This window comes from Caretta caretta, chromosome 4, assembly GCF_965140235.1.
Source record: "Caretta caretta isolate rCarCar2 chromosome 4, rCarCar1.hap1, whole genome shotgun sequence".
Classification (NCBI taxonomy): domain Eukaryota; kingdom Metazoa; phylum Chordata; order Testudines; family Cheloniidae; genus Caretta; species Caretta caretta.
Window position 1 is genome coordinate 101,792,520 of NC_134209.1, and position 1,144,749 is coordinate 102,937,268.

General features: G+C 42.3%; 12 protein-coding genes, 4 long non-coding RNA genes and 1 pseudogene across 53 annotated transcripts; 7 read left to right on the forward strand and 10 right to left on the reverse strand.

The window, feature by feature from the left end:
• Nucleotides 1-45,973: 45,973 nt before the first annotated feature.
• Nucleotides 45,974-90,193, reverse strand: SPATA18 (spermatogenesis associated 18). Of its 6 annotated transcripts, none has more exons than XM_048848322.2 (13): nt 89,713-90,193; nt 81,398-81,503; nt 81,164-81,279; nt 79,297-79,415; nt 70,309-70,404; nt 59,124-59,258; nt 58,134-58,371; nt 56,828-56,986; nt 56,073-56,248; nt 53,546-53,669; nt 53,099-53,188; nt 50,653-50,698; nt 45,974-49,054 (listed from the first exon to the last, which is right to left on the reverse strand). In XM_048848322.2, the coding sequence occupies exons 1-13, from the start codon at nt 89,797-89,799 to the stop codon at nt 48,996-48,998; spliced, it is 1,551 nt and encodes a 516-aa protein (XP_048704279.2). In that variant the 5' UTR covers nt 89,800-90,193; the 3' UTR covers nt 45,974-48,995. The 6 variants fall into 6 exon arrangements, with proteins under 6 accessions (XP_048704279.2, XP_048704275.2, XP_048704274.2 ...); XM_048848318.2 differs by having other exon boundaries at nt 45,974-50,148; nt 89,713-90,181; XM_048848317.2 differs by lacking the exon at nt 45,974-49,054 and having other exon boundaries at nt 50,568-50,698; nt 89,713-90,183.
• A 23,898-nt stretch (nt 90,194-114,091) lies between these two features.
• Nucleotides 114,092-127,982, forward strand: SGCB (sarcoglycan beta). Its single transcript, XM_048848329.2, has 6 exons — nt 114,092-114,394; nt 118,797-119,006; nt 120,280-120,465; nt 120,596-120,787; nt 122,646-122,777; nt 123,455-127,982. The coding sequence occupies exons 1-6, from the start codon at nt 114,359-114,361 to the stop codon at nt 123,653-123,655; spliced, it is 957 nt and encodes a 318-aa protein (XP_048704286.1). The 5' UTR covers nt 114,092-114,358; the 3' UTR covers nt 123,656-127,982.
• A 34,328-nt stretch (nt 127,983-162,310) lies between these two features.
• DCUN1D4 (defective in cullin neddylation 1 domain containing 4) lies at nt 162,311-237,231 on the reverse strand. 8 transcript variants are annotated; one of them, XM_075127928.1, is made up of 12 exons: nt 236,836-236,922; nt 221,006-221,076; nt 220,740-220,821; nt 209,988-210,027; nt 199,166-199,280; nt 182,805-182,896; nt 177,189-177,259; nt 172,137-172,228; nt 169,320-169,428; nt 167,052-167,156; nt 166,626-166,728; nt 162,311-166,532 (listed from the first exon to the last, which is right to left on the reverse strand). In XM_075127928.1, exons 3-12 carry the CDS (start codon nt 220,749-220,751, stop codon nt 166,477-166,479), a joined length of 795 nt encoding a protein of 264 aa, XP_074984029.1. In that variant the 5' UTR covers nt 220,752-220,821; nt 221,006-221,076; nt 236,836-236,922; the 3' UTR covers nt 162,311-166,476. The 8 variants fall into 8 exon arrangements, with proteins under 8 accessions (XP_074984029.1, XP_074984027.1, XP_048704296.1 ...); XM_075127926.1 differs by lacking the exons at nt 220,740-220,821; nt 236,836-236,922 and adding an exon at nt 237,094-237,227; XM_048848339.2 differs by lacking the exon at nt 220,740-220,821.
• Nucleotides 229,363-234,393, reverse strand: LOC125635932 (uncharacterized). The gene is made up of 2 exons (XR_012668162.1): nt 231,519-234,393; nt 229,363-229,939 (listed from the first exon to the last, which is right to left on the reverse strand). It is a non-coding gene; the product is annotated as an uncharacterized LOC125635932 (long non-coding RNA).
• A 31,348-nt stretch (nt 237,232-268,579) lies between the features above and the next one.
• On the reverse strand, nt 268,580-295,155 carry CWH43 (cell wall biogenesis 43 C-terminal homolog). The gene is given in 10 exon segments (XM_075128224.1): nt 268,580-272,913; nt 275,709-275,864; nt 277,005-277,066; nt 277,720-277,864; nt 282,429-282,564; nt 286,099-286,204; nt 288,812-288,891; nt 289,091-289,200; nt 290,943-291,063; nt 295,134-295,155. Coding segments are annotated over 10 exon segments (1,035 nt in total). The 3' UTR covers nt 268,580-272,816.
• A 19,230-nt stretch (nt 295,156-314,385) lies between these two features.
• Nucleotides 314,386-337,667, forward strand: OCIAD2 (OCIA domain containing 2). 3 transcript variants are annotated; one of them, XM_048848350.2, is made up of 8 exons: nt 314,398-314,662; nt 318,985-319,137; nt 326,071-326,167; nt 327,025-327,078; nt 329,824-329,871; nt 332,173-332,278; nt 333,851-333,938; nt 335,690-335,896. In XM_048848350.2, exons 2-7 carry the CDS (start codon nt 319,078-319,080, stop codon nt 333,930-333,932), a joined length of 447 nt encoding a protein of 148 aa, XP_048704307.1. In that variant the 5' UTR covers nt 314,398-314,662; nt 318,985-319,077; the 3' UTR covers nt 333,933-333,938; nt 335,690-335,896. The 3 variants fall into 3 exon arrangements, with proteins under 3 accessions (XP_048704306.1, XP_048704305.1, XP_048704307.1); XM_048848349.2 differs by lacking the exon at nt 332,173-332,278 and having other exon boundaries at nt 314,386-314,777; nt 335,690-337,667; XM_048848348.2 differs by lacking the exon at nt 332,173-332,278 and having other exon boundaries at nt 314,388-314,662; nt 335,690-337,667.
• A 3,201-nt stretch (nt 337,668-340,868) lies between these two features.
• OCIAD1 (OCIA domain containing 1) lies at nt 340,869-367,243 on the reverse strand. Of its 3 annotated transcripts, none has more exons than XM_048848347.2 (8): nt 367,011-367,243; nt 364,938-365,022; nt 361,301-361,354; nt 358,351-358,398; nt 350,947-351,076; nt 348,479-348,684; nt 345,079-345,213; nt 340,869-341,047 (listed from the first exon to the last, which is right to left on the reverse strand). In XM_048848347.2, the coding sequence occupies exons 1-8, from the start codon at nt 367,071-367,073 to the stop codon at nt 341,010-341,012; spliced, it is 759 nt and encodes a 252-aa protein (XP_048704304.1). In that variant the 5' UTR covers nt 367,074-367,243; the 3' UTR covers nt 340,869-341,009. The 3 variants fall into 3 exon arrangements, with proteins under 3 accessions (XP_048704304.1, XP_048704302.1, XP_074984034.1); XM_048848345.2 differs by having other exon boundaries at nt 345,079-345,231; XM_075127933.1 differs by lacking the exons at nt 364,938-365,022; nt 367,011-367,243 and adding exons at nt 353,689-353,769; nt 353,969-354,054 and having other exon boundaries at nt 345,079-345,231.
• Nucleotides 367,244-367,257: 14 nt separating this feature from the next.
• LOC142071921 (uncharacterized) lies at nt 367,258-374,693 on the forward strand. 2 transcript variants are annotated; one of them, XR_012668163.1, is made up of 2 exons: nt 367,258-367,519; nt 367,895-374,693. It is a non-coding gene; the product is annotated as an uncharacterized LOC142071921 (long non-coding RNA). The 2 variants fall into 2 exon arrangements; XR_012668164.1 differs by having other exon boundaries at nt 367,266-367,519; nt 367,906-374,693.
• A 6,900-nt stretch (nt 374,694-381,593) lies between these two features.
• Nucleotides 381,594-797,224, forward strand: FRYL (FRY like transcription coactivator). 12 transcript variants are annotated; one of them, XM_048848366.2, is made up of 64 exons: nt 381,594-381,808; nt 404,977-405,191; nt 529,426-529,625; nt 582,794-582,847; nt 586,174-586,313; nt 586,908-587,004; nt 590,805-590,884; nt 591,471-591,551; nt 592,654-592,822; nt 598,946-599,038; nt 601,413-601,511; nt 602,778-602,879; nt 605,407-605,451; nt 615,764-615,867; nt 616,019-616,127; nt 616,721-616,807; nt 617,895-618,066; nt 619,468-619,600; nt 619,896-620,003; nt 621,616-621,853; nt 623,573-623,758; nt 623,865-623,951; nt 630,855-631,123; nt 631,591-631,786; nt 636,624-636,748; nt 642,008-642,065; nt 643,985-644,076; nt 646,999-647,171; nt 647,646-647,806; nt 648,432-648,542; nt 650,462-650,616; nt 651,398-651,497; nt 652,651-652,819; nt 663,798-664,057; nt 668,002-668,142; nt 671,132-671,300; nt 674,910-674,994; nt 682,844-682,956; nt 697,879-698,029; nt 698,390-698,493; nt 700,743-700,928; nt 703,559-703,763; nt 705,004-705,125; nt 705,670-705,860; nt 706,753-706,847; nt 708,977-709,584; nt 710,124-710,221; nt 713,659-713,829; nt 715,039-715,179; nt 721,427-721,624; nt 723,103-723,264; nt 723,585-723,659; nt 730,026-730,202; nt 733,824-734,027; nt 739,517-739,687; nt 760,381-760,634; nt 768,013-768,220; nt 771,578-771,727; nt 773,223-773,321; nt 784,921-784,989; nt 790,791-790,808; nt 791,766-791,876; nt 794,667-794,863; nt 795,309-797,224. In XM_048848366.2, exons 3-64 carry the CDS (start codon nt 529,506-529,508, stop codon nt 795,565-795,567), a joined length of 9,105 nt encoding a protein of 3,034 aa, XP_048704323.1. In that variant the 5' UTR covers nt 381,594-381,808; nt 404,977-405,191; nt 529,426-529,505; the 3' UTR covers nt 795,568-797,224. The 12 variants fall into 12 exon arrangements, with proteins under 12 accessions (XP_048704323.1, XP_048704324.1, XP_048704311.1 ...); XM_048848367.2 differs by having other exon boundaries at nt 381,594-381,782; XM_048848354.2 differs by lacking the exons at nt 381,594-381,808; nt 404,977-405,191 and adding an exon at nt 451,423-451,721.
• On the reverse strand, nt 455,240-455,665 carry LOC125635943 (small ribosomal subunit protein uS19 pseudogene; annotated as a pseudogene).
• Nucleotides 737,859-782,469, reverse strand: LOC125635946 (uncharacterized). The gene is made up of 4 exons (XR_007356423.2): nt 782,385-782,469; nt 754,944-755,023; nt 741,501-741,723; nt 737,859-739,042 (listed from the first exon to the last, which is right to left on the reverse strand). It is a non-coding gene; the product is annotated as an uncharacterized LOC125635946 (long non-coding RNA).
• Nucleotides 797,225-805,522: 8,298 nt separating the features above from the next.
• ZAR1 (zygote arrest 1) lies at nt 805,523-808,133 on the reverse strand. The gene is made up of 4 exons (XM_048848377.2): nt 806,525-808,133; nt 806,276-806,368; nt 806,122-806,196; nt 805,523-805,805 (listed from the first exon to the last, which is right to left on the reverse strand). The coding sequence occupies exons 1-4, from the start codon at nt 807,323-807,325 to the stop codon at nt 805,662-805,664; spliced, it is 1,113 nt and encodes a 370-aa protein (XP_048704334.2). The 5' UTR covers nt 807,326-808,133; the 3' UTR covers nt 805,523-805,661.
• Nucleotides 806,751-875,572, forward strand: LOC125635945 (uncharacterized). 3 transcript variants are annotated; one of them, XR_012668167.1, is made up of 6 exons: nt 806,788-806,858; nt 842,676-842,805; nt 846,963-847,033; nt 862,639-862,830; nt 873,183-873,299; nt 874,492-875,572. It is a non-coding gene; the product is annotated as an uncharacterized LOC125635945 (long non-coding RNA). The 3 variants fall into 3 exon arrangements; XR_012668166.1 differs by lacking the exons at nt 842,676-842,805; nt 846,963-847,033 and adding an exon at nt 864,260-864,401 and having other exon boundaries at nt 806,751-806,858; XR_012668165.1 differs by lacking the exons at nt 842,676-842,805; nt 846,963-847,033 and having other exon boundaries at nt 806,751-806,858.
• On the reverse strand, nt 808,252-813,565 carry SLC10A4 (solute carrier family 10 member 4). The gene is made up of 3 exons (XM_048848376.2): nt 812,967-813,565; nt 811,657-811,867; nt 808,252-809,301 (listed from the first exon to the last, which is right to left on the reverse strand). The coding sequence occupies exons 1-3, from the start codon at nt 813,410-813,412 to the stop codon at nt 808,786-808,788; spliced, it is 1,173 nt and encodes a 390-aa protein (XP_048704333.2). The 5' UTR covers nt 813,413-813,565; the 3' UTR covers nt 808,252-808,785.
• SLAIN2 (SLAIN motif family member 2) lies at nt 851,136-916,514 on the reverse strand. 3 transcript variants are annotated; one of them, XM_048848370.2, is made up of 9 exons: nt 915,870-916,514; nt 897,781-897,929; nt 880,615-880,779; nt 879,237-879,398; nt 877,631-877,987; nt 874,411-874,548; nt 868,212-868,289; nt 855,818-856,139; nt 851,136-853,971 (listed from the first exon to the last, which is right to left on the reverse strand). In XM_048848370.2, exons 1-9 carry the CDS (start codon nt 916,232-916,234, stop codon nt 853,905-853,907), a joined length of 1,803 nt encoding a protein of 600 aa, XP_048704327.1. In that variant the 5' UTR covers nt 916,235-916,514; the 3' UTR covers nt 851,136-853,904. The 3 variants fall into 3 exon arrangements, with proteins under 3 accessions (XP_048704327.1, XP_048704329.1, XP_048704332.1); XM_048848372.2 differs by lacking the exon at nt 868,212-868,289; XM_048848375.2 differs by lacking the exons at nt 855,818-856,139; nt 868,212-868,289.
• A 64,958-nt stretch (nt 916,515-981,472) lies between these two features.
• TEC (tec protein tyrosine kinase) lies at nt 981,473-1,079,241 on the forward strand. Of its 5 annotated transcripts, none has more exons than XM_048848381.2 (18): nt 981,475-981,633; nt 999,367-999,549; nt 1,039,966-1,040,070; nt 1,041,221-1,041,302; nt 1,048,783-1,048,911; nt 1,050,868-1,050,908; nt 1,052,435-1,052,616; nt 1,053,535-1,053,597; nt 1,055,528-1,055,582; nt 1,055,762-1,055,841; nt 1,056,860-1,056,993; nt 1,058,899-1,058,973; nt 1,062,299-1,062,470; nt 1,062,628-1,062,844; nt 1,065,898-1,065,962; nt 1,070,807-1,070,925; nt 1,071,491-1,071,648; nt 1,077,350-1,079,240. In XM_048848381.2, exons 2-18 carry the CDS (start codon nt 999,412-999,414, stop codon nt 1,077,425-1,077,427), a joined length of 1,893 nt encoding a protein of 630 aa, XP_048704338.1. In that variant the 5' UTR covers nt 981,475-981,633; nt 999,367-999,411; the 3' UTR covers nt 1,077,428-1,079,240. The 5 variants fall into 5 exon arrangements, with proteins under 5 accessions (XP_048704340.1, XP_048704338.1, XP_048704337.1 ...); XM_048848380.2 differs by having other exon boundaries at nt 981,476-981,633; nt 1,053,532-1,053,597; nt 1,077,350-1,079,239; XM_048848383.2 differs by lacking the exons at nt 1,070,807-1,070,925; nt 1,071,491-1,071,648 and having other exon boundaries at nt 981,473-981,633; nt 1,053,532-1,053,597; nt 1,077,350-1,079,241.
• A 3,486-nt stretch (nt 1,079,242-1,082,727) lies between these two features.
• On the forward strand, nt 1,082,728-1,120,263 carry LOC125635375 (tyrosine-protein kinase TXK). Of its 2 annotated transcripts, XM_075127937.1 has the most exons (15): nt 1,082,728-1,082,802; nt 1,094,482-1,094,533; nt 1,094,749-1,094,848; nt 1,096,317-1,096,528; nt 1,098,779-1,098,844; nt 1,100,165-1,100,219; nt 1,102,444-1,102,523; nt 1,108,554-1,108,681; nt 1,109,384-1,109,458; nt 1,110,396-1,110,567; nt 1,111,197-1,111,413; nt 1,112,828-1,112,892; nt 1,114,875-1,114,993; nt 1,116,199-1,116,356; nt 1,118,043-1,120,263. In XM_075127937.1, exons 1-15 carry the CDS (start codon nt 1,082,787-1,082,789, stop codon nt 1,118,109-1,118,111), a joined length of 1,584 nt encoding a protein of 527 aa, XP_074984038.1. In that variant the 5' UTR covers nt 1,082,728-1,082,786; the 3' UTR covers nt 1,118,112-1,120,263. The 2 variants fall into 2 exon arrangements, with proteins under 2 accessions (XP_074984038.1, XP_074984037.1); XM_075127936.1 differs by lacking the exon at nt 1,116,199-1,116,356.
• Nucleotides 1,120,264-1,144,749: the final 24,486 nt, after the last annotated feature.

Genomic DNA, 1,144,749 nt, shown 5'->3' on the forward strand with positions numbered 1-1,144,749 from the left:
ACTGCAGAAGAGAAGAATGAGGCGGGATTTGATAGCTGCTTTCTACTACCTGAAAGGGGGTTCCAAGGAGGATGGATCTAGACTGTTCTCAGTGGTAGCAGATGACAGAACAAGGAATAATGGTCTCAAGTTGCAGTGGGGGAGGTTTAGGTTGGATATTCGGAAAAACTTTTTCACTAGGAGGGTGGTAAAGCACTGGAATGCGTTACCTAGGGAGGTGGTGGAATCTCCTTCCTTTGAGGTTTTTAAGGTCAGGTTTGACAAAGTCCTGGCTGGGATGATTTAGTTGGGAATTGGTCCTGCTTTGAGCAGGGGGTTGGACTAGATGACATTCTGAGGTCCCTTCCAACCTTGATATTCTTTGATTCTATGATTCATTCTGGCAGTTAGTTGGAAAGGCAGGTTTGATAGATAAAGAAGACTAGATATTCAGGATTCTACTGCATATATAACTTCTACATCAAACTACAGTTGCGAATGCCCTGACATTGCAGTCACTCAGCTTGGAGAACACCAGTGAGCTGCAGGATTAGGCTCTATGAGTTTTATTAGTTTACAAAACAACTGAGTAAGTAGTTATAAAAATAATTCTGGGTAAAATTTAGAATTCTGTACTGTAAGGAAACCAACAGGATGTGAGGGTTCTGAGCTCTTCACAGAACAAGACCCTTAGCAGGCTTTCAACGCTGATAAAATATGAGCATGTGGGTGGATAGAAGTTCAGCTCTGGGAAGGAAAAACAAGCTTGAAAGACCCTTAATGTACTCTGAACTGAATGGGAGCAAGGAAGAGTAAGATAAACCATCAGGGCCAGATCCTCAGCTGAGCTGAGCATGAAGGTGGAGGAGGGCAAGATAGCTCCAAACCAGCCTCTGCTGTTACTCAGAGCAGCCTGAGGCCATTTGCAAATATTTTATACTTGCAAATAGCTGGAACCTGCAGATTAATTATTAAATACTTCAGATTTAAGCCTTTATAATTCTCTAATTTTACAAATGTCACCCAGCCACAGCAAGAGGTGGGGGAAATTGATGGGGTCAGCTGTAAAAGGGGGACAATCCCAGAGGCAAGGGAGGGAGACATTTGCCAAGGGACAACAGGTAGCTCCTTCCCTGCAAGTATCTGCATTGGCCAGCTGGGGAAGAGGTGTGCTGATTGGCCATCATTCCTACCTCTCAGGATTTAACCCAATGCAGGGGCCATGTGGAGCCCTCTTTCAGTTCTGTACCAGCAGCTGACCCTACCCACCCAAACTAGGAATGGGGACCCCACCTGACACATGCTGCAGGTCTATCTGATCAACTGTTTAGGGGTAAGGAAGGAACTTTTTCTCCCACTGGCCATTTGGTGGAAGACAAATGTTTTGCCTTCCTCACAGCACCTGGAAGCCACAGTAGGTTAAGTAGGTATACATATGATATCTAACTGAGGTACTGTGGGGGTGTTTACTCATTGAATCATAGAATCATAGAATCATAGAATATAAGGGTTGGAAGGGACCCCAGAAGGTCATCTAGTCCAACCCCCTGCTCGAAGCAGGACCAAATCCCAGTTAAATCATCCCAGCCAGGGCTTTCTCAAGCCTGACCTTAAAAACCTCTAAGGAAGGAGATTCTACCACCTCCCTAGGTAACGCATTCCAGTGTTTCACCACCCTCTTAGTGAAAAAGTTTTTCCTAATATCCAATCTAAACCTCCCCCACTGCAACTTGAGACCATTACTCCTCGTTCTGTCATCTGCTACCATTGAGAACAGTCTAGAGCCATCCTCTTTGGAACCCCCTTTCAGGTAGTTGAAAGCAGCTATCAAATCCCCCCTCATTCTTCTCTTCTGCAGGCTAAACAATCCCAGCTCTCTCAGCCTCTCCTCATAACTCATGTGTTCCAGACCCCTAATCATTTTTGTTGCCCTTCGCTGGACTCTCTCCAATTTATCCACATCCTTCTTGAAGTGTGGGGCCCAAAACTGGACACAGTACTCCAGATGAGGCCTCACCAATGTCGAATAGAGGGGAACGATCACGTCCCTCGATCTGCTCACTATGCCCCTACTTATACATCCCAAAATGCCATTGGCCTTCTTGGCAACAAGGGCACACTGCTGACTCATATCCAGCTTCTCGTCCACTGTCACCCCTAGGTCCTTTTCCGCAGAACTGCTGCCTAGCCATTCGGTCCCTAGTCTGTAGCTGTGCATTGGGTTCTTCCGTCTTAAGTGCAGGACCCTGCACTTATCCTTATTGAACCTCATCAGATTTCTTTTGGCCCAATCCTCCAATTTGTCTAGGTCCTTCTGTATCCTATCCCTCCCCTCCAGCGTATCTACCACTCCTCCCAGTTTAGTATCATCCGCAAATTTGCTGAGAGTGCAATCCACACCATCCTCCAGATCATTTATGAAGATATTGAACAAAACCGGCCCCAGGACCGACCCTTGGGGCACTCCACTTGATACCGGCTGCCAACTAGACATGGAACCATTGATCACTACCCGTTGAGCCCGACAATCTAGCCAGCTTTCTACCCACCTTATAGTGCATTCATCCAGCCCATACTTCCTTAACTTGCTGACAAGAATACTGTGGGAGACCGTGTCAAAAGCTTTGCTAAAGTCAAGAAACAATACATCCACTGCTTTCCCTTCATCCACAGAACCAGTAATCTCATCATAAAAGGCGATTAGATTAGTCAGGCATGACCTTCCCTTGGTGAATCCATGCTGGCTGTTCCTGATCACTTTCCTCTCATGCAAGTGCTTCAGGATTGATTCTTTGAGGACCTGCTCCATGATTTTTCCAGGGACTGAGGTGAGGCTGACTGGCCTGTAGTTCCCAGGATCCTCCTTCTTCCCTTTTTTAAAGATTGGCACTACATTAGCCTTTTTCCAGTCATCCGGGATTTCCCCTGTTCGCCACGAGTTTTCAAAGATAATGGCCAATGGCTCTGCAATCAAAGCCGCCAATTCCTTCAGCACTCTCGGATGCAACTCGTCCGGCCCCATGGACTTGTGCACGTCCAGCTTTTCTAAATAGTCCCTAACCACCTCTATCTCCACAGAGGGCTGGCCATCTCTTCCCCATTTTGCGATGCCCAGCGCAGCAGTCTGGGAGCTGACCTTGTTAGTGAAAACAGAGGCAAAAAAAGCATTGAGTACATTAGCTTTTTCCACATCCTCTGTCACTAGGTTGCCTCCCTCATTCCCTCATTGCAACTTAACCACACTAGAAAATGGCTGCAAGAGAATAAAATTAATGTTTCCGAGAGCTAAAAGACCTGGAATTTTGGTGTTTGGGCCTTGGGCTCACACAATAGGATGCGACCTTGTGACCTTTGTGGGCCAAGTTCAGACCACATGGTCATTGCAGGCCAAGGTCCACATCCTGCTGCACCTCTGTCCCCCTCTCAGGCGAGGGTGCTAGGACTCAGAGACATGTATGGATGAGAAACACATCCACTGCATGCATCCGATGAAGTGGGCTGTAGCCCACGAAAGCTTATGCTCAAATAAATGTGTTAGTTTCTAAGGTGCCACAAGTACTCATGTTCTTTTTATGATCATGTCAGACTATAATAAATGCTATCAGAATTTGTCTCTTGGTTTTTTGCTGGAGTAGGCCAAATCCTAACGTTCTGACTCGGTCCCTATTTGAGGAAATTCTCACTGACTTCAAGTCTCCATTGACTGAAATGAGAGTTTTGCCTGAGTAGAGGGAATGAGAATTTAATTTGACCATATATATTTAACATGTTGGCCTTGCTACACATGAGCTTGTTTGCTGACAAGTAAATCCCCTCTTGGGAACTGATCTATCCATTGCTGTCTGTTTTGGGGGATTGTTATGCAGTCTGCATTGTTTAACTTTACTCCTTGGTGCAACTGTTCCTCTTTTCACTAGGAGGAACTGCTTCAGGCATCTGTTCAGTTACTAACACATGGGGATATAAATTAGAGAAACAATCCCGAACTGGAATCTTTACACCTTTATCATGCAACAGATAGCTAACAGTAGATTCACAAACCTTTTTATCTGACACACATCAGGGTATAACACTATTTTAAAAAAAAAAAGAGCTTAAGAAAGTAATTAGTCTTTGACTTTGGAGTTTCTTTCAGGATTGCCTGAGAATGAGATCCCCCAGCCTCAGTCACTCCATCAACAGGAAGTGGTATTCTGACACCCACATAAAACTTCAAATATGACTTTGATGAAGGCAGATGCCTGACAAATTGTTCTGTCAAAAGCTATTAGCAATGAATCCTGCTAAATGTATTCTTACAATGCCCCCAACAAAGTTTATTGCTTTAAGCAGGGTTTTAAATACCCAGGATCCTTTTTTAATTATTATTATTTGAGTCTCACTGGGGTTTAATACTCTGCAGGCATAAAGCATGAAGAGCAGGGAGGACAAAAAGGTGAAATAAATCTTATGTGTATTTTAAGAGTTCTGCTTTCTGGCTGTGGTGCTATCAGACCTCCCTTCTGTTATTTACACAATATTGTTTAATGATGTCTCATGACCTTTTATTTATCCCAGCTCCCTTGTGTCCTCCACCATTAGTTTTTCATAATTGGATTACCAGTAGAAACTGTTAATTCATTCAGTCTGAGGGTCATTATTATTCCTCTGGGAAGGTTTGAGCAACAAAGATCAGAAAGCTCCAAATAGTAACATTTGCCTCCTATCCATGGCCTGGCTCGTCCCTGAGGATCTGCACATTCATCTCCTCCTACCCAGGCAAAAATCATTCTATGGTAGTGACACTGATCCCACCCCCTTGTTCACAGTACAAATGTCCTTCCGTATGGAAGCAGCTCCATGCAGCTTTAAATGCATTTGTGGGAGGAGCAGGAAACCATCTGACCTCTGACATTTTCTCCTGTTTCCCGCTGCTAAGTCCTGTATTACGTCTATTTCAGACCCCTTTATGACTGCTAGTGACCAAACAGCAGCATGGCTCCTGATGGCTAGAGTATGATTATGCATAGGAACTTAGATAACTCTACTTTTAGGAAGTATATGATGAAAGAAAACAGCATATGTAGAAGAAGACTGAATTTGTCTTGGCTCTCTCCTTTTATGCTTGAACACTAAACACCTGGAGGGCCAGTTCTGATGCTGACACTAGCTGGGACAACCTTGAGAGCTGCCCTAATTTGTGTCTGTGTTGCAGCAACTCCTATGGGCTATTGCAGGGCCAAAGAATCACTGGGGTGCACCCACTCCAACCCCATCCTGCCTCAGAATCCTCCCTCCACAGATGACATTCAGTGATCTGAGGTGAGCCTGAGGACAAGTATGAATCTGCACCTCAAGCTAGATGCTAAAGAAAGCAGTTTTAGCAATTTAGTGAGAGGAATTCTTACCTCTGATTCAGTATTGAACCAATACCTTATTAACCTCCTGGGGGTAACAGGCTTATCAAGGTACCATATTGTTTATGAGTTTTAAACCTAACATCCTGAATGCTTGTGATGCTTAAATAGCCAATGACACTCTTTGTATGAGAAGAAATGTTAACTCTGATGTTCTGGAAAATTCCAGTTTTGGACATTAGATTTTGCTTATCTAATTCCCCTGCAATGTCTTCTCCACTTGTTGTCCTCAACTGTAATGTGGCTGTAGACTGTAAAAAAGTTCCTGTGGCTCACTCAGTGTTGGCTAATTTTTAAATGGTAGATGAAGTGATCTTTATATAGTTTGTAAAACACTTTGGAATAATCTGAGATGAAAGGTACTAACTAAACGTAAGATCATTAGCACATGTTCATTAATAAGCACCATGGGCTTTTTTGGAGAGGGCGGGAGGGGAGAGTTGAAAAGTTCAGGGAGTGGGCTTTAAAGCTGACACTATTTTCCAGAGTCAGTGGCCTCATGCTTAGTCCGGTATGCAGAAATCCAGTAACTAAGCCGTGATTATTCAGTTCTCCTTTTAAACTGTTGCTCCCCAACTGAAGGATAATAATTTGTACTGAACCAGAAAGCAAAAGCAAGGACCTTTTCTACCCTCCCCACCCCCCTTTTTTTTTAATTGCCCCAGCTCGCTCTCAGTTAACAAAAATTTGAAGGCATATTAACTCTCCTACTTCACAGTTTAAACCAGTCTCTAGTTACAAGACACCAGGATGAGACCTCATGTGGGGGGCAGATTATCCTACAGCTGCCTACTGTGTGGTTCTTACACATTCCTGTAAAACATCTGGCATTTGCCACTGCTGGAGGCAGGATACTGGACTAGAAGGACTCAGGTCTGATCCCATGTGACAATTCTTATGTTCCTCACAACATTTGTATAAGGTAAAAATATATGATAATTAATTTCCATTTTACACATAAGGAAAAGGAGGCACAGAAAACTGAAGTGATTTGCCCAAGTTCAAACAACTAGTAAGTGACAGAACTGGAAATACAACCCAGGAGTCCCAACTCCCAGCCTCATGCTCTAACCACTTCAAAAGGCTATTCAAAAAGGCAGCTGTTGAAACCAACTTTTGTTCAGAAAATGCTCCAAGAAGAGGTTTTACTCTTCAGATCATTTTGTGTCAAACTCAAGCTAAAAGTAAACCTTCTGCGAACCTCCCCAAATCAGACCATAGTTCAGATTTGTGCTAGGTTTAGCTGTACTTTCCTTCCTGTTAGTTTTGGTTCTTTGTGTACTAATCTGTTTTTTTCTTGTTTATTGCCCTTGATTTAATGTCAGTAAAACTGAAAACAAGTAGAACTGTGTATTCTTGCTGCTCCAATCCTTATCAGTTTGATACATTTTGGCTTAATTTCCATCCTCTTTTTAAAAAATAATTTAGAAAACACATCATGCTATTATTAGTTCAGCAAATAACTCATGGTAAGTGTCTTTCAATATTTACCAATGAGTATAAAGAAAACTCCAAATATGAATCCTCCTCCATCCATACATTCAAATTACTCATCCAAAAAAAAAAAAGATGCCCTGGTAGATAAGCTTTTTAATCCTTTTTTAGCCTTAAAGCAGGGGTGGGCAAACTTTTTGGTCTGAGGGCCACATCAGGGTTCCAAAACTATATGGAGGGCAGGTGCAGTCACGGAACAGGGGGAAGTTGGATAGGCATGGGAGTTCCAGAGGGCCTGTCAGGGGGTGGGGGTGCGGATAGGGTGTGAGGGTCCCGGGGGCGGGGGGAGTTAGGGGCGGAGGGTCCCAGGAGGGGGCGGTCAGGGGACAAGGTGCAGTGAGGTGGTTGGATGGGTCGGGGATTCCGAGGGGACAGTCGGGGGTGAGAAGTGGGAGGGGGCAGATAGGGGGCGGGGGCCAGGCTGTTCGGGGAGGCACAGCCTTTCCTACCCAGGTGTAGTGTATTAAATTGTTCCCCATAGGAATGTGCTACTTACCGCTGCCAGTCCTGGTGCTCCGTAAGTAGCACATTTCCATGGGGAGCAATTTAATACACTACACCCAGCGGCTCTCACAACCCTGCCGCCCAGAGCGCTGGCGACACCGAGAGCGGAAGCTGCGGGGGAGGAGCCGGGAGCTAGCCTCCCCAGCCAGGAGCTCAAGGGCCGGGCAGGATGGTCCCATGGACCGGATGTGGCCCGCGGGCCATAGTTTGCCCACCTCTGCCTTAAAGCATATATCACATAATGCTTGAACCCATCTCCCCTAACCCCAGAAAATGTTTTGTACACTCAGTATGATGATAAGAAAAGTGAACTCTTAAATCTTAATTTGATAGATCACTCTACATCTATACTGGATTATACCTGTGACATGACACAACAAAAACATCTGATATTGAAAACCAAATGTATCCAGCTGTTGTTGTCAGTAATTTCATTAGCAACTGTTCAACAATAACAACACTCATATAGTGCTTTACAGTTTCAAATTGTACAAACAATTATTCACTGAAGATGTGAGAGTGGTTCAAGCAGAGCACATAATCCTGCAAGATACTGAATGCACCTTCAATAGGAAATCAGGGTGCTCAGCATCCTGCCTGATAGTGCCCACTGCCCAGAGTTACTTTTTTGTCCTCTGCATACAGGTCTTCATAAGAGGAAAAAGAGCCCTGAGATAATCACATCCTACAATACATAATGATCAGAACACAGAGTACTGATAAGATGAAAAGAAAAATACATGGTCCTAAGAAAGAGAGCTGGAATAGGGGGTCAAATTACAATACAGTGCTTTAAACACAACTTCAAAATGCATGACAGCTGGTAGAGTGTGAATCAGTTTATTGCTGCTGTACTACAGTCTTAAATCATATTTTACCTCACCTTTTTATAGCTTCCAAGGAACCACAGCTGGTTTCTGAAGTTTTTAAATTGGTCCAGCCTATGAGAATTCAAACCATTGAAAATCAAGGTGTACAGACTCCTGGCTTTGTTTTCATCTGGCTCAAATCAACTGTAGTAGTACAGGTTTAATTAGCATATTGAATTCCTAAGGGAAATAAAGCACTTTATAGTTTTGATTTCACTGAAGGCTGCATGCCAGATGCTGTCCACTTAAATCTATTCATTTTAGACTAACAATGAGAAGGAGCAATAGAAAAGTAATAACTATTACAGCAGAGAATTCGATGGGACCCTATTTTCCTGCCTTGTACAGTCTCCGCAATTTTAAGGAATTAGCTATGGGATTTTTTTTTCACAAAAGTAACTAAGCAGGCTACTTTTCATTGATTTAGAGTTTCCTTTAAAATGTTCCAATTCTGCCAACAGTCAATAAATAGGTCTCTTATCACAGATTAGGACCATAGGTGCTGGAACCAGGGGTGTTGCCGCACCCACTGGCTTGAAGTGGTTTTCATTACATAGTTTGGTTCAATGGCTCTCTGCACTGCCCACTATACCAATTGTTCCAGCGCCCCGATCAGGACAGCATTGCCTTACAGATACTCACAGTCAACATGAGTTTGTAAAGGTGAGATGCTTTCATCCTACCCTGTCCTGTATCAGCTTAATGAATTTCAATCCCCTTGAGTGCCAGGTTATGTTATTTTGCTCCATACTTTCAAGAGGTGTTGCACAGCTAATTGAACATATAGAAAGGCATTCGACAAACAAATCCAGGCCTTCCTGTGTGATCTCAGAGCTCAGACACCAGAAGAACATTTAGAGTGCCAACAGACAAATGGACAAACCAAGCATCCCACCTTGTGTCAGAATTCAAGTTGAGACACAAGTCACACATATGCTACAGAAAGCTATCCACTACTCCAGTGTTAAATGTTTCCCTTATCACTGTGCATAGAGATTATTTTGGTCTGTCTCCACAGACAGATTGTGAACCCTTTTAGAACCCTGTTAGCAACAACTTAGCTGGCCCTATTCCCACTCTAGACAGGGCCTGAATGACAATGAATTCAAGGACATAGAAACCAGATAGCCTGTGGTTCTATTTCACTGCACATATGTGTTTGTAAGGCATTGAAGAAGATGATTTCTGATTAGTTTACAAAGTCTTTTTTCTTCATATTTAGTAAGGGGTAACCCCCACCTCTGCAGTACTTCAATCATTTGGATCACTGTGTATTAAAGTTTCTTGCTTTGGATACATAGTGCAGAACAGTGGATGGTGTTAGACACTATAGATGTCTCATATTGCTACTTTACCTCTTTCTGGATGAAAAGTAGGAGATCTGCTCATGGAGAAGACCTTCCATAGGCTGATGCAAGGGAACAATCCAGCCCCTATGAACTAATGACCTGGTCCTGTGAGGTGCTGAATGCCAACAGGAATTGTGGGTGCTCAGAACCTTCCAAGAGACCATCAAAATCTTACAGTATTTCATCTTTATGTCTCAGATTCTATTTCCAAAGCCATCGTTGCTCTACACTGATTCCTATAATTAAAAGAATTTTAGTCCACAACACAGACACAGGCAGCTCACAAACTAATGTATGCAAAATCTTCATAAACTGTTGTGGCAAAAAACAATATAAGTAAATCCATTTATTCATGTCTGAATATTGATGACATCATAGCAGAATTTTCAGGAGCCTTCATGATCCATCGCTAACTTCCAGCACTCAGCAGCTGACCTTCCAGTGATCTGCTGTATACCATCTATTCACCCCTTAGCTACTCATCCTCTCTTACAATGACCCACCATCATTCCTTCCATGATAACTTTCTTGAGGTTATTTCCAGCTCTACTAATTAGTAACTAGTAATCATGTCATGGCCATCAGTCATGGCCACAGCTGTGGCTGCAGTCATAGGAGCATAAACCCGTATGATCAACATATTGACTGGCTTTGTTCAAAGGCAAATTGTAATGATTCTATCACTGACCTGGATTACATCCAAGCACATACTTTGTGTTCTTGGATAAGATAAACGCAAACACATTTTCTCTCATTCTCCAGGATCCTGAATAGTACATTGTGTATCCATCCATAATCATGAAATGACCCCTCTCCTTCCAATGCAGCTCAAAGATTCCACTTATTGCAATCTTACATCTTTCCAATTCTTTGGTCACAATGGCAAGATTCCCCTCATATATACGCCTCACGTGCCATGTTCCTACTCATTCGTTTATGAAGATTCAGGCCATTCTTTTCCTTGGTGAAAACATCAGGCACTGTACTTCCCAATGGATTTAGTTTAGCACCATCATACCTACAATTTGCACTCTGAATGGCTGGAGCTTCCTTCCCAGAGTTATTATATAACTACAATGAAATTATAAAAAAACATGGGAGGGGTATGAACTTTCCTCCTTAGCAGGCTACTGTCTAGCAATATAAAGTAACTCTGGCTGCATTAGTCAGACTTGTACAATGTTTTACATTGCCTCCTCAGCTTGCCCTGAAGTCAAACAGAGCTCAGTACCATACAGGGTTGGGCCCTAACTTGTTCCCCTGATGCTGCAGTGTAAATGTGACCTGGCTCCTTATAAAGAGACTATTTCTGTGCAAGCCTGGAAACAGAAGAGTGCTTCAGTAAGGAAGGCCCTTGAACTAGAGTAACAGTTTCTGCTATCACAAACGTTCACAGTGTGCTCAATCCCCTGAGACTGGAGATAAGTGTAGTTACTGTACTCCCTCATTTCCAAGGTCAGAGGCTTATGCAGATGCCAGAGTTATTTCAGAGTAAGCACAGGATGAAGAAAGCAGAAGTGAGAGGATGCAGGAAGCAGAAATAGTAGTAATCCAGGGTGCAACAGGAAGAGGGGGAGAGGAGACTAAAGAATAGACAAGAGACAAACGCAGCAGGTATTAACAAAAATAATATCAATCCCTCTCTAGATTGTTGTTGTGGGAAGACAGCCATAGTTCAGTGAGAGCTCTCACTACAATCTTTGAGCTAGACATATTCAAAATTTTATTTACACACAGGCCTTTGGCTGTAATCTTGACCAGTTTCTACACAGGTATTATTAAATATTTGCCTCCTTGGTATATGTATACCCTCCACCAGATGTTCTCTTTTTTTATAGCTGCCTTTGGCTTGTGACTGGTTACTGTTCCTGTATATAGACTATCCTTTCTTTATTCAAGATTTCTGAATTTCTTTTCACATCTATTTCTCTTTACCTGTGTACCCATGTTATAGACTAGCTGGCCCTTTGAGGCAAGCTGGGCTCTGCCGTGCCCATGACTTAGCAGCTGTCCCTCAGCCTCACTGATGAGCTAGCAATAGAAAGGCTAATTAGTAACCCCAGCTGTGTGTAATGCTGCTTAATTAGAAACTGACCCCAGCTGTGGTGGTGAAGCACTGGAGTCCTATTTAAATAGAGCTGGTAACTTAGAGGAAGGGAGGCGCTGGAGGGAGGAATAAGGGGGTGTTGCCTGAGGAAGTTAGGCTGAGAGCCCTATAGACAGCAGAGCAGACTCCTTTGGGGTAAGGGAATAGGGTCAGTGAGGGTAAGGGAATAGAATAGAATAGAAGAGGTGCCCAGGAGGGGCAGAAGGGCTATGAGTTATAAGAGCAGCATTGCAGGGGGAAGATCCCTAAGGAAAGCCATCAGAATCTTCATGGGGAGAGAGGCAGCAAAGTGAGACAAGCTCTGCAGAGGCCAGGAGAATGGGCCAAGAAACAGAGGAGTCTGGTGGAGCCTAGAAGAGCAGAGGGACTATTAATATGGGTATCTGATTTTGGACTTTGAATTCGACCTTTAGATACCCCAGAAGGGTTTTGAACTACGCTTGAAGTGGCCAGAGGGTTGAGCTACAGAAGACCAGGAAGCAGGAGCAGCTGGCCTGTGGGAGGTGCTGGAGCTGAGGATACTGGTGCCATTACACATGAACCTTAGGGGACACTCCAAAGGTGTGTGCCCCACCACCAGCCTTTAAATTTTTGGTCTTACATTTCATTAGCAAGCTTAGCAGCCAGTAGAGAAACCCCACTAAGTGCCAAAGTAAACAACAATCGGATTGACTTGGTTTTCCATTCTAGTGCAACGCTGAGCCTGCAAATCAAAGCTGGCTCCTATCCACATGTCCCACCTCAAACAGTGATCACAACACAGGCCATGTAGACTCTAAGTCTTGTCCACAATAGCATTTTTCTCCAAATTTCTCATGGTTCTGTTATCAGCGCAGCTTCAGTAGCGGCAAGAGTGGAGGCGTTAACATACACAGTTTTAATCACTCGCTTTGGGCAGGTCTGGATGACACAATGGCAAAGACACCTATGGCCACCAGCACTTTGTCTCACTGGAGATGCCCTCATTTGCACTAGGGGGAATTTGAAGAAAGGAAAAGCTGGGGTAGAACAGCCAATATAGTTATCTGGTGTGCAAAATGTCCTATGTCAGCAATGCTCCTTTCCTTCCTTCTTCTGTATCTGTTAGCAATGCCGTTACTAGCTCCATGCCTCTGCCTCTGCCTCTCTCCAAACTTTTACCAGAGGATGTCCTTTGAAGTCAGTGAGACTACCCACATGCTTACTGCTAAGCATATGCTTAACTGCTTTTCTGGATCGGGGCAAAGTGCTCAGCACCATGCAGGATCAGGAACATGCAGATGCCTGCAATGTAACACAGGGAGATGGTGTCAGTTCACCTGGCTACAGCAATAAACAGCAGTGATTTCACCCAGTGTTGCACTAATTAAAGAACAGTAGCAGCATTTGAAAGCAGGATGCCTTCTCCAAGCAATCATTCACTCTTTCAGGTAACTGAGAATTAGGTATGTGGAATTCCCCTCCCCCACAAGGATAGTAACCGTTATTTTTTTTGTCCTTCTGTGCTCAGGGGAATATATTTTAAAACCATCACTGATACGAATTCTACAAAAGTCACCCTGGCAGTCAGAAAGCAGACAACGGACAAACATGGCTACTCCCCGCTGCAAACAATTGGTTGTCACAATAGTCCTGGTATAGTCCACCAGGAGGTTGCACATTTGAAACACCGACTGAGTGAAATTGTGGCCCCATTAAAGTCAGTGGGATTTTGACACTGGTTTCAACGGGGCCAAGATTTCACCTAATATCTTTAAGGGCTGCCTGTAGCAAACAGTGAGCCCTGACTGCCACCTACAGATCTACTAAAAGGTAGCTGGAAGAGGTTATATGGGAGTGGAGGGACTAAAACCAGTCAGCACATGTGATTTCTCTGGGAATGAGATTTGTAAATGTGTTCACTGTGCTGTTATATATTTAGCTGTAGGATTTTAAGTAAAAAGAAGAAGAAGTCTGAGCCTTAAAACCAGCTTTCCTATCTGCTCTTTGGTTACAAAATGAGTTGGCACAAGTGTCGCAAAAGAAGCCTGTTTTAGAAGAGGAAATAATATGAGAACTCAGAATAAAGGTCTAGATGAAAGACTTCATGATCTCATTTAACCCAGCATAATAGCATGAGTTACTGCCTTGGAAAGAAGATTCTCTATTTGCAACTGGGTGTGGGAAAGAAAGAGCTACATATTGAAATCATATTTGCCAAAATAAATCCTTTAAGCTAAAACTAATCAGATGATAAAGAATTTGTATCCACTAACTAATTTGGCTAAACTATAGTCACTTGTATTGTTGTTATTATCAAACAAACACAGAATCTCCCTCTGAATGTTCCCTGTTTAAAAACAAAACAAAACTCATCTGTGTTGCTCTTATTTATGAAATCAGCCCATCTGTTCTGAGCTTTGCCATTACTTATACCCACATTAAGCAGCCACACTACTCTTTTTGAGTAACCAAGGGCAGCTGGGACATCTATGTCGTCATATTTGGCAGACTTTATCTGAAAAGGAGTCTCCTCTCTCCCTGGGTCTAGTCATGCTGCTCAGCTGTTCTCCCTGTCAGTTCATGGGCCTAAAATCTCCATGGATGGGGAGAGATTGTTCTCATGCTCCAGTGTGGGGAGCTGTAAGGCACATAGGAAGCCCAGTTCAGCTTCTCTGTGGCCTTAGTCCTGGACAACACAGGGTTGGGATATGGATAAAGCAAGAGTTGTACTGCCTGCCTACCCAAAACAAGGGAAGGAAACACTCCAGGTTCACAGCCAACCTCTAGCTGCTGCACCAGCATTGGAGGAACCAGAAACCCATCTAGAAGTTATGGGCCAAAAGCCAGAGGCTCCAAATTCATCTGTGGTGTAACTCCATTTAAGTCAATCAGATGACACCAGTGATGAATAAAGTCCTGATTTTATGAGATGCTAAGTGCCTCATGGTAAAAATATTGCCCTTGAATCCCACTGATTTCATGGTAGGTCACTGAGCATCTTACAGGAGCCGCTGTGCACCACACAGGATTGGGCCCTTCAATGCAGCTCAGTGTCTGAATGTGCTACAAAGTTTGTCCCTGCGGTTTCAAAGCTGTAAGGCAAAATCAGGCCTATTTTATAGACTTTTTCAAGTTATTTTTCTTCAGTGTTGAATTAACCAAAAATATAAAAAAGAATAAAGTTATCTCCTTCCAGTCCTGGCCATCCCATACCCAAACTGCTTGCCATATTTTAACCCTCTACCCCCATGTGGCTCTGATTTACACCATAGAGGAAATCCATTTAGCAAAGGCACGTTTCTACCATCTATCATTTGATAAAGAAACAGGATCTGAGGCAACAGACCTCCAGGCACAACAATGCTGCACTCATACTTCATTTAATTTAGGTTGTAAGCTCCTTGGGGCAGGGATTTTGTCTTCCCATTTGCCTGCAAAGTGTCGTGCACACTACATAAAAAACATAACTTTCAAATTAATGTCTGTAGAGGATTTTCTCTTAATCTGAATACTGATAGGGTATACCAATGAAAAGGTTAACCTGGCCCTTTCTCCATACTATGTGTAGCATGGGCATTCCAAATATTATCTACATTCATAATTTAAGTAGTACAGATTCTCATCCAGGGAGTATTTGCTATACCATATTTGCCAAAATAATAAAATCGGAGCTGCAGTTTGCTACAGCTTTCACTTTTCTGGGTAAACATTTCCTGGTTTGATCTCTCTTCTCCTCAGAAAGGTGATTTATGTCTACCTGCTGCTTGTTATGCAGGACTGAGGGGAAAAGCCTAACACCTACGCCAGTCACATTTTCCTCATTTCTTGCACATTGTGATTCCTAGGGTCTGACCATAAGCCAGCCTGCCTTTGCTCTCAGCCATGCCTCCTCCAAAGGCACCAGGGTGCTTCTGACTGTATTAACATTTTCTCATGCTCTTTCTGCATGGCATGTATCTGAGGTTCTGTACCTGCCCTTCAGCTGCATCCTCTTTGAAAGGCTAATCAAAGTCTAAGAGACCTCACAGGCAGAAATGATAAATGCTCCTTAATTAGCCTTGCCGGTCATGCCTGATTAAATTGACCTCAGTTACTAACTTCTAGAGCAGAGACTTCATTAAACCAAGATTCCCTGCTCGGCATGTTGGCTATTCTGGGTACTCCTCAGGCCCAGCCAGAGTCTCAGGCATGCATAGAATCTTTCCTGCTTGTTGTTCTGCTCTGGATATGCCTCAAGTGTTTGCACTGTCTCCTTCATTACCCCTCTGACTGTCTGTTTCTGTCTTTGCTGAATTTTAAAGATTCGGCACTTGTCTGATCCGTGTAAAGTATGCTCTTGATCCCTCTCCTTCAAATTGTCACTCCTGCTCTGATTATCCCTTGCCAGGTGCACCTCCTTTACTGTGATTACAACCCAGTGGGAATAAACGGGATCTTCTGACCCATACAATTCCAAGTCTGTTTTTTTCCCTCCCTGCTTTTGATCAGTGGAGGTGCTTGAGCTGTAGACGTCTGGGTATAATAGAGAGGGAGCTGCTAGCACAGCATTCCCTGTGAGGGTCCCTCAACCATAGAAACCAGCCCTTTCCTTTGGTGTAAAAAAGTCCAAATCTGTTGACCTTCAGGGCATGTTGCAATGTCCATCTGTTTTCTCTGGCTTTGGGGAATGGGGAACAGGATGAGGTCTGGGAGAGAGTGTTAAATGGAATGTGTTTTGAACGACAGTGTTCTGGCTATTAATTTTCATTGCCGTTTTTATGGCAGTGATATACTGCTGGATTTCATTTAATCTAGTTACTTTTTTGTATGAATTTTTAAGGCTTTTAATGTTATGTCTACAGCACAAACACCCTGATTTTCAGAAATACTGAGTTCCTATTAGCTTCAGTGGAAACCATAGTTGCTCAGCACAGCAGAAAAACAAGCTGCTAGAGTCTAGGCTAAATTTATTTAATGTTATAAATAAAAATAACTTGTCACCCTCCCTAGCTTCTATGCTACCATCAGCAACATCTTGGGCCTTGAACATATGATAGTCTTATTCCAGAAGAAGGTAAGAAGTCATAGATGACACACTCACTTGGTTGCTGATAACATAGGCTGGCTAACAAAGTGCTTCCAACATACTTCTCAATCAAAAATAAAGAATATCTGGAACAGTTTCCTCCCTTCCCCTTGTTACAGAGCTCGAAGCAGATTCTCTAAAGTGTTATTTTTCACTGAAGCACAGATGGGCTGCATCTTAAAGTTTGCAGAACTGTGCTGATGACTCAAAGAGTTTATTATTCTTAAGTGTGAGTAGTATAGGACCACTGCAGTCCCAGTACTATCCACGCTTTTCACATTTCATCAGCCCTTGCTAGTCTGGACTCTTACCACAGGGCAGACTCCAAGACCTTTGGGTGTTGAGAACAGGGATATTCCACACTGAGTTAGAAGAAGCCCAGAAGGAAAAACAGTTTTGCATGTGAGGTTTTCTTATCCTTATCATAAGATGCATTACATAAACCAGGACCATGCTCAGAATTGTATCTCAATTCATAGTAAGCCTGTAAGAAAGGATATGTGCAACTAATGGGAAACAAATGTCAGTTTTGGCAAAGCCCGCAGCTAACGTCAGTTGTTTTTTTTTCCCTATTGCTAAAGAAATTGTCATAATGAGACAGTCTCATGGAACAGATTGACTGCAGTCTTCTGGCTTTCTCTTAACCATTTGAGTGCTTCTCTGATATACAACATATGCCACTGACCTTATTGCTATGGCTCAAGAAAAGAAAAAAAAATCACTGAAGAAATCAAATTCTTTTTCATTAATATATATAGTGTCCATGGGAAGGAAGTTCAGAGTTGAAAAGGCAAATATGCATCCCAGTTTGGAAGTTCTCAGTAATTAGAACGAAACTTCTAGCCTGTATGTTGTTGAATTTGGGCCAAACATTGAACAAGAGCAACTGATTGCTTAAAGAAAACAAAGCCTGGGGATCTGCAAAGTCATTAGGTGTGGTGTATTGCCTCAAAGTGACTTAGTATATAGGGCAATTATTGTTCATTTGTACTTCCTAGGAAAGAAAAATACCGTAAATACTAGGAAAGAAGCTACCACAAATGATTTAGTCAGCAGCAGAATGTTTACCACCATATACTAACCACATCAAGCCAAATATAGGTTTGATAAAGAAAAGTAATATTAAGAGTTTGCCTTCAATTCAGTAATGAAAAGGGAGTTGGGGACAAGGCTGAAACTCCTTCTGAGTCAGCTCCTAGAGCAGTACATATGGGTCTCAAGCTGCAGTGGGGGAGGTTTAGATTGGATATTAGGAAAAACTTTTTCACTAAGAGGGTGGTGAAACACTGGAATGCGTTACCTAGGGAGGTGGTAGAATCTCCTTCCTTAGAGGTTTTTAAGGTCAGGCTTGACAAAGCCCTGGCTGGGATGATTTAACTGGGAATTGGTCCTGCTTTGAGCAGGGGGTTGGACTAGATGACCTTCTGGGGTCCCTTCCAACCCTTATATTCTATGATTCTATGATTCTATGACCTGTGCTTGTAATCCTGAGACAGACATAACTCCTATTGAGTTTTCTCTGCATCAGGGCTGCTGGCTCTGACCTGCTAAGGCCTTGTCTAAACTAGGAAAACTTGGCATACTCACCACCATTTGGTTCCCAGCACACTTGTAATGCTCTAGACATCCGCTCCCGAAGGTGCACGTGGGATCACATTACTATGTGGAATACACTTGCACTGAGAGAGGCTAATGATGTGTGGTCCTCCCAAGTGCCAATTTTCACTGGTACTGTGCCAGCAGCAATGGGAATCACTGGGATAGGAGGCCCAGCATTGAGAATAGTCTTCCCACTACCACCCCACAGTGTGACCATCACTCAGTAGGAAGCCCATCTTCTCTACTTTCTGCATTCCACTGCATAGGGGTCCGGGTTAGCTGTAAGCCACTTGTACAAACAGAGCTGCACACACCACAGAACTGATTTGTGCATTATTTAGCTAACATCAGTTTCTGCCATGGTACTCAACTCCATTTGTCCCTATTGTATCCCAGAGGAAGCCGTCTTATGAGCACACTGCCAACTGGCCTGAAGCAAAGATAAGGACATGGGTAGCCACATGGGCTGCTACAGAAATTCAGTCACCGATGAACTTGGTCATTCAGAACACTCTGCTCTATGGCAGGGTGTCTGCGCACCTTGCCTAGCTAAGTCAGTGATGGGAAAAGATCAAGGGTGTTAAGGTCCAATTTAATCAGGCTCAGGACAATTGCAGTCTGCCTTTCCTTTGACGATGTGAGCAGAACCCACTGATCACTCACACATGCAATCTAATGTGCTGCTAGACAGCACAGAGGCTTCATGCGCTGCTGAAATAAGGGGCTGTCATAAATATAAAGAAAAGGGTACCATAAAATCCCTCCTTGGCAGCTGTACTGAATTGCTTACCTGTAAAGGGTTAAGTAGCTCAACTCACCTAATTGGCTCCTGACCAGAAGGACCAATGAGGAAAGAAGATACTTTCAAATCTTGAGGGGGAGAATTTGTTTGTGGCTCTCTTTGTTCTCTCTCCAGATAGAGAGAGAGACTAAGCAGGTACAACATCTCCTGAAAATGTACCTGGAATATTCCATCTCAAATTGCAGAAATTGTAAGTAGGCAAGGAAATGCATGAGGTTATCTTTTGTTTTAGCTTGTGAATATTCCCTATGCTAAACAGGTAGTTTCATTCCTATTTTGTAACTGTGAAGCTGAGTCCAGAGGGGAGTCCTCTGTGTTTTAAATCTTTTTATTTACCCTGTAAAGTTACCTTCCATCCTGATTTTTCAGGTGTGATTCTTTTACTTTTTCTTTATAAATAAAGTTCTGCTTTTAAGAACCCAATTGATTTTCAGTGTCCTAAAGACAAAGGGTTTGGTCTGTGCTCACATTGCTAACCAATTGGTTGGTATATTATTTTCAAGCCTCCCCAGGAAAGGCAGTGAAGGGGTTTGGGTGGATATTTTGGGGGGATAGGGATTCCAAGTGACCCTTCCCTGAATTTTTGTATAAATCACTTGGTGGTGGCAGCAATACCATTCAAGGACAAGGAAAGAAATTTGTGCCTTGAGGAAGTTTTAACCTAAACTGGTAAAATATAAGCTTAGTGGGTCTTTCATGCGGGTCTCCACATCTTTACCCCAGAGTTCAGAGAGAGGGGGAACCCTGACAGGGACGAAGGGGAAAAAACAGCTCTGTGAACCAGGAAGATGACAGCAATGAGTAGGTGAAGTGGGAGATGCCCGAGACCATTGTGGGAGTTTGAATCTGTTCAGTGAATCTGTCCATGATTCAGCCATGGCAGCAGAGGATGGGCTAAGCTTGTTAAGAAGAGAAGAAAATTAGGAGCCAGGCACCTGTACACAGCGATGTGGCTTTGTATCATAATATATCACAGGGCTGATTTAGCCTGTGCAGGAGCTGGAAGAAGTTTTCAAGGTTTCACTGTGTGTCACCATTAGTTTATGAAGTGAGTGGCTGTAGCCTCACCTGAGGGCAGGTGTGTCCTCCATTCCTCCAGCAGTGTCAGTTTTCCCTCCTCCTCCCTTCTGTCCCTACCCTGCCTCTGCACCATGACCAGAAGCTGCTGAGCACCCACTCATTACAGTTCCCCCAGACTTTCCCAAGGTTAATCTCCACCTCAGGAACTCCTGCTCTGCCCCTGTCAACAGCACGGGCCAAAGTTCCTGAGTGGGCTGGGCTGAACCGTGCCACATGACAGGACTCAAAATGGCAGACAAGCAGGGACACTTCTTGTTCACATTAACCCGAAACCAAAATATGCCACTGTAAAAGAAGGAGAAGTTTACTACAACCAATTACAATGTCATGTAAATGCTTTGGCCACAGTGCTCAACGTGTATCTACCTGCCCCTGTACCAGAACCAGCACCTAATTAGCATGCTACTCTTATCTGGCTGTGGTCACCTTTCTTTCTTCCCTTGTATTTAATGCATGAAAAACAGTCACTAATGTAATTGGATAGATAAGTGATGTTAAACTAACATCAACCAGGGGTGTTAGGGGAATAATTACACTGCCTGCTTCCAGACATCTAATACATGCAAAGACATCTACCAGAGATATCAGTTTCTTTGAGACCCCAGTCCACAGGAGATAAACTCGTATATGTCCTGTGTTCTGCAGCCATGCAATGAAATTTGGGGCAATGCACATTTTCTTGCAGCCTTTACCCAGTCACTCAGACAACAGGAGCAGGTCCAGAGAGGCTGGATCTTCTGTGACAATAATTCTAGTGCAAACTTATCAGCCTTCCCTCCACTCACGTAAAAAGGCCTTTCTTCTCCTTGCTGGCCTTCTCCAAACAGAGATGTTTCCAAGGATTCTGTTTGTCTACAATGAGCAACTTTTGTTAGACCAATTAAACCGATCACAACCTGCTTCCCTCCGTTGTTCTGATTCCCACAGTTTCCTCTCCCCTCGTTTTTCTTTTGTGTGTGTCCTTCACTAGCCCAAGGGGAATATACTTTACATAAAGCTGGTGGCATTCAAAACTGAACCATAACTTATGTTTATTGCAGTCCTTGGTATTGCAGAACACCCTCTATCATCTCAACCTGCAACTACTTTTGAAAAGCTCCAGCCTAAACCTTTCTTGCTAAGCACGGAATGAGAGTTGAGCATTTACCCTGGCTTTCCTTTTGGGAAAAGGACTTGGAAATAGCCCTGGGTCCATGGGACTTCTTAGAATTCTTCAGTGAATGATGGGCGTTAGACCTCTTCAACCACAATTCTTCTAGGTTTGCATGAAGCAACAACACTGTAGTACACTGCTAGTGTGGATGTGGGACAAAACTGCATCTGACATGGCATAATTACTGTGACACACTGCCCTGTTGGTATGTACAGCAGTGTTATCCCATATCTTCAGTTACCAATAATTGAATCCTTGTATAGACAAATTGGTTAGTCTCTAAGGTGCCACAAGTACTCCTTTTCTTTTTGCGAATACAGACTAACACGGCTGTTCCTCTGAAACCAGTCATAACATAACATCCCCAATGCTTGGATACAAGAAAGTAGGTTGGTTAAGGGCAAAGCTTCTGCCAATAAAAATATTTTTGATGTAGTGTGGCGTTTGAATATTCTCCACTGACCCAGTCGAGAGTAACAATTCCACTTTTCTCAAAGGGCTACAGTGCTTAGGGACACTATCCATGGAAACAAAAAATGGTAGTACATTAATTCCATCACCTGCAAAGCTTGATGTAGAAGACAAAGTCACTTTTCAGTGAAGGAGGAAATGAAACCACATTCCTGTAAACTCAAAAATGGCTAAACACTTCAATCGATGTTTCAGTGATGTCTTGCTCTCAGGTGGCTAGATAGGAAATTTATCTCAATATCGACACATACCATAATGCAGCCTTGCAGAGTTCTGTTCCACCACTCTCTTGACTGAATTTTTTTAAGGTGAGTAAAATATCATTTATAAGGGCTCACTCAGAGCAGCCTTTTATTTTGTTTTTCCTGCAAAGGCATTCACAGTAACCCTGCAGAAAGATATGAAATAGTCTGTTTGTGAGTCTTACAGAATTCATGCATCATTCCAGCTATCGCCTTGCTTCCTGTGGACAACATGTTGATTTATTCAGGCTGTCAGGAGACGTTCTTGGACTATACTTCCAGTAAGAGACTAGAAGGGAGATTTAGCCGCCTACTTCCCAGATGTCCAGTGGCTCCAGCTACATGGCATCTGTGTAAATATCAGCAATAAACTTCTAACTCTGCGATTAAATATGATATCTTTTTTTCTCCTTTATTCCATGTTTAGGTGCTGTGCAGCCAAATATTTTAAAGACATTTGTGGAATCTTTTGTTATGAAAGCTCCTGAATACTCTTCATTTCTGAAATATGTTTAATGGAAACCCCTGACTGCCAGATACAGCATCATTAGAGTTCAAGGTTGTGACGTTACAGGCCTGCCCTCCCCATACAGGGAATATGCAGAAAGAGAGCCTGATCTAATGGTTGAAAACCAAGACTGGAAGTCAAGATTTCTGGCTCAGACATAGATTCATTGTATGACTGTGAGAATATCAGAGAATTTAAGGCCAGAATGGACCTCCAGATCATCTAGTCTGACCTGCTGTATATCACTGGCCAGTAAACATCATCCAACCCAACACTAAGCCCAACAATCAGAATTAGACCAAAACACTACAGCCTTCAGAGACTAAACTGTAGTGTGCTGCAAGCAGAGAATAGGAGGGACCAAGGTGCAACAATGCCTGAAGCCCCTGCAACATCACAGAATTGATTCAGTGAGATACCCAGACGGTCCTAGCAAGGGGGGGGGAGATAGCTCAGTGGTTTGAGCATTGGCCTGCTAAACCCAGGGTTGTGAGTTCAATCCTTGAGGGGGCCATTTGGGATCTGGGGCAAAAATTGGAAATTGGTCCTGCTTTGAGCAGGGGGTTGGACTAGATGACCTCCTGAGGTCCCTTCCAACCCTGATATTCTATGATTCTAAGTGACCCACACCCATGCTGCTGCAGAAGGCAAAAAAAACACAAGGTCTCTGCCAATCTGATCTGGTAGAGAATTCCTGCCTGATCCAGAATATGGTAATCAGTTAAACCCCAAGCAGGTCACCTGGGGCTTGTCTAAATGGGATGTTACTGGGCAGTAACCCAGGATCTGAATCTACAGCACACTAGCTTACCGTAGAGTACCGTTACGCAGGGACACTGCTACAGCACGCTAGATGTTCTGTAGCATACTTTGACGTACTGCTGTTTGAAATAGGAGCACATCAAAGCACACTACAGAACTTCCAATGCACTGTAACATGTCCACATGGCCTGTAACAGCCTGGCAAGCTAACGGGCTGCAGATTCGTACCCTGGCTTGCCGCTCAGTAATGTCCTGTGGAGAAAAACCCTGACCTTTTCTGTGCCTCTGCATAGGAGATAAAAATGATCTCCCAGAAGCACTGAGTGGATTAAACTCATTGTTTGTAAAGTGTTTTTAGAGACACCATCACAATTCAGGACAATGGCACCTGTATTTTCCCTCTGTGGTCTAGCCAGGGCCTTTGAGAAGCTCTAGCTCCCCGCCCCATGGCTTTGGAAGCTGGACTTCCTTTGACAAGGGTGCTAGGGAAAAGCCGTTTGAGCTCCTCATTAAAAATCCCAAATCTAACCAAATTACAGATCTTGGACTGTCCAAGAACTTGCCTCTCAGGGGACAGACTAGTGAATATAGCACCTGACATGCTAAACAACTGGTCTGTCTATGGTTTTGGCATGGCTCAAGGACACAGCTAATAACAGCTGCACAACATAACTATCCTTTAACTGGGTCACCACTGTGGTTGCATTTCTCAGTTAAAAGGGCTCTATTTCTGTTCTCCCCTTTTTTCTTCTCTCTCCACCTCCTCTTCTATCTCTTCTCCCTGCTGCTTGGCCCTCTGTTCGCCCTTCTCTTCCTCTTTCAAACTGCCACAAAACATCCTCACCCCTAAAGCACAGCTGGAACAGCTGTCCATCAAGGTCAATGGAATTACTTTTCTCATTGATAGAATCTGATAAGTCTTCACCGGTTTCATGTTGCAGCCTTGAATTATTAATATCCACCATTTAGATCAGGGAGACTGACATCATTGTCCGGAATTCAATGATATTTTTGATGGCAGAAAGCAGTATGTTTACCCATTAACACATAGACCAATAGCTATGGCAGTTGGAAATTCAGTTCAGCAGCAGCTGATTTCACTTGCTTCTGCATCAACTTCTGAGGTATGTGTTTGAACAATCTAATGGCTCTATATATCTTTAGTTTAACTATGAACAAAACTCCAAGAGTGATAAATTCGGATTTGGGTTTTGTTTTTAGTATAGTCTACAGCAAACTTAATTATCAATAAGAAATAAAATGTCACTTTGGACCTAACCCAGATAAATAGGGTCCATTGTACTCAGTATAAAAGCCTGTGTGTATTATGTGGCTGTAAAATTGAGACCTTATAGCCATATACACAGTTTAATTTATATAGCACTAGTGACTTCTAACAGCTCTAAAGTAGCAACGTCAAGTTTTTCTGTGGTTTACATTTTAAGTCAAACTTCAAAACAGAAGCACAATAGTTTTATGCAACAAACTAGAATTTATCAGCATTTCCACAATAACTCCCTGTTCTGAAGGGGTGATGATAATCTGGGACTATATTACATCCTCCCATGAAGTGAAGTGAAGGCAAATGAGAGCCCAGGAAACTGTGAGCTTCAGTCTAACAAATCCTCCTTTTTGAGGGAGGGCCATAGAGGTGCTCTTTAAACTTGTGGAGTCAGATCCCTATTATTAACTCCTCAGATCCCAGGGTCTTTGTCAGGGCCGGCTCCAGCTTTTTTGCCGCCCCAAGCGGCAAAGGGAAAAAAAAAACCCAAGCCTGGTTGAGCTACCGTTGAAGTGCCGTCGAAGAGGAAGAGAGGGACTGCAGGGCCCACCGCCAAATTGCCGCCGAAGACCTGGATGTGCTGCCCTGATGACCGATGGAGTGCCACCCCTTTCTTTTGGCCGCCCCAGGGCTGGAGCCAGCCCTGGTCTTTGTGCAGAGGGTTTTTCCTGGTCCTGTCCCTGGCCTGCCCCTCTCCACAGCATGAAGTCTGGTGTCCACATGTTCCCACAAGGTGACTCCCGTTGTAGAAGGGAACCTAATTTAATGGAGGCAGCATTCCCTCTTTACCACCCCCCCATGTGGCTTTACCTTGTTTTCATCCCCTTCTGTGGAATCAAAGAAAACAATGCAGCCCTGAGCTTCAGACTTAACCAGGAGTGTCCTGGCATTTTTTGATACAAATGAGACCTCTTACATCATTTTTAAAAAAAGCTGATTTGGGTATGAATCATGTTAAGTGTTTTGTTTGTGCTGCAATTACTTCTTCCTCCTGATAACTTCAAAACATTGACGGGAGTTTCTTTAGGGACTGAAATGCCTTTTACATAGCACCTAGTGGTGAAACAATCTAACTATTCACAAGTCTGAACAAACAGTCTGTATTGCATTTTCCTTCTTCCATTGGGAACCTTGGACAGTATCATAGAACCTGGATACTACAAAAGAAGACATGAGAATTCATTGCTTTAAGAAAACAATTGTTTGAGGTCAAGACCCATTGAAAAATAAGTGTGGTTAAATGTATCTTTTCTAAATTAAAATATATGCTGTTCTGAAAGTGCCTTATCAAAATATAAAGCAATTGTTCAAATACCAATTGATAGTAGTATAAAATCTTTAACTCCAGCTTTGGAACATCTGCCTGGGGGTTGCCACATCATTATGAGCAGATGTGGCCTTCAAAGAATTTAGACAAAAGGGGAAGGGGAGGTTTCTAAATATAATTTAAATCTATATCTATATCTAATTACATAAGGGTTCTGTGGCACAGATGCATATCTTTATCACAAATTCAATTCCCCTTGATTGTTCTGACAGTCCTAATAAGTTTCTAGTGATTTGGCCTTTGCTGTATCCTGCAGCTGAAAAGTCTTGGCAAGAAATAAATGGAAACACAAAGAACTTTAATTTTCCTCTTCATATATTCTCAGGGGTGGTTTTAAGTCTTTTGGCACACTATGCAGGCTTTTGCAAAAGACATAGTGTAAATGAAAACTAAACCTCAGTGTTATCTTCTGGCAATGAGAAAGAATTGCAAAAATATATTTGCATATGTATGATTGTGTGCTTTCTTTAAAAAAGGTGCAAGAGAGACATTTTTTACTACTAGGAGAGGAAAGAAAGCACATTCTTGCCTCTCTTCTTATTTTCAAAGAGGAAATTGGTGCATACTTGAAACACCATCTCCCAAACTTTGCTAATGTTATCATTTTCATGGTATGTTAGCATAAGAATGCAAAGGTTGCCTACCAGAGGTCAACAAGTTTAGGATGTTTTGTGATAAATATTGAAAAGAGAGGAATCATCTGGGTTAACTTTATATTTTTTAACTGATACCTTTAGAAAATTCTATGTTCAAATTGAAGACCAATTTAATTTGTCTCTCTGGAAAGTAATTCTTTACAAACTGTCTCCCTTATATAGTTCAGCTGTTAGGTCATTTGAAAGACTCTGAGTCAAAGCAAGACATAGAATCCAAGCAGCACTTACATCACTATAAATAAACAGGGTCAGACATGTTAATTCACTTCATTTGCAGGAAAATAAAACTCCAAATTCTGATATCCTTACTAAGGTTGACTAGTACTTTACTCCACCCGCAGTCCCATTGAAATCAATGGCACCACTCACAGGATAAGAAACTAATCAACACCAGTAAGCATATCAGAATCTCGCTCAAACTAAAATAAATAAAATCAGCAACCACATGGGCCAATTCATTCAGACCTTATTTGTGTCGTTAATATCATGGTCTTCAAAGGATCAGCATTTTCAATGGACTACCTGTGTGAGTAAGGTGAGAATGATTTGACCCACTCTATGCAGTTGTGGTTTTACTGATTTGAGATTGTAAATTGATATGCCTGACTCCCTTTGCCTAATGAAGTCAGTGAGACTGCCCCTGCCAGTGAGGTGAGAATGATGTGGCTCTTAGAAATAACTTCACGCATGTAATCAATGCTGGATCCTGGTAAGATCCCCCAACACATACAAGTCTGATTTTTTTTTCCATGTAACTTCTTGTAACATTATTTGTTTATGCCTCTATTTCCTAAGGGCTTGTTTTTTCAAAGGAACTTAGGGTTTCCTGCAATTGTACATATAATTTGAGTAAAACAAGTAAAATTAGGTATTTTCAATAGCCATTGGCCACTGCAAGACCCACCCGGTCATTTCTTGGTGAAATACTCAATTAGTGGCTTGTTCCTGCTTTTATTGATGTCAAGGGCAAAACTCAGTGGGGTCCTCTGTGTACGGAGTTGCATGAACAAATTAAATGCAGTTGTGCACATATCTTTGTGCACAGCCACAAGCACCTGGCTTTTTGTAAATCAAACCATGAATCTATTGAAGGCCACCCTTCCAGCATGTTTGGGACACGTCTTTTTTAAAAGTAAGCCTTTTGAAGTGAATGGACCAGTAGGATGTGCACAGCTGTATAATGATCCATTCAACATTCAGTGCACAATAGATGCCAAGGTACTCAAGTGGCTAGTAGAGTATGGGGCAGGGGCGGCTCTACCAATTTTGCCGCCCCAAGCAGTCGCCGCCAAATTGCCGCAGCCCCCAGAACAGCAGCAGAGCTGCTGCCGCATTGCCACCGTGGGACACGGACTGCCCCTCCCCGCATTCTGAATGCCGCCCCAAGGACCTGCCTGGAAAGCTGGTGCCTGGAGCCGGCCCTCATATGGGGAGCCAGGATATGAATCGCTGTCTGATCAATCAGACGAGACCTTTCAAATACAAACCAAATACTTGCATAATAGGTTATTAAAATGTTAATTACTCAGGTTCATAGAAAAGGGACTGAATTTTAATCCACTGTATTAGACCAAACCATCATCAAGGCTTCTGAAGGTTTGCAGAATGAAAGAGATAGCACTATGGTCTGTCTATCAGTTTGAGTGAAGTCCATTCCCTGGCCTAACTGAAAAGTATTCCTGTTAAAATCTGGCTCAGACAGCTTCTAATTATTTCATCCTCTGCATAAGGGTTAAGAACATCTGCTGATGCCCAGACCTGAAAAAGAGCTCTGTGTAAGCTCAAAAGCTTGTCTCTCTCACCAAAGTTGTCCAAAGATGCCGACTAACCTACCTTGGCTATCTACTGAATTTCTGACATTTTTCAATCAGGGAATGAAATAAAATCTTTCAGTCCATTTCTAACATGAATAGAAGCAGAAATTTCCATTTCTGAAAGTCACAGTGATGCTATGGGACAACCTACAGGCTGAGAGATTAAAAAGAAAGACTAAAAAATATGATGTCTAAATAGTCCATGCAAAAGGGAATTTTCTTTAAATGTGATTTTAAAAAATGTCAACACATTTATATTTGATGAAGATGAAAAGCTTAAGTATCTGTAAGTATTTTGATTTATATTGGATGGGGCACTCTAGCACCAGGTTAGATATTTTTCATAAAATGTGAGCAAAAGATCCCTTCTACATCCCAAAACAGAATAATTTATCGTTTGCCTCTGCCCTCCTAAAAGAAGATGGCCAACATGTTGTAATGTAGTGTATCAACAGACACCAAACTACAAATGATGTCCCTCTGGATCTAAAATATGGCCAAAATATGGAGAGGAAGAAATTTGCTGATAACATTCTATAGAGAGCAGTGAAAAATAACATCAAAGTCAAACAGCTGATACATAAAATTGGTGGCATTGTCTTCTTTTGCACAAAGTAAAAGGATAATTAAGAAACTGAGCAAGAATCCAAACCCCAGACCTGAACACCCTGAAATTTGGAAGCACGGTGGCAAAGTCAGGATCTAATCTACATGGATCAAGTTCATCTCCACTTTCTACCAAGTATGAGTGAATATGTTTCATGATAACAAACAAATCAATATTTACTATTAGTTATTTAGTTCCTATAATGATAGGGTGTGATCCTGCCAGGGGCTCAGTACCCTTATCTACCAATGAAGTCAGTAGAAGTGGAGGGCACTCAGTAGCACCTCACAGGAGCCAGTTACCATCTCACAGAACTGAGCCCATAGCACATACAGTACTTTAAAAGTGACAACACTTTGATATTTGTAGGTAATAAATGGTAAAATGATAATGGACCTGATTGTCCATTACAAGTTACCTTGCACTTTATGCTGTTATTTACACCTGTGCAAAATGGATGTAACCTGCTACCAAATCAGAACAGTACAATTTGACATGCATTTGACACTGGTGATTATCATGCTATAGAAAAAACTTAATCTGACTGTCAGAACCAGAGTTGAGTTTGCAGGGCTCAGAGTTCATAAAAACAGCTGTTACTTGAGAAATGAACACATCTGATCGCAAAAATCACCGAGGCACAATAAACATGAAATCTCATATTGCCATTTTTATAGTCATTTTTTTTTTACTAGAAACCCTCGGTCAAGAGCTGGCTGATGAACACAAAAAGGCCAATTCTTCTTTGAAAGGAAATGTTAAGTAACATTCAGCTCAAGAGAAATTGCAGCAAGTTAATGTGAATACATTTCTAAGATACAGCAGAAGCTATTATTACCCACTGACCTTAGAATCACTAAAGAGTTACAGGAAATGGTGAATTCTGGGTACAGCACGGAAAAGCCAGTGACTGATCTTTAATGGAAGGCAAATATTTAAAGAAAACAGGTGGACCATACTATAGAGACTATGATCAATTCTGGCTGGCTTCCATTGGTAAGAGTTCCATAGTCATGCAATAGTTCAGCAGGGAAATAAGAAACATAAGAAGACTAAATTAGAAAGAAAAACAGACACACAATTCAAAAGCAGCTTGAATTCTCTCCAACTTTAAACAAAATGAATATCATATTTTTTGAAAGTCATAGGAAGGCATTACAGTTAAAAGGGGCTTTGCCTTTATTTATAAACTCAGCACATGATATTAGTTTTATAGCTAAGAAAGAGGAAGGCTGGCCCAGTGGTTCGGGTACTAACCTGAAACCTGGGTTCAGCTCCTAGCTCCACCACAGATTTCTGGGGTGACCTGCCATGAATCTCTTAGATGTTCTATGCTTCTGATCCCCATCTGAAAAATGGGACTAATAGCACTTCCCTACCTCACAGGTGTTGTGGGAATAACTCCATTACAAATTGTGAGGTGCTCGGATACGGAGGTGAGGGAGGCCATAGAAGAAAGGGGTATTTATAACACCTTGCCAAAAGCAGTACAGAAATTACTACAATGCCCAGACAGTACAACTTCAGGGCCTAATCTTGGAGCTGCTCTGCATGCAGCACTCACATTGAGGTCTTCAGGAACAGGCCTTTTTGACACAAACCAGAGGCCTGACTCTCCCCTCACTCACACTGGTACATAAGAAATAACTTTACTGGAGTCAGTGGAGTTACACAGATGTAAAGGCCATTGAGAGGAAAATCAAGCCCTTTATCTCAAAATGCTTTACAGAATTAGAGAAGAGAGAGAGAGATTAAGAGGTGTAGACAAAATCTCATCTGAAAATTTATATTGTATCCTCTCTCTCTCCTCAGCTTAAGCCTTCACTGGGTCAAATCTCTGGTTCCGCTACAGTCAATGGCAAGACTCCAATTGAGCCAGGATTTTTACCCATGGTCCATAACGTTGGCATCATCTTTGACTGTGAACTTTCCTTCTTTTCCCATAGTCCCACAGAATTGTAAATTTGCCTATCACAATCTCTGTAGTCTTGCCCAGGTCTGAAGCTTTCTCATTCATGCCTCCCTCTCCATAGGACAATTCTGTTCTCCTGCCAGATCACCAGAATGAGATGCTGCTGCCCACCTCACGCAAAAATAAGTATAATCACCTCATCCCTATCTTCAGACAGCTCCCCCATTCATTTCAGGAGCCAAGTCAAAATTACTCTCCTTGCCTTGAAGCTCTACGTGAACTTATCTAGCCCATTTTACTGACTTTGAGTGAATTCCTGGCCCCAGTGAAGAAATCAGCCAGGTTGGGATTTCACCCTTTATCTCTGTTCACTCTGCTTATCTAGTTCTGGTTTTCTCTCCGTTCTTCAATGCAGTCTTATCACTGGAGGCAAATGAGCCTTCTCCTTTGCATCTCCTTGCCACCTAGAACGTCCCAATTGTAACTCTCTGTTTCATCAGCTCATTGCCTTATTTCACATTTCAGCTGAAAACACCTGAAAAGAGATCAGGAAAGTCAGCTCCAGATGGCAGGTGCTGCAAAGGGGCAGGTCCTTGCACTAAGTGGTGTAACATTATGTGAAGGGACACCAGAATAATGACATTTCAAGCCTAAGCACTTGGAACATTAACAAAAAGAAAGAAAAGCCTATTTAATGGTCATTGTTACAATCTGTAAATGCATTAGCAAATAATTAATGTTACCACAGTATTCCCTGTGCTACGTATATACTCCAATATTGTCCTATTTAAAGAGAGAGAATATTGGGAATACTGCAGTGGATCTGAAAATGACAAATTGGAAAGATTTTTATAACAACCCCTGCTAAAGCCTTACAAAGCAAAGAAGATAGCTTTATCTACTGTATAGCTCAACAGCTTAACTCTCTCCACAAAAGTTGTGTCTGTAAAATATGCTTGTATTCTCTCCTTCCAGAGATTGGCCAGCTCTCTCTTGCACTGATGTAGATTACTTATTTCTTTTGCTGACTCTGGAAGCTTTTCCTTACCACACCTACTTTTTAATGCCGGTTTTTTCTCCAGCATCAGGTCACAATCTATTGCTTGTCAGTCATTTAGCACCTTGTTTTGTATGTTAAAATAAAATATAAGGAGGATCCAGGGGTTCACCCAGTGGGCCATTTCATCAAACATTATCAGTTAAATCTTCAACTGGATACTAAGTCACACCACCAGGGCCAGCTAATCAAACTGAAAGCTGTTGGAGGTAACATTGGTCAAATCATGCTTTTGTATTATCAATTATTGAGTGTTCTCCTACTTGGGTACTAGTGTTCTCCTGCTCATTTTGTGCTCAAACTCTCTTTCTTAAATGTCTATCATGTACTGCACATTGATATCCCACCTCAGCAAATTTATCTGATCCCTATGGGTATGTGGGCGTATTTCTGTCAAATCAGTAAGCAGCCTGAGTTAATGGATACAGCATGTGTGGGGGACTCAGGGATTCTCCAGTTCTAATTCTGTCTCTACCATTAATTTGCTGTGTGACCTTGGACCAGTCATTTACCTTCTACCTTATTTTTCCAATCTGTAGAAGAGGGACAGAGGACTGTTGAATATTAGCTAATATTTGTGCATTGTTTTGAACATGTAAAACACTACAGTATAGAAATACTAGGTATTATCAATGGGCATCATCTCAGAGTTAATTCTGAGTCAAGGTGAGTGGATCACAACTGTCCAAGTTCATCTAATCAAAACCAGAGCCAGCTTTATAGAATTTGATTTCTACAGGGCCCTAGAGGGCACATTGGCCAACGAGAAGGAAAGAAGTATTCCTTGTAGCCTGGGACGGATTCCTGCAGCTTTTCCTGAAGAATCTGGGGATCCCAATGTTGAGGAACATTTTATTCTGCATCACCCTCTGAGGGGTCAACACAAGAGGCATATTCTCCTCAGTGTTAAGACTAGAAACACCACATAACAGATGTGAGGCATCTTCTAGCGAGACCCTTCTTTACTTGGCCCCCAAACATTTTAACTTTCCTTGTACAATGGAGGGAAGTCAAAAGCAAATTTGCTGATTCTAAATCTGAGCGTGCTAAATAACAGTGACTCTGACTGCTGCTATGCTAGTGGCTCATTGTTTACTACATTAAACCTAGTCCTTTGTAGCTCCATCAATATTTATTCGTCTGCTTCATAGAAGAATACATCTGGTTTTGATTAGACTTGTACTGAACTGTCTGAGAGTCAGACTCTAGCAAACAAGCCCTGTAGGTTCACTTGAAAAAGCCCATAAATTGTCTGCTGTTCATTTAAATTAGGTTCAGAAAGAAATGTAAACCCGAAATCTGCCTGTGTTTATAAATTTGATTAGAGTTTTGTTTTGTTTTGTTTTGGGGAGGTTGTCCTGAGATTGTTCTCAATCAGAGAGGGGTATAGGGCCAAATCCTCACTCCTCCACACAAAGCTGAGACAAACAGAATTTGTACAACAGACATAAATCATTGGTTGGGTGGGTTTGCTCCACCCCACCCTGAGCCAGAGTATGGAGTAGCTGCCCAGGCACTCTGCACTCTCCAGGCTGCAGTACCACCTACAACTCCATTCCATGCATGTTTTGACACAATTCACGAGCTCATTTAACTGTGATTTCTCCACTGACTTAAGCAAGTCCTCTGCAGGTGAACAGAGGTGCAGAAACTTTAATAAAAAGAGAATTTACTCACCAAGCAGGGTTTCCTGAATCTCACAGCTTTAGTTACTAAACTTAAAAGGAACTAAAATCTAGGAGGAACTAGTATATTTAGAGCAGTAGGGGAATGGTTTCCTAGTTGCACAATGGGTGGGCTGAAAGCAGAGCACTGTGATGTAATCAAATTCCAAATATCAATAGGACCTCAGGGTCCATGTGGGTGTGAGAAACCATTTTAAAGAGAGGACTACAGCATTCCCATAAGATATGGAGATAGTTCCATGTGACTGTAATCGTTCTATTTATTTCAGTACCACAGGCTGGTCCCTGATCATTGGTAGTCAGTAGCAAAGCTCCCCTGGACTTCATTGGGCTCAAGATCAGATGTTATTCTTGCAAAACAGTTAGCCAGACTGAAGGGAAATAAAAAGATTGACTCCCTGTGTTAAGTTAATCACTGAATTAATTGAGAAATGATGGAATAAGTGGGAGGAAGTGATTGAAACACAGGTTCCAACTATTATCATCAGAATCCCTTGATCCTTGTTCTTACTGATGGGATCACTGAAATACACTAATGTCCTGAGGTGATTTTTCACACATGACTGGAAATGATACTGAAATATTTGCTTTCACTTGTGTTACAACTTCAGTGTTTCATCCACATGCCAAAATGTACATTTTTCAATATTTTACATTTTTTAAAAATGCCTAAGACTCTACTCTGGAAAATGGTGCCTTCCAACCAGACGGCTCCATGTGCTTTACAAATATTCACCAATAGAAGTGTATGTATATAGCGACCATACTAAAAAGTAAAGAGGAGGGATGGTCTTACAGTCAAGGCTCAGGACTGGTAGTCAAGACCTGAGTTCTGTTCCCAGCATCTGGGCACTGGACTTCAATTGGATGTGTATTGAAGGCTCAGATACTTCAGTGATGAAGGCCATACAAATACCTGGCTAGATAGATAGATTCTCCATCCTCTTCAGTTTTCTCCTCTGTAAATTAGTACTAAAATAGGACTACCTATCTGACAGGGATGTTGAGAAGCTAAATTAATGAGACCTGCCAAATGTCTGAGTTTGGCTAGGTCAGTCCTGGCATTTTAACCCCTGGTTTAGGTGCTCACAGTCCCAGAAAGCTGAATCATACCATGGTATGTCCTTTATGAAAAACCAATTTGGGCTGCCTGCCAATAAGTGTTATTGTAGAGAGCAGGCAGTGGGTCACATTGTGGTGGCACAGAGTGGAATGATGGAGGAGCACACTGGAACACAGACCTGGAGAGGGGGACACAATGGAGATGGGGAATGCACAGTGAGACAAATAGAAGAACGAGAGAGAGACAAACAAGAGAAACCCAGGGGCCCACCTTTCTCATGCGGAGAGTGAATGGGTGAGATGGCCCTGAATGTATGTGTGGGAGAGGGGGTGGAAACAGACGAGCCATTCTTCCCTGTAGATGTCAAAGAGAGGGTTTCAAAGCAGTGTTGCCAACTCTTGCAATTTTATTGCGAGTCTCACAATATTCAATGGTTTTCTTTAAGCTCCAACTCCTGAATTAAGAGATTTCATTGAAAGCTCAGGTTTTTTTTTAAAGCACGTTTCTAGCCTTCATGCTAGAAGAGAAAAGCTTGAAAACAGACCCAAAAGCACCTTGAAGGTTCAGAAACCAGAAGACAAATAGAAAGAAACTAATATTTATTAGCTTTTTTTTAAGTCAATGTTGTAAGTCATTCTCCTTATTTTTGATGCATGACTCATGATTTTTGAACACTGGAGGTTGACAATTCTGTAATGAGTGTGGTTTTTAACATTGCTTCACTGAAAAACATAATTATTGACTCTGAGATTGAATGTACGGTAAGGAAAAATTTTCACTATTATCTGCCAACAGACTTGATTGTCTGAAACTTAGTCTGCATAACTTTCCAACCTGGCATCAGTTTTATAGTTCCTCTTATTTATCTGTCTTAACTGAGCAGGATTTGTTTGCTGTGTGAGTGTTTTCATTTTTGCAACTGGGCATTGCTTTGGGTTTTTAATGTTTTATTTACTAATTATTATTATTACTCTAAAGTTTTAAAGAACCAGTCTATTCAATAAGGCAAGCAACAGGTGCTATGTTACTTTTAATCCCAAAATCGTCCTTCATACCAGAAAACAGTCAGGCTTAGCTTGGCTGAACCCACATTTCCTAATTGTGAGGAGCAGTTAATGGACACAAAGCATTATCTGTACCTTATCTAGTGCTGGCATTTTGTTCAATATTCCCAAAGACTGAGGCTTTTCAGACATACATTTTAATTAGAAGGAACAGTTGCCAAAAGCTATTTCTCTCATGCAACTTTTGCCATTCATTGAAGCCTTCATTTATATAATTGGGTTTGGCTTGTAGGGGGAATAGGTTGTTTTGTTTTTTAAGATGAGAACAACTCATTTATTCAAGCTCCAAAAAGTGTATTAGGCAGCAGCTGGGGGGGAAGCTTGTCCTATGAAGATGCTCATTCAGCTGTCCCAAACAGCTTCATTTGCTAAATGTGTTATATGTTTCACTGATATTGGGGGGAGGGGGGGGTTGCCTCCAAGACTATTCAAGAATAAAGGCTGATGGGTATGTATATGATTATATGCAAGAATGCTTAAAGGTCACCGAGGCTTAATGGAAATCTTAGTCTCTCAATAGAATGCTTTCCTATCTCTTCAGTGTCGTATATCTCCCTCCTTGTATTTTATTGCTAGGAACACATAGAATCATAGAATCTCAGGGTTGGAAGGGACCCCTGAAGGTCATCTAGTCCAACCCCCTGCTCGAAGCAGGACCAATTCCCAGTTAAATCATCCCAGCCAGGGCTTTGTCAAGCCTGACCTTAAAAACCTCTAAGGAAGGAGATTCTACCACCTCCCTAGGTAACGCATTCCAGTGTTTCCCACCCTCTTAGTGAAAAAGTTTTTCCTAATATCCAATCTAAACCTCCCCCACTGCAACTTGAGACCATTACTCCTCATTCTGTCATCTGCTACCATTGAGAACAGTCTAGAGCCATCCTCTTTGGAACCCCCTTTCAGGTAGTTGAAAGCAGCTATCAAATCCCCCCTCATTCTTCTCTTCTGCAGGCTAAACAATCCCAGCTCCCTCAGCCTCTCCTCATAAGTCATGTGTTCTAGACCCCTAATCATTCTTGTTGCCCTTCGCTGGACTCTCTCCAATTTATCCACATCCTTCTTGTAGTGTGGGGCCCAAAACTGGACACAGTACTCCAGATGAGGCCTCACCAATGTCGAATAGAGGGGAACAATCACATCCCTCAATCTGCTCGCTATGCCCCTACTTATACATCCCAAAATGCCATTGGCCTTCTTGGCAACAAGGGCACACTGCTGACTCATCCAGCTTCTCGTCCACTGTAACCCCAAGGTCCTTTTCCGCAGAACTGCTGCCTAGCCATTCGGTCCTAGTCTGTAGCTGTGCATTGGATTCTTCCATCCTAAGTGCAGGACCCTGCACTTATCCTTATTGAACCTCATCAGATTTCTTTTGGCCCAATCCTCCAATTTGTCTAGGTCCTTCTGTATCCTATCCCTCCCCTCCAGCGTATCTACCACTCCTCCCAGTTTAGTATCATCCGCAAATTTGCTGAGAGTGCAATCCACACCATCCTCCAGATCATTTATGAAGATATTGAACAAAACCGGCCCCAGGACCAACCCCTGGGGCACTCCACTTGATACCGTATACATGTATTGAAACGTTGATTTAACGGCCCATGTTATGATCATTATTATTAATCATAAAATCAGGGGTCACCATGGTGCTGTACAAGTAAGAGACAGTCCTGCTCTGAACATCTCACAATCCAAATGAAGAAAAGATGCAATGAATGGATGTAAGAAATACACAGAGGGAGAGTGGGCAAGGAGAGAATGAAGGCAACAGTAATAGGAACAAGTGGTTGCACAGAGATATAAATTAACAAGAGATAATAATGACACCAGCTATCCTTTCTGGTCGCTTGACTTGCCATTATCAATTGCATATTTCTCACTTGCAGTCACAGGGTCAAATCATCCCTAATCTGGGAAACTTTGAAACTCCAGAATTTGACCGTCAGTTTCCTTTGAATTACTCCATCAGGTGGGATGCGGAGGCATGGTATGTCCTTCACAGAATAGGCAGGGAACATTGCTCTGAAAGTCCAGGGTGTTCTGAGAGCCACAGTGAGGTCCCACAGATCTCTAGACTTACTGAAGGCATTTGCATGGAGGCCTTTTTGTTTGTGACATCAGTCTTATATGTGTGTCGTGGAGATGATTATGATCTCACACAACTGATGAGTTTAAGGCATGAATAAGGAGCAGGAACAGATACTTTTGAGAAAAAACTATCAAGTGCTCATGCAATCAGTCCCAGCGAGAGCTGAAGGTCATACCATAAGTCATACAAAAGGTAAAATTTTTAGATTTGCAATAAGATATTTGATTTGACCTCTGACCCCTGCAACAAAGTATTACCAGCACACAGGTAACATATAGGCAAGCATACTTTTTTTTATGTAGCTTGGCTAGTATTTTATGTTAACACTAATAGACAAATCATAAAGTAGCCTTATACAAACTCGCTAAAAAATGCTGAGTCCACTGTTTTCTGGCCAGAAGTTTGGCCCGTGCTATATGCCATATTTTCAGTGTACCATGGCTTGTATTTCAAGTTTTATGATCATTCTTAGTCAGGCTTACTTCCTTTACTGGCAAAGGCTAGTCTGCATGTAAAATAGAAATGTTGTCAAAGAGAACATTGTTCTGCATGATTTCAAACATCCTGGATTTACTTTTACTGCTACTGAGCTGCCGTGAGTAGGGTTGTTCTATGCACTTCATACAAGATGCCATCTCATGGTATTTGTTAATACACCAGGACCCTGATAACATGTATTTCTGTGCAGATGGCATAGTCATTTGCTTCTGCAGAAACTGAGGTGATGCCTATTAACAATTAATTATGGTTGCTATGCTTCCATGTACCAGCTCCTCCCCTCTAAACATCGGAGGGAAGAGGGCCATAGGGTTCCCCTGATACCCATGAGATCCATAATAAAAAGAAGTTTAGAGAGGCAACCAATGTTCCCAAACAAACGATCAACCCAGAAAAACAGTTGTAAATGAATGAAGATCCCTATTGTACACAGCAGCAGCAGAAGACATCCTTAGACAAAAAGAAGTTAAATCACTCAAAATGCGTATTTGCCCTGGTCCATGAGGTAGAAATCAGCAGAAGGTGAAAAACAGAGATTGCTCCGTAACAGGCTGCACTATTGAGGTTCATGTGGGGTAAAGGCAAGCAAAGAGCCTTGGCATATTTTTTAGGGAAAATACCTCTGTAAATCATAGGAGAAGGAAAAAACATGGCAAACAGATCATCCAGCTCTTAATCACAGTTAGGCAAGCAGCTGAAATAGATCAATACTGCAAGTTGCCACTTTCTTAACCTAGAAACTGACAAAAGACCTGACAGGCATTATAGCAAATCTCGGTGTTTTCCTTAGGCAGCTGTGATAGTATCTTTAATGATGAAAAGGAGAGCTGGTTGAAAATGCACATTTTTAAAAATTTCCAACAAATTTTTTTTAGATTTTTCAACAAAAACAGTCATCCAAAATCTAAAAAATGTTCAGTTTTCAGAAAAACATTTTGGTTTTCAAAACTGAACATTTTACCAAAAGCTTAAAAAAAAAAAGATGTTTTTTCATTAAACTCCATAAATGATGGCCAAAACTAAATTTTCAACCAATTACCTTTTGATCATTGGGAAAAAAAAGCTTTGACAAAATAATTTTGACCAGCTTTAATGAAAAGGCAATAGGAACATTACTCAGAACCTAATGTCAATGACAACTTGCTATCGATTTTCTCTTTCCAGCTTTTTAATAATCATCTGGTTTGTTGCTGCTGTTGTACTTAAATGTTCCTCATGTTTTATCTTGTTCCTCATGGTCTATGTTTAACACATCAGTCAGCTGTCTGATTTTATATGTGTTGGTTAAACTCAGATATGAATATACACCAGTTTTTACTGCTTTCGTTTGTAACATTTATAACTTTATTTGCAAACATTTATTGGTGGGGTTTTTTCCACTGAAGTTTTACTTACATACACATACACACACACACACACAACACAAATTCCATTTATACAGCAACAGTGCCATCTTGTGGGAAACAGTATGTCTATCTCTTGACAAGTTTTTCCAAAGTACAGTTATCTAACCTCACAGCCCCAAACCTTCTACCATGCTCTAGAATTTCCTTTAAAATGTATATTTGTCATGTTGACTGGAGGACAGTGTTCAAACAAAATCCAAGAGGAAAGTTGTGAGGGATTATTGCCTTCAATGCTCCTCTTCTCCCATACTTCCTATCTCTCAAAAAAAAACCTGGTTCCCTCTGGTTAGCACATGAACTACTCACCTCTCTACAGACAAATATTGATTTAGCTGCCACATAGGCAACATAAATTATGCAGATACAATTTTCCAGGGTGCTGTAGTAAGATTTCTCAGCGGCACTGGGGTATGGGCAGACACCCTTCTCTCCTTCAAACCAACCTACTTGAGTGGGACCCCAGGAAATGCAATCTGCATTCACCTCCCCATCCCTGCGGAAGCCTACACACCTGTGGAAGATCTAGAAAGCAGATGATTTTCTGAAATCTGATAATCAGGTCTTTTCCATCCTCTCCATGTCCACACTTCCCAATATTTCTCTTTGGATTATATCTCTTTGACTCGTTTGCTGCTGCACCCCTAGGTGCCACCTACCTTTTGCCATTTCCTCACTTTCCCCTTTTGGGAGATTTTCATCCTTTTGCCTGTTTTTGCACGTTTTGTATATTTTCCTCTTTTCCCCTGTTTAGTACCTCTTGGCTACCTTTTTCGTGTCTACAGAGGCAGAACAATAATGGCACTTTACACAGAGGAGAGCTCTGGAATCCTTTGCAATCTAAAATGTCATGCATTGTACACAGGGAAATGACTCAAATGAATTTGTTTCCTTCATCGCTGTCTGAAGAACTGAGGTGCCAGGGCTATGAACTGCCAACCATAGAGGTGCTAGGGCTCAGCTCTGGTAAGCCCTGGCAAAAATTAAGCATTTTGACTGTATGTGTAAAGCCCTTGATGTAGAAGGTAACTGATTGTTCTGACAGGTTTCAGAGGAACAGCCGTGTTAGTCTGTATTCGCAAAAAGAAAAGGAGTACTTGTGGCACCTTAGAGACTAACCAATTTATTTGAGCATGAGCTTTCGTGAGCCCATGCTCAAATAAATTGGTTAGTCTCTAAGGTGCCACAAGTACTCCTTTTCTGATTGTTCTGAGTAAGTTTTCCTTTATGCTATTCAGATATTACACAGGAGCCTGCTGTGTGCATAAAGAGCTGGAGGAGCAATGCTTCTGCTGCTACTACCATGCTGTACAGGCAAGGCCAACATTAAAGCAGGCCACAATCCAGATTTGGGCTGCAGTCCAGCATATTATACTATAATTCAGTGGAGCCATTCACAGCACAGCTAAGCAGTTTTTCTTCTTGGTCCTCAGATGAAGACTGTGTTTTGAGTTAGCTGTAAATAGAAACTGAATAGGAGCCCATGTTCTTAGCTAGTTTGCTTTTGCTGCCTAAGGACAGCCAAGTTCAGGGAGGAAGCTTAGCCCGATATTTATGTTGTGTTATTGTTTGAGTTACCAGTAAAGCAACTGGTCCATGCCAGGAAAGGGGTCAGACTGGACCTTAATTTGGGGTCTGTGTACTCTTGCATCAGTGAGATCAGCCTATTCACAGCTTCACCAAGAGGAAGCATAGATGTTGTCATCTGCTCTTCATAAACCTCTTTCTTGAGGGGTCACAATCACTTGTCCATTTAAAATAACAATAGATTGAAATGTGTTTTAGATTTGCATTTTAATCTAGATGCATTATTCTTTTACAAAGTTTAATTTAGATCAGACCTTGGTAATGTAAGATAGAAGGACTGTTTTGGGTGGGTGGCCAGTAATTCCATAACAAAATAATCTAGTGTTTTTCATGACAATTTTAGAGGTACTAGTGAAAACATGGAAATCTTGGTGTTTTGCCAAGAACAATTGGAACTGATATGTTATTTAGACTATAGTCAGTCATCTGTAAAATTCCAGTCTGAATGAGACAAACATATGGTCCTAAGTGGTATTAATCAACAAAGACAGATAGCGTTTCATTACAGGCACACACACAGAAAGTGAGCGCAACTGATTTGAAATTTTGAAGAATTTGAAATCAGAGGCTGATTTAAACTGTAAGGTCTTTCGAGCAGGAACTCTGGCTGCACTCAGAACACTGGTCATACTCCTATAATAAGATAGGAGTGGTTACAGCACAACCTTAAAGAAAGAGGATTTAACATGACACAATCTGATGGTTTTGAATTTAGAGAGGTCCATGACTGACCTACATTAGCACAGAGGAAGAATAAACTTTCCTTTCTGACAAAGGCAAGGTATTCTTGCTGGAATTGAAGGCTTTGACAGCGCACCTTTGAGAACTTTATATTATACCTGATAGTATCTCTCATTGCCTGACCTAGTTGCTTCCAAGGCTCAATGGAAGCCATGAATTTATTTTACTTCCAGAGGAATTCTGTCCCAAAAAATTAAAAATTCTGCTCAAAATAATTTAAAATTCTGCAAATTTTATTTGTCAAAATAACATTATATAATCAGGCCAATTTCAATTATTTTGATAATTTATTTCAAAATACCTGTCAGCAGGTATGTCTGTAAAAATAGAGAGACACAAAAAATTTCCCCCAGGGTAGAGTCAAAGAAATCCCTATGACATGGGTGGGCAAACTACGGCCTGTGGGCCGGATCCGGCCTATCAGGGCTTTGGATCCAGCCCATGAGACTGCCACCCCCATGGTGCCGTGGATCCCGTGCTGCTGCGGGAAACGGACGGCACTACGTCCCTGTGGCCCCCTGGGGAAGGGGAGGGCAGAGGGCTCCATGTGCTGCCCTTGCCTGCAGACACCACCTCCCACCCTCCCCCGCAGCTCCCATTGGCCGGGAATGGGAAACCGCAGCCAATCAGAGCTTCGGGGGAGGTACCCGCGGGTGAGGGCAGCACACAGAGCCCTCTACCCTCCCTCCCCCAGAGGCCACAGGGACGTGGTGCCAGCCACTTCTGGGAGTGGCACAGGGCCATGGAGGTGGCAGGGAGCCTGCCTTAGCCTGGCTGTGTGCCGCTGCCACCCTGGAGCTGCGCCAGGGAATCAGCGTCGGGCTGGAACCCGCACCCCGAACTTCTCCTGCACCCCACACCCCAACCCCCTTCCCTGAGCCCCTTGCTGCACCCTCCTGCACCCCAACCCCCTGACCTGAGCCCCGCCGCACCCCTCCTGCACGTCAAACCTATGCCGAGCCCCCTCCCGCACTCTGTACCCCCTGCCCTTCCTGCACACTGCACTCCCTCCCACACCCTGCACTCTCTCCTGCACCCCAACCCCTGCCCCAGTCCTACATTCATGGCCCTGCATGCAAATTCCCCACCCAGATGTGGCCTTCAGGCCAAGAAGTTTGCCCACCCCTGCCCTACAACAACCCAATTCTAGTTTCTCTGCCCTCTCCAGCCAGAACCCAGCTAGGGGGCCAGACACTCCTCCTCAGCGCCCCTCCTCCTCAGCCCAGACACTCACATCCCCTACCCTCCTAGATCCTAGGGATCCAGAGGAAAAAACAGCCTGATCATGGGTTCCAGGCTTGCACAGAGTTTCCTGTGAACTGCCTCCTTCCCTCAGGTCATGCTGGGAACTGCAGCTGCTGGGAACCCTCCAGTTCCCTCCCTCTCCCTGCAGCCTTGTCTTCCATTTGTGAGTTGGGTTCTGCCAAGTCTAGCAGCCCCTAGTGGTAGCCAACATCTCTACAGCCCATTTTGGGGGCAGGAGGGGGGTGGAAGGAAATTCTGCACACACACAAAGTTAATGTCTGCAAAATTCTGCATTGCGCCATGGTGCAGAATTCCCCCAGAAGTATTATTTATTTGGAAACTGCATTTAAGTTTGGTTTTGTACAATACATGAATCTCGAGAAATTAAATTTATAATTGAAATGTAAAGCCAATAACGAATTACACATAAAACTTAAGGGAAAGGAAACTGTCCACCCCCAACCCTGCTAAATTGCAACATGTTCATGCCACCATGAGTGATGTCATAAAGCCAAGGCCTAACAAATGCAAATGAATCTACTACTACTGCAAATCTCTTTGATTGGTAAACATTTTTAGTTTCTGATCATTTGTTGTTACGATCTTACCAAACTACGTGGCAAGTCATTTCTTATGCGTGTTGCAAACTTTTAAAATAAATATTTCCAGAAAGTAAATAAAGTTTCATTCAACATCTCAGTGCTAACTAATTGGATACAGTTGAGTCATTCCCTTTTGTGACAAGTATCAGGGGGCAGCCGTGTTAGTGTGTATCCACAAAAACAACAAGGAGTCCAGTGGCACCTTACAGACTAACAGATTTAATAGATCAATAGAAACAGACTGAGGAACAAAGAAAATTGAAAACCATAGAAGATAAACACAAATGGGAATAACAAGGAGTCCGGTGGCACCTTAAAGACTAACAGATTTATTTGAGCATAAGCTTTTGTGGGTAAAAACCCCACTTCTTCAGACGCATGGAGTGAAGCTTATGCTCAAATAAATCTGTTAGTCTTTAAGGTGCCACCGGACTCCTTGTTATTCCCATTTGTGTTTATCTTCCATGGTTTTCAATTTTCTTTGTTCCTCAGTCTGTTTCTATTGATAGAAAAAAACCCACAGTGATGCAGACATTTTGCCTTCTTTTCCAGAAAACAGATTTTCAGTAATAAAAGAGAAAATATTCTTCACCTAATATTTTTTTCAGCATCATAGGAATCTCCAGATATTTTGATCATCTAACCTATAATCCTTTACCCAAAGCCTTCAAAGCATTTTACAAAGGTAAATTATCCTCATCTTAGAAGTGTGGAAACTGAATATTTTCCTCTAAGATATAATGCTGTGAAAAGGAAGAACTAGCTCTAGTTTCAAATTAGCTTTAAAATTATCTTTCCTTATAAAGTGTTTATTTTTAAACAAAGAAGTCAGTATATAGGTTATTGGGAATGAGGCCCTGTAAGATGGTCTATTTCACAGAAAGTGACACAAAGTTAAATAACATCTGCAAACTGACTTTTTTATTTAAAATCAGTTCTAATTTTCATAGAGAATTTTGTTATAGCATTTCTTGCTTGCACAATCAGCTCTCTTAAAAGTCAATAGCCAGTTTTCAGATGTACCTTATTTGTGTTTCTACTTTGACTTCAAAAAGCAGAGTGCCAAGAACTGGTATAACAATGTGCTGAGTAGAATGTGTATTTCCTGAATAAACAACACATGCTGTGTCAGCAAAAAGGTGACAGATTTCCTCACATCATTTTCCAGTATCAGGAAATTTGAGTTCAACTGTGAATGCAGATATTTCTGTTTAAATGTAATTGCTCCATACTGCATGAACAAGAGATACAGTACAATCCAGAAACACAGAAAGCGCATTCAGCCTGAATGTACTGTGACAGGGTCGGACCAGATGGCTACAGGAGAGTAATAGAAGGCAGATATATTAGCCCCAGGCTAAGTAGGTCCCTTTTCCCTGGGTAAGATAACAGGGAAGGTTCCAGAACAATCAGGAACCTTCTGGAGTCAATTAAGACAGGCTGATTAGAATACCTGCAGCCAATCAAGAAGCTGCTAGAATCAATTAAGGCAGGCTAATCAGGACACCTGGGGGTTTTAAAAAGGAGCTCACTTCAGTTTGTGGTGTGCGTGTGAGGAGCTGGGAGCAAGGGGCACTAGGAGCTGAGAGTGAGAACGTGGACTGTTGGAGGACTGAGGTGTACAAGCATTATCAGACACCAGGAGGAAGGTCCTATGGTGAGGATAAAGAAGGCGTTGGGAGGAGGCCATAGGGAAGTAGCCCAGGGAGTTGTAGCTGTCACACAGCTGTTCCAGGAGGCACTCTAGACAGCTGCATTCCACAGGGCCCTGGGCTGGAACCCAGAGTAGAGGGTGGGCCCGGGTTCCCCCCAAATCCTCCCAACTCCTGGTCAGACACAGGAGGGGTTGACCTGGACTGTGAATTCAGAAAAACAGCCAAGCTGAGGGCTGCCGTGAAGCTCCAAGGCGAGCAAATCTGCCAATAAGCGCAAGACCCACCAAGGTAGAGCAGGAACTTTGTCACAGTACCATATGCTAAAACACTTGCACACAAAATAAATTCCTTTTTCAAGTTTCTTTAATGTAAAGCCAGGCTATTTCAAATCAAACTAAGAACATAATTCTCTTGACAACTGCAATCAAAGATGAGTGAGTTATGACAAAGTTATATTATCTAAGGCTAAAGAAGAGAATTAATTGCTGATGGCACTTGTATATAAAGACATTCTTTGCAATACATTTAAAACAGACTGGCAAAAATGCAAAAGAAGGATTAAAGGACACCAGCTGGTCCAGGAAGATGGAAGGGTGTTTACCACTTTGGGTAATTGGATAGCTTTTGCCTCCTCTGCAAAGTACTTCCTCTCCAGGTCCTCCTAGAGTGATGTATACTACCCTGGCCCAGCATCACCACCGCAAACTCCCACCCCAAGATAGGTGGAAAAGCAGCACAAGATTGCTTCTGAACTTGGATCTCCCACTGCATGATAATAAGCTGAGCCATCCATCTTGGTAATTCTTGATTGTATATAGTGATATTCTGGGATATATTAAAATCATTTGCTCATAGAGAAGAAAGGAAAGTGAAGGAGAATCCATATGTTGATGCCACAGTATCTCCTCAAAAATAGGTAATAAAAGAAGATATCAGATTTAGATTGGACTGTGGGGTGATCTTTTCTTCAGCCATTCAAAATCAGCTTTGACAGCGCTGATATGCAGGGGAAACTCTTCAGCTATTACAACGTTTATATAAAACATACATTATGTCCACACAAATGCACTGGTCCATATTAAGTGCTGATTTACATCCCAGGCAATCTCATTTATCTGAGTGGGATTATACAGGGCTTGGATCAGCTCTGAATTTGGCCCAACACTTCAGGATTATCACTGACATCATGAATAACACTGTATTGGAACAATCTTGTAGCATAAACCCCACTGATCACATTCATTTTGCAGCTTACAAAAATCATGTCAGCAAACATTTCTGTATTTATGCCACCTGTATTATTTTGTTACGACTACCAGTGTGGCATTTACACTGATTTGTTATAAGACATTTGCTCTCCCTGGAGGTTTTTAATACTTTATTAACATGTATGTGTGCTATACAATTCCTGTACGGTGATTCTTCCACTTAGCACTTGAGAGAAATTACAGAGCTCCCTTTTTATAAGGCCACTGTGCTTTATTGCACATGTAAGTCAATCATAGAGGATCATACACTGACATTGATCAGCATGTACAAATTGCACTGTTGTCAGGAGGAGTTGTGCATGTAGATAAAGGGCAGTATATAGCCTGTTAATGTCTGACTCATCACTAAAAAAAAAAATCCCTTGTCTGTCCTACTCACTAATTTAAATGACTATAAATGACCTGAAATGAAGCCCAATAAAAAAACATCATTCTCTTAATGGCATCATGCACCTTGCTAAATGCTATTGGCTCCACAGATAAATGTGGTAGAGAGTGAGAACTGTTTATCAAGCTTATTTTTTATTTAACTTTTACATTTTGCAAGGTATTTCTGAAGCCACTTTCTCCCTGCAAAACCTAGTGTGCACTCACTTTAATTCTTTTAAACTTTTCTGTTACTTTGAGACAAGTGACCAGAGTGCTCAGTCAGCTCATTTGGTGAATTCTGTATATGATGTGGTCCTCAAGTGTTTTAAATCTTTGTTTCTGAACTTGCATTTTTAGTTCTTTGTGGGATACTTCATCTAAAGGTATTGCTGAGGTGTGTCTCTAGGTCAATCATGGATCCCAGGCCATTAAATATGTTTGAGTCTCTTTTGTATGACATTTAATTTTCTAATACTAGGTTATGAAAATCTGCTTCTTGTCAGAACAATATGTGTCAAATGACAGAGATTGTGATCTAGTAGTGAACTAGTGTGTCTTTGTAGTGAACATGTGGAAGTCAAATAATATATAAAACCTGAACAGTAATAGTACAAAAACCTCTCTCTTTGGCCTGAAATAATTATTAGATTCTGTGATATTGATTACTTAGGCATCCCGTTTTGAACATCTTGCCCTGTTAGGCACCTAAATCCATATTTAGACACCTGAAGAAGGGGTCTGATTATATCAGGCCACAGAAGATGGCTCACTCAATGATTACTTGTTCTGTTCATTCCCTCTGAAGCACCCGGCATTGGCCACTGTCAGAAGACAGAATACTGAGCTAGATGGACCTTTGGTCTGACCCAGTATGGCCATTCTTATGATCACTGACTTCAGTGCTGCAAGTGCTCAAAATCAAGACATTTATGTAGCGATATTAATCAAGGGATTGATGTGTAAGTGTACAGGATAACACTAACCTCAGCTCCCTGGCTGTAACTAACAATATAAGAACCTATAAGAAGGAACAAACTACTTTAAATGTTCATTTCAGAGGCTTATATGTGCATTGATTTTAACAGACAACAAGAGAGCCCACCACTTACCTGAGTGCCTTTTTGGTGTGTCTCTCAGTTCATTCTCAGGACCTGTGGAAATGATTTTGCATATACCAGCCCCCATAGAGCTCTCACCCTCGTGTAAATCAGGAATAACTCTTACATTACATATGTATAAAACCAGGGTCAGAGCTAAATCAGGCCCACAGTTTGTGTATACAGGCACCAATTGTGACATTATAGTTACAGTAGTGTATAGTGAAGTTGGGCTGGGCCGGTGTTAAAGTTTGTAAAGCCTCAAACAGCCCCATAGTTGTGGGGAGGAAGAAGGGAGTGTACCAAGTCTGCACAAGGCACCCTATGAGAGGTCATGGAATTAATGAATGTAGGTGAATTTTTAAAGAGTTAAATACATTCATGACTAACAGCATGTACAATTGTGAATTTTGTTACAATGAAAGTAATGAAATCTCATGTTTTGGGGCATAAGCTGATTGCAACAGGGGACAGGAAGGAATTCCTCCTGCCTGCATCCATTTACATTCCACAACAGTGAAGCTGAGTTATGGGAAATTTCCACTTTCCTCTGAAGCATCAGGTATTGGACTGAAACAAGATACTGGACTTGATGAACTAATGGTCAGATCTATTATTACACATCCTAGGTTCCTATGTAAAAGAGCAAGGCCCCAAGCAGTCACTTGTGTTGCTTGTATTTAAGGCTGGCCCTACAGATGAGGTTCAGGAGAGAAAAAAGAAGATCAGTTCTCTTAGAAACAAATATTCTGATATTAACATGAAGTTTTTACAAATGGACAAGAAATCCTTTAAAATGGCAGAAGAACCAAGATACTTCTGAGACCAAAATAATCAATTATTTAATTCAGAATGCAGCAAGTGACTGTCTTTAATAGCCACATTTTTGTGATTGTGTTCAAATGGAGGCTCTAATCGTGTTCTGTATGTATTTGGAAGAGATACTGCATAGTTAATGCATCCCAAGCAAGTATTTCAAACCTCAAAATGTTCAGTGACACACTTTTGAAATATCAATAAGGTCCAAATTGCAACCACTAGTGAGATTCCTTTCTTCAGTAACAGGCTGAATTTAACAAGCATAGTGAATTCCATGGCCAAAACCAGCACACTTCATACAAACTATTAGCTATGTGCTTTCATAAATCAATGTAACTGAAGACATGGAGACTGAAATGCCGTAGTCACATGTGCCAGTCATAAACTACTGGTATTTCATCAGTCAGGCAACAGAGACCACCTTCAGTTGATACATCAACGACAAAACAATGCTACCCAAGTAATTAAGAGTTTCCCATCCTGAGATTAGGGCTGCCTTCTCGAAATGTAAATAAGCACCATCTAGTGACATTGTTTTCAAGTAACAGCTAATCTCAACAAGTTGTAATGTTCATGTGATGTTAAATATGCCGTCAAAATAAATGGCATCATATCGTTTCAGGTAAAAATGTTCTAGATGTGATCCTTAGATCTGCTGCTCTATTTCTGCAAGGATTGCTAAGAGCTGTGTAAACTCTATACCATATGAGTATGATCCTAAATGTCTATGCCATTTTTTTTATCAAATTGGTTCAATTAATTTCTATAATGATAAAAAACCTACTAAACTTATAAAAACACGCTAAGCGAAAACAACATTTAACCCTCCCTTTGGAGTAACACAAAACTGCCATTCACATTATCTTAAGTGAGGTTTGAGGTACTCTTGGAACAGGAGGAGGCACCACTGAAGTTGACCGATCCGGATGTACAGAATCACAGAAACACATCCAGTTAATTTAAAGTCCTATTGGAGAAAAATACACATTTCAGTATGACTAGTTTTCTAAATAACTACACTGAGTGGATTCAAGAAGGGACTTCATTTGAAATTTTGAAAAATTCCTCATTTCATCCTGGTCAGATAGCCAGTCCATTTGGAATTGTAGATATACAGCCAGTAGTCATAGAGTTGCCTGCTTCTCTCATCGAAGAGGGGCCAAATTGTACTTATTATATGACAGTTCTGTAGGAAGCTGTGGGGATACTTGGCTGGCCATAGAATAAAGGCAACTAGCAGTCAGAGACATTGTGATAACAGTTTGGAAGGGATGAGAAAGAAGGTGCTCTACAAAAGTCAGAAACATAGGCCTTTTCACAAAATGAAAAAGTGAAGGGCCACTCATTTTAAAAACAACACAAGTGTGTCAGAGACAAAGACGTGCACAGTGTTATTTGATCTCTTTACTCAATCTTTCAAGCACTTAATGTGAAAACCAGGAGGCATTGTGTACTGAATACGCCCACTTACTTGGGCTTCCGCTCCTTATTGGGGAAGGGCTGCGACTTCGAGGTAACTGCAAGGCAAACAGCAAAGAGCAAGTCAGCAGACCAGGTTCAAAAAATGCATTACACTCCAGACAAGCATCTCAGGGTCTGTCTACAGTCAGAAAATTTGCACTGATATTACTACATGAATGATGCAAAGTAGAGCTTATACTGGGGTGGATTTCAGAGATTTCATTGAGTCTAAGGCCAGAAAGGAGCACTAAATCATCTAGTCTGATCTCCTGTATGTCACAAGTCATTAAATTTCACCCTGGTACCCTGTACTGAGCCCAGTAACTTGGGTAAGACTAAAGCATTTCAGTCCTCAGAAGACTAGATGGTTGTGTGCCCCAGGCAGAGAACAGGGGAGACTGAGGTGCTACCAATGCCTGCAGCCCCTCAATGGTATGGAATTGATTAAGTAGGATAAACCCAGATGATTCTATCACGTGACTTGTGCCTTATGCTGCAGAGGAAGGCAACAAACCACCAAGTCTCTGCCAATCTGGCTTAGGGGAAAATCCCTTCCCCACCAAAATCCGGTGATCAGTGGGACCCTGAGCATGTGGGCAAGACCCAACAGCCAGGCAACTAGGAGAAGGGCTCTCTATACCACCTTCAAGCTTAATTCAGCAAATTACCTCCTCTCATTCTTCTTTCATGACACCCACAAGAAGTGAGTCTACCAAGGCATTGTTAATGATAAGGCATTTATTTCTTATATGCACCCACACATATTTTTATACACACACACACACACACAGTATGTATATGTATATTTATATATAAAAATAAATCACCTCCCCACACACTCCATCTATATAATATTTATTAAATAAATACCTTAATGATAGATAGATAGACACACAATAAATATGATTCAACAATTTTAAAATTATATATATCTGTAACTAGTCAAATATCATTCAAATATATCAAATATCATTCAAAAATTGCATAAATCTTGCTGCACACTCCCATAATCTTATTTTTGGGAGCTCAGTCCTTTCTTCCCTATCCCCACCTCACTGATTTGTTGCTCCTGCCTTCCATTAGAGGATAAATTTAGACTGCTAGTTCTAAGAAGAAGGGACAATGTGCTGTTTATATGTAGTGTGAGGGCCCTAAAATTCTTCTGGGTGGTTGTACATGATAATTTAGGAGAGACTGGAAGTCAGAGAAGGTGGAGACTTGTAGAACTGTAGGGTGACCAGATGTCCTGATTTTATAGGGACAGTCCTGATATTCAGGGCTTTGTCTTATATTAGCACCTATTACTCCCCACCCCCTGTCCTGATTTTTCACACTTTCTATCTCGTCACCCTAAGAACTGGACAGGGAGGACAGCAAATAATATATATAAGACCAACAATCTATCAATACTTTCATTAGTCTACACTTGATCTGCAATAAGGATAGTTTACCATATAGTTTTTCATTCTCACACACACACACATGCTAGCAGTGTACGGTACTGATAAACATAGTAAAGGAAAATGGTTCTACATAATACCATTCTCTGGGAAGTCATCTTGTGCAGCAATTTTACATTCACCTTATGCAGAAGGTGAGCCCCTAATACACACACACACACACACACCACACCATATAAGTATGTATTAAGCACCAATAACATTATGCACAAATATTGTAATAGTGAGGTAGCCTAAACTTGCCTATAGCATAAGTGAACAGGATTATGGTAAGTATCCCATAATTCCTTGCAATTTGCTAAAGTAAGCATTTGGCATAAGCAAATAGGAAATTTGTCAAAATGAAGATACATTTATTGTGTGTTTTAATACAAGCCAGGGAAGTACCTTCATGGACCAGTACCTTAAATGCTAGTATCCAAAACAAAGATAAGGAAGGAACAGAACAAAAAGTGAAGGAACTGGAACATATGGGTTGGATTTCAGTGATATATCAAGAGATGTGTAACTTGTAAAATCATCATAGAAATAATGCCAGCAGAAACATGGAATTTTGGGAGCTCACCTTCTGCATAAGGTGAACGTAACATTGCTGCACAAGACGACTTCCCGGAGAATGGTATCACGGAGAACCATTTTCCTTTACTCGGTCATTATTGGCTTAGAGCAATACACCTGACTGACAATTATTTTGGCCACTTGAATATATTTCATAACAAACCAAAGTGTGGTCAAGCAATTGACCACATTATTTATCAACAAATTTTACATATTTGACTAAAATGGTAACACTCAACACCTATTTTGCACCACGCAGAAACAGATGTATGTAAGTACCTATTTGTAAGTATAATGCTTCATCTTACTCCACGCAAGATTGTCAATATGAATGTTTATTTCCCAGGTTCAACATGTGCGTATGGCTTGTAATGTTACAGAATGCCTAGATTCTGTTAATTATATTGAGTGTAAAATGATTGATGTGTTATACTGTACCAAGGTGCGGCTGGGGCTTGCAGAATGAGACAGAATAGGACTCATGCTGCGGCTTCTGCTTCTGCTTTTACTCCTGCTCCTGCGAGACCACTACAACAAAACACAGTATGACACAGATCTATATTAAGAAAAGTACATTCATTCAAACTAAATTTGGGAACAGCCTTACTTTGCTGAAGTCAAGGCTTAAGTATATGAATAGAAGAATATTTCCCTAACTAAGGCCCTGATCCTGCAAACATTTCACATGCTAACCTTTAAGCATGTGAGCAGCATGTTGAAGCCAATGAGACTACTCATATGCACAAAATTAAATGCATGGTAAGTGTTGACAAGATCAGGCCCTAAATAAATATCAAGATTTGATACACAATAATTCTGCCTGTAGTAGAGTTGCATGAGAATTTAAATAGGATGACTTTCCTTAGCAAGTCCAAGGGTACATACCAGAGCACCTCTCTTTGAGACTGCCTCTCCCTTCACAATAATAGAATCATTTTCCATCAGAGCAGGCCACACATGATAGACCACCAAGGGAGCCGTAAAATCAGAATCATAGCTGCGACGGTATCTGTTCAAACACAGCAAAGAGGATATTACCATGTCAATGCTAAAAGAAACCAGTGATGGCTACGCTTGATAAGGCCAGAATATTTATTATAGCTTGTAAATATGTTTCTTAACAATATTTCAGTGGTACATGTAAAAATAAAGTATAAAAAGGAATGTACTTGTGTGAAACTCATCTAACATAGGTATATGTGGCCTGCCAGTGCCAACAGAAGTTTTGTTACAGTAATCTCTCACATCAGATGCACACCTGCTTAGCCCAGGTGCAAGCCCTTTCATTACTGACAGGCAACATGAAGTGCAGTTTTCGATAATCTAAGTATATTACATCTTCCTGGGACTGCTTATCATTAAAGATACAACAATAAAAATGAATTAGGAATAAATATTAAATGGACAATATCAGTTTCCTTCAAAGAAATCAGTTTAACGGATTTTGGGCACACTAGTTAGCAAGGCCAAATTTAGGATTCTGGGGGCCCCAGCAAAGTTACCTTGGGAGACACCAATCCTTTCAATCTCTCCTCCTCCCAGTAATTGCTGCACTTTTGCACACTCCCAACAAATCCCTTCTGTTTATCTTTTTTCTCCCTCCCTGCCCACAGTCAGTTCCCCACAGTTCCATATTAAACATAGGACTTTCCCTCAGTCTGAGGTCTTGTAGACCAAAAGTCTCCCCAACATCACAGGTTTCAGTAGGTCTATCACAGTAGCATCATAAAGTTACCCTCCATATTTAGTTTTGTCAGAAGCCACAGATGGCAACAATAAGCTGTTCATTCTATGCCACAAGAGAAAATTTATCATTGTGTTAAAACGGTCTGTCAGCACACTTGTTTATTGACACTTGCATATTATATAAACACATATACACAAAGCTATCTACATCACATGTCTATTGGTAATATCAATGTTATAAATTGCACTTTTCATGTACCTTAAAACCTCTGAGTACTTTCAAACTGCTGCAATGCTTTCTTTTTAAATAATTTAAAATTTAACATTTCCACTCCCAAAGTTACCCTGGTCTTAGGTGCCGGATGGGCAATGGTCAATCCTGACTAAAAACATATTTAAGGTCTGGTATCTAATGATCCATGAGGGCTAGAAACAGGCACTATCTACCCATAGGCACTGGAGAGTTCCACCTTTCCAGTGGGACACATGACATCTTCCCTGCCCTTAAAGATCCTGAGATAATGACCTATAAACCAGTGACATTTTTAAGTCTAGAAAAACTATTTTTGAAATTGTTAGGGGTTTTTTAAATGTATTGGTTCTATATTCTGTCTCCCTCCCTGGTCTTTTGAAGGCCAAACACATATAGTTGACTGAGAAAGGGTGATAACACTAAAAATAGTTAGGGGCCATTGCCCTTCTAATACAGCCAAAACAGCTGGCTGGTCAGCAGCTGGCTAACCCCATGTCTTCTGATCATGTCTGATTCTGCTTTTGTCCCGTTGAAGCTTCACCTTCTTCTCATTCCTCCTCTCTCTCCCTGACTACTTCACCTGTTCCCCTCTGCCTCCCTCCAGTTCTAAAGTAATTATTTTAAACCTTCTTGCTGTTGTTGCCTTCCTTTTCTCCCCCTTACTTAACTTCTTTCTCCTTGAAAGTAAATTTCCTTTGAGCTGTGGCCTCTGGTGCCTGCTTGGAAGGCCTCAGAAGTGCTCTGGGATTCTCTATCAGTTCACACAGCAGCCAACTGTGAGCCTTGAAAGAGCCCTTAAACCCTAGTTCACAAAATGTTAAAGAAAATCCCATTTCTACAAAGGATTTTCACTTCTCTAAGAAGTGGCTTCTCCTTCCATACTGAGCTGTGGCAGCAAGTAATGATGGGGCACAAGAGAGCTAAGAATCCACAGAACAGCTGCCAGAAAGGATGTGCAGAGAATCCTGAGATTTGTGAGACCCTTGAAGGCAGGCACCATCTGTCAGAGCTCACTGGAAATTTGCTTCTAATTAATTGGCCAAGTAACAATGGAGGAAGTAGCAAGAAAAATATTTTTAAAACACTGGAGGCAGAGGGGAATTTGGCAGTGAGAGAAAGGTAGTTCTTATATTTTTAGTAAAGGTTTTATAATCAAATATGCACATGAGACTGGAGTTTATAGATAAAATTGTTGCCCTGTTGGTGGAAAAAGTGACTAATAAGTGAAATATATTGCCCAAAGTTTGCATACTTTGGAAATTATATTCCTCTACAACCCTTGAATTATCTACCAAATTTGCTACATAGTAGGGAAACAGGACTCAAACTAAACAAGTAAAGTTTACCAGCAATCTTAAACCTTAATGTAAATAGGCTGAACTGGCTGAAGGATGGGCTATGTGGCGTGATAGGTCATTTCCATCTCTAATTTCTATGGTAGGAGTCTATTACTGAATATTTCAGAGTTCTTACTTGCTCTCATTAAAAAGTTCTCCATCTGCACCAAATGCAATATCGAGGGGAGGAACCAAGGTCTGCATTGAAAAAGCTACACGGCACAACTCCCGAACCAAACTGCTGATCATGATGAAGTCAACTTCTGGTGGGAATGAAATCTTAGGATTGATATTCATGGCACGAATTACTTCCTGAAAATAAACATAACATATCTAGTAACTCACTAGTGATGATGAATTTGAGCTTACCAAAGCTTTCTAATTACAGACTGGCCGATACTGAAACACTTGACCCTCCTAACTTTCACTACCACAAAACCCCATTTAATAAAAGGTACACAGAACACCAAAGATGCTGTCTTATGTTATTTCAGGGACTATTACCTCTAAAAGATGTATTTCTAAAATGACATCACAGTATCAGCACTAATGATGACATCAGTCCTATGACTGGTATACTGATTTCGAGTGCAGTATAATGCTCTCTAGACTACCACTGAAAGCATCATACAATTGTTTTATTTACTGTAATAAGATTTTATTTTCCAAATGGCATTACTTTTGCAAAAACAGACACTACAGTCACAGATAAAAATATATCAAACAGATACAAACACTAGCATGTTATATTACTGTATGAGAAAACTTATTGCTATAACAAAATGAAATTAATGCTGTTATCTTCTCCCTAGTAAAACTACTTCAAAGTAAGATGGATTGCAGGTTTGTACAAAATATTAATAGTCAGGCTTCACATTGCCTCTGACTTACATTGACACTGGCTTGAACATCATATAGATCCTCATGGCGAACTATATAATCCAGGACAGTGTCTTCAAGTGATTCAGGCCCTGAGTGAGTCAGAGACAGAGTCTTTCTCACACGCGTTTTGAATTGTCTGAAGGCCATCTTCGCTGCATGGAAAGACTCCTGCAAATGTTAAAACAGCCATTTATATTTAGAACTCTGTGAGCAAGAAAATAGGTTTGATTTTCAAACAATGGCCCAGACATATTCCCAGAGTAACCTCACTGATATCAAGGGATAAATTTGCCAAATGTCTTTATAGTTTCCTGGGGAGAAAAATTCTCATATTAAAATGGTGGTGTTTAGAAACAATACACCTTAGGGAGGGTATTCTCAGATACATCACACTTATTTTTAAATTCCAGATGACAAATCAGATTAGAATGCTTTAGACTTTCCAGCTAGAACTTTCTATTTTTCCATAAGATTCCATCACTTGCAAAATCAAGTACTGCAGTTTAACACATTCAAAGATGTCAGTGGACAGGATGTTGTACTTAGAATCTTAAGCTCTATAGCATAACATGTCTACAGCAGTACACGTTGTCTGTTAGTAAGAGGATTTGTAGTTTGATTGTGTAATTTGGTTGAAAATTGCTAGTTTGGGGAAAAATAACACTTTGCATTTACACAGCAATGCTTGCCATCAAGGCTTGGTGCTGAGCACTCACAAATCCCAGGGACATCTATGGGAGCTGCAGGTGCTCAATCCCTCTCAGGACCATATCCATTAAGATTCACAATATCTTTCTGCTATGGCTAAATACTACATAAATTTTACAGAGGGAGAAAATGAAGCACAGAAAAGTAAAACAACCTGCCACACGCCATAAAGTGAGCTGTGGCAAAGCCATGAATAGAAGTAAGAACTCCTCTTGACTCCCAGTCTCCTGCTCTATCTACCTACCTGGGTTCTTATATGATACCCAGAACAATCAGAAAACATGCATCTAGCTATCTCACGTGACTTAATGTGAAGCATCCTATGGACAGGTCTTAGTCACTCATAAATATTCATTTTTGAAACTAGTTTAAATGAAGTGGTGTGATTCAGAGTAATAACAATGGGCCCGGCAGCCAGGAGATGCCATGTTTTAGGGAAAAGATAAAAAGGATACTAAATTGAGGGAATTGAAATGAAAAATAGCAACAACAACAACAAAAAGTATCAAGTGAAGCAAGTCGTAATCCAGCCAGGTAATATTATTTTTACATAAAGTATTTGTCACGTGCACAAACTGTAATAGAAAAAACTATAAACATTTCATACCACAGCTGCAACGTATATTATCCTCTGCACTATCTCCAGATCATCGATATAAGTCCTCAGAAGGGTCTGTGCATCCAAGCGTTCTTGAGCATAAATATCACTAAAGCGAGCCACCAGGTGGGCATGACGTGCAGCATTTGTAAGCCTGGCTCGGCCAGGTGAGCAGCTCCTGAGTGGTAGAGGACTAGGTGATCTACTTCGGCAGGGCCTTGGAGAAGGAGAGCGACTCCGTGCAAGTCTAAAAGAGTGATGAAAAGTAGTTTTAAGGTCACATCATTACCTTTAGAATGTTTTGGTCTGGTCTACACATAGTTTTTATACTAATTTAACTATTTTGCTTAAGGGTGTGGTTTTATACTGATATTGTTAAAGATGTACAAGGCCTAGTATTGATGCTGTTATACCAGATAAAGGTGTGTATCCCAGTATAGCTTATTCCCATAAACTGGTTTCTAAATCAATATAGTTAAAGCAGTTCCAAAAGCATGTGGAGGTAAGCACTTTGTACCAGAGAAACAGAATTTTAAAAAGTAAAACTTCAGGAATTTGTTCCTCTTCCTTTACCAATTTACAGTGACTAAAAGACACAGTTAGCAAACAGTCTTGTACTGGGATGGCATGGTGCTCCAAAAGCCTTATAGCAAGAAATAACGCATTGCTTCTGCCCATAAGAAGTTTCGTGGCTTCTGCAAGGCTGTCCTTTTGGTACATTTCCTGAAGCTCAACATAACAGGCTGAAATGAAAATATTTGTGCATTTCCCCGCTTTCTTCCTTCAAAATACATTTGGTGGAAAAGTTTATGTTGCTTCATTATAGGATGGGGAAATTTAGTTTATGTTTTCTTTTCAGTCTAAAACTATGTATTTGCAATTTCTCTTCCTCTTCAGTAGCAGCTCAACTTATGTTATCCTAGCTTGGGAGAGCATAAATTCAGTTTTTGGTTTTCTTCCTGTTTATGTTTTAAAGATTTGTCAAATTAGGGTCCATACCTGCTGTGAAGAACAGATTTTTGGGCACCCAGGATGGTAATCTCATCCTTTAGTATTTGAACCTGTTGCTCATAATCATTCAGACGATCCAGATTCCTCAGAGCGCTCTCCTCCTGTGCTTGGGAAGCCTTCAGACTTAAACAACATAAAACTGGTCACAGGGGGCCCTTCTACCAATCTAAATGCCCTATTTATTAATCCACATTAAATACAAAAAGCTTTGTAAAAATAATGGGGACGTTAACTTCTAGAGAGAAACACAGGGAACCCCATAGTTAGCAATGAACTGCAAAACCAACCCAAAATTGTTTTTTCCCCCTTAACTGCTACTCTGTGTATACAGATTCTTGTCATGTGACAAGTATCAGGAAGTAGCTGTGTTAGTCTGTATCCACAAAAACAACAAGGAGTCCGGTGCCACTTTAAAGACTAACAGATTTATTTGGGCATAAGCTTTCATGGGTAAAAAACCCACCTCTTCAGATGCAGTAGGAGAACACTTCAGTCTTCCTGGACATTCTATAACATTTTATCCATGAAAGCTTATGCCTAAATAAATCTGTTAGTCTTTAAGGTGCCACCGGACTCCTTGTTGTTTTTGTCATGTGACAGGGGATATTAATTACCCTTATGTATTCTAGGACCATGTCAGGTGAACAAGGTCAGTCTCTTTCCTGTGTGTCACAAATTAATTAGAGTCTCAAACTTTTTTAAAAAGGTGTTTGGGTTTTTTGTTTGTTTGTTTGTTTGTTTTTTTACATCAGGTCCTCCTTTTCCTCTCTCTGCAGGAGTATCTTGGCAAGATTTTTGGAGGCCCTGAATAATGATGTCACATGAGACTGTAACTTGAAGCTCTCCCTCACCCCAAAAGAGGGAGAGATAATGATGATTCTTAAACATTGTTATACGCCCTGCAAAGCAATTTTATACATGTTTATATTGCCCTTTACTATGTGTAACAGATGTCTCAAAGTTTTCCCCTTTGCTTCTCCCTACTCCAAAAACCAAACAAAACTCTGAATGTTTTCTATGTCCTTCCTTCCCTTTCTTTACTGGTGAGATCTTTGGAGGACTTGACTAGCGATACCAAATGAGGCTGCCACCTGAACTGCAGATCTTTTTCCCTCTAATGCAGGGAGGGAAGATCTACATGTAATGTAAGAGCAGCCACTGTGGCAAGGGCAAGGGAATTTCCTGCCTCACATGAGGGGGACAAGTTGCACATAGTGTTCATTTCCTGTGACATCACTAGTCAAGTCCTCCAATTCCTTCAGCAAGGAATTCCAGCAAAGAGGGCAAGAGCGGAGCAGATATTTCTAATGAAATAAATAATCAGGAAAGAAAACTAGTGGGTTTTTTTCTAGAGATGGGTGGGGGAAGGAAAACTTTTATGCATCATAATCCCTTGACAAGGGGGAATGACTAACTCAGAGGGAAAAGGGGTTTAAAAAGCTAGCTAATAACTGACCAGAGGAGCGAACTAACAGGAGCAGCAAACCAGGCAGTTTTGCAAGGGACTTTAGCAAGGGCATGCGAGAGGCAGATATGCCAAACAAACATGCTCCTAACTTAGACCAATAACACCCCCCCACACACAAACAAAAAAGAAACAGAATAAATAAACCCTGGAAGAGTAAAAATAATGCAGGCAGGAGTCCTGCGGCAGAGAGGGGGCTATGCAGTTTGTTGCACTAAATGCAGCATGTATGATTACCTGCCTTGTGGGCAGGTGATGTACGTGTGCATTTGGTGCAAGCAACTCATGGGCATCAAAGACCAAAACTGGGCTGTGAAGAGCAAAGCAGCTGAACTGGAGGAGCTAAGGGAGAAGTACATAGATGCGACTTTTAGGAACACAGGAGAGTGCTCATCCCCCGCTCTACCCCGCCTGTCTTAGGGAAGGAGAACATCAAGCTGGAGTGGAGGGAAACAATCTCCTAGTTGGGAAGTTCCTTTCAGATGATATCAGGGTATCCTCTCACACGGAGGATACCCCTCCAGAGGAGGGGACCCCAGTTACTAGGAAAAGACAGATAATAGTGATGGGGGATTCAATTATTAGAAATATATAATGTTGGGTTTGTGATGCCTGGAACAACCACATGGTGAATTGCCTGCTGGGTGCAAAGATACAGACCTCTCAAGACATCTAGATAGACATATGTGCAGTGCCAGGGAGGAGCTGGTGGGTCATGGTTAAGGCTATGTTTTAGTCACAGGTATTTTTAGTAAAAAGTCATGGACATGTCATGGGCCATAAACAAAAATTCACAGCCATGACCTGTCCATGACTTATATTCAGTCACAGGTACTAAAAATACCTGTGACTAAATCTTGGGGGGTGGGTGGGGCCTGTTGCTGGGAGGAGGGCGGTTGCTAGGAGATGACGTCTGGGGACTGCTGCTGGGGGCCGCGGACCATGGCTGCTCTGGATGGCCGTCCAGGACCGTGGACTGCAGCTGCTCTGGATGGCCGCCTGGGGACAGCTACCCAGGGGCAGCGCTGCAGCAGAAGCTAGTGTGGCTGTCCTGAGGGCCACCTAAGCAGCTGTCCCCGGAGCCAGCTGCATGGGCGGCCCTGGGGTCAGCCACACTGACCATTGCAGAAGTCACAAAGGTCACAGAAAGTCACAGAATCCTAGTCATGGTACATGTAGGTCCCAATGACATTGAGAAAGGTAGGAGAGGGGTCCTGGAGGCCAAATTTAGGCTACTAGGTAAGAGACTAAAGTCCAGAACCTTCATGGTAGCATTCTCTGAAATGCACCCAGTTCCACATGCAGGGCCAGTTAGAACTGCAGGGTATCATTGCATGAATGAGACAATGATTCTGGGAGGGAAGATTTAGGTGCATTAGGAACTGGGGTATGGAACAGCTTCCACATGAGGAGAAAGTAAAAAGATTGGGACTATTCAGCTTAGAAAAGAGATGACTAAGGAGAGGTACAGTAGAGGTCTGTAAAATCATGATTGGTGTGGAGAAAGCCAATAGGAAAGTGTTATTTACCCCTTCACGTAACACAAGGACCAGGGGCCAGCCAATGAAATGAATAGGCAGAATGTTTGTTTTAAACATAAGGAAGTATTTCTTCGCACAAAGCACAGTCAACCTGGGGAACTTGTTGCCAGGGGATATTGTGAAGGCCAGAAGTATAACTGGGTTCAAAAAAGAATTAGATAAATTCGTGGAGGATAGTCCATCAATAGCCATTCATCAGGACTGTCAAGGACGCAGCCCCATGCTCCAGGTGTTCCTAACCCTCTGACTCCAGGAGCTGAGAGTGGACGACAGGTGATGGATCCCCCAATAATTGCCCTGTTCTGTTCATTCCCTCTGAACCATGTGGCACTCGCCACTGTTGGAAGACAGGATATTGGGCTAGGTGAACCATTGGTCTGACCCAGTAAGGCCATTTTTATGTTCTCATAAAAAAGTAGTAAAAAGGAAAAACAGTGCCATGCAGTTCATGTGCCACAGTGTCCTTAACAATTATCATGACTAGGCAACGCAGGGTGTCAGAAGGACAGGGTGTCTGCAATAACAACACAAGAAAATCAGACAAGGAAAAAGTAGCGGTCTTAATTCAATTTGTCAATTAACACTATTCACAAGCACACCCGTCAAGATGCTTAAGTACAAAATGTGATGATCTTCATCTATAGTTCTATATAGGTCATCTGAAGAGTTTCAATCTTTTTTTGTCTGAAATAACTATTGCAACTGCAGATAATAATTGCAAATAATTATTGCACCTTCAGAGACCTTCTTAAAAAGGTGCCCGCCTTACTCATAAGAAAAGCAGTGCCACGTGTTATAGATTAAAGCCATTTAGAGTACGTGTACCCTGCTATGTTCACTGCTAATCCCACACTAAGTCACCACATATTGGATTAATTTTTTAAAGATATAGAAAAGAAAAACAAAGCACTAGAAGAAAAGACCCACTTTATGGGACATATATAGTAGACCAAGCTCTAGGCTTTGAAAACCTTGACATTATCCCCTTTCAATGCTAGTCTAGCGTGAGTGGGAGTTAAGTTTTAAATTTTCTATTTAATAAATATTATACAGTCTCTATAAAACTATTGATCCAAAATCAGTAGAACATTATCAGGTTTCCCACTTACACTAAAAAGGTCTGAACATTATGGGGATTGTAGGAGATATTAGGTCTGTGGGTGTTCCTAAATCATTAATAGGAACAAATGGTGGTAAATACGGTGTTCTGTGAAAAATCAAGTTGCAGTGGTGGAGGTTTAGATTGGATATTAGGAAAAACTTTTTCACTAAGAGGGTGGTGAAACACTGGAATGCATTACCTAGGGAGGTGGTAGAATCTCCTTCCTTAGAGGTTTTTAAGGTCAGGCTTGACAAAGCCCTGGCTGGGATGATTTAACTGGGAATTGGTCCTGCTTTGAGCAGGGGGTTGGACTAGATGACCTTCAGGGGTCCCTTCCAACCCTGAGATTCTATGATTCTATGATTCTATGATCACAACAACATTCTGAAAAGCAGCTATGGACATCCATGTGCATTGCTTAAAAACTCATCTGTTGTTTAAAAAAGGTACCAGTTTACCACACATTCATGCTTACTTGCTGATTAATTTGCAGTTTTTAAGAACTTTTCAGTTAAAGGGTAAAAAAATTACAGTAGATTCTTAAACTTTTCTATATGTTATTTAAAAATAAAATGGACAACTTAAACTGCTGGAAGTTAATTTTTAAAAAATTGTACGGCCTAAGAAATTCTGTGTGAAGTGTCTAAAGCTAACGCAAATTACAACACCAGAGCTATAAGACCAAGAAAACTAGTGTTTAATCAAAAGGGCCACAGAATGTCAATTTCAGCAACTCAAACATGCTCCATTGTAGTATCAATAGCCCAAATTCAGCACTGGTGTAACTGGGTGCAACCATCTTTTCTTTATATGTTTATACAGCCCCTAGCACCATCAGGATGAGGCCTCTTGATGCTTCCACATTACAAATAGTTCATCTTCATCATAATCATGGTTTAATCACTCATAATACCTCATCAGTTTTTTGGCCCCTTGGTATTTAGCTTTCTTCAGGCTTTAAGTTTTCACATAAATTAGTTTGTAAAGAATGTTGTGAATTTTCTTTTCTCACACTCCAGAAATACCTCTCATACTGTAATCAGCCAGGCACCATCAATATGAGTCATAAAAACTCCATCACACACCAATGCATTTCTGGAAATGACTGAATTTGAATGGTCAATTGTGGAGAATCGTGGATCAATACAGAAAAAGTTAAAAATCTTACCAATTAACGATTTAAATAAGTTATTAATTATTATATAAAAATACAGAATATTATAAAAGCTGGCACTTTGTTCCTTCATTCTGTTTTATTCAAGCCTGTTAAGGTAAACTCATTAATCTTTTAACCAACATTGATTCCCCTCTATTTAGATGGAGCAGACTAAGTAGCCTCTACCTTGAACTAATGGATGCGCGTCCTCTGCTCCTTTGTTTGTTCTGCTTATTGTAAATTGTTCCAGCTGACCATTTCATCTTCATTTGTAAGATTTTTACTTTTTCTGTATTGATGTTCCACTCTCCTCAAATGACCCATTCAAATTCTGTCATTTCCAGAAGCGCATCAGTGAGTGAGAGAGTTTTTAACCCTCATACTAATGGTGCCTGGCTGATTACAGTATGAGAGGTAATTCTAGAGTGTGAGAATGAGTGGTCATTAAAAACTAAAAGTTGCACTATGAAATAATCAGATTTTTTTAAAATAAAAAAGGAATACAATTAGAAAGGAAGCCAAATTAAACAGTCAGTAGCCTTCCTTAACTATGATCAATTGAACAAAATAATAAATAACCCAGCAATAAAATTTCAAGAAAAGAATAACAGACTGAATAGGATTAAAATACAGTTTTAGACGCCCCCAAAAAACAGACACACAATGCCAGAATCCAGATGAATTATTGCTCTACTGACATAGAAGCACAGTGATAATAAGAGCGTCTTTGGAGAAAAATGTTGATGAAAGCATGCTGAGATCAGAGCAGTTTCAGTTCTTTCATAGGGTTAAAATATACATTAAAAATTAAGTCCTTTCAGAAATACTCTGGCATTTTTCATTTAAAGAAAAAACCAGACACGTAGAGTAATATACCATACATGAATTATTATAAAATGTTCAGTTGCTGAATGTGTTCAGCTGTTCTGGGCCATGAAACCAAAGAACAAATTTCTCTTGTTCATTTATGCATAATTTCTCAGTATCATTGGAAAACAAAAACAGAACAAAAACAAAACAAACAAACAAAAACCACAGTGCAGTGAAGGCAGGAAAGAAAGGAGGAAATCATGTATTTGTCTCAGGGCCTGATACAGCTCCCACTGAAGTCAGTGGAAAAACTCCCATTGATTTCAGTTGGGGTTCTATCCTGTTTAAGTTCCACTATACCAAACCAGATACATAGATATAGCTACTTCCTTCCAGCAGATAGAGAAAGAAAAAAGGCAAAGTTTTATGACATCACTCTCTCTAAAAGTGGGCTGCCTGGCTCTGATCAGTTTGGATCTTCTTCAGCTTAAAAAAATCTACAAGGAAAATTCAGAAAAAATCCAGGACAACTATCTGACATCCAGACACAACAACAACAGCAAATGGATGTCTGGGTTTCTATGTACAGGATTTGGAGAAATCAAATTAACAGATCAGAAATTACCAGTCTCCAAGATCCTTCTATGTCCTCCTAGGCAAATGGGAACTTCAGGTACCCAGTATCAGAACAGCGGGTATAGCTAAGAAAAACGGAGAAAATGGATGAACTACAGCATACAGGACCTGTCTTTCAAAGGAGGAATGCTCAAATCTGTAATGATCTGAAAGGTATACAAGTATCACCTGTTAGAGATCATGAGGTTAATTTTTTGTGTGGAGTAAGCCTTGATCAAAGAGCCACAGAACCTAAGATGTGGAACATATAACCTGCTTACACACAGGAAGAGCAAGATAACCATTCTAAAAAACTTCATGTGCACCTGCTCAAGAACCGGGCTGATAATCAATGGTGACCAGGAGCCTCCTGACCATCAGGTCTATGAATCAGAGGATCTGCCTCATAGTGTATACATGTAACCAACCGAGATGACTGCTGAATAGGCTATCCTTTCATAGGTGAGGGAAGTATCTACAGATGGAAGTATTCAGCCTCAGAGGCAATGATTCTCAGAATATGAAAAACAGAACTCTCGCTACTTTGCACTTTATTTAGGAACCTATAAGGTAATTTAAAACATATTAAGAATAAGAACTCATGCAGTTTCAATTCCTCTAGCTAGATCTGACTCACTGGGCCAGACTGCCATGAAATTCAGGGCTACTATACCCATGAATGACTGAGAATGGTAGAAAATTTCTCTCTTGCTGCAAGAAGATTTGGTGGGCTGGGGCCTCACGCATTTATCTTTATGCTTTCTGTCCCCAAACCTCAATTTATGCTGGTATGTTTATCTGGATCCCTACTACCTGGCCTTTAAGCTCCAGGTTGAAGCAATGAGTTGCATGATCTCGTCTCTACCCAATAGATGAAGGGATCCCATCTTTAGGAAAGACCATAAGCATGGGTCCCTTTGTGCCCCAAGTTGGCACTCCATTCAAAAGGCTAGTATCTGAGAATCTATTCCCAGCACCTATTTGGGAATCATCGCTGAGTTCTGCCAATTACTGTTATCCTGCAAGCATCAGGTGAGATTATGTATTAGATCCAGGGACAAGAACAGCCAGACAGAGCTGAAACTGAGGTGATCAATGACTAAGCAACCACAGTTAGAGAGACACTTAGGAAAATGCATTCAGAACACAATATCCAGACATGTTGTCATGGATTCCAGACTGGCAGGCACACCTAAGGTGTAACCAGAGCCAACTGGATTAAGGCAGAAACATGATTCTCAGCCTCACAATCCATTGATTAGGAAAGAACACCTTAGTCCATCTTGGTACTTACATACCATGCTGATAGGTGTCTTATAAAGATATATGGCTAAACCTTACCTACCCAAGCATGGAAATTTTGGAATGTTCCTAAAATCAAGAACTCTCCTTTTCTTTCCAGTACATCAGTTGTACAACAACCAGCTAACTGAAAGAATGGACTTCTTAATCAACCTGAAATACTGGGGTCAATTCTTTGGGCTGCAAGAAACCCCACCAGGCTTTTCTTCTGAGGGAGCAGGACGTGATTTAAAAGTTTTTATGGCCTGGTTTCTTGTCAGGAACAGTCCACTCTCTATCTTAAATGTCCTGAATGAAAAGGTGAACTGAAGAAAAGTTACACTATTTCCTTCAATGTTATTAGGCATATAAGGTCCCCATTATTTTCAAGCAGTGGAGCACTGCCATTTACATTTAGAGTGCAGGCATCTTGCTTAACAAGCATGACTAAATCACCTCTTTTGAAAAGCCAAATATCAGAAGAATCTTACATCCTGTTAGATCAAAACTTCTTTTCTGCTAGTTAAAAGATAGCATTGACCTGGAGATAAGAAGGATGAATTAACTAGTCAACTAAGCTGTCACCGCTAAGGAAATGTGGTCTGGATGAAATTACTATAGGTGCACAACTGGTTGAAAAACCAAACTCAGAGTAATTATCAGTGCTCTGCTGTCAAACTAGGATGAGGTATCTAGTGGGATCCCACAGGTGTCTGTTCTGGGTCTGGTACATTTCAACATTTTTGTTAATGACTAGAGCAGGGGCGGGCAAACTTTTTGGCCTGAGGGCTGCATCGGGTTTCTGAAATAATATGGAGGGCCAGTTAGTGGAGGCTGTGCCTCCCCAAACAGCCAGGCATGGTCCTCCCCCGCCTGAGACCCCCCAGGTCTCGCCCCCTGACGGCCCCTTGGGGACCCCTGCCCCATCTACCCCCCCTGCTCTTGGTCCCCTGACCGCCCCCCTAACTGCCCCCAGCCACCCCATCCAACCCCTCCTCTCCTTCCTGACTGCCCCCCCCGGAACTCCTGCCCGCATTCAACCCCCCTGTTCCCCACCCTCTAACCGCCTTGACCCCATCCACACCCCTGACCACCCCCCAAACTCCCCTGCCCTCTATCCAACCCCCCGCACACTCCCTGCCTCCTTACCGCACTGCCTGGAGCACCAGTGGCTGCCAGCGCAGCTGCATCAGGACAGGGAGCCGTGCCGCGCAGCACAGAGCACCGGGTCAGACCAGACTCTGCAGCCCCGCCGCCCAGAGCATTGCACCGGCGGCGCGGCAAGGTGAGGCTGCAGGGGAGGGTGGACAGTAGGGGAGGGGCTGGGGGCTAGCCTCCTGGGCCAGGAGCTCAGGGGCTGGGCAGGACAGTCCCGCGGGCCATAGTTTGCCCACCTCTGGACTAGAGTATGCCTATAAAATCTGTGGACGGCAGCAAGCTGGGAGGGGTTACAAGCACTTTGGTGGACAGGATTGGAATTCAAAATTACCTTAACAAATTGGGGAACTGATCTGAAATCAAAACAGTATGAAATTCAGTAAAGGCAAGTGCAAAGTTACTATGCCTATGAAGGAAAAAATCAAACACAAAAAGGGGAAATATTGGCTAGGCAGTAGTATTGCAGAAAAGTATCTGGGGGTTATAGTGGATCACAAATTGAATATAAGTCAACAATGTGATGCAATTGTGAAAAAGGCTAATATCATTCTGGAGTGTATTAACAAGAGTGTCATATGGAAGATGTGGAAGGTAATTGTTCTGCTCTGCTTGGCACTACTGAGGCCTCATCTGGAGTCTGTGTCTACTTTTGGGAGCCACACTTTAAGAAAGATGTGGACAAATTGGAGAGAGTCCAGAGGAGAGCAATAAAAATGATAAAAGGTTTAGAAAACCTGACCTATGAGGAAAAGTTTTTTAAAAAAACCCTGTGAATGTTTAGTCTTAAGAAAAGAAAACCAAGGGGGGACCTATTAATGGTCTTCAAATATGTTAAGGACTGTTATAAAGAGGATGGTGATCAATTGTTCTCTGTGTTCACAGGACAAGAAGTAATTGGCTTAATCCATATCCAGGGAGACTTAGGTCAGACATTAGAAAAATCTTTCTAACTATTAGGATAGATGAGTATAAGAATAGGTTACCAAGGGAGGCTGTGAAATCCCCTTCATTGTAGGTTTTTAGGAACAAGTTAGATAAACACCTGTCAGGATGGTCTAAATATACTTGGCCTGCCTCAGTGCACAGGAATAGATATGACCTCTCAAGCTTCCCTTCCATATATTCTGTGATTCTATGTCCCTTCTTTTCTCTAAACAGGTCCTATTTTTTCAACCTTCTCTCAGAGGTCATGCTTTCTAAACATCTTATAATTTTTACTGCTCTCCTCTGGACGCTCTCTCCAATTTGTTCACATATTTCTTAGTTTGTGATGCCCAGAACTGCACACAGTATTCCAACTGAGACCTCACCCATGGCAAGTAGAGGGGGACAATTATCTACCAAGTCTTACATACAACACTCCTGGTAATACACCTCAGGTTTTGCATATGACACTCCTGGGAACTCTGACACATGATTTACTCACACTGGACATACAACCAACATGGGACCTCACACCATGGATCTACTTCCACTAAGTTACAGGGCCTCTCTATACACAGAGCCAAAGCTCTAACCAACTGGCTGTTAAGAGAAAGCCAGATGTGTCCAAACCATGCTTATTGTTGGGTATTCTCTGGCCAAGAGAGATAATGAAACCTACTGCAACTAATGGGCTATATCTCTAAATGCTCCAAAGAAAAGTGAGGTGAAAAATAAAAAAGAGATTATTAGTGAAGTACCCGTGCATAAATAACTGTAACTAAACCCAGACAACTGGAAAGAGGAACACAGAGGGAAAAATAACCCTCAAAGCCTATCCAGCCAAAAGAGCTGTATCCAACTGCTAGAGTCTAGAAGACAACTGATCAGGATCAGCCAGTCAACTTTATAAAGGGGAAAGACACATCATAAAAGCTTTGCCTTTTCCTGGTCTCATGTGTTAGTAGGAGGAATTATTCCCCTTTTTTTGAAGTAGCATAGGACAATGGGGAATTGAGCATTATAAAAATGTAAACAAAACACAAACAAATCACAAACTGTGTCTTTGCTTGCTGCCTTACTGCCACCACAAATAGCCCTACAGTACATCACATTTTTCTTACGCTGCTTTTAGATGAACAATTTCATCCTCTGCGGCCAAAAGGGTAGTGGCTGATTTGGTCTTTGTGTCTTCAAGAGCCATCTGGGCTTCTGCCAGACTGCAAGAGAAATTAATAACCAGAAATATACCTTTAAATTAAAGGTACAGATTCTCACATTGAATTTTGCATGACAAAGCAAATATTTTAGGGTTTTTGTTGGGTTTTTTTTGCAGGTCACCTGCATGCATAATCTGCAAAAGTCATATCTGACTAAACTATACCAGCAGAATTACTGCTCTGTAACCCATTACTATTCATCTTATACAGCTCCAGTTCCTCTATCTCCCTCCCTAATTTAGATGCCCCAATTTGTCTCCATTAACCATAATCTGGCATAATCTCTGAACACGAGCGCTCCATCTGCAAACCTGCCTATCTCCAGCTCCACAACACTGCCTGTTTTCTACTGCCTTCATAGCATCACCACCGAAATCTTCCTTAATTTTTCTTCTTGACTTAACTAGCACATGTCTGTCCCCAAGTCCCCGCTCTCTAGACTCCTACATGTTCAAAATATTGCTGCCCACTTTCATACATGTATTGTACAAAGAAATGCAACTACGCCACCATCATCCTGTATCATTACCAATGATTCGCCATTCATTACAGGATCCAGCTCAAAATTGCCTTATTTTGTATTAAAATCTTCTGCAGATTTGCTCCTGCCTACATAATAGACCTTTCTTTGTACTTTACTCCCTTCTCATCTAGCACTTCCTCCTCTCAGTCCCATTAAATAATCTCTTCCTGTTCATACAGAAGCCTTTGCTGAAATGCCTGTTATGTGGCCTTCCTATGTCTATGCCTCACTGTCTATCAGAATTGAAAATTGGTTGAAAAGTAGTTTGTTTCAACATTTCCAACTTTTTTTCTTTGTTTGTTTTGACTAAAACAATTCACCAAAATCTCCACAATTTCCCTAAATGTTTTGGTTGATTCAAATCTGCCTTTTTGGGGGAGAAAAAGTTCTGGATGAAAAATTTTGACCATCTCTAATCACTGTGCTCATTAGTGTGATATGGGTGGGCATATGAGCTTGAGGATTGATGGCGCAAAAATGGAGAATAACTACTCTACTTGGCATCATCCCCCTGCAAACCCACAAGAATCAATGCTGACAGTTTCAGCATTAATTCCCTGTGTTATTCAGTGCTGGGGTCAGCCCACAGGCAGTCAGCACAACTCTTTAGTGAGCTGTACTGCCGGAAGTGAAAGGGGGCATTAGGTATAACACAAAGGGGTCTCACAACCACATAATTCTAAGAAAATATGTATAGTTTCATCTCCTCCTGCCACTTGGTCTTGGCAGGCCTATGAAACATTTCTGATATACTGTAGGGGCGATGAGAAAGGAACTCTATGAGGTAAACTCTGAAGGTTCATATTCTTGGGGTTTTCCTGTACCTGGGGATGATACACCCTATGATGTTTAGAAGACTTCTAAATATTCAGTACTCTCTTGACAGGTTTCAGAGTAGCAGCAGTGTTATTCTGTATCCGCAAAAAGAACAGGAGTACTTGTGGCACCTTACAGACTAACAAATTTATTAGAGCATAAGCTTTCATGAGCTACAGCTCACTTCATCGGATGCATTGAATGGAACATATAGTAAGATATATATATATATATATATATATATATATACACAGATAAGTTAGAAGTTACCATACAAACTGTGAGAGGCTAATTAGTTAAGATGAGCTATTATCAGCAAGAGAAAAAAACTTTTGTAGTGATAATCAAGATGGCCCATTTAGAGAGTTGACAAGAAGGTGTGAGGATACTTAACTTAAGGAAATAGATTCAGTATGTGTAATGACCCAGCCACTCCCAGTCTCTTTCAAACCCAAGTTAATGGTATCTAGTTTGCATATTAATTCAAGCTCAGCAGTTTCTCCTTGGAGTCTGTTTTTGAAGCTTTTCTGTTGCAAAATTACAGGTTTCAGAGTAACAGCCGTGTTAGTCTGTATTCGCAAAAAGAAAAGGAGGACTTGTGGCACCTTAGAGACTAACCAATTTATTTGAGCATAAGCTTTTGTGAGCTACAGCTCACTTCATCGGATGTATACTGTGGAAAATACAGAAGATGTTCTTATACATACAAACCATGAAAAAATGGGTGTTTACCACTACAAAAGGTTTTCTCTCCCCCCACCCCACTCTCCTGCTGGTAACAGCTTACCTAAAGTGATCACTGTCCTTACAATGTGTATGATAATCAAGGTGGGCCATTTCCAGCACAAATCCAGGGTTTAACAAGAATTGCCACCCTTAGATCTTTTACTGAGTGGCCACAGAGGTTGAAGTGTTCTCCTACTCGTTTTTGAATGTTATGTTTCCTGATGTCAGATTTGTGTCCATTTATTCTTTTGCGTAGAGACTGTCCAGTCTGGCCAATGTACATGGCAGTACTCGCTTGGTGTTGCTTAGAAGACAAACCCCCGAAGTCCTGACTGAGGAGAACACTGTTTTGTCTTTCACATATTATTTTACTTTGCTCCAGTAATGAGATACTCATGAGTCATGAAATGTCATAAGCAACTTGAAAAGCTGAACATGTAACTTTCAAAAGAAGTTATGAAGTTATGAAAAAAAGAACAAAAAACATACATGATTTACTTCTCTTCATTTGGTCTGCTGAGTACAGCCTTAACAACTTTATCTTTAACCCCACTCTGGCAGACCACCCTTCCAGATGAGGAAGACCAGTTATAGATAGTCCCAGAAGCCCTCAGTGCCACAAATGAATTGGAAGGCATCATCACTGGAAAGCAATGCAAGCCACTCTTTCCCTCCCTTGCATGCCCAAACACTCTTCATATTTAACTAATATCAGCTGTATGATGTAGATTTAGCGCTGATTAAATACAAGTCCCCCAGCCACTACTGTGAAGATTCATTTTCATTTCAGGAGAGTTTATGTTTGCATTATGCAAGCAAACTACAGTCAACAATTTTACTAAGGCTATGTCTACACTAGCAGTTTTGTTGGTATAACTTATGTTACTATGGGGTGTGAAAAAAACATCCCCCAAGTGACATAAGTTACACCAACAGAAGTGCCGGTGTGGACAGCACTATGTCTGCAGAAGATGCTCTCCCATTGGTATGGATTGGCTACACGGGAGATCTTACTGTGGCACAGCTGCATTGGTACAGCTGTGCCACCGTAAGGTCTCTAGTGTGGACATGGTCTAAGTGAGATCTTAGGGGAGATGTATTCCAGCATCAACAAGGAGCTTGAAAACCCATTATTAGTGACACTTGCTAATGCCTCCTTTCAAGATTAAAGGTTGACAGCCACCTTTAACATCCAGTACTAAGTGCCTCACACTCAAGAGACTGTTTTGATGTTAACAGCTTTAGTGATTACCATAAATCAATAATCTCCCTCTTTCTTCAGTCCCTATAACTCTAGTTTTTGATAGTCACCCAAGGATAACAATACCACCTATCTCCTTCAAACAATGAAGAGAGGTAATTTAGTTAGGCTTTTCATCAACCTTTGATTGTATTGACCAAAGGTTTAGATAGATCTGTACAGACAATTTGTTCTTTCCTCTGAAAGATCCCAAAAGGTAGCAAAGACACATTTTCTTTCCCAAGGGGCTCTCATATGGAGTCCTCCAGCATTCCATCTTATCTCCTCTCAGGTTCAATGTAGCTATTTGGCAGCACGAGGAGATTGTGAGATGTTTTGTCCTATAGTGTCATCAACATGCAGAAGACACTCAGATCTACATCTTTTTTCATCCAACATGGATACCATAGTCTTTGCTTACTCAGAGTTTGATAGAGGAGATGCAGACAGGATCAAACTAGTTTATGTTCAACCAAGATGAGACAGAATGATGCTGATATGAAGATAGAAAACATTCAGTGGTATGGGCCATAATTGTGACTATGCCATTTATTGAAGCTATGTCATGTCTGATTTTCACCAATATGGCTTACCATCTTGAGTTTATTCCCATTCTTGGAATTCCAGATGAAAGCAATTATATATAATGCTTTGGCTCAAAGACTGAGACCATTTCTTGCTATTATGATCCTTGCCACAGTTAGCAATATCTTTCTAAACAGTCCAGAACAGTGCAACATACTTTCACTGGGGCTACCATTGAAAAGCACTTGGAAGTTTCAACAAGTGCAGTGTGCTGTGATTTGCTTATCGAACAGCGTAAGTCATTTTGATCTGATAACACCAGCGCTCCATGCTCCACACAGGCTATTGTGTGCAGTTCAAAGTGTTGGTTGCCAGCTCTTCAGTCCTAACTAGTTATTTGAGAGACTGTATCTCTTCCTCTGTCCTGTTACAGTGACTATGATCCGCTGAGATGCTCATATTATTGGTTCCTATCAGTGTCAGATTATCCAATGAGCCGATGGGGCCTGTCCCCAGGGGCCCGGCCAATTGGGGGCCCTGGAAAAATAGGCGCCCTGCCCCCAGCAGAAATCTGCCACAGAAGTGCCCAGGTGGGTGGAGTGCGGGAAGCCCCCATACCCGACCCCACTCCCTGGCAGAAGCACAGGGAAAGCCCCAGCATCTGGACCGCTCCTGCAACCCCGGGACTGAAGGAGCTCTCACTCCCTGCCACGGCTTCAGGGCAGGAGTACTCTCACTCTCTGCTGTGGCCCCAGGTCCATGGCAGGGGGAACAGAGCTTCTCTGGTCGTGCCACAGTAGGGGGGGCAGAAAGGAGCAAACGGGTAGTGGGGCCGCAGTGGGGGGCCGAAATGGGGCAGGACTGTGGGTGGAACAGGGGTGGGGTCGTGGAGGAAGGGACAGAATGGGGTTGGGCTGTGGGCATGGCTGCAAACAGAAGAGGAAGAAGGGGGGCGGGACCACAGGTGGAAGGGATCGCCCATTTGCTCTGGCCCAGAGCCCCATGAAACCTTAATCCGCCACTGGTTCCTGGCAGCAGGGCACTCTCAATAGTGGCTATATATCTTTGGACTTTGCTCCATCTAGTGATCCATGAGACTCTGGCACACTCCTGGAATAAATATAAAAGATTTACCTGATAGGCCTTGGTCACCAAGCCTCTAATTGATAATAGGACCACATCGAGCACAGCAAGAAAGATTTTATATAGTGGTTTGGAAAGACCTATTTTTGTAAGTGTTGTGTTTTTTTAAATTAATGAAATATATGCAAACAGAGCTGGTCCATTATGTCCCAACAGAACATTTTTCCAGAAAATCCCAATTTGTCAAAATGGAAATGTTCAACAGGAAGGTGTCGATTTTGATGAAATTTAGATGGAAAACTTCCTTATTTCCTTCCAGCTTACTAGCCTCCCAGGATCCTTGGCAGCATGCTAAACTGGGGTTCTCTGGGCTTCCAGGCTCACAGCTCCTGGGCAGCCCATCTGCTGAGCTAATGGGGAGCCACGACCAGAAATTTTCAAAAAATTCCCTTTCAGTTCTCCCAAAACAGGTTTTTGGGTTTTTTTGTTTGTTTGTTTTTGTAAATGACCCTTTCATGGAAAGTTTCTCATATCTGACCTTTTGTTTCAAATTAAACTTGTCCATGGGAGCTCTATATCCAAGCGCAGGGATGATGTACACCTTCATAAATAATCTCTAAGATAATTTGCTGAATAATTGCTGACTTCACAGGCCCCTCAAGCAATAAACTATGCATATCTGTCTTGAAAGCAAACTAAGTTTTAAGCAAAATCTAAAAAAAAAGTTATTTTACTTTAACACAAAGAACCATTATATTTTCATCAACTCTAGAGCAGAGAAATATTTTGCATACATTTTCTATAAACAACATTTTTGTTATTAAAATGTGGTTTCCATGTGGTGTCCTTAAAATGCATAAAACACAAAAGCAAACTATGAATAAGATTTTATACATACATAACCTCAGTAGTTTGATGACATCACAAACCAGACAAGCTTAAATTTTGTGGTTTACCATGATGACCTAAGGAAGAACCCTGCTAAGATATAAGCTGAGTGTCTAAAAAGCAGGTGTCTAAAGCCTACTTGGTAACTGTGCAAAATTGCACCTGCACTAGGGACATCTTCTAAACAGCTCTGTGGGTCAGAGATCACACCTCTTCATACTCCGAACTCACAAATCTATGCCAGCAGAAGACTGTAAGGTAGACCTGACCTTACACACGAAGGAATACTTACATTTCTGATGATGTATTGACTTCAGACTTTTTATAAAGCTGACAGAAAGCAACAGTTGTGGCCAGATACATAGCTTGAATTGAGGAAAAACATGATGATATCCCTGAATTTTTTCCCCAAAGTCCCTCTTCCTTTTTTCCCAACAAGCAGTGGCAAGAAATTGGGGTTAGTATAACCAACTATCTACACCCCTCCTACCAATTCAAGAGCCAGCTGCTTTTAATATTGAGGGTTTTCTTCTTGAAAATGGCTATTTGAGCACAGCTTATGGTGAAATACAGACTTTCAAGTTAAAGGGAACAAAAACTTTTAAGCAGTTAAAACATAAATGTGCAGAGAGTTTCACTCCTAGCAGCCATTTCAAAAGTTTTAGTTGCCTATGACAACAATGAAAACATTACAGGAAATATATCACTGTTCCTGCACACATCTCATTGCTGTTTTATTTTTAAATAATATGTTGCTATATTTAGCAAATATAATAGCTTAATTTTAGCTAACACTAAGGTATTAATCTTCATTTACTACCTTTATTTATTTGCTTAATTTAAATATCCAAAGATGTTACTGTTATGACTGTCCCCCACTCACACTTAAAAGGCAGGAGACAACTGGAGGTAATAGACTGTTACATGTCATTACTAAGGGAACTAAAATATGGTGTCCCCTAAGCACCTATTTTGCTACCCATATGTTGCTTGATATATACAAGAAGGCCCTGGGTGAGACGGGGCCATATCCTGGTCCCATTGAAATCAATGGAAGTTTTGGAACTGACTTCAATGGGAGCAGGATTGCAGTCATAATTTCTGAACACTAGAGTATTAGTGTGCTGATGATATGTAACTATACATCTCTTGCCCTGCAGAACCTGTGATCTCAGCATCTACCCTAGAAGAGTGCTTGCATGCTACGGATCACTGGATGCACAGGAGCAGCCTCATTCTCTACTTAAGAAAGACAGAAATCTTTTTAATAGATAAGGATCACAATTATGCAAGGTTTTTCTCTCTTTCTTTGGGAGACACTGCATTCAGAGGTGTGATTACAGCATGTGTAGATGTACCTGAGCTAGCTTTGATCTGGATACCTCTAATAATGATAGCAATGAAGTTGTAGCACCATGAGCAGAAGCACAAGCTAGCTGCTCACTCTAGTAGAGATCCAGGGTTCCAGACAGGTTTGTATAAACTGTGCTTCACTACAGTTGTTATTCAAGCTAGCTAGATCAAAACTAGCTCTGGTACATCTACACATGCTGCAATCATACCTCTGATTGCTAGGTAGACCTACCTGTTCCTAGCTGATGAGAAGCATATTTGGCCAGGATAAGAATATTGAGCATTCTTTTCAACCATACCTTTTCTATGAAATGTCATATTTTGGATATGAGAGAGACAAGGTAGGTAAGATGATATCTTTTATTGGACCAACTTCTGTTAGAACATAAGCACGGCCATACTGGATCAGGCCAATGGTCCATCTAGCCAAGTATCTTCTCTTTTGACGGTGGCCAATGTCAGATGCTTCAGAGGGAATGAACAGAACAGGCAATCAGCGAGTGATCCGTCACCTGTCATCCACTCCCAGCTTCTGGCAAACAGAGGCTAGGAACACTCAGAGCATCATGGGGTTGCATCCCTGACCATCTTAGATAATAGTCACTGATGGATCTATCCTCCATGAACTTATCTAGTTCTTTTTTAACCCCGTTATAATTGGTGGACGGTACAAGCTTTCAAACTATACCAAGTTCTTCAGGTCTGGGGAAAGAAATCAGAATGTCTGAACTAAATACAAGTGGGTACAGATACCTAAGCTCTCTTAAGGAGTCAAAAAGAAACAGACCCTAAGATGAATCCACTACAGTTTGGCTAGTGGTTTACTCTGGCTTGACCAGAATGGACTATGCTTGAACCTTTATTTCACTATGCTAGCCTAAGGACTTCCAATGCTGTGTAATAAATCCTACTGCACTTTGAAGTCACTGCAAATACTTGCTGAGGTGCATTAGTCCCTGAAGAGTGTACAGGTCTCTACTATCTTCACTGGACTCACTAGACAGATCTCACAATATGAAGCAGGAGTGCTGGAGCCCAGAGGTTCAGTCTAGAAGGAGGTGAGGCTGGGTGGCCTACCCTGAAGCTAAAAAGAAGGGCTCCCTGGAGGCCTGTCACACCAGAGTGGCTCCTCCAGAAGACTATTTAAAAGCTGGGACACAGCAGAGATCTTGTGGATCTGCTTAATTATCTGTCCCAACTCTGTGTAGTTCAAAAGTTTACTTCCACCAACAGAAGTTGGTCCAATAAAAGATATTACCATACTTACCTTGTGTCTCGCATATCCTGGGACCAACACAACTACAACAACACTGCAAATAAAAAAAATACATATATCTGGCTATATCCAAAATGTGTCATATGTGGCATGAAAATTTCCTTCTGTGCAACTTGCAGTACAGAATCTGTATTAAATAAGCTACCGGTATTATGACCAAAAGTTTTCAGGGCAAAATGTTTAATTTCTGCCAGGCCTGTTGTCTTTCAGGCAGCCAATACAATTTTTTAAATTATTTTAATTACAAACAAACCAACCAATGTTTAACTTACTTACTAGAAGACTTTTAATGCCTTGGGTATACAGTCCCACATCATTCAAATTCAGAAAATCCAGAGTCTAGATAGATTTTAAATTCTTATTTCAAAGCAGAAATGAAACATTTTGCAGATCTCTATTAGAAGTGAGGTGTGAGAAGAAAAATAAATTTGTTGTTGAAAAATACACAGTTAATTCTCCTACTCTTGTTGCACTAAGTTGAGTTGTAAATGAGTTGAGTTCAGTTCTTTCTCCAACTGTTGTATTTCGTGTTTCCGAGTGCTGGCAAATTCCCTCAGCTGTCTTTCTTTCTCAATTGACTCCTATAGTGAAATACAAATATCACACTGTTTGAATGTTATGCCCAAAAGTTATACAGCATTTCTTTAGAACAGTGGTTTTCAACCCATGGTCCGCAAACCCCTGGGCATGCACAGACTATTTCTAAGGAGCCTGTGCAAGGTTGTCGTTACTATAAAATGGTAGTTTTCAACTTGGGGTCCACAGACTAAGTCTAAGATTTCCAAAGGGGTCTGCACCGCCATTCAAAATTTTTAGGGGTCCACAAATGAAAAAAGGTTGAAAACCACTGCCTTAGAATGTCTCATGACAAGCTGTGCATTTCTGAACTGATGCAGGAAAGAATAAATCTAAACTGATCTTAAACAAAGAAAACATTGTACTTGTTCAAATAGAGAGATAGCATAAAACAGCCAGAGAGAGATTAAATCACACTGGGGGAAAACTATTTGGTTTACTAGTGGTTTACTATTTCATTGTAAGATAGATAGATATACATATGGATATGCACACAAAGACACACACTACTAGAAAGAAAAAATATGGACAAAAAGTAAACTCTTAGAACTAAATATGCCAACAATTCTTTCTATGCCTGCATTAATTAACTTTTTACACATTACTGGGAATGCAAAATAATGGGGAAAAATCATAAGAGCAAATTAAGCAACTAATATAACTGATAAGGCTACACCCTTGCACACGCAACTCTGCTTTTAATACCACATTGTATACCCTAATAAAACTGTAAATAAACTAGTAATTGTGCACTGGGTTTCAATTCTGTTTTGAAAGGCTTTCCTTTCATTTGCACATGCAGTTGAAAACCCATAAATTATCACATAGATTATTTCTTTCACTACAGCTTTTTAAATGTTGTCATCTGTAAAAACAAATTAAGAGAAAACTGCTCTATTCTCTGTACCAAGTACAGACCCTAGCCAGATTAATCCTAGTCCATATGGTTGGATGTCACTTTACCCAGGGGAAACAGCTTATTCAAACTGTAAACAGTGATTTTTGTTTGGAAAAAAAATTAAAATGAGAAATCAGGGAGAGCATGAAGACATTTGCTCTCATCTCCCCACTAGCTAACACTACTGTTTTCTTCCAAAACACACAAGAGTGCCACAGAAGGTCTGCATCTCCAGCTGAAATATTGTAAACAGCACCTTCTGCAAATCTTATGAATCATGCAGGGGAAGAGAAAGGGAACACACACCCCTGCTATCCTAGTCCTCAAAGCTAGGTGCATGGTGGTATCATGATTTATATTTCTTTCCTTTAAAAAAATTTCTCACAACACATGTAATAGAGCCCAAGCTTCAGAAGAACAAAAACTAACAGTTCAGAGGGCATGGGACCTTATGCGCGCCCCTCAGTTCACATGAAGAGTTTCACAAAACACTAAGTTGCTTCCAATACAGGTCTGGTGTAAAGTCTTAGGGTGATGTCACAGCAAACTTATAATTAGCATATTTCTTTACCTTGATATATAAGAAACTAGTTTCTTGGACAAGACAAAAGAGCTTAAGGCTTGTTAAGCTAATTTAGTCAAATTAACTTCAATGACTTATTTTATTCCGCTTTTAAAGCTTTTTTTTTTTTAATGACATAATTGTCACAGTTAACAATGATGGCAATAGTTCAGAAGGCAAACTGTGTGAAAACACTGTTTTAGTTAGTAAAACAAGCCCAACATTGATTTTTAATTGCAGAAAGTCTTTGATTTATATATTTTTATCATCTTAAAAATAAACATTCAGCATACCTGAATGAGAGAAAGACTGGTTTCAAAGGGCCTTCCCGAAGTAGTACTGGAAAAACAAGTCCCCAGCCACGGCAGGAGACGAGATTTTATTGTCTCTACACCTGCATAATGCCCACCTACGAGAACACATAAACCAGGTATATGTGAGAAAATGCAGAGCTAAATCCTTAGTCTGCACTTAAAAAGAAAATGGAGGTGATACGTACAAACCATAGAGACATGGAAAATTCTCACCTTCTCGAGCTGTTTGATTGAGGATTGTGAAGAGTTGCCCCTGAATCATGGAGTTCATTTCTATGATTTCACAACATCTGTTCAGATTCTGATCACATGAGTTAATCTGTAAATCAGAAGAATTAAAACATATGTTTGGAGTTTTTGTTTTATTTTGTTTTGACTTTTCTAAATAATTATGTTTATGATATACATTGAACATGATATAAGAGCTTTTTCTATAACTTTGTCTATGACTTCACTACAGCTTCCTAAACCACCATGAGAGCATTCAGATATTTCCAGGGGCCGGAAAAATAACACATGATGTTAATAGTTACAGCAAAGACCTGGTAGTCAGGAATTCAAGGTCCGATTTTCAACTCTATCAATGACTTACTAGGTTAAAGAAATCATTCACCCTCTCCATGCCTCAGCTTTCCCCATTACTTAAATAGATATAATAACACTTACCTACCTCATGGAAGTGTCATGAAACTTCATTAATGTTTAAAAGGTGATATAAAAGCATTGGATGAAAAGTCCTATATAAATGCAAAATATATTTCTACAGACTAACTAAAATAAACCACGCTTATAAGGTTACTTTGTTGCACCGTCAATAGGCACACATAGCTTACATGTGATTTTATCTGTTTTTAATACATATTGAAACAAAGAGTGTTCAAGAACAGGAAGAAACTAGCATTATGTCCTTGATACAAAAAGCAGGAAAAAAAAATTACGGAAAGCTATAAACTATCTCATGGAATTACTGGAGTTGGAATTGGTCCAGGATATTACTGCTAATGCTACATCTGTCAGGAAGAGCTCTAAAACTGCCAACAATGACAAGTGGTCAGAATTTCTGTTTACATATCACATCTAAAATAACTTTACCTCCAGGAGTACAGTGCCCCTAACACTATACTGGTGTAGTGGTACAGTACTGCCTCAGCAAGGCGACTACAATGTACTAGCAAAAATGGTTACTTACCTATGTATTAACTGTTGTTCTTTGAGATGTATTGCACATATATAATTCCTCTGCAGGTGTATGCGTGCCCTAATGCACGCAAGCTGCAACCTACACCTGCAGTAGAATGTATGTGAGCACAATCATTCAAAGGAGAATCATCACTTTTTATAGTGCAAGGGCTTTCTCCAGAGGTTTCCCCAACCAATTAATTACCTTGACTGATCCAACCTATATTTTCAGATCTGATAAGATGTCGCCTTGGGGTGGTATGACTGTAGATATGAATGTTGCCTAAAATTCTCCATGTTCATATCCCCATCTCCATGGCCATTAGCATGGAGGTAGGAGATTGGGGTATGGGCCTGTGAACCAAAATGAAAAGTTGGACACCAATCAGCTGAATTAATTACCAAAATTGATTATATGGATTTTTATGATAACGGAAATGTTCTTGATTTTAATTAACCTTTCAAATCCTTCAATTTTTGGTGTTTGCTGAAAGGGAGCTTAGGACCATTAGTTCTTGGGGTGCTGAGGCCAAACACCAAGTGCATGGTGGATACTGAGCTCCCTTAAAGCTAGCTCTTGACACGAAAGCCAGCCTTTGAAATGGAACCTTTCTGTTGCCTCCCTCGAAAGAGGGCCCAAGGAACAAGACAAAGGCCCAAGATAATGCAGTGTGGCTTTTGTCTCCTTTGCCTTCTGTATAGAAGCCGCTATCTGCTCCCAAACAAGTAGTCTATAAAGTAAGAGAGGTCCTTAAGTTCTCTGGATTTCCAGGCATCCACTATTGAAGGCAGTGGCCCCCACCATTGTATCATCTGCATCAAAAGTTACCCACACCTGATGCCCTTATGACCAGCTTCTTAAGCTTCTGGCATTTCTACTGAGGAAGAAAATCAACCAAAATAGAGGCTTCTTCCATTATTCCACCTGACTCTTGGTCACGAAGGACTGGTGGTAAATGACTTGGAGGATTGCAGTCACACACTGATAAACCTTCTCTCTAAATGAATCCCAGCACTGCAGCTGAGGATTTTGGGTACAGTACCATAAGTGTGTCCAGCCTCTATCACCAAGCTCCAAGAGGCGTGGGGGTGGGAGTGGGGAAGACATAGCATGAGGCAGTCTGAGGGAAGGGTGTACTGTTTACTGAACTTTCTTCAAGCCTGGGACAGCTCTGTAAGGGATCTGCCATAGCTTTATCACCAACTTGTCAAAAATAGGGTGCAAGGGTACAGCAACACTATTGGATGGATGTGGTTTCCAGTCCAGTTACCTCCTAACCGTGATCTTTGTATATTTCTGACCTGGTTTTAAGGGAAAAAAATAATCAGTGGTCATGGAAAACTTCTGTAAAAATTGAGGAGAAGTAGGATCCTCTGCCACAAAGTCACTGTCTTGGTATTCTTATAGTGGAGATGTATTTGGCATCAGGAGAGTCCTCTGGCTAATCTAAATGCAAAGACCATCCCTCATCACCGATCCTCAGCTTGATTCTGCTCCAATAGCTGGAACTGTACAGGTAATTGGGGAGCCTGGAGTATCATCAGGGTTCTAGGAAGCATGGACACTGGTGGCCAATGCAAGAGGTGTCAGTGTAAAGGCCAGAGCTACTTGCCCAAGGAGTACTGACTCTTGGGATGCAAGAGTAGATTTTGGTTCAAACAGAGTTCCAACTGCACTGAGATTTCTTGCACCCAATAACCAAGAAAAGGAATGCTTTGAAGCCAGAAGTGATCAGACCAGATTTCCAAGCATACATGGACACCTGGACTCACCACCTCCTTCTCCTCTTCAAGCATCTGAATGCAGAAGTGAAAAAATGCAGAGGCCTTGATATAGAGCAACCAGGAGTCAGAGGCTTTGGCAAAGGCATGTCAGGGAACTGCTAACTGTTGTGGTGCCCCACCTGTCTCAGACTCCTGCATAGAGGTTCTGCCCCATTCCATTAGCCTGAACTCAGTACCACCTCATCCTTGGGCTACACTGGTGATGATGCTGCAGGAGACTTTTGAGTTGAAACAGTCTGACTGGGATTACTGGAGTGAGGAGCAGGTCTGAGCAAACCCGGCTGCCCCTGGCATGGTGTTCCAGTGTTGAGCAGTTGTAGAAAAACTCAGCTTTAGCTTCAAGGATTCACCCTTTGAATCACTCCGTCCTAGCCAGTGTCATGCCAGACTTATAGGAGTCTCTATTGCAGGGATGGGCAAACTTTTTGGCCTGAGGGCCACATCAGGGTTCCAAAACTATATGGAGGGCAGGTGCAGTCATGGAACAGGGGGCAGTTGGATAGGCATGGGAGTCCCAGGGGGCCTGTCAGGGGATGGGGGTGTGGATAGGGGTCGGGGCAGTCAAGGGACAGGGAGCGGGGGGGGGGGGGGGTTGGATAGGGGCTGAGGGTCCCGGGGGGGCAGTTAGGGGTGGAGTGTCCCAGGAGGGAGCAGTCAGGGGACAAGGAGCAGTGGGGGTTGGATGGGTCAGGGATTCTGAGAGGGGCAGCCAGGGGATGGGAAGTGGAAGGGGGCAGATAGGGAGTGGGGGCCAGGCTGTTTCGGGAGGCACAGCCTTCCCTACCCAGGTGTAGTGTATTAAATTGTTCCCCATAGGAATGTGCTACTTACCGCTGCCAGTCCTGGTGCTCCGTAAGTAGCACATTTTTATGGGGAGCAATTTAATACACTATACCCAGCGGCTCTCGCAGCCCTGCTGCCCTGCAGGAGCTCACAGCCCCGCTGCCCAGAGCGCTGGTGGCACGGCAAGCTGAGGCTGTGGGGGAGGATCCAGGGGTTAGCCTCCCCAGCCAGGAGCTCAAGGGCTAGGCAGGACGGTCCCATGGGCCGGATGTGGCCCGTGGGCCATAGTTTGCCCACCTCTGCTCTATTGAGTACCTCCAGGAAGACTTAGAGACACTCTCCACATCAGGGCATGTAGTGACACATGTAGGCAGTCTGGTACCCCTGCACATCATTGTCAACATAACAGATATACAAATTGTCAGTCTTTGACACTGTTGTGCTGACAAGAGTTTGAAACCACCAACAGTTTCCTCCCATTTTAGATGCCACAGTTGCCAGCATGGGTGTGTGTTGAAGGAAGTGCCAGAACAAGTGGAAAAACAAGCACTATGAAAGTTGCTAGGTACCCTAATAAAAAACTGTGGCACCCTAACTGAAGCGTTGGTGCGCAAAGAACAGTGCTGACACTGAGGTACCAAGGAAAAAGGAACCCAGGTGTTGTTTAGAAAGTGCTGAGGCACTGAGAACATCAAAGCAAAAAAAATGGCGAGCATCAAAACCTTCTCTGCACCTATGCACAGAGGCAAGTGCCAAAAGCTGAGAAAAAACAGACACAAAAAGTGGGAGCAGACGATCAACAGATGTGTGTTGAGGTGGTCAAGGCAAGAGCCTCAGTACATAGCACTGATGAACAAGACCTGACTGGAAGTCAGAGAAGGGATGGTAAAAGATCCCTGAAGACTGTTGGGATTTCAAAGGAGCTGGAGCAATGGCTAATGAGGTGTAATCTTCTGTAGGGAGCTCCTTCAGTGACCAAGGTCAAAAAGGAACTGGCTAGTGTTCAAAGGGCTGCATTTCTTCTCAGCTCAGATGGTACTTAATCATTATCTACCCCACTATCACTCCCCTCAAGGGCTAAAAATCCTTAGATGCCTGGGAGCTCTGCAAGTCCCATGTTAAGAAGCTAAGGCCCAGGAATAAGAATCTTGCAATGACAGCATCTTTAGGGAAAGTTCAAACACATTGTCCTCACTTTTAAGGCTCTTCATAGCTCTGCCTTTTATTTAAATCTCATCTCCCCTTTGCTCCCCACCTTGACTGTTCTTTACCCACTCCTCTCTCCCTATCCATTCTCTCTTCCTCCTCCCATTATCTCCTCTATCTGTCTTCTCACACTGCCCCCCTCCACTCTTCTCCTGCTCCATTTCTAAAGAACTCTCTGTTCTTATTGAAACCTGGATCTCTCCTTCTAAACCTCCCTCCAAAACTGCACTCCCTCATGGTGGTCTCTCTTTCTCTAAAACATCCCACTCAGAGATGACCTAGAAAGATTGTTTGGCATACCATTTAGAGAAGTTCTAATGCACTGTCATCCTATTTTCATATTCCTCCTACTTCCAGCCGTCCCTCCCTGCCTTCCAACTTCACTGCCTTCTTAACACAGACTCTTTTCACCCCTCTTCCTCTGTGTGGATGTTATTGTCCCCTACCCAAATCCTCCCTCCTCCTTCTTTGATTTTGATTCCCTCAGCAGTCTTCCTCTTCCTCAGTGTCCTCAACTTGTCCACCACCTTAAGTTTGAATTTCTCATTCTTCCCTTCAAATCTATTGCAATATACATCTCAGCCTTGTCTCTTAAAACATGCCCACTCGTCCTGTCTGTTCTGCCAACCACACCAGCCTCCATGCCTCATTTGTCTCCTGCCACTATTTCCATGCCTTTTTTCACACAGCCCCCTATGCATTGAATGTCTTCCCAATCACAATTCACCAATCTACTACCCTGTAGCATTTCCCCAAACTCCTAAAAACTCACTTCCTTCAATGATGCCCACAAAAAGCAAGTTATTAATTAAATGGGGGAAGGGGGGGAAATCCACCCTCTTCTTTGGGTTTCCCAAAGCAACATTACTTCTCTGCATCTGTCTTAGATTTGCACATTCTTGGGGCAGGGGTTGTCTTCATTTTTATGTTGTGTATCGAGCACATTGTCTGGGCTCAGTCATAATAAACAATTTCCAGCACCTGGAATGTCATCCTACTCAATGTGCACCAAGTAGCCTCACTCTCCTTCTTCAAATCTCTCTCTTTGACCTTGCTTTCTCACTGTTAACTCATGAGCTATCTGCTTCTTCCCTCTTTTCTCAGTCTATATTTTAAAATATCAGACCTTACAAAAAGTCTATATAATTCATGTTATTTGTATTTGTTTTAGCTCTCAGCCCTACTTTCTCTGTCCACTTCCTTTGTCTTACTTTCATGTTCTATGTTTGTCTAATTTGCCTTTTTAATATCTGTTTTAAGCTCCTATATATCACTTTGGTACGTAAGCACTAAATTATGGTATGTATAAATATTACCTCCCCCAAACAAATTATAAATAAATCGTTTTCAAACAAACAGACCAGAGATTAGACTATAGAACACTAGCAGCAAGGAGAATGTATTTTACCCTATATTTGGCTATTTCCTTGAAAATGCATTTTTATCTCAAATGTGCTACAAACAGCAGTTACCATCTGCTCAGGTTTCTGGAGTTTATATCACAGTTATAATTGCCCCATCTCTGTCAATGACAAGCCAGCCAGCCAGTCAATAGTCTGGGATTTAAGCCAGTTAAGAGAGCAATTGTATAAATCTACTATGTCACACCACCCTTACTCAGCCAAGAATCACACATATTCCTCTTAGTTTGGGTAATATATGTAACTTTACAATTAGAGTATCTGGTAATGTTGCAAGATCAGATGTTGCAGTACATTTAGGGCAAAAACTTCTGTATTTAAATATCTGAGATTGATTAGTGGTTTCTTTGCTCTTCTGCTGTGAAACGCATTTTAGGTTAATTGTTTCTATTTGATAAAAGAAATTGCACACATTTTACATGACCGGAGACCAAGTCAAATCCTTTGTCCCCCTCAATAAGCTACTTCAGGTCAGCTGTGTTTATTTTACGGAGTCAGCTTTCAAACACTATGGAGTAATAACAATTCTGTACTAATAAAAAATAAAATAAAGGAACTCTGTAAGTCACTCCATTCTCAGACAGACAAGGCAGGCAGAGCACTGAACAGACAGTACTATAATAAAATAGAATGCACAATACTGAAATAAAATAAAACACATATATTATGGCTTCATTCAAGACAAAAATAAAAAGAAGTTTTAGGAAGAAAAGAGAAAAAGCCATCCAAGTCAACAAAACAACTGTTTCTTGTGGTTTGTCTTATTTACCCACACACAAAACTTGGCACAGTACCACAGGTAACATTTAATAGAACAGCTACAAAGAACATTCAGTACCATGTTCAACAGTTATGTTATCTGCAAGGTATAACTTCATTTTGGTACTAAGTTATAATTGCAGTATCTTTTCAGTTATACAACAAAAGCAGTTTAACAAAAATGTTTCAAACATGAAATAGCTGTAAACTGAATTTGCTCTCAGAAAACAAGTCATTTGTTCTGGTTTTGAATTTCTAACCATTATTAATGGGTCTGATTTTTTTTAATGGGAATTCATAGTTCTCAAACTGATATGCCTCAAATGTGTGACACTGTCACCAGGTACAGTTAAAAATATCTAGAAATTTTAAAAACTAACAAAAAAAATCATATTCCATTTCCACAGCAGCAACTGGAGATGGGGAGATTCTTACCAGAGGCCTTTGAGAACCTTAGCAGAACAAGCTATATTATCTTGATGCACAGTATGGTTGCAAGCAATAAAATATTTCTTGTTTAACCTTTCTCTGTATTTAAAGGTCTTCTTATATTCCTTGATGTTTATGATATTCAACAGTTTCCAGTGCAGCTATTGTGCTTGGATATCTAACACAAAGTGTTTTCAAAAATATTTGCACATACAAGAAGTTATAAAATCAAATGGAGGCCACTGTTATCCTTTCTGGGAAAATATATTTTTGATGGAGTATTATTCACTGTGAAAGAGTGTAAGTGGTCCTGATGAGTTTGCAAAGAGATGTAAATTTGCATTTTGGCAACTGATTTTTACTTTAATCTGATCAGATGTGTGTATCAGAGCACCAAGAGGAGATGAGGGGGAAATCAGCAGTCTCTGCTGCAAGTTGTTTCTGGCCTGATACGATGCATTTATAGTGTCAATGGGTGTCAGTAACTATAGCAACCACAACAATGTCTGAAAATCAGCGTCCTTGGTTACTGCTTTCCCGGGAAATCACTCGAGGTATCCAACACTTAGCGGATCCGCTTCACACAGATTAGTCCCGCATGATAGCCTTTCTCCAGTAGCCTAAATTTACAATCTGAAACAGTCACCATTATACTGTGTATTCTTCCCCCATTAATTTAACAAAGTAGAAATGTTAATTCCTGATCTGGCTCACTCTACAAAATCCCTTTGAAAACACAAAAGTAGAGACAAGAAGCAGCACGTTTTCACCCCACTGTATGGGGTGGGTGGAAGTTTTTTTTTTCATGGCAAAACACCTTTGGTAGAACATTAGGCGAGTAAATGATCTAAGGCTAGAGCAGCATCTTCAGACTCCCAAAACAAACCCCAGTGAATCGAATCGCTTTACAGGCTCGCGGCGGCGAACGAAGAGGAGACGTTTGCGATGAACCACACACATACTCACGTGGTAATCTTTATACCAGTTCTCCAGCTTCTCCTGCAAAATCCTGCAGCTCTCGTTGTTGATTAATCTCCGCAAGCTGTCGGCCATGGTCACGCACCGACCGAGAGCCGAGGTTGACCGAGGCTGGGGCTGGGTTAGCGAGAGGAAGGGGAAGCTGTTGTTTCTTTTCCTACGGGACTAACAGCATAGATGGATCCTCCCCCTGGGTACTCGACATCAGCAGCCCCAGGGCACTAACCAGGGAGAGGTCAGCGAGGGGTTCGCCGCGGCTGCTGGTGCCACCGCCTCCAGCCGAGGCTCAGCGCTGCTTCCTCCTGCAGCCGCCCCGCTAATTTGAGCATTTATACTCCACGATTGTTAAACAAACTGACGTTTGCTGTGCTCAGATGCCAGGGACGCCACGACTGCGCGAAGGGGGCACTTTTTAGTTGTAGCAACGCGGTAAACCCGCCTCCCTCTGCCCAGCCCTCGCCCCTCCCACGGAGAAGCTTTAACTCGGGAGGCGGGAGGGCTCCAGCTAATCCCTGACTCCGCGCCAGGAGGAGGAGGATGTTTTCAACTGAGGAAGGGGCAGGTCAAAGACGTGTAGGTGAGGAGTTTCCTCAGGACCCATCCGATACCGCCATTCCCTCCCCAGCCTGTCTCCTCGCCTCTTTTCCCCCGTAGAGACACTCTCGCTTGGCTCAGTTCAAGGCGCCTTTAAGGCACAGCAAGACAACAAAGTAGCCTTTATTACGCATAAGAGATGCAATTTAATTTGGATAAACAAACACCTATTGGGACTTTTTTTTTTTAAAGGGAGTATTCTCCCCTTGTTCCGCTAGCACATCTCCCATTCACACCCAGCCTGGATGATCCGGCAAGAACATTCCCCAAAGGATGAATTCTGGTCAATTATGTGTAGGTCCGCGGGACCGAATAAGCGAGCGGCAGCTGCTGCCTTTGCTCCCGCTGCCTGGCACTTCAAATGCCGTGAAGTCGCTCTAACTTGGCCAAAGGATTTCAGGATTTCTCTCCCTAACCTAAAGTGTGATCTCCTGAGACTGAGAGTAAAGGGATCAGCTCATTCAAAAAGTGTTCCAGACAGGACTTGACTGATTTGCTGTCTGAAAAGTATCGGAACTCTTTGCTGTTGGCTTTCTGAACACTGTGAAATTGCCTCTCATAGCAAAGAAAAAATTCTGCAAAGCTTTCCTCCCTTGTGCCTTTGATGCTTAAAGCTGAGTTCAGACCCACAGGAAATGGATCGCAGATTAAGCAGACAGGATATAATAGAACCCCACCCCACAAAAAACTAGTCACTGGGCCACTAGTGGTCTACAAAGCACTTCTGGTCACAGTGTTAATGGCTCTCCTCCCTATTTCCACCAGAAAAAAACAGAGCAGATGGGATGGGGAAATGAAATGAAGAGCAAAAGTAAACCTGTGATTAACTTTCTTCAGAAAGGACAAGATCCTACTGCACTTAAAGACAGCTAAAATAGCTAATTATTTTCTTAATATTACTTCCCTATATAAATAATTATTGTAGTTGCCATTGGAAAGTCACAGGAGCCTGAATGAGACAGAAGATGATCCGCAGTTGCAAATGTATATGGATATCCTCCATGTAACAATCTCTCTAAATTGTGGTCCACAATGTGAAAAAGTTTGAAAGCCCATAGTCTTTGAGTCAGCACTCGTAAATGAAAGACTTCTGTTATGAGCGGGCTAGAGAACAAGGGCTCATGTAAATTTCCATCTTCTCCATTCATTTTATACATGTACAGGTTTAAATGAAACAAAACCGAGCGTTTAATAAGTCTATTTCAAGAACCAAATTAATCCCTGAGAACCACACTGAAATCTTCAACATTTGGAAGAATCAAATGTGTTTTATGGCCTTACATCAGACAGCATTTTCCGGTTCACGAACGATAAAGAGTAGATTTTCACTTAGGATGGCAGAGTTCCACAATCGGTGTGCCTTCACCAAAGAACGAGTGCGTGTGTGTGTTTGGGAGAGCAGAGTAACAAAAGAAACAAATCAATTGTCCATTTGAATCAAGTTGAATGCTAGTCTATTGAGCCAGATTCTGTTTTGAGATCTTCACATTAAAGACCCAAGAAATGGAAGAATGTGTGCTTTACTATTTATATTTATTATTAATTATTATTAATTATTATTATTATTATAACTGAGAGTAGCCTCTGCATTAAAGGATTGTTCTGCCAGAATCCTGTTATCCTTCAAAAAGTGTGCTAACACAGAACTATGTGTTCTGCCCTTGCAATGGAATAGCTTAAAAACAGGGTGTGGGAGATTTTGGCACTGCATTTACAAAAACTTATATCTATTTTTTCACCTGCAAAATATCTAGAGCACACTATTTAACCGTAATTTATCCCACACTGTAGAGGTAATTACTAGCATTCTCAGGTCTCTATAGATGTGTAGTCAATTGGCAGGTGATTTTACTTATCTTTCAACTAATTCAGCTATTCAAATGCAAATGGTAACAGAGACAGGACAGATGTACTGTATCATACAGATTTGGGACATTTATTGGAGAATTTGGATACAAACAGCAATGAATGGGATTAAAAATAGAGATAAATATTACTTGGTTTTAATCTGTGACACACAATGTTGTTCCACTACATTTCATATTACTTAAAACACTATATCCATTTTTCTCAGCCCCAAGAAAATTAAAAAAGGTAAGCACTTATGAGCAGTAGTAAAATGTAATGTATATTAAAATAAAGAGCCATATGATTCTTGCTGTTACGGGATGTGGAAGGGAGTAAAAAGGGAGAGAAAAGCCTTCATGGTGTAAAAAGAGTGTAATCTGTCTCTCCAAAACATGTGCCCCCTGCCTCCTAAACTGGTTTGCACAAGATCTATGAGGTCTAAAAGGGAATGGACATAATGTGCTGCCCTTTGTAGGACATGGATTTTCCAGCAGAAATGTACAAAGGAATTGTCTCTGTGTGATTCTCTTCTTTGTCTGAAACCACTCTCTAAGAAGAGAGTAGAGTGCAGGAGTCAGCCAACGAGAACACAGTTTAACAGGTGTCAGAGCTGTGTTAGTCTGTATTCGCAAAAAGAAAAGGAGTACTTGTGGCACCTTAGAGACTAACCAATTTATTTGAGCATAAGCTTTCGTGAGCTACAGCTCACTTCATCGGAAGTAAGCTGTAGCTCATGAAAGCTTATGCTCAGATAAATTGGTTAGTCTCTAGGGTGCCACAAGTACTCCTTTTCTTTTTACAGTTTAACAGCTATTTACTGCTAGAGGGAAGGGAATTCTGGCCCTACGTGGCCTACTACAGGGATGGGCTAAGATCCTGGTGGGTCTGCATAGATTTCTCAGTAGTTCTAATATGGCTTATGCTCAGATAAATTTGTTAGTCTCTAAGGTGCCAAAAGTACTCCTTTTCTTTTTGCAGATACAGACTAACATGGCTGCTACTCTGAAACCTGTCAGATCTCAGTGGTTCAGGAGCCAAATTAGCAATCAACCAAAAGAGTCATAGTGGAGTGAATTCATTGTTTCATTTACTATTTATATATACAATTCTCACAGCAAAATGACTGACCAAGTATTATTATTTTATCAACTACAATTGGTTAAAACATAGTAAAAGCATCCTGATTTAATTATTAGCCAATCACACAGTGTTTTAATATCATGTGCTGCAAGGAGCAAAGAGACACATAAAAGATCCACTTGCAGCTCTGGAGCCTCAGTCTGAGTATCACTGTTCTAATGGATCTATTGATTTTACAGGCACCCATTTTCCCTTGCCCTGACCCAAATCCTTCCCCAAAGGCTAAATTGTCCCTTTAATTCTGTGGGTGCTAAATCAGAGTTTGGGGCATGTTTTACGCTCCCATGGACTTATTCCTAGGAGGACAGCATGTGAAGTTCTGGAACAGCCTTCCAAGGGAAGCAGTGGGGGCAAAATACATATCTGGCTTCAAGACTAAGCTTGATAAGTTTATGGAAGGGATGATATGATGGGATAGCCTAATTTTGGCAATTAATTGATCTTCAACTATTAGCGGTAGATATGCCCAATGGCCTGTGATGGGATGTTAGATGGGGTGGGATCTGAGTTATTACAGAGAATTCTTTCCTGGGTGTCTGGCTGGTGAGTCTTGCCCACGTGTTCAGGGTCTAGCTGATTGCCATATTTGGGATCGGGAAGGAATTTTCCTCTAGGCAGACTGGAAGAGGCCCTGGGTTTTTTTCACCTTCCTCTGCAGCATGGGGCACTGGTCACTTGTTGGAGGATTCTCTGCACCTCAAAGTCTTTAAACCATGATTTGAGGACTTCAATAGCTCAGACATAGGTTAGGGGTTTGTTACAGGAGTGGATGGGTGAGATTCTGTGGCCTGCATTGTACAGGAGGTCAGACTAGATGATCATAATGGTTCCTTCTGACCTTAAAGTCTATGATTCTATGACCCAAAGTTTCTGAACCCAACTGCCAGCAGAACACATGCAGACAGACAACAGTTTAACCTTATGACAGGTTTCAGAGGAACAGCCGTGTTAGTCTGTATTCGCAAAAAGAAAAGGAGTACTTGTGGCACCTTAGAGACTAACCAATTTATTTGAGCATGAGCTTTCGTGAGCTACAGCTCACTTCATCAGATGTATACCGTGGAAACTGCAGCAGACTTTATATACACACAGAGAATATGAAACATGCTCAAATAAATTAAGGACAGTGGGGTGGGAGGAGGTATTGTTTCATATTCTCTCTGTGTATATAAAGTCTGCTGCAGTTTCCACGGTATACATCTGATGAAGTGAGCTGTAGCTCACGAAAGCTCATGCTCAAATAAATTGGTTAGTCTCTAAGGTGCCACAAGTACTCCTTTTCTTTTAGTTTAACCTTATACACTTCTTTTTTCAAAAAGGGCAGAATGGCATCTCTAGGCAACTATTTAAAATCAGATCCAAGTTGGTAAAGACCAAAACTTACTATTTACTATTTGGTGACCTTTATGCACTGACTTGGTGATTGGGGACATCATCAGTATGATTATGCAGTTGCTCAGTAAAACTATTGCACAGCATGCTGGAACAATTTTTTTTTTCTGACAGAATGAGGAAGACTAGATCTAAATTAGGAGAAGTGGCTTGGCTTAAGCTCAGGAAGGGCAATCCATGCCAAGAGAGGTCTATGGAAGAAAGCCCTGAGATGGTTGTGGAAGAAGCAGGCAAATGAGGCAGGCTGGACATCACAATGCAACTGTATTAAGGGAAGAGCTAGAGAAGGATAAAGAATATGGAAAAGAGAAGAGAAAGGAAGATGTTGTCTTGTTATCTCTGATATCACAATCTCACTGGGGAGAGTTAGACAAAAGGAGAGAAGAGTGATGGTTTGCTGACTTACCTCTGATGTCACAATCCCACTGTCCAATGAGATATTCATGGAATTGAAGCAGAAGATATACCTCTGATGTCCCAAGTCATCCATCCATCAGTGAGCTGTTAGAAGGGTTGACTAATTTTCATTCTTCAAAGTGAAGTACAAAAAGTGAGCAAACAGTATTGACTGGGAATAGCAATTTAGATTGTTTAAAATTATTTCACTTTTAATCATCCAAAATATTAGTTACATGGAAAAGGGCATTTGATTTTTTTTTAAATATATGATTTTTAACCTATGCCCCTTTTCAATATAAATCATTTATAACATAACATTACTTCGATGTTAGATATTTTCTAGCAGTTAATGATTAGCTGGGTTAAAAGACCAAGACATAAGAGATCTCCAGCAAGTTATGAAATTGTAGATGTAAGCAGTGTCAGGATGAGCTCCACCCTGACATCTGGTGGTGAGGTGTGGCAAGTTGTGGAAAAGAACTTCAGGGGCCAATCTCATTTGCATAGGCACACCCACCCCACCTAGAATGAGACCATAGCTGCCCAAATGGTCACTTTGGCTGCTGTGGGATCCCCAGTGTCTCTGTTATTGGGGCAGGAAGAATAAATTATTACCCTGATTATGGGAACTGTGCTTGGAACTGTACGTGGCCTTTTGTTATGATGGAGGGATTCACCATCAACTAAGTAGCACTCGCTAGGCAAGGGTCACGGGTTCCAAAACTCTGTGAAGAGAGAGAGGCTGGGGACAAGTATTAATACTTGGTGGCATGGGCCCCTTGGTGAGGGCCTTACATGCTAATTACACTTCCTCCTCTCTCCACTGTAGAATATCAGAGCTAATTTTGATTTCATTAGAAGTCTAGTTATAGGCTGCTGAGCTCACTTTGGGTTAACAGTGCACTAGCACTGGGGCTCCCCCACTACAAGCTGAATTCACCTAAGAGCTGAAATCACTGAGTGTTGTGTTAAGTAGTGGGGGAGCCTGAAGATATATTGTGGAGCAGTTTGCGGGACGGCTGGAGTGCCTTGTGGACCAGCTGGTGAAGCAGTTCGACGCGGAGCAGTTTGTGGATGGCAGGAGCTGCTTGTGGGTCGTGGAGCTGAGCGAAGGAGTTCGTGGGGCGGCTGGCGGAGTGGAGCGCAGCTGAGCGAAGGAGTTCATGGGGCAGCTGGCGGAGCGGAGCGCAGCTATGGAGCTATGGGGCGGTCAGCTTCAGATCACGTAAGGTGCCTCTTACCCCCGTCCCATCTCCACCCAGGTTGGGAGGTAAAGCTCCGCAGATAAACTTTTGAACTCTGGGGCTGCCCTGACCAGGGACAGAGACTTTTGGGTCATTGGACTTTTGGGACTTTGGGTGATTTGGGGTTGCTGGACTCAAGAACCAAAGGGAAAGGGGCATGCCCCAATTTGCTTGGGGTGGGTTTTTTTTTTTGCTCTTGGGTTGTGTTATGAATCCTGTTGGTGGTGTTTCCCCAACATAATGCCACATTGTTTCTCTCTGTTATTAAAAGGCTTTTGCTACACTCAGACTCTGTGCTTGCGAGAGGGGAAGTATTGCCTCTTGGAGGCGCCCAGCGGGGGTGGTATATATTTGTCCCAGGTCACTGGGTGGGGGCTCGAGCCGGTTTGCATTGTGTTATTGGAATGGATCCCCTAGATATTGAATCCGGCCCTTGTTGCTGCCAACTCTGACGGGCAGAAGGGTTACATTTTTGGGGGCTCGTCTGGGATCGCCTGGGTAAGTACCCCTCGCAAGCACCTGTTGAGTGATCCACTACATTGGGAAACAATTTATATATTTTTTTGTTTGTGCTTATATTTTGAGGAAATTACTGTTTGTATAATGGCTAATATGTCAGGTTTGTTGGGCCCTGGCTCAGCAGCTTCTAGCTCAGAGGCTGCAGCCTCGGCTGATGATTGGACAAAAGCTCTGGGGCAAACATTGGAAAAGGTTGTGCTGCCCCATGCTGAGTCAGACTCTTGTCGTAAGTTAAGATTATTTGCTGGGGAGGAGGAGTTTGAACCCTGGTTAGAGCATACCACTGAAATGCTGCAAGAGTGGGCCGTACCAGATGCAGAAAAGCAAAGATGCCTTATAGAGAGCCTTGGCGGCCCAGCATTAGATGTGATTCGCACCCTGAAGCTCATTGACCCTGGGGTCAGTGTGAAGGACTGCCTAGAGGCCCTTGAACACAACTTTGGGAGCGTAGAGGGCCCTGAAGACAGCTACTGTAAGTTCCTTAATTCCCGACAACAAAAGGGCGAGAAGGCTTCAGCCTACATACAGAGACTGGAGAGACTGCTTCAGAGAGCTGTCATGAGGGGAGCAGTGACTGCTGAGCAGATGGATCAGACCAGACTGGCTCAAATTGTAAGAGGAACTCAGTAACAGAACCCGATTCTACTTCATCTCCAGCTAAGAGAACGACGGGAACATCCCCCAAGTTACTCCCAGCTGATAAAAGAGGTCAGAGAGGAGGAAGAAAGGCAGGCTGCCAGTGAGTTTTGGGAAGTCCAAACATCGGAGCCAGCCAGCACAACACCACTGCAAATGGCCAGTGTACTGATGGTGAGCACCAGAGAGGAACTTGCCTAACAAATGCAGGTCCTGACGGAACGGACAGCTGAGCTGCAAAGTACCGGTGACTGAGTTGAGACTTCCAGGAATAAGAAGCCTCAAACTGTGGCGATTGAGAAGCCCGCACTTAGAGCCACCATCCCCCCAGGCGAAGGGAGAAAGGTCAATTCTTCTGCTACCGATGTGGTCAGGATGGACACAGTGCTGCCAAGTGCCGTAATGAAGAAAACCCCTCCTTAGTGTATGGAAAGCTGAGGATCAGTTGGGAGAGATCCGGTAGCTGCCAGAGGGTCTGGGGACGGGGACCCCCCAGGTCTGCAGGATTTGAAGATTCCCCCAGAAAAGACTGTCCAGCTGGGATCCCCGCAGGACTGATAGGGCCTCGAGCAGAGGTCACGGTGAGGATCGAAGGGGTGGAGTGTAAAGAGTGCTTGACACTGGATCTCAAGTGACTATTATATTTCAGTCATTCTACCAACAGATGCTTAGTCACCTGCCTATACAGCCACTGACTGGCCTTGGCCTGTGTGGCCTCAGCATGGATGAATACCCCTACCAAGGGTATGTCATAGAGCACCTGGAATTCCAAGAGGAGGTTGCTGGGGTAAGAGAAGAGGTAGACACAGCTGCCTTAATATGCCCTGACCCTAAAGGGACTTGTGATGTGTCTGTGCTGATAGGGACCAACTCCAGTCTCTTCAAGGTACTCGTGGATTACTGCAGAAGGCGGGCTGGGGACCAATACCTGAATACCCTGATGATCCATACGCTTTGTGCTGAAGCCTATAGGAAAATTGAGAGTGCTAAAAGGGACACATCTGAGCTACCGCTTGGGGCACTGAAGTACGCGGGCACGACCCCCCTTAGTAGTGCCTGCAAGGACGGAGCAAGAAGTGCTTGTCATGAGTACCTGTCTGAAAGACAGTAAACGGATGTTAGCAATGATAGAGCAGCCAATGGGAAGAGAGCTCCCTGAAGGAGTGCTGGTCCCTAGTGGAGTCATAACCCTACCTGCTGAAGCCCAGGAAAGGGTGACTATACTGATTGCTAATGAAACAAGTCGTGATGTTGTTGTGAAGCAAGGACAAAAGATAGCAGACCTCTTTGAGCCTGAGTCGATTGTAAAACCCCAGTGTGAAACACAAGTTCCGACAATAGACTCAGCAAAGTTTGACTTCGGAGATTCACCAGTGTCCGAGGACTGGAAAGATCACCTGAGGAAGAAACTTTGTGAAAGATCCAAGGTGTTCTCACTGCATGAGTGGGATGTGGGATGTGCAAAAGGAATAGAGCACAATATCAGACTACATGACTCTCGACCTTTCAGGGAGAGATCTAGGAAGATTGCTCTCTCTGAGATGGAAGATGTGCGACATCATCTTCAGGAGCTGGCTGCGAATGGCATCATTACAGAGTCCCGCAGCCCATACGCCTCACCCATTGTGGTAGTCCGTAAAAAGAATGGGAAAATCCGGATGTGTATTGACTACCGCACCCTAAACAGCCGTACTGTGGTCGACCAGTACGCTATGCCTCGAATGCAAGATGCCTTAGACTGTTTGCTGGGAAGCCAGTGGTTCTCTGTGTTGGATCTTCGAAGTGGATACTACCAGATCCCTCTGGGAGAAGAAGATAAGGAGAAGACAGCCTTCATCTGCCCATTAGGGTTTTATCAGTTCGAACGCATGCCCCAAGGGATTTCTGGAGCACCTGCCACCTTTCAACGTCTCATGGAGAAAGTTGTGGGAGACATGAATTTACTGCAAGTGTTAGTTTATTTGGATGACCTGATTGTGTTTGGAAGAACCTTAGAGGAGCATGAAGAAAGACTTCTTAAAGTGCTTGATAGGTTGGAGGATCATGGTCTGAAGCTTTCAATTGACAAATGCCAGTTCTGCAGAACCTCAGTGAAGTATGTGGGTCACATTGTGTCCCAAGAGGGCATGAGTACTGATCCTGATAAAATAGAAGCACTCACTACATGGCCACGTCCAAGTAACTACAGAGAACTCAAGACCTTTCTTGGATTTAGTGGCTACTACCGCAGATTTGTGAAAAACTATGCTACGATTGTAAAGCCTCTGAATGATCTTACCAGGGGACATCAGTCCAGCAAGAACAAATCTAAGTCCAAGAATAAGGGGAGGTCCCCAAAGCCTCCTGTGCAGAGACACTATGGCCCCTTTGCACCATTTGGGCCACGGTGGGATGAGAGATGTGAAAGGGCTTTTCGAGAAATCATTACTTGCCTAACTCATGCTCCAGTCCTAGTTTTTGCTGACCCAAGCAAACCATTTATCCTGCATACTGATGCCAGTTTGGAGGGTCTGGGAGCAGTCCTGTACCAGGAAGTGGAAGGCAAATGTAAACCTGTAGCCTTTGCCAGCCGAGGATTGTCTGATAGTGAAACTCGCTATCCCACCCACAAGCTGGAATGTTTGGCCTTGAAATGGGCCATCACTGAGAAATTTCGAGACTACTTGTACGGTGCTCAGTTCCAGGTGTGGACAGACAACAATCCACTGACGTATGTGTTAACAAGTGCTAAGCTGGATGCTACAGGGCAGAGATGGGTGGCCACCTTGGCTAGCTATGAGTTCAGCATTCAGTACCGATCAGGGAGAAGCAATGTAGATGCAGATGCATTGTCCAGGCGTCCGCAGGCTCCAGAAGTTGCTGTGATACCCACAGATGGAGTGAGAACTATTTGCAGTGTGAGTCGCCGAGAGCCAGAGGCCCGTGAGAGCCTTCAGGGATGTGTTGCAGAAGCTTTGGGCCTGCCCCCTGAATGCATGTCTTCTGCTTCAGTGAACTATATTGCATTGGACCAATCTCCTTTGCCCATGCTCAATGCGGCTGACTGCAAGAAGCCCAGCGGCAAGATATTGACATTCGTGATACACTACTTGCCAAAAGGGAGGGGCGAAGCCCAGCTGCGGTTGTCCCACCTAACCCGGAGGGTAAACTACTACTGAGAGAATGGACCAAACTAAAACTGATTCAGGGAGTGCTACACCAAATGACCACACCAAATGACTACAAAAACAACGAGCACAACTAGTACTGCCAAAAAAGTACAGAGCCCTGGCCATGAGGGCCCTGCATGATGACTTTGGGCATTTAGGGACGGAGAGGACCCTGGAACTTATTTGTAGTAGGTTCTATTGGCCCTGAATGGCTGAAGATGTTCGCAGGAAATGTGAGACTTGCGCTCGATGTGTTCAAAGGAAAACTCTGCCCACGAGGGCTGCATATCTCAAGAACATCACCAACAACAAACCTTTGGAGTTGGTATGCATTGATTTCTTGTCTGTAGAGGTAGACAAGAGGAATGTTGGGAACATTCTAGTAGTGACTGACCATTTTACATGGTATTATTATTTAATTTTACTGGTATGCTAGATATCTTCAAATCAGACAGAACGTATGATCCCTGCTTCAAGGTGCTTATCAGCTAAGGTTCTGATCCTGCAAACTCTTATATACATGCTTAACTTTACTCATGCTCAAATAAATTGGTTAGTCTCTAAGGTGCCACAAGTACTCCTTTTCTTTTTGCGAATACAGACTAACACGGCTGTTACTCTGAAACCTTTACTCATATGAGTAGCCTCAGTAAAGTGAGTGGGACTACTCACATGTTTAAAATGAAAACATATGCATACATGTTTGCAAGACTGGAACATAAATTAAACATGAAGTAACAAAAGGAAAGCAATATAGCAGAGAGGAGTGGGGATGAGAGCAGGAGGGGGTAACATCAATATGATTATTATGGTTGCTCAGTTCACTGAGAGCTAATGCACAGCCTAATGTAGTAATGAAGCTTTTAAAATTTATTTTATTTTCCTAATGAGTGGTTCAGTTGGCTAATTTCATATAGACTTCACAGCAGAAGTGCTAGAAAATTTCTTGTCAAGTACTATTGTTTAAATGGAATTATGTCTGTGCCCAGAGGTAAAAAACAATACATGCCCATAACAATGCCCTAAAGATACCCTTAATTTTCCCTGTCAGTTGCAGTGTGATTAAAGTACCGTAATGACTTCCTAGCAGGACATATGTCATGTCACAAAATCATCATCATAACTGACAACTTGTGGACCATCTGAGCAGAGAAATGTGGGTCTGACTTGATGTTGAGTGTTGTATTGAATCTCTCACTATTAAGAACTACACTATCCTTCTTGTCTCTCTGGCTTGCAATTTTAATGTCAGTGTTTACTTTACTTGTTCCTTCACTACCCATCTCTAGTTTTGCCCTAAAACTATCTGCTTCTTTCACTTAAATAAAACAAAACTTATTCTGGAATAAGAGTGCCTTTTTCTGGTTTATCTTATACTGCTTGCAAAACAACATTAGCAAAACCAGGGAATGGCACTTTTATTCTAGAATAAAAGCATCTACACAGGGAGGTATACAGGTATAATTATGTCAATACATTTCCTCATATAGACAAGCTTAGTCTTCTTGCACATTGATTACTGTAAACGTCTAGTCCTCATACACCTTTCAGGATTCTACCACTACTTAGTGTACAGCTGTGATCTAAAAAGATGTTAGGATACATAAAGAACAGGATGGAGAATAATATGGGAAAAATATAACGTTATATAAATCATTGGTATCCCTTCATTTGGAATACAGTGCAGTACTGGTCACTCCATCTGAAAAAAAGAGATTGTAGTATTAGAGGGAGTTAAAAGAGTGGTAACAAGAATGGTTAGAGGCAAGGAAAAACTCTCATATGAAAAAGGTTGAGATTATTTACTTTAGAAAGGAGATAAGTAAATGGAGACATTGTAAAAGTATATAAAGTGATGAATGATATAAAGAAGGTAGATGGGAGCTTATATTCCCCTTATCTCACAATACAGGAATAAGGGGACATTCAATGAAACTGAAAAGTTGAAAATTCAAACCTTTTTACGCAACACATAATTAGACTGTGGTCCTTGCTGCCAAAGATTTAGCAAAGTTCAAAAATGGATTGGACATTTAGATGAATAACAAGAATAACCAGTTTTATAATGTTAATTAACATTAAAAGAGAGTATTGAAAGGGATATAAACCCTCATGCTTCACGGTTTAAGACAATTTCTACCTATTAGGGATTAGGATGAGACTTTCATGGGAAGCAGATTATCCCACAACTGCCTATTATGGGCTTCTTTGACCTTCCTCTCAAGCATCCGGTGCCATTGTCGGAAAGAGGATACTGGATTAGACGGACCACAGGTTGGACACAGCATGGTAATTCCTATGTTCCTCACTTCTCCTCCTTTCAGTCTATGCAAAATACTATTGTCAAAGTAAACTTCCTTTCCTGGTACTCCAACCACATTGTACCCTTCCTTGAACCTCTTCACTGGTTTCCCATCTTGTAGGATTTGTCTAGATGGGGAAATTGACCAACATAGTGTAGCCAGACAGCCAGCCCCCACTCTCAGACCAGCATTGCTGGGAACACAAGGGAGCCAAAACAACAGGGCACTTAACATCAATTCCAGCACAGCCTTTGAAGCTGTGAGAAGCACAGGTGTGCTGCTACAATGTGCCTCTGGGAACATATACAACGATTAAGCTCACAGCAGACAGAGAAGCTGTGACAGACATGGCTCTTAGCCCCTACTAAATAGCGTGATGCACACACCCCAACATCCTAGGTGGGAAAATATTTACCCTAATAAAAGGAATGTCCAGTAGTCGAAACTTATTGTTTCTCTCCCTTGCAAGTGTAAACTACTCTTGCGAGAGCTGGCATCGCCCAGACAGACCAGCCCCAATTTGGCATAAGAAAGGAGAAAGAGAATAAAGGAGTACAGAGGTATAAGTATGGGACCTACAGCACCATGATTTTTGAGTGCTTTTCACTATCTATCTGCTGGTCAGATAAGTGACAGCCTCCCAAGGCTTCTGCAGCTAAAAGGGTCCCTAAGCCTTGTCCCTTATTCGTCTTTCCGCGGAATTGAGTGACCGATCCTGGCTTGGCACCGCTGGAATCGAGAGATGCAAGGAGGGTAAGAAGCACCCACACCTGATCTCCTATCTTTAGTGTACACATATTTTGAAATAGAACTCTATACTTTGTTTTCTTTCTTTGGGATTGTGGCTTCAGTTTTGTAACTTGTTTGTGTGTGTAACATCTCTACATTTAAATAAGTAGGCACTAGCAATTTTGTAACCACGTGATTAGAATCTAGTTTAATAAATTTTGGTAACCATTTGTGCATAAGCCTGACTTGTTTCTCTGGTTTACTGTAAAGCAGCCAACACAATGAAAGAACCTCAGCCGTTTTGGCTATAAAGCCTGGCCATTAGGTGAGAGTACTAAGAGCCTAGTGTTGAGTTGTGCCGCCTCCACGGGGCAAACTCTTGGGGCGCCTGTCAGTCAATCCTGACTGCCCACTGCGAAGGAGCTCTGAGCTCTAGCAGTTAAAGTCACGGGTGTTTAGGACCTTGGGGCATCCGTCAGCCTAGCCCGGGCTGCCCGCCGCGAAGGGACAGTGCGTCCTAGCGGTTAAAGTCACGGATGGTATAAACGGGCATAGCTGGCACCTCACCAAACATCCTTGGCCATCGGCTAACACATAGTTACAGTGGAAAAATTATATGCCCCGTTTTGAGAGAGGAGTAATTATTCCAGAATAAAGTGTCCATATAGAAATCTTGCACTGTGGTTATGCAAGTCAATTCCCCATGTAAACAAGCCCTTACAAATCAAATCCAAGCTCCCTTTCTTGTTCTTCAAAGTACTACAGAAACTTGCCTCCAAGTTGCAAAGTTAGTTAGAGTTATCACTTGAGTGTTGTCCCTATCTTGAATCGCATTCACACACAAGAATCCTTAACTCCAGCGTGGTGGTGTTTTTAACTAAAGCTGGCTGGTTTAAGGGGGTATGGACTAAATCTCAGTGAGTGCAACTTGTCAGCCGCTAACACAACCTCTTGAGTGCTACTAATCCTCCAACCCCTTCCCAAAATTCCCCTGTATGCCCATAAAACACAGAAAAGTTCTCACACAATTCACAGGGAAAGAATTCATGGTGCTGCTCATTTCAGTGCCATGCTAAGAATCATGGGATGTGCCCACCAAAGTCTTAATGCCACACACAACTGAATGCAGCAACTCATGTGTTATTCCTCAGCATGACCATTCTCACTCAAGCTAGGCTAACTCAGGACAAGAAAAGTAACTCTGACTGGAACTTTAAGTTGATCTGAGATCTTCTCAAAAAAAAAAAAAAACCCCAAAAACCTATACCTATGTTATTTTCTGGACCCCAAAACTGAGCCCTGGGTGGACTGAGGTGTCTGTCAATAATCTGTGAATTTTAGGAAGGATACATTATAAATTTTCAGCCCTCATGATTGGCTTCCATTGGTTTATGATTTTCAAAACTAGTTTCACCAGGAAAAGGGCTAAAATTTACAAAGAAAGAAAGGCAGCTGAGATTCCCCCTTACATTCCCCAAATCCATAGATGCAGTCTTTTGTGAAATGGCAAAGGTTGTCTCCATAGGAATTCATAATGCACTTTTTATTGTGGTATATAACTATCAATCCCAGTAATTTTAATGAGCAGTAATTTAACTTTTAAAATACAGAAAACCTTTTACAATTTATAAAAGTGATGATACCCTTGTCTGCACAGAATTACAGGTCAAACTCAGCAGGGTGGAGCGTTGTGCAGAATTTAGACTCAGCTGGGTGTTGTGGGGTCTGTGGAATTTGTGCATTGGCCCCATTCAGGTGAAAATCAGACCTACCTCTGGCAGATGCCTGAAGCGTTTGTCTCTTCTGCATGTTAGCAACACCTGTATAGCTTGTCAAGACAGTAAAGAGGGTTGAAGGGGAATCTGTGTGTCAGATTCACCTGGGAGCAGAGCACTGAGATAGGAAGATTTGTGTCAGACCCCTCATGCCAGTAGAGATTCACATGGAAGACTCACCACAGGAGCCAGTGCAGAATTTTAAGTAAATTTACATGTCAGACTCATTGGGGGTGCAGGTTTGAAATGGATGGTGTCAAACTCATTTGTTGTGTGTCATAGAGGTGGACTAGTTGAGTGTCCCACTCACCATGGGGAGATGACTGGGGAAGAAAGGTAGTTTGCATGTCATACTCACCATGGCTGCTGCAGGTGGGAGCTATGGCTCAGCCTCACCCTCGTATGTATGCACTCTCTCTGGGAGCTATCTAAGAACTTCACAAACATTAATGATGAATTTATCCTCAGAACAGCCCTGAGATGTAGGGAAAAGGAAGTTACTCATCTTGTGCAGTAACGAGGGTTCTTCAAAATGTGGGTCCCTGTGCCGCAGATCAGAGATTTTCGGTAGCACTGCTCAGTAGGGGCGTGCATGCACAGTAGTGGTCTCATGATGCCGTTGGCACCTCATATAGCATGTGCACGACCTGACCTGTTCATTTCCTTCTTTACAGCAAAGCTTGAGGCACAAACTCCGAAGTAGAGGGGAGGAGGGTGGGTAGTGGAGCATCCACAGGGACACACATCTCAAAGAACCCTTGTTACTGAACTAGGTGAGGAGTAACTTTCTCTTCTTCTTCAAGTAGTGTCCCTGTGTGTGCCCCACTGTGGACAGTAGGGGCTTTGGAGTTGTGTGTGTTGTTAGAAAGAGCTCGGTAAGACTTAATATAGCGTCTGACATAGAGCTTTGGGTGATGGCATAGTGTTTTGCAAAGGTGTGCTCTAAGGCCCTTGTGGCAGTCCTACATATGTTTAGAGGGACATTGTTCAGGAAGGCTATAGACATAGCCATGGCACACGTAGAGTGGGATCGGATCCCTTGTGGAGGTTCCTTGTTATGCAGTCGGTAGCAAAGTTGGATACATGTCGAAATCCATTTAGATAGTCTCTGGGTTGATATTACACATCCCTTAGAGACTCACCTGTGGAAATAAACAGTCTTGGGGACTTCTGGAAGGGTTTGGTTCTGTTTAAATAAAATGTTATGGCTAGTTTGACAATGAGTGCATGTAGGATGGCCTTTTGTAGGTTCCCAGGCAGTTTTGGGTAAAACATGGGAAGGTGTATAGGTTGGTTTATATGGAACGATGTCGACACTTTAGGGAAAAATTTTGGGTGTGGCCGCAATGTGACCTTGTCTTTAGTGAACACAGTGAAAGGGGGCTCGACCATGAATGCCCCGATTTCGCTGACTCGACTAGCAGAGGTGATCGCGACCAAGAATGCTACTTTCATAGACAGATGAAGGGGTGAGTAGGTCGCTAAAGGTTCAAAGGACATTCTGGTGAGGCATTTAAATACAAGGTTCAAGTCCCATGGAGGTGTAGGTTGATGGATTCCTGGGTACATATTCTGTATACCCCCTCCCCCGACCCGCAACATGCTATAAAACTCCATGGCTCTCCTATGCCACAACAACTAGGTTTCTGCATATAAAAGCCAGAGCCGGTGTTAGGGGGTAGCAAGCAGGGCAATGGCATGGGGCCACACACCACAGGAGGCCCCATTAAACTAAGCTGCTCAGGCTTCGCCTTCAGCCCCAGGTGGCATGGCTCAGGGCCCTGGGCTTCAGCCCCATGCGGTAGGATTTCAGCTTCCTGCCCTGGGCTCCAGCAAGTCTAACACTGGCCCTGCTTGGCAGCCCCACTGAAACCTACTCTGGATCCCTGGTTGAGAACCACTGCCCTAAGGCATGGGTGCTAGACCCGCCCTGAAGCAAAAGAGTGGGCATATGTGGTCTGTTGCTGATGCAAACAGATCCACTGATGGAAAGCCCCATTCCTGGAATATTGATAGGAAATACACAACAGTGTTTTCCAATTCATGCTCCTGGGAAAAATGTCTGCTTAGTGTGTCTGCCATCATGTTCTGGCACCCCAGGAGGTAAGATACTGAGATGGTTATGTTCTGGATGCACCAGTTCCATAGTTTCATGGCCTCGGTGCAGAGTGTATAGGAGCGAGCTCTTCCTTGGCAATTGATATAGAACATGCATGCTGTGTTGTCAGTCAGTATGCAGATTGACTTGTTTCATATGATTGGAAGGAAGTGTCTGCACATATTGTATACCACACGGAGCTCCAGAAGATTGATGTGAAGCTGGGTTTCCATCGCTGACCATCTGCCTTGTACACAGGCTGGGGCGCTCACTTGGACCAGCACAATCAGTGACCCATTGGTCGTGATTATTAATGACGATGGGTTGTGTTGGAAAGGGATCCATGTGCATATGTTTTCTGGCTTCATCGACCAATGTAGTGATGTAATGCCCTTTGGAGATACCCTCACTCTTTTGTTTAGACTGTGTTTGAGGGGAATGTACGCTGTGCTCAGCCAGCTCTGTAGAAAACGCATATGCAGTCTCACGTGTCACATGACAAATGTCATAGCCACCATATGACCTAATGGTTGCAGACAAGTTCTGATGGACGTTTGAGGACTGCTGGAGACTGTCGAGATGAAGTTGGTTAGTGTTATGAGTCTGTGGCTGGGCAACAATGCTCTGGCCTGTGAGGAATCGAGGTAGGCCCCCATGAATTCCAGTTGTTGCACTGGGGGTCAGTGTGGATTTCAGTACATTTGTTCACAATCCCAGTCTGGAACAAAGTGATGGTGGTCTGCACCATGCCTGTCGCTTCTTCCTCAGTTGTACTTTTCAGGAGACAGTCATCTAGGTACAGAAAGATCATCACTCCTCTTTTCGCAAGTGAGCTACCACTACTGTGAGGGTTTTGGAAAAAACTCAAGGGGCAGTGGAAAGGCCAAAGGATAGTACTCTGTACTGGTAATGATTGAGCCCCACCATGAATTGTAGGAATCGTCTGTGCGCTGGGTGTATGGTAATAGGAGAATAAGCATCTTAGAGGTCAAGGGCTGAAAACCAGTCCCACTTGTCTAGCACTGGTATAATTGTGGCCAGTGTGACCATTTTGAACACGTAATTCCACACAATTATTTGTTGAGCTTCTGAAGGTGTAAGATGGGTCTCCATCTGCCATTTTTCTTTTTGGTGAGAAAATAATGTGAATAAAACCCCTTTATCTTGTATTGAGTTATAACTTGCTTCATGGCACCCAATTGTAGGAAGTGGTTTACTTCCTGTTGTAAAAGGTACTCGTGAGAAGGGTCCCTGAAAAGGGATGGGGAAAGGGGAGGGAGAAGAAGGGGACAGTTTATGCAGATTTTATAATCTCCAAATCTCCAGTACCCATTAATCTGTTGTTATTGCTGCCCAGGCATGATAGAATGGGCGCAGACAGTGGCCAAAAGGTTGGGTAGCAGTATGTGAAAGCACTGTATTGCAGGGGAGGTTGTTTAGTGGTGGCAGGGCCGGTGCAACCACTAAGCAAACTAGGTGGTCGCCTAGGGTGCCACATGGTTGGGGATGGCCAAAAGCGCGCTCTGGGGAAGCGGTGGAGCGGAGGTGAGCTAGGGCAGGGGGGTGCAGGGAGGGCCGCCTGCAGCAAGTAATGGGGGGGGGGGGCGGCGCACAGGAGAACCGCTCCCCGCCCCAGCTCACCTCTGCTCCACCTCCTCCTCTGAGCACACCGCCCCGCTCTGCTTCTCTCCCTCCCAGGCTTGCCCGCCAAACAGCTGATTGGCGCTGCAAGCCTGGAAGGTGGGAGAAGCAGTGGCATGCTCGGGGAGGAGGCAGAGCAGAGGTAAGCTGGGGCGGGGATTTGCCACACCCGCCTCCCCAGGCCAAGGGAGGGGGCGGTGGGGAGCTGCCGCAGGGGGGGCGCCTCAGGGCAAGGGGGGGCGGGGAGCTGACACAGGGCTGGAGGGGGACGAGCGCAAGGTGGAAGTTTCGCCTAGGGCATGACACGTCCGTGCACCGGCCCTGCTTGGTGGTAGATGGTTGTGAAAACGAGGACTGTGATTGAGGAGCCCTGTATCTCTGTGATTGTTGTTTATTTCTGTTGTGGTCAAAATGCTGTTGTTGTGAGCAGTGCAAAGAGGTGTCTTTGCCCTTTTGGTATGGTTGGTACTGATGCCTTCTGTTAGGTGGCGTATAAATGCCTAAAGTGCGCAAGGCGGCCTGAGAGTCCTTCACAGTGTGAAAAATGTTGTCTGTTTTTGTGGAAAAGAACTTCTCCTGATCGAAGGGGAGATCCTCCACCTTGAGTTGGAGATCTTTTGGGATACCGGATGACTGCAACCACGAGGCCCTGCACATTATGACAGCTGTCACTGTCGTTTTGCAGCAGTGTCTGCTACATTCATTGAGGCCTGTAGGGCTGCATGGGTAATTAGTTGTCCCTCATTCATGATGGCAGTGAACTGGGGATGTTTTTCCTCCAGTAGAGCCTTAAGGAATTCTTGCAGTTTACTGTAGTTGTCAAAGTTGTACTTTGCAAGAAGGGCTGAGTAATTGGCAGCCTGGAATTGGAGTGTTGCCAACAAGTACACCTTTCGACCACAAAGGTCTAATTGTTTGTGTTCTTTTTCTTGTGGGGTGGACCGGAATTGGGGTTGTTTGCTGCAGTGGTTGGCAGCTTCCACAACCGGAGAGTTGGATTGTGGGTGAGAGAAGAAAAAGTCCATCCCTTTAGCTGGGATGAAGTAGTTTGTCAGCTCTTTTAAAGGTGGTATGGTTGTGGGGTTCTGCCAAATATTCTCCGCTGGCTCCATTATGGCATTGATGATGGTCAGTACAATTTTGGATGAAATGGATGTCTAAGATTTGTAGCAGCTTGTGCTGGTTTTCTTGCACCTCCTCGAGTGGAATGTCTTGCCAGGTGGCTACTCTTTTTAAAAGTTCCTAAAATTGTCTCAGGTCATCTACTATGGTTGGAGGCAGTGGTATGACTGCGTCGTTAGAAGAGGAAGATGAGTTGTGGGCTGGCAAAATGCCTTCATGATCTGAGTCTTCTTCCTTCTCATCTGCCAGGCTCTCAGGTGCCTCCGAAGTGTCCTTGCTCTCAGGGAAGGTGGAGAAGAGCAAATTTCCCCTTGGGCTGGAGTCAAGGGTCTAGTGTAGTGAGCCCTCTATGCCGCCCGGGGTCCCAGGGGGGCCACTGCATAGGAAAGGGCATTGGAGAACAAATCCAGGGTTGCCCATACCACTGCTGCATCTCACGAGGTTAGCAGGACTTGGTCTTAATGGCATCCCATGGAGGTTTCTGCTCTGTGGGTGAAGAGTGCTGGGAAGAGAAATGGCTCCCATGTAAGTCCTCCTTCATCACTGGAGATGGGCTGGGGAGCAGGTGGAGTGGGTAGCTGTTGCGCTATGGAGATCCCTCAGTGCCGAGCAACGGCAACTGCGGCACTAAAGAGACCTCTATGTCTTTGTGGTGTAGAAACTGTTGCAGAGCAGCTTGTTTCTGTGGCGGCAGTGCTGTTGGTGCAGATGTGGTCTGCTTTGCTGCCAGCCTTGGTTGAGACTGTCAGTGCCATTTTCAGTCTGTCAGTCGGTGCCAATGATTGAGTTGGTGCTAGCATTGCTAGTGGCACAGGTCTCGGTGCCGAGCCCCACACCAGGGTGGTCGATGCCGTGAAGGAGTGGTGTTTCGAGTCTGTGCCGGTGCGGGGGGGCGTGGCAGAGGAGGGATGGTGCCAGAGGAACCTGGAGCCTCAAAGATGCAAACTTTAGTTGAGCTCGGCATTGAGGATAGCAACCTCCCCAGGGACCTCTTCTTTTTCTGAGTATCCTTATGAGGGAAGGTCATGGCTTGCTTCCTGGACGATTTGGAAGACTGAGCACGCACATGAGCAGAGGTTTTGTTTGGGGAACCATCTGATGATGTTGGTTTTGGTCCCTGAGGAGAAAACTGAAGGGACTTTTCCATCAAAATCACCTTGAGGCGGAGACAAATGCAAAGTACTCCATTTAGGAAGGAACAATCAGTTGCACACACATACAAAATGGGAAATGACTGCCTAGGAAGGAGTACTGCTGAAAGGGACCTGGGCATCATAGTGGACAATAAGCTAAATATGAGTTAACAGTGTAACACTATTGCAAAAAAAGCGAACACCATTCTGGGATGTATTAGCAGGAGTATTGTAAGCAAGACACGAGAAGTAATTCTTCCGCTCTATTCTGCACTGATTAGGCCTCAACTGGAGTATTGTGTCCAGTTCTGGGCACCACATTTCAGGAAAGATATGGACAAAATGGAGAAAGTCCAGAGAAGAGCAACAAAAATAATTAAAGGTATAGAAAACGTGACCTATGAGGGAAGATTGAAAACACTGGGTTTGTTTAGTCTGGAAAAGAGAAGACTGAGAGGGGACATGATAACAGTTTTCAAGTACAGTAACTCCTCACTTAACGTTGTCCCGGTTAACTGTTTTGTTGTTACGTCGCTGATCAGTTAGAGAACATGCTCATTTAAAGTTGCACAATGCTTCCTTATAATGTTGTTTGGCAGCCGCCTGCTTTGTCCACTGCTTGCAGAAAGAGCAGCCCGTTGGAGCTACCTGCTGGGGCTTGGAACCAGGGTCAACTGGCAGCCCCCCATCAGCTCCCCTAAGTTCCCTGTGGGGCAGCCTCCCAGCAAGCTATCAATTGCCAGGCAGTTCAGGTATCCCTCCCCGCACTGCCATGTGCTTCTTCTTCCCTCTGCCTTGGAGCTGCTCCTAGGAGCCTCCTGCTTGCTGTGCAGAGGGTGGGGGGGGGGAAGAGGGGTTCTGATGTCAGGGTGTCCCTCTCCCCCTGCACCCCATCTCCACAGAGTGTGGAGAGGGGGGCAGGACAGGGCTCAGGACAGAGGGAGCTTGCTGGCAACAGCTGCTGTCTCAACTTGCTGATCTACTTAAAAAGGCAGTGTACTTAGAGTGGGGTCAGGGTACTTAAAGGGGCAATGCGCATCTCTCCCTCTCTCTCACACACACACACACACACACACACAGTGTGTCTCTGTCTCATTCTCTCTCTCACACACACACACGCATCCCGCCATCCGCACACCTTGGAAAGTGGAGGGAGTGTTGTGCTCCAGTGGGATAGCATGGGTTCATCATGTTCAGTTTCCACAGGGAATGTTTGCAGCCACTGCTATGCTGTGTCTCCTCCCTCCATTCCTGCTGCCTTGTAGAGTGTGAGGCTACATTAACAACAACGTGTTAACCCTTGAGGGCTCAGCCGAGTGCTACTTCATTATCTAGCAGTAAGGCATTCCCTGGGAAATATCCCACCCTCTGACTCCACCACCTCAACCAAACTTCACAATCATCATTGCTGTGTACAGTATTAAATTGTTTGTTTAAAACTTATACTCTGTGTGTGTTTTTATATATATATATATAGAGAGAGAGAGGGGGGGGGGGTGTCTTTTGTCTGGTGAAAAAAAATTCCCTGGAACCTAACCCTCCCTATTTACATTAGTTTTTATGGGGAAATTGGGTTCGCTTAGCATCGTTTTGCTTAAAGTAGCATTTTTCAACAACATAACTACAATGTTAAGCGAGGAGTTACTGTACATAATAGATTATTACAAGGAGGAGGAAGAAAAATTGTTCTTCTTAACCTCTGAGGATAGGACAAGAAGCAATGGGCTTAAATTGCAGCAAGGGTGGTTTAGGTTGGAGATTAGGGAAAACTTCCTGTCAGGGTGGTTAAGCACTGGAATAAATTGCCTAGGGAGGTGGTGGAATCTCCATCACTGGAGATTTTTAAGAGCCAGTTAGACAAAACACCTGCCAGGAATGGTCTAGATAAGATAGTCCTGCAGGGGACTGGACTAGATGACCTCTCGAGATCAACTTCCAGTCCTATGATCTCTGTCATGCCATGCCCTGGCTTACAAGGTTGTACAGCACACACAGTGTTGAGGGATGAGTCTCCCCCAAACAACAGACACACGAGTGGCTCTCTGAGACAGGCATCGCCTCACGGCACAAGTCCCAGCATATAAACCCAGGCGAGCCAGGCATCGTGGCCATTAAAAGTTTCCCAACAGAGAAAGAGTGGGAATGATAGCAATTAATTTTTTTTGAAAGAACAGTATCCAAGTAAGTAAACTAGACTTACTAAACTACAACTAATCTAAATATTGCTACAGAGAGAAAAAACAAAGAGGCAGCACTGCCACTGAGCTCCATCTACAGCCGAGGACGGTGGGGAAGGAACTCAATGGGTCGAGTCGTGCACGGGTCGTGCGGCATGAGGCACCAACGGCGAGATACCCGCTGCGCAGGCAGGCCCCAAGCCAGCACTGCCACAGCAAATCTCCCATCTGCAGTGCAGGGACGCACGGGCACCTGAGGTGGACACTACTCCAAGAAATATCATTCTCTTCAGGTTACTCCTGAGAAACTGAGCCTCAAAGAGGGAAAGTGGCCCAATGTCTGCAGCAGACCAAGGAACTAGGCCCAGACTTCCTGACTCCCAATCGCCACAAGACCTTCCGCACAAGCTCATGCGTCTTCCCTGTCACTGGCCCGGGGCCTGCATTTCAGGGTGCCCGGGTGTGTGCCAGACTCATCCACACACTCGCCGCCAGGCTGAGGCTGCTCTGGGCCAGGGTCACGCCGAGCGGGGCTCTTCTGAGAGTCCCAGGGGAGCGGCAGGGTGAATTCCCGACCCTGCCCCCTAGAGTTCAGGCCGGACATGAGCAGCGCGGGGTGCCCAGCCCGGCGGGAGGCGCCGAGCCCAGGACAGGGAGCGGCGACAGGCGGCTGGCGCGGCGCTAGTCTCCCCCCGCCTGGGCGGGACAGCAACAGAACAGCGGCAGGAGAAGAAGATGGCGGCGGCGGCGGGAGCAGCCGCCTCGGAGCAGGTCTGTGCCCGCTCCCCACACGGCGGGGCGCGCGGGGGGCAGCCGCCTCCAGGGCTCCCTCGCCAGAGGCGGAACAGCCCCAGCGGCGCCCGGGCCCCAGGGAAAGCGGCCGCGGACGAGCCCCTCCCAGGCCGCTGTGCCGGCACCGCCCCCAGCCGTGGCTCCTTAAGGACCCGAGTTCTCAGCCCGGCCGTGTGAACCGGCGGGGACACCAGCGGCATAAACACCCCCAGGGGAGCCTGCTCCGTGGCCCGCAGAGGAGCGCCCGGCCCCGAGCCTGCCCCAGGCCGGACTCCAGCCAGCCCCTCCTCTGCCCGCGGGCCGTGAGAGCCCCGCAGCGTTCCGAAGAGCCTGCGGCCCCGCTCTGCGCCGAAACCCGTCTGCACCGTGCTCTCCCCTCCCCCAGGGCTGGGCTCACGAAAACCTGCTCTTCCCTGCTGGGGGAGAAGCTAATTAGAGCCGAGACAGTTGTCTGTATTTAAAGTTGCTGCCCGTGGCGTTTGATGAATGGGTGGTGGCGAGATTGTGTTTTGTGAAAAGAAAAGGAGTACTTGTGGCACCTTAGAGACTAACCAATTTTTTTGAGCATGAGCTTTGGTGAGCTACAGCTCACTTCATCGGATGCATACCGTGGAAACTGCAGCAGACTTTATATATACACAGAGAATATGAAACAATACCTCCTCCCACCCCACTGTCCTGCTGGTAATAGCTTATCTAAAGTGATCATCAGGTGGGCCATTTCCAGCACAAATCCAGGTTTTCTCACCCTCCCCCCCTCCCCCCCACAAATTCACTAGCACCAGCAGGAGAGTGAATTTGTGTGGGGGGGTGGAGGGTGAGAAAACCTGGATTTGTGCTGGAAATGGCCCACCTGATGATCACTTTAGATAAGCTTCAGAGGAACAGCCGTGTTAGTCTGTATTCGCAGGACAGGACAGCAGGACAGACAGCAGGACAGTGGGGTGGGAGGAGGTATTGTTTCATATTCTCTGTGTATATATAAAGTCTGCTGCAGTTTCCACGGTACGCATCCGATGAAGTGAGCTGTAGCTCACGAAAGCTCATGCTCAAATAAATTGGTTAGTCTCTAAGGTGCCACAAGTACTCCTTTTCTTTTTGCGAATACAGACTAACACGGCTGTTACTCTGAAACCTGTGTTTTGTGAGTGGGTGTGGGGGGGGTTGTTTTTCTTTGCACATTGATTTTCTGTTACTCAAGTAGTAAAATCAAACAAAAATTCATAGTGCCTGATTTATGCTGAATTTCATTGCAAGCAAACCCTTTCACAGTTGCCTTTTCCTTTCAAGATGATCTGAAAATGTTTCAGAGTTGTGAGGGTGGGTGAGGTAAAATCTTTTTCTGGACCATCTTCCTGTTGATGGAAGGGACAAGTTTGCCTTTCAACCTTGAAAACCGCGACCTCTCTCTCATATCCTGGGATCAGGAGGGTTATAACCGGAGCAAACTTGCCATATCTGGGGTTTTAATTCAAAGCCCAAGCTTCTGGAGTCCAATGATTTCTTGAGCATCTCAGCTTTTTTTCTTTTTAAACTAAATTTCTAGTCCTTATGGTTTCAGAGAATAGTTTGGAAACCTGAACTCAGAAGACAAATAAAATAATGAAATGAAAAATGATTGGCTTAAAAATCATTAGATTTTTTAAATGTCATGATTTTACAGGACCTGATTCTTTTGAGTGCTTGCAGTTGGCAACAGTGTTTTGTTTTTTTAAATGGTATTTTTGCTTCTTTATTATGTGTAAAGGCCTGGAAGGTTTTTGAACACTCCCCCCGCACCTGCTTGTTTAAATACATCTAAAAATATTAGAGAGACAAGATTTATTATAAAGGGACTCCAGTTTGTAATCAGATATTCTTCAAAGGACTACTAATTTTTAATTTCTATTTTTAATTGATCTTGATTCTTTGAAAAGTTTTAATTATCATTGTGCAAGCTGTATTACTGTGTTTTCTAAGGCCCCGCATCTATTTGCATGGGCAAGACTGATTAAAAGTGTAGTGAAAGAACTACATTTTGTATCAAGCCTCTCACATTACATTTGTTTGAAAAATTAAGGATGACCAGTCACAATGTGTGCAGCCAAGAAAAAACATCGCTTTTTGCTATGCTATAATAGAACTTTGTTATATATAGTGCTAGCTGTTGGTAGGGGTAAATGACAGAAATTTAGGTTTCAGAGTAACAGCCGTGTTAGTCTGTATTCGCAAAAAGAAAAGGAGTACTTGTGGCACCTTAGAGACTAACCAATTTATTTGAGCATGAGCTCACGAAAGCTCATGCTCAAATAAATTGGTTAGTCTCTAAGGTGCCACAAGTACTCCTTTTCTTTTGACAGAAATTTAGATACTCATTAAAAATATTGAAATACTCTTCATACATCTGAAGTGGGTATTCACCCACAAAATCTTATGCTCCAATACATCTGTTAGTCTATAAGGTGCCACAGGACTCTTCGCCGCTTTCATTAAAAATGTACATTGGAATACAGATTCACCTATAGGAACAGTGTCTGTATATTTATATAATAGGAAAAAGCGGTTTTCCCATTCACATAGTCTGAATTTTGTTAATAAAATGTACATTTGTTGTAACATCTCAACATAGGAGTAAATGTCTTTTTCAATCTCTCAGTTGATAAATCAGTATACAGCTGTGTAGTTTATTGTAAATAGAATTGTGATCATATGCTTCATTTTATTTAATTTGTTCTAGTGTGATGGTTTGTTGACAGTGTTTAAATATGACTTAGGCTGGGTTTTCAGTCTAGTTATCTGAATTCTCGCTCAGAGTAGTGGAGGCTAAAATGATCAAAGGAGTGTCATCATCTGTCTCTGAGAGGAAAAGGGGATGGGGGGGGGGAGAGAGATATACTCTCATAGTTCATCATCCATGGAAGTAACATTAGATGTGGCCTGAAGAGAGAAAGGAGTCACTATGTGCCCAGTCTTGCAACATTATTCTTGGGAGAATTTTGTGCCACTGCGCAATGCAGAATTTTGCAGAAATTAACATTGTGCATGCAGAATTTCCTTTCCCCCACAGAAATGCGCTGGACCCAGCAGAGCTCAGCTCACACATAGAAGACACTGCTGGAGGGAGGGAGAGGGAGCTAGAGGGTTCCTAGCAGCTGCAGTTCCCAGAACGCTCTGAGGGAAGGAGACAGTGGCTTGCAGGAAACTCCATGCAAACCTGGGACCAAGCATCAAGTTGTTTCTCCCTCTGGATCCCTGGACTCTGGGGCGGAGGGGGACAGGTGTCTGGGCTGAGGGGGAGTGGGCATGGCTGGGCTCTGGGGGGTAGAGGTGTGGGTATCTGGGCAAGGGGGAGGCCCACGACTGGGCTCAGGGAGAGAGGGTGCGGGTAACTGGGCTGGGGGTCCCCATGACTGGGCTCTGGAGGGGAGAGGGTGTGGGTGTATTGGCTGGGGTCACTGTGGCTGGGCTCTGGGGGGGGGAGGGGTTGTGAGCATCTGATTTCCTCTCCCTCACCCCCAGCTGGGCTCTGGAGGGGGGTGAGGAGGGAGGCAGAGAACAGGAATAGGGTTGTCATAGGGGTTTCTCTAACTCTCTACTCCTGGGGGAATTTTTGTGTGTGTGTCTGTAGTGTTACAGACATATTTGCAGACAAGTATTTTGAAATAAATTACCAAAATAATTGAAACTGGTGTGATTATGTAGTTTTATTATGCCAAATAAAATTTGTAGAATTTTAAAATATTGTGTGCAGAATTTTTATATTTTTGGTGCAGAATGCCCCTGGGAGTAAAACATTTATTATGTTTAAGTTAGACTTGCATGTGAGTAAAATTGATCTGCAGAATGTTTGCAGGATTAGACCTCAAAATAGCATCTTGCTGTATTGAAAGAGAAGAAAAATAGGGAGAAAGAACAAGGTACCATAAGGTTTTGTACAAAGCTCTAAAAATATGGGAGTCTTATAACCCTTCCACTTTCTATCCCTGAGAATACTTTATATGAAAGTATTCCCTACCTGTTAATTTGCCCTCCAGTAATATCAATGAAAGTGATACTGTCACCTTGAGATCTAGTCAGTTCAAAACAGTAAGTTAAAACTATTTTTAGTTATACATGCCCACGAGTTTCCCTACTAGTTTTTTGTGGTTTTACAATGTTTTTTCTCTTCCCTTTTCCTGAAGTGAAAGACCCCCAGAAACAGAGAAAACTGACTATGCACAAAATGTTTTTAAATTTAATTTAATTGGTTTTAAAGTGCCTCTGTAGTGGTGTTACTTAAAAATAGATAAACTAAACGTTGGGATAGCAGACAAATATTCCACTGGTTCAAACTCTTACTTTTGTTATAAATTTTGATTACCTGTAAAATAACCATTTACCCATGCTTTGTGTCATGCTGTAGCAAAGTTCTAATGGCCCTGTGAAGAAGTCTATGCGTGAGAAGGCTGTGGAGCGGAGAAACATTAATAAAGAACACAACAGTAACTTTAAGGCTGGATATATCCCAATTGATGAAGACCGTCTCCATAAAACAGGCTTACGGGGCAGGAAAGGCAACTTGGCTATTTGTGTGATTGTTCTCCTTTTTATTTTGGCTGTCATCAATTTGATTGTGAGTATAATACTTAGGCTGCAAGTGAGTTTGGGCATGCTTGTTTTACTTTTTATTGAGTATTTACTAAATAAATATAAACTTTCTCCAGCATAGATCAGAATACTTTGGAAAGCACAATCTTAAAGTGTATTAAGGGGGATTACTTTAATTTTTTCCCTACATTTCCTGCTTATTTTTAGTCTCAAAAAGATTATTTCAAGGTGTTTTATTGTGGGGTTTTTATTAGCAAGAAGTCCCCAATCTTTTTTTTTTTTCCTTGTCTTTTCCTTAGTATGACTAATCAGACCAATGATTTTTTCCTCCATTCCTTCCCAAAGTTCTCTGTTGTTATTAAAAATAGCATTATAACATTGCAAGATGTTCTACAGAGATTAAAAAGACAGTTCCTTCCACGAAGAGCTTAAACGCTAAATCTTATTTTTACATTCTCTCATCTAAGAGGCCACATGTATCAAGACCACAACCAAGCCTATGCCCCTAATATTAATCAGGAACAGGAATCTTCTGATTATTTCCACACCCAGAGCTGTACATGACAAACAATGCAAATTATTACCAGTGCAACGTTCAATACAATTATTCTGAATTAATGTATGCAATGAAGTGCTCTCAACCCATCAGATCACAGGAATGTTGTATAGTTACTAACTGAACTGTATATTAGTTTTCAGAATTCATCCTGTACAATTTGCACTCTGATTTGCTACTGCAATTCACTATTTTAATACCCACCTTTGCGTCTCATCTCCTCATAGTTAGGCATTTCAGTATACCATCAACACTGAAGGGTCCTTTTTTTTAACTCAAGACTGGGTTAACAAACACCTTTCACGTTGAGTTTATTTAGCTTAGGATACAGCCAGTATCTCAAACAGGATGATGTCTCAAGCCATCATCCACATTACTTAATTTCAGAGTGTTCAAGTGTAGGGAGAATGTAGGTTTTTATAATATTTTACAAACTATTTTAGATCATATTTGAGATGGGTTAAAAATAACCATATATTGTGATTAACTGCATTTCTGTGTTTTCAGTGGAAAGAAAGCATAAACATAGTAAAGCAAAGGAAAATAGTTTCTTTAAAACAAACTTCCTTTCACACACCCATTGTAAAAATCTCTAGTACTTAAATCATTTGTATGCTTGTGGTTATTTTAAATGTAATAACTAATTAAACGCTCCTTTTAAAAAAAGTATTTTGACCACTCTGTTTTCCTGCATCTGTAGTATTAAAATAAATATGAAACTATGCTTGTGTTACTGTTTTAGATCACACTTGTCATCTGGGCTGTGATTCGTATTGGGCCCAATGGTTGTGACAGCATGGAGTTTCATGAGAGTGGCTTACTGCGATTTAAACAAGTATCCGACATGGGAGTTATACATCCATTATATAAAAGTACAGTAGGAGGCAGGCGTAATGAAGATTTGGTTATCACTGGAAATAACCAGCCTGTAAGTTACATCATGAGCTGAACATATATGGTAAACAATATGGGGGAATTGCATTATTATTATTAATCATAACTATAGTAAAAATGTTTTTGTCATGTTTTAAAATAATTTTAATGATTTATTTCCGCAGATTGTATTTCAGCAAGGAACAACAAAACTTAGTGTGGAAAAGGACAAAACCTCCATTACCAGTGATATTGGTATGGAATTTATTGACCCAAGGACACACAATACTTTGTTCAGCACAGACTATGAGACTCATGAGTTTCATTTGCCAAATGGAGTGAAAATTTTGAATGTACAGAAGGCATCTACGGAGAGGGTATGAACTGTTTTAATAGCTCACTTTTTCTTTTATATAAAGGCTAATTATGGAATTGTTTGTTATTGCAAAGTAGGAATGCAGTTTGTGTTGTGACGTGACCATATTCAAGTAAATACAGAAGTATAACCAAAAAAGTATTTTGACATGAAGTAACTGTTGCAAAATGTAAACAGTAAAATCCTGAAGAAAAGTTGTAATAAAGTTATGTTCTTTTTGTGGTACACTGTTGCAAGTAAGAGAATAAGTTAAAATAAAATAAAATGCTTTAACTAACCATCCTAACATATCAGGACCAGAATACCCAAATTTATTTTTCTGTTTGCCATTGGAGTTTTCCTGTTTGATCATGCACCAGCATTTATGATTTTTACAGCTAACTGGTCCAGAAATAGCTTGTTGTATAATTATTACTGTTCAGAGGTTGTGGAGAATTCAGATTTTTTTAAAAAAAACTCAATTCTTTAAAAATACCACACGCACACGTGAGTACACACAACCTGTGCCTATTGCTTTCTTTTCCTTGGCAATAGATTTGTAATAATCAGATGACATTATCGAGCACATGATAACAATTTTTTATGTGCAGTTAAACTGAAAAGTGAATGGCATTGCAGGGTTCCATGTTTGTCAGATTGACTTCCAGATCAAATGTGCCCCATTTATTAGTAAAAAAGATGATGTTTTCCAACTGCCAGCATTACAAATTCAACATGGGATCTGAAAATCAAGCTCTGAGGTTTTTCTTCCACATCACCATCTGTAATAAAGATTCTTCAGGCCACATTAAGACCTTAGGGCCTGGCTACACTGGAAACTTCAAAGCGCTGTTGCGGGAGCGCTCCCACGGCAGCACTTTGAAGTGCGAGCGTGGTTGCGCGCAAGCACTGGGGGAGCGCTCTCCCAGCTCTCCTGGTAATCCACCTCCACGAGGGGATTAGCTCCGAGTGCTGGAAGTGCAGCTCCCAGCGCTCAGAGCCTGTTTACACTAGCACTTTAAAGCGCTCTGACTTGCGCTCAGGGGGGTGATTTTTCACCCCCCTGAGCAAGCAAGTTAGAGTGCTATAAAATGTAAGTGTAGCCAAGCCCTTAGTCACAACTGTACAACACCATTGCCTTCAGTAGGTTTACACAGGTAATTGGCTGTGTACTTAGAATTTAGTGAACAATTTTGTTGATGACGTACAAGAAGGAATAGAATCCAACTCACTCTCTCAGTGATGTTTACGCTGCAGAACTAACAGGAATAAAAAGTAAACTTATTTTTGTACCTAAGTAAACAGATTTAACTCTGAATACACACAAGGAACAAATCTGATGGGTAAGAAGGAATCATTTTCATATAATTACTTTTCAGAATAAGAGAGACTTATAAGGTAGGTTAAATTTGGCACCTAAACAACTTATATGTTCCTCTAAATTCTCTAGCACAGCAGTTCCCAAACTTGGTTCACAGCTTGTTCAGGGTAAGCCTCTGGCGGGCTGCAAGATGCTTTGTTTGCCAGAGCATCTGCAGGTATGGCTGTACTTAATCCTAGCCAAGTGATATGCAAGTGTAAGTTAGCTGACAGTCTAGATAATTAAACTTTTTACTGTGACACAGAAATTTTCCAAGATAGGTAATCCTTGTTTCTAGTCATGACTCATTGTTCAGAGCAGTAAAAAATTGTAGAAACTTTAAAGGCATAGGGAAAGGGATATGCAACATGCATTGACTGTGTTATATTCAAATTTTTAGCAGTGTGGCTATTATTTAGGGAACTAATTTAACAAAATTACTTAAAGACAAGCAAAAATGGAACTTTTAAAACTCTGTTTACCATTATTTCATTCTTCTTGCATATTTTTTCCCTTTAAGATTACCAGCAATGCTACCAGTGACCTAAATATAAAGGTTGACGGACGTGCCATTGTTCGTGGAAATGAAGGTGTTTTCATCATGGGCAAAACCATTGAGTTTCGTATGCATGGTGATATGGAACTAAAGGCAGTAAGTATTTTATATTGACAAAATTATTTCTAATAGCTCCATGTTAAAACGAAGAAGAAGAAAAATTAGGCTCTCTCATTTTTTTGGATGGATTCAAATCTGTAAATTCAGGATAAAAATATAATTTAGTAGCAGTTCAATTAATTGTAGCATTATAAAAGCAAATGTAATAATTTACTTATTCATCTTTTGAAATAGTGACTGAAAAACTTTGAGTTAGTAATTATTTCATACTGTATGCTTTTTGATGTTATGTTAATGATGTGGACAATCTGAAGTGGAGAAGAGGTTAAAGGGAAAAATATTAGATTTTAGAAGATTGATGTTTAAAGTCTGGTTTGTTCTGGTTCACAAGTGAAGATAAGCTTGGTGGGCTCATTGTATTGTGCATCACACATCTAACTACCACAAAATGAGTAGTGTGCTCGGTATTGGCCTATGAGTGGAATAGCAAGGTATGCTGCGGGTCAGAACTGAGATGTATGAGCACTACGTTCACTCGTAATTTTTTTTTAAATAAAGTTCTTATGCAAAGACTTAAAATATAAACAAAATTAATAACCTTTCTTTTGTTATCTTTAGGGTAGCTTTGAAAATAAGCTATTCATTTACATTCTTTTGGAAATAAACGTCCTACTTCTATTAAGTGATAAATTGTATAATTATTCTTTTATTAGGAAAACAGCATTATCTTAAATGGAACTGTGATGGTCAGCACATCTCGGCTTCCAAGTTCTTATGGGGAAAAGTTTAATAATGTTGCCTGGCTGCGCTACAAGCTCTGTATGTGTGCAGACGGAACTCTATTCCGAGTTGAAGTGAAGACCCGCAACATGGGTTGTCAAACCTCAGTCAACCCTTGTGGAACCATACACTAAACGCAAAGTACTGGGACAAGAGCAGTCATGAAGAGAGTTCATTTACGTTTTTACATTTGTGTGTATAAAACAATTGCATGCCAATTATTTCTGTTTACACAACAGTTTATTATAATATTTATTACTAACATTTTTAGCACAGCAGTATTATGTCTGTTGCATAATTTCAGTATTTACAATAGAGTATTTACCATAATAATGGGTCTGATTTAGCAAGATACTTAAGCACATGCTTCAACATACACACTTGATCAAGTACCTTGCTGAATTGAGGCCAGTAAGAGAGATTTACTGGGGGACTGATCCTACAAGATGCTGAGCACCTCCTGCAAAGAGTCCTCAACTCCTTGCCTCTGAAGTGCTGTTTTACTTCCTCTCACCTCAGAACTCTGAGAAGTTGCTGGAATCTGCATGGAGTGAGGTGTAGAGTTGGGAGGATGCACATTGTTCCACCTTGGGCTCTGCAGAGATTCCTTGGATAAAGCAATACAGTTTGCAGCTCTGTTACTTGTTCCACAGAGCCTCTTTTTGGTTGCGCAGATCATTCTGTAAGAAGCAGACTTTGCAGTAACTGTGGTAAGAGGGAGGCGCTGGCAGCATAGGCTTCATTGGAGCCATGCTTTGTGGCAGTAACAGGAAACCAACCACAAAGGAACAATTGGGATGGATCTTTCCAGTTCGTTAGAGATAAACCCTACAGGAAGGGGCCAAAAGGCAATCTAGCTTCTTTTATATATATGTGTTATATGCTGATTTTCAGCCCACCCTCAACCAGACCTTCATTTTTGCACCAGTAATTACTTAGAGTGCAATAAAGGTCCGTCATCTAAGTAACTGCTTTGTAGAGACAATCTGTACCTGACATCCAAGTAACCTTTTCTCCATCTCCAAATAGCCATACTCACTATTTGGATGCAAAAACAGAGGCTAGCTTTCAAAACTATAGCCCTGTAAATGCAGTGAAATCTTTATTCAAATTGCTTCAGTTTTTATTTGCAGTTGATAAATATTGACTGTTGGAATATTAATATGAACTCTTGACAATTTTCTTTTGATTATTTTCAATTAATTAGAGAAAAGCATATGTTGACTTATTTGATCCTTAAGAAGACATTAAGAAAAATCTGTGCCCAACATTTTAGGTGGAACTGGGACAGTCAACTATTGTATTGTATCTGCTTTGATATTTAGAAGCTTGTCTTCTACTTTGAAAACCCATTTTTTATTTTTATTTACACAGTTTTTTCTTGGGTACCTTAATAAAAAATATTCTATGGTATTCTACAGGTGAGGATTCAAAACACTGTAATAACACTATTGTAGGCCATAGTGATTGAGACCATTACTTTTCTAAATAAAAAAAAAAGTGTAGCTATTTATAATGACTAGAAATATAATAAATTTGTTACTAAGTAAACTGGTATTTAAATTCGAAATTGAGCAGATGTTCTGTAGTTATAAATGTGACAGTAATCTAGGTCCCAATTCTGCATTGTATGGAAGCATCTGCCTAAATTTTACATTATGAGAATACATGCTTAAAAGTTAATGCAAGTTCTTACGTATTGTGATGAATTGGGGTCTTAATGAAACCTTTGCACTTTGAGAATGATGGCAGCTTTTATTAAAACCCTCTTAACTGTTTTTGGAGAGAGAATCATGTATTCCAGTGTAAAAAATAAACTTGCTAATTATAAGGCTTTTATACTTGTTACCTTAGAGACTAACAAATTTATTTGGACATAAGCTTTTGTGGGATATAACCCACTTCATCAGATGCGTTGAGTGGAAAATACAGTAAGCAGATATAAATATACACCACATGAAAAGATGGGAGTTGCCTTACCAAGTGGGGGATCAGTGCTAATGAGGCCAATTCAATTAGGGTAGAAGTGGCCCATTCCCAACAGTTGACAAGAAGGGGTGAATATCAACAAAGGGAAACCTCTCCAGTGCATCATCAAGGATCTACAACCTATCCTGAAGGAGGATCCCTCACTCTCACAGACCTTGGGAGACAGGCCAGTCCTCGCTTACAGACAGCACCCCCAACCTGAAACAAATACTCACCAGCAACTATACAGCACACAACAAAAACACTAACCCAGGAACCTAGCCCTACAACAAACCCTGTTGCCAAATCTGTCTGCATATCTATTCAAGGGACACCATCATAGGACCTAAAAACATCAGCCACACCATCAAGGGCTCATTCACCTGCACATCTGCCAATGTGATATATGCCATCATGTGCCAGCAATGCTCCACTGCCATGTACTTTAGACAAACCGGACAGTCTCTATGCAAAATAATAAATGGACACAAATCAGAAGTCAAGAATTGTAACATTCAAAAACCAGTAGGGGAGCACTTCAGGCTCTCTGGACACTCAATAACAGACTTAAAAGTGGCCATTCTTCAAGAAAAAAACTTCAAAAACAGACTTTAACGAGAAACTGCGGAACTGGAATTAATTTGCAAACTTGACACCCTCAAATTAAAGACTGGGAGTGGCTGGGTCACTACAAAAAATAATTTTCCCTCTGTTGATACTCACACCTTGTCAACTGTTGGGAATGGGCCACTTCCACCCTAATTGAGTTGACCTCGTTAGCACTGACCCCCAACTTGGTAAGGCAACTCCCATCTTTTCATGTACTGTGTATATGTATCTTCCTGCTGTATTTTTCCACTCCATGCATCTGATGAAGTGGGTTATATCCCATGAAAGCTTATGCCCAGATTAATTTGTTAGTCTCTAAGGTGCCACAACGGCTCCTTGTTGTTTTTACTGATACAGACTAACACGGCTTCCCCTCTGATACTCGTTACCATTAGTTAGAAATAGTGTTGCTTTCTGTTAGCCACTAGTGATCTTAATAATGGAGGCCATGTAAGTGATTTCCTGTGAATGGTTATTAACAGGCTGTACTAGTACTAGAAATTTCTAGTACTAATAGGTATACAAATGTTACATATTAACTTCCCCACTGAATGTGGTACTTATGAAAAGATAAGTAAGGTCTAATCTAATTTTATTGGCTGACACTACACGAAGGTGTGGTAGGCATGTCACAAAAGACAGTCCCAGTCCTACGCTGGGCCCTGGTGATGTCAGTGGGTCTCTGCACAAATGCGGGAGTGTACACATATGGAGCTAATTGCAGGATTGGGACCTTAGTTTAGACATGATGCAACAACTGAGTATGTCAAACAGGAGAGAGGAGGTGGTATTAGGTTGAATGATGGCAACAACAAAATGATTTTTACTCCAGTGGTTTACTTTTAAAAAAACAACAGTGAAAGTAATTGTCTCGCTCACTTTAGACACGGAATAAATGTTGATAACATTTTGCACAGACACAGCATATTTCATTCATGGAGCTTAAATTGCTTTACAGAAGTGGATATTTGTTATCCCTATTAATATTCTTTAAAATATAAATTTACCTGAAACATACAAATTCCTTAGCTATTTTAAGTATTGGTATATAGAACTTGTGTGTTATAGCTCAACATGGCAAAGAAACAAAATGAAAAGCTTTTAGTATTTTCACCCCATATTACTAATGGCAGACTGATACTTTATGGGCTTCAATTTATAGAAGTTTCATTTTAAAAAGTTTTCAGCAGCACTTTCTGTCAAAGGTATATATAAAATCTGTATGGACACATTGTGGTCATTATATGGTTAATATTGATAACTTTGGCTAATTATGTGCATGACCACATGACTGCATACAGTACCTGGATTTAGAGTTCTTCTCACTGAGGTACTAAATGCAAACCTGTTTGAAAGAACTTATCTCAAAAACCTGTAATAGTGTTAAATTATGTCTTTGGATTTGTTTAAAATGTTCATTTGCAATTTAAAGTTAGCAAAAATAATCTTCATTCCTTTAAGGACTGATATGTATGGTGCTTGCTAATTATTTGTAAATTTTCTTACTATATTTGGTTGCCTTCCATAAACTTTACACAGATTGAAAAAAATATGGATGCGATATACACCCTGTGTTGTGCATTTAATTGTGATTTAACTTCTAACTGCATCCCTTTATATTTTCTGGATGTTTTTGTTTAAGTCGAAGATTTCTTGTGTGCTCCTGATTTATTTAACAACTAGATACATTTGAGATTCTAGGAATATTGAAGTACAGACTACATGCCTCTGTGTAAAATAGTGTTATGTACTTCCAAAACCTCTTGTTCTTGAAGAAAGTTATTCTCAGCATTTGTAATTATTGTTGTTTCAATATGTAAAACAGAATGTTGAGTTTTTAATCCATATGTTTTTGAAGTGAAACAAATAAATTCTAAAAATCTAGACTCTGCTTTAAAATTTTTTGGAAGTACAGTATGTACTAAATTTAGTTTAAAATATGTTGTTGGTTTAATGATGATACAAGTATTTTATTAACTAAAAACATGAGAATTATTCCATATCTATGTGTCAGATTATGACTGGTAGACTTTGCTCCCTGATAAGTATATACAATAGAGGAAATTGAAGTTCAAAAGTCCCTGATGTTAGTAGTTCACAAGTTTCTGAATGGCTGCGCTACGGACTGATCATCTGTGAGAAAAGTAAGAAAATTTGAAAATAAGGTTTTAGCAACTTCAGACTAAATGCATTTTTCAAAGTAATTGTGACTCTCTTAAAGAAACTGAATGTTTAATATGAACTGGCAGTGAGGTTTTTTTTCTTTACTTTAAAGAAATACATTTAAGGTTTTTCTGATTTCTCTTTGGTCCTTAATTATTATAATTTTGAATATTTATTTCTAGATATTATGGCAAATCCTTATATGAAGGTCATAATTGTGGTCCTTTGCCTGAATTTTACCGGATTGTCAGAGACCAAATCGCAGAAGACTGGTGTTGGTATCTATTACAATTCTGACTGCTTGTGGGATGGGAAGTTCTTGATGAATTGTTCTTTCACTGGAAAATCGACTATCCCCACAGACATATCACAAACAGTAACAATTGTTGATTTAAGTTATAATAATATTACTATCTTGCTGTGGTCTAACTGGAGAGATGAAAAATGGAATATCAAATATCTGAATCTTAGTAATAACCTGATTTCTGAGCTATCTTTAAATAGCTTTAGAAATTTACCATTTTTGGAAACTCTAAATCTCAGTGGTAATACCATCCACTATGTCACACTGGATATACATAAACCAGCACACTGGACTGATAAACACAGAAAAGTTCATACTTACAATCTCCTTCCTTCTTTAAAAGTCTTGTCCATTGAGAGAAATAATCTTACTGCAATTCCAAGAGGTGAGTAGTACCTAAGAGAATTGACTTCAAATATATAATTTTATAGATTGTTTTAATTAGTTGATTGTGTTATGTAAATCTGAATCTCATTTAATTCTGTGTTACATGTAGTGGACATGAAATATCCATAAAGAGATCAGAACAAGATTTACATGCTTTTCTATGGTCCTAGTCACTGTAGTAGCTGAATGACTCAAACATTAATGAATTTATCCTCAATACCCTGTGAGGTACAGAAGTATTATTTTCAGAGTGGTAGCCATGTTAGTCTGTATCAGCAAAAACAATGATGAGTACTTGTGGCACCTTAGAGACAAACAAATTTATTTGGGCATAAGCTTTCATGGGCTAAAACCCACTTCATCAGATGCATGAAGTGGAAAATACAGTAGGAAGATATATATACACAGTATATGAAAAGATGGGAGTTGCCTTACCAAGTGGGGGGGGGGTGTCAATTCTAATGAGACAATTCAATTAAAGTGGGCTATTATCAACAGGAGGAAAAATCACTTTTGTAGTGATAATCAGGATGGCCCATTTCAAACAGTTGACAAGAAGGTGTGAGTAACAGTAGGGGGAAATTAGTTTTTAGTTTTTGTAGTGATCCATCCACTCCCAGTCTTTATTCAGGCCTAATTTGATGATGTCCAGTTTGTAAATTAATTCCAGTTCTGCAGTTTATCATTGGAGTCTGTTTTTGAAGTTTTCTTGTTGAAAAATTGCCACTTTAAAATCTGTTATTGAGTGTCCAGGGAGGTTGAAGTGTTCTCCGACTGGTTTTTGAATGTTATAATTGTTGACATCTGATTTGTGTCCATTTATTCTTTTACGTAGAGACTGTCTGGTTTGGCCAACGTACATGGCAGAGGGGCATTGCTGGAACATGATGGCATATATCACATTGGTAGATGTGCAGGTGAACGAGCACCTGATGGTGTGGCTGATGTGGTTAGGTCCTATGATGGTGTTCCTTGAATAGATATGTGGACAGAGTTGGCAACGGGGTTTGCTGCAGGGCTAGGTTCCTGGGTTAGTGTTTTTGTTGTGTGGTGTGTAGTTGCTGGTCAGTATTTGCCTCAGGTTGGGGGTGCTGTCTGTAAGCGAGGACTGGTCTGTCTCCCAAGGTCTGTGAGAGTGAGGGATCCTCATTCAGGATAGGTTGTAGATCCTTGATGATGCGCTGGAGAGGTTTTAATTGGGGGCTGAAGGTGATGGCTAGTGGCGTTCTGTTACTTTCTTTGTTGAGCCTGTCCTGTAGTAGGTGACTTCTGGGTACCCTTCTGGCTCTGTCAATCTGTATCTTTACTTCAGCAGGTGGGTACTGTAGTTTTAAGAAGACTTGATAGAGATCCTGTAGGTCTCTGTCTGAGGGATTGGAGCAAATGTGGTTGTATTTTAGAGCTTGGCTGTAGACAATGGATCGTGTGATGTGGTCTGGATGAAAGCTGGAGACATGTAGGTAAGTAGAGTCATCAGTAGGTTTCCGGTATAGAGTAGTGTTTATGTGACCATCACTTATTTGCACTGTAGTGTCCAGGAAGTGGATCTCTTGTGGGGACTGGTCCAGGCTGAAGATGATGATGGGGTGGAAATTGTTGAAATCCTGGTGGAATTCCTCAAGGGCCTCCTTCCAAGGGGTCCAGATGATGAAGATGTCATCAATGTAGCACAAGTAGAGTAGGGGTGTTAGGGAATGAGAGCTGAGGAAGCGTTGTTCTAAGTCAGCCATAAAAATTTTGGCATACTGTGGGGCCATGCGGGTACCCATAGCAGTGCCGCTGACTTGAAGGTATACATTGTCCCCAAATGTGAAATAGTTATGGGTGAGGACAAAGTCACAAAGTTCAGCCACCAGATTTGCCGTGACATTATCGGGGATACTGTTCCCGATGGCTTATAGTCCATCTTTGTATGGAATGTTGGTGTAGAGGGCTTCTACATCCATAGTGGCCAGGATGGTGTTTTATGGAAGACCAATGGATTGTAGTTTCCTCAGGAAGTCGGTGGTGTCTCAAAAAAAGCTGGAAGCGCTGGTAGCATAAGGCCTGAGGAGAGAGTTTACATAGCCAGACAATTCTGCTGTCAGGGTGCCAATGCCTGTGATGATGGGGCATCCAGGATTCCCAGGTTTATGGATCTTGGGTAGCAGACAGAATACCCCTGGTCGGGATTCTATGGGTGTGTCTGTGTAGATTTGTTCCTGTGCCTTTTTAGGGATCAGAGGGTAATGGCATGTAGAATGTGGTATCAGAGAGTTGCCTAGCAGCCTCTCATTCATATTCCGACCAATTCATGATGATGACAGCACCTCCTTTGTCAACCTTTTTGATTATGATGTCAGAGTTGTTTCTGAGGCTGTGGATGGTGTTGTGTTCTGCATGGCTGAGATTATGGGGCAAGTGATGCTGCTTTTCCACAATTTCAGCCTGTGCACGTCAGCGGAAGCACTCTATGTAGAAGTACAGTCTGTTGTTTCGACCTTCAGGAGGAGTCCTCACAGAATCCTTCTTTTTGTAGCATTGGTAGGAAGGTTTCTGTGGGTTAGTGTGCTGTTAATGGTGTGTTGGAAATATTCCTTGAGTCGGAGACATCGAAAGTAGGATTCTAGGTTACCGCAGAACTGTATCATGTTCATGGGGGTGGTGGGGCAGAAGGAGAGGCCCAGAGATAGAACAGACTCTTCTGCCCGTCTAAAAGTATAGCTGGATAGATTAACAATATCGTTGGGTGGGTTAAGGGAACCACTGTTGTGGTCCCTTGTGGCATGTAGGAGTTTAGATAGTTTAGTGTCCTTTTTCCTCTGTAGAGAAGCAAAGTGTGTGTTGTCAATGGCTTGTCTAGTTTTTGTAAAGTCCAGCCATGAGGAAGTTTGTGTGGAAGGTTGATTTTTTATGAGATTTCCCCATGCTGTTACTCACACCTTCTTGTCAACTGTTTGAAATGGGCCACCCTGATTACCACTACAAAAGTGATTTTTCCTCCTGTTCCCGCACTTTAATTGAATTGTCTCATTAGCACTGACACCCCCCCCACTTGGTAAGGCAACTCCCATCTTTTCATGTACTGTGTATATGTATCTTCCTACTGTATTTTTCCACTCCATGAATCTGATGAAGTGGGTTTTAGCCCACGAAAGCTTATGCCCAAATAAATCTGTTAGTCTCTAAGATGCCACAAGTACTCCTCGTTTTTATAAGAATTATTGTCCCCCATTTTATTGATAGGGAACTGAGGCAAGCTTTTGTGAAAGTTGGGAACAATATGCAGGTCTCCTGAGCCCCAGTCCAGTACCTTATTCACAAGAACTCAGTGGAGAAAGGTGAGGAATTTTATAATACACTACTTTAAGAGATGGAGAAAATTTTGCATGAAATAGTTCAGTAATTTCAAAGTTTCACAAATTTAAAAACAGGCAAATTGTGAGAATTTTTTTCAAAACAAATATTTTGCCTAACACTTAGCTGTATATTAATTCAGTTCAATAAAAAGTTCAACCAAACTAGCAACTGTGGCTAGGAGGGGAAGGATTTAAGGCTCAGATACTTACTGCAGCTATATTTATTCACCGAGCACTTAAGTATGCTAGGCACCACACAGACACAAAAATAACCCCTACCCTAAAGAGCCTACAATTTAAATTTAAGCCAAGAGCAAGTAACTAAGAAGAATATATATATATAGTTGTTCATGATGCTCCTGGTGTGTTGAAGAAAAGGGAAAATTCATTTGCTTGTCTTTTGGACAGAATTTTTTGATCAGATTCACAAACTTTAGTGTCTAAGACTATGTCTACATTTCACAACCCTTTTGGCAGAATATAGGTTACAGGTAGCTACACACCGCTGTGAAAAGTGCACTGCGTCCATGCTGTGGTGCGTAGCTACTTATTTCAGTGAAACGCTCTGGCAGAGGCTAGGAAGTAGGGAAAGGCTTCAGCAGCTCTTCCCACCCTTCCCCCTACCCTCCACCAGAACCTTTCCCTGCTGCTAGAGCCTTTTCCTGCTAGACTAGAGCCTAGTCCCTGCAGCAGGGAAGGGCTCCAAACATGAGGAGCTATTGAAGCCTTTTCCTGATGCCTCCCCACTGCCAGCCTTTCCAGGGAAAGGCTCCAGCAGTGAGGAGACAGTAGGACACTACACTACTAAAAATACTGTAGACAGGGAGGCATGGCTGGGCGAATCGAGAGCTGCGTACAGCATGTACTCAAATACATACCCATACCCTTCAGGTACTCACTGCCTAAGTCATGCCTCAGTCTACACAGCTAATCACACCCATGCAAGGGGAGGGGCCTACCCAGGTACGTACACTACAGCTGCTGAAAGAAGCATGCAGTTTAGACACAATAAGTGTATGGTCTGCAGAGAAAAAGATTTACGTGCATACGGAAAAGTTCCTGTACAGCAGGCTAAACAAGCCTAAAGTCATACAAATCCTTCAGCACATGAAGAAGCAACTACTCAGCAGCAAGTGTGTTAACTTTCACCCCAGTATTCTGCCATTTTATCTCCAAATAGTTCTATAGCACCGTGGTAAGATGTTTTGCATTGTTATCTTGTTGAACCAATCATGCTTTTCTGTGAAGGCTGTAGCCACAGCTTGTGTTAGAACATGCATTGTTGAGTTTATTTACTGATTGTTTTGCTAGATAAACATAACCTTATGCTTGATAAGCTGTCATAAATGGGAGAGAGGATCTGGCTGTCTCTATCACACAGGAACACTGTTTGATGAAAATATTGGCATACAGGACGAAAACTCACTAACATACATAAATTAGATCGGGGTTTTCAAACTTCATTGCACCGCAACCCCCTTCTGACAACAAAAATCACTACATGACTCCAGGGAGGGGGACTGAAGCCTAAGCCCCATCATCCTGGGCCGTGGGGCCGAAGCCCAAAAGCTTCATCCCCAAGTGGGGGGCCTGTTATCTGAGCTCTGCCACCAGGGCTGAAGCCCTCGGGCTGTGGCTTCGTCCCCTGGCCCCAGCAAGTCTAACACCAGCCCTGGTGACCCCATTGAAACAGGGTCATGACCCACTTTGGGGTCCCGACCCACAGGTTGAGACCTGGTGAATTAGCTCATACTGGGTTCTTAGTGTATGGTAAATGCAAACACCAGAGAGAGGAACTTTGTCATGATTTACATGAATATAATGTAGTCTTGCACTTCTGGGATATTTGCAAAAACTATTGAAATTAATGATACCTACATAAGGACAGGATCGTGCAATTTATTAGTGGCTGGAAGTTAAAGCTAGTTAACTGTTGACTAAATTATACCCTTAGATATATGCATGCAGCTACCCTTGACTTCAGTAGAAGTTATGCATGCGAACCTGAGAGTAAAATTTGGCCACATGCCTTGTACATTACTGATGGTAGAGCACCAAAGTTTAGCATATGCGCTAACCAAAACATATGGGTACAATGTACTTGTTTCTATTCTATTGTCTGAAAATCCTTTTTAGGGTCATAAATTATTCCTACCCTGTGATAAAATAGCCCCCCGTCATACATAACCACTAGCAAGAGGGCTTCACAACTATAGTTTTATATTTCTGATCTGCTACTAGACCTGTCCTACTACAAATTTAGTACTCATCATTATTCGTTTATGGACAAATGGACCTCTTTTCTGCAACTTTTGCAACAAGTAACTCACACTTTATTGGCAGTTCCTCTCCCCTTTCCGAACCCTCCAGTCCTAACAATGAGACAGCATCAGTGAATGGCTGCTAGCACACACTTACTTAAGGAGTAGAGTGATGGTGCCTTCTACCTGAATAGAATACTTAACATTACACTCCCTGGAAGAATGTGGCTATATGGTAGTTTGTCACACATGGCTCTTGCTTGAATCATGTGATTTGAAGGGGAATTGTGCCCAAGTCCTTCAGATAAGCAAATGGAGGCTACAAGTCTTTCCACAAGAATAAATGCATAAATATGAATGTACACAGATTGTAAACTCTTTGGTGCAGCAATTGTCTTCATTGTGTATGTGCAAAGTACATGCACAAGAGGGCCTCTATGTGCTCCTGCAATTCAAATAATTAAATAATAAATGTGCAGTAACAACATTGCATTAAAGTTTGATATTTAAGACATCAAGAGGAAATAATTACTTGCCTTTAATAGTCATTTTCCAAAAATACCTAACTGCAGCAGATTGCTATTTGGCCAGTGTGCCACAGACTGGATAGGGAACTCCCAGATCTCAGCTCTGCGCTAGTAGCTTCAGCCAGGGACACTGCATTCTGTCATCAGTTCCTTTCAAACTAAATGGTGGATACAAACTAAATAAATCTTTGTTTAGCGAGATGCAACAAAAAGTGGGTATGGAACCTTCAGCTTGAAGGAGAGGTAGGTGGGCATATGGTGATCAGTGAACCAATTACAGGCATTGTTTCTCCAAAGAGAAATACTTTAAGAGCCTTGACTAGCCTGAAGCCTGAATTGCTCCACTATCTTTCTCTGTGAATATAAAAATCCAAACAATAGCAATATTGGAACATTCAAATATCACTGGAAGTAGCAGGGGATACAAAGTAAATATACCATAAACAGAAAACTTTTTTTAAAAGATAAGCATTTAAAATTGATTTTTAATTATAGAGAAGACCAAGGAACTCCTCAATAAACATAGAAAACAAAATAAAGGTATCCTAAAAATAAAATAAAATTGCTGAATGGGGGAGGGTAGACCTAGGGATTTCTCACCTCATAAGTAGGTTTTGTAGTAGGAGAGGCTAAGCATTAATTCTTGTTAGAGGTTTGGTCTACACTAGAAAAGCTTTGCCAAAGCCTCCCTAGTTTAGAAGCAGCTTATACTGGCAAAAAAAAAAAAGTGCATTTATCAGCAAATGCCCTTTTATGCCAGTATATCTGCATCTACAGTAGGGCTTTTGTAGGCACATCAATGTCACAGACACACACAAAAATCACACCCCTAACTGACATTTGCTATACTGGGAAAAGTTTCTAGGTAGCCATATCCTCAAGGGGGTAGCCAACCAATAAAGTTCTTCATAAAGTTGTACAGAGAATTCCAAGTGACTGTCCTACAGATCTTCTGAATAGAAACTGATCAGAGTTGGCTGAGGTTGACACCCTTTTCACTGAATATGCAGTGACATTACAATTCGGCATAGTAACAACAATGTAGCAGGTGGAATTCAGAACCCTCGTGTCATTAGAGTTTGTGGTTCAGAGGATAAATAATTTTTGAATGGATATTTTAAATTCTGTGCTGTTGCTGTCACAGAAGCAAAAAAAGTTTTCTTCTCCGTCAATATATCATCCAGAGGATCTTGCTCAACCGAACTAGATCACATAATGCACATTCTGATATAGCAAAGCTGCTTTTGCCGTGAAGCATATTGTGAACATTTCTTACTCTGAACAGGTTTCTATCTTCCCAGTTAAAATAAGAATCAGCCTGATTTGGCCATTTCAGTTGAGGCACCCCCCATATCTGGTGGGGACAAATGCCATGTCCAACTTCTCTCTGGTTGAGTTTTGGCCAGTTTCATCTAACAAGGTGCTAGAAGTGATAGGACAGCTTCAGGGAGGGATTTTCAATAGTGCTTAGGGTTGGCTTAACTGTGTTTTCATTGAAGTCAATGATAAAGTGAATGGTAAAATTTCCATTAACTTCACTGGGAGCAGAGTTAGGCCAATCCTAAGCACTGCTGAATATCTCTTTAGAGGCCACTTCCTGTAAGTCAGACACATGTCCCTCATGGCTAGTGGACATGAGCAAGGATATATCGTGTCTACTGCTAAGACATCATTAATGCTTCTGTTAAGGAAGGCAGGGTGCCATCTTTATTAAAAGCTGTTAGGCCCTGTTCAGGAAAACCTCCTGCTATCTATTGTTCAAGAAAACACCTAAGTTATTGCCCTGATTCTAACCTGCCCTGTAGGGACATTACTTAAAGTGACAGTGAAGCAGCATTTCTGGAAGCCTGGCATTTCTGACCTGAGTACAGAAAGGAGACTATGTAAGTTTCTCTGTTTGAAGATCTCTGTGATGGGTTCGGTCACAGAGAACCCCTTGAAGCTGTCATCTGACATGCTGGAATTGCCTCTGAGCCCATTTTCCCTGCCAGCTTGGGACTCCAGAACCCTGCCTTGCTGAGCCAGACACGCTAACCTGCTGCAACACAGACCCATCTCTGGTCCATGCCCCCAAAGCTGCAGACTTTAATCAAAAACTGCTCAACAAGTCCCCTATCTCCAGCACCCAGACACCCAGCTCCCAGTGGGATCCAAACCCCAAATAAATCTGTTTTACTCTGTATAAAGCTTATACAGGGTAAACTCATAAATTGTCCGCCCTCTATAACACTGATAGAGAAATATGCACAGCTGTTTACTCCCCCAGGTATTAATCACTTACTCTGGGTTAATAAAATCACTTTTGTTTATTAATTAAGTATAAAGAGTAGGATTTACGTGGTTTTAAGTAATAACAGAACAAAGTAAGTTACCAAGCAAAATAAAACAAAACACGCAAGTCTAAGCCTAATACGTTAAGAAACTGAATTCAGGTAAATCTCACCCTCAGAGATGTTCCAATAAGCTTCTTTCACAGACTAGACTCCTTCTTAGTCTGGCCCAATCCTTTCCCCTGGTATAGTTCTTGTTAGTCCCAGCTCAGGTGATAACTAGGGGATTTCTCATGACTGGCAGCCCCCTTTGTTCTGTTCCACCCCTTTTTATATCTTTGGCACAAGGCGGGAATCCTTTGTCTCTCTGGGTCCCCACCCCTCTTTCTAAATGGAAAAGCACCAGGTTTAAGATGGATTCCAGTACCAGGGGACACGGTCACATGTACTGTGAGACCCAAAGACTCCATTCTTTCTGGCCTGACTCACACAAACACAGGAAGTCTTACAAGTAAACAGAGCCATTTACAACCAATTGTTCTAGTTAATGGGAGCCATCAAGCTCCTAAGCCACCATTAATGGCCCACACTTTGCATAATTACAATAGGACCTCAGAGTTAACTTCATATTTCTAGTTTTAGATACAAGAATGATACATGCATACAAATAGGATGAACACACTCAGTAGATTATAAGCTTTGTAATGATACCTTACAAGAGACCTTTTGCATAAAGTATATTCCAGTTTCATTATATTCACATTCCAAGCATATTTTCATAAAGCATATGGAGTGCAAAGTCACAATCTCCTCTTATCAAAAGGACAAAGGTTCAAATGTTCATGTTAATTATTATAAATAAGACAGAGCTTTGATACCAATGACAAGACTTGGTTGACTTTACTGTAGGAATGGACAAGTCAGCACCTGGGTAGGAATGGAATTACTTTTCACAATGGTTCCAGAGGGTGGGATTGAGCAACTGTTCATTCAGCCCAAGGGTTTTCTCACGTAGGGATCTAATGAGCTGTATGAGCTCTGGGGTAACATTTTCAAAAGTTACTTAGGCTCTCCTACATGCCTAAGTCCCAGTGACTTTCAGTGAGACTTAGGGTGTCTCTACACTGCAGATGGAGGTGCAATTTCTAGCTCAGGTAGACATACCCATCTAGCTCTGATGTAGCTAGCGCACTAGAAATAGAGGATAGCTGCCTCAAGTACAATCCTCTCTGAAACCTCAGGTTCGTGCTCGAGCCACTAACTTGTCCTGCCACTCGTGCCAGGGCTGCTATACTTCTAGTTTTAGCATGCTAGGATCAGAGCTAGAGCAGGTATGTATATCTGAGCTAGAAATTACACCTCCAGCTCCAGTGTAGACTTTGCCTTAGGCTTTTAAGTGTTTAAGTCACTTTTGAGAATTGGACTTGGTGTTTTGAAAAGTTTTACACCTGAGCTAAATCCCTTCTGTGCCCCAAGCAGGGAAGCACATCTTAACTTAAGCATCCCTTTGAAGCCACTTAGTGCATATGCTTTGAAGCCAGAGATACTCATATAACCTATGACAGATTTCAGAGTAACAGCCGTGTTAGTCTGTATTCGCAAAAAGAAAAGGAGTACTTGTGGCACCTTAGAGACTAACCAATTTATTTGAGCATGAGCTTTCGTGAGCTACAGCTCACTTCATCGGATGACCGGATAACCTATTCACACTCACACAAATTTAAGACTGATAGCAACAGTTTGTTTTGTTTTTTTCTGGAGCTCAGGTGGTCCACAACTAGTTATGTTTCACTAGGCAAATTAAAAATTATAAATTGCATGAAGCTACAGCAGGCAGCAGATGGGAAATATGCACATTTTTGACAACACTAAGGAATGTTACTAGTTTAATGAACTCGCACATTGGAAAGAACATTTCAGATGTTATTGATTTACCAAAACATTTCAGATGTTATTGATTTACTAAAAGATGGTATTGATAATCTGTACCCTTTTAAAAATAAGACAATAATGCTGAATAGAATATGCATTATAAACCAAAAACTATAGCAACCATTTGTAATATCCAGTAATTAAAAGAGTTTGTTTTAATTACTGGATATTACAAATGGTTGCTATAGTTGTTAAGAAAACAGAAAACCATTATCATCAGATGGAATTGGTGAAACATTGGGAAAGCACTTTGGGCTTTATGTGTCTGTTAGACAATTTTTTTTGTATTTTCAGGACTAGGGAAGCTGCAATCTTTACAAAGTCTGCATCTGTCATCCAATGAGATATCACAGATTGATCAGAGTGATTTTCAAGACTGTTCCCAGCTAAGGAACATCTACTTACAGACCAACAAGATAAGCAAAATTCATCCTGGTGCCTTCAAGAATCTCAAAAACTTGCAGGTTGTAAATGTGGCATTATAATTTTCCAAATGAAAATGGTGTGCATAGAATATTTAAGGACATTAAGTGCCATAATTCTTAAGCAATAAGAAATTAATTCACAATCATCAGTCTACAAGTGTAAAACTTAATCTAAAGAAAATGGGGTATATCTGAAAAAATCCTCAAACAGTCTTGTGACAACAGCTTTAACCCACAGCTATCTGGGGGAAGTCATAAAATATGCAGATTATTTTTTCTTGTAAACCTCCATAAGTGTTCCAGTTATCAAGGGCAAACCTTTCATCTTCTCTTTTGGGCTAACTCCACTCTTTATATATTTCCTAATCCTAACCATTATTAGGACATGTGCTTACATACCAATTTCAAGGTGATAGAATATCAATAACTGCATAATTTAAGTGAGTGTGCATGTTACACAGCTCTTTTTAAATTAAGTGGAAAACAAGTATCAGAACAGAGCCCTTTATGGGTTCACTTGCAATTTGGACCAAATTTAACAGGAGGCAAAGTGCTTTGGGCATTGCTTAGGCTACATGAACCATGGCAATGGCCTGTACACACACACACACACAAAGATTAAAAGCACAAGCAATGTGCATGGGCCTACTATTGACCAAAATATGGATGTATTTTATATGGGTGTATTTTAACACTGCTTTTACAGCATATGTACACGCAAACCCATCTAAGTGGCCAACCCATGTATTTCCAGAATTAAGCCCTCAGTTCAGTGCATATGTCTCAGGATTTTTCTCCTGTCAGTGTCTGCTTCATGAACAGTAGTCTTACCTTTCTAATGCGATGGATGTGCCCTCTCCACCACAGCAGCCCCTGAGCTGGGGCTGGGAAGGAGGGGGGGGTCTTCCCTGCTGTGGCAACCCCTGAGTTGGGGCTGGGAAGGAGGGGGATCTCTCCCTCCCTCCCTGACCGCAGCAGCCCCTGAGCTGGGGCTGGGAAGGAGGGGGGTCTCGCCACAGCAGCTGCAATCCTGGAGCTGGGGAAAGTCACCTCTTTCTCTGGCTGCTGCAGCCCTGCACACCCCATATTCCCCCCACCCCCTCTTCTCACCCCACTGCCCCTTCCCACCTACCCTCTCTTCCCACCAAGGCCACCATCTCACCTTATATGTGCGTCTTTTCCAGGGTCCAGGCACTTAATTAGTGGGGCTGCACAGGCGTGGCTCCACTAATTAGGTGGGTGACCCTTCATTCTCTTGTGTGCGGCTGCCCAGGCATGCACCTTAGAGGGAACTATCCGGTGACCAACTGAATGGAGCTCGCAGACCACTGGTGGTCCATGCACCACAGTTTGAGAACTTCTGCTCTATACAGCTCTTTATAAATTAATTTTGAGTAACTTATTTTCAAATAGGTTGTGAACCTCAGCAACAATGCTATGACAACCCTTCTACCAGCGATATTCATTGACTTGAACATACTTCAATCTGAAGTGGATTTATCAAACAATCCCTGGATATGTGACTGCAGGTTCATTGCTTTCAAACATTTTATTAGTTTTCTTTCTGAAACCTTGAGGAAAAAGTGGAGTATCTTCTGCAGTGAACAATCTCTGTTGTCTCTCAAAAGGTTTCATTTAAACTGTGAAATGTCTAAAGACAACAATGTTTCATTTAAGAAAATTGCTATCCCAATAGGAGAAACAGCTGTGCTAGACTGTGACTTGGATAAAACCTGGGGTATGTGTAACAATTACTATATCGATCCAACATTTTAAGTTCCTGTAAAATACATGTAGGATGATAATCAAGCTTAATTCACAATAAAGGGAACAATTCCTCAGATAAAATCTTCATTAAGAATAGTTGTACAATAAATAGATTTCAGATACATTAAAATGTTAGAATGTGTGATTTTAAAAGTTTTTGGGAACTTGACTTTCAAACATTTGAATAGTTATTTTAAAATATTGATGTCATATTCCACCTCTTCATCCAATAAATTTATGGTGCAGACTCAGTCATATCAGGAAGTTAAGAACAGGTGGTGTATTATAAATCAGTACATATTCTGGAGGATGGTGGTGGCAGAATAAGCTTTGCTATCCTTACCAGAGTGATGACTATGGGACAGTGTTTCTGGACTGTTTGTAGAGAAATGAGAGGTAACACTGCAATATTTTTTCTTCTCACTGGGTAAGTGAAAGAAGGTTTTTATTTGGGTCGGTAAAGTGTGTGAAGGGGAAAGGGAAGTTTTTATTTATTTTATAAGTGTGGCTACCCAAGGCTTTAACACATAATTCACTTTGTAAACAAATTCTTCTTGACCCATTAATCAACACTAACCCCTCTCAATATTAACTACATCCATAAGGGCTAAGACTTTTCCCATTTAGCAATCTCTCTAAAATAGGGCCCGATACACAAACAAGTTTTGCAATGGTCCTGAAGGTTCAACAAAGATGAGCTCTAACAGACTAATGGGAAAGTAATACTTTCAGGGTTGGATACAAAGAGAAAGGCCATCTCTAAAATGTGCAGGACCCAAACCATAAAGGGTATATAGATCAAAATCAATACACTGGCTTGCTTTATCCCAAAGATAAAGCTTTGCTTTGGCTTTATCCCAAAGATAAAAGTGGAAGCTCACACAGGTTCTGGAACAGATGCATAAGTAGGTCCCCAGAAAGGTATGCTAGTAATTAACAAGCAGCCACATTCTGCACCAGTTGAAGTTTCAAGTGGTTGTCAGGAAGATACTGCCATAGTTCAATAGTAAAGTATTTCCAATATGAACCAAAAGCATATTGATGTAACTCCAGTAATTTCCCTCTCTACTTTTATAGTATTTACTGTATGGAAGTTTGAAAGACTATGGTCCAAATTGGAAGTGTGGATGAGGAGGTATGGTGGTTTAACAGTAAGGTGGCAGGGTATTAGGGTACTGTTGGGGGATAAGTAGAAAATTGGTGTTATTTATTATTTAAGAATTAATGACATCTAAAATTGTTAAAGATATATCAGACATAGTGTCTGTATAGAAATGGCTACCACACTGAAGACTATTTAGCCTTAAGAAGGAACAGATTTACATTTTTAAATATGTATTTCATTGTCTTTTTTCATTTCAGGGAATGAAGAAATCTATTGGTGGACACCCAGTGGCAGAATTTCCAAGGATAACTGGCTTCCTCATATTAGACAGGATGATATGAAAAACTTAATAATTTATAATATTGGGAAAACTGCAGAAGGGCTATATGCATGTATTTGTAACAGAATGAAGACAAAATATCTCATCTATGACATATATGTGAAGCAAAAATATTCACCGTTCTTGGTTAGAAATGCCAGAGACACCAATACTGTTATTAGACAAGGAAGAACAGAAGGAGACTTCACGTTGGCAGTCTGTCTCTCAGTGCTCATTACATTCGTTTGTGCTTTTTGTCTTGGTGCTTTCACTAGACCTTACATTGGCAGAATCTGGAGACAAATATGCAGAAAGAAAAGCTCAGCTTCAGAAAATACATTTTCTAATCAAGGATTTTCAGCTGAAACCCTGACAAGAGAGAACACTACAAACACACAAACAAGCGTACAGCAAAATTTGTCTTTTTGTAGTGGAAACTCTTCAAGAAATGTAGGCTCTTACATTGTGGAAGCTACTAGCTTGCATAAAGTTGCCCTTCATAACAAAGTACTTGCACTAAATACAGAAGAAGCAAACCAAGATCAAAGCAGCAGCTATATCAAAGTAAAGAAAGAAAAGATGTCTCAGAACAGCCAAGCAACTAATTCTGCTGGTGAAGCAGATATAGACATTGATAATAATGAAAATTTTTCTGCAATGTCAGATCACCAGTGTAGCAATAAAGCGTTTCAAAGAGAATCATCAAATAATGACACTTCATCACGTGATGATTCAAAATACCTTTTTAATGAAGATTCAGGAAAAAGCAGGTTCTCTCCTATAGTGAATAGATTTAACATGGACTCTTACTCACTCCACATTGAATCTTCAGATTTAGATTCACCATTTGCAAGGGAAACTAACTTTCCATTTTCTGAAGCACAAATACAAACAAATGCACAGAGTTCTGAATACAATGATGTAAACAACAGATCTAATCTGTCGCAGTCTGAAATTGCAGAGTCTCTGCAGGAGAACACGAGACAAATGACTTCCCACACTCAGTCACTGAATACTCAACAATTTATGCTCAAAAGGCATAACTGTGATAAAGAGCTTGATTTAAATGACAACATAGATATGCTCAGTAACAGTGAGAATTTTATTTTACCTCCTAGCTGTGAAAGTGATATAAATATTGAGAATTCAAACACCAACCAAACACAGAAAAATTCTGCTAGTATTCAAGAGTATGATTGTAAAGAAGAAAATACTAGAAATAAAGACAATCTAGTGGACATGTTTAATGACAGCAGTTCCACAGATGAAGGGTCTGCATTCACACTGAGTGATTCTAGTTCTTTAACAGAAAGTGAACTGGGGCACTCTAATGCTGGTGATGATCATCTGACCAACCCGTCAGTAACAGAGCAGGTGATTAGCTTAAACAATGGTACTGGCAAGTTTACCACATTGCTACAGAGTCCTATAATTTCTACTGGATTTCAAGATATTACGGAAAAACATGAAAATAAGAATGAAACGTATTCTGAAACAGCTATTATTTCTGGATCAGGTACTAGCATGTCTGAAACATATTCATCTGTTCTTCATATAGATTCATCTCACAGTGATATATCGGACACATCTCATATTGATAAGGTTGATGATCATGTAACTCTGTCAGATTCAAATATAAATAATCCTCCATGTTGTGAAGTTCCTGGTATATCTGAGTATGTTACCAGCCCAAATTCACCAGCCCAGAATATAATTTCTAATCCTGTCTGCAAACAAAATATAAATTTGAATTACGTAACATTACCACCATTAAAGTATTCTCCCAGAGCTCTTCCAGATAAAGAGAACATTATTTCTAAAAACACTTATTTGCAGCTTTGTGAATTTTCTACTCTAACTCAGCATTTTGACAGATCCACCCCGACTGATCAAAAAGAAAATGTTACTGAGATCAATACAGAAGAAAATCATAGAGCTCAGCATTCTCCCCTGAAGAATTATGGGGAAGATGGCATTACAGCAAATATTAACACTCCTCATATGAATAATAATTTTATATTCACGTCTATTGATTCTGGTTGGAACTGTGTTGCTAATAAAGCATCACTTCTGCATTCCAATATAATCACTGATGAACCATTTCTTCAATCTCATTCGGAAAGCACAGATGAAAAATCAGTTGCAAACGTTACTGAGAGACAGGGCTCATCAGTGCAAGAGCAACAGCATATGAACATGTCTGGGACTTGTGCACAAAGAATGCACAGGGGTTTTAATGAAAGGGAATGTGATAAATACACAGAACAAGAAGTTTTGTCCGGAATAGATAAAAGCAATTCTAGCTTGTGTACAGAAGAAATACAGTTTCACAATATTATGACAGATTCAAGCTGCGTTACCTCTTCTGAGACAATGCAATCAGTTTTCAATGAAGAAAAATACTTACAACCTGATCATGAGAGTGAAGAGAATGTACGTTTCTCAACATATTCCCAGAGCTTTTTTAATGAAAATGTGCAACATAGTTTATATAAGGTGTCAAAGAATGCTCAAGGAAATACAATCGCCAACAGAACCAATTCCAGTGAGACTAAGAATGAAATTTCATTGGCAGAATTAGAAAACAGTTCTAAGGCAGATGCAATCCTACAGAATTCAAGCGAAAAACCTGATACAAAAAATGAAGCCACAAGAGGATGGCTTTTAACAGAGGGCAGCTTTTTTGTTAAAAAGAAAAAAGCCTTTGATGGTTTTGCAAGTGTTCTACAAAGCAGAACAATGGATTCCACAAAATAAGATGTAGGATATTAAATGACTGTACTTAGACTCTCTGCAACATTTATTACGGATACACAATCTTACACAGTACCCAAGTAAATGTCAAAACGTGCTTAGTTTAAAATGGAGTATGGTTCCTGAATTATATATATACTGATAAATATTGAATATTAAACTTAAAACAACCCCATCCATTGTGCCCAGTTTTCTCAGCATAATTATCTGCCCTGAATTATTTCAGAAACCCATGCTATAAAACTATTTTAAAAATGAAGGGGGATGACAGTAGTATGACCCTTAGAGTCTGCTATATTGTAACTCATATCAGGACTGACACACTCACTATCCCCAACACACTGTTGTCATAATATGTATCTAAAAGGTATCATGTAAGGTATCATATGTAAACAGGTAAATTGGGCCCCAAAATCACTATCTGATACATGCATGAATTGTGTACAAGAGTTATGTGTGTGCTGGAAGTATGTTCTTTAAAATGTGTTTGGGAGGCAGTGCATACATTGAGCCTGCCCTAGCAAAGGAATATGTATTCCCCTGTCTGACTGGCTTGATTATAAGCAGAGGAAAATGAAAGTACATTTACGTATAAGGTAAACAAAGCAACCAACCTAACAAGCAGCAGCTTAGTAAGCACACAGAGGGACAGAGTCCACACTCCCATGAAGTCTTCCCGGCTCTTACGGCAGAGAAAATGGACTTTGGGAAACATAGGAAGACCAAAAAGACGTGTTAATTATCCATCACTTAGGGGACATAGGTTACAGCACCCTCTGAGTCTGTGAACATTGGGTCCCCTGGCCAGGAGGGCTAGAGATACTGGTAGCTGGATATAAGTGAGAAAGCCTCTCAGGCAAAGATTAGAAGGTGCTAAAATTAAATTTTACAGTCATCAAATTTTGTTTTGTTTGTAACCAAACCTGTTTCTTTTTCATTTGCCTTGTATCATTTAAATCTCTGTTCTTTATTAATAAACTTATTCTTGTTTTATTACAAAGCCATCTCAGTGCTGTGTATTAAAGTGAAGTGTGTCTTCAGCTAACCAAAGAAGGTGGTGTGTATATTGTCTCTTTGGAGGCAGCAAACTTAATTTTTGTGAATGTCTAGTGAGAGGGACTGGACACTACGGACAGATATCTTGAGTGGAACTTGAGAGCTGACATTCACTGCTTGTTACTTGCAAAGGAAAGTTTAGACTGGCAGAGGCTTGAGGAGTTTGCTGGTGAAGTAGATAGATGGCAGGGAGCTGACACACAGTCTAATCTCCAGCACAACTGATTCTTGCTGAAGCTGTGAGGTAAGCTGTGAGGCTTACAGTTCTGTGGGTCCTGAGCAGAACATCACAAGCAGCCATACTTCACTTTTGATTTGCCAGTATTCCGCTATGTCCATTCAAAATCACAAATCTCCAAAGAGCCAAGTGTTTTGACAAAAATAGTGTGTTTTTAGAAAAATTCTCATTCAGAACAAGTAGAACTAGAGTTAGCTTTACTAAGCAAAATGGTTTTAGTGGAATAATATACTGTACCTTCTCAAACATGTAAGCCACTCAGTAGCTGCGACTATGCAATGAAGTTCAAAATTAGATTAATTTTCTCTTTGCTTCATTTTTAATAGGTCTATTTTCCTCTTTAGTATTTAGTATTGGTGCATAGACACTAAGGCACCGTAAAAGACATTTTCCCCTGGAAATTGTCTCCTTGTAAAATATCCTTTATTCCCCTTTGCCTGACAAATGAACATTGTCAACTTGATTTTTTAAGCTGTTTTAAAGCATGTTCCTAATAGAGGACCAATTCAATAGCAATTACAGAATTTTAAAGACACATTTAATATAGTATATTTCAATATAAATCTGCAAACCCCAATACGTTCTGTGAATGCCATTTTGATTGTAAAACCCTTTTGTGACTTTTGGCACTCCCGCCTCTAACTTGAGCTGGAACATCCAAGAGGTGTCAGGAGCGATCCTTCACGTAGCAATGGCTAACAACACAGAGCAATCAAGAGTCATCAGTGTGGATGGTCTTCCACTAGAATAATGAGCTGGGTGCAGTTCAGGGAAACCAGTTTTGCCAGTCTGGATTTCAGGTTGGCTGGAACTAAGCAACACATCACTTGATGAGAGCCATGAAGCCACTTAGGGAGAGGGGCAGGGTGAGGTGTCATCTGACAAAAGGGACTGGAACTTTGTAGAAGGACAAGTTCTGCTCTGAGCTGGCTCTCTGTCACCAGCCAGGCATCAGCAGACCCAAAGCAGAAGATAGGACTGGCCAGGAGGTGAATGAGGCAGAGGGAGTCTCTGGATTCCCTGGAAGAACACTCATTAAACTTCAGGAGAGTGAAGAAAGTGAGGCAGGTTCTTCATAGTTTAAGGCCACCAGGGGATCATTAGATTAGTCTGACCTGTATATCATAGGCTACTACATTTAATCCAGTTACCCCTATCCATTAACTTGTGTTTGATTAAAGCATAACGTTGGTTTGGCTGAAGCATGTTTCAGAAAAGCATCCAGTCTAAATTTGAAGACATCAAGAGACAGAGTAGAATCCACCACGTTCATTGGTACTTTGTTCCAATGGTTTATTACCCTCACTGTTAAAAAATTGTGCTTGATTTTTAAATATGAATTTGTCTACCATCAACTTCCAGACACTGTTCCTTATTACACATTCCTCTGCTGTATTACAGGGCTCTTTAGGATTCTGTATTTTCTCCCCATGAAGATATTTATATACTAATCGAGTCACCTCTCACATTTTCTTACTGATAAACTTAGCAGATTGAGCTGTTTATGTCTCTCACTCAAAAGCATTTTCTACAGCCCTAAAATCATTTTTGTAGCTCATCTTTTCTGCACCCTAATTTTTCAACCTCCTTTTAAAAATGTGGACGCCAGAACTGTATGCAGTATTACAGTATCAGTTTCACCAATGCTGCATACAGAAGTAAAATCACATCCTTTACTCCTACACACTACTCCCATTTATGCAGACAGGGATCACATTAACCCTATTTGCCAGACCATCGTACAGAGCTCATGTTCAGTTGCTTGTCCACTATGCCTCTTAAATCCCTTTTAGAGAAAATGTTGATGAAACCTAGTATTAACCTCTGAGGTACCCCACTGGAAATTCCCCCGTTCAATCATGATTCCCCATTAACTAACTACTTTGAGTTCTGTCAGTTAGCCTGTCCTTAATCCATTTAAATGTGTGCTCTGTTGCATAGCGCTAATTTTTTAAATTGGGATGTTGTGAAGTATTAAGCCAAACTCCTTACAAAAGTCTAAATATATTTATGCAGTTACCTTTATCAACCAATCTTATAATCTCCTCAAAGAATGAAATCAGGATTGTTTGACAAGACCTATTTTCTATAAAACCACGTGGACAGTCATTAATTATATTCCTATTCTTTATCAAGTGAACCCCATATCAGTTTTTATATTATTTTGCCTGAGATTGATTTCAGGCTAACTGGCTGATAGTTACCTGGATCATGGTCATGTCCCCATAGATTTCTTTGCTTCCCCTCAAAAAAATGACTTTCTGACGGGGAAGCAAAGGGAACCACAAGAGCAGTCACGCACCCCTCCCAAGCAGCACAGGCATGTCGTTTTGGGAACCTGGAGCAGTCAGCAGAGAGGTAAATCAGCGTTGGGGGGAGAGCAGGGCTGGGGATAGCCCAGCCAGTGGCTCCTACTCTGCGCCAGCATCCGCTGCTAATTGTGGCTGAGCTGGGGGTAGGCAGGACTTCCTCTTCACCTGCAAGGAGTAACCCAGGGCTGGATCAGACCCACCCCCAGAAACTTCCCCTGGCTGCAGGAAGCACCACACACACACACCCCTCTCACTTCTTGCCCCCATCACTCCTCAGCTGAAGGGGAGAGATTACTTTATGGGGAGCTGCTCCCCCATCCACCCAACTCCTGTGCATATGGATCCCCCCACACCTAGACCTCCCTCCAAGCCCTGCACACCGCCAAGTCTCACCCCCTGCATCCAGATCCCCATTCCTGCACCCAGACCATCCCCTGCTGCTCCCTCCACACTCAAATCTCCACCCGATGAGACCCCCCCTACACTTGGACCACTCAAATGAGCTCCCTGCACCCAGACCCCCACCCCACTGAGCACCATTCAGCTGCACCTAGACCCCCAACCCCAACTCCCCCAGCACTCAGCCCCCCCTCCTGGGCCCCCATATCTAGCCCACTCTGCTGAGCCCCAACTATTTTCACCTGAACCCCCCCTACAGAGTCCTATTGCCCCTGCACCAAGAACCCCCCAATAAGCCCCTTTGCATCCAGATCCCTCCGCTACTGGTCCCTGCACTGAGCTGCCTGCACCCACATTTCTCCATACAGAACCCTCTGACCCCACACCTGGATCTTTCCCACACTGAGCCCCTCCACACTTGGATTCTCCTGGGCTGAACCTTCCTACCCACACCTGGTGCACCTGGCATGGACGGGCAGGGCCCCAGGCTGTTTCTGGGGTAGGCCCGGTCCTTGCACTGTGTCAGGGTTGGGTGCAGTCTCACCGCTGAGTCCATGTCCCAGGAAGAGAGGGAGGGCTGCAGGGTGATCTCTCACATTCATGCCGCCAGTGGCCTGTGCTCCCCACTGCCATGCTGGAGCCTCCACACTTATTTATTGACAAATACAATTTGCAGAAATTTAAAATATTGTACACAGAATTTTTTATTTTTTGGCACAGAATTCCCTCAGGAGTATGACAGAGTCTGTATACAGGGAGTGCCTAAAACCAGATGGGAGAGAATGTATAAACACTGCTCAGACTCCATAAACTTAAAAGCCCATGAGATCCAAAGGTTTAGGTCTAGTACAGCAGCGTGTTGAGGATTCTCAAGAGGGAGCTCAGCTAGGGCTGCAACTGTGATGGACTGGATCACAGAAACCCCCTGGGAGCTGCCAATTGATGTGCCAAGACTACTTCTGCCCCTACTTTCCTGCCCTGTCAGCTTAGAACTTCAGTGCCCTGCCTGGTTTGAGCCAGACGCACTAGCCTGCTGCAAACCCAGACCCAGGTCTGAACCACGTCCCCTAACAGCTGTAGGCTTAACTGAAAGCAGCTTACAGAAGTGTTCCTGTCTTTAACACTCAGATGCCCAACTCCCAATGGGGTCCAAGCCCTAAATAAATCTGTTTTACCCTGTATAAAGCTTATACAAGGTAAACTCATAAATTGTTCACCCTCTATAACACTGACAGAGAGATCTGCACAGCTGTTTGCTTCCACCTCTCTGCTCCCCCAGTTTTTAATGCATACTCTGGGTTAATTAATAAGTAAAAAGTTATTTTATTAAATACAGAAAGTAGGATTTAAGTGGTTCCAAGTAGTAACAGACAGAACAAAGTGAATTACCAAGCAAAATAAAATAAAACACACAAGTCTAAGTCTAGTGCAGTAATAAAAACTGAATACAGACAAAATCTCACCCTTAAAGATGTTTCAATAAGTTTATTTCACAGACCAGACACCTTTCTAGTCTGGGCACAATCCTTTCCCCTGGTACAGATCTTGTTCCAGCTCAGGTGGTAGCTAGGGGATTTCTCATGATGGCTCCTTCTTGTTCTGTTCCACCCACTTATATATCTTTTGCATAACGCAGGAATCCTTTGTCCCTCTGGGTTCCCACCCATCCTTCTCAATGGAAAAACACCAAGTTAAAGATGGATTCCAGTTCATGTTCATGACATGTCACTGTAAGACCCCAAGCCTTCATTCCTCCCAGCCTGACTCACAGGAAGGCCTGCCTGCAAACAGAGCCATCCACAGTCAATTGTCCTAGTTGATGGGAGCCATCAAGATTCCAAACCACCATTAATGGCCCACACTTTGCATAATTACAGTAGGCCCTCAGAGTTATATTTCATATTTCTAGTTTCAGATACAAGACTGATACATTTATACAAATAGGATTACCACACTCAGTAGATTATAAGCTTTGTAATGATACCTTGCAAGAGATCTTTAGCATGAAGCATATTTTAATTACATTATATTCACACTCATCAGTATACTTTCATAAAATCATATAGAGTGCAACGTCACAGCAACCATGGGTTTTTCTGCTTCCTGGTTAATGCTTAGGGTGGTAGGTTTTGGGTGGATTTGGGGAGGGGGGACGTGGGTGTGCAGGCTTGAAAGCAACAGCTCAGGCATATTCAGGCCCATCCCTCCCTCCCTCGGTACTTACTTTTTCATTTACAGCTTTGCTGCTGCTGCTACTAGTGAACACACTATTTATTGCAGGGCCTGGGGAAGAGCACAAGAGAGGTCTGGTCACAGCACTGCATGGAAGTTATATTATTCTAGTTCATGAAAGAAGTGCAACAAACCAACAGAAAAACAGTGGAAGTGGCTATGCTGTCAAATGAACAAAGGAAAAACTGGGGAAAGTATTTTTTTCCCCTTTAATCCTTTCTAGATATAGCAATTTTAAATTTTATTGGTAACAACAGTAGATAAAAATAAGTTCAAACAAATTTAGATGACTTTTTTTCAGCTCTTATCTTTTCCATGGTATCTTTAATTGACTGTTTTATAAAGGATACTTTCCTACCTTACAGGTTGCTATTAGGATTAATGAATGGCTGGTAAAGCACTTACTATGTTTCATCCAAGAATCTCAAAGTTTAAAGCATTGTTTGGTTGCTGTCCTCCTTTTTAGTACAGAGATCTTTATTTTTATTTATTTATACATAAAATCTGGTTTGTTTTTTGTTAACTAAGCTTGTACAATAAAAACATAGCCCTTGTAAAAACAGTGATTAAGAAAAGGGTATGCTTGGAAATATGCACTTACCCATATAGAAATCAGCAGGTTCAGATGACATTCATCCTATAGTATTAAAAAAATAGCTAATGATCTTACTAAACCACTCTTTGAAGTGTCACTGAGAACTCTGGAAGATTGAAAGAAAACTATACATGGTATTCATTTTAGAAAAAAGAAAAGGAGTACTTGTGGCACCTTAGAGACTAACCAATTTATTTGAGCATGAGCTTTCGTGAGCCACAGCTCACTTCATCAGATGTGTACCGTGGAAACTGCAGCAGACTTTATATACACACAGAGAATATGAAACAATACCTCCTCCCACTAGCGGTCACCTTCAGCCCCCAACTAAAACCCCTCCAACGCATTATTAAGGATCTACAACCTATCCTAAAGGATGACCCAACACTCTCACAAGTCTTGGGAGACAGGCCAGTCCTTGCCTACAGACAGCCCCGCAACCTGAAGCAAATACTCACCAACAACCACATACCACACAACAGAACCACTAACCCAGGAACTTATCCTTGCAACAAAGCCCGTTGCCAATTGTGCCCACATATCTATTCAGGGGACACCAACACAGGGCCTAATAACATCAGCCACACTATCAGAGGCTCGTTCACCTGCACATCCACCAATGTGATATATGCCATCATGTGCCAGCAATGCCCCTCTGCCATGTACATTGGTCAAACTGGACAGTCTCTACGTAAAAGAATAAATGGACACAAATCAGATGTCAAGAATTATAACATTCATAAACCAGTCGGAGAACACTTCAATCTCTCTGGTCACGCAATCACAGACATGAAGGTCGCTATCTTAAAACAAAAAAACTTCAAATCCAGACTCCAGCGAGAAACTGCTGAATTGGAATTCATTTGCAAATTGGATACTATTAATTTAGGCTTAAATAGAGACTGGGAGTGGCTAAGTCATTATGCAAGGTAGCCTGTTTCCTCTTGTTTTTTCCTACCCCCCCCCCCCCCCCCCCCCCAGATATTCTGGTTTAACTTGGATTTAAACTTGGAGAGTGGTCAGTTTAGATGAGCTATTACCAGCAGGAGAGTGAGTTTGTGTGTGTTTGGGGGTGGGGGGGAAGTGAGAAAACCTGGATCTATGCAGGAAATAGCCCGACTTGATTATGTAAAGAGTTGTCACTTTGGATGGGCTAGCACCAGCAGGAGAGTGAATTTGTGTGGGGGGGTGGAGGGTGAGAAAACCTGGATTTGTGCTGGAAATGGCCCACCTGATGATCACTTTAGATAAGCTATTACCAGCAGGACAGTGGGGTGGGAGGAGGTATTGTTTCATATTCTCTGTGTGTATATAAAGTCTGCTGCAGTTTCCACGGTACACATCTGATGAAGTGAGCTGTGGCTCACGAAAGCTCATGCTCAAATAAATTGGTTAGTCTCTAAGGTGCCACAAGTACTCCTTTTCTTTTTGCGAATACAGACTAACACGGCTGTTCCTCTGAAACCATTCATTTTAGAAGCATTCAACATGGAATGAAGGAACAAACTCACTTACTTGGGACCCACATACCCCTAAAGGAAGAGGACAGCAGATCAGTCCTCAGACCTAGGTATCATTCCAGCAGATGTGATCACAGATGTGAGACAATTTGTGTAAAACAGAGATTCAATCAATAGCATACTGATAGCTCGGTGCAAAGTGATTCCTTCCAAGTACAAAGGCAATAGATCTCATGAGACATCTAGATAAACTTTAGTGAGTACTGAAGAGGACCTAATGTCATTCCACATTGGTATCATTCATGTAGGGAGGTGTATGAGAGAAGGCCTTGAAATTAAATGTAAATGGGGGGAGGGGAAAGAGAAGGTTCAGGACCTCTGTGGGGGCTTTCTCCAAAATGCTTCCAGTTGCACAAGTTGGGACAGCTATCTAGGGAGAACATCAAATTCTCAATGCTTTGATGAGAAGATGGTTAAAAAGGAGAAGGGATTTACGGGTGTGTGTGTGTGTGTGGTTAAAAAGGAGAAGGGATTTACGTGTGTGTGTGTGTGTGTGTGTGTGTGTGAGATGCAGATGGGAAAGGCTTCACCTTAATCAAAAGTGAAACGAGACTGCTAGCACAGAAAACTGACAAGGTTTTGTAGGTTTATTTAAAGTAAGAGTTTGGAGAAAACCAACAGCTGCAGAAGAGGCCTAGCAGATATTTTTGCCCAACTTGAACTATATCAGTATTATAAAACGTATCACTGAATCCAGTAAATGTGAAGACACCTGAGCTGAATGAGGGAAAAGGTTAGGTCTCCAAAATAAATTTTTGGAAAATACTCCCTTTGTCTCTGCTTTTATTCCACTATAGTACTTCTAATCTAACTGATCAATAAATTGAGGTGCTTTTTCAAAGTAAATTATTCAGTCATACACACAGTATTGTTGTAGCTGTGGTGGTCCAAGGATATTAGAGAGACAAGGTGGGTGAGGTAATCTCTTTTATTCGACGAACTTCTGTTGGTCCAGTAAAAGATATTACTTCATCTGATTTTTTCTCTCAGTCATACTTTATTTCATTCATGTATTTACCTGGCTGGTTCTCTCAGCCATGACCACTATCATGATTTATTCCTGAGACTGGTTACGTAGCAGTTTCAGCCAAGTATTATTTGAATTTGACTTTGGCAATTAAGTTGTCCACAAATAACTGTGCTCTTAATGACCTCTACGATGGCACTGTGAACAATGATTCTACAGGCATTGATACAGATCCTCTTGCACCCCTATATGGCCAATGAAGAATTGAGTTTTAACTTTTCTGTACTGTATCCACCAATACCTGGGTTGTCTCAGGTATTCTGAGTTTCTCTGGTGCCTCTATTTTCACAGCATATGATTGTGGCTGAGCTGGAAGTAATCACTCTTGGTGGCTTCCACCAGCTGTTATCAGTTCTTAGCTTCAACTGAGGTGTTTTCCCATCTCACTGTACTGTTCGTTTCTTTTGCCTTTCTTTCAATTGTATTCACAAGCCTTGTGTTTACTTAGGCTTGAGTAGTGGGAAATCCTTTTTTTCATTGTTCATTTACATTTGTATTAGAACAGATCAATAATCAGAACCCATTCTCTCTCCACTGTTAGGTTTGGAAGTGGGAAGCTGGTAGCTAAAAAGTTGTCAGGAATGCAGTAACTGATTCCACTCCCACTGCTACAATTCCTAGCCATCGAGCCACAGGCACCATGCCACTGAACCAGATGCAGTCTTCCTCTGATTAAACATTTTTTTTAGACAAGTTGACAAACTAACTTTGCTACCATAGCTGCTTTTGGTATTTTTGAAAAAAACAGGACAGCAACACAGTTGGAAGCTTTGTAGTGAAAATTGTTCTCTATAAGGTCTGCTTAGACAAGAACTGAATGAGAAAATGCTTGATCTATATACCATATTGCTGTATATCTAGATGCTTCCCCCAAAGCAACCAATAGAGACACTGGAGACGGGGGGAGGGCTGGTATAGTACCAGGCTTCAGGCTTGCCCAGCCCAAGTCTCCTAAAGGCCTGAGTGGACCCTTCTCCAAGCCCTGGCAATGAGAACAGTGATGACAGTGGGATCTAGACTCTCAGTACTGGGAAACCTGAGAGTCAACTTCAGCATCCAACGATGACCTGGAGTACCTAGAAAACTAGATCACACAGTGCCAGGAGAGAGTCCTCTGTGGTCTTGTTTGGGACCTATGTCTGGAGTACAGTACTGGAGGCAGCATGGGCTACTTCCTGGCTGCCAGTAATATTCAGTGCAAGGGATCCTGACCTGGCCCCAGGGAAGGTGGCAATACTGAGCTTGAGGCAGGTGGAGCTATGGATAAGTGATCAGTGCCAACAATCTAGAAGGTTGCATTGGTGAAGCGCAAGGGTCCTCACCCTGGACCAAAGACAGTGGCATACTGACAGACATAACAACACTCTGTCTGTGGTGTAAGCCTCTGGCATAGTCTGTACTAACTTGGGCTGCTGACCTGCAGTGATCAGAGAAGCCTGATCTTTTACCACTGTAGAAGTAACTAGGTCTTAATAGTAACTGAGTGGACACCAGAGTCAACAGCCCAGGTCTCTCTGAGCGAGTTGATACTGGGGAGTGGTAAGCCGAAGTGCGTGTTCTACTTTTACTATCTGAAGGAACCGCTATAGGAAGAATCCCACATCCCAAGCTTTAAGGAGCCAGATGCAGACTTTTGCTTGTGCTTCTGAGGCTGGGGCTCCAATTCCCTGGACCTCACAGGCAAGTCTTGGAGACAGGGGATCCTCTGTGACCTCTTTCAGCTGACATATCTGGTGAAGCATTTAAGAAAAGTGTCGTGGAAGAGCCTCCCTTAGATGACTGAGGTGGCCTTGAAGATAGTCATACTCTTGAAGCCACAACAGAACACCTACCTCTAACGCGGCCCTCACCCAAACACATGAGGCAGCAGGGATGAGCGTCACTATCAACTAAAGGCTTCCTGCTACTTGCACAAGGTTTGATCCCTGGGGACTTTGGCTTATATGTCCCTGGTAGTGGGAAGGGTCCAGACACCCACCATGCTGGCAAGTCCCCAAAACAAGGTCTAAATCAAAACAAAAAACTTAAAATGATAAACAAAAAGTCCAGCTAACTTTTAGCACCAAGCATCTTGAGCACTAATCTACTCTCACTGCTTACTTTCCTCTCTAATACTCTCTTGAATCCCCTGAAATCTAATTTATTTTCCTTCCACACCACTGAAATTGTTTTTATCAAGGACACCAGTGATCTCCCTCATATGAAGGCTTCTCATCTATTCTCACTCTGCCACTTCTAACAGCTGACCTCTCCATACTCCATGATGCTGTTCTCTCTTATCTCTCTCCCGTCATCCTTTAGTATTTCTAGTGATTCCTAGGCTCTCCCTTCTTCCACTTTAGCATCCCTCAGGATTCTGCCCTTGGTTGTCTTTTTCCCCCCCTTTACATTTTATCTAAGTAATCTCATGCACTCCCAGAGCTTCAATCATATCTCTATGCCGATGATTCAAATACAGGTTTCCTTTCCGGACTCCACCCCCAACTCAAGCTCAGTTTACCACAAACTGAAATTTTCTGCCTGAATCTTTGTCCCTCACTATAAAAATACACTACCCTCCCATCATCTTATTTTGCAAACTACACACTCCCCTCCTCCTCCAAACCAATCCAGGTAGTTGCCAAATCCTGCTGAGTCTTCTACATCTCTAAGAGTTTTTTCCTCTCCATCCCTACTACTAAAACCTTTGTTTATGCATTGCCCTCAATTACTGCAACAGCCTTGTCAAGGTTCCTCCCCCACTCTGAACTCTAGGGTACAGATGTGGGGACCTGCATGAAAAAACCCCCTAAGCTTATCTTTACCAGCTTAGGTCAAAACTTCCCCAAGGTACAAAATATTACACCCGTTATCCTTGGAATGGCCGCTACCACCACCAAACTAATACTGGTTACTGGGGAAGAGCTGTTTGGACGCGTCTTTCCCCCCAAAATACTTCCCAAAACCTTGCACCCCACTTCCTGGACAAGGTTTGGTAAAAAGCCTCACCAATTTGCCTAGGTGACTACAGACCCAGACCCTTGGATCTTAAGAACAATGAACAATCCTCCCAACACTTGCACCCCCCCTTTCCTGGGAAATGTTGGATAAAAAGCCTCACCAATTTGCATAGGTGACCACAGACCCAAACCCTTGGATCTGAGAACAATGAAAAAGCATTCAGTTTTTACAAGAAGACTTTTAATAAAAAAATAGAAGTAAATAGAAATAAAGAAATCCCCCCTGTAAAATCAGGATGGTAGATATCTTACAGGGTAATTAGATTCAAAAACATAGAGAACCCCTCTAGGCAAAACCTTAAGTTACAAAAAAGATACACAGACAGAAATAGTTATTCTATTCAGCACAATTCTTTTCTCAGCCATTTAAAGAAATCATAATCTAACACATACCTAGCTAGATTACTTACTAAAAGTTCTAAGACTCCATTCCTGTTCTGTCTCTGGCAAAGAGCAGCACACAGACAGACAGACCCTTTGTTTGTCTCCCTCCTCCCAGCTTTTGAAAGTATCTTGTCTCCTCATTGGTCATTTTGGTCAGGTGCCAGCGAGGTTACCTTTAGCTTCTTAACCCTTTACAGGTGAGAGGAGCTTTCCCCTGGCCAGGAGGGATTTCAAAGGGGTTTACCCTTCCCTTTATATTTATGACAAGCCTTATTTGCCTCTCCTCTTTCCTTATCAATCAATTTAAAATACTGCCACTAACATCATTTTCTTCCTTAGCTGCTCTAACCATATTAACATGAGGCTCCCTTAGAGTCCTTTCACTGACATTATCTTGCCTTCCATATCAGGTTCAAGCTACTTTCCCCCTCTTCAAGGTCCTGAGCTCTGTCCTTTCCTATAGCTCTTACTCCTCCCCCCACCATTTCATTTAGCCTAACCCTCTCAATGTTTATTCCATCTATTTCCTTCCACTCATTTTCTTCTATACTCCCCTTCTGCTCAGAACTGAATCCCTTTGTGAACTGAAACTCTTCTTCTTACATTAAACCTGCCAAATGAGAATTCAAGCCTTGCTTGCCCAGTAAAGCTTGATCTACCTTGAAGACTGTATTGGTATAACTTTCAGTTAGAGACGATTTACCAGAAATTATACCAGTAAGCCCCCGCCTGGCTACAGTTATACTGGTATAGCTTATTCCTGTCCCTGTACAGTAATAGGCTATACCAGAATAAGGCACCTTTATATCCGTGTAACTGCATCCACAGTAAGGGAGCTATACCGCTTTAACTGTCAACTATACTGGCATAATTAATGCTGTACATTTATATTTAGCAAGCTGTAAGTCACTGCATACACTGTTGATACTGGATAAATAGATTGTCCACAAAGAGGCTCCATTAAGAGCAGCATGAGCATTAACTGTCTGAACTCTTGATTGAAGACAGAAGTCTTATCCACTGGGGGCATAGAGGAGATCTCACTTTATTAGATGCATCTGCAGTTCTATTTTAGACTATTATTCCAGACCTACCCTTTTCCAGTGATGCAGCCGGACAAGGATTCTCTGCGCTCAGGTAAGCGGGTGGAAGGGACAAGGTGTCATTGCTCTCCCTGTCATGCATTTGTTCATTATGAACAGTACTGGAGTTTTGAGTTTGAGGGTAGGTTTGCTCCAGAATACAAACAGCCATCAGTACGCATACACCATAACCTGGCCACATTCTGAACACTAACCTATTTGCCCTAGGTTTTTGATAACTGCCAGCTAGGTTTCCCTGATAATTTGATTTACGTACAAGGTCTCTCTGATCAATCTCTTTAAAGTCATGGAGCTTGACAAGCAATATGGTGTATCATTGTAGTCACTTACATATGAAAGGGTTTTTTGCCTTAAATTAAGCTATACACAGTGAATCCAGATATTATGAAGACAGTATCCACAGCATCATAGAAATGCAGGACTGGAAGGGACTTTGATAGGTCACCTACTTCCATCCTATGCACGGAAGAAGGACAAAGTATTGTCTAGACTATCCCTGACAGGAGTTTGTATATGTTTGTAAAATAAATGCTTGTAATAAATAATTGCTCCCCCAAGCCTATTTGGGAAGTAGCATGAAGATACTGTTGCTACAGAGGACCAAGGCTCAAGTTAGCGAGTAAATACAAGCAGTAGCCTACATTCTTAAACTGTAGAAAACAAGCCCACCCTTGGTTATTAGTTCAAATATATCTGAGGCATTGCTTCTCTGGAACAAGTTTCATCACTTTTAAAATAAGTTTGAAAAGTGGTGAGGCTTGGGAACCATACCTTAAAAAGCTGCTAAAGATCCAGTCAAGGAAGAATAGAGCTCTCAAATCTGCCTCAACCTTAGTGATTATTTTTCTCTGCATTTTTTTGGTCACTAACTCAAAAACAGATTTGCAACTGCACTTCAATAGTAAAAGCAGATTTTTTTAAAAATGTACTGTAGGCTTACAACAAGCAGATACTCTGTTTAAAAGTGGTTCCTTCCAAAGAAAGACAAATGTATGTACTTGACTTTTCACACAGTGTCTAAAATAAAGTATCACTTACATTTAATACTCCTGGGGGAATCCTGTGCCAAAAAAATTAAAATTCAGCACCAAAAAGTTAAAAATTCTGCACCCAATATTTAAAAATTCTGTAAAATTCTGCGTATTTTATTTGTCAAAACACCACAATATAATCATGCCATTTTCAATTATTTTGATAATTTATTTCAAAATACCTGTCAGCAAGTATGTCTGTAACAATACAGACAACAAAAAAGATTCAGGAAACATTTTTTGACAAATAGATTCCTTTCTAGGCATATTAATTCAGAACTTTGAGTAATAATTCATTTAAACTACAATACAGAAACGTATTTCCTGCACCCCTCAGAAGTTGTGCAAAGGCTTAGGGGAGTCAGGGGAAATGGAGGAGCTGAAGGAGAAGGAATTAATTGCTGGGAAAGAGCCTGGGAGTGAACCTGGAGGGTTACTGGGTGTGGGTGAGAGAAGTATGAAACAAGGTTCTTTTCGGGTGAGAGACAGATTATTAGGGAGTTAGGGAGCCTCTCCCATGCAGATCCTGACTGACTCCTAGCCTCTCCCATTCAGTCAGGCACATCTGTCCCTGTCCCCATGTGTCCCTGCATCCTCTCTCTCCCCCATGTGTCCCTGAACTCCCACTCCGCCACCCCTCATCACCCATTTGTCCCTGCACCTTCCTCCCATCCCCATGTGTCCCGGCACCCCCACTAAACCAATTTGCCTCCCCCTAGCCTCATGTGTCCCTGCACTCCCCTCCCACATGTCCCTGCACCCCCACTCAGCCACCCCTCCTGCCCCCTCTCCATGTGGCCCTGCACCCTCACTCCCATTCAGCCCCTGCTCAATTCTGTGACCCCACAAGCTCCTGTGCTCTCACCCCAGTCTGTCCCCCCCATAATAGCCTTCTGAAACCCAGTCTGTGTGACCCCCCGCAGCACCATGTGCCCTGCTCTGTCCCCCCCACTCCATATCCTGTGCCTCCTCACCTGGCCATGGGCAGGGTGCTGTGAGGAACACAGCCACTGCCCCCTCCCTCTCCGTGACTGGCTATTCTGGATCAGAGCTGGCTGACTTCCCTTTTTGTGCCACAGCAGCCCCTGGTGGGCAAAAGGTGTAATTGCAATGTCTCTCCATCAGAATGTCTTTTCTGCAGGGGGAAAGATATGCAGGAGACATGAATTCTGCACATGTGTAGTGGTGCAGAATTCCCCCAGGAGTAAATTTAAGCTTACTTGAACAACCCCTTCTTCCAATGTTACCCTAAAATAATTTATGGACTTTCCCTGAATAATGTGTGATTTAAGAAATGACCAGTTTATAAGATACTCACTGTGCAGTTCCTCTTGAACAGATGAGCTTGGAGAAATTGTCTCTGCATAAAAAAAACCTTTCGCATTACACTAGCCCCTTACATATCTTTTGAAGCATACAGTATATCCCAGCAAGTTCTTTTTAAATAGATTTGCCTTTATATTAACAGTATTAAAAATAATAAGATTGCACAAGTGCCCTTTAAAAAAATATAGTGGGATTTTCAGCACAGAAACACTCTGCACTGCTACTAAGCCTAAACACTGAAGTTTAACCCAATTTAATGAATCAGAAGAGAAAGAACTCTGAATTACATAGGCATAAATGCATCTTAAATCGGTGTTGTAAACAGAAATTAAACTCAGCTAAGATGAATTTAAGTAGCAGTTCTAGACCAACACCTTGTGTGGCAAGTTCAGATGAGTGAATATTTGAAATATGAGCCACAGAAAAATCTGAAGTCAGTTTCTGAAACCAACACAAATACCGTTTATTTGTGGGATATCATTTTACATTAACTCCAGCAAAACCTAAAAACCAATCAGCTGAACTCAGGTAAGGTGGCATAACAGTTCTTTAGTCAGGTTGTGAATCACAGGACTTTAGCACACCTCATATAAGATGCAAATACCTAAGACATAAAAGCATTCACAGTTATAGGTTAACTGCTGTTCCTGTAACAGCAATATCAGTAAAAACTATTTTGTGATAACACAAAATCAACCCACATTTTGGTCTCATTTACAGATAACCTACAGTTTAGTTGGTGGATAGATTCTATACACTTATACAACAATATGAAAGGAGAAAGTATAAGGCTTATAAGAGGTATTTTAGCAGTTATAATTAAAATGAGGGGCACAAGCTAACTTTTAAAGCTGTCTGTATAAACTTCAAAGAGTATTTAACAATTTGTTAGGCTTGTGACCAAGGGCCAACAGAAATCTGGAAAAATCCTAGCAAAATTGAGGTATACTTCTACCCCTCCAAAAACAAGGCTGCAGAACATTAAGTCAGTACCCCATGCCAGGTCTCACTAATTGATTGCACTAGGCACATCTTGTGATGAAATAATGAAACAATGAGTATGTGATGTAACAGGAAACTACAGTTCTCTATAAAAAGAAGTCAAAAACTTAATGATTAAAGGGTTAAAATACACTACATGCATTCATTCCAAATCTGTACTGTAGTTTAAAAAACATTAAAATAGGTTGTTTAGACTGAAAACTGGAGCTGCCACTTTCTTGAATAGACTTCCTTAAAGAAAGAAAAGGGTAGGTTGATCTAGACTAGGCAATAAAGGTAATACATAGGATTAAATGGAGCAAGTTCCCATCTGTTAGTATTAGATTGTTTTAGTCTATTTGGCGATAGAAGGAATCATATGTGTAAATCTGATATTGTTAAGTTTTCCTGTAATTAATATTATCCTTAAAATCTATTAAATAAGGAACTCTCACAAAGCCCATCATCTACCAATCTTAAGTATTTATAGGGTGCCAAGCACTGTAGTATCTGGGTACTAATTTCCTCACTAACCAACTCACTGCCTCATTTCTCTTTAATACCAAACAAAGTTAACACACAAATCATTAAACCGCAACTACACAATTATTTTACATCAGAAAAACATGTACAGAACTTGCAACACTTTGCCATAATGACCTATGTCTCAGATTTAGCTTCAAGGCCAAGAAGTTGGCAAATTTTGTGCATCTTCTCCTGCCAAAAAAGGAATAAACTGAAGTGCCAGTCATTTCATTACATTTAAAGAAAAGTGTACAGAACAAAAAGCAAAGTGAACTGTTTAGGGAGTTCCCACGGTTTAAAAAAAAAAAAAAAAAGGTAGTGCTTTTGAGATTTATCACCAAAAGGCATGAAGAATTAAGTCCTCTGTTTACCCACAGACCAAATACAGCTCAAGCAAAGGAGTGCAAGTTTCCATACATTAACTAGTCAATATGGATAGGCCTAGTTCAGTCTTGGGTCCATTCCTTTTTTTGGCCTCTACACTGTAAATGCCAACAAAAGTGAAAATTATCTGCAGCTATGTTAGTGGTTTGATTTAAGAGACTCGTACAGGCAACTGGAAGCAGATGAAAAAGTATGTATTTTCAGTCACTATTAACCTGTTTCACAATAACCAGTTCCTTGGGCCGTGCTCCCTATGGACTGTATGCAAAGCAAATAAGAGCAGTATATTATCAATTTACCCAGCACAAGTATCCATAAAAAGTGCATGTGTGTGTGTGTGTGGGGGGGGGGGGTAATTAAATTTTAGATTCTGTTAAACACAGTAAAATCTGCAAAAAAACATCTGAGTGATCTGAACAGATTTCTGTTGACCCTGATTATGACAGTTATATCTATAATAATGATTACAAGTTTCTTTGGCTTCTGCCTCCATTATTGGAAGCCAGATTATTCATGACATATAAAATTCATTATGCAACAAATCTTGTATTTTAACTGTGCCACTGTGCTAAAAACTTGTCTGGAATTGTAACTAGCCTAACATGTAAGAACACTTATAGTATTTTACCTAGTTTTTTAGCAACCACTATTTAGCCTAATTTTACAAGCTATATTGCTTCCAAGTTTACTTTTTAAAAGAACTAAACCAGTAGCTCCACAGATATTTTCCCTATGGCTATACTCACTGCAATATATACATTTACATTAGAAGTCTTATTAAAACACATGTGTTTTAATAAGAGACTTATTGTAAACATTAAATACCACACACCATTTAATTACTGACTTGTGCAAACTGGCATCAAACATGTAAGTCATGTTATAACGTAACAGCATACAAACAGGCAACAATTATGTATGCTTTGTCCCTATGAAATTTAAGATTTCTGTTTGTTTTTAATCCCATGACAAAACATGGTGGGGGAAGGCAGTATATGTGCATATACTGGATATACATATGTAACTTTTGTCTCAGATGGCTGAATTAGGGAAAAAACAAGTTTAAAACACAAAATGACCACTAATAGCAAAGCAACTATGACTCTGGTCCAGAGCTGCAAGATTAGTATGCTTTTGGTCAACTAGGCTTAATTCTGCACACACTGAAGTAAACAGGAGTTGTATCAGTGACTCTAGTAAGAGCAGAATAGGGCTTTCAGTACAGCTGAAAATTTCACATTCAACGTAAGGTACTTTTTTTGGATCACAATCTAGAAAGGTTTCAAAACTGCTAATACCTTTAAAAATATTTCTGCAGCAAAGTAATGTTACTGCTTTATTCCAAAATATTCAGTGGCTGATTTTGTTAAAATATACCATTTTGGGACCATTTTCACAAATCTTTGGGACCAAAATAAGTTTAATAGCACCAGAAACTATGACAATCTATTTAAAAAAAATTAATACTGATGTTATTTTAGGAAACGGAAGTCAAAGATGACATGACAAAATACAGAACTTAAAACACATCCCAGTCACTCATTTTCCTCAAATAAATGGCTAAAACTTTCCTATACAAATAATCAAATTCATGAAATTAAGAAGTGGCCCTTACTAACGGTATTGTATATTTAAATTTTTAATGCTGGTGTTTAATATGCCCATTGCCTGCAATGGACATTTGGCCAGGAAAATCCAATCCCTAGCATGAAAGTACTTAAGCTTTCACTATTCGATATATTTTTTACTTAAAAACACAAAATTATAGCATGGGAAAGACTAACTAAAGTTACAAACAAAAACTAAACATAGGTTTAACTGTTGGCTGAGAATAATGAGCCTTAATTCCCCAACTAAACACTAATTTTAGATAAAAAGTTTAAATTTTACTTTGTAGCAACATAGTTTGAACAGTCTTGGTACACCAAAAATAAAAGGAATATGCCAAAGGCAATTTACAAAAGTCTAAAACCCATTTTTAAAAGGTACTTTAATTTGTTCACTTGTACCTATATTCAAACTACTGCAGTTTTGACATTAAAAAGCCAGTACTTTCTTCTCCAAGTGGAAATCATCTGTGGCATGTACAACTATTACAATTTTAATAATATTAATAATAAAAAAGACATCAATACTTCTTACTAAACAAAAGTGATGTTTGACATATGCCTGTGAAGAAAATCATAATGCACCTCTCCTTGTCTCAAAAATTGGCATCTTAAACAGTAAAATTAGAACTGCCAACAGTTCCTCCTCATGATAACTATGTTCAAACAGTCTTAATTTTGTTTTCTGAAATGCTACATTTGAGACCAAATGAAAAACAAAAACTAGAAGTTACATGTTCATTGAAGATGACTAGAAATATGCCACAACATTATTTTTACAATACATTTCTCCAGAAATAATCCCTAGGTGAAGCTTTTTTATACACATATACAAAATTTAGACAGCAATATACACATAATCACAGTGAGGATGCTGGCAAGCTCACCAATCTGTAGTGTAAATACAAAATGCAAAGCAGCCTTCAAAGAGAACAATGCTACACAGCAAGCATAGCTGGCCTGTTAAATAGCAAACACCAAAAGTTCCCTGCAAAAGGGATACAGTGCAAGAAAAGCAGCATGCGCTTTGATACAAACAGCAGTTTATGGCTAATGGTTGACAACTGTGGTAACAGTGACTCTTGAGCGGCTGTGCATAGTAAACTCCTATGTCATCTGTTTCCCCTTATACCACTCCACAAATTCATCCAACAACACTGGCCCTGTAGAGAGATTAAATAATTGTATTTTACATAAATCTTGGAAGAGGGGCTGCAGGAGTTGGGGCATATGGAGAAAACCGAAGAAATACTTACATGCTCCATCTTCATCATAATTACTGAGGTCAAGGTTAATTGTTCTGCTGAATTCTAGCACATTACACCATTGGTCCTTGTTGATAACTTTGTATTTTGATTGCTGCTTAAGATAAGAAGTGTAAGTTACTAAAACAACGTTGGGGTTTACAATGTGAAAAAAAATCACTTCAAATTTGCAGGTTTTTAATAGAACTCAAATGCAACAAAGGATAATGACTGAAGCTCTAACCCAATGGAAAGTGTAGTTTTAGGGCTTGGACGCTGCATTTTAAGTGTTATGAATTTACAAAATGACAACTTTGAAAATAAGCACCGAGTCATAATTCAGTCGTCTACTAGTACTATCATCATTCAAATATTAATATTTCAGAGAAAAAACAAGTAAAACATAAATCTGTTTCAAACTGAAACTTTGTTGTGTACCTCTAGGAACTGGTGGAATACTGGAAAAAGAGGCCATGTTTTTCCCAAGAGAAGTCCTAACATACACTTGGCAGTATTTATGTCTAGGCTGCGCTGGTCCTTTTCCTGTTGGAAGGGAAGAAACAAAGTTAAAATGGTATCTCAATATTTCTCATTTGCACCAGTAGTTAAATCACTGTTCACTCTTGGCACATCATGAAAACTACTGCTAAATTGCAGGCAACCTGTATATTAAGCGCTGTATTGTTTTAACATATACAACAAAGTAAGACTTCCCAATGAAAACTTTATGTTTCTTTACAGCAATTGGCCATGCTATAGAAAGACCAGTTACTTTTCATACTAACTGTAGTTCAAGCATCCCTACTGTAGATGAAGCAGCCACTCTTGGGGTACAATTTCAGAACTTTCTGGAAGCAGCAGCCACTTAAAGAGTGAAAATCTGGTCGACACATGGTCTTCTGGGTGGAAATTCAGCCTGCTCTTGCCTTAGCTTTGCTTCATTCACCTCCTTTATACTGCTTAAGATGATATTGCAGAAACACTTCTTTCAGTGACAAACAAGGTTAACACCTTTCCTGTTATTGCAGTTGCTTAGGTCACCTCTCTTTGATATTTTGATATTTATAATGTTGACAAGTTGGGTAATTCTATTAGTGGTCATTATTGCAAGTTTTCAACATTTTCTGGAAGACCTGGTCTTCGCCTGTACTTCCTCATGGTCCCCATGTCTCAACTGAACACTGACAAATACGTAGCTGGAATAAGTCTGGCTCACCTGTTTCTTAGTATTATTAAAACAAGTATTAGAATTCTAAGAATGTATTTAGTGTTTAGATTTTATTGGATGCTTCTGAGTTCTACATGCATTAATCTCACTTATAACATCTGTATCCCATACTGTAAAGCAAAATTTGAACAGTTACATTGTGAGCTCCTGTGACTCTGTAAATCACCAGACAGGAGAGAGACATTAATTAGCATGAAGGGCTGATCTTCAAGAGAAGATGTTACACCTCCCCAAAAGGAAAGTTCCCTCAATATCATACAATTTATTGTGGCACACTGCAACTGGAATTTCCCTACATACCATCAACAAGAGGACAAAAGACTTTTGTTGTCCTGCTGTCCTCCCTGTGAAGATGAGTAATGCAAGTGGACTCCTTCCATCAGCTCAGTTTGCAGCTCAGAGGATATGAGAAGAAGAGAATAAAACCCTAACAAGAAGTAACTGATTATCTATATGCTGCTTGGACTCTGGGATGGCCAAGTGTTTCCAGGTATAAGCAAGAGATCCTCAGCTGCTGAGCCTGGGTTAGCCCTAAAGGACATATAGAGCCTGCTTATTATAGAAGCTTCTATTACTTTTTGAAACTTAAGACTGTAACTCATTTGTGTATATATGTTTACCTGCTTTAACTTGTAAATAACTCTCTTGTTTCCTTTTCCTATTTCAGAAATTTTTATATAGTCATTATAGGATTGGTTACAAGCACTGTCTTTGGTGTGATATCTAAGGTGCAATTGACCTGGTGTAAGTGCCTGGTCCTTTGGGACTGGGAGTAACCTGAATATTGCTGTGATTCTTGGTGTAAGGGAACATCTATCACAAAGGTATGCCCCCCTAGATGTTGAGCTAGATCAGAGTTCCCAAAGGGACTGTCTGAGACTCCTTGTTAAGGCTGTTATAGTGTCTGAGGAGTTCACCTGATAACTGGTTGGTGAAATCTAAGCTGACAGCCTGAGACCCACTGTCAGCCCCAGGCAGCTGGTGGTTCGATTAATATGGAAAGCCAGATAATAGAGGCTCAGTTAAATGGGGTTCTACTGTACTATTCCTATTTTACAGATGGGGAACTAAGGCATAGAGACCAAGACACTGATCCTGTGTGATTGAAGTCAATGGAAACTGCCATTTACTTCAATAGGCATAGAATCAGGGCCCAACTGACTTGTCCAAGATCATACAGGAAGTCTTTAGTGAAGCAGGGGATTGAACCTGTGATCTACTGCATCCAAAATGAACACTAGCCACTGGACTATCCTTCCTCCCCCCTTTTTTCCCCCTCTGCAATGTTGATATTTGGCATACACAGTATCTGGAAACACACAAAATCAATTTTAAAGAGTGAACATTTGTGTGCGTTGGAAGCAGTCTTAACTGGCATCCTGAGAACAACTAGTCCCAAACTTGTAGCTGTTGTATGTGAAAGTGAACCCACAGAAAGCAACAATAATAAAAGTCAGACTGAGTCCTGGACTACTCACCCGTGCAAAATCAAATGCATATCTATAAATTAGCTTAAAATTTGTAGGCTCATTTAATAAGGATCTCAAGTAATCCAAGGAATTTCTCAGTTTCTCTGTTGCATCACATCTACAAAAAAGAGAAGCTATTTATAATCCAACACTAGATTTTCATCTGAACTTTTAGAAAAAGATATCCCAAATATACTTAGCTTGGTTTTCATTCCCCCACCTCTATATGCATCCTCCATGAAAGTTAAATACACATCAGTGGGCTTATCTACACAAGAACATTGCACGAGTTTAACCTAAGGTGTGAATGGAAACTGATTTATTTAAACTGGTGCAAACCCCTGTATGGACACTCTTATTTTGGTTTAAGAGTAGGAGTTTTTTTAAGTTTAATTTGATTGGGAGCAGGTTTAAGTTAAACCTAAGTAAGCCACTCAAATTGAAGTAAAAGCATCTACACAGGATTTGCACCAATATAAAAACTGATTTAAGTTACACCACTGCAATTTTCCTCTCCTTACAAGGCTTTGACTACTATCACAACATTGCAGTTATTTGACAGTTATTTATAGACAAAATCTATCCTGAAACACAGTGTGGCTTGAGAGCCGAAAAGTCTATTATTGATATGATCTTCTCACTGAAAGAACTACAAGAGAAACGCAGAGGGAAAAAAAGGCCCCTTTACAAAGCCTTCATCGATCTCACAAAGGCTTTTGACTTTGTCAGCAGAAGCAGACTATTTGTGCTTCTAGAAAAGGTTGGATGTCCCCACCCCCAAGCTCTTAACCATGCTTCATTTCTTCCATGAAAACATGTATGGCACAGTCCAATACGATGGCTTATTCTCCGAGACTTTCCAAATTCATAGTGGGGTCAAGCAAGGTTGTGTATTTGCCCAAACTCTGTTTGGGAATCATCTTCTCCTTGCTACTGAAACAAGCTTTGGGCTTCCCAACTGAGGGAATCTACTTGCACACAAGATCTGATGGAAAGCTGTTTAATCTTGAAAGACTCAGATCAAAAACCAAGACTCTGGAAGTCCTCATCCAACACCTCCTCTTCGCTGACAATGCAGCAATGACCACCCACCCAGAAGCCTATCTCCAAAACCTCATGAACAGTTTTTCCAAAGCTGCCAAGACTTCGGGCTTACCATAAGCCTAAAAAGAATAACATAATGTGCCAAGGAGTTGAAGAAGCACCCTCCATCAAGATCAACAACTATGAACTTGAAGCGATGAACAAGTTCACGTACCTGGGGTCCACTATTGCAGTCAACAGTTCACTTGAAACGGAACTCAACATCATCTGCATTGGAAAAGCCACCACAACAACATCTAGACTTGAGCAAGACAGTAAACTGACAGAATACACAAAGACAGAGACATATCTGTGTGTATTGTGCATGTGTTATCAGCACACTATTGTATGGGAGCGAGGCATGGACCTTACATTCTCATCAGGAAAAGAGGCTCAAAAGTTTTCATGTGAATTGCCTTCATTGAATCTTTGGAATCTCCTGGAGGGACAGAGTCACCAACACTGAGGTACTCAAATAAACCAGCATACCCAGCATGCAAACACTCCTCACATACAGACACCTCTACTGGCTTGGGCATGTGTGCTAAATGAATGATGAGCACATCCCAAACGTCATCCTCTAAGGCGAACTGGCATCTGGAAAAAGACCCAAAGGACGCCCACAATTGTGTTTCAAAGATGTGTGCAAGCAAGACCTCAAAGAAATGGACACTGATGTGGATACCTGGGAAGATCACACTAAGGACTGCAGCTTTTGGAAACAAGATCTTAACAAAGGTCTCACAGTTACGAGATGAAGCAGTCCGGCTTAGCAAAGGAGAAAAGAGCTCGCAGAAGGCAGAGCCCAAAGGATCAAAATATCACCTTTAAATGTGACAGATGCATCAGTGATTGTCGCTCAAGTGGGTCTCTTCAGCCACTGCTGCCATAAAACCAATTGAGTAAATTCTTTACCTCCCTGGGGCACATATGCATGGTCTCATGAGACTGAAGAAGCCTATTGCTACTGATGTGTTAAACCCTGCATGCTATAAAAAGCCTGGCAATGTGGCCTAACACATCCACATTGATTCTGAAACTTTGGGCTTGAACAGACTAGTCTACTCTAAAATGACAGAGACATATCTGGGGTGTGGGATAGACCAGACTTGCCAAGAGGAGCCCCAAGAGGAAAAAAGCCTGGGAAGGAAGCTTGGCTGGAGGGTTTCCTACAGAAGTGCGTTTGGAAGTAGGTATTGTAAGGAACCAAGAATGCCAAGGAGTGACTGAGAATCCTTGCAATTAAACTGCATGTGGGAATAATTTGTGCGAACAGACTAGAATCCAGAACAGTCACTATGTTTGAGATACGGCGTTGTATGAATAAAGCAACTTCAAGGAGAGGTGATTTTGGTTAAGACTTGAAAAGTTTGAAGTCTGATCTGGAGTGGGGTGAGGCAACAGAGCACCTGATTACAGATGACTTGTTCCTTCAGTCTGGAACATATTAACCCCCCTTCTTCACATGAGCATTTTGCCCAATATGCAGACATTTTAAGCCATGAGTATTTAGTCAGCAAAGTATGCACAGCATAACTGCAAGAACACATTGGTTTAAAGATGTCTGCAGTTGAGCCATATTTGCTGTAGACAGTCAAGAATAAACATTTATGTCTAGCTCTCCAGAGCAGAGTCTTTGACTTTCTGCACTAATCCAACACGTCTTTTTGGACAAAAAATTATTTGACATTATTACATTTACCACAGCAAATTAGGACTTATAACCTTTTAAAAGGCACTTACTGCAGCGATGTCATTCCTTTTAACCATTCTTGCAATGTGAAATAACCCATGTTTTGTGCATCCAATTTCCAAGCTAGAACAAGCATAACTACCTATTTAAAAAGGAGACAATATTAAGACGAAGGGGGACAACAGATTTCTTGAACAGTTATTACTAGACCGCTTGCCAAATCTTTTTATTCAGTTTAGAGGAAGAACCATTCAAATATGAGTGAAACAGGCAGGATGTTGAAACTCCTACTACTGAAAAATTAAAATAATGTTTTTTTAAGTTCTACAAATTGAGTACACTGCTCATTTATTCAGAAACACTTCTGTATTAAATTACTCTTTCTATCCTACCTTTCAATTTGTTAAGTCTATGTATAAAGCCCATCAAACTACATCAGGGTGCCCAACACAGTGCCCACGGGCGCAATGGCACCCACTGGGGCAGCTGTTCTTGCCCACAGGACACCGCGCCGCCAAAATGCTACCGCCAAGCGCGGCCACAGGAGAACCGCGCGACGAAATGCCGCCGAGAAGCGTTGCCGTTTCTCAGCGGCATTTTGGCGGCGAAGTTTCTTTCTGCTGCCGCTTCTTGGTGGCATTTCGGCAGCGGGGTGTTTGGCGCCCGCCACAGTCTTTTGGGAATAGGAATGTGCTATTTCCACAGAAAGGTTGAGGACCACTGAACTATATCTTTAAACTTTGGAGCAGGAACTGCCTGAACAGCATGTAGCATGACTGGGCCCTAAAGGGTACGACAACACTGCTATAAAAAACAAGAAGTGCTGAGTCTCAGAGCCCAGGTCAGCTGGCTTGGGCTGCGGGGCTATAAAACTGCAGTGTAAATGTTCAGGCTTAGGCAGCCCAGGCTCTATGATCCTCCCATCTAGTGAGGTCTCAGAGCCCAGTCTCCAGCCCGATCCCCAAAGTCTATACTGCAACTTTATAGCCCGGCATCCCGAGCCAGCTGATCTGGGCCGGCCGAGGCAGTGTCACAGGTCTTTTATCGTAGTGCAGACATATCCTAAAATTCTGCTGTAATACAAACAGCAATGACTATTTACATAAAGAGTGGTCCAACTCTTGACTCCAACTTTAAAGTAATTTAAGGTGATTGAAACCCTCCTTTACCTAGCTGTAGGTAGGATTTATTACAGCATAAAGGCTCTCCTGTGAATATAAAGTTTGTCAGTTACTATGGTTCTTCAAGAGAGCACTGCCTCTGTATATCTCACTTGTGGATTGTGCCTCCCAAGTGTTGCAAAACTTCAGAAAGCTTATTAAACACTACAGCTGTTGGCTCAACCCAATGGCCTCACACATGAAACATTTGGAGCTAAAGGCTATAAAAGGGCCATGTGGCCCCAACTGCCTCAATTCCTTCCACTTAATCCGAGGGTCCCATGAGGGAAGAGCTCTGAGGAACAGGGGATAGTGTGCTGGTAGCACAACTATGCAGAGCCAACATCCTCAAAAACCATAGTTACTGCTAATCTACTATTTTTCTTTAAGGTGGTCACTGCTTACTCCCACTTGGGGGAGTATAACATGCAGCACAGTCCACAGGAACATGGGCTGGTAAATTCTAATTAAACAAAGATTGCAGAATTGTTCTTCTACAACCTGCATGAAATCTAGAAATCAAATCTAGAGAGAAGTGTCAAGTAAATGTCTAAATGAAAAGCCAGCTTGCAGTCCTACAGATTTTCAAAATGGAAATATTTCAAGGCTGCAGCTGCTGCTGCCTTAGCACTAAGAACTTCAGGTACGGTCACCCTAAGTAGCATATAACAAATCTGAGTACACAGTCTAATCTGTTTAGGATATGCCTGCCCTTTGAGCTAAGGTATTTAGCCCCTCCTGCCGCCTGCAGGACCCAGCTACATTCTAATTTTAGTACACAAGCTCTATCAGAACTAACACAGGTATGTCTCTTTGAGCTGAAATTGAGACCTTCCAGCCTGAAGCGTAGGCATACCCATAGATGCTGAGTGAAAATGAAACTCTCTAGAATAAATGTCAAAAGATCCAAAAAACACAGACTAATTCTAAATAGCTTAGTCCTATCCAAACAAAAACTCAAGACCTTTTTGAGATCTCTGGTATGAAGCTTAGATTCCCCCAGGTGAGAAAGAAGGTTTGGGGGAAAAAATACCAGGAGATTTAATTCAGGAACTCAGACACCACTTTTGAGATACATTTGGGATAAAGTGCAGGACAACTGTCCCTGGGAAACAGAGTGAAAGGAAGATCAGCCATTAAAGCCTGCAACCTAGTCAATCACTTATCTTGCAGCTATTAATGCAGTTAAAAACTCTGTTGCTAATTACAATTACAATAATAATTTTCCCAAGAGCTCAAAAGTTGAGTCTCACCATGAACCACAAGGGTTTAGTGAGTTATTAAGAACATAAGAATGGCCATACTCGGTCAGATCAAAGGTCCATCCAGCCCAGTATTCTGTCTACCAACAGTGGCCAATGCCAGGTGCCCCAGAGGGAGTGAACCTTACAGGTAATGATCAAGTGATCTCTCTCCTGCCATCCAGCTCCACCCTCTGACAAACAGAGGCTAGGGACACCATTCCTTACCCATCCTGGCTAATAGCCATTAATGGACTTAACCTCCATGAATTTATCCAGTTCTCTTTTAAACCCTGTTTTAGTCTTAGCCTTCACAACATCCTCAGGCAAAGAGTTCCACAGGTTGACTGTGCGCTGTGTGAAGAAGAACTTCCTTTTATTTATTTTAAATCTGCTGCCATTAATTTCATTTGGTGGACCCTAGTTCTTATATTATGGGAACAAGTAAATAACCTTTCCTAATTCACTTTCTCCACACCACTCATGATTTTACATACCTCTATCATATCCCCCCTTAGTCTCCTCTTTTCCAAGATGAGAAGTCCTAGCTTCTTTAATTTCTCCTCATATGGGACCCATTCCAAATGCCTAAACATTTTAGTTGCCCTTTTCTAATGCCAGTATATCCTTTTTGAGATGAGACCACATCTGTACGCAGTATTCAAGATGTGGGCATACCATGGATTTATATAAGGGCAGTAAGATACTCTCCATTTTATTCTCTGTCCCTTTTTTAATGATTCCTAACATCCTGTTTGCTTTTTTGACTGCCGCTGCACACTGCGTGGACGTCTTCAGAGAACTATCCACGATGACTCCAAGATCTTTTTCCTGATTAGCTGCAGCTAAATTAGCCCCCATCATATTGTATGTATAGTTGGGATTATTTTTTCCAATGTGCATGACTTTACATTTATCCACATTAAATTTCATCCACATTAAATTTCATTTGCCATTTTGTTGCCCAATCACTTAGTTTTGTGAGATCTTTTCGAAGTTCTTCATAGTCTGCTTTGGTCTTAACTATCTTGAGCAGTTTAGTATCATCTGCAAACTTTGCCACCTCACTGTTTACCCCTTTCTCCAGATCATTTATTAATAAGCTGAACAGGATAGGTCCTAGAGTGACCTTTGGGGAACACCACTAGTGACCCCTCTCCATTCTGAAAATTTACCATTTATTCCTACCCTTTGTTCTCTGTCTTTTAACCAGTTCTCAATCCATGAAATGATCTTCCCTCTTATCCCATGACAACTTAATTTATATAAGAGCCTTTGATGAGGGACCTTGTCAAAGGCTTTCTGGAAATCTAAGTACACAATGTCCACTGGATCCCCCTTGTCCACATGTTTGTTGACCCCTTCAAAGAACTCTAGTTGATTAGTAAGACATGATTTCCCTTTACAGAAACCATGTTGACTTTCGCCCAACAATTTATGTTGTTCTATTTGTCTGACAATTCTATTCTTTACTATTGTTTCAACTAATTTGCCTGGTACTGACGTTAGACTTACTGGTCTGTAATTGCCGGGATCGTCTCTAGAGCCCTTTTTAAATATTGGTGTTACATTAGCTATCTTCCAGTCATTGGGTACAGAAGCTGATTTAAAGGACAGGTTACAAACCGTAATTAACAGTTTCGCAATTTCACATTTTAGTTCTTTCAGAACTCTTGGGTGAATGCCATCTGCTCCCAGTGACTTGATACTGTTAAGTTTCTCAGTTAATTCCAAAACCTCCTCTAGTGATACTTCAAACTGTGACAATTCCTCAGATTTGTCACCTACAAAAGACAGCTCAGGTTTGGGAATCTCCCTAACATCCTCAGCCGTGAAGATTGAAGCAAAGAATTCATTTAGTTTCTCCACAATGACTTTATCATCTTTAAGTGCTCCTTTTGTATCTCAGTCATCCAGGGGCCTCACTGGCTGTTTAGCAGGCTTCCTGTTTCTGATGTACTTAGAAAGCATTTTGTTATTACCTTTTGAGTTTTTGGCGAGCTGTTCTTCAAACTCCTTGTTGGCTTTTCTTATTACATTTTTACACTTAATTTGGCAGTCTAACACTACACTACAAAATTGAGTTGTGTCTTGTATTTCACACAAATCTCTTAGTACAAAATTATAATTTTATCTAGCCAGATTTAATACTTTAAAAATCCCACGAAAGACAAGTCAAGAAACCAGCCTTTCCTGTTTTCTTGTACATGACAGGTGTATTATGTATGAATTTTAAAAGGTCTTTTCTAATTCACAAGACATTCCTGACTGTAAGAGACACATGTTTTCTGTATCTCTTGTGTTTCAAAATCAGGTGGATGAGATTAGCAAATTTTCAAACAGGACAATATTTTCCCCCTCAGAAATATGAAACAAACATATGAGCCCAATAATGTGCATACCCACTTCATTTCTAAATTAAAACTCTAGGATTGTTTCAATTAAAATAAACACTAACTTTTTGGAAGGTTTGGGCTTTCAGAGTTTAATTTACCCGTTTTCAGTGAAGGCAAGTGATTTTAAGGTGTGCCAAAGCAACAAAATAAACCTGCCTGGTTTTTGCTTCTCCATTTAACAACGGTTTCTTCAATTTTCCATTTCAAAATTTTTCAAACTTGGATGATAAAAGACTAAGAGATACAAGCCAGGTTCGTGTTCACTTTGGTGGCTTAAGGTTATTTTGGGAAAATCATAAACTTACATTTTCTGGTTCAACTCCGATATCTTCACAAAATTTCTCCATGCCTTCAGGACCTACAACATCATCAGTTCCTGCAATCAAATGACATTTCACAATATTGTTGTTTAAATTAAAATTCACTGCAAGCACATCACTGCTGTAAAAGAGAAGTATTCATGCAACGTAAGCTGAACTTCCGTAGGATTCAGTTTTCTTTTTGATACATACAAATATTTACCCTTTACAAGAAGATATTAAACTATGACAAAAGTTTACACCTCTGGTAAGGCATAAGAAGAGAGAAAGAAAATATGAGCACTATCCTTCATTTCTTTTTTAACTTGTACCACGGTACCCAGTAATTACAGCAACTGTGAAAAGTGAATAGATTCATAGATATTAAGGTCAGAAGGGACCATTATGATCATCTAGCCTGACATCCTGCACAATGCAGGCCACAGAATTTCAGCCACCCACTCCTGCAATAAACCTCTCACCTATGTCTGAGCTACTGAAGTCCTCAAATCATGGTTTAAAGACTTCAAGGTGCAGAGAATCCTCCAACAAGTGACCCATGTCCCATGCTACAGAAGAAGGTGAAAAACCCCCAGGGCCTCTGCCAATCTGCCCTGGAGAAAAATTCCTTCCTGACCCCAATTATGGAGATCAGCTGAACCCTGAGCATGTGGGCAAGATTCATCAGCCAGATACCCAGGAAAGAATTCTCTGTAGTAACTCAGATCCCACCCCATTGAACATCCCATCACAGGCCATTGGGCCTATTTACCATGAATATTTAAAGATCAATTAATTGCCAAAATCATGTTATCCCATCATACCATCTCCTCCATAAACTTATCGAGTTTAATCTTGAAGCCAGATAGGTCTTTTGCCCCCACTGCTTCCCTAGGAAGGCTGTTCCAGAACTTCACTCCTCTGATGGTTAGAAACCTTCGTCTAATTTCAAGTCTAAACTTCCCGATGGCCAGTTTATATACATTTGTTCTTGTGTCCACACTGGTACTGAGCTTAAATAATTCTTCTCCCTCTCTGGTATTTATCCCTCTGATAAATATATTTATAGAGATCGATCATTTCTCCCCTCAGCCTTCTTTTGGTTAGGCTAAACAAGCCAAGCTCCTTGAGTCTCCTTTCATAAGACAGGTTTTCCATTCCTCCGATCATCCTAGTAGCCCTTCTCTGTACCTGTTCCAGTTTGAATTCATCCTTCTTAAACATGGGAGACCAGACCTGCACACAGTATTCCAGATGAGGTCTCACCACTGCCTTGTATAACAGTACTAATCCTTATCCCTACCGGAAGTACCTCACCTGATGCATCGCAAGACTGCATTAGCTTATTTCACGGCTATATCACATTGGCAGCTCATAGTCATCCTGTGGTCAACCAATACTCCAAGGTCCTTCTCCTCCTCCGTTACTTCTAATTGATGCATCCCCAGCTTATAACTAAAATTCTTGTTATTAATCCCTAAATGCATGACCTTACACTTCTCACTATTACTATTACTCCAGTTTACAAGGTCATCCAGATCCTCCTGTATGATATCCCGGTCTTTCTCTAAATTGGCAATACCTCCCAGCTTTGTATCATCCGCAAACTTTATTAGCACACTCCCACTTGTTGTGCCGAGGTCAGTAATAAAAAGATTAAATAAGATTGGTCCCAAAACCGATCCCTGAGGAACTCCACTGGTAACCTCCCTCCAGCCTGACAGTTCACCTTTTAGTATGACCCGCTGTAGTCTCCCCTTTAACCAATTCCTTATCTACCTTTCATTTTTCACAGTGATCCCCATCTTTTCCAATTTAGCTAATAATTCCCCATGTGGCACCGTATCAAACGCCTTACTGAAATCTAGGTAAATTAGATCCACTGCATTTCCTTTGTCTAAAAAATCTGTTACCCTCTCAAAGAAGGAGATCAGGTTGGTTTGGCATGGTCTACCTTTTGTAAAACCATGTTGTATTTTGTCCCATTTACCATTGACCTCAATGTCCTTATCTACTTTCTCCTTCAAAATTTTTTCCAAGACCTTGCATACTACAGATGTCAAACTAACAGGCCTGTAGTTACCCGGATCACTTTTTTTCCCTTTCTTAAAAATAGGAACTATGTTAGCAATTCTCCAGTCACTTGGTACAACCCCTGAGTTTACAGATTCATTAAAAATTCTTGCTAATGGGCTTGCAATTTCATGTGCCAATTCCTTTAATATTCTTGGATGAAGATTATCTGGGCCCCCCCCGATTTAGTCCCATTAAGCTGTTCAAGTTTCACTTCTACCTCATATATGGTAATATCTACCTCCATATCCTACCATTATCCCTAAGCTCCTCATTAAAGACTGAGGCAAAGTATTTGTTTAGATATTGGGCCATGCCTAGATTATCCTTAACCTCCACTCCATCCTCAGTGTTTAGCGGTCCCACTTCTTTTTCTTTGTTTTCTTCTCATTTATATGGCTATAGAACCTTTTACTATTGGTTTTAATTCCCTTTGCAAGGTCCAACTCTACTTGACTTTTAGCCTTTCTCACTTTATCCCTACATGTTCTGACTTCAGTAAGGTAACTTTCCTTGCTAATCCCTCCCATCTTCCACACCCTATATGCTTTCTGTTTTTTCTTAATCACCTCTCTGAGACGCTTGCTCATCCAGCTTGGTCTACAACTCCTGCCTTTGAATTTTTTCCCCTTTCTTGGGATGCAGCCTTCTGATAGCTTCTGCAGCTTTGACTTGAAGTAATCCCAGGCCTCCTCTGCCTTTAGATCCATAAATTCTTCAGTCCAATCCACTTCCCTAATTAATTTCCTTAATTTTTGAAAGTCAGCCCTTTTGAAATCAAAAACCCTAGTCGCAGATTTATTTTTGTTTATCCTTCCGTTCAGTTTGAACTGAACTAGCTCATGATCACTTGAACCAAGATTATCCCCTACAACCATTTCTTCTATGAGTGTCTCACTGCTCACCAAAACCAAATCTAAAATGGCATCCCCTCTTGTTGGTTCAGCAACTACTTGGTGAAGGAATCCATCAGCTATTACATCTAGGAAAATCTGAGCCCTATTATTATTACTAGCACTTATCCTCCAGTCTATATCTAGGAAGTTAAAGTCTCCTGTGATCACACAATTCCCATTAGTATTTACTTCATTAAAAACATTAAAGAGGGCTCTATCCATATCCAAATTAGATCGCGACAGTCTATAGCACACTCTAAGCACTATCACAGGGGAGGCTCTAGTAGTTTTCTTCCCCAATGTGATTTTTGCCCAGACCAACTCTGTCTTATCCATTCCATCAATAAGGAAGGTACTGCAGGACAAAGACTTCTGAAACTGGCTCAGTACCAAAGTGCTGCTATACTGGGTGAACTGAACACAGTGGTTATTGGAACTTACTAAAGGCTCAAGCCAGGAAAGAAATTTGTTTTAAAGTTATCTTAATAGTAAACAGACAAGAAATCTTTAGTTGTATTAGAATACAATAAGTTTTTTTTAAAGGGAGAGAATATAGCTGACTAACAAATATATATTATACTAGTATGGGATTGACACCCCCAGAACCGAATGCACAATTTACTTGTTTATATTAACTGTAACTATCTTCTTTGAGTCATTAAAAAAAAATCTGAAATAAGATTATCATGCCATTTTTATTCACAATGCAACAACACCATATCACACCACATAATGGAGACTTCACATACACAACCCCCTGCCCGCAAAACTCTGCAAAGTAATTGCTATGTAAAAAGGCTTCAGAAAATATAACAGCAAGAAGAGCAGCAATCAAATCAAGACTCCTACTTCACAATCTCTGCAATACACTGTATGAAAACTGCTAGAGGTATATACAAATAATAGTCAAACAGCCTTGAAAAAACCAAGATTTTATAATGAGAACAGCAGTTGACCCTTCACTATTGTGTTATAGTCAATCTTATATCAGTCTTAAATATTCAGCCTTGTGTATAATTAAATGTATTTAATTATACACATTTCCCATCTTTATTTTCCTATCTTCCCATTATCCCCTCCGCCCCCAGATTCAGCCACCTCAAAATATACAACGGTTAAAAAAGATTTCTGTGATTTTATAAGGGAAAGTCACATTAGGAAAAGGGCAGTATCAACAGTGGGTTTGTGTAAAAGAGAAAAACCTATGAAGTAAACATACAAGAGCCTCATTTGAAAATTTGTTATCTCGGAGTGTTATAACACCACTATGAACAAAACTATACCCACTCCTCTCTGCCTTCTTCTTAGCACCTTTGCAGATGCAGCAACTGGAAAACCAAAGTAGTTTCACACACTGCTATCCGCTCATCCTTCTTTCTACTGAACTCTTGCCAAGAATGAGTTATTCCAGTAGTCAGAACAAGAATAGAAAATCCACACAGCCATCAAGAAAGGCACAGAATCTGGCAATAGGGTGCCCGCCTTTTTCTCTCTCTCTATCCCTTGTCTGTCTCTCTTCTCCGAACCTGCCAGACACAAAGACCTCAGACTAGTTTGGTTCATATAAATCATGTTTTGCTTTAATAGCATCACCACCAAAAATTAAGTGATAATTTATTAGCTGTACAGATGCCAAAAAGGAATGGAGATGAGAGCATTTAATATCATGCATCCAAACCAGCCGCTGCAAAAAGAAGACTACGTCATTTACTCCCTAAAGTTCTAGGTATGCTTTCAGAGAAACTACCCAAGGTCCCCATTTCTCTATCTACCAGCTATTCAGTTTCCCCTTCAGTGTTCTTTACAGTACTGTACTATAGAATTATTTTCTCCCTTTGCAAATAGCTTCCTTTAGGAGAGTTTTGTGTACTATTCTGCAAAATTAGCAGGTCACTGCCTGTATGTTGTCAGAAGATGAAGTATATCATAATAGGTGGTCCTAGAAGAAATTGCCAAGTCAAGTCCTGTTCAATATACAATAGTGAGAACGAGACAAAAATATACCCTCGTGCTTAATGATGAACAATAATTCTAAGGAAAGACTCCTTGGGGAAATGTGATCTCAGGAATCAGTTCCATTTTCTGCTTAGAACTGGAACCAGATTTAGAAGTGAAAACTAAATATGGCTAACCTCCTAACCCTTTTAAAATGGGGCCCATGTCACCAGATGTCTACACTTCTCAATTGTAAGGGGCCAGAACTCTAAATCAATGAGTTAAACAAACTTCAGTTGGAAACATAATTTAATGTACAGATATTAGCAATAAATTCTGGTATAGAATTTAGCAATAAACCACAATTAAAGCTTGATTTTGTTTAATGTACAGTTACTAATTTATTTTTAATTCTGTGTAACTTAAAACCAAAATAGTGATACATTATCTGCATTTGAAACGTTTCTTGTTTGGGGAAAATATTGTCTTCAGTGTGGTAATTATTCTTTCAGACACTGGCACATCTTGAGTTCTTTGGTATCTGTCTATAAACAGGAGTCTTTTTTATTCAAGGATTATTTTTAAAACTCTTTGCTTTACCAAGAAATCTCTGTATTAGATTGAAATTTCTAGGAAAAATCTCATTTAATAATGTCTTTAAATTTCAATACAAGTTTAGACAGTTGTCAGGGTTAGGCATTGGTACATATCAGCTTACCTGCATACTCATAGAACCATTCTAAGCATCTTTTACTTGAAAAGACTTCTTCCTCTGTCTTTATTCTAGTTGAATCATATTTTCTATACATGCTAAAAATGGAGAACATAATTAATAAGTAATTTACATTTTAAAAAACAGCTTTGTAGTCAAGATACAGTTAGCCAATACAAATGGCAATATCATTTTCCTAATATGGATAGTTTAAACTTAGGGCTTCTGTTTTTTAGGGTTTATTAATTTCATTTGGGGGGAGTCTATTTTTGAGCTTTATGTAGCTGTCCAAAAATTTGTATATACTGCAATGAGTAATGTATATTATACACATTACTCATTATAATAGTATATACTGTCATGAGTAATCTCTCTGTAATGTTATTTAGCACACTAACATAATACTGTTTCAACCAGCACACTAGGGAAGTTTTAATGCACATCAGCAGGGGCTACACAGACCAGTTAATGCGCAACATATGAGTGTGCTTTAGAAATCACACACCCACAGTGTGCCTTACTGATCCATGTAGACAAGCCCTTAAATACAAGTAACCATTTCCAGGTTTACTGCATAAACACCAGTTTGTTTTCTTTTCTTTTCCAGCATCAGCGGTGTTTTATTGGTGTTTACCAGTTAAAATCAGAAGCCCTACTTAATCTTTAGCATTTTACTCAACATCTTGCCCTCATATATCCACTTATTTACACAACTGCTTAACAGAATAAGTACCATAAAACTAAATATTAGAAATATTGAATGTATAAATAAAGCTCGCTTTTTCAAAGTTTGGAACTTTTTCAGCAACATTGACTAGATGGCTCAAGGAACTGTAATGAGTTCTTCAGACCTTCATCTACAGATCATTGGTTTAAAATCCAGCTCAGGCTGACAGTGATCACCAAAAAACCTGCAGGGTGACCAAATGATATGAGAGTTTGTTAGAGGACTTTCCCTTCACATCCACAGACGCCGACTCCATGGGAGCTCCAGGGCTGGAGCACCCACCAACAGAAATTAGTGGGTGCTTTAGAACCCACTGGCAGCCAGCTCTGCCCGCCGGCAGCCCCCACAGATCAACTCCTCCCCCTCTCTCCCAACGCTTACCGTCTCCCGCAATTAGTGGGGCATGAAGGAGGTTCTGGGAGGAAGGGGGGGAGGAGCGGTGATGGGGCACGCTCAGGAGTGAGGGGGAACTGGGCAGGAAGAGATGGGGCAGGGAGATGGGAGAAGGGGTGGAATGGTGCCTGGGGCAGAGCAAGGGCAGGAAGATGTGGGTGGAGGCTTGGGGGAAAGAGGGCGGGTAGAGGCGGGACCTGGGGCAGAGATGGGGGTTCAGCACTCTCTGGGCCTGAAGGAAACAGAGCCTATGCCCACCCCTGGTTCTTGTCACACAGACAGAAAGCAGAAAACCAGAAGTCCGAATTGCAAGCAACACAATATTTATTGGGGTTAGTTTCAAGCAAGCATACCCATAGCTCTACACACTGGCAGAGTCTGTTTCCCAATGTTCCATTCCCAGCTCTGATGCCACAGAGCTTTTACCCATGTCCCTGTTCCCAGCTCTGACACTGCAGAGCCTTTGCCTGTGTCCCTGTTTCCTATTCCCCCCTCCTCCTCCTTAGCAGCCCCATATATACCTGCAATGCACACCCCTGGTCCCACCTCTTACAACTTATGGTCATGTTCCATTTTGGAGGATCATGAGTCTGGGGTCTTCATCCCACCTCTTTTGTATCCCATGGGAAGGATATGGAGTGAGGTTGTGTACTGGCCAAGCCAGGCTTTTCTTTGGCTCTTAGTGTGTCTTATGCCTCCCCACCAAGCCTCCTTGCCCCTCTTAACTGGTGGCTTGACCTTGGCTTGAGAGAGGAGCCAGCAAGCCAGCCTTCCTGTGTATGCTCACCTAATACACTCCCACCATCCACAATAACACTTTAACTGTTCTTATCTGTTTCCATTATAGTAACAAACCCACCTGGCTTAGGCAGAAGCAACATACAGTGTCTTTGTTCACACATATTAGTAAGGATATAGGTGTATCAAAAATCAAACAGGCAAACAAGACCCAAAATTTTATCTCATGTGAATATACAGGCCTGAATCCTACATTATCACTAGCACTCCTAACAGAGCTGGTGGTCTCAGTTAAGTTCCTGAACTGCCCTTGTAACAATACCTACAATAATGGCAATTTCTGCAGAAAGCCCACAGCCAAGGACACAACTAACTTTGTTGCCTCCTAAACAGAAACTCTCTAGAAGAGGGCTGAGGCCTTTGAGTAGAGAAATATAGAAACATTTGAAGTGTCTCTACCTTTACTGTATTTGTTCAGCAGCAAAACAAGAGTATCATGAATTTCTATTACTGGTAACACAGGAAAGCCATCACAAGTGCTAAAATAGAACAGTTAGTTACACTAGGGTAACTAGGGTTTTTATGGGAGGGAGATGATGAGGAGTTTGGGAAATGTTGTTGTCAGTGTGTATCCCACTGTAGGTGCAAGTACTTTTTTTGTTTGATTAAAAGTGTCCGTTAGGGAAACACATGCACCCTATGCCTCCTCATACTCCCACACAAGAGCAAAATGGGGGGAGGAATGGAGGGAACATCATGCTCCCACAGTTTCCTTGCAATTCAAAGCCTGTGTTGCTGAGGACTCCGAAAAGTGGGGATGGAGGGCAGGTCATGGGATCCACGAGTACAACATCTCAAAGAACTACCGTTACTGTAAGGTAAGCAACCACTCTACCTTTCAGCCTGTGTCAATATGAATCCCACTGTAGGTAACTGGCAATCAGTATCCTCCCTAGACGGTGGGAGTCAGGAGTTCCAACTATATAAAACACACCGAAGGATTGCTCTCCCAAACTTGCAATCTGACCTAGCTGCCATGTCACGTGCATAACATTTAACAAAAGTCAGGAGGTTACTCCATGTAGCTGCCTTGCAGATCTCAGAGTCTGGGACATTTCTGAAGCAGGCTGACAGTGCTGCCTGTGCCCTGGTGGAATGTGCCTTGAGATTTGGAGGAAGAGACTCACCAGCCAATGATGCAGTATGATCCACTTCGAGATTCTCTGCAAAAAGATAGCTTGGCCTTTCAAGGCGTTAAATATGGCCACAAGGAGGCAGGGACAGAAAGGCAGTCCTGTTGAGGTAATAGAGCAAGACTCTGGAGACGTTGAAAGTATGCAGCTTCTTCTTCAGAAAGCTGCATTCAACGCCAAGAGAGAAGACAGGTATGGTGATGGATTGGTTCATGTAGATTTCCAAAACCATCTTTGGGATGACTGGTATGTAGCTTCATCACCACCTTTTCTCTGTAAAAGACTGGGTAAGGCAGCTTGGTCCTAGAGCTTTGGGCAGTGGTTCTCAATCTGCGGCCCACGGGCCATTTGCAGCCCAATCAGCACACAGCTGCAGCCCATGTGATATCCTCAGGGCCATACAGGTAATATATATATTGTGTAGATGAGGCCCACATAACACACAGAGAGCTGCATATGCAACCCATGAAGGTAAATAAGGTTGAGAACCACTGCTACAGAGCACTGGCCAGTATAGCTATGCTTGCAGAGTCCCCCTACTGTAGATGCTGCATAAACCAGCAGCAGGAGAAATTCTGCTGGCATAGCTACACCACATCCCTTAATGACATTAGCTAAACCGACAGAAGCATTCTCCTGTTAGCATAGTTGCAGCTACACCACAGATTTAGCTGACATAGCTATGCCAGAAGGGGTGTGATTTTTTCTCCACACGCCTAGCCAACACATCTATGCTGGCAAACCTTTGCGTGCAGACCAGGCCTAAACACCTGTCTGTCTGATATCAAGACAACTCGTGCTCGGCATAAAGGAGTGAAGGGGCTTCTGAAGGGTGTGCTCTCTGGATTGAGTCTGCTGCAGCTCTCAACCACCTCATCAAATCTGTTGATGTGTTGAAGATGCAGTGTCATTGCCGAGGAAGAGAAACACTGGCAATCTCATATCTTGGGCTCTTTTTGTCATGATATTCCATCACAGTGGTGGTAAGACAGTGTGCACTGTGTCTGGGCTGTAGCTGTGGATGATACTGTTTGAATTACAGAGAAGGTGTGTAAGTCCCTAGAGCATGTAGATACCCTAGAGTATCTCTGGAGTCCTTCAGCATGTGCCTACCACTGTCTTCTCCCTAAACAGCTCTGAGTCCTCAATCATGACCTACACCGCTCTCAGGATGTCCAAAATTTGAAGTCACAATGCATTGTGCATGGTTACTGTGGTGGCCATAGACCTGTCTAAAATGTCTTAATTATAGCCTTAAGCTACTCTCTGCTGTCATGAAGCAGCTTTGCAAAGAAGAGTGTCAACCAGTCATATTTGGCCAGCAGTGCCTGGCAATTACCCACCATTATTTGTAGCAAAGCTAAGGAATACAATTTCCTCCCAAACAGGCTGAGGCATTTGGGGTCTTTGTCCTTCTGGGTACTTTTGTTCAATCTCAAATTTTCTTGTATGGCTGATACAACTAAAGCGCCTAGGTTGCGGTGAGTGTTAAGTACTCAAACCCCATATGGGGAAGTGGTATCCAACGTTCCTGCTAATTTTTTCCATTCACATGAGGAATGGATTTTGTTATGTGCAGCACTAATATTGAGGTAATGTGCAGATGTCCACCACAAACAAAAAACAGATATAATATATATTTTTAAACAGTTCATAGGTATGGAAGAAGAAGCAAGAATATTAAAACAAAGAATAATTAACAAGGTGTACTGCTTAAGATGTTTATTTAATATGAAATCAAATAAAAATAAAATTAACACTGCCCTTAGAGTACATGTATTTTATCATCCTTTCTAACAACTCAAGCTAGTAAACACACCAAAATGTGGCATACTGAAAACAGCTATATAAATAAAACAAAGGCATGGGTATTACGTAAAAGCATAAAAAATATGCTCATCATATAGTGACAGTACAGGGGAAGAGAAGAAGAGGTAGACAGAAGAAAAGATGGATTGACAACATAAAAGAGTAGACAGGAATGGACTTCACGGAGACTCAAGCACTGACACGCAATCATCAGGGGTGGAGACAATTGGCTGATTGCTCATCAATGATGGTGTCCCAACGACCAATGCGGTTATGGGAGTGATGATGATGATAAAAAATATGCACCAGAGCCCAATTTAATAACCTACTCCTACCATAGACCACTAAATCTTCAGGGAAAGCTGCTCTCAAAAAATGAAGCATCTACCAAAACACTAGCATGCTACGGACTTTTGTAGTACACAAAACTATCCCTCTTGCATGCATATTATCTACACACATAGCTCAGCTTTAAGATGCTAAACAAATATATGAGTCAACTAGAAACAGTCATGCTCTCATCACAAATATTAATACAATATTTTTTGATACTGGAAAGGAGAGTAAAAGGCATTCACTTAGGCTTATACTCTTATACTCTTAATTTGATTAATACTGCACATACATAGAACAGTAAAAATAAGTAATAAAGCGACACAGACAGCAAGCAAAACCACAAACAAACAAGTGACAACATTGAAACTATGAAGGGAAGTAAAACATCAAGTGGTTGGTTATGGGTATTTTAAAGTAGTGTTTACGACCCACGCTGTGCAAGTGCAACAGAGCCCTGTAGAAACAGGCAAAGTTCTCATGGTTTCACATTTTGTGTATGTGTGTGAGACCAACTCAAAAACTCAAGAGTAGAAACCATGAGCACATTAACACGCGGCTTCAGAGTTCACAGACAGATCCCTGCTTCAAAGATCTCGCAAATAAGGTCTTCATCCTACAAAACACCTAGCACCACACCTAGTGCTTGCTACTTATGAGTCAAAGGGAGTACTCTGAAGAGCCAGAACTATTCTAGATAGCAAAGATCTGGCCTTCATGGTTTCCAATACCTCTCCCCAAACAAATTCTAAAACTTAATGGAAATCACCTATCTGAAATCCAACTCTAACTGAAAGGCCAAACTAATAAACAGCATTCATAGTAAAGTTCTTCCAGTTTTAACAATTTACTGTGTATTAATTAGTAACACAGGATATTCTTTAAAAAATCATTAAGATCAGTTTTCAGATATTTACAACACTCCAAAAGAACTGTTGTTAAAAGAATGTTTTTCTTTTTTACCTTAAGCCATTAACACCTATGTAAACTCTGTTTGAAATGTAACCATGCAAATGTCATGAGCTAGGCCTTTCCGCATGTTTTTGCTCCAGTATTCATTCACTAAAGCCCCAATCCTGTGAATGCCTATACATGGGAGCTCTCCACATTCATAATTGTTTGCAGGATCAGTATCTAAGGGCTTGTCTACACTGGCACTTTACAGCGCTGCAACTTTCTTGCTCAAGAGTGTGAAAAAATACCCCCTGAGCGCAGCGAATTTCAGCGCTGTAACATGCCAGTATAGACAGTGCTCCCAGCTACTCCCCTTGTGAAAGTGGGTTTTTTAGAGCGCTGGGAGCTGTCGCCACAACTACTCAAGCCCAAGGGGATCTGTCTCCCTCCAATCAAACTAAATCTTAGCCCAGTCTAACATCTCACAGCAGATGTCCACCAGCTGTCAACTGAAACTCAACATGGCCAAAAGTAAGCTCTTCATCTCTCCCTGCTGATACTAGGTGAAAAATATTTTGGACTGGAACTGCAGAGGATTCACTGTTTTGTGTTTGCTCTATAATTCTAACAGTGGAAAATAGCAGGGGTGAAGCCACATTATTCCTGGCATATTTCAGATCTTGCAATTATAGCAATAATTAGTTGGTAATTAATACATTTCCGTCCTCACCCCAGTCTCATAGTAACAACAAGAAAAGGAAAGATGTGCTTGGACTGACTGTGCTCTGATGCATTAATCAGACAATGGAGTTTCCCCAGCACCCCACCTGCCATGTAGCCACATCCCCAAAATGCAAGCAATCCGCTTGAAATCTTGGCACCCTGCCCCCCATGCAGCCTGCTTTCCCCCCCGACCCCCCAGCCCCTCCACCACCACCACCTCATGCAGCCTGCTCCTGCCAGCCCAGCCTGGGGCTGGGAAAAAGTCCCGTCTCTCCCTGGCAGCTGCAGCCCAGCTGGGGCTGGGAGGGGACACCCCAAATTCTCCACCCTCTATTCTCCCTGTAGCGGGGTAGTCACCCCACTCCAGCTCAGAAAGGGTTAAAGCCAGAGCTTGGAGAGGGCTGGGGCTGACAGAAAAGGCTAGGCTGATTGGGGAGGCAGCCACAGCTGGGGCCATGCCCCAATCAGGCCACAGCAGGCCCTATAAAAGGGCTGTGAGCCAGGCGCTCAAGCAGACTCTCTCTCTAGCTTCTGAGAGAGAAGGATTAGCTGCCTGGGAGAAAAGGGTGTCTGGAATAGGGTAGGGTTGGGGGAAGGCCAGAGGAGCTATGGAGTTCTAGCCTAGGAAAACCCCCAGGCTGCAAGCCTTGCTAAAGGCCAGGAAAGGTACTGGGGCTACAGAGGTGTAGCCTGGGAATAGGCAGAGGCAGCTGGTCCAACCCCCTTGCCGATGATGAGTGGTTTACAGACTGCAGTCTGCTCCAGTGAGTGGAGGCTAGAGGGTGACTGGCAGTAGCCACTGAGGCAAGGACGGGATAGAGGGTTGGGGGTTCCCTGTGGAGGGGAGACCCAGAGTGTGGAGGTACTGCCAGGGGGTAGTACCCCAAGGTAAAGGGGCATCGGTGTCCGGCAGGGACATGGGTCCTAGTGGCAGGCGAGACACTGGCCTGCAGAGGGCGCTCCAGGCTGGAAGAGCTAATTCCTGAGACAACCAGCAGGAAGTGCTGCACCAGTGAGCATCGTCTCGCTACACTCCCCATCTATCCCCGTGCAGCCTGCTCCCCACAGCCCAGCCTGGGGCTGGGAGAAAGTACGGTTTCTCCCCAGCAGCTGCAGCCCAGCTGGGGCTGCTGAGAGAGTCTGACTCTGCTCTCCTGGCCACCAAAGCCCAGCTGGGAGTCGAGATGCCCCAAACTCCTCACCCCCTACTTCCCCACCACCTAACCTTCCATGTCCTCTCCAGGGTCCAGGAGGAACCTAATTAGTGGAGGAATGCCTGTGCGACACCACTAATTAAGTGCATGGCCCTTCAGTCTCTTGTGCACAGCCACCCAGGCATGTACCTTAGACGGAACTATGGTGGTAGCCCTATTCAACTTGTTTAATCATTGGCGTTTATAATGGCTGGCATCTGCCACAGGGCTTTAGCTCTAGCCTAGTAGTCCCTCATTAATGGGGAGGGAGATCCTGGCTCAACCAGAAACTGACAGGAGGTCGAACAGCTTGTGGGACTTATCTGAAATGACCCAAGTCTCAATCTCGGCAATCTTCATAAGGAGCTCCTGAACGCTTTTGAGTCATCCAGTGCGAGTGTCAGTACCATTCCAGAAGACACTTCATCTGGGATGACAAGAAGAGATCCTTTGGAGGCAAGACTGATGTTGCTCAGCCCCTGGATCCAACACCACTTGATATTATGGGATCCTGGGTCTGGCCACAGATGCCACTGGGGAAGGAGACCTTTTTCTTCCCCACTGCTTGAGACCAGCTCTTCAATACATGTGAAAGAAGGCCTCAGTACTGCCCATAGGGCCATGGTGACATAACGTGAGTACAGATAACTTGCAGATTGCTGGCTGGACCAATGCCAGTGTAGATGGGCCAGGGATGGATGGGGCCATTAAGCAGAAGCCCATAGGTATCTTGGTGGTGCTGATCAGACCTCAGAGGGGAAGATTCTCTGCTCAGTGACAGGGAATATGTACACCCCTGTGACAGTGAGGAGTAGGAGCACCAATATACAAAGTGGGAGCACCAATATACAAAGTGCATTCCATATCAGAGTCTGTACTAGTGCCAGAAGATGTCTTGATGACCGTCCTGCCTGACCCTCATCCTCATGAACGATACTGAGGGGAGCACTGGTGGTGCCAGGAAAGTGCTGGTAGAGTCTGCTGCATCACAATCTGTCCCCTCTCTCTCTCCATCCCTCAACACTGGGCGGGGTGGGCTTGGAGGACTTTTCTCCAGAGACTTTTCAGTATGTCTCTTCCTGTGGGAAGACATGGAACTCCTTCTTGATCTTCTTCCTCAGTGCTCGGTGCCACCCCTTTCAGAGCTTGCCTTAGACACCTAACATGCTGGTGCCAGAGTCAATGCTGGTGCTGGGTCTTTCCTCAGCACCATCTTCACAGAAACCTTAGGTGTTGCCTGTCTGCTCAGTGGGACACGAGATGATGTTGGTTTGTCCATTAATAGGATTCTGGACTTTGTTTCCTCTGACTCTCATGAGACCTTCATGGATTGTTCCAAAAGGTAGAGTTTCAGCTTTGCATCTTATTACTTGCAAGTCCACATGAGGAATAAAGCATTCCAAGACTCATCTTGGAATGCTTCCCCCAGGCACAAGAGACACCTGTACTCTGCCTATCCTTCATGGGGCTTTGCCCATCACAGGATGACAGGGCTTGAAAACGGCAGGTTTTGAATCTGCCATTTGAAAAGCCCTGTACAGGTGACTGGTGATCAGTTCACAGCGGTCCAAACAGGAGATAAGAAATGGTTCTGAAGATTTCAAAAACATGTAGCCTGAGCTAAAAACTAATGGCATGAATACTTGCCAGGTTCCGTCTCACTGCTACTTGCAGCAAGAAGGAACTGAGTGAGGGTTACAGCCATGGAACCCTTTCTGCCCTCATATGGGAGCATGAGGCGGCCCAGGATGCACGTGTAATTTTGATGGACACAGCTAGTCAAAAATATCCACTTGCACACAACTTGCAGTACAATCCATAGACGCATATCTGAAGAAAGTAAGGTGACTTAACTGTAGTGCTACAAAAATATTGCTTCTGCAGAGTCACGCTATAGCAGTGGTGCCCAAACTTTTCCTGTCGTGCTCCCACTTACCTCTAATGGAATGTGTCCGCACCCCTCCCTCCATTACTGCACAGCCAAGGCTTCCTCAGCAGAAGAGCTTGGGCTCAAGGCAGAGCTGGGGGGTGGAACTGGGGGTGGGGGAGGAGCTGGGGCTAGAAGTGGAGCTGGCCGGGGCAGAGAAGGAATAAGGGCAGAGCTGGGCTGGGCGAGGAGCAGGGGGCAGAGTAGAGCTGCAACTGGGAGGAAGAGCTGGAGCCAAAGCTGAGCTGGGCGGTGCTCCCTCCCCACCCCCGTGGGGGTTGGCCCAGGTGCACCCCACAGTTTGGGGACCACTGCACTATAGGAAGTTTTCTGCCACTGTTTTCAGCCATTAGAAACAGTGAAAGCATTAGAGGCACATATTCCTCAACCAGAGAATTGAACTGTCCAAAATAAAGTTATAAATAACCTGCTACCTATGAGCCTTCAATTTCTCACTGCTTCTACGAAGTCTGTTTTAAAGTCTCCAGGAAAGTAATGGATCTACATAGAAATTTATCAGCAGCAAGTTTATTGAATTCCAGCTATTGCTAAATTATTTATCTTTCACACTTAACAAATTACCAGCATCAGAAATTAGCAACACAGCAATCCTTAGGGGGAGGGCTAATTACCAACTGAAAAGACTGAAGCACACTATAACATGATTTATATATAAAGTTGAAATGTAGCATTTTTTAAATTTGATTCATGTGAACAGACTATGAAACCTTTTTTTTCCTAATCAGACTTTGTGTTTTTTGGATGGCTCTGGGATATTATGTAAAAAGTTAAACAAAGCGGCCTCTGAAAAGTGACTTTTTCCAATAATTTTTAAAGGCATTACTAATATTTGAAGATATTATGTAAGAAGTTGCTACAGTTAGTTCCTGCAAATTTACCCATTGTTTTTATCTTTGAGTATGAACTATTTATAAAGCTGAAAAGAATGTATCAGCATTTTCGACTTAATGAAGTTGCAGGACATTGGAAAAAGTGGGTTTACACATAAGACTGTCTGTTAGTAAAGACACTTGACAAAGATAATATATTCGAGGTAGATTGTGAACTTTAACAATTAAATGGTTAACCAATATAATTTTAATAGTTTTAATGGGTACTTTTTAAAACAATATTTATATCCCTAATGCCTATGGGTGCTCCACTGTAGGTGACTCTAGAGCAGTACCCCGATGGAGGAGTTGGACTTCAGAGTCAAGTCTAGTACTGATGATAATACTGTGGAGCAAAATATGGCATTGGATGCTGAGTCATGGGTGATCGCATAACGTTCCGCAAAAGTATGACCAGATGCCCAAGGTGCTGCTATGCCTATTTCTGTGATGGGAACATTTTTGATGAAGGCTACAGAAGTGGAAACAGATCTCATGGTATGAGTTCAAACTTCAGATGGAGGCTGAAGATTGCAGGTACGATAGCAGTAGGTAATGCAGTTCGATACCCATCTTTGTTTTGAGAGTGAGGTTCCTTTAGACTTCTCTACAATCAAAAGGAATAGTTTAGGAGATTTTTCTTAAGTTTTTGTTCTGTCCAAATAGAATGCCAAAGCAATCCTGATAGCAAATATATAACATTGCTTCTCTGTCACAGTGTAGTTTTGGGAAGAAGGTTGGGAGGAGAGTAAGTTGGTTTATATGGAAGTCAGAGGATACTTTCGAGAGAAAGTTTGAGATGTGCTCTCAGTGTGACCTTATCCCTAAAATAACAAAAAATTGAGAGGGGGTGAGTGTGCCATTACAGCCCCTATTTCCCCGAGCCGAGGTGATGGCTACGAGGTATGCTGTTTTCATAGACAGATGTATAAGTGAGCATGTAGCCATGGGTTCCAAAAGAGGCTTTGTGAGGAACTTGAGACCAGGTTAAGGTCCCATGTTGGTGTAGGATGTCTGATTTGTGGGAAGAAGTTACCCATACCCTTGAGGAATCTTTTGATTGCAGGATGAGTGAAAATGGAAAAGCAGTCTCTTATAATGAAAGGCGGTTATGGCTATGAGCTGTATCTTTACTGAACTTAGAGATAATTCTGACTTTTTTTAGATCAGGATTTAGTCTAGTACTAGTGGGAGGGGAGAGGATGTGTGTGATGAAGTGGGACTGTTCTTAATGTTTCCTCTGAATAGTGTGGGGGTGCCTCAGTTTCCCCTAGGCAGTTCTTAAGTATCTAGGGGGTGGGGTAAGGGTGTATGATCATTGCAGAGCCCTAGAGGGCAGGTGTGTGCAGGAGTCTGGACACAGAGAATGGCCGACACCCTGTTTCCTGGCAACTGATGGCCTGGGCCCTTCCCCCCTGCAAGGTGAGAGCTGAAGGGTTGGAGAACAAAGGAATCAGGTGACCACCTGGCCCGGGAAAGGAACAAATCCCAGAGGAGGAGGGGCTGGAGGGAGTTTCAGTTTGGGGCTGGCTGGGACATGGAGTGAAGTGCAGACGTGGTTGTCTGGCTCACTGCCCCCCAAAATGGACCCAGCTGAGGGGTCCCGTTCTCTGCACCTGCAAGCTCTGTTTTAGACCATGTTCCTGTCGTCTAATAAACCTTCTGTTTTACTGGCTGGCTGAGAGTCACGTCTGACTGCGAAGTTGGGGTGCAGGACCCTCTGGCTTCCCCAGGAGCCCCGCCTGAGCGGACTCGCTGTGGAAAGCGCACGGAGGGGCAGAGGATACTGAATGCTCCAAGGTCAGACCCAGGAAGGTGGAAGCTGTGTGAGCTGCGTGTCCTGAAGACAGGCTGCTCACAGAAAGGCGACTACCCCAGAGTCCTGACTGACTTCATGGGGAGCAGTTCCAGAGCATTGCCCAGGGACTCCGTGACAATGTGGAGGTAACGTGTTTTGAGTTACACCAAGTTTGGAATCTTTTCCATTTCTGCATATATGTTGAGGAGTTATTCTACTATGTAATAGCACCTCTCACATTTTCTGAACAGGTCATCTCTATGAACCATCAAGGAGCCATGCCTAGAATTGGAGAACCTGTAAGTTTGGATGGTGGATCTGTCCGGCGTTCTGAGAGAGGAGGTGAAGAATGATTGGTAGGCACACCACTAACTGAGTAAGGTAGGAGAACCATGTTTGTCTTGGTCACGTGGGAACTATGAGAATTACTTTTACTCTTTCTTATCTTGAGCAGGACCTTCGATACGAGAGGAACTGGGAGAAAAGCCATAAAGGAGACCTGTGTCCCAGTGAAAGAAAAAGGCATCTCTTAGTGAATGGTATCCCAGACGAGGTTTGGAGCAGTACTGAAAGCATTTTTTGTTTTGGGACATGGCAAATAAGTAAATTTTTGGGACTCCACAATGCCAAAATTAATTGTAGAGAACAGGGTCCATTTCCCATTCATGTTTCTGCGAGAATGTTCTGCTGAGGGTGTCCACAGTGGTATTCTCCACACCCAGCAGGTAGGCCGATGATATGATGCTCTGCCGAAAGCACCAGTTCCATAGTGTCTCTGCTTCTGCGCAAACGGATGGTGATCTCGCTCCTCCCTGGCAGTTTAAGTAGAATATACATGCTATGTAGCCTGCCGTGACTTTCATGTTTGCCTTCATCAAATGGTAGGCAAGCATTTCTGACTGCTCTGAGCTCTAATAGGTTGATATGTAGTGTTGATTCTAAGGGGGACCATTTGCCTTGAACCATGTGATTGTCTTGGTAAATTCCTCAGTCCAGTAAAGATGTGTCTGTCTGTATCAACACTGGAGGTGGCTGCGTGAAGGGGACCCCTATGCAGACCCCTTCTGCAGATCTTTCCACCTTTTGAGAGTCTCTGGCTATCAAGGGCATTGACAGTAGTTTGTTCAATATGTCTCTGTTTGGTGTGTATTCCATTTTGAGCCATGCCAGAAAGCAACGCATGTGGAGCCTTGCGTGACTTATCACAAAGGTCTGCTGCCCTGTGACCGAGTATTTGAGGCAATTTCTGGCCAAGGTCTGGGGACTGATCTGAATGGTTGATTAAGATGGTTAGGGTGTTGAATCTGTGTAATAGGAGGAAAACATTGGTCTTTACCACACAGAGAGGCTCCTATGAATTCTAGCTGTTACACTAGAGTCAGTCTATTTTTGAGCATTCAGTTGTAGTCTCAACTGCATGAATACATTTATAGCAGAGGTCCCCAAACTGTGCAGTCCCCTAGGGGGGCACAGAAGAACATTCTGGGGCCACAGCTGGACCCAGGCCAGCCCCCACTGGGGGCAGGGAGAGAATGCCATCCAGCCCTGCTCCAAACTCTGCTCCGGCCCTAGCCCCCTTACCTCTGTCTGCACCCCCACCCCAAGTTGCGGTCCTGCTCCTGGCCCCGGAGGAGGCACAGACAGCGGCAAGGGAGGACATGACCCTCAAAAGTTTGGGGACCACTGATCTATAGTCTTTTGCGCAGCTAACAGGGCATCATCAAAGGATTCTGCCCTGAGTAGACAGCTGTCTAGATATGGATGTATCACGATCCCTGATTTGCAAAGATGGGCTGCTACCATAGATAGGACCTTTGAGAACACTCCGGGTGTGGACGATAGGCCAAATGGAAAGCACCTTGTATTGAAAATGGTCTTGACCCAAGGTGAATCTCAGAAACTTCCTGTGGGATGGTGGAATTATGATATGAAAGTTAGCATCTTGTAGGTCAAGAGCCAAGAACCAGTCTCCCTGGTCCAGAGATGGAATTATTGTTGCTAATGTAATTATCTTGAATCTTTGTGCCTTTATGTATTTGTTTAGAAACCTCAGATCCAGAATGGGTCTCCATCCTCCATTCTTTTTAGGTATCAGGAAGTATTTGGAGTAGAAACCCTTCCCTCTGTTGATTGGGAACTGATTCTATAGCACCAAGGTTTAGGAGATTATTTATTTCCTGACGCAGCAAACTCTCGGGAGAAGGGTCCCTGAAGAGGAACAGAGGGAGGATGGGTAGGCAGGAGGGAGGTAAAGTGGACTGAATAACCATTGGAGATCTCCAGTACACATTTGTCTGATGTTATCTTTTCCCAGTTTTGTCAAAAGAACAAGATGGTATTTGAAGGGATGTTGATTGAGTTTTGCAGTAATTGATGATGGGAGTAATAGCCTGGGACCTTAATGTCTCAAAATTGATGTTTCGACATTGAGGACTGTACAGTTGAAGTTTGGGGGGCTGTAGGCTTTCGTTTTTCCATCTGCTGTCTTTTCCACTGAGGTTCGTAGTGCCTCTGGGGTTGATGGAACTGGGACAGTCAGGACCTTTCTTTTGTCTGCAATTTGCTGTATTTCCTTTTCTGTGCAGACATGTAGATCTCCAAGGAGCGTCACGTGGCTCTTGAGTCCTTCAGTGTCTTCTCCGCAAAGAGTTCAGATCCTTCAAATGGAAGGTGCCTCCACAATTGTTTGGACTTCTCTTGGGAGACTGGAAAAGTGAAGCCCCAAAGCTCTCCTCATTACTACCGCCATTGATATGGCACGGGCAGCTGCATTCGTGGTGTCTAATGTGGTTTCTAGTACTGTCCCTTGTTTACAGACAGCACGGCTTTCCGGATCTCATATACTGTCTCAATGTTTTGGCAGAGGAAATGTTCAATATAAATTTCTATTAGGTTTTGTGAAAAAAGTATTGTTTCTGGTCTCACTTCATTATTCTATTTATATGTATACATTTGCCACATTCTTATAGATATGTTGTAACATTTCTTGTGCATTCTGTTTTACTTTTTAATTTCATTATTTCTGAACATTAGTAAAAAATTGTTTAAAAAAGATGTGTATATTGCTTTTCGTTCTTGTTAGTACTGCATAGCCAACAAAGCAAAGGGGAGCTGGATTCTATTCCTTTCATCAGCATCAACAGATTTTAATAAATTCCAAGTCAGTTACACTTGTGCAACCCCATTAAACACAACGGAGTTGCCCAGACATAATTAGGGGCCTAATCTGGCTTGGAGACCCTTTATTACTAGTGACAGTGAACAATGGAAAGAACTCAGTCTGAATAAGATATTATGCTGAGATTCCAGGCTGGCAATTAGAGAAAAATCTTTTTACATTTGAGGACACTTATTATGGGTGCATTTGCTTTTTGAGCCACTTATTATACAGTAGAGCTTCATAGCACAAGCCCCATTGTCTAGCTACTATGCACACACACCCTCAAAAGTTCTTAGTTTAAACAGGCAAGACAACGGAAGTATTCTGCCCATTTTTACATTTGGGAAACTGGAGCACAGAAATTAACCTACCTTTCCCAAGGTCACACAAGAAGTCTATAGCAAAACCAGGAATTGAACTCAGATCTTGAGTCCCAATCTAGTGTCATAATCACAAAGCCATCCTTCCTCATTGAGGCCCAGAATTCCACAGTTAGTGCCATTTTTACCATTTCATAAGTGGATGATCACCCTAACTATTCATCAATAATGTTATTTCATCATTCTTAGCTCACATTAAGATGACATACCCATCATGTCTACTTTTCTTAGCAGATAAATCATCTCCGGCTGCAGGTCTCCTCTTTTTCCTTGGAGGCATCACTTTGCTAAAGCAGTCCGATGAACTGCAAGATCGGAGACTTCCTATGGAGGGTATTAAAAACAAGGAATAAAAATAGTTTCAGGACAGTGCATTTTCCTCAAAAATTAGAGACTGGTGAATTGACTCAAATAAAAGAACTGAAATTTCGAAGTTAAACAAAATTCCCCCATCTCCTTTCAAAATAAAACACCACCCATTTTTATGTGCCACTCTACTTCCTGGTTTCTGTGAAGACTGAAAGCACTGAAAAATACTACAGGAGCAAAGACCAGTCTCTTGTACTATTTTCAATCTGTCTAGTATAAATAAGGGCTACAATCTGCTTTAGAGTCTCAGAAAGTATCCTACCTTTTACTTACTTATCCAAACCAGAACTTTTGAGGTTTGCCCATCACTTGTCAAAATAAAGGGCTGGCCCAGTGATTAGAGCACAATACTTCTAATAGACACCCTTGTTTGATTTCTTAACCCAATTTCTTGGCCCAAGAAGAACAGGAAGTGCTCTACAGGGAGAGGCATACTCAACAGCTATTGGGAGGGAGCACCTTTGTCACTTTGCTTTGACTCTCTTGGGAGCAAAAACAACTGATCCCAGAGACAGAGTTTTATCCAACCCTCCTTAATTAGAAATAACGACCACAGCACAGAACCCTAAAGAAGTTGTGTATAAAACACAGGATGAAGACCAGCTGGAAGAGTCAGCACAGCTCTGAATAGTATGCAGATAACTTAAAAAGGAAATGGAGAGAAGGCTAAGGGTAAGAAAAGGCAAAGAAGCCAAGTTAAGGTAATTGCAAAGAACTACAGAACAGGGTAGTCTTCATAGTTAGTCTTTAATTCACCTTCTGTGTAGCTCCTATAGCATCCAAGATAATTCTTAATATATTAAAACCCCATATAATCCTCTAAATATGTTTCACTGCTTGAGGCTTCAGAAAATCCAACCATAAAACTTTACATTTTTAGATATTACAATGGCACAGGTTGAAGGTAGTTGCTCAACTCTCATTAAACGGCAATGGAGTTTGGTGCTTAACTGCCTTTTGTGCCATTGAAAATCTCTCCCAAGTGTTCTGAAAGCAATATAAGTAAGGAAGTTCAGATGCACAACTGAGATACAAACAATAGATCCTATGAAATTAGATTTTGCACATACATTCTTACACATGATAGCTTCAGATGTATAATTTTTTGTGCTATTAAGTACAGAGTATGGTGTTCAAACTAATTTTGGTTTAGCTGATAGTACTCTCGTACCTATTATCCATTTTTGGTCTTGCCCTCCCATCCACATTGTTTTAGAGAGGAACAAGGTAGTTCTCTCCATTTCAGGAATTCTCCCTAACACTACCTACCTGTGATGTTCAAGTCTTCTTCAAACCCCCAGCATTCATGTATCTTTTTTATTCAGGAAAGTACTGACTGGTCAAGCCTATGCTGGAGAGGAGTGCAAAGTGGGAAGAGGTAAAAACAAAAAATCTCTATGGAAATATATACAGGTAATGGGTTAGGAAAAAACAAGAAAGAAAACCACACAAAAGACAAGAAAAATAGAAGGTAATATTGAAAGAAAGGGACAAGAGAAGGTATGCTGCAAATATTAAACATGCTCTCAGGAAGGCTTCCAAAATAATAAATTACTTTACTCTATTTTTTTTAAAAAGAGCTCTAAAATACTGTAAAATTACTGTCTCAGACTTAAAATATACATTAAGGAGCTAGTTAAGCCATAAGAACTCCAAGCCGTACATTGCTGGTGTTGTGAGGCAAAAGATAAGAGCCCTAGTAACAGCTATTTGAGAAGAGCAACATACCTTTAAACTGAGTCAAATGCTCCAAAATATACTTCAGTATGCATAATACAAAATGGATTAAAGAAACTATGTCATCTTATTAGTGATAGGTCCATATAAAGATATCTGCTGAATTTCATGTACACAATCTTGAAATGCCTACAAATTATAGTGGCTATAATTTTTTTTATGGCCTTTTAAGTCAAGTTTCTAGAGATTTTGTCAGCCAGTCAATAGACAGATAAAGACTTGCACAAACTGCAAGTCTTAAGGTGATAGCAGGACTGACCAGTTGTTTAGAGAAGGACAAGAGGCGCAGATTTACGGACTCCACCACTCACACACTAGAGCAGTACAAAACAACTTAGTAAATGGAGTATGGGTTCTAGGGTACCCCTAAATTTTAATGTGACTGCCCAAAATACATGCTAGTACTAAATACAGCCCATGGCCATTCCTTCCCCTCTAACTGTAGCTTAAAGGCAAAGGTGATCAATTGTGGATTTTTTATTTCTAGGTCACTCAGGCAACAATTACTATATATAAAAATAAACATAGAAATATGACTAAAGGCATTTGGGTTTGATATAAAATATATACATTTATATGAAACACAGGGAGGGGCTGTGGGTTCCTAGTAAATTGCCAAAGCAACTGTAGAGATTGCAAAATTCAATAATCAGGATTAAACAAAGACTGTGACTGGCTAGCCAACTACAAAAGCAGTTTCTCCTCCCTTGGTGTTCACACCTCAACTGCTAGAAGAGGGCCTCATCCTCCCTGATTGAACTAACCTCGTTATCCCTAGCCTGATTCTTGCTTGCATATTTATACCTGCCTCTGGAAACTTCCATTACATGCATCTGACAAAGTGAGTATTCACCCATGAAAGCTTATGCTCCAATACATCTGTTAGTCTACAAGGTGCCACAGGACTCTTTGCCAAAATTCAATAAGTTACTTTTCAGAATGTGGATGCTTGGGGCAGGAGAAGCGAGATAATACTGGTCCTGCAATGGAAGGAGGGGAGAATACTATGTATTCTTATAATTCATAGGTTTCTAGGCCTGAATGGACCATTACGGTCATCTTGTCAGACCTCCTGAATAAAAGAGACCAAAGAATTTAACTCAAGAATTCCTGCATCAAGTCCATAACTATCATATCCCAGATAAACTGTTCCAATAGCTTATTACCCTAACTTAAAATTTTGCACCTTATTCCTATTTTGAATTTGTTTATATTCAGATTTATAGCCACTGAGTGAAAGGGAAGAACAGTAGAGGGCACAGAAGTTATAAAGTAACTATTTTTTTAAAAAAGAAAGCAAGCAAGACAGACAGATACCTGAAAGAGGAATATATTTTCAAATATTGTTCCAAGAAGTTTAAGTCTTCACATACTGCGTATGTTATTTATTTATGATCTTACTGTTTCCATTCTAATTAAATCTTTTGTTGCACTTTTAATTGCCAAATGATGACCTACAAACTAACAAACCACAATACAGAAGTATCATTTGTTTTAAAAATGATACATTTACACAGCTGTTATTAAATACTTCTTTGTAATGAAAATTCACAAGGAAACAAGATATAGCTATGTTGTGTGCCCATCTGAATGTAAAGCTTGTCAGTTCTTTAAAGGCAAGTTCTAACAGGCTTGTTAGCTCAGTATTGATTTAATATGAATATTTTTTGTACAGATTTTTCTAGGAGATTATTTTATTTTAAGGTAATTTCTATCTCCAACTTTTCCTGACTAATAATCAGTTACAGGTCTGATCACCTACAAATGTGTACACATAACTCCCACTGTCTTCAATAGGAGTTGCTTGAGACTGACAGAAAATTTTGTTACATATAACTGCTTCTCTGCAAATATCATCTTGAACATAGGAAAAGACCTCCTAGGTCATCAAGTCTGATTCCTTGCTATCACAGGCAACCCCATCATATGATTCTGTTCATAAACATATCCAGCTCCATTTTAACACTAGTTAGGTTGTTTGCCTCTTTCCTCCCCACCATTAGAAGGCTGTCCCAGAAAAACTTTCCCCTGAGAGTTAAAAACTGATCAAGACTGGCAGTTCTTAATGGCTTTTGACACTTAAAGGTAACATTTGCAAGGAAGATACCACAAATGTCTGTCATGTACCATCACCACCCAAGAACAGCCAACTATTAATGTTGCTTGCCAAATATTTCCTTCAGTTCCTTCACCTGTGCAGGAGATAAAAGTTCCCAGGGAAAAAAAAAAGCCAACTAAAGATGATCAACCTCGCATCTAAAACACACCCCAGTAAACAATGAAAAACAAGATATGAGATAAAAAAAATGAGAGTGGTAAACCTTTGAACCAAGCGAAAGTGGGCAAGCAAAGGAGAATCTGCAAAGGATGTCTTCAGAAAAGCAGAATTACAGATATATAATTTTTACTTTCTCCAGAGATAACATCTGTGCAAATCCCTACACTCATGGAGATCAAGCAACTTGAGGGATGTTCAAAAATAAAATAAATGCAAAGCTCCAGTGAGCAATAATAACAAAACTAATGCCAATGCTGATAACAAGCAAGGTGTGTTATGTTTTTAAAAACTAGATGAGAACACTAAGACACCTACCCAAACATGAGATACAGTGTACAAGTGCAGAATGAGACCACAAGTGCAGGGAAAAACATGCAAAAGGCCAAAGGAAAATAAGGAATATTCAAAAGACATCTTTGTTTATTTTGGAAGGAGAGAGTTTGGACTTCCCTACATTGGATTCCACGCTCCAGAAAAGTTTCAGACCCCTGCAGATTCATTTCAGGAGGTCAAATTCAAGCAATAAGAGTGTGTGGGGACAAAATAATATTGTTGTTTTACAGGTGCCTGCAACAGACCCATTGCTAATATGGGGAGTGATGTAGCTTTGCCTTTGATCAAGGAAACTTTGTGCATTTGTCATCTAGTTTTAGGAGAGCGAAATCATAATACAAAATGTACACTCACATTCATTTAGAGAGAGTGGATAAAAATCTTGATTTTAAAACATAGCTTAAATTAAAACAACACACTGCTAGTTTACTTTCTTTGCAACTTGGAGTCCTAAATTGCTAAAGTGATTATGTACTTCAACTTAATTGCCAGTATAATTTCAGATTTTACAGACTTATTCAACTAAAGTACTTTCACAGTTAATATTCATCTATGCTGAAAGAGACAAGTCCGGGATCTCATTAATATCCTTACTATGAAAACCACCACAAACTCATATGAAATTGATAAGCAAAAAGCCCATGCTATCTTTGCAATCAATACTATCTTCCAATTGTATATATCATGAAAGCTAAAATGCTTCAGTCAGGTCATACTCTCCTAGTTAGGGTTTGCAGTTTAAATTCAATGGGACTTAGGGCCCCAAATCATTCTGGTGCTTTTGCAAATTCCATCCTTAGGAGTATAACTTTAGGCTCCTACTTTTGAAAAATTTGAACAATTTGTGTATATAAAATAATTCACAATAACTTTGTTAATATACTGAACCTCTAAATAACTTTTCATTGTTAACACTGAAGTAATTTAGTTTTGCAGCAACAATGGTGTTATGCCACTAAGAGAAAAGTTCCTAATAAAAATCCAATTTTAACCCCTGAGGCTGCACACAGTTGTGCACATGCTTAACTTTAAGCACAATGTAGTCTCTCTGAAGTTATTCATGTGAGTAGAGTTACGTACCTGCTTACGGCCCTGATCCTGCAAATATTAATTTTCAGTATTTTGGTTTTTGTCTATATCAGATTTGTAAATTTCAAAAAAAAAACTTCCCATCTGCAGTGGCATTAAGAAAAGTACTTGGTTCATTACAAATGTTAATCTAAAACTACTACAGTGAAAGATTTCCAAATAGTTTTACAAAGCCACAACCAATGGTTGCAAAAAATAAATCAAGGGATTTTAAATCACTCCATCCTAAGGACAGGGTCCACTTAGTAAAAGCAATGCCCAGTAGACTGGTCTCAAAAGAAACCAAAAGTTGAATGGACTTAAGGGCTTTGTTTACTCCAAAGAGTCAAAAGATTCTTGGGTCAATTAAGCATATTGTAAAGAAGGATCTTCTCTCCAGAATGGGCATGTCAGCATGGGAGAATTTTGATGGGTGAAACTCATTAAGGTCACCTCAAACTTCACCTAAGAGTGGAATGTCAGAGGAGTTCACAGCACCAATTATAGCCTTATGCAATTTGGGATAAGGTAAATCAAGTCATTACACCCTGAAACTCTCTCAGCTGCAGTCACTGCCACCAGGAAAGTGACTTTCCATCCAAACTTACACTCACAGGAACAGAGTAGTTCAAAAAGAGTTTTCATTAGATTTTTAGAAGCCTCTTTAAACAGGACGTTTCAGAAGTGCCTAAAACCCTAAGAATCTGACAACATGGGGCCACATACACTGGTAACCTTTAACTAGCTCCTGAAAGGCCAAAATAGCTCCTTACATGTACACTTCATCTCCAGAGAACAAACACTCTCTCAATTGCTTTAAAGACTGGGAAGGATATGCAAGGGATCTACCTAACCTTTTTCCACCAACACACCCAGAACAGGATGCAAAAGCACAGCAAATCTATTGGATAGAAATTACTGGCCCATCTACCACACAGAAGTAACCCTTGTAGACTTCTAGCCTGATTTTAACTCAAAATCAGCTGTTTTGGACAGTTTCTGTGAGAAACGATAAAGGTAGGATTTCTCTATTATCATGTTCCTCATAGTGGATGTGTATTTTGAAGCAGAAGACTCCTCTAGCTAACATGGGTTCAAATAACAGCTCTCACCACTTTAATTCTCAGCCTGCCCCAACTCAAATGGCTGGAACTATGTAGGCGACAAGGAAACCTGGAGTGTCATAAGTGACACTGGCAGGACTAACCCTGGCTGCACACAAATCCCCACCACAAAAGCAGCAGTAGCATTGAGGCTTGAGTTTACTATACTGACTCTCGAGATACAAGTGCTAGCCTGGGAGGAAGAAAAGTTCCAAATGCATGCAGAGTTCCTACCCTTGATGATGCAGAGCAAGATAATTACCTCAAAATAGGTACTGTGGACTTCTCACCAGCCATATAAAGGACCAGGAGTGACCAGGCCAAATTACAGAGCATACTCCAATACCTGAAATCAACCTACCCATTTCCACTTCCAGCAAATGGATACAGGAGGAGGAAATCCTGAGACCTCAATGTGGAGATGGAGTTATGGGTTTTGTCATATGCACACTGGGAAGCTTCTGATTCCTCAACATCACCTGCCTCAGCCTCTCGTACAGAGGCTTCATTTCATCTGATGAACCACAGCTAGGTATCAACAACTTCAAATGCCAAGGCCCTGAATGCATTCAGGAGACAACATCTTGTGAAGCCCTTCTCTGCTGATGGTACAAGGCACTTCAGTGGTGAAGCGATCCCACTAGGCTTACCAGGGAGGGTGAAAGACAGGTCTGCTCTGAATCTTAGCACTCAGCAGTCCTGGCCAACTCAGCCCTGAGCTTCAAGAGTTTGCCTTTTTAATTGCTCAATGTTGACCATACACTGGACTTACAAGAATCTTCCTGGGGTGTCTCGAGAATTTACAGGCACTCCCTACTTTTCTTCAGTGCTCAAGATGACATCTGCAAACAGAACTAACACTTCTGAAGCAGATAACATAACAAACATGGTCAGTCTTAAGGCACTGTTCTACTACATGATCAACGTGTGAGGCCACTAAATGATCCTCTTTAGATACCATACCTAAAATTAAAGAGAAAGGGACTGTGTATCAAAGACAGCACCAGCTCAATAGAAACAAGCACTAATGCAGGCACCAAAAACTGTAAGACATCAAGCCACGTAAGAAAACGTTGGTGCTAGTTAACAGAGAACAATGTCACAACTATGCCAGGCCTTCAAAACAAAGGGCTCATGAATTCAAAGAACTCTACTGGACCCAGTTAGAAGACAGGGTTAGAACCAAAAAATGGTACCCATCAAATATCACTGGAATATGGAAAAGAACTCAAATAACAAAGAGAGAGGTTCAGGTCTCTGTAAGCAAGATTCCTTCCTCATTCCCAGTCAAGAAAAAGCTTATGGAGTGTCTGAAGTGCAGTAAGGGGTACCACATAATGGCCAGCGGGGGCCTGAGTTGTGCTCTATTCCCACTACAGCTCACAAGAGTCCAAACACCTTAACAGCAAGGGGGATTCTGCTAGTCTTGTGCTCAGAACCTATATCCCAGAAGCGAGAGTCGTGTACAGATAGAGACTAGCGCAGGGGTGCTCACAACAAAATTTTTAGCAGCTTCAGAGTGCAGCCACCAACTCTTGCTGGTGGCAGCTCTGACAATTTTTCCTAAAATACTTAATTAACTTTAGGAAAAATGAATAAATATGCACATATACATGTCCAAATCATTGTAATTGATTTATGTAGGGTTTTTTGCAATAATAAAATAATGTACAGTTGTTTCTATTCTTTACTGGACCTAAACAGACTAGAAATACAAATAAGGTGCTTTGCATGTTCTTGTCTTTTTTCAGAGTAACAGCCGTGTTAGTCTGTATTCGCAAAAAGAAAAGGAGTACTTGTGGCACCTTAGAGACTAACCAATTTATCTGAGCATGAGCTTTCGTGAGCTACAGCTCACTTCATCGGATGCATCCGATGAAGTGAGCTGTAGCTCATGAAAGCTCATGCTCAAATAAATTGGTTAGTCTCTAAGGTGCCACAAGTACTCCTTTTCTTCTTGTCTTTTTTGTTGTTTTTTCTTTTGCTTTTTTGGTTGCCTTTTTTTTTTTTAAGACTTGCTGGGTAGTAAGTCTGCTGCTGTGAAAAGTGATACTTTTATGTTAATATCACTTTTCACAGCTTCCCAACTAGCTACTAAGGCTAAGTCTACACTAAAGGCCTTACAGTTGTACTGCTGCAGCTGTGCCGCTGTAAGGTCTCCTGTGTAGCTGCTCTATGCCGGTGTGAGAAGCTCTCCTAGTGGCATAATTAAACCACCCTCAATGAGTGGTGGTAGCTATGTTGGCAGGAGAGCGTCTCCTGCCAACATACCGCTATCCACACCAGTGCTTCTGTCTGTGAAACTTTTGTTGGTCGGGGGTGTTTTGTTCACACCGACTGATGAAAGTGCTAGTGTAGACATAGCCTTAGTCTGCTGTGAAAAGTGATATTAACAAACACACAAATATCACTTTTCACAGCAGACTTACCCAGTCCTGGCATGCCAGGATACAAATTAAGCCCTGAATGGTGAGGTGGGTAGGGAGGCAGAGGGGCCAAAGGTGTTAGAGGGAATGAATGGAGACCTGGGGGAGGCAGCAGTGTTGGATCATATTAAAGAAGTTCTGTATTAAAATCACAAATGAGTTTGATTCCCCATAGTTTAAATTCCAGGGTATTACTAACTAAGAGGTCTCTTGGTTTTTGGTACTGTTTCTCTCCCTCTATGTGTGAAACTTGCAAGCTGCTAATTGTGTTAGTACATTCTAAGACAGAGTCTGTTCTCAAAGCAATTCACAGAGAGAGAGACTCAAAGCAATACTCTAACAACAGAAACAGCACCCAGAGACTCCCCGCCCTTTTGTTGTATTAACAATTGTGATTAAAATAGAGACAGAGGATTTATGTGGATGGATGCTTGGTGTGGATAATAACTGAATGATCAGGGAGGTGCCAGCCTAAGAATCCAGTGTCCATCGGCTGAAGAAGGCGTCAAGTGGAAATAACCAGAGGACCCCCAGAGGGCAGACTAGAATCCACCCAAAAGCCTCAAGAATGGGAGAACCAAAGAACAAGATAACATCTTGGAGCACAGAGCCATCAGGAATGTGCTATCTGCTGATTGATTCAGCAACAGCATGATGAAGCAATTCCCATAGACTGGCATAGGAAGAAATTCCTATAAAAATAGACTCTAAAAAGTGAGAACTTTGGGGTCTGATTCTGCAAACCAACTTCCAGGAGCATCAGATGAGCATCTGACAAGGCCATGCTCCCTCCTCATGTCCAGGCCACCCGGCCAGTGGCTTGGCATGAGCAACTCTAAGGCTGGTAACTATGATAACAACCTTGCAGAACCTGTGTGTGTGTGTCTGTATGAATGAATGTGTGAATAAATATGAGATTGAATGGAATGTTATAGCTATAACTAACTGCTTACTATGATTCTTTCTGTATTCACAATAAATGTGGTATTTTGCCTTTTTCCCTTTAATAAGATCCTGCTGGTTTTTATTTTATTGGTATAATAGCAGGGGCTGGGGTGATGGCAGGGGGTGAGCCTGGGGCCAGAGCCCACTGCCACATGGCCAGGGCTGGAGCCCACCACTGTGCAGCTGGCGGACAGAGCCCGAAGCCTTGAGCCCAGAGACAGATCCCAGAGCCTGGAGATGGAGTCTGAAGCCCTGTAGCTGGAGCCTGCCTCCCGCCATCCCAGGACCGAAGCCTGACTCCACCACTCCCAGGAAGGTGGGGAACTCGCTGCTTGACCCTTCAGTGTTTGTGTCTCCAGAGGGGACAAGGCTCAAACCCTGCTAGCTGCCCCAAGGGAGGGACTGCTGCTCGCCCCACCACCCCCGCAATCATCACCCAGGAGGCCGTGGCCGCAAGAAAAACCCCTGGGGACCACATGCAGCCACGGTGGGCGCATTTGAGCAACACTGGTCTAGCAAATTCCTGTTATGAAGTAGCAGTAAAATGGCAGATGTCATTGAGACATACAGCAACCATTCACAGTTGGAGAAATTAGAAGCACAGCTGTTTTTCCAAACACTGCTTTTGAAAACAAACTGTTTTTATTATTTTCTAGTAGATATCCCCCTTTTAGCCATTTAACATATTAGAACTAATCATTTTAGTTAGTTTTCTTTTAGAATGCATGCTTAAATTCCTACAGTATATTTCAATTAAGTAATTATCAAGTACCTGTCTGGTGATCGTCTTGACCAACGTCTTCTGTCAGATTCTGTAAGTAAGACATTTTCATCAATGCAGTTAAGGGATATGGTATCCTTTATAATATAAAGCTCTATAACAGTGTTTTCAACTATCACTTGATATAGTACTCCAAATAATTTTCATTATCACAGAAGCACTAGCAACTGCAACAGCTGAGGCTGCACAATGGTTTCCATTCTAACTCAGTTTTCAGTTCTTAATTTTCTGAAGCATTACCCTTATGAGTTGAAATTTTCCAGGTGAGGAATCTACCCAGGAGTGCTCTTTTTAAAATATTTGAAAGCTTGAGCAAAAACTGGTCAGCTATTTTGAGAAAAAAAGATAGTGAAACACAAATGTGCTCACTGTAGGGGAAAAAAAATTGGCAATGTTATTTTGAACAGCTTTAGTGTTGAAGCAGCTGGCAGAAAAATTTGAAATTTGGCATGGAAATGGTCTTGAGGAAAAGTACCGTTATATGTTCCCAGGAAAACTAGTTGAGATTTGACTGCGTTATGAACTTTTGAAAAATCATACTCTGAACACACAATACATTTTCCACTAAGCTCATGAAGTGTGCAGCTAATGGGGGAGGGGGGAGAGGGATTTGGGTGGGTATGTGTCTCAGACTAACAGTTGCATACAATGTCCTAAATAAAGTTTATTAAATAAGTTAAACCTTAATGAATTACTTTAAATATTTTGGAGTTCATTGGATTAAAAATGTAAAAGATCAGCCTCAGAGGTTCTAAAAAAAGGTATTATGCAGAATGATCAAACAACTCTGTACACATTTTTAAAGAAAATATGCTGGCTTCCTTGCAAAATGGTTGCTACCTAAACAGGAAAATGTGGAAGTATAAAATAGCAAAACTGCCATCCAGGAAATAAACTTGCCCAAACAAAAAGTCAATAGGTTCTCCTAAGGTGCTAGCCAACATACTATTTATACCCACTTATGTAGGAGAGAGATATAACAGACTAAACTTCCTGAAGTACCCTAAATAAACTTAATTTAATGAAATTAAACCTTACTAACTTAGTTTTAACATCTTTAGAGTTCATTGTTTCATTAAAAATGCAATTATGAATGTGTTACTGTGGAACTGTGTTTCCATGGGAAAGTTAAATAGGAGAAAGCAGGGGATAATTAGCCAAATTTACTCAGGTTGTAACCTCTCCCGAGAAGCCACCTCCACAGAAAGGTCCACATATACTAGTTCAAACTGGTTTCTCCAGAAATCAACAGACCAAAAAAAAAGTTTTTTAAATAAATAGCCTGGTTTTAAACTGGCTCATGGCCATCTTCCTGATCTAGCAAATGGACAGGGCCCCTTTTTTCATGGAAGGCCCTAATCCTTAGGATAGGATTGGAAGAACTTGGCCTACTGAGGTCACATAAGACTGGGTGCTTGTTCTGAGCTGAAGCTGTAATAAACTAGTAACTATAAGCAGGGGTGAAAGTAAGTTAGAGGATTTACCGGTACACCGGAGTCCTGAGCAGGGGGCATGGCCTCAACCAGAAGAAGCAAGGCCTTAAATCCCTGGGCCCTTTAAATCTTGATTTAAAGGGCCAGGGCTCCAGCTGCAGTACTGGCGGCTGGGAGCCCGGGGCCCTTTAAATCACCCCCGAGCTACCAGCTGCAGAGGCGGCTGGGAACCCTAGGGCTCAGGGGGCAAGTTACCGCTACTGCAGCAGAGCCCTGGGACCTTTAAATCACAGAGGAGTCATGGGGGCTCCCGGCTGCCACCACTACCCCGGGACTCTGGGCTCTGGCAGAGCTTTAAAGGGCCTGGGGCTCCGCTGTGGTAGCGGCTGCTGGAGCCCCGAGCCCTTTAAATCCCCGCCTGAGCCCTACTGCCGGAGCCCTGGGGTAGCGGCAGCTGGGCTCCATCAGGGATTTAAAGGGCCCCGGGGCTCCAGCCGCTGCTACCGCCCCGGCCCTTTAAATCCACTTTAAAGGCCTGGGCAATAGCGGCAGCTGGAGCTCCAGGGCCCTTTAAATCCCCGCCAGAGCCCCGCCACCGCTACCCCAGGGCTTGGGCAGCAGGGCTCAGGCAGAGATTTAAAAGGCTTGGGGCTCCGGCAGCCGCTACCGCCCTGGCCCTTTAAATCCCCTCCGGAGCCGTGCCGCTGCTACCCTAGGGCTTTGGCAGCAGGGCTCAGGCGGGGACTTAAAGGGCTTGGGGCTCCAGCAGCCGCTACTGCCCTGGACCTTTAAATCCCCTCCGGAGCCCCGCCGCCACTACCCCAGGGCTCAGGCAGCAGGGCTCAGGTGGGGATTTAAAGGGCCCGAGGGGGGAGGAAGGGGGTAGCAGCAGCTGGAGCTCTGGCGCCCTTTAAATCCCCACCTGAGCCCTGCTGCCCGAGCCCTGGGGTAGCAGCAGCAGGAATTTAAAGGGCCTGGGCGGTAGCTGGGGCTGGAGCTCTGGGGCCCTTTAAATCCCCGCCGCAGCCCCTCCGCTTCTACCCCAGGGCTTTAAATTGCCACCTAGGAAAGCTGGTCCCGGTATGGCGCACCGGCTCTTACCAGTATGCCATACCGGGGCATACTGGCTTACTTTCACCTCTGACTATAAGGAATCTCACTGGGTGAAGGATTGAAGGACATTTCCTGTCAGAATCCATGCTGATTCTGGTAAGCTTACTATTAGCATGCATGTAGGTTCTTTTACTATTTTTAATATGTCTTCTCTATACAGTAATTTTTTAGCTTAAAAATAAGTATGCTTGCATGGTAAGTGCTGTGCAGTACCCTATAATTGTAGCAATTACACCTGTTAACCGTCTCTGAAGAGAAAGCAAGCAGGCATCCTTGAGCAAACCATTTGCACGGAGAAATACACAGTGAAGGCAGAAAACTGTGCAGCCTAAAAACACCCCAGTCAAAAGGGAGAGGGCTGCATGTCACCTTTCAAAACAGGCAAAAGCTGGGGAGCTGAAGCCTGAGAGTGGGTGCCCTTACTGGACCACTGAAGGGAAATACAGATGTAGTTACCCTGAACTATGATGTATATGGTTAGTTGTGGAATGCTGCAACAATCTAAACTGCATCAGTGCCAACAACAGTAAAAGCAAGTACTGCAGGGAAAAAAAGCACAAAGGTCTCAATAGTCTTTTCAGGAAAGGAATAATAGAGAAAAAAACAGGGAAAGTGAATTATAAATAGCTGAAGAAAAATCAGCTGGTTGAGTTAGGCAAAAAAAGGCAGATCAATACTGAGGACCAGACAAAATCACAGCCAATACATCTGCTGTATTCTAATGATCAGTTGAGGAATGATGGTCCAGATTCACAAAGAACCTCCAGCCTGTTGACAGAGGGTCCAGCAGACGGGATGAGTCTTGGAGCCAACGCCCAAAAGAGGGATGAAGCTAGCAATGACAGCAACTGTGCTCCATCTACACCACTGCAACAGGAGTGATGGACAGCTCAACAGCTGGAGCAGAAGAGGGACAGAACGTGTCTGGAAACCCAGTAGCTCACAGACCAGAGAAGGCAGTGTCAGTACAAGAAAAAACAGAAGGAGAACCAGCACCAGTAAGAGAAGAACCAGCAACAGCTGGAGGAGAGAGAGAGAGAAGAATAGGGAGCACCAACATTACTGTAAAATGGAAAGACCATGCTAGCAGAACCAGAGTCTAACAGGTGGAGCCAGCCCCCCCAGGTACCTGTATTGGTGAGTGGTGTAGACTCCAATCTATTTCCTTGTTTTAGGGAGGGGGATGAAATGGATGTGTCCCTACACATTTTTGAAATAGGATGTAAATTGAATAAGGTGGGAAAGGAGCACATGGTAAGGTACCTGGCTCCACTACTGCCTGGGACAAAGGTCTTGGACATTTTTATCCTAATTGGAAGGGCGGACTATAAAGATTATGAAAGCTGGAAACAAGCTTTGTTACAAGAGTACAGGGAATTCAGAAATATTGACATGACTTATGCTGATGTTTCAAATCAAATAATGGTTATGTAAGGACATGGGGAAGTATATGGGAGGAGTACCACTATCAATGAGGCCTATGAATAATAGGTATAGAACAACAATTCTATAAATTCTGGCACCCTAGCCTGAAATCATGGTTAACAGACAAAATTCCAGAAATCTAACCATACCTGGGAAACAGGCTGACCAATATGCAGATAAGTTTTCTATTACATCCAGGTTGACTAACAGGAAGGGAACTGGATCAGAGGACAGAAATCGGGCCCAAGCAAAGACCTGCACCCAAGGGGGTGTGTAGCAGGGTGACTACCCCGCTCCTGCCCTGAAGGGGTTAAAGCAGCCCAGGAGAGGGCTGTGAATGGGAAAAGCAGGCTGATTGGGAAAGCAGCCACAGCTGTGGCCAGCTTAATCAGGGTCCAGCTGGCCGTTATAAGAGGACTGTGGGCCAGAAGTGGAGACAGACATTCTCTCCAGCTTCCTAGAGAGAGAGAAGGACCTGGCTGCCTGGGAAGCTAAGAAGAATACCTAGAGTGGAGCAGTGCTAGGGAAGGGAAGAGGGAGCTGGGGAGCGCCAGCTGAGCAAACCCCCAGGCTGCAAGCCTAATTAAGTACACACAAAAGGTACTAGCAGGGTACCTGAAGTGGAGCTGTGCTGGGGAAGGGCAGAGGGAGCTGGGGAGCTCCAGCCTAGCAAAGCTGCAGGCCTAGTGAAAGGCCTATGAAAGGATACTGGGGCTGCAGAGGGGCAGCCCAGAGACAGGCAGAGGCAGCTGGTCCAATCCCCCTTACTGATGATCAGCGGTTCATAGACTGCAGTCTGATCCAGGGAGCGGGGGCTAGCTGCTGACTGGCAGTGGCCACTGAGGCAAAGTGGGAGTTGGGGGATCCCCTGGGTGGGGAGACTTGGATTGTGGGTTACTGCTGGGGCGGAACCCTGACGAGGAGGGCACAGGGGTCTGGGAGGGACATGGGGCCAGCGGCAGGCGAGACATTGGCCTGCAGAGGGCGTTCCTGGCCGGAAGAGCTCATTCCCAGAAAACTGACAGGAGGCGCTGCACCAGTGAGTTGTCACCCCGCAACAGGGAGGGAAACCAATTCTCAAAAGCCCTGGATCAGGAGGAGAAATGGTGTGCCATAGGTGGCCAGCAGGGCCACTTTCTCCAAGAATGCTCACAACACCCACTGAGTGCCACTGCAGTGCTGGGAAAGCCAGCTGCACCTCAACCTCACAGAGTTAGGTGTGTGACTGAACCTCCGGAGGGAGAAAGTTACACAGCCAGTTTGCCAATAGCATATAATGTTCATGCTAAACCATTGCAAACATGTCTTGCTGCACCTTCAGAGGTGCACATCCATCCCAGCGACAGTGGGAGCAGATGATGGTGGTTAATGGAGATAAATTCACTGTATGCAGAGATATGGGGACAGCCAGGATTATAGTTTAGTCCCATATAGTGAAGCCCCATCAAATGCTGCCATAGTGTGAAATGCGAGTTAAGGTTCCTGATGTGAATGCCTTCATTCTACTTACAGCACAAATTTCTATACAGACCTAGAAAGTGTAAGGTATTTTCAGATATTCCATATTCTTTGCTTTTAGAAAATGATGTTATAGCATTGAAAACAGAAAAAGTAAACGACACTCTCAGTTAGCCTAATTCAGATGAGAGTATGTAAGCAAAAATGCAAATAGAATAGCTTACAAGGGGAAGAGGGAGTCACATTCCCCATTAGTGTCCAAAAAGAATCAGACTGCAACCCCAGCATCTACAAACACCTTAGGAGGAAGGGGATGAGATTGCCTGCTGCTTCAAAGAAAGGACAAGACTACTGACTTGAAAGAAAATTCACTGGGCCCCAAATAAAGGAATTAAGCTCTCTGCCAACCCTTCAAAAGGACCCGGAGCAGTATGGAGCAAATATGGCGGTGTCTCCAGCCAAAAGTAGGGAGACTGAGGCAGCTGCAGCATGCTGCCAATTATATAACACCGACCACAGGGTGGGAAATGCCCAGGCAAGGTTAAGACAGCTACTTGGGAAATTACAAAGGTAACTACAGCCAAGAAAGAAAGGGAACATCTTCATACAGCATCTGACTGCTCGATGGTCTCCCCCAGGTGAGAGAGGAAATTCTGCTCACCTTGACTCAGAGTGTGGGGAACAAAAAGCCACCCCAGTGGGGGATCAATACTCCTTCCCCTACCCCCAGAAGAGCTAAGGTGAGCCCAGCAGAGTCTCTGGGTTGCAACCTCAGGGGATGTGGGACAAAGAAAGGAATTTGGCTATGAGAAAGGTTTGAAGACACTCCCTGGCCCAACACTTCTGCTGTTAAAAGCAGTGCTTGTTTGAGAGCCACTGCACAAGGAGGCAGCCCTGACATATTCCCTCATGCTCACAAACAGGGAAGAATTAGTAGGGGAAGCAAAAGTGGATGGAAACCTGGGAGGCAGTGATCATGAGATGGTCGAGTTCAGAATCCTGACAAAAGGAAGAAAGGAGAGCAGCAGAATATGGATACTGTACTTTAATAAAGCAGACTTTGACTCCCTCAGGGAACTGATGGGCAAGATCCCCTGGGAGAATAACATGACGGGGAAAGGAGTCCAGGAGAGCAGGCTGTATTTTAAAGAATCTTTACTGAAGTTGCAGGAACAAACCACCCTGATATGTAGAAAGAATAGTAAATATGGCAGGCGACCAGCTTGGCTTAACAGTGAAATCCTTGCCGATCTTAAACACAAAAAAAGAAGTTTACAAGAAGTGGAAGCTTGGACAAATGACCAGGGAGGAGTATAAAAATATTGCTCAGGCATGCAGGAGTGAAATCAGGAAGGCCAAATCACAACTGGAGTTGCAACTAGCTAGGGATGTTAAGAGTAACAAGAAGGGTTTCTACAGGTATGTTAACAACAAGAAGAAGGTCAGGGAAAGTGTGGGCTCCTTACTGAATGAGAGAGGCAACCTAGTGACAGAGAATGTGGGAAAAGCTAATGTACTCAATGCTTTTTTTGCCTCTGTCTTCACAAACAAGGTCAGCTCCCAGACTACTGCACTGGGCAGCACAGCATGGGGAGGAGGTGACCAGCCCTCTGTGGAGAAAGAAGTGGTTTGGGACTATTTAGAAAAGCTGAACGAGCACAAGTCCATGCACTACATCCAAGAGTGCTAAAGGAGTTGGCGGATGTGATTGCAGAGCCATTGGCCATTATCTTTGAAAACTCATGGCGATCGGGGGAGCTCCCGGACGACTGGAAAAAGGCTAACGTAGTGCCCATCTTTAAAAAAGGGAAGAAGGAGGATCCTGGGAACTACAGACCAGTCAGCCTCACCTCAGTCCCTGGAAAAATAATGGAGCAGGTCCTCAAGAAATCAATTTTGAAGCACTTCAAGGAGAGGAAAGTGATCACGAACAGTCAGCATGGATTCACCAAGGGCAAGTCATGCCTGACTAACCTAATTGCCTTCTATGATGAGATAATTGGCTCTGTGGATGTGGGGAAAGCAGTGGATGTGTTATTCCTTGACTTTAGCAAAGCCTTTGATACGATCTCCCTCAGTATTCTTGCTTGCAAGTTAAAGAAGTATGGGCTGGATGAACGGACTATAAGGTGGATAGCTCATCGGGCTCAAAGGGTAGTGATCAATAGCTCCATGTCTAGTTGGCAGCCGGTATCAAGCAGAGTGCCCCAAGGGTCGGTCCTGGGGCTGGTTTTGTTGAATATCTTCATTAATGATCTGGAGGATGGCGTGGATTGCACCCTCAGCAAGTTTGCTGATGACACTAAAGTGGGAGGAGTGGTAGATATGCTGGAGGGTAGGGATAGGATACAGAGGAACCTTGACAAATTAGAGGACTGGGCCAAAAGAAATCTGATTAGGTTCAACAAGGACAAGTGCAGAGTACTGCACTTAGGAAGGAAGAATCCCATGCACTGCTACAGACTAGGGACCGAATGGCTAGGCAGCAGTTCTGCAGAAAAGGACCTAGGGGCTATGGTGGACGAGAAGCTGGATAGGAGTCAACAGTGTGCCCTTGTTGCCAAGAAGGCTAACTGCATTTTGGGCTGTATAAGTAGGAGCATTGCCAGCAGATCAAGGGACGTGTTCATTCCTCTCTATTCGCCATTGGTGAGGCCTCATCTGGAGTACTGTGTCCAGTTTGTGGCCCCACACTACAAGAAGGATGTGGAAAAATTGGAAAGAATCCAGTGGAGGGCAACAAAAATGATTAGGGGTCTGGAGCACATGACTTATGAGGAGAGGCCGAGGGAACTGGGATTATTTAGTCTGCAGAAGAGAAGAATGAGGGGGGAATTTGATAGCTGCTTTCAACTACCTGAAAGGGGGGTTCCAAAGAGGATGGCTCTAGACTGTTCTCAGTGGTACCATATGACAGAACAAGGAGTAATGGTCTCAAGTTGCAGTGGGGGAGGTTTAGGTTGGATATTAGGAAAAATGTTTTCACTAGGAGGGTGGTGAAGCACAGGAATGGGTTACCTAGGGAGGTGGTGGAATCTCCTTCCTTAGAGATTTTTAAGGCCTAGCTTGACAAAGTCCTGGCTGGAATGATTTAGTTGGGGATTGGCTCTGCTTTGAGCAAGGGGTTTGACGAGACGACCTCCTGAGGTCCCTTCCAACCCTGATATTCTATGATTCTATTTTTCCCTTTGAGCCAAAGAATGGCTGCTTGTAATATTCCCATGGGGGCTGGGGAACTTCAATCCAGAACTGAGGCGGCTGACCACTTGGACAACCAAGAGACGTGGGAGATGTAAGTGGGAAACATTAGGTCTCAAGTTTACACCCAAAAGTTGTGGAGCAACAAGAGTAAGAAGGGGAGTGTAACAGATCAGCCTCATAGATTCTAAAAAAAGATATTGTGCAGAACGGTTATGCAACGATGCTATACAAATTTTTAAAGAAAATATGCTGGCATGCTAGCAAAATGTTTGTTACCTAAACAAATTAAACATGAAATTACAAAAGGTACTAACAAAACCGCCATCTAGGAACTAAATCTGTCCAAGCATTCAGTCCAGGGGTGCCAGAACTCGCTGTGGGGGGCCAAAGGGCCATGGCCCTCCCACTTTTTAAAGTAGATGGGCCTGGCCCGTCCACTTTTCGCCATGGGCTTGGCCCCCTGCACCTCCTCTCCACCCCCTCCCCCCCAAGCTAGGGACTCACCACTTGCTCAGGACAGGGTGGGCCGAGAGCAGCCCTCAGTCTATGCCCCTCCCCCCAGACAGGGCAAATGGAGGGTCCATGGCTTCCCACATCTGCCAGGGCGGTTCTTACCACAGCCCGGCTGCAGGTCTTCAGTCCCTGAGGCCCTGCCCCTGGCCAGGCCAGAAGCTGGAGCCTGGCCCAGATAAGAGCAGCCTGGGGAGCCTGGGCTACTGTGGGGAGCCACAGACCTTCCACTTGCCCTGGGTGAAGAGTCTGGGGGGCAAGGACACAGGCTGGGGGCTGCTCTCAGGTTCCTCCCCACCCTGGTCATGTGGAGGCTCCCAAGACCGGCTCCGGCTTCCAGCTTGGCCAGCATCTCAGGGGAAATAGGGAGACAAGGGAGGAGCCACAGAGGGGGTGGGGCTTCATGCCCCCCCCCCCACTTTCAGGAAGAATGCGTCGGCCCTGATTCAATTAGTGGGTTCCACTAGGGTATCAGCCAGCCCTCTAGTTACACCCACTTCTGTAGGAGGAAGATATAATGCTCTAAATTTCCTTCAATACCTTAAATAAACATATTGTATTAAATTAAACCTTAATGAATTCATTTTAACATCTTTGGAGTTCATTGTTTCATTAAAAATCAATTATGTATGTGGAATTGTGTGTATTGCCATGGGAAAGGTAAATAGGAGAACACCAGGGGATAATTCGGCAAATTCACCAAGATTGTAACATTTCCAGAGAAACTACCTCCCCAGAAAAGTTTATATATACTAGTTCAAACTGCTTTCTCCAGAAACCAACAGACCAAAAAAGGTTTTTAAATAAAATAGCCTGGTATTAAACTGGTTCATGGCCTTCTTCCTGATCCAGAAAATGGACAGGGCCCTTGATTTACAGAAAGCCCCAATCCTTAAAATAGGTTTGGAAGGAGTTGGCCTACTGAGGTCACATAAGAGTGGGTGCTTGTTCTGAGCTGAAGCTGTAATAAATTGGTAACCATAAGAAATCTCCTTAGGTGAGGAGATTAAAGAACAGCTCCTGTCAGAATCCATGTTAGGGCTGTGGTTAATTCTGGTAAGCCTATTAGCACTCATTTGGGTTCTTTTACTGTTTTAAATGTTTTCTCTCTAATGCTTTTTACCTTACAAATAAAGTAGGCTTGCACAGAAAGTGCTGTGTGGCACCTTACAACTGCAGCAATTAAAAGTGGTAACCATCCCTAAAGAAAAGCAAGCAGGTGTTCTCGAGCAACACAGTGAAGACAGGCATCTGTACAGCCTAAAAATACTCTAGTCAGAAGGGGGAGAGACATGTGTCTCCATCCAGGAGAAAAAACTGGATAACTGAAAGCCTGACAGTGCGTGGACCACTGCGGGAAATACAGGTGCAGTTGCCCTAAACTGTAAGAGTATGGATGGCTAGCTATGCTGTGGAAAATACTGAGACTGTTCAGTGAAGGAGGCAAGGATCATCAACAGCCCATGCCTCATTCTTTGTATTGCTCTAAATGGACGGAAGTGTTTACAGTGTGTTTTCTCACATTTACTGTAAGGAGCCTGACACTGATGAAAACTGTAAGCAAAAGGAACAATGCAGTTTTCACACATGCTTCCATGCATACCGTAATGTACATATACTGAGACGAGGGCTCCACTGGACACAGCCATATCTTAATTTTGACCTCTTGTGCATACACATGCAACCTAAAGCAATCAAAGCACAAGAAGTGACAGTTCACTGTGAAACCTTAATGTGGATTCCCCCAAACCCATTGCCCTCCCACAAGAAAAAAAATCTTTTAAGTATAATAATATTTCATAGCACAAATAAATGCATTCAAGAGTAAATAACTAGCTATTAAATATAGAGAAGATTGCAAGTCATTACCAGCCTATTCAGGGTGTGGTAAATCTTGTGAATATTTGCCAGTGTTGATAGATGAGAGTTCAGCTGAAAATCTAGAGGAAAAATAAAATTTAGTTTTGTCTCTTATCCTGGTTTAAATTACACTATGGAATATAGTTTTTACTGCTAGAAACAAGATTTTATGTATTCTCTTCTTTTTTAAAAAAACCCACTACCAGGCTCTGATGTCAAGTATTCACTCAGGCTTCGTAACATCAATAAAAAGCTCTCCCCATCTCTTTGGGGAAAGAGACTGTACAATTTTCGCCACAGCATGGGAATTAGTAAATGCAACTCATTAAAAGAAATTCTATGTATTTTTATCACACACAGATCTCCTCCACCATAGGCAAAATTAAATTCACTCTACCTATCCTCTCACTTTCTCATCCATCCCAATGGTAAGTCAATAGCCAAAGCACATTCCTTCTAGGAAAATTTGATTAACTATCACAAACATTATATTTTTAAGTTAGTTAGATTACTATAAATGCAAGTACATATTCTCCAATGAAAGCGATGGGAAACATTTATACAAGACCTATGCTGACTTTTGCCTACAGATACAAGAGGCACAAAGCAGCAATACCTAGCTAAGGAATGAAAACATTAATTTTGTATTTCCTTACTTTTGATGTCTCATGCAAGATTCTTAACCTGAGTTTATATTTATGTTTTTAAAACTCCTCCCCATGCCTAAGGCTCCTTCATGTCTAATACTAAGTCAATGGAATTCTTCCATGTATTCAAAGCGTAATATTCTTGCTAACAATAAAAGTATACCAAGATCCAAAGCTAGCAAAAGTTAACCTTTGTCAGTAGTGAAGCACAGTCCAGGGCCAAAGTGCATAACCTGAGAAGCATCCTATTTGGGACTAATCATGCAAACATTACCAAATGTAATAAGTAGCTCTATGAACTTAAATGAGACCAAAATGGTAGTGAACATTTGTACAACACTATCTGAACAGCCCTCTCAGAACAGCCAAAGAGATATCAACCATATAACCTGCATAACCCTCCTGTATAAAAGAACTTTACCTGGAGGATCCACTAATACCTAGGGTGACCAGAGAGCAAGTGTGAAAAATCAGGACTTTTTTAGGGGAGAGGGGGGAGCACAGTTGCCTTTATAAGACAAAGCTCCTAATATCAGGACATATGGTCACACTACTAATACCAGTCATTATATTAAAGCATTTCTGCATAGGAACATTTCATTTGTCTCTCTCCAGCTTCTGAACAAATAAAACGGTCACAGAAAATAGCAAAAAAATATAATTTCCACACCTCCATCTTTAATATTCTAAAATAGTCTTCAAAACACACTCTATGGAAACCAGAGAACATAGGTAAGGTATGTGAGACATTACAAACTAAGTCTATATAAAAGTACAGGACAATTCTGATTATTCTCATAAGAGGAACACTGCTGTAAGTGAAAAGGTGTAGTTGAGGAAAGTCCCAACTTTTTAAGAATCTACATTATGCATGGATTTGGAATTCTCTCATAATAGTGGATAAAATAGGGTTTTTAACATTTCAGAAACACAAAGTCATAGTTTTTAATTCAGTACCTTGGCTGGAAGGAATAATTTTGCTGATCTATAATTCTGTTCCTCACCATACCTAGTATAGCTTAATTCAAGGGCAGACCACATCTTATTACTATGCTCTATTAACAATAGTGGCTAGATTCTCTCTCGCATTGTTTGATTTACCCTGATTTTTTTCTAGCCAATCAAGACTGATCAAAAAAATTGCATGGTGAAAGCCAAAAACTGAGCTACTCTATATAAATAATCTATTTAATATAGGTTTCAGAGTAGCAGCCTATTCGCAAAAAGAAAAGGAGGACTTGTGGCACCTCAGAGACTAACAAATTTATCTGAGCATAAGCTTTCGTGAGCTACAGCTCACTTCGTCGGATCCGACGAAGTGAGCTGTAGCTCACGAAAGCTTATGCTCAGATAAATTTGTTAGTCTCTGAGGTGCCACAAGTAATCCTTTTCTATTTAATATAGTAATTCTAAAAACAAAGGGACAGAACAGCAAAATCAGAAGAAATTTCTTTAAAAGAGACTAGCTGAAATATCAACAGCCAAACTCAATAAAAAACAAACATTTATGGACCTTTTTGAGACATGGTGGTAAGTACACTTACTGCCACAAAGCAGACTTGGCCTTGACTTCTTGTTTAAAAAGTAGTCTCAATCCAAAAACCTTTACGGACTGGAACCACTGCTACCATGAGAATGAAAGCAATGTTGCTGATGGTCTCAAAAGAACCACTTCCTTTATCATTTGCTGAAATGACAACTGTTGCAACTGTGAGATGGCGATGGAGAACCTTCAGTACATCACAAGGTGCATGCAGTATCACCTATATATCTTCTTTCCAAAGATGTGAAATAGTAGTAATGCAAGTCAATTCAAGGAGGATCTGGACACCTCAATCAAAATGAGTAAAAAACAGTTTCAGGTACTAAATTTCTTCTTGAGCCCTCCTTACAATTTGTCCTTTTATACTCAGTTTTCCTACTAAAAAAATCTGATAATTTGTATTACAGTAGCAGCCATAATGTGCAAGGCACTGTCCAAATATAGTGAGACACAATCCCTACCCTGAGGATTTCACAATCTAAATATTTTTCTTTTCTCTGTTGCTAAGTGAAATTTCCACACAGAGTTAAATTGAGTATCTAGAGTTGTCATAAACATACTGCTAAGGGTAGCCTAGAATTCCTCCTTACCTTTAAGGGGTTAAGAAGCTCAAATAACCTAGCTGGCACCTGACCAAAAGGAAGAATGGGGAAAGAAGATACTTTCAAATGGGGGGCAGGGGGGGCGGAGAAGTCTTTGTTTGTGCTCTGTGTTGTGTGTTCTCTGGGGAAGCAGAGAAGCATCAGGTCAGAAAACTCCTTCTCCTAAGATCATCCTAAAATGAGTCTCAATATTGCAAAATATGTAAATATAAGTAATATATAAACTATAAGTAAATAAGGCAAGGCGCGTTAGATTATCTTTTGTTTTTAGCTTGTGAATTTTCCCTATGCTTACAGGGAGGTTTAGCCCTGGTTTTTTGTAACTTTAAAGTTTTGCCTAGAGGGGAATCCTCTGTGTTTTGAATCTGATTATCCTGTAAAGTTACCTTCCATCCTGATTATACAGAGGTGCTTCTTTTACTTTTTTTTCTTTATAACAAAGTTCTGGTTTTTAAGAATCTGGTTTACCTATTTGGTTGGTAGATTATTCTCAAGCCTCCCCAGGAAAGGGGGTGAAGGGGCTTGGGGGGATATTTTAGGGAAAAAGGAACTCCAAGTGGTCCTTTTCCTGAATCTTTGTCTAACACACTTGGTGGTCGCAGCAGTACCCATCCAAGGACAAGAAAGGATTTGTGCCTTGGGGAAGTTTTTAACCTAAGCTGGTAGAAAGAAGCTTAGGGGGGTCTTTCATGCGGGTCCCCACATCTGTACCCTAGAGTTCAGAGTGGAGAGGGAACCTTGACAAGAGTAACAGAACGTACAGAGTAAATGAGCTAAAAAAGTTGAACAATTGTTTTATTCTAAACTAACAGTTACAGTAATTGTGGGTGGTACTTGTAACAATACTAGGCAAAATATTTTCAATCTAAAATATGATTTAAATTGGTGCCCATTAAAAGAATATATTATATTAGGGGTTTCAAAGACACTTAATTTATCTTAATATCTAATATACTTTCTCATAGCTATAGTCTGATGGAAATGTCTTCAAATTTTAAATGAATGTTTTTAAAAAATTCAAGAATTAAAGATGTTTATCACATTTGATAGGACCTACAAAAAACATTTTCTACATTTATTTACAGCAGCAGTTAAACCCTAGTCCATCCCAAGTTGACCGTATCCATGTGAACATTATTAATGATAATGTGAAAACAGATGACATTTTAATTCTAACTCCAATCAAAAGGGAAAAGATTTTAAAAAAATCACATCTTTTCCTAATTGGTAAAGTGGTGTTATACATTTAAAACCAAAACAATAGAAAGTTTGGGGGGATTTAATTATGAAAAGTAAAGGCTAGCAGCAGGATAGGGAACCAAGTTAAGGCGCTCAAAGCTCCTTCTGAGCTTGCAGCAGAGCATTAAGGAACCCCAAGCTTACAGGGCAGGCAGTGACAGAACCCCGGTCTGGGTGATCCTCAAAATATCATACCTACATCTGCCAGGAAGCCATCAGGCTTTGGACATCGTGTTAACAACATGCAGTAACCAACTATAAGTGATCACTGCAGAAGTCCATCACAGAGCCAATATTTCATCAGTGCAGGACTCAAGCCATAGACTTGTCATGGAAAATAATACCAAATGCCTGCACTTCTGCTCCAGAAGAAACTTGAGCCTGGGATCACAATCAGATGCTTCTCTCCTTTGGTGGTCTCAAGTTCTCCTATATACCATTTTCCCAGTTTGCCATAAGTTGGTATCTTTGAAACTGGTGGTAAGAGTAGAGTTAGGGATCTAAAAGCATTTGAAAACATCTTAAGAAAAGGAATTAAGTCAACATTGACTAATTTTCCAAACCTGGAAATGAAGTAGGTCTTGAAAGACTAAGGTCCTGTCCATACTACAAATTTAACTGAGTTTTTCAATTAATAATACTGCTGGCTTTATACATGGGCCCCACACACCCTTTGACTTAAACACTGTTATTAATAATCATGGCAACTCATGTTTTGCTAGCTATAAGTTAGCCTAGCTAGCTCAGTAAACTTTCTTCGGAGTGTTAACAGGATACCCTAAGCATGCCTGTGTTACCAAGTTAGCCAATCTTCCTCTTTCCTAGCTACATAGGGAGGGACATCCCAAAGTGCATTATCCCATAAGATAAATGGTTCTACTTTGTGACAACGAACTCTGGGTACTTCATTTCTTGAAGAGGCATTTAGGGATAGCTGCCCAGATTTTCTCAGACTGCAACATACAAAAATGTAAAAGGTTGTGTGTGGATGTGCAACTCTGACTGTGATGGCAGAAGACTTGCTGTATCAACACTTTGAATCATCTAACCTGTTAAGATGAACATGCCTCTAACCAGTCACAAAAGCAGTGTTGTAGTTTTAGGATGGGGCCTGGTTTTATCAATACTGATTGATTTTATACACCACTTTTCAAACTGATCCCACATCTTGGAGAAGTGAAAGCAAGACAAGATATAGAATGATTTTATTTCACACTACAGCTCTACATGAACAGAGATGGAAACATTTTCACAACTATTATCACCTCCCCCTTCTCAAGACCAATATCTTGCAGCCAAAATTACTGAGGGAAGGATAGAGAGAACACCGATTTGTCAGACACTACTCAGTTTTTTCCTGCAGGAAAACAAGGTAGTCTATGGCAGCTGAATTCCATGCAATTTATTGTGTTGGGGTCAAATGCATGAGACCTAAATGCAAGTAGCCGACCAGAGAGTCTGCTTGCTCTGTGGCCACTAAAAAGACTAGTTTATGGCACTTTCAATAAGATATGAGGCTTGCTTCAGTGTCTTTTGCCAAAACTGATGTATTGTGTATATCTGTCCACTGGTTTCCACCCTAATGCTAACTGTGTTGCACTGGTGAGTAAAGCAATTGCTAACTCCAGATTTCCTAAAATACTTTGTGATGCTTCAAAATGAACTATGTAATACAGATGAAGAGGGAAATACTGTTAACATTTTCCAATCCCAACACTGTAAGAGAAAAAGAGTTGAGAAGCGTTCCAAGCCTACGAGTTTCAAACCTTTTTGGTATGAAGTTCAGTAGAAAATGCTGCCTGAATTAAGAACAAGTATTGACGAAGTTGGCTTAGCCAGGTCAAGTTGTCATGATCAATCATGATGTGACCAAAACCAAAAAAAACTACAGAACAAAGATAGAAAAGAAACTACATAGTGTTTGCAAAATGCCCTTCATCAACTATCTGAAAATCACGGCCAAAGCAAAAGAACCTGCAATATATTTGGCATGTTTCAAGAAGAAACAGATTACAGTCAAGGTGAGAGTCAGTTTAAGACTACAGATCCCACAGGAAAATCTGCATAAGCAGCAACTCATTGCGTAAAAACCAACCCAAAACGCTGAATGGATTTAAAAACATACTAAAATTCTACTGTGCATTTGTGAAATTTCGAACTTTAAGTGTTCAAGTTTAAAACTGAACCAATTTTCTTCAAACCTGGTTTGTGTTTCAGTTCTCGTTGGAAATCTAATCTACCTTTGGTTGTTGTCGAGCTACCTGAATTCAAACTTGATCAGAACATACAGCCAAGAGTATTACCCACATGTACTTGCATGAACTACAAACTGATTTATTTCGCCTGGGTTTTCAAAAAAAGGTCACCTCCGAGTTTGAACACAGTAGAAAATTGAAGGCTAAACTAATCAGTTTGCAAAACTGACTAACTAAGAAATCTCTAATTGAAGCTAAAATAGAACCATAACTATTGCACAGTGTTGATTCACTATCAATTAACACTGGTATTTAAAGAGATTAGTAACTGAAAAACAAAATAAGACCTCCCTTAAAATTTTGGAATGCTTTGCTGAGTGTGTGGGAGAATCTACATGAACTCTCTCTCTTTTATTCATACCCATTGATTCTAAAGTATTTCATAAAACGGATATGCAGATTAACTGCCATATCTACTGTTTATATTGAAAAATTAAGTATCCAGCAAATATCCCCTTATGTGGTTGTTTTGTTCTTTATTTTCCCCTCCATGTGTACTCTTATTTAAAATCTAGATCAGAGCCAGCTCTCATTGTTTTCTATTATTGAGGGCAAGTCTACTCTACAAAATTAAGTCGACCTAAGTTAAGTCGACATACAGCCACCACAGTAATTAAATCGCTTTTGCACATCCATACTATGCTCTTGTCAGTGGTGCATGTCCTCACTACTAGCATTTGCATCAATGCAGAGAACAGTGCACCGTGGGTATCTATCCCACTGTGCAACTTGCCACCATCCAGTGCTGGGTGTTTGGGGAACGGTTTGCAGTGCTTCATGGAGCAAACAAGTTGCAAAGGGGTTACTGGGAACATGATTTCAACGTGCCATGATTCAGTTTTCTCCATCCCATAATTTTATCTGCATCCCATAATGTGTCGCATCTTTTTTCAAAAGCCCAGCAGACCCACACATCCACCATCTCTGTGAGAAACATGGATCCTGCACAGCTCTGCACTACTGTGATGAGCACTGCGAGCACATCATGCTCCTCATCCTGCAGTATTTGCAGAGCCACCAGAGGAGCTGTGGGAAACATGACAAATTCCTTCGTGGCTAGCTTGCTGTGGAATATAGAAAGAAACAATTCACGGTTGTTGTTGGCATTTATGGAGCAGCTGCAGATGGTGAAGTGCCAGTTCTGAGCCCGAGAAACAAGCACTGACTGGTGGGAATCGCATCATTATGCGGGTATGGGATGATGAGCAGTAGCTGCAGAACTTTCGGATGTGCAAGGCCACATTCCTGGAAGTGTGTGTGGAGTTTGCCCCAGTCCTCTGGAGCAGTGACACCAAAATGAGATCTGCACTGACAATGCAAAAGCAAGTGGTGATCAGTGTCTCGAAGACTTGCCACACCAGTAGTCAGGGATCAATTTGGAGTTGGGAAATCCACCATGGGAGTTGCTATCATGCAAGTGTGCAGGGCTATTAATTTCATCCTACTATGAAGGACTGTGACTCTGAGCAATGTGCTGGACATAGTGGATGCTTCTGCAGCAATGAAATTCCCCAACTGCAGTGAGGCAATAGATGTCACACATATCCTTATTTTGGCACCAGACCACCTTTCCACAGAGTACATAAATAGAAGGGGCTACTTTTCTGTGGTACTGCAAGTGCAGGAGGATCACTGGGCACGTTCTACTGACATCAACACGGTCTAGTCAGAGAAGGTGCATGACACATGCATGTTTAAGAACACAGGCCTGTTCAGAAAGCTGCAAGCAGGAACTTTCTTTACAGACCAGAGAATTACCATTAGGGATGTTGAAATGCCAATAGTGATCTTAGGAGACTCTGCCTATCCCTTTCTCCAGGGCTATAAGAAGAACTCAATAGGGAGCTATGCGGCTCAGAGAGGCTTTGAAAGACCATTGTCACAGTGAGCCACAGTAACATGTGTTGTTGTAGTGTGCCCTGCCTGGCTTTTTTTTTTTTTTTTTTGCACCTCGGTATGAACCTTGTAAGGAGTGTTGCGTGTGTAGTACTATAACACTGCAAATGCACCTATTGCTATTATCTGTGAACGATATCAGCTTCAGCCAGCATATGTTGTGAACTAATAAAGATGAATTAAGTTTCCATAAATGGACTTTTATTCCAAACTCATGCAAACAGACATTTATAACTGAACAAAACTTTATAAATACAGGGAAAAGAACAGTCATTTCCATTTCACAACACATACAACAACCGTCTCTCTCACAGGTCAGTGTATGGCTGTGATTGCCTGTACTCTCCCGCAGGGTGGAGCGGTAGGGGTAGCTGAAGCAGCCCAAGACACCATGTGGAATGTGGGGGTGCACAGGGATGTCCCAGAATGCAGTTCTCTATGGGCTGCAGAGGGAGGAGAGCGTGGGTCTGTTGAACCTGAAGGTCAACAAGAGCCTCCAGCATGTTTGTTTGCTACTTTAGAAGTGCTTGCATCTCCTGCTGGATATCTCTCTCCTTTTCCTGTGCTTTTCTCTTCTTCATACTATCCCTGTCCATTCATTCTGCTAGGGGATTTTACAAGCCTTGTGCTCGATATCTGAAGCACCAGAGGCTTGCAAGATCTCTTGGAACGTGACATCCTGCGTCCTCTTCTTTCTCCTCCTCATCTGGCTGAGCCACTCCACTACTGTGGATGGAAAGACTGCAAGGCCACATTTCCAGCTGCAAAAGATACAATGCACAGAGGTACTCCTGTGAGTGTATTCACAAGATAAATGCAAACTTGGTATACTGAACTCACTCCCCTTGATCCACACAAGTTACAAACACTACATTCTCACTTCTCTTTGGGATTCACAGAGCACGGCGGCAGTCCCAGCCATATTGAGTACAGCCCAGAGGGGAGGGAGCAATTTGGGACAATACAGGGTGGGGAGATGGGGGAAGGAAATATACAGGAATCAGTATATGTGGACAGGGAAAATGAACTGAATACTGACACCATTTTCCACAGGCAGTAGTGATTTTAGCGGATATCTCACTCCTGAGGGTAACGGAGGGTGAAAAGGAACAGCTCCTGCATGTGTCCGGCTGCAGACTGGGTCTGTATGCTGCTAGCCCTGTGTGCTGCAATGGTGCCTGCTGAAGTAATTGCAAAGTGGTGTGGGAAAGTGTCTTACAGCTGCCGAAGAAATAAGGCAGCCATCCCTAGAGGATTGCGGACTACCTTCAGGAAAGTTTCCTCAAGATCTCTTTGGAGGATTCACGGGACATCCTGGTACACAAAAACAAACTGTTCTGCAGGGCCCCTTCTGCCTTATTCTACATGAAAATGTGAAGCAAATAGTGACTCTGTCTCTATGGGTTATTTCACTACCTCTTCTAACATGATTAAAAAAAAGAGTAAATGAACAGATGTGTCTCTGTAATATCAAAGCAAACTGCATACTTACCAGAAGTTCCTTCCCCTGCATCAAGTTCACCATATTGGACTGTAGGGACTGGCTCGACTGCTCTGGAGTCAAAAAAAAAGGCCGGGCTCGCTGCACCACTGGATCCCCCTGACACCTGTCCCCCATAATCCTACCCCTTCTCACCCAACACTTCCTCCTTGCTGTTCACTCCAAGGGCTGTGATTCCATCTCCCCCGAAGTATCCACAGGGCTCTTGGGGTTCGTAATGGGGTCTCCGCCGAGGATGGCATGCAGCTCTTTGTAAAAATGGCATGTCTGCGGCTCCGCACCAAAGCGACGGTTAGCCTCTCTTGCCTTCTGTAACGCCTGCCGCAGCTCCTTAGATTTCACACAGCATTGCTGCAAGTGATGCAGGCCCCTTTTGTAGCCCTTCTCCCTCATACCTCAAGCAATCTGCTCATAGACACTGACGTTTCTATGGTTGGAGCAGAGCTGTGCCTGCACTGCCTCTTAGCCCTACAGACCCAAGAGGTCCATTATTTCCTGTGTACACCAGGCAGTAGTGTATCAGCAGCATGGAGCCAGCATGGTCAGCTAGGTAGTTGTTAGGTGAGTGCTCCACACCCAGGAAACAGAATTTCAAAAAACTGAGGGGCTTTAAAAGGAGACGAGCATGTACCTGTGTACCTAGCAGCCAGCCAGCGGAGTTCAAAATGGTGACCAGAGTGGTCATAGTCAGGCATTATGGGACACCTCCTAAAAGCTACTAAAGTCAACGTACGTAATGCAGTGCCTATACAGACACTGCATCGTCCTAAGCGCTATTCAGTCAGCATAGCACAGCATAGTTACATCGGCAGGAGCGACATTTTAGTGTAGATGCTTACAGTTAGGTTGATGTAAGCTGCCTTGCATCGACCTAACTCTGTAGTCTAGACCAGACCTTAAACACAGATGTATTGGCCACAGTGTTCTATGAAACACTGGGACACAGCAAGAAAATCCAATTGCTGGATGTACCCAGTCCATTGTTCAGCAGTTAGATTATAATAATTTGACTTTGAAGCCAACATCTCCTGGGAAAGAGAAAAAGAAGAAGTAGGGAAGAGAGGAAATATGCTCAAAATTGTATTCCCTGAACCTAGTTTAAAAAGGGTATGACTGCACAATGGAGAAACAGAATTATTTACAAAAATTCCAAACAACATTTCATGCCAGCCTAGCTACAAAGTCACTTGAAAAATATTACCTCTCCTCACTCAGGCAAACCACATTAACTGGAATCAGTTTTTAAAACAGTTAAGTTTCAGAATTGACAAGACCTAGGTCTGCTTACAGATTCATAAAAAGAAAAGGAGTACTTGTGGCACCTTAGAGTCTAACAAATTTATTTGAGCATAAGCTTTCGTGAGCTACAGCTCACTTCATCGGATGCATTCAGTGGAAAATACAGTGGGGAGATTTATATACATAGAGAACATGAAACAATGGGTGTTACCATACACACTGTAACGAGAGTGATCACTTAAGGTGAGCTATTACTAGCAGGAGAGCAGGGGGGAGGGAGGGACACACCTTTTGTAGTGATAATCAAGGTGGGCCATTTCCAGCAGTTGACAAGAACGTTTGAGGAACAGTGGGGGGGTTGAGGGGGGGAATAAACATGGGGAAATAGTTTTACTTTGTGTAATGACCCATCCACTCCCAGTCTCTATTCAAGCCTAAATTAATTGTATCCAGTTCACAAATTAATTCCAATTCAGCAGTCTCTCCTTGGAGTCTGTTTTTGAAGTTTTTTTGTTGAAGAATTGCAACTTTTAGGTCTGTAATTGAGTGACCAGAGAGATTCATAGCAGTGTCTCAGTCTACCTTGTAAAGAAACTTTAAAATGAAAGCCCAGATCTGAAACGCACCAAGATTTTCAATCAAGACCTAAACCCCACAATTTCCAAAATGCATAGCTTTGAAACCCCTATATTCATAACTAAAGGCAGAAAACAAAAAGCTGAAGATTAGGGTTTCTTTTTTATGAAGATTCCTACTGAACTTTGTTCTGGTACGTTTTAAAGATATAGCCATAAATTTTAACATTAAAAAACAGAGAAAAGAAACAAAATTTGATTCAGGGAGGCGAGTCATTTGATGCACTAATTTACATCTGACTCAAAGCATAATATGTTATTTTTAAACTCAGCTATAGTGTGAAGTGTTGCTAATCAGTTTCATAGGTCACCTGCAACTCAGGATTCCAAGATTACTTATTTCAATCTGCATGTTGCATACAAGGGCAAGGTTAAAAAAAAAAAGTCACTTTTTTCTATGGAGAAAATCCTTATTCCACTAGGTATCTGACAAATGTTAACAGTAACAGCTGGCCTACCTACAGCATTGCACTGCTTTAAACATAAAATTAATGTTGACATCACACCTTAATTAAACCAATACAAAAGGCTGTATGGACAGTTATTTAGTTTAAACCAAACTTTTCAGTTTACCTTAAATTAATTAAGAACATGTTTGAGCTAACCCAAAATAATTCACTCTTAAATCAAAATAAGAGGGTCCCCACAGGGGTTCACTGGTTTAATTAAAATAGATTAACTAAACCAGTGCAAATGTATGTGTAGGCAGGGCCTAATACTGCATGAGTTTTTGTCTCTGCAAGATGCCATGACTTGTACACCCATTAAATATGAAAATGGTTGTATACATTCCTAACTGAGAGAATCTTAACAAAATGTAAAGAGGAGTGACTTGATGGGCCATGGTTCAGTAAAAATCAGTGCCAACAATGGGCACCTGGGGAAAAAAATAAGGTCTATTTCTACCACCTAATTTGGCTCAAACAATGTTCCAGTTGGTTGTGTGTGACATGTTATTTAGCTGAATATTCAGAGACTCCTTCCTAGACTGAAGAAGGATTAGCAGTTTTGACTCATTAATGATAAAGCAATATAGAATGCAAGCGGCAGATACCATCTCCACTGGAAAACTGGTCTTAAACAAGAGTGCATAATTTGAAAATTATCTTCAGATCTTACTATGTCACAAAATTCCCTTTCTTTATTTAGCATTTAAGATATAATTTCAGGTTCAAATTATAAAGAATGATATAGAAATGTAAACAGAAGAGTAAAATACATAAGCCTCCACCCCTCAAAAAAATGTATAACCACAAAAAAAGATTTTTCACCCACAAGATGCATTTTGTTTGCAGTTTTTGTTAGTTTTAGTTATCACTGTATAGGCCGACTGAACCAGTGGTAGTGTTGAGTGCTCAAGTATTTACAATGGGATTAGGAGTTGCATATTGTCATGGGTCCTCCAGTATTTCTTTCTTTCTTCCTCAAGCACAAAACTTATGCAAAATCACCAGCCTTATAGCCAGCAGTAGCCCAGTGCTTTTAGAAAACCATAGGAGACATAGTATCTAAGGGAGTTTTCCCCTAAGACAGCGAAATAAGAATTCAAACAGGATCAAAGAGGAAGAACAAGAAAAAAAATTTTCTTTCAGTGTCCCCAAAGCCACAGAGGGACAAAAAAGGGAGGGAAATAGAGAATTGGTACCTCTAGATGAAAATGTCAGAGTAGATCACACACAAGAACAAAACCACACTAAAGTGTTAGAATCACATACATCCAACACTCCCCAGTTTGAAAGAATGGAGACAGATCATGAGGAGAAAAAGCCACTCCACTTACCATTAATGAAACTCATTATGTGGCCTTATAATACAGAAGACAGAAGTGATTTCCAATTATACTCACTGAACTGGCAAGAAATCTTGAGATGACATGTTTGTTTTGGGGATGAGATGGGCAAGCATACCTCACATCTTTTAGGGAATGTTTCAAAGCAAGTAGTCATCCTCAAAGAAGGATTGAAAAAAAATTGAGAAGAGTTAGAAATTGGATTGACAGAGTTCATATCATAGGAGAGCAACAACGGAGGTTTAGCAAGATCAAATCTCTGAGGAAAGATTAAAAGAATGAGGATTGTTCCTGTCTCATCTTAGTCTTGTTCTAGACTCAATATATGGACAGCTATGCTATTAAGAGAACAGTTGATTAATGTGGATAATTGAGATAAGAATTAACGAGAACAGAAGAATAAACTAGAGACAAAAAAAGTGTTAATTTAGGAAAATATTTATATGTAAGTAGACATACAATGTTATAAATTGCCAAGGAATTAAAGAATGGCCATCACTACAGATTTTCAAGACTACAGAAGATATTAAACTATCAGAGATGCTTAAGAAATAATTAAGTCCTTCCTGATTAGGTGGAAGAGGGAAGAAAAATAAAAGGATTAAGTAGGTCTTGCAAAATTACCAAAAAAGCTTACCAGCCAAGGACATCTACTTACTCAAACCATAATACTAATGATAAAAAAAATATATTTTTTAAATCTATACTGAAAATGACTTACTCACACTTGAGGAGCAAAGTTTTGCAAAGCTTGATTAGTTGGCATAGAGATATCTTATACCCAAAAGATTTTATGAAAGTGGGTTAAAAAAAGAAGACAGTGACAGCTGGAAAACCATAAACAGTACTCTCAGTTTCCTACTGAGAAATTAAAAAAAGACCCTAAGTGGGCATTAGATAACCTAAAACATCCCAAATGAGGGAGCAGAGGGAAGTGTCCATCAACTCCAGCTAACACATCTTCAGAATAAGGGTGTGAACCTTTATTTTTTTCTTAGTAATAACTTCTGAAAAGACTGAATGGAACATAAAACATATGCTGATGTGCCCATAACTGTATTGTAGAGAACGTGTTTGCAGGATAATTATCCCATTTGTTTACATTATGTTAAATATATGGCATTATTTATGTTAAAACAGGGTTAGTGTAACCTCAAACTCCAAGGTATAAACTCTGCACTGCAGGGCTCAAGAGAATTTTATTTACCAATGTACATTTCACTATGCCATTAGCTATGTAAATTTTGGGATGGTACATTTCTACATTCCTTTGAAGCAACAAGTGCTAGTTACCAGCTCCCAGTAGCTATGGCAATACAAATTAATAAAAATCAGGCTTGCTGGAGCAATGACCCAACCCTATATGTTTAAATATACACTATGTTCCTATGCCTGGCTCTTTTTCTCCAACCTCTAATTCTCAAAGGTAGAAGATGGGTTCAAGAAAATCCAAGATGTACACTGTTTCTCTTCTAAAAGCTATTTTCAGACTTTTGGAGATCACCAAAAATAAGAAAGAACATATGAAGAAATAGCAATGTTCGAGATCAGTCTTTGCCATGAGATAAATAAGTGCTTATTCTCAGTGCTGTGCCTCTTCACGCATCAGAGTCAGGCAACAAATTCATGTTACTGAGTCTTGTGCTTGGGACTGTAGCCTCCTTCCCACCCTTTAGGGGTGGAACAAGTTCCTGAAGCACGTTCTTATCTGTGCTCAGCATCCCTGCCTCCCCCCACCTCAGCAGGCAACCTGTTCCTAAAACAAAGCCTTGCCCGTGCTCAGGACCCCTGCACCCTACCCCGGAGGGCATCGTACCCCAGAGGCAAAGCCCAATCGGTGCTCTCCCGCCCCCCCCCCCCGCAAAGGGCAGCACGCTGCCCAGCCTTCCCTCCTGCTCCCCACCTCAAGAGAGCTATTCCTGGGACAGCTCTAGCCTCGTCTCCCAGACTCCCACGCCGGTGTGGGGAGCATGTCCCTGCCTGCGCTGCCCCCGCAAGGTGCCTAAGCCGACCCCCACTGCGGGGCACCCGGGCTGGCCACAGAGCATCAGGCTGTAACTTGCAGTTACCCAAGCAGGGGAGACTTGGGGCGCGGTGCACGCTGGGAGTTGTAGTCCTCCTCGGCGCTGACCCCAACCGCGCTTTGCAGCAGGATAGACTCCCGCTCCCACAATGCACCGGGCTCGTTCCCCTTCACAGCCCGTTTCTCCCGCACCGGACTGACACTGAACCCGTTAAATTACCCCCGGTGGAACAAGCCGCAAGGCGGCGCCTCAGCGGAACACCCGCCCCTCAGCACGCCCGGCCCCAGAGAGGGACCCTGCGGGGCCGGGCCCGGACACGGGGCCCCTGGGCGAGGCTGGAGAAACTGCGTCACAGTCTCTGCCAGCGCCCGGTGTAGTGGCACAAACTGCTCCCTGGCAGAATTTCTGATGCCGCAGAGCCGGCACTGGGCTACCTGCCGCCCCCGGCATTTGCGGGAACCCCACTCACCTCCCCATCGGCCCAGCCGGCCCCGCCGCCGCTCTCAGGTGGGGGGCGCCCTCACGGGGCTCCCGTCGTCAGATGCCCCGCAAATGCCCCCAGCAGGCCCCACGCTGCCCCCGTCCCGCGGGCTTCCCCCCTCGGGCCCTGCACAGCGCCCCCAGGACGGGCTGCGAGAGGCCGTCCCCCCCGAGCCGCGCGACCCTCGGGCAGAGACTCCCTCAGCCTGCGCCCCGCAGTAGGATGCCCGGCCCGGCCGCTACTCACTGACAGCGGCGGCATCCGAGTGCATTTTCGTGCAGCGCACACACTGCCCGACCGGGCTCTCTCTGTCTCCTCTCCCAATCACAGAGCCCAGGCACTGGGCCTCCTGCCCCGCCCATACACGCACGCCATTGGCTCGGGCTGGCGTGCGCAAACGCCTGCCTCACTGCGCAATTAGGCCACACACCTGTCATTCCCCCTCTGCCTGGCTCACACTACCCGTCACGCCTACTTCCACACTCCTATTGGTTATCGTTCTCAACCAGTACCGCCTCCCCGCCATACTGATTGGCCTTTGCCTACGTCAATTATTTCTGGCTCGGAAAGCGCGTGCAAAGAACACTACTTTGTTTCTCCCGTGAATCTGATTGGTCTTGGAGGCTATGGACCACGCCCACAGGCTGTTGTGATTGGTTAAAGAGAGCAGAGTCCAGACCAGCGGCTCGCAGGGGGTGGGGCAGAGGTAGCGAAGCTGAGCGAGGTAGCGCAGGGGCTGTAGAGCGCGCCGAGTTTACGCCGAGGCTGGTCCAGCCGGGAGCTGTGCAGAGATGCCCTGCGCGAAGCTGTTGAGCGCTGACTTCCCTGCAGCCCGCGAGGGGAAGAACAGACTTCCACCACAGCTGCAGAGGTTGGGCTGGGGCAGCAGAACTAGCCAGGGTGACCACATGTTCCGTTTTGGCTGGGAGTCGGGATAGTCTCTTTTTTTAAGTCCTGTCCCAGCTGTTGCTACTTCTTTTTCAAAAAGAGGCATTTGTCCCGTTTTCTCTTGCTGACTTGATCAGCTGGCAAGAGCAAGCAGGACAAATGCCCACTTTTGTCAAAAAGGTGGGGTGCAGAGGAACATGTGGAGGGAAAAGTGAGCACAGATGCCAGCCCCCCTGCAGGGGGGAGGCAAGCAGGGAGGCAGCATTTGGGGGGGGGCATGGCAGAGTTCCATCAAAGGGTGATAGGCTCCTGAGGGGGCCTGGTAAGGTTCCAGCAAAGGGCTACCGCCTTGTGGTGTGGGGGCTTTGGGAGAATGGCTGGGGCTGTCCCATTTTCTCCACTGAATGCATCTGATGAAGTGAGCTGTAGCTCATGAAAGCTTATGCTCAAATAAATTGGTTAGTCTCTAAGGTGCCACAAGTACTCCTTTTCTTTTTGCGGATACAGACTAACATGGCTGCTACTCTGAAACCTGTCTATGTGTAGACACTCCCTTAGTATAACATGAGAGCTTTTAGACAGGACCAATTCTAGGGGCAGTTGAGCAGGGTGGTTGCCCTGGGTGTTATCTCTAGGGGGTGCCATACTGCTATTCTGCTCAGGGTTTTTTTTTGTTTGTTTGTTGTTTTTTTTTGCTTGGCTTGGCTTCTCCACAGGAGGCCAAAAACTATTTGGGGCCATTCCTGCTTCAAGAACCTCTCATGTATTTAGGTTGAATAAAATTTTCCCTTATAAAATATTAGTGTAGCTTTTTGGTTGGTGGTGGTTTGTTTTGGTCTGGGTTTTTTTTTGTTTGTTTTTTTTTGAGAAAAAAATCTAACACAGTAGGCATTTGAAATGTGGCAGGGAAGAAAGTCCTTGGCACAGAGGAGTGCCATTCATTTGTCTCACAAAACATCATTCAGGTTTAGTTGACTAAAAAGCTGTTCAAAATCTCTATTTTCCTTTTCCTGTTGTGTTCTGTGGTAAAATTCTGGCAGCCTACCAAAATAACACCCCCACCTGCAGCTCCCAAATATGCTACCGAGTCAGGCATATTGCGAAGCAGTACTAAGTAGTGTACCGGGAACACCTGAAGACCAACAAAACAGCAATAGTTACTCCTCCTTTCCCCTAACTAAACTCCAATGCAGAGACCTAGTGTTCCATTCCCCTCAACCCTGGGGGAACACATAGGGAAGGAGCTCCCCATTTCTGGGCATGGATGAAGGGAGAGAAAGACAGACAGCAGTCCAAATGGCTGCCACCCATCCTTCTAGACCAGTACATGGTGCCAGTGGCCCACATCCTCAGTGGCATAACAGCCTTCTGCTCCCAGCTAACATAGTCCTGTAGCTCAAGTGGAAGAAGGCAACCACAATGCTGAAAGTTCTGGATTTAAGCCCGGTAGTGATATATAAGGGGAGTGGGGGGGAGATGTACCTACCATAGAAGTTGTTTTTACCACGGTGGGGAGTGGGGAATCTTAGGGAATTAAGAAAAAAACTATGTTAAAGAAAATGTAGTTTACAAAGTCAGACTCAAAAGGTAGAAAACACCAGATTTATGGTTGTCTATGCAACCTTAATTTTGCTCCCTTGTGCATATGCATTATGATACAACCTTTAATGACATGATCACATACTAGATTTCTCACAAGATCCTTGCCTCATTAGGTGCATAGGTTGGACTCACAAAAGGGTAGATAAGGTTGCACAGGCAACACAGATTAAGTTTAATTCCCTTTTAATGAAAGGGAAATTGAGGCACCGAGAGGCTGAGTAACTTCATCAACAATCATACAAAGAAGGTAACAGAGCTCGGAATACAACTTATTGCTTGTGACTCCTAGTTTCTTGTACTAACCACAAGACAAACTTCATTTCAGAATATGGATTCCTAATGTTTGTTAGGCAATGTTATACACTAATTCTGAAATCAGAGCACAGTCCACATATCCATGGATAAAAGTCTTTGTACAAGCAAAAAGAAAAGAAGTACTAGTGGCACCTTAGAGACTAACCAATTTATTTGAGCATAAGCTTTTGTGAGCTACAGCTCTCAAGAAAGCTTAAGCTCAAATAAATTGGTTAGTCTCTAAGGTGCCACTAGTACTCCTTTTCTTTTTGCGAATACAGACTAACACAGCTCCTACTCTGAAACTTGTACAAGCAAGAATTTTCTGCCATATTGCCAAGTCTTGCAAAACTGGAATTTTTCTTCCCCTTCATCTTTAGTATTTTTCCTTTTTTCACTATTTTCCTTTCCTCTTACTAGTTGGCATTAATGCTACATCACCACCTTGACACAAAAACCAAATGATAAAGAAAAAGTAGCAGAAAAAACAGCAAACTCTTCGTTTTTATATCTTACTTAGATGTAAGCTGACTTCATTATAAAGAGGGGAGGGACAGAATCATAATACCCAGATCAGAATATCCTTGAACACTGGAGAAATTCAGATTGAAATGTTGCTGCTTAGACCTTTCTATAATTATAAAGCAAATAATATTGTAAATCAACAAAAAAAAAAAACCACCTGAAATGTTCCAGACACTGTACCCAATGATCCAAGATGGTTTAAACAAGTTGGTGTACAAACACACACATACATTCTCTCTCTCTCTTCCCCTCCAGGTACTGGCCCTAAAATTTGAGCTACCAATGCAAAAGAAACCCATAGATAAACACTGAAATGACTTCATTTTCTGTTGCCTCCTGTGTGTCAAAACTTGCTTTAATTTTCACAGTCCACCCCCTGTGAGCAAGGGCCATTATTATAATGTGCACCTTAATTCCAGCCTGGAGAATGTGCATATGTCCCCTTTAACTGTAGCTGTAAAGTGCTGTATAAATCACCAGGCAGAGGTGCTGTGGTTTGATCCAGCCTACATTTTGTTTTTAGAGACTCAGCAGACATCTTTGTGGTTCCCAGCTTCTTTGCGTGCTGAGGAGTGGGAGTTGTTGAGTCTGACAAGAGCTTTGGTCTTCTACGTTGCTAAGGCTGTTATTGCATAAATACTATATTTTAGATATAAGGCTCTTGTGGCATTACAAGTCTTTGAGACCATCCCTTATATTTTATAATGTGAATTAACTGAGAGCTTAGTGGATTCTGACATTTCTCTGCAGATTCTGCTAGCTCTACATAAATTAAAAGCAAAAAGTGTCTAGCATAACTGCATGGGAAATCGATCACACAATGTGTGAATTAGCTTCACCATGTAGGGCAAACAAAAACAGGACAGAAATTGGGAAATTCTTCGATTTTCTGGAAAAATGTGGCAAAATTATATACATTTTCCCGTCCTGTTCTTACCCCTTTCCCCCTCCACATGGAATTTACTCCAGATGTAAAGAGGACTTTTGTCCTTTTGGTTCATGCTGCTTTTATTTTTTATTGACAGTTAAAATGACAAGCACATAAAGGAAAATGCATATTGTGCAATGTACTTGGCCAAATTGCAGTTAGTGACAGAAGTCACATTGCAAGTTGTCTTCACCTTCCCTCCAGCTACCAGAAATGTGGAGTAGAAAACTGAGGCACAAGTTCTTGGGGGTGGAGGGGTCCTAGTAGTGTCAACCATTCAAGACCAAGGGAATCAGGCTGTGAATTGTTAAGGCCACCACATGGCTCCAAAGTACTTGCTTATCTTGCTTTGCTAAAGGACAGTCTTGAAAAATAATTTTGACTGCCAGAAACATAATCCATATGGCTACAAACCACTACAACTTTTAAATTAAGAATATGAAAAGAACTGTCTAGGGAACAGCACCCTTATCACAGAAACAGAACAAAGGGGTGGATCAGAGATTTGAGAAACAATACATTCAGAAAAATCTAATAATCACAGATCTCATTCATTTATAGATATGAATCCCTGGTAAAAACAAACGAAACAGTTTTACATAATGCTGCTGAAAAGATTTAATTTAGGAAATACAACAGAGCTCCACAAGAGTGAGCTCTGTTCATGTACAATATCATAGCTCTATTACTGAAATAGGGATAAAAGAGACCGCATGTGGTTGAAAGGGGCAACTGAATTTATGTAATTGATTCCAAATCACTCAGCTAAATAATTCCAGCCCATCTTAATCCTCCTTGCTCCCTGCCCGACTTCGTGCTCCCCGCTCAGGGAGCAACTAAATTCATTTATTTAGTTGCTTTGATTTCCCAGTACTGGCATAGGAGTTCTGGATTATTATCTGTTCTGAGCTTGAGCTCTCCGTTTATAGAACTGACCACAAATGTAGTACTCTTTCATTAGAAAAGCATTATTGCTTTTTTTAAAAGGTGGTGGTTTATGTTTAAATACTTGAATTTACATATCTAATTCTTCTGTATCTTGTGCACTGTGAGCAAACCTGAAGTCCTTCCACAGTTCTTCCTCAAGCAAAACTCTTTAGGTCAATGAAAGTTTTGACTTAATATGGACTGAGTGAAAAAGAACAGTTACTCACCCTATGGTAACTGGATTTTTGGGATGTCGTGGTCAGTGCGGATCCCACTGTAGATGTGCATGCATCTCATGTGCACAAGGTGGCATTCTTTTGAATAGCAGTGTCTGTCAGAGTTTGCTGACTCTCTGTGCCAAGGCAATGGTACCCAGAACGACTGTCTTGAGGGTAAGGTGGTGTACCGAACAATCTGACAGCTGCACAAAAGGAGGCTCTCTGAATTTTAGGATGACAGTGAGTTCCCATCTGGAGTCAGATCTCTAATCTGTGAGTAAGTATGAAAGAGGCCCTTGAGGAATTTTAATACTATCAGATGTGAGAAGGCAAAGTACGACTGTACTGGAGCATGACATGCTGACATTGCTGCAAGATGGACCTTGAGAGATCTAAATGCTAGCCTTGCATGTTTCAGGTGTAGTATGTAGTCAAGGATCTTTGGTATCAAAGCCTCTACTGGGTCTAGATTGGTGTTAGGTTTCCCATCAGGAGAAACTTTTCCATTTTGAGGAGTAGGTCTTCCTAGTGGAAGGATTGTAAAACAGTTTAGTGAATCTGCAGGGAGCAGTCTCTTTCAGGCATGCTCAGCCAGCCAAAATGCAAGCCATCAAGTGCAACAACTGTGGGTCCAGATGCAGTCTGTGACCATGGTGCTGAGATTTTATGTCCAGACAGTTTGGAGGGTGTATGGGAGGCTGCCTGAACATCTACAATAGATATGACAGCCAAAACTGTCTTGCCCTGTAGGGTGCTCTCAGGATCACTATAGCCTTGTCCTGTCTGATCTTGGATATTATCCTGGGGATCAGGGAAATCAATGGAAAGGCATATAGGAGAACTTGAGACCACCAAAGGCAAGAAGCATCCGGTAGTGATCCCAGGTTCAAGTCTCCTCTGGAGCAGAAGATCAAGTATTTGGTGTTATTGTCTGTGACAAACAAGTCTATTGTGTGGGTCCCCCACTGATGAAATATCGGCTCTGTGATAGACTTTTGCAGTGATCACTTGTAGTTTGTTGCCACATGTCTGCTTAGGAAGCCTGCTAGGTCATTGCTGACTCCTGAAAGGTGTCGAGCCAACAGGGTTACCCCTTGTTAATGACACCATGTCCAAAGCTTGATGGCTTCCTGGCAGATGTAGGTGTGATGTTTTGGGGATCACACAAGACCAGGAAAGGGTTCTGTCACTGCCTGCCCTGTAACTTTGGGGTTCCTTAATGCTGTGCTGCTTTGGCTCAGATCCCTGACACCAGCAGCCTGCCCACAAGCACAAGATCTCACCCTGACTCCAACCAGCCTACTTCCTCTTTGCAAGATGACACTAACAGTCCTTCCAGTCTTGAGTCTCTCCAATTCCATCCTTCACAGGTTCTTAAGCACCAGACAGTCTGATTTTTTCCCTCTAGTTCATCACCCCTGCAGGCATGACACTAGTCCCCAAGACACCAGCTTACTTTTGGACAAATACTCCATACAAAAAGAAAAGGAGGACTTGTGGCACCTTAGAGACTAACAAATTTATTTGAGTATAAGCTTTCGTGAGCTACAGCTCACTTCATCGGATGCATTCAGTCACTGAATCAAGATTCCTGCAGTCACTGAATGCATTTGATGAAGTGAACTGTAGCTCACGAAAGCTTATGCTCAAATAAATTTGTTAGTCTCTGAGGTGCCACAAGTCCTCCTTTTCTTTTTGCGAATACAGACTAACACAGCTGCTACTCTGAAACCAGTCAGGAATGCATCTGATGAAGTGAGCTGTAGCTCACGAAAGCTTATGCTCAAATAAATTTGTTAGTCTCTAAGGTACCACAAGTCCTCTTTTTCTTTTTGTGGATACAGACTAATACAGCTGCTACTCTGAATACTCCATACAGTTTGCACAAGAGACCTGGGTAAAAATAAACAAAAGGTTTATTTAATAGAAAAACCGTAGATTCAAAGATGAAATAGTAGGGGAGAGCAAACACATACAAGTTATTCAGTAAATGAACATAAAGATGCAACTTCAGGCTTTACACATCTATAGTAGATAAAATCCCTTTTCTAACACAAGTTACTTATTGCTTTTAAACAGTTTTCCAGCATACCCCCTAGCTTGGAGGGCGGGGGGTTCCAGCATTCACAGACAGCCTTCCACCTTTGAGACTGTCCTTCAAGTTCTGAATGAAAACTTCATCTTCAGGCCTCTTTTTTAAAAGGATTCCCACTCACCCCCCGCCCTCTTCTGGCAGGGTGACTCATAGTTATTCAGAGTGGCAGAAATTCCCTCTTGAGTTGATACCCAGGATGTCTCAATGCCTTCCTATTAACTTTAATGGTTCTCCATTGCCTTTTCCCAAGTTGGATAATGGATGCATGGGTACTTGACGTTGTTTTTTTTTTTAAACTGGCTTGCCTAGTAGACCCTCTCTGCCTCGTTGTTTCACTACCCTATTATGAGATGATGCTAAAGTTGCACCACAGTTACAATTTACTATTTTCTATATATACACATACATACATACATAAACGTACATACATTCATAACCATGGTCTCTATACATATCTCATAATGACCATCAAATTCAGAACATAACAAGCTTTCATAAAAGACCTTGATATTTTTATAGTAAAATGACAGTATGCAGTCGGTTGGTTTGATTGCTTGTTTTGGGGTGCTTAAACCTTCTGTTCTCCCCTTAGGATGCCTATACTCTGATTGTCAAAGTAGGGATGACCAAGCTCCTCCTTGTTTCTTTATATTGTGCATTGGATGTGTGTCAAAATGTGCACTGTGGAGTTCTGCAGAAGAGCACAAACACCATGCAGTCCAATCTGATGGTCCTGAGTTCCAGGACACTCATACATAGATGGAGGTCCACCTAGAACCAGGTCCCTTGCATCTGCAGATGATTCAGGTGGGCACCCCAACCTGTCCCTGAGATGTCTAAAAATCATTTTTGAGGAGGGGGCAAAGAATGACAGCCATTTTTGTATGTTCTTTGGGTCCAGCCACCACGTGAGTTCTCATAAGACTTGAGGGCAGGTCTGTGATTTTCCTGGTCACGTGAATATACCAACCTCAGCCATAGTTGTTAGGGCTGTAGATGAAGTCTGGCAAGCAGCATCACACACATACACACCAGCATATGGTCTAATAGCCTCAAACATGTACACACTGTCATTGTTGGACTTGATTGTAGGTCATTTTTTATCAACTGGAGACCAGAACCTGTCCTCTGGAAGGTAAGCTCTTGCCAGTCGGGAGTCTGTCATGACTTCCATCAACTCTATCATCTGTGTTGGTGTGAGAAAGGATTTCTCATAATTCACAAGGAGTCCAAGTTGGGGGAACAGGGAAGGGATGTACTCTGTGGTTGCAGCAGTCTCCTGTTGGCATCTTCCTCTGATCAGCAACGTATTCAGGTATAGGAAGACATGGCCAGTATCTACCTAGGGATGCCCAATGTGTGAGCCGTGAAGCTCTATGCGTTGTCACCACCATGGCCATAGATCTGGCTGTGGTATCAGAGACATCCATTGCCATCTGTAAGGCCATCTTAGCCACCAATTGGCCTTTCTTGATTATTTTCTAGAGTTTTCTTCCTTTTCTTTTAGGGAATTTTGAAAGATAGAAAAGGTGTCACTCTGGCCTGGGACAGAAAGTCAAAGTCAAGCCTGGCAATTTGCCACTCACAGTTACAGGGAGGTCAAGGAGTAAGATTTTCTCCCAAACAGATTGAGACTTTTGGGGTCCTTGTCTTACGGTATTCTTGTTTGATTTAGATTTTTCATGTACTATCGAGACAACTAAACAAGCCCTGGTTGGTGTGAGCATAAAAGTACTCACCCCCTTTTTGAGGGAGCTGGTACTGCTTCTCTACTAGTTTTGCGGTGGGTGTTATTCTAGTCATCCTAGTTATCCTAAGATCCTAGAGGGTTATCCTAGTCATCCTAGTTATCCTAAGATCCTAGAGGGTTATCCTAGTCATCCTAGTTATCCTAAGATCCTAGAGGGTCTTAGTTAGGTCAAGCAACCCCTTATTTGTGGAGAGGATGATTTTGGCTGGATCAGGAGTTATCAGAATATTGAAAAGCTAGTGAGATTTCTTTGATATGACTGATATCTCTGGAGTCTCTGCAATTCTCACAAGGAACTCTTAGAATGCCTTGAAGTCATCCCACCTTGAGGACACTGCTTCATCGGATGATGAAAATGAAAGGTGTCTTGGTGGTGACAAAGGACGCTATTGTTGCCCTACCCCCAGGTCTGGTTCTTCCTGGTAGTCCTCCCTGTGTCCTGTCTGTTCTGCGGGAGAAGCAAACTGGGAGAGTGCCATGGAGGGATGTGCAACTCCTTAAGTGCAGTGGACACTAGCTCCTAGAGGCATGCAGTGGCAGACCTGAGTAAGCCCAGTAGTGCCATATTAGCATGCTGGAGGAATGGGACTGGCTTGTTTGATATTGAGCAGTCCAGTGCCATTTCTAGTGAGAGGGCAGCTGGGTCTTGTAGCAAAAGCAAACAGGACTTTCTATGGTGTCACCATGGATGTCCGAGGAGAGGGTTCTGTACTCAAAGTTGCTCCAGTGACAGAAAGAATAAACTTCATCTGGGGCAATGCCAAGGTATTCTTGGTATTTGGGTCTAAAGGTAGGTGCCTCTGTACCAATGATGGTCCTGGTTCTTCCAGAGGCACATCTTCAGCTGTAGGCGTCAATGCTGAAGAATACATCAGTGGAGCTGAGGTGGGTGCCAAAGAAGTCTCACACTGTGCTGCAGGTTGCTTCTTGTCACCAGCCCGTGAGCGAGGCTTGATGGTTTTATGTCCTGATAAGTATCCTGTCCTTGCAGTAGGAAGTCATTGAGCTCTGCCTGGGGCTCTGCCTCTGTGTTCAGAACTGTCCCTCTCAGTGTCGGCATCAGCTTTAGTGACAATGGTGTCTATGGCACTAATGGAGTTGGCTTCTGTGGCAAGGAGTGTGTGTGTCAGTACCAGGTCTTTTCTTGGCATTCTTCTCTGTGCTGGTCTTCTGTGTCACTTGTGTGCTTGTTGAGATGCTGAATGAAGCTGGTGGGACTCTGATGCTCATCTCCTTGGGGTCTAAAGAAACCTTCACAGATTTCTTCAGATGATGCTTCAACCATGCAGCTCTTGACTTGTAGGTTATATAAGGAGAATGCTAGGCATACTGAGCAGCTACACAGTATATGAGACTCTCCTAAAGGAGGGGCACCTGCTTTGCCCATCTTTCCATAGAATTAGTCTGTTGCAGGATGGGCCAGGTTTGTAGCCCACAGGTTTTGAATCTGCCATGTTGAGGAGCTATATGGGGAAGTCTGGCTGTCAATATTCAGTTCAGCTAGGTGAGTAGTGTTCATGGCAGTCATATCAGTGCATCAAAAGAGTTTGAAACTTTTGTTAAGAATTTGAGAGGATTAGTATGTTGGACACTTGCCAGGTTCCATGTTGCTACCACAAGTGATAAGAGGGAACTGAGGGAGGGTTGGGGCCATCCCACCATTTATGATCTCATAGAGAAACACAAAGAGGCACAGGATGCATGTGCAGCCCTGATAGACAGTGCTATTCAAAATATTCTGATCCCATGGGCACAAGGTGCATGCACACATACAAGGGGATCCACATTAACACATACTAGAAGAATATCGGGATTTGGCCCTCTGTTTTTATGTATTTCTGATTCAGAAAGTTACCCATTTTTTTTAAACTGAATGTGTTGCTCAAATAATGTATAAATATCAAAACAAGAGTTTCTCAAAATGAGCTGTATAAAGAGATACCATCACATTTCCATAAACCAGAATACATTATTTGAGTCAGCAATCTAACCCAGTCCTCTGAAGGGAGAGAAGGTTTGAGGGTTTTTTACCCAGTTACTGAGACATAAGGAATTTCACCACCAACCTACGATATCATCTCCTAAAAATTGCTTCAGAATTGTGTCTTTAAATGGCCTTAATAGGTTGTGCAGATATAACACAATATGTATCGCTGATACTTATTTGAGAACTTGCCATCCTAATATTTAAAACACGCACGTAAGGACTGAATGAGTTTCAGGATCTGTATTAACCCACATTTATAAAGTTAGCTGGGTGGAAATTGATCATGACTTCAGCAAGGTCAGTCTTAAAATGAGGCCACCACAATAAAATGACTTTGTAACGATGATCTCTTGCTGTACCATAATTATTTTCTATCAGTGACTTCCACATCAAGTTTACAAATTAAGATTTTTTTCTCATCAGCCCAGCGCATGCTTAATCTGACATGTAAAAAAATCAAGCTGTATTCCTACTGCTTTGCATAATCTTTATTGCTGGTCAATACAATCAAAATTTAGCTGGCTATACTGTTGATGATCCATGAGGTAGAGTAAGATGTAATGGAATAAACCTTACCCATTTACAAAAAAAATCCCATCACATTTAAAAAGGAACCAATAAGAGTTTAACAAAGCACACAATGTAACAGGCAAAAGCAAAAACAGACACAATAAAGAGAAAAAACAGCCCCCAATTATGTTAATTTCATATGAATGTATGGACTGAATGTACATGGTAAAATTCTGAAATTACAAAAAAACAAGTAATTGAGAGTTAGTGTTCCCATATAGCAGAATGTCCTTTTTCACCTTAGGAAGAAATATAACACACACACATATCACATAAGAGCACCTACCTAGACTTTTACAATAATGGGCACCCTACCCCCATGTTCAGTGGTTTATTCAAACCTTACCACCAAACCTTTGAATCAAATAGTTTTAGGGACAAACCAAATTAATACTTTATATTAAGAAATCACTTGCACTGTGTTACATAGAAAAGAGTAAGCTTTATAGAATTATCCATTCCTATTGTAAGCCAAGGCCAAGCTATGGTTTGAGTTTTCCCTGATTTTGTACAGCTTTGCTTTTAATTTCTCCTGGCTCCCCATACTCCTCATCCTTCTCTCCAACATCTGGATCAGTGGGCTACCCAGTTTTTCAGCAGAGACCTTTGGTTATAATCAAAGGGTTTCCAGACATGAAAGCATTATCCTCCAATTATAATGAGCTAGTAGAATGAACACTTTCTCTCCAATATCATCATTTATGTTGTATTGTATTGCTTTTTATTAATTATTATTATTATTAATGATTTACTTTGGTTTAAACTTTTTAATCAAGAACATGTTTGGTCATACAGCAGAGAGAATATGTTTAATAAGTTGAAGGGAAAACAAAGTAAGAGAAAAGCAAATATTTGTACATTATAGCCAGAGTTAATCCATCTATTTTTCATCCCCACAAAACATATGGAGAGAAATCCTGTCCCTTGCAAATCAATGGCAAAACTTCCATTGGCTTCAATAAGGCTAGGATTTCACCCATTGAATTTAGATCCATACACTCCAAACAAACACTAAAATCTACTTTAATATTTAATAAAAAGTAATGACCTCAGAACAAAAACAGGATTTTTGTTGAATTAGTTGCAGAAATATTGGATACCAGAATGATGGGGGACCACTGGAATCCCAGCCATGAATAAGTACTGCACATCCAGAGCAGAGGAGGGCATGCATTCTTCTATGTGAACTGGAAATGCAACACAGTAAAACCACGCGGGGAGAGACAAATAAATAAATCATGGGTTAAGTTTGTGCCTTCCTGTAATTCCATGTATTCCTAGGTCTTTAATGGGGTTGCATGAGTTTAAGGGAGGGCAGTATTTGGCCCCATATTAGGAAATCAGACACAGAATACACATAGTGTTGGAATTATGCACGTTCATAAAATCCAGATCTATTAATGTTAGAAAAATTTAAAGCCTTCTAATCTAAAAAATCTAAAATCCTCCTCAATATCTCAAGAATCAGAATGGAGTGAACTAAGGGCCAATAGAATTGGAACAGTCCAACACAATTAATATTTTCAGGATACACAGTAATTTGGTAATAAAAAGATGTATTGTAATATGGTCTCCGTTAACTGAGATACACATGAATACAATACATTTCTAACCTAAATTGTATCTATGTATCCTGGAAAGAATAAGTTAACCCTATTAACCCATAATAACTGTTAAATGACCTGGGAAGAAGCTAAGACTGCAGCAGGACACCTGCAAAAATGGAAGGCACTGGTGACGGTCCTAAATTCGGCATGGAATGAGGGAGAGAAGGGAGGTGAAGAGAGATTAACCTTGCCACAATGTCATCACTTCTCAGTATACAGCTTGTAATTCCTACTTTTATACTGTCTCAATGTACAATTAAGCAGACACACAAACTTTCAATTTCACATGGCATTCTACTTGTGACATGAGAAAATATGTTACTGATCGAAAATAGCAAGATCAGTCATGTACCACAGTAGTTGGAAAGGCATTGTTCTTAATTATGCCCAGGACTTGTACTGGCACAACTCTTTCATATCTTGAAAATCTCTGGGTGTGTATTGGTTTTTAAAGCAGTGAGTTTGTTGGTGGCAGTTATAAATCAAGTTATCCTACCTGCTGAAAAAAGCATGAAGGATCTCACAGATAGCTGATTAGGCTTGATGTGCAGATTCAGAAAGACATGCAGTAATATTATTTTTCCAGCTCTAGTGGTTGTAGTAGATACATTTACTAGTATTCTCTACCATCCCCTAGACCGGGGTGGGCAAACTTTTTGGCCCGAGGGCCACATCAGGGTGCGAAACTGTATGGAGGGCCGGGCAGTGAAGGCTGTGCCTCCCCATCCCCTATCCGACCCCTCCCACTTCCTGCCCCCTGACTGCCCCCTCAGAACCCCCCCCCATCCACCCCCCCCCGCTCCTTGTTCCCTGACCACCCCCTCCTAGGACTCCCGCCCCTAACTGCCCCCCAGGACCCCACCCGCTATCCAACCCCCCCCATTCCTCATCCCCTGCCCCCTCCGAACCTCTGCCTATCCAACCCCCCCGTTCCCCGTCCCCTGACAGCCCCCCCGAATCTCTGCCCCATCCAACTGCCCCCTGCTCCCTGTCCCCTGACTGCCTCCCTGCCCCATATCCAACCCCCTTGCCCCGGCCCCCTTACCATGCCACTCAGAGCAGCATGTCTGGAGCCGCGCCGCCCAGCTGGAGCCAGACACGCTGCCACACTGCCCTGCATGAGCGCGCAGCCCTGCTGCCCAGAGCACTGCCCACACAGCGGTGTAGCTGTGGAGGATGGGGAACAGCAGGGGAGGGGCTCGGGGAGAGCCTCCCCGGCGGGGAGTTCAGGGGCCAGGCAGGACAGTCCCGCAGTCAGGATGTGGCCCGCAGGCCGTAGTTTGCCCACCTCTGCCCTAGACTGTTTGGAACCCCATCCTGAGTTAATATAACTGTGAATGTGTAATACCTCTATTTCTCAGTATATTTACATTTGCACACTGTCTTTTTCTGATAAAATAGTAGTTTATACATGTATGTTATTATCTGCAGCATTGAATACATATACCTATACATCATTTATATCAAATCACATTCAGGTACATAGTTTATTTTTAAAAGGATGATGTTCAAACTCCTTCATGTTTTGTAGAGATTTTGGAGAACATTTTTAATGGAAATTTTGCATATAATACACAGAGAACAAAAGCCATGTCTGAACATGCATACTAAGCCCCCAGGATGACATTTATAGAGCAAACAGCATCGTGTATAATCTATACCATAAATTAGAACTTGATGGCTGACTTCAGAACCAGTTTATTATCTTAATATTAATATTAACTTAATAAAGTTGTCCATTTAGATAAGGTAACTGAGTTTTGAAAAGATTAGAATAATTTCCTGCTTTAAAAGGACAAATCAACTTGAATTTTTTATTTTACATTGAGAAAGCACAAAGAAAATTCTGCTTTTAAATGGAATGTCCTGGTTTTCTTTATTTTTTAAATTATTTTTAAAAATTCTTTATAAGGCATTTTCTGGTCTGATTTTGATGTTTAGGAAGGTCTTTTCCTGCAAAGTTCACATGAGTAAAACTACTAAGTATTTGCAGAGTCAGCCTCTAACTGATTACACAGGGAAACTGAGTATGCACAAAGTCCTGTCAAATGCACAAAGCAAACAAAATTGGGGAAAAAAAGAAATTTCCCCTCCACTAATTTCTTTTGTTACAGTAATTTCAGGTGTTATTGGAAGGACAGTAGATACCAAGTTTTCAGACAGTTCTGATTTCCAAGTTGGCAGTGTCCTTTTAATAAACTACTCAACAACATACTGCAAGACATGCAAGGTTTTATCTGACACTGAAATTGACCTGTATTTAAGATTTCCATATTCTTCAATGGCAGCTCTGCATGAACGACACAGTTGCAGCACCACAGTATTGCCAACCTCAAGAGATGAAAAATCATGAGCTGGACTCTCAAAAATCACAAGATTGCCACAAAAAATCATTTAAAAAACCCCTCAAATCATAATTTTAGTCTGTTTGACTTTTTAACCACCCCTCTATTTCTCTGCCATTGTGCGTGTGATAATTTCTAGTTGAAAAATCAGCATTTATTCTACACAAAAACGCAGATGGAGATTCCTCAGATGGAGACTCCACCTTACTGTATTCTCAACCCGAGACTGGGGTGGGGCCAGGGATGAGGGGTTTGGGATGCAGGAGGGGGATCCAGGCTGGGGAGAGGGGACAAGGCATTCGAAGTGTGGAATGGGGGCTCTGGTCTCGGGCAGGGGGTTGAGGTGTGGGAGGGGGTGCGGGCTCTGGGGTGGGGCCAGGAAGGGGCTCCAGGCTGGGGAGTGAGGTTGAGGGGTTCAGAATATGGGAGGGAGCTCCAGGCTGGGCAGATGGTTGGGGTGCAGGAGGGGGCGAGGTCTCCGTCTGGGGATGCAGGCTATGGGGTGGGACTGGGATGAGAGGTTTGGGGTGCAGGAGGGAGTGCTGGGCTGGGGGACGAGGCTGAGGGTTTTGGAGTGTAGGAGGGGGCTCCAGGCTGGAGCTGAGGGGTTTGAGGTGTGGGAGGCTCAGGGCAGGAGCAGGGGGTTGGAGAGTGGGAGAGGGTGTAGGGTGCGGGCTCTGGGAGGGAGTCTGGGTGCGGAAGGGGGTTACGAACTGGGGCAGGGGGTTGGGGCACAGGAAGAGGTTCGGGCTGTGGGCTCCGGGTGGTGCTTACAGACAGCCCCACAACCTGAAGCAAATACTCTCCAGCAACCACACAACAAAAACACTAACCCAGGAACCTATCCTTGCAACAAAGCCCAATGTCAACTCTGTCCACATATTTATTCAAGTGACACCATCACAGGACCTAATCACATTAGCCACACCATCCGGGGCTCGTTCACCTGCACATCTACCAGTGTGATATATGCCATCATGTGCCAGCAATGCCCCTCTGCAATGTACATTGGCCAAACCGGACAGTCTCTACGCAAAAGAATAAATGGACACATCTGACATCAGGAATCATAAGATTCAAAAACCAGTAGGAGAACACGTCAACCTCTTTGGTCACTCAGTAAAAGACTTAAGGGTGGCAATTTTGCAACAGAAAAGCTTCAAAAACAGACTCCAATGAGAAACTGCTGAGCTTGAATTAATATGCAAACTAGATACCATTAACTTGAGTTTGAACAGAGACTGGGAGTGGCTGGGTCATTACACATATTGAATCTATTTCCCTATATGAAGTATCCTCACACCTTCTTGTCAACTCTCTAAATGGGCCATCTTGATTATCACTACAAAAGTTTTTTTCTCCTGCTGATAATAGCTCATCTTAGTTAATTAGCCTCTTACAGTTTGTATGGCAACTTCCACCTTCTGTATATGCGTGTGTATATATATATATATCTTCTTACTATATGTTCCATTCAATGCATCCGATGAAGTGAGCTGTAGCCCACGAAAGCTTATGCTCAAATAAATTGGTTAGTCTTTAAGGTGCCACAAGTCCTCCTTTTTTTTTTTTTGCGGATACAGACTAAGACGGCTGCTACTCTGAAACCTGCTTTACAATAGTTAGCTAATGGTACAAACAACATTTGGAAAGATCATTAAGTAGTCTGCTGAGACCCTCAGAAATTTTCAAGTGGTCCGCAGAAAAAAAGTTTGAGAACGACTGACCTAGAGGATATATCATTAGATCAGTGTAAGAGCTGGCAACACTAGGGTCAGAATTTAAAGTCTGCCAAGTGCTTTTGAGAAACATGTTTATGGTGACATGGTGGGGAATTTGCTGTAATGCCAAAAAAAACACACACGCTGTATACAATTTATGTAAACAAATATTTCATTGCATGATATGCTAAAAAGGAAATGCTAACAAAGGAATGTGCTTTTTTTTAAAAAACAGCACATTGAGACAAAACCATAATCTGCCTTTTGACCATGCACAGAAGCCCTATTTTTGTCAATAGGAATTTTGTACTCACATAAGGCACAGAATATGGCCCTAAGTGTTTGATAATCATAACAGCAGCAATTTGGTAACATCCTCATTTACTTTTCATTACAACATTTCAGCGTCTAGCAATTTGTTAAAAACACGTGGAAACATAATTACGCTTAAAAAAATCACATCCTTTTCTAAATATACTGTGCATGTCAAAATGTATCAATTAAAATACTGCTTAATTAAAATACTTCTTAAAATACAATTTAAAATAGCTGCAAATGCATGCTGTAGGGTTTAGACCCTATTTTATTGTCCTACTCCCCTCCCCCCCATGAAAAAAGTGCACTACAACTTCTCATTGGAAAAGACTGCAGCCAATATGTATATTTTTTGTTGTAATAGCAGGACTGCAAGTGTAATATGTAGTTTCTCTGCGCGTGATGGTCCGTCCCTATATGTATTCTAAACATGGTTGCACATGCGCGCCATGTGCCAGAAGGTTTTCTTTAGCAGTGTCCATTGACCCGCACGTACGTTGATAAGTGTAGTATGACTTCTATATTCGGGGAGGGAGCAAAAGGCTTAATACTATTAATAATAGGCATAGATCTAACTTCTGGATTTACTGATTGTTAGTGGTACTTAAATTACAGTATACTTGAAATCCCAAATATAGTTTACGTTCATTATTTAATCGCCCTTAATTATTTGCCATGTTTACCAGCTACCACTTAAAAACCAACATTAGCATAAAACAAATTCTTTAATGAACACAACTAAGCTCTTTACTCCAGTTAAAACTTGTAAAGGTCACAAAGTTAATCATAAGAACAGACATGTAATAACCACTTTGTATTTTATTAACCTTACTAAACTGAAATGAAATCCTTATCCTTACATGACATATGTCAAAATATATGTCTTTCAGAAAGACCGGTAAATCAGATTTTTTCTTTCCCTATGTCACCTTTTTAGAAAGAAATATACCCTGTTCTCCTGGGGTGGCTACTATCTTTTGTTGTTGTTCAATAAAACAAGTCTAAACTGTTTTCTCAGTCCAAAAGACAACCTGTCCAGTAATTATGATTTTCTTCAGCACATGCAATGCGTACATCAAACAAATCCATTGCTACAGCCTGTCCCCTTTGCCCATCTGCCTAAGCACATTCCACTCACATTTAACCTTCCCTATTTACTTAAAAATTCTGAACACAATATTTTAAAATTCTCCAAAATTCTGCATATTTAATTTGTCAAAATAATACAATATAATCACGCCATTTTCAATTATTTTGGTAATTTATTTCAAAATACCTGTTGGTAAGTGTGACTGTAATACAGACAAAAAAGATTATGGAAATGTTTTTTGACAAATAGATTCTTTATGATTCCTTACTAGTCCAGCCCCAGCCCTGGCCACTCCATGCAGAGAAGAGGATGTCCTGTCCCCACTCCCCACCCCTGCCCTGCCAGGACTAGAAGCTGAGCCAGGTGCACAATTCCCCCAGGAGTAATTCACTCTGGGCTTGACACGACTGCACAGAAGCTTGGGAAGCAGCTCAGCCACCTGGTTCCCCTCCCTGAAAATGGCCCCAAAGCTAGAGCTCTGCGAGGGTCTGCTCTCCTGCCCTCCCTTTACTCAGCCCATATGGGGAAACTGACCTACTAGCAGAGAGCACCTGGGGCATCACCACTTTGCCTCCCCCAAATGTTCTTCCATATCTCCCAAGAGTGCTGGGGGGCGGGGGGGGCTGCAACCCCAGGTGCTCTGTGCCTGCAGGTCACTTACCCCATGTGGGCTGTGCGGTGAGTCATCAGGTGCGCCTCTCCTGCCCTCCCATTATGCATACCATGTGGGGGAAACTGCCCTACACGCACAGAGCTCCTGGCATCACTGCTCCCACCTCCAAATGTTCCTCTGCAATGCTTCTGCGGGAATTCTGTGCCACTGTGCATGTGCAGAATTCACGTCTGGTGCAAAAAAGATTTCCCACACAGAATACATTCTGCCCAAAAAGTGCAGCAGTTCTGCCTTTCACCCACCAGAGGCTGCTGTGGCACCAGAACAGCCAGCAGCCCACTGTGTTCATCACCGCACCCTGCCTGTGGAGCCAGGTTGGGACAGACAGAGTGGGGCACACAGACTGCTGTGATTCAGAAGGGCTAGTGAGGGGAACAGACTGGCGTGCAAGCTCAGGAGCTACTGGGGTGACAGCATTGAGCCAGGGTCTGGATGGCAATGGGGGTGCAGGGAAACATGGGAACAGGGGCAGATGTGTGTGACTGAATGGGACCCCAACTCCCGAACAGTCCCTCCCCCCAAAAAACAACTGGTCCATACTTCTCCCACCGACACCCAACAATCCACCAGCTTCACTCACAGGCTCCTTCCCAGCCACTACTGCTCTCTCCTTCAGCTCCTCCATTACCGAAGGCAACAGACAAGCCCTGTCATGAGGGTAAAAACAAATGGCCACGGGTATAAGAGCAAATCCCTATCCTGAACCACTCATAAGCACAGTGTTTCCTCTCCGAGCCAAGACAGGTCGGGTGAGAGGTCACGCACTGATCCAGCCAGCCTAACCCAAGCTGCCCTATGTTGAGGATAAGGCAAAGCACAAGCGGGATCCGGCAGAACCGATGACCGCCCTGGTACCCAGGCTGGCACCCTCAGGAGCGAGTGCACCACCCGTCCTGCTGGCACCTCTGTGCCCCTTGGAGCAGCTGGCATTGCTAACACTGCGTGGGCCCTCTTGCATGTCCTGAGAGACGAGACACATTCCTGGGCAGTTGGAGCCTCTCTTACCGACAGAGAAACTGTTCCTCCCATACCCGCATTCTCTGCTCCTCTCCAGATCCCCACTCACCACCCCTCTCCAGCAGACGAACCTGTGCTGCTGCTACTGGAGAAGCACATGCCATTGCTGCATCGCAGCCCTCTGGTACCAACAGTTCCCCCATTGCTGGAACCATCTTCGGAGTCTGAGGGCCTCTCAGAGCGGGAGCCCTCATTTTCTCCCATACGCCATCTGAGTCCGGACTCGCAACCCAGATTGCCGTACCCCCAGGGGTGCAAGTAAGTTAGAGGACTTACCGGTACACCGGACTCCTGAACAGGGGGCGTGGCCTCAACCGGAAGAGGCGTGGCTTTAACCTGAAGAGGCAAGGCCTTAAATTGATTTATTTGGGGATTGGTCCTGCTTTGAGCAGGGGGTTGGACTAGATGACCTCCTGAGGTCCCTTCCAACCCTGATATTCTATGATTCTGTGAAATCCCTGGGCCCTTTAAATCTTGATTTAAAGGGCCAGGGCTCCAGCTGCAGTAGTGGTGGCTTGGAGCCCGGGGCCCTTTAAATCACCCCCGAGCTACCAGCTGCAGAGGCGGCTGGGAACCCCGGGGCTCAGGGGCAATTTAAAGGGCCCAGGGCTCCAGCTGCTGCTACCGCAGCAGAGCCCCAGGCCCTTTAAATCACTGAGGTGCCCTGGGGGCTCCCGGCTGCCACTGCTACCTCGGGGATCTGGGCTCTGGCAGAGCTTTAAAGGGCCTGGGGCTCCGCTGTGGTAGCGACTGCCGGAGCCCCTAGCCCTTTAAATCCCCACCTGAGCCCTGCTGCCCGAGCCCTGGGGTAGCGACAGCCGGGCTCCATCAGGGATTTAAAGGGCCCCGGGGCTCCAGCCGCCGCTACCGCCCCGGCCCTTTAAATCCACTCCTGAGGCCCGCCGCCGCTACCCCAGGGCTTTGGCAGGAGGGTTGAGGTGAGGATTTAAAGGGGCCCTTTAAATCCCTGATGGAGCCCGGCCGCTACTACCCCAGGGCTCGGGCAACAGGGCTCGGGCAGCAGGGCTCAGGCAGGGATTTAAAGGACCCCGGCGGTGTAGTGGGGGCTGGAGCTCCGGAGCCCTTTAAATCCCCGCTTGAGCCCCGCTGCCACCACTACCCCAGGGCTCGGGCAGCAGAGCTCAGGCGGGGATTTAAAGGGCTGGGGCGGTAGCTGAGGCTGAAGCTCTGGGGCCCTTTAAATGCCCGCCAGAGCCCCGCCGCCGCTACTCCAGGGCTTTAAATTGCCCTCTGGGAAAGCCGGTCCCGGTACGGCGCACCGGCTCTTACCGGTATGCAGTACCGGGGCATACCGGCTTACTTTCACCTCTGCATACCCCCACATCTTACAATCCCACTGTGGAGGCTCCTACACACCAGGCCCAGGGACTCTTCTTTTGGCCGTACTGGCACCCTGGGATCCCTACCAAGGACGCCAGGAACTATTGGTGGCCTCCTATCAACTGTCCCATTCATGCGGTGATGTCAGTATATGAGGAGGAAGATAATGTGGGATCGGTAACACTGGACAAAGAGTCATCACTGGATGAAGAACTTATTCCTCCCTCACTCTCCCCCTGCCGGATGACCACTGCAAGTACCAGGACTTGCTCCAGAGGATGGCAGTGGACTTGGGGATCCTATTGCAGTAGGTTCAGGACATGCAACATCAGTTCCTGGACATCCCCCAACCCCAGGGGCCCTCTCGAGCAGCTCTCACCATCAATGAGGCCATTCTGAAACCAGCAAGGACAGTTTGGCACACTCCTGCCTCCTGTGCCCACACACCAAAGAGAGCAGAGAGAAGATATTTTATCACAGCTCTTTGGATATAGATATTCAGGCCTGTCTGTAAAGGTCTGTACTCTAAGAATTTAGGTGTATTCTTATCACTTAGCTAGTTATAAAGGTATAAAAGAAAGAATCAAAATCACTATCTGCCGGTGTAAGGGCCTTCTCTTACTGTGACAGTCTGAGGCCCTGTTCTTAGGCTAAGGCCTTTGGCTAAGCAGCAGAGGCAGCCATAAACTGGGAAGCAAATGGTCACATCCTTAGCCCTGGTCTACACTAGGAGTTGAGGTCGAATTTAGCAGGGTTAAATCGATTTAACCCTGCACCCACCCACACAATGAAGCCCTTTTTTTGACTTAAAAGGCTCTTAAAATCGATTTCCTTAATCCACCCCCGACGAGGGGATTAGCGCTGAAATCAGCTTTACTGGGTCGAATTTGGGGTACTGTGGATGCAATTAGACGGTATTGGCCTCCAGGAGCTATCCCAGAGTGCTCCATTGTGACCGCTCTGGACAGCGCTCTCAACTCAGATGCACTGGCCGGGTAGACAGGAAAAGGCCTGCGAACTTTTGAATCTCATTTCCTGTTTGGACAGCATGGCAAGCTGCAGGTGAGTGCAGAGCTCATCAGCAGAGGTGACCATACAGAGCTCATCAGGAGAGGTGACCATGATGGAGTCCCAGAATCGCAAAAGAGCTCCAGCATGGACCGAACGGGAGGTACGGGATCTAATCGCTGTATGGGGAGAGGAATCTGTGCTATCAGAACTCCGTTCCAGTTTTCGAAATGCCAAAACCTTTGTCAAAATCTCCCAGGGCATGAAGGACAGAGGCCATAACAGGGACCTGAAGCAATGCCACGTGAAACGTAAGGAGCTGAGACAAGCCTACCAGAAAACCAGAGAGGCAAACGGCCGCTCCGGGTCAGAGCCCCAGACATGCCGTTTCTATGATGAGCTGCATGTCATTTTAGGGGGTTCAGCCACCACTACCCCAGCCGTGTTGTTTGACTCCTTCAATGGAGATGGAGGCAACACGGAAGCAGGTTTTGGGGACAAGAAAGTTGATGATGATGAGGTTGTAGATAGCTCACAGCAAGCAAGTGGAGAAACCGGTTTTCCCAACAGCCAGGAACTGTTTCTCACCCTGGACCTGGAGCCAGTACCCCCCGAACCCACCCAAGGCTGCCTCCCGGACCCGCCAGGCAGAGAAGGGACCTCTGGTGAGTGTACCTTTTTAAATAGTATACATGGTTTAAAAGCAAGCATGTTTAATGATTAATTTGCCCTGGCATTCGCGGCCAGTACAGCTACTGGAAAAGTCTGTTAACGTGTCTGGGGATGAAGCGGAAATCCTCCAGGGACATCTCCATGAAGCTCTCCTGGATGTACTCCCAAAGCCTTTGCAAAAGGTTTCTGGGGAGGGCAGCCTTATTCCGTCCACCATGGTAGGACACTTTACCAAGCCAGGCCAGTAGCACGTACTCAGGAATCATTGCAGAACAAAGCATTGCAGTGTATGTTTGCTGGCGTTCAAACAACATCCGTTCTTTTTCTCTCTGTGTTATCCTCAGGAGAGTGATATCATTCATGGTCACCTGGTTGAAATAGAGTGCTTTTCTTCAGGGGACATTCAGAGGTGGCCGTTCCTGCTGGGCTGTTTGCCTGTGGCTGAACAGAAATGTTCCCCACTGTTAGCCATGGGGAGCGGGGAGAGGGGAGGGGCTAGCCACTTGGTGCGGGGAGGCAAAATACGACCTTGGAACGAAAGCACATGTGCTATGTATGTAATGTTAACAGCAAGGTTTACCCTGAAAGAGTGTAGCCATTGTTCTATAAAATGTGTCTTTTTAAATACCACTGTCCCTTTTTTTTTCCTCCACCAGCTGCATGCGTTTCAAGGATCACAGGATCTTCTCCTTCCCAGAGGCTAGTGAAGATTAGAAAGCGAAAAAAATGCACTTGCAATGAAATGTTCTCTGACCTCATGCTGTCTTCCCACACTGACAGAACACAGACGAATGCGTGGAGGCAGACAATGTCAGAGATCAGGAAAGCACAATATGACCGGGAGGAGAGGTGGCGGGCTGAAGAGAGGGCTGAAGCTGAAAGGTAGCAGCAGCATGATAAGAGGAGGCAGGATTCAATGCTGAGGCTGCTGGAGGATCAAACTAATATGCTCCAGCGTATGGTTGAGCTGCAGGAAAGGCAGCAGGAGCACAGACCGCTGCTACAGCCCCTGTGTAACCAACCGCCCTCCTCTCCACGTTCCATAGCCTCCTCACCCAGACGCCCAAGAACGCGGAGGGGGGGCCTCCGGCCACCCAGCCATTCCACCCCAGAGGATTGCCCAAGCAACAGAAGGCTGGCATTCAATAAGTTTTAAAGTTTTAAACTTTTAAAGTGCTGTGTGGCCTTGTCCTTCCCTCCTCCACCACCCCTCCTGGGCTACCTTGGCAGTTATCCCCCTATTTGTATGACGAATTAATAAAGAATGCATGAATGTGAAGCAACAATGACTTTATTGCCTCTGCAAGCGGTGATGGTGATCGAAGAGAGGAGGGGAGTGTGGTTAGCTTATAGGGAAGTAGAGTGAACCAAGGGCGGGGGAGGGGGGGAGTTCATCAAGGAGAAACAAACAGAACTTTCACACCGTAGCCTGGCCAGTCATGAAACTGGTTTTCAAAGCTTCTCTGATGTGCACCGCGCCCTCCTGTGCTCTTCTAACCGCCCTGCTGTCTGGCTGCGCGTAACCAGCGGCCAGGCGATTTGCCTCAACCTCCCACCCCACCATAAACGTCTTCCCCTTACTCTCACAGATATTGTGGTGCACACAGCAAGCTGCAATAACAATGGGAATATTGGTTTCGCTGAGGTCTAACCGAGTCAGTAAACTGCGCCAGCACACTTTTAAACATCCAAATGCACATTCTACCACTATTCTGCACTTGCAGAACAACTAGTTGAACAGCTCCTGACTACTGTCCAGGCTGCCTGTGTAGGGCTTTATGAGCCATGGCATTAAGGGGTAGGCTGGGTCCCCAAGGATAACTATTGGCATTTCAACATCCCCAACTGTTATTTTCTGGTCTGGGAATAAAGTCCCTTCCTGCAGCTTTTGAAACAGACCAGAGTTCCTGAAGATGCGAGCATCATGTACCTTTCCTGGCCATCCCATGTTGATGTTGGTGAAACGTCCCTTGTGATCCACCAGTGCTTACAGCACTATTGAAAAGTACCCCTTGTGGTTTATGAACTCGCCGGCTTGGTGCTCCAGTGCCAAGACAGGGATATGGGTTCCGTCTATGGCCCCACCACAGTTAGGGAATCCCATTGCAGCAAAGCCATCCACTATGACCTGCACATTCCTAGGGTCACTACCCTGGATATCAGCAGATCTTTGATTGCATTGGCTACTTGCATCACAGCAGCCCCCACAGTAGATTTACCCACTCCAAATTGATTCCTGACTGACCGGTAGCTGTCTGGCGTTGCAAGCTTCCATGGGGCTATTGCCATTCACTTCTCAACTGTGAGGGCTGCTCTCATCTTGGTATTCTTGCGCCTCAGGGCAGGTGAAAGCAAGTCACAAAGTTCCATGAAAGTGCCCTTACGCATGCGAAAGTTTCGCAGCCACTGGGAATCCTCCCAGACCTGCAATGTTATGCAGTCCCACCAGTCTGCGCTTGTTTCCTGTGCCCAGAATCGGCGTTCCATGGCATGAACCTGCCCCATTAGCACCATGATGCCCACATTGCCAAGGCCTGTGCTTTGAGAGAAGTCTGTGTCCATGTCCTCATCACCGCGCTGACGTCGCCTACTCGCCCGGTTTCGCTTTGCCGGGTTCTGGTGCTGCATATACTGCTGGATAATGCGTGTGGTGTTTAATGTGCTCCTAATTGCCAAAGTGATCTGAATGGGCTCCATGCTTGCCGTGGTATGGTATGCACAGAAAAAAGGCGCGGAACGATTGTCTGCCATTGCTCTGAAAGAGGGAGGGGCAACTGACAACATGGCTTACAGGGTTGGCTTACAGAGAATTAAAATCAACAAAGGAGGTGGCTTTACATCAAGGAGAAACAAAAACAACTGTCACACAGAATGACCCCATCAAGGATTGAACTCAAAACCCTGGGTTTAGCAGGCCAATATTCAACCCAATGCTCAACCCACTGAGCGATACCTCCCCCATGGTATTTCAGGCAGGACTGAATCTCCATTAAACTTTTCAAGATGCCCCTGACAGACCTCACCGAAATGATTGTTGGCCGTTGATTTCACGAAGGGAGGGAGGGGGGAGCAAATGAATACAAAACAAATCTGGTGTATTTCTTGTTTTGATCCACTCCATCTGTCTTTTACATCTTTGGCTGGCAGCAGACGGTGCAGTAGGACTGCGAGCTATCCTCATCTCCTGGCTGCTCATCAGAAGACGGTGCAATAGGACTGCTAGCCATCCTCATCTCCTGCCTGCTTGCCATAAGACGGTACAATAGGACTGCTGGCAGGACTAAAGAGAATGACCTGGTCGAGTCACTTCTATTTTAGGCCCTGTGCCCATGTCTGCCCAGGCGCTCCTGACTGACCTTACCGAGGCGGCCAGGAGCACCTTGGACATGACAACGATGGCTATCAGGCCTATTGCACCGTCTGCTGCCACAAGGCAATGGGTTGCTGCTGTGTAGCAATGCAGTACCGCATCTGCCAGCACCCAGGAGACACACGGTGACAGTGAGCTGAGCGGGCTCCATGCTTGCCGTGGTATGGCATCTGCACAGGTAACTCAGGAAAAAAGACGCGAAACGATTGTCTGCGGTTGCTTTCATGGAGGGAGGGCCTGACGACATGTACCCAGAACCACCCACGACAATGTTTTTGCCCCATTAGGCATTGGGATCTTGACCCAGAATTCCAATGGGCGGCGGAGACTGCGGGAACTGTGGGATAGCTACCCACAGTGCAACACTCTGGAAGTCAACGCTAGCCTCAGTACTGTGGAAGCACTCCGCCGAGTTAATGCACTTAATGCACTTAGAGCATTTTGTGTGGGGTCACACACAATCGACTATATAAAAATGATTTTTGAAAAAACAACTTCTATAAATTCGACCTAATTTCATAGTGTAGACATACCCAAACTAGTCACATTGAAATAAGGTGCTATTGGGCTGTTAGGAATACAATCCTGTCCTGATAGTGCCTATCACCTCCAGAGAAAGGGAAGTGCCTAGAAAATGTAAAAGGAAACTTAGTTTGATAGCATCCTGTCTGGCAAAAACTCACTTATCAACAGCTGGGATGTGAAATCCTCATTTCTGTGTTGTTCTATCATTATAGTCCCCATTTCTCTATTGTTTGCCTGTATAATCTCTGTCTGGTTCTGTGATTGTTTCTGTCTGCTGGGTTAAACTAATTAAGGTGGTGGGATATAACTGGTTAAATAATCATGTTACAATATGTTAGGATTGGTTAGTTAAATTTCAGTAAAATGATTGGTTAAGGTATAGCTAAGCAGAACTCAAGTTTTACTATATAGTCTGCAGTCAATCAGGAAGCCGAGGGCGGCGGGGGGGGGGGGGGGGAGGAAATAGGAACAGGGAATGCGGGTGGGGAAACTGGAATCATGTTTTGCTAAGGGGGAGAATGGGAACAGGGACACAGGTAAGGCTCTGTGGTGTCAGAACTGGGAAGGGGGACACTAAGGAAGGAAACTGGAATCATGCTTGCTGGAAGTCCACCCCAATAAACATTGAATTGTTTGCACCTTTGGACTTCGGGTATTGTTGCTCTCTGTTCATACAAGAAGGACCAGGGAAGTAAGCGGGTGAAGGAATAAGCCCCCTAACAACAGCTAAAGAGGCAGACTTCCTTTTTTACCCACTCCGCTCTGCAACTCTCTTGCAATCCATGCAGCAGCAGAAGAGGAACACTAACACCCACAGAAATCTACTCCCCCGGACAGAGCGGCGAAATGGATGGACCTGCTAGGCAGGAAAGTCTATTTCTCAGCAGGGCTGCAGTACCAAATTTGACAATTATCAGTCTTTGCTAGCCAAATATGACTTTAACAGCTATGAAGGCTAGCAGAGTTCAGGGACAAGCTGCCTCCGGACCAACAGCAGCAATTCTAGGCGCTGGTGGACTAGGGGCAACTGGTGGCCAAGGTGGTCCTCCAGGCCGCTATGGACACAGATGACACATCCTCGCACTCTCTGGCAACCGGGATCATGATGTGCAAAGACTCATGGCTACAATCATCCGGATTTCCCAGGGAAGTCCAAACTACTATCAAGGACCTCCCCTTTGATAAGCACAAGTTATTCCATGAAAAGATGGATTAATCCTTCCATTCCCTGAGAGACTGTTGGGCCACACTCAGCTCCCTGGGTATTTACACTCCGGCCCAGAGACGCAGGCAGCAGGGGCAACCGTTCCATCCCCGACCGCATGCGCCCTACCCAGCCTACTACCAGTGCCAGCAGGAGGCGCTACGTAGATGGCACTGCTCACAACCACCTCCTCAAGCCTATCCCAGCAACAGTCAAAACAGCAGTTTTGATGTGGAGGTTGAGAACCGTGAACTTCACCTGATGCTTCCCGCGGCACCCCATATCATTTTTGGGGGCTGTGTTACCCTATTTGCCCACAATTGGACAATGGACTTTTGGGTACTGGAGATCATTCATCATGGATACTCCACAGAATTCCTATCCTTTCTGTCTCATCGCCCCGACCCCAGATTTCCCCCAGAGACTTGTCCCATCAATACATCCTCCAACAAGAAGTGGACACTTTGCTCCACAAGGATACCATAGAGCCTGTCCCACCTCAATACAGGGGGATCGGGCTTTTACTCACCATACTTCCACATCCCAAAGAAGAGCAGAGGGCAGAGCCCATTCCAGACCTTTAGGTGCCTAACACCTTTATCAGAAAATCCAAATTCTGTAGGATAATGCTGGCATCATTTATCCCCTTCCTTACCTGGGGAGCCTGGTTCATGACTCTCAACACGAAAGATACCTTCTTCCACATTAACATTCATCCAGCCCATTGGAAATTTCTGCACTTCTGGGCAGGATGCCACCAGTACCAATTCTGAGTCCTCCCTTTCAGCATAGTGACGACTCTGCGAGTCTTCACAGTTGTTGCAGCACTAATGCTACATCTCAGCTACGCAGTACTGGGGGAATTCTGCGCCACTGAAAAAGTGTAGAAGCAATGCCCTCCAGAGATTTTCCCCCTCCCCCAAGGGTGAAAGTAACTTAAAGGACTTACCAGTATGCAGGCTGGGGTCCTGAACAGCGGGGTGGGGCCTCAACCAGAAGGGAGTGGGGACTCAATCAGAAGAGGCAGGGACTGGGAGCCCCGGGCCCTTTAAATCACCACCAGAGCCCCATGGTTGTGATAGCTGCACTGGTGGCTGAGAGCCCTGGGCCCTTTAAATCACCACCAGAGCCCCATGGTAGTGGTAGCTGTGGCGGCAGCTGGAAGCCCCAGGGCTCTGGCAGCAATTTAAAGGGCCAGGGGCTCCCAGCCGCTGCCAGAACCCCAGGGCTCCGGCAACGGGGCTCTGGGAGTGATTTAAAGGGCCTGGGGCTCCGGCTACTGCTGCCGGGCCCTTTTAAATTGCTGGCCTGGGAAAGCTGCCCCCTGCTGGTACTGTCGGCTGTGTACCAGCTCTTGCCGGTACTCCGGACCGGACCAGATCGGCTTACTTTCACCTCTGCCCTCCCCGAGAATAACTGATTCTGACGGGGACAAAGGGAAACCACAAGAGGGGTTACATAGGAACCAACTTCTCATGGCGCCGGTGGGTGCTTGTGCCCCCCTCCCCCAAAGTCCCCACCCCAACTCCGCCCCCTCCCTGCCCCTATTGGACCCCTCCCCAAATCCCCGCCTCCTCCCCTGAGAGCACCGCGTTCCCCGTCCTCCCACCTCCCTCCCAGCGCTTGCCGCGTGAAACAGCTGTTTCACAGAGGCAAGCACTGGGAGGGAGGGGGGAAAAGTGGGCATGCAGTGCACTTGTGGAGGAGGCGGAGGCGGAGCAGAGACGCAGGTGAGCTGGGGTGGGGGGGGTAGGGGGGGAGCTGCTGGTGGGTGCACAGCACCCACCAATTTTTCCCTGTGGGTGCTCCAGCCCCGGAGCACCCACAGAGTCAGTGCCTATGGTCACACTGCAATTGCATCTTGTACCCACCGGGGCTGATGTGGCACCAGAGGAGAAGGCAGCTGGAGCAGCCAGCCACGGAAAGGGAGGGGGCAGAGTCTGCCTTCCTCACAGCGTCCTGCCTGAGGGGCCGCGTGAGGAGGCACAGGGTATGGGGGCGGGAGAAACAGGCAGAGCAGGGCACACAGGGCTCATACAGAGGCTCATACAGATGGGCTCAGAAGGGTGAGGGGGGAGGACAGACTGGAGCAGGAGCATAGAAGCTACTGGGGGACAACATTGAGCCAGGGGCTGAATGGGAGTCGGGACGCAGTGCCATATGGGAACGGGGTGGGTGCATGGAAACGTCAGGACAGGGGCAGATGTGTCTGACTGAATGGGAGAAGCTAGGGGTCAGCCAGGGTCTGGACGGGGGAGGCTCCCCAACTCCCTAACAATCCCTCCCCATCAAAAAACCCAAACGGTCCCATACTTCTTCCACCCACACCCCGAGCGCAGCTCAACTCCATCATGACACAAGCCTTCCACCAGTGGACCACTTCATAACACTGATGACCATAATTGCAGACCTATGCCACAATCCAGCTCACCAGGTTCACTCCCAGGCTCCTTCCCAGCAATTAATTCCCTCTCCTTCACCTCCTCCATTACCCCTGACTCCCCCAAACCTTTGCACTGCTTCTGAGAGGTGCGGCAATTACATTTCTGTATGTACTCCACGAGGAATTCTGCACCACTGTGCAATGCAGAATTAATGTTCTGAGCAGAATTTCATTTTTCCCCACAGAATTGGTGCTGTAGAGCTGCTGGCCAACACTAGGGGCCAATGGACTCAGCAGAGCCCAGCTCTCCTGCTCGCAAATATAGGACACTGTGGAGGGGAAGAGGGAGCCGGAGGGTTGCGGGCAGCTGTGGTTCCCACCACATCCTGAAGAAAGGAGGCAGCATGCAGGAAATTCCATACAAGCCCAGGACCCAGCATCAGGCTGCTTCTCTCTCTGGATCCCTGGGCAGTAGGAGGTGCTCGTGTCTGGGCTGGCGGGCACCCCACACTTTGACTCTAAGGGATATGGGGTGTGGGTGGGCTCGGTGGCAGGGGAGGGGTGTGGGTATCTGAGACCAGAGAGGCAGAGAGTTTTCCCCCAAAGATGTGCCCAGCTGGCACATGTGACATATCCAGACTGAGATGCCCAACAAAGCATAACAGAGAAACAAGAGCTGCATTGCTGTAGGGGTTTCTTTAATTCTCTACTCCTGGGGGAAACTTTTTTATTGTCTCTATTGTTACAGATGCTGACAGGTATTTTGAAATAAATTACCAAAATAATTGAAAACTGGTGTGATTATAGTGTTATTTTGACAAATAAAATATGCAGACTTTTGCAGAACTTTAAAATATTGTGTGCAGAATTTTTAATTTTTTTGTACTGAATTCTCCCAGGAGTATTCAGTGTACCCCTACCTGGATGACTGGCTCCTTGTCCTATTCCAACAAGACCTAACCTCCACCATCCTCACCCTTCACACTTTCTTCATGTCTCTAGGTATTTGCATCAATGAGGAGAAATCAGTCCTTGTACCTATGCAGATGATTGACTTTATTAGAACGTGGCTCGACTCCATCATGGCACAAGCCTTCCACCAGTGGACCACTTCGTAACACTGATGACCATAATTGCAGACCTATGCCACAACCCACGAACCATTGTCCATCGCTGTCCCTCCCTCCTTGGACATATAGCAGCCTGTACCTCAGTGACACTGCACGCACATGCATTGCCTCCAGCAGTAGCTCCTCTCCAGCTACAGACCCCACATGGACCATTTGGAGGCCAAAGTTATAATTTCCTGGATGGTTCTGGCCTCCCTCCAGTGGCAGATTAGTCACTGGGCCGACGGGGCCCATACCCAGCAGCCCTGGCCAATTTCCATCCATTTCATGAAAGGTCTCCTCAGTACCTTCCCACCAGTACTCAAACCCATGTCCCCGTGAGACCTTAATCTCATTCTCTCCACCCTCATGAAACCACCCTCAAAGCCACTGGCAACGGGCTTCCTCTCCCATCTCTCCATAAAGGTGCAGTCCTTAGCAGCATTACCTCAGCCAGACAGGTCAGTGAACTCGTGGACAGTTTCCTTACAGCTACATCCTAAATTCCTCCAGAAAAATGTCAGAGTTCCACCTAAATCAATGCATCCACTTACATGTCTCCTGTCCAAAACCACATGCCTCCCATGTAGACAGGATCCTGAATTCCTTCGACGTCTGCCATGAACTGGCATTCTGCCTCCATAGGACCCATGCCTTTTGTGCATTGCCAAAACTCTTTGTAGCCACTGCCAACTGATCCAGTGGCACTGGAACGGAGGGCTCAAGGAGGCCATGCCCCCCTCACTTTTAAAAGTGGGAGGACTAATCCCTCCCACTTTTTACAAAAGAAAACACCTTAGAGTGGGCGAGGGTGGGGAGCACCAGGCTCGCTCTGCTTCAGAGAGGTGCCACGTCATCAGCAGCACCAGCCCCTGTTCACCTGGGGCCACCCCGCCTCCTATCTGCATCTCATGGGCAGGCTCCCAGGCTGGCTCCACAGAGGGCCCCTTCCATGCAGAGGAATGCAGCCAGCTGAGTGGCTGTTCTGGCACCACAGAAGCCTCTGGTGGGTAAAAGGCGGAACTGCAGCACTTCTTGGGCAGAGCGTATTCTGTCCCACAGGGGTGTGAGCTTGAGTACTGTTGGGAAGGTACTGAGGAGACCTTTCATGAAATGGACAGTGGTAGGATGTGTAAACACATGGATAGTGCCATCCGCAGTGGCGCAGAATTCCCCCAGGAGTAGAAGTTCATCACAGCACCCTGCCTGCAAAGCCAGGTTAGGACAGATAGAGTGGGACAAACAGGGATGCTGTAGAGGTCACAGACTGGGGTTCAGAATGGTTAGTAAGGGGAATAGATTAGGGTGTTGGCTCAGGAGCTAGTGGGGTGACAGCATTGAGCCAGGGGCTGAATAGGAGTGGGGTGCAGGGCCACATGGGAATGGGACGAGTGGGGACAGGGACAGATGTGCCTGACTGAATGGGAAAGACTTGGGGTCAGCCAGGGTTAGCATGGGGGAGGCTACCCAACTCCCTAACAATTCCTCCGCTCCCCCCTCCCCACCCAAAAAACCCTGTTCCATACTTCTCCAAACCATACCCAACAATCCACCAGGTTCACTGCAGGCTCCTTCCCTCTCACTCAGCTCCTCCATTACCTCTGACTCCCCCAAGCCTTTGGACTACTTCTGTCAGGTGCAGGAAATATGTTTCTGTATTGTAGTTTAAATGAATTACTCAAAGTTCTGTATTAATATGCCTAGTAAGGAATATATTTGTCAAAAAAAATTACCAGAATCTTTTCTTTTGTCTGTTTTGTTACAGACATACTTGCTGACAGGTATTTTGAAATAAATTACCAAAATAATTGAAACTAGTATGATTATATTGTGTTATTTTGACAAATAAAATATGCAGAATTTTGCAGAATTTAGAAGTATTGTGCGCAGAATTTTTAAAATTTTGGCACAGAATTTTTTATTTGTTTTGGTGCAGAATTCCCCCAAAAGTAGAAATTCTGACACTGCTATCCTGATGTATGGATCCCTGGGTGCTTGTACTGTGAATTTTTGGTGTGCACATACACAGCTATATTTATCTCATTGTGCTGGTAGTGCTAGTTCCCTGGTGTAATGACGACATTATGCTAGGAATATGAATCCTGAAAATAGTGTCCTGCTATGATGGTCACTCTGGGCTGTTAATGTGAATCCTCCATTTTTGTTTGCAGTGTTCTTGTAGCCCTGTTGGTCCCAGGATATTAGAGAGACAAGGTGGATGAGGTAGTATCTTTATTAGACCAACTTCGGTTGGTGAAAGTTACAAGCTTTCAAGCCACACAGAGTTCTTCTTACTTCTGTTGGTGAGAGAGACAAGCTTCCGAGCTTACGCAGAGCTCTTCTTCAGATCTGTAAGCTTAAAGGCTTGTCTCTATCACCAACAGAAGCTGGTCCAATAAAAGATATTACCTCACCCACCTTATCTCTCTAATGTGAATCCTGTCATTATGGCCCTGTTGGGTGCATCCTAATATACTGAGAGTATGAATTTTGGCCACTAGAAGCGGTATGTAAATCTTGATGCTAGTAGCCTGCTGTTTAGATCTTACTCCACTCTGAGCCTGGGAGTTTTAATTTTGGCATGTGTATCATGATGCCAAACCATGAAGACAGTGGAATTTGGAAATAAGGTGAACACAGAGCCAGCCTTACGGGTGGGCGCTGTGGACAAGAGGCAAGGAGTGGGGTGGACTTAGGGTATGAGGCCACAGAAGGGAGCTCACGGCAATGCAGAGGGAGGCAGTGGGATCCCAGGGAAATGCGGGGTGGGGGGAGAATTCCTCCACCACTTTGGCCTTGTCCCCTCCCCCACTTTTACAAAGGTTCCAGCATCTTTGCCAAGCCTTCCCCTCTCAATAAATTTCCAAATAGGTCTCCAGATGCATCCACAAATGCTACACCTTATCCAGCATACTGTTGCCTGATAGGGTCACAGCACACTCTACACAAGACGAAGCAGCCACATCGACCTGCCTAGCGGACATCTCATGGCAAGACATCTGTCATGCAGCAATGTGGCACTCCATACACACGTTCACGTCGCACTATGCCATCGCCCAGGCAACAACAGCAGACCATGTCAGGCTACACATTTCATTCCTCTCACATCCTTGGACCCACTTCCATGCTGCTCACTGCTCACCCACGTTTGGAATACATGTAGGAACCACCACTCTAAGAAGAGGAGGACGTTACACACCTGTAACTGGAGGTTCTTTGAGATGCTCAGTTGGTGAAAAAGAAGCATAAACTAGCTGCATCCCTCTCGCTCATGATTCTCTCAGCGCAGGAAAGTCATTAGGAGGTACAGAGCTGGCATACCCACCCTCCCTGAATCCCCCACTGCAGGGGGCATGTCAGGACAGGGGGATATATTCAACTGGCAATTAGTCTCTTGAGAACCATTACCAGCTAGTGCAAGAAAAAAACGCATGGGGGAAATGAAGGACCCATAACCAGTTCCCTGACAGCCACCATGCTCTGCTTTGATGAGCGTAAAGCAGAGAATCTGGCCTACATGTTATCCACTTAATGGACAAACTTGTCATTATAAAATCTAACAAAACCTTCCCTCCCTCCCACATTACTGACTATTTTGATTGGTAATTTTTTTCTTTAAAAAATTAAGAGAGTGAACCGTAAAGAAAAAGTTTTACAATTTCATAAGTTATTAGTCATCACATATTGCAAGACATCAACAATATTATGTAGCCTGGAAGATGCTCAGTCTCTAAAAGGTGTAGTTTTGGTTGCTTGGCAGTTTGATTTAAATCTACAGACCTCTCTTTCTGGTCACACTGATGTGTTATTTCCTCATTCTAGTCTGTTTAAAATACTTGGGGGTACTCATATGGAAATGATGAATATGTTCGCAGTTGTGTCCATCTTTGTAGGATCCAAACCTAAGAAAAAATAATTAACAAAGCAAAATCATTACAATGTAACAACAATGAATTAACCCATGCAATTAAATCACAAAATTTTATAGTGTAATTAACATTTAATCTGAACAATTGTTTTTAAACTAGGCTTCATTTTAAAGTAGACTTGTTGAGAATACATTTTTTTTTAAAAGTAAAGATGGGAGAAAAAAAGCAAGAATGTCCGAAAGGCAAATTACACAGAATGACAGGTCTGAAGCAAAAATAGAAAGTTCTATTTAGGAAAATAAAAAGTTTAGTCTATTACAGCAATATGTAGCAAAATAGACAAAATAGACAAAAGTCTATTTGTATCAGAATCAGCAGCTACAACCTGGTAAAGTAAATAATAATTACCTATATGCTCTAGTTATGAAGGAGTGAGTATAACAAACACATTTAAATATGCAGCATAAATGATTACATGACGGCCCAATGCGATGGATATTCCATAAATGGAACTTCAGTTGAATGAGAGTTGCACAGATGCAGTGAAATCCTGGCCCCACTGAAATCAATGGGAGTTTTGCCGTTGACTTTAATGAAGACAGGATTTCACCTGTGTAGTGCCTGAAGGCTCAGACACACTGTTTGTCCAGACTCCCTACTCTTAAAATTATGCCAAAAAGCTGTAAGCCCTAGATGAATGGAGAGAAGTATATTGCACATCACACTTAAACATGTAGCTTTTAATTACTGCTTGACTATTACTGAGGTTTTCTTTTACAAAAACATCAGCATTGTTTATTAACAATGCCAGCATTAGCTAGACATATAAAAACAACAGAAAATTTCCTTTTAAAAATTATAGCTAAAAGATAAAGCTTGTTCTTGGGAGCTGTCATTTTCCTGCTTTCAGGCAGGAGTAAAAGAAATTAGAACAGGAAGAAACTCATCTGCATTGAAATAAATGGACAAAGATCAGGACTTTGAATATGGATTTTAGGTAAGTTTCAACACATGGGACAGATTGTGGAAATCTTCAATCACATGCATAATCCAACTGACATCAATACCTAAAAAACAAATACTGAAATTTACCTCATGAAACTTAAGAACTTCTCCCACTGATTTCAGCGCAGAACAAATGTCCTTTTTATCCTTATTTCTCTTACTTCCTGTGTATAAGCAGGAAAACGGCACCATCTGCTCCAAAAACTCGTTTTCTGTAACTTGTTCTGTTATGACTACATACTATTTTAGACAGATGAAACATTTAGAAATCTGTATGTAGTGCCTGTTTCACATTTATATTGTATTTTATAAAGCACTATATAAAATGTCGCCCTGAGAGGTGCGGAGGAACATGCAACTCACATTGACTTTAAAAGGAGTCACGAATTAATCCACACGTCACCAATGTGAGGTAGGTATCTTCACTTCACAGAGCTGTACACTGGGGTACAGAAAGGCTAAATAACTCAAGGCATATGGCAAATCAGTGGAAGAAATTAATTAGAAATAAGGGGGTCTGGCCTCCTAATCTTGTGCTCAGTCCAGCAGGCCATGTTGCCTCCCCTGTTATATTTATAAAGCCCAGTTTTGTTCCTGTGCCCGAAAGCCCCCCTGTATTCCCCCCATACACTACTGTAATAATCTTTGAATAAAATATGCCTTGTTAGATATAATTTGAAAACTAATAACTTGCTGGTCAATAATATCATGGTAAAATGTGTGCAGCAACATTAAATGCAAAGTTTTGAAATCCCCCTGCATGATGTTCTTAGCACATGTTCAAAATCACACAGACCTACCCAGACAGAAGTATCCTGGATGAAATGTGTATTTACCTCAATTTACATATAAATAGTAAACAGCGTCCTTGAGACAGTAGGGGGAGGAGATGGCAGGAGACAGAGTAAACTTATGTTTCAGAAAACGCAGGTGAGAAGAAAGAACATGGAGTCTCCTTCACCAGACTCCAGATCATTTCTTTACTCTTTGAATAAACCATTCTTTGAGGGGTAACTCTCAGAAGAATCCACTTCAAGGGTTAACTGAACTACAAAAGAAAGAGGGAAGAAAACCCAAGGGATCCATCTCTCTCTCTCCCCTAAGAAGACAAAGGAACCAGCCCTTTGACTTTGCGGGGTGACCCTGACCAGAGAATTTGGTCAGCCGCATGCCTGGAAACATATGGTAAGGATTTTACCTTGAACCAAGTCTAGCGTGTTTAAGTTTTAACTACTAGAAAGGGTTTTATCTTTAAACCATTTCTAACTTTAATGCCTTATACTTATACTCACTTAACACCTCTCTTTGTAGTTAAATAAACTTCTTGTATTTTTAATCTAATCCAATGTTATGTTTAAACTGAACTGTTTGGTAACTCCAGTTAAAGTAGCAAACTGTTGAATACAGGGGGAACAGACCTTTAATAACTTAATTGTCCAGGAGAGAATAGGACAATGCAGAATACAGATTTTATGGAAATTTGGGATGGGGAGTGTGTTAGGGTCATCCTGAAAGGCTGGTGGAAGACAGAGAGTGACTGGAACATTGCCGACAGGCTGCTGGGGTCCGAGCTGCTGAACCAGGGTTGCAGCTACAATCAGACACTCAGGGTGTAACATGCTGTTAGGCTCTTTGTGAGTGGCGCTGGTTGGGAGCTACAACAGTAAAGCACTGTCAGGCACCCAAGGTTGCAGAACAGGCGGTGAAACCCCTCACTGGTCTGGAATACACCCTGGAATGTGACAGTTCCTCAAGTTTTCCGTTTTTGGTAATACAAATAAATAAATAATGATCATCTTCAAATATTTTTCTTATACGCTGACCTTGGGTTGAAATGGATGTCCTCAGGAACTTGGCTGGGGTCAATGATGATTTTGTCATTGTCAACGTAACTATCCAAGTCATCTGGGATCCTAAATTTGGCCATCTGAACTTCTGAATCACTCAGGCCAGCATGAGAAATGCGGACATAACCCAACCTATCACATCCAAACACAGAATTACTTTGAAGAAATAGCTCAAAGTCAGATCATCACATTTTTAAATCAGTGTCTTTAATAGTTATTTTAACCCACTAATATAATTCTTTTCAATTCTATAGAACCTTTCATCCAAAGATCTCAAAGCACTCTACAACATAAGCCTCAAAACACAATTTTGCACATGGAAAAACTGAGAAACAGTGTAAGTGCCTGAGATCACACAGCAAATCAGATGTAGGACCAGGAATATTATTTAGAAAGCATTATGTTGTAGTTTACAATCATTAGAATATATTGGTATGTCTCAACAACTTTTTTCAATTAAATCATTCAAATAAACATTCAGGGAAAATGAGTGAACTTAAAATACAGGCGTAATAATAAAAGTTGTGTTATAAATGGCATCTCACTCAATACAGCTTTTCTCTGTGTGTATTCAGTCTCCTTATGGACAATATAGTTTACTACTTTTTATTCCTGTTAACACTGCAGACTCTACACTGCTATGTTAGAGTGAGCTGGAGTCTATTCTGGCTCATGAATCACCAACAGAATTATTTACTAGAGGCTCAATCCTGCAAGGTGCTAAGCATCCAGCCCTGGTCCAGCAAAGCACTTAGCATGTGGTTAACTTTAAGCACGAGTATTTTCACTGATGTCAGTGCAAAGCTTTGCTGGACAGGGGCCAGAGTGCCCTACACCTCACAAGATCAAGCCCCAGGATGATATTTCAGAATTTGTATCACTGGTGGTGATGAGTGAGCAAGAATTCCAGGATGAGATTGCCAAACTGGGATTTAGGAAAATAGTCTTTACGTATTAACCAAGCAGATTTGACCTGAAGTCTTAGAAACACAAAGATGGAGCCCCATGATGTCATTTTTACAGAGTAACTTTACAAAGTAGAATCACACTAAGTCTGACATCCACTTATCAGGTTCCATATTACTTCATGTTATACCTGACTGCCTGCATGTAATTTAGTAGTCTGCCTTCAGCCAGTCAGAAAGTTTGATGTAAATTAAAGACAAGAACTAAGCTCTTCCATTCAGAGGAGTTATACAGGCTTCTGTCATGAGATCTAAAAGTGATAATGGTAACATATCTAAAACGAGTAAATTATCCATTTTGACATACCGTATTAGTCCATGATACATGATATAATCACACCACCTGTCATTATCCTTACTGTCAATATCCTATGGGGGAAAAATAAAGCAAACATGACAAGGTTTCTTCAAAGATGGACCTCAAGTCAGGGCATGTCTACACTAGGGGCACTACAGCTGCTTCCTACACTGACAGTGCAGATGCTTCCTACATTGACAGAAGATGTTTTTTCCATCAATGTAGGTAGTCCAAGATCCTGAGCAGCACTAGCTAGGTCGACAGAAGAATTCTTCCATCAATCTACCTGCGTCTACACCGGGGGTTAAGTAGACTTAATTGCAGTGCTCAAGGGTATAAATTTTTCACACCCCTGAGCAACATAGCTAGGTTGATCGAAATTTTAAATGTAGACCAGGCCTCAGTAACAGAATCTGCATGTGGACACAGAACAAGGAAATGATTTGCTTGAGATGTAGTCAAAAGTTGCAAATGAAACAGAATCCTGATGTTAGATCCAGGCAGGTAAGTAAAGGAAGACTGATTTTTTTAAAGGTATTTTATTTCTAAAATAATAGTTCGTAACAGGTAATTGAAAAATGGAACAGATTTTAAAACAAGTTGTTTTTTAAAAGGTATATGTGTATTTTTAACCCTATAATCTATGTAGGTTACTCATTTGGAATATTAAATTCATCCTTTCTAAATTAGTTAATTGTTATAGTTAGTAGTAGTTCTATATTACCTTAACATTACCATTTTCAATTACTTCTATGTAATCTCTGAATCCAGGAGCTGAAGTGATATATCCTAGAAACACAAGCTGTCGCGAGCTATTCTTCAAGAGGTTTGAAATAGCAATAGCCTGGAGCTTCCTGTCCAAGTCATCTCTGAAAGAAGTGGGAAACAATTACAAAAACATTTTTTTTAAAGGATCAGAAAAGATTCTCACTGATACAAACACAGAAAACCATGGGTTATGCAGTGGAAAACAGTGTGTGAAAGTTTACAAAAATAGGATGCTTTTTAAACTTTTGAAATGTTTGACCTCTGGTGCAAATTAGCTGCAAATAAGAGCTTCTTTCTCCTCAACACACTCCATGAATAGCTTGTTCTACGTTTTTATACTGAGCTCTAATCACCATGAATTTCTCATCTGAGTATCTTCTGCAGTTAAGACTTTGGGTCTGTCTAAATTATAAGTTTAACTGTGCCAGCATATAACTGTGTGGCACATTTTGGAACGTCCACACTCTAACTTGACCTTTTAATTGTACTATGGACGGGACAACCAGATCCTAGCATTGCATTACAGAATCATGCTAAAGCCTAGATAATGTAACAATTTCTCTAACACCATTCAAAAACGGTGTCCCACAAATACTACCAACAAAAATGGTGTTGGAACATGTACTGATTTAACAAAATTGATTTAAAGACTGATTTTAATTTAACCAATGCAGGTTGTGTGCATAGACAACACCAGAAAATCATTATTTTCCTGTATGCTTGTATTGTAGAGCCTTGCATTGGTACTGCTGGACAGATGCAGGTCAAAAGGCTTTATGCCAGAATATACCTTCCCAGTGCTCTTCTTGTATTTACTGAATTTCTAAATATACCTTCCCAGTTCTCTTACTGTATTTACTGGGTTTCTAAATGACTCCAATAAAAGTATCACTGATCCAAGTAGTATAGTTGGTTTGCTTCCTCCTACAGCTAATACACACTTAACACAAGCCAAACAAAAAAGACCTCCACTGATATAATCCCAATTTTTTAAAAATAATCCTTTATTAATTTAAAAGTTATGGTTTCTGATTACTGTTCCCCACTTTCAAAAGCAGCAATAAAATTGTATTTTTAATTAACCGATTATAAAGCCTCCATTATGAATATGAATTCTCATAATTAGTCTCAAAACACAATTTACTTTGCACCTGCTTCCTTAGCAAGCTGACAATAGCACTATAAACTGATAAACAGAGCAATGCTTGATATGGGATGATCTTGTGCCCCTTCTCCAAAGGATCTGGTGCTTGGGTGGGTTGAAAAAGCAAGTTCCTCCCTCAAAGGAGGCTTTTGGCTTCCAAGACTTTTAGTTGCACTCAGGTCATGTTTTCAAACCTTTCTTTGTATCCATGAAGGCTAGAATTTTTTTTCCTTAAGTGAAAGCTGAGATCCCAATAATCACTTGACTCCTGGAGCTAGGGCTTTTAAGAAAAAAATCCATCAACTATCACAAGACTTGAGCAATTTGCAAGAATTGGTAACACTAGTATTCTCCCCTAAATACATGGAAAGATGGGCTGGAGGCTTTAGGTCACTAGAGGAACACTGCTGAAGGGCAGGGCAGAATGGCCAGGGAGGAACACTGCTGGAGGGAACTGTAGGCTGGTCAGTAGGTAGGAATGCTGGCACTAAGCACTGAGCTCCTTCCATTCCCCATGCACAGCTACCAGGTGGGCTGCTTGTTTCTATTCTTTTTCAATTCAAATGAACCGGCCTCCAGGAGGTGTTTTCCGGGCCCAGAAACAGCGCTCAACCATGTCAAGGTGATGATGACAGTTGCCAGCAATTGCAAATTGCTCCACTCTATGTCTTCCATCAGGGCTGCTTGCATGGCAATGTTCTGCACAGCAGCTCCTGTATCGGCTGTGTAAATACTGCAGAATAAGGCATGAGGTGCTTGTAATGCTCACAACAGTGTACAGCTGAGCGGGGTCCATGCTTATCGTGCTACGGTGTCCGCGTAGGTAGGAGGTAAGCGCATCATGGGAGGCTAATGCCATGTTCCCATAACCACCCATGTCAGCGTTTTGGTTCCATAAGGCATTGTAAGCCCAAGCCAAAATTCCACTCAGCTATGTGCACTGTGGGATAGCTACCCACCGTGCAGTGCTCAGTGAGTCAATACAAGCCCTGCTAGTGAGGATGCACTCTGCCGACACAATGAGCGTAGTGTGGACACGCAAGATCAATTTGCTTAAATCGGAGGCTCGATGTTGCCTTAGCTTTCTAGTGTAGTCATTGACTGAGAGAAACACAGGTGCTTCCCCCTCTCCATGGCCAGTTCCTCCCACTCCCTTCTTGTTGGGATGTGCTTCTCCTCCCTTCTCTGCTACCCTGACAGCCAGATTCTTTGGGGGTGAGGACACAAAGTTGGATAGAAAAATGGAAGTGACTGGGTTGCCTGCTTTAAGCTGTCTTTTAGAGGCCAAATTGGGAGCCGTTTCAGACCAATTCAGTTTAATTAGTAAGACAGTTTCCAAGAAATACAGCTAACTGGGAATGAAGCTTTTGAGGTGGGAAAGGGGTGAGGGGGAACTTAATAGGTGGGCAGAAGGAAGCAAACTGATCATTTTAAACTACCTCCCACATGCCTCTGGATCCTGGCCATTCTTTAAACAGGTGGTTATGGCCAGACACTTTCAACTTGCTTTCTAACATGATTATAATAATTAGGGAGTTTATGGAACTGCCACCAGTAATTGCTTGCTGCTCCAGTACAACTCACATTTTCTGTGCTCTTATCCTGTGATCTCCTCAGGACAGAATCCTGTTTTAAGCATGGCCCGTTCATTAGTTTAAAGTGCCAAGTACACCTTACAGCACTATGAATAACGTCTAAACACAGAGTAAACTGGAAGCTGCTTAGCTGTTTCTTCTAGGTTTTATGCCAAAGGCCCCCAAACTGGAAAAACTTGGGGGGGGGGGAAGAACAGCTGGGACCTGGGACAGCTCCCATGGGGGGCGGGGAGGGAGCACCACCTAGCTCTGCTCCTGGCCCTGACCTCACTAACAAACTCCAGCTGTTTTCAGAAGCTTTTTTGCATATTATATTCCTTAACTGAATGTATAGTTATCGCTGCATAAGCTACAGTAATTAAAAGATAAATCCCTAAATCTAATAATTGGGATCTTAATATTAGATACTGTGGAGAATAAAGCAAAATGAGTTATAGTGACTTAAAAGATTCACAAAACCTGCCCATTCACAAAACCTGCAACTATTAACATACATTACACAGCCATAACCAAGACATTCCAGGAAAGATTGAGAAAGGCAATATATTTGTTAATCCCCTCAAGCTTTTGATTTATCAGCGCAGTTCTTCATTTCAGAAGCGGGAAGTCACATTTCACACCTCCAGTTTTAGCTGTCCAGTAAAGGTACTGAACTTGTTTTTTTCTTGCTGTTTATGCAACGTGTCTTAGAAGTCTCAGAATTGCTCTCTTTCGGTGCAGAGGGGAAAAAAAGAACACCCTACACTTAGGCCCTATAACTTCTTACCAAGCCACAATTTATGCCATCTACCTGCCACAAATTATGCCAGTCTACCCTCCCTGATGGAACATAATGGAACTCTACTGAGAGGGAGGAGGCTGAGGTGAGGGGGAGGAATCCGATATAGTTTCAAAGCCAATCTTGACTCTGTAGACGAGAGGTGGGCAAACTACGGCCTGTGGGCCACATCCGACCGGCAGGATCGTCCTGCCCAGCCCTTGAGCTCCCAGCCGGGGAGGCTAGCCCCCCTCCCCAACAGCCATGCCGCCGCGTGGGCAGCGCTCTGGCCTGCCACTCCTACTGGGCAGCGTGGAGAGTGCAGCTGCCTCTGGCTGGGTTGCGCAGCTTCAAGCTCCTGCTGCTGGTAAGGGGGCGGGGAGCAAGGAGTCCTGGGGGACAGTCAGAGAGCAGGGGCGGTTGGATGGGGCAGAGGTTCTGGGGGGGCGGTCAGGGGATGGGGAACAGGGAGGGTTAGGAGTGGCAGTCCCGGGGGGCCTGTCAGGGGGCAGGGGTGTGGCTAGGGATTGGGAGGAGCAGTCAGGGGACAGGGAGCAGGGGGGTTGAATAAGGGGGTGGGATCCCGGGGGGCAGTTAGGGGCGGTGGGTCCTGGGACGTGGCGGTCAGGGACGAGGAGCAGAGGGCGGTTGGATTTATTCTTTTACATAGAGACTGTCCGGTTTGGCCAATGTACATGGCAGAGAAGCATTGCTGGCACATGATGGCATACATCACATTGGTAGATGTGCATGTGAACGAGCCTCTGATAGTGTGCCTGATGTGATTAGGCTCTATGATGGTGTCCCCTGAATAGATATGTGGACACAGTTGGCATCATGTGCCAGCAATGCCCCTCTGCCATGTACATTGGCCAAACCAGACAGTCTCTACGTAAAAGAATAAATGGACACAAATCAGACATCAAGAATTATAACATTCAAAAACCAGTCGGAGAACACTTCAATCTCTCTGGTCACTCGATTACAGACATAAAAGTCGCAATTCTTCAACAACAAAAAAAAGTGTCCCTCATCCACCTTTGGAAAAATAAGGGCTGTATTGTACATTAAGTTGCTAAGAACTTTTATAATTAAAGCTTGTCACATTTTAATTAATATTTTTAAAAATCCGTGTCTTTCCGCACCATCTGTTTCCAGAGATAACTCACCCTGACACGTGATCCCTTGTGCTTGGACCAAAATTGGTGTAAAAAACCAGTTTTTCTCCTAACCACATGGTTGGATCAATGTTCCCAATGAATGGCTTAGAGGTATCACTCTCCAGAATGGTAATAAAATCTGCACCTGGGAGACAAATTTTTGAAAAACTATAACTATCAAAAAGACCGAAAGTTATTCTTCTGATCACACAGAATGGATGCAGCTCCCTCTAGCACCAGTCAGTGCCAATTCTACATTGACCAGAGATTGGTCCATCCACTGGTTATGTATGCTGTTTCTGAAGTGCTCCCAGCCCTTCCTAACCTAAGACCCCTCAGTATGGACCCCTTACACCAATAATTCAGCCCATTCCACAAAAGTGTTTGTTAATAGTGTACCTGAAGTCTCTCCTGCACCCCCACAAGATAGAATTGCAGCCTTACTTCAAGAACACTTTTAGAGCGATTTATTTAGTACAGTAAAAATACGAGTGAAGGACTTGGTGGCTCAGAGGATTTGAATGGGACACAGAACTCTTCCTTTCTAGGGATCAGCTCAAATGCAGCTCACACAGGTAATGATTGAAATGGATATTATTTGATGACTGTTGATCTACGTAAAGTAAGCTAGTCTGGGTCCCGTTCAGAACAGGCAAGTGTTCACTTCACAAAAACTCACCTTCACGTTCGGCACTTTTATTGGCTGTCTCATCAGAGACAAGAAATGAATGAGCACAGCAAATGAGCTGCTCACTCACCATTAGAAATGTCCCCTTAAGGTCAAGGTTGAGGCATGTTGATAGCTGACAATGTGGGAGAAGTTTTCTCTTCCCTAGACATGATGTTTTTATTCTATGATTCTCATAAAAATCAGGTAATTTTAATCAGAAACAAAGCAATGCTTGCTCCTTTCTCAAAGGGTGGAATCTCAAATTGCTACACCTCAATTATTAGTGAATTTATGAATTTCTTAGAAAGCCATACAATATTTGTATAAAACATAGAATTCTGTAATTTTATATTAAACCTATGTCACCAGTAGATAGAGATGTAGATTTCTTAATCTAAGGTTTGTCTTGAAATTTCTTACTACAGTTTTTGACTTCTGAATTGCTTCTTTTGGAAATAAACATTTCATTAGCACAAAGAAACTTTCAAAGGAAAATAAGTAAATTACTGATCCTGTCATTTGTGCTTTTGGTTCATGAAGGCTTCAGTTGATGGGTTTTAATGTGCATGATAAATAAATACTTTCAATATATTTCTTATATAGATACTTTCAGGCTAAAAACATGGGCTACACTGTTCTATCTGAAGGGAAAAAAAACACTAAGAGGACAGAGAGTAGCCCAACTTTCAACTCCTGGAGTTCTGAATTGGTTTTTTTAGAGGGTGGGGGTTGCCTACTGAATGGGCCAAGGTGTCAGCTCCCTAAACACGAAACCATCAGGGCACTTGAGGAGGTCAGAGCCATCTGTGCAGTAGTCCAGTGCCTCTCGTTGCTTCCTAACCCCCATGTCATACGTCAGCATGACATGCTGCGTCAGTGCCTGCAAAAACTGCTCATTGACATGGAGACAACCCCTGCTCAACTGGTTCCCTTAGTAGAAGGGGAACACACAAACCATAATGTTAACCCCAACATCACTCCTTCCTAATGCCCTTTGTGCACCTGCAGAGGAGCTTGTCTGAGAATAATGTTACAAAGCCTCCCACCACACTCCAGTGCCACCTGATTTTGGCCCCTTCCATTCATGAGAGCTGTAGGGACAATCCAGACACATACATAGTGCTAGAAAAGCAAATTTCCTTGCTCATATATGTTAAAAACAACACCTGAGAGTACAAAATCAAGTATATTTTAATAAGAATTTCTCTCTCATACCACTATTTATAATGTTAATGTTATACATTTCTCAGCTTTTACAATGCAAATAGACGAGTTCATTTTTCAAGTTTATAATTCATAGCTAGCCATTTCATTTTCAGGTGCTCAAGAAATCCACAATGCTGCACTATTTTGCTTGCAGACATTGTAAGGGAATGTTTATTTTAAAATGGTTTCCATTGGAATTAAAAACAATGGAGAAGTTAAAAAAACAAACTAAATATGGAGCCAAGTTTATCCGAAACAGTCTTTAAACTTAAACTTTCTTTCAGTAAATGTACCAAATATTTTGCTTTGCAGTGTTGTTGTAGCCATGTTGGTCACAGGATATCAGAGAGACAAAGCAGGTGAGGTAATATCTTTAATTGGACCAACCTTTGTCGGGGAAAGAGACAAGCTTTTGAGGTTACAAAGAGCTCTACTTCCGGTCTGGGAAAGGTACATAGAATATCACAGCTACATACAAGGTGGAACAGATTGTTAAGCATAAGGAGCTCCACGTGTTGCAAGAGGCCATTCAAAGTGAAGTGCACAGTTAACACCTCTGCAGTTGTAGGACAAGAAGGGCTAGTGGGTTACAGAGTCATTCAATAAAGACAATCGATTTACAGCTCATTACAACTATTTTTTTTTAGTGATTAACACAGTGATGAATTTAAGCTCTCAGGCTCATCTTTTGGAAGAATTGTGCAGGCTTCCTTTGTGCAGGTCAGATATGGAGTGACTGACTTGTGAAAAGTGGCCTCTTAGTCCTCATCCTCAAAGGAAACCTGCACATAGATTCATAGATATTAAGGTCAGAAGGGACCATTATGATCATCTAGTCTGACCTCCTGCACAATGCAGGCCACAGAATCTCACCCACCCAATCCTGCAATGAACCTCTCACCTATGTCTGAGCTATTAAGTCCTCAAATAATGGTTTAAAGACTTCAAGGTGCAGAGAATCCTCCAGCAAGTGACCCATGCCCTATGCTACAGAGGAAGGCGAAAAACCCACAGGGCCTCTTCCAATCTGCCCTGGAGGAAAATTCCTTCCCGACCCCAAATATGGCGATCAGCTGAACCCTGAGCATATGGGCAAGATTCACCAGCCAGATACCCAGGAAAGAATTCTCTGTAGTAACTCAGATCCCATCCCATCTAACATCCCATCACAGGCCATTGGGCCTATTTACCATGAATATTTAAAGATCAATTAATTGCCAAAATCATATTATACCATCATACCATCTCCTACATAAACTTATCGAGTTTAATCTTAAAGCCAGATAGGAGCTTAAATTCATAACTTTGCTAGATATTAAAAAAAAATTGATTCAGTAAAGACACTGGATTTATGGCTCATTATAACAAACCTATCACCCACTAACCCTCCTTTGTCCTACAACAGCAGAGGTGTTAACTGCCCACTTCACCTTCAATATTTTGCTTACAGAAATATGTTTAGTCACTCCTCTCTATTACAAGAAAGAAAAAATCTGAGGTTGATTATTAAAAAGTTCTCTCCAGCCAGGAATTCCACTTAAAACCAGAGGGGATATCACTTCCTCTTACTTATTTGAAGCAAGTGGATTTTTAAGTGTATCACTGACATGATCATAATGGAACAGCTATAAACACAAAAGTTTAAATGAAACTATTTCATCCCAATGCTGTGAGGAACAGTCTTGTGCTAACAGGAGGATGGATTCAATGACCCAGTAGGTTCTCTTCTTTCTAGCTCCTATGATTTCAGTTATATCCTACAAGGTGTAAAGGAGAAAAAATAAGGCTGACACAAAAAGGTACCTGTTTGATTAAGCAGAAATGCTGCATCTTCCAGGTTTGGCCATCCCTCATTGTCATATCCAAACCTGAAAGGTCAGATTGCAGCAGAGAAGTCTCTCGTTGAAGGCTGGAAGAAAAGAGAATGAAGAATTAAAAACCTGGTAAATTCTATTATGTCTTTTAATCTAAGGTGCAATAAAAAAGACCTAAGATTATACGTTTTAATTAGTACATGCTCCTAACACAGGTAAGTAGATCACAGAGGTCTGTAGGTATTATTAATAGCATATTATTTCCACAAATAGAGAAAATCAGGAAGTCATGACATTTAAAATGTACCCACACAAATAAGGTAGGCAAATGAATAAGAAGGGGGGAGGGGTTACTCTCTCCCAATTCATGATGTGTCGTAAACCTGGATAAATACCGCAAAAAAAGTTACCGACAGACATTCACTCACATTTTAGTGTATTTGCATAACCTTTATTCACACCCTTTTTTGTATTTGCCATCTGTAAATATTCTAATGAAAACTAGTAAGAATAGTTGTCATAAAAGCAAGTTTTGAGTAAATATTTCAGAATAGTCATAGAAAGTTAATTTCTAATTCATAATTGCAATTATTCACACCAGAAACTTGATTTTATAACATTCACCCAATCATGGAACAAAAACATGTCATGTAATGTGTTCAATCAAAACAGCTCTAATTTAAAACTGAACCTATTGAATACTCAAAGCAAAACTAACATTTTTAAGTAAACTGCATGCTGAAATATGTCAGCATAAAACAATCTCTCTCACCTGAAGCTGTCATCGCAACACCCAGCTCTTTGGCCAGATAGGAAGCTCGGATCCCACCCACCCACCCCCTTTTAAAAAAAAAAAATCAAATCTCCTTAATGAATCGAGAAGGGATGCTTCTAATTCAGAATAGCTTGTCAGAAAGGCTCCATTCAGAGTGACATAGTAACAAGGTGGTTTGTCCCATTCAGAGTCAGAGGACCTGGGGCCAGCAAGTCCTGTTCAGTTATCAGACGCAGCTGGGAAGGGATCAGGTGATTCCTATAAGAGCGTACGGGGGGGCTGCAGGAAGCAGGGTGGCTCCTGTGTTCTGAATAGAGTTCAAGTGTAGCATTAGTCCTTCCTGGGCTGGGGAGACAACACAGCAGCCCTACAGTGACCGACCTGTTGTCACGTATCAGTGAATTTGTGGGGTAAGAGTCCCAGGGTCCTTTCAAAAGCTGGTTCTCCTTCATGGCAGCACAACAGGCCTGTCACTGTACCAGCTTCAGCTTAGATTTTCACTGTAGTTACCCTATACTGCTGCACATACTATCCATGGAGCATTCCTCATTGCAACATCAGCCCAGTGACAAGTCATGGTTAAGACAGCATTTCAAACAAGAAGCATGTGACTGCTTTTCAGATCAAGGATTTAATTCCAGCTAATAAAGAACTTAATACCAACTCACCTGTTCCAGTTTTAAACAAAATGCTTGTTAGGTGGGTAAATCCTATAGTCTAATCAAAGCACTCCATTTCTGAACTGAAGACGGTAACCCTTATTCAGGATCAAGTGGAATAAAAATTTGGTACTGCTCACGAAGGGGGATGTATGAAGCTTGGAAATGAATCTGATGCAACGTCATACACAGTTCAACACTGCTCAACTCAACAAAATTTGAACAGACTCTACTATGACTCAGCCAAGTTACAGGCCCTGAGTTTAGAGTCTCCAACCTGCTGGGTACAAAACCACTTGCATGCATCACTATCACAAGTTCTTAGGTCATGAACACATGGGCAACTATTTGCATCAACATCAGTGAAGCAGGTGAACTCCCTCATTACCCCTTGAAATAAATTCTGTCCTGATTAAAGTACCTCTGCATCAGCCTACTTGAAAAAAAAAAAGTGTACTCACACTTATATAATACAAGTTTTACTGCGGCACTGGAAAGATCGCTATCATTCCCCCAATCAGAGTGTGGAAGTCAGAACAACCATCCACATTCATCATCATGGAAGGAGGGTGGAAAGAGTAGAAAGACACTCTCTCAAGAAGAGGCCATTTTAACATCTTTTCCCAATCCTGGAGATGCCCCAAAACATCTTTACACCATAAAAGCCCTTGGGTTTACATTATATTGTAAATCCACACTTCACAGTCCATCGTGTTCTCACTTGTTCTCTCTTCCCACATCCTCCTCTTGCTGTGTCTAATTTTCCTTTCTTTTGCCCTACATTTTCTTTGCACCATTCCCTTTTTCCTACTTGTCTTTCCCCCCTCCTCAGTTTTACACCATACTAATAGTCCCAAGCAAGATCAGAGCCCCATTGTGACAGCTGTCAAATGTATTCATAGCAAGAGACAGTTGCTGCACCAAAACAACTGCAATTCAAAGAGACAAGGCAGACAAAGGGTGGGAGAAAGGAAGTATTATCCCGCATTTTTTTAAAAACAGACGGGGAAGTAAGGCACAGAGATTAAGTGATTTACCGAATGCCATACAAGAAGTCTGCAGCAAAGTCAGAAACTGAGACCAGATCTCCCAAAACCCAGTCCAGTGACTCAACCACATGACCATTTTCCTCTGTTCAATACATATTCATATACTGAGTGACTTATGGTTGCTGTGTATTGCTGGAAAGATTTCTAAGGGATCATTTGCAGATGTTACAGTGTGTTTGAAAATATATTTTTTTGTTTAAAAAAATAAATATTACTCACCCGTTGGCCTAATTTCTTCTCATATGCTTTATATTACAGTCCTAATCCTAGCAAACCCACACCAACAAACAGCCACAAGACTTGAAACAGAAAAAACACAGGAAATTAGTTGTGAGAGAGAAAAAGGGAAAGTGTGCAGAGTTAATTTCATGCTCTCAGTTAAACATGGAAGGGTATATTCTCTTCCTTGGGATTAATATTTAAGGAATGGGAGATACTGTCCGGTTATAGTTAAATCTCCACATATTTCAACAATAAGTGTAAGTATTTAGAAAGTACTGTACTGCCCATCAGTATACATGCGGATATTTTTAGAAGAAGAATCTATCTGCCTTTCATTCATGTCCTCCAAAACAAAGCAGAAACAGCAGGCTTCATGTAGCACTTTCCTTTGTATAGCAAAGGCTTTGTATAGCTAAAATTATCTCTTCTGAAGAACCTGTTACAGAAATTCATAAAGGCAAAAAGAAAAATGCTCTGTTTTTCCTGGCTCTGTTCCAAAAATCCTTTTGAAGTATGGAAATATTAATTTGTTAATATTATCTTGCCAAGCAAATAGCTATAGTTTACTTTAAAAAATCCCAGACCTCAGAAAGATGCAGTCCCTACCAAACCTCCATAGAAGCACTTTTCTAAATGTACAAATTGGCAGATTCTTGAAGAAGCACTAAAACCTTATAGAACGCAAATCATGGCTTTTCTGTTGCTTCCGAAGTCTGCCAAATCACAAAAGTGGACAGGTAAGGACTCTCAGGGTTTGGCACTCATAACTCGTTGGTGATTAAATCACTTTGTGATTATTTCACATATACAAAGGCACATTAGGCCTACCAAAAAACTCAGGTAACTCTAGTCAATTCATTCATCAAATCCTTAAATAAACAATGATAAATTGACATATAATTAATTTTACATTAATATCAAACTTTTGTAAAACAACTTTACGGCACATTTAAGCAAACTTTACCATGAATAGTGGCAGGAAAAAAAAAAGACACATATTTACATGCCTTATAAAACACAAAGGTGTTTGAGGGAGAAACTGACCGAAGAGCAGTAAAGTTTGGGGAAGTAAAGCCAGAGGTCAGTGTTGCATTAAGTTATAATATCAGCTTGGTAGGACAAGGCTAGAAGCCAGTAGACAGGGTATTTTACTGTTCCACTCTTCTGAAGTTATAACAATGCTAATAGCTTTGTTTTGGGGGTGTTAAAACTTCTCGATTTGACTATAAATATATTTTACTACTTATATGGCCCCACTACCCACAGTTTCTGAGTCACAATCTTTAATAATATTCACAACACCCATGAGGGGTAGGGAAGTACCATCATCTCTGTTTTGCAGATGGTGACGTGAGGCACAGAGAAGCTACGGGATTTGCCCAAGGTCATGCAGGTAGTGATAGGAAAGCAGGGACTTGAACACAGGCCTCCTACATCCTGACCTAATGCCCTAACCTCTAGACAACTTCTCTCTCTAATTCTCACTGTAACTGAAAAGCTATTATTGGACTACGTGACCCCAATTCTCAACTACATCTCAGATGTGCTTAGTTGTAGTGGAGAATGGCAGCCACAGGGAGCTGGCTGCAGCTCATTGATCCTCACCAACAGAAGTTACAGCAGTGAGGCTAATATGTCCAGTTGTGCCACTGGGGTGAACAGGGTAGCCAACACACAATTTTATTGAAAGTCTCATGATATTTGGTATTATTTTTACTTTTAAAGCCTCAGCTCATAGAACCATGTTATTTTGTGAGCTGCTATGAAACCCAACATCAGTATGATGGTGTTGGCAGTCTGACATCTCCAGATTGGGTTTAGTGAGGTATACCAGATTCGGAGCACCAGTAGAAGAATCTTCCCTAGTATGAATCCCCAGATCCTTTTAATTATTTTTCAAATCTACTCTATATGTAGAGTAAGTACAGAATCAATTCTGTAAATACAGAATCAATTCTCGAGTACCTGGCGCATTTTGTAACAAGTGTTATAGTGAATATCAGGCCTTAGTTATTGCACAAATGCTACATTCGATTTTAAGCATTTTTCAACTGATATTTAGTTCATGAATTTGTGAATAAAGAGAAGCCATTTACAGTCATGTAATTTTTATAAATATGGACAATACCTTTGTAAACTGTTTCCTGACCACCATGTTACTGTTTGACCCACGAGAGAGGAACAAACACCTGGAGCCAAGGTCAGTATTCAGAGTGTAGCATTTGGAGCTTGGTATGAACCTACGCTTCCTGCAAACAAACACATGCACTGATTTTAAAGGGCTGTATTTTCAAAAGAGATCAAGTAATAATGATTTCCAATGCATTTGTTCAACTGAACATACAGATGTGCACAATACACGTTTAAACCACCAACAGAAATGCACGTTGATAGAAAATAGGTACATTTGTTTCCACCAACTTATCAGAACTATTGTTTACAGTGGGGGAAAAAAATGAAGAAATCACATGTATTTTCTTAGACTGCAATCAATACCTGAAACTAGGCGGGTCATACTGCAGAAATATAGGACTAAATATTCCAAAGTAGGTGCTTAATTTACATCTGTAAAATGCAAATATTTGGAGCCAGTTAACTGAGCATGCAACTATTCCTGAACATTTGGATTATGAAGCTCAAAAATTTCTCAAGTAAATTCTCAAGTGTAAGCATACACAGAAAAGTTAACTAGATGCCAAACATTTCCTTATTCACCATAGTTTACAAGATGGAGAAAAATGTTGGTGCAATCAGATTGTGAACTGGATTTAAGAAGAGGCATTGGAGGAACGGAATCAGAAAGAGCAGTCACAAGAGAGCCAGGAAAGCCAATTCACTGTAATTCCATAATACAACGATACAACAGGGACTGACAGTATATTGCACAAGGGTATATGGCAGTAGGGACATGACACTGGTATACATAAAAAGATAGCTTTCACACATTTAGAGGAACCGGGAAATTCTTCTACTGTATAATGTTCCTTTATATAATTCATGCTGTACTGCAACTGAAATAAAGATGCCCCTAAAATACATGTTTTTAAAAAGGCCGATATATTATTACACTTGAACGTACGTAAAACTTCGAATTACATCTTTCCCCATGAAAATAATAAAGGAAGAGGCATCTGCAGTATTGAGCTATACCAACACCAAATTGGCCGTGACAACCCCATTATTACAGCCTGTCACATGACCAAATACAAAATTGCTACCAAGTACCTCCAAGAGACTTAGTTATTATGTAAATAGCAAGGATAGCTTGGTTTGGAACTTCAGTACACAAAATAAATTTTTTGTTTAGTCAGCTCTTCATTAACAGTCTAACAGCCTTCACTCTAAGACATGGATTTTATCATACTGGTTTGCCAATTTGATTTGGTGCTTATCTGTTCTGCCATCTGCTCCATAAGCTACACATTCTAAAAATAATTAAATCTTGAGCTAGTAAACTCTAAAACGGCACGTTTAGGGCTTTCTCTGAAAGGGGTTACTCCATAGCTGAGCTGGACACAGGGTTTCACCCAGTTAGGGCTGCACACATTTCCATGCAGTTCAGTCATTTATTTTGTGAGACTGGCTTGGCGACAGTGAAGCCCTTTTGATTGTCGAGCTCCTTCCAACACCAAGGCTGGCTGCACCTAGCATATGTATTCATAGGAGGCTGGTTTGTTCCTTCTCCCTATTATAACTACCCTCCCAGGCAAATCCTCCCTAGACTCACCTAAATCCACTCTTGGTCTGCTCTTCCCCTTTCTCACAGAAAGGCAACTTAATCTCTCCCTGTCCTTCTAACAGCTCTCCAAGGTCAGGAAGCTTCTTCACAGGACAGCTTTCCTATGAAAGAAAACTGAACATTCCCTGTGACAGGGCTGACATATCCACTCACCTTCTCTGGGATCAGCCCACTCTTCTTTCCCAGCAGGCAAAGCTTATTCATTTCCTCCCCAATGGGCTAAGAGTCCCCTGGCACCATCCCTATTCCAGGATTACCTCCTCCAGCCTCCAACCCTGCCTCAGTTCCTCTCCATCTAGAATTATTTACCTTGCCCAGCTCCCTCTAATGGCTCTGCAGATGTCTTCAACCACAGTGAAATCTTGCCCTAATTGGCAAAAATTGCTCAACAGAGCAGGCTCCCATACCTGCTATGGAGGGATCTGTTTTATCTGGGAGAATTAATTAGCTCCTCTTGTCCATGAAAAGCAATACAGATTTAGGTAGATGTATGGATACCATAATACAGATTCTGACTCTGAAACACATTCTAGCTAGCCCAATAGTTTCCTTTAGTGTTCCCAATTGGTGGTTCAGTAGGTGATGTATGAGCATTTGAAATCTGGGAACACTAAAGGAAACACGTAATGGAATAGTATAATCCTACACATCTGGCAAATTTCCATAGCACCCTGCATAATACTCCCTGCTAATGCTCATACATCACCTACTGAACCACCACAGTCTTAGGATTTTAATTATTTTTAAAATCTACTCTATATGTAGAGTGAAATAAATAATTTCTTAGAGAGTTTTCAAAATGTTACATATATCTGCCTGCATTGGACAATGCATCTTTGTTAATTTACCATAATGTTTTTAAGTCACCCTTAAACATGATTGCATTGTTGAAATGAGGGAGGAAAAACTGTTTATCTGACAGGAATATTGCACGTATAAACCATATCTTAAAGAAAGAAAAAAAGTTGGATTTGATAAATATGCTCCCTATGCCCACCCAAACTATTTGCAGTATAGCAAAATGAGACTTCTGATATGGATTTCTGTAGATTTGACTATTAAAATTTATTGAATGAAGGAGATAAATATTGACCAAGCAAAGATGTAGAAAGGAAGCATTGCTCTAGATCAGGGGTCAGGAACCTTTCAGAAGTGGTGTGCCAAGTCTTCATTTATTCACTGTAATTTAAGGTTTCGTGTGCCAGTAATATATTTTAACGTTTTTAGAAGGTCTCTCTTGATAAGTCTATATTATATAACTAAGCTATTGTTGCATGTAAAGTAAATAAGGTTTTTAAAATGCTTAAGAAGCTTCATTTAAAATTAAATTAAAATGCAGATCTTATCAGTTTAGTGTGATCCTTGCCCTTGCTTTTCCTTGCTGAGTTTTCCAATGTCTGGCATGTATTTGAATACTTTAAGCTGCACATAGGCTTCTGAGTGATCAGTTGTTAACCGGCTCCGAGAGGGACAGAGGACAGATTTCAAGTGTGAAAATACCTGTTCACACAGGTATGTGGATCCAAATGCTGAAAGCACTGCAAACGCAATTGTCTTCAAACAGTTAAATTTCACTATCAAATCACTTGTATTTACTTGTATTTACTGAGGGACAGACAACCTATCCTAAATACTCAATTACTGAGGGACAATCTACACTTATTGTTATATTTGCTTTCCACAAGCTTCTTTTAGTATAAAAACAACAAGGAGACCAGTGGCACCTTAAAAACTAACAGATTTATTTGGGCATAAGCTTTCGTGGGTAAAAAACCCCAATTCTTCAGATGCATGGAGTGAAAATTACAGATACAGGCATAAATATATATTGGCACATGAAGAGAAGGGACTATACTTACAAGTGGAGAACCAATGTTGAAGGCCAATTCAGTCAGGGATGTGGTCCACTCCCAATAATTTTAACACCATCACTTGGGGCTTGAGTAGGGACTGGGAGTGGCTGCCTCACTACAAAAGCAACTTTGCCTCTCTTGATATTGACACCTCCTCATCAATTATTGGGAGTGGACCACATCCACCCTGACTGAACTGGCCTTCAACATTGGTTCTCCACTTGTAAGGTAACTCCCTTCTATTCATGTGCCAATATATATTTATGCCTGTATCTGTAATTTTCACTCCATGCAGCTGAAGAGGTGGGATTTTTACCCATGAAAGTTTATGTCCAAATAAATCTGTTAGTCTTTAAGGTGCCACCAGACTCCTCGTTGTTTTTGTGGATACAGACTAACATGGCTACCCCTCTGATACTTTTAGTATAACTTTTTATGAGTGATGTACCTGAATATTTGGATGCTAATATTTAAACTGTATTGTTGAATCTGTTAACCTTAATTTGGGATATAGAAAATTATGTACTATTTGTATTTTATGACTTTTTAAACCAAACTCTGTACTTTTGGATATTTTAAGCATTACATCTTGACGCACAGACACTCTTTCCTTGTGTATTAGATCATTTTAACATTTGGCTTAATAAAAAAAAATTAAATTTGACTGCAGGGGTAATGAAATGTTATCCTTATTGTATGAGTAAAGGGCAGCAGAACTGTGCTTTACCTGTTCTGATTGAGGGGGTCATCCTCAATTGAACTGAACTCACTAAGCAGGGGGCTCGGATGCCAGATTCCTGTGAAAGAAAGAGGGGGTGGAGACAGGAGTCCCTGCCTAGAGGTGTAGGCTCTGCCCAAGAGTTCTTGGGATGATCTAACCTGCCCATCCCCACTGTTCAAAGATGGAACTAATTAAGGCTCCCTTAGGAGTCTTTTGTTTTGTTAAGTGATCACTACAGCTGAAATCACCTGTTGTGGGACAGGGTTTCTGCGCAAACTGCTTCAGCAATGAAGTTCCTCCACTAAGAGCTGAAAATCAGTGAGAGTTGCATGGAACCTCAAGAGACTGACTCACAGAGGTCACAGTAGAGAAGTAGGTGGCAGCAGAAGGTGATGGTGTGCATCGGTGACAGCTGGCAGGGCAGCTGATGGAGCAGAATGGCAAGCAGCCAGTAGGGTGGCAACTCCAGAGAAGCACTCAGATGGCAGAGTGAGCCAGGTGCCTTCTCCCCTGTCCCCAGGTGGGTTGTGAACTCACACAGATGCACCTCTGACCTCTGGGTCTTCACTGACCAAGGACAACCCCTGAGAGTGGGCTGTGGTGGAGGGAGAAGAGAGGGACCCATTGGTTGTTGAACTCAAGAACCTGAGGCAAAAGACACTGCCCAACGTACACTGGGGTGGGTGTTTTATGTTTATGAATCCTGTTTGCAGTGTTTTTCCAAATTAATGCTGGGGGACTTTCCTCCTTTCATTAAAAGTTTCTTTTCTACACTCAGACTCTGTGCTTGCGAGTGGGGAAGTATTTCCTCTTACAGGAGCCAAAGGGGTGGTGTTTAATTTTCCCAAATTACTGAGTAGTAGCTCAAGACAGTTCTGTGTTGTATTGTTGAAAAGGAACCCCTAGATATTGAACCTAGTCCTGGTTGCTGCTGACTCCACCTGGCAGAAAAATTACAAATGCAAGATTCCTAAGGAGTCTTCAGAAATTGTTTTACAATTTATGGGATGACCCCAAGGTGACAGGAAAAAGAATTATGGATTACAAGTGGCCTCTCCTTTCCTTTCTTCCTACACGATAGAGAGGCAGCTTGTGAGCTCTTGAGGCCCAAAGCGCTGACAGCATCAATGTAATTTAAGAAATAATTATGGTTGTTTTACAATATCATGTAAAGTGTGTGTATGTGCCCTTGTCCACATACTACTGTATGTTATAGGCCCAATACTGTGATAAAAGCAAATGGGGATTCTCCCTTAGCTCTACTGGCCAGGACCTCTGCTTTTGGAGTAGGAGGATCTGAGTTCTATCTCTGCTTTCACTGGAAAGTTCTCACTTCATGGTGTGCAGCAAAGTGACAACCATGAAATCGTAGGTGGCAATAGATTTGTTACAACACTCGGTTTGACAAGTCCAAGCACTTGGGCCAAGGAGGTGGTGTTATAGTCACAGCCAAAACCACTGATTTACTTATGGGCTCATCCAGTTCACCCTCACCTATAATTCCTGCTGTGACTGTCTGTGAGGAATTAATAATAATATCTAGCTCCTAGATTGCTCTTGGAGATCTACTAATGAAAAGGAGGCCAGTATCATTAGCTCCATTTTATAGATGAGGAAACTGGACCACAGAGAAGTGAAGTGACTTGCCCAAAGTCACTCAATAGGCCAGTGGTAGAGCCAGGAATAGAACCCAGGTCCTACTCCAGTGCTCTCCCCACTCCTTTCCTTCTTTTAACGTAAAGCTTTGCTCCTACCAAGAGAACCATGTGTGTGGGGCCTGGGTTGACATCAACTGGGAAAGTGCTAGTCTTTGCCCCTGCTGTTCTCTTTGCAGGATCAGGTCCCAGGATTACACTAATATTTATCAATATTTTCTCCACTCCAGCACCTTTCCTGGCTTCTCTGCACATTCATTTTCTCCTTCCTCTCCTCAATTTAGCTCCCCTGAACATTTCTAATCTCTTAAAAAATAACTTTATCTCTTGAACCCCAACCTCACAGGTACCCTCCTCTCCTATTGTTTTTATATGTCTCTACACTCTGGGTCCTTACTGTGATGTTGCACTCCATATGTTTTATGGAAATATGCTTATGAATGTGAATATGATGTATCTGGAATACGCTTTATGCAAAAGGTCTCTTGTAAGGTATCATAACAAAGGTTATATCCTACTGAATATATTCCTCTTATTTGTATGTATGTATCATTCTTGTATCTGAAGCTAGAAATATGAATTATAACTCCGAGGTCCTATTGTAATTATGCAAAGTGTGGACCACTATGGTGGTTTAGAATCTTGATGGCTCCCATTGACTAGGACAATTGGTTGTAAATGGCTCTGTTTACTTACAAACCTTCCGGTGTACATGTGTGCCAGCCCAGAACGAATGGAGGCTGGAGTCTCACACGACATCTGATCATGTCACCTGATACTGGAATCCATCTTAAATTTGGTACTTTTCCATTTAGAAGGAGGGGTGGGGACCCAGAGAGACAAAAGATTTCAACCTTGTGCCAAAGCTATAAAAGGGGGTGGAACAGAACAAATGGAGCTGCTAGTCATGAGAACACCCCTGAATTCCACCTAAGATGTCTGCTGGAACTAACAAGGACTGTGCCAGGGAAAGGATTGGGCCCAGACTAGGAAGGAGTCTAGTCTGTTAAAGAAGCTTATTGGAACATCTCTGAGGGTGAGATTTTACTTGTAAATAGTTTCTTAATGTATTAGGCTTAAACTTGCGTGTTTTTGCTTTATTTTGCTTGGTGACTTATTTTGTTCTGTCTGTTATTACTTGAAACCACTTAAATCCTACTTTTTATACTTAATAAAATCACTTTTGTTTATTAATGAACCCAGAGTAAGTGATTAATACCTGGGAGAGCAAACAGCTGTGCATATCTCTCTATCAGCGTTATAGAGGGTGGACACTTTATGAGTTTACCCTGTATACGCTTTATTCAGACGAAAACGGATTTATTTGGTGTTTGGATCCCATTGGGAACTGGAGATAGGTGACCTGCTGAGCAGTTTTTGGTTAAAGTCTGCAGCTTTGCAGGTGTGGCTCAGACCCTGGGTCTGTGTTGCAGCAGGCAAGCATGTCTGGCTCAGCAAGGCAGGGTTCTGGAGTCCTAAGCTGGCAGGGAAAACAGGCTCAGAGGTAATCTCATCATGTCAGGTGACTGTCCCAAGGGAGTTTCTATGATCAAACCCATCACACCGACATTTCACCCATTTTTAATAACTTGGCTTCACACACTTCCCTCAACTCACAGTTTTACTCCCCATTCAGCCACCTCCTGTAGCTTTTTTCTGTAGAAGGGGAGATCTGGTCCTTAGAAAACTAAGGTTATTCACAAGTTACCTGTGGTAAGGCCTACTGTACATTAGTAGCTTTCATTAAAAACACAGGAAAATAGTTTTAAATCATAAAGGCCCCAATATTGCAAGATGACCTGTGTGGTTGTGAGCCTCTGTAGCCATATAGAGTCACACTGACTTCAAGATGATCGGTCGGGACTTGAGGGTCAAATTACATGGATAGGCTTGCAAGATTGCCTTAGTATGAAAAGTTGCTAGTTCTCCCAAGGGTGAAGTGTTACTAGCTCTTGGGCATAGCAGGACCCAGATACCACAGTGAAGAACATGGTGTAAATAGATGTGCAGATCATCATGTGCATGTATTCAGGAAGGTGTCAACAGCAACCAAAAACCTGGAAATATAGGACCTGCTCTTGAAAGGCTCTAAGCACACACTAATACCATTGAAGTCAATAGGAGCTGCATCTTTTAGGATCAGGCTCAGAATTTTGATCTGTTGGTAGTGAGTTTAACTTCAGAGTGAATCTTTAACTCATTTACCATTTGTAACTGGCACTAATTAATCACAAAATGAAAGGTTCCACAGTTTCATTACAACAACAAGGTCACTTTCCCAGAGGAGGAAATGAGATATGATTGGTTGTAAAACTATTATTTTGTGGTGATTCATAATTTTAGAAAAAATTGGTATCTCATCTTGATAAGGCTTTTGTGAATATATCTTCAACTCAAATATTCAGTTATTTTATGACTATGACATTTGACTTATTCCTTTTTTCCTCTGTCCTCATTCTTACTTGTTTTTATCTTTTACATTAGTTAACATTCAAAGAGTGCAGGTAGATTATTTTTAGCCCTGTGGTTTACGACTGAGGAATCAATAAGGAAGCTTTATAGGTTGTCCGAGGCACTGAGCCCCCACAGCTCCAACTAACTTCAACAGGAGTTGTAAGTGCTCCACACTTCCGAAAATCAGGTCCTAATATGTTACTAATGTTCTTATTATCCATGCCATATGATTCTTGCAAAGCTGTATATTTCACTGATACTATTATAATCTTCTGACATTCTTATTACTAATACCTTTTCTCTGATTTTTGCTACTACGGAGATGCAGTAATGGCACCACAGTTTGGATGTGAGAGCAATCTTTCTCAGCTCCTGTTTCCATCCTCTTCTGCTCTCCACAAAACAATCCTTTGTGGATTGAAATGTCTCTTATTTCCATTCATTCCAAATTTGCATTTTGGGAAGGCTAAAAATAACTGGTCCAGCCAATTTTGAGTTATGTTGCAATGAAAAAAAAATAGGTTACAAAAGGAAAACCTCATGTGCATTTATACTCAAAACCCTGAGTTTTTAATTACATTTTGGCACAGAGAAAGAGTTGCAACTATGTGCACCAGAAATTTTTACGATTGAAATATATAGTTTACTTCAGTAGTATTAATCTGTATATAATCCGCCATATAATCTGTCAGTTTTAACCTCTCATTTGGGGTGAAAAAAATCTCATTCTAAGTGCCTTTACAATATACATTTCTAAGGCAAGGCAAAACCTTCATATTTAGAGAAATAGATTAAAAACACCTGAAACATCTTGAAAATGAGATATTATCAGCAGAAAGTGCATATTAAATCAGTTTTGTGGCCACAATACTATGGACAAGTTTGTTCCATACAGATAAAATACTAGTCTCACAATCAAGTGTTCCATAACAGGGATCTGTTCTGGGTCCAGTGTTCTTTAACATCTTTCAGTGACCTAGATGTAGGAATAGAGAGCACACTGATCAAATCTGCAGATGACACTAAGCTGGGGGGATAAGAAATTGCAAATACTTTAGAGGATAGAACTAAAATTCAAAGGCATCTTGATAAATTGGAGAACTGGGTTAGGCAATAAAATGAAGTTCAACAAAGACAAATGTAAGGGGCTACACTTAGGGAAGAAAAACCAAATGCACAAATACAGAATGGGAGACAACTGGCTTGGCAGCCGCACTGCTGAGAAGAATCTGGGGACTGTAGTAGATCACAATCTCAACGTGAGTCAACAGTGTGATGCTGTTGCAAAAAAAGCAAATGGAATTTTGGGTAGCATTAACAGAGGCATAGCATGCAAGTCACGGAAGGTGATATTACCACTCTACTCAGTCTCAGCTGGAGTACTGTGTCCAATTTTGGTTACCACTGCATAGAAAGGATGTAGAGAAACTGGAAAGGATCCACAGGTGAGTGACAAGGATGATCAAAGGTAGGGTGACCAGATGTCCCAATTTTATAGGGACAGTCCCAATTTTGGGGTCTTTTTCTTATATAGGCTCCTATTACACCTCACCCCCGTCCCGATTTTTCACATTTGCTGTCTGGTCACCCTAATCAAAGGGATGGAATGCAAGCTATCTAAGCAGAGACAGAAAGAACTGGTTGGAAAATAGGAGATTAATGGGGGGACATGATAACAGTCTTCAAATACTTGAAAGGCTGTCATAAAGATAGAGAAAAATTGTGCTCTCTTGCCACAGAGGGCAGGACAAGAGGTAATGGGTTCAAACAACAGCGTAGCAGATTTTGATTAAATCTCAGGAAAAACTTCCTAACTGTAAGAACAGTAGGACAATGGAATAAAACTGCCTAGGGAAGTAATGAAATCCCCTTCATAGGAGGTTTTCAAAAGGCATCTGGATAGCCATCTGTCTTGGATGGTTTAGACACAACAAATCCTGCATCTTGGCACAGGGTTAGACTAGATGACCCTTGTGGTTCCTTCTAACCCTATGGTTCTATGATTCTATAATCAATTTGTGGACAAGATTAATTGGTCAATAGTATTATGGAAATATCCTGTAGAATGTTAAAAGGAAAGAACAAATTATCTAAAGCAGTGTTTTGCAAACTCTATGGGTTATGATGTATCTCTGAGTGGGAGAATCACAGAGTTTAAATTTCTAACATTTTAAAATGGAAATTTTTATATTATAATTATAATACCTGGTTCTATACAAAGAGAAAGTGGTTGCTGTCTAAAATTTACAGACAGTTACCACTGGTATTTGAGATACCACAACTGTTTTCTACTCTACGTATTTGCAAACAGTGCAGTATCTCAGAAAAAACTTTGCAGTATCTGTTGATAAATGATAACTTTTCACTGACAAGCATCTCCTGTGAAGATGTGAATAGGTTATACTTGCATAGTGGACACGTGAGACGGGGGCAGAGAGAGGGAGCGCTGTTTAGAAGCTGCCAGTAGAACCTGTTGCAATGATTGGGCCAAAAAATTTACTCTAATTGTGAGTTCAACTGTGAGGAGTGAGTGAAAGTTCATAAAATGTCACAATAAACTTTAATAACAAATATTGATGGGAAAATGTGCAGAAAGGAGACAAAGACTGAGTCTAAACAAAGGGGCTTTACTAATAAACTCAAGGACTGTGTTGAGACCATACTTGGTAAATAAAGAAAGACTGGAATCAGAAGTTAACGAACTAAACTTGTCATGTCGGAAGTTTAGGCCCAAGAAGCTTTGGAAAGGCAAAGGGAAGCATGGAGCTGGATGACTGAAAGAAAGGGAAGGAGTGAGCATCACCATCATGGCTGCCACCTCCACCATCTCCTGGGACCCTAGACCTTCTTTGTCCTGATCCTGAAAATTATTCCGATTAGACTTGGTCAGAGACCCCAGAAGAACCAGTTGAGGTTCCTTGTTTTCACTTGCATAATCTCAAACCAATCACCCTATCATAGAATATCAGGGTTGGAAGGGACCTCAGGAGGTCATCTAGTCCAACCCCCTGCTCAAAGCAGGACCAGCACGAACTAAATCATCCCAGCCAGGGCTTTGTCAAGCCTGACCTTAAAAACCTCTAAGGAAGGAGATTCCACCACCTCCCTAGGTAACCCATTCCAGTACTTCACCACTCTCCCAGTGAAAAAGCTTTTCCTAATATCCAACCTTAACCTCCCCCACTGCAACTTGAGACCATTACTCCTTGTTCTATCATCTGGTACCACTGAGAACAGTCTAGATCCATCTGCTTTGGAACCCCCTTTCAGGTAGTTGAAAGGCTATCAAATCCCGCCTCATTCTTCTCTTCTGCAGACTAAATAATCCCAGTTCCCTCAGCCTCTCCTCATAAGTCATGTGCTCCAGACCCCTAATCATTTCTGTTGCCCTCCGCTGGATTCTTTCCAATTTTTCCACATCTTTCTTGTAGTGTGGGGCCACAAACTGGACACAGTACTCCAGATGAGGCCTCACCAATGCCAAATAAAGGGGAATGATCATGTCCCTCGATCTGCTGCCAATGCTCCTACTTATACAGCCCAAAATGCCATTAGCCTTCTTGGCAACAAAGGCACACTGTTGACTCATATCCAGCTTCTCGTCCACCATAACCTCTAGGTCGTTTTCTGCAGAACTGCTGCCTAGCCATTCAGTTCCTAGTCTGTAGGAGTGCATGGGATTCTTCCATCCTAAGTGCAGGACTCCGCACTTGTCCTTGTTGAACCTCATCAGATTTCTTTTGGCCCAATCCTCTAATTTCTTTAGATCCCTCTGTATCCTATCCCTACCCTCCAGTGTATCTACCACTCCTCCCAGTTTAGCATCATCTGCAAACTTGCTGAGAGTGCAATCCACGCCATCCTCCAGATCATTAATGAAGATATTGAACAAAACCAGCCCCAGGACCGACCCTTGGGGCACTCTGTTTGATACCGGCTGCCAACTAGTCATGGAGCCATTGTTCACTATCCATTGAGCCCGATGATCTAGCCAGCTTTCTATACACCTATGGCATGATACAAATGAAAGAAATAGGGCCAAATCCTCAACTGGTGTAAATCAGTGCAACATCATCATTTCTATAAAGTGACTACTTCTATAAACTACAAGCAACAGTGAATTGCTCTCAGGACACAGCCAGACAATAAGAGTTTGTTCTGATTACATAATGCTTGTGCTTCTGAGCTCAATGTTACATATGCAGATATTGTGAAGACATGAAGACTATATTTCATCATGAGATATTTCAAACCTATTATTTAATTCTATCAACATTTCCACCAAGACATTGGGCATAGGTCTATTTTCTCAACCTTACACATTGTTAAATGGAAGAAGATAATCCTGACTTATAATTAATTGGCTGAGGATAGGTCAGCAAGTTTGGCTTCTCTACTTCTTTCTAGCCAAAAATTACTATGATCCATATCAAGATCAGCTAGTTGCAGTAGAATATATTTAGATCTGCTCCCTGATTGATTCAAAGGTGATTAATCATTCTTCTGGGACCTCTAGACTCACCCCATTTTTACCACTTTAGTTTTACTAAAACTGCTAGCCACTAATGAAATTCATGGTTATGACGATGTAAATCCTGGACCAGATTGTGCTAGGTTGCTGTAAGGATGCCCCAGGGAAAGGAAGCTTTCCTTGCCCTAATGTCTTCCATTTAGGGGCCTGTCATAACCGTAAGGGAAACATAATCAAGAACACTTAGGTAATTTTGTGCCTGTTCTGTTTATGCAACAGCATTCATCTCCTTAGTCTCTAACCTCACCACTTATCACAACACAAACAAATACTTACTGGATTTGGACTGTCATTTTGCTAGGGTTATTGACTATTATCTGCAAATAAATTCTGTATTTGCTACACTGCAGTTGATACATAAAACTACTGGCAAACAGCCATCAGAAACAGGATTAGTAAAATACTGAGAGATTCACTGAAGGCCTCATTCAATAAAATGTAGCATGAGACTGATTCTTTTCAGTTACATCAGCATAATTCCATGAACTTCAGTGCAATAGCTCCTGATTTACACTAATATATGCAAGAGAAGAATTAGGTACTGTAAAGCTTGATCAAAGAATAGAAGATTGTCTGCTTCTCTTTGTTCTTAAATATGGAGAACTGAAAATCCCAAAACCTGAATGCCTGTTAGTTAGCAGACGTTAATCTCTAATGAAGGATAGTGCAGGTACCAAAGAGAAATAAAAACATACCCAGGAAACAGAGAATACCCCCATATGTAGAATAGCTGCTCTCTGATTTCTCTAAAAAGTTGACTTTAGTATTTAATATTTTATTCAGAGATTTATTGAATAAATTGGTAGTATCGCTGCTATTCCTTTTGGCTGTCTTATCACTGAATTGGTTAAGCTACTGTTATCATGCACTGTTTTACTGCTTTTTTTTGATACCCGAATTGCTTCTGTGTTGATCACTTATTTGTACCATGCTGTGTCTGCGTTACTCCTTCTGTTAGTTTCTGTGGAATTTTTATTTTAGTTATTGTTTCTTTGTATTCTTTTAATAAGTGAATCACTTCAGTTTCTCTCACTTTTGTAGCATTTCCTCTTTTTTTACTTCAGTTCACTCACACTTTGAGTGTTTCAGCTATTTACACATGTGGGAAAGGAGAGGAATTCTGCTGTCATTTACAATGGTGTGACTTTGGACCTATGTAACACAGCAGTATTTTTAACGAGGTGCTCTACAGAGACTCCCAAAACACTCTCCAGCAGATCCTCTGCAATAGTCCTTGCTTTACGAAGTAAAGTTTCAGAGAGTTGATCCTTCCTTCCCCACAATGGCAGTAGTAAACTCCTCCTTTGGGGTTGTTTCTTTTCAATAATTTACCCTGCTCTTTGGTGGGGTGTGAGGGAAAGGGGTTGGATTTTTTTCCTTTTCAGGGGACGGGGGGTGTTCTACATTCTGGCTTTGATTTATTATTTTGAAGCACTGCATCTTGCTCCTGTGAATTGGCACATGCCCACTTTCATGGCTCTGAAGTACTTTCAGGTAAATACTGAGAACAGAATCTTTGAAGAGCCTATTAAGTCAAGTGTGGTAACCTACTTTCCCAAGGAACTTCAAAGAAAAAAAGAAATCCAAGTTGATTTTCAATAGGCCCTCCTGAACAGGGAAGCATAAAAATTCTAGTAACAACCACTCCAACATTAACACTACCTTTACTGGAAGCTTCCAATTCAGGTGCTGGTTTATTTTATGAGTGATTATTTTACCTCAACTAGTTAGAAGAGTCAAGTTATCATGTACATAACACCATATAGGACAGGCAAACAGCAAAAGGGTGGAGAGAGAGAGAGAGAGAAACAGAACTGTAAGACAATGTATTCATTTCAGTTGATGAAGTCAAAGTCCACTCTAGCTTGACTACTTCCTCATTCATTTTTAGTTCCATTGATATTTGTCTTCAGAGAAACTCCAAAGGGATAACAATAGTCAGCCAGATTTAGATTTTCCTGGCTGTCCTAGTGGGATCTTGTTTTTCCCTATGCCACTAAATGACCCTTCACATACTAATCTGTTTAAAGTGCATAAGCTACATCAGCCAGCTCCAGCTGGTGCTAACCAACAGTAGAAACAAAGTATGCTTTAACTATCTTCAGAGTGGAGCTATTGAAAAAAAAATCACCAACCAGGATGAGCAGAAAAACTGTCTCTTTTTCCAAAGTTCACACAGAGAAAGAACGACTTATCTTGTAGTTGATGAGGGATCTCAGAAATACTAGCAGTATCAGGCAATGGCAGAAGCAACTCAGTACTATTAACAGCAAAAGTTGATCAAATTGCTGTTTGAAGTGTAATTTCCTGCTTTTTATCACCCATGTTTTTAGTTATTTCATTTTAGTGCTTTAAGCACATACATTTTGTTGGATGACAGAGGAAAGAATACACTTACAACATCTGCAGATGACACCAACCTAGGTGGGATTGCAAGTACTTTGGAGGAAAGGATTAGAATTCAAAATTATCTTGATTGGAGAATTGATCTAGAATAGGTGTGATTTCCCAATTTCCAGCATAACAACGCAAGTGTGTAGTACCTATATTTAAGAAAGGGAAAAAAAGTGATTTGTGAAACTACAGGCCCATTAGTTTGACCTCAACTGAATGCAAGATCTTAGAACAAATTTTGAAAGAGACAGTAGTTAAGGACAAAGAGGTAAATGAAAATTGGGATAAAATACAACAGTTTTACAAAACAATACATTGTGTCAGACCAAACTGATCTCTTATCTTTGAGAAGATAACTAATTTTCTAGACAAAGGAAATGCAGTTGATCTTATCGACCTAGATTTCAGTAAAGCATCTGATACAGTTCCACAAGGGCAATTAGTTAATTTGGATAAGATGGGGATTAATATAAGAATTTAAAGGTGGATAGGAAACTGGTTAAAGAGGAGACAACAGTGGGGTCATGCTGAAAGGTAAATTGTCAGGCTGAGGGGAAGTTACTAGTCGAGTCTTGGAACCAATCTTATTTAACATTTTCATTAATGACCTAGGCACAAAAAGCGGGAGTGTGCTATTAAAATTTGCGGATGAGACAAAGTTGGGAGTTACTGCCAATACTGAGGAGGACCGGAGTATCACACAAGCAGATTTTGACAATCTTGAGAACTGGAGTAATAAAAATAGGATAAAATTTAATAGTGCAAAGTCATGCACTTAGGGACTAACAACAAAAATTTTTGTTATAAGTTTGGGGATTTACCAGCTAGAACTGACAGAGGAGTAGAAAGACCCAGGCGTATTGGTCGACAGGATGACTATGAGCCACCAATGGAATGTGGTCGTGAAAAAGGCTAGTGCAATCCTAGGATGCATTAGATGAGGTACTTCCAGTAGACAAGGAAGTGTTATTACCTTTGTACAAGCAACTAGTGGGACCTCATCTGGAATACTCTGTGCAGTTCCGGTCTCCCATGTTTAAGAAAGATGAATTCAAACTGGAACAGGTGCAGAGAAGGGCTACTAGGATGATGAGAGGAATGGAGAACCTGCCTTACAAGAAGAGACTTATGGAGTTTAGCTTGTTTATCCTAACAAAATGAAAGATAAAGGGAGATATGATTGCTCTCTATAAATACATCAGAGGTATAAGTACCAGGAACATTTGGCAGAGGATTGCAGAATATCTGCAGGAAGTTTCCTAGAGATCGCTATGGAGGATTCCCAAGAGATTTCCGTGTGCATTAACAGACTTTTCCACAGGGCCCCCATTGCATAGCAACACAAGGGAATGAGAAGCAGATGCAAACAGTACCTAGTGTTGTTAATTTTGATTCCTTCTCTCATGTGCATCATGCAACAAAATAAAGGACACCTCTACCTCATGTAATTGTGTAATATCAAAGCAAAATGGAGTATTAACACATGCTCCCTTCTCCTGCTTCAGGCACACCAGAGCGGGACTGCTAGACCCCTCTGGAGTCAAAAGAGAGTCCCTGGCTCGCCACACAACCAGACAATCCTGCCATCTGTCCCACATCCTCCTCCAACTTGATCTCCTCGTCCACCACTTGGTTCTCGGGGTTGACTCCGCTGGCCACTGCCTCCTGTCCCCGCACACACCCCCAAAATATCCACAGGCCTCCTAGCAGTGGAGGTGGGATCGCTGCAAAGGATAGCGTACAGCTCTTTGTAGAAGGAGCATATTTTTGGTGCCACACCAGAGTGACGGTTAGCCTCCCTTGTCTTCTGGTACACCTGCCTCAGCTCTTGATCGTAGAATGGCACAGCTGCATGTCCCTTTTGTGCCCCTTCTCATCCATGTTACTGCTCGTAGGTGTCGAAGTTCCTGTGGCAACTGCACAGCTGCCTCTCCCCACAGACCCAAAAAATCCAGCAACTCCAATGTACTCCAGGTGGGAGTTTGCTGCAGAAAGAGACAGGGCCGCACAGAGGATTTAGGGGCCCTGGGATCCTCGGCGGCGGGGGTCCTTCTGCTCTGGGTCTTCAGGGCACTTCGCTGAAGACATGGAGTGGAAGGACCCCCACTGCCGAATTGCTGCCGAAGACCCGGAGCAGAAGAAGCAGCGGCGGATCCTTCATTCCAGGTGTGTTCGACGGCACTGAAGGGGGCCCCTGAAAACTCTTGTGGGTGCCCCTGCAGGGCCCGGGGCAAATTGCTCCACTTGCCCCACCCCACCCGGCAGCCCTGGAAAGACAGCATAGTCAGTTGGGAAGATGTGATGTGAGCTGTCCAGACCAAACAAACAGGAAGTGCAATTTCAAAAAAATTCCTGGGGCTTTCAAGGTGGAGGGGCGTATGCCTGTGTACCCAGCTGCAGGGCAGTGGAGTAGAAACTGCTTACCAGAGTGGTCATGAGAGCCATTGTGGGACACCTCCTGGAGGCCTCTTTGGGTGACATGAGCAAGCACACCATCTACACTGACACTGCATAGCTCAAACTTTGTTGCAAAAAGCTCTATGCCACTCATCGAGGTGACTGTATTATGCCAGCATAGCAGGAGTTTTAAATCAGTGGGAGGAGCATTGTTGTGTATACACCTCCACTGTTTTGTCAACAAAACCTGACTTTTGTTGACAAAACTGTATAATGTAGAAAAGGCCTGAGAAGACATTTTTATAGTTACAGAGCAAACACTACCTTAGAACATGGGATACAGATATTATAAGTAGGATTAATACATGCAGCATCCTACAAGCATTCCACAAAATCTAAAAACATTCTTATAACTCTACTACTGTAAAATAGATATGAACTCACAGGTAAGCCAGCCTGGTTTCCGGCTATGCATCTGTCAGTGTTCAATGAGGCCCAAGGCTTTGGCATGAGCTGGCACTGGGTTTGCCAGAGTTACAGGGGGTTTCTTTTTTTCCTCCTTCTTCCAAAGGATCAGAGATGACCACAGCTGGAGCTGGGCTTTGGACAGGAAGGGTTTGTACTCTGGGATAGCACCCAACTTTCTCTTTCTGAGATGCTTAGCTGGCTGGTTCTTGCTCACATCCTCAGCGTCTAACTGTCCATCACATGTGGGATTGGGAAAGAATCACACACACACACTCCCCGGTCAAATTGGCAGTGACCTGGAGGGATTTTTGCCTTCCTCTAAAGCATATGGGTGTATCCACAGGGTATCATTTGCACGGATCATCTGGGTATATCTCACTTATTACCCTGCCTTTGCAGGGCCCTCATTTGTTGGGCACCTTGGTCCCTCCTATTCTCTGCCCATGGCACATAACAGCTTAGTCTATGATGGGCTGTAATACTTTGGTCTAATTTTGGTTGCTGGGTTTGGTTTGGTGTGCAGGTGCTGAATGGTGTTGGTGGCCTGCGATATACAGCAGGTCAGACTAGATCAGCGGTGTGCAAACTTTTTGAGTCACACCCCCCTTCACCATTAAAAGAATCTGTCCATGTCCCCCCTCCATTACTGCACAGCCAAGGCTTCCTCAGCAGTGGAGCTTGACGGAGCTGAGGATGGGGGAATGATGCTCCCTTCCTGTCCTCACTGGGCGGTTGGCCTGGGCCTAGAGGCAGAGCAGGACTGGGGGCTGAACAGGGCTGGGGGAGGACTGAGACTGGGGACGGAGCTGGGTTGAAAACATGATGCTCCCTCCCACACCCCCTGCTGCGTGCACCCTTGAATAATCCTTCATTCCTCCATGCTTCCTAGGTGCAGGCACCCCACAGTTTGAGGATCACTGAACTAGATGATCTTGTGCACTCTTCTGGCCTTAAACTCTATGACTAGTTTGTTTGCTTTGTTTTTTTAAAGCAATCACCTTTAATCCCCTATACCAGACCCAATATACTGTACATTCCTTCCCTAAGCTATTACTAACTTCCTGCTGGCAAGTGTAATTATCAAAATAAATGTTCTAAATTTTATTTAGAAAGTGAAAAACCTGTAAGGAGGAGTCTGACTAGCAAACTTGGTATTTGCTGTTCTCCTAGAGCAGCCTTAAGGTCCTTGTTTCTTGACTTTAGCAAAGCTTTTGACACTGTCTCCCACAGTATTCTTATCAGCAAGTTAAAGAAGTACGGGCTGGATGAATGCACTATAAGGTGGGTAGAAAGTTGGCTAGATTGTCGGGCTCAACGGGTAGTGATCAATGGCTCCATGTCTAGTTGGCAGCCGATGTCAAGTGGAGTGCCCCAGAGGTCGGTCCTGGGGCCAGTTTTGTTCAATATCTTCATAAATGATCTGGAGGATGGTGTGGATTGCACTCTCAGCAAATTTCCGGATGATACTAAACTGGGAGGAGTGGTTGATTCGCTGGAGGGCAGGGATAGGATACAGAGGGACCTAGACAAATTGGAGGATTGGGCCAAAAGAAATCTGATGAGGTTCAATAAGGATAAGTGCAGGGTCCTGCACTTAGGACGGAAGAACCCAATGCACCGCTACAGACTAGGGACCGAATGGCTAGGCAGCAGTTCTGCGGAAAAGGACCTAGGGGTGACAGTGGATGAGAAGCTGGATATGAATCAACAGTGTGCCCTTGTTGCCAAGAAGGCCAATGGCATTTTGGGATGTATAAGTAGGGGCATAGCCAGCAGATCGAGGGACGTGATCGTTCCCCTCTATTCAACATTGGTGAGGCCTCATCTGGAGTACTGTGTCCAGTTTTGGGCCCTACACTACAAGAAGGATGTGGATAAATTGGAGAGAGTCCAGCGAAGGGCAACAAAAATGATTAGGGGTCTGGAACACATGACTTATGAGGAGAGGCTGAGGGAACTGGGATTGTTTAGCCTGCAGAAGAGAAGAATGAGAGGGGATTTGATAGCTGCTTTCAACTATCTGAGAGGTGGTTCCAAAGAGGATGGTTCTAGACTATTCTCAGTGGTAGAAGATGACAGGACAAGGAGTAATGGTCTCAAGTTGCAGTGGGGGAGGTTTAGGTTGGATATTAGGAAAAACTTGTTCACTAGGAGGGTGGTGAAACACTGGAATGCGTTACCTAGGGAGGTGGTAGAATCTCCTTCCTTAGAAGTTTTTAAGGTCAGGCTTGACAAAGCCCTGGCTGGGATGATTTAATTGGGGATTGGTCCTGCTTTGAGCAGGGGGTTGGACTAGATGACCTCCTGAGGTCCCTTCCAACCCTGATATTCTATGATTCAAGGGTTTGGGGGTTGGCTCAGTTTAGCAACAGACATTAGTACATGCTCCAGAGGACAGTGTAGGTTCAGGCTCACCTACCCACCTCTAGTATAAATGAGTCTGTCCTTTTATTAAAGAGTAGGTAGGTGGGAACTGTTCCCCGCCCCCCCCTTTTTCAGCCAGAAGTTTCACAGTGTGTAAGGCAAACCTGAAGCCAGACCAGGGGTGCCCATTCAGCTGCCATGACTCACCACTTCAGCAGAACCTGCAGTGACTTATCACCAGGGATCCTAGTTTTCTGAGATAACTGCCTCCACCTCCCCCGCAAAGTTTTCCAATAAAAAACCCCAAACATAAAAATCCACATTTTTCTGTGATAAAAATGAAATCTGACAGCCTGGAGCCCCACCACCCAGTGCTGACAGCCCAAAACCCATGCCCTGCCAGATTCTTTATTTAAAAAAAAACAACAAAAAACAAAAAAAACCCACCACACATACATTCAATATTTTTACATGGCAAATGCATTTCCAGGATACCTATTAATTACTAAATCATGCTGCACCAACTCATCCCTCATCCCATAAGCAGAGCCTGAGTGCTCAGATATGCTGCAGCAGCTTATCCCTGGACAGAACCTGGGTCAGATGACCCCTAGGCACAGGTATTTTACTGAGTCTGCCAGACCTGTAAGTTAGACCTGGTCTATGCTAGGAAATTAGATTATTATAAGTATATTGCTCAGGTGTGGGAAATATCCACACACCAAATGATGTTTTTAAATTGACCTAATCCCTAGTGTAGATATAGGCTGACCAGATAGCAAGTGTGAAAAATTGGGATGGGGGTGGTAATAGGAGCCTATGTAAGAAAAAGCCCCAAGTATCAGGACTGTCCCTATAAAATCGGGACATCTGGTCACCCTATGTAGACACAGCTAGGTCGACGGGAGAATTCTCTACCACCTCTTGGGGAGGTGAATACCCATGTTGATGGGAGAACCCCTCCCATTGGTGTAGGCAACATCTTCGCTGAAGCACTTCATTTTTGTCATTGCAGTGTTTTAAGCATAGACAAGTCCTTACACTGTACAACAGCACTACTTGGCTAGGAACCCTCCTGCTGCTTCACAGTGTTACAGACTCCCTAGGCTTTCAGCCTGCCCTTGATCCAGTTCCTGGTCCTGCTCAGCCCCAGGCTTGTTGCAGCTATCTTCAGTCTTGCCCAAGCCCCACTCAGACCATACTCCAGCCCTGTTACTGAACCACTCCAGCCTTGCATCTGCCTCCAGACCCTCGGACTGACTCCCACCTGGCATTGACCTTTGGCCCACTCTAGACTCTAACTACTATCCCAATTTGGCTTGTCTGTGGACTCTGACCTTGGTTTTGATCCATAGCTGGTCCCCTACCCTGGTTTCAATGCGGCCTGACTATGGCTCTGACCACTTTGAAATGGGAGCCTGTCACAGTGTTGCCATGACTCAGTGCATTTAAGGAGCAAAAATGTACAGGTCCTGGATAGTCTTCCCACATCTTTTCAGAGGTATCATTTGCTACAGGGAAAAGGTGGCAGTTACAACCCTCCCTCCCCCCCAACCTTAGTTTGTGCCCCCTTTTCGTAGGTCTATATGCTCCATTAGGTCTTCCACGTTTTGTCCCACCCCCTGACTTTGCAGGATATCATAATCAAAAGCAAGGTTCTTTATGCTGACAACTTTGCCTGCCCACTCCCATTTTTCTGAAGTGACAGACCTGAACCTTGTCTCAGAAGAAAAAGAAATCTCAGTTAATTTTGTCCAAAGTTGCAATTCTAGCTCCAAACTTATACTTGTAAAGTATATATTTTATGTAAGTTACAGTGAGAGTTATCTCAATATTGACAGAAGGCAGATGCTCAGTTTAATTGCCCCACAGACATAGCTGTTAATCATTTCTTGGTCATTGCACACATTGCTAGAGCTATTTGACACTACATTTAGCTTCTGTTCAAGGTAGATTCTAAATGAAATAGTTGGAATTTGCCTATCATGGGGCCTGATCTTGCACCACTGAAGTCTATGGGAGCTTTGGCATTGAGTTCAGTGGACACAGGATCAGGCTCTTGTTGTACTGCCATGGTGCAATGTTTTAACTAATTTCAAATAAATTCATTTTATGAAAGCTAGAGGGGATTCTTACAAGAATCTCACCCATTTTCTCCCCCTTTGCCTTGATACCCATCTCAGTACCACTAGCTCCACTTTTAAGCAGCTAAAATCCTCTGTCAATGGCATAAATTTGTTTATTATAACTATTTTGACTGCCATATTTAGAACCTTCTCTCTTCCCTTTTCCCTATGCAGAGCCCTCTTCTAGTCTGCTTTTTGTTTGTCTGTAGACAAGGCAGTGTGTTTTTTTTTTAACTGTCTATAATTTACTAGAAAATTATTATACAGTGAGCTGGTGCTTTGAGTGGGGGGTGCTTTCATGTAAATAAAAATCCATACACCCACTCATTCCTCTCCCACCCCAACCTTTGGGGAAGTTGCAATCCAACTCTAGATTTGCCATAGCAGACAGCTATGATTTTAGCAGCCTATAATATAATAGGCAACCCTAAAACAAGGGTGGCAAGGGGTGCTGGAACAATCTGTGTAGTGGGAGTGCTGAGAGCCACTGAACCAAACTGTAAACCCCTGTATATGATGGAGACAACTCCAAGCCAGGGGCCGCGGCCAGTCCCCCAGCTCCAGCACCTAGGAAGGGTGGGGTTTATTACACAACAAATACAAAGGGTAAACGCCGTTTTAGGTACACGACAGCCCCAAAAGAATCACGTTCCTTTGTACATGGGGATGGGTATTTAGTACCTGCCCTGGTGTGAGTTACTCACCTAAATTATAGCTGTGTAAACTGTCTGAGAGAGAAGAGACAATATCCCGCAGTGGACAAAAACTAAATTCTGGTATGTGATGCGTCCAGAGGTTTCAGCCCAGGAAAGGGCAGCAGCAGTACAAGCCCCTTGCCCTTTCCAGGGAGTTACATTACACTGGGGAGAAAACACTGGCAGCCCGGAGCTCGCTAAGCGCCCCACAGACACAGGCAGCTTCCGGGAGCGAGGCTGAATCGGTGCTTCTTGCAGCTGATCTCTGCCTCTTCCTGGCCGGGCGGGCCCCTCAGTGAAACAGGAATTGAATATAGCTTGCGGGTGCCGCGTCTCCGCGCCAGAGAGCGCGGTACAGCCAGCAGGAGTCTGCGCGGTGGAAGTACGAACTGGGCCCAGTTTTCGAACTAATGCAAAACCAGTAACTTCCCAACTAGAGTCCGGAAAGATCGTAAGATTTTTTTTTTCTCCTCTTTGTCTCTGCGAAGTTGCCCTTCGCTCCGCTGATTTTCTTTAGTCTGATCTCCTGGGTTTTCAAACACAAGAGCTGCGCAAAGAGTGCTCCGGTAAGCCTCTGCACTGATGTGGGTTTGGGCGTTAGCGGACAGGGAGTACATGCTGTGTTGAGGCAATTTCCTCATCATTGCAAACACAAAAGGATTTTTTTTGTTCTAATACCCCCTGTAAGGTCCAAATTTGACAGCATTTTTTCCCCAAGATCTGTTTGCTAGTGACCAAGTTCTTGCACGTATATCACAAATTGCAGATTTTGTAGCAGCTGGTTTTAATGAGAGCTTGTATATCCTTTGTGGAAGGCATGTTTAAAAACCTCACCTAGGTTTTATATTGAGAGAAATACTATAAAATGCACATAAAATAAATGGAACTAAATATGGAGGGTTAATTACATACCAGAAAGTAACAAGACACTGGACCAAAGTTCTGCAATCAAAAATACACAAATGTCTTAATGAGGTTACACTAGAACTGAGGGCAGGATCAGCTTTAGGGGTAGGCAATCAGGGCAGTCACCCTGGGTGCCAATTTGTAGGGGGCAGTGCATTGCTCATGGGGTTGGTCTCTTTTTTGCTCTGCTGATGGGCTAGCATTCCCCACCCGTCTTCACTGCTCCTGGGAGGTGCTAAAAATCTTCCACATGACCAGGAAAAGATCTAGGGCTTTTCCTGGTGGACGGCAAAATTCAGCTTGTTGGGAAAAATAGAAATCCCCTCCCCCCCCCATGAGCCAAATTTTGCCCTCAGTCATGCTAGTGTATAGTGAAAACAACAACAACAAGTAATAAAAGTTTTAGGTCTTGCTCTGTATAGATTTTTCTATCTAACAGTCTCAAAGTATGTGACTTCCTAGGCATTAATTAAGCCTCACAACCCAGCTGCAAGGAGGGTATTTTACTTAGGAGGAAATTGAGATTTAACAAGATTGGGTGACTCACCTAGGCTCACAGGTGAAGTCTGCTGCAAGGCCAGGAACAGAATCCAGATTGCCTGTGCCTAAACCCCATGCCATCCTTCCTAAGAAAAAGAGAGTGATCTACTTTTTTTCCCAAATATTCTCATAATCCCTTCAAAAACAACCAAGAAAATAAAGTAACAGTGCCTCCCAGATTATTCCTCTGTAAACTTTGGAAATGGATGTCAAACATCTGAGCCCACACCTTTAACAATAGTGTCCAGTCACTGCTTCATTTTAATCCTGTTACGCTTCTAGTGACATTGCCTGAAACTAAACTATGTACCCTGCACCAAAATAAGAGTCCCATAATTAAAATAAAGATTCTAATTTAGAGGGATCTTATAATATCTCCTGGCAAGTATTTCCCCTTGTACCCCACTGGATGTCAAACATCTGAAGTGTTACTATAAGCGCTGGGCTAAATGTCACTATGATTAATTAGTACTTTATTCCCGAAACACCCACACAATAAGACAAAGTCTCTGGCAATTAAATTTTTCCCCACTCTCTCAAATGTTTTTTCTCATCTGTTTCTCACAGTAATCTCACAGAGTGGTGTGGTCACTATCAACAACTGAATCAAGCCTTCTCAGGGTGGATTTGATTTAAATCACTGGTCAGGAAGACTCAATTTAATCATGGATTTCTACATAAAACTGCATTCTTGTTGGTTGTTATAACCTTAATACATATTCTTCACAACTCAGAGATAGATGTAGGTTTCATTTTTATAAGGTACGCACTATACACATTTTTAAGTGATTTTGAAAACTTTTCAGATTAGTTTTTCAGCTATATCAGAAAATGAATGATTGGCTGGTTGGTTATTTCATTTACGAAAGGTAATTGAAGTAGTTCACCTCCCAATAATTTCATAAATATCTATCTCCAATTCAACAGGTTAATCATTAATATTTGGAGGATTTTCTTGCCATGCTGTATTAAGAGGAGACCACCACCAGACAGACATTTAAATTGTTTTATTTAACTAAAACAACAACATTATGTATTCTGCATTTTTTTCCTTCAACAGCAAAACATACAATATTTAACAAAACAAGCATATGAATTTTTGAATTAAACATTCACGTTTTTAAAAATCAGGTTTGTTTTTGTTAAAGTAAAAAATAGTTAAATGAAATATTTTGAAAAAACCAAAAATTAAATAGACTGTCAGCCATGTCAACATGAGAAACTTATTGGCTTCTGCAGCTACCTCAGTCATCTTCATCCATTTCTGGGATTCTTCATTATGTTGAAACTGAAATTTAGCTTAGTAACATAGGAAATACTTCCAAGATTTTATGGTGTAAAAAGATTAATTACAAGCTACACGTTACTAGAACACATTACAGAGTCCTAAAAAAGCCTGCCTCTCTTCTTATTTACTTTTCTGAATCTGGAAAACAATGATGAAAAAGTGATGCAGAGCTTAAATTCTGCTGCAGTGGTAAAGGAGCCAGGTCAGATTCTACAGCAATCTCCTGTGATGATCTTCTTTTAAATACAAGTTCCTACACAGCTAGGTTTATTGAACAGAATATGAATTCCAAGATTTAGTGCCTGTGATTGGCAAACTGCTCTAAAGTTCCCTCCCCTTTCCCTAGATCTTTTCTAAGTGACAAGAGACTGACAGAGTGAGACAAACAGTGAAGAGTTTACAGTTTGCCCCACCTTCCACAGAGCTTCAAAATTACATTTTTCAGAGAAACAGTATCAATATACAGTTTGAATGTGGTAAAACTGAGCACAGGAAGACTTACCTTACTACAGATTTGTATCAACACAGTGCTTTACCTAAGTCTTTTTAGCAAGGAGAAAGGTCAGTTCTTCAGCCCTGCCATTAAAAACCAAACAAAAAAAGGTTATTTGAATTCCCAATGCTAAATAAAAATACAGGGCTTCTCGTGAGTGTTATAACTTTGTAACTGTCTCAGAACTAAAGCACAGTACAGAGAAGAGTTGGAACAGTTCACACTTTGAGTACCAGCAACCACTTAGGAGAACAGACTTTTGAAGCTGTTCAGTTTGTATAAATACATAAATAGAAATTGGGCTAGAGAGAATGGCTCTGGAGCCTGGGGGTTAGAGCACTAATCTGAGAGGTGGGAGACCCAAGGTCCAGTCCCCCTGCTCCAATGACTAATTATTTATCCAAAAAGTGGAACAGCTTCAACAGGAGAGACTGAGGGGCACCTATACAGGAATATCCCAGAGCCCATTTGTTATGGCAGTCTCCTGAGAGGTGGGAAACAACTGTTCAAATCCTCTCTCCCCATCAGGCAGAGGAGGAAATTGAACCTGGGTCTCCCACATCCCGGGTGATGCTCTAACCAGTGGGCTAAAAGTTATAAGGGAAGCACCCCGTCATCACTTTTGAATGGACCCCAACGCTTAACCAGGCCCTGCAGGCAAAAAGGGTAGGGGAACATCTGAGATCCCACTGAGGCTTAGGCATGAAAGAGGTATCCCGAGGCCGAGAGGGAGGTGGTGTGTTCATGACCAAAGGCAGAAACTTAGGACACTTTATAACAAAAAAAATTTAGGTGCAGAGAGTTTACAAGCCTACAGGTTTATGCAGCAGCCCAGTGGGGGTTTTGTGGATTGCAGTGGCACCTAAATTTGGGGCTTAAGTAACTAAATCCCTTTGTGGGTACCTTTGAAATATGATTTTTTTAAAAATAAAATCAGAAAAATAACTAGTCATGATGGACCTTGGTCTGAAATACAGACTTAGTTCATGTTAGGCTTGATGGTTAGGTCCTGTGGTGGAAAAATAAGAAATGTGCGTCAGGGGTTAAAGGCCGGGTATGGCTAGGAGGGGGTAGCCCTCTGACTGTGGGAATTCTGGCCACCACTCAGAACAGGCTGCTATAAATTAGACCAACTCTCTGAGCCATCTCATTCATGCCAGGGGCCATTTTGGCTTCCAGTGCAGTCAGGAATCAGGAAGGTGCAAGGTGGCTTGAAACCACATTTGTCCTCACTCCTCTCCAGCACTGAGAGTTTTGTGCTGCACTCCACAAGCCCCAGCACATAATCCTTCCCTGTACACATGCCTGCTTGACTCAGTACAAACCCAATATTTCTGATAACTGAAAGGGGATAATGCATTGTGTGGCCTAATATAATTCACTTAGAGTTCAGCCATTTTATCTTTTTTAGTTACATTTAATATCAGGTTATTCAAATAGTATCTGCAATAAAAACAATGCTTCTTTCAAAATGGTGTTTTCTCTGGGTAAACAGTTGGCTATAACAATATAATACTTTTACTCTTTTTACCTTTGTACCAAACAGTGAGAGGAGGAGCCAGCTGTAAAAGACGGCATTGCTGACTTTGCTGCTTACCAAGATTGTTAGGAGGAGAGGGGGAAGGACAGACAGACAGACATGTCTTCAGAAACAGCCCAAAGTAAAGTTCAGGCATCTTCACAGCAACAAAACAAACAGGTAAATTGGAGTTGCTTCCCCTTTCTGTTGAATGCTATCTTTAGCCAATGACTGGCATTTTTGTATTCTTACTATCAAATGGAATCCAGGTGAACAGCTGCCTGAATACAGGGACTTATACATATAAACGAGGAGGAGGGGCGGCTTGCCAGTATTCCTCTGTGGAGTTCCTGCTGATTCATTTGCAAATTATTAAGAGATTGCTGGTCTCCAGGTCAGGTGTCTGCGTCCACTATACTCATGGCAGCTTTCTCAGGGGTATCTGGTTGTTTGGGGCAAGGTTTCAGCTCTTCAGGAGTTACTTGTCATATATAAAGCTTTTACATTTTCCCAAGAAAGATGGCATCATTTGAGATATTTTCTTCATGATATAACCAAGATTCTGGGAGGCATTTTTTCATAACCAAATGAAAATGCAAAAGGCAGTAATACAGTATTTTACAAAGTAAGTGGGGTTGCACAGGTATAATTGAGGGCAGCCTTTGGTCTTATGTTTAAGTTTAGTTTAATACAAACTGACAAAAACAATAAATCTTATGGCTTAAACTCCACCCTAAAATAGCTACAGGTTGGCCCATGCTTCCCTTGTATACCTGGAATATGCTGCATTTATGGTATAAAATATTAAATGACAATGTCCAGTCCTGTAGACCACAGATAGGTTAATTACAGCATTGCAGCTTTCACTTTGTACTTCCTGGAATAGCTCTTAATTTTTAGCATGATATTTTTCTACAGAATTAAATATATAAAATTTGAAAAAATAAAGCCTGCATTCTGTTAAAATGTCTCGTAATGTTAATAACAGATCTAGTCCATGTCATTAAGTATGTTTCATGACTTCTACCCCCTCTGCTGTGCTGAGATTTTGCTTTTCATATTTCAATCCAAAGTAAATTTTTACACCTGAGTTAGAAATTTCTAAAAGAACTAAGTTTATAATAAAGTGTATTGATGCTATATAACTGTAGGTAGTTTAAATATAGTTTATAGTATACTATACAATATTAAAAATAGAGCACATTTGGTTTTAGAATCATAAGTTCTTGCACAATTTTCTATATATACACACAGTAACTCCTTGCTTAACATTGTAGTTATGTTCCTGAAAAATGCTACTTTAAGCAAAATGATGTTAAGCAAATCCAATTTCCCCATAAGAATTAATGTAATGGGGGGGGGGTGTGTTAGGTTCCAGGGAAATTTTTTTTTTCCTTCACACACACAACCCGTATAAGTCATGGTGGAATCAGAGGGTTGGATATTTCCCAGGGAATGCCTTGCTGGTACATGATGAACTAGCACTCGGCTGAGCCCTCAAGGGTTAACACATTGGTGTTAACGTAGCCTCAAACTCTCCAAGGCAGCACGAATGGAGGGAGGAGACACAGCATGAAAGTGGTTGCAAACATTCCCTGCGGAAACTGACCGTGATGATGAACCCACGTTATCCCACTTTCCAAGGTGTGTGTTTGTGTGACATGCACATTGCTCCTTTAAGTACGCTAACCCCACTCTAAGTAGACTGCCTTTTTAAGTAGATCAGCAAGTTGAGACAACAGCTGCTGCTGCCAGCAAGCTCCCTCACCCCTGTACCCTGTCATGTCCCTCCCCACCGCACTCTGTGGAGATGGGGGTACAGGAGCAGGGGGACACCCTGACATCAGCACCCCTCTTCCCCCCACCCCCTGCACAGCAAGCAGGAGGCTCCTGGGAGCACTTCCAAGGCAGAGGGCAGGAGCAGCACACAGCAGTGCGGGGAGGGACACCTGAACTGCCCGGCAGCTGCCACACAGAGAACTTCGGGGAGCTGATAGCGGGGCTGCCAGCCCACCCTGGTTCCAGGCCCCCATCCCTAGCTCCAACGGGCTGCTCTTCCTGCAAGCAGTGGACAAAGCAGGCGGCTGCCAAACAACTTTATAAGGGAGCATTGTGCAACTTTAAACGAGCATCTTCTCTAATAGATCAGTGATGTAACAATGGAACAACGTTAATCAGGATGATGTTAAGTGAGGAGTTACTGTATTATACTTCTCTAAGCTCTGTACAAGGTTTCAGAATGTTCATGTTCACAATTTCTGGAAAATCCAGTCTTCTTTTGTGTTATGACCCAGACTCTGTGCCAAATTCTGCTCAGTACAGAGAAGACAGAAAGCAGAGGGCAGTCAGAAAGCTGGTAACCACCATCTGCTAATTCTAGTCAAGCTATCTTGGTCCTGGTCCCAGTCCCAGCTAATCTGCTCTAGTTTATGCTAGCTGGCTATGGCTTCTAAAGGACCAGACCTCTTGTAAGAGCCAATAGAGCACAGGTGCTCTCTGGCTCATCCTCAACATCCAACTCAGGTGGAGTGGGGGGGCCAGTTGGCATAGGATTTGGTTACACTGCTTTACACCCGCTGCAAGCTCCCCTATGCTGAAGAAATCTAAACAGGCCTGTTAAGGCCAAATTCTACCACTTTTGTGCCATAGGTGAACATTTAACTAAGAGTAATTTTGATATGAAATAACCCTGTTCATAATCATTTACTTCTTATCTGTTGTTCGTACTATTGTAGAGGTTTTATTATATTTGACATAGTTTATGAGCAGTACAAGTTTCATATACTATACTATGACCTTATGTGACAGGTTAGCTCTACTCACTGCTGGATGGCACCATCTGTTGGTGGCTCTGGGGATTAGCTTAGTCTGGTTAACACCCCTTCCAGCAGGTATACCCCATTAGTTTCTCCCCTGCAGCCTCTCTTGCTCTCAGGAGCCACAGCAGCCCTCTGGCCAGGTCACTCAGCATTCCCCTCTTCCTGGGTGCAGTCCTTCAAATTCTCTGTCACTCCCACAGTGACCCCAACGGTCTTTCGGTTCACTGCTCCACCAGTGTCACTGCCCCACTGGTGGGTAGGGAAAACCCAGGCCCACCTTCTATTCCAGTTTCCAGCCCACGGACCCTACAACATGCAGCCAAGGTCTGCTTAGTCCCCAACCTTGCTGCTTATTCCCTGGGCTGCTTCTTACCGCAGCACTCCCCCACTCTCTGGGGTTTGCCAGCCACTCTACTCCCTCCTCCCAGGAACAACCATGGGCTACTTCCCTCTATAACTGCCAAACACACCTCCCTTCTCCCAGAGGGTGACCATAGACTACCTTTCTGCAGCCCCTTCTGCTTCCAATTTCCTATCTTTTGTAGAAGCCCCACCTGTGCTTCACACATGAGCTTCTCTCTAATTAATTGCCTACAGCTCTCCCCTGTTCGGAGCCTAATTAGCTGATTGGGCCCACCTGGCCCAACCCAGCTCTTGCAGGGCCAGTGTGGGGAGCACACCCCATCACACAGTGCTATGAAACTTGGTTTGTGATCAATTTGAAGGCCTTCCTCAAGCAACACTCCCACTAACTTTAGTAAGAGTTGTGTTTGAATGAGGACTGGGGCATTCACTACCTGAAAATGTAATAATGACTGCAGCCAATAAACCTATTTCATCACCAGGATTACAAAACTAACAGGGCTCACATTGAGGTGGTACATGTCAGCATAGGTATATCTCCAGCTGGAGCTGGGGGTGCAATTTTCCACTGAGGAAACATACCCACATCAGCGGCGATTGAGTTAGCATATTAAAAGTAGAGCATAGCCATGGCAACAGGGCTGGCAGGATTGGCTAGCCACTCCAATTATGTACCCTCCCAAGATATTGTAGGCACGTACTCAGGGCGGCTAGCCCACCCATTCCTCATACTGCCATGGCAACAGTATTTTTAGCGCAGAGCTAGCTTGGGTATGTGTCCTTGACCTGGAAGTCACATCTCCAGCTCCAAGTGCAGACATACCCTATGGCATACCAACATCTCTACTGAGGTGGCACTTGTGCTACAAAATCTGAGCTTTCATTTTTTTAAAAAGTACATTTTCAGTTTTTGTGATTGTAAATAAAGCCTTGGAAATGTGAACTGCGTGTAATTGAAACAATGACATCTGCCTGAGTCTGCACAGAGCTTTCAACAATAACTATGAAGTCTAAACTGCCCCATTCGTCTCAGTGAGATGCAGTGGCAGAAATAGCCTCCTAAGTCAGTAGGTGCACTCAGCCTCCTCCTCGCCCCACTGAGGGGGCACCGACCACCTGCAGCAGTACACTCCTCTCCAGCACCACAATCCTAATCCCAGCTCGGTGTGGCGGGAAGGCCTAGGGGAAGAGGGGTTGGCCTGGAGACCAAGCCCAGCTTTGACTCACCCCACAGCAGCAGCTCCTGTCCCTCGGGACTGGGGTTGTGCTGGGGCTGGCTCCGACTCCCTGCTCCGTGCGTTGTGACCTGGCACATGGAGTCGCAGCGCCATTCAGGTTTGGAAGTGTTGAAGTTTATTGGTAAATGGAATAAAAGCAAAGATAAATGTAATAAAATCATATCTAGAGTACAGGGTAGGCCACAGCTTATCTTGGTAGGTTAAACCTTAGAGTTATAGTCCTGGTAAATTGAAGACTACCTTCCTAGCATTCTATGTGTCTGTCCCTCCAGCTATCATGGGCTCTGCCTTTAACTCACCATCCCAGTGCCTGAGGTCATAATTGCCAGTCAGAGTCTATTCCAATCCCCTCTTCACTTATACTCAGTTCCTTTGAAGTCTAGGTATGAATGCTATTACCTGGTGACTGCTAATCCAGCACAGATGAAGCCAACATACCCTCCCCAGTATATGTACCAATTTTATTTAGTAATGAAGAGGATTTGCTTTCATGAGCAAAGAGTTTTTCCATTTCCTGTTACTTAATATACATCACTTCACAGTAACTTCAGGAACTTTTTACAGATCACATATTTATAATGACATCTAGATACCGTATTGTAGGTCTGTTTTTGTAATGAGGAATAAAGAGGGAGGAGTTGGGGGGTCAGAGAGGGCCCTTGATAGTATCCCCAGGATATTTACACCAGGTATTTCACATTATTACTAGGCACTTAAAGCAGCTATGAAACCTTTCCTGGGCAGCCAGATAGAAACATAATAAAATAACAATTTATAATTGTCTTCTTAAACAGAACTAAGTCCCTGCCATGTTGCTACAACTGTATACATGCACTGTACAGGAGACTGATTATGCCAAACTCTTGTACAGTGCATGTGTACAGCTGTAGCAGCACAGTGGTGAGTTAGTTCAGTGTAAGAAAACTTATTGATGAGTAAGGTTACGATTTAGTCATGGATATTTTTAGTAAAAGTCATGGACCGTGACCCTGTCCATGACTTGTACTAAAAATACCCCTAACTAAATGTTAGGTGCTGGGGATGAGGGGGCGTTCCAGCAGATGCTGCTATTCCGGGGGGTGGGAGGGGGTGGCCTGGGGCTCTGCCACCACCGCTGCTCTGGCCAGGGAGCGGTCAATGGCCTTGCCACTGCTGCTGCTCCTCTGGGCGGGGAGCAGTCTGGGGCACCCAGGGAGTGACCAGTGTGGCTAGCCCTGGGGCTGCCTCAGCTGCTCGGGCAGCCCTGGGGTCAGCCGCTACAGCTGCAGAAGTCACAGAGGTTCCGGAGTCATGACTTCCGTGACCTCTGTGAAAGACTCCTAGCCTTAATGATGATTATTACAATGGTTAGAAATCCAGGAAAGCAGAAGCCCCTACCTTCCCTCTCCACATGACTCCTATACCCACCCCCTCCCAGTAGCCTCTGCCCTCAAAGGAAACCCCCCTACTGTCCCTTCGAGGAGCCCTGCCTGCCCCCACCCTGCTTCTTACCCCTCTTGGCTGGCTCAAGGCTTCCTTGGGGGAAGGAATTTTAGGGTCTTCTCCGTGCCCCATATCCAGCCCTTCTCCCTCCCCCCGGGATCCCCAAAAGGGAGTTGCATCATAACCTGGAGCGCCACCCCTATCCCAGCAACACCATAGGCCCCCCTATTGCTGCCCTACCCCATCCCCTGCACTGCTGCTCCCTACCTGGCTGGACAAGGAGAACAGACTAGCTTGCCCCTCCACCCTACCTAAATCCTTTCCCCTCCATGCTGGCTTGAGGCTTCCCACTGGTCCCCATTGCCAAGAGAAGTTGTTGTGGTTTTTGGCAGGCAGACCTGAGTGCCAGCTGCACTCCCAGCCATGCACATCCAGACCTGATTTCTGTGGGTGCAGTTCAACCATGGACCCCAGCTAGAGCCAGCCTTGGAGAGATGTTAACTCAGATGCCCAGAGATGGTACTAAAATATCAATATTATTAACTATTTCACTGCTCAACAAAGAAAAGAGAGGGACATACACAATCTATTGTGAGTGACATTTTACTGCCATTACTGGGTGGGCATCAACAGAATCCAGTAGGACAACTGAATCCTTCTGAGGAGAAACCCAGCCAGAGGAGCCCAACGGAGCCCATAGGTGTATTTGAATTGCACGAGTCAGAGTTAGGACTGCAGTGCCTTGGAGGGCGTGAGAGATTATAATTTGAATATCTGCACAACCTACCAAGAGTAATTTCTCATTTGGCATTTCAAGTGGTTGGGGTTTATTTTGTCGGAGGACCTGAGAGTAGCATTGCCTTTTTTTCCTATCAGTTCAGTCCCTGAATATCAGCTAAAGGAATGTGGCTGATCAGAAAAAAAGAATTAAGAGAAGAAACACCAATTTACTGCCTGTCTAAAATTAATACCTAAACTATTGCAGGCAAGATGTTCCAAATAGCATGACATTTTTTCACTTTAAAACCTGAACAGTGCTTCACATTTCTGCTCTTGAATTATCAAATATTTGATTGCTTCACTAACTAGAGATGGGGTTTGTGCGTGTGTGTGTTTGTTTTGAGACTTGAGGGAGGGTTGCATTACTTATGAAAGGAAAATACCTTTCTCTTCACTTTACATGTATTAGTAACTATTTTTAATCTTAAATGATCTAAAAATGATCTTATACGATAAAAATCAGTAAGCTAACAGAAGATTGCTCTTTTCAGTCTGGTTTCTACTGTCCTATCTCAGATGCTCACATCAATAGAAAAGAAGTAGAAAGGATCAGTCGAGAATGTAGAAATGAAAGTTTCTGGTACAGAGGTAGGTAACTCATGTTAATTCTTATCCCAGTGAGAATCAGCACCTGATGTATTTTTAGCTGAAGTACTGCTTTAAATTCTACTGCATGTCTTGCCAGTTACTTTAACATTTAAATTTATTTGAGAGAGGATTGTTATTAGGGCCTAATTCTGTCATCCTTACTTATGCTGAGTAGTACTTACTATGAAATCAGTGGGACTACTTACATAATAAGGTACACTTAATGTAAGTAAAAGTGGCAGAATTGTTCCCTTAATTGTTAATAGTTAACTATTATTATTAGTTGATGTCACTATTTTTTAAATCTATTATTACTCTCACCCAAGAGACACTTTTCATTTTCTTTCATGTGATCTTGATTTTGAATTTTTTCAAGAAATAACAAAATTTCTATTTAGTTTCAACAACAAAAACAAAAGTCATTGCAGAGTGAGTGTAAAGTTGGCCAGATGGCAACTCTAAATGTGGACATTCTGAAAGGAAAAGATTTGAAAAGCTTCTAAGGGTTTCATCATTTAATCAAACTGCTATCAAGGACAGATACATTTTAGTTTTGCTGTCTTGAGGGGATATACTACTATGGTCATGCAAGTTTTTGTTGTTATTTATACTGCAGTAGCACAAAAAAGTCACAACCAGGTTGGGCTCCACTGTGATAGGTGCTGTACAAACATAATGAATGACAGTCATTGCCCCAAAGAGCTTTCCGTCTAAGAGCAGGCATAATAGGTGAATGAGACAAGCAAGCTGGGATGGAGAAGACAGGATAACAAATACAAAAAAGATGCACATAATTCTCAGCCAGTCAACAGTAGTGAGCAAAGTGCTGAATTTTTTTGTTTGCTTGTTTTTTTCAGGTCTTCCATTGTCTCTAGGAAGCATGCTCATCACTCAGGGACTAATTTACAATGGTAAATGGAAGATATACATGTATCATTTTATTTATATTAAAAATGAACCTAAGTCATGCTGATCTGGAATCAGCACTAAATGAGAATTCCTCCAGAGCTTGCTGCTTTTCATATTTGAATGTTCTTCCCACTCAGTGCCATCACTGTTATAATGATTTGATAATTAACTATGCATTGCCACAACTCATTCTGAATACAGTAAAAGCTGTGTTATCTGGCACTTTATCAACCAGAAAGCTTTATTATCCAGCATTTCTGATATCTCCCAATACAAATCTTCAGTCTAGTAACCAGGACTGGTATACTGCCTAGGAGGTTATGCAATTGCACATTCTGCCCTCTACTTTTATGCAAAAGAGGCAGAAGACAAGTAAGCAAGCTGATGATATGAATTTATTCAAAAAAGCAGCTTCCAGGGTGTGTCATAGGGTCATTACAGATTCAGCCCAATCTACTACACCTTCTACATCTACAATGATAATTGATGTTGATAATGATGACCGTGAGGCACTGCAAGAGCCTGAAGTGTCTTCTGAATCATCAAAGAAAGATCAACCTATGTTCAGTACAGTTTAAGTGTATTTTTAGTGATCTGGGTGTATGCCATGTGCTGCCCATAGTGATACGTAGTGTCAAAAGATAAAGTTTTCTATACAGTAGGTTACCTGTATACACCTAAGTGCTTCAAGAAACCAGCCACTCTGCAGTGCAGTACATTGGTGAATACCTGTATACTGTACTACTGTATTTTATATTTTATTCATTTTATTGTATTCTAATTTCTTTGCAAATTGATATTCCATTGGTAAAGTATAACTCTCAGTTAACTGGAATATTTGATTAACCGGCACCCACCATTCCCCCAACATGCTGGATAACAAAGCTTTTACTGTATTTCCTTTTGAATTCAGACCTTTGCAAATACTAGCGGCCTGAATATGTCACGATTACATTCTGTAATCAAGAATCATCACTGACTTCATTGGGACTACTTGTGGAATAGGATACAAGTCCATGTAAGTCAGGGTATCAGAATCTGGCATTGTAGCTCTAAATTCTGGCTTCTAGAAAGCAGTGTTTCTATGACTGTATGCCAACATACATAGTGGCTCAATGCAAAGAGTACTGGCTAAATGGGAGGACAGGGAGATCTTAGACAGCTGCTGTGTAATCTGCACAGAGGAGTATCACGTTACATTTCTGTAGTGAATCAGCCTGGTTGCACTCTGCATGCCTATGGAGGAGATGCAGACTACTTTCTCGGTTTCTCACCCCTTGGCAGATAACTCTCCCCACATTTCTGCAGTAGCTGGATATTTATGCTAAAATGATCAGCGGTGAAGTAATTAAGAATGCCAATTTTAAATGGCCATTATTGTGCCTTGACTTATTTGAGATGAATGGGGCATCTTGTACCTCTTTTGAAACAACTGCTGAACACCTGGACAAAGTGAAAATAAATGGGCTTTGCACGGAGGACCTAATAGGGGCTAGGGGAAAAGAAATCCTCCTCCCCACAATCTAACACTTGGAATAGAGTGGTTGCATAACCACTCCACTGTGTATACTACAGCTCATTGGCTTTAGAAGAAGCTGGGACTTCTGTGCATCTCCTATATTATGTGACTCTACAGTGGTAGATCTACTGGCCGCCACTCTATGCTCCCTCTGCCACCAAACTCTTCTGTGTGGAATTCGCCTGCGTAGCCTAGCACTGTCACCCCTACTTCCCTTCCATACCCTGCCTCCCACTGACATCCCACCCCAGAAATACAGTGGTTCCACTGTTTAGGGTCTTCCGTCTCATTGAACGGGGTCATTATATAGCTCTTAGAGCTACTGTCACACTCTCTTTAAATTCTGCAGAAATGGATAAGTCACCAGACAAGTGCTGGTACAAAATTCAATGGACTGGCTCATTCTGACTCCTGCTCCTTTGATTGGCTGAGATTAGATATGGCAGTCACATCACACAGTTGTGATCAGTCATCGTGCCTGGGTATTTTGAACAGGTTCTATACAATGTCCAGAATGGTGGTTGCAACTTGTGAGCTCATGGGTGAAGGGGATGTAAACAGGAAAATTGGAGGGATCCACAGGCATTTGGAGGATTATATGGAAAAATCCTTATGCTGCATTTTGATTTGCTGTCTCATGGCATCAGCTGAGCATCCACAGATACCAATACATGATGCTACAAAATTGAGATTAGAAACAAGCCACTATTGTCATATTAGTCAATTTGAGGGGAGGGGGAATTTTGGTGGAGAAGGATGAGAATCTTTCCATTTTCTCCTCTGTTCATGAACTACATCATCTCTCCTCAAAAGCCCAAATGTCAGAGTGACTCCTCCATTCCTATTAAAGAGGATAAACATGACTCTATCTGGTGACAGTTAACACTGGGCTGATTATTGGCAAAAAAGGTCCTAGGAGCTATCTCCCAGTTTATGCTGACCCAAAGAGCAAGAAATTGAATGAGAGACCTGGACTTCAATCCCCCACATGACAGCACAAAGTATTTTCCCCCAAAGCTTGTGTGCCGCTGCACAAATAAATGCATTGGGAATTACCAGAATGCTTTGGAAATTGTGTATTTTCCTAAATCAAAGCTACCATACTTGCAGGTATAGGCCTTGCTCTGAGAAATGAGAAAGGCTTATTAGAAAAAGACCCCTTTTGTTGTTAGATGTTGATGAGTTTCTCAAGTGGATAGACATTCTTAACTATTGTGTTTTATTTTAGGCTTTCTCTCATCAAACCCAAGATTTGGATCATTACCTAAAATTGCATGTAAGTCAGTACTTTTATTTTAAAAGGAAAGAAAAGCTTGGGGGATCTTTATTAACAGTAGAATCTGCACTTTCCAAACCTCCACTATCCAGACTTCCTTTGTGTGCTAACTGTGTGTCTCCCTGTTCTAGTGAACGTCAATTATCCAAACTTCTGTTTATCTGAATCTATAAGGTGTCAGCATAGCAGTTTAGGTAAATAGGATTCTACTAAGTTTACAAACTAATTTATTAAGTAAAGCTTTTTTAATTAAGACTTTTTCAGTAAGAGTGTATATTCAATTTTTAATTGCCCTATCTGCACTATTATATTATTGCAAGGTCAGCCCTCACCATGGTTCTGTCAATAACACTATTCTCAATGGTCTGTTTGTCTGCTTCTTCCACAAGCACCTCTCCCATACTACCTCTTTCTTGTGGGGAAAACTTCCAATCAAAATCTGTACCTCCCCACCTTTGCCTCATTAACTCTCACCTTGAATCATAGAATATCAGGGTTGGAAGGGACCTCAGGAGGTCATCTAGTCCAACCCCCTGCTCAAAGCAGGACCAATCCCCAATTAAATCATCCCAGCCAGGGCTTTGTCAAGCCTGACCTTAAAAACTTCTAAGGAAGGAGATTCTACCACCACCCTCCTACTGAAAAAGTTTTTCCTAATATCCAACCTAAACCTCCCCCACTGCAACTTGAGACCATTACTCCTTGTCCTGTCATCTTCTACCACTGAGAATAGTCTAGAACCATCCTCTTTGGAACCACCTCTCAGGTAGTTGAAAGCAGCTATCAAATCCCCCCTCATTCTTCTCTTCTGCAGACTAAACAATCCCAGTTCCCTCAGCCTCTCCTCATAAGTCATGTGTTCCAGACCCCTAATCATTTTTGTTGCCCTTCGCTGGACTCTCTCCAATTTTTCCACATCCTTCTTGTAGTGTGGGGCCCAAAACTGGACACAGTACTCCAGATGAGGCCTCACCAATGTCGAATAGAGGGGAACGATCACGTCCCTCGATCTGCTGGCTATGCCCCTACTTATACATCCCAAAATACCATTGGCCTTCTTGGCAACAAGGGCACACTGTTGACTCATATCCAACTTCTCGTCCACTGCCACCCCTAGGTCCTTTTCCGCAGAACTGCTGCCTAGCCATTCGGTCCTTAGTCTGTTGCGGTGCATTGGATTCTTCTGTCCTAAGTGCAGGACCCTGCACTTATCCTTGTTGAACCTCATCAGATTTCTTTTGGCCCAATCTTCCAATTTGTCTAGGTCCCTCTGTATCCTATCCCTACCCTGACATAATGCACACAGAATTCTGCCATCTGATCATAGATAAGCCAATGATGAATTTGGGCTGCTGATTGTGCACATAGCTAATCTGTGATACACTATCCTACAGTTTTGTTCTCATGTTCTCTCCCTTCTCTTACAACCTTGCTTATTTTATCTGCCTGTTATGTCTAGTCTTTTAGAGTATAAGCTTTTGTGGGGCAGGTACTGTCGTTTATTACATAACGTACAGCAGTAAGGCCCTGGCAATACCATATGACTACCAGAATGAGTTCTCAACATGGTTAAGTTCTTTAAGTATTACAGGAAAATAACTACTCAAATAAAGATATATAATACAAATTCAGTTTATCCTACGTGTCTAACTTTGGAACATTTTGTTAAAAAAATTGTTTGCACAGAAATTGTTTTGTATTGCATTTACATAATGCAACGATGCCATTTAAATGACATAAGCTGGTTTGTTTTCAAAAGCCAAGCAGGTTGCATTTGGTGTAGACTTGGATTTGAGACCTCCACAGAAAATTCAACGTGTTGCCAGAAGTAGCTTTTCTTTTTGAATGAGTACTGAACCAGAGCCTAGTGGTATTAAGGAAGGCTGTGACGTAGGAAGACAAGACTTAAACTGAGGTCCTAGCTAGTGGTAGTCATCAAAAATACCATGGGCCATTTTGCAAAGGCAGGGGGAGTCAGCTCTTATGTCTTTGTCAGATTTCACCTTGCACTATTGTTACACATCTAAATTCCCCCTGAAATTCCAAGTGTACACAATATTCTTTCACACATCTAAACTGTTGTGCAGTGTTGCTGTGTATTAACCAGCTGCAGTGTTTCACTCCACAGATGGTTGCATTTCAGTGACAAGAGAACTTACACTATTACAGTATAATCTTTGTGTTTATAAAGCACTTTGATTAAAAAGTCCCACATAAGTGCAATTTACTGTAAAAAGGACAAATGATAGTTCAAGAGTCTAACTCAAGATACTAACAATATTTTGTGATCTGTTTGTACAGTTGCTGGTGCCTTTGGTCTTGCCATTGGGACAATGTCATACATACGAGCATGCCAAAGAAAGTTCCAAAGTATAGGAGTTCAGCCATTTGGTCCAGAACATAAAAGGTTTGTCTTGAATATAGATCGCTCAATCTTAGATCAAAACATAGTTATTGACAATAGAATGAAGGAGAGAGGCAACTACAGAGTACATTTAAACCTTTTGCTTTAGTTCACAGGGCACTCTTGAATGCTATACGTAAGGATATATATTGCAGTTATGCAGTTCCAGATTATGTGGTAATTATTAGAAAGATACAAATTAAATACAATATAATCTGCATTGTTTGGAAGACATAAATAATCCTATAATTTAAAGGATTAAATCTCCAGCCTCTCCATATACTAATTATAAAAGATCAACAGTTAGCAATTTACCTTCTGTCTGGTGCCATTAAATATCACACCATCTATCTGGCCTGTAACTTGAGGTTCACCTTTGAATTCTCCTTTGCTCCATATGTCCAAGATGTATGTATCCAAATCCTACATCTTTTTCCTCCACCACATCTTCATATCCCTCAGTTAATCATTCTCTGCCATAATTAATGCAGCCTCCTTTTCTCTGGCCAATCCTATCTCCAGTCCATACAAAATGCAGCTGCTAAGATCATTTTCCTTACCTCAGACCATGTCATCCCCTTTTGAATCTCTCTACTTGCTCCCTGTCCAACACATCAAGTTCAAGTTTTTTGTCACTGCCTTCAAAGCCCTATACAAATGCTGCTCCCACCCACATCTCATTTTGCATTAACTCCCACCTCCTTCCCTGAGCCTATGATAATCTCCCTCAGTTTGTCCACGTCTACTACACTGCTCCCCGCATAGGAAATGCATTTCCAAAAGCTCATCCACAAGGCCACCTCTCTGTTTTAAAATCCCTTCTGAAGGCCCACTTGTGCTGTGATGCCTATGTAAATTAGCTGACTGATAATGGGAAATTGGAAGGGTATTTTGAAATAATTTAAATATCCTAAACCAAAATTTTTTTTTAAATAAAATCTTCCCTCCCCCACTTAACCCCCCCACCTCCACCCTCCCAAACCCTGTTGTATTAACACAACACTATATTACAAAGATGTGGCCAATTGGCCATCTATATCTTGGTAACCCTTGCCTTTACCCAGTGGTCTTGTCTAGATTGTGAGTTCCTTTTGTCAGGGATCATGCTTCCTTTTCCTGCTTGGAAAGCTCTACTATATTTTTGGGCACTACTGAAAATAATACATAATAATAATAAGGTTGTTTTGCTGGGGCATTCAGACATCATCCCATACCGTAAGACATCTGGAAGGACTGAAGAACTGGGGGGAGGGATAGCTCAGTGGTTTGAGAATTGGCCTGCTAAACCCAGGGTTGTGAGCTCAATCCTTGAGGGGGCTATTTAGGCAAAAATTGGGGATTGGTCCTGCTTTGAGCAGGGGGCTGGACTAGATGACCTCATGAGGTCCCTTCCAACCCTGATATTCTATGATAAGAACATAAACCGGATGAATGGAAAACAAGAGATTCCTTCTATAAAGCCTGTTCAACAAATTCCTTCTAAAAGAACACATACAAATATGCGTCAAAGATGACAGCTGTGTTAGAGAAATATGAGCAAAAATTTTGAATGCTCTATTTTCCTCCTGATTTTAGGCACTGTCATCATACCTGCAAGGAATGCGAAGCAAATTTTGGATCTAATGGAAAGGAAAACTCAAAGCCTTCAGCTTCATAATCCTAGGTACACACATTAGAAGCTTAAGGAAGCTTTTGATTTTATTCTTTATTTTGAACAGTATTCTAGTTTAAAACACTTGCCCCAATACAGTATAAACAAACTTCATGAGATGAAAGCCTGAGAATCAGGAATTCTGTTTGATTCTGAAGTTAACCTTGATTCTTCATTTTCTCTTTACATACATTTCACAATTTTAAAATTCCCACTTCCGAGGAACTCCTAATTTAGCTCCAAAATTCTCATGCAAACAGCACTACTTTTTTTTTAATCCAGCGGGATTCTCTGGCTAGTTGTAAGTTAGAAGAAAAGAAATAAATATTTCTCTACTAGTTTGAATGCCGTTTTCTGTTCCCAATATTTTTTTTTTAACTTGAACATTTATGGACTGGTCATTTTTGGTATGTCAAAAATACAGCTGAAATATTGATGTGTTAAGAATGTGACCAGTAAATAATGTCCTTATTATCTGCATGTAATACTACATGCTAGCTCAAACAGAAAGTATGGGTTTGATGCAGAAATTACTGGGTGAGGCTCTTTGGCCTGTGTTATACAGGAAGTCAGGCTCGATGATCATAAAGGGTTCCCTCTCGCTTTAAAATCTCTGAGAATGACAAGGAGAGGGATATTTTAGCAGATCCTGTTCATTGACCCAAAACTGTGTGATTTTGATGGATTTTGTCAGTGCATGGTATTCACAATGAAACATGTTGATGTAACGTTGTATTATCATTGAAGAAACCATTAGGCTGAAGTGTGGCATTATTAGATTAGTGTCCCCCACTGGTCTTTAATAGTCTAGAGGAATTTTGTTACACCTGTGGCCTTTTTTAGCAGCTACAGGAGTTAGCCAGTGGAGTAAGTAAACAGTGAGGCCTCATTTGAGCCTAGCCTACATGATTATTGCACTCAATATCTGCAGTAATATAGGGACGCAGTAAGATTCTCAAAAGCACCAAACCAACTTGAAAACCAATGGGACTTAGGTGCCTAAGTCATTAAGTGTTTTGAGAATTTTTCCCCAAATCTTGCTTGCCTCACTCACATATGATTATTTCCATTGACTTAAAGATGCCATAGTATGTTTAATTAAAGATTGCCATTTGTTCACTGACAAGTTGTTTGAGTCTAGTTGAGAGCAGGAGTTGGTGCATATTTTAGTTTGCTTACTCTACTGGTCTGACAAAGACTGAGTATGTTAACCCCTGGATCCAAATGCAAAGACCATCTCCTTTCTCAAGCTTTTGACAAAGGGATTATTGTGAGCAGTGTTATTTAATATACAAGTACTGGCTAGCTTTGAAAACTACATTTTACATGTACCCAGAGTCAGTTCTGATGGAAGAATTTTGAAATTTAGGAAAAATGTTAAGCAGGTTTTTTTAATACAATTCAACATTAAAAAACTGAAATTAGAGACTGACTGAATATTTCAATTAGAATACACAAAATAGTATTGTTTGATCACTTTTTTCCTTTTTAAAATATGTACAATCAATGAGCTAAAAGTGTGACACATGGTGGATATTGCTTTTCCATCATTTCTCATGCTAAAAATGTGCATCACGCTCAAACTTTCTTCTCAGATTACATCTAATTAAAATTATTGTGCTGCACACACATTCAGGACCAAATTCTTACCTCAGAGATTTGTGCAGAACTCCCTCTGAAGTCACCAGATGCACATGTACATCTGAGTAGAACTTGGCTCTCAGAGCTCAGTATTTATAAAATGTGATTTTTGTTTGTTTCAGATCATGCCTCTTCTTTTTAAGAAGTTACTTCATATCTTGGTATCTGAATTGTAGAACTGACAAAATCCTGCAGAAAAAGTCTCTTCCTTCAATAGCTTATTCTGGACAGAAGAAATTGAGCCTACAGTCCCGTGTAAATCAGTACACTGTGAGGATTGGGTTGATTTTTAAAAAGTTTGCCTATATAATAAATGCTAATTCCTAGAACTGCAGTTTTTTTTTCTGTTGATATCACACCCTAGTATGTTTCTTTTTCCTTAGATGCATTTTAGCTCTTGGCACTGAAAACTTAGATATTGCAACTCTTGTAAGTGGCAATGACCTGATCTCAGTGCAACCTGCAAAAGGCCATAATTGGAAGCATTTGTCTCCTGCATGAAAGAAAAAGAATTCAAGAGTATTTAAACGATGTTGCACTGCTAAGCAACCCACCAAGCCCCCAATACTGTGATCAGTTTTGCATAACTCCTTGTACTGGGCAAGGACTCCATGTATCACTGTTCTTGACAATAGGTATCCTCTGGGTACTATTAGAAAGAATCCCATTGACTTCAGTGGGCTTTGAATCTGGACTTAAGAGAGGAGAGTGACATTTTATTTATGCCCATCTATTCAAATCTCTTTGGAAGGAGTTCTGAACATTATTCCTAAATAGACAACTTAATAAAAAAGTTTTTTTCTCAAAACATGAACACTGGGGAAAGAACTGACAGTGAGCTCAGAAACCTATGTTTTTTAGGTTTGCTCTAATCTGACCGTGACATTAGAAAAGATAAAAAATAATGAATTACAGAAAAGCCAAGTTAATTACTGTTTGCATATTAATAAAAATGCTTTAATACTTTGTTCTTTTAGAATTTAAGTTCAAAAGTGTTGTGCTTCTGCCTGATACCCTCTCCTCCATGATCACTCTCACTCAGAGGACCCTCTCTGTGTACAGATCCCACAGGACAATCCAGGCCTGTAGAGTGTTTCATGTTACTATTCATCAGATGTGTCCACTGAGGTATCAGTAGGCAGCTATGCAGGTTAGCACATGGGCAACTTCACGTATCTCCTAGTAAGTAACAAATGGTTTTTCTATATGCAAATTTCAGTAATACTACTTCATTTACTGGATTAAGTAAAGCTGGATGTTAGGTCTCAGCATAGTCTATGACTAAACTGATACAATCCCTAACTTGTCTAATGTTAAATGCTGAATCATCATACATGCATGTGGATCATAAACCTTATCCTGAGGCAAATGCTTGTGGCTTAACCACTCCCATGTCATTTATTAATTCTCTAAAATCAAGTCAATTGTAATATCTTCTGTAACTGCCTTATGCCTGTACTATGCACGAAGCTGCACATGGCCCTGTCCAGCAAGGGACTTCACACAACCCCTGCTAAACAGTTGCCACGTCTAGAAAGACACCTGTCAATTGACAGCTTGCTCTCTCAGCAGTCTATTTTTTTTCTTGCTTAGCATCTATTGCTTCCCTATCTGTAGCCTAGGCTTGCTTAGCATGATTGCTGCCTAAGGCATCCTTTGAGGAGTTCCTTCTGCTTCACTTGCTGCACTCCTAGTATGGCAATGGCTTTGTCTAGACAACAGTCTCCAAACTCAGTTGGCAGCCAGTGGAATGTCGGGTATGCAGAGGTCCAAGGGACCTATGAAGAGGAATGAACCTAAGGAAGGCTCCATAAAGTGTAGGGCAAGCCCTAAATACCCTCTGTGGTACACAAGAGCAGAACCATTGCTATATACACTGAAGCAAAAAACAAACTGTATTGTACCAAAAGGATTGTCTTGTACTTCTCCCAGCCTAGTTAGAACATGCATAAAGGAATGTCTCTTGCTGTCAATGAAGTATTAATACCTGGAGTGCATTGATGTCAATCTAATACGAACAGCAGGGACACCAAGTTCACCACTGGTGTGTGTTTTAGTGTGAATTACATTTTTTTTAAAATAAAAAGACCTGTAATCTAATGAGATTGAAATTAGTGTGTGCATTCTGTTTCAAACGCAGAAAATAATTAAACAATACAACGCACTGTATTTCCAAGTTTGGGTCATTATTGCATTATATTTTTGCAGAGCTGATTTTTTAGCTCCATCTACAGGTTTTTTTTAGAAAATGCACTGCAAGTACACTGATCTACTGAAAAAAGTATGAGTGAGGAGGATATGTATACTGTACAATGCAGGGAATATATTTTAAAATATCTTTCATTTACTGCAGTGCAGGATTAGGGAAATCATCCAAGCAAGGGCTTTGTTGTTTTTATGTTTTAGAAAACTGTCATTCAACAGGAGGTAATTATTTGTTTGTGGATTTTAACATACTTTCCAGGGTATGGTGCATGTAAAAATGGTGCAAATTTAAAACACAAATTTAGAAATTTTGTTCCATTTCGCAAATGTGTTTGAACAAATTTACAGAAATAGGAAAAGCACGTAGTGGGCATCGAAAACAAGATAGATATTTGTAAGTAATGGGATAAACTGAGAAGATTTATGAGTATTCATATCCAATAATTTAAATGTCCACATTAACTATTTCATTCATGGCTGACCAAAGCACACAATACAGGAAATGGACACTCATAATATGAAAATCTGTCTAATCTGTTGAGCATGAAATCTTACCTTGGTGCCAAAAGTGGGTGAAGCCTGGGTATTAAGAAAAGCTTGAGTACACTAGCAGTCCCCACATTGGATTCCTAGAGCCAAACAAACCATGGGGCTATCTGAGCCTCACAGAGGGTAAGCCAAGCTTGCAAAGCCCAGCAGGCAGGTGAACTCTATGAAGAGAGTACCAACCCTGAGAAATCCAGCATCCAGAAGGGTATCTGAGCCCCACTGAGGGAAAGCAAAGACAATGATCACACTTTGATCACACAGGATCATACTTTGAACACTGCACAATATACTGTGACATCTTATTTTTGCATCTCAAGTAGGCAGTGTGATTTATGGGTGCAACTTGGAATAGTACCCACAACTCCATTCCCCAACAATTCAGCCTCTGCCTGGGCTTTCTTTGAATGAGCACCAGGAGTTATTTTCTTTTGGGATTATCTGTTGTTTAACTGGGTTCCAAACAGATCTATGTAATATGAATGAACATTTGCTGAAAGCAGTTGCTGAAGAATTAGACTGTTTCCTTACTTTGGATTATGAATCTTGCTGTTGATTTTGGAAGACAGCATTGTAAACTCAATTCTCCACATATCTGCAATAGAGAAGCAACTGACTTTTAATGAGGCTGTAAACAAATGTGAAGGAGCTGGGCCAAATACTCACAATACATGTCAACAGCCCCCAGTTTCAGGCCACTACCTTTATTTTTTAATAATTTGGCCTTGCATCTATATTAATCTTTCCAATTTTTAAGCTGCAATAAATCAAACCGCTGAGTGCTCTCCTGTTGACTCTGGTACTCCACCAGAACGAGGAGTGCAGAGTCGATGGGAGAGCATCAGCTGTTGAGTTACCGCAGTGAAGTCACCATGGTAAGTAGATCTAAGTACGTCACTGAAGTTGCGTATCTTAGATCAACCCCACGCAGTAGTGTAGACAAGCCCTTTTTCTCTCCTTTTTTGTATGGTGGGTATAACAAGGAGAAATCAAGACAATTTTGTATGCATTTCTCCCATGATAAATCTGACCACTTTCAGTATTCTAAAATGTCCCCATCATTCAACAACAGTACAAATCCTGCTGACTTCTAGTACTTTCATGGACCTCTCATTTCAGACCTGAAAGCCGCCTCTCAATGTAAATTGGGGTCTTTTTTTTTTTTTATACAGTTAGCTTCAAGATAACCTGATGCTAGTCATCCACTTACGGTTCCGAAGTAGTTTCCTTTCTCTGCAAACAGACCTGTTATTCAGATGTTCTTAAACATGGTTTGGTTCTTTAAGAACTCATCCTCTCTACATTCATTTTTCATCGTCATTTCAGCTTACTCTGCACCACCCTGGTGAATCTTTCTGTCCATGTTGCTCTGTTGTTGGTCCATTGAATCAATGAGGTCCTCAAGAGCATTTTTCTTGGATGGTAATAGAATTCTCTCTCCTCTCTCATGAAGTTAGGGTTGATATTGATCAGTTTCAGCAGACCTTTAACCAAAAGACCCAAACCAGACAGGGACAGTGCTGACAGGCTAAGAATACAAGTAGAGCAGCTGAAGGTCACAGCTTGAAGATGAGATTCTAGTGCTCATGAAAGAAAGAATGGTGGCACTGTTTTGATCCAGATATGTGGGAGGTAAAGCAGATACTAGGAAAATGTGTCAGAACAGCTCTGCCAATGTATTTCAGTCCTGAATAGAAATACTAATGCTATATTCTATTCAAGGGGATCTCTTCTCAAGAGACAGAAAGTGTTGACAAACGGCGGTGGTTTCGTGACATGGGAATAAGAATAAGACCACAAAATTATTTTTCAATCCAGGCCAGAATTTGAACCCAAGTCACCAAAATTAAAGTGACTAATACACTTACCCCACTATGCCTAAACACAGATGTTTTTTAATGTTTCCTTTTTCTTTCATTTAATCATTTTCTGTGCTTCTGGTAACTTGGATCTTGTCAGAACAATTACTCAGTAGTGGATGAGTCAGAATAACTCACTAAAAATGTGCATGTTATTCTGAAACGTTTTTGAAGAGCATGAAAGGTATACATTTATTCTGGTACCTAAAAGTTCCTCATCACTGCCTTTTTTTTACTGTTTAGTTGTAAAGATTTATTGCGGGTTAATAAGATCTGACTTTGAAGTCCCAAAAATATGGGAGAAATGAAAATCTATTTTAATACCTTACTAATTAGATGGGTGTAAATACCACTGGGATTTTATGTCACATTACTTTCAGAACAAACAAAAAAATGAGGGTAGGCTTTACTGAGTGACTTTTAATGGGAGTCTTGAATAATCTGAAAAGATTGTTTTTTTCCCCTCTCAACACCAGTACATCTGACTTAGTCTGTTTACATATGCTAGTGCCTTATCTCTCACTACAAATTTATAAAATTAGTGCAAGCTATCCCTTTTTCATTATTTCTAAACAGTATCAAACTGTTTAAAATCACTGTTCTCATAAGTAGTCTAATTCCCCAATGGTGCAAAGCTACACAATGTTAAGCCTAAAATCCATAATTTTTCACTCTTCTGGAAAGTCAAAAATAAAATCTAGTCTCCTTTATTAGAACATATTTCAGTTTGGCAGAATACACCAAAGTGTGTAGATATTCATGACCAACACAGATGGAGCTGAAGTTAGCTGATTGAAGATAACTTCCTTCAGTACATGCAAAGATTCAGTTCTCACTCTTCCCAAGCATCTCCATACTTGTTTACTTTAACTAGAAAAAAGAAAAAATATCATATACAACTAAATAGTTTAAATACATAAGTTTAATTTACATAGTGATTTGAAACTGTGGTAAATGTGTTGTGTTTTCGAAGTGTGAGGATTAGGGACAGTTACACTTTAGTGAGTGTCTAGTACTTTTTAAAATGAGGGAAAGGGTAAAGATGGCATTATTAGTTTTTATTATAGCAGTATTCAAAGGCCCCAGTCAGGTTAGGGACCAATTACATTAATCCCTACCCTGCAGAGTTTATAATTAATTTAAAACAAGATGCAACAAGTGGGTGTACCAAACAATTGGAAGAAACAGGGAAAGAATAACAGATACAAATATTGCATAGTCTTGTTATATGCACAGTTATGTGGCTACAAGGTAATTAGTTATATATTTAATTTATATTTGTTTTAAAACAAAAAGGAGAGATTTGTAATCCCCACTGGCCAACTACCTAGCCTTTAACAGTTGGCAACTGCCTACAATGTAGAAGTGGGTCTTGGAGACAGACTTGAAGGAGGGGAAGGTAATGGTTTTATGGATTAGTCCAGTGAAGGCAGTGTGGAAGAAAATGAAAAGGTGCTTGTTTGGGAGAGATATGGACAAACAGGATATAGAGTTAGGTTACAATAAGATACAAGAATAAATATAAAGAGAAAGAGGAAAGATGGACCAATGGTTATGACTCTGGAGAGCTGGGTTCCCTGCTCTGCCACCTATGTTTTGTGGGACCTTGGACCAGTCACTTGGTCTGTGTCTCAGTTCCCCCTTTGTAAAATGAGGATAATAGTACTTTTCTACCTCACAAGGGTGTTGAGAGGGTAAGTACATTAATGATTGTGAGGCCCCCCCATTACTGTAGTATACAAGTACCTAAGATAGACAGTAGGTGCTGAGTTGTGCTGGTCCTTAAAGGGAGGGGAAGCTTGAATTTAATGCATGAGAGAAGTGAGCCAGTAGGAGGATCTGGGCTGTCAGGAATTGTGTGTAAGAGAGCACAATATGGTCAGACCAGCCAAAGATTCTAAAGGAGAGGGAAATATCAGGAGGCCAGAAAGGAGGTGGTCAGAGAGGACAAGACAGGATGAGAGTTTACGTGGTGCACACGGAGAACTGGACCTTACATAGAAGGAAGAAGCAAGCTTTGGCTTCAGCCTGAATGTTTGGAGTTAGAGAAAGGGTGGATTCAAAGATGATACCCAAGTAATGGGCTTAAGTGACTACGAGGATGGCAGTACTGTGCCATCTGTCATTGTTAACATCTACATGAGGAAGTTGCACTGACTTCATCTTAAAGTGCAATTTTAAATGGATTTGGTTAAATCCATGCATGTTGTGTGGACTCTTATTTTAGTTTAAACCAGGTTTATTTCAGTTTAGCTTGAGTTGATTTCTAATTGACAAGCTAAACTGAAATATGCATGGCTTAAAACCAAAGGAAGAGGGTCCACAGAGCTCCTTGCACTGGTTTAACCCCATCAGTTTACAACTACACTTTTAGTTAAACCAGTGCACTTTTCTTACATAAAGGCCAGAAAAAAGGGAGATGCATCTCCAAGGAAAAAGGCTCTCATGGGCACTGGGGCTTGCCTCAGGGTTATGTGTGCGTGCACAGAGTGATAAAGGACTCTACTGGAGGTGTCTGAGGATGGCATGGACAGGAGAAGGGTGTTGTAGATGTTCCTCCTACCCTCCCAATATAGTTTCAATTTTGACAATTTGTGCAGATTTCTGCTCCCAACCCCAAAAAACTGCTGTAAGGGAGCCCCAGTGCTTATCATTTGACTGCTGCTGAAGAGCATCCACTCCTCAGCAATTTAGCAGGAATTATGCAGGCACACTAAGAGCACAGAGGTTAAACCCAAAGCAGGCAAACCCTAAATTTTAGTTCCTGTTTTTACTCATTATTATAAAGCTATCTAACATTTCAAAAGAAAAGTAGTAAACAGGCTGAAAAAATCACTGAGCTCTACTATTGAACCATCTCCGTTAGTGACATCAGTAAGTTCCCTGAAATTAATTTCAGACTTTCATGCACTTCTGTCATTTATTATCCAGCAAATATTTACATTTATTTTAGTTTTGCTTTTACTCCACTTTCCTAAACAGTGCAAGCAACCACATTTACAAGTTATTTGTAGAAAGCTCAGTGAACTACTCATGTGCCATTTTCAAAAGCTGATAAGTAACATAACATTCTATCTATTGTGATCCTATGTTATGTTTAAACATTGTTCCATAGTGAAAAAAATCCTAAATTAAAAAGTATAAATAAAATTGTGAACCTTTGTATTCTGCAATCCCATAGCCATAGACTTTGCGGTGGAGTTTACTCCTTGCCACAAAGTGCTGCTCCAGAACTTGAGCTTTCATTTAAAGAAAATATGATTCTAGTCTCTATGGCTGTGGAGAAAACCTTGAATAGGAAACTATGCACACAGATGAAATGTCAGTTGCCTGAATCTACAGACAACCTGGAACAATAGCTAAGAGGTGTGAACTTCCTCATTCATCTTAATCATGGCATCATGAATTCCACAGCCACAGGAGTTGGCATTTTACCCCAGGAATCCATGTAATTCAGAGGGTCTGCCACAAAAATAATCATTTTGATCCAGGCAGGTGCTCAATATTTTATCTCCTTGCCCTGCTAGGACCAGCCTGCAGCTACATTTGCTCTACAGCTTTTCCCACAAGGGGGAGTTAATTGTATTACAGGCCCCATGGAAAATAGAGTGAAAAAACTCCTCTCTTTGAAAATAACCAGTGTTTCAAATGTTCACCCAAGAATTTTATGTCAATTGATATTTTCAGCTATGGGCTAAAACTGCATATGTTCGTATGCGGGTGGGCGGTGTAGAAATGTAGAGTATTTCACAGTGATAGAATAAATTAACATTGCCACAAAATTAAAGGGTTGTTGCTGCAGAATTTGGTCCCATTGTGATGCAGAGTATATGGGGGCCTGAATATAATGCCTGAAGATTCAAAGTGACAGATCCTGCAGTGCATTAAACAGCAAAATAATTTTTTTATTCAAAATAAGAAGTGTGGTTCCCAAAGATAGCTTTATACTGATTGAATGGCATTTCATTTTGAAGGTCACTTCATTCTTTACTGTCTAAAGTTCTGTTTTCCAGCGTGAAAACAAAAATCTCAACACTGGTGCCAAGTACTAGTTCCTTCCTTTAAATTTTAACACAGAACAGTAAACATCTGCAAACAATGACACGTCCCTCAAAATTCTACACTACACAAATCCCCAAATTCATAAAATATGTTTTAAAAAACAGGTATGTGGTCTGTTTTGAGAGAATGCTAACTTAACATACACCCTTTCAAGAGCTAAAAAACTCAGTCAGAAACCTTAGTTATCGAACCCTTTGCTAAAGAGCGGTGATGCAGTAAATTATTTATTTGGATATGTCTATACAGCAACTAGACATCCATGGCTGGCCAATGCCTGCTGACTTAGGCTCGTGGGGCTCAGACTGCAGGGCTGTTTCATTGCTGTGTAGACTGATGGACTCAGGGACCCTCCCACCTCTCAGAATCCTAGAGCCCAGGCCCCGAAATCTACACAGCAATGAAACAGCCCCACAGCCCAAGCCCTGCAAACCTAATTCAGCTGGCACACCCTGCAGATTTTTCTTTGCTGCGTAGCCATATGCCTAAAGGCCTAGGCAGCCAAGCACTAATCAAGCTTTTCACAATTTGTCTCTAAATGGATAACCTGATCATTGTAGTACCATCATTATAATCTTCTACTGAAGCTTCAATGTTTTTTCCAACACAAGAAGTAATTTGAAATACGAAACTATATAATACGCTGTACATAAGCCATACATAGAAAGGAAATCAGTTCAAATGTGACCTAAGTCAGAAACACAATTCTGTCATTTGCACCTCAAGACACTGTTTGTTTATCCTTTAGGGATTTCTTAAAGGAAAGCACAAGACTAACCCTTTTCAACGCTACTTTGGCATCCATGTTCACTACGTAGTGCAGCAATTCAGCATCAGATTACCTTCTTTTTTAAATGGTCTCTCCTGTGAAGACTTGACTGGAGTCTCTGCCTTTTGTGTTAATGTTCCTTCATATGTCTCTCTGTTTCTATTCCTTAACTCCTCGTATGAGACACTTTTTCTCTTAGGACTTTCTTCTAGGAATGGAACAGGTTCTTTAAAAAATATATATATATACATATATGCAGTGAGAAGATTTAGCAACACCCAACTACACTTGATTACAGCTGCAATTAACCCAACATTTTTTTTTAGCATGCCAATCAATTGTAGCTCAATTGAGACTGAAATGGGACACATTACAGCCACAATCCTAAACTGCAATTCAGTTTTTTAAAAGTATTGTAAAAGCACTCTATACATTCTGAAACTTTTCATTTTATTCTCAGATGCCACCAATGTTATGAAGTAGTTGTGGGCTGGGAAAACTGAGTAGTGACACACAAATAAGAACATAAAGCAGAATTTCTATGTATAGCACTGCCACAAACAGCTTTTCAAGCAGCTAGCAGTTCACCTAGATCATGACTGACAGCAGAGACATGTTTTGCTCTGTTGGGAGTACATCAGTATGGTACAGCAGTCATAGTCTGAGCAGATAGCGCAACCCAAAGCAAGAGTTTTCCATATTTTCAGACTCTAAAGAATAAAGAGAATTCTGTGCATTCCAAGCACAGCAAAACTTTTTTTTAAAAAATGAAGACTTTGGAGAAGGGAAAATCAGACTGGTCTGAAGAGAAAAGGATGTTATGGATCAGCCACCTAAGTATTTATAAAGTGCCCAAACTCCATGGCATCTAAGCACTATTAGGCTTGTGGGTTTGATTTCATTCACACCCCCCCCCCCCCATTTTAAATCTGTCAAAAATGTTATTGCTCTTTAGGCTTTTTCTTGGATAAAATAAGAAAAAAAAAACCTAACCATCCCCCAATAATATTAAAAATGTCATATCTTTGAGGGACCCTGAATAAAAGTAAGAATGTCTAGTCCAGTCATGTTTAGGAAATAAGAACATATTCATCTATTTAAGCACCATGATTTTGTGCTACTACTACTGACAGAGCATTTTAAATAATATATAGTGGTGATTAATAAACAAAACCTTTGGTGAACAGAAAATCAGATGCATCGTGGGGGGGTGGGGGGTGGAAGAACCAGAAATTTGAGCTGTTTTACATCTTCAGTTGTTCTACAACTATTAGAGTCACTTTGCTTGGTTGGCTAGTGAAGTACCTCAGTTTAATTATTATGGAGATTATCAAACAAAAAAAATGATAAATAGGTTGAACTCTGTGAAATAAGACTCAAATTTCATATGAGTTAATGCAAATACTTGGGCTCACTTATTCCTTGGGTCAAGTTCTGGCTCCACTGACTTCAATGGCAAACTCCTATTGACTTCAATTGGGCCAGGATTTCAACTCATGACCTAAGAGGAGGAGCAAGATGTCTAGGCAAAATGACAAACTGTTGATTTTGGTATACACCATTAATGATGTTACAATCTGCAAGATTTCTCCCAATCCAAGAAACTGAGCAGTAAACACTATCATGGGTGGCTGCAACTATGTGAATGATCAACATATCTGGGACTATGAGTTACAATTAATAAGGGAAGGGGGAGAACGCTATTTCAGGATATGACAACTCTTCTAGGGCCTGATTACATTTTCTTTTTGTTCTTCCAGTTTTTTTGGCTGAACTATTATTAATTTTGAATGATACATGGTCAGCTTTGTAAATCCCAAGAAAGTAGCTAAATTTATAAATCGGATCACAAACAGAAATGGAAACAAACAAGAGTTTTACTTTTTTTTTTTTTTTAAGATCAAGATTGATTTTTGAGCTTACTTCATTGATTTTTTCTTATTTATGCTTGAGATAGACAAACTGTCAGTCTCTGTGCACACGTGAGAACTGGAAGATACTAACTAATTTATGTTTTCTCATTCTGATATTGCTAAATTACCAGAAAGATTTAAGCTGTTTAACACTTGGTGGATGAGAAAGTTTTGGTCACTTGACAAAAGCATAACAAAACTAAATAATTTTGGAATAAATTTAAGTTTATAAATTAGACTTTTCAGAAATCCAGATAAGTTTATGATTTGCATACAGGCTTGCGGTCCTTCCAGAAATAGCAAAAGCACGTACAGCAGGTCCTTCAATAGAGCAAGATCTCAGTCTATCTGTATATTAAAGGCAATCATTTCTGGAGAAACCCTCAGTCTGCATTAAATGGTAACAGTTATCAGGATTTTTGATAGAATATGATGTTTTATACATTAAAATGCTGCTGTTATCAATAGGCGGGTTGTTTCTTAGACTTATTGGGATAACTGTATTTGGAAAAACTCCATATTGGATTAATTACATATTTATTTCATTATTCTTTCATGCTATTCCTTACTGTCCAGTTTTATAAACCCAGTTAATTAAAAACAGTTAAAAATCAAAATCAACCTATGCATAATGTTAATGTGTACATTGCCAGCTCCAAGTTCACTTCTGCAAGCATTCATTTCTGCACACATTTCCTCCTCTGAATATCACTTCTATACTTTATTTTGGATTTTTTTCCCCTTCATATATTATCAATTATTGTATAAATTCAGCACACATGGAGAGAGCAACTCCTGGATTCTGTTAAAATTGCAGTTTTCAAGTGCTTCAGTGTAAGGAGCCATAAAGATTATGAATGTGTCTAAAATGTCAGCCCCTAAATCTGTTAGCAAAAATTAGTTGTGTGAAGGGGCTTTTAGAGTCAAATAATGAAAAGATTTTTCACAAAAATTAAATTTAAAAATCTAAAGTACATTAAAATTACACACACACACAGAGAAAATCATCATATTTATTTAGGTACCATCCAAGACCTGAGTTCACGATCTTGTGTTTCCCCTGCAACAGTCCAGGACATCATTAACACCTAAAGCAGCATGAAGGATGCAGGAAATTTTAGGCTCAGTGATGTCCTCAGTTGTTGCAAGAGAAAACAGAACCCTATATTGTAAATTATAATTTTTACTTGCAGTTATCTTTTTTAAAAAAAATATAAGTTAAGTTGGTTTTAAAAAGACAAATGTTAAAACAGAAACATACTGTAGATCGATGTGCTTTGTGTCAACATACAGGAATGTGCTGAAGTTCCAAAAAGAAAAGTATCAAAAACCACTGCAATCTAAAAAATACTGTATATTTGTACAGGTGCTGAAACAAGGCAATTTGAATATACAGAATGTATACATCCAAGCAAATTAAGGGGATATACCATATTTATCATCATGACAAAAGAAGCTTTACTTTCACATTCTTCTCACCTCTGAAGATAAGAGACATCCAGGACAGAGACAAGAATTAATGTACTATGAAGTTATAAACTTTATTAAGACAAGCCATACCTGGGGCATTATGTTCAGTAACTCCAGTAGGAGAGGATTCATTCAGAGAAGAACTGAATGGAACTGGTGCATAATTAGAGCCGGACTGATCTGTTGAACTATATTCATGTGAATAGCTGGAAGAAAGTGGGGCTTCAGCTGCTGGAGAAGATCCAAAAGGTGACTGAGAAGGCAAATTTGCAAACTCTGATTTTTGAGCAGCATATCTGGAAAAAACAACACAATTGGATATTAAGATTGGAAATATTTAATTAAAGCACGACACATGATGGGTTGAGGAATAAAATTTCCTTGATTAAAGGTTTTAATACAATTAATTTTTAAAACTAAGTATTAACAGATTTTAAAAGAAAAAGGTAATTGATTCTGCTTAAACTGTCCAAAAAGATCTGTATGTCCCCCTCCTTAACACATATACACTTTAAAAAAGGAGCATACATAAGAAACTTGAGTCCTATCTGAAAAAAAAAAATACAGAATATAGACAGAGTACCAGTCATGGACTTGGAACTTTACAAGATAAATACTGTAAGACACAATCCCTGCCCCCAAAGACAGTTCAGACACAGACAAAACACATCAGACAGATAGAACAGGGTGTGCCTGCATGAGCTAGTGGTGGCATAAGAATCTAGCAGTAGCTGCTATTTTTGAAAGTTTGGGGGAAGAAGTGTGGTTTGAGAAGCCAAGATGCAACTTAAAACCCTTCATTAGAAGCTGCTATGACTTATCAATACCAAAAAAAAAGTCACAGTAGCTATCCTGGGGACAAAAGAATTATCTTGAGGAAACAAAAGTCTTATGTTCCTCCCTCTTATATGGACTTGCTGAATTAGTTTTCTGGCACAAAATTAACACGGGGAATGATGATTAGAAACAATTTTTTTAAAAGAAGAGGACATCAATTGGTTACATGCAAAAAAAATTGTCTATTGTAGTAATTTAGGCCTGATTCATCTCTTACTTTTTTTTGGAGGAGAAGGGAGAGAAGGAGATTTTATTTATTCATATTTTCGATCACTTACAATAAGACATTACAGTTACATTGTCTTTACACATATAGATACATATATCTTATTACAGAATTAACATAAAAGCAACACCTTTTATATTGACCATATATTGTTATTTTAACCTTTCCCTTTTCCCGCAACAATTATTTAAAACACCACCTTAACATGGCGTGTATATATATTTAAGCATTCATATTCACTTTTGGGGGTGGTGGGGTAGAAGGGAAGCTGAACGTTTTATAAGGGGGCACGGAAGAGTCTCAGGAGGCTAGAAAAAGGAAAGCAAAAAGTGGCGGGGATGTAATTCAGTTATCCTGTGTATATATTTTTCTTGACTGTCCTATAGGTATAAGATTACCACGTTTATAGGTAAGTCTACACTTCAAGCTGGGAGTGGGATTCCCAGTTTGACGAGATATACTTGAGTTAGCACACTAATAGAATGAAGCACAGCAGTGTGAGCAGCAAAAGGGGATAGCTGCTGAGTGCATGCCCATCAGATGCTAGGAACTTACTGGAGGCAGCAGCTCACACTGCCTCCCCCCACCCCGCCCCCTTGTGCTGCCCTGGCTATGATCTATTTTTAGTGCACTAGAGCTTGATGAGAGCCAGTTTGGAAAGCAGTTAAGAGACTAATCAAGTCCTTGTTAAAAGGTTTTAAAAAGTACGTCTGTCTATGTTACAGTAACCATTACATAAACTAGACTACTGCTCACTGCTATCCAAATAACATTTTCTGAGCAGTGAATTATATAAAGATTTATATAGGTCAGAGGTTACAAAACTAATGTTATTAAAAACCATATCAAGTAGGAAAACATTTCTGAAACAAAACAGGAAATATTTTAAAGAACTTGATGAGTTTTTCACAAATAGAGCATAATGGCGTCATGCTTCTCCACTATTATAGATTTTAAAGTTGTGAACAAAGGAAAGTAATAAGTTTGTCCACCATACGTCTTCCTTAGCTAGTATTGCTTACTGATCTCTTTCCTTTTATTATTATTTCCACCCTCTTTCTAGTTCACCCTCAGTCAAACTAAACTACTGGAACACTTCCAACAAGTGAAGCTATTTTATTTCAGTTGTCTTCTAAACTATCAAGAGAAAACTTGTGTAAGGTCATATTAGCATGAGTAAATCCCACAGGAAACCAAAGTCTGAGTGTACACTCTAGTACATTTTTGCTTACAAAAGCACTCTTTGCTTGACTCGACAAAATACTCTGTTGTACATAACAGAGCTCAAACTATAATTTTCAGTTGATGCCGCTGCTTTGTGAATTCACAAAGAATGAGTTTCCTGGAGGAAACAAGTTGCTGGAAAGGAAGGAAAAATTCAGCTCTCAAGATCATTGCAAGTTGCAAACGCAGCCCTGATCTTTCTATGAACTTCTTACAAGAAAGAAAAAAAAAAATTAAGAACTTAAAGAAAGTGAAAGAATTGAAGTCTTACTCATGTGGAAGAGGTCTGCGCCCTTGTCGTATACTTTCTCCTATTGGGGAATTCTCCAGTCTCTTGAATTTCTCCTGGCAGGCCGACATGTAAGAAATCTTTCCAGCAATATATCCACATATACCGGCAACTTATATGTAAAGAAAAGAGCAACTCTGACATACTCTGCACCATAACATCAATACACTTTACAATAAAAGTAGAATCATTTAAAAATGTAGTACACGGTGCCATAGTATCAAATGAAAATAAGTTAGTCTTCAGTTTTGATTTAAAGAACAAAAAAGGCAGCATCTTTAATATTTCTTTGGTACTCCTGTCCAGAGAAGGTACTAAAAGAGTAAGGTGACAGCTGAACAAAGTCATAATGAAGTACCTGAGACAAGCAGGCAGCCATCAGATGTGGCAGTTGAGAGGAGAGAAGGATGACAATCATAAAGATCTCTGGACCAAGACTCCCAAGGGTCTCAAGCTAGGATTCTCAACACTTTGGGTTCCCTGTTGCACAACAGTAGGCCTGGCAGCCCTGGAAACTGACTAGAGCTAGGGCTTTAAGGTTTCCAGCTGAGCAGCTCAGAGAGCCTCATCAATTTCATTCAGAGTCTGTAGAAACAGACTTTATTTTTCAAAACAAAATTTAGACTCAATAGGAAATCTGGAAATTGTAGAAAATTCTAAAATTAAAAAAATAATAAAGTTGTTCCATATTTGAACAAAAACTCACAGAAAAGTAATTTCAAGTCGTGAACAGCCCTACTTCACAGGTCAAGAATGTCACTTTTTGAATTTAATAAAAGATTCTGACTGGCAATAAGTCATTAAGGCAGAGAAGGTATCTGTCTAGTCATTTCATTTAATGTTTTGTTTTTGTTTTGTTTTTTAAAAAAGGGGACAGTCTATGGTTTATTAAAGGGAAAGTCTTACATCAATGACCCAGTAACTTGCCTAGCAAAATCAGTGTTTCTTAAGGAACTGTTTCTTCAAACACTTCATATATAGTCAAGAATATCCATTTATATTTCTTTCTCCATAACCTCTTTTAAAAGAAAACTAGGTAAATCAGAATATATACGAAGTTAACATTTAACACACAAAATCCATAAATAAAAAACTAAATTTCTTTTTATCCCTTGCCCACTTTTAAAATGTGTTGAATATCAATTTTAAGCGTATACAATAAAATACAATCTATGTGGAACATGGATGAGTTGGTTAACATCAGAGCCTTTAGTTTTCATTACCTGACTTGAGTTTTAAGAACAGTAACAAAATAAGACACATTTTCATATTTCAATATATATTACAAGTGACCCTCCAAAACAGCTCTCAATACATTAAAGAGACAACTTACATCATTTTTAAACGGACTTAAAAAAATCAGTTTTTCATAGAGCATCCTTTAAATAATATGCCCTGTATTGATTAAAAATTCTTTTCAAATAATTACAGGTTTTTTCACTCCTCTACTGATGTTCAGAAGGCTCTTTTGGGCATGCCCAAGACAACCACCAAACATGCTCAACACACCCCCTCATTCCAGGGGTGAGTAAACTTTTTGGCCCAAGGGCCACATCTGGGAATAGAAATTGTATGGCAAGCCATGAATGCTCGCAACATTGGGGTTGGGGTGCGGAAAGGGGTGAGGGCTCTGGTTGGGAGTGTGGGCCCTGGGGTGGGGCCAGAAATGAGGAGTTCAGGGTATGGGACGGGGCTCTGGGCTGGGGGTGCAGGCTCTGGGGATGAGGAGCTTGGGATACAGGAGGGTGCTCTGGGCTGGGACCGAGGGGTTCAGAGGGTGGGAAGGGGAGCAAAATAATGGCAAAAGGTGATCCGGGATTCAATCAATACATAATTAAAGGTTAGCAATAAAATTAAATGCCAATCAACACTGTTTTATGGACAACTGATCTTATCAAACAAATTGGATTTCATTTTTTAAATGAGATTACAAGTTTGACTGATAAAGATAAATGATAAAGATAAAGTTCTGGTGCCCACATTTTTTAAAGGATGTTGAAAAATTGTAGAGGGTGAAGAAAAGACACACATATTATTCAAGGATTAGAAAAAATACCTTACAGTAAGGGTCTAAGAGTTCAATCTGTTTAGTTTATCAAGAAGAAGACTGAGTGTGGACTGAATTCCAGCGTATAAATACTTTCATAGGGAGACACTAACAGGTATCAAAGGGCTTTGCAATCTAAGAGAAAAACATAGCAAGAACCAATGGCTGGAAGTTGAAGCCCAACAAATTCAAATTAGAAATTAGACACATTTTTAACAGTTAGAGTGATTAATCACTAGAACAAGCTAGCAAAGGAAGTGATGGATTCTCTGTCTCTTGAGGTGTTCAATCAAGACTGGATGCCTTTCTGGAAGATATGCTTTGATGATCCGGGGAATCAATGTACAACTTAGAAATTCCAGTTTGATTTATGAACTGTGTGTATCCTTATGTCTTACAGCTGCCTTTTACTGTGCTATGGGACAGGGGATTGGCACTAGGGCATTTGCCTAGGAATGGGTTGGTTGTTAAAAACCATCAGCATCTGAAAAGATCTTGCCTGGGCAGAAAAAAGGAGTAACTGCATCCTACTGAAAAGCAGTTTTCTCTAACTTCCCTTCAAAGGGCTACGGTTTGAAGGAATGGAATTTCCCCAGGACAGGGGACAAAGAAGGTGTTGATACAGCCTTTAAAAACAAAGAGACTCAGAGAGGAAAGGAACAAAAGGGACTGGGTACCTGTTGACTGCAGAACTAGTCCAAGTTGAAGAAAACTGACTGCAGAGGTGAGATTTTCCAGGATTTGGAGAAGACGACAAACTGGAGAAGTGAGGCCAAGCAAAGGGGACCTGAAACACTGAAAGGACACTGACCAGAATGCTTGAATAATGGGGAAAGCAAGGCAGGGGTTTACATGCAAGTGTTTCTTTTGCCTAGTTCCATAGACTTTACAGACCATAACTGATAAAGGGAAATAGTTTTTAGAAACTGCTTTTGTAAAGTAGTGACTGCATCTTACCCTTCTTTGGAGAGAGATTGGGAGGAAGAGACATCTCAGACTGGCCTTCTACAGTTGCTTGACTATTAAGAAGTTAGAGGTGGTCCCTGCCAATATGGAAATATTATCCAGGGATTAACTGGGGACAAAAGAAAGGAATCTACATAAACACTATCACACACCACCAACCAGGTCACTAAGGAAAAAAATTAGTAACACCTGAAGAAGAGACTGAACTCACCAGAATCCAAAATGCCATTATCCAGGGAACCATTACAGTGATCCTCCTATCCTCTCCCAAATAGTACCGAGAGAGAGATGGAAAGACCCAGAATTAAGGCTCTGGAACAGAAGATTTAGTTACATCCTCTGGATTCAAAAGAGGACTCCACCAGATCTCTGCAACAAAGAACATGCACTGTGCAGAACACAGAAGTGTGCTGAAACCAAGGGACCTGCACGATCTCCAAAGGAAAGAATCAAAGTCCAAGAGATCAGTGATACTGGAAGACCAAGAACTGCCTTAAAAGTCAGATCTCTACTATGCTCTCATGCTTCATGTGACAGCACTGAGCTCTCTATCATGGAAGCTCTCACTGAGCTCTGCTTCACATTACCCCTTTGCTTCATGGCAAAGGAAAACAGAACAGATGCTTCCACAACGTCAAGCCCAACAAACCCTAGATCTGAGGGGAGATTGCCCCATCAGGAGCTTAGCCTGAGGCTTCCCTTGTACTGAGACTGTCTTCAGCACTGAGGGAACTCTGCTGGTCAAACCAGCTGGTTCACCTACCACCCCATACTAGAATTCATATGGGATTATCATCAAACAATTACAACCCATCCTGAAAGACACCACCCTGAAAGAAATCTTTCCTGAACCCTTTCTTCTAGCCTTCAAACAACCCCCCAATGTCTCTAAGCTCACCAGAAGCAAGCTCCCCACAGACCAGCATATGCAAACTCAAAAGGAACACCAGACAAACAGATGCAAGACCTGCAGACATATCTCCACTGCTACAACACACCTTTCAAGATTCACGGATCCTATACATGCCTATCACAAGGTGTTATACCTCATCCAGTGCACTAAATACCCCAGTTAACGACTGTCTGGTTTCACCCACATAGTTACTACACTCTCAGATGAACTCACACAGGAAAATGATAAAAGACAAAATACCTTATCACCTGTGAATGAACACTTTTCACAAAGTAATTGCTTTATATCTGACCTCTCAGTCCTCATCCTCAAAGGAAACCTGTACAACACTTTCAAAAGATGAGCCTGGGAGCTTAAGCTCATTACTCTGCTAGACATTTAAAAATCATGGAGTAAACAGAGACACTGGATTTATGGCTTATTACAACAATCTGTAACTCACTAACCCCATCTTTTTGTCCTATGACTCCAGAGGTGTTAATGGACCACTCTATCTCGAATGGTCCCCTATAATATGTGCTCGCTACTTATGCTAAATAATTTGTTCCACCTTGCATTTTGCTGTGATGTTGGAAGTTTCCTTCCCAGACCTGAGGAAGATCTCTGGGTTTGTCTTCGCATACAGTGCTGCACTAGTGCAGCTGCGCCGGTGTAGTGTTTTAGTGAAGACACTCCTATGCCGACAGGAGAGCTCCTCCGAACAGCGTGGTTAATCGACCTCCCAAAGAGGTGGTAGCTATGTCAACGGGAGAAACTCTCCAACTGACATAACACGGTCTAATGGGGGATTAAGTGACTATAACGACATACGCTTTGAGTGACGTAGTTATACCAATATAGATCTGTGGCGTAGACCTGGCCTCTGTGTGGCTTGAAAACTTGTCTCTCTCACCAACAGAAGTTGGTCCAATAAAAGATATTACCTCACCCACCATGTCTCTAATGTCCTGAGACATACATGGCATAGTTGGATTGACTTAACCCCCAGTATAGATGCAGCACGGTCAACGTAAGAATTCTTCCCTCGACATAGCTACTACCTTTCAGAAGGTGGACTAACTGCAGCAAGGGAAAAAACTGTTCCATTACTGTAGAAAATGTCTACAGCCACAGCTGAGCCCCTGTAGCATAGACAAGCCCAGTGTAAGCCTTTTGGCATTGAAACAGCCACAAGACCAGATACACAATATTTTGCCAATCTGAAGCAGGATCAAGATGCAAAGCCTAGGACCAAAGGCTTCTGTCTGAAAACTTTAGGGGAACTTCAAGTCAGTAACCACCCTCTCCCTGACCAGAGTATGGTTCATGGGCCTCTGTCAAGAGGAAGGCATGGAGCAGAATGTATCTGTTCTTTTAGAACTAACACATAAAAGACCAGCAAGCTAAACTATGATTCAGGCTATCATCAAAGCACATCAGGCTGCAAGTCTGTGCGTTTAACCTGAGAGGGGGACATTAAATACATCACTTAACTCTGGTCTTTTAGGCTCTGACCTTGACATGATGTCCCAGAACCAAGCCAGAGACAGCCATAGATTTTAACTTTGCAAAAACTACATGAAATTACCAATCCAAAAAACAAACAAAACTACAACCAAATATTCTTGGTGGAAAGTTTTCTCAGTACAAAGTGAAAGTCTGTATACCCACAACCAATCATAGAAAGCAACAAATGAGGTAGCTGGGAACTTCACTGTTTATAACCTTGACTTCTAGAATTCTGTGCTCTAACGTGATGCTTGTGTAGTCCCAATTAGCCCTGTGTTTCTTGAAGATTCCCAAAGTTCAATTGCACCAGGTCAGGAGGGATACATCTCAGAACTAGAAATATGTGGCGGTCCCTTCAAAGTAGCAATTATTATTTATTAGAAAAATGTGTGTAGTATTATTGTTCAAGGCACAAAAAATAAAACAGAACTTGCCTTAAATGACTGATAGTTTTGTCTCATTCATTTATATGTTTGAAGCAGCACTTCCCTTATCACAAATTGTAGGCCTGATCCTGTTCCTATTGCTATTAAAGTCAATGTGAGTAGGATCTGAATCTATGTGGGCAGAGCGGAGCGATGACAACTTCCTGTTTTACTGCTATTTATTCATTTTTATTTTACTGACTTTTTTAAAACAGTGATTTATATTTCTGATTACACAGATTTCAAAATCCTTCACATAAAATTGCAGGTTTCCTTTAATTGTGCATACACAGAGACCAGGAAAAAAAGATAGCATGAAAGAAACAAATGAGACATGAATTATGACCTTCAAATCAGGAAGCGTGGGATGGGTATGCTTTGGCAAAGTTCTTAAGGCAGATTTCACTGCAACAGGAATATGTGATTAAAATGATATATTAGACAGTTGGACCTGTAAACTTCAATAATGCTGAAAAGTTACATAAGCCAAAGAGTCATCAGAAATTTAAATTGGCACTATCAGCTGGAAATATAGTCATTGTCAAAAGAGAGAAGTAATTTCAGGTACAAACCTGACCAAGTCTCCTGCAAATGTTTGTGATTTAAAAAAGAAAATAAAGGAAATGTGATTATAAATGTTTCTTTCTTCCCTGTTGCAGCATGAAAGACCCCGCACAATAGGAGAAGCTGCCTATATACAAACTGTTAACTGCAGAAAATACAGAAAATTTGTATTTCTTTAATCTTTCAGTTACAGCACTCTTAAGTATTACTTTCAATAACATCAAGTAAAAAATTCATACCGTAGTGTGATTTTAAATTGAGAGTGTCCTTTTACAATGACTTTCACCACATACAAAGAATTACTGCTGGAAGGCCATTACTGCAAGTTAAAACCAATCTCCTCTCATTTCTTAAAAGTTATGCATTGTTTTACCATCTTGGACTACTAGAGTCTCAGAGGATAATTATCAAGAACTTCTGCAATCTTGCAGGGTTTTACATGAATGCTACACACAGAAATTTTGCAGACCCTGTCATGCGAATTCAGAGTGCAGAGGAATGATACTTTTCACCTGATAACAGTCTACCCAATTTGTGGGTGAAAGGATACAGTACATTAAACAATCCCACTTCTCAGAATAGCCACTTTATTTAAATTGGAGATGACTTCACCACTCAGCCTGAATAAGTTTTAATTATTTCTGATAGAAATAATATTGAAAGAGATGTTTAGTAATTATCTATTATAGTTCTAGCTGTGCTGTTGGGAAGGAAAAATGAAAGGAAGTTACTGACTAAAAATGAATTTGAAAGTCTTGCTATTTATGATAGAGAAATAATGAATTTGTGAATATTAGATTGCCATATAGGGAAGTCTTCTGATCTCAAATTACACCAATATAAATCCAGAGAAAGTTCACTGAGATACATCTGAAATGACTCAGCTGGCTACAGTTGAGTTGCTTTGGCTTTTTGGCAGGGTAACTGATGCACTTCATGAACTAGATTCTGGTAAGTTGAACTAACATGTGGTTTATACTTACATGCAACTTTGGGAAGAGAGCCAAACCTTGAATGAGTGGTGAGAATTCCTGAAAATAAGCAAAGTAAGTTATTACTTACTATATGTAAAATAATTATTTTAGTAAGATCACAAAGATGAATTTAAATAACCAGATTAACATTTAATTTTTCATGTGACCATGCCATAGTAGTTAATCCTCTGCACTACATGAGCTGTTTTAACTTTTTAAGAAGAAAAATCCCAACAACATTTCTGACTTATAGCCACAAAACTAGAAAATTCAAGAGTTAAAATTCCGGCTTTATCCCACCTTGTGCAACTAGGTATTGCAGTATATATGGGATGTATAATCGCTCTCTGGAGAACGCAATACCCCAACACAAGGTGAATGAGGCAATTTCAGTCAATTCTAAGTTCCCCTCTTTCTGCAGTTTCAAGTGCTGCTGAAGCTATGTGACTAGGAATTTGAATTTTTCTTAATCATTTTGTTATTCTTCTCTTAACTCCCTTCATTTTGTTACACCTTTCTGGAATTGGGTTACTCAGTACAGACTGCACTACTTCCAGTTGTGGTCTTACAAGCTCTCATAGAGACAAACTATCATAGGAACATAAGAATCATCACACTGGAGCAGATCTTGGTCTACCTAGTCCAGTTCCTGTCTCCTACTGAGGTTAGCACATGCCTCAGGGAAGGTCCAAGAAACCCCACACAGATGCAAGGTAATCTACCTTCCCAGGGAAGTCACCTTCTAACCCCTAACAGCTAGAGAATGGTTTAAACCAGCGGTCTCCAACCTTTTTATGCCAAAGATCACTTTTTGAATTTAAGGGCAACCCAGGATCTACCCCAGCCCCTTCCCCAAAGCCCCACATCGCTCACTCCATCTCCTCCCTCCCCCCCTCCCACTCACTTTCACTGTGCTGGAGTAGGTGGTTGGGATTTAGGAAGGGTGCATGCTCTGGGCTGGGACCAAGGGGATTGCAGTGTGCGAGGGGGCTCTGGGCTGAGCCCGGGGCAGGGGATTGGAGTGTGGGGGGGTGAGGGGTGCAAGCTCTAGGAGGGAGTTTGGGTGCAGGATGGGGCTCCAGGCTGGGGCAGAGTGTTGGGGTGCAGAGGGGATGCATGGTGGGGGCCCTGAGAGGGAGTTTGGGAGCAGGAGGGGGCTCCGGGCTGGGGCAGAGTGTTGGGGTACAGGAGGAGGTACAGGGTGCTGGCTCTGGGAGGGCAGTCAGGGCTGGGGCAAAGGGTTGGGGTGCAGGAGGGGGGGTGGGGTATTGGCTCTGGGACGGGGGTCAGGGCTAGGGCTTAAGGTGGAGGAGAGGGTTCTGGGTGCTGGCTCCGGGAGGAGGCTCAGGGCTGGGGTGCAGCCTCCCGCCAGGCAACACTTACCTCCAGCGGCTCCAGTGGCACAGCGAGGCTAAGGCAGGCTCCCTGCCTACCCCGGCCCCACGCCACTCCTGGAAGGGGCCAACATGCTCCTGCAGCCCCTGGGAGGAGGCGGGCAGCACATGGCTCCACACACTGCCCCTCTCTGCAAGCACCGTCCCTGCAGCTCCCATTGGCCACAGCTCCCCGTTCCAGCCAATGGGAGCTACGAGGGCAGTGCTTGCAGGCAGGAGTAGTGCACAGAGGGAGAACCCTGCCCCTCCACCCCCGCAATCAACCGGTTGGTGATCACTGGTTTAAACCCTGATGCGTAAAGTTTTACAGCCCTTCCCACTTATTTTTTTAAATACTTGATATTTTATGTCTAAATATTCTTGAAATCCATAGAAATGTCAAATACGTTTTGAATCTTGCCACGGTCTTGGACTCAGCAACATCCTATGGCATCCAGTTTAATTACACATCGCATGAATATGTACTTCCAAGTATGAGTTTTGAATGTGGCACCATTTCATTGATGGTTCCCTTGTTTTTACTTAGACATGGAAAAAAAGACGTTCCCATTCTACCTCATTTATAACAATTAATTTTGTAGACTTATATCCCCTCTTATTTGCTTCTTCTCTGAGATAAACAATCCCAGTCTTTTCAGTTTCCATAAGCAAGTTTTTTCTATGCTTTTTTGCATTCTCATAGCCCATATCTGAACCTCTTCTAGTTACACAATATCCTTTTTTGATATGGCATGACTAGGGCTCCGTGTCTGTCACAAAGATCGCAGAAATCATGGATTCCGTGACTTTCCGCAACCTCCGTGACTTCTGCAGGGGGCCAGAGTGGCTGACTCCAGGGCCAGCTGCTCAGGTGGCTCCTGGGACAACCACACCGGCCACTGCTGGAGTGGCCCTGGGGACAGCCACACCAACAACTGCTCCGGCAGCCCCCAGCAGCGGTTCCTGGCCGGCCGGAACAGCCGCGGTCCGTGGCCCCGGGCAGCGGTTCCCGGCCGGCCGGAGCAGCTGTGGTCCACAGCAGTGGCCTGCCAGCCACGGTCCCCAGCGCCCCCCGCAGTCATGGCCCCCACAGTGTCTCCCCGCAGAGCTTCACTCCCAAGATTTAATCACAGGCATTTTTAGTATAAGTCATGGACAGGACACGGGCCATGAATTTTTGTTTATTGCCCATGACCTGTGACTAAATCGTAGCCTTAGACATGACCACAAATGAATACAATATTCTAGATGAGGGGAAACCCTCATTTATATCATGATATTTTAATATTAAAGTATTTTCCATTCCAATCCAATTCCAAAATCTACTATCATCCCTAGATTTCTTTCAGAGTTACTGCTTTGGAGGTTTCTCCCTACTACTGAATATTTCTTTTACTGAATATTTTTTCTTCCCCACATGTACAAAAGCTTGCATTTCTCCACTCTTCAAGTTTTCGCAATATTTCCTATACATATTTCTAATCTACTTACATATGATTTAAAAATCAAATTTATGCATGACAACCTTGTTGAGAGCACAAGTAAAACTTATCTGAAGTTAAACCAAAAGATGTTTTAAAGTTTACCTTTCTTAATTAAGCCCTGAGTGACAATCATGCTTACTGCAGAAATAGGAACAGCTGTGGGGGGAAAAAGTAGCTTATCAATAGAGAGAAAAAAAGAAGAATTATAATTTGCAATCTTTTCAAAGTGGCGGATTCTCTCTCTCTCCTGATATCTTCAAATCAAGATGCATTCCCTTCTGGAAGATGTGTTAGCCAAACACAATCATAAGTTATTGGCTCAATACAGGGGTACTGGCTGAAGTTTAATGGCCTGTAATATAAAGGCGATCAGACCAGCTGATCTAATGGTCCCTTCTGGCCTTAAACACTATGAATAAGATAACACTACACTTAAATTTGAAAAATCTGGTGGAAGGTATCCTCCTAAAATTGAGTAACTGAGTGGAAATATTTTGGAAACTAATTTAGAGTTTCAACAATTTCACTTCTTTCAATGTATATATAAAAATAAGATAGCAACTACTCTGCTCTTTTTAAAATGTCAACCATCACCCTAATCACCAGCAATGTCCTAGTTAAAAAAACTAAAAATCAGATGATCATTAACTGAACCCACAATCTTCCCATCACTTACAACCCTCATCATTACCTCCCTTTCCCAAAAGCTAGGGACCAAAGAGGTTTCTTGCTGTATGACTGGAAATTCAAGATTCCAGCTATTTCAAACCATGCTGGGAGAGAATCCCAAAATTGAGGGGAAATGAGGTTTTTCCAGAGAGATAGGAATCTACCCCAAACCAGACAGTTAGTTCAACTCACAGGGTCCCAGTGCACTAAGTTCACATAAAAACATACTGTTCAACAAACAGACTGCTAAATGCTACATTAGCTTCAGTTTCCACAAAGAATTAAGATGCAGCCTCATAAAAACCATAGTGCAGCAATCTACTCTTTAGATGACAAAAGCACAGATGACAGACAGAAGACTCATATCCGAAAAGATAATTTCATAATCTCCAGGCCATTCCTAAATGAAGAAGCAGTGCTGGCCTTTTGGATGGGGGGAAAAATGTAAAGTAATAATGCAATCCATTTTGGTCAATAATTCTTCAGTATTTTGTGAAAAACATTGTTTTGATAATTGAAACAAATCACATTGTATATTGGGCAAGCATCATTCTGTTAAGACAATGCATGATCACAGGCCCCATGTATTATGATTTGCACAATTCAGTTTGCTGTAGAGTCATGCTCCAGTCTCAGCCTTCATTAAATAAAATATTTCTAGTGCTCATGGCTGCAGAGATTTCCTCTGATGGTATGTCTACATGGCAACTAGATATCCATGTCTGACCCATGTCAGCTAACTCAGGCTGGTGGGGCTCAGGCTGCAGGGAGAACCCCAAGCTCTAGGACACTGCAGGGTGGGAGGGTCCCAGAGCCTGGGCTCCATCCCAAGCTTGGAAGTCTACGCTGCAATGCAACAGCCCCATAAGTTGGAGTTGGCTGGCAGGAGCCAGCCTGGTACGTGTCTAGTTGCTATGTAGACATACCCTGAGAGGCAAATTGAATGTAAAATATGTTTATTGATGTTTGTTCTCTTACTGAAGTTGCAGAGAGACTCAAACAATGGTTCTAAGAGGTGTGAACTGTCCCATTTACCTTAATGACCTATGAAAGATAATCTGCATAACTCAGAACTGAAAATATGAGGACAGTGTAAAATAAACTGAATTGAATATCAAAACAGGAGCTATTGCACTGAATTTTTCATTTTCATATTCAATTCAATAAAAACCTCAATTTAAAAAAATGCATGAAGCTGCTGCAGAAATTCAAAAATATAGAAATGCCTTATCTCAGTCTTTTGCATGTTTCACTAGTATTTACATGGTTTAGAAAGCCATCCAAATCCTACAAACCCTTACTCGCATGAACAGTCAGACTAATTTTGAGGGCCAACTTGTATAAAGGTTTGCAGGATGAGGCTGTGATCCAGGGACCTCTTGACGTGAACTGACAGAGGACAAGGGCGGGGCAGGGGCATAGGCATTTACAGGGATCTCTGAGGTCAAGCATATGAACACTAGTTCACCAAAGTGTGGCATGTAAGTCTCTACCAAGAGCCAGTAGCTTACAGATCATCAACATCACTGAGAAACAGGTGTATGGATAATATTTAGAGACAAACTTACAAGCTTCAGAGAGATCTTCTTCAGCTCATTGTAGCTCAAAACTTTTCTCTTTCACCAACAGAAGTTGGTCTAATAAAAGATATTCCTTCACCCACCTTATCTCTCTAATATCCTGTGACCAACACAGCTAAAACAACACTGCAAATGATGGATAATATTTAAGAAGTATCTATACCAAAAATTATGTTCTTAAAGCCTTGAAGTTAAAGTCAGGTCACAAGGATGTGATGTGCCATGGAGAGGTTCTCTTCAGGGAAAGGACAGCAGATGCTTATCTCTCTATGTCTGATCACTTATGTATCATTCATTGTATGCATCACAATGGAGACCTATTTGCATTATTGATCCTGATGCTAATCAAGAGACTTTGAAATCAGAAGAGAGGAAAGCTTTAAAAAAACCCAACACCTAAAACAACAGGGGAATATCCTGTTTACAAGTAAAAATAATGGATTCTGGGGGTACAACGGTGTACTGATATACACCCAGGATCCTTCATGTAGGAGATGAACAATCATCATGGTCTGTCTTATGAAAGGAGGGTCACAGTCAACTTCACTGGAAAATGCTGCAAAGACTTTGGGTGAGCTAAACTTCATTAGACAGGAAAGTATCTAGTTAAGTCTAAAGAAAAGGAGTACTTGTGGCACCTTAGAGACATAATGCTCAAATAAATTGGTTAGTCTCTAAGGTGCCACAAGTACTCCTTTTCTTTTTGCGAATACAGACTAACACGGCTGTTCCTCTGAAACCTGTAGTTAAGTCTAGGCTCTAAAATGTGTATTATGATTTTATTTTACATGTAACCATTTGTTGCCAATACTTTTCCTTGCTACTTCTCAAATCTCTATTCTTGTTAAATAAACATACATTACTTGTTTTCACTATAAACATTTCTAAATGCTGTGTGTAAAGTGGAGCTATGACCTAAGATATAACTGGTAAGCTGAGGTGTACTGTTCCTTTGGGAACAGTATCTGTCAATACTGTGGAACAGGAGCTGAGCACCACAATGAAATGCTCAGAGGTTGTAGTGTGTCTATCGCTAACCTGCAGAGGGACAGCAGAGTCTGTGTAGGCTGAGGAGGGAGTGTATGTGTTGCCCCGTGGTGGTGGAGTCAGGGAGCTGACCCCAACAAGCACAGAGGCTCCCTCACACTAACAGTAGATTGTGGGGAGGTGCTTTACAAGCCTGTGTAACTATGAGAGGCAAAACGGGCCCTATGACTGGATCTTAAAAACAGTTAGTGTAAATGCTAATGGATCAAGTATTCAGGGAGATGTGACAAGCATTTTCCTTCCATAATATTACTTATCTTAGTGTATAATTTGATTTCAGTGAAGCTTCTCATACAAATGGTCCTTACTCATGAGTAAGGATTTGTAGGTTTTGGCTCTCATTCTTAAATAGCTGTGATAATGGCAAAAACAACACTACAAAGAAGGAAGAAAGAGGAGATTAAAATGGAGACAAAGGTGGTTTATCAGCAAACTTGACTCACATCTATACCAGAAGCTCTCTTCGTTGCATTCCCTGAAAATTCTTCTTTCATCCTCTGTTGGTACGTAAGCCATACCTACAGGATTCTTTCATTATGAAAATTGAACATTAAAAGATATGTATATGAAAATATTCACAGAAAGAAGCTTTTTAAAAATACTTTTCCTAATCTCTACACTGTCACTTGAAATAGCTGTAATTTAATAAATTGGGGCCTTTATTCACCTGTGAATGCCTCATCAGGCTAGCAATATTAGCTATTTAATTTAGTTAGATTTATAACTATACAGGCCTCTTACTGCCTTAGATATAATTTTAAAGATACAATAACATTGAAAAACAAATACACAGCAGCTTATCCAGACATGAGAAAATAACCAAAAACCCTGCCACACACTTAAATACCAACCCTTATTGTATTCCTCCCATCACAAAAGCCTAGGTAAAAAGACAGATCTTGAAGGTAAACAGAGTCTAACTATTCACAGAGCACAAGGATCATATTGGTATTAGTCACTATAACTTAACACAGTAAAAAAGTCCTAACCACATAAAACATTTCAGTTATCTATAAGATGTTATAAGGTGAAGGCTGGCCAATTCCTCCACTACTCCCCACATGAACTTGGAGTGCCTGATCATCACCATTATTGTGAGAGAGCCAAGTGATGTTAGGCTGTGGTGAGCACCTAATACTATGAATAAAAGATGACATTTTTAGAGAGAAGTCATTCTACATTATCAATTCATGATACATTTCTCTCATTAACTGGACCTCACAGCATTGGAAGAGCAAAACTTCAAATTACAAAGGAACATCCATAATTAAGGATGAGTTTTTGTCACAGATATTTTTATTAAAAGTCATGGACAGGTCACAGGCAATAAACAAAAATTCACTGAAGCCCGTGACCTGTCCATGACTTTCACTAAAAATATCTGACAAAACAGTGAGGTGGGGCTTCCAGATCATTTTCCTTCCCCACTGCTGTGGGGAGTGGGAGCTCTGGGGTCCCCCTGCCCACAGGGGCTGGGCTGCTGTAGGGTCCACTTGTCATCCCCCCTATCGGGGTGGCTGGGAGCTCAGCGGGGGGGTCCCCCACCATGGCTGGGAGCTGCAGGGTCCCCAGCTGGGCAGCTGGAGGGTCTCCTCCCAGTGCCCACCATGGCCGGGCTGCTTCATGATCCCCCCACTGCCTGCTGTGGCTGGGTAGCTTTGGAGGGTCCCCCACCATGGTGGGGGCTAGGAGCCCCAGCCCCAGGCAGAAAATGTCACAGAGGTGAAAGGAAGTCACAAATGTTGTGATCTCCATGACACAATATATGGAAATGCTACATATAAAGAGTTAGCCCATAGCATATTCCATTTATTCGACATCACTTTGTATTTTAGGCTAGGCTAGTTTATTACTTATGCCTCCAAAAGAGAAGCCTGGGTACCAATAGCACGTGGGGACAGAGGGAATATATACACAACAAATCTCCATTGCAAGTAATTTTAAGGAGTTGTTTAATGCACCCTTTACTGAACAAAAAGGGGTTGCTATGTGTGTTTCAATGACACCTCAGTGGCGCACTCAGATAACATTTTCAGATATTTTAGTCAATCGTCCTGATTTAAATGATCCCAGCTTGAGAGGACAGCTCTGAAAACATAGGAGACGTTTTGCTACAACAATCTCCGTCGCCCCAAACTGCGGCTGCCACCAGGCCAGAGATTGCCAGCGCGGACACAGGCAGGCCAAGGGATCAGGCTACTTCCCCTCTACGCGAACCGCAAGCACAGCCCGGCCGGGGGCGGTCGGCGTCTCACACACACAACAGCTGCCCCGGGGGCGGGCGGCGAAGGGGCAGTCGCTGAGTGACACCAGGCGCAGTCGAGCCCTAGGACCCCTCGTGCCCTGCAGACACACGGGGGAAGGGGACCCCGCATCACACCGCAGCGCTCGCAGAGGCCTCCCCGGCTTCACAACAGCTCCCCTCGCGCCTGCCCGGCCCCAGGCACCCCGGGGGCGCCTGGGCAACGGGCTCCCCGCAGCTGCTCAGCCCCAAGCCAGGGGCAGCTCCTCCGTACCTGGCCCGGTCCGCCGTGCTCCCTTTCTCGGGGGCCCCGCCCTACCTGCCCGGGCGGCTCCATGAGGGCAAGCACGGGGAGGGGGACTAGAAGAAAGCAAAAAAAACGGCTCAACGGCAGTGCCGCAACCGCACCGACACACAAACCTCCCTGGGAGGGGGAGGAGGACCGGAAACCCGCAGCGACACAATGACCCCGCGGGAACGGGACCGGGGCAATTTCACCAGAATGACCCGGATACGGATACCGACAGGCAGGAGCAACAGGAAGGCACCCCTCCGTGAACTCGCTTAATGCGCATGCGTCTTGGAGGCTGGTTCCGCTCGCCTCGCCCCGCCCCGCCCCGCCCCCTTCGCTCTGCTGCTGGGGGCGTGGCTGGGGTGCAGTGGCTCGTCACTGGGACGTGCGGTCCCCGCCTCTCCGACCCTGCCCAGCTACTGCGGGTGTGCGCGAGAACCGGGCGAATCGGGGTCTTTCCTCACGAGCCAGTGGCTGAATGATGAGTGGAGGTAGGGGTTCGGTGCGTCCCCCTGGGCAGCCGCTGTGAGTGAGGGTGGGATTTCCCTGCATCTCTAAAGAAGTGGATTTTTACCCACAAAAGCTTATGCCCAAATAAATCTGTTAGTCTTTAAGGTGCCACCGGACTCCTCAATGTTTTTGTGGATACAGTCACAAACTAACATGGCTACTCCTCTGATACTTGAGCAGGATTCACTCATGAAACAATCCGGGCCAGATTAGGACCTTTAAAGGCCCTAAGCACTGAAAAGATTATGGTGCCCCCACCCTGCATGTAATTCAAAATAAAAACAATACTATATTGTAAAATAAAATTTATTTTTCGAAATGACACAAAACTTACATGTATGCTGAAATTAAAATAGCTTCTTTCTAGATTTTCTGATTGCAAGATTCTGGATAAGTTCATCGAAGCTGACTCGACGAAGCATGTCCGCTTCCATACACAATAGGGAAAGTGAATCAAGTCTGTCCTGACACGTTGTTCTCTGACTGTTTTTTATTCTTTTCAGCTGAGAAAAAGAGCGTTCTGCAGAGCAGTTAGTAATAATCAATGTTAGAAAAATACATAGTGTGATCTCTACATTTGGAAATACACATTGTAGTTCATCTTTCAATATTGTGACATGAAATTCAATGTGACTGAATTTCATTTTTCCTGTTTCATTAAACTTTGTGCGCATATGACAGTGGAACTGCCGTACTTCTCCACAGAGGTTCATGTTAAAGTCAACAGGGTATAGGTCAACAAGCTTTTGGGAACCTTGTGAATATTGTTCATCAGATAAGTCCATATAGTTTAGAAAATAAAATCTACTTGATACTTCTTTGTACGCTTCACCTCTCCTCTTCGAATGAGCTTCAAGTGTATCAATTATAGTATAGTAAGTAGTTACGCAAAATTTGTTTCTAGGATTCAGTGCTGTTTCTGTTGCACTGCTATCATTTGCTTGTTTTTTCCTGATTCGCTTGCGGGACTGCGCAAGATATCTTTTGATTTGTCTTCAAATCTTTCGAAATCATTCCTCAAAGTGTATAAGTGGTCTGCTAATGATTTGACAGAGGTCTGCACATGTTTTCAAATCCAATTCTTTTTCTTGGAGAGCTTGACTTGTGTAGTAAAAGTGTTGTAAAATTTCATTCCACATGGTCCACGTGAATACAAACTCTAGTTCTTGCATCTTGTTTGCAATGTTTTCTGCCTCTCGTGTAGTTTCTCCCTTTTGTGATTGGTCTTCAGCTATACTTTCTAATGCATCCACAATCTTTGAGTAGGACTCCAGAATTGCACTTGTTGCCACTGCATGTGCCTCCCAGCAAGTATTAGAAAGAGATTTCAACACACGATCACTGCACAAATATGTTTTAAGAACTGCCCATCGGTGTGTTGAGGCCGAGAAAAATGTATAAAGTAAATGGACTGTTGAGAAAAAACTTACTGCCACTGGACAACAATCAACAGCACTGTGGCCAACAAGATTGAGAGAGTGTGCAGCACATGGCATGAATATGGCATATTTGTTCTGTTCTAAAAGCTTCTTCTGCATTCCTCGATAATGCCCTGATATGTTAGCAGCGTTGTCATAAGATTGACCTCTGCACTTTGAGACATCTATTTTGCAAACTTGGCACAGATAATGCAGTACTTGATTTGCCATTTCTTCACCAGTGTGGCTTTTCAAATTGAGGAATGTTATAAATCATTCAATTGGTTTTCCATCTGTGGGAGACACATATCTTAGTACAATACTCAATTGATCAATATGTGAAAGATCAGGTGTAGAGTCGACAGATAAACTGAAGTACCCAGCAGTACTTATTTCATCCACAATAGCTGAACGAACTTTGTTACTCATTAGACCAATGAGTGCATCACATATTGTCTTGGATAAGTATGATGGGTTACCTTTGCCAGCATTCCCATATTTTGAGATATGGCCTGCTAAAAATGGGACAAACTGAGCCACAATACATGACAGGATCTGATTTCCTCGCATTATTTCAATCTACGTTAGTAGGACGCCCCCCTGGTTTAGTTGGGGATAAGTAATAAAAAGAGAAGAGAAAAACAGGGGAAGAGTGTGTAGTGGAGTGTAAGGAAGTCTAACAAAGTTCTGATTTTTCCCATGATGACTACTTAGATGCTTTTTTTGAAATATCAAATATCAATTTTTTTTAAATATTTTTTTTGAGCCCCCTGCTTTGCTGGTGCCCTAAGCACGTGCTTAGTCTGCCTATTGGGTAATCCAGCCCTGGAAACAATGAAGAGGGGAACAACGCACGCCCGTACATGTGATGTATGCTCGCATAACTCGCTGTGTCTACGTCTTACTTAACCAGTTGTGCTTGTGGAACATCTGCGTACAAGATCAAGCTGGTGCTGGGCTGTGACAGGAGTGGCTTGTACGCTGTACCAATGCTTTTCTCATCGACTTGTCAGTTTCTACAGAAACTGATTGCCTTTCACCTAAAACAGTGGTTCCTAAACTTTTTGGCATCGTGCCCCCTTTTTAATGTTCAATAAACCCTCACGCCCCCACCTCTCCTTTACCATCATCCAACCCCCTTGCTCCTTGTCCCCTGACCGCCCCCTCCCAGGACCCCAACCCCTATCCAATTCCCCCTGCTCCCTGTCTCCTGACTGCCCTGACCCCTATCCACACCCACACCCCCTGACAGGTCCCCCTGGGATTCCCACGCCTATCCAATCCTCTCCTGCTCCCTGTCTCCTGACTGCCCCCCCAGAACCTCTGCCCCATCCAACCGCTCCCCGTCCCCTGACTGTCCCGCCCCCGGGACCTCCTGCTCCTTATACAGCCCACCCTGCTCCCCGCCCCCTTACTGCTCAGAGCGGCAGGACTGGCTTATTGGAAAGCCTGGGAGGTGGGCAGTCGCAAGCCGCGCTGCCCGCGTGGCAGTGTACCTGCAGGGGAGGGGAGGGGCTGGGGCCTAACCTCCCTGGCTGGGAGCTCAAGGGCCGGGCAGCCTCATGGGGGGGGCACACACCCCAGTTTAGGAACAAATGACCTAAAAAGAAAGCCTGTTGTGGCACTCTAACTGCAAAGAAAAACTTCCAAACGTAAATGGGTCATGGTCTATCTGCAGACAAATAGAAATTATAGCCCTCCAAGATGGGAATTAGTCATTTCTATGGATGGAGTGTTAACAAGGGGAATTACTAAAATTGACATTCAAGGTCCCAGTCATTCCTTTCAATGCACAATGTGTTTCCTTCCTGTGCTTTATCTGCCTGCTTGCTTACAGGAAAATTGCATTCTCTAATAAATTCAGGAGTATTCATAGCTACAGAATTCTCAAGAGGTAATTCTTACACCATTTATTTTTTTAAATGGTAATATATTTTTGGTATTGTAACTGACTCATTGTCTGTCAGGTGTTACTGTATGAGCCATATGCCAAACATTTTAAATATACAGTAACATGTCCTGTGTACTGTATTTAGCTTTAGAAACTCCAGGCATGAGGCAGGTTACCAATAAACACATCTGTTAGGTAAAAGATTGTTTGCAAGAACTGGCTAAAAGGAAAGGATGCCACTAAATTAGGCTCAAGTTTTGTTAGTTAGTTACACACAAGAGTCCAGGTGGGGACTCAGAGCAGCACCACTGGGATAGTTTGAGTAAGGAGAATTTGGAAGTTAGGGGGCTGTGTTGGAGAAGGAGGATTATGATGGGCATGCTAGGTTTGCATTTTGCTAACAGTAAAACAGGAACCTCAAAGAACTAACTATTATAGGTGAAAGCAGCTTATCAATGAACAGGAATAACTTTAAAAAGGACACTTTATGGTTTTATCTGCTAGTATGGTGCTTGCTGTAATAGCTTCCACATTGAAGACAATGTTACTGGTTTAATTCACCATATGCTGCTGAGCTGTTGCCACTCACCTGGAATGGACTACTCCCTCATACCATTGCTGGAGGGGGCAAATCATTGTTTCTTAGCCCTCAGATTTAGGTGAGGAGACTTTTAAGCCTCTGCGTGGAGGAGGGAAATGGCAGGCATCAGGGAGCCCTGAAATCTGTAGAGTAGAGGTCCATTAAATAAACAGTGTGGGAAATGTGTTTTGGAAATGTTAGTGTGGCAGGGTCACTAAAATGAGATGGATGGTGGTGGAAGGGTACATTTGGTTTCATCGGGTGAGTGGAGAGGTATGCAGGGAAATCAGTAGAAGAGAGAGATTCTGGAGTACTTGGGACTCCTGAAATGAGCAGGGAGGATGGAATAGGGAAGGGAGCATCTAGGGGCAAGAATTCATAAGTGTCAACATCTTGTGACAAAGAAATAGATTGTTAATTTGCATAGTTACACAAATTTGCACAGAGTACTGCCTAGTGATACAAAAGGCTCCAGTTTCTTCCAAACCTCTGGCTAATTAATTGTGCCCCTCCAGCCCCACATCAATTAATTTTGCATTTTGTAGTATCTTAACATCAGTGTTCTTCCTCCCAGGCCCCATCAATTAATCCTGGCCCTGTCAGTCCCACATCACCCAGCCCATATTAACAGAGATTATGGGGGTGGGTGAAAGCAGATTCCTGGTACCACTAGCTAAAATCCATGTGGTTTGGAAAGTGTTTTGACTGTGTGGGTAATAAAACACCACCTAGTTGACCTGCTCCTTGGTAATGATTTTTTCCATGTAGCTCAGGTTAAAGTATTTGCCTGCAGCAGGAGGGAGTTTTATGCTGGGACCCCTGAGGGAAAGGGTAAGGTCTCAGGAACTGCTGAGAAAATGGGAGAGAGTCTCCTTGATTCTTCTGCAGCAGGTGGAAGCCACATGCTTCCAGGTGGGAGTGCGGTTGAGACCAACTTCTGCGCTGCAGCTGGAGGCAACACCACATCAGGAAGCGATGGGGATATAATGCCTGCCAGGGAGAGAACTGTCCAGGTTTTTAGCGACAGCAGGTTGCTGGTGAACCAGAGATAAACCCAGCTCTAGGGAGCATAGAGAAATGTGTCCCAGTGGAGAGCCCAGAAAAGGGGCAGGGGATTTCAGAAACCACTGAGGTGGGTGAGGATTCCTGCAACTCTGTAACACAGGGAAGCAGTGTGCTTCCAAGTATGGGAGGACCTGAGACTAGCTCCTTTCCAGCAGAAGGCAATATGCCCTCAGGCGCAGGGGCAGGAGTGGTGTTGTCAGTGACTAAGGAAACTGTCCCAGTTGTTAGCTGGCAGAGTTTTGCAGATGAACAAGGGACAGAACCCTTCCTAGGGAGCCCAGAGAAATGTGTCTTAGGAGGGGGCCTAGAGGAGGAAACTGGGGAAGGAATAGTGGGGGTACAGGAATGTCTCCTCACTAGTCACTTGGGGCAGGATGCCCAGGACACTTGGAGGATGGCTGAGTCAGCATCTGTGCACCCAGGTGCTCAGCCTGTGACTCAGGTTTTGAGAAGGAACCATGTAATTGACCTCCAGGAGGGGAGGAGTCACATAGCTGACTTTTCAGGCACAGAGAAAGGGGTGGCGGAGGGTATCCCAATCCAGGTCCCAGTTTTTCAGGTTGCTATTTCTGACAAGTTTTTGGCAAGTAACTGTGTCTCTTTACATCAAGATGCAGCTCCAACTCCTGTGACAGCAGAGGAGTTGAGACCAGGAAATTGCCATGTGGTAGTTTGTGAGAACACAAATGACCCAACTGACAGAGAAGGGGCTGTTTTCCACCAGGCTAGTAAGAGACAGGGAGCTGTTATGGAAAAGCTGCTGGGAAAAGGTGAATCTGATCAAAGGGTAAACACACCTAGGGAGCATAGGCAAACACACCACGCTTTCCTAGCCCGGAAACCACGGATCACAGCCCTCTAGGGGGCAGGGAAGGACTCAGTGCTGGGAGGGGGAAACACAGGGTAACCCCAAAAGGGGAGCTGGATTTTCTACATATGTGTAGCCCCAGGGTTGGGAGATCGCTCCCTAAAGGGCCAGCCAATGTGCAGGATCCCCCTGAACACCTATCTTGCCAGACCCTGAGGCACCAAAATTCCAGAAACATGATTAAATTAAGAGCCCACACAGAGCAGAACACTGGAGGGAAAGAAAAGCCAGTGACTGATTACATGGGAGATAGTCAAAGGACACCATGGGTAATGAACAAACTAACCTCAAACTAGAGTATCTGAACAGAGGGTGTGGTATCTTAAAGATATTTGTAAACGCACGTCTGAGATAAAAATTTTGGTATCAATGTTAAGTTTTTGGGTTAAGAATTTTGACATGGATGTTACCTTATGAAAATGCTACTTTTCAATTAAAACCTGTAAACTGGTTTAAAGCTTACCACAGCAGAGAAACCTGATTTGCTGTGAATGGGGAAATTGAGGCACACCACCTCATGACTTTGATGGCTGGATGCCAAAAGAACTATAACACAAACTGCCTTTGAACTAGTCAGTGACTAACCCTCTTGCAGTAAACTAAGAGGAGAGGTGTGACGTTCTGTACCTCGGGGGAATACCCTGCACCCCCATATTCATCCTCATAATATGATTGTGTGGTATCCAATGCAAAGTTTGTCATGTCCAGTGTCTTCAGAAGGCTCATGATGCACTGAGCATTGTTGTTATAGTAATGTTATGGGTTGTAATTTCATGCATATAGTTATGAGGCTGAAAATGTGTCATCATCACTTAAAACAAGCCCAGGCAAAAACTTTCCAAGAGCAGAGGGGCAGTTCACACTTTATCAGGGCATGTATGGGGCAAACCCAGCCTAGTCTCACAGAAACAAAGGACACTGGCCTAGGCAGCAACAAAGGATCTGTTGGACTCTCGAGTGAGTCACCCCCCTTCCTTTGGTCACTTTGGGACTACAATGAGGTAATGCTCACCTGACTCTGAAGTGGGGGGGGGGGGCAAAGCCAAGAGGGAAGAAAGAACATGTTAAAAGGGAGAGACGTTTGCCATGCTCTTCCTCTCTCTTCCACCTCCATCTACAGACATCACCACCAAGGGATTGAAGCGCTGATCAAAGGGGAGAGCCTGGCTGAAGGGCAACCAGCCAGCCTGTGGTGAAAAGCATCTAAGTTTGTAAGATCAGCTTAGAATGTGTTTTGCTTTTATTTCATTTGACCAAATCTGACTTGTTGTGCTTTGACTTATAATCACTTAAAATCTATCTTTGTAGTTAATAAATTTGGTTTTTTATTCTACCTGAAGCAGTGTGTTTGATTTGAAGCATGTCAGAGACTTCCTTTGGGATAACAAGCCTGGTGCATATCCATTTCTTTGTTAAATTGACAAACTCATATAAGTTTGCAGCATCCAGCAGGCATATCTGGACGCTGGAAGATGGAGGCTCCTAGGGTTGTGTTTGGGACTGGAGATATTGGCTAGTGTCATTCGGTTGCACAATCCAAGCAGCTTACATGCCAGAGGCTGTGTGTGAACAGCCCAGGAGTGGGGGTTCTCACAGCAGAGCAGGGTAAGGCTGGCTTCCAGAGTCAAGGATTGGCGTGACCTAGCAGATCACCAGTCCAGATAACACAAGGGGAATGTGACAATCTCACTGAGATGTTTCCCCCATCCCAGCCTCCTACAGACTTCCTAAAGTCTGCAAGAGGAAACATATTATAAGCCTCATAAGATATTTTGGAGCATGACACCCCTCCCGTGGGTTTTATATGCCAACCCTGTTTAAACCTTTGGTATGCATTTGAAAAAAAAACCTGGAAATTTCATGAACTAAACTCATAATTAACAAATAGTTTACAATAGAAGTGTTTCATTGGAATCCACCTAACCACCAAATTATTACACTTACTGTACCTGAATTCTGCACTTAAAACCCAAGTGTTAGAATGTCTTGAAGTGAACGCTTAAGGAGAACCAGTTCACTCCTACCATATAATCCTTCTTTCACTAGTCTCCCCCACCACCTTGCCCTCCAGGACTTGTGCTACCTACCCAGCCTTAACTTTGTGGTATGCTGATTATCCTTTAGTCTTTGCAATCACCATTTAAAGCGTTCTTTTATCAGACAATAAGAATGGCCATACTGGGTCAGACCAAAGGTCCACCAAGCACAGTATCCTGTCCTCTGACAGTGGCCAATGGCAGGTGCCCAAAGGGAATGAACAGACAGGTTATTAATTTTATAAATAACTCACTCTTGGCTCACTGTGCTGAAATAGTTTATCTGTGTCAGAATTTGCAACCTATTAATAAAAATAGTAGCAAGATCAGCTAGTACAGTACTGACAAATGGACAGGAAAATGTGGAAATTCCATAAGATGCAAGATAGACTTTCAGACTCATCATCTCTCTGATATGATGTTCTTTGTTTAAAAAAAATTAGTGCAATAGAATAATTCTTCACAGATGTGAAGGTCTCCTCCTGGCACCTAGGTTTTAATTTAGGCCAGTTGTAGGGCCTTAACCAGGTTCTCCTTCCAGCTGATCCCTTTTTCTCAATTAATCCACAAACTCAGAGAATCTACCAGGCAAGCCTTCTGCTATGAATGATGAAGCAGCATGTATGATGCCTGGACCATTTTGTAAAGCTCATTCCAACTGGGTGGGAGGGAGGACAGCCTTGCAAGTCTCCTGGTCCCTTTAAGAAACAGTAACAAGGTTTCTTTCAGACATTACTTATTTCTGGGACTGCTTCCTCCCTACCAACATCTCCTAGGTCCTTGTATATGTCAGACTTCCCAAAATCTTAAAGGATCACTCTACATTACATTACTATACAGGGACCTCTAAGTGCCATATAGTCTTAAGGGGGCAGACTACCCTGTCACAGGTAGGGACCAACTTTTTGTTCTGTTTATAGAATGCCTAGCAAAATGGTGTCCTAATAATGCTAACAATTATTATTAATAATACTTAATGGGTTAACAGGAATGCAGTTGAATGATGAGTCCATCCCTAAAGTGGAAAAAACACATTGCTTTGTACATAAAAAAAGCTCTTCAGCCTACGAAAGAAAGTAAGGTATAGCATCATCCAATGGCTGGAAGTCAAACTAGACAAAATTCAGACTGGAAATAAGGTGTAAATTTTTAACAGCAAGGGTAATTAACCATTGGAACAATTTACCAAGGGTCATGGTGGATTCTCTATCACTGGATATTTTAAAATCAAGAATGTTTTTTTTCTAAAAGATATGCTCTAGGAATTATTTTGGGGGAAGTTCGGTGGTCTGTGTTATACAGGAGGGTAGGCTAAATGATCAAAGTGTCCCGTCTGGCCTTCAAATCTATGAATCTATATTATAACTACTACAATAGGCAGGCAAGCAAAGAATCAATCATTGCCCTAAGGAAGTATGGCACATCAGTAAGAAGCCAGAGAGGCAGCCTTAGTTGTTGCTCAAAGCCTCAATTAGTAAGGACTTGGTCACTCACATTAATAACTTCTTAATAGTTATTACTTTTATATACTTTACATGTTCAAAGTACTCTACAATTTAACTAATTAACCATCATCCTATCCCTAACCCTATCCTCCATGAATGTATCTAATTCTTTTGTGAACTCAGTTATACTTTTGGAGTTCACAACATCCCCCGGCAACAAATTCCACAGGTTGACTGCATTTTGTGAAAAAGTATTTCCTTATTATTTTATTTTGGGCCTGCTGCCTATTAATTTAATTTGGTGATCCCTGGTTCTTGTGTTATGTGAAGGGATAAATAACACTTCCTTATTCATTTTCTCCACAGCATTTGTGATTGTATAGACCTCTATCTTATCTCCCCTCAGTGGTCTCTTTTCCAAGCTGAACAGTCCCAGTCTTTTTAATCTCTCCTTCTATGGAACCTGTTCCATACCCCTAATCATTTTTGTTGCCCTTCTCTGTACCTTTTCCAATTCTAATATATCTTTTTTTGAGATGGGGCAACTAGAACTGCACAAGTGCTCAAGGTGTGAGTGTACAATGGCTTTATATAGTGGCGTTAAGATATTTTCTATCTTATTATCTATTCCTTTCCTAATAGTTCTTAATATCCTGTTAGCTTTTTTGACTGCCACTGTACACTAAGCAGATGTTTTCAGAGAATTATGATGACTCCAAGATCTTTCTTGAGTGGTAACAGCTAGTTTAGACCCCTTCATTTTGTATGTATAGTTGGGATTATATTTTCCCATGGGCATTACTTTGCATTTATCAACACTGAATGTCATCTGCCATTTTGTTACCAAGTCACCCAGTTTTGTGAGATCCCTTTGTAACTCTCTGCAGTCTGCTTTGAACTATCTTGAATAATGTAGTATTGTCTGCAAACTTTGCCACCTCACTGTTTACTCCTTTTTCCAGATCTTTTATGAATATGATGAACAGCACATCTCCCACTACAGATCCTTGGAGGACCCCACTCTTTACCTCTTTCACTGTGAAAACTGACTGTTTATTTCTACCCTTTGTTTCCTATCTTTTAAGTAGTTACTGATGCATGAGAGGACCTTCCCTCATCTCATCCCATGACTCCTTAATTTGCTTAAGAGCCTTTGGTGTGGGATCTTGTCAAAGGGTTTCGAAAGTCCAAATACACTACATTCACTGGATCATCCTTGTCCACGTGTTTGTTGACCCAAATTTTAATAGATTGGTGAGGCATGATTTCCCTTTTAAAAAGCCATATTGACTCTTCCCCAACATGTTCATCTATGTGTCTGATAATTTTGTTCTTTACTATAGTGTCAACCAATTTGCCTGGTACTGAAGTGAGGCTTACTGTCCTGTAATTGAGCAGGATTGCCTCTGGAACCTTTTAAAAAAATTGGTATGACATTAGCTATCTGCCAGTCATTTGGCACAGAGGGTGATTTAAGTGATATGTTACATACCACAGTTAGTAGTTCTGCAATTCCATATTTGAGTTCCTTCAGATCTCTTGGGTGAATACCATTGAGTCTTGATGACTTACTACTGTTTAATTTATCAATTTGTGCCAAAACCTTCTCTATTGATACCTCAATCTGGGACAAAGAAAAGGAGTAGTTGTAAGGTGCCACGAGTATGCCTTTTCTTTTTGAGGATACAGACTAACATGGCTGCTACTCTGAAACCCAAAATCAATCTGGGACAGTTCCTCAGATTTGTCACCTAAAAAGAAATGCTTAGGTGTGGGAATCTCCCTCATGTCCTCTGCGGTGAAGACTGACGCAAAGAATTCATTTAGCTCCTCTGCAATGGCTTTGTCTTCCTTGAGTGCTCCTTAGCACCTCAATAATCCAGGGGCCCCACTAATGATTTGGCAGGCTTCCTGATTCTGATGTACTTAAAAAAATTTAGTGTGAATATTCAACTTGAAATACCTAGGGCTTGATTTTCATTGGTGATGAGCCCCATCAGTTTCTTTTCAGAGGAACAGCCGTGTTAGTCTGTATTCGCAAAAAGAAAAGGAGTACTTGTGGCACCTTAGAGACTAACCAATTTATTTGAGCATGAGCTTTCGTGAGCTACAGCTCATGCTCAAATAAATTGGTTAGTCTCTAAGGTGCCACAAGTACTCCTTTTCTTTTATCAGTTTCTTTGACGTCATTCAGTTGTGAAAACCAACTTCAAGGTGTCTCAAACTGGGCTCTCAAAATCAGAAGTCACATTAGAAAAAATTAGCCTAAGCAACTTCCTCAAGACCATACAGCATATCAGTAGCAGTGAACCCTAGTTTACTGACTCCCAGTCCAATGTTTAATTCAGTAGATTATGTTGCCTCAGGATAATAAATATTTGTTAGGTGTCCTACTACCAAAACACTTAGGGTGCAATACAACATTTGAAAATAGAAGGAGTAATACAACAGATTAACATCTTTTCTTCCACCTAAAAAGTCCCAACCTCTTATTGGAAACAGTTCACTTGAATGCTTCACAGCCACTGGCACATCAGGTATCGGATCCCTTCCTGTTTTCCTTTCTGTCACAGCTTCTGGAAGACTATGTAAGTTTTTTTATCGAAAGAGTGTATGGATTCTAGAACACTTACAGACCAAACAATGAGCATCAAATGGTGTAGCAAACTTTGTTGTAAAATGTAAATAAAAGATCACTGGGGCTTCCTATCATCATCTTGATAAAGGTGGACAATTGCTGTCTACAATATGGATGGTGCCTATACAATGTATTGATTCCAATGGCATGGCTCACTGTGGTAAAATAAATCTATTCCTGCATAAGTGTCTGCACAATCAGTGTCTATATAATTGAATGACAATGAGAAAGTCAATGAATCTGGGACTCTTCTTCCTGAGGCTTTTTTACAATCCTCTTTATTTTGTATGGTATCTAGCATATTTTTTCCTTTCGGCTCTTTTTATTTCCAGTAAAATTGCTGCACTTCCACACAATGAGAAGATTTTTATTATTTTGGCAGTAAATTTCCCTGCAACTAAGATTTATATTCTTAATTTTTGTTCTGTTTTTTACTATCCTCATCTTCCCAAAGGCCTGTAACTCTATATTGATATATTAATGTAACAGACGTATTAAATTTTTGAAATCCTGACCCCCTTAGACCTAACAATGCCTGCATCTACTGCTGCCAGGATATAAAATTCAGTGTCTGTCTAGTCTTTCTCTGTGTGTGTGTCACATCTTCATTACAAAGAGATCTTAGAATTTGTTTTTGTAAGGGTCATGAAAAGTATCAAAGTTGTAATTAAAGCGGTAACAACAGCAAAATTCTTTCCCTTTCCCTGTGTTGTGAAAGCCTTCATGGAAAAAGTAAACAGTTTAAAATGGGTCTTGTGTCCCTCACTATGATGTCTCCCAAATTCAGAGCTTCAGTAGTTATGTTGAGTGAAATTCAGTGGTTTGCTGTGGTAAGAAAAGGTGAATAATTTCTGGCAAAAAGTATCTGCACATTTGACATGAAACTGGACAAGAGGCAAATATTTGCTCGTTTTACTTTAGGGAGAGGAAATATGTTATTAATTTTTCTATGGGCGAAATTGAGATTTCAAGCAATGGTTCTGCTAATCCCAATTTTTTTAATCCAAATTTATGGAGAGGGAAAGAAAATCTAATTATGAAACAAGTTTCTTCAGGTAAAATGACATATTTGACTACCAATATAACTCATTAGTTGCACTGAAACTTCTAAATGATCTTGGTCTTTTTAAACTCAGTGCAGCAACTCTGATGCCCCTCCTCAAAACTCCGCATGACAGTGAACACCCAGAATGCAGTGTTTTAGTTTGAATCTCAGAGATCTAGACATTTTCATTATTATTATTCTTTTTCTCATATTATTCTTATTCATGTATATGGTTCCCAGAGTGTGGCTGGTGGTTGAAAGGTCTGAACCCCAGATGGAATCCAATTTCAAACTGATCCCAGATGGCCAAGCGGGTTTTGGAACTTTTGGTCTAGTGGTTCCCTGGGACTGCTGCATCCCTCAGCTTAGATTCAGTCTGCACGCCTGAGAGAGAGCTGCGGATCAACGGGATCCGGGACGAGAAACGAGGAGAGAGACGGAGTAAGCAATCCAGAACCCCTACTCCTCTAAAATTTGGGGGTAAATAGGCTCCAGATACCTGGAGAGGGGTAAGGGATTACAGCTGATACCTGGGGGATACAGAACAGGCCCGGCTTTTTTCAAGGGAGGACTCTGTCCACCCGTTTCGCGGTCAGAATAGTTCTTGCGCGTTTTTCACATATGGGAATTGTACCACAGTCCCTTCGCGCAATGGAAGTGTAAAGACTTTTTACGGCGTCCCTAACACTTTGGAAGACATTTAAAGGGCTAGGCACTCATTTTAGTTTTGAAGCTAATTTCCCAGCCTCCTCCCACCATGCACAAAGACTGGGCGGTCTCTGAGCTGTCGGAAAGCTTCCCATGATGAGCCGTCCAGAATCTAGGACAGACTTCCGTCTTGGCCATTCAGCTCTACAGGAAGCTGGTCTACGTAGCCAATAGGAAGAGCACAGTCGCCACATGGTGAAGTGATTGGTTGAGACGATTGGCCGCCTCAGGGAGGGATTGACACCTATGAACCAATCAAAATGAACAATAAGGGCGGAGACAGATGAATGTCGTCCATCTTCACCAATTAGTGTTTGTTCCTGTTTGAGAGCCGCTTGCCAATGGGGAGGGAGAGGAGGCGGGAAGAAGGAGCCGGACCGTCGAGTTATCGAGGGGGGAATGAGCGATCGGGATAAAGCCGGGGAGACGCCGATGGAGATTTAATTCACTAAGCGGTTCCTATCGGACTAGCCCTTAAAGGGGCCGTAGTAGCTGGTTGAGGCGGTGGTGCTGGGGAGTGCGGGAGTTCTCAGCGGTGGCGGAGGTAGCGGTGAGAGAAACATTTTAATTGGTGGGGTAGGTAACTCGGCGCCGGGGTGTGGGTATATGGGACTCATTCATTATTGGAGCGCGGAGGCCGCCTGCTCCCAACGGAAATGGAACGGTAGGGGTCGGGGAACCGCCGTCGCGCTGTAAACCAGGCAGCGCAAGCGATGGTGGCGCGCGCGCGGCGTCTCTGTAGCTGGCCCGGCCCCTGGCTCGCGCTGCTTTGTTTACAGCTTGGGGGCGGCTGTGTTGGAAGAGTTACCCAACGGTGCCTTCGGGCTGGGCGCCGCGCCAGCTCCCGCTCCCCGGAACAGGGCAGCCTGAACCCGTCTTGCGCCCGGTGGGCCCGTCTGTGTCTGTAACGGGCGAGCGCTGCTTGGAGTCTGGGTTGCGGGGCGCCCCTTGGGGCTGATCCTCTCCCCCGGCGCGAAGCTCGTCTCTGGTGCGAGGGGACCCGGTGTTCTCTGCCGGGGTGGGGCTCTGCGCTCGCTCGTCCCTTAGTAGTCATAGCAGAGCCGTGACCGTCGGCCTCTAGAAGCGGCTGCCCTCGCGGCCTCCCCCAAGCAGGGCGCTCCCCAGAGCATCGCTGCCTCGCACATCAGCAGGTTCTGTGTCTGGGCTGCGAGCAGCCAGAGGCGACAGTGGTCCCTGGCGGCGGCGCGGGAGCTCGCTGGCTGGTATCGCTGGCACGGTAGGAGCCCCCCACAGAGCGGCTTGTGTTCGGGGCTGCTGGCCTCCGCCTGGCCCCGCATGAGCGGACGGCGGTTCAGCGCCTTGCAGGCTCCTCACACTGGCGGGGCCTGTTCCCAGCAGAGGTGGGGCAAAGCGGAGAGAAACTGCTATTGGGACCCCCCGGAACGCCCCCATTCCCACGCCAGGCTGGCTCCCGCTCGGCCAGTGCCAGCCCCTCAGGGCCACCTAGGAGGAGGCCCGTGCGCTGGGAGTGAAACATTGTTTCCTGGTCGCTCTCTAGGGTTTGGTAACAAAGTTAATTACCTCCGTTCGGTGCGGTGTGTGAGAGGCCGCTGGCTCTAGCCTGGGGCTGCGTGCAACTTCCAGTGTGAAACCGGGACTGCGAGAAATGGCTTGTTTTGGCAGACTTCTGGGGCGGGAGAGACCCTTTCAAAGCCCAGTTCAGACTCCCTCTGCACATTTAACTGTAGTAGGAGGTCCCATTTAATGAAAGCTTTTCAATTTGATAGTCAAGATTCTAAATTTGTATTAGTATGCATGCATTTTTTTTATTTGTATCAAAGAGGTTGTCGAAATTGCAGTGGTGCAGGTGAACCTGTGACAGCTCATCTATTTATTTTTTAGAGATTCCTCTGTTATAGTGCCTCTGCTAGACAAATGTAACATTTTTAAAAACACAGAATTCAGAACAAACAAAATAATAATCAATCATCCAGGACATGCATATTTCCTTCTCTTAATTATTAAAAAAAATTAAATCTAAAACACACTGCTACCCAAAATGATGCTGCTAGAGCCAGCAATACATATTCAGCTAAAATGCCCATAGACTCAGCAGCATGGTCAAGACCTAATAAAACAAACTTAGTAGGCCTTCCACAGTACTGTGATGACCACCGAAGAAACTGGGTTCTGATAGCTGTTGCTTCTGGAAACTGTTCTCCTCAACAATCTATCTATTTATTCAGTTCTAAGGACTGAAAAATCAATCTCGAGACCAGACAGCAAGAGCATCAACTGACTGTGAGCCTATTCAGTATCTGACATCTAGAAAAAATGTAAACCATAGCAGCAAGCATGTTAGAATTCTGAAAGTTGAGTCTAATCAGTGGTAACTAAAACAGGACCAAATTATCATCTTAGATGTACTGTGCTTCTTCAAAACTCTACTGTTGTGTAATGGAAATGATTTTTCATAAGATGTTTATGGACGCAGTTATCTAAACACTGAAAAAGTAGTTAATTGATAGATAGAAATGTTTACTGTAGGTGTCCTGTACATAATGCTCTTGAGGTGGTAGAATGAAGAGCCATTCAGTTCTGGGAGAGAGTGAGGAACAGGGGAATACAGAGTACTGATTTCAACAATAAACTAGCAGTTATTGTAAATTGATTAAAGCAATGGAATTATGCTGCAATTCTTCTTAAGAATTATTTCCCCGATATATTCTTCTTTCAGTACTTTTGCTACAGTGTTACAGTTTACACTCCCACTGATAGTGTAACTTTAATACTTTAAAATCTCTGTGGAAAACTACAAAGCAAGTGCTGGAAAACCACATACTGATTCTTATCTTGTCATGCTGTTACAGGAAGGAAACAGAATATTTTGATAAAACTTACACGGCTGGTTATAAGCAAGGTATTTTAGGGCAGAAACAAATTTCCCCTCCCCTCTGAGAAGGCTTGAGTTTAATTGAACACCACTTTATAGTGATAAAAAGTTATTGGCATTTGACGTCTAGTGTGAGTCAGCTTGCCAGTGGATGCGTGGTCCTCATCACACAAACCACTATCATAGTTGCCACTAAGTGGCTTTCAGTTTAGTAGCCTAAGCAAGTGAGGACAAGGTCTCTTAGGGGTAAATACTAATTTCCTTACTTCTGGAAGTGGTCTCTCAGAGCAGGGTGGAGGCACACTGCTTTGGTGATATAGTGGATAGGTGTATTGGCACTCCCCATGCTGCAGGTGTTTATTTAAAAAAAAAAAAACTTTTAAGAGTTGTTTTCTCCCCCCTTGGTGTCCCGTCCCCCCCGGTTCTTGCCTAGCAATTTAAAATTTGAAATTATTGTGAGAAACTAGATTTATGCACTGCTTATGGTGACTAACGTGTTTCTGGTCATCTTGGACAGCTAAATTAGATCAATCTGAGTCTCCCTGCAGTAGCAAAACACAGTTGTGTATTCATTTCTAGCAGTGCAGGGTGATGTTAAAATTGCCTCCACTCAAAGCTCTTGTTTTGATTGAGGTATAACACTTATTGCAATACCCAATGTTGGGCCTGAGCATCTTGATAGCTTTTCTTAACTTGAATTTAGTATGAGCATACACATAGGTACAGTTGTGTGTGCTCGTGTTAAATTTACTTTTCTGCGTATGTTCATTAATATTCTCAAGGCAGTTGCTATTATGGCCCATGTGCAGCTATCAGTATTTAGACTTTCCTAATACGCTGGATAAGATGTTCTGTGTAGGTGTAGTCTTTTTACTAAGGCTGTCGATAAATTGCGATTAACTCAAAAAATTAATTGCGATTAAAAAAAATTAATCACTATCAATCGCAATTCTAATTGCACTGTTAAACAATAGAATACCAATTAAAATTTATTAAATATTTTGGATGTTTTTCTACATTTTCATATATATTCTGTATTGTAATTGAAATCAAAGTGTATATTTTTAATTAATTACAAATATTTGCACTGTAAAATGATAAAAGAAATAATATTTTCCAATTCACCTCATACAAGTACAGTAGTGCAATCTCTTTGTTGTGAAAGTACAACTTACAAATGTAGATTGTTTGTTACATTACACTAAAAAACAAAACAGTTATGTAACCCTTCTGAGCCTACAAGTCCTCTTAGTCCTACTTCTTATCTCAGCGACTGGCTGAACAAACAAGTTTGTTTACATTTACAGGAGATAATGCTGCTGTCTTCTTATTTACAATGTCACCAGAAAGTGAGAGCGGGCATTTGCATGGCACTTCAGTAGCTAGCATTGCAAGATATTTACAGGCCAGATACACTAGAAAAATCTTATGGCCCTGCATGCTTCAGCCATCATTCCAGATGACGTGCTTCCATGCTGCTGATGCTCGTTAAAAAAATAATGCATTAATTACATTTGTGACTGAACTCCTTGAGGGAGAATTGTATGTCTCCTGCATTGTTTTACCTGCATTCTGCCATATATTTCATGTTATAGCAGTCTCGAATGATGACCCAGCACATGTTCATTTTAAGAACACTTTCTCTGTAGATTTCACAAAACTCAAACAAGGAATGAATGTGATATTTCTAACCGACTCAAGATTGAAGAATCTGAAGTGCCTTCCAAAGTATGAGGGGGACAGGGTGTGGAGCATACTTTCAGAAGTCTTAAAAGAGCAACACTCTGATGCAAAACAACAGAACCTGAACTACCAAAACAGAAAATCAACCTTCTGCTGGTGGGATCTGAAAATGATGATGAAATGATGAACATGATGAAAATGATCGGATGATGAAAATGAACATCCGTCGGTCCGCACTGCTTTGGATTGTTGTTGAGCAGAACCTGTCATCAGTATGGACGCATGTCCACTGGAATGGTGGTTGAAGTATGAAGGGACGTATGAATCTTTAGCACATCTGGCACGTAAATACCTTGCGACACCGGCTACAACAGTGCCATGCGAACACCTGTTCTCACTTTCAGGTGACCTTGTAAACAAGAAGCAGGTAAGCATTATCTCCTGCAAATGTAAACAGACTTGTTTGTCTTAGTGATTGGCTGAACAAGAAGTAGGATTGAGTGGACTTGCAGGCTCTAAAATTTTACATTGTTTTATTTTTGAATGCAGTTTTTTTTCTACGTAATTCTACATTTGTAATTTCAACTTTCATGATAGAGATTGCACTACAGTACTTGTACTAGGTGAACTGAAAAATACTATTTCTTTTGTTTTTTTACAGTTCAAATACTTGTAATTAAAAATATAAATTGAGCACTGTACACTTTGTATTCTGTGTTGTAATTGAAATTAATATATTTGAAAATGTAGAAAACATCCAAAAAGATTCAAATAAATGGTATTCTATTGTTTAACAGTGCGATTAATTGCGCCATTAATCATGATTACTTTTTTTTAATCGCTTGACAGCCCTACTTTTTACTTATTAGATCTTTGCTTTGGCAGATCTTCAAGGAAAGCAAGTTATAAAGCAGTGTACCCCTCACTTAGGGAAACTGTTTGTATTCTTTTTAATAACCCCCTGTGTTAAATAGAACTGACTTCAGCTCCTGTAGTATTACATGGGGAGAAACAATAGTCTGTCAGTTAACCATTAAACCATTTATGGGTTTATAGATCAAAACCAGCACCTTTACATTTCATTCAGCAGTCAACTGGTAGACAGTGCAGATCATGGCTCATGGGTATAACATGCTCCCTGTGGGAAGAAACTAGGCAGAGGTATTGGTATCCAATATTAGTTTTAAGGTGTAGCTCCATTTAAAGCACATTGCAGTAATCCAGTATTGAGATGACAGAAGCATGGATATTTATGCTGAGATCTGCATCCAGAAGATCATAATCTTTCCAAGCACATATGATTATCTTGAAAAATAAAACAATAATTTAGTTGCATGGAGTGCTGCTGAATTACACAGAGCGCTGTTGAGTGTTCAGAGGCAGCTGATATTGAACATGACACTCCCTACTCCACTGCATTTCCAAAGTTGTAAGGGGAAGCAATAAATGGTAGTCAATTTCCTCAGATGGGATGCTTATGTTTCTGCCATTTCTTTAGATTGTTTCCCCATTCTGTAAGCGTTATCTCAACCGTATCTGGTCTTTTTGCTGCACCAGCTGGGTTGGAATAGATGGACACATGAATATGGGTATCTTTCCTATACTGCAATCCATAATTCCCCTAATGACTTAAAAAGAGATTGAATAGGAGGGGTGACAGAATAGAACCCAGTAGAGAAGTGGTGGGCGACCTGCGGCCCGCACACAGCCCATCAGGGTAATCCGCTGGTGGTCCACCAGACAGTTTGTTTACATTTGCACGGCTGCCTGCAGTTCGCCGTTCTCGGCCAATGGGAGCTGTGGGAAGCGGCGGACAGCATGCTCCTGCGGCCCACACCACTTCCCACAGCTCCCATTGGCTAGGAACGGTGAACCATGGTCACTGGGAGCTGTGGACAGCTGTGCAGATGTAAACAAACTGTCTGGCGGCCCACCAGTGGATTACCCAGATGGGCCGCAGGTTGCCCACCACTGCGGTAGAGCCTTGCATGAGAGAACAAATAGCAGTTGCTCAGTACTTCTCACTGGAATCCCTCAAAAAAAGGAGCAGAACCACTCAAGCAATTCTGTTTACTCTACTGTGGTCTGCTGTCACCCCAACAATACCTTTAATTTAAAAAAAAAAAAAGACTCATACATATCTCAGTATTTTTTGTGACAGATTTGTCTTTTTATAATCAAAGATTAAATGCATAAGGTTTGAGACTATTAGAAACCCAACTTAGTCATGCAGTTTTAAGTCCATACTCTGGTGCCTGAATAAGTGGCCTGATTTAGTGTCAAATGCCCAGTAGCTTTTACTGACTTCAGTGGGAGCTGTTGGTTGCTCATTGATTTTGAAAAGCAACTTTAAGTGTCTGTTTTTGAAAATCTTGGCAGTGATGTATAAGAAAGCACAGTGCCTTATAGAACGTATTTATAACTTTGTAACAGCAACAAAAAAGCTGAATGAGGTACTCATTTTTAGCATGAGTTCCATAGGAATGTCAGGTTTCAGAGTAACAGCCGTGTTAGTCTGTATTCGCAAAAAGAAAAGGAGTACTTGTGGCACCTTAGAGACTAACCAATTTATTTGAGCATGAGTTTTCGTGAGCTACAGCTCACTTCATCGGATGCATACTGCAGCTGCAGTTTCCACGGTATGCATCCGATGAAGTGAGCTGTAGCTCACGAAAACTCATGCTCAAATAAATTGGTTAGTCTCTAAGGTGCCACAAGTACTCCTTTTCTTTTTATAGGAATGTCAGTAAACCAAATCTGCTCATGAAGTTTTTTCTTTTTAAAACAAACTAACCAACCACTCCCAAACCATGTCAAGAGCTGAATTCTGAAATTCATAATCTGTTAATAAGATGGGAAGAACACCAACAGCCAAATTGCAGGCTGTTCCATACTGCCCTGAATGTAAGGGGCTCAAGTTGTGAGACACAGTTAGTCACAGAAACTACCTCTTATTCTTGACTTTTGCATCAACAAGAGGTTTATGCATAGACTAGCCCGGGGTGGCCAACCTGAGCCTGAGAAGGAGCCAGTATTTACCAGTGTACATTGCCAAAGAGCCACAGTAATAAGTCAGCAGCCCCCCATCAGCTCCCTCCCAGCACCTCCCATCCACTGGCAGCCCCACCAGTCAGCGCCTCCCCCTCCATCTCCACAACTCCCGATCAGCTGTTTCATGGTGTGCAGGAGGCTCTGGGTGGCGGGGGAGCGAGGGCATGACAGGCTCAGAGGAGAGGGTGGGAAGGGGTGGAGTGGGGGCAGGGCCTATGGCAGAGCCAGAGGTTGAGCAATGAGCACCCCCTGGCACATTGGAAAGTTGGCGCCTGTAGCTCCAGCCCCGGAGTCGGTGCCTATACAAGGAGCCGTATATTAACTTCTGAGGAGCCGCATGTGACTCTGGAGCCACAGGTTGGTCACCCCTGGACTAGCCAATCATGTCAAAATGGCTAATAAGGCAGAATTATTGTCTGTACATGTATCTTGCAAGCACAGACCTGACATGACTTTTCAAAAAGGCAGTCCTGTATCTCTCTGGGTTCCAAAAGTAACCTAGTAGTATTCCCCCACCTGCCACCCCTTCAGCTGTCTAGATAATACCAATGGCCTTAGAAAAGTATTATTTAGCAGTTCTAAAAAGCAATGGAATTACTTTTCTTATGTCTCTCTATACTGGATATTATGGTAGTATTTTATACCAGTCTGCTTCAGTCAAAGTATATGTTCAATTTATAAAACTCTAGCAGATATTAGCAAACGTTTGGGGAATGGAGGTAGAAATCCCTACAATTTAATAAATCTTGGAAAATAATGCTGCTTCCCCATCAACTTTCAGCAATTCTGAAACAATATAGTGAGCTTGTGTGAATCACTTCTTGGCTTGGCTTCATCTTGCAGATGCACTAGTTTGTTTTTGACCTTCATTGGTGGTGGTTTTTTCTCTGTACATTTTTTTGATTGGGACTACAATGCTTCTAAGTGCAGTAGAATCTGCTTAATAGCAAACTGGATAATAACTTCTGGTTAATAGCAACATTTTGCCAGGAACCGAACCAATCCCATCCCATGGACTTTAATATTAATGGAATTTGGAAAATGGCAACAGCATGGCACTTATTGAGAATGTTTTTTGGAAGAAAGGTCCCAGCAGCAGGCAAGGTGCTGAGATGTGCATTCTCTGGCTGCAGCCCTGCAAACCTGCCTGCATGCAGACACTGCATCCGAGGTAAGGGCCTGTGGTCTGGGAGGGGAGGCTGTAGCCTGGGTGCTGGAGCTGTATAGTACTTCTCCCTGTGCTATCCAGGCTGCTCCCTGACGGGGGGCTACACCCAGGGTTCCTTGTGCTGGGATGTGCCGAGCACTGGAGAATGCGAGAAGTCCTGTGCAGCTCTGTGGGCTCCCAGTGTCCACACTCCCATAGAAAGCCCCAAGGTCCAGGCTGTAGCTGCCTTCCCTGCCCCCCCCCCCCCCCCCCTTTTTCTACTGCTCTGCCCACAGGCAGTAGGGCAGGTCTGTAGCCAGGGAAAACGCATCTAATTAGTAATTAAGATAATGATTACTTAATCTGCAGCAAGGAAAATTTAGGTTAGATATTAGGAAAATCTTTCTAACTATAAGGGTAGTTAAGCTCTGGAATAGACTTCCAAGGGAGGTTGTGGAATCCTCATCATTGGAAGTTGTTAAAAACAGGTTGGGCGAACACTTGTCAGGGACACTGTAGGTTTACTTGGTCCTTCCTCAGTGCAGGGGGCTGGCCTAAATGACACCTGAGGTCCCTTCCATCCCTATATTTTTCTGATTAATGGACTAAAAAGGTGTGGGGTTGGATGGAGAGAGAAGAGTGGGAGGAGATGTGGAGAGCTAGACAGCAAGATAGTGATTTAATGCACTATCCTCTAGGGACCGGATTTCATGTTTTGAAGTTGACAAGGTAAATTTAATGTTTAGTTCTGCAGGGCTATTTCTTTATAGGCAAACGGCAGACACAACTGATTTGGTCAACTTCACACACACACACACCGTTTATGTCTGCTTTATGATTGGAACTGTCAGGTGGCCAGGAAATAGGGATGAACAATGACTCCATCAACTTGTTAAAATGACCACTTTGAAATATTTGCATTAGTTTAATGACTGTGTATTTCAAAACATACTGTTGGGTTTCCTTGACCTCAGAGTATCACAACAACAGTCTAAAGGGTAAAAACAACAATCCTGTGATAAATTTTGTAGAGGTAACAGTGCTGGTGACATTTCGAGTCAACATCATGATCATCTTGTTTTTCATTATGATCTCTGAGTGCATGGGTTACCACAATCTTCATTGTCTTGCATAAAGAAAAGGAGTACTTGTGGCACCTTAGAGACTAACCAATTTATTTGAGCATGAGCTTTCGTGAGCTACAGCTCACTTCATCAGATGTTTACCGTGGAAACTGCAGCAGACTTTATATACACACAGAGAATATGAAACAATACCTCCTCCCACCCCACTGTCCTGCTGGTAATAGCTTATCTAAAGTGATCAACAGGTGGGCCATTTCCAGCACAAATCCAGGTTTTCTCACCCTCCACCCCCCACACAAATTCACTCTCCTGCTGGTGCTAGCCCATCCAAAGTGACAACTCTTTGCATAATCAAGTCGGGCTATTTCCTGCATAGATCAAGGTTTTCTCACATCCCCCCCCACCCCCATACACACACAAACTCACTCTCCTGCTGGTAATAGCTCATCTAAACTGACCACTCTCCAAGTTTAAATCCAAGTTAAACCAGAACATCTGGGGGGGGGGGTAGGAAAAAACAAGAAGAAACAGGCTACCTTGCATAATGACTTAGCCACTCCCAGTCTCTATTTAAGCCTAAATTAATAGTATCCAATTTGCAAATGAATTCCAATTCAGCAGTTTCTCGCTGGAGTCTGGATTTGAAGTTTTTTTGTTTTAAGATAGCGACCTTCATGTCTGTGATTGCGTGACCAGAGAGATTGAAGTGTTCTCCGACTGGTTTATGAATGTTATAATTCTTGACATCTGATTTGTGTCCATTTATTCTTTTACGTAGAGACTGTCCAGTTTGACCAATGTACATGGCAGAGGGGCATTGCTGGCACATGATGGCATATATCACATTGGTGGATGTGCAGGTGAACGAGCCTCTGATAGTGTGGCTGATGTTATTAGGCCCTGTGTTGGTGTCCCCTGAATAGATATGTGGGCACAATTGGCAACGGGCTTTGTTGCAAGGATAAGTTCCTGGGTTAGTGGTTCTGTTGTGTGGTATGTGGTTGTTGGTGAGTATTTGCTTCAGGTTGCGGGGCTGTCTGTAGGCAAGGACTGGCCTGTCTCCCAAGACTTGTGAGAGTGTTGGGTCATCCTTTAGGATAGGTTGTAGATCCTTAATAATGCGTTGGAGGGGTTTTAGTTGGGGGCTGAAGGTGACCGCTAGTGGCGTTCTGTTATTTTCTTTGTTAGGCCTGTCCTGTAGTAGGTAACTTCTGGGAACTCTTCTGGCTCTATCAATCTGTTTCTTTACTTCTGCAGGTGGGTATTGTAGTTGTAAGAAAGCTTGACAGAGATCTTGTAGGTGTTTGTCTCTGTCTGAGGGGTTGGAGCAAATGCGGTTGTATCGCAGAGCTTGGCTGTAGACGATGGATCGTGTGGTGTGGTCAGGGTGAAAGCTGGAGGCATGCAGGTAGGAATAGCGGTCAGTAGGTTTCCGGTATAGGGTGGTGTTTATGTGGCCATTGTTTATTAGCACTGTAGTGTCCAGGAAGTGGATCTCTTGTGTGGACTGGACCAGGCTGAGGTTGGTGGTGGGATGGAAATTGTTGAAGTCGTGGTGGAATTCCTCAAGGGCTTCTTTTCCATGGGTCCAGATGATGAAGATGTCATCAATATAGCGCAAGTAGAGTAGATGTTCTGGTTTAACTTGGATTTAAACTTGGAGAGTGGTCAGTTTAGATGAGCTATTACCAGCAGGAGAGTGAGTTTGTGTGTGTATGGGGGTGGGGGGGATGTGAGAAAACCTTGATCTATGCAGGAAATAGCCCGACTTGATTATGCAAAGAGTTGTCACTTTGGATGGGCTAGCACCAGCAAGAGAGTGAATTTGTGTGGGGGGTGGAGGGTGAGAAAACCTGGATTTGTGCTGGAAATGGCCCACCTGTTGATCACTTTAGATAAGCTATTACCAGCAGGACAGTGGGGTGGGAGGAGGTATTGTTTCATATTCTCTGTGTGTATATAAAGTCTGCTGCAGTTTCCACGGTAAACATCTGATGAAGTGAGCTGTAGCTCACGAAAGCTCATGCTCAAATAAATTGGTTAGTCTCTAAGGTGCCACAAGTACTCCTTTTCTTTTTGCGAATACAGACTAACATGGCTGTTCCTCTGAAATTGTCTTGCATGTACACAATTCTGTGTAGAGAAGATGGTTCTGAGTACAGACATAGTTAATTGTGCAGCAACCCTACTAGTACACGCACAAATAAGGTTTTATAAAAACTCAGATGCCATTGGGTTTTTGAAGAATACAGGAAGTAGTTTGTCATCCACATTTTTTCATCCATGTTGCAATGGTGATCCCATATCTGGGGTTTACCTGTATGCAAAGACATCCAAGGCTTTGTATGCGAAGATGCTTTTTTGACATGCTCTTCAAAACTGTCCTCATGTGGTGGGAGCTTGGCCAGTGACTTGTCCTTTTTGGTGACTAAATGGAGGTGCATGCAATTCAAGTCTTTGTGGGCCTCCTTTTCTTTCTTGCTCTGGTCATACTGCACTGCTGCTAACTTCCTTGCTGCAGAAATTGTGGCTTGTATATCACTCTCTTCCAATTCGAGAAGATATTTGGAGTTGTAAGCTCCCTTTGTCTCAACATTAATCCCCCCCACACACACACACCTGGTATACATCTTGTTACAGTATGTACAGCAGGAAATATGTTGCAGGAGTGAGTGTATCACAGATTGCATGGACAGGTATGAAACGATGCTCATCAGTTGTGATGGTGAAACTACCTGTTTCAATCCGCATGTTATCAATGTGTTCCATTTTTTGCAAAGTAATGAACAGCAAGGTCCAAAACATCTGTATCAGGTGATCTAATTACTATGGTTCCTTTGACACCAAGATATCCAAAAGTCATATTGGGACATGCAGAATGCAGAAGCATCCTTGTGTCTGCTTCCTAGATAAGTTCATGGAGTATAGGTCAATCAGTGTCTATTAGCCAGGATGGGCAGGGATGGTGTCCCTAGCCTGTTTGCCAGAAGCTGGGAATGGGTGACAGAGGTGGATCATTTGATGATTACCTGTTCATTCCCTCTGGGGCACCCAGCATTGACCACTGTCGGAAGAAAAGAAATTGGCTAGATGGACCTTTGTTTTGACCCAGCATGGCTGTTCTTATGTTCCTCTTGAGTACAGTGCAAGTTTTGGGCTTCTTCAACACTTCTACTGGTGATGGACTTTGCTACTTCTCTATTAGAAAGGCCTCCAGCAGGAAGGAGTGTTTGTGTTTTGTATGCTCCTACATTGTTGGGTACATTTTGAACCATACATTCACACAGGAATTTTACTAGTAACTTCTTGTTGGATGCAACGTTTTGAATTTTTTTTTTCCACCATGGAGTAGCAGTGCATTTACCAATCACCAGTGCATCCAACATTAAATCTGGTCTGGCACTGTCTTTCCGCAATTTCAGTTGTTGTCATATCTGTTGAAGACTCTGATTACAGAATTAGCTTTGTCAAATCCTTTTAGGACCTTCCTCAAATACTCAGCAGCCAATTTATTGGATGTGTGGAATTTGTCCCCAGCCATTATTTGCATGGCATCTCTGATGTACACTGTAGTTTCTTTGTTGCATACTCTTAGCTCATGGGTTTTTTCAGCTTGACCTTCCAGCTAATGCCCTAATTCATCTTTTGTCCATTCTTCTCATTGTTCCATCAGCCTTGAAGAGGGACATAGGCAGAGGTTCTATTGGGTGACTAAGAACGGTTGCTATTGAAACATCTTCTTGCTCTGGACAGCTCTGTGCAGAAAATGATCTCTGGAGTGATAGCTACTGTGATTTGTCCCTCTCTTGTCAGAGTTAAATTTGGTCGTCTTGGCTATGTCAGCAAATGTTATGATGCTAGATTTCTTAACTGGGCAGAAGAAGCTAGATGTCCCAGCAGAATCAAGTTCACCTCTTACAAATCTCTCCATTTGTTCTTCACCAGCATCTGCTATTTTCAGTAGAGACTCTTGTACATCTGATGTTAAGTACTTCTGGATGTGATTCAAGGTCAGACGGGTTTGTCGTGTTGAGGACGTGGTTGGTAAGAGCTGTAATATACTCTTCATCCCTCTTCAGTACAGAGGTAAGGTATTGCGTACATTTTCCCTTTGATATTTCTAGATAGGCCACTTCTTTCTCTCATAGCTTTTGCATATTCACTCAGGATCTGACTTGTGAGAGTCCATCTGATCAGTGCTGGCTTCTTTCTTGTCAGTCCCATACTCCCACTTCTGCTCTTTGAGTCTCTTTGGCAGTTTTCTCTGTTTCCGTCATTCCAATTTCATTGAAAGAATCAGAGGAATCTGATGCACAGCAAATTCCCTAGATTCAAAGGCACTGTGTACTACTTCAGGGTGATTTTAACATGTCAAGAACAAAGAGTGGAATAATTGAGCTTCTTTACAGTAGAGCAATATGGAAGCATGGTGCGCTGTGTGTCAGTAAAGTTTCCAATGACCCTCTTGTTCTGCATTGACATCTGGAAGAAGTATCTGCATAACCTAGAGAAGGTGATCCCAGAACATGAATATTGGAGACTGGGCATACTTCCAAGACTGAAATTTCTCCAGTAGTAATAGAATATACTGGGTTACAGCACCATCAAGCACTTTAATGACAAGTTGTAAGGACTCATTGTCTTCAGATTCCAACATCTTTAGAGTGTCAGCCGAACTTTGCCAGACAAATGATGGAACTACATGATACCTCCTTCCTGCTCACACTATTTAACAAATGAATAAAGTTTCAGAGCACTCAGGACCTCAGATGCTAGACTCAAGCCACAGAGCACAGTTGAATTGCTTATCCTCAAGCATTTGATCTACGCTACAAGCTGCAATAACATTAGAAACAACAACAGGGTCTAGCAGTCCTGCATCTCCCCAGAATTTCTGAATACATTGAGTAAACCAGGGTAGGGTGTGAAAATTACCCAGGCTGATCACATTGGGAGAGAGTTCATTTCATTTGCTGAGCAACAGCATACTGCTGCTGATTCATGGCTGAAGATATGCTGCTGTCCTAAAGCTGCTGACATTTCCTTACATTTCAGCATTGTAGCAGAGACTGTGGCCATGTTAGGTGGTTTGGCATTCATAATAGGTACATATGCAAATGCTGTGTAGGTTCTCTTCTTTGTTGCAAGCTTGTGATTGAAACCAGTCCAAAATGGAATCACTTGAGTGGAAACATTATTGATATCATTTGGTATTGGTAGAACATCACAGGGTAGTAGTCTTAAAAGACATCACAAGAGATCTCTGACAGTGTATACTTGTAGGTGACGAGTTTTTTCTCAAGTAAAAAGAAAAGGAGGACTTGTGGCACCCTAGAGACTAACATTTGTTTGAGCATAAGCTTTTGTGAGCTGCAGCTCACTTCATCGGACACGTACTCAAGCACTCTTTCATGATGAGTTGGTTCTGGACGTGTTCAAGGTTTTTCAAATGCTGCATGCTACATAGGAGACTCTGATTGCCAGGGGGAGAGAGTAAGTGACTTTTCTCTCCCATGCTTCAGTGATAGTCCAGCATTACAAGAAATATCTGCAGAATGTTCTTGAAATACCATGCTCTAGCCATTGACTGGAAGGTATTCTTTTCATCAATGGCCTGTGTTGATGTCTATGCTATAATCTTCTTCATGGGTGACATTTCCATCAGTATGAAGTGGTACAATTCCATTTGGAATTAACACACTTCCCTGGAGTCTTTTTTTTTTTCTTCAGTTTTTGCAGCGCTAGTGATGAACCGCCTCAATTCATCATAATTAATGCAGAATCCATGAAGATGTAGTATGTTAATTAAATTGCTGGAACCAAACTCGTGTAGCTGTGCAGCAAGGGTTATGTGCAGTGGCTTGATGATTTTGGAACTGTTAAATACTATGCACTCTGCAGTTGAAAGGCACCTTCTTTGGATGTCTTCTGAAGGATGATACTCATTGCTTGCTGAAGTATATTCCTCTTTATCAACCAATGGACAGATTCCTGCACTGGTTGGGGCACAAAAGTAGCTGACCTCTAAACTACAATCACTCAGGCTTTGGATAATATTCTCAGGCTTTAGTTTTGGCTGTTTCACACTGAAGGATTAAAGTGGCATTATATGAACCCACTTATTCATTTGAAAGCTGTTCTTCAGGCTCACTTGTCAGAAGAACAGTCACAAAACATTTGGATAATTTTAAGTTCCTGCTTCAGATTTATAGCAGCTTGGATAGCATCAGCTAATGTTGTTGTGCTGCATAAAACAGTGGTTGACTTGCTGTGCATGGAATAAAATTGCAGAGTTGTTTTTCTAATTTTGCCTGTAACTTGCTACTGGAATATCTTGCAGTTTTTATAACTGAAGGGAATAGGGCTTTTTACAATAAGAATGCTCTTCTCTTGTCCAAGCTGCTACAAAGACAATCCGCTGATAAAACACAGTGTTACAAGGTGACTGTGTTGTTGCAGTATAATTAGATAGTTTTGCTTTAAGATTTATTTTACTCAGGTAAGAACAAAGGCAGTGATGATCTACATCCTTAGCAGTCAAGTCTTCCATAGATATTCTGCTCAACATCTCATCTCCTCTTTGAAGTGCTGCCTCCCTTACATTGGTTGGTCTCAAATGTTTCTATTTTATAAAGTTTCTTGTGTGTGTTCTCAAGGAAAAAGTGCAAAAGGACCAGTTGCTGGAGGACATGGTCGCTCTAGTTGGTTTATAAGGAAGCAGGTAAATGTGATGCTTTCTGCTTAGATTGAGTCTGTCGACTTTCCTGGGTTGTTGTCACGCTGTCTGGAGTGGCTCAGGTTTGTGAGTGCCTTCTTCAGGACAGACTGTCAGTAAAGAGGGCAGACACCCCAAACTTAGATTTCACCAAGCCAGTGACAAAAGTGAACTCCTGGACCACAAACAGTCCCCTTAGACTCTCCAGTCTATTTTGCCACCCAGACAAACTGGACTTTGTGATAAAATGGTTACTTACACCAAAAATCACATAACATTTAGGTTGCTTCCAGTCTCAAGAGACTAGTCACTTACCTCAGATCAACTGGTTCTCTAGCTCTTACACAAAAGACAACACAGGTAGCCAACTCTATAATTAACTAAAGGTTTATTAGCTAAGAAAAAGAAATGAGAGTTATTGAGAAGTTAAAGCAGGTAAAATTATTTGCACAGGTGAGTCACAGTTTGTAATTCCAAATGGTTGTAGGGATGTAATAAACTGCCAGTTTCCCAAAAATCTTTTCAGGGTACCCAGATTGTCTCTGAGGATCTCCACTTTGCATCTGATACACTTCCCTGTAAGAGTCCAAACAGTCCAGAGATGCAGGATCTTTCCTTGAATCCATACTTACAGCTGCTTCTCACAGAAAACAAGCTGACAGTCACTATCCACATAGGCTTTTCCTTTGTTAATGGAGAGTGAAGAATGCATTTTGACTTCAGATCATCACACACTACTACTTGCTTTGAAATGAGCACTTTTCTGTTAAAGTTCTTCATTTGCATTCAACAAGGCTTCTTTCTTATTTGATAGATTATCTAGTTACAGGGGTATACACAATGTAAATGTATGCTACTACATTATAATGGCATAAAGATAAGTGGAAAACAATGCAAGTAACATCCCACTAGTTTTCATGAAGTTGAAACACCAAATACACTCATATATTTAACAATCATTTTGATCTATATTAATACACAAGTGAATTGGCCTGGGGATTTGACATGAGCTGGCACCTGGTCTGCCAGTGTCACAAGTACTACTCTGACATGCTTGTGTATTTCTGAAAGCAATCCCTGTGACAGAGTACTGGTGACACATCATCTAAACTAGAAAACTCATCCAGGAACTGCCAATACAATTAATCTGTCCTGGTTTAGCAGCATCACAGAATTCTGTCCAGCACTGGTGGCTTTTGACATTTTTTGCATTTTTTTGATTTCTTCTTTTGACAGCATATTTTTTTTCAAAGTTTGAAGAGTCTCTTTCTTGTTAATGTGAGCTTCAAGGGGCTAGTATCCTCCATGTCTTCATACACTGTAACTTCCCTGCAGAGGTAAAACTTGCAGCATGTATTCTTAGCATGTTGTTGTCTACCATCACCATCTTTCATTTTGTGCCCTTGTACAGACTTGTGCTAAACTAGCTCTACTGTAGCATCAAAATTGCCGTTTTTATTTAGTGAGCACTTTGAAGTCCAATATGAGATTGATTGATTGTTCTCTGTAACACTAATACTGGCCTGTGTATAGGTGTCACTGAACTAAAAAACTATTTTCTAGAATATTTCAGAGGCTAGTGCTGCATGCATGGGCAATTGCAAATTAAAACCATCTACCAGGCACACTAAATACTACATTATATGGAGAAACATTACATTAGGAATTCCCATACATTTCTATTTACCCATTATGCAGTACAAACTATAAGCATGCAATCTACTATTATTGGTGCACCGCCTTCAGGGTCAGACTGATATGGCCAAAAAATTTCAATTGAAAATATGAAAACTATTATAATCACTTGTGAGAGAGTTTGACAATTAAGAGTATGCAATGCAAAAACTTTTCATATTAGTATATTGCAAAATGTTGATATATGCCATTTTTTCCACATGCTAAACAGATTGATTATTTCTGGAAAAAAAAAACCCTTGCCCATGCAAAACCAATACAAACCTTCTTAATACATTGTCCTTTGGTAGCTTTGGCCAATAAACACCAAAGTAAGGTGTTGCAATTAACTTAAATTGTAGTCCTAGTTCATGGGTTCTAGCAGCAGCGGTGGTACTAGGCCTTAATTACACTAGACATCTTATTTACTTCTTAAAATTCTTAGCAGTAGAGCTCCAATGGTAGGAATGCTGTTGTAGACCTGGTGGTTGCTGGCATTTTGATCGCCAGGTTATGCACAACTGCTGTATGTTTAGACAGTGATATGGTGTTTTAGAACACTAGTATGAGAGAGTGCTGCCTAATACCTATATGTAGTGCATTAGTCTACCAAGTAGGTTACTCCTGTGGGAATTCTATGCCACTGCACAATGCAGAATTTGTGCAGAATTAATGTTCCCTGAAGAATTTTACTTTTTCCTGCAGCATTTGTGATTTCCACAAAAATGCTTTCTTTTGGTGGAAATGACAAATTTCAGCTCTGTGCGTGACTGGGCCTGTCGGCTGGAGCCCCAGCAGAGCGACACTTCCTGAATCTTTTTTGTTGTCTGTATTGTTACAGACCTACTTGTTGACAGGTATTTTGAAATAAATTACCAATATAATGGAAACTGGAGTGATAATATTGTGTTGTTTTGACAAAAATATGCAGAATTTTGCAGAATTTTAAAACTTGGTGTGCAGAATTTTTTATTTTTTTGGTGCAGAATTCCGCCAGGAGTAGTAGGTAATGCTGCTTGCAGGGGAGAGAGGATCAGCGATGCTCTATTTTGGTCTCCCTAATGTATAGTAACACGTCTTTGTTTGACAGGAAATATTAAGAAAATCATTGTCTCCAGATGATGAATGTTCAACTGGACTTAATGTTTTAATTATTTCTCTTGAGTCATATTTGTATCTTAAGTTTAAAAAACAAACCAACCCTCACACTTTGGGAAGAAGGATCACCTGAACAGTCTTAATTCTGACCTTGCATCACCATCCTTTTGGTTGCAGGGGTGGGGATGTTGAGTAATTCTTATTAGTCTGTGATTTACCTACATTCATTCTTCCCAACAGAAGGGAACTCTAATTGTATAGTGGCAGTTGAAGACTAAAGCCTTAATGCCCTGAGACTTAGCTGTGATTGAGCTAGCATTCTAAAAACAGTGTAGCCATGATGGCATGATTGGTGTATGGGATAGGTCCCTGAGTACATACCTAAGATCTTGGACAGGATTATACTTGGGGCTGCAAGCCTGTGACACCTTAGCTGTCCTTGTACTTTCAGCAGGCAAGCTCAATCAGAGCTAGAGCGGGTATGTCTGATTGAGCTGAAAATGTCACCTTCCAGCTCCAAAGCAGACTTACACTTAGACTTTAGACTTGTGCAGATCCACTTACAGGTTTGGGGCCTTGCTATCTGGTTTTTTAATAAATGGAATCCTAGCAAAAGTAAACCTTACCCATTATTCCTAAAGAGCTCTAGGTTCAGTATTGCCCTATGCTACTTTTGTTTGGCTCTGGCTCATTCTGCTTGTTAGTTCCTAGACGTTCCCCTATGGTTTTTAGAACCCTCCAGGCCTCTATGTTTCAGTGACTTCAGGCTTAAGCATCTAGCCTTCTGAAAACACTTAATAGCACTGTTTCTTATTGAGGTAGGAAAGTCTTGTGGCTAAGGCACTGGTCTGGGACCTGAAAGACACTTATTTTATGAATAGACAGACAAGTACAATTTGTAGCATCTAAGAACCCTGGTCAAGGATAAAGGCCCTGTCATGCTAGGTGTTGCATGGAAAAATAACAAATAGTACTTCCGCTCCTGTTTCAATTCCCACTTCTTCCTTGCACAGGTTATTTTAAGTTCTTTGCCCCAATTCCTTGTCTGAAAAATTGTAACAGTACTTCCTTTTTCTGTCTTGTCAGTTTTAGATTGTAAGCTCTTTAGGGCAAGGATTGTCTTATTATGGGCTTGTAGTGTCTAGAGAGGGGACCTCTAAATTTTACTTCCACACGAAAAAGATGACTAAAACAAGTTCCTAGATCGAACTATATCACTCATCACTTCTCATCTTAAAAAAAAAAAAAAAAGATTCCTTGGAAGGTGAAGACCTTAAGCCCCCTCCCCCCTCTCAAAAGTCGCTCCAGATGTTTTCCTTTGGAATAAAATAAAGACATTAGAGATTTCAGGTGGCTTTGGCAAAGTTTCCAGGGCAAGTGAGAGTCAAAATTTGTCTGTTGTACACTTAAGAAAGATGTGCAAAATTCACTGAGTATCCTTTTAACAGTTAAAATTTCAAAAGATAAACACTCTCTCCATAATGACCTAAGTGGAGGTGAAACTAGTGTAGTGTGGGGGGTCTTGTGTGACTGAATTTTGCTAACTTCATGTTCACATTTTATGAATCTTACGTGGTCCCCCAAACTTAATGAACAGACTGAAGCTTCTGGGCTTGGCAGTTGAAAAGATAATGGGTGGTGGTGGAGTTTCGTCATGTTGGATCTCCTTTTTCCTGACTGGGTTGAGAAGAATTGCAATATATGTACACTGTTATATCTTTGAATTACTTTGGTATAAAGTCTGGCCTCCAGACCTCCAGACCTCCCTTTTGACCCTCTGCCTTTCATTCCAACTTGTCGTGTGAGAAATTTCTGCAAAATTATTTTGTGGGTTTGTTCCTGCTCTACTGAAGTTAACTGGAGTTTTACTGTTGACTTCAAAGAGAGCAGGATTAAGCTCTAAAATGGGAAGAAACTTTAGTGAACACTGTAAAGAGAGGCTGCTCTTGCATGGACTTGCATAAGTCAGTCACACGTTCTGGCAAGATGTGTTGATTCCTAGTGAGTCACTTTTATTTAACCATTGAATCAGTGTTCACAACTAAACTGGCTCTGGATTGTTGCCTGCATTTTCTTGATGCAGTCTTTAAAAGCCTGTATTATACTTCTTTCCCTTCCCTGTGCTCTCATTTTGCACCCTCCCAGAAACTGTGTAACGGACTGTAGTTTGTCCATGGAACTGTCAGCATCACAAGCGCAATTCTTAACTCTTGAGTGAAATTAGTATCTATTATTGCAGGAAGGCTTTCACAATAGGACAAGTCTTGTAAAATGCTCTGAAAAAAGTCAATATTAGGTTTAATCTTATTTCCTCCACTAGGTTGTTCAACATTAGGGGCTCCCAACCAAGAGTGCCTCCTCTCTGACTCTTACTAACTTTGTTCTGGATGTAGTCCAGGAGAAGTACATCTGTCTTGATAGGATATTTTGATTATGCTGTACAGAAGAAACTCACGAATAGTGGGAACTTAGGGCTTGTCCACGTAAAAAGATGACCTGCATGAGAAGCCACCTAGGGTGACCAGATATCCAAATTTTATAGGGACAGTTCCTATATTTGGGGCTTTATCTTATATAGGTGCCTATCCCTCTCCACCCCCCCATCTAGATTTTTCACACTTGTTAGCTGAGCACCTTAGAGCCACTGAACTTGTGAATTTAAACTATTGTAAACCCCTTTGTGGACCTCTTATTTCTATTTTATGTGTGTGTGGGGGGAGGGAGTGGGGTTTCCATATCAACTTAAACAAAACTGAAAAAAATCCACTCCCACGGTGGAGATAAGCGTCCACTCAGAGCTTTGCACCACTTTAACTTTGTCTTTTAAAAAACAAACCAACAATTTAAGTTAAACCAGTGCAGTTTTGCTATGTAGACAAGATGTAAGGATCTGTTCCGGCTGCCACTGGAGTAGAATTTTCCAGTTGTTTTCAGTGGCTTTAGGATCTGGTTCTGACTGGAAGGAAAACAGTGAAGCTAATTCTACATTAAGTGCTATCAAATGTACAAAATAAACTGAAAAATGGGGAAACTTATATTTTATCTGAAAGAGCAGTTACAATAACTTTAGGCACAATGTTAGTAGGTAAAAAGTGGACAGAAGTCAGATTTAAGACAGTGTCACTTTAATGTTTTATGAAGATGTTCAAAACTTTTTTTAAAAAAAGAAATATGTACTAGTAACAACTTGACTTGTTTTGTTAAAGCATTACATTGTATCTTAGTTTATATAACTTGCTTCTAATGTTGCAAAACCTTAGCTTTCCTCTGGGCAGCCTGCTTCCAATCTTTTTGAAACCTAACTCTTCTGGGTGTAGTTGGCTCTTTCATTTTTAATTCTGTGCATCTTAACTAGATTTTTATCTTGTGCTCCTGGAAAACTCTAATTAGGAAGCAGAACCAATTTTGTGTGTGTGTGTGTGTATATATATATTTAAAGTAGATCATGTGTCATTGGGAGTGTTTCCCCCCTGGCAAACTGGTTTCCCATTGTTTACCTCTAAGAGGAAACCAATAAATGCTTGTTGCATCAGAACTCTGATAAAATGGTTCTTTCAGTATAGCTCTGTTTATATGTCTGGAGCCTTTTTTTTCATAGAATGAGCAAAAGAAATTCTGCTTATGAGAACTAAATGAACAGGAGATGTAGACTGCTGTTGCATGTTGAGACTTGAATTGTTGAAAGTAGTTAAAATTGCTTGATCTGCCTCCAGGGGAAAATTAATAATTCTCCTAAATATTAAAGTGTTTGCTATATTTCGGTAGTATGGAAGGAGAACAAAAAAAGCAAACCCTGCAGGGTAGGCAAGTTGCAACATGAGTGTAACTTAAAAGCAAACTTCCACAGTAGGGGAATCTCTTGTTTAAGCTCATGATTTTTGTGGTGCCTCATTAAGGAGGCACAGCTGCAGTTAAAATGGTGAATTTGTCATTCTTATAAAGTGATTGGTTCCACAGAGACAGTATAAATATTTCTGAATGGAATTTCTCTCAATAGTGAGAGCTCATATACATGTGTTTGAAACAGAAAAAGTTATCAAGTTTAAATATATATAAAACTCAATAGGTAAACTCTCTTAATATAAAAAAGTATGTTTGCTTCATGTATGTACACATTTCCATAAAATATGAAACAGAATCTGACTCTGAGATCTGATCCTTTTAAGCAGTTGGGATCTGGAAAGATCAGTGTCTAATTTTCTGTTCTACAAAAGAGAATTTACTAACTAATTTCTGAATAAAGATTTCTAATTTTGAAATCTAAGATCTATGTTTGTTTTATTGTGGCTTTTCATTTTTAAAAAGTTGTGTTTTTAAGGTGCTTTGTGAAAAATTCTGGATATTGTTGGCCACTTTCAGTGATTAACTGTCTCTTAATTGCAAACTGCTATGAGAATTGACTAAGCTATTTCCCCTCTCCCCCTTTTTTTCTTTCAGACATTTAAACTTAATTTCTTGGTACTGTACCTGGAGACCTTTTTGTCCTTGTTCAGCTGCATACCAAGTGACTCATAGCTGTATACGTCTTTTTGTATCTACTTTCACATCGTCAAAGCACAAGTTGGACTCCTGGAAAGAAATGTCATGATGGATCCGTCTTAAGTGTGGTGCACTAACAATTTATATTGTTGATCAACAATGCCTTCCAAGTGGTAAGACCATATTGAAAAATTATCATATTACAGAACAAAAAATACTTTTAGATGGATTGTCTGAATACTTTTCCCTACTCATGTCCCTGCTACCTGTGCTATTGTACGTTTAACTTCATGCAAGAGCTTCAACTAATACTTCAGATATCGGCTGCTACTTACCTGGCATTAAGAAATTAGTGTAGATAAAACATTGAAAGGGACTGTCCCATCTCTCGTTACTTTTTTCATGTATGCAAGGGTACCAGTTTAACTAAATCAGTGCAATCCTCTTGTGTAGACACCTGTTTTTGGAAGAGTGCCTTATACAAATTTTAGCTCAAGTTGATTCCTTACTGCTACTGATGTGTCACAAGGCATCCTTATTGTTACTAATAAGGCACTCTTAATCCAAAATATTTGTCTACAGAAGGGGGTTGCATTAATATAACTAAATCAGTGTCTAAACTAGTTCTAAATCATCCTTTTTGGATGTTGTGAGTCATTCATTTAATGACTCTGCAATACTGATAGGCTATGTTGCTTTTACTGGTGGCCTTTGAGAACAGGGTTGAGAAATGTTGTTGGACCACAATTAAGAAATCTAGCAGTTCTGTTGCCTCTGCCATAGTGTTTATCAACGGAAACAGGATTATTTTTTCAGTGCTGGTCCCTATGTGTATTCCACGCATTGGATATGCATGTGCACCACACTCATGAGTCTGGAATTTTCTTAGCAAGCAGTCTCCGTTGGTTGTGCATGTGCCATATATCTCTTTGTGCTCTAAACTGAGGTTATAAAGGAGGATGCAGATTGATGCCCTTCCAGTTCCTTCTTATTACTGTATGGTCTCAGTTGGAATCTTTGGTGTCTTTGGCTCCTCTTCTACTATGTCACTTCTGTAAACATATTGTAAATAATTTTGGTTTTTAGTGTTTAGTATAATGTAAATAGGTCTATCTACCCCACCTCCAAGAAAGCTGGTATTCTGCCCAGGGTTTCTGGATTCAAAAACTGTTTCCTGCCCTCACTGTTTTTCTGTGAGCGATGAACATCAATACTCCCTCTACTGCCTGGGTGAGGCTCACATCTCCCCCACCAGTTCTGTACCTGGCTGTCAGGAACTGAGATTTAGAAAATATCTGATGAAGACCATGAGACCCCAATCAGATGTGGGCTGCCCCTTTCCCCTACCCCCATCAGTCTCATCAAGCAGGCGGCACCCATTCAAGCATGAGCTTGGGAATAGAGGCTAAGATTTCTAAAAAGAGGCAGCTTCCTGTGAGAGTAAGGGGCACTCTCATAGTCAGAGAGACAAACTGTTTTTGTCAAACTGTCCTGAAGAGGGGATCCTCCCTGGTCCCGTCAAAGTCAGAAGAGCCTGCACAGATGGGCACAAAAGATTTAGGCCCAAGTAAATCTTCTTGGCAAGAGAAAGTGGCATGAAAGGGTATGGATTTGCTGGTTCTGCTACCAGTTTCAGTGTTTAAGGCAAAGGACAAATATCACTTCCACTGCTAGAGTGGACATGATGCTTGTAATGACACAGCCCCAGGTGGATCCAACTTCCACTGTGACCAGGGAAGCTCTAGATCCAATAGCTCCACCAATGGACTTTCTCCGCACCCAAAGGCAGTCAAACCTGTGTCTCCCCAGAGGACCCGTTTTTGCATTCCTCATCCTCTTTCAGCCCTTCTGTGAGGTCAGTCTCTATTCCAGGATGCTGCTGTTCTGGAGGAGGAAGAGGCAGCTATTCTGAGGATGCAGAGTTGTTCTTCCCTCCCACCTGCCAGGCTTGGTATGTGGCCATTGGTACCGTCAGTTTTGGTTGTAATCTAGGATCTCGCCTTTTTCTTCTGCTGAATCAGAAACTCCCCAAGAGTCTTTGCAATACCAGGCAGAGCCCATCCTGGACCAAAAACCCTAGAAGATCAGGGTTTTGGCCTCTAGCCACATGTGATTGGCCAAGAGACAGGTGGTACCCTGTGCCATAGGGTCTTCTCCCTCTGATTGATCCCTTCTGCTGGTTCTACTGTGGGCCATGGATCCCTACCCTAGATACCCAGGTTCCATACATGAACCCTACTTACCATCGTTTGGCCAACGTCAGCTGGCCCAGTTGGAGTATTCAGAGGAAGAAGACAAACTGTATCTGATTGGTTCCAGTGGTGATTACATGATCTTCACTGGATGAGGTGGTTACTCCATCTTATCTGTCTCCACCTGATGACTTTGGCACTATAAGGATCACATGCACATGGTGGCATCCAAGCTGCATATTCAGTTTGAGGAAGTTCAGGAGCCTCAACACAGATTGCTGGACAGTTTTGCAGCCTTCCAGTCCCAGTCTGGTGGCCCTCCCTATCAATGAGGCCATCATGGACCCAGCAAAGACTGTGTGACATACTTCCGTTTCTTGTATTCTCACCCCAAAGATGGTTGAGAAGTGTTGTTTGAGAAGAGTTGTTATTCTTGGTAGAACAAGCAGCCACAGAAAAATCTCGGTAGCAACACCTAAAGCTACTCCTTTGGATGTTGCTGCCAAGTGACTGGATCTTCTGGAAAGAGAAGTCTTCTCTTCCCCCTCCCTCCAGTTCAGGATCGTAAACTATCAGGCCCTTCTGGCTAAATATTTTACCAATTATGCAAAGATTTTTTTTTTTTTTTTTTAAGGACAAGCACCTGGAAGAGGATAGAGCCCTTTTCTAGGCCTCAATTGACGAGGGCAAATAGATGCCAGAATTTCCCTCAAGGCTGCTGTAGATGCTGCAGATGCTGCGTCCAGATAAATGGTTATAGCCACTGTTGTGAGGAGAGACTCATGATTACAGTCCTCAAGTTTTCTAGAAAAGTGTCATGCCATCCAGGATCTGCCCTTTGATATGATCAATCTCTTCCATGAGAAGCCAGATAAATCTCTCCAAATCCTCAAAAATAATTCTTTACTCTCCAGTCATCTATACCCCTGTCTTCTCGTGGGGAAATCACAGACAGGTATAGGATGAGACTGCCTCCTCAACTGCCTGCCTTTTTATTATAAGTGTCCTCAGTAAACACCACATCAAAGTCTGAGTTTGTAGGCTCAGAAATGCAACTTCTGCAACATCCCCCCCAAATCTCACTCTAACCCCCAGATAGGGAGTTCCTTTTGAGACTGTAAAGATCCATATCCTTTTATTGATGCCATATTATTCCCCTTCTCCAGGTTTTTGGTAGTCCTCTTACACAATTTGCCTGCAACTGGAGGGCCCTAACTACCAACAGATGGGTACTGGAAGTTACTTGTGGGGGCTATCTGATCTTGAGTTTCTGGCAACTCCAACTCCCAAACCACTTTCCGGGTTCCTTTTCAGTGACCACCCTCATGAGGAGATTTCCACTCCAGGAAGTGGATTCCCTTCACTTTTGCAGAGCCTTCCTAAAGGTTCCACCTCCCTATTGGGGGAAGGGATTCTACTCTTCTTACTACTTGATAGTCAAAAAGAATGGGGGATGGATGCTGATTTTTGACCCGTGATGACTGAATATATGGATCTGAAAACAAATTCCTCATGATCTTTGGCACCAATAATTCCCTCCCTAGAGGAGGGCGTACAGTTCACTGCTCTTGACATGAAAGATGCATTCTTTCTCATAGACATTCACCTATCCCACATGAGGTTCCTCTTCAGTCAAGGCCATTACCAATTCACAGTCCTTCCGTTGGGACTAGCCACAGTACGCAGGGTCTTTACAGAGGTTTTTTTCAGTAGTGGCAGCTTGGAGGAGGAGAAATGGGAAGGCAGCGAATCCCAATCTTGATGATTGGCTTCTGGCAAGCAGCTCCTCTGATGGAGTCTAGCGGGCAACCTGATTCCTACTCCATCTGCTGCCTTCCCTAGGTGTTTGCATCAACTACGAGAAATGCACAGTGACCTGTTCATGAGGTCTACAAACTTCATAGGACTAACATTAGACTCAACCCACAGCAAGAGCGTATCTACCTTTTGGAAGTTCCAGGGTGCTCTTACAAAACTATAAGGTGCCACAGGACACTGTGCCGCTTTTATAAACCAGGTCATTCTCAGACATGTGACTTCAGTTTGAACTTGTCTTTCCCTCCTTGGCCACGTAGTCTTATGCATATATGACGCCATTTGCCAGGCTCTATCTTTGTTGTCTGCAAGCCTGGTTTCTTTCTGTGGACCCAGAATCAATGACAAGATGGCAAGTCTGTCCAAGGTCTTGGATGCTTTTGTCTGGCTGACAAAGCTGGAGAAAGTTTGGGAGGGATCGCTTTCCTCACACCAACTTCCAATGCAACTATCATTATAGATGCCTGTCTCTTAGGTTGGGGCACTCATATGGGAGATCATACAGCACAAAGCATCTGGACCCCTCAGGAGTCTCAAATTCATGTGTTTACTAGAACTCAGGGTGGTCCATCGAGCCTGCAGTGTCTTCCCTCCCACTCCTCTAATCCCAACATGTCTGAAATAATATCTGACAAGATGAAAGCTGTCTTCTATATAAGCAAGTAGAGGGGAACAAGAACCCTTCCTGTCTGTATGAAATCAGTCATCCTCTGGAGCTGGTGCATCAGCCATCACATAACTCTTTCAGCAGCATACTTACTTGGATGCAGAGCTCCCTAGTGGACAGTCTCTGCAGACATTTTTTTTTTTGCAAACCACAAATGGGAAATTCACAATTTGGGTGAAGAGAACCAATAGGGCATGCCTCAGAGATGAACAAGAAATTTCCACTATACTGCTCCAGAGCAGCTCTGGGCAAGGGCTTGATGGGAGATGCCCTCCTCCTATCATGGCTGAGGTATGCTTTCCCTCCTATTTCATTAATAACACAGGTCCTAAGGAAAATCTATCTGGACAGAGTTCAAGTCATCCTTATTGCTCCCAGCTGGCTGAGACAGTTCTGGTTTACAGATATGCTGAAACTCTCAGCTCAACTGCCTATAAACATAATCCCATTTCTGGACCTTTTAACAAAACATAAGGGCACTTTAATGCATCCCAATCTGGAACCACTGCAGCTGAAAGCCTGGAATTTGGATGGGTATTGGATGAAGAATGCCCAAGTTCCAGAATTGTTCAATCCATCCTCAACCAAAGCAAGAAAGACACCCTCCTAGGAGTTCTTATTCAGCAAGATGGAGGCATTTCTCCTCTTGAGCTCCAGTTATCTCCAGAATTTGCTAGGATCCCTTTTATCCTGGAAATATTGGCTTACCCTTATGTCTTACGGTGTCTCTGTACTCTGGTTCATTTAATAGCCATCAGTGCTTTTCAGCCTCCAGTGAATAACTGCACGATCTTCGCTCATCCTTTTACAACTAAACTTTTAAAAGGCTGCCTTAATCCTCTTCATCACCATTGGTGAAGATTTTGCCCCAGTGGAAGCTCAATTTTGTTCTTTTGTCTCTGACCAGATCTCCTTTTGAACCTCTAGCCACATGATCTATGGCCCCATCTGTCTATGAAAGTGGCTTTTCTAATCACTGTAACATCAGCCTGAAGAGGCAGTGAGTTGGGGGCACTTATGGCTGACTCTCCATATACTATCTTCCATAAAGAAAAGGTCTTGCTATGCCCCCACCCAAGATTCATCCCTAAAGTAGTTTGTGTTTCATATGAGTCAAACCATCCACTTGGTGAAATTTTTCCCTAAACCTCATGCCTCAGCTGAAGAGAGGAGAATTCATTCTCTGGATGTTTAAAGGGAACTGGCCTCTTATCTACAAAGAACAGAATTTGTTAGAAAGACACCTCCATATATTTGTTTCTATAGCAGTGAGATTAAGGGGTCAAGCCATATCTGTGCAGACTTCGAAAATGAGTATCTGGTTGTATTATCCTTTGCTGTCGCCTAGGTCCCATCTGTGCGCCCCTCTCTCTCCCCCTGCCCTACTTGCTGGAGCGGGTGAGAGCTCATTCTACGAGAGCACAAGCAACCTTTGGTACATCTCTGAGACATGTACCTCTACTAGAAATTTGTAGGGCAGCTACTTGGAGCTCCATGCACACCTTCACAAGACATTACGCCTTGGTTCAATCTTGTACTGCAGATACAACTGTGGAGACAGCAGTATTACAATCAGCTATCACATCTGCGTCCTCACACCCACCTCCTGTTTTGACCACTGTTTGGTAAACTCCCATATGTGGAACACACTTTGGAACCATCGCTCTAAAAAGAAGTGGAGGTTACTTACCTGTCACTGGAGGCTCTTTGAGATGTGTGGTCCATATCCATATTCAGCTACCCACCCTCTGTCCCTTGTGCTGCGTATCAACTGGATTTGTGGTAAGAATAGGAACTCGAGAGGTGTCAATCCACACTGCCCTTTATCTCCTCGGTTTGGAGCATGAATAGAGTTACGGCACATATGCAGACCAATGGACACTGCTTTCTTAAAAAAACAAACAAACTTGACTCATACGCATGCTGCACATGCGTATCTCATTTGTGGAATATGGATAGGAACCACACGCCTCCAAAGACCATCCAGTTATAGGTGAATAACCTACACTTTCTGTCTTCAGTGACTTAAACATCCTATGATGTCAGAAAATCGTCCTTAGAGCTGGATCCCATTGCCTACTCTGTTACTACAGTACATTATATTGCAGTGCAATTTTTGTTTTTTAAACAGGAGAAGTATACAACCATATGGAATTCATTCTAATCCGTATTATTGGTACTGATAGTAAATAATGCCTCAGTGTACTTTACTCCCAAAACTTGCTTTGGACACTGGTCTACATTCCTCGTCTGGTGATGAAGTTTTGACCCTTGTATCTTCCCTCTCAAACCTGCTACCTGCTGGATAACTGACTAATTTTCAGAGTAGTGAATTCAGAGGTACAAAATATGATGGTAGAACTTGCTACCTCTTGTCTAGAATCATAGAAATGTAGGACTAGAAAGGACCTTGATAGGTCATCTAGTTCAGTCCTATGTATTGGGGGAGAACTATATATTGTCTAGATTCTAGACCATCCCTGACAGGTGTTCGTCTTACCTGTTCTTAAAAACTTCCAATGACTGAGATTCTACAACCTCCCTAGGTAACTTATTCCAGTATTTAATTACCCTTCCAGTTTGGAAGGCTCCCCCCCCCCCCCGCAATATCTAACCTCTTGTCTTGTTCTCAGTGGATAAGGAGAACAATTTATCACCCTCCTCTTTCTAGCAACCTTTTATGTACTTGCAGACTGTTATCAAGTCCCCTTCCAGTCATATATTCTCTAGACTAAATAAACACATTTTTAACAGGATTGTATCCAAAAATTCTCTCAAGCATGGGTACCTCTGTTGTACTTCTCCTTTAGCACTTCTAGCATGGGAATGAAAGTTTCAGATCCCTTTCTTTTTGAAGCCACATAGATACCAAGATGATAAATGTCTGACATATCATAGCTGGGTAGAAACCTTCTCCAAACATATGCGCAAAGATCACTGTACAGAGCTAAGAAGCATGTTGCTTTAGTGGCTAAAGTTTAGTCTTTATTAAACTGCCAAATCTGAGATCTCTAACTTGTTTTGCTACTAATTGCACCAATGAAAGAAAATCATACGAATGAGTGGTAGAGTGGATTGGATAATGTAGTTCCCCATCAAAGGATTTGCTCAGAGTTAAGGATATCAGATTTTCTATAGTGTGACAGTGCTGCAACACTGTTGGCAACACAAGCAAATTCTGCAGGCAGTGAACTGGTGAAGCATCAAGTTTTCTGTTTTGAGCACTAAAACCATGTTTAAAAATAACTTTAGACGCATGTATACAGGAACACTGGGGTGTACTGATTAAAATAATATACATGTTAATAAAAAGCAGAATAGGCTAGCTGTTGTATGAAATATTTAGGTAAGAAATAGATCTGACTTTAGATATTTATCTTTTCATAAGCAGCACGTCTATTTATCTGATTCTGTATATTCCTGAGAGAGAACTGGTAACACACATTGTCTCACTGAAAAAAAAATCACTTAAAATGTCAACAGCAAAACATTTAGGTTAGTTCTCCTTTGGGTGATTGTGCACATATATATATTCCACTACAGATGTATGAGCTTCCAGTCCACTCTGGTCAGACACTTTTGCCAGTAGTACTACTAGGCAGCGCAGGTGCCCATACTCTCCTTGTGCTCTCAGATGGGGGCATGAAAGGGGTGTGTCCTCCCCCTCACTCTCAGTTCCTTCTCACTGGTTGTGGCTAGAGTTGAAGCTCCCTGTAGCATTTGCTTCGGTTAGCCAGCATCTTTTAGCTTTGAGCATTTATAGTTGTTGCTGTTAGTAGTTTGCTTAGTTAGTTATGGTTTAGTAGTTACTTGGGAATTTTTCCATATTAAAATCCTCCAAGAGCTAAGCAGTGTGCTATGTGCAGGGCTGATCTCGCCATCACAGATAGGAACAAGAGCTGCTTGATTTCTCATGGTAAGGGACAAATGCCCGACCTGTACCTCTTGCCCCACCAGGACTAGAAGACAGAGGGATTTTTGTCTTTAAGTTCACCTCAGGAAAGAGGTGATGTGTCCGGCATTGGAGCTGAGCCCCAACTGTGAGGCAAGGGACTTAGAAACAACAAGGAGCGCCCCTCTAACTGCTTTGATTCGAAGCACAAGTTTGTTGACAAATGGCTGACAGTGAAGCGTGACTTGTCGATGCAGATATTCTGTGCTGACATGAGCATGAAGTATAAGTATTCTCCCTGGAAGTCTTATGGTAAGCCCTCTAGTACTACCGGTCTCATCTGAAACTGCACCATTGACTCTGGTTCATTCAGGGCCATTCAGACTGGTGTCTTCACCTGTCCTTCCTCCTCCTTTCATCTGATTCAGTCTACCTCTGGACTGTTGACATTGTTACACATACCTGTGGTGCCCCTTCTCCCACAGGGCTTCTTGTCAATAAAGGATCTTCTTTGCCTTTCTCTAATGGACTCTCCTTTGCTGCAACCAACACCAGTGTTCTCTGCTCCACTGATACATCTGGGCACTGTCGATGCACTCTGGCATCGGTGCTGTCAGTTCCATCTCAGAATTCTCTTTGACCTATTATTCTGGCACCAGTCACTTGCATGGGTTCCAATCACCCCAATCTTCTCTTTCCTTGAAGCCCAATGTGTCTTCTGTACCTAGAGCACCTACATCCCCACTGGGGACTGCTCCTCCCTATTTTGAAGAGACTTGTATTTCTTCTTCAGACTCTGAAAGGGATGAACTTGTTTCACCTTTGAGATCTTTTAGACCACCTTGTATGGCTTCTACAACTAGGAAACCTAAAGGCCAGAAATGGCTTTCCTATCGGGAAGCTCCATCATGGTGTCTCCTGCCATAGATTGCTCAGACTATGTTGCTTCCTCTGATTTTACTGATCTTGGGGTACTCTGAGAGACCCTGAATCTCCACCATGGTCACTCTCTAGGAGGAAGTCTCATCCAGCGCAGGAAACCTCTGCTCAGGACCCTGGACCCCATGGAGGAGAGGAGAATTAATAGAAGAACCCTTGGATGTTCTCCATATTTCTTCATCTTCACCAGATGCTGACATCCTCCAGAGGATTTCAAAAATTTTCAGGATCTCATGAGAAGAGTAACTACTTCTCTAGAAGTGCAGGCAGAGCTTGTGCCAAAGAATCCCCACACCCTCCTTGATTATTTTACTGCCCCAAGAAGAGTTGCCATTTCTATCAATGAAGTCTTTCTGGAGCCAGCAAAAAATCTCTGGCAGACCTCTGCCTCTATACGTCCTATGGCCAAGAGAATGGATAGGTGAAATCGTGTTGTTCAATAAGATTAACCATTTTATTTTTAAATGCATCCTGTGCCTGATTCCTTAGTGGTCATAACCACTAATGAGTGGTCTCATCCATCCTGTCCTAAAGCCTGTTACAGGGATAAGGAATTAAAGAGGCTAGATTTATACAGCTGAAAGGCTTATTCCACCACTGCTCTCCTGACAACAATGTGAGAGTTGCCTCTTCTTTTTCCCCATCAGTTTAAATTCCATGAGCTTGGGGACAGAATGACAGACTTTTAAAAATGCTTTCTGTTTCAGTGGAAGAAATCTGACGTTGTGGGTTCTTCTACAAACATTATGACCCTCCCTCCTTTGGAAGTGCTGTTACAATGTGCAAAGACAGCTTGTGCTACTCCTCAATTCAGCCAGTCTACGTCAAAAGAAACTGTCAAGACAAACTGTACTGGCTGCCTCATGAAGGATTTTCATTCTTCCACAGTTCTCATGCTCCCAGTTTGCTGGTGGTGGTTGTAGCAGTATTGAGTTCAAAAACAGGCCAAGTTCACTGCATGTGACAAGGAAGCCATAAGGTGCATACTTTAGGCAGTAGGAGGTTTCTCTTCTGTATCACTAAGCATCAGTAACTCTAAGTCTGTAATGTCCAGGTATCAGTACCATCTATGGGAGAAAATGGCTATATTCGCTGTGGCCCTCACTGATGACTGAAGAAAGTTAACTAGGTTCTGATAGCAGAAGGACTGTTTAGTGGCCAAGCATAATCTGAGATTATCATTTGACTCCTCTGATGTTGTACCATCAGCCATAACCTTAAGACGGCACACATGACTCAGATCATTTGGTCTTCTGCCAGAAACTAGGACGGAGGTGGTGCCTTTCAAGGGTGATTATTTGTTTAGTGTGAGAAATGAAGAGGTCCTGGGGGGAAAAATGTGACCACCAGGTGAACAGACAGATCCCTAGTGGTCTACCAACCCGCAAGAAGGCCTTGGGTGTCTGGTTTTAGACAGTATAGATAACAGTGCTTGTCCTCATCTTTGTATTTCTCACAGTGATGCCAGTGCCAGCATCACAACCTCATCTTGTGCAGCAACAATGGATGAAGAACTTTAAACCCATTATAAAGGGCAAACAAACACCTTCTTTGTTTTCTGCCTTAAACCTCAAATTTTGATGTGTGGCTCAAGTGCTTCTGACCAACTTTGAATCCCTCCTTTTTTTGGGAAACACTTTGCCCCTCATTCAGTACCTGAAGTAGCATCACCCCAGACAAATAGATTCTGGAAATTAGTTCAAAGGGGTTATTCTCTGCAATTTGAATCCTTCCCTCTTTCCAACCTGCCCTCCATTCCTATTAAGGATCCTGCTCAGGAAAACCTACTGAAATCAGAGGTTTACTCACTCCTGGACGTGGAAGGGTATACAAGTGGTACCAAGGGAACTGGAGGTAAAAGTTTTTATTCCAGGTACTTTCTGATCCTGAAAATAGATGGAAGTCTCAGTTGCATATTTAAATGAAGGAAATCCATGGAATCAATGTGGACAATCTCTGAAAGAAAGAATTTACCTTACAGTAACTGTGGTTATTTGAGATGTGTTTTCCACATGGGTTCCACTATCTGCCCTCCTTTCCTACTACTAGTCCTAATCCTCTGGGATTCTGTATTTGCAACGGATCTGTCTGACTGTTTGGGCCCACTCTGGGATCTGACTGGTTGGGCCCACTCTGCCTTTAATGCTCCCTGGTGGGGGCATAAGGACATCTAAGGCACAGACATGGCCCCAACAAACACTGCTGGCCAGAATAATTTAATTTTATGTGTGGCACATGCACCTCTGGTGGAATCCATGTGGACACTCTAAGAACCACAACTACAGTAAGATAAGTATCCATTCTTTTCACTGTATCTCAGGGCTATATCACAGGCTAATACAGATTCTAATTTATGTGGTGGATCCATCTTTTTGATACCTATACCTATAAATTGCCAGTGGCTTAGTTGTGGCTATTTGGTTGTTGGCTTTCTGGATTGCAAAAAACAGTGCATCGAACAAAAAAACTTAGTTGTGCTTGTCTCTCTCATATACAGAAGTTGTTTAGGTAATATCTTTTTTATTGGACCAATTAGAGACACAAGGCGGGTAAGGAAGACATTTTGAATTTTTAATGACAATACAGTATTGTTGGTTTGCTGAATCATGTAATCAGGATTCCAACAATATCTCATGCTTGTTGAATTGGAAGGATTTTATTACAACAAATTCCTTTGAACCAATTTTTTTCTGCTGAAAAATTGCGTAGAACTCCATAGGATTCTTAGAATCCATAGTATAACCTTATACTAAGGTTGCCTGGATAACTTTTGAATTATTATAAAATTAACATTTGAATGTATGAGTTCCGTGTACTCTTGACTTCGGGTTGCAGAGCTTACATTATCTGCCAACAATTTTACATGTGCTACTGGTGAAGACTGTAACTCTGTAAGCCAAATATCTGTAGTTAAAGAAAAAAAATATTGCTATTGCGTGTTCTCAATACATATATTTTTCAAACCCCACCCTTATACATGCCATAATTTTGCAGTTTTATGTATAATTCTACTGAGAGTTAGTAATTTAATAAAATGGTTGATGCAGTTAATGTGTACAGTCCTATAAATGGTATAACATGTTCCAGATAAGTAGCCTCGCCACATTTTACTTTTTCTAGAGCCTTGAACTTCATGCAGTCTCTTATACCTGTGCAAGGTGTGCACAAGAGGCTTCTTGTTCAGAATAGTAACATTTGTTTCTATATTCACTTAGCACAGGTATACATTTCTACAGAAGGTGCAAGTCAGTGGAGAGTTGAGCCCAAAGTCCCTAACCCAGGTATAATATTTTTAAAAGTTCTCTAAACTGGATTACCTGGCACTACACTGAACCACCCTGTAGTAGCCCTGCAGTTATAACTGGTCCTTGTCCCTTACTCCCCTGGTTGGTTGGGCACTGATTAAAGTGAGTTAGGGAAGGAGCAAGGTAAAAAAAGTTTGCTTTTGGGATTCAGATGAGAAGATATTCTGTGTAAACAAACAAATTAACTTCAAAATGTTCTTGCTTTGTAGGTGGTTTTTTTCATACTTTTCATGTTTATATTGTACCTTTTTCACCTGAAGATCTTAACATAGTTGGAAAACTTTTTCATAATTATCATCCTCTTCCAGATGGGGAAAAACTGAGGTACAGAGAAATTACATGTCTTGCTGAGGCTGCCACAGGCCCTGTGGCAATCAGGAATAGAACTCAGTCTTTCTGTTTGATCAGCTTGAACAGTGGTTTTCAACCCATGGTCCATGGACCCCTAGCGGTCCATAGACTATGTCTAAGATTTCCAAAGAAGTCCACACCTCGATTCAAAATTTTTAGGGGTCTGCAAATGAAAAAAGGCTGAAAACCACCCTTCTCAGCAGGGCCCCAGAAGTAGAGATTTTGTCATGGATATTTTTGGTAAACGTCATGGCTAGGTCACGGGCTATGAATTTTTATTTGTTGCCCGTGACCTGTCTATGACTTTTACCAGAAATACCTATATCTAAATCTTAGCCTTGCTTATAATCTGTTTGATCTATGAGAAATTTCATTTAGATGCCTCACTTCAGTCAGCACTGAAAGTAACTAAGAATTTTGTTTAAAGTCCTATAACATTCTCTTGTAAATGCAATCTCAAAATAATCTGTTTCCTGACCCAAAGATCCAGGGTTTTGGTGGTTTTGTTTTGTTTTTTGTTTTGTTTCTGTTTTTAACTGTGTCTTTTAGGCACTGTGCTTAATTGACCAGTAGAGGTCAGCCTCTGAAACTTTTTATGTAGGGGAGATATACATTGCACATGTACAGCTTTTGTTACTGTTTTTCATCTAAAGTAGTTTACTTTATGGCACAAATGTATGTGCTGCTGCTTTTTCCTATATATCTTAAAAATTAGTATTAATGTGGCTTTGTTGGTTTCATGTCATAATGAAACGTATTTTTTTTTGTTAGCTTTCATAAGTTGAAAGATTCCTTTGCTCTGAAGCTTTCCAGAATGGTTTATGCTAAGAAGCTTCCTGATCCCAACATATTTACTTAGTTTTAACCTAATATTTCCTCAACTTTTTTCTTCTTTCCATTTTACTGTAATTTCTCCTTCCTCACTGACTGCTTTAATGTAAAGATTTGCTTCATAACTGGAGAACTAGTGACTATCTTCCTTTTGTAACTTATGATGCTGCTGCTCCACAGATCAGTGTCCCCATTAGGCCATGTGGAAGAACTGTAGGTGTTCTCCCTTCCGATGATTTCATCCATTAGGGTCATATCTTGGTTTTCTCCCTGCTGCCCTGTTATTTCACTAAAACATATTAAAGAGTAAAACAGTTATTATTCAGGTTTAGCCGTTTACTGTAGATGGAATACACTGTTTTATAGACTGAGACATTCTAAATATTCCCTTTACCACCTACTCCTAGGCAAAGGGAAACACTGGTATTCTTGTGTTACACGCTACTTTTTACAGCTCTGAATATACTTTTTTCTTAAGCAGAACAAAACTAACATCTTAACAAAAACACGATACCTTTTAAAAAGGTACTAAATAAATGCATCTAGTGTATTTTTTCCAAATAGATTCATTACTATTTAAACCATAATCTGTGAAGTGTAATGACAATACTTACTTAAAGATAAAGGTTGCAACAGAGGTTGTAGTGTAAATTCTATTGTGTGATATTATAGGATGTAAATTTTTAGGACAGGGATTGTGTGAAGAGCCTCTAGTATGCTATGAATGATACCATAATATAAAAAAAAAATAAAAAGCTAAAAATAGAATGTCATAATAAAATTAGTGATTTGGTTATGAACACTATACTGCTGGTAGAGGTAAAATGGGGAGATTGAGGAAACTGCTATTGACTGTAGTGCCATCCCCGGTACTGACAGCCAATTGCGACCTGACGAGACCCAGAAAAAGATCATCCTCGTCGACCTCACGGTCTCCTTTGAGAACAGGACCCCGGCCTTCCGTGAAACCCGAGCTCGTAAGCTGGAAAAATACGCTCCCCTGGCCAACACCCTGAGAACGAAGGGCTACGAGGTGCAGATGGATGCCCTGATGGTCGGCGCTTGGGACCCCTGCAACGAGCGTGTGCTGCGGACCTATGGGATCGGTCGACTCTACGTACGGCTCATGGGGCGCCTCATGGTCTCAGACACCATCCGATAGTCCAGGGACATCTACATCGAACACATCACCAGCCACTGACAGTACCAGGAGGTGTGAGCCGGTACGACATCGTGCATCAACTATGGGAAAGGGGCTGAGAGACTTTTTCCATTGGGCCATATGAACTGGAACCATAAACTCACTGAACACTAAATCCCACCAAATGAGGGTTGATCCATCCTCATCATCGTATCCACTCATTTTACTCCACACCTGAACATAGCCATTATATGGACAACATACCCCCATATCTCAATGTCTGTACTTTGACCCGTTAAACTTTTACCCCCAATTGGGGAGATTGCAGATTATGTATTCCTTACGCCACCTGTTCCTAAACCGAATTTCGCACCCCTTGATAATCTGTACCTTATTCCCTGATCACCAGAAACTTCTATGCTTAAACTCTGTACCGTTTTCTTTTTACTTCAACATTATCTTCATAAAATGTGAACTTGACATTGTTTTAGTTTTTCACTATATTAATTAGTAACACATTTCATTGATCACCAGATATATTTAAGATCAATTTCTCTGAGTAGTAAGACATAAGATTGCCTTTTTTTTTTTTTTGACCACATATACCTTTATTCTAGTAATGATTATTAACCTAGGATAAATGAAACTAAAATTTCCCCCCTTAAATTCCTGAGTGGGAAACTTGCATATTTCTTTCAGTTGGTCTAGCATCCTGACTGTAGCTGCAGTTCCTGCTAAAAATGTGAAATCAGCACAGTGTTGATAAATTTGACTACACATAGAAAACATTGCCTTATCAGCACAAAAATCTAGATTTTACACAGGTGAGGCTTGATTGAGAACATTGTTACAGCTCAGTACCATTTATAAAGCACTTTTTTAGCAGATGGTATACTGTAATCTGTAATTACAATTGTCAGCATACGTCTCCTCTCCTAGCTCTCTACATTTGAAATTAAGGACAAGGTTAAAAAGAATTATGGGAAGTAATTAAAATTGGGGACAGTCTGTCAAAAAAGCTAAATAAATATTCAGTCTTTTCAAATGAAAGGTTCAAATAAACCTTCTAAGAATGTTTTTAATTATATTTGAGATTTTGAATGAAGAGGCAAGTACCAATATTTAAGGATAAATCTTTCCTGATAAAGAGAAATGGGGACTTTCCTGATAAAGAGAAATGGAATGGGGACTTTCTTCTCATGTATTTGTATATTGCTTAGCATTCTATAGTCCTGATCTTCATTTGAGGCCTCTTGAGTGCTGCTTCAGTACATAACGTGGGCTCTGTGACAAGAAAAAATGACTGCAATTACATTATTTGGATGGAAGACACACAAACATTTGATTTAGCTGCTTTATATACAAGTTGTATACAAAAACTTATTCTATGATAGCTTTTTATGAAAGTAAACATTTTGAGATCATGAATGCAGTCACAAAAAATATTCTGAAGGAAGATCTAGCGTTGGCTGTGCCCTTGCTACTAATGCTTTTTTTGATGAGAGCTTTTAGTGTGATTAAGAAACAATATAGGTAGATTATCAAAATTATACCAACTGGAGCAGTGGTTCTCAACCTAATTACCATTGTGGGCCACATATGCGACCCATAATGTGTTATGTGGGCTGCATCCAATTCTACCTCAATGGCCCTGAGGATGTCACATGGGCTGCAGCTCTGTGCTGACTGTGCTCAAGCTGCCCACGGGCCACAGGTTGAGAACCACTGGTCTGGAGTAAGTTCTTTTAAATTATTACAAACTGTGGGCTTTCCCTCTTCTTGTCATCAACTGGAGGCAGTCAAGACCTTTTCTGCTACGGAAGGATAACCAAGGCCTCCAGAGTAGATCAGTGGCAATCTCCAGACTTCTTTCAGAAAAACTAATTATCTCCTTATTAAGAATGTTTGTTTAAAAATTTATTTTACCAAAAATGTCCCATTTTAATTAAGACTAGCACTTTTTTGGCAAAGAAGTTCCGAGATAGCTAGATGGGCTTTCACACACGCAGGGGCATGCATTCTCCCTCCTTCTCTTGCTTCTTTTTCCTTATTGTCAGGAGTGAATGTGGCCATTGGTTTCTCTTGCCTGTGGCAAGGAAAGAGGGTTATGAGAGGGTAGATCTTGCCACTGAGCACGCCAAAGGAAGATTGTAATGACCACCCACCCGATGAGTGTCTTATCCCTCCCCATCCAGTTGCCAAATATTTACTAAAAAAAATGCATCCGATTGAAGTGAGCTGTAGCTCACGAAAGCTTATGCTCAAATAGGGGGGAGGGATAGTTCAGTGGTTTGAGCATTGGCCTGCTAAACCCAGGGTTGTGAGTTCAATCCTTGAGGGGGGCCATTTAGGGATCTGGGTCAAAAATTGGGGATTTGTCCTGCTTTGAGCAGGGGGTTGGACTAGATGATCTCCTAAGGTCCTTCCAACCCTGATATTCTATTCTATTCTAAATTGGTTAGTCTCTAAGGTGCCACAAGTACTCCTTTTCTTTTTGCGAATACAGACTAACACGGCTGCTACTCTGAAACCTGTCAAATATTTACTGTGAATAACCGCGTAACAACCTCCCTCCTCACCACTTCTGGTTGTATTTTTTTTGGCAATATATGTATTTTCTTACTTCATCAGTTGAGGATCTGAAGGCTGGATCGTAACTGACTTAACGCATCTGAAAAAATGACCAGCTACTTACTCTGGCTGAGCAGTTGTAGGCTTAAAATAAAAATGTTACTGTGGGTAGTTTTTAGATAAGAACAAGTGGTCACTTGCAAGACAGAGAATGAAGAATTGTATGAAATTATATATATATAGTCTGTACTGTTGCAGTGCCCAGAGAGTTCAGTTCAGTTTTGGGTCCCCCATTATGCTACATGGTGTATAAACGCGTATGAAAAGAAGTCCCTGTCCTGAATTACTATCCAAAAATAAAAATAGTTGACTTTTCTGTAATAAGAGCATATGCTGTTAATATGTTAAGTTTATTATACAAATCTGTTTCATTATCCATAGTAACAAATGTTCTAAGGGAAAACAGAAAGATGCGGACAACTTTTAACTGTGATTGTGATTTTTGAATATACTGTACTTTATAGGATTATGAGCAGGAGGAATTACTTGGCCTGATACTTATTAGACTCTTGATGACATACTATTTTATAACATCTAGTATGGTCGGGGTGTGTGTGTATTAAATAAGTGGATCGATGGCAATGTAAACATACTTAACTTTTTTCACTTGCAAGTACCCCAATCATTTATTGCAGTCCATTTCTGCTAGATGGAGCAAGCCATGACAAAAATGAGGTGGGGGAAGTCAAATTTCAAGGGCTCAAGCCTACAAAACCTCGTCTGCTGAGCTCCAGTGGGATTGTGTGTGTGTGGTAATTTCAGGATCATGCCCAAAATATACAGTAGCCCTTATATTTTGCAAGTTGGGCATATCTGCTATTCAGAGGTAAGAGATTGCGATAAATGCCTTTTTATATGCAGAATACTCTGTGAAAAGAGTTACTTGTAATGAAGCAGGATGATATTGAATGTTTCGTACTGAAATGTTTTGATTTCAGTCCAACTGAATGAACAAACTTTCTTTCTTAAACTAAATAGTGCACACAAGTATGATTCCAAGCAGTGAGTGGGAGGTAGCTCATAGTTATCAATAAATCCTTGTCTTTATAAATTCTTTGAAGACCTGCTCATTCCCTCTGAAACATTTGGCACTGGCCACTCCTAGAAAACAGGATATTGGTCTAGATGCGTCATTTGGTCTGACGCAGCATGGCCATGTTTATATTCTTATGTTTCATAGGACCACAATTAAAATTGGATCCTGGACTGTTGGTAGTTTCTCCATGGAGCCTCAATTGATTTTTTTTTATTAAATCTGTTTCTTCCAGTCTGAGTTTGTATGACAGTGCCAGTGTTTTATGTATTTTGATAGCATCCATCATGAATCATAGGGTTGGGATTTCAGCTAAATTCTCCTACTGCTTTGTTATTTCAGTTTGATGAGGATGAAGTAGTACTATTAGCAAAGATCATGTCATCTCTGACGTACGATGAATGTTGATAACCTCTTACAACTGTTTGTTTGATGCTTTAGCATCTTACAACTGTTCGTTTAATGTTTGTGGCTAAAGTTAGGTTTCCTGCCTGCATCTCAGTGGACTGGCTTAAAAAAAAAAATTCAAGGAAAGTGGCTTGGGGGAAGATGTTTAGAAGATCTTGTGTGAAAGGCCTAGAGATTGTTGGGGATGCTGTTGAGAGAAACGGAGGTCGGGTGGAAGGATGACTAGAGCACCAGCCAAATAAGAGTTTTGAAAGCTACAAAATGGAGAGGGACACCTTGAACTTCTCAAGAACTTGTACTGGATATAGGAAAGCATTGTACTCCTATATTTAACCTCAAGATAAGAATTGTTATTTCTCAGGCACTTGAAACATAAAAAATTTTAATTATTCTTGGCTTACACTGTATTGAACAGGATGCATTTTATTAAATAATAAATATGATATAGCTCTTTTTTAACCAACTTCTCAAATGTCTTACAGTTTATTTTATGTTTGCTCTTGTGTATCCATTCCTTCTGATATTAAATAATAATGCAAACACTTCTAAAATGAAAGATACAGGTAAGTGAGTAAAGTGTAAGTAATTGATGCATGTGTTTTGCAGAAATTGAGATTTCTCCCACTAGACAGACAGACTGCCTGCATTTTTAATGGACCTGTTATACAGCTCACTGAAAATGCAGATATAACTTCTTTCAGAGATTTTATGTTGAGCTAAACCTTAGGTCATTCAAATAATTTTTTAAATGTACGTAAAACTTTGGGGAAAATGTTACTTGTTTTGAATAGTATCAGTCAAAAGTGTATTGACTCATAGAATCATAGAATCTCAGGGTTGGAAGGGACCCCTGAAGGTCATCTAGTCCAACCCCCTGCTCGAAGCAGGACCAATTCCCAATTAAATCATCCCAGCCAGGGCTTTGTCAAGCCTGACCTTAAAAACCTCTAAGGAAGGAGATTCTACCACCTCCCTAGGTAACGCATTCCAGTGTTTCACCACCCTCTTAGTGAAAAAGTTTTTCCTAATATCCAATCTAAACCTCCCCCACTGCAACTTGAGACCATTACTCCTCGTTCTGTCATCTGCTACCATTGAGAACAGTCTAGAGCTATCCTCTTTGGAACCCCCTTTCAGGTAGTTGAAAGCAGCTATCAAATCCCCCCTCATTCTTCTCTTCTGCAGGCTAAACAATCCCAGCTCCCTCAGCCTCTCCTCATAAGTCATGTGCTCTAGACTCCTAATCATTTTTGTTGCCCTTCGCTGGACTCTCTCCAATTTATCCACATCCTTCTTGTAGTGTGGGGCCCAAAACTGGACACAGTACTCCAGATGAGGCCTCACCAATGTCGAATAGAGGGGAACGATCACGTCCCTCGATCTGCTCGCTATGCCCCTACTTATACATCCCAAAATGCCATTGGCCTTCTTGGCAACAAGGGCACACTGCTGACTCATATCCAGCTTCCCGTCCACTGTCACCCCTAGGTCCTTTTCCGCAGAACTGCTGCCTAGCCATTCGGTCCCTAGTCTGTAGCGGTGCATTGGATTCTTCCATCCTAAGTGCAGGACCCTGCACTTATCCTTATTGAACCTCATCAGATTTCTTTTGGCCCAATCCTCCAATTTGTCTAGGTCCTTCTGTATCCTATCCCTCCCCTCCAGCGTATCTACCACTCCTCCCAGTTTAGTATCACCCGCAAATTTGCTGAGAGTGCAATCCACACCATCCTCCAGATCATTTATGAAGATATTGAACAAAACCGGCCCCAGGACCGACCCTTGGGGCACTCCACTTGATACCGGCTGCCAACTAGACATGGAGCCATTGATCACTACCCGTTGAGCCCGACAATCTAGCCAGATTTCTACCCACCTTATAGTGCATTCATCCAGCCCATACTTCCTTAACTTGCTGACAAGAATACTGTGGGAGACAGTGTCAAAAGCTTTGCTAAAGTCAAGAAACAATACATCCACTGCTTTCCCTTCATCCACAGAACCAGTAATCTCATCATAAAAGGCGATTAGATTAGTCAGGCATGACCTTCCCTTGGTGAATCCATGCTGACTGTTCCTGATCGCTTTCCTCTCATGCAAGTGCATCAGGATTGATTCTTTGAGGACCTGCTCCATGATTTTTCCAGGGACTGAGGTGAGGCTGACTGGCCTGTAGTTCCCAGGATCCTCCTTCTTCCCTTTTTTAAATCTTTTAAATCTTTTTTAAAGATTGGCACTACATTAGCCTTTTTCCAGTCATCCGGGACTTCCCTGGTTCGCCGCGAGTTTTCAAAGATAATGGCCAATAGCTCTGCAATCACAGCCGCCAATTCCTTCAGCACTCTCGGCTGCAACTCGTCTGGCCCCATGGACTTGTGCACGTCCAGCTTTTCTAAATAGTCCCTAACCACCTCTATCTCCACAGATAGAGTTTTTATATATATAAAAAAACTGACAAGTCAAAAGGTGGCTATGTGGATTATTCATTGTAGTAGAAGCTCAACATCACTATAGTATATTAAAGACTGTTGGAAATGTTTACTGTACATTTTTACCTTTACATAATGTACTTAGATCAATTGCCTGATACTGTTAATCGGAACAGACAGACAATAGTCAGGATTTAATATTTTGGAAACTAATAATGAGCTATAATTTAAGTAACTCAGGATGCACACCATGTTAAGGTCTTTTAAAGTAATTTAATGCTTGGGAAAACTTTTTTACACAATGTTAGTTCCTTTAAGTATCTCACTATGTCAACTGGATAAATGGCTCAAAATAACATCATACTACAGAAATAGATTTACTTTGTTTGAGTGCATTTCATTAGGTTTATATATACAGTAACTCCTCACTTAACATTGTAGTTATGTGAAATGATGATAAACGAATCCAATTTTCCCATAATATTTAATGTAAATGTGGGAGGTTAGGTTCCAAGGAAATTTTTTGGGGGCAGACAAAAAGCATTATGTGCTGTGGTTGGGAAGTGCTCCTGGCTTACCCCACAAAGGCACAGCCCACTACAGGCAAGGACGCTAGGACACACCTTCCCTGCAGCAGCAGTGGCAGTTTACCCAGAGAAGAACAGGCCCCGACTTTGCCAGTGGATGCTCCAGGCCCGCCTCTTCCCATCCCCACTCCACCTCCTCTCCGGAGCATGCCGCATCCCTGCTCCTTCCCCCACAGAAAGTTCTAAGTGCTGTTTGGCGGTGGGGGAAGTGCTGGGAGGGAGGGGGAGGAGGCAAGAGAAGAGGAACATGTGCAATGCTCCTTCGTAAAGTCGCTGCTGTTCCACAAAATCTTACAGGCAGTGGACAGAGCAGGCAGCCAAACAACATTATAAGGGAGCATTGCACAACTTTAAATGAGCATGTTCCCTAATTGAGCAGCGACGTAACTTTGAAACAATGTTAAGCGGGAGGACGTTAAGTGAGGAGTTACTGTGTGTGTGTTTAGTTGACAAATCTAGGTGTGTGTTTTAAGGAGGAGCTAGTTATAAACTAAATTGGCTTATACTTTTTTTTAATTGCAACAGATATAGAAAGAGAAACAAAAGGGAAAAGGAAAAAAGTCAGTGTTGTGCCAGTGATGATAGAATGAAGTAAATAAACAGGATAAGGACCAAAAGAAAATCTTAAAATACTAATGTACACTGATGGATCATGTGACTTGAAAGCAGATTTACTAGTGATGCTTTCAAGATGAACTTCACTGTGTTCTGATTCAAAGAATTTAAGGTGCACTTTTTAATCCGCTGCTTTATTCTGTTTCCTGCCATACATTTTGTTACTGCTTAATCAATTTTGATCTACAAATTGCTGATGAGAAAAGATATGATTTAATTGGGATTAGACAAATTTACAAATTAGGATTTTCATGACCAGTTACAAGTAAACTTTTATTAAGAGAAAATCCATACACAAAATATTTCATAAACATAGCTTCAGTTTTTTTTTCAAGGAAGCCTATTTATCTCTGATTATATATAAACTTTTCCCCAAAGATGGATCAGAGAAAGTATAATGATGAAATGTCCTGTGGACTTCACATTTATGTCTCTCTCCTTATCAGAAGATTCAGAGAGATTTATATTGGTTAAATGCGGGTAACACTGACCATTTGAAAAAGGAATATGGATGTTGAGATGGTTCTGTTTTCTGGTTCAGCTGTTATTATTTTCAATCATTCAATAATTGTAAATATATAGCTAGGGAAATCCTAGGTGCTTTTTTTCTTCTGAGGTATACAGGTACAGCTTAAAAGTTAATATTTCAAATGTTTCCTGGGACAAGTCTACAAAGAAGCCCAGGCTCTAGAGCAGTGGTTCTCAACCAGGGGTTTGTGAACTCTTGGGGTACACAGAGGTCTTCCAGGCAGTACATCAACTCATCTACATATTTGCCTAGTTTTACAACAGACTACGTAAAAAGCACTAGTGAAGTCAGCACAAACAAAAATTTCATGTAGACAGTGACTTGTTTATGCTACTCTATGTACTATACACTGAAATGTAAGTACAGTATTTATATCCCAATTGATTTATTTTATAATTATATGGTAAAAATGAGAAAGTATGTAATTTTTCAGTAATAGTGTACTGTGACACTTTTTTTTTTTGTATTTTTATGTCTGATTTTGTAAGCAAGTAGTTTTTAAGTGAGGTGTAACTTGGGAGTATGCAAGACTAATCAGATTCCTGAAAGGGTACAGTAGTCTGGAAAGGTTGAGAGCCACTGCTCTAGAGTGACAAGTAGCTCGTGATGTGTGGCAGTGAGGTAGGTTTAGATTACTATGCATCCAGAGGAATTCTTAAGCAGTTTAAATATGAATGTAAATTCACAGGTTGGGTGTACAGCTAAGCAGCTGGAAGCCAGGGAGAGCCCCTCCCTCCTCAAACAAACACTCCTCCCCTAAGAAATGCCTTCCTTTCTTATGGGAAGGCCCAACACCTGCAGACCCTTCCCTCTTCCTTTTCTCCACTGTCTTCAGTGAGCAGAAGTAGGCCTGTTTCCCCCTCCCCCCACCCCCAGTCCCTCCTTCTTGTGTTTTCAGAGGGCATCTACACACTTTCTCCACTAGAAAGGTAGCAGTGTTGAGTTCCTCCACCTCTGTACATCAGTGGGGCCTCCAGACTTCCTGTTTTTTGTCCTACTTTTGATTCCCTCCACCCCTTCCCCAATTATCTAGGATCCTTCCCTGTGTGTTCCCACACCCCAAATAAAATCTTGTATGTTCTTTGCCTATACCCTAGTATCCCTCATCCTTTAGAAGTCAATTCTCTTCTCCCAAATAGTGGGCTCAAACCAGGGCTCAAATTGGGGAGGGAGGGAAAGTAGTGGTACTCTCCCAAGCTCCACTTGTATCAGTGCAATTTCCTGCAATATCTTTTGGGAGATCTTACTGTATTAAGTGTATGTATCATTGTGGGCCAGGGATTGTCTGTAATTCCAAGGGAGAGAACAGTCTGGTGATTAGGCAAATTCACTCAGGTTGTAATATCTTCAGAGAAATACCACTACCTAGAGATGCTCGCATATACTAATACAAACTGGATACGCCAGAGCTCAACAGAAAAAGAAAAGGCTGTTGAATAAATAGCCTGAGTTTAAACTGATTCTGATCCAGTAAATAGAACCTTCTGTCCCAGAGGGGCCCCCAATCCTTGTAGAGGGATTGGAAGACTTAATCTACTAGGGCCCCATAAAACAGATGAATGATCTCTGGTAAGCTTTTTAGCGTGTGGGTAGGTTCTTCTATGGTTTTTAATGTTTTCTCTGTAATGCTTTCAGCTTAATAAATGTGCCATCTTAGAAAGAGCTGTGTCATAACTTTTATAACGGCAGGAATATGCTGGTCATAGCCACTGGAGAGAAAACAATGTGCAGATGTTGACCTTTTAGGGCAGTCTGTCTTACTGGGAATATCACTATGTAGGTAGGGAGCGGGCAACCTTAAAGAACCTCTCATTAGAAGTAAGTGAGACACCCAAGAGGGGTGATGGCTGGGAGCCTAAAGTGGGTGCCGTTAGTGTACCACAGTGAGGGAAATACAGGTGCAGTTACCCTGAAACTGATAGTGCTCACAACCTGAACTGTACTCAGACTAAGCTCTGCCTACTGGAGATGCCAAAATGAGATGCTATTCATAATGCAATGTGCAGTTCTATAAAATGGGATTATTTTATAGAACTGCAGACATGATCTGCTGTGCTCCAGAGGCTTTGCCCTTCTCGATGGGGTTCAGATACACCCATAAAAATAATTAAGACCTATATGCATAACAGGTATATGCCTGGGGCCCTATTTTTCTTGTCCCCACTGTCTGTGTGGGATTGGTCTCAGATGCTCCACTCTTTCCCACTGGCCTTTTGGCTCCATGGATCTGTTTTGCTGGGTGGAGTTAAATGAGGTACTTTCCCAGGTGTTGCCCTCTCACAGCACTAAAACGAAATATCACTCATGGTATATTGTACAAATAATCTTGTATTATGATTGTCCCACTCCTTACATGCTTTTTTAGTAGTGAATTTGCTTCAGTGTTGACATTTTAAATCATCCTGACTGGCTATCTAAGTTAATGCCATACCTCTCAAATACCCCTCATTTCAAGGTATGTCACTCTGTCTGATTTAAATAACTTTAAACAATAAATATGAAGGAACAATATATTTGGGTTCCAGCTGGGTAACTTCAGAACTAAAATAAAGAATCATGGAACTAAGGTTATAGAAAGTTTATTTAACTACAAAATGAATTCTGCCTTCTTTTTGGTATCCCTGGTTTTGTCATTCACTTTGTCTTCTAACCCCTCACCTCCCACTAACAAAGGTATTCTTAACTATGGTTAAAATAGCAGTCAAGACTCTGCAGTTCTTCCAGTTGTGTCCCTATTGGTGCTCCACTGTAAGTGTGCTTGCATCTCTGCACTGCTGATCAGAGAACTTTGGTAGCAATGTCCATTAATCCCAGACATGTGCCATCTCTCCTCATACCTTGCCACATAGCTAGTTTAGTGCATGAGGGCTAACCTCCCTCAGTTTCTTCTCAACTGCCCTGGCTAGAAACAGAGCTATAAGCAGTCATTATTGATTATTATCTCATCATTTCTTTTTAGCCTAGAGCCTAGTTTTTAGTAGTAATTACTCTAGTGTCTTTTATTTTTGTCCTAATAGTCTAAAGTAAGTGCATGCGCGTGTGTTTGTGTTCGTGTTCGTTCTCATTGGGGACCCTTTCCCGCCCAATGAGGCTAGCCCCATCACAGACACACACTCACAGTGCATTTCTTGCCTTGGGCAAGGACATGTTCCTCAAAAGTGCGCTCTCTGCCAGCAGCTTAGACCTTGGTCTCTCAAGGACAGAGAGCTGAGGCAGAAGACTATATGCATGTTGGTAGCTCTCAGACCTCCTCTGGACCCGTGCCAAGAGTCTCCACGCAAATGTGAGTCTTCCTCACAACCCTCAACATCCAAAGGCCATGGGTGAGGAAATCAGCTGTAGGCCCCACAAGTCGAAAAAGAGAGCACGAAGTCCCTGAGCCATGAGCTAGCTGCAAACCATTTCCAGCATGTTTGGTATCCTCGGTATCCTCATCAGCACTGAGACAGGCCAAGCCCGGTACCCATGGCTCAAGGCAGCAGGTGCCACTGGCACACCCACAGACCCAATGGGCATGGGCACCAATTCAACAACAACTATGGTGAAGGATAGGAGCAAACACTCCAAGAATCACTGGTATGCAGTGTCCCATCGGTACCAATGCCTCATCTGGTACCTGAATGGCTAGTGTGGATAAGATCTCAACACCCACTCCCCCCCGCCCCTCCCCGTGGAACTGAGATGGTTGGCACTGCTGGAATTCTGGCATTTGAGGGACTTCCATGTAACTGATGTACCAGTCTCTCCTCTCCTCGGCGCCAGGATCTGAGTCTCCACCCAGAATGGGAGTTTTCCCCGCTGCCTTGCCATGTTCCCTCACTCTCGAGTGCGGACTCAGTGAACTGGAGGAGGGGATATCTCAGTACTCCTCCCAAGCACCCTATGGTGCCTGATACCAGCACGGCCCCCGGGCATATTCTCAGATGGCTCCACCTGAGTACAGCCATGGTCCTGGTACAGCCATCGATGAGCACCACCACTGGGCTCCATGCCACTGCCACCCCAGTGGTGATACTGGGACCCCTGGACTGCATACTACCACCATGCCTGTGGAGCTTCTGGTCCCACCCATGAGTCTTTGAGACATGCTTCCTTAGCTATGGCATCCAGGGGTTCAGAGCCCTCCGAGGGAATCTCTCTGAGGAGTGTGAGGGCAATGTTGAGGAGGTGGTGACTCCAAAAACTATATCCTCCTCCTTCTACATACGAGACTGTCATACCACACCCCCCCCCCCCATCCCCATTCCTGGTGGATGATTTTTGCTTATTCCAGGACCTTGTGAAGAGAGAGGCTGACTCTCTCCCGATACCTCTGGAGGAAGTCAAGGATATGCACCACAAGCTACTGGACATCCTCCATTCATTTTCCTCAAAAATGGCCCTCCCTGTCAATTGAAGCTCTTCTCGACCTCGCGAGAATCATCTGGCAGACCCCAGCATTGCTCGCACCGACTTGCAAGTGAGTGAACAAAAAGTACTGCATTCTAGTGAGAGAAACAGAGTTCCTCTTCTCCCACCTCTTCACCCAACTCCATCCTGGTGGTCAATTCTTGTGGCCATGAGGACCACTCCCCATGATAGAGTCTGGAAGTGTCTGGACCTATTTGTCAGGAAGACACATTTGGCCACGCTTCAGTTTTGAATAGTCAACTATCAAGCACTTATGGTGAAATACGATTATATGAATTACTTGAAACTGAACAGTTTTATTGAGCAGCTGCCTTGCCCAGGTTGCATCACGAACAATTTAAGGCCATCATCCGAGAAGGGCAGCTAGTAGCAAAAACCACACTGGAGTCTGCCATTGACTTGGCCAGTACTACAACCAGATCTATCTCCATGGCAGTGGTGATGTAATGTGCCTCTTGGCTCCACCTGTCGGGTTTCCCAAAGGAGGTGCAGGCAACTATCCAAGATGGGCACTAAGCTCTTTGCGGAGAAAACCAATGCCTCTCTTTGCACTTCAAAGGATTCTTGGACCACTCTCAGTTCACCAGGCATGTACGTGCCGGGACAAAAGAGAAAATTTAGTCTGCAGCCCCAGCATAGGCCACACACTTCCCAATACCTGGCTCAACAATACAAGCCACAGAGGAAGAAAACTAAATTCTCTAGATGTAAACCATCTGGCCAGCAATCCTCCTTGTCCCAGCCTTCCACGTCTAAGCACCAATTTTGATGTGTTGGTTGAGGTGCCGACAGAGCACTCCCCACAACTGCTACAATTGACCATTGCTACCCAACCATTTGGCCACCATCTTGCAGTATTCCAAAGGGCCCTAGAGATTGTTCGCCATGGGTACTGTATCCATTTTGCCTCCCTGCCTCCTCCTCTACAACCATCCCTGTCCCTCCTCACAAAAGACTACAACAAGAGGTAGACTGCCTCCTCCAGTTAGGAGCCACAGAACCAGTACCGTAACATCTACAAGGCAAAGGGTTTTACTCTCGGTATTTCCTAATACCCAAGAGGAAGGGGGACTGAGGGAGGGAGTCAGTCAGTCACTTTAGCAATGATCATTCTAGTGTTGGAACAGGGAGACTGGTTTTTGGCCCTCAAGTTCCAGGATGCATATTTTCACATCTCAGTCTTACTAACGCTCACACAATTTCTCAGATTCTCACTGGAACAAGATCACTACCAGTAGAGGGTATTCCCCTTTGGGTTATCTTTGGCCTCAAGAGTATTTTCTGAAATTCTCTCAGTAGTGGCTGCCCACTTATGCTCCCAAGGGATCATGATTTACCCTTAATTGGACGGTTACCTCCTCAGAGCCCAGTCTCTCCAAGAGGTTCAATGAGTCACCAAAGCTGTAATGAACTTGTTCACAGAGGTTGGCCCACAGATCAACACCCACAAATCAATCCTCATTCCAGTACATCCCCTGTAGTTTATTGATATCTCCTGCCACAGCACTGATTTCTCTCTCTGGCCACATTCACAGACACCATACAAAACAGCCCACACATATCAGCCAGACACTGCCTACAACTCTTAGGGCATTTTGCAGCGGGCACAGTGGTAATACCACATACCAGACTCCACAAGTGGTGCCTTCAGATGTGGTTCAGCCTGGTTTACCTACCAGATAGGGACAAACTAGACAAAGCCCTGTCACTACCCACTAGGGGTAAAAACTTCCTTAGATTGATGTAAAAACCCAGCCAACATTTGCAAAGGGATCCCTTTCATGCAAAAAGTCCTCTGTCGTTACTTCTCACCACTGACACATCATTCATGGGGTGGGGTGCACATCTAAATGCCTGTACAACATGATATTGCTCCAGAGCAGACATAGGACATCACTCTCTAGGCAATGTTCTCCTCCTCCTCTGAGACAGGGATTTTTTTACTCCTTTTATCTTCAGTAGGACCTTCAATAGTAGGGGGAAAAAGTGATGGCGCACACATCATTCTGATTGCCCCAATGTGGCCGAGACAGACCTGGTACCCTTATCTGTTATAACTCTCAACGTGCCCACCAATCTCGCTCCTGGCCACTCTGCATCTCTTCAGAGAATAGAGGGCATACCTTAAATCCAGTTTTGGTGATTCTCTGCCTCAAGGCATTGCTCCTTGGTTCCAACACCTGATCAACGGAGATGCAAGAGGTTATTATCATACAGCAGAAAATCCTTGACACTATGTACTTACCTGCCAAAATTATCCAGGCTTCAGATTTCGTGTGCATCTCAACAAATCTCCCTGACATCCACCATTCCTCCAAACATATTAGACTATGCACTGGCACTAAAAAGATCGGGGCTGTCCATAAGCTCTCTTAAAGTCCACCTAGTGTCTATAACAGCCTTCTGTCATCCCGTGGAGGGGTACTAAGTGCTGTCATCCTGGACCACCAAAAGGTTCCTAAAGGGTATTGTAAACTTCTGTCCACAACCTCGGCTTCCTATTCCCACATGGGACTTAAACCTGGTACTGAAGGGACTGACTAGGCCTCCCTTCGAACCCGTGGCCACGTGTTCACTCGCTTACCTCTTGATGAAAACTGCCTTTCTGACAGCGTTTACTTTGTCCAGGATAATAGGGGAAATAATGGCTCTGATGGCACATTTCCCCCATACGGTATTCTTTTGGGACTAGGTTAGACTTGGGCCACCTCCAAAATTTGTTCCCGAGGTAACCTCCCCATTTCACATGAACCAGTTGATTCATCTTCCAACCTTCTATTGCAAGCCTTACTGAGACAACAGAGAGGCTATATTTCATACTCTAGGTGTCAGAAGAGTCCTAGCCTTCTACCTGGGCAGGACGAAGGCCTTGAGGAAGCCTCTCCATTGCGGAAAGATCCAAGGACTCGGCAATATTAGCCCCAAAACTTTCCAAGTGAGTCTTAAACTGTATCAGACAACGTTATCAAATTCACTGTATGACCCCTCCACATGCTGTTTGTACACGTTCCACAAGGTCCATCTCCTCATCTGTTGCCTTCTTCAAGAATGTCCCTATGTCCCTATCTCAGAGATCTGTAGAACGGCGACATGGACGTCAGTCCTCACCTTCGCCGAACGTTATGCAATCACTGGGGACTCCGCCTCTGATGCCATCTTTGGCTCCACAGGGCTGACCTGACTCTGAAGTCCCAGCCCTCCAGAGGGGATACTGCTCGGGAGTCACCTGTAGTGGAGCACCCTTAGGGACACTACTAGAAGAAGTTGTTATCCACCTGGTCCAGTAATGATGGTTCTTTGAGGTGTATGTCCCTATGGGTGCTCCACAACCCACCCGCTTCCCCTCTACTTCGGCATGCTTGTCAATGACTTTATAGAGAAGGAAGTGAGCTGGGTTATCCTGTACACCCTGACTATCCTTGTGACAGGACTTGATGAAAGACGGGTTATGTGCAAGCCTAACGGACACTGGTTTTGAAGTTCTCCAATTAGCAACACAGAGACGCAAGCACACCTGTAGTGGAGCACCCATAGGGAGACACATCTTGAAGAACCATCATTACTGCACAAGGTGAGTAACTTTTGCTGCCGCTTTTAACTCAGGATAGTAGCTTCATTTAAACCCCAGGTTCCTCTTTAACCGGAGCTGCTAATGTGAGTTAAAAGCCAAATCTTCAATGATATTTTAACCTAGTTTAGCTGACTACAGTTAAGAACACATTTCTTTTGGCAGTGCAGAGATACCTGCAGGCTGGAAGTTTTAACTATACCTTTCATGGAGATGGATGGGGACGATTCACACCTCTCAGACGCTGCAGACTGAGGCAGATGCAATTGTAGATTATAAATTTGTTTTACAGCCCCATCAACTAGAGCAGGGGTGGGCAAATTACGGCTTGTGGGCTGGATCCGGCCTGCCAGCTGTTTTAATCCAACCCCTGAGCTCCCGCTGTGGAGCCGGGTCTGCGGCTTGCCCTGCTCTGGTGCTCCAGCCGGGGAGCAGGGTCGGGGGCCACTCCACACGGCTCCCGGAAGCAGCCGCATAGCCCCACTCCGTCTCCTACACATAGGGGCAGCCAGGGCACGCAGCTCTGCTCATGCCCCAAGCTCCGCCCCCGCAGCTCCCATTGCTTGGGAACCATGGCCAATGGGAGCTGCAGAGTTGGTGCCTGCAGATGGGGCAGCATGCAGAGCTGCCTGGCTGCGCCTTTGCTTAGGAGCCAGAGAAGGGACATGCCATTTCTTCCAGTTGCCGCTTGAGGTAAGTGCCACCCAGAGCCTGCATACCTGAGCCTCCCCCTGCTCCCCGTCCCACTGCCCCAGCCCTGATTCCCCCCCTCCCAAACTCCTCAGTCCCAGAGCCTGCACCCCCAGCTGGAGCTCTCATCCCCCCCATGTCCCCCTCCTAGCCTGGAGCCTCCTCAAGCACCCTGAACTCCTCATTTCTGACCCCACCCTGGAGCCCGCACCCCCAACCAGAGGCCTTACCCCCTCCCACACCCCAACACCAATTTTGTGAGCATTCATGGCCCGCTATACAATTTCTATTCCCAGATGTGGCCCTCGGGCCCACCCCTGAACTAGAGGCTTTTAAAAAAAAAATGTGTAATTCGGATTTTTCTTCACAAGGAGACTCACAGATCTCTCATTTGGGCAGCCAATCCTTTCATAACTCAGAAGGCAGGACCAGACCATTATTAACAAGGATTAAGGGACTGAGCTAGTGGAGTGGAGTTTTGTTTTTGTCTCCCCCTCCCTCCCCCCCTCCTCAGTTGCAGGCAGAGTTTCCTGACTGCATAGGGGTAACTGGGAACAGTTATCTCAAACTGGCTGTGTCTTTTGGGTCTGGGCCATTCCCTCCCTGCCAGTGACTGATAGCTCTGATTTTTCCCTCCTAAACTGCAAAGGGGCTAAAGATCCAAAAGCGGGTCATTAGACTTTTGTACTAGAATAAAGGGAACTTTCAGGTAATCAAGTATAAATTTTCCTGTTCTGGAGCACAAGATGGCAGCCTGGGTACTAGGTTGCTGACCTGGTGTGATTTGTAATCTAGTTTAATTTGAGCCCTGATGACTTCCGCTCAAAATTTAATTATCTTATTCTCTAAATATAATTTTCCTCTGAACATCCATATAGACACACACATTAGGGTTTCCTCCCAAGCTTACTTTGCTCTTTCTCCTCCCACCCCCCAAATCTTCAACACTTATTTGGTGTAATAACAGGTCTGTTTTTAGGTAGGAATGATGTACAGTAATTGAGCAGCTGCTTTATATGCTCTGCAACTAAATTTCTTGCCTGCCTCCTATAACCTCACCATAGCTGTCCTCCAGCTGACTGTGCAATAACCCTACCCAGTCCCAAGAGCCAGAAGTCTTAAAAATGAACAAAACATCTGCTAGAAAAACAGAGGTATGCTGGAGAAATGAAGGGAAAGTCTTCAGAGGGCTGGAGAACAGCGAAGTGTAATGCCCTGTCTGGATTTACACATCTCATGGTGGGAGGCCACCAATGCAGGAGAAATTGCACAATGCCTAGGACAAACCTTGGTGGGACAGTGTCAGCCAGAGAGATTATGTTGGCAGCCATGGTACAAACTAAAGATTTCTTTATAATGCATAGTTGATAGGAACTCTGTGGGCACAACACATGATATGATTACTTAGGATGTTATTCGCTGTGTTCTTGTGCCTATAAGTGCCCAGGTGTGTTCTTGTGTCCATGTTTAATATATTCAGACGTACTGGAAGGAAGCAAAATTTTAAAATGTATTTTTGTAAACAGACTTTCAAGTTTTCTCTCTAATTTCTGTAGAGTGTTTCAAATTAAAATACGAAAGAAAAGGAGAAAGTATAATTTTTTCTGATTTTGTAAACAGATGGGTAGAGAATTACAGAAGACACAACTGTTACTTTTTTCAATGCTGTGTGCAAACCAATTTCACATTTCTGTCTTAAAACAAATCATATTATTTCTAATTAACTACAGATGTTGCCAATTGCAAAAACCAAAACACAAGCAAAATCAAGATGTTTATATACAAGAAGATTGCTTACATTGTATTTGGTTTTTATGAATCAAATTAGTTAGAATTGAAGAGTCACCATTATGGTTCTGTTTTATGTACATATTGTAATATACCTGTTTCAGTGCTTAAGGCAAATAAGCTGAAATTTGAAGCCAACAATTAAACTCATTGCAGGAAATAATTACTATGGGAGTAATTATTACGTGAATTCCTTTTGTGATCTTAAATCTGTGTTTGAAATTGTGTCTGTAACTAATAACTTATGAAGCTCTTCTCCTTAATTGGGGTCATAGTCTTCCTTTATATAGTGTTTTCCTATGTAGTCAGTTGGAAACCCAGCAGTTCAAACCTGTGTGACATTTCTTGATTCCCTCCCCCCGTTCCCAGTTTGTTGGGTGTGGTAGTTCTTCTGGGAGTGCTTGTACACATCTATTCCACTTTAGGTGTCTGAGTGCCTGTACATCAGAGCTGGAAAACTCTTTCTCAGAGTAGTACCCATTGGGGCAGCATGTGCCCCCTCCATGTGCTTGTGCTGCTCTGAGCCCCCTCGGTTTCTTCTCACTGCTTCTGAATGGTGGATAGAGTGTGAGCTAGCTCCTCTCACTTTCCCTATTTAGTGAATTTCTAAAGGTTTATTTATAAATAGTTTGTTTAAAAGTTTATAGTTAATTTAGTGGTACTTGTTTATAGTTTTGTGTTTTTAATTATATTTGTGAATTTGTTTGTTTGTTTTCATCAACCTTTTGCTCTGTACCAGGGCATGCCAAAGCCTCTGGGTTTGAGGTGCCATTCTGGTTGCAATAAGTCAATGCCAATCAGCATTTCACACTCCAAGTGCTTAAAGTGCCTGAGTGAGGGTCATATTAGGCTTAAGTACCCCATCTGTAAGGGGTTCAAACCCTGAACCAAAAGAGATGAGAGGTTTGTTTCAGGGACATTCTGATGGCAGTGGCTTTGTGCCTCCATTTGGTACCAAGCCTCTCTGTGCATGAGGACTCAAGCTCCACACGCTTCTGCAGTGCACTGCCAGACATGGCAGAGTCCTGCACAGAAATGAGCTGGATAGAAGAAATCACTCTCCCTGTCTGGTGCCCTACAAGCATCAGAAGAAGTCTGGTACCCCTGTTTTCAAGAAGTCATCTTCTTCAGGGGTTATGAGATTCCCATAAGAAGAGGACAAGTACCGAGCTTAGGGCATCTTTGGCAGGATGGTCCCCAGGACCACTCTCTGGTAGTATTGAGTTGTCGGCTGGGACCTCAAGAGGTGCTATTGAGACCAAGTCCATTGCTGGCTTTGTCTGCAGAACCATTTTTAGTCTGAAGTACCGACTTCGCAAACAACTTTGGTAGTACCAAAAATACCTGAGGCATATGCAGCAGCCAGGGACTTCTTATACTTGACGTTATGAGATTCACTACTCAGGCAGGATAACTAGTTTCCTGCTTCTCTCTCAATTACACAAGTACCAGCTCTGACAACAGCCTCTGTACTTTCTAGAGAGGTGCTGTCAGTGGTGGATCCTGTCGGTGCCATCCGGTTCTGGTGTTCGCCCACCATGGTAGGAGCTCAGTGCTGCTGATCGGGAATCCTCAAATCTTTTGAGTGTTGACCTTATTTTGCCAGCAATGGTCCTGTTCACATGTTTCTCTGCTGGGTATTGCCCCACCCTGGCATTCTAACATGGATTTGTCACCTGATTCGGAGGAGAGTTCCTACAGATCAGAAACCTTCTCTACAAGAGCTCAACTGTCAATCCTTGATGCACAGATCGAGGTTTCAGGGCTAAGACACCTACACATGCAGATCTGTGCGAACACGTCCATGGAATAGGTCCCTAATCCCATACCAGATGTTGCATTTACCCTTCTGGCACCCTTAGGCAGTTTGCCTAGATTCAAAAGCAACTTCACAGCACCAGATTTCAAGATCATCATCTAGGTGCCGTTCTCCATCAGATATCATGGTCAGTACTGATGTTGTCACAAGATTTGCCATCCAGGCATGGTTCCACAACCAGTTCCACAATCACCATCCAGATGGCAGTCTCCGGCCGGTAACATCCTCGGTACTAATATTGGTACTCCTCAGTCAAAGGAAGGTTTACCTAGAGGATGTCATAAAGTTGGTGCTCTCTTAGCTTTGACTCCCTTATACTTTGCAGAAGGAATGGGGAAAATAGTACTGTTTTGTGTAAAAGTGACCTGCTAATGTGCATGTTTTAATCAATGTATGATTCTTTACTGAATGCCCTAAACAGCATCAGCGCAAAAAAAAAAAAAAAAAAGCATTCAGTGTGCAACTGACCTTACTTTATTTGAAGCAAAACTGTCACATAGTTTTAAAAATGCTACTTACTTGATTTCCTTCCTCCCTCTCACCACCTGGCTCCGTGCTCTAAAAGGATTCTTTGGTAGCTATGTAGTCATTGAATGGTACATATTAGGATCACCGTGGAGCAGGAGCTAGTCAGCTATAATTCTGGGATGTATAACAAAAGATAACTTTTAAAAAATTGTGCGGAATGTTCTCCTGACCTTTCTCTCTGCAATTAGTTAATTTACAAAGAAAACTTTGCAGGGTCATCTTTTTAAAAACAGTAGTAGACTGTTGGATATTCACATTTGTTAGACTCCCAATATACTTATTGGGCTAGATTATTGAAACAACAGTCATTTTGCCAGCCTAGTACGTTTCATGAGTGTTCAGCTGCATGAGGAAAAATGTGCTGTATCTCATGTGAAGCAAGTAGAAAATCTTCCTGAACAAGTTTGAGCAACCAGTTACATTATGTACCAGGCATTTCCTTTTTGCCTAGGTTTTTTTTTTTTTTTTTAATGAAAATCTTCAAAGATTTCTGGCAGACAGTTTTCATTGTACTTCCTCTTACCTTATATGTGCCCTTCAGAGAGGGAGGTCATTATTATGTCTTAGAAATGCTTCTTGATTGTACGTTTTAAGTGTGTGCTCAATATGTTATTTACAAAATAACTCAAAATATGAAACAGCATTCAGTGTGTGATTGAGCTCATTAGAAAAATGTCGTAGAACTCCTATATCTATTTTTCATCTTTCAAAAATGAATTTGACAGATAAATAGTGCCTATATGTTATATAGTATAGAATAAAACAGTTGCAGTTTATTGTGGATGATGGCTGGATTACTATTAATGTACTTCACTTGTGACTTTCTGGACTCTCATTTAAGGGTGAAAACCTGTACTGGGCTGGGAAGGCATAGTGCTCCAACTGATGGTTTTGCATATGTATACCAGAAAGACCTAGACAAATTGGAGGATTGGGCCAAAAGAAATCTGATGAGGTTCAATAAGGATAAGTGCAGGGTCCTGCACTTAGGACGGAAGAACCCAATGCACAGCTACAGACTAGGGACCGAATGGCTAGGCAGCAGTTCTGCGGAAAAGGACCTAGGGGTGACAGTGGACGAGAAGCTGGATATGAGTCAGCAGTGTGCCCTTGTTGCCAAGAAGGCCAATGGCATTTTGGGATGTATAAGTAGGGGCATAGCGAGTGATCGTCCCCCTCTATTCGACATTGGTGAGGCCTCATCTGGAGTACTGTGTCCAGTTTTGGGCCCCACACTTCAAGAAGGATGTGGATAAATTGGAGAGAGTCCAGCGAAGGGCAACAAAAATGATTAGGGGTCTGGAACACATGACTTATGAGGAGAGGCTGAGGGAGCTGGGATTGTTTAGCCTGCAGAAGAGAAGAATGAGGGGGGATTTGATAGCTGCTTTCAACTACCTGAAAGGGGGTTCCAAAGAGGATGGCTCTAGACTGTTCTCAATGGTAGCAGATGACAGAACGAGGAGTAATGGTCTCAAGTTGCAGTGGGGGAGGTTTAGATTGGATATTAGGAAAAACTTTTTCACTAAGAGGGTGGTGAAACACTGGAATGCGTTACCTAGGGAGGTGGTAGAATCTCCTTCCTTAGAGGTTTTTAAGGTCAGGCTTGACAAAGCCCTGGCTGGGATGATTTAACTGGGAATTGGCCCTGCTTTGAGCAGGGGGTTGGACTAGATGACCTTCTGGGGTCCCTTCCAACCCTGATATTCTATGATTCTATGATTCTTTACCAGAGGTCTGAATTTAGTTCTAATTCTTGAGGAAAGAAATAAACAAGTCAGGACAGGATTATCATTGTGAATTGTAGTGATTTATTTGGATAGGTTCATGTTACATTCAGTAAGCCTCTTGACTGAAGGTTGCATGTTGTAATTTTAACTAAATGTACATTTGACCTCCTTAACTTCTCATTAGGATCCCAAATAGTTCTTTGTGTTGTACAGGTTACATACACTTAATAAGTAGACTAAATCACTAAAGAGTTTTTAATAAGTAAGTTATTACGGAAGGCCCACTCACAAGATTCAGGGATGAAAACTTAGTGAGAAACCTTCCTCCCACTGTCTGTCTTCTTCCTCCCCTGGTATCCGCTTTTGAGAAAGGTGTGGACTATCTTTCATATTTGCTTCTGGCTAGTAAGTAATTTAAATTTTTGCCCCCCCCACCCCCCTGTCCTCTCCCAGCTCCCTCTAGGTGTGGGAAGCCCACAAGCTCCAGATGCTGCCAGAACTGGTCTTTGAGGCTCACCGCAAATTTGGGGATCTAGAAATGTAAAAGAGAACCTCAACATTGTGTGTTGTTATTTTTAAAGTAAGTTTATAATGTGTTTCATTGCAAAGGTGAGAGAGCCTTAACAAATATATTAACCAATCACTAAACTTAAAATGTCCACTAGACAGTGGACATATTTAGGACACACTTCAAGGATGCCACCAACATGACTTCCACATCAAGTGATAATATGGATACCACCTGGAAAGATCTAGAGAAACATGATCCAGAATAATAGAGAAAGAAACCAAATCCGACAGCATGATACTCAGAAGCCTTAACAGAGCACTACAAGATTGAAATAAATGGTGGAAACTGGTGAACATCTTTTGTAAGTGAGGGTGCAGGAGGTTGAAGAAAGAAAGAGACTTAAAAGCTTGTCACTAGATTTTTTTCCCTTAAAGGTCTCTGGTTATTTGCAGAAAACCATGGGCACATGTCCCTCTGTTTTGAGGAGAAAACAAGATCAGTTTGTGGTGTGGGGGAATGTTGATGGTACTTGTACTATAAACTGTCCCCAAGGTAACTGCATTTGAGCTTGCTCCTCTGCTAAGCAGTCAATCTGACCTCTGGCCAAAAGGAGGGACAGTTCAGTGATATGTCACATGGTACAAATCCTTGCACTCAGTCCGGTGTTTAGTTCAGTAGTCTGTACGTGTCATGCCTCTAGCTATGGTCAGATAAGTTTTCTGTGTGAATTCCCTCATCTGTAAAATGTAGATACTACTTGCCAACCCTCATAAAGAAGCTGTGACTATTAAATATAAATGCTCTGTAAACCCTAGCATTTACTGGAATGCATATTCAGCGAAGTGGCTGGGGCAATAGGGGCCCCTAGTTCCCCTCTTATTTAGACAATTGTCCCTTTCATGACTCTTCAAATGTTAGTAATTGTACACAGAGCCCAGGACAAGCAGCTGGGTTCTACTTTTGTCCCAGGAAGCTGGAACATGAAACTTACATTCTGTAAACAGTAAGGTTATGGGCTCCTCTTTTTACCCAAGCAAACTTACCTCTTGTGAACACATGATATCGATGGATAAATTTAGTCCCAGGAGAATCATGACTCTTGATCCTGAAATGCTCTTGCTAATGTCTGTCCCCCCCAAGAGAGAATTTCAGCTACGTCGAATGTCAATATATTTTAATATTTTTGAAGGCAACCTAACTTTAGTTGTGGATTTCAGTTATGTAGAATTACCTGCACTCATTTTACTTGAAGATCTGACTTTTGCTCAACCCATAGCCCTGCATGATCTTCATGTGTGTTTGCAAGGTGCTGATCTGATTGCAGGAGGCTAAGTACATTGATACATTCTTTCTGAAAGTTCCTTACATGTTTAAATCTTTGTTTGGGTGCTGACATATAGACTTTCAAATCTAAATGCCAGATTTTAACCATGCAATGTGTATGCAAAAATGGGAATGTCTAGCTTTATGTCTGTGGCTGGTCAGTGTAACTATTTAACTGCAGAAGCACGCTCTGTGTGTGTGTGTGTTTTCTCAGCTAAAGTAGTTCATTTGGTTCTGATGGTTAGACAGCCTAGGATTCACAAAATCAAGACAGATGCACTGACTTTGAATGTGTGGTAAATTCTAACAGATATTTATACCGTGTGTGTATGTGTGTGTTAAATGGGTCTATACAAAAGTGCACATTTTAATAGTATAGTAGTCATGTCATTACCCAAACTTTAGAAAGAAATGTAATTCCTTATCAATTATTATTTACGTAGTAATTCCTGGCAGCGTGTCATCTGAAGAAGGAAAGGCAGCTAGACCCACAAATGCATTCAGACTTATTCTACACTAGTTTACAGTACGTCTGGGACTTTATGAAACAAGCTATGTATCTATAAGTGGAGGAAGTAAAGGTTTCCTCCTGCTTGCCAAACATGCCTTAGAGTAACAAATACAATGAGACGTGAGGTCTTCATGTAGTACCTGGGGCTGCTTACATCCAACTTGTAGAGGGCCATACTTCCATTAGTCATCAGGGAAAAGTGTTCAGGATTAATAAACTAAACACATGTAAATGTAGGTAATCACAGTTAACTATGTTTTAAGAAACCCTTGGTAGAACTGTAGGTCTATAATTACGATTTGTTGATGCATTAACTAATTTATTTAATTCTACATACCTATGGTGGGAACATCTGAAAACTCCATTGTTTTTCTGTGTGGATTTGTGTTCTATGCAATTTTTTCTAGGCAGGAACCTGCTGACCACAGTATATTGTAAAGACAACTTCTGATTACTTGCAGAATTTCACAAATCCTTCCCTTCAGGTAATTCACTTTACCTGTCTGTCTGTCTGTCTTGGTAAATATGATAAAGAGAGGCCTATCAAAAGTTAGATTTCATATATGTAGGAAAAACAGCCTAGGTTTATGCTAACTTGAATTGTTAATTTAGTAAAATTTGGTCCTAAAGGTTTCATCTGAATAGATGTAGAAAAAATGTCTTAATAAATTAATGTGCTCTCTTTCAGATCTGGCCTTGTTAATTAGGTTAATACTTCTGTTGCTGGCAGAGTGCCCGAGGCAAGCAACAGCTGGGTTCGTTGCCCGGTGTGCGTCGCGCCAATGACCACAACGGGGTGGAGAAGCAGAGAGATTTATTTGGAGCTCCAAATAGGGCGCAGGGAGACTGAGCTGTCTCAAATCCTGCCCCAGTACAGCAGATTCCAGTATACATTTTATACCTTTTCCTACTTCACTACACAAGCTTATGCAACCAATTACCTGTTGCCCCGTACAATACCGTAGCCAATCAGCTAAAGCAGCCAGTTGTGGTTTTCCTTAGTAGCATTGCCCGAGCCTTGCCTTATTTGGTCCTATTTGTTACTAGATTTTGCTAAACATTTCTGCCTTATCTATCTGTTTCCCAGGCCGAAGCTGGCCTTGGCTGGCGAGCCGTGTGCAAACCTGTTTGTTTGTGTGCTAGCTTCCTCAGTGTTATGCAGGATCACGGAGGGTTCAAGAAGCAAAGGGGCCTTGGTTTATCCGGGCCTAGAGCAGGAGGGCTTCATCGAAACTTGTGGTCTTCCAACCTCCCGAGTTACCTAGTGTAGTGCCCAGTGTCCCCAACACTTATGAAGTGTGAAATACATTATGGCAATTATCTTAGGGCATGTGTAGACTTGCTGCGGGTTTTGTGTACCTGTATTAAGTGATCTGCAGCAAGTGTTACTCGAGCAGCACATACACACCACATTATCACACAATTAAGGTATTTTTTACCTCATATCATTGCAGTCACACTGCACTGTATTGTTTTCAGAATCAGTGCTAAGCATTCTGGACAGACATTCCATGGCCCATTACCATGTTGCTGTGCTGTTTGCATGCTGGGATTTTTTTTCACTGTACATTGTGGAATACCTACTCAAAGGCAATGGAATTCTGGGGTGTGGGGTCAAACTGAGTAATTCCCATGATAATTCTTGCTTCATCCTATCTGGGTTTTGCAAGCCAGCCAGCACCATTTTCAAAGTGCTGTCAGGCATCATGGAGAAAACATTTCTGATAAGTACAATCCTCCTGGTGATGAATATAAACAGACTGCTGATAGCATATCTGAAGTCATGCAGTGACTTACAAACCAGGGTGGTAAGGACCTCTGAGGAAGAGGAGGCTGAAATCAGGCAGACACTTCTACATCTTTCCCTCAAGTAGCTTTACTTGATGGAGCACTGCTTTTTGTGCTTGGCCCACTACCATTCACTAGTAGGATAGTGCTGCAGACCTGAGATGACCCTTAGTCATGTCAGAACTTCAATATATTTAAAAAAAAAAAAAGCCACTTTCTTACAAATCTGTGCAGAGTTCATGCTAGAGTTGCAGTGGTGGAATGCTTACATGAGAGCTGCCATCAGCGTGGAGAAGTTTGTGACTGTCGCTACTTGAATGCTTACCATCCCTGATTGCTACCGGTCAGTAGCTAATAAAGTTGGTGTTGGTAGTTCAATAGTTGGAGCTGTTATGATGGTATGTGCTGCTATCAAGAAAATTATTTTCCCCTGGGTCATAAGACTAGGCAGTGCATACACAGTTATTAACTGGTTTGTACTGTTGGGGTTCCAAATTGTATTGGGGCCATTGATGGGGCCATTGATGGGACCCTTGTGCCTATTCTTTGCTCCCAACAACAGACCTCAGAGTTGATCAACAGGTTTATTTCTCTATGGTGCTCCAAGGGCAAGTTGAATACTGTGGAATGTATTTTATATGAGAGAGTCTGGAAAGGTCCAGAACTCCAGAAATCTCTAGACTATTTTATGCAAATGAAACTTTGGTACCTATGGTATCAATGGACACTGGTGGCACTCCCATTCTACCACTCATTCTGGGAGACGTAGCTTACCCTCTGCATCCTTGGCTTATCAAGCCCTTTAAGAGACATGTGGGTAGGAGATGAGAACAGTTTAACTATACTGAGTATTTGTAGAACGACTGAGGAATGTGTATTTGGAAGATTGAAAGGTTAGAGGGAGGATCCTGATGTTGAGGGTGGAGGCTGATGAAAAACATCTTCCTGTTGTGATAGCTGCTTGTTGTGTTTTGCGCAGCCTTTTGTGAAAGCAAGGGAGAGACCCAAATGGATGGAGACAGTGGGTCAACAGACTTGGTGGACATTTTGAACAGCTGGATTGGAAGCCCCTATGAAATGATGCAGCTACATAGGAGCACAGAATGAGGGTGCATTGCACTCATACTTTGTGTAGGTGTCACTAGTAAAGAGTATAAGGCATTTTATGACCATTACTGAACATGTTGTCTTGTGTACATGTTCTGATGCAAGTGTACCTGTGTTATGTGATCATGCATTTGTTGAGTTTTTAGGGTGGTATGTGTGAATTGTCATATAATGCTTGTAACTTTCTTTATGTTGTGCATCTGTGGATGTTGTGACTGAGATGCTGCACAATTCAGTGAATGGGGCAAGACTCAGAACCATGAACGTAAACATATTTACAAAATTTTAGCATGAATTAATACACCAAGTTGAATGTTCTGAGCTTGTGAGTGGTAAAAACTGTATTCAGAATTCATAAAGCTGTTCAGTTTTTGAAGGCTTCAAAGCCATGTGCTCCAGGAGGGTTATTAGCCTCTCAGTCACCCCCAGCAGCAGTCTGTGATTTGCTAGCCATTTCCTTGTCCTTGTAGTCCATCCTCCTTTCCCACCCCCAGCCCCGTCATGCCAGAGCTATGGGGAAAAAGAGCAAACCAAGTTATTGTCCAATTTGCAGTCTCTATTCCAACGCTTGTAAAATACAGTAGAACCTCAGAGTTATGAACTGACCAGTCAACCATGCGCCTCATTTAGAACTGGAAGTATTCAATCAGGCAGCAGCAGAGACCCCCCCCACCCCCCCGCCACACATGCACGCGTGCGTGTGTGCAAATACAGTACTGTGTTAAACATAAAGTACTAAAAAAGGAAAGCAGCATTTTTCTTCTGCATAGTAAAGCCTCAAAGCTGTATTAAGTCAATGTTCAGTTGTAAATTTTTGAAAGAACAACTATAAAGTTTTGTTCAGAGTTATGAAGGTTTCAGAGTTATAACTTCCATTCCTGAGGTGTTCATAACTTTGAGGTTCTACTGTATTGCTTTTTCCTGAAGTTGAAGAGTCTTAACATTTCTTTCTTTATGGAAATGTCTGTGTAGCACAATTTGGGTAGTGAAATTCATGCTCATTCAAATCTAAGGGCATTAATGAAACTGTGATCCAGAAACAAGACTTTTTCTTCTTTTCTGTATATACTGCTATAATAAAAATGCCTTTCTTCAAACAGTCATGTTGTTAGCCCACATGGTGCTACCATTGCGGAGGGTAGGTGAGTGACCAGGCAGGTGAGAGACCATTAAGTGCTGTGATAGGTAAGGGGGGTATGGGATGGTACACCGCAAGCTTCAGTGCTGTTTCTGTTCACATATCTGTAGAAGTAAAGGTCTGGAGATTTTGTAGTCTCTGGTGTGGCTGTCACTTGATGGTGGGTGGGAGACAGAGAGAAGGTACACCAGTGTGGCAGCATCCTTATGAAACCTGCAACAAAGTTGTTCAATGACCTCCCTGAGCCCTCCTAGAGTACATTTCTGTTGTAATACAACATTCCATAGTTACTGGAACTGGTCCCCTCAAGAGTTTGGGTCTCTGCCTATGGTTCAGGTTGATCATCTGGCTGAGTTTCAGGGATCACCATGATTGTGTCTGCCCTGGGGTTCACCAGGTTGATGAGATTCTGGAGGATCAATCATAGAGTCCACAACATGCTGAGGTGGAATGATATGCTTCCCAGCAAACATATTGTCTGCTGGTACTGTGCTTGGTTTCACACAGGTCTTGTAGTACTTAGTAGTCCTATACCCCAGCTGGAGCTTCTTTGCCTTACTGCGGCACTGGAGTGTCCTGGTTGTGCTCCTAGCCGGCATTTGTTGTGATAGCTGCTTGTATACCTGTGCTAAGTGACTACTGTTCAGAGGTGCCTGATCAATGCTCTCTGGGGAGAGGAGTGTGAAGTCCAGCAGCTCCGCATGAGACCACAGGGAAGAATGAGGCATGATCTATAATTGGGAGTATGACACAGATTTAGGAACTCCACATGAGCTGGAATCCCAAAAGGCAGAACCTGGATGTATGCCAGCATTTAAATGGGGGAGGTTACATCCAGTCGGGATGACCCCAGAGCAGTATAGGGCGTGCAAGTAAACAGGATGACCCAAGCCAGCAAAGGAATGTGGGATACTAGTAGACAGAGATGGCAAATGCACATCAATTGTTTTGAGAGGGGTGGGGTGGGGTGCATGCACGTTTACTTTGCTGTAGGTAAATTCCCATGTCTCTGTAAACTCACTTTTTCAAGTGGCTTTAATAAAGTGCACTAAAACACCAGATTTTCTTTAAAAAAAAAAAAAAAACTTTTGTGGACACAATGCAATTTAAATGTAACCTGCAACAGATTCCAACAGATTGTAGGTAAGCTCCTACCTAGTTTTAGTCACTTAATAACATCCGTATAATCAGTCATTATATTGTGAAACCCAGAACTCAATATTTTATGTAGACTATTCTGTATGTTTTATTATGTATGAATTTATGTAAGAACTAGATTTGAAGATGAATTTGGCAGAAATGTTTTTTAAAAGAAGATATATTATAAAATAGCTTTGTGTACTTAAAAACAGAACTTTCATGGGCTGGATAATTTTGTTAATCACACTTTGAAAATATAACTTAGATCCTGAGCTGCTGTTATTAGGAAAATAAGCTTCTACCTTTGTCTAGTCTGATCATTAATAGACATTCAAAACAAGGGGTAATGTACAAATAATTCCTGACTACTGTGATATTTTCTTCATAGTCTCAGATGGGGTAAGAAACTACTTCACTAGTGTATTTATAGATCTCTAATTTTAGTTTTAAATGGTTGGTTTATTTATGTCTTTAATCATATTTGCTGATTTTATTCCCAAATGTAAAAAGTGTGGAAGAAAGACAGATTTTTCTGTGCATTAGCATAATAAAATGTTAATGTGCAGTAAGTAGCTGTACAAGAATGTAATGGTTCAAAACATGGAATATTGGAGCTGTTAGTAACTCTGTTTGTAAAGCTGGGGAATGGACTTTCTGAATGATAAGTGTTATCTGTGAATGCAGATGTATATTCCTCACTGTGCACTTAATTGAAATGAAGAGCCAATTAACTGTCAAAAATAAATTTGCATTTATATATATACATTTTATCACACTTTTGTTTAAAATAATCATAGTGCTAAATTTATTACTTGTTTTGTGGCAGTTGATCAGCTCATATTCCAGTAACTGAATGGCTTATTTGGTTTTGTTATCAGTCAGTACAGTAAACATCTTTGAAATCAGCCTCCCAACAGCTGGCAGCTGACCTGCTGGTGTTTGGCACCACCCAGGTTTAGCATGACTTCATTATGTAATGTAGCTTGAGTAGTCCATCTTACTGATTCTTCAAGGAAGTTTGTACAGGCACCTGGGTGTGTTTTGTGCAGCTAGTTTCATCAGTGTTGGGAAAGTAGACGGAACAAAAAATGGAGTTTTTTAAAAGAGTTGTTCCTGCTGTCATTTCTGGAGATGTGGTGCTGGATATTGGAAATACTATTGAAAGCTCCCCAAGGCTACTGAAGATGAGACGTGTCAGCCTGCTTTCATTAGGACAGACCATAGATGAAGAAGATCAGGCAAATTTCTCACATTCAAATTACAGCATGTATCCACATCATCAACTCGGTAAAGTAAAACTTCAGTAACTATTGTAAACTTTTTCTCTGATCTGAATTGTTTTTGAGTATTAGAAAAGGGTTTCTTCAGAAAGCAATTATGATTATGGATTTTTCTTCAGTTTTAAAGTAATCTAAAATTTAAAAAGTGTTTGAACCATTTGTTAATATTTTGTGAAATTATTTTAAGCAATCTCATAATTAAGGGTATGTTGTATGTGTATATTACATGTGCATATATGCACATGATTTTTAATTTAAGATGAACATCCATTTTCAAAATAAGGTTTTGGATCATAAAATGTGTCCCTGATTCTGCACTGGAAGATGCACAGGCTTCCATGGACTTCAGTGGGGCTCTGTATGGGTGCAGGATCGGGGCTTCTGTTCTTATACCACCTTTGGAAACTTCAGTAGCATGAAAACAAAAGAGCCAGAAGTCTCTCCCAAGGCACTCCTTTTTAAAAATCTTTCTTTTTTAAATGTGCTTACATGAATAGTGTATGGAGTATTCCAAATTTCTTAAACATAATTTACAGCGTACTGATTTTCCTGTTGTGGATAGAATGAGGGTATTTAATTGTTATACTGTAGAGTTCAATAATATTTCTTTTACATCCTTTAAAAAGCTGAACAAATTACTTTCATAAAGCTAAAAAGATTTTCCACATCACACATGCGACATGTTGATCAGTGTTTAAATATTTTATTTATTATGCTTTTTTAAAAAGAGGTTCAATTTACTTACCCTTCTGAAACTGTTTGAAAAAGTTATGTGGTTTTGCGTTGGGTGGAAATTTAGGGGCTTGATGACACTCTCTAAAGCCCAAATGGTCTAGAACCCTGCTGTTTATCACTGATGCAGCTTCTCCCCCAGGCTCTGTCATGGCCGTTTCAATCAGCTGGAGTGCTCTCTGCCGTTTGTCTTCCAGGGGTGGCGCAGTACCCTCTGATTGGAGGGTCCTCAGCTCTGAAATTCATCCCCCGAGCCTTTCTGACATACTGTAAAATGCTGGTTTGGCTTTTTTTAAAGTCAGGTTATCTTGTGTTGGTGGATGGAAACCAGGAAGCAATTTTGTTGGCCAAATTGTTAAAGTGTATAATACATTTGAATATATTGCTTGCTGTACACGTAACATCATCAGCCATTGATAGCTCGTTGCACAGTAAAAATCTCTCTAGGACTCCTGTTGCCAGCGTGCTCAAAGTTCTAGCCAAACTTCATCATGTAGCTTCTGTGAAAGGATGGCTCACTATTAGTTAAGTTCTACTTTGAATGCTGATCCTGTGGGTATTCGCTGTGGGTGTTTGTCTGCTCTATGTGCCTAGGACTAGAAATTATAGCAGCATTTATTAGTCCATGTCTGGGCCCTTCATTTCTTGGAGCTATCAACTGAAGGCATAAAGGGTGGCACAGACTGATCGCCTCTCCAGTTCCTTTCTACCGCTTGCAGTCTGGGATGGTATCCTTCTGTGTCTAGCCTTCTAGCTTTTACCTGTATGTATTTTGTGTATAGTTTTTTATTAGCTATATTGATAGTAGTGAGTTTGTGATTAGTAGGGATCAAGGGTTCCCCCACTGTTTGGAGCACTTAGTATGCCCAAAGCTTCTAGCACTGCCTGGCCTGCCTTCTGGTCTTCCTGGTGAGTGATCAGCACAAGAGCTGCCTGTATTACCTTGGGGAATAACAGATTCCATCAAAGTGAGAGATCTGCCACTCCTTTCCTCCTTGCACTAGGCAGTCTCATAAATTTCAGACTCCACAGGCACCTGATGGAACTCTCCATGAAGTCCCTGTCTGACCTTGGACCCTCCCACTCTCTCCCTCATTGTCTGGAGCCTCATGGTAGTGCCCATGCAGCACCAACATCTTCCAGCTTGGTATCGTCTAGATCCAAAACTCCATGAAATGGAGATATGAAGAGGGTAAGGAGAAACACCCTCCTAAAAAGTGAGAGTCAGCTTACTTTTTAAGATATCAAAGAAAAAGATTGTCCATTCCCCTCCTGTGGTAGCATCTGAGACTCCATGCCCTGGAGTGTTGTGTCCAGAGCTCATGGGGAACTCAGACTGGCACTGACTGTAGCAGGAGTTCCAGTGTTCTGAAACCATCCACTAAGACTTTCTCATTGGTGGGTCCAGGCTGCATCTGAAAGGGCTAGACAGCAACATCCCTGGTCTACTCCTATGGAAAAAGAGGGCAAACACCTGGATCTGTTAGGGAGAAAGGTCCTTTTCATCATCTAGTCTCCTGTGCAGATAGCCAATTACCAGGCCCAAATGGCTAAATAAGATTTCCTGAACTACTCCAAGTTTGTGGAATTTACTGACAGCCTTCTGCAGCAGGACAGAGCTCATTTACAGTGTTTGATAGACAAAGGCAAATTGATAGTGAAGACCACTCTCCAGTCTGCAGCTGATGCCACTGATACCTCCTTTACAGCTATGGCTACTTTAGCAGAGCTAATTTCACAAAGCTAAAAACAATTATGACCTGCGAGGAAGAATTTAATCAGAAAAATGTGTATGATAATTGGGAAATATTTAGGAACACCTTACTAGACACCAAAAAGCCCCAATCCAACAATTGAGGAAGAAGGCTATGCTGGTTTAAAAACAACAGCCTGGTTTATAGGGGAAGTGAGGGCAGCAGTAAAAATATATATATATATATATATAACAAATGGAATACAGGGGAAGTTGATAGTAATGAATATAAATCAGAAATTAAGAATTATAGTAAATTTGATAAGGGAAGCCAAGGGACACAAGGAGAAATCTATGACTAGCAGAGTTAAGAACTGTAAGAAAGTTTTTTTTAAAAAAGAATCCTGACAATGGTAGTGGTCCATTGCTAGATGGAAATGGTAGAATTATCAATAATAATATAGAAAAAGCAGAAGTGTTCAATAAATATTTGTGTTCTGTATTTGGGGAAAAAACAGGTGATGCAATCGCTTCATATAGTGATAGCACTCCTTCTATTCCACTTGTATTATAGACTTTAAAATCAGAAGAGACCATTATGATCATCTAGTTTGACCTCCTGCACATTGCAGGCCACAGAACCTCACCCATCCACCCCTGTCCTCCACCCATAATCCTGGGCTGAGTTACTGAAGTCCTCCAAATCATGGTTTAAAGACTTCAAGTCACAGAGAATCCACCATTTACACTAGTTTAAAACTTTCAAGTGACCCGTGCCCCATGCTACAGAGGATGGTGAAAACCCCCCAGGATCTCTGTCAATCTGAGCTGGGGGAAAATTCCTTCCCAACCCCAAATATGATGATCAGTTAGACCCTGTGGGCATGTGGGCAAGACCCATCAGCCAGACACCTGGGAAAGAATTCTCTGTAGTAACTCAGAGCCCTCCTCATTTAGTGTCCCATCACTGGCTTTTGGAGATATTTGCTGCTAGCAGTCGCAGATAGGCTACATGCCTCCCTCCCATCCCCCCCCTTCCCCCCCCGGGGCGGGAGCATTTTCTTTATTTACATATAGTAAAAATTTTCCCAAAGCATCATTTACTTCAGAGGAGTGAACCTAGATGGGTGGGTAGCACCGATACCAGGTTTCACTGGCTTGTAAGTGATGGAAAACTTGCCCAGGTAGTGGCCAATTGTCTCTGGCTTGATTTCCACCTGGTTGAAGGTTTTGCCGTTGTATATGCCAACCATGCTGCCCACCATCTTGGGGAGGATGATCATGTCACGCAGGTGAGTTTTGACTGCCTCTGGCTTCTCCATGGGAGGGGCCTCCTTGGCCTTGCGAAGACGCTTCAGGAGGGAATGCTTCTTACGACGCAGGCTGCGGTTCAGACGCCTGTGCTGGCGAGCACTGTACAGCTGCATCAGCTGCTCGTAGGACATATCGAGGAGCTGATCCAGATCAACACCTCTGTAAGAGAATTTCCTAAAGCTCCGTTTCTTCTTCTGTTCAACTTCCGTCATCTTGGCAGTGTCTCTTCAGATGGCAGGCAGACTCATCAGACCATCCCCTCCATAAATTTTATCAAGCTCAGTCTTGAAGCCAGTTAGGTTTTTTGCTTCCTACTGCTTCCCTTGGAAGGCTGTTCCAGAACTTTACTCATCTGATGATTAGAAATCTTTGCCTAATTTCAAGCCTAAATTTGTTGATGGCCAGTTTATTATCCATCTGTTCTTGTGTCCACGTTGGCACTTAACTTAAATCACTCTTCTCCCTCTCTGGTATTTATTCCTCTAATGTATTTATAGAGATCAATCATATCTTCCCCTCAGCCTTCTTTTGGTTAGGCTAAAGAAGCCAAGCTCTTTGGATCACCTCTCATAAGGTAGGTTTGCTGTTTCTCTGACCATTCTAATAGCTCTTCTCTGCACCTGTTTCAGTTTGAATTAATCTTTCTTAAATATGGGAGACCAGAATTGCACACAGTATTCCGGATGAGGTGTCACCAGTTCATTGTGTAATGGTACTGACACTTCCCCCCTCTCTACTGGAAATACCTTGCCTGATGCATCCTAGGATTGAATTAGCCTTTTTCACAGCTGCATCACATTGGTGGCTCATAGTCATCCTGTAATCAACCAAAGACACCCAAGTCTTTTTCCTCCTCTGTCACTTCCAACTGATACGTCCCCAGTTTATAAAAAAATATCTTGTTGTTAGTTCCTAAATACATGACCTTGCACTTTGAACTACTATATTTCATCCTATTTCTATAACTCCAGTTTACAAGGTCATCCCAGATCTTCTTGTATGATATTCCGGTCCTTCTCCGTATTGGCAATACCTCCCAACTTTGTGTCATCCACAGATTTTGTTAGCACACCCCCAATTTTTGTGCCAAGGCCAGTAATAAAAATGTTAAATAAGATTGATCCCAAAACTGATCCCTGAGGAACTCGATTAGTAACCTCCTGCAGCCTGACAGTTCACCTTTCAGTATGACCCATTGTAGTCTCCCCATTAACCAGTTCCTTATCCACCTTTCAGTTCTCATATTATTCCCCATCTTTTTCAATTTAATAACTTCCCAGGTAGAACTGTATTAAATGTTTTACTGAAATGCAGGTAGATTAAATCTACTGCTTTCCTTTTCCTGGAGAATGTTAAAAAGAAGGCACTAAACTTAAACATTTTTAAATCGGCAGGTCCATATAACTTGCAGCCAAGAGTTTTAAAAGAGCCATCTGAGGAGCTTGCTGCACCCTTAATATTGATTTTCAATAAGTCTTGGAGCACTGGGGAAGTCCCAGAAGCCTGAAAGAAAGCTAATGCTGTGCCAATTTTTAAAATGGGTAAACCAGCAACCCAGGTAATTATAGGCCTGTCAGCCTGACATTAATCCTGGGCAAGACAATAGAGTGGCTGCCAGGGGAATCAATTAATAAAGAACCTAAAGGAGAGTAATGTAATTAATGCAAATCCATATGGTTTTATGGAAGATAAATTCTGTCAAACTAACTGGATATCTTTTCTGATGAGATTACAAGTTTGGTTGATAAAGTTAAGAGTGTTGATATAATACATATAGACTTATATAAGGCTGTCAAGGTTCCTCCCTCACTCTGAACTCTAGGGTACAGATGTGGGGACCTGCATGAAAAACCTCCTAAACTTATCTTTACCAGCTTAGGTCAAAACTTCCCCAAGGTACAAAATATTCCCCCCGTTGTCCTTGGACTGGCCGCTACCACCACCAAACTAATACTGGTTACTGGGGAAGAGCTGTTTGGACGCGTCCTTCCCCCCAAAATACTTCCCAAAACCTTGCACCCCACTTCCTGGACAAGGTTTGGTAAAAAGCCTCACCAATTTGCCTAGGTGACTACAGACCCAGACCCTTGGATCTTAAGAACAATGAACAATCCTCCCAACACTTGCACCCCCCCTTTCCTGGGAAATGTTGGATAAAAAGCCTCACCAATTTGCATAGGTGACCACAGACCCAAACCCTTGGATCTGAGAACAATGAAAAAGCATTCAGTTTTCTTACAAGAAGACTTTAAATAAAAAATAGAAGTAAATAGAAATAAAGAAATCCCCCCTGTAAAATCAGGATGGTAGATATCTTACAGGGTAATTAGTTTCAAAAAGGCAAAACCTTAAGTTACAAAAAAGATACATAGACAGAAATAGTTATTCTATTCAGCACAATTCTTTTCTCAGCCATTTAAAGAAATCATAATCTAACACATACCTAGCTAGATTACTTACTAAAAGTTCTAAGACTCCATTCCTGTTCTGTCCCTGGCAAGAGCAGCATACAGAGACAGACACAGACCCTTTGTTTCTCTCCCTCCTCCCAGCTTTTGAAAGTATCTTGTCTCCTCATTGGTCATTTTGGTCAGGTGCCAGCGAGGTTACCTTTAGCTTCTTAACCCTTTACAGGTGAGAGGAGCTTTCCCCTGGCCAGGAGGGATTTCAAAGGGGTTTACCCTTCCCTTTATATTTATGACAAAGGCACTTGACTTGGTACCACATGACATTTTGTTAAATTTTATATGGTTCTAATTTATTTATTTATTTTAACACAGGACACATTAAATAGATTAAAAACTGGCTAACTGATAAGTCTCAAACTGTAATGATACTCAATGAATTGTCATTGAGTGGCTCTGTTTCCAGTGGAATCCCGCTGGGATCGGTTTTTCGCCCTGTGCTTTATCAATGACCTGGAAGAAAACATAAAATCGTCACTGATAAGGTTGGCAGATGACACAAAAATTGAGGGAGTGGTAAATAATGAAAGAGTGGTTACTGATTCAGAACGATCTGGATTGCTTGCACCCAGTTTACAAAGCAAACTATGCATTTTAATACAGCTAAATGTAAATGTATGCATCTGGAAACAAAGAATGAATGTCAGACTTGCAGGATGGAGGACTCTATCCTGGGAAGCAGTGACTCTGAAAAAAGATTTGGGGATTGTGGGGGACAGTTAGCTGAATGTGAACTCCCAATGTGATGCTATAGCCAAAAAAGCTAATACAATCCTGGGATAAATAAACAGGGGAATCTCAAGTAGGAGTAGAGAGGTTATTTTACCTCTGTATTTTGCACTGCTGCAACCACTGCTGGAATACTATGTCCAGTTCTGGTGCTCCCAGTTCAAGAAGGATGTTGATAAATTGGAGAAGTTTCAGAGAAAAGCCACGAGAATGATTAAAGGATTAGAAAATGTCCCTTATAGTGGTAGACTCAAGAGCTTAATCTGTTTAGTATAACAAAGAGAAGGTTAAGATGTGACTTGATTGTAGTCTATAAATACATACCTTGGTAACAAATATTTAATAATGGGTTCTTTGATATAGCTGAGAAAGGTAGAACAAGATCCAGTGGCTGGAAGATGAAACTAGACAAATTCAGACTGGAAATAAAGCGTAAATTTTTAATAGTGAGACTGATTTACCATTGGAACAATTTACAACGGGGCAGAGTAGATTCTCCATCACTAACTATTTTTAAATCAAGGTGGCATGTTTTTCTAGAAGATATGCTGTAGGAATTATTTTGGGCAAGGTCTATGGCCTGTGCTCTACAGGAGGTCAGACTAGATGTTCACAATGGTCCCTTCTGTCTTTAGAACCTTATTAGTATAAAGTTAATCAAAATGTTAATTTTATCTTATAATAAGCTTCAAATCAACATCTTGTTGTGAATCTTAGTAAAAAAAGGACGACACTGGTTCTAGAATGGAAAAACACTACTGTTGAACCAGCTGGAAAGGAAATCCTGCAGGTACACATCTACTGTAGCAAAAATGGAGAGGCCTTTGTTTAATCTTGTATTTGATGTACTATCGGTGGTTGAGCAATTGAGGAAAACAAAGCATACAAAACTCTAATCCTGTCGTTGAAGATTAATTCTCTATTCTGACTCATTAAATGCCTGCCAACTGGCTGTCATTAGAAGTAATTTCCTCAAATCAGTGTTACATGACTATTCTAATAGAAAAGTGTGATGTCATCATTTACAAAATGCAGATTTGCAGTCTGTTCTGGGATCATGCTTTTAACCATAGCGGATAGTAGCTGAATCCTATTTAAATTATCTGCTTATTTCTATTTTTGTATCCTGGTAATGGAATGAGGTGCTCTTATGGAACAGAGCAATGTACTACAGCATTACCAATGAGGAATACAGTAGAAGGCAGGTGTTGTCAAAACAGGTAATTAAAGCAATCAATAAAATAGACACATAAGCTTTAGGAAAGTGTTTATTAATGTCAGCAGATATTGAGCAATATCAGAATAAATGTAATAAAGCCGTTCAAAATTTAAAAAAAAATGTTCAAACAGTGAGGTTGCCTATCTTACATGACTGGCTGAATTGTATGTGATTCGAAATAAAAGTTTCCAGTTGTTGTTGTTGTTCCTATTTAAAGAATATAGTTGATGTTTTAAGAAGCATAGCTTATAAATGAATGTAAATTCAGGTGGAACACTGAGTTTGTCAAGTTTAATTGTTAAAAGTTGTATAATTCAATAACAGTAGTTTTCTGACAGTAACGCTAAAGATGGAAGAGAAGAATTATGTGAACCTAAAATATTTGCTTTATGTGGAATTAATAGAGTAAAATGCTAACTTTTTATTTTTAGGATTAAAATACAGCAACTATACATTTCCCTTAAATTAATAAAAGTAACATTTTCCTGCTTGATTTAAGGCAGAAGCCAAAGCCTTACAGAAGAATGCTTTATAGATAAAGTGGATGTTGTGCTTAATGGGTATTTTCCCTGAGTATACACTAGAAATAGTCTTGAATACCTGTTTTAGATTTATAAAGCTAGTAGGATGACTGTAGTTTTAAAAATAAATAAATAAAATAAAAAATGAAGATACTTAATTTTCTGAAATACTTAATGTGATGAACTGTGTGAGGCATAAAGCTTTTACAGATGTTAATGAATACAGTTCTGTTAAATTTATAATTTATTTAAGAGCTGTGTGCTCAGGGCTGTACAAGACAGTCCCTTTCTCAAAGAGATTACAGTGTAGAAGGTAGATACAGAAAGATGAGATGCACTGAGAAACCCAGTGGGAAAATTTACCTTTGATTAATCACCTGTATCTTTATAGATGAATCCTTTAATTTTCCTCTCCTTTCTCTGGATCTTCCTTCCCTCTTTTTCCATAATATTAATGCATGCCAGCTTGCCCAGTGTAACGATGGCATAGACCATCGGACTTATAGCGTGCAAAACGTGCAGTTATATCAGCAGACCTATCCTTCAGTTACATTATGAGGCAGGGGAATTCTTGTAATGGGACAGTTTTTAAAAAAATTGAGATCTGTATAAATCAAATATATAATTCATACAGAACTCTCATTACTCAAGTGTGTCCACATTACTTTTGTATATTAATGTTGTTTCCTTTTATGAACATAAATCCCATTTCTCAACAAGCAGTTCTGCTAGGATGAGATTAATATGTTTCTTGGTAGTAAAGTATTAGTTAATAGAGTTCTGGTTACCCTTACAGTGCTAAGGTGGCTACCCAAGTTCTGTGTTTAAAGGTGGTAAATATGAGTTCTAAATGAGTAATCCATTTTGAGAGAATGATAGGAGGCCCTTCAGTAATTCCATTTTTCTTCCTTTGAGACACCACGAGGTGGTAATGAGTATTTTCTCTTCCTTTCCAAGGGATGTCACATGTGAGTTCTGTCTTGTCACTCTTCCTTTTCAATTAGTATTTATAGGGGGGATAATGAAATGCTTTGACTTGCAGTATTGCCAATAAGCTGAGGAACAGAAAAAATGTCCAAACGCTGGTGCATGCTAGCTTGCATTACAGTCCACGTAAAATAAATGTTGTTTGTAGGTAAGGTATGTATCTAAAATAGAGATACCAAACTTATTCTGAGGAGAGGGATGAATTCAATTTTTAATTGTGCTCCAAGGGTTAGAGAAGCTTATGCTTCCAATGGGTTTATATAGTTATATAGCTTTAGCACTACAAAACTACAAAAGTAATTTTCCCTTTCTTGATATTCACCCCTTCTTGTCAACTGTTGAGAATAGGCCACCTCCCCTTAATTGAATTGGCCTTGTTAGCTCCCCACTTGGTAAGGCAACTCCCGTCTTTTCATGTGCTATAATATTTGTAGCTTACTATGTTTTTCACTCCATGCATCTGATGAAGTGGGTTTTAGCCCATGAAAGCTTATGCCCAAATAAATTTGTTAGTCTCTAAGGTGCCACAAGGACTCCTCGTTGTTTTTGCTGGTACAGACTAACATGGCTACCACTCAGAAACTAGTTACACAATGAAGTTTACCTCCTGTATTCCTTCTGGGAAATACTAAGTGGATCTGAAGCAGCAGAGAGGGAAAACTAGCTTTCTTTTTCATTCAGGTTGCTCTTTAATATAGAACCACTGGGAATTGAGCTCCCTGAAACAATTAGTATAATTGTTGGGCTTTAGCATTAACACTTCAGTGAGACTCTGTATCAAACCAAACCGAATGACCCGTCCCCCCCAGTCCCCCCCCCCCACAAAAAAAACCTCCCCCTCCAAAACCAAAAACTTAAATTCTGCAGGCTGAGATTGTCAGGGTGGCTGCAAAAATCAAGATAATCAAAAATCAAAAGTCATCAAGTTGGCCGGGATTACTACCTTCCTAGAACTGCCTGCTGAGACAAACCCTCGAGTTGGACCCCAAATCACCCAACTATTTCTGTAATAAGATCTTGGAGACTCCTAGTATGTCAAAATTGGAAGAAAGCACATGGGATGCATTTAAAACTGACTGTTGTTCACAGTTTTATAGTTCACTGGTTACAAGTTAAAACTTTCTTAGATTCAAGAGCATACTACACAATACTTGTGTTGGTATCTAACTGATCCCATGATCAAAGAGACAAAGTGGGTGAGGTATTATTTTTCTTTCACCAACAGAAGTTGGTCCAATAAGACAGGCTTTCGAGCTACACAGTGCTCTTCCTTAAGTCTCCGGAAAGGTACTCAGAGTGTCACAGTTAAATACAAGGTGGAACAGATTGTTTAGCATAAGTAGTTAACACACATTCTAAGGGACCCCATTCAAGGTGAAGTGGCCCATTAACAACCTGCAGTCATAGGGGGAAAAAGGGGGGGGTGTTATTGGGCTACAGATTGTTGTAATAAGTAAAGCTAAGATTTTGTCAAGGTTACTTTTACTAAAAATAACTGTGACAAAAAGGGGAGTGGAGGATCCAGCACTGAAGACCACCTCAGCACCTCCTCCCCCCCTTTCCCCTCATGGAAGAGGTTGGCACTGCCCCTGAGCCTTGGACAGGCGCCGAGTGGCACCACAGGGAATCTCAGACAAATGCTGTCCTGGAGTCATTCAGCCCAGGACTGGGACTTGAACTGTGCATTTTGGGATTAACCTGCCCAATTCACAATGGGTGGTCACCCTTCTGGGACTGCGTATGTGAGAAGGTGTTCATAAATTTAGCAGAGAAACACGGGTCCAAGACGGTCCCAAAGACCTTCGATGTGTAGTATTTTTATTTTTCCAATGGATTTAACATTGAATGTTCTAAATTACCCCATTACCTTTTTAGTAATTTTTTCTTTTTGCAACACAAAACCACAATAAGTAGGATGATAAAACCAGTGGAGAAAGATTGACCTCATCCTATTCTAATAATACTTACTGTATGAAGAGAAACAAGTTTGTCATGAAATTTTTCATTTAAGTTTTGTGTTGAGGTCGCATAGGCTCCAGGACATTAGGAGGGTAAGTTTCACATGTTTGTTATGGAGAACTTGTTTTTGAGATGCTGCTTGTTTGTCTGGAAAGCTGAGAACTTTTAGGCCTTCCAGAAAAGGCTGTGTGTGCAGATTTATGGTAGGTACTTACTAGTATTATTTCACATTCTTTCCACTAGTAACAGGTTTCAGAGTAGCAGCCGTGTTAGTCTGTATTTGCAAAAAGAAAAGGAGTACTTATGGCACCTTAGAGACTAACAGATTTATTTGAGCATAAGCTTTCATGAGCTACAGCTCACTTCATCGGATGCATTCGATGAAGTGAGCTATAGCTCACGAAAGCTTATGCTCAACTAAATTTGTTAGTCTCTAAGGTGCCACAAGTACTCCTTTTCTTTTTCCACTCGTAGTAACCTGTTCTTTCATTTGAATCAGGTAGTTCTTTCAATTTTTTTTCCTTAGTCTTAGAATTTTTAAGGTTTATAAATCAACATAAGTCTTGGGCTATGATTGCTGTTAAGATGCACCTGGATTGTACAAGTGAACTTATTTCAGTGTCAAACTGTTTATTCCCAGAAAAATAATGTGAGTAGATGTTTCAAAGGCAGTCTAGTCAGTGTAAAAAAAAAAAAAAAAAAGTCACTAGAAATTGCATTTACCTAAAACTAAATTATCCTTTTTGTGTGCGTGCCCACGCGCGCAACATTTCACAGTTTGATCAAAATAATTTTAACTTTGAGTGCTATGTAAGAGATAGATAGTCTAATAATTTCTGTTAACTATTACAGTAACTCCTCACTTAACGTGCATTTATGTTCCTGAAAAATGCGACTTTAAGTGAAACAATGTTTAGTGAATCCAGTTTCTCCATAAAAATGAATGTAAATAGGGGGGGTTAGGTTCCAGGGAATTTTTTTTGCCATACAGTACAGTACTATAGTTGGGAGGTGCCCCTGCCTTACCCCACACAGGCACAGCCCACTGGCACTGGAGACAGCGAGGCAGGCAAGGAGGCTGAAGGTGCTGTAGGCTAGGAGAAGCACGTTGCACAGCAGCAGTGACAGCTTCCCCTACTCTGCAAGCACGAGGGGCGGGGGGCTCAACCCTCGGCCTGCCCACTCCACCCCAAGCCCCACCCTTAACCCACCTCTTCTTCCCCCACCTCCCCCTTTACTCTGCGCGCTGCGTCCTCACTCTTCCCGCCTCCCTCCTGTCCGCGGCAATCAGCTGGTTTGCGTCATTCGGGGGCAAGAGGGAGGGGGGAGGAGCGAGGACTGGGCGTGCAGTCTCCCCCCCTCCTTCCCGCCTGTGGCAATCTGCTGGTTTGCGGAGTTCAGGAGGCAGGGGGAGCCTGGGCGCCGAGTCCTCGCTCCTCCCTCCTGAACACAGCAAGCCAGCTGATTCGCGCGGGCAGGGGGTAGAGGGGGAAGGTGCTGATCGGCAGGGTCTGCTGGCGGGCGGGAAGTGCTGTGGGGGAGGCATAGGAGGGATGCCAGCTGTGGACAAAATAGACAGCCAAACGACATTATAGCGAAGCATTGCACAACTTTAAATGGATCATGTTCTGTAATTGAGCAGGGATATAAGATCAAAAACATTAAGCAAGAGGACGTTAAGTGGGGAGTTACTGTATTTAACAGCTGCTACTTTAATGATCTTAAAGAACTTTAACCATATACAAGATAAAATCTGTCTGTTCACAATATAGCTTCTCCAACACTTCATGGAAAATTCATAGCCATAATCGAACATCATAAATTGTATATTTTATGTTAGATGTCATTCTGTTACTGAAATTGCATTTCAGTAACAGTCTATCATCTCGAAGGTGAATGTAGCTAAGGAGCTTTTTGGAACAGTGTGACTTGGGTATATTATGTAGTTTATCAGAATGTTTTTAGTGGTGATTTTTCATGTAGTGTTTATGCTGGGATTTAGTTAAAATTATGTTTATGATGGGATAGAGAAGACATTCAGAATGATGAATATGATGGTACTTTTTGAGGAGGGGGAGAGATGGGAGACAGTCTCTCTCTCACCACACACACACAAACTTGTGTTGGAGGGGAAAATAGGTAAAATGCATGAATTATGAGTTAAAATGGTAAAATGTAGTTCAACAGGAGTAAAATGATTTTAAAAACGAACTTTGACCAATATATTAATGAAAATGTAAAATAAATAAATTCTTTTTTTAAGATTATTCTCTTGTCCATAACTATTGGACCTGTTCAATCTACATACTTATTAGAAATTTTAAAGAAGAGAATGATATAGTAGATACTGTTTATATTTAGAAGTAGTCTTCAAAATGTAAATAACATGGCAAGTATCCAGTAATGCAGACAGTTACCTAATGGGATTCATGAATGTTCCTAGGCATCTAACACCAATTGATGTCAGAGTAAGGAGCATGGGCACTCTTGAAAATCCAATCAGGTGCTTATTGACATCTTTAAAAGTTTGGCTCTAGGTACCTATGTAACAGGTAGGGAGGGATGCTGATGCAGTATTGTGTATAATTTTATCACACTTTGCTAAAGCACATGCCAGAGTTCTGTCTTTTCAGGACTTTCAGTGAGCATTATACAGAGTTAACTCTTACATTCAAGGATTTTATAAACAACAGCCATGAGATTGAGGACCAGTTCTCAGTCAGCTTCAAAGAGTAGTACATAATTTCTTAATAAACAAACATTTCTCTCTCTCGCTCACTCTCACACACACACACACACTGTAAATAGTATTTGGAATACTTATGAATAACTGAAAAATATTTAGGTAGTAAGTCTACTGGTCCTCATACAGACTTCCCTATTTAGTTTAAACTCAGAGTTTCAACATAACATTTACACTTCTATACTTCTAAACACATTTACCTCCTGATCTTCTTTCCAAGATGATTTCTCGGTCTATAGCATGGTTATAATATGTAGTATGTTATCTGGATTCTTCAGAGTTTGAGAAGTATGGCAGCACCTCAGTTCTTTCCCAAAACTTCAGAGCCTTTTCAACAAACAAAAGTCTTGGGATCCTTAGAGTTAGCAACATTGCTTGGGATAATAGCTGACTGGTCTTCTCACTAGTTCCAAAGTAGTACAGGCATTGGGATCAGCTTCACAGTTTGATCAAAATAATATTAACTTACAGTGCTATCGGCATATAAAATATCGATTCCCTGGATTTGTATAAGGCTCTCACTCTTTCTGGTGCTATCTTTCCCCCATAAATCTAGCTCAGTCAATAAGACTGTACAAACCCTCACCTTACTGTGTGCATGCTGTCTCTCTCTCGCTGAGACAAAATACCAATTCAAACCAGTTAGTATGTAAGTTCCACAAGCTCTGTAGCCTCTAGGGAGTGACTCAAATGCTCTCCCTCTTGATCCATAAAACACACTGCAGTGGTCTAAACATTATCCTAATGGAGGATTTCCCTAGTAAATAAAGGTGGATTAACACTCCTCTGTATTCAGAGTGGTATAGGAATTGGGACCCAGCACTGGCAGCAGACACATCTTGTGGTTCTGGTCGATCAGCCACTTGAGTCTTACAGGGCTGTTAATGCCTATATTTATTATCTTTATTCCCCTGAGCTCTGGTTTGGCACAGGTTTCAGATGATGAATGCATGGAAATTGCAAGACTTCTTTCCCTTAATGACAACTGCCTCTACAGTTTCAGAAACAACTACTGAACATATCTGGTATCCGCACACCTTACTTCTGGATGTTTCTGGGTCTTTTGAGCTGAGTTGCACTGTTCTGCTCTTTGTACACATACAGAGAAACTGAGTATTCAAACTAAAATCCATGAGTCCTTCCTACTGCTTCTCTCCTTTTCTTTGGACTTAAAAATCAAATGCTGCAGTATAAAGCATGTTAGTTACACTTGCAAAACCTGTAACTTGATAAATATTAACATATTGACACATTTAAATTTTAATGTGGGAGGGGGAACAATCAAATGGTTTGAATTATTGAGAATTCTAAAATGTACATCTCTACCCCGATATAACGCAGGGTCAGGGCGCGCAGCATCACGGTCGGGGCTCACAGCCCGGCGCAGGGGTCGGGGCTCACAACTTGCAACTGGCTTTCTAATACATCAGTCACATCTAAAAGAAGTCTGTATTTCCTCTTAAGAAGTCTACCAAAGAAAGTAATTAGTAACTATGACTGCATAGAAATAACAATGAAACAATCTTTTGGTATGATGGGGAAAACAATTGAAACTACCCCAAGACTCATTCGGCCAAACTCACAGTTGGTGTCAGCAGGCGAAATTCTGTTTTTGTCAATATTGTCCCCGATCACGTTGAAAACTGTAAGCTGATGTAGGAGTTAACACTAGTGCTGCATGATATTGGCTGTTTTTCTGAGGGCGCATCTACACTACTACTTAAGTCGATGTAACTTACGTCACTCAGGAGTGTGAAAAAGACAACCCCTTGAACAACACAAGTTGCATTGACATAAGTGCTGTCCACACCGGTGCTGTGTCGGCGGAAGACCATAGCTTCAGCCACTTGTGGAGGTGGAGTACTTATGCTGACAGGAGCACGCTCTCCTGTTGGCATAGCATGTCTTCACCAGACGTGCTACAGCACTGCAGCCGCACTAATGTAGCACTGTAGTGTAGACTTGCCCTTATTGCCCCCCAGTTCTAGAAGTCATGCAATCCCATAAATATCTCAGCTTTTATTTTAATGAGAATCCTTAGCTATTCAATAAACTAGTTTGCTAGATCAGCCATGGTGAGTATGGTCCAGCAGCATGGGTGAAGGGCCTTGTGCTGCAACTTGTGGGGAACCCATGTTGGGAGTACAGGTGGACAATTCCCCATACTCTTAGCATCATGGATGTGTCTTTTGAGACAAGGAACCAGCATTAAGCTTCCCAAATTGTGGTCTTCATCCAAGGCAGCTCCTGGGTGGGGGTTTGTGGCCACAACTGATACAGGAAGCTCCCATCTATTTCCTTAACACTGCCAGTAGCAGTCGCCCTCGGCTTGCGGATTCTGAGGTCAACGCCGATCCCTGCCATCCAAACCACTGGCATGTTAGGGAAACCATGGTTGAGGGACCTGTAAATCACCATGGATGGGGGAATCACATGTTCTATTGTTTGTGGTATAAGCACTTTTAGTGAAAACTTCCATCATCTCCTCTAGGTGACCCTAAGTGATATCAGTCTCCTGAGGGTAACAGAGGTGGTAAGGGAGCAGATGCTGCAAGCATTTGGGTACAGACCTGGTCCTTATGCTGCTGTGTGGTGTACTGCAATGATGCCATCAGAGTTAATACTGTAGTGGTGTGGGAAAGTGTCCTCCTGTGGTGAAAGAAATAAGGCAACCCTCCACAGAAACCTTCTGCAAAGGATTGCAGAGTATCTCCATGGAGAACTCCCAGGCCATCCCAGTGCACATAAACAGTCTTTTCGGGATGGGGGAACCCGCTGCGTAGCAGGAGTGGCCACTGGGAAGCAGATACCCACTGCACCTCAGTTTTTCTTCATATTGAACATAAAATAATAAAAAAAAATGTAACCCCTACAGTTTGTTTGGAATTGCATACTCACTCCAGAGTGCCTTCTCTGGCATGATACTCAGCCACCATGCTGTCCTGCAACTGGCTGGGCTCCGGGGTTAAAAATAGCTCCTGGCACTCTGGGAGAATGGATCCACTTCTCTCGTCTCCCATTTTCCTCCTACTCCTCTTCCTTGTCCAGAATGTCTTCCTCGTTGTTGCCTGAGGTAGACTGGGACGCAGACTCCTGGGAGGTATCCATGCTGCGTTTCGGGGTAGTGGTGGGGTTGCCACCGAGAATCACATTCAGCTCATTGTAGAACCGGCATGTCTGTGGTGCAGAACCAGAATGATTGTTTGCGTCCCTTGTCTTCTGCTGCGTGTCCCTCTTCTCCACCATGCCCGGCGTGATCTTTGTGTAGATGTCTGTTTCTTCAACTGGATTGGAGCTGTGCCTGCACAGACTCTTCTCTGCACAGACCAGTAAGATCCAGCACCTCCTGTGTATTTCAGACTGGAGCATGTTTGGAGTGTTGAGTTGCCATGATCAGCTGGGCTGGCGAACTCTCCATGCTGATGAAACAGGAAATCGGAATACAAAAGTTCCCAGAGCTTTACAAGGGCAGGGGCTGTTTCTTGTGTACCTGGCTGCTGTGCAGTGGAGTTGAAAATGATCTCCAGAGCAGTCACACCGGAGCATTATGGGATATCTGCTGGAGGCAATTCAGTTGACTTACACAATGCTGCATCTGCACTACCTCTCTGTCGATCCATCAACATCAAATTAAGCCCTAGCCTTTTGCAGATGTGGAGTAATTAAGTTGATGTTACAGGCAAGTTAGGTTGGTGGAAGGGATCTGGTAGTGTAGATGCATACATTATTAGGTTGACTTAAGGTGGCTTCCGTCGACCTAAGTTTGTAGCGGAGGCCAGGCCTAGGTTTCTGACTATTATTAGTGAAGCTCCACCGGGGTTTCGAGCTGTGCAGCTGAGCAGCTTCTTCACCTCTTGTATTTGAGTCTGTTAAGGCCACATCAATAGCCTGATTATCTTTCCTTAAATGCATGAGTAACGCTACATTAATTTATCATAGGAAAACTAGTATTTTCCATAGCTGTCTGAGATGTCAGGAAATATTCCCGGCAAGCACTGACTCAAATAGAAATTTCAGAGTGGTTTCAGGGCAAACTATTTATTTATTTACTCGTAATATTTTTGTTTAAATTGTTGAGAAAATTAAAAAAAAATAAACTTTTAATTTGAACTGCAAGTATATGCACATATCTAAACTGAGTGACTTCATGGTTTTATCACTGTAGCCCTTATTTGCCTTCCATTTCAGTACAATTTGTTACTTCAGTTCTCCCCTCTAAAATTAACTGAAAGCTCCTCAGGGCAGGGATCTTGTCTTTAATTTCTGTTTTATTTTTGAATATAGTTTTCAAGTGCTTGTGAAATCTTTTTTCAAAGGCCTCTTCCACATCTTTAATGGCAAAGTAATATGGTCAAAAACATTTAATGTAATCAACCTCTTCTTTGTCTTTAATATCACAAATGTTTCAAGCGCAAAATTGTGCATGTCCCTTCGTTTTTGATCTCTGTCTCAAGTAATATTTCAAGTCTGGAATTAAACATCACAGATTTTTCCATTCTCTTTGTAAATATATATGTCACAAGTAAATGATTAAAAATTTAAAATTTGGGGTGAGGAAAGTGGGAAAATTGTACTTGCACACTAATAGCAGCACTTGAAGGAAATACTCATAATTATGCTAAATATAATACATTTTTCTTTAAAATTGTCTTTTGATATTTTTAGCATGAAATGTGCTCCTACTGAAGTTGAGAGCTGTATGTTATAAAAATGCCTGTATGTCAAAGGAGCTCTAGTTTATCATTTTGTCAATCTTCCATGACTGCTGTGGAGTGAAGGTTTTTTGTTTTGTTTTAAAGATAAATGGATCTTTCTTTGTCAGCATCATTTTGATTTCTAGTGTGAATATTATGGCAGTGTACAAAAGGAATCACGTATCCTTAAAGTAAGAATATCTGACTCTGTTTATGTTTTAAAGTTATCATTTAATTATAATGCAGTTACCTTTCTCTGCAGTTAGGAAATGAGATATTAGACATCTGGGTTTAAGAGGCAGGAAGAAACATTAGTTGAGCTGAGCAATTTTAGAGAGCTGATGTAGGCTTAGAGCCACAGTATTCATTACATCATCCTCCCGATCCATTAGCCAGCATTATCTCCAGTGGATTAAGTGGGAAGTTGTACTGTGCATCTTCACAAGAATGCTGAGAAGTCACCGCTTATTGACTGAGTGAATGGAGCTCTGGAAAGAATGTGTTTGCTCTGAAGTCTAGAAGGAGAAAAGCTTTTCTAATGCTGGGAGCTGTATAGACTAAAGTGTAACTGTCGGCTGTTTGAGGAGGAGGAGACGTGACGATCTTGTTGCAGTTGTTAATCCGTTTTTATTCTAGTAGCAATTAAAGCTATTGGAATAAGTTGAAGCCTGTGGTTCAGAGCTCTAGCCCGTTGTGTTTACTAAAAACAAAATGACTAACAAAAGGCTACAGATCAGACTGTCTTCTGTGTTTACTATTTTGTTTCTAGACTGTGGAAGTAATGTATTACTGCATAAAGAAAGGTGAAGATGCCCTTCAGTGCATTCTTATGACAAACTTGTAAGCTTTTTTCCATACCAGAGAGTTCATCTGCATTCAGCAGCGTTTCTACTGTAGTTGTGCGTCACTCAGAGACTGCATGGCAATGAAATAGCGACACTGTGGGCCAAAACTCTGCTGCCTGTGAGCAAAGAAGGGACAATAGTTTGACAACAAAACCATAGCAGCTGCTGCTGCTGCAGCAGCTGCCTGAGGCATAATGTTGAGTTTACAGGATTCTGTGTTTTTTGAAATTAACATAAAGTCCCTTTTAAAGTCCTGGAGCAGTAGCAGTAAGTATATTTTCTTCACTGAGAGAATAAGATCTTGATAGTTTTCATTTTGCATGCTGATCTGTAAAATTTTAAGCTAGTTAAAAATAGTATTTTTTGCAGGAACCAGTAGATTAATACAGTGTGATTTAAAACCTGGTATATACATTCAGTGACCAGAAAACTGCTCTATCTGCTTCCCAGTTCTCAAGTAAGGAGAAGTCATTCTTTAATTTCCTGGATAATATTGGTTTCATTCTAAGTTCTTTGCTACCTTTGCTGGCTAAGAAAACTGCAGAGACCAGGGTCTATTTGTTATTTATCTGACACCAGTACTATTCCATAGTTCTGTCAGCACATAATGTTCTTTTGAAGCAAAATCAACTGTGCAGATTGTGAATAATATAGTGGGCATAACTTTTTCTGTTCATTAATATGCTTATGTTTGAGATGGGAAACTAATATTTTTTTATTTTCAGGAAACTAGATCTCAAACTATTTTTGCTCTAAATGCCCCAACCTGCATTTTTATGGAGCTTTCATGTCTGAACGGAGCCGACAAAAACAAGGATGATCTCTATTAAGATTGCCACTCTGTCCTCAACTCACTTCCAATTTCTCATAGTTAATGCAGGGATCTCAAGTCAGGGAGTTTTTGTGTCCTGTGGTACATAGGCTGTAATACCATAGTCACAGCCAGATAAATTCAGAATGGCAGAACGGACTAAACTGAGAAATGTGAAGTGTTTTTTTAAATTTTGACCTAAATATTTTATATTCTGTGTGCTTAATTTCCTTCTGTACCTGTAATTGTTTAAAAGGCCCATAGGGGATTTTAAGAGTGACCTCTGACATCTCCATTTTAAGCAATATTTGGTTAATTTAAGGATTGTTTTGAGGCATGCTGAAATGTGTTGAGCCTCCACCCACCAAGGTATAACCTTAAAACACTGCTGCTTAGATCTTTGACCTGAAAGATCATCATCTTTATGGTGCATCATGTATATCTGTGTCTTGGAGGCATTATTAAACAGGTTAGAATTACCCAGTAGAAATACTCATAAGGGGACATTGAACATGTCTTGGAATAGCTTACAAGACATACATGGTGTTAATATCAAAGGCTTCAGTCCATATTATGGACTAACCATTTCTAAAATTTCAACTTTTAACCATAATTTTTTAAAAGTAGCAAATAAAGCTCTTGAAATTAGACCCTGTATACTTGTTTAGCTGCAAAGCAAAAACTGTGTGTGTTTATATTTTGTATTTAAAAAGTTGGGCTGAAAATGTTCCAAATTAGAGCTTGAAAAGAAATCTTTACAGTTGTCAGTGCTCTTGATTTAACTATATTTTAGTTTGTAAATATATGACAGAAAATGGACTTTTTCCCATTCAGAGTATAAATCCAGGGTGTAATACAAAAATGGTAGCTTTAAAAATGCTTAAAATTATTTGAAAACTGTATATTGCTTGGAAACTGAAATAGTCTAGGATTTGATCACAAAAAGACTGCTGTAAAATATTAAAAAAAGGAAATGAAGGTACATTCTAGGTTATAAAAATTAGTTGTGACACACAGATATAATAAAAGTAATTGTCATATGAGCGAGGGTTCTGTATGGTATTACAGTATTTCCATTATGTCCTCTATTACGTAAGCATGACAGTGAAACACCTTACTGACTCTTTCTTCACCACATTGTACCTAGGTATTAGGGGATCTTCTGGTTAATCATGAATTTCCAGTGTTCAGCTGGCTTTTAATAATCATATTAGTCCTTCTCACCAGATTTTGTGAAAATTGACACTATGATATAACTGTGTGCATAGTAGACATTTTTCAGGATGTTCTCAGTGCTTGCTAGTCACATTCTATCATCATCTATTGTGCATAATGGCTGTGAGCAGACCTTAAAGGAAGGCTGTAGTGCTTTCTGTGTTAGGTACTGTAATTCATATTGATAGCCCAGTGACTTGAGCTGAACGGGAAAACTAAGTTATTTTTGTTGTCAAAAATATTCCATTTAGGTGATGCAATATGTACAGAACATCGCGCACGCACACACACACACACACACACACACGTATAGGATGAGTATATATGCAATACAGTATATCAAAATGTGGTTTTCAGATAAATATTTCTCTTAAAACATTTTTACAAATGAGGTTTTTTTTTTTTTTTTTTTTAGTACAAAGTTTACATTAGGGAAACTCCTAATTTCTCTTCGGAAGGATTCAGTATATTAAAAATCTCAGATATGTGCAATACATCAATTGTAAATATTTGTTGGTGATGAATATATAGTAGAAACCCAGCTGAACTCCATCATTGGGGTTTTAATGGCTTGCTTAGCTGGCAAAATGTTGCAGTGCTGGCTAAGGTCTGATTATAGCTGAGCTTTTTTTTTCACTCACAACAATGAAGTGACATTCGTATGGCCTAGATTCAGGAAGCTGTCTCTGTGCCAGCACTTTTAGGCATTACTCCTTTTTAAATTGAATCAGGAACATTCTGTTAAACCAGCTGTGTAGTCAGGATGTTGTCATTTAAAAGATTGGTTTACTTTACTAAAATTGTAAACAAAATACAGGCATCCAACTGGTTTCTTTCTAGCTGCACAGAACACTAAGAAACCTCAGATATGTATGATCTCTAGCAACTCTAAGTAACACACCCTTAAAGTTACATATTAATTTGCTTTATGTTAACTTAGTTATGCATGATTTATGCTGTGCAGTCAACTTAATTTTTCTGTTTGACTTTTTGTATAATAGTTTTTGTAGCAAAAATGTCAGTTTTATTAATATTAAGTGCACTAGCTTGTGTTGGGCTAGAGCTGCCTTTTTCATTCAATTATTGTTCAAATCTTTCATTGCTATAGATGAAATAACAGTCATATACATAATATATTGCACAAAAAAGTGCTTCCTCATACAGTGAAAAACATGAAGTAATCAAAACATTTATTCAAGTATAACCAGGTGAATGAGTTTCTTAAGAAAAGCTACAAAGTGGCTACCAGGATGTAGTATGCCCATAGTATCTTGGAGGCTATCACCAATCATTTGTTTCTTTCTTGGTAGTATTCTGTTCCTTTCCTACTTTTATATACAGCTTGCTAAAATGATTACTGTACAGTTATTGTATGGATAGCTAATTTTCTTCACTATATATTTGTTTATTCACAGATTCACAAGTTAGCCATTTTCTATCTGCTTTGGAAATTCATCTGACGACTTTCACTACAGAAAGGTTGAGGACAGAGGCCTCAATTTAGTATGATACTCAAGCAAATGCCTGACTTTCAGCATGTGAGTAGTCCCATTATCTTCAAGAACGTGAGTTGTCCCACTGAAGTCATGCACACGTTTAAGAAACTTGTTGAATCAAGGGAAACCTGTACTGAGGAGTCTAATGAATTGCCTCTAATATTGTGGATGGGCACAAATATACCTTAATAGCCTATAGACTGGTAGATATCTCAACCATAAAACGAAATAAAACTACAAATGGACAGTCATATTGTTTTATTTACCAAATACACACACACACAAACACACACAAACTATAGAATGATTGGGAGACTTGTGTGTTGATTCTGTGCTACTGATTGGTGATTTTAAGAAACAAATATTATTCTAAATATACCTCTAATTTACACCTAATATACATATTCTAATAGGAAACACTGTGGGAAATACAGCTGCATTATTCCTTTTGCTTTAGGTTTCCTTCCTTTTATTTCTGAGTAAAGTACTCTGACAGAGTGATCAATACACTAAATACTAGAAGCACAGAAGATAATAATGAATGGCACACCTGTTTACCAGAAGTGTTATATTCCTGTCCACAAAATATAATCTTCAGTATAATGCAGCAACTCACAAATAGAATTACACCTCTTGCTACTTGAATAAATGTTTTGATTACTTCATGTTTTTCACTGTATGAGGAAGCACTTTTTCCCCCTTGATTCTTGGCTTGATTCAACAAGGTTCTTAAGCATGTGCTCGACTTCAGTGGCACAACTCATGATCTTAGAGATAATGGGCCTACTCACATGCTGAAAGTTAGGCATTTTCCTGAGTATCATACTAAATTGAGGCCTCTGTCTTTAATCTTTCTGTAGTGAAAGTTTTCAGATGAATTTCCAAAGCAGATAGTAAATGGCTAACTTGTGAATCTGTGAATAAACAAATATATAATTAAGAAAATGAGCTATCCATACAATAGCTATACAGTAATATTTTAGGAAGCTGCACATAAAAGGAGGAAAGGAACAGGATATTACTAAGAAGGAAACAAATTATTGGTGGTAGCCTCCAAGATACTATGGGAATATGAAATCCTGGTAGCTGCTTTGCAGCTTTTCTTAAGAAACTGATTCACTTGGGTTATTCTTGAATACCCTCTAGAACAGTGGTTCTCAAAGCCGGTCCGCCGCTTGTTCAGGGAAAGCCCCTGGCATGCTGGACCGGTTTGTTTACCTGCTACTTCCGCAGGTTCGGCCGATCGTGGCTCCCACTGCCCATGGTTCACCTCTCCAACCAATAGGGGCTGCAGGAAGGGCGGCCAGCACGTCCCTTGTCCCACGCTGCTTCCCGCAGCCCCCATTGGCCTGGAGCGGCAAACCGCAACCAGTGGGAGCCGCTATCAACCGAACCTGCGGACGCGGCAGGTAAACAAACCGGTCCGGCAGGCCAGGGGCTTTCCCTGAATAAGCGGTGGACTGGCTTTGAGAACCACTGCTCTAGAAGAGACTTTTCTGCCTTTTTGTAGGATTAACTGACCTGATGAATTTGCTTCCTCTTCCACCAAAACTAAAAATGAAATATTGGTCTTCTGCAGGGTTCTGCTCTGATAATATAATATTTAACAAAATCACTAGTGTCGAACAGGTATAGATGAATTTTTCCATGCTGTGATTTCAAATGTAAGAACAGTGATGAAATAATCTGATTTAAACAAAACAAATTGACCTTCTTTACGCAAAGCTCCATATACTAAAACTGTACCTATGAACAACTGTGGAGTTAACACATCTGGGTTTTTGTTGGTCCCCAGGTTGTTAAATAGCAATGTATAGTTCTATATATATAGAACAGTGCAATATATATAAAGCAATATTTTAATCTTAAATTTCTGGTGAAATGTGCCAGTGTTTGAACTTCGCATTTGTAGTTTTTATTGTTACTAGAAATCCTTGATAAAAGTACATTTGTATAAAAGTTTAGGAATCATGACTTTGATATATAACTACTTCTCTCATCATTTTATGTTCTTCTCTGCAAACCCAGTCATCTTATCTGGAAAACATTAGTGTATGATGCTAATTGATACTTTCTCACCGCAGAATGAAGTGTCCTATATGAATAATGATCACCGGTGTTGATGTGATGACATAAGCTGATTTTCAATTTGTTTATGGTGAAACTTTCTGCTTCTATGTGCCACTGTCACAGCTTTAGTAATATTTTGCTGTCTTAATCAAGAAATCCACTGAGTGATCAACAGAAATAGACTATTTTCTTTCAATGGCATCCTGGATAAGTTACTTTCTTTTTGCCTTTTCTCACAAAAAATAGTGACAGGAAGCTATATCACAACAGATACACACAAATTATCTGAACACACAGACAATACAGCAGAATTAAGTGTCCACTTCTTCAAAAGTTAAGCACTCTGCACTGTAAATCATGTTAGTTTCTTTTTAAGAAGTTTGAAATTAAAATTAACTAAGCAAATGCATGTCATGGCTGTTACACAACCACTTTGTAAACCGGAGTTTACAGAAGTAAGATACATAACTAATGTGACTGAATTCTCAGAACATGCATGTTGTAGCTAATGTAAAGAAGTTGGATGACTTGTAACTTTTTAGTTGTTTTGAATGCTTTAGATCTAGTCTAGCTTGTAACTGTCTTCTTTCAGTCTTAAAGTGATTTTGAGGTGGGAAGTGTGTGCGTGTGGCTTTTTTTTTTTTTTTTTTTTGCTTGGCTACTCTAGGAACCTACTTCATGAAGTCTCTATGTAATGTGTATAGTCTGTTTGCTGAGACTGTTCTGCTTGTTGATGCACTTCGTTTTCCACCAGAATTCATTTTTTTTTTTAAGTGTTCAGCATTCCAGGAAACTGACTCAAAGTTGAAAATGTTACTACATCAAAGAAATCTACCAGGAATTAATATGTTCTGTGGTGGCAAATTAACTGTGGATCTGGGCCGTGCACTTTTGAGGGACACAGCTCACAGATCAATCTGTACCTTGTTTTCTAGAAATGTGGTGGTTCCACTGACATCTCATGTCCTCACTGATAAACACTGGTTGCTATAAGGCAACATTTACCCCCAGTGACATTGGGGATACCACAATTTCCTCCTGTATTTAGAGTAAGAAATTATTGTACTTACTCTTGGGTAGTCATGCATAAATACTGTTGTTTTCTTTTAATGACACACTTACTTACATTCTGAAGCACAGTACAATTTGGGGCATGTCAAATCCTGGAGCACTCAGATTATACTGTGTCCCAGACTCACTAGCCCCTAGCATGTGCCCAGCTCAATGGAGTTGCCAGTTTGAGGGTTCAGCATAGATATAGCTGTTCCTTTTTAAGGGTAAGAGGGATTTATTGCAAGGGAGAGTTGGAAAGGCAAGGAGGCTAGTGAGTGGAATGTGGCGTGGAGGCTCAAGTCACCAGTAGACCCTCAAAAGCTACCAAATCAGATACAGTCCAAAAATTGCAAAATAATCCCTCATCCTCAATTCAATCTCCCACATCTTTCATTGAACATATCAACTGCTAGACCCTTCCTGAGTCCTTCTCCTTCCCCACGTGACTGAAGATTAAGGTATATTGTTGAAAAAGGGCTCAACTTGCAATTTGTTCAAAAACTCCATGTTTTTGTTTGATCCAAGCTCTTTTATATTTTAGTCCATCTCTGGTCAGATGTCTTTTGTTGATGTTAAAAGGTAGCTCTGATGTCAACCAACCTAGTCATTATTGCAAAGGTAATATTTATCTGAAGACAGAGGCATGACTTGGGTAAAGATTCAGTGTTTGTGAACAGTTTGTTTTTTATGCATCCTAGCTATAAATATGTGTATGGATGCACATTGGGGAATTTGTTTGACTACGGTTTGCATGTAACAAGTAAATATGGATTTATGAAGATTTGGATGTTATATCTTTGTTATGTATTAATATAGAAGATATCCATTTGTCCTTTCTGAGTCTCCCATAGCTCCAATATGTTTTTAAAACTAAATAGACAAACTGTATTTGTGTGTACAATGTATGTTTAGCTGTAAGTTTATCCATTTTTTTCATGAGACCCACACCTATACCAGATAGAGCTTTGCCTTGGTGACTGTTACAGCAGTATCCTTTCCACTAAGCTCATAACTATTAGATTCCAGCCGTGATACAAATTACAGAAAAGAGTGTCAGAATGCAAACTACTTTGTCAGCTACTGTTACTAGAATAAACTGCATACTCTGTGTGGACTTCAGGAAAGCGCCAGATCAAACCAATTGCAGTGAGCACATATCAAATGGCCTTCTTCTGCTGACTGTCTTTCACTCCAGTTATAGTGTCTTTGCATTTGAAGGGGAAAGATTTAGACACTAGATGTTCAATAATGTGTAAGAGATCACTAACTCAAGAGGACTTTTTAGAACTGAGGTAACCATTTATGAATCAAGTTGTTGTTGTATATTAGAAATAGTCTGTCTTTGCCAGGAGCTGCATTGTTTTTTCCATGGAGACAAGCTTTGAGCATTTTTCATCTTTCCCTAAGGAGAATGAGGATGCTAACAAAATGGAGTTAAACTGTTAGGCAAGGTAGAGATAAAGAGGACAAGGAGAAAAAATGAAGAACAAATTAGACAAAATCTTTAAGTACTTTAGATGTACTGCTAATTTAAACTTTAGTAGCCCATGCCTAGTGTATATATTTTGTATATTTAGTTACTTGGAGGATGAAGTGCATAGCTGAACTGATAAAATTTTGCTGATGATAAATTACCTAGGTTAGTAAGAAATTATCTAGTTATGAGGAATTCCAGAAAGATTTAACGAAACAGGGTGAGCAGGCAATAGCCTGGAAATCTAAAATTTACCTTGCTAAAGTAGAAAAGTAATACCTATTGGAAGATGTAAACTTTTTACTCTAATTAGATTCAGAATTAGTTGGAGTCTTGCTGGAAAAAGATCTAGGAGTCATTATGGGCAGATTAATGAGCATGTCTGCTTAACATTAGTACTTCCTTACCTCACAAGCATGTTGTGAGGATAAATGCATTAAAGATTGTGAAACGCTTTGAGAGCTATTGATGAAAAGCATTATGTAAGAACTAGATTTTATTTATATATTACAGAACAGTTATGGTCAAAAAAGCTAGAGATGTACCTAGACTTATTAATGAGGGGACAGCAAATGACATGAAAGTGATCAGTCAGTTTTTTGCCATCTTTAACAGTTTAATCAGATTTTGGTATTTGACCTTTCAAAAGGACATAGCTGACACAGAAAAGGTCCAGAGACCTGCACATAGACTAGCTAGAGAGTTGGGTTTATACTAGGGCTGTCAAGTGATTAAACTGATTAGTCGCAAGATTAAAAAAAAATCATGATTAATCTGTGTTAATCGCACTGTTAATAGTAGAATACCATTTATTTAAATATTTTTTGATGTTTGCTACATTTTCAAATATTTTGATTTCAATTACAACACAGAATATAAAGTGTACAGTGCTCACTTTGTATTTTTTATTACAAATATTTGCACTGTAAAAAGATAAAATAAATAGTATTTTTCAATTCACCTCATACAAGTACTATAGTTAGGGCCACAAAATTTACGGTCCATTTTGGTCAATTTCAGTCATAAGATTTTAAAATTTGTAAATGTCATAATTTCAGTTATTTACATCTGAAATTTCACGGTGTTGTAATTGTAGGGGTTCTGACCCAAAAAGGAGTTGTGGGAGGGTCACAAGGTTATTGTGTGTGTGTGTGGGGGGGTGGTGATGGTGGTACTGCTACCCTTACTTCTGCACTACTGGTGGTGGCGTTGCTTTCAGAGCTGGGCAGCTGGAGAGTGATGACTGCTGGCCAGGAGCACAGCAGCGCAGAAGTAAGGGTGGAATAGTATGGTATTGCCACCCTTACTTCTGCACTCCTGCTGGCAGGGCGCCACCTTCAGAGCTGGGTACCTGGTCAACAGCTGCCACTCTCAGCCACCTTGAAATCTGTATAGGATAAAAGCACACAAAAGACCAGATTTCATGGTCCGTGAGACTTTTTTTCATGGCCATGATTTGATAGGGTCCTAACTATAGTGCAGTCTTTTTATCCTGAAAATACAACTTACAAATGTCGAATTATTATTTTTTTTTTACATAACTGCACTGAAAAATAAAACAATGTAAAACTTTAGAGCTTACAAGTCCACTCAGTGCTACTTGTTCAGCCAATCACTAATTTACGGTATCACCTGAAAGTGAGAACAGGCGTTCACATGGCACTGTTGTAGCCGACTTTGCAACATTTACTTGCCAGATACGCTAAACATTTGTATGCTTTGACCACGATTCCGGAGGACGTGCTTCCATGGTGATGATGGGTTCTGCTCGATAACGATCCAAAGCAGTGTGGACTGACGCATGTCCATTTTCATCATCTGAGTCAGATGCTACCAGCGGAAGATTGATCTTCTTTTTTGGTGGTTCAGCTTCTGTAGATTCTGAATCAGAGCGTTGCTCTTTTCAGACTTCTGACAGCACGTTCCACACCTTGTCCCTCTCAGATTTTGAAAGGCATTTCAGATTCTTAAACCTTGGGTCGAGTGGTGTGTTAGGATATAGATATTCAAGCCTATCTGTAAAGGCCTATACTTTAAGAATTTAGGTATATGTTTATCATTTAGCTAGTTATAGAGGTATAAAAGAAAGAATCTGTGTAAGGGCCTTCTCTCACTATGACAGTCTGAGGCCTTGTTCTTAGGCTAATGCCTTTGACCAAGCAGCAGAGGCAGCCATAAGCTGGGAAGCCAAAGGTCACATCCTCACATTCCAAACTAGTCATATTGAAATAAGGCAATCTGGGGCTGTTAGGAAGGTGATCCGGTCGATTACCTCCAGAGAAAGGGAAGAATCTAGAAGATGTAAAAGGAAATTTAGTTTGATAGTTTTCTGTCTGGTAAGAACTCACCTATCAATAGACACAGCTGGGAAACCTGTATGTCTTTATAGATGTGAAATCCTCACTTCAGTATTGTTTTATCATTATAGTTCCCACTTTGCTATGTTTATTTGCATGGTCTCTGTCTGGTTCTGTGATTGTTTCTGTCTGCTGTATAATTAATTTTGCTGGGTGTAAACTGATTAAGGTGGTGGGATATAATTGGTTAGCTAATCATGTTACAATATGTTAGGATTGGTTAGGTAAATTTCAGTAGAATGATTGGTTAAGGTATAGCTAAGAATATTACTATATATATTAGGGGCAAACAGGCAGTAAGTTAGGATTCAAAAATAAGGACAAAGGAACTTGGATTTAAGCTTGCTGGAAGTTTACCACAATAAACATTGAATTCGGACTTCGGGTATTGTTGCTCTCTGTTCATGCGAGAACTACCAGGGAAGTGGGAGAGTGAGGGAATAAGCTCTCTAACATGGTATAGCTATCTTTAGAAATTTAATATTGGTATCTTCTTTGTGTTTTGAAAAATCTGCAATGAAAGTGTCCTTAAATTGAGCAACATATGCGGGGTCATCATCCGAGACGGCGGTAACTTGAAATATACGGCAGAATGTGAGTAAAACCACAGAGCTGGAGACATACAATTCTCCCCCTAAGAGTTCAGTCACAGATTTAATTAATGCATTATTTTTTTAACGAGTGTCATCAGCATGGAAGCATGTCCTCTGGAATGGTGGCCAAAGCATGAAGGGGCACATGAATGTTTAGCACTTCTGGCAAGTAAATACCTGGCAACACTGGGTACAAAAGTGCCATGTGAATGCCTGTTCTCACTTTCAGGTGACATAAATAAGAATTGGGCAGCATTATCTCCCATAAATGTAAATACACTTGTTTGTCTTAGTGATTGGCTGAATAAGAAATAGGACTGAGTGGACTTGTAGGCTCTAAAGTTTTACACTCTTTTTTGCTTTTGAGGGCAGTTATGTAACAAAAAAAAATCTACATTTGTAAGTTACACTTGCATGATAGAGATTGTACCACAGTACTTGTGTGAGGTGAATTAAAATAATATTTTTGTTTATCTTTTTATTACAAATATTTGCACGCACTGTAAAAATAATATAAAGTGAGCATTGTGCACTTTGTATTCTGTGTTGTAATTGAAATCAATATATTTGAAAATGTAGAAAAACATCCAAAATATTTTATAATACGTTTAAATTGGTATTCTGTTATTGTTTAACAGTGTGATTAAAACTGCGATTAATCTATTTTTTTAGTCCAGTTAATTTGTTTTGAGTTAATCGCTTGAGTTAACTGTAATTAATTGACAGCCCTAGTTTACACGTGAGGAGAGTTTATAATTCAATATTATTTATCTTGCAAAGTAGAAGAATAAAAGGAAATATGACAGCTGTGTAAAATCATGAACAGTTCCTCACCCTGTTCTTAACACAAGAATGTTCATGTACACCTGTGGAATTCACTGCTGTAGACAAATATTGAAGTAAAGACTTCAATATGATTCCAGAAAGGAACAGATATTTGTATGAACTAGAATAATATTTACAGCTATGTTATCTTGCTCAAATAACTACATAAGATCAGTTCTCTTGCTTCAGGGCATAAACTGAAGATATTTTATGGTATTTGAGTAATTCAACTCTCATAAAGAGATCATAGAAAAACATGGAGAGGAGGAAGTAATGTCTTGTTCCCCTGCTTCTCCCTATCTAGCCTGATTTAGCATGTACATGTAGGGGATTTTTTTCACTTAACATTTGAAGCCTCCTACATAGGCTGCTGCCAAGGAACAGAAGGCTGGACTAGAAGGACAGTTTAATATTAAATTTGTGGATTTTAAAGTAATCATTTAACAAAAAATGCACAACCCTATCGCTTATTATATGTATTTCTTTCTCTGGTTCCGTCATCCCTCTCACCTATTTGCTTTCTTTGTTTATATTCTCCTTGATTTCCTGCCCAAGTTTCCATCTGGTTCCTGGTGTCTACAAGTTGGTGAATCTTGACCTTTCGGCTCCAGTGTTTGTCAAGCTACAGAAGCTCTTCTTTATTCAGCAGTAAAGGTTGCTCCGCTATAGATTGGAAGGTCTTTTCCTATAACCCAGAAGAAAAGACTGGGGATCCAACTGGATATAAAATTGAAATAGTTTAAAAAACAAACAAACCCCGAAGACTAAGATTGAACTACACGTTCACTCTGACTGTTTTAAAAGGGTAGTGTTTGTTATGAAAAAATCATTACTTCTTAGTCCATAATTTTGCATAGCAGTTGATATAAATTAAAAAAAGAAAGGTCCATCCTTTGAAGAATTTATAATATAACCTAGAACATGAAGATGATAAACTGTGTAGGGAAAACCTCAAACAGAGTTAAATAAAAATGAGTAATTTATATAGTGAGTAAACCATAAATTGCAATTTAAATAGCAAATGGAGTAAGATGAAGGGAGGAGTAGACTGCATAGGAGGAGAGGTTAGTATTGAAAGAAGTGGACTTTGAGGAGTTTTGAAGAGGTAGATTTAGGATGTTGAAGGTTTTAGATAGCAGCATGACAAATGGCTGGTAGGTGAAAGTTGGTTGGAGCAGTGGGTAAAAGGAAAACTTGGCACTAAGAATGGATGGAGTGCATCGGACAAGGTGGAAAATGGTGAAAGATTAAAATGAGTTGGATTGAGCAGAATTGTGCACTTAAAAGTGAGGGCAAGCAGTTTAGTTTGACTTCTTTTTACAGAAAGAGACAGTGAAGGGACTTGTGTGATTAGTTGTATGTGGCCAAAATGGTAGCAGAGGAAGATTATTTTAGATGTTGAATACTGGATAGATGGGTAAGTGAGAGTAAGGAAGGCTGAAGATCGCCATGTTTTCATGCCTAAAGATTTTTCCATCAAAATGTTTTTTCTGTTGTCAGTGCTTGATGGAAATTTGTTTCAAGATTATTGACATGTTCTCATAGTGGTTCAGATAGAAACCTACCCTCTTGTCAAGATTTTGTTGGCTCCATTTTTCTTTTAAGAGCTACTTATGCAAAATAATCATCTTCTCCAGCACTGATTTTGCTCCAGTAATCAGAATAATGGTTCTTGATTGATTTTTTTTTTCTGTCTGTATAGAAAACTCTTGTTTACTTTTGGTCAAGAATTAGCATATTGGATATTAGTTAGCTTCTGTTCTTCTCCTGTGTGATACAGGTGTCTTAACATGTCTTCTCATTTTATGACTGTAAATAGATTGCCTTTTGCAAAGTCATATCCTGCACTCGTCCAATGTTTCATTACAAGAAAAGAATCTTCACTGGGTACTCGGTCTACAAAGAAATATAGTTCTTTAAAGAGTAAGAATAGCCATAAATAGATTTAGACTCACCCCACTATTGTGAGTCTGTATATAACTGTCAATTTGGGAGATATATGCCTATGCCATCCTATGATTTTTGAATGTTATGCTGTATTTCAACTTCCATTTTGAATAAAACCTTCAATGTGGCTTTCAACATCCGTTTTGTAGAAGGAACTTGACACGTAGTGGAGAAACTGTGTCTGGGAATCTGTAATAGAGTATTCAAGGTTACCTTCTCCAGACCTGAGGAGGAGCTCTGTGAAGCTCGAAAGCTTAGACAAATGTTGGTCTAATAAAATATATCACCTCACCTACCTTGTCTCTCTCATATCCTGGGACCAACACTGCAAATGTGGTGAAGTCAGACTGAGGGAAATTTTGGTCAGTAGTTTGTCATTTTCCTAAGATCTAGAACTCAAGTGCTTTTTAAGAGTAAAAGTGTGTGTGGTTTAAGAAATTCCTTTGCTAACGTGTTATCTTGCTGTACTGCCACAGTGTCTCTCTGAAACATGTAACCAGAAAACTAGAGCTCCCAGAGCCAGGTAGACATTGGGGATGATGATGAAAAGGGGTGGGGGAGAGCATGTCTAAGCAACTTCGGGGCTCAGGAGTGCTGAGTCACTGGTTCTCTGGTCTAGGTGGTTGGAGTGCAGGGTCCCACTGCCTAAGAAGGGTATTAGTGTCTGCATCTGGGATTACTCAAGAGACCCAGAGCTAGGACTAGTAATTAGTCACTATCCAGACCTATGGGGCTTAGAATCATGTGGGTTGCAACAGTTGGATTCAGTCACAACAGACTGGTGTTCGTCCAGAGAGTGGGACTGGAACAGGCTGTGGCAATACTTACGCAAATTTTCAGGACAGAGAAAATGTGCTGCTAATTCTTAATACATTGTGAGGAAATATGGATTTTTGTTGATGATTAACAATTACTTTCATTCTGGGTATATAACAAACAAAACTCCTTCCATTTTCAAGTCTGACTAAAATTTTCATTTTGTTTACATGCTTTGTGCTTGATTCTTTCTTTCGTTAAGGCCTTTTTGTACTGCTGCTCTCGCAGTATAAAGAGGGACTTAGTAAAAATGAGAATCAGGCCCTTGATCTTATTTTACTTTACTTTTATCAAGATGAAGGGCTGACTCATCTGATCAGGCCAAGCTATGCTTGATGACATAATGTGAGTGTAAATGTAAGATGGATTTAAGCATTCTGACCAAACTCCCTATGCTGGGGGACCCAGAAGTGTGCTAGAGTTGTGTTGGATCTGCAACATCAGCAATTCTCAAGAGTCCAATTAAGTTTGTTTTATGACCCATTGGAGTGGCATCATGAGGCAAGTGGCATATTGGGCCTGACGTTGTAGGTAATTAATTAATGAGACTGCATCGCATATTGCTGTTTCACTGTTTCTTACATTAACCAATATACCTTATATTAACCAATAGAACTTTCTTTTCTGAGTCTATTTGCACCCCCTCTGAGCCACCCACACATTTATTTATTTATTTATTTTCTTTTTTGGCAACATCAGAAATGCTTGCTCATGTGCCACTTGTATAGTGTACCCATAGTATAGCATAGAGCATTAGTAAAGTGCCAGAAGATTTCATAAGCTTCCATATTTAGGAACCAGTTTGAATGGGAATAATTTGAACTAATGGTAAATATGCATGTCTTTGAAGACAGCTGAACAAAGAATGTGAAAGAAGTTAATTTTGCCTGTTCCACTGATTTCTGTCTGAAGTTGCTTTAATTTTCTCCTCTATACATTTTATCAAACAGATGCAGATCCTAATAGCAGAGCATTGATAAATTAAGGGAAGAACTGTTCGATATATTTGTACAATTGGAGCATAAGAGTGCATAACCCTATGTCCTTATTGAATCACTTTCTCTTTTCCAATGTCAAGAAAACTTTAAACATTGTCTCTTGTGAGTATAGTGAATCTGCTGAGTGGCACGCTTCAGTGGTGAACTAGATTTTATAAAATGACTAAAAACTGCTTTATTTTGGGGTATTAACAAAATGTGCTTGTGTTTTTATTTTCTTTTTTTCTGGTAACTACTTACGGTAACATTGGTGATGAGATCTGGATGAAGAATTTATTTGCAGGGATTTGGAGTAATCAAATTTTTGAATTGCTCCGCTCTGGTTCCACTCTGGCACCAATAGTGACTGTTCCAGCTCCGCTCCGCGCTCTGCCTCAAATGAATTTTTAACTAAATAAAAAAGTGCATACTGTAATTATGAAAAAACATTATTTTTATTCAGACTTTTTAAAAACAATTTAAATGTCATCAACAATGATACAAAATAGAATAATTCATAATTCATTCTGTAAAAAATTATTGCAGCAATCAAGTCATATTTCATAGCCTGCTGCAAATCATTTAAAATTAACTTTAAAGCCGAAAACAGTCGCTCTACATTAGCTTGAGTTGGTTGCATGCTCGAAGAAATTCTACAGGCAGCCTGAATGCTGTAGAATTTGGGTAGCTGTGAACGGCCTCAAAAACAGACTTAATTTTTAGCCTACCAATAGACTCCATCGCCTCACAATCTTCCCGAGAGTTTCTCTCGAATAATGCTTCATTACAATTATGAATCGCAGAAACTCGTCGGCGTTTTTCTTGTTTATCCAATTCCTTTTTGAATGCGTCATCTTCTGAAGAATTGGTGCTTGAATTATCTACATTTCCGTGAGATGGTTGAAGACATCTCAGGAATGGATGCTCAAACAAGTTCAGAGTGGAGACAGAAGTTTGACAGCAGCCTGCTGTTTCCAAAGAATGTGAATTTTCTGAAACTGCAAATTTGATTGTTGATGACTCCTTTTGTTGTGTTTCGTTCAACCTCTTTCGCTGAGTTCAAATGTAGTAATATGTTTTGTTTTTCGAGTCGTCGAGCAATATCAAGGAGCCCTTCCTTTGCCTTTGGTATTTCCCTTGAGGTAAGAAGAATCCAATACCGTGGGTCAACATAAACTCCAGCAAGGAAATTAAAATTGTCAAAAAGCTTCTCTTTGCATTTCTGCGTGGAGGATAGAATTCCTTCTGCAATTTGTCCACCATTTTCTTGCAAGAATTTTGACAGTTTTCGCCATTCCTTCATTAAAACTCCCGGGGTTACATTGACAGCTTGAAGATTCATGGTTGTTGGGCTTGGCTTTGCCAAGAGGTCTCGCAGGTTCTTCACTTCATCCCATTCAGCTTTTGTTAACTTGTGTTCTCTTGTTCCAGCAGCAGCCACTTGTTCACAGTAAGATTGAAAAACGAGAAGCCGATCAATCATCGCAAACGTTGAACCCCAGCGAGTCACAGTATCCAATGATGGAGTTACCCCATGTAGATCAAGCAGAACACTTCAAATACTTGGGGTTCGTAGTTTGACGACTTGTCGAATTTTTGCCAGAAATTTCTTCATGTTCTTTGTTCAGTCCATCCCAGATTGCCAACTGAAGTGTGTGAATACCACACCTCATCAGTTGGACTTTTGAGTTGTCCTTATGAAGCCATGCTGGAAGCATGAGGCTAGGGTCATTAACCCATTGCGCAGCAGCATCCATGTTGAGTTTGATTTCATCCATTCCTTTAGTTCCTTCATCAGGCAAAATAGCTTCAGATCTGTCCACATCCCTGTTCTCAGAGGTAGAAATGGTTTCATTGTCCTTGCTGAAATTTTTGATGGCACATGTCATGTTTGCTGCATTGTCAACGCAGATGCCCAGCACTTGCTTTTCACTGATCGCAAATTTTTCTAAAATAGCTTTTACTTGACTTTTCATGTATGAAGAATTGTGACGCCCTTCAGTGTCGATTTATGTCCAAGGTTTTTACCACAACTTTATCTTCTTCGTCGTACTGAGCATTGATTGTAAGGAAATTTCTGTTTCCACGGGTTGCTGCATCTATTTTCAGGTAGCACAATTTTTGCTCCAAAGCTTTCTTAAGCTCTTCGTGACCAGACTCAGCTGTGCCGACAACTAAATGATGAACCGCATTGTGCCCCGTCAAAACGCCAAGCTGCCGACCCATTTCACCTTCAATTTTTTGGAATCCTTTGTTCTTTAGCCTAAAGGTAGTGAGCAATGTTGAACTCAAGCAAACCATTTCCATCAGCCCATCATGGAAAGTATTGGCATCCATGGTGACTGTAACCTTTGAGGACTTCAAATATGAGTCAATTTTTGTTTGATCAATTTTGGGTTTCTTTTCAGATGAAGTGCCGCAAAAAATCTTTTCTCCAGGAGTTTTCAAAGCACCAGATGAACGTCGTTTAGCTGCGTCAGCTTTCTGTTTTGCCTCATCTTCCTGGTCCTTTTTTGTAACCAGAGCCACATAGTTTTCAGGATGGTTACGTTTTACATGCCGCCAAAGGTTGAAACTTTTCACGGCACTTGCTTCACTTGTCTTGAAGCTACATGGTTTGAGCTTGCCTTTCACTTCCTTTTCCACCTTGCATGTTGCCAGTTTCTTCTTTGCTTTTCCCAAAAGCCCAAATTTGGGCTTTTCAAATTCAAAAGTAATTGAGATCCTTTTCCATAAATTGGCTGTCACTCATGGGTGGGAGATTTGATTTTTTTGTTGAAGCCATGGCCAAATGTTCTTGTGCTGCTACCGAATCCAAATGTTTCTTATGATCTTCGAAAAGCAATGAACAAAAGCATTACATTTTTTATAATGTGCCTGCTTGTGGTATCTTAACCACTTAAGGTACTTTGAATTCATTTTGGATTTTCTGTACAAAAATGTTTGCATTTTCTTTTTACATAGTTATTATTAAAGTATATTTTAATATTTTAACATGTTTCTTGCAGTTTTAATGAAGTAAGAAGTATTTTAATATACATTAATATAAATGTTTATTTATAAATTGCAAGTTAGTTTTTCTTATGAAATATTGTGGTAAAATATTCAAAATATTTTCCAAGTTTTTAATTAATATCTCAAAAATGCTTTAATATAGATATATCAATGAAATTTGGTATGTGCCGTAGCATTAGTATGTGCTATCGCTATTCTACAACATTAGTTGTTGGGAAGTAACGAGGCTACACGTTACAAGGTTGGAAATAAACTTTAACAGGAAAGCAGATTCAAATTGCAAGCACAGTCCTTTTAGTAAAGAGAGCAAGTTTTCGGAAATATGTTTTTGCTTCATCAGCCTGAATAGATTATACAAGATAGAACAAATAACAGGTTCTATCTTGTATAATGTTTCCATCCTGATGAAGGAAAAACATATTTCCGAAAACTTGCTCTCTTTACTAAAAGGACTGTGCTTGCAATTTGAATCCGCTTTCCTGTTAAAGTTTATTTCCAACATTCTATCATACAACATCATTCAAATGAAATTATTTAAACTACAGGCATTGTGAACTGGGGGGGACTAGGCCAATTTTATTTAATATTTTAAAATCTTCGATTATTTAACAGATACGACTCTGGAATATGATTTAATGCTAAAACATGCATTAAAATGGTACTCTTAATTTATTTTATATAATTAACTGTTTCCGAGAAAATTGTTTAAAAATTTTAATCTGCTTAGATGCTTAGAATGGTACAACAATTTTACTTATTTTTCAACAGGAGCACGTACAAATGAACAAATGTACCGGTAATGGGAGCTCGTGTGAGAAATGAGCTTAAATGGTTAATATCGCTTGTGATATCTTAATATATCAATAAACAAAAGCATTATTTTTTTTGCAATATACCTGTTTATGATATCTTAAATGTTGCGTCTTGCGTCACACTTTTCCGTAATCGCAGCACTCAGCGCGTCTCATTGATCAACGCTTACAAAAGAAGTATCAACACATACTAATCTAACTATCTAACAAATCTACATGAGTATGTACTCTGCTAACCCTGGCACAAGGGTGGGAGCAGTCTGCAGTGTTGCCGGATGTCTGATAATTATCTGATTCTTTAACAAAACATATCTCCAAAAAACTTTGTAATTTTGTATCTGTACATTAAATCTTGATTTTGGCCGAAGTGAGAATAACTGTGACATATTATGTAAAGTGGTAAAGTAGTTGTTAATATCAATTGTTATACAATCTGAAACTTTTTGGCACCTTTAGGACTTTCTTGCTAAATATCATTCATTTTGGATTGAAAATGAAAAAAAAACTGGAACAGTGGAGCAGTCAAGATTCTGTGCTCCGGCTCTGCTCCAGCTCTGGGCAAAAACCTGCAGCTCCGCACTCCAGCTCCGGGCTCCGCTCCAAAGCCCTGTTTATTTGTAGGTTACTGACTTGAGCGTAACTCAGTTTAATAGAAGCCAAGAGTTATCATTTCATGGTTTGGTGTTTGTCTTATTCCAGGTATCCACATGAGAGAACCCATTTTTTACTTCTCCCTGCTAAACATCTTGGGGCTCTGATACCCGAGTGGTGTCTTTAGGCTCTACTGGAAGGCAAATAAATAACATTGGCAGGCATCGTGGGAGACCTTGTTTCTCTGTTTGCTGTGCTGTTCCTGTTCTGAGGATAAATAGAACACTTGTTTTTCTAGGACTGTTAATATGGTGCCTTTTTATTAACCTTAAATTCCCTTAAAATAATAAACTTATCTTCTCATAGAATAATAATCAGATATTTGCACAATACATAGGGATTTAGTGTGTTTGTAACTTTTTGCATGAGTCTAAAAATGATTCATTTTTTTTAATTTGGCAAAATCAAGATCAAAATCTAGTACCTTCAGTGGGTGTGTCTGCACAGTATAAAAAAACTACTTTCCTAGCGGTAAAGCTGAGCAAGAATGAGCCAGGATGCACTGCACTGTGGTAGCGAGTGTGTGTCAGCTTAGGGGCATGGCCAGGTCCCCTGCCTCCTGTACTAGTTCTCTGGAGTACTGTGGAGCATAGAGTTGCCACAGGCATCCTTGAGACATCCTGCCCTCTGGGGGAAGATGGTCTCCTGATTCGCTGCTGGGACTGTAGTCTTTTCTCCCTCAGAGAATCTTTGCTGAATAGGGCAAGATGTTGCCCTAAATTTAAAGTTGCAAAATTAGTTCCTCCCATCTCAAAAGATTTCCTCCCAGGTTTATTTTTTTAAGGTAACCTGTTAGATATCTTTGCATAGGCCTCTGTCATTTTCCAATTCAAGTGAATGTCAAAACTCCCATCAACTTCAACAGTGCAGGGTCAGACCTCTATGTTCTTACCAAGACTCAGAACCTCCCTTTCTTTGCTGCATATTTGAATTCTGGATTTAATTGATGGCTTTTAGGAGAATTAACATCATCTGTCTATCATTACAGATTTTGGTCATGTTTATCAATTTGTAGGGATTTCAAAACAGATTGTACTGTATATATCCTTATGTAGCTCAGTCAGACTGTTATCTCCATTTTTCTTACCCTGCTTTGTGTACAGGCCATTTTAAGATATATTTTGGTAGAAGGAAGATAGTGTACATGAGTCAGTATTCCTTTTTATATATTTATTTTCTGTGAGACTCAATATGAATATTTAATATAAAACAATTTATATCAGAAAACCAAACTAGAATGCCCATTATACTTCACAAGGGTATATTTGTTCAAAAGGTAAGAGAAACTACTCTATCCAAAAGATCTCAAGGAAATGTAGGAAAAGACTTTTTTTCTATTTGACCTTAGCTTTCTCTAGCAAATAAAGATGAAAGTAAGGAAAGCTAAGCAGAATGTTATTTTTCTTTAATTGTAGTAGACAGTATGACTCAGACTTCAGTGACCAATGTAGACATGTGTATTGGAATTGTGCATACGTATAAGCATATGTGTATGTGCTACCCCCTTCTCTTTTTAGATTTGCATGCTAAACCAGATATGTGTCAGAACTTAAGTTAGAATTTCCAGAAGTGGACTCTGATTTTGGGTTCTTCAGTTTTTGGATGTCCAGCCTCTTAGACTGCTTGGATCTTAATATCAGATGTTCTGAGCACTCAGAGCATCAGTTGACTTCAGGGGGGCCTCCGGGTACTCAACAATTCTAATACTCAAGCCTCTGTGGATACCGAAAAAGGAAATCCTCAGAATTAGTGGTTGCTTCTGAAAACATGGACTCTAGTGCAAACAATATTTGAACGTTTGAGCCCATATCTAAAACGATAGGTTTTTATAACCAATCAAAAACTTTCTATTATCGATTTTAGATGTTCATAGTTTCCCATATAACTGTAATATAATGGTGTCAGAAAGTATCCAAATACAGCATTAAATAAAACCTACTAACAACTAACCTACAATATGGCAAAACTATGTTTTTAAGTCACGTGTTCAAAATGTCATCAGCATTTCTGAGTTGTGACACAGGCATTTCTGTTTATTTCATGAAAGGATATGATTGTTTTTGACTTGCCTTATTTTATTTGCAGCATTATGCAGGATGACAAGTAGCTCAACCATATTTCCAGGCTATATTTTTGACAGATCTCACAAAGCTTATGTTGTAAATCATTGCTAGTTTAAATGTTTAAACTCCTTTTAAATGCAAGTGGCCCAAATAGTTGGATGGCCCCCTTTGGTCCCCTTCCTCCATAGAGAGGCTTTCACATAGGGTGGGGGTGGGGAGGGAATAATTTTTAAAAGATATAAATGAAAAACACTTCAATTTTAAGTGGATAAAATATACAATTTCTAATCACAGATTGGTTGCCTTAATAATAACAAAGGGAAATAAAGTAATTCCCAACTGCATTTTATGGTTAAAAGAAAATTTCTTAGTTTTTTGGGCATTTATTCACTTTTAAACTGTATATCTGTAAATTTGAAAGAGCTTCCTATAATCTGGGAAGGCTGGAATTAAATTATACAGCAGGTTTCTTGGCTTCTTTGGCAAACTGGAAATTCTGTGGCAGCTTTATTGAAATTTAAAATATAGATTTTTTTTAATGAATTAAATATGAAAGTGAATAGTAAAATTGGTACAGTAGCCTCTGTGGTAGTTTTAAAATTCAGTATATTTTATACCTTCCTCTCACTTTCAGATTTTGATATGCCGAAGTATTTTTACCAACAACATAGAGTCATAACAGCTATAGGGAGTGCCTCAAGAGGTCTTGGCAACATAGTTAAAGGTATTTGAGTCTTTTGGCACCTGTGAAGGAGTGGGAGTTGGTATGGGATTGTGGGATTAACTGAAGTGTTCAGCAAAAACAATCAACAATGGAATAATTAACTGCTGTTGTGACTGCACCCTCCTATGATGTAACACAGTGCAGCTGTGGCTCTGCCTTTGTTTCCCTCCTGGTCTTCCACTTCTCCGCCCAACCTCCAACAGCTTCTTGTATGAGGTCATTTAGTCCTCTGGCTATGTCATCTAACTGTGCCAGACTGCTGTACCCCCTTCAAGGGTCTGATTTGACTTGTATATCCCCAAGTTTAACCTCACTTAAAAAACTTACAAAATCTGACATAAATATAGAAGATGGATGGGTATCTCTAATAAAGAGAGCTAGCCCAGCAGGTTTTTGAAGTATCTGCTGATTTCTGTCTAATGTTGAGCAAAAATTTAGATTAATGTATATTATAAAGCTCTCAGACACCACTGCGATCATCCAATCCAATCTCTATAACACAGGCCAGAGTACTCACCTGAATTCATACCTGTTTGAACTAGAGCATGTCTTTTAGAAAAGCACCCATTCTTGATTTAAAAATTGCCATTGGTGGAAAATCCACCACAAACTTTGGTATGTTGTTCCAATGGTTAGTTACCTTCACTGTTAACATTTTGCACCTTATGGCCTTCTGGGCTGGCTCCTCTGCTTATTTGTGTCAGAAGGTTTAGGATGTCTCCAGAGATCTTGGAGTTCCAGTGACTGCTGGGAAAATGAGACAATGTGTTTCTCTTCTCAGAGAGCAAGGAAGTCCAGGATCTGTTGATGAGACCACATGAGGGCACAGGCCATGATGGCTATAATGGATTTGGTGTCTGTGAACTTGCTATGAGCTGGAAATGCAAATAGATGTGCTTAAATATATGTAAACATTTAAACAGAGGTGAGGAATTTGATCAAGATGACACCTAGAGCAGTGGAGAGTGCACAAATAACTGGATGAGTCAATCCAGATATGAAGCAATGTATTGTGAGTTAGCAGTGGGAGTACTGACATGATGTAGCTAATTTGAAAAGTGGATGTTGTTAGGGGGCTTATTCCTTCATCCACTCGCTTCCCTGGTCCTTCTCGCATGAACAGAGAGCAACAATACCCGAAGTCCAAAGGTGCAAACAATTCAATGTTTATTGGGGTGAACTTCCAGCAAGCATGATTCCAGTTTCCTTCCTTAGTATTCTCCTTCCCAGCTCTGACACCACAGAGCCTTACACCTGTGTCCCTGTTCCCATTCCTGCCCTTAGCCAAACATGATTCCAATTTCCTTACCCCCATTCCCTGTTCCCATTTCCCCCACCCGCATGCCCACCCCCACCCCCCTACTTCCTGATTGACTGCAGACTATATAATAAAACTTGACTTCTGCTTTGTTATACCTTAACCAATCATGTTCCTGAAATTTAACTAACCAATCCTAACATATTGTAACATGATTATGTATCCAATTATATCCCACCACCTTAATTAGTTTACACCCCGCAAAATTAATTATACAGCAGACAAACAATCACAGAACCAGACAGAGATTATACAGACAAACAATAGCAAAGTGGGAACTATAATGACAAAACAATACAGAAGTGAGGATTTCACATCCCAGCTATTGATAAGTGAGTTCTGCCAGATAGGATGCTATCAAACTAAGTTTCCTTTTACATTTTCTAGGCACTTCCCTTTCTCTGGGCGCTATCAGGACAGGATTGTATTCCTAACAGCCCAATAGCACCTTATTTCAATGTGACCAGTTTGGAATGTGAGGATGTGACTGTTCACTTCCCAGCTTATGGCTGCCTCTGTTGCTTAGCCAAAGGCCTTAGCCTAAGAACAGGGCCTCAGACTGTCACAGTAAGAAAAGGCCCTTACACCGGCAGACAGTGATTTTGATTCTCTTTTGTACCTCTATAACTAGCCAAGTGATAAGAATATACCTAAATTCTTAGAGTATAGGCCTTTACAGACAGGCCTGAATATCTATATCCTAACAGATGTGGCCGCACAAACCTTACATTCTGAAATAGTTGTGTTGCTTCGAAGTGAATTAATAATACAAGAGTAAGATGAAAGTTAAAGCAAAAAAAAAAAAATTTGAGTGTGTGATTGCAAGGCAATTTATGGCGAAAAAACTAAATATATACTGAAAAACTTCTGTGTAAACCAGGTCTCAGATAATTGGTGTTGTACTGTAAAACTTAAGCTTCAGATCAGAATTTTCAGAGATGATGAACATTTCTGTCTAGGTTAAAAAGCAAGTATTGGTATTCTAGAACAAATGTTTAGGGAATGTCCACATTAGTCTTCACAAAAGTGTTAACTAACAGGAATCTAGCATAGACATAGCCTTAAGAGGCTAATTTTAAAATCTCACTTCTGAAAATTTTGGCCCTCTGTGTATTTTTTGTTATGCACCTTAAGTATGTCTGTGCTAATTGTGTTACAGATTGAGTTAACCTTTTCTGAGGCCTATTTCCCTGTTCAGTTCACGTGGTCATGAGGAGGATTGCAAGACAGAACAATCAAAATCAGAGCACAGATCATTCACTCCCCTATAAAACTGATACCAAAAACATTAGTTTTTCTTGGAGTGATGGTCCCTAAGTGGATTCCAGACATGGGGGTGCATGCGTACCATAAGCTAGAGCTAGAACTATTCATAGCAGTGTCTGTTGACCCTGTGTGTCGTGCGTGAACTGCATGGTGCATCCGAGGCTTTAATAGACTGTGTGGGTCGACGCCACTCCAGTTCCTTCTTATCACCACATGGCCAGAGTTGGAACCCCTGTTCCTCAATGCTCTTAGCTCGCTACGAGAACTGCTCTCCATTGTATTAAATCTGAAATGTAGGCTAGTGCATGTCTAAATGCTGTATCTTATGTCTTTTCTTGTTTTCTTTGTTTTCATTTTTCCTTTTTACTTCTCTACCTTTTCCCTTGGTACCGCCTCTCATTTCCTAGTTTTTGTTTCTGTATTCAGGGACCAGAAATGCCGATAACTTACTTTTGAGTGTTCCTCTAGGCGGGTACTTAAAAAGGGAAGGAAAAATGCCTTTCTCAAAATACACCTTATCTGGGAGTACTTAATAGGGAAAGTTGAACCCTGACATGTTCAAATAAAGCTTGTCATTTGACATTTAAAAGATGAAGGATGGGGCAAATGTCATTTTACATTTAAGAAGGTTTGCTATCAGATGGCACAATGAGGGAAATCAAAAAGGCCGTCTCCTACAGCAAGACATTCTTGTTGGAATATTTGACAATATTTGACTATGGTCAAATAATGGGCATTCAATTCAATGATCAAATGAGTGGTTTGCCAAGACTGTCACACTTGGAAGGTTAATACAAGTGTCTTTGAAAGTATAAAGTTTATTATTTTTTAGTTCTTTGCATGTTAATTCTGTGCAAAGGAAATAGATCTACATTGAATTAACCACTGATAAAAGACATAAAGCAATGACTTCAATGTTTAAGGTCTGAGAACCTTCGCACCATTCAGAATATTTTTGGGCATTGATGCTCTCATAGACTTTAAGGCCAGAAGCAATCATGATAATATAGTTTGACCTCCTGCACATTGCAGGCCATGGAACCTCACCCACCCACTCCTATAATAGACCCATAACTTCTGGCTGAGCTACTGAAGTCCTCAAATCTTGAATTAAAGACTTCAAGGTACAGAGAATCCACCATTTACACTTGTTTAAACCTATAGTTTACATGTGCCCCGTGCTGCTGAGGAAGGCAAACCCCTCCCCCCAGGGTCTCTGCCACTGTTCCCTGTAAGCTGTGCGCGTGTGCACACAGATCCTAAACCCTGCTCACACAGTGAAACACCGTGCACACAAAAATTTGCACAGAAGCACAATAATTTGCACAGAAGAAATTTTTTGCACACACTGCCTGTCAAAAATGAGAGGGAACATTGGTCTCTGCCAATCTGAGCTGGGGAAAAATTCCTTCCCGACCTCAGATATGGCGATGAATTAGACCCTGATCATGTAGACAAGACCCACAAGCTAGACACCTGAGAGAGAATTCTCAGAGCCCTCCCCATTTAGTGTCCCATCACCAGCCATTGAAGATATGTGCTTAATGCCCCCTTTCATCTCACCAACACACAATCAAGTTGTGTCATCTAGACTAGATGACACAGTATTTTTGCTTAGTGGTTACTAAATAGAAGTATGACACTATTGCTCTTCAGGACTTTTAGATGACAAAATTGGTAGTGTCATAACCTCTTCTACTATGTGACCTTGCCTCAACCATCAAGATTGTAGTTTTACCTAAATTTTCCTTTGTGCCTCCCTTCAGGAGGTTTTCTTCTTAACATTCTTTAATTCTGCTCCTCATACCGGAATTGCTCACTTATCTTGTACTTGGAAGTAAATTTTCTTCAGCTGTGGCAACCAGCATATGCGTTTCAGGCTCAGAAGTCATCTGTGATCTGCTCCACTGACTGCTGCTGCACTTCCAAGGAGATAACACAGCAGCCAACAGTACTGTTCCAAGAACAATTCTGATCCCTCACAATACTCACTGCCACCACTTAGCATTGAAAAGAAAATTTGTTGCTCCGGGAGAATCCCTCTGTTCCCCACAAACACCCTTCCCGAGCCATCACAGTGAACATTACCGGGATTTGGAAATGCCCCTGGATCAGCAGCATGGATGCTATGTCACTTTAAAGAAATCACAGGAAACTATGCAAAAAATCCTAGAGTAAGCATGATCTAACAAAGTAAAACATCATGCTTCATGTAAAAAGAGAAAACAAGTTAGGACATGGGATGTTAATAAAGAGATGAAGGCGACAGAGGTTGCATACAGAAGATAGACTGCTAGGCATTCAGTTAGGCAAGGAGGAAATGGGAAGAGGAGAAAGCTCACAGCTTTTTTTTGTTTGTTTCTATAAATATGTGTCGTAACTCATATAGATTTAGAGCGAAAATGATTTCCTGTAGATTAAAAGGGGACCTAAAGATAGCAATGATGAGTGAAGCTAGAGCCTTAATTTGAGTAAGTAAATATTTATTTATAGTACCATAGTGTGCAAGATGTGCTAAGCACAGTGTAAACATATAGCAAAGCATGATCCTTTCCCCCACCCCCCCACCCCCAAAGAGTCTAAAACACAAAGACCAGTAAAAGGTTAGAGAAACTGTACAAAATATAAAAAAAATGTCATGGCGATGACTAGCTACATGGACAATCTTAAATCTAATATTTCCTAACTTTTAAGTGTCTGACTTTACAATCTTAATGTTCTTTTAATATATTTTAAACAAACTGCAACAAAACAAAAATCCACGGTCACCCTCCAACCCTCCTAACCCACACATTTCTCATGATATCCATACTTGGCAATGTCCTCCATTTTAACTACCTTCCCTCTATGTCCCTTCAAAGTCCACTCTCCAAGCATAACCTGGGGGTAGGGAGTTAGTGTTTTTTGGTTTTAATAATTGTGCCCGCTATCAAAACAGTGAAAACTCTCTGAAAAAACAGCGAACTTACTTACATCTGATATTTCTTCCTGTGTGGAGAAGGGCACTCTGGCTTTCTGGTGGTGGTTGAAGTAATATTTTTATTGGACCAACTTCCGTTGGTGAGAGTGACAAGATTTTCAAGCCACACAGAGCACTTCTTTGGGTCTGGGAAATGTACTCTGAGTGTCGCAGATAAATACAAGGTGGAACAGATTGTTTAGCATAAATAGCATGTATTTTAAGGGCCCTTCAAGGTAGAGTGGCCCTTAACACCTCTGCAGTGGTTGGGGGTGGGGGGAGGAGGTTAGTAGGTTATAGATTGTTGTAATAAGCCATAAATCCAGTTTCTCTGTTCAGTCCATGATCTTTATTGTCTAGGAGTTAAGAATTTAAGCTCCCAGGCTTGTCTTTTGGAAATATTGTGCAGGTTTCCTTTGAAGATGAGACAAAGAGGTCAGATATAGAGTGATCGCTGTGTGAAAAGTGTTCACCCAGAGGTGATAGGGTGTTTTTGTCTTTTATCATTTTCCTGTGAGAGTTCATTCAAGAGCTTAATGATTTTCTGGTTTCACCCAAATAGTTGTGGTTGGAGCATTTGGTGCACTGGAAGAGGTATACCACATGTTATGATAGGCATGTGTAGGATCCATCTGTCTTGAAAGGTGTGTTGTGGGGAGTGTTGATCATTGTAGCAGTTGAGATATGTCTGCAGATTTTGCATCTGCTGATCTGGCAGGATCTGGTACCGCTTTGAGTTGGTGTGTCCAGCTCTGTGGGGAGCTTGCTTCTGTTGATGAGCTTGAAGAGGCTGGGGGGTTGTTTGAAGGCCAGAAAAGGGGATTTGGGAAAGATTTCTTTCTGGATTGGGTCCTCACCGAGTTTGAGTTGTAGTTTCACGATACTCCATATGGGTTCCAGTGTGGTGTGGTAGGTGACAGCTAGGGGTGTGCATTTGGAAGGGGTTTTACTTTTGTATTGAATAGGTTCTCTTGGGGTATTTGGGTGGCCTGCTCCATGATCTGCTTCTCTGGTAGAGTATCCTTGTTTGGTGAAGGTGGTTTTAAGAGTGTTAAGGTGTGTATCCCAGACTTTCTCCTCAGTGCATATTCCGTGGTATCTTAGTGTCTGGCTGTACATAACAGATTTCTTGGCATGCTTGGGAGAGGGGGCAGTTACTGGATCTATGAAGGTAGGTGTGGTGATCCATGGGCTTCTTGTACATGGTTGTCTGTAGAGCTCCATTGTTGAAACTGATTGTGGTGTTCAGGAAGTTGATGTTAGTGTGGGAGTGTTCCAGAGAGAGTTTAATAGATGGATGGTGGCTGTTGAATTTGTGATGGAGATCTATGAGGGAGTTTAAGCTGTCTGTCAAGAGGATGAAAATCTCATCGATGGTATATCATTGGTTTCTTGGTGCATTGGTCCAAGAAAAGAGATTACATCAACTGTCTTCAGAGTAACAGCCGTGTTAGTCTGTATTCGCAAAAAAGCTTATGCTCAAATAAATTGGTTAGTCTCTAAGGTGCCACAAGTACTCCTTTTCTTTTTATCAACTGTCTTGTCTCTCTAATATCCTGGGACCGACATGGCTATAACTACATTGCATACATGGAATGAAATTGTTTAGTTTGGGGAAGCATCCATTTGAAAACCAGAAATAGACTCAAGACTTCCACTTCTGGGAAGCTGATGACTGTGTATCACAATTTAAGATTAGAGAAGAAAATGATAGATCAAGAGTTGACTTAGTACTCATCAGATGAAGGTATTGATGAATTTGATGATGATACAGAGATGTAGATCAGTGGTTCTCAGCCAGAGGCCCAGGCCCCCCTGTGGGGGGGCTGCAAGCAGGTCTCAGGGGGGCTGCCAAGCAAGGCCAGCATTAGACTCTCTGGGGCCCAGGGCACAATGCTGAAGTCCCAGCACATGGGGCTGAAGTCCAGGCCCCTGAGCCCAGCCACCTGGGGCCGAAGCCAAAGTCTAAGCTATGTAGCTTTGTGGGGGCCCCTGTGGCATGGGGCCCCAGGCAGTTGCCCTGATTGCTACCCCCTAACGCCTGCCCTGGCTTTTATATGCAGAAAACCAGTTATTGTGGCACAGGTGGGCAGTAGAATTCTTATAGCATGTTGTGGGGGGCTTAGAAAGTAAAAGGTTGGAACCCCTGATGTATATGAAACAGTTGAAGCTGATAAAGTGAAAGATGGAAAAAAGGAAGATGTTTGAAGAGTTGGCCTGCTACCGACTTAGCATAAATGCATTTAAAATGGCTTTTTTCATTTATAGTTTTTTTTCATTTCTCTTTTCTTTTGTAACTGTTCAGTCTTTAATAATCACATTTAAATGATAACATTACTAAAAAGTAATAATGTTTTTTTCATTTTTAAGAGCTTAATTTTATTGCATTTCTAATTTTTTATTTTTCTTAAAATAACTCAGTTAAGTGACTTGTTTTTTGTAGTTAGGCTTAAGTATCTCTCTAAGGATAATCCTACTGGAGACCATAAAATTTTATTATTTTATTATTATTATTACTGTTGTAATAAATTATAGCTTTAAAATATTTGACGATTTTTGACATTTGACTAATGTTTGATAGGCAATTGGCCAATTATTTTTGGACCAGTGAAATGCCCAACCCTATGTCAGTGCATAATCATATTGTCCTCTTCATGGAATCATAGAATATCAGGGTTGGGAGGGACCTCAGGAGGTCATCTAGTCCAATTGCCTGCTCAAAGCAGGACCAATCCCCAACTAAATCATCCCTGCCAGGGCTTTGTCAAGCCTGACCTTAAAAACTTCTAAGGAAGGAGATTCCACCACCTCCCTAGGTAACCAATTCCAGTACTTCACCACTCTCCTAGTTAAAAAGTTTTTCCTAATATCCAACCTAAACCTCCCCCACTGCAACTTGAGACCATTACTCCTTGTTCTGTCATCAGCTACCACTGAGAACAGTCTAGATCCATCCTCTTTGGAACCCCCCTTTCAGGTAGTTGAAAGCAGCTATCAAATCTCCCCCTCATTCTTCTCTTCTGCAGACTAAATAATCTCAGTTCCCTTAACCTCTCTTCATAAGTCATATACTGCAGACCCCTAATCATTTTTGTTGCCCTCCGCTAGATTCTTTCCAATTTTTCCACATTCTTCTTGTCGTGTGGGGCCCCAAGCTGGACACAGTACTCCAGATAAGGCCTCACCAATGCCGAATAGAGGGGAATGATCACGTCCCTCGATCTGCTGGCAATGCTCCTACTTATGCAGACCAAAATGCTGTTAGCCTTCTTGGCAACAAGGGCACGCTGTTGACTCATATCCAGCTTCTCGTCCACTGTAACCCCAAGGTCCTTTTCTGCAGAACTGCTGCCTAGCCACTTGGTCCCTAGTCTGTAGGAGTGCATGGGATTCTTCCATCCTAAGTGCAGGACTCTGTACTTGTCCTTGTTGAACCTCATCAGATTTCTTTTGGCCCAATCCTCTAATTTGTCTAGATCTCTCTGTATCCTATCCCTACCCTCCAGCGTATCTACCACTCCTCCCAGTTTAGTGTCCTCTGCAAACTTCTGAGGGTGCAATCCACGCCATCCTGCAGATCCTTTAATGAAGATATTGAACAAAACCGGCCCCAGGACCAACCCTTGGGGCACTCCGCTTGATACCCGCTGCCAACTACACATGGAGCCGTTGATCACTATCCATTGAGCTCGATGATCTAGCCAGCTTTCTATCCACCTTGTAGTCCATTCATCCAGCCCATACTTCTTTAACTTGCTGGCAATTTTCATTTAAAAGAAAAAAAAGTTTCCAGCCCTTACGTTAGCAAAGAAATGCTTGATAACATAACCTATGTATAGATTGTGCAGTGATGTCTGCCTGAGTTTGCTGACCGTGTCCAGTGCAGGGAACCCCTGGTACCATCAGCAGAACAGACTAGGCCCTTAATGCTCTGGGGTGGGGATGGAGCTTATCTGTCCCTTATTTGCAGGATTTGCTTCCTCTTGGTGCAGCATAGATGCCCACTTGAGCTCCATTAACCCCTTTGCCTTTTTGGCTCCAGGGATTAGATTAAGGGGAGGAGAGGGAAAGGGTGACTAGTGCTTGTGAAAGCATCACTCATGGCACTAGAATGAGAAGTTACTCACCACAGATTATGCAAAATCCATAATAGGATTATTATTAATTATTTATTATATTTTGTATTACTGCAGCACATTCCTCTCATATTCTTTTGATCAGCAATGAAATAGTTAGCAATGTTGATATTTTATATTATCATTAGGGCTGTCAAGCAATTAAAAAAATTAATCGCAATTAATCACACTGTTAAACAATAATAGAATACCATTTACTTAAATATTTTTGGATATTTTCTACATTTTCAAATATATTGATTTCAGTTACAACACAGAATACAAAATGTACAGTGCTCACTTTATATTTATTTTTAATTACAAGTATTTGCACTGTAAAAAAACAAAAGAAATAGTATTTTTCAATTCACCTCATACAAGTACTGCAGTTCAATCTCTTTATCATGAAAGTTGAACCTACAAATGTAAAATTATGTACAAAAAAACTGCATTCAAAAATAAAACAACGTAAAATTTTAGAGCCTGCAAGTCCACTCAGTCCTACTTCTTGTTCAGCCAATCGCTCAGACAAACAAGTCTGTTTACATTTGCAGGAGGTAGTACTTGCTCACTTCTTGTTTACAATGTCACCCGAAAGTGAGAACATGTATTCGCATGGCACTGTTGTAGCTGGAGTCACAAGATATTTACGTGCCAGATGCGCTAAAGATTCATATGTCCCTTCATGCTTCAACCACCAGTCCAGTGGACATGCGTCAATGCTGATGATGGGTTCTGCTCGATAAAATTCCAAAGCAGTGCGGACCGACGCATGTTCATTTTCATTATCTGAGTCAGATGCCACCAGTAGACGGTTGATTTTTCTTTTTTGGTGGTTCAGGTTTTGTAGTTTCCGCATCAGAGTGTTGCTCTTTTAAGACTTCTGAAAGCATGCTCCACACCTTGTCCTCTCAGATTTTAGAAGGCACTTCAGATTCTTAAACCTTGGGTTGAGTGCTGTAGCTGTCTTTAGAAATCTCACATTGGTACTTTCTTTGCCTTTTGTGAAATCTGCAATGAAAGTGTTCTTGAAATGAACGTGTTCTGGGTCATCATCCAAGACTGGTATAACATGAAATATATGACAGAATGCAGGTAAAACAGAGCAAGAGACATATAATTCTCCCCCAAGGATTTCAGTCACAGATTTAATTAATGCATTATTTTTTAACGACTGTCATCAACATGGAAGCATGTCTTCTGAAATGGTGACCGAAGCATGAAGGAGCATACGAATGTTTAGCATGTCTGGCACATAAATACCTTGCAATGCCTCGACAAAAGTGCCATGCAAATGCCTGTTCTTACTTTCTAGTGACATTATAAATAAGAAGGCAGCATTATCTTCTGTAAATGTAAACAAACTTGTTTGTCCTAGCGATTGGTTGAACAAGAAGTAGGCTGAATAAGAAGTAGTACATTGTTTGTTTTTGAGTGCGGTTATGGAAAAAAAAATCTACATTTGTAAGTTGCACTTTCACAACAAAGAGATTGTATTACAGTACTTATATGAGGTGAACTTAATAATACTATTTTTTTTTATTGTTTTACAGTACAAATATTTGTAATAAAAATAATATACGCTTTGATTTCAATTACAACACAGAATACAATGTATATGAAAATGTAGAAAAACATCCAAAATATTTAATAAATTTTAATTGGTATTCTATTGTTTAACAGTGTGATTAAAACTGCGATTAATTTTGTTAATCATAATTATAATTTTTTGAGTTAATCACATGCATCAACTGCAATTAATCGACAGCCCTAATTATCATCTTTGGGGATCTGAGTTAACACCTCATTGAGATATACAGGGGCAGTACATGTTTCTTAGGCCTCGTCTACACTAGGGGGCGGGGGGATCGATCTAAGATCTGCAACTTCAGCTATGAGAATAGCGTAGCTGAAGTTGACGTATCTTAGACTTAGAATCGCTTACTTCGTGTCCTCGCGGCGCGGGATCGATGGCGGCCACTCCCCCGTTGACTTTGCTTCCGCCTCTCGCCATGGTGGAGTTCCGGAGTCGAAAGCAGAGCGATCAGGGATCAATTTAGCACGTCTACATTAGACGCGATAAATCGATCCCCGATAGATCGATCACTACTCGCTGATCCGGCAGATAGTGTAGACGTGGCCTCAGAGCTATTGATTCAGGCATTAGTTAACATCTTTGTGCTGGTTACATTTGAGTCACATTTTGAAACTTTTCATTTAGCCATAAACACTAGAGACTTACCCTTTTTTCTTTTTAAATGAAAAGTGAGATTCTGGAGAAAAAGATGGCTGCCTCAGAACAACAACAACAACCCACAAACAACAAACCCAGTAGGGTGGTGAGGGGGAAGAAGCCAGGTCACTTTGCCAACATTTCTAGTCCTATATAGATCAGGCTGGACTGAGGTGGTGGTTGTTGGGTTTTTTTTTCCCCCCCAACTACTGCAAAAAGCAATGAGAATGTTAAGACACCACAATATTAAGACAGTTATTTTCACAGGGGTCTTCCCCTGTGAAAGACTTCAAATCTTAATTTCAATATTTAAAACTAAGTCTCTTTTCCCCACTTTCTCAAAATTGCAAGTTGTATCTTACACAGATGAGTATTTCTGGCATTAAAGCACTACAACGCCTCAGTCTCATTCCCTCATATAAACAGAATACATTTTTGAAGATGTTCAATCAAGCAAGAATTGTATTATTTCCCTACTTGAATCTCTCTATCTTTGGTATTTTCATAGCACCACTCATTGTCATATCTAAATATTGAGATAAATATGAGATACAGAAACAGCCTTTGTATATACATTTTTGTCTTTTATTTACGTAAAGTAGGTCATATACTTTATTTGTATTCACAAAACTATTTTTGGGTAATGTAAACTTCTTTGCAAATGTGTAATTTTTTTTGTTAATAGCTTTGAGTATAGTTAAAAGAAATGTCTTGTTAATTGGTTGAAAGTTTCAATATTCACTAATATATTCAGCTATTATTGCTTAAGTTTTTAGAGGAAACAACTGAGTCATCAGGATATGTACTGCTAAGATATTATAGTTCAGTATTGCAGAGACTCTATTGCTGAATTTCTTGTTGTACAAGTAGCTATGTTTGCTGGTTTTATTGAATGTGTATGACAGCAGACCATGTTAAATCTTGGCAAGAAACTCACTGTGAAATGAACAGCTAGATAGCAGATCTGAACTCAGTCTGCCAACCCAAGAAAACCAAAATGTTAATTACAAAGATACTGGGTAGCATGGTTTAACTATATTTATTTAAATCTCATGTGCTGTAAACATAGTTGTAGGCTGAGCTTGAAATTTACAGTAGTTCTGTAACTTTCTCAAAATGCATTTACTGTTCTGAGGACTAGTATTGGGAATTTTGCTAAGAGCATTGAGAGTGAAAATTCTCCATTTATGCTTAGCTATGGTCTTAGAGTTTCTCTAGAACATGCTATCTGACTCGTATTATGGATGGGTTGTGGGGGAGGAAGGATAAATACTGTATATACTCGTTCATTAGCCCGTTCGTTTATAAGCCGACGCTCCAAGATGGATAGGTAAAAATAGTAAAAACTGTATGACCCTTTCATAAGCGGACCCTATATTTCAGGGGTTGGCAAACTTTGGCTCCCGGCCCGTCAGGGTAAGCTGCTGGCGGGTCGGGACATTTTGTTTACCTGGAGTGTCTGCAGGCATGGAGCCCCTCAGCTCCCTGTGGCCGTGGTTTTCCTTTCCCAACCAATGGGAGCTGCGGGACGGGGCTCCATGGCTGAAGATGCTCCAGGTAAACAAAACAACAACGTTTTAGATATTCAATTCAATGATTCTTAGAGTTTAAAATCATCAAATTTTGATGTAGACCCATGTATAAGCCGACCCCGGCTCTTCGATGCATCACTTTTTTGCCAAAAATATTCGGCTTATGAATGAGTATATATGGTAATTTATCCTCTGAGTTCTTTTGAGAAGATCATTCCCCCCCATTATTGTGCATAATAATGCATGAGCATAGTTTGCTAATGGTAAAGTCGACAATGCCAAATTATATTTGTAACCTGAAGCGCTCTTGACAATAATTTTGATATCATTCCAAGTCAGTAGGAAATAGTGTTCTCTTCATAAAAGTTGCTTACATAAGGCATTAGTGTGATTTGTGTTGGCTATTGTTGCAGGAAGCTAATTATGTCAAACAAGGTTTTTAATGGTTTGTCATTTAGTGGTCAAGATTTCCTGGTGTCACGCCATAATCAGGAATTGTTGATCAGGACTCAAAACTGATTGCCCCAAGAAACCTACCCCTTTCAAGTTTTTTCAATCCTCCCTCCATGATTCATCATTTCACTTTTCAGATTTATGTGCAGGCCTTGTTCTCTTGTCTTTTCCTCATGCAGTCCAATGTAGATATTCATGCATTTCTCCAGCTTCAACAAATACTAGTTCACATTCATGAGTTTGCTTTTTGGTACCTTCAGACAAAGAAACTAATATGAGATGTGATTCTTTTATATAAGGGCTTGCTGGCTGAAATTGCTCGATTTCCAGTCCCTGGAAGGTAGAAGCAACTGCTTTTACTACCTAATTAAGAATAAAAAAGGCCTATTTGGTCCTAAATTTTAGTGAGGTCTTTGTCTCTTTTGTTTCATTTTCAACTTCTGGATTCTAAAGGTAGCAGCCCACCTATAGGTAGCGTGTCCTGTCCTCTGAACCTCCTATACTAAATAGATTGGAAGCATTTTTCTTGGGAAGTCAGATGAGCATTCAGCATCAGTTCCCATACTTCAGTGCACTAGATTGTGGAAATCCTTTCTAGACTTGTAGCCTATTGGTTAGTGGACAGAGTCTGAGCCTTTGTTGGTTCATTGACAGCCTGATAGGTAGAGATTGCTATTTTGGGTGGCAGACCTAGCCTAGTATATCTCAGTCTTGACTTTTTTTCAGCCATTACAGTTTCTTAGGGCTAGTACTTGTCAAGTTGTTTCTGGAGATTTGGAAAACGGATAACGCATCTGGCTCAAGTGCCTGTAAGTTAGATAAATTGGCAATCTGTCTTCCAGCTGAAGCACAATTCACAAATAGGGAACTTTTTCTCTTATCGATTTAAGGGGTTTACATACCAATCATTTTGCTAGCTGTTTCTAGTGGATCACTGTGTTTTTTTCTGAACTCAAAAGAGAATCTTGTCAAGTGATAACCATTCCATTGATGTTTCTTAACTCATCAGTAATGCCATTATTCCTCTTTCTTCCCACATCTTTGAGGGGTGTTCAGGGAGAGAGGCCAGGGCTGTGTTATTGAATTCTGAGGTTTCTCACTCCCTTATCTAAAAAGGTAGGCCAAGAACTACTGTAACTTTGCTTCTTAAATACAGCCAGAGCTGAGCTGACTTAGTGAAATTCCTAGCCCACTTCCTCTTTCTCCTGGTGCTAGTTTTGGAAGGAGGGGTATTAAAATAATCTTCCTGTTGTATATTTGGGATCTGAATTACAGCTAGTGAAATTTTATTCTTTATCATGGAAATAGAATGTTATGTCAGGCTTAGAACTTCTGGGGAAAATGACAGATGGATAGTTTTGTTTTGAGACTTCAAAATGAAAGTTATAAAACTGAAGTGTGGAGGGGGCTACTAAGTGTGGAAATTTAGAACATTTGTTAGCTGGGCTCTGCTCAACCACTAAAGCTGCTGGGAATGTATTGCGAGGATAGGAGAGTCTGCAGTGTTCTAAGTGCTCCCTCAAAGGCTCTGTCTCTGTAAATTGGAGACCACCCTGAAGAGGGAGGGAGAAGATGGCAAAAAAAGATGTCAAGAAAAGACTCCTGCAGGAGAGCTGCTGAGAAAACCTTGACCCTGAGCATAGAGGCAGAAGACTGTACACATTCAAGGTAATTTAGATTAGAGCATGTACTGGGAGCGGGGGAAAGAGGAACATATCTGCTCTGAAACTAGAAAAAGTTGGGTGTGGAGGGAGAAAGCAATTGCAGGTCTGAATCAGCAGATTTTCAGTCAGAGAAGACAAAATAAGTAAATTAACATTGCCTCTAGCCCTTCATTCCTTAGGATGTTGTTCTTCAATCTATTTAATAACAGTTCAAATTACAAAAAACAAAACCAAAAATGCTCTGATGCTAGAGTCTTTGTCAAACTAGAGTACTTCAGAAAAAGGCTACTCTGTCTTTTGGAGGCAAAATCTACCTTGGGTTGCTCTGAGGACGAATTTCCAATGCGGGGATGGATTGCTTGCTATTTAGATCTCCTTGTGGATGCCTCGCTGTCAGCTGAAACTCAACAAGGGTAAAACGCAACACTTACTTTCCCCTTCCCCTGACAAGCCATTCTCGCTATCTCCTTGATCAATGTGGACACCACCATCACCTTGCCTGTCACTCAGGCCTATAACTTGAGCATCATCTTTGATTCAGACCTCTCTCTAGGTCCTCACACCGAGGCTATGTTTAAGTCTTGTATATTCTTTTTGAATAACATTTCTACGACACACTCTCTTTCTTATCCATCCACACAGCTAAAAGCTCTTGTCCAGGTTCTCATCATTTTGTGTCTTGATTACTTCATCATGCTGTTTTCCGGCCTTGACAAATGCAGTCTTGTCCCACTCATATCCATTCAAAATGCTGATGGAAAGATCATTTTCTTAGCCCATCACTTTGACCATGTCACCTCTCTCTTTGCATCCCTCCCTGGCTCCCACTTCTCCAGTGGTCCCCAAACTATGGGGCATTCCCCCCTAGGGGTGTGTGGAGAAAAGTTCAGGGGAGCATGATGGGGCCCAGGCCAGCCCCCATAGGGGGCGGGGAGGGAACGCCACCCAGCTCCACTCTGCACCCAGCTCCTCTCCAGCCCTGGCTTCAGCTCCACTCCAGCCCCAGCTCCGCCTATAGCTGTAGCTTCAGCTGCAGCCCTGGCTACTGGCCATGACTCCACTCCCAGCCCCAGCCTCACCCCCCAGCTATGGCCCCGGTTCTAGCTCTGCTTCCAGCTCCAGCCCCAGATCCGGCTTTCCCCAGCCTAGCTCTGCCCTTGTTCCCTCTCTGCCACCAGGCCAGTTCTGCCTCTAGCCCCAGCTCCTCTCTCATCCCCAGTTCTGCCCCCCGCTCTGCCTTCAGCCCAAGCTCTTCTGCTGAGCCAACTGTGCAGTATGGGAGGGGGGTGCGGACAGATTCCATTACTGGGGGTGTGTTGGACAGGAAAAGTTTGGGCACCACTGCTCTTTTCTGTAGCATCAAAGATAATCTACTTGTCTTTGCTTCCAGAGCCATTCAAGCCTATCCCTACCCTACCTGTGATCTCTCATTCAGTATTGAGAGTTTGACTCCCACTTCCTATTGGTTCATTATGTCAGCATCCACTGGCACTTTTTTTATATGACTACTTTCATTCTTTCTCCTGTGCTGCCCCTCACATATAGGAGGACCTTCTGTAAACATCTGCAAAGTCACTTCATTATTTTCCTTCAAATCTCTACTTTAGACTGTCCTTCACTGCGAGGCCTACAAAAAAGCTTCACAATGGCTAGGCTGCTGTTGTGCTAAGACCACTGCCTATCATGCTGATAAATATTGTCAAACAGTTTGTCTACACTATCACTTATGTTGGCAAAATTTATGTCACGCAGGGGTATGAGAAAAGCACAGTGCTATGTCATCAGGAGAGCTTCTCCCCTCAACATAGCTACTGCTGCTTGTTGAGGATGGTTTAATTATGTCAACAGGAGCCCTCCTGTTGGCATAGAGTGGCTACACGAGATCTTACAGTGGTGCAGTTGCATCAGTACAGCTGTGCTGCTGTAAGCTCTGTAGTGTAGACATAGTCTAATTCTTTCTTATCAGTTTGTCTGTATTAGTTTGTCTATATCAGTCTGTTTTCTCATGTCTTATACTTAAATTGTATAAGTGACTCGTTTGTTTGTTTGTACACTTAGTACAATGGGGTCCATGACGAGGGCTCCTAGGTACTATGAATATGTAAGGGGACTGTTGCCCCCTTACTAACAGTCAGTGGGGGTGTTTTGGTTGGCTAGCTCCCAGTACTAAAAGGGGGAGGATCTATGGGAAATCAGGACCCTGAGACCGACAGTCCCCAGGAACAATGGGGAGAGGCCAATGCTCCAGGTCAGCCTGAATGACAGGGCAGGCAGGCTACTCAGGGAGTCAGGATGCCAGGGAGGTCCCGTCCTCTGTGTGAGCCGGATTTCCCTGAGTCAGACAGAGTGGGGCCGAGCTAAGGAGAAAGCTCGAGCTGTGCCAGATCCAGTGAGAGCAGACCCTGTCCTGGGAGCAGAGCTGCAGCCCCAAAGCCAGAGGCACAGCCCAGAGAGAGCAGACTTGTCTGGGAGCAGAGCTGCAGCAACCAGAGCCAGAGGGGCCAGAAAAGCAGCCCACGAAGCAGGTCAGTGCTAGGAGCAGAGTCACAGAAGCAGCCTGCAGAGCAGACCTGTCCTGGGAGCAGAGCTATAGCAACCAGAGGCAGAGGGGCCAAAGAAGCAGCCCAGGGAGCTGGAGGCAGAGCAGCAGCAGCAGCAGTGCTGAGACAGAGTGGTGCAGCTGAGTCTGGAGCTGGGTGTGGTGAGCAGCTGGGGAGAGCGAGGGGGACCCTGGGCAGCAGGCCCAGCAGAGGGAGACACCTCAGCCAAGGGGCTCTGCAGGCCAGGTGTGGATCATAACCCCGACAGGGCGGGGGCAACACTGGGAAGAAGGGTCCTACCACTTAGAGCCTGAGAGCGTGTGACCACCACCAGAGCAAGTGTCCAATCCACAGCATCCCTGCAGCACAGCCAGGGCCTGAGAAGAAGGCCTGGGACTTACAAGGAACAGACTGAATTGCCCTGACTTTCCAGAGACACTGTTTGTGATGTTCCCTGCCACAGAGCGGGTTGATGTGTTTCCTTTAACCTTTCCCATTTTTCCTTATTCTTTTTAAAATTAATTGTTGATTAAATAACTTGCATTTGCTTTAACTTGTATGTAATGGTCAGTGGGTCAGAGAAGTGCCCAGTGCAGACAGACTACCCCGGAGTGGGGACACCCTAGCCCCTGTCCTAGGTGACCGCAGCAGGGTTGGGGATCGAGCCCCCCAGGAATCCTGGGCCCAGCCTTGTTGGGGTTACGAGGACTCTGCCAGACAGAAGAGTGGAAGGGGAGTCCTCAAGGGCAGGGAGGCCACTGGGTAAAGGAAGTGGGAGCGAGGACTCGGATCCTTTTGCTAGCCCACTTCACTGGGGTAGTGCAGAAGCCAGGAAAGTTCCCCACAATAGCGGGACTGTTCCCCCGCTTACAATATACAAAAAATAAATTGCAACAGCTCACTTATTTGTTCCAAGACTGTTATCTGGTCTAGTTCTTTATGGTATTAGATAGCTTAGAATTACCACTATGCCCTTTAGTGGGTCTGGATAAAGTCTGTAATTTAAATAGGCATTTATCATACAGTTATATTGATCAGTCTAGTCAAATATAAGTATACCTCACTATTATTTAAGGCATACACACAACAAAATGATGTAATTATTTACATTATGAAATAATAAATACTGAGGTTTACATTAACAATCCTTTTACTTGAATTTTGGGTAATTCGTGGGAAATGAGTTGGATTGTGGCTGACTCATGGTATTGTGCACAAGGATTACAGCCACTCACTTTGGTTGTGGAATGCAGAAGAATAGAGAGAAAGCAGAGAACAAGATTCAGAGTAGCAGCCATGTTAGTCTGTATCCGCAAAAAGAAAAGGAGGACTTGTGGCACCTCAGAGACTAACAAATTAATTTGAGCATAAGCTTTCGTGAGCTACAGCTCACTTGGTGCCACAAGTCCTCCTTTTCTTTTTGCAGAGAACAAGAGACTCTTCCTGTCTTAAACAAAATAAAAGAGGAGATAGGAGTACCCATTTTTCAGAGAAAGAGAGCAGTAGAAAATAGGGGAGGGAGAAAGAAGAAATGAGGGAAAGGTTGGAAGAGAGAAAATATGGGGCACTTGAAATGGCAAATAAAAACAGACATACAATAGATTTTAAAACTTTCCTCGAATATACACAAGCATTATGTCACTGAACAGTAGAATAGTCTGTATTTTGAGGGGAGGCTAATAGCTGCCCCTGGATAATCTGTTGTGCTAGCATCATAATGGCTTCCAAAATGTATTTGAGATATTTTTGATTTAATATAGTCATCCTCAAGATTTGACTCACTGGGAAATGTACTCTAGGCATTCATGTGCTTTCATCTGAAATAAGCATATCTGCAGTACATTGATACCATACTCATTTATTTTTGTTTATATTACTGTAATTTATTCCAGACCTTGGCTAGACTATAAACACACATGAAACTCCTTAAGAACATAACAATGTCCGTACCAGGGCAGATCTCCATCTAACCCAGCATTCTGTATTACGACAATGGCCAGTGCCAGATGCTTCTGAGAGAATGAACAGATCATGGCAATTATCGAGTGATCCATCCCCTGTCATCCAGTTCCAGTTTCATGCACAAAGAGGTTTATGGACACACAGAGCATGGCCTTACGTCCCTTAGCATGTTGACAAATGGCCATTGATGGACCTATACTCCATGAACTTATCTAATTCTTTTTTGAACTGTTATATTTTTGGCCTCCACAGCATCCTCTGGCAACGAGTTCCAGAGGTTGACTGTGCGTTATGTGAAGAAGTACTTCCTTATGTTTGTTTTAAACCTGCTGCTATTAATTTCATTAGATGACACCTGGTTTGTGTGTTTATGTAAAGGGCTAAATAAACACTTATGAATAGTGTGGAAAAGTGAATAAATTTATAGACCTCGATCATGTCACCCCTTTGTTATCTCTTTTCTAAGAGAAAAAGTCTGATCTCTCCTCATATGGAAGCTGTTCCATACCCCTAATCATTTTGGTTGCCCTTCTGTTTTTTCCACTTCTATTTTTTCCAGTTCTAATATATCTTTTTTGAGATGACCAGAACTGCATGCAGTATTTAAGATGTGGGAATACCATGGCTTTATGTAGTGGCATTATGATATTTTCTGTCTTTATTATCTATCCCTTTCCTAATGGGTTCCTTACATCCGGTTAGCTGTTTTGACAGCTTCTTCTCAATGTGCAAGTAATCAAAGAACCATCCACAGTGGGACTTTACAAACATTAAACTTCACAACACCACCCTGAAATAGACAAATCCTCCTGTTTCCATTTTACAAATAGGTTAAATAGGGCATAGAGAGATTAAATAATTTACCTCACAAAAATGTTTAGGCTTAATTAATAAATAAATGGAAAGTGCTATGTAAGTGCTCTGTACTGTCCTTATTTATTCTTTTTGATCAAGGTAGTTGAAGTTAGCAGGAGAGTGGGGAATAGAACTCTGCAGTTCTGACTCTCTGGGTATGTCTACACTGTAATTTAAGGTGTGATTGCTGCTCGCTTAGGCATTCCTATGCTAACTTTAATCTACCTAGCATGACTAAAAATAGCAGTGAATGCACAATGGCACGGGCTAGCAATGCGAGTATGTACCAAGAAGAACCAGGCAGGCTTGTACATCCCTCGCTGAAGCCCGTGCTGCTGCGTTTTCATTGCTATTTTTAGCTGTGCTCGCTAGATTAAAACTAGCATGGGTATGCCTATCTGAGCTGCAATCGCACCTTCTGTTGAAGTACAGAAATGCTGAAATAAGATGTTTCTGGATTGGATGGCCAGAGTAAGGCATTTATTTTCATTTTATTATATACACTTCAGTGAGTCTGTCAAAGATTCAAAAGAAAAGGGCAATATATGATATAATTTTCACTGGTTTATAGTGCTTCATGATTAAATTCATGGCCATGAAAAACACGTCACGGATCGTGAAATCTGGTCTTCTCTCATGAAATCTGCTTTTTGGTGTGCTTTTACACCGGGGTGGACAAACTTTTTGGCCTGAGGACCACATCAGGGTGGGGAAAGTGCATGCAGGCCCATACATGTACGGCTGGGGCAGGGTGTGGGAGGGGGTGTGGTGTGCAGGAAGGGGCTCAGTGCAAGGGGTTGGGGCAAAAGAGGGGTGCGGGGTGTACGAGGGGGCTCAGGGAATGGGGTTGAGGTGCAGGAGGGGGTGCACAGTGCTGGAGGGGGTTCAGAGCAGTGGTGCAGGGAGGAGTGCAGGAGGGGGCTCAGGGCAGGGAGTTGGGGGGCGGGGTGCAGGAGGGGTTTGGGCTCCAACCCGGTGCCGCTTACCCTGTTCCTGGCCAATGGGAGCTTCGGGGGATGTACACACAGGCAAGGGTAACACTCTGAGCCCTCTGCCCCCATCCCCTAGGGGCCACAGGGACATGGTGCCAGCTGCTTCTGGGAGCAGCGGGGCGGCCCATGGCGCCATGGGGGTGGCAATTCTGCAGGCCAGATCCAAAACCCGGATCTGGCCCACAGGCCGTAGTTTGCTGACCCGTGTTTTACACTATACTATACAGATTTCACAGAGGAGACCAGTGTTTCTCGAATTGGGGGTCCTGACCCAAAAGGGAGTTGCTGGGGGTTCACAAGGTTATTTTGGGACGACATTGCCACCCTTACTTCTGCACTGCCTTCAGTGCTGGGGAGCCAGAGAGCGGTGGCTGTTGGCTGGATGTCCAGCTCTGAAGGCAGCACCCCGCCAGCAGCAGTGCAGAATTAAGGATGGCAATACCATACAATGCCACCCTTATTTCTGCGCTGCTGTCTTCAGAGCTGGGCAGCTGGAAGTGGTAGCTGCTGACTAAGGGCCCAGCTCTGTAGGCAGCAGTGCAGAAGTAAGAGTGACAATACCATACCATGCCATCCTTACTTCTGTGCTGCTGCTGGTGGCAGCTCTGTCTTCAGAGCTGGGATCCTGGCCAGCAGCCGCTGCTCTCCAGCTACCCAGCTCTGAAGGCAGCGCCACCGCCAGCAGCAATGCAGAAGTAAGCGTAGCAGTACTACAACCCCCCCCACAATAACCTTGCAATCCTCCCCACCTCTAACTCCTTTTTGAGTCAGGACCCCTACCATTACAACACAGTGACATTTCAAGTTTAAATCGCTGAAATCATAAATTTGCGACTTTTAAAATCCTATGACCATGAAATTGATCAAAATGGACCATGAATTTGGTAAGGCCCTATTCATGTTCCAGCTATCGTGGAGTTAAGCGCTTTTCCCCAAACAGAGCAGAATCAAGTGCCCACTGTTAAGTTACAGAATTTTGTTTTATTTATTCACTATACTGTTCATTTTGATGGCATTTCCTTTGTTGACAGCTCAGTGTGCTGTTGCCTGTGAGGTATGACTCGTGTTGCTGCTTGCTATTGCTGTGAAATGTTTTTTTTGTTTCGTTTTAGGTTAATGGGATATTTGTTTTTTCAAAGTTACGACACAGTGGTATGCATTTGTCTGCTTCTTTCCTCTTCTTGATTTCATTTTTTGTAGTGGCACCATAGGCATAGTTTGACTTCTATATTTGAGGAGGCAGCACCAATCAGGCCAATAGGCTCATGCTGCTCTATAAGGGGTGTTTCCTTCTGGCTTTAAAACAAAACACAGGGAAAAATATTTATACTGTATGTACTCGTTCATCAGCCGAATATTTTTGGTAAAAAAGTGACTCATCAATGAGTGGGGGTCGGCTTATAAACGGGTCTACACCAAAATGTGATGATTTTAAGCTCTGTGAAATCATTGAATTCAATATCTAATACATTGTTGTTTTGTTTACCTGGAGCATCTGCAGGCATGGATCCCCTGAGCTCCCTGTGGCTGCGGTTCGCCGTTCCCAGCCAATGGGAGCTGCGGGAAGGGGCTCCATGTCTGCAGATGCTCCAGGTAAACAAAACGTCCCGACCTGCCAGCGGCTTACCCTGACAGGCCGGGAGCCAAAGTTTGCCAACCCCTGAAATATAGGATCGGCTTATGAAAGGGTCAGACTGTTTTTATTATTTTTACCTATCCATCTTGCGGGGCAGGGGTCGGCTTATAAACGAATGAGTACATATGGTATGTGAATAATAATGAGCCTGAGCATTAGATACTTTTCCAAAATATATGGTGTTACACAATATTCAAGTATTATATTTTACTAAGCATTTATGGGGTCTGATGTTTAGAATTCATTGTCTCCAATGCTTCACGTTATTTTGAAGGTAAGCATAGCATGCAGGTTGTAAAGGTGACAGGCAGGTTGATTTAGTCAGTACACCCAGTCATAATTGGTAGAATTCCCCAGATTTGAATTGTTTGTGATTTCATGTTATCCTCTTTTGCCACCAAGAAAGTAGGCTACCTATGCATGCTATCGAAAACTACTCCCTTCCCAGACAGTCATAGTATAATAAATGGCAAGTTATCAGAATCAGCAGGTGGTTCGTTGAGGCAGGAGCACATGCAGGCTGGAACAGGGTCTGGCTAGCATGGAAATAGGCACAGGATGGAGCTGGAGAGGCTGGAGCAGGAGCAAGGGCAGTCTATTGAAATTGCTGGCAATACTGTTCCTGGCTAGGTAGTGACGCTGAGCAGGCTGGAGAGGCTCCTTCCCTTAGGAGCCTATATACTGGCTTTGGGATCATCTAGGTGGAGCCTTGCCTGTGGATTGGTTGAACTCTGGTAGACTTACATGGAGAAGACCTACAGATAATTGCTTCTGATGACTCATCACGCTCTCTGACTCAGGGATGACTTACCAGGTTTAAGCGGGTTCAGGCTCAGATAACTCATCTCATCCTCCCCCCCACCCCCCTTCAAAAGATGCCTGTAAGATGTCTTTGGGCCCAGTTTGTTGGGTTATGACCAATGGAGTTCCTGAAGTAGGTGGTCGGGTGTATGTATGTTGCCGACTGGCTCCCACGAATGATCATCTGGACCAGAATCTTCCTAGTTAACGAGGTTCGTGGGCTTCCCTTGGAGTCTAAGATCTGCCTCACCAGGTATTCTTCTTGCCCTTGGACCATGAAGGGAGAAGGAGATGGCTGTATCTGTCCAGGGGAAGAGTCATTGTACTTCTTCAGTATGGAAACATGGAACACTGGATGCACCTTCAGCATATTGGATAGCTGGAGTTTGAAGGCCACCAGATTAATCTGTTGGAGGACCTGGAATGGGCTGAGATATCAGTAGTCCAGCTTCCTTGGGGACGATGTGTAGGTGTCGTGTTGAGAGCAACACTTACAATGTAAGGGGTGTCCTGCTGATGGAGGTCTGCTTTGGTGGGGATGATGTATTTTATAATGCCTTTTATATTTGAAGTACTTTATAAAAACTAGCTTAACACTAATTAAAACATTTCTCTGCATATACAAAGGGCCTCAATAAGAACTCCATGTCATTTTGTTTTACCTGGTCAGGGATTTGTTTAATTTTGTTGTTGTTATACCTTTATATTATAGTAGTATGTAGAGGAAGCAGTCATGATTGGGGCTACATTGTGCTGGATCTGTACATTTTTATTGAAGCTTACTTTATTACATTTTATCTTAATTTAAAATGACTATAGATTGCAATTGCTACAGATGAACAAAAATTCATTCAACATGCTAGAAGGGTCAAATGCATATACATACATTTTATATAAACAAAAGTTAAGTTAATGCAGTAAACACTGGATATAATGTGCTGACTAAGTACATGTGAGGCTGAGAACATGGTTAAATTTCGGAGTCCTGGAAGTAGGATTCTGAGCTGTCGATGAGCATAGGCTGACAAGGAGAACTTACTTTTCTAGACAGTGTTTTGTATTATAAGCCTTGAAGCTCTGCCCACTCTAGCGAAAGGTCGGAAGGCACCTCCAAAAGGTTAACATCAGAGTTCCTGAAATTCTCAAATTTCCTGCCACAGATCTATCTGGGGAAAGGTAAACATTTTTTCATGAACAGCTCGATGTGACCTCTTCTTGTGATCAGTTAGGTATTCGCTATTGCCAACTGGTTTTAGATTTTTTTTTCTTTTTTGCCCCCCCTCTCATGAAAACATAATGAAAGGCTGCCAACTTACACATTTTCTCTTCTTCAAAATGCTGTCAAATGGGATAAAGACAGAAAAATGGCTGCCATTTCTCTACAGTCTATCTGCATGTGGAAAGAAAGCTGTCCCTTAATAAAACTGGTTGCAACTTCCCCCCGTTTTCAGTGAGATTGAAGCCATGCCCACAGGCAAAATGGCTGCCACTCTGTAGTTCAAGGGGCTCATGTACTTGGGATCCAGGTCGAGTAGAAGCCCTGGATGGCAGTGAGGCAGGGGAGGAGTGGATAGGAAGAGACAGTAATAGGAAATATTTGGCAGTTTCCCTAACTTAGAAGTGAGGAGAAGGTAGGTGGAGTCTCCATCTGAGCAGCCAAGGAGATAAGTTTTTGTATGCATTAAAGGTTGACTTTTCAACCTGAAATTATCTCTCACACATAGCTAGAAGAGTAGAGGGAGTTAAAAAGTCAAAAGGCAGACTAGAAAACATGGTTTGATGATGTATATAAAAACTCATGATTGGCCTAACTAATCGCATGATTTTCTGCGCTCTGATTCAAGATTTTTGATCTTTAGAGGTTAGCAATACTGGCTATTATACATAGCAATAGCCAAGAGGATTGCTCCCATTAATGGGTTATTTATATTTCTGCCTGCCTGGTCATAAGAACTGAGCAGGCATAGGTCCTGATTCAGCAAGGTACTCAAGCTCATTCCTATCTTTAAGCATGTAGTAGTTCCATTGAAATTGGTGGGATTAATCTTGCGCTCAAATATATTACTGAATTGATGCTGTACATGGTAGATGGAGACTGCAAAGTAGATAAGCATGCTCACAAATCTTCATATTAAAGGTATTGCCTCATTTTGGTCTTACAAGATCTTGATTAAAATATAAACTGATAGCAAACGCTAAAATGTTAATGGTGTATTTCTTAAGTTTAAAATAATACAATTTAGCTTTAAGTTTTAACTTACTAATAGCCTGCCTTGCCTTTTGATCTTAAGGATATATTGTATGTTTCGGTTTCAGAGTAGCAGGTTCAAGGACAAGGCAAAGTTTGTACCTTGGGGAAGTTTTTAACCTAAGCTGGTAAGAATAAGCTTAGGGGGTCTTTAGTGTGCCATATATTGTACAATGTCAAGGTTCCTTCCCCATTCTGAACTCTAGGGTACAGATGTGGGGACCTGCATGAAAGACCCCTAAGCTTATTCTTACCAGCTTAGGTTAAAAACCTCTTCCCCAAGGTACAAACTTTGCCTTGTCCTTGAACCTGCTACTCTGAAACCGAAACATACAATATATGTATGTTTAGTTATCTTTTATATTTTTACTGTTCCCTGAAATTATCTAAACAATTTGGAGTGACCCTAGCAACCAAACAAGCTGTTTTACAGATACTTTCTACAGCACGATAGGGGCACTTGCTCACAGATTTCCCACATAGCAGCTCACAATGTTAGATCATGAAAACAGAATAAACAAACAGGACATTGTTTAAATGAATAATGTTCAGTGTGTTCAAAGAACTGTGAATGTAGTATTTTGTTTTTTGTACTATTGTGAGTGATATGGTTTTAATTCCAGATTTCATTCTGTAGTAATGTAATACTTTTAAACACATTTGGTACTTGACATAACTTTTCTCCTTATTTTAAGAGTATCAGAAAAATTTTGTAGGTATCATTGGTAGAATCTGATCAGTGTAGTAGCACAAGCAGTAATTCTTGCTAGGACAAGAGATGTACTTTTGCTAGTAGGACAAAGAATGACAAATTTGGAATTGGAACAAAATTGTAGCCAATATTTTATCATTGTGTAGTCTGTTGCATACTTGACCTTTCGTATGAAGTAGTTTAATATATCTTAGATAATGACAGGTTTCAGAGAAGCAGCTGTGTTAATCTGTATCCGCAAAAAGAAAAGGAGGACTTGCGGCACCTTGGAGACTAACCAATTTATTTGAGCATAAGCTTTCATGAGCTACAGCTCAGTGCATCCGATGAAGTGAGCTGTAGCTCACGAAAGCTTATTCTCAAATAAATTGGTTAGTCTCTAAGGTGCCACAAGTCCTCCTTTTCTTTTTTCTTAGATAATGAGTTACCCAGAATGGCATACAGTTTTTCAAATTTGGTGGCAGCAGAGCTACAGAGAGAGGGATATATTACTTCTCTTATAATGAGATGCCTTTGAATATGCAGTTTAAAATCCATATTTTTTGCAGATATATCAAAATTTAAATTCATGACTTTTATTCAATACTAAATGGATATCATTTAATATAAATATCTGAAATAATCATGCTGCTTAACACAGTTAAGAAATCTAGTAATAGATTATAAATTAGCCTTAGAATCTGTTGTATTTATTAAAAATAAGCAGACACACAGACTCCTGCCTTCTCTCCTCCCCAGAAATTTTAAAAACTTATTTATTAATTTTTCATAACACATAGAACATAAACATTACTATATATGAGATGAGAACCAGCAATATGAACCATTAACAATGTCATACATTTTGGGATCATCAGTAGTGACTGTAAGTTGCATTGGGATTTTTACTGAAGATAAGATAGTTACATTCTCAGTGTAATCTTAAAAGAAAGATGTTACTGTCATCTGTAGGCAAACATTTAAAAATGTTGCATTCTGAAATGTCCATTTTTCTTCTCACATTTGTTTGGGTTCCCCAAGCTGAACAGCCAAAGTCATCAAAAATTCCAAATTGACACACGCGTTCAGGTAATATCTTTGACCCAGGCTCCTTTTGATATTTTATATGTTAAATCAATAAGAGATATTCCCCTTATTCAGGATAATCTAATTGAGCAATGCCACCAGAACTGGTGGACATCAGAACAATATGCAGTATTCCAGTATCTGTCTTACCAATGCTGTCTGCAGAGGTAAAATCACCTCCTTACTGCTATCATTACTCCCTTGTTTATATTGCATGGCATGCAATGAATAGGGTATGGGAGCCTATATTAAACCAGGAGAATTATACTTAGCAGTGCTTCATTCTCTGTACACCACCCAGATTGCACATTGAACAGGAAAAGGGTGTATTCTGTCATTTTATTTGAACCAATAGATCAATAATTAGAGATAATCTCGGAGTCAGGACTTTGAGATTCTATTCCGGGCTCTGACATTAACTTGCTGTGTGACTGAAAGTCACTTAACCTGCCTGTGCTTCCATTTTAAATGATTGTAATATTAAATACTTTCCAGGAGTGTTGAAAGCAACTTTAAAATTGTCTCAAAAGTCACTATATTAATATAAAATATAATAATGCTTTTGATACATATGCACATCAGAACTCAGTTTCTTCTCTACACCTCTCATTTCACAGTGTACAAAACATGTATACCTTTTACAAGTCAGTTCCTGTGCAGCTGTTCTGGCAGTTAGAGAACTGACTGAAAGGTAACAACAAGCTCCATGCCTCAAGTTTCAAAACTAATCAGGTTTTAAACTTTTGAGGCCAAAGGAATTTTTCAGTTCTGTTTCTGTTAGTTCTTTTGAAATTAATATGTATTTTGAGAATCGTTTTCAAAATATAGTCTCGTACATTTCAAAGCAAGGATTTGGTCCTTTAATGTGCCTTTCATTTACAACATATTTCAAAGGGAAAGGATCTGCATTCTATCTTTGCATTTAGTTCCTGTAGCAGATGGAATCATTAGGAGCTTGGAAGTTTATTTTTTAAACAGTTGCAAAGAAAAAAAGGTTCCAAGAAATAATAGCTTGATTATATAAACTAAGAAAAATCGAACTGAACACTTCCAACAAATGATTATATTCTCCTTTGAGAATTGCCAGTTTTTAGGGAAAAAATGCCCGTGGTACTTTGAATTTTCTAGAGAATGCCTGTTAGGGCCACTTATCCTTACATGATGCAGAGTTCTGAGTGTATGAAATGAGGGGAGAGTGGCCCTAATTGCCCCTAATTTCTTTTTGACCTTTGAAGGTGCATTGAGTTCAGAGCACACTTGGTATCCCTGATGATTCTCTTATTGTTTTTTTTTAAGGGGGTGGGTGCTTTTTTTTTATTTAGTTTTTTTCTTTTAAAAAACAACAATAAATGTTAGTGTCCATGCCATACCATGCATTGTTGGAGGCCCAGGCCTCTTTAGTTGCTTCCCTTTTCCCTAATGTTGGTCCCATTAGGCTGATTCCCCTTCCCCCCCGGCCCCATTGAAAAGTTACTCTTTGTATCTTGAGTCTTTGGAGTCCTTCCACTTAATGTTGTGATGTCCATTAGACACCCATGTTTGGTTCCCCTAGTATTAGGGAGAAAGTTGCAGTGCTGACGTGTTAGATCTGATAGTCTTCTCCAGCTGAAGTATTGGGAGAGCTATGTCTACTTATGGCGATGTCTCTTCAGACATCATTGACTTCAAGAAGCAACTGGACTGTTGAGGTCTGTTTGCCAAAGTGACTTTAGGCCTGGCAAAAGCAGTCTAACAGTCCCAGTCCCCACTCTTGTCTAACTTGACAGTTCAGTACTGAGTGTCTAGCACCCTTGATGGCCATCTGAACTCTGAAGATCCACTCATAAAATGTAAAAAGAAAAGGAGTACTTGTGGTGAGCTGTAGCTCACGAAAGCTTATGCTCAAATAAATTTGTTAGTCTCTAAGGTGCCACAAGTACTCCTTTTCTTTTTGCGAATACAGACTAACATGGCTGCTACTCTGAAACCTGTCATAAAATGTAGATTCAGCAATTCTTTGCTGAGGCTAATCTGGTCCTGGTTGAAAAGGGGTATGAAAGTAGTTGTTTGGAGCCCTACAGTACTGAACTATGCTAAGAGGTCTCAAGATTCGAACTTGACATGGGTGTCTCACCATCCAGATTCGTTTTCTGGCTAGAAGGAGAAATGAAGGTACAGTTCTGATAGGTCCTTCCTCTCCCTTCATAGTGAGAGTACCAAAGCTTTAAGACACACTTTCTTCCTACAATAAAGGTACTTAGGTGAGATGTTCCTTGACGTCTCTGTCATCGTCACAGAGGTGTGTAGAGGTTCCAGCAATGGCCCCTGCAGATTCTCCCTTCAACATCATGAGGAGTCAGGAACCAGTTCCAGCTGTGCATCTGTTAGTATTGGTGGCTTCAGCCTAGTAGGGATCTTTCAATTGTTTCTCCTCTCCTAGAAGAGCCAAAGCTTTGGTGCCCAGAAGTCTTGTTGCTAGGGGTATCTGAGCTACAATGATACAGAATATTCAAGAATGCTGGGGGTGGGAATGAGGTGAAGCAGGAATTGGCTGTCAGGAGTTCTCTTCAAATGTCATTTGCCTTCTGCGACACTATCTGCAGTGGGCTGGAAGCTTATCTAGCTCACTGCACTATTTAAAGTTTGTGGACTCTACTGGAGATGAAGCTCCACATCAGTGTTCTGCAGTTGAGATTTATTTATGTAACCTGTATAGCTTTTTCCCATTAATGAAATCGAAACATGTCCTAATCCTGACAGACTAAGATTATGTATTATACCAACTCCTAACGTGATGCTCAGTGCAGCCCGCTATGTTAGGAAACTGTTTTGTTGGAGTACAGCATCCACCATCAGATCACTCCAAGAGCTCTTCACCTACGGGAGAAAACAGAATAGGATTTTCAGTCAATGGCATAAGCCGTCTCTCAAGCACTCTGTCTTTCATCATCTGTTCTTCAAGTGGGGTAAACCCTAGCTAAAGCTTTTCCTCAAAGAGAGTGCAAAATAGTCTCTGATTTATATTCTGAGGGAGAGTTGGTGTATACTTCTGTATTTTCCCTCTGATCATTCACATTGACAACCAAGATGTCATTGATAACTCTGGCTTGGGCTTTGCTGTTTTAGTTTTTTGCTTCCTGGAACTGATGTTGGAACAACACTGATATTGGGACCACAACTGTGGTTGGGGGCTGGGACCGGGGGAAGGGCTGGAGCAGAGCTGGGGGAAGAGCAGGACTGGGTGGCGCTCCCTCCCCGCCCCCACCGTGCTCCCCGAACTTTCCTCTGCACCGCCCTAGGGGGCATGCCCCACAGTTTGGGGACCACTACCTTAGAACGATGGCATTTGTTGAAAAGATTCCTTAGAGTTTGCGGAAGTAATTTTGCTTGTGATATTGGCATTCTCACAGATTCTTATTCTTTATTGGTGTCAACCTTGTACCTTTCACCTGCACTGAATTAAGAAAAAACTCATATGAATAGGTTCTTTGACTTACAGTATAAAGTTAACACCACATTTCTTCTTTAGTCTTTAACTTAATAGTTTAGTCTGATAAGAATTTATGTAAAATGACCAAGACCCTTAAAATGAAGATTATAAATTAAAATTTCTCATGAATGCTTTTTTTCTTTGGGGTGTTGAATATTGAATCTCACTAAAAAGTATAGCTGTTGCAACTTCTGTAGTTTTTATTTTGAAGGTCATACAGTATTATTTTCCATACTTTAAGCTCTAATTTTTTAAAGAGGGAAAAACCCTCCCTGATAACCATATAAGCCTAAAAGAGCATTATTGTCACAGTTTATTTAAAGGTTTTTTTTCCATCTGGTCATTGTTAGGAACGCACTTAAATACTTGAAAATAACACTTCTTTCCTAACAATGTCATCCTTTTTTTCCCCACTTGGCTTATTTTTTCCTCTCTATTTCTAAGAGAGCTGAAATGTACTGTGGTTATTTTTGTTTACTTCCTCATTTATGCACTAGTAGTATTCGTTATAAAACCAGTCACTTCAGACACAGTTATAAAACCAGTCACTTCAGACACAGAACATGGTTGTCATATATTTTTTTAAGAATTACTAAATAATTATGGCTTTCAGGAGCGCTTTTAAAATCTTGCTAATAAGAGAGATGTAGTTGTATGTATTGAAGAAGTATGTTTGTATGTGTGCCGAATATTGAATTTATCAAAAAGTTTGCTAATTAATGTAAGTTTTGTTGATGTATTGTAATATGAATACTAGTTGAATAGGAAATTGCCTGAGATAGCTTTACACCAGGCTGTGTGAAATGAATTCATTATCTGATAATAGTAGCATGCTGAAGCGATCAGAAGTGTGGATTACATAGAAATGTAATTTACTGAAATTGGACAGAGTACCGTAGTTACTAGTTGTTGAGTCACATAGAAAGAAGCTATTAAGTGGGTTACCAAAAAGTCTAGCCCCAGTAGTAATCAGTATTTTCATTAATGGCTTCAAAGAAGAAAAAGAATACACTCTAGTTAAAGATGTGGATGATAAAAAGCTCATAGAATTAGTTAACTTGTAAGCAAGTGTTTAAAATCAAAATTAAAACTTTGCAAAAGAAACAAACTGGTCTGAAATATTTAGAATTAGTTTAAATAAAGAATAATTTAGAGAAACTTGCATAGGGAGAAATTCACATTAATCTAGTAACTGGTTAAAAGACAGGAAACAAAGGGTTAGGAGTAAATGGTTACTTTTTGGAAAGGAGAGAGGTAAATAGTGTTCCCCCCAGGGATCTTCACTGGGACCAGTGATTTCCAACATACTCATAAATGATCTGGAAAAAGGGGTAAACAGTGAGGTGGCAAAATTTGCAGACAATACAAAATTACTCAAGATAGTTAAACCCAAAGCAGACTCTGAAGAGTTACAAAGGGATCTCATAAAACTAGGTGACTAGGCAATAAAGTGGCAGATGAAATTCAATATTGATAAATGCAAAGTAATGCACATTGGAAAATATTATCCCAACTACACATATAAAATTATGAGGTCTAAATTAACTGTTGCCATTCAAGAAAGAGATCTTGGAGTCACTGTAGATAGTTCTCTGAAAACATCTGCTCAGTGTGCAGTGGCAATCAAAAAAGCTAACAGGATGTTAGGAACCATTAGGAAAAGAATAGATAATAAGACAGAAAATATTATAATGCCACTATATAAGTCCATGGTATGCCCATACCTTGAATACTGTGTACAGTTCTGGTTGCCCCATCTCAAAAAAGATATATTAGAATTGGAAAAGGTACAGAAGAAACCAACAAAAATGATTAAGGGTATGGAACAGGTTCTGTGTGAGGAGAGATTAAAAAGACTGGGACTTTTCAGCTTGGACAAGACATGGCTAAGGAGTAATGTGACAGAAGTCTATAAAATCATGAATTGTGTGTGTTTGTTCTGTCATATAACACAAGAACCGGGGTCACCCAATGAAATTAATAGGCAGTATGTTGAAAAACAAAAAGAAGGAAGTTCTTCTTCATACAACGCAGAGTCAACCTGTGGAACTCATTGCTATGGGATGTTGTGAAGGCCAAAAGTACAACTGGGTTCAAAAAAGAAGTTCATGGAGGAGAAGTCCATCAGTGGCTATTAGCCAAGATGGTCAGGGATGCAACCTCATGCTCTGTGTGTCCCTAGCTGGCCGTGGATGACAGGTGTAGTTCACTTAATGATTGCCTGTTGTGTTCATTCTCTCTGAAGCACTTGGCATTGGCCACTGTCAGAAGACAGGATACTGGGTTAGATGGACCATTCGTCTGACCCAGAATGGCTGTTCTTAATCAGATGCACAAATACAAAATAAGGATATACAGCTTGTGAAATAATAGCAGACAAAAGTTTCTGGTCATCACTGAAACTATGTTGCCAAAAAAAAAAAAGACAGCTGCTGTCTTGGCATATACTAATAGAAGTATTGGGCCAGTTTTTTTCCCTAGTGAAAGTCTAACTTCAAGGGACTCTTCAGAAATAAATTTGGCTGATTTTGTGCAAAACAAGCAATGTAGGTATCTGCTCTATTTGGCATATAAGTGTTAAATAACAATAAAAATCTGTGTTAGTATGACCCCATTTGAAATATTGCATTTAATTTTAGATACCTCATATAAACACAAACAAACTTACATTTAGGAGAGTTTGGGGAGGGAAATAATAAATTTGGCAAGTCACATGTATGATTAAAAGTGACCGCTTATGAATGAGTATATACAATAATACTAGGGAATTGCTTTCACTGGAGATATTCAAAGTTTTACTTGGTATCCTTTATTGGTCACCTGAGTCATCCAGTCCAGTAACCCTCAACCATTCTGAGTGTCCCTTTTGAGTGATTTTACATTTCAGTGGTAAAAATGAGAAGTTATATTTTCCTTACTCCCTTATTTGAATCAAATTAATATTATACAAATTGAAAATCTTAGTGGAGGATAGAGGTAATATTTTTCTATTTCTAGTTTCCTGAAGTGCTGTGTGTAGTATGGTGTGCTTAAAATCTTGATAGTCTATTGCTTTATTACTAATTTGGGGTTTTGTTTCTTTTCTCTATAGCCTCAGCACCCACCAGCAGTGTAAGTAAACGTAGAGTTTCTCCCAACATCAGTTCCGCATTGGAAAAGAGAAGCATCATCATGTCTAACATTACTATTGACCCGGATGTCAAACCTGGCGAGTATGTCATCAAGAGCCTCTTTGCCGAGTTTGCTGTTCAAGCTGAAAAGAAAATTGAAGTTGTAATGGCTGAACCCTTGGTGAGTCATTTGTTTTAGTAGCAATTAAATTGCTCGTTTGTCTGAAATTTAATATCTTACTAGAAATTTATAAAAAAATGATGAATGTAGAACTGGAACTGATACTGTAGTTGAAGAATTTTCATAGTGGTTGTCATTTGGAGGGTAGGTTTGAAAAGCCCTGTGCCAACAGGGTTGCTAACTGGATTTTTTTTAACTGCATTTCACTAAAACTGTTGCTAAGGATCCAGAATACATATTGACACAAAACCCCTTAGTATTTATAAGTCCTGTAAAAGTGCAGAATGGAACAAAAAAGCAATCTTACATTAACACTGCCTAACATTTTTCTTCCTGAAATTCCTTTTGAAGAATGTTTTGAAAATGTATGTTAAAGCTGAGTTTTGTTTTTTTTCTGAGTAGCAGTGGCTCTGGCAGCTGGACAAGAGAGTGGGTGACCAATGTATATTGCAAATGAATTAAACCTGAAAACCTGTTTAAAGATTCAGATGTGCAGATGCTGAAATAAACAAACAGAACATTTAACCTGGAGTATCTGGAATTACTTAATTCCTGTCTGTTTGAAAACTAATTGTCCAATGAAAACTGTGTAGCTGGTTGAGTGACTTGCTTTCTTAAAACTGAACGGGAGATAGAAACACACCAAACTGTGGTGGCAATCTCTATGAGCATGACAGATAAATGTGTAGTGCATCTGTTCTTTGGTTACATGGACTTAATTGGAGGCTTGCATTAAATCAAAAATAATACTGCTGTTTAAAAAAAAAAAAAAGTGTAGCCACCAGCATATATATGCTAGCCTACCATATGATGGTGTAATTTTTTAATGTTCTTGCCTTCATTCAACTCCTTAACTCTTTTGACCCTGTGTTGTTACCTCTTACTTATTGTCCTAATATTTACTAAGGTGGCCTCATGTCTCAGTCAGGGAACCTGGCTTTGTTCTGGAAATCCAGTTCTCCTGGGTAGCATTCAGTTGACATAACTATAAGAGTCCCTCTTCTTGCAGTCCCCTACCTCATTCGCTATGCACCTTCCAGCTTCTGCAACGAGTGAGGCTGGGGTCCTACAGACAACATTTACAACAAAGTTCCTATGGCATCATTTACAGTTCTTACTATTGTGCACAGTCATCCTGTGCACTGAAGGAGGCAGGGGTTCTGTGAAGAAATTAGTATGTAATTATGTAATTAAAGATTGCAACATACTACAAAGGCTGCAGGGGGCTGAATCAAGGTTGCACAGGTGGGGAACTGAGAAGAATTGCCCACACTGAATGTCTTAAGGCTCCTACTATGATTCTTTTACCTCCATTCTTAGACTGAATTATTTCTGTTTTTTATGAGCAATAAAGAAAGACCTTTTGTTAGTATTTATGATTTTGTAAAGATACCAAAGTGATGGGCAGTGGTGAGCTGAAGCTGGTTCACACCGGTTCACTGGAACCGGTTGTTAAATTTAGAAGCCCTTTTAGAACCAGGGTAGCGTAGCTGGGGGGGAGCAGCCACTCCCTCCACTGATCACATCAAAAGTGCGCCTTAGGCGCCGACTCCGTGGGTGCTCCAGGGCTGGAATACCCACGGGGAAAATTTGGTGGGTGCAGAGCACCCACTGGCAGCTTCCCGCCCTGCCCCCGGCCCTAGCTCACCTCTGCTCCGCCTCCGCCCCGGAGTTACGCTCCACCCCTCTCTGCTTCTCCAACCCCCCGGGCTTCCCACAAATCAGCTGTTTGCACAGGAAGCCTGGGAGGGCTGAGAAGCAAGCAGTGGCTTCGCGCTCAGGCCCAAGGAGGCGGAGCGGAGGTGAGCTGGGCTGGCAGGGGTGCGAGGAGGGCCGCCCGCGCTGCAGTAGGTAACCCGGGGGGGCGTGCGGGGAACCGCTCCCCGCCCCAGCTCACCTCCACCTCTGCCTCCCTGGGTCTGAGCTGCTTCTCAGCCCTTCCAGGCGAGCAGCTGATTCGCGGGAAGCCAGGGGGAGGGGCGGAGAAGCAGAGTGGGGCGGAGCGTAACTCAGGGGCGGAGGCAGAGTGGAGGTGAGCTGGGGGCGGGGGTGGGGTGGGGAGCTGCCGGTGGGTGCTCTGCACCAACCAAATTTTCCCCGTGGGTGCTCCAGCCCCAGAGCACCCACAGAGTCGGCGCCTAAGGTGCCACTTTTGATGTGATCAGTGATCTGCTCCCCCCCCCCCCCCCAGCTACGCTACCCCACCCCTTCGAGCCAGAGGGACCTGCCGGATGCTTCCCGAGAGCTGCCCCAGGTAAGCACCACCGGGACTCCCCAGCTCGCCCCCCAGCAGGTCCCTCTGGCTCTTAGGGGCAGGGCGGGGTGGGCACCCACTACGATGGCCCGCGAGACCCTCCTGCCTGGTTCCAGGGGCAGTCAGGGGAGGGGGGTGGATGGGGCAGGAGTCCTGGGGGGCGGGGAGGGAACCGGTTGTTAAGATTTTGGCAGCTCATCAGTGGTGATGGGTATGATGTAAATTCATATCTTGCATGTACTGGTGACAGAAAAGTTAAGGAAACAGCATGTAAGAGAAAATAGCTTTTTTTTCCTGATGTATAATAACTTTTTGACTTTTTTTTTTTACAAGACTTGCACTTAGTATTTCCTACATTCCTCACCAAAGTCCTTGATAAAATATTTGTCTTAAATGAATATTTGTTTTTTTCCTAAGGTTACAAGGAAAGGGTAACTACAGTTTATTCCTCTTTGAGTACATGTTAATGTGGATCCCATTGTAGCTATGCATATGCCATGCGTGCGTGAGATCGGAATCTTTTGAATAGCAGCATCTAGCATGCACCTTGTACCTATTAGTGCACTTGTGAGAGAGCATAAAGGGGTAGAGTGGCTTGACCCTCCTTCAGTTCCCTCTTTCCATGTGCAGCAAGATGGAACTGGGTTGTGTCTGACCTGCATCTGATTTTTCAGCACTCATTTCAGTGAAGAAATGCTTCTTCTTTTCTCCTTTTTATTAGTTGCTTCATTTTAGCTTTTGGGTGTTCCAAAAAGAAAAGTTGCGGGGAGAAGAAGAAAGCAGTGAGAATGGATGGAGGAGGTCCCCCCAGTACAGCAGAGTGAGGTGCTTCACACCTACCTTTAGCTATGGCAGACTCAAAACCCACTGGATTTAAACCCTGTTCTCCCTCTGATGACTTAGGGCATGTCTACACTTACCTCTGGAGCGATCGATCCAGCGGGGGTTGATTTATCACGTCTAGTTGACTAATAAACTCTACTCTGTTTTGAAAACGCTTCCTGGTGTCACTGCAAATACTTGCTGAGGAGCACTGATCCCTGAAGAGTATAAAAATCTCAGTTGGAGATTATCTCAGTTGGACTGACTGGGCAGAGTTCACAGTGTGAAACAGAAATGCAGGAGCCCAGGTGCTCAGTATCTGAGGCAATGAGGCTGTGGGTCCTACACGGAAGGTAGAGTGGGACACTTGGGGTGGGGAGGGGGGTCTTGCCCACTGAAAGGTTTTCTCCAAGGGGCTGTTTAAAAGCTGGGGCATAGCACAGATCCCAGGAAAACATGACAACATCCTCTGACGAACATCCCATTTGCCACTCCTTTTCTTTCCGCATGTGGAAATCTGGAGATGCAAAGCTCAAGTAGCACCTCTTAGAGCATCCATGAAGGCAGCTTCAGCTCCAGTAGAGACATCCTCCCAGACCTCAAATGGATGAAAAAAAAACCCCTACCAGCTCTTGCCCAAGAGCTGCTTTCACTTTTATGCTCATCTGACACTGGGGGTCACTTGTCATCTCTGGTCTAGGAGGAGACCAGATCCACCAAGGGCGTCAAGATAAGGAACCTTAGGAGATGTACCATTTTGGCCAGAACTTCTACTCTTCAGCATCCCCCCATTTCCACATTGTGAATTATCAAGTGCTGTTCATGAAAGAAAACTTTCTGATTTGGGGAGAGGTGACTCCTTTCCTATTTTGACTACTGCAGGAAAGTTGTGAAGTAGTAAAAGGCATGATGGAAGAGTGGCAGATGGTATCCAAGATAGCGCTACAAGTGGCAATGGATGAATCTAATACAGCTACATGTTTTATGGCCACAGCAGTTACATTGTGCTGGGCCTCCTGGCTTCAGGCATCCAGAATACCAAAGGAAGTCCCGGTGAGAATTGAGGACTTACTTTTTCAGACTATGAATTTATTTAGTTCACTAATGGAGGAGGTACTCCATTCCTTCTGTGACTCTAGGGCACCGCTCAGATCATTGGGCATTTGTACCCTATCACTTTACCGCAAACCCTTCTAGTACCAACCATCTCAGGAACAGAGAACGCCATCTTTCTCTCACAGTTACCACCATGAATATCCACCCAGAAAGCAACTCTGCTGTTCATGGAGGTGCCCATAATCATGCTCTGTTGCACACCAACCTCCCTCCCAGAGGTAGCAGGTTTGACAAGATGAGTGAGAGCTATGCCAAAACCAGTCCAAAGTTGACCTTCAAAACTGCCTTGACTTCTTCCACTGGGCATGGATAGACATCACAGATGACAAATGGGTATTGGACATTGTTGCCTGTAGGAGTGTGTGGCCGTACTTCCCCATCAGCCTCGGAGGAAGACCAAGCCCCCTCCCTCTTGGGCCCCTGGCAAGACAAGGGTTACTGGGGGATTAGCAATCTCTGTGGACCTGGCCCTCTAAACAGGGCCAGGCAGCAAGTGGTCCAGGCAGGGATCTGGCCTCAGGCAGGACTGAGCAACAAATGGTCTAACAAGCTCAGGCCCTCATGCATGGTGAAGCAACAAGCAGTCTAGGGCTCAGGCATGCAGGCAGGGCACAGCACCAAATAGTCTAGGGGTCTCAGGCCCTCAGGCATGGCAGAGCACCAAACAGTCTATCACCTAACGTCTTAGCTCAGGGAGGCAGCAGACAAGCACAGTTCTCTTGGCCAAAGGTAGGGAGGCTGCCACCACAAGGGTGAGTTGGTAGCAGGGGGTAGGGGAGCCCAGTCCCACCATACTACACCGGGTCCCAACCCAGGGCCCAACAGTGGCAGATGGTCCCACCACTCTTTCAGTGGAGATGCAGCCGAAACACGCTGACCTGGATTCAGGCAACAACACAACTAGACTATAGTTGGGTGTCCCTGGTCTACTTCCTACACTCACCTCATTGTGTACCTGTGCCTCGGGATTGTCCTCAGTCTCCCTGGGTTATGTCGCCAGTGGCAATCTCAGCATCTTGGCGTCCTTGGCTGGCAGCTCTGGTAATCCTGGTGAGTCCTCAGTGCTGTAGAGGTCCTCTTCAGGCTCCCGCTCTAGCAGCGGGTGGGAGGCGTCTGTCTCCCTCAGCGGCTTCAGCCCAATTGAGCTGCAGGGCCTGCCTTATATACTTCCTGTCCCGCCCCTCTGCTTGGCAGTCCTGGCTCCATGCACCAGGGGATGGGTGGCGGCTTTCCCCATCAGTTTCAGAGGGAGGCCACACCTTTTCTCTCCATTGCCCATGGCTACTCATCCAGTTCATTCTCTTGCCTCTCTTCCCTGTCCCTTCTCATGAAAGCCTTTTGGAAACAGAAGTGGCCTTGTTACTTTGTCAAGAGGTGTAGAAGAGGTTATGCAGGATTATAGGGGAAAGTTTTCTGTTCCTGATGTTTCCTCATTCCAGAGGAAAAAGGGGGGTCTTCATCCTATGCTGGAGACTCAAGAAATACATACTCCAACTCAGATATGGGATGATAATACTTGCCTCCTCTATTCCGTCCCCTCAACCTTAGGACTGGTTTGTTGCTTTCAATTTACTTCCACATCAGCATCCTCCCAGCCCATAGGAAGTACCTGAGATTTACAATGAGACGGAATCACTATCAGTACAAGGTACTACTCTTTGGGCTCTTTATAGCATTGATTCTTTATGAAGTGCCTAGCTGTGGTGCTGGTGCACATAAAGAAGAAGGGCATCCATTTGTCTGTCTTATCTGGATGACTGGCTGATCAGAGGCATATCACAGCTGGAAGTTTTGACAAGCCTTAACTGTGCCCTCTTTCTGTTCATCCCGTTAGGCCTTCTTGTGAACAACAAGAATTCCTCTTTTATTGCATCCCAGATGATGGAGTTCATAGGACCCAGAATCGAGTCTACCATAGCAAGGGCTTAGTTACCTCAAGACAGAGTTCTTGCTCTCTGATCATTCATGAAGACTGTGATTTCACATCCAGTAGTGATGGTACAGACCTATCTTACATTATTGGGCCATATATCTGTGTGTACGTACTGCTTTCTAGCCTTCGCTGGGGCCCCTACAGTTCTGGCTCATATTTGATGTACTTTCCTTCAATGCATCAGATTAGCAAGTCAGTTGTGGTTCCATTGCATGTGCACATGCAAAATTGATCTGGTGGTTGCTTCCCAAGAAACATTTAGAAAGGGGGTGCCATTGTGTCACTATTATTATCCAGAGCATTAGTTATGGACCCTTCTGGTACAAGTTGGGGAGCCCACATGGATCATCTGCAAATACCAGAGGCTTGGTTCTTGGAAGAAATTAAAAAATACAAAAACAACTTAGAGCTCAAAACCATCACACTGGCATGCATGACATTCCTCCTAGTCCTGAGACAGTCAGTAGTGCAAATACTGACAGATAGTACATCCACAATGCACTACCTAAACAAGAAGGGTGACTGTGCTCTGCCTCCTCTTGCAATGATGCTATCATGCTGTCACACTCATGCTCCCCACACTGTATATCTCCAACAGCCCTGGGAGACAACTGTGACCTGGCAGACCTCCTAAGCAGGCAATCTGTCACCAACTATGAGTGGTCACTGCTGAATCCATCATCAGCTTGATATTCCACCAATGGGAAAATCTGGTGTTTGGCACCTGGGACAATGCTAAATGTCCAAACTTCTGTTCCAGTGGAGGCGTGATCCAGAGATCTCTACCAGATGCCTTCCTTTTGACATGGAATTAGGGCCTTCTTTACAGCTTCCCACTGATCACATTAATCCTCAGGATGGTCGCCAAAGCTAGATGAGGTTAGGTGAAACTCTGCCTCATAGCTCCCTATGGCTGAGACCATTCTGGCTGATGGATTCACTGCAGATGTCTGTACAATCACAGATAAGGCTCCTGGATTGGCCAGACCTGACATTGCAAGATCTGGGTCCAGTATTCCATCTAGACCCAAAGTTCTGCAGCTGATGGCCTGGATGTTGTCTGGTTGAGTGCCATGGAAGTGGACTGCCCCTCACATGTTTCGTAGATCCTGGCACAGAGCACGGCATTATCTGTGAGGAAAACTTATTCCTTGAAACGGAACAGGTTCTTGATATGGACAGCCCAACATGGCCTAGAAGTGGTGCAAAATACCAATCCCGATACCAAGGATTTTGGGCTATTTGCTGCAATTAAAACACTCTGGATTCTCAGTTCAGTTAAAGTCCATCTGACGGCAATATTTTCATATCATTCACTGGTAGTCCTTTTCAATCTTCTCTTATCCAGTGGTATCTGAATTTCTTAATGGCCTTATGCATGCCTACCCACTGGTTAAAGATCCTGCTCCAGTGTGGGACCTCAGCATCCTCTTTCACAGATTCACAGTTAGTGAGCTGCAGGTGCACATGGCAGAACCTCCATGTAATTCATTTCATAGCTATAAAGTGGTACTGAGACATTATGCAAAATTCCTCCCCAAGGTGATTGTGGAATTCTATTTGGATCAATCAACTTGCTTGTGTTCCTCCCAAAACCCTGTTCTGTGCGAGTGGAGAAAAAGCTCTACACCTAGAATTTATCCAGAGCTCTCCGATATTACATAGACACGACCAAATCATTGTCAGTCTTAACATCTATTTTTAGCTATGGCTGGCCACTCCAAAGGGTCAAGCCATTTCATCCCAAAGACTTTCAAAATGGATAATATATATCTCTCTGTGCTACTAGGTGGCTGATGTCCCTCTGATAGTTAGGGCTTATTCCACCGGAGGTCAAGCAGCATTCTGAGCATGTCTCTGCAACTTGCCAATAACCCAAATCTGCAAGGCTGCTACATGGAACAATCCGCTAACATTCGTAAAGCATTATGTTGTGAAATGGCTGCTAACTGGTATGCAAAGTTTAGAAAAGCTGTACTCCAGTCTTTGTTTGACTGTTGCAGCTGATGCTCACCCTCCTGAATAAGATACTGCTTGTCAGTCACTTACAGTAGGATCAACATTAATATCTATTTGATGAAGAGAGGATGGGTATTTGCCCCACACTTACTGTTTTTGTTTTTTTTCAAGTATGGATCCCACAACGCAGCCTCTATCCCCACTTTAGGAGTCCTCAGCTAACATTCATTTCTGAGTTGCAACGTAACTGCTCCATCCTTTATGCTCTTGCACAGGAGGAGGCACAGGGCACATGCATGGCCCCATTGGACACTGCTATTGGAGAGATTCTGACCTTGCATGCATGAGATCCATGCACACTTACAGTGGGATCCACACTGTTAACTTCATCTTGCAGAGCCACAATTACTGTGGGGTAAGCAACTGTTATTTACTGATGGAACACTCAACACATGGGATTATCATTATGTAATATGTTAGTTACTGGTTTATTCATTGTGGATTACAATCTTTTATTGAAGTCAGTGAAAGAGTATAACAGCTTATTGACGTCAGTAGAGGACTGTTACAATACCCTTATTGTGAATGATCTTTTACAGCCTTTCATGGATGTCAGTAAATGAAAAGTGACAATTAAAATCTCAATCTTTAATTTTCTCCTTTTACTGAAATTTACTTTCAGGCATCTGCTGCTGTTATGACATTAGCAACAGTCCCAAATGAATATAATCTTGTACTCTGGGGTTATCTTTTGTCCTCTGTTCCCATATCTTGTAAATGTTCGAAATAAGACTGAATACAATCCAGTCATCTTCCAGACCAAGAGTATCCTCTCTAGCACCACACTGATCTTCCTTTCTTGCAAATGTGGATACGTCACGTATTAATTTTGGTGTAGATTGTGTGCCTTGTTGCTTTATAGACATGTAAGGAGAGAGAGTCTCTGTCCCACTGAGCTCTCAGACAAAATAGTTAGGCAGAGAAAGTATATTGGGCATGCAAAGAGTTTGAGGTACTGTAGGAATCTTATAAAGGTCACTTCTGAAAGGCTATATGGAAGAAGTATCTGAAGCAGCTTAGACCATGTCTATGCTTGCGAGCTTACAGCGATACAGCCACACAGCTGAGTCGATAAGAGTGCTTGTGTAGCTGCTTTATGCTGACTGGAGACATAATTAAACCACCTCCAACAAGTGGCGGTAGCTATGTCAGTGGGAGAGCGTCTCCTGCTGACATAGTGCTGTCTACACCGGTTCTTCTGTCAGTGTAACTTACGTTGCTCAGAGGGGTGGTGGTTTTTTTGGTGTGTGTTTTTGTTTTTGTTTTTTTTAAAAAACACCTGAGCTACATAAGTTATACCAATAGAAGTGCTAGTGTAAGGCATACCCTTACTCCTGAATGCAGAGTCTCCAACTAAGGGTATGTCTACACTACGGAATAAGGTCGAATTTATAGAAGTCGGTTTTTTAGAAATCGGTTTTATATATTCGAGTGTGTGTGTCCCCACAGAAAATGCTCTAAGTGCATTAAGTGCATTAACTCGGCGGAGTGCTTCCACAGTACCGAGGCTAGAATCGACTTCCGGAGCATTGCACTGTGGATAGCTATCCCACAGTTCCCGCAGTCTCCGCTGCCCATTGGAATTCTGGGTTGAGATCCCAATGCCTGATGGGGCTAAAACATTGTCGCGGGTGGTTCTGGGTACATATCATCAGGCCCCCGTTCCCTCCCTTCCTCCATGAAAGCAAGGGCAGACAATCGTTTCGCGCCTTTTTTCCTGAGTTACCTGTGCAGACGCCATACCATGGCAAGCATGGAGCCCACTCAGGTAACCGTCACCCTACATCTCCTGGGTGCTGGCAAACGCGGTACGGCTTTGCTACACAGTAGCAGCAACCCATTGCCTTCTGGCAGCAGACTGTACAATACGACTGGTAGTCGTCCTTGTCGTGTCCGAGGTGCTCCTGGCCACGTCGGCTGGGAGCGCCTGGGCAGACATGGTCGCAGGGACTAAATTTGGAGTGACTTGACCAGATCATTCTCTTTAGTCCTGCAGTCAGTCCTATTGAACCGTCTTATGGTGAGCAGGCAGGCGATACGGATTGCTAGCATTCGTACTGTACCATCTTCTGCCGGGCAGGCAAGAGATGAGGATGGTTAGCAGTCGTACTGTACCATCTTCTGCCGAGCAGCCATGAGATGTGGATGGCATGCAGTCCTTCTGCACCGTCTGCTGCCAGCCAAAGATGTAAAAGATAGATGGAGTGGATCAAAACAAGAAATAGACCAGATTTGTTTTGTACTCATTTGCCTCCTCCCCTGTCTAGGGGACTCATTCCTCTGGGTCACACTGCAGTCACTCACAGAGAAGGTGCAGCGAGGTAAATCTAGCCATGTATCAATCAGAGGCCAGGCTAACCTCCTCGTTCCAATAAGAACAATAACTTAGGTGCACCATTTCTTATTGGAACCCTCCGTGAAGTCCTGCCTGAAATACTCTTTGATGTAAAGACACCCCCTTTGTTGATTTTAGCTCCCTGAAGCCAACCCTGTAAGCCGTGTCATCAGTCGCCCCTCCCTCCGTCAGAGCAACGGCAGACAATTGTTCCGCGCCTTTTTTCTGTGCGGACGCCATACCAAGGCAAGCATGGAGGCCGCTCAGCTCACTTTGGCAATTAGGAGCACATTAAACACCACACGCATTATCCAGCAGTATATACAGCACCAGAACCGGGCAAAGCGATACCGGGCGAGGAGGCGACGTCAGCGCAGTCACGTGAGTGATCAGGACATGGACACAGATTTCTCTGAAAGCATGGGCCCTGCCAATGCATGCATCATGGTGCTAATGGGGCAGGTTCATGCTGTGGAACGCCAATTCTGGGCTCGGGAAACAAGCACAGACTGGTGGGACCGCATTGTGTTCACAGTGGCTGCGAAACTTTCGCATGCGTAAGGGCACTTTCATGGAACTTTGTGACTTGCTTTCCCCTGCCCTGAGGCGCATGAATACCAAGATGAGAGCAGCCCTCACAGTTGAGAAGCGAGTGGCGATAGCCCTGTGGAAGCTTGCAACGCCAGACAGCTACCGGTCAGTTGGGAATCAATTTGGAGTGGGCGAATCTACTGTTGGGGCTGCTGTGATGCAAGTAGCCCACACAATCAAAGATCTGCTGATATCAAGGGTAGTGACCCTGGGAAATGTGCAGGTCATAGTGGATGGCTTTGCTGCAATGGGATTCCCTAACTGTGGTGGGGCCATAGACGGAACCCATATCCCTATCTTGGCACCGGAGCACCAAGCCGCCGAGTACATAAACGGCAAGGGGTACTTTTCGATAGTGCTGCAAGCTCTGGTGGATCACAAGGGACGTTTCACCAACATCAACGTGGGATGGCCGGGAAAGGTACATGACGCTAGCATCTTCAGGAACTCTGGTCTGTTTCAAAAGCTGCAGGAAGGAACTTTATTCCCAGACCAGAAAATAACTGTTGGGGATGTTGAAATGCCTATATGTATCCTTGGGGACCCAGCCTACCCCTTAATGCCATGGCTCATGAAGCCGTACACAGGCAGCCTGGACAGCAGTCAGGAGCTGTTCAACTACAGGCTGAGCAAGTGCAGAATGGTGGTAGAATGTGCATTTGGACGTTTAAAGGCGCGCTGGCGCAGTTTACTGACTCGCTTAGACCTCAGCAAAACCAATATTCCCACTGTTATTACTGCTTGCTGTGTGCTCCACAATATCTGTGAGAGTAAGGGGGAGACATTTATGGCAGGGTGGGAGGTTGAGGCAAATCGCCTGGCTGCTGGTTACGCGCAGCCAGACACCAGGGCGGTTAGAAGAGCACAGGAGGGCGCGGTACGCATCAGAGAAGCTTTGAAAACCAGTTTCATGACTGGCCAGGCTACAGTGTGAAAGTTCTGTTTGTTTCTCCTTGATGAAACCCCCCGCCCCTTGGTTCACTCTACTTCCCTATAAGCTAACCACCCGCCCCTCCTCCCTTCAGTCACCGCTTGCAGAGGCAATAAAGTCATTGTTGCTTCACATTCATGCATTCTTTATTCATTCATCACACAAATAGGGGGATGACTACCAAGGTAGCCCAGGAGGGGTGGTGGAGGAGGGAAGGAAAATGCCACACAGCACTTTAAGCACAGCACTTTAAAAGTTTACAACTTTAAAATTTATTGAATGACAGCCTTCTTTTTTTTGGGCAATCCTCTGTGGCGGAGTGGCTGGTTGGCCAGAGGCCCCCCACCGCGTTCTTGGGCGTCTGGGTGTGGAGGCTATGGAACTTGGGGAGGAGGACGGTTGGTTACAGAGGGGCTGCAGTGGCAGTCTGTGCTCCAGCTGCCTTTGCTGCAGCTCAGCCATACACTGGAGCATACTGGTTTGGTCCTCCAGCAGCCTCAGCATTGAATCCTGCCTCCTCTCATCACGCTGCCGTCACATTTGAGCTTCAGCCCTCTCTTCAGCCCGCCACCTCTCCTCCCGGTCATTTTGTGCTTTCCTGCACTCTGACATTATTTGCCTCCACGCATTCGTCTGTGCTCTGTCAGTGTGGGAGGACAGCATGAGCTCGGAGAACATTTCATCGCGAGTGCGTTTTTTTTTCTTTCTAAGCTTCACTAGCCTCTGGGAAGGAGAAGATCCGGTGATCATTGAAACACATGCAGCTGGTGGAGAAAAAAAAGGGACAGCGGTATTTAAAAAGACACATTTTATAAAACAGTGGCTACACTCTTTCAGGGTAAACCTTGCTGTTAACATTATATACATAGCACATGTGCTTTCGTTACAAGGTCGCATTTTGCCTCCCCCCACCGCGTGGCTACCCCCTCAACCCTCCTCCCTCCCCGTGACTAACAGCGGGGAACATTTCTGTTCAGCCACAGGCAAACAGCCCAGCAGGAATGGGCTCCTCTGACTGTCCCCTGAAGAAAAGCACTCTATTTCAACCAGGTGACCATGAATTATATCTCACTCTCCTGAGGATAATACAGAGAGATAAAGAACGGATGTTGTTTGAATGCCAGCAAACATACACTGCAATGCTTTGTTCTACAATGATTCCCGACTACGTGCTACTGGCCTGGTGTGGTAAAGTGTCCTACCATGGTGGACGGAATAAGGCTGCCCTCCCCAGAAACCTTTTGCAAAGGCTTTGGGAGTACATCCAGGAGAGCCGCAAATGCCAGGGCAAAGTAATCCTTTCACATGCTTGCTTTTAAACCATGTACAGTATTTTAAAAGGTACACTCACCAGAGGTCCCTTCTCCGCCCGCTGGGTCCAGGAGGCAGCCTTGGGTGGGTTCGGGGGGTACTGGCTCCAGGTCCAGGGTGAGAAACAGTTCCTGGCTGTCAGGAAAACCGGTTTCTCCGCTTGCTTGCTGTGAGCTATCTACAACCTCATCATCATCATCATCTTCGTCCCTGAAACCTGCTTCCGTATTGCCTCCATCTCCATTGAAGGAGTCAAACAACACGGCTGGGGTAGTGGTGGCTGAACCCCCTAAAATGGCATGCAGCTCATCATAGAAGCGGCATGTTTGGGGCTCTGCCCCGGAGCGGCCGTTTGCCTCTCTGGTTTTCTGGTAGGCTTGCCTCAGCTCCTTCAGTTTCACGTGGCACTGCTTCGGGTCCCTGTTATGGCCTCTGTCCTTCATGCCCTGGGAGATTTTGACAAAGGTTTTGGCATTTCGAAAACTGGAACGGAGTTCTGATAGCACGGATTCCTCTCCCCAAACAGCAATCAGATCCCGTACCTCCCGTTTGGTCCATGCTGGAGCTCTTTTGTGATTCTGGGACTCCATCATGGTCACCTGCAGCTTGACACGCTGGCCAAACAGGAAATGAGATTTAAAAGTTCGCGGTTCTTTTCCTGTCTACCTGGCCAGTGCATCTGAGTTGAGAGTGCTGTCCAGAGCGATCACAATGGAGTACTCTGGGATAGCTCCCGGAGGCCAATACCGTCGAATTGTGTCCACAGTACCCCAAATTCGAGCCGGCAAGGCCGATTTAAGCGCTAATCCACTTGTCAGGGGTGGAGTAAGGAAATAGATTTTAAGAGCCCTTTAATTCGAAATAAAGGGCTTCATCGTGTGGACGGGTGCAGGTTTACATCGATTTAATGCTGCTAAATTCGACCTAAAGTCCTAGTGTAGACCAGGGCTTAGTAACGTTAGATCAAGCATGTGTCAAAGTCAGATTCAGGACTCACATAATTTGTCAGACCACTCTGTTTATTAGCAAAGCTCTTTGCTAACGCACCCAGATGTGAGCCCCTCTCTGAGGCTCAAGATAACTTATTTATACAGCTAAGCCAAAGCCAATTTAACATAAGAGACAAAAGAAAGCAGAAACTGACAAATATACATACATATCTTATTTGCATACTAACGTTTACCAATCTCCTAGCTCAGTAGGAGCTCTAAGTTAATTAGTTTGAGGACCCATTGTCTCCCACTCCTTAATGTTTCTCTTCCTGACAACTATATTTCAACAAACCCTTCAAGTAGCATTTCTTTAATGAATTATAATTTCAATATAATTCATTCTACTTTCACACATGTATTTATGTTATATAAATATATGTACATCTAGATAAACATGCATGTAATATTTCCTCCCCACTCCTTTACTACTTATATCATATGGGAGATGAGTGACTTGATTTTCAGTTTTCAGAGTAACAGCCGTGTTAGTCTGTATTTGCAAAAAGAAAAGGAGTACTTGTGGCACCTTAGAGACTAACCAATTTATTTGAGCATGAGCTTTCGTGAGCTACAGCTCACTTCATCGGATGCATACCGTGGAAACTGCAGCAGACTTTATATACACACAGAGAATATGAAACAATACCTCCTCCCACCCCACTGTCCTGCTGGTAATAGCTTATCTATAATTATCTATAAGCTATTAATAATTAATATAATTATCTATAAGCTAGTAATTATCTATAAGCTATTACCAGCAGTACAGTGGGGTGGGAGGAGGTATTGTTTCATATTCTCTGTGTGTATATAAAGTCTGCTGCAGTTTCCACGGTATGCATCCGATGAAGTGAGCTGTAGCTCACGAAAGCTCATGCTCAAATAAATTGGTTAGTCTCTAAGGTGCCACAAGTACTCCTTTTCTTTTTGATTTTCAGTGTGTGTGTACTGTGGAAGCAGTGTATGGAGCCTGATCCTAATAGGTTATGAATACATCCAAATCCCTTTGATTTTAGTTCTTCACAGTGTAGGACCGTTCTTCTTCGAGAAGGAAGAGTCTTGTGTCACTCAACAGCAACTACTGTATGCTTATCAAGGCTACTGTTTCCTTAGCTCAGTTTTTTTGTCAGAAGTATAATAATTGCCACACTATTCTCTCAAGGCAGAGAAGCTGCACATTGGAGGACTGGAATTGCACCCTCAGGAGGGGGGAAAGAAAAGCCTTTACATTTAGAACAACTTAGTTTGCCTTCTGCTCAGGAATGGTTCAATACTTACTGAGCTCGCATTAAAGCTGAAAAAATGTTTTAAAGTGGTGCTGCATTTTCACTTGTTTCTGATACTTCCTTTGAACAGGTTAGTCTCTAAGGTGCCACAAGTACTCCTTTTCTTTCCTTTGAACAGTGACCAAGATGGTTTCTTTGATAAATGTGTGCCTGTCTTTTGATGAACCTTTTTTATAGAGATTGTTTTCAATTTTAAAACAAGCATTCTGTCATTTTTCAGGAAGGTAGTACAGTAATGGCAGAGCTTGACCACAATTTTTTTGTTTTTCTGTAAACTCTCATGAATTTCAATAGGAATTCTAAAGAGAGAAAAACATATGGTTGTTTGCATTTTGAATAGAATTGGATGACATGCTACAGCAGAGCTGGGAAAACTACGGTCCGCGGGACCCTCTTGGCCAGCCCCTGAGCCTCTGGCCAGGGAGGCTAGCCCCGGCCCCTCCCCCTTAGCCTCAGCTCACTGCACCACCGGCACAATGCTCTGGGCAGTGCGGCAGGGCTGCGAGCTCCTGGGGCAGTGCAGCTGCAGAGCTCGGCCTGATCCAGTGCTCTGTGCTGCACGGTAAGAGGGTAGGGAGCAGGGCAGGTTGGAGAGAGGGCAAGGGAGTTCGGGGTGGTCAGGGGGTGGGAGGGTGGATAGGGGTCGGGGTGGTCTGAGGGCGGGGAACAGGGGGGTTGAATGGGGGCAGGCTTTCCGGGGGGGCAGTCAGGAAGGAGAGGGGGCTGTTGGATGGGGCAGCGGGGGGAAGGCAGGGGTACCAGGGGCAGTCAGGGGACAGGGAGAAGGGATGGTTGGTTAGGGCAGGGGTCGGGGGGGGGGAAGGGGCTGTTGGGGCGAGAAGCAGGGGGGAGGGCAGTTGGGGGGGGCGGACCACACACCCCCTCCCCATACCAGCCCTCCATATAATTTTCTAAACCCAATGCGGCCCTCAAGCCAAAAAGTTTGCCCGCCCCTGTGATAAGTCTCATAAATTTCAGCTGTAGCACCATGGGCATTTTGTCTGTTCCCTTCTCCACCCACCTCACTCTGCACCTTGGGTAGCTATATGATGATATGGGCTAAGATTTACAAAGGTATTTGGGCACCTAAAGATGCAGATAGGTATACAGTGGGATTTGCAAAAATTATCTAGGCACCTAACTGCCACTGAAAGTCATTCCCTTGAAGGAGTAGAGGGAAAGGAGGAGAAGAAAAGGGCAGAATCTTTGGGCCTTTCTTTTCCTTCCCTCCCCTCTGTTCTGTGTAATTTCTAAAGAACATGGTAGAAAGAAAACCAGAAGAGAACAGAGGTTTTATTAATAAATTGTGCAGAATGTTTATAATTGTTTTAATTATTAATGAACAATATATTAGCAGTGAATAGGATACTTCTTTATTGGATCAACACATAATTTATAACAGCTTTTTGGGTGCAACAGGGTCTGTTTACATAAACTTTTGTCTCAAAATAGGCCTATGTATTTTATTGTATTCTGCTTAAATCTTGTCATATCTACCCTTGCATACTTTAGCCGTAATCTAACTATATCTTACTCTTGAGACACAGAGGAAGTAGATGGTTGGCAGTGATACAGTGGTATTTTCAGGGTGTGTAGCCTTATAGCTTAATTTTTTTAAAACCTATAACCCCATTTAAAAGAGAATTTTGAATCCTTCCTTTTGGAAGTAAGGCAGAAAATCAACTGGGAAGTGCTATATAATAGGTAAAGGGGAGAAAAAAGGAACAATAAGGAAAGGAGAAATAACATGTAATAGGGAGATAGAACTTGAAGGGGCTAAAAAGATCAAAAAGGGAACCACAGTATTGTAGAAAAAATAAGTGGGGGAAAAATAAGGGCTAACAACTTATTTTTGTATTCTGATTTGATCCATGTACCCTTACAAAGAAAAATAGTGGAAAAGGCTACAGATTCATGTCAGAAATCTAGTACTATCACAGATAACTTCAGGACAATACTTTTTGTGGTATTCTGGTACATTTTTGGCACATATTGGATGTCTTGAATAGTTGAGTAATTATCCAGGAATTAATTTTCATGAATTTTTTGGCATTTGTTTCCTGTTGCCACAATCCTGGTTGTGTACCCTACACCATAATGAGAACGAAACTGGTGGGAAAGAGACAAAAACATTATATTCATGTTTTTTTCAGCTATAGCAGTAATTATTTTGATGCTCTGTAAATCCTGTTGTTTGTGACATCCTGTGGTCAGTTGTTCTGCCTCTCACAAAAACTGTGAGAGAAAGCAACTGCTGAGGAGAAAATCTATTTTCTAGAAAGAAAAGGAGTACGAGTGGCACCTTAGAGACTAACCAATTTATTTGAGCATAAGCTTTCGTGAGCTACAGCTCACTGCATCCGATGAAGTGAGCTGTAGTCACGAAAGCTTATGCTCAGATAAATTGGTTAGTCTCTAAGGTGCCACTAGTACTCCTTTTCTTTTTGCGAATACAGACTAATAACATGGCTGCTACTCTGAAATCTATTTTCTAACTTTTCTTTCATTCTTGAAATGGCTGAAAGGCAAGCAAATTAATGGGCCCTATGCCTGCAACTGTCGCTTGCATAAAAAGTCCTTATTTGTATAAGCAATTCCATGGAAGCCAAAAGGCTTGGGGCACCAGTGTCCTAGGTACGGTTCAAACATGAAGTAAAAGGCAGTGTAAAAAGACAAAAATAAATGGAAGGAGATAAGGATACATATAAGTAACAGGGTCAGACTCATTGGCACCTTCCCTCAACAAGATAAGGAACATATGGAGGATGAGGGGAAGGTAAATAATTAAAATATATATAATTCTAATATGTTAATTAATAAAATATACCTATTTAATATACATGATTTATTATAAGAAAAATATAATATTCATCATGTGTACCTGTAAGCTCTTCAACCTATATATTAATTGGTTATTTTCTTGTAGACATTATGAAAAAAGTAGGTCTTTGGGAAGGATTGGATCAGAAAACTCAGAAATGTTTGTGGGAGAAATGGGGCACGTGGATGGTCTTTGATGGGCAGAGGAGGTGGAAGTTCTTGGGGGTATAGAAGCAGTAGAAGAAAGGGCAGAGAAGTGTGGGGAGCATAGTTTGATGTGCCTTGAGGGTAAGGACAAGAAGCTTTAATGTTATGGAGTGGAAAAGTAGGAACCAGTGGAGGGATCCGAAGTGTGGAGAGAACATATTGTCAGAATGACAGGCAACAAAGAGATTAATGGTTTCATTTTGAATGGAGAGGTGTGTGGGGAGGGAGGGGGATATAGGAGTAGAAGGAGGTTGCAGTTACCATGACAGGAAGTGACAAGGCCGTGGGCAAGAGTTTTAGCTGTAAGGATAGAAAGTAAAGGTCCAAACTTAGTAATGTTATTGTGGCAGGAGTCGCAATATTTGGTCTCTGCCTGAATGTATGAGCTAAGTGACAGTGGAGTTGGAGATGGCTACCAAGTTGAAGACCTGGGTGACTGAAAAATTAGTGGTATTATCCCCAGGGCTTAAATTCAGCCAGAGCTGTCCGGAGCGGCGCTCCGGTAAATATTTTCAACCCCCATGGAATTTTTATAGCATTTGGGTGGGGGGAGAGGAGCAGGAAATACTCTGAGACTTTAAGCCCTGGTTATCACCAGTAACAGGAATGGTTGAGTGAGTAGGAATCAGGTAATAAAATGAGGATTTCAGTTTTAGCCATCTTAGGTTTAAGTTGATGGCAAGACATCTTAGGAGAAGATGTTGGTGAGACCCAGTACAACATGGTCTTGGATGAAGAGAGGCATGTCAGGAGTGGAGATTTGTGAGTGACCCAGGTAGATGATAATTGAAGCCATGTGAACAAGGAAGTTCACCTAAAGAAATGGTGAGCTATAAATGTTGGGTAACAAGATACTGGTGGTTGCTCTTGATTATACAAGTATAAATCTAAAGGGTGGGGGAAAGTCATAAGCTGTTCACTGTGTACTTAAGTTGTTCAGTGAGTTAAGCATATTTTGGTAAGTGAAATTGATTACAAATTAATTTCCTTAAGTACTACACACCTTTTTATTTTCACACTAGAGCCTTATATTACACAAAGAAGCTATCATGTGGTGATTTTAAATTGCATGCAGCAGTGTTTAGCATACATTTGAACTATAAAAAGTTTGCAAATGATTTTCCCCACTCATATATTAGTTCCAAAACTGCTGATTTTAGGGACTTGCAATCCTATTAATGGAGAAGAGAGATGATTTTCTGATTTGGTTTCTTAATATTTCGTTGGGGATATTAAAAATACTGTCAGGTTTTTGATGTCTCGGGGAGAGAATGAAAATAGCAAATCAAGGGGAAATCATTTGCAATATTTTTTTAGGAATCCTAAGAGCAGTACTGCAAATATGTGCTACAGGTGATTACACCAGATTTTTAAATAGGCTCTTCATGCAAGACTATTGAGTACAGTATAGATTTTTACTAAGCATGTAGCCAGCATATCTTTGCTTTTTTTTTTCTTGAGTCACTGAATGAGGAGCTCTCTTTGTAGACCTATCATGTATTTCAAATAAAGTCTCATCTGTTTGGTGTTCTTATACTAGAATCAGAATTTTATGTAATTTTTAAGAAACCTATACTTTGGGATTTTTGTTCAGTTTTGATTATATTGTAGGGCATGTGCAAATACTTAAGATGATCTTATTTAATAACAACACTGGCATGTGAAATTCCATTAACCCTAAATAATATATTTGGCAGTTGACATTCAGTGTATATTTTCTCTGAAGTGTGGTTCTAATGCAGATGGAGGTTTTCTTCATATCAAGTTCTTTCTTTCCCTCCCTCCTTCCCTCCCTATAACTGTAAGGCATGTCCAAGAAAGAAAACAAGGTTATTCTAAAGTTAAGGGAACAGAGTTTGGGTATCCCCTAGTTTGTTGAAAGGATCTTTCTTTGCCTGCCTACCTATATTCAGCTTTCTTAACTCTAGTTTATTCCTCTCCTCACCTGCTTAGCTTCAGCACTAGAGAATTTTCCCCACCTCCATTACTCCTCTGATTCAATACTGAGAGACAAAATATCACCTAGCTACAAAATCAAGTTAATGAGAGTCAGGCAGATACCACTGACTGGCTTTCAGGTTAGTTTTGTTTGTACCATGGTTATGCCAGTAAGTTTTATTCTTCAGTGGATTGCTCTTGAAAGGCCTTATGGAAGAATTGTCTGTGGTTTTGCTGGAGGAGGGATTTGAATTAAGATGGTGTGATTGACTAGAAGACAAGAAGAGGAAGACACTTCCAGGTATGGTAGAAGGCATTTCTGGATTACCTTTGTGTCTTGTCTGCATTTCTTTTGTAAAGGGGGTTTCCAATCCATTCCCTTGAGCAACTGAGTTTGGAAGGGGGATTTCTTTTTATTACTTGAGATTTTTATGGGTTTTTTTCCTTTTTCCTTCGAGCAACAAGGAGGCATTGGTTCTCATTGGACTGATTCAGTGAAGCAATTTTGTAATTCCTTGTTTGAATGTATTAAAATCTTGCACATCTTGAGGTCTCTGAAATTAATTGTATTAAGTTTATCAGAATGTAATAATTTCTAATACTGAATTCAAGTACCTACAGTAAGAATTGGAATGAATGCCAAAAAAGCTTCTTGTTTCCAAAAAACCAAAATGTTAAATGTGTCAGAAATTACAAACTAAAGATACAAATGCTTTTGAAACTTTTGAACCAAATGTTCTTATCCTGTTACAACAATACATCTTTTTAGAGAGAAAGTACCACCATTGGTACTCAAAAGAGATACGAGTATCTGAGGACAAATCTTCACTTTAAACACTGCCATCTTCAGTGAAGATGCTACTACACCAATAGGAGAGCTTCTCCTATTGGTGCAGTTAATTCACCTCCATGAGAGGCAGTAGCTATGTCCATGGGAGAAGCCTTCCCATTGACATAGCACTGTCTACAGTGGGCGTTAGGTTGGTGTAACTATGTTACTTGGGTGTGGATTTTTCACACCCCTAAGCAATGTAATTATACCAATGTAGGTTTGTAGTGTAGACCTGACCCAAGTTGTCTTTTCCAGGACTAGCAGATTTACTCTGTGTGACAGAGTGCTTGGCAACAGCAAGTGTATCAGCAGTCGGATGACTGGATCACCAATGAAATTGTCCCAGAATAAACCTGAGGGGCAAAGCTGGGCCTAATTGAAAGATTGGATGGGCCCAGGAAAGCCCCACAAGCTAATTAGCTTAGTAGACTAGAAAATAGAAAAGGCTTGTGGGAGGGAAGAGAGAGACTGGCAGGCTTTTGAGAGCCAGGAGAGATCTCTCGGGGGAAGAAACCTTCTGTCTCCACCCTCTATGGCTGAGTGAGTGAAGGATTGTAACCTTGTAAATACAGAGCTGCACAAGTGTGTTGTAAATAAACTATAGAAGGTGTTTCACCAGAAGAAGGTTTCCAGGCAGTTTGTGGCAAGAAAAGAGACTGGAGGGGGATGACACCTAGTCATACCCGGCTCACAACTTACTGGGGCAATGGATAATATCAGTAACTGATTAGGAAAGGTGTCCTGACTTGAAAAATCCAGTCTTAGCATAAAATAGTTTTTATACACTTCTAAAAAGTGTATCTTGAAACTGAGCTGTATTTAGAAATAAGGGGTGAGATTTTAAAAAGCACACTCATTGTTGGGATATACTTCCAATTGATTTTAATAGCAAAAGAGAAAGCTGGTACTGAATGGATATGAAAATCCCACCCAGCATGGTTTAAAAGCTGCTATAAAATCCATGAAAATAATAAACAGAGCATCATTTTAATTAACTCCAGGCTTGAAAACATTACCAATCTCACATCAGCCGCTGGCTAGGAGGAAAGAAGCAACAGGGGTGGAGTGAGGGCGCTGCTCTTCCTCCAGCCTCTGTTTTTGGGGGCTATGAATAGCTTCACTGTGTGGCTTTGCTTCTGCAACTCATAGCTCTTCCAATCAACAGCAGTGTGAAATGGACATGTCAATTGCACTGCTGCCTGAATAGCAATGGTAAAAACTTATCAGTGTCTTACATGTGGTGGTGATAGCCATGTGATAAATTCTTTTTATCATGTACCTGTGACCAGTTCACTTGCATTCTATCCATTAGTCCACCTGAGTTCAAGCTGAGAAAGTTTGGCACCTTGTGGGATCAGGCCAGTGTTTCTGCCAACTCTATCCTTTGTAGCTTTGGGTTGATTTAGGTACCCACAGTTGGGGGTTTCAATTGCTGACATAAGCTATTTTCATCTATACTCTGTTAATATATTTACCAATGTTTCTAATATGTTAGTGGGGTCAACCTCTTGTGGTTACACACACTAAAAATTCCCTAGAAATCCAGTATTTCAAGCATAAACTGTTTGTGTTTTTTTTAATAAAGTACTTATTGCTAAAATATTGCTAAATCTTAGAACCTTATGTTAATCAGTCATGTTAACTCCTTTGCTACTTAGGCTAACTATTAAAACTACTAACTGTCCCAGTAGGCCTCAGTTTGTTGCTAAGCCTTCCTTAGTTGTTATACAGATTCTTATATTTTCCTGTTTCCTGTTACTTTTATTACATCTCTGATAGCATTACCATCTTAAAGAACTTTAATAAGCCTTACCACATGATATATAATTTAATTTTATACTCTAAGATCAGATCGGGGTTACAAGTTAATATTTTCATAAAAAACAATGGTGGTGTGCCCAATTCCCCACTGCTTTGCTGGTGCTTGTATAGAGTGGATGTAAAATGCTACTTGTCTAATTTGATAGTGTTTTCATTCACTTTGTACAAATGCAAATATTAGCATAAGGGGCAAAGGCATAGTACTTCCATCTCTGTACCCTAAACTTTAGAATGCCAGGAAAATGAATCAATTTTTTTAGGTTTGAGTGAAACCCTAGATTATTCCTCAAAAGGAAATTCTTCTAGAACTTTAGCCTGCCCTTTTATGGGGTACATTAGTGAGGAAGAACAGTATTTTGGTATCCCATGTGAGACAGAGTGGAGAAAGTGACAAAGAAGCATTAGGGAAACATATTTCAAATAAATAAATTTAAAAATAGAAAAAAATAGCATTCTATCAGGTGTGAGTAATTCCTGTACCTAGAATAATGCATAAAGCATTGTTCATTTAACTTATTTAGTATTTTAGTATAGTTACAGTGATTGCAATGAGAAAAAAATATACATATATATGGAATTAGCTTCTATATGAAAGTATCTGGACTGGTACAGAATATTATTAAACAAATGTAAGAAACTATAAATCTTATCCTGAAGTTCTTTGCACACTTAACTTTCATTGAAATCCATGTCAATTTATTGTATAAAGATTCTAGAATCAAGACTTCACTCTTTATCTTAGTGATAAAAACAGGTTGTGGAGACTTTGCATTTTGAAAGACGCTGAATTTTGGCAGGATTTTCAGTGACAATAATAACGTTTCCATTGCCCGTCTGCTTCTGTTTTGTGCAAAATCAGTAGATACAATAAAACCCCTATTTGTTCACCTGCTTAACACTGGTGTTTAGCAATACTGCAGTAAAAATGTTAAATGTATGCATATACATGTAAGCATATTTATATAACCTACCTTTTAACCTTTGTTTCATGGGAAAGTCACCTGTGTCCCTTCTGGGAAATGATTTTCCAACTGACTTTTCTTGCAGTTATTCAGTCATTTATGGTGTTTACTTAGGGTGGAGTACTTCACCATGTTTCTCATTTTACAGGTAAGCTTATAGCTCTTTGTTTGCTGTACGTTAGATCATGAACCATATCGCTGATAATAAAATTAATTCACATACTGTAGAGCGGTTACACCAAAAAATAGGCATAATTCAAACAGCCAAGTGGTAGTTAAAATATAAAATCCTCTTTTGGGGAAGGTGGATAACTTTCATAACAATAGTTTGATATTCTAAATCTAATAAACTTAAGATGCATACAACTTAAATTCTAAAAAATCTTTCTGGTTTACCAGTAATTGAAACGTTTCCTGTTTTAGCTTTTGAATACACAATGGATATATGATGGCTGATTCGCCAGCAGAAATAAATATAGCCTTCTGGCATATTGAACACATTTTCTTGATTTTTATAATATTTAGGGGGCACCTCTACCAGATGACCTCTCAGGAAATGAAACATTTATGTATCCTTAAATGTATTCCTCTCATTTTCATACTTGTGGTCCTAAATAGACCAACTTTTTTTGCCTTTGGGTATAAAATTCATAGCAATATAAGGCTGGAAGGGACTTCAAGAGTTCTTGTCCATCCCCCTGTACTGAGGCAGATTAAGAATACCGAGATCATCCCTGACAGGTGTTTGCCTAATCTGTCCTTAAAAACCTCCAGTGATGGGGATTCCACAACCTTACTAGGTAACCTGTTCAGTGTTTTAACTATATTTATAGTTGGAAAGCTTTTCCTAATATCTAACTTAAATTTTCTTTTCTGCAAACTAAACTGATTACTTCCTGCCCTCCCTTGGTGGACTTGAAAAACTATTGATCATTGTCCTCTTTATAACAATCTTTTCCATATTTGAAGACAGTTATCATGCCCCACCTCCCTCAGCCTTCTTTTCTTTCAACTGAACATCCCCCAGTTCTTTCAACCTTTCCTCGTAGGTCAGGTTTCCTAAACGTCTTATCGTTTTTGTTGCCCTCCTCTGGGCTCTCAATTTATCCGCATCTTAAAGTGTGGTGTCCAAAACCAGACACAATACTCCAGCTGAGGCCTCACCAGTGCTGAGTAGAACTGAACACTTACTTCTTGTGTCTTAAATACATCTCTGAATGTCATTTGCCTTTTTCACAACAGCCTCATGCTTTTGACTCCTTTAGTTTTGTGATCCATTATAACCCCCAGATCCTCTTCTGTAGAATTACTGCCTGGCCAGTTATTCCCCATTTTGTATTTATGCATTTGATTTTTTTCCTTAAGTGGAGTGCTGCTCTGAGTTTCATCTTATTGATTTCAGACCAGTTCTCTGATTTATCAAGATCACTTTGAATTCTAATCTTGTCCTCCAAAGTGCTTGCAACCCCTCCCATCTTGGTGTTATCCACAAATTTTGTAATCATATTCTTCACTCCATCATCCAAGGTGTTGTTATTGTTGTGTAATGGCATGTTACAATACTCAACTTCTTACAGGGCTAGAGGGGTTTTGAATAGGGGGATGATCCTTTAGGCATAATTTTGAGGAAAGGTTATATTGTTCTGTTCTTAGAAGACTGAATCAACTATTGTATATGATTGAGATTATTTATCCTTTTGTAGTTTTAAATATTTGTGATATGCACCTAGAGTTTGATAGGCACCATTTTAATTCATTTTATAAAACAAATGAATAGATAAATACAAATAAATAGAATTAAATGTTATTCCAATTTGTCAAGTAAAGTTCTCCGGTAATCTCAAACTAAATTCAATCAACTGAAGCTAACCACTCAGGCCCAGTGAGTTTCATAGAATCATAGACTTTAAGGTCAGAAGGCACCATTATGATTGTCTAGTCTGACCTCCTGCACAAGGCAGGCCACAGAATCTCACCCACCCACTCCTGTAACAAACCCCTAACCTATGTCTGAGCCACTGAAGTCCTCAAATCATGGTTTAATGACTTCAAGGTGCAGAGAATCCTCCAGCAAGTGACCCATGCCCCACGCTGCAGAGGAAGGTGAAAACCCCCCAGGGCTTCTGCCAATCTGCCCTGGAGGAAAATTCCTTCCTGACCCCAAATATGGCGATCATCTAAACCCTGAGCATGTGGGCAAGACTCTCCAGCCAGACATCCAGGAAAGAATTCTCTGTAGTAACTCAGATCCCATCCCATCACAGGCCATTGGGCATATTTACCGCTAATAGTCAGAGATCAATTAATTGCCAAAATTAGGCTATCCCATCATACCATCCCCTCCATAAACTTATCAAGCTTAGTCTTGAACCAGGTATGTCTTTTGCCCTCACTGCTCCCCTTGGAAGGTTGTTCCAGAACTTCACTCCTCTGATGGTTAGAAACCTTCATCTAATTTCAAGTCTAAACTTCCTTATGGCCAGTTTATATCCATTTGTTCTTGTGTCCAGATTGGTACTGAGCTTAAATAATTCCTCTCCATCCCTGGTATTTATCCTTCTGATATGTTTATAGAGAGCAATCGTATCTCCTCTCAGCCTTTTTTTGGTTAGGCTAAACAAGTCAAGCTCTTTGAGTCTCCTTTCATAAGACAGGTTTTCCAGTCCTCGGATCATCCCAGTAGCCCTTCTCTGTACCTGTTGCAGTTTGAATTTATCCTTCTTAAACATGGGAGATCAGAACTGCACACAATATTCCAGATGAGGTCTCACCAGTGCCTTGTATAACTGTACTAACACTTCCTCATCTCTACTGGAAATACCTCACCTGATGCATCCCAAGACCTCATTAGCTTTTTTCACGGCCATATCACATTGGCGGCTCATAGTCATCCTGTGATCAACCAATACTTTGAGGTCCTTCTCCTCCTCTGTTAGTTCCAAGTGATGCTTCCCCAGTTTATAACAAAAATTCTTGTTATTAATCCCTAAATGCATGACCTTGCACTTTTCAAAATTAAATTTCATCCTATTACTATTACTCCAGTTTACAAGATCATCCAGATCTGCCTGTATGATATCCTGTTCCTTCTCTGTATTGGCAATACCTCCCAGCTTTGTGTCATCTGCAAACTTTATTAGCACATTCCCACTTTTTGAGCCAAGGTCAATAATAAAAAGATTAAATAAGATTGGTCCCAAAACCAATCCCTGAGGAACTCTACTAGTAACCTCCTTCCAGCCTGACAGTTCACCTTTCATTGTGACCCGTTGTAGTCTCCCCTTTAACCAGTTCCTTATCCACCTTTCAATTTTCATATTGATCCCCATTTTTTCCAATTTAGCTAATAATTCCCCATGTGGAACCGTATCAAATGCCTTACTGAAATCGTGGTAAATTAGATCCACCGCATTTCCTTTTGTCTAAAAAAATCTGTTACCCTCTCAAAGAAGGAGATCAGGTTGGTTTGACATGATCTACCTTTTGTAAAGCCATGTTGTATTTTGTCCCATTTACCATTGACCTCAATGTCCTTAACTACTTTCTCCTTCAAAATTTTTTCCAAGACCTTGCATACTACAGATGTCAAACTAACAGGCCTGTATCACTTTTTTCCCCCCTTTCTTAAAAATATGAACTATGTTAGCAATTCTCCAGTCACTTGGTACAACCCCTGAGGTTACAGATTCATTAAAAATTCTTGCTAATGGGCTTGCAATTTCATGTGCCAGTCCCTTTAATATTCTTGGATGAAGATTATCTGGGCCCCCCGATTTAGTCCCATTAAGCTGTTTGAGTTTGGCTTCTGCCTCAGATGTGTTAATATCTACCTCCATATCCTCATTCCTATTCGTCATCCTACCATTATCCCTAAGCTCCTCATTAGCCTCATTAAAGACTGAGGCAAAGTATTTGTTTAAATATTGGGCCAGGCCTAGATTATCCTTAACCTTCACTCCATCCTCAGTGTTTAGCGGTCCCACTTCTTCTTTCCTTGTTTTCTTATTTATATGGCTAGAGAACCTTTTACAATTGGTTTTAATTCCCTTTGCAAGGTCCAACTCCACATGGCTTTTGGCCTTTCTCACTTTATCCGTACATGTTCTGACTTCAATAAAGTAGCTTTCCTTGCTGAGCCCTCCCATGTTCCACGTCTTGTAGACTTTCTGCTTTTCCTAATCACCTCTCTGAGATGCTTGGTCTACAACTCTGCCTATGTATTTTTCCCCCTTTCTTGGGATGCAGCCTTCTGATAGTTTCTGCAACTTTGACTTGAAGTAATTCCAGGCCTCCTCCGCCTTTAGATCCACAAGTTCTTCAGTCCAATCCATTTCCCTAACTAATTTCCTTAATTTTTTTAAGTTAGCCTATTTTGAAATCAAAAACCCTAGTCACAGATCTATTTTTGTTTATCCTTCCATTTAGTTTTAATTGAATTAGCTCATGATCGCTCGAACCAAGGTTGTCCCCTACAACCATTTCTTCTATGAGGTCCTCACTACTCACCAAAACCAAATCTAAAATGGCATCCCGTCTTGTTGGTTCAGCAACTACTTGGTGAAGGAATCCATCAGCTATCGCATCCAGGAAAATCTGAGCCCTATTATTATTACTAGCACTTGTCCTACAATCTATGTCTGGGAAGTTAAAGTCTCCCATGATCACACAATTCCCATTAGGTTATTTACTTCATTAAAAACATTAAAGAGGGCTCTATCCATATCCAGATCGGATCCTGGTGGTCTATTGCACACCCCAAGCACTATCCCACGGGAGGCTCTAGTAGCTTTCTTCCCCAATGTGATTTTTGCCCAGACACTCTGTCTTATCCATTCCATCACTTCTTATTTGTTTACAGTCTACCTCATCATTGATATACAATGCTAGTCCACCACCTTTGCCGTTATTTCTCTCTTTCCTAAACAGCACATACCCTTCAATACCTGTACTCCAGTCATGACTACTATTCCATCATGTTTCTGTTATCCCTATAATATCTGGTTTCACTTCCTGCACCAGTAGCTCTAGTTCCTCCATTTTGTTATCTAGGCTCCTCATATTAGTGTACAAACATGTTAATTTTTGCTGTTTGGCTTCGCTCACATTCTTTACCCAATTAGACACAAACATTCTACCACCAGTATCACCTATTAGACTGGTATCTACGCTACCCTTCCTCCTTATGTCCATTCTCCTACCCACACCTGTATCCTTTCTTACTTCGTTTTCTTCCCTTTCAATGTTAAAATCCGGCGTGGCGATTACGTGTACATCTCCCAACCATCTCCCCCAAATTCCTAGTTTAAAGCTCTTAATCAGTTGTGCCAGCCTCCATCCTAGAAGTCTATTTCCCTCCCTACTCAGGTGAAGTCCATCCCAAGAGAACAGTCCTCTGTCCATGAATGCTTCCCAGTGGCCATACATCCCAAAGCTCTCCTTATAGCACCATTGCCTGAGCCATCTGTTGATCAACATAATCTTGTCACACCTTTGTTGCCCCTCTCTAGGAAAAGCCAGAATCCCACTGAAGATCACCTAAGCCTCGATTTCCTTAAGTGTCTTCCCCAGCCTGGCATAGTTTCCCTTGATACGTTCCAATGAGAATCTAGCCGTATCGTTCGTTCCCACATGAAGGACAATCAGTGGATTCTTTCCCTCTCCCGTTAGGATCCTCTTCATCCTCAGGTCCACTTCCTGTCTCTTAGCACCCGGCAGACAGCACACCCTTCTGTTCTCTGGATCAGCTCTGGTTACAGGCCTGTCTATCCTTCTTAGTAAGGAGTCTCCAATCGGGTAGACCTGCCTCTTCCTGGTGATGGTGTGATTCTCCGGTCTATCCCCTGTTCCCTCTGGCTACAAGTCCTCTCGATTCCTATTGTCCCTTGCAATCCTCTGCAACCCATCCTGTATCCTCCTGGGGCTCATATTTGGTGGTGTTATCTCCATTGACTCTTGCCCTCTTCCGATAGGACTATCTGCTCTTCTCTTCTTCCTTGCCCTCTCACCTTCAGTGACCACCTGCTGTGCCCCTTCTTCATTTTCCAACTCCGCAAACCTGTTCCTGAGCTCTGTTTCTCCTCCATTAGCCCATCTTTTCCTCTGCCTGGTTCTCTTAGTCACATGCTTCCACTGTCCACTTTCCTCACCCAGCAGTCTCCCCTCAGAGTTCTTTGGTCCTACTTCCATCTGCAAGTCTGAGCTTTTCACTTCAGGCTCCTCATGTCTTTGCTCCATCATCTGCCCAAACCCCCTTCTAAACTCAACCAGAGTTTCCACCTGCATCTCCAATCCTCGGATCTTTTCTTCCATCAGCTCTATCAGGCGGCACTTCATGTAGACAAAACTCTTTTCAGGTACCCCCTCCAGGATCATGTACATGCCACAGCTTCCACATCCAGTCATCTTCATTGTGTCCTTCACTGCTTGGGTCACTACCACTGCTGCCTCTGTATCTGTCATAGCCTTCTCACTTAAGTCCTGTTAGTCCGGGAAACACAAACCAAACCAAACCACCACCACCCACAGCAAAATAAACCCCCAAAAGAGCACCAAAACATTGCCAGAAAACCACACACTTCCTTCACTAGCCTGTCTGTTCCTCTGCCTGGCTGTCTTCCCCCCAAACTCCTCTTGCAAACTTCCACTCAAGCTCCCCTGTTTACAGCTCTGTTTGTTGGCTTCTGTGCTGCTGCAGCTGTCTGGTTGTGGTTTTTGTTTGTTTTTGCTTTTTGCATCTGGGTAAGGGCTGTGAGATTTAGCCCATACACTACTATATCATTGCAAACAGTGAATTTTACAAGAGTTGTAACAACCCAGGTGCTGATTGCTTTTCCTTTTTTTTCCACACAAACAGATGGTCTTCTTTGAGGGCCTGTGCGCATTCCCACGTGTGGGATTTTTGGCCTTTGGTGTTGAGCTCATGGAACCTCCATCAAAACTGTCCCCTTTGAGGCTATATGATGCATCCTACTGACACCTTTGTTCAGATTGTGAGCCTATGTAAGGGAGTGGAGGCCCTGATTGCATCAATTCCTTCACCACCACCACAAGGAGCATTAGGAAGCTGTGATATGTCTGCCTCTGAGAATCTGGGTGAACCCCCTTATTTTAGGTAGCTCATTTAATCCTATAGTTGTTTTAGCTATTGTTAGTGAGTTTTTTGTTTTTAAATTGCCAGTACCCTCACCAGAATTTAGAAGATTTGTCTTGGTTCTCCACTGATAGCCTGAATCAGTGGATTAAAAGAGTCTTCCACTTGTCCAGTAGTTTATTTACAGTGAGACATTCATCTTTGCCACGTGGTGTGCTTGGGGAAGTGCACTCCCTGGCACAGTGATCCTTCTGCTGATCATTCACTCTTGAGATGATTAGGAATGTCAAGTGAGACTTTGGGCTTACCTTTGCTATGAGATGCTGAAGGCATAGGCCTCAGCACTGAAAGGGCTCTGAACAATGCCCAGAATTACCCTCATTGGCTTCTACACCCATTACAGCTAAGCGGGAAATCTTTTGCAATTTCTTGCAAAGCACATTCTTCAAAAAGGGGTTCCAGTGCCAGGATTTTCAGAATCATGAACTCGGTTGACAACTGCTAACACCATCAAACATTGTCAAATGTCTTTGGCACTGACAGTATTGATGCCAATTACATTTGTTCAGCAGACTGCACTGGAAGTAGGTTTACTGGTAGACGGAATATCCTCTACGCAAGCTTCCATTGCTGTTCCTGAAATGCTGCCTGATATTGTGCAACCTGCTCTGAAAAGGCAGGAAAAGAGAGAGCTTTTTTCTGGTTCTGAGGAAGTTCCCCAAAAAATGCTTGAAGAGTTGGAACCGATTGCACAGCCTTCATTGACACTGCAACCGTTGGTGGCTTCATCAGTGTGCATTCTGTATACACAATCAGATTCACTGAGGCCAGACTCTGAACCTCCATATAGGATTCATAGAATCATAGAATATCAGAGTTGGAAGGGACCTCAGGAGGTCATCTAGTCCAACCCCCTGCTCAAAAGCAGGACCAATCCCCAATTAAATCATCCCAGCCAGGGCTTTGTCAAGCCTGACTTCAAAAACTTCTAAGGAAGGAGATTCCACCACCTCCCTAGGCAACGCATTCCAGTGTTTCACCACCCTCCTAGTGAAAAAGTTTTTCCTAATATCCAACCTAAACCTCCCCCACTGCAACTTGAGACCGTTACTCCTTGTCCTGTCCTCTTCTACCACTGAGAATAGTCTAGAACCATCCTCTCTGGAACCACCTCGGTGGTAGTTGAAAGCAGCTATCAAATCCCCCCTCATTCTTCTCTTCTGCAGACTAAACAATACCAGTTCCCTCAGCCTCTCCTCATAAGTCATGTGTTCCAGACCCCTAATCATTTTTGTTGCCCTTTGCTGGAGTCTTTCCAATTTTTCCACATCCTTCTTGTAGTATGGGGCCCAAAACTGGACACAGTACTCCAGATGAGGCCTCACCAATGTCGAATAGAGGGGGATGATCACGTTCCTCGATCTGCTGGCTATGCCCCTACTTATACATCCCAAAATGCCATTGGCCTTCTTGGCAACAAGGGCACACTGCTGACTCATATCCAGCTTCTCGTCCACTGTCATTCCTGCTTCTCCAGTTCACCTGTCATTCTCCAGCCTGGCACTTTCTCCAGGTACTCCAGCACTTGGCTTCTCATTCAGAAGACTGCACCACTAGGACTGAGTTTTGGAAGCCACCCAATTCATCAGTGATGTCAGCCTTATGTACCCTGATCTCCTGGGGGATTTTGACTTCAAGTCTCTTGGCATTGAAAGATATTCTTCAAGGTTCCTTGCAACTATTATTGTGGACATCTCTTCAAGAACCCTTGAGGATGTCGATCAAGTCAGCACAGCCTAAACCTGGGACTTCCTCCCTTCACTGTACTGGTGGTTCTGGTCCAACCCTTGTGGCTCTGCCCCCAGTGACACCACTACTGGCACTTTCATTATCGAGACTGACCTCAGGGCAACATGTGAATGCATTTTTTCATTTTGACGTGTGTGAGACAATGTGAGGGAGGGATTGATGAAGAGGAAAGAGATTCCTCTGTCAATATGGATATCCTACTGGGAGGAACCTGTGCTACATCACCAGATGATGATCTCCGCTCCACAATGGTTTCACCTCTGCATGAATTCCAAAAGTTCTCTAGACAGAAAAACATTTGTCAGGCTCTGAGGATAAGTGTATTGCCAGCTACCAAGTAGTGATAATGTAGTATCAATATGCCCTTTGGACACCATTAACCCCATTCGGGACAGTGTTCCTGAAGACCAAAGATAAGCACCAAAAATTCTAGCAGTTGAAGGAAGGATCACAGTTTGGCATGCTAATTTTTTGTGCCAGAACCATGGCTGTGGGGATTACTTCAGGGAAATATTCCTGGTTTTGGCCTTCCAACAGGTGTGTATCAAAGAAGGACAAGGCTTCTTTATCACAAAAATGCTGAAATCCTAGAGAAATTAAAAATAACCTGAGGTTCAGCTTGCTCCCTATGTCTTTCACAGTCCTCTAGTACTCAGGGAAAGAAGAAAACATATACAACTTATTCCAGTACTAGAGAGACTTCTGTTACTTAAGTCTGTGAATGTGTTGCATAAACTCACCCCCAAAGTGGTCACAGACTTTTATGCCAATAGATTTCCCTGCTGACCTTCTTCCTAAAGCGCCACATTCACCCTGGGGAAGCCTGTCTTGAGACCTTAACATGCAAAAAGACTGTTTCTGTCTTGAGATTCCATAATAGGTAATTTATGGCATATGGATAAAGATTGAAGGGAAAGGCAATATTAACTCAGAGGTTGTGAATCCTTCTGGATTGACTTGTGATCCAATTTTGCCAAAATCTCTATATCAGAAGGCATTTGGGCCTGATTCACTGGAGTTACTGATACTTCTGTGGCATGTCTTAGGAGGGTGCCATCAAGAAAATTTGCAGAGCAGCCATTTGCAGTTTGAGTCATATCTTTGTCAAGCACTGCTCCTTAGAGTTAGTGTCCCAGTTGGATAGTGGGTTTGGGAGGGCAACACTTCAGTCCTTATTCAGTTAAGAATTCCTTTGGTCACCTTCTGTTTGGGGCAGATTAAGAGTGCCCTTGATGAAGAAAGATGGTTTACTTACTAGTAACTGCTGCTCTTTGAGAGTTGGCTGTGCAATCATGTTTCCTGTCCACTTTCTCTTCTTCCTCACAGTTCTCTTAAAACATGGGACTCTGCAGCTCAGAAAGAATGTTGGTGGTTGGAACTGCATTCCCTTAGGCTGACCTCACTAAGGGCTTGTCTTCGCTACTGGGGTAAGTTGACCTAAGCAACGTTGACTCCAGCTACGTTATTCACATAGCTGGAGTCGATGTAGTTTAGGTCGCCTTACCCTGGCGTCTTCGCTGCACTGTGTAGACGGAAGATTGTCTCCGGTCGACTTACTTTACTCCTCTTGGAAAGGTGGAATACCAGGATCGACTGGAAAGCACTCTGCTGTTGATTTAGCGGGTCTTCACTAGACCCGCTAAATCGACACCTGCTGCATTGATTGCAGCAGCTTGTGAAGACAAGCCCTAAGGAATGCAGATGCAGCTGTAATGGACATGGTTTAGATGGAGTTTATGCACGCTGAATGTCTGTAGTGCCAGTCCCACAGTGGGAATGAACAGGGCAAGCCTCAAAGAACAAAAGTTACTTTCCCTAGACAAGATGCTTTGTAGTAATCTCCATTTTAATTTTGAAACTGAATATTTTAAGGATTCTTTCTCTCCCTTCCCCTCTGCTGCCCCCAGGCTCTGACTTCTCTTTACTTGGGAACTAAAAAAGTTGTCTGCACTTTTCTGCAGAATTGTTAGAATTTGTACATTTTAGATGAGACTGTAAGTTGGGCTATACAAATGTCATTTTTCAAAAAAGTATCTACAAATTTTAGGAGAGCTTATTACAGTCTCTGGTTTCAACTTTGATTTGAGAAAAGGTATATTGAATGAATCCCAACCTGTGCAGTTTATATGGGATATTTGAACAAAGATTGGAAGATTTGCTTGCTCATCAGATGCTGCCTTTTGTAATAGATATGCAGTAAGTGTTTCATCATCTCTTGTATTAAAAGTATTTAATGTTTGATTCCTGGAGTCCCAGATTAATGACTGTTTTTGCTGACCTTCATGCTTATAAACAACTGATGTTGACTATGCAGTAAGTATATTGATTTTCTCCTATTTGCCTATAAAATGTAGTATGCATTCACTTGCACAGGTGAAACCTTAATGGCTGCTATATAAACTGAAGTTGTGTGAACCTTCTGTCTTAACACTTTTTAAGGTGCTTTTAATAAGATACAAGTAAGACTAGCATCAATAATGAAAAATGGACTAGTGGACCTAATCCTGCAGTCCTCTAATAACTCCTGACTCATTAGAAACTTCTGATTACTTCACTGAGAATTTTTTCTGAGTAAGAGCTACATAAGACTCCAGGATTTGACCGACTATTATTAATATTCGTATTTGGACTTCTAGTGTAACTTAAGTCAGGTTGTTTTTGCTTTTTCATTTTTAAAAGGGAATTACACTGTCCCATACATAGAATACTTTCTTAGTGCCAGGCCACTACCCTGACTTCATTCAGTTCCCTCAGTAAGAGCTGCCAAGATGCTCACATGTTAAAACTGAGTAACCATCGGAGCTTATTACTATAGCTCTTGTCCATATTTACCCCAATTTCCTGTTATGTACCATGCCCTCAGAGTCTCATCTAAAATTAAAGGGCAAAATTCTTCAGGTGTCTTGTTCTGTAAAGTGTCTTATCTTGCTTTTGGGTTCTGTAAAAGTATTTTATTTTTGAGCAAAGGAGGAGAAAAGAGTAAATAAACATATAGTGTTGTAACCTTTCTGTGATAAGCAGTAAAAAGAGATTTTATACTAAAGAGATAATTACAATATTTCATGTTCTTATCACTTTATTATGATTGCAAATGTACTTTTAAAAGCCGTTCTAACTGAGGGGGGAAATATTCTGCATTTGTAAGACAGTGATTTTGGGGGCAAATTTTAAGACCCTGGTAGGAAAAAAAAATATTGAACCAGAAAGTACTAAACAAAGTACATTGATAGAATCACAGACAACTGAGTGTGTCCACACTAGCCACCCTCAGTCAGTGTAAGGTTTGCCCTTGCATCCACAGCTGACGATGATGGCTTCACAAGATCCCCCTCCCCTCCTTGCCTTGCTCCTTTCTGTCCTCCCTCCTTTTGTAATCCTTCAGGTTTGTCCCTGCAGCTTGTCTGGCAAACGGGAGGGGTTTGTTGAGAGCAAGTGTCAGCTGGTGATTGCACACACATTGCCCTTATGTGTAGGGCCCTACCAATTTCACGGCTGTGAAAAACGTATCACAGACCGTGAAATAAGCCCTTTCCCATGAAATCTGATCTCCACGAAGTCAGCCGGACTTGTCCTTCCTCCACATGGCTGTTATTGGAGGGAGATCAGGCCCACCTCCACAGGCAGCACAGAAATGAGGATGTACCACCCTCACTTCTGTGCTTCTGTCCCCCGTGGCTCTGGCTGGGGCTGGGAGCTGCTGCCTGTCATCGCTTCTACCCAGGCTCGGGGCTACTGCTCTCTCTGCCACGGCTCCTGCTGGGGCTGGGGCCTTCCAAGCTCCATCTGGGCTTCTACCCCCTGTGGCTCATGCCTGGGCTTAGTGACCTGGGCTGCGGGCTGCCATCTCCCATGGGCTCCATCCCCCACAATTTCTTCCCTGCTCAGGGCTGACCTCCCTCCCCCAACTCCTGGCTCCTACCCGAGCTCCAGGGCTGCTGTCTCTCTTCCTCCCACCACCGGCTCCTGCAGCCAAAATTGTGAAATTGACCAATTTTAAGACCCTGGTGGCCGTGAAATTGACCAAAGTGAACCGCGAATTTGGTAGGGCCTTACTTATATGGCTCAGTATTAACTCCACATTAAGAAAGTTCTTTGCATTTGACTTGCCATTCATTTGGGATGGATGATCTGCTTAACTAGGGATACATGTTTTGTGTTATGTTGTCAAGGAAGCCCATGGAGCTAAACATTCTTAAGTCCTATAGTTTTTGCTCTGACTTAAGGCAAAGCTAAATCCTGAACCAAGAGAACTGATGAGGAGTCCGGTGGCACCTTAAAAACTAACAGATTTATTTGGGCATAAGCTTTTGTGGGTAAAAAAACCCCACTTCAGATGCATGGAGTGAAAATTACAGATACAGGCATAAATATTTATTGGCACATGAAGAGAAGGGAGTTACTTTACAAGTGGAGAACCTATGTTAAAGGCCATTCAGTCAGGGTGGATGTGGTCCAATCCCAGTAACTGAGGAGGAAGGAGAGGGAAAATTGCTTTTGTAGTGAGCCATCCACTCCCAGTCCCTATTCAAGCCCAAATTGATAGTGTTAAATTTGCAAATGAATTGTAGCTCTGCAGTTTTTCTTTGAAGTCTGTTTCTGAAGTTTTCAAGAGAACTGGTTTATCTTGAGTTGCATTTTGATGCTGAGGGTTTAGTACTTTGGAATGTATTGTTAATTAGAGGAAACTAAGGGCTTGTCTATAAGTGGCGGTTAAAACAGAGTAAATCAAGATAATTTGGTTTGAAAATGCTTGTGCAAACATGGCACGATCCCTAATAGCACACTAACTCCAGTTTGTTGCAAATTCTGGAGTTCGCTTTCAAAGTGAACTGATTTTGCAGTGAATCAGGTTAGTTCAGTGTATTCTTCATTTGCATGCAGTGCTGCTGCTTGTTAGTCCTCCATTAGGTGGTCTCATATTGCTTTGCGGGTCTACTGTCTGGTGTCAAGTTTACTGGATGTACTGTCCCCTGTTGAAAGCTGGTGTGGGGCCAGATTTTGCCTGTTTGCTCCTGGATTTGAGTACACTGCAATTGCTGCAATAATACTCCAAAGTCCTATGACATACCTCATGCAGCTGCTTGGAGCAGTACTGGGACCCTGGATCTTATTGCTATCTGTTGAGAAGCATCGGTGCAGGAAGCTCTTGTGCCCAGAGAGATATTTTTGGGATAGGTTTCAGAGTAACAGCCGTGTTAGTCTGTATTCGCAAAAAGAAAAGGAGTACTTGTGGAACCTTAGAGACTAATCAATTTATTTGAGCATAAGCTTTCGTGAGCTACAGCTCACTTCATCATATCTTCATCACAGATGCATACTGTGGAAAATACAGAAGATGTTTGTTTTTATACACACAAACCATGAACAAATGGGTGTTTATCACTACAAAAGGTTTTCTCTCCCCCACCCCACTCTCCTGCTGGTAATAGCTTATCTAAAGTGATCACTCTCCTTACAATGTGTATGATAATCAAGGTGGGCCATTTCCAGCACAAACCCAGGTTTTCTTCCCACCCTCCTGCTGGAAATGGCCCACCTTGATTATCATACACATTGTAAGGAGAGTGATCACTTTAGATAATGACAGGTATACATCCGATGAAGTGAGCTGTAGCTCACGAAAGCTAAATTGGTTAGTCTCTAAGGTGCCACAAGTACTCCTTTTCTTTTCACTTTAGATAAGTTTCAGAGTAACAGCCGTGTTAGTCTGTATTCGCAAAAAGAAAAGGAGTACTTGTGGAATCTTAGAGACTAACCACTGAAGGTAAAAAATCCATTACAATCTACATACCACACAGACTATGCTGACAGCTTGTGCCACACGCTCTCAAAGAAACTGTGGAATCACCTGATCAACATCCTCTACAGCAAACAGGGAAAGATTAAGAATGAGCTCTCAAAAATGGATACTCTCATAAAAAACCAACCTTCCACACAAACTTCCTCGTGGCTGGACTTTACTAAAACTAGACAAGCCATTTACAACACACACTTTGCTTCTCTACAAAAGAAAAAGGACACTAAACTTTCTAAACTACTACATGCCAGAAGGGGCCACAGCAATGGTTCCCTCAACCCACCCAGCAATATTGTTAACCTATCCAACTATACTCTCAGCCCAGCAGAAGCAGCCATCCTATCTCGGGGCCTCTCCTTCTGCCCCTCCACCCCCACGAACATGATACAGTTCTGTGGTGACCTAGAATCCTATTTTCGACGTCTCCGACTCAAGGAATATTTCCAACATACCTCTGAACAACATACTAATCCACAGAGACCTCCCTACCAACACTACAAAAAGAAGGATTCTAGGTGGACTAAACAGAAGACTGGACTTCTACATAGAGTGCTTCCGCCGACGTGCACAGGCTGAAATTGTGGAAAAGCAACATCACTTGCCCCATAACCTCAGCCATGCGGAACACAATGCCATCCACAGCCTCAGAAACAACTCTGACATCATAATCAAAAAGGCTGACAAAGAAGGTGCTGTTGTCATCCTGAATAGGTCGGAATATGAACAAGAGGCTGCTCGGCAGCTCTCCAACACCACTTTCTACAAGCCATTACCCTCTGATCCCACTGAGAGTTACCAAAAGAAACTACAGCATTTGCTCAAGAAACTCCCTGAAAAAGCACAAGATCAAATCCGCACAGACACACCCCTGGATCCCTGACCTGGGATATTCTGTCTACTACCCAAGATCCATAAACCTAGAAATCCTGGGCGCCCCATCATCTCAGGCATTGGCACCCTGACAGCAGGATTGTCTGGCTATGTAGGCTCCCTCCTCAGGCCCTACGCTACCAGCACTCCCAGCTACCTTCGAGACACCACTGACTTCCTGAGGAAACTACAATCCATCGGTGATCTTCCTGATAACACCATCCTGGCCACTATGGATGTAGAAGCCCTCTACACCAACATTCCACCCAAAGATGGACTACAAGCCGTCAAGAACACTGTCCCCGATAATGTCACGGCTAACCTGGTGGCTGAACTTTGTGACTTTGTCCTTACCCGTAACTATTTTACATTTGGGGACAATGTATACCTTCAGATCAGCGGCACTGCTATGGGTACCTGCATGGCCCCACAGTATGCCAACATTTTTATGGCTGACTTAGAACAACGCTGCCTCAGCTCTCGTCCCCTAACGCCTCTACTCTACTTGCGCTATATTGATGACATCTTCATCATCTGGACCCATGGAAAAGAAGCCCTTGAGGAATTCCACCATGATTTCAACAATTTCCATCCCGCCATGAACCTCAGCCTGGTCCAGTCCATACAAGAGATCCACTTCCTGGACACTACAGTGCTAATAAACGATGGTCACATAAACACCACCCTATACCAGAAACCTACTGACCGCTATTCCTACCTACATGCCTCCAGCTTTCACCCTGACCACACCACACGATCCATTGTCTACAGCCAAGCTCTGCGATACAACCGCATTTGCTCCAACCCCTCAGACAGAGACAAACACCTACAAGATCTCTATCATGCATTCTTACAACTACAATACCCATCTGCGGAAGTGAAGAAACAGATTGATAGAGCCAGAAGAGTTCCCAGAAGTCACCTACTACAGGACAGGCCTAACAAAGAAAATAACAGAACGCCACTAGCCGTCACCTTCAGCCCCCAACTAAAACCCCTCCAACGCATTATTAAGGATCTACAACATATCCTGAAGGATGACCCAACACTCTCACAAATCCTGGGAGACAGGCCAGTCCTTGCCTACAGACAGCCCCCCAACCTGAAGCAAATACTCACCAGCAACCACGTACCACACAACATACCACACTAACAGAACCTATCCTTGCAACAAAGCCCGTTGCCAACTGTGCCCACATATCTATTCAGGGGACACCATCACAGGGCCTAATAACATCAGCCACACTATCAGAGGCTTGTTCACCTGCACATCCACCAATGTGATATATGCCATCATGTGCCAGCAGTGCCCCTCTGCCATGTACATTGGTCAAACTGGACAGTCTCTACATAAAAGAATAAATGGACACAAATCAGATGTCAAGAATTATAACATTCATAAACCAGTCGGAGAACACTTCAATCTCTCTGGTCACGCGATTACAGACATGAAAGTTGCAATTCTTCAACAACAAAACTTCAAATCCAGACTCCAGTGAGAAACTGTTGAATTGGAATTCATTTGCAAATTGGATACAATTAACTTAGGCTTGAATAGAGACTGGGAGTGGATAAGTCATTATGCAAGGTAACCTATTTCCCCTTGTTTTTTCCTAACCACCGTCCCGTCCCCGCCCCCCGGAGACGTTCTTGTTAAACCCTGGATTTGTGCTGGAAATGGCCCACCTTGATTATCATACACATTGTAAGGAGAGTGGTCACTTCAGATAAGCTATTACCAGCAGGAGAATGGGTTTGTGTGTGTGTGTGGGGGGGGGTGAGAAAACCTGGATTTGTGCTGGAAATGGCCTAACTTGATTATCATACATATTGTGAGGAGAGTGATCACTTTAGATAAGCTATTGCCAGCAGGAGAGTGGGGTGGGGGGAGGTATTTTTTCATGCTTTGTGTGTATAAAAGATCTTCTACACTTTCCACAGTATGCATCCGATGAAGTAAGCTGTAGCTCACGAAAGCTTATGCTCAAATAAATTGGTGAGTCTCTAAGGTGCCACAAGTACTCATTTTTGGGATAGAGCTCTTTTTGTGGACGTTGCTAGTCAGAGGTCATGATCTAGAATGCCAACTGGTGTTGAATAAAGAGTAAACAGGGGACATGTAACTTGTTCAGTTTTGGAAGTGCTGGACAGGATTTTGCAGAACTACATGATCACCAAACCCAGAAAGGTTGTGGAACCTGCTACCTGATCTCTTTCCCCCACTACAAAGACAACCAGAAAGACTCATTGGAGCATGAGGATGCCAATGAAGAGAACTCCCCCGGAAAGCCAGGATATATCTATTCTTCTTTGAGTGATTGCTCATATTGATTCCAATTACGTGTGTGCATGCTGTGTGCACAGTTATCGGAAAGTTTTTCCCTTAGCAGCACCTGTCGGGTCGGCTATGGAGCCCCCTGGAGTGGCGCCTTCATGGCGCTCAATATAGGACCCTGCCGACCCAGAGCCTCCTCAGTTCCTTCTTACCGCCAGTGACAGTCTTTGGAATTGTGGTGTCTTGCTCTGCAAGCTCTTCATGTTTCCCAAGCTTCTCTTTCGGACTGTTTGTTTAGTTCTTAATTATTGTAGTTCTAGCTAGTAGTTAGTTAGCTGTTGTGTTGTGGGGTTTACCCTCCACCCTGACTGCGTTCTCCTTGCGGGACTTACATGAGTAAGTCCCAGGGGTTCAAGCCCTGCATGTCCTGCAACAAAGCCCATGCCAATGTGCGACCCTCATGACACTTGTTTAAAGTGTTTGAAGGAAACACATCAGTCAGAAAAGTGCAGGATTTGTAACTGCTTTTGCCCCCATACCAAGAAGGAGCAGGACTTTAGATTGAAGCAGCTCCTTATGCAGGCAGCACTTAGACTGCAACCTGCATCAGGCCCATCTCCACAGGCAGCGCAGAAGTGAGGGTGTACCACCCTCTTTTCCGTGCTGCAGCAGCCCCAGAACTGGGCTCTGGGTTTCTGCCCTCCACATCTCTATTCCCACTACTTCCTAATCCCCCAAAGCCAGAAGGTGTCTCAGACCCATTCTAGACATGTGAGGACTCAACAAGTTCATGGTGAAGTTGAAGTTCTGCATCGTTTCTCTCATTACAATTATCCCTTCTCTGGATCCAGGAGACTGGTTCGCCATCCTCGACATGAAAGATGCACGCTTTCACATAGCGATTTGCCCTGCACACAGACGCTTCTTAAGGTTCATGATCGACCAAAAACATTATCAGTTCATGGTCCTTCCCTTTAGCCTGTTGACAGCCCCACGAGTGTTCACCAAGTGCATGTCAGTGATAGCAGCCTTCCTCTGAAGGAGGTAGGTGGTGGTATACCTTTACCTCAATGATTGGCTGCTCAGGGGGCACACCAGAGAACAGGTGGAGTTGCAGGTCCATCTAGTCACATCCACATTCAAGAGACTGGGTCTCCTCCTCAATGTGAACAAGTCCACCTTGTCTCTGACTCAGAAGATAGAGTTTATTGGAACAGTGTTGGACTCGGTCCAGGCACGAGGAAGCCCTACGGAGTCCCTATTCCAAGCCATGGCAAGCATAATTTGATGCATGAGACAGTATCTGACCACTACAGCAAGGAATTACCTAGGTCTCCTTGGTCACATGACGGCCTGCACGTACGTGGTCTGACACACCAGACTGAGAGACTCAGGCCTCTATAGACGTGGCTCTCTTCGACATATTGCCCGGGGTGCGACAGCCTGGGACTAGTGGTCACAGTGCCACAGCAGGTGCTAGAGTCACTCCAGTGGTGGCTTGATGCTTGAATAGTCTGCGAAGGAGTCCCCTTCAACAGCCATCCGCTGTCCTTGTCTCCAGTTACGGACACATCAGCTCTAGATTGGGGCGCACATCTGGGAGATCTCTGAACGCAGGGCCTCTGATCACAGGATGAGTTCTCTCTCCATATCAGTATCAAGGAGCTCAGAGCGGTTCAACTCACATGCCAGGCCTTTCAGTCTTGTCTGCAAGGTCAGCACATGGCAATCATGACGGCCAACACCACTGTAATGTTTTACATCAACAAGCAGGATGGAACCTGGTCTTCGCCCCTCCGTCAGGAGGCTCTCAGGCTCTGGGAATTCTGTATAGCCCACTCCTTTCCCCCGGAAGGATCATATCTGCCCGGAGTCCAGAACGTACTGGCAGACCACCTCAGCAGGTCCTTCCACAGCCATGAGTGGTCCATCCGGCTGGACATCCATTTCATCTTACAGAGGTGGGGGTTTTCCCAGGTTGACCTATACACCACTTGGAGGAACTGGAAGTGCCCAGTGTTTTGCTCCTTCCAGAAAAGCAGCACAGTCTCAATCCTGGATGCATTCCTGCTACCCTGGGAGGCCGTCTGCTCTATGCCTTTCCCCCGATACCTGTCATGCCCAAGGTACTACTCAAGGTCTGCAGAGACGGGGCAGAGATAATTCCGGTGGCGCCAGTGTGGCCATGACAACATTGATACACCACGCTTCTGGATCTGTCAGTAGACAGTCTGAGCAAGTTTCTGCTCCTCCCCAACTTGATCACTCAGTACCACGGTCGTCTTCATCACTTAGACCTCTGGTCCCTCCACCTTACGGCTTGGAAACTTCATGGCTGAACCCTATGGCACTCCTGTGCTCAGAGCAGGTAAGGGAGGTCTTACTCAGCAGCAGAAAGCCCTCCTTGAGAGCCACATATCTGGCGACGTGGAAGAGGTTCACTTGCAGGTGTGACCAGCTAAATTCGCCCCCACTTCAGGTGCCATTACTTCTTATTCTGGAGTACCTTCTTCACCTATAACAGCAAGGCCTGGCAGTGTTATCCGTAAAGATACACTTAGCGGCTATCTCGGCTTTCCACCCCGGAGTCTCTGGATGTTCCATCTTCACTAACCCCATGGTTGGACGGTTCCTCAAGGGTCTGGATGGCTACATCCCCAGATTAGACAGCCTGTTCCTGCAAGGGGCCTTAATTTGGTCCTTTCCAAATTAATGGGGCCCCCATTCAAGCTGCTGGCCACTTGCTCCCTTCTCTACCTATCGTGGAAGGTAGCCTTCCTAATTGCCATCACATCAGCAAGAAGGGTGTCAGAGTTAAAGGCCCTTAACTCCACCCCACCTTATACAGTTTTCCCCAAGGACAAGGTGCAGCTCAGACCTCCCGGCTTTTTTGCCTATGGTGGAATCACATTTCCATACCAGCCAACACATTTTCCTGCCTGTTTTTTATCCAAAGCCTCATACCAGTAGCCATGAGCAGAGGCTGCACTCCTTGGATGTTGGGCGAGAGTTAGCCTTCTATATCGAATGCACCAAGCCATTCAGGAAATTGAACCCGTTTTTTATAGTGGTGGCAGACTGCATGAAAGGCCTACTAGACTGATCTCAAAGAATATCTTCCTGGATCACATCCTGCATTCACACGTGCTACGAGCTGGCTGAGACATCAGCCCCGGCACTTACGGCACACTTCACAAGGGCACAGGCATCATCGGTGGCATTCCTGGCCCAGATCCCAATCCAAGAAGTCTGCAGGGCAGTAACTTGGCCCTCGGTGCATACGTTTACCTTTTGTTACGCTATCATCCAGCATGCCAGAGATGATGCAGCTTTTGATCCCACAACCTAGGTAAGGCTTGGGAGTCACCTAATTGGAATCAACATGAGCAATCACTTGAAGAAAAAACAGTTACTCACATTCTCGTAACTGTTGTTCTTCGAGATGTTTTGCTTATATTCATTCCAAACCCATCCGCCTTCCCCTCTGTTGAAGTAACAGTCAAGAAGGAACTGAGGAGGCTCCAGCTCAGCATGGTTATATATTGAGTGCCATGAAGGTGCCACTCCAGGGGGCTCCGCAGCTGACCTGACAGGTGCTACTAAGGGAAAAACTTTCCAACGACTGTGCACACGACGCACACACACCTAATTGGAATAGATATGAGCAACACATCTCGAAGAACAAGTTACGAGATAGTGAGTAACCATTTTGTTTTGTTTTGTTTTTTTTATACAATTTATTATTGTGCTATACTGCTGTGCTGCCTTCTATTCCGGGTGCCCCATGGTCACAGCTGTTGTAGGTGGGTGTGAGTTAGGAGCCTGTCTGAATCTGAGGCTCCCCTGCCTCCTTTAGTCTATGCTGTTTGTTCAGCCCTCGCCTGCCCCTGTACATGTTTCCAAAATGATGTCTGCTCTGGCTGGGCAGTCAGTTTCTGTCTCATGCTGAAGTCCTGGTTATTGATTGGTTTTAGGCCCACACCACAGAGAGCACATGCCCATTTACCTGTTTTCCTTTCCCCTTCTCTCATCTGTCCTCTACCTGTCAGCTGCTTGATGTCCTCCTCTTCTTCCTTGTCCTCATCCCGCTTCCTCCGCCACTGAAGCTCCTGCTGCTGCTGCCACCAAATCGTCTGCTTGATAGTGGTGAGTGAAGTCCAAAGCCAAATTCACCTGGCTTTGAATGCCAAAATACAGCCCAAGCAACCTTTGAATATTTTAGGTTGCCAGCTAGTACTATAGATCACTGTTGGGTTCATGCTGTCTGACAGCAATTAAAAAAATGACACTGACCTGCCAAGAAAGGAGAAGCATGGGGCAGAGATGAGGAAACGGAGGATTTTTTAAAAACTTGAACTTACCTGGCTTCTGCTATGCATCCCACAATGCACACTGAGATAAATCCCATAATGCACACTATTCAGCAGCAAAGCAAAGGATCATGGTCTACCCTTTGAGAATGCCACGCTGTTAGTAAGCAGCAAGCTACTGCCCTACTTACACACTGATGCACATTGAAAGAGGGTGCACCATCCTATGTGCACACTATTAGTTAGGCTTGTGTGTTGTGCATTACTTGACATGCATCAAAAAAAGCTGCAGCTTAAACCCAGACAAGCCCTTAGAGGCATTTTCACTATTTTTATTCTAAAATTGACAATAATCCATGTAAGAGTGGGTGTATAGCATGCAGCTATTCCATTCAATAAACACAATAATACAGATGACAGGAAAGCTAAATACTTGATATTGCAATTACTATGATAATTATACTTTCTGAAATTCATGAAAATTCATGTAGGAAGTATTTAGTTTATTTAGCATAATCAAATTCTTTTCAAGTAGTGGCAGTAGGCCAGTCTTCTGTTCTGATTCTTTCTCTCTTTTAAAAATAAAAGTTCTATATTGTTAGATATTCAGATGAAGCACAATAGTGGTGGACCATAAAGGTAAAGCTAAGGCTAAGACTATCACAAGCATAATTTTAGAGATGGAAGGATGCAATTCCTTCCCTTACTCCCCACCAAACTTTCAGGCTGGTTTGGAGGGGAAGGAAGAGAGGTGAGGTGAACTCCGCTTCAGAGGCGGAAGTGATATCCACAACAGCGGGACCACTTTAAACACTCCTGCCTCCCCTGAGGGGAAATACCAAATAACTGGTGAATGGAGAGAAGTGTTCCAGAAGGGGGAGCCAGAAGGCCAAGGAGAGCTTCCTTCTTCCAACATGGTGCCACCACACAAGCCTATAAACACATATGCGTGCTGGTACCATTCCGAATGAAGGGGGAGGAGTACTGTGAATAGACAGTGTCATTCTCTTCCCCCACTGGGGAGATAAAGAGCCTCTGGTATTGGGAGGGGTGAAGGGGACATAAGTTCCAGACTCAAAGAAATATGGGAGGGGGGAACATTTGAAGGGGGTTTGAAGAGATGTAGGACTTCTAGCATTAGGTGGAAGAGAGGGCAGTAGGTCCTGGGGTGGGAGGGCTAGTATGGACAAGGGGATATTGAGTCCCTGGAATGGGGAGGATGCAAGGGGGAACATACAGCCCCTGGCATGCAAGGAGGACATAAATACGTTGTTGCATATAATTTTGTTTTACATTATCCTAGTATTGTTTAGTGCAGGGGTCAGCAACCTTTCAGAAGTGGTGTGCCGAGTCTTCATTTATTCACTCTAATTTAGGGTTTTGCATGCCAGTAATACATTTTAACATTTTTAGAAGGTCTCTCTCTCTGTAAGTCTATGTTATGTAACTAAACTATTGTTGTATGTAAAGTAAACAAGGTTTTAAAAATGTTTAAGAAGCTTCATTTAAAATTAAATTAAAATGCAGATCTTATCAGTTTAGTGCAGTGGTTCCTAACCTGGGGTTGCACGCACCCCCTGGGGGTGCGAGATGCCCTTTCTGGGGGTGCGAGACGTGAGATTTTTGTAGAAGGTAAATCATTGAAAACACAAATTAAGCACAGGTACATAAGTACAACTACTTTGTTTAATCAAACCTATGTATTTATTAACATTATACATTTTTTAACAATCATTGTAATATACAGAGTTTTTAAGTTTTCAAGTTTTTAATCTAATTGTAGTGTAATTTTTGATAAGGGGTGAGAGAACATATTTTGAGAATTCCAGACCATCAGCGGGCTGAGCATGGACGGGTGTAGTGTATTAAATTGCTCCCCCTAGGAATGTGCTACTTACGGTGTACTACTTACGGCTGCCAGTCCTGATGCTCTGAGCAGCATGGTAAGGGAACGGGGAACAGGAGTGGTTGGATAGGCATGGGAGTCCTGGGGGGCCTGATAGAGGTCGGAGCCATCAGGGAGCAAGGGGGCTTGGGTAGGGTCGGGGGGGCGGATAGGGGTGGGGGTTCCCAAGAGGAGGCGATCAGGAAACAAGGAGCAGGGGGGGTTGGATGGGTGGAGGGTTCTGAGGGGAGCAGTCAGGGGGCAGGGGGTCCCGGGTGGGGGTGGTCAGGGGACAAGGAGCGGGGTGGGGTGGGGTTGGATGAATCAGGGATTATGAGGAGGGGCAGTCAGGGGGCAGGAAGTGGGCCGGCTGTTTGGGGAGGCACAGCCTTCCCTACCCCGGTGTAGTGTATTAAATTTCTCCCCTTAGGAATGTGCTACTTATGGTGTACTACTTACGGCTGCCAGTCCTGGTGCTCCGCAAGTAGCACATTCCTACGGGGAGAAATTTAGTACAGTACACCGGTCAGCCTGCCGCTGGTCTGGGGTTCCGTTCACCCAGACCGGCAGCAAGCTGAGCAGGGGTGGCGGCCAGGATCCCGGCTGGCAGCAGCGTGCCAGTAAAAATCAGCGCGCGTGCCACCTTTGTCACATGTGCTGCAGGTTGCCGACCGCTGGTTTAGTGGATGTAAATGTGTGGTATAAATGGTATGTAATAGGGCACTGATGACATGTTTGGAAAAGGAGAGGGGAAGAGGCTGAACTTGCCTGCTCAGCGAGCTAACTGTCCATCATCACCCCCTACTGTCTTTGGATCCAAATTACCCTCTGGTATCTATGTTCATAGTTCCTGCTGCTGTTTTCCGATACACTTGATTCCAGATAGCAGAATTTATGCACAACTTCTAGCATGGTACTAACTATTGAAACTTCTGGTGCCATCAAAACATCTAGTATCAAAATCATTGTTGTCTTTAGACTGATGGTTACTCCAGATTCATCACAGGCTAGTGCAAAGCTATTGCAAAGTTGCTGGAGCTCCTTGTCGCTGTGTGCGAAAAATACTGCATCATCGGCAGAAAGAAGTTCTCTTAACGGCTGAAGTACTGAAATAAGGAGGACAGGTTGTACTTAAACATCTGCACAATGTCTTGCTTGCCTGCTAAAGGGAAGGAGAGACACCAAAAGACACGAAGGTTGCAACATCATAACTGTATACAAACAAAGGAGATGAGAGATTGCAACAACTACAGAGGAATCTCTTTTTTTGTGTTGCTGGCAAGGCATTTGCATGGGTTATTCTCAATAGACTGAAAATTCTTGCTGAACGTGTATATCCAGAGTCAGTGCAGCTTCCATGCCAGTACATCAACTATCAACATGGTCTTTGCATTAAGGCTATTGCAAGAAAAGTGTCAAAATTGTCAGTGATGGAGAATTCACGAAAACCCTTGGTAAATTGTTCCAATAGTTAATTACTTTCACTCTTAAAAATGTATACCTTATTTCCACTCTGAATTTGTCTAGGTTCATATTCCAGCTATTGGATTGTGTTATACCTTTCTCTGCTAGACTGAAGAGCCCATTTATCAAATATTTGTTCCCCATGTAGGTTTTTATCAACTGTGATTGTCACCCCTTCATCTTCTCTTTGTTAAACTAAATAGATTGAGCTCTTTGAGTCTTTCACTAGAAGGGATGTTTTCTAATCGTTTAGTCATTGTCATGGCTCTTTTCTAAACCCTCTCTAATTTACCAACGTCCTTCTTGAATTGTGGACACTAGAACTGGACACAGTATTCCAGCAGCATTCACATCACTGCCAAATACACAAGGTAAAATAACCTCTCTATTCCTATTCAGGATTTCCCTCTTTTCGCATCTGAGGATCACATTAGCTGTTATGGCCACAGCTTCACAGTAGGAGCACATATTCAGCTGATTACCCACCATGGCCCTCAAGTCTTTTTCAGTCATTGCTTTCCAAGATAGAGTTCCCTATCCTGTCAGTCTGGCCTACATTCTTTGTTCCTAGATGTATACATTTACATTTAGCCATATTAAAACGCACATTGTTTGCTTGCATCCTACTCACCAAGCAATCCAGATCGCTCTGTATAGGTGACCTGTCCTCTTAATTATTTACCACCAACCCAATTTTTGTGACATTTTTAAGCTTTATCAGTGATGATTTTGTTTTCTTCTGGGTCATTAATAAAAATGTTAAATAGTATAGGGCCAAGAACCACTCCCTATAGGACCCCACAGGAAATATATCTGCTCAATGATAATTTCCCGTTTACACTTACATTTTGAGATCTGTCAGTTAGTTAATATTTTATCCACTTAATTTGTGCTGTGTTAATTTTATGTCTAATATTTTTTTAATCGAAATCTCATGTAGTACCAAGTCAACACCTTACAGAAGTCTAAATATATTACATCAACACTATTTCCTTTATCAACAAAATTTGTAATCTCATCAAAAAAAATATCCAGTTAGTTTGACAGGGTAGGGTTTATTTTCCATATACCCATGCATTGAGCCTCGTGATTCCACATCCTAGTTTTTTAATCCAGATTGATCACTGCAGAGATAATTTTAAAATATTCAGTGTTGTCTTGTACAAATAGAGCTGTGCGCACATGCTAGAATGGCATACGTGCATTTTATTTTTTCTAGGAATTACCATATAAGAAGTGGTTGGGATTTGTTTTCTTATTATTCTCTGCCAGTAAAATTTGGAGGTTGTATTTTTCTTGATTAAATGTTTTCTCTCTCTCTCTCTCTTTTTTTTGTTTTAAGTTATGCATTCTTACATGTAATTAGTGTAGCTGTAATCCATTTTCCATCAGGCTACCAGTGTTACCTTTCTGTTGACCTGTGCAATTAGTCACTTACCATTTCTGAAGGGTGTGGTGTGGTTTAGTCTGATTTGTTTTCATTTTTTCAGATCTCAAATCTTTAGCTAAGGCGGAAAGATTACTAATTGAACTATAAAAATATTTTTTCAAGAACATTTTCTTTTTTGTTAAATAATAACCTTTAAGTGGTTGAAGTTTAAATTGTTCATAAAAATCAGTGACCTACTTGCTGATTCTGTTTATTTAAAAATAAAAAGCGAATTAACCTTAAAGTTCCTCTCTAATTACTGAAAATTTGTCAACACACTTTATTTATGACTCTTACTTCCCACTTATGTCCATTACTGTGGAACCTTGCTTTGGTTTAGAGTATTAACTATAGGGTTGCCAACCCTCCCGGATTGGCTGGGAGTCTTCTGGATCTCCTGGTGGCTACTGAAACCAATCTGGGAGATTTTAATAGGCCGCTAAAAGTCCACTCAGCGGTGTAGTGGGGCTAAGGCAGTTTCCCTACCTGCCCTGGCTCCGCATGGCTCCCGGAAGCAATTGGCACATCCCTGTGGCTCCAAGGCACAGCTGCCTTGCTCCAAGCGTGCTGCCCCCCCCTCCCCCCCGAGTTCCTTGGCTGGGAACTATGGCCAATGGGAGCTGCAGGGGCAGTGCCTGCAGGCAGGGGCAGCACACATCGCTGCCTGGCTGCTCCTAAGCCTAGGAGCCAGACATGCCGGCCGCTTCTGGGAGCCGCCTGAGGTAAGCCTGCACATCCCTCATCCCTTCTGGCACCCCAACCCTCTGCCCCAGCCCTGAGCCCTCTACCACACACAAACTCCCTCCCAGAGCCTGCACCCCAAACCTCTTCCTGCACCCCAACTGCCTGCCCCAGGCTCAGCCCGGAGCCCCCTCCCACACTCCAAACCCGTCAGTCCCACCTTGTAGCCCAGAGCTCGCACCCCCTTCCACACCCCAACCCCATGCCCCAGCCCGGTGGAAGTGAATGAGGGTGGGGGAGAGTGAGCAATGGAGGGAAGGGGGATGGAATGAGCGGGGCAGGGGTGAAGTAGGGGCGGGCAAGGGTGTTTGGGTTTTTGTGATTAGATGGTTGGCAGCCCTAATTAACTAGTAGATCATGGCCCACAGAATAATGTGGGACTAAGGAATTTGTGTCTGTTTCTTTCTTGGCTTGGCCTCATGGGAAGAGCCTTAAAATTGTATTTTTGATAAAATGAGTTTGGGTAATCTTGAAGATCATAAATCAAACACAATAGTGTAATACTCAGAAGTATATTAAATGGGTACTTTCGTTCAAGTTTCTGAACATTTTTTCTTTTAATATTTTAATATTTATTTCATCATTTTATCATGAATATATTTGCTCAATCCAGTATATTTTATAATGATTAATAGTCATGAGGTACTGATACAAACTTGTAACTTTTGTCTGATATTAATATTGCATTTTTCCTCTACATGGCTATCTCAAATGTAAGTGTACTTATAACTGGTATCTTAATGTTATTATACATCACTTTCTCTCTCCTTTACAGTTGGGAAAGTGAGGGGCAAAAAAATAGATGGGGATTGGATTGAGGTTCTACTTTCATGAAGGCCTTATTGTTACCCCTCTTACAACTTCCTTTCTCCCTATATCTGTCTCCCATGATCATGAATATGCTGTGTGTAGGAGGGCCAGATAGGATTTCCGTAAGAAGTCAGTTTGTCACTCATCACGAGCCATCCAGGTGGAGCAGCATGATGATCTTTTTAAGCCCCTGCTGAGGAATGAGACCTAGACAGCTTCTGGAATTCAGAAATTCCAGGTTTTGTGATTGACAGCATATAGTGCGACAACTAAGCCACCAAACTAGCTTGTTCATCTCTGATCTTTTCTGTATTCAGTTCACATCTTAAAATTTTTTTCCAGCTGGAAAATATAGCTGGAGTTGAGACTGATCTATGCCTCTTTACATTTTCATAAAGTATGTTGATTCCTGCTTTTTACACCTGTGTTATATCACATTTGCTTGTTTTGCTTGTTGCAATGCTTTGCTTTTAGCTAATTGCATGCTTCATACTCTCTAATGATTTTTATTCTGTTTCTAGGAAAAGCTCTTGTCAAGATCTCTTCAAAGAGGTGAAGATCTTCAATTTGATCAGGTAGGAAACACTTTCATTTAAGATACTGCATTGTCTGTTTTTGTTTTTTCAGGTTTTATGGAATTAAGGTGTTCCATTCAAGCAGAGGATCACAGTTCTACTGTTCAGATGATTAACTTAGAATGTTAGTGTACTGGTTTATGTTAAATAATTACCAGAGATAATAAGTCCGATTTTTGTTACCTACTCTAAAATGTAATCATTAAAGGGTTTTATTTTCTCAAGGACCATTGCCTAGAAGGTGGAGAATGATACTGTTTCATGAACAGTTTTTGAATCTCTTTGACTTCAGAAAACTAGGATTTAATAAGCAACTTGACAGGGGACACAGAAAAGGAGTTGGTATTAAGACATCACTGCAGTACTGACAAGTGGACTAGAATAGTCTGAGATGGGATTGCTTTCAGGGGATGTAAACCAATCACTTTTATTTTTTTCTTCGGTAACTAAGGTGAAAGTACCTGGTCTGTTTTCACATGAGATATGTTAAGCAAACCATTTCTGTTGTTTTAATTCTATTTCCTATTTTTAATCTTGTTTTTGTTGAGATTACTTTTGTTTAGGAAGTTTCATGCAGGTGTCCTCAAATAAGAAAATTCCATGAGGTGAGGTGCAGACGATCCTAGGCAAACCCAAGGTGGGAAGCTGAAAGACTAAGAAGGAGACAATAGTTAATGATGGATGTTCAGACATATTTGATCATAATTGAATTTACAGCCTTGCTACTCAATGTATGGCATATGGTTGTGTTTTTTGTGTCCCCATCTCTGATTCTGCTATTTGATGTGATGTCCAGAGTTGGAGAGAACATGTTATTTAGAAGTAAGTGTCTCTGAAAGCCAATATGCAGAGGGAGCTGTTTTGCAACGTAAGTGGTTTTCAGCATTGCAGCAGCTCCTGCAGCAGCATTGTCAGAGCTCTGGCTCTGTTGCAGCAGAAGAGAAGAAAGTAAGGAGAGACCCAAAGGGGAAGCAGAGTAGACAGCCCAGGTGGAGAGAGAAGGGAGACTCTGAGTAGGAGTGTGGGGGAAGAAGAACCATGGAGGCTACCTTTCTAAACCTTTTCCAGTCAGAACAGCACTATGTTGGAGTGAGAAGCTGAACTCAGCATGAGGAAAGAGAATATAGAAGGAGGCTATAGAACAGATGACGAAGGGGAATAGTAAATAAAGTAGGATATTGAGTGGGGCTAAAAACACTAAAAGGCAGTCTGGAGAGAGGGAAAGTAGCTTGCAAATTGAAGGGGTCTTAGAGTTTCCTTTCTTAGGTTATCCCCCTTCTTTCTTCCTCCTCCTGATAAAGTCTAACTACTCCTGTTAAAGATGACTTCTTGTCCTTGGGTCAAAAAGATAATTATGAAGAGTGAGTAGTTTGTCTTTACAAAGTACAGGATTGCAAAATTGATCATGTTTAAAAACTATAAATAGTGAAGTATGTTTTATAGGATAGATTGTTAACCACAATATTTGAAAAATAATAAAAAAATATAGTATTTTGCCTAGTTTTTAAAAAATGTTACATTATGTTGCCATCTTGATTGCTTTAATGCATTATTTTCTTTCTAAATCTTAAAGTGTGAATGTCCTAGCACACCTTAAGGCAGAGGTGGGCAAACTACGGCCCGCGGGCCACATCCAGCCTGCAGGACCGTCCTGCCCAGCCCTTGAGCTCCTGGCTGGGGAGCTAGCCCCGGCCCCTACCCCACTGCCCCTCCTTCCCCGCAGTTACGCCGCTGCACAGGCAGCGCGGCTGGCTCCATCCAGGCAGCGGGGCTGCGAGCTCCTGCCGCTCTGAGCAGCATAGTAAGGGGGCGGCAGTGAAGGAGGTTGGGTAGGGGAGCTGGGGGGCGGTCAGGGGGCAGGGAGCGGAGGGGGTTGGGTAGGGGGTGGGGTTCCGGTGGGGAGGTTAGGGGCGGGGGGTGCCAGGAGGGGGCGGCCAGGGGACAAGGAGCCGGGGGGAGGAGTGGGGAGGGGAGGGTTGGATGGGTCGGAGGTTCTGAGAGGGGCAGTCAGTGGGTGGGGGTGGATAGGGGGTGGGGCCAGGCTGTTTGGGGAGGCACAGCCTTCCCTAGCTGGCACTCCATACAGTTTCGCAACCCCGATGTGGCCCTCAGGCCAAAAAGTTTGCCCACCCCTGTTTTAAAAACAACTTTCCAATCACTGGCATTGACCAGTGATCAGAAAGGAAAAGGAAGAAAGTGTGGCAGTGGAAAACTTCTTTCTTCTTTGAATGCATCTCCACATATATGTTGGTACGCGTGTGTCCTGTGCACTCAAGCTAGAGACTTATGATCAGCAGTACCCGATGGGATGACTCATATACCCTTAGTGTCCTTGTGTCTCCAGCTGAGGGCAAAAAGGGAAAGTGTGTTCCAACTTTCCCTCTGTTCTTTCTCACTGCTCATGGCTACGAATTGAACGTCTCAGTGGCTGCCTCTAAATTTTATGTAATTAGCAGTTAAGTACTAGCTAGCTAGTTAGGTTAATGTTGGAATTTTACAGTGTTTCCTTTTATTTCTTTTTGAAGAAACTATTCTTGTTTATTTACTGGGGAAGTACTCTCAGTACTGGTTCAGTCAAAAGTGAACTCATCCCTAGGTTGCAAAAACTGCCCAGTATGAGAGACAGAAATGCTCTTAAATGATGGTTAAGGTAAGTGCTTAATTTGCCTAGATGAGGGGCACATCACTGAGGAGTGTGCTATTTGGAAGTCATTTTGCAAATAAACCCAGAGATCTAGGAAACCTCAAGTTAAACTTAAAATGTTCCCAACTGAAAGATCACTGTGCCAGGCCTCTGATCTTAGTCTGCTTGGAGCTAGTTCGTCTGACTATGCCTCATCTAGGAGCACTCCAGTAGCCACTTTATCTGGAGCCACAAACCCCTGACACAACCTCATAAGACTTGTGAAGAGAAGTGCGTGCATAAACACATTGGGAAGAATATCACTTTTCCAAAATTTATATTGTGAAATAATCGTGTGCTTTAAATGTGAATTTGCTTTGTGACAGCATTCAGGTACATTATTTTAAAATATCTAGCATCTTCTAGATAATTTTAGCATGGTTGCCTATATAGAGTATTTCAAACCTCCAGATTAACTTTACAATATTTGCTTGTTTCTTTATCATACGTTTTTCATTATGTTTGATTTAGAATGTTGTGATTACAAAAATTCCCTTGAATGAACATAAAGATTATTTTGTACAAAAATTACTCTAACATAACATAGAACTATTCAGACAGTATTAATCTAGAAGAGAGGATGATTTGAAGTAACTAAATTATAAATCTTACATTAACCAATATACCTTTTTTATCTTTCCAGTTGATAAGCTCTATGAGCTCAGTAGCAGAGCACTGTCTCCCCTCCTTACTACGCACCTTGTTTGACTGGTACAGGCGTCAAAATGGAACTGAAGATGAATCTTATGAATACAGACCTCGATCTAGCACAAAATCTAAGGGGTAAGTGCCATTGGATTTTTTCCCCTCAGCAAATCAGCATTTGGTTCATATGTTTATTGCTATAAAAGTGTAGTTGTACTTTTTGGATAACAAAACATTTAATATTTTGGGGTCTTATTTCCTGGGTCAGAAGAGGCTAAAGTTTCTCAGATTTTGTCCTTAACCTGGGGAGAAGTAACACCTTGAATAACTTAATGATTCCTCGGGCTAATTTATGGAGCAGTGTTGATGCACTCTGAAGTGATTCCTAACTAGTTCATGTCCTCTTGAGAGTGGGGGTTGGGTTGTTTGGGGGGGGGGGGGGGGTTGGCTACCTTTTGGGGGGGGGGAACGAGGCATGGAAGCAGTAAGAAAAAAATCAGAAAGATTTTCTGGCCTCCTGAAACAATCTCCCCCCCCCCCCCCCCCCAAAAAAAAAAAAAAAATCCTGCTGCCCTCCAAACTTATAATTCTTTCCTAACCATGTACTATATTGGATATGTATCTGACTATTTTTACTTTAAAACAACCAACCAAGCACTAATATGTAACTCTTATACTATGTATCTGAATTAAGTCCTACATATAATATTTGTTCTTAATTTCTTCCTTTAGGGATGAGCAACAGCGTGAGAGAGATTATCTACTTGAAAGGAGGGACTTAGCTGTAGATTTCATTTTTTGTTTAGTTTTAGTAGAAGTTCTAAAGCAGGTAAGCTCTTTAGCTTCTACAAGGTGTGTGCTTGCTGTTAACCTTTGTTTGTAATTGTTAACATCCAAATGTTTGTCATCTACTTCAAGTTTTTTTATATGAGACTCAGGCCAGTACAGGATGAGTACATGTGATGTTACAATAATTCTTTCAGCTGCACAAAGCTTTCCGCCTCTCCTACTTGCTCTCTCCTCAGCTCTCCATCCCTTCTTTATACCTTCTCTATTGAAATCTCTTAGAGGGCATGTCTACTCTGCCGCACAGTTTGGACTATGGGGATGTGACTAGCAGTGCACACCAAAGTTCTGTATTGAAAATCCCCTATGTAGACATTGTGGGGTGTACGAAAAGGTTCCTGTTTCACATTGAGGTAATCCTGTTTGAAGTGGACTATGTTAATGCGAAGAAAAGTCAGAATGAGGAAACATAATTCTTCTTTGAGTGTTCTCCACATATTCCAACTGATGGTGGCTGGTGCAGCTGAGATGTTGGAATGTTCTCATAGCAGCACCCATTACAGTACTTGCATGTCCATCCTATCCTTCCCCTCAATGTTCCCAAACATCTGAGGATAAGGGGATGTGTTGCCCTCTGCCATCTCTGTTCCTTCCAACTACAGCAGCAGACAGATGTGGATGTCTCCAGATCTCTTGGATCCAGAGCCTTCTCTCAAGACTTTTTAGTGACCTGGATAGCTTTTTACTTTTAGTATAGTTAGTATAATTAGGATAAGAATAATTAGTTATTTAGGTCAGTTGTTGTTTTTAGTGTAGCTAAATAGTTGTTAAAATCAGTTTCATCTACTGGCTAAATGGCAGATCCAAAGGCAAAGCAATCCAGTTTTAAGAGGTGTGCATCTTGCCTGGTAGTCTTCCTGGAACTGGACATCCATGTCAGATGCTTGGCATGTCTTGGTGACTACCACTCTTATTTGACTTGCTCTATCTACAGTATGTTCACTCAGAGAGCACGTAAGGAGCATCTGAACAGACAGCAAGCCCTTTTGCTTCAAGAAGCTTTTCTGGCAAAGCTGCTTGGAATTGATAACTCTAAGGGATTCAAGCACAAGTTAAAAAGATGGGTGTCATCACCTCGTACAGCTAACTCGAAGAAAAAGAGTACTATGATGGAAGGTCTGGTTTTTGGCTCTGGGATAGAGTTCCATGACTGCCGCACAGTCTGTTCTCAAACTTTGAGCCAACAATGAAAGCTCCAGAGACTCCCTTGTCACTGTCCTCTGAGGCAAGAAGTGAGTGGTGAGAGAAAAGCCATTAGATTGTCCATCTGTGTTCCAAAAAAGATGGCAAAAGACAAAAAAGCACCTGTTAGTGGTGTGACGTTACATTGAGGAGATTCATTGGCTCCAGATCTGTCAGCATTGGATCCTAAACTGAAAGCTAAGAGTGCTCATTAGGGTAAATTCCTTCATAAATTTCATCTAACAGATCCAAAGTTAGTTATGGAATCAACAAGTTTCTTCATCACAGATTCACATATTTACATCAGTTATTGTGGTAGCTTATTTCTGTATCTCTGAGTATATCTACACAAGGATAAAAAACCTGTATCTGGCCTGGGTCAGCTGACTCAGAGTTGCAGGGCTTGGGCTCCAGGGCTGAAAAAATCGCTGTGTAGACATTTGGGCTCAGGCTAGAGCCAGATTCCCTACGCGGCGATTTTTAGCCCCAGAACCCGAGCCCCATGAGCCCAAGTCAGCTGACCCAGGCCAGCCACAGCCAGGCGGCGGGTCTTTTATCCCTGTGTAGATACCGTATCAGACCAAATCACCACAAATATCTCTGCTTTTATGGTGCTAATGCATTTCCAGTATAAGGACCTTCCTTCTGGCCTGTCTCCTGCCCCTAGAGTTTTACAAAATACCTTTCTGCTGTAGAAGCCCCTTTGAGAAGGCAAGGTATTTTTGTTTACCCTTATCTAGATGATGGGGCTCCTCAAACTCACATTTCAAAAGAGCTTTCTCAAGCTCTGAGAGATTAGGACTTTTGATCAATATGAAAAAGTCCCACATCTGTCCTGCACAGAGAATTCCCTTCATACGAGCAGTTCTTGACACATAGGAAGGTAGGGCTTTTCTGCCATGCAAGAGGCTCCTCAGGATTCAATTTGCTGTAAGTACGCTAAATCAACAAAGTACCCAAAAAGTAACATTCTTCTTAAAGTCAAGATTTTTAGGACTCAGAAGAAGAGGGGAAAGTGGGTAGAGAGCTTCAGTATTCATACTCCACGGAGTCTTAATAGAACTTGACTCTAGGCCGTGGAGAAGTAGAAGGAATTGAGGCAGCAGAGGGCATCTGACCCCCTTCTATAGCCTCACCCTCCGAGTGTTCGGGAATGCTATCAGAAGGGGTAGGAGGGAGTGTGAGCGCTTAAACGGGTACTGCTATTAGAAGGTTCCACCGGCCGGTGCAACCCAACTCTGAATATGCACTGTCCATCTCAAAGAACCCCAGTTACAGATTCTTCATTTTTGTCCATTCTCAGTAGCATCAATATCAGCAATCATCAACTTACTACTTCGCAGAAGAGAGTTGGCTGCATGCTAACACTCGACATTATTTGCATTAGATTGAACTTCACATTTATTCATGTATAAAATATAATAATAGAAAATTTTACAGGAGGAAAGTCCCAGGACAGAGAGGTGTATTGCATTCTCTGTACTTGAATCATAAAATTCTTTTTGGGGGGGTTGTGTGGGGGCTGGAGGATAGTTCTGAAATAAAAATAACTTACTATTAGTAGTCTTTGAAAATTTAATTATTTGACAAAGCTAGCCTGTTTAAACATTTAAAGTAGTGTAATGTGATTTGATTAGTTAAATAAATAGTAAAAAGTGGGTGTACATCCAGAACAAAAATGACCTTTTAAAGAATATATTTGGCTCTTTTTAGGTGCTGACTCTTAGGAGGCAAAATGAAAACATAGCTGAAAGGCTAAAAAGGAAAGCTCTTCCATTGAATCCAAAATATAAAACCTCTACACCTTTTATGTGATACTAAACAGAGCCACTGTGAGATTGGCCCACTTAGATGTGTTTGTACCTGATCTCTACACCAAATCTACTTTATTCTTAGGAAGAAATTGATGTGTGCGTGGCCACTCTGATATATAGTACTTATAAAATACTTTAATCATCAAAAAGCTTCAGAAACATGATTTTTGACAGTTTAAAAAAAAAAACACATACACACTGGGCAAAGGTGGGCTGTGCATTTGGGGCCAGTGTTCAACCATTTCCTTACACATTTGTCACCTCCTTTGATGTGATACAAACTGGGCATAAACTCCTCTTCTCTGTTCTTGCTTTTTCTCTTTGCTCTTAACCAGATGGATGAGCTTTTAAACTGATGCCTTTGGCCTCCTTTCCCTGACATGAATATCTTTACCCTACATTTGAGGTTAAATCTGGAATGGTCAGACCACATCAGTTAGTGAGGTCTGAAATGAAACAGTTAATCTAGACTCATAGCTATTCATGATATGCACATAATGATGTGATCACTTAATTTTTGAGTGCCATTTTTGATTACTTAAACTCAGTAGTCAAATTATTTAACAGAATGCCACACATCACTGATGTGGAGTCATAGTGCTTGAATATCTAGGCACAGAACCTCACCTGGTTTCAATTGTCACAGCTCCACTGAAGTCAGTGGAACTGTGACAGTTACGCCATCTCAGGATCTGCCTCCTAATCTATTCTTGAATATTTCTAAGGGGCGTAGCACTGTGGTATTTATGTACTGATATAATAAAGTGAAATTGTATCTATATTTCAGATACCTGTTCATCCAGTGCCAGATCCTTTAGTACATGAAGTTCTGAATTTGGCTTTTAAGCACTTTAAACACAAGGAAGGGTAAGTCAAGTTTAATTCATGCACATAATATTTTTTGTTTTAATTCACAGTGCTTTATCATCCGGCTGTTTTCAGACTGACTGCATAGGTTTTCTGTTCTGATTGCCTCACACCTAATAGATTTGGCGATAATACACAAAAAATGTAGTTAATACTGATTTTTGAAGCTAAAAATCATGACTGTTTAAAAAAGACAGCTGTGTGCAATAGAAGGCTTATTTTGTTTGTCTTAAAATATACAGCTTAATTTGCACAATAAGGGCAAGAAAAATAGAAGTTCGTTGTCAGGTTACATAAATAAACTCTTCCCATGTAGAGTGCTATATACAGTTCCACCTTAAAATGTATTGCATCCAGTAAGCCTACCAAAATTAACCTACACCAGTTCAGATGTTATCCATTTTTAAACTTAAAAACAGAATGTAGGTCTGAAAGAGTTCCCAGTGAAGTGTGGTCTTTCTATTCAGATTGGAATTCCTCATTGCATGGAGCACCTTTTATGTTTTGTATACCGCTGAGCACACTGTTGATATGTTCAAATAATATTTTCTAAAAGCACATCCTTGTTCTTTTCTTCTCCCCATAGGTATTCAGGAACCAACACTGGGAATGTGCATATTATTGCAGATTTATATGCAGAAGTGATAGGGGTTCTTGCTCAATCAAAGTAAGCTCGATATTTCACTTCTTCCTTTTCCCTCTTTTTTTTTCCTCCAAAAGGTAAAACTATCCTCCCTGACTACTACTTACAGCACATTTATTAATAATGTTAGCAAACTGGAAGCTTTTCCATAGTTGTACATAAGGAAGTCAGTTACTAATCAAACATTTGGCATAGCAGACATATTGTTGTGCATCATTCCCATAGTCTAACAAAGTAAGAAATGCTGTCCTTTCTTTGAAACATAAATTATACATCTTTCTATTGCACAGTGCTTCCTTCAGTATGGCACTTTCCTCTCTCTCATTACTAGTCTCTCTCATTAGCTTGAGTACAATTCCAAGTCTGTCCAATGAGGGTTGGAATAAAATGGGAGTGTTTAATGGCTCATAACTTCATGAGATGCATATTGTGTATTTCTATCATTTAATAAGATTTTACAGATTAGACATTTAAGAAATATTTTCAAAGCTAATGAGTTTAATTTAAAAATAAGACCTATTGTATCTTGCATTATAGGTACATTTTATGTACTTGTGTATTCAGGGTTTATTCTCTGGTTTGCCTATCTGCTCCATGTTTGCACCTGTAAGGTATTGAAATGCATAGGTATCCTCTCTCTCTGAGCAGCTTTTTGTAAATTACATTGTATTTCCTCCTTCAAAGAATGGAACAGATACAACTCAAATGAGAAAAATGCTGTCTATATGCAGTTACAGAGACATGCCTCAGATATTTTTGTGTAAAGGCCAGTGAGTGTAATTGTAATTTTAAAATAGCTAAGTGCTCATTTATTCAACAAAACTATGCATCAGGAAGATTTTTAAGAAGATGCTGCCATTTTTTAGGTATATAGATGGAGTAAATAGAAAGCTGACATCCCTCAAATGTTATTTGCTCTGCCTACATATGTTTTCTAATATGCTAATCACCACAGTATCTAGACATCAAATACAAGAAATAAAATCTGTCTACCTTAACTGTGTCTCTTTAACTGTAGCTACAATATCATTGTCAGATAAAGTTACTTGAAAAATATGTTTAAAATAGAAATAAATTAAACTGAACTAAGCAATATCAATGTTTGCTATGTGTGTAAATTATCCAGGTTTCAGGCTGTTAGGAAGAAGTTTGTCACTGAATTAAAGGAACTGCGGCAGAAGGAACAGAGTCCTCACGTAGTACAAAGTATCATCAGCTTAATTATGGGGATGAAGTTTTTCAGAGTAAAAATGTATCCTGTAGAAGACTTTGAAGCATCATTTCAGTTCATGCAGGTAAATGTGCACCACCTGGAAATAAAGCAGATGTCATTTTGAAACTAGATTTATCTTCTGTGTGTCTTCGTTAGCAAGGTTCTGTCTTCTTTGATGGCTTGCATATGTACACTGCACTGTAGGTGTGGTGTGTGAGCTCCTTGTGCATCAGTGCTGGAGACTTTTTCCCTAGCAGAAATTTAAGGAGTGGCCTTGCCTACCGCTGAGCCCCTTGTGCTGTGAATAAGGGTATAAAGGGTGGAGACACCCTGTCCCTCTTCCAGTTCCTTCTTACCATCCATGATCAGCACATTGGTGTTCCATGTGAACAACTATTTGATCTACCTAGTGGTACTCAAAAAGTTATGACTATTCATTTTCTTTTCTTTTAGTGTTATAAGTTTAAGTTTGTTTCTTTTGATTTAGTCCTTCTTTTGTCCTGTTTTCAGTCTGTCAGGTCTCTGGATCCAGCCTACGGGGGTGGGGAGTATATGTCAAAGTCTCCTGGGGTTCAAATCTTATGCAGGCTGCAAAAAGCCTATGCCTGTTAGTGACCCTTGGTCCTGCTGCCTCAAGTGTTTTGGGTGAGGGCCACATCAGAGATAGGTGCTCTATCTGTCACAGCTTCAAGACTAGGAAAAAGCTGCTGGAGGAGTGCCTCTGGTATATCTTTAGATCAGCTTTGGAGCCCTCTCAGTCATCTAAGGGAAGCTCAGGCCCCAGAAGCACAAGCAGAAGTCTGCATCCATTGCCTCAAAGCTTAGAGTGAGGGACTCTTCAACAGACGATCCTTCAGACATATTGGTCCTCATCCTCAAAAGAAACCTGCACAATGCTTTCAAAAGATGAGCCTGGGAGCTTAAATTCATAGACACTAAAAATCATGGACTGAATAGAGACACTTATATTGCTTATTACAGCAATTTATAACCCACTAACAACCCCCCCCATCTTCCCTCTTCCCCCCATATGACTGGAGGGGTGTTAATAGGCCACTTTACCTTGAATGGTCCTTTGAAATGTGTGTTAAATATTTATGCTAAATAATCATGTTCAAGTCCTGTATTTAGCAGTGACACTGATTTAGTTTCCCAGACCCGAAGAAGAGCTCTGTGTAAGCTTGAAAGCTTGTCTCTGTCACCAACAGAAGTTGGTCCAATAAAAGATATTTGTAATGGGTTGCCCCCCTCCCTCAGTTAGAAATTACATAAACTGGGTTCAATAATAAACAAAATACGTTTATTAACTACAAAAGGTGGATTTTAACTGAATATAAGAGATAATAGAACAAAGCAGATTACTAAACAAATAAAACAAAACACGCAAGCTAAGCTCAAAATACTTAAGAAACAGGTTACAAAATGTACTTTCTTACCCTAAATGTTATTTTAGGCAGGTTGCAAAGTTTCTGTGGTTCAAAGTTCCAGTTATATTTCTTTTCAGACTGGACCCCTGTCTCAGTCTGAACTCCCTCCCTGCCTTCTCTTCAGGTGGATTTAGCAGTCTTTCTTCTTGGGCAAACAGGCCATGGAGAGGAGTCATCCTGTTTGCCTTCCTCCCTACCCTTAAATAGGATTTACATAAGGCCTTTGTTTCCCAAACTTGACTCCCCCTTCCCTTCCAGTGGAAAGTTACAAGATGTCGTAGGTAATGTTTAGTATCAGGTGACAAGACCACCTGACCTAGTAGTGTCACAGTTATGTCCTGGATGCCTCCCAGGAGGGAGAGAGATTAGTATCTTCATGGTTTGGTGTGCCCTTCTGATGGCTCATCAAATTCGATGGCCTGTCATCTGGTGGGTGTCTTCCCAATAGACACCCAGTTGTAATGGTTACATAGTCCATATTCCTAACTTTAGATACAAAAATTATATTTGCATACAAATTGGATAATCATATTCAGTAAATTATAACCTTGCCAATGATATCTTACAAGACCCATCTTGCATAAAGTACATCTCAGTTATGTCATATCCATATCATAAGCATAGTTCCGTAAAGAATATGGAGTACAATGTCACAATATTATCTCACCTACCTTGACTCTATAATATCCTGGGACTGACACGGTTACAACAACAACTTTTCCACATTTAACCAAAGTGTTCACTTTCTGGACCTAACTCCACCTCAACTCTTTCCCTCTATCCCCCACAGTTGTGCATGGCTCCCATTTGTAAGGGGACAGTAAGGTTGGTGTGGGTAGGAGAAGCACTGAAACTATAATCTTCAATGGGACAAAAACCAGCTGTTAATAACTTTAGACAAACTACTGTAAGTTTTCTACAACTGTCCCATCCCCAGCTGGGAACTTTCTAAACATGTCTCCTCCCTTCCCTTGGTCCAAACTCCCCTGGGCCCATCACTTCCGGTGTGCTAGCTGAGAAATGCACAGACATGGGCACAGTGACTGTTCATTGATAATCTGTTCTATAGCTTCTGCCAAAAGCATAATAGTGGTGTGATGGGTTGGATCACAGAAACCCCTTTGGGGGCTGCCAACTGATGTGCCAAGACTACTTCTGCCCCTGCTTTCCCTGTCCTCTCAGCTTGGGACTTCAGTGCCCTGCCTGGTTTGAGCCAGACCCACTAGCCTGCTGCAAACCCAGACCCAGGTCTGAACCACTTCTCCTTACAGCTGTAGGCTTAAACTGAAAGCAGCTTAAGAAGTGTTTCTGTCTTTAACACTCAGATGCCCAGTGGGGTCCAAACCCCAAATAAATCCATTTTACCCTGTATAAAGCTTACACAGGGTAAACTCATAAATTGTTCGCCCTCTACAACACTGATAGAGAGGTATGCACAGCTGTTTGCCTCCCCGCCCCCAGGTATTAATACATACTCTGGGTTAATTAATAAGTAAAAAGTGATTTTATTAAATACAGAAAGTAGGATTTAAGTGGTTCCAAGTAGTAACAGACAGAACAAAGTGAATTACCAAGCAGAATAAAATAGAACACTCAAGTCTATGTCTAATAAAACTGAATACGGATAAAACCTCACCCTCAGAGGAATTCCAAGTAAGCTTCCTTTTACAGACTAGTCTCCTTCTAGTCTGGGTCCAGCAGTCACTCACACCCCCTTTAGTTACTGTCCTGTTTTCCAGTTTCTTTCAGGTATTCTGGGGGGTGGAGAGGCTATCTCTTGAGCCAGCTGAAGACAAAATGGAGGGGTCTCTCAAGGGTTTAAATAGACCTTTTCTTGTGAGTGGAGACCCCCTCCTCTCTCCTATGCAAAGTCCAGCTCCAAGATGGAATTTTGGAGTCACATGGGCAAGTCACATGTCCATGCATGACTCAGTTTTTACAGGCAGCAGCCATTGTCCACATGCTACCTTGAATGTCCTCATGTAGACTTCTTATGTGGATTGGAGCCTTCCAAGATCCATTGTGCGTTAAGTGCTTCTTGAGTGGACACTTAACTTGCAAATTCCTTTCTAAAGAAGCTGACCAAATGCCTTACTAAGGTTATTTAAAATCAAACCAGTATACAGCCAATATTCATAACTTCGAATACAATGATGACACATGCATACAAATAGGATGAATAGATTCAGTAGATCATAACCTTTACATAAATATGTTACATGGCATATGTAGCATAAAACATATTCCAGTTATGTCATATATACATTCATAAACATATTTCCATAGAGCCTTATGGGGGGCACCGTCACAAGTGGTTCATCAGAAATCTATAAAATCATTGACTTATGCCCTTGTCTTTCTCAGGGACTGTTTAAGATTTGAAGCAGAGCATGAGCTGTGCTTAAAATCAGGAATGTAGCACAGTGCAAGAGGGGATATTGGCGGGGAGGATGGGTCTCCATTTTAACTTACCAGCCTTGGGTTCCTGTTCCTGTCATGGCTCAGTGCCCTCCTCCGGTTTGTAAAAGGGTTGCTTCCTCAACTTGCTTCTCCAGGTAGAGGTGCAGAAACATGCTTCTTGTCCTCCAGGTCTTCCAGGGTATCCTCCATGCTCACTGCTGCCTCTTTGCCCTGGCCCTCATTGACATCCCATCGGACAGTGAGGTGGGGTTGAGGAGGGAGTTTTGAGCAACTTTAGGCTGTGTACTGGGAGCTCTTGACACCACCTGGTCCCATTCATCATAGAAGGGACATGTACGATGAGAGATTGTTGGAGTCTTTTGCCCTCCTGTACAGAAGCCTCAAGAGCTTGATGCATTCCCGGCACTGAGCTCAGTACCCTCCTGCTCCAGCCTCAGTGAAATTTCTGGGTGTAGGTGTATGTTCCTGCCACTCCAGGAGAAGTCTTAAAGACTGTGTACTCCAACCACACATTGACCAGCACCTGGCAGGCCAGATTAGCTCTTTGCAAAGCAGGATCCAGATTCACCTATATTGATCAAAAGAGTGTAGCAGAAAGCTGTTCTGGTGTGACAAGTGCAGCTTACTACTAGTAGTGAAAATGGGAAGACTGATCTTTATGGATTGGGTAAGGGACAGGAACAATGGGGTTCAGTGCATTGTGTAATTGGGTGCAGAGGACTATTGAAACTCAAAATGTGGTACATGCCCCTTACCCCTGTCCACACAGCAAATCTTGCATGGGTATGAGGCTGTGCCACAGCCTGAGGCATGTACTTACTCACACCCCTCAAGCAGGTAGCTTATTTGCCCTGTATTCATGCCGTCTGACAAAAGTGCTTCTGAGGTTTAGATGTGGATAATAAGGGGGTTATGGCACAACCATGTGCATGGAACTGTTTATAGTTGCTAGTGTAGATGTAGCCTTAGACACCCTCCAAATGGATCACCAACTGCATTGCAATGGTTTATACTGCTAAGAGAGTAACATCTCCTGATAGTCTCAGTGTGTGCTTCAGAGCACATTCAACATCAGCTGCGTTTCTGGTGCATGTCCCCAATCTAGGCATTTGTAGAGCAGCAATGGGTCCTTGGTCTATATTTCCACCATACATTACACACTGTCTGCCCACTTCAAGGGAAGAAGCAAATGTAGGTGAGGAAGTCCCTCTTCAGAAGAGATTCCCAAGCTGTTACCTCAGGACGTGGGCCGTGGAGTCATCTACAGTGTAATAGACATATGCAAGCACCTAAAGAAGAAAAAATGGTTACTTAACCTTCTTGTAATGGTTTGTTCTTCAGAATTTGAGGCATATGTCCATTCCATGACCCATCCTCCTTCTCTGATGCGTGAGAGTCTACCACTGGGTTCTGGTGTGAAGGAACTGGAGGATAGGTGGGGCACCTTTGCCCTTTATACACTCACTTGAGAAACAAGGAACTCGGCTGTGGGCTGGGCTGCTCCTGTGGGTACCAGTAGGGAAAAATTCTCCAGTACCAGGGCACAAAGTGTTCACATACCTACAGCATAATGCACATCTGCAACACGTCTCAAAGAACAATAATTGCAAGAACATTAAATAACTATTTTAATCTAACAAAGTTGCCCAGTACAAAAACAACTTGGTATTTTTTACTCTTCTCTTGAGACATCTTATTTAATATATATTTTAAACATTATATTAATCAGTGACTTAGAGCTTCTTCCAAACTAAGCTAAATATTTTTGGCAGTCAGTTACCAGTTTAGGTCCTGATTCTGCAAAGACTTACACACATGCTTAAATACCTTGCTGGATTGAGACTATAGTGCTCATAGTCTTGCAGGATCAAACCCTTACTGTAAATATTTTCTCTAAAATTATGTTTTGTATATAAGTTATGATAGTACATAGTAACATTTATAAATGTTAAGTATTCTTAATGCCTAAAAATTTTCTAGTAATGACCATAAGAGTACCGCATGTTTTCAGATATTTTAAAACAATCTGAGCAGGAAGATTTACCTTATAATTCTATTTATGGGAAAAAGACATAATAGAAAGACAACTGCGGTTGCAACTGTTTTTAGTTTTCAAAAAAATTGCTGGGGGTAGAGGCATAGAATTTGAAACCTTACCTTTGATAATGGTATGAATGAGTCTCAGATGCTGCTGAGGAATGGGCTAACTTTTATTTTTAAAATTATTAATTTTAAGTAGCTGCCAGTGTAGGACAGTTGGTGATGTTCTTATACAACAAATTAAAACTTAAAATGTCTTTATTTTTGTCTTTTGTTTTTGTTTGTTGTTGCTGTCTTTTTAACACTTGATCGTAAAGGAATGTGCTCAGTACTTCCTGGAAGTAAAAGATAAAGATATAAAACATGCACTTGCTGGTTTGTTTGTGGAGATTCTCATCCCTGTGGCTGCTGTAAGTAGTCTCCACCCCCACCCCCCCTGCGCGTGAGTTTGATTAGTTTTTCTTCCTGCAATTCTTTCAATAAATCCTCACTGGGTTGAATTTGTGCAGACCCATAAAAGCTGTTGGGCAAATGCAGTGAGGCAAGAATTTACCTATCAGTACCTAAGTGCTCCTATGAAAGCAAGCATATCAGTACTTCCTACTTATTATCTGGTTTCCCACTTGTCTTTAGGCCTAGAGTAATTGCTCTCTCACCATAACTGTTATCTCTCATATTTATTGTGATAGGCTGAATTCTGCAGTTCTTATTTAGTCTTTACTCAAGCAAAGCTCTCACTGGCTTGTTCTTCACCAGCTGAAGCCTCTGAGCAGCCTTCAAATGTAGCCCCAAGTGTAGCATGTTACTGCCTGTTATAGCCTGTAGGTGACTGAAATGTACGCAGACCTCAAAAATGATTTTCTGTGCAAAAGAAAAGGATGCAGTCCTTTGGCTAAGTGAGTCCAATAAGACTCTGAATTTGTGAACAACCTTGATGTTTGGTGGGCATAATCCCTCATTTGAGGGAGAAGTCACAGCCTCTGCCATTTTCTTAGAATGATTTCTCTTGCCAGTACGTATCATCTGCATCTTACGCAGTTGAATTTGAGCTAAACAGCTTTCATCTGAGTTCATTCCTCCAACAGACAGTGACAAAGGAAAACTGCATTGCCTAGGCTAAAGGAATAGGAAACAGGGCTGAGTATCATCAGCATGTTGAAAACACAGCAGCCCATAACACTTCTCCTTCCCTGAGGAGGTTGTAAGTCAAGAAGACTCTGTGCCATCCAAGCCTGAAGCCTGGATGATAGGTATCCTAAAGATTAAAGGAAATTGTGTGTCTGATGTTGGCCAGCCATCACTTTCTCAATAAACTTCCACAAAATGAGTTTAGAAACTTTGTAGAAGTTGGTGAGATGGTTATGTCAAATGATAGTTTCATTAGCAAATGCCAGACCACAATACGTTGCTGGTAAACAAAGTACCTTCCCAAAGAATGGTGGGTCCTGAGTCCATTCATCAAGTGACTGAAAGGACTTCTGTCATTACGCTCAGGACCCTTCACTTTGTTACAATCAGAGAAGACAGTGTTGTTCGTTCCAATTTGTGTTATACTGCTTTCATTGTATCACAGACAGTAACCCAACTTGGATTTAAATGTAAAATGGAGCCAATTATGCCTCTTTGAACCACTTTAATACATTGATGATACCCTAAAAGTTATTTTTTTATATCAAGAGAGCCACTTTGTTGGCTCAAATACTTTTCAAGTGCATTTCACAATTTGTCTGCTTCTCATCACGTAAACATTCAGACTATTGCACTGAGCAAAATGGGGTTGCCATTTTTTGATGACTGCTTTATGAACGAAATAATAAAAATTAAGAAATTCAGTTACCTTTTATATAGAAGGACTAGAGAGAAATTATTAACTTGCAGTTGCTACAAATGTGAAGTTCAGTGCGTCTGTCCAGTGTAAAATCAAACTAATTAGGACTACTTCTGTAACACCTTTGATGTGTTTGTTTCTTTACAAAGCACATAGTTTAGACAGGTCCCTCCCCTGAAGCGCTTACAATATTAATTGGACAAATACTAACATTAAAGGATGAAGTGTGAAGGTGAGAGAACACACAGTGAAGTTGGTCAGCAATGGAAGCCTAAATATGGACTAGGAGAGATGTGTTGATGGGGAGAGGGTGGGTGCATGGGAAGGCAGCAGTTCTGGGTTTGTACAACAGAGTGGGAAAGCCCTTAGAGTGTGTGAGTGTGTGCGCACGTTCATGCATCGAAACAAATCCATGGTGATTTTGCGCCTGAATTGTGAAACCAAATGAAGACACTGCATTTATGATAGGGTACACAGTAATAAGCCCCATTCTTATTGAGTCCCAGCTCTCAGATTTATTGTGCATTAAGGAAAAAGGGTAACAGTGAGAAAAGTTGAGTGACCTCTTTTAACAAAAAACTACACACAGTTTAAAAGAAACTTCTGTCTAAGAATTTGGTGTTGTCTATAGTAAAATAGTTTACGCACTTAGCATGTGTTTAAAAATAAGACTCTTTTTCCTTAGTTAAAGCATGCAAATTCAGAACAGATGTTTCTGCACTTTGTTAGTCGCAACATTTTCATTGTTTTACTAGATGTTTGTGCTATATGACACATTGATTTCATGTGCTGCCCATTACATCTTCTACAGAAAGACTTGAATAACTTCACTAACCTTAAAGATAATCTAAATGTTGAATTTTCATATGCCTGTATAGTTCCGCTTTTAATATATTTTAACTTCTTTCTTTCTGCCTAGATCTCTATACTCAATTATTTATATTTATTTTCACTAGGCTGTTAAAAATGAAGTGAATGTGCCATGTTTGAAAAATTTTGTGGAGATGCTCTACCAGACTACCTTTGAATTGAGCTCAAGAAAGAAGCACTCACTGGTATTAAAGAAATATTTCAGTTCTTCACATATTTACTGATATATATTATATTTTTAGATTAATGATTTACCCAAGGAAAGTTAAGGGAGTTCTTTAATATAAAGTCTTAACTCCTAAAGGCAGCGCAAGGATTAAATTTATGCTTTTTTATACTGCTTCTGCTTGATCTTTGATGTTGGTGTCGTTGTGCAGGATTTGTTCTCCCTGTGAATGAAAAGTAATTCTACCTCTGTTCTCATTCCCGAGCCTTTCCTGAAACTGACAGTTTTTTTTAATTATTTCAGTGGTTTGTGATGTGGAGTTGTTGTTCCCTGATATCTCCTCTGATAGTATAAATTCTGTTCAGTCAGAATCTCAATGTGGATTTAATTAAAGGGCAGAAGTGGCAGACCATATATTTTTTGCAGAAGACCAGCTGCCTGTTAACTACCCTGCTCTTATCTATTAGCTCTTCTGCCCACATGTTTCAGCTTTTCCCAGCATCTGTTTATCTCCCCAAGCTTAGCTCATGGATTTTTTTTAAAGTGTGTTTCCTTTCAAGGATTTAACTATACTTTTCTTTATTTTTAAAATTTTTTTTGGTGTAGTATTTGTCACTCCCTTTATTCACATTCCTATAATGCAAGTGAATTCGTCTCACTTTGCATCTGGCACAAGGCTAATTTTTGTGTCTGTGGTTTGTACTTTTATTAAATTTACTTTAAAATTACTTTAAAATAATCTCTTACATTCACATATGGAGGACTTTGAGTACAATAGAGATTCCATTGCTATCCTATTTTAGGATTCCAAGAATTAAGGAATGGCTGTCATTATAGACATTTAAACACTAGTTTGTAACAAGAATGTAATGATATCATTGTCAAACTTGGTGCTGAGAGGACATTTAGTTTTATTTTTTTAAAGTCAGAAACATTGTTGCATTATTCTTATTATTTAACTAGGTTGTATTTCTCTCCCCTAACTTTCATCCTATACCAAAATGACTGTGAATGAGACCAATTTTGTATTAAGGACCAGTATACTTTCTGTTGAAAAACTTTTAACACCTTAACAAATCTTACAGCACTTTGTCTCCAGCAGAAGAAGGCACCATGGCTCAAGTACTTACAAACTGTATTAAATCTGTGAAGGTAGAACAGGGGAAAAGGCAGTGCTCCTGAGCACCCAAAGCCTTACTCAGGTTTTACTGGGGTGATTGTGTTGTTCCTGAATGTATTTCTCACAGAGCAATTTGATCAGTTCTTCTTTTTTCCCTCCTTGTAGGCTCTGTATCCATTGATCACCTGCCTGTTGTGTGTCAGTCAGAAACAGTTTTTTTTAAATAACTGGCACATTTTCCTGCAGAACTGTTTGTCACATTTAAAGGTAAGAAACATTCTTAGTTCAGAAACCTGTCACAAATTAGTGGCATTCAGTCTTATGAACTTTAAGCATTTTAATACCAACTAAAGCAAAATAAATAATTAGCTGTTTAAAAGAACACTGTCAAATAATTATTCTAAAAACCTTTTGAATGTTTTAATTCTCCATTGTTTAGTAATGCGTTTCCTGTGTTTTATGTGGTGCTGGAATTGGCATGGCACTTTTTTTTTTTAAATGCAAAAGGTAGCTGTTTTAACTCATTTAGGTCCATTTGATGCTATCTTTGTGCATCAGCTTCATTGGTTCATGTTTGCATAGCTCTAGGAGCAGTGTTTGTTACTCAGCTGTTGTTCTACAGCCAGCAGAGAGCACAAACAATAACTCTTTTGATCACATAAAAATTATTGCTGGGAGGTCTGTGTATGTGTGCGCGCTCTCACACTTAAGTAATATAAATAGTAATTTCAAAATATATCTTCCTGTTTGATAAATTAGTTGATTAAAAAAGAAACTAAATATGTAGTCTGGAGGGGAAATGATCTCTACATCCTATACAAATTTTAAAGTTGTGTAAATTTTGAATATAAAACTTAGTGTCCCTTTTAACTCTTGACTGAATTCGATAGCATTGTCAATATTACTGGATTAATAAATGACACAGATCATTGATATTTTGAAATTATGGGGTTTTGTCCTAATTTAAAGCTTAAATTATTTACTGTAATATACTCTTTCATAAATTTTTATTAATGTGGTTTATTAGTAATGTTTATTTTGTTTAACATCTTGGTTTTGATATTTTCAAAGTAATGGATTCACCTTATTGTTAGCATTGTTTCTGGCTAGCTATGTGTAACAATTTCCAAATCTTGTCTACATGCTTATGATTTAAATTATGTAAACCACGGTGAAAGCTGCTAAAGCAAAACACAGAGTTTGATGTTTTTGAAGGTTCTTTTGTCTTCATGACATCTTTTGTATGTTTCTGTTGCTTGTTGGGTTTTTTGTATATTTTTTCATCTAACATTCTTCAAATTTTTTCAATGTCTGCTTTGTTTTTTGTTTTGCAATTGAAGCTTTCCTTTAAAAAAAAAAAAAAAAAGCTGAATTTCTTTTGCATCCTGAAGTCAGATATTCCTGGCATACCGTCCATAGCTGGCAGTTGATGCATTAAAACTATCAATGCCAAAGAGTTTAAGTAGTAACTGCGCAGCATGCATTGTTTACTTCGAATATTTTTCTTGCCCATTAACAACTTCACACATTTACCTTAGGGCTCTATTCAGCAGAAATTTTATATTTGAGCTTCTGCAATGCAGAACATAGAAGTTTTGGTACTGTATATTGATGAGGGACTTAGCAGGGTATTTGGTAGACCACTAAGTCATTTGGACTGCAGTTCCACTATTGTTTTCTGTGGTTATCTAGCCATGGATTGAGACTTGGGTGAAGTGAATCTTTCAAATTCCATCCCAGTTATCTTTTTATTTTGCTTCAGCTAAGCTTGTTTCTCTGTGCATGTTGGCGCTAACTAAATGAGTAGTTAATTGCCCAGCAGGTGCTTTTCTAGATTTATTTTTTCGCCTCCTCCCTCATTTTTTACTTGGTCTCACCATAATATTTTATTTTTATGCATTTGCTTGAATTATTTAGCTATATGCAGCATAATAAAGATTAAGTACCTATTCACTCTAAATGTCTCTGACATCCTTTAAAATATAATTATCAAAATTATTTAATTAGAATATCAGCAGGTTTCATCTGACCTCCACTAGCAAAAATCAGGCAAAAATTAAAAATTGAAACAATAACATTCTCATACTACTAATTACTCTTATAACTCCCCTCCCTCCTCCAAAGGCTAGGGAGAAAGATGGGCTTTGTAACATTGCTGATCACAGCTGTGGCAGTATGTTATGGAGAAAGAAGTGGTCTCTTGGTATAATGTATAGGGCTTTATTGGTCATAGCATTAGCTCTAAATTTCACCTAGAAACCAATAGAAATTCATTGGAGATTACGACGCACAGGAGTAATATATTCCACTTAACAAATATTTCCGTGAATTGATTCAGTAGCATGTAACTGTATCAGTATTTTCAAGTTTTTGGCTAATATTTTAAACCATTATTTTGGATACTGTACAGTTAATTTTCAATGGCTTGGTCAGGAGATTATCAGCTTCCCTGAGTCTGAGGATGAGGTCTCTGATCCTACTTCTGCTTCTTAAGGACAAGGAGGAAAAAGGTTTAAAGAGTCTGCACAAGTGGGAAGGGAAGTGTAGAGTAGAAGACGAGGTATTTCTTGGGAAAAGATAATTTTTTGCCTTAGGAAATTAATTAGTGTCCATTGCCACTAAACCATTGAAGCTAGTGGAGCATTCAAAGCCGTTACCAGGAAAAACCTTATTTCTGTGAATAGAGTCCTTAGTATATGGCTACCTGTTGTTTTGTGCTTTTTTTCATCTAACATGCATGTGCCTTCCATTCTCATGTTTGTTATGTTTTGCTGTCTCACATTGCTTTATTTAGATGCCATCTAACAACAGTATCAGAAAACAAATAGAAACACTCCAGGTGAGTTAATATGTTGTAATAACATGGTGAAAGGTCGCTTGGTCTTCTGTAACTGCGTATTTTGTTTTCGGTGTGTGTTGTTGCATTTTGTGTCTTGTGTGGTTCTATAAAATTGCTATTGGCATCATCAAGAAGCAACAGCACAAAGAAGCATCTTTGAAAAAACATTTGAAAGGTTTGCTAAAGGAGGGAGTACTGTAAATCATCTGATACCAATTTGCTTGAGGAAAGGTAGATTTGTGAGACTGAGCAACAATTGAACAGCCCAGTTCATTAAACAGCATTGCATGCTTACAGTAGGAGCTAAAATATCTACATCAAATATTTGGTTATTTCTGTTACGTTTATTTCATGCAAAATTGTCTTGTTAGCTAACTTGGAAACATTTTCACAATAAAAAAGATGAAGCTGGTTTATTGTGATAACTTGCAGTGAACTACAGTAAAACCTGCCAAGAGTGACCACTCATGGGAGTTAGCAAAAGTGGTTGCTTATAAGAGGTGGTCTTTCTTTTCAAAGGTTTGCCACCAGAGAGCGGTGGTCTTCCGTGGCCTCTGCAAGTAGTCACTCATTACAAGTAGTCTCTCTTCAGAGGTGATATCTAGGGCAGGTTTTACTGTAACTTGAAAGACATTTACATTGTTGGTTTTACAGGTTTTAGAAAATAGAAATTGTTTTAGTTCAGAACAGAAGAAAAGTTTAACAATATTAAAAAGTACTGTCTTCACTAAGTGATTACATTTGACTAACATGGAAAAAATGCTGTTTTGTTTCTTGCCTTCATCAAGATATTTGTTTCATTAAATCATTTTAATGTGTCCCATTAGATCAGCATAGATTCATTGTCTTTTTTTGTTGTTGTTGCTTTTGTAACCCTTTATATATCCAGTTAGATTTTTAACAGTTTATATTATACTCTGCTGATATATTTAATCCATACAGATTCTTCCATGTTGGAAAATTTTAGGAATTAAAACAGAGCTATATTTGAAACAAAATACACGATCAAAATGCGTCAAATAAGACCTGACATATATTAGCCAAAAGACTGGAATATGTCAGTATGTTTAGTTAAACAGATTTTTATTTGTAGCATACTGTAAATACCCGTTTCAGAGAAAAGAGAAAAGCCTTTTACTATGTAAACCTTTTTGACATTAAATATGTCATAATTTTTATAAAATAGAATAAAAAAGCCATTTCCTTTAAGCACATTTGTCTAACTTAACATTTAGTTATAGGACAGGAATGAAAGTACAAATGCCTAGCAGTACAAGACAACCATGACTGATAATGGTTTAAAATTCTTTGATGCTGTTTGTAAACATAAAGCCCTTACTCAATATGAAAACCTGCAACATTCTACACGTGGGCGGTGCCACCTCTTCCTGTTGGTGGTGGGGGAGGGGGGACTTAAGGTAGGCTAGACAGAAAATTGGGGGAAGGGGTTTGTCCCCCCCATCATCATGAGGTCCCACCCCTCTCCATGGCCCCACCTGCTGCTCCTCCTCAGGTAAGCGCGGGCCTCACCTCCTCCTCTGTCACCTCCCTGAGGCCCTCGCCAGGTCAGAAGCTGGAGCCGGGCAGTGCAAGATGACTGCTGGACTGGCTGGTACCATGGTGCAGGCGGCACTCCCATGTTTTCTGCTGCTGCTGTTGGTGCCCAGGATTGGGGGCTGCTTGCAGCCAGTAAGATCTGCCAGGGTGGTGGGACCCGGCTCTGGGGTCAGCAGAGCCTATGGGGGCAGGACCCAAGAGCCTGGGCTAGAGTGGGTCAGTTGGGTCACTGTGGGGAGCCCCAGCCCCTCCATCTGCCCTGGGTGGCATGCCCTAGTGGACGGAGACACAGGTGGAGGGCTGCTCTTGGGCACCCTGGAACCCTGTCCAGCTTACTTCTCTGCTGCTGCTGGAGTGCCAGGAGTAATGTCAAAAACCACTACCAATGGATTTTGCTACCAGTAGCAGTTACAGATGCTGCCCATCACAATTTGCTACCTCTCACATAAGAACAGCTATACTGGGTCAGCCATACAGTCATACAGGGTGAGGTCCGTCTAGCCCAGTATCCTGTCTTCTGACAGTGGCCAATGCCAGGTGCCCCAAAGAGAATGAACAGAACAGGTAATCACCAAGTGATCCATCCCCTGTTGCCCATTCCCAGCTTCTGGGAAACAGAGGTTAGGGACAACATCCCTGCCCATCCTGGCTAATAGCCATTGGTAGACCTATCCTCCATGAATTTATCTAGTTCTTTTTTGAACCCTTTTATAGTCTTGGCCTTCACAACATCTGCTGGCAAGGAGTTCCACGGGTTGTCTGTGTGTTGTGTGAAGAAATACTTCCTTTTGTTTGTTTTAGACCTGTTGCCTATTAATTTCATTTCACCTTTCCCATCCTCTGTTCCTCAGGTAGGAAATTGTGACAGGGCATAAATCAACAGAATAAACTTGTGCTATAAAAAGAAAAAGAAAAATTTAGATTTAAAAATTCCTATGTTTTCACTGTAATTTTTCATTTGGAAGTGCTATACTAGAAACACAGATATCATTGTTAAAACTACTAGCAACTATTTACTTATAAATATTTTCAATGATTATTTGCTATTAAATTATAAGTTAAATAGCACAATGTCATCCATCTGCACAATATTAACAAAGGTAAATGATGAAGTGCTAAGAATAATAAAATAACATTTTAAAAAGTAAAGAATTATAAGGAGCTAAACTATATGTATTTAAAATGGATTACAAGAAAGGGAATGCAATTCAGGGAATCACAGCGGCAGATAAGACAAATTTGTGATCTGCTAGGAGACTTTATGCACACACATAAACTGATAAGGGATTCCTTTAAATATTCAATGTGTGACGCGCGGTTTTTGCTGGTGTATGTAAAATACTTCATTGAATCAATTCTCCTTTAGCACTTCAGTACATTATATCGGATAGGGAAGAGCGGGCGGGTGTGTCTAGGCATTGGGATGCCCTGTGCTTTTAAGGACACAGCTCTGGGAAGCATGTACTGTCCTGTGAGCAGGGGGGAAAAAAAGTCCAGTCCCCACTCTCTCAGCTCTTCAGAGCTGGGTGGCCAGAGAGCAGCGGTGGTTACAAGGGGGTAAGGCAAATTTTGGGGTGGCTATAGCTTCTACAAGCTCCCCCTAGAGCAGCCCCTGATTCTACATTTGCAGTGATGGTAGATTTATGATTTGTCTGTGGTTCATACAAGCAAACAGAAAATCTTCCTCCTAATTAGTTGAAAATAGCAATTCTTCTTCAAGTAGTGTCCCTATGGCTGCTCTACAGTCAGTTTGTCTGCGTCCCTGTGCTTCTGATCAGAGTCTTTGGTAGCGGTGTCTATTGGGTTCAGGCATGCTCTTTCCCTCCCTTGTGTTGTGCCTCAAGGCTAATCAGCATTGCCCAGGCGAACCATCCTCAGTTCTTTCCTCAACTATCCCAGGCTAGAGACAAAGCGATTAGCAGTCCATTCACGGATACTTTAGGTCTTTAGAATTGTTTTCTTAGATATTCTTAGTGTTTTTATTTGCCTATTCTTCTTACTTTTATGGGGTTTCCTTTAGTTTTTTCTTCCCTGTTTAAAAATAAAATACAATAAAAGTCTAGTTTTTACTTTATTCCCTTTTTCCCGCCCCCTGGGGATTGCCCTCTGTAAGGGACATGCCTGGCTCCCCCAGTTTTAAGAGGTGCCTCACCTGCAGGGAAGCCATACCGGTTACAGACGACATTCTCGCTGTGTCGGTGCCTCAGAGAGGCCCACCTTGCACAAAAGTGTACTTTTTGCCAGCAGCTAAAAGCCAGATCCCAAAAGACCTGGGAACTAAAGTTGAAACTACTATTGATGGAGGGAGGATCACTCTCCTGATTAACAAGTTGCTTTTGATTCTGGCTGAAGTTGCATGGCAAACATCAGCCTTGGTCATACCAACCTACAAAAGGGTGACTGTCTGTTCAGGAGCTGCGGACATATTCACAAAGCTGGGTCTCCAATTCAACATCCAAAAATCTACCTTAACTCTAGTACAGCACTTGGAGTTTACAGGGTCCTATCTCAGCTCACTGCAAGTGAGAGCATGCCTCCCACAAGAGAGATTTCACAGCTGACCACACTCAGAGACAATTCAAGCCAGCCCACAAACATTGGCCAAACATTGCCTCCAACTTCTGGGACACATGGCGACAGGCATGTTTTTAATATCTCATGCTAGACTGCACATTAGGTGTCTATAGGCATGGTTCAGATGTGTTTACAGACCAAACAAAGACAGGGTAGACAAACCTCTCTCGATGCCCTCCAGGGTCAAATGCTCCCTGGATTGGTGGAAAGAACCAACAAATTCACACCCCTCCTTCCAACGTGGCTTCTAATTATGGATGCATCCCTAATTGGCTTGGGAGTCCATCTCAGCAACCTCAAGACTCAGGGCAGGTGATCGCCCATGGAGATGACGCTTCACAGTAACCTCCTCAAACTCAGAGCGGTCAGAAATATTTGTGCTCACTTTCTTCCACTGATCAGTAAAACACTCATGAAAATTATGACAGACAACATAGTATACATGTATTACATTATTTGGCACCCCCTTGCTAATTTATCTTCCCAATGCATGGAAGCGCTAAAGCTATGAAATTTGTGCCTTCACCACAATGTTTTAATATCAGCCGCCTACCTACCATGAGGGCAGAAGATAACAGCAGATAGTCTCAGTCACAAGTTCTCACATGACCATGAGTGGGAAATGAATCCAACAGTGCTTCACAGCATATTCTATCAGTGGGGGACTCCAGTGATAGACTTGTTCGCTACTTACCTGCACAGGAAATGCCCATTCTATTGCTGCAGAGCTGACCTCGGGAAACATCCATTTAGGGACGCTCTCCTTCTCCTTGGGGAGAAGACCCTCCTATACACCTTTCCCCAGTTCCCTCTGCTGCTGAAGGTCCTGACAAAAAAAGAAAAAGCAAACATCCTACTGATTGCTCCCACCTGGCCGAGACAGACATGGTACCCATACCTGATGAAGGAGGCGATGCGTCCACAAATCCCGCTTCAACCCATCCCTTATCTCCTCTCACAGAACGAGGGACAAACTCTCCATCCCAACCTGCAGATCCTCTGGCTTAAGGCTTGGCTCCTTCATGGTTCCAAAACATAGTGAGATGCTGCTCCAGTGAGGTGCAGGAAGTGCACTACACAGTAGAAAATCAGCTACCTGACACACTTACCTACAAAAGTGTATTAGGTTTCAGGTTTGATGCAATTTTAGAAGAATTACCCTGGCATCTTCCACCCTCCCCGTGATGTTGGACTACATACTGGATCTCAAGAGGTCAGAGATATCCCTCAGTTCTTTCAAAATACACCTTGTGGCCATAACAGCTTTCCATCAGCAAATAGAGGGATAGTCTGTTTTTGCCACCCAACTACAAAGAGATTCCTCAAGGGCATAGTGAACCTTTATCCCCAGTCCAGACACCCAACTCCAACTTGGGACCTAAATCTAGTTTTACAGAGCCCAACTAGATCACCAGTTGAAACTATGGTCACTGGTTCACTTACATACCAGTCAATGAAAACGGCATTTCTGATGGCACCCCTCCCCTCTTCTCAGTATTCTTTAAAGAAAAGGTTACTCTTATGCCATATCCAAAGTTAACCCCCAGAGTGACCTCTTCTTTTCCCATAAACAAACTGATTCACCACCTGACCTTTTTTCTTAAATCTCACTGTGATAACAGGGAGGCTATACTGCATATGGTTGACGTTAGGAGAGCCGTAGCCGTTTATCTGGACAGGATGAAGGCCTTTAGGAAATCTCCTAAGCTTTTCCTCTCCATCGCAGAAAGGTCAAAAGGTGCAGCAATAGCTGCCCAAAGTCTCTCCAAATGGGTCTTGAACTGTATTAACCATTGCTGTCATGCTCGCAATGTGTTACCTCCATCCAGAATCCGCACACGCTCAACGAGGTTGGTTTCCACTTCTGTCGCTTTCCTCAAGAATGTTCCTATCTCGGAAATCTGTAGGGCAGTGATTTGGGTATCTGTTCAGACCTTTGCAGAACACTGTGCGATTACTGGAGACTCTGCTTCCAATGCTATCTTCAGCTCCGCAGTGTTATCATCCATAACAGACTCGACTCTGAAGCCCCAACCTCCCATTGGGGATACTGCTCGGGAGTCACCTACCTAGGGCATTACTCGAAGAAGAAGAAGAGGAAGTTACTCACCTGCGCAGTAACGATGGTTCTTTGATATGTGTCCCCCTATGAGTGCTCCACAACCTACCCTTCTCCCCTCTACTTTGGAGTTGTCAAGGTTCCTTCCCCACTCTGAACTCTAGGGTACAGATGTGGGGACCTGCATGAAAGACCCCCCTAAGCTTATTCTTACCAGCTTAGGTTAAAAACTTCCCCAAGGTACAAACTTTTCCTTGTCCTTGAACAGTATGCTGCCACTACCAAGCTTTTAAAACAAAGAACAGGGAAAGAGCCCACTTGGAGACGTCTTCCCCCAAAATATCCCCCCAAGCCCGACACCCCCTTTCTTGGGGAAGGCTTGATAAGAATCCTCACCAATTTGTACAGGTGAACAAAGACCCAAACCCTTGGATCTTAAGAACGATGAAAAATCATTCAGGTTCTTAAAAGAAGAATTTTAATTAAAGAAAAGATATAAAAGAATTATCTCTGTAAAATCAGGATGGTAAATACCTTACAGGGTAATCAGATTCAAAACACAGAGAATCCCTCTAGGCAAAACCTTAAGTTACAAAAAGACTCAAAAACAGGAATACACATTCCCTCCAGCACAGCTTATTTTACAAACCATTAAACAAAAGAAAATTTAACGCATTTTATAGTTAGATTACTTACTAACTTTACAGGAGTTGTAAGGCTGCATTCCTGATCTGTTCCCAGCAAAAGCATCACACAGACAGAGCAAACCCTTTGTTCTCCCCCCTCCAGATTTGAAAGAATCTTGTCCCCTCATTGGCCATTTTGGGGTCAGGTGCCAACGGGGTTACTTTAGCTTCTTAAGCCTTTACAGATGAAAAGATTTTGCCTCTGGCCAGGAGGGATTTTATGGCACTGTATACAGAAAGGTGGTTACCCTTCCCTTTATATTTATGACAGGAGTTCTCAATGGAGGCTTCATGGTGGAGAAGGAATTGAGGGTGGTTCCCCTTCACAGTGCTAATTAGCCTCGAGGCACAACATAAGGGAGGGAAAGAGCATGTGTGAGCCAAATAGACACTGTTACCAAAAATTTCTGATCAGAAGTGCAGGGACGCAGACACATCTACAGTGAATCACCCATAGATACATACATCTCGAAGAACCATCGTTACTGCACTAGTTGAGTAACTTCCTCAGCTGAAGAAATTTATGGTTCACCATATCAACAATAGTAAGATTTGGAACATTAACCAACTTTTACTAATCTCTGCTTTCTGACACGCTGTTTCCTGACTGGCTTATTGGAGGCCAATAATAGATTTTTCTGGACCTCCTACTTCACTTTCTCCATATAATATTAGGGTTTTTTAAATATTGTGATACATCGGGTCCAGGGAGCAGTGGGAGAGTGGTAGAGGGGAGATATATAAGCCCTAGGCTAATTAAGGCCTGGTTCCCTGTAGACTAGGGAAGGTTACTACAGATTAATTGGAGCACCGGTAGTCAATTAAGGCCCTGTCAGGAACCCAATAAAAAAAACCCTGCTTCAGGCAGACAGGGTGGAGCGACAAAGGAGAGAGGACTGGAGTTTGGAGGTGTTGCTGAGAATTGAAAGACTAGAGAACCGGAGGAAGGGAGACCCTGCCCCAGCAGAACAGGAAAGTTCCCTCCCCCAGCATCAAGGATCTAGGGTAACCCTACCCAGAGGAAGATGGTAAGAAACCCGCAGGGACTGAGAATGACTGGGGCTCAGAGTGAGGAGCAAACCTAGACCCCTTCCCTGCTTCCCTCCTCTACCACCTTCCCGGGCCACTAGTGGGGCCCTGGGCACCCCAAGAGCAGGAGTTAGGGGTGGCATCCTAGCCCCGCCCACCAAGGAAAATGCGGGACCCACCACACCAACATTGGCCATTTTGTCACAAATTATATATTATACTAAAGACATTTAGAAATGCTCACAGAGAATGTTCAATATCTTCATAAATGATCTGGAGGATGGTGTGGATTGCACTCTCAGCAAATTTGCGGATGATACTAAACTGGGAGGAGTGGTAGATACGCTGGAGGGGAGGGATAGGATACAGAAGGACCTAGACAAATTGGAGGATTGGGCCAAAAGAAATCTGATGAGGTTCAATAAGGATAAGTGCAGGGTCCTGCACTTAGGACGGAAGAACCCAATGCACAGCTACATACTAGGGACCGAATGGCTAGGCAGCAGTTCTGCGGAAAAGGACCTAGGGGTGACAGTGGACGAGAAGCTGGATATGAGTCAGCAGTGTGCCCTTGTTGCCAAGAAGGCCAATGGCATTTTGGGATGTATAAGTAGGGGCATAGCGAGCAGATCGAGGGACGTGATCGTTCCCCTCTATTCGACATTGGTGAGGCCTCATCTGGAGTACTGTGTCCAGTTTTGGGCCCCACACTTCAAGAAGGATGTGGATAAATTGGAGAGAGTCCAGCGAAGGGCAACAAAAATGATTAGGGGTCTGGAACACATGAGTTATGAGGAGAGGCTGAGGGAGCTGGGATTGTTTAGCCTGCAGAAGAGAAGAATGAGGGGGGATTTGATAGCTGCTTTCAACTACCTGAAAGGGGGTTCCAAAGAGGATGGCTCTAGACTGTTCTCAATGGTAGCAGATGACAGAACGAGGAGTAATGGTCTCAAGTTGCAGTGGGGGAGGTTTAGATTGGATATTAGGAAAAACTTTTTCACTAAGAGGGTGGTGAAACACTGGAATGCGTTACCTAGGGAGGTGGTAGAATCTCCTTCCTTAGAGGTTTTTAAGGTCAGGCTTGACAAAGCCCTGGCTGGGATGATTTAACTGGGAATTGGTCCTGCTTCGAGCAGGGGGTTGGACTAGGTGACCTTCTGGGGTCCCTTCCAACCCTTATATTCTATGATTCTATGAATGTTCAGTATTGTATTTCTGCTAAAGACTTTCAGAATGTATGTACTGACTTATTTTTGTGAACATAAAGATCTGTTGTCTCTTGAGAGAAATGTTGATAAAAGTGAAAAGTATGATTTGTAGTAACCCAGTCCATGTACCTCAAGCTTTCTTCAAGTTCTTCTTTAAAACACACTTCTTTATGAAGCCTATAAATTCTAGTCCTCACTTCAAAGAAACACACAAAAATAATTCCTGAACTTCAAATAAGTGAGCGTTATTAATCAGCAAAGCCATGCAATCTTACTGCAGGTAACCATTGTTGTCTTCTCTACTTCTTCTTTCCCTCCATCGTTATCCGATGGGGAGCCAAGATGTTGTTTGTCTGTTCAATGCCATGGCATTTATGGCTGTGACAGGATGTCAGCGTTTCTTTGGGGAGAGACAGGACAATTCTTCTGTCTCATATTGGCTTATGGTGGAAGCCAGACTAGGTAGAATTCTTCAGCTCCAAGACAGATTACATGCCCCTCTGAGTAGGAGGAGAGAACTAAGGGAAGGGTAGAAGTAGGGTGATCAGATATCCCCATTTTATCGGGACCATTCCGATTTTTGGGTCTTTTTCTTATATAGGTTCTTATTACCCCCGCACTTCTTGTCCTGATTTTTCACATTTGCTGTCTGGTCACCCTAGGCAGAAGTGCAGGGAGAAATCCTAGGAAGAAGCCAAGCTCAGGAGAAAACTTTGGCTAAGGTTAATTCTGTTGTTTAAGTTAATACAAAAGGCAAACTGCAGGAGTGGGTTTGGACATTAATCATATATATTTGTTTGGGCTGTATTCCGACAGCACTTTGAGGACTCTGCCCATTTCCAGTGGCACTGTAGGAATAAATTAAATATATACAGTAAAACAATAAAATCTTGATGTTCACCTCAAGAGAAATATCTGCTTGTTAGAAAGTACTTTGCTTTCAAACTGACAAAAGCATACAAAATAATCGATAATATGCAGTTAAATACATACTGTACATATGTAATCGAGAGGTTTTTGTATTGAGGTTTTTTGTTTTGAATTAAACTTATATTCAGGGTATTAAATAGATCAGCCTTCTGGGTTAAAGCAATCAAACATAAACTTGAAATATTACAGTTTTTTATAAGGAAAGGAAACAAGTAAATTAGGGATAGTTTCACAGGTGATAGTAACTGCATTTTAATTTTTTTTAACAGAATAAAGATCCTAAAATGTCCCGAGTTGCACTGGAATCTCTCTATAGATTACTCTGGGTTTATGTTATTAGAATAAAATGTGAAAGCAACACTGTAACACAAAGGTAAGTTCCTTATGTAATTAAAACTATTGTGAGGCTGTTTTAATTAATTTAAGACAAACACATTTTAATTAAAAAAATTCTCTCTATGGAAATCCTTTCTGTAAAGTTGTGTGGATTTGTTCCTAACACATGTTTTTCTAAATTTTTGTAGCCGTCTCATGAGCATTGTATCAGCACTTTTCCCCAAAGGCTCACGTAGTGTGGTCCCTCGAGACACACCTCTAAATATATTTGTGAAGATTATTCAGTTCATTGCTCAGGTAAGCTCCCTCCTATAATATGTTTTAGATGGAGGTCTGAGAGTACACTAAATAATTTGTGGAAAAAAATTAAAGATAAACTACCAAGTCCATCCCTGACATACTTTCACTGAAACCTGTAGAGGTACACATTAGGAATGACATTAGACCATAAACTTATAAGAAAGTAACCAAATTTAAATTCACTACACAACCCTGATTCATTCACAGAACATCATGTGCAGTCACTGAAGCAAGGGTCTTATGATGTGTGATTATGTAATTAAAGACTGCATTATATTGCATATGCACAAGGGGGCTGAATTATGGTTGCAAAGGTAACCTTAATTCTGGCATTTCCTAATGTTCGAGTACTTGATTTTGCAGCTTTAATGTTCTGTTAGTGTAGTTTACAGTAGTATGTACTGTAGAATAATGCAAAGAATGCTTCAGTAAAGTAACTGAGACAATTACTCCATAGGAATCATTAGCAAAGAGGAATATTTTTTTATGACTGTTAATTATAAGATAGTTAGACATGATATTCAGTTTCTTGGCTTTGTGTATGTGCTAATACAAAGTGAGTCTTATGTAGGCATGTTTTTTCTTCATAGGAACGCTTGGATTTTGCAATGAAAGAAATAATATTTGATCTTCTCAGTGTTGGAAAATCACCTAAAACCTTCACTATTAATCCAGAGGTAAAGTCACCTGAAGAGCTGTTTGTTTGTGAAACAGTGTACAGATTTATACATAGCAAAGAATGTTAAAGAGTAGAAAACAGCTGTTCAACATGTTGAGGCAAAGTGGCCCACCTGTGGGCCTTGCAGTGCTGCTGTTTCTCCCAATTGAAGTAGAAATGTTCACACATACACTAAGCCTCCGCACAACATCTATACCATCCAAGGCATTCAAAACAAATCATTATTTTCATATGACTATTGCCATGTTTTAGAGGAAGAGAGGATAGAGGTAGTCCAGCACAAAGATTTAACAATTGTGGCTTCCTCCAAAAGGAATAATGGGAAATTATGAGAAAATTACAATGAATAAGTATGCAAAGAATGAACTGTTAGGGAAGCATGTGAGGATGGGTTGGTCCATATATCGAAAGAGTGCAGTGTGGATCAAACCAAAGAAACAGCTGTAGATGTGGAGTAGTGTTTTTTTCAGTTCTGGCCAGTAGTAGCTGGGGCAGGAACAAGGTAACATTTCACTAGTTTCAACAAAAAATTAAACAAACCGGGAAGTGTGTGTGTAGGTGTTTACTATAATTAGCATCCTTTTCTCAGAGAAGTCCTTCTCAGCCCTTTTCAGTTTAGTATGTAGGAAAGCCCCAATCTTGCAGTTCTTTGAGTTCAGCAGCCTGTACACGAGCAATGAATTGCGAAATTAGAGCCTTAACAGGTAACTTTCTATATACTTTGATATCTGCCGGCAGCATGTTACTCTGTGAAGATTCATGTCAGTAATAATAATCATTTAGAGCTCTGTCCTTCAAGTTATTGACTCCCTCTTGGACGGTGATGAGCTGCTCCCAAATCCCATTGACTGAATCAGGTGAGGAGCTGCATCCCTGGATCAAACCGTTTTATCTTACTATTAGAAGTATTCTAAAATGTAACATTTAAATATGTCTACCATAGTAGGGCTCTTTTGATCTGTCCCTAAAGAAAGGATAACGAAATATATATTAGTATTTATTTTGCACCACCTATATAACGTTGCAAGTTTGCAATTCCTCCTGGTTTCTAATTCTTTTGTTTCCCCTTCCCGTTACCATTGAAGCGCATGAATATAGGCCTCAGAGTCTTCCTTGTGATAGCTGACAGTTTGCAGCAGAAAGATGGTGAACCACCAATGCCAACAACAGGAGTTGTTCTTCCCTCAGGGAACACTCTGCGTGTCAAGAAAATTTTTCTCAATAAAACTCTGACAGATGAAGAAGCAAAAGTTATAGGTGAGTATAGGTATTCTTTTGCAAGAACCTTAACAGGTTAAATATACACATTCATACTTTGACACTGAAGCAGTATTTTTATGTGGGTTTTGATTTTATATTGTAATTAAAAATTTTTTTTATAAAGTGTCTAGTACTTGTGAAGTTTTTTTTTAAATGTTCCCACTTATTTACAGTAGCAATGTGAAATTTGGAACATAAAACCAGATCTTTGCCCCTCCATCTAGCAGTGAAAAGCAGCCTGAAAACTGTCCCAATGAGTCACCCAGGCATTCCCCTGGTGTAGGGAGCATTCTAGGGCAGTCCTAGAAGAAGGCAAGGTGACTGAGGCCACGACCATAGTGCTCCACTGATTCCTGGCTGATGGAAGGATAGGCTGTTGACCAGGGTGGGCAAACTATGGCCTGGGGGCTGCATCCAGCCCTCCAGACATTTTAATCTGGCCCTCAAGCTCCCACCGGGGAGCTGGGTTTGGGGCTTTCCACACTCTGGTGCTCCAGCCGGGGAGCGGGGTACGGGGCTTGCCCCATTCTCTGTGGCTCCCAGAAGTAGTGGCATGTCCTTCCTCTGGCTCCTTTGCGTAGGGGCAGCCAGGGAGCTCCACACACTGCCCCCGCCCCAAGCACCACCCATGCAGCTCCCATTGGCCAGAAACCGCGGACAGTGGGAGCTGCAGGGGCGGCGCCTGCGGATAGGGCAGCGCGCAGAGCCGCCTGGCTGCGCCTACACATAGGAGCCAGAGTGGGGACAGGCTGCTGCTTCTGGGAGCTGCTTGAGGTAAGTGCCGCCCAGAGCCTCCACCCTTGCTTTCCTCCTGCCCCCCAACCCTCTTCCCCAGCCCGATCCCCCTCCTGCCCCCTCTGAACCTCTCAGTCCCAGCCCAGAGCACCCTCCTGTACCCCAAACCCCTCAGCCCCACCCCAGAGCCTGCACCCCTAGCTGGTGCCCTCACCCCCTCCCTCACCCTAATCCCCAATTTCATGAGCATTCATGGCCCGCCATACAATTTCCATACCTAGATGTGGCCCTCGGGCCAAAAAGGTCGCCCACCCCTGCTGTAGACTATAGGCTACTCTTAAATATGCTGGGGACCAAAATTGCCTGAAGGTCAAGGAAATAGAAAAAGTGCTTAGAGTCACTTCCTTCCATTTATTTCCTCTTTTTCCTCCAAAAAGAATTGTATACTTTTATATAACACATCCTGTTTAATTTTAAAAAAGGAAAATTTTGTCAGTTAAAATATGGTTCCGTTAAAATTAATTTAGTATATGATTTCTTATCTTTTGTACAAGAAGATACTGGTCCTAAACCAGTGATCAAATAAGAGACAACTAAGGTGAAAATAAAATTTAAAAATACTGAGTTGTGAAAGAGGTGACTTTGAGTGCTTCACTTCTTCAGGAATGTCAATATACTACCCTCAAGTAAGAAAAGCACTAGACAGCATTCTTAGGCATCTGGACAAAGAAGTTGGGAGACCAATGTGCATGACTAGTGTACAGATGTCAAATAAGGAACCTGAGGACATGATCACGTATGTAGCAAATTATAGTTTAATCATTCTTACTGTCATATCCTTGTAATTGATTTTTTGTACCTAAAAGTAATTCAGAGATCAATTTATTAATCCATTTAAATGTGTTTAGGTTTAATTTAATGCTAGGATACTTAAAATTTGTCCACAAAGGATATGATGATTGTACTGATTCATAGATTAATTATGAAGATTTGAGTTGAATGGCTCTTTGAAAACTTATGTGTATTTAATACTGAAAATACCATAAAATAGGCTTCCCTGTGATTCTGTTTTGTGTAAATTGATTTTGTAGGGGAGAGAGAAAACCTAAGATTGATTTGTTCAGAACTTGTATTGCTGCTATCCCAAGACTGATTCCAGATGGCATGAGCAGGACTGACCTTATTGAATTACTAGCAAGGTAAGGAAAATTAAATCCTAGTTTTAACGAAGGTCCTAAAAAAAAACAAAAAAAGCTTCAAGTAGTATTTCAGAAACCCAAGGCCAAAAACTATTGGAAATATATTATTAGATACTAATATTCCATTTGCACAGAGTCTGATTTTTTTTTTTTTTTTTACATTGTGACATGTATAGTTGTCAGCAGACCCAGAAAAGTAGCAGAGTAGATTCTAAAAGAGAGAATCTTGCACACAAGACCAGACTTATACTTTCTCATATATGGCCTCTCTTTAAAAGTTCATATTTTAGTTAATTTGCAATTTGTACAGGACTCTTCTTTCACTCATAGCTCCATCTTCTTTTGCTGACCATACTGTGAAGGCATTGTTGTTTGACATAATTAAATTTGCCAAATGTCAGCCAAAATTTTGAAGGAGATTTGGATTTTGTTTCTTCTATATTGCTTTTTCTGACCCTTTCTTCTTAGTTCCCTCCAACCCTGTCCATATTCCTCTCATTATGATCTCCCTGTTCCTGCATGCAGAATGTGAGTGCTGCCCACCTTAACACACATGGCCCACTCCTCTCCTTCAGTCAGTGGAATTATCAGCATTTGCAACTCTGTTAGAGCACACAAAGTCAGGAAAGGGAGCTGAGCTATGAGCCGAGGAGTTTTCATGTATTAACATGAAAGAAAATAAATCCCTCTAATGCTTTCCTTCCATGTTTTATGAAGAAAGGGGAGAAGAACAAGTTAGTTGAAATGGCCTGAGCAAGTAGTATTGGACAGGTGGAACTAGCAGGAGATTTAGGGGCAGAAGAGTGGGAAGGACAGTGTCTGGTGGGAACCAGTAGAGTTTTAAACACAGGTCACGTCTGCTTTAATGGCAGGACTACAGTATAGTCTATGGCTGATGTTTGTTCCTGTGGTTTTGGAGTCAAATAGGAACAGAAGATGGTGTTGTGAGACAGTAAAATCTTTTAAAAACACAAGTATTTTTTCTAATGATCAAAAATGTCATTAAAATAACCATATCATAGATGTATGGATGTATTTGATAGTATGTTTGATAAGTGCCTCCTAGTCTAAAAAGCTGAGCCATATTTTCAAAAGTGCATACTAAATTGTACACTTGTTTTTGCACATGCCTGAGATGAGCTCCGGTTTGCACATAAACATAGCTATTTATTTAGAGTTCAGTCTATGTGGGGGGGAAAGCACTCCATACCAAAGGATGTCCATCCAGAACTTCGAAATATTTGCAGACGTTGTTCAGGTATGTGCAAAACTGCATACCTGAAAGTATGGCCCATTCTCTTCAAATTATTTGATTACCCTCTTAATTAGTTAAAGCCTACTGCTTTGAACTGCTGTAGCCGTACAGCCTGCTGTTAATAATCCAGTTGTAGCTTCAAATGGATTTAGAACTAATGGTTCAGGTACGAGTCATATCTTCAGGCTGGGAGCATAGCTAGCTCAGCCTTCCAGCACATAGATGCTTCATGTTGTATAGTCAACGATATAAATTGACTTCACTTTATAACTGGTAAAAGGCCTTTGTCCAGTTGAGAATGTGAGGATTTGAAGGGATGGTGAAGTTTTTTAACAATATTGTACATTCTCTTAACAGGCTGACAATTCACATGGATGAAGAACTCCGTGCCCTCGCTTTCAATACTCTACAGGCATTAATGCTTGATTTTCCGGACTGGCGGGAAGATGTTCTTTCAGGATTTGTTTATTTTATTGTGCGTGAAGTGACTGATGTCCATCCAACCCTTCTTGACAGTGCAGTAAAGATGTTAGTGCAGCTAATAAATCAATGGAAACAAGCAGCCCAAATGCACAATAAAACCCAAGATTCTCAGGTATTGTAATGCTGCATGAAATTCTTACATTACCAATTCCATGTAACTGAACAAATTCTACTGTGAAATTAAAACACTTTTTCTCTCTTAAAATTAGTTTTTAGCAATTTGCTTTCCTCATCTGATTCATAGCTTTTTTTTTTTTTATTGTAATCTATGCTGTCATAGGGCAGCCCCTGCTGTGGCTCGCTTACCTCAATAGAATACCCCTCCTTAAGCCTGACTTATTACAAAATGTGCAGATAGTCCAAACTAGAAGTCCTAAAACTGCCCATTTATCACCCCAGTGCAAGTATTTAAATTCCCAAGACAGCTCGCCTATTGACGTAATGTGTCACATTCCGGCATTTTCCACCACATGCAGACTCTTTCTTGGTTCCCTTCTGTACCTCTGCCTGGTCTGCCACCCCATCCCTTCCAGCTGGTGTGCAACCCTGCTCTTCCCAGAGGGAATGCCCCTGGCCCCTCTGCTGGGAGATCATCCTTACCAGGAGAGCATCCCTCACTCTCCATGGTCCTTTCATTATTCCCCTGGGTTCATCTGTCTGGCCTGAGAGATATCAGTGAGTATGCTCCTCCATTGCTCCCCTGCCTTAAGTCTGCTCTGGCCTTCTGGCTTAGACATCAGCAGGCGAGACTCTGCTTCTCCCTGGTCTTAGCCCTCTCTATGACCATGGCTCTCTGGCTTGGGTAGGTCAGCCAGCAAGCCACTCTTGGTGCTCTCTTGTCTTCAGCCTGTTCATAGGAACCAACTGCAGCTTCCTCCTAGGACCTTCCACAGTCCCTCTGACTCCCACACAACTCTTACCTGCCCTTTCCTGACTCTCACTCAAGTAGTTCTGACTCACAAGGTCTCTGTTGGTTCTCTTACCTGTGCCCAGGTGCCCTCTTGTCAATCCAGTTGGGTAGAGCTGGTGCACTGGCCCTGCTCTCTCTTAGAGTGCCAGTGTCACCCTGGAATATGCTTATTCTGTTTATGTTATAGAGAGATATTTTTGTATATACACGTGTGTCCTTGTATTTGTTGCTGCATTTTGTGTTTATTTTAAAATAATTATGAACAAAAAAGTCAGTGGTAAAATAGTACTCAATGTTCCATACAAAGAAGTCATCTACTGCTTCTTTTTTATGTGAAGGTCTCACGGTGTAATTGGAAATATAATTAATAGGAATGAATGAGCTGGTTTGAACTAGCAAGAATTTACCTTATCCTTCACTCAGAAGTTTTAAAGTGAACCAAATGCTTCTTGAAGAAAAGGAGTACTAACACATTTATTTGCACATAAGCTTTCGTGAGCTACAGCTCACTTGATCTGATGAAGTGAGCTGTAGCTCACGAAAGCTTACGCTCAAATAAATTTGTTAGTTTCTAAGGTGCCACAAGTACTCCTTTTCTTTTTGCGAATACAGACTGACACGGCTGTTACTCTGAAACCTGTCAAAGGCTTCTTGTTGAGGTTGAAAAAGCTTGGTAAATTGTTTTAAAAAAAAATTGCATGCCTCTCCACTGGTCTCAGCAAAAAGTGGAATTTTCAAAAGTGAACAGGAAAGGTTGTTCCTATGATATTTTTGTTTTGGCCGAAACCAGAAAATGCTAGAAATCTTGTGAGAGTCAATGTCATGAAATGTTTATCTCCTATCACTAATAATTGAACCGATATAGCTCAATAGTGTTTTCTTTGCTGTTAATTTAAATGACACCTGTATAATTTTTTTAAGCGTGGTGCCTCTAATGGAACTGCCCATACTCTTCCCCTGGAGAGGACCCTTTACTCCAACGTATTTCATATTGTGGAAGGCTTTGCATTGGTCATTCTTTGTAGCACGAGGCCTGCAACCAGAAGATTAGCTGTCAGCATTCTTCGAGAAATGCGGGCTTTGTTCACCCTTTTAGAAATTTCCAAGGTAAGAGCTAAGAGGTAGTCATATATAACTGTTCACTGAGAGGGTACTGCTTGGTGTCCTTTCTTGAACTTTGAGATTCTCATGCATTGTATTTGTCCTTTTTTAGGGTGATGATGAGCTGGCAATAGATGTGATGGACAGACTGAGTTCATCTATTCTTGAGAGTTTCATACATCTCACTGGGGCAGATCAGGTGAGAATATTTTGTGGAGAATATAAAATTATTCTGGAAATTAGTTTGGACTCAACTTAATCATGAGTATCTTTATCTAAATTTTGTTCTTCAAGTGATGGTCCCTATGTGTATTCCATATGTGGGGTGTGCGTGAGCACCATGTGCCTGAGTCTGAAAGTGTTTGTTGGCAGTGTCTGTTGACCCGCATATATGTAGGGCATCCCCTCATGCTCCCAGACGATGTATAATAAGTAGTGCAGGTCAGTGCCTCTCCAGTTCCCTCTTACCACTGCATGGCCTGAGTCAGAACCCCTGTTCCTTCGTGCTCTTAGTTTTTGCTAAGAGACTGGCTATTCTTCATTCAGTGTATATAGTTGTAAATAGTCGTGGTTGTTTTAGTGTAGATAGATAAGTTAGTGTAGTTATTTCCCCGTGTCGGGTCCCTCCCCTTCCGGGGTACTATGCTCCGGATTTTGGGATTTAAAAACTGCATCTCTTGCCAGCACTCATTCTCTGTGAGCACACAGCACCAGAGTTGCCTTTACTGCCTCAGCGAGGCACATATTATGACTTGCTGCTCCATTTGCAAGTCCTTCCTGCCTGGAACCTGGTAAGCTTGAGAGCTCCACCTCCAAAAGAACTTGATTCTAGATCTTCAGGTGCTGAACACTTTTATCAGAAAGTCCAAGTTCTGCATTGTAATGCTGGCATTGAGTATTCCCTCCCTTCCCCAGGGAGCCTGGTTTGCGGCTCTCAACATGAAGGATGTTTACTTCCATGTTGATATTCACCCAGCCCACTGCAAGTTTCTCTGTTTTTGGGGTGGACACCAACACTACTAATTTTGGGTCATCCCGTTTGATGGATGGCACCTTAGTGTTATGCACCCTACCACCATCTGTTTCATGAAGGGCTTACTCAATGCCTTTCCACCAGTACTGAAGTGGGACCTTAATCTCATTGTTTCTATCCTCATGAAGCCCCCTTAAGCCACTGGCAACATGCTCCCTTTCCCACCTTTTGATGAAAATGATACTCCTGGTAGCCATTACTTCAACCAGACAGGTCTGTGAACTAGCAGCTATGATGTGCCCCGGCAAGCTGGCTTCAAAAGCTGTGCTTCGTGCACATGCTCCTTCTCTGTGAGCGACGAACACCCAGGTTGTCTGTATTGCTCCAGCTGCCGCTTGTTCCCATCTCGGACTTGAGAAGCTAAGGAACTTTGCCTCTGCAAACATCTGATGGAGGAGGCTATGCACACACATGCTCAATTGGATCCAGAACGAGTGGATCTGCTGGAGCAACACCTGTCACCACTGGTGAGCACTCCCCTGATCCCTGCTCGTGTGCTGGCACCCACAGTACTGCCGCAACTGCCGAAGCCGCACCGTGAGCATGAGAAGTATGGGCATGGATATAAGGGCGGCTTCTTGACATGGACTGCCTCTAAACACAGCATTGGCTCCCAGGTTGGGTTAGAAGTTGCACGTCGACCCAGCTGCTTTGCCTCCTAAGAAGCCTTGCACGGAGCATAAGTCCAAGAAGTGCTGTGACCCGCCGGCACTACCTCCAGTCATGGCCACCAGTACACTACCTTCACCTCTGGCACTGCTGATGCCTCCCGCTCCCCTCCCCCACCGAGACTCTCTCACACGATCCTGCGCACGCTGGGACCCCTGTCTCCACTGATGCCCACAGCCGAACTGATGCGCCGTACACTAGCTCTCCTTGGTGCCCTGGCTCCCCGGTCATCTTGGGGTTCCCATCTTGGGTGGATGAACATCTCTTGCTTGCACAGCGCCCTGCTCCGCTCTGCCTCATACTGCCAGACCTGTTCTCGGAATCTGAATGGTCCTCTGAGCCAGCCCCTTTATTCTCCTCTGTGTGATCCTGTAGCCTGGATTGCTGGCAACAACTGCCCTACCACCAACGTATGGCCCTTCTGCTGAGGCTGGTTCCACTAGCTCCGAAGCACGCTGATGCCCAGTGACCCATATACCAGCAGGCAACAGAGGCAGTCTTTGCCCCCCCATCCCCGCATTGTCTACCAGCCCTATTCGCAACACCCACAGGAGCAGTCTCGTCATCGCCTGTGCACCTAACAACCCTGTTACTCCGCCACTGCCACCTCTGCTACCTCGGCCTTCTCGCAACATCCCTCAAAGCAGCCATTTTGGCTCTCCCCAAGACCCGCAAACCTTCCTCCACCTTTCCCACTTTGCCCCAGGTCATCTTCCCCTGTTTTGCCGCAATTGGGGCAAGATTATTACCAATTGATGGGTGCTGGACATTGTTCACAAGGGGTATCTGATAGAGTTCCTCTCATTCCCCCCTTGTTGCCCATCTCATGGTGGTCATGGGGATCCTTCCCAATGTGATCTCCTCTGAGAGGAAGTGGACACCCTCCTTTGGAAGGGCACCATAGAATGCGTCCCGCAGTACTACTGTGGCTGTGGGTTCTACTCCCCTTAATTCCTTATGCCAAAGAAGGGGGATGGCTGCCACCCCATTCTGGATCTCCAGTCCCTGAACAAATTCATACACAAATTCTGGTTCCGGATGGTCACGCTCCCTCTCAATATCCCATCCCTCCCCCAGGGGGTATGGTTTATGGCTTTCAGTATGAAGGATTCATACTTTCATATAGACATCCATCCAGCTCATCAAAAGTTCCTCTGTTTCACGATGGGACATTCTCACTGTCAGATGAGTCCTCCCCCAGGTCCTCCTCTTCAGTATCGCCACTGCCTCTCATGTGTTCATAAAGATCTTCACTGTCATCGCGACCCAAATGCTTTGTCTTGGCCACTCCATGTTTCCTTACCTGGATGACTGGCTCCTTGTTGTGCCATCCCGCAACTGTTTCCTCTCCATGATCCAGACCCTCCTTGCTTGCCTGGGTATCTGCATCAATGAGGACAAGTAAATTCTCATCCCTACCTGTATGCTCACCTTCCTCGGGGCATGCCTGGACTCTCTCACGGTCCAAGGTTTTCTCCCACAGATGGTTTTGCTGCCCTCATCTCGCTTATCTCACAGCTGCATTGCAATCCACATATGTGTATTTGCCAGTGTCTCTTCCTCCTTGGCCACATGGCGACCTGCACCTCTGTGACTCCATATGTCAGTCTGCAAACTGCAGATGGATCACCTGGCAAGGCAGTCCTGCTCCCACCCTCCGTCCTGGCTTCCCTCACGTGGTGGACCAACCCATGCAAAGTCCTGGCCAGCATCCCTTATACCCGTCCCACTCCCCGCATCACTGTCACCACAGATGCCTCGCTCATCGGGTGGAGTGCTCATACAGTCCAGAGAAGCTCAGATGCAGATCAAATCCTGGAACTGCAGGCTACCCACCTTGCCTTTCGGGCATTCCTGCCCCGATCAGATTCTGGCATGTTCAACTGCTATCCAACAACATATGTGTATATCAACAGGAAGGATGGTGCCAGGTCCCCCTCCCTCTGCACAGAGGCCATTCACCTCTGGAACTGGTGGCTCAGGTATGGAGTCACCATCCATGCCATGAATCTCCCGGGTAACAGCAACTCCCTGGAGGACATGTTCAGCAGGTCCTTCTACACCAGTCATAAGCAGGAACCAAAGGCGCCGACTCCATGGGTGCTCCAGGGCTGGAGCACCACGGGGAATAATTGGTGGGTGCTCTGCACCCACTGGCAGCTCTCCACCCCCGCTCACTTCTGCTCCGCCGCCTCCCGGAGCGTGCCGTGTCCCCATTTCTCCTCCCAGTGCTTGCAGCCGCGAAACAGCTGTTTCATTGCGACAAGTGCTGGGAGGGAGGGGGGGAGGAGGAGGAATGTGGCTCACTCTAGGAAGAGGCAGAGTTGGGGCGGGGATTTGGGGAAGGGGTTGGAATGGGAACTGGGCAGGGGCTAGACGGGGCGGGGCAGGGTGGGGGCGGCGCGGGGGCGAGCACCCACTGGCGCTGGGAAAAATTGGCGCCTATGGCAGGAGCTACACAACCCCATGCTCTGCTCGGTCTTTTGCCAGTGGGGCATGCTGCACTGGGACCTCTTCATGACCACTGCAAACCACAAGCTTCCTCTCTTCTGCTCCAGAGGAGTCCTCAGGGTGTGTTCCCAGGGCAATGCACTTCTGCCATCGACCACCAAATTCCGTTATACTTTCCCGCCCATCCCCTGCTGCTGCAAATCCTGAGAAGGTTCAGCGAGATTGAGCGTGGCTCATCCTCATAGCCCCCTTTTGCTTCCACCAATATTAGTTCACCAATCTCTTCCACTTCTCTGCCTGCCCCCCGATCCAGTTCCTCACTTCCCAGAGCTCCGCACACAGTCACATGTCTATCTGCAGCACCCTAATCCATGCCTGCTCCACTTGACAGCTTGATATTTTAATGGGGTTCATGTGTAGACAAGGCATGCTCCATGTGAGTATGCGACGTCCTCATGTGCTGCAGACGACCATCTGCCAGGGTCTGCTATCAAGCAAAATGGCGGCGCTTCACCACTTGGCCACACTGCCAACACTAACCTCTGGACTCCATCTCCATTTCATCTCCATCTCTTCAATTACCTTCTCCATTTTAGGCGGTCAGGCCTTGCCCACTCCTCCGTCTGCGTCCATCTGTCAGCGCTCAGCGCCTTCCTCCCTCCTGTGGATGGGTTCTTCACCTTCACTCCACCCGACCACTGCCTCCTTTCTCTGCAATCTACTTGATGTCTTCCCATCAGTGCAGAAGTCAGCTCCCTCTTGGGACCTCAATCTTGTCTTTGCCCTCACAAGGCTGTCCTTTGAATCCTTCACAACCTGATCTCTTGCCCACCTCTCTCTAAAGGTGATCTTGATGGTCATCACATCGGCAAGTCGGGTTAGTGAGCTGGCGGCCAGGATGACTGACCCGCCCCTTTATCGTCTTCAACAAAGATAAAGTCCCCCTGCAACTGCACCCCAAGTTTCTTGCCAAGGTGGCAGTTCCGTTTCACCTCAAAGGATCTGTCCATCTTTCAATATTCTACCCCAAACTGCACACCTCTCCTAGGGCGCGCATGTTGCATTCTCACAATGTCCACTATGCACTGGCCTTTTATCTCCAACACACCTGCGCCTTCCAGGCCTTGCCCAAACAATTTCTCGCCATTGTTGAGTGCTGTTGAGAGCACACTCTCTCCTCATAATGCCTCTCTAAATGGATCTCCCATTGCATCGAGGAAAGCTACGCCCTCTCTCATGTTCCTTCACCCCCTGGAATAAAACTCACTCCACATTGGTGCATACCACCTCATTGGTTTTCCTTACAGATGTTCATGCAGGACATTTGTAGGATGGCCATGTGGTCTTCTGTCCATATCTTTACGTTCACTACGCAATCACCCCACCAGTGGCAGCAGATGCGGCAGTTGGCCATGCCGTCCTGCAGACTGAGACTTCCTGCAAGTCTTCACACCCACCTCCGCACTGAGCACTGCTTGCTCTGCACCCATGTCTGGAATCCATATACGGACCATCACTCATAGAAGAAAAGGGGGTTACTGTAACTGGAGGTTCTTGGAGATGCGTGGTCCCTATTTGGATTCCAATACCCGTCCTCCATCTCCTCTGCTGTGGGCTCTCTCACTTGCTGGCGAGAGGGACCTGGAGCAGTGTCGACCCGCACAGCCTCTTAAAGCCTCAGGTACACCACACAGGTGACACATGTGCAGGTCAACGAACACTACTAGAAACAGCTCTGGTGTATTGCGCACATGCACACCCACGTCTGGAATCCAAATGTGCTTATCTTTATGTTCCGTGGTAAAAAACTGCTTTCTTTTTGTGCAAGATATATCCCCTATAAACAAACAATACAGTTTGTGTAGGTGTCTGAAAAAGTAAAAAGTCTCAGATTAGTTCCCTTTTCTTTGCAAGATGTTGTCTGCTCTTCTGGCACTGTTGGGGAATCCTCTGATCCCCTTCTACGAAGGGAATGTGATAGATTTCTGTTTCTTTAAAAAATGATTTATCAAGGATAGATTTCTCTCCTCTTCAGTTTAGAAGCTTCTGGTGTGTGACTTGGAGATCACTACTAAAGATTTCAGAATTTAATATCATCCAAAAAAGTAGGTCATTAATGAGCCAAAGGCTGAATATAAAACTGGATCGCATCTAATGGCCAATTCCTTTTCTTCAGAGAAAGAGAAAACAGCTTAGCTATGTATTGGTGCCCTCTAGCAGTTTTTTTGTAAGACAAAATTAATAATAATTAAGGCTAAGTTTTTGTCACAGATACTTCTAGTAAAAATCAAGAACAGGTCATGGGCAATAATGAAAAATTCACAGAAGCCCATCACCTGTCCTTCATTTTTACTAAAAATAGCCATGACAAAATGGGTAGTCTGGGCAGCTAGCAGGGGGGAGGAAGCTTACAGGGTCCCCCTACACTGGTGGCTCCAAGCTGCAGGGGTCCCCCCTGCCTCCGGTGGTGGCTCGGAGCTTTGGGGATCCTCCCAGATGTGGCTGGGAGCTGCCAGGGTCCCTTTTGCCGCTTGTAGCGGTGGGGATTCTCCCTACTCCCCCCCATGGCTGGGAGCTCCGGGGATCCCCCCTGCCCCTCATGGCGGCCGGGAGTGGCGGGGGTCCCCCTGGCTGCCCATGGCAGCTGGGAGAGGCAGATCCCCCTGTCCTCTATGGTGGCCGGGAGCTGCAGGAGTACCCCCCAACTCCCTGCCTCCATAGGTAGCTGGGGGCCCTGCAGCTCCCAGCTGGTGCTGGCAGAAGTCATGGAGGTCTTTGGGAATCACGGATTCCGTGATTACCATGACTGAATTGCAGCCTTAATAATCTATCAGTCTACTCACTGTGTGTGCTCATTTTATGACTTAAAGCTTTTTTAGACATTCAGTTATGCAAATAAAAAAACGGATACGTATATTAAATGTCTGTTTGCTCTGTTTATGTACACAGACTACTTTACTGTATTGCCGCAGTTCAATAGATTTACAAACATTAGCTGACTGGAGCTCCTCCCCAATCAGCCACCAGTTTGATGTGGTGAGTCCATCACATATATGGATATTTGCACATGTGACCCAGGGCCAAGATCCATGGATTGTAAGCCTCTCCAGTTTTATGAAACAGGAAAATCTTCCAAAACACTGCCCAACAGCTGTAAGCTATGCTTGGATGTTTGCTTACACAAGACTCCAACTGTTGTCTCCACAGGTTGACATTAAGTAAGTTCACTTCTTAAGTTAATTGAATATACCACAGTATATTAAACCTCTTTTTTTTAACATTTATTGAAATTACAATACCCATTAAATTTCAATATTATGTAGATATACAGCACTATTATTTCCTATGGTTTAATCTTGCTTTAATATTAACAACAGAAAATTAAATGAAATGATTGGGTTTAGAGGAGAAATAGTATGCTGTAAAGATTAATTCATGCCTTTTGACTATATTGTACTTTAGCAGTGATGTATATTAGCAATAATGCATATTTTTTATAGTTCAATTTGCTGTATAGCACCAGCCTTCACTAATTAAATCAGAGTAGAGAATATAATGTTAAGGATCACACGTAAGGGCATATACACAATTTAAAAAATAAAATTCAGCGGAGAATAAAATGAAGTGTGTAAATTGCATTTTCTAAATTTGTGTTATTTTTCCACCTATTTTTTTCTTTTTATAGCAGCCCTATCAATGCCAAGAAAGTAAATACTACTACAAGTAGTGATTCATATATTGGGCTCTGGAGAAATTACCTGATTCTTTGCTGCAGTGCAGCAACTTCCACATCCTCTTCCACATCTGCAGGTTCTGTGAGATGTTCCCCTCCTGAGACGCTGGCGTCCACTCCTGACAGTGGTTATAGCATTGATTCAAAAGTAGGTTCTTCCGACATTTTCTGAGTGGCTCTGAATATTTCAGTAACATAAAAATGTTTAAGACTTACAGCACGTCCCCTATTTCAAAATGCTTTTCTGATTTATGAAAAAACATTGTTATGCTACTACCACCTTGCTTTTGTCAAATAAAAAACAATGAAATGGGACATATCAGCAAATTATACCTATTTTTTTCTGCTTAACCTCCCTTAATCTAAAGCTAAATCTTGCCAAAATTGTCAAGGCATAAAGTCTGCTCTGATGATGATGAAAAAAGTTGATACTTTATTTATCTTTAAAGAGTTATGTCTTCAAGCAAATGGGCAGGTAGAATTCTGCAGTTTTAGGCTAATAAACTAATCTCATTCCAGTGATTGAATCAATCTACTTTTCAGGATTTTGATACTTTTCAGTGTTTTCCCCAACCAGAGACGCCCGTCATCTTTTTGCTTTGTTTTGCATCAGATATGGATCTTTTTGTTCTTAAAAGTTTTTCAACATGGTGGCTTCCCCTAAAGAGAAGAGGAAGGCAGTTTTTGGATTGTAGAGCACATTTCTTCCCTGGCAGGGAGCTTCTTATTTTGTTCCTTCTGTTACCAGGACCTCTTCCCTAGTTGGGAGGAGGGCACCCATTGACAGGAACTTAAAGTTCTTTGAGACTCCACATGGAGCCAGAGCATAGGTCCCCAGAAGGTTTACCTTCTTCCTCTAAAAATGGCAAATACAGTAAAACATCCAAGGCCCTCTTAATCTAAGGAGTTTGCCTTGCAGGATTGGGAATTTCTCATCATAGAAGTTTAAGGTACTTTACTTAACCCAATATAAAAATGTGATTTGGATAGTCAGCAAAACTCCCATAGTGCATTTTCCCTCCTAAGGGAAAAGGTAGAAAAAAATGCTCTCTACCTGTAATGACTTGGAGAACATTAGGTAAGAGCCCTGAATACAGCTGCATTACAGACCAACTATTCCCTATCCACAGGCTGTGTAGGTGTAGTCAAAGGAATTATTTGACTGCTGGTGGCCTCTGCCATAACCTGAGTTGTTAAAAAGAAATCCATTACAATGGATGGACAGTGGCTGTAAAAATTCCATTTAAAAAAAATGCTAGAGTACAGTTTTGAGAAAGATTGACCTGTTAACTAAGTTTATTTCATCTGGTACTTTGTATTGAGAGCTCAGTACCTGGCTGGCAGATCTGAAGAAGGCTCTCCCTAAAAGTTTCTGAATCACCAGGAAAAAACTGGAAATCGTAATGCTAGCCTCTAATTTTCTTTAATGCTTGAACGTTCTCTTCAACTTTCTTTACCACTAACATAGTGAGCAGAAGAGACTTGTGGTTTGCTATAGAAATTTCAATTGGTATCTGTGGTGAGTAGGTTGCTATAGGGCAGTGGTCACCAACTTGTCGATCATGATCAACTGGTTGATCCTAGAGGATCTCCCAGTCGATTGCAAACTCTGGTGGTGTGGTGGGGCTGCTGCTAAGGCAGGCTCCCTGCGTGCCCCGGCCCCACGCTGCTCCCGGAAACAGCCATGTGGCCCATGGGGCGGGGTCTTCCTCCATGCTCTGCTCCTGCCTGCAAGCACTGCCTCCGCAGGTCCCATTGGTTGGAAACGGGGAGCTGTGGCGAATAGGAGCTGTGGGGGTGGTGCTTACAGAGGGGCAGCGCGTGGAGCCATGTGCCTCCCACACCCTCCCGGAGCTGCAGGGACATGTTGGCCCCTTCTGGGAGCAGTGTGGAGCTGGGGTAGGGGAGCCTGCCGTAGCGACAGCCATGCTGCACTGCCGACTGGGAGTCGCCGGAGGTAAGTGCTCCTCAGCAGGAGGCCGCACCCCAGCCCTGAGCTCCCTCCTGCACCCCAAGCTGCAGCCCTGACCCCCCCCAGAGCCAGCATCCTGTACCTCCTCCTGCACCCAAACTCCCTCTCAGAGCCCACACCCTGCACCCCAACACTCTGATCCAGCCCAGAGCCCCCTCCTGCACCCAAACTCCCTCTCAGAGCTTGCTGAAAAGCCTTATGCTGATGTATCCCTCAGTCAGGAGACCTCCGCTTCCTTGGGATCTAACATTGTTCTGATGGGTTTGATGGGGCCACCTCTTGGGCCCTAAGAAACATATTCCTTCTTTCATCTATTCAACTTTCTAGTATCAATAACATCTGCTGGAAGGGTGGCAGAAAAACAAGCACTCATGATAAGACCTCAGTACACTATATTTTTTAAAGGCAGAATGACTTTGAGATTTTATCTGCCATTATTACCAAAGATAGTCTCTGACTGACTTTCATCTCTACCAACTAATTTGTCTGTCTGTAGTCTTTCTCAGTCCACATTCAACAAAGAAGGAGCTAGCTTTACACCGTACATTTACTTAGGGCACTCTCCGTCTACCTTGACAGGACTAAGCTAGTTAGGGTGTCCCCTAGATTGTTTATAGCTTATCTCAAGATAGGATGAAAGGTCAGGCTATATAAAGCAGAGATTTTTTAATTGGATTTCTATGTGTATTAAGTTATGCTATGAAATAGCCAAGTTAGACCCACCATTGAGGATTACTGTCCACAGTGTGAGAGCTCAAGCAGCTTCTACAACCTTCTTGAGAAATGTTTCAATAATAGAGATACATAGAGCATTTACCCAACAGTGGTCTATAGAGACAGCATCAAGATCTGATGCCCACATTGGGAAGGCTGTCTTGCAATTACCGTTCAGGTAGACTCTTGAACTCACCTACAGTGATCTAGGTCACTGCTTGTGAGTCACAGACAGTGGAATATATATGGACACACACTTGGAAAAGAAGAAAGGGTTGCTTACCTTGTACTAATGGTGGTTCTTCAAGATGTGTTGTCAATGTATATTCTATAGTCCGCCCTTCTTGCTCGCTACTGATGTGCCTGGTCCGTCACAAAGCAAATAGGTGTATTTCCCTGCAACAAAGAGTTTAGAACCTAGAACCTAGATATGATACAGCCAGTGAGAAAAAGAATAAACATGATGGGGACAGGAAGGGAAAAGGAAAGTTACATAAAAAAGATTATGCTCTGATGTGGTTACTGCATGTCCTCTTTGTTGTGAATAAAATCTTTATATTTGATAATAATGAAAATTAATAAGTTAATTTTTTATAGACTTTACAGTTGAAGTGAGAGCGATGCTTGCTGGGAGTATTCAGAATAGTGAGACACCTAACTATCACCTGTCTTTAGTGTGAAGAAGCCTTGTCTGTGCTTGCTGTGGGTCAGTTCCCCAACACCTCCAGCCTTTGGCCACACAAGCACTGCCTTCTAGGTGTCCTCAGGCCCCACTTTCTTTTTACAGGTGTACACTCCAACCCCAAGTCCTACGGACATCCCCCTGGAGTGTCCAGCTTCTGTTTCACTGGGCACTCACAGAATTCACAGATTCAGTACTCCCAAAGGAATGTACATGCCAGTTTACCTGTTTTACCTCAGGATCACCACTCCGCTAAACACACAGCACTTTGATATGTTTATAGTGAAAATAAGGACTTTATTTAACCATACATCTTTAACTTCATACATCTGATGAAGTGAGCTGTGGCTCACGAAAGCTCATGCTCAAATAAATTGGTTAGTCTCTAAGGTGCCACAAGTACTCCTTTTCTTTTTGCGAATACAGACTAACACGGCTGTTCCTCTGAAACCAAAAAAAAGAGAGATTCTGGTAATAGCAAGTAGATGGAAATATTAAACAAAGGGTTACATATAAAATAAGATCATAACATGCATTCTAGAACCTAGTATTACTTACCAGCATTTTTCAGCCAGCTATACTGTGATCCCATTTTCACAAAACAAGCCACACTCTCAGCTGGTCCCCTCAGTACAGGATGCAGACCGGCTCTGTACCTACAGTTATAATCCAAAAATCACTTGTAAATAGGACTCCCTCCTGCTGGTTTATTTCTTCCTGTAGATTTCCTCATTGAAAGATTTCACAATCCCTTGGTTAGCATTTGACTCGACTGTAAATGGGTCTCCATTGTGAACCATACAATACGCAATTTACTTGTAGACAGACACATAAACGTTTCATGCCTGAAAGAAACATGCTTCTCACCTTATGGTGACCAGCCCCAAATCACAGACCTTAAGAACATAATTTTCAGTATCTATACATAGCTCCTTACCTATTATCTTTACATAACATTTCACAATGATTATGAGGGCTGACGTGACATGGGCTTTCAGTAGAGACCTTACATGACACACTTTGGTGATCTAGTATGTAGATACCAAACACCCAGGAATCCCTGTAATCCTTATGCATCCTGGGTCCTCTGTCAGATGGCACCAAGAGATTTCTGTGTCACAGTGAGTTTTTAGGAGGGATTTGAATGAGGGAAAGGTATCAGCTTGACAGGTTTTTGAGGTGCTTTCCAGGCGAAAGGTACAGCCTGGAAGAAGATAATGTCAATATTATAGAGATCACTGAAACCTGTGCACTTGGTCTGGAGCCTTATGCAATATGAGAGATCCTGTATTCCAAAGAAGTAGAGGAGATGTTTGTTTCTATGCTAATCCTCTCAAGAAAGAAACCCTGATATAAAACCAGAAGTATCAGTCTACAAATGAAAATGAGATTTGTACAAGTGAGGGAAGGACAAAACATCCTAATAAAGATATGAAAATATGATGCAGAGAGACTCTTGTTACTGGTTTAGAGCAAAAGTTTCCCTTTCATAATAACTATTTCAAGTAACTTCTCAGTTTGGAAATAATTTAAAATAAAATTAAACTTTTTTTAATGCTACCAGCTGGATACTGTATAACTACTTTCTAGAAAAAAATATTCTGTTTTCTCCTTCAGATTATTGGCAGTCCGTCCCCTTCATCCTTGTTTAAGCACATAGTTCCAATGATGCGCTCTGAGAGCATGGAAATTACAGAATCCCTTGTGCTGGGACTTGGCAGGACCAATCCAGGAGCTTTTAGGTAATTTTTGTGCTCTAACCATTGTATTGCTAATTGATCATGAAAGTGTTCTGAACTCTTTTTTTAAGTTTTTAACTTTTAAAAACCACACACAAAGAAATATCCAACAGGCTTGAAAACTCCAGTGAATAGATCCTGTTTGTTAGCCGTTAGACGTGTGACAAAGGTTGCTAGATATTGAAATAATAGATACACAGACTGCACTTGAAGCCCAAATCACACTAGCTCTCAAGGTCAGTCAGTAGTTGTTGCTGTAGTTTTGGGTTAGAACAGTACATTTCCTCATCTCAGTTACATGGTCCTACAGCTCACTGTGCCTCCTGTGATATTTGACGTTTGTTTTTTATATTTAAATAACAATAAAAACCATCAATACAAAAAGCTCTCAGCACCCTAACTGTTAATTAAATTTACATTCATAAATTATGAGCCTCCAGCAGCAAAAAATACTCATAGAGAATTGACTAAGCCAATAAATCAAAGCAGCAAAACGGGCCCTCCTTCTTCGAGTGATGCTCCTCTATACGTATTTTATTCGATGTGTGTATCTGCTCCATGCACCTGAGGCTGGAAGATTTTTTACTAGGAGCATCCTTTTGTCTGCACCTGCACCTTTGTGCTCCAAACTGAAGGCATAAGGAGTGGTGTGGACTGACCACCTGTTCAGTTCCTTTCTACTGTTCGTGCTCTGAGACAGAATTCTTCCAATGTCTGCAGCTTTGCTAGCATTCCTGCTTCCAGTTCAGGTTTGTTGTAAATAGTTCTCCTTTGTCTTATAGTTAATTTAGTTTTACTCTTTGTCAGTCAGTTAGTCTTAGCAGAGGTCTGGAGGTTCCTGGGATATGAAGCATGCCCAAGATCCTTGGCATTAAGTCATGCATGGCCTGTCCCTGGTCTTCCTGGTTAGTAAATTCCACAATACTTGTTTATGTTGGTTTTGGGAGTCACATATTCCCTCCAAGTGCAATATTTGTCATGCCTTTCTCTCTCGGACTTGACATTTGAGTATTCTCGCTCTGAATTTTCTTGATGTAGTCCTCTTTGAGGCCCCAGTCCAGCAACCCTGAGCTATCAGACCCCCCCTGTACATTGGCTGGAGGCATTAAGACGTGCCCTTCTGAGTACACTACTCCCTGACTCTGGATCATTGGAGGTCACAACTGAAGACCCCAGCAGACAGCGCAGATGGAAGGAGAGTGTGAGCAAACACTTGCATAAAAAACAAGCAAAAAACAGCTCCCAAGTCCTCATCTAAGAAGAGGACTTAATCCCCTACATTCAGATGTGGTGAGACTCCATGCTCTGGTACAGGTGTGTCAGGAGCAGACAGGGAGCATGAATCTGCACTGTTAGCACTGAGAGCCAAGAGTGCTCTGAAGTGAGTGGCCCCAGCAAGATGAGGAAGGCAATGACTGCTGACTATACCAGCAATACCATCTCATGGTAAAAGGAGGATTCTGCAGTATCAGCTCCCCCGATCTAACCTAAATAGACACCATCGGATCCACCAAGAAGCAGAAGCCCTTCCCACTCCCTATCTTCTAAAGCTGGGTACTACATTCTATATGACCTGGACATCACTGATATCGTCATAACCAGTGATCACGAGACACGTACCCACTCCTTTGGTGCAGCATTCACCGATACTGTCAACCAGCTAAGACTCTACCATAGGGTTCTCAACCTTTTTCTTTTTGAGTGGTGCACGCCACGCTTCCCACCCCACCCCCCCAACAGCATGCTGTAAAAACTCCACGGCCCACGTGTGCCACAACAACTGTTTTTTCTGCATATAAAAGCCAGGTCCAGGGTTAGGGGGTAGCAAGCAGGGCAGTTGCTCGGTGCCCCACACCACAGGGGACCCCGTGAAGCTAAGTTGCTCAGGCTTTGGCTTCAGCCCTGGGTGGTGGAGCTTGGAGCCCTGGGGCTGAAGTCTTTCTGCTTTCAGCTTTCTGCCCTGGGCCCCAGCAAGTCTGATGCCAGCCCTCTTGGCAGACCCCCTGAAACCTACTTATGGCCCCCCAGGCGGCCCCAGACCCCTGATTGAGAACCACTGCTCTACCAGGCATCCAGTACCATTAGCTCCAATTATGGTATATGAGGATACACATTCCTTGGATGAACTCCAGATAAAGACTCTGACTCCCTTGTCTGCACTGAGGCACAAGAGTAGCCCATATAGGGGTTTCAGGTTCTGCAAGACTCCTCCCTCCTTCCTTCCACATGACATATCTAGTGCAGGACAATAGGTAAACTCTCCATGGGGCCACATCCTTTCTTCTACTTGTCCTGTTAGGATTCCTGGACCTATATTTGAGACCCCTGAGTTCAGGGGATCAGAGCAAGAGTTCAGAGAGAGATTGCCTCGTTGAGATAAACCATAGTTATCTCAGGAGCAATATGAAGAAGAGGAGCAATAGGAATAAACAATCACTTTGTGGCACTATCCTCATCTCCTGAGGAGGCAGTTGCACCAGCCTCACCATCACCACCAGAGTGGATTGTGGATGCACTCCAGTCCCTCTAGAGGAAGGATTGTGGATGGATTCTGAGAAGAATTGTGGATGCACTCCAGTCCCTCTAGAGGAAGGATTGTGGATGGATTCTGAGAAGAATTGTGGATGCACTCCAGTCCCTCTAGAGGAAATCCAGGACTCCACTCACAATTTGCTAGATATCATCCAGAGTGCTGGCACTAGCACGGTGGCACTTCTTATCAATGAGGCTATATTTAGAGCCAGCTGAGATGGTCTGGCATACACCAGCCACTTGCACCCCCTGCTCTGTAGAAGACAAAGAAACATTTTGTACCATCTAAGTGGTAAGCTAAGGGCATCTAAGCTAACAGAACCATTAGGAAAGGGATAGATAATACAGAAAATATTATACGACTATATAAATCCATAGTACTTTATGGTATGCCCGCACCTTGAATACTGAGTTTAGTTCCGGTCACCCCATCTCAAAAAAGATGTTTTAGAATTGGAAAAGGTACAGAGAATGAAGAGGAGGCAATAGGAATAAACAATCACTTTGTGGCACTTTGTTTCATATCCTAATGAATGATTAGGATATGAAACAACTTCTATACGAGGAGGATTAAAAAGACTTGGACTTTTCAGCTTACAAAAGAGATGATTAAGGGAGGATATTATAGAGGTCTATAAAACTGTGAATGGTGTGGAGAAAGTGAATTAAGGAAGTGTTATTTATGCCTTTACATAATACAAGAACCAGATGTCACCCAATGAAATTAATAGGTTGCAGGTTTAAAACAATTATAAGGAAATACTTCTTCACACAACACCAAGTCAAACTGTGGAACTCTTTGTCATGGGATGTTGTGAAGGCCAAAAGTATAATTGGGTTTTTAAAAAAATTAGATAAGTTCATGGAGAATAGGTATATCAGTGGCTATAAGTCAAGATGGTCAGGGACGCAACCCCATACTCTAGGTGTCCCTAACCTATGAATGCATAAAACTGGAACTGGATGACAGGGGATGGATCCCTCAATAATTGCTGTGACCTGCTTATTCCTTCTGGCCATGGTCAGAAGACAGGATACTGGACTGGATGGTCTGATTCAGTATAGCTATTCTTATGGAATTAAGACTCGTCTAGCCATCGTGCAAGAAATTCTGCAACCAAAGGTCACCTCTCTTCAGATTTTAACAGACTATACAACCATTCTGTATTATATCAATTTGCAGTGGAAAGTGGGCTCAATGCTTCTGGATCAGGAAGCCATGAAATTTTTGAACTCATGTCAATCACCATGTCACCCTTGCAATTCTCCATCTTCCAGAAGAAGAAAACAGCCACCACAGGAAGTTAAGCACCCAGAAGGAGAGATTCCCTCAAACTGACGATGACCAGTACTCTGCTTGCATGATGGACTATGGAATGGACTTGTTTGCCACAGAACGCAATATTAAGTGCAAGCAATTCTGCTTCAGGAGGGAGACGTCTGAAATCTTTAATAGATGCATTGCTCCAGTCATATGTTTATCTGTGCTTTTCCTCCAATATTTCTTATTACAAATTGCTGCAGAAAAGCAGATGAGAAAGCATCATGGTGTTTCTTGTAACCTGAGCATGGCCCCTTCAGTTATGGCACTCTGACTTACTTCACTTGGTTTTTGATCCTTTAATCTTTAGTTCCACACAGCTCAGTAGATCTGCACTAGGAGTAGAGCCAGATTCTGTACATTGATTCCTGAGCTGAGGCTCAGAAACTGGCTGTTGAGCATTTTGGACATGATTGCATTGGGTAAGTCCAGAAACTTCTGCTGGAGAACAGGAAACCTTCCACCAGAAACTCCTACTGTTTGAAATGGAAATGGTTCTCCATCTGGGCAAGACAGTAAATATCTTCTTCTTCCAGTCATCTGTTCCCTTTGTTCTGAACTACCAGTTTCACCTTGAATGATCTGGTCTCTCTTTCAACTCCGTGTGTGTGTGCGCCAGTTTGTGATTTTGGCATTTTCTTCACAATGACAGGTCTCTCCTGAATTCTTTCATCTTATAGTGACAAGATTTTTCTAAAGACTCTATTTCACATATTTATTCTTCTTTGGGAGCCTGGAGAGTTTGAAAGATCCAGGCATTAATGGCTGGGGCATTGTTTACTATATTCCATAAAAATAAGGCCATAATTTGTCATCACCCCAAATTCTTATCTAAATTGGTCCCTGATTTCTTCCAGAATCAGTCAGCTTGCCCAAACCCCTTTCACTACCAGGGATGATTGGCCTATAGTCTAGATATAAGAAAGCGCTATGCTACCATCTGACCAAGATAAAGCCATTCTTTCAAACATCTTCTTAGATTGTAGCAGAATACAGATCAGTCATTTTCTATTCAAGGACTCATCAAGGGTATCAGACTATCCATATTCTCAGTGCTATGAACTAGCTGGGATTCTATTAATAACAAGTGTCGGGCCACATGCCACCAAATCTGAAGTCTGGGGGCTGCTTGTTATACTGTGCTGTCTCAGATACTGGTGTTGTAATAGATGGTAAATTCCTTTTCGGTTATTATTAGTTTGAGAAATGTCAGATTGATGTTCTGTCTTCCTTATTAGCAAAGTCTGTGTCCTGTCTTTTAAATATTAATTTGTTTCATAAAGTCACTGTCAATGAAAGCAAAACTAGAAATATTTTCATTTTTAATATAAGTTTTACAACATTTGTTTCTGTAAGACATTTTGCTTCTTCACTACTAATTCAGTGATTGGTCTATCATTTTTATCCAGGGAACTAATAGAAGAATTACATCCTATAATTAAGGAAGCACTTGAAAGAAGACCAGAGGTAATAAGGATATTTTTATTTGTGCTCAGGATCATATAACTATTTTTCCACAAACATCGTAGAAAAATATTACTATCTGTTCTCTAATGGCGATGGCTAACATAAAATAATGTAGCTTAAATAAATAACTAAAATTGTCAAAACTTTTTTTATTCCTTTCAAGGTAACTTGCATGTATATTAATTATTTTTTTAAATCAAATCCTTAACTTTAGAACTATGTACTGAAGGCCCCTCTTGCCACAGTAATTTTGTTAGTAATAGATAATAGTTTAAAATATTTTTTTCCACCTTATTTTTTATGTCCCGGTATCCAAGTCAAATGCAGTCTGTTTGCTTTTGCTCAGAATGTTGTGTTGGTGAGATCCCATCAGTCAGAGAGGCTCAGTGTGCACTGCACATAGGAGTGAGAAAAATATGGTTTCTCTAACTAGGACAATTTTTGGAGAAAACATGAACTTACCTGACCTCTTCCAGCCCTATGAACAAGGCTTCTCTGATGGATAGCATATCACCAGTATGTATGGTACATATTGAAGTGTGGAACCAAACAAGTGCTTTTAACCTGCAGTGAGCCTGGATGTCAGTATATTCAAAGGAAAACAAAAAGATGACACAAAACAGTGCATTATTTGTTCTATGATAGCACTGAAAGTCCTTAATAAGCATCAAGACCCCAGTGTGGTAGGTGCTGTATGAACACAGAGTAAAAGACAATTGATAGGTATCCTAGATAATAACTTTTATTTTTGATCATTTGCTCTGAATTTTATATTTTAAGTATAGCTGATAGGAACATCCAGTCACACAACTGTGTGCCATAATGCATTTTTTTCAAAGTCCTACATTTACCTATGCTAGTCATACAAATGCCAGTCTTTACACGTCTGTACTTTACAGTATGGTGGGGTGAAATGTAAAGATGCAATATACTATTACAGAAGATCATGTCAAATTTAATTTCAGAGAACTTTATTCATGTGGTGTTATTCATGTATAACTTAGTGGTTTGAGTTCAATTGGCACATCATTGGAATAAGTAGACTGTACTATATTTAGAACTAAAGTTACCATTGGGATCAAATGGTAAACAATGAGGGTAATTGTTTTCCTTCTTTTCTTCACAACGTGTTTGCTATATAAGACACAAATTTAAATATAACTGCCCCCCTTGAAGAGTTTACAATCTGAGACCTGGATTCTGCCATTGCTACTCAGGCTAAGTTGTCCCATTGATTTAAATGGGACTTCTGGCAGAGTATGGTGCTACTCATGTGAGTAAGGGAGGCAGAGCTTGGTTCTAAAAGATTGTTAGCTTTGTTGAAGGCCAACATCTGACCCTTTTCCTTATTCCACAAGTAGTCCCAGGGATTGGTGTGGGGGCAAAATCTGACTCTAAACAACCTATTTTAGTTAGGGTAACAGTTTCCACCTGTCCCTCTTACTCCAGCTAGTCCCTGCTCAGTTCACGCCCTGTAGAAACTGTGATATTCAAAAAGCATTATAAAGTAAATCAGACCAAAACTCTCCTATTTTCATTCTTTTTTATTTTAATGTGTGCTCTGATGATTTACGACATGTTATTACAGAAGCCCATAACTGAATCACTCTCTCTTAACAATCTAAATCATGGAGCAATACTTTTCCATTGTACCCAGTTGAAGAAGTAAATAATAGTGTTCTTCGTGGAAGTCTGAGAGGTTACACAAGGAATGAATGTGACCCGTTATCTAGTCCATTAAAATTGTACAGTAAATCTGTTAACTGTTTAAATAAAAAAAGTCTGTGACTCACTACTGAAAGCTGTAGTGGTACCGACATGAGTGGAGTCATGACTCTCTTTGTGTCCCTATGGCCCAACTGATATTATCCTTATTTATTCCACTGCTCCATGTAATTTTGTATTTTTCCATTGAACAGAATATGAAACGACGCAGGCGTCGAGATATTTTACGAGTACAGCTAGTACGAATATTTGAACTGCTGGCAGATGCTGGTGTTATTAGTCACAGGTAGGTGTGGAGTTGATGAGAAGGCATTGTTTATTTCCCTAACAAACTTCTGAATTAAGAGACAATAGTTTCTCTATACATTTGTCTGTTTCACCTTATGGTACAACTGAACAATCACTTAAAATTAATTTAGAGCAGCATAATACACAATAATCCCCGTAAGGGATTATTCCCCATTAGTCTTGTAGGAGGATTTCAATGACAATAATATTTCACTATTATAATAGCATACTGGAATAATCAATATTTTGCCTTGTTCCCATGTTTTCTTTAAAGACCAAATAAAGCAAACAAACAAAAATCCATAAGGAGTTTGTAAATACTAATTTTAAAAACAAAAAGATATGCTGATCAATATCTATACATTTACATCTGTTAAGTTTCTGACCACTCTATTTTATCTGAAATGCCATGGAACATCTCACGGTTTCAATGAGATGCGTAAGTGTGACACACAGGTTTGTGTTTGCATGTGTGTTCTTTTTGTATATGACCTTGTCAGTAGTGAATGAGTTAAGTTACAGGATCAAGTATAAAGCCCTTGAGCTACTTTTATAGTTGAGATCCCAAGCTGGAGACAGATATTCTAACTGGGCTCTTCCTGCAGTAACATCCTGATGTTATACAATGAGTCCTGTGAAAAGAAGAAAATGTGATTTATTAATATTGAACCCCCTGGAGATATTTAAAATAAAACATGGGGTGGCAGGGGAGGTAGGAATATAAACGTTTGTTAATGTAGTCTAAAATGTAAGGTATCACTTTTATGGAAGTCCTTTAAGATTTATAAATCAAGCATAATTTTGATGATAGTCTCTTGTAAATTTTGAGTATTGGGAGGGTAAAAAAGTGAAAGGGTGAATGTATCTGCCATTGTTATTGTGTAACTTTGTGCCAAATAATTTGACTTTTGATTCTAAAGGTTAAAAGAGGAAAAAAATCCAATAAAATATTATGTAAAATGAGGGACATTTTGATTTCAGTACTGCAAAAAATCTATATAGCACCTTATTCCCTCAAGATTCTCACTGAGGCTAATCAGACTGTGCACAGGCATAAAGTACCACGTGCGTGGAAGCCTTTGCAGAATCATGGCCTTCGAAAATTCTCTTGCTAAACAGCTAAATTGAGAATGGACTTAAACTTTTGTACACTACACTATTGTATGTTCTAGCTTCTGCACAGTATAAACCGTGGCAGCTCTGTTGTCTGAGCTGATGTCACCACCATATTATAATAGAAAGTTTTATAGTGCCGGTTAACATATACAATTATATGCGGATCGTTAAAGTAGATATGCAAAAGTGATAGGTACTAAACATTTCAACAGCTTCAATTCAAGGGGAAAATATCTTTATTTTACAAATTTATGATAGTGACGAGTGTTTGTCATATTATCATGCATAACTGTTAGCTGGCTATACTGATTAAGAGCAACTGGTTGAAGCTGAAGCGGATCAAGACCGAAGTTATGTTTGTGGGTAGAGGGGAAAGCAGTTTGCAGCCGCAGAGCAGTCTCCTTTGATGAAGATATATACCCACAATTGGTGAATTCAGTTTGTAGTTTAGAAGTTTAGGATTTCTTGGTAACACTAAGCTCTTATATAGCAGCAGCGTCTATGAGTAACACCTTCTACCATCTCTGAGTGACTAGGAGACTTTGTCCCATCCTGGTGGACAATGACCTGCCCTCAGTAATAAGTTGTTTTTTTTTGTCACCTCCCAGCTGGACTATGCAGTATACCTGCGTATGAAGCCATCAGCCCTTAAACTCCAGCTAGTAGAGGATCTCCTCAGCAACATAGGCTACTGCCAGCACATCAAATCTGTCCTCCACTCTATACACTGGCTTGCCATCGAATATGAGTAATATTCAGGTCTTAGTCCTTGTCTTCAAGGTACTCACTGGCCTGCGCTCAACATATCAAAAAGTAGGCTAGAGCTCCAGGATGAGGATTGTTGTTGACAACTCTGCTGCTTGACTGTGCAGGAGACAGAACTTTCTCTGTTGCCAGTCTGAGTCTGTGGAACAAACTCTTACAGGAACTGAGGACTACTGCAAACTTCACCATTTTCTGCTCCAAGGGCAAGGCACACTTCTTTGACCTGCCTTCTCTAATATAAACATATCACTGTGTACATTTAAAGAAAAAAAATCCTACCAGTACAAAACATTCCATTGCATGCACAGTTCTCTTCCAGAGGACAAGATGAGAGAGCATCAACCACATGTGACAGATGTTACTCACGTTACTTAAAGCACTACTAGAAAGCACTCAGATGCCATAGTAATGAGGCTGATATAAGAACCTATTTAGAATAGGTTTCAGAGTAGCAGCCGTGTTAGTCTGTATCCATGAAAAGAAAAGGAGTACTTGTGGCACCTTAATAAATTTGTTAGTCTCTAAGGTGCCACAAGTACTCCTTTTCTTTTTATTTGGAATAGAGTATATAGCTGCTGTTTCCAGTTAGTACTCTGCAGTATAAGCATAAAATACTGAGGACCTTTGTCTCTGGCTCAGAAAATAAAGTATTTACTTTTTGACCAAGCACATTGAAATTATCCTTTTATTTTAGGTGTGTACCTTGTTCGTTTATAATGTGCAAGCATTTTCAGGGGGTAGGGGGTGTTAAACCATAACCCTGAACAAAAAATTATGATTCTGTTTTAGTATTAGAGATGCTCCTGATTTACAAGGGCTGGTTATTGGGTCCGGTTTCATTAGTGCTTTTCTTGCTAAGACAACAAAAATGTGGTAAGAAAGGGCCTCGAACCAAATACCAGTAAAATGACTTGGTTTAGTAAAAAGTCTTTTAAAAGAAAGTTCTTGAATTTTGCATATCCTTTGAAGCTTTTTAAAGAAATATATAGTATGTCTCTACTTATCATAATACTGTGAATATTTTATTTTTATTTTTAAGTGCAAGTGGTGGCCTTGATAATGAAACACATTCCCTCAACAACACTTTATTGGAGTATGTCGATCTCACTAGACAACTCCTGGAGGCAGAAAATGAAAAGGACTCTGACACATTGAAAGATATCCGATGCCATTTTAGTGCCTTAGTGGCAAATATCATTCAAAATGTTCCAGGTATGCTCAATACACTTTAATAGGTTTTGATGACTTATTTTAGTACAGCAGAAATACACATTGTTCCTGAAGTTATAGAAATTTACCATGCTAAAAATGGTATTTAAAACTGACAATATGAACTTTTCAGAAGTGATCACTGATAGTATTTTTAAATCTAAAAATTAAATTCTTGTTACTAAAAGACTTGGTTACCAAGTTTGAACATATTTCTTTCCGGGCTAATAATTGCTAAACTCCTTGTGTACTGCTTCTGTTCTTTCATACCAGTGACATTCATTCGATGATATAATAACTTATTTTTTAAAAAGCCGTTATGCTGTTGAACTTTGCCTGTATAGTACCGTGCTTGTTTCTAATTCATTTGGGGAGGCATTTGGGTAATTTTTTTGTTTTTGTTTTTTGTCTTATAAGTTTAGTGTACAAATTCTGTAGTGAAAAATTGGTCAAACACTGTTTGTGCTTTTCTTACAGTGCACCAGAGAAGAAGTGTCTTTCCTCAGCAGAGCCTACGTCACAGTCTCTTTATGTTGTTCAGTCACTGGGCAGGTCCATTTAGCATCATGTTTACCCCCCTGGATAGATACAGTGATAGGAACATGCAGATAAACAGACACCAGTACTGTGCTTTGAAGGTATTTTAACACTTTCTGAATTTGAGAAATTATTTCCCTGTATTGTCCTTACTTAAACATTTTTGCCAGTTTGCACTTCTTTGCCATTAGTCCAAACATGGAATTTTCCTTGTCCTGGCTGATGTAGGCAAATGTTATCTCAGCCCAAAATTACTCCTGGATTAATTATTTTTACATTCTAATCAGAACTTCTCCTGCCCCCTTCCCACTGCTGTAATTTCAGCATGGTCCTGCAGCAAGTACAAGTTGATATTAGTGCTAAGCTTCCCATGCCCTCATTCCCCAATTGCTCAGCGAGATAGAATTTCAGTATTGTTCAGATCAACGATCTTCTGAATCAGAGTGCATTACAGTATAGCACCAGCCAAACTAATGTACTATCTCTTATGGAACAAAGGTAAACTTTTCAGAACAGATAGCTTCTCCTGTCTGGGAATTCAGAGCTGTAGGGTTGGTTCTGTGATTCCTTGAACAAAATGTTAAACAGAGTTCCTGGTGGCCTTGCTCCTGGCAGTGGTCTGAATAGATGTTAGAGTCCTCTGATAGTATTTTAAAGGATTAGCTATAACTGCTCTAGCCCAATCTGATTATTCAAACATGTTGTTTTTTCAATTACTTTCTAAAGGCTATGTCTGCTGTACTGTGTTGTGGCCCTGTTGCAGATAACGTAGGACTCTCATCAGATGGTTATTTGTACAAATGGCTGGATAATGTTTTGGATTCACAAGACAAAAAGGTAAAGTAGGCAGAATCAGTAAATGTTTGTTAACCATCAGTGTGTGATTTAAGAATCTTGAGGTCAAATTGGCACAAATGTTCTAGATCAGCTTGCGCCTTATACATCTTTATTATTATTACTTATTAATGCATTTAGTTACAGTGGTGCTCACTAGGCACTATCTGATCACTCAAGAAAGATGGTCCCTGCTCCCAAGCAGCTCGCAGTCTAAGAGCAGGCAGACAAGTAGACAGAAGTTAGGTGAAAGGGAACAGGAACAACAACTGACAAATTATATACAAATCAGTTGATTCACTGTAAGCAGCAGCACAGCAGTAGTGGGTCTCTGAGAGAATTAAAGATGGCTGGGGTAGGGACTTTATGCATCAGCTCAGTGAGATTGTATCATGCATAGGGAATTATGAAGACAAAACTTCTCAAGTCTAAAGGGAAATTATTGTTGGTTTCATTTCTCTGTATTACAGTAGCTCCTAGGTGGCCTATTGTGCTAGATAATATGTGAACATATAGAAAGACTTGATTCTTATCCCAAAGAATTTACAATCTAGAGCTCTGATTCAGGAAAGCGCTTAAGGAAAGTCCATCACTTAAGTCCCACTGAAATCAGTGGAATTAAGCATGTGCTTAACTGCTGTCCTGCATCCTGTGCTTTCAGGACATGGCCTAGGTCAAGACATAAAACAAGTGAGAATAACAAACAATAGGAGGGTAGGGTTTGGGAGAATGAGGATAAAATTAATGGAGTACTTGTGGCACCTTAGAGACTAACAAATTTATTTGAGCATAAGCTTTCATGAGCTACAGCTCACTTCATCGGATGCATGCAGTAGAAAATACAGTGGGGAGATTTTATATACACAGAGAACATGAAACAATGGGTGTTACCATACCCACTGTAACGAGAGTGATCAGGTAAGGTGAGCTATTACCAGCGGGGGCGGGTAAAAATACCCAAACCTTTTGTAGTGATAATCAAGGTGGGCCATTTCCAGCAGTTGACAAGAACATGTGAGGAACAGTAGGGGGGCGGAAATAAACATGGGGAAATAGCTTTACTTTGTGTAATGACACATCCACTCCCAGTCTTTATTCAAGCCTAAGTTAATTGTGTCCAGTTTGCAAATTAATTCCAATTCAGCAGTCTCTTGTTGGAGTCTGTTTTTGAAGTTTTTTGTTGAAGAATTGCCACTTTTAGGTCTGTAATCGAGTGACCAAAGAGATTGAAGTGTTCGCCGACTGCTGAACTGGAATTAATTTGCAAACTGGACACAGTTAACTTAGGCTTGAATAAAGACTGGGAGTGGATGTGTCATTACACAAAGTAAAGCTATTTCCCCATGTTTATTTCCGCCCCCCTACTGTTCCTCACATGTTCTTGTCAACTGCTGGAAATGGCCCACCTTGATCATCACTACAAAAGGTTTCCCCACCCTCCCTCCCTCCTGCTGGTAATAGCTCACCTTACCTGATCACTCTCGTTACAGTGTGTATGGTAACACCCATTGTTTCATGTTCTTTGTGTATATGAAATCTCCCCACTGTATTTTCTACTGCATGCATCCGATGAAGTGAGCTGTAGCTCACGAAAGCTTATGCTCAAATAAATTTGTTAGTCTCTAAGGTGCCACAAGTCCTCCTTTTCTTTTTGCAGATACAGACTAACATGGCTGCTACTCTGAAACCTGATAAAATGCATGATATTATGCAGTCATATGGTCCAATAAAGTTCACAACTTAATTCTACAAAACTGTTAAATAGATATTTTTAAGGTTTACTGTTTTTATTTTTTAAAAATTAAATCTTGCTTATTGCAACTCGTTAGTTTTAAATGTCAGCTGTTCTTGTGAAAATTATTTTGTAAACCATTGCCTTTTACTGTTTTTTTAAATTGTTTAAACTGTTGTCTGGTCTATAGGTGCATCAGTTAGGCTGTGAGGCAGTTATGCTGCTGTTGGAGCTCAACCCTGACCAGAGTAACCTCCTGTATTGGGCTGTGGATCGGTGTTACACAGGTTCCAAGCGGGTTGCAGCTGGTTGTTTTAAAGCCATAGCCAGTGTGTTTCAGAACAGGTACAAAAGAGAATTTTTAAATTTACAATTCAGATTCCCAAATTGCAATTTTAAATAGAATTAATGTTTTGTTTTCTCTTAAATGTAACATGTTTTCCATATTGTTTTCAATGTTAAACATTTCAAAGCATCGAACTATATTATCCTATACAATACTTAAACTAAATGAATTTACCTTTGCTTAGCTAATTCATGGTTAAAATAGCTAAATATACAGTGAAAGTTTTGTTATCTGGCCCTGTACGAACCAGAAGCTTTATAAACGGGCATTTCTAATCTTCGGAGAAAGTCCCATTTATAGTCCGGTTGGCGTGGGGCCGGCAGGCTCCCTGCCTGGTGCCACATGGCTCCCAGGAAACAGCGACATGTCCTAGGTGGAGGGTTGGCCACGAGGGGTTTGGTGTGGGGAAGGAGGTTGGGGTGCTGGAGAGGGCTCGGGGAAGGGGGTTGGGGTGCGGGAGGGGGCTTGGAGTGCTGGATCTGGGGGGCGCTCACATTGGGCGGAACAGGTCGACGCGGGGAGCAGCCCAAGGTGATTCCTACCCAGATCTGGCACCCCGAGTCCCCTCCTGCACCCAAACTCCCTCCCAGCGCCCGCATCCCACACGCCCGCCAATGCTCCAGCCCCACACCCCCACCCGCACCCAAACTCTCTCCATCTTAGTTAACCGGCATTATTCACTTACCTGAACCCCCCCAATCTCCCAACATGCCAGATAAAACAGATTTAACTATATTTTAAAAAATGTTATTTTAACTGATATTTACGATTCTTCTCTAGGGATTACCAATGTGATACAGTGATCATCCTAAATCTGATAATGTTTAAAGCCGCTGATTCTGCTAGGGCTATCTATGAAGTTGCTATGCAACTATTACAGGTTTGTGAGAAAATTTCATTTTAATATATTGTATGTTTAAAAAAAGATTTTTCTGGTATCATGCAGCTTTATCTTCATCAATGAAATGCAGAGTGCATTTTTTTTTATTTTTATTTTTGTTGCATTTTTAGTAAAGATTTAGGGACAGATCATTTTCTTTTGTGAATCTGCACAGGTAAATTGACTTTGATGGAGCTATCTGGCCATGTACTCTAGCTGAGGATCTGGGCCGTATTGTTTCATAGCATCTTTTTAAAATATAAAAGCTAGATTACGGTTTTCAAGTTGGCCCTGTGAAAGGGATAGTGTGTAGCAGTGCCATTCCAGGATTATCACAGGGAAAGCACAATTCTTTCCCTGCACCCCACTTTTGCCAGTAGGCTAGTAATTTGCCTCAAGTCTTTAGCGTCAGGCCAAGGTTTTGCTTACTCCCCACTCATCTACTTGGAGGAAGGAATAGTGTGGACAATAGCAACATCTACTTACCCCTATGCTTCCAGTCCCAAGATCTGGGGAGGCAATGCATTGGAGGCAAGGTGCCTTACTTTATCTTATGCCTCTGTGTGGCCACCTGGCCTAGCCCACAAATGGGTGGGATTTTTAAGAGGTCTCACTGTTGCCTAAACACTATTCCTATTGAATTCAATGGGAACTTTATTGTTGACGTCAGTGTGAGCAGAGTTAGGCCAATGCTGAGCACTTCTGAGATTCTCCCCTCTGTTCCTATGTGAATGTCAGTGCTTAAGATCAATCAAACTAAAATAAAACCGTACCAACAGCTGCTGTACTAGCTTTGCACAGCTTTGCCACCTCAAACCTGACCTGCACTGCCCCGATAGTCCAGTCCTAGGTCATTTCTGAGCAGGAATTATATTATTCATGGAATAATTTTAAGGTAATATTGATCTGAATTACTTCAGCTTTCACTATGGAAGCTTATAATTAATGCAATAGGATGTGAAAATAGAACTTTGAAATTGACAGCTTTGACTGGCTCTCAAATGGAATGAGTCCCAGATGGCCAAGAATTTATGACTCTACTAAGCTGCAACACTTTAAATGATGGCACAATATATATTATGTTTCCTCAGAAGATAACCATGTTATCCCAGCTCTGTATTTAGCTTCAAATATCTGAATTTTATTGCTGCAGATCTTGGAACCTAAGATGTTTCGCTATGCTCACAAATTGGAGATTCAGAGAGGTGATGGGGTACTGGGTCAGCCTTCTCCTTTGCCACACCTGTATTCTGTGTCATATTATCAACTGTCGGAGGAATTAGCAAGGACGTACCCTGAGCTAACTCTTGCTGTCTTCTCAGGTACAGTAGAGCACTTAACCAGGCTGGTAGTAGTCCGTAGAAATTTTGAATCCTTCTTTTAAGTAATCTAATTACAGGTAGGTCAATAAGTTTTTGTTGAGTTTTTGTTATGTTTTGTTCAGATTTGAAACAATGGAGTGAAACCCTGAAACTCAGGAGGCTGAGTTTTTGTTATGTTTTGTTCAGATTTGAAACAATGGAGTGAAACCCTGAAAATTATTCTGACTGCCCCATTGAACATCCTGTGAGGGATCACTCATCACAGACATAAGTTTTAACTATGTTTTTAAAAATTCTCTCTCTTCCCTGCCCTTTCCTCATCTTATAATTTCCTTATTTGCTGTAGAAATCCTAGAACACATCAATTTGTGACAGTTTAGATACAGTGGCTTGAATAGATTGTAGTGATATTCTTGGTACTACAGTTCACAGAATGACTTACTCTCGGATATCTAAGAAAACAAAGATATATTTGGAGAATATTGGTAAGGGACAGAATTTTAAACCATTTGTTATTCAACACAGAAATCATTTTAACTCTTATTGGTCTAGTTAGTAGAGTCAATTAATGCATTTTTCTAAAATTAAAAAAAAAATTGAATTTAGGTTTTCAATTCACTTTCAAGTGATTAATTAAAGGGACACTAGCATGTTGATTAAACTTAATAATCTGGTTAAAGTTTTTCTACACTTAAAGATCTCGTTTTTCAGTTTGTACTGAAAAATAGCTGATAAAAACACTGACTATAATTGTACAAGAATCAGTTTTAAAAAATAAACACCAAAAAAACATGAAATGACAGATTTACTTGAAAGAGACTGACAAGAAAATTCACATGCCGACACATTCTGTTCACTGTAAGATATAGCCCATGTAACTTCCTGTTCTCACATTCTGTGGTTCACTCTTTGGTAGTGTATAGCAGCAGTGTGGTAAATTGCTTAATGTACAAGCTTCCACTTAGTTTATGAATAAATCATGCATATCATAAACAAACCTTTTTTTAAACTTCTGCATATTTTTTAAAACTTGTTTCATTGAAACAACCAATGTTGCTTGAATTTATGCAATCAGAATTAACAAATTAATAAAATAATTGTTTTAGAAAGTTATATGTGCTAATCTACCAGCAGTCAAAATTAAACACCAAAATAAGTACAATAATAATTGAAAGTCAAAATTGGAATCCTTTTTTATCCTGCAATTCTTGGCTCCATAATCAAGTGAAATATTTTATAAAAGTCTGAAGTGAGATGGAAAGAATCTTGATTTTCAGTTTGCATCAATATGAATAGATTAATGCATGAAGACTATTTCTATATTAAACTCAAATCCCTCAAAAGAATCCATCTGTGAACATCTTTAAGGAGACCCTTTAACTTTAACAGAACTCTGCAGAGATATAAGGCTGCCAATGAACAACAATCTGTATCCTGAATACAGTGCCATCACCTCCTTGGCTGGCAGCCTTCTAAAATCCTCATTATGAAACCAGACAGCTCTCCCTGCTCATTGATGGGTGATGTCCTGGACAGATGGAAAACACATTATGAAAGCATGCTGAACCATGGTCCTGCTGATGACTGTTTAGAGCTACATGACCTGGCAAACTACACAGCTGTTCATCCAGGGATGAACACCGATCCTCCGTCATTCAAGAAAGCATGAAAGGACATCCAAAAGTTACAGGATGGGCATGCTGCTGGACCTGATGCTATTCTAACCAAGCTACTCAAAGGTGCCTTGGAACCAGTGCGCATGGGCCTACATAACCTGTTCTTAGAAAGGTGGACATCAGGCAAAGTACCAGCAGAGTGCAAAGAGGGCATCATATGTCCATAAATCAGGGCAGAGGATCTTGCACCGAGTATGGAACTACAGGCTAATCTCATTCTTATTGGTCCCTGGAAAGATTTTCGCTCACATTCTGGCTGGTAGGATGCAGCTATTTCATAACAGATATTGTCAGCAATCATGTTTCACTGCAGATGGTCAACAATGGACACTGTCCTTACCCTCCAGCTTCTGGTTGAGTTGCATGGAGAATTTAACCACCTGCTTCATGTGGCACACCTCCATATCAAAGAAACTTTTGATTCGGTTGACAGATTAGCACTTTGGGTCGCACTGAAAGGAGTTGGTGTTCCAAATGTTCTGTTATATCTGGTGCATGATCTTCACACTGAAACTTGTGCAAGAGTATGCTTTGGGGCACAGTTTTTGCTGCATTTCTACACATCCTCAGGTATGTGGCAGGGATACATTCTTGCCCTGGCACTGTTCTGTTGAGCTATTAGCTGTATATTAGGACTTTCCACTCCATGCATCAAAATCAAGGTTCGTCAAGAAGTGTTTTCAAGTCAAATAATCAAGGCTGACGATACTGCCTTGTTTATAGAGAAGTGGGAGAATTTCAGCCTTGCACTCCTAGGTCTCCAAGATGCCATCCACAAGATGGGGTCAGATGTCTCATGGCAGAAAACCAATGTCCTGAATCTTGTAGCTTGGACACCAGAATCCCCAGTTCAGGTGGGGTTGAGTACCATGGAGAGTGCTGATGAATTCATCTACCTAGGCTGCAAGCAGAGTTCAAACAGTCACAGTAAACCAAATGTTCTTCTTCAAGTAGTGTCCCTTGAAGAAGTGCTCCACTTTAGGTGTTGGTGTGTCCCTGTGCCACAGATCACAGATTTTCAGTGGTGGTGCTCGGTTGGGGCACGAGTGCACAGTAGTCGTCTCGTAGTGCCATTGGTGCCTCATGTAGCATGCACAATCCGTCCAGTTCAGTTCCTTCTCAACCATCCTTAGCTGCAGACGAAGCTCAGTGGCAGTGCTGCCTCTTCATTTTTCTCTTTATAGAAATAGTTAGATTAGCTGTAGTTTAGTAAGTCTAGTTTATTGTTCTTCCCCCCTACTCCCAACCCCCAAATTTTTTTTATAGATATATTTTTTTATTTTTCCCACTGTTTCCCATTGGGAAACTTTAATGACCACGATGCCCGGCTCACCCAGGTTTAAATGATGTGACTCTTGTTGTGAGGCAATGACAGTCTCAGACGGCCACTCATTTTGTGTCCATTATTTGGAGGAAACCCATATCCCTCAGAAATGTGCCATTTGCAGCAGTCTTAAAGTCAGGGCAATGTGTGGTCGAGATCTCTGCCTCACAGTGATTTTGATGGAAAAGTTCCTTCAGCCTCCTCCTCAGGGAGCAAAATTGACATCAGCAGATAGTTCCCTGAGCAAAACCTCTGCTAATGGGAGTGTTCAGTCTTCCAAATCGTCTAGGAAGCAAGCCACAACCTCCCCTAATAGGGACACTCAGAGAAAGAAGAGGTCCCTGGCAAGGTCGCTATCCACAGTGCCGAGCTCAAGTAGAGTGAGCACCATTGAGGCTCCAGGCACCTCCATCTCTCTCCCTCCGTGGACCTCTGCCGAGCCCCGCCACTCTGGAATGGAGTTGATATCCTCCTCCTCCCCCGCAACAACCACTCTGGTGTGGGAGTGGGCACTGAGACAGGCAATGCTGCCCAGCACCAACTCAGTCATCGGCACTGACAGACAGGCTGAGAACGGCACCGACCGTCTCCACAAAAGCACCAACTGCATCTGCACCAGCAGCACCGCTGCCACAGAAACAAGCGATTATGCAGCAGTTTCTACAGCACAAGAACATAGCGGTCTCCTCGGTGCTGCAGTCACCCTTGCGCGGTACCGAGGGATCTCTGGAACAAATAACTGAGCAGTAGTCCACTTCTGCAGCTCCCCAGCCCATCTCCAGTGATGAAGAGGAGGAAGTACATTGGAGCTACTTCTCCTCCCAGCACTCTTCACCCATGCGGCGAAGACCACCATGTGAATCTGTTAGGACCAAATCTCGCCAACCTCGCGAGGTGCAGCAATAGTACAGGCAACCCTGGATGTGTCCTCTGATGTCCTTTCCCATGCAGTGGCCACCCCTGGGACCCATGGGTGGCATATAAGGCTCACTACACTAGGCCCTCAACCCCAGCCTGAAGGGAAATTTGTTCTCCAACTTCCCCAATCAGAGAGACGTCAGAAGCACCAGAGTACATGGTAGATGATGAGGAAGAAGATTTGGACCATGCAGACATTTCCCCAGCCCGCAACCCATTGTCTTCCCATGACGAGGCAGTCTTACCACCACCTCCAAGCACAGTTAATGACCTGAAACAATTTCAGGAACTGAGTATCTGCCAGACAAGACATCTCCCTAGAAGAGGTGCAAGAAAACCAGTACAAGCTACTGCAAATTTTATAGACATCCACTACATCCAAAATTGCACTACCAATAAATGATGCCATAATGGAACTGGCAGAGAATATTTGGCAGACCCCCGCAACCATACCACCTACCAGCAAAAGAGCCAACAGGAAGTACTTCGTCCCAGCTAAAAGGGTGGACTTTTTGTTCTCTCATCCATAACCCAATTCTCTAGTGGTAGAAGCTGCTAACTATCACAGCTAACAACCCCAATTCCTGTCCACTCCACAGGACGAAGAACATAAACGATTAGACCTCTTAGGCAGAAAAGTATACTCATCAGTTACACTCCACTTGCAGATAGCCAATTATTTGGCCCTTTTAGCCAAGTACAACTACGACAATTATAGTGAATTGCAAGAATTTCTTGATTCCTTACCGGAGGAAAAACATCCTTAGTTCAATGCTATCATGAAGGAGGAACAGCTAATTGCCTGGACAGCCCTACAGGCCTCAATGGATGTAACGGACACTGCAGCGAGAACAATGGCCATGGCAGTCATAATGCATAGGGCTTTGTGGTTGCAGTCGTCCAGGATCACCAAAGAACTCCAACTCAAGGTAGAAGATCTCCCCTTCAACCGGGAGAAACTCTTCTCCGTAAAAACGGACAACGTTCTTCACTCTATGAAGGACTCTAGTGCCACCCTGCGCACCTTAGCCATAGACACGTCTCCTAACAAAACTGTACCAAAAGGGCAGAGACACCTCTTTCCACCATCCACAACAATGGCAGTTTGACCAGAACAGAAATAAACAATGTTCACAAAGATGTAGGGCTACTCAAACTCAGTCCTCCTCTTCACAACCATCTACCACCAACCCACAGTTTTGAAGTCTTGGTCGAGGGTGTGAACGATCTCCCCCACGATACAGCTCTATAAGATACTCCTACCCAACCTTTTGGCCACCACCTGTGCCCGTTCTACCATGCCTGGGCAGCAATGAAACCGGACCAATGGGTACTGCAGATTATAATATCGGGTAATGCCATCCCCTTCCTCGCTCTTCCCACTACCCTACCTCTTTTCCCGTCCCTCTTCAGGGACTCTTCTCATGAGCACCTCTTACAACAGAAAGTGAACCATCTCATACAATTGGGTGCCGTGGATCAAATTCCAGCTCAATACAAAGGGAAGGGATTTTACTCCCATTATTTTCTCACCAAAAAGAAAAACGGTGGATGGTGGCCCATCTTAGGTCTTTGGAAGCTCAACAAATTTGTGTGGAATCATAGATTCAAAGTGGTCACACTGGCCACAATTATTCCAGCTTTAGACAAGGGGGACTGCTTTTCAGCCCTTGACCTCCAAGTTGCTTACTTTCATATTACCATACACCCAGTGCAGAGACCATTTTTAAGATCCTTGGTAGGGGTCAACCATTACCAAGACAGAATACTACCTTCTGGCCTTTCCATTGCCCCTTGAGTTTTTTTAAAAACCCTCACCATAGTGGCAGTCCATTTACAAAGGAGAGGAGTGATGATCTTCCCGTACCTAGATGATTGTCTACTGAAAGGCACAACTCGGGAAGAAACGACACACATGGTGTAGAACAGCAGTCTCCAAACTTTCTGGATCATGCACCGCCAGGGCCAGCTCTAGGGAAGCACAAAAAAAAAAAAAAAAAAAAGCTGCTGCCGGCGTGCCGCCAAAGACAGAGCGGGGAGATCCATGCTACCACTGGCGTGCCACCGAAGAATCAAAGGTCGGGGAGAGCTAAGCTGCTGTCGGTGTGCCAGCAGCGCTCCTTCGGCGGCGCTCCTCCCACTGCGCACCCCCAGGGATAGTCTTGCGGACACACTGGGGTGCACGCATCCCACTTTGGAGACCACTGGTGTAGAAGACAACCATCAAGCTGTTCCAGATAAATATACAGAAATCTACACTGAACCCAGTGCAACAACTGGAATTCACTGGGGCCTACCTCGACCCCACAAAGGCCAGGGCACTGTTGCCCCATCACAGTTTCATGACAATGCCAACCTCATCTCGACAGTCACTGGCAGCCCTAAAATGTCCTCCAGAACCTGCCTACAGATATTAGGTCACATGTCAGCCATGATGTTCATGGTGAGACATGCGAGACTGCATATGCGGTGCCTACAGGGCTGGCTGAGCACTGTGTACACTCCCTGCAAACAGTCTAAACAAAAGAGTGACAATACCCTCAAAGGTCATTGCATCACTCAAGTAGTGGCTGAAACCAGAAAACACCTGCACAGGGATTTCTTTCCAACAGGATCCTCTATCACTAATAATCATGACCGACGCATCACTCATAAGCTGGGGAGCTCACTTAGACCAGTACACCATGTAAGGCTAGTGGTCACCAATGGAAACTCAGCTCCACATCAATTTCCTGGAGGTCCAAGCAGTATGCAATGCACGTAGGCACTTCCTCCCAATCATATGGAACGAATCAATCCACATACTGACGGACAATATAGTATGCATGTTCGATATCAATTGTCAAACAGGAGCTTTCTCCCATTCACTCTGCACCAGGCCCTGAAATTGTGGAACTGGTGCATTCACCACAACGTACCCATCTCAGCATCTTATCTCCTGGGGTGTCAGAATATGATGGTGAACACACTAAGCAGACACACTTCTCTGAGGAACACAAGTGGGAAATACACGACAGTGTCCTCCAATTGGTATTCCAAAAATGGGGCTATCCATCTGTATACCTGTTCGCATCAGTAACAAACCACAAGTGCCCACTTTTCTGCTCTAGGGTGGGACTAGCACCCAAGTCACTTGGGGATACATCACTCATGTACGCATTCCCACCGATACCTCTAATCTCATGAGTCATTCACGAGATACGGACTGACTAGGCCCATATCTTACTAATTGTTCCAGTGTGGTCCAGACAGACTTGGTTCCCTTATCTGTTGCGCCTGGCAGTATGAGTGAGCAAGTTGCAGCGCTGTAAATTGCCAGTGTAGACCAGTCCTATATTAGGCCTTACTGTGCTGTCTGCAACAACACACGACTCCAAAGCCCCTACCGTCCGCAGCGGGGCACTGTTCTTCAGACACCTGAAGTGGAGCACCCACAGGGACAGTACTCAAAGAAGAAAAGAAAGTTACTCATCTTGTGCAGTAACGAGAGTTCTTCGAGATGTGTGTCTCTGTGGATGCTCCACTACCCACCCTCCTCCCCTCTACTTCGGAGTTCATGCCTTGAGCTCTGCGATAGAGAAGGAACTGAACAGGTCAGGTTGTACGCACGCTAAATGAGGTGCCAATGGTACTCTGAGATGACTACTGTGCACGCGCAGCCCGACCAAGCACTGCCACCAAAAAGTGGACACACCGACACCTAAAGTGGAGCACCCACAGGGGGACACCTGTCAAAGAACCCTTGTTACTGCACAAGGTGAGTAACTTCCTCTTCTTCAACAAATAGACTCCAATGTGGGCTCAGCTTTGCCTCTATCAGCAGAAACTTAAGCCTGACCTCACTGTGTTTCTTGATTCTAGGTTTAAAGTCTGCAGATTTGACACTGAACCCTGATATGAGTCTCTCCAAGACACTTCAGGCAGCTGGAGTGTGGCTCATTCACTGGTATTGGCAGCTTGCAAAATTGGCAGGGTTTAAACCCTGGTGACTGAGGAATGCAACAGTACCAGTACCCAGGAACAGGAACTGAAGTGTTTGAAAACACTTCAAAAGAAAACTTATATCTAAAACTAACCAAAAACAAACTACTGAAACAGGTACACGCTATATACAAATAAGAGGAAAAACTTTCACTAGCAAGGGCACACATTCCAACAATTGTCATGAGCAGTGAGAAAGCGGGTCAGGGGTGGCGCAGCACCATCATGCAGCAGCATGAGGCAGCAGAGGGCACATGAGCCACCCTGACCAGGTACTGCTGAGGGAAAAATCTCCGACAACTATGCCCTGAGAGTGCCCACACCTGAGGTAGAATGGATATGTGCAACACATTTGAAGCAAAGTAGTTACAGAGCAGATTAGTAACTGTTTCTTCTTCAGCTGATGGATGTCAGCTCCTGAATGAAGTCCATGTCTCAGGTACGGATGCAAAAACATCTTTGTGCTGAGACAGAGTTGAAGATCTGTCAAACCTGTGTGCTCCCTGTATTGCTAAATGGGTCAGAAACTGGACTCTTACAGGCAGACTTGGAACAGCTAGAGGCATTCCCTATGTCCTGTCAGTGCCAAATCCCGAGCATGTAGTGGTTTGACTTTTTGGATATGTTAGTCTTGCAATGATCTGGTATTCCTTCAGTCGCTCATTATGTTAAAAAATGGTATTGTGTGCTCTTCGGCCATGTAGAGAAGGGGTAGTTCTTCTTTTAATGGCTGAAGTCATAACCTACTCAGTAGAACCCTGTGCTGCAAAGATTTAACCCTTGCTTGACTTTACACGCTGGATTAAATCCTTGTCATGCTGAAGTCAATTGGAATTTTGCCATTGACTTCTGTTGGGGCCAGAATGTCACCCTGAGACTTCAAGGACATGCATAGGTCTTTGCAGGATCAGTGCCTTAGACAACTTTAAAGACGCTTTAAGTAGTTTCTTTTAACCGGACAACTTCTGACATGATCCTTTTGCTTTATAACTGACTATCTTGTCTGTTAGATTAGTGAATATGAAATATTTAACCCTAATACATTTGGTTTTCAGTTTAAATTGTTTTTGAAATGGATACATAGTTAACTGTTTTTAATAAAGAGAGTTTCCATGTATGGGCTTCCTTCTTATAAGTTGACAATTTAAGTTTTACTTAATATTAAATATGAATGTATCAGTTGATACTACCTGCACTATCAGCATTCCAATTCTGCAATATAATTTTGTTCAGCAAAAGGCTTATTCAGTTGAAATCTGTATCCTTCATTTGGATTGTGAGGACAAATTTGTTCTCAATTAAATAAGAAATATCTTCAATAATAAGGATGTCAAGTGATTAAAAAAATTAATCTGTGATTAATCACACTTTTAAAGAATAATAGGATACCATTTATTTAAATATTTTTGATGTTTTCTACATTTTCAAATATATTGATTTCAGTTACCACACAGAATACAGTGTACGGTGCTCACTTTATATTATTTTTTATTACGAATATTTGCACAGTAAAAAACAAAAGCAGTAGTATTTTTCAATTCATCTAATACAAGTAGTGTAGCGCAATCTCTTTATCATGAAAGTTGAACTCACAAATGTAGAATTGTGTACCAAGAAATAACTGCACGCAAAAATAAAAAAAATGTAAAACTTCAGAGCCTACACGTCCGCTCAGTCCTACTTCTTGTTCAGCCAATTGCTCAGACAAACAAGTTTGTTTCCATTTGCAGGAGATAATGCTCCCCAGTTCTTGTTTACAGTGTCACCTGAAAGTGACAACAGGTGTTTGCATGACATTGTTGTAGCAGATGTCGCAAGATATTTACGTGCCAGATGCTCTAAAGGTTCATATGTCCCTTCATGCTTCAGCCACCATTCCAGAGGACATGCGTCCATGCCGATGACAGGTTCTGCTTGATAACATTCCAAAGCAGTGCGGCCTGATGCATAGTCATTTTCATCATCTGAGTCAGATGCCACTAGCTTTTTTGGTGATTCAGTTCTGTAGTTTCTGCATCGGAGTGTTGCTCTTTTAAAGCTTCTGAAAGCATGCTCCACACCTAATCCCTCTCAGATTTTGTAGGACACTTCAGATTCTTAAATCTTGGGTCGAGTGCTGTAGCTATCTTTAGAAATCTCACATTGGTACCATCTTCGCATTTTGTCAAATCTGCAGTGAGTGTTCTTAAAATGAATAACGTGCTTGGTCATCATCCGAGATTGCTATAACATGAAATATATGGCAGAATGCGGGTAAAACAGAACAGGAAACATACAGTTCTCCCTCACGGGAGAATTAACATTTTTTTTTTTTTTAAATGAGCATCATCAGTATGGAAGCACGTCCTCTGGAGCGGTGGCCGAAGCTTGAAGGGGCATACGAATGTTTAGCATATCTGGCACATAAATACCTTGCAATGCCAGCTATAAAAGTGCCATGCAAACGCCTATTCTCACTTTCAGGGTGACATTGTAAAAAAAGAAGTGGGCAGCGTTATGTCCCATAAATGGAAACAAACTTGTATGTCTTAGTGATTGGCTGAACAAGAAGTAGGATTGAGTGGACTTGTAGGCGCTAAAGTTTTACATTGTTTTAGTTTTTTGAGTGCAGTTATGTAACAAAAAAAATTCTACATTTGTAAGTTCCACTTTCACCATAAAAAGATTGCACTACAGTACTTGTATGAGGTGAATTGAAAAATATTTATTTTATCATTTTTACAGTGCAAATATTTGTAATAAAAATAATATGAAGTTAGCACTGTACACTTGGTATTCTGTGTTGTAATTGAAATCAATATATTTGAAAATGTAGAAAACATCAAAAATATTTAATACATTTCAATTGGAATTCTATTGTTTAACAGTGTGATTAAAATGTGATTAATCGTGATTCGTTTTTTAATCACGATTAATTTTTTGAGTTAATTGCGTGAGTTAACTGTGATTGACAGCCCTAATAATAGTATTAATTTATTCCTGTATGAAATACTAAAACTATAAATATACTACTACAGAAACTTTTCTAGTAATATTTATGGATTTGAATTTTATGTATGTATTTATTTTTGAAAAACAGAGGTAAGCCAGAGAATTCAAACAGCACGCCCTGCTGGGAGACAGGTGATGCTGCACTATTTGCTACCGTGGATGAATAATATTGAGTTGGTAGATTTGAAACCTTTGCCAACAATACGGCATCAAGATGAAGATGAAGAGGATTCTTTAAAAGACAGAGAAATGATGGTAAACAGCAGACGCTGGCTACGAGGAGAAGGCTGGGGATCACCACAGGCTACTGCTATGGTTTTAAACAATCTGATGTATATGACAGCACAGGTAAAACCAGTCTTTTGATGTTTCTTGTTGTTTGATTCAGAGAATTGTTAAATCCAGAAGGGGAAGAGGGGAAGCGTAGGGCTACTGATACCAGTTAGTGAGCTTTTATTAGCAAGCTGATTTAGGCAGTATGAAATTCTTCATTAGCATGGTTGTCAGCTTATGCAAAAATTTTCAAAAGCCAGTTCTCCAAATTACTTGTGGGTCTGGGAGCTACCAAATAGTTTAATGAACATTCTGGGCAATTTTAGGAGAAGCACATGGCATGCTATTGAGCCTATAAAATAATAACAGGTTATTTTCAATAAGAGTGTCTTAATGATCACAGGCTTAAAATTGCTGTCCCATAATTTAGATATCTAGATAGATAACTTCCTTCTGTAACTTAATAAACAACCCAACAAGCCTACCTAAAAACTAGTGGTGAGAGAACCTCAAAGGGATTGCTCAGATTGTGTTTGTCTTCTCTGTTTCTTCATTCTCCCTGGATGATTTGTTTGTCATTCTGTTTCTTCCTGCCTCCAGCTAAACAATAGGTTTTCTTTATGTTCTCTCTCCATTTAGTAAATTACATCTTTCTCCCTCCCTTCTTGTCATAGAATCATAGATTTTAAGGTCTGAAGGGACCATTATGATCGTCTAGTCTGATGTCCTGCACAACGCAAGCCACAGTATCTCACCCACCCACTCCTGTAATAAACCCCTAACCTATGTCTGAGCTATTGAAGTCCTCAAATCGTGGTTTAAAGACTTCAAGGTGCAGAAAATCCTCCAACAAGTGACCCGTGCCCCACGCTGATTAGGAAGGCGAAACCCCCCCTGGTCCTCTGCCAATCTCCTCTGGAGGAAAATTCCTTCCCGATCCCAAATATAGCGATCAGCTAGACCCTGAGCGTGTGGGCAAGACTCACCAGCCAGACACCCAGGAAAGAATTCTCTGTCGTAACTCAGATCCCATCCCATCTAACATCCCATCACAGGCCATTGGGCATATCTACCGCTAATAGCTAAAGATCAATTAATTTCCAAAATTAGGCTATCCCATCATACCATCCCCTCCATAAACTTATCAAGCTTAGACTTGAAGTCAGATATGTCCTTTGCCCCCACTGCTTCCTTTGGAAGGCTGTTCCAGAACTTCACTCCTCTGATAGTTAGAAACCTTCGTCTAATTTCAAGTCTAAACTTCCTGATGGCCAGTTTATATCCATTTGTTCTTGTGTCCGCTTTGGTACTGAGCTTAAATATTTTTTCTCCCTCCGTGGTATTTATCTCTCTGATATATTTATAGAGAGCAATCATATCTCCTCTCAGCCTTCTTTTAGTTAGGCTAAACAAGCCAAGCTCCTTGAGTCTCCTTTCATAAGACAGGTTTTCCAGTCCTCTGATCATCCCAGTAGCCCTTCTCTGTACCTGTTGCAGTTTGAATTCATCTTTCTTAAACATGGGAGACCAGAACTGCACACAATATTCCAGATGAGGTCTCACCAGTGCCTTGCATAACGGTACTAACACCTCCTTATCTCTACTGGAAATACCTCACCTGATGCATCCTAAGACCGCATTAGCTTTTTTCACGGCCATATCACATTGGCATCTTACAGTCATCCTGTGATCAACCAATACTCAGAGGTCCTTCTCTTCCTCTGTTACTTCCAAGTGATGTGTCCCCAGTTTATAACAAAAATTCTTGTTATTAATCCCTAAATGCATGACCTTGCACTTTTCACTATTAAATTTCATCCTATTACTATTACTCCAGTTTACAAGGTCATCCAGATCTTCCTGTATGATATCCCGGTCCTTCTCTGTATTGGCAATACCTCCCAGCTTTGTGTCATCCGCAAACTTTATTAGCACATTCCCACTTTTTGAGCCAAGGTCAGTAATAAAATGATTAAATAAGATTGGTCCCAAAACCGATCCCTGAGGAACTCCACTAGTAATCTCCTTCCAGCCTGACAGTTCACCTTTCATTGTGACCTGTTGTAGTCTCCCCTTTAACCAATTCCTTATCCAACTTTCAATTTTCATACAGATCCCCATCTTTTCCAATTTAGCTAATAATTCCCCATGTGAAACCATATCAAATGCCTTACTGAAATCGAGGTAAATTAGATCCACTGCATTTCCTTTGTCTAAAAAATCTGTTACCTTCTCAAAGAAGGAGTTCAGGTTGGTTTGACACGATCTACCTTTTGTAAAACCATGTTGTCTTTTGTCCTAATTACCATTGACCTCAATGTCCTTAACTACTTTCTCCTTCAGAATTTTTTCCAAGACCTTGCATACTACAGATGTCAAACTAACTGGCCTGTAGTTACCCAGATCCTATTTTTAAGAAAGGGGAGGGGGGAAAGTGAACTATGTTAGAAATTCTCCAGTCATATGGTACAACCCCTGAGTTTACAGATTCATTAAAAAGTTTTGCTAATGGGCTTGCACTTTCATGTGCCAGTTCCTTTAGTATTCTTGGATGAAGATTATCTGGGCCTCCCGATTTAGTCCCATTAAGCTGTTCAAGTTTGGCTTCTACCTCGGATGTGGTAATATCTACCTCCATATCCTCATTCCCATTTGTCGTCCTACCATTTATCCCAAAGCTCCTCATTAAAGACTGAGGCAAAGTATTTGTTTAAATATTGGCCCATGCCTAGATTATCCTTAACCTTTTATCTCCTTAGACACGGAAGTTCTGAGAGTGATGTGGAAGGGTGGGATATGAGAGAGATGGTAGTGGTGTGGGCTAATCCTGTTGCTGGTAGCTGACTGAAGGCTGTCTGCTTTCCTTGTCTCATTTATTTTCTGTATGACAGCAGAGAAAAAGGGAGGGTAAGAGTGCCTGGTCCTCTGCCCAGTGGCTCCTAGTGGTGAAAGGCTGGCTTTTTAAATTAAAAAATTCCAGTAGTAAATGGTTTCTAGGACGTTGTGTAGGACTGTCAGTAGCTGGGATGCATTAGTAAAACCTCAGCAGTGGCAGCTAAATCTGCATAGCTGACAAGTATGCATTCCAAACTACAGTAAAAGCTTATCCAGCACGTTGGGGGAATGAGGGGTGCCGGTTAGTCTCAAATTCCAGTTAACTAAGAGTTATACTTACCAATTGAATACCAATTTTCAAAGAATTAGAATACAATAAAATGAATAAAGTTTACAGGTACTCACCAATTCAGTAGTACTGCATTGCAGAGTGGTTGGTTTCTTGAAGCACTTAAGTGTATGGAGGTAAAGTTTTCTATACAATAGGTTATCTTATGACACTACATATCACCATGGGCAGTTCATGGCGTACACCAAGATCACTAAAAATACACTTAACAGTAAAACTATACTGAACATAATTTAATCTTTCTTTGATTCAAAAGGCACTTCAGGCTCTTGCAGTGCCTCAGGGTCATCATTATCAAAGTCAGTTATCATTGTAGATGTAGAAGGTGTAGGAGATTGGGCTGAATCTGTAATGACCCTATGATACACCCTGGAAGCTGCTTTTTTGAATAAATCCATGGTATCCGCTTGTTTACTTGTCTTCTGCCTCTTTTGCATAAAAGTAGAGTGTAGAATGTGCAATTGCATAACCTCCTGGACAGTATACCAGTCCCGGTTACTAGATTAAAGATTTGTTTTGGGAGATATTAGAAATGCCGGATGATAGAGCTTTCTGGTTGATAAAGTGCTGGATAACACAGCTTTTACTATAAATTGTTAGTCTTTGCTCACTGTAGTGACCCTGAGATAATTACTTGTATTTGGGGAATGTATTAAAGAGGATGAGCATTCATAAAAGCTTCAGTGTATAGAAATGGATAAAACATAGCAGCTGCTCATAAGGTTTAGGTTTCCTTTTTCTCAAGCCTCTTAAACTTATTCAATAGAAAATCCTTGCTTGAAGTTATTTATATAATTGAACTTTACAAAAGGGATATCTTAATTTTGTTTTCTAGTATGGTGATGAAGTGGCATGGTCAGAGATAGAGAATGTCTGGACTACACTAGCAGACAGCTGGCCAAAGAATCTGAAAATAATTTTGCACTTCTTGATCAGCATTTGTGGAGTGAATAGCGAACCCAGCCTCTTGCCTTATGTAAGTACTTGATGCTACAGTCTTCCCTCACATCCTTATTTCTTTAAAATTGTATTTTATGTATTTAGCAACTCCTTATCGAAGACCACTAAATAGATGAATAGTAACATAAAGGGTCATGATATCTCATTCTAATACAGCATGAGGCCAATGCCATCCCATTGTGTCACAATGTAACAACTCAATGCTGTGACCAGTTCAAATTCAATGTCTCCTACTTTGCAGTCTCTGATGGTAACAAGTATTTTCTATTTCAAATTATCTTCCAAAATGCAAATGTTCTCCCAGTGAGAAGACTTCCCCTTTTTGGCATGGTTGTATTTTTAGAAATTAATTCCTCTGTTCAGAAATGCATGATGATTTTTAATATTATGTTTCACTCCTCTTTCTTCTCATATCTTGTTACCGTATTCTTTCTTCTTGCACCACCATATAGTACTGTATCTTTAAAAGAAAACTCTATTTTGACTAGGGATTAAAAAGATAAGTATTTTTCATGACTGATAAATTAATAAATGAATGATGGAATACTGCAAGGGCTACCTACAGACCTGTAGAATTGTGGAAACCTTCCAAGGATGGAGGGGCATAGGAATTATTTGTGGGTAGAAACAAGGGGTTACAGGGTGAGCAGGTCCGTTTTACCAATGGGTTCTGAGAGAAGAGCAGCACTGTTCGGAATTTTGTGGAGTAATTAATAACAAGGAACATGGTGTCAATAATTCTTTCCAACTTTTAATGAGGGAATTCCAGCTCAACCACCTCACATCACAACCCAGTATAATCTCATATACATGTTGAACCAAAGCAATGACAAAATAACCCTCTATGGTACTCTGCATTAGAGAGCCCACAGAGCAACTGTTTGCCACTACTGAGTTCACACAGAAAAATCATAATGGAGACACTGAGGAGTGACTCGATCCAGTTTCCAGGATCTCTAGATGCCCCAAGATAAATTCAAGATCAATGTTATTTAGGGTTGCCGACTTTCTAATAGCAGAAAACCGAACACCTCTACCCCACCCCTTCTCTGAGGCCCTGTTCCCGACTGACTCCATCCCCCCTCCCTCCGTCGCTCACTCTCCCGCACCCTCACTCACTCATTTTCACAGGGCTTGGGCAGGGGGTTGGGGTGCAGGAAGGGGTGAGGGCGAGGGCTCCGGCTGGGGGTGCGGACTCTGGGGTGGGGCCGGGATGAGGGGTTTTGGTTGGATGAGGGGGCTCTGGGCTGGGGCTGAGAGGTTCGGAGTGCAGAAATGGGCTCAGGGCTGAGGCAGGGGGTTGGGGTGCAGGAGATGATACGGGATGCGGGCTCCGGGAGGGAGTTTGTTGCCTGAGGGGGCTCAGCGTTGGGGTAGGGTGCTGCGGGCTGCAGGAGGGAATTTGGATGTGGGAGGGGGCTGAGGGCTGGGGCAGGGAGTTGGGGTGTGGTAGGGTGGGAGGGATGCAGGCTCTGGGCTCAGGCAGCTCCAGGGAAGCGGCTGGCATCTCCCTCCAGCTCCCAGGTGGGGCGGGGTGGAAGGGCTCTGTACGCTGCTCCGGTCCATAGGCGCCACCCCCGCAGCTCCCATTGGCCATGGTTCCAGGCCAATCGGAGCTGTGAAGCTGGTGCTTGGGGCGGGGGCAGTGTCCAGAGCCCCTGTGGCTGTCCCTACGCTTAGGAGCCAGAGGGACATGCTGGCCACTTCCCAGGAGCTGCGTGGAGCCGGATAGGAAGCCTCCCTACTCCGCGCTAACCGGACTTTTAATGGCCTGGTCAGCGGTAATGACTGAAACCACCAGGGTCCTTTTTCGTTTCAGTTGAAAACCAGACACCTGGCATCTCTTATGTTATCAGAGGCTGCTGAGTAGTAAAAGTATGAGCAGTCATTTTATTCCTAACCAGGATAACCATTGACAATCTTCTGTTTCTCAGCATTGAGTTCGAAGTACTTTTTTTCTTCCTTTATTTCTTTAAGAATATAACTTACTGAAATAAGACCTCATATAGATCCCACATTGACTTAATATGCAGTTAATAGTAAAATATTTCTTTTAATTAGTTGTTTAAGATCTTGTTAAAACATATGAAGGACTCCATCGTCTTGAGATTTAAACATATGCTATGTTGCAATATTAGCACTTGAACAAGAAAAGTGGTACAAATCATAGAATCATAGAATATCAGGGTTGGAAGGGACCTCAGGAGGTCATCTAGTCCAACCCCCTGCTCAAAGCAGGACCAATCCCCAATTTTTGCCACAGATCCCTAAATGGCCCCCTCAAGGATTGAACTCACAACCCTGGGTTTAGCAGGCCAATGCTCAAACCACTGAGCTATCCCTCCCCCCAATAATATAAGTAAAATAAAGTTCATACTGTATCAGCATTAAAAGGACGCTGTATAGGGCAAAAGTGTAGGTTTATTATAACGTGGTTTTACAAAACCTAATTGAAATGTGTTTCATTGTTTTTTAAAAGGTATTTCAGTGAAATCATTATTTTTTTAAATGTGTGATGGCAGCGTACACAACAAACATGCAGCTATAGTAATGTATGAGAATCAGAAAGTGAAACTGGATAAAAACAAAAGTGAAACTTTATAAGTTTGCATTTTCTTTGTCCAACTTAAATTAAATACAAAAAGTAAACAATCACAATAAATGGTGAATATCAAAGTCTGTAAAATTTTTAAATATTTGCCTTTTAATAATAATCTAACGGGTTTTTTATAACAATGCTAAGGAATTTTTTTATCTTCATGATATCTCAGTAAGGAATACTATCTTTGTTTATATTTCTGATGTTTACTCCTAGTGACAGATACTTAAGACATTATGATTTCTCTTAGAACTAGAATAGATTACATAAATCTTCACATGCAATGAATAGTAAATGGTATGTATCTAAAGGCAAAGGATTGTGATGTACAGTTCACCTTCTGTTTTTTCCTCATCTTTAAAAAACAAATTCAATCTCTTATTTATATTTCTGTTTTTAATGGCAGGTGAAGAAGGTTATTGTTTACTTGGGTAGAGATAAAACAATGCAACTATTGGAAGAACTGGTGAATGAACTACAGCTTACAGATCCAGTCAGCTCTGGAGTCACTCACATGGATAATCCACCATATTACCGCATCACTTCCAGTTACAAAATTCCTTCTGTCACTTCAGGTGAGAATTCGTTTGACTAGGCTATTACTGTGTTTCAGTTGTTATTTTCTATTGTTATGAGTTAATTGGAAAATCTAAATGCAGTGCAGGCACAATAGATTTAATATAAACAAATAAAACTTTTTTTTAATTTTTTTTTAAAAATAACCAGACTTATTGATACCATTAAATGTCAGATTGCGTGAAACTATGTGTATGTTAAGCCTTGTCTGCACTCAAAACTTGCACTGGTTTAACTAAAGTGAGTTTTTAAATCAAGTTAGTTAAACTGATGGGAATTCTTAAATCTACTTACACAGGTTTATACTGATGTAGTGTAAATTTGTAGCTTACTGACATAAGCAAAATCTATATGTGCCTGTGTAAACTTATTTAAGAGTTTCAAGATGGGAATTTGTATGCATGCATGCATCCGACGAAATGGGTATTCACCCACGAAAGCTTATGCTCCAATATGTCTGTAGTCTATAAGGTGCCATAGGACTCTTTGCCATTAAAAACAATGTTCATTAAACTGGTGCAAATTTTGTGTGTAGACAAAGGCCTTGGTTTCTACAAATTAAAAAACCAAGCAAACCTGAAGACTTAAAAGGACACTGTATTTTCCATGTGCCCCAGTCCTGCAGCTTGCTGAGCACTCAAGTTCTGATCCAGCAGAACACCTAAGCATCTTAATTTTAAACAAATAAATAGTCTCAATGACTTCACGTACTCTAAGTTAAGAACCTTGTAGGACTGAGCCCACGGAGTACAGTCAGCTCAGCTTACTGGGCCACTAAAAGTCTGGTTAGTCACAATGGCCTGCTCCATATGGCTCCCAGAAGTGGCTGGCATGTCCCTCTGGATCCTAGGCGCAGCAGCAGCCAGGAAGGCTCCACGTGTTGCCCCTGTCCGCAGCGTAGGTGCTATCCCAAGCACCGTCTCTGCAGCTCCCATTGGCCAGGAACTGTGACCAGTAGAAGGTGTGGGGGCGGTGCTTGCAGACGGGGGCAGTGTGGAGAGCCCCCTGGCCACCCCTCTGGCTAGGAGCCAGAGGGACATGCCAGCTCCTTCCAGGAGATGCCTGAGGTAAGCGCCAGCCCTGAGCCCCCGCCCACACACACACTCCCTCCCAGAGCCCACACCCCGCATACCCTCTCGCACTCCAAACCCCTCGGCCCCAGCCTGGAACCCACTCCTGTACCCCAAGTCCCTCATCCCTGGCCCCACCCCAGAGCCCTCACCCCTTCCCACATCCCAACTCCCTGCCCCAGCCAGGAGACCCCTCCCACACTTCGAACTCCTCAGCCCCAGCCCCCTCCTGTACCCCAACCCCCTCATCCGTGACCCCCCCTAGAGCCCGAACCCCCAGCTGGAGCCCTCACTCCCTGCCACACCCCAACCTCCTGCCCCAACTCGGTGAAAATGAGCGAGTAAGTGAAGGGGGGGCGGAGAGCAAGCAATGGATGGAGTGAGTGGGAGTGGGGCCTCGGAGAAGGGGCAGGACAAGGATGTTGGGTTTTCTGCGGTCAGAAAGTTGGCAACCCTACCCATGGATCTGTGGCAGATTCCCCTGGCTCTGGAAGTGTGGAAGACAGCCATAAGGCTTCTTTCTGAAAATCCCCTTGCCAGCTCTATTGCATGGCATAGGCTTAAGTTTCTAGGCAGTTTCTAGACATCACTGTGGCTAGTTGGCAGCCAGGGGGTCTGCTATAACACAAGCAGGCCCCCACAAATTATGCCTGGGGCCTGTCCAGGCCCTGAAATGCCCAGGCCAGCCACCTTTGGTTCCCTCCCTTTGGGCTGCAAGTTCTGTGCTGTGCCTCTTCGAGTTGCAGCACAGAATCTACCCTTGTCTTCATGTCCATCTATAAAGCATCCCACTTACATTAGCATTAAACAATAATAAACTATAAGCATTTGTGTAGCAAACTGTAAAAATGTGACATGCAGGGGGAAGAAACAAACTACAAAAATCCGAAGTGCTGATATACTTCATTTTAGATGGAGTGGCAGAAGCACTTATATTAAAGTTGCCTAACACTTTCCGCCCACTATTTTATATATTGCTCGCAAGTTTGTCTTAAAAAGAAATAGCTAATACTAGCTACAGTACAAAGATAGTATTTTTGCACTCTAATTTCTCATTTGTTTACCTTGTGAATTAACGTATGTCAGACCCCCTAAAACCTACATTTTAGACGATTTCTGCACTTGTGGAGGCTACATGTAGCTACACGCTGCACTGAAAGGCAGGCTGTGTCCACATTCACTGGCGTATGTAGCTACACGCTGCAGTGAAAGGCTCCGGAAGGGGGCAGCAGTGGGGAGCAGCTTCTCACTGCCAGAGCCTTTCATTGAAGCAAGAAAAGGCTCTGATGAGAGAGGCAGCAGGGAAAGGCTCTGGCAGCTCCCTGCTGCTTGAGCTTTTCGTCTCCCTGCCTCCATCCTGCTAGAACATTTTGCTGTAGCAAGGTTTCAGAGTAACAGCCGTGTTAGTCTGTATTCGCAAAAAGAAAAGGAGTACTTGTGGCACCTTAGAGACTAACCAATTTATTTGAGCATAAGCTTTCGTGAGCCACAAGTACTCCTTTTCTTTTTGCTGTAGCAAGGAAAGGCTCTGGCAGAGGGGAGCTGCCTGAGTCTTCTCCTGCCACAGTGAAAGGCTCCGGCATCAGGGGGACAGTGGACACTACACAATTAAAAATAGTAGTGTAGACATGGGGCAGTGTAGGGAGCTGTGTGGGGTATATACCCTAGGTTTCAGGCATCTAGGTCACTCTACTCATATAAGCTGTGCCTCACCATCTACACTGCTCTTTATATACATGCCAACCAGGTGTGCAGTGTCTGTACTCTAAACACCGCCGTAAGTGTAGACATACCCTTAGAGATGTGTGGCATGCAGCATATAGGAAAGGAAGAAATACATATTTAAAACCTTTTACAAAAAATTAACTTTCTACTAAATGCACATCATAAAGACTTGAACACAAATCCTTTATATACACAAACAAACTAAACATATTAGTAAATACTATTTCATAAGCATTAGTGACCTTACTATCAAAAATGTTCAAGATCTCTATCAAGTGAAAATGTTTGTTTATAGCATCCCATATTTTTAAATCTAAATTATAATTATTGTTTTTTAAATTGGTAATAAATAGTCCTCAATTTCTATTTTAACATATTGCGACAAAGTGTGATGAACACTTAGGTAGTATCTACACCGCAATATAGCACATGAGGTGGGCCTGGGTCAGCTGACTTGGGCTTATGGGGCTATGATTGTGGGGCTATAAAATTACGGTGCAGATGTTCAGGCTTGGACGGGAGCCCTAAGACCCCCAAGGATTCCCAGAGCTCCAGCCGTAGCACAGACATCTACACTGTTATGTTATAGCCACACAGCTCGACCTCCATTCCCCCCAAGCTCGAGTCAGCTGACCCAGGCCAGCCGCAGGTGTTTTATTGCGGTATAAACATATCCCTGCGGATCTTATACAGTATTGCTTTAGTACAAAGAAAATATAGATCCAGGATTTTCAGATAAATTCATACATTGCATAAACTTTTCAATATATTTACCTATCCTAAGCTATTTTTCTCTTTGTCCTTAATTTACAGGTACCACTTCCAGTAGCAATACAATGGTTGCTCCCACAGATGGCAATCTTGACAATAAGCATACAAAAGATAGTATTGAAGAGAAGTAAGTATCTCCTCAAAGACCAACAGTACTGAGTTCTTGACTATTGATAACCAGTGCAAATAACTGCAGTCTGATCGATTTCTCAGTTTACACTATATTATTGTTGCAGCCAATCAGATTACATATTCAAATCTCTGTTTCCTGATTGATTTATTAGGAACCAACAATGCATATATTTCTTGACCTCTAATTTACTCTTCCAGATTTGTGGATGCTCCCTATGTGGCCCTCCTATTTAAATCTATCTGAGATATAAAAACAGAGCTGCTACAGTATCAGCCCCATAGGATTTGTGGGGCTTTTTTTGTTTGTTTTTGAAGGTTTTCCTACCTGGGGAAATTTACCAGCAGAACTATATCTGTATAATTTCTCTGGTATAACTCCCCATGTTGACACTCTTGTTCCGCTATAAAAGTGCCTTTTTCTGATTTAGTTTTTGTCATTTTGAAAACAGCATAAGCTAAAGTGGCAAAAGGCGTTCTTACTCTGGAATAAGAGTGTCCACACAGAGTTTTATACTGGTATTGCTACATTCTTATAATAATTGTGGCATAATTATGCTGATAAACTTCCCGAAGCAGACAAGTCCCATGTTATAACAAAACAAAACAAAAAATTTTAGGTCTAATGGAAAGGGCTGTCTGGAGGGCAGTTTGCCTTAGGCCCCCTGTTTGAGAGGGACCCCAGACAGAGTGGTGCTGTGACACCACACTCCAGGTCACAGTGCTATTCATTGAAGTTTTGCCCACCGACCCCTTGTCCCCAGTCATGACAGAGGGGCAAGAGGGCCACACCTGAGTGGCACTGTGATCCCATCAGATCACAACAACCAGAGCAGGGAGCTAGGCTAAGCCCTGTGAGACAGGAGCTGTTGTTGCAGGGTGAATGTGGAACAGGCTTATTCTCCAACCGTCCCCCAGCCCTCCCCTCAGTGTTTGAGCTCTCCCCCCCCCCCCCCCAAGAGTACAAAAACAGTTTCAGATTTTGCCCTGGATCCCCTCTGTGTGGCTCTGCTAAAGGAGAGTTCTCCAGATATTTTTGTTGAAGGCATTCTGTGCAACATTCTGAACTTCACTTCTTTGAGTGATTGCTCATGTGTATTCCACAATAGGTGTGCATGCTCGTCTCTTGCACTGGTGCTGGAAGTTTTTCCCCTGGCAGTACCCATAGGGGGAGCGCCCCAGTGACCCCTGGAGTGGCGCCTCCATGGCGCAGTATAAGGGGAGCTGTGCTCTCCCCCCATCTTCAGTTCCTTCTTGCTGCCAGTGAAGGTGCATCAGAATTACTCTGCTCCAGCTTTGCTGTAGCTCGTCCCCAGAACTGCTTGTTCGTTCAGTATTAGTACCTGTAGTTAGTTAGCTGTTCAGTTCAGTTAGTTAGAGTGCCCAGGCCGGGGCATGCCTCACGCCCCGGGTTTTAAGTTGTGCGACACTTGTTGGCAGTCTGTGCCAAGGAGTGACCCACACGCGGACTGTCTGCGCTGTTTGGGAGAAACCCATATCAGCGATCGTTGCAAAATTTGCAAGTCGTTTAAGCCTCGGACCAAGAGAGAAAGGGATATTAGGCTCCAGGCTATTCTGATGGAGTCGGGGTCAGCGGCGCGGCAACCCTCCGGTGCCATCAACCAGTGAGCCGCTCCCCATCCACGGGGCACGCCAAGAGGGCTTCAGCAGCACTGAAGTAAACCCGGGACAGAGGCTAGACCCATGTCGGGCAGTCCTCGATCCCCACCGGCTTCTAGGCCTCTGACTCAGGTCGAGCGGAGTAGCCCGGCCCATTTGGAGCAGGCCTCCCCGGATGTCCAGATGCCCTCCATGCCAGATGCCCGGGACGTTATGTCCATGCTGGTACCAGGAGCACCACCGACGTTGGCTCCACGCTCCAGAGGCAAGCCACCGTGGGGATCTCCGCAGTCGCCCCTGGCTCGGTACCAGTCTCGGTCGAGGGAACGTTCCCGATGCCGTTCGCCGCCCAGCAACCATTCAGGGCAAAGTCCATGTGGATCGCCCTCGACTCCCACCAGGCTGGTTGGGTTCCATCTGACCGAGACTCTCAGCACCGCTCCACCTCGAGGAGTGAATACTGACAGGACCGAGGCAGACATCGCCCAAGGTCCTTGTCTTGGAGGGGTTATCGCAGCCGGTCACAGCGCGGGTGTTGACGCCGTTCCTGCTCAGAATCCCGCTCCAAGACCCTGCCAAGGCATTGCCTCCACAGCCCCAGGCGTCGATCACCAGTGTCTCGCCGTTGTACGTTCGACCATTGGAGCCGATCGCAGAGCAGCCGTTACTGACAGTACCGGTCCTCAACCATGGGACCGCGATCCCAACGTGGGCGTTGCTCCCGGTCCAGGGACAGCGGCAGGTCGTATGTCAGCCCAGCCTCCATTCGTAGTCGTCCATCGATAAGCCAGACCAGCCAGGCCGAACAACCGGCTCCGCCGGTGCTGCAGCAGATGCAGTGGCACTGGGCCCTGTGGCTGGCCCAATGGTACCAGTGGGCACCCTGGCCTCCGAAGCACCGTTGGCCTCCCTCTCCAGACCTCTGAGGAAGGAGTCGATGGGACATACATCCTCGGCAGCATGCCTGGAGACCGACCAGGTGGTGGACGCTTCCGTGCTCGCGGACACCCAGAGTACCACACCGGCCTCCTCGTCCTCCCCAGATGAGGCAGTTATGGCTCCGCCCCCCTCCGTTCCACAGGAGGACTTTAGGGCCCACCAAGAACTCTTAAAAAGGGTGGCATCAAACTTCCACCTCCAGAAAGAGGTGGACTCCCTGTTTAATGTGCTGTCCTCTTCGGAACCGGGCAGGGTAGCCTTGCCTCTCCATGAAGGAGTGGCAAAAATTTCAAATGCCCTGTGGCAAACACTGGCCTCGTTGGCCCCCGTCTCCAAGAAGGTGGAACGCAAGTACTTTGTACCTGCCAAGGGACACAAGTACTTATACACCCACCTGGCGCCCAACTCCCTGGTGGTCGAGTCAGTCAACCACAGGGAACGGCAGGGCCAGCCAGCTCCTACCCCAAAAATAAAGATTCGTGGAGGCTGGACTCTTTTGGGAGAAAAATTTATTTGTCCTCGAGCTTTCAGTTAACCACGAGGCTCTCCTGGGCTGGTATGAGTTCAATCTGTGGGGCTCCCTGCCCAAGTTCAAGGACTCCCTCCAGGAGCATGATAGGAAGGAGTTCAAAGCGCTGGTGGAGGAGGGTACAGTGGCTGCCAGAACAACCCTGCAGGCAACTTTGGATGCGACGGACATGGCCGTCTCGGTGTCCTTGAGAAGGGCGTCGTGGCTCCTGCTTTCTGGGCTGTCCAGCGAGGTGCAGACCTCCATGCAGGATCTCCCATTTGAAACGGATACAAGGCTGCATGGCATGAAAGACTCCCAAACGACCCTCCAGACTCTGGGTCTCTAAGTTCCGGCTCCGGCTAAATCTAAATTCAAGCCTCAGCAGACTCCCGCTCAGGCCACTGACCCAAAATACGAGGCCGCCTATAAGAAGTCGTGGGACTACAAGAGGTGCCCTCAGAGACAGTCTCGGCCTGCCCCCCACTCTGTGCCCTCCAGGGCAAGCAGGCAGGGAAAAGGAGGTTTTGATGGGATGCTCGGGGGTGCCCTACCAGTTCTCATCAGGGATCCACCCTCAATAAAGCTTCCTTCTCCAATCAGTTGTGTGCTTTCCCCCTGGAGTGGGTGCGGCTGACCTCAGACCGCTGGGTCCTCCACACCATCTCCTGGGGCTACACCCTCCAATTTACTTCCTCCCCGCCCAACCATCCCCCATCCCTCCTGGGGGACCCCTCGCACGAAGCTTTGCTCAAGAAGGAGGTGGGGCGGCTCCTGGGCCTAGGAGCGGTGGAAGTAGTGCCCGGGGAGTTCAAAGGCAAGGGGTACTACTCCTGCTATTTCCTTATCCCAAAGGCGGACTCAGGCCCCTCCTGGACCTGCGAGGTCTGAACTGGTACATGGTGAAGTTCAAGTTCCGCATGGTCTCCCTGGCCTCAATCATCCCCTCCCTGGGGACTGGTACTCTGCCCTCGATCTGCAGGACGTGTACTTCCACATTCGTATATTCGAGTGGCACAGATATTTCCTCTGTTTTGTGGTGGGGCAGAATCGCTACCAATTTACGGTCCTCCCATTTGGCCTGTCCACTGCCCCCAGGGTATTTACAAAATGTATGTCGGTGGTAGCGGCCGACCTCAGGCGACGGGGGACTCCAGATCTTTCCCTATCTGGACGATTGGCTGGTCAAGGGCAGCTCCCGGTAACAGGTGAGGGATCATGTGATGCTTCTCCTGTCCACGTGCACCGCTTTGGGCCAGTTGGTAAACAACACCAAGTCCACGTTAGTCCTGGTTCAACGCAGAGAGTTTATCGGGGCGCTCCTGGATGCCTCGTTGGCCAGAGCCTCCCTCCCACCGGACAGGTTCAAGACCCTGAAGAGGCTCATCAATGCAGTCACAAGGTTCCTGGTGACAACAGACAGAGGGTGCCTCCAGCTCTTGGGTCACATGTCGGCGTGCATGTACATGGTCTGTCATGTTGGACTCAGGATGAGGCCCCTGCAGCTCTGGTTGGCCTCAGAGTTCTCCCAGGCCAGGGACAGGATGGACAAAGTCTTCACCATACCCTACTCGGTGATTACTTCCCTGTGGTGGTGGTCCGCCCCGAGCAACATGCTCCAAGGGGTCCCATTCAGGGATAGGGCCCCACCGCTGGAACTGGTGTCCCATACGTCAGACCTGGGTTGGGGGCCCACATGGGGAACATTCAGACCCAAGGTCTATGGTCGGCTCAGGATCTGACCCTTCACATAAATGTCAAGGAGCTCAGGGCAGTATGGCTGGCGTGCGTGGCCTTCCACTCGCACCTGGAGGGCAGGGTGGTCAGGGTCCTCCTGGACAACATGGCCTCGATGTCCTATATCAACAGGCAAGGCTGGTCCTGATCCTCTCCCCTCTGCCATGAAGCCCTTGTGGGATTTCTGTATAGCCCATGACATCTACCTAAAGGCCTTCCATCTACTGGGCACCTGGAATGTGTGGGCAGATTGCTTGAGCAGGGACTTCTCCTCTCAGCACGAGTGGTCTCTCCACCTGGAGTTGGCCCACAGGCTTTTCTGACTGTGGGGGACCCCCCAGGTGGACCTGTTCGCAAGTCGACAGAACTGGCACTGTTCCTGGTTCTGCTCCAGGGCAGGGCTGGGATGGGGCGCTATCTCTGATGCCTTCCTCCTGTCCTGCTCAGACCAGTTTCTCTATGCCTTTCCTCCGTTTCCACTGATCAGCAAGGTCCTGGAAAAATTAAAGAGGGAAAGGGCCCAGGTCTTTCTGATTGTGCCAGCATGGCCCAGGCAACATTGGTACGGGACCCTCATGGACCTGGCGGTTGCTCTGCCGGGGCCATTGCCACTCCGCCTGGACCTGCTCTCCCAGGACCGGGCTGCCTTCTCCACCTCAGTGGTTAGGTAGGGAGGAAAGGACATGCTCAGAAGGGGTTCAACGCGTCCTCCTAGAAAGCAGGCAGCCCTCCATGCGCCGTGCCGCACCTACTCAGCAAAGTGGTCCCGGTTGTCCAGATGGGCGAATGAGCGGGGCATTTCCCCGGTGTCTGCCCTGTTCCAGCTATCCTGGACTACCTTCTCCACCTTAGAGCCCAGGGCCTGGCATCCTCGTCAGTCAAGGTCCACTTGGTGGCCATATCAGCCTTCCATCCACCAGTGCAGGGTCACACAGAATTCTCCCACGCTATGACTGGCCGGTTCCTCCAGGGGTTGGACCGTCTCTTCCTGTATGCTAGGCTCCCGGTCCCACAGTGGGACCTAAACCTGGTGTGGGCTTGTTTCACGGGACTCCCGTTTGAGCCACTAGCCACGCGCTCCTGGTCCCAGTTCTCGTGGAAAGTGGCCTTCCTGGTCGCAATCATGTTGGCCAGGTGGGTCTCGGAGCTCAGGGCCCTGACATCCAAGCTTCCATACATGGCTTTCCATAAGGACAAGGTCCGGCTCCGCCCACACCCTGAGTTCTTCCCGAAGGTGGTTCCTGCCTATCACATGGGTCAGGACATTTTTCTACCGGTCCTCTGCCCCAAGCATCCAGTGAGGAGCGCCGTCTCCACACGCTCAATGTGTGACGGGCTCTGGCTTTCTACCTCAAGCAGACCAAGCCGTTCAGAAAGTCCTTTCAACTGTTCATCGCCTCAGCTGAGTGCATGAGGGGTTGGTCAATCTCCACTGAGCAGCTCTCCAACCGGATCACTTCGTGCATCCGTACCTGTTATGATCTGGTGGGTATCCCCCTGCCACCGATTGTGAAGGCGCACTCAAGTCGAGCGCAAGCCTCGTCTGCTTCCTTCTTGTCCCATGTCCCCATCCAGGACATTTGTAGAGCTACCACCTGGTCTTTGGTTCATATGTTCACCTCACACTATGCGATCGTCTCCCAAACCAGGGATGACACCAGGTTCGGCAGGGCTGTACTCCGTCCCAATAATTTGTGAACTCCTACCCACCTCCAACAGATATAGCTTGGAATCAACTATTGTGGAATACACATGAGCAATCAATTGAAGAGGAAAAGACAGTTACCTTTTCCGTAACTGGTGTTCTTCAAGATGTGTTGCTCATGTGTATTCCACATCCCACCCTCTTTCCCCTCTGTCGGAGTTGTCTGGCAAGAAGGAACTGAGGGTGGGGGGAGCACTCAGCTCCCCTTATACCGCACTATAGAGGCACCACTCCAGGGGTCGCTGGGGCACTCCCCCCTACGGGTACTGCTAGGGGAAGAACTTCCGGCACTAGTGCATGTGGCGAGCACATACACTGATTGTGGAATAGACATGAGCAACACATCTCGAAGAACACCAGGAAAAGGTAACTGTCTTTTCTAAGAGATGTAACACAGAACTTGGAGCCCAGGAGGTTGGGCGGCTCAGGTAGCTTTTAGCCACCTTTGCACCTTCCCAGTCTTCAGCTATTCTTGGGGCTGGAGAAGACTCCAGCTAAAATAGACAGTGCTAGAGGCCTATCTGGGTTACAGCAGTCCCCCTGGGCTGACTTCTGAGCTTCAGCACTGTCCAGAACCTCTGCAGGTGTGCACGCTGCCACCACAGTCAAAATATGTACCTTACACCCAGGCTTGCAAGTGGGCTGGGGGGTCTTTAGGAAGCAGCCATCTGGCTGTCTTCCACAGTTCTTGTGCTAGGGAAATCCTGTACTGGCTGGAAAAGAGGCTTTTAAGGCTCATTTACTCTGCTCTGACCATTTTCTATGGCAAAAAGGGGCCAGAGTGGGGCGTGAGGATCTCATCCTGTGAATATCTGTGTCAATTCATATATTGACTTTAAGTTTTGGTGAATGATAAGATCAACTTGAGTGTAAGCTCCTTTGGGGTGAGAACCACTCTTGTTATGTTTAGGGTGACCAGATAGCAACTGTGAAAAACCAGGATGGGGGTGGGGGGTAATAGGCATTTTACAAACATAACTAGGGTGATCAGATGTCCGTTTTTATAGGGACAGTCCTGTTTTTTGGAACTTTTTCTTATATAGGCGCCTAACACTCAAGCTCTTAATAATTATTCTGTTCCCCTTTGAGATAACTATTATCAGTTTCAATATTTACTTCTCTATCATGTTTTATGTATTATGAATGTGTTATTTAATATGTACATAAACATTGTATTCAGCTAGATATTAATGCAGGTGTTTTAAAGAAATATACTACTGCAACAGATTGTCTCAGATAGTTACATTTAAAAGAAACCCTTGTGTAAAGCACTGAATTGCTATATCATTTTACCACGAAACACGCCTGATATTAACATTCATGTATTCATTTGTTCAGCTATGTGCATCTAGACATCTACAGTGGGTTGAATAGTAATTTGAACCGCCAGCACCACAGGCTAGAATCTCGCTACAGCAGCAGCTCTGGAGGATCATACGAAGAGGAAAAAAGTAATATATTTTTAAAAATATTTGAGTGAATATAGCCTAAAATTTTCACAAATATTAAAAACTGTTGGGTAGAGATTATAGGACAAATTCACATGCATTCAAAGAGTATGACCACGGACTGCAGGGAACAAGAGATGAGGCAGGCTGCTTTCTCATGCATCCAGCCCAAAAGAGCTTTCCCCCATCCTTTAGCCCTAATCTCCCAGTCCTAATTTTGCTGCTGAAATTGCAACTAATGAAACAGATACTCAGTTTCCACAGCAGGATGCAGGACAGGATGGGGAACCATATTTTGTAGTGCTTTCTCCTCCTCTTACTCTCCAAAGTGGGGTGTGAGCAGCAGTTTTTGGTTTCTCATCGTCCCAATTCCTCTCCACCTCCTTCTCAAATAGCCACCAATCAGCAAAGGAAAGTGTGATATCCCAATAACTTGAAGGCCACTCAGGTTTAAATGCAAACAAGAACAAACTTTATTCCAGGGCTGCACCCCCTCAAGGTTTCTCTTCCTCATGGTGCTCACTGGAGCCTTGCCCGTTCCTTTTCCTGGCTCCTCTTCCTGGTGTCTTAAAGGAGCCATGCTCCATAAACAGCCGTTTCCAAATAGTACATTTTCCACCTCCAAACAGGTTTTTTTTGTACAACCGTACAGTAACAAATTATACAATTTAAACCTTCAAAATGCCAGTAATTCATTTGGTTGTTACACCACAAAGTCCTTCAGCCAACATGGGGGCCCACAGGAGCGTAAAGGTCTATGCATCACCCTTGGGACACCAACAGCTGGCAGATGCGGGGTTGGAAGTAAAAGTGGAGACTCTGGGTTTGTCTTCACATGCAGCATTGCAGCAGCACAGCTGCACTGGTGTAACTGCTTCACTGTAGTGCTTTAGTGAAGATGCTACTATGCTAATGGGAGAGCTTCTCCTGTTGGCATAGTTAATTCACCTCCCTGAGAGGAGATAGCTATGTTGAAGGGAGAAGCTCTCCTGTTGACATAGGTCTGTCTACTCTGGGGGTTAGTTCAGTATAACTACATTTCTCAGGGGTGTGGATTTTTCACATCTTTGTGTGACACAGTTATAATGATATAAGTCTAATGTAGACCTGGCCTGTGTTGGAGCAGGCAGTACCCCTTCAGCAGCAGATGGTGCAGTGGGCATTTCCGCACCCCCTTCCCCTATGATGGTTTCCAGTATATGCACTAAATTACTGGTATGTCAATGGGACCCGTCTTGCAATTCGTATGTTACCACTCCTAGACATCTGCATTGGAAATGAAAGCTGTGATCCAAACTTGGACCCCCTTGCATAGTCTGTGTACAAGTACCCATTGCCCCACCACCAGGGTCTTCACCCTAGCCCTCTGTGTCATCTGTGTAACCTTTGTATCATGCCTGCTGCTTCCGTATGTGGTTGTGAACCTGATGTATAACACCTATATGCTGTGGATCTTTAAAATGGGGTTTAATAAGTAACGATAAGCACAACTCTTGCCCCATCATCAGGAAAGCTGGGGACTGACCTATTGATCTCTGGGGAACAGCCCAGTAATGCTGTAATACTGGGTGGAGAGCTTGCAGAAAGACCAAACCCTGAGTTAGATGAGCCCAAAGTTTGTTCTTCAATCTGAGATTAAATCTCTCTTCACCCCCATTCGCCTGAGGATGGTAGCTGGGACTACAGACACGCCAGATCTCTTTATCTGCTAGGAATTGAGTGAAACAAGCAGAAACAAACTGCAGTCTGTTATCAGTAATTATCATTAAGGGATAATCCCACCTAAAGAACCACTCCTCCAGCTGATCACAGACAATTTGTAATGGTACTAGGCTGCTAGCTGCTACCTCTGACCATTTGGAAAAAGATTCTAAGCTACTTATAGAAATCACTGATGCTGCGGGGCGGGAATCATTTTTCCACATAAGGCTAGCTGTGTGGACTGTCACGGCCAAGGTGGCAGCAGGATAGGAATCAGGGGTACACTGGCTTGCTTATAGGATTTACAACTAAGTAAATGTGGTTCACTATTTCTGAACATCTCTTCAATGTGACTATCAATTCTTGACCACTATACCGCCATGTGACACCTCTACCTAATATGTACCATCCCAAGGTGCCTTTTGTGGGCAATGGCCAGCACCTCTGTCTGCATGGCCTCTGGAAATTCCACCTATGAGTCCCAAAGTAAACCTTGATCACCCCATGCTGACAATTCATGTCTCGCATGAAAATAAGCCCCCAGATAATAGTTTCTGGCCAATCCTGACAAACATATTTGAGAACTTTCTGGTAACCAGAGCCATCCCTTGGGTATGGCGAATCGGGGAGACCTCCCCAGACGCCACGCTTTGGGGGGCCCCGCTCTAAGATAAAATCCCCAAAAGGCAGGCGGGGAGGTGAGGCAGGAGGTGGGCAGGTGAGCAGGGTGAGGAGGTGAACAGGGAGGCGAGTGGCGGGCGGGGATGGGCGAGGAGGAGCCCCCCTGCTAGAACCTCCCCCTCTCCCCAATGCCTCTTGCCTGCTGGCGGCCCCCACCAATCAGCACCTCCCCATCCCTCTCAGCCCCTACCGCCTGTGGCAGATCAGATGTTTTGCTGTGTCAGGAGGCGCTGGGGGGGAGAGGAGAGGAGCGAGGGCGCAGCGTGCTTAGGGGAGGGGGCAGAACTGGGCAGGAAGAGGCGGGGTGGGGGCAGAGTGGGGGTGGGAAGAAGCAGGGTGGAGTTTGTGGGAAGGGGCGGAGTGGGGGCACGGGCTGGGCAGAACCAGGGGGAGCACCCCTCAGCAGATTAGAAACTCAGCGCCTTTGTCCTGGGCCACGCACCACCCTAGGGATGGCCTTGCTTGTAACAGTACATCCTGGGGCAGTGTCTCTAACAATGATTTGGGAGTGGCAAGAGAGATTAGTCAAGGCATTATTATCCTCTTCCTGGCTCATAATCCCCCTTTCTGTGGATTTGTCAGGTGAAGCCCAGGACAGGTGATCAGCCCCTTGATTGCGTTTACCTGGGTGGTTCAGTACTGAGGAATTGCACTGATGCAGACGATCAGGCCGTCTGTGAATATGAAGGTGTTAGTGCCCTGGGCTGGATGGCATTAACAGTGTAGTTAACACCTGGTGGTTGGTGCGTGATGTGAAAGTGCAGCCATACAAATAATGATGCCACCTTTCTCATACCCATATGCATGCTAGGGGCTCCTGCCAAGTATTTATGTTCAGCTGAGGAGAGCGCTCAGGAGGTGAATGCCACTGGTTGTTCCCCCCCAATGGATCTGGGAGAGCACAGCACCAAGAGCTACAGCTGAGGCATCATATGTGACAACAGCAGGGGCTCGTAAGGCACAGTGTGCCAGTGCAGAAGCTGATATAATATGTCGTTTGAGCTGGCATACTGGCTGTGAACACACTGGAGTCCAGTTTCAGACCCCATTGCTGCGTAACAGGGTCCATAAGCATGCAGTAAGAGCATAATCTTGCACAAAATAAAGATAATAGTTATCCCAAGAAATGATAGAAATTCCGACTTGTACATCCATATTTTGGACTGCAATGGAGAGTTTCTACGTGCCGACAGATGATGACCCACAAAATCCAGTTGATCCCAATGAATAACACACTTCTCCATGTTCAGGATCAGATGATGGTCCTTAAATCAGGGAAGTACTACATGTAGGGAAGCATCATGGTCAGAATGAGACGATCCAAGATGTCATCTTCATAGATGACCACCCCAGGAATGTCTGCTAACACTGAAGCCTGATGTTCTAGGGGTCGAAGATAACCAAAAGGCATCCTTTTAAATTGAAAAAAGTCCATATGGGTGAGAAAAGCTTTGAGGTTCCATGAGTAAGAGGCAAACATTATTTGGAGATATCCCTAGTGTAGATCCAATTTAGTGAGCACAGTTGAACCATGATCAGTAAAGGATAGCAGTCAGGTATGACTAACTTGTTCACTTGGCAGTGGTCCACATGTAAGTAGTCTCCCTTCCTTCTTTTTTTGCTACAAAAAGGTTTAACAACCACAGCGAAAAGTCAGTCACTTCTATAATGTCCTCCTTGAGCAAGCGAGAAATCTCTGGCTAAGACAGGCTTTAACACCCAGGGAGGTCTGGCAGAATGGCTGTATAATTGGGGTGGCCAGTAGATCCACTCATGGACGATGCTCATACCTATGACAACATCCAAGTCCAGAAGAGACCTTGGGGAGTACATCTGTTCAGTCATTCTCCACAACAGATTTCTGTGTTTTTTGAATCTAATACTTTAAAGCCCAGTGTCCAGAACAGATCCAGCCCGAGAAAGTTGGCCGTAAAATGGGAACGCTCCCACTTCTTGCTGACAATATGTCATGGGGAGATCCACCATCCTCTGCAAAGTGATTTTCACATTGCCATATCCATATAGTGAGGACTGTACTGGCTGCAAGGTGAAATATGCAAAATATCTATGATATATGGTATAGTTTATGAGTGAGACTCATGCTCCAGTGCTCATGCTCAGCAGTATATTCACATCCACTAAATGGCAGAGGTAGCTTTTAAAACTGTCCCGGTTCCATGATCCCCTAAGGGATGGAATCTTCTTCCCTCCCTGGTCATCCATATATGTGATGGCTGGGGCAGAACAACAACCAAAATGGTTAAGTTTTCCACATTGTCGACCCCTTTGTCCCTGAACTGGACACTCCCAGTTACCCAGTTACTTGAACCCCTGTCAATATGCTGTACTAGGATGGCTACAGTGGTAGATGCCCCCAAAGAAGAAGAACCTGGAGGGATGTGGGTCTGGGAAACAGAATAAGCCTCTTGAATTGCAAGTTCAAATTGATAGCCAGTCTCTACCGCCTTGTGAAGTGTCAGGGAATCTGTTTCCATAAGGAGGTGCTCCCGCAAGTGTAGGTATGAAATCTGCTCCATAAACCCATGTTCCTATTCTTGGCTCCACTTCCTGGTTTCTTAAAGGAGCCACACCTCATAAACAGCCATTCTCAAATACTACAGAAGGGACTTAATAGAGACAAGAAGCCAAACTGGGGAGCAGTGTAAAAATCTGGGGCAGATTGCTATTGGAGAGAAAAAAGAGGGAACATGGGATGAGTTGGGGGGGGGGAAGAGGATGAATAGAAGTAAAAAAAAAAAAGTGAAAATAAAAAGGAAAGGGAAAAAGGTGTATTGAATACAGAGAGAGCAGGTTTCAAAGAAAAGTAGATGGAAACATTAATTGAAAATTGTAGAAAATTTAGACTGAGGAAAAACAAAGGCATGAAAAAATGTGAACATAAAAGTTAAGGAATGATAGAAGAAAAAAAACATTAGGGACCTAGCATTGTTCATTTATGTATATATGTATTTATTTATTTATTTATTTATTTTAAAAGGCTGTGTCAAGGTTCCTCCCCCACTCTGAACGCTAGGGTACAGATGTGGGGACCTGCATGAAAACCTCCTAAGCTTATCTTTACCAGCTTAGGTCAAAAACTTCCCCAAGGTACAAAATATTCCACCCTTTGTCCTTGGATTGGTCGCTACCACCACCAAACAAATACTGGTTACTGGGGAAGAGCTGTTTGGAAACTTCTTTCCCCCCAAAATACTTCCCAAAACCTTGCACCCCACTTCCTGGACAAGGTTTGGTAAAAAGCCTCACCAATTTGCCTAGGTGACTACAAACCCAGACCCTTGGATCTTAAGAACAATGAACAATCCTCCCAACACTTGCACCCCCCCCCCCTTTCCTGGGAAATGTTGGATAAAAAGCCTCACCAATTTGCATAGGTGACCACAGACCCAAACCTTTGGACCTGAGAACAATGAAAAAGCATTCAGTTTTCTTACAAGAAGACTTTTAATAGAAATAGGAGTAAATAGAAGTAAAGAAATCCCCTCTGTAAAATCAGGATGGTAGATACCTTACAGGGTAATTAGATTCAAAACATAGAGAATCCCTCTAGGCAAAACCTTAAGTTACAAAAAAGATACACAGACAGAAATAGTTATTCTATTCAGCACAATTCTTTTCTCAGCCATTTAAAGAAATCATAATCTAACACATACCTAGCTAGATTACTTACTAAAAGTTCTAAGACTCCATTCCTGGTCTATCCCCGGCAAAAGCAGCATATAGACAGACAGAGACCCTTTGTTTCTCTCCCTCCTCCCAGCTTTTGAAAGTATCTTGTCTCCTCATTGGTCATTTTGGTCAGGTGCCAGCGAGGTTACCTTTAGCTTCTTAACCCTTTACAGGTGAGAGGAGTTTTCCTCTGGCCAGGAGGGATTTTAAAGGGGTTTACCTTCCCTTTATATTTATGACAGGCTGTTTTAATCATTAATTTAGATTTATGATAGTTTGGCTCTTTCCTGTTTAAAAAGCAGGAAAGGGGTGAAAATCCCTTCTCCAACCCCAACCTGTTTGGGTGCTTGCTATGGAGTATGGGCACACCAACTGTGACTGGTTTTATACTTCCCCAAAAGTAATGTTTTCTGCCCTGAAGTGCTTACTAATTTAAATAATTATGACAACATTAGGGAAGACCAAACAGGCAGGAGATGGGTACGATGTGAACAAGAGTCACAAATTCAAAATCCTAAGCTATTTTAGGGGTACTGCATACTTTTTTTATTTTGGGGGGGTGGAGATAATATCTTTGGTTCCTACCTGTATTAAAGAGTGTTTTTCTGTTCACCAGCATTACTGAACCTGTCTGTGGGATAATTTTCTGTTTGAAAACTGAACCTATGGCATCTTCAATCCTTACTAATTTGCCTATTGGTTTAAAGTTTATGCATCATTTTATTAGACTCTTTAATTTTTGTCTGAAGTCCCTGCCTACGCACTGTATACTTTAACCCACAATCTCCCATCCTCCTTCAACAAGAACCCCCTTTCCTCATTCTCCCTGCAAACAGCAACCCTGGCTATTTTGTGACTTCTCTGTACCCTGCCTATCCTTGCAAATCGTAATGTTCATCTACTTTGTCATTTATCTCCCAGATCCTAAATGCAAATTGATCATCTACCAAAAACAGATGCTTCTTGGTACTGTGTACAAATGATAGAGCAGCGTTTTAATGTTTGGTTTCAGAGTAACAGCCGTGTTAGTCTGTATTCGCAAAAAGAAAAGGAGTACTTGTGGCACCTTAGAGACTAACCAATTTATTTGAGCATGAGCTTTCGTGAGCTACAGCTCACTTCATCGGATGCATACCGTGGAAACTGCAGCAGACTTTATATATACACAGAGAATATGAAACAATACCTCCTCCCACCCCACTGTCCTGCTGGTAATAGCTTATCTAAAGTGATCATCAGGTGGGCCATTTCCAGCACAAATCCAGGTTTTCTCACCCTCCACCCCCCCCACACAAATTCACTCTCCTGCTGGTGCTAGCCCATCCAAAGTGACAACTCTTTACATAATCAAGTCGGGCTATTTCCTACCCCCCCCTCCCCCCAGATGTTCTGGTTTAACTTGGATTTAAATTTGGAGAGTGGTCAGTTTGGATGAGCTATTACCAGCAGGAGAGTGAGTTTGTGTGTGTATGGGGGTGGGGGGGATGTGAGAAAACCTGGATTTGTGCAGGAAATAGCCCAACTTGATTATGTAAAGAGTTGTCACTTTGGATGGGCTAGCACCAGCAGGAGAGTGAATTTGTGTGGGGGGGTGGAGGGTGAGAAAACCTGGATTTGTGCTGGAAATGGCCCACCTGATGATCACTTTAGATAAGCTATTACCAGCAGGACAGTGGGGTGGGAGGAGGTATTGTTTCATATTCTCTGTGTATATATAAAGTCTGCTGCAGTTTCCACGGTATGCATCCGATGAAGTGAGCTGTAGCTCACGAAAGCTCATGCTCAAATAAATTGGTTAGTCTCTAAGGTGCCACAAGTACTCCTTTTCGTTTTAATGTTTGTAGGTTTCAATTTGATTTCATCTGTGGCTATACCACTTTTAACCTACATATCTCATTATGAATGGTAAACCAAGGGATATTTAATGTGCAATTATTATTTTGTTGATGGAATGTGAATTAGAAGTTGAAAGCAATGAAGAAAAACCAGTATTTTAACTGTAAAATTTCAGGAGTGCTTTGCTCATAGCCATACCTTATTTTCATTTTTTTTTTTTTAACTAAAAAGTAACCTACCTACATTCGCTGCATCAGTTGCGAAAACAACTGAGACTCTTGGAAGCAAGGGGGAAATTCAGCATACCCTACCACAGGTGCACAAGTTCCCAAATACCATAGAAATGGTAGGTTCCCACTGCAAACGTGGGCTGGGACACAGACCATGTAGAACCGCACTGCCCTGCCTGCCATAGAAGAGAAGAGAGTATTTGCATGTGATTCGTGGAGTGGTAGGAAAATGGCTAGTAGAACAGCAAAACGTGTATTCACTGGGTTAGTACAGGGTGCTCAGAAGGCTGGATCTGCCACTTATAGCTAGTGGACTGTTGTAGCAGCGGAAATGATGGAGCTACCTCCACCCCACCTACAGTTAAGATACAGAGTTCCATCAAACCCAAATCCTCAGGCTTCACTTAGGGACATGATTTTTCCTGCTTATATCAGCCTTACTATTAGGACAGTTATTTTAGTGTGATTCAGTGATATGCTGCCTTCACCACTATCATTTTCCTTCCAGCTTTTAGGTCTCCCAGAGACAGAATCTAATTCACTGTTCCTCAAGTATGTGTCAAAGTGGATCCCACTGTAAATATGCATGCACCTCGTGCATGCAAGATTAGATTATTTTAAATAGCATTGTCTGTTGGGGCCATGCATGCATCCAGAGCGGTCATGACCCTTCCTTAGTTCCCTCTTATGCTTTTGACAAGAGGACAAAACCTAGCGAGCATCCAACCACTATTTTTCTTAGAGACTTTAAAATGTTAAAAAGAAAGTCTCATCTTCACATTCCCATTGAATTGGACATTCAAAAGAGAAAAGAAGAAAAAAAATAGAAAAAGAAAAACTACCTGTGTTTCCCCTGTACAGTGGGGTGAAGTGCTGTACTTCTGGCAAACTAAACTTTCAGGGTTCGGACCCTGGCTGTCCTGTGACACACTGATTCCCATCTAGGATGGACACAGATGATGTTTCTTTTGCCCAAGGGAGAGCTGCACCCTGGATAGGTCCTCTGTGTTCAAGTTCTTCTCCTTCAGGACCTGCAAATAATCCCAGATCTCTTGGCTTGAGGCATATCTGCTAGAGAAGTCCATGCAAGTCTGTTCATACCCAAAGGTGACAGTCACTAGCAGAGCAAGGCTGGAAAGCCAGCATCAGCCAGCACTCCCTTGACCACACATCATACCTGCAGATCAGTATCTGTGTCCACACAGTGATGTTCAGTGTGATGCTCAGTCATTGAGCTGAACAGAGCCCAAATATAGCTCCAAATATGAAGGGAAGTCCTAGAAGGATGTAACGAAACAACACTTCTCAAAGAACAGATCCTCCAAGTCCTCAATCAGATCAAGAATGGCACAGAGAATGAGAGACCCAGTGCTAATCTTGGTGCTGTCTTCCTGGAGGTATCCACAATGGAGTCTAGCAAGAGCCCAAGCTACATCTGGGAGGAATCTGGATCATTTCTGGAGACATTTTTCCTGTGTCTCCTGGAACTGGCCCTGGAACCATATCACCCTACAGCACCACCATTTGAAGAGGGAGAAATACTCCTCACTGTCACCTGTGTACTTTTCTCTCCAGCATCGAGCAGAGATCCTTCTCCTCTACTTTTAAAAATTGACCCCAAGAAAGTTATTAGGGAGCTCTTATTCAGCCCTCCATCCCAGATGGGGAATATGAGTGGCACTAGGCCAGCCCCAACCAAGCCAATACCCATATGACACACTACCTTAGTCAAATTGGCCTTACAGGGGGACTGTCATCTCACCTGTCCAGAAGCAGATCCCCTCTCATGCTTCCAGAAAAAAGGAGATCCCATGCCCTGGTGGCATCATTAGCCAGGCTGTTTACACTTGAACTGAATGTGATCCACCAGGAGCAAGAAAAGGCAAAGGGACTACAGCAACCTTCATCTCCCCCAAAAGAGTCATCCTCATCAACAGACAAAGTAGTGACACCAGCTGCCATGCTGGCAATTGATAACTTCAAAACTTTTCAGGACCTCTGGTCTCATATTGTGGAATCCACGGATGCTGATACTACATTTATACCAGAGAAGGCTCATAAACTCTTTTTGATATTTTGAGTGCCCCACCTGTCAGAATTTCCCTCCCCATTGAGAAGATCCTGGAACCCACCAAAGGATAGTGAGAAGCCCCAATCACACTTCCTCTCATTTATAAATGAGTGGAGAAGAGATATCAGGTGCGCCCCCAAAGGGCTTTGAATGCTTCTACACCCATCCAAACCCAGGGTCCCTGGTTGTTGAGCAGCTCAGGAAAAAGCAAAGTCCACAAAAGGTGCACTTAAGAACAAAGATTAAAAAAAGTTGGACCTCTCTGGATGCAAGTCATATTCATCAACCTCAGTGCAACTTTGGGTGGCCAACTACCTGTGACCTAAGAACCTCTCAATGCCAACTGCTAAGGGAGTTACACGAATGTCCTGATCCTAATATATACATTCTGCTTCAGCAAAGAATATTGAGTGAGGTCTTATATGAAAGCCAAGGTATCACTGGTCATTAATATTGTTGTAAAATGTATGTATAGGTACTGTACACAGTGTTATGTATGTACACTAAAAATATGTTCCTAAAGTCTGTGTCAAGGCAGAGTTGACAAACAGGTTTCTGCCCAACAAAAGGTGTTTATTCACCTGTCCCTTGGTCCATGTGTAAATTAAGCATGTAAGTGAACCCGGTGGAAGCCCTATTTGAAGTCAATGGTGGGATGTGAAATCAAAAGGGAAGTAGCTCACCAGAGAATAAGTTCTAAGGGGAAGGAGTGTTATCCTAACTCTGCAGTACAGACGGCGGCAATCCTCCCTGATTGAACTAACCTCGTTATCCCTAGCCTGATTCTTGCTTGCATATTTATACCTGCTTCTGGAAATTTCCCCTACATGCATCTGATGAAGTGGGTATTCACCCACGGAAGCTTATGCTCCAATACGTCTGTTAGTCTATAAGGTGCCACAGGACTTTTTGCCGCTTTTACAGATCCAGACTAACATGGCTACCCCTCTGATACAGTACAGACAGTGAACTTTGGGGAAGGTAATGAGAAGGCAAGGAAAGGAAAACATCCATTAATCCTTTACCTAGGAAGTAATTGGGTAGTGTGATTACATTCATGAAAACAGGATCTCAAGCAGGCTTTGTTGAAATGCTGCCAAGGATATTTGGGATGAGATACACTTTAGGATGGAAGTTAGCCTGTTAAGTCTCTAGAAATTGATTTTTTTAAAAATATGTAACCCTTTTGGTTTCTAGTATACTTTCTCACTATCTCTTGAATCTTGAACCTTTACTAAACTTCTTGGTTTCACTATAAATCTATCTCAGTGCTGATGTATTATACAAGCAGTTGATTCTGAGTTGAATCATTGAAGCTGGTGTGTACATTGTTCCCTTGGGGACTGCACACCTGGTATTACTGTGAGCATTTAGCCCACGAAAGCTTATGCTCAAATAAATTTGTTAGTCTCTAAGGTGCCACAGCTACTCCTCGTTCTTTTTGCTGATACAGACTAACACAGCTACCACTCTGAAACCTGTGAGCATTCACTGGATAAGGGGCTGGACACTTCAGGGGAACACTTCACAGGGGCTTGGTGATTGTGGTGCACCTATTCTTAACCTGCAAGGCAAAGTAAGGGCTTGCATAGCCCAGAGGACATTGTTTGAGTGGCTAATAGGCTGGTGGTGTCAGGAAGCTGGCACCGAGTTAAGCTAAAGTCAGTCTTCCTCTCAGTGGAGGCAGGGGGGGTTACAAAGTGATTCACAGTCCTGGGTACCCAGAGAACCTTCAAATTACTGTGTTCTCTTTGTCAAGTACAATTTTCTCACTTGGGAGGTGGTCACTCCTTTCCTAGCTAAAATCCTGCAGGAGTACAGGGATGAGTTGAAATAAACAATCAGAGGGTCAGAAGGTCAAGGGAAAGGTCAGGTTGGCCACAGATACATCTGATACAGCCACAAGGTCGATGACCATAGTTATCACAATGAGGCAGACTTTATGGTTCTAGATGTCTGGCATACCATGCAAGACAGAGGACGTTATAGGGGACCTGCCCTTTGAGGAAATGGAGCTCTTCAGCCAGAGTACAGACGGAGCGCTCCATTCCCTCAAGGACTTGCGCCACCGTATGGTCCTTGGCAATTTACACACTGGCCCCTTATAGGAAACATGCAAGTACCAGCCCTAGCAGAGGCACAGAGGACATTATCCAACTCCTGGGACTGTCAGCCAGAGTACCAACACAGAAAGATGTACATGATGCTGCTTGCCACACTTCACCTGTGACCACTCAAGCGCTGGTTCAGGTTGCTCTGTTCCCCAGTGAAACACCAAATGAGCAAAAAGGTCATGGTTCTACTCATACCTCACAGATCTGAAATGGTGGAAGGAAACTGAGAATATGCGTGGCTAGGTATTGTTCTCTGCCCCCTCCCCAACAATGACTTTAGTCACAGACACCTCAGAGATAGGTTGGGGAATCCACTTGGACCATCTACAAATGCAAGGAATAGGGTCCCTGGAAGACATGGTGCTCCACATCCATGTCATGGAGGTCAGAGCCACAAGGCTAGCCTGCATGTCCTTCCTTCCTGTTCTTCACAGTTCCACAATGCAGGTCTTGATGAACATCATGTCAGCAAAGCACCACAAAAAAAAGCAAGGAGGCACAAGCTCTGGACATGGTGCCACAGATACAAATTAACCCTGATGGCTCTTCACCTCCCAAGAGTCAGCAACAACCTGATAACCCCCCAGAGCAGATATGTTACCACTCACAAGTGATCACTGCAGAGTTCTATCATAGAACTAATCGGGCGGGGGGGGGGGGTTCCTGTGATAGACCTGTTTGCCCCCAAAGACAACACCAGGTGCCAGAAATTTTGTTGCAGAGAGGATATGAGCCTGGGGCCTTCCCTCTGCAGTGGAATCTAGGTCTCTTCTGTGCTATTGCACCCATTCTCTTGGTCTTCATGCTGATTTTCAAAATTCTAAAGGGACAGCCATTATTGTTCTCATAGCTCTGCACTGGCCAATGCAATTTTGGTTGACAAAAATGCTACAGGTGTTCATTCAACCACCAGTTCAGCTCCCAGACTGCCTGGACCAGTTTTCACAGCACCATAGGAAGATTCGCCATCCAGACCCACCTGGATGACAACCAGGATGTTGTCTGGTTAAGTACCGTGGATAGGGTTTGCTTTAGACAAGTCCAGGACATCCTGATACAGAACAGGAAGATATCTACCAGAAGGACCTTTTCATCAAAATGGAAGAGGTTCTCAATAGGGGTGACCCACCATGGGCTGGACCATATGCAGGCTTTGGTACCAAAGGCTCCCAACTACTTCCTGCATCCGAAACAGCTTTTGTTTAGCACCACTAAGGTCCAAGCTGCAGCAGTTTCAGCTTGCCATCGATGGATAGTCATGCTTGGTCTTCTCTCACCCAATGGTATCAGAGTTCCTGAAGGGCCTGTTACCTACATTATACTGGTCAGGGAACTTGCTCCTGCCTGGCACCTCAGTGTCATCTTCTTGAGACTCATGGAGTCCCCTTTCAGAATGCTTTGTACTTCATCTGGCTCTGAAGACAGTCTCCTTAGTTGACTTTAGTCAGAAGAGAGAGTAAGTGCCAAATACTTGTGGCTGATCCCCTCCCCACATTGTATTTCATAGGGTTAATGTGATCCTGAAACTTCACCCTAAATTAATTCCTAAGGTGGTCTCAGAATTCCATCTAAATTAATCATTTAACATGCCTCTCTTCTTTGCAGTAAAACTCCTCTTCATTGGAAAAGAAGCAGCAGCACACACTGGGCATTTCCAGAGCCTTTTTTTACTACATCAACAGAACCAAACTGTTCAGACTGTCTTTCTGTTTATTTCTGGCTATAACTGGCCATTCCGAAGGCCAGGCCATCTCATTACAAAGAATATCTAAGGTGGATAACATAATGTATCTCACTGTCTTTTCAGTTAGCTGGTGTAGCTCTCCCACCAAATGCCAAGACTCACCCCACCAGAGCTCAAGCAGTATCCTCTGCCTGCTTCAGAAATGTGCCAGTTCCAGAGATCTGCAAGGCAGCAACCTGGAGTAACCCACTGATTTTTATCAAGCACTATGCATTGTACTGAGCTGCCAGAGCAAGTGCCAAGTTTGGGAGAGCAATTCTACAAACCTGTTGGACTGATGCAGTTGATACTCCTAATCTAAGTGTCCAGAAGGGGTACTGTTGCTAGTCACCTACAGTGAAATCCACACTGACAAATACTCAAAGAAAGAAGTTACCTACAATAACTGTGGTTCTTTGAGGTCTTGTTAGTGTGGATCCCATAACCCACCCTCCATCCCCATTTTTGGAGTTCTGTGCTTCCCTGGACTTTGAATTGCAAGGGAACTGAGCAGGGGTTAGAGTTGTTCTGCCTTTTATGGGTTTGCATGGGAGGATAAGGAGACACAGGAAGTGTACATGACCCTGACAGACACCCTTATTCAAAAGATTCCAATCTTGCATATGTGCTGCTTGTGCACTTACAGTGGGATCCACATTGACTATAGGGTAAGAAACTACTCTTTATTTTAACTTTTGTCTGAATGGCTTTTCTCATCTGGACACTTCTGTTTTCCAGGACCTATAGCTTCAAATCCTGGGGCATTTTTAAAATTATTACTATGTAGAATATTAGGTGGAAGATTACCGTTAGTAAATTGTACATTTTGCTTGGATTGACAAATCAAAAAGAAAAGTAAAAATAAATGTATTTTGATAGGTGATTCAATGCCACTGTATTCTAACTGGCGACTGAAAGTGATGGAGCATAATCAAGGAGAGCCTCTACCCTTTCCACCTACTGGGGGTTGTTGGTCACCACTGGTGGATTATTTACCTGAAACTTCATCTCCAGGCATGTCTCTTCACAGGTAAATACTAACATTACATGAAAGGGACAGCAATTCAGTTCATATTAGTTTAAATCAAACTACTGTCTTCATGCATGTGCTGTGTAAAGTAAGAATAGCCTTTCCTTATTTGTTACATTTCCTGGGTTGCTTAGAATTCAAGAAGTTATGATGTCTTAGCTACCTTTTGATTTTGAGGACTAAAGCTTTTCTCATCTGCTGTGTGGCTTATTGTGATTTTTATGTTTTTTCTTTCTTGCCTTTAAGACTTTCATAGTCTTAAAAGGGGATATTAGTTAAGAGTATCTTTAAAACTCCTACAGATCTTCAAAATGTAAACAGTTGTATTCTGATCTCTTAACAATTTTTTTGTTTCTTTAGGTGTAACATAGCAGTGATCCTTTTGACTGATTTGATAATTGACCACAGTGTGAAGGTGGAATGGGGAGGCTACCTCCATCTTTTACTTCATGCAATTTTTATAGGTAACTAAACTGTTACTGAAATATTATGGTTTTTTTTTTAAATCGAGGAAAACAGCAGCTTGTAATCTTGGCTTTGAAGATTATAGTAATTAAAAATAACAGCCTTTTTGACATAACTAGTCTTTTTTTCCAAGGCTAAATGAGATTAATATTTCTTATTCTTTATTTATCAATAAAATCTTCGCAGAAAGTACAGAAAGGGTCTCTGGTGTACGAAATATTACTGTCTTCTATATTGTTGTGACAATCTGACTTTAAAAACTGTCTTCCAATAACATAAAGGAAGAATGCTTTTTCAAGTTGAAAAAAAATCCACTTTTAAAAAAAACATTTCCCAGTCATTTTGGTTTATATAAATACAATACTAATAAGTGTCTTCTTTAAAATTAACACTGTGGATAATATATAAAAGCTAAAACTTACTAAATGCCTGTAAGCAGAACATTTTGGGCTAAATGCAGCCATGATGTAAGCAAGTGCAACTGCATTTACTTCAGTGAAGTTACACATATTTGCACCAGAGCTAAATTTGGTCTGTTGTGTGATAGGAAACAAACTAGTGCATCTCTTTTTCTCCTTTCTCTTGTACTCTTTTGTCCATATTTCCACCTTATTATAGTCCATTGCTGCCCTTCACCCCCGGCCTCTCTTGGGCAGCATACATCTGCCGTGAATTTGTATCCCCACTTGATTTGGCTTTTTCTTCTTCTGAGCATGTACAATTAATCAGACAAGTGTGCTGGACCAGAGAATCTTTTCACGTTCCTAACGTTGCTTATTTCTTGAGACAAACATGTAGGTAGGAAATACAAGTGGCCATGAGAGTTTGGACTCCTTTACAAAGCACTGTCCATTGGGGCCACTTGTCCTTCTCCTCTTGTATAGAAGGTGCAATTAGCCTGGAATACACTTAATGTCCTCAGTGCTTCTCTTGTTGTTCTTCCCTGTGTTTTCGGCTCCATATATTTCAGTGTGGTGAGTCTTTCAATTTGTTTGAATAAAAATTGTGGGTTTTTTTTAGTACCTGTGCAATGGCAGGAATCATCCACAATATGGCCTAGTGCAGAGGTGGGCAAACTACAGCCCGCGGGACCGTCCTGCCCAGCCCTTGAGCTCCCAGCTGGGGAGGCTAGCCCCTGGCCCCTCCCCCGCAGCCTCAGCTCGTTGCGCCACCAGTGCCCTGGCCCACCGCTTCTGCCGGGCAATGTGGCGGTGTGGCTGGCTCCGGCCGAGTGGCAGGGCTGCGAGTTCCTGCCGCTGTGAGCGGCATGATAAGGGAGCGGGGAGGTTGGATAAGGGGCAGAGGGTCCTGGGGGGCAGTCAGGGGACAGGGAGCAGGGGGCGGTTGGATGGGGCGGAGGTTCTGGAGGGTGGGGGCGGTCAGGGGATGGGGGGGTGGATAGGCGTGGGAGTCTGGTGGGGGGACGACTGTCAAAGTGGGGTGAATAGGGATCGGGGCAGTCAGGGGACAGGGAGCAGGGAAGGTTGGCTAGGGAGTAGGATCCTGGGGGACAGTTAGGGGCGGGAGTGTGGATAGGGGGCGGTGCAGTTAGGAGACAGGGAGCAGGGGGATTTGGATAGGCGTGGGAGTCCCAGGGGGGCTGTCGGGGGCGGGGGTGTGGATAGGGGTCGGGCAGTCAGGGGACAGGGAGTGGGGGGGTTGGATAGGGGGTGGGACCCGGGGGGGGGAGGGGCACGGTTCAGGGGGTGGGTCCCAGGAGGGGGTGGCCAGGGGACAAGGAGCAGGGGGGTTGGATGGGTCAGGGGTTCTGAGGGGGGCAGTCGGGGCAGGAAGTAGGAGGGGGCGGATAGGGGGTAGGGTCCAGGCTGTTTGGGGAGGCACAGCCTTCCCTACCCTGCCCTCCATACAGTTTCGGAACCCCGATGTGGCGCTCGGACCAAAAAGTTTGCTCACCCCTGGCCTAGTTGGTTTATTATATGAAATAAACATAATATATAAACACCCTCTTGCTCAGCGTGGTAATGTTTTTTAAAACAGTAAAGCCAGAGAGAGTTTTAATATATTGAAGTTATTATAGAAAAAATAAAAGGGGAGATGGAAGGGAGCATATCCTCTGTTTCTCCAAATAGCCAAAATCTAAATCATTTTCATTTGTTGTTGGTGAATGTTTCTTTACCAAAAATAGATATCATTTGTAGAGATTGATATAAACCACTAGGACTGTTGCTGATTTTAGTTAACTGCATATTTAATTGATTAACCTTTCTATTTTCCTCTTTAATTTTAGGGTTTGACCACTACCACCCTGAAGTGTATGAGCATTGTAAACGCCTGCTTTTGCATTTGTTGATAGTGATGGGCTCCAACAGTAATGTCCAGTCTGTTGCTTCTGTCCTTCTCAGGAACAGGGAGTTTAATGAACCCAGGGTGCTTACTGTCAAGCAAACTGCACATTTAGATTATACTTTCACAGGTAACCACAGCAACATTGTTCATGTTTCATTAATTAAAACAACACAGAAGGTCACTTTTTGATTGGATTTAAATATTAAAATCTCCATTGTTTGTAATTTATTTCACTTCCAGTTTTGTCCAGTTGGATAAAATTTCTCTCTTCCTTGAATTTTTCATTAACCTAAAATTAGTACAGATGTTAACATTTTGTGCGCAGTCATCAGCAGTAGCGGCACAGCTGAATGTTAATTGCTGTTTTGCTGCTGCTGTGGAAACTGCAGAGGAAACTGTCAGCTGGTCATATAAAATAGCAACTACTTTTTTGTGATTTTAAAGGAGAAATAGGGAGATATTTCCTCTATGCATTATAGAAACGTTCAATTTTGGACATAAGCCATTTGACATTGTATGATTTAATAGAATACCTTAAAAATATTACAAGATTTTAGCATGATCTTTGCTTTTATTGTTGTGCAAAGAATATGAGAAAACATATATCATCTGAAATGATCATATAGTAGGAGAGATCTGTAAATTTCACTGGAAACATTTTTTATGAAACTTCACTTTTGATTGTATCAAAATTCACTTTTGTATCAAAACTTCACTTTTGATTGTATCACTTTTTGATTGATTTGTGGAAAATGTGAACAAGGATTAATTTTGTTGACTCGTGATATTTCATATTCTCTTCAGCAGATGGCAGCACCTGCCATGCAACATATTATTTCAATGTTGTTGTATCTGGGAAGTAGTTTTGTGTTACGTGAAGAAAAAATAGTTTGTAAATTCTTATGTAAATTTGGTTGTCGAGAATATGAGGACTGGGTAGAGCCAGGCATATTGCAGGCATATTTTGTATAAACTTACCCATAGAACTTTACCAAATGCAATTCAGTTCTGATCTATAAAACCACTCTTGTTCTAGTTCTTGGGCTCTTGAGTAGAGCTGGTCAGAGACACGTTATGTAAGTTGGGTTTGTAGCATGAAAAAACATTCACTAGAGATCAGGATGAGAAGGCCAGCAAACTTTTTTTTAGGTTCTGTCCACATTGAGGATTGAAACAGTATTGTTCAAGAGATTAGCCCCACATGGGGGAGTAAGCAAAATATTATAATAGTGATGTTTTTAACTTAAAATTAGGTGATTAATTTAATAAAATATCCTATATCAGCTTTATTTCATGAATCACTGATACTTTTTGAATTTTGCAGTAGAACATTATATAATTTAAAAACTATATTAAGACTAAATCCTGCAAGCAGATCTAGTAAATGCTGGTTAAATAATTGATTAAAATGGCAAGTTATACAATTTTAATAGATTGCATCTTTTTGATGAGACAAAGGCCCTCATCTGACAAGATACTAAGTGCGGATAGACCTCTTTGTGGAACCCAGTTGGTCTAAATAGGACTCCATGTGAATACAGGGGCTATTCACACAGAGATACTTGCGGGGTCAGATCCTAAATATGTAGTTAAGGGACACAGATACTATAAAAGTAACAGTGACTGGAGAAATACTGTCCATATATGACCCAATTCTCCTTCCATCTGAACAGTGCTCAGCATAAGCTGGGGGACTGATGCAGGGGTTGGCTGCAAAGTTTTCTTTAAGCCACTTTTGTCCCCGCCACAGTCCAATCCTGCAGCTGTGCATGCATCAGTCCAGAACACAGCAAAGGCTAATGATCTACATCGGGTGCTAGTGGCCCTCAGCACTCCAACTGCAGACGTCAGCTAGTCAGACACAGACAAACTCTGGTCGTGCCTTCATTTTCCTTGGCTCCATTACCTGTTACAGTACTTGGGAGAATGGTGGTATAGAAGCTATACAGGTTGTATTTTGCAGATGGTTCCCATGTGAAGAGGGAATGTGCCAGTAGCCAGATTAAGCTGATTTTAGAGCAGCTTTATGCATCTAGAGTGGCATAAAACATCTCTAACTTATTGGTGAATCAGCCTTACATATTAGTGTTTAATAATTAAATTCATTTGTGATCCGATTACATTTCAATCAAAAAGCCAAACTGCATTATCAGGAAACAGCTTGTCCTCTTGACTTCTACTCTACAAGCATGTGTGTTGTAATGCTTTCAAGTTCAACTACTGAATCAACTTGTTAAGGATGTGATGCCTACAAGTGCAGGGACTGATGGGTTGTCACTTCACCAGAATACTAATATAAAAATGAAGTCATTACTATGATTGTAGTTATGGATGGGTTATTCCTTATTATTTATTTAGGCCCCAATTATGCAAGAATTTATACATGTGCTTAACCTTAGGCATGCCTGTTGACTTCACTGAGTCTCCTTGCATGCATAAAGTTAGCATATATGTGTTTGCAAGATCAGGGCTTTACTGGTAAAATACTGAAAACTCTTTTGAAACCTATCTCATAAAATGGGTAATTCATATGACATTGTTTTAAAATTTATGTTTTCAGTGTTGGCATTGCAAACAGATACTATTTTGGTGGCCTAGAAGGTGAAAAGGAGCATCCTGTATATTCAGTTTGAAAATATTTTAATTATCCTAATCAAAGTGCATCTTTTGAGAACCAGTGTATCATACTAATAAATTTTTTGAAGTCTAATGTGAAAATGCCAAACTATAATATAATCATAGTTGTTTTTCTTTCAGCAGGTGTTAATGATTTTATACCTGATTACCAGCCCTCCCCAATGACAGACTCAGGGCTTAGTTCAAGTTCTACCTCTTCTAGCATCAGTTTAGGAAATACCAGCGCTGCCATTTCTCATCTGCACACCACCATCCTCAATGAAGTTGACATTCCAGTAGAGCAGGATGAAAAAGTGAAAACACTCATGGAATTTATTACCTCAAGGTAACACTTCAAGATCAACCATGGTCAAGGTGTATGGAAATATGGCAAAATGGCATATTATTTGGCATGAAGTTGACTATTTTTCTCTTCTGTTTATCATCAATAAGATCTTAAATTTGATCTTAAATACTCTCTTGTTATGTGCGTGTTATTTGTATATATAATAGCCTTCAAACCATTCTACTTTCTCTACATCCTAAGGGCAGTTGATTGGCCATCTCTCCTCCTGAGACTTCAAAAGGCTATTGATTGGTGAATTCCCCACTGATCTGGAGATCCCCTTCCCCAGGGAAAGCTTTTCAGGGTTTCAAACCCTTTCCTCTCTTCAGCAACTCCAGTCTCACAACTGCTTCCTTTAAAGACAATTGAATCACATTCTGGGATTTGGTGGGCTGCAGAATATGCTACATGCTTAATAGAGTCCCATATCCTTCCCTGTAGAAGATACTTAAAGGTCTGATCAGAGAGGGTCTTGAAGGCTGTTGTGGGACCTGGGTTTGTATGGATCTTCAAGGTGGCCTGGAGAAAGAGAGGGCTTGTGTGTTGACTGGGGAAGTAGGAATTGGTGGCAAAGTTTAGTTCTAAAACTGGCAACTTTCAAAGGGTTCCTATTTTCATATGATAATTTGTTTAGTGCTTTCAGAGTCATATAAATAGAGCCGAGAGGATACAAAATTTGTATCCGCATCCGATCTGCAATCTGCAAAAATGATCCATGGGTATAAAGCAGATATCCACAGATTTGCAGGGCTGAACATATAAACCTGAAACTCTAAATAGAACTTAGTGGTCAAAAACTAGATTTTGGTTTGCAGAAACTGTGGAAACTAAAAAAGAGTTTTTACACAGCCCTAGAACTTTACAATAATGTGGTGTTGGGTTGTGGTATTTTTGCAAATGTGTAGCGTCAGTTAGAATCACTTGCCATTAGGGTAACTACACATTCCCCCCTCCCTAAATTCCTCCTGCAGTTTCAATTGGATTGAATATGTTGCTTTGTTTTTTGTTTTAATTGCTATATAATATTGCTGCACGTTTTTTAACAGCTGCCATATTTCATTCCTGAGAAATCTGTTTCAGTATACTGTATGTAGTTGATAAAGTCTTCTGGAATTCTTCTAGGTGAAAAGCACTGCATAAATAGATAATGATAATAGAGATCAATATAAAATAGATAAATATAAAAATGTTTTATACTTTTATGCTATGCTATGTTATATGTTGGGTTTTATATTTCTAGGAAAAGAGGGCCACTTTGGAATCATGAGGATGTTTCAGCCAAGAACCCTAGTATAAAGAGTGCTGAGCAGTTAACTGTGTTTCTAAAACATGTGGTGTCTGTGTTTAAGCAGTCAAGTTCAGGTATGTTGGAAAAGAGTTAATACATTGTAGAATTTTAATAAGATAAAAATCTTTGTGAAATAAATAAGAACGTCTCTTTAAGAAAATATACATAGATTTCCAGGCTTCTGCTTTCACCCAGTAGATGTTGCACTTTTATGTGACACAGTTCATAACTGTGTTCAGACTTGGATATGTCAACATAACGTGTGCTTGGAGAGAGAGAAAATGTATATTACAAGCTTACTGCGGATATTTATTGTTTAAATCTTGTGTCTTTCTTTCCATCTGTCTAATTTAATATTTAATACTTCTGTTTAAGTTTTTGGGAAAGCTGTTATGTGATTGGATGGATCTTTATGAGGGATTCCAATTTAGCAAAGGGGGTGAGGGAGAAGAAGTAGTAGATAAAACTAACTTAAAAGCCAACACAGAGGTGGCTATAATAATCTTGTCAGTAGAAAAAAGAAGTGTGCAATAACACTGGTAATGTATATAATAATTACAACTTTCTTTTCTTTTTTTAAATCTGCTGTGTTACTTGGACATACATTTGCTTTCGTAGCAGGATTTCAGTTGGAGCACCATCTTAGTGAAGTTGCTTTGCAAACTGCACTTTCTTGCTCCTCTCGACACTATGCTGGGAGATCGTTTCAGATTTTCAGGGCTCTGAAGCAGCCTCTTTCTGCATCTACGCTTTCTGACATTCTCTCCAGGCTTGTAGAAACTGTAGGAGATGCAGGAGAAGAAGCACAGGTATTCGCATATTTTCTTATTTTCTCTCCCCTGCAGCCATCTCACTTACAATTTTCCCATTTTATTAAACAATATTTTAATTGTATTTTTAATACCATAATAAAAGATAAAAGCAGTATGATGGGCTTAGCTGCATTTTCTCCTTAAATGAAGAAGAAAGGGGTATTAAAAGTGATGTGACTGGAATCGGATTTAACTTCTGTAACACTTTGAATTTTCACTTTTGAAGAACAAAACAAAAATAATTCGTGGTTATGCTGAGCACTTTGTTTTCAAAAGCAACTCTGTAGTTTCCAAACATTTACTTTCAGAGACTCTGCACTCTGAACTAGATGTCTGAGGTGAAGTAATCGGCTTCCTGGCAGCACCCATACTTTTTATAATTCAAAATATGCCTCAAGTATTTTAAAATAAAACAATATAATATTAAAGAAGAAACAACAATTTTAGTGTGTACTGATATTTAGATTTATCAGCAATATATTGTATCTTTACAGTTTATCCTATGTCACTCCTTGCAAAAGAAATTGACTATCCTATTCAAACCACAAAAAGAGGGACTAAGTCATAAAGTATAAATACACCCGGTGGAATAATGGAACTTGATAGTTATCTTGTGAGAAGTATTGGACCAGAGAATATAACACAAATAAATTCATGATTGTGTCATTAACTAGTTTAAAATTAAATTGTATACTGTTCTTTGTTTTACATTGAATTTGCACCATTAATTTGAGTCATGCCTCATTAGGATCATGATGAAATTAGATCAGAAAGTTATGAATCAGTCCCTAACATTGTTTGTTCTATTTGTATATCACAATCAAGAGGTCCTACGCAATCTGCACTGTTGTACATACTATAACATATAATAACCTTGGACCTTTTTCAGGGTTTTGTCATAGAGCTACTTCTGACTCTAGAATCTGCCATTGATACATTGGCTGAAACCATGAAGCATTATGATCTTATATCTGCACTTTCTCAGTAAGTACTTATACTAGTCAAAGTACAGTATTCATGGGAACTATTAGTTGTTTATTAGTCATAATCAAAACGTTTCTGCCATCATTTCAATTTAGACTTAATACAAGGACAGCATGCTGTTTTCAAATGTTCATATCTTTGGGCTCTTAGTCAAATTTCCTGAAACTGATGTCAGTTACTCATTACTTTTTCTATTGCTAGGTGATAGAGCAAATTAGGCACTTCTAAATCAGTGTGTTTTTCTCAATTAAGAAGGGGAGAATTTGTAAATCAAATTTGTTAGATCTGGGTTTTGTTCACATCCGTGCTGCTGAACTATTGGACCTCAATTCTGTGAACCATTGAGTGCCTTCAGTTCTGATTAACTTTCGTGGAAATGAGGGCACTCACCATCTTTTAGGATCAGACCCTATCTGACTGTGGTTGTCACATAAGCACTCTGTGCCTCAGTTTCCCCATCTGTAAAATGTAAGTAGTGATACTAAATTTTTTTAAGTGCTATAAGATCTCTGGATGAAAATTGCTATATCATGGTAGTTATTATTTATATTAATTAGGATTACAATAATTTGTAAACCAAATTTCTTCAACTGCAGCAGATACTAGACCACATTTAGAACTAGACCACTAGACCACTCGGCATTCCAAATTTGTTGCTTTTTATTATAAAGTGTAAATAAAGGTCTGTAATTTTTCTTCCCCATTCTGTGTCAAACTTTCAAAATGTTCTCATCTTGTGTCTGAGAGCAGACTTGAAAAATTACATTGTAAATATTATGGTTCCCTTTGCCCCCAGGGACTTGCTGTATTAAAAAGAAAATGAGCCTGGCCAAGCATAATTATATATTATGCTACAAATGTTGCTTTCACATAAGGCTCTTGCCAGTTATTCATGCTTTTTTTCGTATCAAGATTGGATTACTGAAATGTGTACACTTGAATAGAACTTGGAAACTTCATCTAGTGCAGAATGCAGCTACCGATATACTTTGAGATACTTGATGCATGAAATATGATCTGTAGCCAGTGTTAACTTCCATTTGGCTTCTGGGTACAATTCAAAGAGTTAGCCCTAGGTAGTCAGGGTCTTGGATAAAGGCTTAGAAACTGCTTCTGTTTGTGTTTAATCCTGGCAAATATACAGTATTTCTCACCATTGAACACTGGCCATAATGGGAGTTGAGGGTGTTCAGTACTTCACAGGTTCAGGCTCGAAGTCCCAGACTTTAGGAGCTGATGGTAAGGCATTGTCCTTGGAGGGCCCCGACTGGAATTTGCTTTCCCCACTGGTCTGGCGAAGCTCAAAAGTTTATTCAATTTTGGGGCATTTGCTACCCATGTCTTTTCACTCGGGTTTTGGACTTAAGGCCTGTACTACAAGGGGTTGAATTTCTGGGGTGGTATAAGGAGGTGTTTTTGAGTAATGAGGTGTATTCTAGGATCTAATATATATGCCTACTAGTGTTGAGAGATGTGTTTTATAAACTGAAAAAATAATCCATACTCACATGCCCCTCTATTACTCAAAAGATTAAATAGGTTATTGGGGTTCCTCTGTATAAATTTAGGCTTAGTTCGAAGGTTATTGATTACAATGTGGCATTTATACTGTATATCCACATAAAATGGGTTCCAGAAAATGTTGATATCTTTCGTAAATGCTCCTGAGTCTCAGTATGAAAGGAATTGAAGATATGGATCTGTCTAGGATGCTACCTTAAGAGAAATATAAGGACATGTAAATAACCTCATTTCTTAATTCCCTCCCTTTCCTCATCTGTAAGAAAATAGATGAGAATTCCAAATCTTCATTCCTAGCTGATATTTTTCAAGTTTTGACCAATATGCCTAATTGTACTAGATCCCTAGTTGGCTCTCTTATCTTGGTAATTTCTTATGTCTGGAAAACATTTCTTCCCTAGCTATGGTGTTGAAGTAATAAGGCAGTCTCCCTCTCTCCAAGAACTTCATTATGATATAAGTGTTTCCGGAGACCTACTCACTGATAATAAAATATACTCTGCGTGTGCTGGAGGATTGATTTTTTGGAGCCCTTATTTTTTAGGATGCACATTATTGAAGGTCTGACGTTTTACATGCAATAATATATTTCATTGCTTTTATTTTAGAACCTCATATTATGATCCTGTAATGGGAAACAAGTACGCAGCTAACAGAAAAAGCACTGGACAGATAAATCTAAGCACAAGTCCTATTAGTAGTGGCAATTGTTTGGGATATTACAGCAATGCAAGGAGTAACTCTTTGAGACTGAGTTTAATTGGTGACCGGAGAGGTGACCGTCGACGGAGCAACACACTGGATATAATGGATGGAAGAATAAACCATGGTGGAAGCTTAGCAAGGACTAGAAGCCTCTCCTCTCTGAGAGAGGGAGGAATGCATGATGTGCAGCCCACTACTGATCCTATCAACCTGATGGCCACCATATTTTGGATTGCAGCATCCTTGCTAGAATCGGATTATGAATATGAATACCTCCTGGCTCTCAGGCTGCTCAACAAACTGCTTATTCACTTGTCTCTTGATAAATCAGAGAGTCGGGAGAAGATAGAAAAGGTGCAGAGTAAACTGAAATGGAATAACTTTCCAGGTCTTCAGCAGCTCTTCCTTAAGGGCTTTACCTCAGTGTCTACACAGGAAATGACAGTTCACCTCCTCAGTAAACTCATCACGGTCTCCAAACATACATTGGTTGATCCCTCCCAATTAGCAGGTATCTTTAATCAAGTTATATGTAACCATATTGAATTTGGTAGTAGGTTAACTGAAAAATAAATTAATCTTTGGTATTAAAATCAGTAGTGATATACATTGTCAGTGAAGAGCAAAAGTAAATCCCGTGGGCCTCAGCATTGTTACACTAGGTACAGTGTAGATTATGATCATTTGTCTAGAGACCCGGTGCAAAGAGTTTCTTTGAGTAAACCTACTGGAAGATTGGAATTGTATATTACATTATAGTAAATTTGTTTCCAAAGTAAGTAAGAACATATATCAGTTTTTTCCTTCTGAAACCATTTAGTCATAGTGGCCTTGGTTTAGTGCTGTTCTAAACCTTTGCATATTCTCTTAAGAGCTTGCCATTGTGCTGAATAAGAGCAGGTTTCTTAGTAATTTTGTTTAACTGATTAGGTGATCATTCTACTTCCATCTTAAATAATAAAGCAGTTTTGGTTACAGAGATCTTATTTTTAAAATACTAAAAGTTCGTTGTGTGCTCACATAACTTCAGCACCATTTGTTTGTCTGCAGGATTTCCTCTTAACATCTTGTGCTTACTGCCTCATCTAATCCAACATTTTGATAACCCAACTCAGTTCTGTAAAGAAACAGCAGACAGGATAGCGAAGGTATGTAAATATTTTTAAAATAACATTCAGGGAATTATTCACAACTTAGACTTTCACTTTTACAGCCAAAATAGAGATGTACCTTTCATACCAATTATCTCTGTAAAGTAGTACAATGCTGCTTTTCCAGTAAATTTTCTTCTTCCATGTCTAAGACCTATCTATAATAATTGTGTTAATGAGAAGTAATTGTTCTCTAAGGGCCTTATCTAAAGTTCTGTGAAGTCAGGGGGAGTATTTACACTGAAATCAGTGGTCTTTGGATCAGGCTCTGAGTACTCCTCTATAGGATCAGAGTAGCCATTAGGCTCAACCTATAAATTGGGAAGGTAAGAAGCAATTCTTCCTGTTGCTAGTGTTGCAAAAGACTCTTTAAAAAAAAAAAGATGGTTGTCACAGCTAGTGAACTTAATTTCTTTAAATCACATTTATAATTTTTAATTTTCAAGTGTATTTCACAGTTTAATTCTAGTAAGGAAATGGTCCTTACCTTTGAGACTGGTGTGTTTTGGAAAAACAAGTAATGTACAGTTTTTGTTACTTGAAAACAATGATTATCTTGTGGAAAATTGATTTAAATGACTTTTTAAATTGTATTCTTCATGAAAGTGGGGTTAAATATGCACCAGCAGTTCCCAAATGAATCCATGGTCTATTGGTGGTCCCCAGAGCACTTCATTGGAAAGAAGAGCATGGAAATGGAAATAAGATGGCAGCTATACAATAGGGCAGGCAGTGTGACCTACTGAATAGAACACTGGATTGAGACTTGAGTTCTGTTCCAGAATCTGTCTCAGTTACCCCATCTGTAAAATGGGGATAATCATACTGACCTCATTTTGTAAAGTGCTATGTAAGAGCTAGGTAGTGGTATTGTTATAAGAGCAGGAGAGGAACAAAACTGCCCTCAGGCACAGGATCCATAGTGTGAATGGAGCTGCCAGTTACCAGAGGGAGGGGAATGTCCCGAGAAGAAGGGAACAAGACAGCTAGATATATGTCCAGGGGAACAGATAGAATAAAGGACTAGGTGTTAGGGCATGTTCAAGGGAGAGGAGGAGAAGGGTGCAGGCAACAGCAAAGTATATGCAGAAGAGCAGGAGGATAGAGAAAGAGAACTGATGGGAGGGGAAGATTAAATGAAGATCAGCAGTGAGCAATGTAATTAACTTTTTTTCAAAAAGGACAAACGCTTATTTCATTTAAGGCAGTTAAAATACATATGAACTTTTATTAATAGGGCTGTTGATTAATTGCAGTTAACTCACGCAATTAACTCAAAAAATTAATTGTTAAAAAAATTAATCATGATTAATCGCACTTTTTATCGCACTGTTATACAATAGAATACCAATTGAAATGTATTAAATATTTTTGGATGTTTTTCTCCATTTTAAAAAATATTGATTTTTAATTACAACACAGTATACAAAGTGTACAGTGCTCACTTTATATTATTTTTATTATAAATATTTGCACTGTAAAAATGGCAAACAAAATAAATAGTATTTTTCAATTCACCTTATACAAGTACTGTAGTGCAATCTCTTTATCATGTAAGTCCAACTTACAAATGTAGATTTTGTTTTTGAATGCAGTTATGTAGCAACAACAAAAAAATGTAAAACTTCAGAGTGTACAAGTCCACTCAGTACTACTTCTTCAGCCAATCGCAAAGACAAACAAGTCCATTTACATTTACGGGAGATAATGCTGCCCGCTTCTTATTTACAACGTCACCTGAAAGTGAAAACAGGTGTTCACACGGCACTTTTGTAGCCGGCATTGCCATGTATTTACATACCAGTTATGCTAAACATTTTGTATGCCCCTTCATGCTTCGGCTGCTGTTCCAGACAACATGTGTCCATGTTGATAACAGGTTCTGCTTGATAACCATCCAAAGCAGTGCGGACCAAAGAATGTTCATTTTCATTATCCGAGTCAGATGCCACCAGCAGAAAGGTTGATTTTCTTTTTTGTTGGTTCAGGTTCTGTAGTTTCCACATCGGAGTGTTGCTCTTTTAAGACTTCTGAAAGCATGCTCTATACATTGTTCCTCTCAGATTTTGGAAGGCACTTTGGATTCTAAAACCTTGGGTCGAGTGATGTGGCTATCTTTAGAAATCTCATATTGGTACCTTCTTTGTGTTTCGTCAAATCTGCAGTGAAAGTGTTCTTAAAACGAACAACATGTGCTGGGTCATCATCCGAGACTGTTGTAACATGAAATATATGGCAGAATGCAAGTAAAACGGAGTAGGAGACATACAATTCTCCCCCAAGGAGTTCAGTCACAAATTTAATTAATGCATTATTTTTTTAACGAGCATCATCAGCATGGTTGACTGTGCGTTGTGTGAAAAAATACTTTTTTGTTTGTTTTAAACCTGCTGCCTATTAATTTCATTTGGTGGCCCGTAGCTCTTGTGTTATGAGAAGAAGTAAATAACACTTCCTTATTTACTTTCTCCACACCAGTCATGATTTTATAGACCTCTATGATACTCCCCCCTTAGTCGTCTCTTTTCCAAGCTGACAAGTCCCAGTCTTATTAATCTCTCCTCATATGGCAGCCGTTCCATACCCCTGATCATTTTTGTTGCCCTTTTCTGAACCTTTTCCAAGTCCAATATATCTTTTTTTGAGATGGGGTGACCACATCTGCACGCAATATTTAAGATGTGGGCGTACCATAGATTTATATAGAGGCAATATGATATTTTCTGTCTCATTATCTATCCCTTTCTTAATGATTCCCGACAGTCTGTTCGCTTTTTTGACTGCAGCTGCACATTGAGTGGATGTTTTCAGAGAACTATCCACCAGTAAAAAAGTTTAACGGTTACCGGTAGGAACATCATGTGCCAGTTTTTCTGTCCGGACTTCCCTGGTTTAAAACAGACTTAATTTGAAGCATGGATGCCGTGGTGCAAGCCACTCAGAGTGCCTGTCACATTGCTAGGGAACCTGTAACTAAGCTGTAGAGCTCCAGAAGTATGGATGGCATGGAGTGGAAAAGTAAGTGCAGCCTAGGCGGGGACAGAGCCAGGCCTGCCAGGAGATGTACCCCCTCCCAGTCAGCCTTCATTGATCAGATTTTACAGCTGCCCTCTCTTAGTGAAACCCCCTCCAGTACAGCTACCCCCAAAGGCATGACTCTAGGCCTAGGTGGTTATGTTATTTTAACAGTGTAAATACTCTGCACATTTTTTTATATTGAATAGTAATTTTAAATCTTCATCAGTTTTCTATATTATTTTTACAGTAAATTCAAATTCTTGAGCCTGACTTTGTAAAATATAGATGTTCTTGTGGTTACTTTGTCCTCGCTGTTACTGAAAAATAAATCCTAAAACTTGAGAAGAGTATTACACATTCCATATACTCAATAATTTAGTGGGTGAAGGAAATTAATGTCTTTTTTTGTTTTGTAGGTTTGTACAGAGGAGAAGTCACCAACCCTTGCCAATTTGGCGCATATGATGAGTTTATACAGTACACACAGTTATTCCAGAGACTGTTCTAACTGGATTAACGTAGTGTGTAGATATTTGCATGACTCCTTCTCAGATACCACATTTAACCTTGTAACTTATCTTGCAGAGGTAAATTTTACTGAAAATGTATTTCATTTAGACAGCCTGATTTAAACCATGCCTTTATTGATGACACATTTTTTATTTTTCACACTCCTGAAAATTTAAAAAATATATTTAGAAAGTCTTCTATGGAATAAAAGTGATATTAAAAGATAGTAGGATTTGGAGGGGAGAGGGTGGCTAAAACCATTTTTGAGTAGTGAATCTGAATTTTTAAATTGAAATGGTCGTCCCGCCAATGGCAGGTCCATTTTTTTATGGCAGTAATATTTTGCAATAAATCTTAAGTTCTGTCCCTTTACATCAGTTACTGGCACAGAGCTGCTTTTGCTTCTTTTTCATTCCTATCAAAGTCTCGATAAAGTACATATATTTCGGTTTTAAAGAAATATATTTAGAATATATATTAAAAGAAATTTTCTGATCCACATTAAGCTGTAATTTTAAGTTGCTCTCAGTAGAAAATAAATTTTAATCAGAGAGTAAAGAAGTAAATATTGTGTGGCATATTTTTCTAATTGTTTTGAGCACACAAAATTTAGTGAATAGTTCTGCAAGCCCTCCATGTGCAGAACTACCATTGCCTCTAATGTAAGTGCTCTGCATGGAGAGCTTACCAGAACTGGCCCTTAAAATGCATTGCTTAAAACTGACCACCCCGGTATCTCTTGATTTTTATTTTTCCCTGTATGAATCTTTGAGTTTTTGTGAATATTTTATTGATAAAGACCATAGCAATTGTATGGATCAAACTTCTGTAAGCCTTATAGATCAAAAGTCCTGTATATAACATTATTTGCAGTTTTTCCTGTTCTTGTACAGTATTGTTAAAGAAACATACATATAAATTCAGGGAGCTTTGGGATTTAGAAGAGTTGTTTTATTTAGTCTGAAATATTTTGCTTGTAGGTCCTTTAGGCCTGTGCTAACATTTAAAGTATCACCAAAATTATATTACTTAATGAATGAAAGATGTGAATACAGAAGAAAAATACTGGATTAGAACATACTGTTCTATTGTACTCTGCTGTATTCTCTTTTCCAAGCCAGATCTTGAAGTTTTGAAATAAATCTTTAATTTACCACATAAATATAAAAGGGAAAAAGAAATCTGTATCAAAGTTAGCTAGCATTTATTATTATATTATGACCTTTGTACTGTGTGCTGCCATCAAGCAACCTGATTAAAATGAACTTTTTCAATTTTATTTTTAGCTGTTAGAGAAAGGGTTATCCAGTATGCAGCAATCTTTATTGCAAATCATTTACAGTCTTCTGAGTCATATTGACCTGTCTGCAGCACCAGTGAAGCAGTTTAATCTGGAGATCATAAAGGTTATTGGTAAATATGTTCAGGTATGTATTCTGAAAATGTAAATAACCAGAAAACATTGTATATTTATGAAGTCAAGAAAAATTTCATGCAGATGCACTTAGCACTATTTTTGAATGCAGATTATTGAAAAATATAGTCACTTGACTTTACTAAGATGACAGCGCTAAGTGAAATCCAGTAGTGTTTGTTTTATAAGTAGTGGACCCAAACCTGTATACACTTGCCTATGTATTTAACTGTACTCACATTAGTAGACTTACTGACTTTAATGGAACTACTTACAAGAGTAAATTTACACAAATATCTATTTACAGGTTTGGGCCTCTATGTATATAGTGATAACAAAATATGAGCTTTCAGCTATCAGAGTGCAATTTTGTGAATAAGGGAATATGTTTACATCCAAATACTGCAGAAATTCCTTCTTTAGGCATATTTGTTTTCAAAGAGACGCTTCACAGTTAAATGCTTATTTGAACTACTTGCACCAATATTAATGTTCCTCAGCTGGACACGGACACAGACACATTAAAGTACAGCTTCATGAAATTCAAGTACATTTCTTTAGATGATAGCAACCATGACAAAATTATGCCTCTGGTAATTCATTGTTTCACATTTGCAACACAGTTTATAGAAAATGTAATCCCTGGGAGAAATTTTGGCTTTTTATAGAAAAACTTCACAAAAATGCCTGAAGTGTATAATCATTTCAATCTACAAAGTTCTGATTTTTTTTCTTTATCCCTCAACTTTATTGTGAAATGTAGTTCCACAAAATGGCTTAATCGTAATTAACCAGGAATAGTAGTATTCTCTGGAAATTTTGTTATGATAGATATGCACTTTAGTTATTGTCCTCTTGTCAGGAGACATTAGGCATAACTGGATGATCAATGTAACCATAGTTTGCTGGCCTGACATCTGCTCTCTTCACCTTTAACTTCTTTAGGAACACTTTTTTTTATCTCTGTTGAATATAATCTTAATTAGTAATTTATGTGAAGAAGAAATTAGCTGTTGGAATGCTGGTGGTAATGAAAGAAAAGTACATAGTTTTAGCTGGATGCTTTGGCAGAGTAGAATTTGTTCTTTTCAATAACACGAAGTGAAAAAGGAAAAGAAAAGAAACATTTTTATGATGCTTTAGATATGGTAGGATTGGCTAGTTTCTCAGGACTCTACAGTGAGAATCTACTGTTAATAATTAAATTTAGTAAAGAACTACCCAAGACTGCGTATATTTGTAGTGAGATGTACACATGCATTGGGCACACCATAAGACTGAAGGCCAACAGATATCCATTACCAGTAAAGGTTCAGTTATTACTACAATTTGGAGAGTGATTGTTTATCTTATAAAATAGTAACTTTTAAAAAGTAACTTTTATTTATTATTTTATTTAAGAAAAAATCATTTTTACAAAGGTGTGAAACATACTGTTGATAAAGAGATTGCCATATATTTAAATGTTGTTTAGCAACTGTGTATATATTTTCAAAGACTGAAGCTTTTTCAGTCAGGGAGAATCCTAAAACTTTGAGCAACATAAAAGCTCACCCTGCTGATATGCTTCTTCTGATGTGTTTTCTCTTTCTCTCCTCTCCTCCCCCCACCATCTTCCCAGCTGGAACTGCTCACTATTTTGAAGGCCATCAGTATTCAATTAAAGAGAGTGCACTTAGCCCATATGCTTCCTGTTGTGTTCTCGTACTCTTGTCCTGATTACTTCAAAGGCTGCTTCAGCCTGACCCCATATAAAATGCTTGTAGATGCTTCTGCTTTGTTTATGTGGGGGGTGTCTGAAACTGATTTAAAGAATAAAACCTTTTTTATGTATATATTATTAAATTTAACCTGCACTGAAGTCTAAATAGTTAAAGTAAAGCTGCAGGAAGATATATCATCTATTCAAAATTTTGCTGAATGGCTTTTAAAATAGCATTAGAACAAATAAAGCAACAATCTTGGCAAAAATCCATCTAGTTCAGCTGTTTGGTTGTGAACTTGCTGTTTAAAATGAAATTAACAATTTTGGATGATTTGAAAAAAGACTTCAGTAAAGCTGCTTGAATTTGAAATGGCAGAAGGAAGAAGAGGAAAATAGAGCCACTTTCCTGGAGCACTTTTAAATTTGAGAAAACTGCTTCCTTACTTCAAGTACCAATTCACAATACAATCCTTTGGACGACTAAGGCAATATTACCTTAGTACATAATTTTAAAATGTTTGTTCCAATAGAAACTGCTTCAGTGGTTTTGGTTACTTTTCATATAGAAGCACAAATACCTTCATGCTTTCTTCCATGCTGCCCCCACACACTTGGTAAGTGCTTCTACACAGCCACATCATTAGTCACCTTCAAATCCCTCCTCAAAACTCTGATGCCTACACAAATTTTCACAATGGGTAATTTCACTCATGGGCAGAGACCACTGCCTTACATGCAGGTTAATATTGTCTCATTGTTTCCTTGTACTCCCCCATCTGTCTGTGTCCAGCTAGTCTTTTGTCTTATATTTAGATTGTAAACTTCTTGGCACAGGGATGATCTTTTTGTTCTGGGTTTGTACAGAGCCTAATACAGTGGCATAGCTAGGATGGGACACCTGGGTGGGCCCTGACTTTGGGTGGGTGGGTGGGCATTGAGGGGGGCAAGGGAGGGGCAGCAGGGATCGGAGCTGCTTCCCCCCACCCTCTCCAGCCGGCCTTGCAGCGGCGATGGACATGCTGGCCAGGGGTCCCTGGGGGCCCATGCGTGCATCTGGGGAGTGGGGTCAGGGCGCAGGGGCTTCCCTGCTTAGCCTGCCTGCCCAGTACTCCATCCGGGGAGGGGGGTTGGGGTGCGGTGGCTTGTCCCGCTCCACCTATATGCTCGGTGCTCCAGCTGGGGAGCGGGGTTGGGGTGCGGGGCTTGTCCCACTCTGTCCACTTGTAAGGCGCTCCAGCCAGGAAGAGAAGTTGGGATGCGGGGGCTTGTGGGCGGGCAAGCCCCCGTACCCTAACCACGCTCCCCGGCTGCAGTGCCGGGCAGGCTAAGTGGGGCAAGCCCCTGCTCCCTGAACTCACTCCCCAGATGCGCGCCTTGGCCCCTGGGGGCCCTCTGGCCAGCGTGTCCATTGCCCACTGCAACGCAGAGCGGGGCAAGCACTGGAGCCGGAACAGAGCCTGGCAGGATGGTGGTTGTCTTGGATGCTAAGTGGGTGGGCCATTGCCCACCCAGGCCCACTCGTGGCTATGCCCAGGCCTAATCGGGTGGAGTTCTGGTCCATGAGAGGGGCTCCTATGTGGTACAGTAATACAAATAAATAAAAATAATAGAAGAGGGCCAACTTCACTCTCAAATTCACACACATACTAAATATATAGAAAGCTCCTGTAATCTCTTTCCTAGACAGTAGTCTCTTTTAAAGGGGTATTATCCAATATCCAGAATTACCTATTTTTTTTAGGTTTTTAAAAAATATTTTATCATGTTAATTGCAATATTGCTCTATTAATAATTTTTTATAAAATAAAAAATACAATTTCTTGACAAAATCTTTAACAGTATGTACTTAAAGTTGCTGGTAAATATAGCTGTGATTTAAGTACAGAGAAAACAAAAGCAAATTGATATTCAAATATTATAATCCCCATTCTGCATATAGATACCCCCATTGTAAAATAATATTTTTTGGAGTTCTTTTTCACCCTTACATCTGTTTTCAGTCTGCAAGATTTGCAAACATACAAAGATAACTACCTAATACATCAGTTGTCCAGTAAATAATTATGTCAGCTTTAACCTAAAAATTCACGTAGAAACAATTTTTTAATTAAATACCTTAAGGATACTTTTATGGTGCAACTATTATTTGTGGCAAGTGTCATAACCCTTACATTAATTACTTTTTCTCTCTTAAACCTTATCTAAATATATCCGCATTAAGTCACTCTTAAAAAAGACACAACAGTGGTGGTTGTTTGAATAAGAGATGCACTTCTCAATGAGAGCACTAACTTTAACACCTAATTTGCTTGCTTTCTAATGTTTTCTAATTCATACATTCTTGAAAGGTGATATATATTTAAATAACTGATATCTGTCTGCAGCTTTGTCTCCATCTTAATAAAGATTTTGTCTGTGGCATTTCCTTAGTTTTAAAGTACACCTAATATGAAATTTTGGAAAGCAGTGAGCTTGTAGAGACATTCTTCTTGTTCTGACTTTGAAGTCCGCAGGAAGAGAACCCTACTCGTGCATACAATCTAAGAAGTAGAAGCAAGGATATCTCTTCCTGGGAACCTCGTGGAGTCTGCAGGAAGTGGGAGAATGGACCAAAAAAGAAAAAAAAAAAAATCAGGGTCAATGTATTGCAGCTTTGCTCCTTTCTTTCCTGTAAATCTCCTGAGGTCCCCAGGAGGGTGAGACCCACTACTGCAGACTTTAAGAGGAACACAGGAGTTAGAGCGCCAACTGGGTAAATAGGATGTTTACTGAGATGTACTCAAACCCCACCCCCTATTGGTCACCAACCGGTTGATTGTGACTGACTGGTCGATCTTGGAGACTCTCCCTGTTGATCACAGTCTCAGGCCACTAAAAGTCTGGTAGTGTAGCGGGGCTGCCGCTAAGGCAGGCTCCCTGTCTGCCTTGGCACCATGCTGCTCCTGGAAACAGCCAGCATGCCCTTGCAGCCCCGTGGGACGGAGGAGCAGGGGTTTCTGTGCACTCCTGCCTGCAAGCACGACCTCTGTAGCTCCCATTGGCTGGGAACGGGGAGCTGTGGCCAATGGGAGCTACGGGAGTGGTGTCTGCAGAGAGGGGCAGTGTGTGGAGCCACATACCCCCGCAGGGGCACATTGGCCCCTTCCGGGAGCAGCATGGGGCAAGGGCAGGCAGGGAGCCTGCCTTAGCCCTGCTGCATCACTGACTGGGTGCTGTCTGAGGTAAGTGCTGCCTGGCAGGAGCCTGCACCCCAGCCCTGAGCCCATTCGTGGAGCCCATTCAGCACCCCCATATCCCCTCCTGCACCCAAACTCCCTCTTAGAGCCCATACCCCCTCATGGACCCCAACCCACAGCCCCAGCCCGGTGAAAATGAGTGAGGGTTGGGGAGAGGGAGGGATGGAGTGAGCAGGGTGGGGCTTTGGGGAAAGGGCAGGGTAGATTCTGAGTTGCACTTAAATTCAAAAAGTGATCTTATGTGTAAAAAGGTTGGAGACCACTATCCTATAGGCATTAGGATCCTCATTGGGGCCCTCAATCATCACCCTCAGGTGTCTGAGAATATTCCTCAGGTGTCAACCAAAGTCCTACTCCCCAAAACATGCACAAGCCTTGTGAGCTAAAATTGGATCATCAACCAAATGAGAAGTCTAAATAAGATTGTCAGTTTCCCAATTATACTATTTTGGCTTGAAAGGAGGCCAACTACTCTATTTGGGTTTGTTCTAATCTGCAGTCTAATAACGGTCCCCAACAAGTCTCCTAAGGCTTGCAGTTGGGTGATGCCCAGATGACCCTTTCCAAGGCTAATCAGGAGAGAAGGCAGCGAGCCTCATGGGATGTGCAGAGCCGTGGAACACCCTCATGCTGCTACCATTCCCTCCTTATGTACCTTTTCTCCAATGCCTCCCCTTCTGCTACTTCCAAAGACTCCTTTTCTCACTTTCCTTGCTCTACTACCTGCTTTCCTGTATGCTCTGTTATCTCCACTTTATTGTCTCTCTCCTTGAGGAGGAAGCAGAATGCAGGGTATATCCCCATCCCTACTAACCTCTGCCCCTTACAGACCATAAGGCCTTAATCTAGAATACAGAACACTGGGACAAGTTGTTTGTAGAAATGTTAGGAAGTATTATTTCACTATATAAAGTTCATTTCTTTATCACAAATTTTTTTTTTTATATCTGACTAACACATTCTAACAATTGTGTTTATCACAATGCATACATACATCAGACACTTTCAAGGCACATTCCTTCATGTAATGTCTTAATGCACTGTATAATGACAGTTTTATGCTATTCATTGCCTGGAGTGAACATGGCAGCTGAAATTTTGCCATATTTTGCTTTGTGCCTTCCAGACTTATATATACAAAGGGTACACATTGATATTGAAAGAGGTGAGCTTTTCTGTACGTGTTTTAAAACGGAAAAATCTGTGATTAACACCTGTCCACCTAAAGTATCATGAATAAAGTCTGCTGTGTGCTATAGATTGCTACATTTACTGGAAGTAACTATTTTGTAATGTGTGTACATTTTATTTTCTGGTAGAGTCCATACTGGAAGGAGGCCCTTAATATTTTGAAACTGGTGGTGTCTCGATCAGCAAGTCTCGTTGTACCTAATGATATTCCAAAATCTTATGGAGGTGATATAGGTTCTCCTGAAATCTCATTCACAAAAATGTTTAATAATGTCTCCAAGGAACTACCTGGGAAGACCTTAGATTTTCATTTTGATATATCAGAGGTAATTCTTATCTATAATTGGAATGTAATAATGACATCATATTACAATCTGAGATTCTCTTATTACTCATGTTTATAATGCAAGAGTTTTGAAAGATGTAATTAGAAAAAAATAAATACTAACCAGTTTTTAAGATTTAATAATATTAAACTCCTAAGTAGTTTATTTGTCAGACTTAATTAAATTAGACTACTACTGAAAAGTGAACTTTGGGTCCTGTTTGGGCTCAATTTGTGTAATCCTTCCTCTTTGAGCACTTCCTCATTGGAGTAGCCTCATTAAAGTCAATGGGACTACTCACATGAGAAAGTGGTCACCAATATAAGGGTTGCACTGCCAAGCCCTTAATCATCATAATTTGCCAAGAATTGTATATTCCATTTTTATCTCAAAAATAATTTAATCCTATCCAGTGTATTCCAGTCTTGTCATAAAGCAGCCTATCTAAACTTTAGTCAAGATTGCGTCTTTCTCACCAGTAGCATCAACTTTGACCTAAAAGGGCTTCAGCTATCTGTGGAAAATAATATGGTGCATATATACAAACCAAAAATGTCAGCTGTACGTAAATTATTTTGTGATTCAGATTACATTCCAACTGGGACAGAGTTCGGGTCACAAATTTTAGTGTATTAGAATTTTCATTTTGGGCTGTGGTTATCAACAGTAAAATGGGCAGTAATTTTTGCATTAAACAAGCTCAGATTTTTTTTTTTGTGGAATTTGATGTATTTTCTCTGACTGTTTAACGAGTAGAGTGCAAGTTTTACATGTACATTTCTCACTGAAGTCACTAGGTTGTCAAACTAGACCAAATGTGTTTTTATACTTTATAAACACACCTTGTTACATATTTTGCATTTCAAACAAACTGTTTCACAAAATCCTTCATTTAGTCATAAAGCCAATAGTAGAGTTTGGGGCCAGTTTAAAAAAAGGGGGCAAAAAAGAGTACATTAACAGGCCATAACCAACTTCCCAAAGCTTGAGAGAGTTCAGATCCTGTGTTCTGGTGTTGGCCCAGATATATTTTAAGATGAGATTTGAAAAAAGATTGGCTTTCCTGTATCAAGCTTACATATTTTTAAAAAGGAGTGGGGGGCAGCAAATATGCAAGATACAACTTCATGCAAAATATGGGTATGTTCTTCGTATTCTGGCTCATTCTGCACCTATGGTGTGTGGGTGCTTAGTATAATCACATATGAGGTTCTGCTGTTGCTTACGAAATTAAATTAGTAAACTGAGTTTTAGTGTAATACTACTAGTAGTTCTGAAATTGATGATAATGTCTTACTAATAAATATTTGAATTTGAAACTAACATTTAGACAAGTTAGACAAACACATGTCAGGGATGGAATAGGTATACTTAATCCTGCCTTAGTTCAGGGGGGATGAACTAGATGACCTTTTGTGGTCACTGCCAGCCCTGTATTTCTATGATTCTTTGATTTTATTTTATTTTTCATCTGGCAGACCCCAATTATTGGGAATAAATATGGTGATCAGCACAGTGCAGCTGGCAGAAATGGGAAGCCAAAAGTCATTGCTGTCACTCGGAGCACTTCTTCAACTTCATCTGGGTCCAATTCCAATGCCTTGGTCCCTGTCAGCTGGAAAAGGCCGCAGCTGTCACAGGTACATTATATGAAAATACAGCAAAATCCATGTGTCTCAATAAAAGAAGTACAGTGTAATGTATATAGTGTGTGTGTTTGAAATATAATTTGGAATCAACAGTATGTCTTAACAGTTACTGAATATTAGTTAACTATTTTGCAATGGTAACTGTATTGGCATAATGAAAATCTTTTTTCTTTAAAGATATTTCTTAAGACCTCAACATCTGAGATATCTGCTTATAAGTATCAGATGTTTTACACTTGTAATCTGCCTGGAAGATTTTGTATTTCTAATAAGTATTATGCTATGTGATTTATTTATTTATTTATTTTCAGAGAAGAACGAGAGAGAAGCTAATGAATGTGCTCTCACTGTGTGGTCCAGAATCTGGTCTCCCCAAAAATCCATCAGTAAGTATTTCTAAATTCCAGTAGCAAATACTAGTGCATGTTCAGGTCTGATAGTATTAATAAGAAAACAAAAAATATTTTGTCATAATTGCAGTTCAGAAATTCACAAAACTGGCTAATAAATTTCAAATTATAATTATTAATGAGGAATCATCAAAGGTGCTTCCAGTTAAGTACAGCAGGAGTCCATTCTTGGTCCAGTGCTATTCAGTATTTTTACCAATTACCTGTAGGAAGATATAAAATCATTGCTGATAAAGTTTGCAGATGACACAAAGATTGGGTTGCTTGCTAAATGAAAGGTCATCCCATCTAGGAACAAAGAATGTAGACTATACCCTGGAAAGCAGCAACTCTGAGAGGGACTTAGTTGTCATGGTACAGTGTTTTTCAAACTTCGGGTCGCAACCCAGTACTGGGTCGCGCGGCATGTCAGGCACTGGGTCTCTCTGGTCAGCACCACTGACTGGGATGTTAAAAGTCCCGTCGGCGGTGCCGCCCAGCTAAGGCAGGCTAGTCCCTACCTGTTTTGACACCTCGCTGTGCCCCGGAAGCAGCCAGCAACGGGTCCAGCTTTTAAGCAGGGGGCCATGGGGCTCCGTCTGCTGCCCCCACCCCAAGCACTGGCTCTGCACTCCAGCCAATGGGAACTGGGGGGAGGGTGGGAGGTGCCCGCGGGCGAGAGTCACGCAAAGCCACTTGCGTGCCTCCGTCTAGGAGCCGGACTTGCTGCTGGCCACTTCAGGCGCAGCACGGTCCATGGTGCTAGGACAGGTGGGAAGCCTGCCTCTGTATCTTGGCTGCACCGCTGACCAGGAGCCACCAGAGATAAGTCTGTGCCCCAACCCCCTGCCCCAGCCCTAAGCCCCCCAAACCTAGAACCCCTTCCTGCACCCCAAACTCCTCATCTCCCATCCCAGCCCAGAGCCTGCACCCCCAGCCCAGAGCCCTAACCCTCTCCTGCACCCCAACGCCCAGCCCTAACCCCCCCCAAACCCTCATCCCTGGCCCCACCCCAGAGCTTGCACCCCGCAGGCCAGAGCCCTGACCCCCTCCCCCACCCCAACCGTCTGCCCCAGCCCTGAGCCCCTCCCACACCCTAAACCCCTCATCCCCAGCTCCTTTGGGTCACGGGCATCAACAATTTTCTTCAACTGGGTCCCCAGAAAAAAAGTTTGAAAACCTCTGTCATAGTACTAACATGGCTACCCAACTGAACACAAACTCCCAGTGAGTTGGCTGTGGCTCAGGTTAACATGAATATATAAACAGCCAAATACTGAGCAGAAGTGGGGAAGTATCAGACAGCAGAGGACTTGCTGCACTTGTCTGTTCGTGAATCACCACTTATTCAAGAACATTTGACTGTGGTGGCTTTGTCTTCGGTGTCCTTGGCACTTCCTGGATTGGTGGCTGACTTATTGTTGATGGCACTGTTGTCTGCATCACGTCATACCCATCATTCATGGGTTACTGCTGACTTCCTGTTCAGTACTGAGAGGACTGACAGTGCAAATGCTATTTTTGGTACCGACAACAATTTTAGAGCACTCTGTATCTGCGGGTCTGATACCAACTTCTTCAGTTCCAATGCCTATTTCAGTAGTGTGTGTGTATGATGCTTGTACCAGTACTCAAAGTGCCTTCGACTGTACCGTCATCGGTGCCAATGAGGCTGGCATGGTGGACTGAAGATGATGTGGGCCATTTATTGGCTCCATCTGGAGTGGCTCCTTCATTACTGCCAGACTACTTGGAAGGGTCTTATGGATCAAATGTGGAAATCTCTCCATCTCCTTCGCGATACTGCTCTTAGAGATTTGTCAAGACCTCCTGCACATCACTACTGCTCCCGCAGTAGGGAAAAAGCATCCTGGCTTAGCTCCTACTAGCCACCAATCTCATATCCCTATCCCTAGTGACCTCCTTGGAATCCCTAAGAAGTTTCTCATTTGGCAAGGTCCCAATCATCGACTCAGTCCAGGGCCAGATCATCTGTTCCTACAGGGGTCTCTCCACCTGGACCACCTGTTCTAGAGCTACAGTCTGAGGGAGCTCCCTCTGACCTGGTACAGCCTGAACCTTTGATACAGTTACATATGTGACCACATGAGATTCCAGTGATTCTGCTTTCCTCTTTTTCCTCTTCATCAGATAATGCTATGGTGCCTGAGTCCTCATCTCTAGTACCAGAGGAGATGAATGACATCGTCACTGGGTATTCGGGCTGTTTGTTCAGAACACCCATAATTTAATGGCTGTTCTTCAATTCTCAACTCTTGGGAGAGTCTTTCTCCCTAAACATAAAGTGATATTGAAACCTGCCAAATCTCTGTGGAATATGCCAGCATCTATAGCACCTGTAGGTATGTGTTCTGACCTGGGACCATGCGGGTTCTGGGCTACTGACACTTCCACATTGCCACTGGAAGCTTACACTAGGATTTCCACTGGAAGACGCTGTTGAGCTAGGCTTTGCAGAAAGTACTGCCCAGCAGGGCCTGAATGGCTTCCACTCACATCCCACTGATAGGCTGATGCTAGTATTTAAACCAGAAACCCATCATGGGGATCTGTCTGAGCAACAGCACTGCCTGCCTGCCTCCATTCCAGACCTTGTTGCTGTCGACCCTAGACTCTGGCTTCTGACTCCGGTTGGTTCTCAACTATTTGCTTGCTGTCTATAACCTGGCACCTGATCCTGACTTCCTGATATCCTGACCCAGTTCACCCCAACTCTGCTATTCGCCTGCAACTTGGTGCCTGACCCAGACTTCCTGACATTGTGACCCTGCTCCCCCTCAGCCCTGCTACTTCACTCCTGATTGCAACTTAGTAGCTAACCAGTGCACACAGTCTGCCCACGACCCATCCTGACAACGTCCGCATGCAAGAGAGTGTTTTTTTGAGTGTTTTTTCTTGCATTCACCTCCTAATTCCCTGGTTGTGACTGCAGAAACTAAGAGAGTCTGGCGGGGAGGTATAAATCTACTAAAGACAGAGTCTAAACCGTTAGATTTGATGGGGAGAAAAGTGTATTCAACCTGATCATTGCAAATCCACATTGCCAACCAGCAAGCATTATTGTCTAAATAAGACTTTGTAAATTAGGACTCCATGTCCAAATTTATGGATAAGTTCCGTGAATCTCCAGGGAAGAGTTTGAGTCATTTATTACAGAGGGACATTTGGTGGCCAGGATGTCTTTAAAGTCAGCACTGGATATGGCAGATGTTTCATGTAAATCTGTGGTTTTAGCTGTGACGATGAGAAGGGCCTCGAGGCTATAGAACTCTAGCATAGTTCTTGAAGTTCAACAGGCCATAGAGAACTTATCGTTCGGTCAGTTTTTGTTTTCTGAGAAAACTGTCTAGACTTCACATTCGTTTAAGGACTACAGATCTACTTTATGGTCTTTCAGTGTTTACGCCCAGGCCATAAGAATGTCATTTTGCAGGTCAACAACATCACCAGCAATATTTCTCTAAGCGATACTTTCATCAGTTGTCCTACCCTGCTAGGTAGCAAAGTTTCTCTGGAAATGGACATAAATTAAAGAGGCAAAGATCTTCTGGCTCTACTTTTACTCAATCAGCCTCTCCTCCATCTTCAGGGAGGAGCAACCTATTTGACTTTTATATCAAGAACAGCATACCACTTGTGAACGTTTCAAACCAGTCTCATCAGTCTGGAGATAGATTGTCTCACTTCTACAGTTCTTGGGAAACAATAACTATGGACAGATGGGTCCTAAGCACTGTCGGATTACAATTTCTGTCTATCCCCCCAATTCTACTTCCCTACCTATCCCTTTTCAAGGACTCCTCTCATGAGCCTTCTGTTCTGCCCACCATTGTAGAACGTCCAGAATCTCTGGAGGCAATTGGACAAGCCTGTGACTTGCAGGTAGGAGGACAGACCAACTTCAACCATGCCTGAAGAGGAGGATGATGGAGGTTCTTCAGCAGGTTTGGCCTTTGTGTGCTCTAGGAGCTATAGAGGAGGCTCCTCCTCTTCATCGGGGAGAGGGATTCTACTCTTGGTACTTCCCGATCCCCAAGTCCAAGGTAGAGGGTGAGATGGATCCTCAATCTCTGCAGTCTCAGCAAATTTCTCATGGTTACTATTCTTCCTGCCTGAAATTACAATGACTGGTTTGTTTGTTCTCAATCTTCAGGATGCCTGTTTCCCTGTGGTGATTTTCCCAGGCTATGGGAAGTTCTTGAGATTCCTTGTTGTCAGTCAACACTGTCAGTACATGTTTCTTCCCTTTGGCCTGTCATCAGCCCCACAGGTCTTTACCAAATGCACGAAGGCGGTAGCAGCCCATGTCAGAAGGAGGGGAATTCATGTCGTCTTGTACCTATATGATTGGCTGGTGAGAAGCAGATCTAAAGAACAAGTCCTTAGTCATGTCCAGTTCACACTGGACCGCTTTGATCAACTGGGGGTGATTTTTCAAAAAAAATAAAGTCGATATTGACTCCATCTAAAAAAATCAAGTTCTTTGTCCCCCTTCTCGCGTCTATGAATTCAAAGGTCTTTCTCTCACACAAGCAATTCCAGACAATTTGGTGCCTTTATCTGGATCTCCAGTCTCATTCTTTGACCATGGTCTGTGTATGCATAAAGATACTAGGACATGTGGCTGAATGCATTTATGTGATTCAGCATGCAAGATTGCATCATCATCCTCTTCAGGCATGGTTGAAGTTGGTCTGTCCCCCTAGCTGCAAGTCACAGGCTTGTCCAATTGCCTCCAGAGATTCTGGACTTTCTACAGTGGTGGGCAGAACAGAATAATGTATGCTAGAGTGTTCCCTTTGCCCATCGTCCACTTTGGTGACTGATGCCTCCACACTAGGTTGAGGAGCACATCTAAGGGTATGTCTACACTACGAAATTAAATCTATCTTATAGAAGTCAATTTTTAGAAATGGATTTTGTACAGTCGATTGCGTATGTCCACACTAAGTGCATTAAGTCAGCGGAGTGCGTCCACAGTACCGTGGCTAACATCGACTTTCGGAGAAGAGTCCGCAAATTACAAATCTTAAAGGCAGAATCTTCATATACTTAGTTCAAAGACACAATGTCCTTAAGTCAACATCCAGAGTTTTTGTCCAAGGTATTTTCTTGTCTATATTCTTTCCTAAGCTGCACTCATATGTAGATAAGGAGCATTTCCATACGTTAGACGTAAGGCAGTGCTTGGTGTTCTGTCTGGAAAGGACTCAACCATTTCATTCATCACCTCAACTTTTTGTCTCCTAATAGAATTTCATAAAAGGTCTGTTGGTTTCCATACAGACAATTTCCAAGTGGATAACTTCCTGTATTATCACAGTTTATGGAGTAGCTCAGACTATGTCCCCACAAACATTATGGGCTTATTCAACAAGAGCCCAAGCAATGTTGGTCGCATTTCTCAGAGATGTTTTAGTATTGGACATTTGCAGGACTACTACATTGTCTTCTGTGCATACTTTTACCAAACATTATGCTATTACTGCAACATCTAGGTCAGGTGCAAGCTTTGGGAGAACAGTTGTGCAGTCACTGTTTATGCAGACTCCGAACCGCAGTACCTATCAGAACTTGCTTGTGAGTTGCCTGAGTGGAAAACACATCTGCAACCGCTCAAAGAAGAAAAGACTGTTACCTGTATTGTAACTGTTGCTCTTCGAGATGTCGGTGCGGATGTGTATTCCACGTCCTGCACTCGGTCCCCTCTGCATTGGAATCTCCAGTCTTAGAAGGAGCTGAGAGGGGGTCAGGGTGGCACCACCCTTACGTAGCCACAGGAGGGGCTACAAGGGCCACAAGTTGCAAGTGCCACCGTGACAGGTACTGCTAAGCAAAGTTCTCTGGCTTTAGTGCACTAGGCATGTGCACACCTGAGAGAAATACGTGTCTGCACTCACATTGTGAAGAATAACAGTTGCAATGCACATAAGTAACCATCTTTTATGGATTCTTCATCACTTAAATCAAAATATGGTATCTTTCTAAAAGATATGCTCTAGTTTCAGCGGAAGTTATTGAGCTTACTACAGGAATTAATGAGTGAAACACTGTAGCCTGTGTTATGCAGGTCAAATTAGATCGTCATAGTAGTATCTTCTGGCCTTAAATATCTGTTTATCTCATGGTTCCAGAAATTAAATCCTGGAGATTTCTTCTCCCCTTATTGCATCTTTCAAATTCCCAGTTAATTATATGCATTGCCAGGAGAATTACATATTGTATAGTTTAAGAGTAAAGGCTTCTAGTAACACTGTATCTTCCATCTCATAGGCTTCCCTGTATGTTATCTATTAACGTTATTTAAGCCATGTTTATTTCCATTATTATCTATTTCTGTAGGTTGTGTTTTCTTCTAATGAAGACTTGGAAGTTGGGGATCAACAAACAAGCCTTATTTCAACAACAGAAGAAGTAATTCAAGAGGAGGAAGTGGCTGTGGAAGATAACAGCAGTGAACAACAGTTTGGAGTTTTTAAAGATTTTGACTTTTTAGATGTTGAGCTGGAAGATGCAGAGGTGAGACCCTGGACTTTCTTTTTTAGAATTGGGGTTTCTATTTTAGAATGTTTTAAAAGCTGGGTTATGTTGGTACAATATTAAGGATTGGACAGCAGTCCCAAAACTTCACTGATTTTGATTTCCATCAAAACAAAACCTTGACTACAAATTTTGCAATGTCCAATGCAGGTCCCAGTTGTCTTTATGAAGGTGGGTTTAACTCCCCACTTATTCTGTAAGAATATGTTTTGTAGCCGGGGAAATAATAATTTTGACAGCATAAGATTTTGTTATTAAGACTGTGAAGCTTTGCCCACTGTGTAAGAATGCTGTCTGGTGCGATGGAATAGCATATTAAGAATGCACGCAATGTTAGGTACTCATGCGTTTCTACATTTCCAGAATTTCAAGTAGTAAGATAGCAATAGTATATACTGAAATGGAATACTATCTCAATGAATTGTCAGACTATCCCACCTGTGACAAAGCTCTGTCCTTGCCTCCGTGGGTCCTGCGTTTCCTGGCGGATTTCGCTAGCCTCAGAGGCTCACTGTGACCCTCCACGTAACCCTTCTTTCTCTAGAGACAAGGGTCACAGTCTACTGAGCCATTTTCATCATAAGCCAGCAAGGGAGGTGAGGAGAAATTATCCTTCCTTGCACAGTCTCTGTTGTCTCCCAGTCTCAGTGATTAATCAGGGGGCAAAGGTGGGGGGGAGAAGCCTGGGCCCACCCTCTACTCCGGACTCCAGCCCAGGGACCCTAATAGTATCTGCTATGGTAGCTGACCTTTTAGAAACATGACATGTACAATTCTCTGGGCTACTTCTCCCACAGCAGCCCTCATTTCCTCAAGCTCCACTTCACCCTTACTTCAGGGCCTCCTTCCTTGTGCCTGATATAGTGTGTACTACTCAGCCTCTCCAACAGCGCAACTTCCTCCCACAGCTCCTGACATGCATCCCCACCTGACTGACTGGGAGGCTTTTAATTAGTTTCAGCCAGCCCCTGATTGGCTTCAGGTGTCCCAATCAACCTAGCATTCTCCCTGCCTTCTGGAAAGTTCTTAATTGGCCCCAGGTGTCTTAATTGACCTGGAGCAGCTTCCATTTCACTTAACCTGGAACCAGGGATTTGTTTAGCCTGGAGCTAATATATCTGTCTCCCACTACTTTTCTATAGCCATCCATCCTAGTCACACACCCTATCACACAAGTTTTATATTTATATATATTTATACGTTTATAAAGCTACCCTTACCTTTGCCATTCATATTGTATCTGATTTTGTGCATTTGTTTTCTTTTTTCACATTTTTCATTCTGTTAAAGTAATGAAATTAGGTAATAAAAGGTTTAAAAGTTAACAGTAATAATAATAATAATTCATATTTGTTTATTTTTTGTATTGTGGTAGAGCCTCCAGACCCCAACTGTGGATCATGGTCCCTTTGTGTTAGGCATTGTATGCACACAACATAATTTAAAGGTCTTAAACTGACCCCCAAAAGAAGGGAGTGAGAGTGAAAAAAGAAATCAGTACTGTCTGTAATTCACCCTTGTTACATCTGGTTATTATAGTACCTACAAAATATTAAATTAATTAAGAACCTTGGAAGGTTTTTAGATTCAGATGAGTTCAAAAAAGCCTAGATATTCATCTGAACTTTGAGATGCTCTCTCTTTGCATCCCTGGTTTCTCTATCCCTCTTTGCAGGCTCCTGATCTCTTTTTTCCTGATTTCTTCTCCCTTCCCCGGAGGCCTCCAGCGCCTTACATCTCTCCCTTCTGCTGATTCTCGTGTTCCCGGGGCAAATTACTTGTCCAGTACGCATATGCCCACACACACCAACGAGGTGTCTGGTATTCTGTGGCCTTCCCTTTTGTCCTATATCTGATCCCCTAAATTAACTGAGAATAAGTGAACAGTTGAGAAGAGGTAGATTCAAAAGCATTAAGACCCAATAGAAAAGTGGCCACAACTGCAGGCCCTACAATTTTAACATCTAAAAAACAGACGGGTTTGTGGGCCGCATACGTATTGCTTTTCTTGAACTTCAAAATGTGGTTCAATGTCAATTTTAATAGATCAGGCTGAGGTACAGCCAGTTCTTATGCTAGCTCAACCAGTTCACCCAGCCCTATGTCAAATTGTGCACTGCCTGTTACCAATATATGATATGGAGAGTTAACCAACAAAAACACAAAATTTTTAAGTGTAGGACATCACTTTTATATGTGACATAATGGAAATATAGTAATTTATATTAGAATTTATATTAAAATATTCTGCATGCTTTTTTGCTAATACTTAAATGTTAGTAATATTAACAGTCTGAGGAAAAAATAGATTAGTTTAAGGATGTTTTCAGTGCTTTAATCCCTAGCTCTTCATTTACGTTTGCATGCAAATACTCTGTCCGCTTCTCTGGAGCAAACAAAGTCACTGAGAAAAAGTTGGAAAATATGCATGCTTGCATACTGATAACATTTTGAATCTCCATGAGAGACAACCAGTTGCTGGAGTAACTTTGGAATTGGTATTGTCAAGTTTGAGGAGACTAGACCTGTGGGCTGGTTGAGAGAACCATTCTTAAGGAATCTTATTGGCTATATCATTGAAGGATTGATAAAGTCCCCAGAAGAAGCCAAAGATCTTACCTGTCCACTTAGAATGGAAAAACGGTGATTAAAATATAGATTTCACTCAAAACCACACACCATCCTTCATATCTCAATTGGAAAATGAGAAAAGGGAGGATCCATACGTTTGTGTTTAGGGTCCTCTTCGTAAATATTGATGTTGAAAAGTACTTAATATCTTTCAGAATGTCTAGTTAAAAATATGTCAAAGTTTTCCTCCAATATGAATATAATTATGACTTCATATGTTTTGTCAACTGAATGTGGACAGTTAAAGTCAATTTAAGATTCCATCTGTGTTGAAGTTCAAGGATTTCATTCACTGCTTGTTTAAACAGTTGTTTTACATGTTACACCAAGGAAAATGTACCATAGACATGTTGTTTTAAGTGTTTTGTCTCATAACCAATTTTACATGAAAAGAGAAGTTAAAATTTTTTTAGCTTTTTTGACTAAAGCTTTTTCCAGAGCTTGAATCAGTCTTCTACAGTTGGCAAATCATACATAATAGAACCTTTTCCCCTGGTTATAGTGTATCTTAAGTGTTTGTCCTCGTTCTTTCTAATTATGTGTGTTTTCCTTTTTGCTAACCAGGAGCTGCAGGTAAGTTGCAGCCTGGTGCAGTGGCTTGTTTAATCTGTTGTTGTCTGTGGTGTGTTAGTCTGTGCTTTGTAGTCAGATACATGTAATATTGGTACAGATGTGATTGTAGACAACATATTTAGTGAGACCCCAATACAAGATATCCGAGAGAAATTTGAGAATCGTACTTCATTTTATGCGAATTGCAGATCATTTGCCATATATCTTAATCTTTTAAAGTAAAAACATCACTTAATATATTTAAAATTACAATAAAATTGAAGGGCTGATTGAAACTCTGTTCACAGTGCATTCAGTATTCCTGTGTCTTCTGTGTTGTCTTGGTGTGATCATTTCATTATTATATATTTGAGATATTTAGCATAAACTTCCTTTTGATTTTATTTTTTTTTACAGGGTGAAAGTATGGACAACTTCAACTGGGGAGTCCGTAGGCGTTCACTCGACAGTATTGACAAGGGAGACACACCATCCCTTCAAGAATGTCAGTATTCTGGTAGCACACCCAGCTTGAACTTGACCAATCAGGAGGATACTGATGAGTCCTCAGAAGAGGAAGCAGCCCTGACTGCAAGTCAGATATTATCCCGATCACAGATGGTAAGTCATTCTTCTGTGAAAAGAATCAGTTTATAACCCAAGTTTATTTAAGCTTTAGTTAAATGAGTCTATCAACGGATCTCTTCAGAGAACATTTTTCGTGCCATTGTTATAAAAACTGACAGCTGCAAACTTAAATCTTCACCTGCATCTTTTAGAGGCAAATACTGCTCAAACCTTCCACCCATAGTCGCAGAAAGCCTTGGATGCAGCTGCACTAGTGCAGTTCAGCTTTTGGGGAGGCATTTCTGAAGCCTATGAAGTGAGTTCACAATCTCAACTCAGCAAAAGAGCTCTTCTATCAGCAGTAGATACATTACTGTTGAGGTTCCAGTGGAGTGTTCTTTCTTCCATCAATGCTCATTCAATATGTAGTACAATTTTTAAAAAACATTATAAAGATTATTCTTGTTTAAATATAAGATCTATGTTTTTCGCAAAAAGAAAAGGAGTACTTGTGGCACCTTAGAGACTAACCAATTTATTTGAGCATAAGCTTTCGTGGGCTAGAACCTACTTCATCAGATGCATGGAGTGGAAAATACAGGAGCAGGTATAAATGCATGAAAAGATGGGAGTTGCCTTATCAAATGTGAGGTCAGTCTAATGAGACAATTCAATTAACAGTAGGATACCAAGGCAGGAAAAATAACTTTTGTAGTGGTAATGAGAGTGGCCCATTTCAAACAGTTGACAAGAAGGTGTGAGTAACAATAGGGAGAAATTAGGTTTAGGTTTTGTAATGACCCAACCACTCCCAGTCTTTGTTCAGGCCTAATGTGATGGTGTCCAGTTTGCAAATTAATTCCAATTCTGCAGTTTCACGTTGGAGTCTGTTTTTGAAGTTTTTTTTGTTGACGAATTGCCATTTTTAGGTCTGTTATTGAGTGACTAGGGAAAATGATGTGTTCTCCTAATGGTTTTTGAATGTTATCAATCCTGATGTCAGATTTGTCCATTTATTCTTTTTCGTAGAAACTGTCCATTTTGGCCAATGTACATGGCAGAGGGGCATTGCTGGCACATGATGGCATATATCACATTGATAGACGTGCAGGTGAACAAGCCCCTGATGGTGTGGCTGATGTGGTGTCCCTTGAATAGATATGTGGACAGAGTTGGCACTGGGGTTTGTTGCGAAGTTTGGTTTCTGGGTTGGTGTTTTTGTTGTGTGGTGTGTAGTTGCCTGTGAGTATTTGCTTCAAGTTGGGGGGCTGTCTGTGAGTGAGGACTGGCCTGTCTCCCAAGGTCTGTGAGTGAGGGATCATCCTTCAGCATAGGTTGTAGATTCCTGATGATGCCTGGAGAGGTTTTAGTTGGGGGCTGTAGGTGACGGCTAGTGGCGTTCTGTTACTTTATTTGTTGGGCCTGTCCTGTATTAGGTGACTTCTGGCATCCAGCTGTCTAAGGAGTACCGTTGATGGGCTTGAACATGAGTCCTAGAAAGTCTTCAGCTAAAAGGAATGGGAATGAGGGATCACTGAGTGCATAGAGAATCCTTCCTAGGAAACAAAGAATGGAAGCCTTGCATAATGACTTAGCCACTCCCAGTCTCTATTTAAGCCTAAATTAATAGTATCCAATTTGCAAATGAATTCCAATTCAGCAGTTTCTCGCTGGAGTCTGGATTTGAAGTTTTTTTGTTGTAAGATAGCGACCTTCATGTCTGTGATTGCGTGACCAGAGAGATTGAAGTGTCCTCCGACTGGTTTATGAATGTTATAATTCTTGACATCTGATTTGTGTCCATTTATTCTTTTACGTAGAGACTGTCCAGTTTGACCAATGTACATGGCAGAGGGGCATTGCTGGCACATGATGGCATATATCCCATTGGTGGATGTGCAGGTGAACGAGCCTCTGATAGTGTGGCTGATGTTATTAGGCCCTGTGATGGTGTCCCCTGAATAGATATGTGGGCACAGTTGGCAACGGGCTTTGTTGCAAGGATAGGTTCCTGGGTTAGTGGTTCTGTTGTGTGGTATGTGGTTGTTGGTGAGTATTTGCTTCAGGTTGGGGGGCTGTCTGTAGGCAAGGACTGGCCTGTCTCCCAAGATTTGTGAGAGTGTTGGGTCATCCTTCAGGATAGGTTGTAGATCCTTAATAATGCGTTGGAGGGGTTTTAGTTGGGGGCTGAAGGTGACGGCTAGTGGCGTTCTGTTATTTTCTTTGTTAGGCCTGTCCTGTAGTAGGTGACTTCTGGGAACTCTTCTGGCTCTATCAGTCTGTTTCTTCACTTCCGCAGGTGGGTATTGTAATTGTAAGAAAGCTTGACAGATGTAGGTGTTTGTCTCTGTCTGAGGGGTTGGAGCAAATGCGGTTGTATCGCAGAGCTTGGCTGTAGACGATGGATCGTGTGGTGTGGTCAGGGTGAAAGCTGGAGGCATGTAGGTAGGAATAGCGGTCAGTAGGTTTCCGGTATAGGGTGGTGTTTATGTGACCATTGTTTATTAGCACTGTAGTGTCCAGGAAGTGGATCTTTTGTGTGGACTGGACCAGGCTGAGGTTGATGGTGGGATGGAAATTGTTGAAATCATGGTGGAATTCCTCAAGGGCTTGTTTTCCATGGGTCCAGATGATGAAGATGTCATCAATATAGCGCAAGTAGAGAAGGGGCTTTAGGGGACGAGAGCTGAGGAAGCGTTGTTCTAAATCAGCCATAAAAATGTTGGCATACTGTGGGGCCATGCAGGTACCCATAGCAGTGCCGCTGATCTGATTTCTCCCTATTGTTACTCACACCTTCTTGTCAACTGTTTGAAATGGGCCACTCTCATTACCACTACAAAAGTTATTTTTCCTGCCTTGGTATCCTACTGTTAATTGAATTGTCTCATTAGACTGACCTCACATTTGATAAGGCAACTCCCATCTTTTCATGCATTTATACCTGCTCCTGTATTTTCCACTCCATGCATCTGATGAAGTAGGTTCTAGCCCACGAAAGCTTATGCTCAAATAAATTGGTTAGTCTCTAAGGTGCCACAAGTACTCCTTTTCTTTTTGCGAATATAGACTAACATGGCTGTTACTCTGAAATCTATGTTTTTGTAGTTTTTGACAAAAGAAAGCTTGGATTCCTCATTTGCAAGCTGAAATAATTGAAGTGCAAAAATAAATAACAGCCACAGATCTTATGGGACTTCTATTAGTGTTCCACCTTTAAAATTGCTAATCTGTTCCATTCTCATTCATTATGTACTATATAAAATAGACTAATGCAATACTACTTCCTATTTATGTCTCATTTGTATAAATTATCACAGGATTAAATTAAATTTTCTCCAGTGCAGCTATTTGCAGGTCTAAATATTCATACTAGAGAAATCTGTGATGATATTTTAGATGATTTTGTAATGTGAAAACAAATATTGGTTGTCAGTAGTAGTTTTTCTTGTAGGAAAAGAATGATCTTCCTGTTATGGTCTTCTTCCCTTACAGTTAGGTGTTGATATACCACCTAAGATCATCTTCCATTTTTAAATTTTGAAAATAGGTTAAGATATAAACTATACCTTTGGAGATAGGATAACTTAGGGACTTTGTAATGGGATATAAAGCCTTCTCTCTCTTGTTCGGTAGTGCAAATTCCAAGGTCTTGGTACAGTTCTGGGAACAGGTATCCACATCACAAAAACCACAATCATAATTGGCACTAAATTTTCATCCTTAGCAGAGAAACAAAGGATTGAGTGGATGTGGAATCAAAACAACTTTTTATTTTTATTTATTCTTTTAATAAAATTACAATAATTTTAATCCAAGTAAACATTTAAGTATTACAAGATTTCTCATTATTACAAGAAATTGTCTACTCTACCCCATCCCAAATAAAAAAAACCCCACTAAATTGATCATGTATACATAAAATGATAGCACAGAAATAATCACTTTACCATCAACTATATTTTTTTTTAAAAAAAGCTGTAAAGAGAGCCAGAAATCAAACATAGCTATTCATAGGTAGCAAAGAACTATTTAAATTATCCTGATTAGCACCCCATTTAAATTAGCTTTTTTTGGCGTCATTATGTCAATAGGAAGACTCTATCATCACTATAGCTGAGGTAAAAGAAAAATTTTTGGTTGTTTTGATCTTCAGAAAATTTCTGTTTCACAAGAAACAACATAAAAGCTTAGATAATGAAAAGAATTTAGGAGATAATGTCAATATTTTTCTAATATGATTATGTGTTCTTCAGATACCAGGAAAAATTAAAACTTTTATTTTAAAACAGTATATTACCCTATATTCTTCATATAGAGTATGTCTACACTGCACTTAAACACCTGCAGGTGGCTTGTGTCAGCTGGCTCGTGTCAGATGGTTCAGGCTGCAGGGCTATAAAATTGTGGTGTAGACATTCAGGCATGCGCTGGAGCCTGGGACCTGGGACCTAGCGCCGCGGCGCCAGCCTGAGCCCAAATGTGTACACCACAATTTTACAGCCTCACAACCTGAGCCACACAACCCAAGTTAGCTGACACAGTCCAGCCATGGGTGTTTAATTGTAGGCATAACCACGGTATGCATAGTATATTCTAGGTCCTATGGTGTTGCCAGAGTTCCTGTGACCTTTCTGTTTGACACAGATGAAGTGATATATCTGAAGGATATATAAGAGGTATATGAAATATATTTAGACCATATAGTGGGGAACAAATTTGGCCAAGAAATTCAATACGAATTATACTTGTCAAATAACTTGACCCTTTAATAAAGGTTCTGGAATATGTGATGCCCTTATATTAGTATCACCAATGAAACCAAATCCAACTTTATATTAATAAAATTCAGATAATTTGGATTGCTGCAAAAATTGCTCTTAGTGTAACTATTAGAATTGTATTAGCAGTCTGTGTCTAGCTAGTTGAACTGCCTCAAAAGCAGTAATGCTGGTTGGGAAGAGAGAGGGAACCTACTCTTTACATCACTTTGGTGTTACAGTGACATTGGCTGGAAAAAATCTTCTCTACTACCATCCTCCTTAATTATCTTCCTCCTTTTAGGACACCTATTCAAAAAGAGGAAATAAAGACACCTTGTTACCGTACAAAAATGGAAATTAGAAATTATAGACTCAAAAAAGAAACAAATCCTTGGAGGTAGTCATAGGTGAGGCACATTTATGCAAAACCTTGCACTATCACTGCCCATGCCAAAGAATTTCAATCTAGCATCTTTCAGAAGCACAAAAAAATCTTTATTAACAAAATAGAGAACATTTTCTGTGTACCAAAAATGACCTTTAAACTCCCTTTGAAGGAAAGTTAAATGTTGGAGACATGCACATAATGGTTTGAGTGGCGATGTAGAGTACTTTATTAATATATGGGGTTTTTTTTGTGATGTGCAGATAAACAATAATACTTATTTGGTTGAAGCAAACTATTTTCAAACAAACTTCAATTAATTTCTTGTGGTCTTTAGCTTATACGGTTCCAGTCAACCACTGAAATATTTCACATTTGTTTTTTTTCTCTCTTAGTTAAACAGTGATTCTGCCATAGATGAAACAATATCAGATCGTGCAAGTTCATTATTGCAGTCTCAAGACTCCACTAGCAGTGTGGGAACAGAAGAGGTGCTTCAAATAAGAGCTGAGACCCCAAGTTTGGAGGCTTCGCCTCTAGATAACTCTAGCAACCAGCTGCCTGAGGTGGGGAGAAATGTGGGCTGGTGCATGACTGATTTGGGCTCTTTCTAGCACTGCATAGCAGCTTTTGCTTTCTTTTCAACAGAATTTTCATCTGTTAAACTGATTATTTGATTTATCTTCAATATTTTTAACCTGTTGGCCTTTCTTATTGAATATAAAATTTCTCCTGGGAATGAAAATCTCTTATGATGGACTCAGGAAATTTACCACAGGTTAAAAATATTCTTGACGTACTATTAATGAGCATTTTGTGGTGAAGAATAACAATAGGCTTGTGTGAGAGATGCTTTTCCTGGGTATGGTGAAAATCTTTCTGTGGCAATATTTTCTTTTAAAAACGTTTTGCTTTTTTGCTTTCTTTGGGTTTATGTGATTTGGTGCTATGGATTGGGATTAAAACCTCAGGTCAGCTGTGTTAGTAGTTGATTCAATCAAATAAGCCTTTAAAAAGGATCTCAGAATTCTAGTGGTATATTTTTTTGGAAAGCCCTGTGTGGAGTAAGCCAGATTCCAGCTAATAGCCGCCCAGAAATCTGTGAGTATTTTAGTTTCTTGGTTGATTTAAGATAACAAAATTAATTTTAAAACAAAACTAGTTCACTTGCTACTGTTTCTACAGTACCTAATATCTTTAGATGAAAACTTCATATATGGAGGTTTTATTTGACTGGAAAGTGAACTTGACTTGTTTTAGGCTGCTTTTTGTAATTTCTAGGTCTAGTAAAGATTACCAGGGTAATTTTCAATTCCATTATAATTGGAAAAGCACTGGATTATTTATTGCTTGTCTAAAAAACAAAAACAAATTCTGTCAGCTCTTATGGAAAAGTAAACTCTCCCAATATAGTATTTGGTTAACGGGGAATGAGGGGACTATATATTCTTGGAGCAGTACTAATCTCTCCACCATACCAAGCTAGATGTGGGACAGAGGGGCACTATAGTGAAGGAAAGTAAATCCTGGCTCAGTGGATCTGCGTCTTCCTGGAACAAGATTCACCAGAGCAGGGTCCTCTGCTTCCTTGCTCTCCATTTCTGGTCCAGTCTCAGACGCAGCTTATTTTTCTTTTTCTTACTTCTTTCTTTAGCCCTTCCTATCCCCCTTACTTTTGTTTACTGTGTTCTTCTCACCACCCCCAACACTTGGTTAAAAGACATATATTGTAATCATTTGAAAACCCCTACCAAAAGAAATATCCTTTTATTCAAGTCTAAAACTATTTCTTATTAAAACCCTGAATGGATACACGGAGTGTAAACTGAGTTGTAAGACAACTTCAGCAACCTTGCACTGCCCAGTGGAAAGCATGACATCACAGCTGCTTGGCTGGATGAGCTTTCCCTTCATTGGTGGAGAGATCAGTTAGGTGAACAGCTTGTATTGCTGTTATAGTTGAAGGTGTATGACTAATTCCCCGTCCAGCATATTAATGCCCCTGTTTTTCAAGTGGATCCAGGCAGGTAGATGCTTACCCACATGAGCCCCATTGAGGCCAGCGGGGCTCCTTGGGAGTACAAAAGTCCACCCATGATGAGCCAGTTGTAGGTCTGGACCCTAAAACTTTATCACAACTTGTTTAATTTATATCATTTGTGCTAGTCCTGATAGAAAATAAAATGGAAACACTGGAATTTTATACGTAAGGGCCCCTCTCAGCAGCCAGTGATTTGATACTAGTAAGACACAACTTAAAATGCTACATTTGTGTTTCAAAGTCATACAAATTCATCTAAATGAAACCTGTCAACTGCTCCATTGTTTGCATTACCCTGTAAGAAAACTTGAAATTCTTCTTTGAATGCTGGTTCATACCTGTATTCCACTGTGGGCATGCATGCGCGCTATGCTTCTGAGACAGGAAGATTTTTGCTAGCAGTGTCTGTTGGTCCGTGCCTGTGCCCTTCCTCTCCTCATGCTTCAAACTGAGGGCATAAGGTGTGGTGCAGACTAACCACCCCTGTAGTTCCTTTCTACCACTGTGTAGTCTGAGATGGAACTTCCTCAGTGTTCATGGAGTGTCTCTCTTCCATTCTTTCTGTAAATATTTTAAATATATTGTTAGTTTTAAATACCAAGCCAGTTCTTAGTTCTGATAATTAAAGTAGTTAGTACTCTTTTTCCTTTGAGACATACCAGATACTGGTCTGTGAGAATAACTCCCTACCTGTTATGGTAAAACAATGATCTGTCCTAATCCTGACAGTTTCCCTATTTACTTAACTCTTTGCATTTGCTGAAGTAAATTTTGGTTTATTGGATACTTAGCATAAGAGAACAGGATTATAGAAAAGGAACAGGCCAATTTAGGATATATAATTGCTATAATATTTATACTTAATACATACTAAGTATTATAGCAGTTATATAGCCTAAATATATAAACATATGATGCAAATAATACATATTATTAACTATAAATATATATACACAAACAACAGTATACATTAGTCAACAGATTGGTCCATGAGGCCCCAATCTGACCCAGGCTGGGCAGAGCCACCTGTACAGTGGTCAGAGGTGCCAAGAGGCATGGTTCCTAGCACAGGGACCTTGGACTCATGGACTGAAAAGAATAGAAACCAGTACTCCTCTTCCTTGCATGGACAAGAGAGTGAAAAGCACACTCTTCAAAGGAAAGAGAGCCCCTTGCAGATCCTCTTCTAAGAGGAAAACTTCTTCCCCTGCACTATGCAAGTTGAGTGATCCCCATTACAGGAAGTTCAGGTGCTCAAAAGGGACATGGTATTGACCCCTGAGTTCCAAAGAATAAAAGTGCCTCCAGACCAGCACCTGCCACAGCAGCAGTGGGGCCATCCTCGGAAAAACACTGTTGATGGATAAACACAAAGCACCCCCTTCACTGATGGTTAAACTTCTCACCAGACTGACTCCACTGGTCCAGGCAGACACGACATCTCCTCAGTCAGCAGATAAATATACAGCCTGTGAGGACATTGTTGCCCACCCAGATCCAGAGACCGCCCCCCCATCTTGTTGTACCCAGTCCTTTCAAGAGAGATCTTGACACCATTGGTCCAGGATTGGCATGAGAGAGAAATCCACTCTCTCATGCCTTCTACCAGCAGGCGGATCCCAAGATCCATGGTACCGTCTGCACTGGAACTTACTTTTGCCTCTTCTGGCAAATCAGATGACAATGTGAGGGAGTCCATCCCTCCCCTCCCCCCCCCAAAAGGCAGGAGGTTAGCCCAGATAGAGGATCCAGACTCTTGCTCTTCTGCTCTCATAAATCAGGGTCCCCAACTCAGAACTGGTGGTACCCTATGCTATCCCAACAAACATTCGACTCATCTCACTGGCCCTACTGGGGACAATGGGATCTATATGTGCATTACCCAGAATCTGTATGTTCCCATCAGAAATCACGCCATCCCTCCCCTCACAGAGAGGAACCTGAACTTCCTCAGAAACTGATAGAAGAGGGAAGAGCAACTGGAACCGATGGAACCACTGGCTCCAACAAGAACGTCATCATCTTCCCCAGATGAGGCAATTGTGCTGGCCTCATCTTCTCCATCTGGAGATCACAGGCAATTTTAGAATCTATTAAGGAGGTTTGCAGAGACACTCCAAATCTCAGTAGAGAGACAGTATAGAAGACTTCACAAACTTTTAGACATCTTACAGAGCTATGGGGCCTAGCCTGGAGCCTGCTACTGTTGTCTGGAATAAACCAGCAATATGTGTTCCCACTCTAAAGAGGACAGAGAAGAAATACTATGTAACCAAGGGAGCAGAATATTTATTTACACACCCTGTCCCAAACTCATCAGTCATCCAGGCTGCCTTGGAGAAGAGCAAACAACATCAAACCCAATCCACTCCATCTGACAAGGACGCTAAACGTTTAGACTTGCTTAGTCTTCATTTCAACCAGCCTGCAATTCCGTATAGCCAACTGCCATGCATTGATCTCCAAATACAACTTTGTTAACTGTTCCGTGATTGCAGAATTTACAAACTTCCACAGGAAGATAGAACTCAGTTTCAAGTTTTCATTGAGGAAGGAAAATTGATCACTAGGTCATCCCTCCAAGCTGCATTCAATGCATGAGACATGGCCTCGCTGTCTATGGCGACAGCTGTTGTCATGCATCGAGCATGGTGGCTTTGCTCCTCTGGATTCCCCAAAGAAATCCAATCTACAGTGGAAGATTTGCCTTTTGAAAGGAACAATCTGTTTAGTGAGAAAACAGGTAATTTGTTAACAGATCTGTTGGCAGATAACAGACAGATGGGTGCTTAACATCATCCATGCAAGCTATACTATAGAATTTCTCCCCCTATCTGCTCCAAAAGCTGCTTATCCATCTCTCTTCAGGGACCACTGTCATTAGAGGATACTCATTCAAGAAGTGGGCACTCTCCTTTGACAGGGGGCTATGGAATGCATACCTACCCCACATCTATGGAAAGGGTTTTACTCCAAAGTATTTCCTCATCCCCAAGAAAAAGGAAGGATTGAGACCCATCTTGGAACCCTCAAAACTAAATGTCTTCATCCACAAATCAAATTTAAGGATGGTCAACCTGTCCCCAGTGAAATAAAGGCTGCTGGTTTGCAGCTCTCAATATGCCTACTTCCATATAGACATCCACCCCACACATAAGGTTTCTAAGGTTTGCGGTGGGCCTGAACCATTATCAATATAAGGTGCTCCCATTTGGCCTTGCTACAGCACAAGGGTATTCACAAAAATACACCCAGTAGTGGCAGCCTACTTCAGATACCAGTTTTTCCCTACCTCGACATCTCACTACTTATGTGGGAAATCTCAGCAGGAGGTATTGACAGCAACCACTTTCCTGCTCAGTCTTCTATCACTGGGACTCTGCGTAAACATAGAAAAGTCTCCATTTTAGTTCCAGCACAAACTATAGAATTTATCAGAGTGACTCTGGACTCTGTCAGGACCAAAGTGTACCTGCCAAAGGACAGATTCCAGTCCATAGAGGAACTTGTCAGTCAGCTCTGGCTGATCCCGCAGACATCAGTTCATTCATGTATCATCCTTTTAGATCACATGGTGTCCTGTACATATGTGATCCCCTTCATGAGACTTGTCTCCATTGCCTGACAGGCTTGGATTCGATTAGTATACGTAGCAGGCAGACAAACAAGGTATGGATAAGCTTGTCTCACTCCCACACAGCTAGCTTCTCTAGCTTGGTGGGAGGATAGGGATGAAGTGTGTGGGGGAGTCCCCTTTACTCCTCCACCAATTATCACAGATGCCTCCTTGTTAAGATGGGGTGCCTGCCTGGATGAACATACAGTGCAAGACATGTGGACTCCCCAGGAGTCCGGGATGCACAAAGACTCATAGACGTTAAGGCCAGAAGGGACCATCATGATCATTTAATCTGACCTCCTGCACATTGCAGGCCACAGAACATTCACCCACCCACTCCTGTAATAGGCCCATAACCTCTGCCTCAAATCTTGATTTAAAGACTTCAAATTACAGAGAATCCACCATTTACTGTAGTTCAAACCAGCAAGTGACCTGTGCCCTGTGGTGCAGGGGAAGGCCAAAAAAAACCCAGGAAGATTCCTTCCCAACCCCAAATATGGCAGTCCTTAGACCCTGAGCATGTGGGCTCAGTCCAACAGCTTAGACACCTGGGAAAAAATTCTCGGTAATAACTCAGAGCCCTCTCCATCTAGTTTCCCATCGCCAGCCCTTAGAAATATTTGTTTCTAGTAGTGGATGGGCCATTGTGACAATGTCAGCATACCATCCCCTCCATAAACTTATCAGACTCAGTCTTGAAACAAATTACCATATATAGTCATTCATTACCCTCATAGAATAACAGAGTTGGAAGGGACCTCTGGAGGCCATCTAGTCCAACCCCCTGCCCAGAGCAGGACCAATCCCAACTAAATCATCCCAGCCAGGGCTTTGTCAAGCCTGACCTTAAAAACTTCTAAGGAAGAAGATTCCACCACCTCCCTAGGTAACGCATTCCAGTGTTTCACCACTCTCCAACTGAAAAAGTTTTTCCTAATATCCAACCTAAACCTCCCCCACTGCAACTTGAGACCATTACTCCTTGTCCTGTCATCTGCTATCACTGAGGATAGTCTAGATCCATCCTCTTTGGATCCACCTTTCAGGTAGTTAAAAGCAGCTATCAAATCCCCCCTCATTCTTCTCTTCCGTAGACTAAACAATACCAGTTCCCTCAGCCTCTCCTCATAACTCATGTGTTCCAGTCCCCTAATCATTTTTGTTGCCGTTCGCTGGACTCTCTCCAATTTATCCACATCCTTCTTGTAGTGTGGGGCCCAAAACTGGACACAGTACTCCAGATGAGGCCTCACCAATGTCGACTAGAGGGGAATGATCACGTCCCTCGATCTGCTGGCAATGCCCCTACTTATACATCCCAAAATGCCATTGGCCTTCTTGGCAACAAGGGCACACTGCTGACTCATCCAGCTTCTCGTCCACTGTCACCCCTAGGTCCTTCTCTGCAGAACTGCTGCCTAGCCATTCGGTCCCTAGTCTGTAGCGGTGCATTGGATTCTTCCATCCTAAGAGCAGGACTCTGCACTTGTCCTTGTTGAACCTCATCAGATTTCTTTTGGCCCAATCCTCCAATTTGTCTAGGTCCCTCTGTATCCTATCCCTACCGTCCAGCGTATCTACCACTCCTCCCAGTTTAGTGTCATCTGCAAACTTGCTGAGGGTGCAATCCACACCATCCTCCAGATCATTAATGAAGATATTGAACAAAACCGGCCCCAGGACCGACCCTTGAGGCACTCCGCTAGATACCGGCTGCCAACTAGACATGGAGCCATTGATCACTACCCGTTGAGCCCGACAATCTAGCCAACTTTCTACCCACCTTGTTGTGCATCCATCCAGCCCATACTTCTTTAACTTGCTGACAAGAATACTGTGGGAGACCGTGTCAAAAGCTTTGCTAAAGTTGAGGAATAACACGACCACTGCTTTCCCTTCATCCACAGAACCAGTTACCTCATCATAGAAGGCAATTAGATTAGTCAGGCATGACTTGCCCTTGGTGAATCCATGCTGACTGTTCCTGATCACTTTCCTCTCGTCTAAGTGCTTCAGAATTGATTCCTTGAGGACCTGCTCCATGATTTTTCCAGGGACTGAGGTGAGGCTGACTGGCCTGTAGTTCCCAGGATCATCCTTCTTCCCTTTTTTAAAGATGGGCACTACATTAGCCTTTTTCCAATCTTCCGGGACTTCCCCTGATCGCCATGAATTTTCAAAGATAATGGTCAATGGCTCTGCAATCACATCTGCCAATTCCTTTAGCACTCTCGGATGCAACGCATCCGGCCCCATGGACTTGTGCACATCCAGTTTTTCTAAATAGTCCTGAACCACTTCTTCCTTCACAGGGGGCTGGCCACCTCCTCCCCATGCTGTGCTGCCCAGTGCAGTAGTCTGGGAGCTGACCTTGTTCGTGAAGACAGAGGCAAAAAAAAAGCATTGAGTATGTTAGCTTTTTCCACATCCTCTGTCACCAGGTTGCCTCCCTCATTTAGTAAGGGGCCCACACTTTCCTTGGCTTTCTTCTTATTGCCAACATACCTGAAGAAACCCTTCTTGTTACTCTTAACATCCCTCACTAGCTGCAACTCCAGGTGTGATTTAGCCTTCCTGATTCCATTCCTACATGCCCAAGCAATATTTATATACTCATCCCTGGTCATTTGTCCAATCTTCCACTTCTTGTAAGCCTCTTATTTGTGTTTAAGATCAGCAAGGATTTCACTGTTAAGCCAAGCTGGTCGCCTGCCTTATTTACTATTCTTTCTACACATCGGGATGGTTTGTCCCTGTAACTTCAATAAGGATTCTTTAAAATACAGCCAGCTCTCCTGGACTCCTTTCCCCCTCATGTTATTCTCCCAGGGGATCTTGCCCATCAGTTCCCTGAGGGAGTCAAAGTCTGCTTTTCTGAAGTCCAGGGTCCATATTCTGCTGCTTTCCTTTCTTCCTTGTGTCAGGATCCTGAACTCGACCATTTCATGGTCACTGCCTCCCAGGTTCCCATCCACTTTTGCTTCCCCTATTAATTCTTCCCGGTTTGTGAGCAGGAGGTCAAGAAGAGCTCCACCCCTAGTTGATTCCTCCGGCACTTGCACCAGGAAATTGTCCCCTACAGTTTCCAAAAACTTCCTGGATTATCTGTGCATCGCTGTATTGCTCTCCCAGCAGATATCAGGATGGTTGAAGTCGCCCATGAGAACCAGGGCGTGCGATCTAGTAGCTTCTGCGACTTGCTGGAAGAAAGCCTCGTCCACCTCATCCCCCTGGTCCGGTGGTCTATAGCAGACTCCCACCACGACATCACCCTTGATACTCAGGCTTCTAAACTTAATCCAGAGACTCTCAGGTTTTTCTGCAGTTTCATTCTTGAGCTCTGAGCAGTCATACTGCTCCCTTACATACAGTGCAACTCCCCCACCTTTTCTGGCCTCTCTGTCCTTCCTGAACAGTTTATACCCATCCATGACAGTACTCCAGTTACGCGAGTTATCCCACCAAGTCTCCGTTATTCCAGTCACATCACCCTGTTCATTTATAAGTCGACCCCCCAAGATGGATAGGTAAAAATAGTAAAAACTGTATGATCCTTTCATAAGCCGACCTTATATTTCAGGGGTTGGCAAACTTTGGCTCCCGACTCGTCAGGGGTTGCTGGCGAGTCGGGATGTTTTGTTTACCTGGAGCATTCATAGGCATGGAGACCTTTAATTCCCTTTGGCCGTAGTTCGCCGTTCCCAGCCAATGGGAGCTGCGGGAAGTGGCGCACCACTTCCCGCAGCTCCCATTGGCTAAGAACGGCGAACTGCGGCCACAGGGAATTGAGAGGCTCCATGCCTGCAGACACTCCAGATAAACAAAATGATAATGCATTAGATATTCAATTCAATGATTTCATAGAGTTTAAAATCATCAAATTTTGGTGTAGACCCGTTTATAAGCCGACCCCCGCTCTCTGATGCATCACTTTTTTACCAAAAATATTTGGCTTATGATCGAGTATATACGGTAGGTATTTTTGCCCCACTACTCCCCATGGAAAGCTGTTCCAGAACTTCACTCCTCTGATGGTTAATTTAATGTCATGCCTAAACTTACTTATGGCCAGTTTATATCCATTTGTTCTTGTGCCAGGATTGGCCCTTAACCTAGATAACTCATCTCCCTCCTTAGTGTTCATCCCTCTGATGTATTTCTAGAGAACAATCATATCTCCCCTGAGCCTTCATTTTGTTCGGCTAAGCAAGACAAGATCCTTAAGTCTCCTCTTCTAAGTTAGGTTCTCCGTTCCTCTGATCATCCTAGTAGCCCTTCTCTGCACCTGTTCCAGTTTGAATTCATCTTTCTTAAACATAGGGAACGAGAATTGTACACAGTATTCCAAATGAAATCTCACCAGTGCCTTGTATAATGATGATAACACTTTCCTATCTCTACTGGCAATACCTCACCTGATATGCATCCTAGGATTGCATTAGTCTTTTTCATGGCTGCATCACATTGGCATTTCATAGTCATCCTGTGATTGACCAGTATACCCAGGTCTTTCTCGTACTCTGTCACTTCCAACTGATACGTCCCCAGCTTATAGCAAAAATTCTTGTTGTAAGTCTCTAAGGGCATGACCTTGCACTTTGCACTATTAAATTTCATCCTATTTCTGTTACACCGATTTTCCAGGTCATCCAAATCTTCTCGTATGACATTCTAGTCCTCCTACATATTGGCAATGCCTCCCAACTTTGTGTCATCCGCAAAGTTTGTTAGCACACTTCCATTTTTTATGCCCAGGGCACGAATGAAAATGTTAAATAAAATTGGGCCCAACACCAGTTCTTGAGGAATTCCACTAGTAACCTCCCTCCACCTGGCAGTTCACCTTTCTGCATAACCTGTTTGTCTCCCCTTTAATGATTTTGTCATCCATCTTCATCAATTTAATAATTTCCCATGTGGATCTTTATCAAATGCTTTAATCCAGGTGAAATGCTGAAATCCAGGTAGATTAGATCTACATTTCGTTTATCTAGAAAATCGGTTATCTTGTCAAAGAAAGAGATCAAGTTGGTCTGGCATGATCTACTTTTTGTAAAACCATGTTGCATTTTATCCCAATTACCATTTACCTCTATGTCCTTAACTACTGTCTTTCAAAATTTGTTCTAAAACCTTGCATATAACTGAGGTCAAACTAATGGGCCTGTATTCATTTATGGCAATGTATACATTTAGGTGTTTGGCCATACCTAGACTGTCTTTAATCTGCACCCCTCTTCAGTGTTTAGTGGTCTCTCTTCTTCTTTCCTGGTTTTCTTTTTATTTATATGGCTAAAGAATCTTTTAGAATAGGTTTTACTTTCCTTTGCAAGGTCTAACTCTGCCTGGCTTTTCGCAGTTCTCACTTTTTCTCTACACTTTTTGACCTCAAAGAGGTAGTTTTCCTTGCTGATCCATCCCTTGTTCCATTCCTAATAGGCTTTCTCTTAATAACCTGTTTTGAGATGCTTCTCCATCCACTTTGGTCTGCAACCCTTCCCTATGATTTTTTTCCCCTTGCTTGGAACGTAGGCTTCAGATAGTTTCTGCAACTTTGACTTTTACTTTCAAGACTCACATTCAGATCCTTGAGTTCTTCTTCAGTCCAGTCCACTTCCCTAACTAATTCCTTACATTTTTTTAAAAGTTTTTGCCCTTTTGAAATCAAGGACCCTAGCTGCAGGCCTGTTTTTGTTTATCCTTCCAATTTAAACTGAATTAACTCATGATTACTTGAATCAAGGTTGTCCTCTACAACCAGTTCTTCTATGAGGTCCTTGCTACTTACCAATACTAAATCTAAAAGGGCATCACCTCTTCTTGGTTCGGTGACTGTTTGGTGAAGAAATTTGTTGGCTACTGCATCCAAAGATATGTGGGCGCTACCATTATTAGTAGCACCTGCCCTCCAATCTGTAGCTGGGAAATTAGTCTCCCATAATCACACAATACCCAGTAGTATTTATTTTCATAAAAAATATTAAAGAGGTCACTATCTATATCCAAATGAGATCATGGGGGTCTGGGCAAACCAGATGCAGTATCGCAGTTGAGCCTCTGTTACTTTTCTTCTTCAAAGTGATTTTGACTAGGGGTGTAAAGCGATTAAAAAAATTAATTGCAATTAATCCTCTGTTAAACTTTAATAGAATACCGTTTATTTAAATATTTTTTCATGTTTTCTACATTTTCAAGTATATTGATTTCAATTACAACACAGAATACAAAGTGTACAATGCTCACTTTATATTTATTTTTAAATTACAAGTAATTGAACTGTAAAAAAAATAGATAGTATTTTTCAGTTCACCTAATACAAGTACTGTAGTGCAATCTCTTTATCATGAAAGTTGAACTTACAAATGTAGAATTATGTACAAAAAAACCTGCTTTTAAAAAATAAGAATGTAAAACTTTAGAGCCTGCAAGTCCACTCAGTCCTACTTCTCGTTTAGCCAATTGCTCAGACAAACAGGTTTCTTTACATTTGCAGGAGATAATGCTGGCCACTTCATGTTTATAATGTCACCTGAAAGTGAGAACAGACATTCACATGGCAGAGGCGTCGCAAGATATTTATGTGCCAGATGTGCTAAAGATTCATACGTCCCTTCATGCTTCAACCATAATTCCAAGCATCATGCTGATGACGGGTTCTGCTCAATAACAGTCCAAACCAGTGCGGTCCGACACATGTTCATTTTCATTATCTGAGTCAGATGCCATCAGCAGAAGATTGATTTTCGTTTTTGGTTGTTCGGGTTCTGTTTCCATATCAAAGTGTTGCTCTTTTAAGACTTCTGAAACAAAACACCTCGTCCCTCTCAGATTTTGGAAGACACTTCAGAGTCTTAAACCTTGAGTCGAGTGCTTTAGAAATCTCACATTGGTACGTTCTTTGCGTTTTGTGAAATCTGCAGTAAAAGTGTTCTTTAAATGAACTGGGTCATCATCCGAGACTGCTATAACGTGAAATACATGGCAGAATGCAGGTAAAACAGAGCATGGGACATACAATTCTCCTCCAAGGAGTTCAGTCACAAATTTAATTAATGCATTATTTTTTTAACTAGCATCATCAGCATGGAAGCATGTCCTCTGGAATGGTGGCCGAAGCATGAAGGAGCATACGAATGTTTAGCATATCTGGCACGTAAATAACTTGCAATGCCGGCTACAAAAGTGCCATGCAAATGCCTGTTCTCACTTTCTGGTGACATTGTAAATAAGAAGAGGGCAGCATTATCTCCTGTAAATGTAAACAAATTTGTTTGTCTGAGCGATTGGCTGAACAAGAAGTAGAACAAGAAGCTGAACAAGAAGTAGGATTAATTTTTTTAATCGCGAATAACTTTTTTGAGTTAATGGCGTGAGTTAGCTGAAATTAATCGACAGCCTTAATTTTGACCCCAACAGATTCTGTTTTACCAATCCATCACTTCTAATTTCTTTACAGTCTACCTCATCATTAATATACAATGCTACTTGACCACCTTTATTTTTATTTCTGTCTTTCCTGAACAGCACAGAGAATTCAATACTGGTGTTCCAATTATGAGTACTATTCCATCATGTTTTCATTATCCGTTGTGACAGAGCTCCTTCTCTGCCACAGTGGGTTCCGTGCTTCCACTTAGTGGTGGGCTGGGGTATTCCTCTCTACCTCAGAATTTCCCCATGCCCCTGGGCTTGCTGTCCATACCTTGCCTGAGCTGGGTTCCTCCCGGCCTCCCTGATGGGGGACAGGGAGGGGGAAGGGAGCCTCTTAGTCTGTGGTAGTCTCTCCAGGCGTGGTGGCAACAAACCAGGCACCCAGTTCAGTCTCTCCTCTCTAGCAAGATCTCTTCCCTCGGACCTCCAGGGCCCAGAAGGACTGTTCACCCTGTTAGATAGGGTTTTCCCTGCCCTTCACCTCTGTACGTGTGCAGTTTTTCCTCCTGGAGCTTGTCAGCATCTGCATCGCCCAGCTCCCCAGTAGCGCGCTTTCCTCCTACAACTCCTATCGTGTGCCTATCTGGCTGGAGGGGAGGCTTTTAACAGGTACTGGCAGGCCCTTGATTGGCCCCAGGTGTTCTAATTTACCTAGAGTAACCTCTGTTCAGTTACCAAGGGAAAAAGGACCTACTTATCCTGGGGCTAATATACCTGCCTTTCAGCACTCTCCTGTAGCCATCTGGTCTGACCCTGTCACACCCTGTAATATCTAGTTCCACTTCCTGAACCAATAGTTCTAGTTCCTCCGTTTTGTTATCCAGGCTCCTTGCACTGGTGTACAGACATCTAATTTGTTTCTGATTGACTGCACCCAGATTCTTCACTTGATTAAGTACAGTTACTTCACTGTGTATATGTCTAACTGGTCTGTTACTGCTGTTGGTACTTTATTTCCTCTTGTCCATTCTCCTGCCTTCTGTTGTTCCTTTCTTCATTGCTGTATCCTCTTTTTACTTGAATCTCCTCCCACTCAGAATTAGTATCAGGTGTAGAAATTACATGAGCATTCCCCCAACCGACTTCCCTGAATTAGTAATGTAAAGTTTTTTTTAACCAGTTTTGCCAGTCTTCATCCCATAAGTCTTATTTCCCTCCCTACTTAGGTGGAGTCCATCTCATGAGAACAGTCCTCTGTCCGTGAATGCCTCCCAGTGGTCCAACATCCCAAAGCCCTCCAATGCCTGTGCCATCTGTTGAGCATCATGATCTTGTCTTTCCTTCACTCTCCTTCTCTAGGAACAGGTAGAATCCCACTGAAGATCACTTGAGCCTCCATTCCTTTAAGCATCTTCCCCAGCTTGGCATAGTCTTCCTTGATGCATCCTAGCAAGAATCTAGCAGTATCATTTGTCCCCATGAGCAGAACAATCAGTGGATACTTTGCTGCTCCCATAGACATATTAAAACTGCCGGCAGTCCAAGAAACCTGCAAGCAGTTTCTCCCACTCATTCAGTCAATGCATAGTCAAGTGATGTCAGATAACATAACAACAGATTTCGACGTCAACAAACGAGAAAGTGAGATCCATCTCCCTCTACATGGAGACAGTCAATCTGTGGAACTGGTGTATTCGACACCAGATAACCCTGTCAGCAGTACATCTCCCTTGGATACACAACGCTGTGGCAGATATTTGTCACCAGACCACAAATGGGAATTGCATGATTCCATGATACAGAATATATTCCATCAATAGGGGGTCTCTATTGGAACTGTTTGTGTCACAGCAGAACAGACAATGAATGCACAGTTTACTGCTCCAGAGTAGCCGTAAGTCAGGACTCCAGCAGTGATGCATTTCTAGTTACTTGGTCAGGACAACTAAGGTACTCCTTCCCACCCATCCTCCTCTTACTTCAGATTCTCAGGAAGATTGCACAAAATGGGGCAATGATCATTCTGCGTGCTCCCAGATGGCCAAGACAATTCTTCAGATGACAGACTTCCTCAGATGTCAGTACGCCCATATATCAGCATCTAGATCTTCCCAGACCTTTTGACCCAAGACAAGGGCAGGGTCAGACATCCCAGTCCAGCTCCCTCCACCTGACAGTCTAATATTTGGAAGGGTGTCGAACTTAAAGAGGTCATGTTCACAGACAGGCCAGACCATCTTTAACAATATTAGGAAAGACTCCATGAGGAAATGCTATGTAGCTAAGCGGAAAAAGTTCTCGATCTGGTTACAGTGTCACCAGATAACTCCAGAGGAATCCAATGTCCCTCCTATATTTAAATATCTCCTATCCTTAAAGACAACAAGTCTTTCCCTTAGTTCCCTAAGTGTCCACTTACAGCTATCAGCCCTGTCATCCTCTGATTGATAACCATTCAATCTTCACCCATCCTGTGACAGTATATTTTCTGAAGGATCTGGTCAGAACCTTTCCTCCCATGATCAAACCTATCCCAACATGGGATCTCAGTTTGGTCCTCTCGTTGTTAACAAGTGCGCCATTCAAACTCATGGCTTCATGCTCTTTAGTCTACTTGATATGAAGGTGGCCTTTTAGGCAGCCGTCACCTCAGCCAAAAGAGTAGGTGAACTGAGGGCCCTTATGGTAGACCCACCGTATACAATCCATAAGGATAACATTTCTCTCAGACTACATCCTTAATTTACCACCAAGGTGGTCTTGGGTTTTCATCAGACACTCCGCCTACCTTTTTCCCCAAAGCCACATGCCGCCAGTGAAGACAGTAGACTTCATTCATTGGACATCTGTTGGGCCATGGTGTTCTCCCTGCAAAGAACAAAATCCTTTTGGAAACTGCCTAGATTATGTATATCATTCACAGAACAGAGAGGGGAAGCAACCTCTTCCCAAAGACTTTCCACGTCGATTTTGGCATGCATTGTCCTGTGTTATGGGTTGCTCTTCTCTTACAGGGAGTGAGCACTCGCTCCACTGGAGCTCAGGCCACTTCTGTAGCCTCTTTGGGTATGTCTTCACTGTAATTAAAAACCCACTGATGGCCTGTGCCAGTGGACACAGGCTCAGGCTAAGGGGCTGTTTAATTGGAGTGTAGACTTCTGGGCTCAGGTTGTATCCTGAGCTCTGGGATCCTCCCACCTCCCAGGGTCCTAGAACTTGGGCTCCAGCCAGAGCTCAGAAGTCTACACTGCAGTAAAAAGAGCCACAAGCCTGGTGAGCCCAAGTCAGCTGGCATGGGCCAGCTATGGGTTTTTAATTGCAGTGTAGACTTACCCTCTTTGTGGCATTCCTGTCATCAAAATTTGTAATGCAACTATGTGTGGGGTTTGATCTGTACCTTCATGAGACTCTATGTCCTAGTGCAGGCTTCAGCAGCTGATGCATCTATCAGTACAGCAGTACACCTGTCATTGATATAGCAGAGGTCCTTGCCACCCTCTTCAATGACTACTGCTTGTCAGTCACCCGTGTGGAAAATACATTGGGATCAGAACTCAAAGAAAGAAGTTACTTACCTTGTATAGTAACTGGCATTCTTCAAGATGAGTGGTCCCTGTTGTATTTTAGTACCCCCATTACTTCCCCTCTGCTTCAGATCTTTCTCTTACAATTTGCAGTAGAGAAGGAACTGGAGAAATGGTTGGTCCACATCACCTCTTGTACTCTGTTTGGAGAGTGAGGAGAGGAAGGGCACATGTGTTGACCAACAGACACTGTTACCAAAAATCTTCCAGTCTCAGGCACATGGAGCACATGTGTGCCCACAGTAGAATACACATAGGGATCACACATCTGGAAGAAGTCCAGTTACTGTGCAAGGTAAGTAACTTCTCTTTAATACAGCATTTTTCCTTTAGCAAAGGTTCTGTTTTGCTGATCTTCTTGTGCTGCAAGTTCTTGTTTGTTTTATTCCAGGGACAGATTTTTGGATTTTAAAAGTTAGTAGTCACAACCATAATAATTAGAATCCAAAGTGTCTTTCTCTTTGGATTATTAAAATGTTTAATTTTGTCTCATTTATATAAAATAAAATGCTACGTTTTGCAAGGGTGAGAAATTCTGATCTGCCATTTTGAATTTGTTCTTTAAACCTACATGAGTTTACAATGTCCATTTAAGGACATAGGCTCAAATTCTGAAACTGACTGCTCAGATGGATCCTTGCACCTGCACAGAACTCTAATAAAATCAGTGAAGCTGTACATCAGGGATCTCATACTCAAATCACCATGAGGGCCACATGAGGCCTAGTACATTGGCCCGAGAGCCACATCACTGAAACCTTAGATATGTTATAATAGCCCTATAGAATAGAAATGCTGGGGCAGATCCTCAGCTGGTGTAAATTGCCATAGCTCCACTGACTTCCACTGAACTCTGGCAATTTATACCAGCCGATGATGTGCCCAGCTGTATGCAGTGTTCATGTTTAGCCCTAAGGTCTAAAATTGCATCTCTTTCTCACTTGAGGCCTTGTTGGAAATGGCCCTGAGAATCAGACCATGGGATTTGAAAAGTAAGTGACTGGAAGAGTAATCAAAATGCAGAGTGAAAGTGACTGGGAGAATGGGAAGAGACAGAATGAGGGAAACTCACTGATATGGGGGAAGAAAAGAGTTGAGTCATACATAAAGAAGAAAGCTCCTGTCCTGTTCCACAGAACAGACAGATTTAAAGTAACTAACATCATTCCCAAGAATGAATCCATTTACCTCCTTCATACCGCTGCCCCAAGAATCTGCTCCCCCAATGAGTAGTTCAAAGACATCAGTGCAAATTATATTCTTTACATCCCCTGTTAAATTACTGCTGAAGAAACGCTAAATGTAGTTGTGCTGCAAGGATCCGTTAATTCATATTTTACCACTCTTCCCCTTCCCTGCCCCCATTCCAACCCCTTCCCCAAAGTCCCCGCCTCCTCCCTGTCTCTATTCCAACCCCTTCGCCAAATCCCTGCCTCTTCTCCTCCTCCTCCTCCTCTCCTGAGCACGCTGCATCCCTGCTGCTCCCCCATCCCTCCTGGAAAGTCCTAAGTGCCGCCAAACAACTGTTTGGCAGCAGGAAGCACTGGGAGGTGGGCATAGGAGCAGGGATGCGGCATGCTTGCAGGGGAGGAATTTGGCTGCCAGTGGGTGCTCGAGCCCCAGAGCACCCACGGAGTCGGTGCCTATGGCGGGCCACAGGAAATAACTCCGTGGGCCGTGTGTTTAAGACCCCTGCTCTACATGGATGCAAGGGTCCACCTGCACAGATCCAGTTGTGGGATTGGGGCACTAGGTGGTAAAAAATGGAATATTAATATAATCTGTTAAAAGACTGTTCCAACTCTTCTCCTGTAGCTCAGTTCAGTCATACAAACATTTTTTTTCTCTAAGATTCGAGTATCTGATTATTAATTGTCTTTAAATGTAGAAGGTTAACTTTATGCTTCCTAATTTCCATATTCTGAATTTGCTTACAGTTCAGGGCCACCATCCTGAAAACCCTTTGAAGATGAGACTACTTTGTATAAGGAACTGGGCTCCCCTTCCCCATGCATTTTGCTTTGCAAACAGTCCTCACATAGTCCCCTGTAGGTTCAACACAGCATGCTTTATTTACAGTGTCTTATACGGGTTTGTGTCCCCATAGCATAAGACTTCCCCCAAGCTCTACCTAATCCATAGGCACAGGGTGCGATGGGGAGAGAGATCTCATCTCTCTGAGACCCTGGGTGTCTGCTCTTCCTTCCAGCCGCTGCCTCCTCCTTTCCTGTCTCCCTTTTAACTGTCCCCAGCTGACAAGCTGAATCACCTTGTTAACTGGTTAATGACCCAGTCCTTAATTATCTCCCAAATTTGGCCCCTTTGGGAAGCTTATAGAGTGGTGAGTTGGCCTTAAACTACTCCCATTCTGTCACAGGATCCTAGTTTTATAACATTGCAGCACAACCTAGTCTCTAAATCTGTGCTCTAAAGATGAGGCATTATGGAAAAGTGACTGCATTGTTAATGAAGATGTTTTCTTTACTTATCTTGACAGTTATCTGCAAACTGTGTTTGCTTATAGATTATATTAATATAAAATATGAGCAAAACCATACATATGGAATTAAGGGAATAATAAATTCTTGTAGAAAATATTTGTACTCTAAAGAAAAAAGTTTATTGTACCTGGTTAAACATTCTTTGTTCTCTTATGTGGATGCTGAAGTGAAAGTAAAAGATTCCAGCAGTTTCCAGAAATACCCACCCCAAATTATAAATTGCAAGTTTCAAAAGGGACTCTGTGTAGTATTCTGTGTCAAAGCCTCCAGCTGTCAATCCCTTCTTCCTAAAAGCAGATAGAGCGTAGAAATAATATGCTAAGTTTTCCTTTGCATCAGAGTATGTCTACACTGCAATAGACATACCTGAGCTAGCTTTGATCTAGCTAGGTTAACGGTAGTTCTGGTATGTCTATGTATGCTGCAGTCACACCTCCCAACTGCAGTGTAGACATGCCTTCCTTACGAAAATGAATACCCAACAATCAAGCACGTTCTTAAGGAAGGATACAACATCAGTCTGCATCACTACTGGCATTGCAGATTCATTAAGATTTCTGAAAAATTATGCCATTTCCCAGGTATTCCTTATGCTTTTCTACTACATACAGTTTAACTGAAAGCACTTCTCTATTAAGGAGTCTAGAAAATTTCAACAAGAAGACACATTTAGCACATATTAACACAGACAACAATATTCAGAAGAACAATTGCACACATTTGACTGTTCCTTTTTTATCTGGAAGAATATCTAGAGAATACTTTATCTTATTAATGATCTCTCTCCGTTATGTTCGTTGTAGATCTGGACTCATCCATTGACCTTGATTTGAAAAAATCTGTACTAGAAATGGGCCACTATTTAGACCTAAATTGTTTTTTCTACAGCTATTTTAAAAATGTCTGGCATGCCCATGCGCATTAACTGTTCTGTGGGACAAAATGGCTATTTTATGTGACAGAACCCGAGATTTAATATCTAAAAGAGGTACTTCAGGAGTGATGTCATTAGCCAGTTGTTATAAGGAACTGGGTACTCACAGCCTGTCGTATCACTGTCAAGGTCTAATAGCTTCAGGACCAATGGGAGAGTAAATGATGTACTGCTATTCAGGGATTGTCCAGTCTTTAATATGCGTTCAGTTAGTTTATATTGAAAAGAAAGACACGCACACACGGTAGAAATTCTCTGAAATAGTTTGAGAGCAATCCTATGTGTCCCAGTGTAGGAGACATAACATCACCATAAGAGTGCTAATCTATATAGGAAATTGCTTTCTGAGAACAACAATTATAAGGAAGTTGATTTTTATTGTGGAAATAAAATCTAATAAATATTTCAGGTGTTTGGGTTCATTCATAAATTAGATAAGTCCAGAACCCATCATCTGTTTAGTATAGTGATGTTAATGTTGTAGCGTTTTACAATGGAAAAATGTACAGGACAGTCTAACATTATATATCAGAACGATTTACTCATGATAGTCTATGACGTAGTATATAGTTTTAATTGGTCAGAGTTAAAAATGAGAGTTCTAACAATAACTCCAGTTTATTAAGACAAATTATGCAAAATCTGTTTCCCAGGGTGATTACTTCCATTCTGCCAGTTGTTTGTGATGGGAAACTGTGTGAAGAAGGAGAATGGAAAGGGAAAAGTTTTTTCATAGTCATTCCGGAAGTAGGAGTTTGATGCTATAGGCAATCATGAGCTAATAATTTTTGATCTGTTCACTCAAAAGTTAAGCTTTGAAGGTTTTGATCATATTAGTTTTGTCTAGAAAAATATTTAAAGTATTTGCACACATTTTCATGAGAGGGCTTTCTTATAACATCATTAGTTGACATTAATGGGAAAATTACATTTGCTATACATGACAAATCGCATTTTAGAAAGAAAAATTGAGGAGTATTCTAACCAGAAGTTGGAAAACATTAAAAAGAAAGATTCTTTATGACTGAAGCATAACTAAAGGTGTATAATTCTGTATATGAAGAATCCAGATATCTGAATACTTAAAATAAAACTGGGTGATGTAAACATACTTTTGGTTTTAAGCATTGATTCCTGTAGCTTAAAAGAAGTTGATATATATCTGTCCCTTCTGTAAGAGCAATGAAAAATATACTTGCTTTGCAGGATGGCAGTTCAGCTGTCAAGGATGAACAGGTTAGCATTGCTAGTGAAGACACTGGATCATATGTATTACAAGAACAACAAGAATCTCTAATCTGTCAGGAACCTCTAGAGTTGGAAGAAATTCCTGAAATGCCAGAACTGCCAGCTCCTGAGAGCTATTCTGAATCTATATGTGAAGAGGATGTCACCCTTGCTTTGAAAGAGCTAGATGAGAGATGTGAAGAAGAAGAAGCTGACTTCTCTGGGTTATCTAGGTAAGAGTACACTTTATTTTAACTTCAGAAATAATGTACCGCTTGTATATTCTAGCTTTCACATTAGTCAAGTAAAGCAACCCTTTTTCTGGTTGAATTTCTCATACTTATTATCAGAAATCTACTAACAGTACAAACTTTTAAAATAAGCACATCAAATAAATGTTTGATTCATTCTTCAAGTTACTCCCAACGTGGATCCCACTTACGGGTGTCTGTGTACCCCAGAACAGGAGTTTAGAGCATTTTCACTAGTAGTGTCTGGCAAGGGTTGTGCATGCACCCTGTATGCCCAAATTCCACTCAGTTCTTTCTAACCACTTTAGGCAGTGAGTCAGAACAAAACTGTGTCCTTTTTGTAGATTTTGTTACTTGTTAGAGTAGAAGTTTATAATTAATTTGTTTATAGTTAGTTGTACACCTCTACCCCGATATAATGTGGTCTGATATCATGCGAATTCAAATATAATGCGGTAAAACAGCGCTCCGGGGAGCGGGGCTGCTTTACCTCATTATATCTGAATTCGTGTTAGCTCAAGCAGTTCCTCTGCTCCCCCTCTTACTTGCTGCGCCTCCCCCTGCCTCAGCTCACCTCCCTTCCGCCTCCTCCCACGAGCGCACCGCCGCTCTTCTCCCCCCTCCCTCCCAGCTTCCCGCGCCAAACAGCTGATTGGTGTGGCAAGGCTGGGAGGGAGGGAGAAGCGGAGTGGCGGCGGCATGCTCAGGGGAGGAGGCGGAGGCAGAGTGGAGGTGAGCTGGGGCAGGGAGCGGTTCCTCTCCCTACCCCGATATAACACGGTCTCACCTATAAGATGGTAAGATTTTTTGGTTACCGAGGACCGCATTATATCGGGGTGGAGGTGTAGTTGTTACTGTTTCATTTAGCCATTGGCAGAAGAGGGAGAGAGAGAGCAGATTGGAGCAGGGTTAGTTATGTCAGAGCCTAGATCTCCCAGGTTCAAATCACATCCTTCCTGTGTGTGGGGGTGGGGTGGGGGGGAAGGGTTCTCCTCTTTTTTTTTTTCTTATGGAAAAATCCATGAGCATTATACTGGCCTTGAAGTAGAGACTGAGCACAGAGACTTCTTGTTCCCAACTTATCCTTCCAGTGCTCCTGTCCCTAGAAATGTGACATTGAGCACAGGAGCGGTAAAGAAACTGAAAGAGAGTAAAAAAAAATTCATCATAGTCGTCAAGAACCTCTGTTGTCCAAGGACTGACATCTTAAATGCCAAGTTGACAAAGTAAGAGGATGGGCTCCTCAAAGGAATCATTTTCTGTTGGGTTGGGAAAAAGTGGGACCAGAACCCTCACTGCTGCACCATAATGAAGAGCCAGCACAGAGATCTTCTTTGATAACAAGGGCTTAAAGACACAGGAATGCAAAGGTGTGTTTATTATACCCCACCAAGGCATCAGATTTATCAGCACTTATCCATCACAACACCGCAACACTCAGAATTGTCTACTCCGCACTGCCTTTATTGGTACCATTGTCACAAGTGTACCCCATTGTGGGGCGTCAGGTCTTGGGGGAATCAAAGTAGAAATTTAGCAGTCCAAGTGGCCTAGCCTTCTGTGTAACCACAGCCCAGTGGCCAGAGTCAGTGCAGTTGCCCTTCGGTACATGGCAGCGTGACCCAATGGTTAAGGTCAATGGGGCAGTCCTGCTGTGTGGCCCTAGGGAACCAGTGTTTCCACAATCAGTCTAGCTCACCCAGTAGCTCAGTCCAGATCCCTGCGGCACTTCGTACACTTCCATCCAAAGCTGGTAATCTCGTGGCCTCTGCTGTCTTTCCTCCTTTGGTGACAGTCGGCTGGGGGTCCACTGGAGCCTCAGCCTAGCTGGTTTCTGGGTTCTGGAGCTCTGGCAGTGTCCCTGGAGGAACCTGTAACACACATCTGCTCTTGTCGGTGGCCAGCTCAGACTGAACTTAGCTACTCCTTTTTATACGCTGGGTCCAGCTGGAGCATGCCCAGCAGGGGTGAGGGGGTGTGGCTTCCTCACCCTACAGAGTGTGGTTATCCCATGTTGAACCAGTGTGCTGTAGGTACACCCTGTAACAACCATCATTATTAATTAAATCCTGCTTGCTACTTGCACTGGTCCCAGCCTCTGAGGATTCCTCATTGCAGAGGGAGACAGCGACAGCATCCTCAGCACAGGTTTCTCTTCCAAACAATTTCTCATCTCTGAGAGGTTCTTTTAGGTCCTCGCCAAATCTCAGGGTAATTCTAACACCTGACTCCCCAATCCTGAGAGTTTTCCCCAATTTTGGTACTAGCCAGATCTCCTTCCTAGAAAGAAACAAGGTTCCTATGATGAAAATGTATCTGAGAAAACATGGCAGTATGATTAAGAATGTGAACTCCATTCAGATCCTGCAGTCACCTATTATATGACTCCAATATTAGATGTTTCTGCATCCAAAGACTCTTAATTCCTCCTCAGACTCTGACAAGAGATCCCTTCCAAAGAGGAAAGTATATCGACAAAAGGAAAATAACGTCAGGGAGGGATATAGGAAAGAACCTCCTGCTAACCTAAGGATTTAAATCCTCAGTATACTCCTTGGCTTCCCCAAAATTGGTCAAATTTTTCTTTTCCATATGATCAGCAACCATGGTCATATCAGACATCCTGGGCCATAATATCCACATTTTCAAGGACAAGTTTCCCCACAATACATGTGGTCTACATGTAAGTAGCCTGTTGCAAATTTTTGTGAATCTTATCACTGTCCTCATTAAGTTCAAGAGACAGAGGAACAACAAGATACTAATGATGAGGAAATAACTATTCATCAGGAAGATCCTTCTGATCATCTACATTGTTCTTCCTTGCCTGATGAAGGCATTTTACATGTTTTACCCTTTGATGATTTTAAAACCTTTCAAGAAATATTAGAATGTATGGCAAAATGTATGCCGGTCTGGGGTTCCGTCTGCCTCCCGCACTGCCCGTCTGGGGTTCTGTCCGCTGGCCCCTGCCACTTTTCAAAGGTTGCCAACCGCTGCTATAGAGTTTGTTGCAGCTCTCCTAGATTTGGTGGCAGCAAGAGCATTCTTCCCCCCAGACAAATTTCAGATAATGAAGAATCTGATCCTCCAAAACAGTCAGGATGTGTCTGAATCTTCTAGGCCATAGGGCTTCATTTACAGTTGTAACTCTGTTTGCCAGATTATGTCCGATACTATTTCAGACTTGGATCCAAGTCAGTTTACAACCCAAAGCTTCATGACATGTCATTAAAGGTGGTGATTCTGGACCAGATTCTAGTTTCTCTGGACTGACAGAGGATAAAAGAAAAGTATATATGGAAGTTCAGTTTGTTTCTCCCATAGCATCCAAAGCTCTGATAACAGACGTATCCCAGATGGGTTAGGGAGCACATATAGATCACATTCAACTCTTGGCTTTTGGTCTCATTTACAATCCACAATGCATGTAAACATCCTAAAATTCAGTGCAGTTAGACTAACTTGCACAATGTTTCTACCTATGATGGAGGACTCTTTAATCCAAGTTCTCATGGACAATTTCACAGAAGCCTATTATGTAAACAGGCAAGGAGATGCAAGGTCAGACCTTCTTTGTTCTCAAGAAGCCATAAGACTCTGGGAATGGTGTATTCAGAATTGTACAGTCTGACAGCTCTTCATCTCCTGGGAGAGAGTAATGGGCTGGCAGACCCCCTAAGCAGGAAAGCGACCTCATCCCATGAATGGGAATTAAAAAATCATTTACTAGACTGACTTTTCCAAGAGTGGGGGTTTCCCCAAATAGGTTTATTCGCTTCAGATCAAAAGAGTAAATGTCCAATATTTTGTTCTCAAGCAGGACAGTATCCCAGGTCTCTAGCAGACACCTTCTTCATTTGTTGGTCACACAGTTCAATGTATGCTTTCCCTCCATTTCCGCTAATTCCAAGGGTGTTACAGAATGTAAAGTGAGAAAAAAACTCGCATTATATTGATGGATCTTGCTTGGCCTCGTCAGTCTTGGTTCTTGGACATACTGCTTTGTCAAATCACTAATTTATCACACTCCCAGTTCAGAAGGACATGGTATCACAGTCTAGTCCTTCACCCAAACGCAGCTTCATTGTGTCTCACAGTTCGGATGATATCAGGATGTCCTAAGTAGTCAGTGCTCTTTGGAGGTACAAAATGGTCTTCCGGGCAGGAAATTATTTACTAGGATTACATATACTGCAAAATGGAAATTATTTTCATTATCTGCAATATCTAAGGGTTATGTTCCATGTCAGTGTTCTATTCCAATTATTTGTTTTTAAAGCACCCAGAAGTGTTTACTGTTTCAATTGCAGGTCATTGGCAGTTATTTCCACATTCCATCCTCCAGTAGAAGGAGGTTCTGTTTTCTCTCATCAATCAGTGTACGGATTTATGAGAGGTGTTCGTGTTTTCCTCTTGAGAGAAAGATCACTCCAACATGGGATTTAAATCTAGTACTTTCTTCACTTATGGACCCTCCTTTTGAACCTCTATCAAATTGTCCAATTCATTTATTGTCAATTTTGGTGGCATTTATATTAACTTGTAAAATTAAATGAATTGCAAGCTTTAATGATAAATTCTCCCTACACAGTTTTTCATATGGAGAGTGTAACTAGGAGACCACATCCGAAAGTATGGTCAGACTTTCATATCAATCAACTTATTCACTTACCAGACTTTTTTCTGAAACCTCATTCACATTGGTTTAACCTAAATTACATACTGTAGATGTCAGAAGATCATTATGATGTTACCTAGGTAGAAGTAAAATCTGTTTGTAGCACTCCAAGACTTTTCATTGCTTATGGTAATAAATCCAAAGGGATGGTTATTTTGTCACAAAGACTCTCAAAATGAATATTGGATGGTATTACGACTGCTTACAACATTAATAAAAAGAATCTTCCTTCAAATATTTGGACTCACTCTACCAGAGCACAAGCCATGTGGACAATATGCCTAAGTCAAATAGCAGTTTTCAGAGTAGCAGCCATGTTAGTCTGTATTCTCAAAAAGAAAAGGAGTACTTGTGGCACCTTAGAGACTAACAAATTTATTTGAGCATAAGCTTTGACCTGTAGCTCACGAAAGCTTATGCTCAAATAAATTTGTTAGTCTCTAAGGTGCCACAAGTACTCCTTTTCAAATAGCAGTGTCCAAAATCTGCAGAGCGGCTGCCTGGCCATTAGTGCATATGTTTATGAACATTATTCATTAGTGATTGCTTCAATATCCGATGTCCATTTTGGAAAGACAGTTTTGCAATTTCTTTTCAAATAACTCATGCCCCTCACCTCCTCAAATGGTGACTTCTGGCTAATCACCATAAGTGGGATCCACAAGTGCACTAACTCAGAGAAGAAAGAACAGTTGCTTAATTCACAGTAACTGTGGTCCTTTGAGATGTTCTGCACATGTGCATCTCACAAACACCCTCTGTCCCTGCAACTAGGAGTGTGGATCCTGAGCGACAAAGTTGCAGTGTGGTCGCTATGCCCTTAAGCCCTTGGGAACAGGGGCATGAGGGCATATAGGCCACGTGTGACCCCTGATGGACATGACTAGTGAAAATGTTCCAAACGCCTGTGCTAGGGTACATAGATACCTGTAAGTGCAAAACATCTTGAAGAACCACTCTTACTGTGAGGTAAGTAACCTCAGAGTTTTATTCCGTTCAGGAAATGGAACTGTTGGGTCAGTCCTGGGCCCAGCTCTATCTCCTTTGCACTTCTGAACAATGCATAGCACATAAAAAGCTGCCCTAGAGGAGCAGCGTCACACAAGAATCCTCAGTTGGCTCAAAACCATCAGCATGGGGGCAGGGGAAGGTTGGGGACCACAGAAAGTAAGCTTTAGCAGTTCAGGGAGAGCAAGAAAGCACAGACAGAGTTTGAAGATGAATAAATCACAATGAGAGAGGAACTGGAGAAGCTGAACATTGTAGATTTTTATATTGGGTCACTGTAATATGCCTTGCAAAAATTAAAGGCTGATGCCAGTCAGTAGCAGTTTGATTTCCCATGTACTAATTAGAATTCACCTGTTCTTGCAATGTGTTTACATTAAAAAAAATTAGTTCTAGCCTGAACAGTGATGAAGATAACCTTTTAGGGTTAGTCCTCTGACTAATAGGTGTCTGGTAAATGCTGCAGACTTTGTTTGTAGATTATGGGAGAAACTGCCTGCCTCTAGCCTGCTCGCAAAGGCTTGCTTTACTTGTAGCTTTTATGGGCATTGCACTACTGAACTGAACACATGCAAATATTACAAAACCAACTTATTTTCCAGTGTCATGTTGTAAATGATTGCTGTGATGAGTAGTCTAAACAATATTGTTTTTCAAAAGATTTTCTCTGGTCAAGGACTGGGAAAATAAGCAGGGGGAATTTGGTCTACCAAGCATGGTTTAGCTGCTACAATGTACTACTAGAATTGTTAGCATCAAGAAGAAAGTAAATTTGTGGGCATGTTATTGTGTTAAATGGATAAGTTTTATTTAAAATGTGCTTTAAGTGCCTCTCTGAAAGGGAGGCTGGTACTGTGGGGGAAAAAATCATGTTAATTTTATAAAGTTTTTTATAAACATTGCTAATTGCAAATAAAATAGTAAGCTTGTTGTGTAATAAAGCATCAAGAAAAATAATTGTGTAAAAATAATTTCTTCTAATACAGAAGTTTTTTAAAATTGTTAGTGACTTTGAGTATCAGCATTGATTAATCTGTCTCATAAGTAACAGCATTATCAGAGCATTGATACATGATGAAAAGTCCATCTGTAGGACATTCTTTGAACAACAGCTTGTTAAATTGTCCATAAAAGTGGACCTGTTCCAATCTATTTCTATCCACATATAGATATTACTTAAGATAATTTTAAAAATTGGTATACTGCAGCAAGAGCTTTTGGGTTGCTCCCAAGACAAGCTAGAGCTTTGCTACATTGCAGATGATCAGATAGTCAAGGAGTGGAATATTCAATTATATTATTTTTGGCAAGAAAATATGTCCCTTTCTTAAATGTTCTATAGATAAAAATGTTAAACAGAAACAGCATAATATATGTTTACTTTGTTATTGGATATTTGGGGCTGTTTGTATCAACATTTATATTATAGCAGCAAACGCCTTACTTACAAAAGCCTTTTAATCTTCTCCTGCTTCATTGTTTATAGTTTCACTGCAGATTGCATTTTGTTCGAAACAAAACAGAATTCTCTCTAGATTTTTAATTTTAGTGACTCACTTGTATTGCATGTTCTAATTAAAATTTTCAAAATAAATTAAATTAGTGAAAACTGTTTCTTTTTTTTCCTCATAGTATTTACTGACAAGCTTACATCATTTACTTTATTTACAGCCAAGATGAGGAAGAACAGGATGGTTTTCCAGAAGTACAGACTTCCCCACCACCTTCACCATTTCTTTCTGACATATTGGCAGCTTTTCAACCAGTGGCATATGATGATGAAGAGGAGGCCTGGCGCTGCCACGTCAATCAGATGCTGTCAGACACTGATGGATCTTGTGCAGTCTATACTTTTCATGTGTTCTCCAGGTTATTTCAGGTCAGTGACTCATTACTAATTAGTTTCTGACCCTTTTCCAAACCGTTCATTTTTCTAATTAATTTTCCAAGGCCTGACACTACCATAAAAAATTCAAATATATTAAAATAATGTTGTTATATGATCATGAAGTATTTTTTCCACAGGACCCTGCCTCATTTAATTCAAAGGATGGATATTGTGCAGGAAATAAGGCATCTGTTCAGTATTTCTTTTTATCCTCATCATTTGTGTGTCCCATCCCACACACACTTTGTTTTTTACTGAACATCATCCAAACCCTTTGCTGATTGCAGAATTATTGATTTCTTCATGAGCTTTTCTGTGGCACTCATCACCAAAGTATGCCAGCCTAACAAATATTAGTGAGTTTGTCTTCACAAAACCCCATGAGGTAAGGAGGTTTTTCACAGAAAGGGAATTGATATACTAGGAGATTAAGTTAAAAAATTTCTGTTAATTTAGGTTGCTTCAGTGATTGGAAACCCAGCTAGGGCCTGATTTTTTCAGAGTACTTAGCATTTTTATAGCACTTAATATGTTCTAAACACTGCAAATTAGGCATTAATTAATTAATCCTCTCACTATCCTGTGAGGAGGTGGATAAGTATTACCTCAGTGAAACTGACACAGAAAGACAAAGTGACTTGATCAAGGCCACACAGTGAGTGAGTGGCAGAACAAATATTAAAATTCAAGACCTCCTGACCCCAATTCTGTGCTCATTCCTCCAGACTACACTGCCTTACTGCCAGAGGCTTGAGCATCATCTCCCAGTTAATTCAGCTGTCGTTACAAGTGCTCAGCTTCTCTGAAAATCAGACCACAGCTGTCTGAAGTTGGGTGCCCAGAAGAAGAGAAACAAACTATTAGTATCCCCTTGTGAAAATGTTGATTTAAGTGATTTGTTCAGCATCACACAGGAAGTCTGTGACAGAGGTTATGATACAACACAGTCCTACTGGGTGGCATTCAACTGCCTTGACCAGGAAACCATAATTTCTCTTGCTGCAGTCCCCTGCCTCATTCACTATTCCAAATTCTGCAACAAATGAAGAAAGGATGGTTCAAACAACAGGTTCATTCACTACATAACCCTCATTCATTCCCTGATCACCATCCATCCTGTGCACTGAATGAGGCAGGGGTCAAGTGGGGAAAAAAGAGTGTGATTTTGTAATTAAAGACTGTATCACAATCAGTATCCCATGTACTCTGATTCTCTGCTGAATTTGTCATTTTGTCATATGCTATGGAATTTCGTGCTTTGGCTACAGAATCAGCCATTTTGCTTCAGCCAGATACCTGCCATTTTAGTCCTCCCTGCTCCACCTTGACCTGGCTTTAGCTTCCTCTCTCTGTGCTGCTTTTACCACAAGCGGAAATGCATTACATAAACAGCACTTTCTCTTTCCCTGCTGTTCATAAAAGGAGGAGCCAGAAAGCAGAGCAACAGCTCTCCCTGGCTCATGAGGACTAACCCCTGACTAGCTGTGAAGGTGTGTGCCCTGGGGGGAATGTTGCAAACCAGGGCCAAGTCATTGGGCTGCAGGCGATGGGGAGATTTCCATCTCACCCAGGCTCTGACATGTGCAGGACTGGATTAAGGCAATTGGGGGCCATAGGCGTACCACAAGAAGGTAAGGGGCCTTTTGTGACCATACCCCACTCCTGCACCATAGCCCCAAACCCCCACTTGGAGTAGCAATGACAGAGAAAAGCTGAGTGCTCTTTTCACAGTGTCCCTGAGCATCTAGCTATGTTGGGAATAACTGTTCTCTGTTACCCAGAGGCTCCATAAAATTTAGAGAATTCAGCAGCATATTATGAAAAATCAACAAATTGAACTAATCAGTACTGCTGTGGAATTGAGAGTTTCCTGCTACTGAACTAAGGAGTACCTGGCATAGAATTTGTCCATTGTGGTTCAGAGTATAGGGGGCCGTGATCATAACGCATAAGTGCAAGTAGCAGAATGAAGGTTGAACAGACAAACTTAATCCTGGCATTTCCTAGCTACAGAGTGCTTGACTTTGCAGTCTTACTAACATTATTTGAATGTAGATCTTTTGTATGTATTTGTAATTTTTCAGGTATTATAAAAAGAATTTATAGGAGCATACTGGGTCAGAACCATAGACTTATAAACCTATTTAATTTTAAAAAAATGAATAAACATAATTCAAAAAGTTTTCTGAAATATTATTTTCTAACTATGTTGTATCAAATATATAATGGTGTTTGCAGGCATAATTTTTTAATTGGCACTTGTTGACAGTGACCTGCATAAATCGCTACTTATCATTTATTTGTAGGACCCTACCAAATTCACAGCTCTGAAAAACATGTCACGGACCGTGAAATCTAATCTTCCCTAGCCAGGTGCCAGATTTCATGGGGTCTTCTACCCTGCACAGGGCTCCAGCTGCTAGTCAACCGGAAATGGGGAGGGACGAGACTTTCTCTTCCCCTGCAGGGGCCACTCCTAGGGTGGGTCATACCCACCTCCGGGATCTTCCCCAGCAGCAGGAAGCTCTGTGGCTCCAGCTGTCACTCCCCCTCCCACCCCCATGTGGGGAAGCTGCAGCTCCAGCTGTCGCCTCCTGTCCCCCACCCATCCCCCAGTACCCTACCACCCTCACTTCTGTGCTGCCACTGGCTTTAGAGCTGGGCTCCCAGGCAGCAGCCTTCATCTCTGGCTGCCTAACTCTAAAGGTAGCGCCCCTGCCAGAAGCAGAGCAGAAGTAAGGGTGGCAGTCCCATGCCCCACTACAATCGCCTTGCAGCCCTTCCACCCTGACCGCCTTTTGGGTTGGAACCCCCACAGTTACAACACTGTGAAATTTCAGATGTAACTATCTTTAAACGTGAAATTGACTAATTTAGAAAAAAACCCTGGCTGTGAAATTGACCAAAATGGACCATGAATTTGCTAGGGTCCTATTTATTTGTATTATCGTAGCACCTACCAGCTCCAGTCATGGACAAGGATCCTGTTGTAGTAGGCACTGTACAAAAAGAATCCCTGCCCCAAAAGAGCTTACAATCTAAGTTGTGGCTTTACTACTCCTAAATAATGCATTCATCCCTGACTCAAGGCAATATATAGTACCATAATTTTGGGAACTATTTCCCTTCTTACAGTGTTTTACTGCTTTTATTATGCAAACAGTCCATATTTTGTGAGTGTGTGTATAATTTAATAATGACAAAAAAAAGTGTGTTGTCATAAATGACAGTAGTTTACATAGAAATTCTTTGTCATAATAGAAAAAAAGCTTTCCTTTATCAGGAAAAAGAAAAGAAAAAAGGAAGTAATGCAAAGTAAATATTTCTTTCTATTTTTTATTATTCTAGACCATTCAAAGAAAGTTTGGGACTATAACAAATGATGCAATCAGTTTTCTTGGTGAAGGTCTACAGCGTATTGGAACAAAATTTAAAAGTTCGCTGGAGGTGATGATGATGTGTTCGGAATGCCCAACAGTCTTTATTGATGCTGAAACGGTAAAATCTCATGTGCAGTCAGCAATACACGGTTAGATTAAAATATCTATGTATTTAGTAATCTTTCTGCAGGCGCACAGAATGTTTTATGGTTCAACCTTTGCAAAATAATATTGAGGGAATTTTTTTCAAAATTCCAGGCAGACAGCCAACTGATAGTAGTGCCTTTGAAAATCTCTCCCATTGTCAGTGATTGCAGCAGCATACAGACAGGTTTCAGAGTAACAGCCGTGTTAGTCTGTATTCGCAAAAAGAAAAGGAGTACTTGTGGCACCTTAGAGACTAACCAATTTATTTGAGCATGAGCTTTCGTGAGCTCACGAAAGCTCATGCTCAAATAAATTGGTTAGTCTCTAAGGTGCCACAAGTACTCCTTTTCTTTTTGCAGCAGCATAGATAGTACTTGTATTTAAAAATAAAAAGATTAATTTGTATAAATGAAACAGAATAGTATTAAAACAATAGTTTATAGCTGTAAGTTCAGTTGTGAAATATAGCCCTTTCTAATTATACAAAAATTGTTAAATATAATTATTTCTCCCAAATAACTTCTATATGGTAAGGACAAACAGTGGATTTAGATAGTAGATATCAATTAATTTCACTCACTGTTCTTTACAAGGTTTCATTTGTCAAACTAAATGGTGCGGGGGGAGGCATTCAATATCCTGGTCAGATTCTGCTATCCTTCCTTACTGACTTTGAGTCTGCCATAGGGCTTATCTACACAGGGAAATCCAAATCATAGTATTTCCAGCAGAACAGTACCTCTGACAATATCCTGGTTCCATATTGACTTGGGGCTAGATTGTGGCCTGTTCTGCACACTGGCACAAGGAAGTACAAGGGGCACAAGGAGCCCACTTACTCCCTTGCATTGTTGTGCTGCATGCAGGATGGAAGCAGACTCCACAAAGCCACTGCTTGTCCCTTGCACAGGTGAGCAGGAGAGGGAGGAGAGTTGACAGACCATGATTTCATCCCCCCCACACCAACATGCCTGGCAGCTTAGTTACCTCAGTGCTCCAAATAGTATAAGCTGTAACAGCTGTAGACCCAGCACAGTTTATTCCCTTCCTTGAGTAGCATGGAGACTGGTAGGGACATAGGGTGTCACAATGTCACAGTCTCCCTCCTAAGCTGCTCTGGGACAACACAACACATTGTCCTTCCCTGTAAGTGAGATTGCAAACTCATGATTTAGCTCTTAGATGGAAATGTACCACAAGTTGAATCACAAGTGTTATTTCCTTCAGCACTTAGGAGTTCCTTTGAGATCTCTCATCCAAGTTCTACTAGGCACAACCCTGCTTACCTTACAAGATCTGCTTAGATCTCAGCTTGGGGTGGTGTGGCTGCAAATGTTTGCTTAAAGCTAAAAACAGAGGTTTTACTGTGATGTGCAGAACAGCTAGTTTTATGTGATATCCCAAATGTGGTCTAACAATTTAAGTGTTTAATTTGTTAGTAGAAAAAAAATATTTTTATATTCTAGCTGATGTCCTGTGGCTTACTAGAAATGTTGAAGTTCAGCGTTCTAGAGCTTCAAGAACATCTAGATACCTATAATGCCAAAAGAGAGGCAGCAGAGCAGGTGAGTCTGCATTATTCCATAGGCTGATACCTGTTTCAGAATTTTAAAAAATACTAGAATTTCAAAAGATTATCAAGGAGATTTTAAAAAGCTACATGTCTGTCTTGTATCTCAAACAAAATAGTAGACTTAAAGTTAAAAAAGAAATTGCTGTGGCATACTGGTGGAATAGCTTGCTTCCTTTTGTTACTAGCATTCTCTGTTGTGTATAGTTTGAACGAGTTGTTTGTGCTATGGGTAGTTGATGCTTGTTGCACCTACCTACACACTATTACTTTTTACTGTGTGTATGGGTAATTGTTAGATGTTCAAAAGGTAAAAGAGAATTTTAGCATCAATGCTGAACTCATTGTAGGCTTTTTACTCCTTCATATAAGTACTATGGGGTAGAGAGGGTCTGTGATGCTGAGATTTAAAATAAAGTTGACATTTAGACAATATGATGAAATAGTTTAGACCCTGAAGGTATATTTAATGCCTATCCTCTGTGCAAAGGGCAGTAGGTTTAAAAATTGAACTTTCAGCAAAGCATGTGTGCTTGTTTTTATGAACCAATGTATTGAAACTGACTTTAGAAGGATACTAACTTCAGAAAATTCAAACAGATTACCCTTTCACCAACTAAAAGAAAATATGGAACCAGATTCACCTCTGCAGTCGCAGGAAGAGATGCAATTTGTACACACCTGTATAGGAGTAGTTGTCGAGAAAAGGGATCAGTCTCTGCGAAGGGCAGTGCTGGTACTGTTGTCACTGACCCCTAGGGGTACCATTAGGAGAGGACATTTTGCAAATGTTGCTGGTGATCTATAGAAGTCTGTCAGAAGCTGCTCAGGAAATGTGCTGAATCAGTTCCATGCAGGCTTACCCTAAGGGCTTGCATCCATTGGTATATCCAAAGATGTGAGCCTGGGACATTGGCTCTGAATTCAGTCTTTCTGGCTCTTCTGTTTTGAAAATATAAATGGTCTCTTTTGATATTTCCCTAATAGATTCATGTAGGCATCGGGTTGTGTGGTAAACATCAATCTTGCACCACTCAAAGTATGTAATGACCATAAACACATCACACTTGCAATCACCTATCAAATGGTTCAGACATGCTGCCACATTTTTGTTAGAAGGAATCTCAAGATGTATCCAGTTTCCTGGGTAAAATATCTCCATACTTAATGAGATTCCTTCAGTCTGAACTTCTTGGAGAAACATTTTTGAAAACTCTAGTTTTTATTAGAGTCTTTAAATTGTGTTTCCTGAATTTTATTAAAAAGTCTTTTTTAACATTTTTAATAAGGACTTTTCTTGTCCTGTTTCTGATGTTGTTAAGGTCTTTTTTTAGCTGGAGAAAAAATTGATTATACAGAGGAAACAGTGAAACTGACTATACTCAAGAGAACCTGATCTAACTTTAATTGAAGACTGCCACTGAGTTCAGTGGGAGTTGGATCAGATCCAAAGTTCTATCAAATGCACAAAGTAAACAAACTGTAAAAAAGAGACATTTTTTTCACCATAATCTCCTCCAGTTACAGCAATATTAGAAGTCACACCATAATAGATCCTAAATTTTCACACAGAGGTGATTTTTCTAGTTGGCATTGTCCTTTTAAATGCACACTTAGGGACAGAAATTTCAATTAGGTTTATTAGGCTACTGTATTCTCAGCCACAACACTTTTCTAGTTTGAGATGAGACTAAATCAAAACATAAATGAAACACATGGTTTCATCTTAGTCTTTTCAAAGTTACCAGGGCAGCCAAAATCAAGAGAATTGACTTTTTATGTTTAGTAGATGGCTCAAATAAAAAAGGTCTGCTTGTGTGTTAGTATTAGTTTGTTACCCTTACTATTATCACTACTTCCATTTTTTAAAAACCTGACAAATCCTAAACAATAATTGGATTATGAGAAGCACAAGTATAAGTGTCTTGCACTAACTATATTTCTGATTAAGTTTAAATCTCATCTAATTTTAGGGATGCCCCCATTAGCACAGTATCAGAGTGCCACACTATCTGTAATTTATATATTCTTACATCCCTGTGAAATAGGCAAATACTATTTTCCCCATTTTACAGATGGGGAACTGAGGCACAGAGAGGCTAAGTAACTTGCCCAAGGTCACTCATGAAGTCTGAGGCAGAGTAGGGACTTGAACCTAGGTATGTGTTTATACTCTGAAAAGTGACTATGCAAAATGGCATTGTGAGATTCTCTCCATGTGGATTGTTTCTCAGTGAGTTAATTGCCCATTATACACATGTGATTTTTTTTTCTAATTGGTGAATAAGAAAGTAGCAATCTTAGTCACCTTTCTAACCATAAATGCACTTTAAATTTTCAACTATATTTTTATATTTTCATTTTTTATTATAGATTATTCTATGCATAAAGATAATGCAGAATCTCTTTGAGTTGTCTGCATTTTGTTTATATAAAGGAATCTGGTGTATGGAAGTTAATGATGGCCTCTGTCAATATATCACAGTGGAGCACACATGTTTTCTGTAGTGATGCTGTCAAAAGACTGCCCAAGGACTGTTTCTGTGTTCAGCCTGTCTTCTACTGCAATATTTGTGAGTGACTAGGGCAGGGCAAAGGTTTCATTGGGTCAAAGAAATTGTTCTGAAACAACTGAGAGCCTAAGGCAGATTTGGTTATTATTTTTTTAATTTGCATCAAGAAAGAAAAAGATGGTAAAACTTTTATCAGTTTTAGTTAGCATAATATAATTTAATTTAGAAATCAGTGGCTAATTTTCTCCAAAAAATGTTCTTGTTCTACAGTTTTAAAACATATTCTTTTCATTTCTTCAATGGTCATTCTTTGTTCACCACCGTTTGTGTATTGTACAAGGAATGGAGAATTGGGAGTCTTCAGAAGGGTTGAGCGAAAGCACAGTGAAGTTAAATAAACAAGGCACAAGAAAATATTGATCCAAAGGTGTAGCCAATTGTTTGACTGCAGTTGCTGTTCATTCTTTAAAATGTTCAAAAGACCAATTAACCTAACTTAGCCAAATTTATTGTCTAAAAACAAAGCAGTACAAGACAAAAGGGAGACAGACATACAAATTCTCACAGCGTGTTCACCATATACAGATTGCGTGCTTCAGAGATGTGCATTTCAGCTAGCAGTATTTATTGGATGATTTTACAAGTTACAAAACTCCTTACACATCACTAAAATCCAGTTCACCAGTTCATACCAGTTCTTTAGCTTGTTGTTCTGTACCTTCCTTATTTTTAGTTTGGCTACTAGCATTCCTGGTACTGGTCCATAAAGGTACCTCCCTGTACTCATCTGAATATTCCATTCCAAGTACTGATGAGCCATGAAAGTTTCCCCTAACCATACTTGGTACAAAGTATTCTTGCATCTTTGCTTTGGCAAGTTTCCTGTTTTGTAATACCAAAGCTGACTTCAGGTTTTCAAAGTGTTGTGGGATACATTATGTGGGTGAACAGAATTGTAGGAAAAGCATATTACATTCCGTTAAAATAACTTCCCTACACTTTTTATATTAATACCATGCACATAATACCTTTTAACATGGTGCATACTGTGCCTAACATATATGTATTGGCTAACAAAAGCTAATGAGACATACAGGAAGTGATTGAAGTAAAATTGGTTGGCTATATTCAAATAGGTAATAATTGTATAAAAGCAATCTGTGTGGTATATTAAACTACTGGTCTCTAGAATCAACCCCAAGAATTATGAGCCAAACTGTAAACCTCTTTTACAAACTTTATCCTGAAAAAGTGTATTGTATGTGATATTTGTATGTTGTCTTAACCTCCTTAGACTTTGAATTGCACATGTAAAAAATAGGAGTGTTAGTTGTAGCTGCATGGAACTCACACCCAGCAGAGCTGAAGTGGGGCAGACAAAGGGGTTCGTAAGCCACCTTTCTTTTTCGAGGAGTGTCCCTGTGGGTGTTCCACGTTAGGTGTTTTGGCACCCTATGTTTGTAATCAGAGTTTTGTATTAGCAGTGCCCCAGCTTGCTGTGCACACCCAGCAGCCGTCTCACACCGCTCCGAGTGGTTACTTAGCATGTGCAGCCAATCGTCCCCCAGTTCCTTTTGTACTGCCTTTGTCTTGAGTCGGAGCGACAGCAGTGCCTCTCTTAATCTTACATACCTCAGCAGTTTTCTGTTTTCCCGGACGTATTAGACTTTAATTTCATTATTTATCCTCTAGTTTATATTTTAACTAGAGGATAAATCTTTAAAATCTTTCCAAAAATTTTTTTTGGTTAGCTGTTCCCCTCAATCCCTCTTCCCCCCCCCCCCCCCCCCCCGGTGGGTCGCCAGCTTCGACAACAAGAACAGAGACCCAAATATGGACTTATTCTCCTTCTTTCTCAAAACGAGTACCCTCTCAGGCATGTCTGGCTCTCCCGGCTTTAAACGCTGCCTGACTTGCAGACTTTCGATACTGGTAGCAGACGGCCACGCACACTGTGTCCGCTGCCTTGGTGAGACCCACATTACTCAGAAGTGTCGACATTGCAAAAAATTGTCTGCTAGGACAAGGAAGGCTAGGGACCTCCAGATGGAGAAATGTCTCAGGCCAGCCTCCAACCCCGAGTCGAGAATGCCTCCTGGCCAGCAGTCACCAGCAGCAGCATCTGACAGGGGATCTACCTCAAAAATGGCTGGTAAGGAGCCTGCTTCCAAAAAGGCTGCTAAAAAGCGGTCTTGCTCTTCCCCACAGTGAAATTTGCGCAAAAGAAAGCAATCTCCCAGTGGAAAATTTACCCCAGTACCAATGGCACCAAAAGCATCGGACCACAAGGCACCAGGAACGTCCGGTACCAAGACTTCTCAAGGAGCTAAGGACCTGGTGTGGGCAAGCTCTCATGGAGGTACGCGCACGAAAACCAAACCTCCCAGGTCGGCACCAACGGAGCTGAAGAAAACCTCGGCACCGAGTACTGTAATGGCACCACCTGATGTACCTACGCAATACAGTAAGCCATCAGTACCAACAGCTCTCACTCTGCTCCCATGCCACAGCATTCTGACGTCCCTGGCACCGAGTCTTCCAGTACCACAGCAATTTATGCAACAGGCGAACCTCATGATTACTTCAAAGTCTGGCACGCTCCTATTCAGTACCGACGGTACCCCAGCGAGACCGGGACCAAACCTGGTGGCTACTCCCGTTGGCTCAGCCATCTCCAGCGATGAGGAAGAAGAGGATGAGGCAGGGACATGCACCCCTCACCACTCCATACCTCAGCCAGGACCCTCTCAGCATTACACATCTGCTGACATATGAGGCTGGCAGGCTCAACTGTGAGTGCCGCCTCCAATGACTTTTCCACCCAACTGGGCATACTGGGATCCATGAGCATTATATAGGCCTCAGGACCTCAGCCTCCCCCTCCCCTCCCCATTCCACCAAGGTCTAGAGCAACACGATCCCCTTCACCACCTGCCCCAGCTCCCTCAGAGACATGGGAGGAGGAGATAGAGGAGCCCGACGGTGATACCCTGCCGCCCACCCACATTTCATCTTCATCACTGGATGAAACAGTAATCCCACCCCCCCACACACACATCGGGACGATTTCAAATCATTCCAGGATCTTTTCAAGAAGGTAGCTGAATCCCTGGACATTTCCTTAGCAGAGCTACCAGAAACCCAACACAGGCTTACAGACATCCTCCAGGCATCTCCATCAGTAAAAATTGCACTGCCTATCAATGCTGCCATAATGGATCCTGCAAAAATAATCAGGCAGACACCTGCCACACCCCCGCCTTCTTGTAAGAGATCTGACAAGTGTTATGTGCCAGCTAAAGGGGCCGAGCTTCTGTTCACTCACCCTGCACCAAATTCTTTGGTGGTTGAGGCTGTTAATCAAAGGGGAAAACAACACCAGTCTAGAACGAACCCTTACGATAAGGACTGGGAAAGGCTAGACCTATGGACAGAGAGCCTATTCCTCAGCCATGCTCCAATTTCGCATAGCTAATTATTCAGTCTTACTAGCTAAATACATGCACAACCTGTTCTCTAAAATGTCAACTTTTATTGAACATTTGCCTGATGACAAAAAAGAACAATACAAGGCTAACATTTCTGAAGGGGGTCTCGTTGCCAAAACAGGCCTCTCTCGACTCCGCAGATACGGCAGCATGCTCCATTGCTACCTCTGTGGTCCTGCTTTGGGCATCCTGTCTTCACCTTTCCGGGTTCCCTATGGAGGTCCAGGCCACAGTCGAAGATTTACCCTTTGAGGGTCAGAAACTTTGTGGAACACACAAATGTGTCTTTACATATCCTGAGGGACTCCAGGGCCACCTTAAAATCCCTGGGTATCTGTGTACCCGTGAACAAAAAGAACCAGGGCAGATTTTATAACCAGTGATTCTGAACTACCCCAAACATCCAGCCGCAAAGACAGTGTGACCAATGCCATAAACAGACAAGATGCAGGCAGAACCAAGATCAGCCTTCCATGTCTCAACTACTTCTACTCATCTACTTCCAGACAATCATTTTGAAGATTTGGTTGAGGGCATGAGACCTCCACGTTCTTTGATCCCGGAACTAGACCCAATCTCTAGCCCTTTTTGGAGACTGTCTGTCACCGTAATACCCAGTCTGGAACACTGTCACTACAGACAAATGGGTTCTGGAAATTATCCAGAAGGGTTACTCCATCCCCTTCATCTCTCTTTCACCTACCCACCCCCCTTCTCTGTCCATCTTCAGGGACCCCTTTCATGAGCCCCAGGTACAACAGGAAATAAACCACCTCCTACAATCAGGGGCCGTGGAACCAGTACCAGATCAATACAGGGGAAGAGGGTTTTATTCCCATTATTTTCTCACTCAGAAAAAGACCGGTGGATGGAGACCCATCATTAATTTAGGACAGCTCAACAAACTTGTGAGAAAGCAACTTTTCAAAACGGTGACTTTTTCCATGATAATTCTGGCATTAGAGAAAGAAGACTGGCTCTCAGCCCTCAACCTGCAAGATGCTTACTTTCATGTTACCATTCACCCGGCGCACAGACGATTCCTGAAATTCACCCTGGGACATCAACATTTCCAATACAGAGTGCTCCCCTTCGGCCTGTCATATGCCCCAAGGGTCTTTTCCAAGGCCCTCACGGTCATTGCAGCTCACCTCCGAAAACTGGGGGTGATGATTTTTCCATACCTGGACGACTGTCTTTTAAGGGCGTCGACACAACGTGCAGCACTAAACGCCACACAAACCACGATAATCCTCTTTACAGATCTCAGACTACAGATAAAAGTGGAGAAGTCCACCATGGTTCCTGTCCAACAACTGGAAACTCCCTCGATTGCCTCACCACAACAGCAAGTTTACCCCAGCAGTGCTTCCTCACCTTAACCAATTTGATTACAATGATCATGGACAGTCCACAAACGTCCACCAGAATGTGCTTACAGCTTTTGGGGCACATGGCTGAAATGACATTTGTCATAAAGCATGCCAGGCTACACATGAGATGCTTACAGGCCTGGTTTTGCACCATCTACATACCACATAAACATTCTCTCAACAGACGTCTCACTATGCTCCGTAGGACTTGCTCACATGGTGAACACAAGCACAGAACATCTGCACAGGTGTTTCCTTCCAACAGAAAGCTCCTATTACAACGATCGCTATGGACCCCTCCCTTGTGGGATGGGGAGCTCATTTACGCAACAACGCCATCCAGGGTCGCTGGTCTCCAGTAGAATCCAATCTACACATAAACATACTGGAACTAAGGGCTGTCAGAAATGCATGTGAGCACTTCCTGCCCTTGATCCAAAACATGACTGTCAAGATCCTTACAGACAATATTGCATGCATGTTCTATATAAATCGCCAAGGGGGAGCGCGATCATACTCTCTGTGCACAGAGGCAATATGCCTCTGGAACTGGTGCATCACCAACAACGTAGACATTTTGGCATCTTATCTGCCAGGATGTCCAAACACGACAGTGGACCAACTGAGCAGAGACTTCTCACAAACCCATGAGTGGGAGCTGGATCATTCAACTCTCTCAGCCATATTCAACCTATGGGGGTTCCCCATTATAGATCTAGCCACAACAACTCAGAACGCAAAGTGCCCTCAATACTGCTCCCGAGCCGGACTGGAACACCACTTCTTGGGCGACGCTCTCCTAATAAAGTGGGAAACACCACTATTGTATGCATTCCCTCCAATCCCACTCCTGAGTCGGGTCATTCACAAGATCAGGCAGGACAAATCCAGGATCATTCTCATCGCACCCACAGGGCCCAGACAAACCTGGTTCCCATACCAGATGGGAAGACAGATGGCAGTGAAGCCACCTCAAACCCTTCTAATAATACCTCACCTTCTGATGCAGGATTCAGGATACGTCAATCACCCCAACGAATCCCTTCTCTTTCTCAAGGCCGGGTTACTCCATGGCTAACGGGGATTTACAAAAACTATTCTGAGGAAGTGAAAGACGTCCTACTGAACAGTCGAAGATTAACCACACGAAAAATATACACACAGCAGTGGTCCCAGTTCTGCATTTGGTGACAGGACAACCATATTGCTCCACAGTCGACCCCACTACCCAGGATACTGGACTATATACTGGGCCTTAAGAAATCGGGGTTATCTAACAGCTCCCTCAGAGTACACCTGGCCGCCATCACTTCATTCCACAACAAGGTGGACGGAGTCATTATCTTTGCTTACCCAACTACTAAACACTTCCTAAAGGGCATAGAAAACACTTATCCCACCCTAAAAGACCCTGCCGCCATGGGATCTTTCTTAACCTTGTTCTCCGCAGTCTAATGGGGAAACCGTTTGAACCCCCTAGCAACTTGTTCTCTGTTACACTTATCCATGAAGATGGCCTTCCCCATTGCCATCATGTCAGCAAGGCGGATGGGGGAATTAGGTGTCCTAATGGCACACCCACCTTATACCACATTTTTCAAAGATAAAGTGATCTTACGGCCACATCCCAAATTTATACCCAAGGTGGCCTCCCCATTTCGCCTAAATCAACCCATATGCTTACCTGTGTTTTTTCTGAAACCGCATGCCGACCGCAGGGAGGCATCACTTCACACGCTAGATGTTTGCAGAGCGCTAGCTTTCTACCTAGAAAGGACAAAAACATTCAGGAAGTCATCTAGACTATTTCTCTCTATAACAGAATGTTCCAAGGGTCAAACTATTTCAAAACAGAGATTGTCTAAATGGATATCAAGTTGTATCCATTTGTGTTACCAAAACAACAATCTACCAGCTCCGCCAGGAGTTTGCACTCACTCCACCAGACCATTATTAATATTGGTGGCCTTTCTCAATAATGTACCCATCATGGACATTTGCAAAGCAGCTACTTGGGCATTTGCCCATACTTTTACTAAACATTACACATTAGAACAGCAATCAGCTGCAGATGCTCAGTGTGGACTCTGTGCTATCTACGGTCACTAAACCAACTCTGAAGCCCCTCCCCTCCACTGAGGGGCATTGCTCAACAGTCACCTAAAGTGGTGCACCCACAGGCACACTCCTCAAAGAAGAAGAAAAAGAAGAAGATTACTCACCTTGTGCAGGAACTAAGGTTCTTCAAGATGGTTGTCCCTGTGCGTTCTCCACTACCCCCCATCCCTCTACTTCAGAGTTTCACATCGATTCTCTGGTGTGGAGAAGGAAATTGGGGACGGTTGCCTGTGCACAGTAGGTAAGCGCTCGGAGCGGAGTGAGATGGCTGCCGCACGTGCACAGCCAACCGGGGCACTGCTACTATAAATCTCTGATTACAAGCACAGTGTGCCGAAAGTGGAGCACCCACAGGGACAACCATTTTGAAGAACCTCAGTTACTGCACAAGGTGAGTAACCACCTCTTTTTGCTTCCACTGGTCCTGGTATTAGCAGGGAGCCAAACCACCTACCAGTGCAAGTCAGAACATCCACAGGGCTTCTCTAACTTACACTAGTAGGAATGGTCCCCAGCATGCCGCTTTATGGCACGCGCATAAAGGGAGCAAGTGACAAAAAGCCAATGTCCCTTTTGTAGTGCTGGGCCAGGATCTTTCATGTTGTCCAATTTTGCTTTTCCGAACTACTGTTCTGTTCTCTTGTACTAAGGCTTTCATTGTGCTCATATCTGTATTACAGACTAAAACATTGAATCAAAGGAGAATATAAGAAAATAGAGCACTTCAAGTATCATGTAAAAACTGCAGGGATCTCTAATATTTAAAAATATTGTTTTTTCTCTTTAAGATTTCAAAAATGTAAAATGTGTAAGAAGACATTAGACAGAGTGTGAAAACTAGATATTAGGTTCCCAATTTCTGATGTCATTTTTTCTGATGCAAACTATATCATTATTATTGATGGATGCTGTCAGATGAAAAGAAAAACAAGATTTAAAATGTACAGTGGGATCCATGTCACTAATTGAAACTGACACCACAGTGTTTAGAGAATTCCACTTCTCCTTCTGATAAGCACACAGGCCTAGTTAATTCACTAAGTAGCCTTTATTAAATTGAGCAGATGGGAAATCACATTTTTTTCTTCCCTTTCTTGCATCAGACAAAGGTTAGGAAAAGGTCACTAAAATTTCCAATAAGACTCATGATATACAGCACACATTCTGCTAAATTTACTTCCATGGATTGTGTTGAGCCTGTTCTGTGTTACAGGGGATAATTTTCACTTTTATCTCAGCATGGTGCTTTGCTATTCCAGTAATACTCTACTTCAGCATTATTGATGATATTTGTGTTACAGTAGTGCCCAAAATGTGCCTGGTGCTGTGTAGGCTAAAAGGATGCACTGTACATCAAGACTGTTAACTTGTTTTTATGTATGTTTTATATTCACTTTTTACGTCCTACAAGACAGTGATTGTCTCTTACACAAAACATTCATTGAAATCAATAGAATACATTTGTTGTACATGTGGCTATACCGGAGAATTACATTTTCTGATCATACTATTTCCCAATAAATGTAACAGGTTTTATCCTTTCATTTATCTAAACTGAATCAACTTTTTATTCAAAGTGTTCTTTAGACACACATCTTTTTAGCATTAAAGGTATTGAGAGATAATATAATGAATCTTTCCAAAAGCAAGTTGAATGAAAATTATTTTAGCATATATAATTAAGGAATTTTCTATTTCCTCCACCACCTGCCATCCATCCCCAATCACCAAATTTAATGAAAGCACTAAAGGTAGCATGTACTCCATACTGTGGGATAATGAAGCTTATGTGAAATTTCCAGTGGAGGGAACAGGGTAACTGCTACATAGCATTTTTTCTTAGCAGAACAAAGAGTGACATTCATTGGCAAGGTCAGTGCTGGTAAGAAATTAAGTGCCAAGTATCAGGCATGTGAAAGACAGCTTTAACTAGAATTAAACAAAATGAGAATATCAAAATGTATGAATTAAATAATTTCACTGATGGTGATCTGGGTGTATGGAAGGTATTCATAGCAATACATGTCTTTGTCATTTTTATCACAGTCTTTGGTTTGCTCTGTGTTGCAGAGTAGTTTTAATTACTTATATTTATTTTGTAGTGGCTAGATGACTGCAAAAGGACATTTGGTGCTGATGATGGCATACACAGAACCAATACAGATGCTCAGGTAGGTGACTGTCTCTTGTGGATTCTTTTTATATAGTTTATTAAAGTAAAAAACTTGTGTTCTGCACAAAAGCCCTGTTTTGATCTTCTTAAAGATTAAAGTATGTTGGTAAAGCTTTTCATTTCAGTTATCAAACCATCTTTTGGAAACTTAGATTCTTATGAAGTATTGGCCTAATAATAAAGGGCTGTCTTTTATGAAAGTGAGCAACCAGTCTCAGTTCAGGGCTTAATAACATTGAGTTAGATAAGCAGGGTAGATACTATCTGTGTACCAAAGCAAGTCTGCCTTTTATGCAGATGTTTCTAGAAGAAAAAGGATTAGTATTCTGTTTCTGTGCTTGTCAGATAGATTATTGTCTGACCAAAAAGCTGTACTGAATCTAATATAATTAGTACCATATACATATGTATGACCTGTCTGGAACAATATTTTGCTTTATTGTTGTGTTTTATTCTTAAAGTAGAAGCATGACAGAAACTTTGTCAAACGTTATTTTGCTAATTACTATCTAATATGAAACAACCCATTGTTATTAGTTGAATGTTGTACTTATTTGTAAAAAACGTGCATGCATACATTGCATGAGGATCACCTGTGTCTTTAACACTACTAATTGTTGTAATAGCCTTGTCTACTTGAGACAAGGTTTGTTTCTTAAACAATATATGCATAATATTCTCACTAAATGTACTGTAAAATGGCAGGGGGGTGGGGGTGGGAATCCAACCATATACATTGTTTTGCTACTGTTGGGTACATGGGTTTGATTCTGCCCTCTAGGATTGTGTAATAAAATTGACGAAAGACAGAATTAGAATAGATTTGTTCAAAATCACTTTCATAGGCAGATTTGACAGGGAAGGTAAAAAGGAAGAATACGATTCCCCCCACCTTTGGGTAATTCAGAATGCATACACAAAAACTTCTTGGGCTATGCCTACGCTGTGAGCTAGGGGTGTGATTTCCTCATGTGTGCATACTTGTGCTAGCTCTCCTCAGGCTTGTATAGCAGTGTAGCTTCAGGAGCATTGATAGCAGAAGCACAGCTTAGATGAATACCCACTGGTTTAGACAAATACAAACTCAGCACGCCTCTGCTGCTGTTACCTGTGCTACTGCTATTTATACTCATGCTAGCTCAAAGAGGGATAGTGCAAGCATGTGTATGCAGGGGAATCACAACCCTAGCTCACAGTGTAGAAAAAGCCATGGACTTTGATCCTGCCCAGTCTTATGAATCACACATAATTATGTATCTTGAAAAATAAGTGTGTGGAGAATCCGTTTTTTCAATATCTGAAGTGAGGGGCATTATATGTCAGAGGTCAGACCTAAGCAGTAAGAATTATTGGATGTCTATATTCTGAACCCAAGTCAGGTGAAAGGGGTAAGGTTGCCAGGTGTCCAGATTTCGACCGGAACACCCAGTCAAAAAGGGACCCTGGCAACTCCAGTCAAGCACCGCTGACAGGGCCATTAAAAGTCCAGTTGGCGCGAGGCTGGCAGGCTCCCTACTTGGCTCCACGCAGCTCCCAGGAAGCTGCCATCATGTCCCTCCAAATCCTAGACATAGGGGAGGCCATGGGGGCTCTGCGCCCTGCCCCCGCCACAAGTGCCAGTTCTGCAGCCCCTATTGGCTGGGAACGTAAGGGCCAGAGGGACATGCTGACAGCTTCCTGGGAGCTGTCTGAGGGAAGCGCTGCCCAGATCCCACACCCCAAACTCCCTTCCGCGTCCCTGCCCCAGCCCTGAGCTCCCTCCCACACCCAAACTCCCTCCTGGAACCAACACCCCCTCCCACACCCCAACCCTCTTCCCCAGACGTGAGCTCCCTCCTGCGCTCCAAAGCCCTCGGCTTCAGCCCAGAGCCCCCTCCTGCACCCCAAACCCCTCATCCCTGGCCCCACATGAGAGTCCTCACCCCCTGCACCAGCCCGGAGCCCCCTCCCACACCCTGAATCCCTCATTTCTGGCCCCACCTCAGAGCCTGCACACCCAGGCAGAGCCCTCACCCCAGCACGCACCCCTACCCCAGCCCAGTGAAAATGAGCGAGTGAGAGTGGGGGAGAGCAAATGATGGAGGGAAGGGGGATGTAATGAGTGGGGAGGGGGCCTCGGTGAAGGAGCAGGGGCTAGGCAATGGTATTCGGTTTTGTGCGATTAGAAAGTTGGCAACCCAAGAAATGGGAAGCATTTTCTTCTTTTTACTCTACTATGAAATCTGTTTATAAGAATGTGATTTTTTTTAAACAAAATCCGTACAGTAGCACTGTTGGTGATGCTATACTTATGTCTGTCATTAATTTTTATTTAAAAGAAATCTTATTTTCAGCAGTAAAAATTTCCACTTTGCACACAGAGTTTCAGCCTAGAAAGGAATTTTCTCTCCATTTTTCACAAAATTTTATTTGGACCTATTTAAACTATACAAGTCTCTTTAAAAAAAAAAATCCCAATTCAGATGATTTTGGTTATGTTTTTAGATTAAAACAATATTAGAGCACGAGATTATTATGTATAGCTGTGTGTTAAGAATTCTGAAAAACAATTTAAAATGGCCAATATTTTAAACTCAGAAAAATGGCTAAGCACACGAGCTAAATACTGTTCATAGGATATTTAATGCATATTAAAAATTGTTTGCACCCTAATATCTTGCTTGACATGTGTTCCATTGTATAATAGACATATGTAGGCATGCACACTTTCCCTACAGTGTCCTAAAGATTTATTACATACTTTACCTATATAATAATAAAATAGTACTCTGTATTTATATATCATCTTACATTTTCAAAATGCTATATAAACACTAATTAACTCTCCCAATATACTCATGAAGGCAGTGAGTATTAGTATTTCTGCTTTATAGATGGAGAAATGGAGGAAGGGCCAAATTCAGTCCTTACTTCCATAGGTGCTGGAAATACGGGTGCTGGGGTTGTTGCCGCACCCACTAGCTTGAAGTGGTTTCCATCATATGGGTTTGCCGTTTGATTCAGTGGCTCTCAGCACGCCCACTATACAGATTATTCCAGCGCCCCTGTTTACTTCAAACCTGTACAGATCTGTTAGAACCAGTGAATGGTGCACAGGATTCAAGAAAGGCAGAGTTTTTCCAAAAAGGTTAAAGATGAGATTGTCAAAGGGGCTCAAGGGAGTTAGATGCCCAGCTCACATTGACCTTCAGTGGAAGTTGGGCATCCAACTCCCTTGGACACCTTTGAAGACATGCAGCCTAGATGCCTTGCCTGAGCCCACACATTGAGTTAATGGCAAAGCTGGCTCCTAGTAATGTGACCCTTTCACTGGATCATACATTTATTTAAATTTTTTAAAAAATTAAAAATATAGTATGTGCTCACTCACACAAAGACAGGAAAGTGCAGTTAAGGAGTTTTCAAAAAATACACCTTCTATAGACTTTCTAAATACATTTAGAAATGACTTGAAGGAACTATTGTGGATTACTGAATGTGGTACTTGTTTCAGAAATCCTTGTAAGTGGAATGGAATGTTGATAGATTATTAAAGTAATCAACTAATGTACAGACCATTACAGGTTCAGACTAATGGGTTCAGACTAATGTACAGACCATTCTGCTATGGTCAGAAAAATGGCATCTCATTCAACAGAAACGCTTAGTTCATTGACATAAATAAGATTCTCCGACTACTTTTTAGCACTGCCGTCAATACAGCTAGGGAACAAAGCTGAATTCTCTTCTGGCACATGCATCATCAACAGAATTGTTAACTAAATCCAGTTAACAGAATCTTTACCAGTAGTGATGACAAGTGAGCCAGAAAGAAAGCATCTTGACTGTCAGATCCCCATCTGAGTTTTCAGGACTGGCAGTTAGAAAATTATGTGATCTGTAAACTGAGTAAATTTGATGTAAAAGTAATGGCGAGAGAATAAATATAAAACCACATAATACCATTTTTCAGAGTAGAACTTCACTTCAACTTATAGAATAGCTTTGTTTATGCTTACATTCCCTGTGGAAATCCATGTCTTTTTTTTCATTTTTGGTTTATAATAGTAATAATAGACCATGCCTGGCATGTACTGGGACTTAATAACTGGCTGAAGTTTATGAAATCAGCTCTTCTCTGCCGGTCACTAAGGGTATGTCTACGTGGAAGGAAAAAAAAAAAAAGTACAGCAGCAGGTCTGAGTGCAGGTCAATTGACTCAGGCTCATGGGGCTCCCACTGCAAGGCTAAAAATAGCAGTGTAAATGTTCGGGCTTAGGATGGAGCCCAAGCTCTGAAACTCAACAAGGGTGGAAGGTCTCAGAGGACAAGCTCCAGCCTGAATGTCTAAACTGTTAGTTCCACAGCACGTGCCCCATGACTGAGACTCACTGCCATGGGACTAGTTTTTTGCTGTGTAGACGTACCCTAAGGGCTTTGATCCTGTGCTTATTGAAGTCAATAGCAAAATTCCCATAGATTTTAACGGTTCGGGATCAGGGTTTAATCTCCTGAAATTGCACTGTGCCCAGTAGTTGCTGCTTGCCTAATTACTCTACTATTAGGTGTTAGTGAGTACAAATTACAGAATAAAATATAGGCATTGTATATATTCTGTGTATTTACATAGTACTGAAGCATAAACTGCTCCTGTGTGGAAGAGTCACTTTGATTGCATCATCTCTCATATGCTTATTAATGTATGTGTTAAGTGCCACCAACGTGCTTGGCACTGTACAAAACACAAAAGTAAAGACCTTCCCTGGCCCAAATAACTTACACTCTAAGGCCTGGTGTACACTGGTGTCAGCATGTAGGATATGTGTAGTACACGCCACAGTGAAAAGCAAGCTGTTTCCACCCTGCCAAGTGTAGCTACTGGGAGCGTTTCTCTGCTGCAGGGAGCTTCCAGAGCCTTTCCCCAGTGCCTCCCCCGCCAGAGCCTTTCCCTGCCACAGCAGCAGGAAGGTAGTGGGACATTACACTACTAAAGACAGCGGTGTAGATGGCGAAGACAGTGAGTGTGAAGAGAGCTGTGTAGGATATGTACCCTAAGGTTCTGGTGTGTCCTTACTCTGCTCACCGAAGTAGTGCCTCACTGTCTACACTGTTATTTATACCCATTCTAGGGGTGCATGCAGTGTGTATGTACTCCACATGCTACTGTAAGTGTAGATATAGCCAAAAAAGGCTTTCCTGACATTTACCACACACACATGCCCATTCTTCTTCTAAAATACTGTATGCACAATCCTAGAGGGAAATTAGACTGTGAAAATCTTGCCTTGAAGTATTGTAAAGGTCTTAATTAAAAACTCAAAAACAAAGACTTCTTGAGTTGACTCAAAATCCAGATTGACATAACACCCTAAATTCATGGGGAAAGTAATGGGGGGGGTTCATTTTTGTTGTTTTTCTCCCCCTATGTTCAAATATGATTACATGGATTAAGGAAAATGGATTGTACAGATAATAAACCCCAATTGTTCTTGTTTCTGATGGTTTATATAAATATTTACACATATATAACTGCAGACCCCTCCTATAGCAGTGTTGTTGCTGAAGTATATTTTTGTTAATGGGTAGGACAGCAAGAAAAAAAGTTACTCTTTGTCAGTTATATCAGCAAGTGTTTAGTAATTTCACTTTGAATTCAGCCTGATATTTTTCCCACTCAATGAACCTGTTGAGAACGGTAGATATATTTCTTCCTCTAGTTTACCTGGGGCATCTATGACCCTAATTAAAATAATTTCCTACACTAATTCTTGATCTTTTTCTTCCTTTGTATTTTTGTGACCCGCTCACCTTCTTGCTTAGCAAATGGAAATTCTAGCAGTAAGTGATGGTTCTTGATTTATTGAATACTTACCCATGACAGTCGTCAAACTGGTCTCCATCTGTTTCTTGTCCATTTGTGACATAGTAATGTCTTGTCATAGACTATTATAAAAGTACTGCGTGCTTCAATTTTGTATAGTCCTAACCCATGAACTAGTGGTCCTTTGTAAATAATATGATCCTGTAGTTAACAGAAGTTAATAGTAGATGACTCCATTAGCAGTAGCTTCTCTGTCTAAATCTAAAGCAATATTAACGTTGCCTCCTCATTAATTCATGTTTTAGATAAAAATATGCAAACAAAGCGATGCATAAGTTAATATTGCTGCTCCATTCCAATAAGAATATACCATCTGATATTTCTTAAAATAAAATCATAGCGAGCTTTCATAAGGAAACATTCTTATGTCTAAGAATTGAATTAGTTTCCTCTTGCTCTATCATGCAATTGTAACTGTAAGTCTAGGGTTAATAGCATACTTACCTGTTTATATTATCATTGGGAAAAGAGGCCATACTCATAAATCACAATTGTTTGTTTGGTATCAGATCTACTGTTTAAACTGACAAAACAGCCAAAAGAACTAAAAGCGATCTATATATTTCCTGCTGGAGCATGACATTTTGAAATGTCATTTGAATCCCTTTTTTCTTGTTGGAAATGTGATTGCCTTTCTTAAAAGATAAACTTTTAACCTGCCAGACTAATGCTACTTTATTTTTAATTACCAGTCTAGTCCTGAATGCAGCTTTCATCTGCTTTCATCAGCTTCTCACTACATTAGCTTGTAAATCTTCTTGACATTTCCTTTTCTGCAGTAAGCAAATAAATATTTTTAATATTGTAAATTCTGTGCTGGACAAACTGGCTATGATTTTATTGTCTGATTGTGTCATATGTTAGTTGATTAGCACTCCCTGAATTTAAGATAATGTTGCCGTTTACATTTTTAGGAGCTGGAGTTGTGTCGGAGGTTATACAAGTTGCATTTCCAGTTGCTGCTTCTGTTCCAAGCCTATTGCAAACTTATCAGCAAAGTAGATACAATCAAAAAAGAGGCAGAGGTAAAGGAAATAATATTATTTAGCTATCTGTTATTGGTGTTCAAAAGCAATACCCATTAAAAAATTACCTTTTTATAATTTTTTCTTTTCAGTGGGTCATCTCTTTTGAAAATGGAGGTGTGTATAGCAGCTGTTTTGTAGCCAAGAGATAAAAGGTTTAATTAGAACTTGCAATTATTTTCTCAGTCATTGTATTACATCCGTGTTGATCCTTGGACCACTTGAAAGCTCTTTAATACAAAGTGATGCAGGGAGCCCAATGATCTTAAAAAAAGCAAGGATTTAAAATGTTTCTGTCACTGTTGGTGTATACCAATCAAACTGTAAATGAGGTACATTAACTCGAATCAAGAAGATTCTGTTATGAAGACCCTTTCTGCCTCCACTGAGTCTCATCATCTGTACATAGTTGTATAGTCAGTTTGCAATTAATGTTACAGCTTTAAAGCCATATTCAAGTTTCAGGTGACTATAACCTATCTCTGCATATCTGTACAAGAAGTAGTATGTCTTCAGCACAACTAAAAATCAGGGAGACGGTGTCTCATGTTGGAAACAAAAAAGAAGCACCCAAAATTAGTGATATTTCTAAAAAATTAGCTATTAGAGGTTTTTAGAACAGAAGGTTGATTAAAAGAGGCTGGAGGGCCATAAATATAAAGGGAAGGGTAAACCCCTTTGAAATCCCTCCTGGCCAGGGGAAAGCTCCTCTCACCTGTAAAGGGTTAAGAAGCTAAAGGTAACCTCGCTGGCACCTGACCAAAATGACCAATGAGGAGACAAGATACTTTCAAAAGCTGGGAGGAGGGAGAGAAACAAAGGGTCTGTGTGTCTGTCTATATGCTGGTTTCTGCCGGGGATAGACCAGGAATGGAGTCTTAGAACTTTTAGTAAGTAATCTAGCTAGGTATGTGTTAGATTATGATTTCTTTAAATGGCTGAGAAAAGAATTGTGCTGAATAGAATAACTATTTCTGTCTGTGTATCTTTTTTGTAACTTAAGGTTTTGCCTAGAGGGGTTCTCTATGTTTTTGAATCTAATTACCCTGTAAGATATCTACCATCCTGATTTTACAGGGGGGATTTCTTTATTTCTATTTACTTCTATTTTTATTAAAAGTGTTCTTGTAAGAAAACTGAATGCTTTTTCATTGTTCTCAGATCCAAGGGTTTGGGTCTGTGGTCACCTATGCAAATTGGTGAGGCTTTTTATCCAACATTTCCCAGGAAAGGGGGGTGCAAGTGTTGGGAGGATTGTTCATTGTTCTTAAGATCCAAGGGTCTGGGTCTGTAGTCACCTAGGCAAATTGGTGAGGCTTTTTACCAAACCTTGTCCAGGAAGTGGGGTGCAAGGTTTTGGGAAGTATTTGGGGGGGAAAGACGCATCCAAACAGCTCTTCCCCAGTAACCAGTATTAGTTTGGTGGTGGTAGCGGCCAATCCAAGGACAATGGGTGGAATATTTTGTACCTTGGGGAAGTTTTGACCTAAGCTGGTAAAGATAAGCTTAGGAGGTTTTTCATGCAGGTCCCCACATCTGTACCCTAGAGTTCAGAGTGGGGGAGGAACCTTGACAGCTGCATTGAAAGGGCAGCTGGGCACTTAATGAAGAGGAAGCAGTTTTCAAGCTATCACTCAAAAGTTGCATTGGCTAGCCTTCTCGAGCTAGCTTGACTCCAACTACCACAGGTAACAACAACAGTGAAGACAGCACAGGGCAGACTTCGATGCAGTTAGTACAAGTTCAGCACAGACCCTGGGTATGTATTCAGCTCACTAGCCTGCTCTGAAGCCCATGCTACGCTGTCTTCAGTGCTCCTTTTACCCTCGCTAGGTGACTCAAGCTAGCTCAGGTAGGTTAGCCTGTGCACAGCTTTTGCTGTGTAGACTTACCCTCTTTCTCGTCAAACCCTTCCCACACTCCTTATCAGTCACACACATCCCTACCTCTCCCTCCAATTCCAACACACCCACCTCCATCCCCCATAATGGGCCCCTGGATGTTTTCATTCTTGAGATCCCAGTATGCACATTTGTTGATAACAGTGGGTAATGCTGATGAAAGAAGTTGTCTCCCAGTCAGCGGGTGCTATGGCAACTGGTCATGCATTTTTATCCCCACTGGCTGCCCAATCAGCATGTCAGTCATAGAAGCACTTCAGAGTATAGGTCTCGTGTCTTACTCATGCTCTTTGGCTAAGGAGTTTTTTTTCCCACCTGTCCTGTCTGGGGAATTATGATGTTGGTTTTGCTTTCTGTGTAGACCATGGTAGATTGAGTGCAAGCTCAGGAACAGCGCTGCAGTATGTGCATTGGCTGGACCACACTACTGTGTTTGGGTCACCACTGCTATATACGTCTACTGGACTTTTTCTTTCTTTCTGTACATTCAGATTTTCTTTATTTGTAATAGAATCACTTCAGCTTTATTTCATTCTTCCAAAAGAGGCTACTTCTTTAGGTTGATTTTATACATGGCTACAGGTGGAAGGGTTCATGGCCCACCAATGACAGTGTGGTTGCGAGGTGAGAATTCCTGCAAGGAATTCTAAAGAACTGACTAAGGACAGACTATGGGAAAGCCCAAATGCTCATTACAAGTACTTGACTCATGTAATCATCCATATGCATCAATGTTTGGGCCAAGTGGCCACACTGGTGCCCCTGTCTGTGTGTCCTCATGCACAGTTCCGAGGGAGAGAAAGTGCACATCCCTATCTTCCTGCAACGCTTAATTTGGCTGAAAAGAGTTTTTGATCCAGAAAAGCTCAACTCTCCATATTTCTTTTAGGTTATAAACATGTCAGAAGAACTTGCCCAGCTGGAGAGCTGTTTGAAAGAGGCTGAATCTGCTTCAGACAGTGGTATTGAAGAAATTGAAATACAAGAGGCTTCCCAAGCTAGCACAGAAACTGCCATTCATTCTCTCATTGAAACTTTGAGAAGCAAGGAGTTTATATCAGCAGTAGCACAGGTCAAGGTTTTCAGGTAAAATGTGAAATGATTTAAATTATTATGCTTTTAGAGCTGCACTCAGTTTCCTAATGGACTTTTTAAATTTAAACATAGGCTTGATTCCAGTTTTTTTCCAACTCTTGCTGGATGTCCTTGTTGAAAAGGACAAAATTGGTTGTTTTTATGTGTTTTTCTCCTGTGCATGTTCACCATTTAAGAAGGGTAGTTCTGATCTTTATTAACTGTTTGTATCCTTTGAAAAATAAATTTATTGTAATATTATCCTGTAAGAAAATGACGTCTTATTAATAAGTATAGGAATAGCACCTTAGAACTCTTTCTCTTTCTTTCTCCTCTCACATTCTTTTCATTTATAAATACATATTCTTTAAAACAAAAACGAAAGTCATGTTGAATAATTAATTGCTTTGTTTTCTTTTGAAAGAAGATATTAAATATTTAAATTATATGTTCACAGGTCTGTTTGGCCCAATGACATATTTGGCAGTTCTGAAGATAACCCAGTCCAGACACTGTTGCATATATATTTTCGTCATCAGACATTGGGCCAAACTGGTAGCTTTGCAGTAGTAGGCTCTAACCAAGACATGTCAGAAGCCAGCTCAAAACTGATGGAACTTAATCTAGAAATTCGAGAGTCTCTACGCATGGTTCAGTCCTATCAGCTTCTAGCAAAAGCCAAACCTGTAGGAAATATGGTGAGCACTGGATTCTGAAGAGCTTTCATTTCGTAGAGAAACAAAGCGAGGGATGCCTCAGAACATTATCAAGCACCTTTCATTAAAAAAACTGATGACCAATACAGAATTTTAACATAGCAAGAAATTTCATCAAAAAACAAAGATCTAAAAACCAATGGAGTTAACATCTTACTGACTGCTGTTTCTACACACAACAGTTGTGTGGGCGGTAATGATTTTTTAATTATATAGATATAAACTACATTAAAGGAAAAGGGCTAAAAGCAATGCATATACATGCATTATTTTCTGTAGAAACAGAATTGTAAGTGCTGTTGCAGTAATGGCCTCCAGATGTTGAGACAAGTAAAGCAGGTGGGATGAGGCTAAAATCAAGGCTGATTTATTTTGGCTGAAGACCTGCAAGATTTCCTGGTTTTACAGCAGTACATGTAATCATCAACTAATTGCCTGATGACACATTTTGCAATGTCATGAAGAATGTGCAGTCATATATGAGCAGAAAAAGGACTTGTAAAGACTTTGCAAAAACCATTGATTTCTCAATGTTTTGTTTGCTTTTTGTTTTGTCTGTAATGAGGAATTATGTGTGAGAGTTGAAATGTATGGATATATGACCGTTGCATTTTGAAGGTATGGATGTTTGTTGATGAGGTCTCAGAGCATGCCTAAAAGAGCAATGCAAGATTATTTTTGGAGAAATTTTATTTTATTAGCTCTAATCCTCATAGTGTGTAAATGTTAGGACATTTAATAATATTTTAAACTGGGATTCCCCAGTGTTTCTAAAAGAAATAATATATCTGTTAAACTATTGGAATGCTGCTCAGTTCTCTGATCAGTGCTTATGTTACAAATATTGATAACTAACCAAAAAGTAGCTGCCTGCAGAGACTTTAAAATGTATATTAAAGATATATGCTGCCCATCAGCAATTCTCATTAGAAGAAAGTTAACTTATTTTATTCTGTATATATTCTAGAAAGTGTATAGTGCAAAACCAGTATTTTTCTTGTACATTCATGCAATGCACTGTTATATGAGAATAGATGTACAAAGCTAATGGGGGAAGGGGAACAGTGGCTATTAGTAGTAAAATACATGATTTGCAGTCGGCATAGTCTGCTGAGTTCAGGAATAGAGGTGTGAATGCATTTACACGTATCTTCATAACTCACGTTACACCTCAGGAACTGGGACTACAGGGGAAAAAAATGAAAGGAAGAGGAAACTGACTATCAAAACCTGCAATATACTTCTATATACTTATAGTTCATAGTCATTGTTCACTGTAGCATAAAATGAACTGGATTCTGTTGAAAATAGCATTTTGTAAAAGAAATACGTGAATGTAGTCCCATGATTCCTGTGATTTGAAAGGAACACCCAGTATTTTTATATGCATCTCTCTTACCCACTGTGATGATTTTTTTTTTAAACTGGGCTCTGTAATTCCAGAGTTTAGAATGTACAAATGAAATTCTTAGCTTTGCCTTTTCTTGGGGAAGTGGACCCCACTAGAAATGTAATTATGCTGAAATGCATTAACTGAAGGCACTGTGCACCCTGTTGGACTGCTGACAGTAGTTGATACCTTAACAAGCTCTGTAACTGGTCAAGGCACATTCATAATCACTGTATTTTTTGATCTGATAAAATTGAATTATTTTGATGTTTCTGTGGTACTGTAGCTGGTGTTCTTAATTATTTAATAAGTATTTACTAGGGATATGTAGTTTTATTTAGTGGCGCATTACACTTTTATTTACATCATCTTTTACCAGCTCCCCCCCTTTTTTTTTGTAAAATAAAAACATTGTATCTGTCATCATGTGTATTCTGTGCAAGCTGGAAGGATACGTAAGTATCATTTTTAGAAGTTTGTAAACATTGAAGTGGAAATATCTCTTAGCAGTTAACATACTGTACAATTTCAGCAATGAATTGGCAAATAGATTTCCATGTTTTCTTCTCATACGTCCTGTCTATGCTACAGCATTTTAGTGTGCATCAAATCAGATTGTAATATGGCTTATACTACATATGCCTCACATCCACCTCTAATTATAAATTCCAGTGCACAATTCCTAACCATTAATGTGTACAGTTTTTGGAACTTTCTGTTCTTACAATTACAAGACTAACCTGGGTCCCAGCAATATTCTCTTACTTTATAGTTTAGCCTAATCTGGGTGTTCTCCCAATCCACCTTCCTCCCAAGCATCTGAAGGAACATCATCTCAAAATGCACTACACAGTGTCTTCCTTGCACTCTTTTCTCCCACACCAGCCCTCCATGCAACCACATAACAAGGAAGTGGTATGCCAATTTAAGTGTACTTTATTTTGCTAACAGGAGCAAGCATTTACACATCCATTTCTTATAACTAGCTGGATTCTTGTGCTAGCTGCTATCCTAGATGAACAAGCACCTGATCTGATACTGGGGTCAATGACCTGTTTACCTTCTGAAGCAAGGGGTGTACCTAAGACGGTTACGGTTTAGCCAAGTGAAATCATGAGATTTGCTGAATATGCTGGTGCCTGGAGTATCAACTAATGCAAATGGGGAAAAAAGCAATAAAGGACTAGTCTGAGTGCAAGATTGCAACCTGGGGTCCAGCAAGCAAGGCCACATTAACTTCTACTTTCTTTGAAGAACTGGTCCAGATTTTTAACAACAAACCAAGCTCAATCCTATTTCACATACTCAAGAGCTTTGTAGGAGTCCCTGCAACCCCATTTGAAATTACACAATCCAGTGTCCACAACAGGTGCTGTGTGCGATGAGAACAGAAGTTTGCATTTATCATAGGCCTGAGATGGAGACAGGGAGTTCTTGCATTTGACATGAAGTGGGACTGCCTACCAAGTGTTTAAAACGTACTAGAGTGTAGAACTACAGAGGATGGACACCCCACAGGATTCATTTTTTACTGCCATTATCAAAAACACTCAATCCTCCAACTGCCAAAAGTGAGACTTCAGACTGTACCATTGTTATTGTGCTGGAAGAAACAGTAGCCAGGGAGGGTGGAAACCAGCTGTTATCCCCATCCTACTGCTCCTAGCTGTAGCATTGACCTGACTAATACCGGCCACTGTAGTGAGGCAACATCCAGCAAGCCCACTTCTCAAGCTATATTAAGATCCAGGCTCTTGCCTCATCAATGATGCAGTACCTGCAGTGATGTAGGAGGATGTGGTGGAAGTAGCTACTGTTTTCAAAAGAAGCGTGGTGATAACTGTAGGAAATACTACAGCTCTCTGCCTTCGTTATGGCAATAGTTTAACTTTTATGTAATGAAAATATGAATTGCATGCAGGTAAACTTTGAAGTCTATATATAAAGTATCCTTTCAGAGAAGAAAATTAGAAGCAGCATACAACTGTCTTTCTGTGTGTTATAGTTCTATGATTGTCACAGAATTTTATCATTCTGAGGAGTGTAACACTGACCTACACTATTGCATCTTCAATAACAAAGTAGTCTTACAAACATCTGATTCTTAGGTAACTGGGGGAAATGTACTTTTTCATATCCTGCAGGCCATAGTCTTCACCTTCTGATCAAGTCTACTGTTCCAGGAAGGAAAAGTTTTCTGATGTCCACAGAGCAATGAAGATATACCTCAAACACATGGACTGCTTTTGAAAAATCAGCATACTTATCTTTCCATCCAAAATGTCTCAGCCAAGACAACTTATCCATAGGCAGATAAGATGTGTTAGAAATGCATACACTGCCTTGGGTGCACAGGTTCCAAGGTTCATTTAATGCATTCTAGTGTAGCTCTCTCGGTTGAAGGGGTATCAGTCACCTTACAATAAATCAAGAAGTTGGCTATACTATCCTCTAGTATTTTCATTAAGCAGTCCAAGAGTGGCTTGTTCTCTTCCAGATATGTCTCCTTTGGAAGAAAGATATTCTATTGAGTAGTCTATAAAGATTTTTTCCCCCTTCCCTGACAGGGACTGTGGAAATACTTGGCTGACTTCTAATTAGTCTCTTTGATCTCCCTTCCCACTATTTTCCATAGTACTCTTCATCTTATTAGAGATGCAAGGTAGCAGCAAAGTCAGGAGCTAGAAGGGAAAATGTTAGCTGATCATTTCCTTTCTAGAACTGATCTTTTCCCTCAGTCTAACACATCCTTTTGGATATGTCAAACAGTTCTTTAATCTCATACAAAAGACAGATTCCAAGTCCAGAAGGGACCATTGTGATCATCTAGTCCAACGTCTTTTCTAAGACAGGCCATAGAACTTCCCCAAAATAATTCTTAGAAAATATCTTCTAGAACGACATCTGATCTTGATTTAAAAATTGGCAGTGATGGAGACTCCACCAAGACCCTTGGTAAGTTGTTCCAATGGTTATTTGCCTTCATTTCCATTTTTAGTTTGTCTTGCTTCAACTTCCAGCCCTTGGATCATGTTATACCTTTCTCTGATAGGCTGAGGAGCCCATTATTAAATATTTGTTCCTTATGTGGATACTTACAAACTAATCAAATCACCCCTTAATCAGCTTTTCATCTATCACTATAAGGTATGTTTTCTCATCCTTTAGCCAGTCTCATGGCTCTTCTCTGAACCTTCTCCCATTTATCAACATTCTTCTTGAATTGTGGCTACTAGAACTGAATGTAGTATTCCAACAGCAGGCTCATCTCTCTACTCCTACTCAAGATTCCTGTTTATGCATCCAAGGATCATGTTAGCTCTTTTGGCCACAGCATCACTTGGAAGCTCATATTCAGCTGATTCCAGTTTATTGTTTCTCAGGAGAAAGATTTATGGGTTGTGAAGGATAGAGTTCCCCAACCTGTAAGTATGGCCTACATTTTGTTCCTAGCTGTATACATTTAGCCATATTAAAATGCATAGTATTGACTTATGCCCAGTTTACCAAGTGATCTAGATTGCTCTGAATCCATGATCTTTCATTATTTACCACTCCATTTTGTGTCATCTGTATACTTTGTGTTTTCTTAGAGGTCATTGATAAAAATGTTATTGCAAGGCCCAAGATCAATCCCTGTGAGACCTCAAATGGAAACCCCACTCCCTGACAATTCCCTATTACATTGAGACCTATCAGTTAGGCAGTTTAATACATTTAAATGTGTCATGTTAATTTTATATCTAGTATTTTAATCAGTGTCATATTATACAAAGTCAAACACCTTAAAGTTTAAGTATGTTTACACTATTACCTTTATCAACCATACTTGTAACCTCAAAAAAAGTTTGAAAAGATCTATTTTCCATAAACCCATGTTGATTTGCATTAAATTATGTAACCCTCCTTTAATTCCTTATCAAGTCCCCTGTCAGCCACTCCCTTATCTTACCTGGGATCAATGTTGAGCTGCCAGGCCTATAACTACCTGGGTCAAAACTGAGATTATGAATTGAAGGAGTTGTTAGTAATAAGTATTTCTAAAGGTTTGGCCATATGTTTGATAGGCAGATGGAAATGTGGACTGCCTCTCCAATCTGTGCAGAGAAAGCACAGCCCAGTAGTAACGGATTGGGGAAAGAATTAAGTAAAATTTTCCATCATTCCACAGCTGTGATTAAGCCAGATTCTGGTATACAGCAAACACATTTAAAGACTCATCTTCTCACACTGGCACTCTACACCCTCACTTTAGAAATAGAAGAAGCCAGTAGTCAGCTGCTACTCAGATCACTTCTAGGAAGGGGAGGAAACAAAAACACACACGGGGTGGAGGGGAGAAAAAGGAGAACCCAGAAGGAAAATCTCAGTACAGTCAGCCTGAGAGGAAAGATGAACCAGGATGTCCTTCCAAGAATTTGAAATAGTATTGGGAAGGGAAGAGGAGGAGAGAAGACAAGAAGAGGGCACCAAAACCAGAGCAAGAGGGAAATGAGGTAGAAAAGAGAAAGCAGTAGCTGGACAACCACAAGAGCTCACTGTCTCCACCATGGCAAAAAGAAAAGGAGGACTTGTGGCACCTTAGAGACTAACCAATTTATTTGAGCATAAGCTTTTGTGAGCGACAGCTCACTTCATGTCATTTCTGTCCTTGCATACCAACACCACTACTGCTGCATTCTTCCCCCAATACAGCGACTCAGATCTTTCCCTCTGTCAGGCTCCACCTTGAGAGTTATGACCTCTCTGGATACCCAGAGATGCAAGCCAACATTATTCACATGCATAAGCAGTCCACCTGTGTTCTACATTTACACTTCATGTCACAGCTGGACTTTCAAGTTCTGAAGGGGAAGGTTATTTACATTTTTTTCCTGTGCTGTTTGGTTCAGTTCTTAGTCTTTTTCAGCACAATTACAATTTGTTAAACTGGTAGGAGGGAAGATGAGCTATAACTTTCATGGATAATGGACAGGTGTCTAGATTGCTTAAGGGAGAAAGTAGAATTTATCACCTGTATTAGTCATTTCCCTACAATTGTAAGTTATCCCCTGCATTTATTTAATATGAATTGGACAAAGGACAAGTCACTCTTCCTCTTTCCTATTACCAAAATATTGGTAATATGTATCCCTTATCTGGGATATGTTTCACATACTAGCTGCTATTGCATACTTCCTCACTGGGAGTCTTAAGCTGGTACAATGGAAATGTGGCTGCTTTAGTCCAAACTCTGATCTAGCATTTTCCATCACTTTCACAGAAGTCACACACACAAAAAAAAATCCAATAAGTCAGCTTGGAGGTCTGTTAAAGGTTACCTGTTGAGCCAGACATCTCCACCTCCTTCAGTCTCCAAGAACATACTCCAGGAGCAGTCTGGTCCTTTTCAAATCACTTTGTGCTGCTTCACCAGCAAGGATCAGGCAGGGTAAGATTGCTCTGCTGGCTGGGGATCTCTTAGTGAATTCCTCCTTGTATGGCAAACAAAAATACTCTCTCCCCCCCTACAGGGTCCAGTTCTTGAAAAGTTCTAGCCTGGTTTACCTTAGCTGTTGCCATTCAGCTCTCTTCTAGGAGTGTTTCTAACCACACCCAGCAGTTGGATGTGGGAGATGGATAGGTATGCTTCCAATACTGTATTTGGGAGTCTTGGACCAATAATCCCTAATAGTAGCCAACTTTCACAAAGCTTTAGTAGTTTTCTTAGCCAGAGTGACTGATGCTCTGACAAGACAAGCTTCAACCCCACCCCCCCAGAAAATGGGCTTGATCAGCCATTCCTTATCTACACTAATCCAATAGTATCAAGCCCCAAGCATAGAGTTGGGGCTTCAGCTCCATCCATCCCATCAGAGGAATCAATTTGGCAATGTATAGGTCTATGAACCTCAACAACTCAATCTGTCATTTTTCAGATACCACTTCAGATTGCTCCAGGATTAGGATTGCTGGTCTGTTTTGGTTTTGTGCATTAGGACCCAGCAAAATAATTCAACATCCTAAATTTATAAATAGGTTTCCACAAAAAGTGGCCCCATAGTGTTCTGTGATAGACTCCAGGATTAAATATTAAAAATCCCAGAACTCATATGTGGAAAATACCCCACATACTCACAGGCAGTAAAGTTGCCTACATTTTCCAAAATTACACAGTTGGGCAGAAATGGATAATAGGAAGAGGCAAAACAAATTACATTTATGCTAGGAACAAATCTGTGTTAAAGTACTGAATCTGGGTTACTGCAACTAGGTCAGAAGGGCATATTAAAAGCTAGTTGGTCACCACTGTGACTCTAGCTGTAACATTTAACTGCACACCTAGAAACAAGTTTGTGAAGGGGGGAAAGAAAAAAAAAGGGTGGATGTAGAATGTAATCCTACAAGCTGCAGAATACAAACTTATTAAAAGGATGAACATTCTGCAAACAAAATAGCAAGGAGTAATGTGTGTACATTTATCTTTTGAAATTAGACAATCCATGTCTGGTTTTACAAACTGATTATCCTTACTTCTGTTAAAGGTTGTGTTTCTATCCAACTGCTTTAAACGGTATTTTATATGGCAAACGTTTAATAAAGGTTCCCATTAATAGATGTAGACTAGAATTCTGTACATAGCTTTAGAAGAAATTCTTATCTGTCTATCTTTACTGTAAAAAAAAAAAAGAATAGGTTTGCATCCTTATGTAGTATGCCCTTTCCCATCTTCACTGAGAAAAGCCAGAGTGACAGATTTAATGGATTTTCACTAAAAATATGTGAAAAACCTCATAGTAACTGCCTGCAGAAGGCCATACATTATTAGGTATAGACATACTAAGCTTGATTCATAATAAATAAAAATAAAAAGAACACTTATTTAAGGAAGTTCTTCTGTCTTTCCAAAAGTGTCAGTGCTTTTTAAAAAACATTGGAGGTTTTTCAAGTCTTCAGTATATAGTACCACTGTTGCTCTAGGAATCTGAGAAGCTTGATGAACACAGTGGAAGGAGGTAGTGGAGAAGATACATACTATAGTTTTCACCCAATTGCTTATAAGCTACATTCCAGACATCAAACTGTCAGAGGTAAATATTGAGAGTAGTCCTTTAAGTAGACACCACCTTTGATAAGAAATTGGTGTTTACTAATAAATGAGTAACTTTCCCCAATAAGTGCTGGTTCCAACAAGACGGTCAACATAGCTTATAGCAGCAATGGCCTCAGGCCAGTACTGTGCTATTGTGAGGTTAGGAAGACAGCAATTCCCTGGTTCTACTTACTCCTACTGTTATACTGTGGTTCCAGTTCATGGCTGTGCCATTGTGACAAAAATGCCACAACTCGTATACCTTAAGGACTTTCTTCACAGTTAGAAAGGGAGGCTCACATGCAAGCAGGCATAAGCCAAGTACTGTGGATATCTGGTAGTGTTTACTAGGCACCTCTGGAAGTTAGACAGCCCTACTTTACGTTTTCCATCTTAGGATAGTGGCTGTGGGTCAATAAGAAAGATTTGTTTAAAATGATGTAACAGTTTCCTCTTAGAGCAACTTCCTTCTGAAATTGCTACAATATACACCCCCCCCCCTATTTTATTTATCAATTCACAAAGAAGGCTGGTTATTAGCAATGTGTTATCTTTAAAGGAGAGTTTCACAGAAAATTTACACATTACTGACTCTTGGTAACAAGCTTTTGTCTACACAATTTGAAAAATACACATAGAGAAAATTAACAGTCACTATCAGATTAGCTAATAAAGCAGCTACAACAGAAGCAAGCTATTTCACTGTAGGCTCCAAAGTGAGAAATGCAGCCATTACAGTTATCAATAGCCACACTGATCTGTATCAATTAGAAGTGATCTATACACATTAAAAAAGGCACTGAAAATCTTTACCTGATCTATTAGCAACAGCCATTTAATTTGACCTTCTCCCCTTCATAGCTATGCACACCTGGAATACATGCCCCTTTTAGGTTGGGGGGTTTCCTTAACGATAGTGCTATAACAGCCCCAGATTAGTAGTAGCTAGTTTAATTGTAAAAATGGCTACTTGTCTTCATGAAACATAATTCTAGGCTTGAGCTGATCTGACTAGCCCTCTGCCTATTTAAGAATTACTAACTTTCAGGTATTAGAAGTGATTGGTAGATATGCAACTTTCTTCCTGTGTATGTACTCTTACACTAGTTAGTGACTGTAGAACATTTAGTTAAATTGCGATCAGACATTAGTGTTTGAAGATCCAATAGCATCCTTCCACAATACAGGTATTCTTGTGTTAAATGAGGTGGATGCTCTACATAGAGCGATAGAGGTAGAGTTTACCAGTAATCTGTTTGAGACTCAACTGCTTAAGTCGCTCCCCAGAGAAGTCTTCCTGAAGCATAGGAGGTCACTAGGAAAGCATGTCTACCTCCTCCAGAAGCAGGAACTGCTAGGTGTGTCATCATAACAATAAGTCATACAAGGAAGAGTAGTTCTGTGGCTGACAGAATGATAGTGCCTTCTCCCCCATTCCTAATGGGGAATGTTGCAGCTTCCATACTCATAAATAAGGTAGACATGAGCATGCCTTATCAGTTATAACAGTGCTTCGCCATACCTTTATTTGTAGGTTTGCCCAGGTACACCCCACCATATTATATATTCTTTCAAAAGAAAAACTGCTTTGATTGCAATTTTACACCAGGATCCTTTAAACTAGTATCCCAGTCAAATAATATATTTGAAACTAAATGTACTATCACAGGAAAGACGTTTGCCTTTGCATCTCCCACAGAGATCTTGACGATGGGGTCTCTTGGGGTCCACATGGCGCACTTTCACAGGGCAGGTGCATCTGGTCTGCTTACAGCTCTAGAAAGAAGCAAGGATGTTGGAGGAGAAAATACCTGAACTGCAGTGATACAGGGGAGGCAGGAGATCTGCAAGCTTAGGGGAGGACACGGTATTAACGGCAGTAGTTTAGATTATAGGCTGCTCAGTGCAGGGAGGAGTGAGGCTGCTGACAAAGCTCCAGCACACTTGGGGTGCTAGAGCACAGCTGGAGTTCCCAGGCTTACTGGAAAGAACAGTGGGGAAGGCCCCGCCAAACCCCCTCCCCGAGTTAAGCCAGGTTACAGGGCTCCCCAGTGCGCTAACTGTAGCGAGGCCCTGAGGGGGCTGTGCTCACCTGGCAAGTGATGTCCTCCACGCGGTAGGGGTTGTAGGATTTCTGACACGTCCGGCAGAACTGCCGGAAGTAGACCTGGAGGAAGGGGAAAGGCGGGTCAGTGGCGGTCAGAGCCCGGGGGGCAGAGGGGCGGCCCCGGGGGCACCAGGCCTACCTTGTTGGTGCCCTGCACACACCACACGTAGGCGCTCTCCCAGCGGATGTTGCAGTCCTTGCAGTGGTAGTAGCCGTACTTCTGCTCCAGAAACTAGGGGGAACAAGGGTGACTCAGCCACGGGCAGGAAGCCAGCTCCCAGCCAAGCCAGGCCAGCTCCCGCACCCTGCTGGCCGCAGGGCCAGTCACCTGAGGCCCCGCCCCCGGGCTTCCCGCCACCCGCGGTGACCCGACCCGCCGGGCCCTCACCTGGAAGCGCAGGCGGGTCTTGCCCTGCTCCGGCTCCTGAGGGGCTGCGGCCTGGGGCTGCCCCGCCGGGCGCTCGGGGGCCTCCTGCTGGCCTTCCTGCGGCGGGGCAGCTGCCGCCGCCGCCTCCTCCTCCGCTACCTCCTGCTGCGGAGGCTGCTGCTGGGGCGGCCGCGGCTCCTGCGGCTCCGCGCTGCTCCCCGGGGGCTGCTCCCAGCTGGCCCGCACGGCGGCCGCCTCCGTGCGCTGCTGCTCCTCTTCCTCGGCCGCCGCCGCCTCCTCCGGCTCCTCCTCTGCCGCCTCCTGCCCCGCTTCCTCGGGCTCCTCCAGGAAGGTGGTGAGTCTGCGGGACGCCATGGGCGAGTAGACGGCGATGGTCCTGGGGAAGCGGACGGGCCGGCCGCTGGTGGTGGCGGAGCTGCCCTGCTCCTGCTCGCGGGGCCGCAGCGGGGGCAGCCCGGGGGCCAGCCGCCGCCGCAGCAGCAGGGTGCGGGGCCCCAGCGAGCACTGCACCGAGGCGTCCTGCCGCGGGTTCACCTGCACCCCCACCTCCTTGGTGTTGGCCTTGCGGAGCCGCGGCGTCAGGCTGGGGTTCACCTGGGACAGGATCGCCTTCAGCTGCGCCCGCTGGTAGTTATCGAAGTACTCGGCCGCGGCCGCCGCCGCCGTGTCCCCATAGCCCGAGAAGTAGGTGCCCCGCTGCCGCCAGGCGCCCGGGGGCCCTTTGCCCTTGGGCGGCTGGTAGCGATAGGAGTAGGGGGTGTAGGCTGAGTACAGGTAACTATCCATGGCCTCGTCCGCCATGGCGTCTGCCCCGGCAGCTGGGCTCGCGGGGGCCGCTTTAAATACCCCGCGCTGGGGAGGGGCAGGCTCAGCTGCACGTCCCGTCCCCCCACCGCCACCTGAGCGGGGCTGTTTCCATTGGCGGAGGGGCAATGAACCGCCTCGCCGCGGATTCCCTGGCGGGGATCGCTGCCCCGGGAAGCCCGCGGGGAAAGCAGGTGGATGGGAAGAGCCGGCTAAGCCCGGGGTCCAAGGAACATAGCGGAGGTGAGAGCCAGGGAGGGGAGCCAGCGGGGAGCCTCAGGTGACAAGGCAACCAAGGCGGCGGGGACGCAGAGCTTCAGGCAGGTCTTTGAAGCAAGTAAACCCCTTATTGGTACAACCTCCTGGGTTCTCTCTGTCTATTAAATGTCCTGAGTCTCCCTTCCGCTTTCACTTGGTTTACAACTCTTGTATCTGCCCCCTATATCACCGCCCTGTGGGGACCCTGGAGTCTGTGCAGCGTTCACCTGAGCTGAGGGGTTTAGCCGGAGGCTGTGCAGCGTTTTCTCTTGAGCAGACCCGGTACATTTGATTGATCGGTGATATTCCCCCAGGAGCACGCAAGAGGCTGTACGCCGCAAACAAAGAGTCATAGCGGGGTGTCTGTGAGAGAAACAACAGGCGGATGAATTCAGGGGCGCTGGAACCATTTGTATAGTGGGGGTGCTGACAGCCTTGAACCAAACTGTAAACCCTGCGTATGATGGAAACCACTTCAAGCCCAACCGTGCGGGAGCACCCCCAGTTCCAGCACCTATGGCTGAATCTGTAGAGGAGGAAGGAACGCGTGAATGCCTAGGCTGCTACTAAACATAAGAGCCAGGGACCAGGTAGTTTAAGAAGGGAGGATTTACCTTCCCTGCAGATAAATCGCTGCTAGATACATCTCCAGATAAACTAGACCGTTACTTGCACTTCCTTTTAATTTTTAGTTATCTTTGGAGGGATTTTAATTGGTGACTAATACAGCGTTAATTCATCTTTTCCACGCATTTATAATCAGAACAATCAACAGGATTTTTTTACAACTAATAGGATGCATGAAATTGAACGACACTTTACAAATATTATCTAATTTGCTCCTTTGTTCACACCATTGATACACAAATTAACCCTTTCCTACAAAATGCTTCGTTGGTTTCTGGTATCGGTCCCTGCCTTACTTAATTCACCAAAGAGCGTCTTCCTATGAAGATGTAAATGTATCTCGTTGCATCACATTGATTTTTGTACATATAAGGCTATATGTTTGAGGAAATATTCGCAACTGGCACAATAATAAACGTATGGTCATCTTATACACTGGGAGTAGTTCGGTTGATTATCGAGGCTGGTCAGTACCCCAGCTGCCTGTTTTACTCGCTCCGAAAACATATTGCAAATACCATATACTATTAGTAATTCAAGCGTCCCCTTCTGTTGCTCTGACTGTTGTCCATCTACAGTGCAGTTTGTGCAGTCTCCATCAGAATAGAATTGTGTTCCTCTGTAGTCACCGTGCCGTATGAGGTGTCTGCCATTTCCTCCTCTTTCAGTTTCTTGTAAGAAATATCTGTGTCTTCATCTTCATTTAGGGGATCTTGTTTATAGGTATCTCTTCCGTACATCTTGTACACTAACACAAAAAGTCCTGCTTCTGCAGCCTGGAAAAGTGCATAAAGCAAGGGAAACATATACATACTTCCTATGAGATGTGGTGGAAAGGTTAGTTTTAGTATAGCCGTGCAGAGCTGGACATTTTGACATCCTGTTTCCAAAGACACTGTCCTCTTGCAATGAGGTGGCAGGTGAAATAAAGTAGCTAAGCCATATCCTGAGGCATAGCCTGCTAAGGGCATCAAGAGTGCTACTATGTAGACGGACGCAGGGATACTTGCCAGCAGCTCAGGTCCCAACATAGTGCCAGTCAGAATGAAAAGAAGCACCAAAGTCACTAAAAGGGACCACAAGGAAACCTAGCAATAATGAATAATCACAATCAGATATGTCAGAGAAAAAAGAAGGGAAAACTTACATTAGAGTTGTTTAAAAGCAAATTAATTACATACACAAATATTAAAATAGTATAACAAGGAAAGAATTTAAACTATATATTTGTTTTAAAAATCAGCACATTTTATTGCAGCTGTTAAGCGGAAGCTTTTCCTTATATGAATAGTGAACAGACAAAATGTGATTGAAGGACATTGAAAAGACCGCTCTGCTTAATCCCAAATGCTCTTGAGTTTGTCATACCTTTAGCATTTCTAACATAGAGCTTCTTTTAAACTATTCACTGATGGACAGATTCTGCTACCCTTTCTTACCTTGGACCTGATCCAAAATTTCAGTGGGCTTTGAATCAGGCCCAAGGTGAATAAGGGTGGAAGAAATCCGTTTCTTAATTAGTTTTTAACAGTATAACTTGTCTGAGATACTTTCTCAGAAAGACAGTAACAATCTGTATTAATGTGTGTAAATTTTCATTTAAAAAAGAAAATGAAGCTAAGTCTTATTTTTGCTATAATACTTCAAAATATTACCTTAAAAGGGTAAATTGGATAAACTATTTAAAGAAATTTCATCTTGCCTAACAATGTGTATGTCAAGTTTAAACCTAAAGGAGATATAAACTATCCAAACTGACAGTTAAAAAGGATGGTACCAGTTCTGAGATAAGGTCTGATCCCATTGAATTAAATGGCAGTGATATAATTTACTTTAATTGATGCAAGATTGGGCCTAGAGTTTGGGTCTTTTTAGTTTAGTGTATTCTGTGCATGCTGCAGCCATTGTTTGATTTTTGCAGTATTGTGTGTGCTGAGTGCCTTTGCTTTACCTTTGAGCATGTTTTGCTTGAAAGTTTACCTTAAGTTTTAACTTCCATATTTTGTTTAACAGAAATATTCATTTCACAATTATTGCTTTCAACATAAATACATGTTTAAAGACTTTTGTGATAGTACTTCAGTCAGGTAATTATGTTTAGTAGTTTCACTTTTCTATCCCCATGAATTCCCTTTCCTGAAACCTTTCTCTTCCCCTTCCTTGCAGGTAATGTTAGCTAAAGATAATAGGATTGTACATTTCTGTTGTTCAGTGAGACCTTTTTTTTTTTTTAGTTGTCCTCATCCTTCCCTAAAACACTGGGTGAAATCCTGGTACCTTTGTTTATTTTGTTGAACCTTCGAAATTATTTTCAAATAACATGCACATAAATGTACTTTAATGTTATTTTTCTTATTGACTGCCATACAAATTGCTTGTATGCTGAAGGTTTAGTTAGAAATATAGAAATTGGTGGTGCCACAATTGATGAAAAATGCTTATTGAAAATTTGTATATTTCCAAACAAAGAAATAACTTAGAAAACAATAACTGTTGTTATCTTTTTGTTTTAATTTTTCCAAATTAAGGTAGTTGTTCCTGTTACTATTTTTGTGAGGAATTTACTGATTTTATTGCATGTGGGACTGAAGCTACTAGTTTTAATGTGGATATAGTACCTGATTATATTTATAACATTATTTATTTAAAGCACATGCTTAGCAATGTTATCTGATAATTAGAAATATACTGAGCATTTCTTTTGTGATTTGATCTGCTCTTGTTGCATCGAAGAAATGGCATTGTCTACCTTACCTTTTATTTAATGTTACTGTAGGGAAATAGTGATTCATCCTTTGGTCTTTGTGAGGGAGCAATTTTGTTTTTTAACAAAACGTTACTTGTAGTCAACTCTAATCCTGCCTATAACTGTTTTACAGAAATCAGTCACCCACCGGCAGTATTTTATTACTAGTTGACCACAATGGGCGCTTATACTTCCTCTTTGGAAAACAGAGAGAGAGAGAGAGATTATGTTTAGAATTCAGAACAAGTCCTGAGGGTTTACACGCGTTTATGTGATGAGCCTTAATCCTATGATTTGAGTGATATCAGTACAATACAGGGAAGTGCTCAGTTTCTACACTGACATGCTGTCCTGATGAAAACAGATACCATGCACGCTGCTCTTAATGCTGGCTCCTCTACTCTTTGGAGTACTCACGAGGTAGGGCAATATTTATATGGATTGGCAAGCTTGACCCGTCTCTTTATTGTAGATCTGTTAAATCTTCCCCCATGTGCATCTTTTCTTATCCTTTAACTAGACCATGTGCACTCTATATCCTAAAGCAGCAGCGCCTATGGTGCGGCTCCCAGAAGCAAAGCCCTTCCCCACACCCCTATGACCACCCTAGCGAGAAGGAGCTCCCAGAGGCCTGCTCTCGAGTGGTGCTCAGCGCCTCTGTGTATGTAGAAGCGGGACCCGGCGCAGCTGTTGTTACCTTGAGCAAGAGGTCGGCGACCCTTGCGTACTTATAGCGGATGAAAACTCCTGCGCCGATGGGGAGCAAAGTGCTGCATAGGGTCAGACTCACGGCCCCCAGGGGCAACAGCTGCACCAGAGGCGTGTTGATCCAGGCGCGGCTGTATATCCACAGGCACAGAGGCATCAGCAGCAGGGCCAGCAGGGTGGATGAGGCGGTCATGATAATACTGCAGGAGGGAGGGGACAGAACAACAGGCGGCGGGTCAGCATGAGCCGCTCTTCCATCAGCTGCTGGGGTGGGGGGAACAGTACCTCCTCGGGCTCCAGTAAGAGCTGGCGGTACAAATCCATTTCGTGTAACGAGCCACAAACCTATTGTACAAAACCCTTCTCTAGGAGCTCGGACAAGAGTCGCCCAGGGCGCAAGTAGCTGTTTGATTGCAAGAATTTCCCTTCAGTTACCGAGCAGATTGGATATTGGCCAGAATATGGTTTTTAGGAAGGGGAGGGGTATTGCCAGCTGTGTTTTTTGTGAAAAGAAAATTATATTTTTGCATGTAAAACCTGCATGCCGTGGCGTGTCTTGGAGCACAAACAGATAATAATCAGCATGGGTTGGGCTCCCCCCATCTCCCAAAGCCAGCGCGGGAGACAGCGCAAGAGCTCAACTTCTTTTTGTCCCCCCAAAATTCCCCTGATGAGATCCTGAAACCGGCTCCTCTGTCCCGGTACCCACAGGCTGCGCCCCGGAACAGGGGCACCAAAAGGCTGGCACAGACCTGATTATAAAATAGCAAATATTTCAAACAGCCCTAAACCGGAGAGTCCTCCCGCAGCACTCACCGTCCACACCCACCCCCTCCCCGGCACATCCACCTCCCCGCACTGCTAGTGACCCCCGGCCCATCCACATTGCCCCTTCCTCCCCCCCCACCCCCTCCCCGGCACATCCACCCCCCCGCACTGCTAGTGACCCCCGGCCCATCCACATTGCCCCTTCCTCCCCCCCCACCCCCTCCCCGGCACATCCACCCCCCCGCACTGCTAGTGACCCCCGGCCCATCCACATTGCCCCTTCCTCCCACCCCACCCCCTCCCCGGCACATCCACCCCCCCGCACTGCTAGTGACCCCCGGCCCATCCACATTGCCCCTTCCTCCCCCCCCCCCACCGGCACACCGAGGCCCCCGGCTGCCGCCCTCTCACAGCGGGGTTCGGACCGCGTTCTGCGGGTCCTTTCCTCCGCCAAGGAGCGACGCCTGCCCCGCCGGAGAGGGAGATGAGCCGGGCGCGCCGCGGCGGCAGCGGCCCCGGCCGGCTGGGTACCTGAGGTTCATGTCTCCGTCGACCAGCAGGGACATGATGTTGGAGAGGTTCCCCCCGGGGCAGCAGCCGCACAGCAGCACGGCCACTGCTGCCACCTCGTCCAGGGCGAAGAGCAGCGCCAGCAGGAAGGCCAGCAGGGGCATGAGCAGAAACTGGCAGAGCAGCGCCAGCAGCACCCCCACCGGCCGCCGCAGCTGCCCCCCGAGCTGGCTCAGCTCCACGGTGCAGCCCAAGCCCAGCATGGTGGTGCACAGCGCCAGCCCCACGAACACGCTCAAACCCTGGTTCAGAGGGGTGTCCCAGAACGGGGGGCTGCCCCCCGGCCCCCTGCCTGCCTGCGGCACCCGGCTGGAGGGGCTGGGGCTGCCGCTGCTGCTGTTCTCGGGCTCCGGGGAGAGCGAAGCGAAGGGGGAAAGAGTCCCGTTCTCCACCCAGGAGCTGTCCATGGCTGTGCACTGTGTGTGCGCGCCTGGCAGTCAGCAGCTGAGCATCTAGTCAGAAGCTGCCAGGTCCCTATCGCCTGCCCAAGCGCTGGAGGAGCCGGGAGGCCCCACAAGGTGGGGACTGATAGGCAGTGAAGAGGCTGAGGAGACTGTCAGTCAGTCACTGGGCTGAAGCACCGGCACGTCTTAGCCCTCCTCAGACCCTTCCTCCCCACCCCCTAAACACCTCCACTTACAGCCAAGCACAACAGCCCTCATTCACACACACTGAATTAATCTGCCCTACACAATAGAGCACCTACAGCTAGACACACTGCATCCAGTATACTCACACTACATTAGGTTCCCTCTGTCTCTTACACAAGAATGCTTGCTTTTTTGTATCCAGTGTGTCTTGTGTCTGCTTTATATAGGGTGCATTCAGTCACACACTTAACCCACAGGCATAGACAGACATCCTGTTAAGAAGCTACTCCAGGCAGGGCCCATGTCTTCCTTTGTGTCTGTCATGGTGCCATGCTCCATGTCAGCAGTCAACCAATAATAAAAAATGTTTTATTGCAGGTCTAGTGGAAAAACAAACACAAACCCCTTGCTATGATTATTTTGTCTGGTAGTCTCTTGTGAAAGACCATAATGCTTGAAAAGAGAAGCAAGTGGTATCCACTGGGTCACCTTTGTCCACTATTTTCTCCCCCCCAAAGAAGTCTAACAAATATTTTCAACTGATAAAGGCTTGACAGGAGACTTTTGGAGGGATGGACTATGAGCAGACACATTTCAGTTTCACTCCAAGCATGCTCATGACAAAAACAACAACAGTCTACCGTTAAATATTAATATTAATATTATTTTCTGATTTTTGGTGGTTAATCTGGCTCAGCATCCTAAAGCAAAATGAGCTGATCATCACAGTGTCCTCCTAAGTGAGCAACGTCAGCTTTACCTTTGATACATTCAAGGAAGGTCCAAGGTCATTCCCACTAATGGAAAGAGTGTACTTGAGTAAAAGCTGTGGCATGGGTGAGGAATGATGAAAAGCTCTTTAGCCAGGTCAAATTAGAGCCACTTTCTGCTGATGCTGGGCTTCAATAATGAGCAAAGAACAAACTGTGTTTAACCAAGAAACTATGTGAATTAATTAATAGCAATAAATCACACGGTTTTCTGCTGCTGCATGGATCTAGATAGGGGTGATCACTCTCCCTCTTGCTTTCCAAACTGGAGCCTCACAATGTAATTTTCAGAATAACCCTGGAATCTATAGAGTAGAGATGAATACTATACAGATTTTATGATGTTATTCTTGATTTGCCTAGAGGAGAGACCCTTGCTAGACACTCCAAAAAATCTGTTAGTAAAAGTGGTCTATATGATATGCAAGTGACAGCGCACCAGCCAGAAGGTGACAGAGGCCTATCCTGTCCATTCCATTTAAGTGGATGAAGGTTTCTAAATGTAGTGGGTGAAATTCTGGGCCCACTGAAATCAATGGGAGTTTTGGCATCGATCTCGATGGGTATGTCTATACTGTAATAGAAGACCCATGGCACAGCCATGGCTGGCCCGGGTCAGCTGGTTCAGGCCAGTTGCAGGTCTTTAATTGCTGTGTAGACAAACCCAGTGGGGCCAGGATTTCATCAGTATGTGAGGATCTCTCTTACCCATCACTCAAGCAATGTATACAGGAAAAACCTAATTTTCCAAAGTTGTTCTAATTTACTGGCGTCAGATGGGTTTTAAAATGGTGTTTAAAAATTGCCACCTTTCTCATATCTTATTTTTTAATATTTATTCATTATGTTATGTTGTCTGTTTCTTTAAAAAACAGAATGCCATATTAAAAGACAAATAGGACTTGGGAGACAAGGACATGCAGGAAAGGAGAGAAGAGGAGCCTCTGTGGGTGGTCTGGGCTGTGGTGCTTCATGCTTTGTCGAGTGCCACGCAGGGCCTCAGGGATAAGGATTCTTCCGCTACACAAAAGGCTTGGACGTGCCACTGTCCATGCTTCATGTTGTGGTTCTCTGGTGGGACCAGCTGCCTCCGAGTTTGGCCTATCACATGAGGTGCCCTCTCCTTTGTTGCCTTTTGTTTTTAAATTTAGTGCACTACTGTGTTGTGCACTATGGGGTGTCTCAGATCAAACCTCATAATGCATAACATGGTGGGGCACAAAATTCCAACACAAGAATGGATAGAGGGCAGCTAGAGCCAGGTCCCAAGCTACTTAAATCCCCACTGCCTGTGCCATCTGGTCCTAAGCTTCTCCAGCAATAGTCTTCACCTCCACCCACCCCAAGTCTGTGCATCTTAAATTCTCTTGGGCCCTGGGCCCCTTTCCACCCAGGATATTGTTCCACAGCTAGTTGGAATCTGTCCCTAGTCTGTCATTGAATGAGTCTTCCAGGACATCCAAGTCCTGGAGCCTCCTGTGAAATTTCCTTAGAGTTCTGTCTGCCAGTCCAAAACTGTTAAAAGAGTACCTCCACAAAAATTGAAAACCCAAAGTAAAATGGGAGTCTAACTGAGCCTTACATTCCAAAATTTCAGATTGCACTACTTGTCTCAGTGGAGACATTCACTGCTCTTAAAGAAGCACACAGCTAGGCCTACAACAAACCCCTAATATTCCAGCAGACACTATTAGTGATCCAATAGAAGCAATAGAGTACCATCCATTTGTTAAATCCATAATTACCAAATTATGGGATAAATGTAAATGTTTTTCAGATTTGGTATACCACCAGGGGACAAAGTAATGGATACAGTGTAGTAACTTGGCCATTCAGTAATACCATTGTGAATGGTTTTATTCTATTTTCTTTTCCTGGTCATTTAGTTGAAGATAGGATAGGGAGAGAGGATGAGTCGTATCATAGGTGTTAAACAGACAGCTACAACCTAGTCCAGACAGTGATTTATTTTGTTGGTAAAACAAGGCAATATATGCTTTTAGATGGGACAACACTGAAGTGCAGTGTTTGGTTGGCCTCGAGAGCCAACAGAATTGTTTGAAACTAAATAATTTGCAAATCTACTTGTACTGAAAAATGTTTACAGTGTGTTTAGATTGCTCACAAATTTAGTATATACTGTGTCTTTCTCATTTTTACCCTTATATACTCACACCACATTCTTTCCTCACTTATTATACCTCTATTTTTTTAGTAACCCATTATATAGTTTCTCTTCTGGCACCTATGAACAGAATATAAGTTACACAAAGAGCAAAAGCAGGCTGGTTATCAAGTAGGCAGTGAAGAGAGCAGAAGAGAACTGCCCTTCTTATCTATGAACATGACTCCTAAAACCAGGCATGTTCACAGAAAGATATTTTTGCATCAATTATAGTGCAATCCACTTACAGTGAACTTGGATATAATGACGACTCTGTTAACAGCGAAGAAGAATGAAAATCTCAAATTGTTTCAGTGCCTTACATTGTGTTGATTCCAGTTACTGAGAACTTCAGCTTATGGAAAAAACATGATGTAGCTGTAAGAGGGTTCTGGTGTATTGTAACAAATAAACACAAGATATTTCTTAAAATTTATACGAGCTACTTAAGAACTAAGATTCAAATTGAATTCTGGTTTAAACAGGAGCAGTACCATTGACTTCCATGTAGATAAACCGAGTTACTTAGGCCAGATCTGAATTTAACTTCTTGTGTTTTATTAATTCCCTATACAGTCAGCATTGGCACCGTATGTAGCAACTGAAAAGTATTCTTATACCTAGAAGGTACAGTAAGGCCTATCCAGCCTTTGTACTTTCTGTTTGGCGTAGTCTCTTTAAATTGCTTCAGGGTTTCATATTATGTTACCACAACAACTGTATTAGTATGTAAGCTAGATACATGAATTATCCATTTTCTTTCAGGGGAGAAAATGACACTGACTGACCTCTTTTACAGGGAGTGACAAATTGGTCATCCGACCCTAAAAAACATTGGTAAATGTTCTCTAAATGGATATGTGGTTTTTAAACCAATTCTTATAAACTGGAAAAAATCCAATTTGAAAATTGTGGGGCAAAATGGTGCCCTGGAAATACTTTCTTGTAAATTTAGTGTTATAAAGTAGGTGCAGTTTTTTATAAGTGGCACTGACCATGGGCAGCTGGTGAACCGGCTGTTGTGGGAGGTTAGCCCTGGCCCCTTCCCTTCTGCCCGAGGCCCTTCTGCTCCCCCTCCACTTCTGCCCCCCTCACTTGCAGGAGCCCAGAGCACTCCCTCCTGTGGCCCTGGCCCTACCCCGAGCCACCCGAGCGCCCCCAGCCCTGGAGCACTGGGCGGCAGTGCGGTCCCAGTGCCCCAGACCTCAGCCCCTGAGCACCGGGTGGGTGGGTGGGTGGCACAGCTGCAGCGCCCCCAGCCCCTGAGCAACCTCCAGCCCTGGAGCACCGGAGAGCCGAGTGGGGTGGTTCCAGCACCGCAAGCGGCAGCCAACCTGGACCACAGAGGAACTGCAGGAGGGGTTCGGGGGTAGAGCATTGACAGGGCTATGCCAGGCTGTTTGGGGAGGCACAGCCTCCCATGGCCTATGATACCTGTCAGCCATGGTACTGACTGCATTTTTCTTTAGTGAGGTTTGAATTCTATAGCAGAATGTAAATGACATAAATCCACTTTATAACACCATCCATGGTATTGAAATTTTTCAGGCATTAGGAAGTATGTGTCTTTTCTTAATGTAACTTGAAACAAAGATACAGAGCCTTGATACCAGAGAAAGGAGAGCCTTTTAATGAAGGCTGAGTATACCACCAGAAACATGCTAAACAAGCTTTGCCAGTTACTCAGATATTAGCATATTGTATTAACAAGTGAGAGACCTGGGTGAAAGGGTCTTTGGGTCACTTGATTCTCACACTGGACCGTGAAAGCATCTTATGTGTTCCAGGAACAACACAAAATTTTGGTTGTTGCGCATATGCCACCAGGTTTCCACTTTACATTTAAATATGGACATTCTTGGAAATTGGGTTTTACCCCTGAGTTTTTGGACTTAACTTTTGTTCAACACCTGTCACATGGTTGTGGCAGGGCTTGGTTGTGGTGGCCGTCAGTGAGGTGTACACAGGAGAGTGTTGGCAAGAGGGGTTCTTAGGGTTTCTTACATCACCATAGTATCTAAACACTTAGTTACTATGATGACAAAAACTATAGAAAACCCTAAAATAGATAGCTGGAGAGGGGATGAGAAAGCAAAGGATGCCCACTTTCCCCTTACCACCTTTCTGCTATTTCAGCTTGAAAACTAGGACATGTTAAAGAGCATGTAGGTGAGAGAAAACTGTACTTTCCTAACTCTCTAGTCCCTTTTCAGTTTCCTCCAACTATCTAACCTCTTTATTGTATTTTCTGCCAGAATCTGCAGGTGGTGGGGAAGCTGAGCTGCTATAGGCTGTCAGCATTGACCACTCAGTAATTCTCTGACTCCATGTGGATCTGATGCGACATGTTAGAGTGGGCTGGTTTATAGTCTCATGCTGGAGGTTGGGAGAGAAGGTCTTGACAGGTGACAAGCCTGTGGGGGATGAGTCCTTGAGAGACATCTGCATTCTGTTAGCTTGTTGTCACTTTTACCTGTTCTGCTGGGGATGACTTCTTCAGGAGGTGGTGTTCTTTACAAACACTGGGACAAAACACAGTTGTCAGGCTGACATCACAAGGGCTATGAAAACAGTCATTCCCAGTTTTCAGCCACACATGGTCAGTCTTCAGATATTTTAAGTTAATTTCTATTTAGTTCTAAATAGAAATAAAATTCAAAATCAAGACAATGTAAGAAATAGAATTGGAAGTCTTGCACCCTGAAAAACTATTTTTCATTCTATCCAAAAACTTTGGTAGGACTCTTAAACAAACATATTCCATAAGTGGGCATCACACTCATTAAAGATCCTACATTGGAAATATAATCTCATACACTTAAATTGGGTTTCTGCTAATTGCCCTTATCAACCAATAAACCCTCTTTTGTATGTAAACATCTCTTGTTCGCTTACTCTGTTTTGTTGGGACATATGCTTTTCTCTGCTATGTGGAGAGTACCAAAATGCACCAAAATTGGGGGTTGGGCTCTGAGAGTTTAAGGGACCTGGAGCCCAGTGGTGGGGAGGGAGATGAGCCGTAGAACCACTGTTCCCTATCACATGCTTCCCTGTTGTCTGGGCAGAATTCTGTTTGCTGTGAAAACTTATCCACATGATGCTGGTTGCCAGACTAGCAGTAAATCTCCGTACACAGCTGCAAGCCACACCTGAGGTAGAGTTTTGCTTTATCTAGAAAGTGAGCTGTGCTGCCATAGGAAAGAGGAAGCCCAGTGTGCTATGCAGAGGCCCGGCCTCCTGTAGATATACTGAAATCTTCATTGTTAGGGGAATAAACATATTGGGACAAAACTCCATGAGTAGAAACCTACAGTTTCCAGTCCCCTACATGGTAGAACCTGTGTAGAGATAGCATGTGTCCCGTTATTATTTGTGGCTTTAGCCTATATTATCTTTTTGAGTATGAGATTACTCTTCTGGTTTACCGGAAGGCAGAATACAGTGTAGCAGAACACATGTTGCTGAAGGAAAACTGTTTTGGGTATTCTTTCATGATTGCCTCTGTAGCTGGTGGTGCTTTCCTTTCATGAATTATAAATCTATTTGATTCATGCCCCTCTCTCACAGACAGCAGTGTGAGAAGTGACTTTACTTTGCATTGCCATCTAGCCCAGTGTTTCTCAAACTTTTGTATTGGTGACCCCTTTCATACAGCAAACCTATGAGTGCGCCCCCCCCTAAATTAAAAACACTTTTTTTTATTTAACGCTTATAAATGCTGGAGGCAAAGCAGGATTTGGGGGTGGAGGCTGACAGCTCGCAACCCCCCATGTAATAACCTGTGACCCCCTGAGAGGTCACTACCCCCAGTTTGAGAACCCCGATCTAGCCCAAACTGACAATGAATGGTGAACACAAAGTGTCAGTTATTATCAATTTGACACTTTACAACTTGTGCATCAGACTCAAACAGCTAGAGTTTTAATTTGTTATTTTTGATGTAACGGAGCATATTCTGACCCTTAGGTACTTACAGAGGGTTAGCAATACTGAAGTCAAATACGTTAATCTGGATTTACACTGATGTAATTAAAATCAGAATGTAGCCCAGAATAAGACAGAATAAGAATCTGTACTTGAGACAGGCTGAGGTACTAAAACCTGGAGCTGTGCAATTAAATAGCACAAATTATTCCTAAAATAGCCTCCTATTGCTCACATAAAACAGGTGCTGCTCAAATACATAGGAAGACATGGCCCCTGCCCCAAAGAGTGTACACTCTAAAAGGCAAAAACAGACAGAGAGTTGGGGAAAGAGATATAACAGAGAAGCAAAGTGATCAGGGTGATAAGAGACACATTCTTGGTTAATTCCATGCCTTTTCTCCTTAAATAACGTATCCGCAACTGTCCACCACTAAGCAAACTGGCTACATCTTAATTCCTCTCTCCCCCCAAACTTCTCTTCTTGCCCGTCTCCATTACTACTGTCAATTCCATAGTTCTCTGAGCCCAAAGGCTTCCAACCTATGCGTATTTTTTTTAGTCCTCTTTCTTCTCCCCTTATATTGAGTCTGCAGTTTAATCCTGCTGGCTCTTCCTATATAAATCTAAAAAATCTGTCTGTTTTTCTTATCCCACCACCAATACCCTAATCCAGAGACCTAATTGCACATACAACCACTGGAGGGGGAAAGCAGGACACCAGTACACTATCCCAGTATTTTACTGTTAACATTTCTGCAACACAGCTTCAAAATATACATTCTTGCTACCTGCAACCCTTTTAATAGTTGCACTGCTGCCTGATTGTCTCCAGAACTGCGACCTTCTCCTTTCTGGAGTCCCATCTCGCCCTTCTTCATCCAAAATGCTGCTGCTACAGAAATCATCCACTTAGCTTGTTTTCCCAACCAACCCTAGCTCATCCTCAAATCCCTTTGTTGACTTCCCCTTGCCTCCATCCTCAAACTCAAGCTCCTTGTCCTCTCTTTCGAACTCACGCAATCTGGCTTTCCCAAAACTCCTTCTCCTCTTCCCTTCCCTCTCTCACTGTGTCCAGGTGGCAAGAATAACCATCCCTTCATATTCTTCCCCCTCTCTCCTCTCCCAGGCTCACTTCAACATCATCTCTTTTCCTGAAACTCTCATCTCTTACCCAATCCACCATGCCTCTGTCCTCTTCTCCTTCAATTTCCTCTCACAAACTGCACCTCTTCCAACAGACCTATCTGACTCTGGTCTGTCCTTATTTCCCCCTACAGAGAAATGTCCTGATGTTCATAAGCTTTAGATACAATTTAATTATTAAGGTTGTGGGAGAAAGGGAAAACTTGAGACACAACTTGTATAACTAAAAAGGGTTTTAACGTCTCTGCTTAGCCACATTGTCCCTTCCTTTGTTTGTACATTGTCTATTTAGACTGTAAACTCTTTACGGCAGGGATCTTGCTGTCCTGCCTTGCTATACAGCACCTAGTATTCTGCTGGTGCTATACAAGTAATAAATAGTAGAAATAATAATTAATGTACATCCACTGCTCAGTGTTTTTCTTTATGATGAAGACCATTAATCAACAAATGAGAACATTGTGATCCAAGTGCCAGTGTTCCAACATGTTATAATTTAGCCTCAGATGCTTAGAACTGCATAATCCTCCTTCCAAGTCTATAGCCAAATTCCCATTGAATTAATTGGGAGCAGCATTGAGCCTGTAGGATTTTAATGCCTTATGTTTCCACAACTTTAAAAAATGAAATAAAGAAGTATGTCAGGAATCAGCACAGGGTGAAAAAGCCTCTGCTCCAGGAAGTGAATCTATCTGGCTTCAGGGTGGGATATAGAATACTCCTACACTTTAGTTGCTAGATGACAAATGTTGAGACAGTTGTACCTTTAGCATTGTATTAACTGTTATTAGTAATATGTACTCAAAGGCTACATCAAGGATATTTTTCAGAAATTAAGAAGTAGCTTGGGGGAGTTAGGAATTCATGTTGCCCTTTAAAAAAAATCTCAGATGTTTGATGTTGGAGCTGTTTAAATCAACTTTAATAGAAATAACAGCAGCTTTAAAACTATCTTCTCTGATAGCTTTTGATCTAATCCATAATCTAGAGCCAAGTTATCAACCGGATAAGGATGAAAATTCTTCATAAAATAAATGAGGTAATGAGCAATGCCTCTCTCAGTCCAGGAGAACCAAAAAAAATAGAGTTACATTCAGTCAGCCTCATCTCTCTTCACATCACTGTCTGCTTCTGAAGAAATGTTTCAGAGTAATAGCCGTGTTAGTCTGTATCCGCAAAAAGAAAAGGAGGACTTGTGGCACCTTAGAGACTAACCAATTTATTTGAGCATAAGCTTTCGTGAGCTACAGCTCACTTCATCGGATGCATAAGGTGCAAAATACAGTGGGGAGATTTATATACACAGAGAACATGAAACAGTGGGTGTCACCATACACACTGTAAGGAGAGTGATCAGGTAAGGTGACAGGTTTCAGAGGAACAGCCGTGTTAGTCTGTATTCGCAAAAAGAAAAGGAGTACTTGTGGCACCTTAGAGACTAACCAATTTATTTGAGCATGAGCTTTCGTGAGCCACAGCTCACGCTGTGGCTCACGAAAGCTCATGCTCAAATAAATTGGTTAGTCTCTAAGGTGCCACAAGTACTCCTTTTCTTTTTTCAGGTAAGGTGAGCTATTACCAGCAGGAGAGCGGGGGCGGGGGGGGAACCTTTTGTAGTGATAATCAAGGTGGACCGTTTCCAGCAGTTGACAAGAACTTCTGAGGAACAGTGGGGGGTGAGGGAGGAATAAACATGAGGAAATAATTTTACTTTGACCCATCCACTCGCAGTCTTTATTCAAGCCTAAGTTAATTGTATCCAGTCTGCAAATTAATTCCAATTCAGCAGTCTCTCGTTGGAGTCTGTTTTTTAAGTTTTTTTGTTGAAGAATTGCCACTTTTAGGTCTGTAATCGAGTCACCAAAGAGATTGAAGTGTTCTCTGACTGGTTTTTGAATGTTATAATTCTTAACGTCTGATTTGTGTCCATTTATTCTTTTACATAGAGACTGTCCAGTTTGGCCAATTTACATGGCAGCGCGGCATTGCTGGCACATGATGGCATATATCACATTGGTAGATGTGCAGACTGCAACGAGAGACTGCTGAATTGGAATTAATTTGCAAACTGGATACAATTAACTTAGGCTTGAATAAAGACTGGGAGTGGATGGGTCATTACACAAAGTAAAACTATTTCCCCATGTTTATTCCCCCCCCGACCCCGTCCCCCCCGCTGTTCCTCTGACGTTCTTGTCAACTGCTGGAAATGGCCCACCTTGATCATCACTACAAAAGGTTCCCCCCCTCCCGGCTCTCCTGCTGGTAATAGCTCACCTTCCCTGATCACTCTCCTTACAGTGTGTATGGTGACACCCATTGTTTCATGTTCTCTGTGTATATAAATCTCCCCACTGTATTTTGCACCTTATGCATCCGATGAAGTGAGCTGTAGCTCACGAAAGCTTATGCTCAAATAAATTGGTTAGTCTCTAAGGTGCCACTAGTACTCCTTTTCTTTCTTCTGAAGAAATAAACTCAGTTTTAAAAGTCAGTCTGTTATCCAATACAGTATAAATATTTGGCATAATTCTCTTCATAATGAGTGTTACATGCAAATGAAAGAGGGACTTGACTGAGGCAACCTTTTTTCCAACAGACTGAACACCACTGTCTCTTTAGGAGAGGTATCAGTCCAAAGTATGCAGTAAGGTGGAAGGGCTGACTCCTTCATTCCTCCACCATACTAAATTTCTGTTGAAATTGAGGAGACATTTGGGTACACCAGGAATCAAGGATGGGCCCAGAAAAAGGAAATGGCATGTGAATAGAGAAGACTGGGAAATTGAAACTCTTTCCTTTGACTGAAAAGGAGGAAAATTGTTGAGAGACAGAAGTGTATGTGTGTGATGGGGGGAAGGTTGCTATTTCTCTGAAGAACTGTTGTAAATACATAAGGCAGTCCAGGAATAAAAGAAGAAAAAGAATGGGAAATAAGTGAAAGGACCCAAGGAACAATATTTCTTTCTAAGGTTTCAGAGTAGCAGCCGTGTTAGTCTGTATTTGCAAAAAGAAAAGGAGGACTTGTGGCACCTTAGAGACTAACCAATTTATTTGAGCATAAGCTTTCATGAGCTACAGCTCACTTCATCAGATGCATTCAGTGGAGAATACAGTGAGGAGATTTATATACACACAGAACATGAAAAAACGGGTGTTTATCATGCACACTGTAAAGAGAGTGATCACTTAAGATGAGCTATTACCAGCAGGAGAGGGGGGGGGGCAGGTTGGAGGGGAGTGGAGAAAACCCTTTGTAGTGATAATCAAGGTGGGCCATTTCTTTCTTTCTAAGGTATTAATTGTACCCCATAGGGAGAGGGGAAGAATCCATCTATCTAAATACAAGTAAATGAGTGAACTGAAAGGGCCTAAATTGAAATTAATGGCAGTTTAGAGGATAGACACATTCATGGATGTTGTAATCCTTTAGGAAACTATTTCAAATTACATTGAGGTAAATAAAGCTTTAACATATACCAGGACATGGGTACTAGTTCTGACCAAATCCCATTTATATAATTATCGGCTGATAGTAAACCAAATTAATGTGTTAACTGCAATACATTATGGACTGACAGTACAGAAAACTCAGTGATAAATTTGAACAGGTGATGGTCCTTGAGAAGTTCTTTGGTCTCATACTGGCTTACTTTCATACCTTTAAAATCTGTGTTTGTTGTACTGCCAGAAAAGTGCCAAATCAGAGTAAGTGAGGCAAGGGTTATTTTGTCCAGTGGCCCAGCTTAAATTTAAAATATGTAGAAGTAGATTTAGTAGTAGTTGTAGCTGAATCTGTTTCATGATATGGTATAATAATTTAACCCAGGAAATGAAAGAAGCCCCCTATAGAAAGTAACACCATCCCCTTCAACGAGAAGCTTTTTCTGCATTAAAGGAGATGATTGCTAATGGTGTTCCCTCATCAGGAAAATAAGTAAATATAACATTTGTCTGTGAATCCAATCTATATTTTATAGAGCCTCATTAATTAGGCTATTTAAAATATATTTTGTTGTTATTTATTTGTATTTTGATAACATCTAGGAATCCCAGTCATGGTCCAGGACCACATTGTGTAGGTGCTGTACAGACACAGTGCAAAAATATAGTCCCTGTCCCAATGACCTTAAAATCTAATTAAAAATCAGATAACATCAAATCAATTAATGAATTAACAAAATTTTAAAAAACCCTTCAAAATAGTCATGTCAGTACGTATTGTAAATGTTTTGCTAGGAAAAAAGTTTTCAAAAAATCTACCGTAGATGAGAAGAAGTAAATATGGAACTTGAACATCTTAAATAGATATATAGTGAATGCTTTAGAAGGTATTATCTTAATGACATAGTCTTAATAGACACTTGTATGTTTTATATAGACCTATTAAAATGTGATAAACCAGGATATTTCCAAATTGCCTAAACAATCCTCTTGATTTTGAATCTAAGAGCAGAAAAGCTTTCCCATCACCAGAGTCAAGGAGAACATATTGTTTCTGAGTTTGTATACACTTAGTTTTACTAGAGGACTGAAGCAGCAATATCCATTCTTCTTCAGGTGATGGTCCCTAGGTGTATTCCACACGTGGGTACATATGTGCATCATGCACCTGAGTCCAGAATTATTTCACAAGCAGTGTCCATTGGCCCACAAATGTACTGTTGCTCTCCTTATGCTCTGAACCGGGAGTATAAAGTGTGGTGTGGGCCGACGCCTCTCCAGTTCCTTCTTACTGCCACATGGTCTGAATCAGAATCTTCATTGTCCTCAGCTCCTTTCTACTGCATTATTGCTGTAAATATATTGTATGTGTTAGTTTTTAGTAGTTTTTAATATTTTACAGTATAGTCTATCATAGTATAGTTAGATAGTGTTTTCCCCCTTTTCTTTTCCACTCAGGGAAATTCCCCCCCCCCCCCCCCGCAAGATGTCTGGGATTATGCCCAGGGTCCTAGGTTAAAAACTATGTGTCCTGCCCTTACTCCTTTTCTGTGAGGGACAAATATCAGTGCTGCCTTTACTACCTGGGTGAGGCTCACATGTCTGCCAAGTAGAGCATCTGCTGCTCCTTTCCCCCCAGAACACATGAGGGTTGGGAACTGAGACTTAGAAAATATCTGATGGAGAAGGCAATGAGACCCCAATCAGATCTGGGCCAGGGACCTCATGTACATCACTCTCAGCAAGCAGGCAGTGCCCCCCCAAGCACGAGCTCAGAAACAGAAGCTAAGACTGCTAAGTCCAAGGAGAGGGCTTCCCGTAAGAGTAAGGGGCACTCTCATAGACATAAGGACAACTCCATCAAAAACTGCCCTAAAGAGAAAGGCTCCCTTCCCACCCCCATCAAAGTTAGAGGAGCCTGCAGACATGGGCACTGAGAACTTAGGAACCGAATAAATCTTCTCAGCACGAGAAGGTGACATGCAAGGGTATAGGTCTGATGGTTCTGACATTGGTTCTGATGGTTTTCTTCTTCTTTGTATGGCTGTTGTAAATGTAGAGTAACAACCATAATTTTACATACAGATGGTTAAGCCAGATAATTGTGTCTTGAATAGCAGAGAGTATTGATGTGATGCCTCCTTCGTATTTGTGAATCAGGCATTGAGTTGTTATATGTTTCGTGGTTTGCCTTGTGAGGAAAGGAATCCCCACCCAAACTTTCTCCAGTTTTGTCCTCCAGATGAGAGAGTCCAAAACCTTAGCCGGAGTTGTCAACCTGTAGTTGATGTTGCCCAGCTCTGATGAGTAGACGGAGAGAAGCCAGGCTTGTAGGCAACAAAGATGAAGCCTGGTGAATAGTGTCATGGGTGTCCCTTAATATATCTGGGAATATAAGAATTTTCCTATTATTAAACAAAACATTTCCTTTCCTTTTGGATGTATAAGTTGAGGAATGTTACTTAGGAGTAGGGAGGCGATATGACCACTGTACATGGCATTAATAAGTCCATGACTGGCACACTGTGGCTAGTTCTGGTTCCCACACTTTAAAAAAGAATGTTGACAAACATAGTAATATGTTCATAAAAAATCTTCAAGAATGGTCTGAGGTCTGGAAAAGCTGCCTTACAGAGTGAGAATAAAGATGATCAATCTGTTTGGTTTATTCAAGACGAGGTTAAGAGGAGACTTGGTCATGGTCTATAAGTACCTAAATGGGGAGAAGATTTCTAGTAATAGGGGGCTTTTTAATCTAGCAGTGAAAGGCATAATGAAATCCAATGGGTGGAAGCTGAAACTAGACAAATTCAGACTATAAATAAGGCGCATAAGGGTAATTAACCATTGGAACAACTTGCCAAGGGATGTGGTGGATTCTCCATTATTGAAGTCTTCAAATCAAGTTTGGATGTCATTCTAATAGATATGTTCTAGCTCAGCCAGAAGTTTTTGGACTTGATGCAGGAATTACTGGGTGAAATCCAGTGGCCTGTATTAAGTAGGAGGTCAGACTAGATGATCATAGTGCTCTCTTCTGGCCTTAAAATCTTTGAATCATGCAGCATCATGTGCATCACACATTTCCCAGTTGAAGGGTGATGTGACTAGAACAATCACAGTGACAGAGAAAGAAGCTAAAGCCTTGATCCTATAAAGGGATCCACATGAATGGTCCCTGACCCTGCAAGAACCCTCACTGAAGTCAATGGGGGTACACACTCCTGTGGAGTTTATTGCAGGACAGGGATCTAATGTATCTATTTTAGATATTACCAATTCACTAGATATTTTTAACATTTTGGATTCGTGACAGGAAAGATTAAAATCTTTCAGGGTTTAATAACAGAATAACAGTATCAACTATTTGTTCCCTTTGGATACTGAAGAAGTACCCCATATATGGATGTTTGATGCATGTGATAGGATATGCCAACCTCCCACTCTGGGTCAGCACAGAAATTATTTAAATATCTGGCTTGCAGATAGGTATTGCAATCAGTTCTCCCTTGCAGTGTCTGCTATGACTGTCAAGCCTGGAGGGAGGATACTACAGCTGTAAGAAATAAGTAGGTAGGAAAAAGGAGATAAAAGGGATGAAGCAGGTTACAGAGGGTTGACTGTACTAGGATAGGGAGTGTTGCTCTGTTTTAAGCCTGGAAGGAACTGGATGCCTTGGGTCTGAGGCTTGGTCTAAACTTGTATATCTGCATTGCTCAGGTAGGGTTGCCAACCCTCCAGCATTGTCCTGGCGTCTCCAGGAATTAAAGATTAATCTTTAATTAAATATTATGTCATGTGATGAAACCTCCAGAAATAAGTCCAACTAGAATTGGCAACCCTAGATGTGCTTGTGAAAAATCCACACCTGTGAGCGACATAGTTATACTGATCTTTACCCTCCTCCCTCATGTAAACAGCGTTATGTTGGCCGGAGAGCTTCTCCTTCTGACATAGGTACCACTTCTCACGGAGGTGGAGTTATTAAGCCAAAAGGGCTCTCTCCCATCAGCTTAGAGCATCGATGCAGCTGTGCCAATGTAAATTAGTAGTGTAGACCTGCCCTGAGAACGCTAGTGTGCCTGGAAGAAAGAAGGAGGAGTAGGACTAGCTCATTAAGGGGAAGACAAGTTCTTGCTTCTAGGCTTTGATCCAAGAGGTTCGTCTGTCTGGGGTTAGGGCAGAATTATCTCAGGACCTCAGTAAGGGTGGTTGAAGCTAGGCTGTCTGTTTTCCTCAGAAAATGACCAGAACTATAACTTGTTCATAAGATTTCATCTAAGATATTATAATTCAATAATTTGGATCTGAGCTCTGATTACTTGATGGGCTGGGTGTTGGATATAACCCTAGAAAATGTCTAAAATGATTCATTTATAGCTGCTTTAAGATATAGAAAATAAGACTCAATTTGCCAACTCTTGTGATATTTATCACAAGTCTTGCAATATTTGGTGTTTTTCATAAAGCCCCATCTCCAGGAATCCTGTGATGATATGGGAATCTCAGCTTTCATTTAAAAACACAGGTAAGTTTCTAGCCCTAAGGTTGTGGAGAAAAGCTTGAAAACATGGCCCAAGTGTATTTAAAAGCTCAAAAAACAAAAGAGAAAAATAACTCAATGTTTTTTGTTTTTTAAAAATCTCATGGATTTTAAAGAGGTTCAGTCTTGCTCCCACTAAAGTCAGTGGCAAAACTTCCAATGAATTATAAGGGAACAGATTAGGGTCCGTCCCCCCACCATGTGTGTGGGGGATGGGGGGTGGGGAAGAGTTGCAAGAATTTAGATAAAGAACTCGCCAGCTAGGGAATTAAATGCTTAGACGCCATGGTGAAGAGTGTAATATACATTTCCACCTAAACATTGTTATTTTGCTGTAAGTGAGAAAAGTCTTCTTCATCTTGAATGCTCTGCTTAAGTAGGACTCATGCTTTTTTTTGGAGATTTAAGGCATTTGTTTCCACTAGAATTTCAGCACTGTTTTGGTGCTTCTCCTGGCTCAAAAAGCAAGAGACAGAGACCAGATCTGGGAATTGACTCTAGGGCTGTTGTGTAGTAGTGGAAACAATGCTCAGGACTGGTCCAATTTTTGTGATTAAGGGATCCCAATGATAGAGTGTTGACCTAAAGAATGACTTTTAGGGGTGGCCACTTATAATCCACATAGGGCCAAATAAAGATGAACTTGTGGTTAAGGTTTTGGGCTAGAACTCAGGATATCTGTATAGCTCTGCCACAGACTTCTTGTGTGACTGTGAGCAAGTCAGCTAATCTGTGACTCAGCTTTAAAATGGGGATGATAATAATTCTCTCTCTCATTGTGTGTCTGATTACCCTGTAAGCTGTTTGGGGTTTGTAAGCTATTTGTCTCTTACTGGGGGTTTATCCAGCACCTACTACATTGGGGTCCTGATCTTGATGCGGGGTTGGGTTTTTTTGGCACCACTTTAATGCAAATAATAATAAGGTTTCCTAGGGAGAAGAAAGCTCTGCATTTCTATTGGAGCCCTCAAGGACCTTTCACTTTGCCTCTCCTCATGGCCTCCTGTTACATACAGCTTTCTTCATCCCCCAGTTTGAAGAGGATTGGGCAGGGTTCCCACTCCAAGTACTTCATTTCTATCATGGGCTTGCTGTGGAGTGACACAAGGTAGTTACATGACAGTGCACATCACAAATTAAGCCTCTCCAGACCAATTTAGCGTATCTTCTTAATTAAGAGCAATTTGTTCTTAGGCCCAAATCCTTTCTCAGGTGAAAAGCTCATGAGGCCAAGCTGTGCCTTCAAGGGGAACAGTCCTCCCGCTCAAGCTGGAGAGCAGAAATAGTGTCACTCTGCAGCTGTTGCTCCTGCCTCAGAGCTGAACCAATTTCTGTACTACTTGTGCTCCTGCCCTACCCACACACACACACACACACACGACTGACAGAGCTCACCTAGTGGCTCACTCTCAATTCCCGCTTTCCCCCCCCCCCGCCCATTGAACTAGACTCTACAGAAGCACTCATGCAGCATCTCCAGATCCTGATCACTCCCCCTCACGTAGGCTCTCTTCAAGATGACCTGCTTGGGGGGTGGGGGAGATTTGTCCCTTGGACTGACCTAATACTGTAGTTCTTTCACTCCTGTGATTCTTTATTATGCTGAGCATTTTAAAAAAAATTATTCAGAATTCTTTCTCAAATATTGAATTTCATGTTTTGGATGGTTTGAATCAAACTGATACTGAGCTCAGTAAGCTAACAAAACATTTAATCCTGACATGTGATGGTGGTATTACAAATATAGCTCCACAAGTCTGCATGGCACTTTCCCCATTCATAAAAAAGAGACAGTCCCTGTCCCAGACCTTAACTAAAATCTAGAAAATCAAATAAGGATGCCATCAGCAGTGGAAGTTAAGCTGTAAATATATCAAAATGTTATGAATGGCTATGAGTCAACATTAATGATTAGTCCTTTAGCTGCAGGAAGAAATATTAAGACCTTTGATCCTCTCACTTGCATGGAATGAGGTCATGCATTATATGTGCGAGTGTAATAGGTGATTTTTTTTTTCTGTGGTGCTGTGTACTGCTGCATGTTCCCTCACTCATCCAAGATCAGAATCAAACCTTTATAATGGAGCATGCCTAACGTTAATACAGATGTTAAATCATCATATTATTCTGATGAATATATAAAATGTTGTGTACATTCCAGACAATACCATCTAATTATTTGAAAATGTGAAATGAAGCAGAACAACATGTAACTGAATTATAAAATAGAGTAAAACCAGAGGACGCAAGGGCTGCTTCCAGTGTTTGGAACAGGGCATTGTATTTTAACTTCGAGTGCTTTGTCTTGTCCTTTCCATGTTAGGTGTGTGTACACTGTGGGCACTGTTGCCAGAGATTCCTCTCCCCCCCAAGTTTTGTCCGTAGGGCCGGCTCTAGCTCTCCCTGGTGCCCCACATCCATGCGCCAGTGTAAGGGGCACTGCTGGCCTCACACACTGCCAGTTCCTTCTTGCTGCTGTGACAGTTGCTGGAACAACTTTCTCGCATTTGCAAGCCTTCTCCAGTGGTTGAATTTGACTGGTTTTTTGTACTTAGTTAATCTTAGCGTTAGATATAGTTGGTGAAGTTAGATAATGGTCCCATCAGGGGACGTGTCCCAGGGACAGGGCATGCTCCGGTCCCCGGGATTCAAACCATGTGCTGCCTGCAATAAGCCCATGCCAGTGAGCAACCCTCATTCAAGCTGCCTAAAGAGCCTTGGGGAAGCTCACATCAAGGACAAGTGTAAAATCTGCTGGAGCTTCAGGCAATGAACCCAAGAGGACAGGGACATTCGTTTGAAGGCCCTGCTAATGGAAGCTGCATTTGGAGCTGAGCTGCTCAGATTCAGCACCGAGCACGTCGGCCTCAGTGTGCAGTGCTCCTCTGGTACTGTGCCCACCCCCCCACCCGGCACCATTCTCCGTTCTCAGTGCTGAGAAAGTGGCACAAGAAGCAGTGCACTGAAAGGGTGCTCCCCGCTGCTGAAGAGGGACAAGAGGGGAGGGGCTGATGCGGCGAGACCCATGCCAGGCCACTTGTCCTCCCCAGGGCTGATTCAGGGTGGCGATGAGTCCACCCGTAGTGCGAGCCCGATTTGGGACCCACCACCCACTCCTGGGAGTGGCCAGGGCACTTCACATTTGAGAGCCCCCTCCGCACTGGAGGTGTTTCAGGCAGGAAGGGCCCTCATGGCCCTTCCGATGCTGCCGACCCCATGGGACCACCCGCCTGCTCCCTCGGAGCCCTCAAAGGTGACCCCCTCCAGAGGGAAGCCTGCCATGGGCCCTCCACAGTGGTCCTGGCCCAGAACTGGTCTCCAACACCATGCCAGTCTCCGGCTGCCCAGCACCGATCTCCAGCACCGGTCTCCAGTGCCAAAGCATCAGTCGCCACGACATGCATCTCCCATCCAGGCACTGCTCTCCGGCCTCCCGCCATAGCCTTGGCCTTCAGGTGGGAAATCTTCATTGGACTTCATCCCTCTGCTGAGGAGGCACCATCATCCAGCCTATGCACCAGATTTTGGTGCCGGGCCATCTGTGAGCACATGGCCTCAGGGGCAATGGCCGGTACAATGGCAGTACTGAAACCATAGGGATTCCTGCTGGTATCTAGGCCATATGCTCAGCCCCCATCTTCAGCGGTCTCCGAGAGGCGGGCTGCAGCCCCACCCAAACCAGTTCCGGATCCTGGCTTGGATTCCGACACCGGTGCCAAGACTCCATCGCCACCCCTGGAAAAGGAAGCCCTGGTGAAAGTGGAGGAACCCTCTGGTAGTGGTGGCCTCCTCCTCTTCATCCCCAGATGAGATGGTCACAGGTCCCACTAATTTGTTGCTGCCGGACGACTTCAGGTTTCACCAAGAGCTCCTTAAACAAGTCGCTATGAACCTGGAGGATTCTGGGAACTACAGAATCCTCCTCAGAACTACTGAAGGAGGATCCTGGGAACTACAGGCCAGTGAGCCTCACTTCAGTCCCTGGAAAAATCATGGAGCAGGTCCTCAAAGAATCAATCCTTAAGCACTTGCATGAGAGGAAAGTGATCAGGAACAGCCAGCATGGATTCACCAAGGGAAGGTCATGCCTGACTAATCTAATCGCCTTCTATGATGAGATTACTGGTTCTGTGGATGAAGGGAAAGCAGTGGATGTATTGTTTCTTGACTTTAGCAAAGCTTTTGACACGGTCTCCCACAGTATTCTTGTCAGCAAGTTAAGGAAGTATGGGCTGGATGAATGCACTACAAGGTGGGTAGAAAGCTGGCTAGATTGTCGGGCTCAACGGGTAGTGATCAATGGCTCCATGTCTAGTTGGCAGCCGGTATCAAGTGGTGTGCCCCAAGGGTCGGTCCTGGGGCCGGTTTTGTTCAATATCTTCATAAATGATCTGGAGGATGGTGTGAATTGCACTCTCAGCAAATTTGCGGATGATACTAAACTGGGAGGAGTGGTAGATACGCTGGAGGGGAGGGATAGGATACAGAGGGACCTAGACAAATTGGAGGATTGGGCCAAAAGAAATCTGATGAGGTTCAATAAGGATAAGTGCAGGGTCCTGCACTTAGGACGGAAGAACCCAATGCACAGCTACAGACTAGGGACCGAATGGCTAGGCAGCAGTTCTGCGGAAAAGGACCTAGGGGTGACAGTGGACGTGAAGCTGGATATGAGTCAGCAGTGTGCCCTTGTTGCCAAGAAGGCCAATGGCATTTTGGGATGTATAAGTAGGGGCATAGCGAGCAGATCGAGGGACGTGATCGTTCCCCTCTATTCGACATTGGTGAGGCCTCATCTGGAGTACTGTGTCCAGTTTTGGGCCCCACACTTCAAGAAGGATGTGGATAAATTGGAGAGAGTCCAGCGAAGGGCAACAAAAATGATTAGGGGTCTGGAACATATGAGTTATGAGGAGAGGCTGAGGGAGCTGGGATTGTTTAGCCTGCAGAAGAGAAGAATGAGGGGGGATTTGATAGCTGTTTTCAACTACCTGAAAGGGGGTTCCAAAGAGGATGGCTCTAGACTGTTCTCAATGGTATCAGATGACAGAACGAGGAGTAATGGTCTCAAGTTACAGTGGGGGAGGTTTAGATTGGATATTAGGAAAAACTTTTTCACTATGAGGGTGGTGAAACACTGGAATGCGTTACCTAGGGAGGTGGTAGAATCTCCTTCCTTAGAGGTTTTTAAGGTCAGGCTTGACAAAGCCCTGGCTGGGATGATTTAACTGGGAATTGGTCCTGCTTTGAGCAGGGGGTTGGACTAGATGACCTTCTGGGGTCCCTTCCAACCCTTATATTCTATGATTCTATGATTCTATGATTCTGGGTTTAGAGGTGGAGGAGCTAAAGGAGCCCACAGACAGCATATTCGATATTTTGGCTGCAGCAGCCCCCTGCAAAGTGGCCTTGCCAGTACATGATGGGGTGGTGAAGTTGGTTACAGCACTGTGCCAGACCCCATCATCTCTGCCTTCAACATCCAAGTCCTATGTTCCAGCCAAAGGGTTTGAATACATGTATTCCCACCCTCCCCTGGGGTCCCTGGTGGTCTCTGCTGCTAATGATCAGACAGACAGGGACAGGCAAGTGCCACACCAAAAAATAAGGATGCTAAACGGATCCATTTATTTGGTAGGAAGGTTTATTTAACAGCCTACAACTTCGTATCTCCAACCAGCAGACATTTTAATGTCTGGAACTCAATGGCTAAGTTTAAGGACTCCGTATGTCAAGAGTCAAAGCAGGAATTCCTGGCCATCATGGCGGAAGGGAAAGCAGCGGCCAAAATCTCAGTCCAGGCCGCCTTGGATGCGGCAGACTCGGTGGCTGCGACAATGGCATCGGCAGTCACCATGAGACATAGTTTGTGGCTCCAATCATTGGGACCCTCCGACAAGGTTCAGCAGTTGGTACAAGATCTCCCCTTGGAGATCTGTTCTCTGAACAGGCAGGCACCAGGCTGCATGGCCTCATGGATTCCAGGGCTATGGTGCAATCTTTAGGTCTCTACACACCGTCGGCCTTGAGGAAACACTTTAGACTGCAACAGCCACCCAGATTCTCAGGGCATCCCAGATATGAGCCCTGTAGAAGAAAAGGGAAAGGTTATAAACACCATCAGGGCCAGCCTTCCTCTTCCACACCTCAGCAGGGCACAAGTCAGTTCCTGAGCAGAAACAGGCAGTCCTTTTGAAAGCACGCTTGGGGATGACCTACCAGTCTCGCTCCCAGATCCATCCCCCCCTTTGGTTTCGAACCACCTTTCGCCCTACCTCCCTGCATGGTCATCAATCACATCAGACCTTTGGGTACTCAGTACCATAGCAGAGGGGTACATGCTTCAACTTTTGTCTATCCCTACACCTTACCCCCCTTCCCTGTCCCTCTTCAGAGGCCCTTCTTACAAGCAACTTCTCATCCAGGAGGTGCAAACCCTCCTGCAGGTGGAGGCTGTGGAGGTAGTTCCCTCAGAATGGAGAGGGAAGCGATTCTACTCTTGTTATTTCCTGATCCCCAAGGCAAAAGAGGACCTACAGCCCTTCCTAGACTTGCAACACCTCAACAAGTATCTCAAAAATCTGAGGTTCCGCATGATCTCCCTGGCCTCCATAATCCCCTCCTTAGATCCAGGAGACCAGTATGCCACCCTCGATTTAAAGGACACGTATTTCCATATCTTCATCTTCCGTGGACACAGGAGATTCCTAAGGTTCGTGGTGAGCCAGAACCACTATCAATTTACAGAGGTTCCCATAGGCCTGTTGGTGGCTCCGTGAATTTTCACAAAGTGCATGGCAGTAGTTGCAGCCCACCTCAGGCGCTGAGGCCTACAGATTTACCCGTACCTCGACGATTGGCTGATCAAGTGCTACTTGTGAACTCAAGTTCAGGACAGCGTCAGTGTAGTATGAGCCACCTGTTGGGCACTGGGCCTCTTAATAAATTAGCAGAAATCAGTGTTGATCCCGGTGCAAAGATTAGAATTTATAGGGGTAGTACTTGATGCCTCTCAGGCCCAGGCCTTCTTCCCGAGGACTAGGTTCAAAGCTATGGTGGACCTAATCACCCGGGTTATAGCTCACCTATTGACAACCGCCCATGTCTGTCTACAGCTGCCGGGTCACATGGTGGCATGTACCTGTGTGGTACAGTATGCGCAGCTGCACCTCAGGCCACTTCAGATGTGGCTCACATTGGTCTATTGCCCGAGCAGACACAACTTGGACTCTGTTCTCACCATTACATTGCCGGTTCTGGCATCCCTGACAGGGTGGTTAGACCCAGACTCGGTACTGGCTGGGGTACCTTTTGTGACCCCACAGCCCACGGTGACTTTAGTATCAGATGCATGGAACCTGGGATGGGGTGCCCACCTCAGCAACTTCAGGACCCAAGATCTCTGGTCACAGGAAGAACTATCCCTGCATATAAATGTAAAGGAACTCAGGGCAATACACTTGGCCTGCAAGGTGTTCCTTTCCCGACTCTCAGGCAAGTTCATGCAGGTCTTGATGGACAACACGGAGTCAATGTTCTATGTCAACAAGCAAAGAGGGGCTCACTCTGTGGCCCTCTGCCAGGAAGCCCTTGGGCTCTGGGTCTTCTGTGTGAAGCATTGCATTGACCTGGAAGAATCACATTTCCTCAGGGATCAGAATGTGCTGGTGGATCAATTCAGCAGGTCCTTTTCCTCTTGCCATGAGTGATCTCTCAACCCAGAGGTTGCCAGTTTCACCTTCCAGAGGTGGGAAATTCCCCAGGTGGTCCTGTTTGCCATTGCACAGAATGGGAAATGCCCTCAGTTTTGTTCTAGGCATGGTCAAGACAAAGGCTCCGTATCCAATGCCTTCTTGCTGTCGTGGACCAACGACCTGCTGTACGCTTTCCCTCCAGTTCACCAATTCAAAAGGTCTTCCTGAAGATCAAGAGGGATAGGGCAGAGGTTATCATGATTGCTCCAACTTGGCCTTGTCAACACTGGTTTGGCATGCTTCTGGATCTTGCAGTTCCAGCCCTGTTGGCACTCCCGCTCAAGCCAAACCTGATCTTGCAGGATCATGGATGACTGCTTCATCCGAACCTCGCCTGCCTGCACCTGACAGCATGGCTGCTGCATGTCTAATCCTGAGGAGTGGGCCTGTTTGGAGCAGGTCCAACAGGTTTTGCTAAGTAGCAGAAAATCCTCTAGTAGGGCTACCTAACTGGCTAAGTGGAAGAACTTCACTTGCTGGGCAGCCGAACAGAACCTTGGCCTGGCTCAAGTTTCCCTGCAGTCCATCTTAGAATATTTACTTCATCTGACATTCCAAGGTCTGGTGCTGTCATCAGTCAAGGTCCACTTGGTTGCCATCTCAGCCTTCCGTCCTCCGGTCCTGGGCAGACCACTCTTCGCCTATGAAATGACAAGTAAGTTCATCAGAGGGTTGGAAAGACTTTACCTGCAGGTTCATAACCCAATCCGCCTTGGGACTTAAACCTCGTTTTCTCCAGGCTCCTCTCATGGAAGGTTGCATTCAGGGTGGCAATTACTTCTGCCAGGAGAGTTTCAGAACTTCAAGCACTGACATCAGAGCCTCCATATACTGTGTTCCCTAAAGATAAGGTCCAGTTGTGCCCCTACCCAGCCTTCCTACCAAAGGTGGTGTCACAGTTTCATATTAACCAACACATCTTTCTGCCTGTCTTCTTTCCGAAGCCTCACAGCACATATGAGGAAAAGCATTCACATTCTTTAGATGTTAGAAGGGCCCTGGCCTTCTGTATTGAGAGTACTAGGCCCTTCCACAAGTCGACACAGCTTTTCATCACTGTAGCGGATAGAGTGAAAGAACTCCCGGTGTCATCCCAGAGGATTTTGTCCTGGCTCACAGCCTGCATCCAGGCATGCTATGAACAGGCGAAGGTCCCACCCCCGCTATCACAAAAGCCCATTCTACAGGAGCGCAAGTGTCCTCAGCAGCATTCCTGGTGCAGATACCAATCCAGGGCATCTGCAGGGCAGCAATGTGGTCATCAATCCACACCTTCACTTCCCACTATGTCATCACCCAACAGGCTGAAGATGATGCCAGTTGTGGGAGAGTTGTGTTGCAATCAGCACATCTGTGAACTCCTAGCCCACCTCCAAGGGCACTCCTGGGGAGTCACCTAACATGGAATGGACATGAGCAAGCACTCGAAGAAGAAAAAAACATTACTAACCTTCCGTAACTGTTGTTCTTCGAGATGTGTTGCTCGTGTCCATTCCATGACCTATCCTCCTACCCCGCCATCAGAGTTAACAGCAAGAGGGAACTGGAAGGGCGCGGGGCTGGTGGTGCCCCTTATACTGGTGCCTGGGCACAGGGCTCCAGGGGGCACTAGAGCCGACTCTACAGCTACCACTGCAGGGAAGATCTCCAGCAACAGTGCCGTGGTGCGCACACACCTAACATGGAATGGACATGAGCAACACACCTCAAAGAACAGCAGTTATGAAGGTTAGTAACCATTTTTTCCCCAGGCATGTGCACATTCATGATACAAAAGCTAAACTAAAGAGAACAATGGTGAAAAAGAACACATTAAAATATAGGAGATCAAAAAAGATAACGTTAAGGAGATGGGAGAAACTAGTATATAGGACTGTAATTGGAGGGCAAGGAAGTTCAATACATCTTATCTAAGGCCTAGCTTCACTAAAGGACTTAGGTGCCTAACTGCCACTTTAAGCACCTGGATCCCAGAATCAGCTGCCCTTGAATACTGTAGGCACCTAAACTCTCTCAGTGCCTAATTTTTTTCCATAAAACTTCCCTTGCCACAAATATTTCTGCCTCTGAACATGCACTCTGCAGCAGCACAGCTGGCATCCAGACAACTAAGCCCCAGAGCACTGCATGAACCAGGGAAATATAGGCATTGCTCCATCCAACTCAGCAGCAGGGCCTGATATTGTAAGCGGGCTCAGCCCTCGCTTACTGGATCGGGCCCCTATAGGTGAGTTTACACAGAATGCCAGAGGAGGAGGAGAACCAGGGGTCAGTGTACTCTCCACACTGCAATTCAAATACCCCTCCACCTGAGGTGCGAGGGGGAGAAGGGAAGGGATTTGAACTGTAATCCGCCACCTCCCTTTGTTGTGGGGCTCCCTCAGTCTCCTGTTACAGTTGTTCCACTTTGGATAAATAATTTTTAAAAGTAATGGGGCAAAGGGGCACTGTCTCATGGTCTTCCCCCCAACCAAGTCATTCTTATGCTCAGGTTTTTCTCGCTGTGGCATAATGTGACATTATTTAGTCACAGTGGAACAGTTTCAGCACCCTGGCTTCTTGTTATAAAACAGCATAAGTGCCTACTGCCAGGAGCGGGTTTGCAGCTGGGACTCCCAAGTGGTGGGAGGCACCTCCCAGCAGCTTGGACTTAGGCACCTGTCACTTCAGCTTGGCGTCATGCACTGGCTAGTTTAGGCACGGTGTCACCTAGCGTGCTGGTTTTTGTGAAGCCCATTCTGAGGTACCTAGCTTCCTCCAGTCATTGTACAGCAAGCCTAACTCAGCCTCTGTGAACTCCGATGACTTTCCAGGAGCCTAAACGTTAGGCATGATGATACTGAGCATTGCCACTCCTACGCATTGTGTATCTAGCCCCAAGTGATTTTGTTTTGTTTTTTTTTTTAATATCACGCGCCTCACCATGGTATCTGAGCATCTTAATAATAAACATTACTGATATAGTTATACTAATAATTTACAATCGAGGGCCTCCATAAAGGCTTGGCCACAAGGGCCCTTATTCCTGCGGACGTCAATGGGACGCTGCAAAGCTACATGTGTAAATCTCTTTGCAAGATGAGACCAATATTGCCATCCACCTGGAAGACAAAATTATATAGCAGTTCCAGACAGGTGTTTGGTTATCACACAGCATGTTAGCTCCCAAGAAGTATACAGCCAAATTGAGACTAGCAACTATAATCTCATGGAGCTTCATTGTATCTGTTTCTGTCTCCATTATACTCATACATATGATGTAATACCTTGTCTCATGCAAGAGAGGCGGCTCAAAGTCTCTTCCTGCAGCTTCTGCACTAATCAGTGGCAATTACCGCTAGCCATTCATAACATTTTGATACCGTAACAGTTTTTCCATTGGTAATAGTATTCTTATTTTATTTTCTAGATTTTTTTTTTAATCTGCACACCTCACAATCTTGAATGCATTTAGCTTCACAACACCCTTGTCAGGTAGGAAGTGCGGTTATACCCAGTTTACAGATGGAGAACTGAGGCAGAGAGACACTAACTGATTTGCCCAAGCTCACACAGGACAACTGTGGCAGAGCAGTGAATTAAATCTAGGTCACCCAATCTAGTGGTCCTAACCACTGGACTATATTTCCTTCCCATTGTTTCTGCAGTATTCCCTGTATACTGAGTCATTAGTGCAGCTTATGCATTAGTGATTTTTCTTGTATGTTATCAGCAATCCCGGATAGCTCTTAGTCCACATCCAAGTGTTTGCTGCAGAGGAAGGACATGGTAGGTGTGGGCTTAAACTGTGGCTAGTTGCTGGTGCCGCTAGGTGTCAGGTTGCATCCTTGGCCTTCTTTTCTTCTGTAGAGGAACATGTCATATGTGTGCTGCCATAGTACGAACATTGATATCAAGGTGTCTGCCAAAAAAGCAAGAGAGACTCAAGGTCATCTTAATTTTTTTTAAAACTATTCAGTTCATAATGGTGGCAACAACAACAGTGTGTGATATTGGCCATGTTCACTACGTGTGACTGTAATGTACATGCATACCTCAAGGCGTAAACAAACCCAACGGAACGCATTGGCTATAAGCTGAGGTTTTGAGTGAATTACCTCAGAGGGAAATGGTCTACCAAAAGGTCTTGAGGCTGAGAGGTTAGGATTTGAGTGGGTAAAGAGCTGAGGTTTGATCTGATTCCTCCTTTTCTTTTACGAACAGGTTTACCCATGCTTAATAAGATTTCATCTTTCAAAAGAGACAAGTGAAGAAAAGGGGTGGGAGTGAGGAAATGGGAAGTAGTAAAAGTGTTTAAGTAGTAAAAATAAACAAGGAACCCTTAGAGCTAACTTTCTCTCCCATCTGCATAAAGCCAAGTAGGACAAAACTACAGAAGAATGTGTTTGTATTGTGTACACCTAAACTAGCTAAACATTTAAGCAGCCTCAGTCCACTAGAAGCCTCTTTCCCAGTGGCCCTCACCATACTATCACCACCCACTGGGGCAGAGAGAGAAAAAATGAGTCAATAGCCTAGTGTGGCTAGTGCATTTACTTGGGTTTAAGGCCCACTCCTCTCCTCAGCATTTGCTACTGGCTAGTTTAGGCAGCTCCCTGCTTAGCTTGCTGGCTTCTGTGAATCCCAGTCTTAGATGTGATCTACGCCTAAAAATTAGATTGACCTAGCACGCTTGCTCAGAGCTGTGAAAAATGTCACATGCCTGAACTCTGTAGTTAGGTTGACCTAATCCCTAGTACAGATGCACCTGGAAGAATTCTTCTGTCCACCTAGTTACGGCGTCTCAGAGAGGTGGCTTAACTACATCAGTGGAGAAACCCCTTCCATCAGTGCGGGCAGTCTTCACACCACAGTGGCATAGCTACAGCTGTGCTGCTCTAGCACTTGTAGTGTAGAAATAGCCATAGGTACTTAGTCCTCCCCTTGCACCATAAAGGGAACCTGGAACCGTAATTCATGGGTGTGAATTCCACTGAGTGGCAGGGGCCCTAAAAATTAGGTGCTGCAATGCTGAGCCTAAGCCTTCAAGTTGCTTATAGGGAATAATTAGCAAACAACCAAAATAGTGCAGGGGGAGTGAAGGAAATCAGGAAGAGGTGCAGAGGTGACTCTTGTTCTAAGAAAAGGAAATACGGATATGAGCATAGAGATCACCACAATCAAGGGCCTTGTTGGAGGCCCCTACAGTGGCCTGGACACTTTTCCTTGCCAGTACAAATATTTCAGTGTTGCATCAAGGACAAAGAATTTATCATTCGTGAACTATGGAAGCGAGAAGAGGAGAACGTAATCTGCCTTATTTAAATATACTTTCTGCCCTTGTTCACATTTTCAGAGATGCTGGAGTAGGTGCCAGTGAATGGAAACACATAACTCTGTGTATACAGAGCCAGAATCTCTGTTGGGGTGTATCTGATTTGGGCCACACCTCTGGCTCTAAAGCTGGTTTGAGCAGCTCAGTGAGGGTAAGTATGAGGCTGATTCTCCCTTTGGATGAGGCTGAGATAGGGTTTGTTGCACCATGCTTAAGGCCCTACCAAATTCACGGTCCGTTTTGGTCAATTTCACGGTCATAGGATTTTAAAAATAATAAATTTCAAGATTTCAGCTATTTAAATCTGAAATTTCACGATATTGTAACTGTAGGGATCTTGACTGAAAAAGGAGTTGTGGGGGCTCGCAAGTTATTGTAGGTGGGATTGTGATACTGCTACCCTTACTTCTGCACTGCTGCTGGCGGCTGTGCTGCCTTCAGAGCTGGGCAGCTGGAGAGCGGCAGCTGAGAGCCGGGAGCCCAGCTCTGAAGGCAGAGCCACCGCCAGCAGCAGCACAGAGCTAAGGAGGGCACGGTATGGGATTGCCCCCCTTACTTCTGCGCTGCTGCCTGCAGAGCTGGGCCCTCAGTCAGCAGCCGCCACTCTCCAGCCACCCAGCTCTGAAGGCAGCAGTGCAGAAGAGTGGCAATACCATACTATTGCACCCTTACTTCTGCGCTGCCTTCAGAGCTGGGTGACCGGAGAGTGGTGGCTGTTGGCTAGGCGCCCAGCTCTGAAGGCAGCAGCGCAGAAGTAAGGGTGGCAATACTGCAAACCCCTTAAAATAACCATGCTACCCTTGCTGCAACTCCCTTTTGGGTCAGGGCCCCCCCCCATTTGAGAAACATTGGTCTCCCCCAGGAAATCTGTATAGTATAGGGTAAAAGCACACAAAAGACCAGATTTCACAGTTCGTGACATGTTTTTCATGTCCATGAATTTGGTAGGACCCTAACCATGCTGTTTATCCCCCTCCCCCAAGTGCCATAGCAGGACCAAGTGAGCAGGGTTGGGACATCCCTGTATTAGGAAGATGAGGGCAACCACTTGGGAGCTGGGAGACCTTCTCCACATCAGCGGGGAGAAGTGAACCCCAGTCTCCCACATCCTGGGGAAGTGCTCTGATGACTGGGATAAAGGCTAAAAGGGTGGTACCAGCACCTCCTTGGTTTTGCTTGAAAGAGGACGGAATTGCTGAGGCACTTGGAGTGTTCATGCCTCTGGATCCTGAGTAGACACAGGTGGCTAGGTGCCTTAGAGGGGTCGGGCTTAGGCCACACCATGCTCCTTGGCACTTCTTATTAGCTAGATTAGGCAGCTGCTGGCTGGCTTGTAAGAGTTCCATTAGGCACCTAACTTTCCATATATTGTACTTAGGCACCTAATTTAGGGTTGTAAATTACACTAGGCCACAGACTGCCTAAGTCCCCTTTGTGAATTCCACACACTGAACCTGTGCAGATAGTTGATGGGCCTGAGCTAAATTTCAGTGGTATAATTGTCTCCAGATAGGAGTGGTATGCAACCTACACTAGGCATTTCTCATTTGAACATACCAGGAAGAAAAAGATACTGGTATGTTTTTCTCTGCCTGTGAAGGAGCAATCAGCTCCCATGAGGCACATCCCTAGGTGGTGGATAGGGGAACATCCTGTAGATAATAATCCTGTAGAACAGCTGCAAATGTTCAATAAGCAATGTCAGATCAACCCCCATGTCAACAGTGGATGGTGGAGTAGCTGGTGGCGCTGCTACATAGGCCCCATGACAAAGATGTCAAAGCGAATAAAAAACACCTTAAAATAAGTCTTGGTGGGGTTCATCAGGAAAAGGGAAACTGATTTCACACCAAAGGTGTCACTTGATGGCTTGGACATCCAACCTGTAAAGCTCATCCAATAGATATGCTTCACCAGCCTGGAATAGTGAAGTGGGAAGAAAGGGGAGTATGTTTTTCTCTGCTGCACCCTAAATTGTAGCATTATCGTGTGATGGTAGTTTCTTTTCACAAAGCTTTGTGGGGAGAGGAGAAGAGAAAAGATGATGTTAGAATTTGATTATGAAATTTTAGTATTTGATAAATACATTGTAGTGGAGCAACTTGAACTAAGCCTTCAAATTCAGTACTGAAACTTCCTTTGGGTTTGAAAATGCCATTAAATACAGGTTGAGGACAGATAGGGAAAATACTGAATTCAGCAAGATTGAGGGATGAATGAATAGCTTTTTTGGGTCACAGTGATGTAGACCTTAAACTTATTCCATCTAGACCAGTGGTTCTCAAACTTTTGTACTGGTGACCCCTTTCACAGAGCAAGCCTCTGCGTGCGACCCCCCCTTAGAAATTAAAACCACTTTAAAAAGTAGTTTTCAGAGTACCACTATTATAAATGCTGGAGGCGAAGCAGGGTTTGGGGTGGAGGCTGACAGCTCATGACCCCCGCCCCCCATGCAATAACTTCATGACCCCCCGATAGGGTCACAACCCCTGATCTAGACACAACTGAACTAGACACGTGTCCTCTTGAAAAGAGATTACAGCTAAACTGCCCGTAGATGTCACTCTAGCATTGGACGAGCTTTTTGTATAGGAGCATGTTAAATATTACACGGGTATAAAGCACGAAGTGTGCAGTAGGTGCTCAACTGAGAGTACCTGAAAATTCTTTGCCCTCTAACTTTAAATGAAAGCAACCTGATATAGTGGAAGAAGTGTCAACATCCTATTTTTAACATTTAAATTTTAATATATTCAAAAATAAATATATAAATAGGTCCAATGTTTACATCTTTTGGAATTAACCCATACTTCAGTCACACCTGATTGTTGGCCATAAAGTTGAATTGTTGTCAGTGTTTCAATACCTAGTACAGAAACTTCCTTTAGAATCAAGGCTAACCATGAAGTAGTTTATATATCTAAATTATAAAACACAGGAAGGAACATTGTTTTAGGAAATTCAAACTGATAGATTAGGAAAACTAATGTAGAATTAGAAAAAAACAAACCCATCACTTCCCTCCTCCACCTTGTCTCTGTATGACCATTCAGCTTGACCAACAGAAACTCCCACTGAAGGAAAAACAAAAATGAAGAATATAGACTCCTATTGCAACATACTTGCCAGAAAAGAAGGTACCAAGTGTCTATTTCCTTAAGAAGTGATCACTCAACTTAAACACTTCGAATGTGGTCCAAGCACACATTATAGTTTGCTGAAGGAAAAAAAAAAAAATCAGCATCAACTCGGCAGGTAATAAATCTTCACATTCCGAGGCTTCAAGTCCCAACAGTTATGGTTAGAAGTGGGAAACAACAGCTTGATTATATTTTTAGTCTGTTGTACTAAATAAAATGCAAAAAATTTTCCTCAATGTTTCTGCCTCATGCTTGCAAAAAGCATAAGCTGCAATTTGATAATATTTTTGTAACAAAGCCATGCACGATAAGATGAGAAGTTATAGAAACTTTTTACTTTGCATGTATCCCCCACATCCTTGCATTTTTCACTGTTAGTGATAGTTGAATTTTAAAAAGACTAGCTTCAAGAGAGGAACAGATAACTGGAGAACTCAGTCATCTTTTGTTTGGTGTCACAATTAGTTGCTCTGTAAAGTCAATCCTGAAACTGTAAAGTCAGTCTCAGTATTGACTTTAGCTTCATGGCCCTGGTCTACACTAGGACTGTAGGTCGAATTTAGCAGCGTTAAGTCGATGTAAACCTGCACCCGTCCACACGATGAAGCCCTTTATTTCGAATTAAAGGGCTCTTAAAATCGATTTCCTTACTCCACCCCTGACAAGTGGATTAGCACTTAAATCGGCCTTGCCAGGTCGAATGTGGGGTACTGTGGACACAATTCGACGGTATTGGCCTCCAGGAGCTATCCCAGAGTGCTCCATTGTGACGGCTCTGGACAGCACTCTCAACTCAGATGCACGATTGTCTGCCGTTGCTCTGATGGAGGGAGGGGCGACTGACAACACGGCTTACAGGGTTGGCTTACAGGGAGTTAAAATCAACAAAGGGGGTGGCTTTACATCAAGGAGTATTTCAGGCAGGACTTCACAGAGGGTTCCAATAAGAAATGGTGCACCTAAGTTATTGTTCTTATTGGAACAAGCAGGTTGGTCTGGCCTCTGATTGATACATGGCTTGATTTACCTCGCTGCACCTTCTCTGTGAGTGACTGCAGTGTGACCTAGAGGAATGAGTCCCCTAGACGGGGGGGTGGGGGTTTGCAAATGAGTACAAAACAAATCTGGTCTATTTCTTGTTTTGATACACTCCATCTATCTTTTACAGCTTTGACTGGCAGCAGACGGTGCAGAAGGACTGCATGCCATCCTCATCTCTTGCCTGCCCGGCAGAAGATGGTACAAGAGGACTGCTAGCAATCCATATCGCCTGCCTGCTTACCGTAAGATGGTTCAATAGGACTGACTGCAGGACTAAAGAGAATGACTTGATCAGGTCACTCCAAATTTAGTCCCTGCGACTATGTCTGCCCAGGCGCTCCTGATCGACCTCACAGAAGCGACCAGGAGCACCTTGGACATGGCAATGACGGCTACCAGTCCTACTGTACCATCTGCTGCCATAAGGCAAGGGGTTGCTGCTGGTTTGTAGCAATGCCGTACCACATTTGCCAGCACCCAGGAGAGATATGGTGATGGTTACCTGAGCAGGCTCCATGCTTGCCATGGTATGGCGTCTGCACAGGTAACTCAAGAAAAAAGGCGCAAAACGATTGTCTGCCCTTGCTTTCACGGAGGGAGGGAGGGAGGGAACGGGGGCCTGACGATATGTATCCAGAACCACCCGCGACAATGTTTTAGCCCCATCAGGCATTGGGATCTCAACCCAGAATTCCAATGGGCAGCGGAGACTGCGGGAACTGTGGGATAGCTACCCACAGTGCAACACTCCGGAAGTCAACGCTTGCCTTGGTACTGTGGAAGCACTCCGCCGAGTTAATGCACTTAGAGCATTTTCTGTGGGGACACGCACACTGGAATATATAAAACTGATTTCTAAAAAAAGACTTCTATAAATTCAACCTAATTTCATAGTGTAGACATACCCATGGTAAGATGCAGGAACAGGTCAACTCTATGGAAAGCTAGACAGACACCTACTTTCATTGTAAAAAATGAGAAAGGGACAGTAAACATTTTAGAATGCCTTTACTGACGAGGAGGCAGAGGTGCGATCACAGGGATGGGATACATCCTCCTCCTTGCTGTTCAACTAAATAGCAGTACTCAGTTTTGGAGATAAGTGTAAATAAATGGCCAGTGTTTTTACTGGAAGCACAGAATTACCATGATTCCCCTCAAATAAGAGATTAACTTGTTTCTGTAGTTTTCGCTGTGTTTTTGTATTTCACCATGCAGTATCTAAATACTAGATTAAGGTAACCATGGCTAGTTTATATACATAAGTTACAGAACACAGACCAGATAAAAGTGGGAGAGGTATTCAATTACCTGTCCAGTTTTAACAAAGTCCTTGATTTTTATCTTTCAGTTTCTTAAATCTAGCATTGTACCCCACTAAGTATAAGGTGGGTGATTGGTTTTTTGACAGCATGTTAAGATTTTTGGAAGCTGGTAGGTGTTAAACCAGCCTGATTCTACAGATAAAAATCCCCACCCCCCAAACTACCCAGTTTGTAGGATGCTGAGTTAAAATTAGCAAGTGGGGAATGCTGTATGAGTTATCATCACTTCTTTACAATCCTCATATAACACTAAGAAGGAAGATCCAACATCAAGCGACTAAATGAGTTGAGGGGACACAATTAGAGGGATAGGAAAATTATTCAGTGGAATGTGGCTAGAGTACTCCAAAGGGCTATAAAGAGTTTGTGCAGTTTAGTAACAAACTGTGGGCTATAAATCAGATATTAGGAGTGTAACATATAGAAGGTAGAGTCCAGCATCATAAACCCTTCCAATAGTTGGAAGACAGTACAACAGTTCTAAGTCACCATTTTAAACACAACTAGAAAAGTGTTGAGGGCAACCTAAATGAGCTGAGTTTTTGGTGTGATGCAGAAATTATGAATGATTTATCACACTTTTGTACAGTGCTGGAGAAAAGATGGAATATATAGGATTTTTCATATACTGATGCCAGAAACAAGGTAAAAAGATGGCATTATAAGGGAACTTGCATATACCCTGGGGTTCCTGTATTGCATAACTGCAGAATTTGTAACAAAATATACCCACAGTGCAGCAGAATTGTGATCCAGAACACCCACTTTCATTTTTTAAAATTAAGTTTTAGTTTTATGGTTGCAAATCTCTGAAATGTTGACTGGATTTATTCCCTGCATCTGCAAAGAGCCTGAAACAGCTCTGAGATGTAAATTGCTCCAGTCATGATACTCAGGGCGCTCTGGCTATGGTGGCTGTGCTGCAATGGAATTTGGCATTTTTCACCAGATACCACCCAATTCAGTATTTTTGCTCCAGAATGAGTATTTTCAAATGAGCTATCATTGTGAGTATGTTTAATTGTGGGTGAGATGCAAATGAAGGATATTAACAGTACATCAGTAAATTAACTTTGCTGCAGAGTTTGGTCTTGTACTGTACATGGGGTTTTACGTATGCTCACCTGCACCAGAATGTATAACATGGAGAAAATTCCCAAACTCAGAAAGAAGCCTTAACTGTATGTTGAAGAGGGAGTCACAAATAGGTGGAGCAGAACAGAATAAAGTGGTTAATACATTAAAAAGGATTGTTTGGAACAAGCAGCAAAGATACAAATCAATGTACTTCCTGGGTTTATAAATGTTAGGTCCTGGACAGTCATCTCCTGGTGCATAAGGTTCCGTATGTTTAGAATTCTAATGTAATTTGGACCTGGTTAACTAAAAAGATATTGGCTTCCACAGCGTGGAAATTGGATACATCTTTTGCCAACCTGGACTATTCAAGGAAGTTCACTAGCTACAAGTTTTACTGCCAATTCAACAGTGAAAATTAAGGGCACACTATGTATTGAAGAACATAAGAATGGCCCTACTGGGTCAGACCAAAGGTCCATCTAGCCCAGTATCCTGTCTTTTGACAGTGGCCAGTGCCAAGTGCCCACGAGGGAATGAACAGAACAGGTAATCACCAACTGATCCATCCCATCGCTCATTCCCAGCTTCTGGCAAACAGCGGCTGGGGGGTCACCATCCCTGCTCATCCTGGCTAATAGCCATTGATGGACCTATCCTCCATTAATTTATCTAGCTCTTTTTTGAACTCTTATGGTCTTGGCCTTCACAACATCCTCTGGCAAGGAGTTCCACAGGTTGACCATACATTGTGTGAAGAAATATTTCCTGTTGTTTCTCTTAAACCTGCTGCCTATTAATTTCATTTGGTGACCCCTAGTTCTTGTGTTATGCATAGTAGTAAACAACACTTCCTTATTTACTTTCTCTACACCAGTCATGGTTTTATAGACCTCAATCATATCTCCCCTTATCCATCTCTTTTCCAAGCTGAAAAGTCCCAGTCTTATTAATTTCTCCTCATACAGAAGCTGTTCCATACCCCTAATCATTTTTGCTGCCCTTTTTTGAACCTTTTCAAATTCCAGTATATCTTTTTTGAGATGGGGCGGCCACATCTGCACACAGTATTCAAGATGTGGGCGTACCATGGATTTATATGGAGGCAACATGATATTTTCTGTCCTATTATCTAGCCCTTTCTTAATTATTCCCAGCATTCTGTTCGGTTTTTTGACTGCCGCTATACATTGAGTGGATCTTTTCAGAGAACTATCTACAATGACTCCAAGATCTTTTTCTTGAGTAGTAACAGCTAATTTTAGACCCCATCATTTTATATGTATAGTTGGGATTATGCTTTCCAATGTGCATTACTTTGCATTTATCAACATTTAATTTCATCTGCCATTTTGTTGCCCCGTCGCCCCGTTAATTTTGAGAGATCCTTTTGTAGCTCTTTGCTGTCTGCTGAGGTCTTAACTATCCTTAGTAATTTTGTATCATCTGCAAATTTTGCCACCTCACTGTTTACCCCTTTTTCCAGATCATTTATCTGGACCTGGACCTGCATGGGCACATTTCAGGCTGGATAAATATCTGAATCCAGTTTCATGTGATCTGAAAGGACAATGCATAAGGTCAAAAACAGAGGCCTTCACATTTAATAGAAGTCTAATTTCAATCTTCTGTACTAAAATGACAGATGAACAGGACTGGGGCCAAATATATAACTAATTAGACTCAATACATTAATTAAGAGAGCCAATAAGCAATAGGACTAGTTACTGAACCACTGAAATCTAAAGTTAATTTTTAAGAAAGTAAACTATTAATCCCCAATTTTACAACCTGATTTCCAGAGTTTGGCAACTTCATACACTTCTAGAATGCTCTCGAGAGAGTTGAAACTTTCAAACAAATAGGTTTTATAGAAAAACGATCCACAAGAAAAGTGCTTTGTGGTAAGAATTATTTATATTTTTCCCATTTTTACATTTTTATTAACACAAAAACATTCAAACACAGAAAAATTAAATAACTTTGGAAGCAGAATTCAAGTCTTTCTGCCTACATACATATGACAATTCCAAGCTGTTGGCACAAAAAAAATCCACATTCATAAAACCCTTACTACTATATCAAACATAAATTAAGTAAAATCATAGGCACTAGTTTATCAAATCCATATTTCCACACTTCCGCAATATATCTGAATCTCTAAACACAGAAAGATCTAGGATTTCCTGATATTGAGAAACTGGTACTGCACAAAGGCTTCCTAGTAAACAGACTGTCTCTTTTCAGGAAATTATTAGCTATATTTCTGTGGGAGCAGAACAGCAGATAAAAGGATGCTTATGTAACTTAAGCACAACATACCTTCAATAAGTGATGAAGGTAATTGCTGGAATTTAAAAAAATAAACAATGAACAATACTCTGATGCAGCCTTTATTTAAAAAATTAACCTGAATATCTTCATCTGAATTTTCTGATTTTCAAAACTAAAAAAAGTCAATTCAATATTTTCATAATAAAAATCACCAATTAAAATTCCTTCTCTTTTATTGAAGACTGCAGCATTGCTTTGTAACATTTTAAAGCAATGTTTGGGCTTTGTTAGTGAGGCTGGTTAGTTTTGATCCAATCTTCTGTTCCTCATACTAGTTACATGAGATACCACTAACGGAATACGTTTTCTATGCCAGCAAATGACTGAAGGCTAGATCAGTAGCATGTACTGGTCGAATAGTGCAAGGTAGCTCTTTTATAACCCCTGCTGCAGTTTTCCTACTGAATTACAGTATATTTGATGCCCTGACTTCAGAGGGTAGTCACACTTGAGAGATCTTAGTCACCATGGTATGAAGTCTTTTCATTATTGATACAAGTTGTGCTTGCAGCTGCTTGAGTAGTTACAGTTACAGTCTAGTCCCTAAAATTTTCTGTTTGGCTTTTCCCATCTCAAGTAGTGTTGCATGGCTTTTCATCCAGTAATGTTAACACTGGCTCCAAAGTCCAGAGTTCTCTGGAATTCCAGGATCAATTATCCTCTTAGTGGTGGGAGTCAAAATGCACTTACACTTCAAAGTGCTGGTACTAATGGGGTTAAAAGCTACCTACCATCCAATCCAATGTAAAGCTTTTAGTGTTCTCCAGTCATTGTACAAAAGATACCATCACGTTAGCCATTGCTGCAAACTACACATCCAGAAATCTTGTACTGAAAAATTCTACACGCAAAAAACAGTACTCCCTGTTTAACTGACCCTCCCAACACATTTTTAGTTTTAAACCTTTATATTACAAATCTTCGAAAATAGAACAGAAAAAGCAGTCTGTATGTTAATTGTAAGAAAGAATTTTTCCACTGAGTAAAATGTTAGCAAGATTGCTAATAGGTGAAAACAATGTAAATGTCAATAGGTAAGTCTGAGAGCCACTAGAGGAATTTAATAGTTTGTAAACATATGTAGCAGATTTCATACTCTGTCACCAAACAAGGTAAGATACAGATATGTAAGGCAAAGTACATAGTTAAAACACTAACATGGGCAATATCATCTGCAAAAATATTTACAATTTAAAATAAACCAATTTAAGAAATGGATAAAAGTAAAAAGTAGGATACAGAAAACTTCCTCATACCATGAAATATTACTTAAATGAATATCATTTGGCATCAACAATACAACTCATTTCCTTACAATTTGTATGTTACAAGTGCATAGTTGTCTTTCCTTCTCATTAACTATTAGCATATACAGTTGTGTTCCAGGCTATAAGCATTGTGGTGTGATGATATCAGAACAAATGGATACTACTAGCTGCTCTTTCCTTTTTAAGGAAACCTGCTATAAAAAAGGTTTCCCTAAATAGTGAGCAGTGTGCTAAAAGTGTGGTACTATAGCAAAGGCCATCTTTCCTGAGCCAGGAACTATAAGGTTTAGAACGATTGTACAACTGATACTAAGCCCTTTTGGCAATCAAAATATAAGAGCACATAAAACCGATATGTCAAACAAACAAAAAGGATGCAACCTACAGTATCTGAATGTGTGTATGTCTGCTACATCCAAACCTTTAATGATAAAACAATGCCATTACTACTATTTACCAACTCTAGGATACCTCCAGAGAGAACTGCTGGATTCTTTCTGAAGGATATATGTACCACTTTTTCCAACCAGAACCTTCTACAATTGTTTTAAGCAGGTGTTTCATTAGCACTATAGTGATCCGCAATCAGAATGTTGGCTCTGATTAACATGCTAATGTTTAAATAGTACATATTCATCAATGAATCATTCTGCCGAATTAAATGCCTCAATATGAAGTTTTGAACAATTGGAGTTTTCTATTTTACTTGCTGTTTTTCAAGATGGGCATTTCTTTGGCATTTGTTAGGTTTTTTGTCCAAACATTGGCCATTGTCATAAATGCTCAAATTGACAATTTTTAGCAAGCAAGAAAAAAACCAAAAAACCCTAGAAATGATAGTGATTCCATGTAAAAGTGATTGTATGATCACCAAATATATGATGTTAAATGTCATTAAAGTGCTGCTTTAAAATCTCTGCCAGTTTGTGCTAATTAAAGACAGAGGTCTGGGATTTTACAAATCCTGAAAGTCACCATCTGAACAGTCTGCATATCAAGCTGTCTTTTAGCTTGGTGAAGGAGTGTCCATTAACTATTGAACTTTGCATTTTTAAGCTTTGCAGTTCAGTAGCAGCCATCTTTCCAACTCTCGTCTTTCATGTTGCCATAGCTTTTAGGAGCCGGTAACGATCTAAAATAAAATGAGATTTATTTCAGTTTGGTTTATACTTCATTTGTTCAAGCTTCAAATCATTAACATACATGAACTTAACATAAGAGTAGAATTCTCTTTTCTTGAAAACTAAACTACGTGCTTTAATCATTTTGTTTCAGAAGCATCATTGTATTACATTGCACTTAAAAAAATAAATACTAAGTTCAAGGTTTAACATTTTATATTTTGACAACTTACATTTTTAATATAGGTTTCAGAGTAGCAGCCGTATTAGTCTGTATTTGCAAAAAGAAAAGGAGTACTTGTGGCACCTTAGAGACTAAGGTGCCACAAGTACTCCTTTTGTTTTTAATACAGTGTTTAGTCATATGTAAATGGTTAAATGTAGAGAACTTCATAAAACTACACACTGTGGAACTTTGAATCTGATCTGATGACATGCATCTGTTTTACAGTAAAGCAGGCAAAACCTTATTGATGAAAGGACAACTCCATCCATTTTGTTCAGCCCAGTAATACAAAATTTCAAAAAGAAAATCACCTTCTCACCATAAAAACACTAAAATAATTTTAAAGTGTAGATACAATAAACATTTGATTAGGTAAGGGGGATGGACATCTTGCTGTAAAGTGAGATCAGTTATGCAATAGTGACTGAGCCATTAAGAAGAGACTGTTAAGACTAGTATTAAGAGTTTGCAGTCAGAAATAAGGCAGCCTTTTATTACGTTTTAAGATTGTTAAATAAATACTGAAGACAGACTAACACAGTCTGACACTTCACTTCCATTGTACCCAGTAGCAGAAATGTATTTTCAGCAAGACAGGTAATTAAATTATTTTCTAACACACATGTGAGGAGACCTGTGCACCCTGACCACAGATTTTAGAAATAAGCAAAAACAGCTGAGGTGTGTTCCTCTTCCTAAATATCTAAATCACTACAGTATTTCACTTAAGGCAGTGTGGCCTGTTGGGGAGGACAATGGACTTACAAGTCGAGATCTCAGTTCTTGGTTCCAATTCTGCCACTGACCTTTGTGAAAACTTGGGCAATTACTTCCTCTTTGTACGTGAGGTTTCCTCTGTTTGTATAGCACTTTGAGATGATTTAAGAAAAGCTCCATAGAAGAGCCAAGTATTAATAAAATCTGCATAGATTGCCCATTCCTTTTAAGGGCTCGATAGTTGATAACTTGGAACTGAATACAAGTCTCTGAACACATTGTTTCTATTCAAACAATTAACTACGACTGGCATCTGAACTTACATAATAGTAAACAGAACTGCACATTCACTGCAGAATAAAAAACAGGTTTAAGGACTGAACTACTTTACGAGCATCATTATGGACATCTTAATGTATTTCACATGATTTATTTGAATTGTTTAGCAGATGAAAATTTTTTGTTTAGCAGAATGCACCAAAAGATCTATCTTCTAAACTTGAACACTGCTTTTGAATTTACCTTTTACTTCTTTACTCATTTCTGAAAGTAACTGTCTAGTGGAAGTACCTTTAATGTGTGGGTCTGTCTGTGTGGATAAATACTCACTTTTAAAATTAAAGAACTTCAGTTCTAAACTACATTCAGTAATACAATCCAAGTATACTATCAGCTTTACATCTGATACAAACTCTTTTTGCAGGGGTGGAAGGGAGTATCATTTATTATGACAGGAGAATGGACTATGCAGAATTTAGTACAGTAGGCCTGGGTTATCTTTATATGTTCCCATTCTTTTTTAAAGTTAATAGTTACTCTAGCCTTCTGTAGTAATGTACAAGATACAAAAATAGAGTTAAGGAAAGTGTTAGTTTCTGAATACAGAACTTAAAATCCTCCCTCAGATTACTCACCTGCGAACAGGCTGTGCAAGTTTGCTACGAGGCACTGGTATGCCCCCAGCAGAAGGGGCACTTGGTCTAGGCAAGCCACTCCTCACCCCTGTTGTCCCTGCTGGTCTGGTAAGAGTAGTACTATTGATACTGCTGGCAGGGCTTGGAGAGCCTGAATTCTGAGCTGCAAGAGGCCCTGGTGAAGAACTGCTGTGTGTCAGTTGTGTAGCTTCTGGAGGAGCAGCAGCAGAACCAGGTCCATGGTTACTAAATGCTTTCACTGGCTGTCGGAGAGCCAGAGGTGATGGTGCCGCAGGGGAGCGGAATTTACTTGGAGATGGTACTGGAAAATGACATACACAAAACAATCTATCACTTTCACTAGAAGTAATCTTGAGTTATGGCTATGAGTGACAGTTTAATAAAAGGGAATGCAAATTTTCACGTGGAAAAGGTAGATACAACAAAATAGTACATGTATTGGAATGTAGCCAATAAAACAGCATGGAGAAGGGGAGGTCAGATAACCTGCTAGTATCAAGTAATTGCTGCAATTTTTAGAAATTGTAGAATTATAGCAATGTAGACTTGGACAGGGCCTCAAGAGGTCATCTAGTTCGGTGGTTCTTAACCAGGGGTCCAGTGCCCACGAGCAAGTTTCAGGGGGTCCGCCAAGCAGGGCCGGCATTAGACTTGCTGGGGCCCAGGGCAGAAAGCTGAAGCCTGAGTTACTTAGCTTCACAGGGCCCCCTGTGGCATGGGACCCCGGGCAATTGCCCTGCTTGCTATCCCCTAACACTGGCCCTGGCTTTTATATGGAGAAACACAGTTGTCATGGCACAGACAGGATGTGGAATTTTTATAGCATGTTGGGGGGGGCCTCAGAAAGAAAAGGGTTGAGAATTCCTGGCTCTAGTTCATCTCCTCATGCTGAGGCAGCATTAAGTATATATAGACCATCCACAACAGATGCTTGTCTAACTTGTTCTGAAGCTGCTACACAGATAGGCATTCCAAGCCTTCCCCTAGGTAACTGTTCCAGTGCTTTACTATCCTTATACTTTGGTAATTTTTTCTAATATCCAACCTACATTTTCCTTCCTGCAACCTAAGCCAATTAATACTTCTACCTTAATACCTTCTATATTTGAAGACTTGTCCCCCCTCAGTCTTCTCTTCTCTAGACTAAACATGACCAATTCTTTTAAGCTGTCCTCATTGGTTAGGTTTTCCAAACCTCAATTTTTGTTGCTGTCCTCCAGAGTCTCCTCTAATTAGTTCATATCTTTCTTAAAGTGTGGTGCCCAAAAGTGGACAGAGATTGCCAAGTAAAGCAGAACAATCACCACCTATGTCTTACAAATGACACTTTTGTTAACACATTCCAGAATGATACTTCCTTTTTTTTTTGGTAACATCATATGGTTGACTTATTCAATTTGTGATCCACTATCCTTTTCTGCAATACTGCTGCCTAGTCAGTTATTTCAGTTCTTTATTTGCATTTGATTTTTCCTTCCAAAGTGTAGTACTTAAAGATCTTGACATCTCAGGCCTGTAACTCCACTCACCTTATGTGAACAATTTTTATTTTGGATTCATGAACAAGACTGTTCTCTTTATCAATCACGGTAAACGCCAAGAAAGATTTTGTACCTGAGTTATGTTAGTTTTGCAAGAGTATTCTGTTCAAAACAATATCTAAAATAGAAGTATCTGTTAAGAATAAATTTATGACAACTCTCAGTTGCTTCAGATTTGTTTAAATGGAAGTGTTGCACTCCTCAGTGAGAAAGTTTTAAAAAAGCACATTGCTAAATGGAAGTTCTGAAGATACTAGGTTGCTGTACTATTGCTGAAGGTTAGTTACACATGCATTTCTAATTCTATATACTGATTTTGATGCAATGAGACTTTGCTAAGGAAAAATCTAAGGATCCTAAAGGTTACTCTTAGGCCTTGCCTCTTAACTTAGTCCGTTAACCACAGGTAAAGACCAAGCATACTGATTTGATAATGTTAAAGTCTGAGCTACCATAAACATAAGAACATGAGCCTAAAAGCAAATATACTAGAGTATTTAGTAAAGTACAGATAGAAAACTATGATTAACAGCCTTCCTCCCAACAAGTTTGATATTTATCAAACTTTTCCTGGGAAAATCTGCAAGCCAAGGAAGCCCCATTTGCAGTTTGTTTCACTTAATCATTTAGACATGCAATACTTTTATGCCTTACTTCTCTTGGTGTTCAAGAAGCTACATAAAGTTTACACACAGTGGCTTGGTCTAAACAAACTCATGTTGGCATAGTTACGTTGGTGAGGGGTATGAAAACCTCCAGTGCAGGAACAGCTATGCCAGCAGAAGAGTGCTTCTGTTAACATAGCTAACAACGTTGGGAGATGGTGTCCCTTCTGTCAGTAGTCTATACTAAGTGGCTATTCCAGCATAGTGTAGACAGTATTAACATCTGTTAACTTGCTTTTCTGATATGGGTTAAAAAGGGAGCATTCTCCCTGAAACTTCTAGTATAATGGGAGTTACCCTAACAAGAGTTCCCTTGTGCATCATATGACACTAAATAGCATGTTGCTGACATTTAGCAATACATTTTTGTCATCTGCCTTATCGATAGAAAGATACTGACTAAAGGATATTTAAATTACCAATGTCACCAATGCATGTAAATCATTCTTAGTAGTGCATTAGTGTGCCACCTGTACAATACATCTTAAACTTTAGTCTCCAAATAAAATATGAAAAGCTATTAATAATACAGTCTAGTTTTTATTAAGCCTTAATACTGTTTAAAAAAGTAAAACAGAATATTTGAACCAAATCTGTTTTCTTGTGATCTTAACAGAATTCCACTAGCCTTAAAACTAGCTTATCACCACCTTTTTAGGTGGATTCAGTGATAAAGTAGACATAGGAAATTAACAGATTAAATTTATTCAGAAAAATACAACAGTAAAATGAGTGTTCAAGAAGTGAATGTAGCTGTTGTGAATTTGGTGTTCCACAAGTGAATATACTATACCAATTTGTCATCATTTGTATCTGCTGGAGGTCACAATCAGGGTTGGATCCCCATTGTGATATAGATGCAGTACAAACTTGAAGGAGATAGTTCCTACCCCACAGAGTTTATTAATCTCTCTTTTAGGCAACACTTGACAATTCAAACGAAGGAGGTAAAGCAGAGGGAGGGAACTAAAATAATAATAGGGGCATATGGTTGCAAATTAGTTAGATACACAATCAGTAGGTTGCAAGTTGCTGCTTATGAACTATATTTAATACAATATTATATGCACACAAAAATATGATCTCCATATTTCCACCAGCCTCCAGATTGGCCATTTTCCATAGACGACATAGCAGAAGTGGGTCTTGAGGAGGGATCTGAAGCAGTGGATAGTGGCTCTCTCAATAAGGAAGGGGTAGCGGGGAATAAAGCATGAAGCTGCTTATGCAAGAAACTGACAAATAAGTGGTGGAGCCTAGCATCATTAGACATGGACAATGCAATAAGCTACAAGAGCAGATAAACAGAGGAGGTGCTACATCATCATGTACAGCCTTAAAGGCAAGGAACAGATTATAACTGATCAGTGGAGAAGAAGAAACCAGAAGAGGGATTCAAAGGGAAAAGAAAAAAAAAAAAAAAAGAGTGCTGTGGCCAGAATGACTTGACAGGAAGATTATTTTAGCAGCAACAGTCTGCATGGACCCAAGAAGGGGCACAAATCTGCAGGACTGGGTTTTAACTAATAAAGATTTATATTTTTTAAAGATGCAATACTGCTAGTAACTTAAGGGTGTTTACTGAAATTGCAAAAGGTCTAAGTCATGCAATAGTTTAAACATAAAATGTTCCTACAGTCTTTGATAGATCTCATCCAGTTGTAGAACACATACATGACATCACATTCATCACCTTGACTACACGGTTTTAAACCAGCCAAGGATCATTGCTCTTACATCACACTAAATGGCCTTTAGTTTTGGTTTGTTATGATGTTTGAGGTACTCTCTTGCAGGCACAAAAGGAAGAGGGTTTCTAGGCAAAATATGGGACTTGTAAAGTAGTAACATTCTTAAGAATATGACATAATTAGAGATAGTTTGCAAGTTTCCAGTAGAGATATGTAGCCAATAAAATAATGTAAACCTCCCAATTCTCCAAAGACAGTTTTCTTCTGAACTACAATATTATGAATAGGCTTCCAGTCTGAGCTATGAATTCATAAAATACTTCAGTCACCACAACACCACACTGTCCACTTATTTTTAACAGTTGTATTTGTTTTGAGAGACAGAAGTTCTTAACAAGGCAAAGCACTTGGTTTAAATAATTCATTCTTTGATTAACTCCAAACCACAGCCAGCATGACATACCGGTAATTATTGGCAGATGGCCTAATAATTCTGTTCCGTGTAGCAAAAGTACTTTGCCTAGAGAACACTTTTGAACATTGTTCAAAAAAGGTCAGTTTGGCATCTTTAGAATAGAAAGGAGACTTACCTGTAAGCAGAGTTCCCTGAAGAACAAAGGAATAAACTCTTGGATTAATGAATAAGACTTGCTTGTTCTACAATGGTGGGGCATATACAATTCAAGTGCTATATATACACACACACCACTAACACAAGCAGTTAAATTGAACAAAAGAAGAAAGTGTTTGAGAACTCTACTTACAAATAAGTAACTTCATTCCTCTAAAAAAATATGATTAGAACTTCTAACTACAGCACAAGGATGAAGACACTCCAGTCTGGAAGTAAGGAGACATACTTTTAATTCCAGCTCTGCCAGAGTCTTTTTGTATGACATTAGACAAGTCACTTAGTTTGGGATTCAGTTTCTCCTTCCATAAAATGGGGATAATTACCTATCTCACCGGGATATTGTGAGGCTAAAATTGTTTAAGTCATGCTGAAGTCAAATGAAAGACACTCAGTGTTATATACACTCCAGAAAATTGAATCTAGTCCATAAAGGTAAAGATCAATATATCATAAGAATCTGATGGGAAGAGATTCTGATCAGCATGAAAGAACAGAGTGTGTCACCTAGTTAGAATAGGAACAGTCAGGAACCTGGGTTCTGACAGTCACTGGCTTGCTATGGGATCTTGAACAAGTTGTATAAACTACTTCAGTTTAACTGTTAAATACAATTTCTTGGCTATTTCACAGGGGTGTTGATTTTATTCTCTATAATGCACTGAGATCATCCTTGCACAAAGAGGTATTATAGTTATGTTATGCACTTTGAAATAACAGACTGTCCTTTTAAGACCTCTGAAGTACAGACAATCAGAAAAGTGATTTAAAAAAAGTGCCATTGTCAGTAAATGTTTCTCTAAACAAAAAATAAGCTCACGGTTGTAATGATTGTTCTGGTTCTGATATTTACATGACAATGATTTATACACCTGTTAAAACTTCCTAAATAGTTATTAAAATAAGTGACATTCTGGGAGGAGAAAGCTACTCACCTTGTGCAGTAATGATGGTTCTTCGAGATGTGTTTCCCTATTGGTGCTCCACTGTAGGTGCATCTGTGCCCCTGCCACCTCTAATCGGAGATTTTAGGTAGCAGTTCAGCCTGCACATGCACTGTCCCTCCCTTGTGGTCTGTCTCGAAGCTATCTAGTCTCACATGCAGGAAAAAACCCCTCAGTTCCTTCTCTACTGCAGAGCCCCATATTGAGAACTCTGAAGTAAAGAGGGCAAGTAGTGGAGCACCCACAGGGGGAGACATCTCGAAGGACCATAATTATTGTACAAGACGAGTAACTGCCTCCTCTTCTTCGAGTAGTATCCCTATGAGTGCTCCACTCTAGGTGACTTCACAGCAGTATCCCTCCTGGAGGGCTAGGATGTCAGAGTGAAGTCTGTTACTACAGAGAGAACCGATGAGCTGAAGATGGCATCAGAGGCCGAATCTCCAGCAATTGCATAATGTTCTGCGAAAGTGTGGGTAGAGGCCCAAGTTGCTGCTCTATAGATTCTGAGTTAGGGACATCTTTAAGGAATGCAACTGAGGTAGAAACTGACCTCATGGAGTCCATATGGACTCCAGACAGAGACAACAGGTTGTGCCCTTGATAACAGAGATGAATGCCACCAGAGGCCCATTTGGATAGTCTTTGAGGCAATATTGCAGAACCTTTGGCTCTTACCACAAACAAAAGGAAGAGCTTAGGGGATTTCCTAAAGTCCTTAGTCCTGTCCAAGTAGAACGCTAGTGCTCTAACATCTAGTATATGCAGAATCGCCTCCCTGTTGTCACAATGTGATTTGAGAAAAACGAACAGGGAGATGGATCTGTTGATTCATATGGAAAGTGGAGGCAACTTTAGGTAGAAACTTGAGATGTGGCCTCAGTTACTTTATCTTTAAAAAAGTTCTTGAATGGTGCATGTGTCATCAGGGCTGCTATTTCTCCTATGCACCTAGCTGAGGCAATAGTAATTAGAAATGCTGTCTTCATGGACAGGTGTAAGAATGAGTCCATGGCGACTTGCTCTAAGGGAGATCTAGTCAGAGGTCTGAGAACTAGGTTAAGATTCCAGGTTGGAGCAAGTGGTCTCACATGCAGGAAGATATTCCCAATGCCCTTAAGGAATCTATGTATCAGCAGGTATGAACACAGAGTATCTGTCTACTTGATGATGGAAGGCCATTATGGCTGCGAGGTGTACCTTAAGGGAGCTGAGCAAAAGTTTTGACCTTTTGAAGTCTAAAATGTAATATAAAAACAGAGGGAGGAAGAGGCCAGGTCTATGTGCTTAGAATGACACCAAATTTTGAATCATTTCCATTTTTATAGGTAAGTATGTCAAGTGGTTGACTTTCGGCTGTGTAGCAACACAATCTTTCACCTCATCAGAGCATTCAACCTCTAAGTCTTGGAACCAAGAAGGAGAAAAGCATGGAGATGGTGGATCCGCCTGATGCTCTAAGAGAAAAGGTGAGGAATGAGCTGAAGAGGAACCATAGGACGTACTGCCATCTGTGCCAGGTAAGAGAACTAGACTTGTCTTGGCCAAGAGGGGACAATCAGAATAATTCTCACTTTATCTTGTTGCATTTTCAACAAGACTTTGGATACAAGAGGAAACAGGGGAAAGGCATACAAGAGGTCAATGTCTCATGGGAGGATGAGGGCTTCTTCCAGTGAATGTTTCCCCCTGATGGCTCCGGCATTAATGAGGACATTTCTTGTGCCAGCAAAGTAGCAAAGAGATCTGTAGTTGGGGTTTCCCGAAGGGCAAATATGTTGCGAAGCACCTCTAAGTTCAGTTCCCATTCGTCGTCTTGAGAAAAGTTCTGCCTGAGATTGTCAGCTGTCACATTCTGCATCTCTAGTAAGTAGAAGGCTGATATGAGCACGTTGTGATGGATGCACCAGTTCCAAAGCACCAGCTGAGTGCCTCTATGCAGAGGGAGGGAGATCTGGCACCCCCTGGCAATTTATGTAAAACAAAGATTGTACTGTCTGTCCCATTATTTCCAATCTCCCTTCACTTTTGAGAATGAAGGGAGATTGGCAGGCTATTCTAGACCTAAGGGCACTAAACAAATATGTGAAGGCGCAGAAGTTCAATATGGTCACCCCTGCAGCCATTATTCCAGCTCTAGAGCAAGGAGGTTGGTTTTCGGCTCTTGACCTACAAGATATCTTCTTCCACATCTCAATACAACCATTGCACAGGAGATTCCTATGGTTTAACCTTTAGGTAGGACTATCATCAGTACAGAGTGCTCCCATTCAGCCGCTCGTCTGCACCCAGGATATTTTCCAGGGTTCTCTCTGTCATAGCAGCACACCTGCGAACACTGGATATTGTTATCTACCTGTATCTGGACGAGTGCTTCCTCAGGGCTCCTTCATTCGAGGACGCAGTACAAGCCATCCAGGTGACCATGTGCACATTTGGGCAGCTGGGCCTGCAACTCAACATACAGAAAATCGTACTGACCCCAGACAGTGACTGGGTTCAGTGGCCCTAAAGGGTAACAGATCTATTTACTGATGAAGTAGATTCCCGTGAGAAGGGTCCCTGAAGAGGGACGGGGAAGGGAGATGGAAGTGAGGGAGGAATGTGAATTGAATGGCGTAACACTTAAAAATAATCTCCGAGACCCATCTGTCAGAGGTGATATTCTTCCAACTGTTGTGAAAGAGGGCCAAGTGACTTCTGAAGGGACATGACAGGTGCATAGAAAGCAGCTGATATTGCAAGGAATAACTGTTCGGGCCTTCAACCAAACTGTCAAAAGTGCTCAGTGGAGGAGAGGTGAAGGGACGCAGATTGGAGTGCTGACTGCTTCCACTTTTGTACTCTGGACGTTTTGCGATAAGATTCATAATAGCACTGAGGGTGGGTTCTGAAGAAGTTGTGACCTGTGATGTGGTTGAGAGCTATATCTTCTCTTTTGTCCCGCAGTGTAGATTCCCAGGAAGCATAATGTGGCCCAGGAATCCTTCAGGGTGCGGAGAGTGGAGTCTGTCTTATCCGCCAAGAGCTTGGGCCCTTCAAACAGGAGATCTTCCACCACTGTCTGCAGTTCTTTGGACAACCCTGAAAGGTGTAACCAGGAAGCCCACCTCATTTTCACTACCTTAGAGACCAAGCAGGCTGCTGTATCGACCACATCCAGTATCCGTAGGGTAGTTCTAGTTACTAAATGGCCCTCTCTGACAAAGGCCTGAAACTGATCCTTTTGTGCCTCAGGCAGATGTTCCACAAACTCATTGTGTTTTCCATAATTAATAAAACCATATTTGGCCTTGACAGCTTGGTAGTTCATGACTCTAAGCTGCAATGTCGCCAACGAATATGCCTTCCTCCCAAAGAGATCGAGCTTCTTCCAATCCCAATTGAATGGGGTCGACTTGGCATGATGTTTGCCATGCATTAACCGCATCCACTACAATCGAGTTGGGTTGTGAATGTTGAAACAAAGCCTGCCTTTTTGGGAGGGATGTAGTACTTCTTGTTGGCTCTCTTGCAGGTTGATGCGATGGAGGCTGGTGTCTGACCAGATGACTTTGGCAGGATCTAGAATCACCTCATTAATTGGGAAGGCACTTTTGGACAAGAAAGCAGCATGGAGAACATCCACCAGCTTGTGATGCATGTCTGTTATCTCCTGCAGGGGAATTTGCAGCTCATCTGCCACTCTCTTGGCAAGATCCTGAAAGTTCTTATAATCATCACCTAGTGATGGAGGGGGAGGCATTACAGACTCATCTGGGAAAGATGAGAAGTTTGCTGTAGGGTAGCTTCCCCTTTGAGCCTTTTCTCCTGGTCTTCAAAAGTTTCCTCCACCTCTGGCTCAGGAGCTCTGGACAGTGAGGCTGTAGGGGACCATTTGGTGAACTCTCTCTGAGACACACTGTATGCACTCAGCTTGTGGGTTGCGTACATCACCCAAAGATCCGAATAAGGCCACTAGGAAGGAAAGGACATGGGTAGTGGGGGTGCCCAAGGAAGCCCATACCATGATTGCAGTTCAGCTCAAAGGAAATGGGGAGGCCCCTTGTATAGTGACAGCAGGCCACGGTAAGAGGCCAGGAAAATGACATCCTCCTGGTCACTTTCCAACTCAGCACAGGATAAGGCTGGCACTGACTGGGATATTGGCAGTACACAGCCCAGTGCTGAGGGCAATTCTAGGAGCCAGGATGCAATTGGAACCAAGGCCGCAGTACCAAGTAATGAAGATTGTGGTTCTTCCCTGACCTTCAGGTTTCTAGGGTACCAGAACTCTTGCAGTACTGTTGGCTCACTAGGTCTTCCTCCGCAGTGGACTGTCTGTGGCATATTGTTGGTACCGATTGCTGTAAATGCACGGAGCTTTCCACACACAGGAGCTTTGTCATACCCGGTACTGAAGGTTTACTCGGTGCTGCTCTTTTAGAGACGGTACAGTAATTGTTCTCCTCCTTAGGGGCAGTACTGCTGCCTCAGAACCTGAGCCCTTGGGGTCTCTACACGGTGCAGCTGAGCTCATAGCTGAGGCCCCCTTCTGGGTACTACACTTTGGAGCTGCTGGTGCCATAATGGCCAATCGTGCTGGGGAACCCCTCTAGCTGGTCCATAGCTTGGTTTGAGACCTGGGAGCCCTTTTTGTTGAGCTCAAGGGGAGAGGAGGAGGAGTCTGTGGGTTTTTTCGCGACTCTACCCCTTTTGAAGTAGAAGGCTCAGGGGACGATCCAGGGTTGGCACCAGAGTCTCCTCTTGGCTTAAGTGCCGTTTTCATAAGGAGGAGTTTTAACTTCAGCTCCCGGTTTTTACGAAACCTTGCCTTTAGCTGCTGGCAGAGGGAGCGCTTCTGAGGGAAATGGGACTACCTCAGACACAGTGAGAGAGTCTGTCCGTCCATTACTGGAATCAACTCCTTGCAGGAAAGGCACCTCTTCAAGCTAGGAGAGCTGAGCATTTTCTCTAACAGTGAAAAATACAGAAGAAAGATGTTCTTTCCTCTTCTTCCTCTTCCTTCCTTCCTTTTTTTTTTTTTTTTTTTAAATTTGAAAGAAGTTAGAATGTCTTCTAAATACCCTGAGAGAAGAGGCGGATCCTCAAAAAAAAAGGGGGAAAATGTAAACTAAACCTCTCTCCTTTTTTTTTACCCAACAGGGTAATGAAACACTAACTATTAAGAACAAAAGAACCTAAAACAACTACTACTTATGCTAATGATGCAGATAAAGAAGGGACAACTGCTCGTTCAGTTTGAGGTCAAAGGAAGGAACTGAGGGGGGTTCCCTCGCACTGCGCTAGACAGCCTTGAGGCAGACCACAAGGGAGAGAGACAGCGCACGTGTGGGTTGAATGGACACTGCTACCTAAAATCTCCGATCAGAGGCGTAGGGGTGAAGATACATCTACAGTGGAGTACCCATAGGGACACTACTTGAAAAACAAAAATCTATATTCCAAAACTGAAGATAGCATTTTAGGATCTTTATGCAAAGAGATCAAAACTAACAGACTGCATAACAAACTTGAAGTTTAAAACACTCTAGGGCTTTAGAATTTTATTTTTGAGAGTCTAATGAAAAGAAACCACTTCAAACCCCAAGCAAGAGAAGCTATTAAATTCCTCTACAGGTTCCAACATTTCCAGATTGATAAGTATTCTGTCCACTTCTCCCTAGAAAATCTGGGAAGTATCCAGAATTAGGACTAAAAGGAAATGGCTAGCCAGAAAGACTGCATTAAAATTTTTTGTTCAGGAGATGTTGGTAGTTTTATTCCAATTCAGGTGACTGACTAAATAGGTCTCGCAAAAAGAGTTCAATTCTTTAGTTATCCTCAAGACTGAGTGAAATTCCTGATATTGCTAGGAAGTGTTCTGAACAGATCAGTTACAGACATATTTATGATTAACCACAAGAATCTGGACCAAATTTTATTTTATTAGGTTGATGAAAGTGCTCTTAATAAGGGGAAGGCAGAAGACAGTAAAATTTCCTGTATACAATGAAGTAACTTGATAGTGGCTTTAAGTTGTGCATTGACTATTAATTATCAGAGATATGTTTTAAGATCAATCTGAGTATTTGGTATGAAAAAATTCCAGTCATGGATATAAAATAAGTGACTTTGCAAGAGAGACTTCTCTAATGTACTTAATTTTAAGGTGAAGACTCATACAATTGTATGTTTTGTTTATACCTTCACAGTGAGATGATAGTGTCTTGTACAAGCCCACCAGAATTTAAAACAACTAATTAGGGCTCAGATATTAAGTTTGGTCCAGTTGGATTAAAGTTTAAATTTTGATTCTCTTCTGGCAAGAATGTACATGAGCCATTAATAGCATAAACAACCAGACACCCTATACTAATTTTCTAGACTATTTTCCTAACTAAAAATGTATAATTATTGTTATTTTTGCAACACATCTAGAATTGCTGCTATACTTGAACTTTTCAGAACTAACTAACTTGCTAGCATCTATTTCTAACATTGACGTGTAAGGTAACAATTTTTCATGCATGATTGTTGACATTTTCCATTGCAAAGGGAGAAGAGATGTTTAAAAAAAACACAATGCAGTGATTAAAAATTAATCTCACAAATGCAGCCTTAATTAATATGGCTTTAGAAATCAGCTTTGCTAATCCAGAACTGATTTTTTATTCATTTATTTCTTATGCTTGAAGTCAAAAGTCCTTGGATCATATCTCAAAAGTTAATATCCATCCCTCAAGAAACCTTTCTGCCCACAGCAGATAAGACATGATTGTGCTATATTGATATATTAAACTCAATTTACTGTTAATCTCTACATGCAATTGTTCATATTTGTTAAAGGTACAAGATTTAACACAGGTGAACAGTTTTCGGAGTTTTGCTGGCACTTGGTAAGAGGCTGGAAGTTAGTTACCTCCTTTTGTAGATGGAGTTTGAAGAAACTGTTTGGTTTTGAAGGCAGCACGAGGCAATTTTTTCTGCCTTTGCATAGCTGTTGAAAGATAAGAAGTGTTATATTTGTCTAGAAAGACAACAACTCAATTCACTTGGGATATAGAACCACATCTGCTTGTGAAGCATCAGGGAACAAGCAGCTAGCAAAGTGAGCAACAGTTTTCAAAAGCTGTTATGGCTCTATAAAAAGTGAAGTGTTTTGTTTTAAAGTGGTGCTTGCTGCATTAAAAGGTTGCAAAGGGAAAGTGTCAAAAACCTTGTAGTGCAAAATGCATATATTTCTTAATAGTAAAGAAGTTTCTTACAGGGCTAAAAACCCAGGAAGGCAAAACAAACACACCAAAGGGAGAACAAGCCACCAGCAAACATGCCACAGCAATCTCAGTGCAAGATTAGATATAAAGTAAAGATAGAAACTAAGACTGTCAGATTTAACTTGATAAAACAAGGTTAATTTTCCTTTTAAAGCAAAGAGAAACTTTCAGAAAAGGTGACTTTCCCTTGAAACTTACACAAACGTATGCAAGCTAATTATCAAAATCAAATTCAAGACTGCCAACCATCAAATTTAGATATGTTCCAGAATTATTGGGCTTTGCTGGCTCTGCAAGAATAGATCTCAGCAAAAAAACTAGTCCTGTTAGTGCCTTAAAGGGTCCCTGTAACCCACCATTTGCCAACAGCCAGCCAGCAAAGTTCTAGGAGCACCAGATGCTTGGCAGGAACGAACATGCCAGGAACTGACAAGATTCAATATACTCTCAAAGCAATCTTCACTAGCTGGGAGTAGCCTCTACTGGAGCCTAAGGCCTTGTCTACACACAAAAATTGCACCATTTTCACTGTACTGGTATGAAGTGGTACAATGCTCCCACTGTGTCCGGCAGTTATACCAAAGTTCTTATACCAGTATAAGTTATATAGGAATGGGAATAAGCTGTACCAGTACATGGCAATTTTACATTGGTGTAACTGCATCCACACTAGGAATTGTATAAGTAACTATTGTGGGGGGTAGGGGAGAAAACGCATACCGACCTGACAGTTATACCAGTACTAAAATGGTATAGACCTCAGTTACTATCCTCAGCATAACCCCTGAGGGAGGACAGTTATGAATACAAGGCCTGTCCTGCACACCAAGCCCCACAGCATTCTACATCAAGTCGAACACTAGAATTGGAGGCACTTTGATTGGGGGGAGGGGGGGGAATTAGCACCTTAGTAACATTTTTAAAATACTTTTAACTTCACCAACTTTACAATCATTCATATTCAATCATAATGTAAGATTATCTCCAGGGGCCCTCTTCCACTTCAAAAGGTACAATAGCGCTTTGAGGAGCAGGGAGGGAGAGAACAGAAAATTGCACAATTTTCCTCATCTCAATTTATGGCTGGCTGGCATGTCTGCTTGTCTTGGTCTTAAATGCTATAATAAAAAGTGTTTACTCCGAATTGTTATTCTTTCATAAAATAGTAAAAAATAATGAAGTGCTCATAAATATAACACTAGCTAGCTCTGTAATTTATAAATACAAAGAACAGTGGTGATACTTTGTACCAGATAGAGCCTAACAAGTCTGAACACCATTCTGTGATAGAAGTGTGTAGCTTCACACACCCACACACACACCCCCTCTACACAGTTTCATCACCACTTCTGATGTACAAACTCACTGGGAATCCTTTGCTGAACTTAATTTCTAGGTTGTAAAGCATTTTTGTACAATGTACCCCCACTTACAGCCTATTAAACACAAACAAGAAAAGTGAAAAGATATCAAAGCACACAATGGTTTTAATTGTAGAAATGAACAAAAGCTTCCAAATGATCATATCTAGGAATTAAACAGTAACAGACCACTAGTCCAACATGCCTACCTGTGCCTCTGCCTACTGGTTTCTTATTGATTCAGTAACGTTTACTTCTAGTCTCACTGTGCTGTAATAATACCACTCAAAGACAAGAGAGGCTTCTTGTATGCTCCAGAAGAAAGTTTCTCAAGAATGAATTTAAAAGGCAGATTTATTTCTCAAACCCATGTCCCAATATACTATTCAACCTATTTATATTTGGGTAAGGAAGCCACCCATTAATTTTGCTACAGCACATTTAGCTGATTCTCTGATATTGCTTAACTGATTTGAATGAAGATCTGGTACTAGAATTGAAGTTTTTAAGTGATTTTTTCTATCATGACACTTACATTTCATTTGCAAGTGAAGTTAGTGGATCAATATGTAAGATTTTAAAACAGATGTCCCATTTACAGATCAAATTCTCTGCTATACTTCATGAAGATTCTCTAACTACATAATTATTTGCACTAATATCACTGAAAAGAATTTTGGGCATTAGAGGGGAGCAAAGCTGAGGAAACAACTAGGGGGAGGGATAGCTCAGTGGTTTGAGCATTGGCCTGCTAAACCCAGGGTTGTGAGTTCAATCCTTGAGGGGGCCATTTAGGGATCTGGGGCAAAAATTGCAGATTGGTCCTGCTTTTGAGCAGCAGATTGGACTAGATGACCTCCTGAGGTCCCTTCCAACCCTGATACTCTATGATTCACATGGAAATATATAAAATGAGTAGTTTCCCTTTGGTGGATATGCAGAATGTAATAGGATATAATATCCAATGCAAATGTTTTAAGATATTTTATCTACTTCTATCAGTTTTGGTTACATAAAGTTGAACTTTAACAATAACACCTACAATTATGCTACTTGTAAAATGCTACGAATACTATTAAACTTACTCTGCCATACAGGGCACACTCTTGAAGTGCAATGCAGATTTATAACAAATATTTTTAAAGCAATATTTCAAATCAACAAAAACTATAGCAATGTAGGCCATTATTTGCATCAGAATGTTTGATTTTCGTTTTTATCCTCTTTCCGTGCTACAGAGCTTCACCTTGGCCATTTATGATTTCAGCCACTTTATCAAAAGATAAGTAGGCAACTAGGCCGTAAATGCTGCCAACTGAATTAATAACAGCCAAGTGTGTTTAACTCCACTTTTAGGATTTCACCTAGTACATCTGAATTTTAATACACTGATATAAGTGAAAGGATATGTATTATGTACTTGATTTAATAGAAGTATTTGTCTTCCATCTGGAAGGTCCCCCTAAAAGTTTTCCCAATAGCTTTTCAGAGATTTGCATGGCTTGGGAGACAAACTCTAAAGGAATGTGTGACACTGTCCATACACTTATATAATATTTGAAAATCCAATGTAACAAAGGTATTTGTAAGAGCTTGTTCTTTGATATATGGAACTTAAGTATTACAATATGGATAGTTAAGATCTAGTAAGAAGAGACACTCGTTCAATAGTTTATCTACATTCAAAGTGATTTTTTACATATCACTCAGGAGTTTCAAATCGCTACAAATAGGAGCATGTAAGTTAGCCAGTTTTAAACAGAAACTGTAATCCACTACTTATAGATGGACTGATTGAGCAGTGACTTTACACTAGACTGCATCAGACTGAAAATAATTTTTCAGTTGGATTACAGTTAAGAACTTATCACAGTAACTGTCTTTATACCCTATACACTACACACACTGAAGATCATGTCTGGAAGTACATTTCTTCCACTTACACTTAGACTAGACATCTCTAAAGTTGCCTGTTCAACAAATCACACATCTGAGCAGTTGCCAACTTAGAGGTCTTACTGCATTCCCAACTAATTTTCAATTGCCAGCATCCACAGCACATTAGTAATGCAGCCATAGCAAATAAGCATGTTCATTAGCTAGTGAACAGCAGCCTTTGACAAGGAAAAAGCAACAACCTTAGATAGAAATGTAGCAAACTTGCAAGGTTAAGCTCATGCAAGACCAGCAGGTGAAAGATTTGGATCTCAAAACCCAAGAAGTCCTTGCCACAGGAAAATATGACAAACTTCGCAACAATTTAACAATGGCATTTGTCCAAAGTGAAACAGTTAAATACAAAGTCAATGGGAAAAAATGGAGGTTCAAATACAGGAATGATCAGAATTCCAGGAACTCAATGCTTAACACTGGCTGTTTGTATGTACACATACATAAGACCATCCGAAATAGATTTACTTCATGTTCTAATCTAAATCTTAAAAAAAAAAAACATATTGGTTTGTATATTCAATAGCAAGGATCTGACATCAACAAGAGCAAGGAAACTGTTAAGGGGTAAAAGTCTGGGCTTTATTCATGAAATCCTATTTATCTACAGGGACTTTCGTGCTTTGAAAAAATATTCAAGTATTGTATATAATCAAATTCACCTAATGATTTCCATTATTCTTATCTGTCTGTTAATTAATTACACTGTTTAAACAGGGGCATCCACCTACTTTGGATCCTGCAGTCTAATTACCATTCTAAACTTGAAGTCACAATATTATGACTTCATGGCAGGATTAAGCAGTACAAGCTAGGCTGTGTAAAGTTTAACTTTTGTATAGTAAACAACAGAAAGTGTTCTGGCCAAGTAAGTTTTGTTTAGTCTTTCCTTCAAGTTTGCACAATATTAAAACATTTGCCCCCAAGTAACTGATACGGGTTTGCTAAAACCCTACTTTTGTTTTAAATTATTACGAATATGCAACATTCTTAAGCAATTAAAACTACCATTGAAATATTCCATTAGGAGAGCTGCTACCAAATTGGTTTTTTAACTTACTGTAGACCAATATGATAATACATAATTTAATGCGATTTTATATATAGTTTGTCTGACAGTGGAAGTAGTTCTTAAAACTATTAAAGCAAGAAACTCAGTTAAGTCAAACTATTAATATCCAGTAAGGATATACACCACATATTTTAGAAGCTTGTATCTAATAGTGTGCTTTTATTGCCTAACAACTTGAAATAATAATTCATGTTTTCTTCCTTAACCATTTGATCATGTTTTGCTTCCTTTAGAATTTCACACACTAAAAATCTACACATTAAACCTTTAATGCTTAGACAAAGATGGTCATCACATTATCCTAGAAGCATCCAATTGTGAATGAATATTTGAAGACTAAAAAGATACAGGTACAGAACTCCTAGACATCCACCTTAAAATACATTTGCTTTTGTTTTGTTTTTTAACATGGTGAGTCCTTTAAGGAGAGGCCTGCAATATGAATACAAATCTAATCTTGCAGTTTAACTCAGAGCATTAAGTTGGTTTTGCTTGACAGTAATGTATGTGCACATAATAGGGATTTGAAAGTCATTTCATCCTTTACTTGGAAGGTATTGCAACTTGCAAGAATCCTGCATTTGAGCATGGATTTTTACGTTTTTGATATCCTGCATTTCATTACTTCACTGGCTTACAAAGAAGAGACCCATCTGATAGGGCAGAGGAAGAGAGATAAATGACTGAGCCAAAACAAGACAAATATATATAAAATTTCAGATCAGCTTTCAGCATCCTTTAAAAACCATATTTACCTCATTTTTGTGTACTGCAATATAATTAAAGGGTGAAGAAAACCAGAAAGTTAGTTTTCATAAACTCTTGAAAAGAAAATGCAACAGTACAAAGTAGCACTGTACAAGTTCTCTAATTATAGTAAATAAAAATGGTTTCCACAATACTCTAGCCTGAAGTGTATGTATACTAAACACTTATACCAGAATATACCAAAATATTAAATATATCATTTTTAAAAAAGTGTTGGTCATATTTTGTATACAAGTAACAACTGATGTTTTCTCATCAGTTCAAAGTTCATGTAATGCTTCGCCAGTATTCATTTTATTTTACAGAGGAAAATACAGCACTAATACTGCATTTCAACAATTACAAGCAATCTCACACACAATTAAGGTAAAAAGAGGGGAAAACTCTGTGGAAACTTCAAGAGGGTGACGAAAAATATTAAGAAGTTATGAAAGATAACTTGGACAATAGTAGGCACATACATAATTTTAATGGAAGAGAAGTGCTAAACTTGGAAACAATCTGTTGGTTTTTTTCCTGTCAGATTTGGCATTTATAGATAACCTGATCTCAGACTTGACTAAACATCAAGGCTAATATGATGTGTAGTTCTTTATGAAATGGTTCTCTTTACCATGAAACTGTAAACACATGCTACTGCTTTCAATCTAATTCCAAAATACGTGTTTACAATATCACCGTAAAGACACTTACTGGCTGAGGCCTGAGGTTGAATGCGAGGTATTCCTCCATTTGGCACTTGAAAATTTGAATCACTTCTGCTGTTTTTCACAGACTCAGCATGGATGTTAGATGTCCTGGACAAGTTTGGAAGACTACGCCTTAGTTTTTCTGTATAAAAAACAATACAAAGACAATGTACAATCTGATGCAGAAGACTGACAACATAACTGATGGTCTCACGGTCTTCAAAAACTGACATGAAAATTAATTTTGCTGTACAAAACTGCACTGCAATTCAAAAGCATGCGGTGGCAAAACTAAATACTATTTAGACCAGTGGTTCCCAAACTTTAACAACCTGTGAACCCCTTTCACTAAAATGTCAGGTTTCGCGAACCCCCTCCTAAAAATGAGTATTTCCAGAGATTTTCTCCTTTACTCAAGTATAAATTATAGAAGTAGTGTTCTTGGAAATATAAAATTTGTTTTTATGACATGCTTATTACACATTACTTATTATTTTTCATCATTACAGTATTTTTATTACATTATGAAAACGGCAACACGCTTCCAAGATCTCACTTTCATAGACTGAATCACTTTGAATAAGCCTGTTATAAGACAAGACTCCTAGGTTTCATCAAGGAGTATCTGATGTGGAACAGCATGAAAGTATTTAAGAAGCCAACTCAAAGAGTTCCTCCTACACAAGCAATCAGGTCTTGAGCAGTCCAGGCAAACAATGCATGTTACAACAAAGCTTAAAATTGTTCTTCATAATAATTTTAAAAACAATACTAGCTGCCTATTTAATTTTAAAAACAGCGAAAATATCCACCTCCCTTTCCATTTCTTATAAGGAGTCTTGAAGTTTATATCTCCTCAGTGTGATAGATATGCTTGCTTTGATCTGCTTAGCTCTTGGAAGTCCAGCGGCTCTGGGCTGCTGGCCCTGTGCTGCCTGGCATCCCTAGGGACAGCTCTGTCTGCCATTAGGGAATTTTTTCCCGTGAACCCCAGTTTGGGAACCACTGATTTAGATCATTCTACTGTTCTACAGATTACATACTTATTTTCTTATGCCTTGCATATGAAATATTCTGCATGTATTTTTTTCCCAAATAAATACTTTGCCATTTTGCTGTGTGCTATGGAAAGTCAGAAATATAGCCAATTTTGAAACTCTCAAAGATTATCTGCATTGTGAACTGCATTGTGAAAGATTATCTGCATTTTTTGTACTACATATTACATGATGTTTGACCATAATAATTTTTCCATCAATTTAGCTTAAGTAACAGTCTTTGAAAAAGTATTATATAATTACACAGTTTTCAATCTCTCGATATATAAATTAAAAAAAAAATTCATTCTACTACTACTGACATGCAATCATCTGAGATGAAACAGTACAGTTTATTTTGACAAGACTCACTGTACCTAACCGAAAATAGTTTTAGGTAGGCACAATTATCCAGAATGGAATTTGTGCCCATATGCCATGGTGAACACTTGTGTTTTTGCAAAGAGCACCATGGAATCTTTAAAATTAAAAAAACGAAAGTCCAAACCATTAAACACGTTACACAAAAGTGCATATTCTTACACAGGCTTCCAATCTGTATTTTAAACAATTAACAGCTTTCTAAGGTCACATCTACACTGGCACTTTCATCGTTAAAACTTCTGTCGCTCAGGGATGTGAAAAAACCAACACATACACACCCCTGAATGACAAAAATTTTGACAACGAAAAGCACCAGTGTGGACAGCGCTTCGTCAGCAGGAGCCACTCTCCTGCCGACAAAGCTACTGCCTGTTACTGGGGGTGGTTTTATTTTGTAGCTGGGAGAGCTCTTTCCTGGCAACAAAGAGCAGCTACACTGGGCACCTTACAGCAGTGTGGCTGCAGCGGCACAGCTGCGCCATTGTAAGATGCACAGTGTAGACACAGCCTAAGTGAGTGTTTATTGTCTGTACATCAGACTCAATTTAACAGGGCCATAGTTTAAGACCGTCTTCTTCCAGGGAATGCCCATACTCACACCGCCGCCAACTTGTTGAATAGAAGGATTGCTGCTTATTTGGGAAAGACCTTCCCTTCCCAACACATGGCATTTCCCTGTTCTGGGGATTCCAGCTAAGTTTTAAATACCACATCCATTACTTAAGTATCACAGCACCTTGGTTATTTGTCCCTGTGGAGCTTCTATACCAGAGGTGGGCAAACTACGGCCTGCGGGCCACATCTAACCCGCAGGACCCTCCTGCCCAGCCCCTGAGCTCCTGGCCCCTCCCCTACTGTTCCCCCCTTCCCCGCAGCCTCAGCGCATCTCACCACCAGCGCAACGCTCTGGGTGGCTGGGCAGCACAGTTGCAGAGCCGCGGCCTGACCCAGTGCTCTGGGTGGCGTGGCTGCAGCACCACCAGCCACCGGTGCTCCAGGCAGCACGGTAAGGGGGCAGGGAGCAGGGGGGTTGGATAGAGGGCAGGGGTGTGGATAGGAGTCGGGGCAGTCAGAGGGCAGGCAACAGGGGGGCTGGATGGGACAGAGGTCCCGGGGGGCAAGTCAGGAATGAGGGGGGGGTTGGATGGGGCGGCGGGGGGGAGGTCTGGGGGTGGTCAGGGGACAGGGAGCAGGTGGTGGTGGATGGGATAGGAGTCCCGGGTGGTCCGTCAGGGGACGGGGGCGAGAAGTGTGGGGGGGTGTCAGATAGGAGGCGGGGGCTGGGCTGCCTGGCTGTTTGGGGGGAGACAGCCTCCTCTAACCAGCCCTCCGTACAATTTTGGAAACCCGATGTGGCCCTCAGGCCAAAAAGTTTGCCCACCCCTGTTCTATACTCTGCAGAGATTAGGACAGAACTCAGTAGCTGCTCCCAAGTAATGCTGGAGTTCATCCAAGTGAGAATAGCCTTAGATGGGAGTCGGGGGACAACTGTTTTATCAGGATGAGTGGCTGTTCACTGGGCCATCCTGATTTAGAAGAAATACAGTTAGTCAGATGCAGGAAATAGGTATATAATCCCTCATGTCTACTGGATTGAAGTAAAAAAAACTTACAAGTGTGAGAGCTCTTAGGGTCTCATTGGTATCCATTAAGAGCCTTTGTATTTTCTTTGGATAGCTTAGGTATACCAGGTTTGCCACAAGTTATTGATCACTCACATTGCAAACTGATCACTACATTTATTTACAACATTATACTACTGCATTAGTGCTCAGTGCACACATTTGAGACAGAGCTCTTTACCTTCACTTTTGACATTGCTAGTCTGTAAATCCGTAGGATGGCCTTGAAGCGAAAGACGAGGTTGCTGTAAGCGGCTAATCATAGGCTGGGGTGACACTCTGCTATATTCCAGGCCTCTAGCAGGTGATCGAGAACGAGGAGAATTCCTGGGAGATTGCTTTGGTGAAGGCCACGGCGAGTTGCGTGGCGATGGTGAGAACTTAACAGCTGGATGCACTGCATGATGTGTACTCTCTTCTTCATCCTCTAAACTCTGTGCATCAAGTTCCTGATCACTAAACGTACCCCGTCTTGTAGAATTGCAAGAGGAACCAGAACTACGTCGAGAAGTAGTGGCTGCATACTCCTGCCGGAGACCTGACAACAGTAAAAACATTGTTTACAGATTATCTTAGACTAGACATGGCTAATACTATATAGATAGTGTATACAAATACCTACCCCAAGTTCAAAGTCATATTTAGCAAATCCTAGTCCCTCTTATTTGAGGATTCCATTTCATCCCAGATCTGTACCAACAAAGTTATCTGATGGTTGGTAGCCTATGTGAAATAAGGAGCTGATCTCAGGCCCTTTCCTGTGACGGGTTTCTCAATCTTGTTTTTTCCATAGTGTGGACCACATCTTACATTTTTGGTTGCTCACCTCCCCCTCACATCTGCACCATAACACTGTGACAACTACAGCAATTACTTACCTAGAAAAATAATATTAGGAAGAATATTAAATGTCTCTTACTAGCAGCACCATTAAGCAACTGGAAGTAAGAAGAACTGTATGGTCAGCTTGCTCTACACATAGACCACCAGCAAGTGGTCCACAAGCCAGTTTGAGAACTGTTCTGGTAGATTAGTAACCATGATAATTAGCACCTTTGGCAATCTCCGCAGAAGCTAAAAAACAAAATAGACAAATGGCTGAACAAAGGCTACATCAAAACTGAGAAAGTGTGCATGGCTGCTTTTCTCATCTGTACCTGTTCTGTGGACAAATGAAAAAGTTTATTCTCCAGGCTTTGAGCACTGAGCTCACCAAGACAGATGTATGCTAAAGAATTACTTGTTCCCTGAAGAAGGGACTTAGGATATTAGGTGAGTCCAACTAGCATTTAAAAAAAAAAATCCACTGTGGGCCATCAATTTGCCTCTCCTGTCCTCCAGTATTTCTTCTGCTCCTTACCTCTAAATCCAACTCCTTACAGTAACCTTATCCTCCTCTAACCAGAGGGCAAAAGGGTCAGTCAGTCAGTCATGTTACAGAAAGTGCCGAAGTTTGCAAACTGCATATAACCTGTACCTATTTTCCATCCCCATCCCCTCCAACAACTTAGAGTACAATGCCTCACCCACCTTTTTAAGGACTTCTGCCCCAAAGTACAAGTTTGGGGGACCATTTCAAACCTGGTTTTCCCATGTAGTAGTTCATTGCTCTAAATGCTCTAACTTTACTACTAGGGCCATCTATTTGATAAGTCAGCAACTCCTGCTCGCTCCTCTACCATTCTTTCCCCAGTTGCTGCATAAGAAAGTTAAAAATGTCTGCAGCTGAAGTTTAAAGGAATTATGTAATCAAAGAAGAGTTGCCTTTCAGTATGCAAAGTACTTACTTTCCTCCTGCATCCGAGCTAGAATTTGCACATCTGTGACATTAGTTAGCTTGTAATTTGATCCAATAGAGTCTTCATCCATTTCTGAAGCACTTAATTCACTGTCTATAGAGGACTGTGGGCTTAGTGAAGGATTTCTATCCGCTGAACTCTTAAAATGACCTGTACAAGTATAAAGAAATTAAAGTAAAACCCACAAAATACACTGCACTGTATTTTAATAGCTCAGTAGCTACTAGTGTATCATAGTAGTTCAGTGGCTACTAGTGGATAAAAGGCTGGGTGTCCCACTATCTATCAAAACAGCTAATTCACTAGACAAATTCAGACAGGAAATAAGGCTTTTAAAAAACAAACACACACACACACACACACACAGAGGGTAATTAACCATTTAAAGCATTTTCAAGCATTGTGGTGGATTCTCCACAAAACTGGATGTTTTTCTAAAAGATGCCTTCTAATTTAAACCAGAATTATTTTGGGGAAGTCCTATGGCTTGTGTTATACAGGACAGCACACTACATTATTACAGGGATCCTTGCTGGCCTTAGAATCTATGAATTTATAAACTTCAAGAGACTTGTTGATCCATTGGATAACTGCATATACGTGTTAAGTTACAATCTTAAATATGTAACTGGAATTTAATACTTATGTAACTTAAGTAAAAAAAAACTTTTTTATATATCCAGTAACCCATACTATTTGTTTAAAGTGGTTTTATTAATCAACATTTGCAGAATTATACAAGCTGCTAGAAAGTCTTTCACATTTCTGATGCCTTCCCCATTCCCCAACAGGTCTGCTGATGTCCCAGATAAACTGAGTCAAAAAGCCAAAGATAAAGGCAAAAAACACTGCCAAAGGTTATTGTATGTGTGTCAGACTGTGAAGTTTCAAGACATACCTTTCATACACACACTTTTCACACCAAGGTTATATGGTTGTTGGTACCACAAGATTCTATACCACCTGCACGGATGCTGGCTATACTGCCTCATTGCATAAGAGAATTGTAGGCTTTGCAGCCTACTAGTGCAGATAACCATTATGAACGTATATTACAAAAAGCTGTACCAAACCTTTTAATAAACGCAATATGACTCATATCCATACAAGTAAGTTACATGCATTATTTGTCCATGTAACATTACTTGACTAATACAGAAAAGACCCAGAGGGAAACAGCATAACTCATGCCAAAATAAGCTGGCCAAATGCTTTTCCTACAAAGTTAGTATCTCACATATGATGCAGGCTTCCTACTGAAACTCAAGTTGTTAGTATAATATCTTCTTATCCACATAAGCTTCAATTCCTTGCCAGTCCATCCTACAACTCAAGAGCACACCGTGTTTTTAGAACAGACACTTACCTGAGCTACCAGGAAATACGAGCTGTTTCACTAAAGGAGGTTTCACTGGTGTTGAGGAAGGCGAGTTGAAACCACTGCTGTAGGGGCTACTAGCATTTGGACTATAAGGGCTTGTGTAACTGACCGCACTGAAAGGGTTACTGTACAAACTTGGTCTCTTGAGGACTGTATGAAAAGGGGAAAAAAGCTACATTGAAGGAATTGGTGAAGTTCAACATACATACAGTAGTATTTAAAGTCATTCAACATGATTAAGTTACTAGGCAATTCAAGTAAAACAATTCAGTCACCAGAAAAACATTTGTGTTTTTACATTTACAAGAAGTGCCTATCTTAAGTTCCAGACATATACAATCAAAAAGGACACACAAAAAATGAGAGAACACCACAAGTTTTCCTCACCCAACTCAATAGGACTAAATTCACACCACTTAACTCACCCCCCACCCCACCCCCACTTCAAAAGAGTAGTAGATAAGCCTTGTAGAGTGCCCTATAGCTCAGACTGTGGGGGTGGAAAGGAAAAGCGAAGCAAACTCCTCCATAAAATACCAAACTCTAGGCTTCCCCCTTTTAAAGGACAGGCTCAAGCACCTTGGCTTTTGTTAACTGCCATAGTATCAAACATAAAAGCAGTCTCTAAGGCATTCAGGACAGAAAACATTAAGGTGAACCAACTTGAATTACACATAAGCACAATGGAAGCCACTGCAGATACCCACACAAAGAGGGCTGCTAAGCAAGAGGCCAACTGCATTTGGTACTAGCTGAGCAGGCTTCTGAAGCAACCATACACAATTTATGATGCACTTGGGAAGGAACAAAGTTATGACTGCCAAAACATGCTCCCATTGACAAGAAGAGTGTGACCTTTTTCCTGTTTGTACTTTGGAAAGAAAAGTCCTCTTGGTCATTACTCTACAGCTCTACAAAAAACCAGTTGCACGTATATAATAAGACCTTCAGAAGCAAAGTGAGTAATAGGATACCTCAGCTGAAGGAGTCAATGGCAGCCTACCAGAATAACCTTCTATTTTCATTCTAGTTGAGCCTCATCCAGCTAACTCTTATACAAGTCCTTAGCTCAGGGGTGGGCAAACTTTTTGGCCTGAGGGTCACATCTAACTTGAAGGGGAAAGGAGTCCAGGAGAGCTGGCTGTATTTCAAGGAATCCCTGTTGAGGTTACAGGGACAAACCATCCCGATGAGTCGAAAGAATAGTAAATATGGCAGGCGACCAGCTTGGCTTAATGGTGAAATCTTAGCGGATCTTAAACATAAAAAAGAAGCTTACAAGAAGTGGAAGGTTGGACATATGACCAGGGAAGAGTATAAAAATATTGCTCGGGCATGTAGGAATGTTATCAGGAGGGCCAAATCGCACCTGGAGCTGCAGCTAGCCAGAGATGTCAAGAGTAACAAGAAGGGTTTCTTCAGGTATGTTGGCAACAAGAAGAAAGCCAAGGAATGTGTGGGCCCCTTACTGAATGAGGGAGGCAAACTAGTGACAGAGGATGTGGAAAAAGCTAATGTACTCAATGCTTTTTTTGCCTCTGTTTTCACTAACAAGGTTAGCTCCCAGACTGCTACGCTGGGCATCACAAAATGGGGAAGAGATGGCCAGGCCTCTGTGGAGATAGAGGTGGTTAGGGACTATTTAGAAAAGTTGGACGTGCACAAGTCCATGGGGCCGGACGAGTTGCATCCGAGAGTGCTGAAGGAACTGGCGGCTGTGATTGCAGAGCCATTGGCCATTATCTTTGAAAACTCGTGGCGAACCGGGGAAGTCCCGGATGACTGGAAAAAGGCTAATGTAGTGCCAATCTTTAAAAAAGGGAAGAAGGAGGATCCTGGGAACTACAGGCCAGTCAGCCTCACTTCAGTCCCTGGAAAAATCATGGAGCAGGTCCTCAAAGAATCAATCCTGAAGCACTTGCATGAGAGGAAAGTGATCAGGAACAGCCAGCATGGATTCACAAAGGGAAGGTCATGCCTGACTAATCTAATCGCCTTCTATGATGAGATTACTGGTTCTGTGGATGAAGGGAAAGCAGTGGATGTATTGTTTCTTGACTTTAGCAAAGCTTTTGACACGGTCTCCCACAGTATTCTTGTCAGCAAGTTAAGGAAGTATGGGCTGGATGAATGCACTACAAGGTGGGTAGAAAGCTGGCTAGATTGTCGGGCTCAACGGGTAGTTATCAATGGCTCCATGTCTAGTTGGCAGCCGGTATCAAGTGGAGTGCCCCAAGGGTCGGTCCTGGGGCCGGTTTTGTTCAATATCTTCATAAATGATCTGGAGGATGGTGTGGATTGCACTCTCAGCAAATTTGCGGATGATACTAAACTGGGAGGAGTGGTAGATACGCTGGAGGGGAGGGATAGGATACAGAAGGACCTAGACAAATTGGAGGGTTGGGCCAAAAGAAATCTGATGAGGTTCAATAAGGATAAGTGCAGGGTCCTGCACTTAGGACGGAAGAACCCAATGCACAGCTACAGACTAGGGACCGAATGGCTAGGCAGCAGTTCTGCGGAAAAGGACCTAGGGGTGACAGTGGACGAGAAGCTGGATATGAGTCAGCAGTGTGCCCTTGTTGCCAAGAAGGCCAATGGCATTTTGGGATGTATAAGTAGGGGCACAGCGAGCAGATCGAGGGACGTGATCGTTCCCCTCTATTCGACATTGGTGAGGCCTCATCTGGAATACTGTGTCCAGTTTTGGGCCCCACACTTCAAGAAGGATGTGGATAAATTGGAGAGAGTCCAGCGAAGGGCAACAAAAATGATTAGGGGTCTGGAACACATGAGTTATGAGGAGAGGCTGAGGGAGCTGGGATTGTTTAGCCTGCAGAAGAGAAGAATGAGGGGGGATTTGATAGCTGCTTTCAACTACCTGAAAGGGGGTTCCAAAGAGGATGGCTCTAGACTGTTCTCAATGGTAGCACATGACAGAACGAGGAGTAATGGTCTCAAGTTGCAGTGGGGGAGGTTTAGATTGGATATTAGGAAAAACTTTTTCACTAAGAGGGTGGTGAAACACTGGAATGCGTTACCTAGGGAGGTGGTAGAATCTCCTTCCTTAGAGGTTTTTAAGGTCAGGCTTGACAAAGCCCTGGCTGGGATGATTTAACTGGGAATTGGTCCTGCTTCGAGCAGGGGGTTGGACTAGATGACCTTCTGGGGTCCCTTCCAACCCTTATATTCTATGATTCTATGATCTGGGTGTGGAAATTGTATGGCAAGCCATGAACGCTCACAAAATTGGGGGTTTGGGGTGCAGGAGGGTACTCTGGGCTGGGACCGAGGGGTTCAAAGGCAGGAGGGGAATCAGGGCTGGGGCAAGGTGTTGGCACGCGGGAAGGGGGCAGGGGTGCAGGCTCCGGATGGCACTTACCTCAAGCAGCTCCCAGAAGCAGCAACATGTCCCTCCCCTGGCTCCTATGTGTTGGGACAGCCAGGAGGCTCTACACACTGCCCCGCCCCAGGCGCCACCCCTGTAGCTCCCATTGGCTGCAGTTCCCAGCCAATGGGAGCTGTGGAGGCGGCGCTTGGGGCAGGGGCAGTGTGCAGAGCCTCCTGGCTAACCCTAATGTACAGGAGCCGCAGGGGGGATATGTCGCTGCTTCCAGGAGCTGCACGGAGCAGGGCAAGCCCCTGACCCCACTCCTCTGCTGGAGCACTGGAGCAGGGCAAGCCCCACTCCTTGCTCCCTTGCAGTAGCTCAAGGGCCAGGTTAAAACATCTGGAGGACTGGATGTGGCCCCCTAGGCTGTAGTTTGCCCATGCCTGCCTTAGCTAGTCACTCGGATAGTATATTAATGAAGCCATCTGGGTATGATAAAAGATGTACAGTTGCAAACTATATGCACATTGAGACAACACAGCTCTTTGTCTCCCCTAGTGATGACATATTACTTCTTAAACACAATATCATCGTCTTAAACACGATAGCATCATCATCTGATCTAAAGGGAAAATTCTTCAATCAAGTCTACTTTTGTCTAGGATGCAAAGTGACTTGACTACAATTCAAAACACTTCAGAAGCGTACACAGAATATTTTAAAAAGTAGTATTTGCATGACCCACACTACAGAACTGCCATTAAATTGTCATCCATGAAGATCTCTACCCTACCTGAGGCTTAAAGTATCTTTGTGTTATAGAAGTGACAAAATAAGGCTATGGTGACACAAGTGTCACTCAAATCTGGAGAGACCATAAAACTGCAAATAGTTTGGCTGAAAAGCAAGATGATTCACAATTATTCAAATGAGGTCTCCAGAGTTTTGTGGCACCATGTATATCTAAAAAACTAACATGTTAACTCCCAGATGTTTTACTGTAAAAACAAACAAAAAAACTAAACAAAACACTGTTCTTAGTATTGCTCAAGTCTATCTGAATATTTATTGATTTATTTTGCACAAAAGACAAATGTTTGGATAAAGTTGAATGATGAAGATATTCTACTATTATACCTCAGTATCAGAAACAATATAACCAGGGGTAAGAGACAGATTCTTTATGGAAATAACTGAAGTGCACTGCTACAGCAGCAAAATTTACATTGAAACATATTGTTTAATTAGAGTGAACAGTCCTCCTTGCTGCCAGCGTTACTTCCTTTGTATGCTGGTGGAGCTAAAATATTAAGAGGAATGAGTGAAAGTTTGTAATGCTTTGGGGTGAAATGCTTCATTCAGAGAGGTCAAATGGTTGTTTACCTGTGATCAATATTAGTTTAAATAGCAAAATTGTATAAGCTATTATTCTTGTTTCAGAAAGTTTCTCTGCTCATGAGGGCAAGTAAACGTTTAACATATCAAAGTTATCACATTATAGTTAGCCTACATTAGCTGCTGAACATATTGTAGCTTATAGCGCTGCAGCAATATTTTGGACGAGTATGATAAAATTTTTCTCCCAGTAGTCCAGGATTGTTCACTACTGTGTATTTTCTATTGTTTTAATATTTTGTCCAGTCAATAGGGCTCCACCTCTATTGTTGCAAGGTTATTCCACAACCTAGAAGTTCTTATTAGGACATTTCTTATGTCCCTGCTTTTTAGCCTAATTTTTTCAGTTTTGATCTTAAGTGGCTCCAAGGTTATATTAAGTTCACAGTATACTTAACTACTTTGATAGCACTACATCTCAGGTCACTGAAAAACAGGATGTAAACATCCCAGAGTTATGATTACTTCAGACTGATCTATTATAACTGTTCAAGTGTGTCCGCTTCAAAAGGATAGTCTATTTGTAGTTTAATACATGCATTATACCTTGATTAGGAAATTAATCTTCTAACCTAACTCATCTTACTACACTATGAATGAAAACTCTAAGGGAAAAAAAGCAAATTTGACTTCCCTTATTAAAGCTAGCTCCTTGACTACTGAAGGTATTTTATGTCAAAGTACAACGGAATTATCAACATTCCTAAAGAAAACTGTTCATTTTGCATAGTATAGCAGGTGAAGAGCATCTCATCATGCATAGTTTTAAATTAAGTTTAACTGCAACTGAGCTGGCTACTTGGAGTTATGTACCCTTGCCAAAGAAAGGTTACAATCAATTAATTAAAAGAAAAAAAAATCTATATATATATACACTGCAAAACAGCCAAGCAGATGGCCCCAGCAAGCAATGTGCTGACTTGTGAGATCCTAGTACAGTTATACAGACATTAAAATCTTGAAAAATATAGGATCTTTTAAAAGGCATGGGTAAAAGTCCTCATGTCCCTCAAAGATCTAACCATACCATTCTGCTGCTGCTGAAACTGTGAAAGGCAGAAAGGCGGCTGTGATCAATATACTAATATGGCAGTGGTGATGAAGGACTTGGGCAAAGGGTTGACTCTCTGCTGTAATGCACTGAACTGCTTGATTCAGACTTGTTTACTTCCTTTTACTCAATGTCTTGTTTAAGTTAGGAGGCGCTACAAGTGACTCAGTAAGGGTTTTCCCATACCTGGTGTCACAGGATTAAAATAGCATTCAAGTCTTTAAAATGCATAAACTGTCAGTTGTATTCAGAATAAGTGCGAGGACACAAGATTCGTATTCTTAAAAGTTCACATCACAATAGTGCCAAATATCACTTGGAGATTACAGAATTATGATGGCCAATATATCTTTAAATATATTTTTATATCTATCTTTAAAATATTTCCAGTCTATGTATACAAGTTCACAGAATATAATGTTTAGAACAGAACAAATGCAGTTGTATTACAAAAAGCATCTAATTTAGAACAGCATCTGGAATTCTAAGATTATCTTCTGATAACATTGGACCAGAGTTCTCTTGGTACTGAATCTACTCTGGTCCAAGTGTAAAAACTGATCTCCCTTATGTTCCAACTGAACCTTGATCCTCATGCCAAAAGGATGTAACACAGACCACATCACTTATTTATTTATTTTTTTTATTTTTTTAAACAAGGGTTGTCAAGGTTCCTTCCCAACTCTGAACTCTACGGTACAGATGTGGGGACCTGCATGAAAAACCCCCTAAGCTTATTTTTACTAGCTTAGCTTAAAACTTCCCCAAGATACAAACTATTTTACCTTTTGCCCTTGGACCTTATCCCTGCCACCACCAAGCGTCTAACAAATATATAACAGGGAAAGAGCCCGTTTGGAAATGTCTTTCCCCCCAAAATCCTCCCAAACCTTACACCCCCTTTCCTGGGGAAGGCTTGATAAAAATCCTCACCAATTTGCATCAGTGAACACAGACCCAAACCCTTGGATCTTAAGAACAATGAAAAAGCAATCAGGTTCTTAAAGGAAGAATTTTAATTGAAGAAAAAGTAAAAGAATCACCTTTGTAAAATCAGGATGGTAAATACCTTACAGGGTAATCAGATTCTAAACAGAGAATCCCTCTAGGCAAAACCTTAAGTTACAAAAAGACACAAACACAGGAATATACATTCCATTCAGCACAGCTTATTTTATCAGCCATTTAAACAAAACAGAATCTAACGCATATCTAGCTAGATTATTTACTAAGTTCCAAGACTCTTTTCCTTTTCTGTTCCCGGCAAAAGCATCACACAGACATAGAGAACCTTTGTTTTTCCCCCCCTCCAGCTTTGAAAGTATCTTGTCTCCTCATTGGTCATTTTGGTCAGGTGCCAGCGAGGTTATCCTAGCTTCTTAACCCTTTACAGGTGAAAGGGTTTTTCGTCTGGCCAGGAGGGATTTTAAAGGTGTTTACCCTTCCCTTTATATTTATGACAAGGGTGACCCCAATCCCCCTGTGCATCTGTAAAAGGCCAAAATGGTAAAAACAGGCGTGCTCTGTAGTATAACATATATATACTGTATACACACAAAGATATATTAAAAGAATGTTAAGATTGCAAAAATCAAGAGCTCAAAAATTAGGAAATGTCAAAATTAAGGGTGTCTACGCAATCTTAATTTGGCCTTCCTGTGCATATGCATTACGATACAGTCTTTAATTACACAGTCACACGCTATTCTTTCCACAGAATCTCTCATTCTGTATACAGCAATGGTCAAACTTTTCAGGGTCGTGCCCCCGCTTATATCTTTCTGCACTCCCCCCTACCCCCAGGCCATGGCTGAGAGCAGGACCACAGCTCATGGGGGGTGGGGGTGGGGCGCTCTGGGTGCAGCACTGTCAGCTGGGGCCAGGAGTGGAGTTGTGTGGTGGACCCCACAACCCCTGTGGGGGTTGGACTGGGCACCAGCCGTGTCTCCCCCCACCTGAATGGTCCTCCATGCCCCCTTAGGGAGAGCATGCCCCACACTTTGAGGAACTCTGGTGTACAGGCTGAACCTACTCTGGAGATGTCAGGGTTGGATAGTGAAGGAAACCTGTCTGTAGGGCCCCTGCTTCTTTGGTTATAGAAGCTGAAAGGTGTCAGTGAATAAAACAGGGAACTGCAGGAGGATAAAGGATGATCTCATGGTTAGAAGTAGCTGAATGCCACCATGGGAATCTGGATTCTAATGTTACCTCTGCCAGAGTTCCTAGGCAGTATTGAGCAAGTCACTTAAAACTTTTCACAGTGTGTTCCTCAATGTTCTGGTGTGCGACTTGAAGACCTAAGGTCTCATATACAGAAGTGCTGAGCACTCAAAGCTGCAACTGACTCTATTGCCTTGGGAACTGTGGTTTGAACACAGAAAGTGCTATATAATGCTAAATATTCTGGTTACAATGAAAACAGTTTTTTATAATGGGAAGTGTCTGGTCACCTCAATAAGCAGTGCTACCAGACCCACCTATAATTCCTTTTTAATACATGTCACAATTTATCCAGGATGAATGATACTGCTCCACATGAACTTTCAGAATATTCCAGAGAACAATCTATAGTCTTTCCCCATCCCTGTCTCCTCAAGGAAAAGAAAAGTCTGCATTTGGAAACATTCATAATCTAATGTACAGTAACTATTTTTGATAGGTAACACTAACAAATTGATCTACTCCCTTCTTCTGGCAAAAATCATGAGGTTCCCAACAGGACTTTTCCAAGTACGTTAGCACTTCATGCCTAAGCTAATTTTTTTAATGGATCAGTTTTCAGAATCATGGCCAACCTTTCTGAAATCCAGAACTTTTTAATTTAATGAAAATCACAGATGGCAAACTTATTCTGGCAGCCTCAGTAGTAATTCAAACTGACTAGAAATAAAATCTGTCATTAAGTGTAAAGCTGGCCCCAAACAAGGTCATTGCTTTTCTCAAAAATGGATTTTCCATTCCATCAGTGACATGGTAATAGTTCTTGTTATGCATATATCCAGAGTGATTTGTGCAATATAAGAAACTATATACTAGTCATGCTTTTTATGCCAAATATTTAAGCATTGACAACATACCCAGCATTGTACAAAGCTGACAGACTGCCCCGAAGATTTCACAATGAAAACACAATTTAAGTTGCATCCTTTGTCACCGAACTGCCATACCACCTCTTCCCTGCCCCTTTTTGTTTGCTTTTTTGGTTTGAAAAAATGTCCCAAAAAAAGAGGCAAAAGTGACAGGTTTTTATAAATGCAAATAGATGCCAACATTCTATTATCAGGCAATGACTCAAGTTTTTTTTAAAATAGAATCAGTTTTACTTCCTGGTTTTAGAGGCTCAGGAAATCACTTAGTAGTCTTAAATTAATCCCACCAGGACTGTTTTGGATTACATGAACATGATGCAAGGACACCTGGATAGCCTTTCCACTCTAGCCGCATGACCCATTTTTATGAGCAAAGTAATGATAGAATACATTAAACAGAACCATGTTTCAAGAGAAAAGGAGGACTTGTGGCACCTTAGAGACTAACCAATTTATTTGAGCATAAGCTTTCGTGAGCTGTAGCTCATGAAAGGTTATGCTCAAATAAATTGGTTAGTCTCTAAGGTGCCACAAGTCCTCCTTTTCTTTTTGCGGATACAGACTAACATGGCTGCTACTCTGAAACCTGTTTCAAGAGAGAAGACCAAGCAGGTAACATTCATGCACTGCAGTCATGTAGAAACCCAACAGTGAAACACCCTTGAAACATACACCAGTAAAGACTCCCCAGCCATTTTTTAATTTAAAAAAATCACAATATGTTTAATACACAATGTAGGGATAGATGATTTCACATTATAGAGTATAGGTGAGGCTAGTAGCACTGCCTACTAAGGTTGCTTAACACTTTCCATTATACAACCATTTTCAGTTGCTTATAACTATCAAATAAACTGTTGGGGCAGAAGTTGTCCATGCCCAGTACATGTAATCATGTATTATGATAGTCTTTAATTACATGTAATTACATTGCCCAAGGGGGCTGCATTAAAGTTCCACAAGCAACCTTAATTCGAGCATTTCCTAACTTTTGAGTTCTTGATTTTGAAACTCTATAATAATGTTCTTTAAACATACTGTGTGTGCAATTTCCTAGGCTTTTTAAAAAGCAAATGGAATTTTTAATAATTCCATTTTGTGGCACCATATTGACCCCTACCTGGATCATCAGCAGGATTAGAACCTTTAGGTCCACCGCATATAACATTGCTACTAGACAAGAAGGAGATGAGACACACAGTGCCTGAGAGTTTCACAGGTATTTGCTGACAGCAGAGGCATGGAGAGATTCAGCAACCTTGGGTTCCATTCCAGGGTCTGGAGGGGGGTGTGCTCTACTGAACACAGACTCTCCTTCTCCATTACTGCAACCAGTCCCTGACCCAGTCCTGTCTCTTCCTCACAACGAGCTCATTGACATAATCCCCTGCCAGTCTCCAACTCCACTCCTCCAGATGTCTCATCCCAGTCTCCCTGCTCAGTCAAGCCAGATCTTCCACTCTGGGCTCTGAGTCCCAAGCTTCCCTTTCTGTCCCAACGCTGTGTCCCCAGTCCTTGCTCAGCCAATCCCAGTTCCCGCTCCTGGCTTCTTGTCCAATCTTATCTCTTCTCTGCTTCTCAGTCCTAGTCTCCTTCCCCAAGCCACTGATCCAATCTCAGCCTCTCCAGTCCCTAGCTCCTTGTCCTAATCACTTTGCCCAGCCAATCCTAGTTCCCCCACTACACCTCAGCTCCTTGTCAGATCGGTCTTCCCTCTCTCCCACTGGTTCCTAATCCCAGCTCCTTATAAAACCTGTCTCTCTTCCCTTCCACTGGCTCCCAAACCCAGTCCCATTGTCCAGTGAGTCCCAGTCACCATTCCCTCCCACACCAGTTCCCAGAATTCCTCTCCCCAGCCTCCTCTCCCAGTCTTTTTGTCCAGTCAGTCTCAGTTTCTCTGCCCACAATTCCGTCAAGTCCCAGTCTTAGACTCTTTGTCCCCATCTATTCCTTTCTGTCTCCCTAGTTCAGCTTTTGTCCCCCTCTGCATTCAATCCAACTTCCTCCTTCATGCTGCCAAGGTGCCAACAAGGGGAGCGGGGTGGGGGAAGAGAAGGGGGTCACTGCGCACATAGGAGATACAGGCTTCCTGCTCTCAGTACCAGTACCAGGCCCTACCCCAGCCCAGAATTGCTGTGAACAGGCACCACAGGAAAAGTCCAGCTGTGCCACTATAGCCCTGCGCTGGAGGAAGCGTGCTCAGTTACTCTGTGGGGATGGAATATGCACAATTCAGTAAGCACTTGGAGCTGTGAGGGGCTCAAGTATGCTCAGTGAGGATAGAATCTGCAGAGATTGTAGTCTCTATTTAGCAAACGTGAACTGACATTTGTCAAAGGTGTGTAACTTGAACAAATAATACTCAGATTTTCATGGGGATGACAAAAAGCACATCCCTGATACAAAGGCCACCACCACACCAATTTCAAAATTTTAGCTAGAGGCAGACACCCAGAATGGAAAATTTAAGATCAAATTGTTAAAGTGTAGCAAAGTTAAAGTTTTGGGAAGTGTTGGGCAATATTAGTAATAGGTGATACTAACAGCCCTGCCTATAATTTCACATACATTTGAAATGAGAGTGCAATCAGGAAGATTAAATATTACTATTACATCCCTCTTTTGGGGAGGTTTACATTCTTTTTCCTTCCTGATTTAATTCACTTTTCTTATAAGTATCTCCTATAGAGTCCTCAGCGTCTTCCTTCTCTCCTTCCATCTCTCTCTCTCTTTTTTAAGATACATATACAAAATTTATTTCCCCCACATTTCCTGTTTTTCCTTTCCTCTCCCCTCAAATTTACCATACTTCTCTAAATTACATTAATCTTTCTTCTGCCTATCCCAACAGCAGTTGACATCTATACACAAGACCTGAACATACCAATAGCCACAGACATAAGAAGAACACCCCAAGGCTAGGACAACACCAACAATGGTCCAGTGGTTAAGATGCTAACCTGGGACCTGGGAAATCCAGGATCCAATCCCAGCATTGCAACAGACTTCCTGTGTGACCATGGGCAAGTCACTTAGTCTGTGCCTCAGTTCCCTTTGTAGAATTAGAACAGTAGTAATTACCTACCTCACAGGGATGTTTGAGGATAAATACATTCAAGATCGTAAGGCATTGAGAGGCTGTGTAATTAGTCATACAGATGTCCATAATAGGGAAGCCCACCCTAGCTATTAAGAAAAGAGTAGGTACTGGGATTCCTTGACTCCTACTTCAGGGAGTTCTCCATCTTTTATAGCCTTTTGAGCTAGGAGTTGCCTGAAATGTTATGACCCCTATTCTCCCCAAAACACATTTGACTGCTAAGGGAGAAACATTGTGTGTTCCCCATCCACTCAAGAACCTCCAAATGGGCTGGGAGGAGAGGCCATACTACTCTTCTCCCAGATTCTTGCACATTGTGATGGAGTTTTCTGCTATCCTACTGCTCAGTCACTTTCTGGCTTAGCTGAAGGGTACGTGTCTTCATTACTGTAACTCCTCCAGTTTCCATTTTTAAGCAATGCTCTTCAGTAAATAGCTCTAGTGCAGTGGTTTTCAACCCAGGGGTCCCCGGACTATGTCTAAAATTTCCAAAGGGGTCTGCAAAAGGAAATTTCTTAGGGATCCACAAATGAAAAAAGGTTGAAAACCACTGCTCTAGTGCAAGTCCTGCACCTAGGACGGAAGAACCCAATGCACAGCTACAGACTAGGGACCGAATGTCTAGGCAGCAGTTCTGCGGAAAAGGACCTAGGGGTGACAGTGGACGAGAAGCTGGATATGAGTCAGCAGTGTGCCCTTGTTGCCAAGAAGGCCAATGGCATTTTGGGATGTATAAGTAGGGGCATAGCGAGCAGATCGAGGGACGTGATCGTTCCCCTCTATTCGACATTGGTGAGGCCTCATCTGGAATACTGTGTCCAGTTTTGGGCCCCACACTTCAAGAAGGATGTGGATAAATTGGAGAGAGTCCAGCGAAGGGCAACAAAAATGATTAGGGGTCTGGAACACATGAGTTATGAGGAGAGGCTGAGGGAGCTGGGATTGTTTAGCCTGCAGAAGAGAAGAATGAGGGGGGATTTGATAGCTGCTTTCAACTACCTGAAAGGGGGTTCCAAAGAGGATGGCTCTAGACTGTTCTCAATGGTAGCACATGACAGAACGAGGAGTAATGGTCTCAAGTTGCAGTGGGGGAGGTTTAGATTGGATATTAGGAAAAACTTTTTCACTAAGAGGGTGGTGAAACACTGGAATGCGTTACCTAGGGAGGTGGTAGAATCTCCTTCCTTAGAGGTTTTTAAGGTCAGGCTTGACAAAGCCCTGGCTGGGATGATTTAACTGGGAATTGGTCCTGCTTCGAGCAGGGGGTTGGACTAGATGACCTTCTGGGGTCCCTTCCAACCCTTATATTCTATGATTCTAAGTCCCCGCTGCTGCTCATGGTTCCCCTGAACACCAAAGTGAAACTGACATGGTTCTTTTGAATTTCACTGCTACCCACAGGGTTCTGATTAGTTTTCACTCTCGTAAACTTAGCAAGACTTTAACAGCAGAACTGCCTGGCTGTGTCCTTGGCAAGACAACACTTCTAGCTTTAATGCTTGTTTTATATTGGGAAGGTTCATGCACGCAAGCAGGGCTAGAATTTTATTTTAATGAAAGCTTAAATTCTGTGGCAGTTGATGGTACTTTCACAGGAAAACTGCTTATCACTGGCAAGGAGAATTTTCAAGGCCTGGACAATGGAATTGTGATTGCTTATTCCAGGGCTGAATTTAGCCCTCTACATTCAGCTTAACCGAAATATGTAGTTTCCTGAAAACTTCTTCAATTTGGATCCATGATATGCAACAGCACAAGTTCAGAGATCCCAGTGATATCTGAGCACAATTCAGTGTTCAGAATTTCAGTCTAACCTTTTTCTTTCAGTGTAGGAGGCCTTCCACAAGATATGCACTAAATTAACAAAAGAAACAGCCTTCCTAAATTGCTAAGATGAATATTTAGCTAAAAAGCAAGATAGCATCTGTAAAGGGCAGGAAAGAGGGAGGGGTGAAACAAGACTTTCATATTAAAGACAGCAATGGGGATAATGGTAGTATAGTCAAAAGTGACAGAATGCGGAGAACTGAGGAAAGTTATATTGGGTCACGAAGTTTAAGTTAACAGCAACACCTTCAGAAGGAGATGGATGGATGGAGGGAGGGAGGGAGGGAGAGAGAAAGAAATGTGGGATGTAGTGAGAGAAGACTGTCCAGAAAGGAAAGGTGGATTTGTGAGTTAGTGTTAAGACGGTAGCTGAAAAACAGACAGATCAGACTGCCCCAGATAAAGCGTATAAAAGGATAACGGATAGTAGCTGAGGAAAAAGCTCTGTAGGTCTCAAAGCAGGAAAGACAAGGGCAATGGCCCACCAAGAGACATCAACTATCAAAGGTAGGAAGCAAACAAGGAGTCATAAAAGCCCAGAGAGGACTTGATATCAGGAAGGAGGATTGTAAAATGCAGCAGAGAGGACAAAATGAAATCCAGGCCCCTGAGATTTTAGCCAGAAAGTCAAAATGAAATCGAGAGAGCAGAAATCAGGTTAGAAGAGATCCAGGGTGGAGTTCAAAAAGAGGAACATGGCAACACTAGGGAATGGCACATTCAGTGTGCTTGGAGATGTAGAGGCAAAAGGAGATGAGCTGCTAATTGGAGAGGCAGGTGTGATAAAGGATGAGGATTTTTTGAGGTTGGTAGAGAAAAGAACTTTAATTTGAAGAAGCCAGTGGAAAGAAAGGTTAAGGGTGGGGGGGAGGAGAGTGAGTTTAAACTTTGTAAGTGGGAGGGGATGAGGTTGAGGGGGCAGGAGGAAAGGTTTTGGTTGGTTTTTTTTTTTGGAAAATCCCGGGAAGTGGGTGGGTGCAAGCCCACCCACTGCTAAAGGCCCCTCCCCCAGCCTAGCGGGAGGGACCACTGGACGCAGGGACCAACTGATTACGGGGGACAACTAATGAAAAACGGGGCGGGAGTGAGGGTCAAAGGTTCGAAATAAGGATGCCGGATGGAGACACCGAGCAGAGAACCGGCCCAGACAGCGCCCACTGCTCCTCAAAGCTGTCGAGGGAGCCGGTGGACGCTGCCCAGTGGAACTCTGCCCGGATGTGTGAAACTAGGGAGGAACAGAAATAGGCCCCGCAGTCGCAGAGCACCCCCTCGTCCAACATCCTCCTCCTGGTATTGTAGATGGAGACTTTGGCCAGATCCAGGAGGAGGTTGACGAGGAGGTCTCGCGACTTCGTGGGGCCACGGATAGGGTGTGCAAAAAGGAACAAGTGTGGGGAAAAGTGCAGCCAGAACCTCAACAAGAAGTTCTGGAGGAGCCGGAATAGGGGCTGCAACCTGGCGCATTTGAGATAGGCGTGTGCCAGGTTCTCCCTCACGCTGCAAAAGGGGCAGGCCTCAGATGTAGGGGTGAACCACGGCAGGTGCACGCCCGTGCTCATGGCTCCATGAAGGAGCCGCCAACTAATGTCCTCGGCAGGCCGTGGGACCAAGGTGGAATAAAGGCTGGCCCATTAGGGCTCCTCACCCTCTTTAGGTGGAAGATAGTCCCACCATTTGGTGTCGGAGCGGGACACAAGGGTGAGGAAATGTAACGTATGGAGCATGAGCGTGTATAGATGGTTTCTGGGCACGGGTCGAAACCAGACCGGCTGCAGGGTAAGCAGCCAGCTCAGAGTGTGGGAACGGAGAGGCCGGGGGGGGGCTCGCGGTACAGGGGCCCAAGAAATATGTCTGGAGGGCCAGGTGTGAGGGTTGGGCGGGGAACGCCCTCTCGCAGGGCTCGCTGCAGGAAAGCGAGAGAATCAGGTGACAAGGCGGCCTTCACCTCCTGGAGTACGCGCCCAGGGGTGGGAAGGGTGGAAAGCCCCATGTATTGTCCGAGCGCGCGGGGCTCTACCCAATCCCCTGTCGTAGTCCAGGATGTCTCTGACTCTGGTGGTTTCTGCCAGGACCAACCTCCGACACACCGCGGGAGACTCCACCACCTGCACACGGAGGTCGAGGTTGTGTAGCAGGGGTTCCGCGAGGAGGTCCGCTCCCTCAGTGGCCACAAATGACCTGGCCGCCGAAAAAAGCTTCCAGGTCCAGAGGAGGTCCTGGTAGAAGACCGTCAGCTCGGAGAGGTCTCGCGGAAGGCCTCTCAGATGGAGAAAAAAGAGCTGCCGGTCATATCGGAGCCCTCGGAGGCGGCGGAAGAAGGCGTGCGCCAAGGTACTCCACGCTGGACTACCTGCACTATAAAGGAGCCTCTGCAGGGCCTGGAGGTGGAAGACTATTGTTGTGACCTACCTTTCTTTCTAACTATAGATCTTGTTGATATTTTATTTAAAATCAGCAAAATCCCACATGGAGATAGAAGAGAAAGGAGGAGTTTAGGCGAGAGTTAAAGGTTGCAAATAAGTGCCAAGGGTTATGGTATTCTAATGGAAAAGTAGTGTGATTTGGCAAAGAAGAGAGAACTAAAGACAGACTCAGGCAGCTGAGTACCTCCCTCTAGGCACTGAGTACCTAACTTCCACCAGGACATCAACAGGAGTCATGAGGGGGGACCTCCATCAGCATTTCACAGGACCAGGCACTCAGACATTAGCCACAGTTTTGAGTGTTAAGTGGCTCCTTTATCTCAGGGCCAATTATATCATTTAAGATATTAGTCTCTATCATCTTGGAAAGGAATAACCAAGATCTCAAATCCACTGAAAAATCCATTCAGTGTCCCAAAACTATTAACTAACTTCAGTCTCCATCTCCTTAGCCAAGAACAACCAACAACCAAACAAAAAAAATTCCCAGCTGATTTAGCACAGTCAAACTACATAGCTAAATGTATTAAGGGTAAATGCACAGAGTTTATCAGCCTGATAAGTTTGTTCTCCCCTCAAGAGTTTAAATGTCTAACTAAGGCAGCAGACAAATTCCAGATTAAGCTGCTGGACTTTTTAAAAAAGTTTTATGGCTTGAGAGGAAGCAGAAACTGGCCAAAATATCACTACTCAGGAGGCATAATCATGATTCACATGGTCTATTGCTTCCTCCTTTCTTCTATTTACCTGGCCCAAAACATAAGTAGAGAGTGAATTGCCATCTGAGAAACGTCAAAAAATCTTAAGACTGAAGAAACTCCTCCAACCCTCAAATCACTAGCAGAATAGAGATATTGTATTATTTATTCTAAAACAAGGTTTTATGTTAAAATGTAAAACACAACGTCAACACACGTGCTGATGCATGAACTCACCTGACATTATCTGTTCAAGCCTGTGGATCAGTGATTTTTTAGCACATTCAATATCAGGACTTGGATAATCAAGTACCTGCCTGCACCAAACTAATGGACTAACAGATTTCTGCACTGGAGTCAGTTTCTTCTTTGGTGATGTATATAACCTAAGAGAGGAAAAATTATATGGTGTTAGGTAAGTGGACAGATGATTGGGCATTTTAAGAAAATACTAGGTACTATGCAATTTTTGTTCTCAGCTACCAAAAGGGGAGCAAAAGTCAACATTGGTAGACAAACTGCACATTTACTTTGGTCATTCGTAAAGCCAGTGTGGTGTTCTTCTCATCAGCCCTCTTCCAAATACTCTAAAGAAAGAGAATCATCCAATACCCAAGAGCACAGCCACTACAATCACAACCAACATACAAATAAATCTGAGGAAAGTTATCCAGCTTACAAAAAAATAAGCAGGAAGAATTTTCAAAAAATATGGTAAGTACTTACTGTACCCCTTAAAGTGGTGTAAAAGGGGTATCCGATAAACCTTGGCCAGGTCTACAGTAGGAGTGCTTTGCTAACTACATTATCAAAGTGCTCCTGGTGTAGACATGGCTTATACCAGCAAAACTGTACTTCTATTGCTTTTTTCCAACCCCTAACCCCATTCCCACCCTCCAAGAAAGATGAGCTATACTGACAAAAGAAGTGCAGTTTTCCCAGTATAGCTGTGTCTACTCTAGGGGCATCTGCCAGCACAGCTGTGTTAGTCCAAGATCACACCTCTTCACACTCATGATCAACAAAGCAATGCCAGAAAAGGTTTGTAGTATAGAAAGTGAAATTCATATTACATAATAGAAGCTCAGTTGATAACATACAGACATACTGGATTTGATTTTCAGATATGCTAAGCACTTGTAGCTCCCACCAATTTCTACCGTTATCTGAAAATCAGAGGCATTGTTACTTTTTATACCAACTTAGTGTACAAGGAATTGCATACAAATTATGCCATTTTATAACCAGGTCAAATTTCCAAATCTTTTAAAAACCAAACACACATTTTCCAGTTATTTTAAAGAAAAAAAATCTATCTTTATACCAGGTTTAGTAATGTGGGCATAATAATTATGATATGGAAATCCTGATTTATGCATTTATGGTTTTGGCCTTAAAGTGGCATTAACTTTAAGAGAAAGGAAAGAGAGCATCAAGGAGTTGCGGAGCTGCTTTTATACATCTCCATACATTAAGCTGCAGCAACTGGTAACCACAAGAATAACCAAACAGTGAGGTTATAAAGTTGGGCACCATGGTAACAAAGGTAAATAGCTAATGTATAAACTATTGTAGTGCCCTTGTACGTAAAATAATGTTCAGTTATGTTTTCATATAAACAAACCTTAACGTTCTCTATTTGAACTGAAGCTACAACTATTCTTCACTGAGGACTAACCACAAGTTTGAATTTTTTAAGTTCAGCCATCTGAGTATTTTCCCCCCCAAAAAAATTCCTAAGGGAAAATGGTATTTCCCAGACATGTACCCCAAATAGTGAAGATTTAAAATCAGACAACATCTCATCTCATCTTTAGGTTAAAACCAAAGTTTGAAAGTTTTAGCCCTAAAGAAAAGAGAAAGTTTGAAGTACAGGATATCGATAGAAGCCAATTTGCAACCTTAACTCTAGCTTTTGATGCTGCAAGAGCTCTAAATACATACACACAAAAATAAATAATGGAATCAGGGCTTGTATTACCATCAACTACTCATCTAATGATAGCCTTTAAATTCCAACTAAACAGGATTCCAACTTAAGTATTGTAGTTTAGGAACATATGACAAGCTAAGTTAGCCACTCCTCTATACAAAACAGATGGTCAAAAATTCCCATTTCCTTTGTGCCAAATACATCAGCAACACAGTAATTACTTTCCATAGCTCTAGAAGAAGAGTGAAATTAACTGATTTTTCCTCAGCCAAGGTTTCAAAACTTGGTTGAATAGAGCTGATGAACTTTACAAAAGGTTTACTATCCTGAAATTGACATTCCCTATATGGACCTTCTGAAGGGACTTGATTTTCGGGAGGAAGAGAAGGGTACAAAAGACCCCCACTAATGAATGAGCAGACCAATTTTTTTTTAAAGCATGCTTTAAGCCACTTCTCCCTCAGAAATGTTTTAATTGTTTTTTCATATACAATAGGGTAAACATCAGTGTTATCCACCAGTTGTTCATAATTTGGGGGGGAAGGGAAGGAGTACTAGGTCCCTTTCCTATGAAGTGATGTTATTTACTACATTTATATAAAACAGGTATACTGCAAAATAGAGAGAGAATACAAAAACTGATTTGACTGTTCTGCTAGTTTCCGAGATTCTAAATGCTCAGTTGGCACTACCAAAAGAGGGTTATTTTTGTAGCTATGTACTACTTGGGCCATTTTATATTCTATTTTACAAGCTCTTTTGGTCTCCTGAATGATTTTGTTCATGATTATACTCAGTGTTTAATTTTAATTAATACCCTGAATACTGAACGTCAAAACTTACATTTCATTTACTAAAAGTTCTGCATCCTGGTGGACTGGTTTAAACTTACAAATGAAGGAACTCAGAGACATTATATTTCTCTACCAGATGAAAGATCAAAAAGGAAAGTCTCTCACATGGCCATGAATGTGTAGCACCATTCAGTTTAATATCTGATACATGCCTTCTCTGGGCATAATCACTGTCAGTAGATTAATCCTAAATTACAAAAGGGAAAGACCGAGATCAAAGTTTCTCTCCATCTAATATCAATCTTGCGACATCACAACTTGATGCTGTGAAGACTGACAATTCAGGCGATAGTGACAAGCTATTACATAAACATTAACGTAAGTCTCAAATTAATTCCTAAGCAAAGATTCTATGTTTAGAGAGACAACATTTGAGACTTGAAAGCCATGCCGATATGGGCTGAGAAAATAAGGACTTTTTTTTTAAAAAAAAGGCTAAACCCTTTTCCTTGTGAAAGAAAGAAATAAGAGTTAAAATATGCATTTCTAAACACTAGGTGGGATTAAGAGTTTATCACTGATCTTCCTAAAGGTGACAGATGATTAAGGTTAAGGTTCTGTCATGGCTATTTTTAGAAAAAGTCATGAACAGGTCGTGGGCATTAAACAAAACTTCTCGGAAGCCTGCAACCTGTTCGTAACTTTAATTAAAAATAACAGGGCGCTGGTGGGTTTGAGGAGGCTGACCACCGCAAGGGCTGACAGCCCCAGCTGCAGGAGCTGAAGCCGAAGAAGTCACAGAATCCATCAATTCCGTGACTATATGGTATACTTACAGAGGATTCATACTACCCACTAGAGCGGACTTCTGGTTCTATAAATGTAAAGGCATTGGCAAAAGGGTTTTTTTGAGTTGAGGGCCTCAGATCAGTGATTATTAGGGGTCCAGGAACCACTGGCAGCACTGCAGCTGCTGTAATTCTCTGCTCGACAGTTGAGTAGCTAGCACCCACTCTGCCCATAAGGACACCTCAACATCATCTGAAGCAGCATAGCATAGGACAGAGAACAAAGGACTCTTGTGCTCTAATCACAGCTCTGATTGCCATGAACTGTGTACTACCACCATTCAGTTTAATATCTGATACATCCCTTCCCTGGGGATAATCACTGTAAATGTAAAGACGTTGTGGCCTTAATTAATATCACAAGCTTTTTGCCACTTTGTCAACATGCTTCAGCCAGTTTCCATAAATTCCAAGGACAGAAGGGACCATTGTGATCATCTAGTCTGAACTTCTGTATAACACAGGTCATAGAACTTCCCCAAAATAATTCCTAGAGCACAGCTTTCAGAAAAACATCCAATCCTGACTTAAAAATGGTCAGTGAGAGAATCCACCATGACTCTTAGTAAATTATTCCAATGGTTAATTACACCCACTGTTAAACATTTATGCCTGACCGCAAATCTGAATTTGTCTAGCTACAACTTCCAGCCATCGGATTGTGTTATACCTTTCTCTGTTACACTGAGGAGCCCATTATTAAATACATGTTCCCCTTGCAGGTACTTATAGACTATAATCAAGTCTCCCCTTAACCATCTCTTTGTTAAGCTAAATAGATTGAGAGATCCTTAAGTCTATCACTATAAAGCATGTTTTCTAATTATTTAATCATTCTCGTGGCCCTTCTCTGAACCCCCTCCAAATTATCAACATCCTTCTTGAATTGTAGACACCAAACTGGACATAATATTCCAGCAGCAGTCGCACCAGTCCCCAAGAGAGGTAATACAACCTTTACTCCTATCCAAGAGTCCCCTGCTTATACATGCTGTGACAAAGCTCTGTCCTTGTCTCAGTGGGTCCAGCGCTTCCTGGAGGATTTTGCTAGCCTCAGAGGCTCACTGTGACCCTACACGTAGCCCTTCTCTCTCTAGAGGCAAGGGTCACAGCCTACTAAGCCATTTTCATCATAAGCCAGCAAGGGAGGTGAGGAGAAGCCATCCTCCCTCGCACAGTCTCTGTTGTCTCCCAGTGTCAGTGATTAATTGGGGAGGGGGGAGCCCAGGTCTGCCCTCTACTCCAGGCTCCAGCCCAGGGACTCTAATAGTAGCAGCTATGGTAGCTGACTTTTTGGAAATAGGAAGTATACAATTCCCTGAGCCACTTCCCCACAGCAGCTCCCACCCAATATCTCCCTCACCATTACTTCAGGGCCTCCTTCCTTGCGCCTGATATGGTTTGTACTGCTTAGTTCCTCCAACAGCGTGACTTTCTCCTACAGCTCCTGACATGCACACCCAGCTGACTAACAGAGAGGCTTTTAGCTAGTTTCAGCCAGCCCCTAATTGGCTTCAGGTGTCCCAATCAACCTGGCTATCTTCCCTGCCTTCTGGAAAGATCTTCATAGAATATCAGGGTTGGAAGGGACCTCAGGAGGTCATCTAGTCCAACCCCCTGCTCAAAGAAGGACCAATCCCCAATTAAATCATCCCAGCCAGGGCTTTGTCAAGCCTGACCTTAAAAACTTCTCAGGAAGGAGATTCTACCACCTCCCCAGGTAACACATGATCCTAATTGGCCTCAAGTGTCTTAATTGACCTGGAGCAGCTGCCATTTACTTATCCTGGTAACAGGGATTTGTTCAGCCTGGGGCTAATGTATCTGTCTCCCACTACTTTTCTATAGCCATCTGGCCTTGCCCTATCACAATCCATACACCTAAGAATTACATTAGCCCTTTTGGACACAAAGTCACACTGGAAGCACATATTCAGCTGATAGTGATACTTAAAAAAAACAGGGGATCATGGTAGCTGAGTCCCAGGATAGAATCCCCCACATCCTGTAAGTCTGATCTACATTCTTTGTTTCTAGATGTATACATTTAATCATATTAAAACGTATACAGTTTGCACGCGTCCAGCTTACCAAGCAATCCAGATCGCTCTGTAGCAGTGACTTATCCTCTTCATTATTTACCACTCCTCCAATTTGTGTCATCTGCAAACTACCAGTGATGATTTTGTATTTTCTTCCAGGTCATTAACAAAAATGATAAACAGCATAAGGCCAAGAACGGATTCCTGTGGGACCCCTCTAGAAACACACCTGTTCAATGAGGATTCCCCATTTACATTTACATTTTGAGAACCATCACTTGGCTAGCTTTTAATCCATTTAATATCTTTCAGATTTTTTATTCAAAATGTCAGGCAGTACCAAATCAAATGCCCTACAGAAGTCTAAGTATATTACCTTTATCAACCAAACTTGTAAACTCATCAAAACATATCAAGTTAGTTTGACAACATCTATTTTCCAGAAACCCATGTTGATTGGCATTAATTATATTACCTTCCTTTCATTCTTCATTAATCAAGTCCTGTATCAGTTGCTCCTCCATTATCTTGCTCAGGATCAATGTCAGACTGACAGGCCTATAACTACCCAGGTCATCACGTTTACCTTTTTTAAATACTGGCACAACATTAGCTTTCTTCCAGTTACCTGGAACTTCCCTGGTGTTCTAAGACTTACTGAAAAATCAACATTAACAGTCCAGCAAGCTGCTTACCCACATATTTCACAACACCTGGATGCTAGTTATCTGAACCTGCTGATTTAAAAATGTCTAACTTCAGTAGCTGCTGTTTATCCTCCTCCTGAAGTATCATTGGAATGGAAAGAGTATTATCATATGATATAACTATATGATCTGTTTTTTCCCCCAAACATTTCTGGAGAAGCTACTTCTAGGAACGGATGTGGCATTATCAATCAAGAGAAATATGGCAACTGCAAAAGTTCATGTTGTTCAACCTACTGTAGATCTAACTCAAAGTTTACGATGAAAGACCCCATAATCGCATGTTCAAGTGCATGCCTCAGCACTATGCCTTTGAAGACCTGTCCAATATCTTCAGTAATGGGAAAACCCCTTCTGTCACTGTAGAAAGCATCTACACTATCCATTGCAGAGGACAGCTGTAGCTGTGCCACTGTAGCACTTGTAGTGTAGACATGGCCTAAATAAAAAAACAAAAGCTGGAATTAACATCTTAGGGAAGCAAGCAGCATCATAAAATTTCTACTACTTGCCTGATGTCATCTCTCCCTAGCTTCATGTTAGGTTAAAACTTAGCATGAACTTTTGCAGGAAGGGAGCAGGTGTGTGAGACTGTGGTTCAGGACCTCAAAGTGGGTAGCCACCCCATTTTAATGGGGTTGCCAGGGCTGGTGTTAGAGTTACTGTGGCCCGGGGCCAAAGCCTGAGCCCCACCTCCCAGGGCCAAAGCTGCAGCCTGAGGGCTTCAGCCCTGGGCAGCAGGCTTCAGCTTCAGCAGTGGGTGGCAGGGCTCAAGTTACAGGCCCCCTTCTTGGAGCTGAAGCCTTTGGACTGGGGCTCCCCAGCCCAGGGTGGTGGGGCTCGAGCTTTCCCTCCTCCCCTCGCCTGGAGTGGTGGGGCTTGGGCAGGTTCAGGCTTTGGTTAGGGTGACCAGGTGTCCGGTTTTCGACTGGAACACCTGGTCGAAAAGGGACCCTGGAAGCTCCAGTCAGCACCGCCGACCAGACCATTATAGGTCCGGTAGGTGGTGCTGCGGTGCTGAGGCAGGCTAGTCCCTACCTGTTCTGGGGCACGGCGCTGCACCCCAGAAGCGGCCAGCAGGTCTGGCTCTTAGGTGGGGGGGAAGACCACGGAGCTCCGTGTGCTGCCCTCACCCCGAGCACAGGCTCCGCACTCCCATCAGCCAGTTCTCGGCCAATGGAAGCTGGGGGGGCGCTGCCTGCGGGTGAGAGCAGCGCGCACCAAGCCTCCTGTCCCCTCCTGCCTACTAGCGCCGGACCTGGCGGTCGCTTCCAGTGCACACACAACGTGGCGTCAGGACAGGCAGGGAGCCTGCCTTAGCCCCGCTGCGCTGCTGACCGGGAGCCGTGCAAGGTAAGCCTGTGCCCCAGCCCTCAGCCCCCCACAAATTTGGAGCCCCGTCCTGCACCCAAACCCATCTCCAGCCCCACCCCACAGCCAGCACCCCCAGCCAGAGCCCTCACTCCCTCCCGCATCCCAAGCTCCTGCCCCAGCCCAGTGAAAGTGAGTGAGGGTTGGGGAGAGTGAGCCATCGAGGGAGGGGGAATGTAGTGGACAGGGCCTCAGGGAAGGGACGGGGGTGAGGCCTTGGGGAAGGGGTGGGGCGAGGGTGTTCAGTTTTGTGTGATTAGAAAGTTGGCAACCCTAGCTTCGGTCCCCCCTCCTGGGGTCATGTAGTAATTTTTATTGTCATAAGAGTGTCATGGTGCAATGAAGTTTGAGAATCGCTGCCCTATGCCATACTTGCATATTGTGACATATAGCAGTGTTTGTCACAACTGTATTTCTCTCCTACGTGGTGCTATTCGGTACAGAATATCTCAACTTTTGACACTCATGCCATTCTGGTTACCCTGCCTAAGCATTACAGCTTTAGGATTAAGACCTTAAAATGTTCAACTATCTATTTCTCTCAAAATTTGCCAAAGGCACTTAAACTACAATAGAATAATCACTTGCCATGATTGATTTTAAAATGAAACCTTTTTTGGTTCTTCTTTTCTCCCCAAAACCTGGCAGAGGCATAGGACAAAAAGGAGACTAAGGAGTGAGCTTCATAGATGCATTTTTGCATTAGCATATCAAGAGTTCTGAATTGGGATTCATCAATTTTCTATTCAGTCAATCAGCTGTTGGTTCAGAATACCCAGGATACACAATGCCCAGTTGATCTCTGCCCACTGGAACAAAAAGAGTTTATTTCAAGATGGATTTATTCCTGATTACTCCTCACCTGTATATATGCCACCATGACCCAGATGGCTCTTCACAAATGTAGTGGCGGCAATATAGCAATTTTAGGATGAGGGTGGTTGGGGACAAGGGGACAAAGGAAGGGAGGTGGAGAAGAGAATGGTCCTGGAGTCAAGTTAGCTCTGTTCAGTCATGTTAACAAACTGACAGCAAAACATCCAAAAGATGTCAGAGAGGCTGAAACATTGGATTGGATTGAGACACAAATCAGGAGTGAAGGTAGATTTGCAAATCACTGGAATAAAATTGACAGTTGACAGTCTGAACAGATAAAATAATCCACACAAAGGATATAGAGCAGGGGTGGGCAAACTTTTTGGCCTGAGGGCCACATCGGCGTTCCAAAACTGTATGGAGGGCGGGGTAGGGAAGGCTGTGCCTCCCCAAACAGCCTGGCCTCCGCCCCCATCCATCCCCTGACTGCCCACCTCAAAATCCCCGCCCAATCCACCCCCCCCGGCTCCCTGTCCCCTGACTACCCACTCCCAGAACCCCCTACCCCAACTAACCCCTTGGGACTCCACCCCCTGCTTCCTGTCCCATATCCACACCCCCGCCCCCTGACAGACCCTCCGGGACTCCCACACCTATCCAACCCACCTTGTTCCCCATCCCCTGATGGCCCCCTGGCCCTTCCCTCTCCCCCCCCACTCCCTTACCATGCCGCTCAGAGCACCAGGACTAGCAGCCGCACCACCCAGACTGTCAAGGTTCCTTCCCCACTCCGAACTCCAGGGTACAGATGTGGGGACCTGCACGAAAACCTCCTAAGCTTACTTTTACCAGCTTAGGTTAAAATTTCCCCAAGGTACAAACTATTTTACCTTTTGCCCTTGGACTTTATCACTGCCACCACCAAACGTCTAACAGATATATAACCGGGAAAGAACCCGCTTGGAAACGTCTTTCCCCCCCAAAATCCTCCCAAATCCTACACCCCCTTTCCTGGGGAAGGCTTGATAAAAATCCTCACCAATTTGCATTGGTGAACACAGACCCAAACCCTTGGATCTTAAGAACAATGAAAAAGCAATCAGGTTCTTAAAGGAAGAATTTTAATTGAAGAAAAAGTAAAAGAATCACCTTTGTAAAATCAGGATGGTAAATACCTTACAGGGTAATCAGATTCTAAACATAGAGAATCCCTCTAGGCAAAACCTTAAGTTACAAAAAGACACAAACACAGGAATATACATTCCATTCAGCACAGCTTATTTTATCAGCCATTTAAACAAAACAGAATCTAACGCATATCTAGCTAGATTACTTACTAAGTTCTAAGACTCCATTCCTTTTCTGTTCCCGGAAAAAGCATCACACAGAGAGAACCTTTGTTTCTCCCCTCCCCCCCCTCCAGCTTTGAAAGTATCTTGTCTCCTCATTGGTCATTTTGGTCAGGTGCCAGCGAGGTTATCCTAGCTTCTTAACCCTTTACAGGTGAAAGGGTTTTTCCTCTGGCCAGGAGGGATTTTAAAGGTGTTTATCCTTCCCTTTATATTTATGACACAGCCAGAGGTAGCCACGCCCATAGGTGCTGACTTTTGGTTTTGTGGGTGGGTGCCCTCCCGAGGCCCCACCCCCACTCCGCCCCTTCCCCCAGCTGCCTACTGCTCTCTCCTCTCTGCCACCTTCTCCAAGCACCTCTGCCAGTTTTGGAGGGAGGCTTTTCACATTAGAGAAAAAAGGTGGGTGACGTAATATCTTTTATTGGACCAGCTTCTGTTGGTGAGAGAGACAAGCTTTTGAGCTTTAACAGAACACTTCTTCAGGAAGAGCTCTGAAAGCTCCAAAACTTGTCTCTCTCTCTCTCTCTCACCAACAAAAGTTGCTCCAATAAAAGAAATTACCTCACTCACCTTGTCTCTCTAATCTCCTGGGAACAGGGCTACAACAACACAGCATACAAAAATGCAGGATTCACATGAACAGCACAGAGTGACCATCACACCAGGGCACTATTTTCAGGATTGATCTTAGCATAATGTCATCATTACACCAAGGAAGTAGCACTACCAGCCCAATGAGATAAATATAGCCACATGTGCATGCCAAAAATTCACAGTACAAGCACACTGGGATCCACACAGCAAGATAGTAACATCAGTTTACCTCTCAGTTTAGTGGGGATACACTCAGGGACTGAGTCCAAGGGTTCAGCTAAACACAGGAATACTGCAAATACTGTAAACACTGCAAATAGCTGTACTAACAGCAGGCTCTACACTGGCCCAGTAGGAGGAGTTGCATGTCAGGGCACTAATTCCCAATCCCAGTGCAAGGCAATATGGGATCCAGGCACCAGGTCTTTAGTACCAGAATTTGTACTCCCATGAGAGTGGGACAGAATTATATAAATTACAGGGAAAAAAGCCCTCGATGATCATCCTGGCTCAGTCCATCTCCCTGCCAATGCAGGGCTGATCCTTACTACATGTTTTGTCCAGTCTCCTTTTAAAAGTCCCAAGCCTTGGAGTTTCTAGCTGTGACACTCTATACCAGGGGTTCTCAAACTGGGGGTCGGGACCCCTCAGGGGTCACGAGGTTATTACATGGGAGGTCACAAGCTGTCAACCTCCACCCCAAACCCCGCTTTGCCTCCAGCATTTATAATGGTGTTAAAGTGTTTTTAATTTATATGGGAGGGGGGGGTCACACTCAGAGGTCTGCTATGTAAAAGGGGTCACCATTACAAAAGTTTGAGAGCCACTGCTCTATACCTCGGGGGAGTGGCGTGCTGTGCTCTGTAAGCCCCATATTAATCATTTGTATATATTCTCTATATTTCGTATAAAGCATGCCATGTAAGGTATCATGGGAAACGTTATGATTTGCTGAAACCCGCTATTCTGTCAAAATACGTATATAGTTAAAGTGTATAATGATAACCCCCGCACCCCCATAAGAGGCAGTCACCCAGATGCCAGGGAGGGGGACCAAGTGCACTGCACGGACATGGCCACTGTCTCCAAGAGGCAGGCATCTCTGCCCAGGCAGGGAGGGCAAGCAGAGGGGCACCGAACCCCACAGCAGCCCCGGAGACATCCATTCCCCCCCCCATGCCCATCCCGGTCCAGCTGCCTGGCGGGGGCTGGTACTCTCAGTCTCTCTATGCTGCGGGGTCCGGGGGATGCTTTTGGAGACACCTCTGACTGAGCCCCCTGCCAGATGCAGAGAGCTGGGCGACAGCCAGTGCTCCCCCCCCATTCCCACCACGTAGACAGCCACCTCTCAGCTGGCCACCAGCCAGCTAGCTCTCAGTACAGCCACCTGGGAAGGGGTTTCAAGGCCCTGCCCCCCCCCAGCCACCCTCACCCCAAGACCCCCTTTGAAATACACTTACCAGCTGCTCCTGCCTTTAGTTGGCTGAGAGGTTGAAGCGAGGCTGGGAGCTGCTCAGCTGCAGCGCCACAGAAAGCAGCTTGCTGCCCACAAGAAGCAGGCAGGAGAAGGAGGCGGGATGGCACCGGTGGTGGTGGGGTCACTCAGCCCCTGCCCCAGGAGCAGAGTCCCCATCACTGATTGGCCAAAAAACAACTAAACAGCCCTGTCGGAAAGAGCTGTTTTGGCCACGTTGATCAGCGCAGCAGCTCAGAGCCGGAAACAGCTGATTGGCGGTGGCTCCCGGCTCCGCAAAAAACTGCTGATCAGCCCCCCGACAGCCCCACTGAACAGCTGATGGGGCCCCATAAACAGTTGACTGGTGCTTTTTCCCCTGGGTGCTCCAGGCCCAGAGCACCCACCGAGTCAGCACCTATGGCCACGCCGCCGCACAGTCTAGAGCACTGGGGCAGGTCAGCGGCTCTCACAGCCTCACTGCCCAGCAGGAGCTCGCAGCCCCGCTGCCCAGAGCGCACAGGCAGCATGGTGAACTGAGGCTCCAGGGAAGGGGGGACAGCAGGGGAAAGGCCAGGGGCTAGCCTCTGTGGCCGGGAGTTCAAAGGCTGGGCAGACAGGCCCGTGGGCTGGATGTGGCCCATGGGCCATAGTTTGCCCACCTCTGATGTAGAGTGAGAAAAGGGTCAAAAATGGAGCACTGAGGAACTTCCATGAAGAGTGGGAGAGAAGAGGAGGATCCACTAAATATTCAAGAAAAGGCCAGAAAAATAGCAGAATCAAGAGAGAACTGTATTGTTAAAGCCAACTGAGGACAAGATTTAGAAGAGGTGAACACAATCAACAGTGTCAAAAGCTGCAGAGAGATCAAGTACCGGCAGTTCAAGTTCTATGTAGTAAAATAAAACTTATGGGAGGGAACATGCTTTAGGCAGAACTCTATTTTAGTTATGGAAATAAATCTAAGAGTGTCAGTTTACTCAAGTGTTCTGATAGAAAAAAAGCTAGGAAACATCGGTGATGTTGCACCCTATATGATTTTATGAAAATATGCTGATGAGTGTGAATATAATGTAACTTAAATATGCTTCATACAAAAGGTCTCTTGTAAGGTATCGTTACAAAGCTCATAACCTACTGAGTGTGGTCATTCTATTTGTATAAATGTATCGCTCTTGTATCTGAAACTAGAAATAGGAAATAACTGAGGGCCTATTGTAATTATGCAAAGTGTGGGCCATTAATGGTGGTTTGGAATCTTGATGGCTCCCATCAACCAGGACAATTGACTGTGGATGGCTCTGTTTGCAGGCAAGCCTTCCTGTGAGTCAAGCTGGGAGGAATGAAAGCTTGGATTTTCACAGGACATGTGACCATGTCACCTGGTACTGAAATCCATCTTAAACCTGGTGCTTTTCCACTTGGGGGGGGGACGGGGATGGCAGAGAGAGAAAAGATTCCCGCCTTGTGCCAAAGCCATATAAGGGAGTGGAACAGAACAAAGGGGGCAGCAATCATGAGAAATCCCCTAGCTACTACCTGAGCTGGAACAAGGGCTGTACCAGGGGAAAGGATTGTGCCCAGACTGGGAAGGCATCCAGTCTGTGATGGAAGCTTATTGAAACATCTGAGGGTGAGGTTTTATCTGCATTTAGTTTTAGGCATAGACTTGCGAGTTTTATTTTATTTTTCTTGGTAATTCACTTTTTTCTGTCTGTTACTACTTGGAACCACTTAAATCCTACTTTCTGTATTTAATAAAATCACTTTTTACTTCTTATTTAACCCAGAGTATGCATTAATACCTGGGGGGGAAGGAGGGAACAGCTGTGCATTTCTATCAGTGTTATAGAGGGCGAAGAATTTTTGAGTTTACCCCGTATAGGCTTTATACAGGGTAAAACGGATTTATTTGGAGTTTGGACCCCATTGGGAGTTGGGCATTTAAGTATTAAAGACAGGAACACTTTTTAAGCTGCTTTCAGTTAAGCTTGCAGTTTGTGGGACATGGTTCAGACCTGGGTTTCTGTTTGTGGCCGCCAAGCGTGTCTGGCACAACCAGGCAGGGCTCTGCAGTCCCAAGCTGGCAGGGAAAACAGGGGCAGAAGTAGTCTTGGCTCATCGGTTGGCAGTCCCACATATTATCTGATTAAAAGACAAACTGCTGTTTATTAGGTCACAATGCAGAAACTGAGAGAATCAGTACAATTCGATTTTAGCAACTGAATGGGTAGCACTATCAGGTATTGTACAAGTTTACAGTATTATGTCTCAGATTCCATTTGATCACTAAGGAAACTGGGGTTCTACATCCCAGTGAAGTTGTCCAACATGCTTCTCATGATTCATTCCGACACAATTTCCAAATCATAAAGCTAGTGCCAAAGGGAGCTCAGGCCATACAAATTGGAATGTCATAATTATAGAGAGGACATCCGAATATTTGTCTTCTATATCAGATTCAAGTATAGCAGTAACTTAGTTCACTAATCAAAAGAGTAACTTCACTGACTGGACATGAATTGCTAGAAATAGATCCTGCCTTAATCCAAATGACTACAGATTGGCAAAGTGCATTATACGACTTTTCTACATGGTGTGATAATGACTCTACAGGGGTGTGATTTCTAAGGCTATGTCTAATTCTTACGGTCCTTAAAGCGGCACTCTAAATTATACCGGAGTGGCACTTCCGCTAAGTTAAGGTTAAGATGGCTTTCTGTTTAAAGCTCAACTGTTCTAAGAGCTCTAAAATTAATATGGTTTCTCAGACTACCTTGAAATTTTGTGCGCCTCGTGAGGGATCAGGTTTGGTCAGTGATCCAAATTTCGGGCCATTTGACGAAAGGATTCCTGAAATACACCCCCCACTCCAAAAAAACAACCTCCCTAAAACAGTTTAAGTTAATAGTCACATTCTGGCAACAATTTTTTGATCACAAATAGAGATCAAAGCAGGGCTTAGATCCTCACACCTGGAACTCAAACACTTGAGAGTTACCAAGATGGACTGCATGCAATCCAACAGACCACTGGGGGAAATCAAATGACTAATTATTAACCAAAGATTTTATCTGTTTGGAGCAGTAGCTTTTGAAGTGCTGGGTGGTATGCCAACTGGATTGCACTGAGCATGTGCAGACAGAGAAGTTAAAAGGATTGTTAGCCTTCAATGTTCCACACCAGCTGGATGGGCTCAACAGGCTAAGCAGTACCTTTTAACCTTATACACCCAACCAGTGTCAGTTCGAGTTCTACTCTGGGCAAAAATCTGGAAAAGGTCAGAAGGCAGATTGCTAAAATCTGGTGGGGTTTTTCATTTTGTTTTTTTAAATTTTGGCAGAATGCAATCGAAGTATTTTTGTAAAAAATATTAGACATGTAAATGTTTGCTGGCAGGACATTTTAGAGGGTGAAGGAAGGAAAACAGGCAGAGGGGTTCGAGGATGCAGAGGGGGACTGAAGGAAAGAACTAAATGGGGATGGATGATCGGGGAGGTAAGGCATATGTGGAAGAGGGACTGATGGAGAATAGGGCAGGTCACTTGTCTGCCCTACATTCTCCCCAAGTGTGTATGTCCGAGGATCTAAAGTGTCCGAGCCTCTCCCCCTACCTGTGTGCATGCACCAGGACCTCGGGGAGGGGAAAAGGGGGGTCGTCTAACCCCCTCTTCTCTAACCCCCTGGCCTTTCTGGGCAGGTCTAAGCCCCCCTCATGTGAGCTGGGATCCTGGATTTCTTGTATTGCTACGGGGGTCTGAACCCCTCTCTGCACCCCACCCCTGTGAGACAAGATGTGGGAAACCCCTGCCTCTCTGGGTGGGGAACTTAGAACAAACATGCTCAGAGCAAGAATCAAGAGCACACTGTTGACACTGGGATGAGTTGAGAAAAGACATGCTTGATGCATATACACTAACAACACTGGGTTGTGGGGGAAACCCCATTAAAAGGAATGGAGCAGTGCACACATCACAAGCTATTGTTTCAGGCTGTATTCATCCCCTTTCATGGGCATAGGGTGAAACCCCTGGCTTAGGGAGACTAGCCCTCCAGCCCCGCCCCTTCCAGACAGCATGGTCCCGCCCTCCCCGGGTCCAACCCCCAGAGGGGAGCGACACCAATCTTTTCTCACAAGCTTGACATTACTGTAACCAACCACTATGTTATACAACTGTCAAGATTTTGGGACACAGACCATGGATTAGATTTCTCTCACTGACCCTGTTAGCAACTGCACATTGGAAAAATTTCAAAGCATGACTTTTAACCCCATTTCTCAATAACAAAATATATAGGAGGGGTGAGGAGCACTTAGTAATCACATAGCAACTGTGCAGCCTAGCGGAAAGGCCACTTGACTGGGACTATTACTAGCTCTGCCACTAGCTTCCTGGGTGACCTCTGGTAAGTCACCACACCTCTGTGCCTTGGTTTCCCACCTGTAAAATGGGGATAATGATGTGAAGTTCTTTGAGATCTACTGATGAAAAGCACTACATAAAACTTAGGTATTTTGATTACCACCTAGCTACAGCAGCATATTAACTGCAAACTCTGGTGAGAACTATAATTGCCTAAATGGTCACTAATTCCTACTAACAAACATTTATTTAATTTTCTAGTTTTTTAAACTGAAATGGCAAAAAAAGTCTGGTAACACAGAGTTAAGGTTGCCTGGTGAGCTTATACCCTTCCAGAATGTTGAGTTCAGCAAACCTCAAACTTCTGAAAACTAGAAAATACAGAGTTAACATAAATGCTCATGCAACTTTAGCTAGGTTCCCTGTGAGTGATGTTCCAAAACACCTATTACACATTCTCGCACTCTGCCTTTTCACTGCATTACCTGCACCTCCCCATCACTCAAACACTGTGCCTACTTCCTTAATAGAATACCACACTTATAAAATTTAACAGCCACTTCATATCCTTTTACAGCTCCTTCTCACTTCCACATAGGATACTACCTAAACCTATACTTTTCCCTACCCATCATTAAATCCGCAGACTGCTTTCATGTCCCATTTCACTACTGACAGTACCCCTGAGAAGATGACTGTAGTGCCCTGCTATGACACAGCCTACACAATTTTGTACTGAAATGATGCAAACTAGAACCCCAAGATATGAATGCACCTCTTTCCTTTGATCACACTCGTGCGGGGATTCAGACCCAGATCTCTTCATATCACAATCACAGCGCTTTGACACACTTCAAACTAATTCCCTGATGATCTCATATCAAAACAGATTTCTAACAACCTGCTGCACCTATTGCCTCCACCACTCAGTACAGCTACACCTAAAACAGAAAGCAACTGGAGAGCATGCAGGTAATTCCTGTTTGCTACTTCCAGCTCCAGGGGCAGAGTTAAGGCTACGTGAACATTTACCTTAACTCTGTATTTCCTGTTTTTCCCCTGAGTTTTGCTGAACTCAATGTTCTGGAAGGCCATAAGTTATCACCATGCAACCTTAACTCTTAAATTTTTTTGCCATTTAATAACAACTCTGAAGATGTGCAAGGCAATACATCATGGGATAAAAGATGCATGATCAAAGTGACTGACATACCAAAGATCAAGGAATTTAAATAACTACCTTTCCTGAAATGTTGCCATAACTGCTGATAGAACTTGTGTGCCCGTTTTGGGTATGTCTACACAGCAACTAGACACTCACAGCTTGCCTGTTCCAGCTGACTAGGGCTTGAAGGGCTTCAGCTGTGCAGCTTTCACTGCTTGTGGACGTCTGGGCTCAGACAGGAGCTGAACTCTAGTACCCTGTGAGGTTTGAGGATCACACAGCTCAGGCTCCAGCCTGAGCCTGAAAGTCTACGGAGCAGTCAAACACCCCCACAGCCCCAGTCAGCGGGCACAAGCCAGATGCTGGTTTTTCTTTGCTGTGTAGACATACCCTTAGTGGATCACTGCAGTAAGTTTCTGGACAGGTACATTGATTTACCAACTCTGACCCAGAGACATTAATAGTCTTCATCTCCACTGAGAGCCTGGGTAACCCCTTATACCACTTTTTTCATGGCTAAGTAGAGGCGTACAACCCCACCTGGGATTCACCAGGCAGTTTTAAAGTCTGCCCCTGACAGCAGAGAGTTTCCTACGTGTCACTGACTCTAAGGAAGTAAGCCTCTCCCCTCCAGCCTCAGAGGGCGAGACCGCTTTCAAACCGTCGGGGAAGAACGACGCTCACTTTAATCCCTGTTTAGTAAACAAATAGCCTCTCTCAGCTCCCCGCACTTTGTCCCCTGAGCAGCGCTGGATCCCGGGAGGGCTGTTCCCGACAGCGCGCTCCAGGCCCTGGCCCGTGCGGTGGAGAGACCGGGCCCCCGGATGCCCAGCACCTGGCGGCACAGCCCAGAGCCCAGCGACCAGGCCCGCCCCCTACCCGCTCACCAGCCTGTCTCGTCCTCCTCGCAGCTGGCCAAGCGCTCCAGCTCGTCCGGCCTCAGAGGCTCCACTTCGTCCAGGAAGCTGCCCCCTTCCCCGGCTGCTGCGGCCGCCGGCCCGCCTCGCGTCTCCTCGGCGGGCGGCTGGCGGGCCCCGGCCCTGGGGCTAAGGCAGCGGCTCTCCAGTCCCAGCGGCAGGTCCCCCCGCGGGGAAGGGGTGGCGGCGCCGCTGCCGCTGGGGAGGCGCTTGGGGCTGGCGGGGGGCCCGGAGCGGCTGCGGAGCTGCTCGTTCTGCTTCTCCAGCTTCTTCACCAGCTCCTGCAGCTTCCGCACCTCCGCGTCCGCGTTCACGTTGGAGTTAATGTCCTCCATGGCGGCGGCGGCGGCGGCGGGACCCTCCGCCCGGCCGCCGGCTCGCTCGCTCGCGCGCGGGGCTGGCTACCTCACGGGCCGGTCACGTCTCCGGGATGGGGGGGGGAAGCAGCCAGGGCCCGCCTCTACATGGCCGGGCCTGGAGGAGGCGGCGCCGCTGTGACTGCGCCGGGGCTGGGCCCGGCCTAGAGTGGAGCCGCCGCCTCGTCAGCTGCGCCGGCGGCCCAGGGTGGGCGGGAGACACACACATCCGGCCAGCGGCGCCATCTTGCCCTGCGCCCCGCCCCGCCCCCAGCCGGGCGTCACGCACGCGCCCGGCACGCGGCCCGGTCCGGGACGGCGGCTCGTGCCGCCGGAAGCGCAGCGGCACAATGGCAGGGGCTGAGCGCACAGCAGGGGCCCGGCCCGTAGCCGCCGCTCCCGCTGCCCCCCGAGCGGGGCTGACAGCCGCCTGCGGAGCCTTGGGCAGCGGAGGCGGCATCCCGAGGCAGCGGCGCCCGGATCAGCCTCGGTTCCTGCCGCTGTCCGAGCCCGCGTCCGCCAGCCAGCCGCTGGGGGCGCTTACGTCACCCTGTTGCCTGGGCCAGCCGCCCCGGGCCAAGGAGTGTCCGCTGCTGCTGCGGCGCCTCGTTAGTGCCCCATCCCGCCCCTGAGCAGCGGCTCTGCTACCCACCCCTGTGACCCGTCTGCCGGGGCTGGCGGCGGCAGTAAGGGTCGAGTTCAAAGAGCAACTGGCCCGTTTTAAAACTAACAAACGCGACGGGCTTCAGCCCCCACCCAAAACTGTTGGGCTCACACAAGTACTTGCCACCTTCCCCCAAGCATTGAGGTTGTGTAGAAAACAAATCTTTATTAAGAGAAAGAGGAAAAAGAAAAGTGGATGGGTGTATCTAAATGAGTAAGTAAAATACATGCATCCGACGAAGTGAGCTGTAGCTTACGAAAGCTTATGCTCAAATAAATGTGTTAGTCTCTAAGGTGCCACAAGTCCTCCTTTTCTTTTTACTAGGTGGAGGTAACTTTGGCAGTAGTCTGTGTAACTCAGTTCCACACCCAAGGGCTGAATGTTCCCTTTACCACACATTGCTTCCCTGTCCCCCATCTGGTAAACCACACTCACCATTGGGTATCAGTGAGTAGCATCATCCCATCATCCAGACATGTACTCTGGCACGATGGTCCCTTTCCAGTGCTTTGGGAAATGCTGCCTCGTCCCATCCCGAAGCTCTACTACCTAAACCATCTTTCATCTTTATTTAGAACAAAACTCTCCTGTTTTGCTGAGAATAAAACCACCTCAACAAGAGGCATAGAGCATTTTGTGGCAAACTTAGATTGACAAAGTATCAATGTAGACACTCAGCTTGGTGATGTTGCCATAAATGGCCCACAGGAGGTGTCTCAATACCCATCCTGATTGCTCTGGTCAGCAGTTTGAACTCCGCTGCCCTGTATCCAGGTACACAGGCATCTGCCCCTCCCTCTTTAAGGGACTGGCAATTTTTGAAATTCCACTTTCTGTTTGCTCGGTGTAGACAGCTAACATTGCATCTTCCCAGCTGACCATAGCGGCTCCACGCAGCAAAAGCTCTCTGGCCCGGAGCACACCAGAGTTATTAGATCTGCTGGGTCTGTAGGGAGAGGAGACTGTGCAGTCCCTGCTTCACTCCAGCTGTAGGAACTTTGATACCTATGGTCAGATTTCTTGTGGTGTGATGGATAAGGGCTACAAACAGGATATGCATCAGTGCTGTGTGAAGATCAAGGAGCTAGGCAGGTGTACCAGAAGGCAGAGGAGTCAAACCATTGCTCTGGTACTGTGCCGAAGACCTGCCGTTTCTATAAGGACCTGGACACCATCCTTGGCGGCAACCCTATCACCAAGAGCCCCATGGCTACTTCAGCAGGGCTGGAGATAGCGGCCAGCAGACTCAACCCCAAGGACGAAGAAGTAGGTTGGAGGATGAGATGGGACAGACAACTGGTTCATCTGTTACTGTGATGAGCCAGGGTCTCTTCTCAATAGTAGAGGGTTTGAGCCAGTCCTAGTGCTCTGTCTGTGATGCACATGATGCAGGAAAGGGGACTTCTGGTAAGTGAACATTTTGAGTTGATGCTGCTCTACATGAGGCAGAGCTGTCCTTTGCTTTTTATATGCTAGAATTGGGTTAAGGGAAAGAAATGTACAAAGACTAGCTGAGTCTGCATCTACTTCCCATACCCCTGTGCAATACACAGTGGGCCAGGACTCTGTGTTAATACAATGAGAATCCTCCAGAGAGATCTCTAGGAAACTTTCCTGGAGGTACTCGCTCATCAGTCTTTAAACCATGATTTGAGGACTTCAGTAGCTCAGACATAGGTGAGAGATTTATCGCAGGAGTGGGTGGGTGAGATTCTGTGGCCTGCATTGTGCAGGAGGTCAGACTAGATGATCATAGTGGTCCCTTCTGATCTTGATATCTATGAATCCTCTGCCGAAGGTTCCTTGTCAAAGCTGGTTTGTTCCTTCCCCCATTGTAGGAAACTTTCGCACACCAATCAGCAATCACTTGTGCAGGGACCAAAGCGGCATACAGGCGAGGAGCGTAAGAGCCTGCTTTGAAGCCGTACGCATGCAGGAGATGCACCCTTTCAACCTTACCCTCAGGAATGAGATATTGGCTTCAATGACCTCACCTATGGAAAATGGTGGCAGAATTTACAATATTGTCCCTAGTTGCTTGCAGTGATCCCCTTAAAAAATTCACTGTAACCCTTTGCGCCATCTTGAAACCCTACCCCTGTGTCAAATTTACCATGTTTAGAGCATTTGCTGAGCTGTATGCATGCCAAAGGACAGTGTGAAAGAGGGGTATTTTACTCTTACGATTAGATGCGGTGAGTGCACTAACAATCATGCTTCTGTTTATTGTTTCTTGTGCTTCTGCAGATGTGGGAACTCCCTACACACCAGCAGAACACCTCCACCAGCTAAGGAAGCTGCTGAGGAGAAGCAAGGACGACATGTTTTGGGAGGTGCTACAATCTTCTGTCGCCACAGAACAAGAACACGGGTCTTGGAGAGAGGTAGCTAATGAAATTTTTTAAATAGCTAGGCAGGAGAGGAAAGAGAGCCAGGAGTGAATTTTAGTGGTCCAGGAGCAGATGATAAAAGTGATGGAGGAGCAAACAGAGATGCTGCAGACCCTGATCGCACCTTCCAAATGATAGCTGAAGTTACACACACCTGTGAGAGCCTCCGTCAGGAGAGCGCCCTTCAGTATTATCTCCCTTTCAACCAAGCATTTTTTTTGTGTTTGTTGCTATTTAATGAAAAAATACCCGGTGAAAGATCATCAATCTTTATCTCCTACACGTGGTGGTTGCTGCTGGAATTAATACACAGTGGCAATTGGCACATTTGCAGACTACAACTCACGGTCAGAAAGCAGTCATAAAAATTTTCATGCAAGGCAGCAAGTTAACAAAGCATGGCAGAATGCTTTATAAAAAGACACATGACTGGTACTCATTGTCAAAATGGTGCCTCAAACCTTCCTGATTCAATAGCCCCCCATTGTGCCCTTCTAATATCCCTTGTATCAGACTGCTCAAAATTAGCCACCAAGCAATCCACCTCCATGCTGCACCTGGGGAAACTTTTCATCCTTATCCTCACAAATATCATGCAGCGCACAGCAGGCTGCTATGACCCGGGGAATATTTTCCTCATTTAGGTCTAACCTGCCATAAAGACAGCGCCAGTGAGCTTTTAATCTGCCAAACGCACATTCAGTGGTCATTCCGCACCTGCTCAGCCTATTGTTGAAGTGTTCCTTCCTGCTGTCCAGGTTTCCCATGTAAGACTTCATGAGCCATGGGAGTAAGGGGTACACTGGGTCTCTCAGGATCAGTATGGGTATTTCAACATCCCACATTGGAATCTTCTAGTCTGGAGAGAAAGTCCCTATTTGCAGCTTTCTGTGCAGGCCAGTGTTCCTGAAGCTCCATGTGTCTGTGATGGGTTTGGGCCCTTTGGGGTGTCACCTATTGTGCTGGCGTTTAACTGAGTCAGCCTATTCTGCCAGCCTGGGTCACCCCTTTGCCTGGCCTTGCTGGATTAGGCTCAAAAGCCTCTTCCAGCCAAGCACACAGGCAGAGCCACACCCAGCTGCACAGAGAGACAGAGATCCGCTCTGGAAAGATTCAGCCTTAGGGGCTTGAGCCAATACTCTGGTGCCTACTCCCTTTAAGGGGTACAAACCCAAACATTTTATGACATTTGCCCTCTCCCTCAATGTGGAGGGAGATATGCACAACTTCTTGCCCCCTCAGTTAGAAATTGCATAAATTGGGTTTTATTATAAACAAGAAATACGTTAATTAACTACAAAAGGTGAATTTTAAGTGAATATAAGAGATAACAGACAGAACAAAGCAGATTACTGAGCAAATCAAACAAAGTACGCAAGGTAAGCTCAAAATACTTAAGAAAGGTTACAAAATGTAATTTCTTACCCTAAACATTATTTTAGGCAGGTTGCAAAGTTTCTGTGGTTTAGAGTTCCAGTTATATTTCTTTTCAGACTGGACCCCTGTCTCAGTCTGGACTCCTCCCTTGCCTTCCCTTCAGGTGGCTTTAGCAGTCTTTCTTCTTGGGCAGACAGGCCATGGAGAGGAGGAGGAGTCCCGTTTGCCTTCCTCCCCACCCTTAAATAGGATTTCCATAAGGCGGGAATCCTTTGTTTCCCAAACTTGACCCCCATTCCCATCCAGTTACAAGAAGTCCCAGGTAATGTTTAGTATCAGGTGACAAGACCACCTGACTCTGTAGCATCCATGAGTCACAACATCCATGAGTCAGTGGCAGCATGGAGCATCCACACAACTTTTTCACAGTCCATTGTCATCACTGATGGGCCATCAGCCCTGTCTGTCTTTTCCATTGTTGTACCTGAAGTGTTAGCAGTGGGCATCACCCAAAGTAGCATAGCTGAGATACAGATACATAGTCAATATTGCTAACTTCAGATACAGAAATGATACAGGCTGTCATAAATATAAAGGGAAGGGTAAACCTCTTTAAAATCCCTCCTGGCCAGAGGAAAAATCCTCTCACCTGTAAAGAGTTAAGAAGCTAAAGGTAACCTCGCTGGCACCTGACCAAAATGACCAATGAGGAGACAAGATACTTTCAAAAGCTGGGAGGAGGGAGAGAAACAAAGGGTCTGTGTCTGTCTGTATGCTGCTTTTGCCAGGGATAGAACAGGAATGGAGTCTTAGAACTTTAGTAGGTAATCTAGCTAGGTATGTGTTAGATTATGATTTCTTTAAATGGCAGAGAAAAGAACTGTGCTGAATAGAATGACTATTCCTGTCTGTGTGTCTTTTTTGTAACTTAAGGTTTTGCCTAGAGGGATTCTCTATGTTTTGAATCTAATTACCCTGTAAGGTATCTACCATCCTGATTTTACAGAGATGATTCCTTTACTTCTATTAAAAGTCTTCTTGTAAGAAAACTGAATGCTTTTTCATTGTTCTCAGATCCATAAGGGTTTGGGTCTGTGGTCACCTATGCAAATTGGTGAGGATTTTTACCAAACCTTCCCCAGGAAGTGGGGTGCAAGGGTTGGGAGGATTTTGGGGGGAAAGACATGCCCAAACTACGTTTCCCAGTAAACCCAGTTAGAGTTTGGTGGTGGCAGTGGAGATCCAGGGTCAAAGGATAAAATTAATTTGTACCTTGGGGAAGTTTTAACCTAAGCTGGTGAAAGTAAGCTTAGGAGGTTTTCATGCAGGTACCCACATCTGTACCCTAGAGTTCAGAGTGGGGGAGGAACCTTGACACAGGCATACAAATTGGATAATCACATTCAGTAAATTATAACCTTTCTAATATCTTACAAGACCCATCTTGCATAAAGTACATCTCAGTTATGTCACATTCATATCATAAGCATATTTTTATAAAGAATATGGAATGAAATGTCACAGCATCATGTACCTTTTCTGATCACCCTGTGTTGATATCAGTGAAATGACCCTGGTGGTAAGGACATATTTCCTTGTATCATTTTCATAGCCCCTGCTATACTACTGGTGATCCACAAGCACCTGCAATACCATAGAGAAGTGCCCCCTTCCTACTGATGTACTCCATCATAAGATGGTCCACGGCCAAAATTGGGATATGCATTCCATCTATCATCCCACCGCAGTTAGGGAATCTCAGTGCTGCAAAGCCATCTGCTATTTCACGCACATTTACAAGAGTCACATTCCTTCGTAGCAAGATGCGATTAATGGCCCTGCACACTTGTATGAATGTAACCTCAACGGTGGATTTCCTGACTCCAAACTGATTTGCGACTGACCGGTAGCAGTCTGGAGTTGCCAGCTTCCAAATAGTGGTTCTCACATGCTTCTCCACCAAAAGGGCAGCTCTCATTTTGGTGTCCTTGTGCTGCAGTGCTGGGGCGAGCTCCACGCACAGTTCCAAGAAGGTGGCTTTGCACAGCTGAAAGTTTTGCAGCCACTGCTCGTCATCTGATACCTGCATAATGATGCAATCCCACCACTGAGTGCTTTTTTCCTGAGCCCAATAGCAACGGTCCACCATGTGCAGCTGATCCGTGAATGTCAAAAGTAATCTGGTGTTGTTTCTTTTCATGGCACGGAGCAGAGCAGGCACCAGCGATTCCTATTCAGATTTGGAGCTCATGATATACTGCATGATCAGCCATGTTGTGTTCATAACACTGACCACAACAGTAGAGAGCAGTGCAGGATCCATCCTTTCAGACAGAGATGGCGGGTGCATAGTAAACAAGGGCCATTGAAAAGTGGCATGAAACATAGAAACCCCTGGAATGATAGGACAGAAAAAACTGCATCATGGGATGTTGAGCCCACGCTCATGATGGTCTGCAACCCACTCCGCCTTCCCACAACTCCTAGCTGCAGAAGGTGGTGAGTTGTGCAGTGGGTTAGCTACCACAGTGCTCTGCTCTCTATCTGATTGGAAAAGGCAGAATACCAGAAGTACCCATTTTCAGGTTCTCGTTCAGTTTAAAGAGTACAAAGTTATAGGTCATTCTTGACAGGTTTTAGAGTAGCAGCCGTGTTAGTCTGTATCCGCAAAAAGAAAAGGAGTACTTGTGGCACCTTAGAGACTAACAAATTTATTTGAGCATAAGCTTTCATGAGCTGTATCCTCTATCCTTTGAATGAACTCATCAATAAAGTCTTGATCCTGAAATTTGATCTACACAGGTGGACCCTTGTGCCTATGCACAGCCCTATTAATTTCAATGGAGCTCTGCAAGAGCAGAGATCCATGTGGATTGACAGAGACTGAAGCTTTTGACTATAGGCTCTTGAAGCCAGGAAGCATGTCTCCATGTGTGTTTCTAGAGTGCTAGTACAATTAGAACCCAGTCCTGACTAAGGACTCTGTACCAAACTACAGTACAAACATTAATAACATATTTCTAATTTGTATTATATATTTTCAACAATAGTAAGTAGGAGACAGAAGACCACAGGAATGAGAAGCTAGAAAAGAAGAAAGAGTCAAGAGGAAGAAACTGATGAGGAAAAGGTACAGAAAACGGAGAAGAGAATATCAGGAGAGGAATCAATGCTAAGGAAAGAGAGGACAGAGAGTTTCAAGTTGCTCAATCATCTCTCTCCAGCACATGAAGGAGTGGCCTTGAAGGGAACTCCATCCAACCCTACCTTTTCAAAAAATTAATAATATACCAGATTATTACACAGAGAGGAAAGGCCCAAGAGCAAAATGTCTTCCCCCATCCCAGACTACATAGCAGCTCTGTAACTGTTCTGCAGTCTACTTGTCCAATGGCTGATGTTGCCTATATGGTGCACTTAGGCAGCGCCTCACTGAGAAGCATTGGCAAGAGGATCTACCATTGTGTGAATCCTCCAATCCCCATTGTTTGTCCCTGGCTGTAGTTCCCCCACATCCAGCACCCAGTTCCACAAATGGACCCACCACAGCCATGGAGAACAGATCTGGGTTTGTCCCTAACACTCTTTCCCACCCTTGAATGGAGCCTCTTAACAGTCACTTGGAATGATGTAATTTGATGCAGCAAGAAAGGCTGTTTTCAATCAAATGTAGATTAAACTCTATGCACTGTTGTGTTGAAACACAGGGATCACATGCTCCCTTTTTATATTTGGTATACCTATGGTTATCTTTACGGCTGAGTAGGGATGGTATACTTGGGCAACCAGTTAAAGATTGGGCAGCTGATTATAGATCTCACACATGCCTTTATCACTACCTCTACCTACATATTTCAAAGAATTTGAAGTGCAATTCTACTCTAAAAAGTAACTCTCTAAAAATGGCAAAGTAAGGTGTCATGTTTATTTTCTCTTCATGACTCCCAGATAAAAAGTTCTGTGTACAAATAAAACATATAGTTTTGCTAACTATCAGCTCTGCAAACTCAGTGTGGAATCTGGGAGCCAAAATGAGTTCTTTCATTCTTGCACATCATCATCAATAATAAAGTTTGTGCAGGTCAAACTATACCTTTGGTGACACCAACTGAGCAGCGCCTCTCATTGGATACTTTAATACAGTTCTCAACCAGGGATACATGTACGTAAAAAAATCTACATAAAAAAGATTAGCAAAGTCAGTACAAACTAAAATTTCATACAGACAAAATGAGAAAGTAAACAACTTTTCAGTAATAGTGTGCTGTGACACTTTTGTATTTTTATGTCTGATTTTGTATGCAATTAGTTTTTAAGTGAGATGAAACTTGGAGGTACATAAGACAAATCTGACTCCTGAAAGGGGTACAGTAGTCTGGAAAAGTTGAAAACCACTGCTTTAATAGACTCAGTTTTTAAGTCCAGAAGGGACCATTAGATTATCTAGTCCAAGGGTTCTCAAACTGTGGGTCAGGACCCCAAAGTGGGTTGCAACCCTGTTATAATGGGGTAACAAGGTCTGGTGTTAGACTTGCTGGGGCCCAGGGCCAAAGCCAAAACACAAGCCCTACTGCCCGGGGCCAAAGCCCAAACCCAAGCCCCACCACCCAGGGCCAAGCCAAAGCCCGAGCCCCACCGCCAGGGGCCAAAGTCTGAGGGCTTTAGCCCTGGGCAGTGGGGCTCAGGCTTCAACTTCAGCCCTGGGCAGCGGGGCTCAGGTTACAGCCCCCTTCTTGGGGCTGAAGCCTTTGGGCTTCAGCTTTGGCCCCCCTGGCCCAGGGTGATGGGGCTCAAGCTTTGGCTCCCCCCCTCCTGGGGTCATGTAGTAATTTTTGTATAACACAGGGGATAGAATTATACCCAGTTACCCCTTAGTCCTTCAGCCACGCTGGTCAACATTGGTTTAGGGTCCATACAAGGGTGTTGGGTTTTTTTATGTGGAATCTATATCTCAAGACCATACCTTTTAAGAATCAGCCTGATGACATTATCACTGCTGAGCATTTTGAAATATCGACATTTCATCCCTCCCTCACCACCCCAAATCAGTAAGAGTTTGCATTATTTGGGGTATACAGAATGAAGGCAGAAGAATTCTAATACATGAAATATGTGTATTTAAAATTTGAAACGTCAATCAATAATACATGTATGAATAATAAGGGTATATGAGGAGGGTAGGTGTATAGCACAGACCTTAATTTTCATTTGATACAGTGACCATTCTTTTTAATGTGAAAAATATTCAACAAATTATAAATAAAATAATAATTGTAACTAAATACTGCACTATGGAATCATTATAAATGGTTACTAGTGTTCTCTCATCTTCAAAACTACAGCTGAGTGTCCTAATCTGAGTAATGCATGTCAGGGTATCACTGGGTGACTCACCGAGGCCAGGGCAGAGCCAGCTCAGGGAGGTGCAGGTGGATGCTGGTGTAAGGCCAACTGGTGAGAGCAGGCTGGAAGCCTGGGTCAGGGACAGGGGGAGGCTAGAAGCCTGGGGCAGTCTGTAACACCACAAAGCAGAGGGAGCTGAATGGTGATGCTGCACAGACTGGCTCGCTGCTCTTCCTGTAGGAATAAGTAACTGTCCCTCGGGTCATCTGACCCAGTCCTTGTTCATGGATTGGCTGCTGCAGCACACCTGAAGGATGAGTTATCGGAGGCTCTGGCTAAGGGCTTACCTCACAGTACTTTCCCCTCAAGAACACCTCCCAGGCATCTTCAGACCGGGCTTGTCAGGATGGGATCAGTGAAACTCATGTAGCAGATTGGTAGTATGGATGTTACTAGCTGGTTCCCATAAGTGTTCTTCTGGGTCATACCCCTTCCATTCAACAAGGTATAGGAGGCTTTCCCCAAATAATCTTGGAATCAAGAATTTGCCTTATGAGGTACTCCTCTTGTCCCTGCACCATGACTAGAGTGGGAAGAGGCTGTGTTCACCCAGGGAGTGAGGTGGGCATGTCCTTCTTCAAAAAGGAGACATGAAACATACGGTGCACTTGCATCATGGGGAGCAGCTGAAGGAAGGTTAGTTTGTTGAACGACCAAAAAGGGAACAAGGTACCGGTAGCTGAGTTTGTGGGAAGCACAAGAAGTGTTCAAATGTTGTGAGGAGAGCCATACCTTTTCCCCCAATAGTAACTGGAGGTTCAACTTCATGATGACAGTCAGCGAAGTGTTTAGTCTTCCTTGATAGTATCCAACTAGGATTTCGGTTTCTCCTGGAAGTGGTGGAGCTGTTTAACCAGGTCAGAGGCTGCAAGGATGTGGAAAATCAGTTGCAGGTTTGGGTGGAATCAGAAGTCAAAGCCATAGCTGGAAGAAAAAGGACTCTGGTGAGTGGATTTATGATCAGAGTTTTTATAAACGAATTCTGCAAAGGGTAGAAGTTGGACCCAGTCATCCTGATGCTAACTAATAAAACAACACAGATACTGTTCCAAAATTTGATTCACCCATTCTGAATGTCCATTTGTTTGGGGACAATATGCTGTGGAGAGGCACAAGTCAACATCCAAAAGGTGGAATAACTTGCCAGAAGTAAGAGATGAACTGAAGTTGGAGGAGCTTGAAAAAGTGATTGAAGAAGAAATGGGCTGTCATTTCCATGGTGGGCATCTTTCAACAGGGCATGAAGCAAGACTATTAGTATGGCTGTGTGATCCTGGGAATTAGGGAGGTCTACAATTAAGTCCATTGATAGGGACTCCCAGGGTTGGGAAGGACTAGGCAGTGGGACCAAGGTTCCAAGAGGTTTCATGCAGAGGACCTTTGTCCAGCAGCATACCTCGCAAAGTTGATGTAGGACCTAACAGAGACGTGTAGTGTTGGCAACCAGAAATACAACAAAATCAATGTTATTGTCTTCCACATCCCAAAGTGGCTGACTAGGGGTAAGTCATGGCACAGCTGAAGAATTGTGATGCAAGACAGACCTTCTGGGACATAAACACAGTCTCTGAACAAGAATACCCCATTTTTAATAGAGAATATTAGATTGATGTTGGCACTGAGCCACTTTGCTGCGAATGTGTCATTACATAGCAAAGATCTCACAAGAGCTGGAGGTCAGTGTTCACTTGTACATTAGCAAAATGGCAGGGATTCAAGGTAATGGAGGGTCTTTTCCTGATGTCAAGGTACTCCCCTTTGTGGGAGTGTGTGTTGGGCTTGCCATTGCAGCCCCCAGGCCAGTAGTATAGAGTAAACTCAAAAATAGGAACTAAATAGGGTCCATTGGATCTGGTGTTGATTAAGGGCTTTTGTGGAATGCAGCTAATCCAAGTTCTTGTGATCAGCGAACACTTGAACAGGTAAGCATATGCCTTACAGATGGTGTTGCCACTACTCAAAAGCAGCCTTGATGGCCAGGAGCTCCTTGTCATAGATTTCGTAGCTTTGTTCTCTGGGTGTCCACAATTTACTACAGGAAGCTAAAGGATGGAGAATACTAGATGCCCTGCTGGTGTGACAGCACAGCCCAGATTTACACAAGCAGATGCATCTGCCTCAGCAACGAAAGACTTGGATGGGTCTGGGTGCATTAATATGGGTGCTGAGATGAAGGCCTTCTTCAGTTGTTCAAAAGCCAGTTGGGCCTCTGGCATCCAAAGACAGAGTTCTTTTGGAGCCTTGCATCATCGGGGATACCACTCAGGAAAACGCTTTGATGAACCATCAATAGAAGTTAGCGAACCCCAGGAAGCACTGATATCACGGGTGGTTTTTCGTGTGACCTAGTTTATGATGGCAGAGATCTTCTGGGGCTCCATACTAATCCCATCAGGTGAGATGACATAACCTAGGTTCATTTAAACTCAAACTTTTCAGGTTTTGCATATAAGCTACTTACCTGAGGTGTTCCAGTACCTGTAGGACATGATAGTTTTGCAGAGTTGGGTTTTCAGACAAGATGAGAATGTCGTCCAAGTAGATTATGACAAACTGGTCTAGAACATCCTTGAAGATGTTGTTCAAGAAGTGTTGGAATGTAGTCAGGGTGTAGTGAGGCCAAAGGACATAATGAGGTATTCAGAGTAGCCATATCAGGTATGGAAAACTGTCTTGAGTCATTGTTCTCCTGCATGCAACTAGGTTGTATGCACCATGCAGGTCAAGCTTGGTGAAAATTTAGCTGCATCAACCCATTCCAGAAGTTCATTGACCAGTGGGAGAGGGTACTTGGTTTTTGATGTAATGTTATTCAATTGACACAGAGGCACAGTGTTCCATTAATCTTCTTGACAAACAGGATGGGAGCTCCAGCAGGGAATGTGTAGGGCTGGATGAAGTCCTTGGTCATGTTCTTACCAATCTGGGTCAAGCTTCCTCTGTATGGGCAGGCAAAGTCCAAGTCCCTAAAGTTGCTAGATGCCCCGGAGTCAATCAAGGTGAGTGAGGCGCATCTTACTTTGGGTAAGGCTGTGGCCTGGCGCCACAGCTGGATTTGCAGATGGGTCTGGAAGGGAACCACTGGTGCAGGAGCACACATAGTAGAGAAGGTCCATTTGGGGAACCTGATCCCCTTGTTGCATTTCGCCATGACCCCTATATTGGAGCTGGACAAGGTTATTTCCTGGCACCGTGGCTGGGTTGAACTTGTGGGGCCACCCTGAAACCAAAGGGCCACACCCTCAGCAGTAAAACCAGAGGCCATTCTGGTACCGGCACTCTTTCAATCTGTGAGGTGTCTTTGAGTGGCTTTGATTTTAATGGGCTCTGCGCAGGACTGGGCAGAGTGCATGCTCAAGGGGTCACAGTACTAGGTTGGGGTCCAGTGTTAGACCTTCTCTTCTCCGGGTGTCACTTGAGCAGCTGGTTATCAATTTAGACACAGAGCTCCAGGTAGGAGAACAACTCGGCAGGGGAGAAGGGTCAATTGGAGCCAGTTCCTCTTTTATTGCATCATTCAGCCTTCAGTGAAAGTGATAAATCTGCCGCCCCCATTCTAGGTGGTGTCAGTGGCCAAATTCTGGAATTGGGTTGCATAGGCAGAAACGAACTATGAAACCTGCATGAGGAACTGCAAGGCAGCTTTGACGCGATGAACTTTGTTAGTGTAACCAAAAATGAGTGAGAAGGATTGGATGAATTCTTCAAAATGGCCAAGAATTGGGTCCGCCCATTCCAGAAGGGGTGACACCTAGTCCAAAGCTTCTCCTGTCAGTTAGCTGAGCCCCACCTTTGCCTGGTAGTTTGGGTAAATGGCTGGCATATTATGAACAGCAGGTGGCATTGGTTAATGAACCCTCAAAACCTCTGTGGGTCACCAAACCAGTCTGGCAATGGAACTTTCAGACCATGCTCCAGGGTTCCAACTGCAGCCTATCCCACAGGGTGTGGAATGGTCTGGACTTGCATTTGGAGGGAGGCATTTTCCAGTTGCAGCTGGGCAACTTGATTATGAAGACTCTGGAGTAGAGTTGTCGCCTCCAGAGCTGAAGTGCCCAGGAGCTCCATCTAGGACCCAGAGCTAGGTGTAGCAGTTTATGGAAATTGTCACTGGGCGACTCACCGAGGCTGGGCAGAGCCAGCTCAGGCAGGTCTAGCTGATTATTAGTGTAGGGCAAAATGGTCAGAGCAGGCTGTAAGCCTGGGGCAGTTTGCAACACCAGAAGAGCTGAATGGTGACATTGCACAGACTGGTTTGCTGCTGCTCTTCCTGTGCGATTAAGTAATTGTTCCTGGGCGTCATCTGACCCAGTCCTTGCTCATGGTTTGATTGCTGCAGCATGCCTGAAAGATAAGTCATTGCAGGCTCTGGCCAAGGGATGAGTCATTGCAGACTCCAGCTGAGGGCTTACCTCACAATAGAAGTTGCTTCTTGTCATTGCCATTTTCATCTGCAAATGCTGAAGATGATTTTGTCAGGTCACACCTTCTTGCACACACAAAATATGGTAGATGGCAGTTTGGCACCGTTACACCCACAGCTCATAGATTTACAAGGTGCATCATTCTCATAAGAGCACTTGATTAATTTAAAATATCTGGAGGAGCAAGCGTGACATTATCTGGTCCAGTTTTTGGAAACAGAGTTTTGGAAGGAACTGTCATGCATATCTATCCATACTGCAGCAGATCAAGTGGTGGTGCATCTAGAGCCAGTGCACTTTTCCCACACATATACCTGAAGATGTGCTCATTTTATATTTTCTATAAATGCTTCAGTTGTTGGTGGTAAGGAGCTGAGCTTCGGTGTTGATGTGGTAATCTTTACCCATTTTCATTGTCCATGATTTCTGCCATGCTTCCGTCCTGGTGGCACAGTTTGATTGTCCGTAGCACACAGCCATGAGTTTGATTTCCTGTTCAGTAACATCAGGCACTGATGTCACCAAGCAGAGAAAGGAAGTATTCAGCTCACAGTATCTTCAACACAGTGCCTTTGCTGAGGCCAAAATAGAAAGCTAGTGTAACACAACCCGAAAGTGCATGGGCAGCTAACAGGCCTGGTACAATGTTTTGATGTTGCTCTGCAGTATCACAGATTTCTATTACAGTTCTCTCTCTTGGGCTGGGTTCCATAATCACTGAGGATGTTAAGTCCTGTTCAAGGTAATGGTGAAAGATTAAAGGCAAATATATCAGTGTCATTTCATAATACTGATATTCCCACCAGTTTCTCTTTCGCAATCATCACTAGTTGTTGTGCAAGGATGTTGTTAGTTTCCTCATGCGAGGTGGCCATATCTTCTCTGTTGATTACCACACCTCTCTGGTGTATTTCAACTGGGGTGTTGTCTCCACCTGGGATGACTAGCCTATGCTTTTGTGTGTGTTGTTGGTGAAACTTCTTGTCTTGAATGAGTTCTCTACAAATTATGTCAATCAGCTGCCTCTTATTTTCAGTATATAAGAACATAAGAATGGCCATACTGTGTCAGACAAATGATCCATCTAGCCCAGTTTCCTGTCTTCTGACAGTGGCCAGTACTAGATGCTGGTGGTCAGCAGGGCCAGCCTTACTGGTGGGTGATGTGTGCAATTGCCCAGGGTGTCGTAGTGAAGAGGGCGAGGCTTGGTGCATTTAACTTAATACACTAAGATGGGCCCCAGCCTTCAGCCCTCTTTCCCCCTGACTTCCTCCACCTTCTCGCCCCCCAGTAATTCAGGGTGCCAGTGGGTTGGCAGCCCCTGTGGAGCCCTCATTGGTGTGTCTCTGTGCAGTGTGGTGGGAAAATGGGAGCCAGCATGCAGCATCCTCTCGCACTATGAGATGCAGTGGGGGCAGCAGCCCCAGGAGGAAGGCAGTGGCAGCTAGACCCCCTTGCCATGTGCAAGGATGAGTTTGCTGGCTCCTGAGCCTGGCCTCCTGTAGCAGTGTAGTAGTGGAGCATCATCCGCCACCGCACCAGGAAGCACCAAAAAAATGGTGGCATCAAGCCCAGCAGCTGCAGCACCTGGTGCTGGAGCAGCCACAGCTCCTGCACTCAGGTCGTCACAGCAGCAGCAGCAGCAGCAGCTGAGATTCTCCCCCAGTTAGCGCCCCCCCAGTACTGGCAGCCCCGGTAATGGTCAGCGTGCCGCAGCCACAGGAGCCCCCACCACTCCAGGTGGGGGGAGAAAGCCAGCGAGCCAGGGAACTGGCTTCAGCATGTGTGAGATGTGCCGTATATATGGGTGGACGCTCAGACACACATGTCGCTGGGTCAGTCCCTCTCACACCCTTCACATTTCTCTCACCCTCACAGATAGGGACACACACAAACACAGGCACATGTGTGTAGACACATGCACAGTCCCACTCACTCTTTCTGTCTTGGCATGACAAGCTACACCAACATAACCAAAGGGGAACAGAGACTGAGTCCTCGGGGCTCTGGCTGAACCTGCCACAATCCACCCAAGAAAGGGTTTCATACTATGGGGTTTGATCCCCTGTGTCCGTCTGTCAGAGGCACATGTACAGGGCCTCACTCAAGAGCTTCTGTTCCTAGCTAGAGACCCTCTGAGCAGGATGGACATTGTGTATTCTGGGTTACACCCTTATGCCAAGATGCTGGCTAGCAAATGATTTGCATTTTAATCCTATCTTCTCCCAAACATCACCTCTGTCAGTGGGATGTTTCAACAAGAAGTTGGGTTGTCAGCTACCCTCCATTCAGAAAAAACAAACACACATACACACAGAAATGTGTTAGTTTTGCTTTTTAAGTATTTGGCTTGAACATGGAAAGTGAGTGGGAAAGCACTGATGGTCCTATCGCTTTGTAAAAAAATATCATTTTGATACAATTTGTCATTTTATTTTGTGACTGTATTCATACAGGGTTGAATAGCGATCTGGGTATTGATGTTGCAGTTCTTATTCAAGCAAAGATTCCATTACCTTCATTAATACTACTACATATTTAAACTCAAACAAAGGGTGCCAAAATATAAGTTCACCCAGGGCACCATTTCCCCTAAAGTCGACCCTGGTGGCCTGTCCTAGTACCTATCAAGACAACTTTCTTTGGAGGTAGCTGTGTACTTGTACTCAAGTGATGCACTCTGCTTGCTCCTGTAGTTCTGTCTTGTGACACTCTTTGTGCTGAAGTTTTTGTACCTCTCAAAGACAAGGTATATATCACCTGCTGCTAGCATGTGTTCAATGTAGTTTCTGAAATTGGTCACAAATTCCTGGATGATACTACTTACCAGCCAATGTATTATCCAAAGAACTGCAGAACCATCTATGACTGTGCAGGTAACTTCTTGTGAAGTATGTATACTTGACACTCTGTCTGCAGCTGCTTTTTTAGGTTAGACTGGCCTCAGCAATCCTCATGCTACCACAATCAGTGAATACTGACGGTGGTACAGGAACAAACACACGTGACCAAATATTCTTGGTATCAACCCCTTGTGAACTTGCTTGTAGGCTTATCACTCTTCAACAGGTAAGGTTAGTGCCAAATATCTTTGTTGGAACAACCTAGTCATGCTCTTTTGTCCCAGTCAGTGCCTCTGCTATCCTTGGTGTTATGATATGGCACCCCGTTGGCCAGCTACACTCACATTTTTGCATTTGATGAATTCTAATTGTAAGTGACTGATGGTGGTGCCACTTTATCACTGATTATGTTTACTATTGCCCCAGTGCTTAGTGGAGGTCTAAGGGATCGATGCACAGCTCTAGCTTCTTACTAATGGCTTCTCTGCCCATGGGCTCTGCAGCCACCCTTGACTTGACAAAGTGCAGCTAGATAGTGATAGCTAGCATAGAAAATGAACAATGAGAAGCTTATAAGAAAAACAAAGCTGACTGTGTGTTTGGTTATAAACTGTCAATGTCAGTATTGTCCACTATTTGAAAATTAATTCTCATGAATGAATACATAAGAATCTGTTAAGTGAAGATGCTCTGAGCATACAAGAAAAACATGCATTGTGTCCCAGCTCAGAGGGAGGAGAAGGTGTACTGGGAAGGTATACTGCTAATACAGACACTGATATGGACATAATTAATGAGGAGGTACATATGTTACGTTCCATAAAAAAATATTGGTGTGAAGTTTTCATTAAAAAATAATTGAAATTCAGTGGAAGTGGTTTCACCGTTACCTGGCTTCTAAATCAAGAGAGAGGTGGTAATAAGTGCTCATATTTCAAAATGCTCAGGAGTAACAAAGTGTCATTAGGCAGCTTCTTTGAATTTAGCATGTTGAAATTCATAATCCAAAATACAAAACACCACACTTTGTATGGACACTATTTGTACACAAGCCAAAGGAAATCTGAACAATAGAATAAAGGGTGTAAGAACTGAAGTTGGGATTCATCCTTAATCAAAAAGGGGAATTTAGTGGAGTTGATGTTGTATCAGTCTATATTAAAGACCTTATTCTAATTCAGAATATTTATGGTATGAATCTAGAGTGTATTAGAATGATGGTTCATTAATATTTGTAAAATGCTTTGTGATCCTTGGATGAAATGTAATATACAATTAAGATTATTGTAGTAATAGTTACAATACTGTTTGTGTGAGTGGAGAGGTGAGGGAGTTCAGAGATAGAAAGTTAAAAGCAAGGACTGTCAACTTTTGGTAAACATGAAACAAAAAAAAAGTAAAAGACCACTACATCAGGAACGGACCCACAGAGTTGTAATTTAAGGACTGTTAACATTTACTGAGATCTAAATAGTTTACTATTTTTGATGTGAATAAAGGACGTTGAACTCAGACAAAATTCAAGTATTGCCCTTTAAGAATCAATCTATCCTGAATATGCACACACACACAAAAAACAACCAACAAATAACCAAAACACCCTTTCCACTTTGCCACAAGAGCAGGAAGAGTGGATTTTCACATGAAGTGAAAACCTGCTGCTGCAGATATTTTTGAACAGTTGCATTTTGAGTACATGCTTTCTGCCACTATCTTGTAAGAAAGGAACAAAATGTGTCAGAAAAGCCTTCAAACATGCAGTGAGAAAGTAGTGCTTTCAAAGTTTAGGGCAAATTTAGCAGCATTAGATCGATTTAACCCTGCACCCTTCCACACGACTAAGCCATTTACTTCAACTTAAAGGGCACTTAAAATCAATTTCTGTACTCCTCTCCCAACCAGGGGATTAGCGCTGAAATCAACCTTGCCGGGTCGAATTTGGGGTAGTATGGTCGCAATTTGACGGTATTGGCCTCCGGGAGCTATCCCAGAGTGCTCCATTGTGACCGCTCTTGACAGCGCTCTCAACTCAGATGCACTGGCCAGGTAGACAAGAAAAGGCCCACGAACTTTTGAGTCTCATTTTCTGTTTGGCCAGCGTGGCAAGCTGCAGGTGAAGGCAGATCTCGTCAGCAGAGGTGACCATGATGGAGTCCCAGAATTGCAAAAGAGCTCCAGCATGGACTGAACGGGAGGTATGGGATCTGATCGCTGTATGGGGAGACGAATCTGTGCTATCAGAACTCTGTTCCAAAAGATGAAATGCCCAAACATTTGAAAAAATCTCCAAGGGCATGAAGGACAGAGGCTATAACAGGGACCCACAGCAGTGCCGCGTGAAACTTAAGGAGCTCAGGCAAGCCAACCAAAAAAACAGAGATGCAAATGGCTGCTCGGGGTCAGAGCCCCAGACATGCCGCTTCTATGATGAGCTGCATGCCATTCTAGGGGGTGCAGCCACCACTACCCCACCCCTATGCTTTGACTTGGTCAGTGAATTATCACGCAACAGGGATGCGCATTTTGGGGATGAGGAAGATGAGGAGGAGGAGGAGGTTGAAGATAGCGCACAGCAAGCAAGCGGAGAAACCATTTTCCCCCAAGAGCCAGGAACTGTTTCTCACCCTGGACCTGGAGCCAGTACCCCCCGAACCCACCCAAGGTGGGCTCCCGGACCCGCCGGAGAAGGGACCTCTGGTGAGTGTACCTTTGTAAATATAATATATGGTTTAAAAGCAAGCGTGTTTAATGATTAATTTGCGGCCAGTACAGCTACTGGAAAAGTCTGTTAACGTGTCTGGGGATGGAGCAGAAATCCTCCAGGGACATCTCCATAAAGCTCTCCTGGATGTACTCCCAAAGCCTTTGCAAAAGGTTTCTGGGGAGGGCAGCCTTATTCCATCCTCCTTGATAGGACACTTTACCACACCAGGCCAGTAGCACGTAGTCTGGAGTCATTGCATAACAAAGCATGGCAGCGTATGGTCCCGGTGTTTGCTGGCATTCAAGCAACATCCGTTCTTTATCTCTCTGTGTTATCCTCAGGAGAGTGATATCATTCATGGTCACCTGGTTGAAATAGGGTAATTTTATTAAGGGGACATTCAGAGGTGGCTGTTCCTGCTGGGCTGTTTGCTTTTAAATTGCCAACCCAACAGCTGTTTGGCATGGGAAATGAGGGTGTTGCTGTTTGAAACCATTCCCACATGTTATGAAGGTTAAAGAAACCAAAAGACTGTGGCTTACCATGGCGGCCTGCAAGCCAATTTCTGTTGCCCGCCGGCCCTATGTGTGTGTGTGTGTGATCTCTCACACCAAACCGGCAGATCCTCAATATAAGAGGCAAAATGTGACCTTGTACCAAATGCACATGTGCTATGTAATGTTAACAGCAAGGTTCACCCTGAAAGAGTCTACCCATTGTTCTCTAAAATGTGTCTTTTTAACTACTACTTTCTCTTTTTTTTCCCCTCCCGCAGCTGCAAATGTTTCAGCGCTCCTATCATCTCCGTCCCAGAGGCTAGCAAAGATTAGAAGGCGAAAAAAACGCACTCAAGATGAAATGTTCTCTGAGCTCATGCAGTCCTCCCGCACTGAAAGAGCCCAGCAGAATGTGTGGAAGCAGACAATGTTAGAGTCCAGGAAAGCACAATATGAACATGAGGACAGGTGGCGGATTGAAGATAATAAGTGGTGGGTTGAAGATGATAGGTGGTGTCAGCTTGCTGACAGAAGGCAGGAGTCAATGCTGAGGCTACTGGAGGATCAAACTGATATGCTCCGGCGTATGGCTGAGGTGCAGGAAAGGCAGCATGAGCACAGACCCCCGCTACATCCCCTGTGTAACCAACCACCCTCCTCCACAAGTTCCATAGCCTCCTCACCCAGACACCCAAGAATGCGGTGGGGGGGCCTCCGCGCACCCAACCACTCCACCCTAGAAGGCTGCCCAAGCAACAGAAAGCTGGCATTCAATAAGTTTTAAAGTGCAGTGTGGCCTTGTCCTTCCCTCCTCCCCCACCCCTCCCGGGCTACCTTGGCAGTTATTCCCCTATTTTTGTGATGAATTAATAAAGAATGCATGAATTTGAAGCAACAATGATTTTATTGCCTCTGCAAGCAGCGATCGAAGTGGGGAGGGGAGGGTGGTTAGCTTACAGGGAAGTAGAATGAACCAAGGGGCGGGGGTTTTCATCAAGGAGAAACAAACAGAACTGTCACACCGTAGCCTGGCCAGTCATGAAACTGGTTTTCAAAGCTTCTCTGATGCGCACCGCACCCTCTTGTATTGTTCTAACTGCCCTGGTGTCTGGCTGCGTTTAATCAGCAGCCAGGCGATTTGCCTTAACCTCCCACCCCACCATAAACGTCTCCCCCTTTCTCTCACAGATATTGTGGCGTGCACAGCAAGCAGTAATAACAATGGGAATATTGGTTTCGCAAGTTTACTGAGTCAGTAAACTGCACCAGCATGCTCTTAAACGTCCAAATGCACATTCTACCACCATTCTGCACTTGCTAAGCCTGCACATTTCCTAGCGCTACAACTCTTCGTAGCAGCAGCTCAGTGATTGCGTTGGCTACTTGGATCACAACAGCCCCACAGTAGATTTGCCCACTCCAAACTGATTCCCGACTGACCAGTAGCTGTCCAGCGTTGCATGCTTCCAGAGGGCTATCGCCACTCACTTGTGAACTGTGAGGGCTGGTCTCATCTTGGTATTCTTGCGCTTCAGGGCAGGGGAAAGCAAGTCACAAAGTTCCATGAAAGTGTCCTTATGCATGCGAAAGTTTCGCAGCCATTGGGAATCATCCCAGACCTGCAACACTATGCGGTCCCACCAGTCTGTGCTTGTTTCCTGGGCCCAGAATCAGCATTCCACGGCATGAACCTGCCCCATTACCACCATGATGTCCACATTGCTGGGGACCGTGCTTTGAGAGAAGTCTGTGTCCATGTCCTCATCACTCTCCTCACCGTGCTGCCGTCACCTACTCGCCTGGTTTTGCAGGTTCTGGTTCTGGTTCTGCATATACTGCTGGATAATACACGTGGTGTTTAGAACGGTCATAACTGCTATGGTGATCTTGCCATGGTATGGCGTCTGCAGGAGAGCAGAGTGGCAGTGGAAGCGGTGGGTGGATGACGATGCTGACAGCAATATGGTGCCCGCACTGAAAAAGGCACGAAATGATTGTTGGCCGTTGCAAGGGGTAGGCTGGCAGCAAACAGTACAGTACGACTGCTAGCTGTCATTGTCTCCTGGGTGCTCGCGGTGCTGCTGGCTGGGAGAGCAGCCTGAGGTAGAATGGCCCCCTCAGGGAGGGAACTCACAACCCTGGGTTTAGCAGACCAGTGCTCAAACCACTGAGCTATCCCTCTGCCAATATTCCAGGCAGGACCGAATCTCCATTAGACAAAACTTAAAGAAGAGAATGACCTGAGTCACTCCCATTTATGTCCAGGCAACCCTGACAGACCTCTCCGAGGTCTGCCAGGAGCACCCATATCTGCCCAGGTGCCCCGACTGACCTCACCGAGGCTGGCCAAGAGCACCCAGGAGATGACGAGGATGGCTACCAGTCGTAATGCACCATCTGCTGCCACAAAGCAATGAGCTGCTGCTGTGCAGCAATGCAGTCTCGCGTCTGCCAGCACCCAGGAGACGTACTGTGATGGTGAACTGAGCAGGCTCCATGCTTGCCGTGGTATGGCGTCTGCACAGGTAACCCAGGAAAAAAGGCGAGAAACGATTGTCTGCCGTTGCTCTCACAGAGGGAGGAAGGAGGGGGGCCTGACGATATGTACCCAGAACCACCTGCGACAATGTTTTTTGCCCCATCAGACATTGGGATCTCAACCCAGAATTCCAATGGGCAACGGAGACTGCGGGAACTGTGGGACAGCTACCCACAGTGCAACACTCCGGAAGTTTACGCTAGCCTCAGTACTGTGGATGCACTCTGCCGACTTAATGGTTTTAAGTGGGGACACACACAATCGACTGTATAAAATCGATTTCTAAAAAAACGATTTCTATAAATTCAACCTAATTTCGTAGTGTAGACACAGCCACAGAGATTGTGGAAGCACTTCTGTACAAGAACAGCATGGCTGGGGTTCTGTCAGGGGGGACACTGACTGGAGGAACAACAGCTCTCCAGGGTATGCACCCTGCTGAAGTGTGCACATTTCAGCAGTAGCTCGGTGCAGTTGTAATTTTGATGGAACTCGCAGTAACTGGATTCTGAGCTTCAACTCCGTTCCTCACCCAGGAGGGCAGAGTGAGGGAGTCACAGTGGCAGTATGTCTCCTAGGAAAGTCGTTGAACATGAAGGCTGGTAGAACAGATTTCTAACTAGCTTTCAGCTTCAAGCTGAGAAAGTTGGAGTTATTTAGAAGAAGCTTTGTTTTCTGATGAAGAAATTGTTGCCTCCCAACATTCCAGAAAGAGGTGTTCAACATGTCCATACGTGCTCTTGCACATGCACAAGTGTATAGCAAAAGCCTTGACAAAATGGAAAGTATGAGTCACCACAGTATACAGTACATACAAATGTTGCTCACACAGTGGAGTAACAGAGACCTCTCTCCTAAAATCCACTCTGAAGCTGTTAAATTAGTTTCAACAAAAAAAGTAAACAATGCAAGTCAGCTGACCATTCCTAAGAGATTCCTCAGCCCTCACCCAGACCTCTTCAATGAGGAAAAAACCCAAATTTCATTGGTGAGAGTCTGGGCCTAGGAGTTTTGATAACTCTGAAAAATTTCATTTTCAGTGATTGCCCTTTAATTAACATGAAATTCATCCTTTCAATGGCAGAGGGCCTTGTAGTAGTGTGAATGCGTTCAATGCATAATTCATGACTTAACACCTTTATAACTGTTAGGGGAACATTATGGCATTGTCTACACTACAGTAGTACACTATAATACACTATTATACACTATAGTCATATGAGGGAGACCTGGCTTCAACATTATGGTCCTCTTACCTGATTATAATATGGTAGCAATCAGTAATGTAGATAGAACATAACTGAGCTAGAGCATGGAAGTGTCTTTTAACCAGGCCTAGATTAACCCATCACTGGGCCCTAGTCAAACATACACTTTGGGCCCCTACCTTCTGATATGAATAGCAACAAACAGCCAATAAATGGAAAGAAGGGACTTTAAACTGCACAGTCCCTATGTAAAAGGATAAATGGACACAAATCAGATATTAGGAATGGCAATATACAAAAACCTGTAGGAGAACACTTCAACCTCCCTGGACACACAATAGCAGATTTAAAGGTAGCCATCCTGCAGCAAAAAAACCTTCAGGACCAGACTTCAAAGAGAAATAGCTGAGCTTCAGTTCATTTGCAAATTTGAGCTTCAGTTCATTTGCAAATTTGACACCATCAGCTCAGGATTAAACAAAGACTGTGACTGGCTAGCCAGCTACAAAAGCAGTTTCTCCTCCCTTGGTGTTCACACCTCAACTGCTAGAAGAGGGCCTCATCCTCCCTGATTGAACTAACCTCGTTATCCCTAGCCTGATTCTTGCTTGCATATTTATATCTGCCTCTGGAAATTTCCACTACATGCATCTGACGAAGTGGGTATTCACCCACGAAAGCTTATGCTCCAATATGTCTGTTAGTCTATAAGGTGCCAGAGGACTCTTTGATGCTTTTACAGATCCAGACTAACACGGCTACCCTTCTGATACTTCAGTGATGTTCCCTCCCACATGTGCCATTGCAACAAATTCCCATCCCAGCCTACTCACTTACTGCTATTGAAAAACGAAGCATTTCTTTATCCAGTGCCCTCCCCTCCATTCCAACAGAGACAAGGAAAGTAAGGCTCAGCTGTGCATGAGGTCTATTTTTGCCCACTCATGACTGGTGCGGATTTGTGTACAAACTGAAAGAACATCACTCACTTGAGTAATCAGTATTGGAATGTGGCACATGGGGTCACAACTCGGAGGGGTGACTGGGCCAACTCTACGTGAGTGGCATCACAACACCAATCAAATTTGGCCCAGCCACCCCTCCATCATGACAAGAGGTGTCCAGGCCAAATTTGAGTAGTAGTGTGACCCCATTTGCCAGGTAGCAATGCCATTCATTTAAGTGAAGTTTACAGTTTGTGTGCAAATCCACATATGTAAATAACACAACAAAAAACATTTTGCGTCCCAAATTTGGGTCCTTGGCACGTGCATAATTTGCCTATGTGTTAAATTATGGCCCAGGTTTTAACTCTGGTAGCTATCAAGTCTAATATATAATTCTGTAACTTCTTTTTAATGTGCTTTTTCTTTTCCAGCAAGAAAGACAAAACACAAACAAACAAAAAAAACCCAAATCCTATGTTAATAGTTCAGTCACCACCATGTCTAATATGATTATGTAGAAGGCATCTAGACCTTTGGGCTAAAGCATGTTTTAGCACAGTGAGTTCCTGGTCCATGATTGGGGCTCCTAGGCACTATGATTTTAATTAAGTAAGCTAGCTGTTTAGAATAGAGCCATACTGTAAAGTATTGTAATTAAATATTATTGTTATTGAGCCCATGAAGGTTTTTATAGATATTAATCAATTAGTCTTGTTAGAGTTGGTATGGGAACCCCCATTTTTTCATGTTCTCTGTATATATCTTCCTACTGTATTTTCCACTGCAAGCATCTGGTGAAGTGGGCTTTAGCCCATGAAAGCTTATGCTCAAATAAATTTGTTATTCTCTAAGGTGCCACAAGTACTCATTCTTTTTTCTATAGCTACTAGCATTCACGGCACATCATACTGCCAGTATTCATATGCACATTAAAGTAATCCAATCTTTATCCATTGTAGAATTAAATTCACTGAGGTTTATGGTTCTTTTTAAAGATTAGTATGAAGCTGACTAGTTTAACGATTTTTCGTTCCAACATGTCTATTTAATCGCTCTAGGTATTTGCACAGAACTTATCAGTGTGGTATCTAGCACCTTCCACATTTTTGCTTTACAATCTTACTTCTTAGGAGAAGTAATTTTATAAGTCTTCACTTACAGTCCATTAACAATCATTCTAGTGCCCCTTAGTGAATGAGAAATAATTTACCAACGACAATTTAAGAATTGTTTCAGAGTAGCAGCCGTGTTAGTCTGTATCCGCAAAAAGAAAAGGAGTCCTTGTGGCACTTTAGAGACTAACAAATTTATTTGAGCATAAGCTTTCGTGAGCTGTAGCTCACAAAAGCTTATGCTCAAATAAATTTAAGAATTGTTCTTTGTAATTAACAATTTTTTTAAGATACAGATTCTCCTTTGATCCAGAGCCTTGTATGTTGGACACAAAGAAGACTAGTTAAAAGTTCTCAGATATATTCTTCAAAAAGTTCACTGTTCAGTAACCTGTATAAGGATTCCCTTTTTATTTGATATGTATACGAGTATATTCACACAACAAATTAAAGTTTTTCAGTTTTATCTTGGAGTTATCATTATCATTTACTGACATTCTGAGTGCAGTGTAAGACAAATGTTATGGTTGGAGTCAAGTAAATAAGATCACTGGGAAAAAGCTGTTCAGCTGTCAAGAAGATAATGATTTATAGGCTTGTTTGTAGGGTACAAAAATGATTTCAGGCATTGTAATATACAGGGAAACCTGTACAAGACACCACCCTTATGAGGCAATCTCCTCTTATAACACCCCAAAGAGTCTTCAAATATATTAAGTACAGTTCTGTCCCATATTTTCTTAATGAAGTTGATTTTCTAGTAAGAGATTTCATTAGGGTTCTTAAGATAAGTTTCCTTTATTTTCTTTAATAGCAGGAAACGACATCAGATCTTGTATGAAATACACGATACTTGAAAATGAACTATTTTCAACATACTGGGAGTTTCAAATGTTGAATTTACATGTATGTTGACAAAGAAAATTCCCAGTTAATTACATTTAAAAACCCTCCAACTAATGAGAAATTTGTATATAAAAAGGGAAGACTAAAAGATATATATGTCAGCATATTTTTAAGTCACCGGCTAAATTAACTTCATACTTTTAACTATTCCCGTGAACTGTACCCAATAAAAGCTATGCTACTGAATGAAGAGAAAATGTACAGTACATTGATTCTGACAAAATTCTTACGATTTGTAACCTAGGAGAGAAGGTGTCATAAAAAGTCTGTAGGTAAAAATTTAGTGGAGAATTATGACAATGAACACACTGCAAGCAGAAAATAACTAAAAATATATTCTAAAATGCTCCACAAGTATCTACATTTGTAGAAAAATGTATGATGTTGTATTTGAGAATAGTGTATGATTATATTATTATGGACTTCATTATAAAGCAACCTTACTGATTTTTCAGCGTTAAATTCCATAGACTTGTATTATATAAGCTTCAGAGTAACAGCCGTGTTAGTCTGTATTCGCAAAAAGAAAAGGAGTACTTGTGGCACCTTAGAGACTAACCAATTTATTTGAGCATAAGCTTTCTTGAGCTACAGCTCACTTCATCGGATGCATATATAAGCTGTTTCCACAGGAAAAAAGTTAATAGAATGCAAAAGCAACCAAGCACCATCTAGTGGCTACATCTCATAATACCAGTAATACAATGCTCAGACTATACTGTGTGACTTTATGGCCATGAAATTAATACAAGCATAAAACTTGCTTTCATTTTAAAAAAATTTATTTTGAGCATGAGATATTCTTGGCATCAGTGAGTTTTGGAAATTAGATTATATTGGTTTTGGTGATGGGCTGAATATATTTCTGAGGTAGGGTTTCTGTTATTAGGAGATTTCAAGTAAGGCACTCCCACCTAAATACTCCCATTAAAAAGTGTAAGAGAAGAGAATTACAGAAAATATTGTTGTAAATTCAACATTTAATCAACAGTAACATAAAAAATGCAATTAATATCAGCCTGTAAGTTAATCATATTACCAACATTTACCAGTTACCAAAAAATAATTACTTAAAACCACTTAAATAATAAGGAACTATGGGCCAGATTTTTAAAGGTATTTAGCCTCCTAAAGATGCAGTTAGGTGCTTTAGCTTAAATGCAGCTTTAGACTGTACAGACCCCATGCTGGCTTTGCAATCAAGGAGTTAACACAGCAACCACCAGTCAGCACTGACTGGCAGCCTCATTCCATCTGAGAGAATAAAAGAGCTGGGAAGCAGAGGGGAAGGATGGCTTCCAGAGAAGCAAGCAGGCTGGAGAAAGAAAGTCCTATGAGCAAGCTGGCAAAAAGCCATCCAGCGTATGTGTATACTGCAATTAGACACCTGCAATTGGCCTATGCCAGCTGACTCTGGCTTGCAGGGCTAAGGGGCTATTTAACTACTGGCTTGGGCTTCAATCCAAGCTCTGGGACCCTCCCACCTTGCAGGGTTCTAGAGCTCGGGCTCCATTCCAATCCTGAATGTCTACACTGCGTTTAAACAGCCCCACAGCCTAAGCCCTGTGAGCCAGCATCAGAGGGCACAGGCCAGCCATGGTTTTTAATTGCAATGTAGACATACCCCCAGAGAAGGGATGACCAGATCTAAAGGCTGGAAAAGCCTACAAAAACAAGGGAGGTAGGAAGGAGCTCAGGGCACAGCAGGAGGAGTTGTTAAGGCCTGATTCTGCCTGCCTGGTTTAAGGGCCCTGAGCTGGAACCCAGTGGAGCGGATAGGACACTGATCTCTCAGACTCAAGAACCAAAAAGGTTTCTAGACCCGTTGAGGACCAGGACCAATTAGTCCTGCCAAGTATAAGGGTAAACCTGTACACTGCAGTGGGACTGAGACTAATACCTTTATTGCTCAGAATGGGACTACCACAGGGACTCAGGCAAGAGGAGATGACTGACTGCCATACTGAGTGGACTCCGTGAAATGCTCCATCTGACCAGAGGACATGCTTTCATATTAGCACACCAGCTCACAGGCATGTAACACCCACTTAAAAATCTGGCGCTATGTCATTTTTAGAATGCGAGGCAGTGAATCAGCGTGATAGAACTCTCTGCTGGCTAATCAAGTCGTTATTTGGCCTAGACGCAGAGGAGATAAACCCCAGTAGGATAGTTCCTCCCTGGACCTACTGTGACTTTGCACTCCATAATGTTTTGTGGAAATATGCTTATGAGTGTGAATATAATGTAATTGGAATATGCTTTATGCAAAAGGTCTCTTGTAAGGTATCATTACAAGATATAATCTACTGAGTGTGTTCCTCCTATTTGTATGAATGTATCCTTTTTGTACTTTAAACTAGGAATATGTAGAATATGACCCCTCACTCTCACAGACCTTGGGAGACAAGCCTGTCCTCTCTTACAGACAGCCCCCCAACCTGAAGCAAATACTCACAAGCAACTACACACCACACAACAGAAACACTAACCCAGGAACCAACCCCTGCAACAAAGCCTGTTGCCAACTCTGTCCACATATCTAGTCAAGGGACATCATCATAGGACCCAACCACATCAGCCACACCATCAAAGGCTCCTTAACCTGCACATCTACCAATGTGATATATGCCATCATGTGCCAGCTATGACCCCCTGCCATGTACATTGGCCAAACCGGACAGTCTCTACACAAAAGAATAAATGGACACAAATCAGACATCAAGAATCGTTAACATTCAAAAACCAGTAGAAGAGCACTTCAATCTCCCTGGACGCTCAATAACAGACTTAAAAGTCGCCATTCTTCAACAAAAAACCTTCAAAAACAGACTTCAATGAGCAACTGCAGAACTGGAATTAATTTGCAAACTTGACACCATCAAATTAGGACTGAATAAAGACTGGGAGTGGCTGGGTCACTACAAAAAATAAAAGGAGTACTTGTGGCACCTTAGAGACTAACCAATTTATTTGAGCATGAGCTTTCGTGAGCTACAGCTCACTTCATCAGATGTTTACCGTGGAAACTGCAGCAGACTTTATATACACACAGAGAATATGAAACAATACCTCCTCCCACCCCACTGTCCTGCTGGTAATAGCTTATCTAAAGTCATCAACAGGTGGGCCATTTCCAGCACAAATCCAGGTTTTCTCACCCTCCACCCCCCACACAAATTCACTCTCCTGCTGGTGCTAGCCCATCCAAAGTGACAACTCTTTACATAATCAAGTAGGGCTATTTCCTGCATAGATCAAGGTTTTCTCACATCCCCCCCACCCCCATACACACACAAACTCACTCTCCTGCTGGTAATAGCTCATCTAAACTGACCACTCTCCAAGTTTAAATCCAAGTTAAACCAGAACATCTGGGGGAGGGGGGTAGGAAAAAACAAGAAGAAACAGGCTACCTTGCATAATGACTTAGCCACTCCCAGTCTCTATTTAAGCCTAAATTAATAGTATCCAATTTGCAAATGAATTCCAATTCAGCAGTTTCTCGCTGGAGTCTGGATTTGAAGTTTTTTTGTTTTAAGATAGCGACCTTCATGTCTGTGATTGCGTGACCAGAGAGATTGAAGTGTTCTCCGACTGGTTTATGAATGTTATAATTCTTGACATCTGATTTGTGTCCATTTATTCTTTTACGTAGAGACTGTCCAGTTTGACCAATGTACATGGCAGAGGGGCATTGCTGGCACATGATGGCATATATCACATTGGTGGATGTGCAGGTGAACGAGCCTCTGATAGCGTGGCTGATGTTATTAGGCCCTGTGATGGTGTCCCCTGAATAGATATGTGGGCACAATTGGCAACGGGCTTTGTTGCAAGGATAAGTTCCTGGGTTAGTGGTTCTGTTGTGTGGTATGTGGTTGTTGGTGAGTATTTGCTTCAGGTTGCGGGGCTGTCTGTAGGCAAGGACTGGCCTGTCTCCCAAGACTTGTGAGAGTGTTGGGTCATCCTTTAGGATAGGTTGTAGATCCTTAATAATGCGTTGGAGGGGTTTTAGTTGGGGGCTGAAGGTGACCGCTAGTGGCGTTCTGTTATTTTCTTTGTTAGGCCTGTCCTGTAGTAGGTAACTTCTGGGAACTCTTCTGGCTCTATCAATCTGTTTCTTTACTTCTGCAGGTGGGTATTGTAGTTGTAAGAAAGCTTGACAGAGATCTTGTAGGTGTTTGTCTCTGTCTGAGGGGTTGGAGCAAATGCGGTTGTATCGCAGAGCTTGGCTGTAGACGATGGATCGTGTGGTGTGGTCAGGGTGAAAGCTGGAGGCATGCAGGTAGGAATAGCGGTCAGTAGGTTTCCGGTATAGGGTGGTGTTTATGTGGCCATCGTTTATTAGCACTGTAGTGTCCAGGAAGTGGATCTCTTGTGTGGACTGGACCAGGCTGAGGTTGGTGGTGGGATGGAAATTGTTGAAATCGTGGTGGAATTCCTCAAGGGCTTCTTTTCCATGGGTCCAGATGATGAAGATGTCATCAATATAGCGCAAGTAGAGTAGGGGCTTTAGGGGACGAGAGCTGAGGAAGCGTTGTTCTAAATCAGCCATAAAAATGTTGGCATACTGTGGGGCCATGCGGGTACCCATAGCAGTGCCGCTGATCTGAAGGTATACATTGTCCCCAAATGTGAAATAGTTATGGGTAAGGACAAAGTCACAAAGTTCAGCCACCAGGTTAGCCGTGACATTATCGGGGATAGTGTTCTTGACGGCTTGTAGTCCATCTTTGTGTGGAATGTTGGTGTAGAGGGCTTCTACATCCATAGTAGCCAGGATGGTGTTATCAGGAAGATCACCGATGGATTGAAGTTTCCTCAGGAAGTCAGTGGTGTCTCGAAGGTAGCTGGGAGTGCTGGTAGCGTAGGGCCTGAGGAGGGAGTCTACATAGCCAGACAATCCTGCTGTCAGGGTGCCAATGCCTGAGATGATGGGGCGCCCAGGATTTCCAGGTTTATGGATCTTGGGTAGTAGATAGAATATCCCAGGTCGGGGTTCCAGGGGTGTGTCTGTGCGGATTTGATCTTGTGCTTTTTCAGGAAGTTTCTTGAGCAAATGCTGTAGTTGCTTTTGGTAACTCTCAGTGGGATCATAGGGTAATGGCTTGTAGAAACTCGTGTTGGAGAAACTGCTGAATTGGAATTCATTTGCAAATTGGATACTATTAATTTAGGCTTAAATAGAGACTGGGAGTGGCTAAGTCATTATGCAAGGTAGCCTGTTTCTTCTTGTTTTTTCCTACCCCCCTCCCCCAGATGTTCTGGTTTAACTTGGATTTAAACTTGGAGAGTGGTCAGTTTAGATGAGCTATTACCAGCAGGAGAGTGAGTTTGTGTGTGTATGGGGGTGGGGGGGATGTGAGAAAACCTTGATCTATGCAGGAAATAGCCCTACTTGATTATGTAAAGAGTTGTCACTTTGGATGGGCTAGCACCAGCAGGAGAGTGAATTTGTGTGGGGGGTGGAGGGTGAGAAAACCTGGATTTGTGCTGGAAATGGCCCACCTGTTGATGACTTTAGATAAGCTATTACCAGCAGGACAGTGGGGTGGGAGGAGGTATTGTTTCATATTCTCTGTGTGTATATAAAGTCTGCTGCAGTTTCCACGGTAAACATCTGATGAAGTGAGCTGTAGCTCACGAAAGCTCATGCTCAAATAAATTGGTTAGTCTCTAAGGTGCCACAAGTACTCCTTTTCTTTTTGCGAATACAGACTAACACGGCTGTTCCTCTGAAACCTACAAAAAATAATTTTCCCTCTCTTGATACTCACACCTTCTTGTCAACTGTTGGGAATGGGACACATCCACTTTGATTGAATTGGCCTTGTTAGCACTACAAAAAGTAATTTCCCCTCTGTTGATATTCACCCCTTCTTGTCAGCTGTTGGGAATGGGCTACATCCACCCTAATTGAATTGGCCTTGTTAGCACTGACCTCCCCACTTGGTAAGGCAACTCCCATCTTTTCATGTGCTGTATATTTATACCTGCTTACTGTATTTTCCACTCCATGCATCTGATGAAGTGGGTTATATCCCATGAAAGCTTATGCCAAATAAATTTGTTAGTCTCTAAGGTGCCACAAGGACTACTTGTTTTTACTGATACAGACTAACAAGGCTACCCCTCTGAAATCTAAGGTCCTATTGTAATTATGCAAAGCGTGGGCCATTAATGATGGCTTAGAATCTTGATGGCTCCCATTGACTAGGACAATTGGTTGTGAATAGGTTTATTTACCTGCAAGCCTTCTGGTGTATATGCTGGCCAGCACATGGGTAATGAAGAATGAGGTCTCACAGGACATGTGGCCATGTCACCTGATACTGGAATCCATCTTAAACCTGGTGCTTTTCCATTTAGAAGAAGGGGTGGGGACCCAGAGAGACAAAAGATTCCTGCCTTGTGCCAAAGCTAGAAAAGGGGGTGGAACAGAACAAAGGGGGCTGCCAATCATGAAAAAAGTCCTAGTTACCATCTGAGCTGGAACTAACAAGGACTGTACCAAGGGAAAGGATTGGACCCAGACTAGGAAGGAGTCTAGTCTGTGAAAAGCTTATTGGAACATCTCTGAGGGTGAGATTTTACCTGTAATCAGTTTCTTAATGTATTCGGCTTAGACTTGCATGTTTTTGCTTTATTTTGCTTGGTGACTTACTTTGTTTTGTCTGTTATTACTTAAAACCACTTAAATCCTACTTTTTATACTTAATAAAATCACTTTTGTTTATTAATTAACCCAGACTAAGTGATTAATACCTGGGGGAGCAATCAGCTGTGCATATCTCTCTATCAGTGTTATAGAGGGCTGTGACCTTATTGACATAATCTGGGACCGTATAGATCATCGTTGCAACCAAGGTCCTGTACTGGCACCAAATCTTGTATAAAGGGGGTCAAATAAGGTGTCTAAGACAAGGTTATGATTTGCTGGTTATGATTATGCTGTCTATATGTTGTATCATTTTTGTAGTTAAAGTTATGAATATTGGCTTTATACTGTCTGTATTTCAAACTTATGCTATGCTTCTGGGTGAAACCCCAGACAAGTTGGTGTCAGCTCTGCCTAGCTTGCTTGATGGCCCATTAAGGATCATCAGCTATACAACTGACCCATTGAGAGAAGGCAGATATGCCTTGTGACTCAGGAAAGTATGCAGGGACTTACCCATGTGACTCCACAGTCCATTTTGCTGTAATTTTCCACAGTAAGAACAAAGAGGTGTTCTTACACCCGGAAAAGACTATAAAAGGCTGATGCCTTATTTCCATCTTGTCTTCAGTCCTGCTTCATACCTCTAGAGGGACTTTGCTGCAAACAAAAGCTCTACACAAAGGACTGATGACCCATCCCAGCTGTGGATGTACTCCAGAGACTTGATTTGAACCTACATTTTATTCCACCTCTGCTACAAGCCTGAACCAAGAACTTTGCCATTACTGTATGTAATTGATTCCATTTAACCAATTCTAGCTCTCATCTATATCTTTTTTCCTTTTATGAATAAACCTTTAGATTTTAGATTCTAAAGGATTGGCAACAGCATGATTTGTGAGTAAGAACTGTTTTGTATATTTACCTGGGTCTGGGGCTTGATCCTTTGGGATCGAGAGAACCTTTTTTCTTTTACTTGGGTATTGGTTTTCATAACCATTTGTCCCCTTAACAAGTGGCACTGGTGGTGATACTGGGAAACTGGAGTGTCTAAGGGAGTTGCTTGTGTGACTTGTGGTTAGCCAGTGGGGTAAAACCAAAGTTCTCTCTGTCTGTCTGGTTTGGTTTGCCTTAGAGGTGGAAAAACCCCAGCCTTGGACTGTAATTGTCCTGCTTTAAGCAATTTGTCCTGTATTGGCACTCTCAGTTGGGTCCTGCCAGAACCAGCATCGTTACAAGGGCAGACAATTTATGAATTTACCCTGTATAAGCTTTATACAGAATAAAACAAATTTATTTGGGGTTTGGATCCCATTGGGAACTGGGTGTCTGGGTGCTGGAGATAAACCAAAAACTGCTCAGTAGGTCACCTAAGTCTGCAGCTTTGGGAGCATGAACCAGACCTGGGTCTGTGTTGCAGCAGGCTAGCATGTCTGGCTCAGCAAGGCAGGGTTCTGGAGTCCCAAGCTGGCAGGGAAAATGGGCTCAGAGGTAAATTCAGCACATCAGGTGACAGTCCCAAGGGGGTCTCTGTGACCAAACCTGTCACACCTACTCATCAGGGATTCATGTGTGGGGCTGGGAAGGGAAAGTGGGGGGATGGACATTATCTGTATTGTCACTCCCACCAGCCCCACAGGGATTCCAGACTGTTGAACCTGCCTTGAGGGGAAGAGGACAGGGGAGCAGCCAGCAGAAGAGTTCCTGACAGCATGGCTCTAACAGAGCTGTACTGAATTAGAGCTATGGGTGGCCCAGATGGCTGTAGAGGTACAAGGTCCCTGAGGAGATCTTGGGGGATATGGTGGTTTGGAAGGACAACCATAGAATCATAGAGCTGGAAGGGACCTCATCTAGTCCAGTCCCCTGAACTTGTGGCAGGGCTAATTATTAAACCATTCCTGACAGGTGTTTGCCTAACCTACTCTTAAAAATCTCCAATAATGAAGATTCCACAACCTCCCTAGACAATTTTTTCCAGTGCTTAACCACCCTGACAATTAGGAAGTTTTTCCTAATGTCCAACCTAAACCTCCCTTGCTGCAATTTAAGCCCATTGCTTCTTGTCCTATCCTCAGAAGTTAAGGAGAACAATTTTTCTCCCTCCTCCTTGTAACAACCTTTTACATACTTGAAAACTGTTATGTCCCCTCTCAGACTTCTCTTTTCTAGACTAAACAAACCCAGTTTTTTCAATCTTCCCTCACAGGTCATGTTTTCTAGGCCTTTAATCATTTTTGTTGCTCTTCTCTGGACTTTCTCCAATTTGTCCACATCCTTCCTGAAATGTGGCATCCAGAACTCCAGTTGAGGCCTAATCAGAGCAGAGTAGAGAGGAAGAATTACTTCTCATGTCTTGCTTACAATATTCCTGCTAATACATCCCAGAATGATGTTTGCTTTTTTTCCCCCAACAGCATTACACTGTTGACTCATATTTACCTTATGGTCCACTATGACCCCCAGATCCCCTTCCACAGTACTCCTTCCTAGACAGTCATTTCCCATTTTGTATGTGTGCAACTGATCATTCCTTCCTAAATGGAGTACTTTGCATTTGTCCTTATTGAATTTCATCCTATTTAGTTCAGACCATTTCTCCAGTTTGTCCAGAGCATTTTGAATTTTAATCCTATCCTCCAAAGTACTTGCAACACCTCCCAGCTTGGTATCATCCGCAAACTTTATAAGTGTACTCTCTATGCCATTATATAAATCATTGATGAAGATATTGAACAATGCCTGCTTGTTTCATAGATGGTGGGGGGATCTCTGTCCCCTGAGGAAATTCCACAGAGGGAACTTCATAGAATGTGCTGTTCTGTTCCCTCATTATTTTTAACTCATTATTTCTATACAGGAGACAATCTGTTCCTTGGGAAAAGTTACTCCTTGTCTGACCTCCTAGCTGCAGGCCAGGTAAGGTTTTCCATCTGATATGTCATTCTGAAGGGGTATACAAATGCCACACTAGAGAAGGCAGCATTAAAGAGCTGCTCTCAGCACGGACGCCCCACCCCACTATATCTGCAAAGCCTGCACAAGCTGGAGATAGAGCTTAAAAAATGGAAGCAGAGTAGCTCAGACACAAACAGACAGGGGACCTGATCTGACTTCTGAACTCTGGAAAGGAGCACCACAGGCGCTCTTGCTGTCTGAGGCTTGGAGATACTGACTTGGCCAAGCCTGCACAGGGGGAATGCTGACTTTTGAAAGTCAAACTTTAATTTTGTGTTCAGTTCTTTACTTTACCCTGTGGGAAGAGGGGCCACTGGTAGGAAGTGATCCAGGGAGGCAACTGAATAGCATGCCAAGCTACAGCTCTTAGGTGTCTGCCGTTGGGCCCTCCTGCTAACTTCTAAAGTGGAAACAATGACAGAAGTCTTTCACTCAGTGGGGAAACCTAGTTGGGGAAGATCCTGAAGGTGCCAGTGTCCTGGTCCCAAGACTGACCCAAGGGGAAAGCCCTGAAGCCCTTGCTGACTTCTGAGTCCAGTAATGTGGAAGTCTTCACTCTGTGTATCCCAAAAGGGGAGAACTTGAAAGTGCAACCCAGCTGGAGGTCTGAGTCACTAAAAATGACAGACAGCAGAGCAGTGAGAAATACAGTGAGAAAGGGAAAGACCTGGGAGGAAGACAACCTGCCATACTCCACTCTGACCGCTAGATGGCAGTGCCAGTGACTGTTCCCTTTCACATTACAGTCAGACTGTTATTAGCAGTATTCGTTCCTTCCTTCCTTCTGTGCCCTAGCATCTCACTTGTGTGCTTTTTGTACTGAACTCCTAACAGTCAGTAATGTATAAGGACCTGATAGAACTCCCATTGTAGTCAATCGGTCTCCCCCTCAGTGGCACCAAAGAGGAGAGACTGGGAGGGCAGGCAAATGTCCATCCCTGCCCACCCCAAGTTTTTTGCAATTGCTCAAAGTTCCCTTCCACATGCTGAAGAGCAGAGATAGTGGAAAGGGGGACATGGCAGTAGACCCCAGTCAGTAGCAAGCTGAAACCTCTCTTAAAACTAAGTAATTGCTTTGCCACAAAAATGCCTATTGGGAGGCTGCTCCCGAACCTGCACCCCTCTGATGGTTAAAACCTAATTTCCAGCTTGAACTTTTTTCATGGCCAGTTTAAGGTCATTTGTTCTTGTGCCAGCATTGTCCTTTATCTTAAATAGCTCTTCTCTGTCCCTGGTATTTACCCCTCTAATGTCTTTACAGAGAGCAATCATACAATGTCTCAGCCTTCTTTTTCTAAGCTAAACAAGCCAAGGTCTTCCAGCCTTCTCTCAAAAGAAAGGCTTTTCATTCCACTTACTATCCTAGTAGCTCTTCTCTGTACGTGCTCCCGTTAAATTATCTTTTCCTTGAACATGGGTGACCAGACCTGTACACAGTATGGTAGATACGCTGGAGGGGAGGGATAGGATACAGAAGGACCTAGACAAATTGGAGGATTGGGCCAAAAGAAATCTGATGAGGTTCAATAAGGATAAGTGCAGGGTCCTGCACTTAGGACGGAAGAACCCAATGCACAGCTACAGACTAGGGACCGAATGTCTAGGCAGCAGTTCTGCGGAAAAGGACCTAGGGGTGACAGTGGACGAGAAGCTGGATATGAGTCAGCAGTGTGCCCTTGTTGCCAAGAAGGCCAATGGCATTTTGGGATGTATAAGTAGGGGCATAGCGAGCAGATCGAGGGACGTGATCGTTCCCCTCTATTCGACATTGGTGAGGCCTCATCTGGAGTACTGTGTCCAGTTTTGGGCCCCACACTTCAAGAAGGATGTGGATAAATTGGAGAGAGTCCAGCGAAGGGCAACAAAAATGATTAGGGGTCTGGAACATATGAGTTATGAGGAGAGGCTGAGGGAGCTGGGATTGTTTAGCCTGCAGAAGAGAAGAATGAGGGGGGATTTGATAGCTGTTTTCAACTACCTGAAAGGGGGTTCCAAAGAGGATGGCTCTAGACTGTTCTCAATGGTATCAGATGACAGAACGAGGAGTAATGGTCTCAAGTTACAGTGGGGGAGGTTTAGATTGGATATTAGGAAAAACTTTTTCACTAAGAGGGTAGTGAAACACTGGAATGCGTTACCTAGGGAGGTGGTAGAATCTCCTTCCTTAGAGGTTTTTAAGGTCAGGCTTGACAAAGCCCTGGCTGGGATGATTTAACTGGGAATTGGTCCTGCTTTGAGCAGGGGGTTGGACTAGATGACCTTCTGGGGTCCCTTCCAACCCTTATATTCTATGATTCTATGATTCTATTCCAAACGAAATCTTATCAGTGCCTTTACAATGGCATTAATACTTCTTTCTCTCTACTGGAAATGTCTCGCCTACACATCCTGGGATCACATTTGCCTTTTTTCGAAGCTGCCTCACACTGGTGGCTGAGTCATTGTTTGGTCAGCCCACACATCCAGGTCTCTCTCCTTCTCTATTGGTTGGAACTGATGAGGCCTCAGCTTGTAGCAGAAATTATTATTAGATCCGAAGTGTATGCCTTGCACTTTGTACTATGAATTTCATCTCATTTCTGTCACTCCAGTCTTCAAGGTCATCCCGATCTTTATATATAATAATCTGATCCTCCGCTGTATTGATACTGCCTCCCAACTTAGTATCATCAGCAAATTTCACTAGCATACTCCTACTCTTTGTGCCCAGGTCATCCATAAAAATGTTGAATGAGACTGGCCCCAAGACTGATCCTTGAGAAACCCCAGTAGTAAGCTCCCTCTAGTCTGGAGGACCAGGATTCTAACTGCAGGTTTGGATGGCTTATATAGTAATGGTTTGAACTATTTGATATAGTCAATATTCATTATGAATTTCTCTCATTTTGTGGTTAGAGAACTCTTTGCTCTTTCTTTAAGTTTTATGAGTATCCATCAAATAACTTAGCCAAATAATCTTCAGACTATGGCTTGTTCAGTAACTATTCCCTATACCCTATTTATTATTTATAATGGGTGACTCTGTTCACCAAAATCCTGTGGTACTGTTTCTACTTCATGATTGGATGATTGAACACCCCCTGTATTTGTTTAATGACTGAAGGGACAATATCAGCTTCAAATCACATGCAAACAAGCATATTTCTTTACCTATGTCACCAGTAAAACCTCAGCTTATTAAGAGTGATTTAAAAAACAGCAACACCTGTTCATAAAGTTTAAAAGACAAAATAAGTAACTTAACTAAGGAAAAAAACGATTACCTACCTTTCCAAAACAGTTGTTCTTCAAGATGTGTTGCTCACGTTCACAACATTCTAGATGTGTGCGAGCCCACATGCACAGTCATCAGAGATTTTGGCCTTAGCTGTATCCATAGGGTCAGCTGCGGCACCTCCTTGAGTGCTGCACTCATACGCTGGCATATTGGGCGCCGCCGTCCCTACGGCCTCTCAGTTCCTTCTTGCCGGCAACCCCGACAGAGGGGCAGGAGGATGGGTAATGGAATGGACATGAGCAACACATGTCGAAGAACAGTTACGGAAAGGTAGGTAACCGTTTTTTCTTCAAGTGCTTGGTCATGTCGATTCCATTCTAGGTGACTCACAAGCAATATTCTCAGAGGTGGGCTAGGAGTTCATGATCTTGCGGCACTGCTATGTAAGAGCATAATGAGACGTGAACGTGTGGACGGATGACCAGGTGGCCACCCTACAGATGTCCCGGATAGGAATTTGGGCTATTAAAGCTGCCAGAGAGGCTTGCACCCTGGTTGAGTGGGAGTTACAATTGCAGGAGGGGGCACCTTAGCCTCATCCTAGTAGCAGCGAATGCAGGCAGTGATCCAAGAAGAAATTCTTTGAGCAACCTTTCATCCTGTCAGCCACCGCGACAAACAATTGCATCGACTTGTGGAATGGCTTGGTTCTTTCAATGTAGAAAGCTAGCACCCTCTTGACATATAGGGAATGCAACCTACACTCTTCCTCCGACTTATGAGCCTTTGAAAGAAAGACAGGTAAGTAAATGTCCTGACCCATATAAAACTGTGAGACCACCTTGGGCAGGAAAGCCGCAGCTGGACCTTGTCTTTGTAAAAGACCGTGTAGGATGGTTCTGAGGTAAGCTCCCTAATCTCAAAGACTCTACGGGCAGATGTTATTGCAACCAAGAATGTGACCTTCCAGGAAAGGAGAAGGAAAGAACAGGAAGCCAGAGGCTTGAAGGGGGGTGCCATGAGCCGTGACAGCACAAGATTCAGGTCCCATGGAGGGACAGGGTCCTTGACGTGCAGGTAGAGGTGCTCGAGACCCTTGGAGAACTTGGCAGTCATGTCCTGGGGGAAAACCGACCTACCCTCGAGTGGCAGATGGAAGGCTGAGATAGCCAAGTGGACCTTAATAGATGAAAGGGATAGGCCTTGGAACTTGAGATGCAGAAGGTAATCCAGGATTAGCTGCAGTGAGGCCCGCTTGGGCCAAATGCCTCTATCTGTGGTCCAACAAGTGAACCGCTTCCATTTGGCCAGGTAGGTCACTCTGGTGGAGGGCTTTCTGCTGCCCAACAGGACTTGGACACTCGCTGAGCACTCCTGCTCCTCTGCATTAACCATGTAGCAGCCAAGTCATCAGGTGCAGCGCTGGCAGGTTCGGATGCAGAAGACTGCCATGGTTTTGGGACAGCAGGTCCGGCCAGAGCAGTAGCTGTAACGGAGCAGTCACCGAGAGGTCCAGCAGCATGCTGAACCAGTGCTGGTATGGCCAGCCCGGCGCTATGACTGTCGTCTTCGCCCTGTCCTACTTGATCTTCATGAGGACTCTGAATTAATGGCACTGGAGGAAAGGTGTACATCAGAGCCCTCAACCACAGGAGCAGAAAAGCGTCTGACAGGGAGCTTCTGTCAATCCCCTGAATCAAACAGAAAACATAGCACTTCCTGTTCTGCCTGGCTGTAAACAGGTCCACCCGGGGAGTCCCCCTCATCTGGAAGATGATACTGACCACTTCTGGATGGAGGGATCGCTTGTGGTGAGACAAGAAGGACCCGTTGAGGCAATCTGCCAAAGCATTCCTGGCCCTAGGGAGGTCTGCAGCTACAAGGTGGATGTCGTGTTGTATACAGAAGTCCCAGAGCTTGAAGGCTTCCTGGCAAAGGGAAGACGACCTGGCTCCGCCTTGCTTGTTGATATAGAACATAACCATTGTATTATCCATCAGAACCTTGACCACCCTGCTTTTTATGTGAGGGTCAGAAGGCTTGGCAGGCCAGGGGAACTGTTGTGAGCTCCCCGACATTGATGTGTAGGGAGCGATCAAGATTCGACCAACAACCTTCCATGCTGAGATTCCCCAGGTGGGCTCCCCACCTCTGGTCTGAGATCTCATCTGGTCTGGTCTCATCTCATCAGAGATGAGGGTCACCGATGGGGATGGAGCCGTCAAGGAAACTCCTGCCAACACCGATGCAGGATTCTGCCACCATATGAGTGACGGCAGTATGTGGTCCGGGACCCTGACTACACAAGAACAGCCATACTGGATCAGACCAATGGTCCATCTATCCCAGTATCCTATCTTCCAACAGGGTCAATGCCAGGTGACCCAGAGGAATGAACAGAACAGGTAATCACCAAGTGATCCATCCCCTGTTGCCCATTCCCAGCTTCTGGCAAACAGAAGCTAAGGACAACATCCCTGCCCATCCTGGCTAATACCCATTGATAGACCTATTCTCCATGAATTTATCTAGTTCTTTTTTGAACCCTGTTACAGTCTTGGCCTTCACAACATCCTCTAGCAAGGTATTCCACACGTTGACTGAGTACTGTGTGAAAAAATACTTCCTTTTGTTTGTTTTAAACGTGCTGCCTATTAATTTCATTTGGTGACCCCAGGTTCTTGTGTTATGAGAGGAGTAAACAATATTTCCTTATTTACTTTCTCCACACCAGTCATGATTTTATAGAACTCAATCATATCCTCCCCCTTAGTTGTCTCTTTTCCAAACTGAAAAGTCCCAGTCTTATTAATCTCTCCTCATATGGCAGCAGTTCCATACCCCTAATAATTTTTGTTGCTCTTTTCTGAACTTTTTCCAATATATCTTTTTTGAGATGGGGCGACCACATCTGCACGCAGTATTCAAGATGTGGGCATACCATGGATTTATATAGAGGCAATATGATATTTGCTGTTCTATTATCTAGCCCTTTCTTAATTATTCCCAACATTCTGTTTGCTTTTTGACTGCCGCTGCACATTGAGTGGATGTTTTCAGAAAACTATCCACAATGACTCCAAGATCTCTTTCTTGAGTGGTAACAGCTAATTTAGACCCCATCATTTTATATGTATTGTTGAGATTACGTTTTCCAATGTGCATTACTTTGCATTTATCAACACTGAATTTCATCTGTCATTTTGTTGCCCAGTCACCCAGTTTTGAGAGATCCTTATGTAGCTCTTTGCAGTCTGCCTGAGACTTAACTCTCTTGAGTAGTTTTGTACCATCTGCAAATTTTGTCACCTCACTGTTTACCCCTTTTTCCAGATCATTTATGAACATGTTGAATAGGACTGGTCCCAGTACAGACTCCTGGGGGACACCACTGTTTACCTCTCTCCATTCTGAAAACTGACCATTTATTTCTACGCTTTGTTTCCTATCTTTTAACCAGTTACCAACCCATGAGAGGACCTTCCCTCTTATCCCATGACATCTTACTTGGCTTAAGAGCTTTTGGTACGGGACCTTGTCAAAGGCTTTCTGAAAATCTAAGTACACTATATATCCACGGGATCCCCCTTGTCCACATGCTTGTTGACCCTCTCAAGAATTCTAGCAGATTGGTGTGGCAGGATTTCCCTTTAAAAAAACATGTTGACTCTTCCCCACCAAATTATGTTCATCTATATGTCTGACAATTTTGTTCTTTACTGTAGTTTCAACCAGTTTGCCCCATACAACAATTACAGGCTGGTAAGCCTGACTTCAGGGATCACCTCTAGAGCCCTTTTTAAAAATTGGCATCACATTAGCTATCCTCCAGTTATTTGGCACAGAAGCAGATTTAAATGATAGGTTACAAACCACAGTTAGTAGTTCTGCGATTTCACTTTTGAATTCCTTCAGAACTCTTGGGTAAATACCATCTTGTCCAGGTGACTTATTACTGTTTAGTTTATCAATTTGTCCCAAAATCTCCTCTAATGACATCTCAATCTGGGATACTTCTTCAAATTTGTCACCTAAAAAGAATGGCTCAGGTTTGGGAATCTCCCTCAAATCCTCAACTATGAAAACTGATGCAAAGAATTCATTTAGTTTCTCTACTATGGCCTGATCGTCTTTGAGTGCTCCTTTAGCATCTCTATCATCCAGTAGCCCCACTGGTTGTTTAGCAGGCTTCCTGCTTCTGATGTACTTAAAAAAATGTTTTGCTATTACTTTTTGAGTCTTTGGCTAGCTGCTCTTCAAATTCTTTTTTGGCCTTCCTAATTGTATTTTTACACTTAATTTGCCAGCGTATATGCTCTTTTCTATTTTCCTCTCTAGGGTTTAACTTCCACTTTTTAAAGGATGCCTTTTTGTCTCTCACTGCTTCTTTTACTTTGTTGTTTAGCCATGGTGGCACTTTTTTGGTTCTCTTACTATGTTTTTTTAATTTGGGACATACATTTAAGTTGAGCCTCTATTATGGTGTCTTGAAAAAGTTTCCATGCAGCTTGCAGGGATTTCACTTTGGGCATTCTACCTTTTAATTTCTGTTTAACTAACTTCCTCATTTTTGTGTAGTCCCCTTTCCTGAAATTAAATGCTACAGTGTTGGGCTGCTGTGGTGTTTTCTCTGCCACAGGGATGTTAAATTTAGTTATATTATGGTCACTATTACCAAGTGGTCTGGCTATAATCACCTCTTGGACCAGATCCTGTGCTCCAATTTAGGACTAATTCAAGAATTACCTCTCCTCTTGTGGGTTCCAGGACTAACTACTCCAAGAAGCAGTCATTTAAGGTGTCAAGAAACTTTATCTCTGCATCCCATCCTGAGGTGACATGTACCCAGTCAATATGGCGAAAATTAAATTCCCCATAATAAATTGAGTTTTTTATTTTTATAGCCTGTCTAATCTCACTGAATATTTCACAGTCACTATCACCATCCTTGTTAGGTAGTCGGTAATATAACCCTACTGCTATATTGTTATTAGAGCATGGAATTACTATCCATAGAGATTCTATGGTGCACTTTGGTTCATTTAAGATTTTTACTTCATTTGGATTCTACACTTTTTTTCCACATATAGTGCCACTCCTCCACCAGTACAACCTGTTCTATCCTTCCGATATATTCTGTACCCTGATATTACTGGGTCTCATTGTCTATCCTCATTCCACCAAGTTTCCATGATGCCAATTATATCAATATCCTCATTTAATATGAGGCACCCTAGTTCACCCATTTTATTATTTAGACTTCTAGCATTTGTATATATGCCTTTAAAAACTTGTCACTTTTTAGCTGTCTGCCATTACATGATGTAATTGAATGGGCCTCTCTTTCATTTGACAGTTTCTCATCAGAGCCGCTCCATATTTTATCATCTTCTATCCTCTCCTCCTTACTAGGACATAGAGAATCTCCATTAATAGATCCTTCCCTAAGATATGTCTCTGTCCGAGCCATGTGCTCCTCTGAACCTGACTACATGATCCATGCTGTGTCTGTTGGGGACATAGACGGACACTAGCCATGCCTGCAGGGGCCCGAGGTGGAGCTGCATGTGCCGGACCATGTAAGTGCAGGCTACCATGTGGCCCAATAATCACAGGAAAATGTGAGCTGTGGTGACAGGATGAGCTTACATGCAGGAGATCAGATCTGCCATGGCTTGGAACAAGGTAAGTGGCCACTGGCTCTATGCACTTTGTGAACACTCTTGTAGCTAATGAGAGACCGAATGGCAACACCGTGAATTGGAAATGGCGCTGGTCCAACACAAAAATGGAGGAAGCATCCGTGTTCTGGGAAAATGGAAATATGCATCCTTCAAGTTGAGGGCAGCGTACCAGTCTCCTGGGGATCCAGGAAAAGGATGATGGAGGCCAGGGAGACCATGTGAAACTTCAACTTCTAGAGAGACTTGCTGAGGCAATGCCGTCCAGAATGGGCCCGAGTCCCTGTCAAGGCTGATTCCCCATCCTGGCACTTCGAGTGCAGAAGGTGGGGGCCCGCAAGGATTTTTAAATAATTAATACTGGCTGCTCCAGGCTTGTATTAAACTCCCAAGCTTACAGCTTTTTTCTGACCTTGGCTTGGTAAACGCTGCCACCACCCAAATGCAAAACCCCTTTTATTGGAACCCAGGAAGGTGCACTTGGGAACTCCTTCCTGTGGGGTACCCTCAAGCCCTTTCACCCCCACCCTCTCTCCGGGCAAGAGCTGAGAAAGAAAACAAAGGAAATTAGCTGTTGCCACCAGCTAATTAAACAATATATGCAAACTTTTTAGGACACCAAAAATCCAATCCTGTTCTTTAAAAAGGTAAATTTTATTAAAAACAAAAAAGAAAAAATACATCTGGAACTTATGCTTTTCCTAGATTTTAAAAGAGCAATTTCAAAAATTAAGCATCCAAAATAGCTTTCCTGGGGGTTCAGCTTAAAGGTTACAAGCAAACAAAAGCATCTGGGGTCAGCACAGAGGAGTCCACTACCCATAAGAAATAAAACTAATCATGTCTTTCTCAACATTCCTGATCTATTTACACATTTGGGGGTTCCAAATAAGTAGTTCTAGGTATGATCTATGATCATACCTGGCGTAAAGCTTCTCATAGCATAACTGCTCCCTGTTCCCCTCTTTCCCAGAGAACCACACACACAAAGGGGAAGTCCTCCCCCATTTTAAAAAGTTCTAGCCCTCCCATTGACTCTTTTGGTCAGGTGCCCACTCCTTTCCTTTTACCTGGGGGCTTGTTAACCCTTTACAGTGAAAATATGTAGAGAACAACCACCAAGAGGGATTCCATAGCCAACTGACTGGCTGAGTATCCACAAAAGGGAGCTATCCCCTCCTCTCATTTATCACAGACACCCTTTTGCTTTTGGGATTAGGAAGTAGTAGGAGTAGAACCCCTTTCCTTTCATGTCCTGAGGGACTTCCTCCATCGCCCCCAGGTGCAGGAGTTCTCAACCTCTTGAACAAGGAGTTGCTTGTGAGAAGAGTCCCTGAAGAGGGACGGGGAAGGGGGGTGGGAGGGAGGGAGAGTCAGCCACGAACTGCAGGGTGTAACCTGAAGATATTATATCTAGCACCCAAAGGTCTGAGGTCAGCCGCGACCAGGCCAACAGGAAGAGGTGCAGGGGTGGCCAAACTGGCTTCAGAGCTGCATGCGGCTCTTCAGATGTTAATATGCAGCTCCTTTTATAGGCACCAACTCCGGGGCTGGAGCTACAGGTGCCAACTTTCCAGTGTGCTGGGGGTTGCTCACTGCTCAACCCCTGGCTCTGCTACAGGCCCTGACCTCACTCCACCCCTTCCCGCCCTCTCTGCTGAGCCTGCTGTGCCCTTGCTCCTCCCTCTCCCCCCCCCAGAGCCTCCTACACGCCATGAAACAGCTGATCAGGAGGTGCGGGGAGGGAGGAGGCGGCACTGATTGGCGGGGCAACTGGTGGGTGGGAGAGGGGGCTGCTGATATATTACTGTGGCTCTTTGGCAATGTACATTGGTAAATTCTGGCTCCTTCTCAGGCTCAGGTTGGCCACTTCTGGGTTTGAGGAAAGAGTAGGAGGGTGGATCTTGGGATGTGACTGGGGTGCCATCCTCGAGTGCACCCTCAAAATGCCTGTTTCTGGCTTCCTTGGTTCTGGAAGGGACAGGCTGAGCAGACTAACAGGAAGAAGAAGGTTGCTGCCACATAAATCCTTTGTCTCTGTCCTTTTTCCTATAGTTGCTCAGCTGGGGAGTCCCCCAGGATCTAGACTGGGGAGGCGGAGGAGAGAATGGCTTCCTAGCCTGCTGAGGGGTATGAAGGCCCAAGGAGGAGAGGGTGGCCCAGGAGTCTTTAAGGTCATGGAGCCTTGCATCCATGAACTCAGAGAAGAACCCTGCTCCCTCAAACGGGAGGTCCTGTAGGATAGTCTCATCTCCTGGGATAACCCGGAGGACTGTAACCAAGAGCTGTGCCTCATTACCACTGCAGGGGCGACAACCCTGGCTGCCCAGTCTGTAGCATCCCAGACCATCTGGAGGGCACCTTTCACTACCGCTTTGCCTTCCTCCACTAAAGCAGTGAACTACTGGGCTCGGTCCTGCGGTGGTCTAACCACCAGGCCCTGTTCGGCAAGTAAAATTTTAATTTGTGGGCCTCCTTGAATTTGCTAAGGGAGTCCCACAAATTAAAATTTTACTTGCCGAACAGGGCCTGGTGGTTAGACACCCAAAATTGCAGGCTGGCTGCTGAATAAATTTTTCTGCCAAACAAGTTCAGTCTCTTGGCGTCTTTTTTTTTTTTTTTAAAAGCATGCCACTCACCTGTCCATTTCATTAACAGCGGACATGACCAATGACCCCACTGTAGGGTGCATGTACAAATATTCAAATCCCTTTGCAGGGACATAGTACTTCTTTTCTGCCTTCTTAGAAGTAGGCAGAATGGAAGAGGGGGTCTGCCACAGCAACTTTGCAATCTTAAGGACCCCGGGTGACCCGGGCTCAGGTGGTGGTAGATATAACGTTAAAGAGGTCATCTGACTCCTCTGCCAACTCCTCAGTCTCAAATTCAGATTGGTAGCCACCACTTTAAGGAGGGTCAGGTGCTCCTTGAAGTCATCATGGGGACTGCCCATTTGGGAGGGGCCCGCCACTACTTTGTCCAGAGACAACAATTGCACCACAGGGGGAGGGCAAGTTTTCCTTCCCTATCTGGGGATGGCCCCTTATGTGTTGGAGCCTGCTGTGCTGCCCCCGCATTGGATTCAGCACTGTTCTGACTCTGGTGCTGGAAGCGGCTTATCTGAAGCTGCCAGGGAAGACTGGTGGGAATATGGGGCCGGCCTCACGAACAGGCCCCATGGATTCTAGTAAGGCCATTGAGTGGGCCACTCTTCCTGCTGCCACACCGTCTTTGTGGATGCCTTGCTGTTCTTGTGGGTTGGCAGTGATTCACACTTCCTCAGTGAGGGGCTAAGCTCCTGCACTGACTCAGATCATTGCCCTCCTAGTGACCACAGCAGAGCCATGGAGGACTGAGTCTGCCGACTGACTCTTGTCGGTGACCAATGCGAAGAGGGCTAGGATCAGTGCCTGCTCAACGAGTGGTACCAGGGAGGTGGAGACCGGTGCTGCGACTGGGAGTGATCCCACTCCAGTGGGGACCGACGCTGGGGAGACCATGTAGGCAATGGTGACCTGTGCGGTGGTGATCTCTGGCAGGAAACTCGCTGGTATGGGGCCTGGTGCCTCAACTCCGGTGTCCCATGCCTTGTAGGGGGAGAGTGCGGCGTCGGGGACCTGGGTCTTTTAACTGGAGACTGATGTTGCGGTGCCGGAGTACTAGGCTGCGGCCATGGGGACCTACGCCTCTGGTCAGGGGACCAAGGATGCTCCATTGCCCTATGGGAGGTCCCATGACTGGTTTTCCCTTGGATGTTGGGGTCTTAGCCAAGTCTGGCGCCTGGCACGGGGTCTGTGGTGCTGGCCGGCCTACTTGTTCTTTAGCTGTTGGGCACACTTCAGGTAATGAGGGCCCTAGGAGAAGCTGAGGTCCCCTGCCACTCCTGGAAGTTGGAGGCAGATGCTTGGCTGGGCTAGGAGTTCTGACTGCAGCGGTACCCCTGTGAAGCTCTGGGACAGGAACATGGCCTGACATAGGTCCTTTTCCCAAAGCCCCCTTCCCCCCTGATGCCAGGGGAGCCCTTCTTCTTTTGCCACTTCTTCAGCACCAGTGAGGGGGAACGGTGCTGGGCAGGGCCCGGTGCTGGTGGTGCACTCCGCACTGATGCCGAGGTAGGAGTGGAGTCCAAGCAGGAGGGCTCTCACTCAGGACGAAGCGCAGCCTCCATAAGGAGGGCCCACAAGTGGATATCCCGCTCCTTCTGGGTTCTAGGGCACACGTTCTTACAGATCCTGCACTGGTCCTTTCTATAGGACTCCCCCAAGCACTTCACACAGCTGTCGTGAGGTTCACTAATAGGCATTGGCCTATTGCATGACGAGCATGGTTTGAAGCCAAGAGAAAGGGGCATGCCCCGCTCTGGGTGGGAAGTCCCATCCGGGACTGTAATTACCAAACTAACCTCATACTTAAGTTAATGGCTAACTACACACCTAGAATGGAATCGAGACAAGAAGAAACATGCTGTGCTTCACTGCTCATTTGCCCCCTTTTTGTTGCATATCATCCTTTGCTATACATTCTTCTTTAAATTGTAAGCTCTTTGGATAGGCACCTGTAAAGTGTCTAGTGCATTTCTAGCACTGTACAAATAACATTTAGCAAGGACTCAAGGCATGCTGCTGAAAATTGAATGAATTATTGGTTAGAAACTAAGGGCTTTATTCTGATCATTTGAAGTATGAACATGTTTCTCTGACATGTCCAAGCTGTGGGTTCAGTCCTATAAGCTACTTGCCCTAATCCAGCAAAGCACTTAAGTATATGCTTAACTTTAAGCACAGAAGTAGTCAACGGATGCTAACTGTAGTCCCACTGATTTATTAGGGTACTCTGCATATATACAGCTGAACCAGGTCCTGCTTACAAACGCAGTTTGAAACACTGTTTTCAGCACATCAACAATTTTTAAAAGAAAAGAAAAGAAAAAAAGGACACTGCTGCTTGGTGGAAGGTCAGAAACAATATTTGTAAGGGGGGGGGTATCATATAAAATGAAAAGGAGCCAAATAATCTCTGGTGTAATCTCTGCTGTCAGAGGTATACAAGGGATAAATTTGAACCAAGTTAAAGCTGCCCCTGGCAGTAAGTCCCCAAACTGGAACATGAGGAAGATGTGTACCTGCTGGTGGGAGACTGCACTTACCAGTACCAGTCTTTTTGGATCTGTCCCAATGTTGTACAGCACTCTTAAAAATGAAAAGCATGGTATTAGAGCTAAGTATTGTTATATGTATCTTAATGATGTGCCAAATGACAAAAAGTCTGCTCTCTGGACAATTCAAAGCAGAGAGGGAGAGGGGGAAACACAATCTTATTTTAACCAAGAATGTTGCTGTTCATTTTTCTAGAAGAATTCCCAGCTCAAACAATGTGGCAGGCTGGCAAGAGTGAGATATTTCCTATGGGCTAGGTTCCTACTATTGTTTACAAGTCAAAGGCAAAGCTAGATAGTAATGGGCTGTCCCATTTCTAGTCACATTACCAATGACAGGTCTATATATTGAAACATGTACCATGAGAGATTTCTTGCAGTCTTATTCCTTTCTCATAAGCATTTTGGCAAGAAAAGCTTTTGGAAAACTCTAGGTCTTTTCCAAAAGAGTTTTATTTTTTAGAAAACACCTTTTTACCCTCATCACAATTGTATTTCCTAAGAATCAAACATAGAAGCTACCCTTCAGCTTAATAGCATTTGCTACTATTGTATTACCAACTCTGTTCTCTGAAAATTTCAGGGTTATAATGGAAGCCATTTTGCAGCCTTAACTGCCATGGTTGCTAGGAGTGAAGACCACAACAGAAGCTGTATATTTTGTTAACACTGCTGCCATCTGAAGTGTTGAGGCAGATGCTGTTTGAACTCTCTCTTTGGAGAGACATAATACATGTTTATACATACATATATGGATGTATAAACATATTAGGCATACTTGTTGGAGGCCAAATACTTCTGAAAATATACCCCAACCGGGTTAGTCATTATTGGAATGGGTGAGGCTACATATGCACAATGCTACCATTTCTCTTATTGTTATTATTACTCTAAATATTTGTATTATGGTAGTGCCCAATTGAGCATAGGTCCTATTGTGCTGGGCACTGCATAAACATAGAAAAGAGAGACAATCTCTGCCCTGGATGGTTTACAATCAGAGCCAATTGATGCTGGTTATTCCAGGCTAGAACTGTACCAAGTGTTGGACCTGAAATACACAAGACTCCAAAAATAGCTTTGATTTGAGTTTAACCTACATTCATGAACCCTGAACTAGGGGAGAGTAGCAGGGGGGATAGAACAGGTGGCACAAAACCAGTTATGTTGGTTTTATATTACCAGGGGAGTCCTCTAAAAATATAGTCCCCAGCTTCCCCTTACCTCATCTTTAAAATGACTGAGTACACAAGGAGGACTACACCTGATCTGAGGATCTGGCCTTTAATTTTTAAAATATCTACATCAAGAACACCTGCAAACACAGACTGTATCCACTTTTTATAGGAGGTACAAAATTAATCCCTTTTAATTTCCCTGAAGACAATGGAATTACACCAGGGATGAATTAGGCCTACAATGTAGGTTTGTTCCTCCTGCTGGCTCTACAGCCACATCTAATTACTTAAAACATTTAAAAGGCAGAGTGGACATTAGTGAACACTACATGTGTCATAACCTCAGGGGTTCCCCTGGGAAAGGCAGATCAGCACTGCATGTTGCTAATGCTGTTGCAAGCATCGCAAAACATTTTGGGGAGGGTCAAAGGTGTGAGTGGGGAGTGGAAGATTCTTTTGTAGATTGCAAGAAGCCAAAGGGGGAAGGAGAAAGAGCAGAGAATGGGTTAACTCAACACTGCAGCTAGCAAGCTCAGTCCAACAATAAGATGCTGGCCCCAGTCCAAGGTCTCACAGCCAGCCATGAGAAAACCAGGGCTGCAGAGATAGAAAACACAGGCGAGATGATGGGGTGGGGGGGGAAGCAGAGCTTTGCGTCCCTGGAATCGTTGTGTTTTGGGAAAGCGAAGACGACCACAGAAAGCTGGTTTGGACTGGCACAAAGAGCACCAGGAACAGAGGTCACGGAATGGAACACCCCCAAAGGAGCCCAGGACTTAAAATCCTCCTGAGAGCTGGAGCAATTAGGAGATTGGCAGCGAATCCTGGACGACCTGTGCACACAGGACAGAACTCCCGTCCACCCCTCCCCCCTTCTTACATTACACCCAGGCCTGGCCAGCCCATAGTGAGAGTATGAATGTGGGTTAGGGCTTGGGGCACTAATGCTTCCTTCCTTCCTTCGAGTGAGGAGGGAGCACCCATCACGCTCTCCTGTTATTTTATTATTTTATCAATAAGCTTTAAAACTCAGTTATGTGATGTGTTCCTTCCTCACCTCCTTAAAGGTCCTGCAGCCTCAGCCTGATTACCTGACATCCCAGGCAGATTGGTAACAAATCTGTCACACATGTACACAAAGGCATTTGGGCATGAAGCATTTTTTAAAAACAAATGCCATTTATTTAAACTCCTTTGAAAATACAAACAAAATGACTGGCAAACAAAAAAGTAGAAACAGAATTATTAGGATGAGAGAAGAGAATCAAAATAAGGACACTGCACCAGATTCTGATCTCCATTAATTACAGGGCAGTTACTTTGGATTTTCATCATATGACTGAGATCAGAATCTGACATGTGCAGAAAAGAAGGTGGTCCCATCTGAAAGGGCTTTGGAAGGAAATCTGATGTTATCAAGGGGATTTACAGAAGTTAGATGCAGATTTCATTCACAGCCTTAGAATTATGCCGAAATGAACGAAAAATAATGAAGTTCCATAACAAGGTGCTGATTTTAAAAGCTAGATTCCGAACAGTTACACCGATGTAAATTCAGAGCAACATCAATGAAATTATTTCAGATATACACTAGTGTAGCTTAGATCAGACTCTGTGCTTATATTAAGATCTGGGGTTTTGGTTTGGCACTCCTAATTACAATGAACCAAATTATTCTCCTATTTACATCCGGGTAACACCTTTATACACACCCCATGTAAATAAGAGAATTTGGCCTATTGAGAATAAAATGTTACATTCAGTGTGCCAGTCATTTCTTTTGTGTGCCAAATCTATATAGCGTTTCACTTGAGTTTGTATACAAGACAAAAATTGTTCTCTGACCACTTTGATTTCAGTTTTATTTTCTTTTTAAGCCAACCACATCCTGGTCCAAATTCTGCTCTCAATTGCACTGTTGTAAATGTAGTTAATTCCACTAAAGTCACTGGTGTAACTCCAGATTTACACTGGTTTAGTTAAGCTTGGAATCTATCCCCTATAATGTGCCTAGCTGTGCACTATTATTCCATGAAGGACATCTTTATCCAGCTGATAATGAATCAGCATGAAGACTGACTCACTAAACCGGCTTTTAAACTGTGAGAAGCCTTTACTCTTAAAATATGTACTACCATGTTTCCTAAGTGGGGGGGAAGGGGAGGGGGAGGGGAAGCTTGTGGCTTCTAAGCCACAGCCCATGCTAGAGGAGTGCTGAAAACTGCACTGCAATATGACTCAGGCAGAATTCTTCCTAGGGACTCCTGTAACATGCATATTATAGAAGAAGCTCCATGACCCTTTCAGATGCTGTGGCATGAGCCCAGTCAGCTATGCTGGCTGGTGCAGAGCAACCCAATATCCTATTTCTCCTGTCCCCTCCTACTTCTCCTGTCCTGTCTTTTTTGATAGCTAGTACCTACAGGAGCGCTGGCAGCAAAGACTGCCTGCACTCCCCAATAGGATTGTGCTAGTCCCTGCCCAGGAAGAATAATGGATGGATGAATAAAGGTTCCTTTCACTCCCTATGCTCCATGCTCACATAGACATTAACAAAAACAACAAATAAAAATAGTTACAGTAGCAGACAGAGGCCCCAGTCAGAGCATGGCCCTGCCATACTTGGGACAGAGTCCCTGTCCGAGAATGAACAATCTAAATTGTGAGAAGATGCAACAAGATGGTATAGTAAAGAAACAGTGGGAGTAGGGGAGGGAAGAGGATGATAAGTGACAGGTAGGGATAGTCATGTAGTTATGCCTCAGGCTGGGCACAATCAAGCCCACTGCCTTTTGTGAGAAACTTTATCTTTGAAAGTTTAAGGCGCAGATTCTGCACTCAAATACATGAGCCCATCCCACTGACTTTAGTGGGAATTCCACACGCATATCTGAGGACCAAATTTGGCCTGAAATAAATCATTTCCACTGGCTTTCCATCCTTAGGTCAGTAGGCCATGAATGTCCCTTACAGAGCCTTGCTAGTTTATCCCTAACATATAGTTATGTAGGTGTATCATCATTCTCAGTTACTTTTCCTTGTACTGGAATAAGATTCTGGTTTATTATGCCTAGATAGGCTCTGGATATACAAGACCAAATTTTCTGCTGATACAACTCTACATGCCAGCAGAGAATTTGGCCCATAGTTGTCTGAGGGTTAACAGTTATTGCTGAAAGGCTGAAAAAAGTCAGCCAGTTGGAAAATGGAGAGGCCTGAAATCTGAGAGGAGGAGAATACCTGATAGTTCAGAGAAGGAAGAGGAGAACTATCATCTTGCTTCTTAGTGGCAGCTCCTTTCCCACCTTCAACAGCAAGGAGCAGGGTTCTGTTTTTCATAAATTATTTCTGGCAAATCAGAAAAATCTTTGGCACAATTCAAAACCTCCTGATATGAAAAACATCTTCCAAGGTCCTGTGGTTCCAACTGACTGTTCTGTTTAGCCATCTCTGCTAAAGAGATGCCTCTCCTACTCTAGCAGCAGGTTCTCAGGATTTTTTGTTGGATCATTGGATGGCTGCTATTCTTACCTTGAGCTTAGTGTCTCTGCAGCTCTGGCCCACTGATGCTGCACTAAAGCTGGATCTCTAGTAGCTGCTGGATCTTTGAGAGGAGTGTGCACAACTCATTCCGCAGAGAGACATCCTTGGGATCAAGTCACTCAGGACCCACTTCCTTTTGGTAGTGGCTGAAGTTTATCTTCGTGCTGGCTGAACAAAGTGCCTCCCCATTAGTGCTAGAGATCAGACACACACTGTAGATGGGGGTCCACAACAAATAGCCTCTTAACAGATCTGCTCTGCTTCATCATCCGCAGGAAGTCCAATGTTCAGCCTCTTCCCATCAACAATCACAACAAATCAAGGTTGTACTGTAACTACTGGTACTTCTCCACTTGGTTTTTACCAACCCATTTCTTTCAAGGCTAACACACCCAGAAATACCTTGGGCACAATGCAAGGCATCCTTGTCTGCTACTCTGGCTAAGCCCAGCCCGTCTTCAGATCCCTCATAAACTTCTTATTTGGCAAATGACAACTCTTTCGTGGAGGAGGACTAGATGAGATTCCTTCTGGAACCAGTCACCACAACTTCTGAACAGGCTACATATGAAGTGTGATGCCAGACACTATTCTCCCCTTGCGGCTAACAATACTAACTCCAGAGCACACTTACACCCTGCTAGTCTAGAGCATGTAAAACCAACATTGGGAATAAAAACATTTTTTGTGTTACGATGAACTAGCTAAACACTTGTTTGTAGCCTTTTTGTCAATAATCTCTGATCCTCTCTAAAATGAACTCAAGATGAATTACTAATATTTAATAAATTAATTTATATGCTTTAATGTACATAGGAATGTAGTACTGGAAGGGACCACCTGGGTCATTGAGTCCAGTCCCCTACCATTCTATATCAGTGCTTATAAACTTATCAAGATTCACCTGAAAAACAGCTAAATTGTTTGCCCCTGCTGCTTCTAGTGGAAGGCTGCTCCAGAGAGTCACACTCTGATGGTTAAAAACTTTCTAATTTCCTACCTAAATTTATTCATGGCCAGTCCATACCCATTTGTTCTTATCCTACCATTGTCCTTTAGCTTAAGTACCTCTTCTCCCTCGCTGGTGTTGATGCCCCGTCCCATGATTTATTTATACAGAGTATTTATATCCTCTCAGCCTTCATCTTAGCCCTGGACTACACTAGGAGTTGAGGTCGAATTTAGCAGCGTTAAATCGATTTAACCCTGCACCCGTCCACACAATGAAGCCCCTTTTTTTTTTTTTTGACTTAAAGGGCTCTTAAAATCGATTTCCTTACTCCACCCTCGACAAGGGGATTAGCACTTAAATTGGCCTTGTCAGGTCGAATTTGGGGTACTGTGGACACAACTAGACGGTATTGGCCTCCGGGAGCTATCCCAGAGTGCTCTATTGTGATCGCTCTGGACAGCACTCTCAACTCAGATGCACTGGCCAGGTAGACAGGAAAAGGCCCGCAAACTTTTGAATTTCAATTTCCTGTTTGCATGGTCACCTGCAGCTTGCCACGCCGGCCAGAGCTCATCAGCAGAGGTGAACATGATGGAGTCCCAGAATCGCAAAAGAGCTCCAGCATGGACCGAACGGGAGGTATGGGATCTGATCGCTGTATGGGGAGAGGAATCCGTGGTATCAGAACTCCGTTCCAGTTTTCAAAATGCCAAAACATTTGTCAAAGTCTCCCAGGGTATGAAGGACAGAGGCCATAACAGGGACCCAAAGCAATGCCGCATGAAACTTAAGGAGCTGAGGCAAGCCTACCAGAAAACCAGAGAAGCAAACGGCCGCTCCGGGTCAGAGCCCCAGACATGCCGTTTCTATGATGAGCTGCATGCCATTTTAGGGGGTTCAGCCACCACTACCCCAGCCGTGTTGTTTGACTCCTTCAATGGAGATGGAGGCAACACAGAAGCAGGTTTTGGGGACGAGGAAGATGATGATTATGAAGTTGTAGATAGCTCACAGCAAGCAAGCGGAGAAACCAGTTTTCCCCGACAGCCAGGAACTGTTTCTCACCCTGGACCTGGAGCCAGTACCCTCCGAACCCACCCAAGGCTGCCTCCCGGACCCGCCAGGCGGAAAAGGGACCTCTGGTGAGTGTACCTTTTAAAATACTATACATGGTTTAAAAGCAAGCATGTTTAATGATTAATTTGCCCTGGCATTTGCGGCTCTCCTGGCTGTACTCCCAAAGCCTTTGCAAAAGGTTTCTGGGGAGGGCAGCCTTATTCTATCCACCATGGTAGGACATTTTACCACACCAGGCCAGTAGCACGTACTCAGGAATCATTGTAGAACAAAGTATTGCAGTGTATGTTTGCTGGTATTCAAACAACATCCATTCTTTATCTCTCTGTGTTATCCTCAGGAGAGTGATATCATTCATGGTCACCTGGTTGAAATAGGGTGCTTTTCTTAAGGGGACACTCAGAGGTGCCCGTTCCTGCTGGGCTGTTTGCCTGTGGCTGAACAGAAATGTCCCCCGCTGTTAGCCATGGGGTGAGGGAGGGGCTAGCCACGTGGTGGCGGGAGGCAAAATGCGACCTTGGAATGAAAGCACATGTGCTGTGTATGTAATGTTAACAGCAAGGTTTACCGTGAAAGAGTGTACCCATTGTTCTAGAAAATGTGTCTTTTTAAATACCACTGTCTCTTTTTTTCAATCTCCACCAGCTACATGTGTTTCAAGTATCACAGGATCTTCTCCTTCCCAGAGGCTAGTGAAGATTAGAAGGCGAAAAAAAAGCACTCGTGATGAAATGTTCTCTGAGCTCATGCTGTCCTCCCACACTGACAGAGCACAGACAAATGCGTGGAGGCAGACAATGTCAGAGTGCAGGAAAGCACAACATGACTGGGAGGAGAGGTGGCAGGCTGAGGAGAGGGCTGAAGCTGAAAGGTAGCAGCAGTATGATAAGAGGAGGCAGGATTCAATGCTGAGGCTGCTGGAGAATCAAACCAATATGCTCCAGTGTATGGTTGAGTTGCAGGAAAGGCAGCAGGAGCACAGACTGCCGCTACAGCTCCTGTGTAACCAACCGCCCTCCTCCCCAAGTTCCATAGCCTCCTCACCCAGATGCCCAAGAACGTGGTGGGGGGGCCTCCGATCACCCAGCCACTCCACCCCAGAGGGATTGCCCAAGCAACAGAAGGCTGGCATTCAATAAGTTTTAAAGTGCTGTGTGGCCTTGTCCTTCCCTGCTCCACCATCCCTCCTGGTGCTTCTCTCCTACACCACCCCTCCTGGGCTACCTTGGTAGTTATCCCCCTATTTGTGTGATGAATGAATAAAGAATGCATGAATGTGAAGCAACAATGACTTTATTGCCTCTGCAAGTGGTGATCGAAGGGAGGAGGGAAGGTTACTTACAGGGAAGTAGAGTGAACCAACGAATGGGGGGTTTCATCAAGGAGAAAAACAGAACTTTCACACCGTAGCCTGTCCAGTCATGAAACTGGTTTTCAAAGCTTCTCTGATGTGCACCGCGCCCTCCTGTGCTCTTCTAACCGCCCTGGTGTCTGGCTGTGAGTAACCAGCAGCCAGGCAATTTGCCTCAACTCCCACCCCGCCATAAACGTCTCCCCCTTGCTTTCACAGATATTGTGGAGCGCACAGCAAGCAGTAATAACAGTGGGAATATTGGTTTCGCTGAGGTCTAACTGAGTCAGTAAACTGCACCAGCGCGCTTAAACGTCCAAATGCACATTCCACCACCATTCTGCACTTGCTCACCCTGTAGTTGAACAGCTCCTGACTACTGTCCAGGCTGCCTGTGTATGGCTTCATGAGCCATGGCATTAAGGGGAAGGCTGGGTCCCCAAGGATAACTATAGGCATTTCAACATCTCCAGTGGTTTTTCTGGTCTGAGAATAAAGTCCCTTCTTGCAGCTTTTGAAACAGACCAGAGTTCCTGAAGATGCGGGTGTCATGTACCTTTCCCGGCCATCCCACGTTGACGTTGGGGCAACGTCCCTTGTGATCCACCAGTGCTTGCAGCACTATTGAAAAGTACCCCTTACGTTTATGTACTCACCGGCTTGGTGCTCCGGTGCCAAGATAGGGATATGGGTTCCGTCTATGGCCCCACCACAGTTAGGGAATCCCATTGCAGCAAAGCCATCCACTATGACCTGCACATTTCCCAGGGTCACTACCCTTGATATCAGCAAATCTTTGATGGCGTTGGCTACTTTTGCATCACAGCAGCCCCCACAGTAGATTTGCCCACTCCAAATTGATTCCCGACTGACCGGTAGCTGTCTGGCGTTGCAAGCTTCCACAGGGCTATTGCCACTCGCTTCTCAGCTGTGAGGGCTGCTCTCATCTTTGTATTCTTGCGCTTCAGGGCAGGGGAAAGCAAGTCACAAAGTTCCATGAAAGTGCCCTTACGCATGCGAAAGTTTCGCAACCACTGGGAATCGTCCCAGACCTGCAACACTATGCAGTCCCACCAGTCTGTGCTTGTTTCCCCGAGCCCAGAATCAGCGTTCCACCGCATGAACCTGCCCCATTAGCACCGTGATGCCCACATTGCCAGGGCCCGTGCTTTAAGAGAAGTCTGTGTCCATGTCCTCATCACTCATGTCACCACGCTGACGTCGCCTACTCACCTGGTATCACTTTGCCAGGTTCTGGTGCTGCATATACTGCTGGATAATGCGTGTGGTGTTTAATGTGCTCCTAATTGCCAAAGTGATCTGAGCGGGCTCCACACTTGCTGTGGTATGGCTTCTGCACAGAAAAAAGACGCGGAACGATTGTCTGCCGTTGCCCTGACGGAGAGAGGGTCGACTGATGACCTGGCTTACAGGGAATTAAAATCAACAAAGGGGGTGGCTTTGCGAGAAACTGAATGGCCCCCTCAAGGATAGAACTCAAAACTAGGTTTAGCAGGCCGTTGATTTCACAGAGGGAGGGAGGGAGGAGAAAAGGAATACAAAACAAATCTGGTCTATTTCTTGTTTTGAGCCACTTCATCTATCTTTATATATCTTGCTGGCAGCAGACTGTGCAGTACAACTGCTAGCCATCGTCAACACCTGGGTGCTCGGCAGAAGACGGTGCAGTGTGACGACTAGCCATCATCTTCTACTAGCTGCAGGTTAAAGGACAGTGCACTGCTGGTAGGACTCAATCACCACGAGACGAAACAAGGGAAATGACCTGGCTGAGTCACTCCCATGTTTGCCCAGGCGCCCGGTTAAAAGAGCGCCCAGGACTACGTCAATGACGGCTACCAGTCATACTGCACTGTCTGCTGCCAAAAGGCAATAAACTGCTGCTGTGTAGCAATGCAGTACCACATCTGCCAGCACCCAGGAGACATACGGTGATGGTTAGCTGAGCGGGCTCCATGCTTGCTGTGGTATGGCGTCTGCACAGGTAACTCAGGAAAAAAGGCACGAAACGATTGTCTGCCCTTGCTTTCACGGAGGGAGGGAGGGAACGGGGGCCTGACGATATGTACCCAGAACCAGCTGCGACAATGTTTTAGCCCCATCAGGCATTGGGATCTCAACCCAGAATTCCAATGGGCGGTGGAGACTGCGGGAACTGTGGGATAGCCACCCACAGTGCAACTCTCCAGAAGTCGATGGTTGCCTTGGTAATGTAGACACATTCCGCCGACTACATGCACCTAGAGCATTTGTGTGGGGACACACACAATCAACTGTATAAAAACGCTTTCTACAAAACCAACTTCTATAAATTAGACCTAATTTCGTAGTGTAGACATACCCTTACTAGTCTAAAGAAGCCAGGCTCTCTTACCGTGTTCTCCATTCCTCTTCCCTGCACCTGTTCCAGTTTCAAAGTAGTCTCTCTTGAACATAAGTGACCAGAATTGTTCACAGTATTTCAGAGGAGATCTTATCAGGGCCTTGTAAAATGTACCTTGCTTCAGACAAAATAGTTGATCCCACAGGACGTGTATCCTGCATCGGATATCAAAAGCACATGCATTTAATGAAGAGAAGTGTAATGAAATAGCGACATTTTAACAATAAATTTGGAAAGTATTGTTCCTAGGGCTAATCTCCTAAGAGCCAGTCATAGACTTTCCACCAGACAGTTGCAGAACTGTGTGGGGGTTGGAACATCATGTGAATGAGCTCCCTGGTTCATAGTCTAAAGAGCAAAGCAATCCTCCATCTGCAGATCTACGGATGTTAGGCACCTCCCCAGTGCCCAGTCTGGAGGGGGTGTGCATGTTTTACAGAAAAGGCATTAATCTGACAGAGAACTCGATCTCTTCCTCACCCCAAATTGCCATTAAAAAAAGAGAGTTAATGCACTCCTCTTAATTTCCTTCACTGAACTCTATTTCATAAATGGTAGTGAGGGAGAGGAGTTGTGGCCATTCAAAATTCTTCTAATATGCATCCTCCTCCTGACATTAGAACTTCTGGGGGTGCATGGAGCCTGCTCCCCTGAGGCTGCAGGTGAGCCTCTCTCCCTGCTCCCATAGCTTCTACCCCCACAGCCACCCTCCTGTGGAGCAGCCCCCCTGCAGGGGGTGTGCCAGTGCTGAGCTGCCTGAGTGCCTGGCCCTGGGGTCCCCTGTTGTTGGGGGCCCCTGTGCCAGGGCAATGTGTGTTTCATGGTAAATCCACCCCTGCTATGGGGGCTATGGTAGAGGTCTATAACAGTGGTTTTCAAGTGGTGGTCTGCTGACCCCTGGAGGTCCACAGACTATGTCTAATGTTTCTAAAGGGGTCCTCATCCTCATTCAGAATTTTTAAGAGGTTCACAAATGAAAAAAGGTTGGGAACCACTGATCTATAAAATCATGAATGGTGTGGAGACGGTGACTAGGCTAGTGTCATTTACCCCTTCACATAACACAAGAACCCAGGCTCACCCAGTGAAATTAACAGGCAGCAGGTTTAAAATATACACTAGGAAGCACTTCACACAATGCACAGGCAACCTGTGGCGCTCATTGCCATGGGACATTCTGAAGGGCAGAAGTATAACTGGTATCAAAAAAGAATCACAGGAGTTCATAGAGGATAAGTCCATCCATGGCTTTAGCTAAAATGGTCAGGGACACAATCCCATGCTCTGGGTGTCTTTAAACCTCTGATTGCCAGAAGCTGGGACTGGATGACAAGGGGTGGATCACTTGATAATTGCCCTGTTCATTCCCTCTGAAGCATCTGGCACCAGCCACGGTCAGAAGACAGGATACTGGGCTAGATGGATTATTGGTCTGTCCCAGTATAGCCACTCACATTTTTCCTCTTTCTCCATTTACTCTCCATCATTCTTTTCTGTCCCTTTCTTACTCCACTAACTTTGAGCTTTATGTTATGTCATTGCATGTGAGCACAAATTGTACTGAATTTGCAAAAAGAAAAGGAGTACTTGTGGCACCTTAGAGACTAACCAATTTATTTGAGCATAAGCTTTCGTGAGCTACAGCTCAGTTCATCGGATGCAGTGAAGCTGTAGCTCACGAAAGCTTATGCTCAAATAAATTGGTTAGTCTCTAAGGTGCCACAAGTCCTCCTTTTCTTTTTGCGAATACAGACTAACACAGCTGTTACTCTGAAACCTGCTTGTAAATGATGGTTTCCATGGTGACTCACCACTCCCAGGTCACACAGACCAACCACGGGAAGAAGGAACACCTAAAAGTCAGTTCAAGGAAAAAATACCTTTTTTTAGATGATACAGAGAGGGAAGAGTTTCTTAAAATCCTAGAGTATATGTGTGTTGTTGTTTTTTTTTTTAAACACACACCAAACCTCTCTCATATGGAATTGTTTTTTTAAAATGAAGGCAAAAAAGGCAGGAAGAGTAACCCTGCAATTGAATTGTGGACCCAAAACTGCTTCTAATTCAGTACAGGTTTCAGAGTAACAGCCGTGTTAGTCTGTATTCGCAAAAAGAAAAGGAGTACTTGTGGCACCTTAGAGACTAACCAATTTATTTGAGCATGAGCTTTCGTGAGCTACAGCTTCACTGCATCCGATGAACTGAGCTGTAGCTCACCAAAGCTTATGCTCAAATAAATTGGTTAGTTTCTAAGGTGCCAAAAGTCCTCCTTTGGATTTACAAGCAGTAACCCAGGAGGTGAAATTCAACAGCAGCTGCAGAAGTGGCTTTAGAGTGTATAAATAGACTTTTGGAGCAGACCAATGACACAGACTCACCACTTGCATACAGGTCCTGTCTGGTACAACACCCTCACTCCTCCTTCCCTCGCCTCCCACCCAAATCTATAACATGATCTTGAAAAAACACAATTGGGGGCATATGGTGAATGGCTCCTCTGAATCCCCAAGATAGCACAATCTGAGCTATTTACATAATCCTTCCCATTTGTGGCACACAAGGGATTCTCCAAACAAAATAAAAATGAAAAGGTCCTTTCCCCACTCCTTCCCTTGATATAGAATCAGAGAAAAAGACAAAAGTGGCCAGTCTTTTCATCACCCTTTTGGGGTTTGGCTTATTTCTAGGTTTAAATCAAGGTTAAAGTCTGCCTCCAGCCTCTCCTTTTATTTATCCTAACTTCATACCTGATCCACGCAGTCTCAGGGACAGAAAGGTGTCCCTAGCTTCTGTTTGCCAGAAGCTGGGAATGGGCAATGGGGATAGATCACTTTATATTACCCGTTCTGTTCATTGCCTCTGGGGCACCTGGCACTGGCCACTGTCAGAAGACAGGATACGGAGCTAGATAGACCTTTGGTCTGACCCAGTATGCCTAATCTTATGTAAGGTGTGAGACTTTCTCCTTATTGCTCAATCTTTGTAATCAGCCATCTCCCTAGTAGTCACCACATCTTCCTGGGGAAGGGTCCCCCCTCCCCTTTTAAACTTCCCCCTCCAGGCAGAACAAGCCTATAGGTATCTGGTTAGTGCTGTCTGCTCCCAGAGGAGCTTGCTAGCCTTCTCCTTAGGAGACAAAAGGTGTGCCTGCTCACAAGGCAAAACAGCTCACATTTTAAACAGAGATGATCCTAAATTGTCTACCAGATCCAAAAACCAGTGACTGGGGATCGGGGAAAGAGTATGGATCCAGCTCTGAATTTTGTGGCTCACACCCCTGTTTATAATGACTTGAAACCCAAAACCGAACTCAGATGTTGGGGAAGTTCAGATCTGGGTTTGCTTTTACTTCCACACCTCCTGATTTGGGCCAATGTGTCATTTCAAAACACAGTCTCTAACATCCTCCACGTGCCAGCACTGGAGATCTCTAAGCAAGGACAGTTCTAAACTCCACGGTAATTGGAGAGTCTGGTTTTATGGGTGACAGACTGCGAGAAGAAAAGGAGTACTTGTGGCACCTTAGAGACTAACCAATTTATTTGAGCATGAGCTTTCGTGAGCTACAGCTCACTTCATCAGATGTTTACCGTGGAGTGAGCTGTAGCTCACGAAAGCTCATGCTCAAATAAATTGGTTAGTCTCTAAGGTGCCACAAGTACTCCTTTTCTTTTTGCGAATACAGACTAACACGGCTGTTCCTCTGAAGACTGCAAGAGGGGAGGGAAATGATAAACGGTTTGGGAAAATGCAGGGTCACTAGGTGCCCCCCAAATCATTAAACCCTGTTTTCCCTCCTGTCACTGTGCAGTAAGATTTCGCTGCACAAGCCTCAAGAAGCAGGTGGTTCGTGAGTAAATCCAAAGGGCAGAGCAGAAAACTTGGCCGAGGAGGCTGCACCGCGCGCAGGATATAGGAAAAACTTGCAGCTTCCTTTCCCTCAGCGTAGCCGCCTTGTAAAATGAAAGTACATAAGCCCCACCAGGGGGCTGGGCTGCCGGGTTCCGCTCTCCGGCGGGGCAGTGGGAGGAGGAAGAGAAGGGGGGGGCATCTAATTGGTCACCTTCCCCCTCTGCCCCCCCCCCGGGAGGGCTAGGCTTCAAGGCAGTCTCGCTCCGCAACGCCAGTTCCAGGGCTCAGCTTCTTGCAGCAGCAGCAGCGCTCGGCTCAAGCCGCGATCGCAGGTACGGGCAGCGCTGCTGGGTTGGGCGGCTCCTCTTTTCCCACCTGCTGGTACAGGGGGTGGCAGCGAGGTGGGGAGGTGAGGGGCTTAGGTGGAGGAAGCGGACAGTTTGCATCCCCTGGCAAACGTGGGGGAGCTGCTCTAACAAGGAAGAAATAGTTCTGCCGAGGCAACTCCCAGGGTGTGTGCTTCTCTTACCTAGAGGTTTCTCTCTTTCCGGCTTGGGGCACCTGTGACACCAAGGCTGATTGATGGCTGAGCCATATCCAGGAGGGCTAAGGAAGGGGTAATTGGCCCTAATTCATATCGTGTAGAATGCGCCTAGATTCTGCAGTGATAGATTCATCTGAAATAATAGTTCATTTTAGCTGTTAATGTGTGTCTACCCCCCCCCCCCCCGTTGTCTGCGAAGACAAGGGAGTAAACAAATAAGTACAATAAGTGATATATCCCACCAGTCAGTGGAAAAAGGCAGATAGGTAAATTATCTACCTGGCCTGATAGACTTTCATGATCATTTCATAAGCGAGCAATATCAAGAGAGTTTTCTGCTTCTGATAAGGGTAACACTAGTTTCACAAATTGGGATAATGTAGATGAAAGGTTTTATCTATGCATTTTTAAATTTGTCTCACTGCAACACCCTCAGCAATCACAGCGGTGTGTATTGTCTCTTATATTACCTAAAATATACCCAACAACTACAGTGTATTTTTAATTTTTTAAGAAATCAGACTTGGATGGTTGTTTACAATGGCTAAAAATGGAAATAAGATAGAACTGATTAACAGTCTTGCTCTGCAACAACATTGTAGGCAGTGGGTGGGATGTCATGATATTATTTTATCTTGTGATTTTTATCAAGTAACTAAGAAAAGAACCAACATCATTGCAGAACCTTTTGGACACACTATTTTTTTAAAAATCTATATAAAAAGTGATTAAAATTACTAAAGTGTGTAGTTTTAGGATTGGTCAATGTACATTGTTTATAAAATTAAACCATGTAAACACAATAAGCTGTAAAATGTTTTACTTTTTATGCAGATGTTTATATCTTCAAATCTAAAAAGAAAATGTCTTGTGTAAGACAATGCAACTTTGTACTTCATGCTGTCTAGTCAGTGATTGTGATAAGATTCCTAACTTCTATTAGCCAGTGAGGTCTTACTTGTTTGCTGTTTTCATTTGCCTTTATTTTCTTTGGTCCCCCTTCTTTTCTCACTGCTGAAATTTAAGCCTTAGTTTAAAAATGCTAGAGCATGCATTTGTTTGTAACAAAAGTTAACATTAGCATGTAAACACACAAAAAAATTAGCTCTGCTGCAGAAATGAGATAACCAGATAACATGGAAGAAATATCAAGACAATAGTATATTAACGGCTGTTGTGATGAAAAAGGCCTGATTTTCCTGTCTGAACATTTTGAGGAATGCAAATGACTTTACTAAGAGCTGCTGTGTGGTTTGCATCTGTGGCATAAATATTTTCATTACTATGTAGAAGGGCACAAACAATAACTGTTGATTCAAGTAGTCCCAAAATATGGGGTGTTTATATCCTAGAGTTTAGTTCTAGTATATACTTTTCTTAAAAACCTATGGACAAAGTGGTCCAATAGAGTCACGTTGTATAAGCTGTCAACAACCATGGCATGCTGCTACATGTAGTATTTTATATAATACAAGAGACCAGATCCTTATCCCACTGAAGTAAGTGACAGAGCTGCCACTGACAATAAAGGGACCAAAATTTGGCCCTCTTCTCTTCATCCCAATGGGCCCTGTATACATTTGGGGCCAAATTAATTGGTTGTGTAACTGGACAACCCTCTGGAAGTCAACAGAATTGCACCTGTTTTACCAATGCTGAATTTGGCCTCAAAACTTCATATAAAACCTATTGTTCAATAAATAGGCATTTCCACCTCAGAGTATCCTTCTCATAGCCTGTCGTCCCCCGTCCCCGTCCCCCCCCACTCGGTTTTTATACACATTTTAGACTAGAAATATAAAAAAGTAAAAAATTATATTTGGCAGAGTGGGAACGCGGAGAGTCAGCTGGAATGTGTATGTCATTTCTGTCTTTTTTGATAAAACAGGAACCAAATAGCAGTGATTGGTATTTATTTGATTATCACCCTTTCATGCTGGGAATTATAAGTCACCCTCTGCCTCAGACTAAGCCTGTCAGACAATTATTTACAGTAAGGATAATAAAAGCAGAAAAAACACCATGCCATATAAAGCTTTACCCAGAACTAAAACGATGACAAATAATAAGGGTTGGTTTTACAACAGGACTAGAGGAAAAGAGGAGGTTCTACACACAAGGGGTGACAGTAATCAGAATAAAACATGCATTTGGAAAAGAAAAACAATTTCAGGTGTTTCTTGAAAGTAGGGTGGGATGGACTGAGATGGGTATCAAGGAAGATTATAGTTCCTCGCTGTAGAGGCCAATACAGCGAAGAGCCTGCTAAAGCATGATGGCAGAATCCCTAAAAAGTGAGAGGTCTACTGAAATGAGGCCTAGAGAGGAATTCCTGAATGTAGAGAGGGTCTACATCCTTACTGAGGTTGCTCTTGGTAATCGTATTGTACCACCCAACTACCTAGGTACTTGGGGAGAAAAGATGAATCTTTAGAGGGAAAAAGGGTACTCTGGTTGGCATAGATGACCCCCATCAGAGATCCTTTTAGGGCCAAGGTCAATAAACTATCTAGCTCCTGAACATCAGATTGAGGCAATATCAGTTTTATCTAATAAAATATTTTCTGGTTAAGGGGGAGAGAAATATTTATCTTCATCAGAATTAATCCTCAAAAATGACAGAGAGAAATTTAATGTCCTTTTGCATTTCTTGCTTCTTACACATTTATACTAAGTTGTGTGTATAGAGGAAGTTCCTGGCATTATCTTGTTTTTCATCCATGCATCTGCATGATATTTCATTAGTAAATGGTTGGAACAACTGAAAATTGGATAGATTGTTTAGACTCTGAATAACTGTAGATTATAATTTTGCATGGGAGATCCAGCTATTTTAAATAATTTATTCATTATAAGGCTAGAAGGAACCATTGTGATTATCTGACATGACTTCCTGCATAACACAGGCCATAAGACTGTCTTGAATTAATTCCTTTTTGAACTAGAGCATTATCTTCTGGAAGAAAATCCAATCTAGATTTTAAAAAAATTGCCAGTGATGGAAAAAAAATCTACCACAACCTTTGGTAGTTTATTCCAATTGTTATTTATCCTTGTTAAAAATTTTGCACCTTATTTTTTGTCTGAATTAATTTAGCTTCAACTTCCAGCTGTTGGATCTAATCAGTCCTTTGTCTGCTAGATTGAGGAACCCTTTATTATGGAATTTTTGTCCCCCGTTCAGGTACTTATAAACTATGACGAAATTACCCCATAATATTCTTTATTAAATTAAATAGATTGAACTCCTAGGCTTAGATCCACAAAGGTACTTAGGTGCCTAAGTCCCAGTTTTAAGTACTATTGTGCAATCCACAAAACCCTTGGCTGCTGCCTACCCCTGTAAGCACCAAAAATTTATTTGCTGCCTGAGTTTTTGCTGTGAAAGTTCCCTAGGTACCCAAGTTTCTGCCTCTGGAAATGTGCACTGCTGCCTCACTCTAGGCATCCAGATGCCTACTTCCCACCTAAGGCCCCATGTGATCCTCAAACCAGATAAGCAGAGGAACATCTATCTGACCCGTAGAGCTTGATCTGGTAGGTAGCCTCTGAGTATGCCTACCAAATTGGGTCCCATTTAAAACTCTCTGGAGGAGGCACCACGGCACCACCCACCTTATTACTTTTAGCTCATGGTTTAGCACACTCACCTGGGATGTGAGAGACCCAGATTCAATACAGCCCTGTGTCTGATGGATTTTAACAGGGATCTCCCACTTCCTAGGAGAATGCTCTAACTACTGAACTATGGGATATTTTCATGTGGGTCTCTCTTCTGTTGAGGCTGTTCCACTTTGGATAAATAGAGAAGGGGAATTGGACCCTGGTCTCCCACCTACTAAGTGGGTCCCCTAGCCATCAGGCCGTAGAATCACTCTCTCTGGCCTAATCTCATAGTGAGTGCTCTAACCACCAGGCTAAATGTTATAAGGTGGGCACCACAACCTACTCCTCCTCTGGCCATTTTGTGCAGAATGAGGTTGGTACCTAACTCATTCTCACTAGAAACAGCTTAGGCACCTGTGACTCAGAGAAGGGTTTCTGGTTGTGGATCACTAGCAGAGATGGGCACCTGCCTGCAGTCCTGACTATCTTTGTGAGACAGGTAGGGTTTAGGACACACCCCTCTTGTAGGTATCTCCCCAGGGACTAGCTTAGGCAGATCCCCACCTTGGATACCGGCTTTTGAAGATTGCATTCTCAGGCACCTATTTCTCCTGTCCCCTTCATTGTGTAGGGAGCCTAGGTGCCCAACTCAGGCTTTGTGGATCCCATTGTTCCAGTAGTTTTCTAGGCACCTACAAGTTAGGCAGTGCAATGATCAGCTTAAGGCCCTTTGTGGATCTGGACCCTGGAGTCTGTCATTATCGGGTATATTTTCCAATCCTTTAATCATTCTTGTGGCTCTTCTCTGAACCGCTCCAATTTATCATCATCCTTCTTGACTTGTAGATAGCAGAACTGGTTTCACACCGGTGCCAAATAGAGAGGTAAAATAACCTCTTGATTCCTACTTGAGATTCCCCCTGTTTATACATCCAAGTATTGCATTAGCTCTTTTAGTCACAGATTTGCACTGGAAAAACAAGACTGTATCCAGGTAGCTGCTAGACACACAATTTGGCTCTCTCAAACTATGTGAACAATTTAGAGGAGTGAACAGATGGTACAGAGGAAAAAGCCTATGTCATACCGAAAACTGTATAAAGAAACACTGTGGTAAAATGTGCGTATCACTGGCACTCTTGCTAGTTTGATATTGCATGTGGTATGAGTTTTTAAAAATATTTTGGGATGTGGTCTGATTTCTGTATAAGAGTAGAAAGATCAGTGATTATGCTGTTTAAAGTGCTGGTCTACAGAAATAGTTAAATGAAGAGAAGGAAGTAGGGCTTGAGTAAACAGATGATTCAAACAATCTACCTTTGGTAGAAATAATTTTTTAAAAAGTGTTTACAAATAGGGAGTGCCATCCCCCATGTCGATTTGAGATAGTGGTTTTTCTGAAGATTTACATCTTGCCCCAAATGTTGCTTCTGGTATGACATTTGTTTGATGTTCCCCAAAGTGTCAGAAAGATTTAAATTGGCCCTTTGTTCTTTGTCAATATAAAATTAGTGAGAAAACCAGCTGTGGAGATGTTATAACTTCCCTACCTTCCAAGCGTGCAACAAGAATTAATATTGAACAGTAGGCCAATTGCTACTGTGCAAACAGCCTTTAGAATTCCCAAAAGGAACAAAACTGCAGACTCTAGTTTATCAGAGTAGACATTTTTCTAGCTCTTGATCACCAGAGCAGCATACAAGAAAAAGGAACTTGCTACAAAGATCACCAGGTTCTCCTCCCAAATTTCAACAGTACCTACTTTTTAAGCCTGTGGAGTGCTGCTCTCCCGATCAAGAGAAACTTGTAGTAGAAGAAACCCTGAGGTAGCAATTATGTCTTTGATTAAATTGTATGGTCAGAATTGCAGAGCTGATAAATTCTGGCTGCTCTACGCTCAGTAGAATCAATGGACTCTGCTCCCTACCATCTTGCGTTTCTCTAGCTCAATAAAGTGCCATTACTGGGTGAGCTCACGTCCATATGCATGCTAGTACTAGCAGTCATTCTCCTCTTTTACCAATGAAAATAGGTCCTAGAACAAAATAAATATAGTCTCCCCTTGATTGTGAATGAACAAATAAAATTTACCCACAAATGCAACAAAATCTTCTTACTAGTTCAAATGCGTCTTTCATTTATTGGGTCCTGCTGACAGATATAAAAGGAATGAGCCTCAGCCCCATTTATTCTCACAGCAATTTAACTCTTCCTGCCCAGATTCCTTAACCCTGCAGGCCTGAAATGGAAAACCTGCTTTTGGTCTTGGTTCTACTTGGATAGTCCCTGTCCAGCTGTCCAGGGTTTTCTGCGTCCCAGATGAGCATTTTCCCATCACACAAAGTTAACGTTTGTTAGTAGTCAAATAAAAAAGGTGTTGAGTTTGTACTATACTTTGTGTATTAATTAGAAATGGGTCTAAGCTGCAAAGTTCAGATTGAAGCTTTTCCATACTTTGGGAGGGTTTGGATCTGGCAAAATCCAATATGACAAAGTGAACGCATAGCTACTGTAGGAATAAAGCCAACCCCAAAAGTTAAAAAAAAAAAATCATAAGTGTGCCTAAAAAATTTAGACAATTTTTTTTTTTACTGCCTCCTGATTTTTGAGCTCCCCTGCCCACTTCAAATGTGTGAGAGACAATTAGTATTGCCAACTCTCTCAAATTTATAGTGAGTAACATAATTCTGGCCACTGATGAAGGAGATTTCTCTAGAAGACATCAGTGAGATTAGGGCCGCATTGTGCTAGGCATTATATAAACAAAGAGTAAGAGACAGTCCTTCCATGAAAAGTTACAATCTAGTGCAAAATGTTATTTGTGAGAGTTAAAATTTTTTTTTTATTATATCTCTCTATATATCTATACTGCCCTGCTAATCCTATATTACGTAGTAGACTATTTACTGCTGACACTAAGTTACTTTAACAGGATCTTAAAAATTAGTTTCTAGATAGAGACGTGGACTGAAATAACTCTTGTGAATGAAGTAAGATTCTCTATTTGCAGAAGAGGTGTGGCAATGACATGAACAATAAATATAAAATATTTCTTAAGCTATTTTAAAGATTACACACACCATGTATGGTATAAAGAAAAGGAGTACTTGTGGCACCTTAGAGACTAACAAATTTATTTGAGCATAAGCTTTCGTGAGCTACAGCTCACTTTATCAGATGTATGGTATGCGTCTAAATGTTTCAATGTGTATGATTAATATTTAAATTGATAGTCAACAACTGTTTTCTTTCTTCACTTTTGTGCTCACAGCCATACTAAGGTATTCATGACACCTTTTAAGTGGCAGAGCTTCAGTTCTCTAAGTTCTTTCCAGTTCTCTAAGGTGAATTGCTCACTCACCAGGAACTAGTCTAAAAGCAGGAACTTATTGAAAGTTATTGTAAACATACTTTAGAACAGGGGCTCTCAAACTATTTTCTGGAACCCCCGTTGAAAATATTTCAGGCTCTGATGACCCCCCCCCCCAACGAAAAAAAAAAAGTAGTGATGACCCCTTCCCCCATACCATTCTTACTTCTGCTGGCAGCAGCGCAGCCTTCAGTGCTGGGCACCTGGCGAGCAGCTGCCACTCTGCAGCCACCCAGCTCAGAAGGCAGTGCGGAAGTAAAGTAGCAGTACCATGACCCCCTCCCTCCTACAATTGGTTGGAAACCCCCTTTTGGGTCGGGACCCCCAGTGTGAGAAATGCTACATTAGAGGAACAGTTCAGGTACAAAAAACAGAGCTATTGGGGTCAGGGGTTATATTGATTCCAAATCTCACATAATCTGTTCCTAGTTTTCCCTTGTGCATGCCACATGACCACTACACAATATACTGTGAATAATGGTCTCTGCTTGAGAAAGACTGGAACAACAAGGGGATTTATGGTTAATCAGGACTAGAGTATGATGCAAGAGTTGTATACCAGCAGTATTTACTACTCCTGACACTACTGTTAAAGAGCCATGATTCCCTCTCTTTCATAAGCACTAGACTCATTCACAAACTCATCTTCTTGAAATAGATCAGCTGATTCTAGCAACCATAAAGAACAATATGATGAGAAAAATGTTGCTAATTGTATAGCTCTCGGGGAATATTTTTCATGCTCCTACTTTTTCTATGTACCTGACTGTTTTGTTTGGTTTTTAATTTTTTGCACCAAGTAGGTAAAGAATATCACAAATACAAAAGGGGATCTGATTTGAACGTAGCAGTTAAAGGCAAAATAGTCTGAGTAACTTTATACATATTACAGGGCTTTTACCTGTGAGAAGAAAGCCAAAACTAGGATTGTTTAGCCCAATGAGTAAGAACTCTTTTTTAAAAAAAGATTGAGATAATAAAATCTGATCAGTCCCTCCTTTTTCCATTATTCCATAATATGAAAACAAGGGTTGCTCCAAGTTAATAGCAGGCATATTTAAAACAAAAAGAAAAACTTCATACATGATGATTATTTTCTCTTTATTTTCAAGTGTGGCAATGAGAGTGGTGCTGCAGAAGGCACAAAATAAGTCACTCAGTTCTCAGCCCAAAGTATTTTCCATCCATGAGGCAAAATGAAGAAGGCACCCTAGGGAGCTGAGAGGAAAGAATAACTTGTAGTCAGCCTGGGGAAATCCTATGACCTATTGCATAGTCAAGGTCATAGTCAAGAGTTGTGGCTTTAACAACAAAGAGTCTGGATAAATTTATGACCATTTGTAATTAAACATGCTAAGATAAGAGGAATCACATTTCATGCTATCAAGTGTAAACTCTTAATTTCAGGGATCAAGAGGGAACCTCCATATTGCTTTTCCCACTTAAGTGTGGATATATTTCACCTTTTATGGAGGCAAGTAATGTAAACCACTGTTAGAGGCAGGATACTGGATATGATGAATCACTGGTCCAGTCTGATAAGGTGAAACACATCCATGCAGCCTGACTCTTTGAGAGACTACCTCTAATTTTCAGAATTGCATTGGCCATTTATCCCCTCTGATAATTGAAAAAGCTCTTTGGCCTGGATCGGATCTTGAGCTATTTTTACTCGATTGTGACTATTGTCTTGAATGGAGTTACTCCTGATTTACACTGAATTAAATGAGAAAAGAACCAGGGCTCTGTGTCTCATGTACTTCAATGGCGTTCAAAGGCATGTGTTTATCTCCTCAAGTCTGTATATAGCATACCACAAGCTTAAAAAACAAAAAGTGTAGTTGTGAAAAACATAGTGCCCCACTCCCTGGGAATGTGTGTTTGCGTTTTGCCATCACAAAGAACAGTGTGGTTTTCACCCTGAAATCCCACTCATCTGAGAGAATCTGCTAGAGGCAAAGTTGCCCTTGCAAATAATGCATTTCATTTGTACTGTGGACAATTATATCTAGCAATCCAATTTACACACAGGCCCATTTTCACACAGATTGAGATTTTGCACATCTTTGGGTACAGTTATGAAGTCTGTCTTAAAATTTGACTGAGTCACATTTTTGCTGTTTAAAATAAAACTAGCACGTGTCAGAGAGGAGTGGGAGTTTGAGAGTCTCTGCTTTCATCAAAAGCAAACCAACGTGTTTTGACTTCTCCTTTCTGGTTGCATTAATACACTTAAAATCTCCCTTTGTGCATTTTTTTTTCCTGTTTCCACTTTTGAAATCATATGACAGACTTCGGTAACAACCAGTTTGTTATATTTATATGAAATTTACCTTTAATAGATTTTTTAAAATTTGTTTATCGGTTTCATACAATATACTAGCAGACTGAGTACAGAGGTAGAAGGCTTACTGCTTTTCACCTCTTAACTAACATAGGACCCAGTTCTGCAATCCTTACTCATAATGAGTGGTAGTTACTCACAGGACTAATCCCACACTGGCTACTCATGAGTAACTACTACTCAGTGTGAGTAAGGGTTGCAGATTTGGGATCAGAATTGAGATATCTGTACGTGCTACGAAACCGTACCCATCCAAACTTTCTACAAAATCAATTCTTTAAATTGAAGCAGGAAAGTTAACATGATTAAACATAATATTTAGCCTATTATGTAAACAGCAGTCCCAGACTGATGGTACTTTCAAGCAATTCATTTGTCTGACTGGCAAAACAAAGCTTGGAGAAGAACAGTTGTGCAGGATAGGAGGAGGAGAGATTTAAAAACCAGTTTCTGGATGGGAGCTCATCAGTTAAGCATAGTGGCTTTGCTCCACAGAACATGAATTACCAGATAAATAATGAGCAGTACTTGTGGCACCTTAGAGACTACCAAATTTAGTCTCTAAATCCCCACCATTAACCGCAGCCTGGACCAGTCCATACAAGAGATCCACTTCATGGACACTACAGTGCAAATAAGTGATGGTCACATAAGCACCACCCTATACCGGAAACTTACTGACTGCTACACTTACCTACATGTCTCCAGCTTTCATCCAGACCACATAACACGATCCATTATCTACAGCCAAGCTCTAAGATACAACCGCATTTGCTCCAACCCCTCAGACAGGGACAAATACCTACAGGATCTCTATTAAGCGTTCTTAAAACTACAATACCCACCTGGTGAAGTGAAGAAACAGATTGGCAGAACCAGAAGGGTACCCAGAAGTCACCTACTACAGAACAGGTCCAACAGAACGCCACTAGCCATCACCTAAGCCCCCAACTAAAACCTCTCTAGCACATCATTAAGGAGCTACAGCCTATCCTAAAGGACAATCCCTCACTCTCACAGACCTTGGGAGACAGACCAGTCCACACTTACAGTCAGCCCCCCAACCTGAAGCCAATGCTCACCTGCAGCTACACACCACACAACAAAAAACACTAACCCAGGAACCTATCCCTACAACAAACCCCGTTGCCAACTCTGTCCACATATCTAGTCAAGGGACACCATCATAGGACCTAGCCACATGAGCCACACCATCAGGGGCTCGTTCACCTGCACATCTACAAATGTGATATATGCCATCATGTGCCAGCAGTACCCCTCTGCCATGTACATTGGCCAAACCGGACAGTCTCTATGCAAAAGTGTAAATGGACACAAATCAGACATCAAGAATTCAAACATTCAAAAACCAGTTGGAGAACACTTCAATCTCCCTGGAGACTCAGACTTAAAAGTGACAATTTCTCAACAAAAAAAACCAAAAAAACTTTCCAAACCAGACTTCAGCGAGAAACTGCAGAACTGGAATTAATTTGAAAATTTGCAGTTTCATGGACACCATCAAATTAGGCCCGAATAAAGACTGGGAGTGGATGGGTCACTACAAAAACTAATTTCCCCATGCTAATTTCCCCCTACTGTTATTCACACCTTTTTGTCAACTGTTTGAAATGGGCCACCCTGATTACATTGGCCTCATTACCACTACAAAAGTGATTTTTCCTTCTGTTGAGAGTAGCCCACTTCCACTTTAATTGAATTGTCTTGTTAGCACTGACCCCCCACTTGGTAAGGCAACTCCCATCTTTTCATGTACTGTGTATATATACCTGCCTTCTGTATTTTCCACTCCATGCATCTGAGGAAGTAGGTTTTAGCCCATAAAAGCTTATGCCCAAATACATGTCAGTCTCTAAGGTGCCACAAGTACCCCTCGTTGTTTTTGCTGATACAGACTAACACAAAACCTACCAGATAAATGTTATCATACCTAAGGTGGGGTCAAAACTTGGAAAAAAATATATAGAGTTCAGTTGGGTTTTATTTTTGGTTTTGCTATTCTGGCTAATGACATTCAGATTTGTGTCAAACATATTTCCGGTAACATTTGAGATTGTTGGTGGAAGGTTTATTTCCACTGTTTTTCTGAACCATTCTGTCAGATTTCATCTTGCACAAATGTCTGTATGGTTCATCAAAAAGTGAAAATCCAGTAGGACATTATTTAGATGTAAAAAGGTGCAGGCCAGATTTGGCTGCCTTATCCCCTTGCTATTTATTGGAACATCCACTCTGAAATGCTTATCATCCCTATGAAGCTTAACATTAAACTTTGAAAACATTTCTTCAGCTGGTATAAATGCTTTAAGTTTCATCACCAAGCTCACAGTGAATAATTGTTTCAATGAGAGACTACAATTCAATGATTGGGAATGGGAGTAGGAGATCTGGGTTCCAGGACCAGCTCTACTTCTGACTCGTAACATGACACTAGTCAGATTTCTCACTCTCTCCATGTCTTTTCCCCATCTGGAAAAGGGGAATGCTGATATGCATCTTTGTAAAGAGCTTTGATCTCTACAGATGACAAGAGCTGTATAATAGTATTTATCATGTATATTGACAGATTTAGGAGTAAGGTTCTCACCTATTGGTATTTGTTATGAGGAACCAAATAAGCATTTTGTGATGCCATGCCAGTACACTTGCATGTCTGCCTCATGTAAAGTTGACTCATTGCATATTGACACAAAGTTTTGACACCTAAAATAAAGTTGGAAGGTATTAATGGCTTGATTTTTCAGAGGTGCTGAGCATTGCAACTGCCACTGATTTCTATGGTAGTTGTGGGTACTCACAAACTCTGCAAATTAGATTATAATTGCTACCACGTGAGATAGGCCTGCAAGAACTGGGGCAGATCCTTGACAACAGGTATTGTGAAAATCGGGAAGGGTGGCAACCTGAAACTCACAACTGGCTGGAACAAGATGGAGTGATGTGTCATCGGAGGGCAGTTTCAGTTTCTAAATAATGATTTAATAAGTAGTAGAATGCTTGAACGAAGTTGCAGAAGGAAGAATCAAAACCTGCAGTGATGAAGCACAGGTATTGATATTTTGGTGCCTTACAAGTAAGTTAGATTGTGTGGACTCTTCTAAGAACTATTACTATTCTGAAAAGAAAAGGAGTACTTGTGGCACCTTAGAGACTAACCAATTTATTTGAGCATGAGCTTTCGTGAGCTACAGCTCACTTCATCAGATGTTTACCGTGGAAACTGCAGCAGACTTTATATACACACAGAGAATATGAAACAATACCTCCTCCCACCCCACTGTCCTGCTGGTAATAGCTTATCTAAAGCTATCAACAGGTGGGCCATTTCCAGCACAAATCCAGGTTTTCTCACCCTCCACCCCCCCACACAAATTCCCTCTCCTGCTGGTGCTAGCCCATCCAAAGTGACAACTCTTTACATAATCAAGTCGGGCTATTTCCTGCATAGATCCAGGTTTTCTCACATCCCCCCCACCCCCATACACCCACAAACTCACTCTCCTGCTGGTAATAGCTCATCTAAACTGACCACTCTCCAAGTTTAAATCCAAGTTAAACCAGAACATCTGGGGGGGGGGGGTAGGAAAAAACAAGAGGAAACAGGCTACCTTGCATAATGACTTAGCCACTCCCAGTCTCTATTTAAGCCTAAATTAATAGTATCCAATTTGCAAATGAATTCCAATTCAGCAGTTTCTCGCTGGAGTCTGGATTTGAAGTTTTTTTGTTTTAAGATAGCGACCTTCATGTCTGTGATTGCGTGACCAGAGAGATTGAAGTGTTCTCCGACTGGTTTATGAATGACAGCCCCGCAACCTGAAGCAAATACTCACCAACAACCACATACCACACAACAGAACCACTAACCCAGGAACTTATCCTTGCAACAAAGCCCGTTGCCAATTGTGCCCACATATCTATTCAGGGGACACCATCACAGGGCCTAATAACATCAGCCACACTATCAGAGGCTCGTTCACCTGCACATCCACCAATGTGATATATGCCATCATGTGCCAGCAATGCCCCTCTGCCATGTACATTGGTCAAACTGGACAGTCTCTACGTAAAAGAATAAATGGACACAAATCAGATGTCAAGAATTATAACATTCATAAACCAGTCGGAGAACACTTCAATCTCTCTGGTCACGCAATCACAGACATGAAGGTCGCTATCTTAAAACAAAAAAACTTCAAATCCAGACTCCAGCGAGAAACTGCTGAATTGGAATTCATTTGCAAATTGGATACTATTAATTTAGGCTTAAATAGAGACTGGGAGTGGCTAAGTCATTATGCAAGGTAGCCTGTTTCCTCTTGTTTTTTCCTACCCCCCCCCCCCCCCCCCGCAGATGTTCTGGTTTAACTTGGATTTAAACTTGGAGAGTGGTCAGTTTAGATGAGCTATTACCAGCAGGAGAGTGAGTTTGTGTGTGTATGGGGGTGGGGGGGATGTGAGAAAACCTGGATCTATGCAGGAAATAGCCCGACTTGATTATGTAAAGAGTTGTCACTTTGGATGGGCTAGCACCAGCAGGAAGTGAATTTGTGTGGGGGGGTGGAGGGTGAGAAAACCTGGATTTGTGCTGGAAATGGCCCACCTGTTGATCACTTTAGATAAGCTATTACCAGCAGGACAGTGGGGTGGGAGGAGGTATTGTTTCATATTCTCTGTGTGTATATAAAGTCTGCTGCAGTTTCCACGGTAAACATCTGATGAAGTGAGCTGTAGCTCACGAAAGCTCATGCTCAAATAAATTGGTTAGTCTCTAAGGTGCCACAAGTACTCCTTTTCTTTTTGCGAATACAGACTAACACGGCTGTTCCTCTGAAACCTATTCTGAAAAGGAAAGTTTAAAAATAATGTGTGAGGGTTTAGTTATGCTGACTCATTTTTAGGAGTGGAAGTTGTGGATAAAAAGCCCCTGCTGCCTGAAAAATGTACAGTTATGTAATCAGCTACAGATTCTACAATAGATCCTGCTAAGCTCCTCAAATAGTAATATATTGTTAGAATAATGGGGAGTTGGTTCCTAATTATAGGGGTGTGCATTAAACAATGTTTGTGTAAATAATCACCAGTAGCAAACAGGATTGTGTTTCTATAGGGTTGACAGTGACTGATCTTTTTTAGAAAAAATGCATTGTCTTTGTTTAAAGTATTTTTTGTGGTTTAGGACTGTTCTGATTTAGTGGTGGCTGACAATGCAGTTTTGAAATCCCAGTTAATTTTGCTTTTGTCTTACATGCCTCTGTAGGTTTTAAATGCTTAAAACAGAATAGAATTATGGGATTACAAACTGAGGCAAATATTGATTGGTATCACTTTCACCTGCCATCTGGAACAGCAATTAGTTTAACAGAACACAACGGGGGCGAGAGAGAGAGAGACACACACCGAAATTGGGAAAGGGAGGAAGAAATTGTAGACAGGAATATTTTAAGATGGACTGCAGTCAGCACTGAATATTTTTTAAGTCATTGAAGAATTTGTATTCTCTTACCTATCCTTCTCCTATCAACTCTGTGTCTGATCTTTTCTTTTTTAAAAAGGAGTGTCAAACTGATCCCCAAATTTGATGCTTGAGTAAGTGATGTGAGCAGATAAGATGAGTGCTAGCTATGATAATCTTTCTTCACCACAGGAAAGCAGTTTTATCAAATGATCTGCAAAATGAAGTGTGTGTGTGTGTCATATATATATATATGACACACACACACTTTTCATATATATGCCTGTGCATGCATGAGTGAGAGAGGGAGAAAGTTCTTGTTACTCTTTAGCCAGCTATATATTTATAAGAATATAAAAAGTACCACTTCAACTTATCACCTTTTAGATGTAAATTTCTAATCTGTTTTCATAGTTTTTAAATTTACATGTAAACCCTGGACTCATTTTATAGTAGATGCACAAATATACAGTACTTTGAGAGGATGGAATAGCTGCTGTGAGTGAATCTATATCTGTGCAGGTGAGCAGGTAGAGATGTATGGGGAGGGGGGTAAGAGAGCTGGTAGAACAAACAACAAGGGACACTCAGTGACAGGACCAGACTAGTAGAAGAGGTGAAGGTTATAATTTCACATGCTGTCACTATAAATGATGTAACATTAAACAATTTTTAAAATTTATTAACTATTTGGGTCTAGATGGAGACTAAAGCAAAAGGTGGACTGGGCAGTGACATAGAAGGCACCCAAATTTTGTTTAAAATTATTATAATGTAATATTTGAGAGGGTTTGTAGCTTTTTGAATATTTTTAGCACAGTATTGAGAGATTGGTCATTTTATCCATTCTATATCTGTATAGTTCACCAAGAATTTATAAGGACAAACTTACATATATTTCCTGAATGAATTTTGAAACATTCAGTTGTGCAATGATGTGCTAATGGACTTGGACACTGAACTCCCTTTCTCATTAATGGGAAGGCCTTTGCCTCCAGGCACATGATAAATAACAGCCATAAATTAGAACCTTTAGAAAGCTGAAGACACCTGTTTATAGGTGGAAGGGAAATATTCTCACTTGTTGATTTGGGGAACTTTCAGTATTTGCCTAGAGCTTTTTTTTTTTTTTTCCAAACTTTGACATTTCCAGTCACTAGTGCCTCATGTGAGAGCTCATTTTTAATCTTAGACTTCACAAGACATTTTGGCCCAAATTTTCAAATACGTCCACTAATATTGGGTGCTTTAGTTTTGGGGCGCTCAACTTGAGATATTGAAGACCCAACTTCCAGAGACATTGAACACCCACAACTCCATCTGACTGGTACCAATTACAGTGGAAAGAAAAGGAGTACTTGTGGCACCTTAGAGACTAACCAATTTATTTGAGCATGAGCTTTCGTGAGCTACAGCTCACAAAAGCTCATGCTCAAATAAATTGGTTAGTCTCTAAGGTGCCACAAGTACTCCTTTTCTTTTTGCGAATACAGACTAACACGGCTGTTCCTCTGAAACCTGTCAATTACAGTGGGAAGACTATTAAACAGGTCTGATATCTACATAAAGACTGTGTGAGTTCACTGATAAGGATTTTTAAAGGTGACTAGCAATTCTGAGTGCTCCAATTGTTAGGTGCCCAATTTGAGACACTTTTTAAAGGGGCCTGCTTATGAGAACCAGGTACTAGGCACTTTCTGAAATTGGACACCCAAAAATTGATGTACCCCAAATCACTAATCATTTCTGAAATCTTGTCCAATATAATTTGAGGTGAATTTTCAAAACATGATCTCTATTACATATTCACTTTTTGTATATTACCATTTATGCATACAAATAATATGCAAAATTACATGTGCACAAATGGAGGCCATTTTGAAAATGTGGCCCAGTGTATCTAAAATAAATGTCAGAACAAATTGGTACCGATTGTGCCACTTTTCTTTTGCCTTGTATCCCTATCTTGAATTCCTGCCTCTGAACAATAGTTTCCTGTTGAATTTATGATGTCTATTAAAAAATATGAACCGTGAGAGAGTTATAAAAATGAGCATGAAATTTTTTTTTCCCCAACTGCTGAAACTGTCATAGGAACAGTAGGAAGGAACTGTTATTCATATAGACTTCTTATTGTGCAACAGTTTTAAATGGTTATTTATCTGAAGTATTTCTCAAGGTTTATGGGGAGTTATTTAGAGATAACATCTCAGTAAAGCCTCTAGTACACACCAATCCTCTGCATATGATCTCTTACACCAGCCTTGGCTGATTAACAGTCTCTGATGTACAGTCCAAATTTTAAATAAAATTCATGCCTAGCCTTAAGAGTGAATACAGAATTGTAGCTCATGGAGACTGTAGATCTAAGCATGTGATATTCCATTTTGATCCATATGGTATCCATACACAAGATATGGGGTGCTGCAATGAACTTAATTTTTTGTCAGTCAGGTACAGCCCTCAGGCTCCTGGCAATGTGCCAATGCAGCCCTCAGTTGAACAGTGTTTGAACATTCCTGCCTAATAGTTAACTTTTGTTAATTTCCAGGATGTTGGATCAGAGTTATATTTTCCAAAGTTTTCAGGTAGCTTCACTTGCGAGCACCATCCCTTTTCAATGCAACAATACAAACAGTCTATATTAATCTATAGGCCTCTTTTTCACCCAAAAGTCTAATATAGTATAGTAAAGCTCTCTTCTCTCCCCCCTCCCCCTTTACAGGATTTGATATTCAATGGCTGGAAACAGAGATATCAAGTGGCCAAAATGAATGTGAACCCTATCTTAGAGGAGGTTCTGATTAAAAGATCACAACAGAAGAAAAGAACTTCTCCCTTAAATTACAAAGAAAGGCTTTTCGTGCTTACAGAATCAATGTTGACATACTATGAAGGTCGAGCAGAGGTAGGAGATAAGGTTTTATATTCCATTGCCTTTGTTCTTGAGAAAAAGACTTGCTTTTTTGTATTAATGGTTTTCTTCCTGTAATATATTGAATCTTTTCTGTTCTGGGAGGTGTGATAGCTGTGGGTGCTACTGAATGGGTATTATCCATCACTTCCCTGATGGATAGCACAGATTTATGGAGACTTAAATGATCAATCCATTCAAAAACAAGTGTAAACAAGGATCTAACCAAAGTCTCTGTCAACTATTAATCCATAAAATGATTTTAATACCACTTTCTGAGAAGTATTTAAGCCAGGATGATAATCTCAGCCTCCTGAGTACTGTGTTAGAAAGGCTTAAGCTACAGCAGGAAGTTTAAAGGTACCATTTCCTCCAGGGCACTACAACCGCTGTTGAGTACTACAACCCCTGTTGAGCCTAAGACTCCCACATGTCTTCTTTGCAGAGTTAGTATAGGCCCTCATGCAAGTACTCCCTCCAACCCCCCATGCACACATTAATATCTCCCACCTGAGTTAGGTGGTGTTTTCAACCTGGGCTAGCAGACACTCCTCAGGATAAGGGTTAGAGCCTGGCTTCTGCCTTTGATCAGGCTGGTAACCTGCCCACTTTTCACTGAGCATGCTAGCTAAATCACTCAAGGGCTGATATTCCTCCAGTGCCTTCCCACAATTTCCACTTTGTGCCCAGAAGGACTGACAAGTTCTCAGAGTTCACTGTGAAAGAACTATAGAGTTCAGCACAAAGAACCATGGATTATGCCCCCAGAATCTTAGCAACACACACTGTCGAGCACAGCACTAGTGAGGACACAGTAACTTGGGTATGACTTTGCAGTATAACTGCTCACACCCAGGCTAACTCTGCAGCAAAGACACACCCAAAGAGACAGGAACCAGTAGCATACACTAAGACAGAGAACACAGTCAGGCTACATTACAGCAGCAATATTGTGTTTGCTTCATACATTATTAGATACAAGAGACTACATTACAAGAACATTGAGATTGCAAAAATCTAGCATTTTGCAAAAGTTAGGAAAGGCCAGGATTAAAATTGCTTGTAGCCTTGTCTACTGTACAACCTCATGTAGACCTTTTCCCCCTTATCTGCAGACTTTACTTCCCTTTGAATTTAGTTCATGTAAATGTAAGGAATGTGGCTAAATGGCCAATATTGGGACCCAAGCTTTTCTTCGTGTGTGTGTGTGTGTGGCAGGGGGGTTAGGACACTACCCCTTGCTGCTGCTCTTGGGGTACCAAGGACCCTGTTAGTGGCCCAGGAAGGTGGTAGAGGAGGGAAGGGGTCTGGTTTGCCCCTCACTCTGAGCTTCAGTCCCTCTCAATCCCTGCAGGTTTCTTACCCTCTTCAGTAGAAAGAAAAGGAGTACTTGTGGCACCTTAGAGACTAACCAATTTATTTGAGCATGAGCTTTCGTGAGCTACAGCTCACTTCATCAGATGTTTACCGTGGAAACTGCAGCAGACTTTATATACACACAGAGAATATGAAACAATACCTCCTCCCACCCCACTGTCCTGCTGGTAATAGCTTATCTAAAGTGATCAACAGGTGGGCCATTTCCAGCACAAATCCAGGTTTTCTCACCCTCCACCCCCCCACACAAATTCACTCTCCTGCTGGTGCTAGCCCATCCAAAGTGACAACTCTTTACATAGTCAAGTCGGGCTATTTCCTGCATAGATCCAGGTTTTCTCACATCCCCCCCACCCCCATACACACACAAACTCACTCTCCTGCTGCTAATAGCTCATCTAAACTGACCACTCTCCAAGTTTAAATCCAAGTTAAACCAGAACATCTGGGGGGGGGGGGGTAGGAAAAAACAAGAGGAAACAGGCTACCTTGCATAATGACTTAGCCACTCCCAGTCTCTATTTAAGCCTAAATTAATAGTATCCAATTTGCAAATGAATTCCAATTCAGCAGTTTCTCGCTGGAGTCTGGATTTGAAGTTTTTTTGTTTTAAGATAGCGACCTTCATGTCTGTGATTGCGTGACCAGAGAGATTGAAGTGTTCTCCGACTGGTTTATGAATGTTATAATTCTTGACATCTGATTTGTGTCCATTTATTCTTTTACGTAGAGACTGTCCAGTTTGACCAATGTACATGGCAGAGGGGCATTGCTGGCACATGATGGCATATATCACATTGGTGGATGTGCAGGTGAACGAGCCTCTGATAGTGTGGCTGATGTTATTAGGCCCTGTGATGGTGTCCCCTGAATAGATATGTGGGCACAATTGGCAACGGGCTTTGTTGCAAGGATAAGTTCCTGGGTTAGTGGTTCTGTTGTGTGGTATGTGGTTGTTGGTGAGTATTTGCTTCAGATTGCGGGGCTGTCTGTAGGCAAGGACTGGCCTGTCTCCCAAGACTTGTGAGAGTGTTGGGTCATCCTTTAGGATAGGTTGTAGATCCTTAATAATGCGTTGGAGGGGTTTTAGTTGGGGGCTGAAGGTGACCGCTAGTGGCGTTCTGTTATTTTCTTTGTTAGGCCTGTCCTGTAGTAGGTAACTTCTGGGAACTCTTCTGGCTCTATCAATCTGTTTCTTTACTTCTGCAGGTGGGTATTGTAGTTGTAAGAAAGCTTGACAGAGATCTTGTAGGTGTTTGTCTCTGTCTGAGGGGTTGGAGCAAATGCGGTTGTATCGCAGAGCTTGGCTGTAGACGATGGATCGTGTGGTGTGGTCAGGGTGAAAGCTGGAGGCATGCAGGTAGGAATAGCGGTCAGTAGGTTTCCGGTATAGGGTGGTGTTTATGTGGCCATCGTTTATTAGCACTGTAGTGTCCAGGAAGTGGATCTCTTGTGTGGACTGGACCAGGCTGAGGTTGGTGGTGGGATGGAAATTGTTGAAATCATGGTGGAATTCCTCAAGGGCTTCTTTTCCATGGGTCCAGATGATGAAGATGTCATCAATATAGCGCAAGTAGAGTAGGGGCTTTAGGGGACGAGAGCTGAGGAAGCGTTGTTCTAAATCAGCCATAAAAATGTTGGCATACTGTGGGGCCATGCGGGTACCCATAGCAGTGCCGCTGATCTGAAGGTATACATTGTCCCCAAATGTGAAATAGTTATGGGTAAGGACAAAGTCACAAAGTTCAGCCACCAGGTTAGCCGTGACATTATCGGGGATAGTGTTCTTGACGGCTTGTAGTCCATCTTTGTGTGGAATGTTGGTGTAGAGGGCTTCTACATCCATAGTAGCCAGGATGGTGTTATCAGGAAGATCACCGATGGATTGAAGTTTCCTCAGGAAGTCAGTGGTGTCTCGAAGGTAGCTGGGAGTGCTGGTAGCGTAGGGCCTGAGGAGGGAGTCTACATAGCCAGACAATCCTGCTGTCAGGGTGCCAATGCCTGAGATGATGGGGCGCCCAGGATTTCCAGGTTTATGGATCTTGGGTAGTAGATAGAATATCCCAGGTCGGGGTTCCAGGGGTGTGTCTGTGTGGATTTGATCTTGTGCTTTTTCAGGAAGTTTCTTGAGCAAATGCTGTAGTTGCTTTTGGTAACTCTCAGTGGGATCATAGGGTAATGGCTTGTAGAAACTCGTGTTGGAGAGCTGCTGATTTAGAACAACGCTTCCTCAGCTCTCGTCCCCTAAAGCCCCTACTCTACTTGCGCTATATTGATGACATCTTCATCATCTGGACCCATGGAAAAGAAGCCCTTGAGGAATTCCACCATGATTTCAACAATTTCCATCCCACCACCAACCTCAGCCTGGTCCAGTCCACACAAGAGATCCACTTCCTGGACACTACAGTGCTAATAAACGATGGCCACATAAACACCACCCTATACCGGAAACCTACTGACCGCTATTCCTACCTGCATGCCTCCAGCTTTCACCCTGACCACACCACACGATCCATCGTCTACAGCCAAGCTCTGCGATACAACCGCATTTGCTCCAACCCCTCAGACAGAGACAAACACCTACAAGATCTCTGTCAAGCTTTCTTACAACTACAATACCCACCTGCAGAAGTAAAGAAACAGATTGATAGAGCCAGAAGAGTTCCCAGAAGTTACCTACTACAGGACAGGCCTAACAAAGAAAATAACAGAACGCCACTAGCGGTCACCTTCAGCCCCCAACTAAAACCCCTCCAACGCATTATTAAGGATCTACAACCTATCCTAAAGGATGACCCAACACTCTCACAAGTCTTGGGAGACAGGCCAGTCCTTGCCTACAGACAGCCCCGCAATCTGAAGCAAATACTCACCAACAACCACATACCACACAACAGAACCACTAACCCAGGAACTTATCCTTGCAACAAAGCCCGTTGCCAATTGTGCCCACATATCTATTCAGGGGACACCATCACAGGGCCTAATAACATCAGCCACACTATCAGAGGCTCGTTCACCTGCACATCCACCAATGTGATATATGCCATCATGTGCCAGCAATGCCCCTCTGCCATGTACATTGGTCAAACTGGACAGTCTCTACGTAAAAGAATAAATGGACACAAATCAGATGTCAAGAATTATAACATTCATAAACCAGTCGGAGAACACTTCAATCTCTCTGGTCACGCAATCACAGACATGAAGGTCGCTATCTTAAAACAAAAAAACTTCAAATCCAGACTCCAGCGAGAAACTGCTGAATTGGAATTCATTTGCAAATTGGATACTATTAATTTAGGCTTAAATAGAGACTGGGAGTGGCTAAGTCATTATGCAAGGTAGCCTGTTTCCTCTTGTTTTTTCCTACCCCCCCCCCCCCCCAGATGTTCTGGTTTAACTTGGATTTAAACTTGGAGAGTGGTCAGTTTAGATGAGCTATTAGCAGCAGGAGAGTGAGTTTGTGTGTGTATGGGGGTGGGGGGGATGTGAGAAAACCTGGATCTATGCAGGAAATAGCCCGACTTGACTATGTAAAGAGTTGTCACTTTGGATGGGCTAGCACCAGCAGGAGAGTGAATTTGTGTGGGGGGGTGGAGGGTGAGAAAACCTGGATTTGTGCTGGAAATGGCCCACCTGTTGATCACTTTAGATAAGCTATTACCAGCAGGACAGTGGGGTGGGAGGAGGTATTGTTTCATATTCTCTGTGTGTATATAAAGTCTGCTGCAGTTTCCACGGTAAACATCTGATGAAGTGAGCTGTAGCTCACGAAAGCTCATGCTCAAATAAATTGGTTAGTCTCTAAGGTGCCACAAGTACTCCTTTTCTTTTTGCGAATACAGACTAACACGGCTGTTCCTCTGAAACCTCTTCAGTAGAGTTACCCTCAGTCCTTGACACTGGGGGAGGGAGTCTCTCTGTCCTGCTGGGGCAGAGTCATAGAATATCAAGGTTGGAAGGGACCTCAGGAGATCATCTAGTCCTCAGGAGTCTCCCTTCCTCTGACTCTCTAGTCTCTCACCTCTAAGCAACAAACCTCCAAACTCCAGTCCTCTCTCCTTCCTCACAACCCCTGACTGCTTTAATTGACTACAGGTGCTCCAATTAACCTGTAGTAACCTTTCCTAGTCTACAGGGAACTACGCTTTGGTTATCCTAGGGTTTATATGTCACCTCTCTGCTAGTACTCTCTGACCCTGCTGTATCACAGGAGAAACAGTATTTGATGTGAATAACTCAAGATAAGCCAAATTTTTCTCTCCTTTACACTGGTCTACTCATTTAACTGTGGTTACTGAAATGAAGCAGAACACAAGCTTGTTCTTTGCTACACTGGTAGCTGAATCATTGTGAGCACCAATTCAGCTATGGTCAGCAATAAGTAATTTTTGTAGCATAGACAAATTCTCTCACCCTCAAGTGAGCTCTGGAATCATTTTTATCAGACAACCTACACCTGATATGGACAAAAATATCCTCAAAATCAAAGGCTGGATTCTCTGCTCCACTAAGACCACTTTGTGCAGTTCAAGCAGCAGAAACTAGCCTTAAATGGCTGGAGATAGCCAGTGGAGAATTCCTTCTGTGCTTCCACCTGCAGAAAGTTGGTGGAGGTGGCTCTCTTGCCTCCAATGTCAGATGCCCCATCCAGGGCATAAGGGGAAGGAGGGGCACAACAGGGCATGGTGGAGCAGAGTGCCACTGTGCCTGATTCTCTACTGGATAATAGTGTATTACAAAGTTTATACCAGTTGCAGAATTTAGAGTAGGCCCCTTGCTGCTCTAACTTCCGCTGGGGCATGCAGCCAAAGATCGGAGAGATGCAAGTGGATCCCAGCAGCCACCACTCTCCACTAGAGAGCAGAGCTTAGACATAGTGGAGGATCAAGGCCCAGATGTATACTTGTATTACTATATTGACTACAGAGTTCACAGGTGTACTTGTCTTGGGACATGGATTAATCCCTCAATTTTCTGTGCACATGGCTTTGGTTTCAAAAGCTTCTTGGAACAGTTACCTAACCATGCATGTCTTGTCTCAGTTAACTAATGGCTCAAAATAAAGGTGAAGTTAACTAACACCTTTTCACTGCCACCCTGAGGAATCTCTCTTTTTTGACTGAAATTCTTTTGGATGCTAATTGGGCTTCTATTGATTTGACTCAGAGTATTATCTGAAGCAATTTTGCATTCTCTCTCTCTGGGTACTAAGTTTGGTGAGACAGGGTACATATTTTTCAATAACTTCATTTTAACAATATTTCTGCTGTATAGTAAATAGAAAGGATTGACACATGAAGGCCTCTCTGAAACACTGATGTTAGTGGTCCTTTGTGTCACTGAATAAGTGAAATGGAAGAGAGTCTGTTTTTTAGATTTCTGGCAGAGGTTGTAGATTTTTATCTGCAGTAAGTTAGTTGATGGTATATCTATGAACTTGATCATGTAGACAAACCTGATGATTCAATACTAAAGTAGTCACAGTGCCTCTGGTTCTTATATCTTTACTGTATTATAGTAGAACAGTTGAAGGGTTTCTGCTCAATCAGTTATCTGGTTGAAGTACAGTGGTTGAGTTTTTGGGCATTGTTAATAAAGGATAGATATGGATATGGCATAGAGCTAAACTGCAGGTTAGGGCTGATGTTTACAGTTAAGGTTGATGAGTAAGACTGGGAAATTATCAAGAGGATACCAGGGTATCTCCTTATACGCTCAGTTGCAGTGGTACCAGTCTCCGTCAAATGTGACATATTTAAGAACTCTGGGCCATCTTCTGCTGTTGGATGCACATGCACAACTCCCCATGTAGCCAATGAAGCTGAGGCCTGAGTTTTTGCCTGAGGAATAACTGAGTAAAAAATGAATGAGGAGCCCGGGACTTGACCTTAGTTCAATAACTGGGCCAATCCATTAAAATGGACTCAATTAGTTAATATGCACAAGAGAAATGGTGGGTGGTTCATGACTGTAAGTAAAGAAACAAAATTAGATACAGAGTATGTCTGGTAACAGAAGTGGAATATTATATATATTTATAACAACAAAAGGGAGCCAACCATAGAGAAATGTTATTCTTGTAATGCAAGTGTGTATTCTAATGAACTGTACTGTATGCAATCATCAATTGGAGTAGGACTGATCCTTTTCACCATAAGCTGTGCAGAACACAGATTCTGTTCTTGGTTTGACATGTCCTACCTATGATAATGTGTCACAATGCTATTTAAATAATAAAAGCTGTCTAATAGCTGTGATTGAACAATACATTAAAACACTTTTTTTATTTAATAATTTGTTCTTAACCTGCTAATTGTCTCTTTATATCCATCCTTAAGCAACTTAGTCACAACAGACATATCAGGAAGGTGGTATTCATGGTGAATCTGGATTCTGCTGTCCTCTTAACAATGTAAAACTAGTAATGAAGAAGCTTACACTGTGAAATACTGTTGAAACAGAGATGATATGCAGTGCTTAAAGTGTGTGTGTGGGGGGAGGGGTCCACAGACCTGCCATAAATAAATAAATAAAATATTGAGATGGTCACTGAAGAGCATACTCAAAGCACTGTTTTACCAAAGCTGCTCCTGCTCCCAGAGAGCCCTCCCCCACTTCACTCATACACTAATCATAAAATGAGTGCTTTATCAGTAAAACAAATCTGTATCACCAGGAAAGAGGGAGTGTTTTGCAGTTTAGTTGCAGCAGCCAGGTTTTAAAAAGGGAAACCACATACAGTACACTGCACGAAACTTTGGGGAGGGAAAATTTGGGCCAAGTACATTGGGGCAAAGCCTCAGACTTAGGAATAGTACCCAGGGAATTTTAGTGTTCCTGGTAAACAGATAGGATCTTTAAAGGTTTAATTTCTTCAAAATATCCTGCTTTTACAGAAAACAAGGAGAACAAAGAGCTTTATAAAAGATAACAAGGGAAAAAGAAGGACACAAAAAAATCTCAACAGTGGAGGTAGATACCAAGGATAACTTTAGCTCAATATGTTGTGGTGAGAAATTTAAGAACTAGTTAGAGAAGAAGGAGGTTATAGTTAAAGATGACTTCTATTTTTGGCTCAGATACTGTGAAACTGTTGTATGGGTGCTGGAAAGATCGCGTGACTGCCTTACAGGATTGTACTAACAAGAAGATGCACAAGTAAATCAGTGATGGATTAAAATCCCCAAAACCTCACTAAGTTGTTGTGGAAAGAATCCTTACAGTCAATTTTTACATTGCAAAAGTGGCCAGTCAGAGCTGAAGATGATTGATCTAATCTGTAAAGATAAAAAACTTTCCAGAGATCTGCTCATCAAACAGGTGCAGGAGATGGAGGTAGGGAAATGGCTGTTGCCCTCATTTTAAAAACCTGAGTATGTTCACAGCCAGGGATGCCAGATAGGCAGTGCAGAGGGGGCGGGCAGCTGCTCCCCTGAGGAGCAGTCCTGGGTTGCAAATGAACTGTCTACTGGCTCACCTGAGCATGAAGGCAGCCTGCTGGTGCTCTGAGTGGACCCCAGGGTTGCTTCAGAGCCCTGTTCTCACAGAAGAGCTGTGATTGACCCACAGTGCTGTCAGGCACTGCCGCTCTAGGTGGGACAAGGCACAAGTAAATCAGTGCACCCTGTGTGCTTGTAGCTGGTGAGTCAGACTGCTTGGAAGAGGGGGTGGAATGAGGACCCCCCTTCATCCCTTGCTCTCTCTATGGATGTGTGATTGAGGGAGCTATCTGATGGGGGCACTGCCTGGTGATTGAGGTAGAGTATAGCGGTGGGAGGCATTGCTAGGTGATCTGGGGGTGAGTACAGGGGCATTGCTTGGTGGGGGGCACTGCCAGGTGAGTATGGGGTGAGGGCACTTTGGGGTGGGGGGCACTTGCAGGTGATTTGTATGGAGGTGGGAGGCACAGCTGAGTGATACAGGAAATAATCACAAAAAATGCTCCTGAAACAGACAAATTTTTACAGCTTAACCTTCAAAAAATCTTTTTTCAGCAGGAGCCCCTGCTGAAAGTTGCCCTCTCCTATTCAAATGTGAAATGGTAGACCGTTTCATGGCTGGGAGGGAGAGCAACACAGCCTAGCTGGCACTCAGGGCCTGCTCTGCAGTATGCCAGCCAGGACCTGCATTGTGCCACATACTGGGCCTTCACCTGCCAGCTGAGGAAACCATGGTGGTGGTTCCTCTTGGCACTGGAGACCAGCCTGGTCTAGGAAGCAGACCTGTCACCCAACGGTGAGGGGCCCTCCAGCAGGGCAGGGAAGGGAAGGGAAGGAATGGTTGTGTGTGTGGGGGGGGAACCGGAGCTCTGTGAGGGGTTGGACTGATGTGGGGACTTCCTTGAGGGCTGTGGAAAGGTCTGGGGTGTGTTGGGGGAGGAATTTTGGTTGCTTCCTCCTCTTCCGTGCTTCCCCCCCCACACACACTTTTGCTATCCTTCTGGACCCCAGGGCTGATCATGACTTTGCAGATACAAGAATGAAGGAAAAAGTGCTGCCTTTGCCTCCACCACAGGCATGGCATAAAATCTGACAAGCTGTTTGGCCAGGATTCAAAATGGGATTTAAACATTGCAGGGCTGACTTTTGCAATGCTTAACTTCCAGACACCTCAAAAATCATAGTAACTATGCTAGGATCCACAAATCTAGGATCCCAATAGAAGGCCTGGGGAGGGTTATCAGAGTAGCAGCCGTGTTAGTCTGTATCCGCAAAAAGAAAAGGAATATTTGTGGCACCTGAGAGACTAACAAATATATTTGAGCATAAGCTTTTGTGAGCTACAGCTCACTCTCACAAAAGCTTATGCTCAAATAAATTTGTTAGTCTCTAAGGTGCCACAAGTCCTCCTTTTCTTTTTGGGGAGAGTTAGATGCATAAAAAATGCAATCCACAAAAGCCAGCATGCAGGCAGGGAGCCACGAAAGCTAGCTAATGGGGAATGCACAGAAGAGGGGTGTGTCACAAGCTGTGCCCTTCTTACAGAAACAGGCAAAACCTAGAATGTGGCTATCTCTGCTTGTCATCCACAACTCCCCACTCTGACTCAGGTAGCTAAGGGGCCTAAATTGTTTGCTGTGAGAATAAGGGAGGGAGTCTCCATGCAAAACTAGTAGGTGGTAGTAGTGGCAGAGACAGCACTGCCTACTTTATAACTTTTTAGCCCAGTTCAATTTCCAGTTTCAATTCCCCCCCTCTGCCTGGGAGGAGAGAGGATATTAACAGCACTCTGTTAACTACCCTTATAACAGAGAGGAGGAATAGATCTCCTAGGCATATCAGTGTAATACAGTAAAATAAAGTGAAGAATTCAGTAAAACTTTCTGTAGGGAGAAGTCCTTTCTACTTAAATGTTTGCTGTTATTTTATTTAAATAAATAATATGTTAGTAATAGCAAATCACGAAATTCTCAGACCAGTTTTTATTTAAGTGCAAAATAATTTGGCTTGTGGTAGCTGGACACTCCCTTCCTTTGAATCAGGGCTCCTGAGTGTAATAGAACAACAGGGTAAAAGCAAATCTTGTTCTTGAGCATCTTATTAATGTGGAGGCTCAGCTGACATTGAATTAAATACTCTTGGGTAAATTCAGCCCTGGCATAAGTGAAGGAACTTTGCTTCAATGGAGCTGGACTTAGTGATGTCAAGGCCAAATTGGGCATTTTTCAGTCTTAATACCTCATTTCACCGGAAGGTACACTTTTCTGCATGAGCTGAAGTTTTAATCTAGGTCAGGGTTCTCACAGCAAAATTTTTGGTGGCCTCAGAGTGCGGCCACCAACTCTTGCTGCTCACCGCTTTGACAATTTTTCCTAAAATACTCAATTACCTTTAGGGAAAAACAAATAAATATGCACCTGTACATGACCAGATCATTGTAATTTATTCATGTAGAGGTTTTTTTGAAGACTCAATAATAAAAATAATGTACAGTTGTCTATTCTTTACTGGACCTACACAGACTAGAAACACAAATAAGGTACTTTGCACATTCTTGGTTTTTTTTGTTCTTGTTTCTTTTGCTTTTAGGTTGCTTTTTTAAAAAAGACTTGCTAACTAGTAAGTCTGCTGCTGTAAAAAGTAATATTTGTATGTTTGTTAATATCACTTTTCACAAGACTTACTAGCTAGCCGGGCGGCTGTGAAAAGTGCTATTAACAAACATACAAATACCAATTTTCACAGCAGACTTAGTCAACCATTGCATGCCAGGGGACAAACTAAGCCCTGAATGGGAAGGTGGGTAGGAAGACAGTGGGGGCAAGGGGCGATGGGGAGCCACTGAGGCGGGGGTGGGGTGGGGAGGGTTAGCTGAGGGCTGCCACCCCGTGCGGCAAAGCTGGGATCCAGAGCCAGAAGCCCCATGAGCAGAGCCTGCGACCCCTGGGCTAAAGGCCGAGCCTCACCACCTCTGGGAAGGTGGGGAACTCACTGGTGGCCTGCTCCTCCAGAGTTTGTGGCTCCAGAGGGGAGCAGGGTCCAACCCCTCTGGGGGAAGGTCCACTGCTTTGCCACCCCCCACTTCCCAGTAATTGCCCAGGAGGATGTGGCCACAAGAAAAGCTCCTGGTAGCTGCATGTGGCCATGGTGGCTGCATTTGAGAAACACTGGTCTAGACAGTTACTATATTATGTTTTATAGACTGCAGCTGGAATCACTGACTGCTATATATCGTCTTCAGATGACCTGAAAATACAGTATAGCATTTGTACTATAACATGGTTCAAAAAAGAACTAGATAACTTCATGGAGGATAAGTCCATCAATGGTTATTAGCCAGGATGGACAGGGATGGTGTCCCTAGCCTCTATTTGCCAGAAGATGGGAATGGGCAACAGGGGATGGATCACTTGATGATTACTGGTTCTGTTCATTCCCTCTGGGGCACCTGGCATTGGCCACTGTCAGAAGACAGGATACTGAGATAGATGGATCTTTGGTCTGACCCAGTATGGCTGTTCTTATGTGTTTTGATGAGGAAACAAACAAGAGCAACTAAGATGCTTCTATGATGAAAATAGTTAAATAGTCTCATATATATTCACAATCCACAGAGGACTGAAACTCAAAATACTTAATAAAATATTTCATGTATGGTCTTGTTTATTAAGGTAAGCCAATTTTTTTAATAAATCAAAGATTAATATTATGAGTTAGTTAGGCTCTTCTGAAATAATCCTGCTACTCCCAGATAATCAAAGGTGGCAACAATTAAAATATTTAATAAAACACAAACATTACCAATGTTTTTTATTGCTGACAACTCTTTAATTAAATGTTGTTTTAATAAGTCCTTTTCCAAACAATATAGTTAATTTTGAGGAGAGTGGATGGTTGATGTCCCAAGACGAAGCTATGGGAATAGCTTCACATGTGTGTAGCTCCAGAATTTTTCAAAAGTGGCCCTTGATTGTGGGAGTCTCCAATTTTGCATATACATCTTGAGATATTCTGGACGTGATTTTCAGAGGCGCTATGTCATTTGAAGTCAGTAATTCTACAAATCAGGCCCTAAGATGTCTCAGGTTCAACTCCCAGAAACAAACATCCCCAACTCAGAAGCCACTTTTGAAAATTTTGATCCAACAGTTTAATTTTAGAGGAATAATTACCGTAAAGGATCAAATTCACCAGTACACTGCAGCTGCTTTGCATCACTCTGACGCAAAGCAGCTGTTAACCCTTCTTTGTAGGATATGGCTGCACTTGCATTACTCTTCTCAAGATAGTTAAAGCAACCACACTGGAATAACACTTATGCTGCTGTGTGCACACTGGTTCTGCATTGCCCCATGTGTGACACGGAGTCCTGGGGGCCCATTCTGTGACTCTTTTGTGCTGCAGTAAGATCAGCAGCACTATGAATTCTTTCCCAGTGAATTGTAGCCAATCCTATAATAAACTAACTAAGGATTTAGGTCATGTCTACACTACAAAATTATGTTGACCTAACTTATGTTGGTATACAGCCGCCACAGAAATTATATGTCTCTTGCATGTCTACACTTTGTCCCTTCTGTCAGCGGTGCCCGTCCTCATCAGGAGCACTTGTATTGATTGTACTGTCAGTGTGGGGCACTGTGGGATGGCTCCCGAAAGCCAGTAACAGTCAACATATGCAACGCAGTGTCTGCACTGACACGGTGTTGACCTAACTACATCAACCTTGACTCTACGCTGCTCATGGAGGTGGAGTTATTAAGTTGGCGTAGCAGGGCAGTTACATCGCTGGAAGCGAAATTTTAATTGTAGACACTTCCATAGTTAGGTTAACGTAAGCTGCCTTATGTCAACCTAACTCTGTAGTATAGACCAGACCTTATTAACTAAGAAAAAGATATAGTTATTTACAAGGTCAAAACAGGTAAGCATAACACGCACAAATGAGTTATAGTCAGGTTTCAAAAGGTAATAGAAATTTCTACAGTAAGCAAAGTCTGTATATGCTTTAGGGGCTAACTCAGGCAAAACAGTTGGGGACTTCTGGCATATGTTTAGAAATCCTCGCCCCTCAGAGTTCAAACAACAAAAGAATAATAAATTCTCGTTAACAGGCACTTTTATTCCCTTACCCCAGCATTCAAGCTGTGATGGGAGGAGGGCTTGGACGCTTACCCTCTTCTGGGCTGAAAGGGAAGTAATCGTTCCACAAAACCTTCATTCCACAATGATCCATTTGTATTCAATAGTCTTGCCTGATGGGCAGGAGATAACGCTTTCTGTAGGAATCCAGCATTTTGCAGTTGGTGAAGAGTTTTTCATTTGATTAATTACATAGTTTCAGAACAAACATTTTACAGTTAGAGAGCAAACACTTAAGCACTACTTTATAGCATGGGATATAGAAGTTATAAGTGAGATTAATTCCTGTAGCAATTTACAAGCTTTCCATAAAGTCTAAACAAATTCTTATAACACTAATTTCTATTTTAACTGTACTAACCCACAGGTAAGTCAGACTGGTTTCCAGCTATGCATCTGTCAGTAAAGCCTGAGGCCTTGACATGAGCTGGCACCTGGTCTGCCAGTGTCACACTATCTACCCAAAACATAGGATATATCCAAGGCTGCTTTCTGAGCTGTATGGACAGAGGGGTTTGGCTGGGGACTAAATGCAAAAGCAGGAGGTAGGGTATTATTTGATGGAGCTGTGTGGACGTGAGAGAAAAGTAGCACAGACACAACAGAAGCAGAGAAAGGAGGCAATAAGAAAGCCCCAGAGACAGCCACAGAAGCACTTGTAGCAAGATGTGGAGGAAAAGCTAAGAGAAAGAGAGAGAGCTTTTGGGCTGATTGCTGTTGAGAAAGAGGCTTTGAATTGTGAGCAAAGAAATTCTCCTATTGTCTGATTCCTACTGTGTTCAGAGAAACAAAACATTGTGTATATTTGTGTAAATAAACAGCACTGCATCAAAGAAATACCTGACTCCATTGTCAGTTTCTCCTTTTAACAGGAATAACCTGCAAAACCCCAAATATTGGCTAGCTACTCAGGTCAAAAGGGCATCAAACAGTAGGCATCAAGGAAGAGGAGAGTTTTAAGGAGAGATTTGAAGGAGGGAAACAAGGCTTGACATTTGTTTACAGGGAGCTCCTTCCATGAATGAGAGACAGCATAGGAGAAAGCACAAAGGTGCTTATTTAAATATTTAACAAATGGGTGATGAAGGCTGGCATTACTGGTGTGAGGGTAGGAATTTACATCTAAACAGCATATAAGAAATGATAGGCAGGATAGGAATTATTTGAAGAGCCTTAAAAGCAAAGACAATTAGTTTCTGTCCTTTCATTGATTCCCCCTGTGCTCCCCATTCAGCACCCTGTCAAACCTCTCTATTCACACAGCTCAGAGACCAGTCCAGGATATATACTGTAACACATTCAAAACTGCCTTTACCAAAGGAGGACACTCCACCAGAGAAGTAGATCGCATCATAGACTTTAAGGTCAGACGGGACCACCATGATCATCTAGTCCAGCAGTTTTCAAACTGTGGGTTGGGACCACAAAGTGGGTTGGGACCCTGTTTTAATGGGGTCACTGGGTCTGGCTTAGACTTGCTGGGGCCTGGGGCAGTGGGGCTTCAGCCCTGGGCAGTGGGGCCCAGGTTACAGGCCCCCTGCCTGGGGCTTCAGCCCTTGGGTTTCGGCTTTGCCCTCTCACCCCTGCCTTGAGTGGTGGGGCTTGGGCTTTGCCCACCCACTCACCCGGGTGAGCAGGGCTTGGGCAAGCTCAGTCCCCATCCTGAGGTCATGTAGTAATTTTTGTTATCAGAAGGGAGTCGCAGTGCAATGAAGTTTGAGAAACCCTGATCTAGTTTGATGTCCTGCACATTGCAGGCCACAGGACCTTACCTGCCCACTCCTGTCATAGACCCCTAACCTCTGGGTAAGTTATTGAAGTTCTCAAATCATGATTTAAAGACTTCAAGTTACAGGGAATCAACCATTTACAGTAGTTTAAACCTGCAAGTGATGTGTGCCCTGTGCTGCGGAGGAAGGCAACCTTCCTGTCCCACCCCGCCAGGGTCTCTGCCAGTCTGACCCAGGAGAAAATTCCTTCCCAACCCAAATGTGGTGATCAGTTAGACCCTGAGCAGATGGGCAAGGCCTATCACCTAAATACCCCAAGAGAACTTGCTTCAGTACAGAAATAAACCCCCCTCTGACTGCACATCCCTCGTTGTCACCTACCATCATCCCATGCTGGAACCCATATGGCGTATCAAACAATTACAACCCATATGCAATGAGGACCCTATTCTGAAATAAATCTTTCCTGAACCACCCCCCAACCCCCACTTTCTGGCCTTCAAACAACCCCCCAGCCTCTCCAAGTTCATCATCAGAAGCGAGCTCCCCACACCCCAGGACACACCAACTCAAAGCAGCAGCAGCAGACCCTGGAGAACAACAGATGCAAAATCTGTAGACATATTTCCACTGCTACAATGATCAACACCCCTTTCGGTATCCCTGGGTCTTACACATCCATGTCACAACATGTGGTGTACTGATCCAGTGCGCTAAATGACCCAATAACAACTATGTGGGTGAAACCAGACAATCACTGCGCTCATGAATGAATTCACACAGGAAAATGATAAAAGACAAAAACACCCTATCACTTGTGGGTAAACACTGTTTACAAAGTGATCATTCTATGTCTGACCTCTCAGTCCTCATACTCAAAGAAAACCTGCTTAACACTCGCAAAAGATTTCGCAAAAGAGTCTGGGAAATTTATAACTGGTAGACACTAAAAATCATGGACTGAAGAGAGACACTGGATTTATGGCTTATTATAACAATCTATAACCCACTAACAACCCCCCATCCCATCTGCCTTTTTTGCCCTATCACTGGAGGGGTATTAACAGGCCACTTCACCTTGAATAGTTCCTTGAAATATGAGTTAACTACCTTGCTAAACAATCTGTTCCATTTTGTATTTAGTTGTGACACTCTGAGTACATTTCCCAGATCTGAAGAAGGGTTCTGTGCAGCTTGAATGCTTGTTTCTCTCACCAACAGAAGTTTGTCCAATAAAAGAGATTACCTCACCCACCTTGTCTCTCTAATATGCCTTTTGTCTTGCAAGAGGCCTCCAGCCATTTGTACTATCACGCCATGTTCACAGGAGATCTCAGACAGCTTTGTTCTCTACTGTGCCCCTCTGGGAGAAATCATCTGCCCACCCCACCAGGGTTGCCCCTATTGGAGCTGGGCTTCTGCCTCTTAAAGCTCTTCCACCAAGTGTGGAATGCCTTATGGGTGGGGTCAGGATGTCTGAACTCATAGCCCCTTCCTGTCAAGTTTTGGGGTTTGTATGTTCTATCTCAGTAACCATCAACTAAAAGAATGTGCGGAAGCTAATCCTTCTAAAAAGTTTTCTAAACTAAGGCCATGTGTACACTACCACTTTTGTTGATATAACGTATGTCGCTCTGGGGTGTGAAAAAAACATCCCCCAAGCAACATAAGTTACACTGTCAAAAGCGCCGGTGTGGACTGTGCTATGTTGGCTTGAGAGCTTCTCCCGCCAACATAGCTACCGCTGCTCGTAGATGTGGTTTTATTATGTCGATGGGAGAGCTCTCTGCCGTCAGCATAGAGCGGCTACAGAACAATCTTACAGGGGTGCAGCTGCATCAGTACAGCTGTGCTGCTGTAAGCTTGCTAGTGTAGACATCGCCTAAAAATCTTTATACACATTGTGACAAAGTTCCTCTGCCTTGGTGGGTCCTGCGCTTATTGGCGGATTTGCTCGCCTCAGAGATTCACGGAAGCCCTCGGTTTGGCCACTTTTGTTTGTGGCTCAAAGCTGCTGTTCACTCAGCTAACCTCATCACTGGCGAGCATGGAGAAAAGGAGAACAAACCCCGCAGTCTCTGCTGGTCCACCTAGTGGGTCGGGGAACAGGCCAGAGACCTTCCCCTCTGGTGGGACCCACAGTCCAGGTCAACTCCTCCTGTATCCAATAGGGAGTTGGGGGATAGGGGGAACCCAGGCCCGCCCTCTACTCCAGGTTCCAGCCCAGGGCCCTGTGGATCACAGCTGTCCACAGTGTTTCGTGTAACACCTGTGTGATAGCTACAACTCTCTGGGCTACTTCCCCATGGCCTCCTCCCAACACCTTCTGGACCCTCACTATAGGACCTTCCTCCTGATGCCAGATAGCGTTTGTACTCCTCAGTCCTCCAGCAGCACGCCCTCTCACTCTCAGCTCCTTGCGCGCCCTCACTGACTGAAGTGAGGTCCTTTTTAAACCAGGTGCCCTGATTAGCCTGCCTGTTTTAATTGATTCTAGCAAGTTCCTGATTGTTCTGGAACCGCCCCTGTTACCTTACCCAGGGGAAAGGGACCTGCTTAATCTGGGGCTTAATCTGCCTTTTATCACTCTCCTGTAGCCATCTGGCCTGACCCTATCACATATCCCTCCTCTCTGCTCAACACCACGGGGATGGGCAACTTGGGATGTCAGGCAGTGTATCCGTGACAAGCCATCTGCATTGCCATGGTGGCTTCCAGCCCGGTGTTGTATGGTGAATTGAAAAGGTTGTAGGAACAGGAACCATCTGGTCACCCTTGCATTCTTCTCTTTATTTCTCTGCATCCACTGGAGGGGTGCATGGTCGGTCACAAGGGTAAACCGTCGTCCCAGCAGGTAATAACGTAGTGTTTCCATGGCCCATTTCACAGCAAGGCACTCTCTCTCAACCACTGCATACTTCTGCTCTCTCGGGAGGAATTTCCTGCTGAGGTAGAGGATTGGGTGTTCTTCGTCTCCAACCATCTGTGATAGGACAGCTCCCAATCCTACTTCAGATGCATCCGTCTGTAAAATGAACTCTCTGTTGAAGTCTGGGGCTATAAGCCCGGGGTTACTGCAGAGGGCTGTCCACAGATCCGTAAATGCTTTCTCTGAGGCATCTGTCCACTTCACTATGTCTGGACCCCGGTCTTTTATCAGGTCTGTCAGTGGACTTGCTCTGGTGGGGAAATGGGGAATAAATTGCCAGTAGTACCCCACCACACCCATTAATGCCCAGACTTGCTTTTTCCGATTTGGCTGGGGCCAATTTTGGATAGCCTCCAGTTTGTTTAGTGGGGGCTTGACCATGCCCCTTCCTACAATGTAGCCAAGGTATTTAGCCTCCGCTAGCCTATAGCACACTTGGCTGGGTTGGCTGTGAGGCAGGTCCGTCTTAGCATGTCCAGCACCGCTTCCACCTTTTCCAAGTGGGTCTCCCAGTTGGGGGTGTGAATAATCACATCATCCAGGTACGCAGCTGCATAACTGGTATGGGGCCGCAGGAGCTTGTCCATAAGACGCTGGAAAGTGGCAGGTGCCCCAGGCAGTCCAAAAGGGAGAACAGTATATTGAAACAGTCCTTTGGGTATAGAGAATGCAGTTTTTTCTTTTGTGTCCTCCACCAAGGGGATCTGCCAATATCCCTTTGTTAAATCAAGGGTGGACAAAAATCGGGCATTGCCCAGGCGGTCAACTAACTCATCGATGCGGGATGTGGGGTATGCATCAAATTTGGATATCTCATTCAGCCGGCGAAAGTCATTACAAAACCTAGTGGTGCCATCGGGTTTTGGCACCAACACAGTCGGGCTCGACCATTGACTATGGGACTCTTCAATGACTCCCAAGTCCAACATCCTTTTTACCTCAGCCTTGATCGCCTCTCTTTTCGCCGCTGGGACGCGGTAGGGCCTTCGTGTTATCTTTGCCCCAGGGTTTGTGATAATGGGATGATATGTTTCAGTGGTCTGGCCTGGTTTAGTTGAAAACACATCTTGGTACCGGCTGATCATCTCCAAAACCAACTTTTTCTGGTTTGGTGTCAGATCAGGGGATATCCTGATCTGCTCCTGCAGGTTATTTCCCTGATTCGGGGCCTCTTGGGCCACTACACACGCCTGTCAGGGGTTCCAAGGTTTTAAGAGGTTAATGTGATAAAGCTGTTCTTGTTTCCAGTGTCCGGGCTGCCGCACCTTGTAGGTTACTCCCGCCCCCCCCCCCGGGTTCAACCACCTCATAGGGTCCCTGCCATTGAGCCAAAAGCTTGCTTTCTGCTGTGGGTACTAATACTATCACCCTATCCCCTGGTTGGAACGGTCGGACTTTTGCCTGGCGAGTGTAATGGGTTTGCTGGGCCTCCTGCGCCTTTTCCAAATGTTCCTGTACAATAGGGGTGACCCGGGCTATCCGATCTCACATCTGCAACACATGTTCAGTTATATTTCTCCCCTCATTGGATTCCTCTTCTCAAATCTCTATGGCGATATCTAGTATGCCACGGGGGTGGTGCCCGTATAATAACTCAAAGAGGGGAAACCCGGCTGAGGCCTGAGGTACCTCCTGGATGGCGAACATAAGGTAACGTAGTAGGGTGTCCCAATCCTTCCCGTCACCTTCTTTATCATAGCTTTGAGGGTTCAGTTGAACCTTTCCACCAGCCCGTCAGTCTGCGGATGATAGACTGAAGTTCTCAAGGTATGTATATGGAGCAGGATACAGAAGTCCTTCGTTAGCTTCGACATAAATGGGGTTCCTTGGTCTGTTAATATCTCTTTTGGTAGCCCCACTCGGGCAAAGATTCCCACTAGCTCTTTGGCTATCGTTTTAGAGGCTGTGTTCCACAGGGGGACGGCTTCTGGGTACCGAGTAGCATAGTCCAAAACAACAAGTTGTTGGTGGCCCCGAGCCATCTTCTCCAGGGGTCCCACTAGGTCCATGGCTATTCGCTTGAAGGGGACCTCTGTGATGGGAAGGGGTACTAAAGGTGCCCTCAAGTGGGGACGGGGACTGTGCAGCTGACGCTCTGGGCAGGACACACAGTATCTCCACACTTCTTCATGTACTCCGGGCCAGAAGAACTGTAGTAGGACCCGTGCCAGGGTCTTCTCTGCCCCCCAAAAAGATGACTATGGGCAAGACTTAATACAGCATTCTGGTGTTTTTGAGGTACTAGGATCTGCTGTACCTTCTGCCCCTGTACTGGTGCAACCCGGTACAGGAGATCCTTCTTCATTATGAAGTAGGGTCCTGGTCCCTGCATTTTCCCTTCCACAAGGACCCCATCTATTTCAGTCACCTCCTTCCTAATATTGTCGTACATTGGGTCTTCAGCCTGGTCCCATCCAAAATTTTCTTTCCTGGGGCTAATCTGCCCAAGATCTAGGGGCCCAGTCTCTGTCGCCTCTACTGGTTCAGAGGCATTCGGGTGGGGGTCAGGCTCGGGTGCTTCTCCCTCCTGGGCGGCCTCCTTTTCAGCTGCTCGGGTCCGCCTACCTACGAGAGCTACCCTCTGGCTTTGGGTCAGTATTCGGGTTCCCAAGGCCTTAACTGCCCTTCTTTCCCTTTTCGTCTTTCTACGCTGCCTGGGAGTGGAGAACAAATCTGGGGATATTTCAGAGAAGATTGGGGATTGACAGTCTGTTGTGGATGTCTCACTAACTTCAGGGTTTCCCCCTTTCTCCAATCCCCCTCCCGGGAGTAAGTCTCCAAAACCTGGAAAGTCCCTCCTTATGAGCACCGGATATGGGAGTTTAGGGATTACACCTGCTGCTACCTCAGTAGTATTCCCCTGGATTTCAGTTTTTACCGGGATGGTGGGGTAATAACTAAACTGTCCCATGGACGCATGTTACCCCTGTGCACTTTGCCTGCAGCAGCTGACTACGCTTCACAAGCTTCCCTGAAATAAGCGTGATAGCACTCCCCGAATCAACCAATGCCGTGGTTTCTGCTCTATTTAGTTTTATTGGTCTGGTGTACATATGCGGGGTTAGTACGACCCCCACCAGGTGAATCAGGGAACATGGGTCTGCCCAGTTCACCAGGTTGCACTGCATAAGCTCCTTGGCATTGGGACTGTGTGTCTATGTGTCCCCACTCCCCGCAGGCGTAGCATCTGTATGGGGCCCTAGGCATTCCCTGGTCTCTCGGTTTGGGCAGTCTAATGACACTATCCTCTTTCCCCTCAGTGCTCCAACTCTTTGTGGCCTCCAATGGGCCTTCAGCCTCTCTCTTTTTCCACCTGGGCCCTCCTAGGGGCCCAGTCGCCTGAGCTTTGGGGCTTGATGCTGCTAGTTTAACCCAGGGTGTCTCTTCCTTAAGTGGTCGGGTCAGCTCCCTCGCCATCCTTCACCTCTCTACCAGCGCGACAACCTCGTCGTAGGTGGAGGGTTTGTTCTGGCTTACCCAGGCATGAAGGTCTGGCGGTAGTCCCCTCATGTATCGGTCGATGACCAGAACCTCTGGTATGTCTTCCGGACTCCGGGACTCAGTTGGTAACCACTTTCGTATGAGATGGATGAGATCATATAATTGGGACCGCAGGGTTTCATTTTCCTGGTACCTCCACTCATGATATCGCTGGGCCTGCACTGCAGTCATTACCCCAGATCTGGCCAGGATCTCTGCTTTCAGCTGGGGGTAGTCTGCCGCAACCTCTTCAGACAGATCATAGTAGGCCTTCTGGGCTTCTATGGGGCGAGGATGCCAGACCACTGTTCTCAGGGCCAAGCCTCCCGCATGGCTGTCCTCTCAAAGCCCAGGAGGTACGCCTCTACGTCATCCTCCCGTGTCATTTTCTGCAGCCAATTGCTGGCCCGTATGATATGCATCCCATCATGGCCGCGGTTCAGCTCTGTAAGGGCCTTTACCTGGTTTACCACTTCCCACAATATAGCACAGTCTTGAGCAGCATGGTCCATCAAGAGGCGATTGGTCTCTTGCTGCAGCCACACTGCCTCCTGTTGGGAAGTTGCCTGGACACGGGTAGCCTCCTGCTGGGCAGCCATGGCTTGTATCAGTGCCTGCACTACATCATCCATTGTGGTGAAAAAAAATAAACCCTCTTCCTTTTTTTTAAAAAATAATAACACCCTCCTTCTTCTGCTGTGCTGTGCACAACAAATCCCACCCCTGACACCAGTTGTGACAAAGGTCCTCTGCCTTGGTGCGTCCTGCGCTTATTGGCCGATCTGCTTGCCTCAGAGATTCATGGCAGCCCTCAGTTTGGCCACTTTTGTTAGTGGCTCAAACCTGTCGTTCACTCAGCTAACCTCATCACTGGCGAGCATGGGGAAAAGGAAAGAGAACAAACCCCGCAGTCTCTGTTGGTCCACCCAGTGGGTCGGGGAACAGGCCAGGGACCTTCCCCTCTGGTGGGACCCACATTCCAGGTCAACTCCTCCTGTATCCAACAGGGAGTTGGGAGAATAGGGGGAACCTGGGCCCACCCTCTACTCCAGGTTCCAGCCCAGGGCCCTGTGGATCACAGCTGTCCACAGTGTTTCATGTAACACCTGTGTGATAGCTACAACTCTCTGGGCTACTTCCCCATGGCCTCCTCCCAACACCTTCTGGATTCTCACCACAGGACTTTCCTCCTGATGCCAGATAGTGTTTGTACTCCTCAGTCCTCCAGCAGCATGCCCTCTCACTCTCAGCTCCTTGCGCGCCCTCACTGACTGAAATGAGGTCCTTTTTAAACCAGGTGCCCTGATTAGCCTGCCTGTCTTAATTGATTCTAGCAAGTTCCTGTTTGATTGTTCTGGAACCGCCCCTGTTACCTTACCCAAGGGAAAGGGATCTGCTTAATCTGGGGCTAATATATCTGTCTTCTATCACTCTCCTGTAGCCACCTGGCCCAACCCTGTCACAACATTTATAACACCTTGGCATAGTTGCTTTAATAAAAAATAGTGAACCTAAAAAGCTAACTCAACTTGCAAGAGCCACTGCCCAAGATGGGGAGAAGAAATATAAAGAATAACTGAACTAGAATGTTAGCCAAAATGGAGTTTATATAATTATTCCTTCTTTTTTCTCTTTTCTTCTTTTATACAATAGTGCCTAGACACACCCATTGTGCTATGTGCAGAACAAACACATAGCAAGAGAGTCTATGCCTCAAAATGCTGTATTCTTAAAAGGTCAAAGGATGTGAGGGAGGAAGTAAGTATTTTACAGATGGGGAATGAGGCACATTTCATCCCTGTGCAAATGGCCTGCACAAGGGACTACTTAAGAACTCAAAATGGCTTAAGTGGGACATAGAGTGGTACATATTTGCCTTGACATGCACATCTTCACAGGGATGAGTTTGACCCTAAGTGAGGAAAAATACATTCTGCAGCAAAACCTCCCACTGTTGGCTGTGCATGATTTGGAAAAAGAGTCAAAAAGAAAACTATGGAAATCCTCCTAAAAATTCATATTGTAATTTTATATATTTAAAACATCCTTGGGGTTTTCCTTGTTGCTGTTTATTTCATGCAGCTGCATCCATTTCAAATTGTTGCAGAATTTAGCACAAATGTGCTGGAAAAATCAAGAGGTAAAGGTGCATCTAAAAGTTAGGTCATGCATGACACAGAATAAACAGAGCCCTATTTAAATGCCTTATATGATTGCAACAATGTATGCAGAGTATGACTGTTTACATTTGACTGACTGCCTCGCAGTTACAGGAAGAATAAATTACAGATATCATGCTGCAGCAATGGTTAGGAAATTGCATCAGCCATTGGTGCTTAGAAAATAGGGTGGATATGCTTTTTTCCTTTCTCTTACCTTGGCAGTTGGCCTCCTTCATTCTCATTCAACTGTGCTCTGTCTCTGGTAATGAATGCTCAGTTTTATGTTGGACAGGATGAAACCTAAACACTTTCTTTCACTCAGTTTTTTTCTTGCTATTTACCCCATAGAGTTCTACTAGCAAATCCTGTCACTTTTTGTTAGTCATCTTTTATCTTAAACTCTCATTTTTGTCAGCCATTTCAGATGGAAGGGGAAAATTGAGATTAGTTGGCCTTTGCTCTATTTATAATAACACATAAAAATTTTTACTTGGAAGCATTTAGGGTTTCTAGACATTCAGCATAACTAACACAAACTGACAAGCAAGGAAAGGAAAATGAGGCCAAATCACAAGCTGGCTACACCTGGATGATTGTTATAGAGATTGCACAGTTTAAGCACTCATCTGGTAAGGGATTTAGGACCAAAACCTCAAAGATATTTAAAATGGGTAGTTAGGAGCCTAAATGCCTTTGAGAATCTGGGCTTCACAGCCTTTTCCAATGCCTCATCTGAAATCCAATGAAAAGACTCTTGCTGATTTTAATGGGTTTGGATCACACCCTAATAAAGAAGCTGGCTCCAGGAGATACTGGGGATAGCCAAACTTGTCTGAGGTCCCTGAATGTTGCAGACCAGCTGTATAAAAGAAAGGTTAGTTTGATCTAGGTTCATGCTTAGTTTTTGGAACAAAAGCTCCATATGGAAACAGGCTGGTGACATGAGATTTCCCAGGTGTAAAGTACAGGGCACAGGCAGGAGAGAACAGACAATACTAAAAGCAAAGGGATAGAGACCAAGGATGAAGGAGAATGGAGCTACTTCCTGGCAACAGGGACTCACGGAGGTTTAGCTGAGGTTTTTGCAACTGGAGTGGCTTGTGTGCAGTTTTTTTGATACTTTTGAAGATAAGCTGAACTTTTGTACATTTTGTAAGTTAATAAATAACACAAGAAAATTTGCTGAATCATGAGTTTCTGTTCCAACCGGGAAATGACCTAGTGAAAAGTTCCAAATCTGCTACTATTCACTCACGAGACAATTTCATGTTTATAAAACTGTATTTGTTTGATTGTATCCCTCTTCCTCAACCCTGTGTACATTTCTTGTCATCTTAGATTTCCAGGGTAGGAATTGTGTCTTTATATGAATTTGTATAGCCCCAATCCTGACTGTAGCCTCTAAATGTTACTCACATTCAGTGTATGGAAATTGAATTAGTCACCTAAATTGGATATCTTCTCTATTCCCCAGCAGTGCAGGGAGCAAGACAGTAAACCAAACTCATGGTGTATGGGGAAATACGAACTATGTTGGACATTTTGCATTCTGGGGAGCTTTTTATAGTAGTTCTACATGGCAAGTTCACTCCTGTGTTAACTGGACATAATCTGCTTTTAAAATTTAGTTCTGTCATTCTTGAGGAAAACCATCATGATGTTCCTATTACGCCTCTGTCGTTTAGGGTAGTGACAAAGGTCCTCCACTCCTGTCTGTTTCTGGCAAGTCTTTCAATGGTTCCCCAGCTGTGTCCCAGGTTTTTCAGCTTGGCTTCCAGAGCTCTTCACCATGTTGTTTTTGGGCGGCCTCATTTTTGCTTGCCTTCAGGTGTCCATCTTATTGCTACTCTGGTGATGGAATCAGTTTCTATCCTAAGCACATGATTGATACATCTCCAACGCCTCCTGGCAATGATGGTGCTCAGATCCTCTTGGCTGCACTGTGTCAATAGATCTAGGTTTGAGATTGTTCTGGGGCAAAAGATACAGAGGATTTTTCTGAGGCAGGTTGTATGGAATGAAGACAGTTTGGACATGTCATACTGTTTCAGTCCCCAGCATTCCACACCATAAATAGTATTGAAAGTACGCAGCTCTGATAAATCTTGAGTTTGGTTTTGATGTTGTATTTTGATGACTTCCAAACTGTATTTAAGCTCCTGAGGGTGTTCCTGGCTTTATTGATTTTGTTCTGGATGTCCTGGCTTGTTCCACTGTCCTGGCTGATGGTGCTGTCCAAGTATGTGAGTGTTTTTACATTGGTGAGACCATAATCCTCTATCCATACTGGTGATGGTGAGACAATATTAAATGTCATGATATCTGTCTTATTATGGTTGATTTTCAGTCAAATATGCTGGCTGAATGCATTGAGTTGAGTTGTTTTTTCTTGTATATGGTGTAGGGTATGTGATAGGAGAGTGACATCATCTGCGAAGTCCAGGTCTTCAAGGGAAGAGAAGAGTGTCCATTTAATGCCTCTTGGCATGTCTTCTGTTGTATGCCGCATTACCCAGTTGATGGCAATGTTGAAGAGGACTGCAGACATGACACACCCTTGACGTACTCCTGTTTTGATTTCAAAACTGAACTCACTGTGATCAACACTACATGTAAAGTTGAAATAGAAGCTTTTGATGACATTGATTATAGGGAAAGGAATTCCATATGCCCGCAGAATGCGCCATAGGCTGGTCCTGTGAATGCTATCAAAAGCCTTCTCAAAGTGTATGAAACTTACGTAGAGTTGCCATTGCCATTCTAAGCACTGTTCTATTATGTTTCATAGAGTGATGATCTGGTCTGTGCATCCACACCCTTTCCAAAAACCAGATTGCTCTTTTCTGATAATGCTATCAACTGTCTCTGATATATGCTGGACTATGATTTTACAGAATACTTTGCTTGGCATAGATAAAAAGTGTGACACCATGCCAGTTATTACAATCACTGAGAGGTCCTTTCTTTGGTATCTTCACTATAACCCCATTGGTCCACTCATCTGGCACTTTTTCCCTTTCCCAGACTGATGTAAATAGAGGGGCCAGGATAGATGCTGCTAATTTAGGATTTACCTTGAACAATTCTGCATTCAAGTTATTCTTGCCAGGAGCTTTCCCATTTTTTAAAGGATTTGATGGCTTGAATGATCTCTTCCTTTGTTGGGGTGTCTGTGTTGATATCAAGATCTTCTTCTGCCTGCTGGATGTTTGCTTCCTCTTTAGGTGGCTCCTTGTTCAGCAATTCTTTGAAATGCTCTATCCAGTGCATTTATTGTTCTTTTTGGGTTGTTAGTAGGTGGTCCTTGTTTGTTCCTGATGAGAGTGTTTGCTGGTGTCTGCTGTTTACCACTGATAAGCCGCATCATTTTGTAGACAGTTCCTTGTTCACCACAAGCAGCTGATTCATCTGCTTGTGTTGCCAAATTATCAATATAACGCCATTTGTCCGCTCTCACAAGCCGTTTGACCTCCTGGTGTGCCTTGCTATTCTGCTAATGGTATTTATCCTTTAGCTTCTGGGATTTTGTCTAAAACTTTTTTCTTCAGGGCTCATCTGGTTTCTATGGCATTCCATGTGCTGGGTGTAATCCACTCTTTCCTTCTCTTCTGCCTGTAGCCTAGACAGGCTTCACTGCTCTGTTTATAAATTGCTGTTACTTTGTCCCACTTCTTGTTGATCTCCTCATCTGCATTCCCCTCCTCTTCATCATGGTCTTCAAGTGCTTGAAACCTGTTCTTTAACTGCAGAACAAAGGCTTTCTGTATTTCAAGCGACTTTAGCTTGTCAATATCATAATGTCTATGTCCCTTGTTTGGTGGACTCACACATCTCAGTTTTAGCTTGATGGAGACTGTCTTGCTGCCAACATCTGCACCCCTTCTCACTTTCACATCTGTCAGTGAGCGTTGCCATTTGCCATTGATCACGATATGGTCAATCTGGTTCTTATCTCTGCCATTTGGAGAACATCATGTCAGCTTGTGAATTTCACGATGTTCAAATAGGGTTCTGCTGATGACCAAGTCATTCATATTACAGAAATCAAGAAACCTTTCTGTTTTCATTCATAGTGCCACACCCATTGCTTTCCCATTGCTCTGCCGTTGTTTGTTTTGTCCTTACCGACGTTGGCATTCAGGTTTCCCATGACGATAGTTAGGTTGTGGCATGGTACTCTCTCTAACTCCACCTATAGTGCAAGGTAGCGTTTGTCCTTTACTACTTCATCACTGTCATTTGTCGGAGCATAACACTGAATCAGGGTGATATTATGTTTCCCCTTCAGTCTGGCTCTCATAAGTCTGCTGCTGATGGATTTTCATTGAAGCAGGGAATGCTGCACTCCCTTCTTCAAAAGGATGGCAACACCCTCATGGTGTTGTCCATCATCCCATCCAGAAAACAGCAAAGTTTCTCCTGAGGCTGAATTTGCCTGATCCTGTCCATCTGCTCTCGCTGACACCCAGGATGTTTAAGCTGTAGCATCTCATCTCTGCTGTGACCTGAGCTAGCTTCCCTGCTTCATACATTGTCTGTACGTTCCAAAAACCAAGTCTGATTTTTATCTTGGTGTTGAGCACTTCAGTCTTCATGCCAGTGGCTTCCTTTTGGCTTTCACCACTGGCAGTCATACAGGTCATAGACTCCTAAAGGCCATCACACACAGTAATGGTTCATTTCTCTGTTGCTGTTTCCGTAACATATTTTGTTTTTTACGGGACAGGGTTATTAGCCCTGTGCCTAACCCCCAACCTGGAGGACCAGAGTGTCTGTTTTGTCAGTCCCCTCCCCGACAGACCAATCCGGCATGGTTGAGCCTACCAGGAGCAGAAAGCCCCCGCCGACACAGACTTTGGGGATTGTTAGAGTATGCAAGCTGTCCTGCCACGACAAGGCACGGACACCAGAGGACAGAGGAAGACATCAGGGATATTGTAAAAAACGTTTACTCACTTTCTTGTAACTTGTTCTTTGAGATGTGTTGTTCACATCCGTTCCAATCAGGTGTGCGCGTGTTGTGTGCACGGTCGTCAGAAACTTTTTCCCTTAGCAACTCACGTCGGGTCGACTAGGGAGCTCCCTGGGGTGACGCCTTCATGGCACTCAATATATGACCCTGCCGACCCAATCCCCGTTCAGTTCCTTCTTGCTGGCTACTCCGAAAAAGGGGAAGTAGGGTGGGTATTGGAATGGATGTGAACAACACATCTCGAAGAACAGCAGTTACAAGAAGGTGAGTAACCCGAGTGCTTGTTCACACTGATTTCAATCAGGTGACTCCCAAGCTCTCCCCTGGAGGTGGGGTTGGAGTTAAGGAATCATTGATTGAAACTGCTAAATCTTGACCCGTGGAACTATTCTGGATAGTTGACAGTCTAACAAACCCTGAGTGTTCTTAGCCAGCTGCAGACCTTTGGACCTCATACTAGGAGGAACTCTCATCCTTCTTCGTAAAGGAAGTTAGGTGAAACTGTAGTAGTCTCTTTGCCAAGTCAAATAGCAATCATTCCACCATATGTGATGGAAGTTGGCCCAATGATGGAGGTAGAGGTCTTGAAAACTGAGAGATATTTGTTTCACTACTGTCACCTATGTTGGCAGATAATATTTTACTCCATAATTATCTTAGCTCATTATATCTTACTGGACAGAGATACTGTATATGTACAATAGTACAACAGTCTTATAATGATGTAATATATAGAGCAAATGTTAGACCAGGAAGAGCATCATTAGACTGGCACCAAACTTGGTTAGATAACCATGGAATAATGTCCAGCCTAAAGCCTGGCAATAAAAAGCCCCCTCTCTCACATAATCAGTTCAGTGTGTCCTGATCACGTGTCCCAGAAAGCATCTGTCCCTTATGGCTGTTTGACTTTTTAAGTTCAAGTTACAAAACACATTAGCTATTCAAAACTATTCTTTGAAAATCTATGTTTTTAACATGCATGAGTAATATTTATTTGTATTTTCTTTTTATTTAGAACCATAAAAAGTGCCCATACGCAATCTGAGTGCTCTGCTAATTATTACAAATCTAACATAAATTCCAGTCAGCTCATTACTTGTACCAAACTCTAAAATGAATATTAAGTGGTCCCTGCGATTATCCATTTACAAATGGGTTCTCTAAAATACAAAGTTCACCACTATCACACTAATGGTAGTTACTTTGAGTCCACCTTATGTCTTGAATTAATATTCCTAATGATTCTCTCATACCTCTGAAACAAACTTTGTGACTAGCTTAATGCATGGTTTGTCCCAGCTGAGTTCCTCAGACTAACAGTAACCAGCAATGCTTACTTCCCTCACCCCAACATAACAATACAGATAAAATATAAAGTGGAAATTATTGTGTATAGAAGATGAGAGAATTAAAACTAGATGAATTGGACCCACTTGTGTCCATGATTAGGTTGCCAGTACTGAGAAAAATAAACTCATTATTCTTAGGTCTATGAACAAGCATTTGGCAGTAGTGACTTTTCACTCACTTCCATGATAGGCTGGATTTGACTTGACAATCTAAAAATATTACTTTGAATTTCTGATTTTATTAGAAAGTAGATGTTTTGGTTATTTTAAAATTAAGTTTTTAATTAAATTAATGTTTTTTTCAAGAATTGAAAGTAAGCAGGAAAACAACAAAATCATGAATGCTTTGAGTTCTCTCTACTAGTGAGAGGCAGGTCAGAAGATCTGACTGAATTCTGGTGGAGGATATTTTTGTGGTGAAGGTTGTTGAGTTTTGTGGTGAGCGAAAATTACCAATGTGACCTAGAATTCTTGTTCTCTTGTTTTATGCCGTGGTCAAAGCAGTTAGTTTCTTTAGCCTCATAAATGCTTTCAAAGTTTAGTCAAGATTTAAAAATTTTGGCTGGAAGCATGATAGTATACTGCAGAAGAAAATGGGAGATCAAAGGTGCCGTGAGGTAATGCTCCCAGTTTAACTTATAGGGGGGCTAAATTCTGGCCCCACTGAAGTCAACAGGAGTTTTGCCATTGATTTCAGAGGGATCAAGATTTCATCCAATGTGGTTATAACCTGCGGCTACAGTGTGAGAGTCTCAGGAAATGCATAAGAACATGTCCTGAGGCCTTATCAAGGTATTAATTAATCAAAACTCCCACCTGAAGCTAATGGGAACTTCTGCATAAAAACTAATGGAACAATAGGTCTCTTTTTCAGAAAGTCCATTATCTTATCAGGAGGGAAGGAAAAGGTGTCTAATATTGTCTTTAACTCTGCAGTGTTTTAAGAGTAAGTTTCTCATTTAGATCTAGACGAACAATGATTTATAAGGGACTTATACTGTGGGGCTACTCACGCTGTCTCTGACTTCAGTGAGAGTTTTCCCATTGGCTATAACTGGAGACAGATTGCACTCTCTACATTTAGCAACCACCATATGCAGCTTTAATTTTTTTAAGTAAAGCTACTGTTTTAATATTAAAGTTCAATGGACACAGGATTAATTGTGCCAATCTCTAAAAGGATTTTATTCAAATAGTGCAACTCTCTAATTAGAAAACTAATTAAAAGAACAATTTCATTTCTTTTGTAATAGAGGGTCACATATGAAAAGAATGTTCATGAGTGGGTTCTCATGGCTAGGAGCCAAGGAGACTGTGTCTGAAGTATAGCATTATAAAGGAGAGCTTCGTAAGTGGGGACAGGTATAAAATGTAGTAGCCAATTACTGCATTTGTATTAAGTCACTCTCTTCTACTTCACCGCAAAGGGGTTTAGTGGTCTGCGAAGCTGAGGGGAAATAGAGTAGCAAACTTGCACTTTGGAAGTTGGTGGCCACTAATTAATAAGTCTTGTTGTTGAAGGAATATTTTGAGCCAGAGAGGAGGGAATTCAGATTTAATTCCCCACATTTAATTTTTTTCCAGTGTTTTTATCATTTCCAAAACATTAAATTATGGTCAAGTGATAAAGCAGTGCAAATTACTTGGATTGATTTGGCACACAGTGGATGTGCAAACTGAGTAACCTAGATGCTGAAATGGTAAAATGTGGTAAATCAGGAAATGCAACCATTTATTATAGGTGGCACAGGTAGTGACGTAAGGCGTTTATCTGCAGAGGCAGTTTTCTCTTACCCCGTGAGGTTAGATACTTATCCTGCTGCAGTTGCGTTGACATATCATTTACACTCCTTTTGCACATCCATTGAGTGCCAGATTGGTGTGAAGGAGTTCACAGAAGGGAGGGACAGTTCTCCCGGAAAAGATAATACAGTCTCAGGCTGTATCATCTTCTTCAAGGAATTTCCATGAGGCCAAAGAAGAAAAACAGTATATATCCTTCTAGCCCAGGGCTGGGCAAACTTTTTGGCCTGAGGGCCACATCGGGGTTGCAAAACTATATGGAGGGCCGGGTACGGAAGGCTGTGCCTCCCCAAATGGCCTGGCTCCCGCCCCCATCTGTCCCCTCCCATTTCCCACCCCCTGACTGCCCCCTCAGAATTCCTGACCCATCCAACCCCCCAGCTCCTTGTCCCCTGACCGCCCCCTCCTGGGACCCCACCCCCTATCCAACCCAACTGCCCCAACCCCTATCCACACCCCAGACCCCTGAGAGGCCCCCTGGGACTCCCACGCCTATCCAAATTCCCGTTCCCCGTCCCCTGACCACCCCCAAACCTCCACCCCATCAAACCGCTCCCTGTCCGTTGACTGCCCCCCCCAGAACCCCCAACTCATCCAACCCCCCCGTTTCCTGTCCCCTGACTGCCCCCCCCGGGACTCCCTGCTCCCCGCCCCTTTACCACGACGGAGCCAGCCATGCCGCCATGCTGCCCAGCAAGAGCGGCGGGCCAGAGCACTGGCAGTGCAGTGCACTGAGGCTGCGGGGGAGGAGGGACAGTGGGGGAGGGGCCGGGAGCTCAGGGGCCAGGCAGGACAGTCCTGCGGGCTGGATGTTGCCCGCGGGCCGTAGTTTGCCCACCTCTGTTCTAGCCTCTCACCCAGATCACCCAAACACCCCTAGCGAGAACCCAAACAGGGCAGAGAGGCCTCTGCAGGGTATAGAAGAATAGGTGTATGGTACCGGGGCCATGGGTAAGCTTCTCTTTCAAAGCGAAGAGACGTGTATGCAAAGAGTCCTTGTTATGCACACACAGATCTAGAGGGGCAACCTAGCCCATTTGTTTCACCAGAATTACATAACATTTTGATCACTATGACTTATAGTGTTTGTAGATTCAGGCCCTAACATTCTAATTTGACTGGTCTGTCAGTTGTCAAGCTGAAATAGTGGTAGTACAGTTAAAACCTGTAAAAAGGACCATTACAAAGTATCTATCAGAGAGTGTTTCTGTACCAGGTGTTACATGATTCAACAAATTATTTTTTGTCATTCACACTAATAAACGTGTTCATATGGACAGTACAGTTCAGTGACAGAGAGGGCAGGTGGGATGCTGATATAAATAATAAAGAATTGTTAAAATCAACTTCCTGGTAAAAAAAAAAAATCCCAGGTTTTGCTAAGTGCAAAGTATTTCTCAATACTGTAAAGGACACTGGAGTCCGGCAGCTTTGTAGTAAAAAATGTAATAGTGTCACTATCTGTCTTTCTGTACTGAAAGTTGAGATTACTAATGTGCCTAATTCTGTTTTTTTAATGTTGAGAAAAAAACTTGTTTGTCTTTGTTGTAGAATATTTATAGATTTATCTGGACTTAAACATCCTGTCATTCTTCCTGATGCCTGGCCACTGAAGCATAAGCTTTTGAGACACAATTTCTCTGCCTGCTTTCTTTGTAACTGCTAGCAGACTAAAAGTAACAGGGTATTAAAAGGGTGTCTTAGGCCTTCAGGTTTTCGATGACTACATAACTGTTACAGTTATCATTTATTGTATGTGGTACAGGTAGTGACACCTCTATTACACTTCCCATTAAGAGACTGTTTTCAGTTGCTTATAATTTTGCCAAACTTTAATGATTCAGGATCAAATTTTCCATGCCAGGTGTCTGCCTCAGGCTGAATTTGTTGTGAAAGTTTTAGCAAAAGTGTTCCAGCCATTTCTGATAATGAAATTAGGGACAATATGTTGTTTTGCCCATGTTAACAAATGAACTGAATTATTTTTTTAGATGCTGTAGCCCCTCCATGCTATGGAACAGGGATTTGAAATTTAGCTGTAGGTGTGGACTCTCTGCTAGGGATGTGCCTTTTTCTGTTCCCATGAAAAAACATCCAAATTTGGCCAAGATATGGACCCCTGAAAAAATTCAGTTCACACATACTCAGCAGAGACTTAGGGTTTTGCTGCTAAATTCTGAGAAGATTCTGTGTGCACTGAGCATGCTCCAGCCCCTCACAGCTCCTATTTGCAGACCATCCCCACAGACCAACTTAGCATGCTTCAATGGTCAGCCTAAGGCTGCAGGGGCTAAGCAGGACTTTTCCTGCAATGGTTCTCTGGATCAATGTGGTGCTAGGCACCAGAACTGAGAGCAGGGAAATTGTCTCTCCTGTCCTTTCAGTGCCTTCATTGTTGTCACCCAAGCAGTGAGGAAGAATCAGCCTGATTTAGAATGCAGAGGGGTGAAGAATGGGCGGATGTGGACATGAGGAAAGGGGCCTCCAGAAGTTAGACAATGGGAAGAAGCAGAGGGGAGGGGTGGGAGAAACCGTAAGCAAGGAGGAGCAGTAGGAGACAGGAGAAAGTTGGGGACAGGAGCTGGTGGGGTTGGACACGAGCAAAAGGGGAGGGTGTGGAGGAGTCTGGGGTGTATACAGACAGTGAGTGTGGGGAAGACGGCAGGAACAGAAGGGAAGGGGGCAAGAATCAGGGGGCATTAGTGGTGGATAGAAAGACAGAGGTGTCTGTAACTACCAGATCACATCCCTCTCCAGAACCTGGAATTGAACCCAGGAGTCCTGAGTCCCTATCTTCCTTTGCTGTTAACAAATAGCTGTGAAACCCTCTGGCAACAGTGTGTGTCTCATCCCTATTATTGCCTGATCCACATAGAGCAGTGGTCCCCAAACTGTGGACGGGGGTGAAGAGGAACATTTGGGGGGGCATGGGCCAGCCCCAACGGGGGGCAGGGAGGGAGCGCCACCCTGCCCCAATCTGCCCCCAGCTCTGCTCTGGCTCTGGCCCCGGCCCCAGCCTTGACCCCAATCAAGGCCCCAGCTTTGGCTCCCGACTGTGGCTTGGACCCAGCCTTGGCCCTCAGCCATGGCCCCTGCTCCTGGCTCTGGCTCCATTCTCAGCCATGACTCCCCCCCCCGGCTCCTGGCTCCTGCCCCGGCCACAAGCCCCGCTCCCAGCCCCTGACTCCTCTCCTGGCCACAGTCTCAGCCCTGGCCATGATTCCATGGCCCTGGCTGCAGCTCTGGCCACGGCCCCAGCCCCAGCCCCAGCCACGGCTCCATGACCCCGGCTGCAGCTCTGGCCCCAGCCCCGGCCTTGACCCTGCTCCTGGCTGCGGCCTCAGCCCTGCTCCCGGGGTGTGTGTGCAGACAGATTACATTACAGATCAGGGATGCACCACATAAAAAGTTTGGGGACCACAGACACATAGGATAACTGCCTACTGCTACTACCAGTTGCTGTGTTAGCTCAAGTGGTAGAGATCTGTGCAGTGAACTTAAAGATCCAAACCTTTGATACTAATTACAAAGAGCTAAACCTGCTGATGACCCAAGAGGGGGATCAGAATTGTTCTATATGACAGAATTTCAGTTTTTCTTTTGTTTGTTTGTTTGTTTGAAATTAGGAAATTGCATGCAATAAACTACATTAAGGTTGGTAGTCAACCACACAAAAGTTAGGAAATTCATACCTAAGGTTGCCCATGCAACCTTAAATTGGTCCCCTTGTGCATACGCATAACATAATATTTAATTATATGATAAAAATATTATTTTTTTACTGAACACACCTGCCTGTCAGGGCACAGGATGCATCATACTCTGGGAATGAATCAGGGTTGTGCAACAAATGAGACTTGGTATGAGCCCTCCATCATTTTTTTGTAGAAGTTGGAAGGTGTGTAGTGAATGAGGCAGGGAACAGCAGGAAGAGATGGATAGTTTGATGGTTAAGGAAATTTAATTAGACCATGGAGAACTGGATTCTGTCCCTGCCTCTGCCACAAAGTTTCTATGCTGGACAAGCCACTTAAATCAGAACGTTTACAGTTGGCCACTAATTGTGTGTTCCTCATTTTCTGGGTGCCAAATGTGAGAAATGCTGAGCACTCATAACTGCACCTGGAGTCTGTAGACACTGTCCTTTGAATATATGTGTTATAAAAATGTTAAGCACTATGGAAATTAATGTCTAGTTGTTTCATGTTGGGCAAGCAAAATTAGTGGACACTTGAGAATCCAGAAATGCCAGCCTTGCTCTGAGACTTTTAGAGATGTTTATGAAAAAAATTAGGGAAGTTTTTTGGACCAGTGCAAGTGCCAAAGGTGCGAAGCCAAATACAGATAGGAGTCTGGGGTAGGTGCTTGAAAGGTTGCAGTGCATTTCTGTGCATATTGCAGTAATAACAAAAGTGATACAAGCTGAAGTAACTTTTTACTTAGTAACATCAATAGCCATGACCAGTTCCAACCATGATATTGGCAACTCCTTTGCAAGCACCATACAGGTTGCTTGTTTGGCCTTTCACAGCATTATCTTGTCTGGATTTCTCAAGTGGCAGGGTTGACCGAGTATGTCCGCTTTGGTGATCATAAGTGATTCCAAACCTTTATCACCAAGATTTGGTCTGAACTCAGTTTGTTCTTGCACACAAGGGAAAATACTCTTTCCGAGTCAGAGTTCCTGTTAGGTATTGGAAGGGTTACTTTCATTATCCAGGCCAGAGCATCATAGTGTCCATTATCTACAATATGATATGCTGCTGTTTATCACAACTGATGCATGTCAGAACAGATGATGGCATGTTATCAACCTGGTACCGAGCTCCTGCTTTGTGTCTTGCTGAAATTGATCCTTCAGCAGAGATGGAAGGTGCTGCACGAAGAATGCAGTATCATTGTATGTAGCCATCATTCTGAATGCAATGTTAGCTACTTCTGCATGTTGTAGTATAGGATCAAGCAGAAGCAGTTTCTGTGCTATGTATGTGTCCACCTCTCGGTGGTACCAATGAACTGAATAGAAGAATGGCTCCAAGTCTATGTCTATCAGCCTCACAGTGTTCTCTGAAAGAGAAGTAGGACTTGATGACTGTTGAGTGTCTGAGTTGTCTCTGATAAAAATCATGTGTCATAATATCCTTGCCAGCCTTCTGATTAGAAGTGAGGTTGTACTCTACTTCACTTTGCTTCTACAATCACTAATGGCTTGGTAATCTGACAAGAAGTTCGTTCAGAAGACTGAACAGCTGTTGTCTTGGTATCTGAATCAGAGATTTCTCTTTTTGCATTTGATGTGTTTAATTAGTCAGAGATCAGGATCATGTAGTCAAAAATAGGCAATAAAGTTTGTTTGTGAAAAAATCAGTAAGTGTCTTATATTACCACAAAAAATTTCAATGCCAAGTTCTGCAGTTTGTTTCAGCACTGTGATGGTGTCCAGTGTCAGTTTCGTTAATTTGTCATGTTTGGCATCAGCAACCTGCTCTGTAGGCTTGCTGTCGTGATGATCTTTTTGGATGATCCATGTTTTGCAGTGATGGTTTTGACATTGATGACTGGCGGTTGATGATGGCTACACCTGATTGGTTTGGCTGGTGTTGCTGATCTCTGCTCTGTATGATTTTCAGTAGGTTGTCACTTATAGTCTGGTTTTGTTGGCTTGTCACCTTAGCACACGACTTATTGGCACCTGTGTCAGTTTTATATTGCTGCAAAGGAGGACGGTGCAGATTGACAAGCATAGATTTGCACTTGGTGCTGCATGAATGAACTCCTTTGGACTTAGCTGCTTCAGCCGGAGAATGTGGTCAGTAGTTCCCACTGCTGGATGAGCCGAGTCAGACATAGGCAAAGTGACAGCCAGTGTGTGCTTCAGTATCTTATAGACCTCTATGTAGGACAGCTTCTGACAAAATGAGCTCCGAGTGATGCTTGGTGTTCTTGTCAATATAACAGTAGATATCAATCAGGAGTTCATCTGTGGTGGCAGGTGAGGACTTCACACTTCTCTCAGCCGTGATGTGTACCATGTGACATGGGCAACCCACAAGAAAAGCAGATAATGTTGCTCTCAAATAAATGCTACAATACCCTTGTGCAAGACCATCATGACAGAAGCATTGTCACTTCCAAAAGTCAAACTGTTTAACAAAGGGATTTTCCTGGCCTCCATATTTTAATTCAAAAGCTTTAATTCCCAACCTGTACAGCAACAAGATGATCACTTTATCTTTGCTGTCATCAACATTTTGAATAATGAGTGGGAGCAGTTTGCTGATGCCTGCTTCATTGCTGCCATTGGTGGCTAGAATAAATGAGGAATGATGCATGCTTTCTGCTAAGCAGTTCATACTGTCATTTGCCATCTCTTTGATAATTGCTGTCATCTTTGTGCACACCTAGGCATATTTCCTGGTGACTTCTGAGTCAGGAAAAGCAGTTTTCTGCAGCTTTTTATTAAAAATATTCCATTTGGTTCAGGGTTTGAATGGTGTGTGGTAAATAATGCCTGGAGCCACACACTGAATGAGGAGGATAAAAATATTTTGAATAACTACTTATTCATTGAATGAGGCAAGGGTTCTGTAGAGAAAATACTATGCGGGGTGAATTAAGACTGCACAGGCACCCTTAATTTTGGCATTTCATAACTTTTGAATGTTTGACTTTGCAACCTTAAAATTCTTTTAACAAAGTTACATCACAAAAACTTTGTATTATTTTGATGACTATAACACCCAGAGACTCCAAATAGATCAGGTACCCCCACTTTGGTGGGTACTGCACAGATACATATTAAAATAGTTCCTGGTTTAAAGCATTTTAATTAGTGAGCTGGATAAACCAAGCCTGCTCAGATACACGATAATGAATGACACATGCACATCATGATGTAGTGGGAAGTGCTGAAAGCTCTTCAGCTGCTAGATCCTATAGGCTATAGTACTTTACGAGCTAAACACAGAACCAAGTCTCTGCCTCTCCCAGAATGACATGTGGCCCAATCCTTTCCCTTCAGTTCATACTAGGGTTGAGGATACAGCAGGTTTATATGTGTATACTCTAAGGTCTATAAGAGATATTTCTTAAACTACTTGTACTGAGGCTAGATGCTACTCTTACTTTTACATCAGTTTTACACTTGTGTAACTCTGTTAACTACTCACAATTTACTATAGTAGCAGAATTAAGCCCGGAGACTCTTTTCTTCTAGAGTGACCCTGCTGGTATATAGTTCTTCTGTAAGGAGACAACTTCAAAAAAAAGCATAAATATATATTCTTGCTTTGGAGAGTTGAACTCTTGGAAAGTAGTGTCTTTGAGTTTATTGAACAAATGTCTTACAGAATGCTATAGAGTAAAGTAAAACTTTGAAATTTTTTTTCACTACGGGCTTGTCTACACCAACTCTTAGTTCATGGCAAACTGGGATGTAAATCTATTCTGCACTAACCTGCCCCACACAAAGTGTCCCTGTGACCCCTGCTGCCACACACTAAAAGTTCCATAGTGTACTTCAATCTGTTCACGTTTCAAAGCAGGGTAGATTTCAATTTGCTGTGAACAGTATTTTCATGTAGACAAGCCCTTAGATTACAGTATCATAAAACTACAGGTGTTTAACCTACAGAGTTTTGCATCTGTTCTGTTCACTGATTGTAAAAATATTCAGAGGGACACTGCCTGGACTGTAATTGCTCTGTGAATCTTTGCTTTCTTTATAGTAGTTTGAATCAAATTATTTAAAGCGAAGAACCTTAAATTTTATATTCTTCAACACAGCTGGCTATGGAAAAGGTCATGTGATCCAAAGAGTACATGATTACAGACTCATAGACTTTAGGACCACCAGGGATCACCATGGTCATATAGTCTGACCTCCTATGCATCACAAGCCACAGAACCTCAGTCACTCCTGCAACAGGTGCATAATCTCTGGTGGTGCAACCCTACAGCACATTTCTTTTTTGCTTCACAATGGATCACATATGGCTTGGTTTTTTTTAAAACAGAAAAAATACAGAAAGGGATCTGTTGATATTGCTAAAATCAAGTGTGTTGAAATTGTGAAGAACGATGGTGCCATTATTCCCTGTCAAAATAAATATCCATTTCAGGTAAGTTAATTTGGTTTATTTAAAATGTAATACTCTGTTTTTCAACATAGCTCAGTTATTTTGTATTTGTTATTTATCTTGTAGTTTGCTTCTGATGATTTTAATGAACTGTCTTCAGATACCGGGCCTGATTTCTCTCTCACTTACACCTGTTTTAAATAATTTCATTGTAGCTAACCCAATTGACACTAGTGTCAGAGAGAATCAGGTCCATTTAGGTTTTTAAATTCAACATATGTTTTGGAATAATTCAGAAAATTTGTTTACTTCATTTAATTTCACAATGGAAGGAAAGGGCTCAGAAGGGAAAAGTTTAAACAAATTATTTTGGGTCAGATTCTCTCTCATTTGCAACAGTGTAAATCCTAGTGAAGTATCAGAGGGGTAGCTGCGTTAGTCTGTATCCACAAAATCAACAAGGAGTCAAGTGGCACTTTAAAACTAACAGATTTATTTGGGCATAAGCTTTCATGGGTAAAAAACCCACTTCTTCACATCTGAAGAAGTGGGTTTTTTACCCACGAAAGCTTATGCCCAAATAAATCTGTTAGTCTTTAAGGTGCCACCGGACTTCTCGTTGTTTTAATCCTAGCCAGATTACTCTGGATTTTAACTAGTATAACTGAGAATCTGGCCTCTTCTGCCTAACAGTAATACCTACTTTTTACCAATGAAAGCAAGAAAAATTAAAAATGCCAATGCAGATGAAGGAGACAGTGCAAGAAGTTATATAGGGCAATATGGAATCATAAGAAGTTGTAAAGTGACATGTACAGAGGGACGTTTAATTACAAAATGACACTAGGTAATTTTTTTTTAAAGAAAACCCCAGGGTGAAGAATAAACAAAAGAAATTGCCAAGCAAATGGTTAAAGGAACACTGTGACTATAACATATAATTTAAAATTCCTTATTTGTCCTATCAACAGGAATTTAGATTATTAAAAGTGAAAGAATTTTTAAGTCTAATTTTTCACCATTTATGCTTTTTGCATTTCACTCATTTTGGCTGATGAATACAGATTTGTTAGTTTTGCTGAGCCTGTTAGCCAAGAAATATATGTTTTATACTAGATGGTATTTACTAAGAATCAAGTTTAAAATTATTGCCATATAAACGTTATTTATATTTCATTTGATTTATTTTCAGATTGTATATGATGCTAATACACTTTATATTTTTGCGCCCAATGCGCACAGCAGGGATCAGTGGGTGAGGAATCTTAAGGAAGGTAAAGACAACTTCTTAAGGTTAATAAGTGAAGCCTTTAAGAGGCAAGGCAATTGCTTGAACTAGAAAATATGAAGCACAAACTTGTATGTTGTTTGTTTAATGGCTTATATATGTATTGGGACAAATTCTGCATTGGTTTATATCATACACTACAACATTCTGCTTCAATCATGCCTCTGTAAATATGAAGTAACCTCAATGACGTCACTGAAATTATTCTTGATTTGCACCGTCGTAATTGAACAACGTGTAAAAATATCTGATTTATTAAATATTTCTTAGCCACAGCATACAGTGTACATCAACATAATACTAGTACTAACATAATTTAATACCAAACAAGCACACCGTGGTAACTCCTGTGACTCATATTCTGTGGGGCTGGCTGGGCTTGGCTCCCTGCTCTGGGTGTTCTGACCTCCAGGGTTGCGGCATAGCTCAGGTTTGGCCCAGCCCCAATGGGGGGCCATCCCGGTAAATGTGAGTGGCAGTGCAACCTGGCGCATGGGGTCACAACACCACTCACTGAAATTTGGCCCAGATGATCTCTCATCATCATGACAAGGGGCGGCTAGAATAAACCTGAGAGGACCTGCAACCCTGTGCACCAGGTTCCAATGCCTGGAGTGGGGAGCTGAACCCAGCCAGCCCTGCAGGAGTGGATCCACAGGAATGGTGAGTGTAGTGTGGGTTCTGCAATCACCTCCCCTACATGCTTCCAGGACCTTCCATCCTCTTTGGCAGGATCCCTCCCACCCCGGGCTTCCCATATGACCCTTTGACACATTCTGGCAACCTAAATTTGTATCAAGAGAAACCCCAGTTCATTTGAGAAACCCTGGACTAAGATTTTCAGATGTACCCCCTTAGTAGGATTACAGTCTATTATCTGTAGGACCTTACCAAATTCACGGTCCGTTTTGGTCAATTTCGTGGTCATAAGATTGTAAAAATAATCAGTTTCATGATTTCAGATGTTTACATCTGAAATTTCACAGTGTTAGAACTGTGTGGGTCCCAACCGAAAAGGGGATCGTGGGTATATGTGGTGCAAGGCTATTGTAGGGGGGGTCGTGGGATTGCCACCCTTACTTACCTCTGTGCTGCTGCTGCTGGCAGGGGCGCTGCCATCAGAGCTGGGCAGCTGGACAGCAGCAGCTGCTGGCCAGGTGCCAAGCTCTAATGCCAGTGCCACTGCCAGCAGCAGTGCAAAAGTGAGGGTAACTCACCGGGTATGGGGGGAGGGGTTACCATATGCATAGGTTTTCCCAGCAGCGTCTCCACCTGGGTCAGGGGCTGACAGATGGAGTCACAGCCTCCCGCCCAGGTTGGGGCTGACAACCACCCTCACTTCTGTGCTGCCTTCAAAGCTGGGCTCCCATCTAGCAGCTGTGGAGCTTCCTGCAGCCGGGGGAGGTTCCCAGAGATGGGTCTGGCCTGGCTCCAGGAGCGACCCCTGCAGGGGAACAGGAAGTCTAGTTCCTCCCCAGCCCAGCTGGGACTCGCAGCTGTAGCTCGTCCCATGGTAGAAGCCCCCAGTTGGGGCACATTCAGACTTGCTCCTCCCCTACAGTAGCCAGATTCATAGATTCATAGATATTTAGGTCAGAAGGGACCATTATAATCATCTAGTCTGACCTCCTGCACAATGCAGGCCACAGAATTTCACCCACCGCTCCTGCAAAAAACCTCTCACCTATGTCTGTGCTATTGAAGTCCTCAAATCGTGGTTTAAAGACTTCAAGGAGGAGAGAATCCTCCAGCAAGTGACCTGTGCCCCATGCTACAGAGGAAGGCGAAAAACCTCCAGGGCCTTTTCCAATCTGCCCTGGAGGAAAATTCCTTCCCGACCCCAAATATGGCAATCAGCTAAACCCTGAGCATATGGGCAAGATTCATCAGCCAGATACTACAGAAAATTCTTTCCTGGGTAACTCAGATCCCACCCCATCTAATATCCCATTACAGGCCATTGGGTCTATTTACCGTGAATATTTAATTACCAAAACCATGTTATCCCATCATACCATCTCCTCCATAAACTTATCGAGTTTAATCTTAAAGCCAGATAGATCTTTTGCCCCCACTGCTTCCCTTGGAAGGCTGTTCCAAAACTTCACTCCTTTGTTGGTTAGAAACCTTCGTCTAATTTCTAGTCTCAATTTCCTGGTGGCCAGTTTATAACCATTTGTTCTTGTGTCCACACTGGTACTGAGCTTAAATAATTCCTCTCCCTCTCCGGTATTTATCCCTCTGATATATTTATAGAGAGCAATCATATCTCCCCTCAACCTTCTTTTAGTTAGGCTAAACAAGCCAAGCTCCTTGAGTCTCCTTTCGTAAGACAAGTTTTCCATTCCCCGGATCATCCTAGTAGCCCTTCTCTGTACCTGTTCCAGTTTGAATTCATCCTTCTTAAACATGGGAGACCAGAACTGCACACAGTATTCCAGGTGAGGTCTCACCAGTGCCTTGTATAACGGTACTAAAACCTCCTTATCACTCCTGGGAATACCTCTCCTGATGCATCTCAAGACCGCATTAGCTTTTTTCACAGCCATATCACATTGGCGGCTCCCTATGATCAACCAATACTCCAAGATCCTTCTCCTCCTCCGTTACTTCTAATTGATGTGTCCCCAGCTTATAACTAAAATTCTTGTTATTAATCCCTAAATGCATAACCTTACACTTCTCACTATTAAATTTCATCCTATTACTATTACTCCAGTTTACAAGGTCATCCAGATCCTCCTGTAGGATATCCCTGTCCTTCTTTAAATTGGCAACACCTCCCAGCTTTGTAGCATCCGCAAACTTTATTAGCACACTCCCACTTTTTGTGCCGAGGTCAGTAATAAAAAGATTAAATAAGATTGGTTCCAAAACCGATCCTTGAGGAACTCCACTGATAACCTCCCTCCAGCCTAACAGTTCACCTTTCAGTAGGACCCATTGTAGTCTCCCCTTTAACCAATTCCTTATCCACCTTTCAATTTTCCTATTGATCACCATCTTATCCAATTTAACTAATAATTCCCCATGTGGCACAGTATCAAACGCCTTACTGAAATCTAGGTAAATTAGATCCACTGTGTTTCCTTTGTCTAAAAAATCTGTTACTTTCTCAAAGAAGGAGATCAGGTTGGTTTGGCACGATCTACCTTTTGTAAAACCATGTTGTATTTTGTCCCATTTACCATTGACTTCAATGTCCTTAACTACCTTCTCTTTCAGAATTTTTTCCAAGACCTTGCATACTACAGATGTCAAACTAACAGGCCTATACTTACCCGGATCACTTTTTTTCCCTTTCTTAAAAATAGGAACTATGTTAGCAATTCTCCAATCATACGGTACAACCCCTGAGTTTACAGATTCATTAAAAATTCTTGCTAATGGGCTTGCAATTTCATGTGCCAATTCCTTTAATATTCTTGGATGAAGATTATCTCAGCCCCCCGATTTAGTCCCATTAAGCTGTTTGAGTTTCTCTTCTACCTCAGATATGGTAATATCTACCTCCATATCCTCATTCCCATTTGTCATGCTACCGTTATCCCTAAGATCCTCTTTAGTCTTATTAAAGACTGAGGCAAAGTATTTGTTTAGATATTGGGCCATGCCTAGATTATCCTTGACCTCCACTCCATCCTCAGTGTTTAGCGGTCCCACTTCTTCTTTCTTTGTTTTCTTCTTATTTATATGGCTATAGAACCTTCTACTGTTGGTTTTAATTCCCTTTGCAAGGTCCAACTCTACTTGATTTTTAGCTTGTCTCACTTTATCCCTACATGTTCTGACCTCAATAAGGTAGCTTTCCTTGCTGATCCCTCCCTTCTTCCACTCCCTATATGCTTTCTGCTTTTTCTTAATCACCTCTCTGAGATGCTTGCTCATCCAGCTTGGTCTACAACTCCTGCCTATGAATTTTTTCCCCTTTCTTGGGATGCAGGCTTCTGATAGCTTCTGCAGCTTTGATTTAAAATAATCCCAGGCCTCCTCTGCCTTTAGATCCATACGTTCTCCAGTCCAATCCACTTCCCTAACTAATTTCCTTAATTTTTGAAAGTCAACCCTTTTGAAATCAAAAACCCTAGTCGCAGATTTATTTTTGTTAATCCTTCCGTTCAGTTTGAACTGAATTAGCTCATGATCACTTGAGCCAAGATTATCCCCTACAACCATTTCTTCTATGAGGTCCTCACTACTCACCAAAACCAAATCTAAAATGGCATCCCCTCTAGTCGGTTCAGCAACTACTTGATGAAGGAATCCATCAGCTATCGCATCTAGGAAAATCTGAGCCCTATTATTATTACTAGCACTCGTCCTCCAGTCTATATCTGGGAAGTTAAAGTCTCCCATGATCACACAGTTTCCATTAGTATTTACTTTATTAAAAACATTAAAAAGGACTCTATCCATATCCAAATTAGATCCCGGCAGTCTATAGCACACCCCAAGCACTATCCCAGGGGAGGCTCTAATAGTTTTCTTCCCCAGTGTAATTTTTGCCCAGACGGACTCTATCTTATCCATTTCATCGCTTCTTATTTCTTTACATTCTACCTCATCATTGATATACAATGCTACTCCACCACCTTTACCTTATTTTGGTCTTTCCTAAACAGCACATACCCTTCAATACCTGTTGTCCAGTCATGACTACTATTCCACCATGTTTCTGTTATTCCTATAATATCTCGTTTCACTTCCTCCACCAGTAGCTCTAGTTCTAGCACGAAGGAGATCAGGTTTCATGATCGTTACACATTTTTCATGGCCATGAATTTGGTAGGGCCATAATTATTTGTATTGAGGTAGCACCCAGGAGCCCAGGACAGATCAGGACCTTGTTGTGCTACATTCTGTACAAACACAGAACAAAAAGATAGCTTGTAAAGTCCCTGGGGGCAGAAATTAAGAATACCTTATGCTATAATCCTGTCATTTATCACAAGATAAGAAGGGTCAGAACATGGAAATCTTATAATAAACAGCTACTGTAGGAAGTGCTATTTGTTATTCAATGTATAGCATGCTTATCTTTAAAAAGAAGAGGAGTACTTGTGGCACCTTAGAGACTAACAAATTTATTTGAGCATAAGCTTTCGTGAGCTACAGCTCACTTTATCGGCCACAAGTACTCCTTTTCTTTTTGCGAATACAGACTAACATGGCTGCTACTCTGAAACCTATGCTTATCTCTGAATCACACTGAACCAATTCTTCAATAAGATATCAGGAAGCACTGTGCTGCTGTAGGTGCTATCTTTTGGATGATGTGTAAAACTAAAGTTTTGACCACTTGTGATCATTAAAGACCTCAAAGCTACTTTTTTGCAAGAAAAGGATTTGGTAATGTTGGTGGGTTGGCCCACATTCTATCTTTGGCAGTTACGTCTTGCCTATCTAAATTTCTCCTTGCAGTGTCATTGATATTATGTATAATTTCCTGTCCTAAATTTTGTTTAGCTTTTCTGTGTACTGTGTAAGAGTTGCTGCTTTCATCCAGCAGCAGACAATTTTGGTGATAGGTGATATGATCCATACGAGTAGTTTGGATATCAATTTAAATTGCTAAGGCGCTTTGAGACCTTTAACGAGCAAATCACTTTGTAAATTAATTACTGCAGTTCTACTGCTTTCTTGACTTTGCTACTTCAAGTTCAAATAGTTTTTCTCTACAAATCTACTGCTGGAAATATTTTAGTAGAGCAGTAAAGTACTAAAAAGCAGATATATCCCTGTAAGCTGGACACGCTGGGGCTGATTTGCTTTAGTGTGCAGCTTAAACTATGCACTGCAGCAGTATGTGCATGTGTTGGAGGAACAGTGGGGGCTGTAAACAAGATGATTCTTTGCCCCAGCTTCCAAGCATTTGAGCTATACCAGCTGTGTCTAATGCTTGTGCATTCTCTCACTCTCTGGCCCAAATGACATGAGAGAGAGAGAGAGAGGAAAAACCAACCAACCCATGAGCACAGGGATGAGAATGACTCCACAGTCTGGTGGTTAGCGCACTCAACCAGGAGGTGTGAGACCTGGGATCCAGTCTTCCTGCTCTAGACATTCTAATTATTTATCCAGAGTGCAACAGCTTCAACTGGAGAAATAATGAAGCCTCTCATCAGAATATCCTGTAGCCAAATGGTTAAAGCACTCCCCTGAGAGTTGGCAAATCCTTTTCTTCCCACCCACCCCCCTCAGGTGGAGCATGGACCTGAACCATGGATCCTCCATATCCCAGGTGAGAACCCTAACCACTGGGCTAAAAGATATCAAGAGGTCTTCCCCTCCCACAGCTGTTTTTGTGTGAACTCACCTGAGGGGCCCAATCCAGCAGGTGGCTTCTCAAACATATACCGGCTTGGACCCCATATGTGACTTGGGTGGCCAAACGAAAAGCCTATCTTCCCCTTTTTTTTAAATTACTCTTGGACACAGGCAGGGAGATAGGTGCCTGAATACCTAGTGGGAGGCAGCAGTGTGTATGCCCAGAGACAGAAACATAGGTGCCTAGGGACTTTTACTGCAAAAACTTAGGCAGCAAGTGAGTTTGGGTGCCTACAGGGTTTGGCAGGTAGTTTTGTGCATCGAACTGGTGCCAAAACCAGGTCTTAGGCACTTAAAATAGTGAATTAGGTACCTAACTCCTTTTGTGCTTTCAGGTCTATGTCATTCCATGCACTATAATCACAATTACTGCAGGTGCAGTAAAACATATGACTATTTAGAGGTTTGTGTAAAAGGCCTGATGAAAAAATCAGCTTCTGCAGAATGTTGTCAGAGGGGCCACCAATTACCCTGTGTCCCTGTCAATGCAGATATGAGTTGGAATATTACATTTGTAATATTATGTCTTGCTATTTTTTTAAAGGTAAGCAGAGCTATTGATGGTACAGGTTAACTACGTTCAGACTTAGTTCGATAAAGTAGGTTCCTGTGAGAGCCGCTCACATTACATCATGTTTGGCCTTTCTTCTGGGCTATTTGCTAGCTGTACATTTCGAAACTGAACCCCTCAGATTCAGAGCTTCAGAAAAACTGGTGGCAGCAATACTTTGCTGATTAGATAATGCACTCAGCGGCATTCACTGTGTCACATATCAGAAAATCTTGAGATAGGCAATGCTGTTACTTTGATGCTCTTCATAATAAAGCTATCCTAAAATGCTGGAATGCTTCACCTAGCTCCATTAAAGTGAATTCTTAAACAATAGTCTGGGCCCCCAAAAGCATTCTTGTGGAGAAGTCATCCTGTAGCTTGATGAAATTATCACCTACATAATGACTGTATGACATCCACATTAACTTGTAATGAATCTCTCAAGAGTAGTAACATTGCAATAAGTACCAGAAGTAGTACTGATTATGCCCTTATGTTCAGTGTTGTAGTATTTGTGAATTAATAACATGAAATTATTATTAGAGCTTTTTCGTGCCTTAAACTATTTACTATTTACCTTTTATAGAAATAAAGAAAAATAGTAATATAATGGTAAAGTATCATCCTAAATTCTGGACAGAAGGAATTTATCAATGTTGCAGACAAACAGAAAAGTTAGCACCTGGCTGTGAAAAATACAATCTTTTTGAAAACAGTAAGTACATATGTTTTTCCTATATTATCATTTTAGCTCGATTTTCATCTATCTACTTATATGACCCTTATTATCATAGTATCTGAGCGCCTTCCTTATTAAACAAATCTAATAAATCATGAGTGAACAGTGTAACACTGTTGCAAAAAAAGCAATCATTCTGGGATGTATTAGCAGAAGTGTTGTAAGAAAGACACAAGACTTCTGGCTGATTAGGCCTCAACTGGAGTATCGTGCCCAGTTCTGGTGGCCACATTTCAGGAAAGATGTGGACAAAGTCCCTTTAATTGGAGAAAGTCCAGAGAAGAGCAACAAAAATTATTAAAAGTCTAGAAAACGTGACCTGTGAGGGAAGATTGAAAAAATTGGATTTGTTTAATCTGGAGAAGAGAAGACTGAAGGTAAACATGATAACAGTTTTCAAGTACATAAAATGTTGTAACAAGGAGGAGGGAGAAAAATTGTTCTCCTTAACTTCTGAGGATAGGACAAGAAGCAATGGACTTAAATTGCAGCAAGGGTGGTTTAGGTTGGACATCAGGAAAAACTTCCTAGCTGTCAGGGTGGTTAAGCACTGGAATCTCCATCAGAGATTTTTAAGAGCAGGTTAGACAAACACCTGCCAGGGATGGTCTAGATAATACTTAGTCCTGCCATGAGTGCAGGGAACTGGACTAGATGACCTCTTGAGGTCCCTTCGAGTCCTACGATTCTATGAACCTGATATTTTTATCACTTAAACCAGTGGAAATTAAGAATAACTATGTTGGAGTCAGTATAATTACACCAGTGTAAAAATGATAGAAGAAGAGAATCAGGACCAATAGATGTAGGGAAATAGGACAAAATTTCCATAAATGTGTACACCAGACTTTGTGTGCCCAAACCTAGCTGAACTCTGATTTCCATATACATGTTGCTGTTTGCACATGTAAATCATAGGTTGTGAATGCACAACAGTATAGATGCAATCTGGCGTGCAAACTGGCCCCAACTATAGTAAATACTACATCTGTATGTATAGAATTAAGTTAGACCCTGATTCAGGAAAGCATCCATATTAAGGAAAGCACTTAAGCACGTTCTTAAGTCCAGCTGAAGTCAGTGGACTTATTAGGGCCTTAAATGGCAACAGTGTGGTTTAGCATATTTAGAAATGTGTAAGGCCTGATTAATAAATTATTATTATTTATACTGTAGCACCAAAAGGCCCCAGTTAGGATCATGGTCAGCCTGATTCTGCTAGGCACTATACAAACAGGAAGATAATAATCCCTGCCTTGACATATGTACAGTGGTGTCCTCCAGGCTAAACAGGACTGAGTTTTTAATGTAAAAAAAAACAAAGAAAAAAATGCCTCTTTTTGGGTGAAGGAGCAGTGGCGGTGAACAGACATAAATCTTTTCAAGCCTTCTCTATATATCATAAAGACACTAAAAAAGGGCTCAAGTACCGAGTTCTTCCAATGCCTCTGAGTATCTCCTGAGGTCTTCAGGAGGGAGATCATCTCCTATTCACCACCTAAACTGTGCAGGCAGGAAGTTTCTTTTAAATTTAATTTTGAATATTCTTTTGGTGGGTTTTAGGCTTTTAAAAAGAAATTCCTTTTAGTTTTTATCTTCAAATTACTGCTGTATACTCACAATTTTAATGTCAACTTAATGATTTTTTTCCTGAGATGGACTTTACATTTTCTGTGGATAGATGTAGACTTCAGTCTTTAGGTCTGCCAGGCATGCACTTTTCCACTAAGTTCAATTTACATTTTGTCATACTAAGTATGGGTTTACAGAGCTTTTTGTCAGAGCTGTTTTTGTTTTCTAGGAGTTAAAAGTTTGTACTAATTGGAGGGCTGGTTAAGATGTTAAAAATCTTGTCTGAATTTTAAAATCTTTTATATTATTATCAGTATATTTATAAATGTAACATAGTTACTTCTACTGCATTGCTTTTAGGCATAAGGAAATCACCCTCTTCATTACCAGATACAAATAAGGTAGGTGGAATCTTCAGAACACTGAGTAGTTCACTGCAATTGACTGAGAAGGGTTTTGTATACAGTACTTAGGCTCACTATAATATGTTTCTTTCAAGGATTAGGGTCCAATTTTGCAAGCACTGCCAGGCATAGAGCCTGATCCAGCTCAAACTGACATCAATGGACTTTCTATTAATTACAGTGGGATTTGGATTGGCCCATAGTGATTATTACTTTGAATAGCCCTATTGACTTGAATTAGAGTACTCACCATAGTAGCCATTATGGTTGGGGATAAACGTTTATAAGATTGGGCCCTTTTATAGTTCATCTATTATTTAAAAAAAATAAGCCAGTATGTAAAATGCTAAACAAATTTGCCTAAACTGTTCAATACCATACATGTAAAGAGAACCCTCTTCTATAACAGGACACCTAAATATTCAGCTGTCTGTTAATAAATAGAGAGTTGTGCACTTTGTTGTTTCTTTAGGCCGAGTTTATTGCACATACCAGGGGCTCCTTGCATCACTCTATTCTCTCCATAAGCTTCCAGTGTGCCACCCACTCATCCCCCTCTATTTCAGGGGCTTGCTGCAAGCTCCACCCCTTCTCTTATGCCAGGGACTCCGCATTACACCCTGCATTCCTCCTTTCTCCCCGTGCCACAGCTTCTATGTGCCATCCATTCCCTTTTCCCCCATGCCAGGAGTTCTGTGTGTACCCCATTCCCCCTATACCAGGGTCCTCCATTCTCCTCCCACCCCATGCCACGGGCTTGATGTGCATCCCTTTCTCTGCCTGCCAGAGTCCTTCAGTCTTCCCCTGCCAAGGGCTCAGTATCCCTCCTTTCCTCCTCTCCTTATACCAGGGTCCCCTATTTCCCCCTTCTACCCTTGCCCCCATCTTTCTTTCCTCTCATGCCAGGAGCTCTGTATGCTCCCTCTTTCCTCATGCTCCTGCATTCCCATCATGATAGTGGTTGGGTGCCCCCCATTTCCCCCTCACCCAATGCCAGAATCTCCCCTAATTCTTCTTTCCCCACCATTATTTTTTCTCTTCTTTCTGTGTGGAAGATAAGTCACTGGGGGACCTGGGGTGGCAACAGGTTAAACTCTAATGGGAGGATAAGCAGAACTGAGATTAGGGTATTGTTATGCTTAGAGATGTTTAATGGGTGACATCAACCAGTTTTTTGCTCTCTAGAGAGTTGCAGAGGTGCTTGAAGCTTTGGCTGTGCTGAACAGATGGCAGGGGCTATGTTTCCCATTTTCCCCCTTCAAATTTTTCAATTTTCCCCCAAATCAGCAGGGTTCTGCTCATCGACGTCTACAACATTTCCCTCACATTTTGGAATTGATCACCTCTGGCATTCAGAAGTTATGATGTTACACCCAAATGCCTTCAAGTTGAGTGTAGGGCCTTGCAGCTCAGCTAACTAGTTATTGAACGAGCTCAGAACTGACCCGACCTTCATCTTCAATGTCTTAATGAGTGTTTTGCTTTGCTTGAATGGAATACCAGTAATTTTATCTCATTTTCAGCGAAGGCCTCCACCACCTGTTCCCCCAGCTGAGGAAGATGAAGATGAAGATGAGGAAATAGTAGTAGCAATGTATGATTTTCAACCCACAGAGTCTCATGATTTGAGACTAGAGAGAGGTGAAGAATATACAATAATTGAAAAAAATGACATTCATTGGTGGAAAGCAAGAGATAAATATGGGTGAGACGCATTTCCATCCTTTTTGCACCCACTGCACTATTGAGCAAGACTATTCCCTTGTTGCAGTAATTTATGTTGATTATTCCTACTAAATAACAAGAATAATGTACCTAAAAACTAGATGTGTTTAGCTGCCCATATCTGATTTTGAGCCACAATCCTACAGGCTGATCCATGTTCATCGACCTTTATGCCCACACGGAATCCCTTTAAACCCAGTGGGGCTCTGCACAAACCAGTTTGCAGAGCGGGGGGCTTTTATGAGTAAATTTCCTGCGATATGTCAGAATTTTTAAACTAAAATGTACTCAATTTTAATGTTTATAGAAAAACAAACACCCCCCCCCACACCTTTTCCCTTTATTTTAAAGGTGTTTTAGACATCTCACATTGTCTTAATGATACTCTTCATGCTCCAACATTCACCGCTTCAATATTGAAAATTGTTCAGGGTAATTTTGAGTTAGTGAAAGACAGCAGGGTTGTTGTGGTGATATATTTTGGGGAACAGCAGGCATCTCAATTCTCCTGACAATCTCAGTCAGAGTATATCCCCAGGGTTGGAACTAGGACCACCAAAGCACAAAGCTGGCATGGAAGCATAGGGCTTCTCATTTTGTCCCCTCCTGCTGCTTTTTCTACAGGAAGAGTGGCTTGGCTCAGTATTTTAACTTTGACCCTTCTGCATTCAGTGTACCCTCATTAGATGCAGGGAAGATGAGTCAGAATAAAAAAACCCACAACCCTCTATATAATGAGAATCGGAACTGGTCAATGATAAGGTAAAAGAGTGCTGGTGACCTTTACTAATTAGCAGTGTGAAGAACTGTGTTTTAAGCATGTATTCTGTATTTTGTTACCCAGATTGTATCATGATTAAAGTTTATGGCGCAATGTTTCTCTTATTCTTTCTAGAAGTACAGGATATATTCCAAGCAATTATGTAACAGGAAAGAAGTCCAACAACCTTGATCAGTATGAGTAAGTGAATATTAGCATAAAAATGGGGAATAGGATAAAATAAACCTTAAGCTTTAGCAATTGCAAGAATATATTTTAAAAATAAATCTGTATAAATTTATAGATTATGTAACTAAGATCAGAGATTGAACTTTTTAAAAGGTTCGAAATACATTTTTTTTTCTGATTTCTTCTTTCTCTGTCACTGTTTCACAGTGGTGAATATCCTGATTTACAATGATAGAAATGAGAGGAGATTCAGGCATGTACTTTTGAGTCCAAATTTGAGCAAAAGCAAAGAAGTATTGCTAGATCAAGGGAAACATTTAAGGAACTTCATCTGTTATAAGTCTGTGTTGAATTTTTAATGTGAAGTGGTATGGTCATCTGAAAGGAATCTTGACTGTAAAAGAATAAAGTAGAGTCCTTTATTCTCCACTGTACCCAAGCAATGAACATAAGCAGCACAATGAATGTAGATGACCAGAGAATCTGGACCAATAAGTCCAAATTTGAACAAGAGATATCCGTGTGCAGTTTAAACATTAGTGCATTCAATCAGCTCATCAACTATAAACAACTTGAAATACAACAAGCATTTTACTAACAATATGGGTGATTATGAACTACTTATGAGAGACTTGAGAGGATGGAAGTTATGAAGCTCTTCTGTAAGCCTGTTTCTTCAAATTAAAGTTTTGTTTTAAAATATCAGGTTATGAACAAGAGCAGGCATAAACTACTGTGCTGATCTATTAAAAACTTACTAAAGTTTCATATGAACTTATACTAAATAAAATCAAACTGCAAGAAAATATATGTAAAGCAGTTTATAAAACCACATTATTAATTCCAAAACTTTGGTAAAAATTATTTATGACTCACATTTCTATTTTTTGGCCAAAGATAGATATTCTTTAGGGATTCATTTTCTCATCTTCATTAGATGTTACTCATTCTTTTCCAATGTTACTTCCTGATCTTTGAGACTTTTATTGAGAGTCTTGCCTTGCTCTGTGCTATGAAATGAATAAGGAGAGATAGGAAGAAATCATGCTGAATTCTCTGGTGCAACGACTTTGCACCTCGTCACCTGCATGCTGTAGTCTGGTTCTAACCAGTTCAGGGAGCATTACTCTGGTGCAAAAGATAGAGCTGTTAGAGATTTGGCCTTGTAGTATTACTTTCTAGTTTTGCAGAGCTGATGTAGGGGCCAGGCTTGTTTGCTACTTTTTCCCCAACCTATTCCCAGTGTAGCAGAAGAAAGGGGGCATAGTCGGGACACTCCATACCATGCCAATCCCCAGCTGTGTTTTTGACTGCTGTGGACCATCAGTTACTGGCATAAATTTGAACAGCCCTTTGGCTGTTCTAACCTAGCACATAGGATTGGCTGTGCACCGAGCTAACACCAAGATCAAGGTATGCAAAGGTAAACTTTGATTCACTCCTGACTTGCACTCTGAATAGATCAGTCACCCTCCAAAATCTAACCAACAGACTCATACAGTGTTGTTGAATTAAAAAACAACTTACTAATAAGCCCAATTAGTAACTAGATGATTGGTGTGTAAACAGCCTGTTCAAGATTTAGTTAAGATTTTCAGTTGCTTACAGTATGTTACTGAAATGACAGCTGTTAATACACATATTTGACAGGTATTCTGGTTGCAAAGTGAGTTATATTAACTGAACGTTATTGCGCTCCATGCTTTTGTGAGAGCCTATTGGGTTTATTTCAGAACTGTTCTGTCTATAAACTACATAATGTAATGATGACTGAACCTTCTTGTAAATTCACTACCGTTCAATAGATTCAGTTCTTGTTCTCAAGTACTGCAAAATATGTTGACTCTGTTTGACTTCCTGTCTTAGTAACTTCATAACACTTTGTTTTTTGTAAGTTTTTTTAATTGCTAATATCTTTAAGAGTTTAGAATTTTTTTTTCAGATGGTATTGCAGAAATCTGAACAGAAGTAAGGCAGAGCAACTTCTCAGAGATGAGGTAAGTATTTGTATTATTGTATCAATCCAGCACAAAGTTGTTAACAAGTGGAATTCTCTTAAGCTGGCTCCTCTTATTAAAAATGAAATGATCAGTTAATTCTGACTCATGCAAATATCAGGGAGCACAAGTAAAAAGAAAGGCTTGGAGCCAAAATTGTCATTGTGCTTGGATTTCAGGATAAAGAAGGTGGTTTTGTGGTGAGAGATTCTAGTCAGCCGGGTCTGTATACGGTATCCCTTTATACAAAATATGGAGGGTAAGTTACTGTTGCCACTAATTACAGTTTCTGTTGTTTGAATTTGATTTGCATAGATACACGAGCTCATAAGTTACAAAAAGGAGATTTATTTGTTCAACAAAGAAATAAGACCAATATTTTAAAGGGTGAATGCCTAAAATTAGCCCCCTGAATCCACAGTTAGGCATCTAAATGTGTAACCTGATTTTCAGAAAGAAAAGGAGTACTTGTGGCACCTTAGAGACTAACCAATTTATTTGAGCATGAGCTTTCGTGAGCCACAGCACATCTGGTGAAGTGAGCTGTGGCTCACGAAAGCTCATGCTCAAATAAATTGGTTAGTCTCTAAGGTGCCACAAGTACTCCTTTTCTTTTTGCGAATACAGACTAACACGGCTGTTCCTCTGAAACCTGATTTTCAGAGGTGCTGAGCACCCACAACTGTTATTGAGATCAGTGCAAGTTGAAGGTGCTCAGCACCTCTTAAAATTGGACCATTTGTTGAAGTGGTTAACTTTAGGTATCCAACTTGGAAGTTTTGGCCTAAATTTTACAGCCTTGATAGTGCCTTTAAGACAAAGCCCCACTTTGGGAGTGGTGCAAATTCCTACTGCGCCAGAAGGGTCTCTGAGACACATTGTGCTTAAAAGCACTGCAGTGCCTCCAGGAGCTTCAGGGAGGGCAAGGAGAGCACAGCCAGTGATACCTTTGAAGTGGGTACACGTGCTTTAATCCCAAGGAACCAGTGATACTGAGCAATACATAGGGGTGAGCCCACTCATCACTGCTTCTTCTGGACACAGTACTGCCACTGTGGGTGCTAACTTTACACAGTCTTTGAGCTCCATGACCAAAGTGATTGTTTCCGGCTGCTGTATGGGGGGACAAAGCAGGTGGCCATTTGTTCTCTCTTATCCATCTGGCAGGGATAGATACAGTTTTATATGTATAGGTGATTTTATTTCCTATTTACCATGTACTTCTCTTCAGGATTCATTCCTAAAAATGCCATCATATTTTAATTCTTGTTTTTTAGAGAAGGTTCATCAGGAATAAGACACTACCATATAAAAGAAACAATGACATCACCAAAGCAGTACTATCTAGCAGAAAAACATCTTTTTAACACCATTCCAGAGATAATTGAGTATCATAAACATAATGCAGCAGGTAAATGCATCTGATTTTTCTGTCAAGTAAATAGAAGCAAATTGAATAGGAAGATGATGCCATCTTAACATAGTCTCTCTTCAGACCATAAATGCCCTTTAAAGGGACTATGGGACACTGCCTTTTACAAAATTTTCTGTTTATCGTGTCACTCTAAAATGTTTGTTAAAAAAAATTATTCTTTCCGGTTCATGAATAACCTCTAAATTTTACACATTGAACAAACTCCTCATAATTAGGGAGTGTTCAGAACTATATAGTTGTTTCTTTTTACTGTACTCTCTTTTCATTAAATTTTGAATCCATCCAATATCTTTCATTAACTTACTACACAGTGGACTAGATCCCTGGCTAAGGTTTAGGAACAGACCGATAAGACAATGGAGGGGCTCCAAATATGTTGTAAAGCTCACCTTTGCACTCCCCTGATCCTGACGCTGCTCTGTGCAATATTAGTACCCCAGAGTAACCTGAGGGCTTCAGCCAACACGAGGTACTAACACACTCAAGGGTCTGAATAGGCAGCTGGGAATTGGTATATACATATCCCAGCAACACTGTCTATGCCAGCACTCAGGAAGGGGTGGTTTAGGAACCTGTACACCAGCCATATGGCACCAGACGATCCTGCTGGCACTGTGGTGATCCTGTAGCTGGTTATGCTAGCAGACAGAATCCACTGGCCATTTAGCGCACACTCCAGAATCTTGACCAGTGTACAGAAATTAAAACAATACAGTGATTTTCCCTCAAGTCCAGACAGTGGTTGATCCCATCTCAAAGGATATATCTGCAAGATGCTTACATGAAATTTGAAGGGACCTGGGATCCCCTGAGAATTATCTGAGGAAGTTTGGTTATATTATTTGAATATAAATAATTCTAAAATAATAAATCTGGAAGCAAGATAAGTGCAAATTCCTCTCCTCCAAAACATAAAAATGATTCTTATTTATCATCATAATTTTAGTTCATTTTAAAAAAATTATTGACTTGGTTATTGTTCCCTCTATTTTATCCTTTATTCATTTAATGTCATTATCTTTTCCTAACCAGGTGTTAGGAGAATATTTAGTCAAAACGGAGTATGAATAAAAGGGATTTTATGTGAGTGATTCCTGTTGTTATAAATGGGAGCTGCATGCACTACTCACCAAACATACTGATGAGACTATACCTTTCCAACTTGAGCTACAGTAGGTGCAGTCCCTCCTCAACAGCCAGTGGTGTTCAATTTATTAAGCTAATATTAAACATTCAAATTGATTTAAGAGTGTCCACATGCTAGATGCTAAATGTACATTATTTTAGCAATAAAAAATACAGAGAACTTGTAGGCCACATTTAAGAGTTCTTATTTTCAGAGGGGATGAATGCTGACAGATTCAATTTTTAAGAACATAAGAACGGCCATAATAGGTCACACCAAAGGTCCTAGCCCAGTATCCTGTCTTCCGACAGTGGCCAATGCCAGGTGCCTCGGAGGGAATGAACAGAACAGGTAATCATCAAGTGATCAAGACAAAGCGAAGATGTATACAATACATCAAGAATAAGTTCAATTCTTTTTTTTTCTAGAAGAAAGTACTGTCACTATATTCTCACTTTTATTTATTTATATATTCTATCCACCCACTTGCATTGACCTGTGACACAAAGTACCTTTTCTAGACTTGAAGAAGAGCTCTGTGTATGCTCTTTAACTTTCACCAACACAAGTTGGATTAATAAAAGATATTATCTCACCCACCTTGTCTCACTAATCCTGGGACCAACGTGACTACAACTACTATATTCTCATGGTTATCCAGTATTATAATGCACAATAAAAATATGAGTGACTTGCTGCCTAACACTATTTTGGGGTAGACTATGTTCCATTTATAAATTTTCTCCAAATTTTAGGTCTTGTTACACGGTTGCGATACCCAGTGACTCCAAAGAAGAAGCCTGCACCAACTACTGCTGGGTTCAGCTACGGTAATAACACACCTTCATAAATATACACTAATTTCCTAGAAAGTGACATTGTGTAAATCTAAATTGACAAAATATATACTAAAAATGATGGAAATCTCTAATTTTATATTGTGACTGCCTGCATTAATGTTTTAAAGCCTCACAGGAAGAGTAGATATGGAATCCAGGTGTGTCAGTAAATGCAAGGACTACAATGCTCCTGAAGAAAGTGGTAGGAGGGTCTGTTCCTCCACAAGAATTCATTGCCCCCCTCTATTGCCCCTAGGGATGCCTGGAGATCTGCATGGTTAGAGGGCCATGCCCTTTCCTCCTTTGCAGGCCCTCAAACTCTTTCTACTACTTAAATTTGGCCATCCCATATTTTGTTTTAGCTTTCCATGGGGTGGGATGGAGTAGAATGATCTGGCTCATACTTAGCACATCAGACATTGTGCATCTCTAGTTTATGATGCTTAGATGAATTGACAAAATTTTAGTTTAGAGCAGTTTGCTGATTCAAGTCTAATACAAGTGATAATACAATGTCAATCTATATAATAGGAGTCCAGGATTGGCACTCTGTATCACTCTGAAGCCTGTTATGTCTTAGAGTCAGTCTGAAACAATGGAAGCAGCTACAAGCATGGTTGAGGGTTCTTTTTGTTCAGAATACCATCAGGTTCAATCATCACTGGATTTTGCAGTCTGCTACCATCCAATTTTTAAGTTCTCAGTCACTTTAACTTTATGAATTACACCAGTACATCTATGCAGAGCCATCCCGTCCATAGGACGGACCGGGACAATTGGCTCGGATCCCACACTTTGGGGGGCCCTCACACTTTGGGATGCAGGGTCCAGGGTGGTGTAGGGGGATAGTGGGGGGCATGGCACCAGCAGCAGTGAGCAACCCAGCCCTTCCTGCTCCACCCTGCCTGCTCTCGGCATCGCTTGTGGGAGGGGGTGGAAGCCGGAAAGAGGCGGGCCGGAGGCTTGGGGAAAGGGATGGAGTGGGGCCGGGGTTTGGGCCAGAGGGTGGCGGGGCTGTCCTGGGCCCTGCACCCCCCTAGGTATGGCCCTGCATCTATCCCATGCCAACCGTCTTAGACCATTGTGATGTCAGAGTTAACTCAACAGACCACCATCCTTACTCTACAACTAATTTGCATGCCTCAGTTTCATTGGTTGTATGAGGGAGATTGCACAAATGGTGGATTAAGGTCATAGAATTTAAGGCCAGAAGGGATCACCAGATCACCTACTCCGACCTCCTGTATATCACAGGTCACCACACCGCCCAGCACCCACACAATAATCCCAATAATCCCTGAAATTAGAACAAGATATTACAGCCCTCAAGAGACTAAACTATGTGGATTACTTGGTCCAACTGCCACAGCTGTGTACCTAACTGCCACCTGCACAAATCAACACATCGCCCAGCACCACCCAAGAAATCAAAACAAGCATCCACACGACACAACCAGCATACACGATAAACCCAAACACACACAGCCCCTCTCTTCAGCACATACCCCTCATTCGCCACAAATCCACACAACTCTCCCAATGTAACACAACCCACACACAAATCAATGCAGCCACCCACACAGCAACACAACCACTACACACAATAACCTCAGACGCCACTCTGAAGCCTAGAATGTCTGTTTGAGTCAGTGTGAAGTGATGGAAACAGCTACAAGCATGGTTGAGAGCTCTTTTTGTTTAGAACGGATTTATGGAAAATAAACCCTGTCAAGCTAACGTGATCTTTTTTGATGAGATTACAAGTTTGGTTGTACAAGGTAATAGTGTTGACATAATATACTTAGACTTCTGTAAGGTGTTTGACTTGGTACCACATGACATTTTGATTAATAAACTAGAACAGTATACAATTAACATGGCACATATTAAATGGATTAACAACTGTCTGATAGGTCTGAAAATGTAACTCTAAATAGGGAATCATCATCAAGCTGCTTGGTTCCCAATGGGGTCCAACTTGGATCAATTCTTGGCTAATTAACATCTTTATCTATAACCTGGAAGAAAACACAAAATCATCACTGATAAAGTTTTCAGATGACACAAAAATTGAGCAAGTGGTAAATAATGAAGAGGACACTGATTCAGAATGAACTACAATGCTTGCTAAACTGGATGCAAGCAAACAGTATGCATTTTAAAAGTGCTAAATGTAACTGTATACCTCTAGGAACAAAGAGCATAGGCCAGGTTTACAGGATAGAGGACTCTATCCTGGGAAGCTGTGACTTTGAAAAAAATGCATGAGTTGTGGTAGATAATCAGGTGAATATAAGCTCCCAGTATGATGCTATGGCCAGAAGAGCTAGTGCAATCCTGGGATGCATAAAAAGGGGAATCTCAAATAGGAGTAGAGAGGTTATTTTACCTCTGGGTTTGGCACTGATGCTGGAACACTGTGTCCCGGTCTGATGCCCACAATTCAAGAAGGATGTTGATAAATTGTAGAGGGTTCAGAGAAGTGCCACAGGAATGGTTAGAGGATTAGAAAAATGTACCTTATAGTGACAGACTCAAGAGGTTCAATCTATTTAGTTTTACGAAGTTAAGATTAAGGAGTGACTTGATTATAGTCTGTAAGTATCTCCCTGGGGATATGTATCTATATAGAAATATAAGTATCTACAATATTTAATAATGATCTAGTAGAAAAAGACATAACATGATCCAGTGGCTGGAAGTTGAAGCTAGACAAATTGAGACTGGAAATAAGGTGTACATTTTTAATGGTGAGAGTAATTAACCATTGGAACACTTTATCAAGGGTCACAGTGGATTCTCTATCACTGACCATTTTAAAGTCAAGATGGGATGTTTTTTCTAAAAGATACTCTCTAGGGATTATTTTGGGGATGTTCTATGGCCTGTGCTATACAGGAGGTCAGGATAAATGATCACCGTGATCCATTCTGGCCTTAAAATCTATGAAAGAATATGACCAGGTTTAATCATCACTGGGATTCACAGTCTGTTACCGTCCAATTTGTAAGTTCTTGGCTTTTTTAAGCACACAACTTTATGAATGACACCCATGCAAGAGCATGAACTTTCGGTGACTAGTATTTAATTAATGGTTTAAAAAACAGAGTCTGATTTTGACCTCTGTCTTGGTTAAAAGTTTGTTCTAGGCTGTGGCTGTTTCACAATTTATGAGATACAAAGATTTTTAAAGTGGTTTTAAAGTACACCTAACTCTCAAAATTTACAAGTAGTATTTTCACACACTCCTCTGTCACTTTAGATCTAATATGTTCCCTATTATATTTTAACAGTCATTGTCTTTTCTTTCTTATAGAGAAATGGGAAATTAATCCATCAGAGTTGACCTTCATGAGAGAATTGGGGAGTGGTCTCTTCGGAGTGGTGCGTCTTGGCAAATGGAGGGCGCAATATAAAGTGGCCATCAAAGCAATCCGAGAAGGTGCAATGTATGAGGAGGACTTCATAGAAGAAGCTAAAGTAATGATGTGAGTTGCTATATAGTACTTAGCACTTATACCACAGGGCCCAGGTTTCTGGTACATATGCACTTCTTTATAAATAAAAAATTCTAGCCAGGTGAGATTTGTATAACTTCTTGGAGGGATGAAAGCTACAATAATGATATGTTTTAAATCTTTTCAGGAAGCTAACCCATCCTAAATTAGTCCAGCTCTATGGGGTCTGTACACAGCAGAAGCCTATTTACATAGTGACAGAGTTCATGGAACATGGGTGCCTACTGAATTACCTTCGACAAAAACGTGGACACTTTAATAAAGATACCCTGCTGACAATGTGCCAGGATGTATGTGAAGGGATGGAGTACTTGGAGAGAAACAGCTTTATCCACAGAGATCTGGTAATATCATATCAGCCTCTTTACTACATTTCTGATTTAGGCATTAATAGTTAAGGGTAAGAAACTGTTTCTATTCTAAACATATCTCTGTTTCAGTTACTCATAACTTTCTCAAAAATATATGCTATTGTTTAACTGGTTGTGTTAATATTAAGCAAAATCCACAAAATTGACCCATCTGGGAGAGGGAGGAATGATTGAATCTGCACGGGCAGTGTATTAAAAACCTCCTAAGTGTTTTAATAAAATTATTATTGTCAATTCTGCACAGAAAATTATGCTTTCTAATATATTAATTTCATTATTCAGAATTCTTACTAACCACAAAGTAATTTCTCCTGCTCATTTTATAATATGTCTGTCTCAGTAAGCAAATATATTTGCACTTAAAGAATTTATTTACATCTTTTCTGTTTCATCATTGACCTCGTGACTGATCTTAATGAAACATGTACCTTGGTGAGCAATGGGATGAGGTCTGGAAAGCTCTCTATATTAGTGTATCTTACACAGTGGTTCTAATAGGACACAGATTTAGATAACATGTAGGAGTCTAAGATAAGTAATATACTACTGTTCCTCTAAAACAGTGGCTCTCAGCCTTTCCAGACTACTGTACCCCTTTCAGGAGTCTGATTTGTCTTGCTTACCCCCAAGTTACACCTCACTTAAAACTACTTGCTTACAAAATCAGACATAAAAATACAGAAGTGTCACCACATTATTACTGAAAAATTGCTTACTTTCTAATTTTTACCATATCATTATAAAATTAATCAATTGGAATATAAATATTGTACTTGCATTTCAGTGCATAGTATATAGAACTGTATATACAAAGTTGTCTGTATGAAACTTTAGTTTGTACTGACTTTGCTAGTGCTTTTTATGTAGCCTGTTGTAAAACTAGGCAAATATCTAGATGAGTTGATGTGCCCCCTGAAAAACCTCGGCATATCCCCAGGGTTACACGTGTAACCCATCTGCCTGTCAGAGTTGGCAGCAACAAGGGCCGGGTTCAGTATCTAGGGGTTCCGTTCCAATAACGCAATGCAAAACCGGCTCAAGCCCCCACCCAGTGACCTGGGACAAATATATACCACCCAACCGGGGTGCCTCTAAGAGGCAGTACTTCCCCTTTCACAAGCACAGAGTCCGAGTGTAGCAAAAGCCTTTTAATAACAGAGAGAGAAACAATGTGGCATTATGTTGGGGAAACACCACCAACAGGACTCATCACACAAACCATGAGCAAAAACCCACCCCAAACAAATTGCGCCATGTCCTTTCCCTTTGGTTCTTGAGTCCAGCAACCCAAAAGTCACCCAAAGTCCCAAAAGTCCAACAACCCAAAAGTCCCTGGTAAGTGCAGCCCCAGAGTTCGAAAGTTTATCTGCAGAGTTTTACCTCCCAGCCTGGGTGGAAATGGGGGGGGGGTGTTAAAGAGTACCTTATGTGATCCAAAGCCAACTGCCCTGCCTCTCTGTGGGGCTCCGCTCCGCCAGCCATCCCACAAGTTGCTCTGCTCCACTAGCCGCTCTGCTCCATGAGCCATCCCGTGAGCCACTCCACCTATCCTGTAATATATCTTCAGAGCCCCCCCCAACTTAACACAGCACTCAGTAACTTCAGCTCTTAGTAATTTTAGCTCTTTAGTGATTTCAGCTTGTAGTAGGGGAGCTTCAGTGCTGGTGCACCATTAGCCCAAAGTGAATTCAGCTCAGCATCCTGTAACAAGACTCCTAATAGAATCAAAATTAGCTCTGATATTCCACCATGGAGAGAGGAGAAGGTGCAATTGGTGTTTCAGGCCCTTACCAGGGGCTCATACCACCAGGTACTAATGCCTGTCCCCAGCCTCTCTCCATTCACTGGGAATTTGAAACCATGACTGTTGCCTAGCAAGTGCTGCTTAGTTGATGGCGAGTCCCTCCATCATAACAAAGGGCCAAGTACAGTTCCACTGTCCTTGATTCACATAATCAGGATAATAACAGTTTATTCTTTCTGCCTCTATAACAGAGAAACTGGGACTCCTACAGCAGCCAAAGTGACCATCTAGGCAGGGTGGGTGTGCCTATGCAAATGAGATCAGCCCCTGAAGTTCTTTTCCACAACTTGCCACCAGATGTCAGGAAGAGCTCATCCTGACTCTGCTTACACATGTACCCCTGGTTGAGAACCACTGCTCTAAAAAACTGTTGCATTTGAAACACAGCTTGCTTTAATAAAAGGGAGAATCAGATCATTAGAGTTGGTCTTCCTTTGTTGTATACTGTATGAATATGAATGACAGCTATACTAATGGTAATTTTCACTGGAGGCAACAAAATTATGTGTTTCTCAGAATGATGAACTTTGCTATATCATTAAGATATTAGGGTCTGATTCTCTTCTCACTTATACCCATAAATCAGGTGCAACACCACTGAAATGAGTTAGAATATGTGGCAAAAGAGACTAGGGCCTGAGAAGGTTCTGATGCACTAGAAATGAACAAAATGCTAAACAGCAGGGGTCCTGATTGTGATCATCACATTGAGTTTATACCTATGTAATTCCATTGCTTCAGAGGAACTATTCCTGCTTTACACTGGTGTAAGGGAGAATAGACTCAGCCCCCATAGTTTTAGTTAAATGAAGTCATAAAATAATAAAGAATATAAGCAGATAAATCATGTCACCCAGTAGGTGTCTACTTTCTGAGCCAAATTCTTATTATTTATACTGGTGTAACTCCACTGACTTCAACTGACTTTGATTTATGCTAGCATAAGTGAAAAGAGGATCAGGCACTACATAGAGAAAATGAACACGCAAATAATGCAAGCATTGTGTTTATTTTCTCACTATAAATTATGATTGGGCTTCACAACAACAGATCCAATTGTACAGTTATTATTCATGCAGAATTCCTATCAAATTCAATGTGAGTTTTCTCTGAATAGTGATTGCAGAATTTATCCCAATATACAATAAACAGAATTTCATCTAATCATGTTCTTATTTTGATTTTTCCTCATCATTAATATACATAATTATTCCCTTTGCAGGCTGCCAGAAACTGTTTAGTGAATGAGTCAGCAGTGGTGAAAGTGTCTGATTTTGGAATGACAAGGTATAGCCAAGTTGACATACTTATTTGCAATGGTTTTTGAATGGATTTGGCATAACATGTGTTCTTGCACTTGAGACATTACATCACTTTAAAATTACAGACAAAAGTGACATTTCTTTCTCCAAGTAACTAACTTCTCTTATTTCCAGTGGTTTGTAAATTTCTCCCTCTCAAACTTACTTATTTTGTGATCGCAGTGTGATATTTTCTTACTTTTTAAAAAAAATAGGAACAGCACTATGATGCAACTTGTTTTATGGTGCATTATTGTGACATGCAGTTTAGCACATCTTACATATAGATGGAGGAAGGAGTTGTAGCTTCCACCCTGCTCTGAACAGAATATACAGACTAGGCTCAACCCTTTGTTGTGCATCACTTATGGAGACTGGGCCTCTTAACGATGGGTATAATGGGCCATAATTGGTTGTAAAGTGTTTTGAAATTCTTGAAGTATTGTTATTATGAGAACTCAGACACATTTGGACAATTAGGCTCTCTCTTCTTGCACTATCTCAAGGAATAAAGTTGGACAAAATTTGTTCATGAAAAAAAAAAAAACAGAAAAAAAAAAGAAAACCTTCACATTTCCGGCTCCTGCCATTTTCCAAATCTTCTTATGATAGAAGATTCTCTAAACAGAATCTGAAAATTATGTTGATGATGCACAAAGCACAATAGAATCTAGTCTTCAGTAGATGTAGTCAGACTGGAGGGTTAGCAGTTGTAACACCTTATTTTTGCAAATAAAGAAAACAGGACACACTGGCCCCAGATAGCCTGGATCTGAGTAAACAGTGATGCAGGAATGCTGGGAGGCAGAGTGCCACAGGGTGGTACAATTTCTCTTGGAGTTTCTTTACACTTCTTGCCAGCTCCACTGACGGGTCCCTGTGGGGGCACTATGAGGAAGCAATCTGAGAACAGGGACTTTGCAGTTTGACAACAACTGGCACTCTCAGTGTGCCTGGCTCCTTTCACCCTTCCCATCTACTCAACCTGTGCACCCACATGATATCTGAACACAAACTGTCCCATGAGCATCAGATCTCTGTTGAGTAAGAAATTGGCATTTTACAGCAGTGGTTCTCAAACTTTTGTAGTGGTGATCCCTTTCACACAGCAAGCCTCTGAGTGCAACCCCCCTTACAAATTAAAAAACACTTTAAAAATATTTAAACACTATTATAAATGCTGGAGGTGAAGTGGGGTTTGGGGTGGAGGCTGACAGCTTGCGACCCCCCCAGGTCATAACCTCACGACCCCCTGAGGGGTCCTGACCCCCAGTTTGAGAACCCCTGACCTACAGTATGAAACTAATAACTACAAGGGAAGACTGTGCAACAATGAGAAAAGTTAACAGAGGCATAAATAAAACCTTAGCACTATTACTGAAGTTATTTTCAAATATACTTTGTGATAATAACTATCACTAACCACTAGGTGGCAACATGAGCTCCTTGAAATAAATGGTTTCAGAGTGGTAGCCATGTTAGTCTGTATCAGCAAAAAAAACGAGGAGTACTTGTGGCACCTTAGAGACTAACAATTTTATTTGGGCATAAGCTTTCATGGGCTAAAACCCACTTCATCAGATGCATGCAGTGGGAAATACAGTAGGAAGATATATATACACATGAAAAACTGGGTGTTGCCATACCAACTGTAACGAGACCAATTGTTAGGATATAGATATTCAGGCCTGTCCATAAAGGCCAAACTGTAAGAATTTAGGTGTATTCTTATTACTTGGCTAGTTAGAGGTATGAAAGAAAGAATCAAAATCACTGTCTGCCAGTGTAAGGTCCTTCTCTTACTGTGACAGTCTGAGGCCCTGTTCTTCGGCTAAGGCCTTTGGCTAAGCAACAGAGGCAGCCATAAGCTGGGAAGCGACTGGTCACCTCCTCACATTCCAAACTAGTCACATTGAAATAAGGTGCTATTGGGCTGTTAGGAATACAATTCTGTGAGCTGTAGCTCACGAAAGGTTATGCTCAGATAAATTGGTTAGTCTCTAAGGTGCCACAAGTACTCCTTTTATTTTTGCAAATCCTGTCCTGATAATGTCCATTGCCTCCAGAGAAAGGGAAGTGCCTAGAAAATGTAAGAGGAAACTTAGTTTGATAGCATCCTGTCTGGCAAGAACTCACTTATCAATAGCTGGATGTGAAATCCTCACTTCTGTATTGTTTTGTCATTATAGTTCCCACTTTGCTATTGTTTGTCTGTATAATCTCTGTCTGGTTCTGTGATTGTTCCTGGCTGCTGTATAATTAATTTTGCTGGGTGTAAACTAATTAAGGTGGTGGGATATAATTGGTTACATAATCATGTTACAATATGTTAGGATTGGTTAGTTAAATTTCAGTAAAATGATTGGTTAAGGTATAGCAAAGCAGAACTCAAGTTTTATTATGTAGTCTGCAGTCAATCAGGAAGTGTGGGTGGGTGGGTGAAATGAGAACAGTGAATGGGGGTGGGGAAACTGGAATCATGTTTGACTAAGGGCAGGAATGGGAACAGGGACACAGGTGTAAGGCTCTGTAGTGTCAAAACTGGGAAGGGGGACACTAAGGAAGGAAGCTGGAATCATGCTTGCTGGAAGTTCATCCCAATAAACATTGAATTGTTTGCACCTTTGGACTTCAGGTATTGTTGCTCTCTGTTCATGCGAGAAGGACCAGGAAAGTAAGTGGATGAAGGAATAAGCCCCCTAACACCAATTAATTAAGGTGGGCTCTTATCAGCAGAAGAAAAAAAAACAAACCTTTTGTAGTGATAATCAGGATGGCCTATTTCAAACGGTTGACAAGAAGGTGTGAGTAACAATAGGGGGGAAAATTAGCATGGGGAAATAGTTTTTACTTTGTGTAATGACCCATCCACTCCCAGCCTTTATTCAAGCCTAATTTAGTGGTGTCCAGGTTGCAAGTTAATTCCAATTCTTCAGTTTCTTATTGGAGTCTGTTTTTGAAGTTTTTTTTGTTGGAGAATTGTGACTTTTAGGTCTGAAATTGAGTGACCAGGGAGGTTGAAGTGTTCTCTGACTGGTTTTTGAATGTTATAATTCTTGATGTCTGATTTACGTCCATTTATTCTTTTATGTAGAGATTGTCCAGTTTGACCAATGTACATGGCAGAGGGGCAATGTTGGCCCATATCACATTGGTAGATGTTCAGGTGAACGAGCCTCTTATGGTGTGGCTGATGTGATTAGGTCCTATGATGGTGTCCCTTGAATAGATATGTGGACAGAGTTGGCAACGGGCTTTGTTGCAAGGGTAGGTTCCTGGGTTAATGTTTTTGTTGTGTGGTATGTGGTTGCTGGTGAGTATTTGCTTCAGGTTGGGGGGCTGTCTGTAAGTGAGGACTGGCCTTTCTCCCAAGATCTATGAGAGTGAGAGATTGTCCTTCAGGATAGGTTGTAGATCCTTGATGATGCGCTGGAGAGGTTTAAGTTGGGGGCTGAAGGTGACGGCTAGTTGCGTTCTGTTATTTTCTTTGTTGGGCCTGTCCTGGAGTAGGTGACTTCTGGGTATTCTTCTGGCCCTGCCAATCGGTTTCTTCACTTCAGCAGGTGGGTAGTGTAGTTTTAAGAATGCTTGATAGAGATCTTGTAGGTATTTGTCTCTGTCTGAGGGGTTGGAGCAAATGCGGTTGTATCTTAGAGCTTGGCTGTAGACAATGGATCATGTGATGTGGTCTGGATGAAAGCTGAAGGCATGTAGGTAAGTATAGTGGTCAGTAGGTTTCCGGCATAGGATGATGTTTATGTGGCCATCACTTATTAGCACTGTAGTGTCCAGGAGGTGGATCTCTTGTGTGGACTGGTCCACGCTGAGGTTGATGGTGGGATGGAAATTGTTGAAATCATGGTGGAATTCCTCAAGGGCTTCTTTTCCATGGGTCCAGATGATGAAGATGTCATCAATGTAGTGTAAGTAGAGTAGGGGTGTTAGGGGACGAGAGCTGAGGAAGCATTGTTGTAAGTCAGCCAAAAAATGTTGGCATACTGTGGGGCCATGTGGGTACCATAGCAGTGCCACTGACTTGAAGGTGTATATAGCAGCACTGCTATGGGTACATCAGCCACACCTAAGAGGCTCGTTCACCTGAACATCTACCAATGTGATATATGCCATCATGTGCCAGCAATGCCCCTCTGCCATGTACATTGGCCAAACCGGACAATCTCTACTCAAAAGAATAAATGGACGTAAATCAGACATCAAGAATTATAACATTCAAAAACCAGTCGGAGAACACTTCAACCTCCCTGGTCACTCAGTTTCACACCTAAAAGTCACAATTCTCCAACAAAAAAACTTCAAAAACAGACTCCAACGAGAAACTGAAGAATTGGAATTAATCTGCAAACTGAACACCATTAAATTAGGCTTGAATAAAAGGCTGGGAGTGGATGGGTCATTACACCAAGTAAAAACTATTTCCCCATGCTAATTTTCCCCCTCCTACTGTTACTCACACCTTCTTGTCAACTGTTTGACATGGGCCATCCTGATTATTACTACAAAAGGTTTTTTTTCCTCCTGCTGATAACAGCCCACCTTAATTAATTGGTCTCGTTACAGTTGGTATGGCAACGCCCATTTTTTCATGTTCTCTGTGTATTTATATCTCTGTGTGTTCTCTGTGTATATATTTTCCTACTGTATGTTCCACTGCATGCATCCAGTGAAGTGGGTTTTAGCCCACGAAAGCTTATGCCCAAATAAATTTGTTAATCTCCAAGGTGCCACAAGTACTCCTTGTTTTTTTATTAAATAAATGGTGATTTCAGAAACGGAATCAGACTGGAAATATCACATGCTTTTGTTTCTTAGGTATGTTCTTGATGACCAGTACACAAGCTCTTCAGGTGCTAAATTTCCTGTAAAGTGGTGTCCCCCAGAGGTTTTTAATTATAGCCGATTCAGCAGCAAATCAGATGTCTGGTCATTTGGTAAGACACTCTTTAGCAATTAAATAAGAAAATTATTTTTTTCAATTCACCAATAAGCAATTAGTGTCCAGTTGTTCAAGGAGAATCTAAACCTCCTAGGAGATGCTCAGTGAAGTCATTGGTCCTGATCCTTCTCTCATTTGCCCCAGTTTTCCACTGATGTAATTCCATTGAAGTCTGTGGAGTTACTTCTTATTTACACAGATGTTAGGTGAATTAGGCCCATTGGGTAGTTAGGGGACTGAGCTTTTTCAGGATAGGGCCCTTACTGACCACACTTACCATTCAAAAAACAAATCCACAGTTAGTGGCATACATGGGGGCAGCAGGGATAGCTCAGTGGTTTGAGCATTGGCCCGCTAAACCCAGGGTTGTGAGTTCAATCCTTGAGGGTGCCATTTAGGGATCTGGGGCAAGAATTGGGGATTGGTCCTGCTTTGAGCAGGGGGTTGGACTAGATGACCTCCTGAGGTCCCTTCCAACCCTGATATTCTATGATTCTATATATTTCAAAGAAGTATTTGTTAATTTACTTGACAATCTATTCATGCCTTTCATTTTCTAGGTGTTCTAATGTGGGAAGTATTTACTGAAGGTAAAATGCCCTTTGAGAAAAACACAAATTATGAAGTAGTAACTATGGTTAGCCAAGGACAGCGTCTTTATCGGCCAAAATTAGCTACCAAGAATGTGTATGAAGTGATGGTGATGTGCTGGCATGAGGTACATTTCTTTTTCTGTCCTTTCTTTACCACCCAAAAGCTGAGTTTTGTTACCAAACCTAATTACCAGTGTAAAATTCTGATTGCATTTTATTCAAAACCACCCTGCTTAACCATGAATTAGCCTTGAGGATCCCTCCTTGTATTCTTTCCTCCAGAGGAACTCAAAGTGGAGAGAGTAGTGTCTTGGTGAATCAGAATAGGCAGGGCGTTCTGTGCATACAGGCACTATGGAAAGAAACACGGAGAAAGGTGTGTGTGGGGGGAATGAACAAGGCAGGGAAGCTTAGGTTTCAGAGTAACAGCCGTGTTAGTCTGTCTTTGCAAAAAGAAAAGGAGTACTTGTGGCACCTTAGAGACTAACCAATTTATTTGAGCATGAGCTTTTGTGAGCTACAGCTCACTTCATCGGATGCATACCGTGGAAACTGCAGTAGACATTATATACACACAGAGACCATGAAACAATACCCCCTCCCACCCCACTGTCCTGCTGGTAATAGCTTATCTAAAGTGATCATCAAGTTGGGCCATTTCCAGCACAAATCCAGGTTTTCTCACCCTCCGCCCCGCCCACACAAACTCACTCTCCTGCTGGTAATAGCCCATCCAAAGTGACCACTCTCTTCACAATGTGTATGCTAATCAAGGTGGGCCATTTCCTGCACAAATCCAGGTTCTCTCACCCCCTCCAAAAACCACACACACAAAATCACTCTCCTGCTGGTAATAGCTCATCCAAAGTGACCACTCTCCCTACAATGTGCATGGTAAGCAAGGGGGGTCATTTCCAGCACAGATCCAGGCTCTCTCACACACACCCCTTCCCCCCCCCCAGAACACACACACAAACTCACTCTCCTGCTGGCAATAGCTCATCCAAACTGACCCCTCTCCAAGTTTAAATCCAAGTTTAACCAGAATGTCTGGGGGGGGAGGAGGGAGGAAAAAGCAAGGGGAAATAGGCTACCTTGCATAATGACTTAGCCACTCCCAGTCTCTATTTAAGCCTAAATTAATAGTATCCAATTTGCAAATGAATTCCAATTCAGCAGTTTCTCGCTGGAGTCTGGATTTGAAGTTTTTTTGTTGTAAGATAGTGACCTTCATGTCAGTGATTGCGTGACCAGAGAGATTGAAGTGTTCTCCGACTGGTTTATGAATGTTATAATTCTTGACATCTGATTTGTGTCCATTTATTCTTTTACGTAGAGACTGTCCAGTTTGACCAATGTAAATGGCAGAGGGGCATTGCTGGCACATATCACATTGGTGGATGTGCAGGTGAACGAGCCTCTGATAGTGTGGCTGATGTTATTAGGCCCTGTGATGGTGTCCCCTGAATAGATATGTGGGCACAGTTGGCAACGGGCTTTGTTGCAAGGATAGGTTCCTGGGCTAGTGGTTCTGTTGTGTGGTATGTGGTTGTTGGTGAGTATTTGCTTCAGGTTGCGGGGCTGTCTGTAGGCAAGGACTGGCCTGTCTCCCAAGATTTGTGAGAGTGTTGGGTCATCCTTTAGGATAGGTTGTAGATCCTTAATAATGAGTTGGAGGGGTTTTAATTGGGGGCTGAAGGTGACGGCTAGTGGCGTTCTGTTATTTTCTTTGTTAGGCCTGTCCTGTAGTAGGTGACTTCTGGGAACTCTTCTGGCTCTATCAATCTGTTTCTTCACTTCCGCAGGTGGGTATTGTAGTTGTAAGAAAGCTTGATAGAGATCTTGTAGGTGTTTTGTCTCTGTCTGAGGGGTTGGAGCAAATGCGGTTGTATCGCAGAGCTTGGCTGTAGACGATGGATCGTGTGGTGTGGTCAGGGTGAAAGCTGGAGGCATGTAGGTAGGAATAGCGGTCAGTAGGTTTCCGGTATAGGGTGGTGTTTATGTGACCATTGTTTATTAGCACTGTAGTGTCCAGGAAGTGGATCTCTTGTGTGGATTGGACCAGGCTGAGGTTGATGGTGGGATGGAAATTGTTGAAATCATGGTGGAATTCCTCAAGGGCTTGTTTTCCATGGGTCCAGATGATGAAGATGTCATCAATATAGCGCAAGTAGACTAGGGGCTTTAGGGGACGAGAGCTGAGGAAGCGTTGTTCTAGAAACTGCTGAATTGGAATTCATTTGCAAATTGGATACTATTAATTTAGGCTTAAATAGAGACTGGGAGTGGCTAAGTCATTATGCAAGGTAGCCTATTTCCCCTTGCTTTTTCCTACCCCCCCTCCCCCCAGACGTTCTGGTTAAACTTGGATAGTGGTCAGTTTGGATGAGCTATTGCCAGCAGGAGAGTGAGTTTATGTGTGTGTGTGTGTGTGTTCCCGGGGGGGCGGGGTGTGAGAAAGCCTGGATCTGTGCTGGAAATGACCCACCTTGATTACCATGCATATTGTAGGGAGAGTGGTCACTTTGGATGAGCTATTACCAGCAGGAGAGTGAGTTTGTGTGTGTATGGGGATGGGGGGGTGAGAAAACCTGGATTTATGCTGGAAATGGCCCACCTTGATTATCATGCACATTGTAGGGAGAGTGGTCACTTTGGATAAGCTATTACCAGCAGGATATTGAGTTTGTGTGTGTGGTTTTTGGAGGGGGGTGAGGGGGTGAGAGAACCTGGATTTGTGCAGGAAATGGCCCACCTTGATTATCATACACATTGTGAAGAGAGTGGTCACTTTGGATGGGCTATTACCAGCAGGAGAGTGAGATTGTGTGTGGTGGGGGGGCGGAGGGTGAGAAAACCTGGATTTGTGCTGGAAATGGCCCAACTTGATGATCACTTTAGATAAGCTATTATCAGCAGGACAGTGGGGTGGGAGGGGGTATTGTTTCATGGTGTCTGTGTGTATATAATGTCTACTGCAGTTTCCACGGTATGCATCCGATGAAGTGAGCTGTAGCTCACGAAAGCTCATGCTCAAATAAATTGGTTAGTCTCTAAGGTGCCACAAGTACTTTTCTTTTTGCTATTGTTGATGGATCAGCAGGGGCAGAACGTAATAAGAAATGAGATGAGAAATCTAGGCCAGGTTGGAACTTTGTTTATTCTTGAAGGTGAGTCTTAAAATTTGAAGAGTGTCAAAGGAGGAGCCAATGGAAGAAGACTAAGAGACAGGGAGAGATCAAATAGGGAATAAGAATAAGATGGTTTTAGTGGCCATGATTTACATGGAGGATGGAGAGATGTGTATTGGAGTGACCACATAGGAGCACTTTGAAATAAAGAAGGTGGTTAGATGCCCAGAGGTTGTTACACAGGTAGGGAAATAAAAAGAAAAAAGTGATGAGAAAAAACATTAACATACAGTTATTAACAGAGAGCAGAATAACTAAAAGGTGAAAACAGGTCAATAAGGGTACCCATGAGAATAGAGAGAAAAGTAGGAAGAAATGACAAACAGCAGCAAAATTAAATGCTGTAGTTCAAAAGATATGATGTTCCACAAAGAGTGGTTGAAGGCACTAAAGCCATATGTTGGGATTTTCTGCATCAACTGATCACACACATTCCTGAAATCGCCCCACCCATGCAAACTGAAAACTTTCTCTTTCATTGACTATGGGCCCCATCCTGCTCCCACTGAAATCCATATGAATTTTGCCATTGATTTCACTGAAACCAGGACTGGGCCCTGTGACTTGGTAACTTTTAGTATTATTCCAGTGACTTTCTGACACAGTTTGTCTCACTCAACTTTTCATGTTTATTTCTTAGGGGAAAAGATCTCTTTTGCTTTATAATTGATCAAGAGCAGCGACAGGAAAAGACCAAAGGGGAAACATCTGTGAAATCAGCAGAGCGTCAGTGTCAGGAATTAAATAAAAACAGGCAGCTGGTAAAAATTACAAAATCCATACACAAACGCAAAAAGCATAAAAGCAAAAATAGTTGAACTAGAATGCCTCACAGAAGAGGAGGACCTTGATGTATCAGGCATTACAGAAACATGGTCAAATGACAAAAATCAATGGGATACTGTAATACCTGGCTATAAATAAGGCTGCAAGTCTGTCAAGGAGGTCACGGAAGTCACAGATTCTGTTACTTTTCATGACCGCCATGACTTCTGCAGCAGCTGGTGCTGGCTCAGGGCTGCTCAAGCCAGGCAGCCCCTGTGCCAGCAGCAGCAGTTTGGGTGTGTAGGAGGGGGTTCAGGGCTAGGGTAGGGGGTTGGGGAGTGCACGGGGGGCGCTTAACTGGGGTGGGGAACTCCCCAGCTCCCACTGGCATGGCCCCCCTGCAGCTCCTAGGCAGCAGAGGTGTGGGGGGGTCTCCACACCGTGCACTGCCCACACCCGCAGGCCCTGCCCCCGCTGCTCGCATTGGCTTCAGTTCCCGGCCAATGGGATCTGCGGCAGCTGGCGCTTGTGGCGGGAGCAGTGGATCCCCTGTCCTGGCCCCTGCCTCCACCAGCTAGGAGCTGCAGGGATGGGGAACCAGGTAGGAAGCCCCAGCCAGCCCCCCATAATCTCCCACAGCACCAGGAGGGGTCCTGGGCTGCGTGCCACGGCCTGGCTTCCCCCTCCCCCAGTACTAGCAGGCGTCCTGGACCATCCCTGCCAGAGCACCTGCTGCCCCCTGCCCAAGTTTTAGTCAGGGCGGCATTTTTAGTAAAAGTCATGGACAGGTCACAGGCCCCTGAATTTTTGTTTATGGCCCGTGACCTGTCCATGACTTTTACTAAAAATACCCATGACTAAAACATAGCCTTAGCTATAAACTATATAGACAGACAAGCAACGTTGAAGTGGTGAGGGTGTAGTGCTGAATCCAAAATATTCCATAGAATCCAATGAGAGGACCGTGCAGTTGAATCTATATTCTTACAGCTTGGGATTTGTATCCATAAATATATTAGTATGCCTATACTAACAATCTCCAGATCAAGAAAAGGATATTGAGTGCATAACATTGAAAGAGATCAGAGGCAGCAACATCGAACAAAATGCTTTTGAATAACAACTAGCCAAAAGGTATTTTAAAAAATGACAAGACATTCTTCAAGCATATCAGAGTCAGGAAGCCTGATAGAGAATCAGTCGATTTGCTGGGTATAAAATAATTCATGGTATAAAAAAGGTAGGTCAAGATCTTCTGTTTTTGCTGTCTAATAACACTAGAACAAGGGGACCCTCAATAAAAATAAAAGGTGGTAAATTCAAAACCGATATAAGGAAATACTTTTTCACACAATATATAATTAAACGTGGAACTCATTGACACATGACGTTGTTGAGGCCAAGAATTTTTCCATTCAAAAATGGATTGGATATTTATAGTGATAACAAGAGTTACAATAGCTAAGGCTAACAAATATTAGAAGGGATGTTAAATTTCACGCTGCAGAGTTTAGGCCAATCTCTAAAGGATTTAGAAGGAGGGGCAAATTCTCACTTCTGCCTAATGAGAGGCTTCTGGCACCTTCCTCTGAAGCATCTAGTGCTTTTAGATTAATAAGAAATAGAATAGTATACAACATCATTTTATGGCTTTACCGGGTCTGAGATGTCCTAGCAATACTTTAGGTTAATAGAAATTTACGTTTCTTTCTGCTACCTCTCATCTGCTTAAATTTAACGGCATTTTTATCTTTTTGCCCATAAATTTTTCCTGCTATTTTATTTTGTAAACATTATAGCTTCAGCAAAATAAAATCTTTCTGATGTGACTTTAGTAACTGACAGTACAACAAAGCATTTTAATTCCTAGAAACCTGAGGGACGCCCTACATTTGAAGATTTGCTGCATATAATTGATGAGATAGTGGAGAGTGAAGATGCTTTCTGAAGAAGAGGAACAGAGGCACAAGAATGCTATAGTACAGCAAAGAATCAACATTCAAGAGACATAGCATTGTTCTTTAAGAGCACGATCCTGCGAACTTCTGAGTGTTGCTGAAGTGTGGAGAGCCTAAGCATTAACACTTACCATTTTCTCAGCAGTCATGCGGAGTAAGTTCCACGTAATATAAAGAAACATGCACAATATATTCACCAACATGTGCTGTGCGTGCAGCCCCATTCAGAGAAGCCCCCCCGCCTGCGCTTTCTGCTCAAGGCCCTGCCCCCACCCAATGCCTTGTTCTCACCGACCGGCTGGTCGACCTGGCTAGTGCCCAGAATAGTCCCGTGCCTGGGCTGGCCTGCTGGCACCTAGAGCAGTCTGGAGGAGCCCTGAACCCTGGCTGGCTGGTCGGGGCAGAGCCCTGAGCCCTGGCCTCCCAGAGGAGCTCTGAGCCCCACCACAGCCCAGTCCCAGGGCTGCGGCAGGGAGCATTAGCAGAGGATTGGGGCAGCTTAGCCTCCGTGACACACTGCCCATGCCTGTGCCCTCTCTGAAGAGTTACCCTGGGGTTAGTAAAAAATTGGGATTAATGCATGGAGCAAATTATAGGACACAGCAAAAGTGCAGACACTTAAGTGCAATCCAGTAAATGCAAATGATGTATGTCGTTTCTATGTTTATGAGTTTCATTTATTCTTGCTGCCAGACAGTAGTAGGAGCTGCTTGTGTACGTAAGAGTTTTGCTTAAAAACTAAAAGCAAAGTCATTTGGTGAGGGCCACCTACTCCCATAGGAATGCTTCCAAAGGTTCTCCTAAAATATTTATTTGTCACAGCCTGTTGATTAATGCTTTATGCCAGTGATGAGCAACCTGCAGGCACATGCTGGCCGCCATTTCCCGCAGCTCCCATTGGCTGGGAATGGCGAACTGCGGCCACTGGGAGCTGCGGACAGCTGTGCAACTGTAAACAAACAGTCTGGCGGTCCGCCAGCAGATTATCCTGATGGGCCGCATGCAGCCCATAGGCTGCAAGTTTCCCACCACTGCTTTAGGCCATATACTGGGGCCAGTATTCTTGCTATGTCATTAATCTGTTTTACCCACTCCCCTCATCTTACTTCTCTCATCTGTGTGTAACAAAGCACCATGGTCATCAGCCTAGACCAGTGGCTCAAGTGCAGCACTCAAAGCCCTCACTGTAGGATTGAGCCCTAATTTATTTTATGCCAGGAAGTGTTTCTTGGGAATTTTTCACCCAGAGAGCATCTGGGGCCAGTCCTGAGGCCAATCATAGCGATAAGCAACATGCACAATACATCACAGCTGACTTTCAGTGGACTATAGCACATTGAATTTGATTAACTGTTAAGTAATTTATATACTAAATGTACTATAATTGTATACTGTACACATTTATTTATGAAATGTAAGTGTTTTGTTCCTGAAAATGTTAAAGAACAACAAGTTGCTCTATATTATATGTTACACATACAATGTGACATATGGCATCTGTGGATGAAAGAAAACATACTATGAATTAGATTTTCTATCATTCTGTCCTTGGTCATTTGTGAAATAAGCTTTATAGTCTTAATAGCAAATGTTATACTATAGTATGTGTATAATAAACCAAATGTTAATTGTTTGGAAACTTGAACAACAGTTTGTCATTGATTTGTTGTAGGATAATGATTTCTGGCCAAACATATTGCTGGTATAACTGTTGACATCCATGAAGTTACGTCAGGGATGTACAGGACTGAACATATTTAGATATGTATGTTAATTTACTTACAGCAAGACTCAGTATCAGAGGATATATACAGATGGTACATACAGCCCAGAGCCACATTATGAAATATTACATATTTAGACATTTTATTTGAATAAAAGTAAGGATTACAGCAGATGTACAGCTGATATGGTTTGTGGGATGTGGTTTACAAAAGCATGATGCGTCTGATCATGCAAAATGCTGAGGGCTGCTATATAGGGTTGAGCTCCTTTAACCCTCACCAAAGGTCCCCATATGCAAATTATATGTAATATGCATACAAGGTGATAAATTGGTGGGGATTATTAATTGAGGCCTAATGCAGCAGTCCTTCCTATTGAAGTTACTGAGAGTTTTCCATGTAGAACAACAGTATGGTCAATTACATTTCAAACCAAGTCGTTACAGGGGAAGTTGGTAGTGAACCCCGTACTTAGGTTGCCTCACACTTACCTTATAAAAAGATTCTTGCAATGGGTTTCTTGTGTGTTTTTTTTTGTTTGTTTTTGGTTTTTTTGAAGTCTAGCCCGCCCTGTTGTTCGCTGAGGGCCTTTACATTTGTTAGGGAGAAAGTCTTTGGACTAAAGAGGAGGCTTTTCTTTATCCCATGAAATTCCATTCAGATTTAACAGAGTTGTGAACTGTTGAAAAACTTCTCTTGTTAGCATTGCTCAGAAAAATTATGGCCGCATGAAAAAATAATAAGCAAACACAAATATTCTAAAGACCCAGCCCCAAACAGCCACCAAAATAGAAGCAACGGCACATGCTATACTGTGAAAGCCTGGGAGCTGCCAGAGCATCTGTAGCAGCTGGGCTTACCCTGCCCTGCAACCACCCCCAGCACATGGCCCCCATATCCCAAATCCCACCCCTTCCATCCTATGTGATGAAGGCATCACATGGGACAGGAGCGCCCCCAACTCTCAGGGCAGAAGAGAAAGACAGTGCATTCAGTAGGCCCTTGTAAATGTCCCAGACCCAGTACATAGTGTCAGTTGCCATCTCCTCCCTGGGATAACATCCTTTGGGTGCTGCTTGCTAACATAGTCAAGTGACAGTAGTCTGTGTTGAAGGTTTGGAGCTTGTAACTTGGCTAACTGTATCTCATGCGCTCCCTTGTGGCCAACAGTCATGCTACAGGCAACTTGTCTCAGTTTCCCCTCTTGGACTGTTCAAATAAACTTAAATACAAGCTTTTTCTTGGTCTACAATAGCCCTCCTTGGGGACTGTGTTTATTAATATAAAATAAACTGTAAATAAAACTCAAAACTCCCATAAGAAAGTCAGTTTATAAATCCACACAATCCAATGTTTCTCTTCCTTCTCCCAAGCCGAGCATTCCTGCTTGGGGCCTTTGTAGTTCCCTCCTGCTTGATCTGGGGTTCTCCCAGGCCTCCCTGCCTGGGGAGCTCTGCAGTCCCCTTCCCTACACAGAGAGCTTTCAGACTCTGCCACAGCTTCCTAAACTGCCCACCCCCCATTCTTCATTGCAGTGTCCTACTCCTTTCAAACTGCAATCACCTGATTCCTCTCAGGCAGCTCATCCTGTAAACCGCCAGCCCATGGAGGCAAATCACTCTGTTACAGGGCTCAGACCCTTCAGATGATGCATGATAGGGGAGTTTTCCTTTTTTAAAAATAAAAAACCCAGGAAATTACATACAAAATACCAAGTTAAAATAAAGTTATTTGGTTGCAAAGTCAAGCATATGAAAGTTGGAAAATGCTATATTTAGTTAGTGCAGAATTAGAGTTGTTGGGGAATTTCCAGCAAAATAGGGATTTGTCAGACAATATCAAATCGTTGAACCTGAAATGTTTTGTGAAAACATATTGGGTTCAATTCACTTTTGATGAACTGCAGGGCCTCTAGGAGCCACAGCTCTGAGGTAGCCCTGCCATATGGACAGTCTCTAGGCGAGGGAGCCCCAGGACTTCCAGGGTCTGCAACTTCTGGGCTACCCCACCGGAATCATGACAATTTCATTTAGCACCTGCCATGATCCTGGGAGAATATTTCATATCATTCTGGGGTATATTAACAGGAGTGTCCTATGTAAGAAATGAGAGGTAGTTGTCCTGCTCTACTTGGCACTGGTGAGGCCTCAACCGGAGTAAAGTGTCCGGTTCTGGATGCCACAATTAAAGAAACAATTGGACAAATTGAAGAGAATCCAGAGGACAGCCAAAATTGTGGACAAACTGACAAGAGGCCACAGGAGAGCAACAAAAATGATAAAAGTTTTAGAAAACCTGACCTATAAGAAAAGGTTACAAAAACTGGGCATGTTTAGTTTTGAGAAAAGAAGGATGAGGGGGAAATCTGATAGTCTTCAAATATGTTAAAAGAACAGTGATCAATTGCTCTCCACTGAAGATAGGTCAAGAAGTATTTGCCTTAATTTGCAGCAAGGCAGATTTAGGTTGGCTATTAGGAAAAACTTTAACGATAAGGATAGTTAAGGACTGGACTAGGCTACCAAGGGAGGTTGTGGAATCTCCATCTTTGAGGATGTTTAAGAAAAGGGTGGATAAACACCTGCCAGGGATGCTCTATGTATATTTGGTCCCGCCTCATTGCAAGGGGCTGGACTAGATGACCTCTCGAGGTCCCTTCCAGCCCTATATTTCTGTGATTCAATTCAGAAACACCATGTGTCAGTTTTCTAAATGAAAATTGTATGGAATTTCCATTTGTCAGGAATTTTTTAAATGTTGAAATTTCCCGCAAATCAGAAATTCTGTATTTTGATTAGCTTTTGTTTTGATAGTCTTTAATTACATGATCCCATACTTTTTTCCCCACAGGATCCCTGCCAAATTCAGGGCAAAGGATGGACACAAAGGAGTAGACTTAAGGTTTCATAGGAAACTGTAAATCTGGCATTTCCTAACTTTTGATTTGTGACTTTGCAATCAAAGTTATGTTATTTTAACGTACTTTAAAATATGTATTTTTACTGAAGTTTATCTAAAAAGTAAAGATTGAATTCCTAGTGCTGTCCTCCGTCAAAACACTTGATTTAAATATAGTCTGGGCTCCAAATTGTTAATCTTGGATTGGGTCAGCTTGTCATTATAGTCCGTTGCTTTGTTCAACTTTTTAGTACTCTGAAAGGAAATCTGTAAATGCTGTCTTGTAATTTTCCCTGGAAAAGTTCAATCACCCTCAGAAACTCCTTTCTTATTCTTTTTATTGTTAAAACTTAGTTTAATATAACAATAGGCACAGAAAATCTGCCTGAATTGCACTGAATCCTCTGGTATATGTCTGCTCTTCTTTCTAGTTTCAGACTTTTTTTTAAAGTAGACTAGATATCTAGATTTCAGTTGAGTTATTCTGTTGCAGAGCAAAATGTGATACAAGAACAAGGCTTCAGTGGAAATACTTCTGGTGTGAGGTTAGTATCAAGCCTCTGAATTTTTTTTTAAAAACAGGAAAGTAGGTGGGGTTAAATTTTGCCTGTGCTAAACCATACCTCTTCTCTGAGCTAGGATTTCAGTTAGAGAGATTTTACTGTTACCGACACAACTGAAGAAGAAAGGATCAAATTTTTATTTGAATACAAGCAGACAATCAACTATGATTCTTTCTACCTGTAAGTAATGTGGGCCATGTATTTTATGCTTTATGTTCTGTTTTGTACACTAGTTAGCAATGAGCTGCATAAATATCACCATATTTTCCAATTATCCTGCTCTTAAATTGTCATACTAATATGCATGTTAAAATTGTTAGTGTTAACTTTCCAAATTACTTCACAAAATTGCTATGATGGCTTCAGCAAAGCTACTATTGTTACCAACATACGGACTAGTGAACACAACCAATGGGGAACCCAAGAGGATCAGGAACCAAAGGACTGTCCTTAAGAGTGTGTCGTGCATAGACATGACAGGGAAATTTAACAGAATTATAGGCAAACTTTCTGATTATGACGAGTTCAGCTCAATGAAGAGCTAAGTGATAAAACTTCAGGAATTTCAATATTTTTCTATTAGTGGAAAAACAACATTTGGTTTGGAAAAAAGTATGTAGTTTTAGGAGCAAACTATACTGTTGATTTCCAACAGGACATGATTTTATAATTTTTTTCAGTCTGGATGAAAGGCAAGCAATATCTAATCAATTGTCGGGCATTCAATATGTCACAAATGAGATGTTTTTGATGAGCAAAGATAGGTTAGGTGGGCGGACTACCCCTCAATGTGCCAATGTACACAAGTAACTCAATCTGCTTGAAAAACAAAGTGTTGTTCAGAATTTCGTACAAGAACACAATTGCTTAGAATCAGACTAATTATCAACATTTAGCATCAATCTATCAGAAATAGCAAAACAAAATAAAAAAATCTGAGTATTAGATTATAAAAGACAAGTGACAAGAAAAACAAATTTCTGACTTGGCTGTTGGTTTTGTCTAGCTAACAGATTCCATTCTAATTAGAGCAATTTTTATTAGGAGATAGGAAGGAAGTGGTACACATTCTTATGCGTATATCGGCCACATATGTGGGCAGCTATATCAATTTAAAGAGCACCCATGGGTCCTAAAATTTTGTGCAGCACCTATAATCTTAGCTTGTGGTTCCAGTGTAGAATTTAGCAGCAATGGGAACATATCAAAGATCAAAGGGTTCCTGCACTTTCATTATGCCACCTTTAATTTTCACAGAACTGTCTCTCTAGCATCTCCTCAAGCAACCTGCCTCTCCTCCTCCCCACAGACATCTTTTTCTTCCCCCTCCCTTCCTCTGGCACCCAGCACACCACTCTTCTGCTGTGCATAGCTAGAGCCAGTTGCAGGTCCTTTCCTAGATTGTTTACTCTGATGGCAGCTGCTCAGCATGTCAACTAACTATGCCTTAGGGTACGCTTGGTTACTCATTTCCCATTATTATATCTCCTGCACCTATATCTCTTCAGGTATTTTCATATAATATATAGAACATACATATAACTAGTCACTGTTTTAATGACAGGTGTTTTCCTTCCAGCCACTTTTGGGGAGGAGAGGGTAAGCTATAAGACTGGTTGACTTTCCCCTTGTGATTATTTTTATCTGGGAGCAACACGGAGCTTTGTTTCAGACTACCAACTACATCATGGCTGGAGAAATGAGATTCTTAACATTACCACCAAAGACAAAATGCATGACAAGCTGTAAAGCCAAAGGGCTGGATCCTCAGCTGGCATAAATTTTAAATCATTGACTATGTTTTGGTAGCTTAAGTGAAAGCCCAGCATTCAGAGAAGTAAGGATTGAAAAGTGTGCTGTCACCACAGCTGCTTTATGCAGACATATTCCCAAACAACTACTTACTGAAAACAAGTCACACGCAAAATACATCTTCGTATTAACAGCAAAAGGAGTAAAGGGCATTTTCTTTCCAGTGCCCTGTCCCATTTTGTGTGTGAGCTACAATATTTCAAATCTCAACAGCTACTACACGTTCCCTTTGGAAAATGCATTTAGGACCAACTCTTGGATTCCTTACTGAGGCAAGACTCCCACTGAAATCAACAAAAATTAGTGATAAAAACTGTGAAATCTTGGAACCACATAACTAGGGTAGAGGCAGGCAGGCAGCATGTATGTGAGTATCGCTCATTACTGTTCAGCAACCTCCTCTGGTGTATGCAAAGGGTTTTTCCAAAGGGCAAGCTACTCCATTAGGGGCCTGATCCAAAATCTTTGCATTGACTTCAGTGGGTTTGGCTCATGCCCTAGCACAACATGAATTCAGGAAGAAAATGTGTAAAAACAATGTTTAAACTATAAGAGTCAATGGGCAAAATTCAATTTCAGAGATCCACAGATTCCAAGGCCAGAAGGAACTGTTCTGATCATCTAGTCTGACCTCCTGTATAACACAGGCCACAGAACTCCCCCAAAATAATTCCTAAAGCATCTCTTTTAGAAAAACATCCAATCCCGATTTTAAAAGTGTCACTGATGGAGAAGAAATCTGCCATGACACTTGGTAAGTTGTTCCAGTGGTTAATTACTCTGTTAAAAATGTACACCTTATTTCCAATTTTGTCTAGCTTCAACTTCCAGCCTTTGGATCACATTATACCTTTCTCTGCTAGACTGAAGAGAGCATTATTAAATATTTGTTCCCCCTGTAGGTACTTATTGACTGTAATCAAGTCACCACTTACGTTCTCTTTGTTAAGCTAAAAAGAGTGAGCTCCTTCAATCTATCATGATAAGGGATGTTTTCTAATCCTTTAATCATTCTTATGGATCTTCTCGGAACCCTACAATTTTATCAACATCCTTGACTTGTTGACACCAGAATTGGACACAGTATTCCAGTGGTCACACCAGGGCCAAATACAGAGGTAAAATAACCTCTTTACTCCTACTTGAGATTGTATCCAAAGATTGCATTAGACCTTTTGGCCACAATGTCATACTGGGAGCTCATGTATAGTTGATTAGCCACCATGGCCCTCAAATCTTTTTTAGAGTTACTGCTTCCCAGGATAGAGTCTCCCATCATGTAATTATGGCTACGGCTATGATTATGTCACAGAAGTCACATTGACCTCCATGACTTTTTCTGCCCTGGAGCTGCAGCTCCAAGCCAGCCCCACCCCTGCATCTCCCATCCCCTGGGTTGGTGTGGGGGGACTTTGCAGTTGCTCAGCTGCCGCAGGCAGACGGCGGACCCTCACAGCAGCCCAGCCCCACAGGTAGGGGGGCCCCAGAGTTCCCAGGCACCACAGCAGTGGGGGACCTGGGAGCCCCTGCAGCAGTGAGCGCTGAACCAGCCTACCCCTTTTGTCAGGGATATTTTTAGTGAAAGCTGGAGACAGGTCACAGGCAAAAACAAAAATTCACGGAAGCCTGTGACCTGTCCATGACTTTTACTAAAAATATCAGTGGCAAAAACTTAGCCTTAATTATGGCCTACAATCTTTGCTACCAGATACATACATTTACCTTTAACCATACTAAAATGCATGTTTGTTTGTGCACAGTATACCAAGCGATCCAGATTGCTCTGTATCAGTGACCAATCCTTGTCATTATTTATCACAGCCCGAATTTTTGTGTCAGATGCAAACTTTATCAGTAATGAATTTGTTTTCTTCCAGATCATTAATAAAAATGTTAAATAGTGTAGGGCCAAGAACCAATCCCAGTAGGACCCCACTAGAAATACACCAGTTCGATGAGGATTCCTCCTTTAGAATGGCATTCTAAGACCTGTCAGTTAGCCAGTTTTTAATCCATTTAATGTGTGCCATGTTAATTTTATTTCATTCTAGTTTTTTTAATGAAAATGTCATGGTACCAAGTCAAATGCTTTACAGAAGTCTAAGTATATTACATCAGCACTATTACCTTGTACAACCAAACCTGTAATCTCATCAAAAAATATATGAAGTTAGTTTGACAGGATCTATTTTCCATAAAACTATGTTGAGATTGACATTAATTATATTACCCTCCTTTCATTCTTTATTAATCAAGTCCTGTATTAGCTGCTCCATTATCTTGCCTGGGATCCATGGCAGAAGGACAGGCCTATAATTACCTGGGTCACCCTGTTTACCCTTTTAAAATATTGGCACAACATTAGCTTTCTCCCAGTCTTTTGGATCTTCTCCAGTGTTCCAAAACTTATTGAAAATCAACTTTAATATTCCAATGATCTACTCATTAGCTCGTTTAAAACTCTTGGATGCAAGTTATCTGGACCCACTAATTTTAAAATGTCTAACTTCGGTAGCTGCTGTGTAACATCCTCCTGAGATATTAGTGGAATGGAAAGAGTATTATCATATGATATGACTACATCATCTGTTTTTTTCAAATATAGAACAGAAATATTTATCGAACACTTCCTTTTCTGCATTATTATTAATAATTCTACCATATCTATCTAGTAATGGACCAAGACCATTGTTAGGATTCTTTTTGTTCCACATATACTTGAAAAACTCCTTCATATTGTCCTTAACTCTGTTGACCATAGATTTCTCCCTGTGTCTCCTTGCTTCCCTTATCAATTTTCTACAGTTCTTACTTTCTGATTTATATTCATTACTATGAACTTCCCCTTTCTTCCATTTGTAATATATTACCTTTACTTTCCTTCTAAACCATGTCTGTTTTTAATCAATAGGGGCTTCTTCCTCGATTGTGGGATTATGGCTTTTTGGGCATCTAGGAAAATATTCCTAAACAATTCCCAATTATCATTCATATTTTTATGATTAAATTCTTCCTCCCAGATGATTTGGCTCATAATTGTTTTCAGCCTTGTGAAAGTGGCCCTCATAAAGCATGAAGGATATATATATCGCAGGTGTGGACTTGATTCTGTTTGCACATTATAAATGTGATCAAGTCATGATCACCTGTACCTAAGTTACTGTCAAGATGTCTGTAGTGGCTCAGGAGTGTGAGTACCAACCCCAGTGCACACTATTGAGAAACAGGGCACACACCGCAAATTGCTTGTGAGTTCTATACTTAAATTTCCCCAACCAAGTTTCAAGTGTGGACACCTCAGGCACTATAGCTTCCTTAACATGGTGTCACAGACAGTCCTCTTGGGTATTCCAACCTATCTTGCCACCCAGGTAAAGCTTGCCTTTCTGATAGATGGTCCCTTACATCAAAAATCACAACAATGTTCAGGTTATTCCCAGTTCCAAAGGACCAGTCACTTATCCCAGATCACTTGCACTTTAGATCCCACACCAAAAACAACGCTTCTAGCCAATTCTGTAATAAATTAACTAATTATTTATTATCCAAGAAATATGAGTTATTTGCAAGGTTAAAGCAGATAAACACACACACAAATGAGTTACAGTCTTAGGTCCCAAAAGGGAATAGAAGCTGCTATAATATGCAAACTCCATAAGTACTCCTAAGGTTCACCCAGGCCAGGCACTGCGGATCCCTTGTTTATGCTTAGAAATCTTGCTCTCTCCAAGTACAAGCAACATAGACATACAGTTCTCCCCCAGAGTTCAAACTGATGGGATGAGTCCACCTGCAGATCTCCTCTTCATGGGTGTGTGCGGCGGGGAGAGCAATCAACAAAGTCTTTGTTCTTTGATGTTTCACAATGGTTCATTTGGTTCCAATGACCCTTCTTAGTGGGGAAGACATAACACCCTCTGTGGAAAACTAGTATTTCACACTTGGACATGCTTCTCTCCCGACTGGTGGTTTCAGAACAAACACACACTTTTGCAGTCACAGAGCAAACACTTAAATATTACCTTATAAATGGGATACAGACATTATAAGTAAGCCTATGATTTAGTCATGGGTATTTTTAGGAAGAGTCATGGACAAGTCATGGGCAATAAACAAAAATTCACAGCCCCTGACCTGTCCATGGCTTCTACTATAAATCACTTTTGTCACCTTTGTCTGGCTTGTCCTTGTCCATCCCTCCACAAACGCAAGTCGATGCCACACCATTCTATTTTGTTGCGAGCATGTTCTTTCCATTTCTGGCCAAAGAGTTTTGTCATGGGATCGGCACAGTGCATTTTTGGTCTGTCCAGTGGTCGCTTGTGGTCTCTGGAGATCCAGTCACTGGTGCAGTTGTCCACCTATTGTCTTGCCTGTGCACTAAATGACCTGCCCATCTTTGTTTTGCGTCGTACATTGCCTGCACTACATCGGTAACCTCTGTACGCCTTCTGATCGCATCATTCGGTATGTGATCATGGAGCGATATCTTGCACATTCACCTTTCCATTGCTCTCTGGGTGACAGCAAATTTTTCTTCCTCTGTGCTCGTCGTTGACCAGCTTTCTGCTCTGTATATCATTGCTAGCAGAACAGTGGAGTTAAACAGTTCTTTCCTTTCCTTCACGGGCAGTTCATCATCCATTTGAGACGTCTTTACCTTGTTGAAATTTGCCCACCCCACCTTTCTGCAGCTGAGCAGAGACAACCCTACTATAAATACCTCTGATTAAATCTTCGCTGTTCTGGCAGCCCTGGGGTCAGCCACACTGGCCACTGCAGAAGTCATGGAGGTCATGGGAAAGTAATGGAATCTGTGACTTCCACAACCTCCGTGACAGACTCACAGCCTTAATTATAAAAGTGAGATTAATGTATGTAGCAACCTACTAGCATTTCATAAATTTGAAACATTTTTATGAATCTAATATATATTTTAACACTACTAACACTCATGAGAGCCAGACTGAATTCCAGCTAGGCATTTGTCAATTGAGGCCAAGAGGCATGGGCAGTAGGTATAATACGCCAGGGAAAGCTCTGGTGGCAGGTTGGTGTCATCATCAGGGAAGGCAGACACCTGGCCCCAGCCCTTCCCCGAGACCCTTACTGCCTCCTCCACTCCACACGCCCCCCCCACCCCCAGGTCCCTGCTGCTTGCCATGTCCCCCCTCCTCCTCGGAACAGTGTGAGTGAGGGGATACAGAGAGCCAGCAGCCGGCAGACTGGTGAGGCTCTGCTGAGCACTGGGGCCAGCAGCTCGATGGGGGGCAGGGTCTTCAGGGGCAGGAGGAACTGGCTCTAGGGGGATGGTGGCTCAGCCTGGCCTGACTCTAGCAAGGGGATGGCAACTTGGCTTGTCAGGCACTTGTGGGCTGGGGAGGTGGTAGCTCTGCCCTGCGCCATGGCTGGCCTGGCACTCAGGGAGACTGGTGGCTCAGCCTGCACCTGGGGCCGGCAGTGGGGGCAGGGGAGGAGGGAAGATGGCTCGGCCTAGCGCTTTCGGGAGGGGGGGTCAGGAGGGCCGGCAGCAGCGGCTCAGCCCAATTTATGGCTTGGGCAGGCGGGCCAGGGCTCCTCTGGTCGCGGGAGCCCCTCAGAGTCAGGGCTTCTCCTTTTATGCAGTAGAAGGGGGATTTCAGGGGTCTGGCGTGAGGGGGCGGGGCCTTGGGTGGAAGGGGTGGGGCTGGCAGGCTAGCCTCCCCAAAGCGGTATGCATTTGTGGTTATAGTCAGGTTCACCTGCCGCCCATGCCAAGAGGCCTTGACATAGGCTGGCATCTGGTCTGCAAGCATCACAGTTACCATTAAATGTTTAGTTCTGTGATCAATTCTTCTTTATCTCGCAAGTATCTCATGTACATTAAAGAAAACCGAATTTGGCTTTTTGTATCCAAATGAAGTTAATTTTCTTTCTTTCGAATGGAGGGATTTAAAAAAAATAGTAATAAAGAGTGTGGAGATGTTTATGTGAGGCAATATGCTGCATGAGCTTCTGTCAGGAAGTGCAGGCTTCCTGTACCACTTTAATAATCATTGCTACAATACTTGGAGTCAGCTCTGTGTGTATATAACTTCCTGTCTTGCTAGTACAAGATTATGATGTGAGCAAGTCTAATTGAGTTATTCACACGGAGAGCCAAGCAATTTGACATTTGTGGTGGGTACTTTAGATGTACAGGTATGGGTCATCTTCTCTTCCTGATAGAGGCTGCAGGGTCACTATGAGTTATTCTGTTACTTTAGTGGTCTGTGATTCTCTAATCAAGGACGTCAGAATGAGAAAGTAGTGTCACATGTATTGTATAAATAGCAGCCTCACAAGTAACTTCGCAAGATGTGACAGCCTACAGACCACCTGAATAGGCCCCATGGAATCAAATCCTAAAACCTGCAACTCTCAGTAGTCTCTGAAGAGCTCTCACAGTACTTCTTATTTCATGATGCTGTCCCCTGCTGATTTGTCAGATTTCCACACAGAAATATGGTGTTTCAATAATACATTTCAGAGCTTTAACTCCCATTGAGTCTTTCTACAGCTGCTACTGAGCAGCCAAAGCGGGAATCAATGCAAGGACAAAATAACTCCTTCAGAAGCTGTGCTGCAAGGGAGAGACAGACAGCCAAATCAGGAACTATGCATGCAAACAGATCTGCCTCTACAAAGCTGGGGATGTCCCTCACGCCCTGTGAACTCCACAGAACCAGAGGAGAACATGGTAGGGTAGGAAGAAAAAAGAAGGGCAGCAAACCTCACAGAAACACCCTGCGTCTCAGAGTCTTTCACACTCATTTCTCTGCAAGAGATGGTAATCTTCTAGGTCACAGTTATTGGATTATGGGTCATATTCTGCACTCTTTTACAGTCAAAACACTGAACTCAGTGAAAGTGTTGCTCAAGTAAGGAGTGCAGAACAGGGACCTACACTGCATACCATGAAACACCCTAATTACTGATTCAGCCCAAAGTTTGTTATGATTCCTTAGGCACTATAAGAAACTAGCTGGTAAATATATGATTAGGATATATGTAAAATGCATTACAGACATTTCATTTACTGCTGGTTTCTTTTAACCTAGCAAAGTAGATTCAAGTGTGGAAAGTGCCTATACTTTACAGAAAGAGTTTGAAATTCAGTGAAGGCAGAAAATTCCTGGGTTGACATTCCACCTTTATTCAAACCAGCCTGAACTCTGAATTTATTTGCATTTGTGGTTATAGTCAGATTTTCAGTGTACTTAAGAATGTTGTTTTAATAATACTTGAAGTTCTACAGCACCTGATCTAAATATCTCTGGTAAGTACTTAACAAATGTTCATTGAGGCTCACAGCACTAAGGCAAGATATACAGGGATTATGTGACCCATCACTGAAATGTAGACACCTTTGTAGTGGAACGCAGAAGCTCTTTAACAGTGCATGGTTGCAATACACTATCTAAGTCAGGGGCAAACACTGCTCCCAGCTGAAACACCTCGGGGAGTTTTGGTAAGTAGTATGTAATTACCCCGAGTTGGAATTTAAACATCCTTCCTCTAATGAAAGAGGCCATGAGATCGCTAATGGCCAAATGTCAGTTCACCTCATTCAAAAGTCAGCACCTGCAATTTCACACTGCCATCTAATGCCATTCCAGTAATCAATTCAGTTCTATTTCAGACTTTCCCTCTGAATTTCTTCTTTTGCAGGTAAACATAGACCAGTGATATTAAGATACTGAAAGTTGAAAACACTTTTCTTTTTTCTTGTTTATAGCTCCTTGTCTGGAAAATACAGTAAATGGACTAGAAATTACAGCAAGCACCAGTAGGAGAAAGCACATTCTGGCAAAGCTAAACAGTAACAATTTTATATGGCAAGGTGATAGCTTCATGTACAATGGAAAGTAATGCAGCAAACTGATCACACTGCACATACCTTTTTTAGTCTGGCTTCTTTAAAAAAATTGTTAATGTCAGCTGGCTTGGGCATTTCCAATCCTCATATTTTCCATAGCCGTCACTGGAAACTTTTATCAAGCGGTTTATGATATCTTGTGATTTAAAATGGGCTTGTCAAAGTCCCACACCATAGGCTCTTCACAGGATGTCATGGTCGATGGCAATTTGCCCCCACAAGCTTCACTGGTAACTTTTCAAAGCAAAACAAGCATAAGCCACAGGTTTCTTCCTCTTCTGACTAAGAACTAATTTTGATCTTATCTCCCTGAAGTTTGCCCTTCTCTTTCCCTTTTTATAGTGTGAGATTTGTTAAATACTGTATCTTTCTTTATTGGTCAAATAATTCAAGTTTCACCAGGTGTAATAAGGCCACTTAACCTTTTGAATGCTATGCTACACAGATTCTTAGTAAACTTTGTTGCGGTGCTATGCTAACATATACTCATCTTTAAAATGACTCCAACTCAAGCAGCTCCCTCCAGTTCCAAAACAGCTGCCTAACCCACCCACAACCTCGTGGTTATGGGAACATCCCAGCCATATCTCAGCTACCTAACTTTTCCTTCTCTTTCAGCTGCCTAAAGGTCATGCAACCTCCAACCAAGAAACCCAGCTAAAGCCCCTTTCCCACCCCAGGTGTCATCCATCCAGAAATTAGGTCAGAGTAAAGGTCAGTTGTCTTGCTGCAGCTGACCCCATTAGGTGTCTTCTCTCCACTTGTTCATTTGCAAGCAGCATATGAGGAATTGCATAAACACAGCAACTGTGATACAAGATAAATAGGAATGCATGACTAACTCTTGAGATCAGATTTGAGCTCTTGTTTTGTAAGGCTTCTATACCTGAAAGACTTATAATAATGATTTGCACTGAGATTATACAGCAAAAGATGCCAAAGCTCTTTTACAAACATTACTTAATTCTTACAATGTCCTATTTCCATTTTAGAGATGGAAAAAATGAAGCAGAGAGAGGTTAACTTATAAGTAACTTGCCCATGCTCACACAGTGAAAACATGGTAGAGCTAGGACTAACACTTAAGAGCTCTAACTCAGAGGCCTATGTGCTAACCATTATACTATACTTCCTCTCTTATCTAGACTTAGACTACATAGAAAATGGATGTTCTTATTACTTACACCGAAATATTTCATCCAAATCCCTCACATGTAAATTAAATGAAACTGGGTCATCATCCCAGATAGGGGGTATAAACAAACCAAAAATGGTGAAGAGGGAATAAAAAAACTGAACACATTAGTGTGACTTTGAAAAGAACACGCATGAAAGATAAACTTGGAAAAATACTCAGTCCTAAGGGAGGGACACTACCTAATATGTGTCTTTAGAGCATCTTCTAATGACAAGAATGTAGTGTCCACTGTGGAAAAGAAGAGACAGGACTCACTTGTGAAGGATATAAAGGTTGCTGCTGCATACAGAAGGAACCTGTAGCACTGCTTGGATATCTAGCTTCCACACTGATTAAAACAATCGAGTATCATCACACAGGGTTTCTCTTAAATCTTAGCCAAGAACGGTGACTACACTACAAGCAAAACATGGCAAAACATGAATAGGGAGCTCAACATAAAAAATGTGTAGGGATGCCAGGTTGGTTCTTCAGATTTTTCACACCTCACAAGAGGACATTTGTAACATCAGAGGCTCTTCTGGTGCTATGTATTCATTAAGAAAAAAATATCCTAATCAGTATTTTATTATTGTACTGCTCACTGTGGTTAATAATTTATCCATCTGTAAATAGGAATAATACTTAGCACCTGTATAGTGTTTTTCATCTGTAGATCTCAAAGTGCTTTACAGAAGTGGGAAAGCACTGATAACTTCAATTTTAACAGATGAGGAAACTGAGGCACAGAGAGATTAGGGGTTCGATTGTGGAGTCCTTCCTTACGCTGGCGAGCACTCAAGTAGTTCCACTGGTTTCAATTGGACTATTCCCATGAGTAAATGTTCCACAATCTGGTCCAAAGTGACTAGCCCAGAGTCTCACAGCAAGTCCACAGCAGAGAACCTATTACACACTTCAGTGCAGTAAACCAAAAACAGTACTAAAAATACAGAAATGTTCTTCTTTTCAGATCACACCATCCAGTCTGCTTTTTGCTGCTGCTGCTGTTCGGTGCAGAAAAGGTAACTCAAAGTTTAGCTTCAACTTGCCAGTAATTAAGCTAATCAGAATAAGTCATTTGCTTTCAAACTAGTCACATATAAAAGCTTCTAAAACCCCTCAGTTTTCAGTAAATCTGCTGAAATTTTAAACATTTACAGACCTTTTCCCTCTCCCACAGCTAATCTGTTTGGTGATATATATTCTCATAAGCACTGTTTTTATTCTCCAAAATTAGAGCAGTGAGGACAAAGTTGAGCCTGGACAATGATGAAGGCTTGATGGCTGGATACGCAATGTCACAACAGCTCTCCTATGTGTCTACCCAAAAGCACAGAGTAAGTAAAATCATACAGATTCAGAAAACTGAAGGACAAAGAGATTAAATGACGTATCCAAGTCCAGACACTGAATATATGCCAGAGCAGGCACCAGTGCAGAGGTTCTCAAACTGTGGTCCGTGGATAGTGGTCCATGAACTCCATTTAGGTGGTCCATGGATAGTTCCTTCTAAGGTGCATGCCTGGGTGGCTGCACACAAGAAAATGAAGGGCCACCCACCAAATTAGTAGGTGCCTGGACCCTGGAGAAGACACACATGTAAGGTGAGGTGGTGGCCTTGGAGGAAATGGGGGTAAGTGGGAGGGGGCAGTGGGGTGAATAGAAGGGGTGGGGGGAATTTGGGACGTGCAGGGCTGCGGCGGCCGGAGAAAGAGGCGACTTTCCTCAGCTCCAGGGTTCCGGCTGCCGGAAAGAGACGGCCCTCCTTCCCAGCCTCAGCTGTGTGGCTGCTGTGGTGGGGGAGAGACCCCCCTTCTTCCCAGCCCCAGCTCAGGGGCTGCCAGGGCTGGGGAGAGAAGGCACATCCATTGCAACAGAAAGGTAAGACTACTGATATTAAAATATGAGTTGTGTGCTTTTATTTGTAGAACAAAAAAAGTTAATTATTATTAAGGGTTTTTTTATATAATCCTTTTATCCAAAGTGCTTTACAATAGTTAGCTAACGGTACAAATAACATTTGGAAAGATCATTAAGTGGTCCACTGAGACCCTCCACTGAGATCACCTTCAAGTGGTCCGTGAAAAAAAAGTTTGAGAACCACTGCACTAGTGTAACTAACTCCCTGCCAAATCTTTAAAGTTGCAGTAATACATACTTCATATAAATATTGTAAAGAGTATTTTAATAAGAGTGCAAAGATTTAGAAGATTTACATTGTTATGTATTTTTTCCAGACACGAAAGACCTGAGTATGGTCTTACTTTCATTTGGCCTAACTCTACGGACTTCAATGAGTTCCTCCCAACTTTACAACAGTGTAACTGAGCGCAAAACCAGGCCCTATGTTCATGCAAAACAAAATGTTTGTATTCCTGCTGATATGTTAAGCATGTATGCAGTGTTCTCCAAACCCAGCTGGTGTAATTCAATGGAGCTATTCTGATTTACATCAGCTGAGGAGCTGTCCCAGAATTCATACCGCATTAATGTAACTGCAAGCACTTTGGTGGGGGAAATGCTCTACTTTGGCTACAGTCACACTACATGCATATTATTTATTTATTTGTCAGTGTAACTTTGGCTTGAGTAACAGTTATCCAAGTGCAATCAACAGTACTCTGTTGCCTTCTTGCAAGTGCAACTGACCGGATGATAAGGCGTAGGGAGGAAGGAATCGTTATCAGTTTCTTTCAGGAACAGAGACAACATAAAAATAAAATAAAATACTACTACTACTAATAATACTAATAATAAGCAGGGAAAGAAATGCAAACCAATTATGATACTTTTTTCTCTCAACAGCATGACAGGCAATTTGTTCAGCAATCAAAAAGGAAGCCACCACCAGCGTTACCCCCACAGATCCCTGGAGAGTATGAAGAGAAAATCAGAGTCATTGCACTCTATGATTTTTTTGCCAAAGGACCCTGTGACTTAACACTCAGGAAATCAGAAGAATACATTATCCTTGAGAAGTATGACCCCCACTGGTGGAAGGCAAGAGACCAGTACGGGTAAGAGAGGAGGCATGTTTGGACCCATTTGTTTCTATTTATCTTCCTAAAAAAACCCCCAAAAAACAAAAATACAAAAATTAGAGGCATAAATATATTTTAGGGCCCGATTTTAAAGTGTTCAGCTCCCAGTTAGGCATCTATATGAAGCAGCCAGATTTTGAAAAACATTCAGCACACAGCATCTCCCATTGAGAATAATGGGAATCTAGAATCTAGACAGACACACACCAGGCTAAACAAGAACAGTATTTGGGAATTTGAGAAGAGAGTGAGTTGCTGGCTGCTGAGCAGTTCTGGAAACCTGGCAACTTCATTTAGGACCTGTTGGGTGCCGAGCTCTTTTGAAAATCTGGTGCTTCATACTTACTTTGTAAAGTATTTTACAATACAGTGAATCAGAAGAAAGTTTATGTGAGTGTGACGGAATGGCATTCAGATAAAATAGCAGCTACAGTCATATAGGTAGCTAGATCAGGGGTGGGCAAACTTTTTGGCCTGAGGGCCGCATCGGTTTTCTGAAATTATATGGAGGGTTGGTTAGGGGAGGCTGTGCCTCCTCAAACAGCCAGATATGGCCGGCCCCTGCCCCCTATCTGACCCCCCTGCTTCTTGCCACCTGACAGCCCCCCCAGGACTCCTGCCCCATCCAACCCCCTGTTCCCTGATGGCCCCCCGGGGACCCCTGCCCCACCCCCCTGCTCTCGGTCTCCTGACAGCCCCAGGACCCCCTGCCTCAACTGCCACCCCATCCAAACCCCCTCTCCTTCCTGACTGCCAGCCCCGTGGAACACCTGCCCCACCCACCCCCCCGCTCCCTGTCCCCTGACCGCTCCCTGTCCCCTGACTGCCCCCTGCTGCCCCATCCAACCCCTCCTTTCCTTCCTGACTGCCCCCCTGGGACCCCTGCCCCCATTCAACCCCCATTCCCCACCCTCTGACCACACTGACCCCTATCCATGCCCCTGACACCCCCTGAACTCTCCTGCCCTCTATCCAACCCCACCCCTACTCCCTGCCCCCTTACCGCACTGCCTGGAGAATCGGTGGCTGGCAGTGCGGCTGCACCAAGAGAGGCAGCCGCGCCATGCAGCACAGAGCATTGCACCGCACAGCGGCGTGGCTGCAGGGGAGGAGGGACAGCCTCCCGGGCCAGGAGTTCAGGGGCCAGGCAGGACAGTCCTGTGAGCCGTAGTTTGCCCACCTCTGAGCTAGAGAGATGAACGACAATTAAGCAAATTTCTGCTCTCAGTCACACTTGTGCCTATCTTCCCATCTAGTTTCATACAGTGATATATTGAAGTTACTAGGGTTGCACCATTGTGGCTGAGAGCAGAATTGTAGAAAGGGTATGTAATTCAGTAAAATATTGTTTTTGGAGTTAGGTCTGCCTGAACCAAAATCCTAGATCCAAATACCCCTGAACTTTAAAAAAAGTCTGGATCTGAACTTCACTTATGGTCCTCTTCCTACAGTAATGCTTTCATTGTGTCCCCCTTCTCTCAGCTTAATGTCTTAATCCACACCTCCTCCCCTTATGTTTGGAATAGCTGCTTTTTTTTAATGTGCCAAATAACCATCCCCTCCTAATTCAAATCCCACCTCTAAACACACTTCTTCCTAGAGGCTCAGTGATACTCCACCAGATACATATAAAAGAATTTGCCTTGTTCAGAGATTAGACAGTTATCTGGTGTACTGTGCATCTGAACCGCAGTGTATGTCCAAATTAGGAACTGTACAGTGACAAGCTTGCTGAAATACATAATAACCTTGAACGCACTGGTTCTTTTTGAAGGTGGGATTTAAAATAATTGGCAATTATGTAAAATGTAGGTTTTATATATATATATATATATATAATACAACTCAATCTACTTTCTAATGTGTGCACTGGCTATGCGTATGCGTTCAAAGGTAGAATCTAGGCTTCAGTCCCACCTGGTGGGTCTTATGCAGAGCTGGCAACACAAATTCACCCATTTTCTGGTTTTCCAGAGAACAGTCCCATACTGAACAATTCATACAGTCAGTATTTGCCCATCATCTGCCCTTTGAAAAAATCACCAGGTTGATAAGAAGAATCTTGGGGTCTTCCTTCAATGACTGTCTGAATTCACAGAAACATAACTCATACTTAATATGTGGCCAAAGTGTTAGTTGCCCTCTTCTTAAGTGAAAGAAATATTCACATTTTAATCCCAGTAATACTTTACATTGTGTTATATCTTTCATTTGTATTTATTTTAGTAATGAAGGCCTAATTCCCAGCAATTATGTAACTGAGAACGAGCGAAATAATTTAGAAGCATATGAGTAAGTACACTTGAAAATGATTATTGTGTCTCCTCCCTGAGAATTGGTTAGGACTGTACATTTTTAGGTCCTGATCTTTCAGTCCTTACTGGAAGTCAACAGGAGTTTGCCTGAGTAACGACTGCAGGACTAAGTCCCTTATTTTTTCTTATAAATCATCATCCTAAAAATGAATTCACCATTTGTCTTCCAGTTTTCATGATTCTTCTCTATTCAAATCAATGGCTGTTTGCTATGAGACTAGAATGTCATAAACACTGGTAGCTCATAAACAATAAATAGTATAACTGCATCTGTTTGCGTAAGTCAAGATGTCACAGTCTGGATGTTTCCTATTTGCTAGCACTCACAGCCAGATACTATTATACTCTGATCTTTTCCTGTTTTGTACATTTCAATGAATAGCCAGTACTCACTTCAACATATTTAAGGTTCATTGACTGGTGAGGAAGAGTAAAATTCTCAAATATTCTAGCCAGAGATGGGCCTGAGACACCAAGTGTAAATGCAAAATTTCCCAAACTTCTGGGTGTTTATATCCAGGATTTTACTTAGTCTCAACTTTAAATACAACAAATGGGAAAAAATATTGAAAATCATCAGGCTAGACTTGACACCAGTAAAGTTGCCCTCTTTTCCCAACCACAATCCCATCACATATTCAATTATGAGACACTATATGAGCAAAAATTCTACACATTGGACTGTAAACCCGCCAATTTATCAAAGGCAGAAGACTAGACCCTCTAACAACTCTTATGGCATGTGCAAGAAACCACCACACTTCACATTGTTACTGTGTAGGAATTTTTAAAATAAATTAGCGAGTGAGACCCAGAATGCTGGATAGGCACATTTTAAAAATATAACTATGAAACAGGAAACACTTATTTTATGAGGAAGCTAATGGGGTTCTTTCACTAGTTAGGGTGAGCTGAGTGATAGTAAGGGGCAAAGTTAAAACTGGTAGTGGAATTTTAAATATTTCCAGACTTTCTGACATTTTGATTTTTTAAACTATGACTTTAACATTTTCACTTTTCACCATTGTTTTATTAACCTTAGCTCTGAATTTTCTCATTCACAAATATCTTGTTTTTGTTTGTGTTATTATTATAGCTGAAATGGTCTGATAAAGTGGTTTAAAATTAATAGCTGTTTGTTTACAACCATAGCTTTATATTAACCACGTTTTTGGTTTGGGAATAGTATAATGGTTAAGAAGTGTTGCTCTTTACAATAGAGTCAATAAGTATTTTTATTAAAACAGCTTGAAATCAGAACATAATTTAGCTGTCTTTTCTTGGTCATTTATTGTAGGTGGTACTGTAAAAACATAACCAGAAATCAGGCAGAACTTCTACTAAGGCAGGAGGTAATTCAGTTGGTTTATAAACTTTCATTGTTTGTAAAGTTACCCACAATCTAAATTATTCTGTCAGTATTACAAGACGCATCATGAAGAGTTCAGCAATTAAATCCAGAGCTAACTGTACAATAAGATAGAGTACTTTAAAATGAAGGGATGTCTTGGTGGTCTAAACATCAGGTATGGAATACTTAGACTCCGTAGAACTTGTTCTGTTTAGGTCTCTAACTTCCATATTAGATAAACTGAGTTCTATGCAGTTTACTGTGCGTGTCTTTTGAGTGAGACTTTAAAAACTGAAATCTGTCTGCTCTGTATGAACATTAAAAATCTCACAGTCTCTTAGTTAACATAGAGGTTTGCCCCAGTATCCTTAACTAAAATTTCTACTCCTCTTATTGTCATGCAGCATGTTGTGGCCCACTTAGTCCTGCCCATAGGCAATTGTGTTTTATTGGTGCTATTTTATATATTTTGTGTGAAGCAATGTGGAACCCTTGGGAAGAAAAGTGCATGTCAATATAAAATACAACTGTATCTATGACTTCAAATTGTTACTATTTTAGAGAGAATAACAGAGTTTTGCTCAGGGGCCAACACAGGGATTGGATAAAATACAGCTCAGCCAGAAGGAGTGCACAGAAATATACAGAATTATAGGTGTTAAAGAGGAAAAATAACAGCTCTTATATAATCCAGTCTACCACCCTGCTTTACAGTATATTTTCTAGTGATTTGTGTGGTCTATTTTTCAGTGCTCCAAACATGGAGCTTCCAGCACTTCCCATGGGAGAGTATTCAAATATATTTAACTCTGAGAACTCTTCTGATATTCAGTCTAATTTTTCCATTTCCATTTCTCAATTTCATTCCATTACTATTAGTTATAATCCCATGAATCACTCTAAATGATTCCTAGTCACCATGGCATTATCACCCTTCAAATATTTATAGATTTGTATGTCCTATCTTTAGTTTTGGGTTAACCAAGTCAGATATTTAACTCTGCTCCTCCAGCCAATGGCATGGCTATGACTACAGCACTTAAACTACACTGTACAGCTAAAGCTTACTGCAACCTGCTACACAGGGTTGTGACTACAGGATTTACACAGGTCACAATCCAGCTAGCCAGAGGTCTATCATGCAGATGTCCCACTCACAATTCCCCTTCCACATTAATATGAAGATGATCTGCCAGGGTTTATGGCCTTTCTCCTCCTGGTCCCCTGAACAGAAGCACGAAGCACCACAGTGGTTCCACTATATTTTGGGCCTTCCACAGATGCCAAATAGCCATGAAGTTTTAGCTCTTTATTCTTTAATTGTTTCAAGGGTCTGTATCGCATTAGAGCATAATGAAGTATAAACATTCACAGAAACAGTGGACTGGGTTAAATGTAAATGTTCAATATATTTAAGATGTTAAATATGAGTTATCTTCAACTTACCACTGATAGTCACCTGTATTTTAATGAATAACAGTGAATTATATCCATGGTGTTGTGCCATTCATCTGGTGTACTGAGTGTATAAGAAAATGTACAGTACAGCACAAGTAGTCTCCAAACACAGTGTTACAAACATAACATATAATATCACCAGGCTTGTGTACTTAGTTCAATGATATAAAGCAATGAAATAGCTCCATATAGGAAAAAGACCCCAATAACTAGAAATAGTAAATAGCTCTATGACTGTAGACATTAGGAGGTTAGGTAGAGATCATTAGAGTATTATGTTACTATATAAGTCTTGTGTTCTAATATCATAAACCATGCTAGTAAAGCTTGAACAGTTTGAACATCAGTATCCAACAGTCAAAAGGCATCAATGCTTCTCTTGCATTAAGTAATATCCTTGGAATTACCCAACAGTGATCCACACACAGGTGAATGACTCAGCATTTATATATTCATATTTACTCTAAGATGTTCTCAGAAAAGTACTTAGCTTCCTGCTGTAAAAAAGAGATATCACCTGCATTGTACAATACACTACAAGTGTTAAGTACATTACCTCCTTTTAGAAGTTACTGTTCTTTTAGTCATACAGTTAAAGGCCACAAGGAACCACCACATCATCTGCTCTGACCTCCTGACCTTTAGCTTTCTTTGGTTCCTTTATAAAACATTGAACAGTATTTTGTAATCAGCTGAATGTCTTATCACATGGGAATTTTCTGTCAAACACAAAAGAAAGGATAAACTAAATCTGAATTGCTTTTCAGTCCAAAGAAGGGGCATTTATGGTCAGAGATTCAAGTCAAAAGGGAGCCCTCACAATGTCTGTGTATTCACGATCTAGTGGGTAAGTAATTGCTACTCTGAATGGTTAAGAATTTAAATAAACAGATGAAAACATATCTTAATTACAATTCTTTGTGAAAGTGGCTTGCTTGCTGCACAATATACATGTACAGTACAATATTGTACAGCATTGTCCATATTGTGTATAGGGAATACTGAAAACCTTGTTGCAAATTACAATCCTTCCAGTTAATTAAAAGGTACATACCAATACTAATGCTCAATGGAGTAATTTTGCCCCAAAAGTTGTGGGGTGGGGACGGCAGATGCAAACGTTCCCATGCAGCACGACAAGATCACCTGCATTTTCCTGAAACCCAAAAGGTTCCAGCATAAGTCCCTTTCATCCATCCAATTAAAATAATAAGCAAACAAGACTTACTGTAGTATCCTCTTGCCTCTCGTCCTATGGTGCAGTCCTTGACTGGATGGCTCCCATGCAATGCTGTAGCCAGCGCACTGACCTCCTGCTACATCTCCAACCACTCCTCCTTCCCCTTCACGGGAACCCCCCACCCAGCCTCTCCGGCTACCCACAAACACCTCCATAGCCTCCTCCCTCTCTCACAAGCCTCTCCTCTCCAAGAACCTCCCAATCTCTCCTTTCCCCAAACTTGCCTCATTCCCTCCCTCACCCCAAATCTCTCCTTCACCCCCTCCCCACGCTGCCTCTCTTACCCATCCCCTCAACCATGCCATCTTGTCTCTTTAGATAGATTCCCCTCATAGCTGCTCCCTAGGGCCTGTTTCCTCCATAACCCTGCCCTCCCCTTTGTGTCTGCCCCATCTATAGCTGTGACTCCAATTTGTGCCTGTTCCCCACAGAGGTGTCCCCTTGCTTGTCCCTGCCACCCTGTGGGGAGGAAGGGGAGACAGACGCTGCTGCTCCAGTCCTGCTGCTCCCTCAAGCCCCCGCCAGCTGGGCAAACCCTCAGAGCCAGCAAGCGCAGGGCCCAGGCAAGGAAGGAGAGAAAGTGGCTGTGCACAGTAGCCATAGCAATAGCAGCAGGGAGGACATAGGGCTCCCCTGCTGCCAGGAGGATGTAATTGCAGTTCTCTGAGGTTCAAAACAATGGCACATTCACCTGCCCCCTATACCTCATCACATATAATCCTGGGCACTGCCTTCCCATCCCACCATGGGAGAGGGCACCAGCCCCTGTGGAGCTCCTGTTCCTGGGGGCACCAATCTCGTGAAAGAGACTGGATCTACCCTGCTCTTGCCCTATGGCAAACCCCACAGCAGTTACTTGCATGGTGGTGACTGGGCACTGCCAGCTCCAAACTCCCCCTGTCCCACTTGATGATTCCGAGCCACTGATTCCTGGAGCTCCCAGACACTCTGGAGTGATAGCTCCTTCTACACAGGCATCGCTGTACCCCAGCTCCCCCCACTACAGCCACTAGGGACTGGGGAATCAGAGGGTGTGTGACTAATAAAAACCAGGACTTTTAATGTCCTGGGAAGGCTTACAGATTTCCTGGGACAGCTACCTAAAAAAGGGATGATTCCAGGAAAACTGAGACAGGTGGCAACCCTATAGACCAGGGGTTCTCAAACTGTGGGTAGGGACCTCAGAGTGGGTCGCAACCTCATTTTAATGGGGTCACCACCCTTTTTAATGGGGTTGCCAGGGCTGGTGCTAGACTTGCTGGGACCTAGGGCCAAAGCCCAAGCCCCACCACCCAGGGCCAAAGCCAAAGCCTGAGGACTTCGGCCCTGGGCAATGGGGCTCAGACTTCGGCTTCAGCCCTGGGTGGCGGGGCTCAGGTAACAGGCCCCTTTCTTGGGGCTGAAGCCTTTGGGCTTCAGCTTCGGACCCCCCACCCCGGGTGGTGGGGCTCGAGCTTTGGCTCCACCCCATCTCCCGGAATAGCAGGGCTCAGGCTTCGGTGCCCCCTCCTGGGGTCATGTAGTAATTTTTGTTGTCAGAAGGGGGTCGCGATGGAATGAAGTTTGAGAACCGCTGCTTTAGACAGCCCTGGAGGAGTGAGGATGGCTGCTGACAAAGCAGCCTCAAACTTTCTTCTCTACTTCCTCAGCTGCCACCCCTCTTTCCTCTTCACAGCCAACCAGAATTTGTTGTTGTTATTGGTAGTGTTGCCAACTTTCTATTTGGACAAAATGGAACACCCTCGCCCTATCCCGCCCCACTTCTTCTCCGAGGCCCCACCTCCTGCTCACTCCATCCCCTCCCCCCCGTTGCTTGCTCTTCCCACCCTCACTCTCTCACTCATTTTCACTGGGCTAGCTCAGGGGGTTGGGATGCAGGAGGGGGTGAGGGCTCCAGCTGGGGGTTCAGGCTCTGGTGTGGGGCTGGGGATGAGGGATTTGGGGTGCAGGAGGGGGCTCAGGGCTTGGGCTGAGGGGTTTGGAATGCAGGAGGGGGTTCTGGGCTGGGACAGGGGGTTGGGGCACTGGGGGGTGACAGCTCCGGCTGGGAGTGCGAGCTCTGGGGTGGGGCTAAGGATGAGCGTTTTGGGGTGCTGGAGGGTGCTCCGTGCTGGGACCAAGGGGCTTGGGGGCCAGAAGAGGCATCAGGACTGGGGCAGGGGTTGGGGCCCAGGTGGGGGGAGGTGAGGGGTCTATGCAGGCTCTGGGGTGGGGCTGGGGATGAGAGGTTTGGGGGCAGGAGGATCCTCTGGGCTCAGACCGAGGGGTTCAGAGGGTAGAAGGGGGATCAGGGCTGGGGCGTGAGGGGGTGAGGGCTCTGGCTGGGGGTGTGGGCTCTGGGGTGGGGCTGGGGAAGAGAGGTCTGGGGTACAGGAGAGTACTCGGGACTGAGGAGTTCAGAGGGTGGGAGGGGAATCAGGGCTAGGACAGGGGGTTGGGGCATGGGAGGGGATCAGGGGTGCAGGTTCCAGGCAGTGCTTACCTCAAGCAGCTCCCGGAAGCAGTGGCATGTCCCCGCTCTGGCTCCTGTGTGGAGGTGCAGCCAGAGATCTCTATGCTCTGCCCCATTCATAGGCGCCACCCCCACAGATCCCATTGGCTGTGGTTCCCAGCCAATGGGAGCTGCAGAGCTGGTGCTTGGGGTGGGGGCAGCATGTGGAGCCCCCTGGTTGCCCCTATGCGTAGGAGCTGGAGGGGGGACATGCCACTGCTTCTGGGAGGCTCACAGAGTCATGGCAGACAGGGAGCCTGCCTAGCCATGCTGCGCAGCCGACCGGACTTTTAATGGCCTGGTCAGCGGTGCTGACCGGAGTCACCAGGGTCCCTTTTCAACCAGGTGTTGCAGTTGAAAACCGGACACCTGGCAACCCTAGTTATTAGCCACCCCATTCTATCTGAAAGTTGGGGTTGGGGAGATGCCTCCTCTCCCTCCCTATAACTAGACCTATACTAACACTTGGAGTGTATTGCCAAAGTTCAGAATCCTCATTAGCTTCACCATTTCTAAAACAAAGTGTAAACCTCATTTGTCCAACTTGGCTCTCTCACAACCACAACTAAAATCAGTAGAGACCAGTCCTACTGGAGCAATACTACCCTTAAAATTGGTGGCAAATCAGTGTGGATGGATTGGATGGACAGCGGAATTATGACTGTATTGAATCTAATTGATGATCAATTTAAACACTTTGTAGCTCTTCAGCAACAATTTGGCTCGCCCTGGTACATAGCATGGAAATATCTCCAGCTAAAGCATTGACTTATAAATTTATTTGGACTGGATGCACTGGAAGTTACAGAACCTCCAGAACGTTTATTATTTTGGAGGAAACATTCTGGATATACTTGGCCAGCGGTATCCTGTTACAATTTTCTGGCCCCAAAAACTGTGCTAAAGAATGATAATTTGAGAGCTGCTTGGAATAAATATATGACGATATACAACGATCTCTGACCCAATGGAATACAATTGTATCTAATATTTAAAAAGCAACTATAGACATGACACTACAGCTTATTCACCAAAAGACACTTTTTCCCCACATAAGCTAATAGTAATAGACCTCATAAATGTTGACTGCTGTTGGCAGTCCTTTGGTGCTACATTAGCTCATATGTTTTAGGAGTGTCCCTGTATTAAGAATTTCTGGTATGAGGTGGGTCAAAGATCAGTTTGATATTGGATGCTAAAATGGATTTCATTCTCAGATATATTCCTGATACCTGGAGATTACCTGGTAACAAGGCAGCATGGTTCCAGTGTGCAGCTTTGGTCCCTAAAAAATTAATCCTTGAAAAATGCAAAGGTTGATCCCCACCAAATATTGATGTCTGTCTCTGTAATATGGATGATACAGCTAATAAATGACTGGCATTCCACAGAAATGGAATGCCCAAAAAATTCAAATCAATTTGGACTGCCTTTTTAGGGGTCTATGATTAAAGTAAACCCTGAAGATAGATATGACACTTCCCAGCCCCCACTTTTGTCCTAAACCCCTTTAATTCCTTTGTGTATTATGATGAATCTGAAATTTTGGTATAGTGGTTGTATTTGGTAAAATTAATAATTTAAAAAACAAAAACAGTACAGACGAGAGGAGGTGGAACAGGAGAAAAAGCAGTGAAGAAAAAAGAGGGGTGGGTAGAAGAAATGAAAGAATAAAAACTCAAATGAAAAAAGTCTCTTGACTGCCTTTGGGGAAATAGAGAGGAAATTTGGGACTTGGACCATTTTTTATGGATTAGTTTTTTAACTCTTTGGGAGGTGCTCATATACCTGGTGATAGGTATCATTAGAAAAGCCTAGATAGATGCAAGGAAACTAGAGCATTACATAGTTTACCTAGTGTATCATTCAGGTAATTTCTATAGATACAGTGATAAGAAGTGGTATCCTAGATACAGGTTTTATGGGAAGTGCTTAGGCCACAGAGAAACTGGAAGGATCATGCAAGGAATCCAGTGACAGTGAATGGGGCTGATGCTATCACATGTTCTCCTGAAGTGACAGAATAGTATGGGTGGCCATGGCATTTGGACCCCCTGAAATTTGGGGTTTAGGAAAAACACAGAAGAAGAAATTACAGGAGTTGAGGTACGGGGGGCGTGGGCAGGAGTTGTTCAGAAAGGAATTTATTAAAGAATGAATAAAGATTTCAGCAAACATAGGGCATTTGTATCTATTTGCACTCTTGCCTAGGTATGGGCAGTGGCACCTGAATTTATGAAAGTGTTCCCTATATCTATTACTCCCATAATGCAAGAAGAGGTACAATCTCAGAGGATATATATTGATTGAGAGACTAAAATAAGATAGAATAGTAGCTGATTTTTCATATAGGTTCCAAATTCTAATCCTGTTGGAGTCAATAGTAAAAATCACTCTGGTCTACAAGTTACCACGATTTGGCCATCAGAGACATCTGGGATGTCAAAATGTTTTAGTTAGTGGTGGGCAACCTGTGGCCCATCGGGGTAATCTGCTGGCCAGCTGCCAGTCAGCTTGTTTACATTTGCATGGCCGTTCGCAACTCCTAATGGCCACGGTTCGCCGTTCCCGGCCAATGGGAGCTGCGGGACATGGCGGCCAGCAGGTCCCTGCAGCCCGAGCTGCTTCTCGCAGTTCCCATTGGCCAGGAACAGCGAACCGCAGCCACTGGGAGCTACAAGCAGCTGTGCAAATGTAAACAAACTGTCTGGTGGCCCACCAGTGGATTACCTTGACGGGCCACGTGTGGCCCATGGGCCACAGGTTGCCCACCACTGTTTTTAGTAAATGACTGCAGAATGGTTACAAAAGGGATGTCTGCTGTAGGGAGGAAAGGGAGCAGAGGAGCTTTTGGCTCGCATCCCTGGCTATTCCTATTTCTTTATTTTATAGATTTCTTTAACTCTGAGCCCATAGATCTCATCCCCAGAGGTCAGAGAAGTATTCAGATAAGCTCTGTTTTTTCCACCTGAAACATTATCCCAATCATAATTCTACCAAGCAATTTTAAACAGGAAAATTGTATTTCCTCCCCATAGATCTTATTGTGTAATAGTAATTCTTGTCCAAAATATTATTTAAATCAGGCCGCTTTATATTATCAAAATATGGTTATTTTCAAGTAACTGATGTTTTGTTGATTTCAGAAGCCACAGTGGAAATATCCGACATTATCAAATTAAGCAAAACCATTCAGAACAGTATTATGTAGCAGAAAAGCACCTCTTTCCATCCATTCCTGAACTCATCCAGTATCACCAGCATAATGCAGCAGGTAACAGCAGCTAACCAAATACGGATTTAATCCTGATGATGATTGGAAGCTCATTGCAGATACGACTTTGAGAGCTCAGGAATAACCCTTCCTGGAATCAACTTCTGTCTTTTTAAAAAGAGACAGGTTTGCAAAATGTTGAAGAGAAAAGTTCAATTTCTTAGCCATCCCTTGTGCCAGATCAGTAGTTTTGTATGGTGCAAAAACTGGGGTTGAGTCTATATCCATCTGTTGCCTTTTGTCTTTTATTTAGAGTGTAAGTTCCTGGGAGCAGGGATGATCTTTTTGTTCTGCGTTTGAAGAACTCTTAGCACAATGCGGTCCTGATTCATCACTAGAGCTCTAAAGTGCTACAGTAATACAAATAATAAATAATTACTACTACTACTAATAAACAAGCTGAATCCTGTGGGCCTTTGGAAACTGTGTAATGTATATGTCCTCCTACCTATTAACTTATCTGGCAGGCTGCAAAATGCCAGTTTTCTCACCCTATCTATCCAAGGACTGAGTATGCTTTTCCCTCAGTTACTCCTTTTCACCAGGGCTACATCTGAACAAGTCATAAATAATATAGAAAAAAGTAACTTCAGTGAGTAAGAATGAGGAAAACAAAACAGGTTTTGTTTTAGGAAGCTAAGATGGATGCATAGGATAACAGGATAATTGTTCTAAAGAATATTATCACTTTGTCACCCATAGGTCTCATCACTCGCCTCCGACATCCAATTGGATCAATGGGAAGTTGTTTACCAGCAACGGCAGGATTTAGTTATGGTAAAGTTTGAGGTATTGTTTTGGTAGAGTTTTAGACATCTTCCTAGGTTTTTATACCATGCTTATCATCTTGGTATCTGAGGTATGTTAAGAAATTATCCCTGTAATAATTAATATATGAAAACACATGTCCATCAATAGGAATTATCCATTTCTTATTCAGAATCCAAAACTCAGTGAAATACCTGACTGGGCATGTATCATTTTAGAAGAATGGTCTCATTCACTTTACTAACATTGCTTCTAAATTTTCTCACATTTTGTGAACAAAGACCTAAGACTCCATAGCCTTTTAAGGGCCATTGAAGCCTATTTGAATGTATATCTCAATTAATGTTAACATCAATTGAGATCAAGACTCTTCTTGCCAATCATGCAACTATTAGAAATAAGAGTGGCATTTAACAGTGCATAAAAGAGCAATACAAATAATTTTGGTTTATATATGATAGTAAATGAAGTTCACCTGGCTGGTGAATACACATCTAGAATGAGTCCCTCCAAAAGTGTATGCTGGGAATTAATATATTTAATATATTTCCTAGAACTACTACTTGTGAAAGGCAAAAATCATTGTGGATGTCACAATAGAGCCAGCTAATCAATAATATCACATCACTGTCTGGAGGTGGATGAGAGTGATGGACAACGCATATTGAAGTGCTCCCAGGATGTTCTCAGATGTAGTGAATAATTAAATATCTGTCCTACCTTCAAGCCCCAAACATTCCTGTGTTAGATGATTATCCCATATCTCAAATAATAGGGGTGATGAAAATTTTCATAGCAAATAACAGGCGATGGATGAAATTAACAAACGATTATCTGTTCTGTGTATATGCTACAGAGAATGGGGCATTTTTCCTGCACCATAAATAGGGGTTAGGGCAGCTGGCATGTACCATGCTATTATAACATGTTGAGCTCACTTTCACAGAGAAGTGGAAGATAAACCCATCTGAGCTGACTTTCATGAAAGAAGTTGGGCGTGGCCAGTTTGGAATAGTTCATCTGGGTAAATGGAGAGCACTTGTCAAAGTTGCCATTAAGGCGATCAATGAAGGTGCAATGTCTGAAGATGATTTCATTGAGGAAGCCAAAGTCATGATGTAAGTACAATAGCTGTTTCATGCCTGGTGAAAAGGGTCAAACTGAGATGTAATAAGAAACAAATATAGTCAAAGATGTTTTCATAAGGTTTATTTGATGGGTATTATGATTGTGCTTGACACTGTACAATGCACAGAAGACAACACAGACCATGCTCCATGAGTTTACAATTAAAACGGTACTAACTTCATAGTACACACACATTGTACACTGGGTGCAACACCGTATCGTTAGGTCACTTCCATTTTTAATTGAAGGCTGAGTAGGGAAAGTACACTGATAGCTGCTCCTTTCTATCTATTCAACTGCACAAAGCCAGGCATAATCTAGTTTGGGAAGACAAGGAATTGAAAGGTCCAATCTTGATACAGTGCCTATTATATTTAATTTCTCAGTGGACTATCACTAAAAGAATTCATACAGACAGGTGATTTAAGGAAGGATTTGAATTAAGAAATGGTAGTAGATGACATAACAGGTCCTATGTCCATTGCAGTTGAATATCATACACTTAAATATCATATTAACATTTCACAAAATACTTTCTAAAATCATCCTAATAATCAAAACTTCTTTAACTGTTTGTCAGTGGCAAATGTCTAGTTACTGACATGCACCTTGTTAACAGGAAATTATCCCACCCAAAGTTGGTACAGCTTTATGGAGTGTGCATACAGAACAAGCCTCTCTACATAGTGACTGAGTTCATGGAAAATAGCTGCCTGCTCAATTACCTTCGGCAAAGACAGGGGAGGCTTAACAAAGAAATGCTACTAAGCATGTGCCAGGATGTCTGCGAAGGGATGGAGTATCTAGAAAGAAATAGATTTATTCACCGTGATTTAGTAAGTACAGCAGGTCCTCTGTAATTTGTAGTGACAGTAACAAAATACATGTCATTATACCTTATGGGCACGAAAGTATTTTGTAAGTGTGGTTTAACTACTGCAGGATCCGATGGACCAACAGTGTGTTATTTTGATGAAGGTTGTATTCTGACAGGGAAACATTTCTGATGCTCACTCATTTTTATTGTGGTTTGTGGATTTTGTAACACTCTATTTAAGGTATTAACCCTTAAAATGTGCATATGTGTGTGATGTGCTGCATAAATTAATGTATTTGAACTGTTTACTATAAATGTTCTTAAGTTCTGTAGGCAATTGCTGCTGTTGAAAATTTACACATTATTTACTGTATTACAACTCCCTTTAAACAAAAGATATTCATGCATGAAGAGTTAGAGAACATTTAGTGACTGAATGGAGTCAGAGAAAGTAACCATGTTATCTGAAAGTGATGTCCAAATATTGTGTTGTCTTAACACCTCCTTATCATCAACTGATCTTGTGCTATAACAGAAGACATCTTAGTGCAACATCAGAACATCCTGCCAAAACTATTTTGGCTCAGTTTTAGCTTTGCTTTAGTTTGGGCTATGTTTGATGTGAGACATCTAGAGGACCATTTAAGCAGATAAACACTGTATGAATAAGAACGATAAGGAGGCGATGTACTATTTTTAATTGGACCAACTTCTGTTGGTGAAAAGAGACAAGATTTTGAGTATACAGAGCTCTTCTTCAGGTCTTGGAAAGGTACTCTAAGTATCACAGCTAAATACAAGATAGAACAGATTATTTAGCAAAAATGGTTAACATGTATTGTAAGAGACCATTCATAGTGAAGTGGTCCCTTAACACCTTTACAATCATAGGACAAAAATGTGGGATTAGTGAGTTACAGGTTGCTGTAATAAGCCATAAATCCAGTGTCTGTATTAAGACCATGATTTTTAATATCTAGCAAAGTTATGAATTTATGCTCCCAGGCTCATCTTTTGAAGGTGTTGTGCAGGTTTCCTTTAAGGACGTGGACTAAAGAGGTCAGATATGGAGTGATCATTTTGTGAAAAGTGTTCACCCACAGGTGATATGAAGTTTTTGTCTTTGATAATTTTTCTGTGTGAGTTTGTTTGAGAGCATAGTGATTGTCTGGTTTCACCCACATAGTTGTTATTGGGGCATTTAGTGCACTGGATGAGAGATACCACATGTGATAGGCATGTGTGGGACCCATGGATATTGAAAGGCGTGTTGTGGGGGGTATTCAACACAAAATTTAGTCTCTCTGATATCCTGGGACCAACATGGCTAAAATAACAAGGCAAACTGTATGAGTAAAGTACTAGCGAGCAGTTGCATTTTTATCAGGATGCTTTAGTTAGATTTCAGATATGTTTTTCTCATTTTCCTGCAGGCTGCAAGGAACTGTTTAGTCAATGCCAAGAATATAGTTAAAATATCTGACTTTGGAATGACAAGGTATGCAGCAATTGTGTATAACAACAGTGTTGAATCTTAACTACATTGGAAATATTTTCAACTAGCAATAATGAGGCCTTGAATTAACCTCCTAGTTTACAAAACTGCCAGTACCAGTTATTTTGCATGTAGATACTGCCAATGGAATTACCTCTCATCTCTTTGATTCCCTTGTACTTTGGTGCACACACTAAGGAGCACATTTTCTAAAAGTTACCTCTGTTTGTGCATACATAGATCCGTGCACGTGCATTCTTCAAGCGTTAATATTTTGCTCACAGGTATTATAATCTTTCAGCTGCTCATGCAGTTTAGTGTTGGAAAAGTTAATGCAATGGTGTTCGCACACAAATTTGTGCACACACAAAAGCTGGGTTGAGGACCCTTTTAAAATTTGGTTTTATCATAAGTGTCAGATACTAAAAGCTTCTAGCTAAGACAATCTTAGCACAGCTCCTATGGGCTTGTCTACAGGGAGTCACCCTTCCAGCACACCTGGCAGGGCTGTTGCATGCACACCATAAAGGTTCCCATTCAAGCCTCATTTGCAGGGCTGTCTGTGGGGTGGGGGGAGGGCAGGTAATGAGGAGCAAAAGGGGCAATTTGCTCTGGGCCCCATATTTGAGGGTGTCCCAAAACTAGTGGCATTGCAACCTGGCCACACCTTTGTTATGATGGAGGGGTGGCCAGTCCAAAGCTAAGCGGAGCTGTGATGCCCTGTGCCAGGTTGCAATGACCAGAGTGGGGAGCTGGGCCCAGCCCCATGGGACAGAAGCCACTGCTGCAGGGTGAATGTGGGGCAGGCTCGCTTTCCAACCCCACCGCCCTGGGGCCTCCTCTCAGTGTTTTTGCATACTTGGTTTAATGATTTGTGGGTATTCTTCTTAAACTCTTTCATCGCCAAGATCATTTTCTGGAAGGGTGGCAGGCCTGAGTTTCAGATTTTGCTCGGGCCCCCCCCCAAACCGCATCTGCAATAATATACAGGACTCACATACCTTACAGCTAGCCATGAAACTAGGTAGAGGATTTCACTAACAAGTTGTTTATGTCATGGTCTCCTGCCACCCATTGTTAGGTACAACAAAGTCTATTTAAAAAGAGACAGAATAATTAATTTATTATTGACTTGCTTGCCAAGAGTACAGGGACTACTTCTAGTATTGCATAATCAGGGGGATTGAATTACACCTTTCCTGGTGAATCTCATAGGCTGTATTGGCACTTATTTGGACATGTGTCCATGTGCAATTCAATTCACACATTTAATATAAAGCTTTTTACTCACATGATTTATGTGTATATCATGTATGATATGATTTGGTATACATTATTTTCTAAGGGATTTTCACCATTTTATTTCTAGTCAATGACCAAAAAAGTGCTACTGTAGTTCTAACTAATCTATCTGGGAATTTACATCGTACTTATCTCTGTGGTATCTGTAAGCTTAGTTAGCTGTGGCGGTAAACATGCACAATTCTGCTCACAGAAAAATTAAGCACAGATGGCTAACAGTGAATCTTATTTGAATTAATCCAGAGTTCTGACACCAGGAAATCACAGATTACGAACCTGATTCTTCATTCATTTACACAAGTATAAATGACATGTAACTCCATTAAAAACAATGGAGTTATTATAATAAAACAGTTATAATATTTTTATATATTGTAATAACAATTACAATATATAAAGTGTAAGGAGAATCATACTATGTGTCTCACTGGTATGGCACCTGGTATCAATGAGATCCGGGAAGTGCAATATCTAAAAAAAATTTCCAGAACATCTTTGTGATTATTGGTCGTGCATAATCTGTGTCTTTAATCCACTCTGGAATTCTTGGAAGAAACAGGTATTTCCATATGGACACAATATTTCTGAAAGTGTTTTTTACATAATCATAAATCTAAGGATGTGTCACCTAAAACATTACCCAATACTTTAGATTAAATATATTTGTTACCTGGTTTCTTTAGATATGTTCTAGATGATGAATATATCAGCTCTTCAGGTACCAAATTTCCAGTCAAATGGTCATCTCCTGAAGTTTTTCATTTCAACAAGTACAGCAGCAAGTCTGATGTCTGGTCATTTGGTGAGTGGGTCAGTTTAAACTAATTTGCCACACATCACTTTGCTCATAAAAACTGGAACACATAACTTTTATAGTAAATTATTTGTTGCACAGTTACAACTATCATGAGTTTTAATGAGTCCGTTTCATTCTATCAATCTTGTCTAAATTGCAAGAGTCTGTCCATTTTGAATAAAGCAGTGCTTCTTGGTTGGGATAGGGAGGCAGGAGGCCATGATCCAAAAACTGAGAGGATGGACTAACCAGCCTTTTCCACGAGTTGGAAACTGAGGACTCCCAATGGAAGGATTCCCAAGAAATTCCATGAGCTGAAATTTGATGTTTCCACTCCTTTATACAGGATCCATGGTTCTACAGTTCTGTTGTTATTGTCTACCAGACCACAATGCTTTATCTTAACCTCTTGTTACTTAAATTTAGCTTATGACTGCAATGTGCATTTTTTACAGTCAGAAGTCTCCACTTATCAAAATCCACATTCATCTCATAAATCCATAGATTCCCAGGCCAGAAGGGGCCATTATGATCATCTAGTCTGAACTCCTGTGTAACTCAGGCCATAGATCTTTCCCAAAATAATTCGTAGAGCATATTTTTTAGAAAAACATCCAATCTTGATTTAAAAATTGTCAGTGATGAATAATCCACCATAACCCTTGGTAAATGGTTCCAATTATTAATTACTTTCACTTTTTAAAATGTATGCTTTATTTCCCGTTTTTCTCTAGTTTCAACGTCCAGCCATTAGATCATGTTATACCTTTCTCTGCTAGACTGAAGAGCCCGTTATTAAATATTTGTTACCCAGGTAGATCTTATAGACTGTAATCAAGTCTCCTCTTAACCTTCTCTTTGTTAAACTAAATAGATGGAGCTTTTTGAGTCTATCACTATGGAGCTTTTTGAGTCTATCACTATAAGTCCTGCTTTCTAATTCTTTAGTCATTCTTGTGCTGAACCCTCTCCAATTTATCAACATGTCACTGGGACCGTGCCACAGCTGCTATAAATTGGTGCCGCTACATTTAAGGCAATGTAGCTATTCTTATTTACATCATCTGAGGATCGACCTGGTCCTCTCTCTCAATACAGTTCAGATGTACAGTTGTCTCCTGTATTATCCAGGACACAAAATCTCTAGTGTTCATGATTCTTAATATTATGGAATAGTTTTGTGAACATTACATTTTCTGGATTATTCCTAGGAGTTTTAATGTGGGAAGTTTTTACAGAGGGCAAAATGCCTTTTGAAAATAAGTCAAATTCTGAAGTTGTCCATGAGATTTCCGAAGGTTACAGACTTTATCAACCATATCTGGCATCGCTCACTGTGTACAAAATCATGTACAGCTGCTGGCATGAGGTGTGTTTCTCTTATTTTCCTGTTCTGTATATTGATATTCCATCGCCAGGATCCTCATTCTAAATGTGGAGTTAAAGACAATCATTGAAAGCAGGGAAATTAAATACCTACTTTACATTTGTGATAGCCTCAGAATCTTTAATGTGTTTTTCATATATCCCGGCTAAGATTAGAAGCTTCTGTTTCTTTTAACCATTAAAACCAATAAATATAAATAATGACTTGCATCACATCATTCACCAGTCAATCTGATTGCTGACCCTCTGTCTGAATCCCTCCATGATCTTTCCCTTCGTCATCCCCTTCTCCCTATTCCATAGCATCAAGGCTTTATATAACTATTTCTCTGCTTATATGTTGAACCTGGGGCATGGTTCTCTGTTGTCCAGTGCATTGTACAGTCATTTATGTGAGTACAAAACGTGCAAAGTGTGCACAGACAACTACCATTCTGATTTAGTAGTGTTTTACATCCACTTTGCACAGTTGTTAATGACCATACAAGGTACAGGGAAGCAAAGAACCTGGCTCTACTCTCTTATTCCATCCCCTCTATTCTGCTAATGTTTCCTGATTTGAGGCTATGTTTATCTGCTTCTCCCACAATTGTCTGTGCCTTTTTCTAGACTTGCTTCTTTATGTGGAATTCCCTCCTAATATGGCCCACTAAGCCACTAACCTCTCGTAATTTGAATCCCTCTGTAAGACCCACTTCCCCCATGGTGCCCACAGAAGTCTATCATTTTAAATATATAAAATCTTTTGCAGGTGTACTTTTTACTGTTCCATCTAAATAGGCATATGCCTAAAGTGAGTAACAGTGTGATCTTATTGCTATAACTCTGTCCTTCCTTCCCACATCTCCTCTCTAATGTGTATCTAACAGCTTATAAAATATCTGCTCTAGGTGTTTGATAGCTACAGTACTTCTAAGTTAAAGCTACTATATCTTAAGGGATTTAGACAGAAAATGCATAGTTTGCTCTCTTCTAGGATGCCTCCTGGGATGCTAGCCACATGCCATCCTTACCTTCCCTATATCAGCCATTGGAGCTTGCTGGCTGACTGTGCTGGGAAACATACACTGCATCCCTTGCAATGGTGTAGCTCTGAGTGTGGGAGCACAGTATTCCAGAGAGCGCTGGTAGACACTGTGATTCCGAGGCACACTGCTTCTCAGAGCCCTATTGGAATGGTGTGTCTATAGACAACCCCCAATGCAGGGCTGAAATGAATATCACCTAAACAGGCATTAGGGCTGGTCTACTCTAGTGCTTAAGTCAAGTCGCTCAGGGGTGTGAAAAATACACCCCCCCCGGAGTGACATAAGTTACATTGACCTAAGCACTGTCCACACTGATGCTATGTTGGTGGGAGACATTCTCCCGCCAACATAGCTTCCACCTCTCACAGTGTAGTAGCGCTGATGTAGGACTTGAGTGTAGACTTGCCCTTAGATTTACATTTAAAGGTGTTTATGCTCATGATGCTGTTGTTCAGAAAGCACCCCCATCAGCTAACATACTGACATGATGAAGCCAGGATTTTTCTTAAAATGACAAACATACAACTTTTCTTTCTGCAAATGTACATGTGTAACAGTGTTCTGGGTAGTCTGCTTCTAAAAGTCTATTCTTATGTTAGATCAGCCTGTACTACAGAGGTGCCCTCTGCTTTGTTTTTCAGAAACCTGCAGGTCGCCCTGCTTTTGCTGAGTTACTCCAGACCCTCACAGATATAGCCGAGACTGGATAATCAGACTTTCCATACATATGTATTCTCATTGCAGAGATCGTATGAAGTCCCTCATGTGGTAATTCTCAGTCTTTTACAGTCTTAGCTAGTTACATCAATCAGCAGCACTGTAAATATTGAGGAATCCGTGCGGTTTAGTCTGTTTTCGTTTTCAGGGTTCATCACATTTTTAGTGTTTTTGGGGAAATGGATAGTTCAGGGGACTGGTGATAGGCTCTTAACCTTTTTGCCTCAAGGTTGGTAGTTCAAATCGAGACCAGGTTCATGATGATCAAGTCTATGCTGGAGAGGAATAAGCGAGGTTCCTTCTAGTACATGGCACATAGGTCTAAACTGCACAACAGACGCTTCTGCTTTAGTTGGGGATTGGGCCTGCTTTGAGCAGGGGGTTAGACTAGATGACCTCCTGAGGTCCCTTCCAACCCTGATATTCTATGATTCTATGTGGCAGATTTAAATTCTGCAACAATGCCATTGATTAAGAAATCATTTGATAATGGTCTGGCTCATAGATTGGGGAATGGGGACAGGTGGCAGCAAGAGAGACTTAAGCACCCATAATGGACTTCTATATGGGTATTAGAAAGACAAGGTGAGTGAGGTAATATCTTTTATTGGACCAACTTCTGCTAGTGAAAGAGACAAGGTTTTGAGCTACAGAGAGCTCTTCCTCAGGTCACTGTATAGGTCGTCAGACACATTTGAAAACAGGACCTTAAGCACTGCAACACAGACTTCTGTCATTTGAGCTAAAAGAGCAACTTAAGACTGTAGAAATAGTAAGCTTTTGTCATCTAGCAGACCAGCCATTAAAGGGAGACACAACCTACTTTGCCTGTGTGCTATACATTCCTCTTAGAGGAGGGGTGGGAAGGCATGCAGGAAGAGGAAGGTACCCTACAGGCTCTTAAATCCCATCTGAATGGAATGCCACTCTATAACAATTTAGGAACTGCATAGCTGGTGAAGGTGCCTGCCTGTGTTCCTTAGGAGCACGAGAAATCAACCACCATCTCCTGCAAGCCTGTGCCTGCTTTCTCCAAGCAGTGTTTCCCATGCTGCCCTTCTGCCTCTTGTTGCCACATACTTAACTAATGCCCTCCTTCAGTCAGCTATACTGAGCCCCCTCCTGTGGTGTGCCAATAGACAAGCTGAAGAGATGGAAAATGGCACCTTTTTGTATATGTGTGCCATAAGTAGTTTTTTGCAAAATCATGGCAAAAATAAGTTATCCAATTTGTGTAACTAATACCTGTTATAATTGGAACCCTGCTGTGAACAACAATTGCATTGGTAACTTAACTTTTCCTTGTTCGTCGTATATTTGTGGTGACCAATGTTAGTGTGAGAAAAGGTTATTGTTTGTAGCTGTACCATCTGTTAAATTTATAATATGGAAGAGAAATAGCAGAGCACTAAAGAAAAGGAAAACTAAATAACTCACATACTGCATACATAATCATATGTATTATTTATACATAGATGCATGTATATATTTGTATTTTACAGCAACTTGTAGGGAGACAAAATATTTAAAACCTATTGATTGAAGAAGATTCTGCATGACTCCTACAGTTTTACCTTTTTATTCTAAATATAAACAAACTGTCACAATTTTTGGAATTATGCCCAATGATAGAATCCTGGACTAAATTCAGTCCTGACGTAAGCCTGGGTAACTCCCACTGATGATAATAGTGTGTGATATTTTTAAGCAACGTAATTACCTGCAGTTATTTGAAGAATGTAAACATCAATGAGGAAGAGGAAATGTTTAATTACTTCGTGTACGCCTGTGGAAAGTTGCCAGCTCTTTTGGCTGCATTGTGAAAGCATCTCAGTTTCAAGAGAAACTAGATTTCCTTGTTCCTTTATATAACCTTTTAAAAGAATTTTAACCAAGTTATACCACTGTTTGCTCTTAGAATTGACTCATAGTACATATTTCATTCCATATCAAAAGTATGTCTGAATACAGATTGGTACAATACACTACAGTCAGGAGAAAAGAGTAGTGTGCCTGTAAGAGCACACTGGGTGCAAGTTTTCCATTTAATTATTGCAACCCTTCTGCCCACTCCAGTGATGTGCTACTCTTTTCAGCAGGTGTTGCTGTATAAACACAACAAATAAATGATATCCATAGTGCAAAGTATACGAGTATGTTGCAAATTGCATGAGAAGTTCTCTAAGAGATTGTATTGAAGTGGTTTTGCTACGTGTTTGTTACTGCATGCCAATATGTAGCTAGGAGACATCACTCAACTATGAAAGCAAAGAAGATAAGCAGTGGGAGGGCTGTGAGCTGAAAGCTGAGCCTGTGACTGCTCCACAGTGAATACATACAAATTGCTCAAACGTTTCCAAGCATGGTTTCTCTGTTATGCTGAACTATAGTTTGCTTAGTGGTCCTTAGACCCTTTCAGTATTGGAAAGTAATGTAAAAGGTGACTATTGTTGCAGAAAGAGAGAGCCTGAGCCGTGGGGCCTGGTATAAAAGGCCTAGTGTAAGGCCTAAGGCCCAAACAGAGCCAAGCCCTGCTAATACAAAGCACAGTTAGCAAGAGTCAGGCCAACTCAGGCCCTGCCCAGTTACAAAGCAGATGCTTGCTTGCAGGTTCACTATCCAATACATGAACTTGGCAAGAACAGGGCTGGCGTTGCAAAAACACAAGAACTCCTACGCACTAAGTATTCCTGTAAATACATTCCAGAAGGGTAGTGCCAGAACACCCCGATACAGGTTTATGGTGTAAACACACTCACCAAACGCACTCTACAAGGACACACTGACCCCTCTTAAAGAAAAGGTCAGGATGACAGGGTGATGGATAGAGACGTTTTGATTGAACCCACTAGTACAAGGTAAAGGGTGGTAATTAACCATGGTGGAGGGGCAATATGTAACATGTTTGTATCAGTGTATAAAAGAGGGGTCTTTGTCCAGCCGAGGGGGAAAATGGAAAGTCCTGTCATTCTCTGAGCTGAGTCCATTGTCATGGGCATACATGTGTTAGTGTAATGTTAGACATTGATCCAAGGAGCTAGTACTGTGCTTCGTCGGCAATAAACCTGTCTGAGTGCTTTCGCTACAGAACTGAGACTGTGGTCTTTTGGGGCAGTTCAACTGAGGTCAGCTAGGTTTGCTATCTGGACAGAGCCAGCACAGCAAACAGGAAGAACACACATATGCAGCTAACAACTGACTACAACTATCTGTCCCTTTATTTATTCTGTTTTACTTTAATTTTGCATTTATGTTTAGCTCATGAAAATGGGTAAAGTGAGTTTTGAAAATGCTAGCAATATAACTTTAAGGATGTATTGGAAAGCCATGTGAAGTTTGGAAATCCCCTTTGGAAATCTTAGACATGGTCTGCGGACCCCCAGGTGTCCATGGACCACGCGTTGAAAGCTACTGATCTACATCTTCTAAATGACCACAAAGGAAAGAGTCAACAAAGGCCCCACTTATTGTCATTTGCAGCATAACTGGTCACTACATCTGAAGCAATTGAGCTTTGCCCACAGATGGTGTGGAAGGTCAAAACCAGGTGACTGGACTGCAAGGGACTAGAAGCAGTTAAATTGGAGAACAAGTCCAAGCTAACTTTAATATGAGAGGCTCCCATATTCACAACTCAATGAACTTGCAATCATTTTCTGTGTGAGAGCTGATCAAGGCACACCCATCCTGAAACTTTGGAGGGGAGAAAGTAGTTGTTTAGATAAATATAACCAAATTACAGTGTGTGATTTTAGCAACTACTCATCTTCACTTGTCAGCCCCTTCCCCCATCATCTATCATATGCTATTAATATGTCAGTTCCAGCCTCCCTTTGGCAAATACCAACTGACACCAGCTTTCATTGTCCTCTTGTTAAAATTTTCAGATAGGCACCTTCCTGGTTTCTCCCATGTTTCTCCTCTTGCATGGGAAGAGTTCCCTGTAAACATCCACAGAACTTATTGTTTTACTTAAAACTCCCCTTTGCTGTGATGCCTACCAACCTCCCACCCCCCAAAATACCCAATGGGTAGACAGCTGATATAGCAAGACCATTGCCGATCATGCTGACCAGTATTGTCTTGTGCTACCCAGTTTGCCTGCACCGATCTGTTGTCTCATATCTTCTTAGATTTTAAGATCCTTGGGACAGGGACAGTCTGTGTTCTGAGTTTGTACAGCGCCCACCACAATGGGGTCCTGGTCCATGACAGGATCTCCTAAAAGCTACTGAAATATCATAGAATATCAGGGTTGGAAGGGACTCCAGAAGGTCATCTAGTCCAACCCCCTGCTCGAAGCAGGACCAATTCCCAGTTAAATCATCCCAGCCAGGGCTTTGTCAAGCCTGACCTTAAAAACCTCTAAGGAAGAAGATTCTACCACCTCCCTAGGTAACGCATTCCAGTGTTTTTCACCACCCTCTTAGTGAAAAAGTTTTTCCTAATATCCAATCTAAACCTCCCCCACTGCAACTTGAGACCATTACTCCTCGTTCTGTCATCTGCTACCATTGAGAACAGTCTAGAGCCATCCTCTTTGGAACCCCCTTTCAGGTAGTTGAAAGCAGCTATCAAATCCCCCCTCATTCTTCTCTTCTGCCTGCTAAACAACCCCAGCTCCCTCAGCCTCTCCTCATAAGTCATGTACACAAATCTCTCTTACCCTAGTTTATCACAGTTAAGTGACAGTACAAGTGCTAGAGTTTTTGCTGTCAGTATCTTCCTCTGACCATTAACTTGTGTCTCAGAAACCACCTCAATATACAAAAACTTTAATTCGGAAGCAGCTAAGGTTGCCACACTCATTCTACTTGACAGAAACCCACAAAAACAAGTAAATGCGAAGTAAAACCACCTAACTGTACACACTTTCATCTCATTTCCTCCACACTATCAATTCTGCAACTGCTGCTCACCATGCTCCAAGTACCACAACCTCCAGGCTCCCCCCTCAGCCTGCTCTTCTGTACACACTCCTTTGCCAGATTATTTCCTGCCCCCGCAAAAAAACTAGTAGTTGGAGATGTTTGGTGCAGCAGCTGGTTGTGGAAGGAGAGGGTTGTTTTGTAAAGGGATGTGTGCAGAAGGGCAGTTAAAGGGGGTGATGGAAGAATGGCATTCCTTTGGGGGGCCAGAGTTAAGGATGCAATGTGTACCTGTGCTGCATAGTAGTTGTAGTAAATGTGTGCTTGTAATTGAAGGGGTAGAAATTATTACTGTCAAGGTAGCATAACTTTTCATGTCCTTGCTTTTGTGTCAGATACATTATGTGTATAGGAACTCTAAGTGCTTCACAGCCAACCAATTTTTGTGTGTGTATTATTTGTTTGTTTTAAAAAAATTGAGGGCGGGAGAGAAGCTGAGCAAGAGGTGGACCATCAGGGCCAGGGCATGGGTGGCCTGGCCTAGGGGTTAGCATCAGGCACGGGCTGAAGGGTAAGGGGCCAAGAGCTAATTGCCAGGAATCAGGCCGGGCTGGAATGCTAGAAGGTGAGAATCAAACCTGAAGGGCAGAGATCAAGGATCAGTTACCATGAATCAGGCCAATTGAGGATATTAGGAGGTCAGGTTAGGGTGACAGAACCAGAGGGCAGGCACCTGGAGACAGTTACTAAGAGTCAGGATACCAGGAGGTCAGGATCTGAGGGCAGGAACCAGTAAACACCAGCCCAGCGGTCCACAGCAGGATGAAGTCCAGTTGTATGCACAACTTAGTGTTTTGGCATAAATAGGACTGTGACCCAATCAGGAGCCTTGGAGCTCCCCCAGTCAGAGACTAGAGGTGAGGCTTGTACCTCAGTTGGGCTTCATGGACCTGGCTCCCAGCTGCTGTCTCTGAGCTGCTGGGCGGAAGATTGGAGTATGGTGACTCTCAGGAACCCCACAAACCCGGGGTTTGAGATCAGCAGGGCCTGATATGGATGGATCTATGAGGAGGGAGAAATACAGCTACTGACAGGGAAGATTTTATCCATCAGCAGTTCCACATGAATGCTTAGGTAATTCTGCTGTAGGGAAAATTCTAGCTCCTGACGGAGGAGGAGCTATGTGCACATGGCCCAAAACAATCAGGTTTAGGTGCACAGCATATATATATTCAGCTATAACTACTAATTGCTGAAAGTCACTTGAAATCCCAGTTAAAGAAAGAAACTTCACCAGTTGCCCCAGTTCTGCTCAGGATTCACTTCTCTACCAGGTTTTGTGTAGATAACGTTTTTTTTAAAACAAGTCAGTCAACAATGAGAAGTAGAAATGCCACAGACAAATTTCATCCAGAGCCCAATTTTCAAGAGTTCTTATTAAATACTATAAAGAAAAACCAAACAAAAGCTACTCAGAAAATTCAAAGGGCATAAAAACTGTCCCTGGGTGAAATTCCACAGATAGGTTATCTACTTTTAGAGAAAAACATTAATTTATATCCCATTTTAGAATGAAATCCTAACTATGGAGTCATATCCATCACCTCCCTAACATACTTGGGTAGAAGTTATGTATAAGTGCCAATCTGCATGTCTATTTATGGGATTTTGAGGGGGGAATGGGTGCACCCATATTTTTGCAGCTATACCCATTGTGTCCTCCTTTGAAAAATATGCCTTTATAGGCTGGTCTATTGTTGAGGGGTATTTTCAGGTCCCTGAAAATACTAAAAGGATATTGGCTATAGTAAAGTTTGAAAATCATGGAGTATAAATGTTTATAGTTATCCAGAACCATTTAGGGGCAGAACTTCTAATTTATGAGAGTCCAGTCTGTGGGAGAGCAGAGCCATTGTTCCAAAAAGTGGTGTATGAATAATTCTCTCTGGTTTAATCTCTGGAAACATATCAGTTACAATTAATGTAGGAAATTCATTGATTTGGGTTGTTTCAATGTCAACTCCATTCCAGGAATGGGCATTTTCTGCATGACCACTAATATGTTCTGAAGTCCCAGGACCATTTGAGGTGTTCTTACACTTCTTGCACCACATTCTAAGGCATCCATAGAGCAGTACAATGGCTAGTATGATAAAAAGGACACTGCTGATGAGCCAAATAACCATAGCCAGGTCAATCATCTTGCTGGCTGGAAACACAGCATCTCTGGCCATTGTATGAAAATTGGTACACTGACCTCTAGAAGGCTCTATCCCCTGGCAACGGAACACACAGGATATAGTTTGTAGATGGTATTTGCCTCTGCAAGGTCAAGAAGTCATGGCTCAAAAGGTATAAGTTCCTCCTGGTGAAAATTCTGTTGCAAAACACCAGACAAGATGCTGTTCCAACTGGGCCAATATATTACCCTGTAAAACTCGTTGGGACAGATATAATGGTCATGTGACCATATTACCGAAGCTGAAGTACGGGTGACATTCTTAATGTTAATTTTATCATCATAATTCTTTTACATATATATTAGACCTGAAAAGAAGAAACACACATTTGGTATTTTAAAATGTTATACAATACACATTTATTTCTATGCAGATACAGTAAAGTAATTTATCTAATATACATTTTAAATACAGACCTAAATGTATTTCAACACTGGGAACAGAAATACCATAGACTATTTGTAACCCTTAGCTGGCTAATGAAAAGTTCTTCCCAGTTATACAAAAGACACAATTTAATGGCCACGTTGGGTTAAGATTTAGTATTACATTGATACCAATCTCATTTTATGCTACCTATTATATAAGAAAACATATGTTTTGTGGAAGAAGCAGCTAGCTAATCCATCTCTGGCTGTCTCCTTTGTGTAAGCAGTTCTATGTCATAGCATCTTTTCACATTAAAAAATACATTTAACACCTTTAAAGGTGACCTATTTTTGCCAGTTATTTATACATTAGTAGTTTCACTTATGAAACACAGCTGTGGCATTAATGCAGGAAAGTCCCCAACAGTCACATTCACACTTTAAAGCAAGCGCTACTACAGTGTTTTGTTGTGAGCCACAGTAAGACTGTTTAAGGTTTGTTTTTATTAGGAACTAACTGGTGCTATTGTTATTGCTTTCCTGTTGTCTTAGAAACTCCCCTCTGCCCTAACATAGTCCGTATCAGTAAAAAGCTAAACTCTGGAATGGATTGTGCCAGAAGCTGGGAATGGGCAACAGGGGATGGATCACTTGGTGATTACCTGTTCTGTTCATTCCCTCTTGGGCACTTGGCATTGGCCGCTGTTGGAAGACAGGATACTGGGCAAGATGGACCTTTGGTCTGACCCAGTATGGTCATTCTTATGTGCAGTGAGCTGGACTGGAGGCGTTTGCATCACACTTACCTTGGCACACATGCACCACGTAAAGAGGATATTTATCTCCATACAGCAGAGAGAGAGTGAGTGTCACAGAATAATTCAGAAGAGCAGGTTCCTTTTTCCTGGGTAGAATTCATGTCCCTGAGAGGAAAAAACAAAAAACAAACTAGGTTATTGAACATTTGTGGCTCAGTTCTGCCTTTCAAAAAGATGACATCCCTCACTCTACAGATTGTAAAACCAGCTGCCATATGCAGATGTTGGCACTGTAGCTGACTTCACAAGCTGCAGGGCAATGGACACTTATATGCTAGAGAAAACTGCTGTGTTAGGACCCCCTGTTTAAGTACTCTCTTTTTTCTTTTTAAGTCTTGGTCTAAGTCCATATTTAGAGACCTAAATAAGTGACTTAATTTTCAAAAATATTGAGCGTCCAGCAGCACCCTCTCAGCACCCTCTGTGGATGAAGTGAAAGCAGTGGATGTATTGTTTCTTGACTTTAGCAAAGCTTTTGACACGGTCTCCCACAGTATTCTTGTCAGCAAGTTAAAGAAGTATGGGCTGGATGAATGCACTATAAGGTGGGTAGAAAGTTGGCTAGATTGTCGGGCTCAACGGGTAGTGATCAATGGCTCCATGTCTAGTTGACAGCCGGTGTCAAGTGGAGTGCCCCAGGGGTCGGTCCTGGGGCCGGTTTTGTTCAATATCTTCATAAATGATCTGGAGGATGGTGTGGATTGCACTCTCAGCAAATTTGTGGATGATACTAAACTAGGAGGAGTGGTAGATACGCTGGAGGGCAGGGATAGGATACAGAGGGACCTAGACAAATTGGAGGATTGGGCCAAAAGAAATCTGATGAGGTTCAATAAGGATAAGTGCAGGGTCCTGCACTTAGGACGGAAGAACCCAATGCACAGCTACAGACTAGGGACCGAATGGCTAGGCAGCAGTTCTGCGGAAAAGGACCTAGGGGTGACAGTGGACGAGAAGCTGGATATGAGTCAGCAGTGTGCCCTTGTTGCCAAGAAGGCCAATGGCATTTTGGGATGTATAAGTAGGGGCATAGCGAGCAGATCGAGGGACGTGATCGTTCCCCTCTATTCGACATTGGTGAGGCCTCATCTGGAGTACTGTGTCCAGTTCTGGGCCCCACACTACAAGAAGGATGTGGATAAATTGGAGAAAGTCCAGCGAAGGGCAACAAAAATGATTAGGGGTCTGGAACACATGACTTATGAGGAGAGGCTGAGGGAACTGGGATTGTTTAGTCTGCAGAAGAGAAGAATGAGGGGGGATTTGATTGCTGCTTTCAACTACCTGAGAGGTGGTTCCAGAGAGGATGGTTCTAGACTATTCTCAGTGGTAGAAGAGGACAGGACAAGGAGTAATGGTCTCAAGTTGCAGTGGGGGAGGTTTAGGTTGGATATTAGGAAAAACTTTCACTAGGAGGGTGGTGAAACACTGAAATGCGTTACCTAGGGAGGTGGTAGAATCTCCTTCCTTAGATATTTTTAAGGTCAGGCTTGACAAAGCCCTGGCTGGGATGATTTAATTGGGGACTGGTCCTGCTTTGAGCAGGGCGTTGGACTAGATGACCTCCTGAGGTCCCTTCCAACCCTGATATTCTATGATTCTAAGTCATATGTGACCACTGTGATACAGCATGGCCAGAAGGCAGCAGGAGAGTGATATAGGAGAGATATGTAAGTCCCAGGATGAGGAGAAGCCTTATTCCCTGTAGAGGGAAGAAAGGTTTCTATAGATTAATTAAAAGCACCTGAAGCCTGTCACCTGATAAAAACCCCCTGCTTCAATCAGCCAGGGGAAGGAGTTGAAGCAGAGAGCAGTTTGAAGGAGTTGAAGTAGAGGAGAGTTTGGAGAAGTGCTGTGGCTGGCTAGAAGACCAAGACCCTAGGTAAAGAGACACCCAGGTTGTGCAGAGAGGGGGAGGCGGGCAGGAAGCCCCACAAGCTGAAGAGCAGGAGAGGAAAGTAGCCCAGGGGAAGGAAGCACTAGTTCAAGTGGTTTACCACTATCCCTAGGGACCCTGGGCAGGGACCCGGAGTAGAGGGCAGGCCTGGGTCCCTTCCTCTCTACTACCCTTCTCTGGGTTACTAGTGGGACAGTAGATACCCTACTTCAGGGGCAGGAAACTGCACCCTGAACCCCCTGCCCTCAAAGAAGAGGAAGCGTGGGACCCATCATAATCGTACCGGCAATTTGCCACACCATTGAACTCAATGAGAGTTGGATCAGGGACCAAACAACAACTGAGAGAGTGAGAACCCAACCACATGACTGAAACTTACTTCCAGGGCAAAGTTAAACCTATGCATGAATGACAGAATGCAAAAGGTTACAAAAGGCAATATCACACCAAAAGATATGATCTTGAATACATATGCCTTACATAGATTAGAATCATTATTTTCAATGGGAGCTGGTGACATATGAAAGTGGATAGGCAAAATAGAAATAGGTACACTCAAAGCCAGATCACAGCATTTGATAAAGGTCTATTTGTCTCAGAGTCCAAACTATGTAAGGAATGGCTATTGATTGCTATAACTTTTATTATTTTTATTTATATTCAGACTAATGGTTCCTGGATAGGTCATCACTTCTTTTGACTCTACTATTGTATCTGTTCCTCCAGTATCTGTTTTACGAAGCTTTAAGTGTAGTATATTTAATTTGTCTGTTCAATGCCCCTTTGTCAGGGAGGGGGATTCATTATAAAAGAGATGTTTTGGAAAAACATCTTGTTACAGGAGGGTTGCAATTGCCAAATAATGTGAGTCCAGAGTACATAATATAAAGCTACAAATGCAATTGGTTAATGGTAGTGAAATGGATATGGATGAGTGGACAATCAGGGTCCAGACACCCCAGGAGAAAAAACGGGCACTTGAATCAACTGATCATAATACAATAATATTGTACTACAAATGTGTATTGAGTAAGGTCTTTTATGAAAACTGATGAAATGCTGGTCATGAATATCATTGCCTGGGGTATGTACAGGTAGCGTATAAATGGTTATGTATGTTTGCTGCAAATATGTTTCTAAAATATGTTGTGGAGTTGATAAACAAGCCTGCCTCAGACAAAGGAATGTGGATGTACTTGTTGGGGTCAAGCTTTGTAAGCCAGAGGACAATGAAAATACATTCACATATAAGGTAACAAAGCAATCAAGCTAACTAGTGGCAGCTTGGTGATCACACCAGGGGACAAACTGAAGTCTGAATCTCCAGGAGGTCTTCCTGGCTCTTGAGGTAAAGGCAATGGACTTTGGGAAATATAAGGGGAACAAAAAGACATTCTGATTATCCATTGCTTAGGGAACAAAGGGGACAGCACCCTCTGAGTTTGTGAAACTTGGATCTTCTGGCCTGGAGGGCTAGAGATGCTGGTATCCTGATGTAAGTGAAAAAACTGCATAGGCAAAGATTGTAACTTGCTAAGATTAAGTTTTAGTCACCAGAAAGCATATTATGTTTTGTTTGTAAACATACCCCTCTTTTTCTCTTGGTTAGTATCTTAAATCTCTTTTCTTTATTAATAAACTTATTCTTAGTTTTACTATGTACCATCTCAATGCTGCTATATTGAAGAATAGAGTGAGTTCTCAGCTAAACTGGCAGACTGGTGCGTGCTCTCTTACTCTGGAGGCAGAAAACAATTTCTGTGAGTGTCTAGTGAGAGGAACTGGATGCTGCAGTCAGACATCTCTGGGGAACTCTCTGACTAGAACTTGGGTTCACTGACTGTTACCTGCAAGGCAAGGTTTAGACTGGGAGGGTCTCGAGCAGTTTGTTGGCAATGAAGACAGACTGGTGTGTCAGGGAGATGACAGTCAAGCCCCAGCAAAGCTCTCCCTTGCTGAGGCAGAGGGGTAACACAGTGGCTTACAGTTCTTGGTGTCCTGAGAAGAGTTGTCAAAAATGAGTTAAAGATTACAAGCAGGAATACCACTTTAATACAAAGAAGGGCCATCAGAGATTTCTCAGGTTTCAGAGTAACAGCCGTGTTAGTCTGTATTCGCAAAAAGAAAAGGAGTACTTGTGGCACCTTTAGAGACTAACCAATTTATTTGAGCATGAGCTTTCGAAAGCTCATGCTCAAATAAATTGGTTAGTCTCTAAGGTGCCACAAGTACTCCTTTTTTTTTTTTTAGAGATTTCTCAGAGGCTGTTCGCAACAGTGGAAGTCAGTGATTTACTTTTGCATTTTATGGCTTTTATTGCCCTAAGAAACTTATTCATATTTCACCACTTAAGGTGAAATCAGACAAGCATAGATGGTAGAAACTAACATGGGAAAATATACTCTAGCAGCCATGTTAGTCTGTATTCGCAAAAAGAAAAAGGAGTACTTGTGGCACCTTAGAGACTAAAAAATTTATTTGAGCATAAACATATATTTGATGCATCCGATGAAGTGAGCTGTAGCTCACGAAAGCTTATGCTCAAATAAATTTGTTAGTCTCTAAGGTGCCACAAGTACTCCTTTTCTTTATACTCTGACAGAATATCTTTTCTATATGCTTCATTAAGGTAAATTATTTAGCAATTTAATTTCTCTTATGGTTCATGGTTTCAGAGCAACCTGGGAAGCAAAATCACTGATCAGCCAGTAAGGATCAAGAAAAAGCAGGATGGAAAAAAGTTAAAATGAAAAACATATATATTCTCTCATACCTTTGAAATGTCCTTGTTGTAAATGTCCGCCTTTTCCTCCTGGGCTGACGATTTCTAGTTATACTGAGATGTCTTAAAGGAAAGAAAATTCAGTCGGCTCTATATTTATCAGAAACGTGTTTTCCCCTTTTTCTTTGAAAATAAGATCTCCTACCCTGTCTGAAAAGCTGGAATGGAACTCTAGTTACTGTGAGAGATGCAGATGTTTAAACATCCAAGACCTGCCTTTGGTGATATCACACAACAGCAACTTAATTCGATAGTAAAAGCTCTACTGGGGGAGGTGGAAAATGACTTATTCATCCAGGTTGTCATTTACACAGAACATGCAGTAAATATAGACTTGAAATAAATACATGGATGATTATTGCTTCATAGGGGAATGAATCATTTTGATTTCCGTAGAAATGGCACAATTTCTTCAACATTCTTTTAGATTCCAATATGAAACCAAGTTTTCAGTGAATTCTTCTGAATTCTGATTCTAAATAAGACAATATACAGAAAAAACATAGTATGCCTATGCATCCTCCCCACTCTCTACTCACTGTAGATTTGGAAGAGAGGTTGATTTTAAATTGGGATTAGCCAACCCTGACCTAACCACAACCTGATCAACACATACCCTTAAAATACGTAGTGTGTCCTTACTTCTGTTGTCAATGCCTTCACTTAACAATGATTTCAGATTTTAATAGGGCAGCAGTTGAAGAAAAGATAAGACATGGGGGGGTGAGGGAGAATAAAAATGTCCAGACAGGAGCAGCAGAAGCTCTCTAAAAGTGGGGGGGCCCTGGGCGCCCAAACCATGGACTCGTCCCCTGCACCACCCCTTTTCCCCAAGGCCCCGCCCTCACACCATCCCTTTCCCCTGAGGCCTTGCCCTCATGCTGCCCCTTCCCCCTAGGCCCCTGCTCCCGCACTGCCTCTTCCCCCTAGGCCCCTGCTCCCACGCCAGCTCTTCTCCCCATGACCCCGTCCCCTGCTCACTCCTCTCCACCCTTTCCCCCCCGTCGCTCACCCTTACGGCAAATAAAAAGGGGGGGGGCATGGCCCCCTCTGGTCCCCCTTGTTCTGACGCCCTGTGTCCAGACACAAAAATTACTCATGGAATGGAGACATACAGGATGACTCATGGGACAAGCTGATCACCCATGGCTTATTCATGGGTGCACTACAAGCTAAGAAATCATAATTCTACAGTTTCAGAGGAACAGCCGTGTTAGTCTGTATTCGCAAAAAGAACAGAACGCCACTAGCGGTCACCTTCAGCCCCCAACTAAAACCCCTCCAACGCATTATTAAGGATCTACAACCTATCCTAAAGGATGACCCAACACTCCCACAAGTCTTGGGAGACAGGCCAGTCCTTGCCTACAGACAGCCCCGCAACCTGAAGCAAATACTCATCAACAACCACATACCACACAACAGAACCACTAACCCAGGAACTTATCCTTGCAACAAAGCCCGTTGCCAATTGTGCCCACATATCTATTCAGGGGACACCATCACAGGGCCTAATAACATCAGCCACACTATCAGAGGCTCGTTCACCTGCACATCCACCAATGTGATATATGCCATCATGTGCCAGCAATGCCCCTCTGCCATGTACATTGGTCAAACTGGACAGTCTCTACGTAAAAGAATAAATGGACACAAATCAGATGTCAAGAATTATAACATTCATAAACCAGTCGGAGAACACTTCAATCTCTCTGGTCACGCAATCACAGACATGAAGGTCGCTATCTTAAAACAAAAAAACTTCAAATCCAGACTCCAGCGAGAAACTGCTGAATTGGAATTCATTTGCAAATTGGATACTATTAATTTAGGCTTAAATAGAGACTGGGAGTGGCTAAGTCATTATGCAAGGTAGCCTGTTTCCTCTTGTTTTTTCCTACTTCCCCCCCCCCCCAGATGTTCTGGTTTAACTTGGATTTAAACTTGGAGAGTGGTCAGTTTAGATGAGCTATTACCAGCAGGAGAGTGAGTTTGTGTGTGTATGGGGGTGGGGGGGGTGTGAGAAAACCTGGATCTATGCAGGAAATAGCCCGACTTGATTATGTAAAGAGTTGTCACTTTGGATGGGCTAGCACCAGCAGGAGAGTGAATTTGTGGGGGGGGGGTGGAGGGTGAGAAAACCTGGATTTGTGCTGGAAATGGCCCACCTGTTGATCACTTTAGATAAGCTATTACCAGCAGGACAGTGGGGTGGGAGGAGGTATTGTTTCATATTCTCTGTGTATATATAAAGTCTGCTGCAGTTTCCACGGTATGCATCTGATGAAGTGAGCTGTAGCTCACGAAAGCTCATGCTCAAATAAATTGGTTAGTCTCTAAAGTGCCACAAGTACTCCTTTTCTAATTCTACAGTGTTTGCCCTGATGCTGAACTTTACCAATCTATTAGTTACAGCTACTCTCTTCCAATGATATACTACTGTTATCTTGGGTTTCTTGTGGTAAGGTCCTCTTAGCCATAAGGAGTATGTACATTAAGGTGAGGTGGTAATAAAGAAGATTATAATGGAACTCAAGGGAGCTTTGCCTCCTCTATCTACAAAACAACAATTTTCTTAAACTCAGTTACAGTTCAACATAGTTATATAAAAATGTGCTTTGGACCAAGTATTATAATTATTTATTATTTTTATTACCATACTGCCTAGGAGCCTTAGTCATTGATCAGGAACCAACTGTGTTAGGCGCTGTACAAACAGAACAAAACAACCTTCCCTGTCCCAAGGGATTTACAATCTAAGAATAAGACAAGAGACAAAAGTTGGATATAGACATATGGGGGAGTACAAGGAAACAATGAGACAATACTAGTCAGAATGATGAGCTGTGATCTTAGCATACCAGCAACCTAACTGTTGTCAAGTTTGTATTTGTATGTGTCACACCAAAGGAGAGTTTTGAGGAGGGATTTGAAGGTGGATAATGAGGTAGTTTTTTGGATGTTTACAAGAGTGTGAGGCAGCCTGGGATAAAGCACTGAGGTGCTTGTTTGAAAATTTAACAAGGGGGCAGTAGAGACTGGCATTATGGCCCAATCAGAGGCAAGCACTGGCAGCCTGATAGCAAATGAGAGAGGATAGATAGCATGGGAATTGACTGTGAAGGAACTTGAAGCTAAATACAAGCAGCTTATGTATGATGCACTAGAGAAGGGGGAGCCAGTGGAAGGATTCAAAGAGAGGAGTGATAGGGTAATAGCAACAGGCTAGGAAAAAACCTGTTAGTAACCTGTTCCATAACTGTTGTTCTTAAAGAAGTGTTGTGCATAGACTCGTAGACTTTAAGGCCACAAGGGACTACCATGATCATTTAGTCTGATATCCTACACATTGCAGGCCATAGAATCTACTCAACCACTCCTGCAGTAGGCCCATAACCTCTAGCTAAGTTACTCAAGCCCTCAAATCTTAATTTAAAGACTTCAAGTTACAGAGAATCCACCATTTTCTCCAGTGCAAACTAGCAAGTGACATGGGTTCCATGTTACAGAAGAAGGTGAAAAAGTTCCGGTGTCTCTACCAATCTGCAATCCTTCCTGCCTCTAAACATGGTGATCAGTTAGACTCTGAGCATGTGGGTGAGACCCCCCAGCCAGATACCTAGAAAATAATTCTCTGTAGTAACTTGGAGCCTTATCCATCTAGTGTCCCATCTCTGGCCATTGGAGATATTTGCTAATAGCTGTCATGGATGGGCCATATGCCATTGTAGGCAGTCTCATCGCACCATCCCCTCCAATAAAATTATCAAGCTCAGTTTTAAAACATATTAGGGTTTTTGCCCCCACAACTCCCCTTCGAAGGCTGTTCTAGAGCTTCATTCCTCTGATGGTTAGAAACCACCATTTAATTTCAAACCTAAATTTACTGGTATCCATTTGTTCTTGTCCATTCCACTCTTGCTGTCTGTGTTCTGTGACAAGATAGCCAGTGCTAGTATGGTCGGTCCTGTGCTTTTCTTGGCAGGGGCTAAGATGCCACCCCTTTCCCCCTGCTCTTTGGGGCACCAAGGGCCCCGCTAGTGGCCCGGGAAGGTGGTAGAGGAGGGAAGTAGGGGAGGGTTCTGGGTTTGCTCCTCACTCTGAGCCCCAGCCTCTGTGGGTTCTTACCCTCTTCCCCCTTGGGTGGGGTACCTTCAGTCCTTAGACACTGAGGAAGGGAGTCTCCCTTCCCTGCTGGGACAGGGTCTCCCTGGTTTTTCCGGTTCTCTGATTTTTCAAAACACACCTCCAAGTTCTAGTCTTCTTCTTCTTCCCTGAAGCAGTGGGTTTTATTAGGTTCCTGACAGGTCCTTAATTGACTACAGGTGCTTCAATTAACCCATAGCCACCCTCCCTAGTCTACAGGGAACCATGCCTTAATTAGCCTAGGGCTTATATATTTCCCCTCTACCACTGCTCCCTGGCCCTCCTGTATCACAGTTCCTAGCACACAGTTGTTGGAAACCTTTTACCCGCAGTGGTACCCATTGGGTGCCTCGAGTGCCCTCTGTGGCCACACGCCACTGTGTGCTGGTAAAAAGGATAAAGCTACCCCCAGCCCCCTTCAGTTCCTTCTTGCCAGAACTCCAGTGCGGAGGACAGCAGGATGAGTCATGAAATAGAAATGCACAACACATCTCAAAAAATAACAATTATGGAACAGTTCAGTAACTGTTTATCTTCTTTGAGTGGTTGCACATGTGCAGTCCACTCCTGGTGACTTACAAGCCATGAATCAGGAGGTGGGATCAGAGTCTATCTAAATAAAGTCAGGAGCTCAATTCATTCAACTCCAGCATTGTCTCTTGAGTCCTGAGTGACAGCTTAATGAGAAGCAAACATGTGGACAGAGGACCAAGCTACCATTCTACAAATGGCCAGAATTGGAACATTTGCCAGAAAAGGCACAGAGGCTGACTGCGAGCTCATCAAATGAATTGCAACTCTGCTCGGCGGCATGACATTAGCCAGGTCATAGGACATGCATATACATGAAACTATCCAAGAAGAAATTATCTGAGTAGAGACTGATTGTCTTTTCATTCTATTTGCAACTGCCACAAAGAGTTGAGAGGACTTATGGAATTGCTTCTGTCAAGGTAGAACACCAGTGCTCTTATGACGTCCAGAGTGTGCAAATGTTCCTCTTCCCAGATCAAGTGTGGTTTTGGGAAGAATACAGGTGAGTAAATTGGCTGGTTGATATGGAAAGAGGACACTGCCTTCGGGATAAGCCTCAGCTGAGGGTGCAGGTAAACTTTTTCCTTAAAGAAGATAGTATAGGGAGGCCTAGACATTAACATGTGCAGCTTTGCCATTACCTCTATCAGAAAGCTGGGAACCAAAAATGCCACCTTCATTGATAGATGTAGCAGACAGCAAGTAGCCAAAGGCTCAAACGGGGGGACCCATAAGCTTGACAACGCTAAGTTTAGGTCTCACGGGAGAACAGGGTCAAGCACCTAATGATACAATTTGACTAAGCCTTTCAAAAAACCTGTTGTTAGAAAAAAACAGAGTGATTATCCTTCTGAAGGATAGCTGAAATAGCTGATAGCTGTATCTTGATAGAATTAACAGTCAATCCTTGATGTTTCAGATACTATAAGTAATTTAGTATGGGCTGAATTGAAGAACAGGACAGTGAGATTCCAGAATGGCATGACCAGATGGAAAAACGTCTCCACTTAAAGAGATAAGTAACCCTACTAGCTTTCTACTATTTAGCAGAACTTCTTGAATCTCTTTTGAGCAAGACTGCTCCCTAACGTCTAGCCATGGAGCATCCATACATTAAATGAAGAGTGTGCAGGCTTGGGTGGAATAGACAACCATGATTTTGGGACATTAGGTCCGAGCCCAGTAAAAGTGAAATTGGAGGTTTCACAGACCATGCCAGGAGAGTGGCAAACCAGTGTTGACAGGCCCACACTGGGGCTATGAGTATGACTCTGGCCTGGTCTCCTCTTATCTTCAGTAATACCTTGTGAATGAGTGGAATTGGTGGGAAAGCATAGAGGAGCCTGTCTGACCATGGTAATAAGAATGCATCTGTCAAGGAACCTGGGCTGTGACCACGTAGAGAACAGAACTGCTGACACTTTCTGTTGATCCTTGTTGCAGGTAGTCTACCTGGGGAGACTCCCACCATTTGAAGGTGAATCTAGCCACATCCAAGCAAAAAGACCACTTGTGGTGACTCATAAATGATCTGCTCAGGTAGTCTGCAAGATTGTTTTGGAACAGCAATATGTAAGAAGCTTCTAGATCTATTGAGCTGGCAATGCAGAATACACAAAACAGAGATGCCTCTTGACAGAGCAAAGCAGGGTGGGCTCCTCCCTGCTTGTTGAAGTACAACATTGCCACTCTGTTGTCTGTGAGGACTAACAGGCTGCTTCCCTTGATCTGCGGCAGAAATACCTGGCATGCCAACCTCACAGCGTTCAGCTCCCTGATGTAGATTTGTTAAACTAAGTCCTCTGCAGACCATAGTCCCTGAGTCTGTAGAGAACTCAGATGGGCCCCCAGCCCAGGGCAGAAGTGTCAGTCACTAAAGTGAGCATTGGTTGTGGGCGGGCAAAGGGAACACCGATGCATACATTGATGGCCACTTGCCCAGCCATCTAGGGAGGCAGGACATGAGAGAGCACCCTCACCACTGAACTAGATGGTGATGGTTTGGTGAGTAAACTGAGGCTAGCCAATCCTGTAGCATTCTGAGGTGCAGACTGGCATATTGAAGCATATGTGTGCACAAGGCCATATGCCTCAGGACCCTCAAACAGTTTCATGCTGTCATGACTGGATAAGCTTTGAGAGCTATAACAATTGATTGAATTGCCTGAAACCTTGAGTCTGGAAGAAAAGTTCTGACTTTAATCGAGTTTGTTACAGCCCCCTATAAACTCTATTCTTTGCTCACGGGGGAGGAGAGGTTTCTCTGCATTGATTAGCAGTCCCAGAACAATGAATGTTGATTGGATCGGAGATACAATGAACAACACCTGCACCCTGAATTGGTCCCTCACAAGTCATCCAAGTAGAGGTAAACTTGCTCTCCTGATCTTCTGAGGAAGGCAGCTACCACTAACTTTCATAAAACTTCTGAGAGCTGCTGACAGGCCAAATAGTAGCATGGTGAACTGATAATGATTTTAATTTACCAGAAATCTGAGGTACTTCCTGTGAGCATCTTTGAAGTCAATGGCAGCTCCTAGTCTCCAGAAAGGGGATAATAGAAGCTAGGGTGACCATGCAAACCTCTCTCTTTTAAGAATTTGTTGAGTTGACTCAGGTCTAAAATTGGTCTCAGACCCCCTTTTGCTTTCAAGATTAGGAAATAGCAGGAATAAAACCCTGTCCCTCTATGACACTGTGGAACCTCCTCTATGGCACCTGCCTGAAGGAAAGATTGTACCTCCTGGAGAAGGAGCTCCTCATGAGAGTGGTCTCTGGAGGGGCAGGGAGGAAGGGTAGGAGTGAGGAGTAGAAACAAATTGGAGGATATAGCCCACCTCCACAGTGCTCAAGACCCATGGGTCTGAAGTAATTTGGAAACATACACTGTGGAAGTGGGCAAAACTGTTTTGCAAATATGGAGGAGATAGGGTTTGGAAGCATGGAGACTGGCATGGTGTCCTTGACCGACCCATCAAAATGATTGCTTAGCACTTCCTGTGTGTCTAGAAAGCCTAGGAGCTGGAGCAGATACAGAAGGATGGATGAGCCTGCACCTAAAACCCCTGCTCTTCTTTTTTGACAGGTCCTGATGAGCAGGGCAAAGTGGGATCACAATGTATCTGCTGAGGCTGACAGTGCTTTCTGACCCCAAGATTTCAAGGTCACTCATGAGTCCTTAAGGCCAAGGAAATAAATTTTGAAGAATCTGACCCTTCAGAGGGATTTTTTTCAGTTTCATATAGAGCCCAAACTAATACAATTATTCTTTTTGTTGTTATTAGAGAGATTAATTTCACAACCATTAGCAAATCACAGAGTTGAAATTCTGATCTGGATATAATGAATGATGCACAGACTCAATCTGCATAGATAATACATCTTTGAGTGCCTCACCTGGACTCTACCTACTAATCAGGCTCTCACATCACATGTTCTAAGATTTCAAACTATTGAACATCTTTAAATACCTAGCAACAATCACTCAGAGAAAGTAGCGTTATTTTTGTCATGAAAGAGAGCAGATACACACACAAAGCATTTTCCCAGATGGAATCTTTTTGTCATTGCCTACCTATGTTTCTAAACTTTTCCCAGGATATTAGGTATTATTCTGGTCTTCACTGGACATCTGTTTCTCTCTCTCTCTCTGTTCAGACCATGTCATTCCTTTCTAGGGGTCGCTTTCCTGACTTCTTCCATATTAAATTCAAGCTCATTATTGTCAAGGCTTCACACAGCTCCACTTCAGCCTACACATCAGATCTTGGATCCTTCTATCCTCACTCTTGTGTTGTATGCTTCATCTGCCCCTCTCACCAGTCTGCTCCATTAATATCCTGCCTGTGCTCATGACTTCGTGCCTTTTTCATATTGCACTCTATGCTTGGAATAGACTAAACCCCTCCTTTTGGTAAAGTGCCATCCTCTCTCTCCCTTCCAACTAATTTCTTTCAGCTTCTGATCATTACTTATGTTACAACATTCCACTTCTTCTCTTACCCATGAGTATATCAAAGAGGGAGGGAAATTGCAAAGCAACCATGGTGTCCCTAGCCTCTCTTTGCTAGAAGCTGGGAGTGGGCGACAGGAGATGGATCACTTGATTATCTGTTCTGTTCATTCCCTCTGAGGCACCTGGCTTTGGCCACTGTCAGAAGACAGGATACTGGGTTAGATGGACTTCTGGTCTGACCCAGTATGGCCATTCTTATGTTATCAAGAAAAGGAGTACTTGTGGCACCTTAGAGACTAACCAATTTATTTGAGCATGAGCTTTCGTGAGCTACAGCTCACTTCATCGGATGCATACCGTGGAAACTGCAGCAGATATTATATACACACGGAGATCATGAAACAATACCCCCTCCCACCCCACTGTCCTGCTGGTAATAGCTTATCTAAAGTGATCATCAAGTTGGGCCATTTCCAGCACAAATCCAGGTTTTCTCACCCTCCACCCCCCTGTTACTCTGAAACCTGTCTTATGTTATGTTCATCCACAATTTATCTGTAAGAAGAAAAGCTTGAAAACCCAGCTCTACATTAAACAATGTTACCAACAAAAGCAGGTTTTCCTTCTCTCTTGGTTTTCTGTTGTCTCTCTCCTCCTCATTGTCTGTCAATTATTCATTTGATTTAGATTGTAAGATCTTTGGGTCAGGGACCTTGCCCTGTTACTTGTCTGTAATCATCCCACATACGTTGCTTACCACATAGTTTTCAGGACAAATTCGGGGAGGGGGGGGACGGGACCGACGTGGTCTGTGTATATAATGTTTGCAGTAACTTCCATTCAGTATAATCTGCAAGTTTGATTAGCATGTGCCTCTCCTCTCCCTCTAACTGAATAGTGATCACTGCAGCCCCCCACTAGATGTGTCCCACAAACACGCTACAATGCCATTTACCTTTTGTTTGTGGTTATTTAACCAGTGTTCATTCTGTGTGTCAGTGGAACCATACTTATCCTGTCCTTACATGGTCCACATCACTATGTCATCTGTGTGTCCTTGTGCTGGTGAATGTTATTGTAACAATATAAAAGGCAGTAGCCAGCCTGGCATGATGGAATGATAACTTAGTGAAGGAAGTTTTACAGTATGTACTAATAAAAAGTAAGTTGTTGACTCATTCTGAATCATAATACTTCATTGCATATTTAGTGAAGCAGGCTGATGAATCTGATTCATCATTCTCAATATTCTGTATTGAGTAAACTTAAGCAGAAGAAATGCTTTTTCCTTGTCCTTGTACTACAAAGTGTAATTAAAGTGCCGTGGATAATATACAAAAGCAATATCTAACTGTTTTATCAGCAAGTTTTATGGTAAGATTTATAAAAAACTGTAGAACATATACTTAGTGAACTTTAAATTTAAAAATAATAGGCAGGTGAAGGAGAGATCAAGTTTTTTATCCTCTCTTTTTAGAGTGAATATATATTGCCCTGATCCTAGAAGGTGCTGAGTGACCTCAACTCCTATTGACCATCTTTGAAGGTGTTGCGTGTCTGAGTTAATGACTCGAGGTTGTCAAAATAACAGGCTCAAATGAAATTATTTAATCTAAGATTATTAATCAGAGATTAGTACAGCACTATACAGAACACAGACATAGATACATTACCACCCTTTGTTGTCAGACTAAGAACTGGATGTGTGTCTGACCTGCATCTGAAAGGGACATGCAGTTTTCATTTCCCCAAACCTAAGTTTTCATATCATTATCTTTATATAGGGTTTCAGACAAAGGAAACCTAGTTGCCAAGAATATTCTCCCAGAAACATGTGTTGTGATGACATTTCTATACAGTCTCAGTTTACCTGACTCATGTGAGAAGGCATGATTATTTACAGCTCAGAGGACTAACAATTCTTCAGGTTAATATCTCTGAGTCTACCCCACAATCATTCTTCCATGTTGACTTCCCCAACAGAAAACATCTGCTATAACAATAATCTCTTATTAGTTTCCCTAGTCTATATATGCTAATGTTAGCATTTTATATATACATTAAGGAGATGGTTTCCAAGAATATCTAGAGTTTTATAGACATAAAGGTGCCCTAGAGTTATTAAATACAGCATAATGAAAAATTCCTGAAAAGGATTACACATTGGTCAAGACCCGTGTTTTGGGCCTTAGACTTCAGACATAGTCTTTGTTGAAGATAAAGATTCTAAAGAATAATTAATACATATAAATGAATCAAATATACAGAAAGAAAGAATTAAAGATATTACTATTTACTAACAGGTACTAACAGAAAGATCAGCTCTATGGTGCTCTTGGAAAACAGAAGACTAAAGTCTGTATTGCTAGCCCTGTTGTGTGGGTGAATAAAGATCTCATTTTTTCGATGTACAGAATGCCTAATTACAAAATGAGAACACTCAACCATTTAGCATTACTCACAGTATGAGTAAAGGGCTCGTAGGAGGACATAGGAGGCCTACCAATATTTTGGATGTAAATTTTATATTGGCTTTGCTGGGAAAAAAGCACATTTAAAGTTACTATTGAAAAATATCTCAGCTGTAAATATCTAATATTCATATGTACAGGATTTTCATAGTTGCCTGGTAACAAGTGAAAAGTATTTTAGAGAGTAAATTGAATATATGTGACAAAAATCAGAATCATTAGACATTATTTTCTGACAAGGCAGATACAGCTTACTATTAGACAGCATGCCTCAGATGATTAAATTACTTATTGTTAACTTTAGCATATGGGACATAGGGAGCGCCTAATATTACTAAGAATTTATGTTAAAATTTGATTTTCCCTCTTTTTTGTTATATTTTATCATTTTGATTTACATGGATCTAATCAATTTCTACTCACTCACTGCTGTCTGACATATCTGAGCTCCCTCAAAAAGTCTATAATCAATATACGGATATATTTTCCTTGTAGCTTTAGATCCTTTAAACATTAGTTACTGCAAATCCCAACACAATGCACTAAACCATAATGTATAAAAATTTCAAGAGTGCCTAACTGACCTAGGAGCCAAACTTAGGACCCTATGCCAGTTAGGTGTTTTTGAAAATTTTACCGGATATGTTTATCATGAAATATGTTGTACTTAGCTAACAAATTTTATGTCAATAATAACAAAGTCTGCACTATCATTCACTAGCTGGATATATAATTTACTAGTTAATTGGCATTTGGCACCCTGACACTGTATTACCCTATGAATACCTTGTATATAGATTAGCTTACAGCCAGGTGATATCTGACTTCTTTCAAATTCTGACACAAACCAAGATATCATCTTTTGAACTCTTTAACTATCCCCCACTCCTCAAAAACACTTCATGTTACTTTATAAATAGCATTCTTGTGTTTATTGTATTAGGTATTTGAGGAAAAACAACTTAAAACTCAGGAAAGAAGAATCACAGAAGCCAGAGGTGGGAACGACTTATAAGATCATCTCACTAGTCCATATCCTGCTAATGTTGGGTTGTTCCCATGGTGCATTTCCAGTGTTTTGCTCAGCTAAGTTTTCAGATGTTTTCCATGCAAATGATAAAATAACTTCAACAAAATTACCCTGACCTAACAGGGATCTTTTGAGATTTGCTGCTTAGTTAAAGGCATTGTACCTCCTCAGGTCATTAGCCAACATGCTTTTTAGACGTGGTTTGTTTTTCTCTTTCCCACTCATGCCACCCCCCAATTATCTCTATAGCATTATAGAATTTTATAGCATTATCTTGCTAAATATAAGTATCAGTCTAACAGCTGGCTTGCTTTCCTTGCAGAGCATATTTGACCTTCTTCACCATCTCAACAATACAGTCAAGTTACTAAAAAGAAAATTTGAGGCCATCTTCTGTGAATACAGTCCTTTTTGTAGTATTATTTGCCTATCTTGTAGTACCAAGAGCAGAGATTCCATTCCCTTGCTGCCATTGCAGCAAGAAAGTTGCAGAGTTAGGGAATGGATGGTAATTGCTACCACCTCATGAATTTCCATTTTATTTTTACTGCAGACCAAGAGAGGACTCCACAGAATGGAGCGTATGTACAGACTGAATACAGTGCCAAGGAAGCAACTGAGACCCCACCTCCACACACAGGAGGAGGTAACTCTCTATGTGTGGATGTTTGGGGGTGTGATCTGGCCCTGTTTCTATCCTGTTTTGGTCCATCATCTTCTGTATCATTCAATCTCTTTCAACTGTTGGTCTTCTGCTGTGCAAAGTCCACAGTAAACCCCTACCTTATCCACAGCATTTCTCAGACCTGGTCTCATTTTCTAACTCTCTCAGTCTGCGCTGGTGCTGAAAGCAACTTCACTACCTTCTTTGGCGTTTTCTCTCCACCCCTTATAGCATGCTGCTCCCTTAAAACTTGGAACTGTTCTCATCCCTACACCTATATACCAACCTCCCTTACCACATACAAATGGTTCCCCCCCAAAAATCTTACTTTTGCCATCTTGTCTATGAGAAACAAGAAGAAAGTTCCCTTTAAAAAAAACAAAACAAAAAACAAAACACAAACCTACTAAGCTATACATGTGCCTTGCTGCAAAACTATATGAACTTGTTACTGTCACCCTCTTTTTCCTCTCCTTGTGCCATTTTTGTCTGGAGGGGCCTGTATTTAATCTGTCTTGGAAGATGCCTTGCACATCTTTGGGTATTCAAAAATAGAATTATAATAATGAATGAGTTATAATAGGGTAATTGTACTGATTAAAGCTTATAGGCTAGATTCTGATTTCAGCCATTCTGGTCTAAATGCAGACTGACTCCCCTTAAGTCAATGCAGTTAACACTGCTGCAAAATTGATACAGGTGAGTTCATGATCAGGCCATTATCTACACTGAACTCAGCTTAACAATCTCCTTCATTTAGATGGGCATGTATATAAATGATACACATGATTGGATACCACAGAGATAATACAGTTCTGTTCAGATTAAACAGATATGTTTGATTTTACTATAGCATTT

Excerpts from the sequence above, each read along its gene's own strand:
- SPATA18 (XM_048848322.2), bottom strand. The coding sequence starts at position 89,799 with ATGGCCGACAGCTTGCGGAGATTAATCAACAACGAGAGCTGCAGGATT. Across the intron at positions 79,416-81,163 it reads CCAGTCTTTCTCTCATTCAG|GAGTCAATTGAGAAAGAAAG; the intron begins GTATGCTGAATG and ends ATTTCACTATAG. Across the intron at positions 50,699-53,098 it reads CAAGCCCCAGCCGCACCTTG|TTACCTCGAAGTCGCAGCCC; the intron begins GTACAGTATAAC and ends TTTGCCTTGCAG.
- FRYL (XM_048848354.2), top strand. The coding sequence starts at position 451,523 with ATGGAGTTTTTTAAAAGAGTTGTTCCTGCTGTCATTTCTGGAGATGTG. Across the intron at positions 703,764-705,003 it reads ATGGAATTTATTACCTCAAG|GAAAAGAGGGCCACTTTGGA; the intron begins GTAACACTTCAA and ends TTATATTTCTAG. Across the intron at positions 773,322-784,920 it reads AAAGAGAGGCAGCAGAGCAG|TGGCTAGATGACTGCAAAAG; the intron begins GTGAGTCTGCAT and ends TTTATTTTGTAG.
- SLC10A4 (XM_048848376.2), bottom strand. The coding sequence starts at position 813,412 with ATGGACAGCTCCTGGGTGGAGAACGGGACTCTTTCCCCCTTCGCTTCG. Across the intron at positions 811,868-812,966 it reads GACGGAGACATGAACCTCAG|TATTATCATGACCGCCTCAT; the intron begins GTACCCAGCCGG and ends TCCCTCCTGCAG. Across the intron at positions 809,302-811,656 it reads TCGCCGACCTCTTGCTCAAG|GTTTCCTTGTGGTCCCTTTT; the intron begins GTAACAACAGCT and ends CATTATTGCTAG.
- DCUN1D4 (XM_075127926.1), bottom strand. The coding sequence starts at position 237,118 with ATGCACTCGGATGCCGCCGCTGTCA. Across the intron at positions 199,281-209,987 it reads TCAAGACGATCACCAGACAG|GAAGTCTCCGATCTTGCAGT; the intron begins GTACTTGATAAT and ends TACCCTCCATAG. Across the intron at positions 166,729-167,051 it reads TATTCCACCAGTTCCTAGAG|CAATCAAAATACAAAGTTAT; the intron begins GTACACAACAAA and ends TATCTTAAGCAG.
- SLAIN2 (XM_048848370.2), bottom strand. The coding sequence starts at position 916,234 with ATGGAGGACATTAACTCCAACGTGAACGCGGACGCGGAGGTGCGGAAG. Across the intron at positions 879,399-880,614 it reads CGTATTTCCTGGTAGCTCAG|GTCATTTTAAGAGTTCAGCG; the intron begins GTAAGTGTCTGT and ends ATACTTGTACAG. Across the intron at positions 877,988-879,236 it reads AGCTCGGATGCAGGAGGAAA|GTCTCCGGCAGGAGTATGCA; the intron begins GTAAGTACTTTG and ends TACTGTTGTCAG.
- OCIAD2 (XM_048848349.2), top strand. The coding sequence starts at position 319,078 with ATGTCTTCAGAAACAGCCCAAAGTAAAGTTCAGGCATCTTCACAGCAA. Across the intron at positions 319,138-326,070 it reads CACAGCAACAAAACAAACAG|TCTGGTTTCTACTGTCCTAT; the intron begins GTAAATTGGAGT and ends TGCTCTTTTCAG. Across the intron at positions 329,872-333,850 it reads ATCATTACCTAAAATTGCAT|GCACTGTCATCATACCTGCA; the intron begins GTAAGTCAGTAC and ends TCCTGATTTTAG.
- OCIAD1 (XM_048848345.2), bottom strand. The coding sequence starts at position 367,073 with ATGGAGCCGCCCGGGCAGGTAGGGCGGGGCCCCCGAGAAAGGGAGCAC. Across the intron at positions 358,399-361,300 it reads TCAGGGCTTAATTAAGAAAG|GAATTCTCACCACTCATTCA; the intron begins GTAAACTTTAAA and ends GCTTATTTTCAG. Across the intron at positions 345,232-348,478 it reads TACTGAACATAATGCCCCAG|AACCTGTTCCATTCCTAGAA; the intron begins GTATGGCTTGTC and ends TATTTTTTAAAG.
- SGCB (XM_048848329.2), top strand. The coding sequence starts at position 114,359 with ATGGCGGCGGCGGCGGGAGCAGCCGCCTCGGAGCAG. Across the intron at positions 120,788-122,645 it reads AGAAGGCATCTACGGAGAGG|ATTACCAGCAATGCTACCAG; the intron begins GTATGAACTGTT and ends TTTCCCTTTAAG. Across the intron at positions 122,778-123,454 it reads GTGATATGGAACTAAAGGCA|GAAAACAGCATTATCTTAAA; the intron begins GTAAGTATTTTA and ends TTCTTTTATTAG.
- TEC (XM_048848380.2), top strand. The coding sequence starts at position 999,412 with ATGAATGTGAACCCTATCTTAGAGGAGGTTCTGATTAAAAGATCACAA. Across the intron at positions 1,055,842-1,056,859 it reads CTTTATACAAAATATGGAGG|AGAAGGTTCATCAGGAATAA; the intron begins GTAAGTTACTGT and ends CTTGTTTTTTAG. Across the intron at positions 1,065,963-1,070,806 it reads TCTGATTTTGGAATGACAAG|GTATGTTCTTGATGACCAGT; the intron begins GTATAGCCAAGT and ends TTTGTTTCTTAG.
- ZAR1 (XM_048848377.2), bottom strand. The coding sequence starts at position 807,325 with ATGGCGGACGAGGCCATGGATAGTTACCTGTACTCAGCCTACACCCCC. Across the intron at positions 806,197-806,275 it reads GTGTGCAGGGCACCAACAAG|GTCTACTTCCGGCAGTTCTG; the intron begins GTAGGCCTGGTG and ends CCCTTCCTCCAG. Across the intron at positions 805,806-806,121 it reads TGGAGGACATCACTTGCCAG|AGCTGTAAGCAGACCAGATG; the intron begins GTGAGCACAGCC and ends GCTTCTTTCTAG.
- LOC125635375 (XM_075127937.1), top strand. Across the intron at positions 1,094,534-1,094,748 it reads TGCTGTTCGGTGCAGAAAAG|AGCAGTGAGGACAAAGTTGA; the intron begins GTAACTCAAAGT and ends CTCCAAAATTAG. Across the intron at positions 1,096,529-1,098,778 it reads AAGGCAAGAGACCAGTACGG|TAATGAAGGCCTAATTCCCA; the intron begins GTAAGAGAGGAG and ends TATTTATTTTAG.